Here is a 1090387-nt window from a genome sequence, read left to right as displayed (position 1 = left end):
TGGCAATTTCCTTGACACCAAGATGCCGCTTTTTAATTGCAATGCCGCCTGAGGGATCGAAGGTCACGGGCGGTCAATGTTGGTTTTTGGCCTTGCCGCTTAAATGCTCCAAATCGCATTGGAGCATTTAAGAAAAATGTATTACACAGTATGTCTCCTTAAAACACTGCTGGAATAGATTATTCAGGGAAAAAGCTTGGTAATATAAACGTATCGTACATTTATCAGCGATGTCAAGAATAAGAATGTGGGTCAAAGGTCCAGATAAAAGGCTGGTGAAGACTGACCACAAGACACTGAATGACGCAGACTCCAGTGCCCCTTTGGTCCTCCCTTCCTCATCAGCCACAATAACATCAAAGTATGAGCTGTGAACACGTTCGACTGGCAAACTTTCTGTAACTTCCTGTCAAAAGGACGTTAAACAAACAAAACACGACAAAGCGAAAAAACTGATAAGCGCAAAGCTTTGATTTCAGTCAGTCAGCGGGCTCATTAAGTGAACAGGTTACTCTTTAATACTGACAAGCGCACTACAGTTGTAGGGCTGGGCAATTCAACCTTAAGTTTATTTGGCTTCCGTAGTTTAAAGGGCATCCTTGCTGACGTGCACTGGAGCGTTTCCAACTTTGGCATTTGATTGCGATATTTAGCGAAATGTCTGACCCGTTTAGCGATTATTTTTCGAAAAAGCGATTATCGACTTCAGTTCCCACTACGAAACACACAAAATGAGACAAATCGATTTCACATCGAGTTCCATGTGGGAGCATGGGGATGCTGAAGGGGATGCGGTGTTACTCTTCGACAAAAGACACATGGACCCGCCAAGACGTGAAGTGTGACAACAGCTCATTACACAATGTGAAATTGTTGAGCATTTAAAATAATCATTCATTCAGGATCAGTTTTACATACGTTTTCACTCGAGGGACATTTTTTCAAGATTATCTAATTGAAGGCTCTAAATTGTCTGTAGGTGTGATTGTGAGTGGGAATGTTTGTTTGTCTGTACTGTTTGTCCATCTGCGTTGGGTTGGCAACCAGTCAAGGGGATACCCCACCTTTAAAGTCAGCTGCGAGAGGCTCCAGCTCACCGGTGACCATCGCGAGGATAAGTGGTACAGAAAATGGATGGATGGATCTGTAAAGAAAAGATATTTATTTCTATTATTTCAGTGGAAATCGGGGACGGGTGAGTACCGATGCCAGGTATTGGTATCGAGTATGTCATCCTTGCCAGTCGTTGGCGTTAAGCTGCGGTGGCTTGAGACGTACGTCAGAAAGAAAGAAAGGTATTTCTTCACAATTATATGTCAGTGTGTTAATTGAAATTGTATGTATCAAAAGCACTAGTGGTATCAGTACTCGGTATCGGAGCGTGCTCAAGAGTAGCTACTTGTACTGGTGTCAATCAGAAAAAAAGTGGTATCGAACATCCTCGGTGGAAAGTTCATGTAAGTTATTCTATTGTAAGGCCATAACACCCAGCCCTACACAGCTGAAGGAAGGAAATTCAACATTTAATATACATATTTAAAGTCAGGTAAATACAGTCAGGTAAATTACAGGTAGACAATTTCAGAGAAAGCAAAGGTTTACGGCAATACATTGTACAGTACTTCAGAAGCTAACAGTCAGAAAGCTACATTGTACTTTTACACAAAAACGCCACATTTTAAAAGATGATTTCTATTAGTTACAATAACGCAAAGAACAAAAGCTAAAATGTGGACGGGCCACCTACGCAAAATATGACGCTAACAGAGCTAACCAGCTGAGAAGTAGCAGGCTATGTAGCGAGCTAATGTTAGCGAGCATAGTTGCCTGGGAGCCATATAAACCAAAAAACCAAAACAAACAAAAAAACCAAAACAAAAAAAAGTAGAAAATTATGTGACTTGCCTGTTAGGCAGTTTACCCTGTACTGTAGATGTCAAAATCAACAATAAAGGTTTTTTTTTCCTCCTGCAGGTGTCGCCATTTTCCTGTTTGTCGACTAGCACGATGCAGTCTGCGCATGCGCCCATTGAATTATTTTAAAGGTAATGCTAATCAAGTGTCCATAAAACACTTTTACTGATGACATGACAAAGGATGGGTTGGTAAAATGTATCCAAAAGATGAAACGATTACTTGTTTTATTGATTATAAATGACCAGTTAATCAATTTGAGCCGAGGAAAGTAGAGCTAACTACTACTACTACTATTTTAAAATTTACAGTACGTGAGAAAACGGAAAATTGGAACGTTAAAAAACATTTTAAACTTACATTTTACACATACTTGTTTTCCCCGACTTTTTAAAGCTTGATTAGTTATCAGATATTACAACTGGCCAGCTAATCTATGAGCTTTGTGTTATTACTTTAAAAAAATATATTATTTTTCCAGACTTTTAACATTTGCTAATTTACGGTATATGAATTGTGAGTTTGATCTATTTTAATGTATTCTTCTTTGTGTTTTTAGGTTTTATCTGCCTCTTGTACTTCTATATAAAATTCATTTGAATGTGGAAAAAAAATACTGAAAAATAAGTAGCACTTACTATCATAATGTGATTAGTAGGAATGCATCATTATATAATTAAAAATAATCATTGTAAATTAAGGAAACAAATCCAGTGAGACTGCTAAGACAACTGACAAAGTCCATTGTTTATTTCCTGTGAGTACAATTTATTTTTATAATGAGACCCATAAATTAAAAAAAAAATAATAATAAAAAATAAAAAATCAATCCACTACAAAAAGACAATATACTGTTAGTAGGATGTAAAAAACAAAAAACAAAAAACGTTTAATATTTTTTTCCACGATCAAAAAGGCACAACATTGACGACTTTAGTGACAACATGGAAGGACCTGCAGCATTAAATCCTTTTTATTTCTTTTTTTTAATTTTTTTTTACACACTCCATCAGAGAACACTGACATGTTACAAAGAGATGTGTCTGATTCTACATGGAAATAATAATAATAATTAAAAAAAAACCTCTATATCAACAGTGGTGAGAGATATGAAAACATATTGCCACAGTGGAAAGGTGGGGGGGAATTATCGCAAATTGTTGCTGGAAAAGACAAAGGACCTTTTAAATTTTTTTAAGCTCTAATGCAAATTTCAACAATAACAAAAGTACGAAATAAGAGAACAAAAATGAAAGAAAAAATTAAAAAAATAATAATTGGGCACCTTCTAAGATTAGGCTAAGATTAGGTGCTGAGGTAGACAAAAACTATAACAATTCAAATCATCATCATTATTATAATAATAATAAAAGAAAACACTATCATCTTTAAATTTCTTAATAATACAGAGCGACTTGTGCTGCCACCAAAATGGAGGAGAGAAGTAGCACAGAAAGAAAGAAAGAAAACAAAACAAAAAATGCTTTGTTACGTTTTATATATATATATATATATATATATATATATATAAAACAAACAAACAAACAAAAAAAGCTTTGTTATACTTGGTCCGAACGGGGAAAAGTTGTTGGTCCTCAGTGCTAAGATAAAAAAATAACGTGGTGTTTAACTTTTTTTTAAATGACATTTTCTCAATTTTCTTTTAAATGTACATCGAGACCTCGATGGCACATGGGCGTGAAATGGTGAGAAGAAACACCACACCAAAAACACACATACACGCGCACACACATGTACGAGTGCCAGCTCCAGGGATGCCATGAGTGCCTCTTTTTTTTTTTACCCATGCGCCCTGAACACATCATGTAGGAGGGAAGAAAAAAAAAAAAAAAAAAAAAGAAATCTCAATAAAAACTACAGTGGTGCCTTGAGATAAGAATTTACTTTGCTTTTAACTTAAAACACATCTTTCCTCATTGAAATGAATGGAAATGCCATAAATTTTTTTGATGATGTTTTTTTTAATAAGAAAACTAGCACTCCATAATATTTCACTATAGAAAAACGTGCATTAATAACAAATAGAATGTAAAAAAAGTCAACAGTTTTAGCCCAATTTTTCTTTGCTTCAATGAAATTGTTCTGCTCCTTCTGGTGTGCACGCTACAGCCACTATGGGGCAGTATAATACAGACATCCGGATACACATAAGATTGTCACAGCCTCTCAGTAAGCTGCAGTAATATTAGTTGTTCTTCACAGAGGATAAAAAATATATCACTGGCGTCGAGCAGAATTCTTGCATCTCCCAAACCATCGCTTTTCAGGAAACCCAAAAAGTGCCATGTTTGTTGAGCCATTACCACTGCATTGGCAAACAGCCATTTTCAACAGTTTAGAGTGGTCAATAATTTGTAAAAATAACACACCCACGTGGGGACTGACCAACAGTATCGATTTGTGAAAAATATAAAAATAACCACATTTGGACATACGTTTCCACCCAATGTCAGCGATATGTCTGTGAGTATTTGTATATTATCTGTCTCCATGTGTCAAAGCAAAAAAAACAATTGTCCGGAAAACTCAAATGTTGGAACCTGCTTACTGTATCTCAAGGAAAAACTGAACTTAATAATCAAATTTGGGTAATTAAAACAACGGTGTCAACCTTTCATAAATCTAGCTACTTTTTTGCAGAATGTTTCCCCATGTGTCAGCAAACCTGTTGCTGACCCCCCAAAAATGTAAAAAAAATAAATAAAAAAATAAAGCTAATTAGGTTTCATGACATCCCATGGCTGCTGGCAGACTTTTTTTTTTTCCGATTTTTTTTTTTTTTTGCAAAAATTTTCATCCGAAAATACAGAAACACAGCGCGTATTTTTTCTTTTCTTCAACAATTTCCATTTTTAGGCACACAAAGAGTACAGGAAAACATCACACTGAGGGAAGAACTATATCAATGCCAACGTGTCATAGAGTTATATCTTTTTTCCAACAGAGAAAGAAAAAAACAGTGGCATAGAATAGAAGTTTTGTATCTGATTTAGTGCATTTTTCCACTAGTACGCACACGCACGCATAGCTACACACTCAGTTACGCGCACGGAAAAAGTAGAAAACATTCAGCGGACCATGACGGGCGGGTGGGGGTGAGGGTCACGTGACTAACTTGACGGGGAAGTGTTGCATTGTGGGACTGTTATGCTGTCGTTATTTGTGGGTGTTGTCGTGTGTTGTGGAAAAAAAATAAAATCCCCACAGCCCTCAGCTCACAGTGATATGGGACGTGCCATCCCTTCTTTTTTTTTTCTTTTCAAGTACAAAAACAAATAAAAATAAAAATAATACCACGCCCACAGTCAAGTTTGATTGACGGGATGGTGAGTGACAAGTACTGCGCTTTTTTTAATTTTTTTTTATGTCACATACAAAAAAAGTTGGCGGTAAGATTTTTAGTCCTTCACCTACAATGCAATTGACATCCAGAAAGCAACACTTATTATTATTATCATCATTATTAATACAATATGTTCACACGATATCAAAGAGGAGCAAGGCAGAAATTACACCCAGGAGACAAAACAAAAGCAAAAAAAAAAAAAAAAAGACATCTGTTGCCCTGCTTGAACTCTCCACAAAAGGGGAAAAAAATTAAACAGGACCGACACGCAATACAAAAATATCACAATTTGTTTTTTTATATCAAATTGTCTCCGTTGGCTCTCGTTCAGGAATTCAGTTTCTGACATTTCTTTTTCTCGATGATTACTGAACATCCAATTGTCCATCGCTGCAAAAAAAAAAAAAAAAAAAAAAAAAGACCTCCAGCACCTTTTGATCCACCGTTCACAATACAAAACTACAAGTCTATTCACATATGTTCAAGTGTCTACGTTTTTGAACTCAAAAAGCAATAGTGCTTTCCTCTTCCACTTACCTTCCTCCTTTCTCTGCGCATCACTTAAGGCTTCAAAATTGCTTTTTTATTTTGTATTTTTAAGTTTTTTTTCATTCCCAAATTTTCCTTCCCTCTGACTACTTTGCCCTGTCCCATCAACCTTTACTACGGTTATTTTTTCTACTGTTTTAAATTTTTGCTTCACAACTACCATATTTCCTCAAATAGGGGCGGTGGGGGGTGTTTAGTTACTTAACCGCAGATGGAGGCGGCGCGTGTATTTTTGGTATGCAGTGTACCTCCATTATTTGCGGTGGATAGAGACCAAGCCCGACTGTGAATAGTGAAAAGTTGCAAATAATTGACGCTACCCTTACAATTGTCATGAAAAAAATTGGGAAAAGAAATGCAAATAACTGGAGATCAGTTCAGTTAAAAAAATAAAAAATAAATAAACAAAGTGAATAAATGGGGATTGGGTAAAGAAAATGCAAGTAAGCAAGGGTTTGGATGTGATAAAAAAACAAAACAAGCAGGGAATGGGTAAAAAACTAAATCAAATGCAAGTAAGCGGGGGACTGGGTCATGGAAAAAACTAAAACTAACTCCCAAAAAAGCACGGACTGTGTAAAAAAGAAAAAATGCAAATAAGGTGGCATGGGGTAAAAAGAAAATTCAAATAAGCGAGCGATCAGATAAATAAAAAAAGGTGATAAGGCGGGAGCTCGGGTATGAAACAAAACTCAAATAAGCAGAGATCGGGTTAAAAAAAAGTAAATAGGTATAGGGTAAAATCGGGTTAAAAACGTGAATAAAGGGGGGTAATGTTCCTCAGAAAATATACGAATAGTAATATTTACTTCATAATGTATTCACAAAAACAAATCAAAATGATAATTAATGTAGAAATTTGAATCATGAATCAGAGCCAATTAGTCACGTACGCAACATTGTGGAGATACCTCGTCTACCGGAACGCTAATCGTCGTCAAAGATGATCATGTCAGTTACAACATGTGGCAACACTGTGATTAATCAGAGTGGTTTACTTGCCTCAGCAGGTGCTGCTGTTTTGGTTAGCAACACAGTTACTGTCAGTGCGAACAATCGGTAACCTGGCGGAATTCCAGTTGAGCGGGGGAAAGAGAAGTAAACAAAAAGATTATGGCGAAATTATGTGTATGCCTCCACATTTTAATACAGGCAAAATGCTGTTTACATGCCTCGGTAGGTGCCGCTGCTTTAGTTAGCGACAGCGACCAAAACTGATTTAATTATACTTACAACTTGTTATTCCCGCTTATTTGTGGAGGCACATCCGTGCCTATTCGAAAAAATGGCCGCTATTTGAGGAAATACGGTGACTCAAATGAGAGGAACAAAACATCAAAAAACACAAGCATGAGATGAAGTAGCAATGATGAAAAGTCATAAAACGACAATGTGCTTTTGCCAAAACAAGAACTTAAGAGAGGTAGCTTTTATAATAAACAACACGCGCGCGCACACACACACACACACACACACACCCTAAAAAAAAAAAAAAAAAAAAAAAAAAAAAAAGACCAAACCTGCTGACTCTTTAACAAGCACAGTTAATAATAATAATACCAAGTTTGGTAACATGCACAGACAAACTAAATCTCATCGCTGCCGCGGCACTTTTGAATTGTGTATCTGTGTACCCACACACGCACAAACACACACACACACACCGCTTCATCACGCTGTGCAACGCATCTCTCCGACTCGCGACGCAAGCAAAGCGTGGGGAAAACGCAAAGAAAAAACAAAACTAAACATGAGGTCACAATATGAGGTAATTCAAGTATGAAGTGAAACCGAGGAAAAGAAACCACAGACAAAGACTCGATTTATCCGTCGCCCTATTGGTCCTGCCCCTCTGTCGATCAATAAAGCAGTCCAATCGATGATTCCCGCTTCCTCTTCCATGGATAACAGTGATGTTCGTTCTTTGCCAGGCAGGTTGGCAAATTTCCTCGCCTTGGCGTGCAAGTCTTTTCACATTCACGTGTTGAGAGAGTGCCGGCCGGCCGGCCGGGCGGTCGGTCGGTCGCTCGGCGTCCCCCCCACCGGCGTCTCCCCATTTCTGACATTCACTCCTTCGAGAGCAGCCATTTTTCTTTCCCAAGTCCGTCTTTTTGTGGTTAGTGTGAGATAAACGAGAGTATACGTGGATGGCGGCGGTGTATTACGGTGATTAATGTGACTATGTATAGCTTGACTGATATCAAACAGAGACTGTTGTCGTAGTTGCGGTGATACATTGTTGATGATGATGATGCAGAGCGTAACAAAATATAAGTCAGCCTTTTGATATCCGAACCAGGAAGACCGTTGAGAGGACGCCGACAAAAAAAAAAAAAAAAAAAAAAAAAAAAAAAAAAGTAGCACTATAGCCCTGCCCCCCATGCCCCTCCCCTCCCGCCCAACCCAACACCTACCATTCAGGTTCATCCTTTGTTTTTAGCGCTCCCGTTTTGTCATTTACTGCATATTCCAACTGGCTCGGCTGACGATTCTCAGGGGCTATCTGGGAATACTGTGAAAAACTGGGGAAATTGACTCTTCCACATTCAAGTATTTCATTCAGTTCTGCTTAGTTAGCGTTTTAAAAAAAAAAATTCTTCTTTTTTTTTTTACCAAGACAAACTTTGGTGGAGGGGTTGGGCAAGGGCAGAGGAAGGAGTCGTCCAATTTCAGTGCAGATCCAAGAACTGTTTTCTGTAGGGACACTTTTTGGAAATGTTCTCATGGGATAATTCATGAAAGAAATTTCAAGTATTTATGTAAGATGCAGGTACCCACAAGTGTGTATAATTTGATGCGAATCAGGCCTTCGGCCTTGGCGGAATGCCATTCGAGTTACCTCAACACTAAGGAAGTTTTGGGGACGCGGTTACGCAGTTTTTTTTTTTTTTTTTTGTCAGCAAAGTCAAGCAAAAATGAATGATTTTCACAAAACCTTTGCAGAAGAAAGAACAGAGTTAATTCCGGTGCGGCTCTGGTGAATCTGCCGATGCAGGAACTGTTGTTTTCAAAGGTCTCTTTTTTCGACGTTTCATCAATTTCGGTGAATAACCAAAATCTACAAAAAGTCTGCGCTCTACTCGCTGCCGTTCTAGCTACCTCTACACCAAGGAAGTTTGGTAATCGTTTAACATTGTTTTTTTTTTTTTTTTTTTTTTTTTTGGTAGCAGGATCAGGAAAAAACTACTACTACACTGATTTCCACAAAACCTTTCAAAAGGACGGAACATGGCCCAAGGAAGAACGAAATTAATCTTGGTCTTGCTCTGATAAAGGGTGGCGATCCAGGACTTCTTGTTTTGAACACTTGGTCACTTTTTAGAATTTGCATCAATATCTAAGTGGATAATCAAAATCCAGGAAATGTTCAATCTCGGAAGAGGCCTGCACTCCACTAAGTGCCATTCGAGCTTCCTCTACCAAGGAGGTTCGTTACCATGATTACGAAAGAAAAAAAAACAACTACTACTTGACAGATTTCTACAAAACCTAGCGGTAAAGAGGGACGTCATCCAATTTTTGATACAGAAATAAGAGCACTTTTTGACATTGTCCCTAATCTCGTAATCTCTCGTAATCTTAATGAACAACGAGGGGTTTTACAGTATCAACGAAAGTGTACATTTTGACTCGATTTGGGATTGTTGGATCTTGGCAGAATCTTGACTAAGGTTTTTAATCGCTCTTTGCTTAATTACGCAAAAACTATTCATCGTATGACCACACCACTCGGTGGAAGGGCAGGGCATGGGCCATGGAAGAAGCCTTGGTAGAGGTCTACACTCGTACCAACTGCAGTTGCAACTGCAACTCCCAGAAAAAAAAAGTGTTTACATTTCTTTCCCCAAAACTGCAATTTCACATTCACATCGTCTTCATGTGATCCAAATTTGTTTGGAGATTGGGGGGGGGGGTAAACAAACACGTCGCTAGTGTCGTGGGCCTAGAGATAATACGAAATAATAGTGTAAGATTTCGGCTGGGTCTGATAGCCCTTGAGAATCTGTCAACGCTGTAGCAGCAACACTTTCCCTGCAACTCGTGTTTGCATCACGAGGCAACCTGAAATGAAAAAAAACAAAAACAAAAGTAATACAATGCGCGTGTGCGGGAATGACCCGGTGATTCCGAACAAACGGCGGACACTCGACGTCTCTGCGAGTCTTTCCAGGAAGACCCTTCTTGTGTCGCCTCTTTTGCAAGAAGAGAAGAGAACGCATCACGTTCTCTTCAGTCTTTCGACGCTTCACTTTTGCATCGCCTGCCCTCCGTCACATCTTCGTCTAACGCCTGAACTACATTCTCCTTTCCCCGCCTCTTCCGCCGATACCTCCTGTGCTCTCAGACGTAGCAGAGGTACAGGTAGGTCTTCTCGATGCGCCAGTCTGGAGGGATGTCTTCGGGCTTGTGGCCCTTCATGTGCTTCTGCATGGCCGACAGGCTAGGGCAGTACTCCAGGCAGATGGTGCATTGGTAGGGCGAGGCGCCGTTGTGGGTGCGCAGGTGCTTGATCATGGCCGAGTAGTCCCTGGATCGCTGGTGGCACAGCTTGCACTCGAATGGCTTCTCACCTGAGGGGCGGCCACGGTGGAAAACAATGAGGTGTCAGTAGAGAAAATGTACACAAAAACGCATTTGCAGGCTAACAACAATGGGCGAGAACTAGGGTCGCCTGTATTGACTTTTGTTGAGTGAGTGCACCAAGAACTCTGGCCACTACAGCAAAATGGAGACTGTGGAGCAATATACTGTAGCACAAATGCATCGGTCAGAAAGTTAAACAAAGGAGGAGAACAAAGGCCTGCTGGACTTACCTCTTAATAAAGAGGTTTTATCCGAGGGGAGAATGTGAGCAATGAAAAACATGAAGCACCACAGCAAAGGGGAGACTGTGGAGTAGAATACTGCAGCACAAAAACATTTTTTGTAATGCTAAAAAACAACGAAGAACAAGGGTCTACTGTATTTACTTTGCAGGGTAAGAATGCAAATTTGATCCAAGATGAGATTGAGGGCAACAAAAACAAAAATGGAAGGTTGCAGCAAAGTTAACGTGTCTGCTTGCACTGTTGCTCGAGCTTTCGTAAAAGCCGGCATTATTGCTGAACAGCCCCCCGGCAACGAGACTGACTCCGACAATGATGAGGGGGAACCTGCCGTGTTTGATGGAGAACTTGCCCAGCTGTTCATTTCGGATACAGACGATGAGGACTTTGATGGATGAGGATTGATCAAAAAATAACGTGAGTACATTGTTAAATACTTCAATAAAGTAACACCGAACTCAGTTTTGCTCCCGCTGCCTTTTTAAAAACATTGTTTTAGCGTGCATGCATGCTACCGTATGTTTTAAGCTAGCGTATGTTTTACCATGCCTGCACCTTTTAACACGGGGCGCCTAATGGTCGTGAAAATACGGTAATTGGGCCGCTGCCACAAAATGCAAACGATGGACTGATACTGCAGAAACGTCTGTGTTTAACATTGTTAGTTGTCCAAAAAGGATTAAGATTGGGTGGCAATTAACCCCTGCGCATCCAGAAACTTTTGCCCATGTACTTCATTGCGTGACAAACCGTCGTTAGCCGCCACCGTGAAAAACCGTCGTTAACCGCCACGCTAACGACGCTAATGATGCGAACTGCGCTAATGTAGGCGGGGACGATCCAATTTAAGACATGTAAATGGCGACCTTTCGCCAGTGGCATTTGAGCGGGGAGTCGCCGCAAAGGATCAGGTCGCCGCCGCCTCCCAAATGTCGCACGCCTTCCTCTGCTTGACCTTGACCGAGGCGAGGAAGCCAATAAGCGTAAATATACGTCGGCGCGCCCGACAGCTGCTGATATCGATAACCGCACTGTAAACAAGGTGGCCTCACATAAACGGCTAATAATGAATTGCAAATGCCCCCTCCCCTGTTGCTATTGATCCGGCATCGGCAAGTGCTGAGGGGAGGGGGGGGGGGGTCTTCGCCAGTTGTCGATGATTCATCAAGCGGCTGCCTTTTATGTGAGGTGGCCTTTGACGGTGAGCTTGTCGCTTGCTCTCGTTATCTGCCGAAGGCCCCCCCCCCCCCACAAAAAGGAGTTGAATGTATGTGTGGAGGGAGCCAATTATTGGACAGGCTGCCTTGATAGCGAGGCTTAACGTCTGCCTCACTGAAAGGGAGATGGGAGCGTGTGTCGTGTGTGTGAATTAGACCACTGGTTCTCTAACTGGCGTCGGCGTGCAAAATAATTTGCCATAAAGTACTGTCGTTGCATTTGAAAACGTGCGTAAAGGTTAAAGAAATAGCTGCTAAAGTAATTTTTGAGCATTTTGAAAGACAACAATTTCAACATAACAGTCCAGTTGCTTTGAATCAAACTTTGCGGATTACCATGACCCGGATGATTGAGAATCTAGACAAGCATATATATTTTTTTATTGATATTATGACAATAAGTTAACAGTGATTCAGACATTTCTGCTATTAAGCTAATGATATGCGGACCGGCGTGCTAAAAAAAACAAACATACAAAACCAACTACACGTCCGTACCTTGGTATTGGGTTAATTAAAAGCTCTGATATGATTATGACATGTCCAGTAAATCTGAAAACTGCATGAAGGTTTTTTTTTTTTTTAGAATAACAATAATAACAACAGTAAGTATAACAGAACTAGTCCTATTTTTTAACTAGCACAAAAGGAGTATTTCTTTTAAGAATAGTCATATTTTTTTCTAGAACAAAAGCCATATTATTTGTGAATAGTTATATTTCCTATGAATAAAGGCCTGTTTTCCTCAATAACATTTTTGAAATGTTAAAATTGTTGTTAAAATGTGACTTTCTTCCCTCATTGAACTTTGACTTTAATATCCATATACTGTATTACGACTTACGATGAGAACAGAAGCTGTATTTTTTGTGAATACCATCCTATTTTTGGGAGAATAAAGGCTCCCCCCCCCCCCCAGAAGAACATGCACAATATTATGAGAATGAAGTCTTAATTTTGAAATTCACTTGTTAAAATGTGACCTTGTTAAACTGGTGATTTTAACATCATAACGATACGACACTCTTGGAAAAAGATGACTATTCTCGTGCGTTACCAACATATTATCCCGAAAAACAAGTCTTTGTTCTTGTAAAATAAAAAAATAAAAAATATTTTTCTTGGAAAAAGAAAGGATTTCATTCTCCTAACGATACAATAATGATATGAATTTGTTATTGTAACATGGCTAACCACCGCCCCCACCCCCCTAAAAATACTTTTTAATTCCTAAACCAGGGTGTACAGTATGTTTAATTGATGCTTAGATAATGAGGGGGTGCTTAGAAAAATGTCAGGACCCAAAAAGTTTAATCATCCCAAAATTTGAGAATTGGAGTGTATGTGTGTGCATGTATGTATGTTACTGTGAGGAAACTGCGAGGAAGCAGAAGCATCCCGCTGGGCTTCCTGATCCGTCTTAGCTGAGCTCCCTTTCTCGGCGGACGCTAGCTTATCACTGTGTCAACATCTTTATGGGGCTCTAAATATACCGCGATCAATAGGCAGTCTTTGGAGACATTCATTTACTGTAGCGAGGCAACAAAGATATGCATCTGCTCTGTGTGTGTGTGTGTGTGTGTGTGTGTGTTTGTGTGCGCACTGCTCCATATGCTGCCGCCACAATGTGTGACAATGAATGCATTACCGGAAAAGCTCATTTACACTCAACATTAGGAACACATGCGCCGTCTAATGATATCCAAATTCTAGAGCAAGATTATAACAACTCAAAACTAAAATGAAAATGAGTGTTATTGACGTACACTTTTTTTTCCTTTTTTTTTTCTGTTTGACGTGACCGCATCAGCGTTTACAGAATAGATACTTAATTCTTCATTCTCAGTCTTTCCATAATTTGTGTTCACAGGAAACAACTTTTGTGCTTTTCTAGGTGCTGCTGTTTTGGTTAGCAAGAGTTCAAACGTGAACAACAGCATCTACAGTATGATCTGCACAATAGCTGAACAATTTTTGACTGCGATGTTTTCATGCACTCGTGTAGCTAAATACAAGCAGATAAATATTAGGAACTGCGCTTGGTATGCTATGCTACTTAGCTACTAGCATGTTAGCATTTTATTTGTCACTAGAAAGAATACAGGGCAAGATATTAAATACTTAATTGATTAGTTGATTCTCGAGTTGCCATCTTGCTACAGTATATGCAAGCATATGAACTGCTAGTATGTTAGTCTAATCAGTTCTCATTATCATACAAATGTTTATTTTCCTACTTCTACAGACTAGTGCAGCTGTACGGTACTTAATGAAGTGTCCACGTAGCGCCATTTGGTTCATGAACATACAAACCGCACGTAAACAATACGAACTGATGATACAACTTGGAGTGTGTTTACCTGTGTGCACGCGGTAGTGGGTCTCCAGCTGGTGCTTGAGGCTGAACTTCTTGCCGCAGCCGTTACATTCGTAGGGCTTCTCCCCCGTGTGGATGCGCTTGTGGCCCTTCAGCGTGCTCTCGTCGCGGAAGCAGCTCCCGCAGAACTCGCACTCGTACGGGTGGTCCCCGGCTGTAAAGTGGGGAGGTGGGCACATCAGTCAGGCAGCATTCTCATCCAATATTAGTAAAAATGTTCCGGAACAGTGGGGCTAATTTACATAATAACAACCCCCACACTGAGTTTCTTTTGCCATGAGTTGATTAGCAAGGGGTGAAGATCCAGAGCCACTTTCTAGCGGCGGCTTGAGCAGAGGCGCGATCGTTCCGTAACACCCACATCACCCATGAGTGCGACACTCGTCGTCATGTCAAAGTCGCACGGTAAGCAGAGCTGCATTGAGTTTGTTGGATACACAGATTAGCGTCACCTGACGGCGTTTTCATTTTTGGTGTTCTGCCAAGCATCAATTTGAACCATTTTAATAACACGGTGAATGGCATTAATTCATTATTAATGGCATTGACATTATTACTGGGCTGCTTTCACATGTTGTCATGTTGTTATTTTCCCAACAAGAAACACTGTTTGAATCAAAAAATAAATAAATAAATAAAAAAGCTCTGAGAACTCTCCTGTCTTTAATTAGGAAAATTGCCAGGATTTATTTTCCGTGTTCTCTGCAATTTCGGATCAATAATACATTGTTTTTGTTCCCATTGATCAACCTGAGAAATTTCCTGAAATGCACGTCCCAAATTCCACCAATGCATAATTTGCTTCAGGGACTAATTATATGCTTGCGTTCAATGAGAGGCCTGTGCCTAAAGTGGATATCAAAAGTGTACACACCCCTGTTCAAATGACAGGCATTTGTGATGTGTTGGATCGTAAAGGGTCACTTAATGGTGGAAAAAGTTGTGAAATTATTTAACTTGGTCTCCTTTAATTTACATCACAAAAACATTGAATTTGAACAGTGGTGTGTCGACTTTGTACATCCACTGTACAACCACCTCCTTGTGTCACACTCTCCATTCATGTAATGTGGCCATTTCTTAATGCATTTCACTCCAAAGCTGCAGGTTTAAGTCGCCATCAATGACCTATGCCTTTCATTATCTGCCTGTCCGAGCAGCGACGTGCCGCTGAATAAATTGCATTCACCGTTATGCCCGCTGCTAAGCGACAATCCCACCGCGCCCCCCCACTGCGTGTTACGTTATTTAAGGCCTTATTGTACGCAGACGGTATGCTGTTGCGCGTAGACAGGCGGATGAAAGACGTACTTTAAATGCCGATCACATTCGGGCCGGGTCGCACTTGTCACGGGAGACAACGCGTTCAAAGGAACTAGCTTCCATGTAATGTGACGGTCGTGTGAGAGATTGGGGGGAGGCTGGAGTGTGTGTTGAGGATCAATAAATGTGACACTCCTTATTTGTCCGCATGAAGTTATCAGCGCCTCCTGCTGTACGCCGAGGGGCGTCGCGGCCACGGCGGAGATGGCCATCCATCAGCGAGCCCGGCGGCCGCGTGCCACGCCGCCGGAATAACAATGCGTCTGGCATTCAGCCGCCTTTAATTAGGCCGTCTGATTGCAGCAAGTGAGCGGGATGCTAATATTCCAGGCAGTGATGCTCAATGGTTTGTTTACGCCTAATTCCTTCCTTTGCCATTTTCATGAATCCACCAGATAAAAATCTCCGCCACGAGCAAGAGCAAAAGGTTATGATAATAATAACTAGAGAATGCTCATGAGATCTGATGCTGAACTCAAATGCTGTAGAATTCAAATGTAGCACATGCACAAAGTGAAAAATGATGAAATACTAATGACTTAGCAGACGGTATGTTAGCATAGAGTAAGATAGCAGAATGAGGCTGATGAGAGTTTTATATTGTTCTCTGTAGTCTGGTACAGTTTCTCAGGAGACGATGAAATGTTAACATATTAGCAGTTTTTATGCCAACATTTAGCAAGCTAGCAACCCGAGTAGTGAATGCCGAAAGGCTGATTGATACGGATTGTACATCTTGCACTGTATTCAGGTACTATTTCTAATGAGAATTGATCAAATGCTAACATACCAGCAGTTGGTATGCTAACATACAGCAAGGCAGCCATCTAAGTAGCTAAAGTTCTAAGGCAGAGTGACAAAGTTTTACATTTTGCCTGAATTCAAGTACTGTTTTGAATGACAATTGATCACATACTAGCATGGTAGCAATTGGTAGGCTAATATATAGCAAGATTGAAAACGTCTGAGTTAAGAAAGCGCTATGGCTGAGTCAAAGATGCTCTGTAGTAAAGTACTATCTAGATTGAGAATGACTAAAATGCTAACAAGCTCAGTAAGATAGCAACCAGAGTTGAGAAAGTGATACGGTTGAGTGAATGGGATTTATTTATTTATTTTCCATCTCGTCCTTTAACCGCGTATCATTTCTAAGAACAGATAAAATCCAAACAGTTGGTATGCTAACATATACCAAGATGGCGACCAGAGTAGAGAAAGTCCTAAGTCAGACTGCTAAGGATTTTATTTTTTGCCCTGTAGTCAGGCACGATTCATCCATCCATCTATCTTCGTCTGCTTAGCCGGGGTCGGGTTGCGCGGGGCAGCAGGATTTTACGTCTTGCAATTTAGTCGGGCAGTATTTCGAATGCAAAATGATAACAGCCTAACATGCTAACAGTTGGTATGCCAATATATAGCAAGACAGAAATCTGGGTAGAGAAAGCGCAAAGGCTGATTGATTAGGGTTTTATGTGTTTCTCCGTAGTCGGTTACTGTTTCAAATGACAATTAAGCAAATGCTAACAAGCTAGTAATTGTTTGGCTAACATGTCAAGATGGAAACTTAAGTAGCTAACTTGTCAAGCTATCTTGCCTTGTAGTCAAATACTATTTCTTATAAGCACTGATCAAATGCTAACATGGCAGCAGTTGGTATGCTAACATATAGCGAGATAGCAACCTGATTAGTGAAAGTGCAAAGACACAACGTTGAGGATTTTTAGGTACTATTTCGATTGAGAATTGCTAAAATGCTCACATACTAGCAGTTGCTATAATACCATTTAGCAAGATTGGCAACAGTTACTTGTATTTAATTTCTTTTCTTTTCAAACCAACATAGCAAAAGAGTGTGCATATGGGGGGCTGCATTCATAAGGTATCACTCCATCATTCACTATCGCATTGAAAATCTCATTTCCATTGAACACGGCGGGGAGCCAGTGACCCGAACGCTACTTACTCTCTCACTTTATTGCTCTTTCCCCCCCTATTTTTGTGTCTGTAAACTTTATCAGAATACACTCAGCAAGCTTACCTTTGGATTCTTAAAAAAAGAAAGAAATAAAGAAAAAAGTGTGATTTAGTGTGCTGTTGCATTTGAAAGCCATGATTACTTACAAGCGGATATCGTGTACAAGAAGAGATAAGAACGTGGAGAGAATAACGTATTCAGTCTGGGCTCAGGAGACAAATCATACTTTACACAACAGAAATAACGAAAGGAAACAAAAACATGTCTTCAAGGGTGCATATAATGGAAAATGGACTTAAATTGTTTGGATACAAATATGTTGGTGTCTGGAGCGCCTGTTCACACATTAAGTGTGAAATTAAAACAAAATCTCGTAACTGCCTATTTCTTGAGAATTTCTTTGAGGTTAGTGACATTCCCATTTACCACATACTGTACACGCGTGTGTGATATGAAGCGTATGGAGCACGATTCATTTTATAAATGCAATCTCATACAAAGAAAAACTGTGGCATCTTTTGGCTACTTTTGAGCTTCCAATTGAAAGGAGATTCCACTGTTTTAAAAGGAAATTGGTGGAATCTGGCGTTTAAACTGCTTGGTGCGTTCTCGACCGAGTCCTCCCTTTCTCTCTGGAAGCAGCAGCAGGGAGGCCGCAGATGACGGCTCAGCACAGTGAGGTGGAACCACATTGCATGGGCACTGGACCCTTGGGTGCCCCTGGGCATCGCCACCTGCGTCCCTCTGCCTACACACACACACACACATACGCCAACATCTCATGTGACACCCCAAAGGAGTGCTGAGGGTGGCGATGCTGCAGGGCACCATTGAGAAGGGGGGGGTTCTGGTGTGTGTTAATTCTATAGGCTTTAAATCACGGGCGCACGGCCACAGCTGATTTATTTGCGCTGATTTATTTATTATAATACAGCTGCAAACACACACACGCACACAGACAAACGACGCGGCGGACAGCAAATTGTCTCACAAACACACACACTTGGGCACAGACAGACAGTGAACAACAATGGAATATTAATGAAGGTCTGCTCTGTAATGTGTGTGTGTTTGTGCGCATTTTAAGAGAAGGCACAGCTGCCAACACTGTATAATTGAGCACATGCGCTTGAACCTTAATACACTGTGCATACATGCAGTAAACCTACAGAAAGAGCAAATAAAGCTAAGCGTGTGCGAGCGCGTTGTAGACTGTGCAGGTGGTTGGGGGAGAATAAAGATGGCCAGATTAAGACGCTGAAATAAACACCATTAAATTCTACATCCCTGACGCCGATCCCGGTCTCACCCCTCTCGGCTGCGTTGCGGAGATAAGGCGGCAGACAGGTAAATGAAGCATGCGTAATGAATGTCCCGCAAAAAAACAACAACAACAGTTTTTTTTTTGTTTTTTTTTGCCCGCTTTTACTGTTTGTCATTCTGGTACAAGCGAACGTTAAATCAAGCATTGAACGCGCTCGTCTGGAAAGCTTGTCCATTCAAATCACAAAGTGATACTTTGTGATTTGCTCCTGTTTTTACTGGGAATTGTAAGAACGTCTCTCTTCAGGTGAAAACATTTGTGTGTCTACTACAGGCAACAATTGCGTAGCATTTCTTTCCAAAACATAGGAAAATACCTGACCCTCTACTGGGAAAAATTGTTGAAAAAATAAAATCACTGACATATCAGATTATTATTATTATTTTTTTTTTTTAAACCAAAGAAGATTTTTTATTTTTAAACTAACAAAATTTACATGCAATTTGTTGGACACCGACAAGATGGTACAATGATAAAATGAAAAGCATTCGTCTTCTAATTACAGTTAAAAATGACTTACGAGTGACCCAACTTTGGAGTTCTTTGAGATATGAAACACATTTTTGCCTCATCTTGCAAACAATGGTTTGAGTTACGACCCTCCACCGCTAAACGGGGATAACGAATGTTACGACATCAGGTGGCAGTTTGGCAGATAGCGAACAATTCTTCAAATAAACGGGCAATATTTTATTTTTTATTGCCAGTCACAAGTTTTTACTCCAAAACTAAACGTAAAAAAAACTGAATAACACATTGCGTATTCAACCAAACCACTTTGCTTTACAAAGGTCAGTTACCTTAAAGCTAACACACAATGCAAAAGGCCATAGAAAGGCGAACAAAAGTAGCATCGACGTTGCAGTTGTTATAAACTTCTAAACAACTAATATTTCAACACAAACAGTGCAGCAATACATTCACAATACGAATACTGTAAAGTGCTATTTTCCTATTAAAAACATTGCACAAACTTTTGTTTGTGCTTTTTGGATTTATTATAAATGCATTTGCATTTATGTCAATATGGAAAGACGATTTGAAATGTGACTAATTTGACTTACAAGCGTGTTCACGGAACGAATTAAACTCGTAAGTCAAGGCACCGCTGTATATTGTGATCACAAAAAGGTCAAGCTGAAAGGATTTTGAAATACAGGAAGTGACAATGATATGGTATAATGATATAACTAAAAGCATTCATTTGTGTATTATACTTTCATGATATCAAAATTATTATATTACATCATCATACTATCATTATGTTATCACAATATCACTATCATAATATTATACTATCATATCACAGTATCATGTCACGCCTTGCTTGTATACTCTCATGATATCATGGCACAATATCAGTATCATATTTTATATAATACCATCATGATATTGTAAGATCAAAGGATCATGATATGTTAACCTACTTTCTATCATGATATCACAATCAGTGTCAAGACATTTCACAACAATATTCTATATCACTATATCAGAGTATCAAGATATCGTGCTAGGATACTTTGTCTCAATATCACAGCATGTTATTATACTATCATGACATATCTGATCATTATTATATCAAATAATTAGTCTCATGCTATATACCACAATATCATGATGTTCTATCATATTATAGTATCATGTTATCACACTACCATATCATGATATGGTATATGTATATGATATCATTTAATCGTCAAGAGGTCACAGTATTATGGTACCATGTTATGATAATAGTATCACGATATTCTATCACAATATCATACTATCATGATATCAGGTAATCATATGATGAACAAAATGCATTTTCTAAAGGTTCCACTCAGACGCGTTTGACCACTGTTCTTCTTTTCCCCCGAAAATGTGCATTAAATGATTACCTTCAAAGCGCAAATTCTGAGAGAACGCCATGTTCCTTTTATTTCCACGTCGGAGTAAACGAGGACCAACTTCCCCCTTGGTAATCCCCCCCCCCCCCCTTTCTCTTCCCAGAATACAAGTCATATTTAAACGATGCTCTCATTTGTGATTTAACACCCGGGCAAGCATTTCCAGCGACATTAGCGCCGGCTAGGCGGGCAGGTACTGTACAGACTCCCCCAAACCCTTCTCTCCGCACATCCTATTGGTCCGACTTGTAAATGGAGGCCGACTGCTCTCGTCTCACCGCCTTTTCCTTTTCAAATATTTATCCGGAGCGCTGGTGAGCTAAATCGGCCGTGACAGTGAGACTGTTATTTAAGGTCGCAGACAAGCTGCTGAGGCGGGGGAAAGAAGAGAGAGCGAGAGGGAAAAAAATAAAAAAATCCATCCTTCACTACCAGAATGGAATTCATTTCCATGTGTTCATATCTGTCCATTTGGCCGCGTGTCAACAATGCATTAGCATCCTGCTGTGGCCTAAGCACACTCCACAGCGACACAAATGAATAAAATAAGTCACGACCGCCGCAGAACGGATTTGACTGCTGACCTGAATGAAGATGAATGGAGGAGCGGAACTCATGCACGCTTCGCTCCACCACACCCCCATCCCAAATAAAACATGGCTTTTTACTTACTGTAAACTATTTTTAGCCTTGTCTCGATTTTCTACCGAGGATGAACACAGCTAAGGGACAGTGGCAGCAGGTTATTGTAAACTGTTCTTCTACAGTATGTATAGTACTGCATAATGGGAAAACATCGAAGTTCGAGGGAGTATTTAAACAAATTAATAAAAATAAAACAAAATAACGGAAACAATATCATACAATTTCATTTATAAAAAAAAAAAAAAAAAAAAAAAAAAGCACATCATTTTACGTAAAATTTGTTGGGCATATAAACTCAGAATTCATTGCTGTGATGTTTTGTAGTTGTAGAAAATCGAGCTAAACGTTGCTCTTTACATACATTTGTTCCTGTTGATATTGTTGCAGTATGAGTGTGTGCATTAGCTACTCGTCGGGCTAAGATTGGTATTTGTGACTTTATTTAATAAAACTCTTGACTGCTGCTTGTATTTTAAACAGTGGCTTTCCAGTCATATTCTTAGTATCCTCAAGAAACTTGGTGACTTATCGAATGTAGGAGTTTAGTCAGTAAGGTTTCGTTTTTTTGGTAAGAACAAGAGCCCAATTGACCTTATGTTAGTTAGTCATGGCTGCCACGTTAACATCATATAGCCAATAAAGCTGACCATATCAAAGATGTGCAGATGTGTAACTGCATTACACTGACCTACGTATAAAAATAAATCCGTGCTGCACTGAATCTGCAACACGTCTATATGGCGGGATTACTGTAATTTTATAACAATATATAAATCAGTAAGATTTTTTTACATTTTATCTGGGAAAAACAAAGCAAAAAACATATAATAATATCTGAGCATTATCAAAACCTTTTTTCATTTTTTTTTCTAAATGTTAAATGTCTACAAGTAAAAAAAAACATCAACAAGGGAGTGAAACAGGAATGTCCAAATATACCCACGTTTCTATGTATATTTACAGGGATTAATCTTGATTATTTGTACGTGTACAATAGCGCCACATGTTCCGCACCTATAAGACTGTCTTCAAATGCCAGTACCGCGTTAATTAACAAAATGCCCGAAATAAAACTTATGATCCCCGTGACTAACCACGCTAAACATCCCGTTTTATCAGGATAAATCCTCAATGCGCCGCTAAACGTCAGACATTTCACTTTGAAGTGTCAAAACCCCACAAAAGAGAAACCTAAATAACATAATGAAGCATGCAGGATGATGCAAGCGCGTTGCACATGAGCGTATTTTAAATTGACCTCAGTGAGACGGGCACAGACTGTCTGCGTGGTGCCTTCACTGACCTGTGTGTGAGCGCAGGTGGCGTTTGAGCGCCGTGTGGCTCGGGAAGGTCCGGTTGCATTCGCTGCAGATGTAGCTGCGCACGCCGGCGTGGACTTCCATGTGCTGCTGCAACGCCGTCTGCGTCTGGAAACGCTTGCCGCACAGCAGGCAGAAGATGGCCATGTCCGAACCTGCACGTAAAAAAATATCAATTTGATCATTAATAATTGCTTAATTATGTCGGAAAACGGTACTCCACAGTAACTACTGATAGGATATTATAGGATATCATGTTATCATATCCACTCATATGATATTATCCAAGATATCATGATATCATGTTATCACAATATCATAGCACAGTATCATCATCTCTTACCATGATATCATATCGTATCAAATCACAGTATCATACTATATATGATATTATATCCCGATGTCATAGTATCATTTGTCATACTATCACACGATCACGATATATCACAGTAGTGTCACAAATTCATAGCACTGTATCACGATTCACGTTATAATACCTTGATATCATATCAACATTTATCATGATATCACATTATCTTCGTATCATTATATTTAATCTTAATCATCATATCCTAGTATCATGATACATAATATAATGATATACCACAATTCATAATACGTGGATATACCAAATTCCAAGTTTAGCAAGTTTCAAGACTTATATCATCATATTATAACAATATCATGTCATCATGTATTATAAAGAAACCACACAATCGTGTTAATACAATATGATATAATGGTATAATTGCCCCATGGGGATAAATGACATTTTCTGAATCTGAATATCATGATACCACTGTATCATAGCATTATACCACAATATCATAGTATCCTGATCTCAGCATAGCATACCAAGATATCATATTTTCATGACATAATGTTAACACAATAGCCTATCATCTCATTATATTGTTTTATCGCATTAAGATATCACAGGATCCCGATATCATAACATATCATGTCACGATTTCATATGTCAATACTATAGTATCCCGATACCATATGATGATATCACAGTATATGACTATAAAGTATCATTATTTCCCATTATCACCATATATCACAATACAATGGTGCCTTGAGATACGAGTGACCCGAATTACAAATTGTGTATTTAAAACAACCAAGCAACTTTGCCTGAAGAATGCCCTTGCTAGTTTAATGCTAACACATAATGGAAAACGCCTTTGATGGGCTATTGAACACAAACGGTGGAGGAACACGTACACAGACAATATCACAATACTATGAGGCATATCGTCTTCATCCTCTAAAAAACGAACAATATTACTGTCGCTCACAATATTATAGACTGTTATTTAAAAACAAAACACATTCCACACATTTTTGCTGTTGTTGTCGGCTAAAGGGAACACGCGTGAACATATGAGCATTCTGACTGTGCTGTACTGTATTCAGGTGAGGAAAAAGCCTCGCACACAACACATTCAAGTGTGGGTATTTGCACCCGGATAAAGGTCTTCTATGCAATACTTCAATCCTATCTGGACTGTTTCTCTCTTTCCAGCTGAGATAAAGAGCACACAGCTGCAAGCAGACAAACACATCACATCGCAAACACACGCTAACAGTTGAACACACTTTCCTTTACACTTTTTCAATTACTAGGCCGGGTGAAACTCTAGGGAAGGACTTGGGAGTGTTTGGAAGCCAGTTTCTATTTCGTCAGTCAATAACGCATCTTCAGGGCCAAGCTGACACTAATTTAAAAATCTATGAAGAGCGCCGTGCCGCCTCATGTTCATAACCAGTGCGGCAGCAGCAGGCGGAGAGGCCGACATGGGCCTCCTCGTTGGATCAATTGCCGTCTCGCCAGTGGAGGGTGAGGGAGGACGACGGGAGAAAGCGGGAGTACGTTTCTCTTTAGTACGTAAATTGGAAGCGAGCGCTACCGCAAATAGTGAAAAACCGCAAGTGTAACCCTTACAATGTGGGGCTTACAGACGGTTTTATTTTGAATACATTTACCGGTGGTAGACATCTACAGTATGTTGCTTTCGCAACCTGTAAAAATATAACTTTTTAAGCAATAAAGAGACCATCATTTGCTAGCTTGCGCTTTTTAATTGCTACTCGGCACACACTTTCTGTAACCTCTGCTAACAACCCAGGCTAAACTTAGCTCCTCCATGGCATACAAAGCTCAGAGAACAGTCGAGATGTATCACTTTAACATACTTCTTTGATACCAATTCCTGAACCACCTTTCTGTTTGAACAAGGCTTTGGGCGTGACAACTTAGAGCGTGACACGAAGAGCACAAAACTAACGCACTCCACAAACATGGCCAACATGCCGCAACCACATGCCAAAAACATTGTGGGTATGCTTCCACACAGTACAACAAAATGGCGGAAGTAATGTAACAACACACTTTGCGAAGATTATGGACATACTAGAATCACACTGGTATAGCGGTACTAGAAAAGCACAGCAATACTTGGCCGTCAGAAATGAAACAATACACGGTTTCAGTATATGATTAAAAGCATTTAAAAACAAAGAGCAAAAGACATCGAACTCTGTACACAAATATTGCGTACATATCTAACACATTCCGTAAATATGGTGGAGATACCATACCTCAACAAACTCCACAAACAGCAAGCGCAGGAGAACTGAAATGCTCTGATCACTTGTGCAGAAAAACACCTCATAAACAAGACTTTTATTTAATTGATTTCGTTTTTATGGGTGTAATCAAAGAAGGGTTGAATGTTAATTATGGGATTATCAGATGCGAGTTTACAATAGCATAAAGTTGCTCTTGCAGAACTGTCAGGCTTTGCAGGTTGAAAAAAAAGTCCCTCAAACTGAGTGGAAGATGTTCAGGAGCATGATAGTGTCTGAGTGTCTGTGAAGGTATTGTGACACGTTTTGGCTTTAAACACACCATACACTTGCATTTGTGCAAAGTAGAGTTCGCAGAACTGCAGTGCACACCTTGATTAGAGAAAATTAAGTGCTACAAACTTTACTGTCGGCGATGGAGGTGCGCGCGCGCGTGTGTGTGTGTGTGTGTTGTCTATCTCTGATGGATGAAGAGAGTGGCGGAGAGATAAAAGAAGAAAAAGCGGGAGAAAAGTAGTTGACCCAGAAGGTCCATTACAGTGTAAAATTGAGTCAGCCTGAACTGACACCCGAGAGGGAGCACTGGAGGTGGCGGTGGTGTGTGTGTGTGTGTGTGTGTGTGTGTGTGTGTGTGTGTGTGTGTATTTTAGCCTCAGTCCTGTTTGGCTGTTTTGGAATAATTTAGCTCTCCTAACCAGCCTCTCGCTCTGTCTCCCGCATCTATTTATAAAGAAGCCCGGGCCCCTGCCCTGGCCACGGCGGTGCCGGCCGATCCTTAATGTCGGCGAGTGGAGTGGCGGGGCCGCTGTTATTTAAGTGGGGGACGGACGAAGGCCGGTAATGGAGAGGAATATTCCCCAATGGGAGGTGACAGCGGGCGGGCCACAGAGCAGCGCTGTGCGCTTGCAGCTACTGACTAGCCGTGCGAGAATTTGAAATCTATGATGTAAACAGGAGTTGGTGTCAAAGAAATATGTTGAACTTACAAATCTCCACTGAGACACTAAGATCTTTATATGTCGGGGAGGAGCTAAGTTTATCCTGGGTTATTAGCAGAAGTTACGGAGGGTCTTCACCCCGTGTGAAGTACACACACAGTTAGTGTATTTTGGCGATGACAAATCATATGTAAGACGCATTTGTAAGAGTCATGTTGTAAGATGACTTTGAAATGTTATTAAAGTGCTTCCGGATGATAGTATGTGGCGTATTCTACTAATTAATAGTGGCAATTACTGGTGTTTGCAGTTTTTTGTTATTTGCAGCAGCGCTCAGTTCCTATACTAGCATTTGTTCTTTTTTAGGGGTTGGGGGGGGTTAGGATATAAACTAAAATGTATCATTTGGTTCACACGATGAACCCTCCCTTGGAGGGAATAGGGACTGAGCCCTGCCGCAAAAAATAAAAAGAAAAAATCCGCGAGTCCCCAAAATGGTTCATAATTGCAGATATATGCCATAAGATAGGAGCAAAGCGTTTCTGTCCAAATTAAATTCCGCAACTCACGTCAACCTCTTTCCTTGTCAACCAAAGATGTCGGCAAAGCACTACTTTTATGACTTTGTCTGTAGCACAAAACGCAATGGAGGCTCGGTAAAAAAAATGTGAAAAAAAAATGTTGAGAATGCCAAGCCACGAATATGCAGGAGTTCACTCTTTATGCTTTTCGTTGAATGGTGACGATAACAAAAATAAATAACTAAAAAAAACCTTTGGACAACTGATGTCGTTGCCCCGGTCGTCGGGTTTTGCGACGCAACGACGGGGCCGCAATGCAGCGAGTCGAACGTGGAAGCCGCCTGAGTTAATGAGGCGGCGAGTCGCGGGACCTTCAGCGCAAGATGTTTAATCACAAGCCATTAGCACGGGCCTCCACCTCCACGACTGCTCGAACTCGTCAATCGTGATCTTTATGACGCCCCGTTTCGCAATGGCCCGACCAATACGCGCATACGACGTAATACATCACATATTTAACCATATAGAAGCAGCACCAGTGCATACATTTTTGACATTTCCAAGTCTTGCACTACCTTTTTGGTTGACATTTAGAAATGCTCCCCACATTCGCGGCTCACAGTTCACAAATTTACGTTTTGATTTAACCTATTCTCCCTTATTTGCTGAAGAATTCACTGATTCACGGTTTTTGTGCTCTTTCCAAAGATGCCACAAGACGGCGACAGAGCCAAGGAGAATTGCAAAGTAGTCATTGGTTCAAGGAAGTACTGTATGTTTAAGTGCTGAGAGAGAAGCTTTGTATGAGGAGGAGCTAAGCTTAGCCTGGGTTGTTATGGAGAGTCTTCGCTTCATATGCATGTACATGTGCACTTGTGGTACATTTTGACAAAATCATACAGGAAGTAAGCCATTTCTTTTAAAAAAGTAACGTAAAATGAATCTGAAAGTATCCTTCAGTGTTTTGGGATAATATTTTGAGATATAATTTATATCGGCAGTTATAATTTTTTTTAGATGGGTGTCAAATGTTTTTATATGCGGCGGGGCTCGGTCTCTATTTTCCGAGAATACCAGATCACTGTAAACTATGATGTGAAAGTTTTAAATGGTTACTATTACCACTTAATGTTTTATTTATCATTTCTATAAGTTGTATGCATTATTATTATGAATAATACCATATTTGGAGTCTTTGAAAACTGCTACGTTGCAGACTCATACCGTAATGTTGTAAATGTTCATACCGTTTCATCTCTAATACTGTATATACAGAGGGTCCTCCGACATAAATACTTTGGGATTTTTGCTTCAATCTTCTGTTGTTGTTATTATTATTATTTTGTGGATTTCTACTTTCCACTTTGCAGCTTCAAGCCTTTAATCGATCACTAAATGGACGACAAAAGTGCCATTGATGCTCAGTGAGTAGGATTTATTTGGGAGGCGGCGGAGCATAAATGCATAAATCTCGCGTCGGGCTTCATCGGACACGAAAAGGTCGCTGAGCGTCGCAAACGTAATTCACCTGGACGTAAACAAAAAGGTCCCATTGTCATAAGCGGGAAGTGACAGGTTAGGAGAGAGTAAAGCCTAAGATCACAACATTAGGCACACATTGACAAACACAGTTCACCTCCGCCTATTCGCTGCTCACCAGTCGTCAACTCACCTTTTTTTCCTGCGGAAGCTAACAATGAGCTATAAAGTGAAAAAGCTCACCTGTTCACACTTATTTTTGTGCTCTTTCTGTAACATCGCAAGATGCTGCAAAAACATCCTGGTCCATGAGAGTGTACATGTAAATGCAACAAAGACTCTCCTAATTTCCAAAACAACCCAGGCTAAACTTTTAAATAATTTACTGTGTAGTGATATTCGCCAATTGCTTTGGTGCCATTTTCTTTCATTTAGTCAAGCCATAGCTTTGTCTCATACAAAAAAGTGCTTTGCTGCCATCTTGTGGAATATTTAGGCAATTGCAAACCTTTTGTGTGAGTGTCATTCTTTTTGTGGAATTTCGCTATCTCGTCTATCTAGCAGAATGGTTGGGGTTCAATGAACTACTTTCCTATTTAGACCGGGCTTTGGCGGCATCTTCTGGGTGTTTCAGAAAGAGCACAAAAAACCCGATAAGGGTAGTTTTGCAAAGAAATAGATAAGAGTCCACGTAAAAAATAAAATAAAAATATAAAGGTGAATTTGTAACTGGTGAGCCGTGAATATTTAGGGAAATACATTTAAAGAATGAGAGTATCTTTGTATCGCTGAGTCAAAAACGTCATAAAATGGCCAATAGGAAAATAGTAACCAGTGTTTTTACAGGTTGTTAAGCGGCGACATACACACCACCCTCCTCACACTTTCGGTGCATTTTCTTCTGTAAGCCATTGAAGTGTAATTTTGGAAAATGACTTGAATGATATTAAAGTGGTAACTGTTTGTGATATAGTTTGGGTTTCTTCTTCTTCTTTTCCTTTGGGTTTGTCCCTTTAGGGGTCGCCACAGCGCGTCATCCTTTTCCATGTAAGCCTATCTCCTGCATCCTCCTCTCAAACACCAAAACTGCCCTAATGTTTTCCCTCACGACATCCGTCAACCTTCTCTTTGGTCTTCCTCGAGCTCTCTTGCCTGGCAGCTTCATCCTCATCATCCTTCTACCAATATACTCACTATTTCTCCTCTGCACATGTCCAAACCATTGAAATCTGCTCTCTCTAACTTTGTCTCCAAAAAAATTAAACCTTGGCTGTCCATCTGATGAGCGCATTTCTAATTTTATCCACCCCGAGAGCGAACCTCAACATCTTCAATTCCGCCACCTCCAGCTCTGCTTCCTGTTGTCTCTTCACTGCCACTGTCTCTAATCCGTACATCATGGCTGGCCTCACCACTGTTTTATAAACTTTGCCCTTCATCCTAGCAGAGACTCTTCTATCACATAACACAACTGAAACCTTCCCCCACCCGTTCCAACCTGCTTGGACCCGTTTCTTCACTTCCTGACCACACCCACCATTGCTCTGGACATTTGACCCCAAGTATTTCAAGTCCTCCACCCTTGCTATCTCTTCTTCCTGTAGCCTCACTCTTCCCCCACCACCCTTCTCATTCATGTACATATATTCTGTCTTACTTCGGCTAATCTTCATTCCTCTGCTTTCCAGTGCATGCCTCCATCTTTCTAACTGTTCCTCCACCTGCTCCCTGCTTGCACTGCAGATCACAATGTCACCTGCAAACATCATGGACCAAGGAGATTCCAGTCTAAGATCATCTGTCAGCCTATCCATGACCACTGCAAACATGAAGGGGCTCAGGGCTGATCCCTGATGCAGTCCCACCTCCACCTTAAATTCATCTGTCACACCTACAGCACACCTCACCGCTGTTCTGCTGCCCTCGTACATGTCCTGTATTATTCAAACATACTTCTCTGCCACTCCAGACGTCCGCATGCAGTACCACAGTTCCTCTCTGGGTACTCTGTCATAGGCTTTCTCTAGATCTACATAGACACAATGTATCTCCTTCTGACCTTCTGTAGTTTTCCATCAACATCCTCAAGGCAAATAATGCATCTGTGGTACTCTTTCTAGGCATGAAACCATACTGTTGCTCGCAAATACTCACTTCTGTCCTGAGTCTAGCCTCCACTACTCTTTCCCATAACTTCATTGTGTGGCTCATCAACTTTATTCCTCTATAGTTCCCACAGCTCTGCACATCACGCTTGTTCTTAAAAATGGGCACCAGCACACTTTTCCTCCATTCCTCAGGCATCTTCTCACACGCTAGAATTCTACTGAACAAGCTGGTCAAAAACTCCCCAGCCACCTCTCCTACATGCTTCCATACATCCGCAGGAATGTCATCAAGACCAACTGCCTTTCCATTTTTCATCCTCTTTAATGCCTTTCTAACTTCCCCCTTACTAATCATTGCCACTTCCTGGTCCACCACACTTGCCTCTTCGACTCTCCCTTCTCTCTCATTTTCCTCATTCATCAACTCCTCGAAGTATTCTTTCCATCTAGCTAGCACACTGCTGGCACCAGTCAACATATTTCCATCTCTATCCTTCAGCCCCCTAACCTGCTGCACATCCTTCCCATCTCTATCCCTCTGTCTGGCCAGCCTGTATAAATCCTTTTCTCCTTCTTTAGTGTCAAACCTGGCATACATGTCATCATATGCCTCTTGTTTGGCCTTTTCCCTGTGTCGCATCTCAATGTATTCCTTTCGCCTCTCCTCAGTCCTCTCAGTGTACCACGTCTTCTTAGCTAACCTTTTTCCTTGTATGATTTCCTGTACTGTGAGGTTCCACCACCAAGTCCCTTTCCTGCCAGAAGATACACCAAGTACTCTCCTGCCTGCCTCTCTGATCGCCTTGGCTACAGTGTTCCAGTCTTCTGGAAGCTCCTCCTGTCCACCGAGAGCCTGTCTCACCTCTTCCCGAAAAGCTGCACAAAACCTGTCTCAGCTTCCACCACATGGTTCTCGGCTCTGCCTTTGTCTTCCTAATCTTCCTCCCCACCACCAGAGTCCTCTTGCACACCACCATCCTATGCTGTCTAGCCACACTCTCTCCTACCACTACCTTACAGTCGGTAACCTCCTTCAGATTACATCGTCTGCACAAGATGTAATCCACCTGCGTGCTTCTACCTACGCTCTTGTAGGTCACCCTATGTTCCTGCCTCTTCTGGAAAAAAGTGTTCACTACATCCATTTGCATCCTTTTTGCAAAGTCAACCACCATCTGTCCAACCAAGTTCCTTTCTTGGATGCCGTACTTCAGAATCAGAATCATATTTATTTGCCAAGTATGTCCAAAAAACCACAAAATTTGTCTCCGGTAGTTGGAGTTACCCATCACTTCTTCATTACCCCCATTTCCTTCACCAACATGTCCATTACAATCTGCACCAATCACAACTCTCTCTCTGTCTGGGATGCTCAGAACTACTTCGTCTAGCTCCTTCCAGTATTTCTCTTTCACCTCTAGGTCACATCCTACCTGTGGGGCATAGCCACTAATCACATTACACATAACACCCTCAATTTCAAGTTTCAGCCTCATCACGCGATCTGATACTCTTTTCACCTCCAAGACATTCTTAGCCAACTCTTCTTTTAAAATAACCCCGACTCCATTTCTCTTCCCATCTACACCATGGTAAAATTATTTAAACCCTGCCCCTAAACTTCTAGCCTTACTGCGTTTTTCACCTGGTCTCCTGGACACACAATATCAACCTTTCTCCTAATCATCATGTGAACCAACTCCGGAGATTTTCCTGTCATAGTCCCAACATTCAAATTCCCCACATTCAGTTCTAGGCTCTGTGCTTTCCTCTTCTCTTTCTGCCGAAGAACCCGCTTTCCACCACTTCTTCTTCTTCGGCTTCGACCCACAGTAGCTGAATTCCCAACGGCGCCCTGCAGGTCAACGGCGCTGGTGGCGGACATTGTTAACCCGGGCCACGACCGATCCGGTATGGAATTCTTTGGATGAATGCTCATATATGTTTGCCAAAGTCTTAAGCCGGATGCCCTTCCTGACGCAACCCTCTGCATTTATCCGGGCTTGGGACCGGCCTACGGTTTGCACTGGCTTGTGCCCCCCATAGAGCTGCATTCTGTAAGCCATTGAAGTGTAATTATTTGAAAATGACTTGGATATTAAAGTGATAACTGTTTGTGATATAGTTTGGGTTTAAACTATTAATATAGGCAATTATGAATATTCTTTGTGGGGCATCAATTAGTCATGACTCCCTTTAGTGTTTAAAAATATTAGAAATAGCTCTCAGTATGACTCCATGCAGTTTATCCATAATCACAATAAACGCTTAACAGATAAATGCTCGCAAAAAATGCATTTACAAATGCAGCAATTAATTGTATGCTAATCACGGGCAGTGTAAGACATGATTACTTTTAAATAAGCTGGAACGTGGACAGCATGCAGCATGAATTAGTGAAACCAATCTAATTGGACATTTTATTGCTGAAGTAAATGTGATCTGTGTTTAACAGCTACTTAAAGAAAAAGCCGTAATCCCCGCTAAGTAGCATTGTAAACAACAATAAACAGAGTCCCCTGCATGTTTTATATAGAACATCTAAACACAATCACTCATGTGAGTCCTTGGAGAAGCAGCAATTCACATGCCAGAAATGTAAGTCAAAGCTACTGTTGTTGTTTTGTTCCGTCTTTTTCTGGCGATTTTTTTCATCGGGTGACAATAAGTCAACGTCTGGGAGGAGAGTGGGGGGTTGCTGGCGAGCGCCGACGCCGGAAGACGAACGACGGCCGGTGAGATGAATGCTACCAGATGCCAAGCGAGATGCCATATTAATTACCCGAAGATAATGTCATCACAGCCATATGGCGGATCCACCCGGCTATTGAGTTGACAACGAGTCTTCTTTATTTGAACGGTCACTCCACCACCAGACTGGAGCGTTGCGCTTGCCCGTTGTTGTGGAAATTACGGTAGCGGGCAGACTGCGACCGCCATAGGGACCACAAGTACTCGCTAAATGTCAGAGCAAAACAGAATACAGTAAACCTCGATTATTTAGTGGGGATAGGGACCAAATTGCCAAATGTTTTGTCTTGCGACATGAGCGAAGATTTGAGATACGACTGCATTTCAGAACACAGATTCTTCCTTGACAATCGCACCGTTTAAAAAAATAAATAAAAGTAACAGTAGCAGTACTGTATATGTGGTGCTTCAAAACGCTGTCAATCGCTAGATAGGGGGGTGGGAGTCGCAGACTTTCATTTCTTCTCAATTGTACCTTTCAGTTGCGTCGCTCAGTGTGCGGCGGGCCCAATTATTTTTCCACCTTCATCGTCTCCATTTTTCCAACTTGTTCAGGGTATAATATATATAATAACACGTTAATGAGAAAATACACGCAGTAGGTAAAACCTGCGTTCTCCCAAACTAAAAAGGTTTTCCAATGTTAAATTCAATCCCGCCTTCAAGCAACTCCTCCCCTGCTGTACTGCAGTGGATATAAATTCAGAAACGTCGTCCGTGTTTGTGTGCTTCCCGCTCGCCTCCACGCAGACTGTAAAGATCATAAAGGATGCACGCCGGGAATTAACGTCAGCGTGAGGAACGGCGGCCGAGGCCTTTAAACATGATTCACTGCGACACGGCCGCCCTCGTCTCCCCGCGCCGACTCGGGGATCATTTACAAAGACGGACCGCGATCGCCGTCCAATGCATCCCGTCAAGCCCGCCGCCGACCGCCATCACCGCCGTGACGCCCAAGCGCCCTCCCTCCCACTCTTTCCCCACCTTCCAATCCCCACAAATCCGATTTAATCAGACAACTTGTGCAGTGTAGCTGGGAGTAAGAAAAAGGATAATTAGTAAACAGAGGAGCTCCTCGCCAGGCTTCATTGGCATTCGGGCCAGGTTACTGTGTCGCATTTAAAATGCGGTCTGATGAAGTCTACAGAATCAAACCATTTGTTACTCCTATTGAGGAGGCTTCGGGCTACTGGCAATTAAATTGGAATTAGCGGCGGGGAATGAGATAGGGCAGATTCATAGCGAGCGGGTGACGAGAGAGGCCTCTCTGTCTGGACTTGGCTCAGACGCGAATTTGCCGCCACGCACGTTTTGTTTGTTTCCTTCGCCGCGGCAATTATTTTTTATTAATCAAAAACCCGCCCGCCGCTGTCTAATGAGAGACCAGAGCGGCGTTAATAAATAAATAAATAAATAAATCCACCTTTTTCCACATACTGCAATTTCGTATCGATTGAGTCGATATGATCCAGTGCTGTTTTATTTGATGATTGATACCCAATGTTATGGCCAGGGAATGGATATTAAAAGGCTCATATGATGGAAAACAGATTTTTTTTAAATGGCTTGTATACAAATAGTTCGGGCTCTGGCATGCCAGCCCACCCATCAAGTGTGAAATTAAACAACCAAGTACAGCGGTGCCTTAAGATACTGTACAAGGCACTTTACATGTTATGGATCTAAAGGGAAAGGAAATGCAAACATTTTTTGAGGAAAGAATAAGTTGTATGTGACCCGACCCCCCCCCCCCACTAGTCAAAACACGGTATTCTGATGAATATTGCGTTTGTGGAATAGGTCCACAGTGCTGCCTGCAAAATGGGTTATTAGGATGAAGGGAAAAAAGAAGAAGAAGAAAAAAAAAAAAAAAAGAGCATACTAATAAAGTGTATGTGTGATTTTGCGGCTCCACAAACAACACAAATGCAGTCAGGCGCTCTCAAGGTTAAGCACAGAGCTGAAGTCCATTACTGGAAAGAGAGCACTGAGAAAAAACGATCACGAAAGCATTCGGAGAATTCCTGGAAGGCGCATTCATTGCATCGTACGCCGTCCATTGCAGACGACCGAAGCGTACTCGGACAGACATCTGCACAGTTGAGGTTTTCGACAACACAAATAAAATGTCATTGCGTGTAAAATAATCACGCAATCTACATTGTAATGTAATCTCTGTTATTAATTATGAATAAACATTTATTAAAATATATTTCTAAATGTACAGTGGTGCCTACAAATTGAATTTGTTCTGTGACTATGCTAATATCAAAAACACTCAAATTATCTTTCCCCATTCAAAAGAATGGGAATGCTGTTAATCCGTTCCAGCGCCCCATAGAACACGTTCCAAAAAATTATTTTTTTAAAATAAGAAAAATTATACTCTATATTATTGTACTGTTGCATGTCAGTACAGTAGACTTGCACATGTCGGTGGTTCGGCACCCACGGATTCATCTATTCACTGATTTATTCCCCCCCGCCCCCAATTATTTAAAAAAATAAATAAATAAAAGTTGTTTTTCTTTTTGTTATTTCACTTATTGGTGGTTTATCCCCGCTTATTCAAGAATTTTGGGGGTTTAAAAATATATTTTTCCCACAATGCAATTAGTATAATGGGTGTCAATTATCCACAGATTTCAGAAGTCCCTGTCCCTCTATTCCATTGGTATACTGTCTGTCAACATAAGTTTCTGCACCATTTGTGTTCAAACATCAGTTGCTTTAAGTGTCACAACTCCGCCACTTAGATGCTATTTGTTAGCCAGTCTATGGCGTTTTAAGCTTTTTTTTTTTTTTTTTTTTTTTTTTTTAGCATTAAGTTAAGCAGACTTAAGGGAACGCTATGTGGTTGTTTTAAATACACGACACGTAATTCTTTGTTTTGATTGACAGTAAACATAAACCTGCCACTAATTTTCCAGTCATCTAATTTCCATGAGTTCATTGTATTGCTCACACTGTACCGAGCAGCAAGGCGACATCCCCTTTACACTGTGTGTACGTTTCCATGCCCGTAAATGATTTCTAGGGGTTTCCATTCGTTGCTTTGTATAAATGTAAGGCTTTTAGTGAGCCAGGCGGCCTGGGAGTAACTTATCCAGCGGCACCCATCGACCCCGAATAACCTCCACCCATCTACCCTCCACCGTCACCCCAGTGTCCTGCAAAGGAATCCCAAATCTGTCCTCACCATCCTAGCATTGATTCTCCTCACTGGCCATCTGGACAGTCAGTCTAAAAAGGAGAGCAAAAAAGGGGTGGGGGGTGGATGATGAGTGTGGGGTGGGGGGCACAACCCACATTAGTCACAGGCTCTTTGGTCCTTCCACCTGTACGCACACACACAGAAAATGACCCTTGAACCCCCCCCATCCCTGAAGCCGCTGACATGGTCTTTCCTGGTGGACAAAAGGCTTTTAGCACCTCGCTCTACTGTCCGACAGACTCGCCGGACAGGATGGGTGGTTGTTTTTTTGTGTGAGTTTCTTTAAGGGGGGTTTGGGGTCTTGGGAACAAAAAAGGATGAGGGCTGTGAAGGACAGGAGAAGGATATCTGAGCCGATGCATGTATTTTTAAAGTAATAATAACAATAAAAAAGGGTATTAGCTACAAAAGGCAACGCCATGCTTCTCAGGTTGGCTTACACGAGAAAATGGCAGGACGAGGGTGGAGTCACACGCGGCTCATTGTGGCGGCCATGGTTGTACTCAAGACACTCAAGCAGGCGGCGGCGGCTTCAAAACGCATCAGAATTGACGCACAATGCAACAGAAAATGGTAACATGGGGAACGCGAGGTCATTCTAGACTGAGGAGTCAGGTAAACACTCCCTCCGGCCTGGCACACACATGAAGATGTAACGTCGTTTCACAATAAGACATTTTTACGAGAATATAGTCCTGAATGAGAAATACGTCATGATTTTTACAGGAATAAAGTTGTAACTTTAATTATTATTCTTTTTTTTTTGTAAAAGTCATTCCTTAAGTAAATGTAGTCTTAATTTTTGGGGATAAAATCTTTAAGAGAATAACATCTGAATCTTGGGACAAAAAATATGTAATGTTTTGTAGACGTTAAGTATATATATATATATATATATATATATATATATATATATATATATATATATTCTGGATTTTTAGGAGAAGGGTGTTAATTTTATGAGACAAAAAGGTTTACATTTTTTGGAAAATAGTCTGAATTTTACAAGAAAATATGTAGACATACATATTTTGGAGAATAATGTACAATATTATTGTACATGAACAAAAATATATTTTGCAGAGATTAAAGGCTTCATTTAACTAGAATGTTTTATTTATTTACTTTTTAATCTAGAATAAAGTTTTCATTTTACAAGAAAAAAAAGTTACTCCAGCAGAATGAAGTCTTAATTTTACAAAAAGAAAATTTTTTTGGATAGTAAAGTCTGAATTTGATGAGAATTTACTTTTTATTTTATGGAGGATAAAGTCTTAATTTTATAAAAAAATAAAATTAAAATAAAACTAATTTTTAGGGAAACAAGTCTTAATTTTTTGCGAGAAAAAAAGTTTTAGGAGAATAAAGTTAATATTGCAAAGCTAAAGTTTTAATCTGGCTCAAGATGTAATTGAGAAAAAAGTTTAAAGACAAAAGAATTATGAGAACTCTGAGAAGTCTTGATATTACGAGAATAAAGGGTGAATATTGTGAGAATACAGTCGTAATATTTCAAGGACAAATAAGATTAATGTGAACGACTTTGATTAAGTTGTAATATTACTCGGATAAAGTCGTAATTTTTAAGAGTATAAAGTTATATGTGGAAAAGTCATAATTTTATGAGAAAAATGTAACAGAAAAACGTTTTACCAGATTAATTTTCTTATTTTAGGAGAATAAAGTCAGGGAGAAAAAGCAACTTTACTCCCCAAAACTCAGAATTATAGAAGAATAAGGTCTCAATATTACAAATATTTGCAGTCGTAAATGAGAAAAAAAGTCAGTTATTTCCTATTACAAATATTTGAAACTTTTTTTTGTTAATTGGATTATGTATCGTACCATTCACATTTTAATTGCTTGTAATTGACCTTAAGAGTTGGTACGTTAATACATAATTGGCCTACGTGGCCAAATAAGGTAGCCCAAATGTTGGGAGCGAAGTATGATGCAGTGCATGACCTACTACCAAATGGGAGCCTTACTCTTCTTGTACATATTTTTCACTACAGCTAATGAAGACAGCAATGAACATTGAAAGTATTTTTATTCCTGTGTAACATCTGGTTGATGAGTCATAAAAAAGTGAGCATGGGCTAAAAAGTGATATTTGGGTTATGAAAGAGGCATTCAGGTGCATCCAGCGGTTCCAAGAGCCCAAATCCGATGATTTGTGGTGTTTACGTGCGTTTGCAGTGAACAACATTAGCCTTAAGGCCGTTTCATTAGCGGCTGCTCAATGGAGGCAATAAAGCGCAGCTCAGCCAGCTGTGACCTTGGAGCCAAAATGGTGTACGGGACCGACTAGGCAGCTCGGGTGGGCGAGGAGAGGGGGGGGTGAATGAGGAAGTAGCAAAAAAAAAAAAGCTTTTGATTTATTGATATCGACCTCTCGCGCGTGTCCATCAAACTGCACTGAGGGGGAAAACGTGGAGGAATGAGGGAAAGGTTTACAGTCCTGCGTCTCCATTTGGCTTAATTCCATTTAGAGGAAATTGATTTGGAGATGCTGGAGTTTGTTGTTCTCGCTCCGTTACTGCCATGCTGTCTCGGGCCCTATTTCACTTGCTCAACAACAGTATCACCAGACGGACATAATGTATCTCACCGTACACTCAGTCGAACCGTGCCGTTGTTCCTTGATATTGGGTTTATGAATAAATACATAAATAACCCATGTCAAATGTCTTAATTGCAGTAATTTGTTGACTTGTTATTTGTGTACAATTTTCACATTAGGGTAGTTGCAAGTGATACATATTTTTTTTTAAATTTGATCTAAATTGTACTTTTCTGACCAATTTCAACCAGTACGACAAATTTCACTCCACTCTCTCTACAAATATGGTTTTATTTAGATTTTGAGGGATTTGTATGATTAGCTTTAAATGTTTTTTTTTATTTTTATTTTTTTATATTAACAAAAGCTACGGTAAGAACATTAGAATGTCACTTAAAACAAGATTATTTCTCATTTCCTTTATTTCCTATAAAACAATCGTCTTGGAGGTGGACCGGCCTGCTGGACTAGACCAATTTCCACTTTAACAGAGTCCAAACATCAATGCCACTTCGACTTCATTCCTATTGTCACTCGCTGTGTAGCATTTCCTGAGTTCCACTTTTGTTCTGGGAGAGAATAAAAAAAGCGGGCGAAAGGAAGAAAGGAGATTTCCCGGGAAGCTTAACATTGTCACAAGTAGCTGCAGGAATCAAGTCAAAAAGATCTAAAAATAAGCTTCAGAAAGTAGTTAAAAAGAGGAAATGGTCCACTTAGAGATGTAAAATATGAGAATGAATGCATCGACGTAATGCTGAATTTACACAGCATGGTTCAAAGTGATGGAATTTTATTTTATTTTTTTTTTTTTTTGCTCTCAAGTGGGACAATTGGGATATGCGTAATTGCAACAAAAATAACAAACAAACAAATAAAAAACCTGCATAAAATCGGACAGCTTCAATTCTGAATGCGGCCACTTCCAAAGGCGGATACAAATCTAATACATGTGGGATATATGAAGTCTTGCAATGTAACTGAGTGTAAATACTTTGTTACTGTACTTAAGTAGAATGTTGGACTGTATTTTGCTTCATTATTTATATTTCTGGCAAATTTCATTCTTACTCCGCTACATTTCCGAAATAAAATGTAGTGTTGTGGTGTTATAACCCCTAAAGCAAGATACTTGAACACAAACGGTGGCGCAGCATATGTAGACAGATAATATAACAATCCTCACGGATGTTTATTATTTTTCTTCTACAACACATGACTAATATTACTGCGGCTTATTGAGGACAAGTTATTCGTTGTTTATTCATCGGGTCTCATCTCTTGAACATTCTCTACTGAGTTTGGTAAAGTATGCAGTTGTTTTTTTGTGAAGCCCTTCTCTACGGCATCCAATGGTAATGGCGTTGAGAAAATTTACAATAAATAATTAATGAAACAAATATGACAGGACCCGATCATGTAAAGGCTTGGTGGGCCGGATTAATGAACCGAACGGACCGTACATGGCCCGCGGGGCATACTTTACCCACCCCTGGCGAAAACACCGGCATATCGGATACGTGTCCCTTGAAATGTACATGCAAAATAAATAAATAAATAAATTGGCTATAAACAAATCGTAATTGATGCACTTGGACTGGCAGTTTAAAGCCAGCCTAAATGATGAGTTAAAAATTAAAGGAGTTTCGTGTTCAAACCTGCCGGCCTAAAAATTGGCTAAAAATGCAGATAAGGCTGCACTCAATTGCTCCTGCAGGACTCTTCCAGCCGCGTGGATTAGCGCCAGATAATCATATAACGGCCATGATAGTGCCCATCCGCGCTCAACGAGCCCATAAAGTCAACTCTGAGTAAAGAGCAGCGCCGCTACACACACACACACACGGGGATGGGGTGGGTGGGGGAGCATGTGCTACACAGCTGCGTGACAGTGCTGCCTCCGACCAGCTGGGGGCACCGCAGAGGTGGGAATCCTCACATGACCTCGTAAGAAGGAGTTGACAGGCAGTTCACAAGGGATGGGGGGGTGGGGGGGTGGGGGGGGGGGAAAGGAGGGTCGGGGGGAAAGCCTCTTATATACGATAGCAGACACAACGTTGGCTGCCTCGCACGCGCTTAATGGCTGAAAATGGAGATTATAAAGTAGTTGAGAGGGTCAGGTGTTTGAGGCGGGTGGGTTTTGCGGGTGTCACTGAGGTTGTTTCCCCCCCTTCTTTTTTTTTTTTTTTTAAACACACATTCCAGCATGGGAATAACGCCGGGAACGAATGCGGGGATACAGCACACATGGCAGTGCCTTTCTTTTTCAAAATACATTGTGGTCGTCAGAAGCAACATAATACATTTACTGTATAAAGTGCTTGGTCAAGGAATGAATTCGACTTGCATACTGACAAATGAGCCTCAATCAGAAGCAGATGTACAACACACGTCCAACATTTTTCACCGATGCCATCTCATGTGGGTTGGAGCATAGCGTTAAAGTATAATGATCGTTTCGCCCACAAAAATGGCGCAAGAACCGGGCCGATTTATAAAACGTAGTGAGCTGCCGTTTTAGGGTCATTTTAGACATTTACAGGATTCCTTCTAATGAAATTAAATCCTTACTCCTCTTCAGCTTGGGTCTTTTATGGGCTTTGACATTGAGATGTTATTCTGAAAAAAATCTAAATTCGACAAAATTATTATTTGATTAGCTTCCTTATCGGTATTACAAATACAATAAATAGAAAGAAAAGAAATCTGAAAACTATAAGCAAGTGGCTTACATTTCCAGCTTTATCCCCTCACGACTTGCTCAAAACCTTCCTTGGTCTCCTGGTCATGTTTCTCCGAGGACAGAGCTTGGCAAATTATAGCATAGTGTGGGAGTGAGGGACCGCTAACTCCATGACCCAGACGAGATGCAATAAATCGTCTTTTTCTCGGGCGCCGTGGCCGTTCCTCATCTACACCTGGCCAGAAAACAAGTGGGCTGATGTGCTCCTGACACAAACGTTAGCATGTAGGCATAGCATTTTTAACCCTAGCATCAGCCGGAGCTACTATTTTTATTTGAGGCATCATATCATGTCTTTAATAGCATACAACATATAATTCATGTTGTTTTAGAGTACCATCTAACATTCTATGAAGATTATTTTAAGACTAGCCAGCTAACGTTAACAATGTTAGCTCAAAAGATTCGGACTAATTTCTTCCCTCCGAGCAGTAGGAAAAATTTATGGCTACTGATTGGTCTCATTCAAAGAGGTCCTTGTGTTTTTACTAGCCTGTTGGGCTTATCGGAAAATTTTAACATTTGCCCCAAAGATTACAAGCAAAAGAATGGTTGACTTTTTTATGGGCGTAGAAAAAGTCCTTTAGAGAAAAAGTTCGCTTTTTACGATGGCGCAATGCAAACAGACAGACAGTTGTTTGACTGATGGCCAGACACGTAAATTATATGTAACAAGACACCCGCAGTCGTGTGAAAAACACAACTATGATACTAGCTTTTGAGCAGAGCTTCAATTAGACTTTTTGAACAAAAGAATCTCAGAAAAAAAAAACCAACCACTCAAAAGCATGGATCTCCTAATTATGCCTGCAAATGATGTAATTTTATAATTATAGAATTGTTTTTGTACAGCTTAATGCTTGAATGAAACTACTCTGCTAATATTTTCGCGTGTTCTCATTTGAAAAAAAAAAAAGAAAATTTGGAAATATAGCACATGCTTTTCATTGGGCAGCAACAGTCTATTAAATTGAATTAAATTTTACTTCACACATTCATTTTGTAAATTGAAAAGAAATTGGTTAATTTTCTTCTTTTGCTCAGTTTTCAGCATTTATCAGTGTTGCTGTCCAATGAAAAGCATGTGTTTTAGAATTTTCATTTTTTTAACCCAAAAATAATGAAATGGAGGGAAAAAAAAAAGGAATATGTGGTTTTCATTGGACAGCAACGTTGCACTTTTTAAATGTTTTTTTGAGCTGTTAAAAAATAGCTTTGCTCCTTGCTCCATTAAATGGGAGTCAGTTTTCTTTGTTTCTTACATTTTCAAATTTTTTTCAGATGCATTTTCCTTGGAGATAAATTTTTCATACTTACTTTTCATTGGAATGTGACAACTGTTGACACTTTCTTTCATTCACACCTCAAGCAATTTAGAGTCTTCAATTTACCTACCATGCATGTTTTTGGGATGTGGGAAGAAACTGGAGTACCCGGAGAAAACCCACGCAGACACGGGGAGAACATGCAAACTCCACACAGGCGAGGCCGGATTTGAACCCGGGTCCTCAGAACTATGAGGCAGATGTGCTCACCAGTCGTTCACCGTACCGCCTGAATTACTTATTTAAAAAATATATACATTTGCATTTGTGTTTCAGATAAAGACAACTCAAATTTGGAGATACATGCTTTTCGCTAGACAGCAACTTAACATTTTTTCCCCCCAGTACTCAGTTTTCAGCAGGCCCTCTTGTTAACATTGCATACATTTCCAAAAGCATACATGCTTTTCATAGGATAACAACTGTATATATTGTAAATGCTTTCTGACGTTCTGTTAACATACGTCTTGTATGTCGACATACACCGTAAAAATAATAAAGTGTACGAAAGTTGTCAATTTACAACATGGATTTAAAAGCTAGAAACAGAATTTTACTCTTATAGAATCGACAACCCAATAAAAATGGACTGACAACACGGGTTAACGAACATCAGTTTGGGAGCGCTTTTCTTAAGAAGTACAGGAAGTACGTAGGAATCCACCCCCCACCCACCCGGAGGCTAATCAATGAAGTACAAAAGCCCAAAGCGGCGTACAAATGAAACGCAGCCATTTTTAAAACAGACTTTCTCTTCTTCTTCAGCGTGTTTAGGATTCCTGGCCTTTCACCTGACCTCGGGCCTTTGAGGGAGGGAATAGGCGGGGCGGGCGGCTGTAGGCTCGCGGTGATGGGGGTTAAAGTGTAATCCTGGCCCTGTGACCACAAAGGCTTTGGGCCCCTGAGGGCCAAGGACCAGGCACATTTTCTGAATTGCAACGTTATCCCTGCACGAAGCCTTTGCAGAGAGCACATATCAAAGAGTTTGACAGTGGAGCGGTGCTCTGCTTACAGAGATCCTCAATGAAACATGAATCAGATTCATTTTCTAAACAACCATAAACTACAAGCAAAACCTCACAACCATACATTTTTTTTTGGTCTTGTCGCAACGTAGTGCAGTTTCAAACAACAAAGACATTTTCTTTTTTTCAGGTAAAAGAAAAAAAAAGTATTTCATTGGACAACCATAGTATATATTTTTATGTTTCTATGATCACCCAAAAATTTCAACAAATGTTCTTTTTTTTTTTTTTTTTGCAATAATTGTATATTTATGTGTCATGTTCAGGAGTAACTCCATGTGACTTTACTCATTGCGTTAGGATTTTGTCCCTTTCCACTGAAAAGCATGTATCTCCAAATTATGTGATTAAATTTTTTTGTTCATGTTTCAAAACAAAAGGGGAAAAAAAAAAAAAACAATTTGAGATGAATTTTTTCTATTGGGCAAGATTTTCAATTCTCTGTTTTCAGCATTTGACATTCTGTTATCGAATGAAAAGACATGTAACGTGTAGTTTTTACAGTACTTAATCTTAAACAAAATACTATTTTTTAGCTAAAACCTGGAGATACTGTACATGTATTTCATTGGATAGCAGCAGTAGATATTTTTATTTAGCATCGCGAAATTGTGATTTATTTTTAAACAAAAATTATTCTGTGTTATGGAACAAAACGCTGAAAAACTAAATTTGGAGATATGTGTGTTTTTTTATTTTTTATTGGACAGTGAGGGTATATTTTTTAATTGTCGGAAACATTCCAATTCCAGTACTGAGTTTTCAGCATTCACCATTGCATTACTGTGCCATGAAAAGTACGTATCTCCAATCTTTTTTTATTTTTAAAAACAAAAACCATAATTTCATTTGCAATGGAAAAAAAGGCAAAATGTAGAGATTTTCTCTGGAAAGCAAGAGTGCCTTTATGCTCTTAAACATTCTGATAAAAAAATGTCGGGTAAAATTGTTTCTAACACTCAATTTTTAGCATTTACTATTGCGTTACTAGCCAATGAAAATTCTGCATCTCCAAACAATTATTTATTAAAAAAAAAAATAATAATAAATCTGAAAATACACCGACGGCTGATAATACTTTGTTTTGGCTTAGTGTTGACAGCGCCACCTGTCGCTTTGGTATGCGCTTGCCAAATGAGGACATCATGTATTTATCTGCGTTGATGAAAATTGTTATTGACTGAGAACGGGGCATTTTTGAACAAACTTGTTGATGTCTGACCATCTATTAACGGCACTAATTGCCACAAGTGAGGTATTTTACTGATATTGTGTCACGCTAATTGCTTACTCAAGTCATTCATTAAAAAGCGTTTCCACAGTGGTGTGCATGCTCCATTAGCATTAGTTTTATTCTGTGGGGAGGCTGAAGGGAGAAACCTTAAACGCTTTTTAACAGCTCGCCCGGCTGCCCGAACGCCTCTTTGCATTGCGACCTAAAGAATTTGCGCTTTAAAGAGCGGCTTGAGAAGACAGGGAAGTGAAGCGAACCAGAGAATAGCTTTAATTGACGCCTCCTCCATTTTCCCAGGCAGTAGTCGAGAGGGAGGGAGGGGGTACGCTGGGTATGGGTGGTGGTGGTGGTGGGTGGGGGTGATGTGACACTGGTCTCCTGGTCTTTCCACTGTACAATAGGAAGCAGATTTGCAGGAGAGCTGACCCCTGACCTCTAAAGCCCCAGAAAGGGTCCGGGGTGCACCCCCAGCACCCCTCCCCTCACCCCAAATCAATCGGCTCCCAGAGCCTGGACTGTAAGAGGACTCTACGGGCCCACCCAATCCCAAACATTCCAGGCATGGAAATGTATTTTTGGTACGGCGGCCTGGGGGGGTTGCTTTGCGTAGAAAATAAAATAAATATTCAACCAACATTTCTTCACATATCAAACTGTATGACTTTGAAAACTGACAATATCACAACTTCATTTATTTTTCAATATCGAAATTTGTTTCAATCCAACTATATTAAACAGACATTATAAATACAAAATAAAAAATTGGGGATTTTATTTTATATTCTTTTAATACATCAAAATTAATTCAGTTATTTTAAAAAATAAATAGTGGAATTTAGCTGGACAATATTTTATATTTATAACTTAAAATAGTAAAATAACGGTAATACAATTTTTATACTAATTAAAAGAAGACATTTTTCATTTCATACATAAATACCGTTTTTAATTATCTATTTTAAATATAAAATAACAAAATGACTAATGTTTAATATAAAATTAAAACTATTTATGAAAGTAATAATTATCCTTTCTAGGGCCCGAGAAAAAAAAAATCTACTTAAAGCTTCATTTTATCTTTTAATTCCTTCAACCTAATGCCATACACAAGAGTTAATGACGTTAACTCAAGACGCATTAGGCGACTGATGCTTTTGTTTCCTATTAAAGTTCCTCAAGGTCAGCCCGCACATTTGGGAGGTGGCGAACATCTGGCTGGTGACCTCGGACGCTCTCGTATGAGCATATGTGAGCGCATACATAATTAAATGCTAAATTAATTTCAAAGAGACCATTTTCACAGAGCGTCGCAATTATGAATGAAGGTCAGTACGGTACAATAATGGCTGCTAATACAATGTTGTATCAGCCTGAACACACACGCACAGACACAACCCAACGAAAGCGATGGCCCTTGTTTGGTCCTTGAACAATGTTTAACTCCAAATCATGTGCGACTGCGAACACTTGGCCTCTGGAGTCAGATAAGACAAGGCCACCCAAATAGACTGACATTAATAATTAATGAACGCCCATGCAACTTCTTATCATCTAGTAAAAAGATAAATATTTAGCGCCCACGCCGCTTGTAAATGTCCCTTGCAATTGCTTTGATGAGCCCACAATTAGCAGCAACATCACGTGCGAGCGAGTTGAAACAGGTAGACAGAGTAGAAACGCCGACAGAGGCTATCGCCACATATCACAGCAATCCCTACACCATCTGATACAGAAAAAAAACCCAATGTAAATGTAATTTAATTTTATCTAATTAACTGTACGACTAACACTATTTAACTTGAAAATAATATTTTTGACAATTGTCAGATTTTTTTAAACATCAAATTCAACAAATTTTATTGTGTTAGCGTGTTATTTAGGCTAGTATGTTAGCTAATACTGTTGATGAGCCTCATGTTAAGGTGGTTTGTTTGTGTTGAATAATTTAACTACTCAATAGTCATTTATGTAACATGGGTTCGTAATAGTGTACATGCAAGAAGCATGGTGTTGATGTTTTATCCGTTTTAAGTGCTTTGCTGCAATCTTGTGGCATCTGTACGCAATTACAAATGAAACATTCCTCGGTTTTCACGATTCGCAGGCTCTGCCCCTATCCCTTGCGAATAGCGGGGGTTCAGTGTATTTTTAAAATGAAAAACAAAGCAATTTAGTTCAAAATCGAGGACTCTTAACATTGGATAGCACATAACAGTATCATAGCAATCCATGGATAACGTGTCTGCAACTGTGTGGCAGAAAAACGATGCGACTGAAAAGCGCATTCTCGACTGAGTTTAGGTCTGTTAGAGGTGGCCCAGCTATTACTGACACTACTACTAGTACTACTACTATTACTACTACAAATAATAATCGTAATAATTTTAAATATATTTTGACAAAATACAGAAAAATAAAATATTGAAAAAATGCACAAATATGCATGTACAAATATGCAAAAATAAAAAAATATGAAAACACACTAAATCTACATAAAATTAGAAAATATAAATGCAAAAATAAACAAATCAAAAACACACAAAACAAAAATACATGAAAAATAAGAATACAGAAAAGATTAAAATAAAATGAAAAAATCATTTAAAAAATACTAATACAACAAATTAAAAAAGGAAATAAGACAAAACTAAAATGCAACTACAAACTGTATAAAAATAAAAATAGACAACATAAATAGGAAAATAAACAAACAAATGTAAAATAAAATAAAAATAAATAAAATAAATAATAAAAACATATGAAAGGAAACACTGAAATACACATGTATAATGGCTTTAGAATCATTTATATGCTCCACTGACTTGCAACAACGAAGCATTGCATCTCTGGTGATTCAGCAACCCATGATGACCTACTTCATTAGTCTAGCTTATTGGTGGACCAGCCAGGACCTCTCTTGCGTTGTGTAAGCACTATTCATGCTACTAATGGTACTGTTTGTAAATATGAGAAAATAATAGCTAGACTTAAAAACTAGAAGAAAAAAAAAATCTATATATATCTATATATATATATATCTATATATATAAATATATATATCAATAACCATCTCTCAGCATTCCCGTATCATTATTATTTGCTTGCTGGAGAAAACACATAGGTTACTCCACATTAGTGATACCCAACCAGTTGGGCCGTAGGATAGTATCCAATTTTATTAAATGGGCCTTGTAATTATTAACTACAACGAATGTATTTTTGTTAATCTATCTATGCTAGTTACATATTGTGAAAGGCAGACAGGCACAACAATTAAATGCTCTTCCACTAGATGGCAGAAGGTACAATCAACCTGTGTATCCACCTATTGACATTCATACAACAGAACAGAAATGTGTTCAATTAAACAAGCCTGAGAAACTGACTGAGTAATAACATTTGTGACTACATTGAGACATTATTTTAGTACATACTTTTTGTGATTTTTTTTTGGGGTGGTATGCCGTGACATTTGTTTTCATGGACAATATCAAGATTTGGCAAAAGGACATCGCAAGAGCACGGTGATGAAAGCATTCCAGGTTGCATCGCAAAGACACCCAAAAGTGCAGTTTGGAGCAGCAGGAATGTCATGTAATCAGGTGACCTGCAGATTCCCTCCTCACAGCACACCTGAGCAAACATGCCTGGTGACCTTTTGCCACCACTAGCAAATAACTGAAGAGGAGGAGGAGGGTTGAATAAAATATCACACGCCTTCTCTCCAGAATCATAATACAGTGGTACCTTGACCTAAGAGTTTAATTTGTACCGTGATCACGCTCGTAACACAACTCACACTCAAATCAAGTGTATCCATTGAAACAAATGGAAATGTCCATTAATCCGTTCCAGCCCACATAAAACACAGACATATTTTTGTAATGTTTTTTTTTTTTTTTAAATAAAAAAAATTTGCACTTTATTGTATTGTACTGTATAAAACATACAGTGACAACATAATTAAATAGAATGTAAAGAATTAAAACCGTTTTTGCTTTATTTCAAATTGACATTGTGCCGCTCCTTCTGGGGTGCACACATTGGCCACCAAGGGGGCAGTATAATACACTCACAGAAAAATACATAGATTCGATTAGGAAATGTGAAATAGACCATTGCAACTAAACCACAGTACTGTTAGTCGTTCTTTGCAGAGGATAAAGAATACATGCCTGTGTATTCTTGTATGCTCTGCCTGCATGTCCTTCTACCGTTTGGGTTAAATATAAGTTGTTTTAAGGTTTATAAATACTGCAACATCAAGGCTAGTTTCATCAGCCTGTCTAGCATTTCACATTATGATTAAGCTAGCTGACTTTTGGAAGAAAAAGTCATGTGGTTTGATTAAATACACAACGTGTAATTCTCTTTGTTTTACATTTAGTTTTACACTAAACCTCAACTGGGAGTGGAACTAACACAGCTCGCGACAGAAAGCGAAAAAAGAAATCGATCCAGCGATGGTTAGGGACTCGATAAACTTTTAAAGTTGGGGCACTCATAAGTCAAGGTTTGATTGTAATAATGAATACGTGCAGCTTTTGTTATCCTCCATCTCTTTTCTATGCTTACGCCATCTATCGAAGCAATCTCCTCTCACAGGGAATCCTGCCATTAAGTGATAAGAGACCCCCATTGCCGCGGGTGTAATGGTTCCCACTTGAGTTTCCTTTTCACCGTATTGTCCTGGCAGGACACTTAATGAGAACGCTCCAGGCCTCCAGGATAAACTCCATCGTAGTGACAAAACCTGACTTTTAAGTTCACTATCTATTTCATTAATATGGATTCAAATGAGTCCTGTTCCACTGACATGCTAGTCATGCTTTAATTAAAATAAAACAAACTTGCATTTCTATGACATATGCCACAAAACACAGTTATCACACCTTCAAAATCATTTGAATGCGACATTGACTTTTATTAAGTGAGAATATCATCTTTGTCGTTGCCGCGACAACCCTGGATTGCCACTAAAATGATTTTTTTTTCTATGAAAGGCTAGGATGCTTTTAAAAAAAATACAAACTTACATCCCATTATATATGCCACATTTGCAGACATAATAAACAGGCTATTGATATGCAGTAAATGACTTGTAAGGCCCAGTCAGGACTGCTCTCTTGTCGGACTAGCCTTGATGCTAAAGGTGTTATTCTGAAACATGTGCAGTGCTTGCACGAACAAATAAAGAGAATAGCATCTATGCCATTACCGTGGCAACCTCTTGATCTTGAACCTCTTGGTCTGTAGCATTAGTGGACCAGCCTGCACTGCTCTTGTGGTGAGTTAGCACAAGCATTGGTGCTGAAGTTTCAATTTGGAATTGTGTTTCTGTATAACCACCAAACTTAATGTTATGCGTTTTGTCAGTGCAACTGTGACTGGGACGCACAAAATCAGTTACTTATACCTTACTGGTACTACAAAGACGTAACAGTGGAAATCCGCTCTAATTTAGCGAGTACCACCATAAGGCCATGCAAGCCATTTTCATGACTGCGATCTTCCAGGATCGAGGATAACTTCTCAACAGGAAATCCCTCAAAACAGGGATGGCGGCCCATCAGAAGGTTTGCTGGCTTTCCTTTGCCTCAATTGATACGCCGCCACGGAAGCTTCAGTATGAGCTGCTAGAGCGTAAAAGGAATTTTTTTGCGGCTCTGAAGCCCGACTCGTCTTATGAATGTGACCGGGAAAAGGGAGCGTCGCTAAGGACTGTCGGCCATCTTCATTATCGAGGCTACTCCGTGCCACAGTCTGGAAGTAAATTAGCAAAAGCTGGTGCCAATAGGCAAGTGGACACGATGCTTCTTTTGTTTGGGAAGAAAGGTTGGAAGCACTGCTGCTAATCTCCTTGCTTTACAATTAAGGAATAACAAGGACTAGAAGACTGGCCCATTGTGAGCACGCTAATCAAAAGGGTATTTGCACTCTAAATTAAAAATAAAAAGGCCCGTTGATATTTTAACACTGTCCTAAGATGTCGGCAAACAAGCTCCGACGTAATTACAAGGGGAGATTTACTTGGAATAACAGCGCCGACAAAAGAAAGCGCCCCCAATTGTTGAGCCGACGTCGCTAGCTCCCTGCGGCCAAGCCTTTCACGCCTCGCCAAGGTTAAAATGGAACAGGGGGATATGTGGAAGGAGCCTCCTGATGTCCACTGTTCCTTTTCCTTATCTGTGCTGCTCTTATATCATAGCAATCTCAAGATACTGTGGCAAATATGGACCCTAGTGGCTGTTAGTCGTAAAAGGAGAAAAAATATCCAACTGTTGTCCCCGATCAATAAGGCAGCCACCTAACCTAACCTGCGATAACCTTCTGAGGATGCCATGACATCATTATTGCTGTTTTTTTATTGCTGTTTTTCTATGATTGAGAGCAGGTTGCAGAAAAACTGACACATTTCTGATCAATAAGGACATTTTTCCAATTGAATCATCAATCAGGTGGAGCTATTATGAATGGTTAAGTCATAAAGAACAAATTTAAAAAAATTGAATAATTAAAAAAAGTTCTGGTTAAATTTTTTTAAATATAATTATATATATATATATATATATATATATAAAGAGCAAAATCTACAGAAGAAAATGAAATAAAGTAACAGAAATAGAAAATAAACATTATTTACAAATAATGAAAAAAATAAAAAGGACAGAAATACAAAATATTAGAAAAGAAAATTGTAAAATAATAAAAACACAAACAAAATTAAAAATAAAGAGTAGAAAAAGAAAAAACTGAAAAGATCATAGATATAATACAAAAGATAAATAAAAACAAAATATGAAAATATGAAAAAAGTAAAAAATAAAAAAGATGCAAAATAAAATAGAATACTAAAATAAATAATATGAAAAAATAAACAGAAATAAAAATAAAAATCATAATGAATAAAAACAAAAAATCAATAATGAAAACCAAACAAAGTCCATCCATCCATCCATTTTCTGAGCCGCTTCTCCTCACTAGGGTCGCGGGCGTGCTGGAGCCTATCCCAGCTGTCATCGGGCAGGAGGCGGGGTACACCCTGAACTGGTTGCCAGCCAATTGCAGGGCACATAGAAACAAACAACCATTCGCACTCACAGTCATGCCTACGGGCAATTTAGAGTCTCCAATTAAAGCATGTTTTTGGGATGTGGGAGGAAACCGGAGTACCCGGAGAAAACCCACGCAGGCACGGGGAGAACATGCAAACTCCTCACAGGTGGGGTCGGGGATTGAACCCGGGTCCTCAGAACTGTGAGGCTGACGCTCACACCAGTCGTCCACCGTGCCGCCACAAATGAAATAATAAAAAAATAAATAGAATAGAAATATAAAAAAAATAAGATTGAAATAAAATCCATCCATCCATTTTCTGAGCCGCTCCTCCTCACTAGGGTCGCGGGCGTGCTGGAGTCTTCAATTAATCTACTATGCATGTTTTTGGGATGTGGGAGGAAACTGGAGTACCCGGAGAAAACCTACGCAGGCACGGGGAGAACATGCAAACTCCACACAGGCGGGGCCGGATTTGAATCCGAGTAGTCAGAACTGTGAGGAAGATCTGCTCATCAGTCAGTCACCGTGCCGCCATAAATATAGATCATCAAATAATTTATAATTATAATTAAAATGCAAACTAAGTAAAGTATAAACCAGTTCAACAAAATAAAAAATATAAAAACACAAAAAATAAAACCAAATATCTATAATAAAATCCATGTGCAAAAAAAAAAAAACAAAAAAAAAAAAAAACTAATTTCATTGTATTCAGACATTTAAATTGGACATGCAAATGCAGTGGGCGGGGGGGTGGGAGGGGGTGATGTCGGAGAAGGGGCGGCATCCAGGGGAGTTAAGATGCTCCGACACGGTGTGGGCGCGCTCCTGCGGGCGGCGTGAGGGGCTGCTAAGGATATTGGCCGGCCAGATTTGCGGTGTGTCCTGCTGACTTCCATTTTATGGACCGTGAATCGCAGCGCCCGCTGGGAGTCCATAATCCGTCCCTCTCTTTACCACACCCCCCTGCCCACCCACCGCCGTGGCCCCATCGTTTTATTGCCCTTTCTGGATGTGTGGCCGGTGTCTGCGGATTCACCCGTCCCATCCCAATTTGTTAGTGGATCCCAACCACTTATTTCGGCCTAATAAGAATACCGACTCCCTCCCGGACAAGCTGTTGTTCCACCGTGTTTCACACTGTGCTGCCTCAATGGGCCTGTGCCCACCAGTTCACAGGGGTTCCGCAGGGCGGTGGGGCCCAGTCGGGTTATTTCTCAATGAAAGACCTCGGTGCCAACTCTCAATCACGCATAATTTCGCATTTAAGCGCATCTCCTCTGACCGGCTCTTGGTTCTACACGGCATCAATCAGCCCTTTTCCTCCGCCTTGGAAAAACTCATTTAAATCTTATCGGGGGGAAATCTGTTTGCAGTGAAAAGAGGAGGCGGCTATTCGTGAGAGAAGTAGTCAAGGTAGGACTGTAGTCAAGGTAGGGCCACTTGATTTAATTTAGCAGCGATAGAGTCACTGACCACTTGTACACTGATTATTTTGGAAGGCGAGGCGGGTAAGACGGACGCAAAGAAAAACGGATGAAGGAAGGAAAGGGAACATTTTAAACAAGCATATGAAGCAGAAAATAAGGCTTTTTTTGGATTGGGTTCATTTGAGTTTTTTCTGTTTATTTTCAAAGGAGCAGTGGCATTATTTCATATGATAGTAGTACATTGCGCTAGCGTATTTGCCTATGCATGACCAGCTTGACATTATTTTTTTTCCCCCCCTAGGAACTTTTTCTATTAGTTCTGTTTATGTCTATTGTGCAACGTGGTGGCCAACATGAATTACTGGTGAAAGGACTGATTGCATTACTTATATGATAGTACATTGCGCTTGCATGTTTGTCAGCGTGACATTTTTTTTTACTCGATGGACTACTTCGATTGGTTCTGTTTATTTGTGTGATTGACTGTGCTGTGGACATTTAAAAAAATCTGTAGTAGCTCTGTTCATTTCCAATATGCAGTAGACAAATAAATCTTTTGTTAAATGGACCTTGTAGCGTAAATCTAGTTTGAGCTGAACTGACACATCAGGCGTTAACATAAATGTTTTACCCACACTGCGATTGCTTATTCTAATGAGCCTTGCATTTACGTTCCTGTGACAATGTTTGAATTCTCCCTGTGTGTGTGTGTGTGTGCGTGTTTGTGTGTTTGCTTTGCGTATAGCAGCTCTAATGCTCCCTGACAACTTAATAACATCACAATTAAGTCGATACTAAACAGATGCCAGGCTCGTGTGATTTGAGGCACTTTTGACACCCACGTGTTCAGCGTCGCCGTCGGCCTTATTCGCTCGACGGACATGACCGACGCTTATCGGATCCTTGTTCGGGACCTTTCTGTTGTCGCTTTTCAGCAGATATTCTTCTTCATCCCTTGCTCGCCTCCCTGCCACCTCGCTGCAGCTAAACTATTCCTGGCTTGAGAAAAGAAAGTGTTTACTCTGGAATCAAGCTGCGCTCCCCACTGCCGCTGCCCGCGAGGCGCTTTGCATATTTTCCGCCCGTATTACGAGGCTTGAAAAGGACAGGGAGGGAGAGAAAATTGAGAGGTAATGAAACAGGCTACGAAAAGGAGCCTCCCTGCCCTTTGCTGTTATCGCTGGGTTTAATCCGGGTGGAGATGATTCATGTAAGAACAGTCCCGACCAACAAAGGCCTGCCAAGGCCGACCGCCGGCTTGCAGTCACACGGGAGTGGCTGTCGCCTGTGCCGCCACGTCGAGTAACTGCTCATTTCATAAAAAGGCCTTCGCTCGCTCGTGCGGTGGTTTTCCATGCAAATTATAAGTTGCGAGTGAAAGCGTAAATCTTAAAAGAATTGTACTTGTTACTTTCTCACCACGAGCTTCTTCTGATCTTTCTATGCCGTTTTTACACTTGCATTGTAAGGTAACCTTCAGCAGACTTGGGCAACGTTTCCAAGCATCCGCCTCACTGCATCACGATTGTGTATCACACAAGTGTCGTTAGGCTGCAGTGCACAGCGGCGATCGATAAAACCCTTTACCGCACACGGAGGAAGAAAAGGAGCCCATTCAAACATCATACAGTAGGAAAATGTTCAAAAAGTCGTGAAAAAAAAAAAAAAAAATCTAAAATTCAGTTTTTGAGGGATCACGGCCACAACCACTACCCTGCTCTCGTATTACTGAATGTGAATTTATTTTATTTTTTAGAGCAATTCAACACCGCGCATCCGTCTAATATATTTGGTTCAAATCCCTAAGATGGATGTTTCTATGCATGATACATATGCCTATCAAATTTTAAGTTGCCCATTCAAACAGACTTCAGGGTCTGAAATTTCCGAGTAGACTGGGGAGTGCTAAGGAGAAAACCTTTTTTTTTTTGTGTGGGGGGGGGGGTGTCACGGCCAAAATGGCTACCATGCCCTCAAAATACGGAAATCTCAGCTTATTTTTTGCAATCAGGCATCGCCCAACTTTCCAGTATACACGGTTCAAAGTTGGTAGCAATCGAACAAAATCTCTCAGGGGGAATCCTTTTTAAAGGACCCCTGGCAAAACCTAAAATGATGCCCGCTTTAAACCAAAATAGCAGACTTCCTCTGTCTTTTTGGGATATACTTTCCAGGTACAGGCCATGTCAGCTGTGTGGAGTAATGTATTTTTTTTTTTGACTCACTTTATTTTGCAGTTAGCACACAGTTACTTTATTTTGTAGTTAAAATCAGACTCTACGATCCTGAATGCATCCCCGCATGCCGCCTGTCGAGTGGAAGCTGCTTGCCGCCAAAACATCCTCTCCCCATGGTTTGCTGGTTGACAGTCCAAAAAAAAAAAGCTGCTAAAATTAGCCCCGGCTGCGTATGTTGCATAACAGCCGTAGCGCACATAAACAAAGCAGAGAGTAAATAGGCTTGGAGTTGGAAATATGACAGCAGCAGGGTTTTATTTTGGTTTTGAGGATGAAAGCTTTCCCGACCGCCTGGGAGAATGTTTGCTTACAAAAGTCCCAGTTTAAAGGGAGAGATTCACATCAGATATTCTTGGAGTGGTTTTATTATTTTCCATTACTTGCAAAGAAGGGGAATATTCGTGTTTATTCCCGACGTCGGAAATAAACGCCACGTGATGTTTTCGCCCGGAATGACGACAACTTCAGGAATGTGTCCGCGCGCTCCAAACCGTCCCGTGGTTTTGTTTTTTCTTCCCCCGTTGAAGTTGAGTCAGGCTGCAGCTGATCGCTCCACGCCACAATAGCGGCCATTCAACGTGGCGGAGCGGCGAGGCCAAATACTGTGTCATCCAGAGGGCGTTGGGCCACCGCCGGCCGGCTACTGTACGCGCGTGACATGACAGCCTTTACCTTTCATAGGCAAACACTAACGGCGCACTGTAACCCATCTGAATGAGGACATTGTTGGTTCAAAGTGAAGCATCACTTGAAAAAGGGAGCTTGCGTATGCAAAGGGGAGTCGCGCTGAGTTGATTTTATGAGAGGAAACATGATGAGTACAGTACTTTGACTTAAAAATTTTATTTGTTCAATTACTCCTAATTACTTCCATCCATTAACTAAATTGTTTAACCTCACTAGGGTCGCGGGCATGCTGGAACGTATCCCAGTTCTCTTTGGGCGAGAGGCGGGGTATACAACTACTAATTACTTAAATTATTTAATTTACAAACATCAAATCAATCCGCCCCCCACCCCCCCAAAAAAAAAGACGGTCACTAGTTTTCGCGCTATGTTTTTGTGGTAAAAAAAAGAATACAATGTAGTATGCTGTATGTGGCGACCCAATAGAGGGTTGAAGTTTTTTCCGTTGAAGTGTGTCGGTAGATATGCATGTGCTCAATCGCTTGGTGTGCGGCGAGGAGTTACCAACTGTAGTTTTTTGTCGATAGTCCACTTCAGTTGTGCCTTTGGTCAGTGACTTGAGGGGTGGGAGGGATTAGTGCAGTGAAGTTACAGTACATTCAAATCTTGCTAGGTGTTTTAACACTGCAAACTCCCTGTTTAATGCTATGTTACTAGCTTCCGCGCGGTTGTGGTGTCACTTTGCGTGGCAATGTTGTTAAGGGAGGGGGCGACTAAATGGGTGTGAAAGTGGTTCATCCTACTTCACAGACTTCAACATGCAAATGATACAACACACACACAGCCATCCCATGTTGAGGTTCTTTGCCTCGACATGTTTAAAAATGCTAGCACGGGGACACTCACCCACCGTTAAACGGCTTCCATTGGTTCCAGACTGGAATGTCTATATTTAGAGCTCTTCTTTCCGCTGCTATGGCTGCCGACTCATTAGCCTTGTTTAACCTCGCCTTTACGTCTGCCATGCTGATTGGCTGAGGGAGTGCCCCCTCGAGAAACTTTGCAGACACTGCCCTCGCCGCTCAGATGTTTTGGATGGGAACGAACAGCCGCAAAGATGGGGGAAAAAGTGGCCAAAAGCGAGCAAGCTGCCAGTGGCGATGATAATGATGAGTGACCATTTCGGGAATCTCCTTGTATGCATATTGGCAGCCCCAATGTCGAAACATCTAATTCAGTTAAGCCCGAAATAAACGGTTGCTTAATTGGGTCCACGAATGTTTTGCACGGCACCACTGTTGAGCCCAAATGATATAACGACACTGTCCAAAGGAAAAGCATGTAAAGTCGAAACATCTGAAGTTTGGAATTGGAAAAGTTAGGAATGTTGAAAAGTGAGATATTTCATACGCAACATAAAATACTTTTTCATGATGGAATTTGAATAGCCCAAGAATCATACATATCATATCGTTCAGGATTCGACCGACATTTTCAGGAATAAACTGCCTCGAGTCGCATTAAACTTTAGAATACAAATGCCCCAAAGATTGTACATTTCAGATTTCGACCGAATGTTTACGGAAAAATAGGGCTCAAAATCTTAAAATTTTAATACTGCTAGAACTGTACAATGTGGATTTCAACCCCAATTTCCAGTAATACCATAATTGTACAAACAATAAAAATGTGCAATTCCAAATATGACCCAAAGTTGGCCCAAAAATAACAAATTTTACACAAAAGATTTACAAAAAAAAGCTTGAATTTTCAGGCACAAAAATGCAAAATTTGAAAAAGCCCAGAACCGCAATTCCAAACATTCTCGAGATAATAAAATGAACTTGTTCGTAGTGAAAATGTAGTGGGATGACTGCATTTCTTTTTCCATTATTTCCCATGGGCAAATTGTTAAAAGATCTGTCAGACACTCACACACAGACGCAAAATTAAGATCTGAGCACACCATTAGGTCTACTTAACAGCAACGGACATCGGAGACAATCCTTTCCGTCTAAATTAAACACTTCATTCCGCCTTACATCTGCTGAAGGAGGAGGATTTACTTCCTACTATTTCCATCTTGGCACGCGTCTCTTCCCATCTCCGTAGCGGGAGGGAAAGGGGCATCGTGATGAACAACACCAGGTCCTGCCAAGTTTTCCGGACTATGTTGATTACTCTTGCGTCCGTTGTGATTTAGGGCTAATCCAGCGCGGTGCCAACACGCTGTCAATCATCATCTCCTCCACGCCAGACGAGATTGGCCAATGCGGGCTCGTTGTCAAAAATGAAATATCTAAATGTACTGCGGCAATGCAGGCAAGTGGTTTTGTTTTTTCCTACCGGTGTGGATCTGCCGGTGGGCCTCCAGGGATTCTTCTGTCTGGAATTGAGCGCCGCACTGGTCACATACGATGGCCTTCTCGCCAGCTGGAGGGTAGAAACACAAGAGGAAAGGGGATGTTTATTACATGCCAGGCAGCTTGTAGACACAACACAACGTCAGGAAACATGAAGCCGAGCACACAGTTGAAATGGAAATGCATCAAAATTTAAGAAAGAGATAACATTTTTGGCCAGTGTGGACATCTTAAAGGCGACAAATTATGGTTAATTGATATTTTAATTGCTTGTATAGGAGTAGTTGAGTCTCTGGAGTGCCTGCTTACCCATCAAGTGTGAAAGTTAACAACTAAGTAACTCTTATGTTGGCTGCTTATTTCTGAAAATGTGCCTGAGAGTGAGCCCTTCTGAATTTACATAATACTGCGGACACAGTTTCTCCACTCATGACTTGGCATCAAGGCTGGGCAAACGATTGTTTGGTGAAGTTGTCGAGACGGTATTTGCGATCCGAACACTACATTGACAAGTGTACAGTCAACTTGGTGGAAGTGCCATTGTGTTTGGATGGGTGAATTTCATCTGCTCAGACTTCAGCTGCGAGGGAGTCTCTAGAATAATCTCCATTAACATCAGAAAAGTCGATTTCAAGTAGATTAGTCGCTCGTTGCTTTACAGAATTACCTTTATCGGTAAGTATATTATATAGTATATTAAGTATATTTAAAGTATATTAGCATATATATATAGTATACTAACGTATATTAATGTATATTAAAACACACAAAGAATTTGTCGCTGGAAGTTGGTGTCACTTTAGTACTACAGTGAAAAAGACTAACAAAAAGGTACATTGAGGACATCCAGACAGATGTAAATATACAATATATAGTGTGCAATAACACTGATTAATCTTTCGATTTAGGAAAAAGTCAAAGTTTAAGTAAACTACCATATAAATGTTTGACACCCATATGAAGGTTAATCAGACCAGAAAAATGCATCTGGGTCAATTATTTTGAAGCACATATTCAAACCAGCGTGCCTATTTATCTGTTGTCAACATAAACTGCCACTTTTCTTGTTCTTGCATTCTTAATATAAATAGTTGACTGTGCTGCCTCCAGGCTACAATGTGTCATATTCACTTATCGAGATTGTGCACAACCTCGTACAGCAATAAATGTACGTATACAGTGTGCATATCGCATCAGAGAGCGGGCTAGTTATTGTTTTATGGGCTTTGGCACGGCGTACTGTACATGCCATACGCATCGCTCATCAAACACATGCACCAAGTGAACATCTGGTAGTCGTGTTTGTGTGTGGATGCCTGTTTCTGCGTGCGTGTGTGTGTGTGTGTGTGTGTGTGTGTGTGTGTGCGTGCGTGCGAGTGAGTCTGTGTGTGTCCAGCGTGAGCACACGCCGATCTCGCTCGGTTTGTTCTTGGCAAGGCCTCCTGGGTTACAACACCTCCAGAGAGAGCGCAAGAGCACAATGAAAACAGGAAGCAGATTCTTAGGTGACAAAAAAAAAAGAAAAAAGTGAGGGGAGAGCGATATTTTGCATGGTTTTGCAACCGTGGTGACATGAGGGAACGGCCTGTACTGTAGCGAGCACCGACTGAAAAAGCAGAAATGACACACAGCGTATATGACACGGTGTGCCTGCCAAAAGAGTGCTTATGCAACAAGTTATGCAAAAGAAAAGGAAAAAAAAAAAAAAAAAAGAAAGAAAATAAAAAAAAAAATAATAAGACTGAGTGCGCTGTACAAGAGAGCATGGCCGGATCATGAAACGCGACCTCATGAAAAGTGGCAGATCTTGGACTCATTTCCATTTCTCACACACACAAAAATAGACGCAACGCTAACTGCATATTCAAGAGGCATCATTAGCTAGCGTATGGTGGATGCAACAACGAGCATATGGTGGATTAGCAGCCACTTAACCTTTGGTGATCAAGAAACAAAGTGGAAAAGACGCAACCAAAATGATGCAGCACACACTCGCTCCTGTCTTGGTGTGCAGCTCCTTTGCCAATGAATACATACTTCATCAAACCTGCAGTAGCTATACTAGAACTTATGGCAACATTCATCACAAGCTTTTAAGAATAGTCACTACATATGGGGACCATTGCTCAAACACAACAGGACATCTGAGTTATAAATTCATATTAAATTTGGGAAAAACTCAAGATATGATTTAGACACAGTATGTCACGTAGATCCCACACTCCTGTCTTGGCGTGCAGCTTTTTCTTGTAGCTCTTTTCACAAGCGCAATGAATATACTGTATATACAATGTCAAAAATCAAAGCAGCTAAACTAGAAATTATGACATTGATCCTAAATTGTAATGACTGCACGTAGGACAACGTCTGCGGCAACAGAACGAAACATCTGCGTGAATACATAATTGCATGAACTCTGGGAAAATAAAAACTCCTCATGATTAAGACATATCATGTAAAACACTAGCTTGTGCGCAGCTCCTCCATGTAGCTCCTCTTGTTAGTACAATGAATACATATTTAAGCCCATCAACAGCATCATGTTATACAAAACCAAAGCTGATAAAATTATTTGATACGAGTTTGCGTGAATCGTAACTACGCACGGTCATGCCTGCTGCAAAATAAATTGCCATCCAAGTGAATAACACTCAGATTAAATTTGGGCAAATAAAAACTGATGATTGAGATGTACAAATTTCCCCAACTTCTTAGGAGGCAGCTCCTCCTCGTCGCTCCTCTCACTAGCACAATGAATACATGGTTGAGAACGGGCTAATTAATGCAAAATCCTTTTTCAAGAGTTTGGTCTGTCTGCGGCTGTGAGGAAGACCAACTCACGTAATATGACAAGCGGCGCAGTGAATGTACATTTTACACAGAAAGTATGAAACAACAGCATAGCGGGTCACCATTATTGTTTTGCTTATGATGTAAAGGCTGAATGACAACAATGGTTTTTAGTTTTTGAGATACAGTACAAAAGATTTAGATACAGTATAAAAAAAACGTCAAGGGCATAAACATAATACAAACAAATGAATAACAGTACGCCATTCGCATCCTTGACAGATTGCCTTGCGGTACAGTCATAAACCGACTATTTACTATTACTATTGTCATCCACAACCATTTTCATAGCAGATCGGGGAGTGCAAGTTCCTCTTTCCAGCCATCCCAAACTATTTTGTTCAGAAGTGGCTCAAATTGCTCCAGATTGTCTTTTATGCATGTACCCCATTTTCCCGTGTTTGTTTTCCATCATTCCGACAGCAGAAGGACGCCCCCTTTGTAGCTTTGGAAGTGCGGCCTTTTGTTGGCTGTGATATAGAACACTTGAGACAAAGATAACAGCTGATGTGTACCCCCCTATCCTGCATCCAAAAAGCCCATCTTTCCAAGTTCACCCGCACACCATCAAAGGGGGAACTAGAAATGTATCACTTTAATTTGGCAGTGAATGTCGCTAATGGCGAGAAGTATCCCCCCAACCCCCCAGACCTCCCCCTGCCGCTGTTAGCGCCTAGCGTGCTAACAAGTGACTTGGCCCGGGCGGTGTGTACCTTGGCTTTACCCACTCACCCCCGTCTTTCGTGGCCCGCCGCGACCTTGCACAAGTTGATCCTCCTTTAAGCGAGGCACTCGGCGGACACCTCATCGCAATTTATGGGCGGGTGCCACAAGCAGGGGGCACGGCCCGCACTAAACTCCCTCCCACCCCGTGCCTGGCCCATTTAGCATTTGCCTCATGGCCTCCCACGAGACTCACCGCTGCCATCTCGGCTTTTAAAAGCGACACTGATTTACTATAAACGTCCTCGCTTTCACAATACCATAGACGCCATTGTGTTGATCTTTGCCTTCTGGAAAGCCACAGCTGCCTTTTTTTTAAAAAAAAAAATGTAAAAGTTTTTTAACCAGATTAAATTCTGTCTTTTCACACAAAGTTGACACCTGAAATCAGCGCTGTGCAATGACACAGGTTGATCTCAGGGCCACTGAGGGCCAATGAATTCCCCATTGCCATTCTCTCTGACGCAGTATTTATTCATCCAACGAGGCGAGGAACATTGATCAACTTTCATGCATAGATGGCATGCGTTCAAAGCATGCTATAAATGAAAGAGAAAACCGACATAAAACGCCGGAAACTATCTGTATGGATAATGTGTATAAAGTTGCTTAGCAAATTAATTAGACCACCTGTCACCAGGACGAGAACATCATGCAGTGTTTTAATGCAGGCTCTTTTTATTACGGTTTCCCATTTTGAACAGGAATGATGAAATGCAAACTGAATTAACCTTTTTGTGTCCCAAATTTGAGAAGTCACAAAGTAATAAAGCGTAACATTAAACCACACATAAATTCTGTTCGGGAATGCAAGAAAAATATATATCATTTTAAATCGTAAAATAAATCTGAATAAAAAATAAGGTGCATTACTAATTTTCTTTTCCGTCAATCAGTACATTTGAAAATTCATGGATAGCAATAATAATTATATTTTAACATTAAAAAATACCACTGAGGTTAAAGAGCTTCAAGCAACTAGCAAAATAATAATAATACTAAGAAATAGATTATACTATCTGCAATTGGTACAAGTGTTCCCTTTAGTGGTACATGAAGAATCACTAAATTAAATGTTTAAATTCTGCATATCGTTGCTGAAACTTTTTTTTTTTTTTTTTTTTTGAAACTAGTATAGTACATTTGTTAAGTACAGTTCAGTTATATTTCACTTTGAAGTAAAATACATTTGCATTTAATCTTTCAGAACTGATCATTTCCAAACATTTATTTAGGTCCATTTTTTAATTTTTTTTATTAAACTTTCATGCAATACATTTTCATTGAATCATTGAAGTGCAGTTTTTTTTTTTTTTTTTTTTCCTATATTGTAGCGCAGTGTTAATGTATACACTGTGCATAATGTTACACTTTTTGGCAATAAAGCTTCTGGCTTAATTGGACAAACAATTAGGCCTACTATGCTACCATATTTTAATGTTGGTCATGATGGTGGTACTTGGAGAGCCAAGCATTTTTTTGAGGTGGTACTTGGTGTAAAAAGTTTGAAGACCACTGCTCTAGTTAATTGCAGTCCCGTATTGCTGTAAATTACACAAACCATAAGATGTACTTCTGCACGTGTGCAAAGCTGCATGATCGGGACCCAGCGGCGATCATGTGTTATCGCACGGCGCGAAAAACCACTTCCAGGTTTCACTTCCTCCTTGGAGAGCTGTTGCACAAGCGCTGTTGTTATTTCATAAAAAGCTTCAAAAAAAAAAAGAGAGAACCGGGCACAGGAGGGCTGCCCTGCTGTCAATCGAGCGACTGATATAACGTCTTTCACTTTTGGCGCTAAATCGATGGAGATTCTTGATGCAGTTAACGTGTGGTGTGATTCGCGAGGGTCTTTATTCTTGCAAACCAAGCAAAGTTCTGAAGTCGAACACCTAGAATGAATGTCTTGCAATTCGGAGTTGGAACCAAATGTTTGGGAATAACCCATCCATTCATTTGTGGCGGGTGTCCACAGTGGACCGGTACCCACTCAATTGCCGGGCATATAAACGACAAACATTCACACTCTCATTCACATCTGCGGGCAATTTAGAGTCTTCAATTAACCTAAACTATGTACATTTTTAGAATTTGAACAAGCAAGCCAGTCGAGACTTGAACCCAAACCACAGACCTGTAAGAGTCTTATTCAAATAAAATGACCTGGTGTTAAGAGAATAATAAAGTGAAAAGAAAATAAGAACGTACACTATGTGAAGACTCACATCCAATGCCGTATTAATATAAACTCGTGGTTGCTTGCTTAGTATACACATTTTTTTTGTTTTCCACTATTTAAGTTGTTTTACTTCTTTTGACACTTCCGTGATAAGTAAGAACGTTTGAAAATTAAGATACATGAAGTGCAGCCAGTGGTGAGCTAAGCTACAAGCAATTCTACATTAAATGTAGCTTCACTACACCGAAGACACCCACTCCAAAAATGTAGCAAGGTAATCAACAAAAAAAAAAGACAAAAGTAGCTAAACTACATCAAATCTACTTCAGATGGGTGGAGAATCTCTAAAAGAAAAACTACATTTAAAAATGTTGTACGTGGACTATTGGTGTACAAATGAGCACTTCATTCTAAAATGTTTGGATTATCATGCTTTTCAGTGCCACTGCAATAGCAATATCTTGGACTAATGCAGTGACAGCCCCACGTGTGCTGTGATGAGTAGCTTAGCTGACAATTGTTGTGTTAACAATTACAAATACAGTTGTGTTGGACGTCTTGGATGTTGACAAGAGCTTCTTTTTGGGGTTGCACATTTAACAACGGAAAAGTGGAACTCTTCTGTGAGGACTCGATAAGTAAGTGTCCCCCGCTGCGCACTTCCAATCCCGCTCTGCCGCATTTTTCTACACCGTCTCGGGCGGGCATCATCGGGAGGATAGGTACGTGACGTTGGAACAGAAGAGATGTACTTGAGGTCAAGAACTGCTTGGGGAAATGTAGCTTCTGTGACCGTGACTGCTCTATGTAATCGCTAAAGTATCTGCACTACTAAAAAACGTTTTGATGTTAAAAACAGTGACACTACAACCACATTACTGTGAAATATACCTATAACATCAGTACTGCTTACTTATCAGTACTGCGTAGAGTCATAATTACAGTAAATATTTGCATGAAAAACACTTGTAGCGTATACCTATAAAACATTTTAAAAAGTAAGTACGGCTGCAATTGAGCATGACCACGTATACTTATGCTGCTGCGCAAACTACTTCATGATGTGGCATTAGTTATTGTGAAACATGGCCTGTGGTTTTCCCTGTCACACTAAGTCACTGGCAAAGACAGACAAATAAAGATACATTATTCGTTGTGAATAATGAATTGCACACCAATTAATTGAAATTGCATAATAAAGCGGCACAGTGGTTGCGAATCACTGGACTAGATTATGTTGCGGTTCCAATAACGTTGGTTGCATTTCGACGCATCGGTAAATGAGTTCTACGCATTGTCGGGCTTGACTCACATGGGAGTCAGGTCAAATTCCCTTGACTGTAATTGGTCAAGTGTTCCTAGTGCCATTATTTGTTAAAATAACACGACAATAACACACAATAGCACATTGTCTTGATTGCAAGCACACGCATTCCGCGGCCTCGTGGTATTTAAGGTTTCAACTGTTCGAGGTTTTGTGCGCGTAGACGACACACACAGACTCGCATCATTTGCCACTTGTTGATCCAACCTACTTCCCGTCGCAGGTATCATTGTTTGCAACAGATGCCCTCCTTTGGGAGCACCAGTCCAAACGGAATCTTTCATCAAAGATGCTCTCAGAATTAAACATCAGAGCGAGAGAGCCTGTTGCCGCTTGTAGCGACACAAAGTAGGCCATCACATCCAGCGAAACATTCACCCAGCATCCTTTGACTGACTTCTGTGTTAGCGTAGGCTTTCCCCCCCCTCCCGTTTATTTGACAATTTTAGTCTGCCACAATGAGAACATTGTATGATCGTGTATCAGGAAGACTTGCGTGATTTTTACACAATGGACCCTTGGAAGTCTGAATTTTGAGCAGGAATTTATTCAAATGTTGGATTATTTTTTTCTGATAAAGAATAATGGAAACACAATTGATTGTTGTTGTTGTAGGAGTTAAACTTTCACCAACGTAAACTTAAAAGTAATGTTTCAAGCAACACTTTAACCTAGTTAGAAAAGCAAAAATAAGTTTGTGGAAAACTATGCAGCATTTTATTGTCCCGCTTTTTGTGTATTTTTTCAAAGATTCTATTTTTGCCATTGCCTGACAAACTAGGTCTGATCTTGAAGTGTTTTTGATCTGGGTCTGGATTGCTTTAAATGACTCATTTCCAACTACATGTTTGCCTTCCGGATTTTTTGTCACGCTGGCTTCATGTTCTCACTACTTTTTAGAAATGTGTTTTGGCACAACCCCAAGGGGAAGCGGAAAAAGAAAAAACACTTTTGGGATATTCCTAGGCGAAACGCCGCCTGTGCAGCTTTGCCTTGCTGCAGGACGAGGGACTCTGCAATCCCATTTCGGAAGGCAGCGAGAAATGAAAAAAGGCTAATTATGGCAACTGGACTAGCAATATCACACCCTGTGGTTTTTAATAGGGTAAACAGTTTGAGCGTCAGTGTGTGTGTTTGCATGTGTGTGTGTGTGTGTCTGTGTGTGTGTGTGGTAAGCAGACAAACAGTATGGCCAAAACAGACTAACTAAATGTTTGCTGAGCTGAAGTAAACCGCTTACATAAGACTAGACTTTACGAAAAGACAAACTATCAACATGTACAGAAAAAAGCCTCACGTACAACAGTTTTAAACTGTACTAACTACAATCCTACATGGAATTATTACTAGGCTGAGTTCACACTTGTCACTTTTGGTTTGGTTAAAAAGAACTGATTTTGATTAGCCCCAAGCTTAACGACAGAGACCGCTGAAGCACTAGTCTGGTTACGCGAGAATGTCAACTTCAGTGCGGTTCGGTGAAAAGTCATAACCCTAACATGCTAACACCCTAACCCTTAAATCCCTAACCCCAAAACACCAACCCCCAAAACAAATAACCCTACAACACATAACCCTAACCCTCAAATAACTGAGCTATCGGCAGATACTCAAAATCAAGTGACTTGGACGCTAAAATACATGACCTGGAAATCCCAAATGAAAACACCTAACCTAAATCCCAAAACACCTAGCCAAGAAAAAAACTACACTGACCCCAAAACCACACATAACCTCAACCCTAAGACACTGTTGAGTTTAGAACAATTACCAATGCTAAAATGCTTCTTTTTATAAAAAAAAAAAAAAAAAAAAAAAAATCAGCAACAGATTAATTCCAGAGCTTCCATGAACAGACTGTGCTCGATTTAAGAGGGTAAATTGTTATTTTTAGGTCAAACCAAAACACCTACGCTCGCAACACAGTGAATCAAAGAGATTACGACAACTATCAAACGTACTCACAAATGAGATGTTGGGAGCAAACAGTGTAATAGATAAATAGAGATAATCTGTCAGCGAGGGGTATGCTGGGATTGTATGGGTGGGAGGAGGGGGAGGAAGTGTGTGGCGAGGAGCCCATCAAAAGCATCACAAACGCGTTTGGCTGGAGATGACTTGTCGGCGGTGAGGAGAAGGAGAAATCAAAAGGAAAGCGCGATGGAGACGGAATATTCAGGTCGCTCTTGACAGCTTTACAGTCTGTTACGCCAGGCGGGAATGTCTCGGGACAAATATTGACTCACACAATCGCACACTAGTACACACTGGCTTGTACAGGAGGCCTCGTTCAAAAATGGATGAGCTCAGATTGCAACATCAGTCAACTCTTGTTTTTTTTTTTTTTTTTCTAATTCTGGCTCTTAATCCAGTTTGCCTGCAAACCAATTTGTTTGTCCAGTAGGTCACATACACACAGTATTCCCGGGCTGGCTATTCCCGATAAGGTTTTTCTCCGAATGACCCAACCATTTCCAGAGATTTTTGGCCCTGGGGAGAGGGAGGGGCATCTCAGGCCACGCAGCCACTAAACAGTCTACCACCTTGAAGGATGCTATAAAAAGGATGAACTGAAATTACACACTCTTTTACAATATGTCATTTCATTAGTGGGCATATGTTCAATGCAAAATGCTAGCAAAGTTTTGTTCTATTTTTTTGGGGTGGTGCGCAGGCCGTCTTGAAATTGTCTTCTGACTTTATGGACCAAACTGAAACTTTTCCTGCTGTCCGACCTGAACGCCGACAAAATAAATCCAGTACAGGCTGTAAAAGAAAAAGTGCAATTAGGTAGTTCTTGCCAGACACTGACCAAATGTTCCAACCCCCCCGCACTGCACAACCACACCCGCCTTCAATATCTTTGCCCGACTAACCCCCTCCCACCCTCAAGGGTGAAAGGTGCCATGTGTTTTCAGCTCTGCTTTCAACCAAGCCTCTTACACGCACACACACACACACACACACACACACAAAATGCTGTCTACTATCCACAGAGAAAGAAGAAAATGTATGTGAACACTCCTGCATGTGTTTATTGTTGTGTATGTGAAGGAAGGAAACAAGAGCTGGATGCATAGATGAAGCAAAGCCCACCCCCTCAGGGCTCTCCTGGTGCGAAGAGGCAGGAAGCAAGTTAGGCGCCCGAGTGGCCCCGGGGCCCGCTGGTATTAATAGAAGCAAGCCGTACCAGGGTGGGTGGGCTTCTTTTGGAATATAAAAGTGCATGTATGCCCACACGAGTGACCCTCCGCTCATGGTTACCCTAATTAGATTATGAGACAGAGCGTTTTAATAGGAAATGAACCTCTATGGTGCACTGGAGCCTGGACCATCTTTGATGATCACTTTGCATGTGCAATATGACAGTAAACATTAAGATTAAGATATTAACATTAACATTAAGATATATAATAAAGACAGTAAACAATAATAAAATATCATAGCATAAGCTTTTGTTATTTTTGAGGATAGAGTTGCATAGTTTGCCAAGTGACCGTGCTATCGGTCTCATTTTTAGTCAAATATTTCCACACGCTTGAGGCACCACTGCTAGTTTGCTGCGCAAGCCCACCACCTGTTGATTTCAGTGAGGCATCCATGTTGTTAATGCCAAAACATACGATTGGCGATTAATCAACTTCAAGGTGTAATCGTTATTGCGTTGTAGTGGTTAAGTCGACGCATCAAGCCCTAGTGTAAACTATCAATACAATGTTTCGACAACAGCGTTAGCTTTCTGTAAACGGGTCGTTTGACCCGACTACTCTTTGTTACAAGCCAAACGTTCGTCATTGGAAAACATGGCTATATTTTGGGACAAGCTTATATTGGTGTCACTTCTACACCTGGTTCTAACAGACCCACCTGGGCCTCCTGACCACCTCGTGAACTTTGCCTCCCACCATGACCGCCGCAGAATGTTTCTTTAGCTAGCAGCTGACCGGGCATGCAGCATCATTTACAGGGTTGTTAATGCACTTTTATAGTCAAACAGCACAAAGGATGAGGTGGGGAAAACTCATTTGGCTTGTCGGCTGTTGCCTTGAGGGAGTGATGGAGGGAAGGGTTTAGAATGTTTAGAATAAGTTCGCCAATGCTAGACAGTAGCAGGTAAAAGTAAGGTCTGTCCTGGTTCTGGGGGTTTTTGGTTGCTGGCTTGGGGGACTTGAAGCAGTGTAACCGGAGCCTCCTGGCTGGCGCTCATTAAAAACCTCTCACAGGGAACACACGAAGCTTTCACAGCTTTGTTTGCTGGAGCATTTTTGGCTGACGCTAAGGAGACCAAAGTCCCAAGTACTGTTACTTGTGTTTTTTTTGTTTTTTTTGTATACATTGAAACTAAATGGTCAAACCGGCGGAGAACTAATGCAGTCAGACACCAGCGACCCCCTCGCAACTACCCGCCATTATTACCAACACGTCCCTCACCTAGCCTGGTCAATAACGTGTAAAGATTTACTGTTTAGGGCCCATTATTTCCTGCTTTTAAGTCACACATTGTCAAAGGCAAAGCAGAGTTTATTAAGGCTGCAGTCATGAGCCCTGAGAGCAAAGTGATGTGTATATAGGTGCGTACATTTTTACGCCAAACACTCGGGTGCTGAAAGAGCTTGGAAAAGGAGGAAAGAGAGTGTTAAAATGGACGAAGGAATTTATTGCAGTCTCTTGACCTCTACCTTACCTCAATTATTTTATTGTTTTACATTTCCAATGTACAATGTTGTCTTGATATATGAGTGACCCAACTTGTGAGTTTTTTGACATACGAGCCATCATTTGGCCAATTCTTTGCTTTGATTTGAGAGTGCGAACTTGAGAAAGGAGTGCTGTATGTTGGCAGGGAACTCAACTCACATCATAATAAGCAGTTTGGCAATTAGTGAACAATAAATAAAAAAAGAGGCTTCAAGCTGTTTAAAGTAGGCATTAAATGTCAAGCGTAACACAAAGTGAAACACACCTTGTTTATTTAAAACAACCACATATGTTGCAGTTCCATAAAGCCGTTAAGCAACGGATTTAACATAAATGATGCAGCAACACTTGTAGAAAGACATAACAGTACTCACTGTCATATATTCTTCATCCTCTACGAAGAACGACTAATATTAGTGCCGTTCTGATAAGCTGAGATGAGTCGAGACGTCTCAATGAACAATATATACATCTGTCTTGTACTGCCCCCAGATGGCCAAAGCGGGCACACCAGAAAGAGCAGCACAATGACCATTCAATTGATGCAGCATGGCAAAAACTGTCTTTCAAATTATTTTTAATTATGTCATTATTCTATGTTTTTACTCACTCAATTCCCATACCACTTATCCTCACTAGGGTCACGGATGTGCTGGAGCCTATCCCAGCTATCTTTGGGCGAGAGGAGTGGTCGTCAGCCACTCACAGGGCACATAAACAAACAACCAATCACACTCACATTCACACCTATGGGCAATTTAGAGTCTTCAATTAACGTACCACGCATGCTTTTGTGATGTGGGAGGAAATCGGAATACCCAAAGAAAACCCACGCAGGCACGGGGAGAATATGTAAACTCCACACAGACGAGGCCGGATTTGAACCCGGGTCCTCAGAACTGTGATGGATATGTGCTAACCAGTTGTCCACCGTGCCGCCATATGTTTTTATATAAAGTAAAATATATTGGTGTGGTATTTTTTCCTCATTAAAATACAAAATACTTTTTTGAGGAAGGGGGGGCGGGCTGATGAATGGCATTTCCATTCATTTCAATGGGAAACGATGATTTGTGTTTTGCGTTACGAGCATGGTCACGCAACAAATTAAAATCATATCTCAAACCACCCCTGTACTTTTAAAAGTGTTTTTTAGTTGAACTGTGTTTAAAAGGTGGGGGATGGGTAAAACTATCGAAATTTTTTTTCTATGGTCTCTACTGAAAATTATGTAGAAGTTACGTAAATGGACTACTTATTTAACAAAAAAAAAGTCAATCATAGCTAGAAAGCGAAACAGATACGATATACTGTAAAGTTCTGTTCACAAGGCCAAATTTAGATATTACATTTTCAAGATGGAGAGAGAGCTTGATAGCTACTACTGTAAATAAAGTGATACACATGGACTATTCAAGGCCCTCCACAGAGATGTGGAGAGATGGAGAAACACTTTCCACAAAGATTGTTGCCATGAATGCCACAACTCTGGAAGAAAACTTTCTATTTCGCCACAATTTCAAGGCAGTGAAGTTTATAAGAAAATGACATTTTTCACAACATCAGCAAAAACAGAACCCTTTGTAACCCAGTAATATCATCACATATTGAAACCAATTCAGAAAAAGGCTCCAATCATCTGTTTTGGAGCATAACAGGAAGTCCAACAATGATCACAGTAATAGGAAATTCTTCAAACGTGCTTTTTTAAAAATTGTTTTTTTTTTTTTTTTTTACAGCTCTCAGGTGCATCAATTTAAATGTTTGTTTTTATCCTCCGTTTCATAAACCACTAAAACGTTAAAATGTTCCACATAAAAAGGGAACATGTGCAGTCTTCAAACGCTTTAGGAGAAAACTATTGCGCTTTCGACGTCAAGCCCGTGTTATCCGCCAACGGACGCCATGCTGAGTCCTTTTCCATGAAGTCATCTTTACACTCGCTAATACGAACTAAGCGGAGGATCATTTTTAGGTGAGTAACGTTGAGGAAAAAAAGAAAAAATCTGCAACTTGAGATCCTCAACCTCTCATTTTGTATTTAAGATGACGCTATCAGACAACACAATTAATGTAAATTCATGTAGATTTAGTAGCACCGTAATTAGTTGAAAGCATATTTTGTAAATTCTTCTGCTAAATATAACGTCAGATTTGACATTACAGCAAAATACCGCATTATTGCTTTTAAATAAAGTGACATAGCTGAAGTCGAACATCCTAGAATTTGTACCATTCAGAATGACGTTAATGTTGGAGAAAACTTTCAACTGAGTCTTATCGTGACAACTTATTTTTACACTTGTATGCCAGTTAAGAATGTTAAAAATGTTACTTAAAAACAGTTAATACAGGTTTTGGAATGAGACCCTTTAACCTTGCAATGGATTAATTTGAAAAACAAAGTTTTCTTTTATTACTTGAAATTACGATTGTCTAACTATTAACGTAATATCGTGCCTTGCTTCCCGTGCGATTTCCATCTAAATTCCAAAAAGAAGCTATTGATGTTTTTTTTTTTTTTTTTTTTTAAAAGGCCTTTTCCGTTCACTGGAGAGTCCTTTTAAAGTTGTGTTATTTTCTAAGCACATTACACAATAAACAGCTCCCAATGTCGACTTCTTTGTAAGCATGAGGAAGTGCAACCTGCAGCTGAAACACTTTCCAGTTCCTTCTTCCTCCTGCAGCCCGACCTGCCAACTTGCAGCACGGTCCTCTGGATATAAATACAGCAGAAGTGATACTGTCGAGGCGATGACAGGCCTTGGCGGGCGGCCAAAAGCATGCGAGCATGTGTATGTGTGAGCGTGAGAGTTCGTGTGTGTGTGTGTGTGTCTACGATCAGCTGAGGCAGAAATAGGCCAAATGGTGACTCGGCGGTTCAAAGGGTTCAACATGTCCCGAGTAGGAATTCCCCCCCCCCCCCCCCCCCCCCCACCCTCTCTTTTTTCTGCTGTTACCTCACCTGGATTAACATGCAGGAAAAAAAAAAAGAAAAAAAAAAAACTTTGATTTTATTAATTCATTTAAGGATTATTTACTCAATGTATTTTGTATTATTAATTATCTAAATCTGGAAGGTGTATTATGTTGACTAGCATTATGTTGTAGTATCTTAGTAGGAACATGTATTGCTTGTATTTATTTGTACCTTGTATTAGGGTTTATTTTATGACATCAGACGAGTATCAACATGTATTCTCCATGTACAGTACTGTACATGTTTGAGCTGTAAAACTATACCCACTTAAAGCCTCTGGTGGCTGGAATATAATCCACCGGTTCGTAGTGGGGCTTTTCCACGCAACGGTGCTAGGCGCTAGCTCACGACCTAAGAGGGTTCCGTGGCTCCTCTCTGCCAGCGCTTGGGCAGCAGGCGCGGTATCACCTCCTCGCTAAGGAATTTGAAATAACAACACTGAGCAGTTCTATAAATTGTATGTCGTGGCCTTTGTATCTTCTGTTAAAGATAACATTTAATGTTGTTGTTTTGTTCTTTTTAATTATTAATTTTCCACAGCTTTATCCTTGAGTTTTTATGGCTTTTTTTTTTTTGCAACACTTTTTTTTTTCTTTTGGTTAGTGGTCACTTGCAAGCAACGTTAAGGCCAGTTAACTTATTTCTACACTTGTGAGACAATACATTGTGGCCACGTCTAATTTATGTGGTTAATCTACTGGCACATTTATGTAGCTGGGAATATGTACCATTTCTTAATTTAATTAAAAAAAATGGAAACATTGAGAAAAAAAACAACAACTATTTATTCACTTTCTATCAGGTTGAAATAAAAGCAACTTCAAGCATCAAATTTCATGTTTTTTCCCCCCCAGTACGACAGCTGTGGAAAATTTACATAAATTGTGGGTTAAATGGCTTTTATAACATTTAAAATGTTTTCTCCTTTGTTGTGAAAACTGCACGAATGTTCTCTCTGGCCCACGTGCCGTAGGTTGCCCACCCTTGCTGTACAGGATACTTTTAGCGATCTGGAGGGCTCCGAGATGCAAATGAATAACACCCGCGTCCCCTTTCTTTAGGCCTCCCAAGACAAGCCTTTAAAAGATGCTGTTTACCGCCACATTAAAGTGTCCGTCCCCGTGACCGAGCGTATTAGTATTCTGTGGCCACTTGCTTGTTTTCAACAGTTATAACACGACATCCGCGCCATCTTTTATGTCGCGCCTCCCAGTGGAATTAGCGGCATAAAAGCAATCGTTATGTGTCCTGGCTACTTCCAGATGGCTTTGGGAGTGCTTTTATCTTCCCGTTGTCGTCGTCGTCTTTCACTTTTTCCCCGACATGAAAGTGCCGTGGACAGATCTTTGCTTCGCCGACTTCATTCTCTTCACACCCCAAAAAACATAAAGAGCGTTTCACGAGGGAGCTCATCCATGAATGGGGTTCATAAGTGTTCTAATCTGCACTGCGAAAATTGATCTAAAAAGTTTCCCAGAGCGATCGGCCAACTTTCATAATGGAAACATAACAAAGAAGTGCCTGGGAGAATATTTACTTTTATCGCTGTTTGCTGTCACAACGGCTTTGTTGCTCCCAGCTGGGAATCGCATTCAGGACATTTCAGTCAAAATTGTAAACAGATTTCAGCATACAAAATGAATTTTTTAAAAACTCCATTGAAGAGAGTGGAAACTACTAAATTAAGCGTGCCTGAGGTTGTTTGATTCGAAATATGATCAAAATCTCCCCCCCAAAAGTTGTCCGCATACCTCATAAGACTTTGGTTGTGCGAGTGTCAAAGGAACAACTCCATTAATTATAAAAGGCAGAATTTGATAGCGATGTAGTCTTGACTTAGTGTAGTTTGGAATTTGAACAAAACGTTTAGAAAAAGACGCCATCAGGCATATTTGAGTTGCCCAAGTCAGATTTGAACGTTTTCTTAAAACGAGGAGGGAAAAAAAAAAAAAAAAAAAAAAAAAAAAAGAACCACACACAAAAAAAATAAAAAATTCCAGTTGTCTCGATTCAACCTTGACGGATTACCATGACCTGACTGGATGACTGACAATCTACACAGACAAAGAAAAAACCTTTAGCAAGCACATTAGTATTTTTTATTGATATTGTGACCGTAAGCTAAAAATGACTAAGGCAATTATGCTATTAGGCTAACAATTTGTGCAATCAATGAAAATGTTCAAAATGTGGTTGTTAATTTGTTCCATGTCACATTGTCTGAAGAAGTAATAAAGGTTTTATGAAGGTTTTATGATTGTTTGACTCTTGATTAGTCCTGTTTCCGTTATTTCCCATTGGAAAAATTGCTTTGTATTATTTCCGTCCTCAGAGTAAAGTTAAGTAACAATTTCACAGAAGACAGTAGCAGAAAAATGAACGATTGTTATTATAAGTAAATAACAATCCCTACAGTATGTGCGCTGTCACAACACAATGGGAGACTTGTCAAACATGGCTGACTTGCATTTCTAGCCGCGTCAGCGCATGCCGGGGGCTCATTACAAGAAAACGGTGATGTCGACAATCTAATATAGCGCGCAAGTGTACGAGTGTGTGGCGGTATGAGAGCGAGTTATATCGTTACAAGGACAAGGTTCAGCTGTGTGCCACGATGCAACACAACCTCGAGGCAATTTTTCGGGAAACCATGCGACGATGACAACCTCGGCTACGTGGCAAATTTACAAGACACGCTGATACCGGACATGTGACACCGGCCCTGCAGCCCTCCCATTAAATACAATGCCAACAACTTCTTGCGCATGTTGATGTCGAAAGGATCCCTCATGATCACTTTATTTATTACGTTAAATCTAAAAATATAATGGTAATATAAAAATGTTATGCACTGTGAAATGGTCATAAATTTCCTGACTCCAAATTTCAAATTTAAACTGTTCTTACGATAACATGAGTTTATTTGGTGTTAAATAAGATGATAAGCAGTAATGAATTAGTACGGTGTCAGAAACTGTGAGAGGCTGAAAATTCTCTGGCTTGAAATTTCACAAAGGACCTGCTATGGAGTTGTAATGGTTGTGAGAAGAACCTGGTTTTATTTACCGTTAAATAAGGCGATAAGCAGTCATGAATGATTATGGTGTCAGACCTACACTGAGGTGGAAGGCGTAGCAATGAGTTTTCAAATTCTTAAGTAGGGAGTCGGGACAATTGAAATGAAAAAAATAGGGTGACTAGGACTTTATAAAAGCATTTTTTTTTTTTTTTTAAAACCCCACAGATTTAGCAAGGATCTTCAAAATTCTTGTTCAGAGATTATTTCAGTTGGAATATTGGAAATGTTAAATGAATTAAAGAGCAGAATTACTATTTTGGTGTCAGACCCACTGGAAAATGTACAAAAATGACTTGAAAATTCACAAGACCAAACAATAAGTATTAAAATCCACCCCCCCCCCCAAAAAAAGATATAGAGTTCATTTTTAGCACAAATACTTTAAATAACAAATAAGGTAATACATTAATTATTTTGGCATTACACTCACAGTGAACTGTTCAAAAATGCTCTGACTTGAAATTTCACGAAGGCCTAACAATGAGTTTGATCTATTTTGTCAAGAGATTACTTAAGCAGGGATGCTTAAATTTTGAAATAAGGTAGTGAGCAGTGACAAATTACTTTGGTGTCAAAATTCCACGACATGAAATTTCACAGAAAGCATTTGCCTTTTGTGTCTTGGCCTGCACTTTGATTTAGTAGTCCCTTTGTTATGATATGGACAAACTCTATTCCCGTGGATCATTGAATCTCCATAACCTTCACTCTCCGAGTTTGTGTGTATTTGGAGGTTACTTAAGGCTGCTTTTGCATGCATAACAAACACGCACACCTACTTCCAAATAGAAAGAAAGGGAGAGCGCGAGTGAGAGACAGAGAGAGAGAGAGAGAGATGCAGCGTTGGCGACAGTGGTGATGAGAGCCGGCGAGTACGGGGACACATAAGGTTGCGGGAGCGGGAGGCTAAATTTAAATGGTAATTGGCCGACTTCCACAAGCTTGTGGGCATTTTAATGAGTCATAATAACTTCATTTAAAACCAGCTGAGCAGAAAATAGATTGGAGAGGAGCCCGTGGCTAGTATAGATTTGTGTTGTGCCAATGCAAGACACACACGCACACACAAAAAACCCAAAACTCGAGGGACGTCTATCCAGGGCATCGCACAAAAGAAGACTGACTCACTCATACATTGTTTCTTGATGTAATGTGCTATTAACACTAACTATGGCAATACATATTCAAATCACCCAAGCAACTGTCTATTGTGTTTCCAGGGGGCTGATTTTGTGTAAGAAATTTCAAGCTAATCACATTTAGAGGTGAATGAAAATGATGAAATGAAAGTCTAATCGAACGGTCAACGGGTCAGTTTATGCAAATGAGGCATGATCCACCATGGCATTTGGTCCAAGGGGGACATTATCCAACACCGTGAGCTGGAATTGTGTCAGAAATTTCAAGCCGATCACACTTCCACTTCCGAATTTTACCGGGACACGCTACGACAGATTTACTGTTGGTAGCCGCAAACGTCTTACGATGTTTTATTACAATGGCCAATTAGTCACGGGCAGTTAGCGGCAAAACTCCTGCAAAGACATTTTGGAAAATGGCGAGAATGTTTTCATTGAGTTTTTACAGACCTCCTGTGAATTACAGCTAATGAGGTATAAACCACTGCAGAAATCGTCTACAGTATGGTCCAAAAGTCGTTTTCTACAACACATGGATTTGGACTTGTGTGCGTGTGAGACATTTCAAGCCATTCGCACTTGACTTGTGGTGAAGCGCGTTACCGAACTCCTCTTGAAAGACACACTATGACGTGTGCTTTAGGAATTCACAACATTTTTACAATTTTTAGTCAAATGGTCAAAGATTGTGAGAAATTTAGTTTTTTCAAAAATTGTAGCTGAATTATTCTTCATTTCTTATATATGTATGTCATTGATTGACCTCATGTCAATTCATACACATTATGTTCAGTCCACCTTGACATTTGTCTACCGTTAAAAAACATCGAACAGGAATTGTGCGGGAAAATTTCCAAGCCAATCACACTTACGTATGTGGTGAAGCATGTTACCCGAAGTTATGCTTTCACACGCTACATGCACACGAGTTGTAGGTTGCCCACCACAAGTAAGACCCCCAGCCCAACCAAATGACTCCAAAATTCGTGTGCATGCATTAGCGTGTGTCTTGACCGTGTGCTTTCTACAGTCTGTATCATTCAAATGTGCAGAAGAGAAAATTAATTGGCAAGGTTTTGGCAACAATTGACTTTGACCACACACACGCACACACACACACACACAAATACACACTACCCATTGACAACAACAAAGCAGCTGGGCTGACGGAGGGAGGGAGGGGAGGGATGATGAAACGAATCCAAAATTTAATCGACTGTGTTCTTGTTTTGAGCAGAAGGCACACAGTGTACTGTACAGCGAGGACCCATAAAAAAACGAAAAAAAAAGAGGGGGTGGAGGTTGGGAGAGGGAGAAAGACTTTGGTAGACATGTAGACGTTTCAGCAATAACCCTCCATCAAAACACTTGTCTCGCATACAAAAATAAGACCTGGCATCAGTGCGGAATACCAAATCAGGCCCATTAAGCAGAGCAAAGGACTGCTCGCTACTTAGCAACCCCCCCAAAAAGGATTTAAAGCTGCGATGTCTCCCTTCAAAACCCAACAAGTCCATGTTGCGTTGAAGCATTTGATTGACAGGCTGTGGGAAACAGCGATAGACATACTGTATACAGTTGCCCCCTGGAATAGTTGTAGATCAGCCCCCATGGATTCACCGATTCGTTGATTTTAATTTTAAAAAAAATGTTGTTCCTTTTTTTGCAATTTTTTTCCCAATTGTTTTCTTTTTGTTTATTTTTTAGGGGAACCAACCCTTATTAGCAGTTTATTCCAGTTTATTCAAGACTTTCTGAGGATATATATATATATATATATTGTATATATTATATATACAATTGTTGCCAAAACCTTGCCAATTAATTTTCTCTTCTGCACATTTGAATGATACATCTATATATATATATATATCAACATTAAATGGCAGAGTTCAAGTGTCTGTCAGACATGGGATCTTGAATTATTTTTTTTGAACATCTACTGATGATAGTCATGCCCACCATAGTGTGTCAAACTGGCTTTGGGGACTGAATTCTCAAAGAATTCCCAAGGGGATACGAAAAAGTTTCAACAGGATTAACAAGTGAAAAAAGTCTCAAAAGTCATCAAAATGCAAATTTATTTGGCCTGATAATGACTATCTGGCCATCTGTAACTTGGTCATGTGTGTGCATCATCAGCTGTAGTACCTGGGAAAAAAAAAATGCCAACGTGTAAACTGCCCTCGGGCTGTACTTTCATTTTTCTTCTTAAACTACTTCTTTTCCCGCAACTTGCTTTTAATAGATGGACTTTTCCCCCGCCACTCAGCTTCACTCTCACACACACGCAAGCACAAACACACACATTTCAGAATTTGTGGCCTGGAAGGTAGTCAGGTTTCATTAATTTTTGGGTTTGGGTACAGTACAGTGTGTTCCGTGACTCACATCTGCGAGCGATCATAAATTCTGGTATGCTGGCAGAACATCCAGACCTGCCGGCACAAATGTGTCGTCATCAGTGCGAGGGAAGAGCCGGCGTTGCGCCAGAACTGCCGAGCCGCCGCCGACACACACACACACACACGACGCGCACACACAAAGTGAGACCGACGGCAGGGGAAGTGCGTTGTTTATCATTCTCCTTCATCTGAATGCTCCGTTTCACTCATCTACATAGAATGAGATTAGATATTAACATTGTTGAATCCAAATTACAACCCTCCCCAAAAATAAATAAAAACTGTACAATGTGTAATATAGTGTATATTATCTTTGTAATTTTGCATACTCCTTAAGAACATTTGAACACAAGCAGGCTTCATTTGGAAGATGCAATACGTTCCAAATTTATGGACAACTGATATAAATTAAATATTAACCAGTAATAATATTAATACTAATAATAATAACAATATTAAATGTTCTATATAAATTTAACTACTGTATAGTAATATATTATTGCAGATATATTTTGGTTTATTAAAAAAAAACAAGGGTCTGACCAAAATATCTAAATGAATATAAAATATATAAAATATTGAGAGCTTAAAAAATAAGAAATATGTAGTTATGTTGGGGTTCCAAAAATAGTACACTGATATATATTGCCAATGTTTTTGTTATTGTTGCTGCTGTTTTGGCCCAACTCCAACTTTGTGTTTCAAGAAAAAAAAAAGAAAATAAAAATAAAAAACATATAGTAAACAATACTATTTGTATGCAGTACATTATACTTGTATGTATATTTTAAAAAAAAAATCTAGATTCAGGGAACACCAAAATAAAGCAATAAAAAATATAAAATGAAATACAATTACAATAAAAACATTAAATTAGTACCATTAAATAAAAATGAGTTCAATTTGAATAATACTTTCAATATTGGTAAATCCCTTCGAAATCCACAGAATGATCCCTCATGGTCTATGTTTAAGTCCTCTGACATTCTAATATTAATTGGTCTTCCTAGTTGTTGCCAACAGGGATTCAGGGGCCATCTGGTGATCTCATTATGTCATGTTGAATAAAACAAAATAAGGATCTGGTCAGTGTGGTTTGGATAAAAAGGTTATTTGGTAGAAAAACAAACAAACAAAAGGATATTGATGGAACATTTCAACAGTAACTTAAGTTTGGCAACAGCTGAGGAAGTTGGAAAACATTTAGCCAAACATTACAAAAGCTGCAAAGAAGTTTTAAGGATTTATTTATTTGGTCTGACATATCTTTTCAGGGATTAACTTGTTTTCTTTCCCATTTTATTTTGAGGCGAAATGAAGGAAGAGTTCTGGAAAATGTGGAAAGTTTTGGTGATGCCAACTAACCAGCAGTGACAGTTCAAAGCAAACTTTATGCAAAGACTAGAACGTCTCTATTTTATTCTATCAATACAAGCAGAATGAATGAAATGTTGGCAGGTATTTGAACGCAATCAAATATAATTATTACACAACAGACAAGATGATGATATAATCAGCGGGTGACTTAATCTCATCAACAAGTGGAGACATTTCACAAGCTCTGCAACAACACAATAACAATAAGTATTATAAAATTATTATCCTGAAAAGATGCAGACTTTAGCTCTGAGGTGGATGTTATAACTCAATGACATTACCAGAACAAGACGGGAGAGCAAAAAAAAAAAAAAGAAAAAAAAAAAAAAAAACAAGCTGGCACATGGTAGACTGTACATACTGTACCCTCCCTCAGTGGTGGCATGCAGCCCAGATGGGACACCGGCCAAACATCTACAAACAGCATGTGCACACAGACAAATAGAAAGGTAGCTGGGCTGGAAAGCAGACAGACTGGGCTGGAAAGGCAGAGAGACACGCAGATAAATAGTCATAGGAAACAAGACAGGTAGGCAGAGAGATTGGTCAGGTTGGAAGACAAATAGGCAAAACAAAACAGTGAGACTGATAAGCATGTGAGTAGGCAGCCACGCGAGGGTGGACAGACAGACGGGTACGGAGAAAGAGTCAAATGGACAGAGAGATAGCGATACAGGGACAGAAAACTAGGCAAACAAACGGGTAGGCAGAAAGACAGAAGAGAAGCTAGACGGACAAACAGGAAGGCAGACAAGTAGGCTACCAAATAGCCCAGAGAGACAGACAGGCAGGTCGGGGGGAGGAGGACAGGCACAGGGATAGCAAGACTGTCAAATAGACAGACAGACAGACAGACAGACAGATAGGCAGCTATGCGACTGGGTAGGAAGAATTGGCAGACAGACAGGTAACGCAACTGGTGGAATGATAGGTAGGCAGACGGACCGGTAAAGAGATAGACAGACAGAAAGACAGGTAGCTAGTTTGAGAAACAGAGAGACAGGCAACCAAATAGGCGAGCAATCAGTCATGTGCGGCAAGACAGACAGGCAGAGAGACGGTCAGGTGGGTAGGAAGGACAGGCAGACAGGTACACAGATAGGTAGGGCAGCAGCTAAGCAGACTGACAGGTAACCAAACTGTGGGAAAGACAGGTAGGCTGACGGAAAAACAGGAAGACAGGACGAGATAGATAGAAAAACAGGTATTAAGCAGACAGACAGGTGACCAAATAGGAGGGCAGACAGGTAAGTGTAGCAAGACTGAAAAGAAAGACACACAAGTAGGTAGGCAGGTGGGTAGACAAACTACAACAAAAGATAGGTAGCTGTTGCATTAAGCAGCAACAGCAGGAGGGTAGGTAGGAAAGGCAGACAGGTGCAGGTCAAAAGTTGCGAACCACTTTCTCATCCCATTGAAGGGGAACCCGTGTCCACACTCTCGACTTGTAGTGTCGATCAGGTCAGCGTCTATGTAGACCGACAGGTTGGTTGCTTATTAGCGAAGCAGAGAGATAAATAGGCAGACAGATAGGAAGACAGGAAGGTGGGTAGGATGGACAGGCAAACAGACAGAAAGACAGGTTGCGAGTTCGGTAAGCAGGCAGCGAGACAGGCATGTGCCGCAAGACAAGCAGGCAGGTAGTCTAGGCACAGCTAGACAGACAGAAAACCAAGAAGATTTAGACAGACAGACAGACAGACTGAGACAGACACAAAGAGAGAAAGCGAGACAGTGGTAGAGAGAGACTGGAGGGGAGGGAGCAGACAGCTCTGGTGTTGCTGGTGAAACATCCACAACACGCGTCGCATACCAAAGAGCTGCTCTGCTCTCTCTCTTCAACTCTCTGATATTCTGTCGGCTGTGAAGCGAGCTTGAAGGATGATGATGGCGGCGGCATTTGGGACTCGGTGAAGTGTCATCATTACACACAGAGTAAAAATGGAGACGCCTTGTCAGAGGGAGAAAAGCCTTGAAAGTCAGAAAACGGTGGAGGCGGGAGAGCGAGAGAGAGAGCGAGAGTGAGACAGAAAAGTGTACAAGAAAAACTATCAAAGAATCTTTGCCACGGCGCTCTCTTCCCTAACCGTCGCCTGTCTGCAGCACAAGCGCTCCTCTCGCCTTTTTCATCAGCAGATAAAGTACCTTAGAAGCAACACGGCGCGGGTTGTCGCTCGCTAATAAAAGAAAGGTTTGTGCACCTCTACCAAAAATACGCTGGTCACATTCTCCTCGCGGTACATGAACACGGGTAGAAACGCGTCTGATGATGCAAAGTACAAGGTATCATTCACCTGTTGACTGCAAGACTTTAGAAACACGTGATACAATAAACAAAAATGACAATGAAATAACAGAGACACAAAGAGTTAACAAATTTAAATCTGTAGGCCCTCTTCGACATCCGTAACGTTAGGAGTTGCACTTGTGTTTCCTGGATCTTCTGGAACATTGGGAGGTTTAGAGAGTCTTAGTTTGGGGCAGCTGTGGCCCAATGGTTAAGATCATCGCCTGCCACCGTGGGGGACCTAGGTTCAAGACCCCGTGAACAAATTTCGTGTGCATGCATGCATGTTCATGACAATAAAAGGTGATTCTTCTTCTTAGTTTGCGGATCCGATCAGTGACATCATTGATCAGATCAGAGAATTATGACATAACAGACGATCACAAAATTTGCATAGAAATGACGATGATGATGATGATGATGATAAAAATGACCAATCTGATCTCGCCCATCAGAATGGTGGAAGGTCTAATAACTGTTTTAGAAGGCTAGTGGCAGATTATGGTGCTTTTTTAGAAATTTGGATTACATTGCCACTGTATGAACTGAACGGCAATGTAAACCGAGGACACTGTTAGGACAGTCAACTTTAAAAAGAACTAGCGTTATCCTTTACAGTAGATACCTTATAGTAGCAAAGGGACAAGATTTCATTTCATTTCATTCATTTCATTTCGTTTGCTAGTCGGGGAACGTTCTCCGATTGGCTGGCAAATTTCAGTTCAAAATATCAACCAAAAAGCTTTGTAAGGGCTGAAATTCTTCAAGGGGTTGTCTGAGTCGCCGCATCAAAATTACTCAGATCTTTCAAACTGCGTCACTCGAACACGTCACACAGCAAACACTGCGTCACAAAAACTCTACTTAAGTAGCACAAATTACTGTACTTTAATCATCTATTGTTTTTTCATGTATTTATGTGATGAAGGATTTTAGGAGGCAGCGTTCATTCCACGTTTTTTTGGGGGTGAAAATTCCACAAAGACAGCAGCCACTTTGCTACTAACAAGGGGTCCTCACTTTTCAACATGAAATTACGAGCGGAAGAATACGTGATTACACAGCACAACGAGGCTTGCTCAGTTACTGTTTGTCATTGGACCGTTTTTAATTTATGGTCTAGAAGTGTTTATCATATCAATATTTACTGAAATTATTATGAGTTTACTACTACAACAGCGCTCTCAGACTTAAACCAAATTCAGGTTACGTGACGTCACCTCTGTTGGAAAGGAACTCATGCCACCCTATAATAAGATGGGTACCAAATAGTGGTATTGTACGGAGTGCAATGAAAACTTGCACGCAAAAAAACATCAAACTGACAAGTGGACACAGTCAGCTAAGGTCACCAAGGGCAACGTTAGCAAGTTGTCCAGTTCAGTTCGTTTCCCTATGATACAGTTCAGTTTGGGGCTAGCTAGACACATAGTGTGACATCATAGCAATGAGAAAACATAAATTTCCAAGAGGGTACAATTCTTCCCTTGTAACAGAGAAGTCTCTGTTGACCAATCAGCAGACAGCAGTGTGTTGAACTTCACCCTTCACAAGCAAACCATACCGCTATCGGAATACGACCGTCAAACCGAATAAAACAGTTGCTTTATTCTTGGACCTTTTACAACATAAACAGCAAAAATTGCCCTGCAATTGACAGGCAGCCATTCCAGTGTGTACCCCGCTTCTCACCTCAATGTCAGCTGTGATGGACTCTAGGTCACCCGCAACCCTAATGGGGACAAGCGCTATAGAAACTGGATGCTCTGCAGAAATGCATAACGTATCAGACTGAACTGAATTGTACGAACCGTACCACAACCTTTGCTACATATAACTTATCCATTTAAAGCCGCAGTATCAGGATGCCTGGTGGTACAGAAATGGTCGCCATGTTCTGTGTTCCGACTTGTCTTTAAGGCCAATAAATGTCATAAAAATGTGAAGTCCGAATGGGTGACGATTCACAGGCACGTCTTGGGTTACACTTCCAAAAGCTCCTCAGGCCATTTCATAGACAAACCAGTTGAAAGTTCTACAGAGTCAGGGGAGTTGTCTAAGTGAGACAAAGCAGGCCAGTTACCCCGTAACAACCAGAGCTTGCTTTGATTTGCTCACCTGAATGAGACAGCAGATGCATGCGTAGACGGAGGCTGTCCAGAAAGCTCTTCCCGCACAGCTCACATCCATAGGTCTTCATTCCGCTGTGCATCTTCCTGTGGACCGAACAGAGAGAGCAAAAAAAAAAAAAAAAAAACACGTCAGGACCTTGGGCGACACGGGATGATTCGACAGACACATCGGTTCGCAATCGCCATCACACCAGCCTTCTCACAGAGAGCCCCCCGACCACGAAGGCACGTTGTAAATAACACCAGGCGTTATTAACTCCCTGCATCCAACGAGCTGCAGATGGCAAAGGAGCCATAAAGCCAAACAGAAAGATTTATTCAACACTTCTCCAAGCGTTTACGGGCCACTTTTTGATTAGCGCTCTCGACACTCGCAAGAGGAATCCAATAGCCGACGTTAAGCTGTAACAGTTTAAGCTCACAAGGTCAGGCAAGACGAGGGGTCAATATTTGATTGTCGGGGGCCGAGGAGGCCTTGAAGGTTAGCTAACTAAATAACATGTGACAACACACAAAGTCTGGCCTTCGCCAAAGGGGCTCCGTTACGAAATTCTCAAAGAGCCTCGGGCTTGGAACAAAGCCAGTAAAACTCTTCAGCGATATCTGAAAGTGCTCTAAAGCAATTAAAGTGACACGAATTGCCACACAGCCACTGTAGTCACCTTGAGTCTGGAGAGATCTTCAAACACCTCGCCTTGAGAAAGGTACGTACACGTACACACACACACACACACACACACACACACAGAGCTTTGATTATTGGCGCAGTTGACACATTCAAAGCTTGATCCTTTAAGCTAAACGATACCAAAGTCTGATCACTTGGCTTCACTTGTGAATGATGAGGAAATCTAATAAAAAGCTACAAAGGAGGGGCAAAAATCAGGTAAACTTGGCAATATTAAACATGCGTTTTATACCTTAAAGTTCAAACACACCCAAAAGTTGGACAAATTGAAGTTCAACCCACATTTTTGTGAGGTTGAAACAAATCCTGCTTCTTGTAACACTTTTTCCAAAAGGACAACTGAGGTGACAAAAGATGATTTACCAGAAGTTACTGTGAAGTAATGCGCCTTCTAAACCGGTGTACATACATAATGATAATCGGGTGAAATTAGAGCATTTCCCCTACTTGTAATTATTCTGACCGATTATCCTGTGGTGTGGGGTGTGTTATGAGAGATATTTCCACACTTTAGTCCTTGGAAAACAGTCTGGGCCGACAGTTGTTAAACAAATCTGTCACCCTAATTAAAATTACAAGGAAAAGCAGTTGCAACCACATTGTAGTTACCAGATTAGTTAGCCCTCTTCTTTGTATTCCTCATCTACTGCAACTACTATTTCTTCTTCTTTGTATTGCCCGGCAGTGTGGATGCCTTCTGGGACCATGCTACTTCTCACAGGTCAGGTTTGATACTATGCCAGACTTCTCGGTTGGGGGGGAATACTCTTGATTGTCGGTGGAGAGAAAATATGGTTGTGTGTGTGCTGTGCTATGTTGGCCACCTCAAATACACCACACGAGCAGTACAAATACACATTACGATGTTTCGTTGTCTTATGTGGGGTCTTACATTTAAAAAAAAATTGGTTAAGATGTTGAAAATCTTGAAAATCGGTGTGCGTGTACCCCACTTAAGTAGAACCGACTACGTGCAAATACTTTTGTCCAGCACTTTGAGTGTTTCGGGGCATATAAGGGATGATCATCACCACTGGTTATGTGGATGACTGAGCAGAGGTATTGCTTCTGCTAAGCCCTGTTACTGGGTTTATATTGGTGGGTCGTTACTTCCTGTTTCTAGGGCCCATTCCCATTCCCATTGATCAGAGCCGGGCGCTGACCAATTTTTAGTGAACAAAGGACTTACTGTGTTTGGATGAAGGAGCACTGACTGAAGACTGCTAAGTTAGCTTCTCACTCCAGCCACCGCCATTATGCTTGCCACTTGTGTTAACTTGCGTTAGGTTTCACAAGATATAAGTTGATTTCAAGTTAGCCAGCACAATGGGGTAGCGGTTACCATGTGTGCGTCACAGTCAAGAAGTCTTGGGATTGAAACTCGGCTCAGGCCCTCCCAAGTGGAGTTTCCATTGTGCTTGTGTGGGTTTTCTCCACGTACTCCGGCTTTCTCCCACATTTCTGAAACATGCACGTTGGGTGCATTGAAGACTAAATTTGAAGTGTGAATGGTTGTTTGTCCGTTATGTACCAAGTGATTGACTGGCGACCAGTCCACGTTGTACTCTGCTTCTGTTGCCCAAAGTCAGGTGGGATAGGCTCTTGTTCACCGGTGACCCTAATGCGGACAAGCACTGTTGAAACTGGATGGGTAGTATTACAGTTTCAAACTGTAATTATCGTTAATACTTTATTTAGTATGTAAACAGCTCTCTGGTCAGCTCCTCTTTCAATGGCATTTTTGGATTTCATGTTGAGAATTTTTGCATTTTAGACACAGTTCTTCTATTGGATGTCATCGGATTGCGCATGTGTACCTGTTGTGGCCGGTGAACCCATCTGGCAGGCTAGGGAAGACAAAATGTCAACAAATGTCAAATAAAAATGAACTTGCAGTCTCCTTCCGCTGAGCGATCAGCCGAGCAAATTCCCAGGGAAAAACAACGCCCTTGATAAGCGATTCACTCAACTCGGGCGAGGAGATGACAGCCATCCATCTTGGCGTCTCTCAGCGAAGCCGAAGCAGACGGTGGCGATGCCTCTCTAACCCCAAAAAAACAGGACTGATTGATGTCACACGTCGAATGCAAATGGATGCACTCCTGCTTCAGGAAAGTCACGGCTAAGGAACAACTATTCTGTGTTTGGCACCTTTGGAATAGAAGGCGCAATTACAGTGCAATGTTCCGGCCTTGACAAGGTTCAGGGATAAAGGAGAGGAACTGGAATTGTTGTATCCGGGCGGTTTCTGGTCATACATGTAATTGGACGAATCAATAACAATCAAGCGAGGCTAGGCTACATTGTAAAGGTGCGTGACCTTATCCTGTCAGGCTGTGCACAAGCTTCCACCCCGTACTGGAAGTCATTTCCTCCAATGTTAATGCAAAAACACAGGCAACGTTTTTAGCTCAGTTCATCTGCCGCAGGACTGTTCGGAACGACAACTGCTGGCAGGTCTTTGTGATGCTCTACAGCGCAAAATAGAGTACTTGCTGTAATCAGGAAACACAACCATCGAATCCTCTATTCATTTTTATGTCAGATTTTACATGCTTCTCATTTCTTCAAAATGTGAAAATTTTCTCCGAACCAATCAACAGAAGGTGGTGGTTGTAGCTTAGATCTTCAGCCACCATACCTGTGTGCTGAAAAGTAGAATGAGGCCAATTGGGTAGCAATATGAGGGGGTTTCTGTTTACGAGGATCACGACATACACAGTTTAAAGGTTACAAATGGATAGTTTGTGCAGTGGCGTAAAAAATATTTGTCATGGAGCACAAGAAGGCATGCTCAGTTTCCGCCGTACTTACTGTTTTTCTTTGGATCTTTAATATATGTATGGCCTAGAAATTTTTTTTCATGCAAATACTTACTGTAATTATGACTTTACTACGGCATTAGCGTGACTATGGCACATTTAGACATACATACAAATTCATGTTTAGTTGTCGCTGCTAAAACGGAACTCAGTCAATAACCGAGGACAGCCTGTGACAAACTAAACATATTGACTTGGTAGGTCACCAAGCCCCGATTCAAGTTGACTGTAATAACAAAATTAAACTCCTGTATCTGCATTTTCCTTCAGACACTCACCAAAACTTAGTAGGTTTTTCATGCACGAATTGGATGCGTAACGAGCAAATACAAAAAGTGTGTGCCATGGCAGTGGTAAAAATTGTGAATGGAATCAAACTGTAGTCCTGTTGGCACAGGGCTGACTAATCTGTATACCATACTCTGTTCTGTTGAATACGGCATCTAATATTAAATATTAATTAATTTTTTGGGAATGTCAGTTTTTGGTTGTTTACCACAAGGCACGCCCTGTTCTTCTCTTCTTGTTTGGAATGTTGGAAAGAATTATTACGATTATTTGGCAAGGTAATGCCAATCTGATGGAAGAGCGAAGGAGGCCTTAAAGAGACAGGAACTAAAACGGCACTCAAAGTCAGTGTATGATGATTTTCGATTGTACCATTTAGAACAGGTATTCCTAAACTGGAGGTGCGGAAATGGAATTTGTTTCATGAAATAAAATGGTTACATTTCAGCATTTCCTCTGTGAGATTGAATTAGTAGCTCAAAATCGTGAGGGGTGCCCCCAATCTGTCAGGATGGTGAAAGGGGTGCATGGCTTTAAAAGGTAAACCCTAACTCAAGTGGAGTCCGTCCATCCAGCTTGAAATTAGCCCAATGGCTGGCAGAGACTTAAGACGAATTGAAACCAAATGACTGTGATTCTCTTTGACAAAATGTCCGTCGGAACGACACGGATTCGCCAACAAGCAACATGGTCGGACAAAAGATGGTGGACAAAGGACGGCTTTTTTCCTCCTCCCGTTAGAGATCATAGGTGAAGTACACACTTTCGCCAAGATAAGAGGAAAAACACACTTAAGCGGTAAAGCGCAACACACACAGCGCACAAAGCCTTTTCAAAGGCCTTTTGTGTCGCCCCTCAATCTGACTATTGTGTCGCCCAGACAGAGAACTGATAAGGTATGGATGGTCTTATTAAGGCCACTCCAATTGGGAACCATGCCATGCAGCCTCAACATCAATGTAGTGTGTGTGTGTGTGTGTGTGTATGTGTGTCACTGGGCTAGAGTGTATTGTGCTTAAATTACAATGGCTTGCTGAAACACTACGTTACTTGATGCTGGATAGACTGGCAACACCCTGTGACTAGTAACGCAACATACTCAATTTAGCACTTACTCTTCGGGTATTACAGAATCCAACACTTGATGTACGATGGTATTAATCAATAGGTGGGTAAACTCACATAATAAAAAAACAAACAGCATTCAAAGAGATTGTCTTGGTTTCCAACAGAGAAGCAGTTTTATTTGAATTGGATGATTGCTTGCCAAGCTTGTGCTATGTAGCCGACTCCTCGACGTCGATCTGATTTTGTTTTTCGTTTGTCAATTTACTTTTCCAAATTGCCCCTTTCCTGAATAGTTTCTATCTGTTCGAATCCATAAATGGTAATGACGATTTTCCCAAGGTAAAACCAAATAGTATGAGGCACTAGTGTAGTCACTGAGCAGTCAGGGTGCAGGATAAATGCTAGATGCTAGAAATTACATTGTTAGCTAATGTTAAACCTGTAGCTGTTTTCTCGATGAAATCAGTTGTATCTCGAAGAAAAAAATCCTACATGAGAAGTAAATACAGGAGACCCTCTTTATCCTTGATTATGGGAATAGAGCATAATGTATTTCACTTACCATCCTGAGCTGGCACTTTTCTGAACATTTTATATCCGCTCAAAACCACATATGGCCTGGTATGGCTCTACTCGCTATTGACACTTTACTACCAACTACCATTTCCAGTAGGTGGGTGCAGAGCTAAAAATGACACATTACCCTTTTGCTGGTACGCTACGCCACAGTCTCCACTTTGCCGCAATGCTCCATTTTCTTGTTGCGCTTAGTCTCCTCTAGAATACACGTTTGGGGATGACTCTACTCACTGTTGATGCTTTACCACAACCAAAACCAAAGGACAAAATATTCCGTACATTGTTGTCGTTTGCTTGCATGGTAGGGTCTAACGCGTTGAATATGGTTATCGCAGTTTCCCGCTGTACTATTTTCATGTGGAAAACCAACCACATCAAGCTGAGGCCAGAGAGTGCAGCGGAAAAACGTCAATAGATGCATTTACTCCAACTGCACACACTTGACGAACTTTTAACAAGCATTTTATATACACTTACAGATTGGTGCTTTTTAGCAGAGCGCATCATCTATTGTGGCATCACACAATTGATCACCGCAGCAAGGTTTTAACGAGATGTAAAAGGATACTAAATTGTCACAGCTCATGATTCCGCTCAGAGATATACGCACGCTCGAGTCTCTTTTCTAAGTGCCGGCTTTCATGTTGTGCGTCTGAAATACATGATTAGTGTTTGTGTGCGTGCGAGTGATTTGAAACAGACTGACTGCAGCCATTAAGGAAGTTCACATAAACCTCTCTCAGGCCATTTGCCGGCTTAATAATCGACTTTGTCCGACAGTCACTTTTGACAAGCGCCGTAAATTTGAAATCTATATCAACAAAACATATGCTAATCACCTCCTCGTAAAACAAAAACGCCCACGCTTGAAATGCGAATTGCATTATTCAGTTGTAACAGCTTGCCGCTCCATGTAATTTTTTATTGTATTTTTTTTGCCCGTCTCCCAATTTCGCCGGTGGACTTGTCTGGTCGTATATATCACCGCTACACGTAGCAAAATAAATAAAAGCGCCCGCGATCACAATTTGTCATATTAGAGCGGTAGACGAGCCCATAGAAGGCAGTATGCTAAAAAGCGCACAAAAAATGGTCACGTGACATCACAGTCGCACAGTAGGTAATCAATAAAATAAAAAAATAAGAGGTTGAATCTGCCTCTGGCTGTGAAATGTGTCAAGTAAAATGTGATATTCAACTACTATTAAACAGCGCTGCGTTCAACTATACAGTGGTGCCTTATCGTAGTATACAAAAAAACAATGCATGGTAATACTTCAATACTTGTTTGAGCATGCGTGAGAATGGTCATAATGGTACGCCTAAATTTGGGCCAGGAAAAACCCTGTAGGCGGACGTGACCGCCAAAGCCTTTTTGTTCCCGCCGCAGCCTTGAAAGCGTTGCTCTCTCTCTCTTCCGTCCATCCTCTTATTTTTCTCCTGCATCCGGCACTTCCTCGAAGGCAGCGATAAAACTACCTGGAACGACGTTCGTAAATAAAAAGCTGCGGCTTAAGATGGAGTGAATAAGAAAACACAAAAAGATAAAAGGGAGCCGATTGATAAGAGGCGGTAAATTGAAGTAAGGCTGCTGCTACTGGGGACTTGTTTGTTCATTCATTCGGTGGCCGGGAAGAGAAAGAAAGGATAATTGCGGCGGGAAAGGAAAGGGAATGGAGCTCATGCTTGAGGGATGTTAGCATCCCGTACAGACCTGAAAGGAAATTTACTTCTTTTTCTCCCCCACCCGCCCCCCAAAATATGTTTGTGTGGGGTTTCTCTGGGTATTATGACTTCCTCCCACATTCCAAAAACATGCACGTTTGGTTAAAGACTAAAATAATGGACGTAGCAATTGCTAATTAGTTTTTACATAGTAATACAATTCAAAATATGGAAGTCAGTTAGATGAGGCTCCGTTGATGTTAGCTTGCGGCTACTACCATTGTTAGCATAAATACACGTTTGTAACAAAGCACGATATAGAAAAGATTATACACATATTACGGGATGTTAATTGCAAGTTTGGGTTCAGAAATTATTTGTAAAACCCCTGAAAAACTGCATACTAGCTAAAGACGCTAATACTACATTCATGCACAGAGGTGAGGTTTTGACACATCCTACCGTTACAATTATTGATTTGAAGGCTGTAAGAAAACAATATGCAGGAAAATGACTGTTATTCGCGGGGGATAGGGACCGAGCCTTGCCGCAAATACCTAAATACATGAAAAATCAACGCCGCCCCTAAACATTTGCCTCTATTAACAGTTTAAATATAATTTTGTGACCGTGCATGATAGCGAACGAGTCAAATCTGCTGGCAATAGTAGCAAGATTGGGTCAACAAATGTGTGTCAAATCATACAAAAACAAAAAAGATCATCTAAGATGCTAACGCTATGGCCAACAAAAGCTGAACAGATTCGACACTTCCCATCTCGGCGACCGATTGCAACGTGGCCTACTATTGATTATTGGTTTTATGATTACATGCAAGGAGGGACGTTATTTTCTCGAGTCCATTCGGGGCGGCCGACAGAGCGGGATTAGTTGAGAAAAATAAAAGAAAATCCTTTCTGAATGTAACTCGATTATAGCACACATTTGATGGTAAAAAACACAATGGGGACAACAGTGACACCTCATCGATTTGTTGCAAGCACACACACACATACACACACACACACACACACACACACACGCGCGCACACGTCACGTCTAGTGCGGTTGCTAACATTTACATGGCTCCATTTTGTGGCTGTCTGGAGAATCAGGTGGTAAAAAAAAAAGAAAGAGCTCCCTTTCTGTCATTTTATCCCGCTTTTAAGGATCCCGATTCCATTACCCATGTTTGTGCTCAATCAAAATATATCAGGCGAGCTGGCGTAATGCCACTGTTTATCCCCGAGCCCTCCCGTACATATCAATGACTTACCGCCACCCCACCTCCCCAAATGCCGGACCCCTCGAGTCTGGAGGGTGGTCGTAGAAATTCCAGCCATACAAGGTGATGCTCAAGCGTGGACGAGTACAAAAATAAAAATAAAAATACAAGATTGCTTTATTAATTTAAAGCACCGAGCAAGTGCCCCCACCTCTCTCTACAAGGTCCCCGGATTTTCTCACGAGAGCAAATAATATAGATGAGAGAAAGCATGTAAACAAAATAAATACTCATAGAATAATTACAACTTTGCTAAAAATTTCCTTACATTTCAATTAGCACTTGAAGTTGCTACCCTGCCCTAACAACAAAAATTGATTAGCATTGCCCATCTGTCTGGTACTGTATACTTATGTGGTTCAAGGTCGGTAGCCATCAGACAAAATTTCAAATCCAAATGACCAGTTTTACTAATCTATCACAGTGGTTCTCAAACTTTTTACACCAAGCACCACCTTAAAAAAATACTTTGCGTTCCAAGTACCACCATAATAACCAACAATAAAATTCAGTAGTGTAGTAGGTTTTATTCCTAAAAAGTACAATATTATTGTAAATCACTAACATTATGCACAGTTTGAACATTATCACTGCACTTAATTATAGACAAATAAAAACACTACCTATTTAATGAACCAATTTTAATGTTTTGCATATATAAGTTAAAATTTTTTTTTACTTTATAACTGTAGGTGAAGCGTTGGAGCGGGGGTGGGGGTATTCCCAAATTCTACATTTACAAAAATTCAACAAAGTTACTGTTAAATGCCTAAAACATGTCTTAAATGTTTTGCATTGATTCATTAGCAATGTATAAAGTATATTTACAGCTTCCTAGGATTAATAAAATAATCAGCAGTGTTGCTCTTCGTCAACAGGGCTCGTTAAATAAAGATAAAGAGGGAATAAATGCATGCTTAGGCCCAGGTTTTCCATTTAGAGACCTTAAAAGACACTTTTGGCAAGCGAATGAGATGACTTATAAAAATAAAATGTTTTTGGTACATCTGTGGGACCAACCTCAATGAGTTGAAGCGTCACAGCATCAAAAATCAAGGTTTTGCTCGTATCTTTTTTTTTTATGACAATGTTGCCACTTTGCACATTTGGACTGATATGAGAAGCTCCAGCGTGCATATAAAAAATATATCCATGTTTGTAGCAGCAGAGCGCCTATAAAAAAAAGCAGCCAGACAAAGTGTTCCCTTCTCACCTCATGCATTATGCAGTGGCATCACCTTCCATCAAGTGGCAGAAAAACCTCAAAGATGTCTAAGTTTAGCTGGCAGCCTGAAAGCCAAACACACGGGGGGAGGCAGACGACATTATTTTGACTGCCGCTGTCTGTCGTGCTAAGCACCTGTTACATCAATAAAACAGAGGGGAGAGGTGGGAGGAAAAAAAGAAGTGCTAAATGCAGATTGTGGTGCGCAGGTGAGATGAAAATGACAGCGCATCAAAGTTTCGACCTTGGTGGAAAGTTTTTTCTTGGGAGATTCCCTAAAGGCACAATGTCAAAACAAGAGTCAAAGAAGGCGGAAGGAAAGAAAAAAAAAAAAAAAAGGAGCGCGATAGGATTTAAAAATAGCGTCGACAGCTAGCTCGCTTTTACCGATATGTGCGTGTGTGGTAGATAGCAGTTTTAATTTGAATTCAAGATGAGGGTTTATCACTTGTAGTCCTCAATCAAAAGAATCCCTTCCCAAGTAGTTCAGTTGTATTTAACTTTTAAGTTGAATATATTTGCATTTCATCATTAAGAACGTTTTGAAAGCATTTATTTCGGAATTTCTTTTATTTAACTTTGTGCAAAATATTTTAATTGAATCATTAATTAATTTTATTCCCTAATTGTACATTGTTAATGTTTAAACTGTGCTTAACATTATGGGGGCTTACAAAATATAAAATATATCTTTTTTTATTAGCACTTAGGCCGACTCCGCGTATTTTATTGTTGGTCATAATGGTGTTATATGGAGCGTTTAGTAATTTTTAAAAAACATTTTTATAGGAGAAACTTTGTGTCAAACGTTTGAGAACTGCTGGTCTATACAATTCAAGACATTTAGTCAAGCGCTGAAATTGTAGAGCGTTACGCTAAGTTAGGGCTCGTCGTCAAACTGCCATGCTCCGCCCACGTGCATGATGAAATCTCCAATTGTTCATAATTTAGCGCTACATGTGTCTAGCATGCGTGGTTCAAATTTGTTAGCAATCGGGAAAAATTGTTCGGAAATTTCGTACTTAAAGAAACCCTGGAAATGGTAACTTCAAGTCAAGTTGGCAGATTTCCTGTCTTTTTAGGTATAGGTTTTGATCCTTTTTTTTTGCAGTTTGCCCACCTCATGTCGCTAAGGGAAACTGGCTTCGGGGGTATAATTTTCCCCTAAAAATATGGTGGCTGTTATGGAACCATTTTCCCCTACCCTGCCCTCATTTATTTGTCTGATGTAATTTCACGGCTCCGGTGTTCGGTATCATTAATTTATTTACAGTACATGTCAATATGTGCATATGGAAATAAAGTGTGAATTGAATTTGATCGTTAGTCATCAAAAAGTAGCCAGTAGAGGCTACTTTTTGATGACTAAGATGACTTAGATGGGAAGTATATCATTTCAGCAATATTATTATTTAACTCTACTTTTAAACATTCATTTGTTAACATAACAAATAGTGGCAAGGATGTGCAATTTATTTTAACCAATAACTGAAAGCAGCCAATAAAAATAAAAAAGGCAATATTAGAGACGCTTATGTCCATTTCTAAAAATCTCTCAATCATTTGCAACAAAAAAGTTCCGTAACTGATTAGGATGCTGATCAGTTTACTTGAATAAAAGCAGTTTAGAACCTTGATTTTACCTATGGAAATGTAAATTGTAAAACAACAACAAAAAACGTCAATTATACATGAAGCCAGCTAAGAACAAAAGAGGGAAGAAAAGCCAAGTTAATTAGAGTCAAACACGGTAAGAGCTTCAAATCTGCCGAGTCATAAAATTTTAAGCGCCGCAGATGGAAGATTTGAATTTCACCTTGTTGCATCACTTATACAATCAAGTCAAGAAAGATATGTCCACAGGTACATAAATAAACTTGTGTGCATTCTGTAGGTGACGCTAAACTTTTAAATTCAATTGTTATTTATACAAGTCGGAATCAAAGTCTCGAAGAAATCAGTAAATGTACTAACAAATATTTTTTCCAACTTATTATCTGTAAAATCCGCACAAAAAAAAAATAAGTCATGTTTGGTTGGTATAATTATTTTATTCGATGGTAATATTCTCTGAAAGCTACATAAAAATTCAGACTTAAAAATGCTTTGCTGCTTTAATTTTACCATTACAATCTATGCTAAAAAAAGGAAAGAAAAAAAATAAGAAAAATAGAAATACGGTACTGTGTGGTTAGTATAAATATTCTTTATGCGGTCATTATTATCATTAATTTACAAGTAAATGAGGAGAGCCGTTTATCATTTAAAGTTACACAACAATGTCGATTAAAAAAAATATTTATTTTCTATAAATGTATCCTTGAAATCTACACAGAATGGAGGAAGAAAGTCGAAAAATATTAAGATAGTACTGTTTGGTTAGTATAGTTTAGTTATGTTACAAAAATGCACATACTGTACAAAAAATGGAAGAAAAATGTAGAAAAAATATTTTAACAGTACTGCTGGGTTAGTATAATTGTATTTTATTTTTTGGGGTATTTTTTATACTAAAAAGTGGAAAATAATCACATTTGCTTTATATTGTTTTCATGTATAATTAAAATTTTTTTAAATTAAAAAAATAAATTAATTATTTTCATGTATAATTAAAATGTAATTAACTAAACAATAATGAAAAGTATAGGTTTTTTTGTTTTTATTTTGGAGGTCAATTCTATCACTAAAAACGTACGTGAAAAAAGGGGAGAAAAAAAACCAACAACCTTGCTTCCCAGATGTTGACTGGCTGGTGGTCAATATTCCGACCACGTCGGTGTCTCGTTGCCCGTGCAAACACACTTGTTTGTCTGGAATTGTCATTTCTTTTTGGCAAATTTGGTATGTTTTTGGACGTCTCCCAAACGATTACACAACTGCCTGGATGGATTTACTGTTGATACTTTAGAAAGACTTGCCCATGTGATTCTGTTTTGAATGTGTAAAAAAACAGGGTAGAAATTGGGTAGATAACAATAAAATGTATTAATAGTCATAGCTTTTCTTAGCCGAAATGGATCCACAATATTCCGCAAACTTTCATGTCTGTTCCTTTTTTTGATGTTGCATTTAGAATAAACGTGTTGATCCCGGTGGGAATGATTAAATGTGACTCGCACAGTCTTGGAGGACTTCAAGAGAGTCGCAAAGATAATGAAGCGTGACAATTGCTCCTATTTTTGGCAGCACTCCGATCTTCCCCCGGAGCTTCCCAAAACCTGACTTTGGGAATCATCTGTGGATATTACGTAACCGGTTTTCTTTTATTCGAGTTTCTCCTCTCCTCTCGACCTACCTCAAAGATGTGCTTCCCTGTCAGCGTGTGTCTTCGACCGGGGGCGGTCTGTGCCAAGAATTTGTCGGTTTGAATCAGCGTTGATGGTCATGTGAAACGTTTGGATTTGGCCACGAAACGCAGCTCATAACAGAGCCGTGCCAACGCGTGGTAACCTGGTCGCGGGGGAAATTTGAGGGAAACAAGAAAAATAATAGCACACACATTTTGTTCTGTAAGCGTGTTTGAATCCGTAAATCATCAACTGTGCTTTTAAGTGCAATAAGAAGAAGAAAATGCACAGACAAAGGACATGAGCATTATGTTAGACTAATAGCATAACTGTCAAGTCATTTTTAACTTACTGTTACCAAATCACTGAAAACATTTTTTTTAATTGTATTTTTTTAAATGCCGAAGTGCTTGCTAGGGTTGTCACTATTGAATCTTTTGAGAATCGAATCTCCGATTATTGGTAGAATAATTGAATAATAATACCCCCACCCCTACCATTACATACATACACACATATACACATTTCTTTACGACTAACATGCATCTTATTGTCATTTATGAGGGATGAACTTCAATTCTTAAACTGCATATGTTCGTACTCAGTGTATGGTATAAATTTGGTGTCCTGAATTGTAGACACCAAAATGTTCAATGCTAAACGATTAGCAATCGCAATTAGCATTAGTGCGCTCGCGATTACTATTTTAGGTGAAAAAAAGGCTAATTACCATTCAGCTCACTCATACTTATCATGTTACTGTATATGTACATTTCACAGCTAACAGTCAAAAAATAATAATAAAAAAAATAATAATTAAAAAATATCACTTACAGATGCTCTTTTTGAGGCAAAGCTTATTGTTGGCCTATCTGCAATAAATCTCCATATGAAACATGGGTTCCGGTGGGGCAAATATGGTTCCGAGCTAACTTTCTTTTTTTTTTTTTTTTTTTCTCCTCGTTCCGGCGGAGCTTTGAGGCAGAGATTTTGTGTGGACCTATTTTGAAGTCGACTAAGCTGAGTTATCGATTTTTTTCCCCCAGTCCCAGTGATTGCAAAAAAAATATATATTTCTTGTTTTCCGAAAATGTTCATATGTGACCTAGGCAACTATGCTATTAGGCTAATCATTACCAGAATTATAAGACGCACATAAAACAGAACAAAAATAACTAGAAAACTAAAAAATATCTTAGATACTGAAACTGATATTGAAAGATTCCAAGAGGATGTTGGCAGAGCCTGGTGCTCTGACCTTAATAATTAAAGAAATAACTAGAAAATGTGATGTAAACATGGCAGACGTTTTTGTGGAATTTATCTACTTGTTTATCACAGAAATCTGCAGTTTATAGCAATTGTTTTTAATGGAATTTTACAGTACACAATACTTACTGTAATGCCCTTGCATGTGGGAAAGGAGAGCCACAGTCACCGATGCGCTTTTCCGTTATTTAATGAATGCGGGAGAACAGTAAAACACAAACACAATAAGCAAGCTCACACAGGATCTGATGTCGGCCACAGCTCAAGCAATGACACTCACATGCAGACTTGCTGATGAGACGCACCACCCTACCAGGCCCCGCCTCTTAAAGGCATATATCTAACACACCGTCGGTACTTTACATACAGCATTTTTATGCTTGCAATTTTGTTTACGTTTACAATGCATTTTAGTTTAAGTTTAAATGTAAATAAAGCGGGGAGGTGCAAAGCTATATTTAAAAAAAAAAAAAAGAAGCTTTTTTTTTTTTTTTAGCACGAGCGTGAAAGCATGACTCTCAGCACTGGTGAACCGCCAGGGGAGGTTTTCACCACTAGCCTCTTCCTAATGTAATGAGTCTCTTTAACACGGCAGCAGATGCAAGTAAAATCTAATAATCCCCAACGTAAACGCTTTTTAAAGCCTTGCGCTGGATCCGTGCCACTATTATTGTATGCACACACACACACACACACACACACACACAAACACACACACCACGAGGTTACACCGCTTTGGAAGGGGAGGAAAAAAAACGGAAACTACAGGAGCGAGCGAGTGAAAGGATAAAATATGTGCTGACAGCTTTTTGGCCAGGGGGCTTGCGGCATTGAAAAAGTAGCGTCTGGGTGTCGGGCCGAGGTTGTGAGAGCATCACACGCGCACACCCACCGCCACCCTCACGACGGACTCCATGACGGATAATGTACTTTCTCATTCGAACGGGACGCTAATGTAGCTTTAAATGCTTTTGGAACGGTTTCATTAGGAGGTGGAATGGCAGCAGCCTCGTTATTTGTGATGCACTGGAGTGGAGGAGCAACGGTGCGTCATTTACACACAGTTACATAATGCTACAATGGGGCCACGACTTAGGAGTGACAAGACTTCTTATTTTTTTTTATTTTTTTATAAATAAGAGTCGCTTGGCCAAGTTTTTGTCTTGCGTTGCGAGCAAAAACTTGCGTTACGAGAGCTAGATTGCGGCAGCGAACTTCACAAAGCGCAGCAGTTTGGTAGATCGTAAACTATTTATATTAAAAAGAAAAAAAAATAAGAGAGGCCAAGAGCTTGCTTAAAGCTGTTTCTTGCCACTCCGAGTTGAAGTTTAGTGCAAATCTAAACATAAAACAAAGATAATTACACGTTGCCTATTTAAACAAGCAATATAACGTTCTCTGACAAAAGTCCACTAGTTTCATGCTAACATACTGCAAAATTCCATAGACGGGCTAATAAAACTAGCATCGATGTTGCGATGTAAACCTTTAAGCAACGGATATATGAACACAAATGATGCAGCAACACATTGACAGACAATATACAGTAAGACTACTCACATTCGTGTTCTTTATCCTCTGCGAAAAATGACAAAAGGTTAGGGAGAGTTTCCGCCGTGTATGCATGTACTTGCGCACTTCCGGTGCATTTTTTCTAAATCAAATCTTCAAGTCATTCATTTTTAAGGGCAATGTTTTAAGATGAGTTTGAAATGACAAACTGCTTTGGATAAAGGTTTTTGGTACTATATTTATGTATTAAACTATTAATAGAGGCGACTATAAAAAAAAAAATTGGGGGGGATGTCAGTTACTTGCAGTTTTTCGCTACTCATTCTAACAATTCTTGTCACAATTAAAAATTGTTTCTAAACGCACACAAAAACAAGATGTGATGAAAATCAACTTCACATGACTTTTTTTTGCATCCATCAATAAAGTTAAGATTGAGTGTTTTTATTGTTTTTGCTTTTCCATGGTGTGGTGGTTAACTTATTTTTATACTAGTTAAAATGTTAAAAGACAAAGATATTAAGGCATGAATGGTATGAGCCTAACTCGGATCATTTATATAGTGGATCCTTGATTTACGATGGTGCTCCATCCGTACGGTGGCAACGTAAGCCCAGTTCGTACGCAAGTCGGAATGCGCCGTAATCCATCACTAACCTATGCTAACGCAGTAGCAAAGTCATACTTACTGTAAATATTTGCCTGAACAACACTTCTAAGCCATAAATACAAACTAAATAAAAAACTGTAAGTACTAACTGCTCTCTTGTGCCAGGTGAACCTGCATTCTTACGTAGCTGCGCAAAATGTTTCAGCTTGAAACTTCATATGTTGATATTGTTGGAAACGAGGAACCCCTGGTTTTCATCATTTTGGGAAAAAAATAAATAAATAAATACTTGTTTTGAAAGCATTTCCGCATTTGGTGAACATCTGTTATGGGTTAATCTGTTACTGCTGATAAAAAGAAATGCAAAAAAAAAATAAAAAAATCTACTGGCTAGCTTTGAACGTTAGCATTGCGATAGAATTCCATTTGTATTATAAATCTAAACCCGCATAAACAAGTTTATAATATCGATGTTAACACTGCATCCATCTGACACGACACCTTTCCCATAAACTGTATCATAAAAACATCCATTCATATATTTTCTACTGTATAGCGCTTATCTTAATTAATGTGGAGTCTATCCCAGCTGACCTTTGGCACGAGGCAGGCTACACCCAGGACTGGTTGCCGGCCAACTGCAGGGCACAGAAAACAAGCAGTCCCACTCACATTCACACCTATGGAAAATGTAGTCTTCAATGAATGTGCGGTATTTGGAGGAATATAATCCGAATCAATTTGAGCCGAAGGGTTAAAAAGCAGCCTCACCTTTTTCGCCATTTGTTAGCGAATAATGCAGTTTGGTGCCTATCTAAATTTGGATTGTCTGGCGGAGGTCTGTCGCTCTAACGAGCGCCACTCGTCTTTTTGTCTTTGCTGACATTGAATCAAAAAACCTGCTTCTCACGCAGGCTGTTGCCACTTTGACAGAAAAAAACAAACGCTTTTTTTCTTTTTCTTGCTTCTCTTCCAAAACTGCAAATCAAACATCTGCTGCACAAAATGTCCCAACTGTCTCGAACAGAGTGAGCATCTTAGCGAGGCTCATGCTTTGTTCAGTATGTGCCAGCTGGGATTGCTTTTTTTCTTTTTTACTCTGTCTAAATGTGTGTGTGTGTGTGTGTTTGAGGTGCTGAATCAATCATACATGTAGATGCAATCCAATAAAGCTTCCAAGTGAGAGTGCAGCTGAGGTCTGCGGAGATGGACGCGAGGGAGCGCTCATGTTGGCAAGCTGCTCGGCGGCCCCGTCGCGGCAGATGCAACGTTACAGAGAAGGTAATTAATAGCCCGGTGGGGCCGCAACACACACGCACGCGCGCACACGTTAAATAATAATGTCTCCATTTGCCCCTCGGAGCAGCTTTGTGCCAACAACCAGCCTTCACCTCATTATGCCAATCACATAGAGGTGGGAGTGAGGGGAGGGGCAGTATGGTGGGGAAAAAAGTGCAGCAGCCCACACTATCCTTTCACATCTGGACCCAAGAAAAGCCAACAAATATTTGATCTTAATGACTTAATAAGAGCCATTACACTGCATTGGGTGGTGATGAAACGGTTTTGTTTTTAGGGGGGGAAAGAAAAGAAAACAGGCGAGCCATCTTCTTCACAGATTGAACACGTTGAATGAAGCAGCTGCTAAGTTGGGTGGACGCTCTTGCACTTGTCCACTTGTCTTTGACTCATGATACACCACGCAGAGGGACAGGTTTTAAACGCTATGGCTCGTGGACCCGTATGCGGCCCGACGGAGCATTTTAGCCGGCCCGCTATGTGACGCTAAAAACGAATCAAATCTTAATGTATTAATGGATTCTTATTGGACCCGACATACTTTTCTGTTTGTCTATTCTTACTTGAATCAATTGCATATTAGGATATAGATATAGGGCAACATGGTAATCTTGTGGTTCGCATGTCTTTTAAGCATCAGGGATGGAATCTCAGCTCTTTTCTGCGGTCTTCCTCCCACTTTCCAAAAAAACGTTCAGTTCATTGAAGACTCAAATTGCCCATAGGTGTGAACATGAGTGTGAATGACATGTGCCCTGTGATTGACTGGCGAAACATCCAGGGAGCACCCTGCCTTTTGTCTGAAGTCAGCAGGTATAGGATCTAATTCTCAGGTGAATCAAGTGATATAGAAGATGGATTTAATTAATTAATAATTCAAACATATGCCAAGTTCAATGCATAGAATTCGACAGAGTGATTACTTTTGTTGAGCGATGTGAGGCATGGAAAAAGACTGGCAATAACATCTCAGGCTTTATTTTTGGAACATATATTGCCACTGTCCAAAGTCTACAAGGTCTTATATTTTTGGATAAAAGGGTATTAGTAACATTTTTTTTTTTTTTTTTTTTTTAAAACTTGAACAAAAGGGCATAACATTTCCTACCAGAACAGAAATACATGGTGGTAGATAGCCACAACCTATTCCCTGTGGGCACCCTTACATTTTGTATGACACTGTATACAGACCGGTTCTTAGTAATAAGTCAATAACAAGTGGTCCATACAACATGGCTAACTTTTTTTCTGGTTCTCTATACATAGTATACATTTATTTATGTACAGTTTGCCTGCCTGTCAGGCAGAATTCTCTAATCTCCATTATTACTACTTTTCAATAAATAAAAACACTATCTTGCTTGTTACCAAAACACTGCATCTTTCAAGTTGGTATACACATTATATTGTTATCATAAAACATTGCGCAACAACATTCACACAGCACCACCCCAAAAGTGTGTTCAGCTTCTAATTTAATATGCAAAAACAAAAGTAAAAATAAATAAATTTAAAAAAGCTAATTTATTATGCTGTCAAGGATGCTGTCATTGATTAAAAGGACATGTAGTCAGCACATCTCCAGCGCCAGCCATCCACAACAAAATCTGGGCTCACGCAGACGCTCCCACCAGACAGAAACAACTTGAATACTTCACAAAAGAAAACGATTGTGGTTACATCGTCTTTCCAAACTGTTTCTCAAAGATCTAAGAGCCGTGAGTGATGCCATTAATAAAACGATGAGCTGAATAAGCATCTTAATAGGTGGGAATTAATGTGCATGCACTTACCTTCCTGGCTGACCAGTTCCTTCTTCACCCAAGCATTACAGCGATCCATTTTTAACAAGACAAGCTTACTTTATCTAACCTAACCTATTTTCAGTCGTTATTGTCTAAAAAACATCCATACTTTCAATCCTGAGGTGACATAATGTCGCGCGGCTACCGCAGAGTGAGGGAAGAGGCGGAGTTTTACGACACTTGTCAGAGAGTTGAGCATTCAAGAGAGTTAATAGATTTCTTATAAGCTAGTTTCAACACTTTAAATTGGCTAAAAATGCGTAAAAATACCAGAATACATAGGGACAGATGAAAAGTATTTATTTGTAAAAAGACAATATCTAATTGATCATATTTGGACATGATGTTTCTGCCCGACAGCGACATTTTATATATTTATGTACAGTTGACATATACACAGCCTCATTGATTATTATTTTACATTTTGTTTCTTTTTAATTATTTGATATTATTCTACCTGTATGTGCCACTATAAAGCTGGAACTTCCCCACTGTGGGACCATTGCAGGCATATTGTATAGTACTACTGTGTTGAGCACCACCAGGCTGCGCACAAGCTGGCGTATTTAGCGAGACACCTGCAGAGGTTCCGCCCAGGTGTCATGACAGCTCCAGGGTCATTTGGCTAAAAGTGCACCGGGGGCGTCATTCAAACGCGCCTCTTAACAAACACATCTCCATCTTCTCATTCGCCTGTCCGAACCGTCCCCCCTCCCCTCCCCCGCCAAACTCCCCCGCACGTGTTAGCCTAGACAAGCAATTTACCGGTTTTATTGTTTGCCTGACCTAGAGAAAACAATTTCAGAGGGTCTTCCTGCGCTCTTAACAGCCCAGAGTTTGAACAGGTAAAAGTGACTGGTGTGCCACAATGGTCCATTTTTTTTTTTCCTTTACTTTTTTTTTTTTTTTTTTTGTCCTCGGAGAAGATGAATTGGTGAGCTGTCAGCTCAAGACAGGCCGAGTAGCAGTGTTTCTGTAATGGGACACTGGAAGTGTCTTTGATTAATGGAAGAGCCATACTGAGCTGTTAGGGAAGCCGCTGCGGCCCCAGCGAGAGCGATTGAGTGGCGGATACGTGCCGACAGATCTGTGAGCGAGCGCAGCCTCCTTCCGGGACAAGCGGCCCTAAAAAAAATAAATAAAAAAAAATAAAGATAAAAAATAAAAATAAAACGTACGTCCGAGTTAACGTGGAGCCTATTTACAAATCTTGCTTAATAATACAGTTTGGTCCAGACCTCAATCTTGCTGTTGCTTCTGCTACTTTACAATTCAGTCCTTTTTATGCCTCGAGCGGAGGGGGTGGGGGGTGGGGGGGGGAAACAGGAATCTTATGTTCTATTTCACAGACAAAAGCGCATCAAGATTAAAAAGAAAATTCAAAACCCATTTACCCCCAGTATAATTATGCTTGAACGTGATGTACGCAGTACCAGAACAGACGTTCACAACTCCAGTTTCCATCCCTACCTAAAATAGACTAAAATATTCAGAATAAGATGATTTTAATGAAAAAAATACAGGACTGAATGATGTCTTTACCAAAACCACAAAGGGGTGAGTCAGATACCAACTTCTGGAGTACATTACCAAAACGAATCATTAAAGTTTCTACTACGCGTTTGTCTAACTTTGACCCAGGATTGTCAACCATTGGAAAGCCAGTACATTTGGTGGAATCTCTCTCACTACAGATCCAGCTCGTTCTGGAATATGAGGAACCTAAGCTATAGGATGTCTGAAGGGTGATTGTGTTGGTTTTCTCAAGGGATCACATTCTTCACCGGGATCACTACTGCAGCATAAGAACCATCTGGACGCAGCCACGACCCCAATAGCTCCACACAGGCCAGTCCTCAGTCCACCAGAGCTTTTACCCCCACCGTTGGAGGACCAAGATAGCCATCGGGCGTCACTTCCACTAGGAGGCCGTGATTGGCGGCTACTTCCTTCCCGGGTCGGGCGTGGGTTAACGGGGTCACCTGGATGCTCGTACAATGGAAACACTCGAGGTATCATTAAGGCGAAGGGTCAAGGGGACGATTGTTTCCGTATTGCACGGTTGAGTTCTGGTTCGAATCACGGTGTGGCCGAAATGGCGACATATCTATAATTTTGTCCTAGTTCAGAATGTGACGTTTTTGGCTTTTGGTCGCATCTAAGGTAATTAATTGTAGTGGAATTATGAGAGACATAAATATATATATCGAATCAACAAATCATCTGGCAGAATGTTGGTAAAAACCAAAGACAACCATGACAAGAGATAATTCTGAAAGCCTTTTCAAGTAAAACCATGTCCAGGAGCATGTACAGGAAGAGCATCCAAAGTTAGGAGTTGTGACTGTGGTGCTCTGTGGTTGCTGATGTAAGATCAAAGACACAAAGTGATATGCCAAAGAATTCCAAATGCCCCAACAATGATGATTGTCTACAAAAAAGTAAATTAAGAGCTTGGTTGATCACATTTTCAAAAACGCAGGAGCTGAGTGCATTTCTGGGAACGAGCGGTATGTTCAGCAGGGGCAGCGAGGTCTAATAAGAGCAGGCGTGTTTGATTGTCAACTGAGACAGTCAATTTGCTAATAAGGGTGTCGCTAATTAATCAATCAATGTGTCTGGCGGGAGTAGGCACAATTGTCAAGAGTGATGTTTTGTTTGCATTTGTACTCAGTGCTTCAAGTGCAAATTGATTTCCGATGTGATTATTATTTTTTTTTAAAGGCTGAACAAAAACGAGGCTATAAATGTTATTAGAACAAAAAGTCAAACAAAACTCCTGGCCCTGCACCAAAATGTCATGGAATCTTTTTCGGTCCCTCAACTTAAACCATCAACCATCTATGAAAACAACGCCCTTTCGCAAAGGTAGTGTCGTGAGCTTGACTTACGATCAAAAGAAGAATAATGTAAGGCTAGTTCTTGTTTCCAATTAGTGGTACTGAATAATTACAGCATATTTAGAAGCAAACCTAGATGACTTCAGTCTTATTTTTTTTTACATATTTTAATATTTTAATATTGGATATAGTGGAACGGTGGACGATTGGTTAGCACATCTGCCTCCCCGCTCTGTGGACAGGGTTCAAATCCGACCGCGCCTGTGTGGAGTTTGCATGTTCTCCCCGTGCCTGCGTGGGTTTTCTCCGCGTACTCCGGTTTCCTCCCACATCCCAAAAACATGCATGGTAGGTTAATTGAAGACAAAATTTCCCATAGGTGTAAATGTGAGCGCCAATGGTTGTTTTTTATATGTCCGCTGCGATTGGCTGGCGACCAGTTCAGGGTGTACCTTGCCTCTCGCCCAAAGTCAGAGCTGTGATAGGCTCCAGCATGCCTGCGAGCCGAGCGAGGATAAGCGATATGGAAAATGGATGGATAATATTTGATTAGGTTTGTTATTTCAACAGAGTTGTTGCATTTTGTACCAATAAGATCACAGTCTCTCTAACTGGAAGCACCTTAACATGAACAAATGTTGATTGATTAATCAAACTCAACATTCCAGTATTACCAAACTTTTTTCTTCATGTTTTGTAATTAAACTGACACCTTGGTTGTGTTTTTAAACTTGTAGATTACTCTACCTCAATTGAAAGCACTCTGAACAAATGTTGATTGATTAAGGCGCAAACTCAACTTTCCAGTATTACCAACCTTATTTTATTTTTTTAAAATATCTTCACTCTATTTTATACTTCGGATGAGTACCTGGTTGTTGTTGTTTTTTCTTGTACTATGCAGAATACAGCACCTATATTTAAAACACTTTAAAAAGGACAAATATTGATTGACTAATTCACAAACTTAACTTTGCAGTATTAACAACCTTATTTCTGAATATAATTTCAGTCTATTTTATACTTTAGGTGGGAACCTGTTCAGGTTTTTACCATGCAGATTACAATACATTTAAAACAGCAATAAACCGGACAAATGTTAATTGATTGATTCACAAACTCAACTTTCCAGTATTACCAACCTCATTTCTTTATATTTAGTAATTCAACTTTCCATACACCTTGGTAGTGTTTTTAAACACAACTGAAAGCAGTTTAAACTGAACAAATGTTGATTGATTGAGGTGCAAACTCAACTTTCCTGTATTAAGCGTCACCTAGCCGGACAGTGTTCATTCCTGTATTATATTTGTGTGTTTATGCTGTCGTTTCTTCTGCGCAGATAACATGGGAGCCCCCCCGGGCGGAAACCCAAAACTCCCCCCTCCATGTAAGAACAACAATTGATTTAAGGTAAAGAAGAGAAGTATTGCCAGAGATGAAAAGTCAGTAAAGACCCTCTTTTCAGGTCCATGCCTGACCTCACCCCCCTCCCTTACATGTTCTCAGACAGTGAGGAGGGGGCTGGGAAACTAAGACAAGTGAATATCTTTTTTGCCTGATTAAAAGTCTTCCACATAAAATAACGGCAAAGCAAAGTGTAGTAATAGAAAAGTTGGTTAAGTTTTAAAGGCAAATATAAAGCTTTATTAAAAAACGGGCGTGCAAAAATGTCGCGCGGTTGCAAAGGGGGAAGGAATTTATTTAGGGGTGGGGGTTGTTACACTGGTCGTACTGGTGTTTGGTGGGAAGGAGAGAGCATAGTGGTGCTGGGCCGAGGGGGGGGTCAAAGGTCAGCCGCTTGCACTCAACAGCTGTCCTAAAAGCAGCAGAGATAAGGACTGAGAGCATCCTGTGTGCGTGTGTACACTTATGTGTGTTTTTGCAAATGTGTGCGTCTAATAGCAGTCAGTGGGCAAATAGATACAGTAAAGCCTGACAAACTGGAATCTTCACCTCACAAGGAGTGGATTAGGACACCGAGGAGAGAGGTTGATGGAAGGAGGTCAAGGCTTGAACGGTAGGTCGGGTCATTCATCAAGCGCTAATGGCCGTAGCTTTATGCTGTCGCCATGAATGACCTTTGTCCGAAGCCATGCGTGGCTTGACCGCCAGACAATGGGCATCGGCAAAAGCATCCATTCCAAACACGTCAGTCCGGTTCTGAAGGAAGCGGCTGTTGATTGCCAATGTGTGCGTGTGTGCGTGTGTGTGTGTGTGTGTGTGTGTGTGCGAGCGCGCACATGTGTGGTGGCGGGGGGGGTGGAAGGGGCTCAACCTTGAAGAGAAAAAAAAAGTTTGTACACAAGTTAATGGCTTACCTCCAGCTAGGAGATGACAAGCACAGGCAAGCTGCTGGACACCAATGTTCTAGCTGTATACTAGACAGTTGGTTGCATGGAGCAGAATACCAGAGTCTGACTCTCTTGAGTCCCTGACCTGCATGTACATCTGTTTAACACTGGCAATTGTGTTTGTAAAATAGCCGCATGATACAGTATGATGTCAAACAAGAACACTCAATCCATGAGTGAATGACTACGCTCTTGGGTTATAGGACCGGATTTACCAAAGGTGTGTGCGTTCAAAACCAGGCACAAACACATGTAGAAGCTGATCTACCAACAGGGAGCACCCAGGATTGCGTCTGCCAAACGTTATAAATTGCTGCATAGTTCATTTTGCGCCTTCTGGGAATAGTATATGCAAAAAAATATTAATTTAGCGTGCTAAGTGTGGTTTCAACAAGCCTGAGACCACTTGCGCTGGGAGAGCATCTTTAAATAGTGCATCTGAAAGGCAGGTGCAAGCTGGAACGCAAAGCAAAGCGACGGGAAGACCTTTGCCGCTCGTGTAAACATTTTTGAAATGCCAGAAACAAAAACGATTGCGACATCTCATCTATTTAGAAATTTGATTTTGGAGCTTCTGCATGATCTACGGGCTGACTTGGAGCCAGTCACAAGAAGGAGTCATGCCATATAACCTATGACAAAGCTCCTTTCAACACATGTTCTTGCGTGACAATTGGTGCGGACCTCTCCCAGAGCAGTTTTTTGGGCGTGCTGTCCCAAGTTTTTAACATGTTACGCAGGATGGGTACTCAGGACGAGTTAAGTCAACCAAAACATAGCATTTATTCAGTTGCTGGCTTCCCCAACATTTTCAGAGCGATAGATTTCTTTCCTGTAACTCAGGAATGTTTGTTTGTCTTCCACTAGCACTTCCATTTCCATCACTTTAAACTTCATTTTGCGCTTGCGGTGCTTTCCAAAATGTTCCATATTGAAAACCGTCAGCACTACCTAAAGTGATAAACTAACTGTACTGTAATAATAATAATAAAGATAATAATAATAATGATGATGATTATTAAACTGTAATTACACTGTACTGTACATACATTTCAACAGCGCGCAATCTGTTAGACTAAGTGAACATTCAATTTAGCACCCGCTATTTGTAATCTTAATAAAAGATTGCAATTTTTGTAAATCACGCGCAACACTCCCACCAGCAACACACGCAATCTGTGCAAACACGCAATTTAGCGCCTGCTTATTTGGATGTTAGTGAATCAGGCCCTTAATATTGAACGCTGTTGCTAACCAAAACAACAGCACCCGAAGCAGTCTTTTGGACTAATTAAAGTGTGGTGTCGTGTGCATGTTGTAAACAAATTACCTGCACAGTAGTATAGATGATCTTACGTTACGTGGATTAGCAATATAGTAGAATGACGCGATTGTGCCAATGTTGTATAAATATGGGATTTTGACGTCTCTGTGCCTTGCATCACAGAAGTCCTTTTCATTTTGTTTTCAACTCTAGTTTCACTTGACAAATACTGTAATATATCGGCAAAATAATCACATTTTCAGTTCCTTTCTCGGATGCACTCCAGTGAACTTGGTGGTGTTGCTTTAAAAATAAAATAAAACTTGCTCGAATGAGGGATGCTCTTCGAATGAGGGATGCTGTGACACAATCACTTCCTTATTGAGAGGCCTGAGCACATTGCACCACATGCTGAATAAGATCAAATACCGCAAAGCAGGAAGTTGCTGCTGGCACGCGAACACAAACACCTTACTCATTATTTCAAACATAAAAAGGAATTGAATACGAGGGAGCATTCATCTCAGAAAAAAAAAGTCGGTAAAAACAAAAACAGCTCTTATCTTTTTAATAATTCTTGGCCATGCATGCCTTCTGGCAGGGACTGCGAATGTCTGATGGGTTTTAATAAATGCCACCTTGATTGTTCCGCTGTGTTATTGGACAGTGCACAAATGAGACTTCTTTTCAATAATCATAATAATATGGAAAGTCATCTCTACTGGACCCATTCTTGCCTCCTGGCATGGGACAGGTTTAATTAGTGGCGTTATGCAGTCGAGGATGTTGGCGCAAGGCGTAAACATGACAAATGAGGACAAGCTTTATCGCGCCACGCTGATATCTGGAGATAACGGTTTGATTTTCTGTTCCATTTTTCATGATTATTTAAAAATAAATTTGTTATTAGTTTGTGTTAAGAAAATAATATCTTCTATTAATTCACTGATGGTTTAGTGGTATATTTACCTGATTTTAGTGCAGGCAGCGTGGATTCAGTTCCCACTCAGGGATGGTGTGAATGTGAGTGAATGGTTGTTTGTCTCCATGTGTGCCCTGCGACTGACTGATCGCTTTTCACAGAAAAACATCTTTTACACGTTTTTAGAAACTGACTGACTAGCGGTCTACTTTTTTTGTCAAGGACTGGGGTACAGAATGGCTACGCTGTCTAACAAAATACATTCAATGATGCCTCAGGTAGCGAGAACAAAAGGCAAATCCTGCTTTAAAGGTGTCAAAATGGCGCTTTGCCGCTGAAGAAGTTCACTTTGAATAAAGTTCAGGAAAAAGACGTGTGGTGAGAATGCATTCAAGTTTGGAGTGTTAACAAATGTAACGTCGCCGCCATGCTTTATACGCACTGCACTTAAGCCAGAGTTGCTGCAAGGTTGTCGTGTACAAGAGCCCTTTACACCGCACGGTTAAAAAAGAAATAAATTATTCTTTTCTGAGAGAAAAACTCGCCTTAGTTCTGCGACAAATACACATTTTCCCTCAAATCAAAGAGCTTTGTGTACTTGCACAGTGCACACAGATTTCACGACAAGCAAAGCAGCAAAGTTATGCACCACAAAAGCACGACTTGAATCGCCATCACAAGGTATCGATGAACTTATTGGAATGTAAGGGATAGACACAGCCGTCGGTGCACTTTCAATGGCTTAAATGAAGAAACTGTAACAAAATAAAAACACACAATAAGCACATTCATACATGAGCTGCCACGGCCTCAACTGATGCCCAGGCACTCAACAATCAACACGAAAACTGGCTAACAGTTAACAGGCAGCTACAAACTTGAGCTCACAACATATATTTGTATGACAGTTAAACATGTTCGTGTTGGATCATATGGGAAGTTGGGAAATTTGCTTGTACAATCTATTCTGTAACAGGTCAAATTTGGAGGTACCGCTGCATTCGATTTAGGTTTCCATCTGGATTGACAGTACATCAGACAGCGGACTATGCAACCAGTTCTTTGTTTTTAAATCCACAGGGGATGAAAGCTGAAATTGATCTGAATCCAAAAATGTTCACCGACAACGACTGACAGGTAGTCTATCACTTATGGTACTATAATCCATGCACCGTCCATGTCCTGTCATTTCAATAAGGCAGCGTGTTCAACTCTGTTCATTAAAAAACGTCAATGACAGCCATAACAACAAAGGGCATCCAGATGAAGACTGCCTGTCGGGATTAGCATGTTTGTGATGTAATGTTTGTGCAGCGTCCCTGTATATTGTGGCTGCAAGCGGATAAATTCCGTCTTACTCATTGTGCCTCTAAAACGCAAGAGCCATGCACACATCTGTTGGATTATCTGACAGTAAAAGTTTATTCTTCCGTGTGATGCGAAAGACAGATTATTAGGAATCATGCCAAAGAGAGTGTGTGGAGAGAAAAAAAAATAAAATTAGGTACAATTATTCAGACGGCGTTTACAGGGAGTGGTTACCTTTGATCGATCAGTCATAGCGTTTAAAAAAGTTGCCGCTACCGCTAACTTCTGAAGGAGAATTTCATCATTTCGACAACTTGAATCGCAACTAATCTAACATTATGCACATGCACGTCGGTCGTGTGTTGGGTCGCGGAGATGCAACGGCGCGGAATGCGTTGCTCCGCCGGGCTACCCCCTTGCGTCAGATTTCTTCATCTTGTTTGGGTTGAAGCGCGTCCCTCGCGTTTCGGGTTTGAAATGTTGGTTCCGACAACGCGATAAATTGGGTGGAGGATTTTAGGATTTGAGGATTCAACTTCTGCATATTTTACATTCAACATGGTGCTTGATTCAGTCACTGATTCAATTCATGGATAACCATTTTCTGCAGGCACAGCGGGGTAGTGGTTAGCACTTCTGCCTCACAGTTGAGAGGGCCTGAAGCGAGATTTGAATCCTCCTGTGTGGGGTTTGCATGTTCGCCTGTGTTTGTGTGGCTTCTCTCTGAGGACGCAGACTTGCTCTCACATCCCAAAATGGTTAGGTTAACAGAAGACTGTGAATTTTCCATAGGTGTGAATGAGTGTGAACGGTTGTTTGTCTATTTGTACCCTGTGACTGAGTGGCCACCAGTCCAGGTTGTACCCCACCTCTCGCCCAAAGTCAACTGGGATAGGCTCCAGCTCCCTTGTGACCTCAATGAGGACAAGGGCTACTGAAAACGGATGGATGGTCTGCTATCGAGGTGTTACAAGCCAAGAAAACACAAGGTTCTAATACAGAAACAAGCTATCGTTTTTTTTGGCTTTAGCATTGGTATTGCCTAAATAATGTGGAAAACACAAAATGCAAATCTTTCACGCTGAATGATCATCATTATAACTCAATGTTTGTTATGTACCTGGACAGTTTTACGAGTAAGCGACACGTAAAAAAAAAAAAATGAGCAACTTTCTTCTAATTGTATTAAATCTAAACAAAGAAAAGTGTATCCTTATTAGCAATATTATTCTCGCGGAAAGTCAAATAAGCAAACAAAATCGTGCATGTGACGTCGCACACTCCAGAGCACTCGCCGGATTAACCCAAAAAGTCATTATCTTCGTACTTTTAGTGCCAATGAAAAACATTTACAAGGGCTTTCCTTGGCTGCAGACTCGTGCAGGTTTATGTAAGAGCGGCGTGAAATCACAGGCAAACAGTTTCAAGAACCAAGTACAACATGGTTAGAAGGACTGAAATTATGGAGGGATAGAAGATGGGTGTAATGGGTGTAATGTGCAGATTAGGGGTGGTGTCAAATATCAATCAGTGCCCAATTGCTGTTGTAGACTCCAGCACACCCGCAACCCGAGTGAGCATAAGCGGTACAGAAAATGAATGAATGGGTCAGCTACACAAATCGAAACATTTTGATGTCTGGACCTTTGCCCTTAGAAATTCATTGCAACTGAACCCCTCTGAATTTTGAAGATCCCTGTTCCAGGCCATAAACACAAACCACTCCAGTGAAAAACAGTAAGTACAGTGTAGCAGTAACTGAGTGTGCCTTCTTGGGCCACGTGACAACATATTCTTATGCCGCCTCCAAAAATAACCCGCGATATGTGAAATCCGCAAAGTAGGTGACTTTATTTTTTACAATTATTATACTATATGTTTTAAGGCTGTAAACCTACCCATTAACATTCTCTCACATTTCTCTCATTTAAACACACTCAGTTAAAACCTTTTTAAGAAAAATAAGTACAGTATTATTATTGTTGTTGTACTTATTATTATTGTTAATATTATTGTATAATGATACAAAGGTCAAAACCTGTTTTAAGGCCCAAACATTTGTTTAAGAAATAAAAATGTAAACATTTTCTGACAAATAATGATGACAATTTTTAGAAATAACGAATTTAATTTTAATGAACAACATATGAGGTTGGAAACATAAGAAATTATTAATTGTGAATTGCACGTATTTCACGCTTCCTCTTTGTCCTGACGCCACTCCGCTGTAGCGTCCTTTTCCACTGTCTTTTTTCTTCTGCGCGAGATTCTTATAAACAGACATGCCACCTTCGATAGTTCGCACCTTCCTTTGCCTTTTGGGTGCGACCGCAGGTGCCCTTGTGTTTCGTCGACATTGTTGGTTATGTCTGGGAGAAAACTTGCAAACAGGAGGCACTTTAGAGTCACACTGCTAGCAATCGAACACTAATTTAAATTTAGCAAGCTGAACGCATTCTGTGCTATACAGGAGACATGGCACGGAGATGGGATTCAAATTTGTCTACAGTACCGTAGCCAATCTGGATGCAGAATACAATGCGGGTTTGTACGCTGTAAATAACAGCAAGCAGAATTGCACTGTAAAAATATCTGCGAAGTCGTGGATCTGCGATAGTCGAACAGTGAAGTAGCGAGGGTTTACTGTATATATTTATTGAAAAAAATGAGAGTATCTTCCAAAACCAAATCATCTGTAAGTCTTTCATTTTTAAGGTATTGTTGTAGGATGAGTTTGAAATCATATTTAAGTGTTTTGGGATGATAACTTGGGCTATACATTATTTTAAGGTTCAAACTATTTGATATAAGTAATTGCAGTTTGGCCCTTCCCGGGGAAGAACAACGGTTCACTGAAATTTGTCAATTGCCATGGTGCGAACACAGATCTTATATGACACACCATCTTTTCACAAATTTATACCACTATACAAAGCTGCAGCATGTCAATATTTGTCCAAAAGAGAAAGAACAGATTGACATCAGACAACCAAATTGACTAATTGGCGAGCTGCGTATTCCCATTGCACATTGCATTTGTACAGTTCTAGTCTACTCGATTTAACACTATGAGACTGTGCGGTCTTGACAGAGTTAACAGTCTGACACCTTGCCAGCAATGCACCTTCCCGAGCCAATAAAATCATAAAAACGCCTTACAGGTCTTCTTGCCTCTTTGAACAGGCGCGATACTCAAGGCAGCCGAGGAGACGGCAGACGTGACGGTGCGAACTGCGACAGTCTGGCGCTAGACACCACTTTACGCCGTCCGTACACAGTTCAAAGCGTGCACGGCTGTGGGGAAATATGGTGAGGATCAGCACATTTTTTTTGGCAAAATAGAGGTGGGGATCCAATGTTGGAGGGCCCGCCCTTCCAAAAAAGGGAGGGCGGGCACTGTTTACTGTCACACAAAGCCAGAAACAACGCCTGCCGAAGGACGAGAGCAGTTTTGGCGTGGAAGACAGTCATTTTCCCGATTCTTCTTTTGAAGGTTTTCTTCTGTTTGGGGTGGAGTGTTGTGAAAGCGAGGGATTTGTGGGGGTGGGGTGGGGGGGTGGGCAGTGGTTTATGTTTGTGTACGCGCTGGCAGCTGAGGCAATCAGAGGGTCTCAAGCACATCTAAGTTTGGGCAATTAGTTCCAGTGCCACTATTAATGTGCTGAAGGGGCGGGCTCGGCAGGGGGTTGAGGGCTCTGCTCAAAGGGCTTCGGGCCTCGCTAGGAGAAGGGTGGACAGGGGTTGAATATGTCCAACAAAGGTGGGGGTCAGGACCTCAGGGCCATGTGAAAGCTGCACCATGTCCAGTGAACCACCCCCGCCCCCTTTTACCCACTAGCACTTGGACCAGCCCGGTCGCCGCAGCGCTGCACAGTGTAACGCGCCGATTACCGCGCTATTCTACCTTCACTTACAAATCCTATATGTCATTAGAAAATACAGTTAGAATAAGAATAAGAATGTTTTTATTGTCGTACGTGCAGTCTCCCAAGATATAGTGAAGAGGAATAAAAGTATGTCATGCGATCATGATAAAAATTCACATTGCAAATGACAAAAGAGGATACTGGTTGGAAATAAAGTGTCTCAGAGTGAAGTAAGGTGCGGTATGAAGAAAGAATAAGAGGAATTTTAAATTTCAACGTTATGGAAATTTGGTAGTGTTCAGCGCAATTAAATCTCCAGTGTAAAAACTGTTTCTTTGCCTGTTGGTTCTTGCTTTTAATGTCCTGAATCGTCTGCCAGAGGGTTAACGGTTGAAACTGTGTGTGTCCAGGAAGGGTCAGGTCCCTCAGGATGTATGATGCTGACTTTCTTACGCAGCGAGAAGATTTATATTACAAACATTCAGGATCATTTTACATTTTCAGTATGTGTCAGTGAGCGACATTACTGATCTCACTGACAAACAGAGAAAGGACATCAGATGAAATTGTCCGACCAACATGCGACCACCCATCAGACAGCGAGCGGCGTTTTCCCGTGGGTAGTGAACTGCATTTCTGATCTCCTTCCATAATATGTCAAAGACATTTGGAGGATGTGCAGCAAGTCATAAGCAGGGAAGTTTATGCCAAACGGTCTCATTTCCCCCCAGGTACCGTATGTATTTTTACTTTCTTCACCATCGTTTTTGTCTGTGACGCCAACCGCTAATACTAGAAAACGGACAGGGAGACGAAACTCAGCTTGAAATATGTTTTCTCAAAAGAATTTACTGGATGTTAGTTAACCTGTTTGATTCTGACAGCCACGTTTGTCACAGTGAATGAAGAAATTAAAATACTGCATAAGCACTGCGGGGGATCCTCAGTTTACGACAGAGCTCTGTACCTGACGAAATATTCATACTTAAATTGGAATGTGCCATAGTCCATCACTAACCTACGCAAAGTAGAAAAGCCATAATTACAGTAAATATTTATTGAGGTGCAGCACTCTCTGAAAGATGCTCGTGCACCCAATCCATGACCTCCATCAGGATAATTGGTTAATATTTCTATATAAAGGATATTTCGGCAGTAACGTGAAGGTAGGTGACAAAAATCTAAGTCACAACGTTGTCGACATTTTCTAACAGCTAGAAATTACTTCAGTGATGCTTAAATACAAGGTGTCTTTGGTTTACAGCACTTCAAGGTTAAGAACGGGATCATGCAGCACAAGAGGGCACACTCAGTACCACCGTGTTTACCATTTTTTCATTTGATTGCTTCATATGCATGTCCAAGAAGTGTTTTTATACAAAAATCTACTGTAACTACGACTTTACATTAGTGTAGGATAGTGTTGGTTGTTCTGACTTGCGTACAAATCAACAGAAATCTTGTGGGCAACATCGAATCCTCTGTACTTAAAGTGTTGACCTCTGCTGTTTGTTAAAGTGAAACCAACTTTGACACACATTTGGATAAGTAGAAACATATTTTGTTATTTAAAAAAAAAAAAAACACTTCGTATTTGTCCAAATAATATTGCTTCAATTGGTTTAGCACCCCCCAAAAAGGGTCCAAATAAGAAAATAGAACCATTACTTTGCTTGATTTGGCAGGTTGGGTCAAAGCGCTGACCGCTGGACAGTTTGACAGCTGCCTTTGTGTTTCCACTGGACAATAGGGGTGAGAAGTGGGTGGCAGGGCGTGCTGCACAGGAGTTGTGCATCCCCCCACAACTGAAGCTTGCTTCATCTGTAAAGTTCTTGCCTGCTGACCTCTCACCCCTACTGTCATTGTCCCAGTAAAAATAATAAAATCTGTTCCGGCTGCTGTCTTTATGGTGTGTCCTGGAGGGCGGTTCCTCTCCGTCCTGGCCGTGTGGTACACCGCGGTGGAAGGTTTATGCTAAGATTACAGCAAGATTAGGCAGAGGATCGCGCTGCTGCCAATAATCTTAAAATGGGAATTGGGTTGGTGACATTGAGCGGCAATTTAAGAACTAGCCTTAATTTAAAAGGAACATAAAATAAAATCACACGAGAAAAACACAACCCCTTGTCTCCGAGACATTCTTCGAAAGTCAGTGGACACAGTTTGGGAATGACTGCGATAGAGCAGCCACTTTTTAATCCACGCAACCCCCATCAACATCCGTACAGTGATCGGCCCAACCCATCTCCACCAACCGCCGTCTAAAAAAAACACACCACACACTTTGGGAATCCCTGCTATAGAGGGTCAAGTTTTGTAGGTCAGTGTGGGATGTATACCAGTTGTGTTAGTGTTAAATTATCACTAACTGTCGACTAAACTAAACAGCCCGAGAGTCCTTTGTTTGTGCTGTCACAAGTAGAAGCCTTCGCTCTCAAACCAGTTTTACCTGATTGTTAGTTTAATCAGGTATAGAAGACAGAAGCGTAGCCAGTCAAAAATAAAATAAAATAAATGGACACGGAGTTTAAATGATAAATACAGAGGTTGCAGATGGACGATTTGCAAAAATTATCAACCCCATTTTTATCCGGTAATTGGCGTGGAAAATATTTTCATTCCATGCGCAATTACAATAAACCTGGAATTGCAACTTCGTCAAATACGTTGTCCAAAAAAAATAACCATTTTTAATACATTTGATCAGCAAATTTAAGGATTTAAGGCATCATTTAAAAAGAAAATAAGGCCTTCATTTGGGAAAAGCATATTTAAGGCTTTTTAAGACTTGTTACCAAGACTGTGCTCGTTAAAAACAATTGTGAAGAGGAACAACTGATTAAGGTGTCCATAAGACATTTTAGTTTTCTGCCAAGAGTCATTCAATTTAATTTTGCCGTTTATGACAACTCATCTGAATGATGAAAAACTGCTGTAACTGTAATGAAGTTGGCTTCAAATGTACATTTTTAACCTATTCAGAACTCTGGTTTCTGGTGCATGTGTGTTTCCTTACCAAGGAGCAACTTCCCCCCATCATGCAGACAAAAGTCCAGTCTGTAACCCCTGCTGCCCCCCTGCTCCCCACACCCCCACCCCCAGTGCTCTTTGACCCATACTGGAGGCCTGGCTGAACACAAACAGTGGTCGTCCCCTCAAATAACCCTCCGGACTCTCATCCAAGCCGGGCTCCCATTTCACCCGGCCAATGAAAAGCCATACTGTAAAGAACGGGTGCAAGGTCGGCCCCGGCGTTTATCTGTTGCGGAGACCCCTGCGTCCAGTGTCCAGTGTACTGTAACAGAGCCTGATGTTCACAATAGAGCCCCTCTTGGGTGTTAGGCAGTGGGCTCTCTTCCCCACTGGGCCCACTCAGAATGGGGGATTAGTGAGGGGAAAAAAAAAAAAAAGAAGTGTCCCTGTCAGGCTCTTCGAGGGGGTCAACCCCCTCCGAACCAGGAGCGCAACCCCATCCTCAGACACTTTAGCCTTTGTACCCGATGAGGGACATGGGAGCAGGGAAGGAAGGCGAGAATGTTGAGGCAGGGCTAAGGTCTGGGACCAATCAGTCTGACAAAAAGCGGGATCAAGTCCGTGGCTCCAAAACACCAAGTCGCCGAAAATCACCTTGTTTTATATTGTACAGAGAAACAGAAGAGTGTGCAGTCAGGCAAAACCGATCATTGCAATCTCACTTTTTAATCATTTGCCTGTCATTGCTGGGCAAGACTTGTGAACATACCCTGAACGATTTAGCTTAATGGGAACAGAATTACTGAAATTCTGATATAATACTGATATAATCTGGAGAGTCTCAGAGCCTGAATCAGGTCTGAAGAAGATATTAATCATACAACAGTTATGAGTTGTGTGGAAGATGACCGGCTCTTTTTCCCTGAAATCCTGATCAGGCTAAGAGGAAATGGGTGGATGGATGGATCCCTGGAGAGAAAGTTAAGGAAAACCTAGGTTGTTTCTAAAACATCACAGCAATTACAATGGCTACAGCTATTGTAGACGCGTTGTTGTCTCATCAGCATTCATGTACAGTAGTATGTTACCAACTTGCTTTTATTCTCTTTGTCTTCTTTTTCTCCCCTGTGGCTAGTGATCCCTGCTTCTAGAGGTGCAACCGGTGGCGGAAGCCATTGCACCTTCATATTTTTCTGCTTGTTATCGGCAGGATAGCTGGGACGGTGATGTTGGGAGTGGACCGGTATCATCGTTGTTGATGTCAGCATGGGACCATTACTGTTGTTGATGTGGCTGTTGTCGTGACCATTGTTTTCAACCAACCAGTTCAGGCGGACACTCTCCTCACAAAGCAGGGAATTCGAGGTTTCTTGCTTAGAGGGATTTTTTTCCTTGCCTCAGTCACCAAGTGTGTGCTCATGTGGGGTTCAGCTGGTTTGCAATGCGGAGTGCAGTTCTTGACTGGCTCAATGTTGTAATTGGCACTATCTAAAGAAAATTTACTCCCATTTGCATTTAAACAACGAAAATTGCAAAGCCACAATTGTGTTTTTGTTTTGCTCGGAAATCATTCTGACAACCTTGACATCTGTATGTGAAACTGCGAAAACGCAACAGAACAACTCCTTTCAATACATGTCTCGAATCTACCCGTACACTCAGAATTTGATCTTTTGCTACACACACCAAAATACAGTGAAAACATTCAACCAGGTGTCTTACTTTCAAATAAATGTAAATGCGTTCTCCCTTTATTCAAGACGAAACAAGGCTTTTCTTTTCTACTAAAGTGGAAAGCAGGTGATGTCTTCCCAGCCTGGTCGTGTCTGCCGGTGAACCATCGCCTCTAAGTGAGCGCACGAGGCAGCACGAGGGGAGGCTGAGAGACGAAAAGACACGGAGCGGGAGGCTTCAGGTCAGAGGCTAAGTGAAATATATCCCTGCTCGGAGGCATGCAAGTGAGAGGATGCAGGAAGCTGAGGGCCAGAGATAAGGGGCGCAAGACGTGGCCGATAAGCGCCCAAACACCTGCTGAGGGAAGGTCTGCGCCGCTAGCAGCAATCCGTAAAACACAAGCGGCGCTGAGGGGGTGTAGAGGAAAGAGGAAGAAGAAAAGAACAAAACCATCAGACGGGGGAGAACTGCAGCTGTAATCTGCTTTTCCTTTCCCAAAGGTGAAAGCAGGGACGGAAAAGTGAGGTGGCGGCGGGGGGAATGGAGCACCGCCCTGCTTTACTGCATGCCTAATGGCATACGGCGGCAAGTATACAGCGTCATTTGTAAGGTCGGCGGCGAGACAGCAGTGACAGAAATGATGCTGCTTGAGTCATGACATGCCACAGCCACCAGCTTCAGCGATCTGTCCACAAAATGGAATGGCTCACCCCCACGCTTCTTCACCCCCCAACACTACTACCACCACCTCCTTTTACTAGCGCCATTCTCGCCTTTGCTCGCCCAGGGACAAACAGACAAACACAAAACAATCTGGAAGCGGTCAAGGGAGACCTTGAAGATGCCAGACAGCGCGAGAGACAGGATCCATCAGGTGTCAAGAGGAAGAAATTTAACAAAGTTCCAAAACTAACCCACCATTTCCAATGACGCCTGCTATTCAAATTGTGAGGTCAATTAAAAAGGTGAGAAGGACGAACCCAGTTTCCAAATAGTCTTTTTTCCCCCATCGACAGTTGATCTGACAAATGGCCTTCCAACGTTTCGGCATTAAATCTCGTAAATAGACATCTTTTCATCGCTATTCTAAGAATGTACGAACGAACAAGGTCATCTCATCAGTTATGCTGCATTTTTATGAAGCTACACGCATACTGATGATGTTCGCTATCATGAAAACGCATTTGCTAGCTGTCATCCGCATTCAATAGTAATACACGACCATTGCGACATATTAGAATATTTTTCCACATCTAAAATGTGTCAAGCAAATTGTCTTTTCAACGGGACATACTATGAAAATTTGACTGATTTTAGGAGCTGCCAGTTTTGGAAAATACGTTCTAAATTTCGCTGCATTGCGACATCAAAATTTGAATCATTTACAGAGCATTTCTCCACCCATGACTTGGCAGCTCAGCTGGACAAAGATTTGACATTTTCAAGTGACTACAGAGAAGTACTATCATGTCAAAACTGGAGTGACAGATTAACATTAGCTTACAACTTTATCACTGCAAGAATCTAAAACACGAGCGCATACTTGCGCTTGGTGTTGATGTGGTGCTTCCACGAGTGAAAATACACATTATGTTTTGACTTAGTCTTTATGGGAGGTCACTTTTCTCTTCAGACTCCGGGCTGCTTCGAGACAAGTAACAGCTGGCTAAGTCGCAGCACTCCAACTCTGCCCCCTGGTCATGGTAAGAGACAGAACCACCCACCCAATGCAGAGTGGTTTACAAGTATATGTTACATGTGATGTAATTCTCTACCCTTTGTGTATTGTGACCAAAGAATTTAAAATACATTTTATTAAAAAGAGACTTGGGAACCGTTTTAAATTGTGGGGGGAAAAAATGCATTAACTCCTTTAAAACAATAAAATAGTTAAGTCCAATTAATTTGTACTATCCTACCATGAGAGTTAATAGCCAATGAAATGGGAAGGGAGGATAGAGAGAGAACCTGTTTGATCTGTGTCAATGTTAAATATTTACAGGAAGTCAAGGTCATTGTTATTCCCAGTTACACCTTAAACTCAGCTGGGAATATGCAGTGCATGAAAATAAGCAATACACACTGGTCTCAAATCATATCACCTACAGCTATCATCATCATCATCATCATAATTTCTTCACTTTTTATTCTACGACTTCTAGCATACGCTCCCCCCGCCGCCAGCTGGCGTGTGAAGGGCGGGGGACCTATCCATCATCAAGCTGCCTACCTCGGCTTAATCTCTGCGGGCGTCTTCGGTCAGCAAATACATGAATCAATTATGGTTTTAAGCTTCATGCCGTGATTTACCACACTGATCCCTCCTGGATTACAGCTCATCTCAGGACCAGTCGGCGGTCGGAGTAGCCAAAACTCCGCGCCGCCTTGACACTCGTCATCAAGGTGCTCCGATGCTTGCAGGGCAACGCGTCAGGGGTGCGCCACAGGTAGTTGTTGTACATGTGAAGGAATTTTTTGGAGTCTGCTTTTTAAATAATCGCAAACTAAATCCCAGGATGTCAATTTATTTTTGTCATTGTTGGTTTTGTGGTCGTTTAGAATGAACTAACAAACTACAGATTCAGGATTTCTTTGCATCTTTTGAAATTAGTTGAAATGAAAAGTTAAAAATCCAACAAGCGTTTTTGGGAAAATCTTATTTCTTTAAGGATGCGTGGACACCCTATTTAATAAACATTACAATCGTGCATCTACCCTGGCTGCTGTTTTGTTGCTTCGACCCTTGTGATGGCGAAGGGCAGAGACGGCTAATTTCACATCCACCTGCTCGACAAGCCGGTGGATTACGAGCTTCCACTCGCCTCACTTCCCTACCTGAGAGCTCTTTTGTAACAGGTGACGGTGGAGAGAATGGGCTAATTTTTATGACTAGCTTCTTAGCGCACCGCTATCACTCCACTGGGGCCCCTTTTGCCAATCGCTGGCGAGCCATTCAAGTAGCAACAAAGAGGCTAATTAGAAGCTCTCTCACTGCAGGCTGCGCGGGCCTCCGGTTTGATACTTCCCAGGGAGGCTGGGGGCCCTCCCTAGGTTTTTTTGTTTTTTCCCCCCTACACACACAGAGGATATTTGTGAGCACACTCGGGTTAGCCCTCTGGCTCTTACACATTTACTCATTGTGGTGATCCTCTCTATGGTGTGCCAGAGTGACAGAATCAGGGAAGGAGGGAACCGGCACGTTTCCCTTTATGTGGCAGGGACCTGGAAAGAGGATGCTAATAGGATATCGATGGGATTAGAACCCAGAGCGGAGCAGGTCCAAGGTTCTATGAACTCTTAAGTAAAACCCATTCATCTTTGAGGCCGTTATTCTTTCGCCTGTTTTCTAATAAGGAAAACCTTGATACAGATGCCTTGTGAGAGTCGAATAAAAGCCAAGGAACATGCTATTAAATACACACAGTGAGCATCAACAGTGCCCGCCACAGCCTCTGGGGTAGCAGATAGACATCAGACCGTTTAAGGCCAATAACACATTTGCATGTCACCTGATAACACGCTGTAATTAGTACTCCCCTTGAGCTCCTGGACAGGACTATACAAGACAAACATGGACACACACGAGGCGCAGTACAGTACGTTATCGTTATTCCTCCCTACAGACCGCAAAGCCCCCAGAGAGACAAAAGATGGGGGACCTCAATGTGTTGCTTACTCGGTAGGCGCCCCCATCTCACACCCCCTGCCATGGAGCAACAGCAGAGGCCACGTCTGCGGCGGCGGCAGCAGGAGCTGGTCACATCGGGTCAAGCTGCTAACTTTTATTGCACAAGCGCCTTCTTCCACTCTTATCTCAGGAGGGAGGTGATCTAATCAGCCTGCCGATTAGATCACTGCCTTAGCCACCCGCTTTCCTCCGATTCCAAAGGAGCATCGCCGCTCCCTGGGACTCAGCATCAGCAGCACGCTCCCAAAAAAGAAAACCTTGATACAGACTAAAGACATTTGAGTGCTTTTGTGTCATTGCTTTGACAAGATGCAGCCTCCCACCCCACTCGTGTTAAGTCTCTAATCGATACATCTCCCTATCCTGACAGTCAGGACAGAGCACAGGTCTGAGATCAGACTGATGGCAGTGTAAATCTTTACCGTTCAACCGGAGCCTTTTAAAGTCAGTCTATAATTGGGCTGCAGCCAGAGGTTGGATTGGTAGAGGCGATCACTACGCGGCGGGTCAAAGCGGCGGCTCCTCGGGGCGGTAAACAAATGCAGCAGCCTTGGACAAGAGCAGGAAAGCGCCTGCGTGAGGATGAGGGGCTTCGGCTCTTGTCTGGATTCTTGAGTTTTGGACTCAACACTCGTGTGATTTTTAACCGCTAGTTAAGGGTAAGGACGGGTTGGCGAACCTCTCTCAGGTTAGGATTAACAGGGTCGATCACAAGTCCTGTTTGGGAAGGCGGATGCATTGGCATAGGAACAAATGCTTAGAGTGAATGTAAGATCCAAGACTTCTTGTCTATGGATCTTGTCCTCAATTACTTGGAATAATGCACATTGGCAGAAGACTGAGGTCTACTGCTTACTGTTGGGGAATTCTATTCCAAACCTGGACTAAATTTGCTGTTATTCGATGTTGTCACCAAATGGGGGTCCGACAGAAAACCTTATTTTTTCGGCTTTTGTGGAAATATTTTGATTGGGCGTGAAACATGTGCTCAATTACTCTGTGAATAGTGCAAAACTCCCATGAGAAAATCCAGGCAACAGCAAGGTGCAACGCCATAAAAGGACTGTTCAGCAAAAATGTGGGGTTGGACAGAAAACCTTTTTCCACCAGCAAAAAGCTCCAAAGTACCGTAAACTTCGGACTGTAGGCAGCAACGGTTTCCCTTAAATTTGACCCCTGCAGCTTCCACAATGATGCAGTATATTTGCGTATTTTTCCGATCCATGAGCGAGACTTTCACGTAAATTCTTCGCTTCTCATCAACTAACCAATATCGTGTCCACACAAAGGATTAAAACACTGAAGAGGAAGACTTAAGTAGATTCAGTTAGCAGCACAATGTTGAACACGTGACAAAGAATCTGTATATTGTGTTTGCTGAGCAGATTTTGTCGTGGCACGAGCAATATTTTCGGGTTAGAGGGTGGGAGTCAAATAATAACAAGGAAGTGGTGACTGGTTGGTCGTTGCCAAGATACACAGGAGTCCATGTGTGCGAAAGCAACCAAACACCTTCAGCTGGCTTCACCTCAGCATGAAGACCATGTGTATGCATACAACGTTATCACATCCAGCAAACTGCACACCTCTATCTGGACTCAATCGGCGCTTGGTTTACCGAGGAGGGGTGCAAGGGGGTTATCGGCCCCCCACTCTGATATGCACAGATTAGAGCCCCGGGCCCGCTGTTTAAACACCTGGAGCCCCGGGTTATTAGAGCGCCCTCCACAGAAGGATAGGAAACGGAAGAGCGAGTGCCGCCGTTGTCACTGTCGGAGAAGTAATGAACAGCAAAGCATGAGAGTGCAGCCGTTAATACGACCGTGATTATTTCCACCGCCGCCGAGCCAAATAAGCAATAATAGGAATCGCGAGAGCAAACAAGCAAACACAAAGAGAGGAGCAGGAAATCCTCAACTCATCTCTTAAAGTGGCCCAGCTGTATTCAGAGAATTTAAAGCACTGATTGCTTTCTGGAAATGCTCACCTGTGCTACGCACATTGCCGCGTGGGTCGCTCATTTGCAAGAGACAGGACGACAGACGCAGGAGCGATAAACACCAGACTACTTCATGCACACCGGGGGCTCTGTGCAAAATACCAATACAGTGTAGGATTTTTTTTTTTTTCCTTTTTATACCACAGTACCATGCATTCATTTCCCCCAATAAATCGCTTGCACTTGCCGTTTATTGATTCATTCCTCAGTCCAAGATTTATTCAAATGCTGCACCAACAACTCACTACAGAAAACTACAGCAACAACTACAAGGGCACTCCACGGTCCTGCAGTAACAATCCCAATTTATTGCAAACAAATTGTACAACTTCATGGAAACAAACCCATATCGTCCCTGTCTGATGAGGAATTTGCATTTCCACTTTTACTATTTGTCTCCATATTTACCTATGTGTACTATTAATAAACGGAGTGTGTACAACATTTAATAAGGAACTTTATGTCCAATTCATGCACGCTGGTAAAAACAATAAAACAGGTGGCCCTTAAATTAGTAATTCCGCTGATTGTGTTGCAATGTAATGCTTTGCTGGCATTTTTGGGTTTGTGGAAACATGTTGCGCTACCTTGTCAGCCACTGTTACAAGTTCGCTCAAAAATTAAAAACAAACATACAACTGTTTTTTTGCGCTATTGCTAATAACAGTTGCATTTTTGTTGAAATTACACAAAATGAAACTTGATACAAATATACCTAAATGCTGTCCCAATGATTTATACATCAATCATTCAAAGTGTGTAAAGATGCCTTTTTTTTTTTAATCACTTTTAATCCTACACAAGCACAGGAAGAACCTGAACCAGAACCTTAGAACATTCTCGCAGACACTTGTGCACTGTGCTGCCAATCTGATCTCCAATTCCATCCAAATATCAAAATTTAAGAGTTTAATTTTCACCCGAACAAAAGTATTTAGAAAACTTCTACCTGGATAAAGCACTTCTAGAGACAGTTTCAAATTACAAATGGGTATTTTGTTCATTTTATTGATATAAACCAGAGTGCATTTGAGTGGCAACTAAATCTCAACAGGAAATGGTGCTTTCGGGCGCATTCATTTCAACATACACACACTTTCAATATACGGAGTCACCTCACACCAGTGACCTGTGCCACATCTGGAAACAATCCCACTCATGTTTGACGTGACCTGCCTGCACCAAGTGAACTCTACCAGCTCTGTGTGTTTGTTGCCGAGCCGGCGGTGACCCTGACACAGTGGCAGCGGGGAAATGATGCGTAATTAGTCAAAGGCGACGCGACTCCCACTCGCCTGAAATAAAACATCTTATGTTTAACGTGAAAGGAATGGGCGCAGACAGACAAGCAGCCGGCTCGCACTGAGGAGCATCGGAATCGTCGGGCGGACTCCACCCCCCCCAACCCCCAAGTGGGTGATGCAGCGTTTGATTTTGACACTTCAGGAGGCCGTCAGGACGGTTAACAGAGTCTTGTCGATGGATCAACCCGCCTAAATTAATCCATTAGTATGCTGAGGGCCAGAGCTGCGAGATCAATGCATGAAACGGTGTGGAAATCTCCTTTGATACGAGATTTCCCAGTTCGGTCCAATTGATGAAATTCCTCTTGAAATACAGGCAACGTTTCACACGGCAGACTTTTCTCAATGCGGCGCTGTCTGTCCTTTAATGCGCCTGGACTCCATTTGTAGTGCGTTTTGAAAGCTGTTTAAAACTTGCCCAATGCTACCGCAGGTCGAACTGATGAAAGGTTGCTCTGATTTACATTCCAACGAAACTTCTAGTTTAAGAAAGTTGCTTCTTCACCACAATAAAAGTAGTTAAGAGACACTGTGAGATTCAGAAGGGAAATCATTCCAGGTATGAGCCCCACAAGAGGTGAAAGGGTTCAAATCCTTAAGTGAACTTTAACCGCTGTGCATTCCCATTGATATGCGCAAACATTGAAGGTAGCCTTCAAGGAAAGACACAGCGAAAACCCAGCGTGTGCATCCGAGATAGATAAAATGATGCAATGGGACTCAGAAGGTCTTCGGAAATATGACATTTTCCGTTTTATCGCTTCGGTTCACAGGCCTTGAGATGGCCTTTTAACGCTGTGAGTGAAAACAGCAGTGTCATGCTAGTTTACTACCGCTCCACTGTCTTGGAACTACCTCCTTATACCAGAGTGTAGCGCTCATTTCCTGGACTGGCCATCATTACGGCTTCTCCTTGTTGGGAAGGGGCACGACTTTTACAAGTGTAAGGGGTTAATATGTCGTTTATGGTAGGAGACATTTGACAATTCTATGACAACAATCTGTCAGTACACAGGACCTCTACAGCTAGCCACATACAGTATGACTTTGTTCACGCATACAACTGTAAAGATGACGTATTAGCGTGGCACAGGTAGAGTAAATGCAGCCAAGAAAGGAAACAAACCTCCAGGACCCCCGATATAAATATAACTCATTAGCATTTTGAAATTAAAAGGCCAAAAGTTGAAGAACAACAGTAGCGGAGAACCGTATGCAAAGTTCTGAAACTTGTCTTACCTATGCTGCTCCACAGCTTCGTTGTCCGGAAGTTCCACTCCACAAACATTGCAGCGTTCGTGCTGGTTCCTGCCGTCGGGTTTCATGCCCACCGCCAGCTCGCCGAGCTTGCTGAAGAACTCCCTCTGGATGAAGCTTTGAGGAAGCAGTCCGCCATAGGCACTCAAGTCCACTGACATTGCCAAGGCCGGCGACATGGGCAGCGCGGAGGCCATCGAGACCGGCATGGACATGATGGCCTCGCCTTTGTGATTGACGGGGAGGGAGTAGAAGGACGCCAAGTGTTTCTCCGCCATCCCGGCCATGGCTTCCAAACCCATGTGGCTGACTTCGGCTTGAGGGTCGCCCATGCCATCGTCGCGGACGTAATGCAGCTCGCGAGCGCTGGTGATCACGCTGCTCCTGGTCGGCGTGCCCGGTCCGTCTCGATTCCGGTCCTCCCCGCCTCGCTCGCCATTGCTGGAGCCGCCGGACTCCATGCTTTCGTGGCCGTTGCCGCCCATGTCCACCTGCATCATTTCAGTCTTGATCTCACTCATGAGGTGGTGGGCGTTGCCGTGTTCGCCCCCAAAGCCTTGCTGAAGCAGGGTCTGGCCGATGCTCATCAAACTGTCCACGGCGGCTTTGGTGGGGCTCAGGTTGGAGACGCCAAAGGATGTGGAGACTGAGGGACTCTGGTCCACCATGCCAGACATGGCAGACAGTTGCTCTGTACCCGACAGGTAGAGGTTCTCAATGGAATGCTTTTTGGAGTTCTTGACTCCATTATGGCCTTTGCGCTCATCGTCCTCCTCGGTGCTGCCGTCGTTAACACCGACCTCTGCATCGTTCTCGTCCGACGACTGGATGGTCTCCAGGATCTTGAGGCATTGCTCCTCCAAATACTCGATCTCCAGGATCTCTGCCGCATACAGCAAGTCGTCCAGGTCCTCCACCTTGGCCTGGAGCGTGGCAGTGTAAGCGTAGTCCAAAATTTGTTGGAACGTCTTTGGCGACAGAAAGTCCAAGGTGTAATGTTGGCTGCTGCGGTGGAAAAGGATCTCGAACATTTTGCTGGTGCACGCCAACACAGTCCGGTGGGCGTGGAACTCCTGGCTGTCCACCATGATGACCACATCGCACAGCGTCCCCGCCAGGCGCATCTGGTTGGCCTTGTGCAGGAGCGCCGTGGGGTGGTTGGGGTTCTGCAGCTGGATCATACCCATCTTTGTTAAATCCATGACGTCAAAGGAAGTGCGCGAGGCCAACTCATGAGGCTAGCCTTCCCCCGCTCCGCAGTGGTTTTAGCTACTGTGGGAAACCAGATGAAACCTGCAATACAAGAGAGGCCGCTGTTGGACTTCATGCTTGAAACGATTCTAAAAAATATCAAAATGCTCAAAGACTTCTGAATGAGTGGGAAGTTATTGTGGTCTTTTCAATCCAAACATCCCCGCAGGGATGCTAAAGACCGCCAGAGCGAGAACATCGGCACCGACTGTAGATTTGTGAAAAGAGACAATTTGTGAGCAGTCTGCCTGGCTCGCCTTGCATACCAATCAGGCCGACATATGTCATGCGAAGAGAGAGAAAAAAGAAGCCCTACATGTCTTCATTCGTTTAGCTGACCGGTTAAACAGGCACGAATTGAGGCAGCCTCACAAAAGAGTGTCAAAGCGGCCTTTTTGGAAATTAAATAGCACTCTCGTTCAGTATTCCCATCACAGACCGGGGGGAGAGAGCGGTGGGAGCGGTGGCCAGAAATGGCTGGGAAGGGAGAGAAAAAGCGGGACACAACGCTGCGACACTAAAACATCCAAAAACGAACAATTACTCTTGTGGGCAACATGTTGAGCCACCTACTAACTAAACAGCATCCAAATAAATAGTTCATTGTACTTGACATGCACAGTTGAGCCATCACATATAGACTCAATGCATATTGTCAGGCATTTCAAAACTGGGGTGGGGTGTGTGTGTGTGTGTGGGGGGGGGGGGGTGATACACCCCTGCAGCCATTCTGAAAAACACCACTAATTGCATCATGTGGACAGCATCATGCAATGCATCATGTGCGGAGAATCCCAATATATATGTGCAGCTTTTGTTTGCGCGAATGACCAGTGAATAAATACTACTGCTGTCGACCCGGCGAGTTTGCACGGGTTGGCATCGATTTACAACGGGAGACGAGACGTGATGACGAAACGACAGCCTCTCTCAGTCAGTCAACGGAGGTCATTCGCGACATTATCTTTATTACAGCTTTGCCAATAGCGACCAATGTAAGACCCCCCCCCCCCCCCCCCCCCCCCCCCCACACACACACACTAATGCTTGTTGCGCTCCTTCGCTTGTGTGCGCACTTAATGGTGCCCTTTTTCTTCCAAGCGCGTTATTAATAATACACACACACACAAAAGCCGTGCGTCTAGACGGTGCAGACACAACACGTTTTGCATTTAAATACATGCAAGCCGCCTCCAGATCGATGCGATCATGTGAGTGGGACAAATGTACATGCATTCGATATTCCGACACATGCTCCGGGAGAGGGGGGGGGGAAGTACGCTTCATCGGCGCACAGGTGGTCACCGAGGAAATGACGCCAAAACAAACAATAGAACGTCACATTTTGTGACGGCTGTCAATCAAGTCAAAAACATACACAATGGCTATATCCTACAGTCCTTAAAGCAGAAAATAAAAGCACCGGTTTTTAAAAGAAAATCACGCCGAAACGTCACCGGGTTTAAAGCGTCCTTTGGTCTCCACTACGCAAAACTCCTCCAGGTGGGCGCTGCTTGTCGCTGGTGTTTTTTTTTTTTTTTTTTGTGTGTGTGGTTAAGTTACCGTTAACCATTTCCACATTGTGTCAACTTTAAGGACCTTTCATCCAAGGTAAGAGCGGCGTCCACGCTTGTCAACAACTCGGCAAGGTTGAACGGGGACACGGCGAAAGGTGCACCCCAACACGGTGAACGAGCGCAACAAAGTCGGTGGAAAGCCTTCCAATTGCTACAATTGATCCTAATAATGAGATATAAACAGTGCTAGTAAAGTGGCGCTAGCTTGTGTCAGTCGGGGGTTCTCACCTGAAGTTAGCGAGTCACGTCCGGAGTGTACGCGGGCTAACAGAGGGGGACAGCGGGCTTGTGGAGCATAGTCAAGCCCCGCTCTCTGGTTCTCTCTCTCAACACGCACGAACTCCTTCCCTTGTCTCGCCGCCGGAGCGAATCAACACGGCGCTGACGTCAAGGCTGCGGACGAAGCAGCGCGAACGGCGAGAAAGTGAGACACCTAGGGGGCTGTCTCATGTCCACATGTGTCGGTCTTGTGCCTGTCACGCAGGCAGTGGAAGGCGAGGCGAAGCTAAGCCCCCTTCCTGCTCCCTCGTCAATACACGACGTGCACTTCAAGCCGCCATCACGCGCGAAGTCACTAAGTCTCGTGTGACTTCGCTTGAAGTCAGGTTTGCGTGTTGGGTCTGCTTTTCAGTGCGTTTGTGGGGATGATGGGATGGGATGATCGTCGTGGAAGCAGAAATTCAACTTGCTCGGTACAAAAAGGCTCTGGGGGCCCTCGCACTCGTGGGGGGGGGGTGGATTGACATGCACACTTTTCCTGGCAAAAGGCTTCAACATCCACACGGCGGGTGAGATGAAAAGTGTGGGTGTTGAAAACGTCCACAAGGAAAAAGTTTAGGTCTTTGTACACAAATATCACCGTGAGTGTGACAAAGTGTGGGGGTTAAAGCCTTTCACTGGGAAAAGTGTGGGTGTTTCAACACGTTGCAGTTGAGATGAAAAGTGTGGGTGTTAAAAACCTTCACTGGGAAAAGTTTTCCTGTTGAAAAGCCTTTCACTTGGAAAAGTGTGGGTGTGAAAACACTCCCCTCCCCCATGAGTGCGACAAAACGCGTGGGTGTTGAAGCCCTTCACTCGGAAAAGTGTGGGTGTTATGAGATTGTAGAATTTTGATCGAGATGTGGGGAAAAAAAATGGATGGCAAAAGTAGGTGAGTGTGTATGTTGGCATGGCTTCAGACCACAGACGATCCTTGATCCTGAGACATGCCTTGGGGCCACTGTTTGTCGCACAACATCGCAACGTAGACCTCCGTTCGTTTCCTCTTCCTCTTCCGTCTTGTAACCAGGATGACCCGACCAAGATGTTTCCTTAACTCTAACCAGGAAATGCGTTCACCTTTGACGGTGGCGTCTCGCTAGGGAGGTGCCCTCAAATGTTCCAATTTTGTACCCTTGACAACTTGATGCCTGTATTTTTACGGTCCTGGAAGAGGTGCAAATACATTTAGATACTTTAGTCCTGAAATTCACCCACTAAGATTATTTAAAAAAATAAATAAATAAAATAAATAAAAAAAAACACTTTATGAGAGTGTCTGATCACCTTGCTTACAGACTTACACAGTTCGAGGCTGCCTCAAATGCATCCTTCAAATGCATGATGCATGCAAATAATCCCTATATTAATCAGAATAATAATTATTATAATTCATTGCACCATCCTTGGTGGATACCTAGCCTAAAGTGGGGTGCGCACATACCGATAATCGAGACTAATTTGAGCCCGATTGCCCTCTTCCAATCAAAGTCGGCGAAGGTCCGATTAGCTGATGTTTCTAAACATCATCCTGAGCGATTATCCCGGGGGAAGTGGTGTGTTAAGAGGCATTGTAGCTCTCCAATCTGCTTGAAAAACCGTCAAACTTGTTTCATATTCACAATCGCAAATCCTTATGTCGGACTTGGTGACGATAACTAACTGTGTGTAATATGTCTCCTAAGTCAATTAGCATAGTAAAAATGACAAAGCGAAGAGTTTGCCAGCGCAGTCATAACCAGATAAGTTAATATTTAGCTTCTTCTACAACTACTAACATCTCCCCGCCACAAACCACGTATGTGGGATCCTCCGAAGGGTCCAGTCCCTGAATTGAGCAGCTGCTTCGTTACAAGTTCACGCTCCGGAAAGGTTCTCCGTGGTTCGACGAGGACCTTTCTCTCGGGTGGCGCAAGTAGAACGGCGTGTAGACAAGATGATGACTTTAATCACCTCGGTATCTCGGACGCACATCGACACATCACCGGCCAACGCTGATAGAATGCGTGCGGGTCAGAGCGCTCTATCTGAGGGAGGTGACGGCGGGTTGGCAGCCTGCAGACCGTCACTCAGTACGTCCCATCAATCACCTAACGATAGCACGTTGCTCACGTTTGATCTGGCCAATCATGAGAGAGTTCGGTAGATATCCTGTCGCTGGTAACAGTCCATATTTCAAGAACATCAACTTTTCAAACACTTTAAACCAAGCAGACATGAAACAGCCATCGCAATGTTTGGACGACAATAATCCCCCACATATTCGCGGTTGACTATTCACCTATTCATGTTTCGGTTTTTGTAACCTAGCCCCACTTGTTTGCTGAAGAACTCAACTATTCATGGTTTTTGTGCTGTTTCTAAGTTACCACCAGATGCCGCCAAAGCCCTGTCTAACAAAAAAGTAGTACATGGAACTATGTTTAAGTGATACATCTTGACTTCTACTTTCAACACAACATCACTTCCATTATCATAAGACTAATGTAAATCTCCTATGTTAACGCTAACCTACAATGAAAAACACCATAGATGAGCTCATGAGAATTAGCGTTGCTTATGTGTGCATTTTGGGCCACCAAATTAGCGTTACTTCCCCGAATAGAACATCCAACAATAGATTTGCGAGGCTCAGTAGAAACAAAACTGCTAGAATTTAGCTGTTAGCATTTTATTTTGCTAACGGTCATCATTAATCACCTGTGTCAAACTACTACCACCGTAAGGCTAAGGCGTGCACACCACAGTGACGTGTGGTGAAGTTCAGGCCTGTTGAGGCACCGATTGTAACATTTACAAATATACAAACAGAGTGGCGAATTTGCCATTAAATTAGCAGCCTGAAATTAAGAACTGGCAACTTGGCATTTTCTGACCTGGTATTTAAAGCAGGTCTTTCATCTCCGGCATTGGTCTTACTTTAATAATTAGATCCTGTTTCGATTGGTAGTCGAATTTGGAGATTTTATTTTTTTTTTAGGTTTAGCTATATCGTCTTCCATCTTTGGCTTTCATTTGGAGCAAAATGTTAAAATGCAAGGACTCCAGCAACTGCTTCATTTTCCTCACGACCGTACCAACAAGTTTGTATCATCTTCCCGAATCAAGTCTGCACATTCGCTTATGAAGATGGACTAGTCCATTGCATATGAAGTAAGGGGGGAGCATTCGAATGGATCATGATTAAGCATTTCACTGTGTTTTTAAATGGGAAAACTTAAGACGAAAACAATGATATGATGATTAATACAGTATGTTTTTTTTTTTAGTAGTAGTTCGGAAATCTCAGGGTCCCAGGCAATTGCGTCGATACAATATACCGATCCGATAATGCTCAATAGATCGGATTTTCTAGCACCTGCTTTTTCATTTTTCTTAAACATTCATTAGATGCAACATTTTCTCCGAGAATCTTCAGTAAAAAGTTTAGCCAACAGGTTCTTGAATCACCTTTGACAGGCCACATTCGAAGGGGGGCCGAGGAGCAGGGGACTTTCATAAAAATCCAATTTCCGTCAGACTGCCTTACAGTAGCGCTCTGGGAATCTTTAGATTCATCCGGGCACGGATCACAGAGTGCTTCATTACCTTTGAGCTGTGTGCTGTGCAGGCTTAGACGGGGATAAAGAAAAAGGCACTCCCTTAATCTGTTTATAATCCGCCGTTTTACTGAGGGGGGGGGGGGGGGGGGGGGGGGGGGGGGGGAGATGAGGGCTAAATTATATAAAAAAAGAAGCAGATCATGGCCGCGGTTTGATATAATAACAAGGACTTAGCGAGGGAGCGACTGAAGAAAGTTTGGGGGCTTGTGTCAGATAAGACACAAAGAACATTAAGTGTCAGATGAGGAATTAGAGCTCCTGATTGGCTGTTAATATGCACAATTTATACACACACGATTCACACACAAATTTCACGTTAAACGATTCATATCAAATTTAAACGGCTTTTGAATCCAAAGTATAAGATAATAGTTTCATATTGACTCACAAAACTGTTGCTTTCCCCCCAAAATGTATTGTTGTTATCAATCGATTTAGGCTATTGATAAGATATATTTAAATATATTTCACTGTATTAGGGCACTTATTGAAATACTTTGATATTCAAATTTTCAACTCGATGATAATTTCATTCATCTTCATTTTACTTTTGGGACATTTACAACATCTGTCATCATTATTATATGTATTATAGTGATATGTAAATTGGAAAAAAAAATAATAATAAAATAAAATAATAAAAAATGACCTGGAAATTCCAATTTTAATCATTTTAATTGCATAACATTTATTGACTTTTAGTCTTTTTTCCCCTCCTAAATGTGTGATTATTACCATTCTATTCGATTCATATAAAGTATGCATTTAAATACTGGATCATTTGAATTATTTTTATGTAATTTTATTTCCCCTACACATTTTTGTTATTTAAACGGCAATATATTTACTACATTAATGTGTGTACTCATGATTTTTAACGCTTTTTAAAGAAAAATGATACATTTCATTTATACAATTTTTTTTTAATGATTTACTTATTTCATTTTGAGCTCTCACTTAAGTTACCAAATATTGTCCTGGACAAATTATTTTATTTTTCTTAAAGATGCTAAATACATCACAGTTACATTACATATAAAATTATTATTTAGTCCTGTTTAAAAAATTACAGTTAAGTAGTTGCTTACAAAAGCTGTTTGGTTTTGTTGAAAATAACAAATTTACACAAATATTCTTTTTGTGTTTGTGTACGTATAAAATTGATTAAAAAAAAAATAGCCCCAATTTCCTTCACTTTTACAATATTTTTGTGGGGCATTATTTATTTTTCATTGAATGAATTGCGTCTCATGTCACGCCACATTGCATCCACTTTCTTACAAAACTGAAGTGAAAACTAGAGCCAAGCTTAAATTGTGTATTGAATCCGAGTTGAAGGCGCCATTGCAGCGTCACGTTTCACTTGAATGGAGTAAAATGTTTGCGGTATACATCTATATGTTGCTGTCTGCTGACCAAAAAAAACACTCCCCATTGTGTGCATCCTGTGTAGGCATGTGTATGGAGGAGGTTTGTGTATGTGTGGGGGTAGTATAAGTTTTGTGTGGTGGGGGTGTGGGGGTTGGGGTGGTGGGGTCCTGGCCCCCACACAGTGGACCTTTGTGAAACCCAACCACACTGAATGGACTCTTTTTACACTTGTGTAAACCTTGGGGTTGGGGAAGGGGGGTTGGGGGGGGGGGGCAGTCAGGCCCCGCCTCTTTGACCTTTGACCCTCACCTCTGACCTCTGCAGGATTTTGGTCTGGAAGTGTTTTTTTTTTTTTTTTTTTTTTTTTTTGCAAAACCCAAATCTTTGAGATTGAGAAGTAGTCTGAAAATCTGGTGACATCATACCTTATTGTAGTGTGACGTCCATCAAAAACTCACTTTTTTTGCAGGTTTTCATAATGCTCAAAATGTACATACGATACCAAAAATTGGTTCCATAGCCGTGTCTTTAAAAATTCGGCTCCGGAAGCCAATGTCACTTATAGGAGGAACATGCCGTTTGGTAGACTTGCCTATCATGAGTAGACTCTCAAAAAAAGACCCTGAAGAAACCGTGCCTGAAAAGATACAGGAGATCTGCCATTTTGGTTTGAAGTGGCCTTTTCAGGATCATTTTGGCCATTTCCACGTGTCCATCAATAACAAACTTGTCCAAGAGTTTTTGTCCAACTTTAAACCATGTATACTAGACTAAACTCCGTACAGGGGGTCCTCAGTTTACAACGACGTTCCTATCCTAATATACATATATATACATATACATACGTAACCCGAATTTGTATGTAAGTTGTATCGCACCATAATTTATCACTCCTATACAGGTATGCTAATGATGCAGTAATGTCATAATGAATAAAGTCGGAGAGAACTAAGCACTACCTGTATACTGACATCAAGTCCTCCATGGGGTTGCGAGGGTGCGTACATTAAATTTGACTTTCTTCCTGTGGACCAAATCACAGGTTGGACACTGAAAGCGGTCAAACCGGCTCTCGGTTAATGGGTGAAATGGCCGTGTTGACCCAAGGGTCTTATTCACCCTGCCGCCTGTTGACTTGTTCATTTTAAGGTGGCAGCTGCACGCTCTCAGGACTACGTTGAAAGAATCCCTCCGATCAATACTGCTGTTGTCAGTTCCAGGTGAACACTATCTTTACCTCTGACCACTCCTTAAAGACATAATTAAAGAGAATGTGGCTAGCAGTAAATAACATGTTCACTCCTCATATGGCGAACTTTAGAGAACCGTGTATACATACTAACTATTTGCTTTATAGTCATTACTTTATAGATTACAATAAAGAAGCAAGTGCTGGGAGAAAAAATCCCCAACCTAACCCAGTGGAGTAATCTCTATGAAGATGAATGGCTATTTCATCCAATGAGGCTTCAAATGTCCCTAAAAAGCCAGCCTATGACGGTGCAGTCCGACCTAGATGGAAGGCGGGCTTAATGAGAAATCAAAGTCGCACAGAGAGGACTAATGCATGATGACTGACGGCGTTGACACAACAGAATTGTGGTAATTCTCATTGATGAGTAAAAACAGGTAAATGTATGGGAATAAATTTGCTATATCGTGAGGGAAAAAAGTCATTGTTATAAAAAGTGGTCATTTGTCATATATTGTAAGTTCAAAAGCAGAAAAAATGTAGTATGAAAAAATGAACATTTTATGAGAATTAAGTAAAATAATTAGCAAAAAAAAAAAAAAGAATCAAAATAATGTTATTATTTTTAATTTCCAGGATATTCAGTTATAATAACAGAAAAAAAAAATCGTAATTTTATTTTATGTGTATTTGTAGCACCATTAGAGAAAAAACACAAAACATTGCCAGAATAATAGTAAAATATTATTTCAAGAAAATTGATGGAGTATTATGAGAAAAAAAATCATCATTTTAGAAGAAATTTTATGAAAATGAAGGGGGAATATTCAGACAAAATTCATTATTTTACACATAATATGCCAATAAAAAAGTGATGATTCACTGAGAAATAAATATACAATATATTAAGAGTAAAAACTGGTAATTTGGAAATTATATTGGTAATATTTTTCTTTTACGTGTACTTTACTGAGAGAAAATGTGGTGATCCTCCAATAATGAAGCCATCCTTTTAATAGAAAAAGAAAGTGGTAATTTTATAAAAACAACAATTTGTAACAAGTCGAGTATAATAATGTATAAAGTATAATGCAGTAGTATTATGAAAAATGAAGTCAGAATATAATAAGAAAAATTGTGTAATTTACTGGGAAAAGTGGTGATTCTCAGCAAATGAAATCATAAAATAAAAGTCAGTTTGCCAAAAGTACCATGACTAGCCCTACATGCATGACAAGACACAGGAGTCCTGCCATTTGGTTTTGAAGCGGCCATTTTACAGTGACTTTCACGTGTCCTACAAAGACAAACTTGTCAGAAGGATTTGAACCACGTAAAACGGATTTAGGCCGTTAGCGCAAGTTGAGGCTCGCAGTAGAAAAGCGGCGCTGTTTGCCCGAGTGTGACGGGAGATCAACGCTCTCCCGTGTGCAGCGCGGGCGGGCGAGGCGCGCATCGAGGCGCCACGGTCACAAGCATTTCACTGTACATCGACGACAGTCGCTCCTGAGGGGCCGCCATCCGCGCTCCCCGCCTGCGGAAAGTACGTGGGCGACGGCTGGAACACGTAACGATCAAACAAATGCATCGACAGTGGCGCCTTGAGATGCGGGTTCGAGAAAAAATAAAATAAAAGAAATAAAATGTATTGTGTTGATAGAATCTGCTCCACGTTTTCAATTGGTTTTTCATCCCCCAAAATTGGCACGGTAGCGACCCTCGGAATTCTTTCAACAGTTAGCCGCGGTATTTGGTTTCACGTCGGAACATGGCAGTTGGTAGACACGTCTGTCCCACAAAGTGCACCCACAAAAAAAAAGTTCCAAAATGCCAGGCATGACAAGACACAGGAAGTCGGCCATTTTGGTTTGAAACGCACATTTAGGGTTTTTCTGGGGGCTCTTCAAAGACAAACACATTCCCAAAGCACAGATTCATAGATATGAAGACGAGATACGCCGCCAGTATGCGGTACTGTACTTACTAATGCACTTATATCAGTACATTCATGCTATACTGTTCGTTAGCTAGGAAGTGGATAAAGCATAACTCACTCAATCTGTCAAAAATCAACAGGCTAAACTTAGGTAAACAATGTATTTGTATTATCTATAAAATAATGCCATGCTGCTGTAAGCACGGAATGCTAATGTCACGCTGCAATGGGATTGGTAGCGATCGTGCTAAGCTAACAAGGCTAGCTACGGGCTTTCGAATGATTGTAAGAGGGCTTTTTTTTTTCTCCCAAACTTCTGCCAGGGCAGATATTATCTTTCGATTGACACTCACAATCGTGGTTGCGGTTTGCAGTTGGCGTCGTTGCTGCTCCTAATATTTGGACCGTCTCCTTTTGAAGAAACCTGCGCACATTGGGGCTTTGGGGAGCCACATTCATTGTTCCTATCAGATGGAAAGTTGATCTGATAAGATGTTTGGGACACTCCAAGGACTTTAGCACCACCCTCAAGACCCTGAGTCAACAGTGGCCCCTTGAGATGGATTACTTAGGGAGAATATGTGCTTTTAAAACAATCATTTACAGACATTACGGTGTGACAGAAAAGGGATTTCAGCCGTCTCTCGTTTGTCATGTCACAGGGATATGAAACAGATTTTCTCATAAGCACGAGGATGTAAGATTTTGTGCTATAAAATATATTGTAGAAAAGAAAGGATAAATCTTCCCCTTTCATAGTTAATAGTAATTACGATTATGATTTTAAAATGTTTTACACACGTATTAATTCTAACCTAAATGTAACCACTTAAACTGATAGCTAAATGTAGCATTTCAATAGGTTTTAGTGTATGTACTTCTTTATAACTTTTCTATACTGTATTCTACTGGCGATATTAATTTTATAAAATGTTATCATTAATAATATAAATAATTGTCTCACCTTAGCTGTTTTGAAATGAGGCAGTGATTTTTAGTTTATGTTGTCAAAATAAAATGATCTATATATTTATATGCATTTTGTATTACGTTTTTTTTTTTTTTAAATATTCAAAAGCTAATATTAATTGTAACCTAACCTTAGTAGCTTTGAAATATTACTAAAATGTAGCATTTGAGCTGTTTTAGTTTGTGTTGTAACGCTCAACAATATTTTAGATGAGGATGGTTTAGATATTTTTTAAATAAAATATTGAAAAGGATGCAATCATAAAATATTATTGGAGCCTCCTATCCCTTAGCCGCTTAGAAATAATGCCAAGATTTATTGTTTTTATTGTTTATTGCGGTTTGAGGCAAAACAAATATATACTTTATTTTGTATTGTCATTATTAGAAAAAAAAGATTAATTGTAATCTGGACCAATGTATTCATTGTGTTTCAGCACATCATTTATATATATATTTTAGATGTATTTCAACAATGTTTAAAAATACATAAATACATTGTAAAATTGTCGCCATTTTGACCCGTCATTAGAATGCATTTTAACTCTTTACTTTTCTCTGTAACAAGATGTGAAGCATCAAATGCTTGTCTGACTAACCCTGGCATGTTAAAACACACACACACACACGCACGCGCACACACACACACACACACACACACACACGCACAGATGAGGTGATCTTCAAAGCTCCTCCATTTGGCTCCAGTGTGAGCGAATTTGTCTACCTGTGTTCAATTTCCCCAGCTTTGATTCGCTCCATCCTTTTCTTGAAGGAGCGCCTAATAGCCTCTTTCCCTGCTCGGGAGATTGCACGGGCACATCGGAAGGGCGCAAAAAGCCCCTGCAGATAGTCGCCGTTTAAAGTGCGCCGCCTGCGTACTTGAATTAATCTGGCATCGCCGTAATGAGTCAGGGAAGGCCTGCAAGGTGAGATGGGGGCTGATGGAGCAGGCGGGCTGCACCCAACAAAAGAAAAGAAAAACAAAACAAAACAAAAAAAAGGAGAAAATGTGTTATTTGTTCATTGGGCAAAGCAATTTCAATTAGTCCATGGCACAAAATTGGGACATTGAGTCACAACAAAAAAGAGAAGAAAGTGGGAATTTTATGAGAATGAATTGGTAAAATGACAAAGAAAAAAAAATTCAAAATATTATGTGAAGATTGGTTGTTTTACAAAAACTAAATTCAATATTTAACACATCAAAAAATGATAATTCACAGGCCATTAAGAGAAGAAAATCATATTTTTTTCAAGAGTAAATTTGTAACATTGCAAGGAAAAGTACCCAAAAAAAAAGTCCAAATTTGGGAAAAGTGGTGATTGGTGAAGAAAATTCAATATTTAACACGTCCAGAGTGTGATCATTCCGAGGACATTGAGTCAAAATATGAAGTAATTTGGGATTTAATCATAATATAAAATAATAGTAAATAAATCATTTCTAATTTTCTGAGGAAAAAAAAGTTGTAATTCTCAGGAAAGTCACAATAGGAAGAGAAAAACAAGTTCATTTCACATCAGTAATGTTGTCATACAAAAGTGAAAATATTACAAAAATAAAGCTGCATTATTTTGAAAATGTGCTAATTTTATGAGAAATAGGACAAAAAAATATTTTTACACTAAAGAGCAAATGCAAAATATCACATTTGACCATGTATTAAACGTTATCCTCTCATCATAATATTGTTGATCAACAAAAATTATACTTAGTTTAGCTATGGGGAAGGAAATCTGGCAATACATTTACTCTGTATGAAATATAAAAGACAAAAGAAGAGGCATTTGCCGGATGCAAATAGGGTTCCCGACACCACACACCCATAGGATGATGCTCAAAAGGAACTGGAAACCGGAAAGTTTCATAAGCTAAATCAGGACTAAAAGGGAAAAAAAAGGAAAAGCAAAGTTTTGGACTGTAGCCATCTGTAGTATTACCGTGCTTCAGCTGCCTTTCATCCGGCGTGAAGAAAAGATCCACTTCACCTCCTGCTACACACAAAAAGAATGAACCCAGTGGAGCGGAATCGCTAAAACTCACTGAGTCGTCTTCTGCCTATTTCATTTGAACTTTGTTTTTTTGTTTTCAACATATACACACTCTTTCTGCTCAAACTTGCAATTTTCCAAAGAGCGCGACTGTGTCGCATTCCGATTGAAGAAATGCATTTAGCAAGTCATTGTGCTGATCAGAGGCAGCCGGGTTCTTGTGTTCATAGTGCGGAAGCAGTGGAGCGATGGCAAAGCACGGTAATCACCTTTCAGTCTTCCCAGGAGCAAGACGGCCCGCTCGCCGCGGGATCTCCACTGGCAGCTAATCCGTTAGCATACCTCTTCCCTCTCACTCGCCAGCTTCCTCCTGGCCATCATCAAACAGCTACTGTACATACTAAGTCAAAATTACATTTATTCTTACCGCCTCTGATTAAAATACAGGAGACTCGTCAACATACGTTATGATGTACTGTACATGCCTGTTTCAATACCAGCGGAGGATAACTCTAACTCGATAAATTATGTTCTGTAGTATCTCTAAAACGGTTCCCTGAGGTACTCCTTCATTAAATGCCTACATTTAACCACATAATGATCATCTGTTTATCCAGATAAATGATCGGTTACTAGCACAGGTAAGTCTTGATAAGGTACATTTCATGTGCACGACCCATTAAATATGCAAATATATTACAGCAGAGGTGCATAGACCATTACATATTTCATTGTGGTACACTAGAGGGGCACAGATCATTAAATATGGGACAAATATGGTACATCAAAGATGCACAGACCATGAAATATGTACAAATCTTACAGCAGAGGCGCACAGTCTATTAAACATGTAAACATGTTACAATAGAGGTGCATAGACCGTTGTAATGTCAACGCAGACAGTGTATGTTCAACTGTGAGTAAGTTTTAGCAAGTAACACGAAGCTTCTGTCGACTCGTTTGCTGTCGGACACGCTGTTTTCTTTTTGATTCCTACCTTGGTTGGTGATCAATAGCCCGCGGCGCCTTTCAGACAATGTGCACTCTTCATTAAAGCACGGCGCGCCATCAAGTGTCTTGTCGCCTGTAGCTTATTCATCCGCAATGCTTGAAGCGATCTGAGGAAAACCCGTGCTCGCCATCCTCTGCAACAGCAACATTGCACCCACCCTAAAAAAAAAAAAAAAAAAAAAAAAAGATAAATAGATCACCTTGTGGAGTCAGATGGTGTTTGGAAAGGAGCTGTTTGGAAATAATTGCAGTTGTTTCATGTTGGTTACCTGCCGCGCAGACCCTTCGGCCGCCCTCCGTTCTTGTCTGTTTTTTTGGCCAGGGGAGCCCAGCGGGCAACAATGCTGGCAGCTGCGGCCGCAAGCTGTGAGCCAAGGCTTTTCATTTAGCGGCAGTTTTTTTGTTCCCGCTTAAGAAGTGATGTGGGGAAGTTATTTCTTTGAAGGGTACCACACCCTACCCCTCGTCTTCAACGATCAAAAACCCTAAAGTTGCGTCAAATCCCTGTCGGAAAAAAGACGAAAAGGTGAGGAAAACTAGTGGCCTGGAAAATAGAACAGGCAATACTTCCGACACTACTTCACAAGGCGGTAAATTGCCGTTTGACTTTGTGTGAACATTTCGAGTTGGTGCTGATCTTACAGAACAGCGTCACAGAAAAAAAAGGCATACAAATTTGGGCTTTTACAAGCTGTGTGAAAAGCGCTTTCGATACTACCTCTGTAGGTGGGAAATTGTCAGGTCGACGTCATCCCCCTCGTTTCTGTGTCGGGGCCGTTTATATAGAACCGCGCAATAAGAAAAAGTGGAAGAAATATGTCTTTGACAGGCAATGTAAAAGGGGGATCTGATAGTGCCTCAGGAGACGGAAAATTGCCGGGTCGAATTTGCCCTTTTCATACAGAACAATGACAGGTTAAAAAACAAACAAACAAAAGAGGCAGAAAATGCCGGCTTTATCAAAGGACTTTCTGGTGTCGATTTCAACTTCAAGAAGCAGTGCAAATTAAAAGACGCTTTTGATACTACCTCAGAAGGTGGAACATTTCCAGGGTTGACCTCAGCCTCCCGTTCCATGTCAGTGCTGTTTCCAACAGGAAAAATGTGGGAGAATTCTGGCTTTAACCAGCAGTGTCAAAGGAACTTCTGAGGGTACCTCAGAAGGCAGACAATCGTTGCATCTAAGTTTACCCCCCCCCCCCCCACTTCCGTACTGGTGCAGTAGATACAGAACTGCGCCGTGTAAAAAAAAAAAAAAGGCGGAAAACTGGCTTATCTTACAGGAAGTGTAAAAGGGTCTTTTGATACTACCTCTGAAGGCGGAAAATTGCGAGGTCGAATACATTGCCCCGTTCCGTGTCTGTGTCTTCGGCAGCCAATTGGAGTCCGGGATTACTGACATCAATGTCATTCATCCTTATACTGGCAAATGTTTCGTTTGAATGTGTTTTGGTGATGGCTGGCATGTGTTGTGAAAATTCCAAGTGTTCCCGAGAGGAATGCTTGGCTGCATGAATAAAGAAGAAGACAGAAGCAGCATGGCAAACAATCAAATAAACCAGAGGGAATTTGTTTCGTCGAATTCCAAGTGGACTCCAGCTGTCATTGGGAGCAGATCATATCCATGAAATGCGCATTGTGAGGTTCGGTGTCCCTTATTGTACTTTATGCACATGACCATGTTTGCGGTTTCTCGGAGTCATCTGGTGCCAATACGTCTTCGAAGATGCTCATCATATGGTTCGCGGGAAGACTTCAACAATGAGAATAATCGTAAGAATACAGTGAATTTCTTACGATTGAGTCAAAGAGGCCGGATGAAAACCACTTCTTTGTTTGCCACTTGACTTTTCGTAAAGTCCTCTGCAGAAAGCCTTCACGTGCCTGATATTTAACAAGAGATTAAGGGGGGGGGGGGAACAAACAAAACAACTCAAAGCATGATGTGACCATGAATAACTCAAATCAAATGAAAACTCTGGCATCACACCATAAAACAAATAAATAAACACATACATGAAGTACAGGATGAGACTTGAGTAGAGAAAAAAAAATAATGAAAATTAAAAAAAATGCGTGAATATAAAAAAAAAAAATATATATATATACTGTACACAAATTATGGGGCAATTACACTGTAAAATTACAAAATATTCTCTGACCATGCAAAAATAAAACAGAAAAGAATTCTTCAATCAGACCCTCAAGGTAAATAGGGAAATTCATCCATTACAGAATGAGACTTGGAATAAGATAAATCAAAATAACAATTGAATTCAATTACATCATTTGAATAAATACATTTGCAAAAAATGTAAACAAATGTATATGATCATGAATTAATAAAAGAATTCTGTAAATCTGACCTTAAATAAATAGAAAAGATATAAAAATAAATGCCATACAAATAAATGAATAGAAAGACAAACGAATAAACAGATTAGATGGATAAAGAATGAATAAAATTGACATAAATACATTTAAAAATTGAAAAAAAACAAAAACAAACGACCATGAATGAATAAAAATAAAAGAATTCTGTAATCAAACCTTAAATAAATAAAAAAAAAACTAAATGTAAAAATAGATTGAAAATAAATAGATAAATGATGAATGAATGAAACACAATAATCAACCTGATTTAAATAAATAAGTTTTTAAAGATCATGTGATCATGAATTGATGTAATAAAAATAATTCTGTCGTCAAACCTAAAATAAATACAAAAAAGATGAATACATTAATAGATTGACAAATAAATAAATGAACAAATGACTGAATAAATACATACATTGACAAGCTCAAAATAAAGTATAATGAATAAATTGACATAAATAATTCCAAACTGAATAAATTCAAATATAATACACCTAAAAACAAGTAATTTAACAAGTATACAAACAAATGTTTCAATATATCCACATTATCAACAACTATATGAAATAGAGTTGTTGTTTATTTGCATAGAAACGAAACAACATTCATTTCGCACATTTGCGCCAACGAACAGTGTCGAAACGTGCTTTTGACTGGACAACAATCTTCTTTTTTTTTTTTTTAAATTGTTTTTTTGTTTGTTTTTGGAGTAAAGTCGTGTTCCAGGCCACCACGTGGCGAACAGGCCCCCGAAAACTGTCGGACAATGCTCCATAATAAAAAGCACACGCGACAGCAGAACGTGTACCAATTGTTGAATCGTATTTATTTTTTCCTCTCCTCATGAATGCAGCATGGCCTGAAATGGCCCCTGATTTCAAATCACAAACACCTACTTTCAAAAAACAAACAAACAAACAAACAAAAAAAGACTCCAGCAACAGTTTAAGGTCAGGCAGGTAGAAAACCCCAAACCACGTGTGCCGGTTTACTTATCTGTGTGCAATATCAGTCTTGGACCACACTGGACCATTGTTAAGGCGTGGTGGAGGGGGGGCGGGCGGGGGTCTGTAAAGGACCCCACTAATCTCCTGTGTGCAGAGGTGGAGGTTGGAGGCAAATAAGAACAAGAGGGAAAGAACGAATCCAACTGAAATCTGATTACCTTCCCCATAGCCCGAAGGCCGGACGGGACCGGCACGTGATCGTCAAAGTTGCGCCGGCCGCCGACTGCCGAAGGTAATCACATATATGCCGTCGTGTTGACAACCTCAAGTGTGATATTTACAAATCTGTGTGTTGAATTTGCATTCCCAATGCGGGCCCGGTGCTGCGTTCAGGCTCATTAATAAGGGAATTTTCATCATTCTGGCATATGAGCACAGCAGACAAGGTCCAAAGAGTTGAGAGTGTTAAACTAGATACTTACTTTATGATTTATTTAACTTTAACCAGTACCTTCTGAACTTTTAGGTCAACTTTTTGGCAGTTTTATTTTTCAACGCATTGCACGATATTTTTTTTTGTGTGTGACTGAGTAAGTAAGCCGCAGCAATACTCTCCACAGACAATATTGTCGGTCGACATGTGTTGCTCCACTGTTTGTGTTCAAATATCCGTCGCTTAAGGGTTTGTGACTACCAATGTTATCCATTAGCCCATCTATGGCATCTTGCATCGTGTGTTAGAATCAAGCTACCGGAAGGCGAAGTTGTGTGGTTGTTTTAAATACATAACGTGTAATTCTTTGAGTTTGATGTTCAGTTGAACAGTAAACTTCAACTGGGAGTGGCAATAAATAACTCGCAGCCTCTTTTTGGGAAGAATTGTCCACTCTGCCAAATTGAAGGTTGTTGGCAAGTGAGTTCAGTTCACTGGCGCCATACAGCGCTCGCGTCTCAAATTTTTGCTCACAAGTCAAGGCAGAAATTCTGCCGAACAACGGCTCTTGTCTTGAAGAACTTGTAAGTCGGGTCACATGTGGCTTATTATATTTTATTCACACGATGTTCTTTTTCATCACTTTGTCAAACAATTTTCTTGATTAATTTTCTTTCTATTTATGTATCTATGTGGTATTTAAATATGAATACAATTTGAATGACTCCAAATTAAAATGACATGAAATTCAAATTACAATATTCTATTCACCCTTTGTTTGCATATTATTTGACGATATGTATATTATGCTCACACTATTTGTCAGTGTGCAACTGTGGCGCATTGGTTAGGTTGTATTTTATTTATCATATACAGTATCTTTCATCTATTTTTATTGAAAAAAAAAATCTTTTTAAGATATAGGCACAGATTGAATTGAAACTATCAAGTTACTGTTAGAACCTGCAGACATTTTGATGGGAACAGATTATCAATGAATTTTATTTTTCTCATATTTCTTCTTGCAGGTGAATCTAAAAAAGTGGGCAATTTTGTTTGTTTGTTTTTTATTTGCCACCGAAGAGCAAGCGCTTCCACACGAGTTCGATTGAACTAGCCTGCCACCTTTTGGGAAAATTGAGAAATTACAGCTTTTAAAAAAAAAAAGAAAAAAAGAAAAACGTCCTTTCCCAATCACTTGAAGGCATCACACGTCATCAATACACGTTCACTTTGTTTGCATTCGGTGATCGTCATAAACGAAACAAATTAACACAGGTTGCGCACGTATGTTGTGGCAGCTTAAGCATGGCTGTATAAAGTTGGTTTTCTATAAATGATATCGTTGTTGGGTGACAATGTGCTCAGTTTGGGGTAAAGTAGGAATCTGCTGCCTGTTGGTGGTCAACATGCATAATTACACCACATGGATTAAGTGCCCCTTTTTTCTGCTTACATTTCAAAATGTTATTTCACTAGTAAGATGACCAATTTCTACCAAAGGCAAAAAAAAATATTGAAAACAAAATTTTTTTGGGGGGGTTTTCGTAAATTATTTCTATTTTCTTGATGCATGAATGAACAAAGGAAGTCATTGTATATTACACGAGATGGAATACTATAAACATGATTGTTTTTACATTATTTTCTGAAATTACTTCTATGAAGGAATTTGAAAAATGGATGTATAAAATATGTCATTATGTATACTTCACATGGAATTTAGTTAATTTAATTTAATAAGATTAAATGAAAAATAAGTAAATGTAATTTTGCTAAAAACAATTTAGCATACATATTTGGTTTCACAGTTGAAAAACATTTTTTTTTAATTAAATTGGCTTTCATTATATATCCCCAGTTAAAAAGCACTTGTAAAAACAAAACTGACAAGTTATTTGTATTTCATTCACATATTATTACAATATAACCTGCCTTTTTAACAAGAAATATTTAATAATGATGTACTATTACCCCCCCCCCCCACCCACCCACAGATTTAAGTTTAGAATATTTAACAAAAGGAAAAATAAATCCACAATGTTGCCACATGGAAAAAAGGCATAATTTGCAATGAGAATCATTTATGTTTTGAATTATTTTTTTAATTGATATTTTATTTCCTTCAATGACATTTTCAGAGGTGATGTGAAGCGAGAACCAATGAAACACTTGGGAGACACAAATGGCGCAACACTTGGCCCAAACCAAGAAGATGAACACAAACACACCAATGAAGCCTGGCTGCAGTGACAACGTCATCGCTCTCGCGTTTGTTTTTGCATGCTGGATTCTGACAAAAGTGGAGATGATTCAAAATGTGGGGATAAAAATGAGACCTGAGCAGAAAGTAGCGATGCGTCTTGGTCCTGTTGCAAGTCGCTAAGTAGACACTTATCTATTTTTATTGAAGGAAGAACAAGTCAAAGAAAGGTTGGGTCTAAAAGCCTGTAATACTCATTGAGCATTTTGTTTTAGTTTTTGTATTAACTTTCCTATTTACTCTTAACAGGTGTATTTAAAAAAAATAAAAATACAATATGGTAAAGAGTTAATTTATGTTCAATGAAAAAAAAAAAGTGTAGCTCATATGTTATATGGATTCATTATACGCAGAAACATTCTTTTTGGAAAGCTAATTCCTACCTAAAAATGATTTTGTTTCTATAGAAATATTGTAATTTGTTAGGATGGTGCTATAATCATCAAAATAATTTTTTATTTTTGTTTGGACTTGGACCACTATTGCAATAAACTTGTGGCGGCCATTTGGGTGGCAGTCATTCCACTTTAAAACACCGCATTGCAAAATGACAAAAATGGACGTAGCTCACTTGTTTTCAGTGGCTTTTCAAACATCCAAAAAATACAAGTTAACTTTTTAAATTGAACTACTGAAAGAAAGTTTTCCACAATATTGTAATTTATTCAGATACACCTTTAAGTGTAATGCAATAAATGGATGGAAGGTACCCACAAAAAAAAAAAAAAAAAAAAACAGGACTCAGAAGAATTCTCCTTCCACGGAGGGACAGTGTCAAGAACCCATCACATATACAAGATGCATCTATTTTGGAATATTATATTGTCAACAAAACACGAATATTAAATAAACAAAAAACAACAATGAAAGAGAGAGAGAAATGGGAATGCACGCCATTGTGGTCATATTCAAAGGCACTGTGTCGTTTCCAGTTTTCTCACGTCTACGCGTGTGTACTGCGCGGCTACGTATGCTAGCAATGCAAATTCTGTGAAGGAGGCGGGGGCGGGGGCAAAAGCCACAATGGACTCGCACATTCACAGTTGCAGTCTAAGAGAAGGATCAACTCTGTACAGTAAACAAACAACAACGTGATCACACTCATTTACAAAAAAAAAAAATAATAATTTTTTTTTTTTTTTTTTTACAAGGCCAAATGTGTGGAGTGTGGACAGGAAAATTGGGATAGGCCTACTAGCCCGTTTAATTGCCGACAAAAGTTTGCATCCAATTTAGAAATTTCCCGATACAGTATGAGGCGTTTCCTTGCTCTCCACCCAAAACCACGTATCTCCAAATTGTGATTTTTTTTTTCTTGTTAAAAACAACAGCAAAATAAGCTTGGTGCTTTTGTTTTTTGTTTTTTCCTTCGTTTTTGTGCTTATTGAAAATGATGTTAGCTAGCTTTAGCTTGTATTCAATAAATAGGTTTGATGACTGAACACAATTCGTTAAAATGACAACAAACTAATGTTTCCACGCGGAGTCCAATTTACAAATGTTACTATCTGACATTTCCTCGCTATCTAGTGAAAGCCATGTATCCACAAATTTCTTGTCTTAAAATAGTTATTTGTGACGTGACATTTTTTTTATGCCGCTAGCTAGCGTTTATTAAATTCAATAAATACATTTTTAGTGACTAAACAAGATTCATTAAAAATGAGAGACCCATTCACAAATTTTGCTTTGTGATATTTACGTCGCTATCTCTTGAAAACCATATATTGTCACATTTCATTATTGTTCTTGTCCAATAATCCCCTCCCCCTGATTTTGGTATAAAACTAAAACTTGAAAAATTCTGTAGACGGAGACCAATTTACAAAATTTGGCATTTTATGTGTTCCAACATTTTTTGTGTGAATTTTATTGTCTGAAAACAAAGTACAAACCATTCTTAGGATAAAACAACAAAATTGGAGATACACGCTTTTCATTGCAATGTATTTTGTTTGTTTGTTTTGAATGCCGTTAGCTAGCATCGTCTTTTTTTTAATTTGCAACTTTTGAAGACGTTAAAAATGATCAATGGCTAGAGACCAATTTACAAATTTTGCCATTTCACCGCTCTCTATTGAATACCATGCTTTGCTAAATTTAGGAATTTTTCTTATCTGAAAGACAACAAAAGATTGTTTTTATTTTAGGGATAAATTAAAAAAAAATAAAAAATGTGCGGCTACATGGTTTGCTCTGCGTTCTCAGGGATGATTTATTTATCGTGTTTTAAACAAAACCCCCAAATTGTTTACTTTTTAAATTAACGCGTTGCGTCTGAAGATAATCAATATTTGTGAACGCAAGGGCCAACCACACTAATCAAAAAATACATGTCACGTCACTGCAGGCATGTAGAAAAACAACAAAAAAACAACAGCTTGGTTGCCCGAAGTTAGCAAGATGTTAATAATGTGCGTCAGAGGAGATAGCCACAGCAAATCCAAGTTCGGAACCAAATAACAAGTCGGTGGACGGAGCTGACGCAACAAAAATTCAAAAACGTGATCGTAGAAATCCGACGTCGGAAACTGAATGGCGGTGTCAGTGAAATGTTTTGGCAGAAAACACGTCACAGAAAAACCCGAACTTTGCAAATCCAAGGTCCTTTTATACTGTATTAAGTATGGACGCCATATGTCAAGAGTTGCACTAGCGCAGATTTTTGTCTTTTTTTTTTTTAGGCAACATGAACTACAACAACGTTCTCCCATATCGCCTTCTTTTTCTCATCATGTAAGCATCATCTTTTCTAATTGAATCATACTTTGTCGGAATCCTTGGGAAAAAAAAAACTTCATTATAATAACATTATCACAATAAGAACCCAATGACAGCAACATGTACAGAAATACAGTAATTTTGCAAAAAAAAACAACAACAAACAAACCCCCCCAAAGAAACAGGCATGCTAACACTAATTACTAAAGTTGGCAAACAAAACACTAAAAAAAAAAAAGAAAAAAAAAAGCTAAATAGGCAATAATGTCTGCACATAATTCATTAACACAACAACAGATGGGCAATAAAGAGCCACAATCCCAAGTCACACGAATCGCGTGAATACGGCAACGCGTTTTTTACGTGAAGGCAATTATCTGTGAAGTAAAGCTACAGTCCAACAGAGTCAAATTATACAGGATCTAGTTCGTATCTGTGATGGTGCGAAAGAGCGTTACAGGGCCACGCAGAACGGAAAAATTAAATAATAAACACGTGGAAAAAGACGGAATAGCTCAGCGAGAAAGTCGCCATGTTACGAGACCCGAGTTTGTAATATTACGAACAAGGCTTTCACAAGAAAAAAACATGACAAAATGAAAATGATGAAAATGGTTTTTTTTTTGTAACATTACGAAATTATATGAAAATATTTTAAATAAGATAATAAGAAGTCGCATTTTTCCCTGCTCATTTTTATTCTTGTAAAATTGACTTAAAAACGTTTTTTCTTGGGATATTAGCTTTGTTCTCATAAATTTACAACCTCTTTCGCATAAAATTGTGATTTCCCCCCACCCACCCCTTCCAAAATGACAATTTGACAACTTTGTTTTTGCGATATAGTACAAGTTAAAACTTGTAAAATTCGGACTTTTTCAGAAATAATTATAACTTTTTATTGCAAAATGTCGACTTTTTTTCTTGTGATGTTACAAATGTAATCTTGTAAATGTACCATTTTTTTCACGTAAAATTGCGCTATTTTTTGTAAAAATATTTTGGTTTGTTTACCATTCTTATGACATTACAACTTTTTTTTATCGGACTATCACAAGAAGGGAGTTTAGCTTCAATTTCATAAAATTAAGACATTCTCGGTAAATTACTTAAATTTAGTTTCATAGCCTCACAATTTCTTTACAGAATGTTACTTAATCTTCGTGCAAATTACTAAATTTTTCTTTGAAGTTTATTGTTGTGAAATTACTATTTATTCCCATAATTTTGGATGACTTATCGTGTGATGTTACAACTTCAGTCTTGTATACTATTATTCCTCGTAAAATTGCGCTATTTCTTGTAAAATGACGTCTTTCTTGTGGTATTAGAAATATGTTCTCATAAATTCACCATTTTTTTCCACTGTAAAATTGCGCTTTTTCTTGTACAATGACAACTTATTTTTTTAGCGACCTACTACAACTTAAACATATTGCAACTTTAGTCTTCTTGTAAAATGATAACTTCTTACTTGTGATATTACAACGTTCATCTCGTAAAATTGTGACTTTCCCTTATGCTGACGTTTCTGTGACATTATACATTATATTTATTCTTGTAAGATTGCGACTTTTTTTCCTCCTCACGGTACTACAACTTGCAAAATGAGGATTTTATTCCTGTAACGTTACAAACAGTTTTTTCACTTTTACTTTTTTTTTTGGACGATTTTCTTTTTTTTGTTTTTTGTCCCCATTTCTGCGTGGCCCTAACACTCATTCCTGCGAGAGGGCAATTGACTAGAACTGTTTCTTTTTAAAAACGACCTAAGGCCACAAAGTCTTTTACATTTTGTTGGTCCAAAGACACCAAAAGACACTAGAACCCATTTCATGACTGTTTTACCGTTTTTCTTTTCCGTTGGGATGGCGGGCTTGCCGTGAGAAAATGATGTCGAGGTTTCAGTGACTGTGACCCTAAAACCCACCAACCACCCCGCCCACCCACTTTGACCCTCAAAAAACAACCCCGACCCTCTGGGTCTTCCCGATTACGCTTTGCTCTCGTTGCCGTTGGTCTGGGGCGCCTCGTTGGGGACCGTCTTCACCTCGGCCGCGGTGTCGTTCGCCTCCGTCTTGACGTCGTCCTTCGTTTTCCCGCTGCGAGGACGGAACACAAGGGAGCTTCTGTTAGCGTTTGTAAGACGCTTTTGAGGGAAATTCGTTTCCCCCCGCCCCTCGCCCTCCTTTTGGAAGCGAGTTTCACACATAATGGGATCACGCCGCCGATCCCCCGGCCATGCATCGGAATGACAGCGTACGGATGTCGCGGCCGCTTCCCGGCAACGACGACGGCCGGCGTGCGAATGAAGACACGGGAGACACAATGAAACCAAAAAGAGCTGACCTATAACGCAAACTACACACACACACACACAGACACACAAGAGGATTAGCGGGCCGTCTGGGCCGAGACGCCGTTAACGCTGTTGTTAGAGTACGCTTGGAGAAAAGCTGAAAATAACAGCTGACACGGAACTCTTGTCGGATTAGAAAGGGGGGTGGGGGGGGGGGGGGAATTAGGTCAGCATTCTCTTTGGGAATAATGTGCCACGAAAATAGCTTGAAAGTATCTAAAAATATGGGCATTTAAAATGAATTAAAACCACTGGCTCATTTTTTTTTTTTTTACAAATATTTTAGTTTTATTTTTCATTTTGGGTGTTAAGGGATAATGGATAAAGACGAGCCACTGAGATCTCGAGTGGGCTAACTCAAGTTTGATCATTTTTAGGCCAAGTGGAGAAATGAAGAGAGAAAAGGAAATCAAGGTTTAGTTCCAATTTTGCCAAATTCCGTAATTTCTCACTATACCTATGTATAATGCGCACGATTGACTTTTGACAATCTTTTGGGGGAAAAAATGCACATTATACATGAGAAATTACGGTACATACAAAATGCACCCACCAGTTATTTTTTGCTTGGCATATCTTATACATAACTTTTATTAAATATTGATAGATTTGACAGATGTTTGGACTTAGACCACTACTGCACTAGATTTTAGCATCAGCCATTGATATATTTTTTTTAACAGTAAGTACATACATATAAAATTTATACATTCGAGGAACGTTGTACTGAAGCGACAACACTCATATGGGAAGCTACGAAACACAAAAGGCTGAAGGCAGGAAGTTCTGCTAGCTCTTATTTGTAAGCAAACGGATGATCAGAAGCAGCGGCTGGTTAGTCGATGACGTGAGACACAAACAGGTTTGGGGGTGGAGATAGCGAGCGAGGTGGTGGATGATGATGCTTTACACCGCTAGCGTCCCAGACAATCGTAATCATATTATAGGAAAATTCAATCCTTGTTTTGGGGAAAAAGTTAAGAATTTCAGTTTTTTTAGCAGTTGTTTTTTTAACTCCTTTGTCTGTGTGTGTGTGTGTGTGTGTATAATGTATATATATATATATATATATATATATATATATATATATACGGGAGGGTATTTATTATGTTTTTCTTTAAACTAATTATAGCCCGTTACTTTTACTACATAAAGTCCAACTAAATTCTTCACCTTACAATGAAACAAAATCAAACTGAGAACACATTAAATGTTGAGGTGGGATCAAAATTTGGAAAATTCTCTGGAAAATGAATTTGAAAAAATTAATTTTGAAAATACAGTAATCGAATAAATATGTCCTTTATGTTGTTTTTGTGCAAAATCTTGCTAATTTGTGTGGGAAATAGCACTAAACTAGCTTTTAATTCCTTTAACTTCAAGATGGGGTAAAAATGTTACAGAATATTAACGTATTTTAAAAAAAAAAGGCACATAACCCAAACGATATTTAACAATAACCCCCCCACCGGCCCCAAATTTTTTTTCCCCCAAACCAGGCAGAATTGTCCTTTAAAATCTCCCTTTTGAGGCGTTGGGACACTATCGGTGTCGCAAAGACAAATGTGGAAATGCAAACGTTCATACTCATTTTGGGGGTGCGTGGTGGCATCTGTGACGTGAGACGAGTCCTTAGTCAAGCCGTCTACTTGACTTGGGGGGCTCTCGGGGGCCTCACGCTGCTTCCGCGGCCCGTCGCCGTTAGCGCTGACCGGCTCTGAGGCGAGGGCGGCTTTAGGGACGTCGCTCAGGTCGACCAGCGGGCCGACTTCGGGTCGGCTTTCGACCGCACCCGACCGTGCGGCGGGGATGCTTTTCGGGGGGTGGTCTTTGGAGGGGCTGCGGGCGCAAGCCGGGCTGTTCTGCACCGCCCTAAAGCTCTCCACGACCGAATTAGTAGCATTGGAGGGATGCACGTTTACCGCCGAAGGGGCGATGTCAGCGGCGGCGGGCCTGTTTTTAGGGGGGGGGGGGGGTGGTAATGGTGGTGGGTAAAGGTGAGGGGCGGCGGCACCAACAGAGAGGTGAGAGTGAGAAAGTAAAGAAGGGGGGAGAGGAGGACGGAGAGTTTAAGGCTGAGTGAGTGCTACTTTGCTGCAGTCAAACAAAAATCTAAACAATGCAAATTAGAAACACAACAAGCTTTAAAACAACAACCAATCAATTACAGGGGAGGGCTGGTTAGGGCATACTGTTTGTCATAACGTCTCTGGATTTGAAAAAAAAAAAGAAGCAAATATGTAGAATCCAGTTAAATTCTGGTGAGAAGTGATGCCATAAAATGTTGCTAAAACTAACGAAAGACAAGACATCAAAGAATTACTTTTAGTACAAAATTGTAAAAAAGAATTTGCACCACAAAATGTTCATCAAGGTCACTCCATGACTTCAATTTCGAGGTTTGATGCAAATTTGTAACATTTTCAAAGCATTCAGATTCTTTTTTTTTTGGTTTTAATTAATATAAAAAAAATAATACAGCCATTTCTTTGAAATAATAAGTGTATTACTTTTCGTAAAATAAATAAATAAATACAACTAAATTCTGCGATATGGTGCTGCAAATTGATGCTAAAGTGAGCTTCTGACACCCTGAATTCTGAAGTGGGATAAAAATGGAATGAGTAAAATGAGGAGTTAAAAATGCGAATTAAAGTGGATTACCTTTTGTAGAAAATTAATTTGGAGCTCTGTTCAAAATTTGGAACATTTATGACCCAAAATAAGCCAAATATGTCTTTTGTTTTTGGTCGTTGCGTTTTGTACAAAATGCTACTAAATTCTGTTGTCAACTGGCACTAAGAAATGTTGATAAAGATAGTTTTGGACACCTTGAATTTTAAATCAATCAAAATTCGTCATATTTTTTGATACATTTGTGATTTAAACAAAACAAATAACCAAAATAATAAGATTGTTTTAAAAAATTAAAGTACATTACCTTTCGGACACGATATTAATGAATTTGAATAAATGAGGATAATAGCCCAAATATAGTTAGTTAGCTAGCTAGCAAGCTATATAAGATAGTTAGCTAGCTAGCTAGCTAGCTCGATAAAGAGCCAGGACAGACCTAATTTCAGCCAGCATCAAAGGGTTGTATTTTATTTTTTTCTTTGGCTTTTTGTGCCACTTTTTGTCAATGCTGGTAAAAGAAGAAGCAACCGCAATGGCGGCAGATAAGACGCCAACCATACTCACTCAGGTCCCGTCAGAGGCGTGGTCTCGCTGGGCTCCGTGGCTACGACTCCCTCCTGGTTCTGTGTTGGCTCCTCCTCCGTCCTCACCTCCACGATGGGCTCCTTGGACTCATCCTTCCTGTTGGCACAAGACAAAAGAGCAGGTCAACCTACTTCTCGTAATTTTGTTCTCTCTTTTCAACCTTGAGACCTCGATCCGATGTGGTACCGTTACTAAAACAATTCCGTATCAAACAGGTGTCGGGGTTTATCTTTTTACGTTTTTGGCAGGGGTCATTTTCAGAACTCACGTGAAGGCGGCCTTGCCCTCCTCGATGTCCTTGCTCTTTGCGCCCGGGCCGGACTTCCCGCAGAAGTTGACGGCGATGCACATGAGGAGGCCGCACTTGTTGAGGAAAAAGCAGGTGAGGTCCACGGCCACCAGCAGCACGAAGAAGACCACGATGAGGATGCCCACGATGGCGCCCGTGCTCATGCCCGAGCCGGACGTGCCTGGAAATGTAATGACCAGAGGAAGCTATGCTGTCAAGTACTGAGTATGCTATGATGCTAACAAAAAAAAAAAAAAAAAAAAAAAAAAAATACAAAAAATCAGATGGAAGAGATTTTGGTTCAATACCATATTCAGAAATGCAGAAGAAGGTCAAATGAACACATTTTAAATTAATGTATGAAATAAAAAATACAAAAACAAACAAACAAACATAGCTCAAAATAATATTACCAGTTCAATTTGACCAAAAAGTTTCACATCAGTTTGTGCTAGCGTGTTATTTATGCCAGTTGCCACTAACAAAATTGAGGAGCCTAATGTGAAGGTGGTTTGTTTGTGTTGAATCATTCATGCAACAAGCGTTCATGATTGTTTACATCCTAGATGTATTTATGAGTCTTTCCGTTTTAAGTGCTTTGGCGCCAACTTGTGGCATATATACGCAATTACAAATTTCTTTTAGGGGGGGGTGGGGTGTCAGTTATTTGCAGATTTTTGCTATTTGTGGCAGGACTTGGTCCCTATCGCGAACAGGGAGGGGGGGGGGGGGGGGTCACTCTATTTTCAATGTGCCTTTAAGGAAGGTCATTTGTGGAAGAGCATTGCTGTTGTGCTGGCTAATGGTTTACATGGCCGCAGGACCCTAGCCCGCGGTAGTGTCATGATGACTGATAACACCTCTTTTCCACTATGGCCGCAAATATATTTTCTGGTAACACACGCTCAATTGATTTTTAATTGGACGTCTTCCTCTCCTCGGCGGGCACGCTGGGGCCTCGCTTTCCAACGCCTGGTAAACACACGACGAGGCTTGTTTCCCCCGTCGACTCATTTACATTTTAACAGGTGCAATAAATCATGTCACCGTTCGTTCAAAAACGGGAGTGGCGGCGGCGGTGTAACGCTCGGGTGTTGTCACACAGCGAGGGAGCATAAATCAGGAAGTGTCACGACGGATGATGCAGACATTTCTCTTCGCGGGCCTTGTCAGTTACCAGCGCTCTGAGCTGCGTGTGATAAGCCTCAACAGCACAAAAAAAACAGACCCTTTTATGGAAAAAGTAATCAATACAGCACTAAGATGACAGTTTACATGATTGGATGATGGCTTTTAGTGACAGGTAATGATTTTCTCTTCACGACTTATCCAGGTAGGGTAGCAGACTGATTTTACATCCCTTTGGACGCTAATCAACTCCCGGCAGCTTTTCAAATATTAAAACGCTAATTAAACGATTATTGCAGAAAAGTGATCGACCTCATTTCTAGGTACAGTACATGGTACTCGTGGAGGCAGCCAATACCAGCCACCGATACATAAGGCAAAAAAATCTGACATCGGAGTAAGTCCTCCTCGCCAGTAGTTGGCGCTAAACTTCTGCGGTTTAACACATCTGCGAATCAACATACGCGTCAAAAAGAAAGAAAGCTCTGTTCACAATTATCTGTCATTCTGTTAATTGAAATTTTATGTCCCAAAAGAACAAGCGGTGTCGGTACTCAATATCGGTGAGTACTCAAAAGTGAATACTTGTACTCGTATCGAACATTCCTACTGGTAAGTAAAGGTAGCACTATATCAGCATTCCAGTATCTGTTTTGCGTTGTCTCGATAAGCATCAGTGTTTAAAACCCCAAATAAAAGACCCATTTCGTGACTGATTGTATCATGTTTACGAATGTGACACATACCTCCTCATAGGAAGTTACGATCTGATAGGTGAGGCGCTATCGCCTCGCCGCCAACTGAACGCTTTATCCGGGAATGAATAGAAGCGAGATATCCAATTTGGGCGAGAGAAAGTAGAAGTTTAGCGTATGGAAAGACAGGATGACCAAACGATAAAGGAGTGACAACGGATAGAAGAGGAGGCGGCTGGGAGGACGTCAGGCGACTTTCCAGGTGGACCTGAGCCACACGACGTCCTCTCACCGAGGAAGGAGACCTGGAGAGAGGACAGACAGCGTGTGGACACGGAGAAGGAAAACAACGCACATGGAGAAAGACGGAAGGGCAAAGACAGACAGACAGAAGACCAAAACGCAACACTGACACTAAGCTAAGTTTGTCTTTCAGAATCCTCAAGGGATCGTTTGGTAATGTCTTGGAGACAAACACATGATGCACCTTCCAGACCTAACTAGATGAAGCCTCATTTCCTTAAAGCTGAAATCTTCACAGATAATTATTACCAAAAAGAAAAAAAACAGTATTTAAGTTACAAGGACAAATTTTATTCCCCCCCAAAAAAACATAATTTACAAAAAAAGTGGTATCTAAAAGTCATTTGTTTTGGTCAAGAAATGAACATGGAAAGTCACGCAAATACTCAGATTATTCAATTTGTGGAGCATTAGCCGCACAACAAAACAAAAATAGGTAAAATTAAGAGATTAATTATTTTCAGATTAAAGAAGTCACCTCAATTACTATTCATATATATTTTTGCGATAAAAGAAGTCGCAATGGTATGAGAATAAAGTAAAAATTGTGTGAAAAATTACACAATTTTCATTGTATTTGTATTATGATTTGAAGAAAAAATATGTTTTTTCACTTAATTATATCCTTTATTTATATTCTTTATTTAAAAAAAAGAGATGATGAGAAGAAGAAAAACTGCAGAAGACAATACAATACAATGTTTTGGATGTTGAGGACGATTAAAAGAGAATATGCAGTGCTGGGGACTTGAGATGTACACACTTTGTCTTCCATCCTGATTAGCAACACTTAAAGCCCCCTGAGCTCCGATCAACGCTCAACAAAAGACACCTCGAGAGTGTTGTCGGTTCTTATTATCATCATGCTGATGGAGCATGACACGAAACCGCCGTGTCAGTGCCGATAAAAACAAATTGCTTCATGTCAAGTCCCGAAATGGGAGAATTGAGAATGCCAGAAGGCGGAATGTCATCCCGCAGGAGTAGGCTTTAATAAAAATGTTTTCTCATCTTCCGGGTGGTGTCATTGCTGTAGGAACGCAGGCGTTTGTTTCGGCCTGGCCATGAGGGGAAAAGTAATATCTCCAAGAATCACTTGAGCCTCGGAAGCGCACGAGAGATGTTTACGACTCAGATGGATTAACCTCTTGCTGTTTGCCTTGCAATGTTTCATCTCCGGAGGGAGAATTTTTTTGGGTGTGACTAAATACAGTATGTTGTACAGTGGGTACGGAAAGTATTCAGACCCCCTTACATTTTTCACTCTTTGTTATATTGTAGCCATTTGCTAACATCATTTAATTTCATTTTTTTCCCTCATTAATGTGCACACAGCACCCCATATCGACAGAAAAAATATATAATTGTTGACATTTTTGCAATTTATTAAAAAAGAAAAACTGAAACATCACACATCCATAAGTATTCAGACCCTTTGCTGTGACACTCATATTTAACTTGGGTGATGTCCATTTCTTCTGATCATCCTTGAGATGGTTCTACACCTTCATTGGAGTCCAGCTGTGATTGATTATACTGATTGGACTTGATTAGGAAAGCCACACACCGGTCTATATAAGACCTTACAGCTCACAGTGCATGTCAGAGCAAATGAGAATCATGAGGTGAAAGGAACTGCCTGAAGAGCTCAGAGACAGAATTGTGGCAAGGCACAGATCTGGCCAAGGTTACAAGGTTACTGCTGCACTTAAGGTTCCTAAGAGCACAGTGGGCTCCATAATCCTTATATGGAAGACGTTTGGGACGACCAGAACCCTTCCTTGAGCTGGCCGTCCTGCCAAACTGAGCAATGGGGGGAGAAGAGCCTCGGTGAGAGAGGTAAAGAAGAACCCAAAGATCACTGTGGCTGAACTCCAGACATGCAGTTGGGAGATGGGAGAAAGTTCTAGAAACTCAACCACCAGTCAGGGCTTTATGGCCGAGTGGCCTGACGGAAGCCTCTTTACAAATATGACACATACCTCCTCACAGGAAGTTACGATCTGATGGGTAAGGCGCTGTCACCTCGCCGCCAACTGAACGCTCAAGACCTCAGACTGGGCCGAAGGTTCACCTTCTAACAAGACAATGACCCTAAGCACACAGCTAAAATAACGAAGGAGCGGCTTCAGAACAACTCCGTGACTGTTCTTGAGTGGCCCAACCAGAGCCCTGACTTAAACCCAATTAAGCATCTCTGGAGAGACCCGAAAATGGCTGTCCACCAACGTTCACCATCCAACCTGACAGAACTGGAGAGGATCTGCAAGGAGGAATGGCAGAGGATCCCCAAATTCAGGTGTAAAAAACTTGTTGCATCATTCCCAAAATGACTCATGGCCATATTAGCTCAAAACAGTGCTTCTACTAAATACTGAGCAAAGAGTGTGAATACTTATGGCTGTGTGATATTTGAGTTTTTCTTTTTTAATAAATCTGCAAAAAATTAAATAATTGTTTTTTTTCTGTCAATGTGGGCTGCTGTGTGTACATTAATGAGGGAAAAATGAACTTAAATGATTTTAGCAAATGGCTGCAATATAACAAAGTGAAATTTTTAAGGGGGTCTAAATAGTTTCCGTATCCACTGTAAAGTTACAAGACTGAAGTTGGATTTTTTTTTGGGGGGGAGAAAACAAATTGAAAAAAGCAGTAAGATTGTGTAAAAAAAAAAAATGAAGTTACTAGAACAAATTATCTTTTTTTGAGAAAAAAAAAGTCAAAATATCATGGGAAAAACATGTTTCAGAAGTCTTTTTTTAAGAAAACTAAATCACCGGGAAATGCAAAAATATATAATTGTGAAAAAAGTCAGTTTTTCAGGCAAAGACGTTACATGAATTAGGTCCTCTTTTGTGAAGTAAAAAAGACAAAAATCGTAAAACTTCGAGAAAAAAAAAATCTAATAAAGTCATGAAAAAAACTTTTTTTTTTTTTTTTTTTAGAAAACAAGGTGCCATTCAATCGTACTTGTTGCTTGAGAAAGGAAGGTCCAGGAAATTTGAATAAAAAATATATATATAGTGTTGCGGGTACATGGAAATGCAAAAACGTTAGACTAGAAGAAAAAAAGTTAGATTTTTTGCATTGGAAAATAAGTCCTAAAGTTAAAAAAAATACAGTAATAAAATTAAGACACCAATTGAGTTTTTAGGACATAAGTTGTAAGATGACAAAATAGACAAAAATAACTAACTAAATACAATGAAAACACACTTTATACTATAACAATGGACAAAGGGCAAAACCTATTTGATAAAGTAACTTTTCACGAAAACTAAAACAATTAAAATAATAATCATTACAAAAAAAAGCTTTGTGTTAAGGATATCCAATAAAATCTTAGTGATTCTCAAAGTGTGGGCTCCCTCTAGTGGTACTTCAGAGAATCACTGTATTAAATGTTCACAATGCCTAATGGCACAATAGTCGCATTTATTCTTTCAGAACTGTTTGTTTTGCATAAACGTTGAAGTGACCCATAATTTTCACTTTCACTGTATACTTTGGGCAGACATGCATGTACGTCAACATATTCTAAGAGACACAATATGAGTAAAAACTTTGCAGGAAAGTTAAAAGACACCCTAGTTTTGAGGCCTGGGTCACCTTGACCACATGGGATGACAACCGGATAATTGTTCTTTTATTCCGATGTCACTTTCCCGCATTAGCTTTCGGCAAAGGCGGGTGTCTGAAAACCCGCGCTAAATGATTGATGAGCATCCAGAGGAAAGCAGATGCCCGAGTCCCCCCACATTCATTAGCGGGTGCCATGTTTTAATTAGCTAGGCTGAGGAAACAATCGCCGGGCACATCTGTTTGATTAAAGGAAAAATGTACACGCGTTTCGCTAGCGCTCAATTGTTGCTCATTTTTGCATCGCGTGCCCTCGCGCAGCTAATTGCGTGTCGGCGTAACCCAGGGGTAATAATAAAAGAAAAACATAAAATAAAGCTGCAAGCAGCGGTGAACAGGCCCCTCGCCACCCATTTTCTATGGCGAAGCCTCAAAATTATACTTAAACTTTGACGTCATGTTCTACCTACATTAGGTGACGTAGGCAAAAAAAAAAAAAAAAAAGCTTCCCAATTTAGCATGGCCCATCTGCTTCCGATTGGGGTTTAGTTGGGTGAATTTCCCCGTAGCAGTTTGTCAAAGCTGTACGAGCCACTAGAGTCGGCCTGAAATGGCTCTTTCAAACCAAAATGGCTGACTATTTCCAACATGATAGATGTTTTTCAAACACAATAAAATACTTTTTATTTTATTTTTAGCTCAATAAAAGACTGTTATTTTTTGTTTGTTTTTTAAACAAAAAAAGTTTAGATTGTTTTTTTTAAGCTCAATAAAAGTGTTTTTTTTGTTTTGGTTTTTTAAACTCAATAAAGACTGTTTGTTGTTTACGTCATTGAGTTTGACGGCCACGTGCGCCGCTCCAGCCGACAAAAGCATCACTTCGGTGAAAGAAAAACAGACACACTTTATTTCCACCCCAACAACGGTTACATGGAAACACACACAGAAATGTACTTACAAAAATGTCTCAAAACCAAAAGCAAAAAAAAAAAAAAACCCCAAAACATTTCACATAATCCAAAATGATGCTCATTCTGTCTTTTTGATAGCAATGCACGTAATTTCCCCCCATATTTCAGGACATTTCCCCTGCTTTCAGATATAAACACAAGACGAGTGAAAATAACATCGGATTTCAGTCGGAAAAGATTATGTACACACAAAACAGTAATTTCCCTCACTTCTTTCTTCTGTCCTTTCAAGGCATTTACGTCACAATGCTTCTGATGCCAAGTGGGGGAGAAAAGTGCAGTGGAATTCATTTAACGTTCCAATTTGGAGTGTATATCCTCGCCTGCTTTAACACATTCATAATGCTTGACCGGGGGGAGCAGTGGCGAAGCATATTTGGGAATTATCGGATTGAGGGGTTGGGGGGGGAGGGGGGGGGGGCACGTGTTATGCTCTCTTCATGCCAAGACAAGAAGAAATAAAAGCCTCTTTTTACCATTTCAATAGGTCAATCTATTGCAGATACACAATCATGTGACTCTCAAGTTCACGTTAAGGCATTATGAATGTGTTATTTCGAATAAAACGCCACCCGTTATCCGACTTGCAACATAAACGCAACTAGGGATGGGCAATCGGGTCGACAGTGGGGGAAAATCATTTTAAGAGCGCAACGACTGGATTGCTAAGGATCAATAAATCGATTATTATGCCCATCCCTCAATCGTAACCTTCTCGACCAGGGGTGTCCAAAACGCTTTCCACCGAGGGCCGCATTAAAAAAAATAAAAATAATAATCTGAGGATATTCTTCACCTCTAGTTTATTAAACACACTAAAGCAATCTAACATATTGTGCAATAAAATATTTAATAGAAAAAATAAGATATTCGTCTTTATGACAGTTAAAAAAAATACTGTAGACTTCAGGGTCGATCCAACTACCTCTAGATAAAGTTTCAAATTTGGATTTTGCCTTGTGAAGACTGCATTTGCAGTAGATATGAAAGGTCTACACACCCCTGTTTAAATGAATTACATTTTGATGTAAAAAAAAAAATTATTATTAGACCAAGATGAATCACCAGTAATGTGACCTGTACAACTCATTTGATTGTTGAAAAATATTTTTTGGGGGAAGTAAAAATAAACAACCAAGAAATAGTTTCTTATTATTAATATGGTTCGGCAAGTGTGCATACCTTGTTCAAATTTAATCAATCACATTCAAACTCATGTTACATGGGAGTCAGCACACACCTGCCACCATTTAAAGTGCTTCTGATGAACCCCAAATCAATTTCAGATGTTCTAGTAGGCTTTCCCTGACATTTCTCTTGCTTTTTAGCACAAATCGGAAGCTTTTGTGCTGACACTGACTGCTATAAGAAACCGTTCCGAATTGCTTCCACCTCTACCAAGGCCTCAGTTCAAGCTGAAGAAAAACAAACGTAACGCATGATGCTGCCACCCGCATGCTACACTGTAGATATGGTGACTAAATAATATATCTTGGATTCTTTTTTTTTTTATGTCACAAAAACCTGGCATTTGAAGAGGGGCGTTTAGATTTTTTTACATCTGAAAACCAGAGCACTGTCTACAGCTGAAACACAAGCAATTCTGACTTTTAACATTTGCCTTTCATCTTTTGACGTCAAACCTAAATGTTTTCAGCGTGTACAGCAAACGAAGGAATTAGCCTCACTGTCCAAATATTTTGACCTTACAAAAATTGCATCAGCTCAACTTTTTAAATGTAAAAAAAAAACAGAGATTGTGTGTGGATGGAAAGCCAAAACGCATTGAAAAAAAAAAAAATCAGCATTTTTGGAAACATTTGAGTTTGTGTGCACCTTTATAGTATTTGGCCACCAATTCAAATGTCGAAAATAAGAGCGCACTGGACACTATTTGCTACCCATTTATCTGCTACCTATTTGTGTCAAAAAATAGAAAGCACGATGCAGGCAAAAGTGTTCTAAAGTGGGTCATGTCTAGTTTATTTTTAGAATATGCTGTGGTGGGCCAGTTAAAAAAAAATGAGCTCAGGGGCCAAAAATGGCGCTTGAGAAGCACTTTGGACACCCCCGATAGAAAAAGTCCTTCCATATATTCATGTACAACAAGTCCACAAAGCAAGAAAAGAAAAAAAATCTGAAAACTCTTAATCCCGACAAAGAAAAGTGATGCACGGACAGAGCACCCTGTAATAACAATCATGAAAGCAACATGTTGGACTTGTCATCTTGTTTTGAGCTTGTGCGTGGCTGCACAAGGCTCAAAAAGGCATAGAAAGCGAAAGGGGAAGGGGGGGATTCAGAGCAAAAAAAAAAAAAAAAAAACCCTTCTCCTCAGATGAGATCAGTTTTACGAGAGCCAGAGCGCAGTCAGCGAGGTGGAGAGCAGAAGAGCCGGCAAACTGTACGTCACGCACTGGCAACCCAGCGTCGCTGCGGGCGTCCACCAATATTTCCATAACACCGCAATCGAAGTGCGACGCAAACAAAAGAAAACCCCACAGACGGCGATTGGCGCGTACGGCAATGTCACGGTCCGCAGGTGGCCCCCGACAACACGTGGACAGGACGAGAGACACAACATGTAGAGGGGTGGAACAACAAGGGAGGAAAGGAGAAAAGAGAAGGGGTGGGGTGTGGGGGGCGGGTTGAGAGATAGAACAAAACAAAAAACAAAAAAACGAGGTCAGAAATACAGAAATACAAGACCCGAAAGGTTATAAAGTGAGGAGGTAAAAAAAAAAACAATAAAATAAAAATGAAGAGAAGTCATAGCGTGTTAGTTAGCGAGGCTGATGGTTTATTATGGCAAGCGTGAGTGAGAGGGCGGAAGGCGATGGTGAAAGTTTCTGCTTTACAAACTTGCAAAACTGTGCAGGACAGATCTCACATCGGGAATGGTCGCTCGTGCAATTTGAAGGGAAAGTCCAATCACAAAATCTCTATTGTTAAGTAACAGCAGTAGCTCAAATATCCGCAGACCAAAACATGAATGCATATTGACTGAACTATCATCCACGCCAGAGGAGCAGACAAATTCTGATAAGAGCTGGATGATATTTATGTCCGATTAAAACCTTGTATCACCACATTTTGACTTTGTAGTGTGTAGGTGTCAAACTCAAGGCCTGGGGGCCAGATTCAGTCCGCCACGTCATTTAATGTGGCCCGCGAAAGCAAATCATGTGCGTCGACTTCATGTTTCTTGCTAAAATTTCACAATTGATTGAGAATTGCAAGCATTTTTTTTGCTACCAGTCCCATTTTTAAAATAAAATGAATAATAGTTGAACAGTTTTAATTAGCTCCTGATTTTAAAACTAGTTATCAATTTGTTGTGTATTTGTAATAATATGAGGCGATTATACATTTATATGGTCATAACGGCCCTCTGAGGGAAACCATAACTATGACGTGGCCTGCGCCAAAAACAAGTTTGACACTCCTATTAGGGCAATATTCACCTTGTTCTCCATTTGCAGTGAAATGACCAAAAGTATTTACACTTGCCGCAAAAAAAAAAACCAAAAAACATACTTCCACTTTGTTTCAGACGTTAAAATTTACACAGCATGATTCAAGTGACTCATTTCTGAACTTATTTGTATGGCACAATTCAGATATTGTGGCTTTCCGTCAGAAAATCTTGTACAGTGGTGACGTGAGGTACGAGCTGGATTTGTTCCGTGACCAGACTTGTAACTCAAAACCCTTGTATTGTAAATCATCTTTACCCATTGAAATGAATGGAAATTATCTTAATCCATTCCAGCGTTCCTGCCAAAAACAACAACAAAAATTGTTGTGATGTGTATTTTAATGAGGATGTGATGTGTATTTTAATTTTGTCACAATCCATCAGTTGAATGGCCATTGTGTTGCTCTTTCTGGTGTGCCGCCTTGGCCACCTGGGGGCAGTATAATACAGAAACGGATATACTGTTCATTGGCATGTCTCAACTCTTCAATACGACACTAATAATAGTTGTTCTTTGCAGAGGATAAAGAATATATGACTGTGAGTACTGTTATATTGTCTGTGTACATGTGTAACTGCACCATTTGTGTTAAACCCATTGCTTAAAGGGTTATAGCGCCACAACATGGATGCTAGTTAGGTTTAACATTAAGCTAGCAGACTGAAAGGCTAAGCTATGTGGTTGTTTTAAACACACAAAGTGTAATTGTCTTTGTTTGATGTTCATTTTGACATTACAGTTCAACTTGGAGTGGCTATAAATAGCTTCAGCCGAACAAATCAGGTCACTCTTATCTCAAGGCACCACTGTATGTCCAAATAAAATTGACCATATATATATAATATATATGGTCAATTTCATCTTGCTTGAAAGTGTGCATTTATTTACTTCTAATAATGTATCTTTGTTCATCTATGCCAGCGATGCCTGTTGCCATTCATACAAGAGAATTATCGGATTTGTGTTCAACAAACCAGGCCCAGATTTCCCTCTGAGTAAGATAATTGGAAAGTAAAATTGAGACGAGACATCTTTATTTTAGTAATATATACAGTACTTTTGTGAAATTTTTGTTTTGGTGCTGCGCTGTGAGATTTTGGTCTTGTAAAATAGGAAACACCAGCTTAGTGGGTTGAGCCACACCACTGGTCATGGCGGGGAGAAGGATGGGCCCATGCATTGCGCTCATGTCATGAATGGATGTCCCCTCGTATACTACCAGCACCGCGATAGCTTCTGAGCGGGGTGCACACACGAAGCCAAGGGAGATTTGGCTGCATCGACGGCTGACCAGCACATTTTGAACTTTACAACATCCCCACAATTGTGTCACTTTTGCAAAAAAACAAACGGCAACCACATAATAAAACTAAGGAAAGTAAAAACAATTCCTGGAATTAAAGGGTGGACTGACTTGGATGATTCCCATGAGAACTGGCTCTCCCGAAAAATTTGTTTTGCTGTTGCAGTTTTTTTACATGATCCAAAGCTCCCACAGCTATTTGGCTGGTGCCCAGGAAGTGCAAGATAGCGTTTTTTGTTTCATTTTTTTGCATGGCATGCACTGGCAGTCATGTAATGTCAGGTATCCAACAGGGTCAAGGGGAAGACAGTATTTACAAATACCATGCAAAGACTGAGAGGGCTGCATCCCCAAACAACCAGGCAGCATTATAATCTGTATGGTAATGCGCATGTACAATGTAGTGCAATGATTCCAAAAGTGTGGCACCGCTATTGGTAAATGGGCTCCCTCTAGTGGAATGCGAAGGAACCACTGCCTAAGTACAGTTCAGTTGTATTTAACTTTTAGGTTAATTTGTATGAACTCTTTAGAACTAAATGTTTTTTAAAAATTATTTAGGCACAATTTTTATTTTTACATTTTATTTTCAATGTCATCTACAACATAATTAAAGAGAAAAATAATTACAATGAATATAAATGCTTTGTTTTCCCTATACAAAGAAAAAAGTGCAAAATTTAGTTTTTCTGAAATAAAGTTTTTGTTTGTTTTTTCCAATGTAAAAAATTAGATAAAAGCTTTTCATTTGATATGGCAGATCCTAAAGTCTAATACTAAATGTTTCTTTTGTTTTTTGACTACATTTGGGGCTGCATGTTGTCTTTAATACAGTGACAATATAATATAAACAATTCTTTATTATTATTTATCATTATATATTTATTATATTATTTATTTGTATTTAGACAGCTCCTAAATATGGTATAAATGTCATTTTAATGTTTCTTTGTTTTTCCAAATAAAACGAAAAACCTTGGGATACTGTACATGCTTTTCAACAATGCAGCAATTATAATTATTATATTGTGTTTTTTTAATAATAATAATTTTTAAAATTCAGAAAAACGTGCTTTTCACTCCACAGCATAAATAAATAATAAATACACCTTCTATTGTCCAAACATCTGTTTCTTTGTTTTGTTCTATTAAAAATAAACTAAATTTCCAGATGCAGGGTTTTTTATCAGATGGGGGCCCAATATTTTATACTGCATGCAAAATCTGAAATAGACCTCTCGTTGTATTTTTTTTCCATTATAAGAAAATAAAAGAATCTCACAAAAAGTGGAGATACCTTAAGGTTTGACATCGAAAAAGTAAAAATGTGGCATTGTAGAAAAAGATGTATTAGCACTGAAAAAGATGACATTGAGGGGGACAACATTGTTTATATATATCTTTTGTACATTAGAATGTGTTTTCAATATTAGTCTTAAGATTTAATTTCCATCTGTTTTTCAGTGATTGTTCTTAGTGCTACAATGTGAAAACATAGTGAGTGACATGTCCTTGGATAATCTGCAAGATTGTTATAAAATGAGGCAATCAAATGAAAAGCCTTTCCCATACAAAAGAAGAAAAGAGTGGTTAAGACTTTGGGGTGAGGATGGGTGAACATTTTCCGAAAGTTGTTTTTGTCAAACTTTCATAAGCCTGCGGTGTATTGTGGCGGGGAAGCAGCCCAACTTCAACATTATTGCACACAGCACAACAGCAACAACAACAGAGCATAGGCCGACCGGGACCGCTGGAGTAGAGCTTTTAAGGATTAAAAGCAAAAAAAAATAACAAATGCTCGCTGCCTGACGGATATCTGCCGCTGCTTTTTTGCTTGCTGAGCGGCGGCCGCCTTAACGATGTGACTGAAGATTAAGAGAGCGGCCAAGCATGATGCCAAGCTCGGCGCCCATATTTGCTTCTGCGGAAAGGTTTTCGCGCAACAATGTGTACTCAATAGTTTACCGTTATCTTGCCTAGCCTGGCCGCTGGAATACCGCCAGGTGCTTTTTAAATGCAAATCAGCTTCCCTTTGGTGGAGGTATCATTGAGAATCTTCAGTTTGCATTTTAAATGCCTTCCACAACCATGTTTTATGCCCATGGCATGACAAAAAATTATTTTTTACAAATAATAAACTCCTTACGCCAAAAGGGCGGCTGATATTCTTTGACGTTGAGTAAATAGATGCCCTCAGCCACTAAATAAGGGAAACGGTGCTAGCAGTCTTACAGCCACGGTAGTCCTATAACGCATTTTTACAACACTAAACGCCTTACCCCTAATAGATGTCTGGTACTTTCTGCAGTTGAGTAAATAAACGGCCCTGTCTGCGACGTGAGGAAATACTAGCATTTTTCTGGCCAAGAAATTACAAACATTTCTTTTTACAACTAATAAACACCTCAGAAGAGAAACCTTGTACGGTCTTCAGTTGAATAAATAAATGTCCACCGTTACCATATGTTAAATAAATAAATAAAAATGCCTTTCTGGTCACGGCATTTTAAAAAAACAACACATTTTTACATTATTAGTTATCATTATTAAAAAGCATTTATACAAATAAACGCCTTACCCCCAATAGACAGCTTGTACTCTCTGCAGTTGTGTAAATAAATGCCCTTAGCCACTACAGTATATGAGAAAATACGGTGTGAATATCTTTCTGATCACGCCGTTATAGAAATGCATTTTAACACATAATGAATGCCTTGCACCGAATAAAAGCTGGCTAATCTCTACAGATATTTAAATCAACACTCCTGGCCACTACCAATGACTGTAGTAGTAGTAGTAGCACTTTTTATGGCCACGTGTTAAAAATGCATTTTTATACATTGTACATAATGAACGCCTTACCCCAAATCGCCTGGTACTTTCTGCTACTCACGGTGGAAGGCCTTTGTGCACTGCTGTGTGTGTGTGTGCGTGCGTGCGTGCGTGAGCGAGGCATAATGAATAGAGTACCTGGCACGGTGGTGGGTTCTGTGGCCGTTCTGAACGACAGAACGCCGGCCTCGGACTTGCCCTTCTGGTTCACGGCCACAATACGGACCTCGTACTCCGTATTCCAGTCCAGCTCGCTCAGGACCACATACTCGCTGCCGCGCGGCATGCGGATCTCGGGTTTCCAGTCGGACACATGCTTCTGGGGAAGGAAGCGGCAACAAAATCCTTAAAGAACTTTGACTAACTGTCTATAAAACGAAAAAAAAAGATGCCATAGATTTTTTTTTTATTTTATATTTAAGTCAAGCCAACAATTTCCCACATCCACATTTATTGTGTGCGTCTACATGTATATACTGTATGTTCATGCACAGTTACATATTTTTATTCATTTTATCTCTATGATTTTAACCACTATTTTATTGGTCAGTGTCCTTGTTTTTTTTTTTCGAAAGATACTTGAAATAAAATGTATTCTGCAAAATAAAATGCCATCCAAGTGAATAACACATTAAATTTGAGCAAATAAAAAGCTCCTCCCCATTGCTCCTCTCACTAGCACAATGACTACATGGTTAAGCCTGTCAATCGCATCTTATAATTGTTATTATTGTAATTATTATTATAAGATCATTTAGTAGTTGAAGGAAAACACAGAAATGTCCCTACTAAAAGGAACTTATTTGAACAACATTTTCAAATCTAATTTCGGGGCAGTTTGTGAAATTTCAAGTCAGAAAAAAAGAAAAGTGGGTCTGGCAATTTAAAAAAAATAAAATAAAATCCATTATGCTCGTATCCTCACTCAAAATTTAAAGGAAACTTTTGAAGTAGCCCCACTAAAACGATCCTCGTGTAATAAAGTTTACAAAACTGAAATTGCAAATTCAATGTAAAAATAAAAGAAAATTTACAACATGGAACAGAAACTAAACCCAAAGAAACTTAAAGAAAAGGGATCGAATGAAACGGAACCAAACAAAACAAAATGAAATGGAACTGAATGAAACGAAACTAAGCCAAACCCAAACCAATTACATACAATGGGTCGAGCCCTTCCGTGAAGAGCAAAAATCCACAAGAAATTGACACCTACCTTAAAAAGTTTTGTAATTGCTTCTGGATGCCATAAGATGGCTGCGTCTGAATGAAGCGCCTCAACTCACTTCAACATACTGTAGTTCCTTGACATCAAGATGCCCCAATATGTCGTCAAAACACTACTTTTGTTGACTTTTTTCTACTTAAGCCATTCAACATAGTTCCTTGGCATTAAGATGCCACAACAGGGCGCCAAGGCACTATATTTATTGTCAGGTGAGTTTTTCAGCAAATAACGAATATGTGGGAAACATAAAATGACATAAGGCAACTCGAAAATACTCACAGCCTTGTATCGGACCAGGTAATGCTTAATCGGGGAGCCGCCGTCGTCCTGCTTGATCCAGTTGACCTTAAGAGCGTTGCCCTGATTTTGGACCATGGCCTCCAGTTTCGGAGCGCTGGGTTCCCCTACACAGAGCAAATGACAGTGACCATTTAAGAGAGAGGTTGCCATAGAAACAGCTACCAGTAATAGAAGCTGTTTTTAGACAACCACTATAGCGGAGTGAACCCGATAAAAATACTAATTAAAAAATAATAATAATCTCAAGGCACTTTTAGGCAGCCGGATGTGGGCTTTCACTTTGAGGCTCCTCATTAAGGGCGGCGTCCTGTGAGTAATGACCGCCGGGACGGCGGATAACGAGCCACCAGGCGTCCATTGGACATTGTAAGGAAGTTCAGTTGGTTTGTTGTTTGTTGACAGTCTGTGGTGGGAGACGCTTATTAATTATGAATAAATGTATTGGCTCCACGGTTGTATCAGAGTTTCAGTGTCAGTTCCAATATCCAATATGGCAGACCTATAACTAACTTCGAAATTAAATTAGAATGTTTGCCTATGGCATTTAATAAACAGACAACAGAAAATGGTTAGGAAATGCAATATTGATGTTCGTGATTGAATTACGAGACTTTGTGCATTCCAGTTAGCGTGACGAGCACAGCTACAAACAAGTGAACGTTAGAAGAGAGAAGCAGTTAACTAGGGTGGCAGGCAGTGGATACTACTTATCCAAAAGTAGTATTGTGGTTAGCTTGTTTTGTTGTTGTTTTTCTCTAAACAGAGAAGAGGAGAGAAATTGTGAGAGAAAGAGGAGAAGAAGAAATGCCTCCATGCAGGCTGTTTAGGGTGCTCAGGTGTGTAACAATCGAGAAAACGGAGCGCTGCAGTAAAGTGTAGCATAATACTGCACCAGCAGGTTAACAAGTTCTAATTAAATTATACATATTTGGATTTCACAAACTAGGATACTGTGTATTTTTATAACGTACTTTTTTTTTTCCCATTTAAAAAATAAATGGGCAAAACAACTTATGTGCGTATTGACATGGTGATGGACAAGACATAATAGCGATGAGACATGCACATACAGAACTTCCTGCGAGAATGACCTGAACAGAACAGAACAGGAAGTAGTAGAAGAGGCATCAACTTGCATGCAGCAGTAACGTCAATGGCCGTCCAATCAAATATAATAGCAAGACAGGAAGTATTACAAAATTACAAATCATGTCAACAATTAATGCATATCAGGGGGGACACAAAGTAATTCTGTTCCAAGTTCAACACAATGTGAAAAAAATACATTACAACATATCAGAACAGTTTAGGCTTAAATCAAAAATATATCTTTTTTAATATATTTATTATATATTTTTTAATTTAAATCTTTTTTTTAATATTGGGATGATTGCATATTATGTTTGGGTGTGGATAATTTATTGGCATATTCAATTTAAAGGAATCAATATAAGAGTAACAAAAACAAGTGGTTATTATCTGCTTTTGACAAAAACTAAATGAAAAATGCACTTTTGTCAAAGTCACATTCTCGCTCTCCAAAATAGTTCCACTGTGACAAAAACATTGACGCAGTGATTATTGCACTCTTGCTCATTGGTATTCATCTTTAATGTTAGTCGACTACAAGAGTCATTTAGGGATGAATTGTCATAGAGGGAAGTCATCGGCATGAGCGTTGTCTTATTAATGGATGTCGAGTTAGAAACGACTTCTGCTTGAAACGGCCTCGTCTTACGAAAACGTGCTGCTTAACAAGTCATTTGTCTGCAAATAATAAGCAAAAGTTACCTTCTGTTGGCCGGCGATGTCGACATCAGCACCATGCAAGAGCCACATGTCAATGTCACATGATTGGTCGAGGGAGGGGTGGGGCGGGGCACATACCGGGGCGGGGGATGGGGGTGTGGGAGGGAGATAACAGGAAACAGTTTTGGAAATGATGAAAATGTTAACATAAAAAAAAAAAAAAAAAAAAAAAATGAAACGAACACAAACAACAAAAAAGAAACATCAAGTTTTTTTTCAAAACAAATAAGAGTTGAAAATGTTACTTCAAAACAATGTCAATAAAGCTTTTATGATGGTGACATTTCGAGACTGAATTGACATTATTTCATACATATTAATTTTTTAAAATAACTTTCAAGTTGTTCTAAAGAAAATGACATACATCGATAATTGGTGTGAAACCAGTTCAATATTTAAAAATTACAAATCCTTTCTTTTGCTCAACAAAGACCTACTTTGTTTTAACTGTACCTCCATCATTACAGTGGACTTTTGGATTATGAATTGAATGTTCCGTGACTCTGTTCTCAAGCTGAAACGCTCGCAAACTGAAGTAATGTTTCCCATTGAAATGAATGGAAATGCAAATAATCCGTTCCAGCCGCAGAATGATGTGCTGTTTACCTTATTTTGATCGTTGCGTGGTTACAAATACTGTGCAATATATAGAAATGGGTGAAAACACAATTTATGATGATGAAAAACAGTGTTTGCTTGCACATCACTGTATAGTTAGTGTTTTAGCCTTTTCAGTTACAGTCATGTTCATGTTCACTGTGGTTACTGCTAACCCTAAATGACCCCCATCTCTCACAATGCACAGCGACTTTTGCGTTACATTGTGGGATGTGGCAGCCATTTTAGTAAAAAAAAAACAAAGATACCTGAAGCACAGAGCCGATCACGTTCCTGGGGCGTGCGAAAAAGCATAAAGTTCTGAGCCTACCGTGGCCACGCCAAGACTGCTCGTAAAATGAATTGTTTGTAAACCGGCTCGTTCGCAAATCGGCTCGTTTGTAAATCGAGGTTCCAGTGTAGTATGTTTTTTTTTCTGCAGTGAAATCGACATAATAAAAAAATAAATGTTATTTCTTGACACTTGAAAAACAACAACACACATTGGGAGATTAAGGTTTGCATAAGCAGTCTAAAAGTGCTGGTTCTATGTAATTCTAAAGCCAGTCTAAATTTGTAAGTATTACACGTGTGATGACAATAGGTTTTTGTTAGGAACATGAAGTTAGAGCCATACTGGCTGTGTCAAATGTGAATTCCGACACCCAGTTCTAGACTACACAGTCACAAGGAAAGTAAGCTGTAGTAGGGGAGTGTTATTTTTGTTGAGGTTGTTACTTTATGGTCACATTCCGAGCAATCCAATAACAGTCACCATAGACAAACTGATGCTGTTTGTTTGTAGCTCTTACAGTCATTGTAAAATAAATAAATAAATAAATAAAAATTGAATCCGACAGAATCGCTTCAGGCGTACTTTTAGGACTGTCCTGTCCTGTTCTGTTCTGTTGCATCCAAACAAGTCAATAGTTTCGTGTTCCGTCTGCTCCAGCTTCGACCTACATTAGATGCCTATCTACTACCACCACCATCATCATCATCAACACCATCATCATCATCATTAGTTAGTGCTATCTGCTCGGCCCCATTATTCGTGAATTACGCCAGCGCCGTTTCTCTCGCCACAAAAATTTCAGCATCACATCCACTTGAAACTGGCCCTGGCTCTAAATATCCTTTTGAAAAGACACAAAGCCAAAGAAAAAGTCAAAAGTCAACAGCTTCTGATTGAAGAACCCTCATTGTTATGATCAACTTGAGATTTTGCGTATTAGCATATTTCCATAAACAATGGCCAGGGAGGCATTTATTTACTCAATTGTAGATAGGGGGAGGTGTCTATTACTCTGAAGGCATTTATTTTAATTAATTTTTTGAATAATAAACAATATTATCAGTACACTACAAGCAGAACTGGAAATGTAAACAAATTAAAGAGTGTTATGGAGAAATACGGTAAGAAGCAAGGCGGACTTGGCAGAAAAAGTGGCACAGTACCCTGGAACATAAACATGGACGCTCACAACATTGTGGAGTGACCACATTGAGAGCAACGTTAATCATTGTCGTGCCTCCATAGTTGCTGCTGTTTTGGTTACCAACTGAGCGCAAAGTGGCTCAACAGTTGACTCTGCTATTAAAACATAATTTGGGTTGCTCTACCAAGTGGGGAAGTTGGTAAACAAATACAGTTCCATCAACCTTTTACAAAAAAACAAAAACATCCATCCATCCATTTTCTGAGCCGCTTCTCCTCACTAGGGTCGCGGACGTCCTGGAGCCTATCCCAGCTGTCATCGGGCAGGAGGCGGGGTACACCCTGAACTGGTTGCCAGCCAATCGCAGGGCACATAGAAACAAACAACCATTCGCACTCACAATCATGCCTAGGGGCAATTTAGAGTCTCCAATTAATGCATGTTTTTGGGATGTGGGAGGAAACCGGAGTGCCCGGAGAAAACCCACGCAGGCACGGGGAGAACATGGAAACTCCACACAGGCGGGGCCAGGGATTGAACCCGGGTCCTCAGAACTGTGAGGCTGACGCTCTAACCAGTCGTCCACCGTGCCGCTAAAAACAAAAAACAAAAAAAAAACCTCAGAAAATGTTGGCCCGTATTGATGTTACAAACACAAGACACATTACAATGGATCCAATGCATTCCAGTTAGACATGTTATATGTTATTGTCACTCCAGTTGTGTTTAACAAATGTCACAAAAAATACATCTATTTCAGTGCGGTTAGTAAATCCGCCACTATGCTAGTCCATTCGGGTACACTGTACAATACTAGCGATAGCTCACCCCACCAACGGCAAGCGAGTTAGCTGCGACGACGACGACCACACCGCGACAATCGGTGGCATACTCACTAAGTGCCATACTGGTGGTGACAATAAGGGGCGGAGCCTCTGATGATGCTGAAAGATGGTAGGGATATCTTGATTGCTTCGTACATTTGTTATACTGCGATAGATAGCTCTGGATCTGTACATTGTATTAGAGCGGTAGCACATGCTATAGCAGCAAAAGGACAACTTTTATACTCTTCAAATATACAGGATGTACAGTATACCAATAAGTCCAACCATACACCCCGTTTTTCATATTTTAACTGCAAAATTCACATGACCTTAATAAATGACAGCTAATAAAATCACTTATTTATTTTTTTTTTACTCGTCACATTTCCAACTCTTATCAGGAGTTGATACAAACTAGGGCAATTGCTGTACCATCCAAATTTTTCCCATGACAAATGAAAATACGCATCTTTTAAGCACAAACACTACATTAAAATGACTAAAAATCAAAGTGCACTACTACAAGCACTAACAAGCCCTGTAAATATTTGGGGGACTTGGAGCTCTTTGAAGCGTAATCCTTACAGGGGAGATTTAAATGCAAAGATGTCCCAGCCTTTAACATTACGACTGGTAAGTACCTCATTGATTTCCCTATGATAATACACCTCTGTTCCCAGTTGCGTGTACCTCATTTAAAGACCTCGCTCGACGCTAACGAGCTGAATTTGTAATTTACTGGCCGACAGGAAGAGATGTTAAGGAGGAGAAATGCTAATGGGAAGCTTGCTAAAAAAATCTATCGCACTGCTTAACAAACCTCAACCTGCTTTAGAGAATGGAACAGAATGCCAACTAGAAATTTTAAAAAAAAAAAACGAAAAAAAAAAAAAAAAAACAATTGGAGTGATTGCTTGGCATCCGTTCTATCAAAAGCGTGTTTTGGGTCAAAAGGGGAAAACCAAGCGGACATGACAGAAAACACAAGCAGAAACTTACGTGTGAAAGAAAGGCCTGAGAGGTCCGATGGAAAACACAACAGATGCAAACCGCCGTGAGAGAGACGGACACAAACAAACAAAAAGAAGAAGAAACAGAGACAATGAAAATGTGAATTAAGAAAATTCCCAAAACGTGGCCTTGGGAGAATGACTTGGAGCCATGAGAGGCGTTTTACTGGCATTAACGTGAAATGGTGGGAAAATCTCGTAAAGTATGCAAGGTGGCGAGGAGAGTCTATAGGAAGAACAGACGGATGGAGGGCTGGTATGGATTTAAAACAAAGAGTCCACCATTTATTTATGAGTCCTTCTGAAGGGGGCCTGGGAAAACTCAGTCGTGGATCAATATGTTAAAAGAACTGTGTGCGGGTGTATGTGTGAGCTTTAGATACAATGTGTAAGTGCTTTATACCAAGAGAAAAAAAGCTACCATTTTCTGCCAAGAAAAACAAAGAGTAGTTACGAAACAATGCAAACGACGATTTAAAGGTACAGTATGTCCGAGAGATGCGCATACAACGATTAATCAATTGATTGAGTTCTATAAATAGGTTGTTTGTATTACCAAGACTATGTTGTCTTGAATCATTAGAGCAGCGATTCGCAAAGTGTAGCACACGTAACACGTACACGTACCTAAGATTCATCTCAGTTGTATTTAACTTTTACGTTCAGCCCATCTGCATTTAAACTTAAACATCTGGTAAGGTAATGTTTTTATTCAACTTTTTAATGGAATACATATATAATCATTAAATCGTTAAATACGTTTTTAATTTTTTTTATTTTGGAATATTTATGCGCAGTGTTCATTTTCAAACTGCATAATGTTACAGTGCCTTCTCAAGATATTAAATATACTTTTTAGGAATAAAACATCAGTCTCATTTTGGATTTTGGTAATGATGGTGGTACTTAGTGAGTTAAGATTGGAGTTGGAGAATTAGATTACATTAGAGGAAAGAAATGGCTTGGTAGAAAACAGCAAAGTACCGTTTTAACTCAAATAGTGTCCATCACTCTGAAAAGACACCGTGCCCCAATTAGTGTCCGGTTGTGTCATCCACTTGAGACGTTGTACACCTCCCTCAAATAGATGCTTCCATTTTACCATTGCGGGGGGAAAAATAAATAGAAAAAAAAAAATTCGAAGCCCAATAGTAACTCTAGTTATTCCACTTTTATTTTTCACATTGGGACATGAAAGACCGAAATCTTGAGGCTATTTAACTCTGTTGCTAACCAAAACAGCAGCACCGACCAAAGCACGTAGACATCTGTCAGATGAATTAAAGTGTGGAGTGAGCAGTATACTTCCTTAACAGCTATTGTTAACATTACAATACGCGGAGCTATGAGACTTAGCAATTCCGTCCCGTGTGTCTCCGTGGTTGCCATGACAGCACATTATAATAGCGCCACTATTTGTGAAAATATGCTCATCTGTTGTAATTATGGATTCCAATTCGGTAGCTACAACAACTCAAAACGCATAGTTCAACCAGTGAACAAGATGTATTTCATTTAGATCCATTAGGCTTGCAAGAAACAATCATTGAGCGGAGAAAGCGTTATTGTGATCAAGATATTTACCGACAGCACAACCTTATCAAATAATTGATCGGAAATGCAGTCAAAGGCTCATTTCAAGCAAATAGCATGAATGGGATGACACAACTAAATGTATGCTTTGATTTTGCCTTCGTGAATAATAATGTTTTCTTTACACACTTTTATATATTCGATGAGTGGCACGCTAAAAGTTTCACTCAATTGCAGAAAGCCTTCATTCAAAGAGTTTTTTTTTTTTTTTTCTGTAAACGCTTGCGTTCGCCGCAGTGACATCACCCAGAAACCTAGCCTACGGTAAAATTATTGCTGCCAAAAAGAATAGAGGATGTCGGGGTCAAGGTGACATTTCAGGTCTTAAAGTGAGGATGGGTACGTACGGATTGGTCCGGTCTTGAACTTGACGGCGGCGCTGCTCTCGCCTTCTCCTTTGCCATTGATGGCGGACATTTTGACCTCGTAGATCGTGTTTGGCATCAGGCCGACAATGGTGATCTTGGTCAAGTCTGGCGGAGAGAAATTGGTGGTTATTCCAAAGACCACAATCTTACAAAATTGTTCGGCATGCAACAAAACTGTGAACAGTTAAAAAAAATAAAAAAAATTTCATTGAAAATTATTGTACATTATTTGTTCATTATTCTTTTGAGTAAAAACTATTATTATTGTTTTAAGTTTATATTTTTCAAATGTTCATAAAACCCACATTTTAGATTTGTTTTAATTAAAATTTTACAAGCTGTAATTAAAAAAATCCACATAATTTCTAATTTTCTTAAATTGCATATTTTTGTGTTTTTAAGATTGAATAAAAAATAATGTCTACAAAATCCATACAATTATAGTATTTTCCTATTTTAAGTTTACATTTTGTATTTCAAAATACCCATAAAATCCAAAACATTTCAGAAGTATCTTTAAATTTTTTTATTTTTTACAATCTTTAAATAAGAAAATGTCAATATACTCCAAATTATTATCCATAGCCATCCATCCATATTATCCATGTCATTTTAATCTTGTATTTTCCTTTGAATAATAATCCACAAAATTTTACAAATTATATTTTTTCACTCATTGTAATTTTATACTTTCACATACAATAAAGCCCATAAAAAAAACTTGGAAAAAGAAAATCCATAAAACATCTTGGTTTCACAATATTTTAACACCAATGTCCAATAAAACTGTATCCGTGCTGTTTTGTGAGTTCATGTACACCACATACGCAATAAATTAAAAGTGAGCATTATTATTATTTTTTTTAATAATGGCTCTTGTATGGAATCCAGGCTTTTTTGTTTTAGATTCCATTCGATCGCGTAGGTGTACTGTGGCAGTACTTCTTTGAAACATGTGATGGCAGTCGTGATTTGCATCACCAAGAGAAATCCAAGCCCAAACAGCATTTCACCAGACTGTGCAGCATCTCACAAAAGTGAGGACATTTTCACTTACACTAGGGGTCTCCTCGCTTTTGTTGCCAGCGGTTTAAACATTAATGGCTGAAATTTACAAAGTTATACAAGCTGTACACTGACTAATTTACATTGCAGCAAAGTGTCATTTCTTCAGTGCCGTCCTATGAAAATATTTACAAAAACATGAGGTTTGTACTCACTTTTGTGAGATTTGTGTTTTGCTGACACAATATTATCTTCATCTACTGCGGGAAGGCGTTTTTATTTTTAATATTACTGGAAAATTAAAATTTATGCCAAGTAGAAGGGGACAACTGAAGCAGACGAGCAGAACAAATAAGTCACCTAGTGATATAAACATGGATGCACACAACATTATGGAGAGACCGCACGTCCAACAAGACTCTAGATGCTGCTGTTTTGGTGAGCAACAGTTGAAATTGGCTCAGCAGTAAAACAAATATTAGCATTTACACCATGTGCCAATATGTCAGACTGTGCTGCTGTTTTGGTTAGCAACCGATGGAGTCTGGGGTTAACGCTTTCATGTCAGTGTGCAAACAAAAGTATTTAAAACACGCGCTAAGACCTTACACGTTAATTCATCAGAGATAATTTTTTATGTGCATCGGTAGGTGCTGCTGTTTTGGTTCGCAAATGGGTTCAGCGCTTAACTCATTAATCTCTGTGCGAACAACAGTGTACTGTATAAGGAGTGAGATCATTTGTATTTTTTCCTGATGGTAAAAAGGAAGGCGTCTATTTTGGTAGAGGTGAGGAGTTTATTTTTTCCAATGAATTACAGACTATGACTAACGGGCTATTGCAGTAGCGGCAGCTATTTGATGAAATATGATATTCAGTGACGTGACGACAGTTAGAGAAAACCAAGGTCTTGCATTTGCAGAATGTTTTAATTTTATGTCTGTTTTTGTTAGCCGTTTATTCACCAACAGTGGGTTTTATGATGTCATTACTGTGAAGCACCAACTGGGGCTTTATTGATTTAATTAAAGGGGACTGTTGGGTATTTTTTTTGCCACACAGGGCCATTTTTGTTATTCCTGAATTCACCAATGAATGTTGAACGGCTGTGCAAAGCAAAATGCAAAGTGCATCCCTCAGAGTGCTTGTATTTTATTGTGTTTTTTGCCTAGTGCATTGGTTTACATGACAGGTGGCTCTCGGGCCGTGAGATGACAGCAGCCAGCAAGTAAAGCCGCTGACAGAGACGCCCCATGCGGCAAACAGGACAGGAAGCATCCAGATATGCCAGCGCCACCGCGTCTTGGCGAGACTGGGCTATTATCTGGGGCTTGAGCCGACTGTCATCTCAGCCTCACTCTCGGCCAGACGTCAGCTGCATGCAGCACTGTCATGTTTGGATTAGCTCCTGGTGATAGCTCAAGTGTTATCTGCCCCTCCTTCCGTCACGTCAAAGCATCATAATTTTTTTTTTATCCACAAAAACTTGACACAGGGAAGTCTTGGCGTATCGGCAGTACAGTTCCGATCAGGTTTTAATTGACCACAGCAAAGGAAATGCATGCCTGCTTTATGATGAATAACATAGCTTATAGTGGTGATTCTTAACATACGGTACGAGTACTACTTGTGCAGGGGTCGAGAACCTATGGCTCGCGAGCCACATGTGGCTCGCAGAAAAATCTTCGCAGGCAATTTGTAACATGATAAATAACGAATAATTCTGCTGACATTTCAAAGGAAAACATGACGTAAATCACAGTGTTAAAAATAACATTCAAAATAGAAAACATTCTGCTGCATTTGAAGCCATCCATTTTCATGAGGGTGGCTGGAGCCAATGCCAGCTGTCCTTCTAGGTACAGTAGCGTCAGACTATTTTTATTGGCTAATGGAGTAGCCTACTGGGGTCGTTTTTGGGTTGAAAGCCGTTCACAGATGGTGAGTATTCCAAAGCATTCATGCAATGTGGCCAATTAACCTTTTGACGACTTTTCGGGTAAAGATAAATGAATAAAAGACATGCCTCTGTCGGCAAGAACTGTTCACGATTGTACCATCATGATGGCAAATCAAGTAGAGGAAACAACAAGTGATGGCCACAAATGCGGTGCCATACATTTCCTTCGCTTTGGATGAGTCAACAGACATAAGCTATTTATCGCAGTTCAGCATGATCGGACATGTTTGGATCTATGAATGCATGTGAGCAGTCGTTGTCGTCACATCTAAAAAACATCAAGACCAACCTACAATCACGTTTAACGTCATTAGCAAAACCATGCAGCACCAGAAGTTGCATTCGTGGTAAGAAATATTTTATTTATTATTGATTAGCTTCAGTACACCAACGTTATTAAAACGTATTATATTCTAAAATTGTAGGTTTTACTTAAAAATCCATGCTTTTAGTTGTATTCAGTGTTTAAACAATGATGTCTCTCATGGAACTACATTCTAAAAACTGTGGCTTTCATGACTCTCTTAGGCAAGACAGTTTCCGACCCCTGCATTAGTGGTAAGCAGGCTCCCTTTATTGGTATGCAAAGGATCCACTGCCTAAGTAATCACTGCCCAGGCAAAGTTCAGTTGTACTTCGGCTATACTGTATATTCTCGAAGTATGGTACGATTGTCATTTGATTTATGTATTTGTTTGTTTCATTGATCGTCTCACCTTCTGTGGCGTCGTACTCCTTTCCAGTCCAGTCCTGGCCGTCCAAGCGCCATTCTACCCGATATTTGATAATGGGCACTCCTCCGGAAGAGTCTGGCTCATCAAACTCCACCACAGCAGAGCTGGAGAAAGGCTCCAGTCGTTGGATCTCTGGCGATGATGGCACCTCTGCAACGTACAAAAACAGGGAAGGTGGGTTCAGTACCATTAGTGCGGACCTCTGGAACAAAGTGGTTAACACAACTGCTGGAATGGAGAGTGCGCGTGGTGGTATACATGGTGAACAGAGAGCAAAGATTACAAAACACTACCACCAAAGGGAGAATATATTACTGGGCCGACTTGGTAACCCCCTTTTGTGTTGGTGCTGTTAATACAGAATAGCTCAATGAGGGAAAACAATCTGAAAAAATGCCAATATTTACAGCTAGTGTAAAGGGGCTTTTGATATGACCTCCGAAGAAATTACAGGGTCGATTTCACTCCCCAACTCTGGCTGAAAGGCTAGACTATTGCCTCCGGTAATGACCCAACAGACCCATTGGTTTGTAATGTTAAATGTTCCTGTTCCACCATGAAATTGAGGTGACTGCTACATTTAGAGTTACGCTACATATCAAATTGTTTCTTTAAAAGGTATCTTTTATCTATTTAGTTGCTTTAGGACTCCCAGAGCAGCCCATAAAGAATATAAACAGCTACATGGTGGGTAGCTATCATGTTATGCACTGGCGTTTGATTATGTTACCACGGTTAATCTGACTTCACTGTGTTTGGTCAAGGTCTGCGGCCTCCCCGGTGGCTGTCGGAAGAACATTTATAAGGTGGAGCGTTGCCATGTCCAATCTATCTCAGCAAGCATCCCAGTGGGATTTCCAATGCAGTATCATAGCAAGGTGTCACATTCCAATGTTTCCTTTCTTTGTCGCCTGTCCTTTGTAATGTTGCATTTTATGGGTAAAATCTAATCAGCACTGGGCCAGGTACCATCTATTCTTCCATGTTCAAAACTGCTTATCATGTGTGAGGTTGTGAGGAAGCTGGAGTCAATAACATCCAAAAAACTGCTGCATCGACATAACAGAAATGGAAATACATGTTGGAATACCCTTTACATACTGAGGCAGCGTCCTGCCTCAGTTATGGCTCTAATACTACCTCCAAGAGCGGAATGTTACCAGGTCGACTTTGTAGCCCTATTCAGGCCTCTTTGATACGACCTCAGAATATTACTGGGACGACTTCGTAGCTTCCGCGCCGGTTCTGTTTCTATAAAACAGCAGCATGAAAAAGACCTAGATCAGGGGTGTCAAACTCTAATTCACGGTGGGCCAAAATTAAGAATTGTCGCGGGCCAAACTCAATATTTAATGAAAAATGAATGCGATGTGCATGTTTCCCTTCTCTGCAGAAATGTAGCATTAAAGTTATTCATATGACAATAAACTTACATTTTGCTGAAACACTAAATCTAGAATAAAGAAACTTTAATATTATAAACAGGAGAAATCAAATTTGCGATAAAAGACGTCAGTGGTATTTGTTTGTTTTTTCATATTTAAATAGAGAACATGAATTCTTCTGTCTCTCTATCTTCTATTTATCTATCTCCAACTACCTTCTTTTTGATGTAGATCTTTTTTTCAAAGGTTATGGTGCCATTTGTGCAGAACGTTGAATTCAGCTTTTGCAGGCAGTGGTACAGGGTACATACACCCTTGACTGATCTCAGACATTAAACTTCACACCCTGGTCCTACCGTCACAAAATAACCTCATAACATCACACCACAACCCTGGCTTAACAAACTAGTATTAGACAAAGATGGTGTCCGGCCTCTGTTATGACTCTGAAAAGACCAGTGTCCGTGTCATTTACACAGGGCAGCGACAGAGAATTTAAAATAAAAATAAAAAATAAAGCAGAAACATTGCTCTTTACAGGCAAGGTACATCAGAATCAGAATCAGAATCATCTTTATTTGCCAAGTATGTCCAAAACACACAAGGAATTTGTCTCCGGTACCTCAGGTAGCATGAGCAGCACCAAGGAAACGGCAAAGCCAGAATCTTTCTAAAATGTTTGTCAAGTGATGAAAAAAACCCAAACCTGCTTGGATGAGGAGAAACTCCTTGGACTCGATACCCATCACGTTGGTTGCTGTGCAGTTGTAGCTTCCAAAGTCACTATGAGATTCAGGGAAAACCTGACCAGACAATAAAAATACAGACTTAGCGTGCTACATAACAACAGAGATGTTGTCTTAAGTGTTACCTCCAAGTAGCTGATGCTCGGGGTGCTATAGCGCTTCACATTGGTGGTGTTGTCAGAGGGTACCTGGAGGCCGTCTCGGAACCAGGTGACAGAAGCTCCGGGGTGGGCCTCCACCTCGCAGCTGATGTTGGCCGGGTTTCCCTCCCACGTGTACACCGTAACCACTCCCATAATCTTTGGAGCGTCTGCAAGGTCATCACACGGTTAGCAGCTAACCTGGAACATTTGTTTCTTTAGTATAGATCTTCAGTTTTTCCTGGATATGCTACATGCCCCAGCAGCCTTGAAAGGATACAACTAAGTTCTCTCCATAAAGAGACTATGACGCTCCAATCAAGCTTTGTGTGAAAAATCCACGGGGTGCGCGGAGTTCAGTGAGCTAAATATGACCATGCTGAGTATTTTATTGCACAATTTTAATTTCCCCCAAGACAAGGTTGTTATGGCTACCAGTGTGACAAACCATATAGGAGATTTTCCACAAATTAATGTTCATTCATGCGCTGTTGAAGCAAGTTTCTCTATTTTCATCCAGCTCCTATTTAGAAGGGATGGGTAATATTTAGATCAGTCCATCACATCCGCTAACCCTTCGCGTGGCAAAGGGTTTTGACATGCATGATACGTGAAGAGCTGCAGTTTAAATAAAGGCCAACAGGTTTGAGATTTCTCCTGACTGGAAAAAGAAACACTCAGTAGATCTCAGTGAGATGTTGTGAGTCTTATTGATTTGTCTGCCAACTGGTGCAAACAACAATAGATGAAGGGGTGGGGGGGGGGGGTGGGGTGGGGAGCAGTAAGGTTGCCTGGATGCTGTCAAAGTCCATTTTACGGTAGCTCATCGTGGAAGATTGATGAAGTGTCACGGTTAAAGAATGTCAGCACCTGAACTCGGTCTGCCATGATATTTAAGGCATTCTACCCTTTACTTCAGTTAATATCTTTATGGAGCTTTCATTGACATAGTACAAAGATCATTCCTGACAATTGCTGGATGAAAAAGAAAGATGTTATTAATCATATATTTGACCTCAGCTCGCTCTTGTTTTGCCATTGAACAACAATCAAGAAAAGATTGAGAAGACTCTTATTTTGGGTTCTTGCTTCGAGAAATAGAAACAATCCAGACAGTTGAAGATCTTGACGATGTAGGGTTGGCATCAGTAGGTTTCTTGTCTGCCACACATCCATTAATAATCAATTAACATTTTCAGAGGATTGTGACTGCTGGAAAGGAACCTGGTATTGATTTAATCTTTAACCTCAGTTACATTTTGTGCTAATGTTATCTGAAATCAAAAGGATTTGTGCTCCGCCCCTGAATAACAATCCGTAAATGTTTCACAAGGATGGGTTGAGGGCAGTGACTGGTGCATTGTTGAAAATTGAATGAAGAGCTGATCGAAACACTGAGTTGAAAAACATTGCCTGTCTTTTGTCACTTTTCATTCTAAATTAATTCTAAGGTTGTTCTATCGATGTAGCCAACAACCGTGGGGAAGAGCAGCAAAGGATTGTCACTGGTAGATGGCTCAATAAAGTTTGGGAATCACTGTCTTAAATAAAATGACAGAAATGATAAGAAATAATTCCTCAAAGTATGTGGAAGTTTTGGGTTGAAGATTACGAGTACTTTGAAGCAAACCCCAAATCACTGGCCCCAGAAACCTTGGATTCTTGTTTCTTTGTAAATGAAATTAGTCGAGAATTTGGGGGTCAGGAAGACTTACAGCGAACCTCCAGGTACACGGGCTGGTTGTCCTGACCAATGGAGTTGCTGGCGGTGCACAGGTACTGTCCAGCGTACGTGAAGTCAACGTTTTTCAAGAGGAGGGATGACACCCGGGCGTGGCTGCGCACCACGATGTTTCTGTCGTGGCTCTGTGAGCGAGAAGAGACAAACGAAACCGATTGTGAAGGCCACACAACGCATTGATTTTGCTTACATCGGAAACCGTTCAGAATAAGCACTTCCCTGGATAGAAAGAAACGCTGGAAGTTAAAAGTGGTGTCGGTTAGAAAGACTACAACAGAGAAATGGCTGCAGTGAACACAAATTAAAATATAAAATGTATTATTCTGTCAAATTGTGAGTGGGCTTCCACCTGCTTGGCGGCAGATGGCGCAACATGTTATGAATGGATGGATGGGGTCAAATCCTCAATCAGGGGTTTCTCTCCGGTTAAAGTACAGTATTCCCCACCTTCTCGCCAATTCACCGATTTCTTTTCTCCTGTTACTTGCTGAAAAATAAGCCTACATGCTGTTTTTATGCTCTTTTCCTCAGCTCCCAAGATGGTGCCAAAGCTCAGTCTGATAGAAAAGTAGTCCAACTTTTCTATTATACGTTGAAGTGATACATCTTAACTAAGAGACAAGTTTTGTACGTCGGGGAGGAGCTAAGATTAGCCGAGGAGGTCAGAAAAAGTTTTGAGAGAGTCATCGACACGTGCACTTCGGGTAAATTTTCTCAAAATCAAATCATCTTTAAACTATATATTTTTAGGTGTAAACTTTTAAATTGAGCTAGAAATTATACTGAACTGTTTTGGGATCATGTTTTGTGTTTATTTCTGCGCTTTAAACTATTAATATAGGCATCTATTACTGTACATCCAGGGTGTCCATGAAATTTAAGATTTTCCCAAATTAGGGTCTTAAATAGCTTTCAGTTACACTTAATCATAGTTTTTTTTTTTTTAAATAAAGCATTTTGTTGTCCAATGTGTCAGACCAGAGGACAAAAAAACAACACAAATTTCTACCCTCCTGCTATATTTTTTTTTCTGACCATAGGTGTCAGAAACCCCCAAATAAATCTCAATGAACATTGTTTATATGTAACTCCATTACTCATAATTTCCATCAATATTTATTAATGATTACACTTAATAAGCCACTACATGCCAAACGCTCTAACCAGTCGTCCACCGTGCCGCCTTATCGCAATTAAATTACTTTAATAAATACTGTTAATGACATGCTTACTCTAACTTTCTCACTGTCCCGGCTATATGGACGGGTGTTGTCCAGAGTTTCCGTCCGTTTGACTTTTCCTTACCAACCCCCTCCCTCCCACCCACCCCCACGATGCGTTGCCTGAACCCGGCATGCTCCTGCTCATGTACATTCTTTAGGTGCCTGACCAAATTAGTTGTGTTAAAGCATTTAGATGACGTTCCTCACGACGTACTTTGTGCACAGACTGCAAATAACTGTCTGAGACGCCGCAAAATAGTCCCACACCGATGACGTGTTTTTTCACTTACAAGATTGAAAAAAACCTTATTGGCCGCCAGATAGTTACAGTACTGCGCCACAAGACACGTGACAAGGCTAAAAATAAATTAGCTTTTGGATTCATGCGCAACGGCGACGCAGAGTTAAATGTCTTGTGCGGAGCCGATCGATGACCTCATTGATCGGATCGGCGAATTATGACATGAAAGCCGATCAGCATAAAATGCTAATTATCGGCCGATACCGATCACACCGATCAGATCGGCGTAAAGTCTAATCGCCATTATCCTTAATGTCAAATGATGACCTCATAACACAGCACTATGACGAGCTCGAGTATTTTTACTGTACATGAGATTCTCAGTGTTCTCATAAACAACAATTGATGAAAACGCCATGTTGTATAAAGAGCATCTCCATTGGCCACCAGAACTGTCCGTAATAAACACAAACAGTATAACGTACACGCGCAACATAAACTTACTGTATATGAAATACTCTCAAAAATGTGTATTTACTTGCAAAAAATATCAAAACAAAAGGAAACGTGACAATCGTCGTCATGAAATTGGTGGAAAAATCATTCGTATGCTTTCGATTATTCAGTCACCATTAGCATTAATTTATGAAAAAAATCCACGTTGTATAATTAAACCAATTCATTTGCATTAATGAAGAAATCCCACTTTGTCCCGTGTGTTGCTCTCCATTAGCCTGTTTTTATTTATCACGGCCTGTCTATCTTCCCGCTGCAGAGCTCTCAGTTTTCGATGATGGCACGTACATGCCGAATGAATATTAGTAGAAAGGCATTAGCAGGGAAAGAAGATGTGTGTGTGTGTATACATATATATATCTTATACTTATATGTATGTTATTAGTGTGAGCTGTTGCCCACAGGGAGGAAAAGCTTTCAAATGTGTTTTTCTCAGCCTGCAACATGGTGCTTCTTCAGTATTCATAGTCCTATTTTTCAACCTCCACCATCTTGAGTGCGTAGCAGCTAGCTAAGCTATTAAACTACTTCCCAAATATACCTGATAATTGGGCCGAATTTTTTCCCCCACTTTCTCATCAAAGCCAGCAAAAGCCCGATTATTGGATGTCTCTGAAAAGATTATCCTGACCGATTACCCTGTGGTTTCGGTTATGTTAAGAGTACTAACTACATTCCCACGTACCGATAATCATGGCTGAATCCGAGGCTTTTTCCCGCCTTCTGTCAGCAAAGGCCCAATTATCGAATAGGTCTAAAAGATTATCCTGACCGATTAACAAGGTTCCGTGTAGAGCCTGGATGTAATTTGAATGAGAGACTTGGTGGTTGACTATCAGTCCTAATGAAAGCAAGTACAGTGGTACCTTGACTTCAGAGTGCTCTGACATACGAGTTTTTCAAGTTACGTGCTGTTGCGTGGTCAATATTTTGCTCTGTGTTGCGAGCCAAAATTGCAGTTACCATTTATCGATACGCCACTGCTGAGTGAATTTAAAAAATAAGGAGCAGTCCTGTCGCCGATGCACTTTCAGCAATTTATTGAGTGGGACAGTCAAACACACACATACAAAATGAAAACACTCGCAAGGAGCATGCCGCTTACACTCCCCAACCCGACTGACTCCAGGTTCCTGATGTCACTAGGCCACGTCCCCTATTTTTTTGGGGGGGCTGGAACGGATTTATAGCATTTCAATTCATTTGAATGGGGAAAATGTATTTGGTTGGAATAAATTAAACTTGTAAGTCAAGGTACCACTGGAGTACAACATTTCAAAATTATAATTCTGAGAAACTGTGTTTACAAGTAATACAAAAACGGTTAAACAGGACGTCATTCATCCACAATTCTGATGTGGGCTGACTGAATGTCACCACAGTTAACGACAGCTCGGTCGAATTTGAGTGTTGCTCCTCACTCCTCTAAACACAAACGGCACTCGCTTGACGAGGCTGTCCGCGACTTTATTACAACGCTCGCTGGCAGCCTTTGATTGATGATCTCGTAGACGCGTTCAGCCAGCGAGCAGCGCTATCAGCGACCTAGCTAAAGATCTGGCAAGATCAATGGCAACGTGATCGATGCGGGTGCATGAATCAATAGATGATTTTCTGTGGCGGTACAGCTAACGATCCAACAGGATTACAGTTGTAATTACTGCGGAGCTGTCGTTTCGGAATGTCCGCAGCACCGACGGATTGAAAAAATCGGGACTAAATACATGATTTCAATCGTGGCTTTCATGCCCTCTGCCCTGTCGAGATAAGAACACAGTGAGAACTGTAAAGGTTAAGACACTTTGTTTTCCTATCAGCACTCATCTACTGGCAAAGGGCAACTCTTGATATCTAAATCTACTCAACTAGCTAGAGGTCTAAAAATGTGAAACAGGGACCAACAACAAATAATAGAAACTAACGACAAGAGTATAATGAAGGTAACATTGATTGGGAAAGTGTATATTTCTAATACCAGTTCCAACTCCCCATGAAAATTTAGCAAGATTTTATATGAAAAGTAGAACATTGTCATCCGAAAAGGTTGAATCTAAGCGAAGCCTTTTGGATTAAAGGTGAAACGTTTTGAACAAACAAGAAGAGTCCAGTTGCCTCGAGACAACTTCTATACAGACAAGGTGCATTGCTATGTAATAATTGTATAATTGTAGATTTAAACAAGTTAGTTCTTTTACTGCCTCTGCCAAGCAAGAATCCTGGGAGGAGTTTGTGAAAATGGTTGGACCGCGTACGGCTCGCGACTGCCGTTCTATTATCCGCCCCATTGCAAATTAAATTGTATGCATATATATTTTATCTTTTTATCACTTGTTTGGTTAATTGCTTTACTGTAAATAGAACACTATAGTAAAATAAAGAACTTGATATCTTGTATATATATATTCAACCTATAGTATTAAATAGGTAATTAATTAAATTCCCCAAAAATAACATGACGATTTATTATCATTTTATTATTAAATTAAAATGTTTGACATATTTTAAATAGCCATTTTGACAAAGGAAAAAAACTCATCTAACTGGTCATTGAGCGCAAATGAGCTACTGAGAACAACAGTAGTGCTAACTACATTTGTGTCATTTTTAAGTGACGAAATTAAGAGACAAAGGGCATATCTTTCAGATGACTAGTGGTCTAAATCAAGATTTAGTTCCAATTTTGACATATATAGTGGGCAGCCTACTATTGCACTTTTCCTGATTCATTAATGCCCCACTGGGCCAACTTCCCATTTCCAAGATAGCCATGGCGATGAAACCAGGCTTCACCTCCTGCAAAAACTTCAGCGGCTGATAGAAGACTCAGAAAGGATGTAGTCCTTTAGCTTGGGGGACAGTGCATCTGCATGTTAGTATAGGTGAACGCAATTCATCATCTCTCATGAAATATTAATAGATTTGACGGCTGTTTGGAGTAAATCTGTGGAAAAACTATGATTTCTGTAAAAAAAAAAAAAAAAAAAAAAAAAAGATATCCAGAAGAAGTAATAATTTTCATCACAAATCACCAACATATAAATCCCCCAGATTTTATTGCAGCTATAAAACTTGAAATCACTCGCCTGCAAAATGACAGCTCTCAGTGGCTCAAATGTTTACGCACCCCTGGGCTAAATTTTAATTTCAAGAAGAAAAATCTGGCCTTGTAATTTGCGTGCAGCCATTGCCTTGAATAAATAAAACCTTTCCCTAAAATATGAAAAAGTTAGGTTTTTATCTCTTTTATCTCTTGGTGACCGTAGATGAGGTATTAACAAAGTTCTTATTCGGAGAAAGCAAAAATGGGTGTCAATGGAAATTGCAGTGACATGAAACTTTGCATTGCAGTAACGGACTGAGGCAAGGAAAAACCCGTTCCATGTTGGCACAGAACCAAATAAGTTTGGTACAGTCCAATCACAACGGCATCGTTCAGCAATTCGTAAGGTATTTCCCTCAATCTCAGAGAACCAAGAAGTAGTCTGCTAACTAACAAACCGTGGGACAAACACAAAAATACAGAACCAGATTATTATTATGATATTAAGGTTACCAACCCCTGATCTAGACTCTAGATAATCATATCAAATCATCACGTATTTGTCTTTAGACTTGGTAAAGCAGCATGTGGCTTATATCCAAGGTTGTTATGATATCACAATGTTATGTTACAATAGCAAAGCTTCCTGTGTGTACTTAAAGAACATTGGCTTGTATGCCAGAAAATAACTTGCTCTCTGTGTGATGGTTTGTTCTATGAACAGTTAGTGCACCGCGGTTGTTTTAAAAGGTTATTGTATCAGACAAAGTAGACGGTATTTACGTTGCTGGATGGGCAGCAACCCCTCAATTACCCCACCAGACCGTGACTGTGCTAAATAATAAGAGGCTTTACAAAGTGAACAAAAAAGGAGAAAGGTCTATTTCAATAATAAACTAAACGGATGAAATTAAGTGTGGCACGTGACTAATGTGGAAAGTTAGTGATCGGCTAACAGCACGCAGGCTGAATGTGGGTTGAGTGAAAACACTTTTGGGAGGTGCTCTAACGTGTTAAGTCTGGGGCCCGTGCAACTACGGCTACGACTTTTTAGTCGCCATACCTCGTATTGGTCGGGTCGCGTCCACGAAGCCTGGAGAGGACAAACACACACACACACACACACACACACGCACACACACAAAAAACAACAACGACACAGTGGGGCTTTTGTAAAGGAATCACATGGGGGGAAGAGACTCAGCCACAGCAATGGTTTTTAACATTGGGAGCCCAAACATGAAATTAATACTTTTTCCCCCATTTATAAGCATTTTTCAACAAGGAAAAAAATCAAACAGATTTTTCATGTGGAGTAAAAATGTCCTCACACGATTATAGTGAGCAAAATCATTACAGTTATCATAATTATCAAGATTTTGCTAAAATAAATAAAAACAAAAAAAGCGCAGATAAAAACAAAAAAAGCGCAGATAAATGCACCAAAAGTATTTTACCAAAGCACATTTTAATTTAACAATGAAATCAGAAACCCCGACACACTTTTTGCAGTTTAGAAATGATAAACACCAGTAACCAATTTCCATTTATACACATTTTTAACGATATGAACAGAATTAAAACTGAAAGGAAATGTTTTCGTGTGGTGTGACCTCTTTAGCCGATAGTTCAGAAAAAAAAATCTTATTATAGAGATCAAAATAATCAAATATTGATGAAATAAATATAGAGGAAGCAAACAAATCACAGATACACACACACACCGTAAAAACTGTTTCATGTTTAAGAGAATAAATAAATTAATAAATCAGCAACCCCATGCATTTTTGGGATTCAAATCTTAAAATGAACTTTTCATGACGCAAGATCCCATGAAAGATGAAATATACAGAGTCCTTGGTATACAACGGCCTTCCGTTCCTAGTCTATCCTAATCTCCCACTAATCTATGTTCACGCAGTAGTAAAGAAATAAATACAGTTTATATTTGTAAGTAAAACACTTTTGGGACACCGGATGGCAGAAGCTGAAAAATGACAATGATCTCCAGGGACACTAAATATGCTAGTACTGATAATTAAAATGTTAGTGTGGCTTATGGAAAAGAGTCTCAAACAAATTTAAAAGAAAAACTAAGCGCTATTTTGAAACACACTCCAAAGATATTTTTTAAAAAGGAACTTTTCACCATCATACATATTACCAAAATGACCCGCTGTGCTGAAAAACGCTATATTTTGCTTTTCAATGCCTACTGTACTCTACTGTGCTAGTACAACAAAAATGTCTATCTCCGGGAAAAGTGCAGCTCCGATTAGTTTCTGACAGATGCCCCCCCCCGTTGAGTTTCTGCCTCACTGCTAGCGTGACTGCACATTTCCTACATTCACACTAATTAAGAGTTGGTTGCATTCATAGCGGAAAATAAAATGACATCTGTCAAGTGTCCGTCTCCTACACTGTCAGAATACATGTCGACTTTTTGAAAAGAGCTGTGACATTTAATGGGAAAGCCTGACCAACCGTCTCTACTACCCCCCAGCAAGTCATCTTCTTTGTAACTGGAGATGTAACTGCCTCAGTCAGCATGTATTCTTCCGTCTTGTTATACGAAAGAAAAATGCCCTTTTCATGGGACCTTCAAAAAATAACCAGGCTGGAGTTTTGAATTTGTCCATAATTTCAGTCAGCATGTATTCTTCTGTTGTTCTGTGACTTGGTTTCTCTTTTGGCCCTGTCTCCTGTTCATGCAGTCATTGGTTGGTCTACATGCCAGTCATTAGAAAACTGCCATTAAACATAATCTCATTTTTAGCACTGCATTCTCAACACTGCAATAACTTTGACTCAATTCATTTTAATCCTCAACAGGGGCTTTTTTTTGGGGGGGGGTTGGGGGGGGCAATTTTCTTCAAATATCAGTTTCTAACGGGAGCGATTAAAAGGCAATAAAGTCTTGTACTCTTCACAAGGTTAAACTGCTTGGAAATTATAGCACAAGAGCAGAATTTCATTAAGCAAATGACGCAAACGGCTCAAGTTCCACTTTAAGCAGGCTATACAGCGTTTAACATCGCTCGGTGTGATGCCGTGCAGTTGTACAACCTCAATAATAAACCTGTAGACTCTGACTGTGTCAAATCAAAGCAGGAGTCCACGGATTTATCATTTCTTTTTTCTTTGGTTACATGCGCGATTTTATTTGAACTCATCATTTTTCATCATATATACAGCTTTGGGGGAAAAAACAATGGTTGGTGGTTTGTTGTTTGGGTAGCAGGCTAGTTAGCGAAGTTAACGCTCCTCAACTGATTTCCCCCAAAATTCGAATCAACGTACAAACTGAGGAGCTTGTTTTTCACTTTTCACAATAAACTGTAGAAAATATAAAATACACTGTGGTTGTAACGTCCATTCATAACATCACACGTTATCCTTCCTAAACCAGGAAGTGACCTGTTAGCTAGCTAAAGCAACAAATCGTTTCATGCTTTTTTTTTTTTAATTTCTGAAAGTAAGGACCTTGTTTCGGTCTTCTATTGCTATTAGCTTCTTCTCTTAAAGGCAGACATTTTATGACATCATGAAGATAGAGGATTGATAATAATGTTTTTTAGTCCTTCTATGGTGTTTTGCATTTTCTTTAGCATTAAAGCTAAACATATTTAGCTAAAACAAGTAAAGTAAAGTTAAACTGCGAGTGGCAATAAAGCCCCTTTTTGAGGAATAAGTCGAGGCTGCTATCTTACAATGCAATTTGAACACGCATGATATAATATTGACAGGCCACATAGCAATTTGCTCTCCATCTTTACCTGCTCGCCTTCGGAGAACATCCTGTTTTGGAAGCTCCAGGAGATGGAGGGCGTCGGGTCACCCGAGGCCTCGCAGGTAAGGGTGACTTCCTCGTCGAACTCGATCGCCGTCTGGTTGTTCAGGTAAGTAATCTTAGCTTGCACTAGTTGGAGGGGAAAAATAAATTCATTAAAAATTCTATTCCCGTCTCCTTTTAATAATCTCTCGTTCGCCGATAATCAGCTCATGGATGAATGTTCTATTATTGAGGCCTGATTATCAGCTGCTTCCCAAACACAAATGAATCAAGGAGCCACGCTGAGGGCCAAAGTGCTTCAAGAACCCTCGGGAAGCTGCTGCCTGCTGATGGGACCACACAAGCACAGGAGTGTACGTCATTTAAAAATGTTTAATTAAAAAATAATAATAATAATTCAATGAGGTTGAAAGTGACATGTACAAAGTGGTACGATAATGAGAATAAAATCAGTGTAACAACTCAAAATCTACAACTAAAATTATTGTCTTTATAAAAAAATATTTTTCTTTTATTATTGTTTTTTTCTGTATTATTTTTGTCATGGAAGGTGAATATAGAAAGAAAAAAACTTTACTATTATTATTATAATTATTATATTACTTTATATGAAGAATAAAAAATAAAGCATGTCATCATTATTTTATGCTATTATTATGCATTTATTTATACTGTGCATAATCACAATAGTATTCTTCTATATTCTTCTATTTTTTAATTTACATGTACCTTTCAAGACAAATTAAACAGAAAATACAATCGCAATAATAAAAGGATGAATTTAGTTCTAGTTTTAGGTTATAAAAAAAATACATTACGGAATCCATCAATTAAAATTTTTGGAGCATTCATATTTATAAAATGCGATACTGCTTAATTATGAAAATACTTACATAATACTACTACTACTTTTAATACTTAAAAGTTTAGTTTATTTAAAATATTTTTAATCCACATTCACCTTTAAATTACTTTAACTCATACACTCACATTTCTACTTTTTTCTTATTTTGTACGTAGTTTGCTTACAGTAAATGACTTGTTTACTTTAAATGGAGAAAAGTAGTTACTAAAAGTGTGATCAGTGCTAAAATTAACATATTTTCAATGGTAGATAAGGAAATGTGGTATCAGTGGTACTTATTTTCCTTTTTTATTGCCGGAAAAAAGTAAACTCATTATTTTTTCTTACCGAACACATTGAGACTGACTTCCTGGCTCATTTTGCCCGCCTTGTTCCTGGCTATGCAGGTGTAATCTCCTTCATCCACTTTGATGACATCTTTTATCACCAGCTCGGAGCCGTCCTCATTCAGACTGTACTTATCGCCTGACTCAAGGATGACGTTGTTGCTGCCGACCGGGGAGAAACAAGAGGGAAAATAAGAGATGAATAAGAAAGACAAACCTGACTTCCCATCACGAGGGAACGTGGACAATGGATATCTTGGCTTCGGCAAAAATGAATTTCTTTGAGGTTTTATTTTGACAAGTCGGGAAAAGACAGCGTCAATTCCCCACTTTGCTGGATTTATACTTAATTCATGGCATAAAAATACAAAATTTGACAGAACAAGCTTTTTATTTCCCAATTTACACACAGTAGTTTATCCTGGTTAGAGCGTCAGCCTTACAGTTCTGAGGTGCGGGGGTTCAATCCCCGTCCCCGCCTGTGTGGAGTTTGCATGTTCTCCCCGTGCCTGCGTGGGTTTTCTTCGGGCACTCCGGTTTCCTCCCATATCGCAAAAACATGCATTAATTGGAGACTCTAAATTGCCCGTAGGCGTGACTGTGAGTGCGAATGGTTGTTTGTTTCTATGTGCCCTGCGATTGGCTGGCAACCAGTTCAGGGTGTACCCCGCCTCCTGCCCGATGACAGCTGGGATAGGCTCCAGCACGCCCGCGACCCTAGTGAGGAGAATCGGCTCAGAAAATGGATGGATGGATAGTTTATCCACTTCAGTGTTGGTAGTCCATGTTCAAACTGTTACCTACTGTCAAAACAAATCATAATTATTACATTGAAGAAATATTTTCTGCCGTTGGTGGACTAAGAATGTTCATTCCTAGGAAAGCTCAGAGGAAAAAACACAGACACACACAACTCCTTATGTAGCGTCACTTCAGCTGACAGCTAACGCAAACGGGCTAACGCCTAAAGTTGCTGTCAGGAACGACCTAAGGTTGTTTTTTTTTTTTTTACATTAATAACAGTTTCTAGATTTAGTTTCTAGTCAAAATACTCCTAGTTTTAAAAATTACAGCACACGCAAAGCTGGGGGATTTCAACGAGGTGAACAACTGCTGGAGAAAGGCTCCCATAAAGACAGTAAAAGCATCATATTGTATTTTCCACACGTGTAGGTAGGACTTCATCCACCCCCAACCCAAAAATTAAATAAATATATAATGTTTTTTTTTGTTCCCGATCGTCAGGCTGTCGCACACCGAGCGATACGATCTGGTCCAATCTGCTTCGACCGTATCCTTGTAGACAGCTGACATGAGGATTTCGGCTGTTCATCAGCTAGCGTTAGTGGATGCCTTTGCAGATGGATGTTCATCGCACTTACAGACACAACCTTTCATATTTTCTCATGCTACCGGTATTATTTTCAGTCAACTATTGCGCCGACAAACCACCTGTTGATTTCAGCCAGGCGTCCGCGTTGCTAATGCCAAATGGTGATGCTGTTTTCTGTCCGACCAATTGTCTGTGGTAAAGTCGATGCGTCGACTAATCGTGAACGAGCCGCATGCAGCGGACTTCTCTAACGCTTTCACCTGCGTCTGCTAAAAAAAGACAGATAGATACTATCTTGAAAAAGATGGATTGGCCTTTAGTTTTCTCCTCACGTACCTCGCCTTCCCAACACAACCCTCCTGTCGCCGAGGCCTCTTCATCATCATCATCATCATCATCATCATCCTCCTGACACATCATGTGGAAAACAGGATGAGCGAGAGCACATCCATCAACTAGCACTAGCGAAAAAAGAGGAGCCTTATTTTGTGTTCTGCAGTCGATTGGTTTGGCTGTGTCATGTCTTGATAAAAGATTGCGAATTTCCTTAAATACATTGGTCGGGTTTGTTATTTAAATAAGACTAATAGAAGCCTCCCTTTTATTGTTATTGTTCACTTATGGATATTAAATAGTTAACTGCTGAATCGAGTTGAACTATGGAATGCACAATAGTCTATCACTAACCTACGCTGACGCAGTAGTAAAGTTATCATTTTAACGTTTTCTTACACCACAAACTAGTAGTTCATTGTGTGCCATTCGTATCCTGGAAACCTCGTCAGTCGAGTTGCATTGAAAATCGAGAAGCCCCTTCTGTTTACCTTACCAATTGAACTGTACAAGTAAACAGCGAAAATGTGTCGGTAAAACATTAAGGCAATTCTGAAATTCACATATGAAAACCTTCTCCATATTTGCAATGTATTCGGGTCAAGGTCAGACGTACTAGGTCCATGTGACGGTGGGTTCGGGGAAGCCATCGGCGTCGCAGGCCAAGAGGGTGGAGCCGCCCGTGTCGGCCGTGGCGTTGACCTCGGTCTGCCTGGCGCGAATGGTCGGAAGGACTAAAAACATGAAGGTCGCAAAATGACAAAAGGAGTAATTCACCGTAATGACTGTACTACGATTTCTGAGGGTGTTTCGCCGGTCGGAAAAAGCTCACCGTTAACGACGACGTTGATTATTTTGAAGTTGATCTCTCCCGTCTCCATCACGCGTGCCTCACAGTTGTACGCTCCCTCGTCGGTCTTCTTGATGCCGCGGATCAGCAGGTGGCCGTTCTCCATCACGTTGTATCGCACTGCAACAGGAACCAACAAAACCATCCGAAAAGAAAAGACTTATTGAGAAGGTGAATTATTTGGTTCCTCGAGGAAGAACAACGGTGTATACTGCTTGTTGAATAGAATATAAAAAGTCAAAATCTGGTCTAGAATGTACCCTGCCTCTAGTTTGTATGCATATATAGTAAAGATTGTATAAATTATGTAATTTTCCCTCATAGCTGCCAAATGAAAATGTGTTTTCATTTCACTGAAAGGAAAATGGGGATGAATGCATTTTATTGGACAGTAATAATCCCCATTAGTTTCCATAGTGACCTACCAAAAAGGAGAAATAAAATGTTTATCTTAGGGGGAAATAAAAGTATTTTGGTCTTTGTAAAGCCAAAAAGCCATGTGGAGTGCGAAATTCCGACGTTAATTACTCCTCCTCCTTCAAAGCAGAAAAAGAGAAGTTGTAATGATTCAACGGGAGGCAGTCGAGGCCAAATTGAAACGGCTCAATTATGCTAGCTAATCGAGGACCTGCTTTAAAAAGGGAGCTGCGAGCGTCTCGCCGCCACGCGCAGCTTGACAACCCGTTGTCGCCTCTGATTACAGCGGCCATTAACGCAAAGAAATGGATTGAGCTGCATTAAGTGAAACCAGGTGGCGGTTCTCACGCGTCGCTCGGTCCGACTGACCTGCCGAGCCTCCTTCGGGCTCAGCGGCACGGTCGTCTTTTTCACATTTTAGGCAAATTCTGTGCTGAAAAGTCAATTGGAAGAAGTTTAGCTCTCCTCATAGATGGGGTCTGGCGGGGACAATATAGAAGTGCGCCCTTTTGACTTTGGGGCTGCTTACAGTGTACTGTTTTTGCTATGAACTGATTAAAACACTTTTTTTGTGTTTTGAAGACTGCAATCGTTTCAAAACAGGCCTCAAAAGGGAGGCTTTTAAAAATGATTACAGGACAATCAGCTGATGCGTAGTGTTTTTTTTTTTTTTTTTTTTTTTTTTTTACAAAGGGACATCGCCAACTACAGGCCTGGCATGCTTATGACAACATTTCCAGGGGTTTGTGAAGAAGAATAGAGAAAAGCGGAGGTGTGAATACTAATCATGCAACATTGAGGGACTGGGTGTGTTCTGAAATATTCCTTCAACCAGGCCTGAAACATGTTATCGTTTTATTACCAGCATCTTCCTGGGCTAACAAGAGTGTCTTGCTCTAACACAGGGCAGCTGATTGATGACTCACAGCAGGACCATTGCACCCCTACGTCCAACCCTCCTGTCACGACAGTCAATTGTTGTTTTTGACCCACCGACGCAATGAAATTTGACAGCGCGAGAATCTGAACCCGACTGCATCCTCGACTTTTCAGAACTTCCGCACTATTGTGGGGAAATTACCTTCAATATAGACCTGCTCACGCAGTGACGCATCAAACTGACTGTATTAAAAAATACACTCTGTGTTTCTGATAGCGACGGGCGAGGGAGTCTTACATTACTTTATATTTCTGCTCCCGCTCATGTTGATGGGAAACCCAAATTCCCTCCAGGCAGATTTTCTTTCGGACACTATTCAACTCAATGTGCTGGGTAAAAAGAATCAAATATTCACATTCATTCCATGATGTTTTGGGAGAAATGGGCTTTGTTCTGAGTAATGGGCAGCAGAACAGGTGACTAAAAAAAAATCCTAATAACATTTTCAATAACATTTTACCCATAAAATTTGAAACTTTTGGCAAAGAGAAGTCGTATTATCTCCAGCGTTCTTGCTTTTAAAAACATTATGTGATTAATTTCACCGGAAATGCATGTATTACTCCTTTTTCTGGGACTTGGGTTTCTCATTAAGCTGCCACCTTCCTGCACCGTCTGATTGTCCCGTCATTGGATGAATTTTCATGACTGCCTCAATCATTATAGCAGCACTGTTCATTGGTCAGGAAGCCACTCGTGTGTATATGTAAAACACAACACTTATTTAGTATTTTATTTTTTAATATTATTTTAATATTATTGACTTATTTTAATGAAAAAGTCACAGGGAGAGAGTCACAGGGAGTTGTTGGCTTCAAAGGGAGTGGAGGGTAAAGTAACATGACTGGTTCTAGTCTCCCCGTCTTGTTATTTACGGATTCTCCACAATTAAGAAATTTTCTGGTCCCTCGGCAGGGCGTTCTAAAAGTGATTAGCATATCTGGAGTTTTGAATTTCGACTGAATGTCGAGGGACAAATTGAAGGACGTTTTATTCGGATCATCTCACCGTCTTTGTTGACCTGGATCCTGGCACCTTTATGCTTCCAAAGGATGAAGGGCACCGGCGAACCGACCACATCGCAGATGATGTCGGCATCATCGCCCTCGTTGAACTCCTGCGGGCTGGGAACATTCTTGAAGGTGATCTTTTCTGAAACCCCAAAGTGTAAACACGTGATCTGATTGGTCCTATGCTGTTCAAAATCAAAAGTTACGGTTGACTTACGGAAGATCTTGACTTGGACCGTGGCCTGGGCCTCCTTGTCGCCGTTCTTCGCCACGCACTTGTAGATGCCAGCGTGGTCCACGTCGGCGTGGTAGATGGTGAGGGTGGAGGTGGTTTCGTCAGTTGCGGCTCACTTGGATGTTGGGGTTGTTCGGCAGGATCTTTTCCCCATTGGGTGCAAACCAGTCTATGTCTTTAGCATCTCCCACCACTGAAGAAGAAGTACAAAGTTGATTTAAATGCATATCGGTTCCACAAGTCTAAACAAGTGGATTTCTAACTCGCTGGCAAGAATAGATCCCCGAGCTTATGAGTTCTGCCTGAAAGGGATAGCCAAATAAAACCCGGCTTTATTGTTGCACCTCTGATGCCCAATTTACCGGAAACACAGTGTGAAACTTCTCTCCCTCCCCCTTCGACACTGGCCGGATTGTACCTCTGATATTACCTCAAAAGCCGACAAATTAACGGGTCGACTTCAACTGCACCTAGCCATCTTTGGTACATTACACAGCCGGGGAAAAAGCAGCAAAAATGCCGGCCTAGATTGCGAGTGGGAAAAGGCTATTTCCATGTTCCATTGTGTTTGACAGCAATTGTGCTGACGTCTCCATGGATCTAACTGTGTGTGAAGCCGCAATGGCAAAATCAATGCTGGCTCTCCCGGGTACACCTCTTCTGTGCCACAAAGGCAGTGTGAAAGCTACAAATAAGAGGTTGCGAACATTTTTCAGGGATGAAATGCTGCGCCTGTATTTTAAGAGCTTTGGAAAACTGGAGCAAAAATCACTTTCCTTCCTGGAACGAAAGTGGGGGAGCTGAAACATATTCGGCGGGAGCCAACAGCAATAGCTGAGGGAAAATGATAAGATTTTTTTCGGAAACAGTCCTAGCAAGAGACGACCAAAAGAAAAACCACGTGGTGTTGGAACGCACCACGTCCGGCTCAGGTGGGATCTCCGGCGTAAAATGCCTGACTGGCAACCAGGCGCTCGGAACGGAAGACTTTTTGGCGGCAGTACCGCGGATGAATGAGTATTTAAACAAAAATGCAGTTGGAATAATATGAAGTGGTATCCTAACGCCTTGTCCATTGTTAGGTGAAACGCTCCGCGCGGCTGGCTGACCAAGCATGTTTCATTTACCGCACACGCTCTCTTGTAATCTGACGGACATCTGCCGACTACAGCGTCTGTAATAAATGACCGACCTCACGCAAATACCACACAGAAGACAAACCGATACCTGAGTTTGGCCGTGACATTCAGTGGTGGGAAGTACTGTGCTTACTCCAAGTAGATTTTTCAGCTGTCTTTACTTGAGTATTTACTTATATTTTGTAGTTTCTAATCCTTTCTTTGTAAAAAATAGGCTTGGTAATTTTATTACCTCTGCGGACAACGACGACATGATGTAAACAGAGAGTAGTAAAGTCAACCGCAATTGAGGTCTTGAAATAATTGAGATCTTGGGTTCTTATAGAGTGGGGGAAAACAGGGACAGCAGCGACATGGAGGAATATGAACAAGGCAGCATTAACGACGACAGAAGCAAGATTTTTGCCAATCAACAGCATTTTTAAGCCTAAAACCACAAGCTTCTGGCAATAAAACTTCTCTGTGTAATCTGAAAAAACAAGTAAATTATCATTAACTACGTTTTTTTTTTGTAGCTGTTCACAATGTTAGCAAACCTGTGGGAAAACATTTAGATATTTTGCGATGTTTTGTATAAAAGTCGAGGCAACACAACCAAGCTCTTATACAACAGCATGTAGCATTTAAGGTGATTTTATTTTTCCTTCTTCTTCTCATTATGAGCACTGTGTAAATTATTAAAAGAGGGAAATGTTTTTGTGTAGAGAAAAAAATAATTTTTTATATTTTACTGCAGGAAATGTTAGAGTCTGTAGTTTAAAAAAAAAAAATGTTTATATAAGTACAGGAGTAATGGGAAAATCACCACTTCTATTTTTACCAATCTTTTTACCCAAAGTACTGAATCAGTACTTCTACTTAAGTACAAAACTTTGACTACTTCTGGCACCTCTGGCGAAAATTGAGCACATTTTTTTTCATTTCCTCTTCTTCAGTGTGATTGTTTATCGTGATTGGCAAATGCTCAACAATCCCCATTAACGTTGCCGGTAGACCAGCGTCCAGGTGCTCACTTACCTTCACAGAGGAAAAACTTGGACTCTCCCACACTGATCTCCCTGTGTGTTGGAGTCACCTGCACCTGGATGGCAGCTGCAATGAGGGAACAAAAATAATTAAAAAAAAATATATATATATACCGTCAGTAAAAAGAAAAGACACAAGGTGGACAAACTAGTCTGTCAGAGATCATAGTTAGAATTTGGATTTTATTGTGATTATTGGCAGTGCCAACGTGCAACAGATTTGACACATTCTAATTCTGAAAATGTTGTTCTCGGTCCGGCAATAAGACAGAAAAGCAAACATAATTAGCTACTTGTCGGGACTTTATTGCTAAATAAACAGACAAATCACTGGTCTCCTAATTATCTACAGTGCTGTTTTTAGACTTTTGTGTGTCTGTTTGACTTTGTCTCTGCCATCTGCCCATGTCCTTTCTCTTTTCTGTGCGGCAGAAACCTTCAAGCCCAAAGTTTACGACCAAACTGCTGGAACCAGGAGCACCAAAGTTCGACAGTTTCAAAGTCAATCTAGGAACAAATCGAGTGGTTCAGTGTACAATATAGACAGAAATCCTTATGTTAAATTTAATACCTTTTAGTACAGGCTTTTTGTTCTAGTAAATTCAGGATACTTTTTAAAACCAACCTTCCATTTAGTTGCAACACTGGTTTTGAGAGTGATTAAACTACAAACTTCGGTCATGACCAATACAACCTAATTAAAATAGGAAAAAATAAAATAAATAAATAAATATCACTGAATATGATGACATTTGCTACAAAAAAAATTTAAATTCTTGCAATTTTTAAATGCTGTTTACATGCTGCTGTTTTGGTTGGCAACAGCATTTCTGAGGCATTTTGTAGCATATGCATTGGAGCACTGAATGGTTCTTTCTCCCATCCTTTCACCAAATTTCCAGATCGTTGGAAATCATTAGTGTTGCGGGATGTTTCTTTCAGTTAAACTGCATTAAAAGGACCCCATAAAATGTAACTGTCAAAACGTGGAAATATGGCATTAAAAGTTGCACGCTAGTAAAGAAACGTACGATCAAAGAGCATTCGTAAGCCCTTATTTAGTTGATTGATATCAAAGCGTCACTCATCTAACTCCAAGGACGTGGTCTCGGTCCACCTGTTAACTCTTATAATTGACATTAACGCCACCCAGACCCGAGCAAATATAAGAAGCTCTTGCTTTTGTTTGAGCTCAGCTGCTCCTGAAGCCAGGAGAGGATTGCATTCTGGGATGTGGTCCATTGCACCCCCTGAACCAGAATTATGAAGTAAATAAGAACTGTGCAGACAAGAGACTGAACCAGCATCGCAGTTATTTGTACAGTGCGTTTATTCACTCGACTGCAGCGTATATGAGGAGTCTATTAGGGGGTATGGCATTTATTTGGAAGGAAGCCTATATTTTTACAACACATTTTGATAAAAATGTTGTTCATAAACAATGTTGCGTGATTAAAATAAAATATATTACAAGGTATGTTAGGTGAAATCAGAAATTGAAGCAATCGTAGCGAAACGCAGAAATATCCGCCAAGGCTTAAAACATTTGCCACCTATAAAATCAACGGGAAATGAATAATAATAATCGTATTACGTCATGAGCTCTTTAATACAGCGAAGGGAACTTGCAGAGCGGCAGCAGCTAACACTTCAGACTGTGTAGATGCTGCTTTTATTGGTTAGCATCAAAGTTAGCAGTGCAGTTTTGTTGATTAGAACGGAGGCCGCTATTGGAAGAAACTGTATTTTCTGGATTCCGTGTGCTTGAGGCAAGCGTGGGTTATCTCGAGTTTCAAGTTATTACATCTTGAGGTCAAGTGGCGAGCACAGACGCGCTACCATGCGCCTCGTCTTGGCAGTGCCAACAACACAAACAAAAGGCGACAGCGCTGCGCTGGCCCGACACGCTCATCAAAAGCTTTCAGCTGTTCATGGAACATGTACCTTGCGAAAGCGAAGCCGCTGACCGCGAGGAAGACAAGAAGAAGAAGCGCAGCGACTGTCTCCGTAATATTTTTAGCTGTGCACTCCAAAGATTGATTTTTCTCTCGGTGTCGATAAAAGGCGCCAGACTCAAGTCATTCCAGGGCACTTTTGGCAGATTACTTGGATGGTGTGAGATGTTCAATCACAGAATTTCCTTTAACATGTCTAAGTAAAAGGAAAAACAGTTTTATCGAGCTTCTTGTCATAACTACAATAAAAAAACAAAGGTGGATAGTGTAAGAATTAGGTGGAAATCGAGTAGTAACCGCTGATGCCATTTTCACGATAGTTTTATTCATACAGATTGTATCACTTTATGTCAATACATCGAAATAAAACCCTGATATCTACAGTATTTAACTGAATTTAAAGAAGTAAATTTATTAATTCAGTCTCTCTCTAATTAGTGAGATGAAAATCTGCAAAGTCGAACTACAAAAACAAAAGAAGCTACAAGCAGGTTTTTTGTTTTGGGGGGGGGGTTGTTTTCCAGATTATATGTATGTCACCTATCTGTCCTGGGTTAACTGCTTCCAACTGGGGCTCATCTGGGAAAATTCCATCGTAAGAGTTGAAAGTATGAATTCGCATTTCGCCAAAAATGGCTGCTTTAAACCAAAATGGTCGACTTCCAGATCGATTTCATGCATGGGTCCTTTGGACTTTTTTGTCCATCCTGTTATGATGGTCCTGTCCACCAAATTTCATGTCCATCAGTGAAACTGGTGTCTGGGTCTTATTTTTCTGGATTTACCGAGAATCCTTGAAATGACCAAACTTTGACATTATGCCTCGCCCTCAATAGATGACGTAGGTAAAAAAAATTAATAAATACATCCTTGCAATTTAGCGTCATTCATCTGTCTAGGATACCTGCTTCCAACTGAGGCTCATTTGGGTAAATTCCCTTGTAGGTGTTTGTCAAAGTATGACCACTAGAATTTGTCAAAACGGCTGCTTCAAACCTAAATGGCCAACTTTCTGTTCAATTTCGTTCATAAGTTCTGGAAACATTTTTCATGCGTCCTGTTATGAGAGACATGTCCACCAAATTTCATATGAAACGGTGAACAGGCGGCTATACTGAGGGATTTTCTCCCCCACCCCTGATCATGACCAGGATGGCAAAGGCTTCCTTACGACACCTCGCTTCGGTGAGTGGTCTGTGTGTGTATCGCATTCTGAATTCTGATCCTGTGTTTGATAAAATAAATCCCGTTGAGCCTCCACGATGTCGACACGTCACACGAGCAGGTGGGAGTCTGTCTCGTGTCTCACTGGGAGATTCGTGGGAATCCTTCCCGAGAACCCCCACTACGTTCCCGGCCCGATGAGACGCGGATGTTTCTCAAGCGAGTCATCGCTTCTTGACCAAAATACGACGCTCCTGTTGATATAAAAGCAAGGGTGGCAAACCTACACCTTGTGAGCCATGTACATTCCGTGAGAGCATTTGATTGGGCCCACCAGGCAATTCTAAATAAAGAAGTAAAACCTCAAAGGAACTGTTATAAAAAGCTGCAAAAAGCATTTCAACCCACAAGTGCTCATCTTCTACTGAGAGGACAGAATTGAACCATGCATCTAATTATTGGTGCCTTCTCCACCAATGAGATTAGGCTTTCAATCAGTCTTTAATTAGTTACGTAAAAAAAAAGTACATTTCCAATTCAACGTGTACTTCTCTGATTCAATGTTAGGCCCCTGTTAACGTGGCTGCTGCATGGAAAAACCACTAGTCCCTCGCGTACCGTTTGCTTTTTCAGGTTGGAGGTAGATACAAAGAAAACATCGTATCCATTTCGTACCCTCGCGTAGATACCGTGAACCCCCTCCAAGACAATCCCACTGATTAAATCTGCGGTACTAAAGACAACAAAAACAAGTGCAAGGTGTGAGAAGAATTGCTTTTCCCTGAGCCATTTTCTCACTCCGCATCCTCAAAATAGCAACTTGCCCTCCGCCTCTGAAGAATGAAGGCGGCCGCCGAGCCTCGTGTGTTGAACACGTGTGAGACTTTTTTTGATAAAAGCCAAGAAAGACGAAAGATGATAGCCCGCGGTGCTTTCCCTCCCACAGGTACTGTTAACTCACTTCCATCACCTCACACGACCCCAGAAAAGTAAGACAACATGCTGTTTAACTTCATCAAATGTGCTCCCCGAGACACAAAGAAAATATATTTTGAGTCACAGGAAGAATTGCATTTTTGGAAACCACCACAATGCCCCCTTTATGGTAAAAACAAAAAGGGTGAATTTTCTGATTTAAAGAATTATCCCAAAAAAGTTTGGTACAGTTTGAGGTCTTGAGTAATGTTATAAACTCGGAATCCATTGTATGAGACACAGTTATGCTACAGACCACATACACACGATTACGCAAATAAACAGCTTTACAAGGTTCCGAAATAACTTAAGGGTGTGAAGAATATAAGCATAACTCACAGATTAGCCACTAGAGTTTTCGAGTAAAGATTCCCAGGAGATTTGTGTCAGGACAAATGAAAACCAGTGAGTAAAGAGTGCCAATCATTCTCCACTGGAGAGGATTATGGACTACAGCAAACAGGCTTGGAGGCACATTCCAGAACATAAATATTTATATAGGACCTCATTAATTTAACGGCGGGTGCATGAAGCAAACAGGAAGTGGTCGGAAGCGAGTCGACTGGTGCGAACTTTAGGTTAGAGGCACTTTCGTTGCTATCGCAGATCAGGAGGGTTTACGCGGTTAATTGTAGTCTGGCATTCGGCTCCGACTGGCTCCAACACAAGGAGGCTACAAGTCACCGAGCGGTGCTTAGCATGCAAGTGGCGCGAGAGAGAGCAAACACTCTGCAGGGCAGTGCAGACATCATTGTGAATGCGCCAGACTGAGACGCTTGCACTCAGTTCACGTACGCTTGGAACACAACTGCCTATGGATGTACAGCTTGGATTCTTTTTGGTTTTTGTTTTGTTTGTTTTGTTGTTTTGTTTTGCTCTCCCTCTTTTAATTTGCCGAAACCAATTGCTACAAGACTTTATTAAAAAGTTAGTCCGCCGACTGCAAACCCAAGGAGCTGACTTAATTCCTACAACCGACTGATTGCCCACCCGACCGACCAATCAACTACCTGACTACCTAACTAAACAACCAACAAACAAACTGAGCGAGTCAGCTACCGAACGACAGTGGTGCCTTGAGATAAGAGTGACCCGACTTGCAAGTTTTTCCAGATACGAGCCATCGATCAGAAGATTTTTTTTGCTTTGACTTGCGAGTGCAAAAAGCAACACATGTAGACAGCCAATATATCAATACTCACAGGCATGTATTCTTTATCGTCTGCTGAAGCTTAGATGAGCGAGTTTCCAGCACAGTAAGTGCATCCGTATAGCTATCTTATACTGCCCCCAGGTGGCCATGGTGTGCAAACCAGAATGAGCAGCACAATTGTGCACATTAAATTGTGTTGTTTTTGGCTGGAACATCCATCCATTCTCAATACCGCTGATACTGTTCAGTCACGGGGTGCTGGAGCCTATCCCAGCTGAGTTCAGGCGAAAGGCGGACTACACCCTGAACTGGTTGTCAGCCAGTCGCACGGCACATATAGACACAGACAACCGCTCGCACTGAAATTCACACCTTCACTGAGTGGGAACTGAACCCCCGCTGCCTTCACCAATGTCAGACAAATGTACCACTACACCATCAGTAACTTGAGGCTGGAACAAATTAATGGCATTTCCATTCATTCAAATGGGAAAAGATTATTTTTGAGATGTTTTTTGAGTTACGAGTGTGGTCAGGGAACGAATAAAAAAAATTAAATAAAAAATGAAAGCTTAGCTGTAATGTACATACAGGCACCGGACACGCTGGCCATCAAAGCTCGTTATTTTCCACTTTACCATCTTACTGTCCTGGGTGTAGCTTCGACCTGCAAATTTTCTGGCTTCTGAGGGTAGCATCAGCAGTGAAACAGGCACCTCAAACAAGCCTATAAAGTCTAAACTGAGATTTAACAAAAAACCCTAATGTATGGTTTTAATCCTCATTAACACTGCCAGCCTTCCCATTTAACATAGATATTTGACTTCAAAAGCCGTCAATGGCAGTGAATGTGTTAAGTATGCTGTATAAACCCTTCAACTGGTTGTACGCGGTTCACCAAAGTTCACAACCTCTCGAACATGCTTCATGGCTGAAAGGGACATAATCCAAGGTTGTTCAGATCTGTTCAATATGTGTGAGGTTGTTTCAGGGGGGTGCGAGAATGAGGGCGACTCTGTGCAATATCTATTCATGAATCCCTCTGGGATTCTCCTTAATGAAAGCATTCACCTCGCATGCTCCGTAATGAAGGGGATGAAAGTAGAGCTTGAAGTGAAGTCAACCCGAGAGACCAGAAAATGATTGTCGACCAGCGTACAAGTTTTCTCATCTGATCTGTTCTAATCTCCGGGCCCTTCCGTTTGTGTCCTGTGGTCCATCTACAAAGATCGCTGCTTCAAAGTGCTTGCGTGTGTTCTTCACTTTGTATTGTAATGCTACAGGTGGACCAACAAACAACAACAACAAATTATTTGCAAACGGCGGACGAGCTGATCAATGACTAATCAACGGACTAGCTGACTGATTAGCCGACCAACTAACTCACTGGCCAAACAATCGATTGACTGACTAATCAACTAACTGACCATCTAACAAACTGACCAACTGAACAACCGAGCGACTGACTGCCGAACCAACTAACTGATTGACTAATTGATCAACCGACTAAATCGTTATCTGACTGACCAACCAACCACTGACCACTACTCTAAACAAATTGACTGAGTGACCAACCGACTGACTGCCTAACCATCTAACTGCTTGACTGACTAACCAAACAAATGACCAGGTAATTGACCAACCGACCAACAACTGACCGACTGACCGAACAACTGTCTGAAGAACTGACAAACATACCAACAAACCCAGCGGGTGCCTAGCCAACTAACTAACGGACTGACTGACTAACCAACCAAACAACAGGCCCAACATGTAACAAACTGACAAACTAAGTGACCTACAGACAACTACTCAACTGAACGAACGACCAAAGAACTACTTAACTAATTACTGCCTTACTAACTGAGCATTCAAGACCGCCGGATTGAAATTATCGACAGATGCTGATTTACTAAATTGGTGACTAACCAACTGACAAACCAACCAATCAACCAACCGCCTACCTGACTAACCCGCTGACTGATTTACTAACGAACTAAACGACTGACCATGCGACCAACCGACTAATTAACCGAACAGCTGACCTACTGACTGACTGCCTAACCAACAGACTGTCCAACTGCCTTACAAACCAACCAAGAAATACCTAACTAATGAATTCTCCATATGGACCTAGTTTTGGGAGAGACTGAGGTGGACACAAAAAAAACAAAAAAAATGGACTAAGAAAGGCGGAGGCTGGACTGGTTGCTAGAGAGACACTGAATTGCTTCTTGAGGACAACTGAGGTCCCCTTGAGCAAGGCACTGAACCCCCCAATTGCTTTGTGACATTCTAAATATTTTAGCTATGGGCAGGTGCACAAAAGTAGATCAAGATTTGATTTCTCATCCATGGTCACCTTTTCACTTCCAAATATAAAGAATACAACAACAACAACAAAAACAGCAACCTCTGCACCGATGCACTACAGGTAAGAATCAACAGCAAATGCCCAGTAATTTGGTAAAGCATTGCACAAAATATTTCTCTGACATAGATTTCATTGAAATGAGTTTTAAGAGGCTTAATTTGCACAAACGTTTGCAATGTAGACCTTGAAAGCTTCATCACGGAGGCTCATTAAAAAAAAATCTGTGTTCTTAGCCAAAAATGCTCCATATGAATTTTTAGATCTGCTCATACTACTGAACACAATTTCAAGACATTCTTGGCCCACCGCCTGTGTCTCGTCAGTTGAAAAATGGTTGAAAGGAACACTCTGAGCTATTATGTCTCTCTTTTAACAGCCTAAGTGAACTGAGGCGTAACATCCGCAGCCATGGGTGACAGTGTAGTGAATGCTGGCTGCCCGAGCATATGTCTTACATATGTCAAGCCCTGCAGGACACTTTATTTTACAGGTTGCCTTCCTTTATCCAATCAAAAGATATATGCAGCAGAGCCTCCATTTTGATTTGCTGGTTGGACTGACACCATTTTTTTCTCCTGTGGCCTGATTTCAATATGGCTATTGAAATCATGCAGTTGGTGTTACTCAACCCTTGGGGGTTTACAAGTAGTTGTACTGTTATTAGTAACTAATATAGCTTGAACTTGGTAACCTGTAAGATTTCATCAGTCAGGCTTCCTATGGGATTAATGACACTACGACGTCAAGCAATTAGGCCTATTCTGGAGACTTGCAAGTGAAAAAATGCAGATAGCATTTTCTTTTAATTATTCACTACTCCAACTAGCACCGAGCATGTTGCCCGCACAATTTATGTTGGCGACGCAAAATAAATGAGCCTTTCAGAGCATATCCTAAAGCTGTCTCCACCATTTATCATTAACCTCCTGTACTCGGAGATGAGGCACAAAGCGCTAAGCAGCCTTTTCCGCGCGCTGTGTGCGGGTGTCTGCTGCCTTAATCAAATCGACACAGGCGCGTCAGCTCCTAAGCCCTCCGAACTCTTCGCAGCCTTCAGTCATTCAGCAGCCGCGGCTTTGTGGGGATTACAGCTGTTGCCATCGCTCCCCAAACCCGCCGACCTCTTTACTTGTCATCTGGAATTATTACAAGTGGAGGGAACGCAAAGGTCTCCAGAAGAAATCAACAGTTTAGCATGCTGTACCAATAAACACTTCTGTCATTTCTTATTCACTGATTTGGCGAGGCCTGAAATGACGGACAGCCAAAAATGTGCTACAGGGCAGCAAAGCGAAAACCTCGAAGGGATGTTAACGGATAAAAATTGTGTTGTTTTGGCTGTTTTTTTTCCACATTAAAATGCCACTCAGGAGCCTGAATTTGAAAATGGGTCCTAAACGCAAGTTCTGAAAATGACACAGGATGACTTGCGTATTGATGGCGTTGACCATCCATCCATTTTTCAAATGACAAATAAAAATGTCATTTTGGCTCTTCAGTCACAGACAAAAAATTGCATTTTGGGCTTGAAAACAGTTCGTCACAAAAATACAGGATTTGCACGTGCAGTCATTTCGGTTTGTTTGTTCATGCAAAAACAGCACTATGGCCTGCAGGACTTCATGGTTGTGGTCTGCGCACTGACGGATGTGGACCGGGTGTGGAAGTACAGACGGCAGTAAATTCTGGTGGCGCTCAGGGAGACTCAGAAAGTGACGCTCAGCTCGACTGACATATATAGAAGATATATAATAGCTTGGTGTAAGATTATTTTCTTTTAAAATAAAAAACACACTGTAATTTCAAAAACAGCACTATGAAACATTAAAAAGCAAACGGGACAATGTGCATCAAAGTGCTAAAAATGACATTGTTTCTATGTAAACTGCCTGTGAAACTGTTGTCTGGGTAAATGGAGGTCTTGCACATGTGTGGGCAGTTAAAGCAGTGTAAACATTGATCTTTGAAAATGGCGTTAATTAATTTTAAATGTACGTTGTGGCCAAGCATGAGTACGTCACAACCAAAACAACCATGGCGGAAAACAGTGCTACCGCCCCCAGCGTAGACACATTACGGATATACGTCAAATTCTCAACAGACAGACCCAAACTTAGGGTAATCAAAGACAGTTTCGGGTAACACTCACGTGTGTTGTGTTTCTTTACACTGGCATGGCATTAAACATAAACTGCACTCCAAAAGCAATTACAGCACCCCTGCAACTCTCAAAGCAGTGCAAGGTAGTACTTAGTGAAAAGCATTGCAATATGCTCAACAGCTCAAAAGCTTCAGTACTGTATGGAGATTCACTTTGCTGAATGTGATTCTCTGCTCGACCAACACAACAGTTAGCATTGTTTTTCCTGAAAATGCGTGGGCCAACGTGAAGTTTCACTGCAGCGCCGCTCTAAATCAACAAGTTATTTGGAGAGATGGTCATCATCATAAGTGAGTTTAACAACTCTCTTTCATCGTACGTTATTGAGATTCCACAGCGTTTACAGTTATTGTTCTCGGCAGCATTCCAACATGGCCGACTCGCTCGTTAACCCTCATCACTTTGAGAGCTAAAATAAAAGATCTGACCTGACCTGAATATGCCTTCCAATTAAAGTTTATCACAAGGTCACATAGACCCCCGTGAGTAAGGTTGGGGTTATCATCTGGAACATTTAAATAGTTGCTATGAAGAGGAGGCTCGTAAGTGACAGACTTTGAGTAATTTAAGACATAACTAATCTCAACGAACAGATGATTAATCCAACCAACCTGTCGATACATATTAACTGTCACACAAGAATAAATTGAAATCAACTACTAATGTAACATAAAATGTTAAACATATCAGATAAAACATGACCTTTTGGCCTCAAGTGACAAGAATATGGAAGCTTGTGTGAGCAGTGTACCTCACTCAGTGCTCAGGGTTTCGGTCACAAACTTTGGTTAATACAGTCTACGGATGAGAGTCCAATTAAAACAAAGGGAATAGGAGCCCCCCAAAAAAACTAGCATTGGTGTTAAACATGCCTTGGCAATACTTTTGCTTATGAAAAGCTAAAAGTAAAAACCAACACGCAAAATATGTTCACAAAAAAAATGCCAACATTGCCTATGGATAAGAGTCCGATCAAGCCAACAGGAATGGGAACAAAAACAGGAAGTAGGATTCTACCAAACTAAAACTACTACTAAACATGACGTGAACCCTTTTTGCTCCTAAAAAGCAGAGTTAATCCTGTGATTGATTGATATGAGGTCTACTTAGATACACGGGCATGGTATGAAGACATCATGAGTGATGGTCGTTCAAACTTGTTGCAAAATTGTTGGAATATTGGGGCACATTTTTCACCCAAATTTGTCTCAAACTCCAACTTGTACAACTTTTGGACCAAACTTGAATATACCCCTAATATACCCCATCATATAGCAATCATCCTTCAGTCTATGCAATGGTGAGTAGAACAATTGGAGTACAGTAGTAGTAGTAGTCGAGATGTTTTCACCATAGGAGAGCTGTTAGAACTGATCATAACCTCCATTAGACTCCTTCAAAGAGGCCGTGTTTGACTTTGACATTTAAAAAGCTTTGTAAAGAATACAGAGTGAGGCACCAGCTACTGACGGGCCCATTTCTGATATATATACATTTGATATTCCCTTTCAAGTTTTCTGTTTTTGGGACGACCTGGCACACGCCGATTGCTCACGTATTCCGCTCGCGCAAAAAGGCCAAAGTGAGTGCAATTGCCAGTCTGCGCCGTAATTAACTAACGAGGCCAAAAGAGTGAAAGCCACCCTCTTCCTTTGACCTCGAGGTGGGCCCTGCATCTCAACACCCTGATAATCACTGTGGAGCCTCTGGTTGATGCTGGGCATACTAATGGCGGAACATCCCATATCTGCAGCCCACCCACGATTCACTTATTGGAGTCATTTCTTATTTCCTTGAAATAATTCAAGGAGACATAATACAGATTTTTTTCCTCACAATTTATAACAATTCCCAGGTCTCCTAATAGAATGTCTGTGACATGCTTTTGTCAAAATACCCCGGGATCAAGAATTATAGTACAAGCTTCAACCCTTCTTTAGGGGGCGTTCTTGTCTCATGCAAAGGAGTCAATTCTCAACCGGGCCAGATAAGAAAGAATAATAGAGAACGGCCACAAAGACAAGCATCAAATGCATTGTCACTCGTGTATTGTCACTTCATCACCAGGTCTCCGAATTACAGCGGTCAGTAAGTGTAGCAGATCGATGGATGCACGTAGCGGACACAACAATTTAAACTAAGGTGATAACGCCCATAGCTAATGCTAATCTGTTCTACCATCTCAGCTCTGCTTAGCTATTGGCTTTGACATGATAGGGCTTCATCCCCAGTCAAGTTGCTAAGTGATGGGCGGAGAAACTCGCTGTGGGTTCGCTACCTCGCAGTCCAGCAAAATCCAGCACAGCTTGCTAACGGACACATTTTCAGAACTGGGCAGCTCACAAAACATTTACTTGCTTGTGTAATTTCACACTTGATTGGTGCGCAGGCACTTCCAAGACCCAATTATTTGTTTCCCAGCAATTCAAGTTGAGTTTTCCATAATATGTCACCTTTAATACGTCTTCGTTATGGCTAACCAATCTTGGGAAGTTCGGGAACCATTGTGTCTTGGTAATGTGCTTAAAGTTAGATAACTTTCAACGTACCACCAAGCACAGTCTCTGCAATTGAACCGCAGTGTGTTCTGCTAAGAAATCAGAGGCGTGTTTACGGCGCAGAACTGAGTGTATTTCAGCACCTTTACCCCTTAATAACTGCATCCTGTTTACAGCCCTGCAACCGTTTGACACTGTGATGCCTTTTGCAACCACCATCGAACCCCGGGCCACAGGTAGACCTACTTACGGAGGTAAAGACCGGTCCGTGTACGGACTGGGAACACAGAGAATAAGATTCCCCCACTTGTATTTGTAGTCCTGACAGATGTAACACCCTTAATGAGTCAGCATTTTGCCTCCCTGTCAGCTCCTGGGAACAAACATTTGTCCTTTTACAGCCACCAGACTTTTGTAACCACCGACTGGAGCTATAGTGTCTTTGAGAGGTTTTCACTCTGAAAAGAGTGAGCTGTTATGTCTTCACAACATTGATGGCAGCTCATCTTTTAAGGCATTACAGCACACAAAAAACAAAGATGCAAACAAACAAAAACAAAACAAAAAAACAAGCTGACAGAAGTGGGTGGAGGTAAGCTGCAACTGAGATACTTGTGACATCTGTCAGGGTAGTACATTTTACATCCATCCCCTTCTTTTGCTCGGGGTCACAAGGAAGCCTCTCCTGCCTGACTGAGGTCAAGACGTGGGCTTGCGCCCTGGGCCAGTCACCTGTCAATCATCAGCATGACACATAGAGGAAGAACAAAAGAACAAAGAACAAAGAACAAAGCAAACACGGTTTCGAGCAGTTAGAGGAGATATTGGAAGCTAGATCCTAAACATATCCTACTTGATCCGAAGCAGAAGAGCCAATTGATACCTGGAAAATAACCCATGTTGATTGATCGATCAAATAAATTGTCTAAGACGTGAAGGCCCTCACTGTAAAACTCTTGAAAAGACAATTTGAGAAGGGATTAAACGGTTTGCATTTCAGATGGACAGAATTACTGTTTCAATTCTTGGGTATAACCACTACCATATTTAGGAGTAGCAGCCTGGGCCCGCACATAACAGGGTAATTCAAGCCTGAGTCAAAAACAGAGGATTACCGCACTCGAGTCTGCGGTAATTTTCTATCCTTGTAGTATTTTGACAAAATAATTTCGGAGACAAAACACCTGAGATCGGTTTAAAATTGTATTTGAAAAAGCATAAAATGGCAGTGTATGAAGATGCCGCCCCGGTGAGGTGTTCCAGGTACCTCCCACCGGGAGGAGGTCACAGGGACGACCCAAGACACGCTGGAGAGACTATGGACTGGTAAGGCCTCGGGATTCCCCAGGAAGAGCTGGACGAAGTGGCTGGGGAGAGGGAAATCTCGGCTTCCCTGCTTAAACTGCCTCCTCCTGCGACCCGACCTCAGATAAGCAGAAGTAAATGGATGGATGAAGACACATACAATGAGGAAGTCCATACCTTTTGCCCAAAGTTATCTGCAACGGTAAAGAATGTGGAAGGATGGACCTTTAATAGCCTTAATATTCAGCATGTGACCCTATGTGATTACACCAAACTTTAGTGGCTTCCTAACATTATGGACAGAAATCTTTGAGAGCATCGGCGAGTGACTTATCTACAGGAGTCTCGTCTGAATTGTTGACACTGACCAACTGACCCGTGTGGCATTGTTTTTGGCAGTGAGCAGTTCGAAACTCAATGAAGCGAGGAATCAGTCATCGCTTTTCCTACTCCTAACTCCCCACCCTGCGGGCATCTCGGTTATTCGCCCAACTCACGAGTCAAGTGGTTATCGCCTGTCTCTTCTTCCAAAAGGAAATTCCATCCAGACACGAGTCTTTTGAGCACAGGTGGACAGGCACTCAGCAAATGCGGATTCAATTTCACCCGGCTATCTATAAGAGCCGGTACGGCACAATGAACTCAATCTGAGGGGCTGGGAAGTGGTTCTTTCAGCATCGCTCCATCAAAGAGTTCTAAAACTGCAAAAATCTGCATCACAATCAGAGATTGGGAAGGGAGAGTTAAAAATCACAAACCCTTTTTTCAGTTGAACACACTGATGTGACTTGGCCTTTTGTTTGATGCCGCCGGTCTTGTTGGATGAATAGCTTTTAATTTTGGGATACCTGATACTTTACCACGCAGAATATTGAGAATTGGGCATGGAAAACTGAAAATAAGAAATAACTGACTTCTTCCGCTTCATGAGGACAAGCACTGTAAAGATGGGTGGCTGGATGGATGGACAGATGGATGGATGGACAGATGGAGCTGCACAGTCATCGACATAGTCAAATCCCTCAAAAATCAATAGGCGCATCTTTGTCTGTTTCACTACACTTGTATTACCCATAATGTAAAATGTGGAACAAACTGCTGCCCACATTAGACTTGCCCCCATTTGGCAACTTTTACATCATTTCTTAATAACCTCCTCCTTGGCATTCCCCCGACTATGCATAATGAATTGCCAGTTTAGTGATGTATCCATCCATCGGCAATTTTAGAGTCTTGAATGAAGTTATGAAATGTATTTCTTAATATGGTATTCAGTTTTGAATGGGTCTTATATTATGTTTTATTGCTTTTGTCTTAGTCACTGTTAGTGTAGTGGTACAGTCACTTAACTTTGAAGCAGGCAGCAAGGGTTCAGTTCCCACTCAGTGGCCCTCTGAATTTGTGTGTGAATAGTTGTCTATTTCTATCTGTGCCCTGTCTGGCAACCAGTCCAGGGTAGAGAATGGATGCTTGTTTTGATCTTCTGTTGTTTTGTATCCTGTAGATTTTAAACAAATTGCACAGCACTTTAGCCAACCATGTTGTTTTTAAATCTGCTCTATAAATACTTTTGGATTGGACTGTATTTGGCTCGTTAGCTTGTCAACCAAGATGCTAACATGCTATGCTACTAACGTGAGGCCGAATTACCATCTGTGGCGAATGGGTCAATTCATACCTATTTTTTCTAAACTAATTCTACTTGCACCTTCTTCTTGTATATATAGTGGTACCCTGACATTACAAATTGTCAGTTTTAGTTAGGAGCTGTCGTTTGGTGGATTTTTTGCTTTGTGTTGGGAGCCAAAATTTGAGGTATGAGCGAGCTTTAGGTAGGCTTGAACTAACCATGTGGTGAACAGCCAATCCGAGCTGGAGTCAGAGCTCCTTATGTCGCTCATTTGACCACACCCCTTAAAGGCACACATCAAACGAATACTGCAGCGTGTGTGACTTTCGGCTTAATTACACTTCACAAAACAAGTTTATTTCTTTACATGTTCTATTATTATGTGTTTATCTCTTAAAATACAGTGCTAATTTTCTTTCTTAAAAACATGTACCAACAAAATGTTAGTTGTTTTTTTTTGTGGGGCTGGAACAGATTAATTGCATTTGAATTTATTTCAATAGTGAACAAAGAACATATTAAAACAAAAGCAGAGAGGGCATTGTATTGTTAAAAAAAATATATATATATATATAATCAAATATATCAACTGTTGCTTGACTATATTCAGAGCTAAAAAAAAAAAATCTTCTATCATTTGTGAATTCTTTAGCTCAAACATATTGGCCGTTTCTGGGTTTGTCCTGTGACATATGGGATGTGTTGGAAGCGGTGGGTGCTCAGCCAACAATGCCCAGCGAATTAACCTGAGCCTGCAGACAGGATTGGACACGGCGCAGGGGCTAACCTTAAATCCATCCGAATCTTATTTTTCTCCACGCAATCGTTTTTATAGCCTATGGCAGGTTTTGTGCTTATTTCTCACACTGGCTCTGCCACTCTCACCCCCACACTACCCACCCCACCCCACAAATAACACCGGAAATGTCACTTGCACATCAACGGAGGAGCCAAGGTGGATATCAGTAAATTGCAAGGATGCAGACCCTCTCCAAATAAAGTTGGGATTGGTTGTTGTGAGACTTCTCAGTCATGCTCTACTATAGTATAGTAAATAGATAATAGTTATTTGCATGCATTCTTGCTTTTGTCACAGTGCTGCATAAATACCATCCAATATTTTGTAAAAGGTCAATTTGAGACAGAAGCAGGCGGAAGGGTGTGCAGTGTGCCTTTGAAGTTTACATCCACCATATCAAAGTGATACGAGGAAATAATGTGAAACAAATTACGCTAATATGATGATAATAGGCCAAGACAAAAATGACAACAAGGAGAACGTAGCTACTCTCATTAGCTTTGCTGGCTAAACTTGCTAGCACCACGGATTAAAACTATAGTCGTAGCATAATCTTAGCATTTTTGCTACCAACAAAAAGCATACCATTATTTATAAGGATAATAAGGTCTTTGGTTTATAACGATATCAGCATACAACATTTCAAGGTTGCAAAAGTTGCAAAATTAAGTAGTTTCCGCAGTGGCGTAAGAATATGTGATCACACGCTACAAGAAGGCACGCTCAGTTCTGGCCATAGTTATGGGTTTTCATTTGATTGTTATTTTATTTATGGCCTAGAAGTCTTCATATTTGCGGTTCACCATTCACAAATTGATCAATTAATTTTTTTCCTGTGTAACTTCTTCCCAACTATTGTTCGAAAAAAAACAAAACATTTTTTGTGATCATTCTGAAAGGCTCTTAAGATGCCACAAGATGCCGCAAAAGCCGCTGCCTAAAAAAAGTTGTCTGGGTTGTGCATGTACACGAGCACTTCCAGTGCATTTTTTCCCCAAAATCAAATCCTCTGTAAACCAATAGATTTTAAGGATCATATTGTAAAATGTGTTTGAAATAATATTCAATTATTTTGGAATTATTGTTTGTGTGGGATTACTAGAATGTAATTTAGACTTTACTGCATTAGCATAGGTTAGTACGGCGTGTTCTGATTTACTGTAAGTACAATTTTGGGTTACATTGCCACTGTAGGAATGGAACTCTGATGCAAATCTGCATATTTGGTTACTTGGGGTTTTGATGTTTTTCAAATGGCTTTACGGAAATTGGAAAATGTTTCATCTAGATCCTGCATGTATCTGTGTTGATTACCTTTTAAAATAGTAGAAATGTTTTGAAAAACCAACCAAAAATCTATCATAGAATTCTGCCAGAAAAGTTGTCGAACCTCAGGGCAGGATCTGTCCGATATTGGGATTGTCCTGGAGTGTGATTGGTCAATTGCATTCATTACATTCACAAACAAACAAGGTTTGGTTTTGAGAATAAAGTCTGAGACAAAGACGATTTACAATACTATTAGTCATCACATCACACCTACTCATCAGTCTAATAACATTTTCCTTCCTTCTGTCAGTGGTAATACATACATCACAACCAACCGCAGAGAAACCTTTCATTAGTCAGTCCACGACCAAACGCAAGCATCCTTCGGCTGCTATCGACTGATTAGAATCCAACTCGGAGCTCCCGCGGTGCGTTCGTGGCCTCCTTCGAGTCGGCCACCTGCAGGGAACGACAACGCTTGCATACAGATTCAGCAGCAACTGCCTGTGGAGGTCCGACTTAATATCATCTCCCTAAATGGTCACCGACATCAATCATTCTTGTATCACGTAACTTGAATGTTGTGCACTGTCAGGCATAAATAAAAACGGATGTGTAAACCAGGTAGAGGGGGGGGTGGGAAGTCCCCCAGTGGGTTGCCTGCTGAAACATTCAATAAAAAGTGGCATATCCGGCTTTCGTTATTAAAGGCTTTGTTAACTTGGAGGATTGCTGCCATCACTTCTTGTTTTCCTGAGTGAATTCATGTTCTGTGGGACTCTCTGCAGTGCAGTGGGATCAGGCGAGCCTTAATAATGTGCTTGTATGACACTAATCTAGAGGAGAAATTCTCCTTTTCAACAGCATCCCCTCCACAGGAGAGTCAGACTGCTACTGCGTCTTGCACGGCGGCGATTGGCTGATTGGCTGGAGGAGGTTTCGGATAAAAGGGGCACCCCTACCTGACAACATAAAGGGGGACCCCAGGACACATCCCACTGCAGTGGGCCACCTGTCAGGACAACATCAAACCACCAAGAAGAATAGAGAGAACCACAACAGAAGCAACCCTGTCTGTCTTCTGTCCACTTGGCAAAGGTTATACTGGGCCAAAGTTGCCAGTTATTAAAAACAACTTGCTATTATCTTGTGTCTTTTCAAGGAAATGTCAAGTGAACACTCATGACGACTTGAAAGTTACTGCAAAGCAAAGGGGAACGGTCTCAACGAACCCTTTGTTTTCAACGTGTGGTCTGCGAACCGAAGTTCCACCCACAGAGACCCCTGAGTAGTGTATCACGAGAAACTTTGAAGTGGGATTTGACAGGAAATGTTTTACGTTGCACATTTAATATAGTACATTTCTAACCCTCCTAATCTCACAAGCCCTAACCCTAAAACCAAAAACACTAACCCCCTCTAACCACAACCCCTTTCACCAGAACTCCATTCAATTTTATTTCTATAGCGCCAATTTACAATAGAAATGATCTCCAGGCACTTTACACATTGAGAAGGCCGAGTACCAACTCCTCACACATTACAAGAAAACCAATTGGCTGATGGTGAATAATGTTTGATTATCCTGACAGTACATATGACACGGTACAACAGTATTTGTTAAGTGGCAATACAACTCAGGTCTGAATCAATTTAAGGGGCTAACGGTGTTAAAACTAAACTATTTTCCTGCAACAACAAACTGTCAAGTCATACTGCGAAGTACTCCACATACATTAAAAAAAAAAAACGATATAAGGATAAATGATCCATAAATACTTGTAGTTAAGTGGTATTTTTTCTGCATTTGAGAAACACTCACCCAAACTAAATGATGCCCGCAAAGAAAAATCACATTTTGTTTGTTTGAAGCAGTTTGAAAGAGTCTTTTGGATTTTACTCCCAATTTAAAGCAGATCCCAGGTGTCTGAATTGATAATCCAGTCTCAGAGAGAAAGTGGAACAAGGTCAACTTTCTTATCCTTGCAGTAAAAGGAACAGTTCCAATGACAAATCCGGGTGGAGCTTGAGTATGGCGATCTGTTAAGCCAAGAGGTGAAGTGCATAAAGAAATTAAAAGCACATATTATTTTTTCCACTCGTGGAGGCAGCGCTCGATCACAAAGTCGCCTTATTATACAACCCCAATTCCAATGAAGTTGGGACGTTGTGTTAAACAAATAAAAACAGAATATAATGATTTGCAAATCATGTTCCACCTCATATTTAATTGAATACACGACAAAGACAAGATATGTAATGTTTAAACTGATAAACTGATAAACTTCATTGTTTTTAGCAAATAATCATTAACGTTCATGTGTTGCAGGGTCATGTTTACCACTGTGTTACATCACCTTTTCTTCAACAACATTCAATAAACGTTTGGGAACTGAGGACACTAATTGTTGAAGCTTTGTCAGTGGAATTCTTTCCCATTCTTGTTTGATGTACAGGTTCAGCTGTTCAACAGTCCAGGGTCTCCGTTGTTGTATTTTACGCTTCATAATGCGCCATACATTTTCAATGGGAGACAGGTCTGGACTGCAGGCAGGCCAGTCTAGTACCCGCACCCTTTACTACGAAGCCACACTGTTGTAACACGTGCAGAATGTGGTTTGGCATTGTCTTGCTGAAATAAGCAGGGGCGTCCATGAAAAAGACGTTGCTTGGATGGCGGCATATGTTTCTCCAAAACCCGTATGTACCTTTCAGCATTAATGGTGCCCATGCCACTGGCACTAACACAGCCCCATTGGCACCAACACAGCCCCATACCATCACAGATGGCTTTGCGTCCATAACAGTCCAGTTGGTTCTTTTCCTCTTTGGCCGGGAGGACACGACATCCACAAATTCCAAAAACAATTTGAAATGTGGACTTGTCGAACCACAGAACACTTTTCCACTTTGCATCAGTCCATCTTAGATGAGCTCGGGCCCAGAGAAGGCGGCGGCGTTTCTGGGTGTTGCTGATAAATGGCTTTTGCTTTGCATAGTAGAGTTTTAAGTTGCACTTACGGATGTAGCGCCGAACTGTATTTACTGAACCGGTCGCCAGCCAATCGCAGGGCACATAGAAACAAACAACCATTTTCACTCACATTCACACCTACGGGCAATTTAGAGTCTCCAATTAACCTACCACTCATATTTTTGGGATGAACTCAGAACTGTGAGGCAGATGTGCTAACCAGTCGTCCACCGTGCCGGCTTAGGCTGAACATGATTTGCAAAACATTGTATTCTGTTTTTATTTAGGTTTAACAACGTCCCAACTTCATTGGAAGCTTACTTCATTGTAGCTTACTCTTGCACAAGGTGTACGCAGCAGACACAAATTCAGAAGGGCTATATTCAAAGACCCATTTATGGAAACAGGCAACTCACAAAAGATTTACTTGGTTGTGCAATCTCACACTTGATGGGTGGGCAGGCACTCCAGAGACCCAACTATTTGTATACGAGCCATTAAAAAGTAATTGTCCATAATATGCCCCTTTTAAGGTTTTCCTTTGACGGTTCTACTGCATTAAAAGAGTTTCTTCTTCAGTATTACTGATTTTCTCCACAAATATTCTTCTATGTTAGAGAATAGACCTGTAGAGTACAGATTTGTATGGAACATTTCCTCTTAAATCGCAGGTATTCCTCAAGCTTCCATTCGGACAGTCACCGTCGTTGCGTTCAAATGGCCCGTAGAGTTTTCATCCACGACATGTCTTTATCGCTTTATCTCCCGTGGATTCCTCCTACTTGGTATTCCTTATCCTTCTATCTTCTTTACCATTTTTGTTGCCTGAATGGCAACTCACGGTCAAAAATGAAATAAAAAGCAGTAGTTAAAGGCAAGAATTTCTAAAGCACTTTACTTCCACAGCTAGGTTATGACTAGCAAGACCGAGTACGGTTGAGTGAAGTTAGCGTTGTGACAGAAATGAGCAAAAGTGATCATCTTTATGCCGTATTTAAAATGACATCAAATGAGGGTGGAGCATGACGTCAGAGTTTGGCGATAATTTCGAGGATTCTCAGAAAGTTGGAACAAATTATCCCCAGACGTCAGTTTCACCAATCCACATGAAATTGAGTGGACGTGTCTACCATAACAAGATCCACAGATCCAAGCCCGAAATTGAAAAGGAAGTTGTCCATTTTGGTTTGAAGCAGCCATCTTGGGGAAAATCCCGGGGCTCCTCCTGTCACAAACTCCTACGAGGAAATTTTCCCAAATGAGCCCCAATCAGAAGCAGGTATCATAAACAGATTTCTGAACCTAAATTGCAGGTTAGGGCTAGGTTAGGCCAAGTCTTTCTTGTATTCATTCTAAAGTGAGTGGAACATGTCGTTAGAGTTTTATAATAATTTCGGGGAGTCTCAGAAAGACATCAGTTTCACTGAGCCGCATGAAATTGAGTGGACATGTCTACCATAATAGGACCCACATAAGAGTCTCAAGGACCCAAGCTAGAATTTGAACAGGAATTCGTACACTTTGATTCGAAGCAGCCATTTTGGTGCAAGTTCCAGGGCTCCTACTTTTACTTTACCTCCCACTAGAGAATTTTCCAAAATGAGACCCCAAATGAGGAGCAGTTGGGTGACTCTACATTCCAAAGCCTTTCAGCCTAGACCATTTCATGTGGGCGGAAATCAAAGTTTGATGATCCCTTACGACAAACTGTCAGACTGGTGGCCCGGGGGCCAGATCCGGCCCGCCACGTCATTTTATGTGGCCCGTGAGAGTGTGCATCGACTTTGTGGTTCTTGCTAAAATACCAAAATTGCAAATCGGCTTCACTTTAAAAAATGTTGCAAGCATTAAAAAATATTGCAAGCATTTTTTGGTTACCAACCCCCCTTTTAAAATAAAATTGATTCATAATGTAGTTGAACAAACAGTTTTCAATGGCTTCTGATTTCAAAAGTAATTGTCCATTAATTTGTGTATATGTAATAATATGAGGCAATCATATGGGTTTGCAGCCAGAACGGGCCTCCGAGTGGAACCATAACTGCAATGTGGCCCGCGACAAAAATGAGTTTGACACCCCTGCCTTACGAGGATTCGCCTAGAAAAAGGCCCGTTCATCGCTGCCTGTTGTATTCTATTCGCGCTGTCAACTTAAAAAGCGACTTCCAACGGCACCATTGTAAAAGTGCGACGTGGCTTTTGCATTATTTATTCACACCGGGAGATGCCGCCCCATAATCCCTGAACGGCGTCGTGTAATCAGTGCGGCCGCACCATTTTAAGCTTATCGTTATTACCCCGGGAAATTTTCCCAGCACGCCTTAACCTCAGCCGTAAACTCTCACACACAGTGATGACACAGGAGCAAAAATGGTGTGTGCGTTACCCGTGAAATATATGCTAACTAATTCACGCGAGTGACTTAACAGGTATTTACGGACCATCATTTTTCTATGCAGTCGCTCGCTCGACTTTTTCGTTCCTCCCTCACCGCGGCCCAATGAACATGGTTAGAAACACAGGAAAAGGGATAACGCCTACGCTTGGTGGGGTGCGTTCTCCAGCGGAAGAGCGTCTCCCGCAGAATGGATGGTCAGGGAGTGTTATCAGGCCAGTCTGCGGTATAAAGGGCGGAGAAGCCCACGCTTTCACCGGATCTCGTTTCCGACTGATTCAATTTTAACTGGACTTCTTTCTGCTTCTGACAGGAATTTATCTTGCTTAGGAGGAAGCCTGTCGCGACACTCGTCTTCATCTACAAAGGGGAGATGAGAATCAGTTAAGTGAACACACACGGTGCCCAAAAATGGGAAACACACTTACTGACCGACTGGGCCAAATTTGAGCATTTTCCTTCCCTTGAGTTCAAAGTCACTAAGCAAGCTTAAATTGTGGGATGTCTCGAAAAGGTTATCCTAAGCTATTATCACGTGGTGTAGGGTGTGTTAAAAGCGATTTTTCCTCTCCGAAAAATGTTTAACTCCTGAAGCTTTTTTTTATTAAAAATGTGTCTCACATTTTAAAAAACAGTTCAAATGTTGTGAATCAGTACGTGAGTTCAGTATACCTGCTATATTGCAAATTTCTTTGGCGAACGTATGTTATCTGCTGTCTATAGCAATAGTTTTTCAATGCCTTTTACTCTTCCTGATGCTGTTTATTGAGCGCCAGGAAGACTGTAAAATGAAAACAACACGCAGATTTTCACCTATGGGGCTGAATTTGCAACCTAGCTCCCAATATGAAAGGGGGCCCTGTACCCCGCTTTAGGCGTCGTATCTAGAGGAGAGTGCAACCATACTACAAAAGGATACCAGGAAGCACCACTAATCCATCTCATCCATCATGACCGTCCAGAGTGGATAATTAAGAAGGACAAAAACGACATTCAAGTGGGGCAAATAAGAAGGCTACATTACGTATTCCAGTAAAAGCTGAGACTGCCTCTTTCAGACTTTATTACCATAATAAAATAATCATAATATCATGGTTGGCCCTAGTCTTTTGCATCCTTTACAGGCCAGGCAGGGTTGAATTTTATGAGTCAGGAGATTATGGCTGCCGAGAAACAAAATTACTGGTGCTTGTGGGTATTGTGTTGGGTGATGGGCTCATACGCCACATACACACAGCGTAGTGTATGAAGTGCTGCCTCCGTTGAGTTCAAATACTTTAAATGTTTTAATTGGGGAATAACTTTTTAAAACTTTTTTTTTTTTTTAACTCCACACTCTGCTCTTGGAAGTGGAAGTCAATCAAATGGCAAGGCTCGCGCTATCCCCCCGGTCGTCATGGTAACAAATGTCAGACTCGCCATTGGCCCAGCAGTATATGGGGGCGTGTCTCACTTGCATGAGAATAAGGTGTATGCAGTGAGCTATTATGACACCCGGGAAGTATTTAAAATTGTGAAAAATATTTACAATATGCCTCCTTTAAATTCATTAAAAAAAAAAAAAAAGATGGAACAGCACAACATTACAATAATACACAACAGCATCCATTTAAATCTGATGCTTCTCATCCCTTCCACTCCGTCTTGTTTTCACTGCAAAATTCAATCTTTCAGTGGAGGGAGTCTTTCCAGTGACACACTTGGCATACTGATGATCCCTATCTTGCGCACCCCATCTCCCCGCCCCCCAACAACCTTCCACACACCCTTCTCCCCTCCGCAACCACCAGCAGACAGAGTGTATATAATGCTCATGCATATATTATTTAACCACCTGAATGGGATGTGATGGGAGAAAAAAAAATAAAAAATCTCTCTGTCATCCAGCTTCATGCTGGGACTCTTGTAGCCACCCCCCCCCCCCTTTACCCCCCTTTCTCACATGCTTCAATAATGTATGGATGGACGTACGACTGCAAAAAGAGTAGGCTAGGAATAGACAGTGCAGAAGGAGGAGGAAGCGGTGACTGCGGCACACTGCTGCTGCTAGATTGTGCGGAGTGGGGGGGGGGGGGGGGGGGGGGGCAACACACATACACATACACACAGAAGTTTGCCCTTGGAAAAAAATTAGGACGAGCAGTCATAACTGGGCTGAATAGAATTCCCGTGCGGACCTACAGTGCATATGGTACAGCTGACTATACAACACGCATCTGCAGAAAATGACAAAGCGCAATGTATCATTGTGAAACAAGGTCACTAAAAAAGTAATAGAAACATACATTGTGTTTCTAGAGCAATGCCTGTGACAAACATAACCTCACATGAATACATTTCTGGCATTTCCAATCAAAACTGAGCACGATGTTGTGATTTTCTCTATAGTAGCGACAACCTCCGCAGTAGATACAATTCCAAGTTTAGGCAGAGTGTTCTACAAAAGCTTTATAAGGCGAGAGCTGTGAAAATCTTTCTGGACTTTGACTCAATGCGCATTGAAAGGATTGACTCCACATGAGAAGTTTTGCTTTTTTGTTGGGCTGTTGTGATTTTAATTATGTGTTATAATGGACACGCCATTAAAGATGACATCCAGCACCCCCAGTCTCGTGCTGTTCCGCATACCCGCCTCGGTGAAGGACCGCGGCGCACAGCAGATTCAACTTCGCACACAGACGCTAAGTGAATTACAAGCCTAAGCATCAAAGCGGAGGCACAGACACCTGGTTTAGAATGCGGACGCTAAGTGAATTACAAGCCCACGGAGCATCAGAGCTGAGACAGACAACTGGTTTCGCACAAGAACGCTAAATGAATTAACTTCCACCACCAACAAAGACGTCTCCTTCCTGCTGTGTGCCGTGACACCTGCCCAGCGGGGTTGGGACAATGGACGGGGTACTCGCGACACCCACAGGTGACAGAAATCCACTGCAACTCCGGATTAACCAATCTTTACTGGACCAGAATGTGATAACATTTTTCAAATTCCGTTTGTCAACTCAACTGGATGAAATGTTTCACTCCACACCACACAAATGCCACATCGCAAATATTACAGTGTTCTCAACCAACACATACAATTGAAACATTCGTTACAGGGATTAAAGAGGATGGGCGGGTGACAATGCAAAGCGGGAAAATGGTCTCGTTATCCAATAAATAATATTTTATTCCACTGGTTTTAAACCACAAAATAATCCTAAAATGGAAAAGTAACATGCAGAGGCGGTTCAGCTTCCCTTTTGGTCCCAAAGGTGGTGGGAAAGGAAGGGGGGGCACACTGCCCACAGTGAATATAGTTTAGTTGTGTTTAACTTTTAATTTCAATGTATCTGCATTTAATCTTTAAATCCCTGTTAAAAAAAACAAAAAAAGTATTGACAACCCTGCCAAATTTGAATGATTAAAAACAAAAATCACCAAGTATATAAAATCAGGCTTCAAAAGCGTGAAAAATCAAGCCGTCTTACGCCAACACATCCCTACATGTTTTAATCACAAAAATACATCCACTTAGCGAGCAAGCGAACAGGCTTGGGCCTGGTAATAATAACTAGTAAGTAACACGCAACACACTTACAACACATATAACAAACAGAAGCAAAATAAAATAAGATATCAAAAGGTGGCTCGGAAAGCTATTTACGCGCCTGTCCAATGATATCTGCGTTAACTACATCCCCCTGAGCCGAAGTGAAGGCCCGGAGCAACACTATTTTTTAATGGAGTGGCCTTTTGCACGCTTCATCTCCTCAATCGTGGGCCCGCAGCCCCGGCCGACCTCGCCCGTCCGTCTCAGCCGAGCGCCGTTATCAACAAAGACGCAAGCGGCTTCGCTATCATGGCCGCTCGATGCAGAGAAACGCAACAGTTGGGATGCCGCTCGCCCCCTTGCATTCAACCAAGATGATGAGCTACCGATGCATAAGATATTTTTGATTGCCAAGTTGCGACAAAATATTGTAATGTCGCTTAGCACACAGCCACATTTCATTTAAAAGCAGACGTTAAAATACTTATTATTTTCTATTTATGAACTTGTACGTTTTTAATCATATTTTCTAGATCTAAAATATATATTCATTCCTAAAATTCCTTTTTAAATTTAATTTTGAAGTAATACTAATTTAATACATTGACAAAAACAAAAGTGAGTTTCTTAATTAACACACACATATATACACTGTATATATATTTGAGCACCTTGAAAGTAGAAAAGCCCGATACAAGTGAAAGTCAATTGATTCCATAATTGACAAGTATGCAGTACACAACTTAAACATTAAGACTTTGGCCAAGTTCTTCATGTGAACGTAAGGAAAATCAGTCACTGTTATCCTGTTTAAATATCATAGCTCAAAATATATAGTGAGGTAAATAGATTCTACTCAATGCAGTTCAAAGACTACTGAGCAATTTATGGCAGGAGTTGGCACAATAGGAATCCAATAACTATATCATAATGCAGAAGGAAATAAGTGCAAACTTTCAGTTGAATTTCCTTTTCAAATTGCCATACAGTCTCCTGAAGAAAAAGACATTTCAGCCCTTAACGGTCAACCCTGATTAATTATGGTCTTCTTTTTCCAACCGTGGGCACGTCTCAGCTGTGCTGCAGAAAAGAGGTTTTCTTTTAGTTTACTTCAGAGCAGGAAGGGGGGGGGGGGGGGGGGAGCAGCAGCAGCAGCTTAGTTTCGCGATTCAAATTGTGCAACCTTTGTGCAAAAAGATAGAAGGCAAAAGCAAAACAAATGAAACACTGTCTGGAACTTTCAGAACGCTCCCAATGTGTCATCTTGCCCGATGTGGGCGGCGTGCCGCAGAATAGCTCAGGCCTATTTGCTTTGAGCCTATGCTACTACACCGCAATTGTTGTTTTCGACCCGGCGTGATTTATATGGTGGCGGACGGGCGATGTTGACCAGAGATTGGACGTCCCATTTTGGCACAGTCAATAAAGACCTTTCTTTGCGAGCATGCTGTTGTCTTTGCACGGCAGCAGACAGCCAGGAGGCTTCCCTTGGGGGTCATGATGTACACAAGCTACGGCAGCCCGTATTTGATTGAGGCGAGCTCTATATAAGCCACGGACATCACCGTCTGGTGCTGAATTTTCCCCAAATGCCCTCAATCCCAACTTGTTTGACAGACGACCACCGAGTCACTGTCACAATTCATTTTACTCATGATGCTAAAACCTAAAGATACTGCATTTTATCAGTTCTACTTTCAATTATAAATGGAACGTACAGTACAATGGAAACATCATCTGTTGAAATGCTTGTATGGTGTAATCGACACCCCTCAAAAATGCTTATAATTGCTTATATTGGTGTTTCTCAAAAAATCTATCACTTCAAAAAATAACTGTGCACATTCTGAACATTAACAATCCACTTCAATTTTGACAACTAAAAAAACTGTGCTGAAATAATGACTCAATTCAAATGCACTGTACAAAAACGTAAAAAAAAATTAACCAAATAAATGTCAGAAAAATCATGACGATTGAATGCAAATATATTGTACTTAAAAGTTAAATACAACTGAATGGTAGTTAAGAAATGTACTGTACTGGATTCAAAAAAAGTTTAAGCCACTGGAACATTATGCACAGTTTGAACATAATTACCTGCATAGCACCACATTTTGAGAATCATTGTCCTATTTTAAGAGTTTAAAGTGTGAATATACCACAGCCTATGATCCCAAAACACTGAATACAATGTCAAAATGATTTGACATTTCTCTTAAAAATAAATGAGTTAGTTTCGAAAAGAATGTCACAAAATCCGCCACAGCACTACTTGCTTTGGTGCAATCTTGTTGAGGCCATGGCACCTGTCTAAGAGAAAAGTAGTGATTTGCCGCCATCCAGTGGCATCTCGAAGCACAGCGGCGTCAATTAAGTCACGGATTTTCTCGGTGCCTAATGGGGAACATTGTACACAACACAATCTTATTATGATAGGAAACTTGCAGCGATGGACAAAGTTCTTCCATTTCCATAAAGCCCACTGCCACCCGTCATGTACTCCAACACACTTCTATTTTGGCGCGACCATCGGGACAACTTGATTGACTTTCATTAAGAAAGCTCCAAGTCGAACGTCATCTTAAAAACTGAATCTCTTATCGACATCGCTCCGTTTTCACCCGCCGGTGCCCGCTTTGTGGACCCCTGCTTTTTCCAAGGGTGGCTAAATTTAGCCCAGTTCCTCGCGTACGCTGAGCGCACCCCCAATTCCCAAAGCCATTTATTTCAACTGCCACAGCTGACAGGAATTAATCTGAGTTATAGCGCTTTTGTGCGGCGACCCTCTCTATACCAATTATGCGTGCATGCATAGAAAGACAAAAGGGAAATGAATACGTTGACTCCCTCCAGGCTTGCATACACCCGCTTTTAAAAGAAAATATATTTTCAAGGTTTGTATTGCAAAGCTGGGAAGTAAATTAAAAGCTTCAAAAACACACTTTGATAGCTTATTCAGTTTGGTTGGCTGTGAAGGATGTCGGCGTCTCTGCGGCTTGGCGTTCTTTGGTCCCGCAGCTCGAAAACATTTGGTGCCCAAAGCCGAAGCTTTTTCTCTTTGATCGGCATGGAGCATTGGCTTTAAGCGGCAACGTTTTGGAAGGGAAGCTAAAGGATATAAATAAAACCACGGTCTCGCTTACGATCAGCTCCGGTGATAACAAAGCTAATCCATTTCAGGGCTTGTAAATTCTCAACCAGTAGAAAATGAAGACGTAGTGCTAACAGGTGGACAGTAACAGCGCTGCTATGACACAGTTAGCATTTAAATACGATTAAAAATCAACATACCCAGGAAAAAGTGAAAATTGAAGTCAGTTCTTTTGGAAGCGCTTGGGGAACCCACATCTAAAAACTTTTTGCCGATAATTCTTTCCAATTATTGCAGTGAAACCTCCAAAGTTGGACGCCACTGAGGCTGTACCAGTTGGAATTCAACGGTGAAAGATACGCATTCAACTTCAGCATCCAAACGATGGAATTCAAATGTTGGTTGAATTCCACGTCATATGACTTCAGAGGTTCCATACATCGGAAACCTTTTGACGATAATTCTTGAGAGCTTTTGGAGTGGAACTTTCAAAGTTGGACGTCCCCAAGGTTGTAAGCAATGGAAATTCATCGAGGAAAAATATGTCTCTAAAGTGGCACAAAACATTAGTCTCGAAACCACCAAATGTGGAATGAGATTTGTGGTCGTATTCCAAGTTAAACAACTTCAGAAGATCCACTCTCTCTCTCTATATATATTTTTTTTAATCGGTAAAATTGAGTATTGCTCACAAGTATCAATTACCCTTTTTGAGATTAATTTCTACATGAACTTGAAACGAAATTGTTGGTCCAATTTCAAGTAATACGACTTTCGGGTATTTGACTTCTAAAGTTCTACTGTAAAAGTACCCCATCACTTTGTTGGGATTCATTTATACATTGGAAACCTTTCGACCACAAATAAAGTCAATCTAGAAAACTATAAGTCTCAAGGGTTGAATGCTCCCAATGTTTTACAAATCAGAATTTGATGGGTGAAAAATATGCCTCTAAAATGGCACAAAGATATGTCACAAAATCGTTGGTTGTGGTGTTCCACAGGGGTTCTTTTCTAATCTCAGGCGATTTTGAAATTGGCATCTGTTAAAAGTTTCCAAGTATCCCTGAATTTTTGTTAGTATCTACTTCACCTTACCCACTTTCCAAAATTAAATACACCAAATCTATCATTCAAGTGCAAAACAAGGCCATCTAATGTTTTTTGCTTGTTTTGACAGTTTTTGCAGAATTCAAGTGAAGCAATACAAATTTCAGTCAAAGAGGTAGAAAAACTAAACTCCCAACATTGCAGCACAATCATTATCAGTGTTCCAATTCATGTACCGTTATATGTGATTAATTAGCATGTTTAGGAGCCGCCATTGTGGAAAAAAAATTGTGGCCAAAACAACAGGATATTTACATTAGTTGACAGATATTTTAATGTTATCGCTGCCTAACGATCCAGCTTCCAATTAACAGCTCCGCTGAGAACACTCGCTCGTAGCGCTAACGTTACGCTTGACGATTTCATAAGCTCGCCAGGCGCTGTGAGAGTATGAAAATGTGCGGCGCACCTCCGCAACAGAACAAGGCGTTACAAGCGTTCCCCGACGACAAGCACTCTTTTGTGCACGACACGGCAACAAGTTCTCACGGTAATTAAAAAACACTCGGGCGGGCCTTGTTCAGTCTCCGTAAATATCTTTTTTTAATACAAACGCCTGACAAGAAGATTGGACAAATTGTCGGGCAAAGGTGGCTTTCTCTGCGCTCGACGACGGCAGAAATTAATTGCCTACGGCAAAATCGTCATGAAGGTTACACGGGAAATGCTGTTCGGGGACATGATTGCTTGTTGATTGCATCTCGTTTTAGATCCTTGCACAATTACCCAGCTGTCCTTTAAGTCACACAGGTGCAAGAAATGCAACAAACGCGTTGTACATGACAGCTTATGAATTGCACAGGATACTTCATTAAGTAAACCTGTGCAATCAAATGACATCCTGTCTGAAATATCCTGAAATCCTGCCTTTGCAAAGATATTTTCAGATAGCCTGCGGCTTAGAGCTAACTCCCCACATACAAATGCAAAAGCTCACTGTAAGGACAGAAAGCAACTGACAGTCAAAAAGCAACAGTCAGTCCTGCGGTTAAAAACATCTGCCTAAAGGCACTAAAGTTACAGATATGCTGACGTCGTCAGACTACAGAGCCTGACTTCATGCGCCCATTTGAAATGTTAGCCTCTTTTACAAGGCAAGTTTTTTTTGAAGAGCAACATTCTAGTAAAGGTTAAAAACAAGATTCAATGAAACGATAAATATCAAGAGCAAATCCCAACATAAAAGCAGAATAAATGAAAAGATGAAACAGTAATATGATTTTGATGAAACATTTATTGTCAAGTTAAAAATCACTAAATTAAAGCAAGCAGTGAAGAATAAAGGTTTTAAGGATTCAATCTTGGGTATTCAGGAAGTTTAGGAGTATAGAAACAGACTGCTGCTTCACTTTGTTCGGTTTTAGAAACCCTCAGTGAACCTTGACTTGACGACCTGATTGGTCTACAAGTCAAATAAGGAACTAAAAGATCTTAAGACCATTCGGCGCTTTTACACAGAGATTCCAGATTCCAGGTTATTCCGGACACTTGCCATGGGGAGGATGCCTGCAGAGACGACCCAGGACACAGTGGAGAGACTATTTATTGTATGTCTCCCGGTTGGCTTGGGAACACCTTGGGATTCCCCTGGAAGAGCTGGACGAAGTGGTTGGGGAGAGGGAAGTCTGGACTTCCCTGCTTAAGATGTTGCCCCCACAACCTGACCTTGGATAAGTGGAAGTGCATGGACGGATTGATGGTTTCAAGACAGGTTTCGGATTTTAAATTACTGTTTCAAACTATTGTACTTGGAGAAAAGTGAGTATAATTTCCAGAAATGGGCGGATACCAATAGAAAGAACATTCAGCCATCAAGCGGCTTCGCTTCAAGAGCGATTGTATTCGCAGGGGTGAATATATCCAGTGCAGCTGGGAGGGCATATCAAGGAGTCTCTGGTCTAGCGGGGTTTGAATACTCTTTAAATCAAGTCAGTAACTCGACCGCACTCGCTTTTTTCCAATCTGGCGTCGCAAGAAGTAGCTCTGCCTATAGTTGTCATGGTAAGAAAAGATGATTAGGGTTAGTTGTGATTCTTGATCCTTGGGGTAGTTTCATGAAAGCATGTCAAGCTGTTTAAATTTGTAAAAAAAAAAATAATAAATTACCATTTCCTATGGCAGCCAGTGTGAATTGCTTCCGCTAAATTCTTTCTGGTTAAAGGCAGGGCGGCATTGCTCCAGAGCCTCATACAGGTGAATCTTAGATTAAGCTGAATTCCAGATGATTCGGAACAGTCAAAGAATCAGGCGCATCTCGGAGTATCCCGACGACTTGTCGAGCTGCAAAGCTTCCGCACATGAAAGTTCGAATGCACCATGAAGGGATTTTGTTGCAAGTTCAGATCAGAGGAGTTGCTTATTGGAGAGGGTCTGAGCTACAAAACTCAGCGCCAACCGCCGAGGCCCTGAGGGACGCCGGCTCTAAAACGCTCGCTCCTACTCCCACCGCCCACTTTCATGCAAGAGTAGTACAGAAGCACAAACTGACGCGACTGTCGATGAGGGAGAACATCCTCCAAAAATTTCAAGTTGAAGCATTTGGAATTATTCATCAGAACATTCTGATGGAGCGTGCAGAAGATCCCAAACGGAACGCTGTGGGGGGGCGGGGGGGTGAATTTGGGCTTTTGATTCCTTTTGGAAAAACATGCCACACGGGTCTCTTCTTCTTTGCCGTCAGACAGATTTTTTTGTAGCAGGTTGGCTCCGTCCCATGTGCTTTGTAGAGCCCATTTCTTTGATTCCGCCTCCAGACGCTTCCACGCTCGACAGGAGAGGTCAAGGTGACCGCTGGTGAAGTTTTGATTAAGATACAAAGATATGTTTCAAGAAAACAGCTCGGCTCTCCAGACTGAACTACCCATTTGAAAAAAAAGTTCAAAGTGAAGTTGCTTTTCTGTTGCATCATGGAATTGCAAAACCAAAGCAGATTTTCGGAAACTTAAGGACAGTTATTTCTTTGGCGTTCGTTGCACTTTAGCCACTTCAGGCAAAAAATGTCACAAACGCCACTCAGTTGGGAGCACAACTTTGTCACCAAGGTGGCATGGAGTCACGTCGGAAGTAGAGCACAGACCTCCACCTACTGTGGGTCAAACAATCCGAATTTGGATGAGTATGTATTATTTGCCAAAAACTTAGACCATATTTCCGCAAATGGGGGGGGGGGATAGGCTTTAGCTCACGGACGACCTTAATGAGGCCAAGCTGTATTGAAAATGGGGTTGCTTCGCTCCTCCATGCAGAAAACCATCAGAAACCAAACCCCATGGACTTCGTAGAGACTGTTTCTCCAGACGCTTTTCACGCTTGAAAGATCTAAATATACAGCGTGCCTCGACAAAATAGCGCAGCTCAACAGTCTGACTTAGCCATGAGAGGCGAAAGGTTCAGAGTGAAGTGACTTTTCTGTTGCGTCATGAAATGACACAACCAAAGCACATCTTCAGGGTGCTAAACTTACGGATAGTGATTTCCTGGCACTGAATCCACAAAGGGCATGAAGTTGGGCGCACAATCATCTCTGCCCACAGAAACTTTGCCACCACAGAAGTTGGAAGCAGGAAGTAGAATGCAGACTTACGCCACCAAAGTGTTCACCCGGTGTTGAAAATGGATGGCTGAATTTCTGTAAATAGTAGCTGGGGGAGTTGTTTTTTTTTTTTTAAATGTTTTACTCAAGTTACAACAAGAAGTAATATTCCACAGTGGCTGTTTAACATGCTTGAGTGCTGCTGTTTTGGTTAGCACCAAATTGGTGCTTTCATGTCCCTGTGTAAACAATAGAGTCAATACGCTATGATCATTCAAGTTTACCACGTGGGGCCAGAGAGAGTAGTCCTTAGTCATTAATTAACATTCATACTCTACTGGTTTCAATGTGATGATGTCATCCGTTTCCGCTAATTCACTCCAAACGCTCCAACGGCACTTTATTCGGGGGCGGGTGACGGATCGTCTCGGCCTCGCGCACTCGTGTCTCTCAGACACCTACACATGCACTCAGACGACACATTAGCAACCACCAAGCCCTCCTCGCACAGGCCGCTCGCTGCAGTTGCCATGGTAACGCCTGCCTCTCCTCCAATGGGAGGCAAGTAGCAGGAGGGCACGGGGGGCGGGGGGACGGGGTACGGGGAGGTTAATACGGAGGCAGGTGGAGACGATGACAAGGACACTTGACTGTTGTTTTGCAGGGCGACGATGGGCCTCGTTTGCCGCTGTGGAGTGTTTGGGCTACGTGACGCGTTCATGTGGCACAAGCACAAACACTAAATTATATACGCAGCGAAACTAAAAGGAATGCTCATTTTGCCTCTTAAAAACCGTAATGGCGGTGTTCCGAAAGGGCGTGATTCATGAACAACAAAGTTTATAGTGTACTAAAACAAAACAAAAAATAGTGCAGTTTACACCGCTGCCCGCAGGCGGGATTCATATTGATTCTGTGATACTTACACATATATTTTTAGGTTGTTCTGCTGATGTGCCATAACATCTTTGAGGCTTGGGAGTCACAGACGGAGGGGGGGGGGGGGGTCGTTTATACAACCTGTAGTGTTGTTGTCTGATGTGGGCGTAAAAAGATAACGATACAACATATCACGGCTGATAGTGCAGTTGACGTTAAGTGTTATTTAAGGATAATGCCAAGAAGATGTCTGGGGTGAGGGGTGGGGGTGGTTGCAAGAGGTTATTCATGTGTATATATGACCTGGCTTAAGGGATAAAGAGGCAGACACTTCTTAGAGCCATCAGGTGTATTCGAACTGTCTTGCACGCGCGTTTTTATTAAAATGTCGGTCAACATATTTCCCTCGACAGGAGACGACACCGTTTCTAACAGATGGAAACAGGATTGAAAGTAAGTCTGAATTTTATGTGGAAAAATAAAAACCATTAGGAACATCGGATAGCAGTCCTGGAACTTTTCGGACACACCCCATACATTATAACCCTCATTTTGATAAAGTAGTTTCGCTTTATGTAAGTACCATCCATCCATCCATGCATCCATTTTCTGAGCCGCTTCTCCTCACTAGGGTCGCGGGCGTGCTGGAGCCTATCCCAGCCGTCATTGGACAGGAGGCGGGGTACACCCTGAACTGGCTGCCAGCCAATCGCAGGGCACATACAAACAAACAACCATTCGCACGCACAATCATGCCTACGGGCAATTTGGAGTCTCCAATTAATGCATGTTTTTGGGATGTGGGAGGAAACCCACGCAGGCACGGGGAGAACATGCAAACTCCGCACAGGCGGGGCCGGGGATTGAACCCGGGTCCTCAGAACTGTGAGGCTGACGCTCTAACCAGTCGGCCACCGTGCCGCCTGTAAGTACCATATTAAGTCCAATTAATTTGCCACTGATGTTGAGAATTTCTGCTCCGTTAATGGCGGATGTAAACTTGGGGGGGGATAGATAAACGAGGACGGCAGAAGTGTGAGGAAGGGGAAGGGAAAGCCCCCTTCATGGGTGCCTCCTTCTGGCTCGCGGTCAGATGTCAGACGGTGATGACGGCCACTTACCTCTGCTGACGCACGCGCATGCGCACGGATGGACACTACGCTATCGGCAGCAGCAGCACACACACACACACACACACACACACACACACACACACACACACACACACACACGCTCACACTCAAACACACAGCTATTTTTAGCACGCTGCCGCCACCCTGCTGAGCATCTGTTAAGCGTCAAGGAGACGGCGAGAAAGGACTGCGAAAGTGATGCAGCTTCACAATTAACAACACAAATTGCACCACAATCCTTATTGAACTCTGAATTTGTTGTTCATTGCAGTGTAAATAATTTGGTAATTTTGGTGGTTCAAGCCCCGAAAAATTATTCCAGGAAACAATTAAATGGGATGTGCAGAAAAAACAATGTTTTGAAAATACACACAGAGTGGAACACCGATTTAATGGAGTTTGGATTTAACTGACAGAAAATAGTATCCAGCTGGAACTCAAACTCACCCCTTTCATGCACCAGTGAGGTAAGATTGGATAAACAACTTTTCAAACATGTTAAAGCCTTTTTATATTTATTTACAATCATTTTGTTTTGTAAGAGTGTTTTTAGCCCATGAGTAAAAAGTAGAAAACGATCATTTTGAACTGTACTGGTGTTTTTAGTCCACAAAAAAAAGTACTTCAATTTAACAGACAATCTGATTTAACGGACACCCCCTCTCCCCTATTAGTCAGTTAAATCAAGGTTCCATTGTATTAGAAATAGTGTTGCCATACCTATTTGCTACGCATGATTTGACCTATTCACAGATTTTTGGGGGGAACTAATTCTCCGTTGTTTGCTGACAACTTTCTGAAACGTCTAATAATCCTAAAATGCCACAAGATGGTGAAAAAAGCTCTGTCTTAGTACCAAGGAACTACAGTACAATAATAATATAAACTTTATTAAGGACACAATCTCAATCTATTTGCATAATCAACAGACAAGCGACGCTTAAAATCATAAAGAGCCTTGGGGGAGGTAATGAATTTAGACAGTCTCAGACTGCGAATAGAGCGTATTGGCGTCGCATAACTGAAACAATCTCCAGCCGCAGCTTTCGAACTGTAACGTCTCTTCGGGAACACAAAACATTCCGACCCGTGTGGTCACCACGCTGACTCGACACAAAGGAAGGCCAATAAAAAAAAAAAAGGGAGGGGGCGGGGAGGAAACGGTTTCGCAAAGTTCCACTTGGTGTTGCCACACACTCCCGAGGAATGACGATGAGCTGCAGGATGCTTTCGCAACCGCGGCAGACGCTGCGCTCGGCTTGTCTGTGCGAACAAAAGGCCGCTGCTGATATCGGGAGGGCAACGTGACCTAAAAACGTTTTTAGACAGCGACAAGGATGCTTAATGACAGGCCTCTTAGAAAGTCAATACAAAGCTTTGTGCACGGATGCACTTTGTTATTTGGCTGGAGCATGCAGGCCGTGTCTTGAGCAATTGGCAGCGCCCGCCCTCCTATTTTCTCTCTCTTAGGGCGTAATTACACAAAACCAGCTGCCGTTTTAGAAACATATCACGTAGAGATGATATCGAAACAATCTACGTTCACATCAACTCGCAAAAAGGCTGCCATATGTATGATAGATCGTTAGTTGGCGATGTTCACCGCAAGAAGAAAAATGATTAAATTACGAAACATTTTTTGTTTTTATTATTCCTTAAAAAAGTTTGAAGTATAAAGCCATCATTTCAGTAAGTGAATGTCAAAATTAATATGTTCCAATTACTTTTTTTTTCCTCAAAATTGTGAGCTTCAAGCCTGTTTCTAACCCCGTGAGAAACATCCATCCATCCATCCATCCATCCATTTTCTGAGCCGCTTCTCCTCCTCCTCACCTGTTAGAAACAGTGTTGTGTAAATGTCACCTTGTCAATGAGAAAAAAAAATGCTAACCCTTGAATAGACAAGAGACAGGACAAGAAGCATGTTGAGAATAATGAGAGATACAATTTGATAAAATGCAAACTAATACACCTGAAGGCGCTACGAAGTGTCGCCTGTTTCTCCTCAGGCCAGGTCATAAATACACGCATGAACAGGCAGTTATCATCTGGCTCATGCAACTGTCTCCCCGTCTCAACCACAGACATCCCCGTTTGTCTCACAGCAAAGTGATCATACAATATCCAAGAGCGAAGAACAACGTCCACTTTCTTCGACTTGCACTAAAACAAAAGATTCAAGAAAGAAGTTGCAATACTGGGAACACAGTTGAATTTCTTTCCAGGAACTTTTGTAATATTGTGGATCAAACATAACAACACGAGAAACTGCTTTTCTCTCGTGCAATTACAACTTCTTCCCCCACCCCCCACCCCCCCCGCTCGCAAATGTTTTTGTTTCTTGATCAATTCCGACCTGTCAAGTGAACATCTCCTTCGGCTCTATTTCCTCGATTTGGAGCTAAACGTGAGTGAGTCAGACAGAGAAACGACGGTCACGAGGGAAAACAAAAGCCTACACACAAAAACAAAGAGCAGATTAGATGCTGCATTGCAGTGGACGCTCTTGGGAGATAAGCCGCAAAGAAAATCCTATTCCTTTATTCCCCCACATTCCCTCCTTTTTTTTCTTCCTGTGTCGCATTCTCACATGCGCCTAATTGAATCTGCTTTGTTTTATCATAATAACAACGTCTGATGCAATCACAGAGGGAGAACGAAGAAATGCACTTAAAACCGGGAATGAACTCTGCTGCGGTCGCCTTTTCAAGCGTGCGCTCCAGCTCGGCGGACTTGGCGGAGCTCGCCGTGCTTCGCTTATTTTGTTTCTACCGCTCTTCTGTTGGCCTCCGCCGCAAAACGGCGCAATTATATTTGGACGCGTTGGGAGGTCGCCTCGAAGGCTATGATGACATGTTTGCTTGCGTAGTGACACTCGGTAATTGGGCCTAAAAGAGCTGTTGCAGAAAGAACACTCGGAGGGTTTTCGGCTATGAAGTGCTGCCTCCACAAAAGAAAATACAATGTTTTTACTGCCTTTGCACATACTTGCTGTGGGAGAGGTCACCACAAATTGTGAAAAGTGCAGTGAAATGACCTAAGCAGACGCAGGTAAATGAAGAGTTGAAAGCAGTTTTGTCATCAGTGATAGTGCATGACTCCTTCTTGTGACTGGCTCCAATTCCCCCCTGAGATCATTCAGAAGCTCCCAAATTGAATGACTTAGGAGACAATATAATCACAATCATGTTTGTTTCTGGCATTTTAATAATCTCGTCACCGCCTCTCATTTTGCTGGTACTGCTTTGTATACTGGTTTACACCGGCCTTTCAGACGTACTATTTATATCCGCAAAATTAATCAGCGCAATTTGTCTTAGCTTTTGCTAAATCACACTGCGTGAGCCAAATTAATGTATTTGCATGTAGTCCTCGGAGAACGTGCAAAATGAATAGCTCGGCAATTGAATATTTGCGCCAAACCTTTTAAAACAGGCCGTAGATGAGGTAAATGCAAATTCCAGATTTCTCATCCGTGCAAATCGGGATTATTTACAAATGAACAGTCAGTTTCTGGCATATTATCATTTGTTTATAATTATTATATTTATGTGTGTAAGTGTGATATTTTTTTCCCCTCAAACAAAAATCTTCAATTGAAAAATTGTCTTTGAAATGATGCCTTTATTAGCTTCGATTTTTTTTTTTTTTTTTTTTTTAGCCTGAGCACTCCGTGATTATGTTGTGTGGAGTGCATGGCTTTTTTCAAGTTTGGGAAAGACTGACATGGTTGATCTAAACAACGACGCAGGAATCCACATTGTTAAAAGACTTCCTTGTTTGAAGTAAAAAAAATAAAAAATAACCCAGATAAAAAAATAAAAAAAAACAATCTTCCGGGCGCAAGCACCCAACTGTCGCTTCTCCAAATGAGCCCCGGAGGTCTTTTATCCTCTTTAGAGGACTCTTAGTCATGTGCGCGCTGATAAAGCCTCACTCTGTCATTCGTTAATTGAATGGTGCACCCGTTAATTCCTTATCTCCCAAACGCAAACCATATCAATAGCCACTACTGAGGAACATCAGACATCACACACGCCCGCCTCCCGTCTTTCCCAACCCCCTAAAACTGCAGCATCACAAGGATTGTAGCATCTCCACAATTTGGAAAAAGAAAATGCCAATTCAACAACAGAAAGAAGAGTGGCTTTGATTGGTTTCAAAAGTCAGGCAGGCTGATGATCCCTTATAGCTGCCGCCATTCCACCAGCCCACTTGAGCGGGGTGAAAGGTTTTTCCTTAGAGAGGCCTAAATATCTCGACATGTGTCTCAGAATGATGTTGTATTGAGTTCCCAACACCTCTCTCTGTCCTTTCTTTGCCAAGTTGTGCGGCAGAATCATTTTTTTTGTCCCGCTTATCCTGTCCAGGGTTGTGGGGAGCTGGACTCTAGCCCAGCTGACTTCGGGCCAAAGGCGGACTATAAACTGGACTGTTTGCCAGTGAATCACAGGGGCGGAAGAGCTTTTTGCCCCAAAGTTGTCAAGGAATGGAAATGACTGATATTTCATTGACATATGACAGATTTATTTTTCTAAAAAGGGTTGGGTATTGTAACGTAATTCTATTTCTTCTATGGTTAACAAAGCTTTTATGATGGAGACATAATCCATCAATTCTAAATTCATTATTTCCTTTGGGGAAAATGGGAGGAGACCACCGTAACAGATTGTGTTGAGCAATTATGTTGATTTACAGGTTAAAATCAACTTGCTGGATTTTAAAAAGTCACTTCAGTAGGGACACTTTTATAACGAATCACACATGGGCGTGTGGTTTCGAAAACTGCCGCTGGAAGGGAAACAGGAAGGCTCATTTTACGGTATGCAGCTTATCTAAGGTGGTCCACCATTTTGTGGCCAAATCGTATAAAAACATTAGCGGTTGATGAAAGGCAAGTTCTTACCTTTACGGAGATATGAAGAGGTCACAAAGGAAGGCGGGCAGACAGACAAAACAAAGAAACAGACAAAACAAAATCGTTAATGTCATCGTATGAAACGTTTTCCGGGTGATCAACAAAAGACCACAAACAATGTCTTCATTATAGGACGGCAACTGTTCTCTCGAAGCCACAGAAGGGAAAGAGGTCCGGTCTTTGAAGAAGTCCAGCAGTCATGCGCTCGCTGAAAGGCTTTGTTTCATTTTGGGTTTTTTCCCAACCCGTTACAATAATTATGTATCTCCAGAACCCAAAACAAAACCTACACTGACATGGATGAAAAACCACAAGAAAAGTTCATCTACAACTTGTTGTTTTGCTTGCACGAGTGACAAAGAGGTCAAACAGAATCCCAGTATGGCTTAGAACACTGGTTCGTAAAGGTTTTTACACCAAGTACTACCTCAAAAACAAGGCTTTGCAAGGGGTGGGTGGTTGTGGAGGTAAAACATTGCAGGGAATCTCTTCCCCCTCTGCAGACACTGATGAAGACACTGATGAATTAACTATTGTCAGCAACTCCTCTTCAGGCTCTGGGCAGCCATTGAGAATACAAAACATTTGCTGTTTTAATGCTACTTAAAGCAGAGAGAACAACACAGAGAATCTAATCAGTATTCATTGTCGCCGGGTGGAAGTCATGCTGATAGGAAAGCGACCCACGGGCTGTAGATTGCACACGCCTGCATTGGAGGAAAGAGGTGGAGGTGGCCTTTGGATTTTGTCAAGAGCAGGACGACTTGTGAGTCTTCAGCAGGTGACTGCGACAAAAGAGTTCTATTTGTTAAAAAAAAAAAAAAAAAAAAAAAATGGCAAAGGTGTGTACTTAAAATGGCGAGAATGTTTCAAACTGGAAATGAAAATGACAGTTTTGCTTTGAAATCTGTTAATCGGGATTTTGAGCAAAGAGGGTGACAGGGCTTATTATTGGTGTATTGCTTAAAACACTCATGAAAGACACTGAATTCCATGCATCCATTTTCTGAGCCGCTTCTCCTCACTAGGGTCGCGGGCGTGCTGGAGCCTATCCCAGCTGTCAGCGGGCAGGAGGCGGGCGGTACACCCTGAACTGGTTGCCAGCCAATCACAGGGCACATAGAAACAAACAACCATTCGCACTCACAGTCTTGTCTACGGGCAATTTAGAGTCCCCAATTCTTGCATGTTTTCGGGATGTGGGAGGAAACCGGAGTGCCCGGAGAAAACCCACGCAGGCACGGGGGAGAACATGCAAACTCCACACAGGCGGGGCCGGGGATTGAACCCGGGTCCTCAGAACTGTGAGGCTGACGCTCTAACCAGTCGGCCACCGTGCCGCCAAATACACTGAATTGAATGAACAAATTCAACTTTTGCACTACCAAACTAAGAAGATAATGCAAGCGTGTTGTTCAAAACATACATTCTCATTTAGCCTTTTTATGTATTCATCTTTTTTGGGGGGGGCGGGGCCTGATCAATTTAGCCGCCCTAAAGCGAGACCACTAAAAGCCCCAAAAACTAAAATCCACCTGGTGCCAGCCTCTGAGTGAAACAGCTTGTGTCGATAGAAAAAGAAGGGGGGACATTCCAAGCGGCCATGTAGGAAATTAAATGTTTAGCTGCCATTTAAAAAAAAAGGAAACGGCACGGCTACTTCCTGACACTGAATTATATACCGTAAAACAATTTCTTTTAAGAGACCATTTTACAGCGGGAAGTCCCGCTGTCGTATCGCACTCCCAACTGATTAATACTTAATGTAATAGTGCGTTGAATGTGAAAATTATAACGCGTTGGGAATTATCCACAAAGCGATATGCCACTAGACCGTCCGTGAGTCGCACTTTAAGCGCACTCGAGTCCCATCACACTGGATTTTATTTGCTCTTCGTATGCCTTTTTGCCGCCGAACAGTTATTACAAGTAATAATTGCTTTCTTTTCCCGAACTGGCGCCCTTACTGATGAATGGGAAGTTTGAATCGCATATCAGCTGCTAGTTATTTTAAGACATAACTTCCTGAATTATTCAAATTCCCGCCTTCTGATGAGTTATGTCCTCCCTGAATAATTTAACTCAACAATTTCGCCACAGTCTTCTTGATTGGCCTTTTAATCTGGTGCCTTCAACTCATATCACACATTCTTTTTTTCCCCCAGGCAATAATTGGAGAGCCAATTCAAATTTGCTTTGAATTACCGACTGCTGAACCCGATCAGTGAATAAATCATCAGTCGTTTTCGGGGCGATAAGATAAGAGCTCTATTTAGTTTTTTGGGTTTTTTTAAATAAGCTCAGTAGCTGCAGAAGTTGTCAGTCATTTATGCTGGTGTATAATAATGCTACTATTTCAGACAAATTTTACACATTTTAGACAATAGTGGGTATATATTTCCTCAAACAGTAATGATAAAAAACAAATATTGACTTTGGCTGGATTTCCTCATCAGGTCTAAGTGCGCAATTTCCGATATTTTTTTTCTCCAAATGTCTACTTTTATGCACTGTATTGTCAAGTGCCCCAAATCTAACCCCGCTGGGATAACACTTACTGAACGCCTAAAACCAACATGTGCCACAGGTTCATGTGCCTTCAGGTTCACGTGGGACGTTTGACATTTAAAATTACAACTTTACAAATTGTGAAATAGCGTTTTTCTTACAATATGATTTTACTACGGTAAGGAAAACGTGTTAAAAATCTGAACAAAGTTAGATTCCTCGAAGAAAAGGCATACAGCGGTGCCTTGAGATATGTCTTTAATTCATTCCATGGCCGAGCTTAAAACTCAAAACATCTCAAATCATCTTTCCCCATTGAAATGAATGAAAGTGCAATGAATCTGTTCTAGCCAAAAAGCCCAACAACATTTTTGTAAGTGTTTAAATATTAGCCTTGGCTACTTGAGTGCAGTATAATACAGACATGTGGATATAAATGGAGAGGGTCACAACTCCCCAGTGAGCCACAGTAGTATTCGTCATTTTTTGCAAAGAATAAAGAATACATGCCCGCGTATTGTCATGTTATCTGTCAACGTGTTGCTCCACCATTTGCATTCACATATTAGCTGCTCAGTTGCTGAGTTATAACACTGCACCACTCATTCGTTAGCCCACCTATGGTGTTTTGCATTGTTTGTTAGCAATAGGCTAAACAGAGTTTATTAAGGTAAAGCTATGTGGTTGTTTTAAATACCCGTGCATTTCTCTCCGCTTCATGTTTAGTTTTATCTTAAACTAACTTAGAGTGGCAATCGACAGCTTGAAACCTCTTATTGAAGAAACGTTCACTAGCTGTCAAATTGGTGCTTTCGAAGGAAATCGAGTTCACTGCCGCAATACAACGCAAAAATCTCAAACCTTTCCTCGCAAGGCAAAGCGAACGACGGCTCGTATCTAAAACAAATCCCAAGTTGGGTCACTCATATCTCAAGGCACCTCTGTATTTACTGAAGAATATCTTTTCCACAGTGCCACAGAGTATTGTCTCCATCAAAGGTTAACGTTTAAAATACAGAAATGAACTTTGTTCCCTAAATTTCGCCCATTATCAGCAAGCAATTGTATATCCTAGTGGAGACAATCTTGAATTGTGTCTGTTCACACTGTGGAGCTCTCATTTAATTGTGCAATAGGAAGGTTATAAATGGGGTGGAGGGGTGTACAAGGCAAAAAATTGGAACAAGCCCACCCCATGCCGCCGCTGTCTCCATCCCTTTTAACGATAGTTTCCATGTCAGCCCAAAAGCAGCCTGCATCACTGCAGGATGCCATCCAGACCTCCGCAGGGGGTGTGTGCTTCTTGAAAAATGAGCCATAATAATGAGGTATCCCCTACAGTGATTTGTAATAGGACGGCTTATCAAGCTGATGTCACAGACGATATTATGGATCTAATTGTTGTAGGTAAGAGTATTGTCTTGCACTCACAGGACTCATACTCGTCAGGAGGGGGCGCATAGCACTCAGTGTCGGGGAAATTGCCCGGAACTATTTATTCATTTATCGCTGTTACAGGCTGGTTAAGGAGGAGATTTCCGTTTGGTTCATTGTGTGCCGTACGTAACCCCCCAAATGTTTAGAATCGCTTAGTTTAACTCTAATAAATACCGCAAGCTATCGTCACAAAAGACACCATGATCGTTTCCAAGTCATCTTACAACTTCACTCTTAAATATAAATGGCTTATAGATGACTGGATTAAAAGAAACTAATAATTAAAAAAATGCAACGGCGGTGCGCATGTACAGGCACATGTGGTGAAAACTCTGCGTAACTTCTGCTAACAACCCAAGCTAAAAAGCGCTTCACCGACATATGAAGATCTTAGAACAGTTGAGATGTACCACTTAAACATACTTCCTTGACACCAATTAATGCTTTCCTGGGGCCTCATGTACAAAGACTTGCGTGGATTTCCTACTGAAACATGGCGTACGCACAAAAATATCCAGATATATGAATCTGTGCGTACGCATGAATCCAAGCACATTTCCTTCCTACATCCCAATCAACGTGGAAATGAGCGCACATGTTGGAGTAGCCAACTCCTCCCTGTCCACGCCAAAATGTAAATATGCAAATCATTATTTAAATGAACCCTGCACCTGAGATCCCGATCCCGAATAAATCTTTTGAATTCAAATAGAAGCACATCAGCATATCAAAGAGGATATCAAAAACTTCGACTCCTTTTTGATTACTCAATTTATTATTTTAATACACAGGAGTGGACACGCACAACTGAAAAAAAAAAAATCATTATTATTTTTTATTTTTTTTTAGGAGAAGAGGGGTAAATTATTATAAGACGTGAAGCATCCAAAAGTGACAGGGATGATTCTTGTGTATTTTCAAGAATGATGACAGTGCCAATCAATCAGACAGAGGGTTGGATGCTTCCATCCTTGGTTAAGCGCCTCGCAGAGTCAGTGATGACGTTGAATTGATGGGTGATCTTCCGTGCAGAAGCAGCTTTGCAAAACTGAATCCCAGGGTTACGACAACGCTGCGGAATAGATACGGCTCTTTCTCGGGGAATTGACTCAACGCAATTGGACTGTTCTGGTTGTCTTAGATGTTTTGCCTTTCATTTTGGCCGTCTGCAAAATAGAGTTGTTGACCTGTTCATTCTATTTCATGAATTTTAACACTGTCTGAGAAGGTGTTCATATCACTGGGGGATAGAGGGTGAGATGACACGTTGTCACAAGTTGAAGTGCAGGAAGGAGCCCGGGTCGACAAAGCCTCGCAGGCGGTGTGCGGCGCGCTACGCTCCCAGGAGCACTCGAAGGTCTCGTGAATTCATGAATATGAATGACGCCTCGCCTGCCACGGGAGAGAGCTGGTGTGTCAGACACGCAAACAACCAATGCAGCATTGGCACATTTGCGCAGACGACTCGGCAGCCAGCCGTGACACCACAGTCTCCGGCACAGGTGATTGAGTCGACGCTTTCACACCCAAATGTAGCCGGCTTCAATGCTGAACAGAGGGGACGTGGCCAACAGTGCCTGAAATAGATACACAGATCCATTATAGAGAAGCTCAACCCTTTCTGTTTATGGATCATTACTAAGCCATACCACTCGGGGTATAATAGCTTGTGACAAAAAACACTCTTCTGAGAGATACTGCTTTAGTATCCTAATACTTAGGGATGTGCATTCGAATGTCGTTATTAGGGTAGCAAGTAAGTGGCGCCAACCGCAGCTGTTTTAATGAGAGGGAGAGTACATCCTGGACTGGTTGCCAGGCAACCGCACTTAAAACTTAAACCTATGGACAATCGCAGGGCTTGTTGAACATATCAACATGTGAATGATCCACTCCAAAAGAACCGCCGCTGACCGAGCTAACTTTTCCATCCTGGGGCACTTCAATCAATCCTTTCCCTTTCCACCATCTTTTGGTCAAAAAAAGTTAAATAAATCTTGCATGAAGTTAAAGTACGTCAAGTGAAAATGTATCTTGTTACAATTTGTTTTCTGCATTGAAACAATCCTTAATGAGCAGCAGAGACCTTCAAACGGCCCAAAAAAAATAGAGTTTGAATTTCACCGTGAGATCGTTTAGGGAGCCAACGAGTTGGGCATGAAGGAAGGAAATGGTACAATCAGTTACCTTGGGAAAATACAAAACCCCCTGGGGTGCAAGTGTCTAGATTATACCTCGATGGAAACAAATTGACTCCCACTGCAGTCTGGCGTAGGCATAATTGAGAATGCCTGGTGGGCATGCATGGTATATGTAAAACTGCAGTTCAAGAAGGGGAAAATTAGAAAGGAGGAAAAAGGGGTATGTATTGTAATCCACAATATAGGGCTTATTTTCATTTGTCGATGGAAAGGGTTTGTACAGTCATCCCCCGTTTATGGCAGGGGATATGTTCAAGACCCACCCCGTGACTGTGAGAAACCGCCCACATACATTACAAATATTTAGACTGGGAGACTGTCGTATAACATCAATACCTATAAAACTGTCATAAAAGAGGATAATTAAACATTATGTATTTAAACACCAAACTGTTCAACCAAAACATTTTATTTTGCGTAACGAAACTCCGCTAGCTCAACGCTAACATACTGGATAATGTGAACCAAGATGAACACATAGAAACAAACAGATTCTCACACACAATCACACCTACGGGCAATTTAGAGTCTTCAATTAACCTACCATGCATGTTGTTGGGATGTGGGAGGAAACCGGAGTACCCGGAAAAAACCCACGCAGGCTCAGGGAGAACATGCACATTTTTGCATGTTCGGGATTTGAACCTAGGTCCTCAGAACTGTGAGGCAGATGTGCTAACCAGTCGCTCACCGTGCTGCCAAAATTAAAAACAATTGCTTAAACATTTGCAATATAGCGGGGTGCCTGCACTGAACTACAATACAGCAGGGGTTCACTGTGTACGATGGATGGATATAGAACTCTATTAATTGATTAATCGGTCACGCTACTCTGTCAGCTATGTCCATATTAAAGGAGGCTAGTTTTCAGATTTCAGGACAATATTCTGAGCGTGTGTCAATATGACTGAAACGCCAGTCATCTTCCTACACGTGTGTTGAACGCCTAGCTCGTTATCGGATGAGAGACGAGCATTCTTGCAGTTGAACGAACGATTCATTTTGTCGCCAACGTACCGTCATTATGACATTTATCTGTGGGTGGCATTGTTCTCGCGTCTGCTCAAATACTCTCTATCCCTTCATCCATTCTTGAAAATAATAATAAAGCTTTTGCCATTTGTATGTGCCTCCTTCTTTCAAGGTGCCTTTCTTATTTAATTTTTGGGGACCAAAACACAACACTGGCTTTTCTTATCTTTATGTGCTCCATAGAGAATTAGTTCACAAATCTGAATAATCCGGAGTACTTTGAATTTACAGCATTTGAATTTTGATCAGGTAGACACTGTTTCTATTATGCGGCCATACCACAATGAGGACGCCTGATCGCATCAGATCTTGGATTCCAAGCTGTGTCAGGCCTGATTAGTACTTGGACGGGAGACCAACTGGAAATACCAGGTGTCGCAAACTCTGTGGCGGGCGAGCGAGCCCAATTCGATGTTAGTCCCAAACCTGGATAATTTCATCCCAAAACAGCGACCCTAAATAGGGAAAAAGCTGGGATGAAGAACAATTGTCCACCAAATGGAGATGTCTGAAAGTTCCGACCAAACCGATAAAGGCTTAATATTACTTATGACCTGACACTGAGTGTGAGGGGCAAAAAAGGTCTGAGGTAATCTGTCAAAAAATTACAACAGCCCCCAAAGGGAAGTTGCTTGCTGTTAAACTCGACTTCTCTTGTCACAGAGCGTGCCCTCGGCAAAGGCTGGAAGATAAGCTGTCATGCCTGGAGTAGTGGGGGCTTAGATGACGTCAGTCTTCAAGATTTCTTGATCTGTGACAGGTAGATCGATGATTGCCTGCAGGGTTATTAATTGGTAGAACGGCCAACACGGTGATACCTTGCAAGGTAACCGATAGACCGGACAATTCTGCGATTCCTGACACACAAATTTGTAGACTACGTAAGACGGTGATTCCGGCAGAGTGATTGGTAGACCGTGTAATACGGTGATGCCCGGCATTTTAGTTGGCAGATCTGACAATACGGTGATGCCCGGCATCACACATTTCTTGGGGAGGGGAAATATGAAGTTTTTTTTTTTTTGAACATCATTTTGGTGAGTGAACCATGAAAATATAGTTTGGGAGGTAGTTTTTTTTTTTTTTTTTGCATGTTATGGATGAACAACTTCAAACTATAACTATCAAACTCCAACTTGAAACATTATTTAGTCAATTCGAGGGCGTTTTAGTAATCAGTCAAAAGTTGTTTTCAGTCAATGTAATCGCGGACGGAAAATGTGTTTTGGATGAGAAAGTGTTGAATAGCGAGTTAGGCTTTTATGACATACCATTTATAAGAATTCCCTGAATAGGCTTGTCGCTCTTAAATACATTAGCCAAGTTTGAAGGCATCAAATTTACATAATTATAAGAAGTGCTTATTTAAAAAGAGACATTGAAAGATTATTGAAAAGGCTTGTCCAACCAGTAATACATTCTGAAGTTTGCTGAACTGAAAGCATGACAGCAGAGGGAAAAAAAAATGGATGAGTTTGAAAAGTTGGCACAAAAGCCTGAGTGTTAGTTATTACACGGTAGTTGAAATAAAGTATTATTTCAAAATATTGACATATCTGAAGAAAATACCAAGTGTCTATTTAGTGTGGACGTGGGTCCATCTATTTTAGCTATTGTAGTTCCATCAATTTCCCAAAGACCCGATTAGTCAAACATCAATTTCACCCAATTAACAATTCACTAATAAATGTCTATGCCCATACAGAGTTACTTATGGCGCAGTGGTACACTAGGGGTTTTATAGACTACAGATGAATGCGCTAAAGGAAATTAGTCCGTCACCTAAACTGATTGAAATTGTCTTCTATTTCTGAATGTGCAGCTTCGGTAAGCGAGGTAGAACCAGGAAAAGGGAAATAGCCAGGCTCCAGCAGGATTTTGAAAAACTTATCGGCCTGCACTATAGGTGTGGAAACTGAGTAGAGAATTATTCCACTATTCCACAAAGAAGTCTGTGATTATTTGGCATCCATTCATCCATTTTCTATACCACTCATCCTCATTAGGGTCGTGGGTGTGCTAGAGAAACACTGCAAATTACCACTATGCTGTGGTGGGCCCAGAACAAGGACAGGTTTCCCCATTTGGCCAAAGGTTACCCAGCAGTTCCTGTGGAAAACACACTGACTGGGAGGTGTGTTTTTTTTCTCTGGCTGGAAACACCATCATGTGACCGCGAGCAAGCCTACACCCTTCCCACGTCGATACGCTTTGTTCTGCGTAAATTCGGTGTTGAGCTCAACATTGTAGGTGACTACAGGTTATTGCAAAACATTGCCTCCTCCTGAACACAAGACACTAATGAGTTCAACCATCCAATCAATAGCAAAAGGCCGAAACATCGTAAATATCGTGCGTGGATTCTGCAGTGCTTAACGCGCTCATTTGCATTCGAGTCGTGCTATTTTATCCGGCGGGCGGCAGATAATCCTGCCGGTCTTGTCTTTAAATCATGGGAGGCATGGAAAGGGCTGACTGCGCAGTGAGATGAAACCCATTATCAGGAAAAACAAACACAATGTTAGTCATTTTGTCTTTTGTGTCATTTTTGGTCATAATAAACTGCCAAAAAATAAAAAATAAATACATCGACATGAACGACACAGGAGGACAAACGATAGACGATGTACTGTAACCCCGATATTTGAATCAATGAGTCTTTGGAGTTGATGCTTTGCTTCTTTTCTAAAATCATTGTTGTGTATTAAGGACATTTTTGTTCATTTTCAGGTCATTAGAGAGTTACAAACTTTCCAACCTCCCGCTGGGATTAATTACTTCTTATCTTAAGTATGTCAGAAGCAAGCTAATTGATGGACAGAAAAAAAATAAAATAAACGGTTGCATTGAAATCAAGTTTTGATCTTGAGCAAGTTAGCCTTGCATTAGCAGAGTCAAAATGACAATATCAACGCCCAATGCCCAAATTCAAGATTAGGTTTGCATAACTGATGCTTCATGATAAAACTAATAATAATAAAAAAAAAGTTTGTTAGCTATGTTGTTAGATTAGCACGGACAACAATACACGATGAAGAAACTATAAGATTACAGAAGCAGCAAAACCCGAATTTTAGCTCGGTAGCTGCAGTTTTATATTAGATCAAAAAAGGAAAGCCTTTGTGAAGTAAACCTTACATGACCAGCTACACGTCTAAGATAGCTGGCCATGTTATTAGATTAGCATAACTGATGTTTCACGATAAAATTAAAATGAAATTGAATTCTTTTTATCCATGTTGTTAGATTAGCACGGATGATTTATTTGAATAGCAGATTAGGACTGGTTCGCGCTATCTTTAATTTAGCATGAACAACATTAAAAATCAACAATGCGAGAATTTGAGCCAGCTACGGCAGTGTTAGTTTTGTCCAACTAATGTTTCCTGATAGCATTATTATTACAGGGGTAACATTACAGAAGCACCAAAACCTGAATTTTTGCTAGTTAGCCGTAACCTTAGTTTAGCATCAACAAAATAAAATGTCCTTGAATTAGTATGGTAAACATTACATAATTGGCTTTGCCCAAACTTAAGATGGCCGTGGTACTAGGTAGGCATGACTAATATTTCCTGATAAAATAAACAGGATTTCAGTTTCTTAGCCGTGTTTTTGGATTGGCACAGATGATGTTACATGACAAACCAAGCCTCGATGTGTGCTGGTTAGCTTTAGCTTTAGCTGAGCATGAATAACATTTCATATAGTAAGTTAACTAGCTAGCTTCAGTATTGGTTTTGTCTCACTGAAGTTTCCTGGTAAACAGGAGCTGTGTGTGTGAGCCAACCACAGTGTTGTAATTTGTGGGTAAATACATGTAATTAATTGAAAATTAACCATTGGAGAAACATGATTTATTATTAACATTACATACATTAAAATAAGGATATGGATATTATTATTATTATTATAAGTAGTAGTAGTAGTCGTAATATTACATGTTTTGAGAGAGTTTCTTGCAACAAGCAGGATTCAGGAAGCACTGAATTGCTGAGCTCCCGCCATAAAATGTAATAAAATTAAATATTTGTTATTGCAACATTGTCACTGAGACGAATAGCCACAGGCTTTGTGATCTCATCTATCCGATTAAAATCCAATTTGTGGGACTGTGACGCTTCCCCCTGCTGGACGAGTTTCTTTTTGCATTTACAAACAAGAACGGCCTCCACTCGATAGCAAACGATCCCGCTAATGTGATTCTTGCAGTGTGTCGCCACGGTGTAGGACACGTCTGTCTGAATCAAGTAATTAATTAATGTTTTGACACGTTAATCTACTGCGTCGAAAATAATGGACTCCTGTTTGCGGACTGAAGCCAACTTGTTGTGATGATGACTTATTGATCGAGTCTTTTTACACTTGCGTGTGATGAAAAACGTAATGTCAAACTGGCCAAACGATGAATGAGCAGCCATTACTTCTCCAGCGTGTCGCATTATTTGCCAATCCCTTGTACCATGGCAATGGTAGCAACAGTACTCATTTAGATACCCTTAAGAAAATATACAGTATACTCCATTAGGTACACCTGCTAATGAGATCAAATGCAAGACCTGCTACAAATAATTGATTTTCATTGTCATCGAAGCTTTAATTTAAATATTTTCAGTTTCATTTTTCACTCCTATCAACACACAATGTAAAACTTTTAATAACAATAGGACTAATACACTTTAGCTGACGATGAACAACTCTAACTCTCGGTAAATGTTAACAGATGACACTTTTACTTTTTTACCTTAGGATCATCTTTCCCCTTAGTAAAGCAGTCACGTTATTGCAGGAAAGCTGTTATGGCCCAAGTCTGATTCCATCAGCACAGGTTTAGTACGAAGGAAGCGGAGCGTCTCAATATAAACTCGGTGTGATTATTAGCAGGGATTTATGGGGCTGCCAAAGGTGTCACGCATACGTTTTCCGGCGTAAACCGCAACCTCATACTCACGGACTATTTACGATGCGTAACAAAGCAGCTGCTTGGCAAGGAGCTGATGACAAAGGCGTATGTTCTCGCCGCAACAGTGCTTACTTACAAACATATGAGGAGCAGCTTGGTGGGGTGGGAGGGTGAGGTATGCGACTAGCCGCGTTTTTTTAAGGGGGGGCGAACTTTCACGGCAAATGTCCGTTTGAACGGTTGATGCGGAGCGCTAACTAACATGCTGGCATTCCAAAATGTCTGGCAAGTCTGAAAATTGAAGAGTCTAGTTCACAGGATTTGATAACGTGAGGGGTTCAAATTGGTCCCCGATGTCTTACTTGAACCCCTTTCACAAAAGCTTGATAGTTCCCTGTTTTTTCTATGCTATGCTATGCTAAGCGTAGTTGATTTCAAGGTTAAGGTATGTATTGTTGTCCCGCATGATACGTGTTTATGTCACACTAACACAGGTGAATAAAGCCCCTAGCTGCATTTCAGTAGGTGGCCTTCAAAGCTACCGTAGAAACTCGTTGAAGTCATGTTAACATTAAAACATTCTCCGACCTCCAACAAACAGTGGACGCTAGCTGAATCAGTTCAGCATCTAGTTGCTGTTATGAGGCGTTTATATTTCGTGTTGGATCCGACAACACGTCTCGATTATTTAAAGAAATAGGAGGCACCGGTGGCACCTTCCAGCTTCGGCGTGACAAGGGTGTCGACGTTACATTCCTGCGGCGATCACCGGCGTCGCCCGGGTGAATCGACAGTACGTCCCTGCTCTCCGAACCCCGGCCAGGCTTTATCTGCGACACAGTTTTTTTGTCCAGAGAAGAAGAAGGAACAGAAGAAGCTGTAACGCGGGGTGAATTATTCCGAAACCACGCCCACCCAAACTCATTAAACAGATCTCTCAGGCACTCTTCCACAAAGCGCCATCTGGCTTTCTGCTTCTTTCGCCATCGTAAGTCCTTAGTTGGACACAGGCGTTCCCCAATTCTCTGTTCATCAGGCTTTGACTCAATGTAAACCCTACTTGTGTCAATATGAGAGAGACAAAGACAGCAGTTGCTAGTTTTGAGTTCTGTGACAATGTTTTCGATATTAATGAATACGACAGCTGTTGATGCACTTGTGCTAAACATTGAGCTGCCTCGTGACCATAACATCTAATTGTTTACTGTTACTCAATCTTGGATAATGAGCCACATGCTGCTTCACCAAATCTAAAAACACAGGCATTATTTTGTTACAGCATTTGTAATGACGATGTCACAAATTAGGCCCACGCCCCTCAAAGGTACTCCAGTAGATAGAATCATTACACTTCATTACGTTGTCTTTTATTCTCATATTATGGTTTTATACAATATAATGCTTTTTTTCTTTAAGTGTAAATGGAGTTACCATCTTGGTCACAGAGCGAATTGAACTTGTAAGTCAAGGGACCACTGTAGTACGTATTACAAAACAAGACAGGAAGTTGCATATAAGCAAACCAAAACAAAGGGACACACATAACCTCCCTGGCAGAGGCAATAATATGTAGCCCAGCGACACGAAATACTGCTCAATAGAGACGTGTGGAGAAAATGTCATAAAGCATCTTTATTAAGGCCCTGTTCTGTTGCTGCATAAATACCATCATGCACACTTATTACGATGCAGTCACATCCGGCAGCTAAAAGGCTAATCAAACACAATCGAGCATATTTGGTATCGTTTGTCACAATAAGATAACATTCAATTACAGGCCAAAGACACGTGGGCAAAAGGGGAAGGAGGAGAAAATAAACTGATTAGCAGACTAAGTAATCGTGTGCTATCAGAGTGCCGCTAGCTGGGCCTAAAAGCGCGCATATTAAGCGATCGTCGCACATTGGAGGAACCCCAAACTTTGGAGGGGGATTCGTTTAACATGTTGCGCTGGAGGGCTCTCTCTATTCATGGAAAGCGTTTAGTTCACAGGGAGACACACTTTCTCTGTCAGTTGAGGAACTTGCATAAACGTCGGAAATAAGCCAGAGGGGTTCGGGAGGTTAAGAAAATGATGCAACCGCTCAAGCCCGAAGAAAAGGAGGACATTATTAGGAGGGGATTATTCATGACAGTGTAAAATGTGCTCCAATTTGTTTTATTTATTTGTATTTTATCTTAATGTGCCGAATTTTATTTTAAAAGTATTTTATTGTAAAAACAAATAAATAATTATTATTATTATAGTCCACAACAATTTTGTCCGTATTCAAAATATTATAAAGCCTCTAAAGAGCATGCCAAAGCATATATTGGGGAAAGCGAAGTACAGTAGTTTTAAAGTTCCATTTCCCGACCGTGCAAGCACACAACAATAGCAGTGCTATGACGACTACTCTGTCGTTGATGTTTTGTTTGTCTCCTCACTGGGGAAGCTTGTGGATTATTCAGGACATCTGTCACTCTACATCGACAGAAGACAACGGAAGACGGGCAAAGTCTTTCTCGCTTCTCCTTTGGGAGGAAAAGCAGCGGCTGTCTCCCTGCATTGCTTTAGACCACTAGTCTGTCAATGTTTATGAAGTGCAACTATAGTTTCAGCTAAATTGTCCCGTGCAGGCCGATTACACCACTAGCCTCACACCCGTCAATGCAGTCCTAACGAGGTCCCAGTTTTATCGAGTACGACAAACGGCTTGTCTTTTAGGGGAAGAAACAACAGTTGTATCTCTTTCATCAAACGTGCCCTGTGCAGGCTGATTGGACCACTGGCCTCATACCCGTCCGTCCGGGCAGGGGTATGAGTCAATCAGTTTACGGAGACCAAGTAAAGTCTTCTTGGCTTCTCCTTTGTGGGGAAAAGCAGTAGCTGTCTTCTATTGTTTTGAAGAATGAATAGTTTTATGTTGTTATTGTTTTTAGCAGAAGTTCACTGTGCAGCCTGATTGGACCACAAGCATCAGACCCGTCTGTGAGTGTTTACAGAGTACAACTAAAGTCTTCTTGGCTTGTCCTTTGTGGGGAAAAGCAACAGCTGTCTTCCCCTTTTGCTATGAAGATGGAATAGTTTTATGCCTTTCAGTAATGGTACCCTGTTCAGGCCTCATACCTGCCTAGGTAGCTCTAAGTCTGTTGGTGTTTACGCAGTACCGTGAAGTCTTCTTGGCTTCTTCTTTGGGAGAAGAGTTTGTTTTTGCGGGGGAAAGCAGCATCTACGGTATCTTAATCTATTGTTTTGAAGGAGGACAAGTTAAGTCTTTTGGTAAACCCTGTTTAACCCGTCAGTTAAAGCGAGGCTGCAGGTAACACTCTCCTCCAGCGCTCCTCAAAGGCATCCTGTTGCCATGACAACATCACATTAGCCAAGGCGGGTGCCATAAAAGTGATGAATAACCGCAACGGCGCAGATTGCAAACGGGTCCGCCGCGCTTCCCGAAAAGGAAAGCGACAGGACCGCAGCGGCGGATCGCAGGAACGCTCGATATGATTTAAATGGTGATTAAAAAAAGCGGCACCGTATCATCTTTCATCCTCTTATGTACAAATATGCGTTTGTTTTGCCGAGGAAAAATCCAGTCCCTCCACTTCATCTTTCTACACAAACATGTCGGAATGTAGAAATCTGAAAATGCTTCAGCAGAAGGAGGAACAGATGCGCTAAGGATGCATTTTCAAAGAAAACTACAACTATATCAAAAAAGGGACCATACAGATTAGGCCATTTCAGCATTACAACATTTTTGTAATGTGTATAAGTGTGTAATATCGTGCTTTATGAAAACATAACAGTAATGATTTAATAGAATAGAATGTAGAAAAAAACATTTTATGCCACAATTTTGGCTTCAATTGATTGGAGATTGCGCTGCTACTTCTCCTGTGTGCGTTTTGGCCACCTGTGGGTAGTATAATACAGATGTACTGATATACAAGGAGACGGTCACAACTCCTCAGTAAGCTGCAGTAATATTAGTCCTTTTTTCGCAGAGGATAAAGAATACATGCCGGCGAGTTTTGTGATATCATCTGTGTATATATTTTGTGCTCAAATATCCACTGCTTCAACGGTTGTAACAGTCCAACACAGGTGCTATTAGTAAGCCCTTCAATGGCGTTTTGCATTGTTGATTAGCATTAAGCAAAGTGGACTTTCCTAAAGCAAAGCTTTGTGTTATTTTAAATACATGTGTACTAGACTTTGTTTTATGTTTAGTTTGACAGAAAACTTTAATTGGGAAGGGCATTAAATAACTTGAAGCCTCTTTTATTTTTTAAATAATTGTTCTCTATCTGACAAACTGCTGCGTGTTGTGAAGTGAGTTGACTTCACTGCTACAATACAACATTCCTATCTCAAACTTTTGCTCGCAAGTCAAAGGAAAAAAAAATCATCCGAACAGCGGCTTGTATCAAGCCGGGTCACTTATCTGAAGGCACCTATTTGTGCTTGGCGACGTGCCCGCTACATGCGCCACATGCACAGATCACCTACACTAATTGACAAGCGGAATTGTGGTCATGAAGTGCTGCCTCCACGGATGAAAATATAAGCAATACTTTTACTTCAGGGATCTCACTATTGTCTTCACACTGGAAAAATGTGTTGAAAACAGTTCTTTAATTCTTGTCCCTTGAGGTATTTTGAGTTAAGTCCCCTGGGAACTCTTTTAAGTTGTGTGTGTGTGTGTGGGGGGGGGGGGGGGGGGGAAGAAATGCGTATGTATTTTATAATCCAACTGATGCATATTTGGTACATGAATGAAGCAAATTGCCATCGGCTCGTAGTGAAACAAAAGAACAATGAATTGTGGATGCCAAGGAAACGTGTTACATAATGTCTTTTTTTCAACATGACACTGAATACAGCAAAAAGCAACACTGATCTTCTTAGAACAATATTCATTTTTTGCGCTTGGTAAAATTCAAACCCGAACAAACTGACTGAGTGATAAATCGGATTGAATTGTTTTTTTTTTTTGTTTTTTTTTTTTCCTTCCCCGTTTTGCATCAATTTCCCTATGCGCCCTCATGCCAGGTAATGCCACGTTCCATCTCCAGACTGCTAATGCAGATTGGGATTTCTTGGTCACATTTTGCTTATGCAAATAGAACGTAGCTGAATGATGAGAGAGACCGCTCAGGTTGAAGAGTTTTGACCACTCGCCGTAAACTGCACTCTCCCGACAGCTCATTTCCTCAACCCCAGCACTCTTGTATGGCTGGAAAAGTCAACAGCGAACAAAAGAAAAAGGCAAGATAAGGAATTTGCAGATAATGACTGCTCGATGGGCAACATTCAAGTCTTTCATTGCTTGTCACGAAACCAAATAAATGTGGGAAAACAAGCTAAAATAGGGCTAAAAAGCTCTTCATTGTTCCCGTCACGATTGCCCTCAGTGAGCTTCAGTTTAGCAAGGACAACGGCACTGTTTCCAGTCATTTCCTCAGAGCTCATTCAAAGAATATTGGGATTGGAGCCTTGGGTAATCACTGTGGGAGCATGCAATGTTGTTTCCTCCTCATTAAAACAAAAAAAAAAAGGTGGGGGGGGTTAAACTAATTTTTGAGTTCCCTGACAAGGAATTAACGTCCAAATGGTATGATGGTTGGGAGCACTTGGTAAAGAAGGCACTTGTTATCAGGATGGATGTCACGGCGACCCGAAGTCGGTGCCAGTCGGGGCCTGAGTCAGCATTCCCCACTGCAGCCTCCATAATGATCTGTTAAGGAGAAATATTGCTCTCCGTCTTCTGCGATGACTGAGCACTTTCTCCGGTCTGCAGCTCCAACCATCTAAGGTAGAAAAATGTACAAACATGTGGAGACGCGAGGCTATAAAAGCAAACAATCAGATGGGAGGGGATACGTGAAATGTACAAAAGCCTACATACAGGACCAACAAGTTTGCCTTGCTTTTCCTGAATCAATCAGCACATGTGTAGTAAAAAAACGGAATAGTCCATTGCATGAGGAGGGAGGATGGAGCCTTCGAAACGATCGTGATAGATACGTTGAATTGAAGAAAAATCAGTTGGTTTTTTTTTTTTATTTTATTTTTTTATGAGATGTTTGGGGACCCCAGGCAATTGCGTGTGTTTGGCCTGATGGCAAGTCCGCCCCTAGTGGAGGAGCTGGAAGTCCAGACCAAGACAAACACGGAAGGAGGCAAAGAGTGACCATGAACCCTTCGTGGACTCCTGCAAATAAACCGACAGCCCGCATGTGTTCATGGCAGCCGGAAACCAAGCCGATCCCACCCACTTTGAAAAATAAACGCCGCTGGGTGAAACACACACAAACGCAACACATCGCAAGCTTTTCCCAGCCTCGTTTCACAGGTGCTTTTTTTTTTCCCTCAAAAAGATTTGGCCAACTGCATGTTTCAAATTAAAGCGATCTGTTATTGTAATATGTGAGCATAAAGGCTGCAGATGGAGAAGATCTGCCAGGAGTCTCTTTTAACAGATGGTTGTATGGATTCCGCTATTGCCTTTCGCCAGATTTGGGAGATGCAAAAGTCGAGCCTGCGGAACTCGGTTCCGTCAAAGAGTACTGATGAGTGGGAAATATTTTAACATTCGCTCATTCACTTCATTACTTGTGGGGTTACGTTCATGTGTTTAGATAACATCGCCATGTGCTCCGATCGTGAAGATTTTCAATTGTGTATGTGATGTGTTTGTGGCCTAAAGCGAGGCACTGCCAAACCTTTTGACGACAACCTGTTCGCACAAACACAGATTAGTGTATTTTCGGGACGATTAGAACTAGTACTTGGAGTTGTAGTAGATTTTTCTTTCCATGTGTGCATGGCTCTTTACGATTGTCAAGATTGATAGTTGGCAGAAAATCAAAACCCCTGCTTTGTGCTGATGCTTCGGAAAGGTCGATGCCAATCCCACCCAGTACAGAAGAAGAAATCACAAATCTAAAACCATGATTTCTGTGTTTTTATTTTATGAGTTATTCCATTTAACTTAGTTTAAACGTGCCATATGTTAGCTATTTAGACCTCCATAGAGTGACTCTCCACTATTGACTTAGTATAAAAGTGTCATTTTCATAAAAAAAAAAAACAACAACAAAAAAATACCTTGATTTTGTCAAACGAGTGTCCAGAAAAGGCCCCTCTGACAGCTACATCTGTTTGACCAAGTTTTGTATCCTTTTTGTCCATATTTGGCTAAGACTTCTCCCTTTCCTCTGATTGGTTGCCACCGTGTAGAAGACCTACTTTTGAGAGCACACGTGTTTGTTATGTTGACAATGCTGGCTCGGGAGCGGAGAGACAGGCGGAGATCTTTGCTAGTGACATAGATAAGCTCGAGAAAGTCAAATGCCCGGATTTCAGGCCTCTTGGCCAAAAAAACAGCTGGAACTCAGGAATGCGTGGACGACTTTAATTCATATTTCACATGTTTACTGAAGCCTCATAGAGACTGTATTACATTCCAAATACAAGAAAAAGTTGGTTTGGTAATATATGGCAGCTTTAAAAAGAAATGCTATTTTTTTATATCCTATTTGTATTTCTTTTTTTGTTTAACTAATAATGAAAATAAAAGAAAACTCGCTTTCGTTTTGATTACGCCCTGATGTTTTTTATTTTTTTTCCCCCATTTTATTAAAAAAAAAAACCATATCACTCTTCAGGTCTATTATCCAGTTTTCTATTTTAATTAAATTTATTTTCCGCACTTTTCGTATTTATTTTCCATTTGAATTTCTTTTATTTTTCTATTTTGTATCACTGTATAGAAGACGAAAACTCCAATGTAACAAAATGGCTCAAATTAAAATGTATCTTTTTAGTTGCCATCGTTTGAACTTGACAAATGTTTGCATCTGCCCATCTCTGAATGATACTGCATATATTTTTAAAATATCTCTTTTATTCTTTTATTATGACATTTAAACAGGACAAAACCATCCATAAAACAGCAAATTAAAGCAACAATATGGTGACAAATTCCCGACAATGATAATAGAATGAACAGCAGAAAGTGATCTAGTCTTTCTGTGAAGCGACTTTGCTTCCAAACATGAGCAGCAATTTGCAAACTTAAGGATGAGGCTTCGCAATAACCACTAACAACTTGCATATCACTCAAAACATCGGCTTTAGCGCTAAGAACGGTTTTATGAGCATTCATTTTAGGAGAAAACATTCATTGGAGGGATGGGGGGAGTCAAAAAAAGGACAATAGTTATGCTTTCTATGGGCTGATGAACACAATGCGTTTGCTGTAATAGCAAGCGTCCAGGATTTTGTTCCCCCCAGGACAAGGTCATCAAGCGAACATGAGATGCACATTTTTGTATTTTTTTTTCCCCTGCTCCTATTTGTCACCAAATGCCAGCCTGCATTTGCATCAGCACGCTGCCTCTGAAAAGACAACGAGGCTTCTTCGGTTCTGCCGTGCGGCATATCGAGGGAGCGGGGTTGGGAATTTAATGGCGCTATTATAAATGGCTCCTCAACCTCGTGCACCGAATGCGCCAATTAAACCACCCTTTAAAAAAATCTCATCAGCGTGACATACAGTGTGGAACCTGTGCTCGCTGCCCACTTTGGCAGTATCAGAGGGACGTTGCTGTAGTTACACTTACGCAATATTTCAATACAATTTTCACACTTGTTTCTAGGATGTTGATTTGTTTGGACTGAGGGGACATGTTTCTCCAGAGGAAGTCATGGAAATGGCAATTTCTATTCCAGTGTGAAATAGAACTAGAACTTTGTGAACTGTATTGTCACATTTTAGCGCATGTGAATTTTGGGCTGATACTTCAGTTCATTTAAAGCCACAATCATCCTAATTGAATCCCACCAATGAATTCCACTCCAATAAATGTTCCCAACAGTCAATAGGCAAGCATCCGTACTAAAGTCTCAGAATGAATTTTGGACTCATACTTCAGTTAATTCAAGTACAGTTCCCTGAAAAGCATCCATCCTAAAACCTACAAATAAATATGAAACTGTACTTCAGTAAAGGTCATCGAATTTCCACACACAAACCTCCATTCTGAACCTTTCATCACATTTCACTAACTCAGGAAATTAAATTCAAACCAAATTCCATCGACAAACAGCCTTAGAACTCTAAAAAAATAATGTTTTAGACCTCAATTATAGTGACTTAAGCAAAAACTCCCCTTTTTTTGTTTTTGTCGACAATGTCAAAACGCTAATGGTTCTACTTCATGATCATTACTAAGTTCGGCGTTGGCGTCTTATATTTGCATCAACAACAGGAGGGCACATCAGGAACATCCTTCCCTGTATGCTCACTGCAACCTCAGCAACCTGTGGCAGCTGGGAGCGTCGACATTCCAAGATGGAGGAGATGCTCCACACCAACGTAATTCAACATTCATACGGGACCGTAGAGGTCTTGTGTACCGAGCTGATAACATCCGCCGCCGTTTCCGTGCCGGAGGTTTCACTACATCTTATTAGCTGCCACTGAGAAAGATTAATGCGCCGCTGTCCCGGTCTCCTCTGCGGCTGAACAAAGAGCTCACCCAAAAAAATAAATAGCGTACCTGCAAGCGCTTATTAGACTCCGCAAACAGTATTATGTTGGCATTCCAAGGATGGAATACATGAATGTGAAGTCAACTTGAGGTGGTTGTTAGTTTTACCGCTTCGTTGACGCTCGGTATTGTATTCATGCATGCACCGCGCTAATCCACACAGGCGTCGTCAACTGCCTTCGAAAGAAACGACATCAATTCAGGCTATTAGGATTCGAGCACTCGGTGGTGAGATGACGTTCTTGGAAGGGCTGTTAATCATTTTTTCTTCCGGCGAAAGGATGACATTAAATTCCGCACTAAATGTTTGACCGGTTTTCCTGATAAACATGAAATTAGGTAGACATGTCTATCACAACACAGTGCATTGAAAAGGAACAGAAAAAAATGGCCATCTCGTTCCGAAAGCAGCCATTTTGGGCACAGTTCAGGGCTAATAGCGTGACGCGCTCCATCAAGGGAATTTCCCCAAATCATAACCTGCTTTCCTAGACAGACGGGCAAAGCAAAATTGCCTACTCCATCTTTTGTGGATGGATTGCCTGCCATCCAGCCTATTTTTGGGCAGTCGCTGACCTGAAAGAGGACAAAATTAATTAATGAAATAAAAAAACAAACAAAAAAAGACAAAAACAAACATCTCAGGTACTCAGCTATCGCACGCTTCAAGTTTGAAAGGATTTACGGCACTGCAGATTCTATTTCTGATTAGCCACTGACCTGAAAAATGGCTGAACTATAAATTAAAAACTGGCAAAAGAAATCGCCCTCCTTCAAAAGTATGATCTGAGGCTAAGGTGCTCAATGGGCCCCCGCTTCAGGTTTGCAAAGTTTTAGAACCCCTATAAAACCAGATACACTAAGCAGATGAGTGAGGCAAAATTATTATTATTATTATTATTTATTTTTTAATAAGTTCAGCCATTTCTCAGGTCAGCGGCTGCCCACAAATGGAACATACAGACAGTGCCCACTCAAAGCTTCCAAACTTCAAGCGGGGGACAGCTGAACACCTGAAAATGGCCTCAGGTTGCACTTTTGATGGGGTCAATTTTCTGTCATCTTTAATTTTGGCCTCTTTGAAGTCAGCGGACTGCTCCAAAAACACGGGTGTACGTCTGCCGTTGCCACAAAACCGAATCCATCTGGAGGGCCATAAAACCTTCCAAACCGGAAATAGTGGAACCACTGAACACCAACGTAAGGCATCAAATTTCCCTTTCGAAGCTGGCTAAAATGTTTGTCATATTTTAGGGTTTTTAGGGAAACCTGGTGGAAAGCTGTTGTGGAAAGTGAGTGTAGAGAGCCCGAAAACCTTCCAAACCCAAATCTGGGGACCACTGGGTACCGAATAAATGCATCAAATCCTTTTCCTTTTGAACGGGCCGTCATTTTTCACTTTGTTTTGCCTGTCTAATTTGTCAGTTTCAATCTCACTCGGTACAGGCCACAAGAACAAAAGGACTAAAGTGATTTCAGTTTGGTCTTCAACTCAATAGGTACGGTTAGGAAAACTACACGACTAAGCCTTTGGTAATATTCCACTTCCAGAGTTCTCTCAGTGTGTACAATCCAACGTTGATTACCTTCTCATTAAACTGTTCTAAGCTTTTTGCAGCAGAAACTGAAAATGCCACCTGCAATAATTACCGAAGTGGCTACGACTGCTTACCGATGTGACCGTCCAGTCTCCAGGCTGTCACTAATGGAGGAAGATTTATTTTATTTTTTTTTCCCATATCCCCAAAGAAGACAATAAAAGTGCGTGAGAGGTGGAGCCCTGGTCGATACTGCGCGCATTTGCACGCTTTGACAGCCACAGGTATTGATGCGGTGTAGTAATTACTGCTAATTCAGAGTAGGTGGGTGGGTGGCATCGATGTTTACTCAACCGTGCAACAGTTAACCGACTTCTTTACATTTGAGTCATGTTTACAAAATTACTTTAATACACATCCAAAACTGTAATGGAAATTTACCAGAACGGGCTACAAGCCATGTAGGCCCTCGATTTTGTTTTTGTGTTCTTTAACATTTTAATCATTGGTCACTATCTTGTAAAACCCGTTGTGGAAATGTTGAGTCCGTTTTTAAAAGCAAGTAAACGCTTGACTTTTCCAATTAATGGGCTTTGCTTTTTTTTTCTTCGTAGTTTCGCTTTAGTGAATCTATCCTATCGGCTGGCGACCGGTTCAGGGTGTGCCCCGCCTCCTGCCCGATGATAGCTGGGATAGGCTCCAGCACTCCCGCGACCCTTGTGAGGATAAGCGGCTTAGAAAATGCATGGATGGATGAATCTATCCTATTTGTTTATGCAGTAGTCACCTTCCCAGATATCCGATTGAGATCTGAAACGCATTTGGAAGAGCTCTGATATCTGATTCCAGATGATTTTGGTTTCTTTTTATCCATCCATCCATCCATTTTCTGAGCCGCTTCTCCTCACTAGGGTCGCGGTCGTGCTGGAGCCTATCCCAGCTGTCATCGGGCAGGAGGCGGGGTACACCCTGAACTGGTTGCCAGCCAATCGCAGGGCACATAGAAACAAACAACCATTCGCACTCACAGTCACGCCTACGGGCAATTTAGAGTCTCCAATTCATGCATGTTTGTGGGATGTGGGAGGAAACCGGAGTGCCCGGAGAAAACCCACGCAGGCACGGGGAGAACATGCAAACTCCACACAGGCGGGGCCGGGGATTGAACCCGGGTCCTCAGAACTGTGAGGCTGACGCTCTGACCAGTCGTCCACCGTGCCGCCTCTTTTTATCCATCTTTACGTTAAAAGAAAAAAAAAAACAGAATACTCATTCGTTTAACACTGCAATGTATTTAAATTGAAATTGGGGAGTAGCCGCATGCTCGGTTGATGCATTATTTGCTGGGAATGTGTTCTAATTCCATGAAATAGGACGGATGTAGCCATTTTTGTCAATCGGATATGAACTTCCCACATATGAGAACGGTTCTACGTAAATGGCAAGCATGACTCAGTGCAATGACAAGCAGGCACAATCGTCAGTCGAAGAAGCCGACCTTTCGGGATTGCACTATATCGCTGAACAATTACGTTATTTTTAGTGGAAATGGGAGGAAATATTCCACTTAAATTAGATTTCAACACACACCGTGGCCGCTGATGATCACTTCCTCTAAAACAAAGTGATGCAATTAGTGCTGGATGTGCTCCGGCAGGCTAGATGTACACTTGCGCCTCAACACAATTTCATTTGCCAAATGGACTGTGTCCAGCTGAAGCGCCCTGTCTGGAACTAATGGCTGATAGTGACCCACTTAAGGGCTCCTTTGCCAGCCAACAGCAGCTCGGAGGGTGGGAAAAAGCTTTTAATGTTCTACATATTTCTATCAGGACGATGTGTGTGAAACAGCAGGCGTTTTACAATTGTGCATGGCGTTGGGAAATGTTCTGTGTAGAAATGAAATAAGTTAAGGTGAGACGAGTGTGAGAGGGGTAATGCTACTTTTCCCCCCCTTCACTTTCAACCTATACTTCAACAAATTCCCCAAAAAGATTCACATTCTTTCTGAACTCTATCAAAGACTTATGGAATTAGTGTATATTTCCATAAATGTGACCAAAATTCCACAGATAAATGTTTGTACGGAACTGTACGGATTAATTATAGACCGGCATATTCTAGCAAAAATCGAAAGATGACCATACATGCTGAACTCGGTCAATAAATGTTGAGACTTTTACGTCTGTCAAAATCAGCCAAAGAGTCCAAAGACAAATGTCACATTCCAGAAATTCTTTCAGGATTAATAAAGTATCTACCTATCCTTAACCTAGTAGAGAACTTGACAAATTAAGTTATGACCTGCGCTTCCATTATTACTCTGAAAATAACAGACAAATGCACTTACTGATCTGAAACAATTGTTGACATTTTTCAAGATTCAAAAAACATAACTCTAAATTGGACTTGGTAATATTTTAGAGGTCAGAAAAAACAAACAAAACAAAAAAAAAAAAATTTCCCTCAATCTTCACCTGTCAGATAAATACTGCTCCAAAAAACCTCTTTGTCCAGCTTCAAGGCACTTTCTAATTGGCTATTGCTCCATCTCACATCAAAATTACAGAGTTTGTGGATCTGCCGACCTTGTATCGACTACACATGGATTTGTGATTTGTAAATGTTCAGTTTAACAACTGCGATGGACTGCCCTGATCGTTTTCCAAGCATATTTGTGAGGAGAGAACACTCTTAACACACCTCACGCTACAGGATGATCGCTCAAGATAATCTTTTGGAGACACCCAATAATCGCACCTTTGCTGACTTTGACTGAGCTTAAAATCAGCTTGATTATCAATACGCGTATAAGCGGAACCCAGCAAGAGTGGCTAACATCAACCACGATACAGATGTCGAGCCAATTCAACCACTGATAAGCGTGGAGGTGGACGGGGTTGCAATTGAACCACTCTGCAGTGTTTCAATTGTACAGTCTGACTCACAGTGAGAGCTGCAGACAGTTTATTAATAACGTCTGTTGCATGTCATCTTCGATACAAAGTCCAGCCGCCCTTCATTCAACCTCCCATGCACAAGCGAGAAGACCGAAATCCCACAGACACATTCACCGAGGAATAATGTTACACCGGTGTATATATCGCTTTTGATTCTATCAGGCGCGGATTAACCATCTCTCCATCTCTTCATTTTATTTTACGCAAACAACAACATCACAGTCAAGACGATCAGGTTTAGAGTTTCACAGAATATGGATTCCTGGACCTTTGAGCCTTTTTTTAGTGACACATATGCCAGTGTTGCTATTTAACCCACAGTGGTAGCTGCTCGTTGCCATGACAACTAAACCGCAAAGTGTGGCAAAGAGTCAAAGGCGCTCATATGTTGTGCATACATCCGATTCCTCTTTTTGCCGCAAATGCCCAAGTTTTATGTTACGTGATAAAGAGTGAAGGTACGCACAAATGTTACCCTCACAAAAAATATAAAATCCCTTGAAAATGGACTGTGTGAAAACAAAAGCCTCCAATCATAATAATTAGTCACGCACTTTTATATAATTGTGTTCATCAAAGATGACTTGTGTGCCATGATACATGACTCCAATTATAAATCACCTCAATTTTGATTTCCCCACGCACTTGATTAAAAGAGCGGCATTAAAATCAAACGTATAATCACTTCGGAAGCTTTAAGAGGAATCAATAAGAGTCCTCAACTTAAATCAAGCAGAGGACCGTTTAAGGTCAGGCTTTTGTATGTTTTTTCTGTTGTGTGCCTGAACAGACATCCATCCTTCAATTTTCTATAGCGCTTGTCCTCATTAGGGTCACGGGCGGTTCTCAGCTGACTTGGGGCACGAGGCGGGGTCCACACAGGAGGGCCGGAGTAGAGATTCGAACCCCGAACGTCAGAAGAGCGAGGCGGACGTGCTCACCATGAGGTTGCCGTGCTTTCCTGTGCCTAAAAAAGGCACACATAAAATGTGTGATGTATCCTGGTCAAACAAGTTTTACGTGCGTGGAGGTCTTTATGGAAGAGGTGGTGATCTGTAAATAAGCTCGTGTTGCTCATTGATTTTGGGGCGGCGGGAGTATCCGCTCGTCCATGAAACCTTCTCGCTGTCCACGCCACAACAACCTCAAACGGCGACATCTCAATTGACATTGCTCAGCCACATGTTTGAAAACACCGGATCAAAGCGGTTTGTTGAATGACACATTTGGATTGTTTGTTCCATATCCAAAACCAAAACCACATTAGCCAAATGATTTTTTTTTTTTTAAATAAAAAAATAACACAGAAAGATGCAGGCTCTGGATATAGCTAAGCTATTGTCTCCTCCAAAGTATGGAATGTACTTGTATCGTCCATAAAGTAGTGGTATGCTGTTGTTAGCTTATTAGCCAAAACCTTGTGGCCCAATGTGAGGCCTTTCTGTGGTGCTAACAAGTGTAGCCACGCACGCCTATTGTTGCAAAGTTTGCACTGGTCTTGAAATGATGACAATAGTGGTAGCACAATGGTGCTTAGAATGTCGCCCTCCCAATTCTGCGGTTTGGGGTTCAAATGCCGACTCCGGCCTCCGTCTGTGGAATTTGCACGTTCTCCCCATCCTGGTGTGGGTTTTCTTCGAGTACTGACTTAGTCCCGCATTCCAAAAGATTAGGTATGCTGAAGACTTAAATTGTTCATGGGTGTGAATGTGAATTTGCGTCGCCTGTCCGTCTGTCTCGAATAATTGGTTCCAATTGTTCCCCATTGGAGAAATTACTTCGTTGAAATTCCCTGGAATCTGACCAAAATGGCAGCTTCCAACCAAAATGGCAGACTTCCTGTTCAATTTCGTGCAAGTGTCCTTGAGAATTTTCCTTGCATCTTGTTAAATTAGAGAGGATTTCGTGTTCATCTGTGAAACTGGTAACTTTCCGGGGAACACTACTGAGTGAGTTTGCGGGCATAATTTTTGGGGACCACTAAATCACATTACATCAATTCCATTAACTCCAGCAAAAAACTGGCGAGTCTGCTGGAATGAAAAGCGATTCAGTCGTTGAAATAATAAAAATAAAACGAAATATCAACGATTTTAACTGGAGAGCTAGGCAGCTTGACAGGAACAGCTTAACTCTATCATACCGTTGTCCGCCGCTGACTTTTGCGCTGCGATCTGGATGCGTTCGTTTGCATCAGTAGTTGTTTTGCATCATTTCCTTGTGGCACTTTGATAAGGGGAATGTCACCTCGGAAGGCAACCTGGACAACCATGTGTCTGCTTCTGTCTTGAAATGCACTTCCCTCCCAGAAAATAGATATTGCAGAAAGTGGAATGGGTATTAAGGAAAGGTAAGCTATGAGAGCATGCCTCTAGTGTCGTGTAATTATTCTGTGCTCTTTTAAAAAAATTAAAAAAAATAAAAAATAAAAAGAAAAAAATAAAATAAAAAAAGCACAGAATTTAATTTTCTGCCTGGGCTGCAAAATAACATCCAAGCCAAGTCAATGTTCTTCTGCTTAACAGAGCGACACAAGTTGGTGAGTGATGTGGAATTCAGTGTTAGTGGTTTCTTTTTGTTTTGTTTTTTTTGTCGAAAACATCATGCATCATAACAGCGCAATGCACCAGGATTGCACTCTGAGGGGAAAGAAGAATTGCAACCAATACGAAACCCCTTTTTACTACAGTGAGTGTGTCTGTGTGTTTTGTTATAACCGTGACAAAAACAAGCAAACTAGTTGAGAGTGAATCAGCAGTGCCTCCATTTCGCCTCAATTCTTTCAAGATGTATTTTGTCAAAGAATCGAGTCAACAGAATACTGAACCATCAATCAATGCATATGCCTAGTTTATATGACAGATGGTAGACGACAGGACCATTCCATTTTTTATTGTGAGGGCAGGGCTGGAATGGCTGCATTGCCAGTCAAACAGGAAGTAGCAGATTACAGGGGGGGGGGGGGGGGTCCTCGGTTTAGGACGGAGTTCAGTTACTATGGCGGCAGCGTAAACAAAGCAAAAACTACATAACGACTACAACTCCATAACTTCACCCCACTACCAAATTTGAATGGGCTCTTCGTTGGTTGAAGCACCACATCTCTGCGAATTTTTTTGCGTGAATTGGTGTTGTAGTTTTTGCGTAATCCTGCTAACAAACGACACGTCAACTTTCGAACTTTGCGCTCTGTGATGGTATGATTTCATATAATGGTATCAATTTAACAAAAGGCTTATTATTGCGGTGTAGTTTGTGCATGGCCTCACACTGTGAGCTGTTTCTCTCTCAAGAAGGTAACACAAAACATCTCAGTGTGTTACAGCGCAGTTTAACACCACTGCAGAATGAGACCCTAAAAAGACAACCAACGCACCCTGGCATGTCGGTGACGCAGCTAAATGTCTCTCAGGCCATTTTGTAAAGATGCTAACCGCTTATGAAATTGGTCTCATATGGCGGCTTGGACCGCACGGATCCAGGGTCAGCAGGTGGAAGGGAAATCGATTAATCTGATCCGTGTATCTACAAGGCTACATACATCATAAGTCGCCATGCATCAGGTGGACACCTTTCCTTGTATACTCAAATATGGATTTTACAAGTCTGCGGAAGCACAGTATCATGTTAAAAGTCCAAACCTAAACCGCGGGGACTCTCGTCTCTGAAGTTCACAGTCAAAAGACCTACACTCTGAATATTTAAGACCACCAACGCACAGTAAATACTAAAACGCTTTACGTTTCTAATGCTTAATAAACCAATATGCATGTGGAAGTTCTTTAACCCAAGTGATAAGTTTAACACTAAATACTCGTGCTCACTGAAATTGAAAAAGGGCAGCACGGTGGGATGAAGGGTTCGCATGTCTGCCTCACATTTCTAAGGTTCGGGGTTCAAATCTCACTGTACGCCACCAACCGGAAATATCACAAGAAGTACATAGACAGGTCAATTGCCATCTCGGTGAGGTGCCGAAACTTGTCCCGCTAAAAAAACGTATTGGTGTTTCTCTCTTTCGTAATAGACATGACAAACCGAGATTCACCCCCTAATCGGCATCTTCTACTCCAATCCAAAGCGATGCAGTGCAGTGATCTGTTTGCTATTATGTGGTTTACAACCCTGAATTTTACAGACAAGCTGGGCGAGATCTTCGCATGTTAAAAAAAAAAAAAAAAAAAACGTACTTTATGAAAATATACGTCTGTGGCGATAAATGGTTGGATTCCAGTTGATGAATATGAACGTCCACGGGAGTGAAGGAGACAATTGTTTTGTCTGTCACTAAATATTGCGAGCATTGACGGATTAACACAATTTCTTTGTGAATAAACAATTTTTGAACCAATAAAGCAAATTTGGACGATTTCCCTTCTGTCACGGCACACTGGTTAGGAATAAATTGGCTGACGCCCTAACTCAGCAGGAAGAGGCTCCAGCTCGCCCACGACCCTATCGAGCACAAACGCTATGGAAAATGGATAGGAATTACACTGAAAGAGCCCACATTAAAGCACTACATTATACTGGGTGGTCTTGTCATTTTTTTTTTTTTTTTTTTAGTACAGGTGGTCTCATATATTTATTCAGCAGAGTACTCCTTGTTTAATTTGCGCTGACATCGGTCTGTGCCGACTCATCCGCCATAGCCGAAAGAAAGACCGGATTTGATTTGCGGCAGGAAACATTTAATTGGCACATAACAGAGTGTGAACTTGTGGTATAAACTCAATAATGAGACACCTAAAAATTCTGCCGTCACATTTCTGACATAATGGTAAAGTTTTAATGAACCTTTTATTTAAAATGTGAAAAGCACCCAGCTAGGCCGTGGTTATTTTCAGCACTGAAATGTTGAGAAAAGCTGTCACATGTGGTTCCGCAGACTCCATGTTCCCAGCACCTGCATCACTTTCTGATTATTTCCCACCTCCTGCTGGTTGTCCATTAACCATTAGCTTTATTAAATGTCTGTTTTCCCAGCAGAACCCCAGCCAGGTTTCAAGGCTGACGGAACCATGAACGCAATCTGCCGCCGCTGCTTTGGTGCTTTAAGACAACAATCGAAAGAAAAGTGGTCTTATTGTACGTCACGCCGCCCATCCATCTGAGAGCCGGCGCGGTGTCGCGAGCGAAGCCAGGTACGACATTGCTCGTGGAAAGCAGGGAAATTTCACATCCAAGACAGAAGTTGTGCCTCACACGGACGTTCACGCATCCTCAATCTGTGTCATTTTTCTTTCCGCAGGAGAGGAGTCGAAGGGACAAATCCAAATTAAGCCCTGTAACTAAAATGGGGTCCAAATTTACAGATTATCCTGATTATCCCGATCTGATCGGAAAATGGTTATGCCGACAATCGTAAGCGTTCAACATGTACTATGGCAAAACTTTGTGTGTGGTCAACAGCGAGTTGCAACAATTCAACAGCATTCCGTGATTGTGAAGTCGAATGGAATGATAGCCAATTGGGAATCCACCTGAAGCGAATGCTATAGTCGGACATAAATAGAGGAGCAAATCAGGCTCATTCTAAAAATGGAGCAGTTTTAACAAAACCTAAACCCTAATCACAATAACTACCTTAAGAAAAGTCAATTTGTAACAGTAAAACACGATAGAACATGTTTTCAAACGTAAAATTCAAAACTGATAGCTTAGTACCTAACTTAACCAAATTGTAGCTAGTGTTGCATTACAAAACAATCCCAAAAAAATCTAATTTGTATTTATTTTTGTCCACGCAGATCCTATAAAGGTTCAACTCAAGTTGATTATTTACATCCAACCACAGTTAAATATGTTTATAAACAACTAATTTGATTGACAGTTAATAGGCGAACATCGCTATGTTGTAATATTTGATCAAAAACAAGTAGCAAACTAACCTGTAGTCAAATTAACAAAAACAATTGTTTACAAACTATTACTGTCACATAAATATGGAATGAAAAACAAACCGCTTACTAACTTGCACCAACCAAAATGGTGGTCGTATTTAGCATTCTGCTTGGGCTGCGTCTGCTTATTAGATCCGGGTCTAGAAACATCGAGCGACATGACTTAATCCTCCCACCAAACAAAAGTCACAGCAGAGTTGTCGCGACTGAATTATGACAGGCCAGAGAGGAAATGTCAGTTTTGCAAGCAGACCTTATCGGGATTTTAAGTAGACGTGTTTGATTCGTTTGCTGTCGGATCAACGTCTCCACTTTAAACTTGCTTTTACGTTGACGAATAATAGCTCGGGAGTCAAGCCCGTTGCATGTTTATATATTTGACTTTTGTACAGTTGACCACACACAAACAATTTGGACTGCTTCGATTCCAAATCCTAACTCCCCTGTTGATGAATTGCTTTGATTCACCGTTGTCATACGCTAATGCCCCGGTGAGGTGAGCTATAATTAGACGACTGTCATCTCTCTCACACACACACGGAAGGACCGGTTGCCGTAAATGTCGGCAGCAGCGGATCTGCCCGTTGCCTTGACGATACCGGACTCCACGTGGAGAATGACAATATGGCTGCGGATATCAAACAGCCATGGCAACTTCCCTTTGCAAAGATTAATACCGCACTGATAAGGCATTATGAGTCATTAGGAGGTCCTCATGCCCTGTGTCAAAAATGCAGAAGACGACCAGGACCACTGCAGTGGTGCGCGCCACGATGGTGTAAATGAGGATAATGTTACACACCCATCTGCAGATGAACACAAATCGTCTTTTCTATATTCCGAAGATAAGACTCTTCCTAAATTGACAGAAATATCGGCATTCAAACGACTCGTCCAACCTAGTAGGTTCAATTGTTGCTAACATGTCAGCAAATCAAAGTGTTAACAGTCTTCTGAACAGCATAGACAAAATGTCTTAAATACCATCAAAATGGAAGGCAGAGATATGCACGTTTGGATCACAAGCAGTGTTGCAAACACGCACAATCTGAATGCAAGCCGAATAAAACTATATTTTTGTGTTCAAAAAATGTTGGAAACTCCAAGGAATACAATGAGTTATCTCCCGTTGGAGGCAAATATAAATGCAAAAGTTATAACAAGCTTTTACAAGTTTTAACATGCTTGACGTTGAAGGCCAATTTTAGTCAATTTATCTACTATCAGTCACGTTGAGGTGACACGTCCAGCTAGAAGGTCATCGTCAAAATTCCCGAGCGATATCAAACGGCAGCCAGAACGTGACGCCTCGCCTCAGATCCGAGCTGTGAAATCTGTGAACTCTCTCTCACAACAAACCAAACCAGGCGCGACCAACGAGCTCGGAGAAGAACGGGGCGAAAAAGAAAGAGAAAAAAAAAAAAACACACACAAAAAAGGTTTATGCGTTTCTCCCACTGTGCCTCAAATCATTCCTTTTATTAAAGCATTGTTGCAGCTTGGCACCAAAATGCACTTCTGATCCAAAACTCCCCCGGGGAGAGGAAATGGGGGACAGGGAAGTGAAGAGGGGGACAGTGAAGAGGGGGAACTAAGTGCTGAGAAAGAAGGTAGCAAAAGGCAAAGGCAAATGCAGTGCTCATTAAAGCGTTACTTGAGCATTAACAGCATAACACGCGACAAAAACACAAGTGACAAGGAATATGGCAGCTCGCCAGTCACCAGCTAGCGCAGGAAGCTAACATAACAATCAACAAATTCGATATTCACACAATCAAGTGGCGCACAACTGCGACACGAATCACCTCTGTAACACGCTTTTGTTATTTAGAGTTAATACAGAGTGCTCCGTTTTCATGACTAGCGCAAATCCAGTGCTGCGCTTGGCGTAACTGTGCGAGGAACCGGGCTAGACCCGATTTTGGTAAGTTCGTGAACTGGCGTACCCCCAGTGCATTTAAAAGTGGGACAGTGTGCGTCGGTGTGGGCATCGTCACAGCAGACTTCAATGCTGACCAATCGAGGCGGGTTATTTCATTCCCTTTAAAAGCGGCACAATCGTCTCGCATGGAGACGTCTCTACGTGCGGAAGAGAACTCTGCAATCCATGAGTGACTGGAGCATTGAACGTTAGCGGGTACCCTTATTCAATACAGGATGAGTTTAAAACCGCTGGCGACTTAAATGTGTCCGCAGAACTCGTGTATCTACATCCCCTCCAACGATCGTTCGTCTCGTACGCTTCTCCGACACCACACCCAGAAAATCTTTTGAGTAAATGTTGCCCTGTGCAGCCACACATATCAAAAACCGCCACATATATTTGTCAATTCATTTCTCATTCATTGCTCATTTCAGCGAGACTAGAAATCTAAATAATTTTTATTCCTTAGGCTATTCCGATATATGTATTATTAAGACACCTGGGAACTGTGGAAGAAACGCATCATATGACCTCTTTAAAATATATTTTTTTTAGATGCATACTGGATTTATTTGAAAGTACAGTGTTTTCATTCCCATACACAAATGACAAAAAAAAAATTAATCTTTAAGTCTGGTAACTTTTATTCTTTATTGTGTTATTATTGTGTTATATGAGGTTCAATATTATTATTGTGTTATATGAGGTTCAATATTCTATATTCCAGGGTGATCTGCCATGGTGTCTTCTGCTGCATATTTATGACAGCGGCCACTGCATCACGGCTGCCATGGAAATATGCGTGAGAGAGAGCAGCTAGCGGAGGACAGGTAGGGGTTATTTGCGCACATCGCCGTCAAACATCAAAACAATCGCTGACCTTTTGAAGCGCTCAAGACGGATTTTATTTTATTTATTTTTTTTTATTTGCATGCCAAATTCAACCTTACAACAAAAACAGCTATCCACTGAACCGCAGGCTGCGTCAATAAAACCCCAGGAAAAAGGGGGTTTGCATACATAGACAAAAAATATTTAGATTTATTTAAGATTTACAAGGGGAGATCAACTCGCCACGATTACTTACATTACCTCATGCGGGAAGCAATGACAAACAAAGCATCGCCTTCACTGCTACTTTACACTGTAAATCCCTGCAGATTTCGCCCCACGAAGCTTAATTTATTCTGCTTCCCAGCCAAAAATCATTCCCGAGGAGGGCAACAAATGCCCCCCACCCCCTCGCTTGGTGAATAGATTCCTTCTCGCAATTGTGTCATCAATTTTTCAAGGGCACACAAACATGTTCTAATCTTCGCATTGTAAGAGTTTTCGCTTCAAAAGAAAGAACAGAGGAGACGGCCGATTTTCAGGGATTTTGCTTCGCGCCCCTGTGCCGTTACACAGGACCGGAGGCCAAAGAAAGCTCAGAATTATATCCCGTTTAATCAATTAGAAGTAAACATTGGTTTGGATAAGCCAACATCTAACTTGTATGGGGTAAACACATGCCGATTTGCAGTTCCTGGTGGCACGTATTTAAGCCCATAGGGAGACCCCACACATGACGAAGACAAAATCGGCACGTGTGTACTGCTCTGATTGTGTTTGGTGTACTCCAGATGACCAACACAACACCCTACACATATAACGATATATCCGCTGACAATCGCGGGTTTGTTCCCCCAAACCAGATCGTAGAAGTAGGTCATGATACAAAAGCACAAGCTTCATGTCGCTTTTTAATTGACTGTCATTCTGTTGCACAACACAATCAAAGAGTTGGGTGCTGAACACAAGAATTTGTCATCGTGAATATTGAACATTAATGATTGGTAGTGCCCACCGCTTTTTGAGGGGGGGGGAAATCACTCTTAAAGCACCCCATGCCACAGTTATCAACAAATAATCTGGCTTTTGATCACAAGGGAGTTCAAATGCTCAAATTTGGCGCAGTTGTCAGTATGTGTGTAGCCCACTTTTCCGAAAATGACATCCGTAGGAGTTACTTTACAGTACAATTACATAAGAACACGCTAGTAAAAAGGATATAGTCCGACTAAAATCCCTGCAATATAGATGCCAGGCCACTAGATGCCGATGTTACTTCAACAAGAAACAAACTCCTACACGAAAACCCTTGGGCGGCGCATAATACATGAGTATTTTCAAATGAGACCTATCAATTAACACTACTGAAAATGCTGTATTATGTATGCGAGGCCACTAGTGGGTGATGCTGCTTAGACAAGAAACGTAAACTCTATAAACTGTTGGCCGGAAATGTCTTTTGCATAACCCTGGTTGGCGTATACCCAAGTTTTAGGCCTACAATTGAGAAAACGATACTGAAAACGTGGAATATGTATGCCAAGCCACTAGTTGGCAATGTTAATTGGACAAGTGAGGTTAATGGGACAACAATTTTGTAAAAAAAAAAAAAAACAACAACAAGAAAAAACAATGGAGTGCTCATATGATCAGATAATGTCTTTGTCTTGAGGCATGGTGAAGCAGCATGTGGTTTATTACCCAAATCTATTCTTCTGAGGATACAGAAATATAGCAAATACTGAAAAAAAAAAAAACCACAAACTCTACTACCGTGACAATTCATGTTTTGAATGTAACGTACCAGAGCATACCCAAGCTAAAGAATGAATCGCGTTGAGAGCCATTTTCAAACATCTGTGCTATTAAGCTCCAAAAATGTTGACTGGATTCACGCAGCAATTCTCTCCTCTGGTGTGCAACGATGGGTGCTCAGTCGAGTCTGACGCTCGCGTGCGAGGCCAGTGCACTCAGGCCCCCAGGTGCTCAACGAATGGATTCCTACCTCTCTTAATGACCATGTGGCATGTCAAACAGCTGTTGAAAAGAGTTTTGCAAACTACTTTTGACAAGCACATTAACTTGGAGCAGACAAATGTGCGCCTGTTGATTTTTTTCTTGGATTGAAATGACTATGGCAGCATTGTGAAAAAGTGGTTAGCGTGTCAGCCTCACGGTCTAGAGAATCCGGGGTTCGAATCCCAGCTAAGCCCCTCCTGTGTGGAGTTTGCGTGGGTTTCGGAAAGGGGGAAAAAAAAAAACAACCTCTGCTGCTAATGCTTGACACTTGTGCAGGTGCCCCAATTCGATTTTACAAGAGGAAAAATATCTCCATAATGTATTTGTGTGGTTGGAGTCGGAATGTAACATATGTCAAATCCTGCCCACATTTCCTGCTAAGCCGCCTTGGACATCTGTGAAACGAATTCCTCAGCACGAAGGCAGGAGACAAAGCCGGAGCGAAAGCATACGTGTCCATGTCAAACACAATCCGGTGTATTGTTCCTGAAGAAGGCAAGCGATATAACTGAATTTGTTCTAACCTGCCCTGTCACATAGCGAGGACTTTGCTTCCGCTTCATTTACCACGATGCCACGTTGTACAAGGAAAATACAATTTAAAAAAAAAAAAAAAAAACCTACTGCAAGATGATAGAGTTGCATGTATGATTTATGTATAACGGGGGGAGGACGGACGAGGAGAATGCAATAAACCTCTCGGATTATTACACCAGTGACGGTGGCCTCGGCTCCGTGCGGCCCGACGAGCCGCTCAAACAGAGACAATGAACCTAACCTGAATTTCAATCTAACCTTGTGAGAGTCGGGAATAAGAGGACAAACAAGTGGGTCGCGCTGGGCCATGTACGCACTCATAACTCCCGCCGAGATCCAACACACGTAAATCCAATTGTAACCTTGAATAAAAGTCTGTTTTAATGCAGGATGTATGTTTTTTGATTTTTTTTCTTTTTTTGTGCGTGTATCCACAACAATTTCTTCTGTGTGTATGAATTTTCTTCAACCCAATCAAAAAAAAAGTTCGAGGTTCCGAATAGTGATGATTGTCAGAGCTGCCGCCTCAACAGTCTGTTGTAGTCAATTTGTCACTTATTTGCCAAATATATCAGTGATACGACAAATGGACTAAAGTGGATAGGGATTGGGCCGGACCGCGAATAGCCAAAATTCTGTATGATTAATTGCACTGGGCAATATATATATAAAAAATTGGAAACCCAAAAATTCTTGAGCATTTTTGGGGTTAGTTATTCCAAATAAAAAGAGGAAAAAAAAGAAATTGGAAAAAAAATGGGGAACAAATAAAGCAATTGGGGGGGGGGGGGGGGGGGAATGAAACAAAAATCTGGTGAATGGTGTGTGTGGGGGGGGGGGGGGGGGCGGTGGTACAGTGGTACCTCAAATCTGATTTGACAAGCAAATGCTAATAAAGTGGCATCATAGGGACCTAGTTGTTAGCATATCTGCCTCACAGTCCTGAGGTTCGGGGTTGAAATCTTGACTCCAGCCTTACTCTAAACACGCATGCCAGGTTAATCGAAAACTAAATTGTGTGCGTGCGAATGGTTGTCTGTCGATTTGCGCCCAGCGTCAGGGTCAAAGTCAGCTGAAATAAGCTCCGGCTTCACCGTTTCAGCACATTTTTAACACGTCGGCCTGTTATGAGGGGTGAGCGCTGTCTCGTGCAAATGAGACACTGCTCACCCCGCCACCCGACGGCGCGGGGTGTGGTCCAACCACAGAGTCACAGAACAGCAGCAACACTTCATCCACATGAATACCGGCGATAATCTACGTCTATGATGACACCGAAATACTCGAGACAATGGTACTTTGGAGACAGCCAGTCTTTTCTGCTTAGAGCGTGAGTCCGCTTACTTCTACTTAGAGCAGTCTAAAAATAAATAAATAAATAAAGCTCTAAAAAGCGTCAGGAAAAAGTGAAAAAAAAACACTTAGTCCGTTGATGCTGGCTGAAATGAGGTAAAATGAGATATACTGACATCAATTATGGTTGGTACTCCAGAAATTGCACTTTGAGAACATATTTTCCATGAAAATCAAAATCCATCGTTCAAGGGTATGATTTAAAAAGTTCTCTTACCTTTATACGGCATGGAGGGAGGGCCAGTGTAGAAGTGACACATGGGGGGAAAAAAAGGGAGGAAAAGTGCGTCAGTTAAATTGCTATCCTTGGACACTCGTCTGTTAGACGGACGCAAAAAGATTGTAATCGGCTTCACTTTGCTGCACAGGTGTACTTTAAATGACAGAGTAGCCGAAGCAGGAAGCGGTAGCGCCCGGTTATCCATTAACCCAGTCCTACGGCTCTCTGGAGCTGAGGTGGGGACTCTCGCCCGTGATCTTACATGGTAGACGGCAACAGTTTTTCAGAACATCCATTAGGCACATTTGCACCGAGAAAGAATAAACCAAATTGAACACTGAAGAATAAATCCATGACAGGAGCTTGATGAAGAGCTTTCAGCTTTCGTCATGAACTGCTGCTGTGTTTACTGGCGACTGATTTCCTTTGCCTTTGGGTGCCACGTCAGGTGGAGTCATTAATCACGATTAATCAAGCAATAAGACCATTGGATCGCTTGAGAAACACCTCAAATGTCCCGTAGCTCCTGTAGCTCAGGCTGTAGGGGAATTGACCTTTTCCTTCAGTTACTGTTACTAAATACGACGAGACTTCTGAAGCAGTATGACGTTAACACTGGCTTCTTTTGGTTTTGTACAAGTATTGTTTTGAAGGTTATACCCACCATAACCAAAGTGATGGTGATGGAATAAATAGAAAAAAATAAATCATTTACAAATCAAAGCAATTCTGTCAGTCTGTGGCATGCTTTTGATAAAAATACGCTAAGGATCAAGAATTACAGTACGTTTTTCACCTTCTTTTGAAATCAGCCTGTTTTGACGGGGCGGTCCTGTGTCATGCAAATGAGCCAATGCTAATCCGCCCGCCCGATACCGCGCAACATACAGTCTTGAAAGCAAGAGCTGCAATGCCAACTTAGCGAGTATTCAGATCTCATCGGAGACACTTTTTCAAAAAGCCAAAACAGACTAGCGATAAATCCCGTGACTTTTCCTGGTGTTATTGGAGAATGTTGGACCTTGTTCCTTTAAAGTTGGCTTACTCTCTGGCTAGCACCAAGCCTATATTGGCGTTGCACCCAGTAGCTAGCCTCGGTAGCTTAGTCGGCTAAGCTTACTAATGCTTCAGACAGCGACTAGGCCTTATGTTTTGAGTCAAAACGAAAGAGTATGGGAATTTTGAAAAACATAGGCCCTGACACCAGTTACTTTATATAAGAGTGATGCAAAATTTGGTGGAGATGTCGATCATAACAGGATGCTCAATCAGTGTCAAGAACCCATTCACTTTAGATGGGCACTGCTAAATTGAAAAGCTTTTTCACCTGCAAAATCTACCGTACAAATGTCACATTTAGTAGCTAGCCTCGTTAGCTAAGCTGGCTAGCACCACATTAGCATATCATTAGTTTACATTTACCCGTTTATCTTTGATGGATGACTATGACAAATGGCAACACAATAGCTGGCTTAGTTTGGGGTTTTGGAAATGGGACACCAAAAACACTTTAGTCACTTTGTTTAACCAGAGTTTTTCTTTTAACGAGCACAAAACGACTCACAAAATGTAAAATTTATCATTTAATTCAACACGGCAGTGTCCTGCTTAAACAAGGTAAAATAAATAAATAAATGCAGTAGCAGTAACATTCCACTTTTCAAGCCATTAGAATCAAATCACAAGGACTTACTTTCCCTCTGTGCATTTTCCAAAGGTGCACTTGATAACTTTTCTAAACATTTCCAAGTTACATTCTATATGTACATTACTACGCCGCTGTGATATCGCGGGTTTGTCATTGAAGGAGACACGTTCAGTCAAAACGAGCTCGGCTCGCGTGTTCTCGTTTTTCAAGCACACTCCACAGCGTTTTCGCTTGCGACTTATCAAGTACTGTATTTTCCGCTCACAAGCAAACTTACTCGCAGTTCTTTGTACTTGTGCTTGTCTCTAAGGACTTTCTTTCAGTACAGTTCATGACATTAGCACACCTGAAATGTAAAATGTCTGTCTCTCTCGCTCTCTCTCTCTCTCTCTCTCTCTCATTCTCTCTCTCTGCAATGATTTAAATATTAAACGCTTTGGGATGCAATAACTCTTCAAAGGCTCTCTATGAATCTCTTGGGCCTTCGGTCAAGTTCTGACCTTCTCGAGTTGACTGATTAGACTTTCGTGTTTAATGGTGTGTCATCAAACGCTGCCGCCGTGCTCCACCCACTCGCAGTGATGAAAACTTTCACAATTTAGCATCAGCGATTTTTTTGTTTTGGCAAGGGTTATCGGAGAGAAAGATTTTGGTGGGTTGGCTCATGATAGACGTTCCTACCAAATTTCAGGTGGCCAAATGAAAATGGCATCGCGGGCAGAATTTTCAAAACATTCCAGAAGGTGCTACAGAGCCAGATTGGGGTGGAATTTGGTGCACTTTTGAACATTGGAAAGCCCTCAAAAGGCAATTTCTGGAGCACCCTAAAGGTTATTCCCTCCGACCAAACCGACCAGATTCCCAAATGAGAGTAGATTCCATGAAACACGATCACATGGAATAAGGGCAAACCATTTGCTATCTTTTAGCAGCACTGTTGATACAAAACAAATCTGTTTAGACAGAACAGGCCAGCTGATGTTTAACAGCTTAGCGATGGTCTAGTATGAACAAAAGCTTGGAAAACGAGGCACAAGCACATGCTTGATGAGCTACAAACCAAAGCTATCTACAGAGTAAGACCAGAAGAACAAAAACAACGGGCACTGAGCCACCCCACGCAACGCAAAGTTGTCTTTATCCACATCCGACCTGAACCTATCGCCCTCATCTGTTGTTTTTGCTGGGCGGAATGCGCCATGCGAACGCCTTTAATATCCTCCCCAACTGCAAATATTTCCCCCCTGATGACTGCACCTTTGAAGCAGCATAAAGATTTTGCAAGCCATTTTTTTGGGGCGTTTAGTGGCACTTGGCAGACGAACGGCAGAAGAAAAAGAAAAAAAACGCTCCCCCGCGGATTTTTGGGAATAAGACGAGGAATGCGGGGCGAGGTATCGAGGGTTCACCGACTCAATTGTAGCTTTTTAACATCAAAGTCATCCTGGGTGTTGGGGATTTGACATGAGTTTAGGGCCAGATAGGGAATGCCTTTAATAGTAGCGTGGCAATACCGTGTATGAAAACAAGTGGTTTAATTGGAACAACCTGAAGATAAATCTTTCAGGTGGCTATGATCTTCAATACTCGCACTAAATATAGAAAAGTACTAGAAACACGCATTGTATCCCATCTGGCACCCTCCGATTGCCCATGCCACTCTGTACCCAAGGCACAATATAAAAAAACTTGGTCACGATAGTATCCAGGCATCTCAAGGTCCCCGAAAAAAGCTGATTTCTTTCATCGGAAGAATAATGAAAAATACACCAATTAGATAAAGTACTCACCCGTATCCTAGTTACATAGTAAGATGGTTTGAAGTCCAAGTTTTTGTTTTTGTTTTTACTTTTGAGTATTTTTTCCCCCATTGAAGTCTCGTGATGATGGTTTTATTTGGATAACGGCTTGAAATCTAAATTTTGTGTGACTTTTCAAGCATTGTTTCTTTTTTCTGATAATGGTGTGGAGATGCAGTAAATAAGATGAGATGAGAACCAGTGATGTCACTTTATTCTCCACATACATCGTGTTTTGTGCATCAAACAGCCAACCACTCCCTTTGAAGCCAACAACTCACTTTGACCCTTTCATCTGCGGCCCCTCCCTGGAAGATAGATGTCCCGAGTTAATTGCTCCCTCTTGTGGTCACCACAATGGTATGTTTTTTTTTTTTTTTTAATTTTGTTTGACTATCAAGGATTGCTTTAACTGACACGTACTTAAGTCTCACGTGATGATGGTTTGAGCGTCAAGTTTTGACTTTTGAGGCATTATTTCCCCTAAAGTCTGAGTCTTTTCGATTCCGTTAAGTCTTGCGTGACCATGGTTTGAACGGCAAGTTTTGTTTGACCTTTGAGGCCTTTTCTGTCCTGTAGTCTTGCGTTTAAAGTCAAAATTTAGTTTGACTTCTGAGGGATTTTTTTGATGATGATTTGTTGTATTTTTTCCCCAACAAATTCTCGTGTGATTATGTCTTGAAGTATGCATTTCAATCCCTTAAGTCTAGCACGGTGGGTTAAAGCTCCAAGTTTTGTTTGACTTTTGAGGCAATAATGAGTTTTTCCCTTCCGTTTCATGTAATGTAGGTTTGAAGTAGGCTTTTTTTCTCTTTAGTATCATGCGATTATAGTTTGAAGTCCAAATTCCGTTGACTTTTGAGGCTTTTTTTCCCCCCGTAAGTCTTGTGCGATTATGGTTTGAAGTGGGCATTTTATTCCCTGAAGTCTAGCGTGATGCAGGTTTGTAGTTCTAAGTTTTGTTTAACTTTTGAGGCATTTTTGTCCCCTGGATTTTTACGTGACGGTTTGAAGTCCAAGTTTTATCTGACTTTTAAGGTAAGTGTGAGGATCTTAATTTCCCCCTGAAGTTGTACATGGTGATTGTGTGTTTTGTTTGACTTTTGAAGAATTTAGTTTTCCAGATGATTTTGCTTGAACTTCAAATTTGTGGGTGTTGTATTTTTTAGATCCAGTTGTATAGTAGTACTGCTGAGACCCCCGATATTGGCAATGGCTCAAGGGTCTCGTGTACTATCTCGGTCAAAGCAATAAAGATGACGTAAACTCACATGGGAAAGTAAAAGTCACCTAAGGTAGCCTTTTCCTTACGCAGCAACAGAATCGTTTCCCACTGTTGTTGGCCAGGTCCGCCTCGTCAGTCACAGGCTCTCTCTCATGTCAACTTAATCAGCCATTAAGCAGAGAGAAGTCGACTGCGTACAAACAACATCAATTCCACGGAGCGGACGACTGGCGGCATCGCGACTCGGCCATCCACAACGGCCTTGTCGAGAAAGATGGATAGGGCGCGCGCTTGACACGTTGACAGCTCGTCATTGGTCATCGCGCACATTGGGCGGACCTATCGGGAGGAGGGTTGGCCGCTGCTCCCCAGCCCGGGAGCGCATTCCAGTGCACATTTGCGAACCGTCGGATAAAGGGAGGGAGCACATTCCCGGACAGATGCCTGTCAAAGGTGTTCGTGTTTGTTGGAAAACATAGGCCTCCTCGGATGTTACGAGATGTTAATGAGTAGATTTTTTTTTTTAATGTAGTACACAGTTTGCACTAAAAATTGTTACTTAAAAATGATCTTCACGGTTATGAAACATTGTATGGGGACCGTTTGACCCTGGAACTGGTCATTTCCGTTGCTTTCAATGGGTGAAAAGGTTACAAACATTTTTTTTTTTTTTATGTTTTTTTTCCACAATTAGTTCAATTAGCAAACCTGTTGTCTTTTTTTTTTTCAAACTAATATTCAATGATGATATGTGATTAATCAATGTGGCAGCCGGTGTGAGACTGTTGAGTTCAGGTTCGCGTGGCAAGTTCATTCACATTTAAAATGACGACTTTAATCATGTAAGATAACTTAAATTGTAAATCTGAACAAAGATTTTTTTTTTTTTTTTTTTTAACGAGAAAAGTCATTCAGTGGTGTCTTGAAATACAAGTTTAATTTGTTAACTCCAAATATTCGTACCTGAAATCATCTTTCCCCATTGTAAGGAAAAAGGCACAATAAAATTTTACGACAAAAAACATACAGTAATGACAATTAAATAAAATGTAAAGAATTAAACTCTTTTTGCCACATTTTATTCCTTTAATTCAGTGGACATTGTGCTACTCCTGCTGTGGGGCCCTTGGCTACCTGAGGACAGTATAAAACAGATGTATGGATCAACATGGAGACGGTCATAACTTCTCAGTAGGCTGCAGTACTATTCGTCACTTTTTACAGAGGATAATATGTAAGTATTGTTATATTTTCTGTCTACATGTGTTGCGCCATGTGTTGTTCAAATATCCACTGCTAAGAGTTGAAACACAATGACACCGATGCTCTTTGTTAGCCCCATCTATGGAGTTTTGCATTGTTTGTTAGCATTAAGTTAAGCGGACTTGTCCTAAGGCAAAGCTATGCGGTGGTTTTAAATACACAATGTGTCATTGTTTTTATGTTTAATTTGACAGTAAACTACAAATATGAGCGGCAACAAACTGCTCGAAGCCTCCCCCCCCCTCCCCCCCTCCCACCCCACCCCGATCTTCATCATCACAACATGACAACCTTTTTCATTTTCAGTGTGGTCCTAATATTCCTTTGTACAATTGATCATTTTTGTAAACATTTCAGGAAAAGGTGTAAACTATTCTGCTATCAAAATTCCAGTTTAAGTCAAGACCTAGCGCTCGCTCGATCTTTTTGATTTTGACCTTTTCACAATACAACACATATCTTGTGTATTACTTTAAAGTAAGGATCTAGACTCCCTGGCTGCTGCCATCTGTGTCTGCTTAAATCCAGAACCTTTTGTCTTTGTCTTTATTTTTAGACGGCTTACGGCCGAACCTTGGAGGAATTTGTTACAGTCCACTTTCAGAGAGAAATGACTCACATCCAGGAGAATTGCTTACAAAGACAAAACAAATGTGCGCACTGGTGTTGTGTGGTCTTTTTGCTTTGGACTTCAACCTGTTTCAGAGTAAAAGTGCTTTCACAGGCTTTTTCTCCCCCACGGTGTACCATATTGACACGTTAGCCACTTTTTTTTGTGTGCCTGTTATAGAAAACAGCTGGCTAATAATCATTTGTAAACTCATTAGCGTCAACACGGGTACACACTTAGCTAATTTTTGGACGGACAATGTGCATTATTCGCATGCAGAGCCAAATGGAGGCAAAAGAGTCACAGATGTAAGAAGAGAGTTTCCAAGAAAGAAAGAAACAAAGTTGAAAGTAAAATAGTTGTATTTTTACAAGACAAAAAAAGTCATACTTTTCAAAGAAAATCTTTCTGTCAAGGGAAAAAAAATGTGTTTAAAGTTGGATTTTAACGAGTCAAAAAGTCATTTTTACAATAAAGTGTTTTTTATGAGAAAAAAAGTTACCTTGGTACAAGAAAACATTTTGTATTTGAAAGAGAAAGAAAGTTTTACAAATTTTACATATTTTCACAGGTAAAATAGTGTTTTTAAATATTTTTACAAGGAAAAAAGACATTTCACATCACATTTCTACAAGAAAAGGTTTTAGAGGAAAAATTCCACACGTGAAGAGTTGGATTTTGTTGAAAAAAACCATCTTATTTTTACAAGTGAAACGTTATTATTAAAAATATTGTTGTAATTTTCTGAGGAGATAGTCATATTTTTCAGACAAAAGTTACATTTTACAAATCATAGTTACAAGCACAAACCACCGAATTTCTACGAGAAAAAAAGTTCACAGGTCGGAATGTTAAGAGGAAAAAATATAGTTTTATGAGACAAAGATTTGTATACTTTTGCAAGAAAAATTTTTTTGAAAGCCATCGCAAGATTACAACAAAAAAAAGTTATTTTACAGGACAAAAAAAAATATTTTTGGGCAAAAAAACAGTTGTAGTTTCATTTGAAAAAACTAGTCTAGTTTATTGATTTTACATTGTAAAATTAATGCAGTGGTTAACTTACTTTAAACACCTGATTAACCACCTATCACACCTGTATAACACTATTCTATCAATTAACTTTCTCAGTCACACGTCATGAAAGGTCAAGTATTTTTGTTTTATTTAGTCCCGTTATATAGAGTTGTTACTTATTTTCATACAACATTTAAGAATGTTACTCAAAATATTGCTTGTACATTTTGTGATGGTGACAGATTTATTTCCATGATTTCTTGTAGGATGTACATAGAGATGGAGGGGAAAAAAGAACTGCGCTTCTCAAGTCCCTCTTTTGTATAAGAGGAAACGCATACAGTAGTAAATCAATCCATTTGCCCCCCCCCCCACACACACTTAATGCGAAAGGTCACTGACCAGCCAATTAGTGTTGACATTTCCCTGTGCGATTGCTGATGTCGGGTAACAAGCAGTCCACCGGAGCCTGAATCAAAGTAAAACTACTCATATTTTGAAAACACCTATAAAGAAAGAAAGGGTTTCGCAGAGTGATTTTGTCACCTACTGGCATTTTCTAAGTACTTATGAGTACCTCAACGTATTGTATACGTTTTTTCAAATTTGGAGCAGTTGATTTATTTAATTTTTTTCTTTGTGTTGTGAGCAAAAATTTGACTTGCGAGTCACCTTCTGACACTCCACGGCTAGATGGCGGCAGCGAAATTCACAACATTCGGCAACCGTCAGTTCACCTTGGTTACCTCGCAGTGAAAGTACCGGCATCTCTTGTGATTTGTGCAGTTATTTTGACAAATTTTCATTTTTCTAACGGTAACAATACTCACTGGCATATATTCTTCACCCCTTGCGAAAAATTATTATTACTACTCCAGTTTACTGAGTCAGCTGTTATTGCTTGTGTGTCTAAATATCTGCATTATACTGCCCCCTGGTAGCAAAGTTGGAGCAGAAGGAGCAACGCAATGTCCATTAAAGTGAAGCAAATAATGGGTCAGAAAATGCAAAATTCTTCACATTCTGTATGTTCTTGTTTTAGAAAGTACAATATTATGGATCTATTTTTCGTATTTAAACACATAAAACAAAATATGTATATATATTTTTTTTTTTTTTTTTTTTTAAGGGAAACTCAAACAGATTAGTGCCATTTGAATTAATTAATACTAAAAATATATCCAAGTGCTTTATTACTAGTAAATAATGTTGTTTTTGCTTGGACATTCAAAACATCATAATGCAAATTTCCTTCAACCTGTCAATGAGAGAAATAAAACAAAAGCTCAAGAAAAATCAAACTACTCATGGAGTTAATCCCTTCTCAGGAGATTTGCTGACGTCTCCTTCGATGACGGTTTTGAATTTAAAAGTTCAGGCGGCGTTCGATGTGGTTGTTGTTCTTGTATAAACAATAGGAAGAGGCACAAATCCTTCATAAGGGCTAATTTAGCCCTCGAGTGGAGGACAAAAACAAATAAAAAAAAAAAAAAACAAGAATGCAGGAGGACATACCGGATATATACATCGGCGATTCTCCCACCTCTTGCGAAAGCCAGATCAATTTCACGCAAGAGGAAAACACCGCAGAGGATGAAAGTAAAACGGTGTATTTGGAGCACATGCTCATCCTCGGGGATGCTTCCCTTTTTGAAGGAAAACTCTTTTTCCTCGGGAGTTGTGCTCTTTTTCGCTCGTTCAGCGGAAGGAAATTGAGGATATTTGATATTTGACCGTTTGTTTTTGCTTTTAAACAGGCTTAGGTAGCCGGCCTTCTCTCGTGCCTTTTATTCGTTTTAAAGGAGACCATTTAAGCATTTATTTCACAGTTCCCAAGTTTTTTTTGGGAACACGTCTCTGACATACTTTCAACTTCTTTTCATGCTGTACCATGACCACCAGTACCTTTGATACGTAAAATTTCAATTAACACAATGACAGATAATTGTGAACAGACGCACATGATTACTCGATGTCAGATGTTTTTGCCTCAAGTATCGGTGGCTGGTATCGGCAGCCTTCACAAGTATCCGATGCAATGAAATAAGGCCGCTATCTGCCCAAATATACCCCCCCCCCCCCGCCAACGTCTCAACAACTTCACCGAGCAATCAAGTATGTGGCGCTTATCAGAAGCTAACGCTAATCTCTGCATTCAACAAAACTCAATGCGGCTGTGCTTAACCTTCGGTTGTGGCATGTAAACAGGGGCGTCACACCCGTGGGGGATGATACTGCCTCAGCATGATAGCGTTTCAGACAGTGTCGTGGCTTGAAAGTGGCTCTGGATCTTGGCTCAGCCTGGCCAATCAGCTTGATAGGCAGAGACACTCTGTGTGTGTGTGTGTGTGTGTGTGGGGGGGGGGGGTTATTATGTGAACTAGCAGCACTGTTTTTACACTTGATTGGTTGGGCAGGTACGCTTGAGACTATTTGTGTACAAGCCATTAAAAAGCCACATTAACACATCAACTTTACGTTTACGAACAATCTCGTAACAGTGACTGAACATGCTGTAATATGCATGCCGGGCCACTAGTTGGTGACATAGTAAGGAAACACTGAGAACAGACGCGCCAATTGTTTGTTGTCTGGGTGACAACCATCTTTTGTATACACTTTATTGCTAAATTTAGCATAACTAAAATAAATAAATAAACAAAAACGTGTCCTCATCTGTGCTTTAGCGGCAGACACGCCATTTACAACAAATGATTGAGCACATTATTTATCCCAAGGCAAGAATACTATTGATTTATGTATTGATCGGGATCAATCCTTGCACACAGTGTGGCATTGCATGATGTTTTATCTACGCTTGTTGAGTCACTGCTAATTCCGAACTTTTTAAAGCACACAAGAAAGTACGAAATTTGAAGCAGTATTTCTTACAGGAAATATTGCAGAGTAAATCCAATTCATCTGGCTTTGAACAAAACCAAGCAGATGTACGAAGACAAAATGTAGACGAAAACTGAATCGTACGTAAAACTAGGGCATACGAAAACCGAGATTCCAAAGGACTTTTAACCTTTTTATTAACAACAAAATATAATCAATCTTGGAGGAAAAACACAGTTACACTTTTGATCTTTTGCACTCGTGGGGGTACACGCAGAAGCGTTTGGAAAACCCTGCAAAAAAAAGCCAATTAAAACTTCTTAAGCCACGCCCCCTCCACCTGGCACATACGCTATAATCGCACATTCTAAATGAACACCGCCACAGCACAAGCGTTAAATGGGAAACATAAACAGGATTGACAATTACCAGCCCTTGTGAGGAACACTCAGCATGATTTATTTGCTAAATGTCCCAAAAAGGCCAAATGCGTGATGACAATTGCCTCCATTGTCTTGGCAATGAAATGAACGAGGCTATTGTGGGGCTTTCCCAGAGATGCCCGACGCCTTTTAGGGCTCCGCGGGTTTCCGGGCTGACCCCCAAACAACCTCTGACGCTGCACTCTCACAGGGAGTTTTTTTTTTTTTTTTTTTTTTTTTTTTTTTTTTTTTATAACATGGGAGCCTCCTCTTTCCGTGGCAGCCAGACAAAAGTGAATGAGCAGAAAGATATGGGAAGCGCTGTTGGAAAACGGTCCGTCGGTGACAACGAGGTTAATGTGTGACAATCAGCCGTGGGAATCTAGTCGGGAACCTTGGCTGCCTTCATTTGTTATCGGTTCATAACGCTGCCGAGGCGGGAAGCCCTTAAGAAGCCTCCGGAGGTTTCCAAATAATGGAAAATACTCGCTTGGTGGAGTCCAAAATGTACACACACAATGTTTTTTGTTTTTTTTTACCATCTTCGCCGATTTTTAAAATGTGAGACGCCACAAATTTCGGGTCACTCCGTGCTTACTGCGCTTATAAAGTAACACGCTAACACAGCACACCACACACATAACGATATTGGTGTTGAGGATCGGAAATGTTGAACAGGTTAAACATTTACGAGTGTCGGCCCCGATTGTTTTCCAAGCAGAACGGGGAATAAAATTCACTCTTAATACACCCCACACCACAGAATAATCACTCAGGATAATCTTGCAAAGACATTCGATAATTGGGCCTCGATTATCAATTTGTGTCTACCCAAGTTAAGAATGCTTTTTAAAATATAAATGAAATATGTATGTCATACTCCAATTGGAAATCGGCGATCCAGCTGCTTCTGTTGTAACACAGTTCGATAGAAATCTTTGTGATAAATATGTTTCAAAAGTCAAAAGTGTTGGTTTGAATCACGATTGTCGGTCCTGAGCATATCGGTTAGGGAACAAATCCCTCTTAAATTGCACAGCACAGGATAATAATCTTTTAGAGACACCTTATAATCGGGCCTCTGCTGACTTTGGTCGGAACGGGGAAAGATATCCTCAAATTAAACCTGATTACGGCACGGTCAGTGACTGGTAAGCACATCTGCCTCACAGTTCTGAGGACCGGGGTTCAAATCCCGCCTGTGTGGAGTTTGCATCTTCTCCCCGTGCCTGCGTGGGTTTTCTCCGGGTACTCCGGTTTCCTCCCACATCCCAAAAACATGTCCGGTAGGTTGATTGAAGACTCTAAATTGCCCGTAGGTGTGAATGTGAGTGCGAATGGTTGTTTGTTTCTATGTGCCCTGTGATTGGCTGGCGACCAGTTCAGGGTGTACCACGCCTCTCGCCCGAAGAGAGCTGATTATCGCTATGGTTTTAAATATAATTGAAATACAGAATGTATGTGATACTTACTCCACATGGAAATTCGTGATCAAGCTGTATCTTAGCAAAGTTATATCAAATGTCCCAAAAGTTGTGATATGATGGATTTCAACCCAAATTCTGTGAAAAATATGCCTCTAAAGTATTTAAAAAAAAAAAAAAAAAAAAAAAAAAATTGTTAGTTTGATCAATGTCATACAGTATCACTAAAGCCATCAGCATATTTCAGCCAGTATTAAAAGATAAACTCTGGATTTGTGTTTTGGCTTTATTAGCCTATGTTTTGCACTGGTAAGAGTTTTTATTTTGGAAAGTTTAAACTTCTTCTTTTCTTCCCTTGATAGGACCATAAGGCTGAGCCGACATGTTTTGTGAACAAAGGAGTTGTTGGTTCTTCAGGACTTCGTGACATTCGAGTCTTTTTGTAGTCATTGTAAAACCTTTAGTCATTGTACAGGCAATATTGTGACTTTATAAACATGGTTGTCCAGCAAACATGTATAACCAAGTCAAACAAGTCCATTATTCATATGTAAAATAAATAAATAATAATTCCAATGACATCCTGTGTGACAAACACATTTAACTCCAGATGAATGTGTCTAGACAGACATTAGGTAGTAACTTTCCAAACCAGAAAGCGGCGACCGCGATCTCTTATTTTCCGTCAGTCGCGCTGAACTTCATAAAGCGTTGCCGCTGTATAACCAACTATCGGTTTGACCTACATGTGGTTATATACAGGGCTTAAGAAAGCCACTGCCCCATGAATAGTTGATCAGCCTGAGTGTGTGTGGCTCCAAACAAAACAGGGATAGATCAGAAGGGGAAAGGCTCCCCACGCTTGGCCTGCACTGCATTTTCTCATCTTTTTAATGTATAAATGTAACTTAACTATAACAATGGTGGCAAGTCATTTCCAGTGGAATGTTTGAGATGGACACAATGCAATGTGGGATGTTGATCAAGCTCTGCTTTGCTCAAATTTGGAAAACTATTTTTTTCCCCCTCACAGGACATTGCATTCATTCAACATGCATGCATGTTTTTGGAATCTGGGAGGAAGCCGAAGTACTCACAAAAAAGCCCCTTCCCCATTACAATTTCAACAAGCGCCACACAATTAACCAAATCTTAATTGTGATCGTGATTTCGGCTGCCATGATTAGCCTGATTGTCGGGGATCCGACATCCCCCTAGTTCAGTCCCTGGTCGTCATGGTGAAGGCAAACTCGGCATTGAGCAGTGGTTCAGAGTAGTTTCAAGCTAAGCTGTCATCGTTATCCGTTGTGTATTTTCACCAGGGAGCTTTTATGAAAAGACACCTTGTTACTATTTTAAATTGAGAAAAATATCCTGTATATATGAATACTATATCTCCTTTAAGTCTGCTACGGGTATGAACATGTCTGTCATGAACGCATGTCTCACCAGACGACACTTGCGGACTGGAAAGCGTGCGGTGATATCGGCGCGCGGGAGTCTACTGCACATCCACAGGCGCAGACATATTTTTCATTTCAGGCGGCATTGTCATCTGTTGAAGTCTTCAACTTATGAACTCCCTCATGCTTTTCATCCCCGCAGGACCCTGTCACGCACAATAAGCGAAACCACGAGGTCTGGCGAACCGATGACATTTTTTCGAGAACCTCTCGACCGTGTGGACGTGGAGGCGGAGGGCAGAAAAATGACCAAAAATGAAAATCACAGCCAGGATCCAAAATGAGGAGTGTTTTAAAGCTGACCAAGGCCGGAGCTCTGCTGGAGATGATGGTGGCTAAACTGCAGGGGTGTACACATCAAAGTAGGTGGTTGAGGGGGGGCTGCAGGGGTCCCTAATCTTTTTGATCAAGTGGAGCTGCTTCTGAGACAGCGGTCACAGCTGGTTTCGATATGTTTCGAGCCGCCCAAAGCCACAACAGAGAAGCAGAGCGAAGGCATTTGCAGCACACAGCCATGTGCTCCTCGCTGGATTTGGCCTCCAAAGAGCTCAAACACCTTCAGCCTGAATGGGAAATAATGACATTCTGCACTCAAAACCTGTTGAGCTAGTATTCAATCATTACTAACCGTGTTAATTTTTGCTACCGCGATTGGACACCATTAAATCAAAACAAAAAAACTACAACCAACAGAGCTACTGCTAACGTAGCAATACGATTGACGCAAACTGCAACAAAAGTAAATCATACCACAATCGCATTAATGTGCGCGATCCTTTCGTTTAGCCAGTATTGACTGTTCGGACTGCCTCACAGTTCTGAGGCCCGGTTGTTCAATCCCCGGCCTCGCCTGTGTGGAGTTTGCATGTTCTCCCCGTGCCTGCGTGGGTTTTCTCCGGGCACTCCGGTTTCCTCCCACATCCCCAAAAATATGCATGGTAGGTTAATTGACAACTCTAAATTGCCCATAGGTGGGAATGTGAGTGCGAATAGTTGTTTGTTTATGTGTGCCCTGCGATTGGCTGGCAACCAGTTCAGGGTGTACCCCGCCTCCTGCTCAAAGATAGCTGGGATAGGCTCCAGCACTCCTGTGACCCTTGTGAGGATAAACGGCACAGAAAATTGATGGATGGATGGCTACATATATGTATATGTGTGTGTGTGTGTGTGTGTGTGTGTGTAATATGCCTATAATAATAATAGTAGTTCTAACAGCAATGTTCTTTGTGCAAATATAATCCGCCAGATGTATTGTTGTTGATCATTGGTTGCCCAAGTTAACTTTTCCGAAGAAAATACATTACTTTTCATCGTTTTTGCACAGCACATATTCCAGCTGGAACAGAAGTTATGAGGGCAGCGAGTGTTGTGGTCTTGAAAATGTGGTAAGTACAGGTGTTCATTTGTCCGGATGTGACAAAAACATCCTCAACCTTGCGAGATCACTATCACAGCTCGTCGCCTTGGTAATATGTCATTATTCACTCTGACGCACACAATACCATGCTGCTTCTAATTACTCCAGACAGTGGATGCAGTGGACGTCGACTACTTGGACTGCACTTCTATTTTCTTAAAGACCTTCTGGTAAAGATGACGGAAAATCTCCACAAAAATACTTAACAGATGTTTGGGGCTACATTTCAAGTGCCAATAGCATACAGTATATAAAGAGAGGACAAATCTATACAGCTGGAAGGCAATTCTCTTGCCCCTCTAATCGCTAATAAATACCTCGCTCTGATGGAGGTGATGATGTAAACCAGGAGTGGACAACGTATGGCCTGTGGGCGATATTTGGGCCGCAAAATCATTTGATTCAGCCTGACGTGCAATGCTAAAAACAAATAAAATTCTATGACGTGAAGAGAAAAAAAATCACACACCAATGCCCAATTGTGTCAGAAGTGGAACAGTTAACCAAAAAGACCAAGGTTCAAATCCAGGTTAAGGGTACTCCTCCTCAAACTTCAGTAAGAAATGGTGTCAGAAGCAGAGCAGTTAGCATGAACATGTTTTTCAACCCAAAAGAAGAGTTCAAATCACGGTTAAGTCGAGTACTCTTTTCACGAGATACATCGTGTCAATAGTGGGATGATTTTCAATTTAACAAATCCGTGTTGAGGGTACTACTCTGATTTTTGTGATAAATGGTGTCAGAAGTGGGACATTCATCAGATTTCCCAGGTTTCCAATCTGGGTGGAGGGTCCTACTACTCAGACTTCACCTGATAAATTGTGTTAGAAGTGGAGCTGTTAGCAATTGGCTGTTTTTCAAGCCAATAAAAGCCTGCTTTAAATCCAGGTTGAGGGTACTACTCCTCAGTCTCCGCTAAAAAATAGTGTCAGAAGTGGGACAGTTAAGGTTCACTTGTTTTTTTTAACCAATTTATGATGTCACTCGGATATGTTGAGATTGAGTATGCTTCCCTTTGTGTTCACTTGCTTTCTAGGCCAAACTGATCTAAAGCTGTGACAAAAATAATTGTCATTTTCTTCAAAGTGATGCTAATCTCGCTTAAAATAATTAAATAAATAAAAATAACTACTATTTTTAGTCGGGATATAATAATGTGCAGTGCTGACCATATGTTGATCAATAATCTTAATGGCTCGAGGAAACTAGTTCACTTTATATAATTTGGTGTTGACCTCCGCGAGACCCGTCCTTGACCTGGTTCAAACCCATGCGCTCTTCCCTGAGGCCCCCTGACTTAAGAGCGCCTTAAATCCATAGGGAGGGATTGAACACCCGATCCGCGTGATCCATCTCAGGTTTATTTGCTCAAGGGGCCTCGTAAATTAAGGGAGTCGGGGAGGGCATCATCAACCGTAAAAACAATAGCCGGGCCTCCTTAAACAGAGTGCGGCTAATGCAGCTTAGCCAGCGTTACTACCAGTCGCCATATATGGTCGTGATTCCCTCTCTGTCCAAACAACAATAGCAAAGTACACCTGGAGGCTAAATGTGCCTCTTAGTGGGGCGTGAAAGCATGACCGCCACAGAATCAATCTAAAACACATTTACAGGGGGGATCTGGCCACTGTCATACGTGACGCATGCAGTTGGCGGCGGTAATCAAATTACCGCGTTAAAGAAGCCGCAGGGCAGCAGCTCTGATGGACCTCTATAATTCGGTTATTGGGGATTTTTTTTTTTTTTTTTCTTTTCCTGCTCTTGCTCAGTGGATTCAGTTACCTTGCAGTAAGTGCAAATGTGTCCAGCAGCTGCTAGTGTATGGGGACGTGAACAAAAAGACGCCAGCAGTGAGCAGCTGTCTAGACAAAAGCAGGCCAGGGACGTTACCATGCATGCGGATTGCATTGAAGAAAACCTTGGTATGAACGCTCTTTGTCTTGGGGACTAAAAGCACAAGACTAGCTAACCAAGGCGAACAGTTTTATGATGTTTTATTTAGTCATTTTCTTTTTTTTTCATTTTCAGGGGCAGCGATCATGCACATCGTCCCTCCACTAACATTTTAAACGATGATATTGTGATAAATAACGTGACTTTTATTATTTGTTGAAGATTCCGGTGACTCACGGTGTCAGGATTGGGAAGGTTTGCAGTTAGAAGTTTTTTAACCTTATAAACCCTGGTTGAGGGTACTATGCCTCAGACTCCTGGGATGGGATGTGAAACGGTTTTCAACCCGTTAAATAAACCTTGCTGAAAAAATAGGCTACAACTCACAAATCAAATAATACTTTACGGTACGGTTAGCGGTAGAAATCCAAGAATGTGGGACTGGTCGCTGGAGACAGCTTAGTCTTTGTCAAGGTGTCCTTCAGCAAGGCACTGAACTATTAAAGTGCTCAGGGGCACCACATCAGCCTGCTCGAGCAACAAGCAGCAAGTATTAAAATGTAACCGTACTCTGCAACATATGTTTCCAGGCTCCCTTATGTACGGAGGTGGGAGGGTAGAGGATGTAGAGGTGTGTGAACAACAACACCGCACATAAAAGAGAATAACAAACCCCCCCCCCGGTTCAGTGACTACTAAGCGGGTAACCCAAAAAACAGCAAGCCGAAGAGGCGCAATTATAGAACGCCATGTTCTCCCTTGACCGCCAAAACTGAAAAAAATAATAACGAGGAGTGGGTTCGGGAGGGATGATAATCTATTTTTGTCGAGATGAGAGGCATATGTTGCGCAGAGGCACAGCATGGAGAAGCGAGGGGTGATCTCCACTCACAGTGTGGTCAATAAACGGTGATTCGACTTACAAGCTTGTGAGGCCAATTTGATTTAGTTTTCCAACTCAATTATCCCAATGTTGTCCCGCACAGCCATTTTGATCCCATTAGTCATGGACTAAGAGGGCCCGCCTTGCTTTCTCCCGCGCTCTCTTTTTTTCCACCTCAAAGGAGAGTTACCGTGGAGATCACAGAGATCAGTGGCTTGAAAAGCATGATTTTCAAAGCAATAAGAAATCCGATTTAGCTATTGAGCTTAAAGTAAAGATATTGTGGTAAACATATCTCGGGAGATCTCACAAAACGAGCGTCTAAAAGATGCTCACAGCAGTATGAGCAAATACAATTAATTACATCAATTAATTTTATGCTAACAAGACTAGCATTTAGCTAAAGAAGCTAAAGAAGCTTGCCAACAGTCCAGTATAATCTGGGCAGACAGATATTCTGTACATGGATGTCTCAGTTTCTATCAGTTTTTCGCAGAGGATAAAGAATATATGATAGTGAGTACTGTTATGTCGAAATGTGTTGCTGCTCTGTTTGTGTTCAAATATCCATTGCTTAAAGGGCAATATGTGCATTTCCCATTATGTGTTAGCGTTAGCATTAGCATTAAGCCAGCGGACTAAAGGCTAAACTATGTGTTTGTCTGTGTGTGTGTGTGTGTGTGCGCGTGCGCATGTTTTTTGTTTTGTTCGACAGTATACTTCAACTGGGAGTCGCATTAAACAGTTTGAAGCCTCGTTTTTTTACGAATTGTTCACTCTTTGCCAAAGTGCCGCTTACTGTGAAGAGACTTGAGCTGACTTCACGCCACCATACAGCGCTTGTATCTCAAGTTTGGGTTAATTTACATATTAACTGTCACCACACGGAGTTTTTATACCTCATCCACACGCAGCATCAGCACCGGGGCGCCCCAGGTTGTGTCCTCTCTCCGCTGCTTTTCTCTCTCTACACGAACGACTGCACCTCGACGCACCCGGCTGTCAAACTCCTGAAGTTTGCAGATGACACCACTGTCATCGGCCTCATCGAAGAGGGTGACGAGTCTGCGTAACGACAGGAAGGGGAGCGGCTAGAGCTGCGGTGCGGCCGACAACCTGGAGCTGAACACGCTCAAGACTGTAGAGATGATTGTGGACTTCAGGAAGCATTCCTCACCACAGCTGCCCCTCACGCTGTCCATCCTCTCAGACCCTCCACATCCCGGTCACCAGCACTTCCAGCTACTTCCCTCAGGTAGCCGCTACAGATCAATGCAAACTAAAACTAGCAGACATTCCAACAGCTTCTTCCCTCTTGCCATCAACTTCTTAAACAGCTAACTTATTCCATTGCAACATGCTGCCAAGTTTTTGTCTTGAGTTTGTTGTCACATTTCTGTCGGGCCAATTATATATTACTTGTGCACTCACTGTAGTAGTCTCGCCACGATGCACTATTTGCATATCTGTTGTTGACCAATACTGGCCACTCGTGCCAGAGCAGCATCTGCACCACTTGCACACTGACTGAGGAGTATCTGCAACATTTGCACAATCAACATTATAGCACTACCCGTCACTTTAGACTGCGTATATTCCTTGAAGTCTCGGCGCCGCCCTTTGCACAATGGTCATTGTGCCGGGCTATTGCTATATTAGTCATTCAAACCGCTCTAATTGCTAGAGGACTCTGCATCTTTTTGCAAAATTGTCAAAAAAAATACATTGTAAAATTGTACCGGCATTACCAGATTACTAGCAACCTTATATTGCTCAGCGACTGTTTTTCTCAATGTCTTTATGTCTCAAAAGTATTCTTTGACAACTGTTTGTTGTCAAACTAGAGCAGCTCCAAATACCGGAGAGAAATTCCTTGTGTGTTTTTTGGACATACTTGGCAAAATAAACATGATTCTGATTCCGATGACTTGGCAGCTATCAGGGTAAAGATCCAGAGCGGACTTTGCTTCGGATTATACTGTCTGAAACACGATCACAAAGAAACATCCACATTCCCCACAAGTGCAACGCCAATGCTATCATGTCAAAGCCAAAGGGTAAGCAGAAATACATAGATTTTTTTTGGAATGCACAGATTCATGTTAGCAAACACTGTTGGCTTCTGATTAACAGCATAAACTTGATCGCTCGGGGGAGTTGTCATCGTGGTGTGGATATTTGTATTTTGCGTCCATGCGCCACAGAGGGTAGTGTACGAAGTTCTTTTGTTTTGTTTTTTAAGTCTGCTTCTTACTTAGACTCTTATTTCCAACGCAAACATTTGTAAAAGGGTGGAAAAGTTCTGGTAAATTTCCAGAAATTTTCCAAGGAACATATTTGCCAAAGTTACGCTGTCTGAAACACTATCACACAGAAACATCCACATAGCCAATGCTATCATGTCAAAGCCAAAGGGTAAGCAGAGCTGCATTGTTTTGTTTGGGGGGGAATGCACAGATTCACGTTAGCAAACACTGCTTCTGATTAACAGCATAAAATTGATTGCTCGGTAAAGTTGTCAACATGGTGTGGATATTTGTATTTCGTGTCCATGCGCCACACAGGATAGTGTATGAAGTTCTTTTAGTTTTTTTTTGTAATTCTGCTTCTTAGTTAGACTCTTATTTCCAACCCAAACAAAAAAGTTCTGGTAAATTTCCAGAAATTTTCCAAGGGACGTTCAATTGACTTAAAATAAAAAACGTAACTCGATAACGGTACTTAGGTTTTCCTTTTCTTAGCCGTTCCGATGATTTTGAGGAAATAAATTGGAACAAATGACGACGTGAGTTGAATCGCAGCGAAGCGAATGCAGGCACTCAGCTTGCTTATGAGGTTGAGAAGATTGTGTTACCAGGCTGACAGGAGCGCTACTGATAGCCAGCGCCATATGGTGCATCCAGATACATGTCGGCAAAAATCAATGTGAAGCATCTCGGGCCTGCATCTTGGGAGAAAGATGGTGCGCGAGAGGCAGCGGGACGGGTAGTAGAAGTGGGTCCCGCCCACATCCATCACAGCCAGCCCAGTGTCTGCATCTAATCAGATTTCCGCTGAGCGCCCCGCCAAAACTTGATTAAAGACTGAACTATTGGCGTTTTACTAGCTTTCCGCGTCACTTAACCAGCCTCTCACCACCTGCCCTCGTAAAAGTATCCCCCGCCATCCCTTGCTGTAATGTTTATTTATGTGTTTACAGACTGTGAGCCATGAAGGAAGACCGATCTCTCTCCCTCTTGCTCTCTACCCAACAATTTCGATTCCATAAACGGGCACGGCCTCAGGAAAAAGGGGTGGGAGGGAGTGTAGAAACCCCGTTCTGAACTTCCATTCATCTGTTTTTCCCCTGTTGTTCTTCTGTCCAGCTCCATTAATATATTGACTCGTTATATACTCAGCATTAATCGAGCACCTCAAAAAAGAGAACATCATACATTAGAGTGCTTTCAAGCCTACTGTCCTGGCTCTCCTCAATACTATTTTATCAAAATGTCCCATTGAGATCAATTTTACAGTAGTTGGAATAATTCCTTCCAGAGTCCAAATGGTTGACATTGTCAAACCTCTGTTAACTCTACAGGCAATGGATATTCTTAATACTGTAATGTGAATCCATTAAAAAGACCAGGGATTGGGCAAACGGCACCTTGACCTACGGGTTTAATGTGTTCCACAGCTGTGCTTGTAACTCAGTTGGTTCTATTTCAAATAAATAATCCCCATTGAAATTAATTCAAATTCCATGAATCTGTTCCCAAAAAGAATTATATATGTATTTATGTTGTCATAAAAGAATTGAACTGTATTGTATAAACACATCTCGTAAATCATTGCACCACTGGATTAGATTTTTTTTTAAAACAGACCAATTAGCCAGGTCAATTATAGATGAGGTAGTGAATGTAAAATTGTGTATTTTAATATTTCCATTTCTTACAGTAAATTTTCTTTTACCACCCTCATCCTTTCAGACAAAAAAGCCAGAATGAATCCTTTTCATCTACTGAGGATGATGTTTGAACTCCAAAACTTGACATATTTTGAGTCAAACTCCAGACTGTACATTTGCTGTGTTGAAAACGCTTCTATTAGCACATCGTATCCCATTTTAATTCCAGATTGTGGGCTTTGGATTCACTCCGGCAGGAAGTCGCGGAACGAGTTCACTTTTAGAGAAAAGGACGACTTATTAGCTGTCGAGAGAAGAACCAAAGGCAAGACATTGGAGGTTATTGCGTGTAATGCGGTGTATCTGTCGGACAATTATAATAAGGATGACGTTCTTTCCGCTGTAAGAACAGATAGCAGGTAATCAACGCTTCATTGTGCTATTAAATGGAGCGAGGAAAGAGCGAGCCTCTTTTTGTCCGTCTGTCGGAGTGGAACAGCTGGAAGTGTCTTTAAAAAGGGCCCACAAACTGATGGCCAGTCCTCAAACTGGACCGTAAAAAAAATGATCTCCAATCAAGCATGCCTGGACACGAGTACCGTGTAGTCTTTTCCAGTACATGATACTTACTGGGATCTGCTTTACACTGGCAAAAATAAGTAGCGTACTAGCGTTTCTACTACCTGGTCAGTGGGTGTTCCACGTGCGTCGAGTTGAAACCAAATGATGACGTAACCTGATGCTGCTCCCTCACTGGGAAAGAAATGACAATGCCAAACATGCACGCTAATGTTAGCCTTCTTTGTTGCTGTGCCTTAGCTCTGAATATTACTGTTCAGTGTTTGCATTCCACAGTCTCCACTTAGCTGCCATACTCTGTTTTTTTTGTCTCCACTCGGTGACGTTTATCGGCAGGAAAAGCCGCTATCCTTGGGCTATTTGAATTTTCGGTTTAAGGCTTGCTGCCAGCTCCCAAATCCAACGTCCCTCTCTCTCAAAATGGCCAACTTGTATTTTGCTTTTGGTGGCTCCTTAGCTAGCCACTGGAGATAACATAAGCAATTAAAAGGCACATTTTAATTTTTTTATTTTTGTTATTTTGAGATTTTGTGGTGGAAGGTGGAAAACATCTAACGCTAAAACAGTCGTCAAGTAGTGGACAAGCTTCGCTCTGGACACTGCACTCGGCTGCAACGCTAAATTTGCTTTCTGCTCTCCTTATCCTCTGTGTTGACATGCAACCCCTTTCATGGTTTACACCGGTACTATTTTACTGAGTGGGTATTATACAGTGGAAAAAGTAGCAATGTATTTTCAAAATGACGAGCTGTTTTTTTGTTATTGTTTTTTTGGAGGGGTGGCTCAGTAGCTAGCTACTGACAGCTAACGCAAGCAATTCATAGGCTTATTATATCACAATTTCGTAAAAGATTGTGTGCAGTCTCTGCAATTGATTTACTCCACCGTTCCCGCTTTGCTGCAACACTCCGTTTTCTTGTTGTCTTTGTTCTCATCTTGGATAATGTTTTGTCTACAGGCAACCCTCGTCCATTTCGTTGTTCAGTGGTTTAAGCCGGTACTATTTTGACAGAATTGTGATTTCGAGCGTAGTATTTTAAAAACGGCTGACCAGTGTTTTTGCTTTGGCCGGATCGGTAGATAGCCAGTCAGCGCTAACAAGAAATTCTAATTCTAATTTCATTCACACTTTCGGAGATCATTTCATCTGCCGAGAGGACATTTTTGGGATTTGTGACAGAGGGAAAGAAAATTACAGCGATATCCCCTTGAGAATCCTTACAGTTATTAAACAAGACAGTGGAGGACTGGCCGACCAATGTGGAGGAGACCGGCAGTGACAGCTGCAGTCCCCCAGGGGTGAATCATGTCAGCCTGCAGTTTCACGTGGTGTTTTTTCTATACGAAATAATAAGTTACAAGAAAAACCTGTCATGATCTGGCAAATTGTTTTTCTATGTAAAAGTGAACTGATTCTTTAAGACAGGCGTCGTCAAACGTTTGTGTTCAAGGGCCACGTTTGATTTTTAAAACAGACAGATGGGCCAGGTTGTTTGTAGATTAAAAGAGAAGAAAAAAAGTTAAAATCTACATCTAAAATCATAATTCATTATAACTAATTCACTGACTATTCATAAAATAGATAACAACTTGAAAAAAAGACATCTAAAATTGTTTGTGGTCCTATTTTTTATCGAAAATAAATCAGTTAATTTATTCGATGAAATAAAACAAATACAATACATATAAACAATAAGTTTAATAAATTTAAAACAATACATTTTAGTTCGGCAATTCTAGGAGAAAAAAAGATTTAAATTAATGCAACAAATATTGCAAGACATGATGTCAAAATGTGGATGTAAAACAAAATAGTAGTAATTGTAATAGTTAAACAATCATTCCTTCTTATATTCTATTTCCGTTTAATTATCCATCCATTTTCTGTACTGCTTATCCGCACTAGGGTTCGCGGGCGTGCTCGAGCCAATCCCAGCCGTCTTCGGGCGAGAGGCGGGCTACAGCCTGAACTGGTCACCAGCCAATCGCAGGGCACATAAACAAACAACCATCCACACCTACGGGCAATTTAGAGTCTTCAATCAACCTACGGGGAGAACATGCAGACTCCACACAGGCAAAGCTGGGATTTGAACCCCAGTCCTCAGAACTGTGAGGCAGATGTGCAAACCAGTCGTCCACCGTGCCGCCTCAGTTTAATTAATACATTTTCTTTGCATAATAGTAGTAGCATAATTCTAAACAAAAAATGTCAGGAAAGGCCAACTAGAACATCGGGAATTTAATTGGGATTAATGAGGGCCACTTTAAACAGCAGCAGATGTGTGCTGACTCCCATTTAAAATATAATTTTGAATATGATTGGTTCATTCTGAACACAGCCACATCCCCACTCATAAGAGGATGCCCATACAACAACACGATCTCAGTTGTGTATTTTACTTCTCTCTAAAAGATTGTATTTTTCTTTCGAATGAGTTGTACAAGTGATGTCACCTTAAAGGTGGATAAAGTTTTTTAGCAATTTAACAATTTATCTTATATATATATATATATATATATATATATATATATCAAAACACGTTATTCGAACACAGGCGTGTAGACGTTGATAACGAAGAAGGCAAATTGGAGACAGCATAGCAGACGACGATCAGGAGGTTTTTTTTTGTTTTTGTTTTTTTTAATTTTATTTTTTTTTTTTTAATACAATTTCCGGAAATAATTCACTTCAAATCTCAACAGAGACCACCGCAGTTGTCGGAGGTACTGCAACGATTTGGTGTGCATCCGCAACCTTCCAGGAGAATGACGGAAACACTCGATTAGAGAAAATGACTTGCCAATGAGTTTAGGTAAAACCGCCTTATTTAGGAGGGTTAGAAAAAAACCCACGAGTGGTTATAAGGAAAATAATCACAACCACCGACGTGCGAAGAATTGTTTCATATCCGTCCATTACGATGACTCGTTGAAAGTGACCCAGTTGAAGTAGAATGCAATTATTTAACGCCCAATTCAATAATCTGTCTGCCACTGTGTGTTACTTACGGAGCTCCAAAAGCAGATTTTCTTGAAGCAAACATCAGGGCGATGGCGTTAATGCTCCCTGAAAGCCGAATAAGATCTCCCTTCTTCCACACTAATGGAGACGAGCAGAGGATTGAGGCCTTTCTTGGCTCCGAGAACAAAGCCAAAGGAACCTCAGTCGGCTCCTGGCAGCCAGATTCTTTTTTTTTTTTTTTTTTTTCTACCCGAAGGCCAAGAGGGCGCACGGTAAAAACACCGAGCGACACCCCTCGAGCCCCCGCGAGGACGATTCGAGCTGAGCTGACAATGTACATTTACATTGTTTTGATGCTTTGTGGTTTAAAGCCACAATGGCGGGAAAAGCTCAGAAGCAAGAGAGAGTCATTGCTCAAAACAGACTTTTGTCTAATTCATGTGAAAGCTACTTGTGCCATTTAAAAAGGAGCCATAATAAGTTGTTGTTTTTTTCGCAATTTTAAACCGTTCACAGTCTTCATAACAGGTCTGGGACATGTTTTAGTCAAAATATTCCGGGGATCAACTATTTTAGCACGCTTTTGTTCTTTAATCTGGCCCATCATTTACAAAAATCAAGGGTCCTGTAATATTTGTTGCAATAATGATGTAGCTGTTCCCCCCACCCCCGCAAAAGTCAATGAATCGTTTATTTTTTTAAATTTGTTTATGTATTTGTGATTAATTGATTCATTGTAAATCATTAACTAAAGTATTAGTACAATAAAAATTTGGACAATTGAAATCTCGGTTTAGTCCTGTTACAAAAATGATTCCCTTGTTCGTATTTGTTTATTTTTAAAATACAATTTGTTGTTGAATCCCTGTAATGTGCTTGGTGTCAACATGCTATTAGCTAGGGATGTTTGATATCACTTTTTTTTTTTTTTTTTCCCCAGAAGACAACCAGTATGAGTATTTACTCTTGAGTCCTCAAGTACCAATGCCACTAGTACTTTTGCTGCATAACATAAACACAGTGACAGATAATTGTGAACAAAGGCCTTTCTTTCATCCTTTCTTTCTGCCGCACATGATGATGCACCAATGTGTAAGTCGGCCGCATTGTAGCGCCAACTACTGGCGAGGAGGACATACTGAGTGGCAGCCTTCACGAGTACCTGATACATTGAAATAAGGTCGACCTGATATCGATGCCTGGTATCGGTACTCGCCCACCCCTACTATTAGCATAAATGTCATTTGGCTATATACTGTATAATCTATTTGATTATTCTATGCTGAAAACACACTCCTGTTATTTTCAATCCTGTTACAAATGAGGAGTTTCCGTAAAACAAACTGCCAGACTGTAAGATGCAGTCGCTACGTACCGTAGGTGGTTTTCTGTTATTTGTTCATTGGGATCATTCACTAAGGATAAGCCTGCATTAAATCCCCAGTGGGGTTTTCTGCTAATATTATCCAATGTAGTTGATGATAGCAGCACTTCCTCGATGGTTAATGGCTACCGCATCATGTCATGTGGTGAGATGTACAATAAGCGCACCCTACTGTTCTCTTCAGATTAATAAAATAAAATAAACAGAATTTAAAAAAATGCCTCCCCCCCACTCATCATCCCCTTCATGCTCCTCACTGAGACGCAATCACGTACTAGATTTCTGTTTGTCAGCCCCCCTGGCAGATGTTTTCCATTAGCCGGATATTCGCCTCCACACAATTAAAGTCGACACCCACGCTCGGAGGGCCCCCGAGATGCTACGGCGCATCTTATCAGCCGTGCGTGGTTGCGGTGTGGCCAGATTCGAAATATGTAGCATCAAAATGATCGAAACAAAGAGAACTCCACGTTGTGTATTTAAAATAACGACATACTGTAGCTTAGCCTTGGGAAAGTCTGCTTAGTTTAATGCTAACTAACGATTCAAAAGACAGGCGAACAAATAGCATCAGTGAAGCGGTTTTATCACCCTTTAAGCAATGGATATTTGAAAAGAAATGGTGGCGCAACACGTAGACATAATATAATATTACTCACAGGCATATATTCTTTATCCTCTGCAAAAAAGGACTAATATTACTATGGCTTACTGCAGAGTTGTGACCGGCCCTATGTATATATAGGCAAGGCACGCTCAACAAAAGGAGCAGCACAATGTCTATTGAATTGAAGCAAAAAAAAAAAAAAAAACATTCTTCATTTATGTTATTGCTGTAAATTTTCATGAAGTAGATTAGATTATTTTAAATACCAGCGCTATCACGGAACAAATGAAACTCTTATCTCAAGGCACTACTGCATCATAATGGTCGTATGCTTTGAGAATGCAGTAATCCCACACATATGTGCGCTCCATTACTGACAAATTCACTTATCCGTGTTTTTTGTGCTCCCTGAAAAAACACAAGATGCCGCCAAAGCCCTGTCTAAATAGGAAAGTAGTAAAACAGTCAAGGAAGTGCGTTAAAGTGATACAGATCAACTGAGAGGTAAACATTATAAATCAGGGATTCGCTTCGTTTAGCCTGGGTTGTTAGTGGAAGTCTTTGCCTCATGTATAAGCGCACTTCCGTTTCATTCTTTCGAAATCAAATCATCAGTAGGCCATTGGTAACCGTTGGTAATGCGCCATATGCGGCTTCGAGTTCTGACGATAAGTGTTCCAGTAGACAGATGCTTGCTTGACAGTGTTGCTTGTTGGCGGGGAAAATACTGTTTGTTCTGCTTAGTACTACTGGGACTACCAATAATAATAATAATAATAATAATAATAACAAAATCTCTCCTCTAAGCTTTAATGAGTACGCTTACAAAAGCTTCCCGTCATCACTCATTCCATTGCCAGAAACAACTCCGCGAGGAGTCACTACCTTCAGAATTCGTGTATGTGTTCCCCCCGATTCGCCCCAGAGGCAGATGTTCCACAGACAAGTTCGGCACTTGACTGCACAGGAGGCGCTCCTTGCCCAGAAGCAGCCGAAGCCGCATGAATGGCGCAAAACAAGCCGGAGTCGTCTTAACTTTTTCAAGAAACCGCAAGCCGCTCAAGAACCATCTTGACGTTATTGATCGAGACGTTTGTCTGCCCTTCGTATCAATCAGCCTGACGGAAACATTCCGTGCACTTCGACACTGTGTGACTAGACTAAGTCAAACATTGGTTTTGGCCACTATGATTCATTCCTGAACCTTATATTCAACATTTTTCAATTTCCAGATATCATGTTCCATTACATAAATCAGATGAAATATACACTTCAACTCATTGGTTGAACTGACGCATGAATACTGCATTTCCTTAAAATTGTGGTCGCCAGGATAAATAAACGCTTCCCTCAAATAGACACCGTAGTAAATATAAATCACATCATTTCACAGGCACGACAACATTAAAGAATTAACTGCAGAGCCCGTTTCACACTGGTTGCCAACCGAAACAGCAGCAGCTACGGTAAACAGTCTCTCACATTGATTGAAATGTGTAAGAGTCTTACTCGGTGTCTTTCAAGATGACTGGTTGATCCTGTAGAACACCTCACTTTTCAACTTGTTATGAACTCCACTTTCACCTGACATATATTGTTGCATAGCGGCAATGAGCCACATGTTGCTCCAGCAAGACAAATACAGTGGCGCCTTGAGATACGAGTGACTCTGCAAGTTTTTTTCCCCCCAAACACGAGCTGTCGTTCCGTCGATTTTTTTGATAAGCCTTTAACCAATGGATATGTGAACATTAATGGTGGAGCAACATGTAGACAGACAATAGAACAATACTCACAGGCATCCATTCTTTATCCTTCGGGGAAAATGTGTCATAATACAGCAGCTTACTGAGTCGGTTGTGAAACGCTTTTTCGGAAGCGTCTCTATGGCTGTATTATACTGCCACCTGCTGGCCAGGTCAGGCAAGCCAGCAAGAAGTGCACAATGGCCACTGAATCAAAAACAAAATGTTGCAAAAACTGTTTAAATCTTTACATTCTACTTAATACTGTTGTTACTGTGTTAATTTGCATTTATAAAGTACAATATTATATAGTGCTATTTTTCTTCTTAAAAACATTTTTAAAAATTGTTAGGCTAGAACAGATTTCATTTCAATGGGAAAGGATGGTTTGACATACAAGAACAGATTAAAAGTATCTCAAGGCACCACTGAACATTATTAACAATGTACCATGTCTGGTCTGCTAAATTTCATCAAGCAATTGTTCATACGCAGACTTGAAAGAGCCAATGGGAACACTGTTGCTAACCAAAACAGTGGCACCTAGCAAAGCATTTTTTTTTTCCTGCCGGTGCTGGCATGTGGTCACTCAATGTTGTGTGTTGTCAGTTATTTCGCTGCCTTTCTTTTCATTTTGTTTCAAATTCCACTGTCACTTGTTACAAATTGTTATGTTGCGCAAACATTGTTTCGACTGTGAAACCCGCCACTCATTCCCCAAAAAATGCATTTGTACAACGAAAGCCGAGGGCTAATCTTACTTCTGTTTTTTTTCCCACTTATCTCCTTTTATCGTTGATACTCTTTGTGCCCGAGCCTGTATTTATTTATTTTTTATATCAATCATATTTGTGTGATCTGTGCAGCCACTTTGCCTTCCCTTACACGCTCTTTTTTGTTTTGTTTTCGCCAGTACGTGATGACAACAAGCAGATTAGAGTAGGAAAAGGGTATTTATCCCCCTGCGGGCGCTCGCAAGGGTATACTGACCCGAATTCATTTTCAGGTTTATAATCATCATAATGTTACATAACATTTAGTCTTCAGCATATGTGATTAGAGCACGAGGCCACTCACCATTGTTCACAAGACCGACACAATTTGGAATTGGACCACAATTTTTGCATTACAAAATGACGACAAGCCAGAAGTTGATTGAATATTTTAAGGGGAAGGTCATTTTAAAATTATTTTGGATCAAATGTGTTGAAAATAAAAAAATAAATAAATAAATAATTCTAGCAAGACTGTTGTTGTTGGCATTCATCACATTTTTATCATATTAAAAAAAGTAATATTTCACGATGGTTAATTTAAGCACAAATGTCATTTTAAGCTATACACTTAAATGGTTAATGATGGAGACGGACAGGAACAGATTATTTCCGATATTTTCTGATGGGAATGACCAAAATGGAGGTCCTCGAGGAAACGCGACTGATACCCATTTTAGCGCGGGCTCGTGAGAGTGTGGTTCTCTGCGGGCGGGCCAAATGTGCAGCGAATAAATCTGAGGGCTTTGGGAACTTCAACAACATCAGGCCATATTGTTTTGACGGGCAGCTGGGGACGGGTGTGCCATTTCGGTTGCATTGAAAGCGATCTTGGGGAGGCAACTGTGGAGACGCGTTAGCATTGAAGTCGACCGGCTGCGGAACGGCGTACGACAGATGGATCTGTCCAATCGGGCCAGAGTGTGTGAAAATACTTTGGGCTTGTGGGTAAACAATTTCATCGCTCACTTTTTTTGCCAGGTTCACTGATTGGACTGAACCTCAACCCCAGCAGGATGGCGGGCTGTGCGGAGCCTCCGCCTTCGCGCCTCAGGCTTTCCACCTTGAGAATGAATCTCTCGATTGATACTGTATGTCACGCCGAAAAGCCTTACCTCCAAGTGAAAATTGGCTAATAGTAGAATTTTGGCACTATTGATAATTCAATACAATAAAGATTTCTTATTTTATCTGACAACTTTAAGGGATTTATAGTTGTCTTTTTTTAACCTGCGCAGCTTTGAGGTAGTTTGTGGTAGTTTTAATTTAACCTGGGCGGATCTACGATACATTTTATTTTACCTGTGCAAAGTTTGGGCGTGTTACGGTAATTAGTTTAGTCTGCGCAACTTTCCGGAGATTTGCGGTATGTCTTATTTTAACCTTAACGTTTATATATATATATATATATATATAGTGCTACCAAAAAAAGCAGTCCATGAAAGAACAATCTCAAATAGCCCTTGTTGCTGTGCATTCATCATCCCACTAACAGCTTATAATGGCAGAATGCCAAACTGTGTAGCTGCAAGTGTTTTAAAATGTTTTTTTTCAAAATTCTTTTATCTCTAACAGTCTTTTCTATCTCTCTCTCTCCATCTTTCCAGTCGTTTGATACGCTTCCTGAAAAGAAAGTGCCAGCCCTGCACTGCCGGTCTGTGTGATCACGACTAGACAACGACGACAGCATCTGAGGTCGCCGGCGCGGTAGAGGGAAGAAAAAAACAAAACACTTTGATCAAGAAAAACATTTCCTTGCTTTTGCTCTAATTTAATCAATCAGAAAAAAAAAATAATAATAAAAAATACATACAAAAATAAACAAACACCCAGCAAGGGCTGACACCCTGTTCACCGTCAGAATCAAGTCGGTTACAAGGCTTACAAAGTTGAAAACCAGTGGAGGATTAAAAACAAAGAGGAACGCTATCTAGCTTTGTAAACATATTCGTAATTTGTACTACAAGAATACCTACAACCAAGGTTAAACTGTTAACCAAAGTGTGGGGGGGGGAGTCGTGAAGCGCTGTATAGTATTTGTCCTTCTGTTTTGTTATTTAGAGGGCTACTTCCTGGTTCAAAATTGGATGCTTTTAAGATGACAGGACTGCACCATTTTCATTCGGTAATGGTGGGGAAACACAAATTCAGCTACAAAAAAGTGAAAAATCACTTGAGAAATGGTATATTTCTGTTTTTGCCATATTTTCACGACCAAAAAGTGAAGAAAATAATTGATTTTCTTAAATTTACAGTAGTTACAGTAGGTCCGTCCATTTTTTAGTTCGTAGGCAACTTCCTGGCTGACCGAGAATAATGTAAGAAGAAGGATTATATAAAAGGATGCAGCCATACCATTTTTTGATTCATGTTTGTTCATTATCATTACTTTTAATACGCACGACATAAGATGTATTTGACATGACAACAGTATCAACCCACACAGGTTTTCGCTACCATTGTTGTTTTTCCCTTTGTTTTTGTTTTTTTTCTCCGTCTTCCTTTTTAAGCTCCGTAAAACCAGAACCCGCTGCACTGGAATTGTTTTGATGCAATTCTGCTAAAACGAAACCCTATAAATCACGTAGGCATTAGGACCACAACGCTCACAGAAAGGCAAGGAGTTGGTGCAGAATACTGCATTCCAGAGGCAACCAGTTCGAAAAGTCTCCTGCCTAATTTATGCGAACCTTAAAAGGCAAAGAATAATATCAATAATAAATAAATAAATAAATTCCGAGTGTCATTTTTCACTTTTTCCTGACGTGGCCCTGAGATGAAAATTGCCTTCGTGCGGTCCTGCGAACCGAGGGTGATAAATTCTGGGCTGACATTCTGACGGAACACGTAGGCACGTGATAGTCCCCGAGCCCGGGACCCCCAAACACTGGGACGGGTGCGCTGAGCGGGCCGACGCGCAGTGGCGGACAGCCGGCAGCAGGCAAAAAAAAAAAACTGAAAAGAAGAAAGAGGGGTGGGCGTGTGGCTTGGACGCCGTCCAAAACGCCTCTGCAGCTTAATGGCAACCAGATTTGGGAATTGAAAACAAAAAGTGAGGAAGCTTATAAAATGTATTAGGTCCTAAGAAGGTGAGAGTGTAAGTGAGTGTGTTTATTATGTGCAACGCTGTCACGAGGAAGTCTCCAAGGGAGATACGACCCCGCGCTAGCTGTCACATTATTTACGCGCACTGTGAAAAGATAGGACTGCCTTGCGCGCACTTTACATAGCATGCTTCACCCGCCAATGGGCTAATACACCTTATATCCCCAACCTTCATTGGTGATTAGTGGGAGCCCCGCGCATGTTTCTCTGCAACAGAGCAGCTCTCCCCCATCTTGTTTTCCAGAGCATAGCGCGTCGTGAGACGAGATGTAGCCAGGCTCCGGGCTTTTGTTTCACTGTTTCGATTTACTCGTGCCATTATTGTATTTGAGGATAGACAAGTGACCGTGCCATCGCGACTACTTGACACAAAGTCGACTGGTCAACTCATCGACACGACCCGTACAAGGAAGTGTGTGGACTTGATACATCTCGACTGAGAAAACTCTTGTTGGGGAGGAGCTAAGTTTAGGCTGGGTTGTCAGCGGAAGTTACAGAGAGGCTTCGCCGCATGTCTCGGTTTTTTGCTCTGCTGAGTGGCGGCGACGGTAACTCATCGATTTTAAGAGTTATGTTGCAATGAGTTTGAAATAATGTTTCGGAATCAGTTTGTCGTATATACGCAGTTTAAACTATTAATACAGGAAGTTATCAACATTTTGTGGAGGGACATCAATTACTTGTGTTTTTTGCTAAGTGCGGCAGGGTCGGTCCCTGTCCCACTACTGTATATGGAATACATAAATGACTGAATAGGACACGGCACCATGGTGGACAAGTGTTCAATATGATTCCCCCGGGCCGCGTTACATGCATTCAGCGACAATTGATTTGATTTGAGTAATTTTCCCGATAAGGATCACTGTCCATGCCCATCCCTATTTGTCATTTATTCGATGAGCAAGGAAAAATTCTATTAACTTTCTCAAAAAGGATGCAAGTGTTCACATTTTGAGCTCTCAATAACTGTAATAAACGCACAAAACGCGAAGGCCACCCGATTAAAACTGACCTATGCTCTGCTCACAAAATGGAAAAAAATAAACAAACTCGAGCGAAAAACTCAATGAAAAATCCGCTACCGCGACAACAAAAGGAGAGCGGGAGCATCTCGTTTGTGTAATGAAAATCAACATGTGCAAACTCATCTGTGTTTTCGCTAATGAACAACATGTGCTGGATGCTTCCAGGTTTGATCCATGGCAGCTTGGTGGCAATAAAGCAATCAGATTCCCTTAACTCAACCCCAAACATCACCACAAAACTGACTTTGTGTCCCAAAACAGTGCTTCTCAAGCTTGAGGGTCCGCAAAATATAGTAATTTGCAATAAATGAGCTATTATTTCAAAATGTACATATTAAACACACGTAATAAACCAATTCATTCTCCTTAATTCAGCAGTGGGCCAATTAAAAGCTATTGGATGATTGCGACATCCCTAAATGGATATTGTTTTTAACAAAAGGCGTATTATTACAGGAATAAAGTCCTTTTTTTCCTGGGAACAAACTGGATATTTGTTTGAGAATGCAATCATATTTTTCTGAGGATAAAAGGTGTTTTTTTTCCCCCAGAATCATTAGCTTCTTTCTCCTAGAAAGCAATACAAGTGTCTCCTTGAACACATGAAAACTTGATTTGGGGTTAATAAGAGGCATTCTAAATTCATGTTCATGGTAGAAAAAGTTAAAATTATCCAATTTATCATGGTCTATTTTTTTCTGTATCACAAAAACCTGGCAATTGAACAGGGGTGTGTAGACTTTTTATATCTACTGAATGTTAAATTGGCGCTACGGAGTCCTTGGAAAACTGTCACCCCTGTTTGGAATCCCTGAACCCAAAGAGTTTGAGACCCACTTGTCTAAAGTAAAATGCGAAAATTTGGGGCAGGTTTTCAGGGGGATGGCAGGGTGGGGGTATGCGCTGTCGATATATCCTGCAAGAGGTCCTACAGGGGGCCCTCAAGATCAGTAAAAAGGTATTTGCGGCCCTCCAAAAGCCTAATAAGAAATCTTTCAGGGATAATACAAATTCCCAGGGAAGCTAACGAAGGGTTCGGGATACCTTCAAGACAAACGGCGTGGGCCAAATTAGTCCCACCAGGTGTTTTTAGCGTATTTTCTGAAGACTTTTTGCGGATAAGTACTCACCTGTCGAGAAGGACGTGAGGAGAATCCACCGGAAAGAAAAGAGAAAGAAAAAAAGACAAATTAGTTCAAAAGTAAGCAATCACGTCACATAGAAAACAATCAAAAACACATGAAAGACTCCTCTCGGACGACCTTTAAACTAAATCTGAAATGTATCGCTCTTTAGGGCTGTTTACCCTCGACGAGGCAGATCGTGTTTGTGCATAATGCCAACAAAGGGCACCCTGGTCAGAATATTAAAAAGGTGGCGTTTGGTTTTTTTTTTTTTTTTTTTAAAAAGCAAAAAGCAGCTTCGGAAGGTAGCGCCGTCGCCTACATCCACCGCGGCATTGTTTTTTTTTTTTTAATTTGAGTCATTTTAACGGATTAGCGCCTGTCTTGGATTACATCGCAACCTTTCGTCGGAGAGATAGCGCTATAATCGCCGGCGGCGAGATACGGCAGATTCATTTGCATGGCGGCGCGCCGTTGCGTCTTTGAAAGGTCAGTGTTCCTCCGTGCCGCTAAATGAAATCGGTACAAATGAGGAGAGAAAAGGGGTCGCACTTGGACACTAATCCTCGATGGGACTCTGAGGAGTTGTTCAAATAAACCGTTTGGGTGCATGCAACCAAAAGTGAGGCAATTTGGAGTTAAGCGAAAATGCAAACTAAGTAAACTAGTCCAAATCCAGTGCTCCGCGTGATTATGGGAGAGAGAAAAAAAAAAAAAAAAAAGTAGGTTATAGTCACATCGAGAACCTTTCATGCTATTTCAACCCCCAAAACATATTTACCGATCGCGAGATGTTTACAAAGGAGCCTATATTTAATACCGCCTTAACAACTCTCTCATCCAGTGAACTTGTTATTCCATGGATATTATCAGCCAGCATCTCGTTTGAGGATGCAATAATTGCCTACCAGACGTACTGTTTAGAGGTACACAGTGGTGCCTTGTTTCATCTCTTCCGTACTAAAAAGTCTTACCTCAAATCCTTTTTCCCCCTTAGAAAATGAATGGAAATGCCATAAATTTGTTCCAGCCCCCCTGCGCCCCCTCAAAAAATAGAAACAGTTTTTCTGCCACATTTTTTGCTTCAATTCAATGGACACTGTGCTGTTCGTTCTGGTGCGAATGCCTTGGCAACCCGAGGGCCTTATAACCCATACTTACGGATATGCATGAATCCAGTCTAAACTCCGCAGTAACCTTAGTAATATGAGTCTTTCTCCGTAGAGGATAAAGAGTATATGCCTGTGAGTAGTTATATTATCTGTCTACTTGCGTTGCTCGAGCGTTTGTGTTCAAATATCCATTGCTTAAATAGTTATCACACTGCAACACCGATTGCTATTCGTTAGTCAGTCTACGGCGGCTCCCATTATGTGTTAGCATTAAGCTAAACTGACTTATGTAAAATTAAAGTTATGTGGTTGTTTTAAAAGCACGTGTGATTGTCTTTGTTTTATGTTTAGTTTGAAAATAAATGTCAACTGCGAGTACACACAAATAAACAGTGTAGCCTCTTTTTGGAAGAAATGTTCAATCTCTGCCAAAGCTCTTTTCTCAAATTTTTGCTCGCAACTCAAAGCAAAAAATACGAATAAAACAAAATAAAAAAATTATTTAAAAAAACAGAACGACTGCTCATATCTCAAAGTACTTTTTGGCGACCGTGGGATGGTGTGGTGTCATGCATGAGCATTATTTCACCGTGGAAGGTATGGTTCTTTATACGATGACAGGAAATGGTCAGTTAGAGACTAGTCTACACATAATCCGCAGAGGTCATTTTGACATCTTCAAGCTCCCTAAATACGAGCCCAAAACATCAACTCCACAGTTTGAGCTTCTTAAGTTCACTTTCCGTGATTTCCTATAGGAATTTCGGATGGCAATACAGCGAGGTACTGGTTAGCACATCGGCCTCACAGTAGAAAGGTTCTGGGTTTAAATTTCGGCAAACGTGCGTGGCAGGTTAATGGAGGACTGAATTGTCCAAAGGTGTTAATATGAGAGCGAAGGGTTGTTTGTCTATGTGCCCCCTTTGATTGGCTAGCCAGCTTTTCATGATGTACCCATTTTCTCTTGCCAAAAGTCACGTAGGATAGTTTCCAGCTCGCCTGCAACTTTAATGAGGACAAAGGGTATCGAAATTGGATGACTTAATGGTGGCTGGAAAATTTGAAAGTCAAATCAGTGTCACGGAACACACTGTGTTCCATTTTGTAAGTTGCACCGCATTAGCAGAACAATTTGAGCTTGTCAAAGTTGTTCGTCCAAAAAAAAAAAAAAAAAAAAAAAAAAAAAAAGGAAAAAAAATTACTGAAGCACGTTCTTGAGCCGCTTTCAAAGCCACTTTATTCAGCCTGATAAAAGTAGCGGAAAAGAAGCGAATGTGGAGGTCAAATTATTAATCTACCTACGCTCCCACAGTGGTAATCACCTCGAGCCTCGCGGGTGCTCAAGAAAACGAGGTCAGGTTAGGGGGAGGGAAAAGTGTGGAGCAGAAAGTAGTGTTGGAGAAGCAAGGTGGGGCGTGGGGGGTAAAAAAGGTCTTGGCTTGAATATGAAGGAAAAATAAATAAAGAATGCAAATCAAGCGGGCGGCACGTTCAGCCTCTGAAGCGCTGCCAGCGGCATCCGCAGCACAAGCCAATTGTGGGCTATTGTAGAAATGTTTTCTTCCTATAAACTCTTGTTGCTTCTACACCAGAGAGAAGTCCTTTTGGCTCGGTCACCATGGTGGCACCCAAGGTGACTGGGCATGAGCGGCAGGGCACAGGCAGAGATAACCAGCTTAAGTCGCTGTGAAAAGTATGGAGACTGTAAACTTTGTCAACAAAAGGCACGGGCCCTTGGCACAGAATGGCTAAAAGTCAGGGTGGCGCGCCATGACGTATTCAAACCGTGTTTCCACCAAGCTCGGTTTACTATGGTACAGTGGAAGGCAGTAGCTGCGGAAATAGTATAACATCCGAGCAGTACAAGAAGATAAACACGTCGCAGTTGGGTGCTGACATTCCATTGTCACCACTCTAACACTAACTGCATCATAGCTGCTGCAAATGTTGCATCTTACGACAGAAACGGCGGAATAAGCGAACCGTTCCCAACCAAACAGAACCGTGTTGCTTGCTGAAATTTGAAGATGGAACACCCCGAATGTCGTACCATTTGGAAATTCGGGCTTCGCAATGTCCAAAATGTCGGAAGCTTTTTTTCGCAACTCAAGCTTTCATCATACTGTACATGACATCACGAGCACTGAGTGCAGGCGTTACGTTTGCTTCTTGCGCGAGCTGGCTGCTGTATGCTTGACACTTGCGAGGTTTTAAAATAGGACCGTTTGGACTCTGGAACTAATTATTCTAAATATCATTGTTCTTTATGAGCAGTTGGTCACAGATTGTGGCCGGATTTCGGGTCGGACATTATTCAAAATCACATTTTTATAAGAATATGTCAATCTTGTATTTTGTTATTTCAAGAATACTGTGAGAATACTGAGTCTTTAAACCTGCAGGTAGCAGGTGTAGTTCATCCCACAGGTGGCTTGGTTTGGTTTCCGTATGTTTGAAGCAAAACACTCAATACCCAAGACAAAGCGAGCAACGCAACACAATACAGCAACAACAAGGACAAACTAACCAGAATGTTATGAGTGTAGCAGTACATCTAATTCAACGTAAACATGCTTATTCGAGGATGGACACGGGGTACAAACAAAACCACCAAGGCCTCAGACGTCAATAAATAACTAAAAGATGGAACACCGTTGCTAAAAACAGCCCTACCTCGGTATATTTGTACTCTTATGAGTCAGACTGGATGAGTCTTTACAAAAAGAAAAACAAGAAAAAAGAGAGAGAGAGCCCCCCACCCCCAAAGCCTTGCGTCTAACAGCCGACCGCTGGGAGAGCAAAACGGCCGTATCAAAGAGGTGCTAAGCAGACTGGAGCGTTGCCTTCATCAGAAATGGATGCGTCTCAATGGTGAACAGACACGTTTAAAATGCTGCTTATTAAATACTCTCCGTCAAACAAGCGGGAGACGCCTCCAGAGTCTTTTCTGCCTCTGCCACTTTGCTTACTTCAATGTATTCTCAGTCTTGTCTATTGCTCAGTAGAAGCCACCCCGTCAGAACGAAATGCTTTTACCTATTCTCACTGTCATCGCCTTTTGTCATCTCTATTCATGCAAAGCTGCTATTCACATCTACGGCGGCACGGTGGGGACCGGTTAGAGCGTCAGCCTCGCAGTTCTGAGGACCCGGGTTCAATCCCCGGGCCCGCCTGTGTGGAGTTTGCATGTTCTCCCCGTGCCTGACTCTAAATTGCCCGTAGGTGTGACTGTGAGTGCGAATGGTTGTTTGTTTCTATGTGTGCCCTGCGATGGGCTGGCAACCAGTTCGGGGTGGACCCCGCCTCCTGCCCGATGACAGCTGGGATGGGCTGCAGCACGCCCGCGACCCTCGTGAGGAGAAGCGGCTCAGAAAATGGATGGATGTGTATTTAACCACTTAACTTTTGAAAGTAGCTTAATGCTAACGCTACATAGCGTGTATGTTGCAGTGCTATAAAAGGAAACGACGCAGCAACACTATACTCCCAGTCATATGTTCTTTATCCGCTGCGAAGAATGAATTATATTAGTGCCGCACTGATGAGCTCAGATGAGCTTAGATGTCTCAATGAACAGTATTTCCATCTGTCTGTCTTATACTACCTCCAGGTGGCCAAGGTGGGCACACCAGAAAGAGCAGTACAATCTAATATGTTATTACTGTATGTTTTTAGTACAATATTATGGAGTGTTATTTTTACTTGGTGAAATATACAATATGACCATTTTTTTGTTTGTTTTTTTGTTTTTTGTTTTTTTAGGTGAAGGCTGGAACGGATTATGGCATTTCAATTCATTTCAATGTGAAAAGATGATTTGAGATATATATGATATGATATGAGCGATTTATGAACCTGGTCACGGAATGAATTCAACTCATATCTCAAGGTACCGCTGTTCACAATACTGATACGTTTGCCGTTACCAGATATACTGAATTGCCGCAAACTCCTCTCGCTGCCTTTGGTTCACATCCACATCTGTTTGTACAGTCGTCAGCCATGTCCAGTTGTCATTCCCATATACATATACAGTATGTTTTATGCATGTGCAGTGGCCATCCACATCTGCATTATTGATACATGTGTACAGTTGCATACAATACAATGCTGCTGACTACCATTGCTGTTCACATTTCCATCAGCCTTTATGCATATACAGCTGCCATTCCCATCTACGTGTATAGTATTTCCCATGTGGCCTTGCCAAATAAAAAGCGCCTGACTAGCCTCTTTTAGTTCAACATCCACATCTGCATATAAAGCATTTATTCATGTCCAGCAGCCATTTACGCAGCACTAATAAAGGCATATTTGATTCTACAACGTTGTATTTTGTATATTTATATTTCTGGTCTGGTCTGGAATTGAAATGCCATAATCCGTTCCAGCCTTCACCTAAAAAAAATAAATAAAAATTGTCATATTGTATATTTCACCAAGTATCTATCTACCTATATCTGTTTGCACTGCTAAACCAGTTTAAACCCACTCGAAACCCGGTGCCCTTGTGGGGATTATGGAAAATGCAATTATTTTTTATCAATATGACAGCATAATCAACTCATACCTCTGCAATCTCATTACGCCGCTGTCTCCGAGATGCCTAATCGGAACCTCTATTATCTCTTTCCTTGTCTTTTGTCCTGTACGTCGGCGGATTCAATTCTAATGTCATTAGTGGCTTTTATGCAGGCAATGACCCTTGTGTCTTCCGATAAATGATCGGAGGATTTTTACAGGCGCCCACCAAAGACCCCCCCCCGCCTCCCCCCGACACGTTTCCGATTGTCACTGTATCCCTTTGGAAATGTGTTCCTTCATCGGGCGAGATGTAAATGTTTTATTGTAGTGGGCGGCGATTCGAAGACATCAACGCACAAACAAATTCATTTGTCTTGACCCACCTTTCCAGCCGGAACATTAGTGAAATTACTAATTTGGCAAATTGAACGAGTAACAACAACGAGGGATGTTTGTTAGTCAATGGTATTTTGGGTAACTTACCGAGTACACCCAAACCAAATTCATACTTTTTGCAACTACTAGTCTATATGCAAGTTTTGCTCCCGGTACTTGGCATTCTTGAGGCCATTAAGAGAAGCGAGCCTTCTCAAAATGTCGGTTGTGGCACATTGGTGTTAGTTTCTTAAAATAAAAAGCCCAACCAGGGGAGAAATGGACTAAGAAGTGTTGGTGAGAAAGCACCTTAAAAATGTTAAAGACATCAAGTAACATCCATCCATCCGTTTTCTGAGCCGCTTCTCCTCACTAGGGTCGCGGGCGTGCTGGAGCCTATCCCAGCCGTCATCGGGCAGGAGGCGGGGTACACCCCGAACTGGTTGCCAGCCAATCGCAGGGCACATACAAACAGACAACCATTCGCACTCACATGCACACCTACGGGCAATTTAGAGTCTCCAATTTATGCATGTTTTCGGGATGTGGGAGCAAACCGGAGTGCCCGGAGAAAACCCATCGAGTAACAAATTTCTGCAAATACTGAGCTTGCCGGGGGGGGTTTCTGGTGTTGTAATCATTAACCTAAAGAAACCCTATCGGTCTGTTATGGCATATTTTAGGACCTTTTACAATGGAAAATCAGACAAACCATTCGGAACCGTTTCAATCACTCGTGCGTACGCCAAAACTTGTTCCCGGTACTGCACATTCTTTGCGACAATTAAGAGAAGCGAGTGTTCTGAGAAGGTTTGTTGTTGAGAATTCCAGACTATCGGTGTGAAAGTACCCTAAGAATGCAAACATACAAGTGAACGCGGACAAAGGGCACTGAAGTCAATCTAAAATGAAAAGGTCTCGCATAAAGGGACTTATTTCCCAGCCAAGATAAACTATCAATGCCACTTGTAGTTACCCCGACCTGCTCTCCTTCCTCCCCCACAAACTCGAAACGTATCCCTGCGGGTGTGAGACAGGAAATGGTTGTGATTCTCATCAGTAACCTGTCAGTAGCCAGTGAGTGATGTCTCTCCCCCGAAACCCAGCATTTAATAAAATTTCCACGATGGCTGTCCCATTTGACGGCATGTCGTGCCAACGAGGTGCACCGTCAGTGAAGTCTGATACATCAAGTTTAACTTTGATCAACAAGCTGAGGAAAACCGCAGGGTTGATACCACATTGTGCCTAAAATTTGAAAACTTGTCAAATTAAATTTCAGTTGACAGTTTACACCGAACTTGCATTTCATGCTGAGTTATTCACAGACAGTTATCAGTCACAGTGACTCATGAATAGTACATTATCCCAACCAGGATACAATTATTAAAGCAGGGCATGATAGTTGAAGAAATCTGGCTATTATGCGCTGAAATGGTGACAATGGATGATGTACTAATAATGTTCTTATTAAGAATGAGGAAAGGGTGGCTGCGGCTCAGTTGGTAGCGAAGGTTATCCAGTGTCCGAAGGGTCGACGGTTCTAATCTGGGCTCCAAGCTTTACCTGATCAAACAAAGAATACATTTTTTTTTTTTTAAATAATCAAAGGTAGCTGAACAAGCGGTGGTGCTCTGTGATGGTCAGTAAAACACCTCAAGGCATGTTGACGGTATTATTTTTTTTTTCATTGGTCGATGCAATTATTCGATTTGAATCCCGAGACTTCCCGGATAGTCTTCTGGAGCTGACTTCAGAAAAAACATACACACTGTCGCTGAGTGAGAACTGAACGCACATCGCGAGTGAACAACTACACTATGTATGATTCCGTTTACATTCACAGTTAGACTTTCGACCAACTTTGCAATCTTACGGCTCATCTAAACCCATTCCTCAAAAAGTCGTTCTGTCTTTTAAAATCAATGAAGCCGAACAAGAAAGCGGCATGAATCCATATTAGAGAGCTCAAAGCCATTCATGCATCTTCAGCAAAAGCATATTTTTTTTGACAGATAGTCCATGAAACATTTTACCTGATGTGTCTACCTTTGGGGCGGGAAAAGGTAGGTAAATTTTCACAAGCCGTCAAATTGCTTATTGACAAAAAGATTGGCGTCTCTAATCCCGCCGTCTGTCTGGGCTGCCCGAAGCTTCGCCGTCTCCATCCATCTGCTACACGGCATCGCTCGCTCGGCTCCCTCGGCTTATCACGGCCAAACTATCTGCCGCCTTCCACCTCATAGGCAGACGTAATCAGAACATCGCTTTCTTCCCGTCCAGCTGGCAGCTAAACAGAGGGCTCTGATGACGAATGCAACCTTCGAGGACTCGTCCACCACTCAAATACACACGCCGGCAATGATTGAAAGGGGGTGGCGGGGTGAGATCAAGCCCGGAGTTTTTTTTACCATTCCTAAAAAAAAATAAACTGACATGATTAGTTCAACCATTCATTGGTAATTTTCAGAACCCTCTGAAGATTCAAGTAGGCGGTGACCAGACCTGGATGTGGGACTCAACATATTGATATGAAATATCTGTCATTTTCATGTACTTTCAGTGATATCTTGAATCCTTATTTATTCCACCAAGTTTTCTCTTCTTTATTTATTGTTGTCCATTTTTGCTATGTTTTCTTCTAATATATCCATGACCGCGTAGTCATACCGTATCATTTACAACCATTATATTTATGGCAATCTCAGTTTACCACGGTACCGGGTTACATTCCGAGGTTGCGAACAGCAGGCAACGAAGTCGTTTGCGTTGCGGTGTGAGAATACAGAGTTTTTCATTTGATTGTATTTCATTTATAGCCTAGAAGTTTTTTTTTTTTCATATAGAGCAATCCCCTACTATTAAGGGGATTATTGTAAATGGGGGGGGGGAGGATAGGGACTGAGCCCTGCCGCAAATAGCGAAGAAGAATTTCAACTATGAATATACCGCAGACTATGATCCCAAAACACTTTAATATCACATCAAACAAAAATAAACGGCTTACAGATGATGTGATTTTGCACCAGAGTTGTGTGCTTACACACTTGCAGTAACTTCCACTCACAACCCAGGCATAACTAAGCTCCTCCCTAACATACAAAGCTTGTCTCTCAGTCAAGATGTAACACTTAAACATACTATATACACTCTTTACAACAATTACTGTAGTACCTTTTTACGCTTTTGGCTGCATCTTGTGACAAAAAAAAAACACAAATCAAGTTTTTCGGCAACTAGCTGGGGATCGGTGCCACAGCAAAAATACGAATAGGTGAATTTGTGAGTAGTGAAGAGTGACTATGCGGGGGATTAGTGTAATTATCTTCTGGAAAGATGACATTTGGAAGTTCTGAAGAGCACGGAAGTGTTTCTCATACAAACATTTCATGGAATTATGACTTCACTACTGCGTTGGCGTAGATTATTGATAGACGAGGGCTGTTTTTGACTTCGGGTTCTGTCGCCACCGTAGGGACGGAACACGACGGGCCTGAACGGGGACCCCCTGTATTGAGTTGTTTTGGCACAATAATCTTAAAGTTTTAGACTCAAAGCAAAACCAAGGGCTTCTTCTGTTTTTTTGTTTTTAGCAAGCATTCCAACCATGACATCAGCACCTAAGATGCGTCTTCAGTAGCCAAAGCTAGTAATTACTGTGACCTCTCAGCACACTCCTACAGAAGCGGGAAAAGTCAGCTGCAGTAGAAGAGTATCTTAAATGTGAGATCATGTCCTCCTTTTGTCTCAATTGCTCACAGATGTTGCTCGCCTCACATCCAACATTGTGTAACTAAATATTAAAGGGCCTTCTGGACTCAAACCAGTAAATCTGAAACATACTACTGGATAGTCAACAGAGCCCGAAGTCCTGACGTGGGATTGCGCCAAAGAAAACGCAAACCGTTTGAGTTAAAAATCGTGCAATAAGCTATCGCAGCTGGCAGCTCGCGAGCGCGGCGACGCATAGCAGAAAATTCATAAGCAGCGGGAGATAAATCTTCTCAAATGAAATGTTCAGTCTGGTGTCGGGTTCCCGTTTGATCCGTGACATCTGCTCCGGATCAGGAGCTAAAAGTAGACAAGGGTTTCCTCAAAGACTGGACCGAACGAGCCCGACATCCTCCAGCAAAGTGACGATCAACACGATGCATCAAAAGAGCTTGAGGTCCGGACTCACTTATGATTGCTTACAATTTTTTAGCAGTTTTTTTTTTTTTTGCTGCCATGAGGATGCTTTTGAATGAGGCAATTTTCCAGTTTTGGCAGTAGTACTAGGTGGCCCGCACGGTTTGTAAAAACCATAGTGTTTCCATGTATATTCACGTGTCGCCACTCTGTATAAATGCCACTGAAACGGACTGGGGAGGGAAGTCAACCTGAAAACTTCAGAAGCGGTATCAGAAGCCCCATGAGAATGCCAGTAGGTCAGCATTTTGCAATTGTTCCCCCCATCCCCTCCCCGTCACTGTTCTGTATAAACGCCAACAAGGAATGGTGGGACGAAGTCAGCCAGGAAAAATTTCTGGATTCTGAGGTACCATCAGAAAAAGTGAGCATTTTTCTGTTGTGGTCCTTCATGTTGTTGCTTTTCATAAACCGCAGTGACTGAATGAAGGGGCGTTGTTGAACAGGCAATTTTGCGGCTTGAAAGGTAGTATCAAAAGCCCCTTTTTAAAACTGCCTTTACAAACACTTGGTTTTCTGCCTTTTTAATCATTGCTGTTCATAAAATCGACACCCTCACAGAAGCGGCAGACGAAGTCAGCCGGGCAATTTTCCATCTCTTAACACTGCTCGGAAAAAAAAAAAAAAAAAACTATATGCAGTTGCTGCCGATTAAGGTTGGGGAGCTATAATTGATCGTTTGAATATTTGCAGTATTTTTTTTTTTTTTTTTTTTTTTGCCTTTGTTGCTTTCATTTGTTTTTTTATTTAATATTTTGTTAATCCATTTTCTATGCATCAAAGGGAGCAAATGGAAGATCATCAAGATGTTGGAGCTGTTTCAACCTGCTTTAGCGAGCTGATAGCTGCAAATTGACATGGGGCCAGGTAAGCCTCTTGGTAGAAGCCAGGCCCTGATTAATTAGAGCCAAGGAAGATGGAGGGGAAAAAAATATCTGGAGCTTAGTTCGCCTGTAATCTCTTTTCTCCAGAGACCATGTGACCGGAGCTTGACCAGGCCAAAGACATTGACGATGGCTCCAGACAGTAGATCTACACTTTCAGTCTAATCCAATTTTTTCCCCCTCTATATTATTATTGATCTTCCGACAGCAGAATTAACAGTTAAAAAGGTCACAAGACATTTCCTGATGTTTCCTTGAACAGAAATAACGTAGTCAAATCAATGTTGAGTGTTTTTATTTTTGGGCAAACCCCAAGAGAGCATTCAGCTTTGTTTGAGCAATCATACGTTTTTCTCCCATTTTTCTCCCATAGTGTTTTAATAATATCTTTTTTTTTTCTCCTCTATCATTTTGCACAATAAAAATAAGACCAAGTGTGACAAATGTGAAATGCAAGAGGGACCAATGCAGAAATAAAGCAGGAGCAGTATTCATTCTGACAATCCCAGATTTGCCAGGCGGTGCCAGCAAAATGCAGTCTGCCAATAGAAAGGTCTACACTTTCAGTTAAATAACACGCCGAACTGTCGGTATTATTCCTTAGTGACCTGGCCCACAGAGGCCCGGGAACGTTGTGTTCAGGTGCCAGTTCGCGCACGAGCCTCCCAAAAGCTGCCGGCAAGCTAACAGGTCGCAGCGACCCAACCGGTCGTAAAAAAAAAAAAAAAAAAAAAAGGAATGAGGAATTTGAGTTTTTTGATGAGATCTTGTTATGATTCATTAGGTTGCAGGAGTAAAGTAAAATAATTGTTTTCTAAATTTGACACAGCACAGAGAAGATTGTTGCTGCCAAATATAGAAAAGGAGGCTTTCAGAACCCCAAAAAATCAAGACGTTCTCAAACGCAAGGGCATGTCTGTTGAATGTGCTGAAATCACGTACTGTTCAACTGTTTAACCCTCTCACTCTTCCGCCTTCTCTCCGTGACATGCGCACGCTCTCGGTCGACAACGAGGCGCTCTAAAGCGGCCACGCCGGCCCAAAGCTCTGGTTCGCACACTGGCTAGAAAGTCAGACTTTTCTTTCCTTCTTCCCTCGTCATTCTTCCACCTTTTTCTCCGTTACGTGTGCAGCTGTGTGCACTCACGGCCGACAACAAGGCGCTCTAGAGCGCCCACGCCAGCGTACTATCCGAAAGGAAGATGCATTTTCAGCGTGTAGCCGTAGCTAGCTAACTGCACGTCGCTATTGCGCCGGATAACCCAAGGCGCGCAAGTTCTTGTGTATCGTAGGGGAGGGGCGACGATTGTCAGACTCCAAAGTGCGTCAATGAAGTGAGCCTACATTCCAAATGTTACTTTAAAAACGTTCTTGTAGTGTTAGAGCAAGCATACAAACTATTCCAAATATCGTTGATCTCAATGAGAAAAAATGATTCCAACAGCTTTTGACATGTGCATCAGTGCCTTTTTCCTTTTTATCCCATCACCGGTCCCAAGTTCAATCCTGGCTCGCTATTGTACATCGGCGCCCGATGGCAACTGCAGGTAGAAGGCGTAATGATGATTAAAGGCTCCTCCGCAGGTTTGGAGACTAACTCAGCATCGCGGTCCCGCGGTTTGTTGATGCAAACAGGCAGGTCATGACACAGTCTCCGGAGTGGGAGATCCGGCATTAACCTCATAATGAGCTGACACGATCTTAAGCAGGCACTTCCTAACGGGGCTTCAATTGTCAGGCTAAGATATAGAGACATTATATTATGACATTATGCTTTTTTAAAAAGAAATTCACTTCAAGGATACTAATTGAAATACTTGGCTATATCAATTTAAATGTGTACATTTCAGTATCAGTGATCTTTGGTTGGAAAAACATCCATCTTCAGATTGACACCTGTGGACAATTTACAGTCTTCAATGAATTGAAATGCATAATTTGGAATGCGGCAGGAAAACAACGGCGAGACCCCCCTATTGCAATCGGGTTTTTTTTCTAGGCAGGAAATTCTTCACAATTTCAATAAATTGAAGCGAGACAACCAAGGATGCAACTTCATCTTACAGTGATCATCTAGCATCTTACCACCTTAGGACCTCATCCTTTTCTCCAGTCCTTTGCTTCTGAGCCATAATACAGAGGTGTCAGTTCAGGACACACATTCTCATCGGTCACCGCCGAAATAAAGCTTGGCCGGAGGCAGCTGCGACCCAGTGGTGGCAATTTGGCTTTTATAAAAGTCAGGACACGCGTGGCTTTTCACGTTGACGTGTTCCCGTGATGGATCAGGGTCAGGTTCACTGTGGGGGAGCACACTGAATACCGGGGGAGATGAGTCATGGAACATTCCAGAGAGAGATGGTTCAGGAGAGCTTAAGCGGGACCTTAAATGACCCGCAAGGAGAAGGATCTCTAAAATTCGGCACGAGTGTCGCTGACGGCCTGTTGCATGCTTTTTTTTTTTTATTGGTCCGTCACATATTCTAATAATAAAACTAGACACTGCGCACATCAAAAGGTTACTAAAATAAGTCTATGTTGAGAGCTGGCAATATATTTTTTTTAAATTAACAATAAAACATCTTTAAAAAAAAAAAAAAATATCAATGCTACAAGATGACAATTTTTTATTTATTTTGATGTAAAAAGAAAAAAATTTTTTTTAAATGTGAATGCTTGAGATATCACACTTTCATAAACTACTATAAACCGCAAATTTCTATTAAAAATGTAAAATATTTATTATTTACCGTAAGTATTTTTTAAGGTGAATGTTACAAGATATCCCACTTTTTATTTTAAATAATTTTTAAAATAAGTGAAATTTAAAGAAAGATAGCACACTATTCAAAAACATTTTTTTTTTATTTACAATTGTATATGTGGTAGACAAGATGTCAAATTATTTTGTGATTGAAAACACATTTTTAAGTTGAATGTTACGAGATATACGTTTTAAATAACTAAAAAAAAAACAGTTACAGTATGACGAAGTAAGAACAGTAATACAGTATATAGTACATGTAATGTTCATAATATCTTTTTGCTCACCGATAACACTGAGTTTATCTTTGAATATGTTCCATTTTGCAAATGTAATCTGTTTTAGCATGTTACGTACACACGGTGACGTGCTCTGCCTCTTGCTTCCTTTTTCTGTCTGTGGCCCTCAGTGGAAAAGAAGTTTGAACATCCCAACACGAGGCGTTTGGATAGTAGGCTTTGGAGTTCAACTTTGTTTTTATCGGTTCTCAGTTACAAACCTGCAGAGGTTACTATTGATACGATCAATCCTCGACTCCACTAGACTCGGCGACTCTCTTGACAGTCGGAAGCAGACGGATGAAACGGAACGTCTAATTAAGTCAGAACCGTCTCACCGTCTCCTTGCAAGAAAATCTTTCCAGCATCAAACCACCTGTTCAACCGGCGTAAAGCGATAAACGCACCACAGAGTCCGAAGCCAATTTTTATGAACAAGCTCAAATGAAAGCGCCCCCACCCCCACCCGCAAACTCCTCAAGTGCAAATCTCTCAAAAAGCCAACTCTCATTACGTTTAAGAAAAAAAAAAACGCAATCTTGATCGTTCGTGGCAAATGAAGGCGGCTGAAAATAGACACGTTGAACGTGTTGATGAAAAGTGTTCATTCAACAGCGCCTGCCACTTCCAGAACCGCCGTCAACACTCCTTCGCGCCAGAAACAATGACGCTATTCCATCCCGCGTTTTTGCGTTTTTATCTCAAGCCAATCAGCGATGGGTATTCAGACACGTTTCCTCCATTGATAAATTGGTAAAATTACTTTCATAGCGCAGGAACAACAAAAATTTACTTTTCTCCAGGAAAACAATTTCCTTCTTTCATATTATACGGATTCAAAATCTTGTTTAAATCAAAGGTTTCGATGTGCAACCTGTTCGGTCGGCCAACCGGTTGGGCTTGAATCCCAGCAAGTTTGCTTCACGTAGCGACTCGATTGGAGTGTTCAATCCATTGGATTCCACTCGATGGAGAAAATGTTTGTTCCAAATATTTGGATACTAAAAGAAAGCGAGACAACAAAAGGGATCGGATCGGAGTCAGAAATAGGCCGGCAAAAAAACACTTCCGGTTTTGATTTAAAAACCACAACTGCGTTGAAGTTGAATATGTAGCAACGTAATGGCTTGAGGTGAACACTAAATGAGTCAAATTCCACGTGATTGAGAAAAATCTGATGAGGAGTTGGAGTCAGAACCAAATGTGCACGCAACATAATACGATATGATGTCAAAAAAAAAAAAAAAAAAATGTGAAAGCAATACAATTTTATTTTTTAACCTCTTAAATCTTCTATTTAACGGAGCATGTCGACCCTCTAACGAACATCTAAAATCCACGGGTAATTGACGTCCTCCCCCCAAAATAAGATTTGGAATTGTCCATAGGTGACACCAAAGCACTATTTTTCTATTAGACAGGGCTTTAGCCTCACTAAATAAAGCTCCTCCCCTCACTTTAACATTGTTCCTTTGCACCTTGACACCACAAGATGGCACCAAATCAATACTTTTATATCAGACAGGGCTTTAGCCTGAGCACAAAGAAGGTGAATAGGCCAACTTAAAAAAATAAAAAATAAGAGGACCCCCCCCCCCGCCCCAAAGAAATATATATATCTATATATGAATTTGCCAGTAGCAAATTGCAACTATATGGGAAACACTGTAGTGCTTAACTTTTCATAAGATTTCTGACCAAATCGTCTTGAGGAAAAAAAAAAAAAATCCTTAATCAACTGGAGCCAAATACTGTTTCTCGAAGGAGTTGTGCCATAGCGGGACTGGAGCCTGTCTGGTCTTCCTTAGACAGCAAACTAGTCCAGACTGAATCGACAGCGCCTCTGCTGGTTGCACCCAAGTAGTGCACTTTATTTTGCCTATGCGATTCATCGGTGATCACTAATCATGCCCTTGACAGCCTGGTGCCGACCTCCTCATAAAAATAACTACCATAGAGAAATGCTCGGCTAAATGAACACCACCGATCTAACGTTGAAAGAAGAGCAGCCGCGATGGAGCCAAATGTTTGGCTCTCAGCACCTTATCATTGCAACAGTTGGCGTGTAGCGGACAGCTTCTAATGGAGGGCTGTCTGGTGCGGGGACCCCACGGAACAACTGTTTACATCACGGAATGAACTGTGGACGCACTCAAAGGGGCAAGGAGGGTCCGGTGTATGTCGGCCTCGCTACCAGAACAAATATACCCAGAGTGCATTCCGCAGTGAAATTAAAGCCCTCGCCGCCTCGACTGACGCGTTCACAAGCACCCACAAGGTTGCCCTATCGCCATGGCGAGGACCTCGAACTGACACGCCACTTTCTCGTTATGTGACAGTTATGCAAACGGAGCACATACAGTGTCAATATTTTGTTGAGCCAAACATATGGGGGTACCTTGAGGTTCGAAACACTCCAGTACATGTACAATTCAAGAGAAATGCAATTACAGTATAACCCCCGCTTTTTGTGGGGGATAAGGACCGAGCCCTGCCCAGATAGCAAAAATAATGCAAAAAAGTAATTGATGCGGGGCTACCTCTCGTTGTATGCTAGAGAATCACAGTTCACAAGTACAATTCAGTTGTATTTAACTTTTTTCAAGACTTTCCCATCTATTTATTAAGAACTCTTTTTCCACCTTTACTTGGGTAATAATTTTAAGTAGAATTAAATTTCTTTTATTTGCAATTCATTTTAATTGAATCATGAAGAACAGAACCCAGGTGCTATAAGGCTATTGTAGTGTAATGTCGATCATGAGGGCGGTACTTTGAGAGTATAGCATTTTTTCATTCAGTCAATTTTTAAAAATTTATTTGTTTGCTTTGACTTGCAAGCGAAAATTGTGTATATATATACATATATATATATATATATATATATATATATATATATATATATATATATATATGTATATATATATATATATATATATATATATATGTATATATATATATATATATATATATATATATATATATATATATATATGTATATATATATATATATATATGTATATATATATATATGTATATATGTATATATATATATATATATATATATATATATATATATGTATATATATATATATATATATATATATATATATATATATATATATATATATATATATACACACACACGATGACAATACACATATACGATGTGCATTTTCACTGCCAGTTGAAGTTTACTGTCAACCTAAACATAAACAAAGAGAATTACACATTGTTTCTCCGGGCACTCCGGTTTCCTCCCACTTCCCAAAAACATGCATGTTAGGTTAATTGAAGAGTCTAAATTGGCCTTCGGTGTGAATGTGAGTGTGAATTGCTGTTTGTTTCTATGTGCCCTGCGATTGGCTGGCAACCAGTTCAGGGTGAACCTCGCCTCCTGCCCGATGATAGCTGGGATAGGCTCCAGCACTCCCGCGACCCTTGTGAGGAGAAGCGGCTCAGAAAATGGATGGATGGATGGAATTACACGCTGTGTATGTAAAACAACCACATAAGACTGGCTTAACCTCTGCTAGCTTAATGCTAACACATAATGTAAAATGCCATAGACAGGTTAACCAACAGCGTCAGTGTTGCGGTGTTAAAACCCTTTCAGGAACAGATATTTAAACAAACTGTGAAGCAACGCATGTCGGCATAATAGAACAATTTTCACATTCATCTCTTCTGTAGCCTCTATGAAGAACAGCTAATACTGAGTATATTAATTAACGCAACGAAACAAACTTTGAGGTACCACTGTACTCCCATGCAGACCCCTGCCCCTCCCCTCTTATTGCATCCAAAGGCCAAGACCAATTGAAGCCTTTTTTTGGTTTGTTTTCTACTTAACGGATTCCCAGTGTTTAACCGAGCGCAGTGTTGCATTGAAAGCAAGGCTTCTGGCCCGGAGTTCTGTTTGAATTAGCACCCAGGAAAAAAAAAAAAAAGGCACACAGCTTCAACACAAACGCGCACACTCACACTTTATTTGTTATCGTCCGCTGTGCAAAATTATCCATTTTTTCATTCAGACCTCGCTGCTAGAAAAGCAATCTTTTCAGGGACGCTGCCAGCTTTTACGGACAAATAAGAGGGTACATCTGCCTTCGCTGTGTCTATAGCGGAGGATTTTCGACAGATGATGCTTCTCCAAATGTATTTTTAACGGGAAAATGGTGCGACGTGGATCCTGTTAAGAGTTCACCGGACTGCCTCACCGCCACCGGAGAGCGTGACAGCACGCAGGGAAAAGAGAGGCCCGCGAGTAGCCGCCATCGCTCACGCAGAGTGGACGTGGCAAGGCTAGAAGAGAACATCCCGAAAGATGATCAATCACGGCTTCCCTTTAGCTGTAGATAATGGGAATGGGCGAGCTGGAACATTTGCTCAGTGACTTCAGAGAGAAAAAAAAAAAACTTGGCAGCAGCCCAATCATCTGGCCATAAACAAAAATAGACACGGGAAAAACAGCTTCCAAAAGTGGCAATTCCACTGTGAGGTTCATGCCTGATTTGTTTGTTTTTTTAATTCCCGTACTAAAAAAATACACTGAAATGAGACAACAATTGTCTTCTTTAGGATGACTTGGATAATTGACAGACGAAACTCCAAGGTCTAAGAAATTGTTTCTCAAACTTTTTACACAGAGTATCACCTCCCAAAAGATTTCAAGAACCACCGTAATGAGCAACATTCAAATACAGTCGCATAGGCCCGAGGCCAAAATTCTTTATCATCTGTGAAGAACGACTAATACTTAGCTTGCTGAGTTGTAACCACCATCCCCTTGTATATGCGTTTGTCTGTTTTATATTGCCCCCAGGTGGCCAAGGCACACACACATGAAGGAGTAGCACAATGTCCACTGAATAGAAGCAAATATTGTTCAACTCTTATCTCAAGGCACCACTGTAATGCCAAAGCCCAAAAGATCTCAAGAAACCTAAAGCAGACAAAACCAAAGCAGAGCTGCAGTGTTGTGAGATGCGCAGATTTGCTGCCAGTGTTAGCTTCTGAGACACAATTGTCAGGCGAGTATTTGTCCCGCCCAAACATCGACAAAAAAATGGAGTATGTGCCCGTTATCAGAATCTGTGCATCCGATGACACCGCAGCTCTGCTTAGCATTTGGCTGTGAAATTGTAGCGTTTTGCGCTTGACACATCTTCACCCTGCCGAGCTACTCGGGCCGAAATTTTAACAGCTTGCTCACAGACACATTTTCGGAAATATGCTGCTCACACAAAAATGTTTGTGTAATCTCACACTTGGTGCAAAAGACACTCCAGAGATAATTATATCTACACAAGCAATTAAAAAGTTAATTTTCTGTAATATGTCCCTTTTAAGTAACATTTTTATGAAAACAAAACGAAAATTACCTGTGCATGTGTAGTCGTGTTGTTAACAATCCGTTTTACAAAATCTCTGGAGTTTCATTTGGAGGTGTCGCATCAACTTCGCTTTCACGCCTCTGTGGAGGAGCGAGACGTCTCGTGCGGCGTTTCGTTATGAGGCTGATCGTCAGGGCTCACAACAAAATACACAAAATGAGGGGCTATCTCTAAGGGCCCTTTGACCTCAGTGTCATATGCACAGATAAACAAGAAAGGCTCAGAAGTGGGAGCTGACACTAAAACTGAGCAACAATTACATGAACCTGACATGAAATAACTGACTTGAACTATCCATCATGGCTGATGGAAGTGTGATCGATATGGATGCACACACGCTACGAAGCCATCGGGCAGGCTGCCATTTTCGGATGTTCATCAGACCCCCCCCCTCCGCAACCTGTCTCGACTTTTCCGTCCTCGCCGCCGGAGCGGCGTGGAATCGCGGATACCTCAGCGAACCTTAATGAAGGAATGAAGCGTGGCGGAAGCGTGACGGTGCACAGCCGGAGGCGGCGATACAGGCGACACCGGGAGCAGGCCGGCGACTGCGGCAGAGGCCGGGGGAAAAACAAACGGAAAAGTAATAAATGGAACAGGAAGTCAAACTTCATAGACCGCACTTGTACTACGAACCACCACCTTTTGACGGTTCACTATTCACAAATAATTTTCTGTGGAACCTACTGTATCCTCAGCTATTTGCACGCTTCACTATTTCATCCACAGGCACATATGAAATTATAAATATTGTTAAGTTTTGTTGTAAAACACAATATATGCATACTAAATAAACTGTATTTGTATGGCTTGGCGACGGCGTGGCAGACCTTGCCTAGGTCTCGCTAGCTCAAAACGCGGAAACATATTTTTGGGTGTGTGAAAGCTCTGTGTGCCTTTTGATTGGCTGCGACGTATCGCACCGGCGATTCGAAACTAGTGGCCGACCATCGGCTACTCATAAAAACTAGTTAACAAACCCTGCAAACTGCGAGAGAGTTCACGTGATGCGTGGCTGCTTAGCTCGGTGTGCAGAGGGCTTAGCGTATGCCGGTACCATTGTAAACAGAGGACCTCCAGTACTGTATGGTAAATGTTAAAGTTACTTTATAGCATATAAGGAAGAGGGCAAAAAGCTAATTTTATATCTCTTAGTTGAATTACACTCCTCCTTGTGTCGAATTATCTGAGTGAGGAATCACAACCCATCCTGTTTGATGCCTAAAGACCATTACTCATCGTAACTAACACGCAGAGTAATTCCAAGTTACATCTGTCGAGAGTTTTGCGAATGTTCTCCAACTCCCCCGTCGTCTAGAAAAATCAATTTACGCCGTTTCGGAATACACAATATGTTCAACAGCTTTCAGCATTCCGGGCTGGCTATCACCTTTAGCCTCCATTTGGCACCAATATGCCAGGCTGCATCACTGTCTCAGGTGAAGCCGAGCAGAATAACAAGGGCGCCGCCCCCCCGCCCCCGCCCTCCCGATCCCACCGCGGGAGGGAGTTTTTTCCCGCCTGCTCGGGGGATCGTCTGGGATGGCGATGTTGCCTCGGCCTGGCGCCACCACCTTCAGCCAGAGACATCGTTGTGCCTCGTTATTTACAATTACCCTTTCGTCAGACGTAAAATATTGAGCAGCGCATCTGCGGAATCCCTCCGAGGACGGGAGCGGCGTCCACTTCATCAATTCCGTCATTCCACCGCCTCTTCGCACGACTGCTTTGCTAATTGGGTTTTGTTTATGAGTTGCGTGATCACCGGCGACAGCGTAATTGGTGCCACTGCCTACTAAAGTCCAACGGGGGGCGGGCTTGTCTATTTATCCGCTGTCGACTTCACTTTCGCCATGTTTTCTCTTTTCCGAGCCGCACGCTGCGATAATAATTTCAGTTTTCATTGTTCACTGTTACGAACGTCGGATTCTTATGATGTCGGGCGTCTCCGCGGGTCAACGAGCCAACTCGTCAACGGCTTACAGTTGCTCACGGAGGCTCGTTTTAAAGCTCCAGTGAATCAATACTTTGAACAGATCGACCGCAAACCTACAGGGAACGAGCACACATCCCGCTCACATCCCCTCCCGCCGGACACAGGCTTTAACCTCCTGTTTCACGGAGCCAACTGCAATAAGCAGCAGGGAAGAAAATGGACCAAATGCCTTCACGACTTGTTAGTAAGACTTTTAGAGCAGCTTTTTTCAATGTTTTTTGTTTGTTTGTTTGCTTGTTTACTGTACAGGCTCAAGCGTCAGTTTATAATTGTCTATAAATGCCCCAAGATGGCTACAAAAATATAAATGAAACTTCTCAATTCACTTGAACATAGTTCCTTGGTACCAAGATGCCCAAGGGGATGGCAGCAAAGCACTACTTTGTCAAAATTAGGCTCCTTAATTTATTGCAACCTAGTTATCTGGCACCAAGATAGCAACTAAGTTATACTTTTATTAATGTTATGGACATATGGACAATTTAGAGTTTAAGTTATTTGGAATGAAGCCAGTGTACCCGGAGGGGGGAAAAAAATAATCAATACGGAAAACAACGTGCATTGAACGCATTAGTCAGAACAACTAACAAACAACTAAAGAGTAGAACAAGACTCTTTTATTGACTTCTCAGCGCAAACTTTATTCAAAAAGGGCACGACAGCGACTGTGCAATTCAATAATGCTGCAATTCGAAGGTGTACGTGACATGCTTTCATGGAAATACAACATTTCTTGTCCTGCTGAAATTAGCCTGTTTTGAGGCGGCGGCCATTTCTCAAGCAAGTGAGCGACTGTGTACCACGCCCTATATGCTACCGGTATGTGGTGCACTGGACACTTTGCCACCTTGCCGTGCATCCAAGAAAACCTTAAACACATTTTTCTACGAAGTCCGACATTAGACAGAAGTGTTTGGGTGTTTCACAAAGACAGACCCATGCAACACATTGCAACCTCACATGTTTGATTTCTGGCTTGTTTACAGAGGTCCACAGTCATTTTCTCCCCCAAAATCTTGGGCAGCTGCTGCAAAACAAGCTTCTTTTATGGGTAAAATTGCATTCATACTCTCCTAAATTGACAAATGACTTGTGTAGACATTTGTCAGCAGTCTTACAGAAGTAAAAAGTACGTCTCCGCTGCTGATTAACCAATGGAACAAACGTCTCTTTCACACAGCATGACAAAGCCAGCATCTTCCCAAATTTTTGTGCTGCATAAATGGCACTGAAGGCCTTTTATGAGGCTGGACGGCGGTCCAAAAATTGACACCCAATAGTCAGTTCTTGTCCTTGAAGCAATTGTCGCTTTACATTTTTATTTATACAAATATTTACTAGCTACTTTTGTCAATTCTTCAATATGCGTAACATACACAGGATTGAAATTACGCTACTCAAGGCCCCACGGTGCTACAAAAGACAACGAATAATAACATCAATATAAAAAGCTAAATAAATCTATGGTATATACAGTATAGGGAAGATAAAGATTCCCAAACTGAGCCGCCGAGTGAAGTTTTTCTCGCCCCGCCGCCGTCCAATGCCAATGAAGTTTACGGCCTCCGAAGCCGTCGAACAAAAGTAGACAAAAGGAGGCACCGGAGCTTGCGGCGAGCCGAGTGATTAATGAGGCCCCACCAGCCGAGAGCATCCTCCCACTCCCCGGTGCTCCATCTCCACTCTGGAGCACGCGAGCGAGTCTACAACTAATGACTCCCGAGATGTCCTCTGATATACATTTCCTGAAAACACGACAGCACTTCCCTATCTCCTGGAAAGCCGCGGTTACACAGGCCGGAAGCAAATTAGACGTCAGGTTTTAAGGAGTGGATTAGACTAAGACTCTCAAGAGATCCGTTTTGAAGATGTTTCTGCATAAACGTGTCAGTCGATAATTAGAGATTTCATTCTCAAATATAATCAGCGCTGACTATAATCTGTTATCGCACACTGATGTGCTTCAACACAGACTACTTATTAGATGGATAACTGGAAAAAGGTACTAATTGGTCACAGGCAAGCGTAACTTATAACGGCCGATAAACTTTTTGGGAAATGGAATGTTCTGGAATACAAGAGGAACGATAATTTGTATATGTTTTGGGCGGGGTGATAAATGCTTGCAGTAAAAAAAAAAAAAAAAAAAAAAAAGTAAATTGGGAGGCCAAATATAAGCGGATGGCATCATAATAATCATCTCTTGAAACAATGGGGGCAAAGCGGTTTCAATTCAGTCTTTAGTTTGCAGTCTTAAATAAAACGAAAAAAAATGATGTCACAGTCGAACTACTACTTTGAACTACATCCACTTTGACTATTTAATATCAATAATATATCTAAAAAAATAAATAAAAACCCATCAAGTTTTTTGAAATACGAGCTGTCAATTTTCTGTCCTGAGCAAAAATTTGAGTTAAGAGCACTTTAAATGGTGCTTGCTGACTTCACAGCAGGCAACAATTTGCCCGTTAGTAAACAATTCTTCCCAAAAAAAAAAAATTTAAAAAAAAAGGCTTCAAGCTGTTCATCGCCACTCCCAGTTGAAGTTTACTGAAAAGTTTTACATAATGCAAAGAGAATTACATGACTTTTTTTTTAATACAAAGATAATTACATTACATTATGTATTTTTTTTCTTGCAAAAGTCTGTCAGCTAAGTTTTACCACACAACACGAAATCCATAGATTAACTAGACAAGCATCGATGTCGTGTTATATCCCTTAAGCAATGGATATTTGAACACAAATGGCGCAGCAACAAATGTAGACAGACAATATATATTATTACACACAGGCATATATTCTTTATCCTCTACATAAAATGACTAATATTACTGCAGATGACTGAGGAGTTGTGACCGTGTTCATGTACACACTCATGTGGTATACTGCCCCAGGTGGTATGTTTTGCGTGCAGAATGGGAACACGGAACAAATCAAACTCGTATATGCTGGGGGGTATCTCCAGTACATTTGAAAAAGTAATTGCAGGCTAAACTATACAAAGAGAAATTGATAAAAAAGTGACTTGAAATCGCTCAAACTCAACATACTTGGACATCTGTGTGAGCGTCTAAGTCAACTCGAACCTTTCACGAGTTTTACCCAAGCAAGTCCCGACTCCCCACTTAAGTATGACTCGAGCTCAGTAATGTGACTCGGGTCCCCTAACTCTGACCGATACTGTACAGTAAGAGAAAAGGCCACGCCTACAACAGACATGACACAAAAGTGACTGTGGCCACAATGATACATGGATCCCCGTTCAAACAGAGCTGTGTCATTGGATCACTATAGCCCCGCACCAGCCCCCCCCCCCGGACCCCCAAAATATGCACAGCTGCTTGCTGCCTGGTTGCCCAGGAACGGAATGTCATTGCAAAAACACCCCCCCCCCCCCCATTCCACAAACAGGATAGTGTTACAGGAAGCACCGTTCACCCTCCACGAGCACTCGGAGCGCCACACGCTGCTGCCCCTGACATTCCATTTTTCTGGCGCCTCTCGCTTTTAATGAGATAGCTTTTTAAATGGTTCAGATTGGATGAAAGGGTACACCGACTGTACCCCACCCCACCCCACCCCACCCCACCCACCCATGAAAGGAAGACCTCGCCGTTATTGGGTTTTTCATATCATTTTACAAACTGCTGGAGAAAACACTTAAAACCTCAAAATCAACTGACGGGCGTCAGCTCATTTAGTTAAAGAGTCTCGCCAGTAAGTCTGACCGGACTGAGCATTTTCCTCAATTTTGGAGCCCAGAGGACGAACGGCAATTGGGTTAGGGAACTTTATATTTTAAAAGGAAACCTGATTGAACTTAACACCCTTTCCCATCCCCAAAGAGATATTTCTTTATTCAGTTTAACCTCGTAACCTCGACAAATGTCATTATGAAGTTCTTTCCCCGACTCGGCTCATGCTGAGGCCACCCCCAAAAGTGCTTCAAACAGCATATTTTGTTTCTTTGCCCAATTCGAGGCCTCTCTCTCTCTCCTCCATTTCCACGAGGGAGCTGGCATTTGAGGTCCTCCCTGGAGACAAGAAAGCCACTGGCAAGTAAGAGGAGCCATATCCGCAAAATGAACTAATTAAGCTGCTCGATGTCATCAAATAAACGGCGCCCTGAGATTGTTCGCCACCCCTGCCGTAATGAGAACGGACACGACCATTAAAATCAAAGAACACGGGCAGGTAGGGTGGGAGGGCACACCGAGATATAAAAAGGAGAGAGAAAGGTGGCGGCGCGAGAAGCTCCTCCTTTTTCCCCGCACTGGACGAGCGGACATGCTACATGCTAGAATGCAAAGCTTCGGCGAGACTCATTAAAGTCCGCACACAAAGCGAGATGTGCTCCCTAATGAGCGGCTGCTTCGGGGGGGGGGGGAGAAAAAAAAAAAAAAAGAGAGAGTTGTGTCGTTGGGAAGCTGGCCATGATAGCCTCCACTGTATCCAAAGGCGACCGGACTCGTACATGTCAGGACTAACAACCGGGCCTTTATCAGCAGCTTCTCCGTTTCACTGGGCCCGCCCCCTCTGTTCTCCACTTCTTGTCGGAATTAGGGAGCGATTCACCCCCTGGCATGGAGGGTAGAGACAAATCATTGCCAGGTTAGGGAAGGTGTCAGAGTTAGGGCATACCTGTCCTATCCATACCACTAGACTCTACTGGTAGGGGTAGGGTTAGAGTGGCATTAGGTTTATGGTTCGAGTTAATCCTAACGAGATCAGGACATACATTAGTTTCAGCTTCTTCTTTTTTTAAGAGCTATGTTGTCTTTGTCGTAACTGACAGTTGCAAATGTTTCCTGGTCCAAAGCTTTTTGGGGCCACGAGCGAATGCAGTAATTGAACGCGCGTGAGAGCCAAATCAAAGCGGCGGTCTCGATACGGTTCCGAATGAACTCCGTCGCTGTTTGAGGTGCGAAGCAATCCAGCCTCGATTAAAACCAATGACCCTAAGTAGCATAATCGAGAAACACCGTTTACTTCCAGAACACTATGTGGCCGAGAGAGATGTTACGTTGTTTGTCATAATGCATTTTGGGCAGCTTGGATTTTCCTACCTGATTTGAACCACAAACAATACAGCTCCCCTGTAGCTTGTGATTTACAGAGATCAGAGTCTTCCCGGCTGCCTCCTCGGTCCCTTCGGGGTGTCTCACCCGAGGAAATGGGAGCGGGCCAAAGCCACGGGAGGTTACTATGGCGCCACTGCCAGCTTGGCAACGGCAAGCAGAGCCGAGCGGAACAACAGCGAGCCGTATCAGGCAAACATTTCGCACAGAGCTTGGAGAGCGAGCCATGAGTGAGAAAAAATTAAACCATGATGAAAGTGCAACCAACGCCGAATCGTTCGCAAAGGTTTCTATTGCCAGATTTTTGTTCTTTTTGTTCATTTGGGAGCTAGCGAGGTATTTACACAAACCTTGCGATATTGATTTCGGATTTTGGACTTTGAGACTACATTAAGAGCACCAAATAGTGAACTCCATTCTTAAAGCTCCATTTAATCGATGATCATTCCCATCCCTACAACAGATGCAAACGGTGCTCAACATACAGCCTGTCTTTCCTTAAATGGTGAATTAAACATTTTTCCGTGCTCAATTAACAAATGGTAGCAACGAGCTCATTGCTCTTAAACGCATCGTGTCAACGCGTCTTTTATGCTCGACAAGAACACCGCAAGCACAATTATTGCAATTTTCTCAAAACAAGCCGTCACTGTTGATTGATGGCGAGCCAATTTAGCCAAGCTACGTGCGCTGTAACCCTATTAAACTTTCAGCAGGGCAACAGCTGCTCATGCATTTACATCAGCGCTAGCACAAAAACGCGTCTCGCTATTTTCACAGAAAAGCCCCCCCCCCCTCTCCCCACAACACCACCTCCTCTCTCGCAATCGCCGCGAATGACGAAGCGATATGAGGACGACGGCGCAAATTAGGCGATGCACAGACGTAATGTGGCTGATAGCCCCGAGCATAAAGACGCTCAGCCCTTCATGACATGTTGCTTGAAAATGCATGAATTCAATCATGCATATTAATGAAACTTTGGCACATCACTCACTACAATTGGATTGGATTTTAAGCAGGATGGGTCCATAAAGTCCAAATTTACATCAATAAATAGCTAGAAAATAGGAAGACATTAGCATTTTGTAGCAGCAACATTGTTACCCTTTTAGTGTGTTTTGTCATACATAACGCACATCAATGCAAAATGCAGGTCAATTGCAGACTTTAAATTGTTGGTGTGAATCGTAGTTTGCCTTTATGTGCCTTGTGATTGGCTGGCGAACAGTCTAGGGTGTACCCCGCCTCTCATCCAAAGTCAGCTGGGATTAGTTCCAGTTCACCCACGACCCTAATGAGGACAAGTTATAGAGTACAGAAAGTTAGAGAACTATGGATGGATGGATGTGGGAAGGTTGGAGTAATTACAGAAAATAATGCAGCCCGATTACAGAAGAATGCCACAAAATTACTTGGCGGGTCTAAAAAACAACCTGTTTATCATTTGGCAACTTCTGTCTTGTAAGATGGGAAGGACAAAACAAAAAGAGAACAATCTTATGGCTTCCATGTTCATGCTCAGGCATAATTCAGAGCAGTCAATAGAGTAAAATAATTACCCAGCGAGAAAACAGTAGACCAACATGGGGTGATTAAAGCAGCGCGCTGACGCACTTTGCGGACAAAATGAGCCTGCCAGTAAACTTTGCAATCCAGAAAGCGGAGTAGTTCAGCACGGCTTTGATGTTGCAGGATTTCAAACGGGTTTGAATAAGATTGTGTGACGAAGAAGAAAATAATAACGCAAGTAACTTATTCACAGCGGTGGACGTTTATACTCGTCAACTGGAATCTAACCGTTTACTGCCACAGACGAATATACTCGTCAAGTTCATTTTTCAACAGGTAGGCGTGGTAGAGGCTCTCACCCAGCTTGTCTGTGAAATGCAGGTTTGTAAACCACTGTAATGTCTAACAGATCCCAGTAGATGGCGGCGTTGCATCGCTTTGGATTTGAGATCAGTGCAGCTTTTGAGTAGAAGATAAAGATCAGGGGTGGTAAACGGCTCGTCTGTGTCGATTATGAGGGAGAGGAATGCAAACACGTTAGAAGTCAGACAAGTTTAAGCACTTTACACTTGACGAGCGTATGTATATGTATGGTATATACATACCTGTATGTCTCGCAGTTGTTAGTAGAAAGTGTGTCGTGATGTTGAGAAAAGACGGCACAGTTCATGGAGTGTATGGCGAGCAGCACATAAAAAAAGCTTGAGCCATGTGGTGAGTCAGCATCGCTCATGGTGCAATTAGTTGCATATTTTTTTAAATATATATTTCACCATCAAACGTCAGTCTTGTTTTTGTTGCCTTATAGTTTGACGTGTCACAAATGCAAAAATACCAGCGTCAAAGTCAATGTTCTGTTTGGCATGTTTCTTTTCACAAAAAGCTTGTTTTGTCCACTTCTTTGTCAGAAACCGGTGCTTTTGGTGAAACCAACCCATATTCTACTGTTGATTATTAATCAAGAACAGAAAAAAGTAAAAACAAAGAGGATCAAAGAAGCGAGTCTAATCTAGTTTTTGGTGCTTAAATGGACTGGCACTAAATGAGTTAAATAACGTTGAATGAAATCAATGTCTGAGTTTTAGATTTAAAAAAAAAAAAAGCAGAACCAAAATTTGGAGCTAGACGCTTTTTGTTGGCTTTCCTCTGGAGGATAGTCGCGTTCTGATCGTGTTCCCGCTCTCTGCTTTATCCCAGAAAACAGCACTCGAGTGAAAAGAAAGCCGTAAATCCAGATGTTGGAGCCTCTCCTCCTTGATGACACTCTGAATTGTGTCCTGACAACGCTGCCGCCACTCCTCCTCCTCCTCCAACCCCCTGCGCACCTTTGTTCGCCCATCCTCCCCCCTCACTTGGCCCGATTCACTGCGACCCCGCCCCCCCCCCCTCCTTTTCTTCCAAGGACGGTGCACCCCATCCAGTGAAAGCCTTATAAATGACCAAACCATCAAACACAACAGACGGACCCACTAACAGATAATGGTAAGGACCCTACTACTCCTGAACTCACGTTCAGGACAGGGGGGAGGTGATGACTCAATGCTGCAAATCAAGTTGGCTTACAACAGTGGCAGTGTGATACCAATAAGGGTTGTGGTACTTCCATCTCTCCATCTATTTGCTATACTGCTTATCCTGTTCAGAGTCATGGGTAGCTGAAGGCGATCCCAGCAGGCAAAACCTGGACAGGATGCCAGTCAGTCACAGGGCATATATAAAGACTGACAATCACTCACACAGTCACTAAGTTGGAAGTGAAGCAAGCACCGTGGGTTCACGGTGCAAATTCTAAAATATACCAATATTTTCAGGTGAGGAAGTCAATTTTTAACTTTAATTTTGCTTTTTCTTTGGCTTTACAAAAGAGAAGGACATCCAACGGTGTCAATTGCTGAAGTTATCGGCTTACCTGCTTCGATGTCAGCGGTTTTATTGTTTACCGTTTTAAGCAATTTTGAAGATAATCGGTTTGCAATTGCGACAGCTTGTGCGTTGAAAAGGAACATGTGCTCAGTTTGATAGTTTAACCTCCCCGCTCAAGACTGTCATATCAGATGACATTAAAAAAAAAAAAAAAAAAAAAAAAAAAAAAAAAAATCAATAGTCCCTGAAGAATTGAAGAAGATCGGTTGTTGAGCATCAGCCCTTGAGGGCAGCACTGGCAATTGATACTGCCACAAATCTGACCTTTTCGGTCGGAAATACTTTAAAATCAATAGGGAGGATTCTTGCTGTAACACGGGACCATAAACAAAAACTTTGGAATACATCAAGAAAAATATTGAGGGGTGATCCGGAACTATTCCCAATTTGAATACTGCTACCAAGACCAACTGGGTTCTTGCTACACTATAGAGGAAACAACATCTTAATTCAGGTCTAACAACTGGCTGAGAATTATAACCACAGAGACAGTTCAACAGAAGCAGCAGACATAACCAAGACCAAGTCCCAACAACTTCCCAATACCGTCATTCAATCATATAAGCAATCTTGTGTGGCAAATCTACGCAGAATCTTCCGGTATTGAATCTTATCAAGGCCAGTCTGTATCTTCGTGCTTCCCGCTACAAAGATGATGTTACCTCGCCAGCCACCTGCGACCAGCCAGGGACAACAACACATTTATTTCTATCAGCATTACCTCAACACCGCACATTTCACAGGCTCCCTATATTGGATGTTACCAACTAATTAGATGAAGGCTGACACGGTAGTTTGATCAAAAAGGTCCTAAGAGCCTGTCAAATAAACGTCTCCCAGCGCGTTTCATCTTTTTCCCACCTCATGACAGGTTTCACGTTAATATGAGAACTGAACATCAAGCTACAACACAAGCTTAGACTGAACCTTTGCCTTTTTCAGCCTCCCCGAAAGGATGACATTTTTCGACAGTTCTGAAAAGATCAAAGACTGAACTTTTTTACAGTATTGAAAATATCTGACTATTGAATAAATCAAAGACTTGACAAATCTTTTAGACTGCTGAAATATTCTAGGCTGGACAAAACAAAGAAAGTATTGAAAAATGTAAGATTGATAAAAAAAAATTAAGCAGTGTTGAAAGAGAAAAAAGACACTGGGGGAAAAAAAAGGAAGTACAGCAAATAGCCAAGACTTGACAAAACTTTGAGGATACCTAAAATGCATTGCACTTGACTATACTTAATTTTGTGACATTATTACAATATCCGAGACTGATCAAATCTTATTATACTTCAGAAAATATCAGACAAAAACCTTGAGACAGTACTGACAATAAAAACGGGAGAAAACTTGACAGTTAAAAATATCCCAGACTCTGACAGAAAACATTTGACTTGTGCTGAAAATATGCAAAATTGAGCCAAACTCTTGATACGACTGAAATTATCTGAGACTACACAAAAATATCAGAATGGAGAAAAATGGTAACGCAGTATTAAAAATATATATTATTTTTAAATACAGTGGCAAAAATATTTGAGAAAAGACCAATTTTGAAGACAAAGAAGAGATCCAAGACTCAAATAGACTGGACTGGACAATACTGAAACTGAGACCAACCCTTCCGACAGTACTGAAAACATCCGAGACTTAAACGTATAGTCAGAACTGAAAATATAAAAACTGTACAAAACTTTCTGGACGAGAACTTGCTCGATGTGACAAAGTCAAAGTTTGGCCCACGTGACCTTGTCTTTCAACTCTTTGGCTGGCGTACAAGGTTCAAAAGACTGCCGGGCCACAGAGGATGCTCGCCCCAAGAATGTGCGCAAGTTGCCAATTCAGACAATAAACAACCAGTTCTTGCAATACCGCGTAAGCTGCACATCTCGCAGCGTTTTATTCTCCGAGGGGAGGGGGGAGGGGGGGGGGGGCAACACAAAGGCTGAGGCATCTTAACACCGGGGGGGTAATTTCAGATGGAGCCTCCATCACCCCTACCGGGATGAGCGAGCCCAACCTTGCCAGGCATTACATCATGACGGTGAGTCATAGCGCGGGGTCAGGAAAGAGTTAAGTGCACACCCTGCTAAGGTACAACAAGGCGATGGATTTCATGGCAGGAAACGCGAGGAAGAGCGGCAAACCAAACAGCAGCTGCTCATCTTTGAGTGAAAGAGCCAATCCTGCTCTTGATCGCTGCGCTGCGGTCGATAAATCATTAACTCGCCCGGGTGAAGTATGCAGCTGAGGGTTCGGAAAACTGGACATTTGTTTTTGATATTTAGGCCAAGGAATCAGTCTGAACTAATACCGGAGTAAATCTGGAACAATGACTGATTCGTCAATTGCTAATGGTTAATGGTTGGCGTTCTGTGGAGCATTTTTATTTTTATTTTCCACAACCAGCAAAGGCGCTCTTGATTTAGTTGCAACTAGTTCGCTGTCTAAATAACCACAACGTGATGTCAGCTAGTGTAGGAAGTAGGAGGAAGCTGAACTACTATTCATGTCTCAGCCGTCGCTTGACTGATTTTTTTTGTCTTGAGATACGAGCAAAAATCTCAGATACGAGGGTGCTTCAAGATGAATTGCGAGCTGTTGTTAAGTCTGTGTGTGTCAACATTAAAACATTACACATGGAAACCTGTCTCGCTCTCTGAAGACAGTCAATCAATATTGACTTCCTATCTTGGTGTTTATAAAAAAAAAAAAAAAAAAACACATAATATACATTATTTTGTGTGGGTAACGTCTTCGCCTGTGAGATAGGCCCTTAACAAAGCAGACCTCGTTGGCAACATTTTACGGTCAGCGCAAGCATTAAGTGATCACCCGTATCCCGACTGTAAGCGCCGTTCATTGGCAGTTGGTTACCGGGCAAAGTCACTAATTGAGCACAGGCGCAAAGCTTTTCTTCTAACCCGTATCCATTGGAAGCAAACAAAACATAACAAAGGCATTAATGGGGATTACTTGAGAAGATAATCTAAGGCTCGCAACGACGCAAGACACCATCTTGGTATGAGATCACGCAGCCACACCCCTCATAGTGCTAATGGGTTGTTCCTACAACATTAAAGAGAGCTTGAAAGTCATCATCATGTACAAATTTGGAACGATTCTAATTATTATTATTATAATGTATCGAGACTTATTACGGCCATAATTCCAATAACATTCACTATAATTATGCACTTATGGTTAGAAGAAAAGCTCTTTCTCTATTGAAAAGCAGCAGTGAGGATCAAGTGGCTATCGCACTCCCGCTACTCATGTGAAGTGTAGTTAACTTGAGTCACTGACGTCTTTATAAATGAACAGTCTTGGCAGTCCAACAACTAAATTGTGCTTCTATTCTTTTACACTTGTATCTCCAATCACCTTTCCCCATTGACATGAACTGAAATATCATGAATCCGTTCCAAATTCCCCCCCCAAAAAAAACGAACCAAATTTTGGGAATATGTTAAATAATAAGGAAAATAGCCCATTGTTGTATTGTACTTTATAAAAACGTAGTGTTACGACATAATAAAATAGAATGTAAAGAATTTAACAGTTTGTAACATCAGGAATAATTCATTGGGGCTCCTGATGTGTGTGACTTGGCCACCGGGAGTGGCAGTATAATATAGTCATGCAGACACAAACGGAGAAGACTTTCACAACTACAGTAAGGAACTGAGAAACAGCAATCATATCAATCGTTTTTCGCAGAGGAAAATGAATATGCCTGTGAGTGTTGTTCTTGTATTGTCTGTCTACATGTATTGCTGCACCGTTCATTCCACATAGATGCTATTCATTAGCCCATCTATGGTGTTTTCCAAATTTGTGTTAGCATTAAGCTAGCGAGCCATTTGAGTGCAGCTGGGAGAAGCATTAAACAGATGGAAGCCTCTTTTTTTTTTTTCAACTTTTGTCTATCTGCCAAACTGCTACTTGCTGTCAAGTGAGTTGAGTGCACTGCCACCATACAGCAGCACTCGGACATTTTCCCGCAAAGCGAAAAAACATCTGCTGCATGAGATGAAATGAATAAACTTCTAAAAATCTCGATTTAGCAAAAGGACAAATTTACGATGTCAGTAGCTGCCATGCTGCTACGGCAACTCCTACAAATAGTCGTCTTATAAAGCGAGGATTTCGACCGACCGTTAAATGGGTACCGTGTACTGCGGTGTGGTTTTGCAGCAGTACTTGTTTCCACGTCGGTCCATTTGCGACAGGCTTGGGACTTTTCAAGAGTAAATGACATGTAAGAGCACATAAAGTACAAATTAGAATTTACCTCGTACTGTACGTTTAATGAGACATAAACCACCAACATAGGTTGAAATACAGACTGCACGTTTTTAAAATCATCGTAACCACACGATGTTCCTTAACCTGACTTAACTCATTACTCTCAATGATGTATGTTGTGTACATACTGTGTGAACTCTTTTGAAGCAACTCTTCATACATATAACACAAGCGGCAGGGGCGGAGGGGGTCGGGGGGGCTTTTTTTGTATTATTTTTGTGCTTCTTCTTCCCCCACATTCACTTTTCAATAGGACACCCTCAGCGCTCACACAATGCAAATGGATCACGGCTCTATTCACGCACTTATTAATATGCAAAAGGCCAGCCCATCGGCGTCTCACAGTGGCGGGAGATGAAATAGAGCGAGCGACTGTCAAATACAAATGGTACACTAACGAATTCACCGTGAAGAAACGCTGGCCCACGGTGAGGATTTATGAATAATTAAGCTTTTATTTAGCTTTAGAGTGAACTGTGTTTGGTGATATACACACCCCTACAAAGTATTGAACAGGGAGTCAATCTAATTTTTTGCTGTAGAGTGAAACCTTTTGGGTTTGACATCAAACGATGAATATGAGCCAAGATGCAGCTTTTATTTCCAGGTACTTTCATACGATACGCACCCTTTTGTTTGAACCTACCTGTTTTTCATGTGAGCAAATGTATTCGGACATGTGACTAACAAGTATGTTTTGCCTGTGCAGATTACTTTCCTAATAGCTTAAGGTCCCTCTAAAGTGAAAATAAAAACAAGGGTGCCTTCAGATACAAGTGACTTATGCTATGTTTTTGTAATGTACAAGATCCTAGAGTGCTATTTTTTCATAACCACTGTAGTCCCTAGCATTGTTCCACCTCGTGGTATAGTCCAGTTCAAGGTTATAATTTCCACGGCAGCTTGTGTAGGCAGGACGGCGGCATCTACATCAGCTTGACAATCTAAAGCGCACCGAAACAACAGCACCCTAACGAAGGGGGTACCAAAAAGTAGGAGGGACTCTACAATAAAAACACATTGCCTTCCGACGTGAACCGTGGAAATGGGGCTTATCAGGTTCTACCGTTTTTGGTTCTAGAGAGGATTTTTGAGCAGTAGTTATCTGCCCTCAGAACCTGTTATCCGTTGATTACCATGATGCGACAGAGTAAAGCGTGTTCACTGTGTCACTTTTACACACAGATGGTGCAGTAACAAAGTTCCAGAGGCTTGTATTTATTCTGAGCGTGACCTTGTAATTTTCCTCTTGTTTGGCTGCTTTTTTTCCCCCCCAGTTCCCCTTCATTCAAAAATAGCCCATATTATTTTCATAGTGGCTTTGAACACGCACAACCGCATGGCACTTAAAGTCACATGTGTTTGCCATTTAGCAGTTGTACAATTTCGCTTGCAACTTTCACTGTTTCCTCGTCTTTTTCGTCGGTGGGTGGTTGGAATTAAGTCTCGACGCTCCATGTAGCAAAACATCTTTTTGGACGTGGATGAATTGCTAAATAAGAGTGATATTCATGTCGTCTTCACCTTGATTAACCTATCCTGCTCAAATTTGAGCAAAGTATAGAAGAGAGACTACAACACGAGGAATCACACAAGGACACTGAAGAAGTATTTGAAACATGAAGCTACGTTTCACCACCAGTGTTGTCTTGAGACTCCTTGTTCGCCACTTTACGTACAGCGTCCCCAAAAAAAAAAAAAAAATGTTTTAAATTTTTTTTTTAAATCAGCAATCTTTGCAAAAGCCTTCAAACTAAACAGATTCATAGAAATCCCTGTGCTGTTAATTTGATGATTATTTACCAGAGATCTTACATTTTAGTCTCACTGAAACAAATGAATCCAATGTGATTTTTGATGATGATAATGATATTGGTGTTAAACAGCCCAAGCAGTTGTTGGGACTAAAAACAGATTTCTGATCGCATTTTAGATTTGCCAACTACCAAGGGGGGTTAACATGGTGCCCTGCTGGACGCCGCCTGAACATGTGCATGTGTATTTTCTCACATTCACATGCATTTTTCAGGACAAATAAGGACAAGTCGCTATCTGTATCATCAATTAGAGAGTATAATCACAACGCATACATGGAATACCCAAGAATGAGACTCAACTTCTCAGCGAGTATTTTCAAACCAGTTTGAAATCATCCAAGACCACTGACATGACAAATCGAATACTCATAATTTAATTGCAACAATACCGCAAGCCAGAGAGGGGGAGTCAGTCATGACACAAGAACACACTCTTCGATTTTTGTTGACTCGGACTGCGCGAAACTACTGTATGGCTTTGATTTGCACTGAAAAACAGGAAAACCCTTGTCAAATTGGGTCCTCGTGGCCCCCGCCGGTTGGCCAGTTGTCGGATCCGCCTCGGTGGGGCCGGCGGACCGCCATGGGTGCCTCGATGTGGGGCGTGTCCCGTCCACCGGGCTGCTCTCGGTGGACGCCTGTGCCGGATCCCTCCCCTCGATTGATTGGGTGGTGTCCTCAGCTTCCGCAGTGCGGGCAGAGCAATTACAGGACACTTCTGTCAGTCTTTGTGCATGTAAAACGGTGTCAATTCACTTGCGTGTTTCCGCAGGCACACACCCCTGGAACTCTTTCACTGGGTGTGGGGCCACTCACTTATTGCCACAAATAACTCATGAATATGCAAATTGTTTGTGTATCCCCTCAGTCATACTCTCGTCTTGTAGACTTTTATAATTTACATAGTCAATCCCACCACACTTCAGTTGTACAGCCGGGATCACGACTCTTGTCCTGCATGCTTCTTCTCCTATCCTTCTCCTGTTCTTGCTTGTCCAGTCCTTCCCTCACAGGGTGTAGCAGTACAGCCCCAGGCAACACTCATATTTAATGTTTCATTGTTGTAGATAATGTAATGACTTACTTTTCTCAGCCTGTTTACAAATAGTGCTTTGTCTTTTGTCTTCGTTTCTCTCTCCCCTCTAGGAACATTGTTCTGTTAGACTCTGATTCGCAATAAACTTCAATTATAATTCGAAGAAACCACAGCGGAAGCTTAAAAACGCCACTGTGACACAGTAAAACTTTTCCGGCATAAAAGGGATACAGAGCTTCCATTCTGCGTGACCTAACAGGCGAACAGGACAAAAAAAAAACAAAAAAAAAAGTACATTTTGACATGACAGTCCCGAACTCCAGGCAAAAAAAGACCATTATCTTGCTTCGAATGGATAATTTCATTTCTCATAAAGTGACGCGTGTCTCATCTCAGCATCTTCACCGGCTTCAAAATTTAATTACCACTGAACTGAAACTGGAACCGGAAATCAATGAAGCCAATTAGGTTGGTCGGCCTTCTAATAAGTAATACAACCATTACCCTTTTAATACACCACGGCCTATCAAATAATGCAATCAATGTCTTTGACTTTCTTCGCCTGCCGCAACCGAGCGGCACCAACTCACAGATGTCTAATTATCTTTCTCTTGGTTCTTTTTCAATTTTTCTCTTTATGAGCTTATGCAGCGAATTTCTTAAAATATGGGAGCGAGTCAGAAGCGATGCAGCATCGTTGACCTGGGCCTAAGCAGGACACATTCGCCGCGCTAGTTGACCTGCTAATAAATAGTCGCATACGCGAGTAGACTGAGATTTATATTGCAGACTGAAAACAATCAAATTAGGCTGAAATGATAGCCGAAGCCTTACGAAAACCGAAATTGCAGCACAGTACGACTCCAAAGTAATTGATTGGACCTTTTCCAAAGTACACAATACAGGCGTGTTCGCAACAAGTGTCAGATCTTCTTCAGATTTGAAAGGTTTAGTCTGACAACTCTGTTATTTCTGTTGTTTGTTTGATGTGTGTCACCGCAATCTAAACCCTGGTGCACACCACACAAACTGATGTCGCTCAAAAATCGACCGGCCCAAAGACACGGACCGCAGTCAAGTCGAACGATTTCAAATATAAAACAGTGTAATGTCATCGAAGCAATCTTTGTGACATCTCAGCTGACCAAACGGAACATCATGCACCTGTTCGAGTGGTGTCGGTCCTATTGCAAACTGGTGCGGTCCGGGTCTATTTAGTTGAAATGAGAAGGCTGCATGCAGCCGATAAAATAGTGTGACTTTCAGCCTGTCTGGTCAGGGGTTGCTACGGCGAGTCACTCGCATGATTTGTTTGGCACAAGATTTATGCCGGATGTCATTCCTGATGCAACCCACCCATTTTTTATCCGGCCTTGCGACTAGCAGTGTCTGGGCACTAGGGTACTGGCCAGGCATCAAACCACTACAGTCATCGAAACGCTCTTCATTTCATCTCAGCTGATTAAAAATATCACACTGTACTCGGGTTGCACGGTACACCGGTACTACAAAAGTACCACAACACCACGCTGTCAAAAATGAAACAATACCATATGTTGTTATTATAAGGTAGATAGAAAATATTCCTCCCAAAAAAGAGGCTAAGTCATATATACTGTATTTACAGTATGTGGAAAGAATGAAAGCCAGACGAGCAAATACAGCAAGTGTAGGGACATAACCTGAAGCACCTATTGAAGACAAAAGTCTAATACACAATAAACTGAACATTGTGGAGTAAATTGAAGCTCCAAAATGTTTAACCAAACCACGTAATTTCGTTGAACGAAAGCCCACTAGGCTGATGTTAACGTATAATGCAAAATGCCATAGACGGGCTAAAGGTATTGATGAAACAGTTAGTTAGTATTGATGAAACAGCTTCTACTTTAACATAAATGGAGCAGCTCCCAATTACGGCGGTGCATTGACTCAATCAATTTAGTACAAAAGAATATATACTCCGACATCTTATTTATCGTATCAAAGTTATGAAAAGTGTGGCTTTCGTTAATGCTGTCAGACTGCGACTTTATGCGGGTGCTTTTTACTCTGAAACTTTTTTTTTTCGATATTGAAGATGACCGCGTCAATACTCCCGCTAATTTCAGTTTTCCAAAAATCAATTCAGCTAGAAATTGCGACAACAGCTCATCTGTCGGAACTAGACAGGCTAAAAAAAAAACGATACAAATGCAGAATGAGAAGGAGTCTGTGCTGTCGGGGGGACAATTTTAATCTGAGAGGAGACTGAGGGCAAGAAACCGGCAGCAAAGTGGAGACTCTGGAGTCAATCGGGTAACGTGCTGATCATTTCTAGCCACGTTATAATGACAAATCTACAAGACCCACGAGCGAGCAGCTGTGGCACTGGAATCCTCGCCACCCTGAGATGTGGTCAAGCCTCCTCTTGCCAATGGAAATGCATCAATAGCAAGCAGTAAGCACCATGCTAAAAATACCGTTTTTTCAGAATTGTGGGTGTACTATCAGAAAATGAAAGGCCTTGTCACTGAATATTTGTATCTGACACTGCAGTGCTGGTCAACACATGGGCTAAATATAACAGTTTGAGAGAACAGAACCGTGCGCCGACAATGCCTAACTTCGCTTTTTGTAAACGGGCGGACGTCTCGTAAATCAACGATTCTTCCTATCTCCAAAGGCCCCCGGGAGCCCTCCAAACTACACTTGGGGCCGCCTATAGAACTGGACAGCAGATGCAAGGAGGAGGAGGAGGTTTGAGTTCATTGTGGTGGTGGTGCGTGGGGGCTAAAAACAAAAAGGGTCCCCTAACCACTGGAGCCTCGGGATTGGGAGCTATTGTACACACACGATGACTTTCTGGCAGTCTCCGACCGGATTAAACACCACGGCCGGTTCTGTCTGGACTCTCAGCTCGAAGCTGTTCTTTACCATCCACACATCGGAAACGCGGAAGACAACCGCAGAAATGTGTTCACCTCAGTAATTTAAAAAAAAAAAAAAAAAAAAAAAAAAAAAAGGCCATAATTTGAAAGAAAGAGGAAGTCCAGACACTCTTTTCGTACTTCTGATCATGTGCACCACACATGATGGAGCATTTGACACGTTAGGGGGGAAATTCAGCCTTGGAAAGGAATTGGAATGGCCCACGTGATGAGGAGCGGTGATGCTAATGCAACCACAAAATAAATAAATAATTAATTAATCGATTAATTTTTATTTTTTTTTTAATTAAAAGTTGCTTGAATTTATCCACAAAAGCAATTTTTTTGCGTGCCAGACTGATTCCAAGCCGCCACGTTTCATTTCAAACCTCTTGGGGAGGGTGGTGTTGGTGGGTAACTTTTGGGGCCGAGCGCGGTGTGCCTCCGCCGGTAAACAAGCCTCCGGGTGGTCGCCGGTGTCTCCGGAGGATGCTCCACCAGCACCTCCATTTGAAAAAAAAAAAAAAAAAACACACAAACAATAATAAATAAATAAAAAACTCACCTGCGCAGGCGATGTAAAGGAATCCACAGAGGATGTCCCTTATTTGAAGCATCTTTAACAGCGACTCAACTGATATTCTCCTCGTTTATTAAAATGCTGGTAAACAACAACAGCCAGCGGGCGGATTTCGCTCGGTGCTCCTTGTCGCTGCCCGTGTGCGCGCAACAATGAGTGACAAGCAGCAGCAGCAGTAGCAGCAGCAGCAGCAGCAGGAGCGGGAGCACTCACACACCCTCACTCACAAATACACGCACATGCACGCACGTGCACACGCTCGATTGATACCAGTGCGATTACTCCGCCCGGTGGCCCCTCGCTTGCACAGCATGCAAGTGCACACAAGGAGGGAGAGAGGGGAGAGGGAGGAGGCGCGTGACAAAGTAGTGCGCGGAGCAGTCGGAGGAGACGGCAGATGGTCCGCTAATTCGGATTATTGGGCAAGCGCAAACCGGCCCGTTGCGGTTTAGGGAGGGGGAGGGGGGGGGGGGGCAACAGATGATCGGGACAAAAAAGCTGCAATTGAGTAATTGAGGCAATTTTGGAGTTGGGGGGTAATAGAGGAAAACTGGGGAGAATGAACATAAGGATACCGTGAGAATCAAGTTGTTGTCTTGCAAAAACAAAGTTGCAATAAATGCATATATTTAGAAGGAAAATGTACTTTCAAGAGAAAGAAAAAAGTCATTTCTTCAAGGGAATAAAATGATCAAAGTTCATCGTCATCGCTCAACAAGTGGATTTCAAACGTCCAAAAGAAGAAAAAAAAACTTGTGCAGGAATAAAGTCACTTGAGATTTTTTTTAAAAGGAAAAATAGCAATCTTTTGACATTTAAATGAATGGAAATGCCATTAATTGGTTCCAACCTCCCCAAAAGCATTTTTTTTAAATAACAAAAATGTATTTTATAATGAAAGAAATAGCATGGTATAATATTGCACTTTATAAAAATCAAAAATTAATGACATGATTAAATAGAATGTAAATAATTAAATAGTGTTTGCCCCTTTTTTTTCTTTTTTTTTTTGCTTCAATTCAATGAACATTGAGTTGCTCCTTATGTTGTGCACTCCTTGGCCACCTTGGGGCAGTAAAATAGAGACACAGATATACAGTACATGAAGACGGTCACGAGAGTGTATAAATAAGTCTTAAATCGAGATTTAAACATTTCAATTTCCTCTCATTTCCATGGGCAGCTTAATTTAATAATACATACAAATAAGTTTTCCCACACATACACATGAAACAAAACAAGCACATTAGGAAAATCTTTAGATTCAATGACTTTCTTAAAATCATTTAAAAAAAAAAAACAACCTCAGATTCCTTGAGGAAAATATTTGCTTCCGCTTGTCATCTACATGTGTGCATAACAAAACTTTACTGTAAAAAAAACATTTAGTATTTTACTTTATACTTAAATCAACTTGTTAAGACCTCGGAATTATTACCCTTCCATTTTCTACGTGAGCATAAACATTCTCAGAACTATCCTTTTTTTGTTCTTTAAAATTGTATTTAAAAATATGCTGACACATAGTAAAATATTTTTATTCTATTTTTTGTTTTTGTTTTTCTTTTTTAAATAGGCCATCCAAGCATTCTGGTCTGTTCACGTTTCCTGTTTGATCTTAATATAGAAGCATATATCTCTAGATTTTGTGTAAAATGTAACTTTTGTTATTGTGTACATTCATTGGACCATAACACATTTTCTTTCACGTGTTTGCGAGATTTTGTTATGGTCCAATAAAAAAAAAAAAAAAAAGAAAAGAAAAATTGTCCATAATTCCAAAAGGCACATGTTTGTCATAAACCAAAAGAACACCATACATACTGTACCTACAGTGAGACATGGTGGTGGCAGCATCATTGCTTTGGGGCCATTGTTCTTCACCAAGAATCAGAGCCTTAGACAAGTGGGGAGGAACTATGAAGAGTTTATAAAAAAATAATAATAATAAAATAAAAAAATAAAAAAAGTCTGTGTTAGCACAAAAAGTTCAAAATGTCAGTCAAAGTCAACTAGAGCAACTGAAATTTATTGGGTATTAATCAGAGGCAAAATAAAAATCGTGGCAAGTGTGTGCTGACTGCCATTAACACAAGTTTGAATGTGATTGGTTCATCCTGAACACAGCCATATGCCAGTAACACAAGGCCATGCAGACTTGTGCAACCACTTTGTCTCAGTTGTTTATTTTTACATTCTCTCTCAAAAAAAAAATTATATATATATATATATATATATATATATATATATATATATATATATCATTTGGGTTGTACAGGTTATTGGTCACAGCAATGGAGGATTTTTTTTTTTTTTTTATATATAATTTATCTTGGTCTAATTTTTTTATATACAAAAACCTGGAACTTAAAACAGGGGTGTGTAGACTTTTTATGTCCAAATAAAAAGAAAATAATAACAATAATCATTCAGATTCACAACACAAAGAGTGAACTATTTAATTATTTTATTTTTGTATGTATTGAATTTAGTTTATAGCTAAAGAAAACCACAAATTAACTATCTAAAAAATTACATAGCCTGACTCTGTCAATTGACTATCTGTTGTCTTATTAGAGCGGCTCCAATTACCAGAGACAAATTCCTTGTGTGTTTTTTGGACATACTTGGCAAAAGTACATACTTTTTTTTTTTTTTTAATTATTTAAACCTTGGTCACTGATGGTGTAGTGGTACACTCGCCTGACTTTGGTGCGGGCAGCGTGGGTTCAGTTCCCACTCAGTGACGGTGTGAACGTGAGTGTGAATGGTTGTCCTTGTCTATATGTGCCCTGCGACTGACTGGCGACCAGTTCAGGGTGTAGACCGCCTTTCGCCCGTAGTCATCTGGGATAGGCTCCAGCGCCCCGCGACCCTAACCAGGATAAGCGGTGTTGAAAATGGATGGATGGATATTTAAACCTTCAGAAACGGTCCCAATGTAATGGAATATTGCCTATTGGACATAACGTAAAATGAACTAATCATTAACATTGACATTTTGAGGGGGTGGAATTTTGATTTGTAGACATATATATATATATATTTATTTTTTATTTTTTATTTTTTTCCAAATTGTACACTTTTGGGGCCTTTTGTCCTGGGTGTTGCATCATCATCCTTTAGATGGCACTGCAGGACAAGGTTTCCACCTAAAGCTTAATTTCAGCTTTATTTTTCTTACTATGTGTATGGATTAGTCATCAATAAAACTTTCAATGGACTTGAGAGTCACAAACAAAACAAAGTGAATTGGGCAAATTCATAGCACAAATATATATACATATATACCGTCTTTTTACTACATGTATTATTATAAGAATTGACCCAGGCAGGCTTTATTGCAGAGGTAAGTGTTGACCACTTGGGGACGCTGTGGTACAGCTGCATCTGCATGTCAGTCATTAACAACGTGTGAATGAGCTTTTCAATTTCCTTCCATGGATACATCCAATATAACGCCATCGTTAATCAAGTGGAAATGGGGTCTAATTTTTTTTCTCTCTTTTCATTACTATCATCACTTTGTTTGCTTATTGGCTTGGCGAAATTATGCGATTAGAATTTACTGCTCTGAAGTGATTTGAATTGAAAGGGTGAAATCGTTGCCCCGTGGGCCAGTGAAAACAGTTTGGTTGCGTTACTAAGGGAAACTGATAAAACGACATGATCTTTTTGTTCACTTTCAAATTGTCATATTGCTGGGCATAATTTAGTACAGTGCCCTTAATTTTATGATTATTAAAGAGTTGTCATTGAACCCGAGTTACACTGCATGAAAGCGCTCGGGGGAAAAAACAACAATTTACATCAAAACTAAAGAATTTCTGGGCACAAGCGTAAACTCTGGTAGCCCTATGGTTGTTTTTTTTTTTTTTTTTTTTTTTAAGTAAAGTAGTCACTGGACCACAGTTAGGTGACATGAAAACCTTTAGGGATTTTTTTTTTTTTTTACCCTTTAAAAAGTTGCCACTGAACTTCAGTTGTCTGACTTCAAAAACTATTGAGACCAAATCCTACGAAATGCTGGAAACATTTGCTTGAAGTACAGTGGCCCTAAAGGGCAATAATAATAATAATAATAATAATAATAATAATAATAAATAAATGAGTTGCCACTGCACCTTAGAGCACATGAAAAATATTTGCCCTCCGCCCCCCCCCCCCCAAAAAAAGAAAACGCAGGAAAAAAAACTACATACATTAAAATTTCCAAATTGATGGACCTTGATTGAAGTACAGTGGTCCTAAAGGGTGATCAAGGCCCAATATCAGATGAATAGAACAATAGGGGCACGTAAATGCACGAGTCAAATAAAATTGGTCATGAAAGTTCGGAGCATTCGCTAATGCGTCTCTGTGGTTCGCCAGAGGGCTCGGATATTTGTCTTATTTTTTTGGCGCTCTGTTGGGATTTTATCACAGACTTCCTCACTATTTAGGCCACCAGGCTGGAGATCCGGGGCTCGAGACTCTTGACTCCCATCTTGCTCCCCTGAGGTTAATTACGTTCACTTTGCCAGGCGTGACTCGGAGGGGGAAAAAAAAATAATAATAATAAATAAAAAGAAGAAGTGGGAGAGGGAAATTAAGAAAACCCACACAGGCCACTGTCGCTAACAACTAGCCGCCTCCGAGGAAGTCTCGCTTCACATGTGAACAGGCAACATGCCTGGCGGACGGCTAATGAAAGTGATACAACCGTGGATGCGCGGACACTTGTCGACGTCTCCGCGCTTTGCCTCCTCGGAGGTGAATGGACGTGGAGTCCTCTCCTCGTGAGGGAGGTTGTCTGGCCTCTTCATGCATATTCAGGAGGAATAATGACAGGAGAAGGAGGCACAGTGGCCAAATTAGAACACATAGTGCATGCATTTATTTGGTAAAATGCTTCACTATAATGAGGTCAAACAATTTGCAGTAGATCCAGTGTGGTAGCAAGGTGTTAGGAATTTATTGATGGCATAAAAACAACCACTATTATTTTACAAATTCAAATATGTTTTTTTTCCTTGGAACATATCCTCAGCTGCTCAGTGAAAAATTTGCATTCGGTGTATTTTGTGATCTTTCTGTAATTCCCAAAAACGCCACAAGATGGTGCCGAATTCCTAGTAGGAAATAGGAATTGGTGTTAAGGAAGCATGTTGAAGTCAGTCAGCATCACCATAAGGTGCTTTTGAGACTTCCCCCATTTCATTCATCATTTCTATCAAATTTTTGGTGAGAGGGTCGACACCAGGCGGCCGACTGGTTAGAGCGTCAGCCTCACAGTTCTGAGGACCCGGGTTCAATCCCTGTTCCCGCCTGTGTGGAGGTTGCATGTTCTCCCCGTGCCTGCGTGGGTTTCCTCCCACATCCCAAAAAGATGCATTAATTGACAACTCTAAATTGCCCGTAGGTGTGAATGTGAGTGCGAATGGTTGTTTGTTTGTATGTGCCCTGCGATTGGCTGGCAACCAGTTCAGGGTGCACCCCGCCTCCTGCCCGATGACGGCTGGGATAGGCTCCAGCACGCCCGCGACCCTAGTGAGGAGAAGCGACTCAGAAAATGGATGGATGGATGGGTCGACACCAGAAGGAGCAGCACAATGTCCATTGAACTGAAGCAAAAAATGGGGGGAAAACTGTCGAATTCTTTACTCTGCTAAAAATCACATCCATGCAATGAAAAAAAAAATCATCATCATTATTATCATTGTACTGGTGTGTGTGCAAATGTTTGGCTGCTTATAAAAAGACTTCAGAGTTGGATTGTTCTGCTATATTTTCATGATGACTGAGTGACTCAAACGAGGACACCAAATTCACTTTATAATTGACCCAAGTGACACATTTTGACTGTTCTAAAATCTTTGTACATCTGGGAGGAGCTAAATTTAGCTCGGGTTGATGGCGGAAGTTACAGAGAGTCTTTTGCTGCGTGCCTTCAAGTCAGCTGGGATTGGCTAAAATAAAGACAAGCGCTATGGCTTGGCTGTGAGGCAGACATGCTAACCACTAGGCAATGTGTTGCCCTTTCATTTTGTGACCAAAAAAAAAAAAAAAAACACTGTTGGAAATGGATTATTATTACACCAGACCGCTATTGTCCCAGGGGTACACGCGCCACCGTTTGCGAATTCCTGGCTTTTTGGAACCACAGTGTTGGATAAAAACACATTTTTGTGTGGTGGCAACCGGTAATAAAAAGAACAAGCCTTTAGAAACCTCCCATTATCAACTGCACATCATTGTTTGTCTCCACGTTGGCACGCTCCTCGGTCGGTGCTTTATAACAAGATCCCAAGGCGGCACCTGTATCAGCCAATGCTCAGCGTGTCGTCGAAAATACGACGGAGCGAAGACGCGTTATACGACGCGTTCTGTATGCCACGGGACAAAAGCGTATCAGAGCGGCTTGTTTTGAATTATGCCCGCCATGCTCCTGACTGTCAGATCATAATATGGTTTTATGTCTTGAGCGGCGGGACTATAAGTTACTCGCCGATGTCTCGTTTCATTTGCTACTCCCCGGCATCCAATAACAGCGCTCGCTCGCACCTGCCCGCCAATAAATCCTTATGACTTGTTAACCGTCTCGCAGAGAGACGCTTTGATGCGCAAAGCTCCTCCCGGCTTGATGCATCACGGTCGGCTGCACATTTTTTTATTGGAGAAAGGATATTTGTGACGATAGTTATAGTTAACTATATTTCACATTGTGTTTACAAAGTCAGACCCTAAAGGTATCATTATGCATTTTCTTTCACAACTTCAAACAATTCCCAGGTGTGTTTTTGATCACACAAATATCAAGAAATACAGATACGATACACCCTCTGTTTTGGCTTGTTGGGTGAGCAAGACCGCCCCCTCAAAACAGATGAATTTCAGCAAGGGTCAAAACAGAGTCAACTCCTCCACTGTGGGGCCAATGCAGAGTATGGCTTTCATTACCATGACAACCGGAGGCAGAGCTCGAGAGTTGTAAACCAGGCAAGCGGCTACGAATAGCCCAGAGAGTGAAGAAAAAAGCATGGACTGTATTTTCTCTCATGGTGGCAGCACTTCATCACCAAGCCATCGAATTACACTTGTTGATTGGTGTGCCAATCTATTTAAGTGGAACATGCAATAAACACATTGGCCAACACAAACTGTCTTTTTTTGCCCTTGCACTGAAATTGGCCCGTTTTGCGTGATTGGGGTAAGAAATTTGTACGACATAGGACTGCCCCTTCAAACCGGGCTTATGTCAGAAAGAGTCAAAAGAGAAGGTGTAAAATGTACTTTAATTATTGTATTGTATTTTCACTTGTGGAGACAGCAAATCATCACCAAGCCGCCGAATTACACTTCTTAAAATTTTTTTAAAAAACCCGCAAAGTATATAAAATCAGGCTTCAAAACTAAAATAATAATCTCTGCTCTCAGATTGTGGGCGTGATGGAATGGATGCGCAAAAAGGAATCAAACATACTGAGGAGGTGATAGCTTATACGACGCAAAAATCACATTAACAGGCTTAACTTCAAAATTGAATGGTTATTGTAGACTATAATCATAAAAATAAGCACACAAGTCATCTTCCCCTCGTTGTTGGTGACATAATGTCACAGCCGAACGCGCCACCTGACGAGCGGCACAGTCGGACGATAGTCCATGTTGTCTCTAGTGAAAGTTTACAAAACTATTCGTCGTAAAATGCGCACTGCAAAGTCGACTCGTGGTGTTGATGTTCAACTAGCCATCTGCGTGTGCCTTCAAAAAGTCAATCCATCGATTTTTTTCTATTTCGTTGTTTTTTTTGAAAGCTTAAATAACATCACCGAGCTGTTCTGTCAAATTGAGGAATCCAGCAAAGACGGATATTTGGGGTGTAGCCATCGTTAGCTTGCTAACTGCACGCTGGAGTGGTAAATGGGTCTTGTTACGGAAGCTAAGCACAGCTAACTCACAACTGAGCAGCATAACCAAACCAAACGACGTCACATTGTCCTTATACAGTGGTGGAGAGAACTCGCGCTGGAAAGTAAATGCCCTACCCTGTGATGTCACGGGGCTGTGTTTTAGCTCCGCCCACAAAATCAGGAAAATACAAACGGTGAAAAAGATGCTAAGACTATAGCAGAACAATTCAGCACTATATTGTTGTCTTTGCATGTTTTTTCAGCACTTATCTTCAAACATATTTAATATACCTAGAAACAAAATATGGATATCTGCTTAGCGTCACTTTAAGTGTGGATCCGTCTATATGGCGACCAGTGCAGCGTGAACCTCGCCTCTCATCTGGGATAGACTGCAGCTTCCTGTGACCCTGAACGGGACAAGTGGTATAGAAAATGGACGGATGGATAGATTGCCTCCAGATTTGTTTTGAGTCTTCCAAATACTTGACACCAAGAACACAAGCAGCAGAAAGCTTTTAGAGGACTGCCAGACCTTTCTGAGGCCAAGAAGTGATTTTGTAAGGCTTTGCAGAAAATAGTATCATTGTTCTTTCGGGGGATAGGATGGCTGCAAATCATCACCAGGTTGAAAATGGTGGCACGAAATAAATGAATCCCTTTGCTTCCATACTATATCCACTGGTATTTGAAACCAATCAGTGTTCACCACTTGAGCCATGAGCCGTGGCTGGGAATGTGTACATAGAAGCGCTAAAATGATCGCCTTAAAACCAAACCTACACATAAAAACGGTTGGTTCCCTGACGTTAAAAGAAGAAAATGGTCACTGAAATTTTCTTTCACGCATAGTGACAATTTGACAAACCTCAGTTGTTCTGGTGAATTTTCCTATGACTAAATAAGACAAAACTGGAGCTGTTTGGCAAATCATATCAGCTCTGTGTTTACAGATGCAAATATGAAGCAAACAACTGAAAGAACACTGGTTCGGTTATGTTCTGGGGCTGTTTTGTGACAGCCTTCACAGGCAGTCTTGAATCTGTGCCGACTCAAGACTATCAAGGTATTCTGGAGCGAGCTAATGTGTTATTCTTATAGGATAATGAACCCATAAACATACAACTAGAAACACCCACGAATAGTTAGAACAAAACATGGGATTATTCTCCAGGGCCCCGATCCAAACCCCATTGAACATCTGTGGAAAACAGTGATTTACCTTGAAATCTTGTGCAACAAATTATGTAAGGGAGGCTGTCCACAATTTTGTTCAGGCAGGTTTCATTAGTTAGTCTAGTTAGTTAATTAATTTGATTAGTTTAAAGTTATTTCTGTGATTCGTTTCGGACTTTCTTTACAAAAAACTGCAACACTCACTTTTGATAACTGAGGCAATATGCAATAACCCATATCAAAACGTTGCAAAGTTTATTGCATATTGCGTTCAGGAATTTTATTACAATGTCATATTGTTACAAAGTGCATTGTTATTACATCATGAGGTGAAAATGTATGTCATTATTAGATAATAGATTGTTAATCACATTATGGGGACAAACAATTTTAAACCCTTAAACTTTTAATGCCACTTACAATCCACCATAGACAAACACGAAACCCCAATGTCAACCCTTAAATCTTTCGTCTCAAGAAGAAGAATCCTTGCCTCAAGGCCTTTCTGTGTGGGATTGGCATTTTCTCCTGAGTGTCAGTTTTCTCCACGTACTCCGGTTTCCCTGACAACCAAAGTTTAGAACCTTAATAAGTTCCCTTGGGTAGGTTGCTGACACAAGAGCTGGATTCTGGTCCCCTGGGCGTTAGACGGTTGCCGCCAATTGTACCTCAGGTATCAATTGAAGCGCTCGGAAGTCATCGTACCACTGTGCATTTCGATGGTTTCACCATTATAACCGTAACGACGATGTTTGACACCCTTGCCTTAGACTAAAGGCCAACCCTAATCTCCGAACCCATCGACCAAACCAATGTACCACAACCCTGACTGCGAACCTAACTAACCCTAAAGCTTTGATAACAGGAACTTCCTCGGAAAATCTAATTTCCTGACCTTTATGGCACCTTTTCTTAAACTTTGCAGAAAACCATCATCGGGTCAAGGTGAGATGAAAAGTTGCTGCCTTTCTCGGATTAAAAGACAGCACTGTTTAAAATGAATTCAACTCCACTTGTCCTAACCGACGTCATCGCGCGACGGTGAGTATTGCTGACATAAGACTCTAGCGTAAAACTCTTGAGCGTCTTCCGGTAGAGTCTGTAAACTTTGCCGGTGGCATGTTGCTTTAAATATTGCTGCCGTAAAGGATTATGGGTAACATCTCCTTTCTTTTTATCAAGGTTTGTCAGAAGTAACCCACGCAAAAGTTGTAGAATTTGAAGAGCTTTTTTCGGCCACGCTGAATATACTGAATCCACTTCAAACTTTACACTCAATCTGTTGACATTTGCGCTCTCCCTTTTGGAATACTTAAGAGCATCAGTGAACAGGGATGCATAGAGTAGAAAGCACCTTGGATTAATCCCAATACCCAAGACACACAAAAAGAAAAGCAAGAAGAAAAAAACAAAAGAAAGAAATTAATTGTGCCTAATTTGCTGCTGTCTAAGCAGAGATTGGATTCCGTTTAATGCTAAACAGACCAGCTCAGGAAATAAACACACTGCTAATTTAAAATGCTCCCCAAAGTGTTCCTTGCTTCTCATTCTCTCTCTCTGCACACTCCAGAAGAACGGTATGCAAATGAGTGTTTAGGTTTCATCCCCGAGTGGAGGATCCAAGTCAGACTTTGAAACTTTAGGACGAACGGCAGCCTGGTGTTTTTTTTCAGATGGCGCTCAATTAAATAAGAAATTTAGGGGGGCAAGCTAGTTGAGTGCCAAGATGCTCAAAAAAATAACAAATTTAAAAAATGAATAAAAAAATAAATGTCGCCCATTGCCAACAACTGCCTCGTTCTTGTCAGAGCGCACAAAAACTCAAAAATAATAACAGTCACCTTTCCGTTTACATATTCATCAGATATAATCATTGCAATGCTTTCTATCAGTTCTATTTGAACGTGAATGGTGCAAAAGAGGCAAACGCTGTATCCGGGGGCAACGCTGGCGATTCTACCAGGTTGCTGATATGAGAGAATGAACTGCCTAAAAAAAAGAAGAAATGACAATGGTGGTAATTAGGGTGAGTTAGTCATGTGAAGGCTGTTAAATGCTAACTTGGGGAGAGGAGAGCAGATGCGTGAGTGCTTTAAAACTGAGCCTGGAGTTGAATTTTTACGTGATAACAATACTGGAATTAAGGGTGTCCCTCGGATGACAGGGACGGTCCATAGGACCCAGGTTGTAGTGACAGGCAATTTTACACTGTCTCTAATTTAGAATGAATATTTCATGCAGTGACCAAATGGTGGCAGTCATGTAACACACTCTGAGGTGTCTGAACAGGCCAGCTAGCCAAGTGGTTGTAAAAGCTTTGGCAATAGATGTATATAACACACTCTCGTTTCATACTGAGTGTAGGCCATTACATCACCACCGTGATCAGGTGAACAAGTAAGCCGTGCGCTTCACGTACGGCATCCCGAGCAGGATGAAGCAGAGGTGGAAAAATTGTGGTCATGCAAATATTAACGTGAAGGATTCCTGGCAAAGATTTCTTTTTCTTTTTTTTCTTTCTTGTTTAAAAGCCCTGCCAAGTCTCAAGGAGGGTTATGAAATGTGGTGCTATCGACTCGCAATTTGTGGCCCACGTAGGAACACGGTGGACTGTACCAAGTTTAGGCTGGGGGTAAACAGCCACAAGGCAAAATTACAAAAAGTGTCGAGAAAATAGGTGTTCGATGTTGTATCGATACGGGACTGTGCCAACTTTGAGGTTGTCAATTTTCCATAAGTCACCTTTAAACATCATACACAATAATATTACGTAAGCCATCAGCACACCTCAGTGGACTTCCTTTCGGCCAGCATCAAAGTATTAACCCAACTTTGGAAGTTCCATTGCAAATGAGCTTCATTTGTCAACAGAACAATCCCAAAAGTTCCCGGCTTCTAACAATAAATAGCACCATCTGACTCGCTTGTAGACGTCTGTCTCGCTGATCATTTATTCCAGAAAAACAAACAAAAAAAACACAGTTTGCTCTCCGAGCGTATCACTGTCGTCCGCATGACAAGAAAAGTCTTCCCACAGGCCAAATCTTTGCTACCTGCCAAGCTCAGACGCGAGATGCAAGAGCATGAAAATTCATTAGCGGTGCTCGCGGTGATTCAGAGTCCTTTTGAAGAAGCAACGACTTCAAACTGGCTTTTTTTTTTTCTATTGCTAATGTCGGAGCCCTAATACATCATCCAGTGTCACCGACGTGACATTAAGACCCAATTAGGACACGTTCTCAACACGTTGCATGCACTGCACAACATTTGACATTTTTTTTGCGAGTTGCTGGAATCCAACCTGGGAACCTTTGAGGCCCTGTTCCTAAATGGAATTAGACCTCCACCAAGGTCCACCAAGGTCCACTAAAATCATCCAACATGTCAATTTAGGACAATTTAGCCACCACCGTTTTTTAAACACGCACCACTTATTTTAATATTTTTCTGCATTATGTTTTCGCTCAGCCGGTACGGTGGCCGACTGGTTAACACATCTGCGTCACAGTTCTGGGGACCGGGGTTCAAATCCCGGCCCCGCCTGTGTGGAGTTTGCATGTTCTCCCCGTGCCTGGGTGGGTTTTCTCTGGGCACTCCGGTTTCCTTCCCCATCCCAAAAACATGCGTGGTAGGTTGATTGAAGACTCTAAATTGCCCGTAAGTGTGAATGTGAGTGCAAATGGTTGTCTGTTTCTATGTGCCCTGCGATTGGCTGGCGACCGGTTCAGGGTGTACCCCGCCTCCCGCCCGAAGTTAGCTGGGATAGGCTCCAGCAGCCCGTGACCCGAGTGAGGATAAGCGGTAAATAAAATGGATGGATGATTTCGATCATAACGATGTACTCTGTTACATAGAAGTACATTTTTTGATACATTTGACTAGTTTTAATGTGACATACTTTTTACTTTGACTGGAGTATTTCTGTTAAGAAGAAATGATTTGATTTAAAAAATAAATCACAGGCTACTCAGCAGTTACTTGGTACTTGACTAAACTGAAAAAAATATGAATTTGTTTGGTACATTTTTACATCAATTTACATTCACATACAATTAATACAAACAGATCAAAGGCTAAATGTACAAATTATTCCATTATTTAGTTTGTATATCATAGTTGATGAAAACATACATTTCCAGTTAAACATAAATGAATAAATACATGGAAATGTTCAGCAACTTTGCAGCCCTACCCATGAAAAGCTAAAATGAACCAGATTAATCCTGTGACCAATAGCCATGTAGTTTTTGCGGAATCCAACAAACAAACCGACCCATTTCGTGCTCGCTGGCGGTAATCACTCTCGACGTGTGAAGCAACTTTCTGCGACGTGCTAGTGACTCGCATTATGGGTAAGGAAAACACGGTGTCAAAGAGCATAAGCGCTCCGGATTGCAACGCGAGCGGCGAGGCGGAATGTGTGAAAAGAGAGCCTTCGTCCAGTGAACCGCAGCGACCTATCAGGGAAGCTTGTCATCACAAACAAGTATGCACACCTGAGCCGCTCTGGACAAACGTGTCTGTGTGCTGGCTTTGGGAAATGCTTGCTAATAATGATGGTGATAATGTGACTAAATCTGTATTGATAATCTGTATTTTTCCTGAAATTTGTGGTCAAATTTTTTTAGACTTTCTAGTCTACTGCATTTCCAGAACAACCTAAATGTTTTGCTGATTGTCCCAAAAGTGGAGAATTGTGGGATCAACTTGGTATCCCAATTTCGTGTTGGTGTCGTTTATAAAGAATAATGACATGGGAGGGGGGAAAGCTATGAAATTGCCAACTTTTACAGGAAGTATAATTGATTTCAGGTGGTTCAAGACTTCAAGCTGGAGATTATGATGCTCAACAACCTCAAGTCGGTGCAGGAAAAGCTTGATTAGTCTCCGAAATATCTGCTGAATCGAGTTTTTGTTGATGCTGAGTTACTTTCCCTGGCTTTGCGCAAACGCCTGCTCTAGAAGTTCAGAGATCTCATCAGCGGTGGTAGCGCCAGACCTTCTGCTGCGTGGTTTGTCAAGAAGACATCCTGGTTTGAGAAACTTGCCGTGAATTGTGTAAATAGTACTACATGGTTGTGTCACATGTTCCCGTTCTTTTTCAATGTTGTTTATCAGAAGAACTATATGGGAAAAGATCTGGACAATGGCTTTTACAAGATGTGTAAAGAGGGCTTCTGATACTACCATCAAAGGCAGAAAATGATTGGGTTGTCCTTTGTACCCCCATTCTGTTTCATTGCAGTATTTCAGAACAACAACATGCGGGGGGAAAAAACTGGGGAAACAGTGGCTTTTACAAGCAGTCTAAAAGGGATTCTGACCCTTTCCAAAGGCGGAACATCGTTGGGTCAACTATGTAACCCAATTCCATGTGAGTGCCGTTCCTACAGAACAGCTACGCTGTAAGGCACTAAACTTGATCACTTATTTGAATGTGTGGCTTCTCCCTAAGACTTATAATGAATGTACATAAAAACTAATTTTAAAAAAAAACTTACACAAAAATATTGCCAATGAACAGTTCCCTGGTAAACAACACACAGACGCTTAGCACTGTGGCTTCAAAGAACGAATAGTCCAAAGTTTTTGATTCTTGTTTTTTTTTGTGCTGAATAACTTTGGGATGTTGAAGAAAGTGTGTTATGACAGCTAACTCCAGTCTCCACATCCCACAATTGGTCCCGCGGGAATGAAACCCCGAAGACCACACACACTCACACAGAAATGCACACCTCAGAGCACGCTTAGAACTGCTGTTGTGCTCGGAATCAGGAACAGGCGGCTACGGGTGGAGTGAAACACGGCTGACATTATGAATCGCATCTATTATCTGCCTTGTGAGGGAACAGCGTGAGTCCTTGCAGGAGGGATTGTTCCCTCGCTTGTGATCCTGACTCAGACGACACAACTCAAGCCAACGTGGGTGAATTTCAAAAGACTTGGCTGTGCCTTTTATGGCTGCGTGGAAACATCACTGGGTCGTGAAAACGACTCTAATAACATAAAAAAATAAAAAAAAAAAAACGTCACTTTCTGAAGATGACCTTGTATGTTAAACTACAGAAGCAAAAAGTCAGTGAAACCTCAAAACACCCGAGATGCCATACAGTTCGGAATTCCATTTTTCCTCCCGGGAATTTACAGATTCTCAAAAAATATCCTGTCATGGGAAAAATGTTAACCTTTTAGTAGGCAAAAGAAAGGACAAACACTTTAAGAATAATGAGAGATACAATTACATCCAAACTTAGGATACTTCACTAGACCTCGGTTCACGCTTTTCTTTCCTGAAAAACACATTACAAATTTGCTTTTCTACTGTTACGGCTCTGATGGGAAGATTTTGCATAATCAAAATGTTGTTTGATGTCTCACACACAAACTCTTCTTCCTGTTTACACTTTTGCGACCAATGAGAGAAGAGAGCATCATCTCACGTGGTGGGTGGAAACGGACCAAGATCTCAAACGTGTCGACTGCTCGGTCCAGAAAATGCAAACTGCTGGCGTTAAAGCACCCCTTAGCGCTCTTGTTTGTGCATCCTGTTATCGACTTCTCGTCACGCTTGAGCAGCAGCATATAGGGGTTGAGTTGAGTTCAACTGTATAACAATCACTTTTGTAAAATAACACATGACAGGAACATCTAAACAGCAACCTAATGCTACTTTACAGTATGTAACAGTCAGCCTCAGTCCTCCCTGTTATTTGAGTTTATTTTTAACAACAGGAAAATTGCATTACCGTATTTTCATGACCACAAGGCGCACTTAAAAGTCTTAAATTTTCTCCAAAATGGACGGGGCGCCTTTTAATGTGGCGCGCCTTATGTGTGCACAAATCTATAAATGTTGTGTGATGAGCGCTCCGCTTGACTGACTGGGAGCATTTCCTGCCGACACGCTGTTTATACAGAGGAAAAGCGGACGTGGCTGTGGACAGCATGCGGCCGTTAAAGGGGGAAGGGTGCGCGAGAAGGAGGACGCTAAAGGCACGCCCTCAGTAGGTATATAGCGCGGTATGTGCATTGTGCAAAACAACATCGGCTTGGCTAAGGACCCCCGAAAATGACTCCCAGCCTCCACTCGCAAAGTAGTAATGAAGCCAGCCGCCCCTAATTTTGTAGTTTATTAGTTTTCAGAGACTTTTATTTTGAAATACAATAACAGATCTTCATCAAACCTCTTTTAGTGGAGTCCTTGGTGGTCTGTCACACAGATCTGGACTTGTCTTGCGATACCAATGGGATTATGTTGGGGTGGCTTTGGCTCAGTAGGTAGAACAGATTCGAATCCCTGCTACGACTGGCCGCATGTCGAAGTGTCCTTGGGCAAGACACTGAACCCTAATTTGTTCTCGCATGGCAGCAGTCGCCCATTGGTTTATGAATGTGTGTGTGAATGTGAGGCTTTGTAAAGCGCTTTGGGCACTGCGATGATGTAGATTAAGTGCTATATAAGTGCAGTCCATTTTCCATTTATTTTTCCTAAGATATCAATTTTTTTTTAAATGTATCTCAAGATTCAAATTAACTTTGCTGGTTGCTTTCCTTCACCGAAGAGCACTGACGTCCGTATTATTGGGAAGCTTTTATTTTGAAGGTGGCTTTCGCCGCGAGTTGGCGACCTATTTCCGTAATGCCTAGTATGAACAAAATTAGGGGCGGCTGGCTTGACTGCTACTTTACGAGCGGAGGCTGGCTTGACCGCAGTCGAAAACGGCACCTACGAAGAGACACGCGTACGAAGCACAGTTTAAACTGGAAGCTATCAACGAATCCATGGTTCGCAAGTAGAGGAAACAGGAAAACGAGCTTCGCCAAGTCAAGAAGCCGTAGCTGAGTTTCCGTGGAAAAAAACAAGGCGAGGTGGCCCGAGTTGGAAGACCAACTAAGAGGCAATGGGATTAATGTAACTCCAACCGCTGGACATCGGTGTAAACAGGGCGTTCAAAGTGAAGTTGTGAGCGGCGTGGGAGCCATGGATGACAGATGGCGAACACAGCTTTACTAAGACTAGGAGGCAGCGCCGGGCGAGTTACGCCACAATTTGTGAATGGATCGTGGATGCTTGGGCAAACGTGTCTGCTTGCACCGTTGTTCGAGCTTTCGTAAAAGCCGGCATCATTTCTGAGGAGACGCACGGCAACGAGACTGACTCGAACCTCGCGTGTTTGAACTTGCCCAGCTGTTCATTTCAGATACAGAACATGAGGACTTTGATGGATTTGTGGATGAGGATTGATCAAAAAATAACGTGAGTACATTGTTAAATACTTCAATAAAGTACAACCGAACTCAGTTTTGCTCCCGCTGCCTTTTTGAAAACATTGTTTTAGCGTGCATGCATGCTACCAGTATGTTTTAAGCTAGCGTATGTTTTACCATGCCCAATAATACGGTGCGCCTTATGTATGTGTTCAATACAGAAATAGACCCCGTGACTGAGACTGCGCCTCTTAATGCGGTGCGCCCTATGGTCGTGAAAATACGGTAATTACCGTGAACCCACTGGTCTCTTGCCATGGCGTCAACACGGTGTTAGACACACGCACAAAGAGAACTGAACAATATGCAAGGGCACCAATAAAGGCAGCTTTGTGAATAAATGTTCGGTGGACGCATGCTGCAGGCTTTCAGAAAACAATCTTTACAATGGCGGGGGAACATTATTGCAATCATAATCAAACTAGAAGTACACTTGGTGCAACGGAGACCTCTACCAAGGCCAAATTTTGTCAGTATGGATATGTTTCATGCCTTATTCACTGGATGAAGAAATATTTCACTTTCCATTTGTTTTATTTTGGTACTGGGAGTATATTACAGCACATCTGCCTCACAGTTGAGAGTCAGAATGAATAATCATCCAACTCAACCCGCCAAGGTGGTTAGTGGTAGACGAAATGTTACGCGCTACTTCTGAAATCTACCCGCAAATGGCTAGTTGGCGAGAATTAATGTAAAACCCTGTTCGCAGCCGTCAAAACAATATAGAACTACTCCTCTGTAGCTTCCCTCTTTTGTGCAATTTCGCGAGGCGACATGCCGAGGAGACCAACAATGATGTCTCCTCGTAAAATCCAACCTTCACAGACAAATATTTCCAAATTGAGTTTTAGGGCCGCATGTCGTGCTTGTAAAGAGACGGGCGCATATTGAGAATTAATTTTTAATTCCGAGCATTGGAGTGAGTCACTCCCGTAAAAAAAAAAAAAAAAAAAAAAAAAAAAAAAAAAAGGCGGCCGTCTTTGTTCTGGTTCCCGCCGACAACGGTGCTGCTTTGATATGCATTAGCTTGATAAAGTAAGCGTTTATATTTATGGTTGTTTCTCATTCAGCAGGCTGGCGTAGAAGGGGAACGACTCACGCGTCTGGCTCGTTCACAGGCTACGTAAGACGATCAGCGATGTTGTTTTCAAACGCTCGCATTTGAAATTTGCGATTTGGGGTCATAGCTGTGATGTAAAGCAGGTAAAGCTGATTTGCTTTGGATAAAATGGAAAAACACGTTTCCATGTGACGTTACAATGGAACAAGAAACGAGGACGTAAAATCCAGTGAAGCTGGACACATTCAGAGGACCTTTATGGTCAAATTATTTTATCGTATGAACAGCGTGGGCCAAAAGTGGGTATAAATCTTTTAAATTATTTAAGCGTGTAAGAAAGGATAGAAAGAAGGAAGAACGGCGAGAAGGAAGGGATGAAGAGACGTCTTGAAACCATAATTTGAAAACCGAACTCAAAATCTTAACCCAGCCTAGAACTTGATTACTTAAGTGTGTCTTGCTTTTTCTTTGTCCCCCCCCCCACAATCTTTTTATGATGCCACTGCAACTATTTGAGTAGTTTTACTTAACTGTAGTTTAAGCATAGTGATTAATTTCTCTTTCAATTTGTATGACAGAAATGTATGAATACAATTTTGGAAATGGAGACATCCGATGAACACATGCTGGCCGGCTTTTAAATGAGGAAAAGGGGACGTTTAACATTTATACCTCTCGGTTGATGATATTCATAAACTCAATATTCCAATGTGTAACTACACAAAAGCAGCCATGTTTGCATTAAACACACTCATCGACGCTCGCTCGTTACGTGAAACGATTGGCCTTTAAATTATACGAGCGGCCCAATCGACGCGCCGTAAAGTGAGCAGACACATAATGGCGTCAGATTGATCGGTCCGATGGCACGAAAATCTAATCTAAAGGTTTATTATTCCAATAGAATACAGTCATCAGAAAGAGATCTGATGAATTGAAAATTGCTGCTGCTGCTGCTGATGTTTTATTAACACCCACAACTGAATGTGTTCAGATGAGCTCATTTCTTACTGTGATGCTCCTCTATGGAGTGAAGCACTGCTAATTCTACAGGGGGTAATCATGTTCAACCGATGATGGACTTTTATCAGAGGTGGCCAGCATAATGAAGAGCTGATTAAGGCAAAAGAAAAGGAAAATTCCCCCCCCCTCAAAAAAAAGCAACCCCAGACAAGGTTATTGCCGGTTTATTCAAGAATGTTGTTGGGTTTGAAAAAATAAAAAAATAAAAAAAAAAAATATATATATATATATATTTAAATGTTTTTTGCCCACTGCATTTATAATATTTTTATTTTATTTATTTATTTATTTTTTTCATTTATAATAACTATCTGCAGATTTTCGGCAATCGTGGGTCTATTATATCATATATTGCGCTTTTAAAATACTACGTTATGCTTTAATATTGTTATTATACATTTGTATTATCTAATTTGTACAATTATGAAGTCATTCATTCATTCAATCATGCTATTTTGGAAATATGGTATATTTTGATACTAAATGCCAAAACAAATGCTAGCTTGTCACATTGTGGTTGGACTTCAACTGCTGGAAAGTAAAAGACTCCCAGAAAGCAAATTATTATACGAAATGGCAATAGAAAATTCAAAAAGGAACTATGGTTCAAATTGACAATGCTTGTAACATCATTTACAACTTGAGTAAAAATGAGTGACCAAAAAGTTTGCGGTCAACATGAAGTTCCCAAGTTTGACGAGATGTCTTCTGTGGTACAGCGTGGCCTTTCAAATGTCCAAGATGTCCTCAGTGTACATTATGATGACCATGTGTGTGTGGTTTTTTTTGTTTTTTGTTTTGTTTTATTTTAAAGAGAGTGCGGCAAGCATGATGAAATCCGGGCAATGGCCTACTCTGAGCCAATGATCAATGACGAGAAAGTAGCAACGTGTCAGCGAAGGACTTGCACGCCGGCGTTAAAGGAGGACATGTACTCCCCAGAGGAGCTGGTACAAGGCTCTCATCGCTCGGTGCACGAGTCGAGGAGGTGGCCATAGCTTGAGCAGACGACTTGTCCAGCCATTTGTCAAAGTCGTGTTTTGCTCTTCTCACAGCTTTAGTTACATTCCAGCTGTTATTTTTCCTCCGCAGACTTTAAGAAGACAACAATGCCAAAACAGTAACGAAAGGGCCCTCAAACCCCTTTCTTCTTAGGGTAAAGGAATGACCTCAATGCTATTTTTTCACCATGGTGCAGTGTTCCCTAACCTTTTTGCACCACGGGACGGTTTCACGTAAAGAAAAAATCTTTTTTTGGAAGCAATATGCATTGTACTTGGTGTTTTTAGGCCAAGACAAAAAAGTGCTTCAAATTAACGGACAAGGAGCGGATAAAAGTATGTATGGGGATTTCTCCTGATAAGGATAAGCAGAAAACCGTATTTCACCATTCTGATACAAAGAGGTGGGAATTTAACTTTTATGAAGCATAGGCGGATGAGCAAAAATGTTGACATGAGAAATGAAATGATTGCGTCAGTTTTACCTGGCTTAGCAAGCTAGCTATCAGCACTGACACCCCACCCAGACCCTCGCTGAAACAGTCGTATTAAAAAAAGGTCAAACCAATAAGCAAAAACAACACTTTTGCCCTTTATTACCCAACAACAAATTAGCTAACGAGTTGTAATTCCGAGTCATAATTCCGAGGCTCGCCGCGTCGCCGGGAGAGTCGGCTAATTGGCACCGAAGCTGCGTGGCTAAGGCAGTGAGGCCGTGCTAGTAACGTATGCGAACGCTAGTGGGTTTTAGCGTGTGAAATAACTGCAACAGCAAGCTCATGAGGGGGGCAATTATGTCAAAGCTGTGCACATCCAGGATAACCCGCCGCCTGACTCAATCTGGCTAGACCGCCCCACAGGGGTGGTGGAGGTAGGATGGGGTGGAAGGAAGCTCGCGGCGGCTCTGGAGAGAAGAGAATGAAAGCTCATAAACAAGCAGCTAACAAGCTCTGCACACATGATCAGGCGTGTGTACGCTAGACATCTGTATCATCGAGCGAATGGTCTAAAAAGAATGCAAAGCCCCCCACTATAACAATAGCTTCCAATAATTGCCACAAGATGGTGACAAAACACTACAGGAACTACTCAACTCACTTCAACATAGTTTCTTGTCACCAAGTTGCCACCAGATGGCGCCAAAGCAATACTGTTATAAGAGACAGGGTTTTGGCCTAAGCACAATAACAATAGGTGAATTTGTGAATGTTGAACCGTTATCTATCACATACATTTTGAAATGAATTCAAATGCCATCTATTCCAGCCCCCCAAAACAAAATTTTTTCGTCATGTGTGTTTTAAGAAAAATATATTGTATAATTGTATATTGCTGCGATTGGCTGGCGACCAGTTCAGGAAAGCCCACCTCTCGCCCGAAGATAGCTGGGATAGGCTCCAGTACGCCCACGACCTTCGTGAGGATAAACGGGACAGAAAATGGATGGATGAAATTGTATTGTCCATCCATCCATTTTCTGAGCCGCTTCTCCTCACTAGGGTCGCGGGCGTGCTGGAGCCTATCCCAGCTATCATCGGGCAGGAGGCGGGGCACACCCTGAACTGGTTGCCAGCCAATCGCAGGAAATTGTATTGTATCAAAACATAATAAAAAAGAACATAAAAGCAGTTTGTTCCTTTACAAAGTGTAAATACTGAGTACTGAATACCGTGTGCTGAATGTGTGCCTTCAGGGGACGTGGCCTATACTCAGCGACGTGAGGAGTCGGGTGGGCTGGTTACTTTGCATGTGAGCATCTGGTCATGAGTTGTGGCTGACGGCAACTCCTTACAAGTGTTCTCATTTTGCATTTGTGCATTTGACCCGCTCAGTAAACGTCTGAAAGTGCATTGTCCACAAGCAAGGGGATTAAAGTACCTTAAGTGCACACGTTTCTTTCACAACATCAAGTACCTAAAGCTTGTGCGTACTGTCAGTCAAACTTTGGCTCACAAAATTGACCAAGCGAACTTGAGCGTAGCATAACTTGAAAAATGAACTGAATTGGTACTGTGCTTTTGAGTCATAGATACATGGTAATGTTAGTTTACTTGTTTGTTTGTGTGTCTGTTTCTTACTGATGCACTCAATGAGGCATTGTTTTAAAGTTTTGCAGGGAAACCACCAAAATGATTCATTTTTATTTGATGGAATTTCTGAGAGTTTCTGGCTTCTGTCTTGATAGCGGCAGGAACAAAGTGGCATAAGTAACAAAAAGCTTCTTGTCCTCGTGGACGTGTTGTGTCGTGAGTTCCAGCTGCTATCGTGTAAGTGTTCAATTAGCTCTCGGCTTGACCGAAACTTCTCATCCATTTGCGTTATTCCACCTAATTAGCCACTTGGCGTTGATCCTCTCGCATTTTGGCAGCCCTACCGTCAGTGTGTCAGCAAGTAGAAGAAGCACATACAAATGACGCAACAGGTGTTCTTGTTTTGGAAGACTCGCAACTACCGCCGCCATCAGAAATCTAGGAATATACAGCAACTTAATTCAACGCAGGTGATGCATCTTCATCTTAAATGAGTGTCTTTCTTTGGGCTTTCTTTATTCAGTCCTGCATAATGTTTTCTGGTGCAGAATTAATAGTAAAGTACCTTTTATAAAGCATCGTTGTGAGCTGTGGTTGGGATGTCGCTTTTTATGCTCTGGGCAGTGACAGTGATTTCAAAGTACCTATGTACTCAAGTTTTTCCTCTTCTTTTATTTAATGTTTATATGAATTTCAATTGAATCTTTCCTTCAAGGTTTAATATAAGGAAACCTTGAACCTTAACTCATATTTGTCAAATTGCTGTGCTAACTTGGCGTTGTACATTGTATCAATACTAACATGCGATTGAGCTCACGCTATTGATCCGTGTCTTATGCTGCGGTATTTCTAATTAGCTATAATAATGTTACAACTAATATTGTGACTATGCTCATGCTCACATGGTAATAGTGTCATGCTAATGATCAATATACATGTCAAATAATGCTTTGGTATTGATCCCTGCTATTTATGCTACTGCTAACAAGCTAATAAAGCCTTGATGCATGCTTCACGAAATACTTCCTGTATTAATCTATCGTAGCATTGGCACTGTATTGTTGATTGTTATGCTAACATTAGCATTTATGCTAATGCTAATAAGCTAATGCACTGCGTATACCCAGTATTGCTCAGAACTTTCCCTTAAAGCTGTGCAGATTTTAGTATAAAGAAGATCTTTGCAAATCACTTGAAATAGAATGTATAATAGAAGGTGCAGGTTTCTGCGATGATGTTGTTTGTACGCAAATTGCGGCTAATCATAATCATCTTCAAGCGACTTTTTGAGCCATCGTCGAACAAGGTGATGCAACTGTGACGGCATCCTCCTGGAAAGTCTTCGCTTCGTTCGGCGGAAATACTGCGACGAATACACTCACCTCTCCGTAACCTCCCCCTCCTCTTCCTCCTTAGCTCGTGTTGTTCACATTTACTTTGAAGTCTGTTTCGAGGGAGAGAAAGAAAAAAATCGAGGACATTCCAGGTTAATTCCGCACCAAAGGCAGGAATAAGCGTTTTCGAGGGACTATGCCATCTAACTGAACGTCCCATTTTGCTCTACGACCATTAGACCATTGCAAACACATTGCGTGATCATCTAGACGTTGAAAATTAACCATCAGTTTCTCCTTCGCCTGCAAAGTCCCTTAAAAATCATTATGGGTCCTCTGCATTCATTATGAAGATGCACATGTACATGTTAATAGCTGTTTATAAATACAAGGTCTCACTCACACACACACACACACACAAGACCTCACTGAGGCAACGTCTCGCAACATAATGCAGTTTATATGCAATCATATATTCAGTTATGGTATGTCTGTCAAGGACAAGGACAAGAAGGGTCGGAAATGTTCCCAGAAACCAGTGGTTATGCACTAACTTTTAATGTTTCTTGTTTTTATATACAAGTTAGCTGTTTAAAATATTTTAAAATGATTCAGGTTGGTCTTATAGCTTGGGTTACGGTAGTTCTAATGCCATCGAGGGTCGTTTTTCTTTTCGCATTTTGGCCATAGGAAGTAATGGAAAGTAATTTTGTGTGTTGTTTTGAATTATCATTTCAAGGAGATGTGTTATGCATTTCTTGTTTACAATTTAAAAGGTGTTTTCATTAAGAATAATAGCACACATTTCAGACTATTATTTCCTCTTTGACTGAAATTATCCTGTTTTTAGGGGCCTGTTTCATGCAAGTCAGCCTCATATACTGGTGTGCCAACGGTGAGTCGGGTTTTCGTTTCCATGACAAATGAGGGCAGAGTCTACGTCTTGCAAACAGAGTGGATTCTGGGTAGTGCCGATAAAGACAATAAAAGCATTCTTATGGACGTCGCACATCACCAAACATACCCCCAACCACACCGCATCAACATTTTCACCAAACAAGTATTTGGTGCTTATCAGAGGCTAATACTGTTACCTCACACAAGTCTGTGCATCCATCGAAACTCTATGCAGCTCTGCTTACCTTCCCGAGGCATGGCACCGGTGGGATATGTGGGTGTTTCTGCATGACAGTGCCTCTGCATGATAATGTTTCAGACAGTATAGTCCTGCCCTCGCTTGACAGGGGCTCTGGATCCAAGTCGTCGGTGGAGCTACTCTGTGTGTAGGTGGTTATTTTGTGAATTACTGTTGTATCATAGTGGATATCCGTAATTCAACTTTCCGTAGCTGATGGTCATATTGCGCTTCTTTCAACAGCAAACCAGTTGAGAGTGAATCAACAGCGCCCCTGCTGATTGCAGCCATCTAGTGCATTTCATTTTTGCCCCAGTTGCTTCGAGACGTGATTAAATTAACCAATCCCACACGATTGGCAGACTAACGACTACACAACTAATTAATCTTGAACGCATCGTTGTACATTAGTGTGTATAATACAAAATTAATGTTAATGCTGCATGCATCAAGCTCCTCAGTCTCTTGCGGCGCGCCTAATAAAACAGGAACGATGCAATCAGCACACCCAAAATAAATAAAGATTAAAGGGAATCCCGACAGACGGGATCAGCGATGGACAATGTGACCTCTGAACCTATAATAATGCTGTAAATTCCCGCCTGCAATCGACTACAGGGTCCCAACAGGTTACCGGATGAGTGCAGCTTTTGCGAGGAAGTCAGCCCTTAATGAAATCTCCCAGCTTTCTTATTGATTTTGCCCGCAGTACGCATGCAAATCAGCATTTGATTTGGAGTAAACAATCTACAATTTTGGGCTCTCTCTTCATTTTGAAATGCATTATGTGTTCAGTTGCTAACTAACACGCACACAAAAAAGCTTCTGGCACATTCTTATTTTGAATGTCAGGGCTCTAAAGGAAAGGCAGCTAAGTCAAAAAGATTTAAGGTAATGATATCTCGACATTGGCCAAAAGCCTTTTGGGTTTCAGGTGAAAACGTGGATAACAAACATTGCAGTTCAGTGGAATGATGAAAAAGAGAACCAGGCGATTTAAGACCATGTCTAGAAGACTATTACAAAAAAAAATTAAAAGAAAAAAATAAGATAAAATAAAAAAATTTCTATTGAAACCAACTTAGATGAAATGCCAAACTGATGCAATTTTATTCAAAGTGGATACTCTGAAGTTACAATATCGTTACAGTGTATTCCCTTTCTCTCCATTTAAAAAGCAGGAACAAACATATCTTGACATAAATAATCATAAACCTTCCGAACAATTCCAAAGTTGGACTATTTAGAACTTTTAATGAATTCAGGTATCATACTTTTGGAAAATTAGGTCAATTTTAACATAAATACAGTGTACGTGTGATCGGGAAAAGCCCTGTGGTCTGGATGAATAAGGACGATCCAAGAAGACTGAACCTGAAGTCTAAATACCTTGTCCACAAGAACATGAACATTTGTAGAAACTAAAAACAAGCAGAAACGCAAACAAACAAAATTAATCAAACATGGTGACCATCCAAAACATCTCTCAAAGACAAACCTGAAAAACATTTTAAAATATCGTTGAGGTCCTGGGTGCTTGAGACTTTTTCATGCATCCTGTTACAATACATCTTGTGTTGATCGGTGAAACTGCTGTCGGGGGCTAATGTTTTTCTGTCTAACATGTTCTCTCATACCCAAAAAGGCGAATGATATTTTGTAATTCTAAGAACAAATACAGCGATTACACTGTCTTGCTCCAGAAGTGTGCCAGAAATTTTGTGCCAGAGTTAAGTCCTCTTTATGCAAAAAGCACATCCCCTAAGTCGTCAGAAATCTCTTCACAGGGCAAATCTTCAAACTGGCACATCTTTTGAACCTCCCCTGCCACTTTCAGAGGAATTGCGTCCTTTCTACTTTGCACTCGGAGTGTTCACGCAATTACGTGAAATAGCCTGAAATCACCACACAAAACAAAGTCTTGTGGATCAAAATTGAACAAAAATGAAAGTCCCGATTTTCACCAGTTTTTTTTTTTATAAAATGACATCTCAATCCCGGCCACAGTTTGTGAGAACTTCATCACAGGAAGATGTGTTATCAATCTCATCAGTGCCCTGGCAACAGCCCACGTTATGATGAGGGAAGCTTCTTTGAACTTCCTGAGCCTCTCGCTACCCCTGGCTCTTTTCTTGTTGGGTGGGTGGGGTGGAATGGTGGTGATGAGGGGTATGTGGAGGGGTGGGGTGGGGAGGGGAGTCATCACTTGGCTTGTCAGCCTCCGATCCTGCCAAGCTCATGAAAGACCAAAGGTATGGACGGTTCACAAACAGAATTTTTAAATCTGGACCACATCAAAGGCCTGAATAGGAAATCACAATAAACTGCCGGGAATGTCAATGAACCGGCGGAAAGGACAACACGATAAAGCATGAGTTTGGTACGTTTCTTTAGACACTTTGTTTATCCACATATAAGAGTCATTCCAGAATTGGAGGACAATTTAGGCACCAACATTTTTGAAAAACGAGCCATTTATTTCATTTATTTTTGTTAGGTTTTAAAGAGAGCCAGATAATAAACCATCTTACAGTTGGATTTGTCTCGGTCAACCGTGAACAGTACATTTTTTACAAGATATTTTATCTGTAGTTTGGTGCAATCCTGTCACATATACTCAAACATCTGAAAACATATAGAATTTCTAAAATATTTCTGTTGAAATATGTTTTCAGAGTTATAAGGAATACATTAACAAAATCATACAAAAACTGGTTGAAAACTTGTATTTTAAACGTGCACTTGTACTTTAAATGTGCGTCTCTGCCTCCAGTCCATCCATCCATCTTCTGTCCCGCTTATCCTCACTAGGGTTGTGGGCGTGCTGGAGAAAACCCACGCAGGCACGGGGAGAACATGCAAACTCAACACAGTTGAGGCCGGGATTTGAACCCCGGTCCTCAGAACTGTGAGGCAGATGTGTTAACCAGTCGTCCACCGTGCCGCACCACCGGTCCGGTGTGACAAAAATTAAGTTACCCCACTCTAGTTCTCAGTGACTCAATTATCATATTTTACCCACATTAATGATTGTTTTCCTTTTTTGTGAGAAATAACCCTCTTATTTCTTATAGGTCAGCTGCCTGCCAACGCCAGTCTCAGCATAAGCATAATCGTCCCTTTTTCATTCCATAAATGTCCCCCCCCCCCCCATTTCCTTCTTCCGTGTCAGATAAAAGATGGATAGCTTTATCTGACTCGCCTTTCATGCGCAAACGTAGCACTGCAACATCAACGATTCAAACGACGCCATGCGTATGATAGCAATCTTATCTCCAAAGCACACGTGTAGCTACGACGCAGACGTGCAAACAACTTTCTTGCAAAACACTGTTGCCTGTGAAAACAGATGTTTAAAAATAGAATTTTCCGAGCCGGGACCAGGCAGAAGGAGCTGTTGTAGATCACAATGGCGGTCCAGTCTTGTGTGTGTGTAGTCGGTCACCGTGCTGCCCATTTTTGTAACTTTTTTTCTCAAATATTAATTTGTCTTGTAAGATTGACTTTTCTGGGGGGGAAAAAAAGTCTAGTTTTATTTCTTGTCAAATTAAGACCTTTTTTTATGGAAAACAAATCTCAAAATATGATGGCTTTTTGTGGAAAAGAAATTCACTATTCTCATAAGGTTGCCTTTTTATGAAAATGTATTTAGTCATTTATTTTACACAACGAGAAAAATGTCAAGGCATACATTACAGATTACAACTTTTTACTGTAAAAAAACATTATCGTAACATTAAGACATAATATTACATAATTATTTTCTCAAATTTCCAGAATAAATACTACGTAGTCTTTGTCCTCTGCGGAAAACAATGAATGAATATTACTGCAGTTTACTGAGTCACTTACAGTGGATGTGAAAGTCTTCTTTGTTTGTGTCTTCATGACTGTATTATCCTGCCTCCTGCTGGCCACGTCACACACTGCAGAAGGCATCACAATAAAATGACTCATGATGCTAAACTTGTTTAACTCTTTACATTCCATTTTAATAGTTTTTTTTTTTTTTCTAAAGTGCAATATCCTAGGGTGCCATTTTCCTTAGAGTGCTGGAACTATTTTTTTTTTTTTAGAGTGCTGGAACTAATTGCTGATATTGCTGTTTAGGTACTATTATTTTCTCATAATAGAACCTTTTAAAGTGAAAATGTCACCCTCCCCCCCACCCGAGTACGATTACGACTATTTATACGTGACAAAATAAGTAGAATTGTATGTGAAACAATAATTTGAATAATTAAATTGCAATTCCCCATAACATTGTTTAGCATTAGTCTACAAATGTCTTTGCACATATAAAGGCCTCTCCGTTCTTTTTCGATCTGCAATTTAGTAAATAAACTCCACCAGCCCTATTTTCATAGATACGATAAGTAGGAAAGAGTGCCTCTGAAAAGGCCAGATTTGTTAGTTAACCACCAGTAGGATGTATCTAAATGTACAAAACAAAAAGAGGCTGTACCACTAAATACAGTATATTGTGACCATAGCCATTGTTCATTGAATCGCAACCACCTGGTAGTGTCTTTTCTCCCTTTTAATTCCCAACATAATATTTATCTAAATGAGCTCATTTCTCTGTGGCTGTTCATTGTTTTAAGTATTCATACCTCCGCTGCCAACCATCTGGACAAGGTTTTGGTTTGACTTGTGCCTAGTGAGCAGCAAGACCAATAGATGGCAATGTTGATCACATCATGATGGGATAGGCAGGCCACTCATCCTCTGTTTAATCCTAAACAGGCTTGACAGTAGCTCCTTGACATTATTTCCCATGAATTGTGATGTTTATGCTTGTTTTTTTTAATTTTATCTTGGTGAAGTTTTTGGAGCTTGTTTTTTCATAGAATGGGAACCTGCAAGGAAGAAGCTGGTTGATTTTCCTGCATTACTTACTCACTATACAATATGCTTTGGCAGTTACTGCCCTTAATATGTTCAATTATTTAAAAAAAATATATATATTTCATATACTTTTTTTCTAATGTGAAATTTTAACTGTAATCAGCAGTTCTAATACAACTGGTGTTTATTATTTTTAATCTTCAAAACATTTATACTGTTTTCTTTCATTACAGCAGACTTTGTCATCACTCAAGGTTTTGAAGGATAGCATAATATGCATTTTTCACAATTTAAAATAGTTCCTGGGTGTCTTAATAATGTGTCTGCGATGTGGGTTTGTCAAAAATAGCCCAAAGATCAACAATCTCTTTTTCCGAGTCTTGCTAATGATTAGCCTGTTTTGAGGGGGTCGTCACATGCAAAGAAGCATCTGTTGATCCCGCCCCCTCGACTGTGTGGTGTGCTAACATGAGAATTTTGTAGTTCATATTTTTGTGGGGGCAAAATTATGCTTTGAAAAGGTCAGAATTTGGGGTTAATTAGCCAAACGAGGAAGATTCTCACATCGTGTTACATTTTAGTTCGGCTTTATAGGATCAGGATTTTTGGGGCCGATCACCAATCAGCGAATTTTAAAAAACGATTACCGATCCGATCACATGATGGGGGAATGTGTCTATTTAAATCAACTGTTCATTTACTGTATATATTTGTGTACTTAATTGCTCAAAAAAAATATATATACAATACATCATGCATCTTTGTTTCCTCTATTTATGCTAGTGAGGCATAGTGACAGACAGAACAAATGAATGGTCTTCTATTAGATGGCAGGAATTAAATACAGTAATTAATGTATCCACTTTTTGTGATATTTTTGTTTGTTGGTGTGCCGTGAGATTTTTCAATTGTAAAATATGTTCCTTGGCTCCATAAAGGTTGGAAATCACTGCTCTAGTCACGTCATGTATTATAATCAGTCAGGTCAAACCAACATGACAACATGACAGAAATAACGGGTGCTAACTTACTCTAATTAAATTACTATATTTTTAATTAAATTACTCCACCCACACCGAAACTTTAGAGCATGAATCGAACAGAACGGCGGCATGTTTACATAGCACTAGCTTGCTAGGCTACATAACGTTTTTCGTTGCCTGCTTGTGCAATGTCTTTTGCGGAGCCGATCAATGACGTCATTGACCGGATCGGCGAATTATGACATTAAAGCCGATCAGCATAAAATGCTAATTATCAGCCGATAACGATAAGGCCGATAAAATCGGTGTAAAGTCTAGTTCTAGTAACAATTCAGACTTTTTTCCCGTGTCATATTATGAATTCCCGTAAAATTATGACTGTTTACCACTGTAGAATTAAAACTTTATTCTTGTAACGTTCTGACTTTTTGTGACAGTTTGAATTTATTCTGGCAAGTCTGCGACTGTTCCCCTTGTAATAGTACAACTTTTATTCTTGTAGCATTTCGACTTTTTTCCCTTCGTAATATTATGAATTTATTTGAGTTTTCCACCGTAATATTACTACTTTATTCTTGTATTGTTCCCTCTTTTTTCCCTTCCGCCCTCAGAATCTTACTTTTTTTTTGTCGTACATATGCAACTTTTCCACCATTCCCACACCCTATCCATCCACAAAGAAAATGTGGAGTCTGCGTCTAATTTAACGCCCAATAGCGTTCCAGTTGACGTTTGATGCTTAAGTGGGCGGACACAATCCTATAAAACGCTTTCACTCGTGGTTTCACTGTGACAGAACATAGGGGGAGAATACTGAGCCTGACGTAAAATCGTCATTAAATATAAAGATCGGAAAAACGTGATATTTTTATGTTTGTGTATTAATCTGTGAAAATTATATGATAATTGCTGATATTGCTGTTTAGCCCTTCTAAGGCACACTGTTGGTTTGCTGTTAAGTGGTTTGTAAGTTGTTCCAGGTATTACAGTCTCTATGGTCCAAGGTGGATCTGTGGCCTAATGAGTTTTTATTTACACTCCAGTGAACATGCAGTCACTCTCCCAGCGCTGCAGGAATTGTAGAATGCATCGATAGATAGATAGAACTAGTACTACATGGGCAGTTTTGTTTTTAGCCAGCAGAGCTCCAGTCTGTTTTTTAATTAATTATTATTATTATTATTTTTAGAAAATTATATTTTTTCGTAAAATAGTGTTATGAAAAAGAGTCCTTCGAATAGTTCGACAGATTTAATGTGTTTTTCTCCTAATATGGTCACTTCATTATCGTAATTATCATTATCAAATTTCTCCCTTAAAATATTACGTTTTCAGGCGAGAATTGAATAGACATTGATGTACCGCAGAGCCATTTTCTCTCATTACATTTTTTTCCTCGTAAATTCTTTACTTTATATCTCATAAATGTACGACTTTTCCACCGTTCATCAGCCCCACCCAAAATGGTTTGTCAAAAAAGTTTTGTGAAACTACTGGTATGTTTTTGAACAGGCCAAAATTTGGATATCATTTGCCAAATGAAAGTGTGACGTAACAATTTTGTTCCAAAATTGCTACTAATTTTTATCCACGTTAGGAACAATAAAGCATTTTTTTGTTGAAAAAATAGACTCGAAAAACATGTACAGTGTGTTATATTTTTTAACGCCGTTTCAAATGTTCCAATAGCATATCGCTAGCCATGATGGCCACTCGCCAGAGGTAGAGCTGCACTGGATGGCGTTGGTGTCTTCTTTTAGCTGTGGCTCCATCCACCTACCTTAGTTATAGTTATTTTTCAGGTTCTTTTTCACAACGTCCTTTTGTGGTCATTTTCCTTTTTCGTGTTTCTTCATTATCTTATGACTCATTCATTTCATGATCTCTGTTTGCATTACTAAATTGCATTTTTCTCTTCCTATATTGAGATCAGTGTTGCTTCCGGATCCTTATTTGGCTATCACCACGTCTTGACACCTCGTTGGAATCACTGGCCTAAGAGTTCATGTCATTTACAATGGCAAATCTAATCGAATTTCCATGTAATCCCACTCCTTGAAGCCATACCATCACAAACAAAACAACAACAACAAACAAACAAACATCGCTTGTTGTGAAGTAAGCTGTTGAGTTGACTGCCTCCATAAAAAAATTGTCCCAAGGCTAGAAAAAAACCCTCAAGTCGGGTCACTCGTATCTAAAGGCATTAATGTATATATATATATTTTTTTTATTATTATTAAAGGGGGGGGGGGGGGCACAGTTGCAGTTTTGGGCCATGGCCATCCTATCACCGGCCCTGCTCCATCTGTGTGTTTGTGTGCGTGTGTGGAGCGAATCACCCCCCAAAAATGGCCGAAGTTGGAAACAAACTCGCATTTTACTCACCGTCACGACAAGTGAAGGCGTCCAAAGAAGCGATCCCTCGGCTCGCATCTTATTAGCGGAGTACCGCGGAGGGAAGGCGGGGAAAGCAAGTGAGTGAGGGAGGGGGAGAGAGAAGCAAAGAAGCAAAGACCGGGAAGGAGGGGAGCTCCACAGTAGGTGAAGCCGCTCGGTTCTCGCCACCATAACTGAAGCAGGTGTCCAACATGGCGAACGCAGGCTGCTGCTCTCTCGCGACTATTCTCTTTTTATCCATCTTTCAGGCGGCTCTTCTCCAAGGTAGGTTCTCCTCATCAACTGGGCTGCCTTTTTATTTTTATTTTTTTTATTTTTATTTTTTGTGTGTGTGCTCTATAGGCACTTTCCGCTCTTCATACGTGTGGATTTTAAAGCATATTAATCAGCATTCGCGAGGCTCGTGAGGCAAGCTGGTTGGATGTACTGCCGACGACTGTTCGTAAAGTTGGACTTAAGGCTTCAAAGGAGATTTTCGCTTACCCGTTTTTTAAATTATTTTTTTAAATCACTTTGGTATATTCGCTGGGAACTCTCATTGTAATAAAATACCAAAAAAAATAAATAAAAAAAAATCACACGACATGGTCACGCGTTTGGAGTTGCGGTTCACTTGGCTGTTGTAAATCACGGCAATGAAACAAACGGTGGTGCGTTCAAGCGCACCCCCAATGCAGAAACCCCAATGAAAACAGCACTGATTTTAGGCTTTCGAGTCCAAAAATAATGTCCAAAGTGATGCGTATTTCTCGAACAGTCAACCAAAAAAACAGATCTTGTGTTGTATTTGCTGTGTTTATAAGTCGCGCAGCACCATTAAGCTTCTTGTATCTCCCAGGTTTCACTGTTTGTATACGTGGGTATACCGCGTCAACGTTTTTTTTTATTTTTTATTTTATTCAAAGTTAAATACAAAAGGAACTGCCGTCCTTTTGATGCTGTGCGCATACGCCGAATTGTCAACCATGTGTGGAAATATGGAATGGTGTCTTGAAGTGTTGGGAAATGAGCTTGTGTGCCCCACGGGGAAGTGGTTGTTGTCAATGTGCGTGGATTGTTAACGGTGTTCAGGACTGTCATCATCTGGGTAAAGCAGCCATTCTGCGGAGGCATCAGTGTTCCCTTTTACAACCATGCTCGTGAGTTGGCTATGCTCTGGGATGGTTTGGGGTGAACTTTTCTGTGTACAGTGTTTTTATTGACAGCAAGAGCGTGACTGTTATTTATTTGCAGCCTCGTACTGCTTGGTTTCAGGCTTTTTCATCTCTGTGCATTGCCATGGAGATGTGATGGAATAACAGCAGGCGACGTACCCTCAACCTCCCGCTTCATCACCATCACACTGGCAACACACTCACAGCAGTAACACAATCATGATGCAACTGGTAAACAGTTTTTGTTGGGACTATTTCTGCAAGTCAGTTATTTCATGGTTTGGGCCATGGGTGGGCAACCTGCAGTACCTGGGCCATATCCGGCCTGTGGGAGCGCTAAAAAATGCTCATTGTTGGATTGTTTTTTCCACCATAAATTTAGTGCAGTATAGGCCTCTAAGAAACTTGACACTGCTCTTTGTATCAATTGTTTTTATGCTGAGTTGGTGCCTGTTAATGTTGGAGGATAGCAGACGTTTGTCGCGTTGTGGATTATCCGGCCGGCTTAATCCAGGACGTTGCTTTTATCCATGAAAACGCTGCGGCCCGGTCATCGTGTTTATGCCGAGCGAGCACAAACGCAAACAAGTCTGTGTTTGTTTTTGGATTGCAGCAACTTCTGACTCTGGCTTCATTGCAATGGCTCAGACAAAGCTCGTGCAGCATTTTCACAAAGCGTATTAATTATTTACCCTGACCAGTGCCGACTCGCTTTGTTGTTAAGCATTGCAGGGTGTTATTCCTCTTTTTGCCTTGCCGCAAATACACAGACAGTGGCATAGAATAATTTTTTTTAAGCTTAAATTGAATTTGGGCACCTGAGCCAACATAAACGTGGTCGGGAGATAACAATTCAATCACAGCTATATTTTGTTACCTCTGCCAAGGAGGCTAAACCTTGTGTAAGGGTGGGGCATGTGGCAAGGAAGAACCCATTACATTTTGGTGGGGATCCAGAATTTTCTTCCCACCGACTTTTAACATTTTACATCATATCTTGTCTCTTCTATCTCTTGGTGAATAATACATGCAACTTTTTTCAAATTCAGGGAGTTTGTTCCTGAGACAAATTTTTCAAACTGTATGGCCATGACAGTAATTTACGAGTTTGTATGTTTTCCAAAACTGATATTTGAAGCACTGTGGAATGGATGTCTATTTGTTGTAATTAACGATATAGTGATCCGACTTTTAATGACACTACACCAGATAAAATGATTGAACAGCCAAATTCTATACCAACACTAGAATTTAGCTGCTTATCTTTAATGTTAGCATGTGCTACGTGACAGTCTGCTTTCGCAGGACAATGTCGTCACTCCTCTTAACAAATGATATTACATATTTTCCGCATTCTCCTTCATCTGCTCTTTAAATTGTGCAACAGGGCTGCAGATACAGAATATTTTTTTTGGGAATCGATTAGTCTTCCAATGTATTCTATTGATTAATCAGATACAAATTGATATGGAAATATTAAAGAGCAATACCAATACAAAATATGCATGTGAGGTGCATGTATTATTTTCCTCCACTCTGGATCGCCGTCCTTACTCTCTCCACTATAAATGTGACTGAATGTGTGTGGCTTTAAATGGCAGGGCTCTGCCTGGTGAGTGACGTGTGCGTCAGCGAATTAGTGTAGTTGGCTTTTTTTTTTTAGCTTATGTTAGCCTTTTTGCGCATTGATTACCTGGCGTCAGTTGTGGCCATTGGAAGTAGTGTATGAATGTGCTTAGGATGTGTTTATTTTGTTACCGTTTGTTCAATAAAGGGATTGTAAGTACACCGGCAGATGTATCTGACCTTGTCGACTTGTGGGGGCATTGCAATATGTTTTAACTAGCGGTGGTAGACTAAATTAAATTAGCTAATTTCGATACCTTGTGTTGCCGATCGTAGACGCAATCGTAGTTATGTCCGTCTTGCAGGGGACAGACACATTGCACATTTCTGTCTCAATAGCATTGTTCTGTTTCAGTGTTAACAGAGAAACTCTTTTCTGTAATTAATCTAGTTAGTGTCTTCATAAACTGTTTTTTTGTCACACTAAATGTGATGCTTGTTTGTGATACCTAATGGGGTCATACCAGGGTGAAATTGTGGGGGGGAAAAACAACAACGCTCAACTCGAGATGAAAGTACTGATTAATTAAATATTTGCCTGTTTAAAATTTAAAGAGCTGTGCAAAATGCCCAGTGGGAGTAATATCTGATGTAGTTATATGGATGGTCTTGAGTTGAAGGATGACTTCAGCATCTAAAAACACTGCTTGGAGAAGTCTTGGGAGATTTTAAATTTGGAGTCTTGTGGAAAGTGACAAGTGAAAGTTCCAAGTTGGGTGTCAAGCTTGTCTTTAATTGGGATGGGCATGATCGATTAATTGATTGTTGTGTTGAATTAATTGTGTCTTGAAGTTAAAATCTTCAAACTAGGACTTATTTGGTGTATTATTTTTGCAAATAAGAGATATTTTTCCGTCTTTGCACAAAATTGACATGCAAATTGTCTTGTCTCGCAGTCACAAAGTGGCACACTGGGTCCAAAGTGTCATTCGGCTTTCAGCTCAACCAGTAGGAGTCCCGGTGATGGAAAACAGGTGCGGGAATGGGCTTGTTCGCTGTCTGTAGGCCTCAACAGCCTCTCTAAGTGTAATGAAGAACAAAACCTTCATTCCTCAGGGGGTAAGGAACCCCAAGTGACCCGACTCACTCGTGCCCCACCTCCCACCCTTCCCCTTCTCCCGTCGATGGCAACTGTTGTTGACAAGCCAACAGATGACTGGCTCGGGTCGCATCTGGCCTCTGTGCACTTAGTGTAATCAAAGCGAGAAAAAAGCCTTTACGGCCTACTTGTCAGCGAGCCGTCTGCTGATAGGATGTCAAGTACGCACCTTCCGCTTCCGAATCTCCAGAGGGGGCCGGTCGAGGGGGGGTGGGCGTGGACGCCAATCTGTCGCTCGGAAAACAGCCGACTTGCCGTGGGCGTCTAATTACAGTGAACAGTTTGACGTTGTTGCATTTGAAACCATAGGAAAGGAGTCAGAACTAATTGAGAGAGGCTAGTGACGCGAATACATGAATTCAAATATTTAGTTAACATTTTGGCGCCACGGTGGAGGACTGGTTAGAGCGTCTGCCTCACAGTTCTGAGGACTGGGGTTCAATCCCCGGCCCCGCTTGTGTGAAGTTTGCACGTTCTCCCCGTGCCTGCGTGGGTTTTCGCCGGGCACTCCGATTTCCTCCCACATCCCAAAAACATGCGTGGTAGGTTAATTGACAACTCTAAATTGCCCGTCGGTGTGAATGTGAGTGCGAATGGTTGTTTGTTTGTATGTGCCCTGCGATTGGCTGGCAACCAGTTCAGGGTGTACCCTTTTACTTGTTGATGATAACCTAGAATTCATAGTAGTACTTGTAGTACGCTACACATTTGATCATTTTAAAGTTACGACATTGTGTACTTGTATTGTACTTCTTTTTAACGACCATATTTTCTTATGTTTGGCCGAGGATATTTACTTCTGCTGTTTATTCGAAGGGAAGGGAGCCTTTATTGCTATGAAACCTCTTTTTAAGCGGACGATGTACTTGTTGATATCGGGGTTCGGAGAGCGGAGGTCACTAATTACCGTACATGAAATTGACAATATTTCGGGTTAGAAATATATATATTTTTTTTTAAACACAAATCTGGATGCTCAGTGACACAAATATGTATTCTGTTTTGTAAACATCAGCTTTACTGATACCATGCTAGCTCCGCGGTGTATTTTTTTCTTTTTTCTTTTTGTTTTCTCCCAAACACTATCAACTGGGATGAAGCACACACATGGCTTCCTGTTCTGTCGATGAGCGGAAGCTAAAGACACACTGCACTCCCTTCTTCGAGACGTTTCATCTTTCAAGTGCTGCCCTAAACCATCAAAATCTGTCTTCTCTCGAACTGATTGTTCTGGGAAATGTACCAGTTCTTTGTTGAGAAGTCCGGTGTGAAGAGAAATGTAAAGATTTTTTTTCATCCCTCTTAGAAAAGACAAGTTGCTAGTTTTAGGGATCTGTCATCTTAGGATGCAATGGAGACACAGTGGCATCAGAGCCTCTAATTGGCCCCTTGTTCCCAGTATTCACAAATACAGTTATGAGCTGGACAATGAATAAATAAAGAATCAATGCCAATCTTTTTCGCTTTCCACCACATAAACAAATCATCTGTCGATTTGGCTGTAGTTATCCGAGAGGAAATTAATGTCTTTACGGACTACAATAGCATCCGCTATCGCCGCACAGGAGGCTGGAGTGATGTTGCGCCTTCCCGCTTTCATTTTAAGCTACACTCCAGCTGGTAATATGTTTCAGGAAATTTGCACCTGATGAGACCCTTCAGGCTCTCTACTGTCTCCAATATAAATGGATCACTCCCCCCCCCCCCCCCCCCCGCCACACACAATGCTCACTTCTTGCCTTTTAGTCTCAGCTATTGCGACTCCGTTCTTGAGGTATCGTTTCTTCTCTAGTGGGTGACAGTTGCCTCTCAACATTTTTATTTTTGCTGTTGCTGATGTGAAGGCTAACTTCACTTGAGCAGAAATGGTAAATTGTAAGGCGATGACAGAGCAAAAGGTTTAGTAATAGCCTACAAAGTTTTGCAGTCTGACTCAGAGTTATTTGAGAATAATAGTCAGCAATGGGGTTTTAAATCCAGCTAAGTTTACACCGACTCCTCAAGGAGTCATCCAGTGTCCGTGTCGGATTCTGACACAAGATTGTTTCTTTACTCTCACCTCTTTACTTTGTGGTTGAAATTGGGATGAGGCGGCTTGCCATCTTTATTGCACAGCATAGTTGCGTTTTCTTACCTTGTTTATACTTCATGACACTCGCAAAAGCGCACTGTTTTTGTAGACCTTCAGCACTCGCGATTCAATAAGCGTCCCGGGAATGCAATCCCGCAGGAGGTAAAGATAAAGGAAGCGCTTTCCCCGGCAAAGGTAGCAAAAACTAAAGTGCCTGCACTCCATGCCACGACAGAACTTTTATGGACAAACAACCGAGGAGCCTTTTGGCGGGTCAGGGCCCTTTTAATGCTGATTCTGGTCGGTGTAGCCGTCAAAGCAGCCATTAGGAGTGAGGTGTGTGGGCACCGCTTTTGCCGTCAGTTTTCCTTGGGTCTTGCATAAGTAGCGGTTGTGCGTTTCCTCTAATTATCTACTAATAGTAGCCTTTTTAAAGCAATCGCAGTGCAGCCCAAGCACACTTTGCACTGCGTGGGTGGTGAAAGACTGCGGAACAAAATGTGAAATACTTTCTCAATCTGCTTTAAATATCTACTGTTTCAGTGACAGCAAAGACGTGCATTTAAGCGTGTATGCGTTTTTGAAGAATAATAATGTTTTACCTGCTACCCTTGCCCGCCCAAGTCAGACTAAAGTAGCGTATCAAACCGGAAATGTTTTGTTCTGAGCGCTATGAAGCAACTTCGCATTTTCGGGGTTTACGAGAATTTTTCTGTCCTTTGCTGGAAGTAAGAATTAAATAGAAATGTTTAACCGGACCCTTTTCCAAAAAGCAGTTCCCGCAGCTTTGAAGTGTGTAGTGTTTGTTGGGCTTCACTTGGCTGTCAGATTAATACCTTCTCATCTGAAAATGAAAAATGGTTGAAGGAGCAGTTAATCCGCATAAGATTTTTTTCCCCCCCGCTTTTTTTCACAGGATAAGAAGCTGCAAATCTGTCCTCGCGTGACAAGGTCTTTCTAATTTCTTCTCCGTCGTTGATGGTTGAACAAAATCCCATCACATTTGTTGATTTGTCATCCATTATTCCAGTTTTGACATTACCACAAATGTATATGAAAATAAAATAACCGAGAGTAACTATGAACAGTAAGAAATGTACTGCATTACAATACGTTGTTATACCACGTTGTCGTGACCTTTCGGCTTAATTTGTATGATTTGTTCCACATGAATCTCAACAAAATCCACTTCAGAACCTATCCTACTAGGGATGAACATTTATTATTGTTAATAATTCTGCTGATTTGTATGAGATTGATTCATTGCAGCAACTGCAAAATGCAGGCAGGCACTGTTGATTGATTCTAAAACAGCATGCATTCTCAATAACATTATGATGCTAACTATGCTATTTGTTACCATGCACTTAAGTGTTATAATTGCTGAGCTAAGGAAACATGGAAATGTATTTTCTGCCATCTAAAATGTGACTTAAGGGAATTTAATTGAATTCCTATCCCTAAAATCTACTTCCTGTTTAGAATTCTTACGCAGCCCATTTAGGCAGCAAACTAGGCCAATCCACTAGCTTGAAGATTCAATACAACATACTTTAGTATGAACATCAACCACAACGACCAATCAAGTAATCATGGCCACCATCCCTAGTACATCTTGTAAACATGAGCTACCGCAAGCAGAATTGACTTCATGCAGTCACGTTTTTCATAACTCGAGCCCGTAGACTGTCGAATTTGGAAACCGGTGACCGCGCGTTACCCCTTTACCGCCGCCTACGGATTCGCCCCTCTCTTCCCGTTCGCTTTACAGCCTCCGTTTCATCTCTGACCTGTCGGAACAAAGCTAGCGTGGGATGGGCCCTTTACACCACATTTTTTATTACCTCCCACACCTGAATGCTTTGCCAATAATTGCAGCTTAGGATGCTCTCATTGTGCTTCTTAAAAGCATCATAACACCATCCTACTGTACGTGGTAATGCCCCCACGCCCATTTATCACATGAGACTATCCTTGTGCTCGAACAAAATATACCTAGTCTTAGCAACACGAGAATGTCAATATAGTTATTTTTTTAAATAAGGCTGCGTTTTAGTTTTGATTAATTGGTTGATGGCACAGTCGGTGTTCACTTGATTTAAAAAAACAAACCAAAAAAAAACAATCAAGATCACAATGTAAAGGGCAAGGACTGATGAATAGGCATTTGACTGAATGTCCTTGATCGGCTACCAATAATCGGGAAGAAACGATTTAGTAATTTCTTTTCCTGTAATTTTGATGACATTAAATGTCTCAACTGCTACAGGGGATCTAGACTGCTGGAAAATATGAAGTAAATAATAATAAGAAAAAATAGAAGAAGCTAGGCCTACTGTTAGCTTACGTGGTAAGCACATTACGAATTGCTAACTCTTCTCCTTGTCATTTTTATTTCGGTGAATGACTCAACACTGTTTTGACCACGGAAGAGGTGCAACAATAAGTCAGTTCTCAAATTAATCGACAACTATTTTGATAGCCGATTAGTCAATAGTTTAACTGAAAATTGTCCAAATCCTCCGACTTTGAGCCTCTCAACAGTAAATGTTCTCTGATTTCTGCAGTCCTCCATGAAAGCAGCCTGATTGTCTTCGTGTCTAATCAAAATAAGACATTTGCAAATTTACTTTGGAAAACAATTATCAACATTTTTGCCGATTTTCTGACACGTTACAGACCAAAGCAGTAACGGAATCGTAATCAATTTATGTTTGTGCATTTTCTGAACTCTCAATTTGAAAAAATCCTGTTTTTGAATAAAGGGATGGAAAATATAGTTTTTTGTTTCATCCGATTCATCGAGTAATTAAAAAAAAAAATTGACTTAAAATAATTGTTATTGTAGTCCTAGACCCCACACACACAAGGATTTGTCATCAGGATTTATTACAGGTTAAACACTTATGATAGTCTGCCTCAACCTTTTTACAGTCAGATCAGGTAGAAAAAAAATCAGTTTGACGCGACCTACAGCCGAGAATCGGGCCATTGCTGACTTTCATCGGAAGGGAGCGAAAATGCATGCATGCGTGCGTGTACCGCTGTTTCCAGCAAAGCATTGCATTTAGTCTTATTGGTTCACAATACAATTTCATCGACAATCAGTTCAATGAAATAGACCCTTCTTAAACTCTTAAAAATCAGTTGTTTTAATGATATTCAACAACTTTCGTCCGTCAATGTTATCCACACTATATTGCATAAGTTGCACAAGAGCAATAGGGTGCACCTGACTATAAGAAAAAAAGACAAAAATCTATTCATTGTCATTCCCTGTCTCGCCCAGATGCTGCCACTTCAATCTGCTCTCTATTTTGTCACACTAATGCGCCGAAAGATGACAAGGGTGGGTCATCTCGGAGCGGAGCAAAAAAAAAAAAAAAAAAAACCTAAAAAAATAGCAAGGGCTGAGCGTGAGAGGCAATGTCAGTCTACCTTCTATTTTGTTGTACACACTGTGTGGTGGGGAAAAATATAAAAATGGAAAGTCTATGGGTCATTGCTGAGGGAAAAATGGCAAAGTTATAGTGTGATTGCAGGCTCCAGTACAGCTACATTTGAAAGATTTATTTAAAGATTTAGCCTGGCATTTATTATTAGAATTACTATAAACCATCTGGACTTCCATGTAAAAGTATGTAGATGGAGATGGTCCCGTCATCAACCACAAAACATGTAAGTGTCGATACCTCAGTTCTCTGGTATCTCATTATTTTTTGCTTTTGTAGCACCTCAAACAAAACAACCAAAATATGTCTGAGAGAGGGCTTTTAATGGCAAAATAATTTATTTACAGGCGTTGCTCACGGCGTAATGACTCACCGCATGGCTCGAGTGTGGCTTTTTTACACGCCGTTAGCAATGCACTCTACGAACTGTGTCATCCTTCAGCTCACGATCGCAACAGACACTTTCTACTACCAACTGTGATGCATACTCTGTTTATACCATGCATATACTGTATATACTCAGTTTCCGGGTAAAGTGCCTAAACTTGTCTGACTTTGAACTTGTTGCATTTCTCCCCCTTTTAATCGACATGACGAGATTCATCTCGTAGTATTTATCGTCATCGTAAAAGCTGTGCTATTCTTGAATCCAAAGTGGTGCAACACCGCCATCTGCAGGGACCTGTTAGTCATTACAGTGGTTTACAAACCTGGATTTCACAGACAAGCTGAGTTTGACCGTCTTCCACGCCTACTCGTTGAAAAACGTACTTGACAAATATATTTGTTGGTGGCAGTAATTGGTTGGATTCCAGTTCATGGAATATACATACATGTCCAAAGCAACGAGTGAGTTAATGCTCCTCTGTATTTTGTTTTAAATGCCACTTTCAATTGACATGAATTGACTTTGTTTGATATTATTCCAAGAAATAATAGCTAAAAATTGTTTTCGATAGGAAACACGTCATGGTGAAAGTTGGGCATGTTGTACATGTCAGCTTTTCTCTCCTCGTCGATTCTTATTCCAGAAAATGACAGACCCCTGGTAAATCATTCATACCCCAGAGCCTGCACGGCTGAACAATGCTCTGAAGTTTTGTGTTATTAAAGTTCCGGCGTGTATGGCAGTACTATCTAGGAATCTTTCCGAATCAAGGGGAATACGCCGCAGCCGGGCTGCTGTTTGAGAATAATCAGTCAAGTGCCCGTAGAGAGAAAATCCTTGGTAATTTCCCGTACTTGTGCTTCCATCAGTGGAGCATCGCAGCGTTCATATATTAGGAATAAGGGGTGCGTCAATCAGTTTCAGCTTCCCCTTCGGTTTTCACTGCCTGCTTGCATTTCGCCACTGTAGTAAAAGCATGTACAGGTATCTCCAAATTTGTATTATTATTATTTTTTTACATTAGCTGTGTATTTTTAGACACGCAGATTATTTTTTTTTTATTTTTTGTCTTACTTTTAAACTCCTTCGAGTCTGACCGGCTGGCTTAGACACACATGTTATTTCATGTGCTTACTCTTAAAGTGGAAGACCAGGCATATGCATTTTAGGATATGGGTGCTTACCTGGCGGCAATAACCTTTTCAGTATTCATAGCTGTATTAAGCGGCTCGTCCAGTTTGCTATGCAAAAAGTGTGTCATGCTTGAGGCTAAAGTGCCGAGAATGTCAACTCTTGGGCGCAGCGCAGAGTTATACTGCAGCCACTAGAAGAGCGATCACACCTCAAATGTGATGTCTTCACACGGAGAATGTTCATTTTGATGGCTTATGATGCTGCTTTAAATGTTTATGTCTTTAATTATGGGCTATAAGCGTTAGCATGTGGTGCGATAACACTGCTGGAAAGGGTTTTCTTAAAAGTTGGCGTGCCTGCACAGTTTACAGCGAAAATATGGGTCATATAGTTTGATCAATGAAGGTAAAAACGCTTGTAAAAGAAAAAATATATATAGATAATTTGATCTAATCTAATCTTAATCTAAATTCTGGGATGGACTGACGCAAAGTGGAAAAGTGTGCTTTGGTCTGAGGGGGTCCACATTTCACATTGTTTTTGGAAATCACTGACTTTGTGTCCTTTGGGCCAAAGATGAAATGTTTAAAAAAATATTACTTTACAATTTTTTATTTTTTTATTTTTATTTTAATGGATAACAACTGCCAATAATTGTAATACTCATATCAGTAAAATTAATGAATTTTTAAAAGGACATTTTGTGGGCCACACCTTTACCATTATCAATCAAATTGACCCATATATGACCCATACATATAGTTTTGTTTCCCAATGACTGGTCATCTTCCAGTCTACCTTGGTCTGCTTTTACTTACGATTATTGATTTTGCTGTGTTATAACCCTTTAAGCAACAGATATTTGAACACAAACAGTGCAGGAGCAACACATGTAAAATGACAACACAACAATACTCACAGGCATGTACAGTATGTTTCTATCTAATAATTCTGCAGTTTACTGAGCAGTTGTGTTCGCTTTCATCTGTATGTCTGTATTATTTCCCCCCCTGGTGGCCAAGACAGGCACACCAAAAAGAGCACGATATGGGGCTAGAACAGATTAATGCCATTACAATATTCATTTAAATGGAGAAGTGATTTGAGATACAGGTGTGGTCATGGCATGAATAAAAGTCACTGTATAGTGGGAATGTATGTATAGTATTTTCATAGAAAGAAATTGTATAAATTAGAAATTCAATATATTGAATACGTTATGTTATGAGGAGGGGTTTGCTAATTCAAAAACAATCTAATATAGATATTACAAATAAGATAAGGCCGTCAGTGTCATTGTATTTTTTTCAACCATGTATTTATTGATTCATGTATTAGTTTACTGATCTACAATTCTTGAGTTACATATTTTTGCTGCATACCAAAACGAAGATCAGTTGCTCAGCAAATCCTCAAAGAAAGGGGGGGGAGGAGATTCCTCATAATAAGGATTGAGAAGTGTTTTGGTGTAACTCTAACCATAAACAAAGGTTGAATTAAAGTACGTGTTGACCTACAAGTTGTACCAAACAAAGCTGACCTTTTTCGCTCAGCCCTCCAAATAACATATTGAACCTTGCGGTTGCCTCTGCGCAGTTAGTCTTCATCAAATATTAATCATTTCCAGCGCAACATGTCTCCGTTCACACTATGGTAAACTTATCCTACCCGAGCATTGGTGCTTAGCTAATTTATTTTTTTCACCTCTTCTCTCAAAATGGATGGATTTTTATCCGCACAGTCATTATCATGAATGCTGGCTCGCTTAGAAAATGCGATTTATGATTATTGGGAGGCAATCTACTCACTGTGGTCCTTTTTAAGTAAAGTACTTTATGGGATTAGAAAGGTTCGATGCTTTTTGTGCATGTTTGAATACGTAAAAAGACCAAGGAACAGGATAAATGTTGGGTTATACAGTAGTTTTCATCACCACAAAGCAGCATTTTCTTTGGTTTTACACAACAACAATATACTTGCGAGAATTACTGGCCTGGAACGATCCAATTAACCTCTCCAATTTCTGGTATTCTGAAGGCAAGGTTTGATATGGAGCACCTATCACACTGCTGGGGTGCAGTGACTCCAACAGGCCAAGCAACACTCCATTTCAAGAGATTAGACGCTGGCCAGCTAGAGTAACCAAATCAATACATCCTCTTAAGGAAAGGATTGACCATGCATCGATCCACACCCAACCGGAGCCACAGATTCACCGGTCCACTAAAAATAGTTGGATCGTCACAAAAAGCCCCACCTTAGAGAGTCTTTTGCTATTCATCTAAACCTTCAGGTAATGCTTAATGGTGGTGGTCTCGCAGATAATCCTTTTATATAAAAGCATGATTTTATGTTTTTCAATAGATTTTCCAAACTCTTGGACGCAAGTATGATTTAATCTTAAATGGACTACAGTGGGGCCTCGGTTAACAACGGAGTTACATTCATACAGTGGCGACGTAATCCGAATTTGGAACGCGGCGTAGTCTATCACTAACCTATGCTAACGCAATAGGAAAGTCACAATGTCAGTAACTATTTGTATGAAAAAAAACACTCCTAGGCAATGAATATTAAAAAGACAAAAGTGTTAAGTGCACAGCGGTAACTGTGCGCAGCTTCCTGGGTTACTCAGTCATCATGGAAATCTAGCAGAATAATTAAAATATGAGGTTTTATTACAAGTGGCTAAACATTTGCAGACATAGTACATGTCTTAAAATGTGTTTCTATAATTTTGGTTTTTTTTCATTGGATGTATGTGATTTGGCATTTCCCACACACTGCTCTGCTAACTACAGTGCATAATACTGTTAGTTAACTGATACTAAATCAGGAATTTTAAAATTTTGCACATGAAATTGCTTTCCACGCTGTCGTTATGACGTAACTGCCCCTTTAAGAAACCATCTGGCTGATGATGTTTTCATGGACATTATGACCAGCTTTTTGTCTGGCATAGTTGTAGAATAAATATTTACCCTTAAATTTTGTGATTTTCATCATATTGTGTGTGCAGTTGGATGTTGTCAAGCCTAACATATCCACTCTGTCACAGTGAAATGTCAGTTGATTATAAAAATCCACATTTCCAAATACATTTGTTAAACAGTACACAGTCAGCTTACTTACTGAATCATGTTGCTAACTTAAAGTCCACCATGCGCTCATTAAATGCCAACATTAGCCAAACATGTCCACCGTCATTGTCCGGCCTGCCAGCAAGCTCACATATTTTGCTGTTTTTATGTACATTGTGAGGTTGCAGTTGATTTTGATCATATTTAATAATAATTTAAAAAAAGTAGGGAAGCTGGACCATTATACATTTCTAAAATCATAACATTTACCTAATAGAATGACTATCAAGTTCAATAGAAAATCTCAACATTTTGGGTGAAATGGGCAAGTCTCAAAGGCACCACTCTCCTGTTCATTGAAGTTCAAAACCTCAAAACGTCGTGGATCAGTACTGTCGTAAACCGACGACCCCCTGTAATTGGACAAATAAACAAGGTTGACTTATGCCAAGTTCCAAATATGACCTTTGTCTCAGAACTTCCTGCTCCCTGTGAATCGCTTGCACTCAAGCGCCTACTGTATAGCCTTCCCATTTAATTTCATCTGACCCATGTCCGATATCACTCTGTTAACATTTACTGAACACCAGAAACAACCGGCATTGGCACCCACCCGACATAGAGGTACACAATGATGCGCTTAGTTTTCCCCAGTTAATGGTCTTGGCCCGGCAAAAATGACAAAGGACGTTTTCATTTATCTTGGATTATCCGATCTGTTCGCTATCACTGTAGTCAAAATGGAAGCATTTGGTCGAGGCCTCATTCGGAACTGAGAATATACTGATTACTATCATGACTCCTCACCACTACATTGTGCCTCATGGGAGAATTAAAAATAAATAAATAAATAAATTAATCCCAATTGGGTCACGATGTACTGCAAATCCATTCTAAGATTCCGGCATCTGGAGTTGGGTAGGCGGTGCGAGAAGTTTTTAAAGAGTCAAAAGTGTGTAGGATGTGATAGAACACACCTAAGTCTCCAAGGGAAAAAGAAGTATGATAAACATTGTCCAAGAGCTGGTGGCGTTCTAGTCTGTTAGACAAACACAACGCTGACTGTTTTGGCTTTGTGACTGTCTGCTGGCAGACTCTTCAAGATAATGTGAAAGTTGGACTTGAGTGCAAAATTAGAACTCAGGGGGAAACCCTGTTTATGGTTAAAAAAAAAAAAAAAAAAAAAAAAAAAAAGTAAAAGCTTGTCAGATTTCTTAAGGCCGCTCAGATGCACTCCTAAAAGATAAATTCCAGATGGAAAACAATTAAGTACTGTATATATGCACACTTGACTAATATGAGACATTCTGTGCATTGTTAGCCTTAAAATGTATCTTTGAGATATTGCATGTCTTTGATTTGAATTTATGATTGGCCTTGAAATGATAGAGGTAAATTGCAGGCTTGTTTGTACAATGCATAGTATTATTATAGTATTAGTTTCAATTTGCACATCATGTTCTGCTGTGGCGTTGTGGGAACAGATCCACATTTGCAGTATTGCATTTGTTGTCCGGTTCAGTGGGAAATAAACATGGCTGTCATACTCGGCAATGTAATCTGCTCTGAGGTTGAGCAGCATTTAATTGCTACTGGTACGCTCTTGTTATCTTCCATAGGAAGGAAGAATGAAAATGGCCGTCAGACAAATTAGGCTCCTGGTGTGTGGAAATCTAGCCTGTAGGGTAGGTGCCCTGATAATTAGCCTCGCCACTGACAACTGCAGGCTTGTTACAAAACAAACCCAAAGACCGGACTCTGACGCGCGATATGGATTAGGTTGTTTTGCTTCCGACATGTAGCAATTCTCTGTGCAACCTGTATTATTAACAAGCAGACCTTGACAAATGGAGTACGAGTTCATTGAATTTAGCTTGATTCTTTAGCAGAACCATCAAACTGTTGATTCACCATTACACAACAACGTATGTAGGTTTGGGGGATATATCACTTACAAAGGGTCCTCCGTTTACGATGGTCTTGACATGTCAGTGTCCGACATTAAGCCTTTTTGAGTGGTGGCCCAACGATCCAAGTTGTGGCGGCCCTGTCAGAAGTGGTACTGGCCCCATATATTAATGATATAATAATAATAGTTATAAGTTTCAGTGATTACACAAATACACAGATTAATTTAAAAGTCATAGTTTTCGAAAGTCCCTTTTTGTTTAGTACTGAGTGATAAAACTTTGACATCTTAATGTTTTTTTTTTGTTTAAATTTGTTTTGATGTTTAATTAATTCAATATGATATCTTGGCATTATTTACTATTATAATATACAATCGTGTACTGACAGTTTTATTTACAGAATGATGCATTAGAAGATTTATCAGGGTTAAAAATATTTTGCGCGTGTAGGTTTCCAAGTCAACGAAAACGCAATGCTCCAGTGAAATTGTGGTTTGTTGCATAGATTTAGCCTGGATAATTTTACTCCTCATCATCCCTTCGTTATAATGATACTTGTCAGAATAGTATCTTATTCGTCGCTATGGAGGCGATTGTTTGTGACTTAGAGGAGAGGCTCCGCACCGTGTTTAGCCACAGCTATTAGTTAGCTGGAGGGATGCAAATTAGCGTACCGCTTCTGTGTAGTGTTTTGGTGGCCTGACACGACGCCGTTCTGGCCCGGCCCACTAGGTCACCTTTAATCTCGGACTCAGCATGTGGTGTTCAGAGGTTATTCAATGGTGCACAATGAAAGATTTTGCATCACACGACGCAAAGACAACGTCCTTAGTTACACCATATTACCCGTTTGTTTTCTTACCGTTTGTTCAATAAAGTGATTGAAAGTGCTCCGGTAGCTTTCTATATTTGACCACTTGTGGGGTATTACAATACGTTTTAAGTAAGGATGGTAGGGTTTATTAAATTAGCTGAAATACATTGCGTTGGCGATCAAAGATGTGCTGTTGTGGTACACACTGCACTTGGTCTTCCTTGTTAAGTGTGAAGCGATCACAAACCTATGACGTTCTCTGTCTTTTACAGACGCTTTCCTTCTGGCTCGCCGCCATCGCGCCAATTATTTCTACACAAAGTGGGGCGTGTACCTGCAGTAACATTAGACCGTGTGGGGAAAATGATTCCTGCAAAGCTTGGGGGCGGAGATTTTGCTTCGACCTCTTTGTAATGTAATTATTTGTGTTATTTGATTAATTGTTGCAGCCCTAACGACTTAAGACTTAACTACTGCTGTTATCGTAGGATATTGTGACGTTAAGACATGTTCCCATTCAAGTACAAATTTGGCTTAGGTGATGCGACCAATGTGGATACAGTAGAGTCATCATGGCAAAGGAGCAGGGTTCACGGGACCACATATTAGTGAGGTTGAGCGGTATGATATAGCCTGGCTTTCTGTGCACATTCATCCCTTCAGATGGGATTAAGGTCAGGCCATGTAGCCCCAGTCAATTTTGTTTTCATCAAACTGTGAATACCATTTCTTTATAGACCAGCTTTGGTGATTCTGGGTGGTGTATCAAAATGGGAAAATGTATTTTCCAAGTGGTTGGCACAGTATGTTTTTTCTGTCATAAGCTTACTAAAGTGTCCAATGCTAACCTTTTTGTCCACTTCATGACAATTTTCACTAAAAGTCTCTTTCATGTACTGTTAAAACCGTGTAGCTACATTATAAACATTTTTGCAAGTCCATTCGCCGTAGGAACTATCCTTCAAAACGCATACTTCTGCTACAGACCACACTTTACTAATTCATTTTTTTAATGAAGATGGGGATAAACAGTCACTTATAATGTTTTAATAAATGGACACGTATGGACAACCTTGGATAAAGTTTTGAGTTAATCATTGTCAGTATGTTTAGTTCATCCGAGATTAATGGATGTAGGTCAATAAACAGGTGGTTAAGGTGGAAGTTATACTATCAATTATGTTGCTCCATCCATCCATTTTCTTCCTCTTATCCGAGATCGGTTTGCGGGGGCAACAGTTTAAGGGGGGAAGCTCAGGCTTCCCTCTCCCCGGCCACTTCATGCAACTTTTCCGGGCAGATGCTGGAAGTGTCTTGGGTCATTCAAAGTTTGGGACGTGACCAGCACACCTCACCAGGGAGGTGTCCATCCTAACCAGATGCCCATGCCACCTCATCTGTGTATTTTTCTTCTTTTGAAATACATTTGCTTTGTGTTTGTCAACTGATAGTGTTTTGAGAGTATTAGGGTTATTTACTACAGTTGGGGTAATATACCGATAGTTCTTAGATTACGTGTATTTAATCAGTTTCCTCACAAGTAACACTTTGGGACATAGTAGCTTTTATTTAGCCCAGCAGCAACGACGTCAACATGTGCCAATTGCCGAGCGTAAAATCGGTATGTAATCCCGCATTGTAAGAAATCTGCTCTAGCTACGTAATGCATTTCATTTGGTTTTATCTGCAGGCACTGCCTGCTCCAACAAGGAGCTGTTATTGTTGTGACTAAATATTCTGTTGAATTTCCCATTCATCCGGCATGTTGCATCTGCATCACCTTTTGTTTCCCCTCTTTAATCCCATTCTTTCCACCAGAGGAAAAAAGGAAAGCCAAACGACAAATCTAAACAAAAGCCCCAAACTCTTATTTGATAATCAAACTTGGGATGAGCGGTAATTAATTCTTTGGAATCTGTCAATTAATTTGCATAATGAGAGGTACCATAATTATGACTTCTGCTACTCCAGCCCAAAATTGTAATTAGAGATTTAGTCTGCATTAAAGCAGAAAAAGCTTTTTTGGGAGGGAGTTGGTTCAGAGAGGCGATTTAGCATCCGCTGCTATGGGATGGGGAAAAAATATGGCAGAACAGTATCAGAACAAAAGTCTTTTCGCCCCCATTTTCCTTTTGCTCAAGCCTGAAGGGAAGTGCTGGTTGGACTGATCTTCTAATCTGTAAAGAACCAAGACCCAAGCTTCCATGGGGCGCCGGTCTCTTAAGTCTTCTAAGGGACCTTGTCTTTTTTGTCCTCTGACTCATTCTTCCACATTTCATTTGCAAGAAATTCCATAACTTTTACAGATTTGCATTGCTGCTGTTTTGCGGTGGCGCAGGAAGATGAAGGGTTGCATTATAGCGGCGGTATTAGCCTTCTGCGTCGTGCTCGACTGTGAGGCCGAGCGAAGCAGGAAAGGAGGGGTGGGGGACAAAACAAGAAAACAAGGCAGTGCAAAGCATGAAATAAGGGAGGAAATGTCACTGGGAGTCGCGGGAGGACGCAGATCGATGCCAGCTAATCATCCACTTTAGTTTGCTATATAAGCTCAATTAAAAGCACAGGAGCAGCTTACTTGTTTTGCGAGATAAAAGTGCAAGGAGCCTCTGGGGAGTCTAGACGGGCATCTCCCTGCTGGGCTTGTGTCGAAATGAATCCTGCTGTGTCATCATGAGCCTTATGTCACTTTATTCTATAAACAACCAGCCATTTTAGGGTGAATGTTATATCATCTATTGGGGGGGGGGGAGTTTTTGATAAATGTCCTTGATTTCAGAAACTATTAGTCAACAATCCATACCACAATTCTTCACGATCTTTGAATTATCCCTTGTTTTCGAACGGCACTTGAGATTTTGACATGGGCCCAAAAATTATATCTCCTTCAATTTTGACACATTTGTGAATTGTGACCTTATTTGTCAAATAATTTAGTGATTGGGGACCTGTCATTTCCTGACTTATCCACTAGGTACAGCGACTTTGTTGTTAAAGTGCTCCAGTTGAATGGAGTTGAGTAAGGTACATGTTTTTGAAATGTGGGAGGTAGCTGGAGTACCCGGAGAAAACCCACGCAAGCTAGGGAAGAGCATGAAACCGCCACTCGGGAAGGCAGGAGCCAGGATTTGCACCCCCAATCCCAGAAATGTCAGGCAGATGTACTAACCACTCGTCCACCGTGTCGCCAGCAAAGGAGCATTTCATAGCATAACTTCAAAACAATTAAACATGTAATGAAAGTGCTTAAGAGAACTGGCTTTGGCCATAGGTTCCTTTTTTAAAACTGTGTTGCCATTACCAATATTCCTCTTTGGATTGTCATCACTAATACCCTTGTGAGAGGAGATAAAAAGCCAAATAAAATCCAAAAACATAAATAAAGAAATTGACTGGGAAGTGCTTTAGTCCTTGCTGCTTTTTGGTTATGGCTTTTGGATGCTTGAGTTTTGATTGTATTTTTCAAATTTTAGGTAAAACCCTCAATTATTTAACTTCCCGACTGTTTAGGTTTCACGTTCTACTGTATACTGTTTTTGGGTGTTTTTTTTTTTTATTTTTTAAAAATTGGTTAAGTGGTCTAAAAAGTATATTTTCCAGTGGTACCAGGAAGGTTTTCTTCTTCCATTTCGTCCCCCAGAGATGCAGTTGATCAACTTGAAGTTATTCATTTTTTATATTTATTTTGCATTCTAATTGTACACTCTCTTCCATGTGATTATGCAGCTGAGTAATATTCCCAGGTTTATGAAAATGGATTGAATACATGGTGAGACAAGACTTCATACTCATACTCTTGTTTCGCACCGACATGAATGGCAGCCTGCCGCAGTCATAATATGCGCCTCTCATTCGCCGCCGGAATATTCATGAAGTCGACATGTCAGCCAATTGAAAGAAGGCTGCTGTGACAGTCGCTGAAGGCCCTCCCGAATGTGCCGAGGAATTCTTTTGATGGCGCGTTAAGCGAGCGCTGAAAACAGCTGTCCTTACGTAACTGTTCCTCTGCATTTAGGCAGGAAAGCACAAAAATGTCATATTTCATCTTCTGCAGGCAGTGGGCCTGAATGTGTCCATTAAATGGATGCGGTAATATTGGGCCTAATATTTTGTCGCTTGGTTTATGGCTGTTTTGTGTTATTCCCGGTAATGACTCGAATACACTCAAGGGCAGAAAGGGAATCCGCAATTTTTCATACTTGGTACCCCTGAGCTTCCAACTCCTACTGCTTCACTCTTCTTTCTGTAACATAAAATCCAAGCCATTTTTTGACAAAGTATTCTCCTAGGCTCCATAAAAGATGCATCATCTCTTGCGCTGAGCCAATCAGTGAGTGTCTTGACGAGGGACGGGCGTAAAAATTTATCAATCGATTGATTGTTTGTATTGACCTAGAGTTTGTGTAGTCATTGACGGCCAAATGGGAGTTCTGTTGATTCAAGCTTAACTAGTTTGCCAGCTAAGGAAGGGATTGGAGCCACTCTCATCACGACAAGATAGCCAGTAACGCTTCTTATCATTCTGCTACGTTTTGACGCTATGTAGTACTGTTGACTTTAGCTTAACTAGTCTGCTGACTCAAGTGGATGAGAGTGAAATGAAACTTCTCGCACCAGCTAGCCAGTTACGCTCTCAGTTAGCTATGTTTTGAAGCAAAATGGAGTACTGTTAATTTCAGCTCAACTTGTTTGCTGGGTTAAGAAGTCATCGAAACACACATCACAACCAGCTAGACAGTCAAGCTTGTATCAGTCAAGAGTCAGTCAAAGTCTCTGTCTCCAAGCAGAAAAGTCGGCTATGTCTATGTCCAGGCAAAATGGAGTGCGGTTGGTTCAAGTCAACTAGTTTGCTGGCTAGAGACTAGATTGGAATGATACCCGCCGTGACCAGTTTGCCAGTTACACTGCTATGACTCAGTCTAGTCAATTATTTTGAAGCTGCATTAAGTAATATAGAGTACTGTTGATTCCATCTGAACCAGTATGCTGGCTAAGGAAAGGACTGGAACCACACCTGTCGCTCCAAGCTCGGTACGACTGCTGCTATAAGTCTCATCTAGTCAGCTACGTCTTGAAGCAATACCAGCAAAAGATCCCTGTTGATTCAGGCTTGACATTATGCTGGCTAAAGAAGGATTTACAAGCAGTTAACCAGCTCGGGTGCTGAGGCACTCTTCCTCTGGGAACATTCAGTCAGTCTAGGCAGCTCCATCTTGAAGCAATACAAGCAAAATGGAGTGCCAATACCAGCAAAAGACCAGAGACTTGACTAGTTTGCTTGAAGAAAGATTTGCAACCAAGTGACCAACTCTACTGCTGAGGCACTTTTCCTCTGCAAAAATTCAGTCTAGGCAACGTCTTGAAAGCAATATAACCAAAATTGAGTACTATTGATTCAAGCTCAACTGGTTTGCTGACTAGATTGGAACGATTCCTGTTGCAACTTGTACCTCAAGGGAACACCTTGTAAGCAAAATGGGGTGCCTTGAAAAAAATTCAAGCTGACCTAGTTTTCTGGATAAATTTTGTCTAAACGCATATTAAAGTTTATCGTTCGTAAGTTTTTTTAATAAGTCATATTTTAACATTTTCGTGAAACAAGAAAAAAAATCACAACAAATTTAACAAGCAAGAAGGGTCCAGTTACAACGTTCTAACCTTTTCGGATTACCGTGACCTGGATGACCGAGTATATAAACTGACATTAAAAAAAAACAACAGAATTTTTAGCAAACACAATGGTATATTTTATTGACGTTGTGACAGTAAGTTAAAAATGACTTGGGCATTAATGCTGTTAGGGTAATGATATTTTTTCTATGACAGTGGTTCCTTGACCCGACTTTTTCGAGATAAGAGACGTCGTTTGGCCAATTCTTTCTTGTTTTCTTTCTCCCCCCCCCCACCCCCCCACACACTTTTTTTGCTTCGACTTGCGAGCGCAAACTTGAGATACAAGTGCTGTATGGTGGCAGTCTCCATTAAATTTAGTAAATATTCTTAAAAAAATAGAGGTTTCATCCTGTTCATTGCCACCCTTTTTAATTAATAAAGAATTACACGTGTTTAAAATAACCATATACCTGAGCCTGCAGTCTGCTTGCTTCAGTCTAATGCCAACATGGGCAATGATTAGCATCTACTGGCTGTGCTATAACCTTTTTAAACAATGAATATGTGAACACAAACGGTGCAGGAACACATGTAGACAGATAATATAACAATACTCAGTCGTATAATGGAGTAGTGTATTATTTGTCCTCTCCAAAGGACAACTATGAATCCAGACAGGCTAATAAGTGTGAAGTAAGTATGAGTTGGCCTTAATACTGCCCCCAGGTGGCCAAGGCCCGCAAACCAGAATGAGCACTGAATTGAATGAAAAAGTGTGACAAAAACTGTTGAATTCTTTTAAATTCTATAATGTACTGTATGTTTTTTAAATAACGTTTTATGTTATAGAGTGCTATTTTTTGTTGCATTTATGATAATTTCAACGTGGAAAGATGGTTTGGGAGCCGGATCTTTTGAGTGTGGTGACGGAACAAATTAAATTCTGTAAATATTACGTTTCCTTTCAGAGAAGAACAAATTGTAAATAAATAAATAAATAATAATAGGTTGGTAGGTAGGCTGTCCGAATCGATTCAAGGCCGGCTTGTCATTATTCTGCTGGGTATGATTTTTAGTTAAACAGCCTTTTCGTATCCGTGTGTGAATGAATGTGTGTGGGTCTTTCCCAGTGACGGACATTTAAAACTTCATCTGTTTCACCGCCTGCGTACGATTTGGTTCTGTGAGCGGCGATGAATGAACCCTGTTCCCACACCGCCACTGAAAAGCTCAGGGTCAGCGTAACGACTTCTTCAGATGGCCTTGCTTGTTTAAAAAGGCACAATTGTGCGCCACCGTGTTCTCGCCCGAGGAAGACGACCTTGATCATCAGCCGCCTGTCAACTTTTAAAGCTGCCGTTTCTTTTTTCTTTTTTTCTTTTCTTTTTTTTATTTTCTCCATGTATCCACTCGAGAGTCTGCCTTCAACAATGAGTGTTAATCGAGGAAAGGAAGGGGCCACACGGGTCAAGGTGGAAAACCCACCTGACCATCTCAAGACAAAATGTTGCTGGTCTCCCCTGGCAACAGTGCGACGTCACTGTGACCGTCCTTTTCTAAAATGCAAAGAGTATTATTCGGCATTTGGTTTGAGATGGGCAAAAGTGAGGGAATGCAATTCATTTCCAGGAGTAATGAATGGCAATGGTGTCATTCATTTGAAAATAACAACGCATTCACATTGGCAAAGACTATAAACTAGAAAGTCCAATTTCTAATAAGCCAACGCTGGACTGAAATACTGGGAAATTTCAATGGAAGAAGTGTTGGATACAAGACTGAAAACCGCAGAGTTTAAATGATAGATTAAACTGATAGAAAATGATAGATATATATCTATCTATCTATATATATATATATATATATATATATATATATATATATATATATATATACTAAATATTAGTCGTTCTTCACAGAGGATAAAGAATATGAGTATTGTTGTATTTTCGCCTGATGTGTTGCTGCACTGTTTGTGTTTAAATAATTTCCTATGTTCACGTCTACCAATATTTAATGGGTTGTTCTAACCAAGATTTCCATTAAAACTTTGTGGAAAGCTAGGTTTTTTTTGTTTTGTTTTTTGCATAAACTGTTTTAACAAAGCAACCCACCAAACGGGTGAAAACAAAAGCCAGCACAAGAACAACAAAAAGAAAGCAGAACGAGGCAACGGAGGAAAAACAAGAGAATCGTGGGCATGACTGACAAAGCGGCGGTGAGAGCGAGTTTAAAGTGAATAAAGCAATCGGCAAAACAGCATGGTGACTGTCAGGGTCATTATTAAAGCGGAGAACAGCAGCATGTGCCGGGATTAATGTCTCCGATGCTGGCTTCCAAAACAGGAACAGATTAATTTGTCCACTCGCATTCTTGCGCAATGCATTCCAGACTCGGCCCGCTGATGTGGAATGAGGTTAGGGTGGAAGAAAAAGCCTCTGGTTTTGGGTACTTTATGGCACACAATCAGATTTGGAAAGTGTTTTAACCTAATGGCCTTTATTTATTTAAAGTTATTACTGAAACCCGCTTATAATTTTGAAAGCGTCTCGACATGCTTATCATGAAATGATGATAATAATACACTGAACATAAATATAAACACAACACTTGTTTTTGCTCCCGTTTTCCGTGAGCTGGACTCCAAGATCTAAAACTTTTTCTCCATTCACAAATATTGTTCACAAATCTGTGTTAGTGAGCATTTCTCCTTTGTCGAGATAATACATCCCACCTCACAGGTGTGGCATATCAAGGTGCTGAATAGACAGAATGATTATTGGCACAGGTGTGCCTTAGGCTGGCCACAATAAAAGGCCTCTCTGAAATGTGCAGTTTTGCTTTATTGTGGGGGTCTAGGGGTTCAGAAAACCAGTCAGTATCTGGTGTGACAACAGTTTGCCTCACACAGTGCAACACATCTTCATATAGAGTTGATTGAGGCCTGTGGAATGTACGTCTACTCTTCAATGGCTGTGCGAAGTTGCTGGGTATTGGCAGGAACTGGAACACGCTGTCGTATACGCCGATCCCAAACATGCTTAATAGGTGACATGTCCGGGGAGTATGCTTGCCATGCAAGAACTGAGATGTTTTCAGCTTTCAGGAATTCCTTGCAACATGGGGCCGTGCATTATCATGCTGCAAAATGAGGTGATGTCCATGGATAAATGGCACAACAATGCACCTGTGTTCGTGTTCGTTGCCCATACCATAACCATACGCCTGCCCATACCATAACCCCACCGCCACCATAGGCCACTCGATCCACAATGTTGACATCAGCAAACCGCTCACCCACACGACGCCACACACGCTGTCTGCCATCTGCCCTGAACAGTGAAAACCGGGATTCATCCGTGAAGAGAACACCTCTCCAACGTGCCAGGCGCCATCAAATGTGAGCATTCGCCCACTCAAGTCTGTTACGACGACAAACTGCAGTCAGGTCGAGACCCCGATGAGGACGACGAGCATGCAGATGAGCTTCCCTGAGACGGTTTCTGACAGTTTGTGGAGCAGTTTGTGTCTTTGGTTATGCAAACGGATTGTTGCAGCAGCTGTCCGGGTGGCTGGTCTCAGACGATCTTGGAGGTGAACATGCTGGATGTGGAGGTCCTGGGCTGGTGTGGTTACACGTGGTCTGCGGTTGTGAGGCCGGTTGGATGTCCTGCCAAATTGTCTGAAACGCCTTTGGAGATGGCTTATGGAAGAGAAATGAACATTCAATTCACGGCCAACGGCACTGGTGGACATTCCTGCAGTCAGCATGCCAATTGCACGCTCACTCAGAACTTGCGACAACTGTGACACTGTGGTGTGTAATAAAACTGCACATTTCATAGTGGCACACCTGTGCCAATAATCATGCTGTCTAATCAGCATCTTGACATGCTACACCTGTGAGGTGGGATAGATTATCTCGACAAAGGAGAAATGCTCACTAACACAGATTTAGACAGATTTGTGAACAATATTTGAGGGAAATGGCCTTTTGTGTATGTAGAAAAAGTTTCAGATTTTGGAGTCCAGCTCATGCAAAATGGGAGCAAAAACAAAAGTGTTGCGTTTATATTTTTGTTAAGTGTAGTAATGAATTCTAAATTTTGCGCATGATGTAACGACATATACCTTTCATATACCGACATACCTTTTTTTTTGTGGTAATCGTTGATAAAAAAAAAAATTCAAGTAACGCAAAAACATAGTTTCGCTTTTCATACGAAATTCTACGAAATCGTTATCAGTTGTTCCAGCCCGTTTGTATCGGTCAATAGTCTCTGTATTTGGTGAAAAACTTAAGGGAACGATCCCAAAGTTATTGTCATGTCTCTCATGTTCAGTGTTTTGTCTACTTAATGAGGCCGTCCCAGGTGAGCTACAAACAAAAAGATCTTGACGCATCCTTAATAATATCTATGCTGCTCTCTCGTCATTAAGATGGAGTGCACTTTTAAAACCACTTTGAAGTGATGCGTCGCTACGGAGAAAACAAATTTAATTCTTAAACCCACTCCGGGGGAGCACCTGTATTTATTTTTTTTCTCCTTTGAAAGCACGGCCCGTAAATTATATCAGTGCACAAAGTGCAGAGCTAGCGCCTTGTCAGAAAATCTTTTTGCATTTCAGTATGTTTTATGGCTGGCAAGATTTATCTTGTTTGCAGGTCTGGTGTGGATCGGGGGGAAAAAAGCCTATTTATCTTCAGTATGGAGTATAGATTGACAAATACAAACTTGAGAAGGTTTGCGCCTCAGAAACTACAGTTTGAGTTTAGACTAAATTGTTCGAATCGGAAATATTGGTTGGAAGAATCTCTGTGAATGTTCTGAACTCCTGCTTCAATGTTGCATTGAGTCTCCTCATGCTTCCCAGGGAAGTTGCAAAACTCGGACGCCATCTCGTACTTTTCTTAGACGGCAAACTGATAAAAACAACGCCTTTGCTGGTTGCCAAGTAGAGCCCTCCGTTTTGTTTCAATGGCTTCAAGATGCACTTAATCTACAACAGTTACACACAATCGACTGAATTCTTAAAAATAAATTAACTCATTCACTGACAGCCATTTTCAAAGCAGAGTTCCCCATATTGCCGGTCATTTTCGAGCATTTTTGCATGTTCCAAAACTCACTGAGTATTGTGTTCTGTGACAATGCAGTATTGAACCTACCAAAAGAAAGACAAGGCTCTATTCTTTCCCCAGAAAAAAAAGTTTGTTTGTACCTCTTTCTGTGCTTTAGTAATGAACAGTAGAACATGGATTGGTTTCAGCAAAAACACCAGTTTCTGACCAAAAGGAGAGTCTTTTGTGAAAAGAAAAATGTCAAGCAAAACAGTGACTTTGATGCTAATATGTTATACATGTGATATTATGTAAATTAGCCAAATGTTATTTTACACTTCAGTAAAATTCACAACCAACGGCACGCATACAGACACACTTTTGGAAATGGGCATTTCACAAAGAATATTTTGTTTGTGTAATTTCACACTTGATGGTAGGTCTAACTATTTGGATACAATTTAAAAAGTCAAAATTCAATAGCATGTGCCCTTTAAAAGGTAAGTGGTACTGCAGGTCCTTGATGAAAATCCCTCAATATTTGGAGATTATTTGTGGCTTTGCAATTCATGTTGTATTTTACCTTTTCACCACGCTTCTCAAGCAGAAATGTCATGTTTGGCTATCATTTGCTCCGTGAACAAACACTAATGCCTAACAATGCTCCTCTAATTATGGTTGGTTGTTTCCAAACGATGCTCTCAAGAAAAAACAAAAAGCAATCTTCTTGGCACTTTTGGCAGCGTACGACCGGGACATAAAAACACCAATTACAAACAATTTACATCTGTATGTGCTGATGGGATATTACGAGGGTGATTTATGACGCGCTATCATGCGGATTACGTAATCCCGCTTCCGACAGAAAAGCGTCTTTATTGCGTTTGAGTGCAATCAACCTTTGCGAAGATGTTAAGATTATTATTTTTTTTTTTTTGGGGGGGGGACATTAAAACGGTAGAAATACTTTCATATCCATGCAGTAAAAGGTAACAAAAACAACAAAACTATCGCATTGTTGCTCCATGTTCGTCTCAATAAGTGGCTTTTTGTGGAGAACAAATACTCTTTAGAGGACTTTTTTTTACAAAATTGTGATTAAATTCTGAAAAATTGGGTGTACAGATTAATTGAGATTATTGAAATAATTTTATAATAATTTAGAGAAACAATAAATAAGATGTTTTAAAGCTTGAGTCTCCCAATATTTTGGAAAAAAAAATCCATCATATGATATCATATGCTGAAGGAATATTAAGGGCCATGTTGAAGAGAAAATAATAGCTGTAAATGAGAATAAAGTTGTAAAGTTATGAGAGAAGAGTCTTATTTAGTGCAAGGAATAAAGTTGTAATTTTAAGAGTAATTTTTAAAATGTAATTTCCAATAAAGTTGTAATAGTATGGAGAAATAAATAAAGAATTCCTTGTTAGTATGAGTGGGGGAAAAACAGTAAAAAGACATTGTCAATTTATGTGACTTCTGTAATGCACATGGGGGGGGGGGGGGATCTTAATTTTACAACAAAGTTGTAATAGTAGGGGAAATTGTTTTAAGAAAGAACCATACTGTTCATAGAAAACTAGTTGTGTCAGTAAAGGAAATTAGTTGCCATTTTATTAGAACACACTTTTTCGCCAAAATTGGAAATAATTTTTTTTCCTAATAGTATAATTGTCCAGGTAATTTTTTTGTTTCCAAAAAGCAAGAATAGAAATTCAACTAAGAGTCCAGTTGCCTCGATTCAGCCTTTGCGGGTTACCATGACCTGGATGACTGAGAATCTACACAGAAATAAAATAAAACCCACAGTTTTTAGCAAGCATTTTGTTATTTTTTCATTAATATTGTAACCATAAGTTACAAAATGACTCAGGCAATTATGCTATTAAGCTAACGAAATGGTATTGATTTCATTTTTATTTATTTTTTCCCCAATGAATGAATTACTTCGTAAAGATGTGCACTGTACACTGTAGAACGTTTAGAAGTTTTTCTAACGAATGGAATTGCCTCTTTCTTTGTCTTTTTCAAATTTATTTTTAACAAATAAAATACGCAATTGTCTGTTAGCGGCTTCTGGTCTGTTGTGTTTAAGTTCGTGTGGAAAATTTTATATTCCCTTGACTTGTAGATAAGACTTTCTTTTTTACAGACATTTTTCATATTAATTCATAGCCTGATGTTTTAAAATCATAATGATACAATTAGTTGTATGAATGCTCTTTGAACTTTTTTTTTTTTTTAAATCAGTGATATAAAAACTCTGCTTTCAAATGTAATGCTTACAGATTGGCAGAAATAATTTGCTTCTCGAGGCCATCTCTAAAGATTAAAAAATAAATAAATAAATAAATGTATTGAAGTATATCCAAAATTCTCTTGTGACCCTTTCAAGATGCTGCGAATCCAAAATAAACCATGTACGTGTTGAGCGTGAGTGAACCAAGCTGTTCTGCTGCAAAGACGTTTTTGCCTGGCGGAGAGTCCTCTGCTCAAAGCCCGCAGTTTGTTTTATCATCGACTCAAGTGAGCAGTCATCGATATCGCGCTTCTCAGAAAGTTAGCAGCAGGAACAGCTATCCTCATGTGGTACGGGGGGAAAAAAGTGGGAGCAGAAATGTAAAGGCTTTTTGTTTGTCATGTTGACTGTTTCAAGCAGGCAGGTGCACAAGGTTCTTTTTCTTGTAAGATCTTCACCTCATTTCACACTTTTTATTTTTTATTTGTGTGGTGCCTTCATATGAAGCCCCAGGGTGGCTAAAATCCATTAGCAGGTCAACGGTAGCAGATGGGCATCTTTTAACAATGTTTGTATTTTTATTCCGTTAGAGATGAGGGATGGTAGTAGATGCTTTTTATTATAATTTGAAAAGACAGAAGTCTTTTCGTCAAATGAACTTCTAACAAAGTTCTGATCATGGCAGATCTACATCAGTATTAATTTTCACCTGCTTACATTTGAAACTCTAAAGTTGTACAGTTCCAAATGCAGTGGTGCCTTGACTTAGAAGCAAAATTTGATGTTTCAAGCTTCAGATACGCCACCGCTCGAGTGAGCCAAATGACAAATCAGAAATGTCACTTACAGTTCCTTATGTCCTAAATGAAAAGCTAAGCCTTTCGACACAACACGTTTTTATCCGGCCTCAAGATGGAAATTGAAAAGCAAACTGCTTTGGGCAGTTTTGATGGAGTGAGACCTGGAGCGTAGACTAGCTAGCTACTTCTGCACTGCAAAAAAAAAAACAAAAAAAAAAAAACATCAACTATGAATTCGGGGCAATTTTAATGTCGCTGTATGTATGTAGAAGGCTAGATAGCAGTGATTATAATGTGAACAAGATGGCGTTGATCAAGGGGAAACAGTAAATGGGTGTTTATTTGATTACAGGCCTTTTTGTCTCCTTGATGTAAAATTTAAAGAAAAAATATATTTAAATAGATTGTTTTCAATAACCAGCAGTGGGCGTGCCTAATCATAAGTGTTGTCTAAAATTTCATGTTAATATTATTATATTTTGACATTTTCTGAGCGGTTTTATGGTGGTATTTTACAGTTTTCACCGTCCCTAGCACAGGGTTTGGATATATGAATCTCTTTCGTTCGAATAAAAAAATGCTAAAATGGTGAACTTTTACCACCTTAAAATATAATAGAATTAATGATTTCTCATCATTATATACAAAACATTTCCAATTACTTTTTATTTTTACTAAAATATGTCTGTCCCTTAAAGTTGCAGTCTTTACCGCCACATTGACCATTTTCAATCAAGTTTATTCAAAATCTGATTCTTTAATTCCCTGTGTCATTTTGTCTTGTTTTGTCACTCAACCACATGCTAGGGGAGAGAGAAGTCCGACATTTTGATAACTGGAAGAGTAAGTTTTTATTTATTTTATTTATTTTTTTATTCCTCATTTGTCCCCGTAAGTCTCACATACCAAACGACTTGTAGTGTTAATGGTTAAAGAGTTTCCTGTAAAAACTTGATAATCATATCAAATGTTGTACAGGACTAGCTAGCTAAAAGAAAAAAATAATATAACTCGACAAGCATAGCAGTTATCTAAAAACTTTGAAATGTCACTACCATCACATCATTACCATCACAATATTAATACATTTTTAATCAATATGCCATTGTGGCAGTAATGACATTTCTGGCAAAAAGAAAAAAAAAAAAAACTTAAATCAATGTATATGGACATGAACAGATTCTGAGTCACAGAAAGATGACAATTAAGGTAAGGTAGGTATATATAGTTTTTGTGACATTTTATTTTTGAGAAAAACGAAAATCAAAAGTGCCCGAAATCAAATAAACACCCAAATAACCTTTATCCCTGAATGGCTTGTTTCAGCTGGCTGGATGTCAAGCTATTTCATTCATTCTTCTCGAGGGAAGATGAAACGCGGAGAATACAACACACGACTACACTAGAAATGTGTTTCATGTTCAAATGTTACAAGGTGTTGATATCTTGTACACAACCGTAAAGGAAAATAACAAAGGAGAATATGCCTTAAAGTTATCATCGAGTCACAAGCAGCTAAGTGGCTAGATCAACAACTAGCGTTCAAATGCTGCAATACATTACTTGTTGCGCAACTGAACTTTGTTGTTACAGTTTGCTGTCAACCAGATTATCTTCGGCTACGACCGAATCGCAGCCGTATTCTGTTGTATGACTGTCTACAGGCGTAGACACAGGCAGAGTATTTAATGGGTCTACCTGTCACTAGCATAGATATATGAACATAATACATAATTTTCAGACCATTGAAGCGAAATTGGATCATTTCCCCTAATAACCTCTCACGGCACACAAGTGTGCCACGGCACCCTGTTTGGGAATTACTGCCATAAGGAAACCTTAAGAAGTGAAGGACGTGTCCACGTGACTTGATTTGACCTTTCGGAGACTTTATATAAATCAGTAGATTCCATGTCGGGATGTACAGATCAGATCGAAAGGTCGGGATTAAATGACTGACATTTACATGACCTTCCACTATCTTCACACTGTCAGTCTTTTTAGCAATTAAAACTAAATTAGCACCTAATAGAAAGGATGCCCTTAGTTTTTATCACCTGTACTTTAACAGCAGAGGTGCTTATGGAAGACAATTAAACCCGCTCGGACGACAGTGAAACCCACTCGCGCTTCCTGCCATGTGAGTCGCAACTGTTCCGCAGACTCGTTAGCATGTTTTAGCATATCATTAGCAAACACGCACACACACGTGTGCAAATTAGCCGCTAGTGTCTTAGCATGGTATCTTTTTAAAACTCGAATGGAAAGTCTGAATCTTAACACATTAGCATGTTGTTGCTAATGGCCTTGCAAGGTAAAAGGTAAAACTAGACGAATCCCAGCGGATACTTTAAACGGGCTCTGCTACCTGCTACTAACCCTTATTCTGACATTTGTCTGTACAACTCTTCTATCTTTGGCTCCAACTAAATGGAAAATTATGACAATGCTAACAGCATGCTAACAACCCCGTGCGGACCTGTAGTCAATTTGGGAATGTCTCACGCCTTAATAGGCAGGTGCTGACACGCCTGCTTATGCTAACAGTCAGTATGCTAACTTACAATATATAGCAAAACAGTTTGGAAAATTAGCTGCTAGGTGGCAAAAATATCAATGTGTGCATCTTATTAAAAACAGTTACTAATTATTGTTTGGGTGGATAATAAAGATTAAGGACTTGAAGTTTACTTTTTGCTGTTCATGTTGAAACAACAGAAGATTAACAAAGCAACAGGACCGGACCATGTGTCCCCATCCTGCCTCAAAGTCTGCGCGGACCAGCTCGCTCCAGTCTTCACTCAGATCTTTAACAGATCTTTGGAAATGTGCGAAGTTCCATCCTGCTTCAAACGCTCCACCATCATTCCAGTCCCCAAGAAACCTGCAATCTCTAGTCTGAATGACTACAGGCCTGTCGCTTTGACATCTGTGGTCATGAAGTCCTTTGAACGTCTCGTGCTGGACCACCTCAAGAGTGTCACAGGTCCCCTGCTGGACCCCCTGCAGTTTGCCTACCAAGCGAACAGGTCTGCGGATGATGCAGTCAACATGGGACTGCACTTCATCCTAGAACACCTCGACAGTGCAGGGACCTACGCGAGGATCCTGTTCGTGGACTTCAGCTCAGCGTTCAACACCATCATCCCTGAACTCCTTTCAACCAAGCTTCTCCAGCTCAGCGTCTCACCTGCCATCTGCCAGTGGATTTACAGCTTTCTGACGGGCAGGACACAACAGGTCAGGCTGGGGGAGGCAACCTCATCCACACGCAGCATCAGCACTGGGGCGCCCCAAGGTTGTGTCCTCTCTCCGCTGCTCTTCTCTCTCTACACGAACGACTGCACCTCAGCGAACCCGACTGTCAAGCTCCTGAAGTTTGCAGATGACACCACTGTCATCGGCCTCATCAAGGACGGTGACGAGTCTGCATATCGACAGGAAGCGGAGCGGCTGGAGCTGTGGTGCGGGCGACACAACCTGGAGCTGAACACGCTCAAGACGGTAGAGATGATCGTGGACTTCAGGAGGCATCCTTCGCCACAGCTGCCCCTCACGTTGTCCAGCTGCCTTGTGTCAACCGTCGAGACCTTCAAGTTCCTGGGAATTACAATCTCTCAGGACCTGAAGTGGGCGAACAACATCAACTCCGTCCTCAAAAAGGCCCAGCAGAGGATGTACTTCCTGCGGCTTCTGAGAAAGCACGGCCTGCCACCGGAGCTGCTGAGACAGTTCTACACAGCGGTCATCGAATCGGTCCTGTGTTCTTCCATCACAGTCTGGTTTGGTGCTGCTACAAAAAAGGACAAGCTCCGACTGCAACGGACAATCAAAACTGCTGAAAGGATTGTCGGTAACCCCCTACCCACCATTGAGGACTTGCACGCTGCCAGAACTAAGACAAGGGCGTGCAAAATCCTCTCGGACCGTCTGCACCCCGGTCACCAGCTCTTCCAGCTCCTTCCCTCAGGTAGGCGCTACCGATCAACGCTAACTAGAACTAGTAGACATTCCAACAGCTTCTTCCCTCTTGCGATCAACTTCTTAAACACCTAACCTATAATTCCATTACAACAAGCTGGCAATTTTTTGACTTGAGTTCGTTGTCACATTTCTGTGGGGCCAATTATTTATTACTTGTGCACTCACTGTAGTTGTCTCGCCATGCTGCACTATTTGCATATACTGGCCACTCATGCCAGAGTAGCATCTGCTCCATTTGCACACTGATTGAGGAGTATCTGTAACATTTGCACAACCGACATTGTCCCAGATGATCGCACTACTTGTCACTTTAAACCGCATACACTCCTTGAAGTCTCAGCGCCCTTTGCACAATGGTCATTTCACCGGACTATTGCAATATTAGTCGTTCGAACTGCTCTAAGTGGTAGAGGACTCTGCATCTTTTTGCACAATTGTTTTTTGTCAATGTCTTTATGTCCCCAAAGTGTTCTGTAAATTGACTGTTTGTTGTACTAGAGCGGCTCCAACTACCGGAGACAAATTCCTTGTGTGTTTTGGACATACTTGGCAAATAAAGATGATTCTGATTCTGATTCTGATTCTGATTCTGATTCTGAACACAATTAAGTGAAACATACTGCAGCATAATGATAATAGACACCCCTTAAACGCAGAATAATGCAGCTCATTCATCTCGGTAGTGCAGTCACGACATAAGGGAGGGGGACGTGGTGGGTTGCATGGCGGGAAAGGACACTTTGGGGGTGAAAAGAATGAGGAGGTCAAAGTTGATGGAGGGCAGAGCTTGTGCATTGTTTCCCCGAGCGTGCTCCAGTTCTCGCCGTCATGCCGGCTCTTTGTTATAGCTTTGAGCACGGGAGGGACGCCGACGCCTTTGCTCCCGGGACCCGCTGCTGGGAACTCCGGGGTCAGCGCTTTTTCCAAGCCGCTGGCTTGATAGTGGAAAAATTGCTCTACTGTACTTGTGCAACAGGCGTCAAGCCCAGTTTGAGTTGACACTCTCCGGGGTGCCAGTGCAGAGATTCCTGAAGGCTTACGATGCATTGCATCCATTGTTGTGCCCTGGGGGTCTGCAAGCTGTACCTTGGGGGTCAGCAAAATCATTCGCAATAAATTCTTATAGTTTTAAAAAGGTGTACACCTAAATATGGGGACAAATATTTATCAAACATCAAATATTTTTTCCTCGTTTCGGATTATAATTGAGTACAAATAAAATGGATGCTCAATTCGTCGTTTCCGTGGGCTCCCCCACGTAGCAGCGAAAGAGCCCAGGAGAGAATGGGGGCGGGAGGAGAAGCGGCACTAAAACAGGCCAAAATCTAGATGTTAGGGTGAGGCAGGGTGAGACTAGTTGCATACTAGGTGTGATTTAACCAAATGCGAGAGTGTAGAAAAAAGTCTCTCCGTTAAGGCAGAAAGGACAGGAAGAAATGGCAGTAACCGCAGATTTGAATAGATGGCTATGACATCCATTTTAAGCTGCATGCTTATGGAGACGCTAAGTTAGGAGGGTAAAAGTTGTCAGCGCATTCCATATGTTAATGACAAGAAAGCCAAAAGACCAAGGGTGCCCGTGCATTGTGCTCTACAGGGTTGCGTACAACGCCGCACAATTACGAGAAGGAAATTGAAGTAACCTTTGACCGGTAAAAAATATTTTGGGGGAAATGTTTTGTGTTGACAGCACACGCTTTGGCATTTACAAAAAAAGTAAACCTCATGGAAATCGGTTGATCAAATAAGTAATAATAAGTACGACATGCAACATCCATGCATTGCCTTTGATGGGAACGTTGACCTTCCCAACATGGCCGTCATGAAGGTACGTCGGTCATCTGGGCTGCTGCAGCGTGCTGGCAGTAACTGTCAAAATCAGAAAAAAAACATCCACCAGAAACCGCACTGACATTACTTATACATGTTAATCTCTTTATAAAATCAAATTTGTTCTAAAAACAGGAAGCAATTTTTACCTAAGCAGAAATTTCCATCCTTTATACACACTGCTCTAGTTGTGCATGAGATAGTTTGACTCATTAGCAAGAATGTGCTGTAATCCTCCTGACTCATTCACAGCATTTCAGTGAAAAGACCTCGTCAATTTTTGCGATTCGCATTTCTTTTCTCCAGTCATGAGTCACAATCCCTCGTGTTTGAATTGCGGCATCCACCCTTGTTTATGGATTGCGAGGGAGCGACCAGTGTGGCGCGTCGTCTCCCCGCCGGCTCCGGGCTTGTCGCAGTGGGAGAATTGTTGCACCGGCACTAGCTCTCCCAGGACACCAGCGAGCACTGTTGTTAGCAACTTTCAAATGACTTCCCTCAGGCGCTTCCGAGCAGATGCTATGATGCAGAGCGCGGCTTTGCTTGACTCGCTTCGGTTTGATCATCTTTGTTTGCCAATATAAACAACTTCTATCTTAATTGAAATCTTTATTTTGTTTAAGTTTTTTTAATTTATTTTTTTAACCCATTTATTTTTTTAAAAAATTTGACTGCATTCAATAATGTCTGATAACCTGATTTCCCAAGATTCAGAAATCAACCAAAATTATTAGTGGTTAAAATTAGCCCCTGAAATCACTTTTGTGACACATTTTTCCGATTTCTATGAATTTTTTTTATGCTTTCAATAATAATAACTCTATATTAACCTGTAATGCGTAAACACAGTGACAATTGATAACCACTGATTACCCAAATTTCAGTAATCAACCAATATTTTCAGTAAAAACACATCCCTAAAGTTGTTTTTGGGATACATTTTGTATAGTTTTATTAATTTACCTCTGCGGGCAATTAAATTTAGATTAATCTGTAAATAATTACAGTGGAAAGTCAAGAAACCCTGAATTCCTAAGAATTGCTAAATCCACCAAAAGTTTCAGTTAACATGTTCCTTAACACACTTTTTGAATTTATTAATTTTTTTTTTTTTTTCTATTCATAGGATTTTGAAATTCCTCTTCAGGTCTTGTCCCGGTCGGTCGATGCATAATCCTCCACAGCAACAGCCTCACTTCGCCACCTTGAATGGGGAAGGAAAGAGGAGAAGCGGCAGTAAAACAGGCCAAAATCTACACGTTAGGGCGAGAGACTAGTCTCATACGAGGTGTGGTTTAAATGCAAGACTGTAGAAACAAGTCTGTCCATTAAAACCTCTTGATCATGTTCCTACCACAACCAACCTTACCTCAGGACTCTCACCGTTGTGAAATAACATATTGATTGCCTCCTAATTTTGTTAACTTGGTTGAGATACGTTCAAACGAAAAAAAAAAAAAAGTTCAGAGTATCATCGCTGACCTTTCCATTCACAGAAATGCCGCTGTCGTTCACAAATGCGAGTGGCAATAAATATCCGGCTTGATATCGCAGCCATAATGGAATTGTTTGCTCTGCTGCCATTACAGGAAAAAGGTCAGCGCTGATAACCGACATTGAGCTCCTGTGTGCCCACGTAAGTGTAGGCTGTTCTATGACATTTTGTCACTGGTGGTTTTTTCTTTCCTTTTCATGAGGAACAGCTGATTTGTGGAGGATGATTAGCGTTTACTTTGCAATTATATCTTTTTTAAATGGCTTGGTTCATTTATAATTCAGACGTTTTTATGCATTTGAGGATATTAGTGGACCATGACCAGGGGGAAAATCACCCTTACTTGTAATTATGTATTTCTCTATGTGCAAGTACTGTAGCTTTATGTGAAGTCACGCGCAAGAAGGCGAGAGAATGGGGGGGGGAAATAAATTACATTTTGCAATTGGAATTTCAAGGCTACCGTGACCACTTACAACATATTGATAACTGCCAAGTAAATGACTGCCATTAATGCCTAAACCTTTCACGACTTCGGCTGTGCTAACAACAATGAAATTGCTGATGACCCGTTTGCAAAAAAAACTTGGGTTTGGACCAGTCAGTTTCTAATTCAGGTGACGTGTTAAGTCATAATGATGAATGAGGAATATTCATCTAGGTGTGTAATAAGTGGCAGCTCATTCTGTCATGTAAAGAGACTGCGTATTAGGGAAATGTGAAATATTGTTGTTTGTAGCTATAGTACTTGAGACAGAAACTCCATTAGAAATGTTTTTTTTTTTTCTTTTTCTTTTTTGTCATTTTAAAACGTCGAAATGTGGCTAATATCCCTGCTACTTTATCTTTTTTAAAGCTATTTTGAATGGGATGGAAACCTCAAATTTTCTGAACTCCTGTTGTGACACCAATTGTTTATTTTTCCCATCAAATTGTGTCTACTATTGCTGGTTTTGGTGTAACAATTAATCGATCAATTGACAACTAATCGATTATCAAATTAATCAACAACTATTTTGATAATCGATTCATCTTTTGAGACCTTGTTTAACTTAAAATTGTCCAAATCGTTGGAATTTCTTAACATTAAATATCCTCACATTTCTGTAGTCCCCCATAAAAGCAGACTAATTATCTTTGTGTTAAATCAAAATAGACAAGATTTTATCAACATTTTTGCCAATTTTCTGACTTGGACCAAATCAGTAACGCAATCATAATCAATTTATGTCTGTGCATTTTCTGCATGTCAATTTGAAATACTGTCCTGTTTTTGAATAAAGGTATGGAAATTATATATTTTTTCCTTTTTTATTCAGTGATTATTCTAAAAGAAAAAATTAAACTTGAGAGATTAATTGGATATTAAAATATTGGTTAGTTGCAGCCCTAATAAAAAATAAAATAAATATTTTAAATAAAAAAAAATAATAATAAATCTGAAAATTAATCGCTGATTAATAGCTTTTTTTTACGGGATGGGCTCTTCATGTTTTCAATTCCTGTTTCGATTCCAATATCGCAGTGATGTGTGAGGTAACCATAGCTGACTTCATGTCAGTAGTGCCAAGTAGTGCACTGAGTTTTGCCTCTTCAAGAGACAATCAGTCCCGCACGGTCTACAAAATTCTGAATGATCAATTAGTCAGTATCCCTATCTGTAGTTACAGTTTTACTGAGTGTAACACAACTTTCTCATACTTTTTTTTTTCCATAGTTTTGACAGCTGTGTCGCACCATTTTGTCACCATGTTTAATAATGAGCTGCTAGTTTTTGCTGCAAACCTGTTAGCGCCCTCAAAAGAATCTTTTCCAGCTTTTCTGGCAAAAGAAATCACCTCAAGAAAATTTAAATTGGCATCGCAGAAAAACAGCAGACGTTAGTATTCACTGAATTAATATTTCATTTGTAGCCATCAGCAGCATGCTGAGAGTTGCTCTCTCGCTCTCAAATAAATGCAAGGGAACAGGCACGGCATTGCTATTTTGAGCTCTAAACATGACCCTGTTTGAGACCAAGTCGGAAGTTCCCAGGCAGTGGAAGTTATGCTAGGACCATAATGTCCATCCCTTGGGGATTTGCTTCCCACTGTTTATTGCCTATAGATGGAATACAAATCACAAAAAAGTTGCTTTCTTTTTTTTTTTTTTTTTTATACATAGTTTAATACTTAATATGCTACACTTTGCCAAGATTCTAGCGAAGCAATTTAACTCTTAAAATAATAAAAACATTGTATTCATTACATAATGGGTTGTTTTGGAGTACTTTGGCCCAATTTTGTGATGCAACCACAATGTTGACTCCGACACAGTGCAAGTATTGTTTTAATCGTCAACGAGGGGGTGGGGGGTGGTGTATGAGCAGTAACTCAACTTTCCATAGCCGGCCTCATTTTATTCTTCTTCAAACATACTGGTTTGAACTGACTCAACAGCACCTCCGCTGGGAACCTAGAGTAATGTGATACAGTTTGACTGCATTCCTCTACTTGGCATACTTTTAATAATGTACACTGAAATCCCATTTATCATGGGGCTCCAAACCTACACGATACAGAGAGAACATATTACTAATATTTTTTTAAATAGTTTTACCCCTCCCACGTTTTAAACACATTTAAACTTATTGAGGCACACTTATTCCTGAGTTCTCACTCACACAGTTCTCCAAATAAGAGGCTTTTTTCAGTGTTAATTTGTCAGTCTACTGTAAAACTGACCCCATAAAACAAGTGTTAAATATTGTATATTTCAACACCAAAAGGTTCAACCAAGCCATATATTAACAAAAGTCTGCTATCTTGATGCAAACACAATACAAAACACCATGGACAGGCTAACAGAGATTAGCATAGATGTCACGGTCATTGTAAACTTTCATAGAACTGCTACTTTAGAACACGAGCATCATCGCATACAGCAAAATAGAATTTAACATTGTATATTTAAACACCGAAATGTTCAAATAAACTGTACACTATCGAGCAGTAAACTGATGGATGGATGATCTCAGCGCCATAACGTCAGGGCAGGACCAAATGTACTGTCATCTAGTGTTCAATTCAAAATTTTGTTTGGTACCATACTGTCAGTCAAATATCATAGCCATGCGAGTCATGGTGCTTTTCACAACTCTGAATTAAAATCCTATGCATATTTGTGGCCACCCATAAAAGTGTGGCGAATTTCATTTACCGGGTGTTTATTGTTTATTGGTATAGAACGTAGCAGTGCATTGCAAAGCTCCATTTCATAAATTATTGTGGCTCTTTTCATTGTTTTTCATGACAGCAATTATTTTCAAGCAGTGCACCATAAAATTACCATTAAAATTGTTTCATGACATGACACTGGGGGGGGGGGGGGGGGGGGTACGGTACGGTACTCAGCTTTGCCCATGCGTCTTACTCCTCTTGAATGGATAATGAAAACCTTCCCTCGCGTTGCACAAAAGACTGCAAATGAAGCTCAACAAATAGTGACAAGCGTGTACAGTACTGCAGTGAACATCTGCCGCCTGACGTCGGAGTAGTTTACTCTCACCGTTACGCCATTCATTAAAATGTACCCCTTTGCTTCTTTCAAATTAGTCACTACTATTAGGGCCTTTTCCCTCCGTATTTTCAACAGAACAATGGATGTCAAAATTCAGGCTGATGAAAACATTGTGACAGGGAAATTCAGGCTAATTTAATTGTAGTGTTTTTTTTGTTTGGTTTTTTTTTCAAATTAATGGAGGAATTTAAATGAAATAAATCTGGCCAATTTTTTTTAATGAAAGAAACCTAATCACAAAATTAAATTATTTTATTTATTTGATTTATTTTTGCTCTTAATTTTCAACCAAATGTAAAAATCATAAAATTCAGGCTAATGAAAACACGTTGGTTGCTTTTTTTGTAATGTTCTAATATAATAATCTTATTTACTAAATTGAAGAAAATGTTATTAAATAAAAATTAAGAAAATGATGTAGAAATGAGGGCTGCAAGTAATAATAATGTTTTCAATAAATCAATGAATCTGATTAAGAAATGTTTTTAAAGTTCCATCGCTTCAAGAACAGGACAATATTTCAAATTGACAGTGCATAAAATGTTCAAATTTATTATGATTCAGTTATCGGTTAATATGTCATAAAATTGGCAAAAATGTTTGTTTTACAAAGTAAAAAGATTAGATTTACATTACATCACATTTACAAATGTCATATCTTGACACACAGGAGGATTTGGACAATTTCAAGTTAAACAAGGTCTCTAAATGATTAATCGATTATCAAAAAGCTATATAAATTAAATTGATAACCGATTAGCTGATGAGTAATTTGATAAACGATTCATTGTTGATTAATTAGATAATTGATTAATTGTCCATTTAATCAATTTATCATTGCACCTCCAGTAGAAACATTCACAAATGTTTAGGCTACTGAAAATGTGAAGTTGGTTGTAAAGATTTAAAATTCAAGCTTATGTAAGCTTTGGCCAAGATTTTTCTGCTGCTTTTACCAAAATAATGTAGGAATCTTAATGATAAAATTAAAACTAATAACATTTTGCATTGGCTTTTCGCAAATGCAAAGTTAGTATATATGTACCAATGTGTAAAATTTGTTGCTCGTCCAAGTGTGGATTGTTCCGCCTTGACTGAGGACTCCACTCCTTTCTCTTTTCAGTTAAGTCTCTCTCTCTCTCTCTATCTATCTCTCTATCTCTCTATCTATATATATATATATATCTATCTCTATATATATATATATATATTTTATTTTTTTTCCGGCCAGTATTTATTTAGTATTTTGTGTGTTTTTATATAGTGTGGAACGTTTGCTAGCTTTTCAGAAAAAGAATTGCCGCGGTTCCCTCCACCGCTCTATGCGCTACATATTCACTCCGTGACTGGTGGCTAATCAAGCTACTTGAATCAGTGCTTCACTCTTCGCTGAGTTCAAGGCGCTGCGGCGTGTTGTCATTAGCGTAACCCCCACGGGCTGAATGTTCTGCGCGAGGACTACTTCCTGAGCTACGGCTAGCCCCCAGTGCTTAGCGGACAAAGCCGCCAGTGTGAGGGTAATTTCAGGTCATTTGCTGGGCCTGTTTAGCATGGGGATCATGGCTTGGCCTTACTTTAACCGACTTAATTACCCTGACAGCCTCCAGCCCGCTACCCTGAATTTATTATCTTGGACTGAGTCCTTGAGTCCGGAGAGGGTGACCAAAGCGAAAACAGTACTTGCGCCAAACCAGTAGGTCAATGATTTGCAAGCTATTTCAGGGATACAGTGGTACCCTGATGAACAAGTGCCCCAACTTTCTATTCGTTTTTTTGTGTTGTAAGACATTGCTTGGTCAATTTTTATTTGCCGATTGTTTTTCCTTTGTGTTGCAGTGAGTTTCAGATATCCCTCCGTTGGAACAGATTCATGGCATTTCAATTCATTTCATAGCCGAAAATATATTTAATATACAAGTAAATTGAGTTTGGTCACCAAACAGATTAAACTTGTCAGTCAAGGTACAAATGTATCTGCTTTCGGGGTGGTCAGTAGTACCTTTCTCACAGCTGTGACATTTGCTCGTTGACGAGCGCAAAGGGAGGCGAAGCTTTCCTGCCATATCGTCCTAATTGGCCCTCTAATGCCACAGAGTTAAAAGGCAGAGAGCTGCAATTTATTAATTAATCAGCATAAGAACAAAGTCAAGTTACGTCGCCCACTGATTAGTTGCCATCTTTATAATTGCGTGAGGTTTTGTTGTTTTCTGTCATGTTGACCATAATCTGACTGCTGGGATTTCATCTTTTACAGCTGGGATCAGAGTCGCACAGTAATTCACAAAGTGTTTGTCATATTTCCGACAACAACATGATAATCGACAATTCGTAGCTGGTTTTCTTCTAATATCCTGTATGAAAAATTTGTAGTATCTGAGGTCTAAAGTGAAATTATGTTTCTATTTGGAGCTTGAGCCGTCAAATTTGGAACTGTTGATTTTGTCCTTATTCTTTAATTCCAAATTAATGTTCTTATTTCACTATATGCGGCACAGTGACCGACTGGTTAGCACATCTGCCTCACGGTTCTGAGGACCTGGGTGCAAATCCCGGCCCTGCCTGTGTGGCGTTTGCATGTTCTCCCCGTGCCTGCGTGGGTTTTGTCTGGCTTCCTCCCACATCCCAAAAACATGCATGGTAGGTTGATTGAAGACCGAATTGCCCGTGGGTGTGAATGTGAGTGCGAATGGTTGTTTGTGTGCCCTGCGATTGGCTGGCGACCAGTTCAGGATGCACCCCGCCTCGCGCCTGAAGATAGCTGGGATAGGCTCCAGCACGCCCGCGACTCTAGTGGCCAGAGCATTCCAAATGACCCTATTGATTTTGCATCACATATGACCAAGGAAAGAGCGAGGGGGCATGTGAGGCCTTAGGTGAAATTAGGGTGTTTCCTTTTGGCGATTTGGCAGTCACACTTTTTCTAATCAATTCACCAGACCGACTCCAAACACTTTTACGTGCTGCAGTTTGACCGTTCATGAAAACACTTGTTCGCTTTCCACACTATCTTCTTGACACCATTGTATACTTTACATGCGCAATTCCCTCTGCGAGCATAGTAACTTTCTGAAAAGAATGTGCAATCCTTTTTCGCATTTAAATGCCTCCTTCCCATGTTTGTTTAAAGTCAGCATATTATGAAGATGAACATCTGGAGGCGGCAATGCCAAATGAGTAAGGAAGACTGGCCTTGTTTTTTCTTTTTTCACTTTACATCTTTTGCCACCACATTGCAAGTCAAGCTGCTTTGAGCACTTCACTGCGATTATAGCTTAATACTACTCCACCATAACTGCTATCTAATAGTGGAATGAAGTGGAACATTGAGGATTGATTGCTCAGGTGGACTGGACTGGTTACATGAAGATGATTTCAAAAATAAATAAATAAAATAATTTATTATTATTATTTCAGGCTGTGTTTTCACTGACTGAAAATTTGGCATTTTTGTAATTTTATTATAATGGACACCTGTGTTTTTGAAGCTGTTTTTACAAAAATAAAGATGTTTTGATGACACAAACCCGCATTGGGCTGCCCATCAGGATGCAAAATCTTTGGAAAACTGTCATGTTGAAGTTTTTCCTAAGTAGTTCAGAAAAGCTTTGAATTTTACTTCCAGAGATTTCTGCGTAGAACAGTTTTATTTGGTCACGTTCAGATTTTGTGTTAGTGACAGGGATGCATCGATACCACTTCTTGTTTCAGAGCGAGTGCAAGTACATACATTTGAGTACTTGCCGATACCAATACTTGACCGTACCATTACGTCTTGAAATTGTGTCTGTCTTGCCACACATTTCACTTCAATGTAGCCTGTAACACAAGGTATTTCAGTTATAATAAAAAAATATCACAACTGAAGTGATACATTATCACAACTTTGCTTACGTCTCTTTACTTGACATGCCTGGCTTCCTCTGCTGCGGCTTCGCGATTCTTTTTTAATCATCCTGTACTTTCAAGTACAGGTGACATGCCCGTATGGTATCTGTGTCGTAATATCGGGACATTTTTATGAGTTAGCGTTGGCTTTTCTTTGGTTTTTAATAATTTGTTTTGTTAACTTTATATCGCAGTATTCAGGAGTTACTCAAACATGTCTGATTGGTGTTGTTTTTTTCTTGTCTTTTCTGGAAGTGACTTTCTTAAGGCGTCTGTTTGGGAAAAACAAACAAGGATTAACAGTGGAAGGCACCCGGAATCTTGTCAATGCTTTTTTCCCCAAGAATAGTTTATTTCAGTGTGGAAAGAGATTTGATTGAACCAGTAGTGATGAAGAAAATCATTTGGACCTTGCCTTCAAGGTGATTATGGATCAGGAGTTTTTCTTGTACTGATCGATGACCTGAGAGAGTCGAGGGGTTGTCTGACGAGCAAAATCGGTGTGTCTTTGTATCAAAGTCTGAACGTGTGAGTGGCAGGCGCAGTCCTATATTTAAGAAAAGCCAATATGCATAATGGACCGTATGTGTTATCGGCGAGGCAGCGCGGCAACAGTAGATAAAGTGCTCAAATTCAGGCGTCAGCACTTTGGCAAACAATGAGCCGGTTGAGAAAAAGGTAATGGAGACTGCAAAATTGCAGAGAGATAATGGGGTGATGTATTTTTTTAAAATTGCAAAAAAGGCATCCAGAAACAAGAAAGGTGTCACTTTTGTAACATGTTTAGTTTATTTATTCTGCAGCTTTGGCTGGATATATATGTATGAATAGCTGCATCGAATCTCTATTTTCCCACTTGGAGGCAGAATTTATTTTTGAACTTGCAATGTAAAGATTGTAAACACAGATGAATTAAATTAGCATCAGAACTTTGGTTGAGGAATCAGAGAATTGATCTTTTTGAATTTGTTTGATTAAATTGGTGATTTATTCAAGTTTTTTTGCTAATGTGTCAATCACAACATGAGTGCCTAAATGTAAAGAGGTAATTAGTCTTTTAAAACCAATTTTAAATCTGCCTAAATGGAACGCGTGTAGTATTTATTAAAACAAAATAAAAATAAAATAATCATTCTTAATGTTCCTACAGCATCTTTCTGTGGTCTTCCATGTATTGACCTTTAATGGACAGTACATTTGATATTTAAAGCAATGCTTTAGTGGAAACGAAGGCAGTCAAGGCAAACAGTAGCTCGTGCCACGCATAACAGCGGACCCGAGCGCATCGTCGTGACAAAATGAGGGTGACGTGTGCTAGTTGAAGTCCCACCGATGTTTATTCCAAACACCCGCCGTTCGGTCTAGAAGTGAGTGACACCGAAGCAGGTCGCTCATGCGCGTCTGCCCCGACACGCCGCTTCACGGCCGGGTTATGTAAAGCTGAAGGGGCTAATCGAGTGACCACGTCCAATACAAAATGTATTATGGTGCATTTGCGCCTGACAGGGATTGATGGGATACATTACTCGTGAGAAATTGGGGTGGGATGGGTGGCAGACGGGGTGGTGGGGGCGCGGGGGCAAAGTGCTGGAGAATTTTCAACTGTGGCTGAGCTTTTGCGACAGATTGGAGGCATTCGTCTGATTTGCACATGAAATGGCCGTCATTTGTGCCTTTTATGTTTTACTCCGCACTCAAAATGGAAGCCTTGAAATGGAACATATTTTGGAAAATTGACATTTTAATGGGCTGTTTACAAATCTCTGAAGTGTCTGGCCTCCCATCAATTGTGAAATTACACCACCAAGTGAATCCTTTATGAGCTATGTACATGATAACTCCCCCTGCACCCAGCTTCTTCACCCACGACTTGGAAGCTTGGCTTGGGAAAGATTGTTCAGTCTCAAGCAATAGCTGCACTACACGGTCTGAAACACTATGTTAAAGCCAAAGGATAAAGATAAAGCTCTGTACCTATGGTGGCGGTGTAACCCAAATTTGTAGGCAAGTCGGACCACACTGACAAGACGGTAACCTTAAGTCATAATTAAAAAATAATTGTATAAAAAATAGAGAAACAGTATGTATGGTGGTAACTGAGCACGTCTTCTTTCTAGCACTTCAGATTGACATACGCTTGCATAACTAAGACTATGCTATCTATGCTACGTATATAAATAGAGGTGAATGGCAACAAAGGTCACAAAAATAGGCCGGGACATCTGACAAGAGCTGCAACTATCAGAATATTTTCACTATGGCGTATTCTGCTGATCGAAAAAATGGATAAAAATTGATTTTGCATTATTGAACTACAAAACTAACACATAATACAATAACAAATGTGCATGTGAGATGAAGGTATTATTTTTATCCATTTGGGTTCGCCTTTCACACATTCTACACTGCATTACCTGTGACTTTGAGTGTGTGTGGTTTTAAAAGGCGGGGCCTGGCCTTGTGAGTGATGTGGCGTCAGCGTGTGAGAGTGGAGTTGACTGGTGTTAGCTCAGGTTTGCGGCTGGCTGTTAACCGTTATCTAATGTATGAATGTTTTTATTATAGTATTACTATTATTGGTTCAACCTTTTCTGTAATTGAGTCATTCGAGTAATCGTCTCAGCCCAATGTCTCATGATTTTACAAATTGGGTGTTGGGTACCAAACTACACCACTTGTTGGAAACCCACAGGTGTTTAAAGAAGAAATTTAATTTAAGGACGACGTCTGTTAATTCTACATAATTCATGAGAAGGTGACCTCACCTTTACTCGTTTTATTTCCACTCGATTGCTGATGAAGGGGGAGTCATGGACATATTAGCTCATTCAGCTTTCCAAAAGAGTGACTGGCAGTTTTGGACAAGGACGCGATGGATTACTTAACGCTTTAAAGCATGTCACTGGGAGGCATGCTGCTGCTGCCAATTAAATAAATCCACTCGAAGTCAGAGGGTGAAGCGTATTCGTGCCCCTGCTGCCCACTGATGCCAGCAATGACGAAGTCGCTCAGTTTAAAATAGTTTTCACCTTGGGCCCTGTTGGCGAGAGTGCGTTGTCGTTAGTGATGAGTGTGTGTGCGTGCGTGCGTGTGCTCGGCTCAGACAGGCCATGAATGAATGCAGATATTTTATTACAGGGAGGCAACCCCATTCACTCACTAGATCTCAGGATTAAAGATTCCTTCAGCACCTGATGGACCGCAGTGTACTTTCGCTTTCTTTTTTTGAAGCAAACATTTTGACCTGCCGTACCGACGTAATTATTTCACATTTTATGTGAAAAGCTTGACCGCGAGAGCAGGAGGAATGTTCGAAAGAGTCTGCTTTCAAAGGGACTTGAAGCTCTTACTTACAAACGACTCAACTTTTTGAGCTTGACTTGTTTTAATGAATGTCCATTTTTAAATGCCATTGTTGTCAATTGTACGGATGATGCGTACATTGATTTTGACCAATATCTCTGCCAGTATCTGTACAGTCTGTTGTTTGCGTTTTTTTTTTTTTTTTTTCAGGATTAAAACGAAAGAAAGTCATATCTTAACAAGTGGATTTTCAAAACACAACTTTATTCTCACACTGTTATGCCTTTTTAGTTTGCGGGGGGGGGGGGGTAAACATTATTAAAATGGATTCTTTAGGTCAGTTGCATCTGTGTAAAACAGATATTTTTGATGCCTGACAGCTTCCATTAAAAGTTTAACAACTGTAAAAGATTTTACTCCCTTGCTCCAGGTTTCCGGATTAGCACATAAGCGGCTACGCACTTTCCTCCCCTCCTCTACCTGGAGGACCTGCTCAGGTGCTGAACTTTTGTTACCCTCGGAAAAATGAGCAAAGCCTCTGGTGGATCACCGGCGCCCAAAAAAATAAGCATTGTCACGGTGTCTGGATGACATTTCACAGCAGACCTGTCATTTGAACTGTCAAGAAAAGTAAGTGTAAATACAAAATAATGAAACAAACTATTCTCATCTCGCTGATGCCTTCATGTCTGGATGATTTTGCAGTTTTCATGGTTTGCGGTTTAGAATAAGAATGAGTGAGTAGGAGAGAAACGTTCATGATCGATTAATCCATTTGCTGACTACTAACGTCCCACCGATGATTTGACCTGAACAGCCTTATGTTTGTTTCTGGTAACAATGTCCCATGTAGTTGTAATCATCTCGCTAAAGTAAAGTAATCAGTTAATTTTAATAATTAATTTGATATTCATCGCTGGAAGCTAATCTGTCCATTTACAGTGCCCTTGCATTGGCAGATATCCAGTGTGAACTTCTGATCCGAGGACACCCAATTCTAAGGCTGCAACCATTATTCGAATAACTCTACTACAAAAAAAAGCTTGAAACAAAATGCCTCAAAGCTTTGCAGTGATTGTTTTTCCGCACAAACTCATGTTAGTGCAGTCGCATGCACCACTCTGTGTAGTTGGCGTGATGGTGGAGAGCCAGAAGAAAGCTGTCTGTAGAAGACAGTGAATGTTCCAAGTTTGGGATCATTTCATACTTAACAAGGAAGCTAAAGTGCAACGATGTGCCAGCACAAGGTGACACATGGATGAAAGCTGATTTAATATAGGCCTCCCATCGTTAGTTAGAACTTATTGGAATTCCCCTGCAATTGGGCACAAATAGGCACAGCCGCCGGTGCACTTTCAATTGTTTTATTGAACAAACAGTAAGAAAACAGACATTCATACACGAGCTGGCCGAATCACTTAACACTTTATCAATTGTATTCAACTTGAAATATTTAGTCATTCGCATTACATTGGTAGTATGTCTTCAAATCAGTCAGTACCTTTGTGCCATCCATTTGAAACTCTGTTTTTTTGCTCGAAATAAATATTGGCCTGGCTTAAAGAAATGTTGAGAACCTTTTAACGCTTCTTACATATCAGGCAGGCATGTGTGGGTTGAAGTTTTCTTTCAAAGCCTGTGATATTTGAATGCATCTCTTGCATACAAACTACTTATTTTCCTTCCTTAGGGCATAGCTTTAACCCTTCATCTTCCTTGCTCATAATCGTTCTTCATTCCCAATTTCACAAGCACATTTATAACAAGGGCGGATGAGTTTATTTATAAGGGACGATGTTTTGCAAACACTCTGTAGCCAAATACCCACTAGCTCCTCGTAGAGTCTGTAGGTGAGTTTAACCTTGAGAAAAGGGGTTGTGTTGCAGGATGCTGTAACCCTGCCAAGGGGCATCGTCGGCTCGCCGCGCTACAGTAAACTGGCTATGTCGCGCTCTTCCGGCTGTTTTTAAATGGAAGTGACCTGGGCTGGAAGGCTGCGGAAAAAAGTCTTTCTTTTCGCGGGTGAGAGTTAAATCGTGTTAATACCAGCCGGCCCTTTCAAACCGGAGGGCCGGTCATGGTCAGGCTGTTAGTTTTAAGCCACATGTCCTATAGCCACGCCAGATATTGTTTTCTTGTTGTTTGAAACTTCATTCATCATCTGTTTATTATATTGAATGGTGCCTACAGGTTTTCTGCCTTTCACTGGCAAAGAGGTGCTTCCTTTGCTTTCTGCATCACCAAATTTTACATTTTTTCTTTTGTATTTTTTTTTTCACAGGTAAAATGCACATCTATAGCAGGGGTGTCAAACTAATTTGAGTTCGGGGGCCAGATTCATCCCAGTTTGATCTCCGGTGGGCCGGACCAGTATATCTTTGGGCTAATAGGCTGTAAATAAACAATTCTACAATTTTTGGGGTGTAAAAATAAATGTTTTTTTCACTGCAATTGTAATGGGTGTCAATTATCTGCGGATTTTTGCTGGACGTGTTCCGGCCCTGTCCCTATAGCAGCTGTTTTTATTTTGTTTATAACCTTGTTTGTTCGAATATGCCTACAGATGCCACTAAACATTGTGGCTTGTAAGTCACTTGACCCCATTCATTTTTTTTAATGTCGATACAACAGCTGCGTTTGTCTATAGAACTAGACGTAGCGGCAGGTCACAACCGGGGTGGAAAATGTCCTTATTTTCTTGCCGTGGCATTAATCGGGCCGTTAGTGGAAGTGCGGCTTGAGGTATAGATCAGAGACTGCTTTGGTCGCTATCCCTGAGTTTGGCACCAAAACAAGACCTACTCATCATGTCCTGCTCGATTTATAGCCCACAGGCACGCTTGTGACATTTCTCCATTATAGGATTCGCCGAAGAAATGCTAATTTAAGGGGCAACGGGAGGAAAGTTTATTTTTATTTTTTTTTCTTCTCCTCCCCCCGAGGATGTTCCACGTTTTACGCCAAGCGCTCTGTCCTCATCATGTAAAGCAGAAAAGTGACTACGGGGCCCCGACTTTGGACTTTATTCACGACCTGTAGGCGCCATGCGGAGATGCACACCGTGCCATAACAATGGCAGATAGAAAGGAGGTGTGTGCGCCTGTGTATGTGTGGGTTTGGTGGGGTGGTGTGCTGGAGGGGTTTATCTTAGTCATGGTAATTGGTTTTGCTGGTGTGGAAGTAGGATCATTCGAGAAAACCTCATTCAGTCTGACTCTGTCCCATTTATCTGTCTGGAAGGCTGCAGGGGCAAAAAGGGTGAGGATGGGGGAATCAGGCAGAGAGAGCGGAAGGAAAGAGTTGCTAGTGCTGCAGCAAATGCATTTTCATACAAAGGCTTGGGAAAAGTGAGCATGTCTGAAGGTGCAATCTGACGCCAGCATAGAATGAAAGATAGCTAGCTCTCTCTGTTGTCCTTAAATCTCCTTAAATGTTTTACATTTTTGACTGAAGCCAAGAATTTAACTCTTGAGTTTTTGCTTCATATTCCCAAAAGATCCTTATGCATATTCCATGTTATTATTATTTTTTTAATGCGCTAACTGATATGGAGTGGTACCTCCAATGTGCACTACAATCCAGTTGATTTGATTTGGTCGACTTGCAAAACAAAAATTCCCGTTGAGATGAATTATATTTGTTTGTTATAATTTGTTCCAGAGTCGCAGTCATAAAACATTTAACTGCAAAGCCAATGTTTTTTTGTATAACTGAATTCTGTTCCTTCAGCGGCGATGTAACCCTAATTTGTACGTACTGTCAGTCGGAATGTGACGTAGTCGATCACTAACCTATGTGAACACAGTAGTAAAGTCACAATTATGGTATATATTTGTATGAAAAACTGTACCATATACCACTATACCATGAATATAAAACTAAAACAAATTTAAAAGAGCAAGCAGGAGTTAACTTGGATGACAAAGGAACTATTAACTGTCACACGAGTGTGAAATAAAATCAACCCTGAATGTAAATGTTAAAACATTACTGTAACACCCAAAGCACTCAAACTGCATTTGATAGAGGTGGTGTCTAGTTAGCTAGAAGCTAACCTAAAAAAAAAAAAAAAGTTTGGGCTGGGACTGATAGTCCTAACAAGTCAACAGAAATGCAAACAAAAACAAGACGCAGAAACCTACCAAAATACAACTTCAACAGCGCTAATAACGGCTTAAGAGAGGCAGCACTTCTTCTCAGTCATCCACATGACTGCAGGCGATCACCACCAACTATCATGACACTAAACCACTCTCTATCGCTGGACAGTCGGTTGATGCTAGCTAAAACGAGCTACATTTCCACAGTTTATACACCATTTAAGGAATTTTCTTTTCCCTAAACATTATGGTCCAACTCAAAATTATACCAACTTCAATGTGTTTGTGGTAACAATTTGTAGAGCTCCCTTTCTAACCTCATCCTGGTGATGCTTTTTTTTTTTTTTTTTTTGCGTGAATTAGTAACGTATGACACAAATACATCAGCAGAAATCATGTCAGTCTCAGATTAGATTAATAAAGGAGGAACCTGAACTCCCGGTTTTAGCCATGTATTGTCCGAATCACATCCCCCAAAGGAAGTCACTGATGGTGTAGTGGTACACTAGCCTGACTTTGGTGCGGGCAGCGTGGGTTCAGTTCCCACTCAGTGACGGTGCGAATGGTGTCTATATGTGCTCTGTGACTGACTGGCGACGAGTTCAGGGTGTAGTCTGCCTTTCGCCTGAAGTCAGCTGGGATAGGCTCCAGCGCCTCGTGACCCTAACCAGGATAAGCGGTGTTGAAAATGGATGGATGGACATCCCCCAAAGGATCCTAATGCATACTGCAGGTTTTTAATAGCCGGTGATAAAGCAGATGGATATACAGTGTCAGGGAGCCCATAGTGTTTCTGAGTAGAGTTGACAGTCTGGCAGGACTGTTGCTGAGTAGCCAAGGCAGACAGTGCCGGTATCTCCCAGAATGTGTAGTGTGTAGTTATTTGAATTTGTGGCAACTGGTTCGTGGGTCCATTGCAGAAATACTGTCACCGCTAACAGACGGATATTCTGGAACACATCGTTTTAGAGGTGAAACATGTTGGTTTATAGCCCCTATGTGTCGAGGCTGGAGCAGAATGTTTGCCTGTAGTCATTGAGCGATGCTACCAGGGAATGTTTTCTTCTCCTAGTGGTTTAAAAGTAGCTTTTTTAGCGAGTTGCCAAATTACAACTCTGTCAGAATAAACAGCTGAAACTCTAAGCTCCACCACAATCTGTTCCGGTGGGCAGGTAATTCAAATCATGAATATGACATAAATTATTACTCCTGTCAATATCACAATATTGTTATTTTGCCAAAAACTACAGCAACAACGATTCTACAATACCTGTCCCGCGGTAATGTTCTTGACGTAATTTAAAAAATATGGAAATTCAGACAAATTGTTCTGTAGTTTGGCAGCTGTGCTATTGCTAGGTCAGACGCTAAACACTGTAATCAGAATCAGAATCATATTTATTTGTCAAGTATGTTGGCACACAAGGAATTTGTCTCCAGTAGTTGGAGCTGCTCTTGTACGACAACAGACAGTCAATTAACATAGAATACTTTTGATACATAAAGACATAAAAAACGCAGTCACAGAGCAATAAAAGGTTACCGGTAATATCAGTACAAAGTATTTATTTTGACAATTGTGCAAAAAGTTGCAGCGTCCTCTAGCATTTAGAGCAGTTTGAAATGACTAATATAACAATAGTCCGGTGCAAACGGCGCAGACTTCAAGAAATTGATACAATTTAAAGTGACTAGTAGTGTGTTAGCCTGGGACAATGTCGATTGTGCAAATGGTGCAGATGCTACTCAGGCACATGAGTGGCCAGTATTGGTCAACAGAAGATATGCAAATAGTGCAGAGTGGCGAGATTACTACAGTGAGTGCACGAGTAATGTATAGTTGGCACGACAGAGATGTGACAACATTAAGAGGAAGATTTTTATAATTGTTATGCTACTGCTAGGTCAGACATTAAACACGGTAGTGACGATAATTGCACTTTGAAACGGAAACCATGAAAGAAACGTTCTTTTCGTTTGTCTTTTTCAGCCATATTTTAGACGTGACTGTATGCAGTCAAACCATCATGGTGGAAAATGGTTGGTTGACTTTCAATTTTGTGGAGGAAAAAAAATCCCATATGAAATGTATGCATTTACATTATTCCACAAACATAAATTGTTATGCAAGATACGTCTGCGCAAAGACCAATAAAAACGGTCGCCTCCTTTTCAGTTTTATTAGACTGATTTTATTCTGGCTTCCTACCCTTTTACGCCTTCAAGACCTCAGACCAGGTGTGTGGAAATCTTGGAAGTGCCACCAATAAATTTCAGCCTCCCCGCATTAAACAAAAAAAAATGTTTGCAGGAAAAATAGCATTCTATAATATTGTACTTTCTAAAAACATAAAGTATGAACATAATTAAATATAATAAAAATAATTAAACAGTTTTTGCATCATGATTTAATGATGCAATCCAATTTATTGTGCTGCTCCCTTTTGTTGTGCCCTTCTTGCTCACTGGGAGGCAGTATAACACAGTCATGCAGACACAAACGAAGAAGATTAATACTTCTACTACTACCACCGTACTGTGACTCAGTAAGATGCTATAAAATTCGTCACTTTTCGTAGAGGGTAAAAAATACATGGCTATGAGTATTATTATTTGTCTACATGTGTTGCTCCACTGTTTGTGCTCAAACATTTGTTGCTTCTAAAACCGCAACATTCAATGCCAACCGTTAGCTTGTCAATGGCGTTTTGCATTGTTTGTTAGCAATAAGCTAAGTAGACCTTACTCGGGCAGAGTAATGTGGTTGTTTTAAATACACATGATTATCTTACTTTGTTTAATTTGACAGTAAACATCAACTGGCTGAAGCATCAAACAGCCCAAAGCCTCTTGTTGATGATTTATTCTGTATTTGCCAAACTGCTGGTTCTTGTCAAGTGAGTTGACTGCTCGCGAGTCAAAGCAAAAACGAATGACACGTCGTGTCTCAAAAAACTCTTAACTCGTATCTTAAGGCGCCACTTGATTTACGTACTGCTGTTATGGTTAGTCATTTGTGTGCTACAGGTCTGGAGTTGGTGGCGAAAACATTTTTGGGAGTTAGTTGTTAGTTTTGAATGTCAAATTTCTCAATAGAATTGAGTAGTACAGGCTTGTTGACTTGGTTGGCAACAAGCACACATGTTTGGTATCCTAACAGTAACATTGAAATATTGCAATTGCAACAAATAGTGCAATTTTTGGGACAACCAATCAAAACGATCTGGGAACAGCTTGTTTATTGGTCCAAACTGGAGGTGCTATAGATTTAATTAAAATTGGATAACCATTTCCAAAGTTGCAAGAGAGAGTTAAATGTGAAAGCCAACATTTGTCGTGCTAATGTGTGCTATCTTAATTAGCGGTGAGGATAGTTTTACTGCAAGGTTGGACTTTTCCAACACATTTCAATCATTTATCATATCTGTAATGCTTAAAAGGGGACTTCTTGGTAACAACTCGTGGCATTTAGCATGGTGGTGCCCAGCCCCTTTGGAACATTCCGGCTGTGGGCCGAGGAAGTAGTGTTTGGTTTCCAGAATTCGCACCACAGCACATTTTCATCCCTGCCAGAGTTTACGAATTAATCACATTTACTGTGTTTAACCACCTGGGGATTCTACCATAATGGCTCTCATAGCCATCTGCACAAGTCTTAAACTTATGGCCCAAGAGTGGAGCTGAAGTCATCAAATTTGAGCTGCCAAAAAAATAATCATCTATTTTGTTTGATCAGTTTATTCTGTCCATTTGGGACAGTCCAATTTGTTATGTTGGATGGTAATCAACTGTTCTACAAGATAGCTTTTGCTGTTTTTCTACAGCTTGTCTTGGCTGAATTTCGGGCAGTTGATTTTCAACTCCAGAGTACTACAATAGTAAACTGCTAACGGTACCTTGTTTAACCAAATTAAAACAATTAACAACGAGCTACTACAGCAGTTTAATACTGTTAGAAAGAAATGGATTGATCAACTTTGTACATTTTATCGGGATTCTGCCTTATTTAATTATTACCACATTATGTCATGAACCCGCGACTGTACTGGTTGTTATTTCTTACACGAAGAAATTAGATAATTTCTCGTGTCATATTCACACTGGTTGGGACTTACTGCTTGACAATATGCGGCAAGTCTCTACTCTAAGATATATTGTTTTCTGATTGGAAAGTGGAGGTGTTTGTCTTAAGTGAATGACATACCCCATAATTATTGGGGGCAAAGAGTCTATGAGAGGGATTGCCACTGTTTGAGAAAATACAGTAAGTTAATTGCTATGCACAGCTACGTCCACCCTCGCCGAAAGCACCCCTCTGAAAATTAAATTGATCGAATGCATTAGAAATGGCAAAATTCAATTTGGTAATCTTGGAACTTTAAATGGGCAAAGCATCTTTTAAGGCCACAAAGCATTACAGCGGTGGTATGACAGATTAGGGTCCCATTACTCACCATTTGTTATTCAATAAATCATTAATGGGCTCCATGAATAGCTGAAGTGATGGACTCGAGCTGCGGCGAGTGTGCGCGCCAGTCGGCGTTGCTGATGCATCAAAATCTGCGGGAGAATGTGTGTTGGGGGGTGGGGGGGCGCATGCGCGGTGCTCCCTGATGCAATGCATTATGTATAGCTTTTTGCCTGTTGACGTGTGGCTTCTACCACCGTCGCTGCTGCTGCATCATGGCTTTATGACAGTTTTGCAAGCCTAGATACCAGCGCTTTCAGTTGTTGCTCGATTTTTTTTAATTAAAAACATCTATTTTAAGGGGCCCGTTAGCCACCTTTGCGGTTAGCCGCAATCTACCAAATGCAATTGTATTTTTATTTTTTAAACTTTATGGAGTGAGCCTTTAATCTATTTGCGGTTCGCTGTTCACAAATTCACATACAGTATAGCGAAAACCTTGGTTCACGAACGACTCTGTTCACAGACAATTACGGTTCCTAACTACATTTTCAAAGAAATATTGCCTCGGACAGTCACAGATTCGACATGGAACGCTCAGTTTTTTTTTTTTTTTTAGCTCTAAATTAGCTCTGAGTATGCGTCCCAAGAAAGTGAAATGTGACTTCGTTCTTGGGCTGGAACAAATTAATTCTAAAAGTGCTTCAGTTCCTGAAAGTTTTGCAAACATATTCTCGGAATGAATTGTGTTCGTGAACTGTGGTTCTGGTGTATGTCAGTTTTTTTTTTTTTCTTCCCCAAAACCCCCCTTCTCTAACCTAGTCACGTGTTTTTGTGCTCTTTCTGTAATGCTCGAAGATGCCACAAGGTTATGCCGAGGCCCTCGCTAGTAGGAAAGTAGAAGTTGGTGTCAAGGAAGTATAGTATGTTGAGGTGATGAGTTTTGACTTTGTATGTCAAGGAGGAGCTGTTAAGTTTAGCTTGGGTTGTTAATGGAAGATTCGGACAGTCTTTGCCCCATTCACACTTCCTAAGCATTTTTTAAAAATAAAATCAACTCTAAGCCATTTATCTTTTTGGGTAAGATGAGTTTGAAATGATATTAAAGTGTGTTGGGATTATAGGTTTTCGGTTTATTTACTGCACTTTTGTCCGACCAAGTTCTGCTAACTTTGTTAGCTTATTCTCTTTAACCATTTCTTTGTCACACAAAGCCAAAGGAAAAAAAGCAAACACAGCATTGAACATTTTAGGATGGCTGAAATGAAGTCTCGTGGTCAGTCCAATATTTGTACGACATTTAAGGTACAGACTACAAATTCAATGAGGTTTAATGGCGACATTTTATTTTCTCCAAATTCAAAACAGTTCCCACACTGCTGTGTGATGTGTATGTCAAAATACTACAAGGAAATCAGCCTGTTTTGATGGGGCGGTACTGTCTCATGCAAGGCATTGCCAATGCCGACTTCATCTTTTGTTACCATGGCAAACGGTGGCAGCACTAGGTAATTGCCACGAGGCGAATGGCAACTAAAAGCCATGACTATTAGCCGAAAAAAAAAAAGTGAGTGCCAAGATTTTATTTTCACTCATGGAGGCAGCACTTCATCCCTACATGAATTGAACTTGTCAAGTAGTGTAGCGGCTCCGTCTATTACACATTTCCATTCCCCCCTCCCGGTCAGTTAAACATTTTTTGGTAATATATCCTCTTTAAGGTGTTCAACCTTCCACTGTAACACAAAATAGAGACAGGAGACTAACCTTACCTAACCTCATAATGATTCCTTTTGTCGCTTTGCCTGCATGTCAATTATCATACTACTCTTGTAAAATGTTTTTCTAGAGCAATATGTCCGGAGAAATAATGCCGTTGAGCAACATATCGACATCCGTAGGCAGACTTGCTGCTACCTTTTGATGAAAAATGAATAAAAGCGCCGCCGCCATACAGTCTGTACAGCGCCGCAACCTCCCCTCCATCACCCCGCCTCTTGGGCTCGGTGATGCATCGCTGTGGGAGTCTTGGTTGTCACCCAGGCAACTAGCGTCGTAGCCGAAACGACCTCAGGCAGGGAGCCCGGCGGTGACACCGACGCCCCCCGCCCCCATTCACAGCTTCCCTCGCACCATCACTCATGCCTTCTTAGTAGTTGAAAGCACTTCCCTTGCATCACGGCACGTCACGGAAACTGCCATTTCCAAAGAGCCATCAGCGGCATCTGCCAGCGTTGAGGCACAGGATGATGGACACACTGACGGGCATGAGAAGCATCCTGGCAACCATATGTCGTCACCACAGGCTTATTTTAGTTGACTTTTACCTCTTTTTTTTTTTTTTTTTTTTATTGTATTCATTAATTTTTTTGGATGATCAGCATATATCTTGTGCAGGACGTTACTTGGCGAGTGGTGGAAAAAGATATTTTTACACACTTGGGAAAAGAACCACAATTCAGATGCCCCAATGCCATACAACATTATGCTTTTAGGAAGGCCTCAGATAAATCGCGCGAGACTTCGGCAAATCACGTGAGATCACAACTCATTTTGGCAAGCATCAAAGCAATAACCAGTTTGCTTGCTTTTTCTTTGGAATACTTTCCCCTTTTTCGCCAAGGCTGAAGAGATAGTGAAGTCCAAGTAGTGCGGTGAACAATGTAAAATAGATTTCATTCAATGGGAAAAAAAGTAGTTATTGAACCAAATATTTCAAAATAATACATTTTAGAGTGGCAATTATAATACTGTAACAGCCATATTTGTTCTCAAGGTTATCATACTGTCATAATTAGTCTTATTTAAGTAAAGCCCCGCATTGACACGTGAAGAAGGTAAAATAATCATACCACAAACTATAATCCTGAAATTATTTTATATCTCTATATCATGTCCAACATTTCCCCTAAAAATAAATGGCTTAAAGATGGTTTGATTTTGAATAAATGCACTGGAAGTGCGGGTGTACATGTGGCAAAGACTCTCCGTAACTTCCACTAACAACCCAGAGATCTTAAACAGTCAATGTATCCTTTCAACATACTTCCTTGACACCAATTACTGTACTGCTTTCCTACAAGCCAGGGCTTTTCTTGTGGCATCTTCACATTAGAGAAATGACTTTCTCTGAATGTTTGGAGCTCCTATTTCAGAGCTAGTTGAAAAGAATAATGCCTTTTCGGAGCATAGTTTAATAATAATACAGTAATTGATTCTTGGAACCCTAAGGCCTTTTTGTGAATTATTTTTCACGTATCCACAACCATATTTTTCTGGTGAAATGGTGTCCATTTTGGCCATATTGCTGGAGCTCAAATCCATCGGGCTTGTTTGTCTTACGGCAGGCTCTTGTCGTCCGATGCTTCTGAAAGGGCGAGACGAAATCACAGTGACGCCGGTGCACACAGATCATCCTTCGGCACGAAAAGAAATATGGAGTTTCTTTTTACTCCTAGCAAGTCGAGCGAATTCACAGAGGAGCGCAAGAGCCATGTAGCATGTCAAGGCTGTATTTATAGAATGTCCCTCCAGGCAACCATGTCCTGATTCTTGGGGAAAACAAAATAGAATATTCATATAGCTCAGCCAAATGTACAGCTTGCAACTGTTGATAAAACTATGGCAGCGATGTGGAGTGGAACGGAATGACAAAAGCCCAGTTGTGTGGTTAGTGGTGGGAATAACAATGTGACTGACAATATAATATTATAGCGACATCAACTGTCAGGATAGACAGCGATATGATACATCACGATAAACAATGTTTAGGTATTAGTCCATCACCCAGTTTAAGGTTTATCTACCAAATAATTTGTTTTAGCTTTTTATTTTTAAAAGATCAAATGTACTTTTTTAAATATAAAAAGACATACTGAAAAAATAGTAAAGCACATTGTCATTTGTTTTATTATGATGTAAAATTTTACTCGCACTCCTGAACAGAAATAAAACGTGTTAGTGGTTGAATGTTATGCCTGATTCATTTACTGTATGAGAACAAATAGGTCTTATTCCTGTTGAAAAGGCTAAATTGTCGAGAGCTCACTGAAACTGAAAGAGCTGCCATTAAAGCGCTTCATAATGCTGGAGGATCTCTTTATCACCGGTGGGCTAATTTCTTAAGCATTGTCATTGAAAAATGGGAAATGAAAACATTTGAACATAAAACTCAACCTTTCGTCTAATATTTCCTTAACAGTCTGTAATGCTGAGGTGCTCAATTGAAAAAAATTATTTCCCACCATGTACTAGATAATAATAATAATAAAGAAGACATGTTACCAGACAAGTGATTCTTTATTTCTGCAGTCTTGTGTCGAACTTCATCCATCGTGCTTGCGTGAATTGGCTCTGTCTTAAGTCTTAGCTCAACACAATGAGTGGAACGGCCAAATGTCAAAAGGACTTTTTGTCCACTCAAGCATTTTCATCCAGGTGTTAGCTGATGCTGTTTTATGACTGCTACTGGAGGGCTGAAGTCAGGAGGTAGCTAACCTTCAGGAACGATTCCAGATTTTCTCTAGATTCCGTAGATTTGTTGGTAGTCGCTAGGTGTCTGAATATCAGCTAAATAATATGGTAAAACTGCATCATTGTCTTTTGCGCTCCTTATAGGGATGCACACAGACATTATGCTAAATACTGTAGTACAGCTCAAGTTAGCGGCTGGCTGTTAAACTTGTTAACTGTTAGCGAGCTAGTATGCGTGTTGAGTTCCTGGGTGTCACTGTGGACATCGCAGCTCGTGGGTGAATTTGCTTAAGTTTATTTTATTGCCTTTTGTTCAATAAAGCATTTGAAAGTGCATCGGCAACTGTATGTATCCTTGACAACGTTACAATACGTTCTGATTAGCGGTGGTAGGATATATGAAATTAGCTAACATCGATACCTTGAGTTGGCGATCATTGTTTTGACTTATTTGTCACTGTATCATTCAAGTTAGAGTAATCGTTTCAGCCCTAATATTAAGGCTTTTTTTAACTATGAAACACATTTTTTATTTTTTTTATTTTTTTTTTTTCCCATCACATTATTATGTATTTTCATCTTTATGTTTACAAATTTTTTTTGGTTCAAATATGTTTACAATGCTTGTAATGGGTGGAATATGTTTTCTTTATACAGTGGATTTTCACCTACTGGGTTGGATCTGGAACAGGATCACTGTAGTCAGGCTTCTTCAGGAAATTCATATTAATTATTTTGTTGGGGGAAAAACAATATTAATTTGTCATTATTTCACACACCCCTCCAGGGGTTCCCCGAGAGAATGTTGCTGCCGGATGTTCGCATCCCATGCTGCAGGTGCTGTGATGCAATCATACAACTATCGCAGCGCACCCCCACTGACACCAATATCCTGCTTTTTCATTGCATCAAGGCTTTCTTTAATTGAAAGTGTCCGACTGGTCATTTTGTCTGAAATATTGAAACATGTTTTGTTGTGCATGTTTGGTCACCACATGCTCTCTCTGTCTCTGGCCCTCCTGCGTTTAGCATCATAAGTATCAAGCCTCCGTCAGCCTGGTGATAATCGGAAGTGAGATCGCTTCCATTGGATTCCTGGACTCAAACATTTGGCTTGTGGGATTTGCTGAGGAAGGACGGTGGGAGAAAGAAAGAGAAAGACAGGCAGAGAATGTCTACCGCCGATAAGCTGCAGGCTAGAAATTCGCTAAGTGCGCCGGTATTTGAAAATGATGAATCAGGCATAGTAGTCATTCCCGCGGTGAATGTTGTCACCATGGGACCTTTTCTTCAGAGACAACGTTTCCCTGTCACTGCGTCTGCACTCCAAGGTACAATAATGGGCTCAATGTTTCTCCAAGGCTTTCAAGGTTCAGCAGGAGAGTTTATTTTATTATTATTATTTTAGGACGAACAACTCCGGGGGACGAATTCACAATCGTTGATCTGTGCAGATTGGGCTAAATGAGCCAGGTTATAATTGCTGGCAATAGAGGCTGCTCTACATTGCTGGCATTAACAGAAGTGATTGTTTGCGTTGATGCTCTTACACCCAGCAAGAGGATTACCAAGTCCTTTTAGAGACAATCAGTACATGGAGGTTAATTCAGTTTTAGGTGCATTAGGAAATTCGAGCACAGCTTTCATACACAATTTGAGGTCGGCCCTGATATGATCCGCTGTTTCCTGTCCCTGCAATGTAAACTTGGTGCGTGACTGTATTGAATGGTAAAAGATACTCCTGATATACGATCGTGACTTTTCATATTACAAACATGCTAAGTCAGTTCAAAGTTTAATGCCAAGGAGATCCAGAGAATTAATGACAATACATCGGAATTGGTGGTGACATTGAGATATATGGAAAATTGGGTAATGATCTCACAGTGCAATGAAAGAAGTAAAAAAAAAATCACTTTTTAGGGCTGCAACGATTCATCAAATATCTCGAACAATTCGATTACAAAAAAAAAAAAAGTCAAAGCAAGATATTTGCCGTAAAACTGAGCTTGCAACAGCAAACTCCCTTATTCGCTGTCGCCCACATCACTCACCAGGCAAGGCCCTGCCTTTAAAAGCCATACACACTCAAAGTCATAGAAAATAGTGTACAACGTGAGGATAACGACCCTCATTTTTTTCTCTGATTACTCTATTAGTCGATGAGATAACTGATAGAATAATCGATTAAAAAAATATTCAATAGTTGCTGCCATACTTAAAATGTACACAATGGAAAGTCCAAAGTGTAACACAATCCATTTTGAACTTTATTTTAGGAAATAATGTAAATTAAATTCAGTTGTTCTGGGCTTAAACTGCTGACTTTTATTATTGTACAGGCAGTGTTTACATTTTAACAAATTAATTGTCACACAAGCTTTAAGAGACGTTAACCACTGTTTAATAAGACTAAGTCCGCCTACCCACATCTGGAATTCTCTAACTACTAAAATCTGTGATGCTGCTTCTCTGGACATTTAAAAAAGAAAAATAAATAATAAAATAAAATAAAGCCTCTTTACGCACCGTCTGTTCGCCAAAGAATACAGTCAGGAACACTTTAATTACCCTCATGAATTATTGTTACGCGTCCTTGTGTCGCTTGGAAAGGCGCTTTATGAATAAAATTTTATTATTATTAATTAAAATAAAATAAAACTATTCACCTAGTTCGACTTTGGGGGTTCCACTGCGAAAGTTACCTCAACTTTATTCAATTATTGACTATTTATTCATATTTTATATTATTTATTTAATACTTACTTTATTTGCCCTTGATTCTAATTATTTTCCAAGGCAACTGAAAAAGTGTATGGGTGCCACAACTGTTTTGTGCCTTTGCAATGCCACCTTTGTAAACAAACTTAATATTCTAAATTAATATTGATAATGAAGTTAGGTGTGTCTGGAAACCTGCAATTCCAACACAGATGACCAACACTCCATTGATCAAGCTTCGAGTGTATTGTCCAGTGACGGAAGATTAGGTATGGACTCCGTCTGACTGATTTAAATGCACATTAGACATGAGTAATGCACTCCTTGTTGAGAGATTATGTTCCATTCTGACTCTATGGACCTTCCCAGTGTCCTGCTGATTAATCTCAGTGTGGATGGGTCAACTTGACTGAAACAAGACCAAGTGGTCCATCTGTTTTTTTTAAAAAAAATGTAATTAATTTATTTATTTTTGTTTTTTTTGTCCATGCAAGAAACAGGCCGACGTCACGCTGGGAAGGCAACCCCAAACTCCCCCAAGCTGGCATCTGAAGAGAAGGAAGGGGGCTTAACTCCTATTAGAGAGGGTATTACATCAAAACGCAGACAAACCACTTATTAAGACAACACTATCCGGGGCACTAAACAGGAGATTAAAGGCCCAACCCATTATGCCGTCGGTCACAGGGGACCTCCTCGGCACCCTTTTCTAATCAGGCAGCAGTCACCCATGCTGATAACCGCTAAGCAATGAAATACAGATTTTTACCCCCCACCCCCGACATCAAATTTAGGAGAGAGTCCAACCTATGTTCCAATAACTGTTTATCCCTGCAGGGGGTTAGCTGTTATTTGCAGACTGTCGGCTGTTAAAATAAGGAACTGTCAGACCGCTGGACAATCAGGCTGGACAGAATTTCTGATGCAAGACACAATCTGTTGCATTTATGCATGGCATTGGATTTTGAGTCACTTTAGTTGTCTTCTCACCACAGCATACCAGTTTACCGAAATACACACAAAAAACAACAACTCAACACTGATCACAATACCACAAAAATTCCCCCCAAAATATTTACAAAGATACAAAGTGTAATTTTAGCCACATTTGATTGTAACCAGCCCCATAATCTGTTTTACAGCCTGTGGATTTTTTTAAAACCTATATTTATATGTGCGTTTTTGGTTAAGTTTATTTAACAGGAAACAGACTATCAGGAAAAACTTCCTGACAGTCTGAAAAAAAAAAAAAAAAAACAATTCTTGTCACCTCTGATTAGATGATAATCGAGCAGTAGCGTGGAATTGATTTGTTGATCAATCGTGTCCTGAAGTAATTTGCAGGCTTGCGCTATGGCACAAATCCTGTGCATCATTATACTGATCAATATACAGTACATCAGTATCATTTAGATTTGAATTTATAATAACAATGAATTGGTGAATGTAGTCAAACGCCCATCCCTCATGAGCGAAGATGATTATTTTAACCGGACTGATCTCTTATTCCATAATGTTGTTTGGACTTCCCGCCTCGCATGGCCTCGATGAATTAAGCTTGTTTTCATTTACTCCTCATGTATGGCACGCGTCGGTAAATGGTTACCCCATTCGGCAGAGTGCTTTATCATCGCTGGCACTTTCTGTTCAATATGGGGACCTTTTCTTGACCCTGCCTTCGCCGAGGCCTAGGGTGGATTCTCCCTGGAGGAGCGCTCCTCCGCTTTCTGCCTTTCAGATTGGGATTTCTCCTCAGCCCTCGATCTACGCCTCGGGCAGGCCGTGTTCGTTTCATCGAGACTTCCTGAACCGCAGCTGCCTGGGAAAAAAATGGTGATGTGTTTTGATGTCGAATGGCCCCTTTGCATCACGTGGATTCAAAGCATTTTTTTCTTACGGTCAAGGGTAATGCGAGTCTCTGTGGAATTCATGCCCCCTTTCATCTGGCCACATGTTGTTTTTCACTTAGCAGACAGGAATGGGACAGCTACAGAAGTGCAGGGGTTTGGCCAATTTTCACAAAAGATCAATACTGAGGTCCTATCAAGCGTAAACAGCAATGGAAGAAAACCAGGAAGAAACATAGCGACATAACAAGCAGTGACAAGTATTTGGAAGTTAACCAGTTGCCGGCTAGTGCAGGAAGCTAACCTAGCAGTCTGCACCTTGTTGGTGGAAATGCATTATACTGGCCACATAAGGTTCAAATCAGTCTTTAGTTCACTAAAGTTGGTCAATACTGGAGTCCTATCAAGCCTCAACAGCAATAGAGCAAAACCAGGAAGTAGCCTCCCAAAATACAATAAGGTTGGGAACAGCGCTAAACACTCGCTGACAATAGACAAACATACTTGGACACCTTTTCTGCTTAAATTCGCTTGCTAAAAAAAGCCAAAGAGAAAAGCAAACCGACACAATAATGCTGGCTACAATGGAGTCTCCTGATGTGCGGCGATAATGGCAGACCAAACTCCCCAAATATTTGGCTTTGAATTCCACATTGTACAACTATTTTTGGGTTGTCGGTTCTCCAATGTTGCATTAACATTTATTATATCAGCCCTCAATTTTAAAATGATTCAAGACGCTAATAGACAAAACACAAAAACATGGAAAATAAAGTTCACACCTGGCGACACATCCACCCATTCCTAGCGTTTGCGAAAATGAAATCCAGTAGATCTGGAGAGGTTGGAGCCATGTCAGCCTTATCCAGGTAATTGAGTTCATAAAATTTTATGGAGGGTTTTACTGTTCATGCCTAAATAATTTCCCCCGGTAAAACCCCCCACTGGGCTTGTTTTATAGGCTTGCTTATCTGTCATTCTATGTATATATTTGCATTTGACCGTCTTTTTTTCATTTTAGCATTCTGCGCAGGAGATGCTGTGTCTTTCGCACGAGGCATCTTCCCTATTCTTCTGCTTTTTTAGCCAGTAGCACCGTGCATTCCAATAGCGGAGTAGTTGCCGGAGCCAGAAGCACAGTTGGCGCTCTTCAACCCGATTGTGCTTTTAATGCGGACGAGCTATTAATCAGCACTTTTATGCCGAGTCCTGGGGTTTATGAGACACGGGGTTGCTAGAACTGTCGGGCTGCCCTCGCATATATATATATTTTTTCCTTGCCCATCACAAGGCAGCAGATGTTTCATGGCACCGTGGGAACTTTTCGGGAGAAGATCCAATCAATAAAACTCGGAAGAATCTGGCAATACCGTGTCGACAGTGGCCAGGACGCGGGCAGTTCGTCTCCGTCGTGTCAGCACTGCGCCATCCTTTGAGTCTGCTTTAATTTGATTAGCTCTTCCGTCTGCGAGTGTATTAGTGTTCAGCGGGGACAAAGTTGAGTACAATGTAAGGATTCCAATTAAGCATTTGGTTTTTAAAAGGATTAACTCCTAATTAAAATAAAGTTTCGACAAAACATGATGAGCTTTCAAGCAGCTCGTATTTAAGATGACCTTAACATTTTCATATTAGAGGTAAAATCTGCAATCTGTTCCAGGATCTCCAATCTGTCTATATTTTGCAACATTTCACATAATGGTAATATTAAAAAAAACATTTATTTGATAAAATTTTTAACTTTCTTAACTAGCATTACAATAAAATACTTTACTATTAAGACAGAAATACAAACTTAAATGACAGATGCAAGACAAAAAAAAAAGTTTCTAATGTTATACTTTACAAACATTCCAGTTAGTAATGCTAGCTATGATGGCAGTGAACTTAAGGAAAAGCAGCAGGATTTCTTCAAACAAGAGGCCAAGTGCTCATCAAATCAATGTGTAGTATGTCTCTATGTATTATACTGGGCCCTGGTGCCCATGGCGCATGCATAAAGGAGGAGCACAATGCCCATTAAATTATCACGATGCACAAACTGTTTATTCTTCACATTCTATTGAATTTTTATTACTGTATGTTTTTGTAAAGTACAGTCCTGTCCAGTACTATTTAAAACAATTTGTGGGTGTTTTTTTGGGGCTCTGGAACAGATTAATGGCATTCCATTAATTTCAAAAGGGAACCATGATTGGAGATATGAATTGTTTTTAGTGAGGAGCGTGGTCACGGAACAAATTGCAATCTTAAGTCAAGGCACCACTGTTTACTGATGTAATTATTTGTGATTCTTTTGGATTTCTGAGGCACTGCAAAAAAAGAAAAAAACCCACATGACCCCGAAGAGAGTACAATCCTCCTCTCAGGGAGTTCATAGTGTGTATCACTCTCCAACTTTATCAAGGGTACATCCTTCCTCCCATCTGTTTAGAAAGTAAGAGCTGCGAAGCAATTTGCCACCCAATTGACTTGGACGGTTTGTTTGCAACTGGGCGGAGCTAGGCGAAAAGAGCAGCTGCATACCTGCAGGGGGCCGCGCTGCTTAAATATTGCGTCCGTCCATCCTTTGCCCAATCTGGTTCATTTAAATTGTGCTCCCACAATTTATTTATTTATTATTATTATTTTTTTTTAAACAGATTGTTCTTTTATTGCATACAGTATGTGCATATGCCTATGAGGCAAAAACTTTTTGACTGTTAACTCCAGTAGGGCTCCAATGGCGTTTTGAGGACAAAGTTAGTTTCCTTAACAAAGATTATGGATTATGTTTTGTTTTTTCGGGGCAAAATGTAGCATTTTGGCCATGTTTTTGGGACATTTCATATAGAGCTGCCAATAAAACGTTCATTACTTTGGTTGGTTTGGTAATTACTTTTGAATTTAGTATTTATAAAAAAACATTTAATTTAATAAAGACTTATTTAGTTTGATTAGAAATTGTGTGATTTTATTTGAAAATGTTCAGGTATAGATGGTCATTATTTTTTATTTTTAAAAATTTGATATTCATAATGGTAAGTCATGCATTTTTTAAAATATTAAATTCTCTTTTAAATAAATAATTTTGATTGAGATATTATTTGCCATTACAGTCCATTTAGGTTTGGGGAAAGTTAATTTGGTAGTTAATTTTTTAATTTATTTTTTATTATGATTTTTTTAAGTGTTTTTACTTTCCATGTATCAATTTTATTTAAATTAATTCTAATGTACCATGGTGCTTTGTGATACAAGTGATCCGATTTTTCTTTGGAGATACGAGCTGTTTGGCCGATTTTTTTAAATTTTTGTATTTATTTTTGTATTGTAAGACAGCACGCTGTTTAATGCCGCTACCAGTTGAAGTTAATGGTTAAACTAAGCATAAAACGTCGAGAATTACACATTGTGGATTTCAAACAACCACATAGGTTTGCTCACGACGTTTTGTTTAGCTTAATGCTAAGAAACAATACAGAGCACCATAGACAGGCTAACGAATAATTTGATACCATTTAAGAAAAGGATATTTGAGCACAAATGAAGGAGCATCACGTAGACGGATAATATAATAATAATACCAGGCGTATATTCTTTATCCTTTGCGAAGAACGAATATTACTGCGGTTTAACAAGGAGATCAGCCCGGCTTCATGTATATCCGTATGTCTGTGTTATATTGCCCCCAGGTGACCAAGGCGCGCACACCAGAAGGAGCAGCATGCCTATTGAATGACACAAAAAAAAAGTGTAAAAAATATTTATTGTATGTTTTAATGAAGTACAATATTAAAGAGTGATATTTTTCTGATTTAAAAAAACAGACTACAACATTTTCTGTATTCCGGGATTAATTAATGGATTAATTTCCAATCATTTCAATGGGGAAAGATGATTTGAAATACTGAATATTATTATATATTGAAAGAATTAAAGTTGCGAGCTTGGTCACAGTACAAATGCAATTCGTATCTCAAGGCACCACTTTCTAAATTATTTTAATTAAAATAATTTATTTTTAAGTACTAGTAGTATTTAATTAAATTAATTTGTATTTTTTTACCGCTTTATTAATTTTGATATGATTTGAAATCATTTAGCTCATAGGACTTTTCAGAAACATCCACAAAATGTCGTCGGCCACTTGTGCAAGGGCAAAGATGCCATGATTTATTTGGGCTGTTACAGTCTGCTTGGATTGGGGCCCCAAGTGTGGTGGCAACCGAACAGCTGGGGTAAATGTTATGAACATTCCTGCCACGTACAGGACTGAAGTGGTACATTATCACCTGACGTAGTTTTTAAAATCAAACTCATGCTGATGGAAAGTAATAATTTCAATGTCATGTAGGCTTGTGTTATTTAACAATTCCCTACTAAATTATCATAAGTAGCACTACTGCACAATCCGAGGCATTTTTGGGTGTTAAACATTGCTACTGTCTCTAACTTGCCAAAATGCAAGGTGGCCAATACAAACAATATAACAAACACTTTATGCTTCCCTCGAAGCCAACAGTGTTTGAATCAGAAAAACTGAAGGATATCAGTTTTTCTGACAGACCCCCCCAACCCCCCACACACACACACATACAATCCCGCATCAAAACTGTTCGTCTGTTCCTATTTTGCCTCCCCTTACACTCCCACACACACACACACACACACACACACACACACACACACACTTACACACTTCGTTCAGTTATAGCTCATAACCGCGTGACAATCGCACGCCTGTTAACGACACATATTCTCACCATGTAATGCTCGCTGCCCTGGAAACATTTCAATGGAAGTGGAAAATCCTAAAGGGGAAGCAGCAGAATAAGCTGTTTTTTTACCCCACTACATGGATATTTTTGAACCTCTGCCTGGATTTAAGTTGGCTATTTGCACAAAATGGATGCATGCATTTAAGTCCATTTTCATCTCGCAATCTTTGTGTTGTATACTGAAGTATAGGATAGGTTTTCAAACTCCCCTTAATACCAATGCTAAGGTTATCTACAGTCATTTCAACAGGTGGGATATTGTGCTTTCACACAGACAACGCGACACCCCACCATCAGATGACATGATAAAGTAGTTGTTGGACAGCGGCAGTTGCTTTTAACACAACAGGACGGGAGAAGAGACTGTCACACCTGTATTCTATTCTGATTGTACCTCGGAGCGCTAAAACTTTCTTGGCCGACTGTGTCAATATGAAACGTTGAGACAGGAAACAACAGAAAACAGGCTAGCCTTTTACAAGGAAGTTTAAAAGGAGCTTTTGATACTGCAGTGGTGCGTTGAGATAGGAGTGACCCGACTTAGGCTGTTTGGCCGGTTTTTTGGGGTTTTTTTTTTTGGTTTGTTTTATTGTTTTTTTGTTTTGTTTTGTGAGCAAAAAATATACAAGCGCTTTATGGTCGCAGTGAACTCAAGTCACTTCACAACAAGCAGCACTTTGGCGGAACAATTCTTTGTAAAAGAGACTTCAAGTTGTTAATGCCACTCCCAGCACATCTAAAGGAGCCGCACAATGTCCACTGAATTGAAAAAATGTGGCAAAAATTGCTTAGCTTACATTCTATTTAATCATGCCATTGCTGTATGTTTTTATGAAGTACAATATTGTGTTAGTGTTATTCTTTTCTTTTTAAAATAAATTATAAACAATTTAGGATGGAGGTTGGAACAGATTAATGGCATTTCTTTTCATTTCAATGGCAGATGATTTTAGATAAAAGTATTTTGAGTTATGAACTGAATTGTCTGAAAATTAGCATTTAATTGAAAGTTTCAACTTCATCCCACCCCATTATGTTTCAATGAAGTTTATGCAGGCAATGAAAAAAAGTGGAAAAATACCTGCTTTTATAGCCAGTGTAACAGTGGCTTCTGATACTACCGCCAAAGACGGAAAATTGACAGGTCAATTGTGTCCTTTCATTCCAAATCAATGTACAGAATAGCAACACAGAAACATCCTGGCAACTGCTAACTTCTATAGACGATCGAACGGGGGCTTCTGATATTACATCTTCAGGCAGAATTTCTGTGTCGACTTTGTTCCGCCTATTCCCTGTCGGTACTGTTTATACAGAATGGCGGTTCAGCCTTATTCAAACATTGCATTGTCTTTTTTCTGCTTTGTTTAATAGTCTAATCCCTCTTTTTTTGTGTTTTTCAGGTAAGTGAGGCTTGGCTTGCTGTGTCCCATCTTGCTCCGTCCTGAAAGCGGCACCTCTCAACATCCTCCCGCCCATCACAGCGTGGCCCCCAGAGGTAGCGGGGTTGCCGAGATGATTCATCGGCGTCGGTTTAAAAATATTCCTCCTTCCGTCCGTGTTACCTCCCTCTGACTGTCAGAGGAAATGAAACATTAAAAAAAAAAAAAAAAAAAAAGAGAAAAGGAGGTTGGGGGTGGAGGGATCTGTGGGAATATAATTTTACTGTCCCCTGACCTCCTGCCAGGTGTGGAATATGCGCTCGGGTTGGTAGAAAATGTGACAAACAAGCTTGAGGGGTGCAACAGGGGACAAGAGGGGTGGGCGCACAGATGCCGGTAAAGGACAACACTGGGGTGTCCCGAGGGTGGCGCTGGTTGAAGAAGCTGTCCGATTAGCAGCTTGTGCCTTTGTCCTTGCCTCACATCGACGCGTGTGAGCAATTAATCATTGTTCTTTATCTGGACCTTTTCGTCACTTGGGTCAGTGACAAAAATTCCGTGTTGACCTTGTCTCCACCCCCTCCACCCCCAACACACACCCTGATACAACGAATATGTAATGGCTCCATTGAAGTTTCCCAACTCCTTAAGGATCCCGACCTTGGTGCATGGACGATAAATAATTATCACGGCAATGTCTCAGATGCCGCTTTTGGCTCCGTGCGATTATTCCCATCCTCCTTGTCCTTCGCATATTGGGCCCCCCGACGTACGTTTTATCTTCACCTTCCAGGCGGCCCAGATTAATCCAGTCAAATGTCTTGTAGCTAAGTCGGAATGTGGAGGAGAGAGGAACACAGACAGAGCGAGAGAGAGAGAGAGAGAGAGAGGATGGGGAGTGGGGGGGTGGGTGCGAGATGGGGTTCCTAATGGCGGAACGGTGTGTTTGCTCAAAGATCAGTCACTTCACAGGGCTGTTTTGGCTTTTAACTTTTCAAGACCTCGTTGGCTTCGGGGATGACGAATTTTCCAGTAATGCTCTCGCGGCCCCTGGCATCAAACTGATGCAACGAGGCTGCAATTGTTGTTGGGCTTTTTTGGGGGCGGTGGGGGCTTTTTGCTCGCATTGCCCAAGTCGCCCGTAGTCGTTGGGTGGCTCTCCATTCTCTCTTTCCTCTATCGTCTTATGTGTTGGCTCCTCCGACCAGAATTTCTATCGAAGAAATCCCTCATAGGAGCAAGGAGAGTGAAATGTTTGTCCTTTCCTTGATTGACTAAAACGGTGTAAAAAGGGCTTCCCATACTATGTCCGGTAATCAAAATTTGCCAGGTCGATTTCCGTGTTCGTGCCAATCATTCAGAGCACAGACAAGAAAAAGGAAACTTAAAAATGCTACCTTCTACATTGTGTTAAATGAGCTTCTGAGTATTCTCTGAAATTCCTAAAACTGTCAAGTCAGTCAACTGCATCCGCCACCTTTCTTGGTCATTGTTTAAAAAACAACAAAAAAAAAAAAAACGGATGAGTGTCGTCTTTTACAACAGTGCAAAAGCAGCTTATGATACTGCCTCTGAAGGCAGAAAATTGCTGGGTTGACTTGGTCCCCCTGTTCCGAACCAATGCCGTTCATACAGAAGACTTTCACGGCAAAAAAAAACGACTGCTTTTTACAGTCAGTTCTAAAGGAATTTCTGATACTACCTCCGAAGGCGGAATATTACAGAGGCAACTCCAGTCGGTCTCGGTGCAGTTTTTCAGATTAGCGACACAAAGAGATCCAACACAAATGCTGGTTTTGACAGGGTCCTCTGATACTACCTCAATCGGAAAATTGCTGAATAGAACTCATCCCTCAATTTTGTGTTTCTGCCATTTCTGAAGGGCACCGGCAGGAACAACAAACAACTGAACAATGCTTTCATTTATAGGCAGTGTAAAGCAGGCTCCAATACTACCGCCAAAGTCCTTTGTTTACAAATCAGTGGCGTTCATACAAATAAGAAAATATCTGGGAACATTTTGGCATTTCTGTGCCATTGTTACAGATGAGCGACATCTATGGGAGGGGTGGGAGGGAATAGAGGTGGGAAGCATTGAGGACTGGGGACAGTTGCAATAAGACACATGAGCTCCACCCATTGTCTGCTTCCACTGCAGACACATTCTTCAGGGGCTGGCTTTAACTGGAAAATTAGCCGAAGCCCGCAAAGGTTAAATGATGCCACGGGCGTCACTGCTCAGCTTGTTCCTTCTTGCTGTCCAAATCGTTCCCATTCATGTCCCTGTGTGAAACACAACCACAGGCATTCCTCACTCTTGACCGCAAAAACGGTCCGCCATTCATTTTTGCTCCGCTCTTTATATTTCTTTGTGCCCTTTTTTTTGTTCATTAGTAATCCAGATGACCCCACAATTTGGTGCACAAGATTCCAGATCAATGGGCTCACTGTGTTCACTCGTGACGGTATCTCCCCGACCCGAAGCGCTCCAAAGACTCTCGACTGATGGAGCGGCGAGACGGCAGTTGCCAGCCTTCGGTCTCCTGTAGCGTGATGAAACCGAAAAAATATGAATTTAAGTGAGCTGTATCGGCTGAGACGTCTTCCGTCTACAGGTTGTTGGCGGTGACAGATTGTCCGTAAAACCGGCAATATGTTGTTTTCACGGAGGTAGCGTTACCCTGGAAATGTCGAACATAATCATAGATTGTAGCCATCTTGTTTACTCTCCGCGATGGCGAATCTGTGTTTCACTTTTAATAAACGCAAACATGCCGCAGTTACCGTTACGAGAGGCAGTAAACCCGTGATTAGATCGTCGATTTATGTAAAGACACTTTCAGCGTAGTCTTCATGTATCAAGCACAGTTGGTTGGCACATTACCACTCTGTGCATATTTTTGCACTTCTAAGTCTAATTTTGATACTTTTGATTTATGTGCTTGACATACCAAAGGCTTTGTAACATATGGTTCACCTGTTAAATGAGGAAATGAAAGACGTGAAGCTGAATTAAAATGTAGACTATCCACGAGGGGTGTAACGGTACATGTATTTGGCGGAGTCTTTGGTATAGCACACAGATGAACCATGTTACATTTTCGGAACAGGAATTGTAACCGCTTCTCCAAGTTTCTTCTGATGGAGCCCAAGCAATAAATGCCGTTGATTTTGTTGTTGTTGTTTTTTTTTTTAGCTTAATTTAAACTGTTTCACTTTCCTAAAAAGAAGACAAACTGTCATTAGATTGGCATGTCTAGCATGAGTAACCTCACAAAAGGTCTCAAGAATCCGTGCCGAAAAGATGTATAAAGTCTGTCATTTTTGTTTGAAGTGGCCATTTTAGGGTCAAATAGGTCATTTATGCAAACTCATTCGAGAGATTTTGTCCCATTGCTACCAAATTCCAACCACATAAACTGGAACAAAAAAAAGGGTAGCACTAAATTGTGGAAGATTTGACTTTTTGTTTTGTTTGGGCGGAGCACGGCAGCAAAGTTTGATGATTTGCTATGAAACATTTAACTGTAATAACCCAGCTTCACAAGATCAACACCCAATTTGTTTAATTGCGTTACTTTTTGTGACACATTTCTCCCAACAATCGACATAACAGCCCAGTCTCCATGCTGCCTAACTGGGCCGACATCTCGGTGCAAGTGAGCATTTTGTTTCCGCTTCAGAGTTTTAAGCGTCAATCTATATGTATTGCCAGTCACCAGTTCGTCTGTGGATGCCTCCGGCCTCAGCCTTTGTGGCGTCACGCACGTCCAATCTTCCCGAAGATATCGGAAAATGTCCCTCACCCTTGCCATCTTGCCAGCCTCTGATCTCTCGTGCCAAAAGTTTCAAACGTGGCATGGCCGTCCTCCCCTTTGTAGCGCGTCTGGCCGGCGTCCTCCCACCACCACCGTCGCTGCTGCTGCTGCTGCTTCTGCTTCATTTTTTGGAGAGCCAGCAGGGGCAGCATGGAGGAGGGAAGGAGGGCCGTCTGTGCCCATCCCGGCCACCTGGCTGCCCAGAGGGGAAGGGGGCGTAGCGGGTGAGCGTGCGGAGGAAGCAGGTCAGCAGGAAAAGGAGACATTCCTCTTCTTCTGTCGATGGCTATTTCACTGCTTGTGGCCTTCTGTTTTATTTTTAAAAGTGGAAAAACAACGAAAGGATTCAGATGAATTGAAATACTCCACCTAGATGTCGCAGTGCCCCAACGGTAGATGCAGCTTGGGTTCAGTTCCCACTCAGGGACCGTGTGAGTAGTTGCCCGTCTCCCGTGACCAATCCAGGGTGTTGTCCGCCTTTCACGCAAAGTGGTCTAGGATAGGCTCCAGCTCCCAGTGACCCTAAATAGGAGAAGCAGTATAGGAAATGAATGGATGGATGAAATACTGGTACAGTAGTGGCATTTTAAAGATTGTACAAATTCTCCATGTCCTGTGGACATTACATTGTTTTTAACGATTGCCGCTGACTGCCATAAGTGTCAATCCAACTTGTAAAATCTAGTAAAGATTACACCCAATTGCTCTTACTTTGTCATGTTTAAAACTAATACATCAAATGTTTTCAGGTGATCATTGACAATAATCCATGGCTTGTCCAGCTTTTGTCAATTTACCTTCCAGCCTCCTGGGGGTCCTCAGTTTACAATTGAGTTCTGTTCTTATGACGGCGACATAACCAGATTTTCTACACAAATTGGAACGCTTTAGTCTATCACTAACCAATGCTAATGCAGTTGTAAATCCGTAATGGCAGTAAAGACTTCTACGCCACAAATATAAAACAATCAAATGAAAAACAAAGTATGGCGGTACCCAAGTGCACCACCTTGAGCCCCATGACGACGTATTCTTACACCACTGCGCAAACTCCTTCATTGGACACCATTCATAACCTGGTCCTGTATTTTGACTAGCTAAACCTCCATTGAGTAACTCTCTAACATGGTCTTAGTATAAAATTGTGAATTTCATTTAAAAAAAACACCTTGGTTTTGTCATACGCGTGTCTAGTGTTTAATTCTTACTTTTTGGTACTGCTAGAGACAGACGGCAAAAAACGATTTAGTACAGTCGACACTGTGATGTTCTTTCCAATCCTGCTGCCACACCCTCGCATCCCGTCTGCTTCTCTATGCACGCCCCTTGCCAGGGCAGGAAGTCGCCGAGCGTTACCTGCGGTTCACCTCCGTGAACACCTGGCACACGGGATGAGAATTTTCCAGTAGCATATGTGGCTGACGATGAAACAGGCATGCCAAGGGAGCAGGAAGATTGTCGGTACGTAGCAGGCTAGTGACTATAGGGATGGACCATTGATTACATTTCCTTAATCTGGGAATTATAATGCTCAGTTTATCACTTTTTATTTCTTTTTTTATTTTAGAAATGTTATGAGTCTCTGCCATAGTGTGGAAATATCTCAACTTCCCATAGAATCTATGGGATGAGGAGCATGCGCATTTGAACACAACGGATCGGAATACTGAGCCAAATACTTCAATCTGTGCGGACAGTTATCAGCACTTAAACACGGGATTCATCAAATTCATGAATAGTAAAAATGGTTTTGAATTTGAGCTTGATGAACAAGAACAAGACACTCTTGGAATTCAGAAAATCTGCAAATACGCATCTTTCTTTATGCTGCGGGGGTTAAAGTTGGAGGGGAAAAGTAAGGCTTTTTGTCCGCGCGGACAAGTCTTGAACCTCCGTGGTTCATGTAGCAAACTGTGGGTCTTTGCGGAAAAATCAAATCTCCTAACCTTTATACCACACCTTTGTGGAAAACATCATCGGATCAAGATGAGATGAAAAGGTGCTTCTCTCTGAACAGAGGAAAAGACAGCACTGTTTAAAATAAATTTGAAGTTGGCATTTTTGTTTCCTTACCGCGTAAATTATGGGCTATGAAAATAAGTAAACCGGACCGACGCTACTCGAGCTTGAGCCTGACTGCGAAAGCAAAAATCCACAAATAACTGACACTTCTAATTGCCATGATTCTTTTGTTTTTTTAACACAAATAAGCAGGTCATTGGGTGGGTAATAAATAAATAAATAACTACAATTAATAAGTGGTGGATCAGGTAAAAAATAACGAATAATAGGGGAAATTAAAAAAAAAAAAAAATCAACGAATAGAGAAATTTGCGAATGCCGAATCATGAAAATGCAGGGATCTATTGTATTATGATGTTGCCTAATATTGTCATTGTACGTTATTGTCACTGTGCGTAGCATAACGCTAACGTACTAGCAAGTCGTCCCTTCTTCTCCATAGGTTTTTTTTTGGGGTTCGTCTGTATGCTTGAGTCTCTTTGGAAAAAGTCAGTAAACTCCGTTGGTGGCCTGCGAAGGATTGAGTAAAGGTTGGTCAGGATTTACTTATGCTAAAGGTAACTCACCTTATGCTAAAGGTGAGTTAAAGTTTGCATTTTTAGAATTTGAACAACCTTTCCTCGAAGTACTTCTGTGTCATCTTGCTCGTATAGGGAAATTAAAGTTCTTAAATCCAAAGAGGCCTTGTGTTTCTTGCCGAGAGAGGCCAATTATCACATACTTTGGATGGTTTACTTTGTGTGATAGCAGCATTTAACAAGGCCTCGCTCGCATCTCCCGCCTCACTATGCATTAATAGAGTCGCAGCCACTTATCGCCATTCCTATTCTGGAAAGACTTTTTGCCCCTTAATTATTTTCCATCTCTTCCGGAGGAGATGACACCCGGTCCAGAGGTCAAACTGTGAGGCCAGGTGAAACTAAACTCACCATATTGCGCTCTCCGCCTCTTCCTCGCTTTCCTCTCCCCTCGGGCTGCTAATAGAGATTCGGGCCTCCCATGCTGTTCGGGCCACCTGTGTTATTATCTCCAAGCTCTCCCAGGCAAGTTGGCGCTCCATAAGGGGACGGAGGCATTAGAATGAACTTTACGGCCAAGTGGATCCGATGTAGGGGAAGTGTGGGATGAGCAGAAGGCGTAAAATTGAAACTGTTTTTTATGTGGGAGGTGAGAAACATGGTTTCTCTTTTCGCCTTTCTAACAATGGTTTCGATGAGAGCGCTTGGTGAATATACCCAGAAAGGTATAACCCAAACCCAATCTTGGAATACTACTTACTTACAATAAGCGCTTTCTGGATTGCCACCCTCAAGAAAAGGGGTAAAAAAAAATGTATGAAAAAAATACAATGTTAAAATAAAAATTGGAAACAGTTTTTTTAATTCAATTTGCAAATTGGTGAATCTTTGAGTGCCGAACCACGAGTATGCAGTGGTCCACCGTATATATATTTTGTTTTGTCATAAGCAGACATAAAAGGCCAAGTAAAACATCGGTATACATTGATTGCAGAGCTTTCCAGTACGTCCTTGTATAAAGTGTTTACCAAAAGGGCCGTGGCATTTGCTGTCAAATAGCGGCTGCTTTTCATCAGACATTGTTTACGCGGCCTCGGCCACACAAAAGCTTTTCACCAGCTTCATGTCGGGAGAAACGGTAGGGGAGGAAAAAAAACACAAAAAAAAGTCTTTGGCCTTTTGTCCAGTGTGTGGGGGGCTTTATCATTTGGAGGCTCTTTTAAACGTTGCTTTCGCCAATGGACAGCCGACCTCTCCGCTCACCGTTTACATGACAGACGTCATGTCACAAATCAATTCGCAGAAAAGGTGTCGGCCTTTTGACGCGCACCGCTTTGGTTTACACGCCACACGGCCCTCACCACCGCATTGTTCAATTGCAACACAGCCCTCTACACCCCTTGTCAAATTCATCAGAGACGGAACAGAAGTATGAACAATATTGCACGGATTAGCTTCCCCTTTATAACAGAGAGCTATTCAAGCATTATATGTAGTTATGAGGCGGCACGGTGGACGACTGGTTAGAGCGTCAGCCTCACAGTTCTGAGGACCCGGGTTCAATCCCCGGCCCCGCCTGTGTGGAGTTTGCATGTTCTTCCCGTGCCTGCGTGGGTTTTCTCCGGGCACTCCGGTTTCCTCCCACATCCCAAAAACATGCATAAATTGGAGACTCTAAATTGCCCGTAAGTGTGACTGTGAGTGCGAATGGTTGTTTGTTTGTATGTGCCCTGCGATTGGCTGTCAACCAGTTCAGGGTGTACCCCGCCTCCTGCCCGATGACAGCTGGGATAGGCTCCAGCACACCCGCGATCCTAGTGAGGAGAAGCGGCTCAGAAAATGGATGGATGGATGTAGTTATGAAATCAGGCCGAAAAGGGTTCTGAAATTAGCACATCTGTTCTTTGTGTTCAACTGGAATTATTTCTGGCTTTTAAAGGAACCTGACTCTTCCATTCATGGTTGCTTGAAGTTTCTTTCTTTTTTAGCCTCCACCCTTCAATTAGCATCACCTTTAATTAATGGAAAAGACACTAACAGCTAATGACATTACAAGTAATTATATGGAGAACACCGTATATATGGGCCATATAGTTAAGTCTATATGCAAAGTCTCCAGGGGGAATTTAGTTCATGTTCACCCGCTAATGACTCGGTTTATGTAAATTGTGTGATTATATAAGAATAATCCGAATGCGAGACTTTTAAATGTGGTCGTGTGGAATATTTTGACAAACTAATTGCACAAAAAAAGGAGTTTTTTTCCATTTTATTTTATGTCGTCCTTCAGGCCTTAATGGTGATGAGGACACGCGCTTGTCGTCTTTAACGCTCGCATGTAGCCGCAAATGGCCGTGACGATTTTAGCTCAAATTGCGCCGTGGTTAAATATCACATGAGCGATCAGGGACTATTTAGCTAATGAGGTCAGTTCACGATTGCATCATCCATCACGTCGTGCTCAGTGCCTCACCCCTCAGACTTGTAAAAAAATTTTTTTTATTAGCAACGTGATATGTTTAAAGTTTCAGCAACTTATTACACACGCTATTCTACGACCTTTTTGTGCCTTGAAATCATAAAAAAAAAATTCCTCACAAAAGTCACATTTCAATAAAAAACCTCCACCTGTAGAAGAAGCAAATGATCATGACATTATTCTAAAGAAATTTTTGCTTTCTTTTCCCTTCTGGGATTTTCTATATTTCTCCTAACTTTCACAGAAATATTTTTTTCTTCTGTACCAATATTAAGAAAATGTGGGGGAAAAAGTGCTTCCTCTTGGAAAAATGTCACGTCAGAGGTGTCCAACATGTCGATGAATCACTGCTTTTGTGACCAATAAATTTGGACCGTGTCTTTGGCACTGTTCAGCACCATTAACTCCGTGATTGCCGTCCACAAGTCGGGCTCCTTTCTTTTTATATGGAACAATGTGATTCTGCTTGTATAAGTCTGTTTCCTGGAATTGAACCTGTTGGTCGCTTTTTTTGAAAAACAGTCGAAAAGTCGCTGAATATAGCAACCAAGTTGTTTGCTGTGCTTTTGTAAACAAGCACCTTTCTGTTAGCAGCCACCTTGCTTTGAACTACAGAAGTAGCGAAAAAAAAAAAAAATCATCTTTACAAATAAACTCAACTGATAAATTTGAATGTGTGGAATGACCAACGTGTAGTTATACTATTAGCCATCAAAGCGACATTTTTAAATTTTCTTTTCTTTTTAAATTTTTTCTGACATTGTATATCATTACATGACCATTATTTAGTTTTTTTGTAATGTCAAGTTTATTTGAATACCTGTTAATCACAAAAGAGTCTCAAAGGGCTTCACAGGCCCACGGTTGCCAAAGATTGATGACGTCCCCTGAGCTAAACCACCTAATTGTGCAAGGAAAAACTCAAAACCCCATTTGGGGAGAAATGGTGAAACGAGGCTCCCAATTTAGCTTGTTCTGGATTCAGAGATTTCAAAGACGATGGCTACATAGGTTGTCGGGAATGCTGGGATTTAAGTGTTACACAAAACACCAAGTCGCTTGTAGAGATTTGGGTCATTTCCAAAACGAATGCAGTAATGCAGATCATAGATTTGTGTTTGAATGTCGCACCAAGATTTTAGCTAGTACAGTGGTACCTTGACTTACTAGTGCCCCAACTTCAGAGTTGAGTTACAATGTTTCACTCATGCTGTTTGCGTATCCTTCAAGAGTTTTGGATCGACATTTTCCTGAACGTTCCTGGTTCGCAAAGCCTTTCGGCTCCCTTAAAAAGTTGGCACGGTCCTTATTCAGCGGATTAATTTAGCGACGCAAGCGCTCCTGCTGGATTTGAGCGAGACTCACGATAGATTGTCCTTCAACTGACATCTCTCTGTCCTTTCCCCATTGTCGTCGCTTCAAATCGTTGCTCTGCCCTCGGCGTTTGGCTCCACGTCATTTCTGGAACGATACGCTCCAGTCGTCTTGCGGTGTCAGTCATTTCCAGATTCCCTTTGTTGTTTTCTTTAAGTTGTACATTATGAATGAAACCTTTGTTTACGCCATTTATCTTGGTCGTTTAAGCCTTTTTTTGTCAGATAGATGAAGGTGCCAATTTACCCTTGGCAACTATCAAAGACTGTGACTGGATCATATAATATAAGTGTCTCCTTAGCAATTATTCACTTTCCAACACTTGATTGTTAGCTTCCCCGCATTCATCCCATTGTAACACAATGAAATCATCATAATTCGAAGTTTACAAGTTTTGAAAGACCATTCTGGGGGTGAATTACTTGGACGTCGTTCGAAAACAAGTTTTCACATGTATATTTTTAAAACGGGACAATTATGCAAAATTTACTGTTTTAAATGTGTGTGCTGTATATATAAATAGTTTGGTCCCTGGGATACCTGCTCATCCATCCATCCATTTTCTGAGCCGCTTCTCCTCACTCGGGTCGCGGGCGTGCTGGAGCCTATCCCAGATATCATTCGGCAGAAGGCGGGGTACACCCTGAACTGGTTGCCAGCCAATCGCAGGGCACATAGAAGCAAACAACCATTCGCACTCATATTCACACCTACGGGCAATTTAGAGTGTTCAATTCATGCATGTTTTTGGGATGTGGGAGGAAACCGGAGTGCCCGGAGAAAACCCACGCAGGCACGGGGAGAACATGCAAACTCCACACAGGCGGGGCCGGGGATTGGACCCCGGTCCTCAGAACTGTGAGGCTGACGCTCTAACCAGTTGTTCACTGTGCCGCTTGCTCATCCATCCATCAAGTGTGAAATTACACAACCAAGTAAAGAGTTTGTGAGCTGCCGATTTCAGAAAATGTCTGTGAGCAAGCTGTTTCATTGTTTCTTCATCTGGCCTCAGGTGAGTAGGTCATTATGACCTAATTTTAACCTGTATACGTCTGCGGCGAGTGGGATTGATGAAAAGAGCATACAAATTAAAGTTTGATTGATTGATTGCCACCAAGAGGCAGTATGAGATGAGGACGGAGAAGAGTTTCACAACTGACTGCGTCAGCTGCAATAATAGTAATAACGGTTGTTTTTGCAGAGGATTAAGAATATTTGATTGGGAGTATTGTTAAATTGTCTGACTACGTACTGTATGTTGCTTCACCGTTTGTGTTCAAATATCCGTTGTTTGAAGGGTGATAATGATAAACTATCGATGCTATTAGTTAGCCTGTCTATGGCTTGTGTTAGCATTTAGCTAGCGGAAGGCAAAGTTGTGTGGTTGTTTTAAATATAAAACGTGTAATTCTTTATTTTCTGTTTAGTCGGACAGTAAACGCCAACTGGTAGTGGCAATAAACAACTTCGAAAGGCAATTATCAAGATTTTCAGGGTGGCGTGTCAGTTACTCGCTGTTTTTTTTCCCCCCACTATTTGCGGCAAATAGGAATTTCTATACAGTTATCAAATGTGTTATGATGGCTGCAGTTTTCACTCTGAAACACATTCATTCTATCTAAATCAGTTTGTGTAGGAAAACTAAAGTCTATCTTTTCAACGGTAGAATTTTTCGACAGGGCTCTTGTATTGGATCTCATTAGCAGGTGCAGGTGCACCTCACGTGGGGCGCAGCCACTTCAGCCGCCGAGTTCTTTACGCATAATACACTCTCTGTTCCGACTCTTGAAAAGGACACCCGCTGCGGTGATTAGCGCCAATGCAGATCTGCGCAGGGGCTCCCTGCCGCTTTGAGTGCTTGAACCGCCTCAGTCTTCAAAAACATTGTCTTTCATATCAAGGTGGTGACGCAATTCAGCGTGTAGCCCCCGGCTGTTCATGTATGACGGGCATTGTGCGTGCAGGTAATTAGCATGTTCTAATTACTAGATGGCGGTTCATTATGTTCCATTTAATCATTTGCAGCAACTGACGTTATATAAACACAGTGTTTGTATTATATAAAAATGTGGGGGTTTTTTTTGGGTTCATAATTTTTTTTGTCAAATACTAAAATAGCTGATTCATAGCTGATTCTGTTTTTATACACAATTGCCACCTGAAAAATAATTCGAGCAGGACAAAATCACCAATGACGACTGTCGTGTTGACGTAACTGCTTTGGGTTACCCGCTGTGAAATCCCCTTGCCGAGTTCGATTATGCCAGGAAAAGAAGCTCGTCCCAAAACAAAGTGTCTGTGTTCCATCACAGGCCTTTTAGTCACCGAAGGGTGCTTCCTCAGAACCTGCCAACAAATGTGACGCTTGAAGATTTATTAAATGATAATCCAATAAATCCCTGCTTTTCGATGGAAATAGGGACGGAGACCTACCGCAAAGTAAATGGTGCCCTCCTTGCAAATATTTCCAATTGCCTATATTGATTGCTTAAACCCTAAATATGCCACAAACTATGATCCCAAAACACTTAAATGTAATTTTAAACTAGAGGGGCTACAATGAATCGAGAATATATTATCAAATTAATCAACTATTTTGATCATCGATTAATCGTTTGAAGACATTATTTCCCTTAACATTGTCAAAATAACTAACATGTCTTGAGTCAGGAATCGTAATCCATGATATCGATTGTGCCGTTTTAATCAGCACAGGCTGCTTGCTTACTGTGAAAATATTGTGATATCGCACTGTAAATTATTCCTGTTAATTTTTTTAAAAAGACCCGAAAAACGCAGGAATTCTGTGTGTGGGTGTGTGTGTAGAGTAATGGTGAATTAACTTTTTTCCTTCTTTCTTCAATTTTCCCCACAACAAATTGGCTCAAATGTCAATCTCTAGTCCTGTGACCAGAATTCTCCGCCGTTTACAATATTCATGTAAAATGGGGCAAAATTATATTTGTATTGATTTTTAGTACAGACGACACGTGCTGTCTGCGCTATCTGAAAAGTGGGTGAAACATTTAGAGGGTTGGCAATTTACAAAAGACCCTCTTCCTGTCTTGAGAGGGAGCACATACCTCAAATGAGCTCACAGACAGCCAACTTTAATCGTGAAAAGGAGAGAGCGGCACTGTGGTGAAAAATGGCTCCTGGCTGCACGTTAAAAAAAAAAAGGCAATATTTCTTTGTGAAACATGGAAAGCTCAACATGTCCAACAAAGCTACTTGCGTTAAATCCTCACTCAGCACTGAGCGATAAGCAGACGGTCGCTTTTTAGAGATGGCAGCAAAATGTATTAAGGTCTAACAAGAGAGAGAATACGTTAGACCAAGGGTCGGCGCGCAATGTTTTACTAATTTATTAACAGATTTCCCACGTCTGCTCGGCGTATTATCGATGCATCATGTTTTCAAGCCAGGCTGGACCAAGAGAAAGCGGTGGGGGGGATGCCAAGTGATGAGTAGAAACAGCAATAAAGACTTCATTTGAGTACACATTTTTTCAGTTGAATGAAAAACTAGATTTTTTAAAATTTGGAGAGATTCTGAAATTGAATGGGTTCTTGCGTGTTCCATTGCCAGCCCCCTTTGAAATTTATGGGGTAAATCAGTTACAAAGGTTTGGTGCTAGCTTAAAAAAAAAAAAATCAACGGAAAAATTGGTTAAATAATTTTATTGTAATCATGCTATCTTTAAAAAACAACTACTATTGAACAAAGGATCACGCCCTCTTCTCACAAGCACAGATTTTTTAAAACTGAAAAATATTTGGCCACACTCAAGCAGTGTTTAAAAAAAAACAAAGATTTTAAATTCAAATTATGCGGTGTATTTTTACATATGACCATATTTACTTTAATATTTACATGCCTTGATTAGCCCGAAAAACGGTGATTACCGCCCCTCACGTTACCCGATATAAATTTGTTGTGCTGATTCTTAAACGTACAGATACAGTAAGTCCACTAGTACTTCCTTGATACCAATTTCTACTTTCTAACTGAACTGCGCCTTCTTGCGCTGCGTGACCACATCGTCCCCGTCTTTTCAAAGCTGTAACCCAAAAAATAAAACCGCACACCGATCCTTTACATTTTTTTATGTAATCCTTAAAGAGCGCTGAAGGTTTTTAGTTGCTCAAGAACATCCAGTTTTCTTCCCCAAGCGGAAAAAATGCAGCGGTTGCATTACAGTTGGTGCAAGGCCATGAAGTAGTTTTGGAGCCATAAAGGCAAATGAAGTGTCACGCATTGGTAGAAATCTCCACTTGGGAACACTGAGGCATGATGATGACCTAAGCGTGCACCCTTGTACTTAAGAGCTTAATGTTTTGGAAACACTGTCATGGCTTAGAGTGAACGTGATCAATGGAAGGGAAATTTGTGTTTGGGTTAGCGCCTGCTAGTGTATGGCGAGAAAGAAGGTCGGTCTACCTCTGAAGAGTCCTGCGATATACAGTAGTAGATGCCATATAAAATAAACATTTTTTATTATCGTTTAACCTCTCCCACTCACTTTAGATACATTGTTCAAGCACACTTTTTCTATACATTGCGCACGTTTGAACACTTTCTGCAAAAAAACCCCAAAGAAAACAGCTGCAGTAAAGCTGGGCTGTAACTGATTGTTTTATATTTATGGCCTATAAGTGTTTTTTCATACACACATTCACCGTAATTTTGACTTTACTACCTTGTTAGCGTCAGTTATTTGACGGACTGTGCCACGTTCCGACTTGCATACTAGGGGTTGAAGGACTTAAGATTTTTTTTGGTCGACGCCAAAGTTATGACAGTCACATCGTCTTCAATGAACTGTTGATGTCATTGATGTTTTTGTTCAATTGTCAACTCGCTCTGCGTGCCTCCAAACACAAACTCCCTCGCTCACTCACTCTACCCGCCGTTCATGGTTGCACAACGCCTCCCCGACTTGTTCATCCAATCACAGTCGGACACCTTCATGACTTCTCAGTCAGAAGGAAGTTGTAAAACTAGCACTAATTCACGTAACACAACAGCAGGGTCGCTTCTTACTACAGTATATGATAATCATAGTATATACAAATACATACATATACAAAAATACAGGAAGAGGGAAGGCTTTGCAATAATGTATTTGTTACAAGCGTTTTATAATATCCAACTTTCTGTGAGACCGTGAAGATGTCTGTGCCTTGTGATTGGATGAATGAGTTGGGACGTGGGGCCAGTGGAAGGAGGAAGAGAATTGCGAGCCGTTCTGTTGGGTGAGGGCTGACGATTGAGTGAAATGCGAGTTAGATCATGTTTTTTTGGGGGGGGGCGGTGAACTACATTAAATGTTGGTTTTCACAATAAGGAGGTTATTGATCCACCACCGCTGGTCTTCGTTTAAGCAGACGCTGCAGTATTTGTCTGTCTTTTCAGTTTTAGAGGAGGGCGCTCTTCGATTTAGTTAGCGTCAGTTAGCATTAGCCTTTTCAAGATGGGCGTACATTTATTATAGTTGAAGATGCACTTGAATATTTGCAAGTAACTGAGCTGCTATTTTTTTGTGAGAACCCACCACCTGTTGATTTCAGTGAGGCGTCCATGTCGTTCATGCCAAAACACGCACTTGGCGATTAATCGACCTCGGGTTTTGATCTTTGGGTACCGTTAGGCCACCCCGAATGGACAGATTGGCAGACTGAAAGGAAGTACATCCGTGTTCGAGTCGGATGCAAGTTGTTCATTGTTTTTTCCTCCAAAACCTGCCACTGAGTCTCAGTCTCATTTTCACTTCTCCCCAGACTGGCAGCTGTCTCCCCCGAGCCGCTTGAAGGGGAAATGGGCCTCAGACCTATTTACTGAGCCAAATCCTATCAATAATGGATCAGCCTCGACATCTTTGAGAACACACTGCTTTTGGATGAGAGCTTTTCGATGTTCCACCTTTGACCCTTTTCTCACAGAATTCCTCAGTCCCCCGTAGTTTCCAGACGGGAATCACCCATTTTTATTTTTTCATCCCAGTGGAGTGATACGGGCTGTCCTGATTGACTGTTTTCAGTCACGATGAGTGAAAGCGGCCACTCGAGTATGACGAAAGAAGGACAACTCCGCGAAAGAGGCAGCGAGAACGGAACGCGGGAATCAACAGAGGCGTATCCGGCGGGATTTGCATTAATGTCACCGCGGCTTATCCTCCCTTTTGAACACAAATCAGATTTGTGTAGGTTTTACGTCGGCGCCGATCACCTTTTCTTCTCCGAGCTGCCACGCGGTGACGGAGCGCTTGTCGGAAGCGAGACGCTTTGAAATGCGCCACCGCGCTCTGCAATATCTCTCTCTCTCTCTCTCTCTCTCTGTCTCTGTCTCTCTCTCTCTCTCTCTCTCTCTCTCTGTGTCTCTCTCTCTGTCTCTCTACTTCTCTCCCTCTCTGCTGCCGCTATACGGGTGCCAGGAGATCAATCAAGCCGTCGGGCGAAGAATCGGCATGAGCGTCGCTTTTTTGTCTCCACTGAACTGGGATCAAAAGACTGGTGTGATGACACCATCAGCCTGAGTCATCAGTGTCCCTTGAACCCTGAACAATCGGTCATAATGTCGCTCTGAAAGGCTTCAATTGACAAACTGATTGACTGGGGGGGGGGGGGGGGGGTTACGATGTTACCTAGGTATGACATTTATTACCACCCCCAAGGAGTTAATATTTTTGTGTTGAATTGTCTGCAGGGGTTTTGACTTTCCAAAACAGGAAGCCTGGATATTTATAATGTCAGGTATTCATTCCCGTTCAATTTTAGTGGGAATCGACGGGTTGATGATTTCTTAAAAATATCATAAAACAATCAAATACCTTATTTTAATGGTCGAACGTTTTTAAAAAAACTAGATTTTTATATTTGTTATTATTTCGGAAGCTGTAATAAAAGTCCAGATTTTGTCACAATGGTTTAAATTTTGATTGCTATTTAAATTGCAAAAAAATAGTTAATGTATTTATTTTTTTTACATTTTTCAAGTATTAGATTTTGTTGTTTTATTATGAAAATATTTTGTCTGTCTGTGAGCCAGCTGTTCAGAATTTTGCCGGATTGTGACGCAACAGTGGACCTCATTTACATTATACTGCCCTCGCGCAGATGTTCTCCGCTCATGACTTGGCAGCTACGCTGGGGCGAAGTTCCACCATTTTCAAGAGACTGTGGCAAAGCCAAAAGCGAACCAAAGCTGCAATGTTAGCGCAGATTAGCGTTAGCGTTATGAGCATTAGCTTCTGGTTAGTGTCACATACTTCCGGATAAAGGTGCAACAATTAATCGATAACTATTTGGTTATTTTTATTAACAAAATAATGATTTATAGACATTGTTTAACTTGACTCAAAATCTTCTAATTTTCACCCACTCATGAGTAAATATTCTCAGATTTCTGTTGTCCTCCATGAAAGCTGCCTGATTATCTTAGTGTTTCGTCAAAATAAGAGATTTGCAAACATCTGCTTTTACTTTGGAAAATAATGATCAACATTTGTGCCTTTTTTCTGACATGTTACTGACCAAACTAGTAACTGAATCACCATCAATTTGTTTGTGCATTTTCTGAACTGTCCATTTGAAATAATATCCTGGTTTTGATTAAAGGGTTTGGAAATGTAATTTATTTTTATCGATTCATCGATTTAATTGGGAAAAAAATCAACAGATCAATTGATTTTTAAAACAATTGTTAGTTGCAGCCCTGCTTGATGAGTTGCGTAGGCTGCGGTGTTATTTGTCTGCCTATGTGTCCCCTGTATGCTCCACATGCGCAGATCCGCACACTGATTGATAAGTGTAATTTGGTGGCTCCTTCATGAAGCGCTGCGTCTGTGAGTGAATATTACGTTTTTACTTTGTTTTTGATTGCGTTTCACTTTTCTATTCAGGCTCTGTGCTTCATGAGAACGAAGCTCCATGGCAAAGAAATTTGTACTTTACATCCGTGAGCAGTGGCGCATGAGCGGGACCCCTCCTCCTAAACCGAGTAATTTCACTCAGCGTGATACAGTTGGATACCATGTAACTTTGAATTTGACCTAAAAAACATCATGATATGGCATCATTAAAACTAAGTGTTCAAGAATACTATTGGTTTTCGGGGTGCCTCAGAGGAAAAAACAATTTTGGTTGAGAGAGGTGACAAAAAGCAGTTTAATTTGAAACCAAAGTGCGTAGAATCACAGCTGTGTTTTGTGGAAAAATTGCAGCTGCTGTGCAGCACGTCAGTCCTCCAATTATCTTTGTCCCGGGCCGGCGTGTACTAGCAAAACGATATAATGGCGAGCCTACTATGACATAATCTCTAAGTACACGAAAAGAAAACCGCAGAAAAGCAAAGTGCCGCCAAGTAAGCCGCCATTCTTTCACAACAGTCCGCTTCAATAGCCCGGGCTTGTGATGAATGAGCGCTCCCCGAGTGGAATCTCTCTATTGGGGCGGTGGGAAAACTAGCTAAGCGGGGGAGTTTAGTCACAACCTCAGTCCGACTTCACCGTGGCCATTTAGTGCCCGGAATCCATCGGCTTGACAGGCCATCAATATAAGCGGACGTGCGCTAACGACAGCGGGGCGGACGCCGGAGCTCCCGACAAACAAACGTTTGGAATAATCAATCCAAAGTAATCCTACAACCCAAATTAAATTAACGAAGTGGGGGAGCTTGTACTGTATTTAAAGAAGCATGGACTTAATTAATGCGTATTAAGAGACACTCGAAGCTCCTTTCACACAACCTGTTAAAAGCAGGAAATTTCCAACCTTGTTCTGTTGTCGCTATTCTGATTTCTCCCATACGACATAATTAAAATAAAAAAAAAAAATTCCAGAGGCACTTTGAAGCGACTGCCTCTGTCTGAAACACTTTCATGCAGAGGTAGTATCATACAAAAACATCCACATATCCCATGATATGTGGATGTTTTTGTATATTTTGTATATCCCAACGCCCCTACCATCTTTTCATAGTCAAAAGGTAAGCAGAGCTGCAGTGGGTTTTGTTGGACGTGCAGATTAGCGTTAGCTAATAGCGTTGGCTTCTGGTAGGCGGCACTTTACTCGGTGATGTTCTCATTGCAAAAACTGGACATTTCAAATTTAGATTGCAGCAAATGCACAAACATAAATTTACGATGATTCAGTTAGTGGTTTGGTCAATGACATGTTTGGAAAAAAAGTTGATGATTATTTTCCAAAGTAAAAGCAGATATTTGCAAAGGTCTCCTTTTCATTATACACAAAGATAATCCGTCTGCTTTCATGGAGGATGAAATTCCGAGGGTTTTGACAATTTCAAGTTAAATACGCCCTCTAAACAATGAATCGATGATCAAAATAGTTACCGATTAATTTGATCATTGATTAGGTGTCGATTATCTAATTCGTTGTTGCTCTTTTAAAGGCAAAGTTATCCTGAAAGTATTGAATTTTTGACCTCTACGATTTCAGGGATGTTTGATTTCTGAATTTCCACTGCACTTGCGACGTCAGAAATGTCGAGTTGAGAAAACAACACATCCTATTACAAAAAAAGTGATACGTCAAACCCATTTGTAGTCCGTGGACAAGAAAGCAGATAAGATGGCCACCATGTGACAGCTACAGCGTCTGCTGAATCCACCTTATAATCACTGAACAAACACCGGGCAGCTTACCCAAGCCAAACCATTGTGCGCTTGTATTTGTCACGGGGCGACGCCGCTAAAAGAAATCTACTTCTTCCTTCAATAGTCTCATTTGGTGCGCATCAGATAGCCTCTCCGCCTTCACTGGGTGTAAACAAATCCGAGGCGATAGAGCCTCCGACTCCGTTCCCGAGTGACTCGTGCACTTCCACCGCCGTGTGAATGTTTAATCACGGGAGCTCGGACGCCGCGCCATGACACCGCGTATCATTTAAAAGTCGTTACGACCTGCTAATAAACGCCCGGGCCCGAGAGCGACGAGAACACCGCCGATGGAATGTCCCTTGGTGGTTTTCAAGTCCCACGGGAGGGGCCAAGGAGAGGCCAGAGCAGTGATTTACATAAGCATCCTCACATAAAAATCCAGTATAATGAAAGACAAACAAGTAAGGGGCGGCCGGATGGAACGATATTTAATAACTGCGGACTTGCGGATGTCTTGTCCTCCCTCTCGACGGGCCTGTGTGTCAATACGGGCGCTACCGAGTGTTTAATCTGACACGATAAGACAAACCGTGAAGATTAAAAGCGACGAACAGCGGCTTGTGAAATGAGATCTTCACGCGGGAATAAAATCGATGCCTCGGTGACGGCTCGAGGCGATTGCAGATTTGCGTGTGCGTTTTTTTGTGTGTTTTTTTTTTAAAACTACAATAATGATCTTGTGCAAGGTCAGTTGTGATCTAGTCGATGCCTGTCCCAGATACTTCATTTCACAGTGTATCGATATTGTGACGATGTGATGAACTCAGTTTACATTTTCACTGTACATTTTCCGCATTGAAATGACTTGAAATGCCATTAATCCGTTCCAGGCCCCCAAAACCACCACAATTTGTTTTGTTACATGTTTATAATAAAGAAAACTAGCTTTGTGTTGTAAAATGTGAATATAAAAACATAAACACACACTGTAGTATTTGTGTATGATTTTGTGCCTTTATGGGGCTTGGCCTAGTGAGTGACATCAGGAGCTCTGTCTTCGGCTCAGGTTGACATCTTACCATGCGGCTAGTTCAGTACTACTGTCTGCTCCATGCTCCTTGTGAGTGTTTTCATTTTGCATTTGTGCTGGACTGTTTTTCCATACACTGTCACGCCCCTTTTTACCCCCCCCACTTCACCCGAGCCGTGTTGTAGCTAAACCTCGCTTGTCATTCAAATGTTCCCTTGCAACAACACAAAGCAAAAAATTTACTAAGAAATGGCTCGTAACTTGGAAAAAGTCATAAGTTGGGGTACTTTTAAGTCAAAGCTCCACTGTATAATGGCTATACATAGGCGGTCCTTTGTTTAACACAGTCCTAAAGTCAAGTTCCACTTAACAATGTATTCTTACGCAGTTGCGCCAACTAGTTCATTGTGCGCAGTTTTTAATTGTTTAGACTTGTTTTTTACAAGACACACAATCGGGGAAGGTTACAAGTAGGTCCGAACAATCACACATAATTGAGACGCTTTGGTTGTAGCCTCAATGCGTTCTGAAGGAAAATCGGCAAAAAAAATATCGGCATTTAGAAAAGAAAATCGGCAAAACAAATATCGGCATTTAAAAATACAATGCATCGTCGCTGTCCGATTAAAAACCTCTTGACTTTGATGACGGTTCTGCACTGTGAAAGGAGTCATTCTTTTTTTCACAATTTAAAACACTTTCTCACGTGTCTTAATAATATAAAAAATTATAATAGTAACAAAAAAACAAGGACAACAAATTAGAGCATACTCTTCACCCTGTTTTGAGGGGGCTGTCATGGTTCACTTAAATGACCCACTGTTGAATGACCCTCCTCTACTGCGGGGCCAATGTAGAGAACGTTTAATGCTAGGGGGTTGCGATGAGGCTCGCGTCTACTCCTAGGCAAGAGTGTGTGGGGGAGGGAGAACAAACATGTGCCTCAATGCAGTTATTAGGCAGTATAATGTAAATTAGCCCCACTATTACGATACAATCCGCCGAAATTCATTTTCATTCATTTCTTTATTTTAAATGGGTAGCTCACAAAATATTCACTTAGTTGAATAAGTACAAGCACTCCAGAGACCCAACTATTTGCATCCAAGCTATTTAAAAAAGTCAATTTTCCATGTTTCCTTTTGAAGACATCAACATATTAGAAACACTTCTAAGACATTCGTTAGATGGCCTACACATGAGCTGTTCAAACTTGGCTAAACACGGCCCTCGCTCCACATGAATACCAATACGTCGCTGGTCTCCATGGAAACCCACTGAACTTTTTTTCTTTGTCAGTTTTTATAATTGCGTTATTTCATATTTTTGTCCCGCTGTAATGGCGTTCCAAAAATGAGCTAATTACAGCAAGGGGGAGATGGATGTCGCGCTGCGCCAGGTGGCGGGGGGTCTCAGATGATGTCGGATGGATTAACATGGCTGTTTACTTTAAATGAGGAAGTGTTCATTTAATAGTTCCTGTTGCCAATGCTGCTCGCTGCTGAAGGTCTTTTTTTGTTTTGTTTTCGTTTCCTCCCCTGTGATGTTAAAACGGCAGCCAGACTAACCCGTAATCTTTGCCGCTTTTAACAAACGCTCAATAAATGAGTCGGGCAAATTGAACGCACTAAAGAGAAAAAGTTGAGCTCGTGTGTAGGAGGACCTAAATTAATACCCAAGAAGCTTAATGCCTAAAGCTGCTTGTGACACTTGAGTGCATCATTTCAGATGAATATTTATCGGGGACGTTATAGCCTATTGGCATTTAACTGGATTTGCCTATTGATTTGTTACATTTTTATTTCCGTCCTTCATTTAATTTGGAACTGCGCTCATTGGCGTTAACCTCATTGAGCTCGTTACAATTTTTTGGGGGTGGGAGCGTGGCTAAAGCAGCGCCACGTGACGCACTTTGGAGTCCATCCTGAGTCGCCCCTCCCCCACTTGAGCGCAATTGCCATATGCAATTAGCTCGCTCGCTAAGTTATGAAGCTAACTGCATTCACCCCCTTCAGATCGTCCGCTGACATGGCCAATTTAGAGCGCCTCCTTGTCGGTCGTGAAAGGGGGAAAAAAAGACTGATTTGATAGGGCCTTTGCGCTGGTGAGGCTGCTTTAGAATAATCACGATTTTGAAGCCTCATTTTATATAGTTGGCAGTTTTATTTATTTATTTTTTAAATCATTAAAATTTGGTAGGGATCTTAGTAATTTTCCCCATAGGCCATCTGTTCTTCCCTACTTTGACTGACGTGATCCATCGATTACTGTGGCATGATGGAAAATATATCTCCGAGTACCCCGTTGGGTGCCAAGTGTTTTTCTCATTTTATCAGTTTCAAAGCTGTTTTTGGTCTCAGCTTTGAACTCCGCTGACTCCGTACCTGAGCGACTTCCCGCATCCTGATCTTTTTTCCGATCTCCTTTTTACAAGACGAGCGGGTTTGAGATACGCAGGAAGTCGCCACCACCGTCTGGTTTTATCAGAACGCCGACCCGGGAGAGTCGACATGGCCTGTCGATGACCCGGCGTGGACGCCGTGAAGACAGCATTACTCTTTAATGCCGATGTGGAATAACTGCCGGCGAGCTCATTTGCCAAGCCTTCCTTTAAAGGTCAGACGATGGGGGCAAGAAACGCATACAGCTGGAGGTTATGGGCAATATTGCAAAAGCTGTTCAACTCATTTGCAGTCATAAGGTGCAGAGTTAAATCCATGTTTGCCCATGTAAATCAAAACCAATCAATATGTATATTGCCAAATTCAGACACCATTTTGCAAATTTAATTCTTTAACATAAATTTACCTGTATACGAGAGGCAAAACAAAACTTTCATGGCTTCCATACAGCATTGATGCCAAAATACCTGACATTCTGTCGAACTCTCATCGTAGAATACATTAATTTATGAATAGATTATACCTGTCTTTCCTCACACAATCCAGACATCCCGGCGATGTCTGGTCTAATTCAATTCAATTAAACCTTCCCACAAACGCGGGGATTTCCTGCAAATGAAAGCATAGATTTACTTCTCCAGTGTGATATCTATTGATTTGCCAAGACTGGAAATGATCCATAGATTTGCAGATTTTCTCCCATCCCCACCTACACCCCCCCCCCCCCCCCCTCCCTCGACTTCTCACGTTTTAATTTGATCAGAGGGTTTCCGGATTAGCAGCGTGAGTTTTGCTGAGGGAGCCAAATGGGGCGGACTGGCTAGCCTACCTGCAGCCAATATGCTGCATTAGCTTAACCCTGCCAATGGTTCTTGGCAGAGCCACTATTGAGAGCCTCAGTTTGATATGAAACCTAACAGTTTAAACAAGATGGAGTGTTCTGACTGTCAACCTGATTTACGCTACAAAAGTATAGCTTTAGGGATCCTTTAATTTCAGTCTAGAATAAACAGTGTATTGTTTCATTATTTTGTTCATTTCTCATTGTTGTAAATGCCACTTATATGCAGGATTCACGCAAAGTTTTATCTCCAAAATGCAGGCCTTAATTATCCTTAAAAATGACCCATTTTTGAAAACTTTGGCCATGTTTCAAGTTGATGGTCATCAGAGTTGTTCGTAACGACATCGGTCAAAATCTGAGTTATTGGAATCAATTTCGGGGTAGTTCCTGAATATGTTGGTCCAATTCCATGTTGTTGGACTCAAGGGGCATTGCTTAAAACATTGGCCAAATTCCAAGTTACTGGCCTTCAAGGTTTACCGTGAAAAGTTTGGTCAGACAACAAAAAAATGTCGGTCAAATTCCAAGTTATTTGACTTAAGTGGCATCCCAAAAACGTTGGTCAAATATTAAATTATTGGACTTCTGGAAGCATCCACAAACTTGATTTATAGACTTAAAAGGAAGGGTGTTAGGAATATCTTTGCAACCTAAACACTGTTCTTTAGTATCATATTGAATTCAACTTGAAGTAAACCATCAGGGGAATAATATCTAGTATGCAATAATTTAGCTAGCATACCCTTAAACTGGACACAGTAAAAATGAATCCGTGTGTACAGTTGGGAATAAATCTAATGAATTATTTAAGTCTATTATTTGAACAGACTGAAATTAGCCCGCAACTGTGAGATTGTCCCTTTTTAAAGATTTCATGGGTGAAGTTGCATTCATTGACGTGCCATTACCGTCCACTTGGGTAAAATTAATTAACACGGCGATATTAAAAAAAGATAAGTGGTACTGCAGATGAAAGGACTGTATTTGTCTCCTGCTTTCATTCTGACAAAGTGGGCATGGGAACAAAAACAAAACACCTCTATTAGTGAAATATCACAGGGATGATTCTGTATTTCGAGGACAAAAAAAAAAACACAAAAAAAGAAGAGATGAAATTGAGGCTCCGACCTTCATTTTGAAGCGCTCACAGATTCGCTGTTTGTGTCTGGTGGAACTCGCTTCTCCTCCGTCATCCCGCTGTGAGCAAATGGAGCTTCTTCGGGACCCTTGCTGTGTCTCGGGAACCGACTGGAAACGCTCCGAGGCAGTGAAATTGCCAAGTCGCTCCATCCTGTGTGCGTCACACATTAGGCAAAATGCTGCATCGGCCGACCAGGTCCATTTAGTAAATGGAAGATACCGTCCGCATTTTTTTTTTCTCCTATGGAAATGTCGAATGACAGTTTTTCCAATTTCAGGTTGCAGAGCTAACTGCACAATGAACTGAAGCGGATAGACGTACTTCTGCGTATCTGTATTGACAAAACTAAACAATAGTGTTTAATATCTACTTTTAATACCTTATTAGCAGGTGGGTAAAACTTTTCACGCAAAGCAGAGCTGGGCGTAGGTTAGTCATCTCGAACAGTTCACCTCGAATTAAGCGTTATTTACACTGTGAGCACATAATGATCCAATGCCAATATTGGATGTTTGTCTTTGTCTCTTTTGTCTTTCTTCTTTTCAAGTGACACATACCAGATATTACTCATGACATTTACTGAACACCTTGAAACAACCCGCAAAAATGGTGAAAACATAAAGACAGTACAGAAAACCAGTCGGTTCATCGGAATGTTTTAGAGGAGCCTTTTGTTGTCGGCAGCTAAAGCCCGCCTCCGCATGACTCATGCTGGCTAATCAGCATCTTGATATGCCACACCTGTGAGGCGGTTGGATTATCACAGCAAGTGTTCAATAACAGATTTAGACAGATATGTGAACAATATTTGAGTGAAACTGGCCTTTAATGTATGTAGGAAAAGCCTTATATCTTGAAGCTCTTCGTGAAATGTTTTAAATATTTTTGTTGAGTACATATCTGAGCAATGTTACAATATTATTTTTTAGCAGGACATCTATACAAGTTTTGTATTTATGTTCTTCTAATGCCATTGTGCCAACAGCAGTCTCGAGACAAAAAAAAACAACAAAAAAAACTTTAATTTCGCCGCTCGAATATGCAAGGTCGCTTCAATTTCACAAAGACTGAACTCGACACTGACGGCGAAAACCTTGGGGGAATTTCTCAAGACATATTTCCCGTTAAACTTTAGGATGAATCAATTGGATTAAAAGTTTTTAGGGATTGTAGGTCAAGGTCACTGCGGGCTAAACTCTGTAATTTAAGATTATTATGATTCACATACAAATATGTCTAATGGCAAGGAATGATGTGTGTCGTTCAGTTGAGTATAAATATTTTCCAAGTCAGAGTTTCAATGTATTCTAGGTCAGTGAATCACAACTGGTGGGTCGGGACCCAAAAGTGGGTCGTGGAGCAATTTAGGGTGTGTCGTGGACAGCTAGTAAAAATAATTACATTGATTCGTATTCTGATTTTTTTTTTTAAATTTTTTTATGGTGCAGTACACAGGTGTATCAAGTTCCCACACGGAACATAATAGGAAAGCGACAAGAAAATGTCACTTCCTTGCACTATAGCCACTGGTTTATGCTGTGAACGACTCGAGTGCAGCTCAGCTTCTGGCTGGCGGACGTCATGGCTAGCAATATGGCTGTGGCGGTACAGCAAACTCATTTGAAATGGCATTAAAACAACAACAACAACAAAATACTGCACTGGACTGTCACTCAAAATACCCACATCTCAAATCATCTTTCACCACTGAAATAAATCAAACTGCCATTCATTGGTTTCAGCATCCCTCCCCGCAAAAAAAAAAATATATTTTTTGATTTTAGTAACAAAAAAAAACATTAATTTTTAATATTGTACTTTACAAACACTGAGTAATAACATCAGTATATTGAATGTAAAGCATTAAACAGTTTATGCATGGTGATCTAATGCTGCATTCCAAGTGTGTTCCAGTGTGCTCCTCCTTCTGCTGTGCCCGTCTTGGCCACCGGGAGGCAGTACCCTATAATACCGTCATGCAGACACAAAACGAAAAATAATGGACTTCATCTACTATTACTCCGTAAATTGCTGTAATATTAGTCGTTTTTCATAGAGGATAAATAATATATGCCTTTGATTGTTACACAGCATTATTGTTGTTAGATCGTAATATTACAATGTAAAATAATAATGTTACAGTAAAATGTCATGTTAATGTCACATCATGAGTTATTCCGCAATTTCTACACTTAATAAATGATGATAAATAATTTGGAATAACTACACATCCTGCATGGATGTAGCTCAACTCTCCATTTCATGTTGGTCTTCTCTTGTCAGCAAACGAGTCGAGTGAATCAACGCCTTTTTAGCGCGTTTCTTTCTAACGTCACAAACGTTATGTTGAGTAATGCTAACAGGTAAAGTAACAGTCACTGGAAGCAGAACACAAATACATTTAAAAAAAAAAAAAAAAAAAAAAAAAAAAAAAAAAATGCCCTATGACACTTCTCCCTTATATAACTCTGGAGTTGAATCAAATAGCCTGTGTTTAGGCTGTCAGCTATCAGTTTAGCGTCGCCACCCAGCATCACCGCTCGCGTATTCTCTTTTATGTGTCGGCGACACATCTGCCTGCCGCCGGGTGTATTTAAAGGTTTTCCTGCCTTCCTGATGCCGATTGTGCACGTCTCATCTTTGCTTTGCCTCCCATGAGCATTCATGTGGGCCTCACCTCCCTCCCTCCTACCTGTTTTTTTTTTTGCAGTTTATAAGTCAGCTCCTTTGTTCTCGGCATTGCAATCTCATCACTTAATGTATTTTTGCGTCATACACTGACCGTGTGTTTTAACCTCAGCAGGGGGAATCGTTTTACCTGTGAGGACGCATTGTCACCATTCGAACCCCTATAGCGCTAATCAATTAGCACTTCCATCATGTGTTGAACACGCTGAAGCTTGAAGCTTCACTCCTCCTTTTGCAAAGACAACAAATGGAGAATAACAAGGTAATTTCGACATATAAGAGGGACCAAAAGCAAAACATGAGGACCTGAAAGGACTGTTTAAAGAATTACAGTGGCACCTTGACTTAAAACTGTAATTCATTTGTGAGAATCTTCGACAAATTTAAGGTAACCTTAATATATTAATATAAGGCGGTCTTGAAAGTAACGTTCGCAAACCACTACGAGAGTTAGCATGTCTATAGTTGGTGAAATAAATACTATTGACTTGCTATCAATGCGGATAACATGGCTAACTAGCAAGGCTTAACAGCAGCTCGTTTCTGCTCTGACATTACTTCGCAAAGTAAGAGAAATAGCTACTCATTTTCTTCCCTGAGAAATAAATCATTTTAATGTCGTACTGCATTTTTATTTTATTGAGAAAAAAATATATCGTTTACTTTCTTTTTATGCTACTAATGTACCAAATATTCTGTTTAAAAAATGAAATAGCTTGCGTTCAATGAAAAAAAAGAGAGTATTTACTCAAACATCTTTTTTTAAATTTCATTTTCGAGCTATAATTGCAACTCCATGAAACCACAATTGTTTTGCTCAAGGTTATCGTACCATCAGAATCTGATGCCTGATTGGCGTAAAATCACTGGCCACTGCCTCCATTTATTAATGATCGACACACCTCTAACGTCACATATTTGGAAAAGGCCTGATTCCGATCTGAGGATATCCTTGTTTCCGAATTGTGACACTTTGGAGCAAAAAAAAGTCTGAATTGTCATGTCGTGTCTATCCAGTTTTGGACCTGCAGTTTAAATCCAACCTGAGTTCCTTTTGTGTTGAATGAATAGAAGCACATGGTGAAATCCCCCACCAGACCATCCTCACCATGTGGCACACTTTGCACTTCTTGACCTGCTTTCATCACAACCAAGTAAAAGGTGATTTACAGGGAAACGTTGAGGGGAGGGGTTCGAGATCTTCTTGAGTGTCACACTGGGTAAAATCAAAGCGAAGTGGACGATTCCTTCCGATGCGTCAAAGAGGGTCATCGGCGTCACCGGGGTTGGACGCGATAACCGCTTTTCTCTCCAGGTTTCCGACTCTCCTTACTCTCCGCCGTGCCTACAATCGAGGAAATTCTTCCCATTTGTCAAGGGAGGTTTCATCTGGCCTCATCTTCTCCTCCATCCATCTTTTCAAATGCCAGAGTGAGCTGATAGAGGTCCACTTCCTGAGGGTAGGTGTGAGATGGTTGGGGGGATTAGCCCACCCACACTCACTGTCACTCTCGACCTCACGCCATCAGGAGTGGTAGGCAGGCGGGGGAGGGGTTTGGCAGAGGGACGAGAATAGCGCGAGGAAGACGGCCAAAGACGAATCCCCCCCGCGGCGGCGCAAACGCGCAACCGTACGCGCGATGGCAAGAAGCCAATCGATGCGGTTTGATGAAAAACAATTGAAGCAGAGTGGCAGGAGTTGTTTGATGCGGCTAATGTCACGCCCGCCGCATGCGCTCTCGTCGCCGTGGCACCTCGGATGAATGCAGCTGCTGGTTATCAGAACCAAACGCGCAACAGATATGACGGCCGAATCTAGTGCACTAATTCCAAAATCTCGGGACCTCTCGTGAATATATTTATATTTTCTTCAACATGTAGCTGTTAGGCCTGAGAAAATAGACGATCTGAAGATGCCATGTAAGGCCTTTCTTTCTTCTCAAATGCCCCTTACAGGATCATTCTAATGTATTTGGCTGGACCGCCGCCAATCCGATTATTTACCGGAGGCTCCATCACGCATGATTACCTTTTCTTTACCCGCTACATGTGAAAATTTAGAAGTGGGCTTACCTCCATTAGGGAAATAGGACGCCTTGTTGTGTTTTAGCGTAAGGATGCAACCAAGTTGCATTAGAGAAGATCCTATTTTAACTGTGGTTGGGCAGCAAATAGATGAGATGGCTAGGAAACTCATCCACCTATCCATTTTAGAGTCATGGGTGTGTTGGATCATATCCCACGCTGACATTTCGACCTATGAACAGTTAAGATTGTTTAATTAAACTCACATGCATGTTTTTGGAATATAGGAGGAAACCAGAGTACCCGCAGAAAACCCACAAACTAGAACGTTGTCGTAAAACGACCGACTTCTGCAGCATCTTCTACTTATTCCATTTCTTCAGCACAAATAAATCGCCATTTTCGCTGCACTGCTGCTAAAACTTACATCGTGCAATTCGTCACGATTTTGTCACGACTTCACATTTTTAAATCCTTGCTTTCAAGAGATTCATTTCTGTCTTGGCTCCCAAATGTTGGGTTGTTGGTCACCCTTTGGTTCCACTCGAATGTGTCACATCCACACTTCTCACTCGATATTTACTGCGGTGCTCTTACAACTACCGGAGAGGAAAAACTGAAGGAGGAGTCATATGATGATAGTGGTGGTCTTTTGGTAAGGTTAATCAAAGAGGGGCTTTGTAGTGGCAGTCTTTGGATGCTAGCCCAAAAGAGCTGCTTCTCCGCTGGTGCTTGCAAAGTGGGTCAGATGGAGAGGCACACACAAATGTATATTTAATGTCCCCGCTGGGACTGACGCTTTGGAGCATGAACAATCCTTTTCTTTTGCTGCCTCGCACGTACGCCGCATAACCTGCCGCGCTCGCTGATTAATCATCGCAAATTAACAGTGCGGCAGTCAGGTTTTTTACGACTTATTTTCATCTGTATTGTGTAAGCAGCGTAAGCTTTTTTTTTTTTCTCTCATTTCTCCCCTGTCATGTCTGGACGTCTCACGCCGGCGATGGCTCGCCGTGCAGTCGGCGTGGGCGCGTTTGGCATGCGACTGGCATGTAAGTGGCATCGCTTCACTAGTTACTGTTGCGAAACTCAATCTCCTGTCGTTTTCACCAACAAGATCCATGCATTCCTCAAAAGCGCTTATGCTAATTATGGCTCCGGGTGGGCCAGGGCCTATCCCAGCTGATTTTGGACAAGAGGTAGGATACACCCTGGGGTCGCTAGCCCAATCACAGGGCACATATAGACAAAAAATTCACAGTCACATTCACATCTATGGACAATTTAGAGTTTTAATAAACATGGTTGTTTTTGGAAAGCCAGAGTCACAAGAGAAAATCCACACGAGCTGAGATTCGAGCCCCGAACCTCTGTCAGGCAGAGGTTCGAACCACTATGACACCGTGCTGTCACCAACAGAGTCCACCCTTGAAAATTCCCAACGAACTCTCCAGCAAGGGAAAGGCACGATCTGAGAGGGGAGTGATATTTAATTGGCTGGCTTCCCGTCAGGTCTGATCAGGACCGGTGTTCCGTCAACCTAATCCCAGGAAGATTGTTTCTGTGAGAGCATTCAGTCTGACATTTTCATATTCCCCCCCACCACTCACCTCTGAAGGCAATCTCATTCTGAGCCCCCGACACCCCACCCACCCCACCTGTGATTCCATAGGATCACCTTGCATTAGTATTTGTGTTGAATTACAACAGGTCATTAATATAACTCATGAGTAAATAGCCACATTTCCATATTTCACCGCATGATGAATCTAGTGTTCTGTACTTTGGTTTAGAAATGTGTCTAAGTTTAGAGAAACTTGACACCCATTTGGAAATATGGTTCCTACCCCATGACCCAAACTTACTCAAATTTATCATGGTACATAAAATTGGCATCTTATATATTTCTTTTTGTTTTAATACAATTTTACAGTCTCTGAAGAGTAAAGGTACTTCTTACTTTGCCACTGCGGAATTATTAACTACCACATTTAACTGTAGTAGTATACAATTATACAAATACTTTAAAAAAAAAAAAAAAAAAAAAAAAAGAATAACAATGGGTCTACTTTGCATTGAATTTGTGAACCTTTTTACAAGGTCTATGTTTTTGAATAACCACAGATTAAACGCAAGTTTAGTTGTATTTAACTTCTTTTGACCGTACATTTTAAAAACTATTATTTCGATACAATTCTATTGAAGGGGTTGGGATGTTGGTCACAATGGTGGTAGTTGGAGAGCGAGGTATATTTTTTAGCTAGTATTCGGTGTCAAAGGTTTGAGAACCCTAGTTCGAATACATTTGTCAAGCACTGTATGCCATGTTTTGCTCGCCGTATACCAACATACAGCATCTTCATCTTAGTTCCTCCATCTAGAAGACAAATTCTAGCCACGACATGGTTATAATGCATTGTAATGGGTAAAAGGTTGCATAATGGATTGCATTACTGGGGGAAAAAATAATAGATTTGTCTCTAATCTCCAGCATAGTGTATGTAGTCCAATTTTTTGTGCAGAGTTTGCGAGCTCTCAAACCCAAAAGTTTCTTTGTGGATTTTCGGAGAGGCCATCGCTCTTTGCGCCGGCTTTGAAGTCGTCTTCTGGCTTTGATCACCTCTGCCTCGGGGAAATAACTTTTTCCACAAATATCAAACTCCCGAGTTGCATTCCACAGAGTACTCCATCTAAGATCTCGGTTAAAAATGTTACGTTCTACGTCTGCGCCAGTTAACATTTATTCCAGAGAATATTATGATCTCATTTTTAACACTGGTAGTTCCGAAAATAGATAGCGTTTACATTCTGACGACAGCATTGTACTGACCCGTAAGCTCAGTAGTATTTGAATATACGATTGTAGAAATATTCTATAGCTGGAGCTCAAGGAAGCTATAACGATTTCAGAATCAGAATCAGAATCATCTTTATTTGCCAAGTATGTCCAAAACACACAAGGAATTTGTCTCCGGTAGTTGGAGCCGCTCTAGTACAACAAACAGTCAATTTACAGAACACTTTGGGGACATAAAGACATTGACAAAAAACAATTGTGCAAAAAGATGCAGAGTATAACGGTACAGTACATAATTGTTTAGTATGTACCTTGTTTAGACCGTGTGAAGTAAACAACTTGCAAATCCAGAATGGAAATCCTTTCAATCGGGGTGGTCTTCTCAGTAGACAGACAGCAAAATACATAATGGTTGTTGGTTAAATATCTTTTTAGATGTAGCCAATCGAAACACGGTACGGAAAATGGATGGAAGGATGGATGGAAACAAACAGCGATATTCAGAATGTAATATCCTGCAGCGGGGATACTATCATACCAATTAACCATCTCTCGCTCTCTCTCGTTCTGTGTTTTCTCCTAGGTAAGCACTTTTCCTTCTTCTCTCTTGGTAGCTGTGGTGATGGAGGAGGCCCGGCGTCTCAAGCATGCGTCTCGCCGCCGTCAGCCCCGGCAAAAGTTTCAGGTGGCTAAAATGCGAGGCGAGCGTGATTAAGGTGAAGCACTGAGCCGCCGTGGCGCGTAACAGAAATGGTAGATGTCAGCAGCATGAGCCGCGGCCACAATGGAGTCCATTCTGCATCCCCGTGAACACTGTTTTGTGTTGGTGTTTAATCGAGTTAAACAAATGGGTACTCAGTCTTTCTTGTGTTTCACTAGGATAAGTAACATTTGGATGCATTAGGTACACCTAATTCCAAATTCAAGAGCTGTATATTTACGGAAGATGATATTGCTCAGTATTGGGGTTGGATTTACATGAAATAGGCATGTAATCGGATCGACATCGAGACGCTTACGAATCGGATGTGACTCGAAAACACGCTGCTTGTGAATCCCATCAACGCGAGCCTCACGTCATTGGACTACACCAATCATGATACAGACCCAACCGCCTGTAGCCAAACGACACACCCACAAGTCATCGAAATTACTACAAAAGCATGAACTGGGAATTGCCAAACGGCGGGTGAGCGATTGCCCTATAAAGGGTGCACTAGATTAAAAATGTACAGGCGATCGAGTTTAATAATTACAGATTGGGTTTTCCCAAGCATGATTTTTGACATAAAATTAAATAAAAATTCAACCTAGATAACGGTTTTAAAACAAACACTTTGAAGATTAAATGCAATTTTTTTAATTTATTTTTTTTATTTTTCCATTTTTTTTTTTTTTTGCAAAGTATTGAACTGATTGTATTGCAAAAAAGTGAAAACTGAACCGTACTAAGGCAGTGGTTCTTTCACGTACATTTGAGAAGTTACCTGCATTTAAACCAATCAGGGCGTGAGTCAATACGGTGGAATAAATGTTGTTTATTTATTATTGTTTATATTTGTCAGGATGTCCACGCAAGGATGGCTTACTCATCAGACAATACAGGCAAATGCCAAGTGGGCCGTGGCCTCCAAGGGTTACCACAAAATGGGGGAAAAAATGTCAGCCTTATGTATGGATGTTATACCCGTATGTATGTTGTTGTTATGTTTGTTGTGGTGCAGTACTGCAATGCAGCATACCCTGAGCTGATGCTAATATTGTGGTTACCTTGTTAGCGGCACGAATGACAGGGGGATGCTTGCTTCTTCATGCTGCAGCTGCCTTTGTGCACTTGAAGAAATGCAGCGTCATATTTGATGTATCCGTGGCAGGGTGGCGGCGGGGAGGGGATGGCAGGGGAGAGCTAATTAACGTAAGTACACTGCATCATTGTGCCGCAGAACAGGACATCTTTGCATTTCAAGCGCTCCCCGTTGCTTTGACGTCTTTTCGAAAGCCGTCAAGGGCGACTTTGGATAAGGAGGGATGTTGAAAACATCCAATCCCACATTTCTGCAACTCTGGACATTTGTTAGCCAATAGCGGGACGCTGAGAACTGCATCTTCGGTTGTTTTCATTACTCGAGCAAATACGCCACGGATGTTCATTGTAATAACGCTAAATCACCCGCCGCCCTTGTAGCCACAGCGAGGTCAAAAACTGCATAGTAGACGCTTTTTTTTTTTTAACGCATAAAGAAAATGCTGTCAGAGGAGGCTAATCTGCCCGTGCCAAGGAGCCATAAGCCACACAACCCCTCCCATAAAATACAAGCCCATAATCATTTTATTTAGCACTTAGCAGGCGACGTAGTTAGCCTTGAAATCTCCCGGGAGAGTTCATCCTAGCACTGCTGTGTAAAGTGCAGATGTAAACAATGCGGAGGCGACAAGTAAAGGTTGATGAGCCCTCTGCTGGGCTGGGCCTGACGAAGAACAATGTCCTAAATCAGCAGGTGTACACAGTGTCAAAAGCAGTTTCTTTTTCTTTTTTTTTTTATCATGAAGAAAAATGCCCTGAATAAGTATGAAGTGTGGTAGTGAGTTTTAGCAGCAAAGCCAAAGTTAGATGCTAACTTTGAGGGGAAAACGGCATACCAAAGCTTGAACAGAAACATTTGGAACAGGCTTGACCAATGCACCACTTTAGTTTGGGGCCAAAGGCAACATTTTTGGTCATGAAGAATAATATTGTAAATCAGTGTCGGTGTTAGTGAGTTTTAGCAGTAAAGCCAATGCTGGAAACTTGGCTTTACAGTTTAAGCTTAAACTAACATTTGTATAAGGAGGGTGGCACACTAGCGAACTATGCAGAGGACAACCCCATTGTGGAGTGGAAAAGACGTTGAGGGAAATTTTCACAAAATTCAACTTTTGCATTTCACCGGACCCAAAAAAAGTTAAAGGTGAACACAACATGGAGAAATTGTTAAAAAATCGGCTTCTCTACAACTTGCCCATAGTATCGAGGCTAATGAAAAGTTGTGCGGGTCAGAATTCAACCAGAATTTGCAAGAGCAGTACGTCTATAGTCTTGGATGAGTTTTTTTGCTTTTTCTTTAGCTTTGGTGTTAATTTTTGCAACCCTTCAAATCGAAAAAGAAGTGTTAAAAGGCAAACGGTAGACTAGAAGTATGTTTTATTTAAGTTTAGTCGCTACATTTTAGTTCCCTTTTTTGTTCTCTGGCATGCCAAATACCCAGGGAAAGCTTATTTCGATTTACTTTTTCTTATGGGGGTTCGGCCTTGAACGTTCTACGGAAGTACCCATGTATTTAAATAAAAATTAACCTGTGCTCAATGTGTGGGGGAAAAAAAAAAAAAATCAAAATATCAAGTCATCCACGTATCTTCCACTTCTGCGAAACCTTGAGTTGTTCTGAAGTTCAACGCAACAAAAAAAGAGACACATTTCCGACCTTTCTCTGTAGAACTTTTTTTATGTTTTAAATTCCAGTGGACCTTGAGAAAGATTCTCAGAAGGAACAATCAGAGCACAGGAAATAATATTTTCTCGACAGCGCATCACTTTGTTGGTCAGACTCTGTTTAAAGGTCATACTGTACTGTTTTGCTGCTTTTCTTGCAAATATGTATTGAATGTGTATGACCTGCTTTTTTCTTTTCACGCAGTTTATTTTTGAAAGTTTGTGGTTGGTTGAAGTTTTATAGTGGGTTCAACCTACATGCATACTGTTACGCTCACAGGAAGTGAAAATGGCACAAAACGGACTCTTGTCCATATATGGAAACAGAGAATGTATGGCGTCGTAAACCATGCCAGCTCCGTTGGTGGCGCTGGCACACCCTGTATGTTTGCAGTGAGCTGCCATGTGTAATGGAACACATCAAATAGTTATGTTGTTTTCGAGACCTAAAATGACACTTCAAATATATCACTATATGTAAAAAAATAAACGCCTGTTGCACATTTTTGCTGTATTTATTTGTTCTCTGGAGCCAGTTCCGCCACATTTTGAATCCACAACACAGGATCTCAAAGCGGCAGTACCATTTTGCTGTCACTCTGCCCTTAATTCACCACCCTTCACTCAGATGGATGTTTAAAAAGCAAAAGATAAAGCATGAACTCCGGATGAACCACCCCACTAGTATTCAGGCATTCATAAAGGCAATCAAACTAGAAGAGCGTAACGTTTGTAATTGTGAGCCGCGTTGTCAGCTGCTGATTACACACGAATGCGCGATGAATGCAAGAACGCGAAGATGACTTTGGGCGAATACGCTTTGGATCAATTTCAAAAAGCCCATGGTAGCAACCGTGTCCTCGTGTTGCGTCGCTCCCTGGAGGAGGTAAAGTCTCCCGGCTAGGAGGGACAGTTGGGTGGATTAACCTCTGATAAAAGCTCCTGGTGAACTAGGACTTGTGGACTTGACCCATGGGTTTGACAAACGAATCTCAACCGTTTTTTTGTTGTTGTTGTTGCTTGTTTATAATAGCCCAATTTACTCCTACTAATTGAAGTTCATGATATGGTGACTGTGGAAATGTTTACCAAAAATAAAGTTTGCAAGAGCGGGATCGCCCTGCATGAGTTCAGAATATTGTATAATGGCACAAGTTTTTTCTTCCTGAGCTCCTCTCTTCTGTATGACTGCTTTTTGAAGAGGTTTACTGGAGAAATCATCTTTTATTCACAAGCACACCATGAGTTTCAGCGCTTTCTTCTTGATTTTAAGGCACATTTTAATATTTTACTAAACACCCCCTCATTGTAGTTTAAGTGAAGAAATTACAGCTCCTGGAAAGTATGTGAAGTTTTTTTTTTTTCATGCTTTGAACCCTGGAGACAATATTAGAAGACACCAAAAAAAGCATTAAAGTATTATGATATTGTTCCATTCCCTCCTACATATAGTAAGTTAGAAAAAAGGGAATACAGATGAACTAATGTTTAGGCAAGCCATGTTTATGGAGTGTGTCCAACCATATTTGCTACGCTGTGTCCACCTTGTTTGTGGATTGCATCGTGCACTGTCCGCCACATCTTGGGTCATGAACAGCCACGATGGTTTGTTTTTTTTTGGCAATATTTTTTTCACCATGGCAGCCATGAACTGTACATAAACTCAAGTTTGGTCCTTGGTATATGGGAGGAACTCTCAAGCGTGACGCAGCAGTGTAATTATCACAGCGGCTGAATTCAGTTACTCTTAATGATATAATGGGAGCCATCATTAATACAGACTCTGTGATGTTTCTGCTGCATCTCTGGAGGAGTACAAAGTGCCTGCGGTCTGCACTGCAGGGTCCGTCCCAAAATTGGAGCTGAAGTAGCTGCGGGCTAGAGGTTATTTTTTATTTTATTTTTTTTGTGGCTTGAAAAGAGACATGAAGGTGAACACGATGCTTTATTATCTTTTAAGACCAGTAGGATTTATTGTGTGTTCTACGCCTGTTGCACACTGGATTTAGCCAATCCCTCGACATTTTTATTTTTTATTTTTAAATTCCCTCTGCCCACAGCTGTCATGTCTTATGTGTTATCGCGTTGCCTGAATGTGGGTGGGTGGGTCTTTTTTTTTTGTTGTGTGTGTGTGTGCGCGCCTCCTAGAGAGTGTGTGTTAACATGACAAATGTGACTTGTGGTTACAATGGCGGCGGAGTAATCACTCCACCGCTACCTGCTCTGTGATTGCCGAACATCCCCGCTCCTCGCAAAAGTCAAATACGAGACGGGCCTTAATAGCTCCCCCGTGCCCGTCTTTTTACAAATGACGCCGCTAACTACATCTCTCTTAAGCGTGTCACGGGTCGAGTGCAAGACGCATTCATTCGCTTTGCACCAGGCAATAAAAATGAGTCACGTTCCGCTGGAGACCACTTAAAAGTATGAAAGGAGCTGCTCACGTTTCACTTTATTTATTTCAAAAAGAGGATTTTACAACCATTAATGACAGTTAAAAAGCCTTTACTGAAGTGTTCTTTTTTCCCCCCTGGCGTAATTAGTTATAGTTAACGCTAGGTTTCTCTTCTTTACAAATCGCCATTAATAAGAATAGCAGAGACCCTGCAAAATCCCGACGTCAACAGGCATTTATTTAGCTGTTTTTTTTTACACAGAATCTAGATGCATTATTGCCGCAACTGTCAGGGGTACTCGAATACAAATCTCAAAGGGCCATGAAGTGTTTTTTTCAATGAGTCAAAGGGCCATTTATTATAGTTGGTCAAGCCTCGCGCAATATTACTAATTATCAAATACAAACTCAAATAAAATGTAATTAGCATTTTGACAAAACATTTAGACAGTTAGCCAAGAACTTCTTGTTTTATGCTGCTGTTCTGAAAGGCAAAGCGCACCACTTCCTGTGTCAGATTGAGGTGAAATTAGCGATCGATCTACGGTATCTGCAGCACATACAACACTCTAATAGAGCACATTCTGGTGAAACAGGGAACTACCAGGAACTAAAAGTATACTCGTGTGTTGCCACTCCCTTTTTCGTTTACACACTGCAGCAGGGTAGGACACAGGATTGTAACAGTGTACAGTATTTGACAATGTTGCAACAGAAAGCAGTGGCTTTGCTTATAACGAGGAGTAGGAGACGTGATCCATGTGAAGAATGTGTGGCTGTGGTATTTTTTTAACCAACAACACTTGCAAAAGCCAACTTTGCTGCCTGTATTGAACTAGATCTGATCACCAATGTAGTTGCTACTGCTGATTTTAAGTACCTCCTTCAAACACAATATTATCGTGTTGCGGTGACGCCTCCTTTCTTAACACAAAAATACAAAATACAGTGTTAAATAAATCTCCAAATCCTCCATTTATTGAAAGTTTAGACAGTTCAAGTTTCTTAACAAAAAACTTGCGAGTAACCAGAGCTCCTGGTAAGCCCACTGGCACGGTGACGAGGGAACGTTTGGTTCCACTCCGCCGGGTTTGAGCGGAGATGAAATGCGCTCGCTCATCTTTATGATTTCAATTGATATTGCGGAGGGCGGTGGAAATATTAGAGGGACTGGTTCCACAGCTCTGAATAATTGATTTATAAGGCGGCAGCTGAGGGGAAAGCGGCTAGTGGTTGCTCGTCATGCAGATGAACAGGAGTCGGGATTTGAAGGCGTTTGACAATCGTGTGATTTATTACCCCTTTGTTCGAAGAGCATCCATTTCACAAGATTGGTTATAATTTGTTTTAATTTAACATATTTCCGACATGAATTAATGAGTGGCAACACAAATAATCAGTTGTTGCATTTATTATAATTTTTTTTTTCACACCCTTAAACAAATCTTAATTTAAAGGAGAAATATTATTTAAAACACTTCCAAGATGTCTTAGCATTTTTTTGTCAATATAAGATGACATTTTTTTTTTACATTTTACACATTTTTGTAAGCCTTGTTGAAGTGAGCCCGTTTTGAGGGGGGCGATCCTGTCTCATGCAAATGAGCCACTGCTCATCCATCCCCCCTCTACTGCAGGGCCAATGCCAAGTATAGCTTTTGTTACCATGTCAATCTGGTACTAGTATAGGTTGTGACCAGGTGAGGGGCAACTGCTAGCCCAAAAGTGGGAAGAAAAAGGCGAGCACCATAAAGAGAAATTTTCACTCGTGGGGGGAGCACTTCATCGCCAAGCAGTGCTGTGTCATCCACCGTTATGCAACACTAATTGCATTGTTCATTTGCTGATGATTATTGAGCGTTGGGTGCAAATTTGGCTTTTCACCCTTGGCTAAAGTATCCGTTAAAAGCCCCCAGAGTCTCGGCAAGCTGGTGAATAGATCTTCCGAGTCAACTTCCACATGGTGACAGAAGATGTTCTGTTGATATCTCATTCTCCTCCCCCACCATCCTGCCGCACTGCTTAGAGCGGCACGAGGGACTATTAGGATTCCGCCTGCTTTTCAGGTAGCTGCGAAGGAATAGATAAGAACGGTGGGAACAAGTCGGATAAATAAACAGATCATGCGCCAAATAATTAACCTCTGCGGATCTTAGACAGGTTCTGAAAGTGCTTGGGGCGTATGAGGTGGGAGCTGGGAGGCGGAATGTGGCCCTTTTTTCCGACCCCGTCAGGTTGAGATTTATGTGATATACGTGACAAAGGCGGGATATATTCAGTCCGTCATAAACGGGGCAAAAATTATATCTAGAAGAAACAATTTCTTATATACTTTAAATATCTCTACCCAAACAGATGCCCCCCACCCCCCTTCAGGTACAAAGCTACTACTGACTGTAATGATCTCAGTTCGCAGACACTCACCGTCCCATATTAGCATTAGGGTTAACTGCTGAGCCTATTTGAACTCTACTGCTCACCAAAACAGCAGCACCTGAACAATCTCTCAGCTGAATTGAAGGGTGGAACCTTAACACAGAAATGAGGAATCTCAAACTGCATTCAGCTATTTTTTTACCCAAGTGTGAGTCTGAAGTGAATCAAACATAGCATTTAACCAGTAAATAACTTTAATTTGACTTCTTACTCAAGAAATATCCTCCATGGATAGCACTAATTAATATAATCTAGTCTTGAAAGTATAATTTTGTGTGTCAACTGTTGCAGAAACATCTAAATTTGGCTCCCTTACGTTCGTTCTTGGTGCTAATTTAACTTGCAACTGCGGACTCCTATCTCATAGTTCTCATGGGGGGGAGGGGTCTCCCAACTTGTCTAACACGTGCATGAATATTGCTTTATAGTCCTGATGAATACCTTAGAGAAATCGGAAGACGTGTTCTTGCAAATTAAAATGAGTCCATCGCGGAACAAGGTCTTCATCGATTGTAGATTCCCGGCAATGCTCAGTGGCTCGTACTCTTATCAGAATGTAAATGCGCAGTTCAGTTCTGCTCTGTCAGAATATAATGTAATCAAATATACAGTGGAACTCTCTGTTTGAATTGAAAGCGTTTTTGCTGAAACTAATCAGGGGTGTTGTCATTAAAAAAAAAAAAAAAGAACAGTTTATCATTTTAATTAAACATTCTTCATGGTTACGCCAGTGTAAAAGATAACCGCTGTTAATAAATTCAATAAAACACTGTATTGGATCTCAGGTGACAGCATGATGGTGACACCGTATAAAAGTATTTGGACAACATAACTGCCAGTGTATTGATAGCACCACAAATAAACAAACCCTTCTACGTCATTTGAGCAAGGCAAAGCAATTGAGAAAACAAGGGAAATGGCTTGAATGAGGATTTTAGCCTTCTTCTTCTACCGCCGTAGTTTGAATCTGTGACGTGCCAGTCGAAAAGATGTTACGCGAGGTAAATTGCTTCCTAGGGAGATGAAACACCGGCTGTAATTTGCATTGCAGCAGGTAAGGCGATTCAAAAATAGACGTGGAAGGTCAGACTAATTAACATGATCATTTAGGGATTGGCTAATTGACCGTTCTGTTTCTCGGATTGATGGCACATACGTGCACCACTTTTGACAGTAAAGTGGATCGCTTAGCTGTTGTCTACTTGCATGCTAGCCATTGTATTTTGCAGTATTCCTCAAAGGCAACCCAAACAAACATGTTATGCATAAACCTTGAAGATGATGTGTTCGGTTCCCAGTCTGTCCTATATCTTATCCCTATTATTTTTTTTTTTGAAGGAAATTGAAAAATGCCTGCAACCCCAAACACAACAAGTTTTTGTCACTAATGTTTCCAAACTTTATGAAACAAGCTATATCCGTCTTCTCTCGGGGCTGCTCACACGAAAAGACACAAAAGTCCCAAAAAAGCAAGGGAGAAAGCGATGGTCTTTGATGTTTGGAAATTTGGACCAAACTCAAATTGGGTCGTTCAGCTTTCAGTCGTTCCGTTCTGTCTGGTCTTTGAACTCGATCCTCTCCATACATGTAAGGCTGAGCATTTGAGACTTAATGATTCATTTCCCTGATACAGATTAGCCTACACGAGCGTCACAGAGAATGTAGAGTTGCTTCCCACTGATCTGCTTTGGATTGACAGAAGTGCTGCCAACCCCTAATGCAACGCAGATTACGTTTCAAGTAACAACGACCCGATTCGTAAAGGTCTTCACTTCCAAGCCTCCTCTGTATTCCGCAGCAGATTTAAGAGCGCTCCTGTTTTTGGGTACCTCGCTAACGTCGAGATCGTTGGAATTACGATGTCATGCGTCCTCCTACACGTCAATCCACATGATGGCCTACACGGTGTCAAAATAGCGCCTGTCGGTGCATGCCTGTGTGTACTTTAAATTATTGCTCCTCACGTGCCGGTTCTTTTTAAAATGCCAACTCGGCTTGGGGAACGCCGGCTCGCATAAGGCAAAGAGGTTAATAAGACGCATTCTGGCTGAGCGGTATTGAGATGTACTCTGTAATCAGCTAATTGTGTTCATTTTCTCTAATGTTGCCCTTTTATGGCGTCAATAGTTCCCAGCTCAATTATAGTGGAATTAAATGACAATTGTTTTCTTTAAAAGAAAACAAAAACAAAAAGTTGGCTAATTTTGTTCCTTAAGGTTATATTTTGTAAGAGATGAAACCCCTGCAGGGAAAGGTACTGAGTCCTGTTGTGAATAGCCCAAAATTGATACTTATAAATGTTTATATTAATAATTTAAACTGTAAATGTACCACAAACTGTGATCCCAAAATACTTGATTTTGTAATTATTTTATTTCAAACTGATTGTGTGCTCTCCATAACTTCCACTCACAACCCAGGCCAAACTTAGCTCCTCCCCGACATATGAAGATGTAACTTTCTCAGTCGAGATGCATCTCGAAAATGACAATACAGTATCAACGTCTACAGTACTTTCTTATCCTTGCACTAAAACATATTACATAAGGTTAGAATTAAAAAAGAATACACTTTATGAGTGCAAAGAAATCAATTTTTCTAACACTTTAAATGGAAAAAAATGCAATAGTGAATTTGTGAAAAGTGAACTGTGAATTAGCAGAGGTTCACTGTAAAACACGGACATTCAACTATAATCTCCTAATAATTCATCTTAACTAATAATAAATAAATTGTTTGGAATAATTAATTCCAGAATCCGACATAAAACCAACATAAAGCCCACATAAAACCTTTAAGAACTGTACAAGGGGGCCTTGGTCTAAGACGGTCCTGATATACGACGTTTCAAGGTAATGAACATCGCGTAAATGAACCAGTAAGAAAACGTCGTCACAAGAAGATACCCTCAGTTACCAACATACTTGGTGTTCTTGATTGGATTGTTTTATCTTCATGCCCTAGAACTCTTTTTCATACAAATATTCACTATGATTAGGACTTTACTACTGTGCTAGCATTGGTTAGTGATAGAATACGGCATTTTTCGACTTGAGTACAAATGTAGGTGGAGGAATTTGGAGCTCTGTCCTAAACCGAGGGCCCAGTGGATAGGAGATGTTTTAACTTGCGTTTTTCAATGATTGTTTTGATTTCCCTACCACTGAATGATTGTCAGTATGATTCTCATAAGACTGTGATAGAAGGCTCAGTGAATGTACATGAAACCCCAACAAAGCCTCTTGTCAGCCTTTACCTCGAACCCTGTCAACCACTCCGGGTTTTTACAGCCCTCGCCTCAATGTCGTGTCGTCAGGCCTCCCTCTTTCATTAACACTCGGGCTTGTGATTTCCTCCACGCTTGGCTTGCGTTGTGCAGCCCGGGGGAGTGACACAAGACGGCTTCATTTTCGCAGTGTTTCCTTTTCGCCCCGCTCTTTCTCGAACGTCTTGATTAGCAAAGACAACATTAGTGGCCTCGCGGGACGGCCAACCTCCTGAAGTGTGAGGCCGTGTTGGTCCTCTTGCTCTCTGCTTGCTCTCAGTAAAAAAAACACTGGAAAGTCACTGAAGAGCACAGAGCAGCTCGCTCTCGGAAATTGAATGAAGCCAACAGTTGCTCGAGTGTGTTTAGTTGCTTACCTCTATAGGCAGCTCATTGTGCCACGTCAGCAGAACTCCTTTTTTGTTTAAGTAGCCAGTCGTGGTCCTTATCAGCAGTTTATTGAATGCTTGCAGATACATTGTGCTCTTACGCGTTATGCGGCAGCAAATCCCTCGAGCTCGGTCTCCTTTAAAGGAGACGTAGTTTGGATTTTTTGTTTATTTTTTTATTTAATACAATTCCCAAGTCACAATTAAAAACAGTTCCCAGGTTGAAATAACATATTTTCATCAAATATAACCCCGTGATGAAAAATGACAACTCATTTTTAACAAACTTGCTCCTTTTCTACCGCGGGGCAATGCTGACTACAGGTTCTGTTACCCTGACGACAAGGAGGGCGGCTACTTCTCTACTGTGAACTGCAAAGTGCACAAGCCCTCGAAAAGGACGGTATTGTTTGTATTTTCACTCGTGGAGGCAGCTGTTAGCTACCGCTCATTCATGCATCCAACCGAACTCTGTTTACTGTTTGGCTTTCAGACAGTGTTGTTCAACCGTTGCTTGAAAATGACGGTTCTTCGCCTAGCCTAGCTGCAAAGTCACGGGCAGAGAAACTCTGTGTGGGGGTCGCATAATATAAATGAGCCCTACTGTTACATCAAAATCCATAACAAATCAGAATTGCTAGCTCACAGGCACATTTTCGGAAACAGGCAGGTCAAAGATTTACTTGGCAATTACAAAGTCAACTTGTCAAGTGCAACCAAATTTCTAATTTCTTCATATCATCCCATTATCGTATAACTTATCGTCTCCCTGTAGACATCACAACAAACAACAAAAACTCGGCCTACATTTTGAAGCAAGCTTGGTTCGCCGAGTCAAAAATAAGCATATAAAATGATTGAGTGGATGTTTGAAACAACTGAAATGTTGTTTATACAGTTTTTATGTTTCATACAACCCCAATTGCATTGAAGTTGGGATGTTCTGTTAAACATAAATAAAAACAGAATACAATGATTTGCAAATCATGTTCGACCTATATTTAATTGAATACTCTACAAAGACAAGATATTTAATGTTCAAACTGATAAACTTTATTGTTTTTAGCAAATAATCATTAATTTAAAATTTTATAGCTGCAACATGTTAAAAGAAAGGTGATGTAACACAGTGGTAAACATGACCCTGTCCCAGATTTTTGGAACAACATTCAATAAACGTTTGGGAACTGAGGACACTAATTGTTGAAGCGTTGTAGGTGGATGTGCTTGATGTACAGCTTCAGCTATTCAACAGTCAGGGGTCTCCGTTGTCGTATTTTACGCTTCATAAAGTACCAAACATTTTCAATGGGCTGCAGGCAGGCCAGTCTAGTACCCGCACTCTTTTACTACGAAGCCACGCTGTTGTAACGTGCAGAAAGTGGTTTGGCATTGTCTTGCTGAAATAAGCATGGGCGTCCATGAAAAAAAACGTTGCTTGGATGGCAGCATATGTTTCTCCAAAACCTGTATGTACCTTTCAGCATTAATGGTGACTTCACCGATGTCTAAGTTACCCATGCCATTGGCACTAACACAGCCCCATACCATCACAGATGCTGGATTTTGAACTTTATGTCCATAACAGTCCGGATGGTTCTTTTCCTCTTTGGCCCGGAGGACACGACGTCCACAATTTCCAAAACCAATTTGAAATGTGGACTCGTCGGACCACAGAACACTTTTCCACTTCGCATCGGTCCGTCTTAGATGAGCTCGGGCCCAGAGAAGCCGGCGGCGTTTCTGGGTGTTGTTGATAAATGGCTTTTGCTTTGCATAGTAGAGTTTCAAGTTGCAACTTATGGATGTAGCGCCGAACTGTATTTACTGATATTGGTTTTCTGAAGTGTTCCTGAGCACATGTGGTGATATCCTTTACACATTGATGTCGGTTTTTGATGCAGTGCCGCCCGAGGGACCGAAAGTCACGGGCATTCAATGTTGGTTTTCGGCCTTGCCGCTTACATGCAGTGATTTCTCCAGATTCTCTGAACCTTTTGATGATGATATGGACCGTAGATGATAAAATCCATAAATTCCTTGCAATTTTACCTTGAGGAACATTGTTCTTAAACTGTTCGACTATTTTCTCACGCACTTGTTCACAAAGAGGTGAACCTCGCCCCATCTTTGCTTGTGAATGACTGAGCAATTCAGGGAAGCTCCTTTCATACCCAATCATGGCACCCACCTGTTCCCAATTAGCCTGTTCACCTGTGAGATGTTCCAAACAGGTGTGTCCTCAACTTTCTCAGTCTTTTTTGCCACCTGTCCCAGCTTTTTTGGAACGTGTTACAGCCATAAAATTCTAAGTTAATGATTATTTGCTAAAAACAATAAATGTTATCACTTTGAACATTAAATATCTTGTCTTTGTAGTGTATTCAATTAAATATAGGTTGAGCATGATTTGCAAATCATTGTATTCTGTTTTTATTTATGTTTAACACAATGTCCCAACTTCATTGGAATTGGGGTTGTACTTCAGTCAAACGCGAGCTCAAAGATTTGCAGCTTGAGTGTCAAAATAAAAACACATACAGGAGGTCATGTTTTGCCAAGGGGAAGAAGACGTCGTTTTCAGACCGTTTTCTTATAAAGCAAGATCGACAAGCACTTCCAGTTTTATAGCTCAACCGCTGATCTGTCAAAATTGCTTCATGTAGCCAACGGGCCCCCTGTGACTACGCGCTGTCAAGCTAAATAATCCTGTAGCCTCACCTTTTTTTGGTGCAAATAGGAATGCACTTCAAGGCTCGACAGCTTTGTTACCAAGGAAACTTGCCTTGGAAAGTTGGCCTCTCGCTGACTCCGCGGGGACGCGAGTGCCTGTTTTTCGCAATCCCCGACATTGACCGGGGTGCGGACAAGTGGATAGAGAACGCCTGATCGCCCGTGTCCGACTGCGCCGTTGAGTGTGGATCAGGGGCAATAAAAGGCCTGCCTCGCTGAGACACTACTGTAGATTATTAAACGAGCTGGGACATAACGGTTATGGCCTTCCTTTTGTTGCTTTTTTTGGGGGGGTAAGACTTTCTGCTAGAATTGGAAGTTGGTTTTGTTGAACCTGAGTCCATCTTGGGATTGACTGATTAATTGATTAAGAGGTGTGTCCCTTAGTGCAGAGGTTCTCCAACTTCTTTGGGACCAATAATCCTAACACAAACATATTTATGGTGTGTCACCCCTAGGAGGACAGATTTGTGACATGTACCAATCAGCTTTTTATGTATTCTATTTTTAATTCAACCTTTATTGATCCAGGTAAGGCAATTGAGAATATATTCTCATTTGCAATGCCGTCCCGCCAACAGAGAGAAGCGTAAAACAAAGCAAAAAGTCAAAGCAAACACAATAATGTGATTTGATATATATTTGGTGAATAAAAGGTTCATGACAGGCTAAAAACAGGTGCAGCGATCATGTACACTAAGTATCCCTCTGTGATAGAACACAACTTCAAGTTCCAGGCTGTGTTCTCTAATAGAGGGATGTGGTATTTTTTGCCACAAAGGGTTTTACAACTTTCTCCCCAATTTCTTTATACAAGTTAATTTGAATTTATTGTACTATTCTATGCGGCACGGCGGACAACTGGTTAGAGCGACTGCCTCACAGTTCTGAGGACCGGGGTTCAATCCCCTACCCCGCCTGTGTGGAGTTTGCATGTTCTCCCTGTGCCTGCATGGGTTTTCTCCGGGCACTCCGGTTTCCTCCCACACCCCAAAAACATGGATGGTAGGTTCATTGAAGACTCTAAATTGCCCGTAGGTGTGAATGTGAGTGCGAATGGTTGTTTGTTTATATGTACTCTACGATTGGCTTGCAACCAGTTCAGGGTGTACCCTGCCTCCTGCACGATGATGGCTGGGATTGGCTCCAGCACTCCCAAGACCCATGTGAGGATAAGCGGCTCATAAAATGGATGGATGGATGGATGGATGTACTATTCTATCATTGTACTTGAATATACATAAGGATCGTGAGTGTTATCATATGATTCTAAATGAATTCACTTGTTGTCAGGGGATATCTTTCATTGTTATCTTGTCATTGCTCAATTATATCAACAGGTCCTCACTCTTAAAGCCTGTTATCCTGAGATGAAGGCTTCAATTATCGTCCGATCATGCAAATATCAAGCATTTGTTTTCTCGTGAACTGGGAATGAATGCTATTAACGGCGGGCTGCAGGCATCTGTGCTTGCCGTCTGTCCGTCACGGGGGTCATTTTTGTCGCGGAGATGGTGCTCCCAGATATGATTAGTGCCTCCGTAACATCTGCCTCCTGCTAAATTGAGGATATCACTGATTGTTTTCCAAGCAAGTACAGCACGGAACAAACAATATTTCTCAGATGTTGACCACCAGCCACATTGCAGAAACTGCTCACACGGTGGTCCACAGTGTTTTGTGCTTCCATCCCGAGGTGTCTGGCTGACTTCCTCCGAGACGGCACAAACAAAGCTGTAATTATGGATGCACGTCAGCTACTCTTTGTACTCGTCCGTCAAGGCTTCCTTTCTCGAGCCTTCAAATCACGCAAAATTGCCTCGGAATGAGATTACTTTAGCTCCTTTGCTTGTGCTCGGAGGAGTCCATGGTGAGCGCTAAGAGGTGATTGAGGGAAGCCTATAATGAAGCCAGCTCATTACCTGGACCTCCGAATTGTTGTTGTTTTTTTGCCGATGAGCGACGGCAAAGGGCTCGACACTCCCCCCCTCCCAAGTGCTTACAATCCTCAGAAATTGATGTCATGCAAAATGTATATTTTTTCACACCAACAAGACTGACAACATTGTCAAGAAATGGAGGTGAGCGTCGTGTTTTCATAAACCGAGTGCTGACAACCCTTGGAAATGAATCTTATGTAAAAATATATTTCCACACCAACAAAATTCATAACACCGTCAAGAACTGAGCTCAATCAGTACTTTGTTTTATAAGGGCTGCAGCTATCGGACAATTTTACAATTGATTATTCTACCGTGTGTTCCATCGATTATTCAAGCAGTCGGATTAAAATTGAGTTCTAATATTTGAACAAAAACAACAATAAAAAATATGCATGTGAGGTGCACGTATTTTTTTAACCACTTTGGGGTGGTATAAGACAGACAGACATGCATACTGTTCTTTGAGCTGTCTGACCCATCTGAGCTCATCAGTGCCGCACTAATATTAGTTTAAGAGCGTATGGTGCCAACCTTTGACGAATAAGTCGATGCAAAAGTTGTTTTCATCCCATCAAGACTCACAACGATGTTTGTCAAGAAAAGAGCCTGTTTCGATAAATTTGTCCATGGATAGGGTAAACTGGAGTACGTGGTGGAAGCAGTGTAATGGCCATAAAGCTTTTTAAAGACCCGCTGAACTGCAGTCAGGGACAGAAAGACTTCTTGCCAGGTAGCAATTTTGCAACATTGCTCCAATGTCAATTGGCGAGCCATGGGCAAGGGAATGATATGCTTCCAAAAAGTGCAAAGCCTAAGCTGTCAAATGCTGATGGCCTCACATCTGTCCAAATGGTACCTGAAATAAAATTGAAACAAGGAGGTAGTGACTTTTGGGACACCCTGTATTTTCACGCCATCAAGAATGTAGCTGAGCCTTCTTACTCTGTTGGAATAAACAAAGTCTCTGTAACGCTTTAAAATGAACCAAATGTAAACGTATATCTTCAAGCCATAATAAAAGTGAGCTAAGGGTCGTTACTTTGTTGTAATGCAAAAAGCCCAGACAACCATTGTAAATGAACGTTACATAAAAGTATGTATGATTTTATGCCATCAAGATTCACAACGGCATCAATGGCGCTAGCTGCTGTTACGTTGTTTTAATAAACCGAGTGCAGACAACCGCTGAAAAGTAACATTATGTAAAAGTATCTTTTACTCACAAGAGCGTTAAAAATTCTACATAACATTCATTTTCTAAGGTTGTTGGGACTTTATTTATTCCAACAAAGTGACAACAGTTAGCTACAAGTAAGTATATTTAGTGGACTAACTAAGTGCATACAGCCTTCGAAAATTGATGTGATGTAAAAGTATATTTTTACACCATCAAGACACACAACGCCGTCAACAAGGGAACCGGCTATTGTTACTTTGTTTTAATGATCCAAGTGCAGACGACCATTGAAAATCAACGTCATGTAAAACTATCTTTTCACGACAACAAGACTCACAACAGCATAAAACAAATCCTACATAACATTTATTTTTGAAGGTTGTCAGCACTTGGTTTGTTACAACAAAGTAATGACGGTCGACGTAAAAGTATATTTTTAAACCAAAAATGGAACTGAGTGTTGTTCCTTTGTTGTATTTAACCAAGTGCCACCAACCCTCAAGTGGAAGTTGCGTAGAAATATATTTCCACGCTATCACGAACGTAGCTGAGCATTGTTACTTTGTTGTAACAAACCAAGAGTTTACAACCTTCAAAGATTGTAAAAGTATCTTTTCACGGCAACAAGACCCAAAAGCGCTAATGGGGAATGTTTGGATGCGCGTTTTTAACAATGAGGAAGCGAGGCGAATGGATAACTGAGGGAGGGAGCTGCCAAGACTGAAGACCACTTACAGTACTTAGCTAACTCTGTTATTTCTGATTATGTGAGGCGTTTGGTTCCCCGTAATAGGGGGATGGGAGAACCAGAAGAATTGTAGAAGTAGCAAACATTTCCTCGTCGAGGCAAAAAGGTGACTATCTGAATTCATGAATTCGTTGTTTTACCCTCCGCCGTGACAGTCTAGCGGGTGAAAGTTAATGTGTCATTTTTAAGCGCCTGTGGCAGAAACAGATAAGAGACACGTCTTGAGCGGGAGTGAGACTCTTGTGATTCCGTCCAATTTGGCTCCTCTCGTCTGCCGAGAAACCATCAAAAAGGAGTGGCTCTTCCAGGCCTCGCTCGCCTTATTCCTCACGGTTGCTGGGGGAACGCGCAGGCAAACCCTAATGTGCTGCCGGAGTTGAGGACCTCAGAACTCGATTTCCTGCGGGAGATTGTGAGGTAAACATGTTGTCTGTCAACAAGGCGCATTTGGGATCTGGCGAGAGGTTTTATAGAGTGGAGATTACGGAGTCTTGCGGGAGATTTGAAAATACAGCCCGAGTTGGAACAAAGGTTTTGGACCCCATCAAAAATTTAAAGTTGTTTGGAGCGCCGGCCTTTACTAGAATTGAGATTCAAAAACACCTGTTTTTTGTCGAATTTAGTCGGGTGTCATACAAAACGTTATAGTGGTGCCTTGAGGCGAGTTTAATTTGTTCCTTGACCATGCTCGTAACCCGGGAGACTTCATTTTTCATGAGAAAAATTGCAGGTATATTATTTTATTATACTTAACAAAAACATACAATAATGACTTGATTAAATGGAATTAAAAGATCACACCACCTCAATAGAGGCTAATCATTGCCTGTTGTCAATTATGTTAACATTAGCATTAAGCTAGCAGACTAAAGGCTAAGCTACTTTGTTGATTTAAATACACAGCATGTACCGTCATGGCAAAAAACACTGGCACTCCAGGGGTGTCTGTTATATAGATATATATTTTGTCCAGCCCAAAATCCTCTCATTATTCTGGCATTTAGCAAATAGGCATAATTTTGGCAATCCTAATTGACCTAAAACCAGAAAAGTTTCATCTGATTTCATCTCACGCGGTGCCAATCACTGCAAGCCATCACTGGATGACGCTATTTATCTTTGAGTGTTTTTTTCTGTAGTTATCTTTGTCAATTTGACAGTAACCATCAGCTGAGAGTTACAGTAAACAGCTTGAAGCCTAATGTTTTTACAAAGATTTACGAATTCTATCTGTCAAACTGCCGCTTGTTGTGAGTTAAAACACCGTTCTCAAGTGTCTTAATAACATGCCTTTGTCAAAACACTCATCCTGCTTTGAGGGGGCGGTCCTGTCTCATGCACAATGAGCCCCTGCTCACTCCCGCCCTCTCTCCTCTGACTCTTGAAAGAGACTTATAAATCCAGCAACAATTTCCTGGTGATATTGGAGAATCATTTGCTATCTAATGAAGAACAGCAAGATGTCAACTATGTCAAGTTAGAACACAAACACTAAATAAAATTGTTGATCTAAACCGAAATAATTATAGTAGACGAAAGATGAACCAAATCATATTTCCCTTGTATGTCTGGATCTCTACTTGCCTTTGCTACCCTTGAGAAATCATCTCCCTCTTAGTTTGAAAGCTCTTGAAATAGACTGATAGATCAATAGATAGATCTTGAAGACTACAAATAAGTTTCAGTATCATCGTGCAAATCCAAAGTAAAATGGGATGATTAAAAAAGAAAAGATAATTCATACATTTGCAACCCTTTTGCTCTCTGGAGAGTTTCCCCCTTCGTTTAAGTTCAACCTGCAGGGAACGTAATGATGCCAGCTTTCCTTCGTAAGAACCCACGCTGTGTAGTTTTAATGTCGCCTGCCTTGAGAATTGGTGCGTTCAGTCATGTTCGACCTCATTTGCGGGTTCCCTTTAAAGTCTCTCTCTCTCTCTCTCTCTCTCTCTCGCTCTCTCTCGGGCTATAGTCTTCATTTGGGTTACCGGCTTCAGCGCTTCTGCCACTGCCACTCACCTTTTCCAGCCAGCCGTGATTTTTCGCCTGACTGATTTTAGAGGCGGGTTTGTTGGCTACTGGCGACAAGCGTGCCAGTAATTATTTTGTCTTTCACAAACGTGTGTGATCAATGGACTCGACCGAGCTATCCAACCATAGCGATTTAACCAATAGTGGCTGTAGACAGGCAGCGTTGCTCGCGACGAAGCAAATTATTACATTCAAGGCTGGTTCAAGAGCACTTTTGTGCAACAGCGTAATGTTTCAGCACAGTGAAAAAGTGTTTAGTGCATCTGCATCACAGTGGAGAGGATGTTGTGTGAGAGGACTGTTTTGTGGGTTCATTTTTATGGAATCTGTTAGTCCTGAATGCTGATGTTAGCAAAGTCACACCTGGACACCTCAGGGGAAAAGAAATAAATAAAAAAAGACACTTTTTCAATTTCATTGCATTATTTTAGTTAGTTTCAGATACAAGCGAAACCTAACAGAAGAAGAATAATACTCATAAATCTAATTGATTTATGAGTATTATTATTCTTGGTGAAGTCTAACTTTAGAAAGTGGGGACAGGCAACAAATTCTTTCAAGTTCTTTAGGTAATTTGAATTAATCTTCTGAATTGTATTTATTAAATACAATCAGAACAATGTGCAGGACAATTTGTTTAGTAAAAACATTTATTTTGCAGTTAATTCTGTCACGAATTGCAGCATTTTAGTTGCTAGGGACGCAAATGGCACCGATTCGGCTTTTCTCATATAAGTAGTGGCTTAACGTATTGGCGGTGACTAAAATGTGTTTTTACACCTCATGAAATGTTATTTTGCCCACCCCTGGTTGGGAATCCCTACATTAGAAGCTGACTGAGCTGAAGTCAAGCACAGTTTGCTAGATTTTCGCGAGCCCCCCTGTATTTCCGTGACCTTTGAGGCATATCTGTTTCCACCTTAGAATGTTCAAATTAGACTGTTCCACTGTACGCGCCTACCCAAACAGTATCATAGCATTTCATGGCGGGTAGAAAGCTTCTTGTTTATCTGCAGCAACATTCCCATTCTCCACTTGATTCAAACTCAATCCGCGCATGGCGGAAAGCATTGTGGTGTTATCCGGAATATTGATTGCAGCGCTTCCTCGGAATCTGACTCCATCCTAAGTGGTTTCATTAATTGTGCTCAATAGAAATTTGGCGCGACTCCCTCTGCCCCGTAGAATGACAATTCGTTTCCCTTCCACGGTTTACTTACTGGTTTATGGTGTATGTAATGAGGCCTTGTAATTCCAGTCAGGTTTAGCTATTCCCACGCTGGATTCACGTCGGCTTCCTTTTGTTTTGTTTTTTTTATGTTTAGTTTTCATGAATATTTGTCAGTCTTTGCCCGTCACAATCCACGGAAAAATCTTTCCCCTAAAAATGCAGAAAGAAAGACGAGGTACTCTATGTCCCTTTTTGTCGTACATGAATAAAAACTGAGGTTAAGCGGTCCGCTCAGGCCATTTTCCTATACAAAACAGATTTGAAATCATCGCATAATCATCTCCTGATCATAATTGGCTCATCGGTGTCCCAAACAATTAGGCCCAAATTGACTGTACGGAGCTGATAATAAACTCCTATTAAAGCCGCATAGCACTACTTTTATTTTTCCCGATGAGTTACTTTTGTTCTTCTCTTCTTTGACGAGCGAACCGGCGACGTTATTCCTGTCTCCTTGAACGAATCTATAAAGTGTACCCTCCACGGCGCAATCAACAAGAGCCGACTGCAAATCCTTGCAGGAGTCATTGCTCTCTTCATTGGCTTTGTAAATGTCACCGATCAGGTGGTGGAAACGCACGACGCGAGCTCCAGTTGTGCAACAAAGCCAGGTTTCTACATCTATTACAAATTTATAGTTTCTATTTTCACTGGCACTCCACAGATGATCTCACTATGCGGACAAATCTACCGTAGAGGGAATATTTTTGAGTTTGCTTTTGGTGCCGCTAAGATTGATAGATATTCTCCGAAGAACGATTGTCGTGCTGCAAAAAATATCCACATTTTAAACCTTTTTTTTTTTTCATAGCTGCAGCAACTCAATAAAAATAATTACAAAATAAACATGTGAGCCCAAAACAACATTTAAAAAAGGGCCTGAGGAAAAAAAGATTATCAAAGGATTAATGCAAAAATCTGCATTGTTCATAGTTTTTAATTTTGTTTTCATTTTTAACTCAAATCAACTCTCCCCATTGAAATGAATGGAAATGTTGTTAATGCGTTCCAACCACCCAATTAAACTCCACAGTTTTTTTGTTGTTGGATGTTTTATAGTGATACAATAATACTGGATTATCAAATATAAATATAAAAACATAATACAATAGAAGGTCAATAAATAAGCAGGTTTTATAAAGTGATATTAAATGTCAAAACTCACGCACACAATGGAGTGCAAGTGTCCTTTAAAAATGGCATGGCGCTCTCTTTCTGTCTCTCTAGCTCTCTTTCTCTTTCATTAACATTTATTAGATTTAGATCATTTTAGTTGGGCTACTTTAAAAATGTACCATAATGTGCATGCGAATGTGTCAACATATTTTGTTGGGTGTAATCAAATTTGAAGTCCCTTGTTGTGAAAATGTCTTTCACTGCAAATGTTCTAGAATGTTCGAAATTAGATTTTTCTGGGGGGGGCTTAGTGCCAATCAAAAGTGAGCGTTATTATATTTTGTGAATATTTTCACATAGCTTTTTTGATTTAATTCATTGGCTTGTGCTGGTGTAGCTCAGGAAGTTGCTTGTAAGCTTTTTGGAGTTAAAAAAAAAAGTGATGTGTATGTGACAGAGTCCAATTTGGAGTGTGACTCAAAGGCGTCCACCTTTAGAAATGGAATGAGAATTTAATAAATCAATGCGCTGTTGCAGTTTTGGGATGATTATTTGTAATGAGATAAACAAGATGGGTGCAGATTGAAATTGCAATGGAAAGTGATTGATTTAAGCGTTAGTTTTTATCCAGCGGGGTGTCGACACCGGGTAAGATGATGTTATATGCGACGAGGATACAATATCTGGTGTGGTTAGGGAACGAGTTAATTTACCATGTCACTGGTAACACTATGGTGTTAATTCCTGGCCTCATCAAAAAAGCAGAAATGATTGAAACTGTTTTCCTTCTCCGGAAAATAAAATACAATTTCCATAACAGTCCCTCATGGCGTGAATACTTTACACTGATTGACAGGGTGAAGCATTAGCCCCCAGGCTACACCTTTTTATTTTTTATTTTTGTGCCGGTGTATTTGGGGTGTGCACATCCTGAAACTGTCAAAGTGTCAGATGAAATGGGCTAAGCGTTAGGCTTCTCAAAGGAGACAAGTGTTGTCATGGCAAGTCCACTGATATGAAGTAATTTTTTTCTGCCTCCTCATAATTGATTGAAGCGGGAAAAACATATTCCCTGGTAAAATCAGGATACAGACCTTAATCTGTTGAATCATGTGATTGCGTACAACATTTTTACATGGATAATTTATCGCAGTGTGGTGTAAACTAATGGAATTTGATGTACTGAAGCATGTCTACACGGATGCAATATTGAATGCAACATGAAAAGGTCCGTCACAAGATGGGCAGAAAGGAAATTTTAATATTGTAGCATGACACGTTAATTGCAGTCGATCCCAACCTTCCCGTGTATTAAAATGGATTTACTACCAGCCTATAAAATATGAATTAAGACAACTATTGAAGGGGTATTGATTAGAATGTTCTATATTGAGGACATGGCTCTCTACTAGTCATACCATCAGTCTAATACTGACTGATATCCCAGAAATGCTGCAAAACGTACTTAACTTGAGGGGTGCTAATTTTGTAGTATGCGCATATAAGGATGGAGGAGGTCCAAGACCTCAGACTCTTTTGGTACCAATTCCCAGAATAAACAGTCCGATGGGACTTTATGTCAGTTGAACTTCTCAATTAGACCCATATCCTAAGACCGATAAATGTACTCCGTGAACACCAAATAAGACTTTTTGAAGAATGATCCGACTAACAGTAGGTGCCTCTCTCTTGTCCTTAAAATTGAGATTTTTGACAAGCTTACTTCAGTGAGGATGTAGATCGTTTTGGCCCTGGGAAGTAATAAGATAAATGTTTTATGAAAAATATCACATGTACACGTGTCACCTTTAATGATCAAATATGGATTTACCATCCCTATCGCTAGTTCTGAATGACTGCAGTAGAGCCCCTTTAGACCCTTACACATGGGCCATATAAGCCAACTTTTACCCACCCTTTTCCCGGCCTATCTCACTGGCAGAGAAGTTGCTCGACGTCTGCGGCAGAGGAGTCGCGGTGACTCAGACGACCAAAATATTTCTTGCGTCCTCCCCAGGGTGATATCTCGTGGACACCAATTCGCCTGGAAGTTGCAGCACCGTTTCCACGACTGTGAAGAGGTCGCGGTGACGTCTCCCTGAGACCAATTTGCCACTTAGACGTCACCGCAAAGTAGGGGAGTCGTTTTCGCGATGTCACTGTCTCCTTGGTCTCAAACGGGTCTCGATTTCGCAGAGACCTTGCGGAAACATCTCCTCAGTTACAGACGGAATTAGTGTCTGCGATGTCTCCGTGACCTGCTTCAGACATTAAAAAGTCTACAAGGGTCTCCGAAAAAATAAAATCAAAACGGCTAGTCTCCAGGAGACGTCTCCGCGAGACACCTCCGCGACGTCTCCTTGAGACTGGAATTCCTGATTCAACTCTAGTTGACGTTGAAAGTGCTGACGCATTTTTACTGTCAATTATAAATAATATCCATTTTGATAACTTGAAACTGCTGCACACAAAGTAGTTGCCCTCTTTTGTTATCATAAAGCCATGGGTAGAGATTTACCTTCTTTATTCTTCTCCAAATCTGTCGCTGTTGTCGTTAATATTAGATGGTCCATGTCTTTCCATGTCACCGTTGTCCTTTTTTCCCCCCACCTCTTAAATCCTCAAGATCTCAATCACCATTTACTCAATCACCTCTCTCCTTTTGACACTGTCATAATCTGCGAAGGTAAAAAAAAAAGGTAACGATCCTATTTTGACAGAATAATGAGTAGAACGTACAGATCTTTTTCTTTTTAAATGTAGGGAGTAGAAGTTTAAAAAAAAAAAATAATAATGTTTGTGCTTTAAAGCTACCCCTCTGATATGCCAATTTCCCAGGGAGCCATTGTGAAATTAAGGCCCTTGATTCATCCTGGTCTACTCGTAAAGTTAGAAGATCGTGGTTTGAGTTTCATGGCAAGAGGCTGAAAAGACGAAAAGGAGTGTGGAAAGTGGGGGTGCGGATAAGTGGTGCTGTAGACCTCCTGGCCTCCAGTGTTGTTCAAAGGTTTGCCGATTGTGAGTATGCTTGTTGGGGCCGTAGGTTATTATTATTCATTGTTATTCAGCGTGAGACTGAAAATCCTCAGCGTGAACACTGACAACAGCATCCAGGTTGTGTGTATCCGGTCCACCGCCGCGGCCTCCCTGGTCAGCCCACATCCATGTGACTTCCAAGACGATTGTTGTATTTCTAAGACCGACGCGCTCAACTCCAAACGGTCGCATCATTGTCCTACCATAGCCTCACTTGAGAGCTTTGTTCCCTTTTATATGGGGTGGCGAGTACTTTTAGCTGCCTTGACTGAAAGCCAGGGTCATTGCACTTTACTACCAGAGGAGTCTCCCCCCTGGGGGAAGCCAAGACTCCAGTTTTTCCTCCACGGTTGCCATGCAAGCTCTGAGGAGCAGGAAAAATAGCCACCTGTGTCAGCTTTGACATTGGGATTTTGCGACCAAATTAAAAGATGCCAATTAAAATTAACCGTGAGATGTGGTCATACAGAAAATGACTGTAGTCTTGATTCGCACCAGACGTTAGCATCCCGCTTCGCCTCTCTGGTTCCCATCAGGAGTCGCTGAATCATTTATCTTTCCATTGATTTTCTTATTTTTCCTTTCAGCCCCTTGGTGCTCCCATTTCCCATCAACTCTTTGCCTTGTTTTCATTCTATTGCGCTCTGGCACATCTCCTCCTACTATAGATGTGATGTCTCGCCCTCGGTCAGGCCCTATTCGGCCCGTTTGCTCGCTCCCCTGTCTCGGTGTAAAGAGCCAGCCTTCGCCGCTGTGGGCCTTTGTCAGGTCTGACCAGAGACCTCGGACTCTACTCAGAGATTCCGTTATTGCACCAATGGCTTAGACTTGGAATCAGTGTGCTGCAGCAGTTGCAGTATGACCATAACCCCTAACCCTAATCCTAACCTCTAAACGCTAACCCTACTACAGAGCAATATAAGAAAGCCATACGGATATACCGCACTGGGGAATCCTCTGTTGCTTCTCAGTACGGCAGTAAAATTAGTCGTTCTTTGCATTGGATAAAGAATGTATGCTTATGAGTATTGTTATGTCTGTTTTCATATGTTTCTACTGTTGATGTTCAAATATCTGTTGCTAAAAGAGTTATAACACGGCAACAATTTTTTGACATTTTTCATGTGAGCATTACACTAGCAGATATTCCTAAAACAAAGTTATGTCTTTGTCTTGAATACACAGTGTGTAATTGTTTTTGTTTTCTGTTTACATTTGACAGTAAACTTCAACTGAGAGTGCCAATAAACAGCTTTTTCATTATTTTTCAAACTGCTGTGTTTTGTAACGTCAGTTGAGTTGGCTTCCACTAGCACTTGTATCTCAAATATTTGCTCTCAAGACAAAGCAAAGAATCGGCTGAGTTTAAGTCTTTTGATACTAAGTATTTTCCTCCCAAAATTGTTATGACTCCAAATCGTACGACTTCAATTGAAATAAAAATGCAGAAGGTACCATGCGACTGGGTGGCGACCAGCCTAGCGTGTACTCTGCTTCTTGCCCAAGGTCCGTGGGGATTGGCTGCAGCGTTGCCGCCACCCTAATGAGGACAAACCCTGTAGAAAATGGATGGATGGATGTTACTGGTCCTGAACAACTCTCCTTTTGCGTCCCTTGGTGTCTTTGCTCAAAGCCAGCATCATCTGTTATTACTTATTTTCCTCGAGGGCAGTCGCTTCTTTTCCACCGGACGCTTATTCCTTCCCTTGGAGTTGAGGAGCTTTCTCTACGAAGCACTTAAAAACTCTCTCATCATCCAGATAAACAAATTACCATGCGCACACTGACCGGCCAGCGTGATCCCGGCTTAAAGCAAAGTCAAATCAATGCATCGTCTGTTAATTTATCTCCCTCCTGACAAGCCAATAGGCTCTCCGGAGTGAGCTGGCTAATGAGGACTTCCTAAAGGTTAAGTAAACACAGAGGATTTGGTAGAGGGGGGGATTGCGAGATGACAGAATGATATAGTTCTGTTGAGGGTTAGCTGCGGGCCTGATCTTTGACTCGATCGCTTCATCATCGCATCCAAGATAAACACCCTGTATGAAGATGAACCATGTTTTTCACCTTCCTATGTTGCTGTACAAGCAAGGCAGCTGGATGGTTCTGGAAATTCAGAATGTCCTTCTTTGCAGAAACCTTTGAAAATTCATGTGCGTCTTGTCCAAAAACCTTGGTTTGATTTGTTCCACTTCACTGCAATGGTTAAAAGTGTACTACCAAAGCAGAAAATAAAAAGAGAGAGAAAATCAATATTTTGTTGGCTGGCTATTTAAATGTGAAAAAGTTTTAAAGTTAAATTCAACTTAGTTCCAGTTTATTGTCTCTTCTAGCGAAAAAAGAAGAGAGAAAAGATGCAACCTTAGTCATCCTTTTGGAGACACTGGCTGTATTCTCTTCTTCCTCAAATCATTTTTCTGTTTCCTGACATGCACATTTGAGTGAAGTTATATCTGGAGGCAGGGTATAAAAAAACAAGGGCAGGGAATTTTTCTCAACAGAAATTACGGCGGAATGTGAATAGCACGCGAGAACCAACGATCTAAACTACATTAGACGGTGGAGCCCGCTTACTTTCTCATGAATAAATAACAAATGAATGCGAATGGGTGGATGGAGACATCAACTCTATTACCATTCCGTTGGCCTTGTCCGATATATTTGGGAGAAGAAATGAGAAGCGAATTGCTGCATTATGCACCTAATTTTCTTTGAGGCTCCTGGCCCTCTTTTCCGCGACACTTGGAGAGCGGATTGTATGGAAATGATATTACTGTTGTGTCACCAAGAAGAAAACACAGCACAAGTTAGTTTCTTGAGTAGTAAACTTTTTGAATGGCTGCCTCGCCGTGGAGCTTTCCATCTTCTGTCAAGGTCCTTTTGGAGTTTCTGCTGATCACTTTGATGAACAATGTAGTGTTGTCTCGCGCCCTTGTTTAGCCTCTTGTCATTGCTTTCACTGTTTATTTTGTTATTCTCAGACAGTTTTTCCGCCTAATCCCCATCATCCCCGGCAGGGATTCAAGGGGGCCCACTCAAAAAGCCAGCAAAAGAAAAAGCTGGAGGTTCACTGGTGGGACTCCCTTGATGTTTGCATCTGTGTTTCCTATGCAGGATTGGATTGTATTCCGCTCACAGTCGCACAAAACAAAAGGCAAACTTCCCACAGCCTGGCATTCAAAGAAAGAAAACATAGAGGTTAAATTTAAGGTGCTTTCTTAACCTTTTAATGCCTTATTCGTGTCGTTTGCTGGCAGGAATCTCCAGTAATCAAATACATAATTGGTCTGTGAGATGAATATTGTGAGCATCAACGTAGAATTCACCAAAGTTCACTGGCCAGTGTTTAACGCTTAAGATCCCAAAACCAGTAGGCTTGTCTTTTATTCCAAGAGTCTACAATTGACCAAAAGCCACAGAACCAAAAGTTAAACATGTATGCAGAACCCAAACAAAAATGAGCAAGAAGGACTGAGACCTTGTCCGCCTCTAGGTTCAGATTTTTCTTTGGCAAACTAGTTGTGTGACAAACTGATTCTAAAATGGAGCTTTTCCCCCTTAGTCCCTGCAGAGTGAAAGTAAATGACTTCTAAATTTGCCATGTCACCGAGAAGAGTGTTGTTAACAATCCTGCCAAATTAGAATAATTAAAAAAAAATTCAATTATATAACACTTCAAAATGGTGACACTCGGCTCTCCAACGCTGTTGGCGTGTCCGAATGTGCTGAAACCATGCCCCCACTCAACTGTCAATCAAATACCACTTCTACATCCTGGAAATATGGATGCTACTTCATCTAGCAACGTTTTTTATGCCAACACATGTTTGAGCCACACAAATATATCCACTTAAAGCTACCCGTCTGTTGTGGAGTTGTTCTATGCAGTGACAACGTGGCTCTCTAAAGCAGCCATGCCAGCCGAATCCCATGAAACTGAGATGGTGAAAAACAGTTTACCGTTATACCTCGATCTGTGTACAAGCCCAATTCCGAATTAAATCCCGGTGGATTTTATGTTTTGTTGGACTTCATTAGCTGTGCAATGATCAGATGAACTTCTCGGGTGTCAGAAATTCAGTCTGATTCGACAGTACTCTAAAGCCATTCGATTTTCAGAACTTTCTGAGACTTTACTGTCACATTGTCTGTGTGACGTGGATATACAGAAGGCATGTTACAAACATTATGGTTACATGTACGGACGTGCTGATGCCTGTTCCTTTGAATTTTTGTCATCCACACAGTTATGAGAAGCACTTGGCATTGTTTTTATCATTAGCATTCCGAGGTCAGCGTCACCGTGTAACAGTGGTTAGCACAGCTGCCTCACAGGGGGTTTGAATCTCTGTGTTAGGTTTATTAGTTTGCATGGGTTCTCTCATGCATGTTGTCTCTGCTTGTGTTGGATTTCTAGATCCTTTGGTTTCTCACTACATCTCTAAAACATTGCATGTCCACTTAACTCAAGACTGTAAATTGTGCGGGTGGTGGTATGCGTGGTGAGCAGAGAGCGCAGGTAGGGCGGGTCTGGCCAATGACTGTGTTATAGATAAACATGGACCAGTGAATTTTTCTGCGTGAGGAAAGAGAGGGCCAGTTGACCAGGAAGTACAGTTCACGGTGGTGGGTGTTAAAGGGAGCATCGAATGTAAGTGTAAGTTTCCTGGACTGTCTGTGCCCTGCGATTGGCTGGTAACCAGTCCAGGGTGTACTCCACTTCTCTCGCCCAAAGTCAGTTGGGATAGTATCCACCTCAACCGTCGCCTTAGTTCGGATAAACACTATAGAAAATGGATTGCATTCTGAGGCCGAAACATTGTTAATTAGTTTTGACATTCGACGACAGATAGATCTTCAGGACAAACCTACAGTGTAAGCTTTGACTTTTCCGTCGCAAGCTATTAACTCGTACACTGAGAATTGGAATGTACAAATAACTCTTGCGGATGATGGATGAAGTATGTGCGGGATCAATACTATCACTCGTCCTTGCACACATTATTAGTATGACTTTTGCAGACGTTTGTCCCGAGTGGCTGGTTCATTCCGACGCTAGCTGTCGCTATAATTTGCTCGGCATGACTCTCCGCATGTTTTCATCATGGCGCCCGATCGGCGTGATGGATGACAGCGCTCCCTGACACCGCCCCATCTGCTCCCGCCTTCTACCATCCATACCTTGTCTTTAGCCTCTCTGCCCCGGGCTCGGCTCGACAAATAGTTGTTGTCACCTCGGCCTACTGTCTCGAAATGAGAGATGGCCGAACACAGACGGTAATTAGGGAAGTGCGGCCTCCGTGCCAGGGAGGTCGCACTCGTTTAATCCCCACGGGTCCCAGCCCCTCCAAGGTTTCCTGTCGTGGTATCGTTAAGGAGGAAGGAGGATGATGTCCATCATGGTACAGAGAAACAAAGGGGCCACCTAGATCTATTTTAATGAGGAAAAACAAGCATAAACAAAACCCCTAACTTCTTTGGACCAACTGTGGATACTAATGGCTTTATAATGAAGCGTTTATGATGTTTGAACCAGAACTCCCCCCCCTTGACTTAATGGGCCAGGATATGCACTTTGTGTGCCTCATTTTTAACATAAAATCAAATCCACCACTATCCATGCATCCATCCGTTTTCTATGGTGCTTTTTCTCATTAGGGTTCCGGGTGAGCTGGACCCTATCGCAGCTGACTTTGCACCACTGTGCTGCCCAATCCACCACAAATTTAATATAAAAATTAAAGCATAGCACATGCAAAATATGGCAGCTAACCATAAGGTGAATACCTTCAGTATGCATGAGTCTGCATCTTGACAAATGCTGTTTCCCGCTGGGAGTTACAGCAGTACAGCGGGAAGGCAAAGTAGAACAGGGAGTAGAAACCTACCAAAATAAAAGCAATGACAGCGTTAAATATGGCGACGATCATGACACTAAAGTAAAAGTACTTGGACACCTGCTTTCTGCTTTAAACGTGTCCATTTACTTCACTGTCTTCACTGTCATTCTTTGACAAAAAAGTGTCGCAAATAGCTGAAATAAAACCTGCAGGGTGCATACTTTGATGCTGGCCGAATCATTGTTTAGTGAGGCTTTCCGACGATATGCATCATGACTCTTTGAACTACTAAACTTCGGGCGTTCCAACTTCATGGTACCGCTGTATCTTAGGTCAAACAAACCAGACACAAAGACTTAAAATGTTAATTTCAGTAATGATGACTTCTTCCAATCTGCCGCCCCACAAACAAAATAGCATTTACCCGTGGTTATTTTAATAAAATATCAGCCATTCTGGCCTGCAAAAGGCTGAGTAGGAACTGCCAAGTTTTATTAGACTATTGTCTTCGCATTGGCGTCATAATGAGACTTAAAAAATAAAATGGCACATGGATTCATTCCCTGGCAGTGTGACTCCGTTTATCGTGTCCTCCAAGGAAGCCAATGAAACGAGTACAGATTTTTCCAGAGAGACAATGTCTGCCTGTGAAAAGATAATTGCTTAAAGTTTTTAAGGTCTAAATGGGTATGAAAAATGGTCCCGCATCCCCCCCCCCTTACACATTTTAGAGTCCCAGTGAAGTTGTGTCTACGTGTGTGACAGCCGCCGTAAATGAAATCCTCCAAAAGCCTGGAAGGTACAATTAGGCGAAATCATCTTTTGTGACTCATTACCATATGTTGTTAGATAATTAGTGTTGACCGTATAAATGGGGCAATACGGAGAATCATTTCATCAGCCTACCCCCCCCCCCCCCCAAAAAAAAACAACCAAAGTTTTTGTAATCTGTTTTTTAATAAGGAAAATAGCACTCGATAATGTTGTACATATAAAATGTAGTCATATCCATTTAATAAACATTAAATGCAATGTAAATAATTAAACTGTTTGTGCATCATAAATTATTGTGACTGTGCGGCTCCTTCTGGTGTGCACGCCATGGCTCCCTGGAGGCAGTATAATACAAAAATGGCGACACATGGAGGCGGTCAAGACTCCTTAGTAAGCTGCAGTAATGGTAATTTTTTCGCAAAGGAAATACGCCAATGAGTATGATTAGATTGTCTGTCTAGGTGTGTGTTCACCGCTTGTGTTCAAATATCCGTTATTTTAAAATACACATGTAAATCTCTTGGTTTTCTGATTAGTTTGACAGAAAATTTCAACTCGTGGCAATAAATGCATTGAATCTTCTTTTCTGACAAACTGCTGCTTGTTGTGAAGTGAGTTGACATGAGTCCACTGCTACCACACAGCCCACGTAGCTCAAATGTTTTGCTCGCAAGTCAAAGCACAAAAAAAAAAAGAAGAAAAAGAATCAGCCAAATGAAAGCATGACTGTATAGCTAAAGATGTAGGCTATACAGAAAATACTGTCGGTCTGATTGTATCTACCGTAGAGGCATCCCAGTGAAGTCGGTGTCCCAATATAAAAATGTGTGGACTGGATCGAGATACTCTGAAAACCCAGCTGAGCTTGAAGTACCTGTGACGCCACCCCCCCCACTCCCACCGCCCATCTCCTCCCCGGCCAGACGTTCCTCCATGCTCGGTTGGCTCAGCTTAAAGTAGCGCAGTATAATGGAAATCCTCAGATGATGCCGAAACCACGTTCGCACTTCGCTGAACTTTCAATTCCCAGCTGTTTTTCCTCCCGACCAAATCCTCTGGCCACCCTGCACCTCCTCTTCCTCTTTCCACACCGGCTCCGCCAACACCGCCGCAGCCTACGCCGCCTTTATAGCCGTTCTGGCTTGACTGCTCGCCTGTGTCAGGTGGCGCTAAGGAACCAAGAATAGCTGAGCGGTGAATCTCGTGTCGGGGAAGTGGAAAAAAGTCAAGGTAGGCGAAAAATAACATCCGTACTACATGTATTTTTTAGTTTCTTTATTTATTTCTTTTTTAGGGTTTGTAGTTTATTAGAGGGGCCCAGATACAGTGGAACCTGTAAAGTCGAGCACTATCTGATTCAAGATATTGGTCGACCACCGATTTGTTTAGATTTCAAACCAGTTTTCGCCAATAGAAATAATGGAAATAATTCTTTACGGTGTCGCCATCATTACATCTTTATCAGAGTTTGCAGTAATTAAATTACTTTGTAATGTTATTTTACTTTTAAATTGGGTTGTTGTTATTTCATAAATTAAAGACTGTTAAAAACAAAGCCATTCAAATTGTTTTGTAAAAGTATGTAAATCGCAAATGAAAGGGGGGCGCCAGATCAAATCTGAGTTGGGCTGGCCCTGATCATCAAATTTTGGTTTCCATTCGTGGATCATATATTTTCCTTGTTTCAGCTCAGAATTCCGAATTGTTCCAACCGCAAGTCATCTGAAGGGTCTTGTTAGTAGAAATTAGCGGTCAACTTGACTGTTTAAATTTCTAGTTTTCTTCTCCTCTTATTTGGCAATTTTCAGGCAGGATCCCAAGAGTTCAATTTCTTCCTCATGCTATTCAAAGCTGCACCTCCGTAATAGGTGACGTTTTCATCACACAGTTAGCTGGTACCAGCATCTGTATCGCGGATCAGCGATGCCTGCACGATTGCCAATCTGGTTATGTACGATAAAAAGATAAAAAGGAAACACAAGACTCATTTTGCGCTCTTCGCGAGAAGTTGGCACCAGGGGGACACACCCCGAGTGTAATAATCCCCCCCTGGTGTGGAACACATTTTGGAGATCATGGAAAACATTTCATTAAGCGTCCTTGCCTGTAGGTGTATTGATGCGCTTGTGCAAGCTAGCCCAGTGGGCGTAGAGGAAGAAATGCACCCTTGAAAACGGATTAATACTTTGCATTTCAGAGGAGTGGGAACAATTCCCTCATGCCTTTGAGGGAGGGAGTCGTTTTCGGATACCCAAAAAAATATTAAGATTTTCATAAGAGGAAATGAGAACCGGCAAGAGAAAATATGTTCAATCTCTTCGACGGACACGCTGGACTGACCAAGGCGTTGCGTTGCCATGAGTCACTTAGCACTGTTTCATTCTAACACGTAGCTGAGTAGGAAGTGCGAAGCTGCTGCTTGCTCTCGCAACCGAATTCTATCTTGTTGAACAACTTGATCTTTCTGTTACATGAAGGCCATGAAATGTTTCAGCCTAACACGACTAAGTCGTTGAAAATTGTAATTATTAAACAGTGACTTTTTTAATATCTTGTATACAAATAGTTGGGTCTCTGGACTTCGGAATGTCTTTCCACCCATCAAGTGTGGAATTACACAACCGTGTAAATCTTTTGTGAGCTGTTAATTTCCCAAAATGTTTTTGAAGCCAAGATGCTTTGCCGGGGCTAATTTACATAATGCCACACCCACACCGAGTTCCTCCCCCCATGACTTGGCAGCTATGATGGGAGAAGATCCATCTCTTCAAAACGACACAAGCCCTGACTCCCCCTGGTCACCATGGTAACACAAGCCTGAGTCAACATAGTGGGTCATTTTAGAGTCACTCAAAGAATTTGTTCAAAAACTCAAAATATTGTAAGTAGTTGCTGTACTTTGTATTTTCTGTCAGTGCTTATTAATAATGATTGACAGCATCTTTTATGCTGCTTCTCAGCTCAGTCCGTTTTTGTTTTTTTGTTTGTTTGTTTTGCTCCTGTCCACTTGCTGATTTTCGTTTGGATCCAGTCTATTGTCAAATGGACCAGGCCTTTATTAGTCCCACAAAGGGGAAATTCTGGATATTATTATTATTATAATCCTCCACATCTTTCAAGTTCACTATTCATAAATTACACAATTCCATCTATTTGTGTATTTTTCTGTGGAACCTACCCCTAGCTATTCCCTGAAAACTCACCTATTCGAATCTTTGTGATGTTTTTGAAACATCCTACGATACCACAAGATGCGGCCAAAGACCCAGTTAAATAGAAATTACAAATTGGTGTCAAGGAAGTATTTTTGAAAAGATACAGTTAGACTGCTAGACTGACGTGTCTGTATGTTGGGGAGCAGCTTAGGGCCTGGGTTGTTAGTGGAAGTTAAGTCTTCACTGCATGTTCAAGTTAATAGATTTTTTTGAAGTAAAATAATCTGTAGACCAGTTATTTTTCAGGGTAATGTTGTAATATGTTTGAAATTATAATCAACTGCTATTTACAGTTGAAACTATTAATATAGGCAATTGGAAACATATTTTGTGGGGCCATAATTTGTGTTTTTTGTTGTTGTTGTTGTTTGTTTTTGTTTTTTTTTGCTATCCATGGCAGGGCTTAGTCGCTGTTACCTGGACCCGTAGTATATTATCAATTTGATTGACATTGTCACCATGATAGCGAAATTGGCTATCGTAGGTGAAGACTCATTTAGCGAAAGTAACCTGACGTCACTGTAAAAAGTGCCCGTAAGAAGGGACGGCATTAAAACATGGTGAAAATGTGCATAATGTAGGATTTTATTTTATATACCCGTAATTATTTTTTTTTCAATCATTGTCAGTCAAAATTGGACCTTATTATCAAATCAAACTTTGTTTTGTTGAGTACATCTCTTCCATTTTTTTTTTTTGGGCCAATTACACATTTCTTTGGTATGCTGCCCAAGCAGCAGCCCCCAACTTCAGGCCACATTGTCTTCCTTCGGCACACTGTGCCACCACGACCGAGTCGGACCCGCCGGAACAGCTCTCCCTTGCTTTGGCATAAAAGGCGGCACCAGCTGTTCCCGCATTTTACGGCTCGCCGGCTCGCGGTGTTCCCAAACATCGTTCGTCTCTCTCTTTCACCGTGTTTAGACGGCACTCGGGGCCATCTTGTGCCTTCGCTCACCTGGGGCTGTGATTAGCATTAGTTTATTTTTGAAGAGGCTATCAGCCTAAAAGCACAGAGTGGCGTATGTAGAATGGCAAAGGTCCCTTCCTTTGGATGGGTGGATTTTGGATTTTCTAAAGACAGCTAATCAACAGTCAGGGTTGTGTTGGCATGTGGATGCTTAGTGTGTAGCACATCACAGCGCCAGCGCGCGCCGCCGTCGAACCGTCAAACCAGCCGTCACGGCGCGTTTCATGTTATTTTGGTCGGTGGCCCACAATTCAAGCGGAAGGCATCCCGGGAGTGTTTGTACAGACTTAGCTGTTTGGCGTCAATGCTGCAACCTCGTCACTCGGCGGGAGCCTTCGCTTTCGGCGGTGAAGGCTGCGAAAGAATCGTCGAGGCACCCCGGGAGATAATCGAAATCGGAGCCGCAAGTTATACGTTGCAGCTGGTAGGAACGTCATGATTGGTAAACAAGGCACATGCGCAGAGAGACAGTAGGACTGTAGAAATCGACCCACTTAGCCCAAAGAGTTACTTTGTTGTAATGAAACAAGCGGTGACACCACTGGCAAATGAACGTACCGTTTTGAGACGATGATTGATGGTAACGGTGCAAGTGATCCTCCGACTAAGTGCGCCTAAACACTGTTGACTGAAAAGATAGATTCGAAGCTATCACCTCAAGAGTGGTTTGTTTGCGTTTTTCTGCCAGCAAACAGCTTCTTCACCTTCCTGGAGGAGAACAAAAAAAAGTGACATCATGGTTGTCTGTGACAATATTATGAAAAATTAACCGCTATTGCAGCTTGATTAAAAACAAGTGCAGGAAATTTATCTCGCCCTTAAGAGTCTCACTATGAGTTCCTGTAATCGCAATAAAGTAGCACCTTCGAGGTGATTCAAAATTAAATAATTAAATAAATAAAAAGTGGAGCATGGCAGGAATAAGTGCAGATTTATCATATTCCAAATATATATTGCGGCGGCTCCTGACTTTGTTACTTCAAAGGTGAAGAGGCAGATGTTTAATTTGGCCCGCAGAGTTTTGTGCTTTGTGGGGAGTTAATGCTTAAATGTGTTCTCGCAAAGCCATGTAATCCTCGATGTGATCAGGAGAACGTGAGGTTTGAGGGTTACGGAAATGATGTGGATGGGGTAATCCCCCCCGAGGTCTTGCTGCTCTTGGAAAACTGGAGTCATCCCTGATGCTTTTTTTTTTTTTTTTTAAATATCATTTATTTTATTTTTTTGCATGTCGTTAAATAATCATGTTTGCTCTGCGCACCGCAGTTCTGCTTCTCCCGCCCCACCGCGATGCTTTGATGCGTTCATGAAAAAATGCCTTTGATATGAAAAGTTACAGTAGGAGAGTGTGGAAAAAGACGTTTTATTATCCAATATGGAATTTAGAAAGCTGCAGTGCTGAGATGATGATGTTCGCCATTTCCTCAGCAGAATTTGCTGAGCTTGGAAACAGAATGTGGTCAATGGAGTCATCACACTGAAAAAGGGATCTTTCTGGTCTTTGTCATTTAAAAGGGACATATTTTAAAAGAGAATTTTGCATGACTTGTATACAAATAGTTGTCTGGAGTGCCTTCCCACACATCGTGTACAATTACACAACCAAAGAAATAATTAGTAAGTTATCTTTTTCCGAAATTGTGTCTGCGAGCGAATTTTTCTAAAAATATCCATCCGGAACATTTGAAACCCACTTCATTGGGATGTCGCCTGTGGTGGTACTTTTTTAGCGGGTAGACTGGACATTACTGCTGTCTGTTGAATAGTCAGTGGAGAGTTATTCACCTTCTGGATGAAATTAAATGACAGTGGTTGAAGTAGGATGCAAGGGTACTCTCAGTGCACTGCGTTGTCTTGCAGTGTTTGGTTTTGAGTTTACTTGATCGGAACCGTATCGGTTGAAACGTAGCTTTAGACTGCCTGATGCAGAACTAATTAGGACCCACAGTACTTTCCAAACCATGAATTATGTTCCCAGAACAGGGACTCTTGTCTTGACAAATGACTGCCGCAATATGCTGGACACCTTGATGTTTGATCCGGCCAGTCGGTGAGGCGTCTTGTTTATACCTCTAAGCCCAAATGCTCCTGTCTCTTATATCGAGGAGGAGCTACTGTGCCTGTACAACTTTTAACAAGTTTATTTTTTCTTCTAGTTGATTGGTGGGGCAGCGACCTTGCACCCTCTATTGTCCAGTCACCACTGGTGTGTGTTGTGTTGGTCATCTCGCATAATATAATAACAATAAGAGCACATCCGCGGATTTTTCCTCATCATGTGTGGGGTATCTCACAAATAGGTATGCATGTACTGTAGTAGCCTTATTTAGGTAGAACTTGCAGTTAGTCGTACATGACTGTGTTATACGCCATCCACCCAAGCAATGGGTTGTAATGCCCGGTTAACCGGATATGCTGAGCAGTTCCCTCAATGTAGGCAGAGTCCACGACTGACGAGCTCACCAAAACCCGCTTCATCTCGCCGACAGATAAAGACATTATGTATTTGTGCCGTGTCACTTTGCGCAGCACTGCAGCAAAACGATTTGCCTCTGCTTAGGGTCTGTGACTTTTGTCATTTGGTAACGCGGGGGGGCGGGAATGATGGGAGTCGCTGTCTGACAACTGCAGACATTTCCGCTAACCGCAGCGCTTCCCTTCAACAAGTTTCTTTAAAGATGAAAGCCAGCGCGGGTGTGTTTTTTTTTTTTTTTTTTTTTTTTAATCCCACTTCGATGTTTGATATACAGGCTGGGGTTGCGCTTCTGTTCTCATCTCAAAGTGACGCTGTGTCATTTGATCTCTGCAGACAGGGGGAGACATCTGAGGCCCGATTGGCTTAAAAAAAAAATTAAAAAATAAAAATTGCGGTTTGACACGGCGCTAGAATATGTGCAGTTTGTCTTTGAAGAGACAATTAACATGGGAGCCAATTGCCATTGCCTTTCTGTTTTCTCGGTCCTGTCACAGCAGCATCCTGACATCTTTTTTTATCCGCTAGCATTGACTAGAGAGGAAAGCTCTGTCGGATCAAGATGCGTCACACATTGCTTCTGCCCGTTCTACAGAAAACCGCCACTGGGGATAGGGATCGAGCCCTGCCATGGATAAGGACGAAAATGCAAGTAATTGTCTACAACCCTAAACAAAAGGGTAGAATTAAATATAGTAGTTACATAGATAGATAAGCAAGAAGAAAATACATTATAATGGTCTATGTTAATGGTTTAAACCATAACTATACCACAAACAATGTTTCCAATACACATTATCATTTCAAACTCATTTTACAACATTTTTGTTTCTCTTCTTCTTTTTTGTTCCCCCCACCCCGAACCCACTCGCGAATCACACTCAGACACCTTCACTCCCTCTCCGACAGTCCAAATTGATAGAACTCTAGCAAGAATCCACGTAACATGGTTAGGATAAGGGTTGCTCAAATACATTGCTACAATCTGATTTTGTTTGTTATTATAGTACTATAGCGACCCTGCAGTTGTGAGAATTGACGTTTGACTATTACAATTTCCGACTCCCTGCGAGGCAGTGAAGGTGTGATTAACGAGCATCAGAATGTGATTTGATGTGCGAGCCAAGGCAAGCAAACAATTGCGCAGATAGCGAGTTGACAACTTAAAAAATATAAATGACGTCATTGATTTGTCAATTATGATTAGCGTCGACTACAAAAAGAGAATATCTGAAGTCGCGTGACGCTCGAACTGCCAAAATTGTCATGCTCGTCTTCGCCCTCCCAACGGTGCAATTAACCTTGCAACTCGCTGATAAGTCACAGCTAAATTGGTCCAAAGTGGAGCTCATTTATTTGTCTAAAGCTATTTGGTACCCCGAAGCTAGCCTCTGTGACACCAGCAAAAGTAGGATAAAAAAAAAATGAGGACACTTTCTCTTCACCCCTCTTTTAATTAGAGCATGCCCACACATCCAACCCTCACCTTAAAGTTTCTAAATCTGCGGATTGGCCTCATTAGAGGAGTCCAGCCCGGCAGTGGGTGACGTGTGATCAATAGCCCGCGTGCACTGAATCCTTCTCCAGATCAGACTTGTTAGCAATGGAGAGAACTTAGTTGATTACGCATCCTCCTCCCACCCCCTCTCCATCTCCCCACACCCTTTGCCTCTCAGCAGGACTGAGTGGTTGCTTGGGAAAGGGGGACGGGGGGCACAGAGAGAGACAGAAGAAAACGAATAAAGGCAGGGACAGAAAGGAGGAAGATCAATTCGTTGAATTTAGCTGAGAGCTCAGCCTTGGCAAGTGCCTGCAACCCGCAGCAGATAATATGATTATCTAAAACAAATAACCCCACCTCGCTGCATTATGCAACTGAAGATCCGATTCGAGGAGCTCTTACACTCTCTGCTTTAATTCCGATATTTACTGCATGCCATGCTCATTTTTTTCTTTTTTTTTTTTTTTTTTTATCCCTGCCGCCAGCTTAAGAAAAATTAATAAATAAATCACAAGCTAATACATGGTCTGTAGAGTGTATTGTGGGATGACACAAGCCTGGCTAATGCACTGGAACTGTGCGCTATTTGTCAGCGGCGGGAGGGAAGAGGGCGGTGGGGGGTGAATTATGGAGGTGCCGGAGTATCGATCAAGGTTGCCATTTCAACATGGAGATATTGAACGGCGAGGATTAGCCTCCCCCTGTGAGAAGCAAGCAGGGGACAAATTAATGCAAGAGAGCTATTTGTTTTGGTTTGTTTTTGGTATTTTTCCCATTTGGTGTTGATCTGTTTCTTGTCCGCGCTGTCACCACAGCTCACAAGGATCGACTGATGATTCGTGAGTGGTTTTGCAGCCGTGGACTGTATTGTCGAAATTTCTTTTGTTCACGATTTTGTGTTGTAATGGGCATTTAACCATTCTCGGATTCATTAATGGGCCCATTTCTACTGGGGTCAACTGTGATGGATTTGTGCTAATTAAATAAGCATACAATACATGGATTTAAAGGAGGTCCTCGGTTTGCGAAGGTCCTGACATACGAGTTTGCGAAACAGGAAAGTACGTGGTCACTCTCAAAAAGGAGGGTCGCTCAATAACTGCCATACTTACTGCTTTTTAATTGATTGTTTTGTTTTTCAAATTAATATTTAGTCTAATTTTATGTGTTTACTACTGCGGTAGCGTAGGGTAGTGAAATACATCGACTAAGGACCGGAACTACGTCGTTAACTGAGAACCCTCAGTATTTTAACAGAGTGCAGACTTCTCTAAGAGAAAAGATCCATGGCGGCACACTTACCATTTTCATAGCAAGGCACCTTTGTAGAAAGTAGTTGCTCCATGCTTTGAATGGGAGACCGCCGCCATATAAATGGAACTCCGTCGTAAACCAACGACCCGCTGTACTATTTTTTATGGGCATAGTATTTGATTAATCTATAACGGATTGGGTAGATTTTTTTTTTTTTAATTCATAGTTAATCAGGTTTGAGCTAGTTTTGTCAAACTGGAGCACACCTTTGACTATAAGGCGGAAAATCTGAGTTATTGATAATGTGTTGCTGCACATGGCCGCTGTGCCATCTGCTCCCACACGAATGTGACGATAAAGCCCCATTTCTTTCCATTGCTGGATGAATGTGGGCGTGAATGTGAGGCTTTTTTAAGTCCTTTGGGCACCGTATGGTACAGATAAAGTGCTACACTATATAAGTGCCCTCCAATGCTGTGTGTCTCCAATGTCCCTCACAAACTCCTGCAAAACCCCAAACGCCCCCCAATGAGGTATCAGGCTTGGACAGTAACCAAGACTCCAACCTCCCCTTCCCCTATTTGCCCGTATTTTCATTTCACTCACTCATTTCACTTCCTTCTGTCTTATGTTGATATTCTGTCTCCTAAATTAATGCGGCAGTCCCTTTGATCTAGCTGTATAAAAATACAGACCAATTTCATTGTTCATGTTCAGCTCACCCACGTGAACTCAATCCACTTTGGTCAGTTCACCAGCTTGCCGGCTTGCTTCACTAAACTTACATCCTCACGGCAGACTCCTTGTTGGATTATGGATTATTGCTGCAAATTTCTTCAACTAAAATTTACAAAGGTGCTGTTGATTCAATCAGTTTGTATCTAAAGGGAAACATGAGCTCAAAAATATGGGTAGTGAAATTGAGCTGTATCCATGGCAACCTCCACTAAACAGGAGTCAAAATAAGAGTTCAGAATATTTAGAGAGACGTTTTATTAATCATTCATTTACTCCTTGATCAATAGTCAGCCAAATGCCTATCTCTAATTACTACCCCCTTTTTAATTAAAATATGTACAAAATCGGTTCTGATAAATCATACATCAGTACAGCAAAGAGTGGGGGAAAAAGCAAGGGACCCAAGATAGGCTCCCTGAGGTACGTCGTCATTGAATGCGTATTTCACTGATTCTTGCTCTTTTTCAGTGACAATGACACTGCATCGGTCTTTCGGAAAGGAATTGTCAATGTCTCCCAACGGGAACCTCGGATAAGAAAATATGTCGTTTAATTTCTGCTGACATTTAACTCAGATGGCTTAACGTATTAGTCGAGGCGGCCGGTTCCGATAAACGTGTCAAGCGGGAGATTTATTTGTTTCATATTTTCTCACTGGCTCGAGCGCTAGGAAAGAGTCGTTTTAGATTTTTTGCAGATTGCTTCGGTGTAGGTTTGTACGCGTTAACATAGTTTTCAGCCGATGCATGCACACGGTTTGCCGCCAAAGGCCGTTAAGTCAGCAAATATACGTTTATTGAGATTGAGCACAAGAAAACAGAATACAGGTTTGTGTCAACCCTCACGTAAAGGAAATGGAATCTGCTCGGCGGAGATAAGCCTCTCCTCGCTTGTGAATTCCGACTACCATTGTGAGTACGCCGCTGTGTTTTGGGGATCCATTTCTGCCTGCCTTGTCATTGGCAGGAGCGACAGGTAGATTGGACAGGAAGACCAGCGATGCCGGGATGGGTCAACGGGCTCGGGCACCTGACACCTGGAAAGCCGCTGTCGGTCTCCCGTCGGCCATTGGCATTCAGGCATACGGCTCAGTGTCCCGTGGAAACAGGACTGTGAAGTGAGACAAGGCTGAAATCATTTATTTTTCCTCCTGGAATGCATTGGAATGATGGAATGCTGTGACTTATAAACATTAGCCGGGCCCGTTGTTTGTCGGGGTGTCGTCATATGCATCCCTGGCCGAGAACCTTCAGTCCTCAATGAGGAAATGTCAGAAAATCCATCCATTGCATAAACATTATAGTTTTATGATAGTCAGGTGTGATCGTCATAAAGACAAATAGCCAATTAAGGCAGTCACTTTATATACACTGGAGTTTCAAGTTAGTCATGGAGTCACTTGTCATATAATATTGTCACAATATAAAACAATAATGCAGTAGTGATTCACAAGTCCTCCTCACAGTTAGGAGATTGTAGGAGATGTTAAGAAAGAGTTTGCTTAAAATCTTCAACAAAATCGTGATAATTTCTATCTTAATGATGAATTTACTCACCCAATTTTGACCAATTCTATAAAATTGGACCTTTATTTTCCACTGTCGTTATAAAACATTTCATCCATTACCCTTGTCTGCTACTTGGCTTATTAATGCAACCTAAGAACGATCGGCTCAGTTGTGAGTCTTTGCGCTCAGTTTTGACATAATTATGTTGTGGCCAGTTCATCGGATGTTGAGTTTACGGGTAAAAACGCAGTGATTGACGTCACATTAAAAAGTCAAACTTGTCTACGAGTGTGCAAGGTGATGGACGTAACAGACATATCAAACAGCGACATTGGATATTCAAACTGGTATCCTGAGTGATAGCGATGTCACATTTTACATTCATGTTAAGCATTTGACTGCAGCTCAAAAGCTCCCTGTTTCAAATCCGGGTGGCCTCTCTCTTCACCTCCCCCCAAAGATGACGTGTCGCTATTTATACTTTAACCAAAGTTTGCTCGCAAGTTCTATTGACTTTATTGTTGACCTTGCAATCTTTACATTGGTGAATCTATCACGCGTTTAGGCTAAACATCTAGATCCTGCTCTGAGGTAATGACTCTTTCGCATACATTACCACAGCATGAAAACATGACATGATAAATGAGGCCCGTTCGACTTAAACGCCACACCTTAGAAAGGCGACAGCCAATTACCCTCCCTGGGCCAGACGTGCAGTAGCGCGCTCCTCGATACGTTTTGACAGTGCGGTGCTACATTATAGTTAGCCTCGCACACGCGCTCATCAGCCTCACACTTGGTCCTGAACACAAAAGCTGTCAGACAGATCACAAGCGCCGAGCGAGGGAAAGGGGCGGCTGGCAGCGATTTGGGAATTTGATGGTGTTGCTGAGCGACCAGCGAGGCGGGAGTGATGTAGTCACGCTACACAACACATTGTTACGCGGGAGGACAAGAGGGACGCATGTCTGCAGTGGGCTCGCTCGGAACAGTCCGTGTTTTCATGTAAATAACTGACACTATCCGACTCGGGTGTCCAGGTTGATGAGAGTAGAGGAAGGGGGAGATGCGGCCAAGTGTTATCAAAAGATAAAGGTCAACACAGTAGGAAGGCTTGAAGCGTTAAATCTAAACTCAATCAAAGCAAGCAAACAATATTTGGTAGGGAAGCGACGATGGGCACAGACGTCTCCATGTGTGATTTTTGAAGGGAGACGAATTATAGATGGATAGGTTTATAAAGAATTACAAGATCACTGAAATCAGCCTGCCTCTACTACTGGGCCAATGGCGCTTTTGATACCATAAAGACTGGGGTGGAACTGCTGGTTGAGGTGGAATTCTTAAAAAGCAAGTGAGCCCCATAACAAGAGTTAACACATTAATTCTATTTTCACCCACAGAAGCAGAACCAAGGTAACGAATTTTGATTCATTTAGCAGATCCTTGTATGTGGTGCATGCAGATAACACATCGTCAAACTAAATTTCAATCCAGGATTTCCTGTAGAGCCGAGGCAACCACTTTCAATGAGAGCATGCAATAAATTATGGTGTTTTGCAGTATTATTGATATGGTCAATACGACACTTTCCATCGAAACAGGAGCTCAGAATATCTAGAGTAATTCTCCTCCTGTGTGATTAGAAATCGCCCCTGCCCTCAAGGACAGATTTGTCGAACCATCGCGTGTATGAGGCTGTTGTGAGAAGCTAATATTGTTCCCTAATGCCATTCTATGCATCAAACTTGGTGTAAGGGCGGTATTATGCAAATTAAGTGGCTTTTGACATCACAATCTTGCAAAAGTCAGAACGGCTTCCTTACAGACTCATTTTCAGAAATGGGTAGCTTACAGAAAATTTATTTGGTTGTTTAAATTTGTGACTTTGTTTGAATATGATGAGAAGGGTCCATTAACCAATCATTAAACCAAATAAGAAGAGGACCCAGGAAGGCGCCCTGAGGTATTCCTTAATGAAATGTGTATTGCAGTGATTGTTGCATTTTACCATGTTATCAAGGTAACTGCTTTTTGCTTTTGTGACGTTTTTTTACAGCAAAATATGACGAGAGCTGAAAGAAATATACTGTACATTTTTAAGCATGTGAAATTTGGGGGTTCCCAGAAGGATGAAGGTAAACAAACCAACATGCCAATGTTTTGGTAAACATGAAGATTATTAAGACAATATTAATTATATGCGTTGTAAATGCTTAAACATAAGATCTTTGTGTAGGCTCAATCTAACAGCATACATTTTGTCTACGATATGGAATGGTAGAGCATAACCTACTTGGTGGCGGTATTAAACTAGAAATTAAAGCGTGCACATTTAAGTGCTTTTATTTCATTCATTTTTAGCAATGTTACCACTTTCAGGCTCAGCCTTACATTGAAAGCTGTCATCCGCATAGGCCACATTTGCTTCACCGTGCACTTACTGTACTGCAATGCTGCTGCTTATATGTTTATAAGCCCAAGTATAGATAGCAGCCACCGATAAGATTTAATGTAATTTCCCTACTCCATTCCACATTGAAAAATGTCACGGCGCAACATACAATTACACGCCTCAACGCTGTTCAAGGTCCCACTTGTGTACAGCACATTCAAGGCTCAATAATATTTACGGTCACATTCACGTAAAATATGAACACGGCGTCTATTTCGACGTGGTCGCATGAAAATGTGATTCCTTTTTTTTTTTTCTTCTTTCTTTCTCTTTGCGCTGCACGAGGGGTTGCCGTGTGTAAATGCAACCTTTTAATGATCTTTACACCTCCACGTCATATCCTCCTACTCCTCATCATCATCATCATCGCCCTTTCGGAGTCGTAAACGAGGCCATCGGAAACGCGACGTGACGCGAACTAGCCTCGGCGGGCCAGTGTTTAAGGTCGCGTCAAGGAGACAACCCAAGGCAAAGAAGAATATGTTCACAGGGATCAGTGTTTGGTTATGAGTATCGTCGCCGAAACATAAACGTAGGCTATATACGGTACTTGTACAATGAAGCTAACATTAAAGTATTTTTGTATAATTATTTTTTAAAATTTTGATTCTATTATATTTTGTTAAAGGTTTTAATTAAACCACGTTCCACGATATAGCCTCGCTAGTACTGCTTGCTTGTCCTTGCTCTTATACCAAAAGATATTACGAGAAGTCGTAATCTAACAAAAATATACGTGTAATTTGTTAGGAGACACCATGAAAAACGTCACTAAAGTCATAATGTTATGAACGTTAGGTACTAATGTTAGAAAAAAAAGGTTACTTTATGAGAACACCAGTGTAATGTTACTTGAATATCGTCGTAATGTTTCATGAATAAGACTTGTTTTGTTATGTCTTATTATTAGGAGACTAAAATATAGTTTTAATGTATTGAAAAGGGAGTTGTAAATTTGTGAGAAAATACTCATGTTAAGAGAGTAACGTCGTAATAATACGGGACTCAAATTGTAAATCATGCCCATCCGTTTAAATTTTACATTTTCAACACTTTTCCGCATTAAAAAAAAAAAAAGATTCAACCACTTCATTCTTGTAATTCTTTGAAATTTCAACTATGTTCTTCTATTGTTATCTCCTATTATTTTGTGAATCTGAATAAATGTACTTGTTTTCATGTCATATCTCTTTCTTCTGGTAACGTAATAATTTCATAATTTTTTTCATATCATGGTATTCACATAAAATGTTGACTTTATTCACGTAATTTTATTCATGTAGTTCTCTAACCCGATTCTTAAGGTTCAAAAAGTGCTTTTTCTTTTTAACAATAGATCAAATTTATATTGAATCCTTTTCATTCTGCTCCAACATCTTGTGTGTTGTGGGAGATCAGACAAAAAACCCCTGGCCGCCGCCGCATACATACAGTATATCAAGGCTAATCGCAAGGCAGCTAATTAATACCTTCATTAGCATGCATACAAGACGGCGAACACGCAAAGGCAGCAGGGGTCACGTCGTATTAAAGAGAATGAAGTCCTGTGCTTCTTACCGTGCCTGGAAATGAAAATCCACACGATATTAAATAAGAGTTCATATCGCTGCTGATGAAAGCCATTTTGGACGCGTTTTGTCTGCAGCTGCAAGATGACTTTGCAAACTTTCCAGTCAGTTTCAGATTGGGCGGAGACAAATCCGGTGTGTTATGGGATAATGATTCCGAGGAAGCATACGCGTGTTTCCATTTTGAATTTAAAGCGGCAATATTATGGAAAATTGACTTGTTAATGACTTGTATACAAATAGTTGGGTCGTAGGAGTGCCTGCCAGCCTATAATGAGACAGTGGGACTGATACATTAAAATTGACAGGGGATAGGTACTGAGCCCTGCGGCAAATAGCAAAAGACACAAGTTATTGACTTGACTCCAAAATGTTTAGAAATGCCCATAATAGTAGTTTAAACTGTGAATATTACACAAACTATGATCCAAAAACAGTTAATTATAATTCCAGACTCATTTTACAGCATCACCTTCAAACATAAATAGCCTACAGATTATTTGATTTGGGATAACTTTTAACTTTCTCTAACAACCCGAGCTAAACAAAGCTCCTCCCCGACTTGCAAAGCTTGTCTCTCAGTCGAGATGTATCACTTCAACAGGGTTCCTTCTCACCAATGTACTATTTTCCTATAAGACAGGGCTTAGTCATCATCTTGTTGCATTTTAGGGCATTTCAGAAAGAGTTCAAAAATCGTTTTTCAATAAATAGTTTGGGATAGCTTCCACAGAAAAAAACCCACAAAAAGGTGAATAAGTGAATAGCAAACCGGAAATATGCAAGGGATTGCTGTATTACATTTCTCCACACGTGACCTGGGAGCTAGGCGGGGCAAAGATCCACCATTTCCAAACGATGGTGGGACATCATCACTGTGAAAGACGAATGTTTAGAAGTTCTTGACGTAGGAGTAGGGTGTACTTGCAGATCACGTTACTTCCACACCTGGGAACTGTTTGAAATAATATACTGTACCTTCTTTAGTATACTGATGTATCATCAGCGCACCGATGGCTCGTTTAAATCCCCTTCTGTTCATTTTCACTCACACACATCAAAATGACTAAATATAACACACAGTGTCACTTTCCCAGCAATAACTTTAACTCCTGCATCCATCCCTGCATGGTCTTTCTTTCAAGTCTTGCCAAGATATGTGCTAATCCTATTTTTGGCTTGGTCTTCTCCAAGAATGCTTGCATTCAGGAAATCGACGAATGCTGGTTCGTTTTGTTTCGTTTTTTTTTTTTTTTTGGGGGGCGCGCGCAACCTTCCTTCATTCTTCCACAAGATACAACTCTGGAACTGTCTCTAACCCCCCCACAAACTCCCGCCCCCTGAAAATAAAGACACAAGAGCAACCTGGCAAGTGGCAAAGGCAATTCAGCAGCCTGGCAAAGCATGTGAATCACGAGAGGTTTCCAAGACAGCCTTGAGCTGTCAAAGAAAGGAGGCAGTCAGGCCGCCGAGATGTGCCTTCCCGTTCAATTAAAGCAGCAGTGAAATATACAACTGCTCAAGAACATGTTTGGGCGGCTCTGTTGCGTCGTTTGATCTCGCTGTTTGTTTGTTACGTTGAAACCCCCCCCTCCCTTTCGACTTGGCCCGATTTCTTTGCGATGTGCCTTGGTGTAGTTGGTGCACTCGGATCATTCAAAAAAATAATCATATAAAATAGTTGCAGGGCGTTTGTCCTTTTCGCAAAAGAACTCGTCGGCATTGGTCAGCAATTTTCAGCTTTATATGAATACTCCAAAGTAACGAAATGGGCCAAGATCACCTCCAAAAGTGATCCACGTGCACTTGAGCATGATATGGACAGATTAGGACGAGGGTGTTTCGTCCTCAATTTGGACCAAACCGAAGGGACTGTCTTCACATTGGGAGTTCATTTAAAAGAGGAACCAGTTATTTAGCCGCTCTGCTTCAATTCTGATGGGGCCTCACACTCAATTACAATTGTTTACAACATTATTATGGTTACTAGTCAGTGTTACGGTAGGTTTAGATTTAAAATGTCCTAAATTTGGGGTTTGGGATTAGGATTACGTCTTGGTTGCAGCTATTTGTTTTAGCCGAATAAAGCTTGTTTGGCTGGTTAAAACAGACCAAGTTTTCAAACAACCTAAGCGAATGGAACCTAATGTCCCCTTTTTTGGGTTAGGGTAAATTGGTGTTAGAAGCTATCGTAGGATAGTTTGTTTGGTTAAAACGTACCAAGGATTGGGGTTACAGTTAGGGATTTTTCAATTTAAATCGGGTACATTTTATGTAGCTGGTTAAATCAGGTTGTCCAAACAACCTAAAATACATACCCCCTTTCCCATAACCCAACTCAGTTATGGGAAGGGGTAGGGTTTGGTTGACTACAGTTAGGGTTTGGTTGGTTAGTATCTCGTGTAGTCGGGTCGTGTTGAGTTTTCTGGGGACGGCTGGTTAAAACTGTTAAACAACTAATAGACATCCCTGTTGTCTGGTTTGGGTTAAGGGTTCCAGTTAGTTCGGCAGAGGTGGGTAGAGTAGCCTTACTCAAAAGTAAGAGTTATCTGTTAGTTAAATATCGATTACTGCGTTAGGGCGCATGCACCCTTTTCATTTGACCATAATCCAAAGAGGTTAGCATTGGGGGCTTACGGTTTGGTTTGGTTTCAGGGGTTAGGTTTTGGTTTGTGTATGGTCAGGGATTTTGGATAGGGTTAGGCCTTTCATAGTTATTGGCAAAACAAATAAAATATGACAAAGCCAAACTGTCCAGTGAAAATCCTGCAATGTAGAGTAAATATATAGGTTCACTTTTAGTTAGATGTCAAACCAAAGAAATACCCGGATACCACCGGACACACATGTTCCTGTTCTTGCGCTGACTTCCAACAGCACTTAATTGTTGACTCTGATTGACATGAAGTGACCATGTTAACTAGGAAAAAGAGCTTCCCAGATAACTCCCTCCCTTGTCTTTGTGTCTTTCTGTTGTCATCCGCTCGGTGTTACCGTCAGTTTGTCACTGCAGGTGAGCTATGTTGGTCTAGCAAAGCTAACTAAATGATTACAAACAACTCTTAGTAGGATGCATTTGGGTTCTATGCCACGAGCTCAACAGTACAAGTATTGTTAAATGACTACCTCACCGACAGTGTCAATCACAACAGAGACTCACAATGCTACTATTGACTTGTAAAAGAAATATCGCTTGCAAACAGACCATGCGGGGGTGTAGAAATGGGGATTGAACGCGGGAGATGAATGCTAGTGTGGCGAAAGAAAGCTGATAGGCAGAGCGGCGTGAGATGGATGACGCCGCCTGTAAGCACTTCGTCAACATTTGCCGCGAGGCCGCTAAATGATAAACATCGCGGCGAATCATCCGTCTCGCTGACAAACGGTTTCGCTCGCCGACGCCATCCTTTCCCGTCGCGTCAACTTAACCTGTCAGCCTAATGAGTGCCACGGAAAAATAATATTCGGGCCCAGCCGCTGGATTAGTCATCCTCATTTCCTGATCAGTGTTTGGGTGTCTGGCTTTTGTTTTTTAACAGTGAGGTACACAAGGGCACTTCAACGGCAGCATCCAAATTGATGCATGACTTGCATTAAAAGTGCCGGATGCCTCAAGTAAATTGTTGCTTCTGATGTTATGCAGAGTTGTTGGTTTTTCGTTTAGTCAAACTTCTCCATTTGGCTGCCAAACTAAAACAAATGCACATTTTTAATTGAACCGTCAGCTGTCAACCTGCACCCTCCTCCCTACTCCCGCAATCCTCTCAAACATTCAGAGTAATTGCCTTTCAGTGTATTTATTTATTTTGGCATTTTGTGGTTCCTCCTCTCGTCGATTTTGCAGCTGGAATCTATTATTTAATGTTCTCTCTCGTCTCTCCTTTTAGGTGAGTGTCAGTCAACGACTTGTGGATTATTCCAGTCAGATGCTTGCACATGGTTGGGATTCTGCTATCAGGTTGGGGAGAAAAAAATAAAAGATAAACAAAACAAAAAAGTATGCTCTTTTCTGTGTGTGTGTGTGGGGGGGGGGGGTTCAGGCTGTGATTCCGATCAAAGGTAAAGCGGGCCGGAGCTTCGGCTTCCTATGGCGGTGGTCTCGCCGCCTGACAGGTTTTGGTTTCCTGTCGGCTTGAAGGCACGTGGAGATAAAAGTAAATGTCACGGGTGACGGAGGGCTTTGGTCTTTGTCACGGGTGACGGAGGGCTTTGGTCTTTGTCACACAGCCGCGGGGTTCATTGCGACTTGATCGCTGACAACTTCCTCGGGACCTGGCTGACGGTTGTAATTGCCACCGCTTTGTCTTTGCTTTTCAGTGGGAGCTTGTTGTTCAGTTTAGCGTTTGCCTGTTTTGGGTTTTTTTTTGGGGGGGGGGGGGTATTTGGAGCAGAGTGTGAGCTGATTGCCGCACACTGAAAATGAAACCGTATGGCTTGGCTAATTATTCTCTGCTGGATGGATTTTGGTGTTGGGCTTCGGTATGACCAAAAAACAAAACACGGAGTCATGATCCAGATCAGGGGTCACGGACATAAAACAGGTAGTCCCCAAGGACAACATTAGTAGCCCGCGGTACTGATTTATACATGTGCAGAGATTTATAGATATAAATTATAGAAAGTGCTGCATATTGATATTTATTAAATTGGTAGTACGTATTGGTAAAGGTATTGTGAGAATTCATTATCAGTGCCTTCATATAGATGAATACCACAAATTAGTAATAATATCATATAGAAGTAACTTTCGGCTTTCCCCTGTCAGGGGTCCCTCCAGCAAGTCACTCGCATGATTTGTTAAGCAGAGTTTTTATGCCAGATGGCCTTCCTGATACAACACACCCCTTTTGATTTAGGGTTTAGGGACCAGCAGTGGCTGGGAATCGAAGCGGTAGCGCTTCGCATTAATTACGACCCAAGAAGCAGCTCTCACTTTCAAAAAATTTGGTGACCCCCAATCCAAACTATTAACTCCAAATTAGGATTGTAGTGGTTTATGCACATTGTTTGCTTTAAGTGACAGATGCTCATTTAATGTAATCATTATTAATTATTTGTTGTATGTTTTTTTCATATGGGCCTAATCTTATCCATCCATCCATTTTCTGTGCCGCTTCTCCTCACGAGGGTCGCGGGCGTGCTGGAGCCTATCCCAGCTATCATCGGGCAGGAGGCGGGGTACACCCTGAACTGGTTGCCAGCCAATCGCAGGGCACATACAAACAAACAACCATTCGCACTCACATTCACACCTACGGGCAATTTAGAGTCTCCAATTCATGCAAGTTTTTGGGATGTGGGAGGAAACCGGAGTGCCCGGAGAAAACCCACGCACGCACCCAATCCCATTCACCATCTCAGATAGCAATTTGCACGCCATTTAGTCAAACACCTAATCTTATTTGTATGTAAATTACTTTTTGGGTTTATTTTAAAATTAGTTTTTAATTCACTTTTGTATTTTCATAGATTTATTCCTTAACATTTTAAAGCAGATCGTTTCCTTTTTTGTTGTTGTTTTTTTCTCGCCTGCTTTTGTATGCATACTTGTTACTGCCATTGGAATTGGATTATCAATTGTGGACTGCACAATACACCATCTTTTTTTTATTTTTTTTATTAATAAAAAATTTGCATTTGTCACTAAATGCAAATTTACCTGTATCATATCAGTGCTCTCCAGTGAAAAACCTATGTCCAAATCTTGTGAGCCTGGAAAAGCAGATTGACTGGCAACCAGGCCAGGTTGTACCCTACCTCGTGCCCTAAATCAACTGGACTGGGCTCCACTTATCCATGACCCCAATGAGGACAAGCGCAATAGAAAATGGATGGATAAACAACAAAAATATGTAACAAAAAAAGGGGTGGAAAACACAATTTTGGAGATGCATGCTTTTGCCTGGACATCGACAATACTCACATTTACTGGTACTGGTAGGACTCATGCATACTGTATGCCCGCGCCTGATTCTGATTGGCTCGTCAAAGCCTCGTCAGTTGGGACGCGATCCTGGTAGCACCTGCCAGGAGCGTCATGCGCCTCCCAGTTCTCGACCATCCCTTTGGCAGGCAACTGAGCCATTAAGACAGATTATTGGCAAACCTCCTTGGCCTTTATCGAGACCACTAATTACTCTCTCAATGCTGTGGGAGAGTGAAAATAGTGACCAAACTGTGTTGGCTTTCATTAGCCGTCGATGACACCTTTCACTTGAGAAGTGTACTGTATGTGCGAGTGGGGAGGAGTAATATTGGCAAAAGGAGGCATAAGGTTGTTTGCTTAAACGTTAGCTGACCGCTTGTGTTGCGTTAGAATGCCCGTCGGATTCGGCAGAGCGGAAAATCGCGACTGCTGGAAGTGGAGCGGCTTTCACGGAAATGGCACTCGACGAGGCGCATATGGACACTCGAATGGCTTTACACCAACACGGTCGAGCCCCCTCCCCCTTCTCACTCACTGCCAACTTCTGCTTCAGCCGGTGTCGTAACATTACCGCAATTCTTCAAATTGTAGCCGTTCCGCTAATATAGGGTTTTCCTACCTTTTATTGAGCCAAGATACTTATTTTACATTATATTTTACACCTTTTTGGGATTGTTTCTTGGGTTAGTGAATTTGGGCTTTTGGTTGGCTGTAAGCTATAGTGTACTCATCAAAATTCTAAAAACTAATAATAATTCAATATTTTACAATGTTTGTCTTGAATCTATAAATTGAGTTTCACCTTTTGAATTATGTATTGTTTTTTTACAGTACAGTGGAACCTGGATTTTTGTAAGATTCAGTTTTCAATTATTGCATTTTTTTTCAAAATGTTGTCCAGTTGTTTGTACATTCACCTGTTTTTTGTAAAAATAATAGAAAAAAAAAACAGCATGACTGGTGACATGACATGAATTTCCCTGAATTGATGCACGTTCACCCAAAGCATTTTGTAAGTTGTGTATCAAGAGTTCGACAGCCAGCAAGGCGTATTGGACAAAGCAACGTTTTATTAACAACTCAGGCAATAACTCTTCCGCGCTGCTGTGCAACAGCGGAACACATCCTGTCAAACGTCAGACCTTAAAATAAAAGCACAAAGTATAATAATACAGTTTCACCACATCTTATTGGGCCACATGTTTTTTTTCAGCAAACAAGCACACAATAGTCTCACTGCCAAATAAGCCAAATAAATTGTGGTGAAACTGTTATTATACTGGTGTGCTTTGATTTTGAATGCCTGACTTTTGGGAGGATGTTATTTTTTGTTAATATTCTTGGGGTTTTGGAACAGATTAATTGGATTTACATTATTTCCTATGGGAATGATTCCTTTGCATTTCGTACAATTCGGTTTTAGACCTTCTGAACCTGATTAATCATAAAAACCGAGCTTGCACTGTATTCTAGTTAATTGAGTTGCATGCCAATTGTCCATTTCTTCAACGATACCGTTAAGACATCAAACTCGTGGTGCCTGAATGAAAAATCCAAGGCAAAGCATCCGAGAATTAACTCTTGTTGTTGTCGATTAAATGTCACACACGAACAAAAAATGACTGTGTGAAAGCACGAATGAGAATCAGGCTCCTTAATTTGGGTTCCCTTTGAATCAAATTATATGGAATTTTTCATATTCAGACGCACACTCCTCGCACTCCTTCATTAGCTCTTATTTTCGCACTCTCTACCGGCAGAACCTCGCTGATGAAGAGGCCCTTCATCCAAAAACACTTGAGCCGCTCCAGCAAAGTTCGGGGGCTGATGAGTTCAAGAAATGATGAGCCTTTCATCTTCAAGTTTGCAAATCTGGATCTCTCGCCGTAATTTGGACGCGGCCCCGTTTCGCTTTTGTTTTTTTTTTTGCGTCTGCCGTCCAAAAAAACGGCTCACCGATGAATCATCTTCAGCTGTGACGGCGTAAATCTTTAATGGCTGTAATGAACTTTAGAGTATGGATTCAAAAAGCCATTTTGTTGATAAATGACCAGAGCAGGGCTCCGATACCGGGATAAACCATAAAGGCTGCGCTTTTCACTTTTTATTTTCCGTCGCGGATCTGCCGATTTGAATAATTGACTTCAGCACGTGGCTGCTCTGGACACGGCTGTTGATAAGCCAGGAAATGAGCTTGTCCAGTTTGAAGCACAAAAGAAAGATTCGGACGTCATCAGTCTGCCAGTTCAGAGGGTCCCCGCTTTACGACGCCACCGACACACGGTGTTTCGAGGTTACGAGCTGCGTGCTATGAACTACTTTGCGCAATTGGATTGTTTTATTATCATGGCCTTGACCATTAGTGTAGGTTAGCTCATTCTGACATAAGTACAACAATAGGAACATCGGAATGGAACTATGTCATAAACCGAGGGCCCCCGGTACTTAAAACATTAAAACAGATAGACAGCAGACAGCAAACATTTGGCCTATCGTATTTGGCTGTTACTGTAATGTCCTAAATGCCACAAGATGGCACGAATGCTCTGGTTAATAGGAGTAATTGGTGTCAAGGAAGTATGTGATACATCTCAACAGTTTAAGATCTTTGTATGTTAGGAAGGAGCTAGGTTTAGGTTGTTCGTGGAAGTTTCGAAGAGTCTTCACCACATATGTATGTTTTGGCTGTTCAGAGTTATTTTAAAGTGTAATATTTGTCATATGAGTTGGAATTTGTTTTGGGATCATAGCTTGTCATGTATTTATGGTTTAAGCTATCCTTATAGGCAATTAGTAGCGGCAGTTGTGCACACTTTTAATTACCGAAAAAGTAGAAAATGCTAAATCACTGAAAAATAAGTATCAAGTGAAACTATACTCCCCTTTTGACCAAAGAAACCTAATGGAGAGGAATGCACATGTTTGAGCTAGTTAGCCATAGTGCTACCCTCTACATTCTTATTTACTTTGGATCAATTATATCAAATAAGTGTCCATGTAATTAGTTTTCATTTTAATTTCCCTTAATTAAGCATCCCTGGGTCCCTTGAAAAGCTGCATAAATATATATATCAATATGTTCTATAAATCAAAATAATATAATACTAATTATTATTGTTGCTGTTGTGGTGGTGGTATGTGTATTATTTTATATATTGAGCAGCAATTTCCAGTTCAGTTCCAGAAAAACTGACCTAATATGTTTTTGTGTTCAGGCGACTGCCGAGACCAATCTAAATGTTGTGCTTTGGCGTCATCTGTTATCTGCTTGGCTTCAACCAGCAGAGGTGCTGTGGATTTAACTAGATTTATGTGTCTAAATAAAAGCCCAACACAATGTCAGTGATGGGTTGTCGTGCCACATCCACAATAAGGCACAACTCCTTCACGGCATCCTTATTAAATGCATATTCGTATGTCACGTTTTCTGCTTTGCTTTTCAAAAATGGCGGCCCCGAGGTCAAACCCTTCATCTTAACCTCGGCGAGCGCGTCACCCCCAATTCCCGCGGCCGTTAATTTCGAGCATTTATCACGTCCTTCCACCGAATGCGATAATAAAATACGACCCTCGCGTTTCTGCCCTTGTCAGCGATTTTGCATTTGTGAATGCACTCGCCTTGTTTAGAGCTCATATTTCAGCAATGGGAAGAGAGAGATTGTATTTTTTTTTTCTCCCCGCTCAACACCACCTGTACATATTATGTATGGAATTGTGATTTATGGCTTTTGCAAAAAAGCTCGCATCCGAAAGAGCGCACGGGATCGGGCCAGAGCTCCTGCTCACCCGCAGCTAGATTAGGTCCATTCTGAAGCGCCGCAATATACCAGCAAATGAGCCACAAAATGAAAGCGGGGACAACAAGAGCGCCGACTAAGCTTGCTTTTGTTCCTGTCCATGACACGTGTTCCGGCCGCCCAAGCAGATGTAGCGCGACGCATTATTGTCCGACCTTTAAGCGGCATTACGGAGCTGTTTTGTGCTGGTGTGCTCACCTGAAATCATGTAATAGATGCTGAATACAGCGGGGGCTTGTGACACAGAATGGTCCATCTCATGGGGTTGATCAACCATCAATATTCTTAGATTATGAATTAGTCTTCAAAACACTGAAAAACATTTGATGAAATCAAAAGAAAAATATGCTAATCATGTTTCTGTTGAGCTATTTCTTCTTACCAATCAGTTTTTGTGTAAGAGCATGTCACTTGCTTCAAACATCATCTTCATAAGGTGTTATACCTTTTTGTTGAGATTGTATTACTGGTAATTAGTAATTTTAACTAGCTAGCTATGTTTACTTGTTTTCATTTCCTGTACTGTGAGATAATTTTCTGTCTCTTCCCAAAGAAACGCCCCCAGCTCACTAATGTCAGCTACATTGCTAGCGTAGCTTATTCATGATGGCGTATTGCCAAACAAAAAAATTTACATTTGGGAATGTACAATCAATTGAAAATATAAGAGAGGCGATCAACTCACCCGACGACCTCCTGAGAACGGTGATGTCACGTATCCGGTGGTTTCTCCATAGGTGACTTTGGGCAACAGTTGGAGTACACCCTGGACTGGTCGTCTGTTTGTAGATGAACAGCTGTTCACATTCACATTCACACCTATGGACAATTTAGAGACTTTAATGAACCTTACGTGCATGAATGTATGCAGGAAGAAGCCAGAGTAAGCGGTTAAAACCCACGCAGCACAATTGTTGATCCTTGGTTGCACCCCCACGTGAATAATAATCACCCAACATTCAAGTATGTCCCGGTTATCAGAAGCTAGCGTTGTTAATGTCAATCCATCGATTTGATATACTTGTCGCACAGTAACAAAAATGTAGCATGTAAATCTCATTTTTATTTTCCTTCCCTTTCAGGTCTCAGTGCCTACTTGTTGGAAAGCAATCCAACCTCTTTTCCATACTTTTTTTCCCCGCACCTGCATCCCACAAAGTGCTCAAACAGCGCTTCGAAGCTTGATTAATTATAATCTAATTAATGGCATTTCAAGTAATTTCAATGGCGAAAGATCAATTGAAATACAAGTATACTCTTGTTGAAGCCAGGCAACCTGACTTTTTATTATCTTCTCCTTCCATATTTTCATGCAGTCTAATTTCAGTGACAAAGAAGTTAAAGTCGGTATTAAAACCCGCAAACGTGATTTTTATAAAAGCCTGCCCGCCTACCAGTAAATTATAATGGGACGTATCATTAAACATGCCGTGATGTCTTTGAGCGTCAGCCAATTGCAGCACTCCAGTGATACGTCGAATAGAGCCCTTGCGTTCAACTCCCATTCATATTGGCCACGTCGCCAATCTGCTGGATGGGCAAACAAGCACACGCTACTACTTACAGATCCAATAAACATTCGGTACAAATTGCTCTCGGTCGCCCAGTCAGCCGCCGGCGTGCTCGTAAATGAAAAAAGCGTGAATATAAAAGACCAAATAAAACCTCCTGCCATTTTTGTTATTCATCTTCTTCTATCCACGCATAATGGTAACGCTGCATATATATTGTTCAAATTCTGTGACTGTGTAACTGCGCAAGAGTACCGTAAAACAACAGCAGTGCTTTTGTGTGTGTGGGTGGAGAACTTCAAGCAAGGCTACTGAAATTAATTTGGCTACTTGTGTTTTATTTTTTATTTGTATCTATTCATATACTACTTATCCGGTTCAGGGTTGCGGGCAGCTGGAGTCTGTCTTTCCAGCTGACTTTGGGTAGAAAGAGGTAGATGACACTCAGAACTGGTTGAAAAACAAATCTGATCTTTTTCACCCGATACAGATCAGCTGACCCCAATTTCCGACATTATAGGCTCGGGACAACTCTTTATTGACACTCACATTCACCCTCTCACTGAGTATAACCTCCTAAATACTACAACTAACCTAAACCCATGTTTCCCGTAAAGTCAGGCAAATGAACCACGACACTGTCGGTGACTCTTTAAATTTGTATTTTTATTTTGAAATTTTATACATTTCTATTTTTTTTTTATTTTTTATGGATTTTTTTATTTTTAATTTTAACATTTTTCGTTGAGATTTTTCCAATTATCAATGTAAAAATTGTATGTCTTTATTATTTTTGGGGAGGCTTTTTTTGTTCGTTTTGTTTTTTTTAATTTAGTTTTTATTTTTATTTTTGTGTTGGATTTTTTTTAATTCTCCTAAAATCATGACTTTAAAAAAAAAAAAAAAACTCAGCGATTTAACTGGAAAATGACTTAAAATTATTTCTGCTTTTATTTTTTTCCTATCTTATTTAAATTTTTAATTTTAATGTATCGTTTTTTTCTGTTATTTTTATGTGTCTCTCACATGCTGTCCTTTCTGCTTTATAATTTATACACACGCACTCACCACTGTGTGTGGGCACACGCTCTACAGTTCTAGTGTTGCATTGATGTCTCACACACACACACACACACACACACACTCACACACACACACAGTGCACACAAAGATCCATACACATTCAACATTCCGTTAACATGGCTTTAGGAAAGATTAGCCGGGATTAGATTGAATCTGTTGCAGGACTAAATAGGAGATGAGAAAATATATTCAAGTCTGATAAATTGCAATCCTAAAATCTGATTAGTCATGATGTATCAAAGCATTCAATTATGTTTCTTTTTTCTTTCTTTTTTTTCCACCCTCCTCGTTCCAGTTGAAATGTTTCACAGAATTTGGACTTTTGAACACCGGTGGTTCTTTTCGACGACGCGAAAGAACACAAGCGCGACGGTTCACGGGAAGGTTGCGTATCATCGCAGTCTGAGCCTGAGAGAGTTTCCTCACGTCGTTAGGTGCTACTGTTTCTGTTAGCAACCAGGGTAACTATTTAAGGCCTTTGTGTGGGGAAACAAAATACTTTTTTATAGTTTGTATACAAATAGTCGGGTCAAGTTTGAAATTACACAACCAAGTAAATCATTTACAAGTTGGAAAGACACTGTCGGATATGGATGTCTTATTTTCAAAGTGTTGCCATGTACAAAATGTCATCGCAGTGTCAGAGGGCCCAGTTCCCGAGGCTTGCTCGGTGGCCTGCGGTTGACGTGACACATCCTCGGACCCTGCAGCCATGCCCCGAGGTGGGCTGCTTCGTGCACAAACACACACACACACACATACAACGACACACAATCTCACACACACACACACACATTAAAGATGGATCAGATAAGTTGAATCAGGCTCGCTGACCCTCGGATGATGAGTGGGAGATGGGAAGCTCCTATTCCCTCTGCCATCCTTTCAGTGGCTGCAACTTTGCGGGGGATTTTTATTTGTTCCCACCTTTTCCCGAGTGGAGAAAAAGATTCAAGAATAGGACTTTTTGATGAGCACACTTACTACTGTTTTGAGACTAAACTGAGGTACACACATGCTGATTTTTAACATAACATCTGATCATTTGCACCCGTGTGTATGCCAGACTTGCCACTGGCTCAAAACAAAAACTTTTTTTTCTGTGAAGTATTTACATGCGTTTTACTGTTCTTTAATATTTGCATCCGGCATATATTACAGAAAAGCATGCCTTCATTAGTATGTCTGAGCCAAACACTCAAGGTAGTTTATTGTCATTCCAGCACACATTTACACATGATATGGAATCAAATCAAAACTGCTGACTGTTTTGAAGAAAATCCGGAAAGATAAGGAAAACTCAAGTTATAATCACAGTAAATTATGGTGATTTTAACATTACTGAGGTTAGCTTGATATTTTTCTGAGAAACGTGCCGTGATAGGTTAAATCCGAAAAAATATTTACCCGTTTTGAAAATCCGCAAAATCGTCTCACACATTTTGCAGTGGGAAACTAAATCATTTGCGGCTTTTCAGTTTCTGATGCAGCGCCACCTCGTCGTAGATCATGGTCAATCCGTCTTGCCAAAACAAATAGTGGGCATATTATTGGTATTACTGGAGAAGTAAAACACATGTAAATGCAATATGTTCCAATCTAGTTATTAAATCTATTTTTTATTTTTTGGGGGAAAATTGTAAGATTGGAAATTGTCACCATCGTTATACATTTGTCAACTCTACGAGTGTAAGTCAAAGAAAAAGCAAAACGCATGTAAAGAGAATCCCTTTGATGCTAAACACAACGAGTTATCACACGTGCGGCCCTGGAAAAACGGATGTGGGGTCTTATTTAGCGCCTGGAAAAAAAGAGGTGTGCGTTTGACATGAGCTCTTTAATCACAGGTGGTTTGTGCAATTGCGAGCACACGTGGATTGACACATAGACACACTTCACACACACACACACTGAGTCACGACTGCCGAGGCAGAGGAGGCTCGTAGCTTTATCTCTATTTTGGTTTCGTCATAAAACACTTGAACCCACACACACGGAGAGAGCGTTGTTTTTGGCGTTGACTTGATTTCCCTCCTCCTCCTCCTCCTCTTCACTTCACCTCTCTTCTCAGGTCTCTTGTCATCCTTTCATTCTTCCCTCTCTTCACTCCGACTTCCTCTGAGTGAGGAATGTTCTCTATTATCTACACGTGCAAGAAGTACACTTAAATACTGTACATATAAGAGAGACTTTTACGCTGTCATCCGGCGGGTTGGATCTGCCGTTGCCTTTTTGATTAGCGTGTACACCCTGTCAGCAAACACACATGACACCGACGTGGGCCCCTTATCAAAAGTTCCAATCGCTGTGATGTTGCAGTGAGAGCTTTTGCTTATTGACAATACGTTGTGGCAACTTTTAAAAATAACAACCTAATTTCGTGTTTGTAATGAAGACCCAGAATTCAGGTTAAGAAACTTTGTCAGAATCAGAATCAGAATCATCTTTATTTGCCAAGTATGTCCAAAACACACAAGGAATTTGTCTCCGGTAGTTGGAGCCGCTCTAGTACAACAAACAGTCAATTTACAGAACACTTTGGGGACATAAAGACATTGACAAAAAACAATTGTGCAAAAAGATGCAGAGTCCTCTAGCACTTAGAGCAGTTCAAACGACTAATATTGCAATAGTCCGGTGCAATGACCATTGTGCAAAGGGCGCTGAGACTTCAAGGAGTGAATGCGGTTTAAAGTGACGAGTAGTGCGATCATCTGGGACAATGTCGGTTGTGCAAATGTTACAGATACTCCTCAATCAGTGTGCAAATGGAGCAGATGCTACTCTGGCATGAGTGGCCAGTATATGCAAATAATGCAGCATGGCGAGACAACTACAGTGAGTGCACAAGTAATAAATAATTGGCCCCACAGAAATGTGACAACGAACTCAAGTCAAAAAATTGCCAGCTTGTTGTAATGGAATTATAGGTTAGGTGTTTAAGAAGTTGAAGTCTACACATATCCAGCAAAAACTAGAAAATTACAATGATTAACAATGAATGAACATCAATAAACAATAACAAAATCAGAAACCAATTCCTCCTGTGACAGCCTGCAGAAGGGGGGGGGGGGGGGGGGGTGAGCATCAATATCATTGCATCAATATCATTGCATAAGTTTAATCATTTCAACCACGTCAAACTCTATTCTTTGGTGGATTTGTTTTGAGTGACATCACCTGTTAGACAGAGTTGAATGTCAAGGCTGCTCATTCCCTTGTATGATGCAACACCTCCGTCTACAGGGATGTGTTAGTCATTACAAACAAAAATTGTACTTGAGGAATATTTACGTCAGTGGCAGTGAACGGTTGGAATCCAGTTGCCCAATATAAAACATCACCCAAGTGACAGCGTTAGTGTAGGTTAGCAATAGACATCCCGAATTCGGGTTACGCTGCCGTGTAGGGATGGAACTTAAACCGAAGACCCCCTGTACTGCTAACTTTTGCAGCGGGTTCGGCTAATATCGTAGCCAGGTACATAATTGATATTTGCAAACAGTTTTAGCCGTGGCTGTTTCTGCCATATCGCATCGCCCACATCAGAATACCTTCAAACCCTAACTCCCAACGCCGTCGTCCTTCCCACCTCCCTTTCTCTGCGCTATTTATTCCCCTTCGGCTGCCCCAGATTAAAGCCTCTGCTGCGGGAAAAATATGCCAGCCTCCAGCCTGTTGATAGGCTGGAAGCGGGTCGCAGCGTTTGCTCGTGTCCAAGAAAACCGCCTTTGAAGCCAGCTGGGATGCGTGCACACACGCACACAGACATAGAGTTACACACCAGCATCCATCTCCTTTCTACCTTTGCTCCCTTCGACCACCTTTTCATATTAATGAAGTTGGCGAATACACGCCGGCATCACGGGTCAGCGAGTGCAGTCCAGGGTGCGTCCGTGCCAGAATGTCGACTGTGGAACTGGATACATTCTCGAAGTTAATCAAGGCACATGGTTGCGCCAGAGGAAGTCTTGCGGCTCTGGCAGACGCCACCAGAAAACTCTTGAGAGAGAAAAAAAAAAAAAAAAAAAAAATGTAGATTTGACAAATGATTCTGTCTATTGATGGCCATAATATTCAATTAAGAATCTGGTTGATTGGGTGGAATTGATTATTGAGAAATCGTACCTTGAGGATAATGAGGCCAAATGAAAGTGCAACAAGAAAACAATTGCCTCAAATAATGCTTTCTCTTTAATTGCCGCCATGCCCCTTTTGTGTAATAATTACAAATCGACTTCTTCCTTTTACCATTCAGGAACAAAAAAAACTATCACAGTTTTTAAACGCTACTGTTCGCACAGATGCACACAGAAATGAATACTGCCCAAAACTGTTTAAACTATGTCGCTAATCATAACAGAAGCACCTACCGAAGCACGTAAAGTCCCTCAGAAGTGTGAAGTCTTACTACAGCTTGTAAACAGACTCCCTGTGCAGTATTAGAGATAATCCTACACCACATGTCAGAGTCTACTTGGGCGCGCTCCACAATATTGTGTGGATCCATGTTTGTTTTTTGCCACTTCTATTTTCCCATTCAGTTGCCTCGTTTTTGCAGCATTTCTCCTTCACTGTACTTTATTATATATATATATATATATATATATATATATATATTTTTTAAATAATTTTTTTTAGCTAATTCCAGTTTTACCAAGGACTCACTCCTGCTCGACCCCTATAACAATCTGCAATCGAGTAAACAAATCCCCCCCCCCCCCCCCAGCAACTATCTGAGGAAATGAAGTAAACCATTAATGGATTGGTAATTTCCCTTCTGGTCAATCAAGGATATTTTCCCTTAATTTGGTCGAATAAAACGCTATTTTTGCCTTTTTGGGTCGACTTTGTCCCCTCATTTAGTGTTGTGCCATTTATACGGAATACGAAAGCAAGGCTAAAAAGGTAGGAAAATGCAGTTTATTTTCGAGGCAGTGTGAAAGGGGCTTCTGATGCTACCTTAGAAGGCATAAAACTGCTGGGTTGTCTTCAGGAGTTACACTTGATTGAATTAACAAGGAAATATTGTCATAGAGAAATTGAGTTTTAATTTCCCCCATAATCGATCAAGGAGATTTTCTCCAATACCATTCACTAATTACCACTTTCGGAAAAGGTGGAAAAATGTTTTTTTGACTGACTGGAAAAGGGGCTTCACGGGTTCCCTCTGCAGTTCAGTTGTATTTAACTTTTAAGTTCAATACATTTGCATTAAATCTTTCTAAACTGATTGTTTTGAAACAGTTATTTAGGTAATTTATTTTTTATGTAACTTGTACATGTAAAACATTTTAACTGAATCATAATTCAAATTTTAGATTTTTTTTTTTTTTTAAAACCTAGATTTGAATGCAGTGTTAATATTCAATATACTTTTTAAGAATAAAACCTGTCTCATTTTTTGATTAACACTACACTACTGCAATATTTTCATGTTGGTCATGATGGTGGTACAGTATGTGCAGAGCTAAATATTTTTTGTTGTTGGTAGTTTGAGAACCACAAGCCTAAGGAATTAAGGTTTTGCTATTTTTAGTTGTCTTCTGTTTTTAGCGCCTCTTATTTCCGGCCTTCCAAACATATCCGTGTCTTTGTCTGTCCGAGTTTATCGGAACATCCTTGAGAAGTCACTGCGGTGGCTGGCGATGATTAATTTCGCCGAGCGTGAAGTGTGTGACACTTCAAAAAAAAAAAAAAGGTTGCTGCCATTTGATATTCATGAGCGACCATCCCGCTTCAACCGTCCCCTCCAGTGTCGGTGTGACAAAATGCGTTTCTGTAGAATCCCGGGCCTCCCGCCGATTTTTAATTGCAGATGGGTGGCTCGTTTCTGGCGTGTGGTTGTGAGGCATTGTGGGGCGGGGTAATCGTTTGGTCTTTGGGCATCATGGTTGAGGGATTTGCAATCTGGACGCTGTTGTCTTCCCCCGGGGATAAACTGGAGAGTCAAGCTTCTCATTGGCTAGACTAAATCTGGAGCGTTGATAATCGTTTCATAAAACGACTCTGTGAGCATTTATCCATTAATGTATGTTCTTGCAATGTAGAATATAGCATCAGAAGCTGGTGGAGGTTTTGTCCAAGGACATTTTGACCTCAAGTGTGTATTTTAGAGGTCCCGACTAGAACCTCCCGAAAACGTAGTTACAGTAGTAGTGGTAAGTTACCTCAGACATTAGATGTCTATCACAACAGGAGACACAAAAAAAGCCTCAAGGATTCGCAAAATTGAACAGGAAATAGGCCATTTTGGTTTGAAGCAGCCATTTTGGGTAAATTCCAAGGCTCATTCTTCGATGAACTCCTTCCTACCAGGGAGTCGGCCGAAATGAGCCCCATTCGGAAGAAGGTATCCTCGACAGATGGGCGACGCTAAATTGCCAGGCCGTGTATGCCTCAGCAGCTAATGTGGGACCCCGTGCATCGCTTCTTCCAGCTTTCATTTTTGTTGTTTTTATCCAAAACGTAACAGACGAACAAAACTAAAAAGGCTGAAAAGAAAAAACTAATTTCCCAAATACCATTATTTCAAGTGACTGTATTGCAACTCCACAGTTTTGTTAAGGATAAAGTGTTACGTTGTTTCTCAACTAAGGAAGCCAGGGATAAGAAGAAAATAATAGCGGTCCGTCTACCAGCACACAGTTTTCTTTGGATTATGTTTCCATTGTGTTTGTAACACATTCAGAAAGTTCAACAACTAGTATATTTTCTTCACTTTTAATGAAGATTATGACATTTTGTGTTCAAAAGACAGTGAACAGTTTCACTTGAGCTAACGTTTTTACTATTGGAACTGTTTTTGTTGGTGCATATAGATAAACAATTTGGGAGTCCCAGTGAGCAAATAGTGCTTATCGTGAGTAACTGACATCACCCGCCGAAAAATGTTCAGAATTGGGTATATTAATAGTTTAAACTGTAGATTTTGCTACAAACTATGATCCCCTAACAGTTTAATATTAAAATGTTATTTTGCAACAAAAATAAATGTTTTAGAGATGATTTGATTTTGAAAACAATGCACTGGAAGTGTGTTTGTACATGCACGTGGTGACGACTCTCTCGTAACTTCTTCGGCTAATAACCCAGTCTAAACTTAGCTCCTCCCCGAGATACAAAGCTTGACTCTCACTCGAGATGTCTCACTTCAACAAACTTTCGCGACACTTTCCTATTAGACAGGCATCGTAGGGCATTACAGAAAGAGCACAAACATACGTGAATAATTTTTCAGAGATTAGCTGGAGATAGAATCAAAAGGAAAAAACATAAATCAGTGATTTGTGAATAGTGAGCAACAGTGCTTGAGAGCTCAATGCAAAAAATGTGTATTTTTCTTCTAGTTTCATGAAGTTATGACAGATTTTCTTCAAATCACAGTGTCGTTTGAGGTGACAGTATTATCGGAACTCTTTTACGGTGTACACACAAACATGTTCATGAATGTTTTCACAAAAGTGTCTACAGCTTTGTGTACAAATTTGAGTGGTTGCAAAAGCAACTGTGTTTTGATGAAAATTTTGTCGGAAACTGCCCTTAAAAAAAACTCAGAAGCAACAGGTAGCATGGCTAACCATGACAAATCAAGGAAAGGAGGACGAAACATCAAGGTGGTTGTTCTCATTGACTGCATGCTGACATTCTCCGGCATTCGCCAGCTGATTCTCTCATTTGCACTTACACCAAAAACACCTTTCGCAGCTAATAAGATTCAGAATGCGGATTTGTTGTACTCGGGTCGTGATATTTAGGCGATGGAGGTGCATGCTGATGAGCCTGTTGAACTTTTCCATCTGACGCTTAATCTGTTGTCAGCTCTCAAAGGACTTACTTACAGCGGCGTTGATCGCCGTCGTGTACAGCCAATAAGGAGGAGCGCTATATATAAGCATGCACAGTCGGTCTACTGGCACTCCAATCATTGTTAAAGGCTACAAATAACGCAAGAGCTTAACTTATTCGTCAACTGGAATCCAAACGTTGACTGCCACAGACGTATATATTCGTCAAGTACATTTTTCAACAGGTAGGTGTGGAAGAGGATCTCACCCAGCTTGCCTGTGAATTTCAGGTTTTTAAACCGCTGTAATGACTACCAGATCCATGTAGATGGCGGCGTTGCATCGCTTTGGATATGAGATCAGCACAACCTTTGAGGAGAAGATAAAGATTAAAGGGTGAATCTCGGGTAGTCAGCTCGATATTGAGGAAGAGCTATGCCAACACGGAGGTCAGACAACTTTAGCACCTCACACTCAAATAGAGTGTGTATATGTACGGTATAAACGGAATATGCATCGCAGTAGGTAGGAGAAAGTAAGCGTCACGATCGTGAGAAAGGACAGAGTGAATGAGGAATACCACGTTCAACTTGAGCCATCCGGTGAGCTATCGTCGGTCATGGCGCGTATCCTAGTGCTATATCTGTAGTGTTATTGTTATTTTGCCATCAAAAGCCCTTTCTACGTCTTGTTTTTGTTGTTGTCTAGTTTAAAGCAAAAATTGTTAGCGTCTTAGTCTCTGTTCTGCTTCACGTTTCTTTTCACAAAAAGCTCGTTTTCTCCCCTTGTTGCTCAGAAACCGGTGTTTGGTGGAACCAACTCACGTTCTGCTGATGATTACTTAAAAAAACAGAAAAAGCTAGAAACGAGCAACTTCAACTCTTTAACTGAAGTATTTACAGTAACTGTGTGTTTTTGGTTTTATTTTATTTTTTTATTCCTAACAGGCAAATCTGAGGTGTCCATTTGAGGGAGGCATTTTTTTTTTCCTTCTCAAGTGGGTTTTGGAGGACTTTCACTTTCAACCTTCCCTGTAACTATTCTTAATCCCCATAAAATGCAGGCCTGTCTTGACACATTTGTTGCTGTCATTTCTGTAACCATGACAACCGTCATCACCCTTCCCACGTGTTGTTTGTCTGTTAACGGTACTGTGAGCAGTGTCAAATGGCTTAGACGTGATATTGTGGATTCTTTTTAGGCGTGAGGTTGGGTATGTTTGCAAATTCATACCGATGGCACACTGCAGGGACCACATTTCTTCCACCCAGTCTTGGTTTTTTAATTTTTATTCAAGGTTTATTTTTATTTTATTTTATTTATTTATTTTTGTTCAGTACTTCCCGAAGCTGTTCCACCTCTCAAATATTGCATTTTGGCTCCCGCCGTGTATCCGGGGAGACACTTTTATCACGTTCCTTCGTCGTTGTTTTGTTGTCTGTGATTAAGGTCAGAGCCGTCCGTCATAGTTTTATTGACATTAATCCTCAAATAGTGTTTGTTTCGAGGCAGCGGCGGCGGCGTCAAATTAAATATTGATGCTGCTCGGGCTTGTCTGTGATAATCTGCGAGGAAAAGTCTGTTGTTGCCTCCTAAAACACTAGTGTCGGTTCACTTTAGGGCCGAACTGCTCCCCTGATTAGATTTCTTTGTTCAGATGCAGGGAAGGTAAAAAGCACAAAGTATGCGATCTGAAAAACATCACCAGCTTCGGGCGAGGAAGTGTATTTGGTTATAGTTGGTGACAGAAGTGGGGTTAATGCTTACTAGTGGTTGAACGACTCAACATTTTTTGTAGTCGACTAAAATATGATGAAAGTCGAGTCGTGGTTGATTAACCGATGGTGTCATTGATATTTGTTCAGCGCAGTATAGCGGTAAACGTGATTGTTTTTCATAATGATAAATACGGTATAATAAAATACAATGACATATATGGAGTGTATAATAAAACATTTTCCCCTAGGAAATAATGACGATGAAATTAATGTTCCACAGTCAAACTGTCATTGTCATGTTTTATTAACTGTCCAGGCACTGTTTTCAGTCACATTTGAAGATTCTCAACTGCTATACGAGTGTAATCTGGAGTTAACAAACCCTTGACTTCCACTAACAACCCAGGCTAAACTTAGCTCCTCCCCGACATACAAAGCTCGTCTCTCAGTCAAGATTTGTCACCTTACTAAACTTCCTTGGAGCAATTACTGTCCTACTTTCCTAATTAGAAAGGGCTTTGGCGCCATGCTGTGGCATCGTAGGGTATTTCTATAAATACATGGCCCATGTGTAGATTTAAAAAAATAAAATAAAATTTAGCCCTGGAGCACAGAAATTGGCCCACCCCCCCTGCTTTAATATAACAGGAAAGTCAGCACGTCTGAATGTGGAAAGCTGTTGATTAAAAAAAAAAAAAAAAAAACTCCACCAGGAGCCGTCTCGCGTGCTTTCCATAAACCACGGTGTCGTTTTAAGGGCGCTTTAGCATTAACAAGAAGACACCTTGTTATTTATCCATTATTTGATGTATGGCACACGCTCATTACACTTGAGGCAAATTCTTCCCCCACTAGCAATAAAAGTCCCCCTCCTGTTGCGTTTTCATTTTGCTCCGAATCCATATTTAATAGCCATCTAGTATATCACACTTGGCTGATAACGCCTAGCCCCTCCGTCCCCCTCCGCCCCTCCGCTTGCGGCCCTATGAAGAAAATATCCGCGGCTCAGCGGTAGTCAAGAGCGGCGATGCTTTCCCAGCGTGGCCGACAATGTCACGGCTTCCTGCGCGCGCTGCTGAGGACGGCGCCCGGCGCAGTCGGCGGCAGCCATAAATGTCACTCAGACTTTGATGGCCCCTTCCTCTGGATCGATGCCAATATGTAGCCGACTGCCCCGCGGCCGGTGCACCCCACCGCCCGCCTCGGCGTTCATTCAAGCCGCCATCTCTTCCATTTTCCCCTCCCTTTGTCCCTCCCTCGCCCCCTCCCCTCTCTACTTTCAACTGTGTCCATTTGTATCCATTCTATCCATTGGAAAACAAGAAGAAGAAAAAAACTAATTCAATAAACAAGGTGTGGTCCAGTTGTCTCGATTCAACCGTATTGCAGATTACTGTGATCTAGATGACTGTGAGTCAGAACGCAGACATAAAGAAAAAAACTATTTTTAGCAAGCATATTTTTTCATGGATATTGTGACATTCGTGACAACTTAAAAATAACTTTGGTAACGGGACGACGATTTGGTGCTAAAGATACTTAGTTTGGAACCTATTTCTTTCTCGTTTTGTTTGCTGGAGTCAAAGGACAGCTACTAGCTACATCAGAGACGATAAATGCGGTAGGGACGATCATTGCGATTTGAAACGCTAATATTAACCATCTTCTTTCTCCGTTCATTTAATGGAGTCGTGTGACAGCTGCTAGCCACATCACGGACGCTAAATACAGTAGTGACGATAATTCCGATTTGACAGGCTAATACTAACCTTCTTTCTCCGTCGTGGGACAGCTGCTACATCGGAGACACTAAATACGCTAGTGACGATCATTTCAATTAGAAACGCCAATACGAACAATTTTCTTTTCCAGTTTGCTTGCTGAAGCCAAATGACAACGACAACATCAGCAACGTTAAACAGGGTAGGAACGCTAATTCGGAATTGAAGTGAAAATAGTCACGCTAGTTTATCATTAAAATGCCCCAATACTGAAATAATTGGTACCATGACACCTTTTGACATAATTTTTGTAGGTATATCAGGTATATCACATGTTACTGTTCCTGTTTTCTTATTGGTCCCGAACACTGTCCACTGTGTGAGGTACTTCTCTCTTTAGTGACTCGGGGGCGCTGAAACCCACAAGATAATGAGTGGTCATGGTCGGTGTGACATGTCAGCGTGTCGTTGCTTTTTGCTTACAAAGCGGAAAAAAAGACTGGGGGGAAGTTCGGGGGGAATAGAAAAGAAGAAGAATCAGGTGCACAGGAATAGGCCCGCCACTGGCACAAAATCAATTCCATCCAGCGCCCGGTGAAACTCGTCACACTCACGCGATGAGCAAAGACTTCAAGGATTGTGTGTGTCCGCGTGCGCTGAGGCATTTTAACGGTCCTGCAAAGTTAATTACGCCTGAGCAGCTCGTTCTCATTCCGGGACATCAAATGCTGACACTTTGTCCTGACCCTGAATGCGGGGAGAAGCTCGTGCCTCCCCCCCAAACCCCCTCCAGTGGTCCGACGTAGTGGGAATTTAATGAACTCCATAACCGTTAGTCTTCGGTGTCAATATGAGAGGTCAGCGCAGATGCTCCATCGCACTAAAAGTGCAGATTTTACCCGAACACGCGACACGTAATCGGTGTAACTGACAGTAACATGAGTTCTTAACCAAGTGTAACAATCCTACACAAAGTTCTTCCTTTGGTATTGATGTGTGGACCTTGAAACAAGGTTGCACTTGGTAAATGGCATCAGTATAATATAAATAGGAACAAAGCAAGGTGCCTCTTAGCAAAATGCTGAGACTGTGTGTCCCGGTTTGCTTTTTGAATACTAAACCAAGTATAGTGGGCCTTTGTCATTGACATTGTGCTCCTCCTTCTTGCAATTCGTTAGCCTGTCTGAGGCATTTTGCATTTCTTGTTAGCATTATGCTAAACGGACTTGCCTACAGCAAAACAATGTGGTTTTGGTTTGTCTTATGACTAGTTTGACAAACTTAAACCGGAAGTTGCAATCAACAGCTTGAAGCCTCTGTTTTGAAGAATTGTTTACTATCTGCCAAACTGCTGCTTGTTGTACCACCATACAGTGCTTGTATCTCGAATTTTTGCTCACAAGTCAAAACCAAAAAGCCAAATGTTTTTTTCTGGAAGAATAAGCATCAAAAGTCGAGCCAAACCTATTTACACTCACAGATAACAAATAGTAAGCCCATTTTAACTGTGTTGCTAGCCAAAACAGCAGTATTGCACATTGCGGATCTATCTGGCGTCATTATTTTAATTTCATTGTTACTCTACATTACACATTATGGCAGTTGAGGATGTTACATTTTACTTAGAACATTGCATGTACAGTCAACAACGGTTTTATGACGGCGGCTGTTTGAGCCTCGATTGTGTTAAATTATTTTGTTCCACTTTGAAGGATCAAAACTCAATTGCTTATTGATCATTGAAATGATTACATTTTGTGCGCTTGTCATCAAAAATGTTATCCAGCATCGAAAAGGACAAAACAGTCATCCTATTCATAAATTGCAACATTGATGCATAAGCGGGTCGTGTGCGCGACCTTATCTCCGTCTTCTTTGGTGGCCATCTCTCCCCCTGTCACCTGCTGTGATTCGCTTCGTGCCAGACAGTTTTATTTTTAGTGTTGACCTAGTCCGAAACGACCTCGACTGTCTCAGAAAACAAAAGGCATCATTGATTGAACCCGCTTGATTATAGGCGGTCAAATTTAAAGGAGCTTTGGTTTGCTTTCAACCAAAGACCATCCTGACGTCCCAAGGTGGTCCAATCTTGTTTCTGATAAATTGATCGGCCGGATATAGGTCACTGAAGCTTCGCAATCATTTATCTCGGGCAATTGGGCCTCTGGCCAGCAGGTCGAGTAAACCTCATTTTTCCCGAGCACCTTAAGGGACGCGCGGCGGGGTCTGGAACGCCAGCCTCTCAAGCGCTGCGGTCGTCAGTTTAAGTCCAGCGCTGGACTGTCCTGACAAGCCTCCAGGTTCCCAATCAATACGACTTCAGTCTCAATTACGCTTGCAGGTACAGTGGGAAGTTAGAGCTCGGACACCTCAATTTGGAGTCGAAACAATTATTGGAAATCGAACCGTTGCCGCACACGACGTCATCATATCACTTCGAGCTGTCCGTATATCCCTGCAGTCTTCATTTTAGCCCTTGTTTTTTTTTTTTTTTTCCTGTGGATTTTTGCGCCGTAAAGGACGACTGTGTTAGTAAAAGACGACTATCTCCTGAGTTTACTGTTAAATAAGCTGACTCATTTAAAGTAAAAACATTTCTGGTAGTGTCCAGGTATTTTCAGGGATGGTCACCAGTGGTTATGGTTAGTGCTGCTGCGAGTTTTTTGCAAGGGTTTCCACTTCCTGTTTTTGTTGCCATTGCCTTTGGCTTGATAGGACGAGTCAGCAAGCAGCTTTTCGTGAACAAAGGAATTTGATACCGATATTATGTGACCAGTATCGTGAATGTTGACTCCCTTTGTGTGTGCAGCTTGACAACACTACGTTACCCCATCATGCGCTATCTCAAATTTACTTTATCGCAACAATACAGTTACAGTATTCCAAAAATACATTTGATCTCAATGGGAAATGTTGTTTTGAAAGTCACCCAAATTGATCAAGCACTGTCACAGAACTGTGGTCTAACAATGAATGTATTTTTAAACTATATTTTTCTGCTTTTCTAGGTCCTTATCCCCTTTGTATGTTTAAGGTAACGTGCAGCTTTTCAGACTGGCGTATGTATGGTTTTGTGATTATTGTTAAATCGTGATCATAAATCACTGCATTAATTCTGTTGTGGGGCTCCTGAAGAGAACATAGGGGGAACATGAAATCATTGCGGCGGCCATACTTAGATGGTCTTTTTCATGCGCCAATCAATGCTATCTGGCCCTTCTATAAAAGCCGCCAATATTGGATCTTGCGTTGGCTACTGACTGTTGGGGCGAGATAAGGCCAAAGTCATTCAAGCTGTTGTGCACCAACACAAGCAGTTGATGTCGTGTTGATTATTGGGCCCGTCTCTATTCATATTCAAGCCTACTCAACCTTGAGACTGATGGGGACACTTTGTTTCTCTTGACTGGTGTGTCCCGATCAATCTTTCATCCTATTATTTTCATCGGCGTTTGCATTGGATTCAATCGCTGGGAGGTCCTGATCCGCGTGTGTGCTGGCACACGCGTGGGGTGTGATGATGACGGTCAGATGTGTGAGTGCGAGGAGGTCATGCTGACTGCTGATTGCCCAGATGGCGCACTCGCCGCGGGTTGGTCGCCGGTCGCAAATGCCAAATCCATCACGGCTCATCTGTCAAAAACGTCCCCGGACGACGCGCTACTCTTCAGGGGCACGGGGACACCGTTTTGATTTAGGTTCAATGGATGCCGACCAAAAGAATCGCGGCTTGATCCATACCGTTTCCGATGAGCTCTCCTGATGGCATGACTTATGGAATGTGGAGCTCGTTAAGTCGTCCTCCTCATGTAATTAGTCATTACATGGTATATATACTGTCCAGAAGCTCATCTCTGCCCACATCTCATCTCGCGCTTCATTAATGTCTGTGTAAGGCAGGAAATTAGATCGTGGCTGGTATGTACACTGCCTAAACCTGCCAAAGTACGGTCAGTATCACAGGCTCGAGTGTCACATTCAAATGAAGTGAGTTGATTTTTGCACTGCTTTCATATTTGCTTAATTATGGATGCTCATCAGTCTTTGTCCCGGTCATTTCGATCATTGTGTCCGCTCATCCTTAAGTCTTACATTTGTTTTTCCATAAGTAAGGCCTTAGTTATACGAAAAGATGACGTTTAGTCCTTAAATTTGCCATTCAATGTTATATTGTCTGTCCATGTGTTGCTGCACCGTTTGTGTTCAAAGGCCCGTTGCTTAAAGCGCTATGACACCGCCACATAGATGCTATACGTTAACCTGTCTATAACGTTTCCCATTAGTATTAACATTAAGCTAGCAGATTTTAAGACGGTTATGATTTTGTTTTTTGTTTTTTTACACAATGTGTAATTCTGTTTGTTTTATGTCTAGCTTGACAGTAAGCTTCAACTGCATGTGACATTCAACAGCTCAAAGCCTCTTTTTCGAAGAATTGCTCGTTTACCAAACTGTTGCTTGTTGTGAGAGTGAGTTGAGTTGGGTTCACTGCCACCATACAGCACTATAAAGTAACTTAATTTCCTCCTCGGCGACAACATTTCTCAGCTAATCGAGATCATGTGATGACATCAAGTCCCCCCGCCAACTCTTTCACCAGTGACTCAGCACGAATACTGCTGTGGAGAACACATTAGTCCGCAAGGGCTTTAAAAACCCAATAAGCTTCTGAACCATTGTTTGAATCTCCTCTGAACCAGCGGACTGTAGCTGTAGATTTCTACAATGTAAACCAGCAAATATAGAATTAACTGTGAATGCAAGTGGAAACACACAAAAGACTCCATATGGTAGAGGAGAATGAGATTTAACCCACTTTTTCCTCACCGTGCTGTTGGAAGGATTTCAGCATATTTACATGCATGCGCGTAATCCATCTGGGCGAAGGGGGGTGGTCCCTTTTGATGTAAGAGTCTGCTTAACAAGCATGGCATCGCATATTAGCCTGCTATCCTTGTGTAAAAGCATGTCACACCACGTGCTTGCGGGAGCGATGTAATGCGTTATTGAGGACAAACCGCACCCTCCCGCTCACGGAGACGTAATCGGCGTCTATATTTAGCCAGCAAATCATGTGACAAGGGTGCTATATGGCGCTATAGCTCGGCAAGCGTCTCGACAACCCAGCAGTAGAGGATCCACCTGCAGCTGCCCCAGTCCCGTCGGGCCCAGATGGCAGGAAGAAGTTGGAATTAAAGCATTTCACTTCGTGCCGAAATCTTACTAAATTGCACACATGAGATTGTGTCTTTTTCACTCTGAATGCAAAGCTTGGCCATCTGTGATTGTTTTAGCACCAAAGCTTTAACAAAGAGACTCTGGATTTTCGAATACGACAGCATGCCAAAATGACAATTCTTCTCTTGTCTTATTTGTATCATTAAATCCATAGACCAACTTCCATAAATAAATAGATTGTCACAACTCACCAAATTCTGCAGTGGAACTTCTCAAGTTGAATGATTCTGATGTCCGGTAATCCCACATTTGACCAAAATAATGTGCCTCTAAATTTCAAGTTCAAACCGTCATCATGCATGATGTCAGCGTATCGCACAAGACCTCACCAACTCTCAAAGGAGAAACACTTTGCCTGCTTTTTTCTTTTTTCTTTGGATTAGATCATTTGAAGACCTATATTATTCTTTTCTGGGGGTGCTTTGCATCACACACAAAGGTTCTTAAATCTGTGCAGCATACAGTAAAATCCATGAAGACTATCATGGCCTTCCGTCCTGCCCAGTGTCAAAAAGCAGCACGTAATGGGTCCTCCAACTGGCTTAAGACCAAAATACACAGCTAAAAACACCTCAGAATGGCGAAGATCTGTTGGTCTACAAAAATAAACCAATGCTTAATTTTCTTGATTACTACTTTTTTCAATTTGAAGTTATTTCACTGACCATTGTGGATTTTGTACAGTAAATATGATTATTATGTGAAAAAAAAAATATTTAGAAATCTGAACAATTGGCCCACCAACATGGATGGCGTTCTACCTTAAAAGTTCCAATGTACTGTACATGGTATCGAGGTGATTGGCCTGTTTAACTTCCTTCTCTTTCCGTGAAGTCAACACTTATCTTTAGTTACTGAAATTCAAGACACAAAATTGTCAGAGTCCACAATCATTGAGAATTTGGGGGAATTCGGTAGCAGAGGCGCTGTCGATTCAGTCTTGACTAATTTACTGTTTAAAGAAGACATATTTTGCGTCAGCTATGGGAAATTGAGCTACATCCACGCTACGACACAATTTCACAACATTCAGAGAGATCTTCCAATTTTAAAAAGTAACAATTCATTGATTTAGATTTTATTTTTTTTCTCTGTCCCCCATTGTCAATCAAGGAAATTCCTTGTAGACGCATGGCTTCCAACTTCCCTGTTACATGAAGCGTGAATGCACGTCTTCTTTTTGTTTACTTTAATTTGCCGCTCTCAACTTCTGTTACGAGAATATGTCTTGTGTGAGTCCCTCAATAACAACAAAAGTATGAGTGCCTTGGAATGATTAATGATTTGACTGCGCAGTATGTCCGTCCTTCTGTTAGGACTTTGCCGCCAAAGAGTGATACGAGATACAGAGCCTGTATTATCGGCCACGGCGTCTGCATGGCAATGTACATATGTTATTGGCAAGTAAATCTTTTGATATTTCACTGGCCTTTTCGTAATCTTCTGAGATTAGGTGGGAACGCGAGGAACGCTAGCACCAGAATCCATGCAATGTATTGGAGTGTCCTGAAACATTGTTTTGTCTTGGAGAGCCCTGTCATTAGTATGCCAGGAAAGCCAGCGAAAAGAAAGGAGGGAGCGAGCCCAGCCTTTTGTCTTTGTGTCGGTAATGTTGTCGCCTCATGACTTTGAGGACAAGGAGCTGCAAGACAGACAACCAAATTTGATTGTTAGTCTCTGCGGCCAGCGGGACCTGGCGGTTAAGACCAGCCTGGCAGCACCGGGTGTCATTCATGGCGCTCCGGAATCAGTTTTTTGATGGATCGACACAAAAGCCGCCGTGTAAACACATCCCTCTCTCTCTTCGCTTTGCATTTCAAAGCCCCTGGCAAAGCACCCCGCCCCAAACAACCGCCATCCGTCCCAATAGTGTCGGCGGTTCTCTGCTCTCACCTTTGATTTGTGGCCATGTTGTTCTCTCTGGCCCGTCACCAGGAAGCTGCTGGAATGACAGATTGAACTTTGTGAGACGAATGGTCCCTTTTGGCCGGGAGGAAAGCTAGGCCTTGGCGAGATAGGAACTCTTTAGGTAAACGTGGTGTTGTCCGTCTTCCTGTATTGGAAGAATTTGATCATAGAAAGAGAAGAAACTGAAAATCAAACAGCTTTCTTAATTCCCTGTTCACTAAGCAAAACCCTCAGAATCCAGACGGACCAATTTCATTTCAGATCTGCATGGAATTCAGCGCTATGTTTTACGATTTGTTCTAAGTTTTGGGTACAGATTTGCTCATTTAAAAGGTAGTAATGATTAAAAGAGGCCGCACCTGCACAAGTGACACCATGACATTAAAACGTTTTGTTTTGTTTTGAACATCCATCCGCAAAGATATTTCAGTCCACCAAAAAATGAGCACAACATAACACCCACATGCTCCAAAGTAGGCAATGTACTTGTTTTAGCCGTAAAATAAAGGTACGCTGCCGTTCAGTGGAGTAGAAATATACCCATAATTTGGTTGAATTTGAGCATTTTCCTTTTTGTCTTCTTCTGATATAACTCAGCAATAGTGTGATTATTGGATGCTGCTGAAAGATTATCCTCAGCAAAGATCCTTTGGTGGTGTGATTTTATTTTATTTTATTTTTTTTCCCCCCAATCTGGTCTGAAAACGGTCGGAGTTAACAATCACGAATGCTAAACCCGCTTAGTATTTACAATCACAAATACTTGTGTGGTCAACCAATAGAGGAGCAACTGGTTGCGTCGAGTGTCTGTATAACATGTCACAAGGGCTCCACCGCCATAAAAATGACGAGAAGGATTTATAAGCGAAATGTAGTTACCAGATAAACTAATGGTTAGCCTAGCTTCTTATTGTTGTTCTACAACTGCTCTTTCTTGGTATTTTCTGACCGTCTGGATACAGGCCAGTCTTGATATCATGACCGATATCTCATTTGGTTAAAGAGACTCGCTCGCGGTTGTCGCTGGAGCCAACTAGCTAGTTAGACTAGCGTGGCTAACTCGCGGTTGCTATGTGGGTTTTCTGCTATTGCTTTTTGCCTTGGAATGAATTTGATGGGGTAGTAGTAGAAAGAGAGTTAGCCTGATTTACAGGAGTTGCTCCTTATGGTCAGGCAATGCAGTGGTTGACTTTTACTCCAAATTAGCTTCCATCTTCATTTGTGTTGCTTGTGGGTGTAATCTTTAAAGGAAAACCTATCTCAAGTTTAGTCCCAACATTGGAAAGTATTTCTCCAGAGAACACAGTTTAGGCGCCATGTTGTTTCCAAAAGCTTAATGGACATTTTAGAGTGTGTCAGGGAAAGGTCCATTTCAACATTGGTTTGACCGTTTTTCTCCCCTTCCATGAGGGAGCCGACTCAAATGAAAATGTTTATTTGAACATTAAATTCCCAAGTTGTTTCCGTGTTTCCATTACGCCGACGAAAGCCCCTCCCCTCCTCATCTCCCCTCGTCATTTATCAGGCAGCACCATAGGCCTGTTTGGCTTAATAAGTCTGTTTGTCTTTGCGCTCGCAAGGTTGGCTCCCCACAGCAGTCCTCCGCAGCAGAAGCAGGAAAGAAAACCTTGGGGGTCGTCGCTTTAATTAGACCCTGCCACGGCAGGCAGGCGGGTGGAGGGTGACGGTAATGCCGGCACGGCGCATTTGATTGCGTGCTGAGATTTCTCGAGCAGTTTTGGAAAAGTTATTTGATGAACATCCCTCCCAGTCTTGTTTCTTCTCACCCTCATTTGGTTTGTGTCAAACTTTGGCAGTGCCACATTTCAGAAGCTGGTTCCTTTTAATGATGCCTCCGGTGGAGTTTCAGGATTAATAGTAAGGAAGGAACCCCAAGATTACCCGAGAGGTTCCCTCGCATTTTCAGCCACCTTTAAAACTGAGGAGGTGGGGTGCCAAGGGACAATGTGCCTCTAAAATCATACAAAACTTCGAAATTCCTACTTTTGTGTCACGTCGGGAAGTTTCGCAATATGCCTTTCACCGATCGTTATACACTTTATTATTATCATCAGTAGTTAACTTATTTTTTGTGTGAGCTTTATAAAAATGTTACTCAAGAAAACTCAATAAAGGTTTTATGATGGTGTCAGTTTGGCCACATTATCAATATTTGCAATGGAAACCTATTTTTAAATGATACAAGTGATAAGGTTACTTTGCCTGATTGGAAAAATCACAAAAAACAGCAATATTTAAAAACATTTTTATAAATAAAGCACAAAGTAAACCAACAAGCCTTTTTATCTGGATGAGACGGTTCTCTCGAAATTCTGCTCAGAATGAGGCAAGCCCCGGGGCGACCGATCTTTGATTTGGACAAAAGGACATATCTCCGACATCTGCCCTGAGGGAGTTATGTTCCCCATATCTGTCTCCTGTCTTTGTTTTAACACGTGATAAGATCGTGTGCGTCGCAAGACACATGCACTCGCTTCCAAAAGAACAGAATCCAATTGAAAGCCTTTGTTGTCATTTCATGGGCCGAGATAAAAGGAAATACAACAAAATTGGGACAGTGATGCCAATTCTTTATTTTTGCTGTTAACTGAAAACATTTTCGTTTTAAATCAAATGATGAATCTGAGAAAGAGATCAACATTTCAGCTTTTATTTCCAGTTATTTACATAAGTCGCCACAGCTTTACTCGCTATTAACACATGGTAAAAGTAGCTACTTGCAAATGCTTTTTCTCGTATTTTGTAAACTTGGTTTCCAAGCATGCCAAGTCAAATACTAAGTGAGTGACTTGAGCATCCAGATTCTCTCTGCCTTCAGTCGCCTCTCACCTTACTATCGACCCTTGGTATAAGCAGGTGCTATTTCCAGTAAGTACTTCTACCAGATACCTGGCGGGTGCACAACAGTTTGGTAATCCCTGCTATAAAGCTGAGTCATCAGACTGAATTTATTATCTTAGCAGCATGAATACCAAACATAAGAACACTTTCCTCTTTGTAGACTCGCCGAATTCGAAGGCATCTGTTGCCCTCTCCAGGTCCAAAGGGGGCAGCTTGAATTGGAAAAACTCAATCACCCCTTAGAGACGATGTAACAGAAAAAAATAAATCATCTTCTTAACTAAGGCGTTGCTCAAATCTTGGAGGCAGGGAGCCTTCTGTTGTTATTTAAACCAACTAAATTGGCTTCAGTCTCGTCAAGAGTCAACATATTCGGAATGCCAACTTATCTTTGCTGCTGTTCACTTAGTGGAAAATAACTAATGAATTAACCTCCAGGCCTCATTATTTCAAAGGTTGTTAAAAATCTGCGCTCAGCTCGGGGAAGAATGGCCTATGACTTATTCACGCAATTTTTATAGCTCTTTCCTTTGATACACTTCATCTTCAGAGAGTGCAAAGCCTTCCAGTACAGCCAAAAGTTTGTTTTCATATGCCGTTAACTAAAACTGATGTGCTTGGCTGCCATTCAGTCATAGCTCTCAGTCAAATATAGTCACTTTTTAAAAGGGGGCGCACCCTCGCTTTATGCACATCTTTGGGGGTCAAACAATCCCGTCGATAAGGCCAACTTCAAACGATTCATGCTTGAATTATGGATTTACAAGGCTTCACATGGATTTACGTGGGATGGATTTGAAGCCATCCGTTGCAAACATAACATCAAACATAAAAGACAATCAAAACAGGATAACGTCTTACCGAGAACTGCAGCAACGTATGCCCTTTTTCCACTGCACAGCACCTACTCCAGTTATTACAGCAGTACTCGCCGTTGATACATGTTAAAAGCAGGTGCTAGTGCGCAAGACCACACTATGCGACACCAAGACTTGCCCGAGACCAGAACTCATCGAGACCAAGACGAGACCAAGACCTTTGGGAGTTGAGAGCAAATCAAGACCAAGACCGAGACAAGCCGAGACCGTGACAACACCAAGACCATAAAAAGCAATTTTAAACAAGGTTGAACAGTTAAAGAGCATTCTCTCATGAGTTTTATTTTCTTTGAAATACATTTGACAGCCAGAAAGACGGTGTCTGCAACTCTTTCAACTTGCAAAAATCTTAAATATTAACCTTTTTTTCCCAACTAAATTCTTGCAAAAAAATAAATCCATATGTATTAAAAACATGTTTAAATAAGAGCTTGGTTACATTTAAGAAACATTATGAAGTTGAAGAATAGATCAGTGCTGGTCTCAACCATTCTTGACAGAAAATCCTGATTCCAGCCAGTCAGAGACCGAGACAAGACCAAGACTTTTGGAAGTCGAGTGCGAGACCTTCAAAATGTGGTCTCTAGACCGGTGTCGAATGTTACAAAACTAAACAAAGCAGATTCATCTTTGTTACATTTGCGGACACACAGCTAGAGCCTGTGCCTTAGCATTGGACACCGCTCTATGATACTCCGCAGTCTCCACTTTGCTGCTGCACTCCGGATTTCCACTATCGATCACGAGTTATTGTAGGTGGTTTTACGCCATTTTTAGAACTGCTAGAAATCGAAAGGGGGCGATGAACATTAAGGAATGACAACTGCTTATCACCGCACAGAAGGGGGCCGGGAAACAGACGTTGAACAGGTGTTGGCTCGAGGAGGGCTGCTGGTACCCGCTGCCAGGCTAGCTAAACTGTAGGATAACCTGTCAGATGTCATTTGTGTGTTTCACCCTGCGGCGTGGTTCAGTTCCACCTGTCACAGCTTTTAACACGTCAGGGTGCAGGGTAATCGACGACTGGCGAGCGCAAACTACCATAGCTGACACACATGTTCGTTAGCGTAGCTTAATGATGCTAAAACAATGATACACGACATAAAATTGGGGCTTCAAAAGCACCTGAATGCTAAACTGGCTTTAGTGAAGGCATAAAAAAAAGTTATGTAATAAAACTGTAGTTAACAAATGTACTCTTCTAGATTACAAAAAGAATAAGCCATTTTACTCAGTGATACTGTAACATACTACTAGAGGGCGCTGTGTACCACTAATAGCGCGCTTACCACACTGAGAATCTCTGATCCTATGATAAGCTGTGGATCCGCATTGACAACCATTATAAATTACGTTAAAAAAACATTTTTTTCAAAAATTCTTGAATAAGCGGGAATACACCGCCAATAAGCGTTTTCCACAAAAACAGGTGTTGGTCCCCGCCCCCCCAAAAAAAATAAGAAATTGGGGGAAAAAAAAAAAGGTGAATCCACAGGTGCCGAGCTGCAAGTATGCGGGGGTCCACTGTATTAAATAAAATAAAGTGTCTGCTTATAGGTGCTTTTAAATGACCATTTATTCATTGACCTGGAGCCTTTTTTTAATTAAAGAAACTCATGCTCACATACTGGTGGTTCCCCCTCACACACACACACACACACACACACACACACACCAAGAGAGTTCGGACTCACTGGCATTGCAAGTTGAACAACAATCAATCAGCCATATTGATTGGGCAGAGTTTCCCACTGTCATGTTGGATTAATATGGATTTGCGATTGTGTGCATGCGAGCACCATCGGCGGCGCGCACGGCGGCTCAGCGTGCACACAGACTTAAAAAGAGGGCTTTAATAAGCATTTTGCGCCTCCCAATATCATTGGCTTTGATGTTGTTGTTTTGTTTTTTTCTTCGTATTTTTATATCCGGCTTTGCAGTCGCGATTTAGCGCTCGTGGTGCCGTTGTGTGGCATGCACGATAAATGTAATTAATCAGTCACAGAAAACTTACTCAACATGGCTGCGCTCGCTCGCCGTGATTGTCGGCGTGACGGGAGCTGGCCTTCTTCACGCCGTGTTCTGTGGTTGATTCAGATTCTTTTATTATTTCTTAATATTAATACATCTTGAGTACAAGAGATGAAGCTGTACTATCTAGAGAGCATTTTTGTTTTATTCTGTACAATTGGCACTGCATCATGCCAAGAGCTGTTTTTAATACCCTAATATATTTTTTTCATTTTTTTATTTTTTTGCACTAGGCTACAGAGCACTAGGTAGTTAGTAGGAAGGAGGCATTTATTTGTACAGTGCATTTATATAATTACTTTGAACTTTGAATTTAATTTGTTCTGTGACCACTCCAGCACACTACACTGAGGATAAATGGTATAGAAAATGGCTGGATATGTATTAGCACATATATTGACACTTTGGAAACAATTTGGACAGTTTCACTTAGGGGTGTACTCACTTTTGTTACCAGTGCTTTTGGCATTGAAGGCTGTGCCTTGAGTTATTTTAAGACGACGGTAAATGTACAGTTATACAAGCTATTCACTGACTAGATTGCAGTAAAGTGTCAGTTCTATTGCAGTTGTACCCTAAAAAATGATGTGAGATATTGTATTTACCACAGCATATTAGTTCAAATATCCTCGTAATTGTATGTGGACTTATCTCAACTCAACTTCCCCCATTGAAATGAATGGAAGTGCCATTAATCTGTTCCAGCCCCCCAAAGAAACGCACACTGCTTCACTGGTGCTATGATGTGCTTTTTTTTCCTATGAATTCAAGCTTTTCTTCTCAGGACTCTCACTTTCTTCCATGATTAGAGAAAAAAAAAAAAAAAAAAAGATTTGGCAAAAAAAAGTAAAATGCGAGACTCACTGCGAGGCAACCACTTGAAGTGACTATGGCCGCACGTTGTGAAGTTTGCTGCTGCCATCTAGCAGCGGAGTATCTGAAGCTCACTTGCAAGTCACATTATTGCTCAGGCCTCAAATCAAAAATATCAACCGAGCGACAGCTCGGGACTTGAAACGCTCCAAGTTGGGACTCTCATAACTCAAGGTACCACTGTATAGATTTTTCATTCTCAGCGCAGCTCCCTCTCGACTTGGGAAAAGCGTATGACAGGCTCGGGTGGTGGGGGTGGTGGTCGGAAAAGCTTTTGAGTGGCAAATTGAATTAGAGCGGGATGCTGAGTGCGCCAGAGTGGCAGGTGTACAGCAGCACTCTCGGCCGACTTGACGGGCAGCGTCTCCGGCAGACGTCTTCAGCTCTGTCGAGCGGCGGCTAGCTGTGAATCGCACCTTGTGACGGGAAAGTGAATGGATAGGCAGATAAAGTAAGACACGTTGTCAGCACAACTGGCTTTCGCATGAAGCTGCATTCGCTTGTGAGCCAGAACAAGCCCAATTAAAGCTGCAGGCGGCGATGGACGGGGCCTCGTTCCTCCATTTTGGCGAATCCTCAAAATTATTGTTAACATTTGACAACTTGCTCTGCCCACATTAAAAGATTCATGATTTAACCTCGCCCATCTGTCGAGGAGAACTCCTTCTATTCGGAGGCAATTGTTTTGTAGGAGTTTGTCAAATTTAAGCCATGGCATTCACCCCAAATGTTTCAAACCAAAATGCCCAACTTTCTGTTCCATTTCGTGCATGGATCCTTGAGGCTGTTTTTATGCGTCCTGTTATGATAGACATACGTGCGCCCAATGTTGAAACTGGTATTGAGGGCAAACACAAAAAGCAAAACCTCATTTTCTGCCCCAAATCCGTCTTTTTCGTGAAACCAATCCATATTCTGCTGTTGATTACTAAAGTTACTAAACTTTTTTGTCTGGTGGAAGAAGACCGTTTACTCTTTCTTTTGGTAGGGTCAGTGCTATTGTCACAGAATGCAATAGTCTGTGGGTCCATCTAAAATGGTTGGAAATATGGGAAACTGGCGGTGAATGAGTTAATTTTACCAAACATATTGGTGAAAAAGAAAAATCTTTGTTTTACGTTATTATAGAAATGTCTTCCTCCAAAGAAACGCATCCCCCAATAGAAACTTATCCCGAGCCGCAGTAAATAAATAATAAAATCACCTTTGTACGGCTGAAAATTTGAAAATCAAAAAAGCAATTCAAGTAGACAAGGTGGAAGTCAGTCCAAAAAATAAAAATGTTACTACACATTTGTTTATTTGGGCTGACGCCATTTGTGCATTTGCATAATAGCGTATGGTCTCTTGGATGACAAAAGAAAGCGAGAAGCAATGTGCGAGAGTCTTTGTGAAAAGACAGATGCCCGTCGGGAAAGGCTGAGTAGGGATCCTCAAAAAGAAATGTGTCGCATTGTCCATCAGCTTTTTTTCTTTTTTTTTTTTTTGTGAGGTGTCGTAATGAGGCTTCTTAGGTTATTGTTTAAAAGCCTGGAGTTACCGTCTAACAGTCAGCAGAACAATGTTTGCTATGTCAGCACTTTAGAAAACACGGAGCAAAAAAAAGCTAAACGTACAATGTTGCAACCAGGCACTTAGGTGTTGTTGTTTTGTTTTCGTTTTTTTTTTTAAACGTCATCACCCCTTTTTGGACTACCCAAGACAAATCACACATCTTTGGAAGTAGGTGGAAGGATAAAGCATATCTTATTAAGCAGCACTTAGCGTGTGTGTACTCCGAAAATGCGCCAAATTCTTGCACGACACCGCCTCGTGCTAATTTATTACACGACCGTCATGTGACCGGCTCATCGCTACCGTCCGAACAACTCCTCGGCCATATTGTACGAAGTAGGCTCCAGACGTCTCGGGAATTCTCTCGATCCGCTTACCAGAAGCCTGTAGCGTTTATCTTCGGCACAGAGCATATGCTGGGTTATTTATTATTATTTTTTTTCCCCCTCTGTGATGCAGTGTGAGAGCCACATCTGGCAGCGGAGTCTTCTTGACAGTAATTTGCCTCGCAATATGGTCTTCACGGGTTCGGAAGATCAAGGACATGCGCGTTATTAAGATACTCGTTGACATTCTCTTTGTTTGCCGGGCCCATTTTTGCATTTGATCGGCAAAACTCCAAAAATTCTTTCATGAGGGTACAGTAAAAAAGGGGAAAAATTTCTCGCTTAAAAAAAACTAATAATAAGAATAAGAATAATTTTGGTTCAATACAATATGCGTATGCTTGTTGCCGGCATGTTTAGAAGAAATACTAAATTGATTGTCATCAATCAGATGATACAATCAAATTAAATATGTATATAGCGGTTCAATCAACACTAAACGCCCGCATTGCATCACGTGGCCGACGCATTGGCCCGCGTGGCCCCTCTGTGTCACATTTTGCAGCATAATTAAACGTATCATCTGGTCATCTAGGTCCATTTGTTCTAGGAGACACTCTTCCACGGTCGCCATTGTTGTTGCTTTGCTCCTTGTTACGGAAAGTAAAGTAAGAACGGCTACTGGAAATGGCAAAAAAATGTAGATGAAACTCCATTCTGTGGCGGCCTAGCCAATACCAGCCGTAGCGACACCCCTGACTTGGAGGAGAACTGCAGTACATTTTCGAATATAAAGGCAAAACTGCGTGCGGGATAGCCGCAGTGACGTCAGCGCAGTCACCGCCCGTGCGAGAATAAAGAAGCCTTAGCACGTACAGGACACAGAATTTTGGCCTTGATAGCTATTAATTTGGTTACTTAGGATGTGAGGTAATTGGTTGGTTGGTTTGTCTCAGTCAGTCATTCACTTAGTTGGTTTGTTAGTAGATTAATCGTATTAGTTGTTTAGTTTGTTTGTTCGTCAGTTGTTCAGGTGGTCAGTGAGACAGTTAGTTGAGGGGTTAATTGGTTGATCAGTCATTTGGTTAGGCAGTTTGTAAATTGGTCAGTTGATTGGGAAGTTTTTTTCGGTTAGTTTGTCAGGAGGTTGGTAACTTGGTTAGATTGGTTACTAAGTTGGTCGGTTGTTCAGTTAGTTGGTTTGTTGAGTTGATTAGACTGATTGGTGGTCAGTCTGCCAGTCACCTGGTTTGTTGGTTGGTCGGTTGGTCAGTCAATTAACTAATCGATTGGTTAGTGAGTTAATTGTTTTATTGGTTTCTCGCATGGATGGTTGGTCAACCGCTTTGTCACTTAGTTGGTCCGTCAGTTAGATGTTTGTTGGTTCGTTGTACGTCGGGTCGCAGGTTTTGGTCATTTGTTTGGTTAGATTGGTTCGTTTGTTTGTTTTTGAGTTAGTCAATTGGTCAGTCTATCAGTTACTTACTTGGTTAGTTAACAGGATTACTCAAAACTACTGAATCCATTTTTACCAACCTCTCTGTAGAGACCTTACGTATGGACCAAGGAAGTCATAAAATATTTTCTGCAGAACTAGTAAGGTGCCGATTGAGGAATCGTTTCCAGTTTGTTTTTGTTTTGTTTTTTCTTTACAGTGCACTTGCAGTGGGGTGGAAAGGGTAAAGTGTACCATTTTTGTTTTGCATGTGATGTCAGGTGTTGCCACATGTCAATGACTAACGACATTGACTCAAAGTGGTAATGAAAACAAGATCCAACTTAAAAAACCGAGTCATTTCCTTAGGTACAACTATCCTTTTTCAGGGCTTTATCATTGCGTGCCAGGTTAACATTTTTTAACAATGCCAGTCCAGTGTTGAATTTGTCAACTTATGACCTCTAAAGGCAAAAGCCCACCTGCAATGTTGTGACTTTATTTCATTTTATTATTTTTTTGTGATAATGGCAAGCCTTTGTTGTTCTGACACTAAACCGGCAGCGGAGGCGGTCGCAGAGCAGCAGACATCTTCCGAAAAAAAGATGAGTCACGACATGGCGACATCATGTGGCGCGGACCACCTCCGATCTAACGCCACGAGCTAGGGACATCAGCACGCCGGCTTCCTCTGAGTCAACTAAACAACTTCTGTGGGCAATCCGCTCATTTACAGGCAGCGCGGAGGATGTGAGGCGACTCGTGATTGTCACAACTGCTCTTTAATAATAACGCCACCCTTGGTCTCCACGGTCACTGCTGCTTTTGCTGATGATGACTTGTTGTTGAATTATTACGGTACCTGACTGAGTCTGAATAATTCTGAGCTGAGATTTGGAAAACAGTGCGTTTTGACTTTGAGGCCGAAATTCTAACCACCAATGGTTAGTGACAACTAACCACGAGTGGTTAGTTGGTTGGATCTTTGGTAGAGTAGATTGATTGGTTGGTTTGTGAGTTGGGTTCTCAGTGATTCTTTTAGTTAGTCAGTTTGTTTGTTTCGTCGGTTGGTTGATTGTTTGGTTGTCTCATCGCTTAGTTGGTTAGCTAGTGGGTTGATTGGTTGGTTAGTGCTAACCACTACCCTGGGGTCAGTTATCAGTATTACTTAATTGCATCCAGAGTTCATCCATGTTCTATAGTGCTTGTCCTCACTGTAATTAACTTTAGCTGGAGCATATTCCACCATGACGTTGACCAATTTGCTACATGCAGTCCTATATAGGATTATGTATCGCGACCGGCGCGTTGTCAACATTTATTCATGCGCACAAACCGATGTTTTCCAAAACTTTAGAGTACGAATCAACAGAGTGCTGGAATTTCTACCTGCAACTGTTACTGCTAGCACTAGCTAGCTACATAACATTATGTAAAGTACGGTTTGATCGCGATACAAGAATTTATGGCAGTAGTCTGATATAGTGCCATCATGAGAGACTAAGTTTGTCTTGCAGTCTGATCCAGGCTTTAGTTGGTTAGATCATTTGTAAGTTAGTCAGTAAGTTGGCTCGACGATTGATCGGTTGGTTGGTTTGTGAGTTGGTTGTTCATTTGGCCCTTCAATCAGTCTTTATTTGTTTGTTTGCAAGGCAAATTTGTTTGCTTTACAGACACATAAAATTACAATAAGGCAAATAGCCATAAAGCATGAAAATAATCATGAAATAAATTAGATGTGAGCAGTGTTTTCAGCCTGGAATTGAACATTGTCAGAGTTGAGGCTTGTCGCATATCTTCTGGAAACTTTTTTTTCCCAGATTTCAACGACATAAAACTGAAGCGCATTTTGGCTGTATTTAATCCTGACTTGTAACCAACAGGACACCACACCCAGAGATTTTCAGAGCCCGAGAAGGTTCATATGGCTCTAACATGTCAGAAATGAGAGGAGGAGAAAAAAAAAAAAAAAAACCTGTGCACAAGCGGAACTGTTTTGAAGTCTGTTCTCAGAGCGACAAGAAGCCAGTGCAGAGACCGGAGCACAGTCTTTTTTCATGGTTCTAGTCAGGACTCAGTAGCAGCGTTATGAATGTACTGAAGCTGTCTTAGAGCTCATTTAGACAGCTGAGTGAGCATTAAGTTACTAGTCTAAACTGCTGGAGGCGAATGTGGATTTGTTTTTCTAAGTCAGATTTAGACACTATTCCTTTGGTTTTGACATGTGTTTACATGGTAAAATGCTGCTGATGTAATTGATTTAATTTGGCTGTTAAAATTCAAGTCTGAGTCCAATATTGCCTCTAGATTTTGAATGTATTAAATTTCAGAGAGAGAGTCTCTAACAATGTCTCTCTGTAGGTTAGTCGCTTATGGTTATTAATTGTTTTGTCTGTTAGCTGGTTGGTTGGTGAAAACTGTATCGATTGACTGCGACTGAGGTCGGGTTATACAGTTCAGGTCTTGGGTGGCAATTAGCCACGCTTGCCATCCCCAACTGTCAAACTGAATAGTGGATCAAGTCTCAAAGTGGACTGTCTGGCACTCTAGCCGTGAGCTCCAGTTGGGCAAAGACCCGAGGGCTACATGTTGCTCACCCCTGGCTGATAACAACCTGGCTGGTAAAGATTCAGTCTGGGGCGCCTCCAAGTGCCTCATCTCGAGATACCAGATGTCAGATAAAGCCTTGAAACTGGAGATGAATAATCTATGAATAATTGGTGAACTGATGACTCATTTAATCATTACACTATTTGAAGGCCTGATGGCGGCGTGGCCACCCAACAACACCTGTCACAGTTTATTCAGTCGTGGACTCCTCTCCGTTTTTGTTTTAAGGTTTAGCAATCCTCCTGGTCATCAACAAGGAAGTCCCCCCCCCACACACACGCTTACCCGCCTTAGACCCCTGAGCTGTGACTCTGCTGCCGAGGGTGGTGTTTTATAAAACAGACGAGAGGCAGATCCCAAAATACGCTCAAATTGCTTCATTATTTATTTATGCTAAAGAGAGGGGGGAGAGAAAAAAAACAGCCCACGGTTTTTATTCTAAATGTGTGCTGGTTTTGTGCCTACTGTTGCTGTTTTCTACAGGGAATACTCAAGACTCATCCAAGGGTTTTGCAACATTGCGGGGACCCTCGCAGCGAATTAAATCCTTGGTCCAAAGTCATCTTCATCTGCTTTTTTTTTTTTTTTTAATAATCTCTGAGGATTTTGTCAGGAGCAACTCGCTAAATGATCTTTTGAAAAAGGGGAAAGAAAAAAAAAAGCCCCCATGATGATTACATTTTAGCACCAGTCTTGCATCATCATGATCGTGATTGCAGCTGCCACTAAAAGCGAGTTGGGAGCTAAAAGGGGAGGTCAGGCTACTGCCTCTGAGCTCGCTTGGAAAGAGGGGTGCTCAGCTCCGTTGTTTACCTTCGACCTGATATACTGTATGAATAGTCTGAATTCTGCAATGCCAAAGATCTGAATTATTTTGATCAAACCAAATAATTTTGGTCCCGAGGTCAGAATTAATTTGTTCTCCGGTGTTCATTGTGCAATCCATGAATATACTGCCATTTATCAAAAATAAATAAATAAACTTTAAAACAAATAAAATAAAAAAAATACAACTATCATGAAATCGAACTTTTTCTTGCAAAAACATTAAGATTGTACTTTTTTTTTTTAATGTTCAGACTTTTCATTGTTGTAATGCCTAACAGCATGAAAAGCTGTTTTGCTGCCTCATTCCTGAATGTTGACGATCGGAGTTGTTTTTCGAGAAACCGTTTTTGAATTGTGCGAATTCAGGGAACATTCACATTTTTGGGGTTCTTCCTTCATGATATCTTTGTTCTCCATCTTCACAGAAGAACCATTGAGTGCAAGTTTTAAATGGACCTGAGATAATCGAAAAAGATGATGCGTCGTTAGCCCTCAAACATCTTCAGGAATGGAAGTCTTATTGATGCATGTCAAGACCTCTAGGGTGGGGGGGTTCAAAGGACATTTGCGGTCTTTCATCCCTGACATGAAGGTGGTGGGAAACATTATTGAGGCTTCACAACATGATAGAGGTTCCTTTTTTTTCCCCCTCACTCTCTCTCGCCGCTTGAAAGGAAAGAATCATCTTTCTCCACCCTTTGAGAGAGAGAGAAGCCTCATACTGTAATTGACTGAAAAAGCTGCTCTTTTCTTCGCGTCTGCTTTTTGAGGTAATTGCTATTTATGAAGTATTTATGGTCCATCATCTGCCAGTGTCAGCGCTGCGCACTGGGGAATATATGTGCAGGAAAAAAACCGCTCTTTTTTTTTTTCTTTTTGCGTGTCTCTTGTTGTGCTCGGTTGAGATATTCATGAATTCCGCTGTCCTGCATCGGTGCACTTATATAACAGCATAAACAGGGCCTGGGGTTTTCGTGCAGGAGACTCTTATTATTGTGCTGTCCCTGAAATCTTTGATGGAAATTTAAGAGGTGGTGATGCTGCTGTTGCTAGTTGGGAAATGGTAGAATGCGATTAAAGCATATGGTCAATAAAGTAAAATTGGTGTTTATAGATTACTTGAACAAGTGAAGGGTAAGGCGGGGACGGTGACACTTTGCCATTGGTTGTAATGGCGTCAGCTGTTTTTTGTCGTCAAAACTATAACTTTCTGGCAAACTTTTTAGCGATCGAATCAAACACGGCGGTGCCTTGACTTATGAGTTTCATTCTGTCCGTAACCGAAACTCAAATTACTTTTATCGCAAATTAACTTTCCCCACTGAAATAAATGGAAATGCCATTAATCCGTTCCAGACACCAAAAAAACAGCAATATTTTTGTTCCGTGTTTTCAAGAAAGAAAAATAACCCCAAATTGTAAAATACAAACACAAAACATAATAAAAAGAGTATGTCAAGAAATAAACTTTTTTTATGAAGTGTAATTAATTAAGTCACTCACACACACACCCTAGCATGTAGTGTGTTGTGCCTTTAAATGGTGCGGCCTCCTTAGGGATCTTGTGGATCTCTTTCCCTGCACGTTTCCAGGAGCGGGGACTGAGTATATAAAAGTGTGTGTGTGTGTGTGTGTGTGTGTGTGTGTGTGTGTGTATGTGTACTGTATGTGTGACATGTGAATGATGTTTGCGCTGTTTGAGAAAAAGAAGTACAAGTTCCATGTGGATGTCAGGATGGCCGCTTCAAACCGCACTGGCAGACTTCCTGTTCATTTTGCTCATTTTGTTCTAGAGACTTGAGATGTATTATACATGAGTAATTACAAGTCATTTGAAAGTAATTTGTTATATTGTAATATTGCTCTCTCTGAACTGCAATGTTTCATCAATAAGGATATTTTGGTCAAGCTCTTTCCTTGAGTTATTGAGGTTTTCATGTTGGATAGTGAGTCATCAACTTCGCTGCCATGGTAATTAGAGTTTAAATAAGACTGCTCCTGATTTCAGTGGTTTTGCAGCCAGATGCAATTCCATTCCAGAAATTAGAAAACAAACACGCTGAGTTAATCCTTCACAGTCTGAATGTAGGTCGAGTGACGTTGTGCGCTGACTGCTCACAAATGATGAACTTGAGGTTTTTTTTTTTTGGTTTTTTTTACCGAAAATATCGAACTCCAAATTGTTCAACTTCTGTGGTTGCAACTTGAAAGTACTGCTGCCATTTACATCTGACAGAAGTGACAAAAGTGCTGACACTCTGTACTTAAAACTGTGCACAAAATAGTTTCCCTTATTTTATAATCTTGCATCGTGCACATACTGAGAAGGAAAAAAAATAAGGCAACAAACTACTAACAAAAAATTATCTGAAAAACATACACTTTACAAAGTATGTTTTTTCAGATTAGACAGAGAATTTTTTTAACCCGAGAAGCGTCAAACTGATTAGAATTAAAACCATAAATGGGGAACATCTCGGTTCGTGCCTCATAATGCATTATAAAGTTCCCTGGTTTACGTTCCTCCACGCTGCTACCTTATATATAATAAGTTCCAAGAAAAAAAAAAAGATTTTGACCAAGGAGTAGAAATTACCCATATTTGTTTTCAAAAGTAGGGCTTAAAAGTACAAATACCTTCAAAATCTACTGAAAGACAGTAACAAAGTATTTGTACTTCCTCACATAGCACCGCTGACGCCAGGTAAGCGGAATCATAAAACGACGCCGATGTCAAGGTTATTGTGGGAACAGAATAACGCGTGCTCGGTGTTGTTCTTGCCGTTCCGGTGGCGCTCCGTTCGGGCTTTATCTCTCCCGCTGTGCTTATTCTACTCTACGCCTCTATGTCCACATTGTGAGCGACTAAGCTAATTGTTCCTGCTCATGCTTTTCTCTGCAGATTCAATTACACGCCACTCTGGACAGCATGAAAAAATAAAATGAGGGAGGGAAACCAGATTCCTTCTATGTGTTGGAGAATGGAAGAATGAAAAGATAGACGGCTAAAAGGGGAACATTAGAGAGGAGGAATAAGAGCAGTCCCTTGAGTCATATTTATGCAAGGGGAGCGGAAATAAGACCACTGGAGTATATACTTAAAACCCTCTGGCATCTATGCTGCTCATTTTAGTCAACCTTGCTTCCTTTTTTGAGCCATTTTAGTTGTTAATTTCAATGTAATTAATCCCGAAAAACGCTTATTGGCGGTTTAGATTGATTTTTTTTCCCAGTGTAATTATAATGGCCCTCAATTATCTGCGGATTTTCACTATTCGCGGTCCCTATGCCCCACAACTAGTGGGGGTCCACTGTTTAATGATTGGTGCTTGCCTCCCAAATATGATCAGCTTGCACCTGAGCAAGGCCGGAAATAATGTACCACCCTCTTAGCTGGGCTGCGGTTTGACACAGCAGAAAATTGGCTGCAGAATAAGAATGGAACCTCATTCATCTGCGTTGCCATTGTGTCAGATTGGACGTACTTTACGACGTATCTGCGCCAGTTCGCGCCGCGCCAATGCGGACGTGGGGACTATACTAACAGGGGACGGCGATAGCTTGGAAAATGAAGTGCCGCCGACTGTAACGTGTTGCGGTAATTTATTTCCTGCTGCTTATATTGAGCCTGTGACTTGGGAGTGCGCGCACAGAAAATGGCCTCTTGTTATTGTAGCTCTTGATCAGGCGGTGATAGGTCAAGACGACTGCTCCGAGCGAGGAATATTGCGAACGCTGCTTCTTGTGTCCTGACTGCAGGGCACGTGCTCCTTTTGTGCGACGGGATTAAAGCATCCATCTTGCTCGCCCGCTTCTCCCGGCTAATGGTATTAGGAAAAGGGTGGATAGGTTTCAGGGGTTCTGTTAAGGAACATCTGATATGGGCACCGGCTGATTCAATTAAGTAAAGAGCGAGGCTGGAAGGGAATGAGTACATTGCGTAATAGCCCCGAGAGTGAAGCATTTCAATCTGTAAAACACAGCAGACAAACAAACAAACAAAAAACACGTTATATTGCCATTAGCAAAGGACTTTTAAAGGGTCGACAAAGAATGAATATACCGATGTGGATATTTGTCAAAAGATCACTTAGCTGTAAAGTACTTACTTTGGTTTGGTTAAGCTCAGACATTGGTGGGTTGAGTTAGTAATTTGTGTTTGTGTTTGGCGAGTCATCAAACTTTAACGCTATGTGCCAGCCAAATGCAATGAGTAAAACAATTTTCACAATTTACAGTTCTCTGTCTCATATACGTGGTTCAAATTTGGTAGAAATCAGGCAAAATCTCTCAGACGAGTTCCTCTTTGAGGGTTATCTGGAAATTGTAAACATAAACCCAAACTGGACGCTTTAAACCAGCTTTGTGTTGTATAGTAAATTGTCAAAAATTGAATGCCATGCTACGCCTTCACGTAATGACGAAACCCAACTTTTTGGCAATGTAGTGTTGCCTGTATGTATGGTTCAAATGTTGCAGCAATCAGACCAAATGTCTTGGTCAACTCCCTCTTTGAAGGGCCCCTGCAAATTGCCAACAAGACCCGTTAATGGCTGTTTCAAACTACAATGGCAGGACTTCCCTTCATTTTTATAACATAGGTTCTTGGGACTTTTTTGTGGGTTTGCTAATGATCGACGTGCCTACCAAATTCCATGTAGCTTAGTGAAACCGGCCAAAGCTTTTGTGTTCGATTAAGCTCTCAAGATAGCTATTTATTTGGTCAAAAAAATAACAATGACGCAATATTTTCTCGACAGACCATGCTGCCAGGCGAGACTTCATTAGAAATCCAAGTTGCAGAGACTTGGAGTAATGCATGCCGACTGATGGAATTGAATTGCAGTTTCTAATCGTTTCTTTCCTATCAAACAAAGTGCAACTGGAACTGAAGCACATGCTTTGTAACAAAACAAACTATATGCTGTTTTTTTCTCTCGCAGTTTATCAGTACCGACTTAGTCCCTGGGTGTTAGTATACGTAACTGTCTTCGCTGAGGTAATAATAGCAACCTTATGGTGTCTGAAAACCTTTAAACCTGTGGATTTTTTTGTTTTTTTATTTTTTATTTACACAGTGCTCACAGTTTGGACCAGCTGTAATGTAACAGAAAGTGATGGTAGTATTTCTAGCAGGTCTGTGTTTGGGTGTGCCTTCGTCAAGAGCGGTTTAACACCTAAAATAGACTTCCGCCACCAACAGGCAATGTGATATCTCTATACTCTCCCGTACGACCTTCCGAACTGAAGCATCTCTCCTCCAACCTCCAAGGTCACTTGTTTTACAGGCACCACTGGTCGCCGCTTGTGTTGATGGATGCATTTTAAATTGGAGGCAATTCAAAGTATTCGAACCCTAAAGAGAGACGGCTTCACATGAATGCCCCGCCGCTAGATTTCTCATGCATCAGGACTTTCATAGTGTGAACCCCAAATCAGTTTCTCCACTTCCTCTCTACTCTCGCACAGTCGGGTGGTCCGCCTATCGTCCCGCTCTTTGGTGTCTCTTCGCACCACCAGGTCCCAATGCTGTCTGGAACCATTGGGTTTCCATTACCGCAAATCCATTCTACTCATTTAAAATTGATGGTTGTGGACCTTCGCTTGACCCCCAGAGATAAGGAGGCCCCAAGTCTTTTCCCTTTTAAAACACCTCAAGGATTAGACTCAGAGCCCTCCACTCCGCCTGCTGGAGTCTTATCAGTAACGCAGTAGTAATGTCATAATGTCATGATAACGGTAAATATTTGTATGAAAAACACTTCTAGGGCCATGAATATAAAATAATGAAAAATTGTAAATACTGTGGTAACTAAGAGTGCCTTCTTGGGTCCCATGACCCCATATTCTTTCATAATGCCGTAGTCTATCACTAACCTAGGCTAGCGCAGTAGTAAAGTCATAATTACAGTAAATATTTGTATGAAAAGTACTTCCAGGACCATGAATTTAAAACAAATCTAAAAAGTATCTACGACAGTAACTGAGTGTTCCTTGTCGTGCAGCATGACGACATATTGTAGTGTCGAACCTCAAGCTAGTTCATCCCGGGCTGTTTGTAGCCTCGAAATGTCAGTACCAATGAAACCGACTTAGAAAGTCTTGGAAAGATTCGTGTCAGGACTGCTGCAATTGATTTACTTATGTCTAGGGCTTGGGATTTGACAAAATTTTAACTTCAGTGAAAAAATAACAATCAGTTATTTGAGTGATGAGATCTAATGTGTTAATCTGTTGAGTTTTCTGAACTACTGTTCTGACGCTAGTGTTGTATTGAGAAGAATAATGTCGCCGTAGCGTAGAGCGTAAGGATGAGACTGTTAACCAATTACTGTAAGTTCTCGTGTATAATGCAATTTTTTTTCCCCAAAACAATTGTCAAAAGTCAATAGTATGCATTATACATACATATAGGATAGGGGCAAATGGAATAAAACTTTAACATTTTATAAATGTATGCCACCATCTAGTAGTTAATAAAAAAGCTGTGCACTTTCATTCCAAAATGCCAACGCCACCTAGAGGTTATAAGAAAGGTGTACACTTTCATTCTAATATGCCACCGCCACCTAGTGGTTATAAAAAAGGTGTAGCCTACACTTTCATTTCAATATGACAGGGGTATGTATGACTGCATATATATATATATATATGTACAGTTGTGCTCATAAGTTTAGATACCCTGGCAGAATTTGTGAAATATTGTTTGCAAAATGCATTATACATAGGTAGAAGGGTTTTCCAGAATTTTGAGGTGAACTTTCGGGATGCGTTTTATATATGCATTACACACGAGAAATTACAGTAAGTTTGATCAAATGTACAGCGGTTAGTGTTACCGTTTCAAATTGTAATTATCGTCCCGTATTTAGCATCACTGAGAGTAGGAAACAAACTAATAAAGCGAAGACTTTGATACAGTATATGTTTTGGCGGAAGGAAGCCTAGGTGACGGCGATATTTATCCAGCTTCAAAGATGACAAGGGTATTTTGGTCGTACTGCAAACATTGAGACTGTCTGACTGAGACTAAATCGCACTCTGTTTTGCTTCCATTGCTTATAAGACGCAATTAATTCCACACATCTTATTAATTCTTAACGATCAATGAACCGATTAAAATGACCATTACTGGCGCGGTGTGTCCTTTTTAAAATTCTTGCTCTTAGGGCTTTATTAAGCCCTGGTCACGGCTTTCTCCTATCTTTCCCCTCTAAAATCACTGACAAAAAAAAAAAGCCAGGTTTGTGTGAGGAGTTTTAAAGTGGTCGAAAAATGACTCAGACATACAAAGTCTGAATTTTGTTTGAACAATCTGTTGTGCATGCTGTTTTAATTCTGGATATTTCAATTATCAGTGAATCAAATGTAAACATAACTGAAGCACATGATTTATGAAGAATGTTTTAGGACTTTTTTTTTTTTTTAATGAACTGCAGCGTATGAGCACAATAATTTCTGTAACACTTTGTGTACACAATCCACCAGATGGGACTGTAAATAAGCATGCAAAAATGTTAGCAGTAAGAAGCAGCTTGACGCATAAAGTTTTACTGTCACGAACGGGGCTTTATTGCGTTGACTTGTTTCTCTGGCCGGTTCTATCCAGCACGGTCAAGGCAAGCGCGGTTGTTTGAAGTGGCTGTTGGTGGAGCGAGGCTACAAAGTGGGTTTCACGGCCTTATCGGCGGGACAGACCCCGACGTTCTAATCGCTGTGTCCCAGAGACAGCCAGAGGTAAAACGAAGCGTGGATGGGTAAGCAGCATCTGGGAAGGGGGGTGGGGGGCGGTGGTGGACGAGAGGGGCATTGGAAAGGAGGAAGAAGCTGCAATGGGAATCGGAGGGGAGTTTAGGCTACGTTTATACCTCTTAGGTTACGTCAAGTGACAGTCGCATTACAGCTCAGTGCATAAGAGAGCTGAAATCCCTTTGTTTGCGAGAGGCCGGTTCATTAACAGTCCTTCAATCAAGTCTCTTAGCAACCACACGGTTGGAAGCGTCCTTCGGAAGTGGTTGGAACAACAGCTGAAAACGTAGACAGTCTCATTTTAGGTCACTTAATTAATGTGCAAAGTAACCATGCTATTACTGACCTTTTGCTGCAAAGTTATTTTTTGTGAGACAGTCCGACAGCCGATAAATAAGATGAGAACTGAATAGATGACAGACCTCCACCAAACTAATGCAATCCTAACTGGCGTCAGTTCTGTGAATCGTATGAGGCCACTTTAAAGAAACTTTTACGATTTGCCAAGACCCTCTCCAAAAGTTGTGTGGAAACGAGCCAAGTCTCAATAGAACACTAACAAATATTAGATTCAGTGCCAGTTTTGAGTGCTTAGTGTGGGTTCGGAAGGCTTTATGCCCATCCGGAATGATTTGGGGCTTTGGCAGCACCTGTTGTAACACCTATTTTGGGGTTACTATTTGAAACTGGCTGGCTGACTAATAATTGAATCCCTTTAGAAGTTAAATCTGATGCCAAATTTGGGTGCTAGTTTTCCTCCAATATAAGTTTTATGGCTTTCTGGACCTGGAAAAAAAAAAAAAGTCAGAACATCCAAGGTAGCCCAAAACTAATCACCCTAAAAGTCGGGTAACCTTTAAGGGTGCTTAGTGGTGCTGGGGCTTGGGAAGGTCTTGGTGACAACCTGACTGATTCAGGGTCCAGTGTCCAATGGTAAGGCTGTGCAATGGTGCATCCGGTTGCGGGTAAAGACAATGAAATACAAGATTCTCATTGCATTTTAGATTAGTCTTCCATTGAAACAAACCAGCTGCCTTGACTTCATCCGTTAATGTCGCCAATTAGTCAGTAAATAAGTACCTGGGGGGGGATTATGAGTACGGATGGGATGCATTTGTCACATTAATCTGACCAAAAGGGAAATCTAACTTGACAACACGCAACGACTCAACATCGTCTAGTTATACAAGTGTATGCTAAGCTCAAGAACGTACACATTGCTTGTTTTGTTGGGAGCAGGAAGTGCAACCCTGTTCAGTAATGAAATGACAGTATGAATATGTGTTGAAGCCACCAGAATACAGGTAGGGTTGTTAACCCAGAGCTGATTGTGATACACAGTGTTCCATTCGCCACACTTGATTTACCGCCGTGACTGGTTTAAAGGAAAGACAATTGGATCGGTGCTATTGATAATTAGTTTTTAATGTGCCACACTCATCATGTCCAATTTCATGCCCCTTAGGCAGCTGATCTCAGATTTAATCAACACATTATTGCTTGCTATACTTATATAGGGTGGATGAGGCGACAGTGTTTGAGTTTGTCAGCTTGTGCAACCAGGGTTGAGGTCTTTTGTCGACTGAATGCCAATCTTAGTATTTGGTTTCAGCAAAGTGCAAGGCAAGAATGAATGAATGAATGTTACGTCGAAATCCGCCACAGGCCGGCACCCAAGAGACGCAAAAACAGTGGTGCCTTCAGATAAGTGAATCGACTTACGAATTCATTGAGATTTTTATTTTTTCCTTTGACTCGACAATATAACGCTACTCACAGTCCTCAGTTGTTATCCTCTGCAGAGGATGATAAATATTAGTGCCGTACTGATTAACCCATATGAGTTAGACATCTCAATGAACAATATATGTGTCTGTATCTTATACTGCCACCAGGTGGCCAAGGTGGGCACATCAAAAAGAGCAGCACAATGGCCATTCAATTGATTGAGTGTGACTTTGTTTTTTTTATTATTGTTTAATTGTCATTACTGGACAGTTTTATAAAGTACAGTATTATGGACTGCTATTTTTCTTCATTAAAATACACATTCCAACAACTCTTATCTGAAGGCCTCACTGTCTTTGAAAATTACTTTCATCATGTATTTCTGACTACGGTAAGGTTTAGACTCGAAACGCCATCGTAAAACGAGGACACACCATACAAATCAGTAGTGCTGTAAATATGTTAAAATGTTATATATTTCATAACCTTTTTCATTCTCTGCAAGCAAAAGTGTACATGCAAAATGGTACTCTATGGGAGGTGGAAGCATTCAAAAGCGACATTTTCTTCCAGATAATTTTCACAGTATTCCTAATATGCCGCCGCTTTTGTGGAGGAACCCCACCCCTCTCGCTCATTCGCTCCGCGCTCATTTCGAACACCTCCACTCAATTGTAGCCTCCCAGCCTCGCTCACTCTGCTAATTACAATATCACCGTGATTGAACATTGGCTGACGTTGAAGAGGAAATAGGTTCGCTAATCAAGAGCTGCTGCATAGTAGGTGTCCCGCTGCCCACTTGGCAGCAAGATGGTCGTCGGCAACGCAGGCCAACGTTGTCGTTTTGTTCCAAGGCTGGATAGTGCACAGAGAATAACTCCCATACTAGTGAGATTTGAAGTGATGGGAAGTAACCAAGAACACATACCATAATTTCTCATGTATAATGCGTATTTTTTTCACCCATAAAATTGTCAAAAGTCAATAGTGCGAATTACACATAGGTATAGGAGAAAATGAAAAAGACTTTCCACCCATCCATCCATCCATTTTCTACCGCTTATCCGAGGTCGGATCGCGGGGGCAGTAGCTTTAGCAGGGAGGCCCAGACTTCCCTCTCCCCAGCCACTTCATCCAACTCATGCAGGGAGATCCCGAGGCCTTCCCAGGCCAGCCGAAAGACGTCGTCTCTCCAGCGTGTCCTGGGTCGTCTCCGGGGTCTCCTCCGGTAGGACGTGCCCAGAACACCTCACCAGGGAGGCGTCCGGGAGGCATCCTAATCAGATGCCCCAGCCACCTCATCTGGCTCCTCTCGATATGGAGCAGCGCCTCTACTCTGAGATCCTCCCGGATGACAGGTGGGAGTTGAAACTCCTTCTGACAGAGGATTCTGCCAGCAGCCCCCCACAATACGTTTGGGCCTGCCATGTCGGACCGGCATCTTCCCCCACCATCGGAGCCAACTCATCACCAGGTGGTGATCAGTTGACAGCTCCGCCCCTCTCTTCACCCGAGTGTCCAATACATGTGGCCGCAAGTCCGATGACACGACCACAAAGTCGATCATCGAACTGCGACCTAGGGTGTCCTGGTGCCAAGTGCATGTGTGGACACCCTTATGCTTGAACATCCATTTTCTGAGCCGCTTCTCCTCACTAGGGTCGCGGGCGTGCTGGAGCCTATCCCAGCTATCATTGGGCAGGAGGCGGGGTACACCCCAAACTCGTTGCCAGCCAATCGCAGGGCACATACAAACAAACAACCATTTGCACTCACAGTCACACCTACGGGCAATTTAGAGTCTCCAATTAATGCATGTTTTTGGGATGTGGGAGGAAACCGGAGTGCCCGGAGAAAACCCACACAGGCACGTTATGGACAATCCGTGATGAGTACAGAAGTCCAATAATAGAACACCGCTCGGGTTCTGATTGGGTGGGCCGTGGTAAAAAAAATGAAAAAATAAAAATGTTCACATTTTATAAATGCATGTCGCCATCTAGAGGTTATGAAAAAGCTGTACACTTTAATTCCACTATGCCACCGCCACTTAGAGGCTATGAAAAAGTTGTACACTTTCATTCTAGTATGCCACCTTGAGGTTATGAAAACGGTGTAGCCTACACTTTCATTGCAATATGACAGGGGTACATATGACTCCATATATGTACAATTGTGCTCATAAGTTTGCATGGCGCTTGCCAGTCACTCAATGGCCTGCATCATCTTTTCTCACAATCGCGACACACATTTTCTTGAATTTTTCACACATATACTATCCACATACATTCTCTGTTCAAGTGTGAGGTGCCTAAACTTTTCCAACTTCCGACAAGTCGGCATTTCTCTCCCTCATAATTGATATGACAAGCCGAGACTCTCCCGCTATTCTCTATCTTCAACTCAAAAGCTCCGCTGAATGCTGCTCTCAAATCCAAAGCGATGCAATGCCACCACCTACAGGGATCTGTCAGTTATTGCAGTGGTGTACAAATCTGAATTGGACAGGCCCTACCCAATGAAAAACGTACTTGACAAATATATTCGTCTTTGGCAGTAAACGGTTGCATTCCAGTTGACGAATATACATAAATGTCCGGGGCAGTAAATTAGTTAAAGAATCAACTGTTGAACCTGTTTGAACTTTATTGCTAGCCAAAGTAGCAGCACATAAAACAGTCTCTCAGATGATTCTGACGTGGTCTCGCCACAATGCTGTGTACGTCCACATTTATGCTGAGGGGAGCTACGCCACTTTTATATTCTGTCCACTCTGCCTCCATTCTTGCCATTATTCCAAAAATCCTGCAGTAAAGTGAATATTCACTTTCAATTTATAGGCGACTCTTCTATTAGCCTTTTTTTTTTTTTAACTCTGCTTACATTCAAAGGTCAACGACCGGCCGTATGTCTAATAAGCGTTTAATGATGAACCATTTGCATTTTCCGTGGCGAAACCGCACAAAAGCTCGTCCCTCCCTCCTGCGTTTCGTTTTATTTATATGATAACAGCATGAGCCTCTGTAGAAATGACCATAAATCTCTGAATGCTAACTTTCCTTTCTCTTTTCCCCCACGCCCTCTTTTCTCCTCCTTCCAATGCAGGAGCTGCACAGATTCCAGGTATGTTCAGTCCATTACGTTTTCTTACATTCTCTCAAAGTTGTCATTTTCCCTCTCTTTTTTCCACACATTTTCACCACCATGCGTTTGTATCTGTCCTCATTTTTCCGACAGCCATGTCCACAATATTGTAGTCGTTTTTGGTTGGGTTTTTTTGCAATGGATTATTCTGTTTTTTTCAGCATTGCATAAAGATTTATTTCCTTTTTATTTACAGTATATACTGTATCATCGCATGGTCTGATTTTAATTATGTTCCTTTTTTTTATTGCTATTATTATTTTTATTTTCATTATTGTACAATGGAGCCTTGAGATACAAGTGACTTGAGGGTTTATTGAGATACGAGCCATCTGGACAATTTCTTTGCTTTGACTTACGAACGCAGACTTGAGACACGAGTGCTAAAAAAGCTTCAAGCTGTTTAATAAAGTCTACTGTCAAACTAAACAAAAAAACTGAGAATTACAGATTGTGTGTTTTAAACAACATAGCTTAGCCTTTCAGTCTACTAGCTTAATGCTAATGATAAATTACAAAAGGTGCGGCAGCACATTTAGACAGACAATATAACACTGCTCCCAGTTATATAATCTTTATCATGTAGTGCCGTACTGATGAGCTGAGAGGAGTCAAAACATATGAATGAATGGTATATCTTTCTGTCTGTCTGTCTGTCTTATACTCCCCCCAGGTGGTGTTTTGCATTACGAGCGTGGTCACAGAACAAATTAAACTGATGTGTCAAGGCACCACTTGTCTGTTTTATTTATTGAGATTTTTTTTCATTTCACATGTATTGTTGGGTAGCATTTTGCTCGGTATTAGCCTTAAGTATGGGAACAATAACGTTGTGACTCGCTACTGGTCTAGTTTTTCAGAAACCTGTTGAAACAGGTTTTAAGTAAAGCTTGTGTGCATTCTAGCTCCAATACGACAAATGAATAGAAATAGTAATAAATAGGAATATGTATTTCCTCAGCCAGTAAATCAAGTCATAGCTTGGCTCCCCCTCTCCGCCGAGCTATTTAATCTAATTAGCCGCGCCAGTGACAGTTATTTATATGTGCATGAATTACACTTGAACAGCCAGCGAGCTCCCACGTGACCTCCCCCCCAGCCACATTCTCCACCGACGCTTGGTTTGATTGGACCGAGACCAGTCCTCCACGGGCCTCTCGGTCATCCGAATGCCGGGCAGGTCGGTCGGCTACGACAACTAAATCGTCAACTGAAGCTGGATTCCAACTGCCTATTTATGTTTAGACTCTTTCCAAGTATTTGTAATGGAGTCCTATCCAGTATCATGTGGTTACATTTACCAAACAACTGAAACAACTACCCAAGCCGTCAACATCGGAAGTAAACAAAGCGGGAACAGTAATTTCCCATGCACTCACAGTTCGCTATTCACAAATTCATCTACTTGTTTTTTTTCCTGTGGAGCGACCCGACACCGTGCGACGAAAATACGAGCACGTTTACCGTACGTTTGTGCCTTGAGATATAAGTGACTCGACTTACGAGTTTGTCATGATACAAGCCATCATTCAGCCAAATTTTCACTTCACAAGAGGCAGTTGTTTGGCAAATATTGAAAATATCATTTAGAAATAGGTTTCAAACATAAACATAAAACAAAGATAACAAAAATCCTCATATCGCCTTTAAAAAATCTGTTTCGCGTAATGCTAACAATGTAAAATGCGAGCGAATAGCATCGGTGTCACGATATTATGACCCTTAAAGCAACACTTATTTCAACACAAACGGTAGAGCAACACATGTAGACAGGTGATATAACAATACTCAGGACTATATTCTTTATCCTCTGGAAAATGATAAATATTACTGCAGTTTAACGAGTCTGTATTACACTGCCCCCTTGTGGCCAAGGTGCGCACACCAGAAGGAGCAGCACAATGTTTATTAAATTGAAGCACAATATGGCAAAAAAAATTCTAAAGCTGCGGATCACGAACAGTGAAAGATTGAGAAGATGCTTGAAAGAGTGGCGAAAAAGGCAAATAGTTTGCCAAGATTAAGTTCAGTGAAAGTGATCTGAAAATAAATTTCGCTCTTCAGGAAAAATATTATTTTTTTTCCTTTCTCCTTTGTAATTTTATTCTGTAGAGTGCTATTTTTCTTTTTTTATTTTGGGGCGGGTGGCTGTAACATTTTCATTGAGTTAAAAAAAAAAAAAGTTGGTCTGAGACTTGAGTGCTTTGCGAATAAATTAAAGTGGTAAATCGAGGCACCACTGTATTCATTTTTAAAGTAAGATAATGAAGCATTTCTTTCAGGGTCGTTCGTCTTTTCCTCCGAGATGTGTTTCCTTTTATTGCATTGAGCGCTCCTCACTGGCACTTTCTGAGAACTATGACAACAACAACAAAAACATTTAAAAAAAAAAAAAAAAAAAAAAAGGATTTCATAAGTTTGAAGCAGGCGGGTGGCATACAAATGAATCCCCTGTTTAAATGGATTGGTTCCCGTTTGTTTTTTTTGTTTGTTTTTTGTAAAAACAATACTGCAAGACATTTACTCAGCGCTCCCTGAGTTTACCTGTCACTACAGTCAACTGCAACCATGTTTGCCGTGTATGCTGATCAATAGAAGTCAGGAGGATGGAGGAGGACTGTGGCGGGGTTTTGGAGCAGGGAGCCTTATCCGTGTGTGCACAGAGCACCTCTCTAAACACACAAACACACATTCACAGCTAAATCATTCACATGTACGCAAACAGTGTTCCTTTTTCACACAGTGGTTTGGAGCTTTTTATAAAAAAAAAAAAGTTTTTATTTTTTATGTGTCCCCTGTTTAGGGTGATTCAACATGCCCAAAAATGCATACTTTTTTTGTAAGCGCATGTATCCTGTGTTGTATTTTAAACGTCAAAAACATAACTACCCTAATACTGGCTCAGTAGCACCCCCTGGGAAGTGCGACCAATCGACACGAATTTGGGTGGACGTGTCTTTAATGAAAGGTCTCATGAAAAAAAAGTCTGCCCGGAATTGAAGAGGACGTTGGCCATTTGGTTAGAATTCCAGGGTTTGTATTATGATTAAACCCTACTAGGAAATTGGCCCAAATGAGCCACAGTCAGAAACCAGTATCCTTGACAAATGTGAGGCACTCAATTGTTTTCGAGCCCCCCCTTGCCCACAAGAGATAGAAAACTAAGTGCCTTTGTTGACATCAGTGGTTATCTGATACAATTGGGGGTTACGTAGTCGTTATTGCTAGGACCGAAGCCTGTTAGCATCTAAGCTAGCTGGCGGCTAGCGCCTCTCGTCACGTTGTGCGACGACGCAGTGGGATAAATTCCACCGTAGGCTTTAAGCGGATATTTTTTCCCAGCTCAAACATGTAGGGATGTGTACGCACGAGAAAGATGTGTGGTGAGCCAACCTTTGATCGGATTCCCATCAATTCCCATGAAGCTTCCAACTTTGAAAATTCCTGAAATTTGCTAGCTATCAGAAGCCTGGCAGCTAATGGTTGAGGCACAGCACCCCTTTTTGTCCTGATTGCGAAGCATTACATGGTTGCCCCCAGTAAGCCAGAAGAGCATTTTGTGGAAAGAAAAATAAGCACTCAAGCAGTGTTCCGGGGTTCTATTTTTCCACTGTGTGCGAGTGTGTGAAAGGATTCTCCGGTGCTAATCGATGGAGGTGTGTGAAGGAGGCAGTCGAATGGCAGTTTCACTAACACGCTATGACTAAAGCGACTTCCCAAAGCTCAAGTGATGCCCCCCCCCTCCCGGGAAAAAAAAAAAACGGAAGCTGCGGCTCTGCGAAATCACTTCAGCTCGCATTGACAGCTTGTCCAATACGGTTACACTAACAGCAAAACCTGTTTTTGCGTGTTATCCCCCAGCAGGCCTCTGACACTCCTCCCAATTTACCAAAAATACACTTGCTGTATTTTCCCGTGGTGTCGTCTTCCACGGGACCGCTGACAGCGTCCAGGGGCGCAGTGTTGTTGACCGTTAATTAACGCAAAGCCCCGCTGCGTCCACACACCGTCTCCGTCCTGTCACCGTTGTTTATTTGGCCCGTTGCAACCGTCTCGACGTGCTTGAAAACGCAAGTAGCGGACGCCCCGCAGCAGCCCGCCTCTGCCTGTAACCTTCAGTTGGATGCCTTGAAAAGCAGTTTGTAGTTTATTAGCATATTATCATAACCAGATGCCCGCCGCCCACCTCCTATGAAAAGCGACATCCAGTCCGGAATATTAAAGATGGCCCTGCTCATTTATGTAGGGCTGATACGAATCTTGTTTGTTAAGTCGTCTATCTTTATCCATCAGCATCGCAGGATGCAATTTCAGCCTTTCCTTTGTTGTCCTCGCCGTCTCAGAAACAGAACGGATAATCAGAGGTGCTTGACGACGGACGCAAGCAAATTAGCCGTCAGCGTTTCGAGCTTTCCGATTGCCCCGTTCGCTTCTCGGAACCCACCCGAAGTCGTCCGGACATCTCAGGAAACAAGTGTTGCAAATGTGGGCTATTGATTGGGAATGAGATTTGTTGACGTTACATTGTCTCTCACACACACACACAGTCGTTTTTCTTAAAAAAAAAAAATAGAAAAGAAAATCTTTGCAAAAATGGTTACACACCAATAATTTCAATAATTAGATTACAAACAAGGTCAACGCAAAATCTCTACATCGAAGCTTTGCAAGGATCATTCTCGGCTCGTCCCGATGTACGCTAATTACACTTTATGAAAACAGTTTTTCTTTTTCTTTTTTAAACCGGTCCTGTTCAGCTGCACGACCTTGCATAATGGTGGATCTGTATGCCTTTGTGCTGCTTTTTTTAAAAATAATAAAACCCGGTAAGGACATGCAATAACTAACCAAGAGAACCAGATAAGAGTAGACTTTATCGGTATCGGCTGATAATTAGCATTTTATGCTGATCGGCTTTGTCATAATTCGCTGATCCGATCAATGATCGGCTCCGCAAAAGACATTTACTCCACCATCGTGTACAGTATTTGAATCCAAAATCTAGTTTATTTTTAGTCTTGTCGTGTGTCTTTTGACAGTAGTACTGTAAATATCTGACCGGCAATAAAGTTTTTTCTTTTTTAAAAAACATGTCGGCGGTGTGGGACAAACAACACGTCTGAGACAGACAACACGTAATGCGTGGATCAGACTACAAGACAAATTTGGTCTTTCACGATTGCACTATGTCAGTCTATTGCAATAAAATATTGTATTCCGATACCACCGCATCCCGTCTTTTACGATCACTGGGCTTTATCTTGTCAACTCAAATGCGACCGGATACACTCGTTATCATCGAGACGACAACAACAATGGATTGCGTTGTTTGTATTATAAGAATTAAATGGGGGAAAACGTGTTTTGGTGGTCACCGGTGCTCGGAAGAGGACTTTCATTCAAGGATTGCTTGAGGTATGTTCACGTACTTTTAATACGATACGGCTCGCAAGCAGGCAAAAAAAAATTACGTAGCCTAGCAAGCTTTGTACGGCTGTACGTAAACATGCTGCCGTTCTGTCGATTCATGCTTTAACGTTTCGGTGTGTGTGAAGTAATTTAATTACAATAAAGTTCTTTAATTACAGTAGGTTAGCACGCATTATTTCTGTCATCTCATGTTGGTTTGACCTGACTGATTAGAATACATGACCTGATTAGAAAATACTTTTGTTGATGATAGTATACAGTACACAAGTATATACAGTGAATGAACAAGTCATGTAAATAGACACATTGCTCCATCTTCTCGTTTTTTTAAACTCAGTGATCGGCCCCAAAAATCCTGATCGTGTAAACCATTTGACGTGAAAACAGTTTTTCGATCTGTCCCTTGGTAGCAAAAATTGGACCTACATGTGAGCTTCAAGCACTTTGCCACGGAATGGTGGCAGCGAACGTCACAAAAGCCGACCACCTTCAGTTGTAAATGTGAAAGTACAGGTAGAATACTTTTACAATATCGTTATCCTAATAGCATAATTGCCCAAGTCATTTTTCGTTTTGAGAAAAAAAGGGGGGCGGTCCAGTTGCCTCGATTCAACCTTTGCGGATTAGTATGACTCAGAAGAAACAGAACATTGGTGTTTTTTTTAACCTTATTGTGACAGTAAATTAAAAATGACTCAGGCAATTATGCTATTAGGCTAACGATATGGACTATTCTGGATGCAGGAGTCGATAAAGGCTATTTAACACCAGTCAAGGGCGATAAGAGTTTCTAAGCTGTGGACCTACTGTATGTGTGTATAAAAAAAAAAAAAAAAATGGAGCGTGATGAAAAAGGTAAAAAATACAGTGAAGGAAAAAATTGAGCCATTTATTTATTTCTTTACATTCCATTTTATGTTATGACCATGCTTTTGTGCAGTACAGTCCTGTTGTACAGTGCTATGTTTCTTATAAAAAAAAAAACGGTACAAAATATGTCGGTTTTTTTGGGGGGGGGGGGGCGGGGTGCTGGAACGACTTCATGACGTTTTCATTCATATTAATGGGGAAAGCTGATTTGAGATCCGAGTGATTTGAATCTTTTTTCTTTTGAATTGACAAGAAACCCTCCCCATTTCTCGGTGGTTAAAAAAAATGTGAATAGGCATGGTACAGGGAATAGAAAGGTAAGAAACGATGCAATGTCGCTAATGATGAGGAAAATGTGGAGGGTCATGTGGAAGAGGTAGGAGGAGTCAAGATGGCTTGAGTGGTGGGCGGACATGTGCGCGTTTGTGCGTTCTCATAGTCTGTCGCCACGCTTGAGTCACGCCACGTGTTGACAGCACACGCCTCCGATGCCAACGCATCCAAGCTAAGCCGTCTGCGTTTTAATGCGTCAGCGGAGGTATCGTTCAACGGAAGGAAAACGGGGGTCCGAGGCGGGGACCGGATGAACAAAAGTACGGCGTCATCGACTGCGGCGGAAGAATGACTGGGTGGGGGAAGGCAGCTGGAGGACACTGCAGCATCTCGCCCGTGTCCCTCTTATCGTAGCCGAGCGCCACGGGGCGCCTCTCCTTGAAGCGCTTCTTCACTTTGCGGGGAGCAGGCCTGATGAATAAACCAATACGCGTTTGAGTGGAATATGAAGAGTTTGTAGTGTCAGCCGGTGTTTCCGTTACACGTGGAACCTTGCGGGAATACCTCTGAGCTTGAAAATGTTCGAACTTGAAATGAGGCAAGACCATGATTGATCGTTAAGAATTTATTCATTCCTTTCTGGATGAGATAGAACTGGATCTTTCTTGGTTTTTACCAGTCTTGGCGCAGACCTTACTATAACCTTGCAGACAAAAAGGGGGAAGAAAAAAAGTAAAACGAACGAGGGTAAATTAAAAAAAAAGTTCACTGACATTTGAACTTAGGGGTGTACTCACTTTTGTTGCCAGTGGTTGAGACAATAATGGCTGTGCGTTGAGATCTTTTGAGGGGACAGTAAACGTACACTGTTATACAAGCCGTTCACTAAATATTTTACATCGTAGCAAACTGTCATTTTTTTTTCTGTCTTGTCTCATGAAAATAAAGTATTTCCAAAAATGTAAGGGAAATACTGTATCTAAAACAAAATATCAGTTCAGATGTCCGCGTAAATGTAATTGTAAGTGGACTACGCGGCCGCAAATTACCCCGTGATTGATGGATGGCGTGTCCTCGTTGCTTTCTAAATAAGTTGATATGACATCACCATGGGAAGTTAAGCTACGTCTGCGCAACATTAACACGGAAACAGAAGTTCAGAACGTTTAGAGAGATCATCCCATTCAAAATATTGAAAAAAAACAAGGAAGTTTATTATGACATGAAAAGAAAGCAACGTAAAATCCAAAGCCAGATATGGTCAAAAATTCTAAAATGTTTGAATTGAATGTTCTTTTTTTTTTTTTTTTTTTTTAGCTTTAGGAATAAAACTTACCGTAAATGAGTTGAGTGTGTTGATGTGCTATTTGCACAGTACAGTGCACATTATACACACACACACACAATCACTAAATGGAAGGAAAAAGACATGCTAAATGGACTTTGGCAAGTAAGGTGTCTCGTATCGGCAGCCGATTGAAGACTCTAATTAGTGGAAACACCTTCTTAACCATGCAGAAAAGAAAAGCTGGATACAGTATTTCCTCAAATAAACACCCCTATACTTTGCTACTATTTCAAGAAGAGCAATAGCAAAGACAAAATATTATATTGCCGGGAAGCCCTCTCGACACCGGCCCATTATGCAAGCATGCAATAGCCGCCCGCAGCAAATCCTTCTTTATTGATTCGTGTCCACTCGTGATTTAACATGGTGACACATGTATAAGTGCCAAGTGTATTCCGTCGTCTCTGTGAGTATTATGGGATTTTTTTAAGAGCTCGTCCAGCAACATCGGATGTAAGGCTTCCTCAGTGACGGGGGGGGTCTACTTAAGTGAGATCGGTTCAAAACTCGCAAATACACTCACAAAAACTCACAATTTTCTTTTTCAATATATATTTTTTTTAAACAAAAAAAAACATCCAGATTAAAAAGCCCTGGCATGCCCTATTATATATATTTTTAAATACTCTTCCCCCACAGTGCTCATACCTGCATGTGACCACCGTCATTTATCACATCTTGCTAATTCAATTAAAATATAAGATTATTAAATCATTGCCAAAAGACGGAGCACCGCCCTTCGTTGAGGAATTGCATATTTTTAAATGCGATTACCGCGGACTGAATATTTAATGGCACCCCATATTGTAAATAACCGCCTGAGGTTGATTCGTCCAGATGATGCGATTACATACCTGCGTAATTTTGTTTCATTTGGGCATAATTAATCACGGCCCTCTTTCATTTGACGCAAATGACAATGGGTAGGCTTTAAATCGTAACACTGGAATTTCATTGTGGCTTTTAAGGTAGAGAAAACTGTGACCAGTGTAATGTAAACAAACAAAATGTTACTGTATTACCATGGGGTTTTATTAATTGACACAAATGCATAGTGGGAAAGGACTTGTCCGTATTTGTACAACCACATTTTCGGACTAATATTAAACAATGTTAGCTGTATATTATAATTCACGTCAAGTGACGCTGTCGTTTAAAACCAAATAAATTTGGCTACGATGGAGACACGCGGGGAGTCAACAAGAAACGACAACAAACAAGTAGTGAAGCTTCCCAAGACATCAAAACGGATGCACACAACATTGCGGAGTGACCACATGTCAGAAATACGTCACCTTCACATGACGTAACATCTTTAAAATAAATGACGTTAGAAAAGCTAGCCTCTCGAAGAGTGGAAACGTGACGCAACCTGGAACTTTTCACATGAAATGTTGAAAATGGGCTTAACTTGCACAGTTAATTTCTTTCTACACTTGTGTGGCAGTTAAAAATGTCAAAAGGGGAATGTCATTGTTGTATGGTGGTTGTTAGTGGTTGTCTGGATATATGGAGGAGTGAAGAGATCCTGCTCTGGAGGAAGTCGTAGCATCTCCAGAAGACTCAAATCACACCCTAACAAGTCGCTAAATTTGTTGGTTGTTTTTTTATTTAAAGGAATTGTTATAGTCACGAAATAAAATGTCAATACTTAGCAGCCACTCGCTTATTCGCAAGTCCCCTAGCTTCGCCCCGGTCGGGTTGCGACTGAGTCGGCGGCGTGTGTACGGAATAATTAAATTTTGTTCACCTTTTTCTGTCAATGACGAAGTGAGTAGGGACACGCAAGTATACTGTAAGCGCATTGTTTGCAATTGCCATTACTTTCTGCGCCAGAATGCGTTGTTAGAGATTTACGTGATGTTAATTACCGTCTATCAATCCCTAAATTGTCTTTCAGAATAAGAGCATAATACAAGAAATGTTGTTACCTGAGTTTTTATCATTTGTAAATGTACCAATTTATTTATTGATCTTATTGATCTTTGCGTTTAGTTATCAATCTGTAGAAAGCTTTTATGATGGCTATTATTAATATTTTCTACACGGTGTTGCATCTTAGTGTTATTCTTCTGCAAGCATTCCATATCCTGACTTCTGCAATAAGATACAGTTCAAACTGTGTGCCCTTTTAAGAGTCCATCCCGTGTTGCTTCTCCACTGACATTTGAGTATTTTTCCCAGAAAAAAGGCCAGTAAATATTTGACCCGTGGCGCTGAAGAGGGTCAAAGACGTCAACCGCTGGCCGCTCGTGTCAAAGTCATAGCGTGCCAAAACAAAATGAAAGTTGTCAGGCGAAGGCGGTGGCTAGTCGGGGAGGTGGCGGGGGCTCGCCCACTGCTCCGACTTAATATGATTTCGCCACGCCATGTTCCATAACAGCTGTATGTCGGGCACACAGATGGTCGCCATGACAGCGAGGAAGATACTCGTTAGGAAATTAACGCTGCCGTATTAGCGGCCTCAAACTGTTTTTGGCATGTCATCATCTCGGCTGCTTGCTTTTTGACGAGGGGGAAGAGAGTTTGCTTTGTGCATAAATGGCTGTTGCGAAGGATTGAAGCATAAAAGAGTTGCCGGAAATAGAAGAAGAAAAAAAAACGCTAATCCTCATGTCAGTCTGTCATTTTCATTTCATTACCACTTTACATTTGTATTTATTTATTGTCAAGCATCCGCTCACACCTCGTCTTAATTGGACGTATTGTTAGACGCGTTCACGTCCCCTGTCATGTGTTTACAAGCTATTAAATCCTGCGTGACATTTTAAAGGAAGCACATGGAATAATAGTCTCTTTTGTTTGTGTTGTTGCTACTGCCGTGACCAATCTGCGCCATTGTGGCTCTCGCTGTTTAGTCTCTTGGCCGCATCATGTTGTTCTATGCTGATGTCGACGGTTGAGTGCGAATTGTGCCAAACAAAGTGATGCAATTTACCTTGGAGCAGTGATGTCACGCCTGCCAATATTAATTTGGAAAATTGGAACCCAGGCCAGGGCAGCACGGCGGACTAGCGGGTAGCACATCTGCCTCACAGTTACCCACAAGACGGCGCCGAAGCGATACTTTGATATTAGACATGGCTTTGGCCTGAGCACAAAAAACAGCAAATAGAGCAATCCGCAAATGGTGAATATGCGAGGGAACACTGTATTTGTTCACTTGTCTGTGCCAGCAATTAATAGTGACAGGCAGAGCAATGAAATGCTCTTCCTCTAGATTTCAGAAGGGGCAATTAAGACACTGTTATGACAAACATCCTTTGTTATGAATGAAAATGGCGTATGTTTTTCATTTATAGCTGTAACACAACTTCTTTGCCACGTTCTTGTATGATTTCCAGATAAAACCGTTCAAATTTCAGCTCATACTCACTCGATAAATTATGATTCACCAAAACTTAGTCAGAGTATGAATCCATGTATCATTTGTTCTGTCCATTTTCAATGGTCAATCAAAAAGCAAAAACACATAAATGCCAGATTTTTCATATTTCAATTTTAGTCTCGGATCAAAAACCCAGATGTTTGGTAATGAGCATTCGTAACAATACGTTAGCTTGTTAGTCAGTCAGTCTGGACCACGCCGACAATCCACCAAATGAGCCATCAGCAATATCATATCCATCTGAAAACGAAGGTGTTTTCCACTTCGTATTTTGGAGCTGAGCCTAATATTTGTTTATTAGATAAGAAATAACAAAATCATCAATCACTTTTTGAGTTTAGATTTTCATTTGCCAATTGAAAGTGGAAAGAACAAATGCTACCCGGAAGGGTATGGATCATTAACGGCTTGACTGTTTCACCCCACGTTGCTCATGTGGCCTGTCGTCCGCAACCCAACTGTCCCGCTTTACAACACGAACGCTGCGTCGCCCTTCGAACTAAAGAACTGCCGGAAACTCGGCTCGGCGAGCCGGGTGGCGGCGAAGTCCCCGCCGACTAGCGTTTCCCTTTGAGCCTGCCGACAGTCGAAGGTTACATACAGATGAGCTGGAGCGGGCCCCGGCGAGTCCTCACCAAGAGGCCCTTTGAAGAGCTCGGCCTGTACAAGGATCTTGACCTTTTCCTCGGCTGCCTCGAGCTGTCAGTCAGCGCATCGAGCCGCTGTTCTCCGCTGGCTTTGGTTTTTTTGATGTGGGAATGGCAACTGCAGATCTTCCATGCTTCACATGTATTTGGAATAACCTGCTCGCAGGTATCCAGGTGGATTCCCATGTTCATCCATCCATTTATTAGCTCGACCAATTACCCCTGTACACTCACCGGGGCACACGGTAATGAGAACCGTATCAAAAATTCCGTCTTTGCAAAAAATAAGTAGAGCGTAGACCTCCCCTGTGGTCATGCAATCCTAATTGGGATCGGCACCAAATTGCACACCTTCATCGATAGACACCTTCCGGATGTGCCCGTTATTCATACCTCCGAATCCAATAACTAACAAACAAAGGAATTAAAACATACCTACTTGAGGTCAGGTATTTTAAAACAGAGCATAATGAGCTTTCCAATGATAAGATTTTTGGAGCCCAGGTATTATTATTCCAGCAAATAAAGCTCCATTTAGAAAAAGGTAGTGCTTTACCGCCATCTTGTCGCATCTTGGTGCCGGGAAAATATGTTGAAGTCAGTTGAGGAGCTTCCATCCATCCATCCATTTTCTGAGCCGCTTCTCCTCACTAGGGTCGCGGGCGAGCTGGAGCCTATCCCAGCACGTACACCCTGAACTGGTTGCCAGCCAATCGCAGGGCACATACAAACAAACAACCATTCGCACTCACATTCTCACCTGCGGGCAATTTAGAGTCTCCAATAATGCGTGTTTTTGGGATGTGGGAGGTAACCGGAGTGCCCGGAGAAAACCCACGCAGGCACGGGGAGAACATGCTAACTCCACACAGGCGGGACCGGGGATTGAACCCCGCTCCTCAGAACTGTGAGGCTGAGGCTCTAACCAATTTTCCACCGTGCCCCCCAGTTGAGGAGCTTCATTTAGAAAAAAAGAAGTGCTTTGCTGGCAATTTGTGGCATCTTGGTGCCAGGAAAATATGCTGAAGTCAGTTGAGGAGCTTTATTTAGACAAAAGTTGTGCTTTGCCCCCATTTTGTGGCATCTTGGTGCCAAGAAACCATGTTGAAGTGAGTTAAGGCGCTTCAGCGAGACTAAAGTACCGGTAGTACTTTGCCAGTATCTTGTGGTATCTTGGTTCCAAAGAACTATGTTTAAGTGAGTTGACAAGCTTCATTTGGACAAAAGTAGTGCTTTGCTGCCATCTTGTGGCCTCTTTGTGGCAAGGAACTATGTTGATGTGAATTGAGGAGCTTCATTTGCACCAAAGTAGTGATTTACCACTATCGTGTGACATCTATTGGCTATTTAAGCCTTTTTGGTGAGGGAACACCCTGCCTCTGCGAATGAATATGTTTTTCTTTTTCTTTACAGGCGCTCATTGGGGTATTTTAAAGAAAAGCTAAAAGTGATGAAGACACCTGGGAACTGTTTTAAAGAAAAAAAATGTATAACAATGTTAGGTCAGCCAATCTAAGCCTCTTTATAACGATCAAAAGAATACCAATGTTCTCTTGATTACTTACTTAAACAAACTGTAAAGGTTGGAGTCATTTGCCACCATTCAACGATCAGTCGTTTTGATTTGTCAGCGCCGGATTCCGTTTCTCCAGTGGCTTAATTCCACAAGCGGTTTTTCGCCTCCGAGATGAAAGCCGTGACACAGAACCCATGCCTTGAAGATCTCGGTCCCAACGGTGTTCCCGTGGCTTGATCAATAAATGAGAGCGGACATGTTTCATGCAAATTCAAACGCAGAACCTAATTAACCACAATGTATACTAGTGGGATGCTAAACTATACAGTTGGGGATTTTATTCTTCCAATTTCCCAGGAATCAAGTTTTAGATGTTGTTTTTGGTTTTTTTTAATCAAATTATCACACAGGAAAGGTTGTGATTATACATGAGTACCAGGAAACAAGGAATTCTACATCAGTTCAGGATAAACGACGCCCATACATTTTGTACACATTTGCCTCACACACGATAATGGTTTGAACCTTTGAAGCGTTTTAATCCCATTAATTTACTGCTGAGCTCCAATTTTGAAAACTTTTGGTGCGACGTTGGACTTCTGTGTGTTAAGTAGATGCCCGTCATTGTCTTGTTGATTGTTTACCCACTCTTTATTTCTGGTGGGAGGCACGTTGTTATGCTTCTTTAATTAAATTAATGCCATTCACTGAAAGTGAAATTTTCCCCAGAAAATTCCGGCTCTAAGTGCAATAAAAGTAGAAGACCAAACGTATTGATTTTAATTGTTTTGGCGTTTATTTTGTTTGTCTGGTGTACATTTGCCAACATCAAAAGTGCGGACAAGCCAATCATAAGCTAAAAATTACATGGGTTTTTTTTGTTTGTTTGTTTGTTTCCTGACACATTATGCAATAATATGATATTGATGTCAATGCAGCGCCTAATCAGCGCAGACCAAACAATACTTAATACCAACATATAATGGAATGTTTAATGCGGGAGAATATTAAAACAGGTATGTTGCAGGTTTGTTAATGATAAAACGCGTGGAACCGGTGCGATTTATACGTCTTTCATAACGTCATGCAATTTGTATGACGTAGTGCAAACAAGCTCCGCCGGTACTTTACATACAGCACTGTGTCATTAGAAACGCTTGTTATCTCTGTGAAATGTAAAGTAAATGAGTCATTATCTATGAGATTGCAACAGATGTTTTGGAGGGTGTTACTCCCTTCAATCTCCTTTAGCAGGTAAAATACATGCTGTATAGGGTTTAAGTCGGGTGATTGACTTGGCAAAGTTTCTTTCCCCTGGTGAACGCATGAAAATCTTCTTCGTTGTGTACCTGATCCGAATGTAAATACCTTGAAATGAGAGCTGAATGTTGTCTCATCTTCATCTTTGATGGCAAACCCAAATGGTGTGTGTGTATAGTGAACAAAAAAAACAAAACAAAAAGAATTGACCACAGTGTTTCAATACATTTGGAGCGGAAGTATAGCTCTCCTGTGGCAATTGACAGGTTTGAGCAAGAATCAAATGACTCTGCAAAAAATGTATACGCCCCTACATGCATCCATTTTCTTTTGGGCCTCTGATGCCTGAAATTGAGCCGCGTAAATTGTCAGCCATTCTTGCACGATGTCAGTAATTCATGCCGCATAACCAACGTTTTTAACGGCCCAAACAGACTTGAGTGTAAGGCAGGCGTCATGAATGGGGCAAAATTGAAGAGTCTCTTGCAGCAAACAACCTGATTGTGCCTATACCACACACGCATTGTCCACAGAAAGTCAATTGTACGGTTGCATCTCCTGTTTTCACCATTTTGACCTGAACCTTGACGCAGTCTCAACTGTGTCCTCCATAAATTTCTTACTTTCTCAGCACCTTTTTGGTGGCTAAGGTATTTTTCTCAAGGTGCAATCCGCCATGTATGTTTTCATTGAATAGGCTTTGCAATTCAGTCCACGGATGGAAGGATTTTCACAGCCGGTGCCCAATTCCGATTTCATGCCTATATGTATTTTCCCCTACATCCGTCGCAGTTTCATTTTTATCCATATTTGATAAAGGCCCTGATATCCAATTCCATGTGGGGGTTTTTTTCCCCCTCTTCCTTGCTATAAACCTTGTCCAGATTAGAACACACGCAAAAAAAAATGTCACCTAAAGTAGTGGAAACCAACCTCAAAGATATCATAAGTCTGCCAGAAACAACCCCTAAGAACATTCCAGGGGCCCTTGTTTGTTTAGCAGAATACATTTTCCATTGGACACTCCACAAATCTTTGTCATGCTTTTAAACGCTGACGTTTTCTTGTTACCTCACGCCGATTGCATTTTGCCTTATCTTGGCGCTGTGTTTCGTGTCCAGTGGTGAGCCAGAACCTGGTGACGGACAACGTGTCGGTGGTGGAGGGCGAGATGGCCATCATCAGTTGTCGGGTGAAGGACAACGACGACTCGGTTATCCAGCTGCTCAACCCCAACAGACAGACCATTTACTTCAGAGACATGAGGCGTAAGTGACACTATAGCACTTGAGGAGATTTTGTATGTGTGTGGGTTTTTTTTTTGTTTGTTTGTTTTTACTTTGGGTTGGCTGACAGACCGCTGACAAACGTTTCTGAACTTTTCTCATCTAAAGCTGTCACTGCAGTGGCCAATTTAGATTTTTAATTACACTGCAAAACACAGTTTGCTGACTGAGTTCGGCGCGAAACCAAACAAACTTCAGGCATCTGATTAGACTCTTGTTGTGTTTGCTTCCCCATTAGGTATTCTGATTAGGATTCACTGTATGCTCTCATTAACGATATGGACAGAAAGATATTAGGACATGTGGCCATTACAACAACGACAAAGGAGCGTTAAAAACTCCCCATTCTTCAGGGAAGACTTTCTACTGATTGTAGTGTGTCTGGAACAGAATAAACCCACAAAGTTGGAAGCATAGAAGTGTCCAAAATATCTAGATAAGATTGACAAATTAAGATTTACGCAGTACTACATACAATGCCTAGCCTACCCAAATGCATGGAACACAGTGTCAGAATTGTATTTGTATCATGTTCAAATGTTGTATAATATTTGAGATCTTAACGTGGGCCTATAACTGGGTGGGACTTGAAAAGTCTGACCTTGTGGTATTGTTTATTTTAGTTTGGTGAGTCATCAAACTTTGCCGCCATGCTCCGCCCTCACGCAATGACGAAAACTAAACGTTTTGGCAATTTAGCGATCCCAATATAGCTAGTATGTGTGGTCCAAATATCATACCAAGTGGACAAAATTTCTTTTTCCTTTAAAAACTTCTTGAAATAGCCAAAATGACCCTTAAATGGCTGTGTCCGGTGTCTTTTCAGTCATGGGTTTTTGAGACTTTTTTGTGGGTCTACTGATAGACGTGCCTACCAAAATTCATGGTGCTCAGGCAAATTTGCTTCAGGGGCTGCATTTTCCAAAAATTCCAGTGGGCGCTACTGAGAGAGTTTTTAGTGGACATGCCGGCAACATCTACCAAACTTACATTTTCACCAGGATGACGACGCCTGCCAACTTTGGTGAGTATTTGATTATGGGAAAGCACTCAAAAAAGCGATTTCTGGACTTCTACAACCATGCATTTCTTGTCAAAAGATTTTTCTCAAGATATACAGCACAGAGTAATGGGTGGTTGTAAAAATGTTAATTTACGAGCCCGAGGTGAGTGACAAGGCCAACAAATGAACAGCAATACATAGTTTGAGCTTGAAGTACTGCAGAGGAAGCCGTTAAATTGTAGTCGCGTCAATTAATATGCTCTCATGTTACTTTCACTTCCAGGGAGCTGCATTAAATTTGACCCACGTCTGCAGCGGGATTAACGCCGGAATGAGGTTAATGCAATCCACCAAACAAGTTTTGTGCAGCGGGCGGCGATGTCAGTCGTAATAGAAGCGGCTCATATCCCTAAACATTTAACGACCTGTTCTGTTTATTCTTATCCCACCCAATTATGGTGTCACCGCTCTTATTAGCGCTGATCAGCTCGACACGCAGGTCCTGCTAGCCTTTGGTTTGCTTTAATTGATTCTTTTTTTTCTTCTTCTCTTTGCAGTTAACCCCAGCAGCGTTATGAGGATAAAGTGGTTCTCGTACAGACTAGCTATATTTTTAATCGAAATAATAGGCTTTTGTGCTCTGTGAATTGGTAATTGTGAGGTGCATCACAATCAAGTGAATATATTGGACTCCAAATTAAAACCAACAGGATTATCTCGAGAGAAAAAAATAAAAATAAAAATACGTGGTCACATTAATGATGGAAAAACTTTTTTTTTTTTATCACAAAAGCCTGGTATTTTAACAGGAGTGTGTAATTTTCTTATGTCCACTATAGTTATGAATGTAATAACAAGCGCACTGTTTAAACTCTTGCTGTCCGACTCTATAGTACATGAAGTTCATTTAAGGTCATCAGCCAATTTACTGTGTTTAGAAGAAAACACATTGCCAATCTAAGGGAAACTAGGGAAATAATTAGTAATTACATAGTAATAATATAATGTAATAATTAAATAACCTAAATATGTTGCACTAATATTTTAGCTAGCATATTCCTCATATCGGTGTCTTACTCAATGATTTCAGAACTGTTGTAGTAATACAAAATGTCCTATAATAACATAGTAATAACATGTATCCCACTGATAAAACAATTACAGGTCAAACCTATGGTACTTGAGAGCTAGTTAAATTCACTGGCCAACCTAAATGTGGTAACATTAAAACTTTACAGTGTAAGTTTAAGGCAACCAGGTAATAGTGATAGCATCGTAAAAGTATGGGTGTAACGGCAAATGTGTTCTAATTTTTTATGTTTTGGTACGATACAGAGATGTACTGAGTTACCGCAGAGAACATATTAGGTACAGGAAGTGTAACTGCCTCTAACTCTATCCACACACCGTAAACAAACATAGTGAGGCTCAGCCTCTGCCTCGCGGACGTCATGGTGCCGTGTGCTTTTGGTAGTCTGTCAAATTGAAACTACATCACACAAATATGAATATCATTTCTCCATGGGATAAAAACGAAACTTCCAGCAGCATTTTGAACAGGCTGCCAGGCTCTTCAGAAGGAGCCAAAGCAATCACAAATGTGTTTTTATTTCCACAATAATTCAGACTATTCAAAGTGTTACTGCTTGTGCTGTGACGAGCTATTGACGTTGCACTTTACCAAAGTAGAAATGTGGGTGTATTTTCTAGTACAAATCTGTAAGATGACTTGTTTTTTTGATTCCATTTGGCTACTACAGCCTGAAGCCTTTTTTTTTTTTTTTTTTTTTTTTTTTTATATTGACACACTGATTGAGTTTCACTTCCATTAATGAGAAGTGAGACATTTTTCAATGTATTCTGGCAAAGAATCTCTCCTCCTTAGCAAAGTAAACACAAACAAGTCCACACTTTTTTCCCCCACTGTGATGGTTGGCGAAAGCGATCTTAAAATATATATATTTTTAAATCCTTATTTCAAACCTGAAGTTGCAGTAGTAAAACTATTAATAACATAGTAATGACATGTAATACCTCTAAGCACACTGTTAAAACACCCTAACCCGGGATACCAGCGAAAATTCATTGGCCACTTAATTTTGGTTTCATTCAACATTACAGTGTAATTCAAGGCAAATGTGGAAATAATAATAAACTTGTAATAATACCTGAATGACCGATGCGTTGTAAATATGTTGCACCTTAATCTTAGTTTGCATTTTTTTATACATTTTTCCTGAATGAGTTACAGTAGTAGTAAAAGAAGCTCTCCTGTAGTGATAACATGTATTACCACTAAGCACACTGTTAAAACCGAATACAGTGTTACTCGCCCACTTAAATTTGGCTACATTAAAACAATACATTGCAATGTGAGACACACCTGGGATTAGTACGAACATAGTAATAGTACTTGAATGACCTTAATACATAGTGATAATGTTACACACATTTTTGTTAGCGTATTTTTTACATTGTTCCCCAATGGATTTGAAACTGTAGTAAGAGTAGTAGAAGAAGCAATAGTAGTCATATAAACTATCTCGTAATTACACAGTAATAACAAAGTCATGACAAGTATTTCCACTAAGAACACTGTTAAAACGAGTGCAGTTTAAGCCAACAGTCCACGAGAGCTCAATAAATTCACAAATTGTTACAATACACAATACAATACATTAAATAAACGTTTAATTTCTAGTACAAATCACTTGTTTTCGCAATTCAGTTTGGCGATTATAGCCTGAAGCTTTGCATTTCCTTATTTTAAATACTTTCATTTAATTTTACTGTCATTCACATGAGAATGGAATGACTTTTGAATGTACTTAAACAAACAAGCTATGGTTCTTAGCATCAAGAACACAAACCGTACTTTCTCCACTGTTTGGGATGGCAAGAGCCACCTTAAAAAAGACAGAAAACAACATTTAATGCTTGCTCGGAGCTTGGTGGTAAGAAGGTAATTAGCCCCGCCCCGCCCTCGCTCGCCCTCTCTTGACAGCCCATAATAAAACTCTGATGCGCTGCTCTCAAAAAGTAGTGGCAGCCACTAATCACAATTGATTGCGGCCACTTAGAGTCCTCTCGGCCTCAGACCCGAGCAAACGCTCGCCGACTGAAATGCGGCGTGATGCGACGCTCCAGGAGAATACAAGTTTGATGTCGGCCCTCAACGGAAAGAGGTGTATCGATCCAAATGACCCCATATATTTTAATACGAGTTATTTTCACCTCTGGTCGTCTATGATTTGACCGTTACTGTCAGCCACATTTCAGCGCGCGAGATGATAACTGACCTATTTTGGGAGCTGGCGTGACAGCTCTGCCACCTTTTGCCATGATTAAGTGCGTTTGCGGGAAATGAGAGCACTCCGTCATCCACTCCTGTACGGGCAATCAATTTCCTATTTACAATTGTGCCGATGTGAGATGGAGGCGGATGCGGGGAAATGGGCTCATTTCTGTTCGGAATACGGAATATTTCACATGTCGGTGATGTCGTTTTAAAGCTGTAAAAGGATAACCATGCAAAATGCTATCAAAGCTTTGAAAAATAGGAGTAGATTGCCCGATGGATGACTTATGATGGACGACTTGATGGCTGGTAGTTGATGGTGATGATCGGCGGGTGGATGGCTCGATGGATTATCGATGATTTGGCTAATTGAGTAGTTTGAGCATAATGGTTGCGTGGAATAATGAGTGCGGGACGGATGGATGGCCATGATGGATGAATAGGTAGTTGATGGATGATTGGTGGGTTGGTTGATGGATCGGCGATGATTGGATAAATGGGTTAATAGTTTATCATAATTGGATGTATGGAATAAAGAATGGATGGATGCATTCTGTTTTAAGTTCCGCTTTCACGTGGCATAAATTGCGATATACCGGTGATATTAATAAAATCCAAAAGTACAAATAAGGGAGGCCTTTATTTTTTTATTCGCCTGCCGTTGAGTTAACAAACCGCTGCGCCACTATTTGCAGAAATATTCTATAATTAGTTGGATGGATGGGTATTTTAAGATGACTCTCTATTTTTCCATTAATATCCATATTTGTTTTGCACTGCATCTAATTAATAATAACTAAATTAACCTGCCTTTTTAAAAAAAAAAAAAAAATTTAATCAGCATTTTAATCGTCCTCATCAGAACCAAAGTGATCAAATAAATTGGAGTTTTTCAGAGTTTGGGCAGAGGTGTCTGCAGTGTCTTTTCTTAGTAGAAGTGAAGAAGGGAGGAGGGCAAAAAATAGCACGGGAACGAAAGGTCGCCCTAATTTTTTTTTCTTTCACTCCCAAATCTGCAAAAAAGGAGTGATGCGTGATGCAGTGTGCGCTGACACATCCGTAATAGAAATGTCCACCGCGCTGCCTGCCGCTCACCTTCCATGTCACGCCGCGGTGTCCCTGCCAACACCGCTGCGGCCGACGTCGCCGTGTCCTTGGATCGCTTTGACTTGTCCTCACAATCCGTACACGTCCTGGCTCCAAGTGTCAATCTTGTCCAAATAAGACAGCTTTTATATATCGTAGCACAATGCCTCATTTGGAAGTGACACATAAGAGAATTAGGAGATCTTTATGAAATGTGATGGCAAGAGTTTTTTATTTTTACATGATTAAACCTCCTGTTACGTTCATGATGTAAGTTATAAAATAATCACATTTTACCTATAAAGAGTTCCCTTGCTGTAGGTTTACCTATTGCTGATTCAGTGCATTGCGTAATTTTTTATTTTTTTTCAAATTAATATCGCACATTTGCTATATTGCAGGATTTTGAAGGTATGCTGCAATTACTTTTTTTGTTCTTACCCCAAAACAATACAACTATTTTTTTTAAAAATCAAGAAATACAATTCATTAAAATACATTAAAAGAAATGAAATGTACATTGTGCTTTAAAATATGAATAAATAATCAAAATATATGGTCTATACTTCACAAATTTCACCTATTGCAAGGGTGGTTCCTCACCTGCGCAATAAACAAGTGATTAACAAACTCCATTGCTCACCATTTCATTGCAAATACAGTAGTATCTCAATTTCGGGGTGACGCGACTTCCAAGATTTTCCAGATATGAGCCGTCGCTCGGTCAATTTGTTTTGTCTCAAGCTGCGAGGAAACATTTCCGTTATGAGCACAAACAACTTCACAACAAGAAGCAGATTGGCAGAATTCTTCTTCCAAAAAAAAAAAAAAAAAAAAGGGCTGAAATATATTTATTTGCACTGCCAGATGAACTTTATTCTAAAACTAAGCATAAAATACTTATTGTGTAATTAACCAAACCACCTAACTTTGTCTTATGAAAGTCTGCTAGCTTAATGCTAACACACAATGCAAAACACCATCGACGGGGCTAACGAAACTAGCATCAACATTGCCGGAATTATGAAATTATTATGGTATATATCTCCAGAGGAGCTCTGCCCTTGTTGTGAACATTCTCTCAGTTGCATGTGTAAACTGCATCGCCGCAACGTGTGAATCTGGCAACATGTTTAATTGAATTAACGCATTCAGATTAGAGGCTAATGAATGCTAACAAGGCCTTTGAACGAAGGGCGCTTTGTCAAGGCTGCGTAGCAGTCAGGACACTAAAAGTCGTTGTCCCGACGCTCGATTTGTATAAATTGCAGTTTAATCAGCAGTAATTGATTTTAGGGTGTTTGTCACCAAAATGTTGTGTCCCTTAAAAATTGGTTTGGTAGTTTTCTGTTTTTTTTTGTTTTGTTTTTTTAATTCAGTCTCTATAGCTAGTTTGACTTAACCACCTGAAAACTTGGTAGGCATGTCTACCGTGAGTAGAACCACAAAAAAAGTATTTAAAAAAAAAAAAAAAAAAAAAAAACAATGTCTGTAATATCGCAGGACTTCTGCCATTTTGGTTTGAAGCAGCCATATAAGGGTAAATTTTGTGACCACCAAAAATTGGCTCGCAGCACCTCTCCTGGAGTTTTGGGAAAATTCCGCCCCCAAACTTAGTTCCAATTAACATGAAAACTGATCATGAGTAGAGCCACAAAAAAAAAAAAAAAAAAGTATTTCAAAAAGAACATGGAAGTCTGCCATTTTGGTTTGAAGTGGCCATTTTAGGAAAACAAATTGAAAGGTTTGATCCCTAGCCATAAAATACAAAACTCCACTCGAGCTCGCAGCTTTAATTCATAGTTTTTAAACCCACGTTTCTTTTGACGACACACATCTTTCTTCAGCCGCCACTCAGAGTGTGTGCAATCTTCTCGTTTAATGATGCATCAAATTAATTGTGGTGATTAATATTCCAACATCCTCATGTTTTTGATGTCATCTGGTGTTTTTTTTTTTAATTTTATTTTTTATTTTTTAATATATTTTCACTTTTACCGGGGAACTTTAATCGTTTTCATCAGAATCTTTGGCTTTTGTGTATTTCCACTGGACTTACGAATGAATTGATTGGGGAATTTTGTTGACTCCCGGTTAATCACTCCAAGAATAAGCAATAGACCTTTTGGAGGTGATCCAGTAGGTTTTTGTTGTTTTTACTCAAAGAATACAGTACAATGTACTTGGGAATAATTAGGAATTGGGTTGAATTATTTTTTTAGCAGATGCAGTTGGTGACCTGAGCTACAAGTTTAATTAGTTTCGTAGTTCGTATCATAGTTCAATGAGTTGTCGTCAAGACAGAAGCCTTGTTTGTGCAAATAAAGAGCACCCACCATCTACAGTTAAGTCAAGGATTTGCAGAAATACAGAAATGTAGAAAATTTATCACTCACAAGCCATTAGCAGCCAGCCGAAAAGGAAGTTGTGATCGGTGGGTCAGTTAAGGATATCAAACTATTTGAATATATATTACATTTACGAAAAAAAAAGGAATAGTTATTTCACAGCGCTGGAGGCACAGCAGAGTCTGCTGAAGTCATTAAGTGAAAAGCATGCGACACCAGCGTATTAAAGCAATGACTGCAGTCAGGCTTATCTGTGCAATTAAGTCAAAGTGAGAGATCGTGCATATTACAAAAAAATATATATTAAATAATGACAAATCTTCCAATGCAAGGGGATTAATGAACATTTGTACCTAAAAATGTTCCTATTAAATACTTGTTTTACAGTGGCACCTAGACTTGAGTTTAATTTGTTCCGTGATCAAGCTCGTATCTCAATTTACACATATATCTAATTAAGTTTCCCCTTTGAAATTAATTAAAATGCCATTAATTCCCCCGCCACCCCCCCAAAAAAATGGACGATATGCTGGCGAAAACATGAGGCACTGTGCATCACAGTGACGGTCTTCGCATTGTAGGTAGTGCAAAGAATCATGGGAAGTTGGCCCAGCAGTTCCTGCTGCTTCCCAGAATTCTTTGTGTTGCTCTTTTTAACTTCATAACTGTAGTTAAAGACTGTCAAGCTTAACGTTCCTCTTTACTTGCATTTGTTGCTGTCCATATTGTTATGAGTCTGTGTATTAGCTTTATGTCGCGCTAGGTTTATATTTGAATTTATTTCATGAAACTCTGACTGTGGCTTGTATGTTAAACAATGCAATCCGGTCATGTTCACTGCATTACAAAGCAGCTTTGGTGGTTTATGGCGTGTGTGAGTTGAAATTGCTCAATAAGGTTTATCTGCAAAGTAAAAGAGACCATTTGTTCTTATTTGAGTCTTTGCTGCCGCATTATTGTCAAACAGTCAATGAAGCTAACTGTAGCAGAGATGTGCAGGTAATAACTGCAATACACTGATCAATTTAAAAAATAAAATAATCATCTGCGATGCTCCAACTCCGCAATAAGTGAACCGCGATATAATGGGAGATTACTGTATGTGCTCCCTCCTATGGGTTCCAGTTAAGAGGTGAGCAGAAACATTTTAAGCCAACTGGAGAAGTTTGAGGTACAACTGGCTGACTCCAAAGTAAGATATATTACAATCATTTATCCAATATGTGATAAAAGCATGGATTACTGTTTCAAAGCACATTGGTGTGTCGTATGCCAAGGTACAAATGCACTACTTTTATTATTCTCAGTGGCTAAACTCTCATTCTGTGCTCTCGCTCTATCTCACTTCCTCCTCAGCACTAAAAGACGTTCGCTTCCAACTGGTCAACTTCTCCGACAACGAGCTGCGGGTGTCCCTGTCCAACGTGTCGCTGTCGGACGAGGGCCGCTATGTTTGCCAGCTGTACACCGACCCGCCGCAGGAGGCCTACGCCGACATCACCGTGCTGGGTAAGGCCGCCCACGCCGCACGCTGATATTTGCATACTCGTTGATTGACAGCCAGATTTGGCAGAATCCGGAGCATCTGGAGAGTTGTTTGTACTCGTACTATTAGGTGTGACTCGCTCTAATACAAGAGTTTAGAATGGGGGGGGGAAAAAAAAAAAATCCCTTTGCCAAGATAGTTATGCTCACTTTTGAGAGAGTGAATTTTGCAATATGTTGATAACTGTAGTTGATGTAGAACTGCACTCGATTATACTATGCGTTGTTTTGAATATTTTGGTTAGCTACAGCACAGGGCAGTGTTTCCCAATATTTTGTATTGCAGCCTCCAAAATAAATTTTACTTCCTCAAAAGTTTACACACAACAACCCATAATTAAAAGTTTTTTTTTTTTTTCCAATTTTTAACGACGTCAAACTAAGCGATCACATGAAGCTCCAAATTGAGCTCGGGCGCATCCTGTTTCCGCTGATTGTTCTTGAGATGTTAATTTAGAGTCAATGTGTGGTCAATTCTGTTGATTGGACATGATTTGGAAAGGTACACAACTGTCCACGTTTAAAAGGTCCCACAACTGACAGTGAATGACAGAGCACAAACCAAGCATTAAGTCAAAGCAATTATTTGTAGACCTCCAAAGCAGGATTGCTGCGAGGCTCAGATCCATCATCATCATGTATCATCTAACTATGTTGAAGTGAGGGTAGGAGCTAAGTAGGATCTGGCATTTTTTCTTTTTTTTTTTCTTTCTGTGGGGTCGTTGATTACAGGCAGATTTTCGCTCTTCCTGGCAGGGCTCTATCCCTACCCCACTAGATTACTGAAATAATGCTGAGCTCATCCCGATTTACTCATAAATGTACTTACTCTGTGTGAAAGGTTTAGTGGAATACAAAGCTGATAGACTCAGAGGAAACCGTGACTTATTGTGTTGCATGTATGGCAACCTGTGGATGCACAGGTTAATTGCACCTTCTGCCATCTGGTAGATGAGCATTTAATCATTCCGCCTGTCTTTATACAATTCGCTGCTGGCACAAGTAGATGAGCAAAGATGCATTATTTGCAGTAAATAAATCATTTGCAAACCCATTTAGTGAATATGCAAGACCAGGTGCTGCTGTTTTGATTCGCAACCAAGTTCAAATGAGCTCACTCATTGTCTGTTAACAGCTTATATAAAGTCAGGTTTTTTTTGTTTTGTTTTTTTAAACTTACATCTGAAAAAGTGTTTGAAGTTAGCATCTTTTCCACTGACTGACTGACACGGTTATCTTATCCATATTTGTCTTATCTAATAAAAAGGAAAACATCCGTTCCTAAAATGTGGTTTTGTTTTGTTTTTTTGCCCTGCTCTAGTGCCTCCAGGTAGCCCCATCATCGACGCCCGCGACGAGGTCCTGAGCGAGGGCAACGAGACGGAGATGACCTGCACTGCCATGAGCAGTAAGCCTGCCGCCACCATCAGATGGATGAAGGGCGATAAAGAGCTCCCAGGTCGGTGTGTGTGTGTGTGTGTGTCTCGTACTGTTTGCTCAAAGGAAAACGAATGCTTTTTCAAGTTTCATTTTAGATCACAGTTCATCTTGTGTTCGACTGACGATCCAAGGGATTGTTTTTGTTGCAGTGAATGTCATAGCAGTAAAGGGACTTGACGGATCAAAGTGGTTCAGACAGCGAGTGGGCACTTTCAAGATTATTTTAGATGTCCCCATGAGTTTGTCAATAATACACAATAATTTTGAAGTATCATTTCTCCTGATATAGTGGTCTGCACTCTAATATACTGAACAAAAATATAAACATAATGCAGCGGAACCCTGCTATTCACGGGGGATAGGGACCGAACCGCAAACAGCGAAACTTCAATAAGTGGGAATGAACTGCCATTAAGCATTTTCAGAGTTGGTATATCCCAAAAAAAGAGAAAAAATAAAAGAATAAAGAAAAAAATGCAATTAAAAGCAAAAAAAAAAAAGGTTGTAAACATTTTAAAATAAATTACAACCCCAATTCCAATGAAGTTGGGACATTGTGTTAAACATAAGTAAAAATAGAATACAATGATTTGCAAATCATGTTCAACCTATATTTAATTGAATACACAACAAAGACAAGATATTTAATGTTCCAACTTTATTATTTTTAGCAAATAATCATTAACTTAGAATTTTATGGCTGCAACACGTTCCAGAAAAGCTGAGACAGGATCATGTTTACCACTGTTACACATCACCTTTTCTTTTAACAGCATTCAATAAACGTTTGGGAACTGAGGACACTAATTGTTGAAGCTTTGTAGGTGGAATTCTTTCCCATTTTTACTTGATGTGCAGCTTCAGCTGTTCAACAGTCCGGGGTCGCCGTTGTCGTATTTTACGCTTCATAATGCGCCACACATTTTCAGTGGGACACAGGTCTGAACTGCAGGCAGGCCAGTCTAGTACCCGGACTGTTTTACTGCCACGCTGTTGTAGCACGTGCAGAATGTGGTTTGGCATTGTCTTGCTGAAATAAGCAGGGGCGTCCATGAATAAGACGTTGCTTGGATGGCAGCATATGTTTCTCCAAAACCTGTATGTACCTTTCAGCATTAATGGTGCCTTCACAGATGTGTAAGTTACCAATGCCATTGGCACTAACACACCGCCCGAGGGATCGAAGGTCACGGGCATTCAATGTTGGTTTTCGGCCTTGCCGCTTACATGCAGTGATTTCTCCAGATTCTCTGAACCTTTTGATGATGATATGGACCGTAGATGATGAAATCCCTAAATTCCTTGCGATTGTACGTTGAGGAACATTGTCCTTAAACTGTTCCACTATTTTCTCACGCACTTGTTCACAAAGAGGTGAACCTCGCCCCATCTTTGCTTGTGAATGACTGAGCAATTCAGGGAAGCTCCTTTTATACCCAATCATGGAACCCACCTGTTCCCAATTAGCCTGTTCACCTGTGAGATGTTCCAAACAGGTGTTTGATGAGCATTCCTCAACTTTCTCAGTCTTTTTTGCCACCTGTCCCAGCTTTTTTGGAATGTGTTGCAGCCATAAAATTCTAAGTTAATGATTATTTGCTAAAAACAATAAAGTTTATCAGTTTGAACATGAAATATCTTGTCTTTACGTGTATTCAATTAAATATAGGTTGAATATGACTTGTAAATCCTTGTATTCTGTTTTTATTTGTGTTTTTGTGGTAAACATAAATAAAAACAGAATAGACTTCATTGGAATTGGGGTTGTAGGAAGAAATACGTACAAATAGGTGAATAAGCTGACGCCAAACCACAAATATGCCAGGGTCCACTGTACTTTGGATTTTCTCTCCCATTTTGGTTGAACTCAACTGAAATCGGAACTTAAAGATCTAAAACTTTTTTTAAGGCCTATTTCTTAAGTGTTGTTCACAAAATCTGTCGAAACACTTCTCCTTTGCCAAGATAATCCAGCCACCTCACAGGTCAAGAAGCTGATTAGACAGCATGATTATTCCACAGGTGTGCCTTAGGCTGCCCACAATAAAAGGCCACTCTAGTTTGCAGTTTAACTGTATTATCTCGGCAAAGTAGAAGTGTTTTAGACAGATTTGTGGAGAGTATTTCAGAGAAATAGGAAGGTGATTTGAAAAATTATTTTGTACAAATAATAATTAAGACTGAACCCCCTAATTGTATCTCTCTGGAGTTGGGTCAACAAACAACCATGTACTCTGATTCTGAAAGTACAGCCTCAGATATTTCTTCTTTGTGCTCTTGTGTTCGATGCCCCGGCGCTGCCCGTTGGCTCGGCGACAGCGCGCCCGGGCCTCATCAAAGCCGAGCGGCAGCCCGAGAAGTCGGAGCGGCGAGAGCTCGAGGGGGTGCGAGCGGGCGCGGCGCCAGGCGCTTCCCGCCTCGGAGCAAGCAGCTTTGTCAGGACTTTGAAACAAAAAAAGATCATCATCAGAACCTGCTTGGAAAAAGCCCTGAGCGGCTTCCCCTCACCATAACTCTTCACCGCATTAAACCCCGCTATGGTCAGCGTGGATGTTGTCTTATCTATGAATATTGCAACATTGCAAAGGTCACTTCTAGCCTCCAACTAAAACATCCCGCGTTTTGCTTTTTGGGTTTTCCAAATCTCAATCCTGTGATGTATTTTTTTGGTAGTTTTAGAATCGTATCCCGTTGGGACTCGTTGGATTTATTGTAGTCACGGAAGTCGACATGTTTGAACATTCAAGGATTCTAGGACTTTAGTTGCCATACCAACACAAATTTACAGATACAATGGCACAAAATTTGATAGCCAAGTACTTGAGATCAGAACATAGGCCAACAATTCTCACTATTGTTTTGAGGAATGAGCTACACTCAAGGGGGAGTTTACAATTTTCAACAACAGTTACTTTTTGGCATATTTGTTAAAACAGTCAGTTACAGTTATGACCACTGATGTACAAAAAAACACCACACCCAAGTAAAAATTAACCAGACAGAGATCAGAGACTGGCGACATCTCGTTACCCCGGAAACGTACCTTATTTATAATGGAGTACACAAAATGTCGTGTTTTATTTTTGTTTTTGTTTTTTTTCAAGGCCAAAAAGACAGCACAATATTTTTTTTTTTCTTCTTTATACAAATGTACGCTGTTGTAGGACTTTTTATATTCCTGTCTCCTCAACTAAGCCTTTCGAACAATGCTCATTTACAAAGTGAATCACGCTAAATGCTCCTCCACCCCATCTGGCCTTTGCATGCGCTCGCTCTTGTTAGGAATGGATTGTCATTGACAAGAATAGGCAGCACTCAGCGCTCGTCAGGAGATGCGCAATTGGGGAAATTACTCACTGCAACACAACACTCGGGCGCTGCTTACTGTAAACGCGCACCTCTGCCACTTGTGTTGTTCTTATCTGTTGCATCTATTGTCGCCGTGGGTCAAAAGGAGGTGTCACGAGCCAGAATCTCACAAAAACCAAAAAAAATCATGTTGTTCAAACACAAATCTACTGAAGTGGGCAAAGCTATTAGCTGTTAGTGGCCAATGCTAGCTCCCAACATTGTCTGTGACGGATTCGAGTGGCTCTGTTTTTATTGAACCTGTAAGAAAAGTGATCACTGTGCAAAAATATCAGCACAACTCATGTCACAATATGATGTTTTTCTTTTAACAGTTACAATAGAATCACGGTAGGGCAGGTTCTGATATACAATGGACTGCCTCTATTTGCAGGGGATAGTGACCAGGCCAGACCACGAATAGTGAAAATCCGTGGCTAATGCTAACCATTTTAATTGCATTAAAAAAAGAAAAGGCTACTTCGCAATATGTAATGAACCAACATGAAAATGTACACAATAAGGGGATGCAATAACGTGCACTTAAGTTGAATTTGTTCCTTGATTAAGCTTCTAACTAAGTTTACTTGTATGTACAATGGTGCCTTGACTTAAGAGTTTTTCAAATTACAAACGCAGCTTGGTCAATTAATATATATATATTTTTTTTTTACTTTGTGTTGCTAGCCAAAATGTGAATTATTAGCCAGCGTCAGATAGTCCGCCACTCAAGTGAAGTGTGTGTGGGGGGGGAGCGACAGTCAAACGCGCATACAAAATGAAAACACTCGCAAGGAGCATGGAAAACACCAAAATATTTACTTGGTAATGTAATTTCACAGGCGGCACGGTGAGGGACTGGTTAGCACATCTGCTTCACAGTTCTGAGGATCGGGGTTCAACCCTGGCCCCGCCTGTGTGGCGTTTGCATGGCATGTGCTCCCCGTGCCTGCGTGGGTTTTCTCCGGGCACTCCGGTTTCCTCCCACATCCCAAAAACATGCATGCTAGGGTGATTGAAGACTCTAAATTGCCCTGAGGCGTGGATGTGTGCGCAAATGGTTGTTTCTTTATATGTCCCCTGCGATTGGCTGGCGACCAGTTCAGGGTGTACCCCGCCTCTCGCCTGAAGTTAGCTGGCATGGGCTCCACCACACCCGTGACCCTTGTGAGGATAAAGCAGTACAGGAAATGGTTGGAAGTAATTTCACCCCTGATGGGTGGGCAGTCACTCCAGAGACCCAACAATTACAAGAAAAAAGTACATTTTCCCTAGTGTCCCATTTAATAATTAATAATTATTTTTCTCAAATTTAGTATATATTTTCACTATTTTTTTATTTTTTTTTTAGCATGGGAGGCAGAGAAAGAATTTTACTGCTGATTTAAAGGTTGTGGTTGGAAAGTCCACCAATGAAAGTCCAACCGTCTCTCTGAATATGCCTCATTATCTCCCCCAACTCATCTTTCCTATTCCTCTTATCCGGCTTGTTTAGTGATTTATTAACATGTGCTCGCCACTGATATCGCTGTCTCTCCTAAGCTGACAGTGCGGCAGCACGGGATCAAACAACCCGGGTCATTATTTTTTTCTGTTCTCACACAAAAGGCAAATGGATAGCAGAAGAGGGACCAAGCCACCAGGAGGGATGTCTCATTGAGTGACAGGGACATGGGCAGCCATTAGTTTTTAGTCTTGGGAGACAACGCCAAGCTGGTTTTCATTAGCTACCTCTAACGCAGCACAGAGATGAAAGAACATTTAGGTAAAAAGATATATATTTTTTATTTAAGCCTTTTTTTCCCCTCATTCGCTAGACTGTGCCATAATGGATCAAAGTGAACTTTGGAAGAGGCACAAAAGAAGACGACTCACTTCAGAAGTTCCAATCTAAAAAGGACTTTAATTTGACCCACTGCTTTCGTTCGGTGATCGTCGCCTCTACCGGTGCAGATCTTCCATGTTATTAAAGAGCAGCGGTCCTACTCAAATAGGTCGCGTGAACTGGTCGTGTCACATTTGTGCTGCTGGCGGCCTTGACATGAGCTGACCCTTAAAGGGAACGGAGAGTCCAAAGGACCGGAAAGCAAGTTCCGCCAATCTGCCTTAATTTGTTCAGCAAAAAAAGCCACAGTGAGCTGCTCCTAATTTCTGAATCAGAACTTTTGTCAAGATCAGATACTGAATCAGATACTTTTGTCAAGATCCAAGCCCATAGCTTCCAATGTGAAGCTGCCATATAATCAGATTTATCGATTTAAGACCGAAGACTGTTCCTTTGAAAGTTACAGCCACATCAAAGTGACACATCCATCCATTTTCTATAGCACTTGTCCTCTTTCTGGTATTGAAAACAGTCGGACCATGGAAGCCCCCATGTCGGACTCAAGTCCAGGATGTATCCCCAAAAAGTCAACCAGCCCAGTGACCAAAATTGGATTTACGAGGTGTGTCAAAGTGTCAGGATAAACTCAAATCCAAACTTGTATCGACATCAAAACATACTGCTTAACGATCTGTACCAAAAATGGTACAATCAGTATTAAGCGAGTACTATAAGAGCCTTATAAGTCTTCCCTGTGGGACTCCTTGCGACAGTTTGGACACACAAAACAAACACAACAGTAACAAATCTACCAGTGATAAACAGAGGTTTATTCTAGCTTCTTTAATCGTCTCGTTGTAATGAACAATGAACTTGTAAGGTATAAACAAGGCCTCTGGCTCCTCGCCAACCCACTTTCATGCATCTCAAAGACATTCTGATTTTCCAGCAGTCACCTTCAGGTCCCCGCCATGTCAGCTGGCTGCACGCCTGTAAAGCCTCCAGAGGCGTCATATTCATTATAACCTCTCCCTTTACACCCAGCACATCACACAGGTTTGCTTTCCCGGCATCCAAAGAGGCAGCTGTCACCTCGTTGACAGGAGTCGAGCTGCGGAAGGGATGGTGCAAGTGGTCCAGTGTCAGTGTACTCTTCACAAGAAATCAACTGATGGCTGCAGCTGTTCACATTAAGATCTGGCGGCACTTATTTCACAAAAGCTTTGCTTCCGCCGTTTTAAACAAATACTCTCAGCCATATTCTCCTGACAGTATTCGGTCATTATCGTACGATTTCTAAAAGAGTCCTTTCTGTCTTATGTCCAGGAAAGCCCAAAGTCGAGCTGACCTACGACAGGATGTACACAGTAACCAGCAGCCTCACGTTCACCGTCAACAAGGAGGATGACGGCGTACCTGTGGTTTGCATCATTGACCACCCCGCGGTCAAAGACTTCCAAGCACAGAAATATCTGGAAGTGCAGTGTAAGTCATCTTATTGGCAGATGTTGAATACGTTGCCTGAGCTTGTGCTTTTTTTAAGGCAAAATCCATAAGAAACCAACCAACATCATTTCAGTAGCTGTTTCACCTTCAGTCTTTTGTAATTTAGTCTTTCCATAAGAAATAATGGACTGGAAGGAATATGTTTCAGGGTTAAAAGGAGACATCCATCCTTTTTCTTTAGTGTTTGTCCTTATTAGCATTATGTGTAAGCTGCAGCCTATCCCTGCTTTGGATGAAAGATGGGGTATACCCTGGATTTGTCGCCAACCAAACACAGTTAAAGGAGACATGCTTTTTTTTTGGTGTGTATTTATTTATTTTTTATATATAATTTGAAACAGTTCCCATGGTGTCTCAAGAATGTGTCTAACACTTTTGGTTAATGGGGGTCTAATGTTGAGTATGGCTTTCATTTGCTTTTGTTACCGTTATCTCTGAAAAGTCACACTTTTGTATAATTTTCTACTACATTCTTATGCCATGGCTGCTGCAATTTTTGCCAGCTCCCAAGATGTTATCACTCAGCAGTATCTTGAACTTGAGATGTGTTCGTTGTCAAAGACATTCCATCCTCCATTTTCTATAAAGCTTATCCTCATTACGGTCAAGTGTGAACTGGGGCTTATCCCAGCTGAATTTGGCCAAAAGGCGGGGGTACACACTGGACTACACACCTACATTCATACCCGAGTCACCAATGACCACGTCTTAAGGTGTCCTCCAGGGAAGACTTATAGAGCCCCTATAGAACTCTATGGTCCAGATCCCAATCAGTTTCTTTTGATACGTATTCATATACACAGGGTGACAGGGAACTGGCTGACATTGGGCGACATATTCACACACCTGTTGTAAGGTGTCCCACAGGGAAAACCTCCAGAGCCCCTAAAGTGCTCTACACTACCTATGGTACAGATCCTACTCAGTTTCTTGTGATGCCTAGCTAGATATCCAATTTTGGTACAAGGTCATGGGATTGGCTGCTTTAGTTAAGGGGGCTACATCCTGGACCAGGCCTCCTGAGCACTGTGAGGCAAACATGCGAATCACTATCTACCGCGTCGTTATCAAATAAAAAAATTTTTAATGACACAAACTTTAGAGAGTTTCCCTGGATAGCGGCAATCATGGCTTGTTTTGTTTTTAACCTGCAGGAACACACAGTGACAAGCTAAAAATAAAAAGTAGGGGTGGGGGGCATTGTTGATTGTGTAAAGCCATATAAACTTCCAACCCCGTTACCGCACGGTGCAAGTTTTACGCACTGATTACTGATTGCCAGACGAGGCGATTTGCATTTGAATTACCTAGCGTGTGAGCATACGGTGTGTGTTTGCGTGTTGTGTAGTAAGAGCAGAGAGCTAAGAAAGCTCATCAAGCCCGTAATGGTTCTTCTTATGTGTAAGCAAATCAAAGCGGTTTGGCTCGGCTGCCTGCTTGTTTTCTCCCTTAAGGTCAGCCGGCCGTGCCGAGATGGATAGCGCCCGTCTCGAGTGCATGCGCGCAATAAAGCAAATAATTCAGTTAGCATAATGATAACGGCCCTCTTGCATACAATACGCGCCATTTCATTTCCCCCGAAGTGGCAGTACTTTGGTCTCACGGCGCAGTGCAGAGCGTATTTCTCCATCAACCGCAGACACTGAGCGCCACCATAACTATTCGAGGCTATCAAAGTAACCCCAAGGACAGGAAAAAAAAAAACAAGGTGACGTGGCCTTCCTCTTAGTGGAAACAGAACCTGGCGGTCTGTTGTCTTTGCTAGCGCGTGCCCGCCAAGCACGAGGCTTTGGCTTTCCACCCCGTCGACTGTCCATCACCGCGACTGACAGGATGTGATTTAGACAGATGGATGGCCAGACATTGTTCCCAACAAGGTCGGAACAGCGGAATTGATCACTGCTCGCCTTTGCCAATCCGAGCCTGGAGTCTGCAGGCAAATTCAAGCAGCCACTTAGTCGGGATTAACACTGGAGACATTCAGTGGTGGTACCTTAAGGCAGTGATTGTCAGCCAGTGTGCCGGGGCACATTAGTGTGCAAGGCATAGTGACAGACAGAACAAATAAATGCTCTTCTATTAGATGGCAGGAAGTACACACTTTGTGACATTTTTGTTGGTTGGTGTGCCGTGAGATTGTTCAATTGTAAAATATGTGCCTTGGCTCCATAAAGGTTGGAAATCACTGCCTTAAGGTATGAGTTTAATTTGTTCCGTGACCATGCTCGTAGCTCAAAACATATCTCAAATCATCTTTCCCCATTGGGGGAAAAAAAAGAAAAAGAGCACTATTTGATATTGTACTTTGAAAAACATACAGTGATTACCTAATTAATAAAGACAAAGAATATATGCCTGTGAGTAAAGATAAAGAATATATGCCTGTGAGTAAAGATAAAGAATATATGTCTGTGAGTATTGTTATAGTGTCTGTCTACACGTGTTGCTGCACCATTTGTGCTCAAATAGCCATTACTTAAAGGGTTATAACACCACAACACAGATGCTGTTTGTTAGGCCGTCTGTGGCATTTTACATGATTTGTTTGGATTTGGTTAAGCGGACTTGACTAAAGCAGTGTTATTTGGTTGTTTTAAATACGCAAGATGCAATTCTCTTTGTTGCATGTTTAGTTTGACAGTAAACCTCTGGGCCAATGAAAACAGCTTGAAGCCTCTTATCGCCTTATGTCCGCTGCCAAACTGATGCTTGTTGTGAAGTGAGTTCACTACCATCATACAGCACTGATATCTGTTTTTTTTTTTTTGCTGTATGTCAGAGCAAAAAAAAAAAAAAAAAGAAAGAAAGAAAGAAAAGGCCAAACGACGGCTCGTATCTGGAAAAATTTGAAAGTCTGTTTGCTCATATCTTAAGGCACCACTGTGTTTGTGTACAAGCAAATAAAAGAAATAACTATATGTAAATAAGTAAATAAGTAAATGTTTTCAATGATACAGGGTGTTCAGAAAGTCAGATTTGGGTCATTTCCGGGGCTTGTACATGAACAAACACCTGATAGTTTGTTTAAAGACTGGCAGGTCAGATCAAAAGCTCAGACGGTTCTGCGCTCCTGTTTAAAACAAAATTCTCAGTTCCCAGTTCAAACACTGGGATGATTTCAGGGTTTTGTTCCGTCCTGATGAGACCTTACCTTTGTGTGACTCATAAAAGGAGTCTCTAATCCACAATGCGGAGGTTCTGATATTGAAATCACTTCTAAGGGCATTCTCCATTGTGTGTGTGTGTGTGTGTGTGTGTGTGTGTGTGTGTGTGTATATGTCAAGTCAGTCAGTTTTTTTATTTTTTCTCTCTCGTCCTTATTCAAAGGTGATTCTGAGCTGATGATTCGTTTGTATTGTCCTCAACACTCGCTCAATTCATGGCGACAACTCAATGCCTCGCCCCGATGAAAGAGTGAATAGAATCGAACTGGAGAATAAAGGCTCGTCACACTTGGGCGGCACAGAACAACTGCCTTTTTTTTTTTTTTTGATTGTCACAGTCAGAAAGGTATGCATTCAACAGCGGGATCGAACTGTACTGCATCACACGAAACAAGTACAGCAGCGAACATACCGCAGAGTGTTTGATAAAGCTCAGTGATCCCCCCCTTGTGAAATGATTCAGAGGGACTACAGGAAGATGTAGAAGGAAGATAATTTCTCACTGTGATGTTGGCCCACTTTTTCTTATCTATGTCCCTCTCTCACTCCCACTCTCTCTCTCTCTCTATCTATCTTTTTTCCTTTCAGACAAGCCCGAGGTTAAGATCATGGTCGAGTTTCCTCAGGGTCTGACGAGGGAAGGAGAGAACCTGGAGCTGACGTGTCAGGCCAAAGGCAAACCTCAGTACGACACACACGCATGCATATTAAGTTTCTGTAACCTTAATAAATGGAATATAAACACAGGTACATGCAATGGAACCTCTAAGATTGACCACAGTACAGTAAGTGGAATTTATATGTACCATGGTCAAATTGTCACAATGCTAAAACTTTTTATACAGGCAACGTCATAAAACTCTCAATTCAGGTCTCAATAAATAAATATATCATAGAATATTCATCATAGATCTTTTTTTTTTAGCCTGATAGCATCATTACCGGTCATTTTTTAAATGTAATGAAAAAAAGAAGAAGAAAAAAAACAAATTCAACAGAGTCCAGTTGCCTCGGTTCAATTTTTGTGGATGATCATGACGTTGATGACTGACAATCTGCACCGACAAAAAGAAAAAGAGCAACACAATTTCAACAAGCATATTGGTATGCTTGCTGAAATTAATATTGTGACAGTACGTTAAAAATGACGACATTTTGCGATTGTGCTAACGATTTATTTCAGTAGCTCAATTCAAAAGATACAATTCATATCCAGATTAATTTGGAAAACACTTTTTAGAAGGCCAATCCTACCTAGTTTCTAGCTTAAAAATCGTTTTGATTTTTTTTTTCTTTTGTCATATTCTACTTTCATCAGATGGTGAATTTGATTTGTTTGTTAGCTATAAAAAATAATCCCCAAAATGATAATGAAAATAAATTAAATTAAATGAAAATATTAAAGAAATATATATTAAATTAGATGTTGAGATACATGTCGAAGCGAATCACTTTTATTAGTAAAGTATAAATTAAAAAAACTAAATTCTTATCCATCATGGATTGCGAAGAAGTGAACCTGTTATTGATCCCATTTTGACACCGAAACCTTAACTTGATGTCACACACAGAAATCGAACTTGCCGAAAAAATGCATGTTGTATTTCTCTATTACTAGTCTTGGCGTAAATCATATACAAGTATGCAGACAAAAAAAAATAAAAAAAACTGGTGAATTATACAAGCAGTGTGTCTATAAGACCACCGGAATGGGATATGACTTTGATACCAGTAACATCGAGAATGAAGCGCTTCACTGTACAGTATATTGGCGTCGTATGAGAGGAGCCCTCGCAGTATTCTTTCCTAATCAAAAGTGTGAAATAAGATGACGGTCAGCATGTCGTTAGGCGAGAGACCGACTGATCCCGTCCTGAGGTCAGACGCTTCCTCAGTGAACATTCCCGAGCGCATAATGAGCAAACGGAATGGACACGGTACCTTCCAGCCAGAGAGAGGGGGAAGTCTGCTCTGTAATAATGAAACACTGCTGAATGGCTGTGATACTTTTTCCCGAGTGTGTGGTTCCCGCACCACTTGAATGTGACTGATGGAACCTGGAAGTGTTGCTGGAAGAGTTTAAGCCAAAGTCAAGCAATTATTTCTCTGAGATTTATCCTGCCTTTTTACCAACAGTGTATGTAAAGTACCGATGCAGGATGAATGCAAATTTGCCATCTTGCTAGGTACAGTCAACCCCTCTTTTAAATGGTAATTGGTGTCAAGGAAGTACGTTGAAATGATAGATTTGAAATGAGATACTTTTTTTTCCCCTTTGTACGTCGAGGAGGAGCTAAGTTTAGCCCTGTTTGTTAATGTTAATTATAACATGTTTTCGACACGTGCATTTTTTCGAAATGAAATTATATGTAAGCTATTTATTTTTTTAAGGGTAAAGTTATAAGATGAGTTTGAAATTATATAAATATTTTGCAACCATCATCTGTGGTATATTTATGGATTGAACTAATAATATAGGCAATTATAAAAAAAAAAAAAAAAAAAAAAACTTTAGGTCAGTTACTCACTTTTTTTTTTTTTTTTCACGATTCATGGCTGGGCTTGGTACCTATCTCCCACCAACAGCGGGGGTTTACTGCAGTGTAATCCTGAAATTCCCATCCCATATTATTTCAACACTTTCTAGGCACAACCACGTTTGAATACACTGTACATACTGTAACAAATGTTAAAGTTGGCGTATTTACCAGTAAAGATGCAAAATTTGAGTGGGGAGAGAGATACGGTAGCCCGCGGTAACTTTTCAGCTCACTGCATTTCCCGCCTCTCCTGCACAGCAAAACGAGTGTTAAAAGCTCGTCAGAAGAATAAAATACAATAAAAAAATACACGGTTAACTTCAGTTGCCATGATATAACGGGGGAAATTTGTAACTAAAAATAGTCGCGCTCCAATTATTGTTGAAGTCCACGGGTAGCCGGTCTCTAGTATTAGAGGTGAAACAGAGGAAGAAGTTTGCCACCTGAGACGCAGGTCTTCGTATTGAAAGCAATTGTTTCTGATGGTGCATCGCATGTAACTATCTCAAGCCACAGGCAAATCAATCCCAGCTTTACTGTTGTGTCTTCTGCTGACATTTACCAGAAAACGTCTTTAGACACCCATCCATCCATACATACATCGATCAATCAATATCCTGGTCCAGTTGTCGTGAGACATTAAACTTAAAACCCAAGATCTCTTGTCTCCAGCAACCCCACAGGAGGCCTCCTCCTGTTGGACATTACAGCAGCCCTGGGGTGACGATCAAGAGGCGAGAGAGTGTTGAGGGAGACTGAGGCGTGAGCTTAGACATTTATCCATTCATTATCCTCCACTTATCCGGCCACGACTCACAGAAAGGTCCAGAACACCAAAGCATTCTCAGACCACCTGTGAGATGTAGTCCATCCAGTGTGTTCTAGGTCTTTCCCAAGACGACCTCACTGGTTGCCTCTCTTAGACATTACCAATGGTTTATCGCTGTACTGGTTAAATGCTGTAGATCACTTCAACTGCTCACAAAAAGTTATAAATATAAGATATTTTACCACGAAAACTGAATATGAGTAGCATATTTTGTTACCCATTACAACCACTTCAAAAGTGGGACGGTATTTGTTGCTCGTTCGGTGATGGTTCTGCATGTCTCAGCTTTTGAAAAAGGTTACTTGTTTACACTATGTGGGTGTTTGCATTATGAAACATAATGGAGTACAAATAAAGCTATTAGGGCCAGAAGGCGGGGTGGTGGTGGGGAACCTGACAAACTCTTCAAACATCAAGACAGCTGCTGCGTCTGGTGTCTGTCACAGCAGTTTGTTGACAAGGCAGTTCAAATTTGAACTGGAACAAAGTCATCATCAGGAGATGTGAATGTGGCAGTAATGTGGCAACCGTGACAAGATTATTCCCTTAGAAGGCTCGCAGACCTTCAGAGAGCACAATACAGTAAGTACAGTGTCAGTCAAAACTGAAATCTTGGTGACCTATTATTTAGTTTGGAAGAAGCTGAAGTAACTTGTTCAGGGTCTGAAGGCAAAAAATATATACGTTTCAGGTGATGTTATGACTCAGAACTAAAAAATGCTCTGGTGTGTCCTAACCGTATGTGCAGTGGGAAAGAGATGCACTTGTACAATCGGATAAAGAAGCTTCATCAAAACGCCAAACTTCGTCAATAACCAGTGTGAGATCCAAGTAAGAGACTGCTCATCTTAGGTCTACTTTCTGGTTTTTGCGTCAAACGATGATCTGGATCCAAAAGGTTATCCACATCTGAAGCTTTCTAGACATGATATTTACCCGTTTTCCAGGAAAGTGCAGGTAACTCACTGGTTGGTTGATAGCACAGGATAGCTTTGTCCAGATCCAACATATAGCCACCTTCCCCATGAGCCTGCATACCATAAGCAGTATAAGATGAACAGATGGATAGTTGCAACTGGATCTACTTAGAGATAAAGAACCTTGATCAGAACTGATCAGAAATTGCCCATAACCGACCTAAGACCCAAGAAATATTCTCTATGGTTTTTCAAAGGACGACAAACTGATTCCTGAATAATAATCATCTCCTGTTTTTTGCAACAAACAAAGCCGTTTCTGGACAACATAGTTCTTCCAGGGAGACTGGAATTTGCCAGAATGTATATTGACAAGCCACAAAGCTAGCTCTCGTTGCCCACGTGTGAGGGTATTACAGTACCATAAGGAGGCTGGAACGCATCAATGGCATTTCCCTTCATTACAATGGGCAAAGATGATTTGAGGTTTGGAACAAATTCAACTGGTATCTCAAGGCACCACTGTATTTGAATTAACTGCATTTTCAACAGTGAGCATAGGAGCTTGCGAAACTGGACCCATTGAGAATAACGAACCTTCACTCTGACCTCGTCCGATAACCAAAATATGTTTCACGAGCCAAAGACGCTCCCTGGTTCTCAAAACACTTCAAACACAACACAACTACCCCCACACCTCACACTTGGAGATGAGCCCTATCCCCCTGTATTCATTTTATACCGCTGAAAACACAATCGATACAGTGAGCAGGGAATTGGAAGTCATTTTCATTAGAGGCAGCTGAGAATTGTGTAGTCATTACCAGCCCGTAGCGCGAAGGAGGGGAGGCACGGCCAGGCTGCATGGATGCTATTGGTATTCAAGAAGCCTGCCCTTCTTCTCTCTTTGCACCCCACATCTTCGTCTTCTTCCTCCACAACTTGCCCATCAGAAACAACAGTGAGCCCCCTGCCTATTCGGGGAAAATTCACCAGTTTTTTTTGTTTTGTTTTTTTTCCCTGTGTAATGTAGCCTCAGCTATTCGCAGTGTATTATTGTGCTTTGTATAATGCCGGAAGATGCCACAAGATGGCGGCAAGGTCATGGTTAATTGGAAAATAGTAATTGGTATCAAGGAAGTAGGTCGAAGTCAGACATGTCAAGTGGAAAAGTTACGTCGTTACTTTTTCTTTTTGTCGAGGAGGCGTTCAACCTGCTACAAGATCGCACCAAAGCACTACTTTCCTATTAAACAGGGCTTTGGTACTATTAGTAGGGGATCGGGACAAAGCCCTGCCATGATTAGTATGAATCCAAAAGTAATCCATACCCCCACAAAAAATTTATAATTGCCTAGAGTTGCCACACGATGGCACCAAATCAATACTTTCCTATTTGACGGATGTTTTGGGCCAAAGAGCACAACTGCAAGTTTTTTAGCAAATAATGAAGGATATTTCCCAGAAAACATGCCAATATGTGCATTTGCAAACGACCACTGGAAAGGCAACTCTAAAAATTTGGCCAGTATGTGTCAATTTCTCGCATGCTATTCGTGGCAGTGCTTGCTTGATGCCTTTCCCTGCAAATTGCGCCAAAGCCCTGTCTGATAAAATTAGTGCTTTGGTGTCCTTCAGTGGAATTTGATGCCAAGGAACTATGTTGAAGATTGGGGTGGATCTTTTCTTCGACAGGCCAACGCCCTCTTCAATAGTCGTGATCGGTGCCATCATGTGGCCTTCATGGGCAATTTTAAACCTTGCTTAATGTTTTCCCAAGTCATGTCTCTCTCGATCCATCTCATGACTAGGAAAGGTATCTTACGCTATTTGTTTTCTGCTTTTCATTTGTAAGACGCGGCACTCTCCCGTCGCCGTTAAGCACACTTGTGGGTTGTTTATTTGTTCTTTCCCGCGCCTGTATTTCCTCTTCCCGGAGTCTTCACCTCACCTGCTTCTCCCACCCCTCTCCTTCCACGCCATATGTTTTCAAACTAGTTTTTTTTTTTTTTTTTAAATGGGAAGTTAGAGTAGAGAGCCCATCAGCGCTTGCTCGAGGGAAATAACAGTAGCAGCGGCTGTGGGGTGGGGGGGCATGGGGGGGGCAACGTTTTGTCTTTCTTCCCTTTTCCCCTGCGCCCTAGGTGGCTCTGTGCTCATTGTCATAAAAATGCAATCTATCATGCCGCCGTAAACCTCAGTCAAGGTAGTGAAATTTAGACAGGCACACCTACACAGAAGTACAGACGTGGTGGAAAGCTGGCAATTTGCAAACAAAAGGCCCGCCACGGCGTGACTGTGGATTTTTAGTTTTTCATTTTTTTTGACAGCGCACAAAGGGAGCGATGTCATTATAATATATCTTGTTTACGCGTAAGCAGCCTTTGATTAGCCTCCTTTGTTTTTCCGAATGCCTGCGAGAGGTTTTTGATGAGGTGAAATGGTGACAAAATGCGCTTACGGGCGAGACAAATCGACTTTGAGGGCATATGCGTCGTTTTCTCGAGCGTTGTCACGAATGAGATGCGCGGCGGTTGTTCAATTAACACCATTAACCAGGTAATCATCTCATCGTTCCGGAGGGTATTGAAAGGACGCTTAATTAGGTACACCTGCAAAGTCCAGTAAGATATAACACAGGCATATTAAAAGGAAAATAATCCGTTCTGAGAGCTATAAAGTTAAAGAGTTCATAAAGTAAAAATATGTTTTTGCAATATGGCACACCACAGAGACGAGTGTTGCTAACGTCCCCTTGCAAAATTTGAATGATCATCAGGAGCGTATATATAAAAATGAGGCTTCAAAATTCATGAAATCTCAAGTCCTTCTCACCGCTGTCAAAAGCTGTGGGCGTGTCCACTGAAAGAAAGAAAGAGAAAGAGAGAGAAAAAAAAAAAGAAAAAATTCCCTCTGCTCGCTCTTCCGCCTTACTCCGCGTGATGTGTGCACACTCACGACCGACAACGAGGCACTCTAAAGCGGGGAAATTGCGCCGGATAACTGCTGATGCGAATGCGCTCAAGCTCTTATATACTGGGGGAGGGGCCACTCATTGGACCCCGATCTCGCCACGACCCCCCAAAATCTGAATAACTGAACAATGTAAACAAAGAGCTACTCCTTGACCAGTTGGACAGCTAACACATGCTACCAATGTTCAGAGAATATTGCTCTTGTCTTCAGAGATGCGCATATGATCCCGTTTTCAAGGTGATTTTTGTACACAGTGCTCCCTGTAACTGTAAACTGTATTTCATGATCACGGGTGGCACCTCATTTCCGCTCTGCCAGTCTTCTCTTCCATGCGTGGAATACACTGAAAAAAAGAATACGCTTGGTGTTTCCCAATCTTAATTACAGTAGTATAGAAGATATTAGCCACCACATTTGCATTTAGAATCTTTTCCCCCCATAGGAAATTATATAAATTGAATGAATCCATTCAAGAGTCGGAATCCATTCTATTAAATCTTAAATGAAGTGTACAGTCATTAAGTAACATTTGCAAGTGTGACGAGAGACCTCCGCCAAGGAGAAATGATTGTGCTATCCGCATGTCAACACAAAGGATTCCCGGCAAGGAAAAATAAGACATTTTTGTTGCAATGTTGTGTTGTGTTGGAAGAAAACTGAGTGATTAGCACGTCTGCCTCACGGTTCTGGGTTTTCTTTTTTCTAGCTTCCTGCTAGATGCCAAAAACGTACGTTAGCTTCATTGACGACAAAATCATCTACAGGTGTGAATGCGAGTGTAAATAGCAATTGTGTGCTCTGCGATTGCTTCGCAACCGGTCCAGGGTGTAGCCCGCTTGCCTGTACATCCCGAAAGTGCACGGTGACTTTCCAAACGCTATGTAAAAGCTGTGCTGACTTAGCAATAGTTATTGTGAATAAAAGTTACATTTATGTGCTCAGTCAAAGTTAGTAGTAACACTGTGTAAAGGTCACTACTTTGCCATACCAATCTATGTTATCTGCTGTATAATGGGGCCAAAAAAAAAACACCCCCCCCCCAAAAAAAAAAAAAAAAAAAAAACGGGCTTGAAAAACATGGGGGGGGAAGTCATGAAATGAGGAATATATTAATTTAAGCAAAATTATCTGCCAATAGAACAGGAAATTTTTACTTTGTAAAATAATATAAAATTAAATATTCATATAAACATAACTACCCTCAAAATGTATTATTGTATTTATTCTACCTACATCTATGGAATTATATTTCTTACATTAAGCTAAACGTACTCATCACTAGACATACAATTTCAATAACAAGATATACTCTAAGATTTTTAAGGGGGGAGAAAAATGCTTGCTTACCAAAAATTATTTTTAGAAACTGACTGGTAAGAAGTCGTATCTTATTTTTATTATTATTCTTTATTTTCTATTTTGCCTTGATTTGAAATATTCAATCTTGGTTATTTTTTTTTTTTAGTTTTTGAAGTGCGCTGATGTCACCGTCTGACCGTTTCTCTTCTTTTTCAGGCCACAGCGGATCAACTGGGTGAAGGTGGACGACGACGTGCCGTCCCACGCCGTCATCACTGGCGCAGACCTTTACATCGAAAACCTCAACAAGTCCTACAACGGAACATACCGCTGCGTGGCGGCCAACTCCTTGGGGGAAGCATACGACGACTACATCCTCTACGTCTACGGTATGCCCACACAAAAAAAAAAAGAAAAAAAAGAAAACATCCTTAAATACTTTTTGTGTGAATGTCGGGAGACGAGCGTTGTTTTCGTGGATTGCGATCGTTCATCACACGTAGGGTTGCAAAGGGGTGGAAAATCTCTGCTAAATTTCTATGGGAATTTAAGTTGGCCAATTTTGGGAGGAGTCATCGCTCGTTTATGACGGAGGTTAGATTCCGCTGCGCAATAGGTGAAATCCGCAAAGTAGCGATCACATGTTATTAGTTATTCATTGTAATTTGAATTTTAATATTTATTTTATTTTATTTTTTATGTTTTGTTTTAGGCTAGGAAGCTTTTGTTTTACCCTCCAAAAAAATTACAGCGTACGCTCAAAATCCAACAATATGACGAATTATGCGCTATATGAATATGAAAAAAATCTGCAATGCACTCAATCCGCAATAGGCGAACTGCGATTTAGCAAGGAAACACTGTTTTCCAAATTGTACATTTTCCTGTCAGGAAGGTGTCATATTCAAGCGTAAATAAAAACATTTTGTTTTTGTCAAAAACAGACTTCTGATTTCTTGATTGAACAGTTCTGGAGGTAATCAGGCTCTTAATTTCGTTTCTTCCCATTTTTTTCCCCATTAATTCCCAAGGAGGAAAGTTTTCAACTTTGTACCCGGACATTAGCGACCCTAATTACCGAGCAAACAGTCACAGTTCGTTTCTACTGTCGTCCGGTTGAGTGAAACGGCATCTCGCAGCATTCCCACGTACGAGTCGGATCCATGTGTTCATCAAGCTAAAGTCCAAACGAGGTCAACCCCTGAATAACCTTCCATTTCTTGATTTCTTCCTGTTCTTCTTCTCTGTGCAGTTCTCTCATCCTCATTGCCACATTATCATAGCACATTTTCACAGCGTTAGGACCAACAACATCAAGACCCCTCACCACCCCTCCCCTCCTCAGGCATAGCATTACGCTCTAATGTGCTCACTCTTCCATGCTAAATGACTCCAATCTCACCTTCCACAGATAAATAATTTTCTCTCTATTGTCCTAGACAATTGGAAGAGTGAAAAGATTTTTCTTTTCTTTTTTTTTTTTTTATTCTTTTCTCATTGCGAGAGGGAGTAAGGAGACGCTCGGTGCCTGATGGGCACCGACTGAATAGGTTTTGTTTACAACGCGGCGAGTCGTGCTAATGAGAAGCTCGATGAAACAGCAGAGCACGGTGTTGCCTGTATAGCATTGCGTCTTAATCGCTGTGGTTCCTGTATTCCATTAATGGTGTATACAGTAAAATACACAATGTGAATTAAAAAAAGACCTGGTCTTCGATGCGACAGCCCAATTTAGGGAAAAACTGCATTATAATATGAGATTTTTTAAAAATGCGATGCTACGCCTCAAACGTCATTACAATCAGTAAAAAACAAACTCGTCTGATTATTTCGAAATTTGTGGCCGACAAATGTCATTTACAATTATTTCATTCTCTGTTGCATCTCAAATCATCTCCGTGTTGTCAGCTGCCAAATCTCATCAAGGCTCTCATAATTCTGGGCCAAATTTTGCACATTTGTGAACATAAGAAGTACAGAATGAAGTGTCAACAGAAATAAAAAACAGAACAATGAAAGAAAGCTGTTTGTACAGTACTAAATAGCACGAAACTATACAGTTTCCTATGCATTATGTTAAATAATTTGCATCAGAATTGGAGGAAGTTGCATCCAAATTGGAATGAATTGTATTGTACAGCACTATAATTTTAATTGTATCATATTGCATCGTAATTGGAGTTAGTCGTATCGCATTGTAATTGGAGTGAGTAGCGTCGTATCGTCATTGCGTGAATCGTATCACATCAGTAGTAGCATTGTACATATGGTGACTATATCGTAATTAGAGTGAATTACATTCCATCGGGAGTAGCATTCTATATATCGTTAATCGTATTGTAATTGGAGCAAATCACGTTATATACAAATTAAATTGAATCGTATCGCATCAGTAGTAGCTTCATAAATATCGTGCATGTGTCATATCGAAACTGGAGTGAATTGTATTGCATCGGGAGCAGCCTTATATGTATCAGGAATATTTTGTATCGTAATTGGAGCGAATCGTATCATGTCGTAACTCAAGTGCGTCACGTAATTTCGTAATTTCAGTGAATCGTATCACAACGTAATTGTAGTGAATCACGTCGTTTCATCACTGGAGTGACTCATCGCTTTGGGAGTAGCTTTATTCACGACAATGTATCATAACGTAATTAGAGTGAATCATATCGTAATTGGAGTGAATTGTATCATACTAGAGTGAATCCAGTTTGACTAGCTATATACGGATCATAGATACATTGTATTGTAATTGGAGTGAATTGTATCACGTTAGGGGTAGTTTTCTCCTGCACACATCGTGTCGTTGCCAGTGTATCGAGCTATGTATTATATCAGCCTCATCGATGGAGCTACACAGCCCTACAATCTATATCGGGTAAGGGCACCTAGTGTCCCACACTCTGAGTAGCACCTTGATGCAATTTCTGAGAAGAGAAAAAAAAATGTTTTTTTGGAGGGCAGGAAATTAGAAACACAATTTACTATACCTGATCAGTTTTAAGTTATAATAGCACCATTCACCACTAGAGGGCAAACAGAGATTTGCTCAGAGATGTTGTAGGCCATGATTGCTTTCTAGCCTTAATAAAAGTAGCGCTTAGCTTAGCTTACAACAGAACTGAGGAGTTCAAGTGAACGCGAGAAGTATACTGAAGCTGCCAAGCTCTCGAATCAAAAGTACACAAACAACAGTACTTTTTTTGTTTGTTTGTTTTCCTTCACAAGAACCGTTGATAGTTTGTTTTAAGTGCATGAGGAGTTACTAAAATTTGGTTCCTCCAAAAACACAGACATATTTAACGCTGTTAATTGTCTTGCAAACGCATATGGTGGCTTGGACGAGCTGCAAGACGGGCTCCTGAGTCGGCCTAATAATTTGGGGATTTTAAATGACATTCAGGACAAACATAGTATAATAAATACATTTTAAATAAAATGTAAAGAAATATTTTGAGTGAGTTGATTTTTGTGGAAAAAATGCACAAAATGAGTTCTTGCACTTCGTTGGTTTGCTGTTCAGCAGTTTTATGCGATCTTTGAATGGTAATTTTTTTATGTGAGACCTTTCCACTGGGGGGGGGGGGGGGGGGGGGGGAATCACATTATGTGATTATTTTTTTGATTGCTTCAAAGCCTTTGTTGTTGAAGAGTGGACCATGAAATATATTAAGAGGATGTGATATACATTGGTTCAATAAAAAAAAAAATGAAAACATGCACATATTTTGACCGTATTTAAAATGACATACTAACTGTCATACATCTGTTTAGGAAGTGTGCGGTCCAAAGTTGCCCCTGGTAACGCAAAAAACAAACAAACAAACATGGTGCCCCCCCTGCATCATTTAAGTTGCATATGCCTGATCTATACTTCAACAATGTTTTCCCTTGGATCCAAAACAAAAGCTCAACCTGTTCTGTTAAGCCAATAAATAATAGTGCGTCTTCTCATCACAAACTGTAACAAGTGTTTAACCTGAGGAAATTATGTTGCTCCTGGTAATGCCGTCCATAACCATTTCCTAATTTGTTTCCAGGCTTTTATTGTTCCAGCGCTTAAACAAGCTGCAAGTTGACACCCATAGTGAGCAAAAAAGCCATTCCTTACTGTATGTAAAAGATGAAATTCCTAGCAAAAACAAAGTCTGACAACCTGGGCATCTATCTCGGGACGCATACATGCATTAGATTAGACCACCTGTAGTTCCCCTCGTCCCGCAGCACAACATATCACATTGTTTTCAAACAAGCAAAACACAAAGATTCCTGAAGCTGTGAAATTGGGACATTGTAGCTCGAAGATGCATGTGTTCGAATGCCATGAGTTGGACAGCTTATATCTACAACCACTATCCACATTTTCACCAGGATACACAAACTGTTTTTTGTTTCATATTCTCTGTAGCGTGCCCCGATCTCTCACCATTTGTTGCATAGGAGCCGCAATATCACCACAACACTGTGTATTGTGGCCGTGTAACTCAATGATAAAGTGCGCCCGCCGCCTCCGTCCCAGACATAGCAAATGCGGCCGCCCCCAGATTCCCCCCACAATACCTCGTCGGATTCCAGCCTATTGTGACCCCCCACGTGATGGAGAGCGCCGTAAGACGGGCTGACACTAACAACGTTAACGGGCGAAAATAATGCGTCAGGTATTGCTCGGGGGGTCTCTCCCAATGGCCCTAACTTCGCAGGGGTGAGAAAACACAACCATTACGCCTTTTGCCTCTCGCGGTCGAGCGGGAGCGGGAGCCAAAGGGTCTCGGCTTGTTTACAGGCGGCCAATCACTGAGTTTTCCTCCAACGCCGCCTCCTCTGTCTCCCGAGTCTTACTTATTCGACTGCTTTACATTTCTCCTCCATTTAAAAACACTCGGGAATGGCGCCCCAGCGTCTCTCGAGGACCGCTTTAGTTTCAAATAGCCGGTTTGAAATCCTCATTAGTTACATAATTAGTGTCAAAATGAATTTGGCGTAGTGGTAATGTGCCCTGCGACTGGCTGGCGACCTGTCCAGAGTGTAACCAGTGTTTCTCGCCCAAAGTCAGCTGGGATTGGCTCCCGCTCACCCATAATGAGGACACACGAAATGTGTCCAAATTTCCATCCAAATGAATGGATGGAAATACTCAATCTGTCGCATTTCTGGCATGTTTAGGACTGGTACCACTGACAATGACAATTGATGTCAAGTGAAACTGCCGTTTAAAGCAGAATAAAAAAAAACGTGAATATGTAGAAAATCCATGAAATGTGATACAAATAAGACGCATAGCTCTCGGGAACAACAAGATGAACACACACAACATTGTGGAGCGACCACGTCATTGTTACCTGGACAATCGTCACCACATAATGAATTGTCTTTAATACTGCGAAAGGAACTGTTTTTTTTAACATGCGGTCAAATTCCACATTTTCCGAGTTCACCTTTAAGGAGACTCACTACCCATCACCCTTTGCGTTGAAATCAATTATCTAAATGTGTAAAGCTGCAACAGCTATGCAATCTAATTTGGACGTTTGCTGACACTTGTTAGATAGGCACCACCCTCTTCAATAAACAAGGTGCGTTCTGTCTGAAAGTGACCGCTTCTACTCTAGCTCTACTCTGGTGTGCCAATTTTCCATCAAGGCAGTGTGAAAGGGGCTGCTGATGATCCCAAACTGCTGCTGGCCCCGGCACACTTGACAATGGGATGAAACAAATGAGACAGCACCGCCCCCGAGCTGGACTCCGTTTGACGCATTGTCTGCCAGCGTACTACCCAGCGGACCAATTCTCCTCTCTCGACATCTTTTTATTTCGTCAAGGTTGTCTTTTAAAAGATGCAGCTGACGATGAATTAAAAACATGTCGTACATCAGCGGGGTCCGGCTCACCTGAAGATCTTCGCCTGCGCTCGTGCATTGGCTGCGGGCGCACTGCTGCGCCTTCCATTTGAATAACTTGCTCGTTGTTAAAGACTAACGATCGCAGATTTTTGCAGTCTGCGTGAACCATATCCGCCCTGAGGCAAACAAGCCGCTTTCATATGAAAAACAGGCTCGGTACAGTCGTCTGAGACATTTACCCACGGCGCTATAACCTTTATTAACTTTATTACCTCCTTCGTGCATCTTTGGGAGGTAATTATTTTCAATTTGCCTCAAACTGGCAGTCAAAATAAGTTTTGGAAACCGTTGAGGTTTGCTGCCAAAAAAAAAAAAAAAAAAAAAAGTGACTGGAAGTGACTGGAAAATGATTTACCAGTTATCCAAAACATATCTTAAAAATAATAATACAGCGTAAGCCGAGTCATTTGTTCCCAAAAAGCGGCTTAAATGACAGACACCAGTCGCAGACGATCCAGAACAAAATCATTCGATCACAAAATTTGCTCCAATGGCCAACACCTGTAACAGAAGATACAAATCGGTCTTTTGATCACAAAAAGCTGCTTCAATGTCCGACTCCTGTTGCAGAATATCCAGCTCTTTTGTTCACAAAAAGATGTTCAAAGACCTGACACAAAATCCTTTGATCAAAAAGCTTTTGCGATGCCTGACAATAGTCAAAGAAGATCCAAATCAAAGTTGTTTGTTCACAAAAAGCTGCTCGAAAGCCTGACATCAGTTTCAGAATACACAACTAAAAGACGTTTGTTCAGAAACAAATGCTCGAATGACTGACACCGGTTGGGGAAATTCAAATTCCAAGTAGTTTGTTCACAAAAAGGCATTTGTTTCCAAAACGATGCTTGAGTGACCAACTTTTGTAACACAATATACAAATCAAAGTCATTTGTTCACAAAAAGCTGCTCGTTTTTTGGTACTTAGTTTGACTGGTGACTTGTTTGGTATATGTTTGTCATTGGATCTTTCCCAGTCTGTCCTCCTCTTTGAATGCAATGCCACTCATTTAGTCCTCATGCCATCAACCTTCACCCCCAACTTTCACTCTTCTTCCTCTCCTTCTTCTCCTCCTGCTGATCATCTCGTATGCGCCGACACATTTGCTTGTCAACACAGCAGCGCACGTCGCTCATTAAGACGTTTAATCACTCCTAACAAGCATCGTCTTGCTGCGCGAGTCGACAGAAAAACCAAGCTGTGAGGCGACCTCGGAAGGCGGGTTCGGAATTTTCCCCGAAAACCGCGCCCGGCGAAACCTCACTTTTCACATTTTTGTTTTCGTGCACTCATTTGTATCCGCCCCCCTGTGAGTTTGTCATGTATTTGTCTTCTCATCCAGATGCTCCCACCACCACCCCCACACCCAACACTGCCACCACCACCACCACCTTCATCAACACCTCCTCCTCCTCCTCCCTCCACCACGAAGCCAGTCAAGGTACAGTATCGCCCGCACGCAGCGTGCTTGCGGATGATGCCGCTCGCATTCTGTTTGTTGGGGAACGTCATAGTTGTAGTTTAAACGATACTGTCGCCGGAGTAAAACCTTTGTTGTACAGGTAGTGTAACATTTACTGTAAACATAATTGACATAGAGTCTCAGCAAAAAATCTAACAATTGAATAGTATAGTCCATTAAAACCAATAATGCGCACGACAATGACTCAATCAATCATAAACGTCGTGTAAAATGTTACCAGTCGCATCGGTAACCCTTTAAACAACGGCTATATGAATACAAAGGGTGGCGCAACAAATGTAGATATATATATATTCTTATATATATTCACATAATCTTTATCCTCTGCGAGGAACGACTAATATCACTGTGACTTACTGAGGAACTGAAGACCGTCTCCATCGATAGCACAGGTACACACGTCGGGTGATCAAGTGGCCAAGTCACATACACTAGAAGGAGCAGCACAACATCCATTGACTTGAAGCAAAAAAAAAAAAAAAAAAGTGGTTTAATTTCTTTACATTCTATTTAATAATGTCATCACTGTATGTTTTTATAAAGTGAGTGCGCACACACAATAAACACATTACAAGCATTTTGGGGGGATTTCTGAGGGGGAGGCTGGAATGGATTATGGCATTTTCTATTAAGTTCAACGGGGAAAGCAGAATGAATTAAACTGTTTTTTCTTAAGGCATCACCTTTGCACCTTACTAACTGAGTGATTTAATGTTTTTATATGTGCCAGTGGTTAAATAAAGGGCTGAAACGGGGACTGTTTTAGCCTGCAGCTAAAACTTCGTGGAATAAAATGATTCGAAATCTGAACGATTCCACTGGAAATCAAACTCCTGGCCGTTGTGAGTGCAAACCCCGAGATGGAAAAAATATCGCCACTTTTTTCATCAGCCCGAGCCGGGCGCGCAATCAAAAGCCTCGTTGACAGCTCACTCGATTGGAACAAATCTCACGAGGCCGGCGGGAATCACGCCCATTGTGCTTGATTATGCCGTTCGATTGGATTAAAAGGAATGCCAATCTGCGCGACGGGCATTGATTGCACCTGAGAGTGAGGCGTCTCGCGCGGACTCTCGTTCGTAGCGACGGACTGATTGACTGCGAGATTCACGAATGATTGCTCTCGTGTGCCTAATAACTCCCTTGGGAATAATCCAGATAAAAAATAGACAGCGGTATTTAAAAAAAAAAATATATATATATATATTACCATTTATTTCAATCAAAAGTGGGGTTTAAAAAATAAATAAATGACTATTGTCTTTGTGGGTATGCAATGTTGGGTCTTTGAATTGGCCTCCCACCCTGCAAGTGAAGAAATTTTGACAAATTGATCAATCCGATCAAAACCAACCTCACGTCTGCGAAGCGCCAAGGTTTTCAGTGGGAAGCCAAACTCATTTACACTTTCTGCCAGATGTCCTGTCCTTACGTGCTACTACCAGGGGCATTCTATTGTTATTACTGTGTGTATGGATTGAAAGCAGCAGCGAGTTCATATGGCCATAATACACTCTGCCAGTTGATTTCATTTAGCCACAGCGGGCCTTCACAGATCAGAGACTGCCAAATGAATCTATCAGAGAGCTATTGAGTTTTTTTTTAATTTTATTTATTTTTTTTTTTCTTTCTTCCCCCATCACTTTCCCATTAGACAGACAAAATGGAGCACTTTAAAAATCTATACAACCCCAACACTTGGCCTTTAAGTGTGTCTCTGTGTGTGCGGCTTGTGGGTGGTGGCCTTAAAAACATTGGGAAATGTCAAAATTATTGTTTTCACACATCTTTTATAGCTGTGGCTTTACCTCAAGCGATTAGGTCATGACAATGATTTCCATTTACGCACCCTCCAGGACCTGACACGTGGGCCTTAACGCTCCAGTGTCCACTGGACGTCCCTTTTTCGCTTTGGCGCTCATTTGCGTCATCGCGAGAGAAGAACATTCTCCCCATGGGGACAGAGGCTGTAATTAGCCATCCAGTCAACTTTGACAATGTTGTGCGCTTGCGCGTTTATGTTCACGGGAGCGACTCCAATTTATTCATTCACCCAGTCTGCCGCTTTTCATGCTACATTTCTACACAATAGTGAAATACGGCGGCGCCTTCGAGATACGGGCCCGACTGTTTGCCTTGACTTGCGAGCAAAAACCTGCGCTGTATGGTGGCAGGGAACTCGACTCAATTCACTTCAACAGTTTCGTAGCTCGTGAACAATTCTTCAACAATAGACTTCAAGCTATTTAATGCCACTCCCAGTTGAAGTTTACAGTCAAGCTAAGCAAAAAAATAAGAATTTGACGTGTACATAACTTTGCTTTTTGATAGCTGAATGCTAACACATAATGGGAAACAGTGATGATTGAATTCACAGGTATATGCTGTATTCTTTATCCTCTGCGAAGAATGACTAATATAAGTGTGTCTTACTGAGGAGCAATTGACTCAATCAATAAAAGTGTAAGTTGTTACCGTATGAAATAAAAACCACGCGTTATTGAAGATATTAGATTATGTGACGATGGAAGTTTGAATATGTGCGGTTGCTCCACAATATTGTGTGCATTCATGTTTATAACATGTTTATAAGTCCTGTTTATTTCAATTTCAACTCCTAGTATCGCTGCGAACAGAGCATATTTTGGGCTCGTCTTCATTGGAATTCATCCCTCGTCCGATCTCTCGTGACCTCACCTCGCTCTCCCCCGCACCGTCGACACAATATGACAAATCATCGCCTTATTTAGCAGCCTGCCGGGGCGAACAATGGCCTTTAATTGCCGGCTGAAGGAAATAGATTATGAATGTGCGTCCGATGCAAATCAGACAATCTGGAGGTGAGCCGGCGTCGCGTCTTAATTGATGGAAGAGCCTAAACGGGGCTGATGAACCAATTCGCCGCAGTCAGGAAGTCGCAAATAAATATCTATTGCCTTTGTCAGGGTCTTCAATTGCATAAACACCATCTGGCGACATGAGTGGTGGGGGGGGGGCCTCGCACTCATCTCTTTATCGAAGGCGAACCTAATGTGAAGGATTACACCCTCTTCTCTCAGTTCAGCCCCCCTCTGCAAGCCGTTTTCAAATTGGAGTCACTCAACTTTAACTGATTTGATTAAGGTAAATTGTGAGCTCCAAATATGCCGTCATGTGGCATACGGGACCTGCGGGGGGGGGGGGGGGGGCTTTGTCGTATAGCGCCGTAATGGAAAGCACTTGTTTGTGCGGAATTATAACATCTTCTCCTCGTATTGATGTTTTACACCGTGAGCTTAAAAGAGAGAAAAGCGAAGCCAGGAGCTCCTCGCTAACAATATTTAGAAAATACCATCAGCATAGACAACAGTTTACACACGATACGCCAAAACCACAACTACACGCTGTGTCGGTTGTGATGATATCCAAAAGTTGTCCAATAAAAAGCATGCGTCTTTACATTTTTTGGGGCCCTCGTACTCCTGGAATCGTTCATTACTCCATGACTTCCCACTAATTAATCACCTTTTTGTGGGCCTCAACATGCTTGAAAACTCACCAATCGCCATCGTCCTGATGCAAATGGAGGTATGTTAGTGCTCCAGATCATGACGACCCAAATCTCACTCAATTGCATCCCCTGGAAAGTTCCAAAAAGTAAGCCCCAGACTGCACTTTATTTGAGTGATACAAATTTGGTAAGACTTGAAAGAAAGAGTCTCAAAGAAACATCGACGAAATTCAAGAGGAAATCTGCATTTTTGGTTTCAAGCAGCAAAGTCAAGCGAATTCACGCTCTTGTAATTTGACAAAATCCTACTATGGAATTCACCCACATGTGGAATTCCCTTTTTTACGCCTCAACATGCTCAAAAACTCACCAAGTTTGGCATGGCCACCATCCTCTTTAAAATGTTGGTGTTTTCGGGGTCCTCAAAAGTCACTTAGTTGCGCCCCCTGGAAAGTTTGACAGCAGTTTCACCGATCGACTCAATATGCTTGAGAACATACCAGTTTTGGTATCGCCATCGTCCTGGTGACGTACGTATTTTAATGGTCCCGAACACAAACCCTCAAAAGTCACTCAATTGTGCCCTCTGGAAAGTTTGAAAAATAATCCCCCAACACCAGCTTCACTGATCGACACAGAAATCAGTCGGTATGTCAGCCATGACGGTATGACAGAAAGAGTATGAAGGACTTGTGCGTGAAAATCAACAGGAAGTCAGCCATTTTGGTTTGAATTGGCCTTTTCAGGTGAATTTCAGCGCTTGTACCTTGACAAACAACTAGGGATTTGCCCAAAATAGACATACGGTAGTCCAACTAAAAGCATGTATCTCCACATTTTGTATTTGTATCAGAAAATACACCAACAACACTCTTCCATATTTAGATGCTGTAAATTAGTTCTCGGTGGTCATCTGTTTATTGGCGGGATCTTTTCGACATAGATGGAAAAGATGTTTAGCGGTAGTTACTCAGCTCACAGATGGTAGAAGTGTATTCATTCTTGGGAGTTAAGTCGTCGCAGAACTGCAGCTAGTCAACAACGTAATACCCGTAGAGCCCCCAAACCTGTAAAGGCTGTCAAAACAAACCTCTGGACCTCCTCGAGGGCAAGCCAGACACTCGCAGCTCTATCAGCAGAGCTCGGCGGGAGGTGGAAGGAAATCACAAAGCGAAAGCCAAGTAGAGGAGGCAGGTCTTTTCGAAAAGCCATCAGACGTTAAGAGGTAATGTCGCCTGCCAGCGGGGACGCCCGTCAGCTTGTTGACATTCTGGGTACCATGGGGTGCCACCTAATGCTTTCATGCCAGTATAATTATGATTGGCACGCAGTTATCGGCACGTGTCGCGACGGCAAAGGGCTCCCGGGAAGCGTGGAAACCAGTTGAATGTGTCGACATACTGGAGAAAGTGGAAGCGTCGTCCCACGTGGTCCACTCCCACTTGCATCTTGCTTCCTGGTCGCAGATGCTTTAGTTTACATTTTGACATTGGATTATGGATGATTTATTTATTTATTTATTTAATTTTTGGGATAACGCGTCATTTTTCTGCATTTGCATTCAGAGATGGGCATCACAATCAATTAGTTGATTTATTGATTCGGCGAAACAAAGTGCTACTTGAAGTCATCAGCTCAGATGTTATTTGTATTTCATATTTCATCCATCCATCCATTTTCTGAGCCGCTTCCCCTCACTAGGGTCGCGGGCGTGCTGGAGCCTATCCCAGCTGTCATCGGGCAGGAGGCGGGGTACACCCTGAACTGGTCGCCAGCCGATCGCAGGGCACATACAAACAGACAACCATTCGCACTCACAGTCACGCCTACGGGCAATTTAGAGTCTCCAATTCATGCATGTTTGTGGGATGTGGGAGGAAACCGCAGTGCCCGGAGAAAACCCACGCAGGCACGGGGAGAACACGCAAACTCCACACAGGCGGGGACGGGGATTGAACCCATGTTTAAGATATATAAACTCTTGACATTTATATGGGGGAAACAATTCTAATGAATACAGTGAATGTTTTATGAACATTTGATTATTAAGTCACATTTAAAAAAAAAAGAAAAACATATTAAATCAGTCTATGAATTCAATTGTCCTCGTAGTCAATCACAATAATTAAAGTCCCAATTGTTGTATTATGAAATATTCATTTGTTTATTGAATATTACTTTTAATAAAGCATGTCTATTATAAATATTTTTTAATTTGGTTAATATTTGGTTAATAGATAATCAAATAATAACATTTTAGTCACTCTAGGAATTTTTTTTAATAACAAGTCATGTTAATAATCTTGTGAAGGATTTTTAATAGTGTTTACTGTATTTTTTTCCATTTGCGCCATGTGACTTCCAATGAAGATAAATACAGTTCATTATATTTTTAATATTTCGTTACTAATTAATCACATATTTGATTTTATTGCTTTTTGTTGCACCAATTATAATCCCACAGTTAATTGGTTAATGCATTAGATATAACAATAATAATTTGCCACATCGAATCGACCGTAGTAGGTAGATAGAAATAAATTATTGAACTATTTTGGGTGGATTTGTATATTTTATTTGTTCAATGTATGTTTTTATTCATGTAATTTTTAATTGATTCAAAATAGCTATTATTCATGATTATCTTATTGATCGATCGATTGATTGATTCATGAAAATAATTGTCTATTAGTCGACTTCCCGACGAGCAAGTGCACTTTTTCAGCTAAAAAAAAATGCCCGTTTATTTTTAGGTTCCTTCAACTTTTAGGCATACAGTATATACTGTATATATACGACTGTACATAAATGTATTGAGAGTCTTCCCTTATCGATTTGGCCCCTTTTTAAAAGGTCCCAAAGTTTTCATCACTTCATGGCAACTGCCTCATTTACACACGTCAATAACACCAAAACTACAAGTGAATGCTAAACGTGGTCAGACCGCAATATTTGTGTGTCTGTGTGTGCGTGTGTATTGCTGCGCAGCCTTTTGGTTGTCATTGATTTCCCTTTAGCCTGTCGTCTTTTTTGTCGTATGTTCTAGTGTTCAGAATGCTTGCTTATGGCTGTTATTTGTTTTCTTCCCCTCCCTTCCCTTCTTCCCCGTTTCTCCTTTATTTGCATGCCGTTTCTCCTGTTGCGCACCTCCCTCTTCCTCCTCCTCTTCCTCTCCTTGTGTGCTCGCTCAGACACTGCGCCCAGCACTGAACCTGCAGCTCATGGTTGGTATATCTACTTTCTTATTATTTTTTTTATTTATTATTTGTTTTGTTTCCTCCTGCATTTGCATCATGTTTATTAAAATGGTCACTGTGCAAATAACTGGGCCTGTATCCCTGCTCCTCGTTTTTTTTTTTTCCTTCACAATTTAACCCCCCCCCCTCTGCAGTATATACTGCCGCGCCAATGCCCAGTAGTAAAAGTCAGCAAGCACTTCATTGCCCGAGTCCACTCTCATACTTTATAAACTGAAAGGGGTTAAAATCAACCAACTGTACAGTGAAAATTGGTGGAGCAGCATCGGGAGAGAAGCATAAACAAACTTTTACTTTGAATTGGACTGATCGCCTCGCACGAGGTGCATTCATACACGGAAAAAAAAAACACCATCAAAGAATTAAAAAAAAAAAAAGAAAACAAGATGACGCCAGATTAATACTTTTACTGCTTTGGCCTCAGGACAAAAAAAAAGGTTTTTTTCAGCAATAGAGCATAAGTTTCAAATAAAATGTGCAAATGTAATTCATATTACATGTATATATTTAAGGCTGTAATAGTTTAAACACCAAATTGAATAAAACACCTGACTTCAGTCTTATTTCCTGCGTTTGTTATTTTGAGCTAAAGGTCGCGCGTTTGCACCGAAGACTGACACCGCGTCAGAGCGGTGCTGGCCTCAAAGCCTCAGGAAATCTTGTTGCCATGGCGATGCCCAGCTTGTTGTGATTTAAGCAACAAGGGAGCTGACACGGAACGGCCCGATTGTCCATTTCCTGGTGGTGGGAGGGAGCAGGCAGAAAGGGACAGAAGTGTCGAGCTTTCTGTTTTAAAATAGCCCCGTGGGCAAGTGGAGAAAAAAAATAATTAAAAAAAAATAACCCCATTGAATGCAACACGTTTTACCCAAGAGGAGAGTGTGGAGTAAAGTACTGCTGCATAACTTCATACGATAACGTTAGCATGTGTTTTTTTTCCCGTGTCATTTGTAGATGTGTATCTTCGAATCGCAATGTTACAATGGCATAGCGAAGTAGAGACTGTGGAGTATAATACTTTTGTCCAAGAGGAGACTAAGGGTAGAATGAAAACAGAGCGCTGCAGGAAAGTGGAGACTGTGGAATGTAATACTGCCACAGAACCAGAGATGCTGCTATAAGCATTTCTATGTGTGTATCCTCAAAAATTGTAATGGCGCGCAAAAGTGGAGACACATTTTTTTATCCAAGAGGAGGCTGCGGACAGAAAGAAAAGAGAGCGCTGCAGGAAAGTGGAGACTGTGGAGTATAATACTACCACAGAACGGATACAATAACGTTAGCATTGGTGTTTAATTTAGTCATTTTGAGCTGTCTTTCCTCAAATGTTGAAGTGGCACAGCAAAATTGAGATTGTGGAGTATGATGTTGCTCCAGAACCAGCTACAATAACGTGAGCAGGTATGTTTGTTGAGGTAATTTCTATGTGTATCCTCAAATGTTATAACGGCGCAGCAAAATCGGAGACTGTGGAGTATAGCACTTTTATCCAAGAGGAGATTGCAGGCACCAAGAAAACACAGCACTGCAGGAAAGTGGAGACTACAGAGTATAATACTGCCACAGACCCTGATAAAATTATCTTTTTTTTTTTCTAGCTGAGTATCCCCATGATACAATTATGTGAAGACTATGGAGTATAATACTGCCACAGATCTGAGGACGCTAACATTAGCATTGGTGTTTATTTTGGCCATTTCTATCCGTGTGTCCTCAAACGTTAGACGGCGTTTGAGGCTCTCTGCTTCGATCTCCTCACTCTTAAACAAAGGGCACGTTCGCGGCGGGTGTGAGCTCCGACGCGTAGCTGGCGGCTAGCTACGACGCGATTAATTTCCTGTCTGGAGAGGTGAGCGCATCTGGAAGGGTGGTGGCGGGGGGAGGCAGGGGGGGGCTGCAAGCCTGTCAACACAGCTGTCAGCAAGCGGGAGAAAGTAGCCGGAAGAATTGAGCGGTGCTGCAAAGTATGAAAACGCCAGAGTCGGGAGAGAGCGCGTCGTAACGGCCGCTGGACTCTTTGAAAAAGTTAGTTAGTTGGTACTGCACAAAAAGAAATTGAGGAGGAGGAGGGAGTCAAAATACTTTTTCACAAAACTGTATATTATGTTTTATAATCATACTAAAATATATTTATCATTTATTAAGTACATGTGGCTGAAAAAGCGAAGCGTTGAGAGTCTCTGTCGCCACTGTGTCATTTTGTGTTATATCCTTTTCGTCCATTGTATTTAATTACCGTATTTGCACGACCATAGGGCGCACCGTATTAAAAGGCGAAGTCTCAGGTACGTGGTCTATTTCTGTATTTAACACGTACATAAGGCGCACTGTATTATTGGGCGCAGGTATGGTAAAACATATGCTAGCTTAAAACATACGGTAGCATGCATGCACGCTAAAACAATGTTTTCAAAAAGGCAGCGGGAGCAAAACTGAGTTCGGTTGTACTTTATTGAAGTATTTAACAATGTACTCACGTTATTTTTTGATCAATCCTCATCCACAAGTCCATCAAAGTCCTCATCTTCTGTATCCGAAATGAACAGCCGGGCAAGTTCTCCATCAAACGCGGCAGGTTCGAGTCGGTCTCGTTGCCGTGCGTCTCCTCAGAAATGATGCCGACTTTTACGAACAACAGTGCAAGCAGACACGTTAGCCCAAGCATCCACGATCCATTCACAAATTGTGGCGTAACTCGCCCGGCGCTGCCTCCTAGTCGTAGTAAAGCTGTGTTCGCCATCTGTCATCCATGGCTCCCACGCCGCTCGCAACTTCACTTTGAACGCCCTTTTTACACCGATGTCCAGCGGTTGGAGTTCGTTAATCCCATTGCCTCTTTTGTTGGTCTTCCAACTCGGGCCACCTCGCCTTGTTTCCGCGTTTTGTTTTTCTTTTTTTTCCACGGAAACTCCGCTTCGGCTTCTTGACTTGGCGAAGCTCGTTTTCCTGTTTCCTCTACTTGCGAACCATGGATTCGTTGATAGCTTCCAGTTTAAACTGTGCTTCGTACGCGTGTCTCTTCGTAGGTGCCATTTTCGACTGCGGTCAAGCCAGCCTCCGCTCGTAAAGTAGCAGTCAAGCCAGCCGCCCCTAATTTTGTTCATACGAGGCATTACGGAAATAGGTCGCCAACTCGCGGCGAAAGCCACCTTCAAAATAAAAGCTTCCCAATAATACGGACGTCAGTGCTCTTCGGTGAAGGAAGCAACCAGCAAAGTTAATTTGAATCTTGAGATACATTTAAAAAAAAAATTATATCTTAGGAAAAATAAATGGAAAATGGACTGCACTTATATAGCACTTAATCTACATCATCGCAGTGCCCAAAGCGCTTTACAAAGCCTCACATTCACACACACATTCATAAATGACAAGTCCAGATCTGTGTGACAAACCACCAAGGACTCCACTAAAAGAGGTTTGAGGAAGATCTGATATTGTATTTCAAAATAAAAGTCTCTGAAAACTAATAAACTACATTTTTGAATGCATCTCAAGATTAAAATTAACCTTGGTGATTGCATTCCTTAACCGAAGATCATTGACGTGCGTACTATTGGGAAGCTTTTATTTTGAAGGTGGCTTTCGCCGCGAGTTGGCGACTTACTACCGTAATGCCTAGTATGAACAAAATTAGGAGCGGCTGGCTTGATTGCTACTTTACGAGTGGAGGCTGGCTTGACCGCCGCTATATACCTACTGGGGGCGTGCCTTTAGCGTCCTCCTTCACGCGCACCCTTCCCCCTTTATGTCCGCTTGCTATCCTCAGCCACGTCCGCTTTTCCTCTGTATAAGCAGCGTGTCGGCAGGAAATGCTCCCAGTCAGTCAAGCGGCGCACTCATCACGCAACATTTATCGATTTTGGAACTCGGTGCACACATAAGGCGCGCCGCATTATAAGGCGCTCCGTCCATTTGGGAGAAGATTTACGACTTTTAAGTGCGCCTTATGGTCGTGAAAATACGGTATGTGATTTTCTTAAATGTAATACTGTAGTACAAATTACTATTTCAGTTTATGGTCTTACCACAGTCCAATTACATATGTCATATAGGTTTAACTTCAATCTGCACATAAATTGTGCAAAAAAAAAAAAAAAAAAAAGTTATATCATGTTTTTTAATTTTTTTTTCATGTAAATAATTTTCACTGTGGAGTTCCAGCACAATGGAAAGAAGTTTTTTGCAGCATAACTCCAGCGACTAGCTCACAGCAACGAGATAAGTTTGCAGCCTTTTAAAGAAAAGATAAAAAAGGTGAAAACGATGAGCTGCCATTTTGTCACTTGTGAAAGTTTTCTTCGCGCGGGAGCCCCCGCGATCCCCCGTTTAAGATGAGTCGACAGCGCTTTTCCCCCGCGCGAAAGCCACTCTCGCCTTCAGATGATGAGCCGTTTGCTGCATTAATGAGTTTGGCACTCACATGAGGATGACAGGTGACAAAGCGGGTGTTTCCATACCTTTATTTAATATCCCTTTTTTTTTTTTTTTTTTTTTTTTTTTTTTTAAAAAGAAAAAAAAAGTTAACTTTGCAAGAAAGTCACTTAATTTGAAAAAAAAATTATAATAATAATTTTGGTATGTTTTTCGTGTCATACAAGTGGGGAAAGAAAGAAGTTAACCACTGTTCATATTTTTAAAACATGAAGAAAAAGAAATGGGAATTTTAACAATGAACAACAAAGTTAAACATGGCAACTTTTTTTTATAAAAAACATTTTTACTGTCATTCAAGTGTACAAAGAAGTTAGCCCCCCTCAATATTAAAATTTAAAATTAGCAATACTTCTTAACTTTAACAATGAATAAGTCAGTTGATTTTTTTTCTTTTGCTTTGTAATATTTTTTTCCTGTCATACAAAATGAATTGGTATGATTAAAATGTCAAACTAACAACAGCAATACATCTTGCATTTTAACTTTTTTTTTTTCTTCACATTATGTCATAACTTGTGGTACAAGCGTAGAAAGTAGTTAACCCCTGATAATCATGATGAAAATGTAAAAATAACAATGAAAAACTGAAACAACAAATTGGAATAAAAAAGCACAATGTAATGGTGATTCTTAGTATTTGTTTTACGTTCTTTACTGCCATACAAGTGTTAACAGAAGACAAGCCCAGTCAATATTAAATGAATTTAATCAATAACTTTAATTTTTTTGGGGGGGTGGGGGGGGGAACAATGAATAAAAATAAATCTCAACGTGTCTTTACGCCGTTGTTTACTTCTTTTATTGATCAGTGTCCCAAAAAAAAGCCAAAGAAAAAGCAAAACACCCTGGCAGAATTAACCCTTTTTTGCTGACATCTTCTCCCGTCATATTTGGCTAAAAAAAATATCACACTAATAGTTGACAGTAAGTTTTTAAAATGCTGCATACAAATCAGGATTATTGTTTTGTTTTGTGCCAATCGTCCCTTTTTATCATTTCGGCGAGCAGATGCTCATGAGTTTGCCGTCCGCCGTGGTTGTCAATCATGCCCATCTGTCGGCCCGCTTCTGCTCCCTGCTGCAAACGAGACACCTGCAGGCGCTCTCGCCAACTGTTAGCGCGCCACCGAAGGTGCTTTGGGGGGGGGAAAAAAAATAAATGCTCCCGACGAGTCATTACGCCACAAATCGTAAAACAATAATCTATGCATCATCTAGTCAATGACATTCAATACCAGAGTTGTATTTAACTGTGCAAGAAAGGTTGTAGTTTGTATTAAATTTACAGTAAACCTTCCCCCAAAAGTTTCTAATTGCCGATATTCAGTGTCAGGGAGTAACTAATTAATGAAATTAGTTCCTGAAAGAAGACCGTTTACTCTTTTGTTTGATAGGTTCGGTGCTTATACTCATTTTGGAAACATTGACAAGAAAAAAAAAAAATCTTTTAGACAGTGACGATATTTTATTCTATTCAACTATAACCTTGTATTTTTTATTTTTTTTTGTTTTATTTTTTTCAAGCAAATATCTGTCCAAATAAAGGCCGCTCCCTATTACCTGGTCCACTTTTCAGTTGAGTAAATGCCCCCAACCCACTGTATGAGTAAATACCTGTATTGTATATGACAATGTATTACACAAAAGCGTTTGTGTTGTGATGTGTCAATAATCAAGCCAAGCTTTTTTATCGTCGTACACGACAAATCATCGGGACTCTAATAATAGACTCCTATCGTGATTCTCGCTTGTTTACAGCCGACTTCCCGAAAACCTAATTTCTGAGGCATTACGCACCTCCTTCCTCTCAGGTGGCGTGTAATGCTCCAGTAAGCCGTATTACCTCGGAAATTACTTGGAGCCGCTGTCCTGTGCGCGAATAAAGGAGCTCATTTATCATCGGATCGGTGTCCTGTTTGCCAGTTGCGATGGGGGGGGGGGTCAAAGATGCCTTGATGCTGGCGGCAGATGTTTTCATGGATTGTTATTGGCGACAAAGCAAACGTTATTTAATAGACATGCCACAATTAATCGATTAATCGACAACTATTTTGATAATTGGTTAATCGTTTACAGACCTTGTTTAACTTCAAATTATTAAATCTGAATTTCAGCCTTTCAACAGTAAATATTTTCTGATTACTTTGGAAAACAATGATCAACATTTTTGCCGTAACGGACCCAACCAGTAGTTGAATCATACCAATATATGTTTGTGAATTTTATGGACTGTCAATTTGAAAGAATATTCAGTTTTTAAATAAAGGTAATAATAAATTTAATAAAATAAAATTAATTTAAAAATTTTATTTATCCAACTCATCGATTAAGCGAAAAATATAATTGACAGATTAATCGATTATCAAAATAAGCATTAGTTGCAGCCCTAGTTATTAATGTTAAAGGGGACATAGTCTAGGAAACTACTGTTTATTATAATGGCTTGTATAGAAATAGTTGGGTCTCTGACGTTCCTGCTAACCCATCAAACGTAAAATTCAATATCTATGCAGGGGTGATACATCCATCCATCCATCCATCCATTTTCTGAGCCGCTTCTCCTCACTAGGGTCGCGGGCGTGCTGGAGCCTATCCCAGCTATCATCGGGCAGGAGGCGGGGTACACCCTGAACTGGTTGCCAGCCAATCGCAGGGCACATACAAACAGACAACCATTCGCACTCACAGTCACGCCTACGGGCAATTTAGAGTCTCCAATTAATGCATGTTTTTTGGGATGTGGGTAATAAAGTTTAGGTTCAAGGTGAGAAATTGTCTTTTCAGTTGTTGTTTCATACACATAGGTGGGTGGGAAAAGGGGCATGAAAAGTTAATAAGTGTTCATCCAACTGGTCCAGTGCAGACTCTTGCCACAGGCTGTTTGCCCAACACATTCAAATTCTACGATTAAGTCTTTTTTTTTTTTTTTTTTTTTTTTTTGTGTTGGCGGCACGGTGGGTGACTGGTTAGAGCGTCTGCCTCACAGTTCTGAGGTACGGGATTCAATCCCCGGCCCCGCCTGTGTGGAGTTTGCATGTTCTCCCCGTGCCTGCGTGGGTTTTCTCTGGGCACTCTGGTTTCCTCCCACATCCCAAAAACATGCATTGACAACTCTAAATTGCCCGTAGGTGTGAATGTGAGTGCAAATGGTTGTTTGTTTATATGTGCCGTGCGATTGGCTGGCAAGCAGTTCAACAGCCTCCCTGTAGTGTTACTATCAACATGCAGAGAGCAGTGGTGGCCAACTTCATTGAGGACGTCCTCGATGCCTTATTTTTTTTATTTTTTAAATTTTGCTTTGACCTTCTTGAGAGTGCCACCTTTGAATCACTTCCTTATTCACTCTCATCTTTTGATACACAGAAGTACCTTGACTCTTTTTATTTTTTCCATAACCAAGCTCGTAACTCCTTTTAATTCCTATATTAAAAGTTCCCCATTGAAATGAACTGAAATGCCATTACTTTGTCTAAATTAAAGTCCTCAGCTCACTTCAACATACCGTAATTTCTCGTGTATAATGCGCATTTTTTCCCCCAAAAGAAATTGTCAAAAGTCAACAGTGCGCATTATACATGGGTATAAGGTAAAATGGAAAAAGAAAAAGAAAAAAACACACTCCACTTTCGTTCCAATATGCCACCACCACCTAGAGGTTATGTGAGAGGTGTACACTTTGATTCTAATATGCCACCGCCATCTAGAGGTTATGAAAAAGGTGTAGCCTACACTTTCATTCCAATATGACAGGTACGTATGACTGCATAATATGTACAGTTGTGCTCATGAGTTTACATATCCTGGCAGATTCTGTGAAATGTTGTTGTTGTTTTTTTTAAATATGACTGAACAACAACCATCATTAATTTCTTTATGGATATGTTTTGTTTGATGATAAGGCTTTTCTGAAATGCTTGACAGTTTAATTTTAATTATATTCAAATAAAATGCCGCCTGGCCCTTCGTGTTTTCTTTCTTACAAATTCTACCTTGGTAATCAAACATATGAGCACAACTGTGTGTTTTGTCATTTACTAAATAAAAGTAGGGCTGTGAATTTCAAAATAATAGCAAGTCAATAAAAATAAAGTATTCTGTGTTCAAATAAAGTGCTTAACTCACAAAAAAACTAACAAAATACTGATAATACTTCATGTTTTGATCATATGGGTAGAAGCAAAATCATGCATTGTAAAAATGCATTATACATAGGTTGAAGGCTTTTCCAGAATTTTGAGGTCAACTTTGGAGGTACGTATTATACATGGGTGCGCATTATACACGGGAAATTACGGTAGTTCCTTGTCACCAGGAAGTCACAAAATGGGATATAGAAGCCCGTAGCGTAATAAATCTCCTGAACCTGTAATATCTGGTAAGAAGAAATTCTTTGCAAATGTAATAACCGAGATCATAACATTTGTACACACTTTAACAATTTTAAAAAACGGCAACTTTATTAAGTTATGGTCCACCTTTCCCGATGGAAATGAATTCAAATGCCAGCCTTCCTCCTCCAAAAAAAAAACCAACAAAAAATTGTGGGGTTATGGTTAATTACTTATCATTAAGCTAAACGGACTAGGCAAAGCTATGTGGTTGTTTTAAATGCACAACTTGTAATTCTCTAGGTTTCATGTTGAGTGTGACGGTAAAGTTCAACTGGAGTGGAGTGGCAATAAACACTTGAAATTTCAAGCCTCTTTTTTACGGGGTTATTCATTATCTGCCAAGCTACTGCTTGTTGTCATAATTGGGGTCACTTGTATTTCAAGGCACCGCTGTAGTTTTATTTCTTTGGCCTGAGGACAAAAGCAGTAAATGTAAGAGGGGGGTTCCCCCCCAAAAAAACTTTCTGGTTCCAAAGCAGCCCCTGTTACGGACACATTCTTAACACCCGTCAAGCCACCGCAGACTTTTGAAATGCGTGAGGCGGCTCGGTAACAGCAGAATGAAAGCAAAGTTCCGTTTTTGCCGGGGTTGGTAATCGTACTCGAGAGAAGCCAACCCCCAGCCAACATTAACAGGACGGATGCACATCACCGCAACGAGCCACAAACTCATTTGGCCTCGGGAGCTGTGGAGAGTCCTCAATGCGTTGGAATAAGTCACTCCCGAGACCACTAAAAGCCATTATTAGAAGGTGTTTATCGAGCTCGCCGTGGCCTAGATACAGCGAAATATCCCGAGAACGCTTATAGCCCATAATTATATTACATTTTGGATATAGACTGGCCCTGATTAGATAAATGATGAATGAGTCCATTAGGGAAAAGATACACGGTTCCTCGAGAGCTAATGGACTGTTGGTTTATTCCTGGAATGACTTTGAATGTTTGCTTTGCTTGTCATCACTTCAGATGGAAGAAACCCGGCAATTTACGGTCTCGTCCATACTTATCGTGCTTGTCCAACAAAAAGCATGTTTGGGCCAATTTTTTATTTTTGTTTTTATTTTATTTTTTTTAAATCATATCTAAAACACAAAGTAAATAGTCGCTGTCAGGCTGAATGCTTGCATCTCCAAAATCAATACTTTTCAGGAAACTTTAAAAAATGCCATCTTGCTTGAGTTACCAAACGTAGCCGTTGTTTAAGTTGGTTTTATACCTTATATTGCGATCATGTACACCAACATCGACGCAAAACCACCCCAAAAACCATTTTCAATTGCCAATTCAATACGCTAATAAACTGCTAATTCACTGTCATGCAGGCAACAACCGTCACAATTGTTCGCCAAAACTGAAAAAAAAAAAACAAAAGCAAACGGCAGCAGAAAACAGTCAGCGGCAAAACAAAAAAGCTTTACAACTGATAAATATAAGAAAATGTTGGCTCCGGTTGCACAAAATCCTTGAAATAGCCACAAATACGTCATGACGAGACTTGCGCGACGGCGTCTCGTGTTTGTGTGCATGCGCAATGTGACGTCCTGTTTTGTGCGCAATGCGTGTGACATCACAGACCCGTTCCATTGCATTCGTTTTTGCACTGTGAACGACTACAGAGAGAGATTAGTTTGAACAATTGTGAACGTAGCCTTCGAGCCATGTGTGATGCAACGAATAAAACAATGCGCTGACTAAGCAGTGTGATGAACAGAAAAGAATCCGCGCCTAAACTTACCTTCGTGGCTGACCGCTTCCTTCTGCAGCAGAGCATTTCAGATCTTACTCAAATGTATCTAACCTATTTTCCGTCATTATTCTCTCAAAAAAAAAAAAAAAAAAACATCCAGACTTTCAACCTTGAGGTGACAAAATACTACTCAAGTATAAAATTTAAGAATACTCACGCTCTTATCCTTTATCATCTGCGTAGAATGACTAATATTAAAGGTGTACTGATGAGCTCGTAGAGTAGTTGAGAGGAATCAATGAAGAGCATGTCTTGTACTGCCCCCAGGTGGCCAAGGTGGGCACATCAGAAGGACTTAAAAATCAGTAGCAAAATGGGGCAGAAATGTCTGCCAGATCATCGCTGGAGTCACAATGTTACACAATTCGTCCCACTTGGTACTTTATTTGACGCCCTCCACTCTTGTCAGCGCTTGAATAGGACTGACTGCTGGGTTTTTTGTTTGTTTTTGTTTTCTCTCTCATAATTAAAGCAATTTCTGACGACGTGAAAAATTCGCTCGATATGAGAGCAGCGTCGCGCACCGCCCGACAAGGAGAGGCTCCAGGTGACATTTTCAAATAGGTTCAATGAAGAGGTTGGTGGCGACTTTAATTACATTTGCTCTTTAGGCGAGAGCGTGGCCGGCGAACGCGAGCGGATCTTGACAAACCAACGTGCTCTTATGACACCCCGCCCACTCGCCGCTGATTGCCGCTCTATCTGGCGACGGCAGCGAGCCCGCACCGGCCAAAACGCCAATGCTTGATTAGCAGATTAGCAGATCTCCTCCGTCTCAAACCAAGGCCCCTGTCTACACGTCCTATGAAAAATGAGATGCTGCACCTCGGCGCTCGTGGTCGGCGTTCTTGCCGTTCTGTCTGTTTATCCCCGTGGATCACCTTGCTTGGAGACCGTCCCTGGGTAATCGTTTGTCTTTCAGGCACGTATTTAATAGAGACCAAACAATTTTGAGATGATTTATTTTTGAACTGCAAACAAACCAAGTATGCCTTCACGTCAGTGGCCAGCTGTGTTCATGCCTTCAGTGAGGAGAATTTCCCAAGTTAATACACGTAGAACAAGGGTCTCTTGTATTTAGTTCTCAGCATGGGGCTGTTGGTAAGGAGACCGATTTTAATTTTGCGCTTTTGTTTACATACTGTACTTGCTTGCTTCAACCATAAATACAGTCCCTTCCAAAGGTATTGGAACGGCAAGGTCAATTCCTTTGTTTTTGTTGTGTACTGAAGACATTTGGGTTTCAGATCAAAAGATGAATATGAGAAAAACGTTTTTATTTCATGGTATTTACATCGAGATGTGTTGAACAACTCAGAACAGAGCCCCTTTTGTTTGTAGCCACCCACTTTTCAAGCGAGCAAAAGTATTGGAACAGGTGACTGATGGGTGTTTCTAGTTGCTCAGGTGTTGCCTTTTAGATTGATTGCTTAAACATTAGATCGTCCTTGTTTTTGGCTTTGGGTTTCACCTGTGAGAACTGCATTTGCTGTTAAGCCAACATCAAGACCAGAGAGCTGTCTTTGGGAGAAAAGCAAACCATTTTGAAGCTGAGAGAGGAGGGAAAATCGATCAGAGCTATTGCACAAACAACACTGTACGTTTTGGCTGCGATACGCTAAAATACAGAAAGTATCAGTCCATTAGCCTGTAATCTAAAATACTGAAAGTATGTAACGTAAAAATGGCCCTAACTATACCATATCTAAGTCTTCGGACAAAACACAAAACAACAAGCAAAAAACGCAACAGGATATGGAGTGATAGCACGGCGGTACGCAGGTCTAACTGGTTAGCCAAAAATCGCACCGTTAATGATCATCTGTCCTGTTCACCTACGCCATTTATGTGGCACTACGGAGAAATTGTGTCATATTTTCTTCTGCTCTGCACCTTCAACTGCAGTTAAAGGAAATGGTTATAAATGGCAATCTCATGTCAGTCTGTGCCCAAAAAAACAACAACAAAAAATAAATAAAAACATTTAAGGAAGAGCAATAACTAACTTTCATCAGGCACTGTAGTCTGCCCGGCATTGTGGAAACCATTACCCGTGCAATTTCAAGTTTGACTCCTCCCATATGAGCTAGATACACAAATATATCTAGCTCATATCTTCAAATCTTCCACCGGGTGACAGTAATTGCTCATAAGTGACGCTCACTGATATGACATGCAAATTGTGTTATATGGTTTCGGAAGTGGGGGGTCAGTGCTTTCAGGAAATGACAGCAGATGTTTTGCAGCTTCCGTCCGCATAAAAACAGAGCTCTTTAAATATGACATTCAGACAAACTTTATTTTTACAGCCTTAAAACGATTAAATCGTCTCGTCGACCACCAAAGAACTCATAATCGTGCCGGCATTTGTTAGAAACGGAAGCAACGTTGGTGCAATTCAGATTTGTTTGGATTAGGAATACATTTTATCCCATAGGAAGTCATGGAAATCGAAATCATTTGTTCCAGTGTTCGTGTTTGTTTTTTTTGTGTTCTTTTTGAAACCACAAGATTCTGCCAAAGTCCTGTCTACATAGGAATTGGGTCAAGGAAGTATGTTGAAGTGACACATCTTGGACCCAGAGACAGACCTCGTACTGTATGTCAGGGAGAATCTAGGTTTAGCCTGGGTTGTTAGTGGAAGTTACAGAATCTTTGCCGCGCACGCATGTACACGCATATTTGAATTGCATTTTTTTCTCAATCAAATAATCTGTAAACCCTTTATTTTCAAGGGTAATGTAAACTGAGTTTGAAATGATATTCAACTGCTTTGGGATCATAGCTTGTGCGATATTTACATTTTTCTATATTCCGCTCGTATGTCTAGTGGACGTATATGTGCCGATTAGAAAATAATAAATCAGAAGTTACCAGATACTTGGCAATTGAGAAGGTTTTTCAACTAGTAATTATTTGGAGGACTTTTTTTTTTTTTTTTTTTTTTTTTTTTTTTTTTTTAAACTGAAGTCAAATTCTTGTAATATTAGATATATACTTTTGTTGCTATGTTTTACACAATCTATCCGATTTTGATGACATCGCGGTTCCACTGTTCTATTTCGGAAATGACCAAATGATGACACGAGGCAGAGATGCTGCTTGTAGTCAAGTTGGAAAAAGGAAGACGTGGATAAGAAATGAGGCTGAGACGGCCTCGGGGGAGCAGAAATGTGTTCTTTCTTGTGTCGTCTTGTTTTCCTAACCACACCACATGCATGTGTTGTTTGCCTTCTTTCCCTCGGGGCCAGAGTCCACATTAACATCGTAATGGGAAACAATGTTAACGTCGAGATGTCGCGGGCGGCCTGAAAGCAATTGGATGTCGGATGGATTGCTGCCCAGTTTAATTGAAGCCGCTGCCCTGCACTGAAAGCGAAATCTAAAGTCAAAATAAACCCTTTGGATTAATCGGGGGAATAATTTTATCTAGTGGTGCAGCCACTCTTGCTCCCCCATTGTTCCTCCATATTGACTGATGTTGTCCATAATTTTTCTCTCGTCCATTTCTTGGCATTCATTAGTCTAATGTGGCCTGATCCTCATGCTTCCTGGACCCCGCTTAGCAAATCCCTCAGTGCGAGGCTGGCGGCGAGTGGGCGAGGAGTGAGTGGGGGTTGGGTTTAGCGAGCTACTACAGCTAATGGATGATGGGCCACTCCACATGAGCAGATTGCTAAGAACTGACGCCAAGCATCTCTGATCCACTTTGCCTGCAAAGTCTTAAAAAGAAAAATGTGACGCTTATATGTAACGGCTCCCTTATCAGCCATAAAACCACAATGATGCATTTTGCAATGAAAACATTCTGATTGAATAGTTGCTTGTCTATATGTGCCTTGTGATTGGCTGGTGACATCATGCTCAAAGTTAGCTGGGATAGGCTCAAGTTAGCGCTATAGAAACTGGATGGATGAATGCAACTGCCAGTTTGTTTTGTTTTACTTTTCTTTATTTTTTCCAGTCGGCGTGTCGTTTTTGAACTCGCGTTTCTGTTCGAGTCCGCATGCAGGGGTCTGAATGTTCCCTGATTGATCGACTTTTCTGTTCTCTTGATTGATCGTGATCTCCCTCATTTTTGGTAATCATGATCTTCACCGCTACCCGATCTGTATCCGATTGAGAACCACACATTTGAAGTAACCAAGGGTTACGTGCTCGGGGGGGGGGTTGTTTGGTTATGGTTGACAGCTACAAAGATGGATAATTAGCTGAGATGTGGATTAGATTAGAAGTAATTATCAGATAAACCCATTTATCTCTCCACCAAAGCTACTGCAAACAGTGATTAAGTGACTGACTTTCTTTGTCGTAACTCGGAAAATGTTGTTTCCGTTCGTGAGGGCGTGATATCCTTCTATGATTTCAATCGATAAAAAGTACATTAGCGTACTAATCTCTCTCCGTCCTAATAAAATGGGTTGCATTGTTACACTCAGGACTACTACAGTATTGATGGTCACAGAATCTATTCATGGCTTACGTCAACTGGAATCAGCTTTACATTATATAATCGGCATGAAGGATATGATATAACTATGTATGTGATCTTCTTTTCTTCTTGTAGATTCTCGAGCCGGCGAGGGAGCCCCCAGAACGGTGGACCACGCCGTGATCGGCGGCGTCGTAGCCGTGGTGGTATTCGCCATGCTCTGTCTACTCATCGTCTTGGGACGTTATTTCGCGAGGCACAAAGGTAGCCGACATCGGCCAATCACGTGGCAGAAATTCAATGCACAGTGCACGCACATAAGCTTTCAGTCACGCTAAAAAATACATTGAAGGGTTTTAAGCCAGCAAGCCACAGAACGGACGCCAACGCTGAGCCATACAAATACAGTATCAAATATTGTGTTTTATAACAAAAATGTTTTTTAAATTTATAATGTATTGTGGATGAAAAAGTGAAGCTTGTGGCCAAAATGTACATGAGCGCTACGTACTGCGCTGGGTATATTCAAATGAATGGGAGCGTGCAAGCCTCTTTTAAAATATTTACACTCTCATTTTTATTCTCACCCACGTCCTCTTTCTGTAGCAAACCGCTTCTTCCTTAACTCTCACTCATCTTTTTATAGTTTACATAAATGTGATAAACTCCATTATACTGTATGTGCAGCATGGTGTCTATATATCCAATCGCGTTTTGCGTGGGGGTGAATCGACAACTCATTTTTTCTTCTGCATGATTTGAGTTCTCAAACTGATTCTTCAGGTTACTCCAATTTGCAGTCACTAATGTTAGTCAAATACAAAAACAAAAAAAAACCTGAAACTGACTCAAGAAGTGCACTGCGCTTTGCCTCCATTGCTTTCAACACACAATACATCAATCAATGTTTGATTGGCGTTAGGATTATGAAGAAGTCCTGGCCCGGAAAACTTGGAGAAGCCCTCGTCTGGAAGGTTTCCAGCACCTGGTTTAATCTAGGTCACAAAGATGTATGGTTGGGACGAGCTAGGGGTCCCTAATGGGTTCGAAAGGTGTAGGCTCAGGTGTACATGACAATGAAAAAAGAGTTATAGAAGGCAGTCAGCATACTCTATTACCACTCCCATCAACAGTAATGGTCAAAGGGTGGAATCAGCGACTTCAAGTGGCATCATTCCTCATTTTTACCTTTGTCGGAAAGCTCGGCTGTGACAGGATGTGAGTAAATCTCGTCAATGAGCTTCCAAGTGGCCTGCCAGTTCATTTTCCCGCTGACCTCGACAAGGTCAATTTCGAGGATCCGGACGGACTGTCGCGCAGATTTCGCAGCGAGGCGGTTAAGGCGCAGGCTCGCCTGTGTGCCGCATGGCGGGGAGATTAGCATGGTTAGGTGTTGCAGGATGTCGCGGCTCGTTACATTCAATCTTTGGTGTCATCTGAGCAGCAGGCTAATGTCTAGTTGGGGACCGGGGTTGCAAAAGGGTGGAAAATTTCCGGTTGATTTCCAGGAGGTTTCCGGTAACTGTAATTTAAGCTCGGGAATTTTACAAATACTGTGAATCCATCATTTTCACTGGGAAAAACTCCCCCCATTCCCTATTTTTGTGCCCACGCCAAAGCCATGTCTCATATAAAAATATTGCTTTGGTGCCAGCTGGTGGGATCTTGGTGCTAAGTATCTATGGTGAACAGAGGGGGAGGAGCTTCGTTTAGTCAGGCAATAGCTACATCTAATAGAAAAAAAGGGCTTTGCTGCCGTCGACATCAGCTGGAACCCAGCCGCTTACTGCCAAAGACGTACATATTTGTCAAGTATGTTTTTGAATGTGCAGGTGTGGTAGAGGCTCTCGTGCAGCTTGTCTGTGAATATCAAGTTTGTACACTACTGTCGTGACGAACAGATCCCTGTCAATGTCTGCGGTGCATCACTTTGGATTTGATATCCGCACAATTTTTGAGCAGAAGATAAAAATTCGAGGGTGAATCTCAGCTCGTCACGTCGATTATGAGTGAATGATGAACACCATGTCAAAATGCCAAAACTCGAGCCATGCAATGAGTCAGCATTGCTCAAGACACATTTCCTATTTGTATATCTGTAAATAAATTATTATTTTGCCACCCAAAGCCCCTTTCTCAGTCTTGTTTTTGTTGTTTTATAGTTTGAGGAGTCATCAAAGCAAAATATGTTACGGCATCAAAGTCACTGTTCTGCTTGACGTTTCTTTTCCCAAAAAGCAAATTTCTCCGCTTGTTGGGACGGAAAAAGCTAGCAACAAATTTTTTTGGAAGCGCGTCTCCTCTTTTTTTTCTGGGGGGGGGGGGTTATTTTGTTTTTATGGGTTGCATACTTGCATTGTAACAGAACAATATTCTTCATGTCTTGAAAGATCAGTTCAAATGCTCTAAAATGGCTGGCAGTGAATGAGCAATCCTTCAATTTCGTAAATTCCTGTGTTTTCTCGTCAATTGCCAAGGAAAGTTTCCAACTTCGAAAATTCCTTCATCCTTCCCAGGTACCTACTTCACGCACGAAGCCAAAGGGGCGGACGACGCGGCGGACGCCGACACGGCCATCATCAACGCCGAGGGCGGCCACACCAACTCTGACGAAAAAAAGGAGTACTACATCTAAATCAAAGCAGGACCCCGACACCTTTAGTGTCCTCTTTGGGACGCAGCTGTTTTGGGGGGGACTCGGGGATGGGAAGGGGCGGGGGGGATCTGAGATGGTTCAAGGTCACCTTTAGTGGGGGTTAGACGGGAGATGCGAAGAAAAGCCGTTTGTCTAGTCTAGTCCGCAGATGTAGGTTGGAATGTTTTAAGTGTTTCAAACAAAATAGTAATCAAAAAAGAAGGATGGTTTTGGGAATGGGGGGGGTGGGGGGGGGGGTGCCAGAAAATCACCGTAGAGAGCTTCACCATTCAGCACCTACCTAACGACACGTTTAATTTTCTTGTTGTTGTCGAGTCCCGACCGTTTTGCAGAAAATTCTGTGCCTTGTTCGAATTGTTTTCGTTGCGTTCACAGCCTTCCCCCCTCGTCGCGTCGGCTTTTGTAGCCGTAGAGGGTGCGAAAAAAAATGACAAAGCCACCCCCCTCCTCCCGCTCGTCCCCGACAACCACCACCGTCACTTCCTCTTTAATGTCTACACATTTCATTACAACATTCCAGTATACTGTGATATATCTCCGACCATTACGTCCCCGTCCCGTCCCCCCCCCACTTGGAGAAAAAAAAAAATGCATGGAATGCTTTACCATATCATTGTACATATTAATGACAAACCGTTGTGGACTGTAAATGCCCCCCAGCCTCCTCACTGCTTCCCAAACACTACCACCTTCAGAGTATAAACAAAAAGAAGGCAGCAAAAACAACGGAAAGAACTTCATGTTTGGTAACCTCAATTGTGACCGCCGCACAATGCCGACCGTGTCATTATTTTGATTCTGTGTTGACATATTCTGTGCTGCGTTATTTCCGTTGCTTTCCCGCCCTTTCCTCACGAGCTCTAATTGAGTCGCAATGGCGACACTCAATGGGATCGCAATTTACCCACTGGCGAACCAAAAACAAATTGAAATATCCGGTATTGGCAACAGGAGCGGGCAAAGTCCATCCATCCATTTTCTATAGATCTTGTTTTTCACACGCAATGACAGAAACTCAAACGTTCCGCAATTTAGCGTCATCAGTCTTTCTAGTATACGTGGTTTGAATTCAATCAAAAATGTCTAGTTTGTCTTGAAAGTACCTCTGGGGATGCCCGTAGGCAGTTTTGGATCGCTAATCAGATTGACAGTTGAAACGGAAACTCAAGCGTCTTCAATTTGTCGAGCATACGTGATGTACAGTAAATTCCGCAAACATTTCGAGAGCGGCCAAGACTGGTTGCCAACCGAAGGCACATAAAGACAACATGCTCACATTTACACCAAAGGACCAGGTCTTAGAAATGAACCGAACATGTTTTTGGATTGTGGGAATAACCCTTGTAAGCACAGGGAGAACTTGCTAGCTCAACACATGAAGGCAAATTCAAACCCAGAACCTCTCAACTGCATAGCAGACGTGCTAACCACTAGGCTACCCAAACTCCATTACAAAGTCCAATTATTGGAAAAGTCGATTTCACACAAAAAGAATAAGAATAAGTCCGGCCACATATCAAAGGAAACAATGTTGACATCCTGAAAATTACGATTACAATCATCAAAAGTAGCTAACCTCGTTAGCTTAGCTTGCTAGCGCCACAGAGAGGAAAGCGGCGCTTTCACGTCAGTACCATAACTTTTAGCCCAAAGTGTAACTCCGCAGAAGTGAACACCAATCTGTCAAGCCAAACAAATCTCAATATAGCTCTGTTTACCTTTTAGTTGGTTGTTTGATTTGACTACAGCTGGGTGGGCAATCACATCCAGAAAATCGACTATTTGTTCACAAGCCATTAAAAAGCCAATCATACGTAATATTGTTCTTATATGTTCTTAATATTGGGGTTTTGGAAACACTAGCCCCCCAAAAATTCCCTTCAACCATCTTGAATAACGCATATTTAACCATTACTACCTTAAAAAAAAAAAAAAAAAAAAAAATATATATAGCAAAAAGTTGAACATATGATTCAAAGTATCACAAAATTATCGGCCGGAAAAGTGTTTGACCGCTGTTCTGTGCTGCGCTGTGATTGGCCAATCTGCATTTTGGAGGTGTGGCAGAAAGAGAGGTCGGTTCATACAAAAATAAACAGATGCAAATGCTCACGAGAAAATATTTTACACAGAAAACTAATGGAACACCGAATTGGAGTGGCTTTGCGCTGGTGGAAGATACTACTACTTTTTTGCTTTGCTCCCATTATCCTTGCTAGTGTGACATTTTTCATTTAGTTTCCGCTTGCATGAACGTGCATGCTGAATTTCTTCTTGCTCAGTTGTCTTTTTTTTTTTTTTTTTTTTTTTTTTTTTTTTAATCACCAGCCAAAGCAAAAAATAGGTTTTTTTTTGTTTTGTTTTGGGTTTTTTTCTCAGTGGCGACCGGGGGAGCGCGGAGGAATGCCAAAATGAATTCGTCGTTTATGCACCGAAATCGATTCACGTGTGTCTGGATTTTGCATGAAGGCGCTAGTGTCTTGGGGGTCGCGTCGGAGGTCGGTTTGGACGCCGTCGTTTGTTTGTCAGTGTTTGTGTTCACACAGAAAGCAGTACGCCTAACAATTCTTGACTAAATCGCTCCCATTTCATATGGTTTTGAACATTTTGTTACTATTTAACAAATTTGTCATAATAGCCAATTAAATGTACGTAAATTCATTATAGTTCATAACCACAACTTGGAGACGTTTGCTTACAAATGTTCATGTCGCAATGTTAATTTGTTTGTTCTAAAACGTCTTGTCTTTTTTAATCCTTTAAAAGAAGACTTTGGTTATTTAGCAATGGCTAATGGATTTTGTGTGCAAAGATTTGTGAAGAACTGTTAAAAACTGTGTTGTTATAGTCGCTCGACATTTTGAGAAACAAAAACGGCAACTTTTTAATCATTCCTGGCTAAACATTGAAACTCGTAACCTTTCCAAAAGTGAAACCGTTTCGACAAATTATCAGTTCTTCTTAGGAACTTATGTGACATTTTTTTTTTTTCCGGAATTTTGATTTCTAATTCGAAACGTTCATTAGAACAACGTAGAGGCAACCTGAACACGAAAACTGAAGCAGTAAAGTTAGCAAAAGATAAAATTTGAGTTGCCGCCAAAACATTTGGCCACAACTATATCATAAAAGCATTTATTTTCCAAATTTTGTGACTTTTTATTTTTTTGTCCGACAACTTCAACATTATTGTCAGATTCCAAAGTAATGCCCAAAATGTGGACATACGTAGCAACATTAACATCTACGATTAACCTTTCGATGAAATCTCGGTACTTCTGCAATTCGCACGGACATGGAGACGTTTTCCAGAATTTTGGCCACGACTGTACGGATTGTCTTTCAAAAACATAGTACGGTTTTTACATTTAAAAAAAAAAAAAAAAAAAAAAAAGCAACTAAAGCAGATACACAAAAAAACCTTTCGAACTATCACTGCGAAATCTCGTTAAGGACTCTGCAGAAGTTTACTTGCTCACTGTGTGGACACATTCAATACTTCACTGGCATGGTTGGGAGCGCAAAATTGCGAACCATCCTCATTACGTACGATAGCTTTAATATCATCCACCGTGCACAAAAAGACAAAAAAATTCACTCAAGTCACAAACACTTTCAAACCTGGTTGGGAGTTATGGGCATTTTTTCCACCGGATGTATTAATAATAAATGGGGGCAACTGAATTAGCGTTGCAGATGAGCTCCGACCCCTTCAACGGATTTTGTAGTTGATTTAGTTTTGCACTTATGATGGAGTTTTCGCACTAAATTAACACTGTATGTCGATGACACTGTTATGTGTTTGTTACACGGTCAGGTCGGGAATGGGAAAAGGTTCAAATTTGAGCTTTGATGTTTTATGGTCAATTATTATTAGCGTTTCACATGCTGCTTTTTGGAGCAGCAGATTTGCCTTTTTGATCCAGACTTCAACATATGTACTTGCCAATAAATTTAAAAAAAAATGGTCGTGTACACTTTTCAACCCACCAAGCTTGACAAATGATTATATTATTTGCACATATTGTTTTCAGATTTTTTTTCCAGAGGATAGACTGAGAATTATTCACACAATTAACCTGGTTGCACAGACATTTGTAAAACAGTCAGTAAGGATCAATTTGGGAACTATTTGACAAATGTGTATTTAATCTTATGTTTATGAACGCTTTATGTTGTAGAAACGTGAGAAATTGTTGTTTCTTACATCAAATGACAAGTAAAGAAATTTGAAATGTTTTTAATTTTTCACATACAAACAAAGAAATGATAAAACACTGGCAAAATTTGAAGATAAATGCTTATCATTTTTAGATAAAAATATGATTAACAAGTTTTGGGCATGTTTTTCATATTGCTTATTTTTCAATGGCATAATGAGTCATTCCATACATCTCTGTGAAAATAAGATTCAGTTGTAGGTAAATAGCGGAATTGTATTTTCTACTAAATATCCATTCAAGTTAAAAAAATAAATAAAAAATACATTTTGAAAATGTAAATTTTATTTTATTTTTATTTTTTTTTTAAATGATGCCCTCAGGTTCTTGTGTGACTTCACCTCAGTGAGATCAAAACAAAATCGTCCAACATCGAAATTGAAGGCAAATTGGTGAGATATTTAGCATCTGTGTTGTACATGCTTTCTGTATTTTTCTTAATTAATATTTGGTGCACTGTAAAAGTTCTGCAAGTACTGCTTTGTGTTGACATAAAGTGTACAGGGATCCGAGAAGTTGTCGTATTAACTGTCCACCTCGAACACACCGTCGCCTTTGGAAGCTCAAAAAAAACAAAACACAAAAAAAAACATATATATATATTATTGGTTTGGATTCGTGTCCGGTCATTGTTAGTTTTTGTTTTGTTCTTTGGATTCTTTTCGTCTCTCTGCTGTTCCTGGGAAATGTTCATGTGTATTAACAGAGGAGAGGAGATCCACATTCCCATACACATTTTGTATTGGTTCATAAATAGACATTTTTACAAAAAAACAAAACAATAAAGAGTTCTTGTCTTAATAAAAAAGAAATGATATCAATGTCCAAAATAACCAGCGTTCTTATTGTTCTTCTATCTTTGACTGTTACTAAGTTAATGATTTAGTGCCACATTTCTCTTTTAAAATCATAATGTTACTTATTTAATAGTATATATGGTTAATGTTATCTTTCAGTGAAAAGCATGTACCTCCAAACTTCATTTATTTATTTTTAACCCCAAAAATAAAAAAAAACATTTCAAAAACATTAAGCAGTATTTAGAGAAACATGCTTTAACAAAAAAAAACAAAAAAAAGTGTGTTGAATTTTTGGTATGAAAAGGAAAAACTCCCCAGATTTGGTGATGATTACATTTCATTTGTATTTATTTACACAATTTGGAGATACAGTATACACTTTGCATTTTGAAAATAAAAAGGAAAAAGTATTTGGACATACGTGGTTTTAGTTTTTTTATCCGTAATGTTTTTTTTTGTTTTGGTTTTTTTACTTTTTGAGATATGCGTTTTTAAATGTTTGGAATAAAAAGAAAATCCCTCCATAGATAGATGGAAGCATTTCATTCATTAGATCAAGATGCGGCTTTTATTTAAAAAAATAAAAATTCCAAAATGTTTACGTTTTTTTTTTCCTGATAAAAAGAAAACATTCAAAATTTGGGGATGCGTTTTTCATTGTTCATATAATAAAATTGAAACTCCGAAAAGTTTTAAGATCAATAGGTTCCACTTTTCAGGGGGGGAAATGAGGGACCAAACACCAAATTTGAAGACACATAAAAGATACAATTTTGGGAATGTATTTCATTGTTCATGTGTGCTTTTAAAAAATGATTATGAAATACTGTACTTTTTACATTTTTTTTTTTTTTTTTTTTTTTTTATGGGGGGTAATAAGATAAACACTCCCAATGTGGAAGTATACCTTTCTTTTTTTTTAAGATACATTTGTGTTTGTATAAAAACACCGAAACCACAACATTTGGAAAATTTGAGATCCCTGCTTTTTATCTTTTGGCTAAAAAGAACATTCATAATTTGGGATTTTAAAAAAAGAGACCATGTTTTCCATTTTTTCCTATGAAATAGCAACTTTGGAGGTATATGTTTTTCATTGTTTAGCACGAAAAAAAAAAATACTTTACATGATTCTCCCTCGACATGTCATGTATAATATACTAAGATCTTTAACAAATTCTCATCAAACTTTTACGTTGTGAAAATCGATTTCTCAGTGAAGATGGTGAACTGTTCAATTTCAATAAATGCAGCGAGACGTGTTATTGATTGCAGCGCAGTCAATGGTGACGAGAAGGGAGCTTTAGCCCTTATAAAAATGTATTCCTCTATTCTTATTTAATGGCCGTCGTGCTTATATTAAGTATTCCGCTGACGTGTGGAGCGGAGGAAGATATCTTTTTAATTACATTTTCACCTAGGGCTCTCCTCATAGCGCAAGTGCCGCAGCATAATGAGCCAACATCTTAAATAAGTAAAGGTGATACTGCTATTGATTAGAAAGTGAGAGCCGGCGGCCAGCTATCAGTCAGTGAAAATGAACTTGTGAGTGCATGTTTAATGCGCACGCCAGTTGGTCTCTTAAAGACCTATTACTCAATATCGTCCAACGAGTCTTATAGAAATTTCATTCAGTGCACTTTAATTGCTTCTGTAGCGGCTGGCGTGCTTGTCGGGCCAGCCACAATGTAATCATCGTGGTCAGGGTAGCCCACGCGTCCTTGGCGACGGGGTTTTGCGCTAATATAAAGAAAAGACGGGCCGCCAGGACATAATTCAGGTTTACACACGCGACTGAAATGCTCTCATGCACATTACTGAAATCCCCTCACACATCATAAAATGACGCGTTTCAGTAGTATGTATGAGAGGGTTCCAATAGGGTGTATGTGAGAGAGCGTTTTAGTGTGTGAGGGAACATTTCAGTAGCATGTGGGCCAAAAACTGCTGTAGTGCATGTGAGAGCGTTCCAGTATTGTGTATGAAAGCGTTTCAATCGTGTGTATGTGAGTGAAAACAATTCTGCAGTGTGTATGGGAGCATTTCGGTTGCGGGTATGAGAGCATTTTAGTGTGTGAGGGAGCATTTCAGTAGTCTGTGAGTATAAAAAAAAAAAAAAAAAAAGTCTCTAGTGTGTGTGACAGCATTCCAGTATTGTGTATGAGAGCGTTTCAATACGGTGTGTGGGCGTTTTAGTAGCTATGTGAGTGGGAGGGGAAAGCTGGAGTGCGTATGAGAGCATTTTAGTTTGAGAACATTTCAAGAGTGTATTTGAGTGTTTAGTAGCGTGTGAGTGAAAATAATTTCAGTCGTGTGAATGAGAGTATTTCATTTGTGACTGAGAGCATTTTAATAGTGTGTGAGTGCTTCAGTAGTGTGTGAGCAAAAAAAAATCTCTTGTGTGTGAGAGCATTTCAATAGTGTGTAAGTGAGAGTTTTCGTAGCTTGTGTGAGTGGGAAAAAAATCTGTAGTGTGTATGAGGGCATTTTAGTTGTTTATGAGAGCGTTTCAATAGTCTGGGTGTTTAGTAGCATATGAGTGGGGGGGGGGGAGTCAGTAGTGTGAATCAGAGTATTTGTGTGCATGAGAGAATTTCTAATAGTGTGTGAAGTCTTTCAGTAGGGTGAGAGCAAGAAAATTGTCTAGTTGTGAGAGACCGTTTCAGTATTGTGTATGAGAACGCTTTAGGTTATATGAAAGCATTTCAAGTGTCTGTGAGTAAAAATGTTGGTAGCATGTGCGAAAGTATTTCAGTAGTGTATGAGAGTGTTTCAATAGTTATGAGTGGGAAAAAAATCTGTAGGGTGTGTGAGAGCGTTTCAAGAGTATGAATGAGAGCATTACAGCAGAATGTGTGACCGTGTTTCAGTACTGTGTATAAGAGCATTTAAATAGCACGTGTGAGAGCGTTTCAGTAGTGTGTGAGCTTTTTCTTCAGTGTGTATGAGAGCGTTTCGGTGTCTGTAACTTGTTTGCGCAGACATGAGTAAAATGGTCAGGAAGGATGAATTTGGGAACTAATTGTCAAAATCTTCCGTGATGTGTTTTAACGTGAGCTTTTCAGTCGTGAGAATGAGAGCATTTGGGTTTTAGTCGTATGTATAAGAGTCTCAGCAGTGTTTTCGGTAGTTTGTGCGAGAGCATTTCAGTAGTGCGTGTGAGCGGTAATCCTGAATGATGTCCCCTGTGGATTTGCTCGTGGTCTGTGGCTGTGCTGGCTTGAATGGTGCCCTGCGCAATGCCCCCAAATGGCGCCCCCTAGGTCGGACGTCAACAGTGGCGGTTCCGCCGAAAAATGTTTCAACCGGTCCAAAACCAACGGGCGCGGGGGGGGGGGGTGCCGCAAACCCCCGGAGATTGCCGGCCGTCCCGAGCGTTCGCACACTGACCGTCGTCGTCTCGGTGCGTTCACCTTGCGAGCGTGAAAGGTGAAAACGGCAACGGTGTGAAATTTCACATTTGCAACAGTCACAAATTAGTATTTGCACCCCCCCCCCCCCCGACACTCTTGTTTAAGTACACGCAATTTAGCACCAGCTCCAGAGGTCGTCGGGATGAGAGGGCAATGAAGAGGTTCTGGAACGCACCCCCCTTGAGCGCCAGCCATGATTTATTGATAGGAAAAAGGGCAGACCTGCTGCAGGAAGCCTCATTATGGGAACGAGGACTGCCACAATTATGCTACTCGTCTTTGCTCTGCAATCACACCTTTGAAGAGTCGGCGATGGGGCCGATCGCCTTCGAACTCACCCCGTACGCTTTTCCTCGACACGCAGACCAGCGCTTTCTCAATGGTTTCACTCCTGTCTATTGGGCCGGGGAAAACATTTGGAGATGCATGTTCTTCCTGTATTAGTTGAAAGAGGAAAAAACCTCCAAAAGTAGGAGGTATATATTTTCAATTTTTCGGATAAAAAGAAAAAAGTAACACAACATTTGGAGATCAGTTTTTCATTTCTCTGATGAAAATTTTGTTGTTGTTGTTATTTTTTTTTTTTTAGGGGGGGGGGGGGGGGCGTTAAAAGAATACTGCCCAAATTTTGGATGCTTATCATTTTTCCAATAAAAAGCCCCAAAAAAATGCGAAATTTGGAGATAAATGTTTTGGATTATTCATGTACAAAAAAATACACTGACATAATGTCAATTTCCAGAACATTCGCAAAATATTCTTTTTCAAATACATCGAATACTCCCGAAATTCTGAGCATAAAAAAAGTCTCCCAAAAGTATGACAAATGTGTGCCTTTTCTTTCAGCCAAAAACAAACAAACAAAACAAAAAAAGTCCCCATAATTTGGAGATGTACATTTTGTATTTTTCAGGTGCGATGAAAAAAAAATATTGGCAATACAGTAGTTAAAATTTGCAGATTTTCATTTACTAGATTAAAAGAGAAAAACTTCCAAAAATGTAAACGCTTGACATTTTTCACAGGCAAAGAAAAAAAATGTCGTTTTAAAATATATTTTGTCGTTTTAAATGTATATTTTACTTCAGTCAGCGTGAATTCTTCCGTTGCGCTTTGGCTTACGTTTCTCATTGAGTTTCTGCTGCCACTTGATGTCAGCCATGACTGATAGAGGCTGTGTAGTCTAAATAAAACTAAAGGTTAGTGCTCAGTGGTCAGTGAAGAGTGTCATAAATCTTCAAGAGTCTTGTTTTAGTGACATTCAAGGCCTCGATGTTTTATCCACCGTAAGCCTGGAGGTTGAGTATGCACCCGCCCGGCTATAAATTCTGTGACCCCCCCCCCCCCCCCCCATAGGCCACTGTGAATCTTGCGCAATGAAACTTTTTCCAGGTTTTTGCCCCAGGAAGACCTTCTGACGTGGTCGGTGAGCGGAACGTGAACGGGGCACATTTGCCACTGTAGGGCACAGAGGAGGAGGAGACGCCTCAAGACCAAATTTCACACATTTGCGTCGCTCGGTCTCAGGTCAAACGTAATCTTCATTCTGAGAGCGGGTCAGTCCGCCGGACGGCTGCCCACTTTGGAGAAAGAAGTGGTCTCTGGCTGTCTTAAGCGCTAACGCTTGCCTCTATTCAGGTCCAAGTGTCGAAAAAAAAATCCCAACAAAAGAGGTGCTGACGTTGAACGAACCCGAGCTCCTTGGTTCACCAGCTTGTTAGCGTGCTAGCTCATTTGCTCACTAGCTCATGAGCTCGTGGGCTAGCAAACGTAATGAACGGTTAACTTTCCATTCAATGGCTCTGTTGTGCGGATCTACAACGCGGCGCAAAGATTGCGGCTGCGGAGTACTGGACGGAGCCAACGCCGGGCAGCGAATTCGCAGCGGAGCCGTCCGACTCGCCATCGGCTCGCTCTGCGCGCTACGTGTAGAACGTATCCGACCCAGCCTGTATGCGTCATCGGGGTTTGATCAGATAGGAAACTGCTTGACCCTATTGCCCTCTCATGTGTGCGAGGAGAGCCACAGTCGCCGATGCACTCGGCCCATTTTATTTCACGGAACAGTCAAGCACAAATAGAAAATCAGAACGCTCGCAAGAAGCAGATGCTTACGCTAAAATAACAGACGAACTAGACGGACTCCAGCTCCACACATCCAGCACACGGATACTACTGTATGTACAGTAACCGCAAACCACTTTATTACTATACATTCTCTCTTAGGTTTTTGTGTTTTTTTCAGTACGGTTTTATTTTTCTTCATTGAAAATGTTGAGAAAACGTCTGTGTTTTGGGGCTGCGGAACGGATTAATGGCATTTCAATTGATTTTAATGGGGAAAATTGATTTGGAGACGAGTCGCGAACAAATTTAACTCATAAGTCAAGGTATTATGCAATTGATAAACACTATTCATGTTGAAATGCCGCCCCTCCCCCCAAAAAATTTACATTTTACCCAAATTTGTCCTAGATCCTTACGTTTATCCGCAACTGTACCACAATTTCACAGATTTGTCTTTGGCCAGTGCACTTTCCCCCTCCACAGTCGTTTGACGTAATAAAAACATTGCCATTTCTCTTCTCCACAGACAAGCTGGCTTCATGAAAAGAAAAAAAAAAACATCTCTCTGTGGTTGTGAAATACTTGTTTAACAGCTCATTTATATTTAAAAGGGCAAATCTAACCTGTCAGGCCAGCCCAAGATTAATGAGTGGCCTTTAGTTGAACCACACAAGGATGCTTAATGCGCAGATCCATATTTGATGTCGTTCCATTATGGAGATGCAGCCTTTTGATATTCATTCTCATAGATTCTATTAAATCCTCGAGCTGTGATTTACATTTATGCAAAGCTCGCATTCATTTGTTTGTTTGGTTGGTTCTCGGCCTGCACAATCAAAGGCGTTTGGTTAAAATTAGGATAGTGCCGACGTTCTGTCCCAACATTCTTTGTTTGGAAGTTTTGTCACTTTTTAGAGTGTTTTCTCTTTGTTGGTTTTTTTCAAGGTAGTCACCCTGCCATCTCCCAGCCAATTAGATCATTCATTTGTTTCAGCGTTGTACGCCTCGCATGCCTCCAAGTTGTTGTTGTTGTTTTTGTTTTTTCACGCCCTATTATGTACCGTGAAGTTTAGTTGCGTTCATCCCGTTTGACTCCGGCCGGCTCGGTTTCTCATTCTGCACCGGGACTGCAGCCGCAAATTTATTGATAGTTTAAAAATCTGGCCGGGCGACCACGGCCTGTGACGTTCGCTCATCCCGTTTCCCCAGGTTGTGTCATATCTATCCCGTTTTGACCCGAGTGGCCCTGAAAATGTGATTGCCGTGGTCGCCAGGAACATCGTGTAAATGTACCGTAAGGGAGTAGAGTTCCGGTTTAGGGTTAGGGCTAGTATTTAAAAGTGAACGGTGACAATAGAGGGGTAGGAATTAGGGTTTGGGAGTTCGGGGTCCGGATCTAGGCGCTAGGTTTAGGGTCAGGAGTGAGGGTTTAAGAGTTAGGAGAAAGGTTTAGCACTAGGGGTTTAGGTTCGGGATACGGGTTAGGGGTAAGGAGTCAGGGTTAGGATTAAAGCGTTAGTGGCTGGGTTTAGGGTTTAGGGGCTGGCAAAACAGGTTGGAGTCTCCTCACTCACCTTTGCACTGCCGTGTGCGTGTTCAGTAAATGGTCAGAAATCTGAGTTAATACATGCGATATTTTTGGGATTAATCATGCGTTAACATTTTAACTTTGAGAGCCCTCGTTAGAAATTAGATTGAACATTTGCGTGAGGGTCAGAATGTAGGCTTTTGCGTGATCATAAAAATGTAGTTTTCATTCACCGATGTCGAAACAGTTGCGTCTTGTCAAATAAATATTTACATCACTATGGGTCGTGAACAATGTATATATTTTGATATTTCTATGAAATGATCTTCTGAAAGAAATGTAAATGATTCATTCCATTGTTATCATTGGCATACATTCTGTATGCCTACTCTTAAATTCATATTGTTGTGTTGGTATGCCTACATAAACTGGACTGTATAACCTTTCTCTCTGCTTTGTTTTCAATGGGGAAAAAAATACTTCAATGTTCTGGGAGTAAATTGGCACAAATCAAACTCTCTCGATGAAGTCGAGTGCCCTCATATGGCAAACAAGTGTACTACAACAACAACGTGAAGCCGGTAGTGACAAAATAACTGACATTTTTGGGTTCTTCTGTTCTGCACCATTCCATAATTAAGAATAACAATATTTGGAATCCATCATGTATAGTTTTTTAAAATTATTATTATTTCATGGAACATCACATTAAATATGCTTGTTATTAATTGTGTGGGGGGGGGGGGGGGGGGGGAACTTTGACTGGCCTTTCATGACCATTTCGGGGACGAAGGAGCCACGTTATTGGCAGTTGGGCGGTGAGAATCCTGAATATCAAGCTGATTGATCCTTTTCGCCACATCCTCTATATAGCAAGGTGCATTAATCAAAGCACACTTGATTTATAGGCCCCGCCCTGTCCCTTTCTCCTTCTACTCTGGTTTCCTCTCGCCTTACGCTGGTGGGAATTCATTTGTCTTGCTGATTAATGATAAGCAGAATCTCCTCCAACTGCTGCCGGTAAATGAAAAGAGATTGGGGACAGAGAAAGAACATCAAGGTCCATTCATTGCGATCACGTTCCGCGGCATGTCCTACATCCTACACTTTATTTGCATTGTCGTCTTTGTGGTTTTCTTTTTTTTTTTTTTAGTCTGGGGGAGCTCTCCAAGTAGCCACCCCTAACTCCACCACTGGTTGGTATGGTAACGAAGGGTTAGCGTTGGCAGTTAGGTCAGGTCGTTTGCATGACAAAGGACCGCCCCCTCAAAACAGGCTAATTTGGTACTTTGACCAGAAAAAAAGTTAAAACACCGTACAATATTATTAAGTGCAGTTTCTTATTAAGAAAAACAGAAACTTGTACAACAAAACGGTAAATAGGTGAATTGTGAAGAGCGAACCGCAAATAGGCAGGGTTTTACTGTATTAAGGAGTTAACGTTGCATTTTAATTCAATTCAATTCAATGTCACCTTTAAATGACCAGATTTTAAGATCGTCGCAGGAAACATTCTGCAAGCAAAACAACCTGAAACGTTGCGCCCTTTAGCTAAAGCCTCATGACCAGACGTTGCGATTTGGACAGATGGAGAGTGACGGGTGCACTGATGCGGAAACGTAGGTCTTGCTTTAAAGTGTGAGTCAAATCTCAGGGAAAAAAAAAACAAGGTGAAGAGTAATGGAGGAATGGCATCAGAGGACATTATATGGACGGCTGTCTGTAGGTCGTCTCGTCAAACTTCCATTTGAATTTCAGTCTTGTTTTTGATGCCACGGATGGGTAAACAGCCCTTGAACCGCACTTGCACCTTTTTTTGGGGGGGGGGGCGCCTCAGATAGCTTGTTTGTTAGCAAAGTGTCCATGGCGACTGCTGAATAAGATACACCTTTCGATTGAGTTTTTCCACATCTTGCATGTGGGACCTCTGTGCACCTCACGCTCGCTTTGTTGAGATGTCTGATGCCACCTCGGCTGGCCTCCAATTTCAATGCAGTGAAAGCAACACGTGAGATGCCAAGGAGGAAAAAATATTCTAACAGCTTCAAATAATGGCTGGCCTCTCACCTTTTGCCCTGGAGGGCATTTCTGCTACACGTCCTCTTAAAAAAAAAGAAAATAGAGGTTCTTCTGAGAGGGCTTATTTTATTCGGGTGTTTTCACTTCAAGGTTATCTCACAAAATGTTGGCTTCTCGTGTAGTTAGTTCCTGAACAAATGACGGTGTAAAGTAACAACTGATATCGTTCCAAACATTTGTACCCTCTCTCCAATTCTGCATGATTTAATGTATCCTTGTAATTGATTTACTGCAATTTATTTGCTGAATGAATCTGTAAACCTCAACATGGAAAGAAAGCTCTCAGGTGATCAAGCTGGGTTGAACGAGACAGCCTTTGTCACACCGGAATTCTTCACCTTTGCAAGGCAACTGGGTGCTTCCAACTTTTGGGAAGGCCTTTTTCTCTTCCAAGTGCACAAAACAAGGTCCCCATAGACACATTGGGAGGATTCGAGCTAAGAAGAAGCCCATCAGACAACTTTGGGATGAGCTGGAACAGAGACGGTGGTGAGCCAACATGACTCCATTGGGGAATGTCTTTAAGAATACTGGAAGCTGTTGTCGCTGCCAATTTTCTTCCATTTTACAATACTTTAGCATTTTGTGTATTATATAAAAAGTGTATCTCCTTTTCCTGTGATGCGTCGGCGTGTTTTCCTCCCCCAAAAATTGCAACATGATTTGGGCCTATTCTATTTGTCTGTCTGCTTTGTTTATTGCAGTCTTGAGTTGTTGTTGTTTTTTTTCTTCTTACATTTTGTTCTTTTTTTTTTTTTTTTTACGGCAAGCTGCTACAACTGCGCCGCAGTGATAAGAACCACGGTGAAGCGCTGGGACTGCAACAAGCAGTTGGAGGCAGCCGCTGAAAGACATAAAGTGCAATAAGGCAGAGAGCAGCTCTGAACTGAAATTGTCCCTTTGGCCTGTCTTCTGTTAGTCAGATAGTGTTTATCATGCTAATCTTAGCCCGCTGACCTCTCGCCGGTTTGACTTTCTCTTTTAATGGTGCTTTCATATGAGGGGGGGGGGGGGGGAAATACAAGCGCTGCAACTGATTTTGTAGGCAGCTTGGAGGAAAACTACTCCCTTACCGTTCTTTAAATTCCGATTGCTTTTGTTGGCCAACCGGTTAGCACATCTGCCTCACGGTTCTGAGGACCCGGGTTCAAATTGCGGCCTCGTCTGTGTCGAGTTTGCATGTTCTCCCCGTGCCTGCGTGGGTTTTGTCCGGTTTCCTCCCACATCCCAAAAACGTGTATGGTAGGTTAATCGCCGACTCTAAACTGCATGAATGTGAGTGTGAATGGTTGTTTGTTTCTATGTGCCCTGCGATTGGCCGGCGACCAGTTCAGGGCGTAGGCCGCCTCTCGCCCGGAGTCAGTTGGCATAAGCTCCAGCACGGCCGCCAGCGGTATGGAAAATGATTGAATAAATGCTTTTGTTAGTTCCACTTGTTAGTTGAGCCGGCCAATGGGCAGACAGAACTTGGTCAGAATTCTTTTTTTTTTGCAATAAAATCACTCCTGTTAAGTGTAAGTATAAATATGTTGTCAAACCTGGAGCAAATAAAATACTCCAAAAACAGCACGGCGAGTATGATGAGACGCATCCATTTGTGCGCACAAATGAATCACCATTCTCTGTTGCATATAAAATGTTGGCAAGAAAGCAACCGCACCAGTAATTTGGGTGAATGGGTGCCATTTTTTGGTTTGTGTTGATGAAACTGTATTTCACCAACTTCGCCACTCGGTAGAGCCTCTACGTTTGGAAACGTAGCCACCAAAAACGTACGAGATTTCCAGTGGGATTCGCTTATCTCGTTTTCTGTACAGCTTCTTAATTCTTGTTGAGGATACGCTGCAAATTGCATAGGACTGAGTGCATTTTAAGACATTTTCACCATTGAATCAATCCTCCGTATTAAATATATATCGAAAAAGAAATATGTAGTAAGGTCTAATGCGCCTTGCAGTACAACCTCAATATTTGCAGGAAACATCTTATTTATTTCCTAAATGACAGCTGCACAGTTGATTCATGTACTTTCTGGCATTGTACTGTATATCATTATTATGCATTAGTATATTACTGTGTGTCATTTGGGGGTTGGGTGATGTGACTGTCACTTGCACATTAATGCGAGTTGATTTATGCCATCTACCTTGCAGCATTCACACGGGTGACTTATCTGCAGTTGTCATCTAGTGTATTGAGTCACGGCGTGACATATTTGACACTCGCATTTATCAACATATCCGTCGCCTTGCGAGTACCAGCTCGCAGGGCGATATGCTCAGCATCAATTCTAATTCTTGGTGGTTTCATTTCCCTCTAATGATGACATTTTCTCCCGTTTCTTTCAATGTTTTGGGGCATTTTGTCTGCAGAGCAACTGGTGTGTGGCACTTGTTGCCACAGCGATTTAGCGAGGTGAAACACTCGTTAGCATCTGTTGTATTTTGGCGCCTTTGTCAAAGCATTTTCCATTTTCACAATGCTTTTTTTTTTTGCGTTTGTTAAACCCACTTCTCGGTCCAGGAGTGGAAGGAAAGCGTCCACAGGCACACCAGCACCCCCACTCCCACCCCCCCAGAGATTGTCAGGTGTGCAGCAGTAGCAAAATGCCAAACCCACCTTTTCAGTCCAGGAATGCTTTTAAAACTTGTACAGGGAAACCAGAGGCACTGGTCGGACCCAGAAATAGCAAGAAAACCCTTTTTATGGGCTCTGTTTTTCGCCATTTTGGCCTCTTTTGTTATTGTTGCTGCTGAACGCATTTCCTCTTCAGAGCAACCGGTGTGTGGCTCTTGCTGCCACACTGATGTAGCAGGCTGAATCGGTCGTTGGCACATGTTCTACTGTGACGCCTTTTATCCCTAAAGCATTACTGCGGCGGACGATGGCACAGCAGTACACAAACATGTCAGGGTTTTAAGCTCTGCAAACATTGGCATCTTTTTTCCCCCAGCATGCAACCCCTGTGCCGCCACCGCCGCCATTGGTTGCCTCCAGCATCGGCTATTTTGCCAACAGCAACCCTGGGCGAGATAATAAGATGGCTAGCAGACATGTTGTCAATATTTTTGTCTTGGCTCAAGTGTGCCTGGCCGGCTGTTTGCAGATAGAAGTGTTGACTGATTCATTTATTTATTTTATCCCCCACAGGAGTTTTGACTTGTTTTCTCTCCCACACTACGAGAGGGCAAGTAGAGGCAAGTGTACATGGTGCAGAGAGGTTCCACGCTAATGCGAAGGAGTTCATTAAAATCAAGACACAACGTTTCTATCAGTGGGGAGGATGCTTCTAATCAGTGCCTGTGGTTAGTCCGGCACTATGCAAAATGGAGAGGGTGCACTCCTCAAGTGCAATCTTGTCTAGGGGAGGGTTGGTTGCTGCTAAGGAGGCCACGCAGATGATTGGTTTTCCAGCGGGATGCTGTGGGACCGCTCTTGGGTCTGCCGTGTGATTAGCATCCGCAGCATTATTCATGTCATGAATACACAAGGAAGCACGGAACAAATAAAGGCTGACATGCATCCAGGAAGCTGATAAATATCACATGGCAGCACACGGGGCTTCCCATTTGAACATTTCAAAATTTCAAGATTGATGTTTGGAGCCCCGGGCCATGATGGGTAATTTCAGGTTCAAACAGCTCGAGTGGCCACGTGATACGACCCAAAATTCTTTCACAAACATTAAATTTGCTCATGCTTTCTCCCTTTTCCTGTATAATAACCACATTTAATGTTCACTCACATTGTTTATTCATGTCCGTAAAAGTAAAAGACAACTATGAATTCAGTCCATTTATCCAACAACAACAAAAAAGCTAAACAAATGCTAGGAGAATAAATTGAGGGCAATGTGTGAATAGTCCCTTGTTTGGGTTGGCGGGGTCTTAGTGGATATTTGGACATGGTGTTTCAATGCAGGTGGCATAACACAACGAAGAGTCTTCCTCACTACAGCAGAGTCACAATCCTAGGGTTTCTGGGTGTTCATCGCCCAGAAACCTGACACCGGCAGTAAGGTTTTGCACCTCTCAAATCATTTTTTGTCTATAACGCACCAATGTTGTGTCATCTTGCGAACTTTAAGACCAAACGTGACATTGGTGAAGAGTGAGTAGAGGATGGGGGCTGAACACTGATCGCTGATGTGCCTGTGCTTCAAGTCGTTCTGAGGAGAATTAGTTCTTACATAATGGGTTCCATTACAGCAGTTGGGAATCCCCAGACTGGACAGTTTGGCTATGGGCAGAAACAGGTTGATAGCATTTGAATCTGAAGCTACAATAAACAAAGATTTCAGCCAAGAAAATTCAGGGTGGGTAAGAACATCCTCTTCTACCTCACGAACCAGGTTTGATCATGTCTGATGTTGTTTGGCTCTGAACTGAGTTTGTGCATAGGTTGACAGATGACACGAGACTATCCAGCACTGCCTGGGGTCTGAGGAGTTGTTACAAATGTTGTAGATGCCAATGGTATTCTTCATATTGCATGTATGCTGCAGTGAACAGATGGTTGACTAACAAGTTTATATTTCAATGTCAAGGAAAGCAGCATTTTGGTTTTCAGAAGGAAGTTCCAGATTTGGGTGGTGGCTGTTGGGCATCACATGACTGCAAGGGCGTTGGGATGCAGGGGGTTTGTTAGATATGATGGGAGGTGAGCGGAAACTATGAGGAACTTCATTAAGAACCAGTGAAGGTGCATGAGGTTGGTGGTAATGTGCTGCCAGGGCTTTGAGCAGGTGACAAGTCTGGAAATACTTGAGCCTCTCCAAGGTCTTTGCAGCGAAGTCAGCGAGTGACGAGCGCAGTCTGGAAGTGTTTTTTGAGGTTTTAAGGACTTGATGTGCGGACACAGAGCTCGGTATACGAGTGAAGAGTCAGCCCATGTTGGCGGATAATCTAGCCAAGCGGTATCTTGTAGATTGTGAGGAAGAGGGGTCCAAGTACAGAGCCTTGTGGTACGCCTTGCTTGACCGGAGGTGGAGTGAATCTGGAGCTTTGGATGGTGACAAACTGTCCTCTGTAAGCATGACAAGCAGTTGAGAATGATTGGATGGGAGACGGGGTTGAGTGTAATGAGGATACCAAGATCTGGTTCTTGGGGCCCTGCTAATGTGGTGGATTATGTAATTTGAGTCAAATGCCCAGAGGACCAAGTACATCGACTCTGGAAAGAGGTATTCTTCTGTGCATCAGGCTTTATTAGCCAAAAGTCTAGGACTGTTCCCTTTCTATCATTAGGTAATGCTCAAAGGTTTGACACTCCTTGGAATAATGATCATTGGCAACTTTGAACGTTGAAAGTCAATTGCCAATAGTTGAAAGGGCTCCTTCTGCCACCACACCAAATAGAGAAATCAGCCAGCTATGTTTAATAGAATTTCCATCAGTGTTCAACCGGTCTTTGAAATGGCTTATCTAAGATAATGGCTTCACAGGTTCATTACCTCATTGTCAAATTAGATTTCTTTTTCTCCTCCAGGCAGATTGGAAAGTGATTACAGATCACCAAAAGAAGCCTCCAACTTTCAGAGCGAGAAATCTGGACGTGGGACTGCAGTGTCTGTATCTCAAAGGGGTGTCAATTTGAGAAAAATTCTTTATATCATTGACAGTAACACTTAGTGGTCCTCTGAGATGCCCCTTCTTTAGCGCGCTTCCTTATCTTCCACTTTGTGCTACCCGACCTCCTTTGCTTGTCATTCCTCTCCTATTTGCTTTCCCTTGATTTCCTCTCCTCCCTCTCCCTGCACTCCTCTTCCTTCCTGCTTTCTTTTTTCCTCCTCTTCTCCTCTTCCCTCTTCCCCCGCTCTCTCTTCTCCTGTTCTATTCGCTCCTCCTCTTGTCTCACCCGCTCTCGCCTCTCCTCCTTGTCTTTCTTGGTGAGGCGGCTGATCATTCTTTCAAAGTAGCTTTCTCTTCTCTCACCCTCTTTCTCCATCTCTTTTGCGACTCCCTCTTCCTGCTTTCTCTCCTCTGCCACCTTGCCACTCATTTTCTCACTGCTATCACTTCTCTCTTCCTTTGAACCGTCTCTCGCCTCCTCCATCATTGAATTGCCCTGCTCGACTTCCTCCAATGTATCACTCTTTAAGGTCTCAGTAACACTCTGTTCCTCGACTCCTTTGGCACTCTCTGTCTCGCTTTCCTCCGTTGTGTCACCCCCTTTGCCCTCGCTATCAAGACCCGCTTCCGTCTTGGCACTTTCTTCCTTCGCCTCTTCCTTTTTGTCACTCTCCTCCATCTTGTCGGTCTGTTTCCCCTCAATGACACTCTGACTCCCATCTTCTTTGGCAATCTGGTCCTCCGACTCCTCCCTTTGGACACTCACGTCCCCTTCTTTCGCCATGTCATCTTTCCCCTCAATGACCCTTTCGCCATCTTCTTGAGCGCTCTCTTCCTTTGTCTCGTCCTTTTGGTCACTCTCTTCCACTTGAACACTCTCTTCTTCCTCAACTGCACTCTCACTCTCCTCATCTTTGGCACTGTCCCTCCCCTCTTCCTCCTTGGGACTGCCGTCCTCCGCCTTTTCATGCTCTCCTACACTCTCTCCCTCCGCTTCCTTCGCACTCTCTTTGTCACCTTCCTCACTCTCTTTGGCATCACTAGGAATACTCTCTTCCTCCCGCCCCTGCATCGCATCACTCTCTTTCCCCTCTGTGGCAGCCTCCTCGTTTACCTCGACACTCTCCTCCCCATCTGTATTCTCGTCACCCTCTTTCATCTCGGTGACACTCCCCCCATCTGCCTTCACGAGCTCATCCTCCCCCTCTGTCGTCTCCCCGGTGACACTTTCCCCCTCTTCCTTTGCACTCTCTTTCTCACCCTCCTCACTCTCTTTCCCATCTTCCCCACTCTCATTTTCCTCAGTGACACTTCCCTCCCCTGGCTCATTTTCTTCCTCTTTCTCCCCCTCTTCTATCTTAGCACTCTCGTCCTCTCCCTCCTCCTGAGTGTCACTCTCTTTCCCATCTTCCCCACTCTCATTTTCCTCAGTGACACTTCCCTCCCCTGGCTCATTTTCTTCCTCTTTCTCCCCCTCTTCTATCTTAGCACTCTCGTCCTCTCCCTCCTCCTGAGTGTCACTCTCTTTCCCATCTTCCCCACTCTCATTTTCCTCAGTGACACTTCCCTCCCCTGGCTCATTTTCTTCCTCTTTCTCCCCCTCTTCTATCTTAGCACTCTCGTCCTCTCCCCCCTCCTGAGTGTCACTCTCTTTCCCATCTTCCTTTGGAATCTCTTCACTTGGCCCTTCCTCCGTCTTGTCAACCTCTTTCCCATCTTGCTCTTCTTCCACCTTGGCACCATCTTCACCCTCCTTGTTACACTCCTCACCCTGGCTATCATTTTCTTTCACCTCCTCCTTGGCACTCTCTTCCTCCCCCTCCTCTTTGGGATCCTCTCCACCTGGTTTGTCAACATTGTCTTCTGCTTGCCTTTGTTCTTGGTCAGTATTTTCCACTTTCCCCTCTGAGTCATCCTCTTCCTGTTCTCCATCTTCTTGGTCAACCTTGTCTTCTTCTTCTTGGTCACCATCTTCCCCTTCCTCTCCCTTGTCCTCTTCCCCATCCTCTTGGTCATCCTCTTCTCCCCCATCTTCTTCTTGGTCACCCTCGTCCCCTTCCTCCCGGTCACCATCTTCGCCCTCCTCCTCTTGTTCCTCCTCTTCATCCTCCTGGTACTCCTCCTCTTCCTCATCATCACAGTCTTCCCACTCGTCGTCGTCACAGTCTTCCCACTCTCCATCATCGCCTTCGCACTCCTGCTCTCCCTCATTCTCTTCCTCCTCATAACCCTCCGCTTCCTCGTCACTCTCATCCTCGTTACTCTCTTCGTCCATGCCACTCACTTCTTCCTCCTCACCACTCTGTTCTACTCCGTCCATGGCCATGGTTACCGCCCTGTACCCTTCCTCTTTCTCCTCTACGTCCTCCTCATTGACCTCTTGCTTGTCCCCTTCATAACTGGCCTTGCTATTGCTGTTGTCTGTCTCTTCTAGCTTGTCATCGCCTCCTTCCCTTACTTCCTCCTGCTGCATGACACAGTCTTGGTCCTCATTGTTGGCTCTTTTGTCCCCCTTTTTCAGCTTTGTCCATTCCTCCATTGTTCTGACAGCAATCTCCTGAAGAGACAGTCGGAGAGTCAGGCACATTGCCTATTGTCAAGCATACAGTGGATTTAAAAAGTCTACACGCGCCTACACGAATGCCAGATTTTTGTGTTGTAAAAAAAAATTAGACCACCATTAAAGGAGTATGCAGTTTTCAAACTGCTAGCGAGAATTTAATGTAGCCTCACTCACTCCACAACCCCAACCCTTCACATCGCTGCCAAAAGAAATGCACACAGCTCACTATTGCGCGTACCAAACATGAAATGTTACTAGTTTGATGTTGTATATTTTGGAATGTACAATCAATAAAAAATATAAGAAAGGTGATCAACTTACCAGACGACCCAGTGAGAACAATGACGTTACTGGTCGTTCGTACGTCAGTGCCAGTTGTTTTCCAAGCCCAGCAATATGCAGCCGTCCATGTATAGCACACCACCGTTATATAGGTTTACCCTCGATTTGAAGTAGAGAGGAGCTGTCCAATTTTTTACTTTTTTAAATTTTATTTTATTTATTTATTTATTTTCTTGTGTTGCTAACTGGAGTTAAATAATCCAGCCAAGACACTACAATAGTCTCCTTTTGCATGAGGCTGCTATGGCCCCGCGAGGCTAGTAAGCATGACAGAAAAGAATGTTCAGTCACAGCTCCTGTCTCTACAGTCTGATTGGCTATTCTTGGTGTGCCATGTGCAGTTGTAAAATAATAATTTAAATTAAATTAGAGAAATTAGATGGGCCAGATAATGATTTTTTTTTTAAAGATCATTTAAATAATATTGTACTGTCAGGTCATCGTTTTAAGATATCTGGCAGTGTTTTTCTTTTAGACAGCAAACTTTCCCTTTAATGTTACCTATAACATGTACAATTCAATTGAAAAATCTTTTGAAGAGGGTAAGTAAAAATAACTGAGTAATGGTTGCACAGGTGTGCACACCCTCTTATAACTGGGGAGTGGGGGTGTTGCTGTGTTCAGAAATAACCAATCACGTTCAAACTCATGTTAAATGGGAATCACCACACCCGCCACCATTTTAAGTGCCTCTAATTAACTATTTTATTAAATTATTTTCCAAATATTTTTTAAATTACTGTATATTGAGCAGACGCCTGAAGGTTTTGTGCTAACTGACTGATATTTGGAAGTGTTCAAAATTCCCTACACCTTGACTAAGGTCCCAGTTTCAGCTTAAGAGAAATAGCCCAAAAGCACAATGTTGCTACCACCATGCTTCGCTGTAGGTATGATGTTCTTTAGGTGATGAGCATTATTGTGTTTACGCAGGAAAGGCCTGCCGCACACTGCGCAATCCAGTCCAACCAGAACTACCCCACAGCCCAGACACATGAAAAAGACGGGAGATTGTTGTGACATGTACTAAACAGCCAGTACTTGCCAGAAATTCCTGCAGCGCCTTTAATATTGCTGTCGAACTCTCGGCAGCCACCCTGGCCAGTTTTCATTTCGTCTTTTCATCAATTTTGGAGGGATGTCCAGTTCTTAGTAATCTCACATTTCCATTCGATGACGACTGTCTTCATTGTGTTCCATAGTATATGTCTTCATTGTGTTCCATAGTATATTTAATGCTTTGGAAATTATTTTGTACCCTTCTCCAGACTGATACTTTTGAATAATGAGATCCCTCTAATAATGTTGAAGCTCGCTGCTGACGAAGGCTTGCGCTCTAAGAGGTGACTACAAAAATGTCAGTAAAAGCCTAATAGAACATCTGAACATTATTTGGGGTTAATCAGAGGCACTTAAAATGCTGTCAGTTGTATGCTGACTCCCATTTAACATGAGTTTGAATGTGATAAGTTAATTCTAAGCACAGCCACATGCCCAGTTTAAGAGGGTGTGCACACTTGTGCAACCACATGATCTCAGTTGTTTATTTTTAATTCCCCTCTCGAAGAGCTTCTTTTTTTTTCCCAGTTGAGTTTTATCTGGCGGCACGATGGATGACTGGTTAGCACATCTGCCTCACAGTTCTGAGGACCCGGGTTCAAATCCCCGTGTGGAGTTTGCGTGGGTTTCCTCCGGGTACTCCGGTGTCCTCCCACGTTCCAAAAACATGCATGGTAGGTTGATTGAAGACTCTAAATTGTCCATAGGTGTGAATGTGAGTGCAAATGGTTGTTTGTCTATATGTGCCCAGCGATTGGCTGGTGACCAGTTCAAGGTGTTCCCCGCCTCTTGCCCAAAGTCAGCTGAGACAGGCGCCAGCACACCCTCGACCCTCGTGAGGATAAGCGGTACGGAAAACGGATCGATGGCGTCATTTTTTTTTATGTCACAAAAACCTGGCATTTGAACAAGGGTGTGTAGACTTTTATACCCGGTGTACTGGTAAGTGTGTGAAATCAAAATGGCATCCTAACATACACATACCACACGCAGGATCAAGTGCTCAAATTGCTTGACGTTTTCTAGAAATTCCTGTCGTTCTATGAGCAGTTTGTCTTTCTCTCCTCTCCAGTTCACCTCCTTTTCAGACATTTCCAGTGACAGAGAGTCTTTGGAAGCTTTTAATTTCTCCAGCTCTAAGCTAGTTTTGTACAGTTCGGCCTTGGTTTTCAAGAACATTTTCTCGTTGGCCTTCATCCGGTGGGACACCTCTGCTTTTTCCATCACCAGTATTCTATTGTCTGCCTCCAGATAGCTCACTTGGGAGGCTACGCTTTTCTCCCGTTTAATCCAGCGGGTTTGCCACACTTCATTGAGTTGCATGTGGTATTGCTTGAGCTCTACATTACACTTGTGTAAGTCAGCGTTGGTTTTCAGTAAAATCCTCTCATTGGCCTCCCGTGTGTTGTACAGTTTGGCGTATTCCTCTAACAATTTGATGTAGTCCAACTCCAGGTGTCTCACGTAGGATGCTATGCTGTCCTCCCGGTTCACCCACTGGGTTTGCCACTCCTCATTGAGCTGGACGTAGTAATGCTTGAGCTCTTCGAAACACTCACTCCCCTTTGTCCACAACTGTCTGAACTTCTCCGTCTGATACTGTAGGAGTTGCACGTTTTGCTTTAGGGAGTAAGTGTCCTCTATGGGATCCATTTTCCTTTCCATTTGGCTTGGTTCAGTGCCACATTGCCGCTGACTCGCTTATTGTCCCCACTTAATCGAATCTTTGGTCGAGATCCCGACGGTTGTCGCTCTTGTACATAGTCGTATCACTACGATGATTTGTGAGGTTGGTATCGCCACAGCAAAATGACTCTAGCCCACAGTCATGTTTAGCCATGATGACGGCCAGAAAAGGGGGATATGGCTCTACATCACAGTCATATGGCTAATAAGCTTTGTGATGACGTCATCGTGATGACCCCCATGGTGACATTTTGTTCTTAGAGTTCCAGAGCAACATTGCTCTACCTGGAGCAATGGCGACGCCTTGTGGATCATTTTATTTTATGATTTATTTATTTTTTCTGCGCATGTGTATTGGAAGCTGCTGAGAAAATGCGACAAATACACACAATAAATCAACTAGTAGGAGGTATTAAATGACGCCGAATTTCGTGGAGGACGGAAACCCCTGGGTCCATGTATAAATTAATGCTCTACCGTGCGATATGTTTGGGTTTTAACCCAGGCAAAGCTTAAATCATTAGGTTTGTGAAGGATGTTCCGTTTTTTAGGAGGCTCATGCTGGTGGACGATGATCCCGTTTTTACCGCCCCTTTGACGAGAAAAAAAAGATGAGCACATCGGGATCGTGTACCTGTATGGGCCCTCTTTCACGCAAAGCGTCCAATTACAGTGTTTAAGGTGACTTTTGGGCAACATTTTTTGAGGGGCGTTTGAGCTCATTCCAGTAAAGGCAAAGGGGCACCGCGGAAAACTTGTGCAATGAGCAGATCGCCCAACTGGCCAATGGCAACGGACAACACAGATGACGTGACAAAGAAACCGGGCGTTGATTGGATGGCCGTTGGATGACATCACTCAGCACTCCTCAGTGATTGGTTACTGTCTGTGTATAGCTCGGCGCTGTACCTTTCAACAATGTTCCTGTCCTGAAAAGAGTAACCGCGACCAGGTAACCGTATTATAACTACAATTTCATGTTACTAAAATATTCATACATGCTTTTATCGTATTTTTTGCTTGTTAATGTATACTTTTGTGTGCGGAGACACAGTAGACGATTGTTACAGTTTTTTGGAAGAATTGGGTCAACATAGGTGTGACAAATACTTAAAATATTCAAATAATCTGTGCTAGTTTGATACAAATTTAACTAATCATAAACGAAATAAACTTGGCAAATGACACTTTTAAGACGTAATTCTTTTTAATAACAATATGTAACGCTAAATATGGGTTTGTTATATTGTGTCCAATGCTAGAAAATACAAGACAATCCAATTGACTAATAATAAAATGCATCTTTTGTTATTGTTGTTGTTTTTCAATGGTAAATATGGGCAGTCCATACGTAACATCCAAATGTACCTACCTAGACAGTGGCAAAAGTACTGACTTAAGTAGAAGTAACCCTATTTTGAGAAGCAACGAGTAAAAAGTTCAAGTATGTTTTCAAATGTATGGCGTAAAAGTAAAAAGTCATCATAAAAATAAATACTCAAGTAAAAAAACAGATACACACCACTCTACCTATGCACATACATTTACTGTTGATATACATATTTGTCCATATAGGTTCAGCCATGGATCTTGTGTTGAATGTGGCCGACCACTACGTCTTCACGCCGTACGTGTACCCGGCGTCGTGGGCCGAGGACGGCGCCCTGCGGCAGATCCTCAGCCTGTTGGTGGTGACCAACCTCGGGGCGGCGGCCCTCTACTTAAGCCTGGGGTCCCTCAGCTACTACTTCATCTTTGACCACGACCTCATGAAACATCCGCAATTCTTAGAGGTACTGCACTTACATATATCTATTAACAGGTACAGTTGATTGACCTTTTTGTACCATTGAGATACTTAGGAATGTACCTGTACTTTCTGACCGAGGTTCAATGTTACCTTTGGAGTCCATAACATTGTTCCATTAGGGCACAGGTGTCAAACCCATACATGGATACATGTATCTTTTTTGGACCTGGAGACAGTACAGACAAGTTACCTGGGAGTTCTGTAACAGTTTATGGTACCCTCAGATGTCCTGTTTCGATATCCTTGAGGGTTTTTTTTTTGACAACCAGTTACCTTGGAGTAAAATATTAGCCCTCGGTAATACTAGACTGTACCTTTACTGCTATAATTGTTTATCACTGGTGGCAGATATCCTTGATTCTTGACTTTTAGAGCTTTGGAACATACCCGAACCTTCCTGAACCTGGAAAAGACACAAACAATTACCTTGGAGTCCAGTAATTAGCCCTTTAGTTCACTAGACGACTCTTGATTTTTACAGATTGGAAACATTGGGATTGCACCTGGTAAAGGTACAAACAGTTACCTTGGAGTCAAATAATTACCCCTTTGGTCTACTAGATGACTCTTTTGACTTTTTCAGATTGGAGGCACATGGAATGAACATGGAAATGTTAGTTACCTTGGAGTCCAATAATGAATCCTTTGGACCTTTTTTTGAACCTGAGGGTCACAAACCCTCAGGTTCTGCTTTTGTACCCTTCATACTAGTTGCCAGGGAGTTGATGTCAATTGATTGACTTTTATGGACAGAATTTGACACATCCGGGACCTCAGTTTCTGATCGTGTGCAGTTCATTCACTGTAATGTGTCTACAGTGATCATCAAGTAGACATTTAACGTCAGGGTTAAAACAAACAATTTCCTACCTCAGAATCAGGTTCAGAGGGAGATCAAATATGCATTGACCTCTCTGCCGTGGATCAGCATTCCCACCGTCGCCTTGTTCTTCGCCGAAGTTCGAGGATACAGCAAAGTGTACGACAATGTCCACGACTCTCCGTTGGGTACGTTGTTCCTGGGTTGAATCTTTCTGTGTTCATCAGCACTGACGGCTCTCGTGCGCTTGCAGGGTGGACTGGGCTCTTCCTGAGTATGATCTCCTTCCTGCTTTTCACCGACATGTGCATTTATTGGATACATCGCTTCCTACATCATAAACTAATTTACAAGGTGAGTGCAATCGCAGCCGTTCGTACTTTATGTTTTTTACTACTATCCGTTCCAGGTTTGGTGTCTTAAAACATTGCAATTCAAAAGGATCGCCATTACAATGTTTAAGAGTTATGTCCGTCATGTAAAATTGCTCCATCCTGAAGTGTGTGTGTGTCTGTGTATCTTTTTTGGAAGTAATTGAGGTATAATGTATTTCACTAGCTGGGGGGGGGCAGTTAATTTTGCCCAAGTTGTTAATTGCTGAGACAGGCCACCATAATACAAATTGACCGATCAAGGACCTAAAGTATTCAAATACCTGCCGAATCGAGGGCCTAATGCTGGTATGAACTGGTATGTTTTTGAAGGAAGTTGCTTTAATTTGTTTGTCAAGGAAGTTTGGTTTGAACCGCTCACTCCATGTTTAACTTGTAAATTAGTCAAGGAAGTTTGGTTTGAACTATTAACTTCTCGTGAAACTTTAGACATCCTAACGAAACCGTGTTGCTGTCTTTCCTTGACCACAGCTCTTTCACAAACCGCATCACGTGTGGAAGATCCCGACGCCGTTTGCTAGTCACGCCTTCCACCCAGTAGACGGCTTCATGCAGGGGCTCCCGTACCACATCTACCCGTTCCTCTTCCCGCTCCACAAGGTGCTCTACTTGGCCCTGTACGTCTTCGTCAACATCTGGACCATCTCCATCCATGACGGCGACTACCGCGTCCCCAGTGCTGTGACGGGCGTCATCAATGGATCGGCGCACCACACCGACCACCACCTGTTCTTCGACTACAACTATGGCCAATACTTCACGTTGTGGGACCGCCTGGGCGGCTCCTACCGCCACCCGTCGGCTCTGATGGGCAAGGGTCCCCACGAACTGATCCGCAGGCTTCGGGCGGAGGGCAGGTTAGATGGCGGCAAAGCGAATGGACCGAGAGGAGTCATGTGCAAAGAGGAGTAAGAATTGCTTTTTCTGAAGACAATCAGTCAAGACAATCAGTAATCCTTCGGAAATCATACAATAATTAGGGTTCTTGTACTTGCCAAATAAGGAGTTGCTGAGCATGATACGACCAGTTGTTGCCATTTTGAAGTGGATTTTGGCTTGTTATTGGCCTTCCCTGTCTTTTGGTTAGCGTTTGAAAATAGGATACAGATCCTATAGGATACAGATTTAAGCAGACTGCAACTTTAATCCTTGTTCTAGGTTCTGAAAATGTACAGTACTGTACTGTGCTAAAGTGTTAGTCCACCATGAGATTTGTGGTTTAATGACCTTTTGTAGGACAGCTACAGTTGGGGCATGAGTGTACCCAAAACACAAATTTCCATTTCCAATTTTGGGCAGGTGGGAAAACCTCTGCTCCTTAATGCGCCTTTGCTTGTCGCACGTGTCTGTTTTGTCAAACAATTTGTGATGTTCAGAAAATCGGAATTGTACTGTTCACATTGACATAAAAGCTCAGATACATGTCACATTGGGCCCAAAAAATATGAATTGATCTGCAGTGTGAACATAGCCAAAGATACCTGCATCCAATTGGGGCTCATTTGTAAAAATTCCCAAGTAGGAGTCTGTCAAAGTACGAGCCGTGGAATTTGCTTCTAAATGGTTGCTATAAACAGAAATGGCCTCCTTCCTGATCAATTTTAGGCAGTCCCCCAGATTCGTCATGGGACAAACCACGAGGTAGCTTGCTAACTAGAAAAATAAAGAAAAAAGCTACAAGTAGCGATGCACAGGCAATTGTCTGATGCCATGCCCAACTGACAAGCATACTTATGTCTGATTGGGGATCATTTGGGTGAATTCGAGGATCATTTGGGCGAATTCCGTAGTTGAAATTCCTCAAAATACGAGCCAGAGAATTTGCCTAAAATGGCTGCTCGATAAAACAAAATGTCTGACTCTGTCTGTGACCTTGAGACTTTTTCGTCCGTCGTGTTATGATAGACATGTCCACCCAATTTCGTGTCGACAGGTGAAACTAGTGTCGGCTAATTTTATCTTTCCAGCGGGCACTACTGAATGTGTGGAATCTGGTAAACTGACTCAGTTCTCCACGAATCCTTTCATCAGTTCAGCCTTGTGGAGCTCTGCCCTTTCCTGAGTAAGTTCTATATGGTCTTGATAGCATTGCTAAAACATCTAGTAGTGGTCTAAGACATTTGCAGGGTTGCGTTCTGAGCAACCTTATCTCAAAAATGTTTTTGACATAATCACAAAAAAAAAAAAAAGCACTTTAGACCTTGTGGTTCATATTCTATACTTTAAATACAAGCCAGAAGAGTGAAGAGTTGACACAGCTGCAGTTACTATTTGTGTAATACTGTAAAGCCAAATTGCACATGAACACCAACCAAAATAGCAGCTGAACGTGTGAACTGAATCCTGAATTGTTAGGCTAAAGGTGCGGCATTAAATCCGTCTCAGCAGAAGAACATGGGTGTCCAGAGGAAGGACCGCATGGCCACTCCCGCCGCTGTACCTGCCAGTAATCCCATGGCTAGGTGGTCAAACACCCCGTCAAACGGGTCCCTCTGAACAATCACCTGGTGGGTGCCTGAGGAAAAAATGACAGCATGAAGAAGAAATAAGCACATTGATGGGCAAAACTGGGCTTTGATGCTGCATTTCAGACTGCTTGGAAGTGGGGAAATCGGAACTTCTGAGGCCTGACCTCAAAGCGTTTGAGTTCAAAGTAAACATGGCTGGAGACCGTGATAAGCGTTAAAAAGCTTGTTTCAGTCAAGGTGTGTCACATCAAGACAGACACTTCACCAAACACATGCTTGCATGATATTCAAAATCACAAATTGAGCAACATGCTATTTTTGGTGTTCGGATTCATCAACCAAAATCTCTCAAACTACAAGTTCTCACTTTAAGCTCTTTTGCACACAGCAGACTGTACCTGGTCCTGCTCCAGGCGTCACGTAAACCGTGTGATAGTGGCTGAGGGGTATGGCCTGATAGGAATCATCATAGGGGTCGTACATGAACACCTAGGGGTGAGAAAACATGGTCTCGAATCAGACATTTTATAGCCCCCAAATAACGAACCTAATAAGGACGTGGATCTCACCGAGTTCCTCCTGGTCTCCAGCATGGTTAGTTTCCACGCGCTGAAAGAAGGGAACAACACAATGGAAGGCGATGGCGGCGTTTGTTCTTTTTCATGTCCGGTGAAGTCTTAGTGGGTGGTTGTTTTTGTCATTGCCTTCTCTATTAACTCTACCGAGAAAATAGCTCGGGCAGGAACAGGAAGGAGAACCCGAGAAATTGTTTTGCGGGGCAACATGTCGATGAGTCTGCCACAAGGCAAATCGGCATTCTGTTAAATACTGGGCAGGCACCTCATTTACAACATGCGTTAAGACCTCACACTTTAAATCCACCTGAGAGATTGTGTTTGGGTGGGCGCTCCTGTTTTGGTTTGCGACAGAGTTCAAATGAGCTTGGCAGTTAATACTTTCATGTCCATCTTTGAGCACCAGTGTGAGACAATTACAGTTAATACCTGTTTTTTCCCCCCACTTATGATTTATTAAACTTCAGCTTTACAGATGCCATGTCTATTTAGCAGGTTTGTGTGTATATGTGTGCAATTATGACACCATGTAAGCTCATTGACGGCTATAGAAGTCAAATATTCATCCTAACTGGAAGGGCTTGTAGTGAATGAGTTAATGCATGCAGGGAGCACTTGTACGAAATGTGTTAAAATGCTATACTTTAATCCTTTTTCAGTAGGTGCCGCTGTTTTGGTTAGCGAATAATTTTATGTTGGTGTTTGAGAGCTTTACAGTTACAGTAATACCTGGACTCTTTTATGTCCTTGTTTGAACTCTTGCGCAGGAGAGCTTTACCGTTGATAGTTTTTGTTTGTTTTTCATCTGAGGGGCTGCTTTCATGTTTGATGTGTGCTGCTGTTTTGGTTAGCAACAGAGTTCAAAGGAGCATATTAGTTAACTCTTTTGTGTCCTTGTTTGAACTCTCAGGCTGGAGAGCTTTACAGTTAATAGTTGTTGGGGGTTTTTCATCTGAGAGACATTTTCAATAGGTGCTGCTTTTTTGGTTCGCAACAGAGGTGAAACGGGCTTTGCGATTAAGTCCACGACACTTACATGGACTCGTCCTCGCTGTTGGCGCACAGGTTCATCGTTGAGCCGCCCTTGAGCTGCACGACAATGACGTTCTCCTGGGGGTTGGTTTCAGGAGGCGTCACCCCTAAGATCAAGCCCACCCGACCCCCAAATAACATTTTTAACACTAAGCTGCCACAGGAGACGAATAAATGAGTGCTTTACCTCGACATTCTAGGCCGCAGCGCACATCTATGCACGTGAGCTTGAGGTTGACGCGTTGCTCCAGCTCTCGCCGGCTGTCACTCTTGTAGCAGCAAAGACTGCCGTCCACCCAGAGGTCACACCAGTTCAACTTCCAGCGCTTCAACACAGAAGCTAGACGCCGGGAAACACAGTCGATCATCCCAATAATAAGCAACACTCGGTCTGTTATCATGAACACCTGATGTATGTACTCACTCTGTCTCCAAAGCCAGCCTGACCTCATGAGCGCCATGTTTGTCAATTGCGGGCCAAACACAGGCAAAAGAACAAGAATTGGATGATTGTTTTTTTTTTCCCGTTTTTTTAATCACATACGATGCAACGGACCGTGTTCCTGTGCGTTTATTTTGCATCTGACAGATTATTCTTTCTCTGGTCACGGTTGAGTCACAGGATAATTCTGGATTAGGCAAGCACTTCCTTGGACACACCCCTTTTTCTTCCTACTTCACCTGGATTTATTTACCCTCTTGGACCGACACACAAACTTGGATTAAATATTTGTGTTAGACAACTTGCTTTGTCCTTCTCTTTTTCTTATTTCATTCAGCATATATTTATTTATTTATATGTATTTATTTTACTTTAAAATAAAAGTTGTATTCATCTAAATTGTTTTTTTAACATTCCCACCATTTTGTGTTAAATTGTATTATTATTATTATTTTAATATAGCTTGCGCAAGAACCACCTTGTTTTGTTTTGAAGTTGCGGAAGGAGGAGACTCGTACGAGTTTATGCCATTTAAAATACGCCATTTCCGACACAGTGGGCGGGATTTAAATTGAAACTCCGCCAGCAAAAATAAAAACAGCTCTTTGGATTTTTCTAAATGTTTATTTTATATTACTCTTATTTTTATTATCTGTACGCGTAAATGCCACCTTTTTCTGGTTTGTTTCGAAATGACGTTTGAAGCGATTTTAAATTCGTCATTTCCGGTAAAGATGATGCTTTTCTGACACGCTAGCAGCGAAAAGAAAAACACCGCATTCGATGTTTCCATTTTTTGTGTGTGTGTGTGTAATTAAATCTAGCTAACTTCACTTTCAATGCGATAACTACGTTTTTTTGTTTTGTTCCCCCGCCCTCCCCTCAAAAATACGCGAGGAGGAGCCCCGTGCAATTTTAAAGCCATTTAAACTACGTCACTTCCGCCTCCCCACTGACACTCCACCAACGAAAAGAAAAACACAAACATAACATTGCGAGTGGCTTCCGGGGCTTTCACGGTGAGTGCACTCAGAATGTCAACTAATATAGGCATGTCACTTTCGAAGGACTCAGATGACATCGTTGACTCGGTAGCAGACACCAAAGATAAAGTGATTTTACGACATGTCACGAACCGACGAGTTAGTTTTAAGCCGTACAAGCGTAACACAGCGTCTATACATTTCCTCAAGTCGCATGACAGGTACATCAACCACTGGTTGCAAGTCTTATCTCCTGGCTATATTTATCAACACCGTACCGGCCTCGTTGTAGGCCGATCGCCCCTCCCTAGAGAGGACTTTTTCCGAAACCCGTTAGAATTTGACTATTTTTAACGTGACCTTGATCATTCTCGAGTCTATTCGACGACAGGAGCGCGAATTTGGGCTTTATTCTCAGACGACATGGCTCGTGCTTCAATTCGGCATAAACAGCGACTTTGAAAGTTCCTCGAATTCAGCCCCCCCGTGGTCTTTGTTCTTAAAAACACAGTTTGTCCTCGGTTTACGACGGTGTCATGTACATGTGCACGTAAATCGGGATGCTCCGTCGTCTTTTAACACCGACCTACACTAAGGCATTCATAAATTATAATTCAAATCAATATTTGTATGAAAAACATTTCTAGCCCGTAAATGAACTAATAAATGAAACAAAGGAAAAACATTTACGACGATACGGCGTTAACTGAGCATGCCGCCTTGTGCCATGACACCGCCGCTGGGCAAACTAGTTCATTGCGGCCAGTCCGTAATCTCGAAACGTCATAATTCCACTTATTACTTATTTGAAAAACACTTCTGATCTTCTGGGTCATGATGATAAGACAATAAAATGAAACACAGCAAGTACAGTGGTAATTGAGCGTGCCTTCCAGTGCCCTTTAGCGACATATTCTTATGATGCTGCTCAAGCTACTTCGCACACCATTTCTTTTCACCTCAAAATGTCAAAATTACAGTAAATATTTGTATGAAAAACACTTCAAAACCATAAAAGTAAAACAAAAAAAAAGTAAACAAAGTAAAATAAATCAAGTGCTGAGTGTACCATTTGTGCTGCGTGCCGTAATCGGTCCCTAATTTATGTTAACTGACTAGTAAAGTCATTACAATAAATATTTTTTCATGAAAAAGACTTCAAGGCCATATATAAAAAACAAATAAAATGGATAAACGGTAAGTAACCGAGCATGTGACAATATATTTTTACGCCGCGCCATTGTCTATTGCTAACCTATGCTAACTCACTAGCAAAGTCATAATTACAAGAAATATTTTTTGAATGAAAATCACTTCAAGACCATATATATAAAAGCAATAAAATGGAAAAACAGTAAGTAACCGACCGTGTGACAATATATTTTTAGGCCGCGCCGTTGCCTATTGCTAACCTATGCTAAATCACTAGCAAAGTCATAATTGCAAGAAATATTTTTATTAATGAAAAATACCTCAAGACCATATATATATATATATATATATATATATATATATATATATATATATATATATATATATATATATATAACAATAAAATGGAAAAACAGTAAGTAACCGAGCGGTTGACAATATATTTTTACGCCGCGCCGTTGCCTATTGCTAACCTATGCTAACTCACTAGCAAAGTCATAATTGCAAGAAATATTTTTTTAATGAAAATCACTTCAAGGCCATATATATAAAAGCAATAAAATGGAAAAACGGTAAGTAACCGAGCGTGTGACAATATATTTTTACGCCGCGCCGTTGCCTATTGCTAACCTATGCTAACTCACTAGCAAAGTCATAATTGCAAGAAATATTTTTTTTAATGAAAAACACTTGAAGACCATATATATATATATATATATATATAAATATATATATATATATATATATATATATATATATATATATAAAACAATAAAATGGAAAAACAGTAAGCAACTGAGCGTGTGACGATGTATTTTTACGCCGCGCCATTGCCTATTGCTAACCTATGCTAACTCACTATCAAAGTTAGAATTACCATATTTTTTTGTGAAAAACACTTCAAGGCCATATATATAAAACAATAAAATGGAAAAACAGTAAGCAACTGAGCGTGTGACGATGTATTTTTACGCCGCGCCATTGCCTATTGCTAACCTATGCTAACTCACTATCAAAGTTAGAATTACCATATTTTTTTGTGAAAAACACTTCAAGGCCATATATATAAAACAATAAAATGGAAAAACAGTAAGCAACTGAGCGTGTGACGATGTATTTTTACGCCGCGCCATTGCCTATTGCTAACCTATGCTAACTCACTAGCAAAGTCATAATTATTACATACAGTCAAGATGGGTACGAAACACACTTCAAGGCCCAATGAAAGACTGAGCGTGGCGATAAATGAGTGAACCTTCTTGTGCCGCGAGACCAATTATTCTTACGCCCCCTATATCGCGGTCTATTCCTGGAAATAAAGGTATTATTCCACAATATGCTATTTGACAAGGTGACGACATGATGGTAAGTGCAAGGCGCTTGTCTGTGTCTGCACAAAAGAGTGTGTGGCATGTGTTCATCAGCCATAATGGAGCTTCCCGCCTTGCTCTATTGTCGGCAACATAATACATGCTGTTAACATAATAACCGCCCGTGAGGAAGAAAGGATGTTTTAAATGCAAAAGCTGAGATTAATGACTTCATAATGTTTATCTAAAGTGGTAGTGCGCATATTTGTTTGCTCATGTGTGGTGTTTGTACAAGCATGTTTTACATGCTAGTAGGCTATCTCACACGATTGATGAGCCTCATGTGAAGGTGGTTTGTTTATGATGAATAATTTAACTACTCTGTTTGTTTAACGCGGGCTCATGATTTTGTACATTCTATGATGCATAGCGTTGGTTCTTTATGATCCTCTGTGATTTAAGTGCTTTGTTGCCGTCTTGTGGCATCCACGCAATTACAAATTCTTATGATTTAGTTGAAGCCACAGCATCTATTCGATCGAAGGCCACTGTTTGAGGAAGTACACTGCCTTTTCCCAATCACTGCTCTCTGCTGTTTTTGTTCATTTTTGTGTGTCTTTCCTCAGCAGGGGAATGTGATCGGATGCGCTGTTGAAAAGCAGCTGTGCTTTGCTCTGCCCCGCATCAAAGGTAAGATTCGCCGGATCCGTGAGAAACTCTTGTGAGAGGAACATCAAACTGGAGCTATTTGGGCGTTACGAGATGATTTGTCTGAAACCGATAGTCCTGATCAGGGTGGATAAGAGAGAATGACTGTCTTCACCTGGACAGACACAGGGATAAAATGTAGTTTGAGTGATGTTGTCACATTGTCATAATGATATTAATATTCACACAGTGAGAGTCGCACAGATGAACATTTATTATTTATTTTTACTGTCTTTACTGCATTTTCATGCATGACTCCTTCAAGTCATGGATAAGATTGTAAAATATCTTTGCTTGTTTGGGAGTAGAGGGGGTCTAAAAATGGACAGGCGGCCAGTGGAGGGTCAGATGGCGGCATCAGTGCGGCCTGCTCGTGTCGCTTCACGTTTCGGCTTCCTTGTCACTGATGTGATCACGCTGACGAGCTATTTTTGAAGCTTTTCTCACGGCTGACACTGACGCCCGCATGAGCTCGGCTCTGCGTGCTCCACGGCGGCGCTCCCACCGAGGAATATGAAGTCGCATGACAGGAAAGAAATAGAAATTATATCAGTTTTCAAGTTTAAAAAGGAAGATCAAACTATTAAGTCTTAAATTAGACATAAGTCACATTTTTTGGTGGTAGTTAAAAAAATAAACCTAAAAAAAATCTTACGCAATTTAAAACAGTTCCCAAGTGTCTGCACTTAAATTCACCGCAGCACCAGTTAGTGTGCTGCTGTTTTTGTTAGCAATAGAGTTGAAATGGCCTCAGCAGTTAATTTTTGTCACCCCAGGGCTGGACAATGGATCAGTCCTCTGATGAGGAGGCGGCTCGCACCTTCGTGCAGGTCATCAGCGACAAGTACAACACGGAGAACTTCCCCTACGGCCAAGGCGTGGGCGTCGTGGTGCTGCCCTCCACTCCCGGGTCGCCCATCAAAGGTGAGTCCCGGTTGCCGGTACGATTCTGTTGTTGTTTTTGTCATAACGCCGGCGTTCCCCATTCGCAGGTCGCCTGTTTTTGCCCAGCGTGCTGGTTCTGAACGACTGCGGGATCAAAAAGGCGGGTAACAGGTCCGACATCGCCGCGTTCTGTGCCCACGTGGTCGAGCTGGACCTGTCTTACAATGAGATCTACGACTGGGCCGAGGTCAGCCAAACTACTGTCATTCTTGTGTTTCCATTTCTGGCCTAACCCTAACCTAAACGCTAATAAATTAGGCAGAGGCTTTCTTCCTTAATGTTTCAAAACAAGCAGTTCTCAAGAGATTTAATGCAAATGTGTTGTACATAAAAGTTAAATAAAAATGAACTGTACTTAACAATGTACTGTACTCGATTGAATGTTAAAAGAAATGTTAAGCCACTAGAACCTTATGCACTGTTTTGAACATTTATAAAAGTTAATTAAAAATGAACTGTACTTAACAATGAACTGTACTCGATTGAATGTTAAAAAAAATGTTAAGCCACTAGAACCTTATGCACTGTTTTGAACATTTAATTCAGGGATTCTTTCACATACCATTAGAGGGTGCTGGTGTACCACTTAGAGAATCACTGGACTATCTATTGACTTTTTAATTTCACATCTTTAAGCCTTGGCAGTGGTCAGTGTACTAATGTTTGAAATTATTAACTTCTCCCGCCGTATTTTATTAGTGTTAATTCAGCACCAATATGAATATTCGGCTGCTTCATGACTGCCTAGCAGAGGAAAAAAACAGAAGACACTCAAATGTCATTTTCACGGGCTTAACAGATCTGCGCCATCGTTTCCAACGTCCCTCGCCTGGACTTCCTAAACCTGAGCATGAACCCGCTGGGCGGCGCCACGCTGGAGCCGTGCATGGCCGAGGTGTTCGCCCGGGTGCGGCGGCTCGTCCTCATCAACACGCACGTCAGCTGGGACACCGTGAACGCGCTCACGCGAAACACGCCTGAGTGAGTAGAACCTCAATCACTGAATACATCACAATGGCAGCAATTACAAGTGCTGTCCAATAGGTTTAACTAAGTCAATAACTATTTACCTTTACATGTTCCTGGTTTGTCCCAAGGCTGCTGGAGCTCTTCCTGTGCCTGAACGACTACTACGCCGTGTCCCAGTCCTGCGCAGCCTGTCCGTCCCTGCGCCTGCTGCAGATCACCGACAACCACCTGCGTGATTGGGGGGATGTGCGCAAGTTCGGGCTGATGTACCCCAGCCTCAGCGAGCTGGTGCTGGCCAACAACAGCGTGGAATGCGTGGCCGACACCCAAGAAACACTGCAACGCCTCTTCCCCAACCTGCGCTGCATCAACTTCAACAACTCAGGTCAGGAGAGACGCAATGTGTCGTGATGTTCTCCAAGCAATGTGGAAAGTATGACATTTGATTTCATAAACTGGGAAAGTATGGGAAATGGAAATTGTTATTTGTATGCTCAATATTACCTACCAAGAGTCTGATGGAAATTTTTGGATGACAGAATACATAGACCAATAAAAACAAGTGATTAACTGATTTTTTTACACAATGAATGATACACATTTAACAAATCACAAATTATTATGATTATTATGATTTTTATTTATTTATTTATTTTTATTTATTTTTTACAGATAACTCAGATTATTTTCTGGTCGTCAGTGTCTGGAATAGTATGGAATTTGGAAATTGTAAATGTGTCGGAACCCTGTCTAAATCTCGACAGTTTTCTGTCGCGCAGGGCTGAGTAAGTGGGAGGACATCGAGAGGCTGAACTTCTTCCCCAAGCTGCAAGAACTCAAAGTGATGGGGATTCCGCTGTTGCAACCGTACACCACACAAGAGCGACGCAGCCTCCTTTTAGCGCAGTAAGGCCAAACATGCATAGTGCGCGCTGGGAACTCGTCCGCAGTTTTGTTCCAGGTCTTTCGATTTGTTCAGATTCAGGAGCTAAAGGAGACATGCCTTTTTTTTTTCTCTCAATTTGAAAGAGTTGGCTTAATAACATGTCTGGGACATACAGCTGCGCCAATCCCGGTCATTGAAGCTGATTCAACCAGTGGCAGTTTCTTCTGTCTGAATTTAGTATCCATCTTCTGGTCTGCATTTTAAATTTTTAGGTCGAATTCCAAGTTGTTCACACCGTTTTGTGTTCCGAGGGCCCCGCAGTACAGAAAAAGGGATTGTACTCAGTATTTTTAACCTGTCTCATTTTATATTCCAAATTGCCTCCCCCTTGCAGGTTGCCTAATGTCTTAGTGCTGAACGGGGGCGCGGTGTCCGACAGCGACAGGGAAGCAGCTGAGAGGTTCTTGATCCGGTACTACCAGGACTGTCCGGAGCAGGAGCGCCCGTGCAGGTACGGAAACGCACTCCAATCATGCAAAATCTGAGAAGTTTCAGAAAAGGCAACATAATAACTTCGAGAAAAAGGGGCGACTGATACCTGAAATACTTGAATATAAGGTTATAATACAACAGCAAAAACAGACTGAAATGTTTGTAAGCAGTTACTGACAGTGTAGTGGTACACTCGCCTGACACTTGGTACGGGCAGCGTGGGTTCAGTTCCCACTCAGTGACGGTGTGGATGTGAGTGCGAATGGTTGTCCGTTTTGCCCTGTGACTGACTGGCGACCAGTTCAGGTTGTAGTCCGCCTTTCGCCCGAAGTCAGCTGGGATAGGCTCCAGCATGCCCGCAACCTTAGTGAGGAAAAGCGGTTCGGGAAATGGATGGCTGGATGGAGGTTTGTAAGCCAAAATATATCACAGCAGTGAGCTGCATTATTAATTTAACTTTCTCCCAGTGCACCTGTTACTTTTTTCACTGTGCGAAGAGGCTCTATTGTCCCGTAAGATGCTAATGGTAGCTTAGCACGTGCTAAGAAAGACCAAATGAAGAAATGTGCTTCGATACGGCTGATGAATGAATGAACGCCTGGGTGTAATGTAATAGAGTTCAACACACCCTGACCTTTATGACTAAAAACAGTACTGCCATTGTATGAGTTAATTCAACAACGCAGTTTCAGAACTCCATATTTTTGAGTTCCTGTAGATGGAAAGGTCAAGTGTGCCATTGCTTTTGTCCAATGAGTATGTTTACCTGGTGATCACGTGATTGCTCACGCTCTTTACTGCAGGCTTTCCACTTAACTTGGTGAAGGAAAGTGTAGTCCCTAACCAGGACTGGGGGCTGGGGTATCCAACATTTGGTGGGGGGGACAATGCCACCACTCTCTCCCCGCTCAATGACTCCTTTGTGCACATAATTCTCTAATTGGAAAACGGATACACAAGGTAGCAGGGTTATTTATTTATTTATTTTTTAATACATGAAAAAACAACCCCAAAAATGTTTTTCATTGTGTTTCGGGTAAAATCCCCAAAACTCCAAATTTGCAGATGCATGCTTTTCAACGGTCAGCACAACAACGTAGGTCAACAGAATTTAGCCCCCTACCCCAAAAAAATATGTCCACTTTTTGCTAGGCAGATTTCATAGTGCTCAATCCTAACTGCTCTGTTGGTGAATAAAAAATTGGAGTATGTCCTGCTAGGCTGCTTGAATGACAGTTTTGACTGACTGCAACCGTTACCTCAACATTTAATTGAATCCATGCTTGGCATTAAGCAAAATGTTTAACACGCATACTATCATTGTCCAATAAAAACCAAGTATCTTCAAAATATGCAACTTCTTCTTTTTTTTTTTTTTCCTATCTGAAAAAGTTAAAAAAAAAAAAAAAAATTAATTGTTCTTCTGTTTGAAAACAAAAACTGACAATTTGAAGAAAGATGCTCTTCATTGGTCAGCGACAGTGGGTGGTGATGTAGCGCAACAGCATTTGTATTTTGTCCACTTGTTGCTCGGCAGATTTAATGGGGCTTGATCATCGAAGAATAAGAAAAATTGGCAAATGCTAGTCATGACTCGCTAGGATGTTTGAATGGAAAAACTAGTGGCTTATGTCAGCATTCGATTTGATCCCTGTCTGTGTTAAATGTAAAATACACATTAGAAAGACAAACAGCACCATCTGATGGACACTAAATAGGACTGCTCGGGGTGGGGGGGGGGGGGGGTGAAACATAGAAGTTGAGTTAATCTGTCCATCAGAGGTTCAGCGGTGCTTAAATGTCTTGTGTAACATTGCAAGTCGTTGAGAAACAGGCGTAGCATGAAAAGAGGCCAGCGAGCTGTACAGGAAAGATTAGTTGCAAGAGGAGTGACCAGACTGAAAATGAAATACGAGTCTCCACTGGAGTAAGCAGAGGGACTAAAAGAGGACTGAAAGGAGACGGGACCTCACGGCAAAGAGGGAATATTGAGTGTTCCACTGAGATAAGAAGAGGCAGCAAGATCGACATTTTTAACCTTTCACGCAAATTCAGAGCTAACAAACATTTTAAAGCTAATTCATCAACCACAGGAAAACCAATGAATTCTGTGTTCACTCGTAGAGCAGCCATATTATGCAGTTTTTCACAATTTACAACATTCCTAGGTGTCTTGATAATATTTTCTATGAAACTTTTGTCAAAAGACTCCAGTGTTCAGGAATTAGCCTGTTTTGAGGGGGCAGCGCTGTCCCATTCGCCCATATACTGTTGAGCCAATGGGAAGCATGGATTTAAGCCCAAAGTCTAAAAAAAATAAAGTGAATGCTAACTGCGAGGTGCACGCAAGGCCCGTCAAAGACAGAATCTGTTTTTTCCCTCATGGAGACAACAGTCGATCCCGATCTTCAGCCAGCCTAGCTTCCGAGTCATGGGCTGTGAAACTCATGTAAATTAGCTGAATTGGGCTGTCTCAGTTAAAAGCTACAAAAACACATTTTCAGAAATAGGCAGCCAACAAAAGATTGATTTGGTTGTTTAAATTCACACTTCAGAATCCAGAGAGACAACTGCAGTGGGGGTGGGGGGGGGGGGGGATGTGTATGTACCCTCCTTTGGCAGCAATAACCTCTACCAAGCGTTTCCTGTAGTCGCACATCACAAGTGCACAATGATGAGGATGAAATTTGGACCATTCCTCTTTTAAAAAACTTCTACATTTCAGCAAGATTCCTGGGATGTCTGGTGTGAATAGTTTTTTTTGAGGTCATGTCACAGAAATGGATGTTTTTACAACAGGCCCACAGGCTTCTCATGGAGTCTTTTGGGATGTGCCTGGTGCAGACAACCATGTTGGTGACCCACCCCTGCTTTCGAGCCTCATTGGTCTGACACCAGCGCTACTGTCTCACAGGTACAACGAGCTCATATCCAAATACGGTCAGCTTGCCCCGTTGGCCGACGTGGACCTGACCCCCCGCTGCACAACGGTGGAAGTCCGCTGGGGCGACAGGGTTGAGGCGGTCAGCCTCCGCTTGGAACAGACGGTTGGTGACCTGAAGAAGCAGCTGAGGGCGCTTCTTCAGCTGCCCACCAACGGGATCAGGTTATTCTACATCAACCGGGAAATGTGTTCCGTCATTGGACCGGAAGAGTTGAAGTGCGGCTTCCGGGCCCTCCACTCGTACAGCATTCGAGATGGAGACGAGATCCTCGTAGTGCCCAAGGTAAAAAGTCGCTGTAGCTCCTCACATCTTTGAGGTCTGACACTCAGGGGTTTATTTGTTTGGTTGGTTGTTTTTTGGGCGTTTGGGGGGGGGGGATTCACGGGACTCACTGAACACTTACTGGATTATCTTTGACTTGAATTTATGTGATTTTATGCAACAAAATGTTGGCGCTAGTTCAAGGGCCAGTGGTTGTCCGAGGAAGGACGTTTATCTCTGAAGAGAAGACTCTGTTCCCATGTGAGAGGGGACTTGTACAGGTTGTCTACCCAACCACCAAAAGGCCTGGTACACACATTCTGTTTGTTTAAATCTTTAGAGCTTGTTTATCTGTAACAGCCTGAATGGTCGCCCTTCTTACATCGCCCTCACAAACCTGACACCTCGAGTGTCCACTCTTTTCACATGATGCGGGGTCCTGACCTCTCCCACTGGCTCAGTTTGGCGTTGCTTTCCTCCCAATCACGAGAGAAATTCCCACCAGTAGGAAGGGGGGCTGGATTGAACCTTGGGAGATAATTTTTCTCTCCTCCCACTGCATGGTATCTACTGGTCTCACAATGGCACTTCTCACCTTCGTTTATGTTCCAGGATAATTAGTTGGGTTTCAACACCAGCACCCAGTTCCCATCCACACAAACACGTTTCATTCTATCTGCAAAGTTTTCACTGTTTTATCCACGAGATGAGCTGGTACCTTGCAGTGGAAAAATAGCATACATGTTCATTCAAAATATAATGTCTCAAGAAATTGCAAAATCTGAAACTCTTCCAACTGGCGAAAATGTCCTGAAATTGTCATTATTTTCAAACACCAAGTTTACACAAACCGAGTGAGAACCTGGCAAAGCCCACATAAAACAAACGTTTGCTGCTTCTGGGTTCAAACTCAGGACCTTTCTGGGATACTTCATATTTCATCTTAGAGTGTCTATGTACTTTAGTGTATTTGTACTGAAAACCCACTAACTTTGCAAGAAGAGTTTAAGTTTGGGGACATCCAAGAAACAGAAGTTTTGGATTAGGGGTGTATGTATTTTTGGGTGGTATTTGGTGATCTGGAGCTGTCATGCGAAAGTAATAACGTGAATTGTTTGCCATATTGTATTACTTTTCATGAATCCCGAGATTTACTTTTAATCCTGCATAAAATAAGTCACTTATGGACATTTGTAATGCACATGTCACTGAGAATTTAGAAAGATTTTGTACAAATCCTAACCTGTAATGTACTTGATTGAATAAGCGCCCCTAAAAAACTTTACAGATAGTTTTGGTATTTTGGTTTTTTTCAATGAATAGTTATTGGGGAAACGATATGCCCGAACTGCTTTGAGATTTTAGCAAGACTTTGTTTTGCCTACCTTTTCGTCCAAATTTCGACAACATTTTCATGAGAGCAAGTTGCACCCTCACTTTCAGGAAGATTTTAAAATGTTGTAAACTGCCAATGCCTCATAGTTTGCCTTGTACTGCCCCGGTTTATTCATTTATATATTTCTGCTTGTTATTGTCAATGGTGACTTTATTGTGTTTTATTTTTATCAATATCCTGCCATTTTCACAGCTTTATATAAAATGTAGCTTTGGTGTACCTTGGAGAAATAAATTATGATCCTGTCCTATAACTGTGTTCTCTTTATTTTTACGGCAAACTGATCCATACTTTTCGAGATTATTCTGAACGGTTTTATTTCTGGCTGGTCGATTCTGAACGGTTTTATTTCTGGCTGGTCTGATTAGGACTCTTCACTTCACCAAGCCACAAAAAATAGTCCATCCCATACGTGTCAGATTGCGTCATGTTTCCAGAATATTCCTCTCCAATTAACCCCCAGCCCCACCCCTCACCCCTCATTCTCTTCCAACTGCAGGGCCTTTAATCCTGTTTGGGATGTTGTCTATTCGGTTTGATTGCTTCTAATTGGATTTCCGTCTGATAGAGGCCACCACATCATTGGCTCGAATTACAGTATGAACAGATCATCTTTGTGAAGTTCTTAAGTAAATTCGACTTCCAATACAATTTTCCCAGTCAGAGTTCCCAGTTGCCTGGAATGCACTATTGAAGATGATTGCAATGTTTGGGCTATTTGTGGAACAGTTGGAAAATAATGTAGATAATGATTCCATCATGATTTTTTAAAAGTCATGGTATCAATATATTGTTGTAGACTGTCAAAATAAAACAAAAAAAAAAGAAACTATCTTGACAGCTAAGGTGCAGTTGCTACTCTGATATGTCCCATTGCACTATGGAATGACAGTGAGCGCAGTGGTGTAGGGAGGGCTTTAACTAGGTGTATTGTTCACTTCAAAGAATGAGTCACGGGGGGTAAGAAGGTTTGGGTTTCTGGAAGAAGGTTCCGCTCGTCTTGAATGAGAGCATTAAGGCCAAGGGCGTGTGTGACTGCTGGGATCAGGGGTGGCCCACTCCCTAACTCAGTGGATAGGGTGACTTCAGCGGGGTATCCTGTCATGGACCTGCTTTGTCAAGGTCAGGCTTGATGGGTTTTCCAGAAGTGGTGATGCTGCGTATACCTTGACTTGGACTGCATCGGATAACATGTTGAAAGGCTTTTATTGGAAAATACCTTAGGCCTCTGTTGAGTGTCACCTATCTATAGGTCCCACCATTTCCAAGTCAATTTCTACACTAAGCAAGGCACAAGAAACATTACATCTTTTACGTGTAAAAGACGTAGTCCCCCTCCGTTATAGCCCTTATTTATACTACCTCCAAAGCGGGGAGAACATGCTGACTAATACTTTAAAAAAAAAAAAAAAATGTATTTATTTATTTTTATTATTTATTTTTTTTTTTTTTTGCACTTTGAGTCGTCAAAAGACCAGCATATTGTGAGCGTAAGACTCCGGATTGAATATAAGACAAAACACCAAAATGGAATAAAGCCGGACAAAGTGTAAAAGTGACTTAAGATGGTGCTCAACCTCTGTATTGGCTCTGATACTACCTCCAAAGCTGGAAAACTGCTAGTTCAATTTTTTTACCCATTGTGTCACTGCAACAAAGCAGCGGTTTGTCCCTGTGTGAGGTCCTATCAGGACACCTCCATCTTCTCCGCCGTATTCACACACAGCTTTTCCCAAAACACCCAAGTCAAGACCCTCTCCTCGGCCACCTGGTCATTGGTAACTCTTGATATCCTCAAGCCTTTGTGCAATTCCGCCTTTCACCGATCAGTACCTGTCCATTTATGCTGAGTCTTAAAGGGGGTCCATAAAAGAAGCCTCAACTAAGAGAGTCTTCGTGCATCTTAATGGTACCAAGGGTCTTGGCCTCACTCCTAGAGCCTTTCACACGTCTTGCCCCCTCCCGCCCACCTCTCCAATTACTCTCCACTGTCCTCCTGCAACAAAGCCCTGACTCAGCGCCCTTCAACCCCCTTTCCCAGACCCCATCAGCACACACCCACCTGAGATTTCCCCCACTTGCTATCGGGCGAACATCTCCGGCGACTATGTGTCTTGCGTATCCTCGCAAATTACGCATTTCCCAATTAAAAAGGAATTGAGACATAGTATCCAAAGTGACTCATGTTCATTCTGTAACTTTACCTTCCATGCAGCTTGTAAAGCCATGTTTAAGGACTTGAGGTTTCCTTGGTGAGGTGCTACTGTTTGAGTATTTTAGTCAGTTATAGTAAGCCAGGGATCTCAAAAGTCCAAACTCGAGTGGTCTGTCATTAGCATCTTTAGCAAGTAAGATTAAAACATCTTAATTGATTTCAGGGACATTTACAGCCAGTGTCCAGGGAAAAGCATGTATCTCCCAGATTCCTTGTGTGTCCTGTAACATACTTGGCCGATAAAGATGATTCTGATTCGGAAAAAAGTGTATGTTTGGTCGCCTCACAAATTTTGTGTAATTTAAAATTGTTTTCTTACGGGGGATAAACAAAAACAGCCAAAACATTTGGATGTTTTCCACTGTACATATGTTTCCATTTGCATGAGAGATTTTGAAACCACTTATCTAGAACTATCCTGAAATGACAATTTGGAGATGCCTGGTTTTCATTTAAGAGATTTATTTTTTTAACAGACAACCAAAAATCTCAATATTTGGAAAGACCTTGTTTCCACGTAATGTATTTTGTGAGGTTATTTGTTTATTTTGTTTGTTTATTTATGTTTTAAATGAGAACACGTCCGTTTTTGTTTTTATCAAATAAAAAACTGGAGATAACCTGGTTCTCTTAAAACATGTATCTAAATTGTTTTTCCAGACAAAAACAGAAGTCAGTTGCTTTTTTTTTTCCCTCAGGTTAAAACAAACCAAAAAAAAAAAAAAACCCAAGTTACTTATAGTTGCAATAATGGTTTCCACTAAGCAGGTCCTTTGCTGATTTAGCCTAAGGTGGATGTTCACTTCTCTCCGTCATTATTCCGCATCTCTGATCTGCCTCCACTCCCTCGCTACTGGACATTCCTACGCCGTCCCTCCCCTTTCCTCCTCCCTTCTTGTACAAGCTCTCATCTCCTGTTAAATTTGCCTCATGCACAGTTTACGCACACGACAAACCTCATTTGAAGGATTCGCATGGACTGTGTTTGATTTGTGGAAGTTGGAGAACGGACGCCATCAACTTGTTGGCGCCGTGGATGCTCATCCACTAGATGGGCCTGCGCTGCGTAGAGGTTGCCAGGCTGGATTGGAGAGGCGCTCCATGGCCGTCTTGTGGAGGCAGGTGAGTGCATCCTTTTCGCCACAGTACTACTTATTCCGTCAAGGTGCATTAGTGAGTACCCTCTGAACAACAGCTTTAACCTGGCTATTTTTATTTGCAACCATGTCCCATTCATTTGCAATTATTAACCATATAGCCCAGTGAAACATAAAATACTACATTATCTGGGTGTACTACACGTACTAGTATATCATTCTTATACATATAATAATGGTGGTGATGAAAAAAACGGAATAATGAAATTGTACTGGTATATCATTCAAATAATAATTTTTTCAATGTTAAATAACTAGTTAATATTGAATTATTGAAATAAAGGTCATGCATTGGGGAAATTTATAGTGTACCTTAAATATCAATGTTAATACATATATCTATAGCTATATATACACATACAGTGGGGAAAATATATTTTACAAGTTTTCCCAGGTCTTTAATTTTTGTTGTAGGTACACTTCAACGATGAGAGACACAAAATAAAAGAAAATCCAGAAAACCACGTCACGATTTTTAAATAATGAATTTACAATTCATTGCATGAAATAAGGTTTTGATAATATGGGAAATAGAACTTAGTACAGAAACCTTTGTTTACATTTACCGAGGTCAAACGTTTTCTGGTTTAAATACACTACAACGGGGATTTTGGTCAGCTCCTCGATACAGATATTCTCCAGATCTTTCAGGTGTTGGCGCTGTCGCTGGGCAATAAGAGTTCAGGTTCGGAAGGTTCGGAGACTGGCTCGACCTCTCCTGGACCGTGAGATGCTTCGGAGTCACTAACCACTTGCCCAGGCTGTGTGTTTCGGGTCATTGTAATGCAGGAACACCCAGTCGAGACCCATTTTAGCACCCCAAAGTAATACATTTCCAATTCCGTGCTTCACAGTTGGGATATTTGGGATTGTACTCTTCACTTCTTTATCATTCAAGCACCGGGAGTGCAGTTGATACCAAAAAACGTTTTGTTGGTCTCATCTGACCACATGGCCTTTTCCCATGCCTCCTCTGGATCATCCAGATGGGCACTAGCAAACTTCAGAGGGGTCTGGACATGTGCTAGCTTGAGCAGAGGGACTTTACATGCGCTGAAGGATTTTAATCCATGACGGTGTGGCGTGTATAATATACTGGGTACAGTAAGTTTTTTTTTCTCATATAGATATGGTACATATTTAAATATAACAAGATAATAAAGGACCAAAAAATATGTAATAAAAAAACATTAATTCCAGTAAAAATATGATTGAATATAAAATAGTATATAACACTTGTATTATTAAGAAGTATTTTGATGTAATTTTCCAGCCATATTAATAGGGTGTTCCTTTTTTTTAAAATTATTATTATTGTTGTTGTTTTTTTTTCACGGCACAATGCTCACTGTTTCAATGCTAAATGCTGAGCATCAGCTCCTACTTTTACTAATGGGATATGGAGTTTGCCAAGCTGCTGCCACACTGCTATGACCTTGGCAAGCGAAGCCCATCCCTCCAGACCATTAGTGACCCCCCCCCCCCCCCCCCAGCCCTCTCAATGGTAATGCGGTCTAAGGCTGCCTTGTGGCGGTCCAGTCAGAGAGGTAGAGAACAAGCCTGTAATCCATCGGTGCCTCCTCGCATGGGACCGTAAGGCTAATGTGATCCTTACACATTGTCCTGGCACGCATAATGGCTTCTTTTCAGGGGCTCCTCGGGGGAGACCTGGGAGCCTGCTCTTGAACAAGTAAACGTGGAATGTATTTCTGAAGCCAAAACATGGTTGTGATTATACAGACTTGTAACGTGTGCTTAACTCCACAATGTTGTGTGTGACCCTTAAGGGTTCCAATAGACTCTGAAATGCGGTCGCTCCACAATCTTGCTCGTGACGATTAAGAGTTCTAGTAGACTCCGACATGTGGTTGTGCCACAAAGTTGCGTGACATGATTACATGGTTCCGGTAGATACTGACGTGGTTACTCCACAAAGTTGTGTGATGATTTAAGGGCTGAAGTAGACGCTGACGTGATCGCTCTACAATACTGTGTGTGACATTTAAGGGTTCCAGTCCAAGGTTCCATTGACAAGTGGTCCCTCTGCCAATTAGGGGTTTCAGTAGACTCTGACGTGTGTTCACTCCGCAATGTTGTATGGTGATGAGGGTTTTCAGAAGACTGACATGTTGTTGCACCACATTGTTTTGTGTGACGACTAAGGGTAGACTTTGACTTGTGGTCCCTCCTCAATGTGGGCCAATTAAGGGTTCCAGTCGACTGACATGTGGTCACTCCACAATGTTGTATGTGATGATTAAGTTCCAGTGAATTCTGACATGTGGTCATTACGCAATGTTCTCTTCCAGTCGACGCTGACAGGTGATCCCGCCGCAATGTTGTGTGACGAGTAAACATTTAAGTCGACTCTGACGTGGTTGCTCCACATCGTTGTGTGCCACGTTTATTCATTAAGGTCTTAGTAATCTCTCTTCTTTTTTTTTTGTCTTAAACTTCACTTTTCACTTGGCATCAATTACCACTAACACTGTGTAATATTATTCCTAGTAAATAAACAGCAAAGAGCACAAACCTAAATGTTAGGCTTTAAAAGAAATTTCTCGGAGGTTTTATTTGTTTTTAGTATTACATAATGGGTCGTGTCAAATGGTCTCACAGACTACATATCCCACTCGTGTTTTTCTGGTTCTGGACTTCGTCTTCTCATTGTGTTTTTTTTTTTTTTTTTTCTTTAAGGATGTTGAGGCCAGTCTGTGCGGTCCTTCTGCTCTGCATCGTCAGCGTACCCGCTCGCACGAGAGGTATGCGACCAAACCTGAACATTAGGCACCCTGGCGCATTCTAATGGAATCCATCCATATTTTACCATGTTGTCTTCCATTTTAGTCAGTACTCGTAATGTCCTGTATCCGTTTGGACCTGACCACATGGATCTGGAGACCCCCAAGATGGATGACGGGAGCTCCCCTGAGATTCCTCTGCTCGTGCCCTTCGTTTTCTTCAGTACCCCTTACCGCACCATTTATGTAAGATGTGACCACGAACAAAGTCTTTTGTTTTTCATTTTTGAAACATATTTTCCCAAGGAGCATTTTAACATTCTTAACTGAGCACTAAATCATTTGTTTTTATTTGATCTATGTGATAATCATCATGTCAAATTGTCTTCCTAGATCAACAATAATGGCGTGATATCCTTTAACGAGCATGTGAGCCAGTTCACGCCAGAAGCGTTCCCCCTGAGTGACAGCCGCTCCTTTATCGCCCCCCTATGGGCGGATGTGCACAACGGGATCCGCGGCGACGTCTACTACAGGGAGACCACCCAGCCGCAAATACTGGAGCGGGCGACGCATGACGTCCGGCGACATTTCAAGAACATTCCCAACTTCACGGCCACCTGGGCCTTTGTCACCACGTGGCACCAGGTCACCTTCTACGGCGGGAGCCAGACAACCCCGGTAAAGGCCAAAAACCTAGAATTGCTTGTTGTGACAGTTTACCCTAGACCTAAGAACTTTTGTAGGACCACTGGATGTTTGGAACTATTGTCTGAAATTATTTCTGTGGGGGTTTATCAGGGTTGAAAAAAAGACCCTACTGGAGTGAGATTAGATCAGGAATTTTGAAAAGTTCCAGAAACCTCTCACTGAACTTAATGTTCCGAGGAATTTAGGTTGGAAATGAGGCAATAAGTCGAACTAGGAACTTTTGTGTAAATGGGACTAATGGCTGAATTTAGTTATTGGGGTCTTATCAGGACCTAAAAAAAAGAACCTAGTGGGAGGATAATTCTCCCAAAAGGTCCAGGGCATCTTTGGCGCTGCAGCGCTGATTGATTGAATGACTACTCGCCACAATTTTAAACAAAAAGTTCCTCCAACTTTAGATGAAAATGCATCCATGAGTTGCAATCACAGGACCTTTACTCGAACTAGAAATCGTTACAGGACTGCAGAAACTGATGTCTAAATGTAGTTCTGGGATCATTTATCGGGCTTCAAAAAAAACCCACTACTGGGGTGTTGAACTCTCAAAATGTCTAAGGAACCTTTGGTTGGATATCTGGCTGGATGACTATGCATAAATTCCCATAAAGTAAAATAACAGAAACATATACCATTTAGTTATAGTAGCTTTACAGTGTTTGGTCTGTTTCTCTCTTTTGTAAAACTGTTTCAATCCTCTTGTTTGATTAAAAGGTGAACACATTCCAAACTGTGCTAATCTCAGATGGTGCAGTGTCCTTCGCTCTGTTCAACTACGAGGAAATCGCCTGGAGCACAGGCACGGCCAGCGGTGGAGATCCTCTAACCGGACTGGGTGGCACTACAGCTCAGGTACACTTGATTTGATTCGACACTGTACAGGGGGTCCCCGGTATATGACGGTCCATCTGAGGTTTCAAGGTTACGTCTCTACCACAAGAACGAAAATCTGTCAGAAACTGAGGACCCCTGCACGCAAACATAGAACGAAGTCCGCCTCACACTCTTCCCACCTTTCCAGTCAGGTTTTAATGGCGGGGAAATCGGACACTTCTTGAACCTGCCACGATCGCGGTCCAACGATGTGGTGAACATAGAGCAGACCACCAACGTGAACATTCCAGGACGCTGGTTCTTTCGTGTTGACCCAGAGCTGATCGACCCCGCCAATGGCTGCAGCTACAATGGCAAGTGGCCTACTTTGCTGGTTAAACACTACAGAAGCCCTGACATACATTTCCAAACTAAATTTGAATATTTGTTCTTTGGAATTGTGTTAATTTATTCTCTTCAATGGCTGATGTAACATAAACCATATTAGCAATGAGACTGTTTCTTTAACCTATCAGATATCGTACAGTCATTATGAACCTACAAACAATTGCCTGACTCTCCTTTTTGTTCTTAATTACACTGCATCTCTTCCAGTAGAAGTGCATGTCGTGGCACAACGTGGTATTACACTGAAGATGTGCAAACCTAAATTCGAACTTGCCTGTATACTGTAAAACCCATCAAAAACAATCTGTTAAAAATCTGCTATATATTTCTCTTTTTTATAGTGCGGTTTCTATCATTGTTATGTGATAGTAGTGGTGTTAAGTGGTGGATTAAGTTGGGTATATCCCCGCTAAAGGCTCAGGTACCAAATCCATGGCTCCTCACTGTCACATGTGAACAAGTCTGCTGGTCTTGTCTTTAATGTCTTTAAAAGTCTTTATCCTACAACTTCTCCAGGTCGTTTTTACAGACGAGGTGAGGTCTTCTGGCTTTCGGACCGCTGCTTACAACGATGCCGCTGTCTTGACGTCGACAACGAGGTGCTCTGCCAAGACACTCCATGCAGCCAGCTGGAGACCTGCGAGCAGCAGGAGGGGGCCTTTTACTGTCAGCCCACCCGCACCAGCACCTGTGTGGTGTTCGGTGACCCCCACTACCACACATTCGACGGTCTTCTCTACCACTTTCAAGGAACCTGTTCCTACCTGCTGGCTCGGCCATGCTGGGAAGCCGCGTGGCTGCCTTTCTTCAGCATAGAGGCCAAAAACGAAGACCGTGGGGTGTCGACAGTCTCCTGGCTGAGAGATGTAACCATAGAGGTCTACAGTCACCGAGTCACATTGCTCAAAGGAAGTTTGGGAAACGTTCAGGTGAGCAACTGAGGATATTGTCTCACTCTCTCTGAAATCCTAATCTGATCTCTGAATAAATAAAGTTGCTGTCGATTCAATTTATGTGGCTTACCCTTACATCACTGTCAAAATTTTGAGGTTGGACTCTCAGCTTGGACCCTGCTGGAATTGGTTTTCACACTCATGTTCCAAAAACAAGCATGTTAGGTCAATTTAAGACTCTATATTGTTAATAAGCGTAAATGTTAGTGTGAATGGTTATTTGTCTATATATGCCCTGCGATTGGCTGGCGACCAGTCAGCTGGGATAGGCTTCAGTTACCCTAAAAAAAACGAATCGATGGCAACTAGACTTCTTCTCTGCGTCAACAACCAAGCAGAAGTCCAGTTGCTTTTACTTTTGAGTAGAACCATGACATAGGTGACGGAGAATCTATTCATCGGATTTCTCTCAGAAGATGAATATAACTAGACTTATTCTCGGAGTCAAGTCAAGAAGTTGGTTTTCAACTTTTGATGACCATGACATGGATTGCGGGGAATCTGATCTTCCTCAAAGGATGACTAGAACTAGATTTCTTCTTGGAGTCAACAATCAAGATTAAGTCTAGTTGCCTTTCAACTGTCGAGGGTGATCATGACATGGGTGATTGGGCAGCCACTCATCTGACTTTTCTCCAATGATTAATTGAAGGCAACTGGACTTCCTCACAGAGTCAATAACCCAGTAGAAGTGCAGTTGTCGTCCAAATTTCGATGAAGACAATGACATGGATGACTGAGAATCTGCTGATATGATATTGCTCAAAAGATAAATCAAAGGTCACCTGGCTTTATATGTGGGTCAAGACCCAAGAAGAATGTCCAGTTAGTTGCCTTCAATTCTTGAGGATGACCATGACCTGGGTGACTGAGAATCTGCTGATCTGATCTTCTTCAAAAGATTAATCAAACCAAACTTGTTCCCTTTGTCAACAACCAAGAAATAGTCCTGTTGCCTTCCAACTTTTGACGATGACCGTGACATGGGTATATGATAACCATCTCGTCTAATCCTCTCCAAAAGATCAAGCGAAGACACCAACACTTCCTCTCGGAGTCAACAATCCAGAAGAAGTCTGTGTGACTGAGAATGTACTGATTTACTGATCTGATTGTCTCTCTAGGTGGATGGCTTGGTGAAGACTCTACCGGTCCAGCTTCAGCTTGGTGCTGTCAAAGTCTACCAGTCTGGAGTGGCTGTTGCTTTGGAAACAGATTTTGGACTCCTGGTGACGTACGACGGCCAGCACTATGCCTCCATCTCCCTGCCGAGCTCTTACTTCAACAACACGTGCGGCCTGTGCGGGAACTACAACGACGACCCCGCCGATGATCCTGTCCTTCCTGACGGCACCCTGGCGGAAAGCGTGGCTGAACTGGGCGGAGGCTGGCGAGCGGAGGGCGCCGACTGGCATTGCACTGACGGTTGCGTAGACAACTGCAGCGTGTGCGATGTGCTAACGGAGGCCTTCTTGTTTGGCTCAGACTACTGCGGGCTCATAAACAAAACTGACGGAGCTTTCAGGGACTGCAGAGCCGTGGTGGATCCCACCGCTTTCGTGTTTAGTTGTGTCCACGATATGTGTAGCAACAAGGACAATATCACAACACTCTGCCAAGCCATCCAGGCCTACGCTCTGGCCTGTCAGGCACTTGGTGTCACAATCCATCCCTGGAGGTCTCGGACCTTCTGTGGTGAGTTTTCCATGACAACATTGCCAAATTAATGTAGACATTTCCCACATTTACCCCCTTCCACATTTCTCGAACCTATTCAAACCATTCCAACACATCTCTACATTTCAACAATTCAATTAAATCCACAGTATTTCAGTTCACCATAAACACTTTAGCATTCACACACAATTTCTACAGCAATTTAATGCTCGAATTAACATATACTGTATTTTTCCTTTCTGTGGCGTGAAAATGAGCTGATTTCTCCTCTTTTGCTGGATCGCAGCCCTGACGTGTCCACCGTTCAGCCACTACCAAGTGTGCACCAGCGCCTGTCCGGCCTCCTGCTCGGATATCACCGCTCCCTTGTATTGCGCCCACCCTTGCACCGAGGGCTGTCAGTGCGAGCAAGACTACGTCCTCAGCGGCAACCATTGTGTACAGCGGGATGACTGTGGCTGTGAGAACAATGGTCTCTATTACCCTCTCAATGACACTTTTTGGGCAGGCCCCAGCGGCGAAGAAGGTGAATGTAGCCTCCGATGCACCTGCGTGGGCGCGGGCGAAATCTCTTGCTTCAATGAGTCTTGCAAGGAAGGCGAGGTGTGCACGGCGGAGGTGGGCACGCTAGGTTGCTACCCTCGCCGGGAGGGGCTGTGTTCAATCGCTCAGAACGCTGTGACATCATCCTTTGATGGCGCCTTCCTGCTGTTCCCAGATGACAGCTCCTACTACCTACTGAGGCTGTGTGGGGCTGTGCCAGCTAATGGTTCAATGGTGGAGGTGAAGATAGGCAGACGGCTGGTGAACAAAGCCCCTGCTTGGAAAAGACCTGTGGTAGTCACGGTTGCTAGCCTGGAGGTTCAGGTGGGAGGGCTGGATTTGGAAACGGTAAAGGTGAGTAGAGTGTTTACCCGAATATTCTCTATTTGTGGATTTTGGGGGGTCCTATGCACCAGTTTTTTTTTTTTAGCTCAGGCCAAAGTAATGTGTAATATATAATAAAAACATTGTTTTGGGCCCAACATGTGGCATCTTCATGCCAAGGAAATATGTTGAAGTGAGTTGAGGAGCTTCATTTTGTCAAAAGTAGTACATTGCTGCGTCTTGATGGCATGAAGCTCTGCTGAAATTAGTTGAAGGGCTTCATTTTGATATAAGTAGTTCTTTGCCACTATCTTTTTGCATCTTCGTGCCAAGGAACTATGTTGCAGTGAGTTGAGGAGCTTCATTGTATGCATTTACAGTTTGTGTTTGTGTAAGTGTTTTAATTTGGTTTAAAGCATGTGGGAGGGGTAAAACTATCAATCTATATTATACTAAATATAGCTATATCACAGATTTTGATCAGTTGCCGGTGGCTCTGGAATGTATCTCCCGCAGTAAACTGGAGAGTGAACCTCCTCCTTTCGCTATCCGCAATTTAATTTCTTCACGTTTTTTGCTGTGAAACCTATCCTCCGCTATTTGCTTGTGAACTCACCTATTGGTGTTTTTTTGTTTGTTTGTTTGTGCTCTTTCTACGATGCTCCAAGATTCCACAAGATGGCGCAAAAACCCTGAAAGTATTGATTGGTGTTAAGGGAGCACGTTGACTGAGAGACAAACGTCTTTGTATGTCGGGTAGGAGCTAAATTTAATTTGGGTTGTTAGTGGAGGTTACAGAGAGTCTTTGCTGTAGGTACGCATGATCAAAATGAAATGATCTCGTATTTTTAAGGGTTCAAGACTAGTTTGAAATGCTATTGAAGTGTTTTGGAATCATAGTTGTTTTTTTAGATGGGGCGTCAGTTACAGTTTTTCAAACGTCGTTGCAGGGCTTGATGCTTATCCCTTCCGAAAAGCTGGGGTTCACTGTACTCCCAAGCCCCGTTCCATGAAGCTTACTTGAGGAGTAGGATTATGAGGAAAATGTTCTTCCTCTGACCCAAACATTTTGAGATGCACTTGCTCTGAACTGTACTTCTCCGCCTGATGATCTGTTTTTGTCTCAAAGGTCAACGGCAAACTGACCACCCTCCCGTACGTCCATCCGACACAGACCATAAAGGTCTACAGAGCATCGGGTAACGCCACGGTGGTGGAATCCCGTGGTCAACTTCGTGTTCACTACACACAACAGGGATCTGTCAACATCTCCCTCTCCACCGCATTCTACAACGTCACCTGTGGTCTGTGCGGTGTCTTCAACGGTGACCCCGCTGACGACTTCCGCCTCCCCAACGGACGCCTGGCGGAGTCTGCCTCACAGTTCTCAGAGGGATGGCGTTCCATCGCCGACGACATTACGTGCAATGGAGACTGCGAAGACTTGTACCGCATGTGCACGGACCTACGCCACTATCAGAGTCCGTGGATGTGCGGCAACATCAACGACCCCGGGAACAGCTCCTTCCTGGCGTGTCATAGGGCAGTGAACCCCTCACCAGTTTTTCCGGAACTGCTTGTACAACATGTGCGTGAAGGACGGCGACCGCTCGGCCCTCTGTTCCTCGCTGCACGCTTACGCCGCTGCCTGCCAGGATGCTCAGGTGGTTGTCACTTCCTGGAGGATAACCACCGACTGCCGTAAGTAGAAGAGCTGGAGGAAAGCTAAGCTTGAACGTTCTGGTTAAGCATGCTGTGTATGGGATACTGACATAATATTAAGTGCATTGAGGTGATGTCATGATATCAGAGTGGTTAGCGCATACTGTATGTATGTCTCACAATCGAGATTAAGGGCCTTTGCAACCCTTATATTATTACACATTTATTGAGTAGCAGTATACATAATGGGGTCCATCACATTTCTCACATTCTCTCCTCTGGGACTCAGAAGCCCCATCCCCCTATGGCCCATCATGGATACTATGGTAAAGACAGATCGTGAAGAAACTTAGGCCAAAATCCTACGGCGTACTATGTTTCCAGTAAATGGGGATAATGTGGCCACCGGGAACTTAGCCTTTGTAAATCACAATATGTGATCTCATCTCCCAGTAATGATTGGTCTCTCTCTTCCTGTACTGTCGCAGCTTTTCCCTGTCCGGCCAACAGCCATTTCGATGAGTGCGCCAGCGCTTGCCCCCTGACGTGCTCTGGCCTGGACCGGCCTGACGCACCATGCCCGTTACCGTGCGGCGAGGGCTGCCGCTGCCGGAATGGCTTCGCCCTGCAGGACGGCATGTGCGTGGCCCGCAGCGAATGCGGCTGCACAGGCCCCGAAAGTAACCGCCGGCTGCCCTCAAATCACACTTTCTGGAAGGACAGGGCCTGCCTGGAGCGCTGCTACTGCAACGGTTCAGACAACAGCGTATACTGCTTGGTTGTGCCGTGCCACCCTGAGGAGTACTGCCACGAGGACGACGGGTTGTACTACTGCAGGCCTCGCACTGAGGCTCTGTGCGTGGCGGCCGGTTATGGCCATTTCCTGCCGTTTAGCGGTGTTCCGTTTGAGCTGCATAGCTCTTGTAGCCTGAGCTTGGCCACCACTAACTGTGGGAGCAGGGACACTGCAATCATAAGTGGAAGTTTGCCTCCATTTAAATTATCAGCTCTTAATGAGGAGAGGGACACAGGCCAGGCGGTTTGGGTGAGGGGCTTCGTGCTGGAGGCCTTTGACTTTGAGATTGAGGTGTCCCGAAGCTACAAGAACACCGCCATGGTGAGTCAATGATGAAAGATCAGGTTAAAATGAGTGCAGATTGAACCCCTGTTTATTATTTTAAGATTTAAAACTTTCTTTTTTTTTTTTTGAAAGTCCATATTGTGTTGCGGGTTTTCACCAATTGCGGGTGAATCTGGAACATAATGATCTTTGCTGACGCGTTTGCTTCTGCACCCAAGCATTACGGCTATCCATTTTTAGCAAAACAGGCTTACGGAAATGTACGCTCGGAGCTGGAACGCTTTTCACTCGTTATTGTCTAAAAAAAACATCCAGACTTTTAATCTTGAGGAAACACTATGGCACACACCTCCCAGAGTGAGGGAGGAGGCAAAGGTTTATGACATGTCTCAGATAGTTCAAGTGTCCAGTTGTCCAAATTGACCTATTGACATATTTGTACAGACGAAGTTTCCACCCAACAGCGACCATTTTCTCTTTATTCATCAGGTGAATAAGGAGCGGTTGTACGTTCCTGTGACGCTCGGCCCGGGGAAGGTCACCATCTTCACTTTGGGCACAGTGCTCGTCCTGGAGACGGACTTCGGCCTCAAGGTGGTCTTCGACTGGAACACCCTGCTCTTGTTGACTTTACCCCGTCACCTTTACAACGCATCTTGCGGCCTCTGTGGGGGTTTGCCCTCAGCCTCTGTCAGCCACACCGCTGACCGCTGGGGCGCGGCCTGGGCCGAGAAGGACGCTTTTTGCCGGGTGGGCTGCGGCGATTCGTGCCCGAGGTGCGGCACGGGGGATAAAAACCTGCCGGGTGATAGCTCGATTGTATTGGCTGGCGAAAATGGCGACACGGAAGACAACCCCACAACCGGACTCCGTTCCCGTCCGCGAGACGGTCTCTACGTGTTTGCGGAGCCCGAGACAGCGAGCCTGTGCGGCCTGATGGTGGATCGCGAGGGTGCGTTTGCATGCTGTCACAGTAAGGTGGCGCCAGGGTTCTTTTACCAAAGCTGCCTGCGGGACGTCTGCTTGGACGGTGCTCAGGAAACCGTTTGCGGCTGGCTGCAGGCCTACGCCATCACCTGTCACACGCAAGGGGTGCCTGCCACCGACTGGAGGGGTGACACGCCATGTGGTGATTACAAATTACAGTAGTCCCTCGCATATTAGCAGTTCACTATTCACAAATTCACATTTTTGCATTTTTTTTCTTTGAAACCTATCCACATCTAGTCATTAAAAAGCTTACCTGTTCGTGGGTTTTGTGCTCTTTCTTAAATGCCCTAAATTGCCACAAGATGCCACCAAAGCCCTGCATAAATAGGTATTGGTGTCAAGGAAGTATGTTGAGCTGATGACCACCGAAACCGCAAATAGACTGCACAAATTGTGAGAATTCAGCAAATATTGTGCGGCATCCGCAAATAATGGAAGACGTCCGCAAATATAATTTATGATAACGGAATCCAGACTTGCCATTGGTTCAGCAGTAAATGAGGGGGTTATATACTTGCTCACTTGCATGAAACAAGACCACCCCTAAAAATGCGTAAATTTTAGCGAGAGGAGGAATAACTTAATGGGAACTGTTTTAAATCGAAAAAGGTGCTAAATATGGCTCTTTAAATTGCCTCAGTCTGTATAATATGTCCAACATTCTCAGTCCAGAGATGTCCGCCAAACAGCCGCTACTCCAGGTGCGTGCCGGTGTGCCCGCCCCAGTGCGCGTCCGCCCGCGGCCCGAGGGATTGCACCCAGGACTGTGTGGAGGGCTGCCAGTGTGACCAGGGATACGTCCTCAATGGCAAGAGCTGCATCCTGCCTCAAGACTGCGGCTGCTACACTGACGGCAAGTACTACGAGGTCAGTGTGACGCCCCGCATGTTACGATCATATGTGTAGACGTCCGTCGCGAGTCGACTGGGATGTGCAGTAGCTAGAGTCGGAAATGTTACAGGGACTGAAGATCGGAGCTTTTCGTACTCTCGGTTTAGTGTTAGTGTTTAGTGTTTTTTTTTCTGGATTTTTGTGGGGGCGGGATTTGCTGACCTTTAATGAGGTTATCGTGATAACTGCTGACTCCTTGCTATGTCGACTTATTTCTACAAGTACATTTCAGATCAGGCTGTCACTATCGAATCTTTTTAGAATCGATTATCCTCTAAATATTGGTGAGTAATCGCTGCTCCCCCCCCCCCGCCAATATATATACAGTGTTGCCACAGTTACCTTGAAAAGTAACTTAGTTACTTTACTGATTACTTGATTTCGACAGACAGACAGACTGTAGCAACCCTGCCGATTGTGCGGGGGTCCATGAAGGCAACTGTGTGTGTATCTAATATGAAAATGTATGCGTTAGATTACTTGTGACGTCACCGGACCACATTTTGGGAGTAACGCATTACTTTGTAACTTTCTACTTTGTAAGTATATATGTATGTGTGTGTGTGTATATTTTTTTTTTTTAGCCCAAGCTGCTGTTCTGGAACGGAGATTGCACCAAGCGTTGCCAGTGCATTGGCCGCAACCTGGTGCAGTGCGACCCGCGCCGCTGCAAGGCGGACGAGGAGTGCTCCCTGCGTCACGGCGTACGGAGCTGCTTCGCGCGGCGCTCCCATCAGTGCGTGGCGTCGGGCGGCGGCGTGTTCAAGACCTTTGACGGCGCCTCGCTGCGCCTGCCCGCCTCCTGCTCCTTCGTGCTGTCCACCAACTGCCACAAACTGCCCGACCTCTCCTTCCAACTCATTGCCAACTTCGACAAGCACAGCACGCCCAACCTCACCACCATCTCCCACGTCTACCTCTACATCAACGAGGAGAACATCCTCATCTCGGGCAACACGGTCAAGGTGGGAAGCGGAGCGCCATATTTCCTCAAGTAGTGGCACGATTTACAATGGTCTCGCGGGTCGACACAGGTGAACGGCACCCCGGTGTCGGTGCCGTTCGTGACGGGTCTGATGACGCGCCTGTCCGCGTCGGAGGGTTTCATCGACATCGACTCGCCGCAGGACATCCGGGTGCGCTACAACCGTTACAACACGCTGAGCGTCAGCATGGGCGCACGGCTGCAGGACAAGCTGTGCGGCCTGTGCGGCAACTTCAACGGCGACCCCGGCGACGACTACATCACCTCCACGGGCGGGGAAGCCGCCAGCGCTCTGGAGCTCGCCCAGAGCTGGAAGACCAACGGCATCCAGCACAGGTGGGTGAGGAGATGGGTGAGGAAATCCACTCACAGTATTAGCTATATCCACTGGTGGCAAAAGTACTCACACCGTGTCCGCAGATTTAAGTATACTTAGGGAAAATCAAAACCATTGTGGTAAAAGTCCTTAGTGAACTTATTTTCTTAAGGTAAAAAAAGTGCAGGCATTTTTTTCATTTATTTATTTATTTTGTATTTCTCTGATATTTTAGTAATTGCAACATTTTTTGCATTTGTGGGTTATTTTTTTTGGGGGGGGGGGATTTCTCAGGAACTTTTGCATTATCTATCTTAAAAAAATTAAAACTAAAAATTAAAAAGTAGAAGTACTGATTAGCCACCGTAACCTCAGCAAAACGGTGAGTTTTTGTGAACTTTTGCAATGCTTTAGTGAATTTCTAGCAATTATTAGGACATTTTTGTACCATAATTTTGGCAAATTTTAGCAGTTTGAGATTTTTGTCTTTTAATGAATTTGATGATTTTTTTGGAATGAAATAGTAAAGTAATGATACAACTCATTTACTGACATAAAAGTACAATTTTAAAAGTACAGGTGTTTCTTTGTTATTTTCTTTTTGGGTGGTAAATTTAGTAGATTTAAGTGAATGTTTACCAAAATGATATTTTTTTTGTGTGGGAACTTTTGCAATATGTTGTGTAAAAAAAGAGTAAATGTAGAAGTTCTGATAAAAGTAAATTTTGTTGTAAAATTACAGTCAGTCTTCTAAATAGCAGTCAATGTTAGCACAAAATCTCTCAGGGTTCTGCTCGGAAGCAAAAAACAAAAACCCTCCTAGAACATCTGAACTTTATTGGGGGTTAACCAGACTGTGCTGACATTAATGATGGAAAGTGTTTTGAAATGATCTTGGTTTCATTTTTCTGACAAAAACATGGCATTGGAACACTTTTTATATCAACTGTAACAACACCCTAGGGAATTGCATTGTGTGTTAAATTTCCTAACAGACTTGGAAAACGAAATAATATGAGAGGGTAAAACATTAGAAACAGCATCACAGTATAATTGGATTACCCGCACAGGTGCGACGAAACCCAATACGTGGCGCTGGCCCGGTCGTGCGACAACTCTGCCGTGCTAGCTCTGCAGCGCGAGGACACGTGCCTGAAGTTGACCGAGCCGAAGGGCTTCTTCCAGCCGTGTCACGGCCTGCTGGACCCGCGGCCCTTCTACCAGTCCTGCTACCTGGACGGCTGCTACAACCAACGCGGCGCACAAGTGTGCGGCTCGCTGGCCGCCTACGCCGAGGCCTGCCGCTCCATGGGCGTCCTCACCACCAAGTGGATCGCCCAGGAGAACTGCTGTAAGAAGCCCTGCACGTGTGCGCACGTTCGTGTGCGCGTGGCAGCTAACATTGTGCGTGGAACCATATCTTTAGCAGAATGGATCTACGACCCGTGTGCAACGGAGACCTGCACCAACTTCACATGCGAGCTGGAGAACGGAGGCGACCTGTGCGGGTGTCCCGAGTTGCCCGCCAGCCACCAAGGTGAGCGCTCGTTTCCTGACGCGACGGTTTTCCTGCGCTGGTTATCAGTTTTGCGTTGTGTCTCGTGTTTGCGGGTGTGTGCGTGTTTATGTGTCAGGCGACGACGACGTGATCGAGGCGGAGGTGACTTGCAAGCCGGCCATGATGGAAGTGTCCATCTCCAAGTGCAAGCTCTTCCAACTGGGCTTCCAGCGCGGCGACGTTCGCGTCAACGACCAACGCTGCGTCGGCGTGGAGGGAGAGGACTACATCTCCTTTCACATCAACAACACCAAAGGACACTGCGGCTCCATTGTACATGTCAGTCAAATGTTGTTTCGTTTGTTCGGTCAGTTAGTGAGGTGGCTGGATGATGCAAAAACTACCATACAGTGTCATTGATTTTCCACATGCACAGGTTAGTTAGTTAGTAGTCGTTATTTGTTGCGGTGACAAGCCAAAAGTCGCAACAACGATATTGACCGCAAGTTAGTTTATTTGTTGGCCGGTTATCTCCATTAACATGTTTCCTTTGGAGCGGTCCGAATTGACTTTTGTCTTTTTTGACAGTCAAATGGCACCCACATTATGTACAAAAACACAGTGTGGATCGAGAGCGTCAACAACACGGGCAACGTCATCACTCGGGACAGAACCATCAACGTGGAGTTCTCCTGCGCATACGAGCTGGACCTGAAGATCTCGCTGGAGACCGTCATCAAACCCATACTCAGGTTAGTCAGTTAGCTCACAGACATAATTTCTGTATCCGGACGGTTCAGATCACTTTCTCTTTCATCCCCAGCGTGATCAACCTCACGCTGGCCACCCAGACGGGCAACTTCGTCACCAAGATGGCGCTGTACAAGAACGCCTCGTACCGCCAGCCGTACAGGGAGGGCGAAGTGGTCCTCAGCACGAGGGACGTCCTCTACGTGGGCGTCTTTGTGGAGGGCGCCGACGAAAACCAGCTCATCCTGGTGGTCAACATGTGCTGGGCCACGCCGTCACGCAACAGCAGCGACCGACTGCGCTACGTCGTCATCGAGCGAGGGTAGGCCCTGAAGGGAATAATACAGCTAGAAGAAAGATTTGTAGAAATCAGTTCATAGAGCGCATTATTATTACTATCATTATCATTATCATCATCATGATAAATATATTTTTAAATCATCTCATGTACTGGCCGAGACGCAGCTCTGGGGCGGAGTGGGTAGCACACCAACCATCGCTGGAGGCAATATGAGGTCCGCGGACATATTTAAGTCGCCAGCGCTTTTCAACAGCTCATTCTGTATTTAATAAGGTTACCCGCTAACGTTCAACGCGACAGTCACGAATGTTACGAGAACAAAGCTGTAGTATTCCAAGGGGAAATCTTTTTAGCATTTTATATAAATAAAAATTATGACTTGGTACTTGGACGTAGGACATCAATATTTGATACTTGTGTATCTATATCGTGTTGTAAGAGAAAAATGACATGATGACATCCTCCCACCTCTGTTTTGAACCTGTTGCTCTTCTCCCTTAGGTGTCCCAACATCAACGATAACACCATCGGCATGGCACAGAACGGCGTGTCGCTCACCTGCCGCTTCCACGTCACCGTCTTCAAGTTCATCGGCGACTACGACGAGGTGCACCTGCACTGCGACGTTTCGCTGTGCGACGCCGAGAGACACGCCTGCAAAGTGGTGAGGAGGTCACGTTCCCCTCACGCCGAGAGCTCCCCCTGCGAGTTCTCTTCTGTTAACAGAACATTTGTTCGTGTAGAATTGTCCGCCGAAGAGGAGGATGTCATCCAAGGATAAGATGCTCAAAGATCACATACTCAGTGTTGGGCCCATTCGAAGACGAGGTAAGATCACTTTACTGGCATCTCTTCAGTCAGGGTTCTTGTTATTAACTGCAGCTACTTCTGGAAAAGACAGGAAGCAGGAAGTAGCGAGCCAGGAACTCGATGCGTTGTCACTGTAACAAGCAGGAAACTTTGGTTCTGTGCTAACTCCCATTTAAGATCAGTTTGGATGTGATTGGTTAGTTCTGAACACAGCTACAGCTGCAGTTATAGGAGGGTGTTTATTTGTTATTTTTCTTGGTCTCATCTTTTTTTTTTTGGGAACAAAAACCTGGCATTTGAACAGGGGTGTGTAGACTTTTTATACAGTAAGATGTGTTTTTTTTTTGCAATTTTATGAGAGGGAAAAGTCATTATTTTATGCAAAAGAAAGTATTGTAATATAAGAAAACTGCGGTTTTATGTGACTACATTCAAAATATTAAAAATATAAATTAACATTTTACGAGAATTAAGTTGTAACATTTGAAACAAATGGGTTGTAATACTTTTGTCAACTGTTGTAAAAGTTCAATGTAATATTTAGATGTAAAAAAAAAAAAAGGGAGGAAAAAAGTAGTAGTTTTATCAAGGAAATATCGCCAAAAAATGGGAATTGTATTATTAGTATTTTTATACAATCTTATATATTTGTTTTTTATTTTTATAAATAGATTCCTAACATTTACCCCAAAAAATATTTATCGGAAAATGCATAATTTTATGAGAAAAACAACACTAACAGTACTTTATGAGAAGTGGCTTTTTAAATGTAATATATTTGTAACATAACAGTTTTCATGATAACAAAGTTGTAATAAAAATTACATTTCACAAGACCACATTTGTGTTATTACCAAAAAATGTAAGGTATGTGATTAAAGTAATAATATTATAATTATTTTATTTATTTTTATTTTTTTAAATCTATCACAATACAGTTATCCCCGCTATAGCGCAGTCCCTCTATATCGTTTTTCTGTTCAACAAATCATATTATGTCGCATTTTGAAATATGTATCCAATGTGTTTAAGTAAGTTTCAATGTGGTTACACCACATGGGAGGGGTATTTCAAGGCTTAAACGATAGAATAAATGATTTTCCTTCTGAGTTCATTATTTTTACGTATTTTCCATGCATTTTATGCTTACACATTGGTTTGCGATCGTGGGATTGTCTCAGCGTTGAACTGGTGCGAGGAGTACAACGGCGGCTGCGAGCAGATGTGCACCAGCACGGCGAGCGGTCCGGTGTGCAGCTGCGTCACCGGGATGCTGCAAGCGGACGGGACGAGCTGCCGCAGTAAGTCGACTACAGTGCTACCTTGGCTTAAGAGCGTAATTTGTTCCGTGTGACCGTGCTCGTAACTCGAGTCTTGTGAATCTCAAATCAACTTTCCCCATTGAAATGAATGGAAATGCTATTAATCCGTGAGAGCAGGGGTGTCAAACTCATTTTTGTCGCAGGCCACATTGTAGTTATGGCTTCCCTCGGAGGGCCGTTATGACTGTGAACCCATATAAAATATTATCTCATATAATGACATATACACAACAAATTGATGGAGAACTAGTTTTAAAATCAAAAGCCAATAAAAAATGTTCAACTACTATTACATTTATTTCAAAAAGGTGATTGGTAACATAAAATGCTTGCAATATCTCAACATTATACAAGTAAAGACAACAATTTTGGTATTTTTACAAGAAACATGAAGTCGACACATATGATTTGCTTTCGCGGGCCACATAAAATGGTGTTGTGGGCCAGATCTTGCCCCCGTGCCACCAGTTTGACACCTGTGCGTTAGCGCATTCCATTTATCATTTTCATTTCATACATTTTCTTGTCGCGTTTGAATTAGAAAAATAGCCCGCTCCATGTTTATTAAAAAACATACAGTAATAACATAATGACATTGAATATAAAGATTTTATTTTTTGCACATCATGATTTCAGTCTTCAATGTCTATTGTCATTTTGCTCCTTCTGGTGTGCATGCTTTGCCCCCCAGGGGGCAGCATAATACATAGAAAACACATGAAGAAGAGTTTCACAACTAAGTGAGTCAGCAAGCTATTAGTCATTTTTTTGCAAAAGATAAATAATATATGCCTGCGAGTATTTTTATTTTAAGATAAGATCAACTTTTTTTGTCCCACAAAGACCGCTGCTATTCACGGGGGAATAGTGAAAATCTGCAAATCACTGAATCTCATTAGAATTGCCATTAAATTATATATATTTTAAACTTCAAATTAGCAAGGTACAACTGTACAAATAAAAGTGCACAAATGGTGAAAAAAAAAAAAAAAAAAACCTGCAACATCATTTCTTCTTTTTTTTTGTGTTTATTTTGCTGTCCTAGCTTTGAGTTCCAGCTGCAGACTCGCACCTGCACACCTCCTGCTGAGCGCCGCCGTTTCTGCGCTTCTTCTTCTTCGCTGACGCACAACTGCAAACAGAAAAGACTTGAACGCGCAAAAGACTGGCGGTGTGATTCATTACTTCCACCTCATTCTGTCCTTTACTGTTATGCGGGAGATTGTTTCTAAGCGTTGTGTGTCCCTGGGTGTTTTTCCTTTTGTTGTCACTAGGTGGCGCTGTAGGGCTCGTGTTTTAGTGTTGATATGTCCTCCAACACAGAGGTGGAGAACCTATGCTGGCGACATATACTTTAAAAGTTCTCATTTTCAGGGACTAGAACAAAAGAAAAATTATATGTGAATAAATGTGTACAATTACAACAACAAAAACATTCCAGATTCTATGTGAATGTATTTTAATATTACAACGTTCATACACACAAAAAAACCTATACAAACAAATATTAGGAAAAATGTAAAAATGTTCAGAGAATTAAGTTGTAATATGAAGACAACATTTTGAGAAAAAGGGAATACATTAATTATTTACAACCCTAAAAGTTGTAATTTTACAATCACAAAAATACAAACAAAAAGATCCAGATTTCACATGAATGTGTTTGAAATTGAAGGGCAAACTTGTAATTTTACAACCATAAAAGCTTCGTTTTTCAAAATAGAGAGCAATAGTAAAGTTGTAATTTTTTTTTGCTACGAGTCATAAAATCACAAGGACAAAGTGGTAATTTTCCAAGAATAAAGTATATTTAATTTGAATTATTTTACAAAAAAAGTTAGTTTTGTGGGGATTATGTTGAATTTTTACTCTAGTCATAATATCAAAATTGAGAAAAAACGCATCATTTTCCAACAGAAAAGTTTGTTTTGTGACAATGTCATCATTTTACAAAAATGTCATAAAAATATGAGAAAAAGTAGCAATTTGGTAATTTTGCAAATATAAAATTGTATTTCAAGAGAAAAACATGATTTGTGAGAAGAGAATAAAGGAAATTCAGAGGGGGAAAAAAGCATTATTTTGGGAGAGTAAAGTCATAATTTTACAACAACAAAGTTGTTATACTGAGAAAAAACTATATTGTGAGAAGAGAATAAAGATGCAATATTCGAGACAGAAGTAATCATTCTTAATTCTTAGCATAAAGTCATTGTCACAAGAGCAAAATGGTAATTTTCCAAGAATAAAGTTGCAAGAATACAAGGAAAAAATACATTATTTTATAATAAAATGTGGTAATTTTTTGGAGTAAAGTCATAATTTTAGAAGAATAAAGGCATAATATTAAGAGTATTTTTTAGTAAGATTAAAGTATCAATAATTTGAGACAAAAGTGAAAAAAGGTTCCTCACCCGTGATTTGTGGAGGGATCGAACAAGACGTCCGTTTCGTAATATCGCACTTTATCTCAGGGTATTCCGTCATGCGTGACTTTTCCCGTGTTGTCTAAACACGGCGTCTGGCCACGCCTGGTTTGCTTTGACTTTTTTTTTTTACTAACCGTCTGATCTAAATAGACGAGGTTTTGTGGTCTGTTTACATTTGAAAAGGTTAAATCCTTTTTACTCAGAAATAATTACCACCTAGGTGTGATCTTAAACTATCCTGTGTCTGTTATTCCTCTCGATTAGAAAATTATGGGAACACTTTCAACGTTCAGAATTTTTCCGTATTACAATTTTCTCGTTTTCATTCTTTTTCCTCCCTCTACCTTGTACCGTTGTCCTTTGATGGTTCATATGTTTCCAAAGAGTATTAGAGCCACACTAAAAAGGAATTAGTCATAGAATTACCGGAATAAAGTCTGGGTTTTTACGAATCGGGTTGTTGTTATTGTATGACTTTATTCTCATAACATTGCAACTTTATTCTCGTTATAGTACACTTTTATTCTTAAAATGTTGTCTTACAAAAGTATGACTTTATTCTCTCAATACTACGATTTTATAAATTGTATGATTTATTTTCCCAACTATCATCCAACTTTATTCGCAAAATATTAGCACTTTAGTCTCATAACATAAGTTTATTCTGGAACTTTCTTGGGTTATTACAAATTTGTTGTCATAACATTGCTTTTTTTTTTTTTTTATCATAATAATAATGACTTTACTCTTACAACATTGCAACATTATTCTTGTTACGGTACAACTTTATTCTCATACTATTCAGATGTTATTCTAAAAACTATTCATCTTTTGTCTTGGAATATTACAACTTTGTTCTCATAAGAATTAACAATTAATACTTTATACTCAAAATTGTACAATTTATTATATTGCGCTTTTTTTCGTTTTTTCTTTTTTTTTAGTGTGACTGTACTAATGTCATATTTTTTTTTTCAATAATGATCAACCCCCCTTGTTGTATAGATGTGCTTTACAAAGCAATGAAAGAAACGTTTTATGCAACTTTTGAATTAAAATCGTCCGTGCGAGTGATCACGTGTAGCCAAACCCTGACTGATGAGTGAAATGTGTGTCCTAATTCTTTTGTTCGTATATAAATAGGAAGAAAACAAGCATACCGTTGAAGTTGCGTCATCACCTCACCCAAGCCTCTTACAAGTCAAGTGGATTTCCACCCAGTCTGTTTGGCCAACGATGGGCCTGTTTAGGGTCCTGGGGCCACTTGAGGGCCCACTAAACATATGCATGTCGTATGAATTAATTTTTTTTTTTCTCTCAATGACCTGGAAACTGCAGGCTGTCTATGGATGGTTTGCTCCAGCAGTTAGCCAATGGCCATTTTTGGCCAGACCCAGAAATGTCAAAATAAAACAATTTTGAGGGGACAATGATTTTTAGGTCATTTTGCCAGTCCTGTTGCCAAATAAATCAAGCATTTTTTTTAACTCGAAATGTTTTTGACCCCACGTTTTGTGAACCTAAAAGTGTTTTTAGCTGCAAATTTGCGATTTTGTGACAGCAGTGAACCTGCCGAAATAGCTGAAAATCGACCCCAGGAAATATTTTTTTGCCATGTTTGAGACTGGCCGGGCTGATGTGTGGATGTTAAAAATTTCCCAGCATTCCTGGCCCAAAAAGGATGTTTTTTAGGAACATCCCAAAAAATTTTGAATGGACAAGTCGACACCCTGGAAAAATGCTCTAGTTTGCTATTTCAGGATCTAGTACTAATATTTGCTCCACTCTTTGTTTTACTGTCACTATGTGAAATTATGGGTTGTTGTTCTTCAACACATTGCCATGTCGGCCTTACTTGATTTTGTGTCTTTAATCCTAAATCGAATTGTTTTCTGCTGACTGATGTATCAGTGGGGGGGCGGGGGCTCTGAGTCATCTTGCTTTCATGTTAATAAAAACAAAACACTCAAAACGTTATCGTGCCAACACTGCACTCAAGGACTGACCTTTGTTGAGCTGTTTTTGCATCTGTGGTTACATAACGCGTGTGTGTGGGTTTCAGAATGCCTTCGGTTTTGCATTCTCTCTCTATCTGACTGGCATTTGTGATAAAGTGCCCTCCATCCTGGAGGGAGTAATATTAGGACTATTTTCATAACATTGCAACTTTCATTACGTAACATTACGATATTTTCCCTCGTATTGTTACGACTTTCTTCTCAGTGCATCCCAAGCTTTTTCTTGTTATATCAGAATCAGAATCATCTTTATTTACCAAGTATGTCCAAAAAACAGGCGGCACGGTGGACGACTGGTTAGTTCCGAGGAACCGAAGGTCTCGACGGTTGACACAAGGCAGCTTGACAGCGTGAGGGGCAGCTGGGGCGAAGGACGCCTCCTGAAGTCCACGATCATCTCTACAGTCTCGAGCGTGTTCAGCTCCAGGTTGTGTCGGCCGCACCGCAGCTCGAGCCGGTCCACTTCCTGTCGATATGCAGACTCGTCACTGTCTTTGATGAGGCCGATGACAGTGGTGTCGTCTGCAAACTTCAGGAGTTTGACAGCCGGGTGCGTCGAGGTGCAGTCGTTCGTGTAGAGAGAGGAGCAGCGGGGAGAGGACACAACCTTGGGGCGCCCCGGTGCTGATGCTGCGTGTGGATGAGGTGGCCTCCCACAGCCTCGCCTGCTGTGTCCTGCCTGTCAGGAAGCTGTAAATCCACTGGCAGATGGCAGGTGAGACACTGAGCTGGAGAAGCTTGGAGGAAAGGAGTTCGGGGATGATTGTGTTGAACGCTGAGCTGAAGTCCACGAACAGGATCCTCGCGTTGGTCCCCGCACTGTCGACGTGTTCTAGGATGAAGTGCAGTCCCATGTTGACTGCATCGTCCGCAGACACAGCGTTATGTAACCACAGATACAAAATATTACGACTTCATTCTCATAACTTTGTGACTTTATTCAAACGATTTAAAAACAAGCGGCGAGACATTTACTAGTAAGATATGTTGGCTAGCTTGAATTCTTATTTTTTTTTTCTTCACTGGATTTTTTTCCCTGACAGTTTTGGTCAGTGACCTAATCGTACGACATTTAAGATGTTTAAATTTCAAGCTTGCACTTTCACTACGTCAACCATTAATCCTCTTTTCTTTATTGCCAAAAACAATTATCTCAGTTTTATTGAAAACATTTTTGGCTCATCCAGTTATTTATCGGTTTTAGACAGTGACATAACACCTCAATTGAACTGTAGTCATCTGGAGACAGTGCTAGATATAACTGTGTCATCTGCATAGCTATGATAGTCAAAATTAAAGTTCTGAAGAATTTGACCCAAGGGTAGCATATACAGGCGGAACAGGAGGGGTCCAAGAAGTGACCCTTGAGGGACCCCATAGGTCATTGCCATTTGATGAGATTGAACACTTCCAATGGTTACAAAATAACTCCTTTCCTCCAGGTAGGACCTGAACCATTTAAGGACTGTTCCATTTAGTCCTACCCACGTTTCCAACCTGTTCAGCAGTATATTATAATCTAACGTATCAGAAGCTGCACTGAGGTCCAAGAAGACCAGAATTGATACCTTTCCCGAGTCAGTATTCAACCTTATATAATTTAACACTTTGATAAAAGCAGATTCTGTACTCTGATGAGTTCGTAAACCTGATTGAAATTTGTCAAAAACTCCATTTTGAAGTTCAAGAAATTGCTGAGTTGATTAAAAATAACTTTCTCAACAATCTTGGGTATGAAAGGAAGATTTTTGATGGGTCTATAGTTTGCTAGCATGGAAGCGTCCAGCGTTCTATTTTTTTTGTTTAGCAGAGGCTTAATGGCAGCTACTTTTAAGAGCTTTAGGAAACTCGCCGGACTGAAGTGAGCAATTGATTATTTGCTGCAAATCAGCTAGCACAGACTTCGCAATAGCTTTGAAAAAAGTCAGATGGTATTGAGTCGAGACAGCTCGTTGATGGTTTCAGCATCTGAATCGTTTGCTCTTCAGTTTTTTCGTCGACTGTATCATATTCTGACATAAAAGCTTCCTGTTTCCTCTTCATTACGTGGCTGTCGGGCGTCTTCAAAGTGTGAGTCGTTTCACGTTTATTTTACTTTTATTCACTTATTTTTGTTGGAATAGTATGACTAAAAACCCTTCTCGTCTGCAAAATAAACAATTACATTTTCACCTAGGACTGGAAAACACCATTTAAAAAAAGGTCAAGGTAAACTAAAGATTTAAAATGGCTCCCAGCGCTACAACATAGCTGCTAAACAAACAGAGGTAATAGCCGCTTGCCAAGAGAAAAGACAAGAAACATCATCTGGGCAGCCACATATTGTGCACTGTTATGTAATAGTTCACACTGACGTTTATGGTAGTTACTTTTACGGCTCACTGATTTGTATGGATTCCATAGCAACTGTCATATAGTCAATTTTGAGATGGAAGTCATGAGAATAAAGTTGTTCTGTATATTTTATACTGTATATATTTGAGATAAAAAGTTGCAGCATGATCACTTTAAAATAGATCTAGATTTAAGTCTATTTTCTAAATCGAAAGTTAAAAACGTTTAAAAAGTACATTTGTATATTTTCAGATTACAGTCTTAATATTGTGAAAATAAAGTCATATATTTGCGAGATTGAATTCGTTATACTATTACTATTGTATATTACTTTGTATGTTTTTTAGATAAGTTTTTTTTATTTTCACGTTCTAATTTTGTTATTTTGTTTCGTTGGTTTGCTTTTTATTTTTATTAGTTTGTTGCTGTTTTGTGATATTTTTGAAAATTGATCAAAAAATCTTGATGGAAAAATGAAAAAATACGACTTTTATCTCAGTGCAATTTTCTTTCTTTTGAGTGTCGCGCTCATACACTGTAAATATCAAAGTCTTTCGAATGAATTGGAGATACAGTACAAAGTACACTTTACTGTCATTCATTAACAATAATAATTCAACAATAAATTATTTAAATGGGTGACATTTTTTTAGTTTTCTTCATTACAAAGTGCAAGAAAAACATGTCTACCTTATTGATTTTTTATGTTTCCTACGACCCTGGAAGGCAGCACTGCGCCGTCCCTCGGGGGGGGGGGGGGGGGGGGGGAGAGAGAGAGAGAGAGAGAGAGAGAGAGAGAGAGAGAGAGAGAGAGGGAGGGGGAGGAGGAGGGGGAGGAGGCGTTCAGGTTGACAGTAAAAACGAAACTTGCGCTGGTTATTTGGCCGTTACTCTTTGAAGACTGTGGATGAAAGAGGCTCATTTGAAGCTGGCTGCTGGGCTTTTTATTTTTAAAAAAAACCCAACCTTTTTACAGTGACCCTCACACGGCTCGGTGCTGGTTCGTACTACGCTGTCCTCCTCCTTCGTCGCGTACGTATCTTTTAAAATCCCCCGTCTTTCGCTTTTTATACTTAAAGCGTCGACGCGACGTCCACCATGCCGTCCCCGCGATACTCGTACACGGTGACGGTACCGGAGGAGCCGGCCGCCTCTCTCCCCGCCGCTAAGTCCGAGGTGCGGCGTCTGACTCCGTCCTTGTCCCGGTCCAGGCTGGTGTCCACCTTCAGGGGACTAATCATCAACCAGGCCAAGGTGAGCGCTTCTGAATGATCATACAGTATCTGAATAAAGGTGCACTATTTTGTTAGCATAACTATTATTTCTCATTCTATCATTTTGTTTTTGACTGGAACTATGTTCCTTGATGATGTAGAAACATGAAGGTGCCATTTGTGTTGATTTTATAACGTCTCGCGGTCTGAGCGGTTATCAAATGTAAATGTTCGAGGGACCATTGAATGAGCACGAATTCAACTTACTACTTAAATGACACATTCGTACGCTAAGCTTTTTCACGTGCTTATTTTCTGTATTATACTCTTTATATACATTTGATTTTAATTGGATTTGGCCATTTCTCAATCTGTATAAATTAGGGATGGACAAGTACTGATACCAGGTATCGGTATTGGGCCGATACCGGCCTTATTTTAAAGTGTTGGGGACAAGCCATTGAGCAATCATCTGAAATTGAGTAAATCCTCCTCACCAGTAGTTGGCGCTACACTGCGGCAGTTTGCCACATTGACGGATCATCATGTGCGTCAGGATGAAAGCGAGGTCCTTGTTTACAATTATCTGTCATTGTGTTAATTGAAAATTTCGGCATCAAAGGACCTCGAACACCCCAAGTATTAATGACATTTTCGCCTTTTGTTTTAGACAATTCCCGGCCTAAAAATTAGCCTTAGCTCCATTATTGTAGCGCTTGCTAACACATTAAAGCTTCAGTCACGAAACCACAAATGTGTACATTAAGCAGTTTCTCGTGATTATTTTCTGTATTCTTAAGACTTTCAAGACATCAATTTGATTGGGAGTTTAAATTGGAGCCTTTGAAGTAGCAGGGCTAACGTGCTAGCACACAAACACACACACTCAGCAAACAATTTGTTTGCGGCTTTCTTTTTTTTTTTTGCTCTCATAATAGATTAGATTATAAATATCGTTTTGGTTTCTTTTTTTAGAAAATTGCAGACGATTCCCTAGAGATTAGCCTTAACTTTTTTTCAAGTTTAGCACGTGTAACTTGCTAGCACACTTAAGATACAGATGCTAAATAACCTCTCAATTTGTCATGTTGGTTTGACCTGGTTGCCTTCCATTTAAGATTTTTTGTTGTTTTTGCCCCCTATCTTCGTTAGCATTTGCTAACACGTTCGCTCATTAAAGTTACCAACACTAAACAACTAATTTGGAAGTCAAGGTTCAGTTTGTGTACACAAACCCATCTTGACTTGTGCAACCTTACATAGTTGCCTTAGGACACTCCCCACACAACCTTGTGCACTGTTTTCCAACAAGTACGGAATGTTCATTGTGTCACCTGAACGCATCGCTTCCTAGGTTTTTCTTTTCTTTTTTTGGGGGGGGTGCGGGGTATTTGAAGTGGTCACCTGCTGAGTGGAGCGAGCCGGTGACCATCTGGTGGAGAATTGGAACTGAGCGTTCTGTATCTTGACGACACAACTCGCTAGAAAACTATTCATAACATAACCTGATAACCTCCCTATCCGAAGTGCAAGATAATCTTATCAACCGCAATAGTAAAAAAAAAAAAAAAAAAAAAACGCCCTGCGCTGTAACTATAACAACAAGACAATCAGAAAAATACACTGCTTCTGTAGCTGAGTGAATTAAGTTGGCAAACTCAAAACCTTATGCAACTCGACACCGCATCGCGTTCCTGGTGGAGCCCACATCCCGTGTTTTTGGTGATTTTACACACGTCTTGGCGACGGGTCAGCATGTACACAGAAGCTTTAACCCAAGCATGCAGAACTCGGTTGCAGACAGCGTGACCACCTACATTCCCCTCGGACCTGAAGTCACGCTGGACGATTGGACTTGGTTTTTATGATGCTGCGCAGTAGCAGAAATTTGCCACTCATGGACGCCCCTCCCATAAAAGTGGTAATAACTGCCAATATTATAAGTTTAAACCTTAAATATAGTGAACTCGCACCATTCATGCGTGATAGGGACCAAGCCCTGCCACAAATAAAGAAAATCTGCGAGTTATTGAAGCCTCCTATAACTGGGTTTATAATTGCCTATAGATCCCACATGATGCAGGCAAAAGATTGCTTTCGTTCAAATCAAACTCCTCAACTCACTCCAAATTGTTTCTTTGCCACCAGATGGCGGTGGGGGGGGGGGAGGGGGTGATGCCATGTGATAGTGTGAGAATGCTATTGGTATGTTGCTGCTTTGCAACCCATAAAAAATACGAACTACTAACTGGTAGAATAATTTTGGAAACAAAAGGATTGATCCCTGCAGTTAATGAGCCCTAATAGATAGGACTCATTTGCCCACATACGAGTACATTGCTGCTCAGATTTTGGCTTGCAAAACATTTCAAACAAACAATGGGTCGTCACTTTAAATAAAAAAAAAAACACACGTAAATCGGGGTGCTCGTTACTCAAGGTACGACTGTATTGGCATGAAATCTGGTGTTTTTAGTCAGGATTATGCAAAAATGTGTTCTCCGCCTATAGTTCTGAATTTTACAACTCTATCCGTGACCTAAATTCACTCTCGTTCCCTGGGAGCAGAAGCAGAGTCCACAAGGCCTGGTAGGACTGAAGAACCTGGGAAACACAGTGAGTGTCACAGCATGCACCTCACACCGAACCCTCCACACGAGTCTCATTTATCTCATGTTTGTTTTTGTGTGTGTGTTTGTAGTGTTTCATGAACTCCATCCTTCAGTGTTTGAGTAACACTCCTGAGTTAAGGGACTACTGCCTGAGGGAGGTCCATCGAACAGACCTGAACAAAAGCAACTACAGGACCAATTCGGCACTCGTGGAAGGTAACATAAGTGAAGTTAGTTTCGGTGTATTTTGTGAGATCAGTGTCCTACAGTTACGGAGAGCCACAGGGATCACAGCTAAGTCCAATGTCATTTACCTTATACTATCATTAGAAAACACCCTGTTATGAATGAACGTTAACTAAGATGATTCGGTATGGTATAAGTTGATGTGGTACAGCGGGCTGAAATTGCTTTTCAAGAGGCCACTGTACAAAAACAATTAAAAAAAAACATGCCATCATAAGAAAACATACCAACGTTTTAGTGAATTTTCTGAGATGAGTGTCCTACAGTGAGGGAGTCCCACAGGGATCATAGCTAGGTCCAATGTCATTCACTCTATTCTATCGTTCGAAAACATCCCAGCGTTATCAGTCACTATTTGCTATGTAGGCTCTTGTTTCCTGCACAGCCAAGAAGATAAGATTCTTTGTGATACTTTGGTCTTAGCTACATGCATCATGCCATTATGTCAAGCAAGCATATATCTCGTTTGTTGCATAATGACGTTGAGTCATTTTTATGACGCAGAAGTACAGTAGGTCATATCTAGTTTTTGTTCTTGTGTTTGAGTTGCAGGAGATTAGGTGGCCTTTGACAAAAACTATTGAAAGTGTCTTTGTTAGTTTGTGTCAACCTTTGCTTCCATTTTGTCCCTCAAGAAAAAGTTAGCATTTACTCAAAAAAAAAGCTGCATTTACACCGTAAATATGTGCTCGCATGGCCGCAAATAAATTAGCGAGTTTGGATGCTAACAGCTAAGTTGTGACTTAATTTTATGTATTTATTTAACCTGAGAACAGTTTATCATTTGCAATCCGGGCCTAGCTGTAGACAGCAGAGTAAAACAAAGCAAAATAAAAGTAAATACAATAAAACCAAATAAATACGTATACAACAAACTGTTGATAGTTACATATTTAGATAATAAATTACAATATAGCATATCAAATGATGAATAAAAGGTTCATAACAGGTTAAAAACAGGTGCAGTGATTATGTACAGTATCCCTCACTAACTTTTTAAATGATTATATTGTGATGGATAAGGTGACTTTTATTATCTGTTGTAGTGTGTTCCAGTCGTTTGGGGCAGGAAATTAAAAACATTGGCCAAAAGTAGTGTGGACTTTGGGAATTAAGAGGTTAATAAAACTACTGGAAATGAAGAGTGCAGGTGGTGGTATGCATGGTGAGCAGAGAGAAAAGATAGGGTTGGGTTAATACATCATATCATATGGCAATTCCCAAATATCATGCAAATACTCTTCCTGGTGGTGAGATCAATTAGAGGGTTAGTAAATGTTTTGAGGCTCTGCCATGACATCTTCTCGCTGTAAAAGTCCCAAATTTTGGAATAGCAACGTCTAAAGTATTTTGCAATTTTTTTCCTTAGAGTTTGCCAAGCTGACTCAGAGCTTGTGGACGTCGGTCAACAACGAGACATTCATCCCCTCCGATTTCCGTAGCCAGGTCCAGATTTGCGCTCCCAAATTCGCCGGTTGCAGGTAAGTCCCGTGCTCGCCGCGGCTTTTTTTCCTTCTTACGTCCTGGAGTGAACTCGCTGATTCGCCAGCTGTTCTGTCTTCTGCAGTCAGCAAGACGCCCAGGAGTTTCTGCGTTTCCTGCTGGACGCCCTCCACAGCGAGGTGAATCGAGTAACTGCGTGCCCCAGGGCGTCCGTCGAGGACTTTGACCTCCTCTTGTAAGCTTGCACATGGGTCACCTCTGCTCCCAATAAGTCACTCAATGACCATAAAGCCAGAACATAATTTTATGATTGCATTCTTGAACGTCATGTCACTTTTTTTTTTTTTTTTTTTTTTTTTTTTTTTTATATATATATATAAATGCCTCAGCATTTTTAAAAATGCACTCGCATACAATTTAATTGAAATACTCTATCCAGGTCAGCACAGGGACGTAGTGGTTGGTACGTCTGCCTCAGTGCTGGGTTTGATTTGTAGCTGCTATAGATCGTCGTCCAACAGATTTTCTAAATAAAAAAGCACTAAACCTAAATCAAAGCAGATATCATCTGTATTGTGACAATTGAGGTGCACAAATATTTTGACACAAATTTCCAAAGTAAAAACTCCATCCATCTCAATGAGTACTCAGTGACACTTTACTGTTCGCCGCTTTCAAAATAACTTAGTAACAGTTGAACAAACAACTTTTTACTGGCTTCTGATTTCAAAACTAGTGAGCCATCAATCTTTTTGTGTGTGTACGTATTAATATGAGGCGATCATACGTTGTTGTGGGTTCACAGTCACGATGGTTAGGGAGTTTGACAGCCCTGTTTAGAAGATTCATGTAATTAAAAAAAAAAAAAAAAAAGCGATGAAAGTCAGATGTGACTTCTCAATGTTCTCTTCACAGTGATGATGACAAAGCCAAATGGATGTGGAGTATGTATTTGGAGCGGGAGGACAGCAAAGTCGTGGGTAAGAGTTTGTTTAGCATTAGCCTCGCAATTGGCGTCCTGGGAATCATATCATTTAAAAAAATAAAGAACATTGACTGTTTTAGATCTGTTTGTCGGGCAGCTGAAAAGCTCCCTGACCTGCACCGTATGCGGCTTCCGCTCCACCGTCTTCGAGCCCTTCTGGGATCTTTCCATCCCGATCGCACCGGTCAGAACTGCGCAAAATGATCATTTTCCTCACACGAATAAGCCCACGACAATGTTTTCTCACGTGCATTGTGTCCACAGAAGACCTCAGGCGAGGTGACCCTGAAAGATTGCCTGAGGGTCTTCACCAAGGAGGATGTGTTGGACGGAGACGAGAGGCCGGTAAGACCTGGACGCCTCGTTTTTGTGGTTGGTTTGGAAAGAAAGGTCGTCTCACTGACTTGTTGTCTCTCTCCCACGCAGACTTGCAACAGATGCAAAACCAGGCAGAAATGCACCAAACGATTCAGCATTCAGAAGTTCCCTCAGATACTTGTGCTTCGTATCCTTTGCAATTAAAAAATTAAAATAAAATAAAAATGCTGAAAGTATGCTGAAAACCTGACATCCTGGTATCAAGGAACAAAATTAGTGCTTTGTTGCCATCTTGTGGCATTTTGCGGTCAAGAAACTATGATGAAGTACGGGAGGAGCTTCATTTAGACAAAGTAGTGCTTCGGTGCCAAAGAATCATGTCGAAGTGAGTTGAGCTGACTTGACTGGCCGCCCCCCTCCAGACCTGAAGCGTTTCTCTGACTCCAACGTCCGAGCCAGCAAGCTGTCCACGTACGTCGACTTCCCCCTCAAAGAGCTGGACATGAGGGAGTTCGCCTCCGAGGGCAGCGGTACGTTCCACGGCCTCCCGGAGAACGTTCTCGCTACAATTAAAAAAAAAATAATAATAATTTTTTAAATACATTTTTAATATTTGTATTCCCCAGCAGACCGCGGCGTGTATAACCTCTACGCTGTGTCCAACCACTGGGGCAACACGCTGGGCGGCCATTACACGGCCTACTGCAAGAACGCCACAGTGGGCGAGTGGTACGGCTTCAACGACTGCAGGTCAGTTGTTCATAAAAACTGACAAATAAAGCAACACGTTTTGGGAGATGCTTTTATTTTTTTATTTTTTTTAAATAAAATAAAAGTCCCTTTTAGTTTTTTTCCGATAAAAAGAAAAAAATTACAGCTACGTGCTTTTCCATTCACAGGCAATATGTAGTCCATTTCTGGACAGCGTGTATCATTATCACAAATGTGGCTTATAGAATAAAATCAAGAAAACTGATAAATACATTACAGTGGCACCTTGAGATAGGTGTTAAGTTTTTTTCGTGACCACACTTCTATCTCAAATCATCTTTCCCCATTGAAATGAATGGAAATGCAATTCGTCCGTTCCATCACACTCCAAAAAACACCCAAATTAGTTTTTTTTCCATTAAAAATGTTTTGCACTCAACAGTATTGTACTGTGTAAAAACACAGTCATAATATTTGCTCTCCACATAACCGGCAAACACAGAAAATGCAGGCACAAAACAACTGTACCTAATATATTGTCCTTCCTCGTTCTTCTGTGGGTGTCAATCCGGTATATGTGCAACCTACTTCCGCATTCGGGAAAACCTCCCGGTTCGGGTGAATGGCGAAGAAGACCATATCAGAGCAACCGTAGGGACTTTGAACGGCTACCAGAAAAAAAAAAAATTTTAACACAAGATGTCACCACAGAGTCACCAATGATTACAATAGTCGATGTTTAGGATTTTTCCTATTTAGATATAGCATATTTGTATAAATAAATGATATACATGTATTTAACTTTTGTCTGAAGACACCAGCCATAGCAAAGTTCGGCTTCAGTCATTAATTAAACTAATTTTGTATCACTACAGAAATGTCAATTACAAGGTAGGATTAATAACAAGATGCTTTCTTTACTCTTATTGTTGTTCTTTTCTTATAAATCAGCCATTAAACTACCATATTTTCACGACCATAGGGCGCACCGTATTAAAAGGCGCAGTCTCAGTTGTGGGGTCTATTTCTGTATTTAACACATACATAAGGCGCACCGTATTATTGGGCGCAGGCATGGTAAAACATACGCTAGCTTAAAACATACGGTAGCATGCATGCACACTAAAACAATGTTTTTAAAGAGGCAGCGGGAGCAAAACTGTGTTCGGTTGTACTTTATTGAAGTATTTAACAATGTACTCATGTTATTTTTTAATCAATCCCTCATCCACATCAAAGTCCTCATCCTCTGTATCCGAAATTAACAGCTGGGCAAGTTCTCAATCAAACACGGCAGTTTCGAGACAGTCTCGTTGCCGTGCGAAAGCTCGAACAACAGTGCAAGCAGACACGTTAGCCCAAGCATCCACGAAGACAGCTTCGTCTTCTTGACTTGGCGAAGCTCGTTTTCCTGCGAACCATGGATTCGTTGATCTTGAATTCTCTCGCGGCTGCTCGATTCCATTGTTCCTCCGCGTAACTGATAGCTTGCAGTTTAAACTGTGCTTCGTAAGTGTGTCTCTTCGTAGGTGACATTTTCAGGGGTCCTTAGTCAAACCGATGTTTTGCACAATGCACACCCCGGAAATGCTCCCAGTCAGTCAAGCGGTGAAAAAAAAACAAAAAAAAAAAAACACCCGGCGCTATAAACCTACTGGGGGCGTGGCTTTAGCGTCCTACTTGACGCACCCTTCCCCTGTCCTCGGCCACGTCCGCCTTTCCTCTGTGTAAGCAGTGTGTTTGGCAGGAAATGGGGGTGGGGGGGGTCAAGCGGAGCACTCATCACACAACAACATTTATAGATGTTGGAACTCGGTGCACACATAAGGCGCGCCCCATTATAAGGCGCCCCGTCCATTTTGGAGAACATATAAGACTTTTAAGTGCGCCTTATGGTCGTGAAAATACGGTAATTGGACTGCAATTCTCATTAAAAGGAGCCCCATTCTGGTTAGTTTGTTAGCGGAATCTTTTCAAATTTGAGGCGCTTTAACCACAGTGTTGTGTTTTTGTTGTTTTTGTGTGTGTGCAGAGTGAGCCATATGTCCTCCAGCCAGGTGCGCAGCGGCAACGCCTACATCCTCTTCTACGAGCTCTCTAAAAGCCAGACGTGTCACCTTTAGACAACCTGGGGTGACCCAAATAAACAAAACCCAGCAGGAGACGTGATGCAAGCTGGGTGAGAGCATCCCGTTGTGGCTAAGACTGTGACAAACAGGTCATGTGATGATCTGGAATCCATGAACAGTCAAAGTCCGTTTCTCTGTTTTCCTTTGCACTTTAAACACGGACGACATCACCATTTGGAGAGACTGCACAAAAAAGTCTCAAACCTGACTGCCGTGTTTTAATTTATTCTATAAGAGACAAGAGCTAATGTAAATGCCAGTACTTCATAAAGCCATCCACACCAAACTATCGAGAGATGATGCTTTATTTTTGTACAGCACGGTTGAATGTACAACACCAAAAGCAGCGCAACAGGAAATAAGGTGCTGAGTGTGTGCGTGTGTGTGCGTGTTTGTATAAACCATTAAAAGTCATTGCAAACTTACCTGGCTTTGGTTTTCATTGATGAAAACTTCTGCAAAAAAACAACAAAAAAGAGAAAAACAATGCATAATCTTAGTCTTAAAAAAAAACATCCAGATCACACAATTTTCAGGCTTTTTTTCAGTAATACTACAATAAATTGAATTCACTTGGTGTTGGTTTGTTTGTTTTGTTTAACTCCTGTCATGTTTGTGTTCATTAAAAAAAATGCCTCATGCAAAGGAAAATTTTACAATTGATTTAAAATAAGGCTCATAGAAGACGCTGTGTGTATATATACATACATATATATATATATATATATATTTTTTTTTTTAACAAAGTATATATTTTATTTTTTAGGGAAATTGTTTTTAAAAAGAGATTTACTTTGGAGTAACACCGTAAGGCCAGAAAAGGTTCTATACTGTATATAGTTTTTATATACAAATATTACAAAACAATCTTTAAACTTCAATAACAGACAAAAACACCCACTTTTTTACAGATTAATTTTTAAAATAATATATTACATAAACATTTTAATAAGTTTTGATTTTATGTATTTATTTAGTTTACATTTTTTACCTTCATTTTTTAAAAATAATCTACATAAATTAAGACCAGCAGAAGTTGTGTATGTTGTTTTTTTATATATTTTTGAAATATTTAGTGTATTTTTGAAATATTAAAATAGGTATCACCTACTGCATGAAAAAAAGCTTAATTTAAAAACAGCAGGGCCACCGGGAGAGCTTTGTGTACATAGTTTTATCCTTTTTTTTTTTTTTACATTTTATTTTTTTTTTAATGTATTTTTCATTTTTAAACTTTAAAATAGGTTAATGTGACCTGCTGCATGTTTTTTTCCCCAAGATTGATTTAAAAAAAAAAATCTAATTCAAATAAGGCCAGCAGAATAAATTGTGTACACTATATCGTTTTTATTGTTTTATTTATTTTAACTGTAAAACGGATCAGTGTGATCGTGTGAACTTCATTAGATTGTGCTTGTGTATTTAAGGCCAGAGATTAACATGCATTTCTACTGCTCAAGTGCACCTGAAACATGCAACAGGAACACATCAACTCTCGATTTTAACACATTTCTATGCTTCTATCCCATTAAGAAAGCACACCATTATATTGTGCAATTATCTTAATGCCGGAAATTCAAATTTACTTAGTTTTCATTGTTTGTTACGGCAAAATGACAATATACTCTCGTCTTATCCCGTAGCTTACTTCGTTGTTCTTTTTATCTTGTTTCTTCCCTTCTGTCATCCTGCCTCGGTGGTTGGACCAACCTCCCTTTTCTCTCAAGGACAAGATAACTAGCAGAAATGTGAAGCAATTGCAACCTCTCCTGACGCTCTCTGCAAAGATATTAAAATTGCAAATGACAATTGTTTCCTGATTTAATTTCCAAAACACCATAGTGTGCTCACATCATGAAATGAACCAGCCCTTTGTCATGTACACCTGGACTTCAGCCTGCTAGCTCAGCTTCGCCGTTAATAGCAGACAAAATGTCATGCCGAATAATGTATGGCAGACTCGTATTTAAGATTTTTTTTTTTTTTTTTTTAAACATTGGCGGCATGGTGGATTAGCACATCTGCCTCACACTTCTGAGGACAGGGGTTCAAATCCCGGACTCGCCTATGTGGAGTGTGCATGTTCTCCCCGTGCCTGCGTGGTTGGGTACTCCGGTTTCCTCCACATCCCCGAAACATGCGTGGTAGGTTGATTGAAGCCTCTAATGCCTGTAGTTGTGAATGTGAGCGTGAATGGTTGTTTTCCCTGCGATTGGCCAGCGACCGGTTCAGAGTGTACCCCGCCTCTCGCCCGAAGATGGCTGGGATAGGCTCCAGCACGCCCGTGACCCTTGTGAGGATCAGCGGGACCGAAAACGGATGGATGGATGGATGGAAAAACATTCACATGCAATTAGCTGTTTTTATTTCACGCTATAAACCAAAACGTAATGAAATTAAGTGTTCATTTATTAGTAGAAGTAGTTTTAGAAGATTAAATAGTGATTCCATCATAGAAGCAGTCTTGCTTTACTTGCTGGACTTCAGTACTCCAAAGATACCGCCACCTGAAAGGAGAACATTTATTATGACATTGTGATACTGTTATTACCACAATTATCATTGTTTTGGTTGAAGATGCCTAGATTCAGCCGCATGCGCTAAATCGATGGTTCTCAACTTTTTACACCTAATGTAATTACTTAGACCTCTAAGTACGACCATCATAACAACGTGAAAATACAGTCGCGCAAAAGGCCGAAGTAGTTTTAATTCCTAGAAGGTATCCTAATATTAAGTCCGTGTGAACATTTAATTCAGTGATTCTTTTGCGTACCACGAGAGGGAGACCCCGTACCATGAGTGGTACTTGTACCTCACTTTTGAGAAACACTGCTTGAATCAAAATGTCGAAACTAGGAATAGTCCTATAGTTTCGGACTGGTTCATGGATGTCAACTGGGTTTACTAGTATAGGTACTTACGACTAAAGTATGTGGTCAGGTACAAGATAGCTCCTGAGAGTCCCCTGCCCAAGTAAAATTCATTATGTACCTCCAATGTACTTTTGTCATAAATACCTTGCGATAAATGTTCCTGAAGTCAATTTGCTACTCTTTTGGTCCCGATTTCCGCAAACCGACTGAGAACTCCGAGCCGGTCCGAAAGTACACACTAAACTTAGCTTTGGGTGGGGACACTCAGAATCAACCTTGGCCGTACCACCACCGTCACAAATGTTAATGGCTCATGTGTCCTTGTGGAAGCAAAAGAAAGAGGTGCAGTTCAACTTCAACTCACCAACAGCGGCTTAATCTTTGACTATTATTGCACTCTTTCAAAGTACCATCCTTCTTGACAATCTTCATATTTACAACACGATAACTTGTGACTTTTTATGATACACCCACCATATTTTGCCCTTGATGTTACTTCGAAATGCAGCTTTTTTTAATGTGGCATGTACAATGCCATCATCGCCCACTGCAGGAAACATTTAGGATCCGAAGATTCAGCAAATTTCTTGAGATTCCTAACAGCGTGTTTTTATATTACCGTACCTGTACAGAGGAGGCATAGGGTCAGGGGAAGTCGATCCACTTTCATCCTGTTACGAGTTTAGGCTTGAGGAAAGATGTAAAGATGGAGGCATGCACTGGAAAGCAGAGGAATGAAGATTAGCCAAAGTAAGACAGAATATATGAGCATGAATGAGAAGGGTGGTGGGGTAAGAGTGAGGCCACAGGGAGAAGAGATAGCAAGGGTGGAGGACTTGAAATACTTGGGGTCAACCGTCCAGATCAATGGTGAGTGTGGTCGGGAAGTGAAGGAAAGGGTCCAAGCAGGTTGGAACGGGTGGAGGAAGGTTTCAGGTGTGTTATGTGATAGAAGAGCCTCTGATAGGCTGAAGGGCAAAGTTTATAAAACAGTGGTGACGCCAGCCATTATGTACGGATTAGAGACAGTGGCACTGAAGAGACAACAGGAAGCAGAGCTGGAGGTGGCGGAATTGCAGATGTTGAGGTTCGCTCTTGGAGTGACCAGGTTGGATCAAATTCGAAATGAGCTCATCAGATGGACAGCCGAGGTTCAATGTATTGGAGACAAAGTTAGAGAGAGCAGACTTCGATGGTTTGGGCACGTCCAGATGAGAAATAGTGAGTATATTGGTAGAAGGATGATGACGATGGAGCTGCCAGGCAAGAGAGCGAGAGGAACACCAAAGAGAAGGTTGATGGATGTCGTGAGGGAAGACATGAGGGCAGTTGGTGTTCGAGAGGAGGATGCAGGAGGTAGGCTTACATGGAAAAGGATGACGCGCTGTGCCGACTCCTAAAGGGACAAGCCAAAAGGAAAAGATGATGATTATGTGATTATTATCTTGCATGGTGAAGATTTTTTCAAACGTCAAGGTTTCCTAAGTGCTTTGTGTACTTTGGGCGCTATTTTGTGGCCGTTTGTAAGGATGCACGTTTAAATGAATCCAACTTTCAAACCACAGATACGATGTTAAGTATAACCATTATTTGTGGTTAAAATTGACCCCCCCCCCCCCCCCCCCCCCCAAAAAAAAGAAGTCTGCAATCGCCTTCACCCCGGAAACTGTTACGTTTTATTCTGAAGCTTTACTCTTATTTTGACAGTCTTCGGGAGGACGCGTGAGGTACTTCCGTCACAGTAGCGGTGCTGCTGCTGGCCGCTGATAACCGAGTAGCAGAAACACGTCCCGGCTAAAACTCACCACCGGCACCGGCGGCCCGGGCCACAAGACAGAAAGAAGCAGCAGGGCTAAAGTCGAGTCGGGTTATTTGTTTTATTTTTTTCAAAGCGGCGACCCGTTGCTGTCCAACGAGCGTTCTTAGCTAGCTCGTTGCTCCTCCATTGTTTCGAGTTAAAACTCGGCGCCGTTTATGAACGTTGGCTTGTAAGTCTGTCCACGCGTAATGTAATGTAAGTAGTCATGAAAAAGTTATTTCTGTGACGGGGTCTGCATACGTCCAACGTTTAAGTAAACCTAACTCTACTTTCACGCTTGAGAACAAAGTGCAGTGTCTCTAGCACAAAATAAAACGAACTAACTTACCACAATGGCACGTCTCCGATCGCCAAAACACAAGGTGTCGATGTTGGCTCACTGAAATCAAGCCTACCATCCCCAGTTAGCACGTATTGTAATGCTTTCACAAGTGGACAAGGACAGACACAGCCGCCGGCGCACTTTTAATTCCGTTCTTAAAGAAATTTCCACGAAACAAACACGTAAGAAGCACGAGTCGTCAAGAAATAAACACGTAATAAGCACAAACTGTCCCGAAACAAACACGTTTAACCCATTACATCTCAAAATTTTCCCAGACACAAAAATATCCAAATCATGTGTCATTAGTATCTCTTTGAAACAATCAATTTTATATATATATATATATATATATATATATATATATATTGAAATTTTAATGGAAAAGCGTGTGGAAAAAAAGTTTTATGACCGGTCACAATTGTGACCTTTGTGATACTGTGTTGTATCAACCATTGGACAGACTGAATATAGGTCGAGTTGACCTGTGCCGTGTGTGTGTGTGTGTGTGTGTGTGTGTGTGTGTGTGTGTGTGTGTGTGTGTGTGTGTGTATATATAATGGTGATCTCAAAGATGAGTTATGATCACTTTTAAAAGTTCTTCTTTGTTCCCATGGAAGTGGATTGTTTTTAAAAAGAGATAGATTTTGCAGTTACAATGAGGCCAAAAATGTTCTATACTGTATATACTTTTTACATCAAACCATTTCTAAAATTTCTTCAAACTTCAAAAACACGCCCGAGTTACCCACTTAATGTATTTTTAAAGATTAATTTTTAAAATATTTAATTAAAATAAGACCAGCAGAAGAAACTGTATATATATATATATATATATATATATATATATATATATATATATATATATATAACAATACACAGCTTTTTCTGCTGGTCTTATTATATATATATATATATATATATATATCAGAATCAGAATCATCTTTATTTGCCAAGTATGTCCAAAACACACAAGGAATTTGTCTCCGGTAGTTGGAGCCGCCCTAGTACAACAAACAGTCAATTTACAGAACACTTTTGGGGACATAAAGACATTGACAAAAAACAAAAAAACAAAAAAAACAAAAAAAGACATTGACAAAAAACAATTGTTTAACAATTTGTTTAAGTCCTCTAGCACTTAGAGCAGTTCGAACGACTAATATTGCAATAGTCCGGTGCAATGACCATTGTGCAAAGGGCGCTGAGACTTCAAGGAGTGTATGCGGTTTAAAGTGACGAGTAGTGCGATCATCTGGGACAATGTCGGTTGTGCAAATGTTACAGATACTCCTCAATCAGTGTGCAAATGGAGCAGATGCTACTCTGGCATGAGTGGCCAGTATATGCAAATAGTGCAGCATGGCGAGACAACTACAGTGAGTGCACAAGTAATACATAATTGGCCCCACAGAAATGTGACAACGAACTCAAGTCAAAAAATTGCCAGCTTGTTGTAATGGAATTATATATATATATAATATATATATATATAATAAAATATATATATATAAATAATTTTTTGTGTATTGAGAGAGCGCTGTTGTGCATGCCCCACTTCACCTTGACCTGAGGAAGCCATTAACGAGCTGACCAATCGTATTTTGCAGCCCTCCTTTTTTAATACCTGACTGAGTGAAAGACACCATAAGATTGTGCTGAACTGATTTTTATACTTCTATCCCAACATGAACCCACACCGTATGGGCTTTGGCGGTACTCACACCGTTTGTTTTTATCACGTAGCAACTTAACTGCAACCTGTATTGACACACGGGCTAATGGTTTTCGCTACCATAAAATCCAGAAGAGCTTCTTGATGTGGTGTAAAGTCCTTCTGGACCTGGACACAGATGGCTCACGCCTTCGGTAATTTTGCATATTGGTCTCTCGGAAGGTTGCTTGTCGCATAGGGAACACATAAATGTCTTATTCCTAGCTACAATTTTTTTCATTAGTTTATTTGACAAGAATGCAGAATTTAGCTTACAACGAACTTATTTTAAGTTCCTTTTTTTAATTCTTCTTTTTTTTAAAACTGACAAACAGCCATAAATAATAATGATGATAATAGTAATGCCACTTTGGTTATGAACGCCCAAGGTCACATAGGCTAGTGAGCTAGTTAGTGACGAGCTAGTTAGCAGTTTAGTGGTTAATTGAGAAAATGCAAATGTATCTAGTGAGTGTGGAGTAAGTGTTTAATATGGTTTCGATGTGCGCCCATATACTGTATTCATGAAATGATGCAGCCCTTTGTGTTGAAAGGGAAGTTGTTATGAACACCTGGACTTTAGCCTGCTGGGTAAATAAATCATAACTATAGCAGACAAAATGTCATGCCAAATAATGTACGGCAAATTCGTTTGTAAGGATTATTTATTTAAAAAAAAAAAACACATTCACATACAATTAGCCCTTTTTATTTCACTCCAAAAATAAAAAATAATAATTAAAAGTGTTCTTTTATTAGTAGCAGTAGTTTTCCAAATGTAAATAATCATAGATGCAGTCTTGCTTTTCACACTCTCCCAGTGTACTTCAGTACTCCAAAGATACCACCACCTGAAAGGACAACATTTATTATGACATTGTGACACTGTTATTACCAGAATTATGAGGTAGCTTTTAAGATGCCTGGATTCAGAAACATGCTCTAAATTGATGGTTCTCAAACCTTTTACACCACGTACCACCTCATGTAAATACTTGGCCCTATAAGTACGACCATCATGAGTAGCGCAAAAGGCTGAAGTAATTTGAAGTCCTAGAAGGTTTATTAATATTATTGTAAGTCAGTTTGAACATTTAATTCAGTGATTATTTTGCATACCACTAGAGGGATGTCAGACGACTGCAATAAAATCTTGTTTTCCGCATACCGTTTTTTACGATCGTTGGGCTTTATCTTGTCAACTCAAATGCGACCGGATACACTCGTTACTGTGGCGACGACAACAAGAGTGGATCGCGCCGACTGTATTATAAGGACAAAATGGGGAAAAACCTGTGTTGGTGGTCACCGGTGCTCAGGACAGGAGAGGACGTTCGTTAAGGCTTGCTATGTTCCCGTACTTTTAATACGATACGGCTCGCAAGCAGACAATAAAAACGATATGTAGCCTAGCTAGCTAGCGGTACCACGAACGGTTGGACGTAAAAATGCCGCCGTTCTGTCGAATCATGCTCGAACGTTTCGGTGTGGGTGAAGTCATGTCATTAAAAATAAAGTAATTTCATGATAGCAAGTTAGCACCCATTATTTCTGTCATGTTGTAATGTTGGTTTGACCTGACTGATTAGAATACACGATCTGACTAGAGCAGTGATTTCCAACCTTTATGGAGCCAAGGAGCCAGAAATCTCAAGGCACACCAACAAACAAAAATGTCACAAAAAGTGGATATATTAATAACTGTATTTACTTCCTGCCATCCAATAGAAGACCATTCATTTGTTCTGTCGATCACTATGCCTCACTGGCATAAATAGAGGAACAAAGATACATTATTTATTGTAAATATCATTCTTTGGAGCAATTAAGTACACAAGTATATACAGTGAATGAACAGGTCATTTAAATAGACACATTCCTCCAGCTTGTGATCGGATCGTTGATCGGTTATCGTTTTTTTTAAACTCGCTGATCGACCCCAAAAATCCTGATCGTGTAAAGCCTACTTAAAACTAAAGTTCATTGTCAAGGTACAAGATGGCTCCTGAGTGTCCCCTGCCCAAGTCAAGTTCATTATGTACCTCCAGTGTACTTTTGTCATAAATACCGAGTGATAAATGTTCCTGAAGTCAATTAGCTAGTCTTTTGGTCCTGATTTCCGTATACCGACTGAGATCTCCGAGCCGATCCGAAGGTACACACTAAACTTAACTTTGGCTGGGGACACTCAGGATTAACTTTGGCAATACTTCCAACGTCACAAATGTTAATCGCTCATGTGTGCCTGTGGAAGCAAAGAAAGAGGTGCAGTTCAAACTAGACTCACCAACAGCGGCCACGCCGGCAATAGAACCAATGGTGATGCCCGCGATGGCGCCATCTGAAAACCCTTCAGACCCACCTCCCCCCTGACCAGTGACGGAGGTGGTCTCCCTCGGTGGGGTGGGTGGAGTCGTTGGGGAGGGAGAGTCAGTTACTATTATGGTGGGTGCCCCCATACTGGTTGATGGGCCTGGAACAGGAGTGGTGGATGGTCGATGGGGTGTAGTTGATCCTGGCTTAGGTGTCGTTGAGCCTGGAGCAGGTGTAGTCGAGGTTGGAATAGTCGTGGACTGCCCTCTGCACAGCATGACTGTTAATACAAAAAGAAGATTGAACACACGCACCGCTTAAGTGTTTTGGGCCAGGTTCGGTAGCTCGCAGCTGGGAAGTTTAAGTTAAGCGTACTGGCAAGCCCAGATGCCAGCCTAGATTAGGTTCAAAAGGAGACTCCCAGCATGTCTGCAGCATTGCGATCTGTCAATGGAAGTGTGTTTGTGTCTCACAGCAAGAGGCTGCTTGTTGATTAAAGTAAGAGCAGTGGTGAGAGAGAAATGTGTGATTTCTGTCATTCGCAGCGCATGCCACACACAGTGGATGAAAGTGAGACGCACTCCTGTCTTGAAGGCTGGCATAAATAGCAAGTGTGGAGTACTTGAGTATGACTCCCGAGGCACGCCACTCCTACAATGACCGTCTGTCACCCATTCGTATTTTTTCATTGCAAGATCCATATAGTTTGGATGTGCAGCAACCTTCTAACTTGAGGAAAATACACAAGTGTCACGCAAGCGTTAAGCACAGTTTTGCCAAATTTCCATCGTAGACCAGTCGTAGAATCACAGAAGGTGGGATGCGAGTGAGGCATCACTCCTTTACGCCCCCTGGAGGGCACATACTATGGAACGAGCATAACCGACCAAAGGATAATCGGCTTAATCTTTGACTATTATTGCACTCTTTGTATAGGGCTGTCCTTCTTGACAAACAATCTTAATATTTACAGCGTGATATATAACGCCATATTTTGCCCTTGATGTTACGTTAAATTGCAACTTTTTTTAATGTGGCATCGTACAACTACAGGAAAAATTTGGGATCCGAAGATTCAGCAAATTGCTTGAGATTCCTAACAGCGTGTTTTCATATTACCGTACCTGTACAGAGGAGGCATAAGGTAAGGGGAAGTAGATCCACTTTCATCCTGTTGGAGTTTAGGCTTGAGGAAAGAAAACAAAGGAAACGTCTCAAAAAGAGTGTCTGGAAACAACAAAAAACATGATCAATCTGGGCAAAGACAAGCATGCCATAGGTCCTGACCTCGATGTTTTTAAAACCTGGGAATTACTCTTCACCACATAATGATAATACTCAAATGATCACCATCCAGGTAATACTTGAAACTTAACAACCTGATGTAAAAACCCTAAACCTCAACTATAATCCTCGAACATATCCTTTATGTCTACTGATCCTCAATGGTATTAGATACGGCCTTGTCATTTCAAATTTTACAAAATGATCAAATCCTAACCTTGCCCATTCTAATAGAAAACCTAAGTTCTAGCAAATTCCATCTTAAAAAAAACATCCCCAAAGTAAAGTTAACTCACCTGAGACTCTTGGAGTTAACACCAGGATGACTGTGGTTACCAGTTTTTGAGGCTCTTTTTATAAACCACCACCATCCGGGAGCCTCCCTTTTTATCAGCCGCGATGGCACATACACACACATTTTCCACCACATGTGCTATATTAGGATTTTATGGCTTCTGGCTTTGTGCTGTGTGATAGCGCAACATAGCCGGAAACCGTCATCTACATGTAGCATTGGTGGTATCTAGTGAAAAAAAAAAAAGTCAATCAAATCAATTTGATCTTATCTGTCATTCCAAACTATTCCCAATTTTTTTTTTTTTTTTTTTTTTACCCCAAACGAGAAAACCGGAATTGCTTTTAATCCTGGTGATTAAGAATCGCCAATGTAATGTTATGTTGGCACCTTTAAAGATCCTGTAAAGCCATCTGCATTGTTTACCATTGTCAATCAGTCATGGGGTGACAGGCTCAGAGGGCCCCGACTATCTTGTCAGTCACTACGTGAGCCAGGCTCGGGTGGGACCTCATGCAAAGTGTTCGCTGACTTCGCTAACTAGCCAGAGTAAAACTCACAGGAAGAAAAAAAAAAAAAAAAAAGATAGAAAATCTCAGGAGTCAAGTGTATATCAATTTCTGATCTTGGGGGTTTTATGCTGTACTGTGAGCCATCCGAATTATTGCAATGTTGATATTTTGTCACACAGACGACTGTGCAATGCCCTCATTTGTGGAGACATAGCATCTGTAGAGCTGAAGTGTTTTGAGACTTTTGATCTCAGGCTACAAATACCGTACTGTGCAATACATGGTGATGTCGATATTTTATTCCCCACCCCGACTACGTTATTGCATTTCAGATTAATTCTTCCTGTATCTGTCCAAAGTCTCTGCCACTATTTACGTTTCGTCTATGACTACGTTAAGTAGCGTGGTCGCTTTGAGCTTAACTTGTTTCCTTTTATCAACTGATCAAAGATATATGAAAAGGACTAAGTTCAATTTCACTGCCCATCCTCTTGGACGGGCGAAACTATAAAGCCATCGTTAATGTCTTTCTCATGAAATGAAACTGACTGTGCACTCGGTAGACACTTCATTAGGAACACCGGCACACACTAATCGATCCAGTTTAAGAGCTCTATCGAAAACAATCAGACTTTGCAACGATAATAAAGTTCAGTTTTGAGCTGTTATTCTCGCAGTTATTTTCAGCAGTAAGGAAAATCCATGGATATTCAGGTATCAAAGTCCATGTTCAAGAGGAAGTTGCAATTAGGGCCGGGCAATAATACCCACTGCAATAGTGAAAACTTGCACTGTACTGCTTGCTTGGTGCCAACCTTGATTAATTTCTAAACAAGGCATCAGAATTGTTATCTTACATCTGGGAGTATGTATTTTTAATATATTATTGTTTAGTTTTTTATCTATTTATGGGATACAATATTATGTGTAGTTTGCTTTCAGTGTTGATAGTATATTAGAATTGTAATTATGTGATAATTATTTAATAAAAAGATATCTTTGTTTATCCTTTGTCCTGTTTCTTAGTTTTTTAAATTAAAATGCATGATTGTCTCACTGTACTCTGAAATGAAAGCACAAACCAAATAATTTAAGTGACAAAATAACTCATGGAGCTCAATCAATGAAACAAAATGTATTCTGAACTTTTCACTGAATAAATCTATCAAGATATCGTAAATGTCTTTCTGATTAAATGAAACTGATGTGAGGTGAGCTCAATGGGGTTGAAGTCCGGAGACGGTGCATTTTTGTGTAATTCCAAATATACATTTGTTTTCAGTTTTGTGTAACCTTACCTGTTTTTTTTTGGGGGGGGGGGGGGGGGGGTTGTTTTGATTTTGAAACCTGTGAGTTCGCCACTTACCTTTGTACGATTTCAAGCTATTCATTGGACTTGACTTTCAATTAAATAAACTGGTGAAAAGGTGTAGTGTATATGTGCAACTATTTTCGGACGAATGAAGTGAAATTGTATAATTTCCAGTGGGACCCCTGATGAGCTCTATGATGGTTGGGAATCAACTGGATGAGAGCAGTGATTCTCAAAGTGTGTGTTTCGTTTTTTATTTTAATTCTGGGCATGATGGTAGTACTTTGAGAGCTGTTTTTTAATTTTATTTTTTTAGGTGGTACTTGGTGTGAAAGGTTTCAGTATCACTGGGTTAGAGGATTAGGGTTAAGGGTTTGAGTTTCAGCAGTAGGTTAGAAGATTTCCAGTATTCCCATAGTAATGATTATATGGGATTATGATTATGTGATTATTATCTTGAATGGTGAAGATTTCTCAACCGTCAAGGTTGCGTATGTGCTTTGTGTACTTTGGGCGCTATCTAGTGGCCGTTTGTAAGGATGCACGTTTAAATTAATCCACCTTTCAAACCACAGATACGATGCTAAGTATAACCACTTTTTTATTTGTGGTTGAAATTGACCCCCCCCCCCAAAAAAAAAAACAAATGAACCCCAAAACAGTTTGCAATCGCTCTCAACCCGGAAATGGTTACATTTTATTCTGAAGCTTTACTCTTATTTTGACAGTCTTCGGGAGGACGCGTGAGGTACTTCCGTCCGTTAGCTTCACAGTAGCGGTGCTGCTGCTGGCCGCTGATAACCGAGTAGCAGAAACTCGTCCCGGATGGTGGCCGACTGATCCCGGCCAAAGCTCACCACCGGCACCGGCACCGGCACCATCGGCCCGGGCCACAAGACAGAATGCGCCAGCGGCGTGTGGTGTGAAGCGTCGAAGAAGCAGGAGGGCTAAGACGAGTCGGGTTATTGGTTTTATTTATTTATTTTATTATTTTTTTTTAACGGCGACACCCACCCCCCACCCCCGCTGTCCCTAAAAAATAAAAAAAGGGGTCATTATGTTGCAAGTGTTAGCTTGTGGTGCCGTAGTTTTCCCCGGCTTGTTCTTCGCCTTCAGGAAGATCCTGCCCCGAGTGTTCAAGCATTGGAGTGATGCTGACGTGGTGCTCGTTAGCGAAAGGTAAGAAAAAGCAACAACGGGCGTTTATTATGTCGCTAAATGGGATTTTTTCCCCCCTCGTTTCATTCATTGTTGGGGTACGAGTGTTGTTTTCGGGGGGGGAAGGGGGGGGGGGGTTGCTGTCCAACGAGCGTTCTTAGCTAGCTCGTTGCTCCTCCATTGTTTCGAGTTAAACTCGGCGCCGTTTATTAACGTTGGCTTTTAAGTCTGTCCACGCGTAACTGTAAGTAGTCATTAAAAAGTTATTTCTGTGACGGTGTCTTTGCATGCATCCAACGTTTCAGACTTCAAAGGGAGTTGGGGGGGGGGGGGGGTTCTATTAAGCAAACTGTGGCCCGTGGGTCGTATGGGGCCCCTCGGTGCACGTCAATGTGTCCCAGCATATAATTCCGACACAAAGGTCCAATCTATCCTGCACATGCTCATAATTGGTTAAAAAAAAAAAAAAAAAAAAATTCTCACACTGCTTGTCCTTCAATAGGGTCTTGACAACAGTTAATTGATTAGTTGACAGCTAATCAGTTTTCAAGTATTTTGATAACCGATTCATTGTTTAGAGCCATTGTTTTCCTTGAAATTGTCCAAATCCTCTGATTTCACCCTCACGACAGTAAATATTCTTAGGTTTTTGTAGTCCTCCATAACAGCAGGTTGTTCATTAAAATAAAACATTTGCAAACATCTGCCATTACATTTTTCTCTATTTCCTGACATGTTACTATATATAATATGTAGTACTGCAAAGCCCTCATTAGACTTCATAAAAAGTGCCCCCTGCTTTAACCTTTCCTGTATGTTAAGGGTCTTATTGATACATTGGGAAAATCTATAATTAAAAAAATAACAGATTTATTCTGTTGGCCTTTTCCTCCTTTTAAAAGTAAAATTAAAATACTACTTCCATTTTGTTGTTATACTTTTTGATGATAACATTTTGCATGATTTCAATTTTAAAGATTCCATTTTGTATGGGGCTCAATGGACTTTCTAACGATTATATCAAAATACAATTAACACTGTGTTGTTGTATTCCTTTTTGATTAAATGTAGGAACATTAACAGGAGGGTTAAAGTAGTAGTCATCAAAGTGAATATGAAATGGATTTTAGCTGGTTTTATGTGATGCTGGATATATGCAATTAAACCCGAGTTTGTCATGGTCAGTACTTTAAAGAATAATCGTCGAATGACAGGCTCTCTTGTTGCACACTAGTGCACTTCAGTGCTCATTGGTTCACTGTCACCCTGCTTTAATCCTCTTCCGAGCCAGGACTGGGCTGACTGCTGCTGAGTTAGCTATGCCCTCCTCCTCCCTGAATAATGCCTCCCTATTTCCACTAATGCTCATCTGACGGGAAAACACTCTCTTGCCGAGCGTCCGCGCCGCGGGCCATGTCACGCTGCTTGTTTTCTCAGACGAGAAAAAAAAAAAAAAAAAAAAAGAAGAGACCCCGCGCTGAACATGTCACGTGCTCTACTTCAACTTGCGGACGAGTTGGACTGATAAAAGTCTTGATAGACGTCGTTAACCCTCACAACCTTGCTCTGGGCTCAAAATCATGTGCTTTACTATGCCTTCAACTGATAGCCCCAAAGTCTTGACGACTTCACAGACCGAACACGCTTGAGTGTTTCTTGTGTAATTCTGCTGTCAAATGGCAAAACATGACATCCTTGGTGTATGTAATAAAAATAGAGTATGCCGCTGGCATTTACATCTGTGATTGTGCATATATAATAAAAATAGAGTATGCCACTGGCATTTACATCTGTGATTGTGCAGTCTACAGCTGAAACAACTCATGGAATAACTCGAATAATTCTATGAAAAAGTAAAAAAAAAAAAAAAAAGTTGAAGCAAAATCTGTCTCGAAGCTTCGCAGTGTTCATTTTTTAACATGAACTAATGTTACAGACTCACACAGGTCTCCGTCTCGAAATAATTTGCGGTGATGGCAGTAGAAATAAGTTAGTTTGATGGTGGCGAGCCAGGGAAAAAAACATTGTGTGAAAGACAAGACAATGTCCAAAGTTTGGGATAATTTCGCACTAAGTAAAATAACAAAGTGCAATGTGTCTACTCCAAAATAAAACTAACTTAACGTACCACTTCGATTGCCAAAACACAAGCTATCGATGTTGGCTAATTGAACTCAAGTCTACCATCGCTAGTTGGAACATATTGTAATAAGGCTAGACACAGCCGCCGGTGCACTTTCAATTGCTTTAATAAACAAATTGTAACAAAAGAAACGCGTAATAAGCACATTCATACATGAGCTGCTACAGCCACAACTGACATATCTGATTACTCGATTAATTGATGGGTTGCTTGGCACAACACTCGATAATTGAACAACTGCAGCCCTCCTATAAAGGAGTCACGCTATCCTCGTCAGCAAGTTAGCATGTTAACACCATCAACCCGATTGTTTGTTTTTTGGGTGTTTAATCGTGGAAGGTGGTGAGGAGTCACTCATTTCTGTCAGTGTATCAGTATTTGTCAGACCAAAGTTGCAGTTGGTCCCAAAGGTGTTTGATAGGGTTGAGGTCAGGGTTTCTTACCTGTTCTTATGTCGTGACAGTTGCTTTGATTTACAATATTTTTTGTTGGCATGTACTCTGCTGCTAACTAAACTAAAAACAAAAAAGGTTTCTTACCAGTTGGCTTCCTCGACCAAGGTGTCGACACAAGATCTCGATTTGGTCCTTCAAGTTTGCGTTTTCAAAGTACTTTTACTTTCATTACTTGTATTAACAGTCAAACACAAAAATGCAAAATGAAAACGCTCACGTGGAGCAGACGCTTACACTGAAATAACCGGCTAACCCAAATGACTCCAGCTCCGGACGTCACTCACTAGGCAGCGCGATTACTACAGTATACCTAACAGTTTATTTATTTACATTCTCTTATCTTGTTTCTTTCTTTTCATGGAATACGGTGCTATTTTCTTTATGAAAATGTGTAACTCCCGTAGGCTCTCCCGCCGCTGTCAGACGTTGTGAGGGTGACGGCACGTGAAAGAACAAGCGGCCCGTGCGTATCTACCGCGAGAACGAGCGAAACTGCCCGACGAGGCAGTTAAGAATTCCTTCCCCTTTTCCTGTTCCCCTCCACTCTCCCTCTTTCTGGTCATGGCGGCGGCCTGTCTGTAGCACCAATGAGAGGAGGTGGGGGTTACTGGCGGACACACAATGAACCGGCTGTGTTAAAAAAATAAAAATAAAAAATACAAATCTGGGTCTTGTGACAACCCTGGAAATGGCAATAAGGGTTTGGGGTTAAATGTATACAACTCCGTATTAGAGTTAGTATTTGGACAGGTTAGTTTCCCCCCAGATCAGGCTGGAGGTTTTGTCGTAGGCCATCACGAGGTTTCGTGGCCGCGGTCCAATACAGATTAGTGCGAGTTGGTGGCAGGTTCACCTCGCCGTCGCACAACAAACGCACCCATTGTTTCACCACTCGCCGTAGTCTTTTCAACACGCGCAATAACTCGTGAACGCAGAACCTTATGAGCTGCTTTAGTGTTAACGTGCCACTACGAGTTTTAAGTGTGCCAGTTATTTAACAGTAGAGTGGCTCATTTGACTAATTGTGCCTTAAGGATGACAATAAAAGTCTGGGATTTGGAATTGTTGGAATGAATCCTGTGTCTTAATTGAGACACTGAGAACTAGAGTGGGCTAACTCAACTTTTGTCATTTTAAAGAGAGTGTGATTTAAAGTTTGTCTGGTTGGACATACAGTTGGGGCGCCTTAGTGTTTTTTAATCAATGACACCACTAAAATCTGCCCTGGCATGAATTTTAGATCATTTTAAGGTTTTTTTTTTGCTGATCAGTCTGAATTGGAATCTTTGACTTCTGTAAACCATAATAGTAATGATCATGTAAGGAATGTTGAAAATTGACTTTCAGAAGTGTTTGTATCATTGCAGAGTTTTTTTGTTTGTGTCTCTTTTTCAGATTGGTGTCCTCCATCCATGCTGTCATGGCAACTACAGCAGGAGTCGTCGTGGTGTCATCGTGCAGGGGCAACGTCATCGATGACAGGTTAGTTGTTGAGTCAACCACCCCTGTCATCATGTCTTGTAGTGTAACTCGTGCATAGCATTGATAGAATTGATGCCGTTCTTTCTGTACTGTACTCGTTCGTACCTGTACTGGAATGTGCTAGCATTGCAGCATTTGAGATTGTCGGGAAGTTGCAAATATTGCGCTTTGAGCTCGAGAGGGCTAACCTCAAAATGTTCTTAAATCTTGTATAACCAATACATTTATATAGTCTTAATTGTTGTTTAACCTAATTTTTAATTTTTATTCCTTAATGTTTAGTCCTTGTGTGCTCAAAATTGTTCTGCTGTATCAGTGTCAGCTCGTTTATTTGCCTAACTAGCCGTCGCTGTTCTAGCCTGGAAGCAAGTCAGCACTGGCTTCGCACTGGCCTCCCCGTTTTTTTTTTTTTTTTGGAACATGTGAATGTAAGCTAATGCTAGCCTCGTAATCCTACTGAGTCAACCGCCAGACCCGGGCAGTCCCAGTTTCAGGCTTCTAATCGCCACAGGGTCCTCCTCTCCCCTCCTCTTCCCTCCCCTGTGGGCTTAATTCCTTCACAACGCTGCTCAGTTCTGCTGTTCTGTGACGTGCACAAGGCCCGGGGGAGGGGGGGTTTATCAGACACATGCTCTGCAGTCAGACCCACGAATACTCTTAATACCCTATCACAATCTGTCGCTGCCTCCGGCCTTCGGCGTAACACTTTACTCCACATCAGAGTGACCTCGAGAAACAAACTAAACAGGGACTGGAATCATAAATAGACCAAAAGGAAGATTGTAAAAAAGGCAAAAAGATGCGTTTAGCTTGAAGAAATTCCTAAGGCAATGCTAAATTTAGAAGTGTAAAACCTGATGGGGCGTGTGTAGATGGGACAGTGATAGCTGCGCTAGCTTTGTAAATAGTATTAATTGGCGTACCTCAGAAAACATGAGGCTTGGCAAATAGCGTTAATTAGCGTTAACTGAGAAAACATGCAATATGTCTTGTGTGAATCCTGTTACAGTCGTATCACGCAGAAGTGACGAGTATTCTCTCGGAATTTCAGTGTCAAGCTCCAACGTTTATACATTGTACCCCATTGGAAAAGTGCCAAAAACTGGTGCAGAATCTGTGACCTATTTTAGTACCCTGAACAACTTTGGGAAATTGAACTTCCTCCTCTCACAGGAAGTTTGCATGTATTCAGTTTCTTGATGTTAACTGTGGAAAATTGCGTGACATCCATGCTAACACAGCAGCTTTATTCCGTGTAACGTGATTCTGACATGGTACCAGGAGTTCAAAACATTCTCATTCTAAGAGAGATTCCACTTGATAATTCGGAAGGCACGGAGTCTAATAAAACAGTTAGTCATATGGCGGCAGTCTTTTCCAAGCCATGTTGTTTGTTGTGCCTGACTGCGCTCTTAATCTCTACCCAATGACCTTAAGAGCTAAAGAACCCTGGCGGAGGTCAGAGGGCAGTATCCCGGCTCGGTCCCTGAAGCTTTACTCCACTCTGTCCACGTAATTAACTGTCGCCATAATCAGCGCTCATTAGGTCAACCGAGCTGTTTATTATGCCGTGCTTACATAAGGTTGCCTTTAAAGCCGCGACAAGGACACAACAGACCACACTCAAACCCCCGATGAAATGTGAACTTACCGGCCAAGAAGCACACGTTTGCAAGTGAATACAACTCTTCAAATGACCACTGGCGTGCTTTGATAACACTGGAAACGCAATTTTTGTTGAGTTAGGTCTGACAGCTGTTTTTAACTCATTTTTGGGTGCGGAATCCAAAACTGATCTCAGTTTTTCTCTATCACGTCAAGTTTTTGAACTAAGTGAGAACAAGGTGGAACAAAGGAAATATATGTAAATAAAACACCAAGATGTAATAGTTACAAGCTTTGAAAACTAAAAAAAATCCAGCATAAAACAAAATAAAACTTACTACGGTATGCCCATGGTTACAAGGTTAAGAGAAAAGCCAGCACAAATCCCCTTAATTCCTACTATGCTAGCTTTCTGTTTGTAGGTATTGAGAGTACTGACCTATTGGGAGCTGCACATACCTCTCACCGCTGTGACTGCACAAACAAGTTGTCTCGTAGCTATAGACAAGTCCAATCGTAATCAGCTGGCAACTCTTACTACAGCTAATCATTGGAATTTTGCTTATCTGGAGGGTAAGCTGTGGAGAAAAAAAACTTGACATGCTGGAAAAAAAACTGACTGCAATTTTGGAATCAGCATGTAAATGTTTGTTTTAATCAACATAAAAATCTTAACTCAACAGAATTTTTTTCCCCAAATTGTTTCCCAGTGTAATATGAAAACACATCCTTACAGAGATTTCTCGATTGATTGTCAATCTACTGGCCTGAGCGCAAATGGGTGTTTCCCAAGCCTCTTTTTGCAGAGTTTGCACAGAAATTCTGCCTGTGAGCCGTAACTGAAGATGTAGCCAAACAGTGATGATTTATCAGTCTTTTAGTGACAAGATTAGTGACAATAGATTTCAACATAACACTCCAGGCTATAGATTTCCACACAACTTTAGAGCAAAGAACTACAGGGGGTCCTCTGTTCACTACGCAGTTCCGTTCTTAGGGTGGCAGCGTAATTCAAATTTGTACGCAAGTCAGACTGATTACAGTAAATATTGGTACCAAAAACCATCCCAAACTTGAGTACCCCATATACGTCATATTTTTTTTGTTTTATTATTATTGTGAGAGATGGCCTTTTATTTCCAACATTTTCATTAACTGCTCAGTGAACAATGTCCTGCGATTGGCTGGCAACCACTCCTGGGTTATCCTGCATCTCTCCAGAAGTCAGCTGGGATAGGCTCCAGCTCACCAATGACTCTAATGAGGAGAAGTGAAGATTTAGAAAATGGATGTGATGTGGATGTCTCAGTGAATAACACAAAACATTTGGAATCCATGAATGTGTACAAGGAGGTCTCTTAACGAGTGACATTTTAGCTCAAACTTTTTTAATTTTCTCCCCCTCTCCTTCCCTTCAGGCACTGGCTGGCCACCCACTTTGTCATCTGGTACGGCGTGCCCTACATGACGTACGACCTCCTGGCCATGTACCTCAGCCACTACCACCGCTTCCGCGTCAAAGGTCATGAGGAGTACAAGCACCATTCCTTCGGGACGGTGCGCTCCTTTGTCCGGCGGGAGTTCCTGCTGGTGTTGCATCACATCGCGCTGCTCACCGTCCTGCTGCCCGTCACGCTGGTGAGGAAGCGGTCCGATTTATCGTGATAAAAGCTGCATCAACACACTGGCTTCTTTGGAGAACACGTTGTTGCGCGAATGGTCCACCAGCAGAAATGGACGGTACACTTCAAACAAGTCCGAAAACAGGAAATGAGCAATAACTGTCGACTCATAATGATTGATGACATTCTTTCAAATCACAAAAACGCTGCCCTACAATTGAAAGAGAAACAATAGATGCAGTTAGAATGGACAGGAAGTTGAGAGGAAAAGTGATGCCATTCAAAGGTCTGAATACGGTTACTGCGAAATAATCACAGCTCAGGAAAACAACACTTGATTTGGACAATCGAATGAGCATTGACTCCTTTCGCGGTGGGAAGCATCAGGCTGATGGAAACACAGCTTTTTGTTTGACTGGGAAACAATACCAGATCACATTACGCTACATAATTTAGTTGCAGCTGCAGTCCTACTCTCTCTCATCACCTGCCTACCTGTTTCAGCGATTAAAACTGGTAAAACTTGGAACAGCATCATTTGAAAAGTACAGTGAAAGGCAAAAAACTGTTCTGTTCATCATTGATCAGGTTAGTTTTTGGCCAATGCTAGTTTTTGGTTGGGCAGTTTTTGAGTCAGCCTGCTAATTGACAATTAACCCCCTTGACATTTTTATCCAGAAGTTCTCCACAGCTGTTTAAGGTATTAGACAACGTCTCTTGTGCTGTGTGAAGTACTTGTCGGACAGCGACGATTGCTTTAGACACAACAGGGTGTTAAACTTGACAGCACGGTGTTGGCATTGCGGTATTCCCGTAACTTTTTATGGCTGTAATACTACCTCTGAAGGCGGAAAATTGTGAAGTCTTCTCCCCCAATTCAGGGACAAAATTCCCTCTCTCATAGGTAGTCGAAAAGGGGCTATGCAAACCTTTGTGAATAAGATGATGTTAAAGTGTCAACAACCTTAAAAAGTAGTCAAGTATACCTTGCTCAGAAATGTCTTATTTTGGATTACCTTTACTTTAAATCATGCGACCGAGGGATTTACCAATCATACTCTGGGTACCCTTAAAAGGAAACAGCTATAAAAATAGGTGTGTGTTTTAGTCTCTCTTTGCAAGAGGATTAAGCATGTCACGCATCTTAAGGGCACACAGGTTAACAAGGGTGGTGGAAAACCAAACGGACAGATGGCGAGCGTCAATCCGGAAATATCCTTTTCTTCTCCAAGGCCGCAGGCAAACTAGCTCATAATTAAGGACGGCATATGCGTTTTACCGGTCTTTCCGACTGCTTACGACTGGTGGGTGGAAGGGATGAGATGGGATGACGTAGTCCGGCCAGGTAGTTGCGGTGTTAAGTTCCCGGCGGTCTTTTCACGGGCAGATGGCAGAGTAAGCTCATCCTTTATTCATTATCGGCGAGCTAGCTAGCTTACCAAATGGAGCTTTTGTCTTGCATCGCCGTATCCATCTCGTCTGTTGTCGGATGGCGTCTCTAACTGCACTGGTCAATATTTTAAAAGCCTCATCATTACTGAAGTTTCGGACATCACTAACATCCTACTGGAATTGGCGGGAGTGGTTCATATTTGAGCCTTTTTTATGTCTTTAATTCAGTTTTTCCTCAACATTAATCGGACCAAGGTACGATTTCACGTAAGAAAAAATCTCACGGCTACTCAGTTGATCAATCTCAGTTTCTACTTTAATACACGCAGGACACAACGGCGCATACAGCAATACGCACAGGCATATATTATTTTGTTTTGTGGGAACAACAATTATTACTGGAGTTTAGTTTGGGACACTAATGGTGCGCAACTCTGAATTTGGACTTTCCTGTATATTGTAAAACCCGCAATATAACAATGTTACTAACTATGAGCTGCAATATATTGGGGGAACGCTGTACACAGTTTAATTGTCATCTAGTGGAAGAGCATTTAATTGTTTTGCATATCACTGTACATCGCTGGCATAGATGAATGAACAAAGATACATTATTTGTTGTAAATAAATAATTTTTCAGACCAATAAAGTGAAATTGGACAGTTATTTGCCGCAAACATGATGAAAAAATGTTGGGTTTTACATGAAGCCGTTTGTCTACGACAGACATTTACTACAGCTAATTACTTATAAGCGGCCTGCCTACATAAAAGCAAGATTGGCTTCTCGCAATAATTACCAGTATGAAGTCTTGGATTGTGTTCTAATGGTGTAAGAAAGGTTATAAACCCGAGGAAGTACTACTGTCGTTGGAAACTAAACAGTCCTAATGGAGGCAAGATTTATTCGCTGGGACGTTTTGTTAGAACGGTTCAATCGAACACAGTTCTGCAATCCTTATGGAGAGATTTATTTGCAGCGATGTTGTGTTATATACTTTGTTCTGGGTACAGTTGTATCCAGAATCAAATGTTTTAATAGATATGTAGTCAATGTCCAACTTGTACCTTCCCTTCCAAAGCTCGTCCTTGAATGCCAGCTGTGTTTATTTTCCACCAATCTTATATTTGTTTTCCCTAATCTGCATGTGCTCTCTCTCCTGCCCCCACCCCACCTCTACTTTTCTTTCCATTCCTCAGTTCTTCCGGAAGGACCAAGGCGATTTCTTCATCGGCTGCTTGTTTCTAACTGAGCTCAGCACGCCCTTCGTCTCCCTGGGGAAGATACTCATTCAGGTGAGGTGGCGTGTGCACGCCCAGGGACACCATATTTGGTCTGCTTTATCTTCTCAGTGACAAATGTTTGGAGGATGTGGAGGGTACATTTGGAATGATTTGCATCAAAAGATCATCGTTAGGGATTGGGGTTAGTAGTGTGATTAAATGTTCATTTAGGGCTATGGTTAGGGGTCGGGTTCGTGGTTTGAATTGGGGTTAGAGAATGTTACTTTCATCAAACAAATTGTTGGTACTTTCTGGGACCCAGCTCTAGCAAGGTTACATATTATATCATGAATTAGAGGAACCATGTTGTTATATGCAGTATTTCCTCAACTGTGTAGTCTTAAATCTATGCTGACAGTGCTGTATGACAATTTAATGGCCACCAAGGCAAACCAGCTTTGTGGTCTTTGCTGACATCTACTGTCCATTTACTTTTCTGCGCTTTCAGACAGCTAAAATGGCATCATGTTCTACACAGTCATAAATACCCATAACCTTTTTCTCACGGCCCTCACTCCCCTCTTGGCTAACATTTGTCTACTTACCATGGTTAAGCGTTTCCTCTTCCTTTGTTGGTGTTTGTCGATAACCGATGCGTTCAATGCGGCATCATTTGCAGTTTCCTTCGGTATCTAGTACGTTAAAGTGAAAAAGTGACCATCACAAACCACACACCTCCCTGTGGTTCCGTTTTCCAGAAATTGGAGTACGAAGTACTAGTTCTTGTTCCAAGCCGATTCCATTTGAATTATGTAAATCGCTGCTGGTTGCTCATTGATCGAATGGATTCATCATTGCTGCGTTATTGTAAAATTTGAAGATATGTGGCTGGAAATGGGAAAAAAAATGCATGTTAGCATTTTGTTTGTGCAGTAATAGTGACAGATTCCTGCCGCGAATAGTGAAAATCCCATGTCTAATTTACTTTTGTAATTGTTTAAACCGGAACTATACCATAAACTTTGCTTTCAAAAGACTTCATTTCAAACTCATCCTTAAAAATAAATGGCGTGCAGGTGTTTTGATTAATAAAAAATGTGCGAGTGCGTGTGGCCAAGACTATCTGTAATTTACACTAACAACCTAGCTAAGGCTAAACCTAGCTCCTGTCCAACATATAAAGGTGTTCTCTCAGTTAAGATGTATCAATTCAAAATACTTCCTTGTTAGTGTTCTACTTTCATAATTAGACAGTGCTTTGTGAGGATCTTGTGACATATTAGGGCAGCTTAGAATGGGTTCCACAGGGGAAAAAAGTGAATAGGTACATTTGCGAATCGTGAATATGAGTGGGAATAACTGTACTATTTTGAAATGTAAAAAAAAAAAAAAAAAAAAATATGAGTATCCTATTTCCTCCCCCAGCTGGGCCTCCAGGAAGGTTGGCTGCACAAGTACAATGGCGGCATGGTGCTGCTCACCTTCTTCGCATGCCGCATCGCCCTCTTCCCCTACATGTACTGGGCTTACGGCCGCCACTACAGCATCCCACTCTACGCAGTGCCCTTCAACCTGTCGCTCGCCGCCAACCTGGGCAACTCGTGCATCCTGGCGCCGCAGGTCTACTGGTTCGTCCTGCTGTGCCGAAAGGGTTACCGCCTGTACCAGCGCAGTCGGCGGCCACCCTCGCCGCCGGTTAAGGACCAGTGATTTATGGTCACTGTAGTCACACACTAACATAACTACTGTACTTCTCATATTCCACCACCCACCATTGTACTGTAGTCAAGGAGGACTGCCGGCGTTTCCCTCCCCCCCTCCCCCCGCACAATTTCACCCTTCCAGTTTGGAATCTGCTAACAGCGGACCTCACCTAAGAAACAACTACTGATGTTTGGTGTTTCGAGCCCGGTCTGGGTGTGGATCTCACTGACCGTTCACACCACCGAAAAGGAGGTCGAGCAAATGCGTGAAGGACACAATCGTTCTCCATTTGGTGTGAAGGTCCGTTAGGGTGCGAGCGAGCGGCCGCTACGGCAGGTATTTATTTGGGTTGTTTTGTTTTTAAGAGTGGCGGCTCTTTCTCTTGTCCCCGCCCACTCACTTTATCAATACGTGTATCAGTCGTTTGTTCCATTTTCAATTGGCTATCCCAAAATGAAAAAGTAACTTAATTTTTTTTATTTTAATCAAACATAAAAAAGAGACTTTTCATGATTCAACTGTGGGCTTGGGTCAAAAATAAAAATTTAAATAACATACCACAGGACTGAGTTTGAGTTTAATATTGTAGTGGTCGTGTTTAGGTGACCCAGAATTTTGGTAACAAGCATTAGAATAGAATAGAATAGAAAGCCTTTACAGTCAAGCCGAAAATAGAATCGAAAGCATTGAATGTCTAGCCAAGAATAGAATCGCAAGCCTTTATAGTCATTGTACAGCTTCGTTCAAATACCACAAAATTAGGGTGCAGCTCCAAGTTTATGTTATTCAAGAATAAAAAATAGAATAGAAAATAAATGACATACTATGAACAATAAACTTAAAAGACTAAGTTATGCAGTCCAAGTGGCAGTAAGACATGCATGTTGTATGTACAGTAGCAGCGGAGTCAGGAATGTTTTAAAGGTAAAAAGAAAATGGTAAAGCTACATCAGAAGTCACTGATTTTGAATGTTGTCTGTCTCTAGTTGCCCTGTGATTGACTGATGACCAATCCAGGGTGTAGTCTTCCTTTTACAAGAAGTCAGCCAGTGGGATAGGCTCCAGCTCACTGCGATCCTGAACAGGATACGCGGTATAGAAAAGCAATGGATGGAAGAAGCTGCATTAGCTTATTAGCCGGCACAATCAGTCAGCCAAGACATATACACGCAGTTTGTGTGTTATTACACAAAGGTTAAAAGAAGAATAGAATGGAAATATTGCTGTTGATTTCCATTTTGGTCCTCTAAACAATGCATAATTGTCCATGTGAATATACTGCTGGTGGACTGTGTTCCGGACTGATTGTGGTGGCTAACAAGTTAACTAACGCTAAGCTAACGTATCTAATACTTGTTACTGTCAAACTCAACCCTGGGGCCATGATTATTATTATATTTGTGATCTGAGCCTTAAATTAAAGGATTAAAAATCCATAATTTTTCAGATTTATTTATTTTTTATTATTTTTTTTATTTTTATTGCCCGACTGTAAATGGAAAAGACAAATGATACACACACAGATTTTAATCGCACAGAAGAGAGGTTCTCTGAATAGTGATAGGTAGGCAGTATTAACTGGACACGATGTAGCACGACCATCTGTACCGTATTAGCTCTGTATGCTAAGTGCTTCTGGCGTCCATAGATTGTACATGAAGGGTAGTTGAGTTTAACGCAAATAATCCACTGGAAATATATATATATATATATATATATATATATATATATATATATAAAAATATGAAGTTTTCACTCTGCGGTATGTCGGTGCCTCAGAGATGAGCAATAAGATGAGCTAGCATTAGCTGGTTAGCGTTAGCTGCCACCGGGGCTTCGAGGGCTTTATACACGTTCAGGTTTTTAGAGATTTACATCATCACAAATATATCTTAACCTTTAAACTACTTGACACAAGAGGAATCTATTATTCTCTTAATCAATTGCCCCTTTTACCCAGCCTATAAAAGTCGGCATTTTCCCATCCCCCATGTCGCTCTTCTCGAATTAGGGTGGATGAAGTCGGCTCGGCAGTATTTCGCCTTTGAGGAACCATCAGCGTGAAAACAGCAACATGCTGCTCGCTGGGTTCCGCGTAAGAGGCACATTTTGTAATGGCTCTGATGCGGGATATCCGCGTCAAAGAGGCTAGTAGCTACTGCTAACCATATCAGTGTGGAATCCAATTATTATTTTCAGAAGAATGCTGCACGTTTGTTACACTTCCGAGACGCTTGGGTTCTATCGTACACTGTAAAGCTTTATAGACAACGAACTGTCTCAGAATGCATTCACACGCTTTGTATTTCACCTTTTCCCCCCCAGAAAACTAGAATCTATGCAAAAAGACGCCCACGCTGTATGTTTACAAAGCTGATGTCGAGTTAAATTGATTTAAGTCTTGCCCAGTTTGGAATAATTTAGCTATTTATTTTTCAATGTAATTCCGCTCCTCTTATCACGTTGCGTTCCACGTGAAACATTGAAAATAACTCTCATTAATAATTCTTTGAACGCTGGTGACAGAATTGTGAAGAAGATGGCCGTCAAGTAGCCCTAGCCTTACTAGCCGCAATTTAGATTTTGTTTTGGTTTTCAATATCCCTCAACATTATTTTGCTTTGTACTTTTTGTCAGTATTTAGAGCATGTGGAAAAACATAGCAGTAGGTATAGTCGGGCATGAAGTGGTGCTAATATTCAAATGTAGATGAAGTTGCAAAAGTACCCCCCCTCCGTTGTTCAAAATGGCATACTGCAGTTTGAAGTTTTTTTTTTTCGTTTTTTTTTTTTTGGTTTGTTTTTTTAAACTCATCCGTTTCTTCATTTTTACACATCCAGTTCTTTGTTTGGATTAGCAGCGCTAGGTGCGTATTACATGTGGAGGCTATGCACATTTTTAATACTGACTGTAGTTCCGGTCTCTTGTTTTCATCACTTTATATTAAATACAGAATCAAATTTTACAGTTAATTCACAAACAAACAGATTAAACAAATAAAAACATGACACTTGAGAGCAAAAAATATGTACTTTATTTGTACCCTGCATTGTACAGCCAGCCTTTTGTCAAGCTAATCCGAAAGGCCCTCAGCCGTTTATTTATTACAGCCGTTACAAATATCATGGATATTTGTATGAATTATTTTAATCACCGACTTTAAATCACAAATCTTAATTGTGACAGTTTACGAACTGTATTGTTTCATTTCGATCGTCTTAATTTGATCCTATTTGCTCAGGGTTTGATGAAGATAACTTAATTAGGAAGTTAATGGTGTATATCATGGCACTGTGATGACCACGCAGATTATAAATTTATCATCACACAATCTTGTACTACTTCCTAATATGTTATTATTCTAATATCTTTTTACTGGTTGGCAAACCAAAGACTGTAGGGCACTTTAGTTCATCCTAGCAGCGTCAGTAATGTGAAGAACACAAGTTTTTTGTCTTAATATATCAGTAAACATTCTCTTAAAACATCTGCTACCCACACATAAATACATTATTCTTTCCAAATTTAGGTGCTTTTTCTGGATCCTTCCATTAACACATTGCATAGCTTTTATTTATGTCAAAATGAACAGGAAAAACAATGTTACAGGCTTTGGGGCAGCTACTCGGAACACTACAGTGTGGGATGGCGGCGCTAGGTGTTAGCATTAGCATGTAGTAAAAATGAATGATTATACCGGCGGTAAAGGTGGCACGCGGGCTAACTCTCGATTAATCTTCAGTCGTGATAAGCTAACTTAAATAAGATGATGCTAGGCAAGCTAAATAGGGGCCTTTGCTGTATTTTGTCAACTAATTCTAACATCCTGATTAATTATCAAGCGCTTCATTTTCGCAATCATCGCCTCATTGCAAGTTCTTAGGTCTTAGTCTCCTCCGCGCTAAAATGTTAGCATTGCTGCCCACCTGAGTCAGCGTTTATTTCGGTAGCAGCGCTAATGTAAATGGTGGATTGTGTTCTTATTGTGATTTTCTTCGTTATGTGCAAGGGTAAAATGGCAACTGCGACTGTATGCAAGTAACAATTGTTGAGCACTTTGTCGTTTTAGCAAGGACCAGATACCTATATGGAGACGTACAGGAGCGAGGGCTTGGTTGTTGCGGCTCTGTAGCCGAAGAACTTAAGTACTTTTATGAAACGGTTTTCTTGAATTGTTTTGTTTTGATGCTGACTCACCAACCAGGGTGTATAGTCTGTTCAAAGTAATAATTATTCAAAGTGCATTTTATTGCAATTGAACTCCCAAATCTGAGGGGGGGAAAAAAAATCATTTACATTTCCATTCATTTTAACAAAGCAGCGACATTATTTTTTTTTCTTCTTCTTCTGTTATGATGCGAATGCAGAGCTATTCTGATAAAACAATAAATAAATAACAATTCCACAATTATTTGAGCTGTGATGTGATGCTGGGTGGATTTTAATCCATGGACAGCGAACCAAATTTGGTTCCCGGTGCCTTGTGAAAACAGGAATTAAGTCGGCAGGTTGTGGCTCTGTTTATTTTGCGTTACCACCAAATCGTGGATTAGATATGAAGTTGGCAATCATTTTGAAAACATATTTTTTAAATAAATGTAATTCATTTTTAATTTGTGTTGCTTTACAGTTACCACTCGCATCAATACAACTGATCATGGTTAATTTATTTACATTTAAGTTAAATTTTAGGATTTATGGCCTTTTGATGCATCTGGTGTTTATTTTAATGAATTGAAAGGATATATACTGAATAGATCAGTGGTCTTACATTTGTTTGCTGTGCTCCTGTTTGTTTGGACTATTTGTAGCTTTCTGAGATTTAACATTTGTTTTCCGGACACTCTGGGTCTGTGAACGCACCACCGGCACAACCTTTTAACACTTTCTCCCAACCCTCGCTATATTTTTAATAGCGTTCTAATATTTTCTTTCATTTTCACGGGTAAATAGCAGACTTTGATGGCTTGGACCTTGTTTTGTAGCTTGATATTTTGGGTGACTGGATTATTTTATGAAAAAAAATATGAAGAAAAAAAACTGATGTGAGAACATTTCAACTTGGGCACCCGTTTAAAAATAAAATCAATAAACTTGATATTCTTTTCAACTCGTGTCTGTCATTTTGTCATCTAAGCAACAATCCATAAATTGCAAAAATGGGAAAAAGTATGAGACATAAATTTCAGGATGTTCCTCATTTTGAAATGAATTATTCATCACATTATCCGCTTATGTTTTTTTTTTTGTACTTTGGTGGTGTTTTGCATGGCTGGCTGGCGGCTGGCTCTTTAATCTGTAGTTTGACATCCCTGCCACTTGGAGACACTGTTGATTTAAACAGAAGCTATCAAGTATTTATTCCTCTTAGCATCTTATATGGCGGGCACACATCCCATTTATCTCATAATTTGATATTCATACCTTATATCTTTATTTTGGACAATTGTATGCTTTTGGGGAAAGCCCTTTTTCCTGTTACGCAGTGCATACAACAAGATCCAGGAAGCATATGAACCCAATGGAGATGGCGAGCAAGAAAATCTGGGAAAGTGTTCCCACATTTTCCATTGCTTGTAAGTATATCAACTACTAAAGTCCAACATTTCTGTCCATAAAGTGTCTTATGAAGACGGCCCACACAAATAATACAGGCCCCTCCTTACCATTCCCTCCCCCCCTCCACCCCCCTTTATGTCCGAAAATACATAGACAAACCTGTTGCTCTCAAACACAGATGGGACACTAAGTGTCTGGGGGAACAGAGAGGAAGACCCACCATCAAAGACTGGAAAAGGATGAGACAAGAATTGGATCCCTTTGGAAGGTTCGTTTCATGCCTATGCCCCGGTTGCAAACTTGATCTGATTGCCTGACCCCGACCCACCCCCGACCCCCCACCAACAACATGTATTTATGTGCAGATTTTCCATTCAGATGAACTGAGACGGACGATCACATTAGAAGGGAAAGATAAGACACATGTTGAGAGATGTCCAAGGCAAGAATGGGACTTTAATGAGTCGCTGGCAAGGACTCCTTGTGATCCTTTTAAAGTGTCCATGCTGGATGATATGTATGGACATTGCAAGCGTCTATTGAGAGTTTCCGATGGTAAAGAAAGGCCGTCCGCTCGAGAAGACTTGTTTCTGGAATCCGACCTGGTACTACTAGATAGCCATGGACCAAGGCGCTAAGGGTGCTGAGGAGAAAATGGTGAGCAAGGCCCTGGTGGAATTCAACGCCACCTTGCAGGCGGCCGTGAGGGAGGTCCACATGGACGTGAGCGCGTTCAAGCAGCGGATTGAGCAGCGGATCGGGGAGATGAGCGCCTCCAGCGCGCCCCTGGCCGAGGCGGTGGGCAGGCTGCAGGAGGAGAACCTGCAGCTCCGCGCCAAACTGGAGGCCCTCAGCCTTCTGATAGAGTCTCTCGCTGGTGTGCAAATCGACAGGAGCTCCCCTTCCGTGTCCAAGGAGAAGAGTAAGGAACGGGGTGTGGAAAACGGGCTTGCAGAGATACAGTCCAAGACCCAGGAAGACCACAGGGTCCAGGTGGGTCTGGCTGCATCTGGATCAGGCCATGCTCTAACCCTACCACCATGGAGACCAAAGGAAATTAATGTAAGTATTTAAAGGTGATCCCTCTCAATCTTTCACCTTTTTGAGGATTTATATGCTAAAACACTCTTTGGGATTGAAATTTGAACTCAAGTGGAAGTCTGGATTATTTGCCTTGAGTAGTTGCTCCCTGAAGTGGGTTTTTAAGTTATGGTTCAGCAGGGCCAGGTGTTCCCTTGTGTAGTGACGGGTTGTGAGAAGATCACAGATTTCTAGGGTCAGGAGGAATGGAAAACCATTGTCCGAATCAGACAAATGAAAGAAATCAAAAACTTTCTATGTCTAGCATGAAACTGATATGAGGTGTGTGAGGTCCAATGGGTATATGTAAAATGTCCACTTTTGTGAAAAGTCCACCCTGCCAGTTATCCACCACCAAAGCAAAAACATTCTTCCAATCATCGACGCGGAAAGACACAGTGATAAGGCAGAAATGATCAAGTGTTCCTCAACCATAATGGTTACTAGAAATGTGATTTTGACATTAGAATCCTCATAGGGATTACAGTAGAACCTGCAGTTAAGTGAAATTTTAGCATTTACCTTCAGAAGTTTCTGCCTTCAGTGTGCTTTTAGGTATGGTTTGGCAAAACCAAGAGTAGTGATCAGGGTGCGAGAACTCCGATTTTCTAGGGTTAGAGGAACTGAAAAAGTTGGAAAGCACTGGCCTGAACAGATGTACCCACCAAAATAAATAAATATATATATATATATATATATATATATATATTTTAGGTTAGACAATTACTTTCTTGCTATCGCTCCGCAGTACCTGATGCCAGGTCTGTACGATCCAGCGGGTATGTAAAATGTCCGGTTTTGTGGTAATACCCCAAAATTCTTATGCCACTACTACCGATCAACCAAACGGAAAGTCAATCAGACAATCTGGAAATGATCTAGCTTTCCTCACACAATGATTAGAGGAAGTAATCCATGTGATCTTGATGCTCATACCCTTGTAAGTCATTTGAACCTGCAGTCTAGTGTAAATCGTGATCGTTTGCCTCAGCTAAAGTGTGTCTTTAGGTATGGTTTGGCAAAACCAGGCCTGGGGACAATGGTGCATGAACCAATAAACAGTTTTGTAGGGTTGCAAGGAACTGAAAACTCCCTGATTGATGAGTAACATCAATAATATCATTTCATGCGATTATATCCTCACACTCACTCCCCTCCCTAACCCCCTTTTCCACTCGTGACCCGCGATTTATTGCCACCACCATCGCCGCCAAAAGGTCACGGCTATTTTTGGCTCCATATTTCGCAGTCCAGAGTGGCCTCTTTGGGCCCGGCATGTGCTCCGTATCGACTTTTGGCATATTCTTTCTAACCGCCGTCCGTGCATATGAATACAAGGGTAGCGGGACTAACATTCGCCAATCGATACATGATTGTCAAGGAGCTCTTAGCCCGTGCATATAACACTAGTAGAACACGCAGTCCGTAGTATTGTGTCGTGTTGTGACGTCGTCACGCGGCAAAAATAAACCTCTCCATGGCCGAGGAATCCCTCCTCGCTGCCAGCGGCTCGACGCTCAAGTCTCTTAGTGGAAAGTTGAATTACGTTTATCGACCTGTCAACAAAAAATAACCCCAGGAGGAAGTGTGATGATATCCGCAGAGCCAGAAATAGAACTTACTGCGACATAGGAAAAAGTCTGGCTGCTCAGTGCAAAATGAGCGAGACAAAAATGTATCATGTAGCTTAATGGCTAGTGAGGAGCGATAAAAATGACCAAATGATTTACATCTGTCAGGTTTTTGTGAAATGGTGTGTAGTTTTTCTTTATTTTAGGTAGAATCTTGGAATCGGTTTATTGTTCCAGCAAATTAATTACCGTTTTCCGGGGCCCCAACGTGCCAGAAAACTCAATTTTTTGCAACCTTGTATATCCTGGTGATAATGTCTATTTCAGGGGTCACAGATACCAGAACATGACCCACCCCCAAAACTCTCTGTAGCGCCCCCTGAAATTTGGCGGTGTGGAGGCCCTCATGGAATTGCTTTTTTTTTTCTCCTGACCAAGGAATTCTTCTTTTTGACATGCTGTAAAGCTCATTAATTTTTGCAAGCTTGTATATCCTTAATAAAAGATGTATTTTGTGGTCACCCAAACACAACCCACTAAAAACTCACTCTGTAGTGCCCCCTTATTATTCTCCTAAAGACTGTTTTTGTAAAATCTACAGTATGAACCCGAATTGGAAGTAGTTATCTGAGACAGATGGGCGACGCTAAATTGGCAACCTTTTTTTGCTTATGTCATCCAAGGTGGGCAGAGCATGGCGTCAAAGCCTCTCACTCAGTTTCTTCCCCTAGAAAGTAAAAAAAGAAATAAAAACAATGATCCTGGTCACCAATTTGCAAATAAAGGCCAAATTCCAGGGCGATATACTTAGCCCCAACCGCCGATTTTGCGTAGCATCCATTTGGGGCTATATCGGGACGCAAGAACAGAAAGGAAACTTGCAAACGGGGCCGATTCCGACTATCGAAAATAGCCTTTCAGCGGGAACATAGATGGCCTCAGCTGTCAGTGGAGGAGAATCTTTCAGCTGCTTGAGACATTAGCAAAGGACCTGGAATTGAATGGACACGTTGGATCCATCATCCTTTATCACTACCATTTGAAGTTTATAGCAGCACCAGAGCGCTTGATATAAGACAAAGATTAGCCATAAAATAGTGCAATGAGATGTTGAAATTATTAAATTCTACATCCCAACAAATATTTCAAATGAAACAATAATGTATAAAATACTGTACATACATTTAACATTCATTAATAATTATACCACATTTGACTTACTATATAATACATCACTTAAATGAATAAAATATAATAGAATCTACATCAAATATAAATTACATATTTGACAATCTGTTCTAACATTTTTTTGTTACAAATAAATGTTAGAATCAGTCTGTAACATAGGCAAAAATAATGTTTGCAAATGTCTTATTTTGATGAAACACAAAGATAATTAGTCTGCTTTATTATTAGAATAAATAGAATTATTGATATTTACTGTTGAGAGGCTAAAATTGCGAGGATTTGGACAATTTGAAGTCGAACAAGGTCCAAACGATTAATCAATTATCCCAAATCTTTATCGATTAATTTGATAATCGATTAGATGTCGATTAATCTTTGCTCCTCTCATATGTTTCTTGCTATTTAAATGTATGGACTGTAATATTATTATGAGAACTTGATTAGACGATGAAACATCTTCATTTTACAGTACATGCACGTAAGCCATCATCGAAAATGGCAGGATGTCCGGTGAGCTAGATTGCTGTCATCTCCGAGTTTATTTTAGGCCACATTGGCTTAAAATGCCGCTGTGGAATCATCATCCACGATGACAGGGGATACACCTCGGAACGTAAACAGTCAACAAGAGTCGCGTTGTAGCGTTGCTAGGGCCGACACGCAAATAGACAGGACGACAGCTGCGTGTCTTACATCACACGAAGCCAGCCATTTGTAGTATTGATCACGCGCCTAATTTGGTTTATTTTAACACTATATACTATGAAAAACATCGAAATCTGGGATGTTTTGTACTATCCTCGAATAGGGAATGGAGGCCAAGGCAGAGAAGCACATTGCCTCAGTGGAACAACAGAACAGGAAGCAAGGTGAGTGTCCACTTTCTCACAGTAGAACCGGTCATGTTAACATCCTCAACTTTGGCTGCTTTGTCGTTCTTAGAAAGTGGAGTCGAGTCCCACCTGTTACGCACATCCATCACCAAAGCCAGCATGATGTCAAGTAAGTACAGTGAACAAAAGACAATCAAATTGAACGTAAAGAAATGTACTTGTATTATTATCCATTTCATGCTTGCGCGTGCGAGGGGTAAAACTACAACGACACCGTTAATGATTTCCATCCTGTCATGGTTTCCATGTCATCTGCTGATTAAATCTGTCTTTTGACACGGTCAGCCCAGGATGAATTTGGCGGTCGTACCGAACCTCATTTTCCCATCACCGCCATGACAAGAATCAGCTCGGAAGCTGCAGTCGTCGCCCATTCTGCAGCTCCTGTGTCTAAAGCCACAGCAGAAACCACAGTAAAATCATTCGAAAATATAAGCGGGGAGTAGAAAAAAACTAAATATTTCCTTCCAACGGCCCGTTATAAACTGCTCACAATCCAAATCATTTATTTATCAACAAATGTTACCTATCCAGAAGTCATTCTGTTTGTTCGCTGGATCATTGATTTTGGCTTTGTGGTAAATATAAAAGACAGGAATATAGTGCGGTCTGGCGATGCAGAGTGACAACTGGTCAGAATAGCATGCCACGTGTTTTTGCAGACGCAGATGAACCCCAACCACATCTTCCTATCAGTGCCACGACCTCCAAAGCAAATCCAGAAGTCGCAGCCAAACCTGCTCAGTCAGCGCCTAAAGTACACGATCCATCCGGAGAATGTCATCCTAAAAAAGGTCACTTTATACAATATTTACAAAGACACAACAATGACAAATGTGTTTGGCCAATGAGTGACCAGCAGTGGTCACCGAGGCTTTGAGGATTTGAGAACAAGATTGAAGAGTTGAGACTGTATCAAGACAAAGACTTTGTAGAGTTGAGACTCAGTCAAGACCAAGACTTTGACGAGATGAGATGAGTCGAGACCGCGACTTAAAGAGTAAAGACTGAGTCAAGACCAAGACTGTTGAGTTAAAACCGAATCAAGATTTGAACCAAATCTTTGAAAGGTTGAGGCCAAGTCAAGATCAAGACTTTGAAACCAAGTTAAGACAAAGACTTTGAGGGATTGAGAAAAGTCGAGACCAAGACTTTGGGATCAAGTTAAGACCAAGACTTTGAGGGGTTGAGACAAGTCAAGACCTAGACTTTGCGGAGTTGATACCAAGTCAAGAGCAAGACTCAGGCGTTGAGACAGTCAAAACCAAGACTTTTTGGGGTTTAGACTGAGTGAAGATCTCGACTTTGATTAGTTGACACCAAGATAAAGGGAATGAGAGTGAGTCATAACTGAGACTTTGAAGAGTTGAAGGAAATTCATGACAACCTTTTCTAAAGTGTACTTGGATCAAAGGACCTTGCATCGCGGGATCAATCAGGCTCTCTATCCGTGACTTCTTTGGCACATCTTCCCCTAACAGCTGTGAGCAGAAGCAACCCAGAAACATCTCCTGTGCCTAAATCTGTCGAGACCTCATCTTTACAGGAATCCCAGAACATAAAACCAGGAGAATATCCATTTCGGCGCGGTGAGTCCTTCACACCAAATCAACAACCATATCAGTTCTTGGTTTTCCTTCTGAAATGAATCTTATGATTAGATGTCGGCGAGGCCAAGTCCCAATTGTGTCTCTCGACCTCGGTCAAAACCACTGCTGAGTCGCCACCAACTGCTACTCCAGCATCCCAAGAACCGACAGTTAAACCTGGGGAATACCCCTTTAAGAGAGGTAGGTCCAATCTGAGGTACACTGATGGTTTTGAAATAATATCTGCTGTCATATATACCTTAACATGCTTTGGTTCGTCAATGCAGCGCCAGTTCTGAAGACACAGAGTCCGAGTCTGAAGAGAAGTGTGAGCTTTCCTCAACCAGCAGGTAAAAACTAGTAAATCCCAGTCTAATTGACATGCAAAATCTCTTCAGTTGTTTATAAGATGGACAATAAAATATTTTTTTTCCCGTACAGAAAAGTTACTTCCCTCCAAATCAATCATAAAACCAGGTTTTTCACCTAGTTTCGAAAAGTAAGTCGATTATCGACCCTGATGTAAATTTCCCATGTTGATGTTTGCACCTCCAGTCAATTTTTCTTCTTTTTCTTCCCCCCCCCCCCCCCCCCCCCTCTTCTCTTCAGAAAAGCCACCTCCCCTGCAGTGGAGTTTAAACAAGACCTGACCAAGTCTAGCACACTTCCCCGCGCTGGTGGAGCTCAGGCCAAACGTGCCCTCTTCGAGCGGATGAACTCCGAGCCGATAAAGTTCGTGCCATTGAAGCATTTCCCTTTCCTTAAAGCCGAGTACACGCATACCAATAGTCGGGCCGAATTGGAGACTTTCTACCCCCTTCCAATCAAAGTTAGCAACGGCACGATTATCGGATGTCTCTGAAAGATTATCCTGAGCCATTATCCTGTGGTGTAGGGTGCGTAAAGAGTGATTTTTCATCCCCCATCTGCTCTGAAAACAGTCAGGCCAACAATCATAAACCTTAAAGCAAGGTACACACATGCTGATAATCTGGATGAAATTTGGCAAAGGGCCAAAATGGATTCTCTCAAAGATTTTCCTGACCATCAGATTTCCAGATACCAACGTGTATTTCTATTCAATAGGCCCAAGGATTCCAAGCCCAAACTGAAGCGCTCCCAGAGCTTTGGTGTTTCCAGCGCCAGTGGTATAAAACAAATCCTGCTGGAGTGGTGCCGCTCAAAAACCATCGGCTACCAGGTACAAAAATTGGAACGCTCCCAATTGTAACTTAGGGATCGTTTTAAAGTGGAAATGTTATGGACTAATGTACTTTTTTAATGGCCTGTATTTGGAATAGTTAGGTCTGTGGAGGTTGTCGTATACAGTACAGTCTATGAAATGTTTTACTAGACCACCCTTGTTTCTTCAGTGTTTTGTTCATTTTTAATGCCTGGTACAACTAAAGGCACACACACATTTGTTTGGACTCATATAATGATGACAACAAAAATAGGTCATAATAGTTTAATTTAAGAGCTGATATATAGCCATTTCCATGGTTATTCTAGATAATAACCCAAATCACTGGGACTACAATTAAGTTTAAGCATGTCAAATAGGACAAAATATTATGGAATCAGCTATATTTTATTGTCTTCATTATATTCTTCAGGTAATATACATTTAGTGCTACCAGGTATTAAAATGAACAAGAAATTGAAGAAAAAAAGTGGTCTAATATTTTTTTCCGCTTTCATCAACAAGCTGTTCCGTGAAATGTTCCTACCGCAGAACATCGACATCCAGAACTTCTCCTCGAGTTGGAGTGACGGCATGGCCTTCTGCGCCCTGATCCATTCCTTCTTCCCGCTGGAGTTCGACTACAACACGCTGAACCCCGCTAACCGCAAGCAAAACCTGCAGCAGGCCTTCACTACAGCCGAGTAAGTTCTTTCATTGGGGAGAGGCGTTAAGGTTTGAGAACATGACTGCCTTTATTCAAACCAATGGAGTACTTTATTTAGTCAACTGCAGATGAACTGAGATAATTACAATTGGTAGCCGTTTAGTTTTACTTGATGGAGAATAAGAAGGTTTCTATTTGAGGGAGGTGTTTATTTTCCTCCAGTGGATCATCATCTAGTAGGCATCTATGAGAGGATGCACACTATTTGAGGAAATTTGGTATCGCATCGAGGTTGGAACATTTGAGAACATTTTTCTCCGTTTCCTGGTGGGGAATAATAAGGCTTTTATATGAGGGAGGCATTTATTTTTTCAGCGGACGGTGACTAATTGGGGCATCTTTTAGAGGGATCAGGAAATCTGATATCACATCAGGATTGGTTGAACGTTTTTCCATTTTTTTTCCTGCTGGTGAATAGGAAGGCGTCTACTTGTATTTGAGGGAGGGGTTTATTTTTCTTCAGTGGATATTGACTCATTGCGGATATGGAATCTATTAGAGGGACAGTCACAATTTCAGGAAATATGGGATCACTTCAGGGGAGGAGAACATTTAAAAAAAAATTTTTGTGGAATTGGAAGGCATCTATATTAAGAGGGAGGTGCTTATTTTTCCTCAAGTGTATAGTGACTAATGGGGGCATCTACTATAGGGATGGACACTATTTGGTAAAATATGGAATCGCATCCAGGGGTGGACAACTTTTTCCTATCATGGGCCATTTCAGTTGCGATTGGAGGGGAGGCATCCATTAGAGGGAAGGCCACTATCTGAGGCAATACTCAAAGATATGAACCGCATTTTCCCCGGTTCTCCTCCCGTGTCAGAACCCAGGCCGACTGTCTCCGTCTGATCGAGGTGGACGACATGTTGGAGATGGGCGACAAACCGGACCCCATGTGTGTGTTCACCTACGTCCAGTCCCTCTACAACCACCTTAAGACGTTCGAGTAACTAACTCTGAATCACCGAAAACTGCAAAGACACACATTGTCGTGTAACCACACTTTCAAGAAGACGAACTGTGGCGTGAGCGTTTCGTGTTATGCGTGTTTCTGATGCTGTTGCTGTGTTTACAAAAGGGATCTTTGGAAGCAGAGCCCCACTATTTAAAAATACAATTGTCACAACTGCTAGTGTGGATGTGCCAATACAACATGGATGTGCTCCAGAATAGCATGAGATGCATTTTGCAATGTGTCAAAATAAAGCAATTTTCTAGTGTTTTCCATTCTCTATCTTTATTTCGCCCATCTATCCAGTTTCTATTACACTTGTCATTAGTGAACTGGAGCCTTTCCAGAACGGCAGAAACCGAGATTCAAACTTTTACTTCAGAACTGTGAACAGACGTGCAAAACACTAGGACCCTGTGCTGCCCCGATATGTACAGAAATTGATGACAGAGTGCTTATCGCCACCTACTGGTCAAATTAAAACAGTGCAATTTAACACGTGTTTCGTTGTGCACTCTGAAGACACTTCATTAAGTACACGTGCACAATATTAATCATCTCGAATTATGCATTCAGAAAGATAATGATCCACATTCTTTGATCGAAACAAGCAATATTGTGTAGTTATTTTTGATTGTCGTTTACAGTGGTGTAGAACTGTGTTCATTTACCTTACTGGGCCAAATATTAAATTAGTTGTTCATTATCAAATCAGTTTCATTTTTTTTGTTCGCCACAAACAATACTGTGTGTATATTACTTTGGTTAGTATAACGTTTTTTTTTTTTAAATTTACCTCGTTGAGCTACATATATAGGGCAAAACAGTAAATAATTGGTTGATAATTTCCTTCCTTGTCCTTGAAAGATGAGACTGTCCCATTTTTTGATCGACACAAACAATCCCATCGGGTTCCTTATTGTGGTTAAAGTTAGTTAGAACAGTTTTTATTTATTTTTTTACTTTGAGCTCCATAAATGGGGCAAAATATGAAATGAGGTTATTTTTTACCTCTTTCTTGGGGAAGAAAATGTCTCAATCATCATTGGTCGCATAGATTTGAAAATATGCTACTTATTTCTATCAATATGTTTACATTTTAAAAAAAAACTAAATTTAAAGAAAAAACCGGCACAAAACCCTAATTATAATAAATATATAATACACATTTCACACAGTTTAATATTAGTCCAATAGTTTGACCCATGTGTGTGTTTTTCCCGACGTTTCTCAAGGGTCACAACGCACCTTTTTCCAGTCAATGTATAAAAAAACAAAATTAAAAACAGTTTACCTTTTTTAATGGAACTTTTCATCCATCCATCCATTTTCTGAATCGCTTATTCTCTAAATTATTGTTTGCCGGAATTAAGAAATGTTATATCTAAAAAAAAATCCTTATTACATATTTTATTATTTCTCAAACACATGACTAGCATAAAAACTAGTTACTGATAACAACATTTCAATAGTATGCCAAAGGTTAATTTGAACCATGCGTCTTTTTTTGTGTGTGTTTTTTCCCGACGCTTCTCGAGGCTCATGAACGCACCCCTTCCCATTGACCAGGCATCCCTTCCGGTAGATGAGGTCAACTTTTCCCTAGATCCGCCATTTCAGTCCTGGAGTTTTCTTGTTGCACATTAGTTTGGGGCTTTCTTCAGACATTTTATCACACAAAACACTCGCCTATAAGCCTTTAGTCGTGCCACGATAAGGTAGAAACCCTCCGCGCGGCTACGTTGCTCGCGAAAACCTGCCTCAAGTCGTGATTGCACCTTTTTTTTTTTTTTCTCCTCAATGCCGGGGGAGCGTCCCTGACCCAAAGTTTTTTTGTATGAGTTGCGGATAAAAAAAGAGGGGGAATAGGGCCTCGAGCCTCGGGGCGTTAATTGTTCAGTCATGGCTGGTAATTTTGACGCCGAAGACCGTGCGAGTTGGTACTGGGGCAGGCTGAGCCGCCAGGAAGCCGTTTCTCTCTTACAGGGACAGAGGCACGGCGTTTTCTTGGTGAGGGACTCCATAACCAGCCCCGGGGACTACGTGCTGTCTGTGTCCGAGAACTCCAAAGTGTCCCATTATATCATCAACAGCATCAGTAATAACCGACTATCCGGCTCAGGTAACGCTTCTAACTTCTGTTTTGTGCTGCCAACACCCTATTTTCTTCAGAGCTACTGGAACTATTTTAACAATGCCGTCCGACTTGCTAGGCTGTGGCCCCCGTCGCTCCGCCTTCTGCACCAAACCGCCATAGTGGAAAGACAGATTTGACACGTTTGGCAACATAATGCCATCGGGCCTCCACTATAACCCCGAGGCACAAGCATATTTTGTTGATTAAGTGTGTCCTTTACAATTCGGCTGTTTTAAAAACTGGTAACTGTTACTTTATTTTAAGATAAATTCATAGGTGTAGGGGCGGTGTGAAGCGGTGGTGCGTTTGCGACCTAGCTAGTAGCCCATGTAGCATGGCAGGAAAGCAGTAACTGTACAAAATGAGATTTTTTTAAATTTGATTTTTTATTGTAATCACCAGATCACTTGAATTCAACATGAAAACAAATCATGACACATTTCTGAAATTGTTTTGAATTGTGATAAAGTTTGACTTGGTGCTAAAGTCACACATTTCGAAATGCAGTTTGGTTGCCGCGGGCTGTAAACCCCAGAAACCAATCAATACTATTTTCAAATTGGGATCATCAGGACACTTGAATTAAACCTGACAGCAAAACATTACTCATACTTAGTAAATTATGTTTAGAATTGTAACACTTGGTGCTAGTTGCTGCAGGGTGTGCACCACCCGAGCGACTGTTCAAGATTTTATTTTCAAATTGTGATAGCCTGTACACTTGAATTGAGCCTGAAAAAAAGATAATTAAAAGTCACAGTTATCAAATTGTTTTGAATTGCAATAAAATTAGATTTTGTGTCAAAGTGGCGTTTTTCTAAATACAGTTTGGTTGCTCCCCTAATTGAAGATGCTCAATTGTCTGTAGGTATGAGTGCTTGTCTTTGCCCTATGATTGGCTGACGACCAATGCAGGGTGTATCTTGCATTTTGTGAAAGAATTCATTACTATTATAGTGATCATGTTTAAAGCATATTCACATTTTGTAGAAATTCACCCATGCAGATTTGTGGACGAGACAAAGAAGCTGTCTGGTTCACACTTACCGAACCTGTCATTTTCACACTTACTCAAGGAGACGTGTAACTATGCTGTCTGTTAGAAACTGTTAGAACAACAGGAAACGATCTCAACATTTTTCAGGTGCACCTGCGCATTTCGGTAAAGTTCCACTGTGTTGCATCCTGCTTTGCTTCAAATAAACAGCGGACGGCGGCAGCAATTCTTTGACAGTCTTGGTGAGCACACTCTCTCAGTGAGTTGCTCTGCTGTCTCTCGCGAGCAGAAAGGACAATGTTGGTTGGTGTGAGTTCACTTCGATACAGTCCTCAGGCTTGTCTCAGTTGTTTTGAAGAAACTTCTCTGACACCTTTTGCCCCAAAGTCAAAGTCATATATAGGGCAAAACAGTAAATAATTGGTTGATAATTTGCTTCTTTGTCCTTGAAAGATGAGACTGTCCCATTTTTTGATCGACACGAACAATCCCATTGGGTTCCTTATTGTGGTTAAAGTGAGTTAGAACAGTTTTTATTTATTTTTTTACTTTGAGCTCCATAAATGGGGCAAAATATGAAATGAGGTTATTTTTACCTCTTTCTTGGGGGAAAAATGTCTCAATCATCATTGGTCGCATAGATTTGAAAATATGCTACTTATTTCTATAAATGTTTATATTTAAAAAACTAAATTTAAAGAAAAAAAACGGCACAAAACCCTAATTATAATAAATATATAATACACATTTTACACAGTTTAATATTAGTCCAATAGTTTGACCCATGTGTGTGTTTTTTCCGACGTTTCTCAAGGGTCACAACACACCTTTTCCCAGTCAGTGTATAAAAAAGAAAAAAATGAAAAACAGTTTACCTTTTTTAATGGAACTTTTCATCCATCCAGCCATTTTCTGAACCGCTTATTCTCTAAATTATTGTTTGCCGGAATTAAGAAATATTATATCTAAATTATGTTTAGAATTGTAACAAAGTTAGACTTGGTGCTAGTTGCTGCAGGGTGTGCACCACCCGAGCCACTGTTCAACATTTTATTTTCAAATTGTGATAGCCTGTACACTTGAATTGACCTTGAAAAAAAGCAAATTAAAAGTCACAGTTATCAAATTGTTTTGAATTGTAATAAAATTTGATTTTGTGTCAAAGTGGCGTTTTTCAAAATACAGTTTGGTTGCTAATTGCAGAAAGCATCTTTTATTTTTTTTTAATGGAACTGGGAAGGCTGTTTTGGGGGGGGGGGCTTGAGATGAGCACTCACATTGGCCTCTGTGGAATGTCTGTCATCCGGCCTGGTCGTACACTCACACAGCCTGACTTCTGACTCTTAAGGCCACACTCAGGCCTCTTTATCCCAACACTTATTTGTTGGGCGTCTTCTGCCATGTTCGCTTTATTTATTTATTATTACCGCCTTGTGTTTCGTTTGAAATTTGCTCCTTCCTAATATACAAAGGTGTTAACCTTTCTCTTGAGCTATACCACTTCAACCTACTTCCTTGACAGCAATTACAGCTTTCTTCTTAGCTCGGGATTGTGGTGCCATCTTGTGGCATTTTAGAGCATTATAGGAAGAACACAAAAATGTGAATGGGTTTTAGAATGCAGAGAGCATTTTTTTTTCCATTAAAAAAAACTAATTACAAATTGTATTTTTTGGTGGGGGGCTGGAATGGATTAAATTCTGAGGATTTGGACAATTTTAAGTTAAACAAGGTCACTAAATGATGTATTGGTTATCAAAAATAATTGACTAACTTGATAATCGCATTAATCATTGCACCTCTCGTAAAAAGTTTTTTTTTCCTGCTAACAAAAAACTCCTTGGCGGAGGTAATAAAGTCTCCTCGAGTCCACGTCCATGTTCATCTGTTCCGTGTGTTTAACCAAGCCACCATTCCTCCACCAGGTCTGGCTCCTCCGCGGTTTCGCATCGGGGATCAGGAGTTTGAGGCCCTGCCGGCCCTGCTGGAGTTCTACAAGATCCATTACCTGGACACCACCACCCTCATCGAGCCCATCACCAAATCCAGGGGATTCGTCAGCTCCTCGGCCAGCGTCCCACCGCAGCAGGCCGAGGAGGCCGAGTTCGTCCGGGCGCTCTTCGATTTCCTCGGCAACGATGATGAGGATCTCCCGTTCCGCAAGGGCGACATTCTGCGTGTGCTAGAGAAGCCGGAGGAGCAGTGGTGGAACGCCGCCAACCAGGAGGGCCGCGCCGGGATGATCCCAGTCCCCTACGTGGAGAAGTACCGGCCAGCCTCGCCCACGGCGGCCAGCCCAGGAGGCCCCGTCGTGGGCACCGGACAAGGGGGGCAGGTCGGTGGTGCAGCGGCCAGCGCCGACGGGACGGGGCCTCCCCAGGCCCTGGGTGATCCGGGCCAGTACGCCCAACCGGTGGTCGCCACCCAGCTCCCTAATCTACAGAACGGGCCGGTGTATGCCCGAGCCATTCAGAAGAGGGTGCCCAACGCCTACGACAAGACGGCGCTGGCTCTAGAGGTAGCGTTTTTATTTATTTATTCCCCCCCACCCGGGCCGTCCCCAACATTCACCGTTGTCCTTGTTTGCCTCAGCTGAGAACGCGTCTCCCGCTAAATGGCCTCGTCACGCCTGCGCGCACTCGCACAAAAGTGGCTTTACAAATGCGAGCTGACGGCGCGCACAGACGAGTGCATGAATACAACGCTCTGTACATTGTAACGGGAGCGTCTCATTGTGCGGCCCAGAGAAGCAAAGCATTCTGGGAGCTGATAGTTCAGCGATCTCGCCAGTGATTCCCAACTTCTGTTATTGTGCTGTGAGAAATCATCGGTGTGCGGAAATGATCCAATTTCATGTCATATTCCGAAAATAATTGACTACAAATAATGTATCCTTGTTCATCTACAGGTGTAGCTCAATGAATTAGAATAGTGTGAAAAGCTTAATTTAGTCAATGAAAATGATTTTTCATGCAGAAATTAGGCAGGAATTTACCATCTAAAATCTAAAAGCATTTTCCCGTGTTCAATGAATTTATGTAATGTATGAGTACACAAATAAATGAACCTTTCTACGACATTCTAATTTATTCATATGTACCTGTATTTATGCAAGTAATGTATAGTGACAGGCAGAACAATTCAATGTTCTTCCACTAGATGGCAGAAGGTACAATTAACATGTTTATCCACCTGTTGCATACTACCGAGCCCAGACTTCCCTCTTAGTAAGTCAATTTGTAAATTGAAATGAGATAATTTCAGTGTGTACTTTTTTGTGACATTTTGTTGTTGTATATTTAAAAAAAATCGCATGACACACCACTTAACATATATGTCACAGAAAGCATAGATACTTCAATTGTGATGATCTACTCTCAATTTGCAAATGTAATTACTCAGTGTGAATTGTGAAATCTGGGCGTACTAAAATGACCACATAGCTGCTATTGTGTTGGATGAATAGCAACAGGCAGCTACACTGGTTAATTACCTTCTGTCATCTACAGGTGCATACCAGTAAATTAGAATATTGTATAGTTCATTGTATTTCAGCATTGCAATTCCAAAAGGGAAGCGCATAATTTATACAGATTCAATACAAGAAAGTACTTTTCAGAAGGCCAATAACCTCATTTCCATATTGAAAGAGGTCGATTTATGCTCACATACCACTAAAAACACAACCAATTGAGAGCAGGGTTTTATGCAACACGCTCATGATCAAGTTTCGTCCATAAAAATAAAAACGGCAACGGATTTAAATCCGATTATCACTTTTTTACGCAATTCCTCAATCTCACATCCATGCTAGTTTTCGTGCAGGAGCAGAGTGAAGTGAGTTAAGTCAAAGTATTATGAAAAGACACTTTTTATTTATTTATTGAGAATAAAGTAATTATTTTGGAATACTTTTACAGAAAACAAATTTCAGGCTAAACAGTACAGTAACAGTAAAGTAATTACATGAATATTTAGAAATATGAAAATGAAGACCAGTTTTACAAGAAAGCCAATAATCACGAGAATAGTCAAAATATCACAAAAATAAAAAAGAATGTATGAGAAAAAACTTCCATTTTACAAGAATAGTCCAAATATTACAGAAATAATTACATAATTTCGCAAGAGTTGTAATTGTCACATTTAAATTTAATGTAATAATTACAACATACTTTTGAGAGGAAAGTCTGTTTTACAATAATAAAATAGAATGAAGTGGTATTTACTTAAACTTAAGAAAAAAGAGAATGTATAAAACTAAAGAAATACTTTAAAACACTGTTGTAAAACCGAGGACCCACTGTATGTGATACTATTCCTGTACTTGCTTTGCATACACATCGGTTCCCCATTTAACACCATGGCTTTATGAGCTCTGCAGTTGTAATGATTTGAAGTCCCCTCGCAGACTGACAAGCATGATCATTAAGTTGCCATTCAGTGACGTATAACTCACGCTGGCAGTGTAATGCTGAAGTGAAACACTGCCAAGTGTGCGTCGTCTGCAGCTTTAAACGTCTTCTGGCTGCTGGAGAAATGACACTATGATGATGATAAAATGTAGATTTACTGCTGAGAATAATGAGACAAAGACTTATTTGTAAAAAGAAGCATCAGCCGTAAAGCAAATCTTTAGCCAATTGCCTTGCAAACATATTTTGAGACACAATTTGCTAACAGTATCCTGAAAACAAAAATTTTACTGTGAGTCATAATGTTACAAGAATATATATTTGATATGGAAAAAGTCTTACAAGATTAAAGCCTAAATATTAGGAAACCAAAGACATGTTTAGTCATAACTATGAGAACAAAGTATTACAAAATTAAAAAAATTATTTGACGAGAATAAATTATTGCAATCACTGTTTTGTTTTGCAATAGTAAGTAGTATAAGTAGTATTTTCAGAAAATCCACTTGTCGTCCAAGAATCACGTTTATAAGAATAGTCTAAACATTACAAAATAAAAATGTTCAGCCCCCCCAAAAATATTTTGCGAGAATAGTCATTAAAATTATACCAATAGTCAAAGAATATTTTACCCCAAAAAAAATCAGTACTTTGGTAAGCCAAAATATTACAAAAACAAGTCTTTAAAAAAATAATAATAATAAATCGTAATCTTACAAGAACAAAGTCCAAATATTAGGAAACTCGACATATTTTTACAGAAAGTCAAAAATAAAGTAAAATATTATAAAAATTTGATTGGAATAAATTAATAAAATCAAGGTTTTTTTTTTTTTTTGCAAAATAAAAATCTTAAAAATACAAGTAGTATTTTCAGAAAATGGGGTAGTTGTCTGAGAATCATGTTGTAATTATGAAAATAATCAAATTATAAAAAGAAAAAAATCAAAGAATTTACGAGAATAGTCAAATTATCAGAATAGTCAAAAGAATATTTTACAGAAAAAAGTACTTTGTCGAGCCAAAATATTACATGAGTTTTTTTGCGGGGCGGGGGCTGTTTGGTAAACGTCATCTTGCGAGAATAAAGTCATGATTATGGGAATAAAGTAAAAATATGAAAATCAAATCATTTCAAGGAAAGGTTATAATTGTCAATAGTCAAAATATTACTATCATTAAAAAAATCACATTTACGAGAATAGTCCAAATTTTACAGAAAGTGACAATTTCATGAGTCAAAATATTTAAAACAAACATAATTTTACAGAATTTTTGCAAAAAAAAAGTCAGTTTGACGAGTAAAATAAAAACTTTTTCGAGAACAAAGTAATTACAAGAACCAAGTAAAATATTTTTATTTTTAAAAAAAATCAAGACGTTGGTACTTTTACAACAAAAAATTTAAATATTATGAAAATACAAACTTTACAAATCTTATGAAGGAAAGGTTTACGAGAGAAACCGTAGACGTAATATTACGTAGCATAGCTGTTAAGATGAGGACTGCAGAATATGAAACAAAACATCAATTATCAGTGTGAGCCTTTAATGCAAAATTGCAACAGATTGTCATTTTTTTTTTCCAAATCTTTGGCTTTTCTTTTCAGTAGGCCCCTAACTAACAGTCTAACCATGACTCTTGTTTGTGAGTTTCTGTATACATCTTTGTGTGTGTGTGTGTGTGTGTGTGTGTGTGTGTGTGTGTGTGTGTTTTTCGGCAGGTGGGAGACATGGTGAAAGTGACCAAGATCAACGTGAACGGCCAGTGGGAGGGCGAGTGCAAGGGCAAGCGTGGCCACTTTCCCTTCACCCACGTGCGACTGCTGGAACAACACCATCCGGACGACGAGAGCTGAGAAACGCTCGCTACCAGCGTCCCACCTCTTGCGCATTTCTGTGTCCGGTGGTGGGGAACAAAGGAAAAAAAATCTACAGAAGCACACACCTACAAAGCAAACCTACGAGCTAAACAGGTCGCAGGCCCTCGAGGCCAACAGGGACGAGCTTAGATAGAACGCCTTCTTTTTTTGATGGACGCCAGAGCTCGGCAGACTGACAACCGTGAAAATATTCCTTATTGTGGTTGTCGTGATTAACAGTCAAATCCAAAACAAGACAATAACACTTTAATTTTTGTACATGTTTTTCTTGATAAGGTATATGAATGAAAACTGTTTTATGTTTAGGTTGCGCTGCCCGTGATGAATTTTTAACCCAAATGGCAACTTGGTTGTGCCTGTTATTATTTGGTATTAAACCCTCATTACATGTGCAAACCAAAAAGTGAATGTTTACACATCCAGCTAAGGAATGGATGATCTATTATTGATAAGTCGAAAAAGCATGTCTTCAGGCGATGCTAACTGTTTGGCTGCACGGTTTGAGGTCTGAAGAAGAACAGGCTACGCTACATCCACGCTCACAAATAATTTTGGGTGGTAGCATTTTGGCTAAATAAAACACTGGCATCGAAAGAGGAGGTTGGAACATTCATTGACAATTATACAATTTTAAATTTCATTAGCCCTTCAAGGAAATGTAGTCTAATGCCCATCCCTAGTCGGGCCAGAACCCCAAAAAGTTTTGTTGAGAGTCTTGGCTCCCTAGTGTTTGTTTAGTATGCTAAGATGAACAATCTGGAACATGTTATAAAATGTATCTTCTTTGTGACACCAAATATGATAATTGCTGGCCAAACTTCAGTCTTCTGTTTGCAAGTTTTGTTGGTGTCCATATGGCCGCTAACTCGCTCGCAAAACGGATCTTAGCATCTAATGACTGTATGATGAAGAAATTAAGTCGAGTAGATCCTTTGTCCGGGCCAATGCCCAAACAATTATTGTTAACTTCTGGCTATCTAGTGTTACCTGACTACACTAAAATTAAATAAAACAATCTGGAACAAACAATATCTGCGACACAGAGTACAAAATTCATTAGCCAAACTTCAGTTGAAGATGAGCGACTCATGAACTGGACCTTAGCATTTCATGACTTTCCCTTGTAGTTTAAATGTAGTTACATGCTAACGCCTAGTCTGGCCAGACCCCAAACAAGTTAACTATCAAAATTACCTAGTGTTTCCTTGCTACGCTTAAGTGAATGTGAACAATCTGGATAGAATTGGTTGTTGATGCCTCTGGATGTAAACATTTTGTTTTTAGTCAGACCAAATATGAAACTTATCCAAAGGTGAGTCTTCTGTCAATAAGTTGTATTAACTTCCATCTTGGCCTGTATTTGATCATGGGAATTTAGGCAAATGTCCATATCTAGTCTGGCCAGAACCACAAAGTCGAGTTAACGATCAAAGCTATGTACCGTGAGCTATTACACTCAAATGAACAAGCATTGGAAGGTGATGCATCCTGATGTAAAATTTATTTTCTTTGTGACATAAAATACAAAACCAAACTTAGTCTTCCGTCGATTACTTTTATTAGGACCCAAATGACTGCTAATGAGGAGATGCTACGATCCTAACCTGAGCGCACGCTGTCCTTCTCTATTTTTGATCAAAAAAATGCAGGCGATTACCCAGCCAACTATCCTGGCTACTTTGCGATAGCTCGCTACACTAAAATGAACAAAAAATCTGGGTAGAATTCCTCAGCCCTCGGTCGATGATTTATATTATTCTCCGAATGGCTTGTTAGCGACGAAGAGATGCGTGAACCTGAAGTTAGCGTCTGAGGCTAGTTTACACTTGGTTTACTTCTGGCCTCGTATTGTTCTGTATCCCTCACAGCTGATTTTAGAGAAGGGAAACTTTTATTTTTTTTTTTTTAACTGCAATCAAATCTGCAAACATTTGTACCATGTTAAGACTGTGAGCTCAAACCACATTTCCGGCCCAAATTTGACAGGATTACACTACAAATGAGCGGCAAGCTATTCTACAATTAAAACCTATACATACTAATTGCAGTTTTGCCAGTTTGTATGTTGTTCCTGAAAAAAAACAAAACAATTTTGCCCAGCTCTCTGTGTAAAATCCACTCCAACCAGCATGTCGCTACATTTTTCCACCCTTTGTAGTGTCTGAGTTATTTTTAAGTCTCTAACTTCTAATGTCAAGTTAAACCAAAAAAGAAGTGGTACACAGTTTCTGTGTCGGTGGAACAATGCAATCTGTGCTTCCAGGCTGTGCTGTTATGTGTATTACAGCAAACTGGTTTGTTAGCATGTCTGGCATTGTTTAGAGGTTTAGACTATTTGCATAAGAACTGACTCAATGAGTGAGCGGCCTGAATGACTAGCCAGCCAGTATTGCTTGAAGAGTTTACCAGCTTGTATTTAAATGAACGTTAAGCCAAATTTATCCCATCAAACCAGTTTTCTTAGTTTTTATTCAGTGAATCATGAAAAATTATTCTGATGAGCATGCGAACATGCCATAGGGCTGTATTTGTATTACTTCTGAATACATGCTTGTGGCTAGAAAACCCACATTATGCCAAGATGGGGTGCTTGGTTCAAAGGAGTGTTGGAGCTGCAACAACAACAAAAAAGTCGTGATTTTACGCGAAGACAAATATTTCTAATTTGAACCGCTGCTTTGATTGACATTGACTGCAGGTTTTTCAACTTAGGAAATACAATTTAAAAAATTTGTACAAATATGAGATTTCTAACGAATGTCAAAAAGGGTTCCTTTTATGTGAAGCCATATTGCAAGCACAAATACCTAATATCAGAAGAGTAAATTTGTGATTGTACTCGGAAAGTTATGTAACACTGTAAAAATGTTCAATTTACAATGGAACAATGCATTCAAATATTTGAATTGTACAAGAAAACAGTTTACATTTGAATGTTCATTTTCATATTTTAACTTTTGTTGTAAAAATAGAATGAAGTACTTTCTACAAAACTTAAAAATTAAATCTTTAAATGCATTTTGGCATGATCCCAATGACAAAATTAGGTATGTATCCCCCCGCCCCCCAGTGTGGGCCGAGTAGTTCTTTGTGGACTAAATGTTGGTCTTTTGCCAAGTGAATGCTTAAAAGTTCTGATTCCTAAGCTCTTATTGTTGCCTCGAGTGAAACATCTTTAATGGAATTATTACATTGCAACTCATGTGAATGCTGAAGAAACCATTTATGAATCTGTTAAACATGCACCTTAATCCCTTCAATGCTTCCAAGTCTTTAAACACCCCCCCTCCAAAAAAAAATTATTTTTTCCTGCAGAGCGCTAAATATTTTGTGCCATTCCAGACCACTGTTTTAAAGGACCACAAATGAGGAAAATGTAAGATTTACCATTTTATTTTGTATATTGTCAAAGTGTTATGAAAATATATTTCAAGTTATGTTTTATTTTTCTGTATGGTGTTATGTGTTAATAATATACCTAGTCAATAAAAATGTACCATGGACACTTTGATGTCATTGGTTGCTGGGGTGTGTGTGTCCCCCTCCCCCCCTCTTCTATTTTGAAATTCTTATCCTGGCTTGAAACTATACTTCATACCGTAACACTCGTCTCAAAACCCCAATTTTGAAACCCTAACGTCTTGAAGCTGTGATGTCAAACTGGCTACAAACCCTAATCCAGGCTAGAAACCCAAACTTGAAACCTGAATTTGGGCTCGAAACCTTGTTTTGAATACCCACCCTGGCTTGAACCCCGACTTTGATACCCTAACACAGCACTCGAAACAATAATTTGAAGCCTAAACCCTTGTTTAAAACCCTAACCCTGGCTTGAAACCCTAACTTGAAACTGTAACTCTGGCTTGAAACCATGATTTAAAAAAAAAAAAAAAAAAACCCTAACCCAGGTTTGAAACCATAACTTGAAACCCGAACACCTGCTTGAATCCCCAATTTGATACAAACACTGGCCTTGAAACCCTAATTTGATAGCTTGACCCTTTTTTAAAACGTTAACCCTGTCTGGAAACCATTATTTGAAATTCTAACTCCAAACCTAAGCCTTGGCTCCAAACCCTATTTTGAAACGCGAATCCTGGTTTTAAAACTTAATTTAAATAAAAATGTTTTCTGACGCCATAACAGAACGAGATTTCTGACCTCGCGGAAAAAATATCTGAACGCAAATAATGACGATAAATAATAATTTAAATTAATATGGCGCCTCCAAGTGATTCTGACAAATGCTCACATTTAACTTTAATTAAAGCATAGACAATCATTGAATCAACGAAGCGTGACGCATTTAAAGGCCACTTTAAGATCCCGTTACCGCAAAGTGGCGTCACGAATTGCCATCTGTTTACATTTATACTCTACATATCTGTGAAGTACGAAAGCCGCATTATACAGTTGCTTTGATGGTATACGACGTGATCGCTCTTTGGTGTTTAGCGTCATTTTTACGACATTTACCGCTTGACTTTGTGGTGTTATAACGAAGTACGGTCATGTGGGTGGGAGTGGTGTCGCACTCGTATTCATGTCGAGGTGGGTGGAGACGCGCCGGGTTCCCGGATGCTGCTCCGACGCCATATTTACCGTGGGAGCCTGGTGCTTGTTGCTACTCCACCGGCAGGAATCACCGAGTGGCCAAGTCCTCCTTTTTCTCGCTCTCGCTCTCTCTCTCTCTCTCTCTCTCTCTCCCTCCCTCCCTCCCTCTCTCTCCCCCCCCTCGCTCCCTCCCTCCTCCCTTCGGGACTTTTCCTTTTTTCGAACAGCACCCCCCCCCCCCCCCTCCTCCACCCACCGCATTAGCCGAGCACCATGGCGGACAGAGAGGACGCAGTGTACCAGGCGAAGCTCGCGGAGCAAGCGGAGCGATACGATGGTAAGTTTTTTTTTTTCCCCTATTTTGTTGGTGCGGCTCCGACCTTGCTCCAGGCGTAAACTCCCCGGCTTCCCTCCTGCCTGGCCGGTTCGCCCCCCCCCCCCCCCCAGTGTAGGTGCCGCCGTTCACATGGATCTGCGGTGCTCGATGAAAACAAAATGGCGGACATGTATTCATTCGAATGGAATATTAAAGTGTAAATTTCTTTTTTTTTTTTAAATGAAGCATTCACGACTTGCATGAGAACACCGCCGCTCTTATATTAACACCCCACCTTTTATGGCCATTTCGCGTAATTAAAACATTTGAAACCATAATTCAAAAGCACCCCTCCCTACTGGATAGCTACTTGATTAGCCGCTAACCGAGCGAGCTAATTAGCCTGCTAGCCTTTCTTCGTCCTCGTCACGCCGAACTCTGCTCCTGGAATGCGGCTCCACGTCGCATCCACACCCCGTCAGAATCACGAAACGTCTGTCAACAGAGGACGTTTTAATGAATTATGTTTTTAAAATTGTGCTTTATTTAGTCATCAAACCGTACCGTGCCCTCATCAAGTGATTTATGGGGAGGCAGCTTTTCGCCATGGTCGATTTTGATAATTGTGCTTTATTTGCCGAGTTCGGCGCGTTTCAAATTAACGAAAAAAAGGCTAGTTCAAGTTAGTGTTGTAACGTAGGCACTAGTCTGCATGCTTTGAGCAAGTGGCTACCTAGCATCGTCATGCAACTTGGTGCCTGAGGTTTTTTTTTGGGGGGGGTGCATTTGATTGGACTCATAAAAGTTTACGGTCACATTTGGCCAGCAAGGGCTCCCAATAGTTTTGAATAATCTCCTCCATGGTGGTTCAAAAGGTGGGCCAGAAGTTGGTATGCGCTTCTTAAATTAACTTTGTAGGAATAAGTGAGGTATTGGGGGGGGGGACACTGAAAGGGCTCATCTCCACTTTTCAGGGTCTCGACCCTCACCCAGACGTCAAACCCTAAAACTGGCCCTAAAGCCCAAATTTGTTACATTTACCCTTGTTTAAAACCCTAACCCAGCCTCCAAACATGATGTGAAACGCCAACACTGGCCTTGAAGCACTACTTTGAAAACCCAACCCTGACTTTGAAACTTGAACCAAATTTTGAAACCCTAATCCTGGTTTGAAACCCCATTTTCATTCCCTGACACTGTTGTTGACACACCTACAAACCCAAACCCAGGCGAGAAAAAAAAAAAAGAAAACCCCACCTTGACAACCAAACTCTGTCCCCGAGACCCGAATTTGAAACCTTAAATCTTAGATTAAAACCTTTTAAAGGTGCCATATTTTACCAAACCAACTTTTTAATAAATATTTGGGTTGTAATATTGGTTCTGTTTGCCCCAGTAAACGTGAAATATGAATTTAAAGCATCCATGCACTCCTGAGTTCCCGATGTTTTCCTGCCAAGATGTCTGAAATCAGGTCATTGGTATTTCTCAAGCTTATCTATGACAGTGATTTCCAACCTTTATGGAGCCAAGACACACATTTTACAATTGAAAAATCTCACGGCACACCAACAAACAAAAATGTCACAGAAAGTAGATACATTAATTACTGTATGCACTTCCTGCCATCTATTAGAGCATTTATTTGTTCTGTCTGTCACTATGCCTCACTGGTATAAATAGATGAACAAAGATACATTATTGTAAAAAATAAATAAAAAAATTGTTGAGCAATTACGTCAAATTTTACAATCTCCCACGGCACACCTAAAGAGCGCTCATGGCACACTAATGTGCACCAGCGCACTGGTTGAGAATCACTGAGCTATGTCTCTAGCGAAGATCTCCACCTACCTCTCTGCTCCCGCGGCCAGCGCTGTCATCATAACAAACACGTGTGCTCTCACAAGTGGGTCTTCTACACGGAAGCAACCAATCAGGAAAGGAGGTGGTCTTAGCCAAATATGGACAAAGCAGATATAAAACTGGATCAAACAAAAGTAGCTGTCAGATGGGCCTTTTCTGGACACTCGTTTGACAAAAGCAAGGTGTTTAAAAAAAAAAAATGAAATTGGCACAAGTCCATGTTAGACTCAATTTAAATAGCCAAAATATGGGACCGTTAACCTATTAGGAAACCCAACTTTAATATGCTAACTCCTTCTAGAAACCCTAGTCCAGTGAGTTCAAATGTTTTTTGGGTAAGAAGTTTTGTTATCTGGCTAACAAATGCTTCAGCCTTTGTCAGAACTCACTGCTTCCTGGTGTGACAAAACAAAGGTGTTTTTTTTTATGAAATTGTTGGACTCAATCTAAATAGCCAAAATATGGGACCGTTAACCTATTAGGAAACCCAACTTTAATATGCTAACTCCTTCTAGAAACCCTAGTCCAGTGAGTTAAAATGATTTTTGGGTAAGAAGTTTTGTTATCTGGCTAACAAATGCTTCAGCCTTTGTCAGAACTCACTGCTTCCTGGTGTGACAAAACAAAGGTGTTTTTTTTTTAGGAAATTGTTGGACTCAATCTAAATAGCCAAAATATGGGACCGTTAACCTATTAGGAAACCCAACTTTAATATGCTAACTCCTTCTAGAAACCCTAGTCTAGTGAGTTCAAATGATTTTTGGGTAAGAAGTTTTGTTATCTGGCAAACAAATACTTCAGCCTTTGTCAGAACTCACTGCTTCCTGGTGTGACATATCTAAAACATCTGATGGGTGGAAGACTTTCAAAGTAAATTCCCCAACCCGTCTGTGTCCATTCTCTAGGTTGGGGAATTTTCTCTAAAAATCAAAGAAACATGATGAATGCAATAGATCAACCTTAACCCTTGTTTAAAATCCTTTAACCTGTTTGGAAACCCTACTTTGATTCCATTACTCTGGCTTGAAACTGTAATCCTGTCTTGAAGCATCACTTTGAATCTCTTAAATTTCCCATGAAACCATAATTTGAAAATTTAAACCCCTAACCCTGTCTTGAAAATTTTATTTGAAACCCTAACTTAAAACTAGGGCTGCAACTGCAACACACAACAACAGAGACAATGTAGTCCCACCCTTTATAATGTTACAAAATGATGCAGGAAGAATGTGGGTGTTATTTCAAGTGTGTGTCAAAATGCTGGACATGTACTGAATGACTGTAATGTTAGTTAAAAACAAGTAAAATTGTGTGAAGTTGGTTGAGATAGGCGGCAGCACGCCCACGACCCGAGTGAGGATAAGCTGTACGGAAAATGGATGGATGGATGGATGGTTGGTTGACGGGGTAGTTGTCATTTAAAAAAATTACACTGGCTTATGGTTGGCTATCAAAGAGCCCTTTAGCACCCTTTAAAGAAATGCTAGAATGATAAGACAAAGGATAATATATAAAAAAATAAAATTCAGAGCAGTCAAAGAAGACACCCAGAAGGTGTTCAGTGTTGTTTTTCGTTGCACTTCATCTTTCAATTCTGCAGCCTTTTGTTCCCATCACATTGCAGTGAATAACCTTTGGGCAGTGAAACCGTATCTGGCCCACTTCCAAGCACCCGCCAAGTCCATAGATGGCCAATGTGCGCATTGAAGCAATTTGCCCTTTCCATTAATAAAGTGCCGACGTCAGCAAAAAACTTGCTGGGTTTGTAAACCTGTTGTTAACGGTAACAGCGCTGGCATTTTTTGCTTCAGCCTTTGTCAGAACTCACTGCTTCCTGGTGTGACATATCTAAAACATCTGATGGGTGGAAGACTTAACGGTGATCATGTTTGTCGTGCTGATGTTATTTCTTTAATCAAATTGCTCACGCTGGTGCCAAGTTTAGGGTACGACTAGCCTAGCATGAGCAAGGCTAGTTTGTCTTAGTGACTGGCTAAAAGTAAAGAAAACAGACTTATGAGTTAAGACTTGTGGCTCACTGCTTAATTTAATTGGCAACGTGACAAGTGGCCACCATCTCTGGAATTTCTTTTAAAAAATCAATACATACAAAAATGGAACGTATGCTTCAAAGACCTCTAAAATCCTCTAACAAATAAGTTCATGAAAAAAAACATTGCTTGCTGAAGTGCATGACCTATTCCACTGCCCACACTGCTCTGCTCATCTGTTTCATTTGCGCAATTTGGACTCCTCAGAATTTCGGCCCATACAAGCTACTGGTGGATATTTTTAACTGAAACTTGTTAGGCAATCGGAGAAGGGGTTCCACAAGTAGCAGACGAAATGAGACGGTCGAGGGGATATGTTGAGAAACATTAGATTATTTAATAACTTTTACTGTAATTTGAAGTGTTTTGGATCAGACTTTATTACTATATTTTTTTTAAATTGGCGATATCACAAAAATGTTCCCCAAAAAGGCCCCCCCCCCAAATGAGCCCACTTGTAGCTAATAGTTACTAGGCGCTAGTAGCAGGCCAATTCGCAGTGGAGCCGTCCAACTCCCCTGTCACCTTGCAGTGTGAGTCGCACGTGGGTCACCACAACAGACACTGCAGCCCAAGTAACACAAAACTTCATGGAAGATGCATATTTCAGGTTGTAGGCATAGCTTGATGGCTAACTACATGATTGAGTGCCAGAAATGGAGTGGCAGAAATGGGCCAAGCTATTATTACTAAGTAATTTGCGGTGAATAGCCACAGACAGGCTCAGTACTTGCCGTAATTTCTCATGTATAGTACGCAACCCCCAAAGTTGACCTCAAAATTCTGGAAAACCCTTCTACTTATCCTCACAAGGGTCGCGGGCGTGCTGGAGCCTATCCCAGCTATCATCGGGCAGGAGACGGGGTACAGCCTGATCTGGTTGCCAGCCAATCGCACAGCACACATAAACAAACAACCATTCGCACTCACATTCACACCTACGGGCAATTTAGAGTCTTCAATTAACCTACCATGCATGTTTTTGGGATGTGGGAGAAAACCGGAGTGCCCGGAGAAAACCCACGCAAGCACGGGGAGAACATGCAAATTCCACGTGGCCGGGGTTTGAACCCCAGTCCTCAGAACTGTGAGGTAGACGCTCTAACCAGTCGGCCACCATGCTGCCGAAAACCCTTCTACTGATGTATAATCCATTTTTACAATGCCTGATTTTGCTTCTGCCCATATGATTAAGACATTAAGTATTATCTGTATTTTGTTAGTTTTTTTCAAATAATTATTCTCAAGTTAAGGACTTTATGAGAAAACACGGTTGTGCTCATATGTTTAATTACCCAGGCAGAACTTGTAAGATGTGTACAATTCTTTAAAGAAAACATGAAGTACCACGCGAAACACATTTAATTATATTTTACTGAGATTCAAATTAAACTGTCAAAACATAACCATAAAGAAATTAATGATGGTTATTGTTCAGTCATCAGTCGTGTTAAAAAAACCCAACTATTTCACTAATTCCGCCTGGGTATGTAAACTTATGCTGGCGGCATACATTTATACAATGCGAGCCCCCCCCCCCCCCCCCCCCCCATTTCGCCCTATACCTATGTATAAGGCGCACGATTGACGACATTTTTTTGGGGGGGGGGGTGTACATTATACACGAGAAATTACGGTAGATGGTGGGGGAGGGCCGACTCTTGCCAGGTAATTCACTGTTCAGTTCCCAGCCTACTTGTCATTGGACTAGGTTGTAGCCCCACCTAAAAAAATTCGGACAACCGAGACCCTGAAAAACTGTTCTCACCACTTCAGTACACAATTGTTCTGTCTTTGCACATTTTCGTCCCTTGCTATCAAACATATTTAATGTGTTTCGGGGGAAAAAACAATGAAAATAACTTTAGAGAGACTTTAATAGGAAAAAATAAATTCCTCAACCCGTCAGTCGGACTCTGCCTTCACTTACCTCCTTGTTATTGTCACTGACCTTACCTCCTCGCTACAGCCGTACCTCGTTTCGTCACTTGAACCGTTTCTATTCCTGCCATAACCGGTCTCCAATCTTACACACCCTCCTTGTTAGAAATGGTGGAGTCGATGAAACAAGTGGCGAGCTTGGACATGGAGCTGACGGTGGAGGAGCGGAACCTCCTGTCGGTGGCCTACAAGAATGTGATCGGCGCCCGGAGAGCCTCATGGAGGATAATCAGCAGCTTGGAGCAGAAGGAAGAGAGCAAAGGAAGCGAGGAAAAGCTGACTATGTACAAGGACTACCGGAAGCTGGTCAGACCACACGGTTAACACTCTTCCCACAGACCGTTGAGGATCTGTTTGCTTCCCCAGAATGACTTCCTGTTTGTTCATGTCTGTGTTCAGGTAGAGAAAGAGCTGAAATCAATCTGCAAAGACATTCTGGAAGTACTGGACCAGCACCTCATCCCAGCCTCCTCTACGGGAGAGTCCAAGGTTTTCTACTACAAAATGTACGTTTTTTTTTTTTTTTTTTTTTGTTGAGACAAATAGTGACAAGCGGCGAGTAATTGACGCACCCTAAAAATGTTCAGTTACCTTTACTGATTTTTATTTTTTTGCAACTGTAACTACACCAGAAACTGAGGTTGTGCTTATCCGCTTGTCCCATCAGGGACCGTTTATACGCCGGATGTCCTTCCAGACGCGACCCTCCTATTTCTTTGTATCCAGGCTTGGAACTGGCGGTGGCTGGGAATCGAACCCGTGCCATTTCCATCAAAGGCAGCGCCGTAAACCACCGCGCTACTAGTGCAAATATACGACACAATATGATCCCACAACAGTTTAATTTCATTTCCAACTCCTCTTATAACATGACACTAATACTAAGAATAATTTGCAAAGTGTGCGTGTAAAGACACCAAGTCTCTCTCCTGACTTGTCTCTGTGGAGATGTCACTTCAACATGGTTCTTTGGCAACAGCCTGTCGTAAATGGCGAAAATCCACAATTACTTGACACCCTCACACAAGATTGCAGCAAAGCACTACTTTTTCTCAACGAACCTCCGCAACTCAACTTCAACGTAGTTCCTTTGCAACGAGATTGCACCAAAGCCCAGTCGAATGGAAAAGTTGGGCTACAATGTTTTCCCGCTAATCTGCAAGTAATTGAGACTGGTGGCAAAGCACTACTTTGTCCAAATGATACTCCTTAACTCACTTCAATATAGTTCGGTGGCACCATAATGCCACAAAATGGCGTTTTTTATTGCTTTGGCTTCGACATAAAAATGGTGAATAGGTTTTTTTTTGTTTTGTTTTTGGTGGATAGGTTTAAAAAAAAAAAAAAAAAAAGTGAATCGTGACTATGTGGGGGCACACTACTTTTCTGAGACAATTCAGAAAGCATGAAAACAACCAACAGTTGAGTTTTTCATCAAATAATTGAGGATTGGCTAAAATATAGTAGCGAAAAGTAGCTTCTTAACCCAAGCTGTGCGTTGGCGCTTGCAGGAAGGGAGACTACCACAGGTACCTGGCGGAGTTCGCTACCGGCAACGACAGGAAGGAGGCGGCCGAGAACAGCCTGGTGGCGTACAAAGCCGCCAGCGACATCGCTCTGAACGAGCTGCCGCCCACGCACCCCATTCGCCTCGGACTGGCCCTCAACTTCTCCGTTTTCTACTATGAAATACTCAACTCGCCGGACCGCGCCTGCAGGTATTTGCCCGCCGTTTCTATGTGACCGTGTCAAAGAACGGGTACGTTCTGATGGACTACGAACGTTGGGGCAGGTTGGCGAAGGAAGCGTTTGACAGCGCCATCGCCGAACTGGACACTCTGAGCGAGGAGAGCTACAAGGACTCCACGCTCATCATGCAGCTGCTACGTGACAACTTGACACTTTGGACCTCAGACTTGCAGGGAGATGGTGAGACACTCCTCCGTTGACCCCTTCTGATCCTCTACCCCACCCCGCCGCCGTGCAGGATCCACTTCCTGTCTGTCCTTCTGGCCCTGCCCCTTTCTAACCTGTCATCTCTTCCTCGTAGATTCTTAAAAGGGGACACATCTCATTCTCGCTCCCTCCTTAATAAACATTGTGTTGTAAGTCTTTCCTCCTCCTTTGCGGTACTTCAACTTGCCAGTCTCAGCACTTCCTCTACACTTTAACTGGTCACTAACTTGCCCCCTCGTTACCTTCACTTGCCTTTCTTTAACTTGCCTTCTTCCTTCCTTTAGTTAACTCTTTTCCTTGACTAGCCTTCTTGTTACTTTCACTGACTTGCTCCTTTCTGTAAATATTACCTTCACCCCAATCTCATTCAAACAACTTTATTTTGCACTTGTAGAAGGTTGCGCTGTCCCGTCCTCCACTAACCACTGGGCCTCACACCAAACGAAAGTGTGTTTGCTTTGCTGTACAACGTGCACCTAATTAACCAATGGCTTGTCACAAAATGGCGGTAGTGTGCATACGTGTGTGGCGGACGCTGGAGCTAACGAGCTGCTTGATTCTATCGCCTTTTGTTAAGCGCCACCCTAGAATTATTTTTTTATATAAATACCATCTCCATGGCAACCCTTCCACGCTTTTGCGCATTATCCTGGTTAATGTCACAATGAGAACCTTCCACCAGTAACATGGTTGTTTATCGCTTGTACACATGCACGCACACACACTTTCGCACATCACTTTGCACATTGTGTCTCCGTGTGTGTCTGTGTGTTTCCATTTGTGTCTATGTGCATGCGTGTGCGCATGTCTCACTCCGTGTGTGTCTGTGTGTTTCCATTTGTGTGTATGTGCATGCGTGTGCGCATGTCTCATTCCATTTGTCTGTCTTTTTCTGTGTCCGTATGTCTTTGGCTCTCTTTTCTCCCAGTAAAGGAGACAAACACACCCTCTTCCTCACTCTCCGTATGTTTTTGTGTCTTTCCCATTCCGAGCATGTTGATGTTTTCCCATCTTCTTTTTCAGGTGATGAACAGAACACAGAAGCACCGCCGGAAGCGGAGGAAGACGTCCAGTGAGACCCCAAAGGCCACGCCACGAGCCCACAAACCCTCCCTTCCCCCGTTTCCTTCCTCTTTCACTCTCCTCCCAGCACTCCCTCCACTCTCCAACCTACTACTCTTTCTCCATTTCTCCCCTTTTAGTCCCACTACCCTCATTAAAAGACCTCCACGCTGGGTTTAACCCTTCAAAGTGGAGGGAGATGTATCCTTATTTTGATTTGACTTTTTAAATTTCTTTTTTGATGACTTGTTTGCAAGATTGTGCCCTTTAAGGTCCACGTCCTCTATATATATTTTTTTTCTTTCCTGTTTTTATTTTAGTTTTATGCTTCATGTTGTTGCCAAGTACGCTTGCCTGTCTTTGTAACACAAGCGCACATGCAAGAGTTTATTTAAAAGGTGCGTGCATGTGGTGTCGCTGAGCGCTTCTTTTGCAAAGAGACGCAACAAAAGGGAAGCGCGGAACAACTCAAGTGCCCTCTTTATAGAACCACCTCTGACAGGTCTCATTGTTATTGTTTTTTAGTTTAGTTTTTTTTTTAAAGTTTCTAATCATGACAAACGGCAGAATGTCGCCTCTGCTCTTGTCCGCTCGGACCAACCGTCGCGCTCTTGGCAGGGTTCTGTTGTCGCGCTGACTGGGTGATGATGTCCTTGTGTAGTTGTGTGGGAGGCTCAACACTCTTGATTGTATTATAAAGCAGTTTTGCTTGGGCACCAAGTTGAACAGGGATGACGACGACGACAAAAAAAAAAAAAAAAAAACAGTTTGGGAAATGGAGGCCTGCTGTATCTTAACCCCCCCCCAGTCAACTCCTTCAGGTTTACTTGTCTTCTTTGTTGTTTTTTTTTTTTTCTTTCGCCTCATCAATTTCCTCCTCCTCCTCTTGCTCCTGGTTGGTGTGTGTGTGTTACGTGAATCCGATTTGTACTACTGGATATTGTCACCGGAGCCACAAGTACCATCTGTATTCTTACTGAAAACACGGCATGGAATTAACATTAAACTTCAAACTGAAAGACTGCCATGCTGGCCTGTGCTTAATAGGGGGTAACGGCGGTCTTGCCGAGAACTCCTTTGTAGCATTAGTTCTTAAAAATAAAGAAAATAATAATTCTATTTGGCCAACAATTTGGAGTTATTGACAGTTTTTGGGATTAAAACAAAACATATTAGCACTAAAGATGGGGGGGGGGGAACTTTTTTTTTTTGCTCCCCCAAATTTACAAACAATAATGTCAAAATATATTCTAGTGTATGTTATGTTACGTCTTCTCTTTAGGTCCATTGGGTTGAATTGATACTGGACCACCACTGTAAATGTCAGCTTTACATTTGGCACAGTTTTTCCTTATAGTAGATATGTTACACCCCTATTTGAGGGTGGGGGAGAAAGGCAATACACAAATTCTGTGTACACAGTCCAAAAATGACAAGACACGGTTTATGATTTGTTTTTACTTAAAAAAAGATCCAAAATAAGAACGTACAATTGGAACCCGAAGAAGACGATGTCCGGTTTGAAGATAGACTTGAGGACAAAAAGGCAATGAGCGGAAAAGGGAAACGCTGCCGCTGCGTTCCCTCCCCCCCCCTGCCCCCGCTACATGTTCCACCACACACTTTTGACAGAAATATTTCAAACCACATTTAAGAGAAAATGGCCATCTGTTGGAGTTGTTTCGAATCTCCACACACAAATGTGACTAAAAGAGCTACGTGGTTAATACTTGACCCTTTTTCACCCCCATTTGTTTTTGGTAGAAAAAATAGATTAAAGAATTAAAATGTTAGATTCCCACCTCACAGATTTACTGTACTTTTTTTTTGTCTTTGAACTCAACACAGTGCAGGTTTAAAGAGGGGGGGGGGGGGGGGTGACATTCATTTTTGAAATGATCAATTAACATGAGGCAGCTACCTTTTTGTCAGTATTATTATTGCCGTTAGAAAAACGAACAAGTGGCCACTACACAATCTTTGTACATGGTTTAAAAAGCAAGCACGGTCATCCCTATGTACACCTAACTCAATATACATCTTTACTTATGTTCACAGTTTCCTATATTCATTATCAATAGATTTTTAATTTGCAGTATGGATACAAATCTGAAATCAAGCGCTGTTCCCGCTCGTTGATATTGAGAGTCCGTGGAACATCTTCCCTTGGAAAAATTATCCAAAAAGGAGTTTTTACTTATCATAAATAATGATATCATATCCCAGGTGTCCCCCTCTGAGTGCTTCCAGGCCTCATTGGGATTCAAACAGTGCTGCTGCTAGTTTGAAGCAAAAACCTCGGACAGTGTTCCCGGCAGGTCGTGAGGCCCCCCTCCCTGCTCCTGGAAATTTAAGGCACTTGAGAGGTTTTTGGCTTTCACGGGAGCTCCGAGGAGACCAGGGCGAGGCCTGAGCTGTGGCGGAGGGGTGGCCCAGCGTGGACGGCCTTGGGGCAGTCGGGCGTCAGCACGCGGCCGTTCTCGCCTACGCTGCCCGTGATGGACAGACGGGCCTTGTTCCTCATGGCTTCAGTAAATGTGAGCTACAAAAGAAAAAAAAAAGATTGAAAAATTGTCACATGGGTCAAAACCTTTGATTGTGCAGATTGGAGTTTGAAGAAATTTCTCAAAGTGACATCTTTACTGTACAAATTTTAAAAAAGTACATTAAAAATTTAACAAAAAGGGCTACATTTTAACCTGTTTTTATTGACATGACAAAAGCCAAGGTAAAAATTGCCAAAATGGATTTTAGTGCTTGTGTGAAAGGTTTTACACTAGTTTATTATTATTTTTTTTTAGCATTTTGACCTAATGTCGAACAACAGTTTTTATAGTGCTTTGACAAACGTTTTATTAAAGACTACCATTTTTATTTCTTTAGGTGTAAAACTTAAGACAACGGTTTGCGTTTAGATGTGTTTACAATTAAATGTAATGTTCAGTCACAGACTGTTTGAAAAAAAGAGCTGTGCGACCAAACCTTTACAAGTCAGTTTTTACAGACTTCTCGCATTCAACATTGGTAGACTACTGTATTGAGTTCAGACTTAGGCCTGTTATTTTGTTCGATATAAAAAAACTTTTTGACAGTTTTCTGTTTAGTCGTAAGCCTTTTTACAGACAACAGTTATTAATTTTTTTTTACGTAAACCTCCCTAATACCATTTCAAGCATTTAAGATAGACAATTTTTCTTTAATTTTCAAACTTTTTTTTTTAGGTTTTCACCCGTTTTTTAAAAGATTGTTTTTCTATGCTCTATATATGCCAATGTCATGCAAACAAAAAAAATCCGAGATACTAAATGATCATTTCTTAAATGTCTTGGTTCTGAATAATGCATCAATGTAAAGAGCAAAATTTGGCAAATTAAAATGTTTGGTCATGATTGGGGTTGTCCAACAGGGGGCAGCATATCACCATGAAAAGTGACTGCAGCGTGACACCAATGACTGCCTATGAAAAGGCCTTTATGTTACAAATCAAAATGTCCACGTAAAACTCCAATCTGCTTTTGACGTGAAATATCCAGGCTTCAGTTTTCAGATGTGAGACATTGTCAGGAAGACAGGCTCAGTTTGCAACACTGTAACACACATATTTGCACAGTTGCAGGCCAGGGAGGCAAAACTGGGAAGCTGACTTAGCGACACTGAAGCTCACGAAGATGCTTTTCGTTGCTTGATGGGGGACACGAAGAGACACGTGGGACAAATATACATCAATTTGAAAAGTGTAACATCATTCTCCATTTTAAAGAATTTGTGATGACATAAACGAGCTGAAATTAAATGGGTTCTTACTTACAGTGTCTTTGGCTATATTCCTATTAGCAAGTATTTAAAGGAATCGAGTACCAGTCCTCTCACAGTAACAATTTTTTTTTTTGCCTTGCTGAATGGATCTTGTTTTCTGGGGGCAGTCCTGTCACATGAAAACAAGCCCCTCCTCACCCCACCCCATCTACTGCCAAGTATTGCTTTCATTACAAGTATGACCGGAAGCGTGCGTTAGGCTGTTGCCTCGAGGTGAGCGACTACTGCTAGCCCAGAGACAATAAAAGCATACATTGGATTTTCCCTCGTGGAAGCAGCACTTCATCACTTCAGATGCTGCATAACACTTGTCAACTAGTGTAGTGATTCCACATGTGGTGCATGCAGAAAAAAAAAAAAAAAGGCCTTTACGTCTACAACTTCGCCGAACATTTGTGTATGTGCTGCATACGACTAGGGCGCGTGGGTAAAACGACTTAAGGTGCACTAGTAGAATGACTATATCTTACTACGAAAATGCCGCACTTGTAGAAAGTGTTTAGCTCAAACAGGTTTCCGTAACTCACCACTTCCTGTCCCACGGACAAACGAAAAAAAGACCAGGACGTCACATGAGCACACGGCGGACGAAGCCACTGGTCACCACAGGCATGTAGCATAGCATAGCTAGCGCGGGGGGGGGGGGGGGGGGGGGGGGGGTGTACGGGCGGGTGTCACTTACAGTTGCGTGGAAAAGGGGAGCTAGTAAGGGTCGAATGGGATGAGGGGGGTTAAGGGTCTTGTACGAGAAAACAGACTACATGCTATCAGCGTCCTCATTGGTGCCGTAACCACCGAACGCCTCGCTAAGTTCGGCTAAGTTGGGGACGCTGGGCCTTGGGGCGGGGGGGCTCTCAGGGGGGTGGAACGGAGAGTCCACCTTCATTCGCTTGGCCTCGTTGCGGGACTTGTAGCAGAACTCGATGAGGGCCACCAGCATGGCCAGGCCCAGGCCCCCCACCAGGATGTAGAAGACCCCCGCCACGTTGCTCAGGCTGAGGGCCTGGGATGACTTGTCCTTGCGGGGGAGGGGAGAAGAAGAAGCACAGGTGTTAGTGTGAAAAGCGGGGGAGGTCGGCCGTGTCATGCAAACACAAACACCGAGGCACAAGAACGCTAACACATTACATTAGGTACTGTGTGTTGCCATGCTGGCGACAACCATCCACACGTACACTATAACGAAATCGAAAGGCGGAATTACAGAGGAAATAATCGGGAAAAATACTTCAAACAGCCACAACCATTTTTGTAATTTAGTTTTAGCTTTTCAACTTACATGTTAAAAGTCTTCTGTTTTCAGTGCTTACATGTGTTTAATTGTTAACATTTTTATAAATGACTCTTTTTAGCATGTGGATGTAAATTTTACTCACCTTATGTTTTGGTTATTTTTGCTGGTCACACATTCAAGTGTAAAAATGTTTTTACAGACTCTCGTTTTTGGAACTGTTTTTACAGATTACCATTTTTAGCAGTCAGACGTTAATTTAACTCAGGCCACCGTTTTTTTTGCATTTTAACAAACACACACACACACACACACATTATATATATATATATATATATATATATATATATATTATTTTTTGGCAGACTGTTTTAATAAAAGTTTTAACATTTGGTTTTCCCAAGCCCGGGATGTTGTTGTGATGTAATGTTGGTTTTAAACATTTTGACATTTAATGTATATGCTTTTTACAAACGACCTTTTGCGTAACTGTTTCCACAGAGTACCATTTTAAGCATCTAAGTGTAAACGTTTTCATAGAAAACGTTTTTTTAAGCGTATATATGAACGTTTTGACAGACTGTTTTAAAGGGCTTTCAGACGTAACCATTTTTAGTGAGTAAAGTTTTTTAGATTTACTGTTATATCGGTACGATACATCCACAATTTCAATCCGTAAAATGTCATGTCGCCACTATTATATCGTTTGCTTTTTGTCAAACACACACTGCTGTCACACAAACATGGAGCAATTAAATCCATTTGAAATTTGTGCTTGAGTTGGGGAAGGGCCCAAACGAGTGTCTCAAACTTCCCCGAGAGGCTCACAGAAGATAAGATGTGCGGCCAAACTGTGAGAAGTTAGGCAAGAATTTCAAGTTGATTGCAAAAATTGAGCCTGGAAAAAGACGTACAGAGTGAGAAAAGCAAACAATAGGATAATAATCCCTCAGCCAGTTGGTGTCTTGTCATGCACGTGGCTGCTGCCGTCTAATGTCTTTGATTTTTTCCCCCCTGCTCCTACCACTCAAATGAATTCCCTCAACACATCACACCTTGACACAAACATCTGCTCGTCATGCTCGCTTTCATTCTGTCGTCAAATGTCACTTTGTTTCCGTGCATCCCGAGTGTGCGATAAACTGAAACCGAGCATGTCCCCACATATCGTCACTTGCTCTCGTAATCATCTTCTCCTGCTCCCAAATGAAACCCCTCAACGCATCACCTCGACACAAACTGCCCGTCGTGCACGCTCTTGTTTTTGGGTTATTTGTTGGCGTGTCGCTTTGTTTCCATGCATACCAAAGAACGGCATCCAAATGCGCTATGCACGCCCCCTGCTGGTGACATTCGGCCAGTATGATCCTTCATCTGCTAGCGCTGTGCGGCCTCGTCTCCATCGTGCCGCATGACATTGAAGTGCGCCGTTGTGATAATCTTTTCCATGCATCAAATTGATACAAACAATTGCCTGTCATGCTTGCTTTCATTTTATTTGGACTTTTTACCATGCATCCAAAGTGCGCGACAAGACTGCTGTTTTGACTTTTTAGGTGTAACGTTTTTACGCTGATTTCAAAAAAAAATTTTTTGGGAGCATTTAGATTTAAATGTTTTTACAGACCTTATGTATATCGTCGCTGTCGGGCAATACCCTCGTATATCCAAAATGAGCACTTTTCAGAGTTAGCATACAGCGCATCGTTGGAATGTGCTTTGTGCTAAGGGTCCTTTTTTTTTTTTTTTTTTTTAAGTACAACATTTTTTTCTTAGCATTTTGATGCAAATATTTTTCTACTGACTTATGATGTGTAAATAAATACAATAAGCCAGTGATTGATGACTGACACAAAAAAAAGGCCCGTTATTTCTTGTGTTTTTTTTTTTGCTTGTCGCTTAGTTTCCATGCATCTCTAGTGTGGAGAAAAACTGACATCCAAGTGTGCCGAAGGTCCGAGCATGCACTGCTGGTGGTCTTCGGTCAGCTGTGCCGTGCCTTGTATCCATCATGCCCCGTTACGCTTCTCGTTTTGTTTTAAGTGTGTCGTGTCATCGTAACACAACACCGCCACCCGCAGGCGCCGTGAGAGTGTACACAAAGACAAACAAAAACAAGGCGAGGTTCCTGGGCTTGATGGACTGACCTTGCTTCCCGAGTCCTTGGGTCCGCACTCCCCTTTATCGTACCACCATTTGTTTTTCAGTTTGTCTAAGACGCCCGCTTCGCTCAGTTTCAATACGGCAAGGTTTACCGGCGTTCTTCAAACCAAAGGGTTGGGGGGGGGGGGGGAGGTGGGGGGGGGGGAAATAACATAAATAACATCATAGGACATGTTATTTTATGTTATTCAATCAAAACATGGCCCCCGCAATGGGGGGCACCTCATGGCGCTGCCAGGAAGGGGCCCCACTTGTGCTACATGTCTGCTATTCTGCGAAGGAAGCGGGGGCGCTAACAGACATATATGTTTCTATGTGGGGCCCCGGCCGCATCGCTTAGCTGAAACGGGCGTATACTGCTGGGACCTTTTTGGGGCGTAGCAATTAAGGACAAATATTATTAGGTATGATGAGCGTGATGGGCTCGCGTCAGACGTGGGCAAGCTTTGGTGTACAAGTTGGATTTTTTTAAATTAACAGTAGGTCCAGGTCCTTCGTACAAGGTGTGTGTGTGTGTTTTTTTTTATTTTATTTTTTACAAAAATATTAATATTTGTTTCATAATTTTTCATCTATTTTACATGTGGGCTCCCTCTCGTGGTATACAATAGAATCATTGATTTACATACGAGTAAAATGTACTTTTAAAACATGGAATACAATCAAATGTATTTGAATGATGCTTGCAGTCCAACTTTTTTTTTTGAAATTGATTACAGTAAATCTTTTCATCTTTGACTTCACAAGTACAGTGGTACTTTGAGATACAAGTCTGATTTGTTTGTGAATCGAAACACTTCTCAAATCCTCTTTCCCCATTGAAATGAATGGAAATGCCATTAATCTGTTACAGTATCTCCAGGAAAAACAAAATAGCACTGTATAATATTGGACTTGGACCTGTTAATGTACAAACTGGTCCAAAGTCCATCCTTGATTTAAGTCATTTTAATAAAATAAAAATTCATTCTCTTTCGTATTATGATATTTTTATTATTATTATCATTGTGGTCTTATGTATATGTTATGGACTTGTACTTAATCACCCAATTATTTAATAAATAGTGACCAAATAAAAATATTTACTCAGTATTTTATCATTCACACTATAATTTAAATGAAGCATCTATTTAATGAGATAAATGAATATAAAATAAAATGAAACATGACTCAATGAATGGGCAAAATTTCAGGGGGACGATCAGCTTGATAATGTAAAACCGCAGTAAGTTCTGCTCAACCCTGGCTTACATCATACGGCGGGCCAAACTAAATGCATCTGCCTTAGGTTGTCATTATTGCCCCCCCCCCCCCCCCCCCCCAAAATAATCCTGCTTGTCAATATTGGCCCCTGCAGATGCGCCCGTTTGCCAGCACAACACATGACAAGAAACACATGAGCGTGTGGCCCACGTGAGCGGCTAACCTTCTCGCCACCGCCGCCGCTGCCACACTCTCCTTTGTCGTACCACCACTTGTTTTTCAATTTGTCCAAGAGGCCCTGCTCATTGAGCTTTAACACGGCCAGGTTAACGGCGCTTCTTGAGAACCATATAGAGAAATTGGGTGAAAAGGGTGAGTGTGTCGTTCCAATTGGGCAGGAAGAGAGAGAGAGAGAGAGAGAGAGAGAGAGAGAGAAAGAGAAAGAGAAGGGAGGAAAAGCAGTAAAGGGAGGGAGACAATCGTGGATACAGTGCAATTCATCCCATTTGCGGACACACTAAAAGCCAAATCTCACTTTTTTAGGACCCTAATAGGAATTTTATTTAACACCACGCTATATGATTCATCCTCCAATCCAAAGAAAATATCTCAAAAATCGATTTCATTTTTCAATTTAAAAATATTTAGAAATACATAAATGTACGATTGGTTATCATACAATTAATTGAACATATTCACGATTCAAAGTTTAAATTATTTCAATAACATTCAGAAGAAATGAAACATTTAAAATTTGAGATAAAATAATTTTATTGTGAGACTGATTTTAAAAAAAAATAATATTGTTTTTCTTCTTATTTTTACTAATATGAAATATACCAAAGGCTATTGAATGATGAAAAGCTTCAAAAAAAGTTAGATAAAAATACTTAAAAATAGTTCATATTATTATTCTTGTTAAATTCATTTCTTTCTATAAAATTATTAGTATTAGATTATTATAAAACAATATTTTACTTATTTTTAAACATACTACAATGATGAAGACGTGATTCAGTACATATTTCAAATTTAAAAATACTTAAAACAGATATGATTTAAAATCCATTATTTTTTATTCATTTAATAATTCGCTAATAATAACAACAGAAATTAAAGTCACAATATAGGAAATAAATGTTAGATTATTATTCTGAATGAAAAATGTTTAAATATATTTACTTGTCATTCAAAATATGTATTGTCAAAATATATATTATCATTTTAAAAAGATAAATTGATGATTTTATCATTATTGTAATTGTTTTTATTCTATGACGATAAGCACCTGGAAAATGTAAAAAAAAAAAGAAAAAAGATCATTTAGAATTTGAGAAATTAGGGTCATTGATGTAGCTTTCAGATTTTTTAAATATAAAAACAATAATTAGTCATGTACTTTACATCTTGTTTTAATATTTAAAACTCGCTGTTTGTTTATTTTGTACATGTCTTTTTGTCAATGTTACAATATAGTGCCGAGTTGGAAAAAATTGGGGGGATTGAGAAGCTTTTATTTTATACGGTTGTAGTCCGATTGCATTAGGAGGCTAAGCGGGGCAGCGACCCACCAGATGCAGCTGTGGCGGAAACTACTGGACTGGAGGTGAATAGTATGACGCCAGATGGACATTTTTTGTTGTTGTAGCTGTTGTAGATTTGGCTTAGCGTATGCTTTGTTCAAGTCCGCCACAGACACACAAAACAGGTCGATGAAGTCGAAGCCTTGAACGACAACGCCGCCTGCTCCCGAAGTTGCCGTTCGTATTCGGTCACATTGGGACAAGTGACTGACAGAAGACGATAATCCCCCGAAATAACAAAACGGAGGCTTGGAGGGGGACGACGGTGATCTGTCAGGGACTCTCTTCCCTTCCCCTGGCGGAAAACTGTCTGCGCAAAAACAACGCGGCAGCTGCGCCACGCCACGGGTGGAATTTACAGAAGTTGGATGAGAAGTCAAACAATTACGGAGCTGACTGCCAATCCATCGTGTTTTCGCATTGTCGTGCGTCCTCTGCGCTTCTTACACGTCTGTAAATTCCTCTCGGCCTTCGCAAGGAGGCGGCGTTGGTGTCGGAGTCGGGGCTTCGCATTCACACGACACCCCAGATAAAGTCTCAAAAATCACTTTGTTCAAAGAAATAAAGAATAGCTAACGATGACAAATGTGTTCCATGTGAATGTGCTGTTTAACTTAAAGGGGACATATTATGGAAAGTCAGGTGCCGAAACAATACTGGTAAACTCTACTATTTCTTCCATGAAATTATAGTCATTATTCCCAAAAAGTATATTCTCTTCATTTCGGAGCATTATGCTTTTTAAGAATCAAACCGCTGCCTCGTTTTTGATGAACACTTTTGCCTGATCGCTACAGTATTTTGATGTTGGTAATGATGGTGATACTTAAAGTGTATATACAAAAAAAAAACTATAAGAACCACTACATTAATTCATTTAATAATCCGAGCCTCTGGCGAGTATGATGTATTTTAAATGCTTTATGTTTTTGTCTTATCAGATAATTGAGACAGAAGAACATTATTTTGAGCGAAGAATGTCAGAGATCCAAAATTCCATAATATGTCTCCTTTAAAATTTGATAGTGGATGAGTGAGGCATGCCATGCAAAGACCTCATTCACCTGAGCAGGATCACCTGTGGAGAAAATACCCTATTTCCTCACATAGTGGCCGGAAGCACGTATTTACTCAACTGCAGAGGGTGGAAGACGAGGGCTATGTATTTTTCACTACGGCAGAGGCGGTACCGCGCGCCCACACTGAACTTATTAGGTAAGTACCGCTGTCAATGCCGTAAACAACTACAGCGCGGCTCAGCCTCCGGCCAGCAGACATCATGGCCTAGGCGACGCATCAAACTCGTCGACTCCTTTGAAAAGGAGGCACGAAAGAAAAACATTATTTCCTCGGTAAGTGCTGCTGTTTTGGTTAGCAACAGAGTTCAAATGGGTGCAACAGTTAACTATAATGTTTGTGTATGAACAACAGTGCCTAATAGCTAATTACATTTAATATCCTTTTATTCCTGAGGCATTTTTTTTTTTTTGTGGAAACATTTTTAGAGTAAGATTACCATCAAATTGTTGTTAAAGATTGTGTCTCTACATAAGATCATCTTAAATACTGTGATGGGAACTCAGAGGTAAGTCGTCACGCGGGACAATTTACATGCCACTTCAGTAGGTGTTGCTGTTTTGGTCAGCAACAGAGTTCGACAGTTCACTCGCCAACAAATGAATTGCTAGCATACTAATTGTTAAATCCATCATTATTTATACATTTAAAACCGCGCAGGGAACTAATTTGCAACATGTAGTTAGACTCCAGATTTTCATTAATCGTGAGAAACTGATTGTTCTTCTTTAAGTGCTGCTGTTTTGGTTAACAACAGAGTTCAACTGGGCTCAGCAGTTAACGCTTTCATGTCTTTGAAGCATCTATGAATTGAGATAATTGCAAAAGCGAACCTATTGGTTAAGTCGACACAAAGACTGTTTACGCGCCTCGGTAGGTGCTGTGGTTTTGGTTAGCAAGGGAGTTCAAATAGGCTCAATGTTCGTGTGCAAACTGAAACTATAATTACAATCACTGACCACTTTTCCCCTGAAATGTCGATTTGAGGGAGGTGTTTTCTTAACCAGCGACTAATTGAGAGTGTCTATTAGAGCAGAGACCACTATTGGAGGAAATAGAGCAGATTAGATCACAATGAAACCCTGCATGCAACAAACACGGATGTGAAACCTGTCTTAAAAAAAAGTCCACACATAAAAGGTCCCGCCCACCCAAACCAAAGCAGGAAGTGGCAGAAATAAAGGCGGCACACCAGGGAAGGTGGAATACCATAACAACACGTCGGCCATATTGTTACACTATTCCACCCACCTTAACTGTGAACCTTTGGGCGTGGCTACGCCGTAGCCTTTGGAGTCCAGGTTCCCGCCCACTTTCATGGTGTCACAGGGCTTGCGTTGCTCCGTGTACTCGTTCATGGTGGACTCCAGCAGGAAGGCGTACTTCCCTTTGGACTTGCGTACGCGCGCGACGCCCTCTGCCGTGGTCTTGGTGAACACGGTGGGCTCGGCCGACTTCATGTAGCCCCACATTTTCTCGTAGACAGCAATCTTGGAGCGCTGGAGGGGCGGGTTGGAGATTCAAAGTAGAGAGAACACACGAGCAGGTGGCGGAAAAACCGGTTTGAAAGTGTAACTTATTCTTTGTTTTGATAACATGGGAAGTGGAACAAAGTAGTGGAACAAAGCTTCGGTTTTGGGTGGTTTGTTTTCTGCTGGAATCTGCGAAAACCATGCCGCGCTACGTACCAGTCGGAAACAGACTAAAACTTCTCCTATACCCATAAATTCTATCTGAGAGGAGACTGTGGGCCGCAGGAACCCTAAGTCAACTGTACTCTAATCAGATAAACTCACTCTAACTCTTACCCTACACACATACCCAACCCTACTTTAATCATTTCCCAACCTTAACAAACTAACACTAAACATAAAGGGGCTCTACAACTAATCCCTGAGGAATAACCAACTCACCCTGAAGAACTCTTTAGTGGAGCCCGAGTCCAACGTGCCATAGGCGATGTCCGTCTGCTTGGCCAGGTCCTCGGCACTCTCGATGGGCGACACCATCCTCTCCACCGTGAGGAAGGCGGCCAGGTTGGCCGTGTAGGACGAGATGATGATGAGGGTGAAGAACCACCACACCCCGCCCACAATGCGGCCGGATAATGACCTTGGAGTGGGAGACAAGGAGGAGAGGGATCGATTAGCAGCAGTGGCGGGAACAAACAAAGTAGAAATACTCCCTTACGGTGCTAGAATGTTCGGCATCTCTAATTTTACTACATTTGAAGTCCCAGTAGGGAAAGGGTAGTCGGGGCTTTCATGATTAGGCTGCTACCCCTGCCACCTAACCCTGGATAAGCGGAAGAAAACAGATGCATGGATGAACAAATATCTGTACTTTCACCTAAGTACAGATCGTGAGTACTTTCGCCAGCTCTGATTCAGAAGATAAGATAGTTTTCAGTCATTATTGGAGATTGGGCTGCACGAATTGGTTTCATCCGATATAAAAGAGCTGCAGGACCCCCCACAGCAGCGCTACCCTGCTTTGCACACTCGGGGGAGACAGATAGCAGGCTGCCGAGGAGCGGCAGCGCGTGAGGAGAATCTTAAAGCGTAAATGCTGCATTGAGGAGGACAAACAAGACCTCCCCTCGGTGCAAATCAAACAGCGGCGGATACAAAACCCCTACAGGCCCCGCGTGTCAGATGGAGCGAGCGAAGAGAGACAGCCAAGGGAGAGAGAGAGACATCTGCAGTAGTCAGTGCTTTTACTCAGACCGCTCCCTGCAATGTGACTTATTGTCATTTGGCCAGAAACCAGTACTCCCAGTCGGCACTGAAGCTGCTACCCAATGTCTTGTGATCTGCATGCGTGAACACACACACGTGTTAAGAAGCGGGTGCTTGCTCTTCATCGATCGAGTCCTCAGGCTTAAAGTCTGTGTTTTTTTTTTTAACGACCTTCTCCGTGGCTCAAACAGAGTTGGAGGCGAGGCTCGTTCTTAACATACAGTACATCATTAGCGTTAGCTTCAGCCAGCTAACAGGACCGCATCCTGACACGACCGATCCCTATCCCGAGTCCCACAAAGACAGTAGCCAACATCCACTGCCTTTATGGCCCACTATCATTGATGGTTAACCCTAACACCTAACCCCCATTCTAACCTTTCCTTAACTACCACCCTAACCTTGCTCGAACCCTACTCTAGCTCATCCATACCTGTGCTTTACCTCACCCAACTATCACCATAACCCTATTCAAACCCAACTTAAATTCCAACCCAGTGTGACCCTTTGAATCAATTTCAATCAATTATTCATAACTAGCGGCACGGTGGACGACTGGTTAGCACATCTGGCTCACAGTTCTGAGGACCGGGGTTAAAATCCCGGCCCCATCTGTGTGGAGTTTGCATGTTCTCCCCGTGCCTGCGTGGGTTTTCTCCGGGCACTCCGGATTCCTCCCACATCCCAAAAACATGCATGGTAGGTTGATTGAAGACTAAATTGCCCTTAGGTGTGAATGTGTGCGTAAATCGTTGTTTGTTTCTATGTGCCCTGCGATTGGCTGGCGACCAGTTCAGGGTGTGGCCCGCCCCTAGCCCGAAGATAGCTGGAATGGGCTCCAGCACGCCCGTGACCCTTGTGAGAATAAAGTGGTACAGAAAATGGATGGATGGATGGATGGATGGATATTCATAACCAATTTCATGTTTTTTTCTGCGTTCATCACCACACTGAACAATTACTCAGTTGGATCTAGATCGGACGGTTTTGTGTTTTACTGCGTACCGTACCGATTCGTGTCAGCCTTGCAACGGGCTGGTAATCTGCCCTGCCAATCTGTACCGTACCTATAATCACCTGGAACAACCCTCGAACTCCTCAACCGACGAAGGACAGAAGGTTCTGGTCTTACAGTCGTTGACATTTGACGACGCCGCCGTTTTTAGAGCATGTTGCGACGAAGCATGCCGCATAGCAGCACGCACATGCATTTCAACACATACACACACTGTAAGCCTCACACTGCTCACTTGACGCATTCGCTGTGGATTTGAATACAAATGACTTCCTCTTCTTTGTTTCCCCAAGCTCTGATTCCCTCTCTTCAATTGAGAAAGACCATACATTTAAGCATAGAAAATGACTAAACAGGTGGTGGCGATAGCGGTGGGGGGTTGACGCGTGCAGCGTGACGCGTGTGGTGGCAAGTATAAAGACTTTGTTTCTCTACTGAGGTATATGTACTAAAGTACAGTTTTTCAGACAATTTATGAATGCGACTGACTGCATTTGAAAACAGATTTGTACTTTCTACTCCTCACTTTTTCACAATTGTCTCATGACTTTTTTAGTCCTCTGGGGATGACAACATGATGGGGAAAAAAGAAGAAGATGCAAACAGAGACAGGAAAAGTCAACCGCAGTCGTGATTGATGTCGTGATTGATGGATTGAGATCTCGGGGACTTAAAAAGGCAGAAAAAAACAAAAAACAGGGACAGCAGCGACATGGAGGAACGTGGCCCAGGGAGAATTAACGGCTGCAGTCAGGAACACTTTTACAACGCTGCTCCAATGTCAGTAAAAATTCAGTTTTACTTTTGTATCTTAATACATTTCCCAGTATGTACCTTTATACTTTTACTGAAGTACAGGAGTCGAATCATTACTTATGGTTTTAACATTATTTTTCTCACGCAAGTATCTGTACCGAGTACTAGTACTGTGAGTATCCCGCTTGCCGCAATCACTGCAGTCTTTAGTGAGCATCTGAGTGCAGTAAAAGGGATCAGGGTTTCCTCACTACGCCTTCATGAGCATTAACCTGCCATGCCTCCAATCGTTGACGTTGATTCACAGTGGCGGACATGCGGTAAACACAGGGCGGGGATTTGGTTGGCGTGGTGAGCGTCCACTTCAAGGCACCGTTACGTTTTCGTCTCTCTCTTGGTGTGTTGGCAGAAATGCAAAATTTGAATACTCTCTGGGCGTGGATACAAATACACAAACGCCGCTTGTAAGTGGCATCCGATCATTAAATGTTCTTAATGATGTTTTGGTGCCATCTGTTGATTGTGAAGTTAATCTGGTTACCGTAAAGTAATTGCAGTGCAATGAGGCCAAATGAGAACAGCGAGTGTTTGCGTGTGTTTGTGCAGTTGGTTCAACCTCAGTAAACTGGCAGAAATTTGAAGCGTCCAAAAATAAAAAAAAATGTAAAAAAATACAAGAAAATTTATTGCTGGAGAACTTTAGTGTAATGATGAACCAATTTGGCTCTTCCACGACAGGAGTAATTGAGACAAGCGGAAAGTGACTCCACTCCCGGATTAATCAGTAACCTTTTCACTGCGTGCCTCATCGAAATAAAGTGGGACGCCGTCTTTCGGTAAAAACAGTGTCGGGGGGGGCTTTATTTGTATAAACATATTTATACGGAAAACAGTGAAGCCTCCTGCATATTCACGGTTTTGGCATTGACATATTCTAGTCTGCGCTCGACAATATTTAAAAAGATGTTGTGTGATATGGTTTCTTTTCCCCAAAAAAGACTTGCTGCTGGTGAAGTGACAATGGCAACGAGGGACTAAATGAATGAGCAGGTACTCGTTTGGCCCCGAGGTGTCTACTGGGGGCCAGTGCCGTCACTGCTTGACTTATTTATATCTAGATTTGGAGCATAAACATTTTGTGTCAAAGCTTTTTGGAAGACGTTTCAACAATAGCTCAACAATGAAAACAAATTTTGACGCATCCCGAGCCGCTTGATGAAAAGCATCCCAATCGGCATTCGGCAGCGTCGCCGTCCGACTCCGAATTGCCTTTCCGCTTTGAAGCTACAGACACGTGGCATCTTGCCGCGCCGGCAGCTTGTACGACAAAAAGACTCAACGACTGCTGACGGGAGCGAGAGAAAAAAACAGAGCGGAAAAGAACAGCTGTGCGGCATTCCGGCTGGATGAGAAAGCTAACTGGGGGAGGGCTCGGCAATGATGGGAAGCCTATAGATGAGCAGAATGCTTGAGAGCTTCCTTTCGGCCAAGTGGAAAGTGACAAATTTGAACATCCCTGGAGATGCTTTGCCACGTCTTCACTGCAGACGCCTACACTTGGTGCCTTCACTTTTGTCGGTGAAGGGCATCCTCTACAGGGTTGAGGTTGGGTGACTGACATTAAAGAATATTCCATTTATAAATATAAATATTTATTTATTTTCCTTAAGTAGAAGTCTTGAGTAGCACCCATTATCGGGGTTTGTAGTATTTGACTGACTGTGAGAAGACACTTTGCTTTTTGCTGCGTGTTTGTGGCTCGGTCTCCCTTCACCATTGTCTCCATTGAGTGAAAAACATGCTCAATTGGGTTGAGATTAGGTGACCAAATTGGGCAATAAAAAGTATTCAATTTCTTTGACTCTTCTTTTTTTTCCCTACACTAAATTTAGGGTCAGCTCTTTTGTGGCTTAACATTTGTCTACAGTAACTAAAAAAAAAAAAAAAAAAGCATGCTCTATAGTGTTCATATCAGGTGACTGACTTGGCCATTAAAAGAATATTCCATTTCTTCGCCTTCAAAAAGTCTTGATTTGCTTTACAAACCATGGCTGTAATTCCCGAATGGTAAATGCGAAACCTCTAAAATCCAAATTGCAAGTCTACACCACAATGACTTGCTGACTGTTGTATTTAACCTAAATCCACTATGACACACAGAGACGCCTCCGTAATTACACGCAATGTTCACAAATATGACATCTCACCCGGAAAACGTCAACATCCCCTTCAATGAAAGCGGCTATTGTGTCAACGGTTTTATTTAATCTCCCTATTTAGCCCGTTTCCACGGAGACATTACCACCTGAGAGGAGGATATTAATCACCGAATTCATTATTACAGGCTGCCTTGAGGGAGCGGAAGAATGCCATTAACCCTTATTAAGACAGAGGAGGAAAGGGAGAGATTACGGGCTATTTATAACTCCCAAAAATTGGTTTTATATAAACATCAGGAGAGAATAGAAGTCGCCTAAATAGAGGTTGGACTGGCCAAATATACATAAAAGATCATTTTATCTCCAATAGTGAGTAATTTAAAGCGGTGTTGGCTTGTGAGTTCAACAAGTTTTCTCCAGTTGGAACATGCTAATTTGCGTTTTTTTGTTGTTCTTGTTAAATACCCATTATAATCTCCACTGGACACGATTATTTTACCAATAGAATAAACCCTACTGTTCACACTGTAACTTTGCTTGTCTTCGTGTTACGGTGATTTTGTCAGCGATAAGGTTCAAATGCTGCCACAAAATACAAATACACACTGAGGATTGCAGCAGCCATTGCTTATGATACTCTACAGTGTATGTATCGTAGAAGTAGTTTCAAAGGGTCATACACTGACAGGTAAATCTTTTGTTATTCACCTAGTTCTAAAAAAAAAAGTCTGTGAGCGAGCCCTTCCAAATGTTGCCAGATTGCGATGTAAGAGTGGGGATAATTTACACCCCCACACTGAGTTTCTCCACCCATGACTTGGCAGCTAGGCTGGGTGAAGATTCTCCCGTTGCCCCAGCAGTATTTGGGGCGGATTATACAATCGCTCACTTGCATGAGACAGCACCCCAAAACTGATTTCAGCAGGACAAGAAACATGGTATGTAAAGTGTCCTGTAGCTCTTGATCCTCGCGGTATTTCGAAGAAAATGTTAAGATACCTGGAAAGTGTTTTAAATCCTGAAAATAAACTCAGATTCTAATAATAACCTCAGCAACAATTTCCTGTGCATCAACTGGCCACCACATTAGGTACACCTGCACAATCTTAACAGACCAAATATAAAAGTTGGATATCAAAAGATTCTGCCTTTACTAAGATTATTCAATCGGCACAATTTGACGTGTTCGTTATTGTGGTTGTGGACTGCACCGCATCATACTGAGGGCTGTTCCTAATATTTTGACATTCCGGTGTAGCTCAACGAGGTCCCCAACTCTATTATAGTAATCGATCCATTTGGGCTTAACGGAGATAAGAGCCCACAATTAATCGGAAAGACCCACAGGAACTACAGGAGCTAGTTGAGCAGAGTCTTAAAATAGCTAAAACAATTTATCTCGCCAAAACTTTAAGCTTATAGCAAAGCCATTCAGACAGCTAAGAAAGGCTTAAAAGAAGGGCAGGCCCCTAGTGCTAGTAAGGACACAAGTCAATAGTGTGTGTGATGAGGCAAAAAAAGAACACCTCGAGAAGTCTTCATTTAGTCAGCGCAACCGTTAGGGGATTTACGGTAGTGCTTTAATAAGATATGCAAATTTTGGGGGATTGAAAGTAATTCCTGTTTAAAGGTGAGCAACCTTTGGTGGATTTGTTATTGTCTAAATTAACTTGTAGTAGTCTTACTTTAACCTGTGCAAATTTCAGGGGATTTATTGTCTGATTTTACCATCCGCAACTCAGCGGCAGCTTTTTTTGGTCATTCACGGTATGGATCCAGTCAGCTTTGCGAGTGAGTGTGAAGTAGAACGCGTGCAGCAAGCGTAAAGCTCCTACCTGGGCGAGATGTCGCAGCCCTGTTGCATGAAGGCGCCCAGGGAGAACCAGAGGGAGTTGAAGATGCCAAACTCATTGGGGGGCTGGTCGCTTGGCGGACCGTCGGTGCCCTCTTCGGGCTCCTCGGTGTGCCACTCGTACGGGCTGAAGCGGCTGACCAGGAAGAGCACCACGCTCACGCCGATGTAGGCGAACACGATGCACATCCAGATCTCGTAGGCCAACGGGTCCAGGAAGGAGAATACCCCCGGTTTGGATTTTTGAGGCTTCTTAATCATGATGGAAATGCCCAGAGACATGAAGGGCTTGGAGAAGTCGATCACCTCCTCCCGGACCAGCGTGATTGTCAAAGGGGCCACAGCGATTTCCGCTTTCTGCGGACGTTGGAATGAAAGGAGAACGGTCAGAAAAGTACATCGGGATTCACGGTGGTCTGATTTGAACTTTTCGAGGAGTTACAATAGTCTATTTAAAGTAAAATGGACTTTTTTAGGGGATTTACGGCAGTCTTCTTTTTCAAAGATTTGAAATCATCCTTATTCAACGTGCAACTTTTATGGATTTTACGGCAAACTTATTTTATAACCTGTGGAATTTTTGGAAGATTCACCTTATTTTAACAGATTACATTTATAGTAGTCTTCTTTTAACCTGTGCGACTTTTCAGAGCTTTATGGGAGCCTTATCTTAACATACAACCTTTGACAGATTTATGATCGTAGTTATTTTACTTTTTTATATTTACTTTTCAGAGATTTACTGCACTCTTATTTTAACCTGTGTAATTTATGGGAAACTTGTTTTAAAATGTGGAGTTTATGGGGAATTTATAATAGTGTGACAGTCTTAATTTAACCCATGCAATCTTTCAAGGATTTACGGTAGTCTTATTTAAACTATTGTAATATGTACAGATTTGGGGCAATTTGCAGTAGTCATGTTTTAACCTTTGCAACCTTTGAGGGATTCTTGGTAATCTTATGGTAACCTGAGCAACTTTTAAGGGATTTACCCCTGCAATTTTTGAGATCTTTACGGCAGTGCAATTATTGGGAGATGTGCTGTAGTCGTATTTCACTTTTCTTACTTAGTCTTACTCTTACTTTCACTTGTGCAATTTCTAGGGGTTCTGTGGAAGTCTTAATGTATCCCATGCAACCTTTGAATAATTAACCATAGTCCTATTTTAATGACCAACTTTTGGGAGATTTATGGCAGTTTTTTTTCCACTGAAGTCTTATGTCAACCAGCACGGATTTGGGGGATTACAACTCTTTTATTTAAATGTGTACAATTTTTAGGGGACTTACTGGATTCGTATTCTGTGCAATTTTCAGGGGATTTACGGCAGTGTTATTTTAAACTGTGCAACTGTTGGATGATTTATGGTAGTCTTATTTTAACCCTCACAATTTACAGTGTATGGGATTTAAGGAAATCTTATTTTAAAATGTGCAACTTTTGAGGGATTTACAGGTGTTTTACAGTAGTTTTTCTACACAAATTTTCACTTTCAGTGGCAGTTTGGAAGTTTGTTCAGAAACTTGATCAGCATGTCGTCTCAATCCAAATTTAGACTCTCTTAGAGCGATAAAGCTAAGACAAGACAAAGAAAGTACCAAGCAAAGTGTCTCTAATGACGAGAAGCTACGAAAGACAATCCGGGGAGGATAAAATAATATGTTTACAACACTGGGAGGCAGAAACTGGACAGAGCAAAGTCACCGGCTTGCTGAAAATCCACACAGCAGATTACAATTTGGCACTAATGTGGGTATTTCCTGGCCTCATCTGCTCTACTGGGGGGAACAAAGAGCTTTCCGAGCGTAGTTTTGACCACTTGACACTCTAATGAAAGAGATTTAAAGTTCTCTTATCCTCAGCAAAATAGATGACAGCCGGTGTTAAAAGACTTGGCGAAGTTAAAAGCAGCAGAGCGGCATTTGGGAAAAACGAGACGAAACAAGAAGAATTGCGCGCGCTCGCTGAGCAAAGTCTTCCTGCTGACAGCTTCCGCGTGCTTAGATGTTCCCGTCTGCGCCTTCAGTTGTAACCTCTGCACAGCACTTGAGATGAAAAATCTTTCAAAACACATTTCCACTTGCAGGAATTTGAGGTACAATGGTAACTTGAGTAACACTGAACTAGGCGCGTGGTAAACGGCCAATCCGAGATGGACTCAGTGCTACTGATGTCACTCACTGGGCCACGCATGCAACACGAATACTGTACGAATACGAACTCTGTAATGGTGGCAGGGAACTCAATTCAACTTACTTCGCAATCAAGCTGTGGTTGGGCAAACAGTGAACAATTAATCAAAAAAAGAGGTCTCAAACTGTTTAATGCCACATCCAGTTAAAGTATACAGAACTATCCCACGAAACGCATGTATTACAATTATGTATTTACAACAGCTAAACAACTTTGCTTAAGAATTGTCCACGAGTTTAATGGTAACATATAATGGAAAACGCCCTTGACATGTAAACGATTAGCTTCAATAGTTGCTCGAGTGTTAGAAACCTTTAAGCGACAGATATTTGAACAAATACATAGACAGATATATAATACTCGTGCGCATATATCTTTTCCCCACTCGGAAAAATTATCTTACTGAGTCACTTACAGTCGTCAGAGAACTATTCTTCTTCATTTGTGTCTGCATGACTTTATTATGCTGCCCTCTGGTGGCCAAGGTGAGCACACCAGAAGGAGCAGAACAAAGAACTGAATTGCAGCATTAAATCATGATGCACATACTGTTTAATTTTTTTACATTCTATTATGTTATTACTCTATGTTTTTATAAAGTACAATAATATATTCTTTTTTTTATTGTTTTCATGCAAGCGAGCCAAGCGAGAATTTTACTGAATTGTGGCACCAGCGTGCAGCTAATTTGCATAATATCGCCCACTCACCGAGTTTCTCCACCCATGACTTGAGAACTAGGCTGGACGAAGATCCAGAGCCACCTTCAAGCCAGGCTGTCTGAAACACTATCATGTGAAAGCCAGCAGAGGCGGGTGTTTGACGATTTGTCCTAAGTTTCTTGACGTTCTGAGTAAACCGGTGTCGTTTTTTTTTTTTTTTTGGAACTGGTGTATTACCCCAAAACTTCTTGTCGTAATTTGCACACTTGCATGACCTCAACTTTGTAACGTGGAAGATCGAAGTTATACAGAAAACAACAACAACAACAAATAGCCAGCAAAAAAACTTAATTGCATCTTGTGCTATGGATGAGCTTTCTTTAAAGAGGACTTAACTGGACATGTTCGGTCGCACAGTAGCCGTAAAAGCCCAGAGTGCACATAAATCTTCTCCTCGCTGCACTCAAACTCGATTACACTTGGACCTTCCCATAATTGCGGCTGGTGCTTTGAATTACTGAAACTAATTTGAAGTGGGGTGGGGCACTCAAAAGACACAAAATGGCTGCGTGTGAGCAAATGCGGGTGGGGAGTGAGGGTGCGGGAATTTATTGATGGCGTGACGTGGCGTTTAATTTTGCATGAGCTCTGATGGAAAAGTAAAGCGCTTCATTACGGAACGACACCGGGAGAGTGACGGATTAACGCAATTAGTCCAAAGGTGGCGGAACAAACAATGATTTCACTTGTCTGCTTCTTTAAACAAAAAGCATTGGCAGTGCGTACGTGACTCAATTGTATGAACAAACATGAATACAGTGAAACCTTTCAAGTGGAAAACCTGACATGGAGCCGCCTTTGCTTTTCCTGCAGAAACCAGCAAAGGTGGGATTCGCATTGACCCTTTTACATACACCGGTTAACTTGCAACACTCAAAGTGTGTCAAAACGTTCCGTCTCACCCCGTACACCAGCTCCCCGACCATGCCGTTCCAGATCTTGGTTTCCGGGTCCCGGGCGCCGTACTTGCCGTCGGGCACGATGGAGATCTTATACTTGATGCCGATGTGTTTGGCGATCTCGGAAGCCAGGTCTACGCAGTAGCCTTCGTACTGGTCGTTGCCCTCGTACATCTCCCAGTTCTTCTTGAGCATCACGTAGGGACCCTCCTACACAAAGGGGGCCGGGGGGTGGGATGGGGGGGGGGGGGGGGGGGGACCACAACCAGTGAAGCGCACCGTCAGACGGAGACACGGGCAGACGGATGTCACACAGCAACGGACGACAGAATGGCACAGACATGTCAACAGTTTACAACAACTCGTCCGGTAAATGGAGACCATATCCTTTAGTATTTGACAAGTAAATATTTATTTTGCAATACAGCCATCAATAACATTTAGGTGAGAGTAAGCGGCGGTGTAAGGGGAGGCTGGGGGCAAATTACATGAGTGCAAAACATATTGTCGTACAAGTTGCAGTGATTCCCGCGACCCCTGTGAGGATAAGCGGTTCAGAAAATGGATGGATGGATGGAAGTTGCAGTGGTCATGAATTTCAGAGTCAAATGGCTGCCTTAAGCGTCACTTTTAACTCATGAGCAACAAAAACGCAACGTTTTTCTGTGATCTCAGATACACGGGGCTCTTGTTTTCCGATGGTATCGACATATGACGTTTCCAAGTTATGAACTAGTTTGAGCAGCGTCGTAGGAATACGTCGTCACCGTTTTACGAGCAAATTCAGAATAGCGCCAAGCCCCGAACGTAATAGCAGTTCCATCACAGAACGAACCCAAATTGCCAAAGAGCAAACTATGCGATGAGCTCGGAACAAGGTTGCTATTACTTTTCTCGTGCCAAACGTATTGTTTCCGGATTATTAAGACTTTATATTTGCAAGAGCGGACCATCAGATAGCTCCGATGTCATCCCGGAGGCCCGTCGCATATCGGGCGATGCGATCGAACGCAACTGAAGTGAAGCTTTGCAGAAAAATAAAATAAAATTACAGATGGCAACTCTTTGCCTCACACCAAGCGATTGAGCACATCTGAACTACAAAAACATGGCACGATTTTCAGGACGAAGCGGATTGCCACAAGAGGCGGAAACGGGCGACAACAAAGGAGAGCGTGGATATTTCAAGAGGATGTGGACAATCATTGATTGCTACCATTCGATGACCCGTGCATTTCAGCGACAGAGACGCCACAATTTGCTTTTACAAATATAGTGTCGGTTTGTATTATTGTAAAACACGGCCAGTTTAAGACATGCAAACTTATTTTTGATTGGCTGTTCAAGCTTCGGCTTTGCGACCTGATTCAAATTTTGAATGGCGGGAAAACCAGGAGCCGACGGTAGACCACTCATGAAAACGAGCAGCCGAACACTGCGCGTCAGTGCGGTCAGTTTCGGCCGCGTCGAGCTGGTTTTTGCAGTCGTGTAAGAAGACGCCGTTTCTCAGTTTCATTGGATTGTTTTATATTTATGGGCTTGAAGGCGTTTTTCTTACAGATATTTACTCGAATTATGACTTCACGACTGCGTTGTTGCCGGCTAGTGATAGACGACAACGCGTTCCGGTTTATGTACAAATTTGTGTTATGTCCCGCTGTGTATTACATTCATTTGGCTCCTTTTTTCATGACCCGACACAAGGGACCATACAGTGGAAAAAGGTTACTTGACTTCTACATTGGAGACGACCTAAAGTAGTCACTACAAACTCTTTTAATCATTTAAATGTGATATTGAGCTGAAACGCTGACTCTTATTCATGACAGCTTTTGCAACAAAAGTGTGACATTCGCGCCATCTTGGTGCCAAGGAACTATGTTGAAGTGATTTGGGGGTTTCATTTACACAAAAGTAGTGCTTTGCCACCGCCTGTCGGCATCTATTGGCAATTTCCTTTTTTGGGGTGGGGGGGGGGGGGGCATCAATTTTCGCTGTTGTGTCAGAGTTCAGTATATATAAATAAATAAATATATAAATATACAATGGTTTAGATCAAAACACAACTGTTTACAGTCACTTTGGAACAGTGTTCATAAATATCCTTTGCAACATGCTGCAATATCTACACGTAGCAGCCTGTTCTGGTAAATTTTGGTCACATGACCACTATCACAACGCCCACAATATTGTTCAACTGCGTGTAACGTTGTCGTACCCCCGCTATGGTTTATTTAAAGCTGCACATCAAGCAAACAATTACAGAAATGAACAGCGAAGGAGAAAGCGGTTCAGCTTTAAAATCTTACGTCTTTAAACCGTCACGTTCTGCTGGGAGATGCACTTTTTTTGTTCTTTACTCCCTCTGAGGTACAACAAAAAAAAAAGCCACGCACGAGTAATCGCCGTGATGGCCTCATGCTGCATATGCGCAGCACAATCTGTGGTTTAAAAAAAAAAAAAAAAAAATCATCAAAATGTTAATGCAGATGGATGATACACAGAATCAAACAGACGGGAGGGAAGCATGACTAAGCAGAAAGCGGAGGTAAAGCTGATGGGAAGTGAAAAATGAGCTGCCGTCAGACGGGATGATTGCAGACAAATACAAGCCAGACTTCCAAGTGATGGCGGATTGGGAGAGGAATGGGAGAGGTGGTGAAGGTTCTGGATCAACAGAATCCGGAGTCATCGAAATGGAACGCTGGCCTTGCTTTGTGCGTGTTTCCAAACAAATTACTTCCGTCATACAAGGCGGGCATCTACATATTGAGAACAAGGCCCAATTTATTCCACACATTTTTTTGACATTGCCCCAAGCCACTACAAGGTAAACCCAAAGACGCTTGGATGCACCAACCGAATTGAGTCTTTGCCCACTTCCATCCGGCTTCAGAGGTAGTATCAAAGCCGGAGTGGCATCTTTAGCCCTTTTAACCTACCTGTAAACGACAGCCTTATTACATTTTTTCTTCACCCCTATGTTGCTGTAATGCCGCCAACGCGGAAGGGGGGTAGGAAGCCGACCCCAAACTTTTCTACCTTTGGAGGTAGCTATTAAGAGTTGTAGCAGAGGCTAGAATGTCTGCGAATGACAGAATTTTCCACTCTTTTCAAGTAAAGTGTTTATTTAACCATGACTGTCGGTTATGGGAAGTTGAGCGATCCGTGCATTAAAACAGGAGTTCAGAACATTCAGAGAGATTTTGCCACCTCGTTAAAAAATTATTTCGCATTTAAACGTTATCTAATTCCCTTGTAGAAAGGAGTTGGAGTTCCGTGGTTGCAGTTGTGCGTTCAAGAGGCTCCATACCGCAGTTACTACAGTGTACTAACTAGGAACATTTCCTTTATGATTTTCAAACGTTGCTTTATGTATTTGTGAGAACAATATCATTGGGAACAGTAAAAACACTAGAAGACTGACGGCGAATCTGGCTGATTTCACGGGGATTTCAAGACAAAGAGCAAAAATACAAAGACGGCTTTAGTCGCAAAGATTCTTCCCCCGTGCCGCTCATAATCGCTTTACAGGAATCACGTCTTGTTTTTGCGCTCCCTATTCTCCGTTTGGTACAACAGCGAAGGATTCACTATGTGATGATTGAAGACATTATATTAGATCGATATATGGATATGGACCATGGCCTACAGTCCAACGTTGGCATGAGTGATGAGCGCAGTGGCCGTGAAGGTGCTGGCCGAGGAAGCTGGAAAAACAATGCGGTCGGGAATTTCCTGAAGCTCAGCCGAGGCCATGATTTATGACCCGCGCAACACGTTGCAAGGCTTTTTGTGGTGACCAGTCGGCACGTGTTACTCCTCTTTCCGCGGCTTGGGTTTCCCACCGCCCTGAACGGTCCCGGTGTACGGTTATTGGCTGGTTGGTCCGTGGCTGTCGATGTCATTGGACGAAAGAAGTATCAGTCATTACAGCAGCATCAGGATCAAGGTCTTTTTTGACTAAATTTCCTCTAGTGACATTAAAATTAATGATCATTATTTTCTTAAATATGACTTTTATTTGAAATTTTGACTGTTCTGACCTCCTGTTTCAATAAACACCTGACTTCAAATAAACATCACATTAATGCCTGATGTTACTTCAAACAAATTTAATAAACACCTAACTTAAAATACACACCTAATTCCAAATAAACAGTAAATTCGCCACTCTAAATAAAGCCCTGCCTTCCAATAAAAACTTACTTTAAATAAATGCCGCCTTCAAATAAAAACAGTAAACATCTTACTCAAAATAAACAGCTGACTTGAAATAAACAACTTACCTCAAGCAAACACCGTTTCAAATAGAACCTGACTTAAAAAAAAAATCCCCTAACTTCAAACAACTTGCATTTCCTTCAAGTGTCGTTAAGATCTGTGTACTTCATATTACCACAACATACATCTTACTGCAAATTAATGCCTGACCTAAAATAAACACCTTACTTCAAATAAATGCCTGACTTCAATAAAAAATTAAACTTCCCAAAGTTATGCCTGACTTAAGTTATGCCTGACTTAAGAAACACACTACTTCAAAGAAACGCCTGCGTTCAATAAACTTCACTGAAAAACCTTACATAAAAAAAATTAAATGCCTGACTTCAAATAAATAACTTCAAATAAATACCTTGTTTGAAAAAAACAACTTAGTTCAAGTACTATAAAAACGTAGCTCAACTAAACATTACTTGAAATAACTGCAAATAAACAAGCTTCTCAAAAAATAAACACCTTACTTCAATAAACGTTTCTGCGGGGTCAGGTCTGGCAAAGTGGTTGAGAATGAATCCGTTTTGCCTCAGTTGCTTCAAAATTGACCTATGAAATCTCGTGACAGTAAAATGGATGATGCAAGTCGTTATTTGGGGTTTGTTTCTGTTAGCGTGAAGCTAACATATGGTTCCAACCACGTTTGTTGAGCACAATAAAACATCATTACACGTCACCAACATGGCAAACACTTGATCGTTAGTCCGTGTAATCTACGGTGAGGCTCGTGGAGCTGAGTAACGTAGGTAGTCTGCACCAATTGACAGATTTACAGCAAAACAGGAAATCACTTTGACATTCACTGTCTGCTCGGCAGAGAGGTTCCGTGGGCGGGAAAAAAAAAAAAAGAATCCCAAATCGACGGATGCTGTGATCACAACACGGAGCGTGAAATGCGTGACACACAAGGACAAAGACAGCGGCGTGTTTATCCTCGTTTCCTCCCATTTGCATTTCGTTTTCCTCTCAAGGGGACTCCATTACGGCTCCATTTGCTTTTTAAACGGGGGCGTCCATTAACACGGCCGCTGTGTCTTTCGGGCTTGGTTTGGGCTCGTCTTCTTGTGTCATATCCCGCTTGCTGTCCAGCTGGGGGCTCAGTTTCTTAAAATGGGGTTCCTCACTGGGGGCTGAAAAGAGGGGAGGATTGTGCTGAGCTGTTGACCCCCAAACCTCAGTTTCCGCGCCTCCGCTCGGCCGCTCCGTTTACGCTCTCGCAAAATCACCTGCCGTGCCAAAAGCCTGTCTTACTAACTGGCCTTGAACTATATTACAGTGTTCCCTCACTGTATCGCAGATTTTACAGTATACTGTACAGGCAAGTCCGAATTTCGAGTTTCATGCTTTCGGTGTAGGACCAGGTTGTGCCACAACATGCTCGGCAGCACTGAGGTCTACTGGAAGAGATGCAGCGTGATTAAGAGCAAGACAAAAAGATGTATTGAGAATGGTTATATGCTCTGTTTTTATGTGTGGCTGCTTCGTGTGTGTTAAAGTGTCATTTCATCCATTCATCCATTTTCTACCGCTCATCCGAGGTCGGGTCGTGGGGGCAGTAGCTTTAGCAGGGATGCCCAGACTTCCCTCTCCCAAGCCACTTCATCCAGCTCTTCCGGGGGGATCCCGAGGTGTTCCCAGGCCAGCCGAAAAACGTAGTCTCTCCAGCTTGTCCTGGGTCATCCCCGGGGTCTCCTCCCGGTGGGACGTGCCCGGAACACCTCACCGGGGAGGTGTCCGGGAGGCATCCGAATCAGATGCCCCAGCCACCTCATCTGGCTCCTCTCGATATGGAGGAGCAGCGGCTCTACTCTGATATCCTCCCGGATGACCGAGCTTCTCACCCTATCTCTAAGGGAGAGCCCGGACACCCTGCGGAGGAAACTCATTTCGGCCGCTTGTATCCTGGATCTTGTTCTTTCGGTCACGACCCACAGCTCGTGACCAAAGGTGAGGGTAGGAACATAGATCGACCGGTAAGCCAGCAAAGACCGATACAAAGTCTGCATCACTGCAGATGCTGCACCGATCCGCCTGTCAATCTCCCGTTCCATTCTTCCCTCACTCGTGAACAAGACCCCAAGATACTCGAACTCCTCCACTTGGGGCAGGATCTCATCCCTGACCTGAGAGGGCAAGCCACCCTTTTCCGACTGAGGACCATGGTCTCAGATTTGGAGGTGCTGATTCTCATCCCAGCCGCTTCACACTCAGCTGCGAACTGCTCCAGTGAGAATTGTAGGTCACGGCTTGATGAAGCCAACAGAATCTGCAAAAAGTAGAGATGCAATACTGAGGCCACCAAACCGGACCCCCTCTACGCCTCGGCTGCGCCTTTAAATTCTGCCCATAAAAGTTATGAACAGAATCGGTGACAAAGGGCAGCCTTGGTGGAGTCCAACCTTCACCGGAAACGAGTCCGATTTACTGCCGGATATGCAGACCAAACTCTGACTCCGGTCTTACAGGGACCGAACAGCCCGTATCGGGGGGTTCGGTACCCCATACTCCCGAAGCACCCCCCCACAGGTCCCCCCAAGGGAGACGGTCGAACGACTTCTCCAAGTCCACAAAACACATGTAGATTGGTTGGGCGAACTCCCATGCAACCTCGAGGACCTTGCCAAGAGTGTAGAGCTGGTCCACTGTTCCACGGCCAGGACGAAAACCACACTCTCCATCCATCCATTTTCTGAGCCACTTCTCCTCACTAGGGTCGCGGGCATGCTGGAGCCTATCCCAGCTGTCATCGGACAGGAGGCGGGGTACACCCTGAACTGGTTGCCAGCCAAACAGTCATGCCTACGGGCAATTTAGAGTCTCCAATTAATGCATGTTTTCGGGATGTGGGAGGAAACCGGAGTGCCCGGAGAAAACCCACGCAGGCACGGGGAGAACATGCAAACTCCACACAGGCGCACCTCAGAACTGTGAGGCCGACGCTCTAACCAGTCGGCCACCGTGCCGCCGAACACCACACTACTCCTCCTGAATTTGAGATTCGACTTCCCGACGGACCCTCCTCTCCAGCACCCCTGAATAGGACTGTGATCCCCCTTCTTAAAAAGGGGGACCACCACCCCAGTCTGCCAATCCAGAGGCACTGTCCCCGATGTTCACGCGATGCTGCAGAGGCGTGTCAACCAGGACAGCCCCACAACATGCAGAGCCTTTAGGAACTCTGGGTGAATCTCATCCACCCCCGGGGCCCTGCCACCGAGGAGCTTTTTAACCACCTCGGTGACCTCAACCCCAGAGATAGGAGAGCCCGCCTCAGAGAACCCAGACTCTGCTTCCTCATGGGAAGTAGTGTCGGTGGAATTGAGGAGGTCTAGGAAGTATTCTCTCTACCGGATCACAACGTCCCGAGTCGAGGTCAGCAGCGCCCCATCCCCACTATACACAGTGTTGATGGTGCACTGCTTCCCCGCAGAAATCAATTCATCCATCCATCTTGCGTTCCGCTTCTCCTCACGAGGGTCGTGGGGGTGCTGGAGCCCATCCCAGCTATCTTCAGGCGAAAGGCAGATTACACCCTGAACTGTTCGCCGGCCAGTCATCTCAGAAATAGGAAAGTACTTTAGTGTATAACAGAGGATAGGTTTAAAAAAAAAAAAAAAAAAAAGTGAAGAGATGAATTTCTGATAATGTGGGGAACACTGTAAACATAAGCTTCAAAACCCCTACCAATGCTTGAATTTATACTATCAAAACCTATAGAATTATGATGTTTCATATTTTAAGATAAACTTACTCATCAACGGTAATAAATCAAAATAACAAGCTAGAACAGTTTTTAAGATTTTTAAGGAGGAAGAAAATGAAACAAATTAAATGCTTTTACACAATACTGCCTGGTAAGAAGAAATATCTTGCACACTGAGCCTTAATTTGAGGTATTTATTCTTGGTTTGATGTGAGTTTTTACAGTGTAAGCTTGATCTGGAACTGTTTCATAAATAACTGTTTCTGTGCTTTTTTGAGCAGTTTTTTTGTGTGGGTTTCTACTAAATAGCGATAAAAGAGCAGCCACATTACAAAGGTAAAAACAGCATGTGGCGAAATTGTAAGCACGTCGTTGTCGTCGTGCAAATACTGAGCGCAAATTACCGAGAATGAGGGATACAATTGCAGCTGGCATCATAGTTTACCACCCATGTCGGGTCTCCTGCGTTTCCTTCAGGTGTTTTTAAGATCAGTGTCGTTTTGCAGCAAATTGTAATAAACAAAGCCTTTTGGCAGTGCAAATCCTTCCTAATCATAAAGACGATCATACCGGTCCATGCAGACGGGCTTTTTTCTTACCATGATGGTGGTGACCACCACGGTGCGGTTTTCCATGCCGGACGTGTCGTTGGGGAGGAGCGGCGAGTCCTGGATCAGCACCAGTTTGTCGGCGTCGTTCCAGTAGCCGATCTGAGGGAAGCGCAATGTAAGATGACAACCGCCTAAGGCGAAGACTATTCACGTGTCGCTACTTGTGTTCATTTGCACAATGGCAGAGAATACTGGCCCTTCGTTTAATCACTAAGGCATTGATTTCAAGGAAAGCATTTATTTGCAGTAAAACATTGATTTTGAAGTGAGGGTTTGGCTTGAAGCAAGCTGTTTATTTCAAGGGAGGCATTTATTTGAAGCAAGGTGTTAATTTAAACTGAGGGGTTTATTTTGAGTGAGGCATTTATTTTAAGTGAGACATTTATTTTACGTAAGGTGTTTTGTTAATGGGAGGGTGTTTATTTTAACGGGGAATATATGTTCAGTAAGGCGTTTATTTGAATAAGGCATACATTTGAAGAGAGACATTTACTTGCAGTAAGGAGTTTCTGTTAAGTGATACGCTTATTTGAAATAAGGTATTGATTTTAACAGAGGCATTTATTGGCCGTAAGATGTTTGTTTTAAGTGAGGTGATTATTTTAAGGGGTTGTTTATGTGACACAAGGCATTCATTTTGAGGGAGGTATTTATTTGAAATTAGGCTTTAATTTGAAGTACGGTAAGTATTTGAAGAGACATTTATTTGCATTAAGTAGTTTATGTTAAGTAATACTTATTTGAAGTAGGGGTAGGGTTAATAAGTAGTAAGTAAGGTATTTATTTTAAAGGCGTTTAATTTTCTGGCAATTGTCTGAAGGGAGGGTGTTTATTTAAAGTAAGCTGATTTGTGAATCATTGCTTTGGATTGGCGGCACGGTGGCCGACGAGTGTCTGCCTCACAGTTTTGTTGGACCGGGGTTCAATCCCCAGCCCCGCCTCTGTGGAGTTTGCATGTTCTCCCCGTGCCTGCGTGGGTTTTCTCCGGGCACTACGGTTTCCTCCCCCCCCCCCCCCCACCCCCCAAAAAAAAAAACATACATGGTAGGTTGATTGAGGACTATAAATTGCCCGTAGGTGTGAATATGTGTGTGAATGCTTGTTTGTTAATAGGTGCCCTGCGATTGGCTGGCGACCAGTCCAAGGTGGACCTGGCCTCTCCCCCGAAGACAGCTGGGATAGGCTCCAGCACGCCCGCGACCCTTGTGATGATAAAGCGGTTCAGAAAACGGATGGCTGGATGGATGTTTATTTGAAATAAGACATTAATTTTAAGGGAGGATGGTTATTGGAAATACACAGTTTAAACTGAGCCATTTATTTGAAATGAGGCACTTATCTGAAGCAATGTTCGTAATGTAAGATTTTTACTTGAGCTACAGTCTTTATTTGAAGTAAGATGTTGATTTGACCAAGTCTTTTATTTGGCGTATGGAGTTGATTACAAGATAGCCATTCATTTGAAAGTGTTCATTTTAAGGAAGGCATTTACTTTAAATGACGTATTTATTTAGAGTACGGTGTTTATATGAAGTCAGACATTTCTTTGCAGGGAGGTGTTCATTCGAAATAAAACATGTATTGACATAAGGGATTTATTCAAAGGAGGATGTTTACTTCAGGGGAGGTATATATTAGTACAAAAGCTTCGCAATGGGTGAAGCCAGACACGACGCTGTTCACTGAATGGTGGACAGGGAATTATTTCTTTTTGTATTAACAGAATGTTGAATGGATGCTGAACGTGCAAAGACTTTTACCAACGGTGAAAAAGGAAGCGTCTATTTGAGGTAAGTTCTTTTTTTTTTTTTGCCTAAAAATCTGGCATAAACGGTGCAAATTCAGCTCGTTTTGAGCATGGTTGTGTGTCAGACGATTTCAAGTCTCCTCGGATGTCACGGGCTGCGTACGCCCGACGCGGCCGACCAGCCGTACGACGACCGGAACGGAAGCTTTGATGGCCAAAACAAGCATCCGTTCCACGGATGGATGCTGCTGATACAAAGAGAGCAATGGGCTGTGATTGTCTTCCACCTCCAGCGTGGATGATTAAGGAACGTGTCAAATGTGAGGGCGACCAACACACGCCCACGCACGCACGCACACATCGTGTGTGTCCTAACGGGACCTTCGCCGTGTGAGAGGAGACGGGCCAAAGCAGCATCTGATTGATGGAAGCTCCTCCCTGCTCCCTCGCTCTCCTCGCCACCTCCATCGCAAACCGCTCGCCATCGCTCTCACTCTTTTGACGATTTCCCCCCAGAATGCCGTCCTCACTCCTCGCACTCATTCACCCTCTCAAAATTAATGAAAAGTGCCTGACGGCTCATTTTGAAGTGAGGCGTTTATTTAAAATCAGCTGTGTATTTGAAGTAAGGTGTTTATTTGAAGTCAGCCATTTATTTGTAGTAAGGTTTTTTTATTTGAAGTCTGTCGCTTACTTTAAGTAAGGAATTCATTGGTAGTCGTGTTTGTATGTGCTTTATGTGGGGTAAGGCGTTTGTTTAATGCAAGGTATTTATTTGAAACATTGATCTAAAGTAAGGCATTTAATTCAGGCTTTATATTCCATATTTTGAGATACTGTTGATTTGAAGTCTGCCATTTGTTGGAAGTAAGGTGTTTAATTGAAGTCTTTCATTTTTAGTAAGCTGTTTATTTGAAGTCAAGTGTTTGTTTGAAGTCGGCCAATTGTTTGAAGTAAGGTGTTTAATTCAAGTCAGTTATTTATTTGTAGTAAGCTGTTTATTTGAAGTTGGCCGTTTGTTTGAAGTAAGGTGTTTAATTGAAGTCAGTTATTTATTTGTAGTAAGCTGTTTATTTGAAGTCGGGTGTTTATTTGAAGTTGGCCGTTTGTTTGAAGTAAGGTGTTTAATTGAAGTCAGTTATTTATTTGTAGTAAGCTATTTATTTGAAGTCAGCTGTTAATTTGAAGTATGTGGTTTATTTGAAATAAGCCGTTTGTTTGAAGTAAGGCATATTTATTGATTGAAAGACAGGCATTTATTTAAAGCGAAGCATTTATTGTAAGGAAGGCATCAATTTGATTTAAATTGTATGAAGTAAGCCTTTTATTTGATGGAAGCTGTTCATCTGGAGCAAAGTTTATTTCAAGTAAGGCATTTATTTCAAGTAAAACCTGTATTTGAAATAAACTGCTGAACTGAAGTCTTTTATTTGGAGTATGGAGTTGAGTTAAAGTTAGCCATTCATTTGAAGTTAGACAATTATTTGAATTTGCCCATTTGAAGTTGGGTGTCTGTTTGAAGTAAGGCATTCATTTAAAGTGAGGCATTTATTTCACGTATATTTTCTTTTTTTTACTTTTTAAAAAGCCATCTATTCGACAGAATGTTTATTTAAAACAAGGCACTTATTTGCGTTGATTTGAATTTAGTCATTTATTTGAAGTTAGGTGAGTATATGAAGTCAGGTATTTGTCAAACGTAAGGTGTGTATATACAGTATGTAAATATGGTGTTGTTCCATATTTTTAATTCACATCTGCAGCGAATAAAGCGGGTTTTTTGGCGGTCGCGGCTAGAAACGCAGCGGTTGTGGATTATGTGATGAAGGAATGAAGGAAGCACGGCGTGATTGCTTTACCCGTCTGGGTCCGTTATTCTTCAGCTCAAACACGTCCATTGTGTAGTTGACCCTGCGGCCGTAGTGGTCAAACTGGACATTACCTGTTAATCCCTGCAGCCGCACCTAAACAGAAACAGAAATTAATTCACTTGACATTATCTCCCACGGGGGTGAGGTGGCGGGTGGGGGGATTATTTTACAAACTCGAACCACTTGGGCGTCACCCGGGGTTTCCTTTGATCTCACCTGTTTGAGAGTACGCTCCATGTCGATGCCCTGGTTCCACGGTGCGGCAGGGTTGGCCAGGCAGTCGCCGGCGTTCCCCCGTCGGGAAATGTCCACCTTCTGCCTGCGCAGGTTCCTGAAGGCCTCGGCCATCACCATCACCCCGTCGTACGTCAACGCCGAAGTGTACTGGAAGGTACGATAAGTCCATGTATCAATTTTGGAATTTGTGGAGCAACTCTAACCTTGATTTTGCTGAAGTTTTGTTCTTCGATCAAAAGAAAGTGAAAAGAATTTGAGTGCTGCCTAGTATGGGAAGCACAATAAACTGAATCTGAAACATGATATGTAGTGGGTCCAACAGCGTAATGTAATTGAATACTGCTAATAAAAGTTTGTTCTGGGACCATTTTGACACAGAAGACAACAAAAGCAGTTTAGATACTCGGTCGCACTTCTATCAGCATGTAATGTAATGCTACGGTGGTAATGTGACGTGTGTTCTGGTACCATTGTCACAGGGGAAGTAACAATTCTAAATTAATTTCCTGCCTAAATGGGCAGCATAAAATTTTTTTTGGAGTAGTTCCATCAACCCTAACGCAAATTAAATGTTATGCAAAGTAAGGTGTGGGACCGTTTTCAAAGAGAAGCTAACAATATTCAAAGTAGTTTAAGCCACTTTGATGCCTAGACAGATTGCACAAGAAATTGAAACTCCAAATTCCAACAATGTCATGTAACGTACTGATGCAAATTTCTTTTTGTGGTACCACTTTTAGTTAAAAAAAAAAAATACAAAATTGTTGTAGATGCCATGGCAGCACCAGAAATTGAGTAGTAGTTTTAGCCTGAAGAGTTTTCTGCCTAGACAGACGTGGCCACCCCCAAAAAAAGGTTCACCTCTTTGTGAACAAGTGCGTGAGAAAATAATCCAACAGTTTAAGGACAATGTTCCTCAACATACAATTGCAAGGAATTTAGGGATTTCATCATCTAGGGTCCATAATATCATCAAAAGGTTCAGAGAATCCGGAGAAATCACTGCATGTAAGCGGCACGGTCGAAAACCAACATTGAATGCCCGTGACCTTCGATCGCTCAGGCGGCACACAAGATCCCGGATATAAGTGGCCGAAATGAGTGAGCGCCTCGGGATCCCCCCGGAAAAGCTGGATGAAGGGGCTGGGGAGAGGGAAGTCTGGGCGTCCCTGCTAAAGCTACTGCCCCCGCGACCCAACCTTGGATAAGCGGCAGAAAATGGATGGCTGGATGAATGGATGATTTGCAAGTCATTGTATTCTGTTTTTATTTATGTTTAACACAACATCCCAACTTCATTTGAATTGGGCTTGTATGATGTGGGACCATTTTGTAGTTTGCTACCTAGACGGGCTGCACAAGAAATCAAAGCAGGTACATGATGCGCAGGAACAACATATGAGCCGCCCCTCATTTATCTTTGACCTGAAGACTGTGCAACTATTTGCCCTTGTCTTTCTTATAAGCAATCAATTACCCTCCCCAAATACAGGAAACTAATAGAGGGTGGTGGTCCAAAGATGAAGAGTGAGTGTTTAGCCCAGGCGGGGAGGGAATAAAAAGGCTGACTTTAATCATCTCGACTAGCGGGAGTTCATCAGCTTTGCTTCCGGCTGGCGGTGACTCCTTTTCATTAGCGCACAGCTCGCAGTGACATTATTGTTCTCTTCTTCACTCTGACGAGAGGCCCGCAGCGTGGACTTACATACCGTACACGCAGGGCCTTTAATTCGGGGGAAGGCCTTTAGATGTACAAACATGAAATAATATTGCCAGTCTGTTACAATTTAGGTCAAATGTAAGTGGGTTGTATAACAAAAAAATAAAGGACTATAAACATAAACATGAACGCACACAAGATTGTGGAGCGACCATATGTCGCTAAAAGACCATTTAGGTGCTCCTGTTTTGGCCAGCAACAGTGTTCTAATGGGCTCAGCAACTCTTTAATGTCTGTGCATGAAAATTCCTTTGATTAAAAAAACAACATTGAATGCCCGTGACCTTTGATCCCTCAGGCGGCACTGCATAAAAAAAACGACATCAATGTGTAAAGGATATATCTACATGGGCTCAGGAACACTGGCTTTTGAACTTGCGTCCTTAGCAAGTACAAAAGCCAGCATCTGTGTTGGTATGGGGCTGTGTTAGTGCCAATGGCATGGGTCACTTACACATCTGTGAAGGCACCATTAATGCTGAAAGGTACATACAGGTTTTGGAGAAACATACGCTGCCATCCAAGCAACATCTTTTTCATGGACGCCCCTGCTTATTTCAGCAAGACAATGCCAAACCACATTCTGCACGTGTTACAACAGCGTGGCTTCATAGTAAAACAGTGCGGGTAATAGACTGGCCTGCCTGCAGTCCAGACCTGTCTCCCATAGAAAATGTGTGGCGCATTATGAAGCGTAAAATACGACAACTGATACCCCGGACTGTTGAACAGCTAAAGCTGTACATCAAGCAAGAATGGGAAAGAATTCCACCTAGAAAGCTTCAACAATTAGTGTCCTCAGTTCCCAAACGTTTATTGAATGTATGTAACACAGTGGTAAACATGACCCTGTCCCAGCTCTTTTGGAACATGTTGCAGCCATAAAACTCTAAGTTAATAATTATTTTCTAACAACAATCAAGTTTATCAGTTTGAACATTAAATATATTGTCTTTGTAATGTATTCAATTAAATATAGGTTGAACATGATTTGCAAATCACTGTATTCTGTTTTTATTTACGTTTATCACAATGTACCAACTTCATTGGAATTGGGGTTGTACATTCCCAAAAATACAACATCAAACTGGTAACATATCATGTTAGGCAACCTTCCGACATGAGTAACTCATGCTCCCGACGTTTCGTACAGTGCATGTCTCATGCACGTTAGTGACGGCCGTGGCTTTGGTCGGGGATGCGGGAGGAGTGAAGTGACGCTTATGATGATGATTCATTATTTTGTTAAGGTTATTTTCAAATGTTTCCTGGAAACCTTTTTCGACCCCAGGAGTGCAAAACAACCTTGTTTTAAAATATTTTAAAAATACCGTCATCTGCACGGATCTGAATGGATTTCCAGGAGCGAGAGCACTTTACAGAGAAACTCCGAGAAGACGCACACACACATAGACACACACTCACAGAGTTGTGCAATATTGCTCCATGGTGTAAACTTTTAATTGAAGCGGTTTGATCCATCAGATACACACGTACATAAGCTTGACTCACACTCTTTCCACACCACTGCAGCTGCTTCCTAAATATAATAATAAAAAACGATTTGCTCGAGGCGGGCATTTTGCTGACTGCCTTCTTGCCCCACTGCCATTTGCTATCCGTGCGACGAAAGAAAAAAAATATATTAAAAAAATAGTAAAGTGGGTCATTCTGTCACATGGCTGCAAATGACGAGGTGGACGAGGCCAAGCCGATCGTGACTGTACGAACAGGCTAATGAATGCTTTGCATTTTCTGGCTTTATGACATTAAATCTAATTTTCTACATCATAGTCAAGATGCCACCTGGTTACAGATGTACAAATTAAAAAATTGTTATTAAAATATCAAAGTATCTTGATTGTAGAGTTAGAGTAAAATATTGTGATATTATTGGTTTATTGGTGATACAAAATGTGATACTTATGTTTTTGGATTGAAAAAAAAAAGACTTTTATCATGGGCAATAGGTTGCCATACTAGTGTACTCAAGGGGAAAATATTGCGATCATTTTTTTTGACGGTTTTGAGGGGAAATATATCGCAATGCTAATGTTATTGTATCGAGATACGACTGTTATTCCAGGCAAAATGTCATGATACTACGGTTATCAAAGCAATATACCGTGATTGTTATCACAGCCACATTATGGTGATACTTTTGCTATCATGTCCTAAATATAGTGATATTTTTGTTATTGAGGTAAGAAAAATTGTGACTCAATAATGAAAAAGATTTTGTGATACTATCGTTAAAACAAAAAATATTGTGATACCATTTTTACCGAGGGTAAATTATTGTGATACTGTCGTTATTGGATTGAAATACTGTGACATTATTGTTATTGTATACAGATACAGATTTGGTAGTGGCAAAAATATTGTGAGATTTTGCTATTGTATCCACATATGACTGTTACTGTAGGCAAAATATTGTGATACTATTGTTATTGAAGGAAAACTAATTGTGATACTATAAAATATAGAAAATATCCAAATACTATCGTCATTTTGGGCAAAATGTTGGGATACTGTTGTTATCGAGGAAAAAATATCGTAATACCATTGTTACCGAGGGAAGGTTATTGTAACACTATAGTTATTGGCGAGAAATATCTTCATAGTATTGTTATTGTATTGAGGGAAAAATATCACGAGACACTACTTTAATCGTGTCAAAATTTTGTAATTCTATTGACATTGGATTCAGACTGCTTTCATGGACAGAATATTGTGACACTATCGTTATTGTGGGAATCGGGGTGAAATATCTATTGTGTTATCGGGGTGAAATATCGGAATACTAATGTCATCATGCGCAAACTGTTGTGATACTATTGTTGTCAAGGAAAAAATATCATGGTACTATCGTTATCTGAGTGAAATACCTTGATACTATTTTTATTGTATTGAAAATGATCATGATACTATTGTTATGGAATACAAAATATCGTGATACTGTTGTTATTGTTGCCAAAATATCGGTATACGCACTACTGATATTGTCATTCTGATTGTTGTATACTGATTGTTGTATTGCTATATATATTTACATTTTGGAGTAAACTATCATAACACTATTGTTAACTTGGGCAAAATAATATGATATGATTGTTATACTATAGTTTTTCACCAACATCTATCATATTATGTGTGCAGGCTTTACCTTGGGCGGTGCATCGGAGCCCGGATACTCCCTCTGATCCAGTTTGTTCCAGCGCTGCATCAGTTTGATGACCATGGGATTGCTGAAGTCGACCAGCTGGAAGCCCGTCACGTTGGCGCCGCCATGCATGAAGCGCTCCAGATTGATGTCCTTAAAACCCTTGAGGGGGCGATGAGCACAAAGACTCGTCACGGGAGAAATCGTAGATGTGGAGGGTGCGCTGATTGCCTTTTCGTTTTGCCTTTCAACACCTCCACGATGGAATATTGGACAAAATTATACCTTGGTTCCACAATTGTCACTGAAATAAGTTGTAATAAAAAACACAAATTGACTGAAATTGAACTGAGATGTCACTGTACCCTGACCAGATACAGGAAACCCGATGCAGCAACACAGTCCCAGGACATAACCGAGCAGCTCCGTGTTTCACAGTAGGGGCAGTGTTCTATTTGGCAGTTTTTTGAGCGAAATCAAGACAGTGATGCATTTATTGCAACGGTGGGCCGTGTATTAGGTACCTGGACCGTCAGTGGGGACTTAATCGACTTAATCCATCTCTTAATACCGTCACTACCATGTCAAAATTCTAGAAACCAATATTATTAAAAGATGCATTTAAACAGCAACTGTGCCACACAGATCACCTGGAAGAGTGCAGAATCAATATTTATCTAATAACATGACTAAGCAAAATACAACATACTCACCACAGTTGCTGATTATTAAATATATTAACGTGTACAGATTGCCATAGAAGTTCTTTGGCAGTCAAAGCTGGCTGTAACAGGTTTTGCTCTGACTAACCAATCAGATGATCGAATAATGATGATGTCATCGAGGGCCAACGCTCTGCCCCTGTGAGGACGAATCTGAAATTTGATTGTCACGTTCCTAATATAGTTTAAGTTTATACTGACTCTGAAGGGCAGATGAGCTTGATATGGCAACACAGAGGCTGAAATCCGATTGGACAAAAAAATTCGACATGAAGGAAGAAATGCAGCCAAGAGAAACACTACATATTGGGAATAAATTAATACAATTTAATGGAGCAAATATTAGAATTTAGGTTACTGTAGGCCACGAGGTCATGACATCATTTAAAATACATAAACAGAGCACTCCGAATGGAATACAGAAGATTTTTTTTCCCCTTATAGGAAATCATGCAAATAATAATATTCAAACTTCTGCTGTGCTAAAACTCTGAAAAATAAAATAAAATCTAAACCATAGGGGGGGGGGGGGGGGGGAAACCAAAGAAAAGCAAAGCCCACAAGTTAATCCTTTGATTCCTGTCAAACTAAACTCTCAACGGCAGTTCGAACAGCAAGCTTTCGAGCGACATTAGTAAAATATTCGCTCAACTTACTCCATTACACGGCCTTGAAGGTGTTCGACTTATTAAGAGTTTCAATTGCACAAAGAAGACAAGTCAATCAGTACGTTCCTTTGACCTCACCAGGTTGGCCATGATGTAATGGTAGCCTTTGACGTGCTTCCCCACACTGACGATCTGCAAAGAGACGGAAAATTGACCGCGTGACATCATCACACGTTAATTGTGTTGAGCCATGCGCGTGACGGGCGAGCTAGCGTGACTGGACGTAAATACCTTCAGACAATGCTCGGTGTGACACACACACACACACACACACACACACACACACACAAGTTAACGTGTTGATAAAAAACGATTTTGAAAGCTGACATCTGCCGGAAAATCCCACTGGACAGCCACTTAGTGAGAGTGTGAACTAAGCAGCGAGAAAAAAATGGAAACAATTTAAATCTCTCCGGAGAGCTCGCAAGGATAATAATAATAATACAATAAAAACCTAACAGCTTCAAAGGGCGACTTTGAAAGAAAGTACAAAAGTGCAGAGCGGAAATGTGTGTGACTTCAGAAATCTCACATTCATAATAAATAGAAAGCTTTTCATAATAGCTTTCTATTTATCAAAATATAATCTATCAATATCTCTATTTTCAGACAGTTTTGGTCATAAATGCAGCTATTAAACTTTTAATCTAAATTGGCACTGTGTAAATACAAATGTTGATATTCCGAACTGATGTTAGATAAAACATCACGTTATGGTTTTGAAGTGAAATTTGACCGCAACCACTAAATATGACATCACACCAGCTTGTTAAGCGCAACGTGCGCTGCTGTTTGGGGGGAAAAAAGCACCCCATGTGTGTAAAACGTAAATGGCTTGGCAGATGTCAAGAATGGAGATTCGGTGAATAATTGAACAGACACCATTTGCCCCTGCGGAAAGATGTGAGGAAGACGAGCGCAGGGGGAGGAGGAAGGTGAGCGTGTTTATGCCAAAGTAGAACGCCGCTAGAGATCAGAACAGGCTGCTCTCCACTTCCAATCTTTTCCTATTAGCTAACTCAAAGACTGCGAGACAAACATCGAACTGATTGAAGCCAACCACACTGGATACATCGAAAGAGAAATACATTCATATATCTTCTCCATTAGCACGCCAAAGCACCAGATTCTTGTACAGGAAAATAATGGTAAACACGACTTTGAATGTACTGATGTATTTCTCAACAAACAAACTGATTTCCAAGAAATACAATGAATATGGTGTCAAAAATATTTTGATACAATCTTCATCAGGGCAAAAATATCGTGATTTTATCTTTATAATCATCAAAATATTGTGATACCATCAGTACCGCAACCAAAATATTGTGATAATATCGTTGTGTGCAAAATATGGTGTTACTAGTTTTCCTTGTTAAAATATGATACTTTCGAGACAGAAATACCTTGGAACTATCAGGATCAAGAGCAAAGATAATATGCTTATTGGGGTTTCTCAGTGCTACTTTTGAGGCCGACCTGTTCCAGCATGTTCTGCAGCCTCTCGGCTTCGAGGTCGATCACAAACTTCTTCTCCTGCCGCCGATCCAGGTCTTCCAGGAGCCGTCGGTAGTTGGCGTCGTTGAAGTTCTCCACGCAGATGGCGCTCACCTGCCAGTTGTTCTGCCCCGCCCTCTCCATGATGGCCTGCAGGATGGCGTATCCTGATACGGATGGACGGGAAACAAAGGTAGAGATTTGTATACGAGGATAACTTATGTCAAATCATGCAGGCACCTATCCAATAATATGAACCCCCTTTTTGATGGCGAATCCTCCAAACTTTGATACGTAGCTCCATCAATATTAACCGCATAGCCATAAAAACTTGGGAATTCAGCATCACCCATCTGTCTAGAATGCCTGCTTCCAATCGGGGCTCATTTGGGCGTAATCCCTTGGAAGAGTTTGCCAAAATAAGATCCCTGGAATCCAGACAGAATGCCTGCTTCATACCAAATTGGCCGACTTCCTGTTCGATTTCATGCATGGGTTTTATGTATCTTTTTACGATAGACATGTCCACCCAATTTGGTGTCAATTGGTGAAACTGGTGACAGAGGTTGAGTCTTTCTAAGGTTCCAGGGACGGCTACCGAAGGAATTCCCCCAAAATGACTGCTTCAAACCAAAATGGGCAACTTCCTGTCGGACGTCTACTTGTCGAAAGAATAATAATCAAAGCGATTCCGTGAGGGCCTAATAATGAAGAAAAATTATATAGATGCAACAGGACAAGAACATATTGGCCAGCTGTGCAACCCTTTTCATGCCCATGTTGTAGTCGAGGGGGGCGTCCACGTTATCACGTTGCTGTGAAAAGACGACGAGCGACTGCGGCGAGCTGCGAGGGCGGCTGCTCACCGGCAGGAACAGATGTCCTCTTTAAACGGCCCCTCCTGGTGGCCATCGCAATCTGGCAACCCGTCTCCCTTTGCTACCAATTAGCGGCTTAACCTGCACTCAGGCAACCAGGCGCATCCGCGCCCACCCCACTCCCAACTGCACCTTTTCAAACCCTACGAACCCACTAGGGAGATGAACGCGCAGAGGGAGTTTACACACATACTGTATACTACGAGGTCAAAATGTTAGGTACACCAGCACCTTTCTAATTACAGTATATCCAAAACAAGAGAGTGATGTTTAAAATACCATGTTTCCTCAAACAGACGCCATATTGGGGTCGAACGGCAAAAGATAAAATGTAGTAAGCTATAACGTGTTGAAGGTCGAGTCGCAGTCCATTAATCGATGATGTCATTGATCTTTTTTCAGCACAGTACAGCAGTTGCCAACATTTTTTGCACCATGTACTGGCATAACTTACACATATTACATTCATATGTCTGTACGGGTCTGAGAGTACGAAACTGGTAAAGGATGAGAATAACTGTCAGGCTCACGAGCGATTCTGGCGGCTATTCTGATCGTCGCTAGGCTTGAAAGATCCATAGCAGCGGTATCTCGGGAATGGTGGGGAGGAAAACTCCAACTTCAGCGAAAAATTTTATGTCTGATTATGTCCGAATCGAAGACAATATTCCATAAACATGATTAGCGGTTAGTTGACTTTAAGTGTGAACTGTCGATGCGGAGTAGCAAAGTCAACTAGTCGACTAATCGGTTCAACCCCATGCACTTCAGACATATACTGTATACAACTCCGTCAAATAGATGCCTCACATTTGCCATCAGGAAAGAAAAAATGATTCAGTATTATCAACTCGCCATTACTCAGATAGGGATATTAAAGATTAAAGTGATGAGCAACTTGAATACAGTTACTAACCAAAAGAGAAGCACCGCCAAGGACATTAAAAGTCTCTCAGATAGATTTTAGTGTCCTATTGTAATTGTAATGATTTTACGTTATGTCGTAAAACGTCAATTGTTGTTCTATTAGACTCCAAGAGATGCTCACTCCACAATATTGTCCTGTTCTGTTTATGTTTGGCGTTAGCTTTTGTAATTTTTCAGCATTTCTGCATAAGTCCTTTTTGTTTTGTTTAAATGAAGGTCGAACCTCTTCATGAAACCTCGGTTCACTAACCACCATCTGTTTACAAATACAACGCTGCTACTACTGATTACAAAGTAATTTTTCAGACAAATATTACCGGGGTTCACAAACTACGTATGCTCACGCTAACTTGTGTTCGCTCTCACACAGCATAAACATAATTCGTTCCGCACATCACATAGGTGGGGGTTCACTGTAATTAATAAATACTATATCATACTATATCAAGACGTGGGCATCTCCAGGCCTGCACCATGTTGCAAGTCTCGACAAGATTACCCATCATGCCCCCACACGTTCAGACGGTGAGAAAGAGTGCTCGGTGTGGCGGGCCACGTGATTACCGGCTGATAAATGTGCAGCCTCGGGGTGGGAAATCAACGTCGATGGGCCACAGGTGAGCGCGCGGCTTCATTTAGCTGCAATCCTAAATCTGCATGGGCTGCTTGTGTTTGTGGCCTTCTGCTTGCATTGAGTACTTTTAGATGGCAGATAGGGAATATTGCGCTTTGGAAAAAAAGCCATACATCACAAACATGAACAAGCAGCCGCGAGCCGAGGAAGAAAAATGATTTTGTTTAAAGCCCAACTCACCTGTCCTCATTCGTTACATGCTCGTTCCTTCCTTTTTTTCCACACATCTTTTTTTCCCCCTTCAAGTGCACCACTGAAATACAAATAATCTTCCAGGGTCACCATTCTAACTTTTGTCAATTGCACAGCCACTGCTTTGAGTTCTGTGACACAAATTGGTTCTAATGTTTTTATTATTAGTAATAGTCACACAAGTGTAAAAATAATTGAAAACCATATAAAAACAACAAAACACCGAGTCAAAGTCATGAAATTATCCCACGGAGCCCATTTGCTAAACAAAACAGCAGCACAAAGACGAAATTAAGATAAATTTGTCTTCTCTGTCAAGATCAAATTTGTCTTCACCAGAAAAGATCTGATTGTGTACTAGTATAGCATCCGACGGCACTACATACATCAAACACCATTCTATTTCTGAAGTGTGTGTCCAGTTTTGATTGACAGCCCCTGACTCAGTAAAAAGGACAAGACAAATAGAAAAGGATCGCTTTGGACATCAGTCAGTTATGCTTCTCATGTCGACATGCTCTCGTGTCCCTCTTCCGGTTGCTTCTTTTTTTTTGTTTCTTTCTTCCTCCCACTCAAAACGCTGCCAAACGTAGCTGTAGATCGATCAAAGGTTTCCGGTGTCAGGGCCGCATCAATTCCCCCACTTCTTGCAAGGACGATTTGGAGTCAATACAACGCGTTCAACTTAGTGCACGAAGTGTCTAAAGCACTAAAGCAGAGGTTCTCAAACTTTTTAACCAAAGTACCACCTCAAAAAGTACACTAGCTGTTCAAAGTACATACTCCCGTCATTTTAAAATTGTATTATTTATGATCCGTGCCATTATAATCAGTTAAGCATTTTTGAAGACAATTAATTAATTCACGTTATATGTACAGTATATGACAAAATGTTTAGTATTTCATTTATTTGTGATTTATTTCCAAAAATATGACATTATTATTTACAATAACTGAACTTCATTTCTAGAGCACACAACACACTAACACAAAAAATAAAAGCTCAAAATTAAAACATAATAAACAATAAAATAATACAAGTAAAAATCATTTTTTTAAATTATAAAAATAAATTAAAACCAATAAATTATTATTTTTAAATCAAATATACTTATTTAAAGACAAACTCATGTAGGGCCTCCTCTGTTTTAGACCAAACCGTCACAGGCCTTATGTTGGCCGCCTGCTGTTCCGCCAGCGGCCTGTTGGTGGTTTCATCGTATTCGCAGTTGTGGTCAGACTCCCCACAGGCTAGACAAGAAGAGCTCGCTTCGCATTAGCATTTGATATACAGATATCAATGATATATATATATATATATATATATATATATATATATATATATCATTCCCTCTCATTTCACAGTCTTACGTGTGCGGAAAATACATTTACAAATTAGTTAATCAGATAAATGAAATAACAAATAAATACAAAATTTTAATGCACTGATTCTAGAGTAAAAACTGCCTACTAAATCCAAATAACTAAAGAACAGAGAGGAACATACTTTCCCCAAACCTGGTATCATAACAGAAAACAACACGCATCGCGATATCAATATTTTGTCTCGCCACGATTGCAACCTTTCTTGTGTTTCCTCAGCTTTGTCGAGCGGGTCGAATGGCTTTATAACGCCATCAAGCATTAAAGTAAGAGAGAAAAGGTGGGGGAGGGGGTGATGTTCAGATTGGAATCCATCCCAACACCCCCCGTCCTGCAGAGGAAGTCAAAAAGGCCTGAATGCCTTCTGGAAAATGTCAAAAGTGAGATATGGAGATGTGATCCAGTCCTTGTAATGGAAATGTGACACGATTGACTCTCTCTGGTGCACCTACATGAAGTGCGAGAGAGGCAAAAGATTGGAGGTGGGACAATCAAAAGGGAAAGAAAAGCTCCCGAAAGGCAGAACAGGAAACCGCGGAAGTTACTTCAGGTGTCGGAGCGTGGAGGAAAACACTCACTGCAACATTTGGACCAGGAGCTGCACTGCGATATTGATCGGCCTTCTCCTCCCCGCGGCATGTTGCGGACAAAGCACCACCATTATTTTACGCTGCGGTGTTTGCAATTTCAGGGGCAGAGGCCATACAGGAAATGAGCAAGTATTAATCAGATAGCGGTCTACCGACAGCAATGACGCCATTTACAGCAATCCGGTCGGATTGTTTGTGGTTCAATAACCCCTTTTTAAAACTGAAGAGAAAACTGACCCTCTTTTGGATTTTGTTTGAGTGAATGGACAGAGGACATTTAGCCACACTTAGACCATGACTTATCCACAAGTAATGACGAAAACTCAAATGTTGCACAATTTAGTGTTGTTCATCTCGGTTCAACTTTGGTAGCAATCGGACAAAATCTATAGGCCTAATTCGTCTTTGAAGGACACCTGGAAATGGCCAAAATGGCTCTACAAAAGCTGCTTCAAACCAAAATGGCGGACTGCCTGTGTGTTTTCAGAAATAGGTTCTTGAGTCAATTTTGTGTGGGTCTACTCATGATAGACATGCCTAAAAAATTGAATGTTCCTAATTGAGTACTAAAACAATTGAAAGAACTTTATTTTCCAATGGAGAAGTCTATTCCGTTCTTTTCTTTAAAGAATTGTACCCATTGTACAAATTCAAAATAAGAGCAAGTAAATTAATAAAAGAATTATGTGCTCAAATAAAGTGCTAAACTTCAGAATAATTATTTGAAAAAAACTAACAAAATACAGACACTTCATGTTTTGATCATATGGGTAGAAGCGAAATCATGCATTGTAAAAATGCATTATAAATAGGTAGTAGGGTTTGCCAGAATTTTGAGGTCAACTTTGGGGGTACGTATGGGTGCGCGTTATATACGAGAAATTACGGTATGTCCCCTTTAAATGGTCAAAATGATCGAAAAATGTCTGGCTCAAACCAAATTGGCAGACTTCCTGTTTCTTTTCAGGCATAGGTGCTTGGAAGTTTTTTGTGGGTCTACTAATGATTACCATCGCTATTAAAGTTTACGTCATTTGGTGAAACTGGTGTTGGCAGCCATTGGTTTTTAACTGTCCAGGGGGTGGGTTTTAGTGGTCTGAGACCACTAAAACACATTGTTTTCATCGGGATACAAGTCCCCACCAACTTTGGGGAGCTTTGGGGTATGTTAGAGCTCCCAAATACAGGAGTGTTAAAAAAAAGGGAAATAAAACACAGCGGAACTAACCCCGATCGGTGTCGTAGAGAAAGACGAACTTGTTCCAGTCATAGTGGTCCAGCAGGGACAAGAGAGCCCCCCGGATGGACGGCCGTAGTTGCAGGGTGAACTGGCTCTCGCCCTCGGTGGGGAAGCTGGGCGTGATGAGGGAGATGTGCAGGGCGCTGCAGAAGGACGTCAACGTGTGCACCGACCGCTTGTCGTAGAGGCCGAAGATGGCGAAGACACCTCGGGAGTACTGGGAGCAAACTGTGGGGCAGAAGAATGATGTGTTAATAGGTGAAGTGAAAGAATTAAAGTTTGTAAAATGTGAATTTCAATTTTTTTTTCAGGGGGAAAATGCCTTACAAATTGTCATTGCACCACACAACCAATCAGCACACCTCTGTTGCGCGCATTTCAGACAGCATTCCAAGGATTAATCTGGTAATTTTGAATTTTTAATCTGTGACTGTTGTGCAGTGCATTTTGAGTTTGTGGACTGAGTAAAGGTGTGGACTGCTACATTAGCTGGTAGCTAGTGAGCCCATTGTGTTAAATTATCAAAAGGGGTATAGGAAATAATTACAGTAAAATTTCTTTTTTTACTTTTGTACATTTCAGTTTGTACTTTTATTTTTACTAAAAGTTTCATCAGTACCTCTGCTCTTACGAGTCTTTTTTAAGTATCTGTACTTCTGTTAAGTACAGCATGTGAGTACTTTTTCCACATCTTATGAATATGAATGTCTCATTTATCAAATTGTTAGCAGTTATCCTGCCATCAGCATACAAAAAAAAAAAAAAAAAAAAACAAGAACAAACGAGGCAGAGTAACAATCGTGGCCAACACAACAACAAACCATTGTCCACTTTAATTCCTTTAAACGACGCCACTGCACAGTCAATACAGATCAAACTCCCTCCAAAAAAATCCCACAATGCTTTTTCTACTTTCATCTGTGAAGTGGTGCTCTTCTCAAGAAATTTCCTCACCATGAACAAAACACATCAGAACGGCACAAAAGCATGCACATTGGCCACACTTTGAATTCGCACGTAAAATGACTGCTGCACTGCTTAAAGGAGATCTTATTATGGAAAGAATGTCCCTGTGTACTATAATTGCACAACACAACGGGAAGATAATGAGCATCCTCCCCTTTAGCAAACCTACTGAACAAAGTTCCCTAAACTCCTTTACAAACACCTTCCCGTTATGCATGTCAAAGGGTGAGTAGTTGTTCTTTACAGTGGCACCTCATCGTATACGTGACGCGGGTTTTTCAACCCCGTCGCTAGGCCGATTTTTTGTTGCTGCCGTTGTTTTTCCGAGCGCGAAATGGTGGCATCGAACTTCACAGCAAGCAGCAAATAGTAAGCAATTTAATACACAAGCTGTTTATTGCCACTCCCAGTTGTTGTTTCAACAAAAACCAAAGACAATTAGCAGAATTTCACTTTCCATGGCTAAACGATTGCTGCTATTGGCTCCAACGTGTGTGCACGTGTGGGTGTGTGTGTGTGTGTGTGTGTGTGTGTGTGCGTGAGTGTGTGTCCACATTGAGGGATGACGTCCCTCGGGAGCAGTGGAGTCGCGGTCGAGAGCAGGTCCACTCGAGCAGAAAGAAGGTTGAAAATCCACACAGCCCACTGATGTCCTCCTCACACGCGTGCACACACACACGCGCACACACACACGCACACACACTAGTGGGAATAGCAGCTTCAATAACAACATATCAGCATGCATGTATGGAAAGCTGACAAACTTTGTCTCCTCCTGCAGTGTTTGCCTCTTAATTGCCACCTGTTCATTTTATTTTCCACAGCGTCAGGCTGTTGGACACCGAGAGACACGACTGGCGGGGAACCGACGTCATTCATTTCAAACACTGACACTGTTTATTACGTTAAGGTGCGCCCGGCTGCGGAGACTCACAGCGCATGTCAGCTTCCTGCTGCGGCGCCTCCAGCAGGGACAAGTAATAAAAGAGCGCTAAATTGAATAATAGGTTAACATAGTATACAAATACTGCATGTATGGGTGAGGGAAAAACAATGTTCTAATTTCATTTGTTTCCTTTCTCATGGAAAATCTTTGAAATGGTCACATTTGACCCCAAGTGCCACTCACATTCGATGGCTTTGGGGGGGAAAAAAAGCCACACAATTTTGCATCACTTATGTGTCTAGGATATCTGATTTCGATTTGCTGCGAATTGCCTAATAGGATTTAGTCCTGAAATTCATCCAAAATGACTGCTTTAACCCAAAATGGCCGACTCAGTGTTTAATTTAAGGCTCCTTGAGACTTTTTCTTTCATCCTGTTATGATATACACACGGCCACCGAATTTCCCGTTCATCAATGAAACTTCAAACCAAAATGGCCGACTCCCTGTTCTAATTCAGGCATGCGTCCTTGAGGCATATTTGGGTGTCCTGTTATGATACACGTGCGCCAAACTTCAATCAAAACTGGTGTCAGCCCTTTGATTGTGCGATTAAAACATCAGGGGTGGACTTTTCATCACTCTGAGATGTGAGATTTGAGAAGCTTTTTTCTTTGCCGCAGTGCAAAAGAGACAGAAGCCAATAGGGGGACGATCTATCAGTGTCATGGTGGGCTCACACGCCACGCACCGTTGTGACCCCGTGATAGGACGGTCAAGGGTGGGTGTGCCCACGAAATCCTGGACTGGTCCATTTAGTCCCACACCAGCGGTGACCCTGAAAGCGCATCCGTTGGCCTCACACTCCACTGCACAAACAGGTCACACACTCACACACACACACACACACACACACACACACACAGAGACTGTGCAGCAGCTGATCAATGCTTCAGACTTGCAATGCGTGTGACACAGAAACAGGAGTTCAGCGTGTCATTTCTGTTGAGTAAAAAAAAAAAAAAAAAAAAGATCCTTTTTGTCTTCATCAAGCGTAGTCTATAAAAACCATCCAGCTAAGCTATGCTGATTTGCTACTGAAGTGTGATAAAAGTGAGATAAGCTTTTATCCGCGCACGCATGCGTAACCCGGCGGGACTTTGGAGGGCTTAACTGTTTTGTTGTCATGTGCTCAGGGTGGAATTGTGTAGACCTGGGCTATAATGCATCGAATAAACAAATAATTCAAAGTAAAATAAATGTAAAACCATCCACGGTTGACAGCCATTGACAGTACCTCTGTATTGGCAGATCGGAGTGGCGGTCGCCCCTTTTAAGAGGCTGCATGGGAGCAGGCCCAACCAGTCTACATGTGCTTGGTGTCCCCGGGGAAATCCTGTGGGGGGTGCTCCGGGAGTATGGGGTGCCGGACCCCTTAATACAGGCTGTTCGGCCCCTGTACGACTGGTGTCAGAGCTGAATCCGCATTGCCGGCAGTAAGTCTGATTCATTTCCGGTGAGGGTTGAACTATGCCAAGTCTGCCCTTTGTCACTGATTCTGTTCATAGTGTAACCTTCATGGACAGAATTATTAGGCGCAGCCGAGGTCTTGCGGGGGTCCGGTTGGTGACCTCAGTATTGCGTCTCTGCTTTTTGCTGATGTGGTGGTTCTGTTGGCTCCATCGAGCCGCGATCGCCGACTCTCACTGGAGCGGTTCGCAGCCCAGTGTGTTTGGATGTGAATCGGTGCCTCCAAATCTGAAACCATGGTAATCAGTCGGAAAAAGGGTGCGGTACCCTCTCCAGGTCGGGGATAAGATCCTGGCCACATAGCCCGACCCCGTCCCCCGTCAATATATGGATCTCCACACCGACGCTGAAACGCAAACCACTATTACGAAGAACTTGTTGAGATAGAGAGTCAATCTGGCGGATTTTACTTGATTCACAGCCTCCTGCGACGGGAAACGCAAATGACGTTTATGACGGCGCTTCGGCTGGAGCGTAGACAAACGCTGCTCCACTTGATCTCAACACACACACAATTAGGAAACGCACAAACATCTGGACTCACACACGTGCGTATTTGGACACACACATTTTGACACCCATTTGGACTCACACAAACATTCATAACCCACACATTTGGATTCACACACGCACATTGGGACTCACACACATACATGTTTTCAATTGGATTCACACACATGTGCGCACACATACACACATTTATGCCCATTTTGGACACACACATGAACACACTCACATGCAAATTTGGACTCACACACACACACACCACAAACACACACACGCAAAGTACAGTAAATAAAGGTTTAACAACGGCAGCAGTTTGACATACCATATCTTTCATTAATTCCAACTGGGGAAATACCTCACTGAATATGTTCCACCTTTGAGGTTTCGCTGTGTGATAATTCTGCTTGACAACACAGCGCACGACACACATTGGTCCGCCGGTGTACAAACATGCTAAACATCGCACTTGTCTGCGCCCATTTCCCATCCAAATTGACAAAAGGGCCAGCGTGGCGCCGAGCGCTCCCGCAACTGATTGCTCCGCCGCGTCCAAACAAAACAGCGGCTGTCTTCACAAACAACAACCAGCATGAAAATCTGTGTGCGCGCACACAGGCGCGCACACACACACACACACATTTTGACTGTTTAAGCTCTTTCACTAATTTTAACAAGACTGGAACACAATGTTTTCACATAGGAAATGACGTGAAGCAGAGGCGTTTCTAGCCCATTTTTGGGTGTGCTGAGTCCCAGCACCCCTAAAATTTGACAGATAAAAAAAACAAAACAAAAAAAAACAACTGCAAACATTTAAAAGTGATGTTTTTAAACAACCTAGAGTGTAGAACCACAGTACTTGGTTGTAACGTAATATTTTACCAACAAACCAGTACATTTGGCACTTTTAACTTCAACAACTCAATACCAACACAGTATTGTCTATACCAGTCCTCGTTTTTTTTTACTGCATTTTAATCGTAGCTCACTGTTTATGTTGTTTGGGTGGTGTTAGCTCAGTTTGTTTTTTACGCTATAGGAAATGATTCAGGTGATCAGACAGTACCACTGTCCTCTGTTTGAATTGAATTGAGAGAAGTTAGTTATCATGTACACGTGGCAATATTAAATCCATGGTGCTACTGAATAGCTTATTGACTGGCGAAGGTGTTTATAGCCCCTAAAATAAATCACTGCCCGTCTCAACCTCTGATCCTAGAATCGCCTCTGATGTAAAGTCAATTGCATCTGTTCCGGGATCATAAAACCTACAGCCTATTCCAGCTGACTTTTGGGCGAGAGGCGTGGTACACCATGGATTGGTCGAGTGAGATCTAATGGCTAAAAATGTGCGTTTAGAGGCGTTTAATAACATCAATTCGCATCACAAGATCAACCGCAGAAAAACATCTCGATCGACCCAACGACAACGGAGCAGCGGGAGGGAAAATAAAGCACGGAAAGAAAAAGTCCCTTCGTGTAGGTTCCTGCGGGCTTTAAAAATCAATGCTGCCCCCCTTGTGTGAACCATGAAAAGGAAGCCAGCACCACCCAAATATGACTACACTTGTATGACAGGAATAATACCTGAGTGGGTTTAATGAACTACTGCTAAAAATAACAATCATAATAGTAACAGTGGATCAAATTAGAATCTCTTAATACTAAGACACTTAACAACTTAATATCTTGATGTTACAAGCAGTTAACCTATTTCCACACCGGTAAGACAAGAGTGTTCAAGTACTAACTAACTAACTAATTATGTTGTGGATTTCATTGATTCATAAATATCTAAAGGAATATATATTTTTTTAAATGTTTAAAAAATGTATTGAAATTGTTCTTCCAAATTTATGACTGTGACATGCAGCAGGTCACACTGACCCATTGTAAAGTTCATAACAATCAGGACAAAAAGCCCTATTTTCTATTTTCCTGTTTAATTAGATACAGTATTTTGTAACGATTTCTTTTTTACAATTAATATATATTTTTTAATTCATGACTAAACATGCAGCAGGTCATAGTGACCCATTCTAAAGTTATTGTGTGTTTTTTTAAGGCCCATTTTTTTACCGATCTTATGTTTTTCAATGATGAAGAATGTATTTTAAAATATTTTTTTGAGGACTTAAATGAGAAGTTGTTCACATTGACCCATCCGATAAACTTGCAGCACGTTGTAATGTTTTCAAATATCTAAAAAAAAAAACATATTTTCCCAAAATTAAAAAGGGCCCTATTTTTGTTATTTTCTCTTTCCAATTGTGTTTTTGATTTTTGTTTTTTTAATCATAATTTTAATCATAATGTAAAATTTATAACTAAACATGCAACGTTTCTTTCAAACATGTTTTCAATGTAATGTTTTGATTGATTTATGACTAAACAGGAAGCGGGTCACACTGACCCATGAACATTTGGGTGGTGGTTTCAATGTTCATGTTTTTCCTATGGGAACAATTTCCTAATATGAACAAAAATCAGAAGTCACCCAGCAGCCTTTGATCAACTCAACCTCAGAAGCTTTCATTGTATGTCATTGGAGTCAAATCTTTGCGAACAGCATTAGAAGCAACAGGACAGAGGGCGTGATGTCCTTATTTGAAACAACACATCTGGTTGAGTGACGCCTGCAGACACACAGTGTATGATACATCAATGTATGTGCATTTATATGGTGTGTGTGTGTGTGTGTGTGTGTGTGTGTGTCAGCTTGAATAAAGCATGTGTGCACTCAAGTGCACGCATGTCCGCTCTTGTGCACATTCATTTATGTTGGGCATCACACACATACACACATAGAGGGGAAATAATGAAGAAGATCCAAAAGAAGTGGGGGAGTCCCACTGGACATCATGGCAACACATTTTCCCATAATGCATGAGGGCCACTGAAAGAACATGACTGCACACACACACACACACACACGTACACGTGTATGGTGCACTTCTGTCAAGCTCGATGTTTGTCTCCCAGCGTGCCTCGGCTTTCAAAGTGATGGCCGGGGGCAGGCAAGCGCACTCATCATTTCCACACGGGGCTGTCTTCGAATTGGGCAGCCTGACACTGCATGCTGAAAAGCATTAACAATCGCCTTTTACACTTCTTCTTCTTTCTTTTACACTGTACGCGGTGATAACATTATATGGCTTCGCTCCTCTCTAATTAAACTGCACTTCTCCGTCAGTGTGGTGTTAAAACGAGTGCAGAGTGAATAAGGAAATGGCGAATGCTACTATATGCAAACAGTGGCCGGGGGCATTGATTTACTCCACTATAGATGACGGAGAGGTAGCCACTACGCATTTACTGTATTTGGAATAACATTAAGCAATTTTACCCGTATATTACAATTCATGTCAAGTTAAAGGGGATTTTAACGCAAAATAAAAAGGACTATTATGGAGAAATGCAGCAAGGCACATTTTTAAAGGGGGACATATTGTGTAAAATAGACTTTTAAGGGCAGCACGGTGGACGAGTGGAGTGTTTACTGACTTTTATTGATGAGACAAGGCACCTAATTTACAATAGAAAAATCTCACAGCACACCATCAAGCAAAAATGTCGCACAAAAAAAAAAACGAAGCTAACACATAATGGGAAACACCATAGACAGGCTAAGGAAACTAGCATCAATGCTGCTGTACGTACAATATATAAATATGTGGTAATAAAAAATAAAAAATAAATCACAATACTGTAATGACATCATGAGCGTTGCTACCGACTGTTAACAAGCTGATTTCAAAACATTAAACGTACGTCCTACAGTGACTGCAAAGCAACAGATTTATATTTCTGGTGATAAAAGTGTCTAATAAACAATTGTTTATGGCGTGTTTTCTGAATGAAACACTGCTGTAAAACCGTTTTTTCTCCTACCTTCTGTAAAAAAAGAAAATATCTCATACATGACACCACCTACTGCCTATTAAGTCAATACTTAATCATTGCTCGTTATCAGGCCAATGCTGGAGTACAATCCTCTTCCCAAAATGTATTAGGCTATTAAAACACCAAGCGATGCCCGAATACATTCACGTAGTTGAGTAAATAAATTCAATCAAACAAAATGCCTCACATCCATCATACGGGGAGACTATTGGCAGAGTGTTGCATAAAATCAGAACTGAAGTGGAGCAACACAATTACACTAAGTGCGGTTACCCGCCGCCTATATGAGCCTGTTGGCGGGGGAGGCATTTGACAAAACGGTAAAATATAGTTAGTTATGAATGTATGCAGACACCAGCAGCAGCACCCCGGGCCTGTTGCCACTACCACGACGGAATCCGCTGGAACTGAAACACATTTATGTCGCCAGACATCAAAACACAACAAATATCAGTGCTAATAATGTAGCGGAGAACCTCGAAGGGGATTGCCGGGAGCGCCTTAAAAATGAATATTTTAAGTGCCGTCGCCGAGGGAAGCGTGAACCAAACTACTTGTAATCACTTAGCATCCATAAAACATGAGATAACCATAAGAGGGAGAAGAGCATGGGAAATGTATTGGGAAGTAACATACATATTATCGGAACGGACTTCCAGACTCCCCTGCTTAAACATCACGCCGGCTAAGTTGACAGCATACAGCCACAGGAAACCTCGATGTAGCTGTCGAATCAGAGCGACACAGTGGTGGCAAGTAACAGACTACAAATACTTTGTTACTGGAAATAAGTAGATTCTTCAGGTGTCTGTACTTTACTTGAATATTTATTTTTCGGAAGACTTTTTAGTTTTACTCCTTACTTTGTTAATGTAGGCTCATTACTTTTTTCACCCTCCACGGATGACGACGCCAAAAAAAAAAACAAAAAAAAAACTAAGACCTAAATAGAGAGAGGTAAAGTCTCCTGTGGTGTTTAGGGCTGCAGCTATCAAATATTTTTAGAATCAAGTATTCCACCAATTAGCCCATCGATTATTCAAGTAATGCTGGCAATATTTGTATCTAATCGGGGTCCTCATCCTCATGTTCCACTATCGTATCTTTGACTGAGTGTGTATGGCCTTAAAAGGTGGGGCCTATCTTGGTGAGTGACGTAGGTGTCAGCGAATCAGAGTTTGGAGTTGGCTGGCTGTTAAGTGGCTAATGTTTTAGCCAGTCTGTGCGTTGACTTACATGTTGTGAGTTGTGGCTATGGGCAGATTATGTCCAAGATCTGCCTAGACACTTCTCCACTCCTGCATCCCATCTAGGTAGCAGAATTCCATAGCCTGAAGTAAACCCTAAAACTAAAGTGGGATCCTTTTATCCATAAGGGTTCAGTTTTGGAGAAAACCTATGGAACCCTCTCCGCCAAATGCCATTAAAGCCTTTTGTCTACCCCAAGGACAACATAGGACAACCTCAACAAACGATACCAAATCATTTGGTCTCATCATAAGCTACCTCAGTCTTCAGTCTCACCTAAAACTACCAAAATCTTCAGTCTTACCTCAGGCTACCAAAACCTTCAGTCTTACAAACTGCTGACAAAGCGGCCTGTCTCACCTAACGCAACCAAAGTCTTCAGTCTGACCTACTGTTACCAAAAGCTCACATATCACCACCAAAGCCATAGGTCTGAGTAAAGACCAAAGTTTAAAAAAATGCTACCAAAGTCTTCACTTTCACCTAATGCTAACAAAGTCTCACGTATCAGTACAAAAACTTGGGGTCTGATAAAATGCTACAAAAGCCTTCAATCCTACCTAACACGGTCAAAATCTTCTGTCTCACATAACACGACCGAAATCTTCAGTCTCACCTAACATTACCAAAGACTTCTATCTCACAAAAGAAGACCAAAACATCGGGCCTCGCATAATGCTTCCCGGCTACCAATCTTCTGTCTCACCGACCGCAACCAAAACTTTAGCTACTTTAGCTACCAAAACCACCGACTCACATATCCCTACCAATGTCCTCAGTGTAACGTAACGCAATCAAAGTTTTGAGTCTCACCTGTTACTAGCAAAGTCTTCAGTGTCACCTAACACTTCAAAAGTCTTCAGTCTCACCAAACACTATCAAAACATTGGGTCTCAAAGAATGCTATAAAAGTTTTTGGTCTCACATAATGTTAAACCTACCGACTTAATGCTACTAAAGCAGTCATTTCCCTTACACTAACCAAAGCTTTGGGTGTCACCCAACGTTACAGACTTGGAGTTGTATGTTAGCCTAAAGGCCTAGGAAAGATCTGCAGAATGAGGTCTCAGCTTCCTATTCATTCAAGAGTACTGTTGATAAGGTAAAACAAAGGGACACTGTGGGAGCGCACATATATTACATACACACTTGTGCATGCATGCGTTGTGTCATCCCGGGACAGGATGTTTGAAAGGATAAAGTTCACTCTGCTTCACTGATTTTTGAGACAGCGAGTCCACCCAGCCACACTTAAACCGTGGCAGAGCTGGGAGGACTTTTGGTCTGAGGACAACAGTTCTTTTTTTTTCTGGACTGACGCTGTCAGAACCTCTCAGTGTCACACATGTACGGCGCTCAGTGGAAAAATACACAGGCTCGCTCTGGGCCTTCCTCAAGCTTGGTCTCGAGATCATCAGAGAGGAGCAGACAGGCACATGTATTCTCCTTACTCACGTACGTACTGCTGTCGACTTGGACAGAGGCGAGATGAATGAAAGGAGCCGGGAAAAATAAGAAAAGAGGGCGGACAGGTTGAGGGCTAAATGAGGACACAACACAAGAACTACGTCTTCGCATGCAAAATAGAGCCCAATTGAAGACGGCTAATATCCTCACTCCATCGCTTCACACCCGCCCTCGCCGCATGAGTCAACCTTCCTCCTTTCCCGTTCATTTACGTCACACTCATCTCCGCTTCCATTCATGAAAGCATCGGTGGTGTTTATCTAGCATTTGTAAAAGACAGAGTCATGTGCCAAAGCTGTGATGTCAGCCGATAACACAATAGACGATAACAGTGCTTACCCCACTATTAGAATATAAAGTAGGCTCAAATTGGACCAAACTAGATGGTGCACTTGATAAAATACCATACAGACATCTCACTATCGGTTGTCTCATTTTTTATAGATCCTATCTAGTTTTAGAAGTAATTACAGTATCTAATAGGCCTAGAAAAAAACTGAATTACGCTGCTGGGGGACAGCAATCACCCCCAAATGTTTGTTACGTATTCATTTAAATTATTAAATGATTTTTCTTTGTTTTTGTATTTTGGGGATGAAACAAATTCTTTGGGGGATTTTCATTGGAAATGAACAATATTAATGTCCATTATATTTGTTCACATCCAGGTTTCCAAAACACACATTCAGAAGCAAATAAATGCAACCTTGACACACTGTAAAATCTAATATTGCCCCTCGCTTGATATCATCTGGGATATTATTCACAATGACCTACCATAGCTCACATGCGCTTTGTGCTAGCTCACGCCGACCACCACAAAGACATTTGCCCTATTTTTAGAAAGCGCTGAAAGCCGCTCAGACGGGCAGAAAACATCCAAAAGCGCACACGAAATATAACAGAGATGCCGGGCGAGCGGTTATTTACAACTTAACGTAAGCCTCCACTGAGAGAGGAACACCTGGTGTGTAAATTCAATATATTTTCAAAATGAATCTGTCTGTGTTGAGCATGCATGGATTTTCATTAGAACAAATAAAAGGGGAAAACCAATACGCTCCACTAATAAGGTCATCATTTCAACAACAATGAGGAAAAAATGGCTCGGGACAATCACTCTGCTACTTGGTAAGAATGCAATTGTATCCTTTCAAACATGTTAAGATGGATTGTATGTACCACAGCCAACAACTGTGAAGCCGGGGCCGGTCTATTCCCATTAGGCCTGGCAAAGCAAACAAATGATAACAAACGCATCTGGACTGTAGAGTATCTCAGCATTATTTTTTGTTTCTTTTTTTTTTTTTAATTATTTGGTTTTTCTTTGGTTTTTTTTACAGCGTTTGGCTGGATTTTATGTTTTTCTCACCTTACTATGGCATGAAATAATTGAGGGAAGCATGCGGCACTTCACCGTAAAACTGCTTCTTGTTATGGCTGTACCTATGAAAACGACATAAGCAACAGAGTCAATATGGTCGCAATTGCTAAATGCAGTGCTGCCCTGAGATACAAGGTTAATTTCTTCCGTGACCAGGCTTGTATCTCAAATCATCTTTTGCGATTAAAATGAATGGAAATGCCATTAATCCGTTCCATTATAAAAACAAACTCCCAAATTGTTGGTGTTTGTTTTTTTAATGAGGAAAAATAGCACTCTATAATAGTGCACTGAAGTTAAAAAACAGCGTAATAACGGAATTAAATTGAATGTAAAGAATTAAACAATTTGTGCATCATGATTTAATGCTGCAATTTAATTCATTGTGGCGCTCCTTCTGGAGTACCTATCTTGGCCACTGGGAGACAGTATAATACAGTCATGCAGACACAAATGAAGAAGAATAGTACTTCTTCTACTCCTACTTTAAGTGACTGAGTAAGATACTGTAGTAATAGTCATTTTTCATAGAGGATAAAGAAAAGAGAGATTGAGATGGAGGGAAAGAGATAGAGAGACAGTGTGATAGATGGAAATATAGATCTAGGGAGAGAGTGATAGAGATTGATAGAGGTGGAGAGAATGAGATCAAAATATTGAGAAGAGAGAAAACTAGATGAGTGAGTTTGAGTAAGATGGACAGATAGCTAGCTACTTAGATAAACAGACAGATAGATAGAGAGATAGAAGAAGAGACATTGAGCAATAGAGACAGAGAAAGGGGAAGCAACAGAGAGAGAGAAAGAGAGAGCAAAGAAAGTGAGTGATTGGTTGAAGGTGGCTTGAAAAATCCCATCTCCATATTAACATGGCTAGAAGCAGATGGAAGGCATAATGAGGAGAAAGTCATGCCTGAACACCGTACCTCAGCGTCAGGGTCGCACCAATGGGGACTCAATATTGTATACGTGTGTGTGGTTGCCAGTGTGCGTCCAAGAATGGAATTTTGAAGCTAAAGGCTACGTCACAGGCAAACGCCATCTGGGAGCTCACAGGAGCGCGGGCACCCAATTTGTGCCCGTCCACACCGCTAATTGTGAGAAGAGGGGAACGCTACTTTGTTTCCCGTCACCAATCCTGAGCATTTGAAAACGAGCGGCAAGTGTTCCCACACGCACACACCGCACAGTTGTTACTGTGAAATATGCGCTGTCGGTGAAGGTAAACACTTTGCATTATTCAAAGGGACCATGAATAATCCAGAGACCGTGTTACGTTCACAGGCCTCGTGCAAGAACGTGCGTTCTATTTCCCCCGGCATAAAAACAACCGTGACTTCCTAAAATGAGAGTTTGTTTACTCTTATTAGTGTGAACTTTTTACAAGTACAGTAAACTGACACTAGTTTGTGAAAGATACGGACAGGATAGCGAGAAAACGAGAGTAAGTGACTCCGCCCACCCCTAAAAATGGTTATAATTGCCCATATGATGGTTTATACCCCAAACTATCACCCCAAGACTCTCTGTAATTCCACTAACAATTCAGACTTATTTACATAATACCACCCCTACACCGAATTTCTTCAAATTTTGGATATTAATATTTATCATCTCCTAAAAAGTGTGAATTGAAAATTCTTATTTCCTATCGATAAATCCTTACAATTCATCTTGAGGATTATTATCTAACAAGTGAATCGTTTAAAGGCTTTTACTGTGATTGATGAGACCTTTAATCAACATTTAACATTGTTTACCATTTCGACCGCTTTAATGCTTGGTGAGTATTCACGAAGATGTATTACTCATATCTTCGTGATGAAAAGACTCAAAAGATGTCACGCTACTGCATCATCGTCAGTTGACACTGACAGTAGTGCTACTGTAACTAGCAAGAACGTCTGGCTCTTCCTGTCGGTTACGTAAATGGTGTAACTGTAGTTTTTTTTTTTTGTTATTATTTTTTGTATAAAATGTAAATGTTTGGTGCGCCGGATGAAAAAAAAACAGAGCCCACAGGGCATACTTTGTCCACCCCTGAGGTAACTTGTCAAACCGCACAAACGGATGGACACAAATGGGCACAAACACCAGCCACGTAAGATGCACCCAAAAGTCTTTTGCTCTCAAACATCAAATTGTCAACTTGCTTCATGGTCACTTCCTGAACTTTTCTTCTCGAACAACAGATCGTCACAAAAAGATAAAAGAAAAAGAAACACTGAGTTTAATCCCTTGATGCTGACTGAAATGAGGACTCACTAGGGGTAGCGCATTATGACATGTCTGAAATTTGTATGATGGTTAAAGTCTTTCCCGACAACTTTGCTCAAAATCCACATTTTATAACTTCTGACTTTGGAGGTTCCACTGTACAAAACATCATATCCATGTAATCAATGACTGCGAGTGGTCCCTCCATGCGCTCATTATTTACTCCACCAGGCAGCACCTGTTCCCTTTGGTCTCGCTCAGCCTCGTCTTGTGAGTTTTGTACTTCAAGCAAAAGCACACGACAAAGACTTGGCTCATCCGGCGCGTTTAATTGCTCGCCGATTCCAAGCAGCCTCCTCGCTGGCCCAGACGGCAAGAAAATCGGGCCAAGCAGAATTCTTCCTTCTGCGTTTCCGTAACAATGTGCGATGCCCACGTGCAGCCTGGTGAGCGGTGCACACAGGGACTTAAGCAGCTTCCAGCCAGATACAGCCCACCAAGAATACAATGGATCCTCTGAAGTCCAGTTGACAATTGTAGAAAATATGCCACATTGTCTCAAAAAAAAAACAGAGTTTGAAAGTCAATTTATCTCATGAGAGGCGTCATGATGGCGTCGATTGGATGGAGCAGATACATTTGAAATGACATCAAACTTTGGCACCATGCTCCAGCCACATTACATGGGACAACCCAAAAAGCTGAGGTTTAGTGTCACCTGTCTAGGATCTCTGCTTCTGATTGTGACTTATTTGGGGAAAGTCCCTAGTAGGAGTTTGTCAAAACACGAGCCCTGGAATTCGCCAGAAATGGCTGTTTCAAACCAAAATATCAAATTTCCTTTTCAATTTTGGGCATGGGTACTTTCGACTTTTTCACGCGTCTTGTTTTGAGAGACATGTCCACTTATTTGGTGTCAAATGGTGAATATATTGTTGGGGACTGAATATACAGTATCTAACTGTCTAGGGAGCCCTACTGAAGGAATTCACACAAAATGGCTGCCTCAAACCAAAATGGGCAACTTCTTTTTCAATTTCGGAGATGGGTCCATGAGACTTTTTCGTGGGTCCTGTTATAATAGACATGTCCACCAAATTTGGTGTCAATTGGTGAATCTAGTGTCGGGGGCTGAATTTTTCTAACTTTCCAGGGAGTCTGACTGAATGAATTCGACAAAAATGGCTGGCTCTAAACAAAATGGGCAACTCCCTGTTCAATTTTGAGCATAGGCCCTTGAGACTTTTTCGTGCGTACTTGATATGATACACATGTCCACCCAATTTCATGTCCAATACTGGTGTCGGGGTTGCCTTTCCAGGGGGCAGTGAATTTTTGGGGCTCACGTTTGAGACCCCTAAAAATACAAATATTTTCACCAGGATGATGGTGATGGTTTTCAGGCATGTTGATGTCTCCAAAAGCCAGACTAATTCATCGGAAGAATAATGATAAACTGATTCAAAGATGGTCCTAATAATTTACTCTAAATTGGAAGAAACTGGACACCAACCAGCATCTGTTCTGTTTCAAACTAAGGTGATTAACTGACATCCTAATAGCTTATTTCCTCCATTAGTTGCCCTCCCTCAATAACCCCAACACCTCCGCAAGAGACTGAGGTCAGGAAAGTAACTGCCATTACGTTAGTATGACAAAGTGCTGGTCTATCCTGTTCCACAGATAGTGCTTCATGAGGATGCCGAGTGCCATCCACAGCAGACTTTTTTTTCGCACAGATCCATGTACTGGATCTTGCGCTCAACCCTAATGCTGTACCAAAACTGAATGGATTCAGCCAATGGGCCACATAGCTACCAAGTAACTAACATACTTCTTACCTAACTCTATCTTACTAACTGACCAACTGGCCAACAAATGGTAATCAATACAAAACTTGTGCTCACTTGCACTTGTGAAGCCAGCCCCTGCAGCATTCTCTACCTACCGTCGAGCACTCCAATCCAAGCTGCCGGATTGTACATGCATCTTCATGGCATGGCAGGAGTGCTGGAAGACAGCTGGACCTCTTCATCTCTGTGTAAATCTCCATCGGAGCGAGACAACGCTAACTCTGACCTCTTTACAGCCGCTAAACAAGTGCGCGCAACACCGGTTGGGTTCGTGATTTATCTTCTTCAAGACGAACCAACGGCCCTTATTTGCACTCCAGTGCAGCGCTATCGAGCTTATACGCTTGGGTGGCGACAAGGTTACTGGAAGGATAGAACAATATGGATACGGGACTGTGTTTATTTACTTTACTGCGGGGGTAGCAGGGGAATTCAGGGGAGGGCATTTTCTGTGCACATTTTCAGAATTATGTTAACAAAAATGTAGATTGGGCAGAACAAATAACCTATTTTGCTCCCTGAAAAATTTACATGGATGCACACAACATTGCTGATCGACCATATGTCAGCGTCTACTGGAGATTATTACTCCAGAAGAACTGAGGAAGAGTGGGTGGAACAAACACACAATATTGTGGGGCAACTACATGTCAGAGTCTACAAATGCAATGAAAGGTGTCTCTACATAATAAATCAGCAAGAACCAGTGGCGTAGCTCCCTGGAACATTGACACAACATTGTGGCTCTACCATGTGTCAGTCTACTGGAACACTTATGTATGTAATGTAGGGGCATAAAACCAACATAGATGCACACAATGTTGTGGAGCAACCACACAGTTGAAGTCTACTGAAACACTGATGGGCGTCTCAATCAAGCAAAACAGCAAGAACTGAGGCAGATTGAGTGGAAGAAACAAGTAATGCTGCTCCCCAGAACATTAATATGGACATACACAACATTGTGGAGCCACTACATATTGGGAATCTACTGGAACACTGACGACTATCTCCACATAATGAAACAGAATGAAGCTGGCTGGGTGGAACAAATAAGGGGTATAGCTCTTTGGAAACGTAACATGAACGCACACAACATTGTGGAGCGACCACATGTCTCTACATATTGTAAAAATCATCAATAATGCTGCGCAGGGAACTCGGTCAGACTCCACACTATCATTCATCTGAGAATGAATGCTATGTGCTGCTGTTTTGCTTAGCAAGAGGATCCAAATGGGCACCGTTGTTTTAAATCTGATTGGAAATGTAGGGAGTAGAGGTAAAAAATTGGCAGAAAAATAAATAATTAAATAATCAGTACAGTAACAAAGTATCGTAATTTCTTGTGTATAATGCACATTTTCCCCCCAAACAAATTGTCAAAAGTCTATAGTGCGCATTATACATAGGTATAGGGGCAAATGGAAAAAAACTCGCAATTTATAAATGTATGTCGCCATCTAGTGGTTATGAAAAAGCTGTACACTTTCATTCCAAAATGCCACCGCCACCTAGTGGTTATAAAAAAACTGTACTCTACACGTTCATTCCAATAAGGGGAATGTATGACTGAATATATGTACAGTTGTGCTCATAAGTTTAAATACCCTGGCAAAATTTGTGAAATATTGCTTTTTTAAATATGACTGACTGAACAACAATCATCATTAATTTCTTTATGGTTATGTTTTGTTTAATGATAATGCTTTTCAGAAATGCTTGACCGTTTAATTTGAATTCCATTAAAATAAAATTAAATGTGTTTCACCTGGTCCTTCGTGTTTTCTTTAAAGAATTGTACCCATCTTACAAATTCTGCCTGGGTAACCAAACATATGAGCACAACTGTGGTTTTCTAATTTACTAAATAAAAGTAGGGGCTGTTAATTTCAAAATAAGAGCAAGTAAATTAAAAAAAAGGATTACGTGTGCTTAACTTCAGAATACTTATTTGAAAAAAAAACCTACAAAATACAGATAAAACTTAATGTTTTGATCATATGGGTAGAAGCAAAATCATGCATTCTAAAAATGCATTATACATAGGTAGAAGGGTTGTTAAAGGGTCAACTTTGGGTGTGCGTATTATACATGGGTGCACATTATACACGAGAAATGCCGGTATTTTCTCTTCATACGTTCCCACTACCGCTTTCCATGACGGTTACCACATGTAGCTTGTCACGCGGTTGTGTAATTGAGATTTGTGTAACACCCTCGTTGACAAAACACGTCATAAGTTTCTGTTAAGACATCGCACAATTCCATGTTCAAAATCGAGACAATTCAAGTTTCATTTAATTTCTTCCGGAAGGGGGGGCTTGCATTATGCATGTTGAGGGAACATCGGATGTTCTTCACCGAGGAGAATTATCCGGTCTGTCTGCCTCATTAACCCACCTCAGCTCCCAATAACTCCAGGAAGGAAGGGGCACTTGGGGTGGGGGGGGGTCGGCTTGGATGGGGATATGCAAAACGCACCGTGAGTGACGTTTGTTTGCGGGATTTAAAAGAAAAACCGTCGGAGTGACGCAAGGAGAGATGAGTCGGCTTAATAACAAACGGGCTGTTTCTGATATGCGGTCTCGCTCGATAAAAGTGGATTTAATGTCAAAGCGCTCATAAAACAAACCCGCCTGTCAACACGGTAGCAATTTTTATTTAAAGTGACACAAAATGGCATCTCTGACCTTGTTATTCACCAGAAAAGTCCAGAAGAGTGCAAAATAGCAGCTCCTTGAATTACAGTGGAACCTTCAAAGTAAAAATCCCTCAAAAGTAGTACAATTCGGAGTTTGACACAAAGAAATTGGGCTGAAAATTCAAACAAAACTTTCTTTTTGCCACTTGTAACAAATCGTACCGTCCAAATTTTGTTTGACTTTGTAATTTTTTTTACTTAAACTGATACCAGAAGTGTGTAGAGTAGCCAAACATTTTACTTACCGGTAAGTAAAAGTACAGCGGTGCCCTGAGATACGAGTTTAATTTGTTCCATGTTCTTGTTCGTAATTCAAAACACATCTCAAACACAACTGACTTTATGTTTAGATTGACCGTAAACATCATATGTGAGTGGCATTAAAAGCCGGAATTTTTCCACATTTGTTCCATGTCGTGAAAATAAATGGAAAGGAAGGATGCGAAGGAAATTTAGCCCTGGATAATATTTTACTTTATAAAAACAAATGAAGAAGAATGGTACTTCTACTACTATTCTCAGTGACTCAGTAAGATAATTACATTATCATTATTGTCATTTTTCATAGAGAATAAAAATAATTAATAATTTGTATCAGTTTCAGCTAAAAATAGAAAGTCAAACAAAATGTGTGTTTTTTTTTTTTTTTACCTTTTTAAAGATTGTTATGCAAGTGTTAACTTTTGCGGCACTTTTTGTTGTTGGTTGAACTCCAAATTGTACCACTTTTGAGGGTCTTTAATTTCAGAGGTTCCAGTGAAATTCAAGGAGCCGCTGTTTTTAAATCTTTTGACTCTATTTTATGTATAATAACAAGGTCAGAAATGTTAACTAAAAATACACCGCACAACTTTTTTTTTTTAGGGACTTCACAATTTGACACAAATTTCAAACGAAACTTTAAGTTTCATTTACTTCTTTTTACATTGTATGATATCGCAGTTCGCAAGGTTAAAATGTAAACATTGCCTGTTGCGTTAACAGTAGTTTGATTTTTATTCCATTTTTATTTCCATTACTTCCTATGGGGAAAAAATCTTGATAGTCAACCAGCGTCACACAGCAGATTGTGTTCCACTTTGCAGTTTCCAGCTGTAGATTAATAAAAACTATCTTTCTGTCTTGTTTGGATTCATTTGCATAGCTAATTATATGATATATCGCGTCATTTTCTCCTTGTTTCTCTGGCAGAATCCAGCATCTCATCAGTCCGGCTTGGAAAATGTGTTTTCCCTGTGGGCCGTTAATGTGCAGTCTGTTCCCACAGGATCCTGCAAGCCAGCGGATTTGCTCAAAGAGAAGTGGTGGAAGGGGTGGGGGTAGACGGGGGTCTTTAAGATCCCCGGCAAGGTTTCAAGGACGATTCACGATCACTTGCAACGCTGTAAAGGCGGGATCTTGTGGTGGTCGGATGGTCGACCAATGCTCAACAATCCGATGTGTTGAGTCTCTGACTGGGCCAAAGTGCCAGGCTGGGAAATGTCAAGGGCAATGTGAAAGGAAGAAAAAAATAAACCTTGCCTTTTTTCTCTCTCGCTAAATCCTCTGCAGTGCACAGAAAATAAACCCTGACATCAGCTGTGTGCAAATGTGCCAAAAAAGCAATGTACAATGCGGCTGCTTTGTTTTTTTCCCCCTACAAACCGAAACTAATGCTACTACCCCCCCACCCCCTTGACATTATAAAACACATTAATTATCAAAGGTTGTCGACACTTGCTTTATTAAAACAAAGTAACTGTGATGAAAAAAATTAAATTATTTCATTGTCTAAAGATGAAGTAAGTATTTCGTAGGACAGTTCTTGCAGCTAACGCAGATACTTGTTAAACACATGTTATTATAAAACAAATATTCCAAGGTTGTCAACACTTGGTTCATAAAACAAAGTTACAGTAATCAACTTATCGTCTTCACCTTCCATTGTATCTTTTGAGATCTAATTAGGAATTACGTTTTTGGAAGGACATTTCCGGCGGCCATTGATGATATTGTTAAAAAAAAAAAAAAAAAAAGCATTTTTAAACACTCTCATTATGCGAGATTAAACTTTATTCATGAAAACAAAGTAACTGCAATCAGCTTTGGTATTCACCCTTATTTTGAGCCTTTGCTAATCTTCAAATATTCAGATACGGTATTCTTCATCCACTGCGAAAAACAACTATCACTGCAGCTTACTGAGTTGTGAAACTCTTCTTCGTGTATTATGTATGTTATGTATGTTTGTGTGATACTGCCCCTGGTGGCCAACGTGTGCACACCAGAAGGAGCACAATTTCTATGGTCGGTGAAGCATGAAATCATGATGCACAAACTGTTTAATTCTTTACATTCTATTTATGTTATGACTGTTTTACTGTTTTTATACGTACATATCTACATAGTACATATTATTATAAGTACATGTAAAGTATATTGTAGAGTGGTATTTTATTACATTTATTTTTAAAACTCTATAGAAAATCCACATTGCGACATGAACCAAGAATATGAACAGTCAACGTATAATGAGAGTGATTTTGCACGGAGTCACTATAGCACGACCAAAGCAGTGCGACTACACGGGCGGGCTGACATGCCGCAACAACCCTTACGATCATCTGAGCCCATCGCCCCCACCGGCCCCCGCCTCCGTCCGCAGACCACCACTGAGGAAGTGTTATCAATGCGCTCGATAAAAGTGCAATAATTGGCCAATCAACTTACAATCAGGCCGCTCTTCTCCAGTGGCCTGCCAGAGAGAGTTGAAATGGCGAGGCCGTCCAACGTCGGCTTTGTAGAGATAAAGCCAGCGCAGACGCACACTCACACACACACACACACACACATACACAATGACACACACACACATTCATGCAGTGACACAGAGGCTGAATGATGTGCAGCGAACAGCTAAACTAGTAATGATCCGCTCTAATAACAGCCATCATTAGATGAAGCAGGAGTAACATAAGGTGAAAGGTTAGAGTGCATGGGTGTGTGTGGGTGTGCACGTGTGTGAGATAGAGATACAGAGCGCCATCGGAATTGAGTCTGCGATTCAGCCATGACTTAATTAGGCATTATGTTGTTATGGATGGAATAAAGGCAGGGGGATGACATCATCGCCGGCCAATGAAAATCAGTGTCCCAAAATGTATGCATTAAAACCGAGACTCGGATGAAATCTAGGATAATTTTGTCCATCTCAAAGTTATTTGTTGTTGTCGTTGTTGGTGGTGTTTTTTTTCCATGAAAACAAACAAACAAACAAAATCACAACAATTTAACATTTGAAAATGTCAAGCATGAATTAAAAACTGGTTTGGTAAACAAAATAAAATAAACATATCCATCCATCCATTTTCTGTACCGCTTATCCTCACTAGGGTCGTGGGCGTGTTAAAATGAGATGAAATTAAACTAAATGCAAAACAACAAAATAAAATAAATAAAATATAATTAAATTTAAATAATTCCAAATTAAATGAAGTAAAATAGAATAAAAAAACAGTGGTACCCTGTGATAAAAAGTCAACCTTTTACAGGCAGTATAAAATGGGTTTCTGATACTATCTCAGAAGGCCAAAAATGACACGGTCAATTTTGTCCCCCCATTCCGAATTGGAGCCATTTACATAGAGCAAAGTTAACAGGATCCTGCCTTTTACAGGCAGTGTGAAAGGGGCATGCAATACGACCTAAGAAGGTGGACATTTTGGTGTTAACTCCAGCCCCGCTTTTGCGTCAGTGCTGTTTATACTTAACGACATGGAACAAATGTGGAAAACTTCCAGCTTTTAATGCCACTTCCAGCTGACGTTTACGATCAAACTAAACATAAAACAAATGCTGGGCATCAGGAATAATCATTTGGAGTGGTCTAAAATGAAGAAAAGTAGCCAATTCCTCTTAAGGTCTATCAGCCATCGGATGGCCAGTAGGCTCCGTGCCTGTCTGGAGACGAAGAAATCATCTGTGTTGAACCTGCGAGTGTGTCCAAACAGTTAGCCCGCAGATTACACGCTCGATAAATCTCCAGCTTTGATGGAGAAAGCCATCACGGACGCTCTTAATTAAGTGCACTGTTCATTAGTTCCACGTCAATGTGGCCTCAGGAGGGAAAAAGCTACCTGACGTGACTCACCCCCCCCCCCTTGTGCTCCCAATGGAAGGAAAAGGAGCGCAAGCCGGAAGATTCCATTTTTCGCTCGTTTAATGCGGAAGGAAAACCTTCCTTGACCCCTCTGGCAGGTCCACCGGGATGCTTTCGGTGTTCTCTGCCTTTGTGACACCACACTGGCGACCTGTATGGCTTCTTATAGACAGGGGTGGTTTGTAGTCAGGATTGCACTGCTCATTACTGCCACTGTCGAATTGCGAGCATGCAGTAGAATGCCAGTAGACTTCATTCTGGAATGCAAAACTAGGCTGTGGAGTGACAATTTGGCGGCAGAAAGTCGGTCCGAACTTACGCATGCAGAGACCGCATTTCTGTCCCGGCACAGCTTTTCTTACGTGATTTTGATGAATTCCACCGGGGCACAGGCAGACAAGACGTTTGTGGTGGGTGTCAGACAAATTCCATTCATAAATATGTGATCAGCGGGCATCAAACCCTCTGAATCATTGTAGAAATCAATTCATTGAACACACATCACCAACTGTTATCGCCAGCTCCTTCTGTATTTGATAAGGGTACCCGCTCACATTATCGCTTGCCGCACTCATTTCACAGCATGCTCTTCCAATATTCCAGGGGGTCTCTGTCCTCCCCTTCAATCCGTCCGTCTTACATTACCATTAACGTTGCATGAACATTGTTGATATTAGCGGCCAGATGATACACAGCGACACAAGGTCGAAGCGGACGGGGGCGGCTTTTTGTCGCACTTAATCATTAACGCGCAAAGGTTCCAGGTATTTAATGAGTTTTTACATTTTTTTCTCATTATCTGAGCATGTCGCATGTCAAATGGACTGATTTCAAAGTAATCGGAGAGTTTGGATTTGAATGCAAAATGACCAATAAGGACTGAATAGGGTTTACTTCTGATGCTGGACCACTTCCAAGTTTGTTCCAATTTTAAACTATATTGTAAGTGAATAACACAGTTTACAATATATTAGGAGGTGCAGTTAAAAAGTAATAAACCCAATTTAATCCTCTACAAAAAAATAGCTAATATTACAGCCTCTTACTGAGTCATTTACAGTAGCTGTGAAACAATTCTTCTTCATTTGTGTCTGCATGACTGTATTATTCTGGCCCCCGGTGGGCGAGGTGTGCACAACAAAGGAGCAGCACAATGAATTGAATTGCAGCATTAAATCAAGCCACAGCGCTTGTGGAGTTAAGGCTTTAAATCAGGGGTCGGCAAGGTATTGCATTTAGATTATCAGGAGTCCTGTAATAAATGCATGATTTTCTAAAATTGGTTAATGCAAATATATTTATTCATTTAAAAAAAAAAATCTTTATCTAATTCAATAAAGATTCATTGTAAATAATAAAAATAACATCTTTCACCGCAGATGGTACTATTTTTTTGTGTTCCACTGTATTTATATATAAAGCCACTTGTGTTCTACCAATGTTGTTTACCCAGTAATGATTCCCATATTAACATATTTCAGCGGGATGTTGGAATTTGTGTAAAAACCTCTCTCACGATTAACACAGAGTTTGGCATGACTTACTGTCCTAGTTTGGAAAGAGAAAATCTTTCAGAACACCCTCACATACCCCAAAATAGACAGGCACGGTGGACGACTGGTTAGCACATCTGCCTAACAGTTCTGAGGACTGGGGTTCAAATCCCGGCCCCGCCTGTGTGGAGTTTGCATGTTCTCCCCGTGCCTGCGTGGGTTTTCTTCGGGCACTCCGATTTCCTCCCGCATCCCAAAAACATGCATGGTAGGTTGATTGAAGACGTAAGTGTGAACGTGAGTGCGAATGGTTGTTTATATGTGCCCTGCGATTCGCTGGCGACCAGTTCAGGGTCTACCCCGCCTCTTGCCCGAAGATAGTTGGGATAGGCTCCAGTGCACCCGTGACCCTTGTGAGGAGAAGTGGTACAGAAAATGGATGGATGGATAATGATAATATAATAATGATATTTTATATTACATAATGACTTGATAATATATATATTAGGTGGTAGCTACGCAGACGGCAGAGGCGGTTAAATGTCATCCTCATCAAACATTTCGTGGCCCGCCGCAGCCTCGCTCACACGTTTCATCTGCCGGGAGCGATTTAGTTGACTTCAGCAAGTATTTTGGGTGTCACATGAAAACAATGATACACAGAAAGTATACAGTGGAACCTCCTTTGCAAACAACATTTCCTTCAGGAAATAATGGACAGACATCATCCATTCTACATTCAAACTGGCGCCATAAAAAGACGTAATTACAAAGACGTAATCTACAAAAACAATTTATTGGTGTTTTTTGTGGGGTAAGGTTGAAATGGATTAATGGAATCTCTATTCCGTTTTGGGATCACTGATGTCCCAAACAAGCAAAATGAGGGTAGAACTGCACTTGTGTGACGTGAAGCACGACTTGCGGGCCATCCTTGGGAATAAATGTCATAAAACGGCAAAGATGAAGAATAAGCATGGCAAAAAAAAAAAAAAAAAAAGCCAGAGAAAAAGCAAAACAAGCCGTTACACTGTATGTTGACGAAATACAATATACATAATGGTGATGTCATCAAACTGCATCAGAAGGCTCAATAGTAAATTGTTGTTTAGTGCAAATTGTTCTTTGTCAACCTGTGTGACCTAAACACACACACCCACACACACACACACACACACACACACACACACAGATGCATACACACGCCTCAGGGGGCACTTACATAACCAGCGCATAGATGATGAGGAGGAGGAGGGACGGGGATTGGTGGGAATGAGTTAAAGTTGAACGAGAGGAGGTTCATTTCAGGTTCTCTTCATCAGTCACCAAACAAAAATGTTGCAAAAAATTATGAACACTGAAATGATGATCTCGTCGCAATTTACTCGCAAACAGACTTACTCAGTGTGAAATCTGGAACCGCTCACTTGAACACAAAGCTATTATTCTGTTTATGAACAGCAACAGGTGGATGCACAGGTTAATTGCACTTTCTGCCATGTAGTGGAAGAGCATTATATATTCTTCTTATTGTCATTACACGTCGCTTGGCACCCTGCTTGAAAATCATTGCTTGACATTGGGTTCTATTTGTTTGAAATAGTTAAAGACATGCAGGGATAACATAGTAATAGTAGTAGAAGTAACAGTAGTGTAAATAGTGTTAGTAGAAGTGGTAGTCAGAGAAGTCATAATAACATTAAAAAAAAATCTCTCTCTCTCTCTCTCTCTCTCTCTCTCTATATATATATATATATATATATATACAATAAAAATGATAGTAAAAAAATACATACATAAAACTGAAAAACACTCCTCAAATTTTGTGAAATTTAAAATAAAATTTAAATAATAAAAACATTATTTTTGACAATAACATTGTTTAAATTTTTGTGAGACCTTATTTAAAATAAAATGAAAAAACAAACCACAAACACATTTTTTTCTTTGTAATAATAATAATAAGAAGAAGAAGAAGAAAAAGAAGAAGAAGAAGATGACAACTTTATATTTTTAAAATAAGTAATACAAATTCTATAAGTATTAATAATAATTAATTGTATAATTTTGCGGCACGGTGCCCGACTGGTTAGTGCGTCAGCCTCACAGTTCTGAGTACCCGGGTTCAATCCCCGGGCCCGCCTGTGTGGAGTTTGCATGTTCTCCCCGTGCCTGCGTGGGTTTTCTCCGGGCACTCCGGTTTCCTCCCACATCCCAAAAACATGCATTAATTGGAGACTCTAAATTGCCCGTAGGTGTGACTGTGAGTGCGAATGGTTGTTTGTCTATATGTACCCTGCGATTGGCTGGCAGCCAGTTCAGGGTGTACCCCGCCTCCTGCCCGATGACAGCTGGGATAGGCTCCAGCACGCCCGCGACCCTAGTGAGGGGAAGCGGCTCAGAAAATGGATGGATGTATAATTATTATTTTAAAATGTTTTATTAATGATAAAACAATAATATATTAAAATAAAAAGATAATCCAATTTTGTGAGATATTTTACTGTATATTAATTACAATAAAATGAATGAAAATATATTTGTAATAATAATAATAACAATGTAGCCATCTATTTTCCCGAATACTCGTCCTAATAATAATGTTATTATTATTATGTAAATGAATAATAATAATAATAATAAGAAGAAGAAGAAGAAGAAGAAGAAGAAGACAACAACAACAACACACTGCATTTGGAGATACAGTACATGCTTTTGTTGCATGGTGATGATATGTTGTGAGGACCACAGAGTCATTGTAACATAAAATGTCTTGTACTGGATCTGATTAGATTGTGCGGGTGGAACTAATTTTACAGCGTTTGTTTTTAAAGTAGGGATCCAATTTGACTACATTACCATCAACATCGTTTGACCTGTGGGGACTCTTCCTTATTTAGCATATGACCTTAGCAAACAAACAAAAAAAGCAGCATCGCTTCAACATTCAGCACAGTAATGATGCCCCTTAAGGGAATAAAGTCGAATACTTCGGAAACCTATGAAATCGAACCCCTTAAGGCGCCAAAAATTTGGAGCTCGACCAACATTGAACAGGAAAATATGACTTTATTGTCATTATCACTATAGGTGTGACTATAAAAGAAAGACACCTACAGTGGATATAAAAAGTGTACACACATCTGTTCAAATGCCAAGGGTTTAGTGATATAAAATTTTTTTGACTCAGATTTAACATTTAAATCCACCTATCCGCCTTATGTGACCTATAACCTCTATAACTGAATTGGGGGGAAAAAAGAAAAGAAAAAGCATACTCGAACAACGGAACTTAAAATGGTGGCAAGTGTGTGCTGAGTCCCACTTAACATGAGTTTCAATGTGATTGGTTAATTCTGAACACAGCGACATCCCATCATAAGAGGGTGTGCACACTTGTGCAAACACATTCTCTGACTCGTTTATTTTCACTTCCCCTCTCGAAAAGATATAAATTGTTCTTTTTTTCAATTGACAGGTTCTAGGTCATGTTAATAATGGAAAAACTTTTAAATGATTTATCTTGGCCTTATTTTCTTGTATCACAAAAACGTGGCATCTAAACAGGGGTGTGCAGACTTTTCATATCAACTGTATATTTAAGGCGGTACACTATATTGCCATTATCCCCTTCCCTGCTTTCACACCATCTCCCTTTTAGCCTCGACATCCTCCGGTTTGCTCTTTGCTTCGCCACATTAATCTCTCATTACCCCCTCCCCCATTTCCACGCAGTCCCATTTACCCGTACAAGCGGCAAAAGGGCCTTTATATATTTTCCCTGAAGAATCCTCAGACAAATGAGGAAAGAGTGTATGGGGAAGAGTCCTGTGAATGAAAGCTCGTGCAGGAGAGATAATAGACTTAAATAAGGCCAACACACGCACACATACAATGTTTTGTCATTCAAGGAAACACAAAGAAGCGTCGCCTATGCCGAACGAGCATTTATAAGAGCACAGGCGATGTGAGTCAGATGCTGCATATAAATGACTCCACGTGGATGAAATGTTTCGATAAAGGCGAGAGGCCATGTAGGAAGTCATGTAGGAGGTCAGATTGTTGTTAACAACCATGCCTGCTATGGAAAAAAAGGCTCCAAAATCGTGAATCGTTCTCTCCCCTTTTAAACGCTGTGGGTGTGTCCGCTGAACGCGCTAAAACCACAACCCGCTCGACTGTCAAATGCCAATCAAGTACCACTTCTATGACCGGGAAAAATGGATGCTACTTCGTCTAGCATCTTTCTTATGCCTACGGTACAGACAACTACACGTTTGAACCACAAACATATATTCGCTGTAAAAGCCTCCAGTGGCTGGTATATATCCTACCGAGTCGTCACGGGACTTTTCCATGCCGCGACAACGAGGCGCTCTAAAGCAGCCACACCAGCGTAAAGCCCCTGTCTACACGTTGGCTTTCACGACGGACTTTGTAATTTTTTTTGCTTACCTTCAGTAGCTACCTTCAGTAGCTTCTGCCTTTTCTCCGTAATATGCAGGCACTCATGGGTGACAACAAAGCGCTCTAAGGCGGCCACGCCAGCCCGCGGCCCTGGTCCATACACTGGCTCTCAAGTTTGACTTTTTGTTTTTAATCCACCCTTTCTCACTATTCCACCATTCTCTGAGTGATGTGGGCAGACGCACGGCTAACAATGAGGCACTCTAAAGCGGCCTCGCCATCTGACGATCTGAAGGGAAGACGTTGACTATAATGGACTCACGCCAGGGCCCAAGTCACTGGGCCCCATTTTTGCCACGCCCCCCCCCCCCCCCCAAAAAAAAAAACTGAAAAGGGGAAAAACAGTTTCACACTGTATCTCCACAAGGAAGTAGATCGTTCTCAGTCTTCAAACGTTTTCAGCAATTTTCTTCAAACATGTAGAATGTCAAGTCAAGGTAGCACTGTATAATGTAAAACATACTTTATAAATGGCTTGAATATAAATAAATCTTTTGGCTTCTCCCTATTGTAGAAAATGTGCCAAGCAGATGCTTAAATGCTTAAAAATCATTATGGCTAATAAGAACAGCGAGGCAAGCTTGCTGACAGAGGCCCCCTTTTCCCACCTTAGAGTGTGGGAAACACCAAACACCACCACAACAGGGCCACACCTCCCGCTCCGCCGTCATTTGCTCATTGTAATTATGCAGCAGAGTCTCAATGAATTTTATTGCTTTATTGCCTTTACTGTAATGCTACAATAATCATTTTATGGTACCTCTCTGTACAATGGAAATTTACCGTATATTGTGTATTCTCAACTCTAATAGATGCCTTGATTTGGTTCGCATTTCCACCGCAGCTGTGTAGCTACCGGCGGATTAGCATAGCAGATAGCAAACATACGCCCTACCGTCCCTGCATTTCAAACACACCAGTGCCTCAGTGGATCAATGCTTTGGATGTGCGTCAGTGGTGGCTGACCTCCAGTAGTCCTCACTTAGCTGTAGCTACATGTTAGTCCTGGTTTAAATTTTAAAACTTACACCCAACATCTTTGCAGAAATACATAGACATACTGCATGCACAGTGAACCCCCACCTATTTGGAGTTGGTTATTCACAAATTCACCTACCTAGTGGCGTTTCTATGCTCATTCTGGAATACCAGAAGACACCGCAAGATTTCATCGAAGCCCAGGTGAATAGGAATAAAGTAATTGGTGTCAATGTCTGTTGAACTGAGACAGCTCAATTGAGAGAGAGGTTTTGTAATATCAGGGAGGAGCTTCGTTTAGTCTGGGCTGTTTTGCATTGCTGAGTGGCTATTAAAAAGCTCAAGTTAACAAATGGCCTAAGGTTTCGTTATTGCTGAGCAATTGCTATTTTTGCACATTGTTTAAGCGTCAAATCAATTTATTTATTTTTAAGGGTAATGTCATAGGACTATTTTGAAATGGTATTAAAAATTTGGGGGATCGTTGTGGTATACATACAGTTTAAACTTTTAATATAGATAAAATATAGATAAAACATTTTTAGGGTGTCAATTGCTTGTAGTTTTTTTCGGTCTTTAACCACCACAAATAGTGTATGCATTAAAATTGATATCAATTACCCATACAGTTAAATAAAACATTCATCAACCCAGTGAACTGTGATTACATTTTAGCTTGTGTGAAACACATTTAACAGCATAACAAAATGGTGCTTCGCGACTACTAGCTACTTAAGAACTATATTATTTGACTTGTTTCACACGAAGATTTGTCACACTGGTGTTTATTGGCCACTAAAAGATCATTAGAGTCCATTTGTTTTATAAGAGCTTATTATCTCATTCTTCAATTAAACAGCACCATTAGACTGGAAGGTTGTCTTTGTTGCTTGCTATTTAGCCTCTAGTGGTGTTTGAATGTGATGATTTCAAGAGAGGGGACTAGAAAGTTCTTTCTAGTAGCTAGCTAGCTACAGTTTGAGTCGTTTGCGTTCAAGAAACGCAAATTGTACATTCCAATTCCGATCACCATGGCCTGGGTAGTGTTTTTGTAGTAAATATCAGTTTTGAGTGACACATTTAGATTTGAATAGTACTGAAGGATATAAAACATGAAATACATTGTCTCAATAAGTAACTACAATGTTTGTGAGTAATGGAGGTGCATGACCTGAACTTCCTATTACATGATATAGAATATCGAACTTGCACTTTTGTCTTTATTTGATCAATAAAACATCTATTAAAAGTCAATTTAGTCTACTTTTTGGGTTATGTCATGACTGGGGACTAGTCGAAAGTTCTCTACTAGCTAGCTGGCTAGGGTTTGAAAGGGTTGCGTTCAAGGAATAACTGTAAATTCTAATTGTTCAACTATGGCCTAGGTATTAAGTGTTTTTGTAATAAAACATCACTTTTGACTATTGCCATACTTAAAGTGCTTTAAAGCACTGTCTGAAGGACAGAAAAATTGACATAGATTGTCTACAGATGCAAAATTGTAATGTGCAAGAGTAACGGCGGTACACCAACTCTCCATCCCTAGGCAAAGGCAGCGAATTATCAGGAACTTCTAAAAACACAATGATAAAGCCAAAAACAAAAACAGGCAAGAAGCAGAAAAAACGAATGAAAGTGTAAATTGTAAAATGAGTGTCGAAAGCAAGCGATGCGGTTCAATAGCACATCCCCCCCGCTGGCCCCTGAGCTATCACAGCCATTGATTGGCTCATGTAATTCTGCTCCGATTTGCCTCGTCCAATCAATGGGCCGCAGACCGGCTTCCTGTGAGTGCGCAGCCATTAACGCCGTAGTGAACAATCACACAATTCCCTCGTCTTCCCGGGAATACATACAGTACATATAGGGTACAGTCTTTGTCCACCTGAGCGTTCGCTTCGGGACCCCCGCCGCTCTCGAGCGTTTGGTCATTGAGAGGGGCTTAAAGCAATCGTTTCCAGTCTGGCAGCCCTCCCTCCATACTGCATGTTTCAAGGATGCTGTAACCTTGCAAACACAAGGAAAAAGTCTGAGCCAGATTACTGGAATTAACAGTGACCTAGCAGAGGATATACTTTTTGGATAAAAGACCCCCTCTCAAGCAGATATTTGTTCTTTTATAGTCCACTCTATATTGCATATTCATTGTAATTGACTGTTTCACTTCCATGTCTTCCTTGTACAGTATTACGCAAGCAGTCACTTTATTTTGGACTTGAGCCTGTTACATTTGGCGTTGATGCTGACTCCCACTCAGTTTGATGATGATTCTCCTTTATATATATATATATATATATATATATATATATATATATATATATATATATACACACTTGTGTGCGTGTAAACTTGTAACTGTGTGTGTAAACTTGTAACTGTGACTTGTAAATTACATTATAAACACAATTCTATTTATTTATGTATTGTTTCATTCGTACATTTCTTAAAGGTATGTATGTATTAATTATGTATTTGTATTCTGTGTTTGATATGCACAATATTTACCATTAATCTTATATAACGTATGATGTTTCTGATGTGTTGAAATAAATGTAACACATATTGTCCTAAAAAATATCAATATATTTTATAACATATAATGATAATAGCGGCACGGTGGTCGATTGCTTAGAGCGTCAGCCTCACAGTTCTGAGGACCCGGGTTCGATCCCCGGTCCCGCCTATGTGGCGTTTGCATGTTCGCCCCGTGCCTGCGTGGGTTTTCTCCGGGCACTCCGGTTTCCTCCCACATCCCAAAAACATGCATTCATTGGAGACTCTAAATTGCCCGTAGGTGTGAATGTGAGTGCGAATGGTTGTTTGTTTCTATGTGCCCTGCGATTGGCTGGCAACCAGTTCAGGGTGTACCCCGCCTGCTGCCCGATGACAGCTGGCATAGGCTCCAGCACGCCCGCGACCCTAGTGAGGAGAAGCGGCTCAGAAAATGGATGGATGGATAATGATAATATAACAATGATATTTTATATTACATAATGACTTGATAATATATTACCAATAAATGAATCAATCATCATCGTAATATGAAAGTGAACATATTCTGATTATTGTTTTATTATTGTTTTATGTTCAAATCCATCATTTGTAGATAAACAAACAAATAACATATATTTATTTTCTATTTATTGAGTAATTATTTATGTATTTTAATTGAATTAATTAATTTCAACATGTGTAATCATAATTTTATTTGATATAATTTAGGATAGAATTCTTCTGGGTTTATTTGCTCATCACCATTGGGAGGTTTCAATTTCTATTAATTTATGTAATTATTTATGTATTTATTTATGTATTTATTTATGTATTTATTTATGTATTCATTTATTTTTTAATTGTGGTCATTTGCGTCATTTTCCACATTTTATAATTATGTGTCCACCTGCTCCCCTATAACTAAAACTGTAATTTAAGCGCAAGTTGAAAACATCAAACCATTTTTTAACATGTTTGTTTATGCAAAAATGAAAATGAATGAAAGAAAATCAGCAGGACAATTATTGAGTGGTGTCGCATTACCCATCTTACCATTTTTATCAACCTGCTATTTTTAGGCTGAGAGGGGCAATATTATATTTTCTACCTCCTTTCTGAAAATCAGACATATCAAATAAATACAAGGACCGTCTTCTTATCTCATATTTGAAATCTGTCACAGACATGGGAGAAGAAAAAAACAACAACAACAACATAAAAGTCGCAACAAATAACACTTTCGATTGGCAAGCCAAGCTCACAGCACTTCATTCTCTGCTTAGTTTAGGTATCGATTTTTCTAGCAGCGCATTACTCGGTGCGTAGCACAAGACATTGGCCTGTCGTGTTTTATGGCGTACGTAGGACCCTCGCAACCCTTCACCCCCATCCCCCCAATGCACATCTAGAGGGAAGGAGGTTGTTTTCCCCATATATCCTCACTAAAAAACACCACCGATTTCTATTTGAACATGTTTGTGTGGTTATTTGCACACATCACATGTGGAGCAACACACACACAGGCACACGCACACATTGCTTTTGACTGGCAGCCTTGAGATGCACCACTTAACATATGAGTCAACACAACACTGATGTTCCCTCGCATCACATCAGCTCCAGTCGGCGTCCTCATTTCAATTAATATTTACAATACATGCCCTTCCGTTCAGTTAAGAAAAAATAAATCCCTCAGCTAGACTACAATAACACACAAACAGGACACAAGATGATCTTGCATTATGTGGGGACGACGTCTTTAAAAGCGATTAGTATTACGGTAGACAAATGGGTTCAATAGTTAACCACTGAGCTCGTATGAACTCTGTTGCTAACCAAAATAGCAGCACCTACCAAAGTAGTGTATATGAAAAGGGTCTTTTTTAACTTCCCAGGGCAATAAAAAAGATTATCCTTATGTCACGTCTTTAATGACGATTAGCGTGCCGATAAACACGCTAGTTAAATGGCCTACCGCTGAGCCCATTTTACTTTGTTGCTAACCAAAACAGCAGCACCTACCAAGGCTCAGATGAATTATAGCGGGGAGTCTGAGGACTAAAGATGATTTACGTTCCACACCGACAATGTCTTTAACGACACTTAGCATTCCGGTGGAGGCACAAGTTAAATAGTTATTTTTATCAAGCAACATGACTTGTAATTGCATCACCTATGTGCAAAAAAAAAAAAAAAAAAACAATACACACTGACAAATAACACCAGATAATGTTGAGCTATTCTCTATTACCAATACAAGTGATGAAATTAAGATAAGGGACGATTATGATCAAATTAAAAGCTACTGTGTATCTTATGAAACACCCTATCAACATGGAGTTGATGCGGCACAAACAGCTCATAAAAGCACACGAGAACAACTTACAGGCGTTGGTGACGGCAAAGCTATTGGCCGTCTCAATGTTGTCCACATGAGGCACCAGGTTGAAGGGCGCTTCTGAGGCATTGGGGCTGGTGTTGTGCAGAAAGATGGCCAAGCGAAAGGCAGTGTACTCCTGATCCGTATTTCGGATGAACAAGCCGCCTGAAGGGGAAAAAAAGACAATGTCGGATAAGGGTTTTGGCAAAAGACAAATGCAAGGGATAACTGTTTTGGGAACACCGTGGTCGGTCGGCTTATGTTTTTGATATGAAGACATAAAGGCGAGCAATATTAATGAGTTGATTGGCTTTGGATCCCTCTGGGGAGCTCAATTAAATACAGATCCCATAATGGGAGTCCACCACTACAGAAAACCATGAATCTTGACAACTCCAACATATGGAAACTGGAACTTTCAGATCCTAAACCAAGATATACACGGCTTCATAAGACTACGTTTCTGCCAGCCTAAAATTTACTTGTGACTCCGCCACTGTAAATCATGGAACCAACCCACTATATCAAATGGGACTAATTATCAAAATAACAGGAACATAAACTGCTTAACCATGTGAGACTTCTGACTTCCACCCTAGTCCAGGAAATCCAAACCTCTGGACCATCTTAAACTAGTGACACTAATCATAAGATCATAAAACCAAGGTTAGTCTTTCCCAAAAGTAATTTGTAACTACTCCATCGTATCTCATGGACCCAAACAGCTTGACCAAAAGGGACTATTTCATCAAAATACCAGGAAAACTAACTCCTTAACCATAAGAGACTATTATTGTCTGTTCCATCTTAGACCAGGAATATGAATCCCTTGAACAAAATGGACTTGTCCTTGTCCATCTTAAACTAGGGGCCCTATATGAAAGACACAATGGGGTTGTTAAACCTCAACTGCCCGGCAAAAAGCGACTTACAAAACCACTTAAACCAGGAATTCTATCTGTTTGAACAAAAAGGACCTGTGACTATTCAGTCCTAAACCATGGACTCTACTTTCCACACCTGTCAGTATTTAAGATTATTCCATACAAAACCAGGAATCGTAATACAAGAACTTCAGGGACTTGTGACTATTTAATCTTAAACCAGGGGCCAGAATTGTGAGACCCAATGCATCAACAAGGACAAGATGAATGCTTCTGTCAAATGCGCTAAACCATCCACAGGATACCCTCACATTCCACTTAAAGTTTGCGCCCGAGAGGTCAAAATTTATACAATATATGCCGAGGTACTGCATTTCCATCCAGAACATAAGGGACCACCACCACAATTCTATCTGAAACCTGGAAAACTAACTCTTTGATCCTGTGGAACCTGTGATTATTCTATCTTAAACCAGAAATTGTAACCTGGCTGGACCATACGGGAATTCTAAGTCTCTTCTACCTTAACCTCAAATACCAGACACAAAGACACTTGTGACTGTTTTCTCAAAAATCAGGAATCCTAAGAACTCAATCGCAAGAACTTTAGGTACTTGTGACTATTCCATCTTAAACTAGGGACCCGAATTGCCAGACCCCATGGGACTTATTCCAGCTACAGTAAAACCAGAATCCCTAATTGCTAGCCCTTTCAAGACTGGGGACAATTTTGTTTTTTAAAGTACTAACTAAACTGCTTTACCCTGTGATATCTATGACTACTAACTCATAAACCAGGAAACCTACCCACAAGACCGTAAGTAACAGTAACAATTCTATCAGAAATCAGGAACTCTAACTTCTGGACCCTGATACCATTCCATCCCAAACCACAAATCCACTTAAGCATATGGGACCTGTAACTATGTCATCTAACTGAAAGAATCCTAACTGCTAGACCATGTGGGGCTTTATTTGTCCTTGGTAAACACAGCATGTATTAACTTGTCTACCATTCAGCAGTATGTTCAGGATTTAATCCATGTTAGCAGGTAAACACACGTGTACAGCACGAAAGACAAATTGGAGCTGGGCCAATGGGAATGTCCTTTGATTCCCAGCTTCTGTTTATTCATCGACTGTTTCCCACTAACACGATGGCGTCTTTGGGTTGGAAAGTCAGGGGATCACCAGAACACCAGAGGGTACATATGAACATCTGTGCCACATGTCATAGCAATCTATCCGATCCTGTGTTGGCCATTCAGCGAGGATGATGAATGTCAAACCGCCGGCGGAACCCACGGGGGAATATCAGGGGATCACCAAAGTCATGGGCCAATGCTTCAACAGGGGAAAGAGGAATGGTTCTGTAAAATGTGCCAATCCATCCACAAGATACCGGAAATTCCACTTAATGTTTGTGCCCGAGACGTCAAAATCTCGAGATATTGAATTTTCCATATAGAACCAGACAATGCTAACGAGAGACGAGATGTGATTAGCGTAGCTTGGTAATAGCAGTATGGTCGGGTACTGCTGACCTCAATATTCGCACTTTATAGAAAAAACAAATAGTCATGCAAATGTTTGTCAAACTACGAGCTTAGCATAAGATTTTAATATTGGTTCCTCTCGGCCTTCTTGACATTACAACCTAATTCATGTACAAAGCTCCTCATTATGGATGTTCATGCTCGTCCAAATGTCAAAGGTATTTTAGGTTGGAGGCTGTTTGTTTCGCATTTCAAAAGCATGCCTTTGGGCTACATTTTTGTGTGAGCAAATGTCCTTTAAAGCAAAATGTCAGTGTGTATTTTTTATTTGTATTTTTTTAAAGGCTGAACTCCTCGAAGCTAAATTTGTTACCAAATGCCTGCAGTCTGCGTTAATTCCTAACTAGAGAACCACAGAATGGGTTGTGAGTGAAAGAAAGAGTTTTAAAAAACAACTGTGGGGAAGAGTCACTGTTGGTGTAGTGGTACACTTGCCTGACTTTGGTGCGGGCAGCGTGTGTTCAGTTCCCACTCAGTGACGGTGTGACTATATGTGCCCTGCGACTGACTGGCGACCAGTTCAGGGTATAGTCTGCCTTTTGCCCGAAGTCAGCTGGGATAGGCTTCAGCGCCCCGTGACCCTAACCAGCATAAGATGTGTTAAAAATGGATGGATGGAATTGTGGGGAAAACTGCCTTAACTGTGCTTTATTGATGACCACCAACTTTAATGGCATAAAGTTTAATCGTCATAAACGGGATCTATATCTAATCTATTTTGTTATGTTGAATCGAAGGATACCTGAGGGCTTTTGTGGATATGATGGATTGATTTCCTGTTAGGGATGTTCGCACTTTTCCTCCACCCTTCCTCATTCCATCCAGTGCAATGCATGCTGGGACAGCCAGCAAACCCATTCTGGTCCTTACAAAAGGATGTAAAATTGAAGAGAACTGTGTCTGTATTCTAAAACAGCGTGACTAAAATTCTACAACAAAGACTAAACCAGTAAATGTAAAAAGATGGGTGAAGGGTGGGACAAAATATCAATATCGCAATGTACCATGTGTTTATCAGTGCAGTATTGAAAGACAGAACTTGCATATTGTAACATGGGGAAAAGTGTGGTTCACATAAGTAGTTGTTGGTTGTGTTGTTAAACGATCATTAAAAATGTAATTGGACTATATTTTTGATGGTACAATTACATAAGAAAAGTTAATTTTTGTATTCATTGTTTAATTTCTCTATTGCTACAGATGATTGCTGGTTTTCTTCCGATATAAAGAATATCGGCCAATTTTGGTGTTGTGATAATACTATTAAATGCCGAGCAAAATACTCTGACAATATCGTATCGTTAGTTTTTGTTCATGAATCGAAATTCTGTCGTTTTGGATGTTTGTTTACAGCAGCAACAAATGCAATGCAAAGATTTTTGTCATGAACATTTCTAAAATCTACATAACCAAGCAATTGCAGCATTTGTGTTAATAAATATACGGTTAAAGTCGCACTATACGGTTAAAAAACATTCAAATCTAAACCTACAAAAAAGCAGTAGGTGCGCATGTGTGTAATGTATTGTCCTTTTCTAAGTTTATTTCTTGGTTTTCCTTGCCTCTGTTGCCAAGTGCTTGGTCGTGCGGCAGTCAGTTGGTTGTCGTTAATGCATGTTGAGCGTGGTCCTTGACCTGCTCCATGTTTAACGTGCCTTGAGATAACTTCTGTTGTGACTTGGCGCTATATAAATAAAAGTGACTTGACATCACTAACTAGTGACCCAGCTTGCATATTACAGACATTTTGCAGGCAGGTTCTATTGGCAGCTGGCAAACCATCTTAATGGCGCATTACTGCCACCAACTAGTATTGTCCTTCCACTGCAAGGAAACCAATGTGTATTGATGGTGGCCGGATGTTGTTAACGTTGCTGCCGCCATCTGTTGGTAGGGATCTGAAGCGCACTTGTATCTCAGATGTTTGCTCGTAACTCAAGACACACAAAAAAAAATCAGCCAAGCAAAGGCTCGTATCTCGAAAAACCTGTACGTCAAGTTACTCATATCTAAAGCCAGCATTTTATGTACACATATCCGAACAGATGATCCAGAACAAGTTGCTCCAATTGTGCGGAAATAACCCCACAAGAATCAAACACTGGGCAGTGACAACACACAATTAAATAATATATAAAAAATAATACAATTATTAAACGTTACATAAGCATTTAGTTGGTATGGGCTGCCTCCATCTGACCCCCACAGATTCAAAGGAGGGTAACCTCCACATTACTGCTCTGTCAGAATCCGGTATATGCGAAACCTACTTCTACATTTGGCAAAACAGGTCTAAGCACTTCCTCCTGGGTGGGGAGAAAGGTGAAGGGGGCCGTGAAAAAGCAACAAAAGGGCCTTTAAACGTCTACAATGTCTCTTTTTCTCACACATAATGTCCCCACAGAGCCACCAAAAATGACAAAAGTCAATGTTTAGGCTTTGTTCGTGTTCGCATATCATATTTTTATAAATAAATTATGTATTTAACTTTAGTCCGAATACACCAACCATAAAGAAGACACATTTTCAGCTTCAACCGCTTCAAACAATCATGTAATCAAACCGTAGTCATGCTTGTTAGCGTAGCAAACACAAGAAGTCAGCTTTTCCGTTTTCCAGATTTGATCACGTGATGTTCCGCATACAGCAGATTGTGTCACTTGAACAATGCAGTGTAAAGAAACACTACAAAGACTGGTGATAAAAAAATAAAAAAAATGATCCACAATATGCAGCACTAGGGGAGATGCCATGACATTGCTACCATTAGTAGCAATGCTACATAAGCCCGGAATGGTAGTGGATCCATCCACCCGGCTACTTTAACTTCCACTAACAGCACAATGGCACATCGCCGCAGGTCCAGCAGCGCGCTTTCATAACAGAATCCGACCTCTGAACTCCCTGGGGGTACGGTAGCGTATCACATAATATAAAGAGACAAGCACAATCATTGGAACAGCCTGTCATTTCACATCAGAAGGGAGAGTGTGCAGTGTGCAGATGTCAACGCCATAAAATAAAAATCCATCTGTCCATCCATTTTCTATAACACTTGTCCTCTTCTCGGGTCGTGGGTGAGCGAGAGCCTATCCCAGCTGACTTTGGGTGAGAGAGGCGGTGTACACACTGAACTGGTTCCCAGCCAATCGCCAAGGCACATATAAATAAACAATCATTGAGAATTCAATCTTGAATGAACCTAACCTGCATAGTTTGGGAATGTGGGAGAAAGCCAGTGTACCCAGAAAACAGAGAGTTGAACCTGGAACTTTTCAAAGGGAGGCAGACGTGATCAACACTATTACACCATGTCGCCAACTACTGAATGATGTCCACCGCAATGAAACGGACAGAACGAGGAAAAATAGCACTCCATAATATTGTACATCAGTGATTTTCAAAGTGTGGTGCAAGTACCACTGGTGGGACAGCGGGCACCCTCTAGGGGTCAGCGAATGAATCACTGCCCTAGTACAGTTCAGTTGTATTTAACTTTTCAGTTTAATACGTTTGAAATAAATCTTGCACAACGGTTTGTTTTTAAATATTTATTGAGGTACAATTTTAACTTTCTTTCTCCAATAAAGTTGAACTTAATGATTACATAAATACATTTATTAATTTGTCTATATTTAAGCACAGTGTTAATTTTCAAACTGCATAATGTTACAATAGCTTACAATAAGATTAGCTATACTTTTTTAGGACTAAACCCCAATTTTTGGTGAACACTTGGGCCTACAACGCTGCTATTTTATTGTTGGTCATTAGGGTGGTGCATGGAGAGCAATTTTTTTTTTTAGGTGGCACCAGGGGCGTCACTTGGTTTTGACATTTGGGCGGGCTGATGCTTATATTTATCGCCCAAAATTAATTCTCAAAGAGGGGAATTTTGACAATATTTGTTTAGGGGGTTTGAAGATCAGTTTGAGGGGGGGCTTGGACTATGAACCTTCACCAGTAATGCGTATTACCAAACTTATTTTTTGAGGGGGGGGGGGGGGGGGGGCTTGAGAAGTTTTTAGGGGGACTAAAATAGGCATAAGGAGGCCACTGGTGTAAAAAGTTTGAGAACCACTGTTGTACATAAAATGACATGAATAGAATTAAAAATAATTAAAACGTTGCGCCGTTGTGTTCAATCTGTCGCTTAAAGGGTGAAAGCACCACAACGTAGATGCTATTTAGCGTTAGTATAAAGTTGGCAGACTGAAAGGGGGTGTTTTAAATACATAAGGTGTAATTCTCCTTGTTCCATGTTTCGTTTCCGCTGCGAGTGGCAATAAACAGCTTGAAGCCTCTTTTTTTTAATTGTTCACTCATTGTATCAGCCGGAGTCACTGCCGCTGCCACCGTACATTGCTCGTATCTCAAGTCCGCACTCTCAGGTCAAAGCAATTTTTTTTTTTAAATCAATTGAATGACGGCTCGTATCTTAAAAACCAGCTAGTTGATTCATACGTATCTCCTATATCACGACCCTTGGGTTGACAGAGTACTGGATCAAACGCATACGGCCCGCCAACCGTAGGTTTCCCACCCCTGCTTTAAACGAACGCAAGTCATTGGACGAATTCTGCCAATCTCCGTGGAGTTTGATTGCAATGCACACACGCACATTCCGTGCACATGCAGGCTGCGTGGTGAAAAAGCAGTCACTCTGCTGCAGTGCGCTGATGGGATGCACACTATCTCGCCTCGACGCACGCGCGCGCGCGCACACAGCGGGAGTAAGTGTGTGCTTAAGCATGCACATCAAGATTTGTGAGCACACGTCCAAGAAAATGTGCTGGAATCAAAATGAAAGACTCTGACAGGACGTCCGCGCGCATTCATCCCTCCGTTTATTCACGGTCCGTTCTTGGAAATCCAAATAATAATAATAATAATAATAAATAAAAAAGAAATAAACAAAAAGCAGTCGAGTATTCCTCGCACTTACCGATCTGGACGCTGCTGGGGAAAGCTGCCAGCGACAGTCCCCACAAGCCCCAAAATATCAACAAAAACCAGCGGCGAGAAGAAATCCTCATTTTGTGGCGCTTACAAACTGATTGGAGACATTTGAAGCAGCGGCTTCTCGTTTAACAGCCCGCGGGGCAGGAGCAACATCTACATGTAAAGACAGAAATCATAATTTCAAGAAAATAAATACAACAAAACAAACAGAGTGACGGATGGAAAGCATTTAAACATCCATGTCTGGCTTTCTTTTTTTTTTTCTTCCTGCCCCCTTCTTTCTTGTTCCTTTGGAGATCTCCACCAGCGTTTTGGACCGTCAAAACTGCGTCCAGTCCGGCGCTGGAGCTTTGCGCACAGCGCCACCAAAATGAGGAAGAGGAGGGAGGAGAGGCGAGGAAGAGGATGGGGGGGGGGGGGGGGGGGGGTGAACATCAGCCAGAGGCGGCCAGTGAGTCTGGATGCGGCTGCAGTCACACACACACACATGAGCCTTTTTCCCTTTTCAGCGCAGGTGGGGCGTCTGCCACTTACCACTTAAACATCCCCCCCCCCCCCCCCTGCCATACTAACACTACATTTATGTTAAAAAATAATGTATACAATTTTAAAATCTATATTTTAGATTTTAGATTCATTTCAATTATTTTTTCTCATTTCTAATGAGACATAATTATAAAGGGTATGTCCCCCCCAAAATGTACTCGCTGATTGCTCATTGCATTAAATTAAAAAACAATGTGCTTCAGAGGTTCTAAATAGCTCCCCTGGATGTATACCACTTGGATTCCGTAAGGGTTCAATAATGTTTTTCTTTCTTTTTTTTTGACGATAGATTTACATATAGCACCCATGATATATGAACCTCTAAAGTACTAATATCCAAGAATCATTTGGTTCTCATGCTGTATAGAACCACTCAATAATGGTCAGTTCTATAGAGAACCGCACTGAATGGGTGCTAAATAGTCCCCAAAAGTGGTTAGCGTACAAAGCCAAATAATTGCATTTGGGTACGATGTCCAACTTTAATTTTTTTTTTATTTGTTTAAAACAAATGGAATGTGATACCAGAAGTCAAATATTGTGACACACAAATATTTAAGTATGCAACTACTGTTCAATGTATGTTAAGAGATTTGGTTGGGGGTGAGTTTCATATCTTTTAAAAGCGAAACATAAAAATTGCAATTTCAGGACAGATTTTCTGCCAAAATCTAAACAATAAGCCCATTCAGCAAGAAACCTGCAGGAGACACTTTTCTGGGCCAGAAAGTGTTGCGGTGGGTCACATCTGACCCCCTGGCCTTGACTTTGACACCTGTGGTTTAGGCTAATTGTTCTTTCATAGCATTAAATATTGCTATTCTTCATTTTGACCAATTGGACTTTTCTATGTCAATAAACACCAAAATCAAAACAGATAAGGCAGCACAGCGAAATAGTGGTTAGCACGTCCGCCTCACAGTTCCTAGGCTGAGGGATCGTTTCAGTCGGACGACGAGTGCTGTATCTAAAATTGATATTGATTGATATTCTTTCAGCATGTAACAATTAATATTTTATGAATCTAATGAGAACAAGAGCTACTTTTAGTAACGGCATTGCTTTGATGTCTGTGCAATTAATGGAATACATTTAAGGAAATGTCCGTATCCTCTCAGGAGAAACCGTTGCAAGGTTTTGTGCCAAGGTCCAAAAGAGAATCATTTGCATACTAACTTCATACTCCGTCTCACGTAGAAACATTTTCTATGGAGATCAATAGAGCGGCCCATCGAGCAGCCGAGACATGCTCATCTGTCGATACTTAATCACAAAACCGTCAATATTCTAATCCTCCTGCAGCTTCTTAAAATTGTTTTAAAAAAAATAGTCGCTATAAATTAGAAGGTGGCGTCTCGCTGGGCAGTGCATCTGGAAAATGACAGATTTGCTTTGTCACTTCTGGAAGATTGCATAGAACACAAACTCAAATCTCTACTTAAACACTTTTGACTTTAACAGTTTGGGAAAATTCCTGAACCTTTTTGATCCTCCGAAACTGGCCATGGAAAAGTTAAAAACGAGGCACTAGCTACTGCATATCAGCATGTATATTGCTTTGTCACTCGAGTAGCGTCATCGAAGGTTGGGCTCTTATACCTTTGACTCTTTACTTTCCTGGAAACGTACCTGAATCTTTTGGGCCATGGAAATGAAGTCCGATAATTGGCCTTAGGGAGACCTACCTGCCCTTCATACTGGGTACTAGACAGTAGCTTGTTATTCTACTGTATACCCTTGATTCAAACATACATTCTTGGCCCTAGAACAGTACCAAGCGTTACCTTGGGGTCCAGTACTTATGTCTATGGAGAACGGGAGTGCAGGTAGAATGAATTGTAATTTGATGTGGTGGTACCCATTGCTTGTAACTTATTCCTGTGGCGCATACCTGGACCAATTGTGACCCTGAAGAATACAACCTGGACCTTGGAGAGCAATACTTCGTGGTGTGGGGGGGAGGGGTGGTACAAGACAATACCCTTTAGGGGTGCAATTTGTCATTTAGGTGGTGCCCTCAAAGTTTCTGTACTTTGATACTTGATTTTTTTATTTTGTCCCCTTACGGCCTTAAGTCTGACTGACTTTCTGAATGAGTTGTGTGTTTGCGTAATGGACCACAGCCATAACTCCGGTGCTGAGCAGATGGGAATCCCACGCAGGTTTTCCCAGCTCACGTTAGGGCCGAGTGTCGTGTTTCTCAGCGACTCTTTGGGAAGGAATCCCGTCCATGCACACACACACATATATATATATATAAATATATATATAAATATATATATATATATATATATATATATATATATACACACACACACACAGTGTGGTTGTCATTGTAAATGAGTGTCTGCAGCTTTCTCGGATGGAAAAAAAGTATAAAGAGATAGTACTTTATTGGGAAACGGCACCCTGCAAGCGGATAAATCAAACCTTTGAGCTTAAAAGCCTCTAACAAGTAACATTTTTCCAAATAGCTTCCAATTTAAGCAAAAACGAGGCCGGTTACATCACATTTTGGACATTTAGAATCAGCTAGAGTAAGCTTGCACAATGTATTAGACATCTTATTAAAACTGTATGATGAAAGATACATCGCCTTGTGACGCAACGATTCCATTTTAAAGCATTTAGTGAGGAACTGAGGTCAGAAAAGGAGATCTGAGTGCATCTAACGCCATCTAATGTGCACTTAATGCTCCATAGGCCTTCTTTTGATGGGTTTCATCCATAGCTGGAGTGGAGCTTCAATGTCCTCTGTCATGGCTGAGAGCCAGGGTCTTCCCTCTGGCCGGTGGCCGAATAGCAGCAGTGGAAGCTTTTGCCAGGAGTGACTCACCCTGTGAGAAGGTGCTCAAAAATGACGTTTCCATGAAATGGGTAAAGACAAAAAGGGTCTTTTCTGCCCGGATAGCCTCCATTGCTGTCCTTTATTTATAATTTGGACTCCCCATTTTTTGAATTCTTGTGGCTCAGCCGGTAGAGTGGGTTCATTCACTGACCACCGGGTTGATGGTACGAAACTCAATTGCCTTACCGGGTAAAACAAAGGAAATTATAGAAAGGGTTGCGTTTTTATATACCGTTTGTTAGGGGAAACATGGCATTAGTGGTACACATTCTACAGATGCAAACTAAGGGCATCAGAATCCCACTTCTGACACAATTTGCCTTGGAGGTCTGAGGATCAGTACCCTCAACCTGGATTTGAACAAGGAGCCTTTCACATGGAAGCCAGATCGCATGAACAACCCTAGTGACCGCACACTCCATCTCACTGGCTCTTCCACATTCAAGGTAATGGCGAACAATCCCACTTCTGACACCGTATTTGTGACAGACGTCTGAGAATAAGTACCCTAAAACTGTCTTTGGCATTGTTGCCAGATTATGTACACATCACCAGTGATGGCACACGCCATCCTATACTTTCCAGAGGCAGGGTAACGGCTAACCATCCCGCTTCTGACATCATACTTGCCAAAGAGATCAGAGAAGGAGTAGCCTCAACCTGGATTTGACCAAAACGCCTTTGACCTGCTCGCCATATTAGATACACAAACCCAGTGATGGTACAGACCACCGTACACTTTCCACGCGTAAACCGCTAACCAGCGCACTCCTGACACCAAATTTCTAGAACCCTCAACCTGGATGAGAACTATTGGATTGAAAAAAATCTGTATACTGGCCGTGAACACCAAAGAGCCAGCCACTTTGGCATGGTTGTTAGGTTGTTTCTGTAACGCTATGCAGGTTATTACAGATACTTTCACCAAGGATAGGCGGGCCCGAAGTCCGGCGTAGGTTCTAAGTGGTGAGTTAGAGAAAGCAGACTGTTTGTATCATCCGCTCCACATAAATAATCAATGACTAAATCAAACATCAAATGGAACGGCTGAGGTCTGGGGAAGGCAGAGAGAAGGACGTTCCGGGGCGATAAGCAGCCTCGGAGTAAGGAATGACAGTGAGAGCGGTCGAGGGCGAAGCGAGGAGGGCACAGTGTGAAAAAAAAAATGAGAGAAATGGAAAGCGACAACAGGAGACAGAGGGGATCTGAGCCCCGCAGCGGGCCCTGGGAGAAGCTCAGCCAGGCAACTCTCGGGACGAGCAATTCTGAGGAGGCAGACACTCTTCATCTGCTCCACCCGACATTGCCAAGCCATCCACGCCGCAGGTTGCTACCACAGGGGAGGTGGTACCCTGATGTTTGTTCTTCAACAAACTCGCCTGTCCCATAAACAATTCAAAGAATTAAAGTCTGCATCTCAAGTAGACATGCGTGGGACAGGCTCTCTGTTTGACCTCCGCAGTGTGCGCAGGAGCTAATTAATTACACAAGTATTCGCCTCGTGATTGATCGGCATGCAATTATAACAAAGCGATCCCGTAATCAAAATGCCGACGCGCCTTAGCAGCCACGTCCTCTAAAATTGGCCAAACAATGAAAACTGCTTGAACATTTATATTTTTCTGCACTTTTTTGACAGTGTAGGTAGGGAAATTTTCCATATATGGAAAGAAAGTCCACAGCAGGAGGAAGTCTAGATTTTACCATTTTAGATATTACCATTTTTAGGTAAAACTACAATTGAGCTCACTGATACATCATATTATATGTACGGTACATTACACATCTAATAGCGTCTTAAAAATCACTTACTAACCCTCTGTCATTTTTTGCAATGCTTTTCCACTAAACCAACCGTCTGCAACAAATATCGATGCGGTAAACATGGGCAGTGGTCAAATGGTTCCGGGTGGCACAAATACGCTTTTATTCTTACTTTTTTTTGCATTTTTTGCATTGACCAATTCTTGTGGTCGACTTAGCTGAGCTAGCTGATTTTTTTTCACAGCCCTAATAGTGATACAAGTGAAACCGATTTTGACTCAAGGGTACCAAATACTGTTCCTTTCATTGAGGACTTTGCTCATGAAACACTTTGAATGTGGACTCTCAAATATTAATTTGACATCCATTCAGACCCAAACCAAATTATGCCCACAGCCACGAGGGGGATGTCAACAAGAGTTCTGTGGAAAAGCCATGATAAGCTGTACTATATGAACCGGTGTTAACCAAATCCTCAATTAATTGAGACAGTATTTGACGTATCTGACAGTATCTAGCGATTAAACTGAAGCCGTAATAAGGTGATAGAAAAGTGTGACACCAACCAGGACTCCAACTCAGCCAAGCTGGCAAGAAATGAGCTCGGTAAATAATTTACATGCTCCTGGCTGGCTGCTGTGGGCAAAGAGTTGTATTCATTCCCCCCCCCCCCCCCCCCCCACACACACACACACAAAGTTACTCATCATTTCATAATAGTAGCAAACACTGTCAGTCTGGTTAAAGCTACAGTGTGCAGGACATTATCAAGGTGGAATCCCGATGACTAAAGGCAAACTTCACCCACTCTTTTTCTCGGGCTATAATAAGATAGCCAGAGTTTTTGGGATGCAAGCTTAGTTTATACCATTAAGGAATTCCCACAGTGCGTGCTGAATGAGCTGGCAATAAAAGCTATTTGGATAGGGATTTCCTGAGAAGGCAACAGAAAACACTATCCTCTCTGAAATTCGGACACGCACAGGCAGCCAGTGGAGGGAGACCAGGATTGGAGTTATATGCTCCCTCCTGCGTGCTCCAGTTAAGAGGCGAGCAGCAGCATTTTAAGACAACCGGAGACGTTGAAGGTAGAACTGGTTGACTCCAAAAGTAATCCAGCCAAGATGTAAAAAGGTCATGGATTAGTATTTCCAAGTGCCAACTTTCCAATGAAACTGAGAGTTTTATGTAGGGCACACCTAAAACACAATACGTGACCATCTGTCTCTCTCTTAAAGCTATTAGGCAAATAAAAGTGTATTATCTTGATGAAGGTCATATTTCTCATCCACTCTTATAGTGAATGTTACTGTAGTATCCTCATTTTAGGTGAAGGCCAAGTGGAACACACTTCAGAAGCACTCACCCCTCAGGACAGCGTGTATGTGTGTTGTTTTACACTGCGTGTGCATGTAGGGTTTGTGTGTACGTGGCATCACATGAATAGCATTGTGCTCCCGTGTGCCGTTTGTGATCTCGGCAGAGGCTGCGGGCGGGATTACTCGGAGATGGAAGTGGCAAACCGCGCTGCCGTTTGCTGATAAATACTTTTTTCTTCTTCTTGCCGCCAACAACCCCCCCCCCCCCCGGCCCCCCCTACCATATATATACTGTCACACACATACTTGCTTTATGCAGCACTGCAGCCTGTTCACTTCTCACCATCTCCCCTTGTCAATCCTCCAAAAATAATTAAGTCTAATACGAATACGGTTGAACCGATTAGTCGACTTTACGATTCCGCATCGACGTTTAACGCTTGAAGTCGACTAATCCCTAATCACGTGTTTTTAGCATTTCGTCTTTCAATTGGTCAATTTGCAGACGACTTACAACTCGTCCGTCTCCTGACGTCGCTGGACTATGACACAAACGTCAGTGTATACGGCTGTATGGATGCTACAAGCGAATGGAAATACCTTACCAAAAACGAGACTGGTAGCAAGTCTATCCTCGAATATAACAAAAGCATAAAAGCAGTGTCGTAAAGTGATAAGTGTCAACATTTTGTGAGAGTTAAAATAACTTATTTTTCTTTTTTTCTTTTTGAACTAAATGTGTTTATATCCTAATGCATAAAGGCAGTTTTTGTTGTATTGGATAAGAAAAAAGGCACATCAAAAATATTATAAAACAATTAATTGTCTTGTAAATATCAGTGACTTACAGTACATTGCAGACATATTTAACTTTTTTTTCTTATTATTTGAAAGAGTTCCAGAGTGTCTTTACATATCTGTCATGGTTTTGTCAAAATACCCCAAGGATAAAAATAATTATATCACTTTACTCCTTTATTGAGCTTGGCTAAAGCCCCTGTTTTTAGGGGGCGGTCCTGTCTCATGCAAATGAGCCCCTGAAACTTGAGTCTAAAAGAATGAGTGTTGTGCAGAAGAAGACAAAAGGCATTGCATGGATTGTATTTTCCCTCGCGGAGGCAGGATTTCATGACTAAACTGCTGGATTAAATTTGTCAATTAGTGTGCTGATTCATACATGTGGTCCATGCAGCGGTCACTTCGCCAAACACAAATTGAGTCAAATTCAAGCCTCACTGATTTATTCACCTCCTCCTTTTCCCCGCCTTGTGCTCAATCATGAATATAAAATGTGTTGTGACCTCTGCGCTCGCTTCCATTCTCACGGTAGAGGTGAGGAGGAGAGCTAAAACGAAGAAGAAGAAGAAAAAAGTGCTGGCGGTTATCAGCTGAATCACACAGCGGTGAGTCATCACGTACGCACACAAGCTGACCAATAAGAACAACAACAGAAGCTGATGACTTTTACAAATAGGTCAATTACTTGTGTGCTACCACCGTTTGCCTACATAAGCTCGGTGCTGCATCTCATACAGTCGTGCTCATTTGAAATCACTTTCACTGTTGCAGTTTTATTGCTTTAAGTACTTTCTTTGGGTGTCCTGGAAAGCGCTATAGAACTCTTATTATTATTAATAAATATTCACGCAATTCCAAGTACTGTATCTAGTTCATATTGTAAAACCTTTAAAAAACAACATTATTATTGTTGTTGGCTTTCATTTTTATAAACATCTCTGTATGACGGATGTTAATTCAAAATTGTGTCAGTTTTAATGCACATGAATAAGAATTTATCACTACATTTTATTATTATTAATTTATTTGTTTATTAAATGTTCTTAGACACACTGAACAAATTTCTAAGCATTCTGTGTTTACATTTTTTTTTTTTTTGCTTTGATATTTTTATTTTATTTTCGTAGGAAATATTTGGTATATGAGTGATGTTTAATATTTTCCATTTTTGTCAGATGTTTAATGCATGTGTGTAAGAACTAGTCATAACAGTATTATTTATAAAATAGAGCGAGGCTTGAAATTAAATTCCGTTACAAAATAATTCAAAGGTTTTAGTTTCTCAGACAGATTTAAGAATTTTCCTTTGCATTATTTTTTATTATTAATAGAAATTCTGATATCTATGAAGGTGTGCAATGTGGCGGTGATCCAAATGATGTTATTAGTAGTAGTAGTAGTAGTAGCACCAGTATTAGTAGTAGTAGTAGTAGTAGTGGACAGATTTTAGTATTTTCATCTTTATTTTTTATTTCATTATTAGTGTTATATTACTCTAACTATTATTATTGTTAGAAGTTGTAGTAGAGAGCATCATCATTATTGTATATAATTTGGGTAACTATGAAGGTGTACAATGTGGCACTGATCCAAATTGTGATTGTTGAGCTTGTGTATTTTTATATATACTCAGTTTAATACAACTTTTGGTAAAATGAGTGCCGTGTACAGGTTATACGACAGCGTAAATTTAGAGTCCCCTCAAAATAACTATATATAATATGAAGCCATTAATGTCTAAACCGCTGACAACAAAAGTGAGTACACTCCCAAGTGAAAATGTTCAAATTGGGCCTATGTCAATATTTACAAAAGTGTGCGGGGTGTACTCGCTTTTGTGACATACAGAATACATGTATAGGAGTTACATTAATACCTATTGGCAGTGTCAATCAAAAGTGCACTGCGGCGGTTTTCACACTGTATAGACATATACTGTAAAGCGTTCACACGATATACGCTCTGACTCGCTTTTGTGCTGACGGCACAAATGGCTGTCGTGATTAAAGGCGCTGTCACGTGCCTGTCAAGAGACGCCGCTTCCTCTCTCCTCTTGCCCTCTTCTAATTTCTCGCTTCTGGCACCCAGACGCCACGATGGCGAAGGCGCACCATGGGAACGCGAATGGGGCCAGAAAGTAGGCGGAGGAGGCCGTTCAGATGCGATTAGGAGCTGAGGCGATGCTTTGACATCATCTGTCATACGGGTTGATAATCAAAGATCAATGATTTTCAATTCATTTTCCTTGTAATGTTTGTGGAAATTGAATTGGTCTGTGCCAAGAGTCAAACTTGGGCCACCATTTTGACATTTATTTCATTTGACTGCAATTTTAGTATTACTACTTTACACTCTTTTGTGTGCATATTTTGATTGTATATGACTTAAGTAGGCGGCAGGGTGGCCGACTGGTTAGAGCGTCAGCCTCACAGTGCTGAGGACCCGGGTTCAATCCCCGGCCCCGCCTGTGTGGAGTTTGCATGTTCTCCCCGTGCCTGCATGGGTTTTCTCCGGGCACTCCGGTTTCCCCCCACATCCTAAAAAACATGCATTAATTGAAGACTCTAAATTGCCCGTAGGTGTGACTGTGCGTGCGAATGGTTGTTTGTTTGCATGTGCCCTGCGATTGGCTGGCAAGCAGTTCAGGGTGTACCCCGCCTCCTGCCCGATGTTGTTGTTGTTCTGCTTGAAATTTCAGGTAGAATTTCAAGTTCTTTTATCCAAACGTATTGGGGCAAGGAAAAATCCAAACATTTTTAGCACAAACGTAGGAGTTTGGTCAAAGAGCGAAACGGCACCAATGCAATTTAGGACTGTCCGAAGTGCTAAACGTTGCTTATTGTTTTATTGTTTTTTTTTTAAGCGTTTGCTATTCCATCAGTTTTACTTTGTCAACAGTGTTCAAACTCATGTGCCTGAGTAGCATCTGCAACACTTGCACAATCGCCATTGTCCCAGATTATCGCAGTTCGAGTCACTTCTAGTAAACTGCATACATTTCTCGAAGCCTCGGCACCCTTTACACAATGGTCATTGCACCGGACTATTGTTCTCGTAGTCATTTCAAACTGCTCTAATTGCTAGAGGACTCTGCATCTTTTTGCACGATTGTAAAAAAAAAACTTTGACAATTTGTTGCTTGAAATTTACGTATTTAAGCATATTAGCAGGATTACACAAAAGAAACAACAAAAAAGACAAGTCCTTAATGCAATTCAGTCATGTCTGGACGGGCAGCCGAGTGTTCCTTCTGGCAAGCTCTCCAATTTTAGAGTACGTTCATTCACATTAACTCATGCCAATTAGACCGTTTCACACATCGCAAAGTGATTTTCCACGCTTTATTTAGGCTACTTCCTGCAGCAGCGTATTCAAATAACAGCGGCCGACAGGCACTAAATTGAGAGCTGCGCCATTTTCCTCTAATTAAACGCTACTATTTTGTTCCAGAGCGCCTTCGACAAACACGCCGCACAAAGGTAAAGTCAAATTAACAAGTGGAGTATAGTATAAACAAGTGAATACAAAAACATTCTATTAGGCATCTAATTCAATAACGCAAGCTTAAACATCCATCTCAGAGCAGTCTGTTTACATTTGTTAGACCTTGTCAAGGGAATACTTATATACAAGTACCTCGATCACAAGCAATTATTTTCTTTCAAATGCAAAAGGACCATAGGGTGATATTTGTATATATATTATTTAGACTGTGTGTTAATCATTCCAAAGCAACAGGCGGACTCAGTCCAGCCAATCAGATACCTAGAAAAAGTCATTTTCGGAAAAGGCGCTATACACACGATGCATTTGCAAATTTCCCCATTGTTTGAATAATAAAGGGTATCTTACCTTACAATAGCAAAAAGGGTAGACAATGGGTAATGGGATTCATAGTGACCCTAATGAAAGTGGAATTACAACTGATATACAAGAAATATGGCAACAAAAGAATATAACTTACAAACATATTGGCTTATGTAAGAAATAAATCTATTTTTAATAAATGACAAAATGTATTTTAAGGAGCTATAACATGCAAAATATAATTAAAAAATCCATAGAATAATAATTACTTGGATGAATTTCAAATATTTAAAAAATGATTTCAATGCAATCACACAGCAAAAAACATTTAAATCATAAACATTAAATATATAGATTTTTTTTTACAAATACAAAAACCACACCAATTAAAAATAACAAAACATTACAAAATTAATATATTCTTTTCTATTGTGTAAACTTTTACCTTTTGAACATTTGATTCTTTACCCCCCGAAATAGTCTTAGAAAGCAAAATGACATTGGTTCAACCTCTGCAATTTGTCTTCTTTTTAAGCAGTTTTATGGTGTTTTATGTATCTAAGGTGTCTATTTACATTTTTGCTTCACCGGCACAAAATTGCATACTGTATACAGTATTTGGTTTGTTAAGATTTAAAGTCAGAAGAGGATAATAAAAAACAACACTCCTGTATTTTTCTGTCATTTCTCTTATTTGAAAATGGTGTGTGGAAAGCACTACAACAGTGAAGCATTTTAAAGGGGACATATTTTGCCAAATCAACTTTTTCCTTACCGTATTTGGGATGTAATACCGTCACTATGGTGCCTTGGTAAACGTGAAATATGAATTGAAATCGTCCACGCATTCCTGAGCTCCAGACGTTTTTCTGCCCAAAGGCCTGAAATCAGACCATTCGAATTTCTCGAGCTTATCTACGTCACTAGCGAAGATGTCTGCCTACCCTTCCTGCTCCCGAGCCAGCGCTGTCAACACAACAAACACGTGTGCTCTCAAAAGTGGGTCGTTTACACGGAGGCAACCAATCAGAAGAAAGGGGGCGGTCTTAGCCAAATATGGACAAAGCGGATACAAAACTGGGTCAAGTCCATGTGAGAGAGTCACTCTATGGAGGTCTAAATAGCCGAAATACGGTTAAGTTAAAGTGCAGTTTTATCTCCCACTGCAGTGTTCTCTTGCTCGGAAGTGTTTGAACATTGCACTGTCATTTTCTAAATCATTACTCCACCAGTGAGGGGTAGAACACACATCGGGTCACTTTCCAGCACATTATCCTCTCTGGCATGCACGCCAACTCTACAATCCAAAAGTCTTCTCACTTGTAGGAGAAAATCAACTCATAGCTGCTCTGCGATTACAGCGGCACCTCCAAAATCAGACGCCTCAAGAGTGTTTTGCTTTTTCTTTGGCTTTTTGGGGGCGATGCCACTACAGAGACGTACCGATCTTGGCAAAGAGGAAACTTTAGGTGTAAGACAGGGTCTGGCTGCTCATTAAAACATGAGTATTATTTGTAAAACGCCACCAGGTGACCTTCCTGTCCCCCTCCATGATGTCTCTGTCTTCAAAGGGTGAGTACTGTGCTGCAAATAGGGAAAATTGGCGAGTAAATGACAACCCTCACCCCCCAGAGAGTTTTATAATTGCTGTTAGATGTCACAAGACAGTGACAAAACACTACTTTGTAGAAATGAAGCTCCTCAACTCCCTTCAACATATTTCATTGGTACACAGATGCACCAAGATTGTGGCAAACCACCTTTTTGTCTAAATGAAGCACCTCAACTCACTTCAAGATAGGTCCTTGGCATCCACAGGCACCAAAGCACCCCTATGGTCTAAAATAAACTCCTCAACTCACTTCAGCATAGTTCCTTGGCACAGAGATGCTACAAGATGGCACCAAAGGAGTACTTTTGTCTAAATGATGCTCTTCAGCTCACTTCAACATAGTGTGGCCTTTTGGCAACAAGGCTTTGGGGAATAAAAAGCCACACAATTTAGCGTCAACTATGTGTCTCGGATATCTGCGTTCGATTTGGTCCGAATTGCCTAATAGGATTTTGTCCTGAAATTCAGCCGAAATGACTGCTTTAAACCAAAATGGACAACAAGTCAAAGCACCACGTGTCAAAATGAAATTCCTCAATTCACTTCAATATTGCTCTTTGGCACTTATGCGGCACTAGTTGACGCCAAATTAAGATTTTTACTGCTTTAGTTTCCCAAAAACAATCAGCAAATACATCTATATGCGTTCAATGATGTTTTACTTTATTTTAGTTTTATTACACTGTTTATACTTGGGCGGCACAGTGGACGACTGGTTAGAGCGTCAGCCTCACAGTTCTGAGGACCCGGGTTCAATCCCCGGCCCCGACTGCGTGGAGTTTGCATGTTCTCCCCGTGCCTGCGTGGGTTTTCTCCGGGCACTCCGGTTTCCTCCCACATCCCAAAAAACATGCATAAATTGGAGACTCTAAATTGCCCGTAGGTGTGCATGTGAGTGCGAATGGTTGTCTGTTTGTATGTGCCCTGCGATTGGCTGGCAACCAGTTCAGGGTGTACCCCGCCTGCTGCCCGATGACAGCTGGGATAGGCTCCAGCATGCCCGCGACCCTAGTGAGGAGAAGCGGCTCAGAAAATGGACGGATGGATGTTTATACTTGTAGTTAAGATAAGTAAAGATAAAATGTTTAATCTAAACATTGGCGCAAATAACCATTTTAGGATGGTGAGAGATGGAGCCTGAGATAAATTAACTCACTTTACTATGGCAAAACTGTCTTGAAATAAGAACAACTTGGAAGTCAACTTATGTCACGGAACAACATTTTCACCTTTCCATCTAAGGACCCAGAAAAAGATGGGACAAATATAGAAATTGAAATAAAGTGGATGATTTCTATTCAATCGTGGCCACTTTTAGTGGTTTTAGGGATATCCTCCAGGTTAAACCCACATGCTTAATTAGCAAAACAGGGCAGGAAACGCCGAGCTTTTTTTAATAATGCACAATCAGGCTATTAAATATTAACTGGCATTTTATTAAGTGCTTATTTATCGAGCAGAGGAGAAGCTGGGCATAAATATTTAAACAGGGCGCCTACAGGAATGTAGGAGTGATGGGGAAAAATTAAGTTATCAAGGAAAAATTAGATTTGAGTGGGAAAAAAATTGTGCGGCGTCACCCGCTCGCCAGCCAACTGACTCATTCAGTGGGCACTATTAATAGCCATGGGAAAATGCCATTGCCGTCAAAATTGCTCGGATCAGAGCGCTTTTCTCGTGACGTCACCTGCGAGCGCTTTTGACGCATCCCCTCTGCAGCGCTATCGTCTAATTGGTCACCCAACACGCTAGGCTTTCGTGACTGGTGGATGCGAAGCTATAGGCTGCAGGCCGCCGTAATCGCACAGCCCACCTGCACTACTTTGAATACAAGACCCTGAAATGCCCGATTTCAGGCTTACCAATCCATTTTCTATAGCGCGTTGTCGTCATTAGGGGCGTAGGCGGAGCTTCAGTTCTCAGCTGATTTTTGGGCGAGGAGTGAAGTACACCCTTGACTGGTTCCCAGTCAGTCACAGGGCATATGTAGACAGACAAACATTTAAGACTGGCATTCACTATTTAAAATCCTCAAAAGAACCAAACTTGCATGTTTTGGGATTGTGGGATGAAGCGGGAGCCTTTTTGGCGGTTTGAATTCTGAAGTTTTGTGCAACTTTAGAGGCCTACTTCTTAATTGTTACATTTATCAATCGTACGATCTTGGTGGCATTTCAATGTTTGTGTTTACCCAAGTGCGAATTTCATTTATGTTCAGAGATTTGTTGGTCACGTCGGCAGATATCCGATTCATATCTGAGTTCTTCTCATATATAATCGACGTCTGATTCGATACAGAAATTTGCTGACATCATTTATTATGGTGGTTCGGAAGCTTCGTGTGACTTCAGGGGCTAATTTGTCAATTGTTACGTTGATAAACCATATAATCTATTTTAATTGAAACGTTCTTGTTTAAGTTGGTTTTACCCTTGGTATGTTTGTACGTCATCGACAGGCAACAACGATAGAACAGACAATCTTTCCGTTGAGTTTCTTTTCAGAATTAGAATCATCTTTATTTGCCAAGTATGTGAAAAAACATTTGTTACAGGTTCCACATATAATTAAGCCCTGATTCGGATTTGAAGAGATCAGATTCGTTTTGGACGGATATCTGAACTGGGTTACAGGGGAGAGAGAAAAAAATAGGACCCCATAAATCAAGGACCCCCTGTATCCGATATCAAGCAGGATCCGAATTTCCTCACTTGATCGAGTGAAAAGACTTCATTATGGCAGCCAAGATTAGAGAACTAAAAGAGGAACTTTTGCAATCGGTTTCTCTATATTGCGCCAAGTGACTGAATCAATTACACGTAGAGAAGTTAATGCATGGGTAATTTTGTGTCGTTACAGCAGAATTTCTCTCAAAAGCGGGCCAAGGCTCAATTGAATGCCTGCAAGCAAGACATTGGAACTGTAGTTTATGAAACTCCAGTCATAAATAGCAACATGCCACCCCCCTGTAGGCCAACATTCACAGCCCCTCCCCCACCTCTTTTTTGAAATACAAGGCTTGGCCTAATCCATCGCGAGCTCAGCGGAAGCTTGCAACCAGGCGCACTGCAAAGGAGCGAGGGGCAGCAGCCAACACTTTGATCCACCGTGACAAGAGCGACTAAACGACAAGTGCGACACGCTTTTGAAAGCCCGGCCGCCCTCCGCCAGCCTCCGTCTCCCCCAATGGCTTGTTCCGCATTATTCAAGTGTCTTCTGATAGCCATGCGCGTCAGAGCCACTGGATTTAGTTGGGGAAAGAGCAATAATGTGTTCCAGTTGGAGGGCCCAGCCAAGATTTACATTTGTACAAATATGCTAACAGAGCCATATATCTACAAATTCACTTTTGTTGTTCTTTTCACTAAAATAAATCTGATGTGCTTTTTCACATTTAGTTTTTTTATTTTATGATTGTTTTTTTTCGTATGACTTTTCCATTTCATAGAAAATTAATGAAAGGACAAATGCTTATGAAAACTACTTATCTCCAAATTTTTGTTGTTGTTCTTGTGACAAAAAAAATCTGTATTTTTTCAGATTTAATTTTTGTTCTGCAATGAATTTTCGTCTTCATTAAAAAAAAAAAAAAAAAAAAAAAAAGATTAGCGCAAGCCAATACCTCCAAATATTAAAAAATAAATAAAATCTTCCAAAATTCCGATTTGCTGAATAAAAAGAGAAAATCCACATGGAATACAAATGCCACAAGCGCATTTGACCTTTTTTTTGCAACACCACCACAGGAAAGGTTCGAGTCATGGCAAAAAAGAAAAGTGCGGTGATCGCCATAGTCTGGCTCCTCATTACAACAAGAATAATACAATTTCATACACAAAATGTATTAACTCCAGCAATAACTACTGTATGCCTGCTTGATAGAATGAGTACAGATATTATAAAGTGGTGCCTTGAGATGCGAGTTTAATTCATTCCTTGACCACATTCGTAACTCAAAACACTCGCCTCTCAAATCATCTCTCCCCACTGAAATGAATAGAAAGGTTGTTAATCTGGTCCAGCCTCCCGAAAAGACAATGAACATTTTTGCAATATGTTTAAGAAAAATAGCACTCGATAATGTTGCACTTTGTAAAAACATGCAGTAATTACATCTTTAAATAGAATGTAAATAATTGAACAATTTTGCCAAAAGATTTTGCAGTGGACATTGTGCTGCTCCTTCTGGTGTGTGCATGTGTGTATAATAGAGAGAGAGAGAAACACACAAAGTTTGACAACTGACTTAGTAAGGTGCAGTAACAATAGTCCTTTTCCACAAAGGATAAAGAATATACTGTAGGACTGAGTATAGTAATATGGTCTGTCTATGTGTTGCTCCACCATTTATATTGAAATATCCATTTCTTAAAGGGTTGAACACTGCAACAGCAATGCTATTCGTTGGCCATCTATGGCATTTTGCATTATTTCTTAGTATTAACATAAACGGACTGTCGTAGAGCAAAGCTATGTGGTTGTTTTAATACAAGTGAAATTCTCTCTTTTTATGTGTAGTCTGACAGTAAAATTCCACTGAGAGTAACAAACAGCTTGAAGACTTTTTTGAATTGTTCACTATCTACCAAACTGCCTCTTGTTGTGAAGTAAGTCAATTTGAGTTCACTACCACCCCACAGCGCTCATCTCAAAGCAAAAATACCGGCTGAACAACGGCTTGTCTGTCAAAACTCGTAAGTCAGGTCACTCTCATCTCAAGGCACCACTGTATCTTAGTTTTATTACACAGTGGTTAACTTTTCTTCAATGAGACAAATGATGTAGATTATTAATACAACGGTTGAATGAATGGAAAACATGGAAGAAGAAGTGGAAAACCTGATGGATCACGAGAGGTTGTCGCAGCTCTGCTTAAAATCTGGATGTTTTGAAGAGGAAATGGCACATTTTGTCATGTACGCTCTCAACTCCAGCTACCTGGAAGATAGAAAAAGCACCTGGTCCCTCGAGATCCTTTGCCAAGACCTTGCAACCAAGGATGACTTTCATGTGCCAAATACCTTCGCAAATGCTCGCCACTTTCCAGGCCTCCACCTCCGCTGGCAAAAATATCTTGGAATTTATCCTGGAACATTTCAGAGCCATTGTTCACTACAGAGCATAGCCACTGGACAGCTTGTGGATTGTTTCATGGATTCCAGTGCAGTGTTTTTGACCCAGTAAGCCAATCACAATCTACTAGCCACAGTGATATTTAAGGCCTTGTTGATGATGCAAATAGTGTTACAGTGTGAGACAGTCATACATGCAAGACGCTACAACAAAACCTAGTGACAGTTTTGTCTTACAGCATTCGCCTATTCCAGTCCCCTTGGCTGTTGGAGATTCTGCCATTAGGTCAGCAAGATGTGGGTATTCCCATTTCTGCACTCTGTGAATTGTGGATTAAGACGGTGAAATCCGAGCATTTCCTGAACTGCTATCTGTGGATTACGTAACATTGCATCACTTTGGCCCAAGTCAACTTCCCTATCTTCAAAGCCTGACCCTCTCGACTGTGTAGGGAACTGTGTAGGGTACACCCTGAACTGATTGCCAGCCAATCGCAGGGCACACATAAACAAACAACCATACGCACTCACATTCACACCTAGGGGCAATTTACAATTTACACTACAAAGACAAGATATTTAATGTCCAAACTGATAAACTTGATTGTTTTTAGCAAATAATCATTAACTTAGAATTTTATAGATGCAACACCTTCCAAAAAAGCTGGGACAGGTGCCAAAAAAGACTGAGAAAGTTGAGGAATGCTCATCAAACACCTGTTTGGAACATCCCACAGGTGAACTGGCTAATTGGGAACAGGTGGGTGCCATGATTGGGCATAAAAGGAGCTTCCCTGAATTACTCATTCACAAGCAAAGATGGGGCATGGTTCACCTCTTTGTGAACAAGTGCGTGAGAAAATAGTCCAACAGTTTAAGGACAATGTTCCTCAACGTACAATTGCAAGGAATTTAGTGATTTCATCATCTACGGTCCATATCATCATCAAAAGGTTAAGAGAATCTGGAGAAATCACTGCATGTAAGCGGCAAGGCGGAAAACCAACATTGAATGCCCATGACCTTAGATCCCTCAGGCGGCACTGCATCCAAAACCGACATCAATGTGTAAAGGATATCACAACATGGGTTCAGGAACACTTCAGAAAACCAATGTCAGTAAATACAGTTCGGTGCTACATCCGTAAGTGCAACTTGAAACTCTACTATGCAAAGGAAAAGCCATTTTTCAACAACACCCAGAAACGCCGCTGGCTTCTCTGGGCCCGAGCTCATCTAAGATGGACTGATGAAAAGTGGAAAAGTGTTCTATGGTCCAACGAGTCCACATTTCAAATTGTTTTTGGAAATTGTAGATGTCGTGTCCTCCGGGCCAAAGAGGAAAAGAACCATCTGGACTGTTATGGACGCAAAGCCATCTGTGATGGTATGGGGCTGTGTTAGTGCCAATGGCATGGGCACCATTAATGCTGAAAGGTACATACGGGTTTTGGAGAAACATATGCTGCCATCCAAGCAACGTCTTTTTCATGGACGCCCCTGCTTATTTCAGCAAGACAATGTCAAACCACATTCTGCACGTGTTACAACAGCGTGGCTTCGTAGTAAAAGAGCGCGGGTACTAGACTGGCCTGCCTGCAGTCCCGACCTGTCTCCCACTGAAAATGTGTGGCACATTATGAAGCGTAAAATATGACAATGGAGACCCCGGACTGTTGAACAGCTCTAGCTGTACATCAAGCAAGAATGAGAAAGAATTCCACCTACAAAGCTTCAACAATTAGTGTCCTCAGTTCCCAAACGTCGATTGAATGTTGTTAAAAGCAAAGGTGATGTAACACAGAGGTAAACATGACCCTGTCCCAGTTTTTTGGAACATGTTGCAGCCATAAAATTCTAAGTTCATGATTATTTGCTAAAAACAATAAAGTTTATCAGTTTGAACATTAAATATCTTGTATTTGTAGTGTATTCAATTAAATATAGGTCAAACATGATTTGCAAATCACTGTATTCTGTTTTTATTTGTTTTTAACACAACGTCCCAACTTCATTGGAATTGGGGTTGAATATTACAGTTTTCTTCATACATCACTGCGTCGTGTTTTGAATGAAATATTAAGCGTTGGCCAAGCAAGGCTGGTTGTGTTCAAGTCTGGCAGCGACACTTTTAAGTTTTCAAAATTCATTTGAATCAATGTACTTGGCAAGACTGAAGGCTGAAGGCAAATTTTCAATGTCTTTGTCTTTAGACTTGGTGAAGCAGCATGTGACTAAATATCCAAAGTTACTCTTGTCAGCCCTGTTCTAATTAACAATTGTATGTTTGTTTGTAGGGCTTGTGGGCATGACCCCCTGTATCTGAAACAGCTCCTGGAACCTTTGAAAAACTTGACCCAAAGCCAGTTTCCTTTAGGAACACGCTATTTGATAGCCATGTCTATCATGATTAGACCTACAAAAACATCTCAAGAACCTTTGCCGAAAAAGACAAAGGAAGTGTGGGGTCATTTTGGGGGTCATTTTTGCCATTTAAAACAGATTTTGACCGATGGCTACCAAATTTGAACTCGCTGTACTAAACAGAAAGAGGAAGGGTGCATCTTTGGTTTGAAGCAGGCATTCATGGTCCCTTTGACAATCTCCAGGGGTCCTCTTAGTAGAGATTTTGTGCCATAGCGTTCAAATTTGAACAGTGTTTACGAGACAGATAGATGACCCCAACACTGAAAATCACGACTTTTTTTTTTCCATTTGTGTTGGGACAAAGCAGTGTAGCTTTAAATTTTGCAAACTGCATGGTGGGACGCTTCAAATCCCCACCCCCGATTTATGAGTTCAACACCCGATGTTGAACTTTGACAGGCCATTATTGACATTTAAACATTGCATAACGTTATATTGTCTCAGTGACATGATTTCACGATAAAAACAGGGAAAATGTAAATGCCGCTTTGGCCCCGAGCGGCTTGCACTGCCTTCAGGTCCGTCGTAAACCGTGTGGCCCGACAGCAAGTGAAGCCTCAATTACGGCAGCAAGGTGAGAGGATGAGACAGGCTCATCCATCACCGGTGGAGAGGACCGGCGAGGTGAGGCGAGGCAAGACGCTCGGAACTGGCAGCTGCCTGTTCTGAAAAAAACTTGGAAATATTGTTGAGAATTACGATGCAAAGCTGCTGCGGCTGCCAACTTTTCAATGACACTCTGTTCCGTATGGCCAAAAGCACAAAGATGCCTTTTTTCCCCCAAGCCACTCAACACAAACAGCAACTGTTGTTCACCCTCTTGTGTAGTCGTAACGTGATGCCGTCAATATGTGCTTTAACAGCTGCTCAAAAAGTGGCGCCAAATGAACCTTTAACAAAGCTGACTAGCAGTGCAACAACTTTTAAATCCAAGACGTGTGCCGAGTAAGAGATTGTTCTAAAATTATAACAGGTAAAGCCCTGAAGAAGCCATAGCAAATACAAGACTGTCTCATAAATATATAAAAAATAAATAAATGTGAAAAAATCAAGATCTAAATATTTTAAAGTAGACATTCAGAAAATCGAAGTTAAACTGCATTAAAAATGCATTACAGCTGATTAAAAGTTGTGGAATCTCTCATGGCTCTCTGTAAGAACCATTACTATTTGTTTTGCATACAGTTCCTACTTGCTGCAAAATTATGGCAATGTTTGAAGTTTCCATGGGAATTAACTGGAAGTTATGATTATTAAAAGGGAGAATATGATGTGAATTTTACTGGATTTAACAGGATTAACCTGGAGATAAGAAACATTGCACATTATCCTTTTTGCAAAATATTGATTTAAAAAAGTTGTTACACAAATATATTTGGAATGATTCAGTCCAAAACATCTATTACTTTTGTGTTGTTATTGTAGTCAACATCCATTTATTGTTCGCTACATAAATTTATTTAAACTTAAAATTCATTCTACAAATCAAAGACAGTTTTCAGTGATATTAACTCAGATTAATTACCTTAAAGCCACCCATCCATCCATTTTCTATACCGCTTATCCTCACTAGGGTCGCAGGCATGCTGACTCTGGGCGAGAGGCGGGGAACACCCTGAAATGGATGCCAGCCAATCGCAGGGCCCATATAGACAAACAGCCATTCGCACCCACGTTCACACCGACAGTCAATTTAGAGTCTTCAATTAACCTACCATGCATGCTTTTGGGATGTGGGAGGAAATCAGAGTACCCAGAGAAAACCCATGCGTGCCCTGTGAGTGGCTGGAGACCATTTCAGTGTACCCCGCCTCTTGTCCATAGATAGACAGCGATTTTTTCCGGGGGAAAATCAGTTTTTCAGCTCCTGTGACGGGTAGCTGCTCATGGTGAATTTATTCAGTCTCTTCAAACACGAGATGCGCAGAATGCAAAGTGTGTTTGTGGACGACTGGTGACTCCACACAGCATATGGCTTTGTTTAAAGGAAGCCTTCCATGTTTGAAATGGCCAGACGGAGAGATGCAAGCTTGAAAACAAAGCCAAGTCCTCCGAGGTGGGAAAAATGTGGGTCACCCCCACACTAAAAAAGCACCAAGAACCTACTGGCAACTTCAAGTTTACTCCCTCTCTTCCCCTTGCCTCCGAAATTGGTTCCTTCCATTCAAGATTCCAAACTCATTTTCAGTATGATTAGCATGGATGTTCGTGTGGAAATATCAAATCTGTGGCAGTAATTGCCCCGGCAGGCAACAGATGCGCTTTAAAGTGCTAATGCAAGAAGCGGCGACGAGCGATGCGACGCTGGAGTCAGCACTTTCGCGGGACGGGGGTGCGGAGGGGAGCGCTGATAACAAGGCCGCCGCAAAGTCACTTAAAAGTCAATCAATGTTTAGGGCAAGTCGGGAGGAGAGCACAATCCCGCTTTGAGCAGTAAAATGTTGGCTTCAATTGTTATGAAACCATTTTGGCAACATCTGTGGTCTTGGGAAACCTTTGCCAGATTATCCCGGAGTGTTGATCTTTTTGAAAGGTTGACCAAAAAAAATAAATCAGCCATCATACCGCCCAAACCTCAAACTGGGCTTATTTCTCAGCCATTCAACTTGGGCGCTGCATGTGTATTGATTGGCGGCCGGGAGAAGGCCAAAAGCTCCAGTGTTAATGATCCACCGGAGAAATGAAGCCTGCTTGTGGCTAATTGTGTTTGTGTACATACGGTTCAATGTGAGGATGTGTTGCAGCCTATTGACATGCACACCAGCTGAGTAGTGTGGCTTCTCCAGTCCCGACACATCTTTGTACTACTGAGCCGCACGGAAACGCACATATGGAGAAATGCATTATGGTTAGCAAAGGCGGTAACAAGGTAATACCTTGAGGCTAAAAGGGAAAATTAGTCGAAGCGGGACTTTTGCAGCATTCGACAGTCTTTTGTGTTGTTCATCTCAGTGCTCACTGAATACTACAGCAGTGGCATGTTTAAATCATTATGTCTTGCTCAGAGAAAAGTTGTCAGGTAAAGATGTAGGGATTTAGATGACACGCCTAAAGGCATTCTCCAGAGTGGTGTCTTGAAAAACAAGGATAATTCGTTCTAGGACCATGCTTCTAACTACAAACGTGCACATCTTAAATCATCTTTTCCGTTGAAATTAATAGAAATGCCACTGATTCGTTTCAGCCTCACCCCCAAAAAAAACAAAACTTCTAATGTGTCTCTTAATGAGGAAAAATACTCCATAATATTTTACTTCATGAAAAAAAAAAATACAGTAATGACATAATTAAATGGAATTAAAAATAAAATTGAATGACCATTGTGCTATTCCTAGTGTGCATACGATGGCCAGTTGGGGGTACTAAAAGACAAAAAAAGGATATACAGTTCATTGAGACATCTCAACTCCTCAATCAGCTCAACAGTACAGCCTTAATTTTAGTCGTTCCACGCAGAGAATGAAGAATATGACAGTGAGTACTGTAATTTTGTCTGTCAATAAAACGTCTGTAAAAATCTGATCACTATCAGCACTAGCATAGTACCACACTGCACATGAGTTGAATAGTTCAAAAAATTACAAACCATGAATCAACTCTTTCAAATGATCCCGTTGTTTTAAAAAAAAAACTCAATTCAGGTTTCACTATTTGGCAAGTTGTAGCTGCTGCTGCTTTGGCTTTCCAATGTTAAAATTTTAAGTTATGAGGGTCCTGTTGATTAATGATTAAATACTTTTCGTAAAAGACAACGTACGGTAGGGTTTGTGGGGGGGAACATTGCAACAACTGCATTCAATTACCACTGCTCACTATTTGGAAAGAAGGATTGCTTATGCACTGTTGTTAACTAATGGTATACAGCAGTTTAAGAGTTATAAAACATTCATTGACAACTAAACCATTAATAAATCATTCTTAAAGGTAACCCTTGTTAAACATTGCTATTAAACCTCCAAAGTCAAACAATCTGTTATTGTGACTCTGGTTCACTTTCAAGTTATAATTTCAAAATATTTTTCCCGTAGGAAATAATGTGAATGGTATGAATTTCAATGAATCAACAAACACCACTTTAGCGCCATTTTGTGTTAATATATATAGTGCTTTATTCACTTATCTCTTGTTCATCAATACAGAAAAAGAACTTCCTGTTTATATTACTGTGAGCAATAAGAGAAGAGAGCGACGTCACATGGTTTGTTGCAATGCATTTTGGTGAGCTTGGAAGTTTTTGCCGTGTGAACACCGAAATAAGGGGGTGGGCTGGGGCAGCAGACTGTTTACAAACCCATCTTCACTGAGCAGAATGCTCTGGGGAGGACGCATGCTAATCAGTGGTTAATTAGCTCAAAGCGCTGGAATCAAACTGTCAACGGAACGTTGACTCGTATCATGAAGACGACCGCTAAAATTCACACGCTAACCGCCTTTCAAAGTCATCCAATTTCTCCCGTGTGGTGTGGCGTTTGGGTGGGATTAACGACCATCTGAATTTACGAGGCAAAGTTATGGATAATGTTTACCTATAAATCATTTATAGTCTTCGACCCCATCCGCCCACCCTTGGAAATTACAGCCTCACCTCCAGAACATAAATTATCCATCAGGTTTCAATCAGTCGTCTCTGGAGCACCCTGACTGCAGCGTCTCTGACCAACTGGAAGGCTGCAATGCAAAAAGTACTGCTACAATGAACCAGTGATTAGTCATACCATATGTACATTTGTATCAGAAATATCCCGTTTTTTGTGGACAAGTGTCAGTTTCCAGACTAGCTATTGTACTGTAGCTACTAGTCTACAATTTTGACTTGTTTTCCAGTTCTTGCCACATTCCAATAAAACTGAGAAATTAAACATTTCACTAACTCAGACTTGCTGGGAAAGGTGCAATGTCAGCGTTTCTTACTCCAGATGTTAAAGCTAATTGATCTAGAGTGATTTAATGTGAGGCAATAGTCTAACATCATTCACCAAATAAATGTAAGAGAAGACTAAACACAACAGGTGCATCTCAATAAATTTGAATATAGTAGAAAATGTATTTTAGGAGTTCAATTAAAAAAGGAAAACTCATATTCAGACTCATAGTCCGGAATTTATAAAAACAATTAAAAATCACATGAATTCAAAGGGTCTATTCACAAACCAAAAGAAATCAATGATTGTGGTCGTCAGCCATGTTTCATTTAGGCTTACGTTTAACTTAATTTGCCTGGAATGTTTGAAGTAAGATTTAATTGCCGGTAGATGTCAAAGATGGTGGCAAATAACTACTTTTGTCTAAAGCACGCTCCTCAGATCACTTCAACAGTGCCATGGCACCACGATGCCACCAGATGGCATCTGCAATACTGTTATTACTACAGCAATAATAATAACAGCAAACAGCGAATGTCAGTTTTTCAGCAAATAACGGAAGATAGTCCCCCGCCCCCACCCCAAAAAACTAAACAAAAAAAAACAAATAGGCCAATTTGCATTCATTGGGGTTCCTTCTCACAAACTTGGAATATACCGTGAATTAACCATGATGTAGTATTACTAATTGTAAGAGTAGTTGCATTACTATAGTAGTAGTATTGACATCACAACAATAGCATAGCCCATAAACTCACATAAAGAACAATTATTCAATTCAATTAATTGAAATCAGTGTGCCGACTGGTTAGAGCGTCTGCGTGCTGTACACGTGTGTTTACCTGCTAACATGGATTAGATCCTGAACATACTGCTGAATGGGAGACAAGTTAATACATGCTGTGTTTAACAAGGACAAATAAAGCCCCACATGGTCTAGCAGTTAGGATTCTTTCAGTTAGATGACATAGTTACAGGTTTAATGTGCTTAAGTGGTTAGGATTTGTGGTTTGGGATGGAATGGTATCAGGGTCCAGCAGTTAGAGTTCCTGATTTCTGATAGAATTGTTACAGTTACTTACGGTCTTGTGGGTAGGTTTCCTGGTTTATGAGTTAGTAGTCACAGATATCACAGGGTAAAGCAGTTTAGTTAGTACTTTAAAAAACAAAGTTGTCGCCAGTCTTGAAAGGGCTAGCAATTAAGGATTCTGGTTTTACTGTAGATGGAATAAGTCCCATGGGGTCTGGCGATTCGGGTCCCTAGTTTAAGATGGAATAGTCACAAGTACCTGAAGTTCTTGCGATTGTGTTCTTAGGATTCCTGATTTTTGAGAAAACAGTCACAAGTGTCTTTGTGTCTGGTATTTGAGGTTAAGGTAGAAGGGACTTAGAATTCCCGTATGGTCCAGCCAGGTTACAATTTCTGGTTTAAGATAGAATAATCACAGGTTCCACAGGATCAAACAGTTAGTTTTCCAGGTTTCAAATAGAATTGTGGTGGTGGTCCCTTATGTTCTAGATGGAAATGCAGTACCTCGGCATATATTGTATACATTATGGCATCTCGGGCGCAAACTTTAAGTGGAATGTGAGGGTATCCTGTGGATGGTTTAGCGCATTTGACAGAAGCATTCATCTTGTCCTTGTTGATGCATTGGGTCTCACAATTCTGGCCCCTGGTTTAAGATTAAATAGTCACAAGTCCCTGAAGTTCTACTGTTACGATTCCTGGTTTTATATGGAATAATCTTAAATAGCGGCACGGTGGACGACTGGTTAGAGCGTCTGTCTCACAGTTCTGAGGCCGGCGCTCAATCCCCGGCCCCGCCTGTGTGGAGTTTGCATGTTCTCCCTGTGCCTGCGTGGGTTTTCTCCAGGCACTCCGGTTTCCTCCCACATCCCAAAAACATGCATGGTAGGTTAATTGACAACTCTAAATTGCCCGCAGGTGTGAATGTGAGCGTGAATGGTTGTTTGATTGTATGTGAACTGCGATTTGCTGGCAACCAGTTCAGGGTGTACCCCGCCTCCTGCCCGATGATAGCTGGGATAGGCTCCAGCATGCCCGCGACCCTAGTGAGGAGAAGCGGCTCAGAAAATGGATGGATGAAATCAGTGTGTAGATATGTCGCTGTATATCATCTCTGCATTAAGGCTAAAATCTACTGTATTTAAATAACCCTCAAAATATAGCGGGACATTTCTGACAGCAGGACTCCTTCCCAGTTTTCTCAAAAACAACATACGCTGTGTTATGCTAACAGACAAAAGCTTCACTCAGGCTTTCTATATTCAATACAAACCTTACACACGAACAACACTCGAGTCTCATCCAATTACGGCAAAGTATGCGCGCATGAACTCACAGCAGATTCCCTGATTACAGTATAAATAGGTAAAATCCAAGGTGTCGCTTTTTAGGAAGACAGTTAAACTAACAGCACACTTCACCTGATGCTAATCTCAAATCAACTTCAAAGGCAGAAAGCATAACAACAATGCGATTTGAAAAATCACATTAAAAGGACAGTGCTTGGGAAACCTGTTAGCATCCAGGCAGAGGAAAGTAGCAACAGGAACATTATTCGAATCACATTTGTCATCTGAAAACCGCAAGAGAGTTTATTTTCACACACAAAGATATGAGCCTCATTATGCACAGGTGAAACTAATTAGGGCAGGGCTAGCAATCAAAAAGAGTGGGAAAAGGGACAAGCAGGAAATGACCAAATATAAAACCGTTTATTTTATTATTTTAGATATTTTAATTCATTGGAATTAGATTATCCATCCACCCACCCATCCTTTTTCTACCACTTGTCCGAGGTCGGGACGCGGGGGCAGTAGCTTTAGCAGGGACGCCCAGACTTCCCTCTCCCCAGCCACTTCCTCCAGCTCTTCCTGGGGGATCCTGAGGCGTTCCCAGATTAGATTATATAATTTAAAAATGAATAATAATGGAAATAAATAAATAAATATAAAAAGAATATAAAAATAGTTTCATATAAAGTAATTTAAAAAGCTCAAAAAGTAATATATTTTTTAAAAGTTATCCTCATAATTATTTATTTTACTAGAGTCAAATCATGTTTTTTATTTTTGTTTTCATATTTTATTTGGAGCGGCACGGTGGCCGACTGTTTAGAGCGTCAGCCTCACAGTTCTGAGGACCCGGGTTCAATCCCCGGTCCCGCCTGTGTGGAGTTTGCATGTTCTCCCCGTGCCTGCGTGGGTTTTCTCCGGACACTCCGGTTTCCTCTGACATCCCAAAAACATGCATTAATTGGAGACTCTAAATTGCCCGTAGGCGTGACTGTGAGTGCGAATGGTTGTTTGTTTGTATGTGCCCTACGATTGGCTGGCAACCAGTTCAGGGTGTACCCCGCCTCCTGCCCAATGATAGCTGGGATGGGCTCCAGCACGCCCGCGACCCTAGTGAGGAGAAGCGGCTCAGAAAATGGATGGATATTTTATTTGGCTGTGATTGGCTGGCGACCAGTTCAGGGTGTACCCCGCCTTTCACCCGAAGACAGCTGGGATAGGCTCCAGCACACCCGCGACCCTTGTGAGGATAAAGTGATTTTATTTGGTTTGATATTTTATATATAAAATTATTTTATTTATTTATTTTAAATATTTTATATAATATAAAATTTATATATATATATATATATATATATATATATTATATATTATATATTTAATTTTGTATAATTAGGTATTTTAATGTATTATAATATAATTGTAGATGATGTGCTAACCAGTCGTCCACCATCCCACCCAAATGTTTCATTAGTAAATAAAATAATCATCAATTATCATAAATAACATGGTAAAATGTCAACATAATTTAAGTAAAAAAGGATTATCCTTTATGAAGTCTTTTACGACAATCTAGTTATGTTTTATTTTATTTTTAGATTTTACATTATCTGTACTAGCTATCTGGACTGGCTTTCAATTATACATAAAGTGTTAATAATCTATTATAATTTAACTAATGAAAACAAATTATAATCAGGGTAATTAAAATAAATATAAAATTAGGTAAAAATTATTAATTATTAAATAATTTAAAGAGTGACCAAAAATAAAGAATCATGATACATTTTCAATCTAAGACTAAAATTTATCTTTTATTTTTTTATTTTGTTTTTATTTGGATCATCACGCACAATGTCTGTTGCGTATATTATTGGTTGTCTCACTGTGTACAACCACATTGATAACAACTGGCAGTGCCCTTTGTTCCTTAATTGCCCAGCAGGGACAAATAAAGTTTACTGGACCTGAAAAGGGAAGTGTCAGTCAACACTGAACCTTATTATCTTGATAAAGGGATAATTTTGTATCTGATAGTGGACCTGTTTTGGTCAGAGGTTGTGAATGTTCCAAACATGAATGATTTTTGTATCCTTTGATGGGGACAGTGAACTAGAAACTATAAAGTCTTTGCCAGTGTTCCTGTTGTCAATGTTTTAATCTGAACTGCCACGGGATCATTACCTGAGTTGGCCCAGAGTTTAAAAAAAAAAAAAAAAAAAGGAGCCAAACAAGGGTTTGGGTTGGAAAAAAATAATCCTTGGACTGTACTGGCAGTATTATAATTTGTTTCAGGGGAGCGGTGTGTTTAAGGATGATAAGCGAGTGCCGGTTTGGTTGAAGAGGAGTCGGCGGCAGCTTGTTATCTGTGTAGAGCAGAGGGGGGGAAAGCAGCAAAACACCCTAATAACTTTGAGAGACAGGGGTTAGAGGGTTGTGTTGATGCTGCCACTAGCAAAAGATTTGGGAAAAAAATGTACGGCAACTTAAATCAACATCTGCATATGCTTGAAAATCATCTCTTTTTTCATCATTGCTAATGACTGTGTTCCTACAAAGCCGTCAAGCTCACACCACCGCCGGGCATCCGCCGGCAAATGTCGCAGGACCAGACCGTGCGTGCTTGCGCCTGTTAGCATCGTCGATACGTGGCCAATCATTATTCACGCTGCGTTGCAGCTGCAGAAAAGATGCAGCACATGTCAGGATGAGACTGTCAAGTGACCCCCACTGCCCCCCTCCCTTCCCCTGCCTCCCGTATGATGTGAGGAGGCAGAACAATACTGGAAAAGCTGAAGTGGCTTCTGGAAAATTGCACGCCAAGATGATTTTCAACACAGCGAGACTGATATGGTTGATTGAGCGCAGCCTATTTTTGTTATCGGTGTAAATTGAAGTAAAGTGCATGTTTAGCTTCTCCAGAAGGTAAACACACCGGAATGCACCTCTTTTTTTCCTGTCCTAAAAAGATGAATGGTGCAGTATACATCACAACACGAGCCATCTTTTGATATGAAGCCGGCCATGCGTGACAAGATGAGACGCAGTGACTGTACCAGGCTACGTCACAATGTTAATGACCCCATGGATATTTCTGGCCAGGATGTGCCTCGAAAAAGCAGTCGATGACCCTCAACCGCGTGAGGCCAGGTTGTGGAGTAGCAAGAATGAGTATGGTCACAGGAGCACGGGAGCATATCATCACTATTAGCACCAAAGAATAGCACCAAGAATATTGTACCACTGAACTTCAGCTCTTTGTTTTGGGACACACTGAATAAAATCCCCTCATAACCATAAGAAGAAGATTTTGTTTTTTAAAAAAAACACTATTCAGAAAAGAAAATTAACAAAAGAAGAAGAACAACAAGAAACACCTCCCCGAGTTACTCTGATGTGATAATGTGGCAATTCTAGGCCCTCTGTGAGACATGGTCCCTATGTTGTGTCCTCGATCTATCCAAAGGTCTCCTCCCTGGCAAGTTTGACCTCGCCAGGAACACCTCACCGGGGAGGCCTCCAGGGGCCCATGACATATAGTATACAGAGCGGCTCAGCTTTGAGTTCCTCCTGGATGACTAGTCTCAAAGAGTGAGCCTAGACATCCAACAAAGTTCAACTCATTTGTGACCTTGTCCTTTTGGTCACTGCCCAACGCTTGACTAGGTATGCAGCAGAAAAAGATAAAGGCTCTCATTTGGTGGAGGGGGCAGTGATCTAAATAGGGATGCTCAGATTTTCCTGTCACTGTCCACCTCCCAGAGTTCCTCTGAAAGGATACTGAGGTCAGTTTGATTTCCCAGGAACACCTCATCTGGGAGGCATCCAGGAGTCTCCCAAACTATGACCAATCCCTTAGGCTGAGCCCAAACACCTTGCTACAAGAAACAATTTTTTTTACACTTGTACCAGCTACTGATCGATTTCCACCCAAAGCTTGTAACCATAGGTATACGACAGAATAGGAAGGGCATGGGAGATAGCAGTCTAAGTAGGGATGCCCAGATTCCCTGTTTCCTGGCCAGTTCCCGAAGTTCCACCGAAGGGGTACTGAGTTGTTCCCAGGCCAGCTGTGAGACATAGTCCCTCCAGTGTGTCTTGAGTCTGCCCCGAGGTCTACTCTACCCAGGAACACCACACGAGGGAGAGGACCATAGGGCATCTAGATGTAAGGTCAATTTCAAGCCTGTTCCCTTGACCGATGTGCTGTCAGAAGATCTGGAATTAGTTCCCAGGCGCTATGTTATTGTCGTCTACTGCTCCTCAGTGATGTACTAAAAGCAGAGAGCACTGCACATTGGAATTATAAAGAACATTTTTGTTGAGATGTGCGAGCCACCTCTTTCTCCTATCCTCTCTAGATGTGAAAGAGCAAGGGCTCCCTCTGTCCCTCCTGGATGAACTAGCTCCCCACTCTTTCTAAGGATAGGCACTCAGCGTATGTACCAGTGACCATGTCCTTTCGGTCACTACCCAGAGCTTGTGACAATAGCTGCCTGTAAAAGACTTTACACCGATTTTATCGGCCTTATCGGTATCGGGCAATAATTAGCATTTATGCTGATCGGCTTTAATGTCATAATTCACCAATAATTTGGCTCCGCAAAAGACATTTACTCCGTGTCGCCATCGTGCACAGTATATTTGAATCCAAAAGCTAGTTTATTTTTTAGCCTTTTCGTGTGTCTTTTGGCATAGTCCTGTAAATATCCGACGGCCAATAAAGTTATTGATAAAAATTTTAAAAACATGTCACCTGTGTGGAACAGACAACACGTCTGGGACAGACAACACGTAATATCAGACTACAAGACAGATTTGCTCTTTCAAAATTGCACTATATCACACCACAGCAATAAAATCTTGCACTCCGATACCACCACATCCCTTTTTTTCCGATCACCGGGCTTCATTGTGTCAACGCAAACGCGATCGGATACACTCGTTTCCATGGCGACGACAACAATAATGAATCGCGCCGTGTGAATTGAGTGCTTTGCCCTTTTTGTTTCACTCTCTTTTTACTATGAGAGTCTGGCACTTCAGACACCACACCGATCCAAGACTCCGTCGATCTCACTACTCAAACCTAAGACCCAGAGATACTTTAACTCCTCCAATGCGGCAGAATTTCAGTTCGAAACCCCTTTGTACGTAACCACCTAAACGTGGTTGCGTAATCCTAGGAGATATATTGCTGGTCTCCCAAGGGAAATTGGCTCTTGCAAAAACCACAACAGTGTGGGGCAACCTTGTGTGTTGACCTCCCTGAAGACATGTTCCTGGCATGTCAAAGACCTTGGACTACACCCAGGACACACTGGAAGGACTAATGTCACAACTGGTATGTGAACTACTTGGACCTGGGAGAAGTGAATTTAAAGTAAAGCTTTCATAAAATACAATTTCAATGTTTTTTTCTAGTAAACTCTGTCAGTTCAGTCATTGTGATGTGGCCTGAGCCTGTCAAGCAAGTTTTGTAATGTTTTCTTCAGAGTCAGTAACCTTGTCACAATTAATCTCCTCCTCTCCAGCAGAGGGCAGAACAAAGGTTACTGGGCGACCGGGAGACGTTACTCATGAAAAAGCACAAACGTTTTAGATTTAGCCTTGAACAGTCTGTCTAGGACCATTGTTTTTATTTCTAAATTGTTCATGTAGATCTACTGTACTTTATTCCACAAAAAAATAGCATACAGGAAAATCCATCCATCCATTTTCTGAGCCGCTTCTCCTCACTAGGGTCGCGGGCGTGCTGGAGCCTATCCCAGCTGTCATCGGGCAGGAGGCGGGGTACACCCTGAACTGGTTGCCAGCCGATCGCAGTGCACATAGAAACAAACAACCATTCGCGCTCACAGTCATGCCTACGGGCAATTTAGAGTCACCAATTAATGCATGTTTTTGGGATGTGGGAGGACACCGGAGTGCTCGGAGAAAACCCACGCAGGCACGGGGAGAACATGCAAACTCCACACAGGCGGGGCCGGGGATTGAACCCGGGTCCTCAGAACTGTGAGGCTGACGCTCTAACCAGTCGGCCACCGTGCCACCATACAGGAAAATTAAATACATAATTTGAGACACCAGACCAGGGGGAGAAAGCAGAAGTGCACCAAGGTGATTTAAGCAGCACTGCAGTAAATAAGTCATCAGGAGTGCAGACACCTTGTGTGCGGAGCAGTTAATTGAAGTTCCACACATTGTGTACATTGTGTTCATTTATCATTGGCGGGATGGGCTGTTTTTCTTGCGGGGAATCTTTTAGCCATTAATCTCAATTTTATCCGCTCCGTCCAATTTAAACACACTTCTTCTGTCTTTATGGTTCACTGATGTGAAAGATGTTACCGGAGGTTTGAAATCAGCAACTTTCTATACATTCTATTCTATATATTCTTAGTCCAGTGTAGTGTAAGGGATCAGGGTTTGCATAGTTGTTAGTTTGTTGGTTCTGTGGAGGCTTTGTTAGTTAGTTAGTTAGTCTGCTAGCTAGCTTACGTGTTCTGATAGAGCTGGTTAGTGCAGGGTTAGTAGCTGTTGTGACTTGTTACTTGGCTGATAACTAGCTAGGTAGGTAGGTAGCTAGCTAGCTAGCAAGTTAGGTAGGTAGGTAGCTAAGTAGGTAGGTTTGTAGCAAGCTGATTCATGGCAGGTTTAGTTACAAGGGTAATTAGTCAGTCTGTCACCCAGCTAATTAGTTACGGGGGCTCCTTGGTCTACGCTAATTCCAACATTCGACATTTCACATCCTCCGTTACAAATGGCGCGTAATGAACTACTGTAATATCCAGTGTGAGAATACATGGTTGCCCGACATTAGAAACCTGTCACCGCCGTACTTATTGTTTTTCATTTGAATGTTTTATATTTATGGCTGAGAAGTGTTTCTCATACAAATATTTACTGTAATTACTTTACTGTTATTTTTCAATTGACTTTACTACTGCGCTAGCAGAGGTTAGTGATAGACTACAGCGTATTCCACCTTTTGTACAAATTTGGGTTTTGTAGCCTCCACAGGAACAGACTCCTTTGTAAATTGAAGACGCCCTGGTGTTAGTTAGATAGCAGAAATGTGCAGTCGAGGACAAAAAACATTTCGTTACATCTTTTGTTCCACATGCATGTCTATGATTATCATCAGCAGACGTCCGAGTGGCAGCTGATGTCATCACTTCTGTCAGCCATCAGCCAGTAGGTCAGCTTCATGCCTCTACGCCCTCATCATGCAATTTTAAATACTGCGTTCTCCCCTCGCAAGTGTCATCAGAGTGAAAGGCTAGTGGAAAAAAATTATATTTTTGAAGGTTTGGGAACTATTTGGGACCAAATATGAAGAATGCCCCCCACAAGGATTACACATTAAAATGAAAATGGTTTCTGCTTTGATGTAGAATAAACATTTTTATATAGACTTTTGACAGATGACATTCAAAACAAACTTGCTTTAATACGGAAAACTAATTCATTGGAACTTGGGAGCATATTTCCAGAAAAAGAGCTGTACTGTAGAGAAGTGGTTCTCAATTAAACTGTAAAATACAAACAACCATCCAAAGGGTATGCGATTTTAATTTGGCAAAGTCTGCACTCTGCGCTCAAACTATCCATAAACTTTAAAATGTATCGTGTGTATGTATCATCTGTAGCTCATTAGACTGGCCAATTGAAGTAGCGTGTGAGTGAATGAGCAAGTGAGTGTATGTAGTGTAAATCCAATATCCTAACATTCCTTATTTATCATCAGTCCCATGACATTTATTAAAACATGAATGTAAGACAAAAAATCCACATTTCCCAACTTCATGTGTCGTTACTGGTTTATTGTTCACATCCTTCATCTTCTTTTTTTTACCCTGGAAAATATGCAAATGAGTGTTTGATTGGGATCCCTGAAGGAAAAACAAAATGTCACAGGCTCCTTCAGACGTACATGTTTAATTCCTAGAGAAATCCCGTTTCCGGGCTCTTTAGTTCAGCGCTCTTAATTAACTGCGGCGAGATAACAAGCGGGGAGTTGCAAATGTGGCCTGGGACCACCCGGCGAAACAATACGGTGCTGCGGAATAATTCTCCCTTTCATAGGAACGACATATTTGCACTAATTTCTTTTGCACCGCCGAGCCTTCATTACTCGTACCGTTTGAAATGAGAACACAGCTGTACAGTCGGACTGAACAAATGCATAGTGGAAATGTACCTGCACGCGTTTATTCAATTGCTTACATGCATCACATTTATTGACGTTCACGTCCAAATAATTTTTCTCTTCCCTCATGTACCCAGTGTAGGTCATCTTATTAGACGCTTTACACTTGACCTGTTCGCACGATCTGACGTGCACCTTCAGTCACGACTGGCATTTACCGCCACGGGTTTCTTTGTAAAAAGCAGCATTTTTAATATGGCTCTGGCACATTTTTCCCCCAGGAAAAAAACAGAAATAATCTCGTTCAGGGTCTAACTGTCACCATTATAGAATCTTTATTAACTGCACAGGCAATCTTTTAACGTAATGTTTCAAGTTTCTTTATTGTCAAATGTAAAATTAAGTTACCCACTGTTAACATTAATAATAGGCTAATACATTTTGGTTGAATTCAGAGCTATGCATATTAGGAGCAGCTGAATTCCAAAGTTTACTTTTAGGTGGTTTTCTTTGGGTGGGCAGGGACACATTTTCCAATATTTGCCAAAAAATGTTGATCAAGTTCTGAATTGTATGATTTTAGAGCAAATTTTAATTGAATTCGAAGTTGAGAAGTTGTGTGTGACTTTTGAGGCATATGTCTCGCTGGATTTTGGTTGACTTCAAAATTACACAATCCTACTTCCACTTCAAAGGTTTGAAATAATTTTGAGTTTTCAGGGGCGTTTTGTCCATATGACTTACATTTTCGGAAAATAGGCCTCATGCATAATTGTCACACGTCTGCATCAATGAACAGCGCTTTCAAATGCCTTCCTCTTTCATTTTGCAAATCTTAGTGTATTTTTAAACACGTCACCTGGTCCTCATCGCAATCGTTTCTTTTTCTTTTTTTACTTTTCTGTTTTTGATTAGCTGACACGTAGCACAGATGGCAGAGACAACCCTGGCAGAATTTCAACATGAAAAGTTGAGGGGCAAAGTTGATTTCATGTCAACAACAAGGAGAGACGCTGATGAGAAGCGATCAAAGGATGAGAAAACTGCGTGTGGTACCTTCGTTAATTAGCGGCAACGAATATGGGACGCTAACAGTGCTAATACATACTTATGGATGTACTTGCTTCCGAACGAATTTATCATTTGTGACAGTTTCATATACTGTAAGCAATTGCTTGGCGAATAGTGAACAATTCTTCAAAAAAGACGCATAAAATAAAGACAATCACACGTTGTGTATTTTAAACAACCACATAGCTTTGCCTCCGCTTAGCTTAATGCTAACAAATAGCATCTATGTGGCGATTACAACGCTTTTAAGAAAGTGTGCAGCAATACATGTAAACAAAAAATATATCACAGGCTAACACCTAACAGCATAATTGCCTAAGTCCTTTTTAACTTACAGTCACAATATCGGCAAAATTTACAAATGTGTTTACTAAAAATTTTGTTTTTTTTTATGTCTGTGTAGATTCTCAGTCTTACAGGTCATGGTAATCAGCAAAGGTTGAATCAAGGCAACTTGTGTTTGTACTTCTTTTCCGAATAGGTTCAAAAATTACTTAAGCTATTAGTCTAACGGGAATCTTTATCCTCTGCGAAAAACAAAAATTATTACTGCAGTTTACTGAGTCACAGTACAGTGGTGCCTTGCAATACGAGTTTAATTTGTTCCGTGACCACGCTCTTGACTCAAATCACTCTTATCTCAAATCATCTTTCCCAAATGAAATGAATGGAATTGTCATTCATCTGTTCTAATCTCCCCTAAAAACTCAACAAAAAATCTATAATACTGTACATTGGGCAGAATCCTTGTATCTCCAAAAATGTTTGATTTTCTGAAAAAATATAAAATTGACAAAATTTGGACATATGAGGTTTTGAACTGACATAAATATTATATAAATAATTTAACAGTTTGTGCATCATGATTAATTCAATGCGCCTTCTTCTGGTGTGTGCGACTTGACTACCAGAGGGCAGTAAAATACATTCACAAAGACACAAACAGAAGAATTTCACAACTCCTGTAAGTGACACATTAAACTGCAGTAGGCTAATTTTTATCGCAGAGGATAAAGAATATATGCCTGTGAGCAGTTATATTGTCTGTCTACATGTGTTGAGGCACCATTTGTGTTCAAATAGCCATTGCTAAAAGTATTACACAGCAACTATCGATCTTGGCGTTTTTCAATGGCGTTTTCCATTGTGTTAACATTAAGCTAGAGGAAGCCAAAGTTGTGTGGTTGTTTTACGTACACAATGTGTAATTCTCTTGGTTTTATGTTTAGTTTGACAGTAAACGTCAACTGGGAGTGGTAATAAACAGCTTCAAGCCCTTTCGTTTAAACTGTTCACGAGTTGCCAAACTGCTGCTTTTTGTCCAGTGAGTTGAGTTCACCGCAGTGCTCGACGGCTCGTATGTCGTAAAACTCTCACAACCACCACTATATAATTTGACTGAGAAAGATTGTATGACTTGAATTATGACATGCTTAATCCAACAAATGACTTCTTGACTCGACTTCTTGATTTTTGTCACAGTAAGTTAGGAGTTGCCTGAAATATGAAGGTTAAAACTTGAGACTTACTCATGGCTTGGACAAGCTATATGTGACTTACTCCCACTTGGAGTGGATGGATGGCTAGATGGAGGTTAGGACCTTCATCTGACACTTTGGTCCATCCCGGTCCTCCGATTAGGCGACCTTGTACCTTACTTAGATCCCAAAGTCATCCCAAAGTCAGAAACTAGCAAAGATTTTACCACCATCCCACCCAGGGAATATGACAGAATGACAGGAAACAGATGAGTAAGTATTCATTGGCTCGTTGTCGTCTCTATCTGGTGTCCCCGCACTTTGCACCACCCCCATCCCTCCTCTCGCCATCACAGCTGTGAATGGCGAGGTTTCACATTGCTGCCCGAACAGGATTCCAAGCGCATCTTCTATGAAAACGTCTTTGATTTTTCCATTTATTTTCTGCACCTCTCCCTCAACGACTTGAATTGAAAAATCAAACGGAACGCGCTGTTTTGTTTTTTTTCTTCCCTGGGCTATTGTTTTGCTAATTGTGGGTTTTAATTGAATATAATGTGAAATATCTCGCCGCGCACCCTCGCTGCCACAATGGAGTAATCCATTCGCCCACCCGCTTATTCGAGGCTCTGACAGGAAGCAAGGTTTCGCGGCCCGGCAGCCTGTGGAGAATCAATTGGCTGTGGCTGGAGGAAGAAGAAGAAGAGAAGATCACGCTGACGGATTTGGAACAGGCCACTCCACACACACACACAAGCACGCACACGGACGCACACACAAACTCTCCTAATCATGGAATATAATCATAGAGTTTAAGTTCATTTTCCTTACGAGTAAAGATTCATTTTGCTATTGATTAAACATTGAAACCTTGGAACTGTTTTAAATGATTAAATCATCTTCGAAAGGAGTTTTTAGGAAAATTCTTTGTTAAATAAAATCGGATTTAACAATGAGTTCATAAAGTTTGGAAACATTTGTGTCACATTTCACGTGACAATAACTAAGGCACTTACTAAAATCATCATGTGAGATGTAATAGCATGCAGTTTTACACACCTAAGAAAACACATTATTTTACGCAAACTGGTCGGCTCATGTGAGTGCGGATGGTTGTTTGTTTGTATGTGTCCTGCGATTGGCTGGCAACCAGTTCAGGGTGTACCCCGCCCCCTGCCCGATGATAGCTGGGATAGGCTCCATCACGCACGCGACCCTAGTGAAGAGAAGCGGCTCAGAAAATGGATGGATGAATTCTACAGACTACCTAAAAAAATGAAAAAGATTAATCGCTTGCTCTGTTAGCGCGATCCCGCTAACTTTGTGCCTTCATGCTAAGCAGGCAGCGAGACGGAGGTGGAATGGCGAATTTAAACAGTGTCAAAAGCTGCGTTCATCGGGAGCTCAGATAACAGGAACACAGCTGCGCCCGCCTCATCGGCCGCGACGCCCGCCGACGCGGGGAAGAGGCCGAGTGAGACAGGACCCTGACGAATCAGCTGCCAGCAGCGAGACAAATTTGATTTCTCTCTTTTTTTGCTGTGGAAGTGGCACACATTTTCACTCAGCAGCATCCAATGTAACTTTGAAGGATTGATTTTAAACATGAGTTAACTACTGAGGCAATTTTTAACTCTGTTGCAATCAAAAACAGCAGCACCCACCGAGGCAGGTAATCAGATTGGATTTTTTCATGTTTTTTCTCCATGAGAGAAGATAGAGAAGACATGCCAACCGACTTGATTCGAGTCAGACTTAAGTTGCCAATTTTAGGATTTGGGACTAAAACTTGACTTGAAAAAAAAGACTCGACTTTGACTTGAACTACATGATTCGACAAGTACCGGTACTGTTTATACAGTATCTCATTAGTCTAATAGCATAATTGCCTAAGACGTTTGTAATTTACAGTCAAAATATCAATAAACAATATTTGTGTCTGTGTAGATTCTCACTCATCCAGGTCATGGGAATCCACAAAGGTTGAATTGAGGCAATTTGTTGTTGTTGTTTTTTTCTTGTTTTCCAAAAACATTAAAACATGACTTGGCAATGGCAATTATGGTATTAGGCTGAACAATTTCAAAATCTGCATTTTCAAGAGAGCATGCCATCAGTTTTGTTTTTAATAAAAAAAATTTTTTTTTTTTTTTTTTTTGTGTAGTGTACACAAACCTGGCATCCCAGCAGTATGCAATAACAAAGGGAATGTCAAAGATTATTACATATGGATTCAAATATTATGTTTCTGATACAATTGTGAAAGAACTGCCACTGTATCCTGAAAAGTTGTGATTTTGGAGATGTGTGGATTCCACTTGACAGTGACGATATGTGATTTGTTCCGACCTTTGCTAACCGCTAAATCTAACTTAAATGTAAACAGAAAATGAGGGATTAAGTGATATGCTGTAACAGTCTGACGGTTACTCTAAGGTTTTGTTTGTTTGTTTATATAATTGCATGGCTGGATCAAATGCAACCTAAACTGCGGGGCTTCTGAAGGGACCTTCTTTAAAAAATCTTCTACTTAAATTGATGATGTTTGTTTACACGATCGCTGAAACACTCTGGCAAAGATGTCGCCTCAAGGTCGGAGATAATAACCTATTAAGTGTCTAACTGGATTACAAACAGCCATATTCGCACGGTCATGGAGAGTAACCACCCCACTCTCCGTATCTGTTTAGCTTTTTGTCTTTTGTAGCTCATGACCACGTTTTTACAGAACGCTCAGACTTTATTCCTAATGTGTCTGCAATATGTATTCCACTCCAATAGCCACTACTCCTACCTTTCCCTGACAATGCCATAATCCCGGCAGACACATTTGTCAGGGAATTACCTTCACTGCATCACAACCTAGCGACATTTTTCTAATGAATGTCTTTATAATCGACCCAGAGCAACGCAGACAGAAGACCGAGAGCAAAGAAACATCCCAGCTGTCGGGCATCGGCGATTAAATTCAGAGCTATTCTAGCAGGAGCGCTTACGTAACGTCTTGGAGGAGGATTGTCGTGAATGGTCGCATTCTGTTTTGATGCCCTGGCAACTTCCTGGGAGAAACACTGACCTTCATCTCAATGCTCCCCTGTGCTTCCAACAACATGTTCAATTCAGAGAGACTCATGTAAATGGAAAAGGCCTGTCAGGGTGAGCATTTATTCACCACTTTTGTTCTGGGAGAATGGAATTCAAATGCATCTAACATTGAATAATTCAGAATTCTACCAAAATTTTGGGGAAAGGTTTGCATGTAATGTCGCACAAAAGTACAGAAATTATATTTGTGGTACATTATTATTCACAAATTCACTTATTCACATTTTTCCCTGTGGAACCGGTCCCCAGCTGTTCCCTAAAGTAAAATAAAAAATGAAAAAAAATTTTTGTGCTCTTTTTGAAACGCCCGAAGATACCACAAAATATTGCCAAAACCCTGTCTCAATGGGAAAGTAGTACATTAATTGTGTCACGTGTCAAGTACTTGTAAATATAGTGAAGTGATACTGTACATCTCAACTGAAAGTCTGAGAGTCTAATACCTTTGCATCTGTGGATGCAGCAAAACTTGTCATTCTCAATGAATAGATGTTTGGTTGTTGGACAATGGTAAAGTGGCATTCAGCCTACTGCTTGAAAAGCATAAAAAGAAACAGTGGCTGCGTTGAATATGCAGCACAAATAATGAGATGAGTCACAGGACATATTTGAACACAAAGCTGTCCACATGAGCGCTTTTAGCAGAACACACCAGGGGTGTTATGCGTGTTTAGCACAGGAAATACACACAATGGGTGACTTAAAGAGAGTGTTATCTTATGGGGTACGTCACACGGCAGCCTCCGGGCCTCCACCAGGTCCAGACAACGGGACGTTTCCGAGTGACTCATGTAGGACGCGGCGCTAAATGCCCTTTAGCGACTTCTCTCCCCGAAGAAGAGCTGTCGAGGATGACAAACTCCTCAGCAGGAGGGTTGGTTCTATCACAGGAAAAAACATGCACAGTGAGACAGATGCTGCTCGCATGTGGGAAGTACTCTGAGCATGTCCACTTGTCCTTATCTGGTAGGGGTGTCCAAAGTCTGTCCTGAAGGTCATTTGCGCCCTGCATTTTACAGTAGCAAAGTATTTGTACTTTGTTACTTCCTACCACTGCCATAAATCACAGAATAGCAAAATCCAGGAGCATTTTTGTCTGCAGCTCTGGAGTCAGGAGCACAGCCTAATGGGAGGGTTTGGTAACAAACATAGAGTTAATGAATGTCATCAATCTGGAACACTGCGTACGACAAAAGACATTTGTTTCTTCTAAAACGCCGAGCTGTCACTGTTTCGCCTGTAAAAGAAAATGGGCGAGCGTCGTTACGAGGTCATGCAAAGAGTAAGGAAACCATTTACATCCGAGCATATTTTTTATTAACGCAGCAAGGAGGGCGATGAGCTCCCCTGATCGTTGCTTATCGGTGAAGCAAAGACAGGAGCATCAACTTGGATGTTATTATTCTGTCAGGGAAACTGCTTTAATTAATCACAGAAAAACATGGGGGACTTTCTCTCTGTAGACCAGCTACAAGTTTTTATGTCAGTAAAGCTGCAGTGATACAGCAGATGGTACAAATAGTTTCAGTTGATTAGGATTAAGATGCACAGGCTGCAACTATGACAGGGATGGACTGGAAATTCATCCATCCATCCATCCATCCATTTTCTGAGCCGCTTATCCTCACTAGGGTCGCGGGCGTGCTGGAGCCTATCCCAGCTATCATCGGGCAGGAGGCGGGGTACACCATGAACTGGTTGCCAGCCAATCGCAGGGCACATACAAACAACCATTCGCACTAACATTCACACCTGCGGGCAATTTAGAGTCATCAATTAACCTACCATGCATGTTATTGGGAAGTGGGAGGAAACCGGAGTGCCCGGAGAAAACCCACGCAGGCACAGGGAGAACATGCAAACTCCGCACAAGCGGGGCCGGGGATTGAACCCGGGTCCTCAGAACTGTGAGGCTGACACTCTAACCAGTCGTTCACCGTGCCGGACTGGAAATTACATACAGAAATTCCATATGGACCTGGAAGCTGTAAACAAATTGCTTATACTGGGATTAAGTACTGAGTCTAATGGAGTTCCGTTCCTATGATGGAGACGTAACCCGCATTTGTACGTAAGTAGGAGGGCACCGTAGTCTATCACTAACTTACCCTAACTTAGTAGTTATAATCATCATTACAGTAAATATTTGTTTGAAAAATACTTGTAGGCCATAAACATAAAACAATCAAATGAGCATTAAGCATGACATCTATCTAGCTTTCCTACTGGAACGGCAACTCATTTTGACATTTATGTAGAGTGGACCTTGTATCAAGCCTTGTAGAACACGTTATCACCTTTCCTCATGTGTACTTAGCTAGCTTAGTCACTTATTTACTCATTTTCTGTAAAACAACGTCAAGTATTGTGAAAAGCATATGTAAGTTCCAGCTATTATTATTATTACTACTACTACTATAATTTCAGGAAATGTTCACATTCATGTAGCATATAGCCAAACATTGTAAAAATCTGTGCACTAAGAAGTGAGCCTTGTGGAACACCACCAATCGCTATCTGCAGGGGTCCTCAGTTTACAACAGGGTTCCATTCCTACGATGGAGACATCACTAGAATTTGTTTCGGAACCCAGCAGTCTCTCAATACCCTACGCTAACACAGTGGTAAAGTCAAAACAGAAAAACACATTTTCACTTTGCCAAGCAGCCTGCTTCATTTTGTCCAATTTGTGGCAAGCTAGAATTCAATTATCCCACTTTGTAAGCCTGTTTTTCATGTGAACAAAATGATTAGCATCCATATTAATTTATAACGACATCCGTCCTCCTCCTTCCTCCTCCTCTTCCTTCATCTGTTTCATCCACTTTCTTTGTCCTTCATGTTTCCTCATCATCCAGAATTTCTTCTTCTTCTCTTCCGTCTACGCTCCTCTGTGTAACCTTGCGAGTTTTCCTTTAATATTCAAGGCGACCAAACCCAAGGGGGATTCTTGGCCGTGTCTCTCTAATTTAAGCCAGATAAGATTCATCATTTTTGCGCTGATTTAATATTCGTCACGTGAACACCTCGTGAGCTGGTAAAAGGAGTGGTGGTGCAGCATCAATGAGGTCTAATTTAATGACGGGTCTCGTCCACGGGCGGATGGCAAAGGACCCTTTTTTTGTTGCATTCGCCCCAATACTCTCCTTCAATTCATGACTTTTTTTTTTTTTGTTCCCGACGAAACTAATTCCATCAGTTTTAGGGCTATACTAATCCTCAGGGCCCTGGAACACCTTAAACCGGCCCTGCTAATACATTCCTGCATATATAATGTAACGGAAAGAGAATGAAACCAACTGAGTACTATAATAATGAGAGAATGAAATACACTGTGACAAATATCTAGAAAATGTAAAATAATGTGTGCAATAACAACTAAAGAATGACGCATACTGTGTGCAACAAGAATGAGAGAGTGGAATAAAACATACTTTTTTATAAAGTACAATATCACTGAATGATATTTTTCCTCATTAAAATACAGTGGACATCTGCATACTCGTGGTTCGGTATCCACGGATTCACCTATTCAGAGATTGTTTTTCCGAAAAAAACTTGATATTTTTTTTTTTTTTTTTCGTGGGAGGGGGGGGACCAACCCTGAAAACACTGTATAGGGATGTCACAGAACGAATTAAACTTCAATGTAACATCTCAAGGCACCACTGTATTCTCGAGGATTAAACAAACCAAAATAAATCTCGAGACTGAAAAAGTTTGTGAAATATTAACTAGGGAATGAAACATAAGCTGAGAAACTATGTAGCGAATGAAATAAAAGGGAGATAGGTCACACTTGTCTCTTCTTTGAGCACATCTCTCGATGGTGCACACATACAGTCGCGTAAATGTGGATGTCCTTATCTCGCCATTATGCACGCTCTCACCTCTGCCCATTACCCTTTCTCTTTTCACCTCGCTATGCTAAGAGGCCATTTTGTATTCCTGACACACGTTGCCGGGGTTATCTTATCTTCTCCGGGCCCTTTGAAAAGGTTCAGATTCTGCATTTAAAGTAAGAAAAAAATATATTCCAAAGACAACTGAGGTGACTTGTGTCACTGTCCTAACAGAGTGAGAGGGCTAAGTGTAGCCAGTCTGACAGCCAATTCATCTTGATTATGAACACGGATGACAAGCGATATCCTTCGGTACACATCAATCTATAGTGTGGGCCTTTTCAGGGATGTTGTTACTTTATTAACAATCTTTTGGGGGACTTGAATTCAAGAATATCAGAGACAAACTTGATTTGCAACTGTGCAGCCATCCATCCATCTATATGTCCATCCAACTATCTAATTTCCCAATTGTACTTATATGGCGCTATCTTGTCCATCAATCTGTTTTTCAAGTCGTACTTACATCGCTCTATCTATCGGTCAGTCAGTCCACCCATCGATATATCTTTCTCCTTCTCCGGCCAATATCCGTTTCTCCTATTATACATCATCAACGTGTTGGTCGGACGGTTGGTCCATCCACTAAAGATTACAATATTCAATAAACTTAATTCATGTTTACATATATCATACATTTGTAGAAATAAATGATACAGATGTGTTTAACTTTTGTCTAAAGACACCAGCCATAAAGTAAACAAAATTTGAGCCCGTTCGGCTTCAAACAATCATGTAATCAAAACGCAGTCATGCTCATTAGCATACACAGGAAGTCAGCTATGCCATTTTCAAGGATTGGTCACATGACGTTTATTGAGGATTATACTTCTATCCATCTATCAGTTCGTCTGATCATTCGTCTGTCCATCTATCCAACTGTCTTATCTGTCGATCTGTCTTTCCAATTATATTTCCATTGATCAATCAGTTAGTCGGTCTCATTTTTCCCAATTATATTGCGATTAATAGACTCGGACAATGTTACTACACTTGGAAGAGCAAATTTCAATTCTGGCAGTAGGGTGACCAAAAAAATAAATCATGTCAAGCATCTTGGGTTTATGTTCGCCCCCCTCCAAAAATGTCAGCACTGCTCCTCTTTCTGCGTATAAAACAACCACCCCGCCTCCTTGCTCCCTCCTTCTTGCCTTATGACAGCGCTTGTCAAGCCGACAGGCGCTAGCGGGAGGCAAAGCTGGCCGTTTAATCAGATGAAAGGTGTGAAAGCGATGCCAAGAAAGTGTCATGGCTGCTAGAGAGACGCCACGAAAACCCCCGTCACCACATGCAAACACCAGCTTCTCGTCCCTGTCAGTGGCTTCTTGTTTGGGAAAAAAAATAAAAAATAAAACCCTTAAGCACCTTGCCTTGCTCCGGGACAGACACCACTCACAAAAAGTTAAAGATATTCAGTCTTTTGGGGGAATTTTCTTTAACCTAAAATACAGTATAACCTTTGCAGCTGACCTTAGTTTGACCTTCTCTAAACTTTTGAATGCACATCCAACAAGGGCTGTCATGAGCAAATCTTTTTAGAATCGAATATCCTATGTGAGCGTTCGCAAAACATCATCGTGACGTAATTCTGCCGCATGTGCATTAACATTGGTTGGTAGAAGTACCATTCACCTTCATATAATTTTGGCTAAGAAACCTTGTTTTCGTGTTATTTTATCGCCATATGCGAGTTTGGGCCAGCTGATACCAAGCAAAGCTATGCAGCAAAGCTTCTGTACAACAGCGGCGACCAGAATTTGCCTTAAATAGGAAGTTAGGCACAAATGTGTCCCAAGACCTTTGATCCACAACTTTTAATTTCGGTCTGCACAAAAGATTTAATAAAAGTCTACAAGTCTCTTCACGCATAGAAGTGTCAATCTTTCAATTGTTGATTGGAAAATGTTCAGAGGGCGAAACATCTCCATACGTGACGTGTATTTGCATTTTATAAGGCGCATATCCATTTGTAATTTGTATACGATAGTAAGCCTACTTAAGAGGTAAAATATCACCCAAAGTAATGGATGCAGCAAGTATTTAAGAAGCGTGAGATGCAAGTGATTACCTAATGTGAGATTTACGTTTTGTTTGTGCCAAATATTATTAAATATGAACAATATACAGTATCTAATAACATAGTATTATATTGCAAAACAAGCTATTACAAAGTTAAGTGTCTTACCCTTACAATTGTCTATTACTACTATTACTATGGCCGAAAGCAAACATGGTTGGTCAGTATACCTATCCAAGGATGTCCACTTCAGTCCCAAAAAAATTCAATCAGTGTTTCAATTTATGGGCGATACCATAATTGCATTCCGATTTCTTATTATTTTGTCTCCCGCATAAACATGACAAGCATCAAATATCACCTGTTTTTCTCTCATTACGCTTTTCCCACAAAATGTCAATCCCAACAGAGTGTGGCTCTAATCGTGTTTGTCCTGAATGCTAATGAGATCCCAGTGGGAAGATCCAACCATTTAATTTGCAGACATTTTTTTTTTTTTGTCCAGGGTCCAAATTGAAATCAACTGCATATATCAATAATATTGTTCAACATAGGGGAGCAGTGTGTATCAAGGTTTGGAAGTACTGGAAGTATAGTCAACGAAAACACTGTACAATGAGACGATTGACCAAAATTTGGAACAATAAGCCTCGAAATTCGCATACAAATTCAGGAATTCAAACCAAATTTGGTGAGAAGTTTAGCCTCTAAAGTCACTAGAAAACATCATAATTCAAAGTCTAATGGGATGGGATGGGAGTCGAAAGCTGGTTCTTTTTGATAACCTGAAACTTTCAACACTTCAGGGTTACTCCACAGTGCGTAAATGGCGATAAGGTGCGCAAATGATAGACTTAAGTGGACAACAGAAAGGGCACAGTCAGAAAAGCCCAGATCACCACGCTTTTCAGACTTAAACACATGGGAGATTATGCCCAAAATATGGAATCTGACCAAAAATTGTAGGGAGGGAGAATACTATAAAGTCACACAAAACTTCAGAATTTAAAGGCACCCAAAATGGCACAGTTCGGAACTGGACCATGATTTTTGGACAAATTATCATCTAATTTACTTAAGAAACTTTGCCTCGAATTCGAATGTCCTTAAATTTTAATGCCCATAAGAACATATAGTTCAGAATCTAAATACTTTTTTAATTGGCCTCTAAGTTGAAACAATAAATAAATACAAATCCAGAATTTTGCCCCAAAACATTTTCAGGACAAGTGTGCCTCTAAAGTTGCAAAAATGACCCCAAGATCATAGAGTCTGCCTAAAATTTGGCTTTCAAGTCACACAAAACGTCAGAATTCAAATGCACTCAAGATTGCGCAGCCACGTTTCAACCAAATTTGCCTTTAAAGTCGCATAGTTCTTAATTAAAAAAAAAATCTTTTTAAACTAGCCTCTAACGTTTTACAAAACTTCGGATTATAATCACCCTAAAATCGTATTAGTATAGAATGAAACCTTTCTTGCCTCTCAAGTGGTACAAAACTTTCATTCTTGACGTCTCTGGAGACAATGATATTGACATTTTGATTGTTGTTTGACAGAGGTCGGCTAGTGTCGCAAGTAATTTATTTGAATTAATCCATCTGAGATTCCCCCTCACACAAAAAAAGAAAACCTTAATTTGTCAGAGATCAGAAACTGAACTGAAATGTGTCCCGGAGCAAAACACTTTGCGCCTGCATCTATGCCCGCAGCAAATGTGGTGCTTTGAGCCAAATGCTAATGCTAACGGAATGGAAGTAAACTCAAAACTCAATTCAAAAGGCTTGAAATATTATACAATACCATAACACCGTTTGGAGTTACACATTTAATGAGTCTCATTATAAACATTCTTATTTTCCTCACGAGAAGCAGCTTTTTATCCATTTTTGTAGGGATGTTAAGTCTTTCTTCACCTGAACATCAAGCCTTCATGCCTCGGAATGTAGTTATAGGGACGAGGATTGGGAATTAATTAAGCGACATTAAGTCATTTGTGTTGGAATTTCCATGGCGATCTGTGTCTCACTTCACGGATGAATGCATCACTCCAAACCTGCAGCAGTCGTCACATTTAACCTTCCATCTCTTCCTTAACTAGTGGCTCTGTATTAGTTCTAAATTAAAATTGACGATGCAACATATCGTGGGAAATATTAACTAGAGAATGAAACATGCAGTGACAAATGTCTAGAGGACGAAACCACGCAAACTCCACACAGGCAGGGCCGGGATTTGAACCCCGGTCCCCAGAACTGTGAGGCGACTGTGCTAACGAGGCGGATGTGCTAACCAGTCGTACGCCGTGCCGTCTGAGTTTTTTCAACAATGCCAAGATAATTAAACATACTATACAGAGAGTGAACTGGAAAAAAAATAACTAGAGAATGAAGAGACTCCACCAGGTCCAGGCAACCAATACCATGTTGAAATACAGCTAGAGAACAAAACTGATGAAACGATACCTACAGTAGAATGTGAAACATACAATTCATCTAGATAATGAAACATACTTTTAAACTATACCAAGCAAATGAAACGTACTGTTTAAAAATATAACTGGAGAATGAAGCATGCAGTGCCAAAATATACAGTTACTAAAGAATGACAGTGTTACACAATAAACTATGTTAGCATGCTACTGTTTTTCATTTGGTGTTATGCTAATTCAAATACAGTTTACATTCACATCCAGCAGCCACAATCCAATTTCATTTCAAAATTATTATATACACTGGCCTAAATTTTTTTTAAATACATGACGTGTTATTTTTGTACCTCTCAGGTTTTTTTCCCCGTCCTCGCCTCGTCAGCGAAGAGGACGTCTCCAGTAATCATGTCCGAAATGAGTTTGTGACAAAATGGCCGCCGTGGGAGATGACTGGTGAATTATGAAATTAAAAATAAAGGATTTATTATACATTTACAGCCACTATGAGAGCGCATGCAGCAGATTAACACACAAAAACGGCGTTAGCATGTTGCGCGTGCTAATCGCGATAAAGGACATCCATTGAGCCGTGCAGATATTGATTGGACGCCACTGAATTATGACGCCGCCTCATGCGAGCTCATCCGACGGGATTATGCAAATGAGCCAATTGAGGAGGAAGGCGGGCGTCGTCGTCGTCGTCCCCCTCCCCCCCTCTGCCAGTCGACTTCAAAGCAGCCGCAAAGAATTAGCGCTGGGGCTAATCCTGTTGAAGGAGCGAGGAATGAGGAAGCAGGGTGTGCATTTATATTAATGTACGGGAGTACAGTAGGTGAGAAAGGTGACTAAAATAAGTATGTGAAAAGGTTTCGGCAGGAAAAACGGTGACTCACAGCCCAGAAACAAACATTTAGAGGTATATAAAAAAAGAAATCGTCTGCAGGAAAGGGAATGGGAAGAAGGGAGCGAGCGCAACGAGGAAAGGATCAAAGTGAATTTTTACAGAAGTGTGCCACCACCTAACGCATTAAGTAGCAGGAAAGTCAAGTTGTTTGAATTTTTACTTCCCCTCTCAAAAAGATTTTCAAAAAATAAGAATAATTTCAATTGACTTGTACGGGTAATTTATAGGCTATCTTGGTCTCATTTTTATATCACAAAAATCTGGCCTCTGAATAGGGCTGTGTAGACTTTTTACATCCACTGAACATACTATTTCCTAGTTCTATGGTTGTCATGGCACTTTTCCTCTTTGGAACAATTTTGCGGCAACATCACCTAAAACAAAACAAAAAAAGGCAAAGGAAAAGCCTTTTTGAGTAAAACTAGAAATGTGACATTAAAAAAAAAAAAAAAAGCCAATTGTGAATCATTGTTACAGACACAAATGAATGTATTAACTGATAACAGCGGAATTAAATTAAAAACTATGATTGGTTTGTGTGTGTGTGTGTCTGTGTGTGTGTGCGCGCGCGTGTGTGAGAGGACATCATGTTAGCCACTAGCGCCACTACATGGCCATCCTGAAAATTACACCCAGTAAAGCCGTCTTGATTTAACGCCACTTGTAACTTGCAAATCTTATTTTTCGCAGTGAGGCTATTAGATTAAAATTTTTATTTCAGCATTTTATAGGACACTCTTCAAAATAATTTCAATATTTTCATCATTTTTTTGTCTTGTCTTGAAATGACTTATTCATGTTGAAAAAAAGAATAAACATTTAAAATGTAAACCCTGTAACAATAAGTGAGATATATATACTACAAATGACACATTTTCTATATCATTAAAATGGAAAAGAATGTAAATCTGACTCTACTTAATATTTTATGTCAACTCATTTCAAGCGATTGTATTTTTTTGTTGTTGTTGTTGAAATACAAATTAAAGTGATGATGCGTCAAGATAACATTTTTAATCTTCAAAGAAAAGTGATTTCTTATACAGTACATTTAATTTTTTTTTATTATTATTAAAACGCGTTATCGTTAACTGGAATTTTTTTTTTCCAAACGCCCAAAATAATACATAATGATAAATAATGAAATAATAAAAAGTATTTTGTGTAAACATAATATATAATAAACATATTTTAAAATCTAAACCAACCTGGAACGTGCCAGTGAAAAAAACTTATTTATGGGAATATCTGACTGTACATATTACAAGTCACCAAGCTAAAGTGTTTTTTAAATGTCTGAAAATAAACATAATAATACGAAGAACTATCCAGGCACCACTGTAGTGGGAAAATATTTAAAAGGCAATAAAATAACAGGAATCTGACTTTAACCGCCACCACCACCACCACCCCCCCCCCCCAAAAAAAAAAAAATATATATATATATATAATATATAATTCAATGGAATTTTTACAATTAAAATATCTCTTACATGTTGGCTATAATAAAATTTTTCAAAATCAAGTACAATAAAGTATTCATCCAGTTATGCAAGCAATCCATCCTAATTCAGGCATATGAATACATTTGCATATAAATGATTATTGTCCAGACAGGACATCTTAAAAAGCGCTAACTCAAGGGAAAATTGGAGCTAACGTGCGGAGCTTTTTGCCGTCGTGACTCTGCGATGGTTATTTAGGACGTTTGTCTGGAGCTGATCCGCACTAATCCGGACGCTTTTCACGCTTTGATGTTCATGTTGCTCCACTTGCACCCTTCATCAGCACCCGTCACTTCTTATGCTGCCAGAGAAACTGAAAGCATTAAAAAGTCTACACACCCCTGTTCAAATGTCACATTTCTTATATTTCTTTCTTCTTTATATATACATATATATGTATATATTTAAAATAAAAAAAACATTTTTAAAAAGGGACCAAGAGAAATAATTTCAAAACGTTTCCCACCATAATGGGACCTAAAAAATATATATATTTTTGAGACGGGAAGTAAAAAAGAAAAAAAAAAATTTTATAATGTGGATGCACAATTGTGCACACCCTCTCCTGGGGATGTGGCTGTGTTCAGAATTAACCAATCACATTCAAACTCATGTTCAACGGGACTCGGCACCGGCACACCTGTCACCATTTAAAGTACCTAATAACTCCAAATAAACTTCAGCTGTTCTAATAGGTTTTCTCTGACATTATTCCTGACAAACTTAAAACAGTAGACAAGAGTCTGTAGGAGATGTTAGATTTTGTGCATATTTTTGCACACTGTGACAAAAACATTTTGAGTGAATATATTTAAATGTAATACAGTATCATTTCATAAATTTACACCATTTAAAATATATGAACATTTGCAGAAATATGATAATACCTACAGTATTATTATACCTGTATAACGATATTTTGAAATTAATGCAAATCTGTAAAAAATTTTCAATAAATAAAAAAAAAAATCCCCAATTATTTAAATTAATTAAGGAATTAAAAAAATGCATGAATCCACTTTATTTTCAAATTTACTTACAAAGAAATAATTATTAACGTGAACAATAAATAATACAAAATAATAACTGCAACCATTAATTATATTTAATAACAATAGTTAAAAATTATGTTTGATTAAATTACTTGATTTACCCCCCCCCCCCTTTAAATTAATGAATAAATAAATATCTATTCATTAAATGAACTTAAAATGAAATTAAAATCTGAATTAAAAATTATTAATTTAATTGCTTTTTTTTTCTTTCTTCTCTTGAGAAAAAAACTATTAATCAATGCAACAAATATTACAGGACTGGATAATGTCAATTCTTGGTGAGCCGGATGAAAAAAGAAGCAGCCCACCCCTGCCTTTCAACACAGAGGGCATTGCTGAACATTATATTGACGATATCTTCTTTAATGACCCGTTATTAGTCTTTTGGATTTCAAAATGAAACAGAGCCATCCTTTGACTGTCTTTTCTTTGCTTCTTTTTTTTTTATTATTGATTTGTTCTTCAATGCACATTACAGACAAATAAATCACAGCGTTACAATATCTACTCAGAACATCCAGAAGAATATCTTGAAAGCAGTGAGACTCCACTAAGAGTATAGGCAAGGAAACATCAACAGGCAAAACAGTGCTGCTGAATGGAGTAGTAAACAAAGCAAACAGCTGCTTCATCATTACAATTCATTATGTTTATACATCACAGAATCGTGTCTTGGTGAAGCAGCATGTGGCTCATTCCTCAAGGTTTTTTTTTTTTTTTTTTGTACACTCTGTAAACAGTTGGATGTCGACCACAAGGCCACAGCAGCTGCCTGTGTGGGTCAAAAGACCTTGTGTACTGCATTCCCTACGTCTGTCTGCTTTGTACAATGTGTCCTGTTTCTTTTCACTTTCAAAATGCACTTTAACTCGGATTCTTGATTGACTTTGTAAGCGTCCACTTTTGTTTATTTTAGCATAGTTAGATTAAGTTCAACATTGAAGTTTTAGTTCAGTTGTTCAATTTGGAAAGCGTCTGGTTGAATTGAGCTCACGTTTTTAGTTGGGTTGGTCAGTGATACTTGTTAAGTAGCTTGACAGTTACATTTACTTGTATTTGATTGTAAATGTTTGAATCATTTTAAATGTACAATTGTTCATTTTTACTATCAACATAATTAAACCAAAGCGTTTCAATTGAATAAAAAATGGAATCAAAAATCCTATTAAAAATAAATAAAACATTTCATTGAAAATGACAACCAGATTGAATTTTTAAAAAATGAATATACATTTTAATTAATTAAATTAGTAATGATTATGATTAACAAAAAAATAATCAAATTAAAAAGGCAATTACATTTGAATACAGCACTTTTAAAAGGTAATTTAAAAATGGAATACAAATGAAAATGAATTGAATCAATTAAAAAGAAAATAACCAGAAGTAAAACGTAAATTGAAAACAATTTTTTAAATCCTCTACAATTAAAGTAAACAGAAACATCCATTGTCAACAAAATGTTTAAAAAGTAATTATTGGAATAGAATACATTAAATTAAATTTCATGCAATTACATTTAATCTAATAAAACATATAATTACAATAATCCAATAAAAAAAATATGAATCAAGGAATATTGTCGTGGAACTCCTGTTTGTTGCCGAATGTCCGAAATTTGACCCTATTATGGTTACATTATTTTAAAAAATTACAGAAATATTAAGGTTTTGTTGAAGTATGTGGCGTGTACATTAAGACATACAGTATATAACGTCAATTGTTTCTTCCATTATTTTATACCCTTCTGTTGCATTGACTAACAGTGCCATGTTTTTTTTTCTTCCCAACTTAATTTTATCACTCTATCATTCCTAAATGTCACTAAACTGTCAACAGAGCTCTACGAAAGCCATAATAAGTTCATAAAAAAAATACAAATAAATCAAAACAAGCATGTTACAACTCGTCTACACCAAATGAATCGGAATTATTGCTTTGGCTGACGGCGGACATTAAAAGTGTCACATTCCATGGATTTAAACAGAAACAATCGTTAATGTGAGAAACATTCATGATAGAAAGTGTTGTTTTGGGGGAAAATAAAGGCAAATGGGTAGCATTATAATGCTATAAAGACACCATTTAAAACATACACATTCAAAATGTTGGCAAGGAGGTGGTCATCGACTAATATAGAAATTTGACAGCTTGCAGTGTCGTATTCTATGTGCACGTCATTATTTTTTACTCTATTTTTATTTGGTTGAGAATGATTTTTTATTTTTTTATTTTTTTTTAGTGCGAGATTAAGCAAAACGAGTGTAAAGAGTCGAGGTGGGGAGTAAGTCACATAAGTGCAAGTCATAAATAAGTCTCCAGTCTTAGTAACCTTCAAGTTTCAAACAAGTCTCAAGTTAACTGTGGAGAAAAATCAAGCAAGTCGAGTGGCCTCTAAAACAATTGGCACGTGTGGTGCATTCGATCAGCTCTCCTAGCACCGCCCCCACCCCCCAAAAAACATTAAGCCAATGTCTTTATTTCCTTATATGGTCGCATCTGGTTTGGAAAGAGAGTAGTGTTTCCATAGCAACCTTCCTGGCTGGCCTCACCTACAGCTGCAAGGGTCTGTTCTCCAACTCATAAAAGTATATGCTCTTCATGGCTGTAGCGTGGTGTATTGGTAGCATATTGGTTTACGACCAAAGGAATGCATTTTAACAGACGGGGACTACAAGGGAGTGAGTGGAACACACATTTCAACAAATGAAGCACTTATTAATGAACATCATATTTATCGGATACCTCACAAAGTATCTTTAAAAATGCTGATTTTCAGATGTAAGCAGGCAGGACCTTTCGAGCAAGGTACATTCAACTCCGCGAGTAAGTCGAACCATTGCGCAGGCTGTGGTGCTCTGCAACTAGTTATCATGAGTGGCCAACCGCTGGCAACTTTTTTTGCTGCGATTCGAAATTCAAGTCACGAGTGAACGGCTTCACAAGGTCACGGATGCAACAGCCAATCCAAAATGCTATGTCGTATCACATGAGCTTTTACAACAACAAAAAAAGCTGTTTTAAAGTATGACGCCAGATCCAGTTGGCCACCGCCAAGCTGTACCAATAAGTAAAAATATTGTTTTACAATCATACTTAACAATATTTATGATTTCATATCTACGTGGGACTAAAAAGCAAAACGCGGAGGGTCTCTGTCGCCGAAATGCAGTCAATGAATAGCGTGATCAAATAGCCACGCTGTTGTCTTTATTTCTCGGTATTCTCAAAGGCAACTCCCTTAACTCACTTCAACATAGTTCCTTGACACCAGGAATATAGTGTTGCCTTGAGATACAAGTTTATCTCGTATCTCAAGTCTACGCTCGCAGGTCAAACCAAAAAAAAAATAATTGCTCGAATGACGGCTCACTGCTCGAAAATCTAGCAAGTCGAGTAACTCGTATTTCAAGGCATCACTGTACTTTTATTGCTTTGGTCTGAGCACAAAAACAGCTAGAAAGTTTATTTTTTCAGAGAATAACAGAGTAAAGGTTTAAAAAAAAAAATCTGATTGGTGAATTCGCAAATATGACGGTGTTCAAGTCGAGTCTTTCATTATTAAATCTCAGGTCTTAACACTGGCGACTGTCTGACTTCAGTCAAGTCATGTGAGTCGTGTCCCCCACCTCTTGGTAAAGCGTGTCATACAATCATTAAAGTAAAAGTGAGACGACGATGGTGCGACAATCGCTATGGTGATGTCTGATGCTGGTGGTGTGAGGGCGTGTATATCTATATATATACGGTATCTATAAGCCGCCGGCAGTGACGCATTCATGACGTTAGCCCGAGCGCTTTTAATGACGGGTCTACCGGGACATCCGATGGTGGGGTGAGGGCGGCCCTAAAGGTTGACCAAGTGGAGGTCGGAGGCGGAGAAGTGCGGGCACAGAGCCGCGTCCGGGTCACGCAGCTGCCGTAGGACCCGCCGGTGGAACTTGCCGCGTACGCGGTTGAACTCCATGATATCGCTGGGGTCCTCATCGATCCAGAAGCGGTGGAACTCTTGCATAAGGTAGCCTGACACACACACACACACGCACGCACACACACACACACCTTAAATAGTGCTCTATGGAGGCTTATTGACTTGGTATTATAGGATGGATTAAACTAAGACTAAATTTAATTAATTCATTAACATACTAAGGTTTTTCAGCAGTTCTGGGTGAAGATCAAGGACCACTTTCCAGGGGTGGCCAATGTTTTGATCTTAAGGACCATATTTGATCTTTAAAATTGGGACAGCTGGGAGTCATTTGGAGATGGGGTAAAAATATAAATAAATACAATTAAATTAAGTTAAAACAGTGCATGTAAAACATGTCCAATTATTTTAATAATAAAATAATTTGTGCTAATTTTTAGATAGCACTAATTATCACTGTAACCGATTAACCAATTATTTAATAAACTATTTTGAAATGAATATGTAAAATTGCTTATTTTATTAATACGTACTTGTTATTTTAGTATTTCCAATAAATCAATATATAATTTAATGAGATAATTACATATAAAAAAGAAGACATTTTAATCAATCGATTTTAGGGGGGGGGGGGGGGGGATGCTCAATCCAACAAATAAAACCATTTATTTCAATATTCAAATAATAATTCATGGTCATTTCTTATTTCATGATCTATAACTAATTATATTTTACTTATATTTGTTTATTATTAGTTACAATAAATCTATTAGCTAATTATTTAATGGATAAATAGAAAAGAATGAATAAATACATTTTAATAAACCAATTTTAGGGGTAAGTGCTAAATTAACGCAACAAATAATTTTTTTATTATAATTCATGCTTTCTAAAATTGTATTAATTAGGATTAATTTAGTCATAATAAATTAACTAATTATGTAATCAAATAAAATAATAAAATTAATCTAATAATAATAATTAAATAAATAAAAAATATGTTACCATTTTATTATTTTTATCGTTTGCAATAAATTAATTACTAAATTATTTAATGCAATAAAGGATTTTTTTTTTTTTTTAAAGTAGAAGCCTATTTAGTTGCAAGGCTCAGGCTAGCCCCGGTCATCATGGTAACCAGTAGTATATGGGGCGGGGTATGCCGTTGCTCACATGCATATGTCAATAAAATGAATGTAATAACATGATCCAAAAAGTAGTCAGTGTCCCCATAGGAGTTGACTCACAGAAGGTCTGCTGGAGGTGCAGCAGGGTGGGCATTTCAGGCGCCACGTTGTACAGGTGGGTCTTCAGGGCGCCGCTCACCAGCAACGAGTAGGCCAGGTCTGTGATGTTGATGCCCACAATGGCGAAAGAATAGCTGGAGGGTGGGAGGTCATCAAATTTTAAAAACAGTTCATATTAGTTGAGCCTGTTCCTGTATTTTTTTTTTTTTTTGGGAATTGTGGACAAAAATTCCATTTCCATTCGATTAGGTTTTTTTACACAACAGACCTTAATCTAGATTTGTATTCTTATTTGTTATACTACTGCATATATAAATATATTACATGATTTTAATGTACTATCTATTTATTTTGCCCCGCGATTGGCTGGCAACCAGTTCGGGGTGTACTCTCACCCAAAATCTGCTGGGATAGGCCCGAGCACGCGACCCTGGTAAGGTTAAGCGGTTCAGAGAATGGATGGATGGATATTTATTGATTTTAGTTTAATATTATGGTTAATTAATGCTCATATTAATACAGTAAGTACATGTAAAAAACACACACCAATTACACTTGTGGGGACTCTTACCCAATGGCTTTGTCAACATTCTTCTGCTCCCATTCAGATATGTTTGCCTCGCTGGGAAGGACACACACACAAACATACGCACGCACGCACACACACACACACACACACACACGCACGCACACACACACCTAGTAGTCAAGGGTTGGTCATGATTTACTCACCAGTTTGAGTAAAGTTTGATACAGTTCTTGTACTGAATCTTATTCGATTGTGTACCTAATGAAGTGGCCAAAAAGCGTTAAAAAAATGAAATAAATGCTTTGAAGCAGGGTTGGAAAACCTGCAGCACGTGGGCCATTATGCTGCCCTATGAGGCCACTTGTGCGATTCATAAATTTAGTATGACATGCCTCCTGGAAGGAGGTTTTAAAATGGATTGCTGTGTGTGTATGGAATAATAACAATGGTGCACGGAACGTGGCTGATAAAAGCGGGTGGGTGAGCGTGAAAATGGAGTACCTGCGACTCCCGTGCGCACTCCTGCACCGGGCGTGGGAGCGACACAGAGGAGGGAAGCGTGTGTCGAAACAGACAGAAGAAGCTCACTGAGATGCTGATGGCAAAGCAATACAAAGCAGCGATGCAATCAACAGAAAATGAGGAGGCAGAGGGTCGAGCTGTGAACAATGGTGAAGAGACCACACTATATGGACAAAAGTATACGACACGCTTTTTAATCTGTCAGTTGAATCTTAATTCTTAATCACAACAAGCTTTTTGGACAATCGAAGGCTTCCAGTTTGTGGGAACTGTGGGAATTTTCTGGAGTTCTTCAGGGAAGTGTTTTAAATCCTTTCATTCTTCTAAGGAACCCTTCTTGTCCTTGTTGCGAGTACACAAAATCTAAATTCATGAAGGTCTTGCAGAAAGCTGTGGCAGTCACCTCTGAACATCCATCCTCAAGTACCAACAAGTCAGACAAATTTTGTCAGGGAAGTGTTTTAAGTACTGTCATTTTTCTACAAGAGTCGAACCCTTCTCATCCTTGTTGCAAAAATGTGTAAAACATGAACAAGGAAGTGCTTTAGGTCCCATAATTTTTCTGCAAAAGGTCAAACTTCCTCGAGTAGCAATCAGTCTGACACAATTTGGAGGGCAGTTCCTCAGGGAACTGTTTTCAGTCCCATCATTTTACTACAAAGGTTGAACTCTCGTGAAACAATCATCCATCCATTTTCTGAGCCTCTTCTCCTCGCTAGGGTCGCGGGCGTGCTGGAGCCTATCCCAGCTATCATCGGGCAGGAGGCGGGGTACACCCTGAACTGGTTGCCAGCCAATCACAGGGCACATACAAACAAACAACCATTCCCACTCAGATTCACATCTACGGGCAATTTAGAGTTGTCAATTAAGCTAGCATGCATGGTTTTGGGATGTGGGAGGAAACCAGAGTGCCCGGAGAAAACCCACGCAGGCACGGGGAGAACATGCAAACTCCACACAGGCGGGGCCGGGATTGAACCACGGTCCTCAGAACTGTGAGGTAGACGCTCTAACCAGCCGTCCGCCGTGTAACAATCAGTCAATCAGTCTAACACAATTTTAAGTGGAGTTCCACAGGGAAGGTCCCATAATTTTTCAAGGAAACGGGACCGTGTCGAATAGTTTTGTCCATATGTCGTGAAGTCGTGCACGTGTTTGTGTTGCCGACAGTGAGCATGATGTTCAGATGAGGTCACTTGTGTTATAGTGGAAATAACATTAATACAATAAATCCTGCCTGAGAGTCAGCATAAGGTTTTCTGACATACTTGTGCTTGGGCAGTAGGGAGTCATGGAGCATCTGCAGAGCCGTCGCCTTGTCGTGTTCCGCAAAGTATCTACAAAGAGTGCTGAAGTCAGCTTAGTTTTTTTTTTTTAGTTTAGCACCCTGTACAAATACAATGTGTCTATCTCACAACAGATTGTGGAGACCCAGCAGGCCCATGCCTCGGAAGTCCGTCTTTGGATCGCTGCCTTGGAATCCGATCTCACACCATTGCTTCGAAATCCGTCCGGTCAGAGGAGTGTCAGGACGCAGCTCCTTCCACAACTGTGCAAAAAACACAACAATAGTGAATTGTGAGGCCATCTTCAAGAGAACACAAGCTACAATGGTACTAGATGGGATTATTTGTATTAATAAACCGCACACCTTCATCAGCATATCCTCGTGTTCTGCATTTTCACAGTCGTAGGGCTCCCGCCGGAGCTTCTCCGCCTCGGCCACCAAGTTCCTGTAGCCCACAATCTGCAGCAGGCTGGCCTGTAGGGAGATGCCCAACCTGGGGGGGAGGACAAACACAATGGTGGAAGAAGGTAAGAAAATCGCCTTCTACATCACTTTGGCTAACTTTCCTCATTTGAAGAGTACTCAGGATGAGAAAGTAGCATCGCGACTGAACCCTTTGACGTTATCGATCTACAATGAAAACGACAGCAGCAGCAAAATGACCCCCTGCCCTCTCATAGCTTTGAAAAGCATTTGAAACTAAACCATTTTATCTTTTTTTTGTCCCTTTTGGATGTTCTTGGGTTTTTCAGCTAGTCCAAAATAAAGTTATAACAATTTCTCGTTAAAGAAATATTTTAAAAATGATATGGAAAATATTCTATTATAAAAATATTTTTAAATCAAAGATTTAAAAAAATATCTAGAATATTCATAAAGAATGCATTAACATATATAAAATATAAAAATGTATACATTATATCAACTTATATATGTATTTATATATTAATATAAAATACAAATTAAAAATGCAAGATAAAAATAATAAACTACAACAAATATTCGATTAGAAAGTAAATCCTAAAATAAAAAAATTATATTACTATAAAATACAAGGATAAATATATTTTTTAAATACTGTATACAGAATAAGGAATGTATTATTGCACTTTTTATCCTGTTCACTTTTATAATTCATGCTATTGTAATGCTCATTGGAGAGTTCCCGTTCTTGGGGTAGAATTTTAACATTTTAGGGGTCTTTAAAAAACATTTTTTTTTTTCAGTCTCTTAAACTGACAGAAGGGTGTGTATATAGGCTCACTGAGGGTTGGTGTCGGGGTTGATCTTCTTCAGAGTCATGATCTCGTCAATGGTTTTCTCCACTTTGTCGGGGTGGGTATTGAGGGCGGACTGAAGCAACTGCAAAGAAAAGATGTTATACATTTCGTTCAAAAAAAAAAGCAAACAGAATCATGTTGATAATTATTAACCTTTAATATTACCTCATTTTTGGAGTACTTCAGAGATGACTCTGTAAGAAAAGCATCCCACAAAGTTAGAGAAGATGCGATAGTATGCTCAAGATATCAGCAGGCGTGCACGCGCTCATACCAATCTTGAGTGTCCTGCGGGCGCCGTGCTTGTTGTTGTAGCAGATCCGCTGTAGTTCACAGCGTCCCGTAAACTTGCGCGCCACGAATTTCAGGCCTCGCCACAGACATTTGCAGTAGAGGAACACGAAGAACTGGGTCAACACTCTACAGGGGAGGAGACGGGAGAAAATTACACATCTTGCCTTCACAAAGGCATTCAGTCATTGCTTTGGTGCCATTTTGTGGTAGTTTGATGCCAATGATTTATGTTGACGTGAAGGGAGGAGCTTCATTTAGTCAGGATATTGCCCTATTTGTCTCCGGGTACTCCGGCTTCCTCCCACATTCCAAAAACATGCATGTTCGGTTCATTGAAGACTCTAAATTGGCTGTAGGAGTGAACGTGAGTGTGAAAGCTTGTTTGTCGAAATGTGCCCTGCGATATACTGGGACCAGTTTAGGGTGTACACCGCCTCTTGCCCCTAAGTCACCTGGGATAGACTCCTTCTCCACCCAAATGAGGACAAGTGCAATATAAAATGGATGAATGCAATTCATGTTATATTAATTGTATTGTGTTTGTTTAGTAACAATCAGTAGACAGTTTGGAGTGGAGTTCCTCAGGGAAGCGTTTTAAATCCAGTCATTTTAGTCTATGATTTCAGGACAAAACAGCACTTGTGTGTGTCACAATACCTTTGTCAGTATGCTGAAGTCTCAGGAGATTTGTTGATGTCACGCGTAATAATAATTTGAACATACAAGTTTCCTTTGGCTTTAAAGGCATATTTTTCCAAAACATTCTGGTCACACTACAAATTGCTCGCCTTTTTGAGGTTCTCGACTTCAGTATGTTGCTTTTTGTGGTCACACTCAGGTGTTTTCTCATATTTTGTCCCAGTAGCTCAAGCGCCATGACACAACCAATGGAAATGAAAATAAAAGTGGCTCATAAAGGAACATTTTAGAAATATTAGACACTCAAAAAAAGAAAAAGCAATTTTTATAGGTGATGCTGAGGAGTTAGAATGGAGACACACCTCACGGGACATGCATGCTGACCCATTAAGGCCCTATGTGGGACATCACTACAAGAAATAAGTCCAGCAAGAATGAACCACTGGTGTCTCCTGATGCCTTCAAAAGAAAAGTCAAGTCTTTCTATTGTGACTAGTACCGCCACCAAAGGCGAGAGATTTTGTTTGGATTGTTTGCACCCGAACGAGATAGAAAATGATGGCTAGATAAAGCAAACCGAATCCATTGGCCCAAACCTCTGCGTGATCAATAACGCCAGCCCAATGCAGTAAGAGCAACAAGGGGGCTATAAATAGAACAGGGTTTGTTTACATACTGAACATAGCAGCTTCTTACTGGGTGGGATCTACACGGGGCTCAAACAGGAGTACTGGAAATTAATTTCTTTGGTCTGAACAGTTTCACAAATGAATTCCATCAGGAAACGAAATGCAGGCTCTCCACACCTCAGGAAGTGCTTCATGATGCCCGCTGTCTTGTCCACTGGACTTGCTGCTGGGGGATGACCTGCAAAGAGAACATGATGATGGTGGGCTTTACATAATGTATGTATAAACTACGATCAAAAAAGGCTGATGATTGATTATGTACAAAGAGCTTTTGGGATCAAAAGAACAAAATTAAACTATATTATGAGAATAATGATGAGAATCCAATCTTTCAACTCTTCTGAGAATAAAATTATATTCAAGAGGGAAAAAATAGATAACCAGCAAATGACGTTTTATGTTTTAAAGGGGAAAAAGCATTTATTTCGAGAATAAAGGCATTACCTTATGAGAAAAACATTTTTGTTAAAGAAGAAACGTGTACTATGCATACAGTACTTGTATAATGACAACAAAGTCAGACAGGTAATCTGAATAACAATTGTGAGAATAATTTTGAATTGATTTGAGAACTAAATAACAATTCCTCTCGAATAAAGTTGTAATTTTCAGGGAAAAGCAGGTACAGGTATATTTATTCGAAAATTAACTTCAGAATCTTATTAGAAAATGTTTTCTTTTTTTCATAAATGACTGACTATGTGAGTTGGAGGGGAAAAAAAGCAATGATAATGTCTGAAAAACATCTTAATGCTACGGGTCAAGTCATATTTTCAAGAAAAAAAGTAGTTTTTCCAATTTTATTCTAATTAAGACTTTTTTCTTTAAAACATTTTTATTTGAGGGAAAACGTATAAATGTTTAGAAAATAAAGGTAGATTTTGGGGTGGAGTCTTGCAGAAAAGTAGTATAATATTTGGGAATAAAAAAGTAATTGTTTTTAGAAATAGTACTATGACAATGAAGTCAATGTTCTCGAAAAAATCCTTATAACATTACCATTTTTCTCTAAGAATAGGACTTTTTAATCTAAGAAATTTAAGAAAATGATTTTTTTTCTTTATGGAATAGATACGACTGCTGTGATTTACAGGGTTTTTTCTTCTTGAGAAAAATATTTCACATTGAAAATATATACATATTTTTCAAAAATATCCTTATCCTTAAAATCCTTTAAAAAAAACATGAAACATAGTAAACTTTTTTTTTTTTCAGTGTAGACCAAATAGTGTGTACTGGTGGTTCGCATCCGCCCCGCCGGCCCTATGTTTCCCCCCGCCGCCGCAGGCCTGCATCTGAGGAATTGTCCACGGTGCGCAGCCATGAACGCGCGAGCCATCTCACTTGCGTCTCTTCCCACTAAATTTCCTCTTTTACAACGCGCCACATTTTCAAATGCGTGACAAAATCAAACCGGAAAAAAAACCAAGCTGATTTTCTGATGGATGATTAGCAAAAGCAGATTTGCATAATCCGCAACCATGCGCCGCGATGCCCTCCGCCTTGCAAGGTCAGCACGTCATAAAATGCGTCATAAAAAAAAAAAAGATCTTACCGTTTTTAATCTTTTAAAGGGGGTGCAAAGCAAAGCAGGCGACGTGCGGCTTCGTGTCTCCCCCGTCACTCGGCTCCAGACGTCCGCTTCGCCTCCATGATGACACCGTTGTGCGAGGATGCAGTCGATAGGGGGCGCCAGAGCGCAAGGGATCAGAAGACTGACGTCACGTGGTTAGTGATGAGCCTGCAGATGGAAAAAAACAAAAGGTATTCACAATATTCTGCACACAGAGAGCCGTATCAAATATTAAAGACAACAAAAAAGACAATAATACACATAGTTTAATAAATACCGCTCAAAACGGAGCATTACCCGGGTTTTTTTTTGGGGGGGGGGTGGCGTGAGGGGAGACAATTTCATGCAGCTCTAGTATTGCTGCCCTATGAGGCCACAAAAATTCAAAATGAATCAATTTTTTTTCCCTTCAGTAATTCAGATTGTAAACAAGTGATAATTGTATTTTTGGCAAGCAAAAGGCATTGTTCCGACTTCGTGGTCCACAACACTAGTTGACTTTTCCACATAATTGAAAATAAAATTAATGCAAATAAAATGACAATCGTGTGATAAAGTCCGATAACAACATTTTAAACTTGAATTTTGGGGGACAACGTAGGTAGGTTTTTATTACATGTGGTGAATTTGAAGTTTACAAGTATTTTATGTCAACATTTTCTGCATAATTGTATTAAGGAAAATAAAATGACATTTGTGTGAAAGTCAACACACTGAAATGTTTTCCCACAAAAGTCGACTTTTCCACATAACTGCACCAAAATTAAAATTAAAAAAAAGATTAAAAATAGATAAGCAGAAGATGGATGCATTGATTGATGGTCAATAAAATGACAATTGTGTGGAACCATCTGACATAAAAAATATCACAAAGTAGACAAAATGCATTTTTGTGGCACACTAAAAGGTAGACACTCAATATTTTATGTCAAATTATTCCAAATATTTCAATTAAAAATGAATTTAAGTTTAATAAAATGAAAATAAATTGTGTACAAAAACGTCAGGTATCAAAGCACTTGAGATGAGAAGATGACAATACTGAGAATGACATCAATAGTAAACAATTGACAAATTTTGGGCAAACAAAACAGCTTTTATGATCAAATGGAAAAATAAAAATAGTTTAAAAAAAGTTGACTTTACCTGATATTTTATGTTACACCTGTCCATATACTTGTAAATATATTAGTCCAACACCAACATTACCTTCAAATTAATCTTAAAAAAAATACATTTAATTACAAATTACAATTGCGTGGGAAACAATTTTTTGATGGTAGTTTGAATATTGCGTCTATCAACATTAAAAGAGGCTTGGATTTGGCCCGTTTTAAAATGGAAATTTTACAAAACAATGCAGTGCAGAACAACAGGATAAATTATGAGCAGAAAATATCAAATTAATGGCACTGGCAGCAAAAAAAAAAAAAAAAAAGATCTTGATAATAAATAGTCTTTGCGGCGTGAATGCCCTTTGTTTTAACAAGTAACATGCACCATATATGTAGCAGTAACTTTGAAACAAATTAACAGTAGCTTTTCTGGAAATGAAGGTAAACAACTTATTTTTCCTTTTTTTGTAACAGCATGATGGAAGACAACATTCGAGATCCCTTTCTTAGAACAGAAAGACTTTGTTCTTCATTCTTTCTGTGGTCATAGCGCAGAGACCACCGTTACGTTATTTTGTCCGTTTCTGTCGGCCGGCAGCAGGCGGTCTGAGGCGCACAGGGCCTCCTGGTCCGAAGGGTCCCCGGAGTCGGGCTCGGGCTGAGCCGAGTGGGTGGGCACGGCGTTGAAGGTGACGAAGCCCACCATGATGAGGAGGAACGCCATGATGTACAGCGGTGAAAACTGCAACAGAAAATGTTAAATAATTCATTTTTAGTAGTGTATGTCACCTTCAAAAATAAAAGTCTTCATTTGACAAAAAAAATCCCTGTCACACAATGAACATACGTATATTAGCGATTAGGCATTGGCAAATTCTCCCAATTTTTTTTTCATTAACATTTTTTATTGTTTAAATGACAAAAGGTGAGTGACTGTGTAACGTGCTCGTGCACATATTTGTTTGCCCATGTGTGATTTCACATCAGTTTGTGCTAGTGTGTTATTTAAGATAGTATGCTGGCTAATACTATTGATGGGCCTCACGTGAAGGTGGTTTGTTTGTGTTAATAATAACAATATAATAATAATAAAAAAAACTACTGAAGATGGTTATTTATGTAACATGTGTTCATGTTTGTGTACATGCTAGATGCATGGTGTTTTTACATTATGATTGTCTTCGTTTTAAGTGCTTTGCCGCCATCTTGTGGCCTCTATATGCATTTACAAACCGTTTTTAGGCAGCTGTTAACTATTGGCAGGGGATAGGGACCGACCCTGTTTGCAATTCACAAATTCGCCTGTTGGAGCTGGGATAGGCTCCAGCTCACCCACACCCCGAATGAGGAAAAGTGCTACAGAAAATAAATGGATTAAGACATACGTTGTTGTTGTTGTTTTTTTACCTACCGTGTAGTGAAAGAGGAAAAGGCCACAGAAGAGGCTGAAGAGGTCAGCGGTGAGCAGCGAGAGGTTGACGGCGGTGGCGCTAGTCCTCTTCACCACGACCGGCATGAAGCTGTACAGCGCGAACATGCACAGTACATAGATGGCAAACAGCATGGCTGAACCACCCAAAAACAACACAGGAGATAGGTTAGAGCGGTGGCTCTCAAACTTTTTACACCAAGTACCACCTCAAAAAATACTTTGATCTTTCAGCACCACCATCATGATCAACATTAAAACATGGTCAAATGTTTGTGAAAAACGACAGAGGCTTTAGTCCATTTAATTTTATTGTAAGCCACTGTAACATGATGCATTTAATTAAATTTTATTCCAAAACCTTCACTTACATAATAATTCAATTAATATGTATAACACGGAAATGTCAAATAAACATTTTAACTAAATACATGTCTAAAAAAAAAATAATAAAAAAATAAAAAAAAAAATTCTAAAAGATTCAATGTAAATGTACTCAAGAGTGAAATACAACTGAACTGTACTTTCATTTGTGGACCACACTTTGAGAATCACAGGGTTCGCGAGAGTCAGCCCAAACTCATTATAAAATATTAATCATTTTAAAAAGTTAAGACAAAGAGTTGACTCACCAATGTGAAAGTTCCACTTGAGTTCCTTGACTGCACTAATTTCCAGTGCAACTCTGCAAAGGATAACAGATTCAGCATGAGGATATTAAGTAAAATATTTCAAATATAATAATTACTATAATAAATAATACTGTACAAATGTAAATGTATATTATATACAAAAGATAATATGAAAAATAACTCGTATTTGTTTTTAATAGAATTATCTTTTTCAGAGCCGCCAACATATAAAAATTCACTTCCATAACAACTTGTCCAAATTGGTCCGTATTTTCTAAATTTTGTCAAGAACATTACCTTGCGACAGTCATAATCATAATCCTTAATAAATGAGGGCTTCAGTGTTTGTCATTTTATCTTTTTTTATTACATCAACCTTGTAATCGGGGACGCAGTTACAGCCTGAATCAAAGTACCAGTATATAAGATTTTCACGTTGCATCATCAAAAATATCTTCGTCTCTGGATTATTTTGCATTTTACCAATTCTGTTGGTAAATGTTTGTATTCAAGCAGATGAATCAGATCGCAAACATCAAAATTAAAACTCAGCACTCTATTTTGTAAACAAATAAATGACATTGCTGATAGATTGATTAGGACAGTTTATGTATGGACAATAATTTTGGTCTCTATTTTATGCAATGTACTTCATGTACACGTCTTCTCTTGCAAGCTATTTATTTTCCTTCATTTTCCGTACCGCTTGTCCTCACTGGCGTCGCGGGCGTGCTGGAGCCTATCCCAGCGATCTTATGTTACAAATATTTATTAATAATAATAATATACTTTTAACCTGGTCACGTTGGGAACTGGGTGAGGAGTTTTACTTTATTTGAGTCAATTTGTATATTGCAAGAACACTGGCTGTACACTTAACGGTTTCACAACGGACAACATGTTGAACCTGGGACTGATTAAATCTCTATCCAATGCGACTAGCAAGGGTTCACAAATTTTCGACCATATTCTAATTCATTGACATGCATCTCTATGTATATTGTAAATCACTGAATGCTAGCAAAGAAAAAAATTAACAAAAAGGAGGATTTTGTGGTGTAAAACTCACAGCTGAATCCCACTGACGATAGTCCCAAAGAAGCCCATCATTCCCAAGAACTCCACCCGGGTCCGGTTCTTCACGGTGAACTCCTGGCACAAGTTGGACACGGCGTAGAGGACGGCGCTGATCAGCACCAAGCCGTCGCCCAGCACCACGTCACTGGCTGCAGAATCCATTCATGAATGAATGATGGCCGATTGAACGCGGAGAGGATAGACAGAAGAAGGCCTCCTTACCGGATCCCTGCTCTCTTCCGGCCAGGATGTCGGCGCCCACCATGGCGCCCACGCCCAGCAGGCACACGGTCACGGCGATGTAGTGCAGCGGCCTGTAGCGAGTCTTCAGCAGGAACCAGGACATGAGCATCAGCACCGGTACCACAAAGCAGTCCAGCAGCTGCAAAACAAACAGTGGTATTGATATGACATGAATGAACACTTTTACAAATACATTTTGCACAATAAACATTTCATGATATGATTTAATCCATTTTTGACAAATAAATTATACAAAATTAAAATGACACATAACAGTGGATACAAAAAGTCTACAATCCCTGTTCAAAAGCCAGGTTTTTGTGATAGAAACAATGAGACCTAGATAAACCTTTTAAAGTCTTTTTCCACCAAGAATTTGACCTATAACCTGTACACCTCACTTGGGGGGGAAAAATATTTGAAAGGGGAAATTTAACAAAAGTGAGATGTGGTTGCACAAATGTGCACACCCTCTTATAAGTGAGGATGTGGCTCTAATCACATTCAAACATGTTAAATAGGACACACCTGCCACCATTTAAAGTTCATCTGATCAAATAAAGTTACACTTTAAGGCTTTTATCTAGGTTTCACTTTTTATACAGTATATCACAAGAAACTGGCATTTGAATAGGGCTGTGTAGACTTTTTACAACCTCTCTATATATACTTGTATGTTAGTAAATGTCATGGGTGATACTTTTTAGATTTCCATGTTGTACTTCAATTGTATAACTATACTGTATAAAATAATGATTGCAATAATTAGCAATTTATAGAGGAATAAATTATTGGGGAAGGTGTGCATTTGAGGTGAGGCATTCATTTGCAGCCAGCAATAAATTGAGGCACGGCACTTAATAGAGCGAATGCCACTATTTGAGGAAATACGTTACTAATCCACCATGTTTACGTTAGCATTGACAGACGCCAGAAGCACTAAACTAACTCTATGCGAACACTGCTGACTCTCACCTGGATGCTAGTCAGCGTGGTGTAGCGGTACGCCTTCACGACCGTGTAGTTGGCCTCCACGTCGGCCACACCCATCAACAGGTACTTCCACCACTTGGTCTTCAGCACCTGCAGGAAGTTTCGCTCTCCTGTAGATGCACGCAAAAGGCGTACTGTGATGCTGCTCTTATTACAAGCCAAACGGCTTGTTCAGTGGAGAAGGGAGAAAACATTAAGGCGATATAAAAGATGTGGCGTGAACACGTGTCAGAGCCTAGTGAAAGGCTAATCGGCGTTATAGTACATGCGGCGAAGCCTCTCCTTAACTTCCACTAACAACCCAGGCTAAACTTAGCTCCTCCGACACAAAGCTTGTCTCTCAGTCGAGATGTATCACTTCAACATACTTCCTTGACACCAATTCCTATTTACACAGGGCTTTGGCGGCTGGCAGCAAGTGGCATTTCAGAAAGAGCACAAAAAAAATGCAAATAGGTCAATTTTTCAGCGAATAGCTGGGGACCGTTTCCACCGGAACAATAAAAGGTGAATAGTGAACTGCAAATATGCAGGGGATTACATTGGTGCCTTCAGATACGAGTTTTATTTGTACAGGGACCCAATTCGTAACTGAGAATCACAACTGATGTTTCCTCAATGAAATAAATGGAATTGCAATTTCCAGCCCCCCTCCCAAAAAATGTGTTTGTAATGTTGTTGTTTTTTTAAGAATGATATTGTTTTTCATAAAAAAAACATATATTAATGACAATTAAAAAGAATTTAAAGAAATGAGACGTTTTGTTTTTTTTGCTTCAATTCATGAGACATGCTGTTCCTTCTGGTGCACGCACCTTGGCCACCTGAGGGCAGTATAATACAGACATACAGCAATGCATGGAGACGTCTCAGCTCCACAGTAAGGCACAGTAATATTAGCCGTTCTTCACAGTGGATAAAGAATATATACCTGTGTCTAGCGGTGTAACGATTCAATTTTCTACATTGATGTATCGATTGATATCAAATCAACAACAAAACAAAACAAAATCGGCCAAACAACGGCTTGTATCTTGAAAAACTCCTACATCGGGTCACCGCTGTCTCAAGGCACTACTGCCCTGTATATACCTTTGTGTGTGCAGAGAACGGTGGTGTAGGAAAGCAATAGCAAGGCATAGTTGAGGAAGCTTTGCAACATGGGCGTCTCCGCGCCGGCGTCGGCCAGGTACTGGCAGCTCACTGCCGTGCCACAGATCATCAGGGACAAGACTTGGCCCATGACCAGGGTCTTCAACAGATCCCTGGAGGAAGAGAACATGAGGATCAACGCCCAGTACCTCAGATGACGTGCCAACGAAAACAGGCCCGCATTCCAAGCGCTCACCACGTGAAAACGTCCCTCAGCTTGTAATTGTACAGACCGCAGGCCAGCCTCAGTTTCCCACACATCTTTTCATCCACTTGGGCCTCCATCGCACTATAAGATTACAAAAGAGACGTAAAAGAATTGGCGTCCTGGCTAACGAAAGGAGAGTTTGGTATCAGTCACGCTGGAAAGTCTCATGCTTCCAATTACTGTACAAGATTGTCTTGCTGGATAGTGTAAGAATGAATGACACTATCCGGTTCTTTTTCTTTCCCCTTGCTTGCATGGGTAACTTATCTTCTGTTGACACGAATTCCATCTTTGTGGAATTTTGTAAATAAAAAGAGAAAATCAGGGAATGGTCACTTCAATTGATCTCTAAAATCTTTCATAAACAATAAATTCAGGGGAAAAAAACAATTTATTACTAAAGTACATGATCTATTCTACTGCCCACACTGCTCTTGAATTATTAAAAATGAATTATGTTGCATACACACTATTTAAGTCAGTTAAGAGTTTTTTGACAGGTCGGCTTGGAGAACCCTTCAAAATTTAGATTAATGGTAGATCATTTTAACTGAAATTTTCCAATCCGAGAACTGGTTTCCTGAGTAGGAGACCAAACGAAAGGGTAGAGGAGATATGTTGCAAAATAATAAGGTTTTACCGTTTTACGCTAATTTCAAGGCGCCTTTTAACCAGATTTTCTATAGTTCGATATCACACAAAATCATTTCCCAAAAATGTCTCTTTTTTTTTCTGACACAAAAAAAACTTAATTCATCAGTCATCCGATTTTCAAAGGTCGTGGTGTGTGGCACTCTGGTTGAAGTGGCCATTCCATCCAGACAGACTATGTGTGATTTTTGGTTCAATCTTGTCACGTTGTTACTAGAACACGTGAGTGGTCCTCATTGATTTGGAAAATCTACTTTTATGTACAAAAGCAAAATATCAGACATAACCAAGGTTCACCCCACCAAAATGACTGATATAAAATTGAAGTTTTACATATTACCATCAATGTGGTTTTACTGTAGAAATGCCACGTAGAAATTCATTAGTTCATTCGATGACTCAATGGTAAGTTTCAATGACAACAAAAACGAACCGACAGCATAGATTTTTCCCTTGAGCTAATCAGCACTTCTCTTTGACACTTGAAAGAATAAAACAACAAAGATGCACTACATTAACTCACATGATTCAGTGACAGTCCGAGAATGTCAGACGAAGCCAGTCCCCATTTCTTCCTCTTACGAGATAAGACTCGTAAGAGTGAGTCTTATCTCGCTGCCGGACCGGAAGAGGCCCCTTTCCCTCCTTTTTCTCCTCCTACTTCTCCCACTGGAGATAAAATGAAAGCCGGTAACACTTCTTGTGTACGCAGCCAGACATTTCGCTACTCTAATGGGACATTTAATCGCCGCTACGTCGGTGTAATTTGAGGGGTTGAGTTTATCGCAGTCGCCGATCTTGTTTCTGCTGTTTGGAGGAGAGGTGTCGCGTGGTATGGACGTCATCGGAGCGTCGACCTATCAAACTGCTAGGGTGTTGTTACGTCACATTTCAGCATGGCTTTTAAACTATGATAAAGAAATTGAAATAAGATATTGGATAAATGAATTAAAACAATCTCATGCGTCAAAATGCGCCATTAAATACATCAAATATTTCAGCAGCAATGCTTTTAGAAATAAATAATTAAATGAACAGAAAATGGATGGATGGATAAATAAATACAGAAATAAATGATTGAATGAATGAATGCATACATAAACAAGAAATATAAATAAATAAATAAAACAACCTCATACGATTTGGTCAAAATTAAAAAAATACATCGAATATTTTAGGAGCCAGGTTGTTAAAAATGATAAAAATACACAAACATAAGAAAAATACGATAAAAATAGGATAAAATAATAATTACATTTAATTTTAAAAAATAAAACAACCTCATAAGAAGAGCAGACAGGTCATAAATAAATAAATAAATAGCCTCATACTATTTAGTCAAAATACACCATTAAATACATGAAATACTTCAACAGCAATGCTTTTATAAATAAATGGTTAAATAATACATGAATAGATTTTTAAAAACTCATACGATTTGATCAAAATATGCCATTATATACAATAAATATTTTAAGGGCCTAACCAACTACTAAAAGTTAGGTTGTACTGAAATATTATTTTTGTATTATATATTCAATATATTACACTTGCTATAGTCTACTGTTTCACACCCTTTTCTAGTCTAGGCTTTTCCAAACTTATAGTGTGACAGTTTCATTTTTATGGGGTTAAAATGCTGCAAGATATTTTAGTGATCAAGTTGCCTGCTGCCACATAATTTCTTGACGAAACAGCTTTCTGATTAATTGTTTTTAAAAGTAGCTTTTCAGCCTATGACAGTAATTAGCAGGGCTCTCTATAGAAAGCAAGTTGATTTGATCAAGGCAACAGCTCTATTTGTATATATAAATCACGTCTGAGGTTTACTGTGACCAAATGTGAGGGAGATAAGGTGACACTCATTGCAAAGAGTGTATCAATATGCTTAAAGACTGCAACTGACAGATTGTCCTGCAGTTATATTTGGACAAGACTCATATCAATTTAGTTATGGTATTAAGTTTTACAAAGCTATATTATTCACTTTAAAACTGCACCATAAACCTCAAATTAATTGAAATATGGCCAATTGACATCACAAAATATGACCTTAAAAGTAGTAAAATGAATCCTCCTCGTTTCCTCTGCAAACTACTCTTCTTATCCTGATGTGAAGGATGAATTCTTTGCACTGCTGCAGCAGAACATCGGACCAAGGTTGTCACACGGAGAAAGAATGATAACACACACCAAAACTATCCGTCAACACTTGGCTTGTATTACCATCATTTGTAGGTGCGATTTTGGTCTTTCCTTTCATTGGAAGACTTGACTGTAATAATGCAAGTATAATGTTAAATCTGGCAGTTCTCTCGGATGTGTTATACAGTGTGTGTGTGTGTGTGTGTGTGTGTGTGTGCTTTTTCTTTGGATTTTGTTTGTGTTTTTTGTGTGATGACACAAAAGAAGGGTGTCAGTGCCAAAGAGGAAATATGATGATAACTATGGATCAGGAAATAGTTCAGACACACTGTTACAGGGTCATGCCATCCCCCCGCCCCCCAAACTCCCCCAACCCCTCTAGAACAGGAACTGGGCGTAGTGTTTACCATTGTTCCGAACTTTCGACTGGAGTTATATTTGTAATGTCAAATGTTACTTTAAAACATTGTCTGTACAGTTAAGAAAGGTTTAAAAGGCTATGGAAGGTTCCCACTGTACAACTATGTGATGTATTATTGTTTATGAAAATATCATTTTATTTTTTTATGTAATGTAAATACATTTGCTGATTAAAATGGACTGTATGTTCTACTCCTTTAATAATTAAAGTACTACAAATTCTAAGTACATATTCATAATAGCCAGAGAGCGATATGATAGACGAGCTCTCGCGAGATTCGGCGAGACTATAAGTTAAGGGAACATGGCGACGTCTAATTTGCTAAAGGTAGGAGCCCCCTCCAATTTAATTAATTCCCACTTATCGGCCGCCGAAGAGTGTGTCACCCGCGAGCCGCCGCGTCGCCGTGAGAGTCTTCCGTTTCCGGAAGTCCCCCGTCGGCCCACCACCGCCAGCGTTGTCCTCTTTGACGCCGGCGCGTGGAGCAATTTTAACTTGGCTAGCATTAGCTCCCAGCCAGAGATTTAGCTCCATGGCAAAGCACATTAGCTTCTTAAATGAGGGGAGTGGGGAAAGCGGTAACATGCGAAGTGTAGGAAGGCCCGGTCAAGAGGGGTCCACGGGACCGGGCGGTATGGGTTTTAAGTCCGCGCTACCCCACACAGGAGCCGTGATATCATCTGTCAAATCAGTCAGGCACACAGGAATCTGCAGCTGACTGGCTGACCCCCTTCAAAACCACGCTAAGGGCTGCCAAAAGGCAACTATTTTCTGCACACGCCACACTGAGTCCTTACTGGCGTCAAACACAGCATGACAATCACCTGTTTGGTTTGTTTTTTAATACAATAATCATTCATATGGGCAAGGCAGCAGAGGTACTCATTTGTTGCATGCCAAGGATTTTTTTCTTGAAAATCCTCACTTGGAATGATAAACTGTACTTGATGTATTTTGCGGCTCGACACGGGGGTTTTCAAATTTCCAAGGTAGATTTTTATTTTATTTTTTTGTATTTTCCCCCCATGGACCGTTTCATAATGCTAACACCAATTAAACATTACTATGTACACGCCTCAATGCAATGGTAGTTGTTTATTTTTTATGAACATTTCAACTTAAATATTCAAAATATGTTTAATAGAAACACTATTTAATTTAATAATTTTTCACATTCAATTTGTATCCATAGTTTATCAACACGGTCGTGTGGTTAACGTGTCTGCCTCACAATTCTGAGGAATCTGTTTGAATCTGTGAGGAGTTTGCATGTTCTCCCCACATTTGCGTTGTTTTTCTTCCTCTCGCATTCCAAAAACATGCATGTTCGGTTCTTTGGAGACTAAATTATCTATTGGTATGAATGTTTGTCTAAATGCACCCTACGATTGGCTGGCGACCAGTCCGTCGTCGGCCCTAAATCAGCTAGGGTAGGCTCCAGCGCCACTCGAATGAGGAAAAACACAATAGAAAATGGATGGATGGAATTGATGTTTAATTAATTATTGCTGTTATAGGGTAACAGTCAGACATAGTTTGGAGTGGAATTCCTCAGGGTAGTGTTTTAGGTCCTGTCATTTTTTTTTTCTATGATTGAAGATGAAGGGACAGTTGTGTGTGTCCTTATACGTTTGTCCTCACAGTTCTAAGGTTCGGGGTTTGAATCTTCTGTGTGGAGTTGGCATGTTCTCTCCGTTCCTGCGTGGACTTTCTCCCGTAATATGTCTTCCTCCCACATTCCAAAAACACGCATGTTAGGTTTATTGGAGACTGTCATGAGATTAATTGTCCTTAATTGTGAGTGTGAATGCTTGTTTGTCTATATGTGCCCTGATATTGGCAGTATAGTAACCACAGTCTCAATCTCAAAACTGTGAGGCTGATTAATGAACTACCATCAGGTTCTGTTGAAGTGAGATTGACTTGGGAACAAAAACTATGAGACTAGTCCATATTGACTATATTGTCACTAATGTAACCCCCCCCCCAGAACAAAGGCTCCCTTCAGTTCGAGGACAAATGGGACCTGATGCGTCCCATCGTACTAAAGCTGTTACGGCAAGAGTCGGTCACCAAGCAGCAGTGGTTTGACCTTTTCTCGTGAGTTTGGCTTATTTGAAAAGCATTACAAATTCCTAAGGCAAACTACTCATGCTTGATGTCTTCTCCATCTGCAGAGACGTCCACGCCGTCTGCCTGTGGGATGACAAAGGTCCCGCTAAGATCCACCAGGCCCTTAAAGAGGACATCCTAGACTTCATCAAACAAGCACAAGCAGTAAGGCTGAAATTATAATGCCGTATTTGTCACTTTAACATACCTACTACAGCTCACTTTTCATTTACAGGCCAATTTATTTGTATTAATGCCTTCAACGGGCTTGCTGACACACTGGCATATTCCCCACTGCGTTCCCCTCGTTAAAGCCACTTGTCATAGCGATGCTGGTGTGACTCAGGAGGGATTGAGTCTTTAGAGGATATCGAAAATCTGCCAGGGAACGTTACAAACACAATAAATAAAGCAGTGTATATTGGAGTGACGGCCGCTAATTGAGGAAAGTTAAACCTTTTTTTTCGAGAAATAGGAGACGTGTAATTGGAGTGGGGCATTTATTTATTCAAGTGGCGACGCAACTGACAAATTAAATGCCAGCTTTACAGATGCCATGCCTGCTCTGCAATGTGTTGTGGTAATGATGTTTATCTAATTCAGTGATTAGTAGGATAGGTTTCCATGGCACACCTGATGAACTCCCAATCACTGCATTTGAGGGATGGCTGGTATTTTTAAGGAAAATTCATCCAATGTGTGCCGCATTTGTCTCAAAGCGGGTGCTGAGTCACCAGGATGACACGGCGCTGCTGAAGGCCTACATCGTGGAGTGGAGGAAGTTCTTCACACAGTGCGACATTCTGCCCAAGCCGTTCTGCCAGCTGGAGATCACGCTGATGGGCAAGCAGGGCAGCAACAAGAAGTCCAACGTGGAGGACAGCATAGTCCGCAAGGTGAGCGGCCGAGCGTTGATCGTTCGATTGCCACGAGGTACAGTAATGACCGTCGCTTGTCTTGAGCCTACAGTTGATGCTGGACACGTGGAACGAGTCCATATTCTCCAACATAAAGAACAGGTTACAAGACAGCGCAATGAAGCTGGTCCACGCCGAGCGGCTCGGGGAAGCGTTTGATTCGCAGTTGGTCATCGGAGTGCGAGAGTCCTACGGTGAGCAACAGTCGACTGAAGTGGAACCATGTGCCAAGCCAACTCTGGCAGCAAACGCATACAAAAAAGGGAACGCAATAGTAGCACAAGTGGCCAAATACTGTATTTCCTTATGTTGGTTCATGGCGCTTATTAGGGGTGTGACTTGTTAAATGTCAGTTTTATAGATACCACATCTGCCTCGCAGGAAATGTGTGTGTGTCATGGTAAGGATGCCTACTGCACCTTTTTTTTTTAATTTAATGACTTTTTTTTTTTCCAAAATAGATATCTTTTTCTGAAGGAGAAAAAGTAGATGCCTTTTTGTGCAGCGGCATATATTGTAGTGAAAGATGCACACGGGGATGAGTTGGGGCAGGGTGTGACACTCTTTGAAGAAATACATTATTCAAGTCATTTTAACCGTGTATAATTCCAACAGAGGCTGCTTTTGTGCAAGAACAGACATTCGATTTTTTTGACTCGAGAAAACGTGTTCATGATGTTCTTCTCTTTTTTCCGGCAGTGAACCTGTGTTCAAATCCTGAAGACAAGCTGCAGATCTACAGGGACAACTTCGAAAAAGCCTACATGGACTCCACCGAGCGCTTCTACAGAACGCAGGCACCCGCCTATCTCCAACAAAATGGTGTCCAGAACTACATGAAATATGTGAGTATGAGTCATGATTGGATTGCTGGCATTTAATGGCTAAATTGAAATACAATTAACATGCCAATACATGCTCGATTAGGCTGATTCCAAGTTGCGGGAAGAAGAGAAACGTGCACTACGATACCTGGAGACGAGGCGTGACTGTAACTCAGTACAGGCAGTGAGTATTACACACTAATACACAATAAATAACACTTTTTTTTAATGTAATATTTTGCACCTAATTGTATTTGTGTACATGGCCATCCCTCCTACGGTAAGTGAAAATTGAACCATTCCGACTAGGCCTGCCATGATTAATCACAACATTCAAATAATTCCTACGCCTTAGCATGCACGTTATTGTGTGTAATAATGTAAAATCTATTTTTATTCAATTAATTGATGGACTAATTGGTTAAACAAAACTTTCCACAAAATATTTGATTGCTGTAGCCTTAATTCGCACATAGATGGAACCATGGCATCGTCCAAAATGTCTTTCTGAAGGCTAAGTAAAAGAGAAAACAAACGTACTACTCTTCTTCATATTGTGGTTGATTCATTACTAAATGTTCATTCCAACGCAATCGACGCATGCACATAGGGGAATGATGACATTTACACATCGTTTCACACGTACGAGGAGCTCAAATGAGTCTTAATATGGATTAAGCTTGTCTCTTGATTGATTCATTAGGCGTTCTATACTGTATAGTGTACATTGCTGGGCCAATAGCCAGTCCACATTTTCAGAAATAGGCAGATAAAACATTTCAACAAAAAAGTAATTTTATTTCACACACGATGGATGGGCAGGCATTAAAAAGTACATTTTCCATAATATGTCCCCTTTAACGTGCAAATGTCTGTTCTGCTTCCCAGTTAATGGAGTGTTGCGTCAACGCTCTGGTAACGTCCTTCAAGGAGACAATCTTAGCCGAGTGTCCAGGCATGATCAAGAGGAACGAAACGGATAGTGAGTACTAACTTCACTTTGGAGCCAGGAATTGGCCATGACTAAAACCTTCACGTATAGCGTATCAATTGGCTGTTTGTGGCTCTTTCTGACACTAAAGAGTTGCACCTGATGTTCTCGCTGATGGACAAAGTACCTAGCGGAATAGAGCCCATGCTGAAGGACCTGGAGGAGCACATCATGAGCGCCGGCCTTGCAGACATGGTGGCCTCCGCCGAGACCATCACCTCTGTGAGTGCCGCAAAGGAACCTTTTTCTCTCCTTGACTCCTAATTTTTGGTCTTCTAGGTGTATCTATGCTTTACACAAATATTCAAATTCTGTAGTTGCTAAAAAAAAATAAAAAAACGTAGCATGCCGGGGAACCTTCCACACACGCAACAGGACCCTCAGTGGAACCCAAAAACAAATAATAATAAAAAGCACTTTTTAGGGCGATTTTTGTTCTTTTTGTCACATGCGCCCCTTTCAATACGTGTGTCTCCTCTTTTGTCGCAGGACTCTGAGAAATATGTGGAGCAGCTGCTCACGTTGTTCAACCGCTTCAGTCGGCTGGTGAAGGAAGCCTTCCAGGATGACCCTCGTTTCCTCACCGCCAGAGACAAAGTGAGTCCCACGTCGGCCAGTGCCTCTTTTCCACTGCATGGTACCAAAGGCTGACATTTTCCGGACTTTTTCGTTTTCCTTGTTGGCGTTCTGTATAAACAGCACAAGGAAATGGATTTATTTCAAAAAGTAGATATAGCATCTGTGGTGCTTGTGGACTAAAAATAAATTGCAGTGGTGCTATATATATTTTTTTATTTACTTGAAAAACTATTTGTTTTTAAAGCTATAATTGGAGTTTCACTGAGCATAAGCAATTTTAAAACATTCATGAGGCGATACAGAACATTGGAGGGTTTGGTTTGTTTGTTTAGCGGAATTTAAAAACAGTGCAAGGAGGGAAGGAAGCCGAGAGGCCATGTACAGGATTCCACTAGCTTGAGATAATCATATCAAATTTAAATTACTGCATTCACAGAACATGTAGAAAAACGAAAGTAAAAAAAATAAACTGCAGACAGAAACAACGTACATAACACACGAGTGAAAAATAAGGGAAAATAAGAAGCGGGAAAAAAATGAACCAATGTGAAGACTCAGGACAAGATTTGATTTATTTTCAATTACTTTTTAAAGGCTGAGTAAGATGATATTGATCTCAGAGTTACTGTACATCCAAGTCATTCCAAAGTTTTGGGCCTCCAGATGTAATATTGAGCTGATGACAAGCTATCCGGCAGAAGGGTAGACGAAAATTGCCACCGTGTCTAGTTGGGTTCAAATGAAAGTCACTTGAGAATGAAACCATAAAACATAAAAACATCCATTAACACATGTTCTTTCTTTGTCCTATAAGGTTTTTATAGACGAAAGAGAATGTCTGGAGTCTCCCCTTCACCAATTGATCATAGATGTTGCTATCACAGCATGCATAACATCACTCCCGTTCACTACAAGCCAAGTTCAAAGTAAACAAACAACTGTAGTATCTGTTGGCGAGTAACACATGTACACATACAGAAAGTAAGTCTCCATTCTGCAGTCCCATCTAGCTACGCATCACTCCTCAACTTCTCCGGGCCACTTTGCTGATGCTCCTCATTCAGCTCGGCTCCCCGCCGCTGCCATCTGTCCATCTGTAGTGCACCATCGTGGAAGTCCACCAGCTCTGACATTTCTGCGGCTGTTACAAGTGTGGTGTCTATCGAGGCGACTTGTTTTTCTCCGTTTCGGCGTGACAGTGTGGTGGAAAAGTGACAAATGATTTTGTTTGTTCTCAACTTCTTCTCACCTCTTTGCAGGCATATAAAGCCGTCGTCAACGATGCCACTATATTTAAATTAGAACTACCCATGAAACAGAAAGGGTAAGACATTTTGTGTGAGGTTTTTTTTTCTCCGCAATAGCAAACACCACTATATCACGTGACTGTACTCACTGCGTTTTGTAGCGTGGGCTTGAAAACACAACCCGAGTCCAAGTGTCCGGAGCTGCTGGCCAACTACTGCGACATGCTGCTCAGGAAGACTCCGCTTAGCAAGAAGCTCACATCGGAGGAGATTGAGGCCAAGCTCAAGGAAGTGGTGTGTTTTATTTTATTTTATTATCTTGTCTGTATGAGCACACAGCCAGGTGCATTATTTGTGGTAAATGACATATGCCAAACTGGTTTGTCAGCACTGAGCGCTTTTGTGAACATGTCCTACAAGATTGTAACTTGGCCATGACATTAGGTACATCCACTGTCATTTAACACAAGAGCTATATTAAAAAGTAATCCTTTACAAAGATAACATGTTTCTTTAAACTGTAACTATAATAGAAACCGTAGTCTCACGGTTTAGTGCCTCCCTTATCCATACATCCATTTTCTATCGCGCTTCTCCTCATTAGTAAATGTGCGAACATTTGTTGATGAACCTATTTGAATTCCTTTGCTAAGCAAAAGAGCAGCACATAGCAATACGTGTGAAACAATCTTTCATTAGTTATTCACCAAAAAAGGAATAACACAACTCAGTTGGCATGTGTTCATTGTATTCATTAGGAAACATATATTTCGAGTTAATTTTGGAAAGGCAGCATTTTTTTTTGAGTACAGCTCTTGTATTGGCGTTCATATAGATAGTGTACCTAAAGCACTGGCCCCTGAATATATATTCCATTCATATCATGTTTCTTTTCCAAATGTGTGGTTTTTGCAGCTGTTGGTTCTGAAATACGTCCAGAACAAAGACGTGTTCATGCGCTACCACAAGGCCCACCTGACCCGCCGCCTCATCCTGGACATCTCGGCAGACAGTGAAATTGAGGAGAACATGGTGGAGTGGCTCAGGGTAAGATCCAATGTGAAAGATTGCCAAACATTCTGCCTTCTACTACCCATCACCAAGGTTTTTCTGTCACATCATTGATCCCAACAGGAAGTCGGAATGCCGGCGGACTACGTCAACAAGCTGGCCAGGATGTTTCAGGACATTAAAGTGTCAGAGGACCTCAACCAGTCTTTTAAAGAAATGCATAAACACAACAAGCTGGCTCTACCAGGTAAAAATTAGGAATGCGACGCCCCTTTATCGTGTGTGTTGCATTCCCCCTAGCAATAGGGGAACATCTGCAATATAGAAACCATATAAACCCTCCCACACGTGTTAAACATTTAAACTTATTAAAAGACACACAACCTTAATAAAACACACTTTTTAAAAGGATTGCTAAGCACATGTTGTCACGCTACTGATCGTACAGTTCTCCAAATTAGAGTCAAAGTGGGCTTGCTGCGCGCTGTTTGTCATTTCAAGTTGGTTTACTGTAAAACTGAGACACAAAACAGAATTGAACATTGTATATTGAAACTACAAAAAGTTCAACGAAACCATATACAGTTACTTTGTCAAACGAAGGATTCCTAGCTTGATGCTAACCTAAAATGTGAAACGCCACAGATGGGCTATCGGAAAATAGCATAGATGTTATGGTAATTCTAAACCTTCAACAAACTGTTACTGTAACACGGAGCTGCAACCCAATTCAACAATACTTGCAAGCCTATATTCTCTGCTCTGTGAGAACGATTATTCCTGGAGCCTAGTTGGGGATCTTCTTTGCCTCTTCTTCTGGTTCTTAGTTTGTCTCCATGTCTTCAGAAGACCTCAGTGCTGTGCGGCATGTTATTCAACAACATGGAACTACACTAAAGGCGCACAACTCTAAATTCAGACTAGCCTGAATACTGTAAAAGTGCATGAAAAAAAACGCTTCAAAATCTGCAATATAGTGATGAACAGTGACACGGGGGGGGGGGGGGGACACACACTGTTTCAACAGTAGTCAGTTCAGTTTCTTACAATGTCTCTTAACCAGTCTCTGTGGTTCTTTAGCTGACTCGGTAAACATCAAGATCCTGAATGCCGGCGCGTGGTCGCGGAGCAGCGAGAAGGTGTTCGTCTCGTTGCCCACCGAGCTGGAGGACTTGATCCCGGAGGTGGAGGACTTCTACAAGAAGAACCACAGCGGACGCAAATTACACTGGCATCACCTCATGTCCAACGGCATCGTGGGTGTCTCAAACACACACAGATCTCATTTGGTTTTATGGCTGTACCTCATGAAGTGTCTGACACTTCAGCGTAAGACTTCTTGTTTTATTTCTTCCCACCCAGATTACCTTCAAGAACGAGGTGGGCCAGTACGACCTGGAGGTGACCACCTTCCAGCTGGCTGTGCTCTTCGCTTGGAACCAGAGGCCCAGGGAGAGGATCAGCTTTGAGAACCTCAAGCTCGCCACTGAGCTACCCGATGCAGAGCTGCGACGCACACTTTGGGTAAAATACACGAAGGGATAAACAATTATGAAGAACCAGGATGAATTTTGGAACCTCCAAAATGGAAAACAGTCCGTGTTGTGATGCTTATTGACGTCCAAGTTGTTCTCATTTAAAAAAATATATATTTCCATTAGAAATAATATATTGTCATCTTATTCATTACGGACTTAAACTTTTACTATCGTATTAACAATTAATTTTTCAGTGTTTTAAGTGAAATTGTAACATTTTTAGCTGAAACTAAAATAAAACGACTCACTCACATTTTAGACACCTGATAGACATGCTGAGTAATGGAAAGTGTAAAAGCTTCTCATCTTATTTTCATGCTAGTCATAATCAGCGACATGCTTTTTAGCATTTCCTTGTTCAGATGAATGAGGTTCCAGTTATGCGTGACTCTAATGTGGACAAGTGGCTTAGAAAATGTATGAATAGATTTTAATTTTTTAATATATATATATATATTTTTTTGGTTGAACTCCAAATGTTTACATTTTTCGGGGCGTTGCGCTTTGGAGGTCTTTTTATTCTATAATTTTCACCCTTCATGCTTTGTTACTTCAATTCATTATAGTCCCTGGTGGCGTTTCCCAAGCTCAAGCGGCAGGTGCTGTCGTACGACCCAACAGTGTCGTCGCCCAAAGACTTTGCAGAAGGAACATTATTCTACGTCAATCAAGAGTTTTCCCTCATGTAAGCAAAAGTCATCCGTTACCGTATTTCCTCAAATAGTGGCCCCTACTCTAATGGACGCCTTGTTACCATGACTCAACAGGTGTGTCATGCTCTTGATCAAATAAAGTGTTCCTTTTTGGTAAAAAAAAAAATGGTACTAACTGTATATAACTCAGATCATAGACTCTATTGATACATGTACATTAAAAAGTTAATGGCTGGATCAGACTCCAAAACAAATTTGGTCTCTCACGATGGCACTATGTCAGAGTACCGCGATATAATAGTACCGTGTCTCGGTCAAACACTGGCAACACTACACGACAAATATTACGGTATAACCGTATCCGTCTTTTACGATCGTTGGGCTAATCTTGTCAACTCAAACACTCTCGAGGGTGGCTGGACCAGAAAACGCGTTAACGCTACTGGCGGCAACAACAACGATTGCGGCAATAATTTGTTAAAAAAAAGAACAAAAAGAGGCAAAAATGTGTGTGGTGTCGTCCCTGGGTACTCCGGAGAGTACGTTTTGGGCTGTCCCTTCTTCTAGGATAGCTTGAGGTAATGTTCACGTACTTTTAATACTGTTTGCAAGCAGGCAACATAACGTATGTATCGCGATAGTGGTAGGACTTACGTTTGTACATAAGCATTATGCCGGCGTTCTGTCGAGTCATGCTCTAAAGTTTTGGTAAACATTGGTTTGTGCTTGCTTAGGGAGGTGATGTGCCGGTTGGAATACGCAATCCTACTGGTCAACGTCAAGGTGCTATGTCAGAGGGTTGTCGTTCATGTCTCACTACATGGAAGATTTAAAAAAAAAATATATATATATATATATATATATACATATATATACACACACACACAGACTTTTTATTTTGGTGTTGTAGGACAGTCGTAGGATTGGTCGTGGATTATATCACACTACAAGTTGTCTTGTCATCCCTAACAAAATATGTCATGCCCGATCTGGGAAATCACCCACGAGAGCAAATCCGGCCAATAACGCCGCTAAAATCCTATAGTCTGATCCGGATTTGAGCCCATTGGAACTCTGTTACTAACCAAAACAGCTGCACCTAACAAAGCGGATAAACATTCTCTCAGTTGAATTGAAAGGTGTGGCGTGAAAACAAATTCCCTGCGCAGTATTAAACATGTTATGTAGCTCTTTGCATTTTGAGGACAATTAACACTGTAGTAGACTGACGTGGTCACTCCACCGTGTCTCCCTCAATTTGTGCTGTTTTTCTGCATTTCTTTATAATAAGCCCCTTTTATTTAGTTTTCAAATACACTTTCACTTGACATACATTGTAATATACCGATATTGTTTACATTTAATTTAAAAAATTAAGGCCCCCTCTTTCATAGACACCTTCTTCCCATTAGCAGTTGAATAAATAAATTCCCCCTTGGACCATTTTTTGGGGAGCAATCCAGTAAATTAGTATTTTATTTCCTTTAGCTATTTTGCATGTACTGTGTATGAAAATAAAATTCAAAACTAAATGTCAAGTTCCCCCTTTGAAAGAACATCCTGTACAATGATTTGGATGAATGTCCTGTTTTTGTATATATAAATATGTTTACAGAAAAAACTCCAAAGTTCAGAAGCGGGGAAAGATCAACCTGATAGGTCGACTGCAGCTCACCACTGAGCGAATGCGAGAGGAGGAGAACGAGGGGATCGTACAGCTCAGGATACTAAGAACACAGGTACACAGCCATCACCATACTGTGTCGCGCTCTGCCTACTGGTCACCCACAGTGTCACCTTACCTTTTACGTTGTTTTTTTTTTTTTTTGGTAAGGTAAGTGGGGAATGAAAGGTGATGCCCACCATGTCATTCTAAATGATGGAAACTATTATAAATGCTTAAATATATGTATTAATTAACATTTGTTCTATTATTTTCAACAACGATTTAGCATTTATAATCTGGATTTTATTGGACAAAAACCAGCATGATGACAACAGTATATACCCCTCCCCCCCCCCCCCCCAAAATGACTTAGAATACGGTGTTCCAAATTATTATGCACAGTCTACAAAACAAAACAAATAGGTTTCACAAAAAGAAAAAAGATATCTGGAGAGAAAGGGACATTACCATAAGGAGCCGTGGTGATATTCCTAAACTAGTCTGGCTCCCTCTAGTGGTACACTAACTAATAATTGCCTAAAAGCATTCAGTTTTACATTCAGTACATTTGCATTTATCTTTACAAACTGTCTGTTTCTAAACATTTATTTAGGTACAATTTTTGTTGACCTTTTATGTGCAATATGTTTTAATTTAATCATTTTGGTAAAACATTTTATTTTCCTTAAAGTGTAATGCTAACATTCAAACTGCATAATCTTACAGTGGTTTACAATAACATTAAACATACTTTTTAGGAATAAAAACTCAAATTTTTGATGAACACTTAGGGCTCCCATATTTTAATGTTTCTCATGATGGTGGTACTAGGAGATCTAAGTATTTTTTTAGGTGGTACTTGGTGTAAAAGGTTTGAGAACCACTCAACCGAAACAACTCTTCTCCATTGAACTTGTAAGTTTATGGCTAGCTTCTGCCTGTAGGTTCTCAATTGGGTTGAGGTCAGGGGTTGATGATGGTTATGGGGTTCGTCTAATATGGCTCATTTGAGAAACTAATTATCGAACCTATCTGATATTTTTCAGTGATCAAATCATATTGGAGAAGCCACATGGAAAATATTGTAGTCACCATAAAACAAATATGCGTATTAATTTGGAACAGAGTGTATGACTAACAGCTCTTGATGCTGTTTATTTTCTTTCCCGCACAGGAGGCCATCATCCAGATCATGAAGATGAGGAAGCGCATCAACAATGCCCAGCTGCAGACGGAGCTGGTGGAGATCTTAAAGAACATGTTTTTACCACAGAAGAAGATGATCAAGGAGCAGATCGAGTGGCTCATTGACCACAAGTACATCAAGCGGGACGAGACCGACATAAACACCTTCATCTACATGGCATAGCACAACAGTTTGGACTTTTGGCTTCCCCCCCCCGTCAATCGGGCCTGATGGACGCTAGAATACTTCCAGGCCCACTCAACCCCTGCGCTCCACAAATTTCCACTCCCCCCCTTCCTCTATTTAAAACTAAATCCTGTGCAGGGAGGCATGAATTAAAAGACTATTTAAAAACACTTCCTGCCTTAAAGTTGTATAAAGAAGAAAAGCAAAGTCTGCACCTAGTGGTTGTAACTGTTTTTATTTGGGAGGCCGTCATTCATGGTTTACTCTTTTCGGAATGCTACTACGGCGTGCCGGCTAGCTCGCTCCCACCTGACGCTTGTGGAATTCTACAGACAAACGCTGGAGGATCTGGGGGAAAACATCAGCGCTCCACTTTTTTGTTTTCAGTGCGAGCGAAGCCCTCACGGCACTTCAAATCCAGCTCGTCGCTTCTTGGCACCGTGGGGGGGTGGGGTTTGTTTGTGTTGTTGTTGTGAGAGTAAGTATCACTTAATCAGGACTTTTTTTCTGCATACAGTGCCAGATCGACAAGTCACCGCTTTTATCCCTCGGATTCAAATCTCTGTTTTTCTGCAGGGGAGATTGAAAGATGTAGGACGGACGTTTTGGATTTCGAAATGTCCTCGGGGTCAGCGGAGGGCGGTGTCATAGATTTGAACCGGGTGAGGAGAGGCCCGAGTCAGTATTAAGTATCAACAGCTTTTCAGCGGGGTGTACCGTGAGATGTGAATAAATGAAATAAACAGCACCTTAACATGAAAGTGTATGCCAAGGTGCCTTTTTTCCCCCTGCCTTTACCATACAGTCTGTAAATGTTCACCTCCAAAGTGGTACTTCAGTCCCATTTTTTTTCCACATATGGAAAAAATGTACAAGGTGTGTCACAAACGTTTCTGGATTAGTGTCCTGAAATGGATGAATATTTTCTAGAGTCCTATTTGCAGGGTACGCACTCGAGCCTGACTGATTTAGGATTTTTGGGGCTGATATCGATATTGGGGGCTAAAAAAACGTCGATAACTGACATATCGGCCGATATATGAGACAAATCGCCATAGGCTATCAGTGTGTGGTGTATTCAAGATTAACACAGCACACAACACATATGAGAGTATGAATGGTTCCTTCTCTATATTCCCTGTGATAGAAATGATGTAGGTGGCGGGATATTGTACTGGGCAGCCATTTCGATTTCTATGGTTATCACGACACCTTACTGTCACGAATTCGAGCCAAAGTAAGTCTAGCGATATTTGCTGACGTCTCACGTGATGACTATTTGTACCACTGAAAGTTGGACCATGGAAACCAGAGGGGAGCAATGTTGGCCAGTAGGTGGCATCAGAGCAATGTTGTTGTTTTTTCTTTGTTTTGTTTTTTAAATGCAGTTTTATTGGTTTTCTTAATCAGTGGAAATTTGGCCCGAAAGTATGTATACACTTATTTTTATTATTGTTATTGTTTTTGGACCATGTACTGGGACTAGTGATTTGAGTCAAGAATAAAGAAAGTGGATTTTTAAGCAGTATTAGACAGGTACCCTAGGAAGGCAGAAAAGTCGTTTTAAGCCATGGAAGGAAGGATGCAAAAGAAAAATCAAGTCTGAGGTGGAAAGAAGGCAGGCATAAAAGCAGGTTCAAGCGAAGGAAGGATATAAGAATGTATCGATAGCAACTTGGAGAAGAAAAGCAGGGAAGAAGTCAGAAAGAAAGGTTGGAACAAAGGCAGAAAAGTAGGTTCGCTGAAGGATAAAAGGAAGCATGGAAACAAAAAGGTGTGATAAGGCAGGTTAAAATGTTTTGCTGAAGGAAGGAAGAAAAAAAGGTCTGAGGGAAACTCAGAAAGAAGGAATGTAAACTGAAGCGAATGAATTAATATTGTAAGGCTTCATGGATAAAAAAGAGGGTCGGAGGGAAGGAAGGTAGAAAAGGAGGTTAAGCGAAGGAACTAAGGATGTAAGGATGCATGGGAAGGAATGCAGGTGTTTTGATGAAGGAAGAAGGGATGTAAGGATGCATAAATAAAAAGTGAGTCTGAGGGCAGGAAAGAAGGGATGAAGGAGTTCAGTAAGGTAGAACTGTAGGTTGAAGTGTTTATCTTATTTCTTTACATATAAGTAGGGAATGGCAACGAGAACTGGCCCGACTTTAATTAGGCGGCTCGTTTTCTTAATCATAGCATATTGCATCCTCTTGTTATTTGTGACAAAGAGCTGAGGGATTACAGCAGGCCGCTCGACTCTGCGCATGCTCAGTCTGTTTCTGATTCCCCCTCATCCCCTCCACAATTGAAGACTTCCTGTGAGTAGCTTTCAAACTAAAACTCAAAACCATTTTTAGTGAGCGTGTTTAATGTTAATTTTAGTGTATTATGAATTGTAGGAGTATTGGTAAACATTGTAGGCTTTGAATAAGCAGAATGTTCTGATTTAATAGGACAAAGCGTCGAGCTTAGTTGATCATCTTTAACGGTGACGCTAGCTACGTAACTAGCGCTGTGAAGTTATGCCGTCGCGCAACAGGCTTGACTTTATAAAATATTATTTCTGTATTTCTAGTTTAATGTTGTTAAAAAATTATAATACAATATTATTTATTTGTCTGAAAACGCAACCAGCTTCCGGTATCACCGCGGAGTGATACATGCTGGCTTGACGCTCGCTTTTCGGCGGAGGAGGAGGAGAGCGGTGCTCCGGCGGAGGAGAGGACCAGGCAGGGAGCGAGCGAGGCGAGGAACCCCGGCCGGCCCCCCCTCCCTGCCCCCGGAGAGAGCGAAAGTCGGAGCCACTGGACTCCCCACCGCCCCCCACCCCCCACCCCCCATCCCCAGCCCCCGGAGGAGGACCCGAGGGAGAGAGAGAGAGGGAACCGCGTTTCCACGGGAGAGGCCTCGGTGCAGGTAACCGAGTGCTCGGCATCGGTCGCCCCCGGGGGCGCAGGTGCTCGCGTGGGGGGATGCGACGGTGGGGCGGCTCGGTAAATCTCAGGAGAACCGCGATGCTATTCCTTACTTAATACTTCATTGTTTTTGTACTTAATCCCCATAAAAGGGTAAAATAGGGTATAAAAGCATAACACTGAACATCCTTCATGCATACACTGCGCAGAAAATAGCTGAACATATGTAATAAGAGCACTACTGTGCTATTATTTGTGTACAGTTTATGTTTTTTTCCCTAGCAGATTTTATAAAATAAAATAAATCATAGCTCATGTCACATGATAATCTTTAAGAAACACCCCATAATCCAGTGTTTTCCAATCTTTATTGAGCCAAGGCACATATGTTATGTTCGAGAAAATCTCACTGCACACCACCAAACAGAAATGTCACAAAAAGTACAGTGGTACCCTGATTTAAGAGTTTATTTCGTTGCGTCTCAAAGCTTGAAACTCAGTCCATCAAATTAGTTTTCCTCATTGAAATAAATTGAAATGCTTTTAATCCATTCCTCACACAAAACAACACATTTTTCTTACGTGTTTTTAATCAAGAAAAACAGCACTGTATCAAAACTTCCTTAAAAAATTTAAAGAAATAAACTGTTTTTGTGAAGTGTAATTACTGTCCATACTGTAGTACAGCGGACACACATATTTGTGGTTCTGCAAATTCTGGGCTAATTATTCTAATTCGCCAATTTGTGGATTTTTTTTAAACCTATCCTCTATTAAGCGCAGAAAAACTCACATATTCGCTGTATTTGTGCGCCATCTTGTGACATTATGTGCTAAGAAACTATGTTGAAGAGAATTTATCTTAATTTAGACAAAAGTAGTAACCTGGTGCCAAGGATTATGTTGAAATAAATTGAGGATCTTAATTTAGACAAAAGTAGTGCTTTGGCACATATTGTGGCAGCTTGTTGCCAAGGAGCTATGTTGAAGTGAGTTGAGGATCCTCATTTAAACAAAAGCAGGGCTTTGGGGCCACCTTGTGGCATTGTTGAAGTGGCTTGAGGAGCTTTAGACAAAAAGTAGTGCTTCGGCAACCGCTTGTGATATCATGGTGCTGAGGAATTATGTTGAAGTAAATTGAGTTGCTAAAACGAGCCAAAAGTAGTGCTTTGGTGGCCTCTTGTGGCATCATGGTGACAAGGAACTAAGTTGAAGTGAGTTGAGGAGACAAGAGTAGTGCTTTGGTGCAATATTGTGGCATTTTTGGAAAATCATAAACCATTTTAGTGAGCGTTTTACGGGATTAAAAAAAATAATAATAATTTTGACATCTACATTTTAATAATGTTATTGGAAGTTTAAAAGAAAATCCCCAAATGGATAGTTTATGAAGCAAAAATCATAATATTCCGAAGCAAAACTGTTGTAATATTAGGAGGGGAAATAAATCCATAAGATCCAGCAGTGTTGTCATTTTCAAGCTTTTAAGCAGCAGAATATGACGTGTTTAATATTAGCCTTGAAGATCATGAACAATTAGGGATTTTAGTTTTTCTTCTTGCACTGATGGATTTGTCTGATCCTTTGCAGCCATCTCCCTCCGTGGTCCACAAGTGATGAATTAGTTATTCCTCTAAGTAAGTGTATTGTTGTGCACAGCACGGCGCTGAGAGAGGAGGGGGGAGGACAGAGAAGACACATTAAGACCATGCGTAGACACACGAGCACAAGGTGCAAGTTGGTGTTCTGAGATACTAGGGAAATTCAAATTATGATGTTATTCTTGGAAGTTAGGATAGAAACATGGGAATTTGTGCTTCTGCTCTAAGGCAAAAAAAAAAAAAAAAAAGTCATAAAAAGCATACTAGAACAACTTTATTTGAGGTAAAGCAGGGGCACTTTAAATAGTGGCAGGTGTGTGCTGACTCCCATTTCACATGAATCGGAATGTGATTGATTAGTTCTGAACACAGCCACATCCCCAATTGCAAGTAAGTGTGTCCACATGTGCAACCAGATTTTCCCAGTTGTTTATTTATACTTCCCATCGGCAAAATACTTTATGTTTTAGTTACAGGTCACATTAATGGTGGAAAAAGTTTTGAAATGATTTATTTTGGTCTCATTTTATGTTTGATCACAAAACCTGGCATTTGAATAACAGTGTTTAGACCTTTCATATCCCGTGTATGGTTTTTTTCAACCTTAAATTTTTCCGGGGAATGAATGATGCCCCTCTTCTGACGCCGCATTCCATTTCATACAGCCAAAGTCTCTAATTGCCATGTGATCCCATTCATTGCGAAAATATCAATATTAAATGCCCCCAAAGTTTATTAGCCTCCTCTTTGGCCGATGCTTCACTGCCTGACCGACTTTAGTGACTATCGACTGGCATGTTTTTGTGTAATAGTCACAGAAAATCGTCTCTTTTTTCAAGCATCAATGAGCAATTTTACAGATTGCGGCATCTCGTCTCTTTAGTTCCGTGAAAATAAGAATTCCTCTACCAATAGTCTCTTTTACACACAGATGGGAACTGAGGATAATAATGTCCTAATATTGTGAGAAGTAATTTTTATAGGAGTTTTGATATTCCAAAATTACGTCTTTATTCTCAAAATATTGGAAATTTTTAGGAGAAATAAAACATTATTCTCTTACGCGACAGAAAGTGGAACAAACAATCGCAATTCTGGGTTTTAACAAATTTTGTGTGATTGGTGGAAAACAAGGAAGTTTGTCTCAAAAAATCTATCAAATCTAAATCGTCAAAATTAAATCGTTAAATTTGTCAAATCTATTTTTCTTCACTTCTCCTGCTTTACCACCCAATGTAATAAGTAAGTAAGTACAGCGGTACCTCGACTGACCCAATTTACGAGTTTTTATTTTTTATTTTATATAAATTCTTCAGTTGTGCACAAAAATGAACCCGGCACCTCAGAACTGTGAGGCAGATGTGCTAACCTCATTCTAAACCTTTCAACAAATTGTATTTGAACACAAGCGCTAGCAACACATGCAGAAAGAGCATGCAACAATACTCACAGGCACATATTCTTTATCCTCTGTGAAAAAGGATGAATACTATTGCAGCTTTTCTGTTTCTTCATCAAATCTACGTATAGTTAGTCTATGTGGGTTATAGTGCCCCCTGGTGGCCAAGATGCACTTTCTAGAATGAGCAGCACGATGCCCATTGAATTATCATGACACACATACCGTTTAATCATTTACATTTAAAGTACAGTTCTGTAGTGCCATTTTTGTTATAATAAGAACACATGACACCATTTTTCGGTGTGTTTTTTGGGGCACTGCAATGGATTCATGTCATTGCCATTCATTTCAATGGGCAAAGTAGGAGCAGGTTTTGAGCGTGGTCACGGAACATATTAAACTCATAAGTCAAGGTGCCACTGTCGTACAAAGCGAGTAAATGACACGGCCCATGTCAATTGTTGATTTTAGTACTTAATATGCCTCGGCAATTTTTGTTTGCAAAAATACTTTAATATTGCCAAGCCGGCAGAAGTGGACACGCCACCGCTGAATAATGTGAGGATCTCAAGGCCTCCTCTGATAATCAACCAGATCGGTGTACGGGATTTATTTGGCGTTGGGACGTGGGAGACCACCAAGCAGCCAGGCAGTGTCGCATGTCAGGGCCAAGACTGCAGTTGGGCCGGCAGCAGGAGACCGTGATGCTCCAGAAGGGGGGTGGGAAGCCTGGGATAGCCCTCTTCCTTCTTCTCTTCCTCTTCCTCCACCACCCTCCGTTGCGGGGTAGATGAGGTATGAAGTGCTAGAACCCGCCTTCATTCTCTCCCTCTGTCTGTCTGTAGTGTATGTATTACTGCTCCGTCTTCACTTCTGTGGGTTTAATCAGTCTGTCAGCGGAAGCAGACTCAATCAGTCACCCTGGCACCACTGCTGCGTCCCACCCCCCTTTAACAGCAGAGCGCACTTGTCCCTGATCTCTGACCAGCCAGAATGTGCCGCTGCCTGCTGTGCGCAGTCTTGATTTCACGTTGCTTATAATCACCCTTCCCAGCGGGGAAAATTGCCCGTTAGGTTGTTGTTGTTGTTTTTTTTTTTGTCTGTTTGTTTGTCACGACTCCTCTACAAAGCATCAGCCGTGACTGTCAGTCTCCTACACTACATATTGCAACTTGAGGCAATATGACCCATTCAAAGATGTTTTGTCATTCTATATCAGAGGTGGGGAAACCTTTTTCTCAAATGCCATATTTGATTTTTAAAATGAGCAAATGGGCCAGGATGAGGTTTTAAAAAAGAAGTAAAAATGTGTACATAAAATAGTCTATTTCAACAATAGAATGTTAATTTAAAGTATTATTATTGTATTATGTATACTGAATTTAATTATAATTAATTAACTGCTTATATTATTATTGACTAGCATATTTAATTAACTGTGATTATCAATTATTTAATAATTTAATAATTTGTATTTAATAATTTTCTTATTTTAAATATTTAAATGAAGCAATTATTTAATGAGTGGAATAAATGTAAGAAATACAGTTTAAATAACCGATTTTGTTTGGGGAAATTAGACCAAATTAATGCAACAAATATTCATCCATCCATTTTCAACACCACTTATCCTGGTTAGGATCACGGAGCGCTGGAGCCCTGGAGCCCTTCCCAGCTGACTTCGGGCAAAAGGTGGACTACACCCTGAACTGGTCGCCAGTCAGTTACAGGGCATATACGGACATGGACAACCATCTGCACTCACATTCACACCGTCACTGAGTGGGAACTGAACCCACACTTCCCACACCAAAGTCAGGCAAGTGTACCACTACACTGTCAGTGACACAGATATTCTATGTGCTATATCTGTGGTGGGAAAACCTTTGCGCGTTTTGATTAAATTGGACATGGGCCAAGTAATGTGTATGTTAAATATGTAAAATATTTTTTTTTAAAATAAAATATTCACTATTAGCCCTGGAATTGGCTGGCGACCAGTCCAGTGTGTATCCCGCCTCTCGCCTAAAATCAGCTGCAATAGGCTCACCAGTAACCCTAATGAGGATAAGCTTTATGGAAAATGGATATTAGTATTATTATAAATAATGTCATTGTAATTAATTGATCGATTTGTGGATCCAATAAATGAAATCATTAATTACAAAAGAAAAAAGGTCAGACAGTCGATCTTTGCGGGACTCCTATAAACAGATTTCTCATTGAGATACATGTTTTCTTGTCCTCTTAACCATATTTGCATTCACAAGGGCCGCATTACAGCAAATACATGGGACAGTTTCACTTCGAATGATGGCTTCAAACACTGTTCGCTATGAATGTGATATGCAGACAGTCCAAAAACAGGAAGAAGGGGGCTAAAGAAACTTTAGGAATGATTTGATAAGCTCGAGGCGCACATTCTCGAAGTTGCATGCCCAGCCTTTGATTAATGCCCATCATCGGACGCACTGACTGCATTGCCCTACACTATTATGTCCACCGTGCTGAAACATCTGTTCTTGGGAGCACTTTATTTCCTTCCACTGACTTCCTGTGGACGATTGATTATTGATGGAAAGGGTCATACTGCCAGCGTCATTTGTCTGCATTGCAGCAGCTGACACGTTTTTCTTCTTCTTCTCTAAATCATACACCAACAGGCACTTATGGCAAGGCTGGAATTCTTGAATGTTTTTTTTTTTATTTTTTTATTTTTTTTTATACTTGGCACTTCTAAATATCAATTAGCACCCTCCTTTTTCATGGCCAATCCTCAAAATGATCATCAAATTTTGACGCCATGCTCCGCCCACAAGCAGAAAATAAATCAACTAACCAATTATTGAATGAGATGAATAATTTCCCCAAATATATTTGAAATGATCAATTTTAGAAAAAAACTAATAATTAATGCAACAAATACGGTGTACTATATTCTTTCTCAATCGTGGGCAAACTTTTGTGCAGACAGATGGGCCAGGTGATTTGTAGAAGAAGTAAAAGAAGAAGTTAAACTGTAGATATGTCAAATATGTTTTCAATAATGAAATTATATATTTTTTAATTATAATTAATAATATAGCTTAATATAGCATGTATATAATATAACACAATATAGCTTGTCTCATCTGTCTAGGATACCTGCTTCCCATTGGGCCTCATTTGGTCTAACTCCCTCGTATGATCCCAAAATGGCCGTTGTAAACAAAAAATGACCATCTCCCTGTTTAATTTCGGCTCTTGTGGTCCTTGAAACTTTGTCGTACATCTTGTCACGATAGACATCTTCACCCATCTCCACCCGTTTTCATTTCGTGGTGATCGGTCAAAATGGTGTCGGGGATCCGAGAATTGTAAAAATGATGAACAATGTAACGTCGCCCATTTTGGGTACCTGCTTTCAATTGGGGATTATTTGCCCAAAATGGGCAACTTCAGGCCTGGGTCCTTGAGACTTTTTTGTGTGTCCTGTCACAATTGACACCTCTGTCCAATTTCATGTCGATCAGACAAACTAGTGTCGGGGACAGTTTCATGGTTTTTTTTTTACTTTACGAGAATCTTCGAAATGGTGATCAAACTTTGAACTTCACAATGTAGTGAGTGTCGCCCATCTGTCTAGGCTACCTGCATCGAATTGGGGATCATTTGTGCAAATTCCCTCATAAGAATTTAAAGTCAAAGAACAAACTCTGGAATTTGCCCAAAATGGCTACATCAAGCCAAAATGGCCAACTTCCGAACCAAGGCACCGAGCCATCTTCAAACTACAGCCTCAGTAATACTTTATCACCCAGTTTAGGAGTTAATCGGTACACGCTTACTGGTTTATAACATCTTAACTGATATTTAAAATGTGCGAGATCACACATGACGAGGAACTATACCATTAATCAGGCCGATTGGCAGATGTCACCAAACGATTATCCTAACTGATTATCCCGTGGTGTACGCTGTATTAAGAGGGATTTTTCCTCGCCAATCTGTTGGGACAATATTCAGGGCTGACAATTGTAAATGTTAAAGCGGGGGTACAGACATACCGACAGTCGGCTTAAATATGAGCATTTCTTGTAATCAAAGATCAGCAAAGCCCAGATTCTCGGATATCTCTAAAAGATTATCCAGACTGATTATCCTATGGTGTGGGATGTGTTAATAATTATTTTTCCTCCCCCGGTATGCTTGGAAAAGGGTCGGGGGTCGGGAGTTAACAATCGTAATTGTTAAAAGTGTTCAACGTTTCCGATCGCAAATGCTTATTCATGTGGTTTCACTGTTCAGTCTTGGTATTACAACATCTGGCTTGGAGATATCGTTATGTGTATGTTGTGCTGTGTTGGTCATCACGACTATCAGAACAGTAATTACAAAGATGCCGGTATTTTTATTTGTGGTGTTAGGTCTGTATTTAAACATTTGGTTAAGATATTAAAAATTGGTGTGTGTGTGTAGAGATACAATGCAAGCGTTGCAACCGTATCCCAGTTTCTGTTCTGCCAAAACATCTCGGGTACGAATAGCACTTATCCAAAACAATCCGTTGAGTGATTTTATGGATAATGAAATGCAATGTTAAAACATTTGATGGGGTAACTCAATCTTACCACTGTGTCCAATGAATAAACATTGTACGGATGGAGGTGTACAATAAATTGTCCATTCGTCTAATTCCACAGACCCCAATATTTATGGAGAAATCTTTTGCACAGTCTGCAATCCAGCCTCGTTAGAATCAGATCAATACTCCGACGCCAGCGCAATCATCCAGGTATGACATCAGTATTGATATTCATGAGATTGACCAATCGCGTTTGCCAGACGAATTAGGTTAAATGATAGAGAGGTTTGTCCAGTGGCGTAGTTATCGATCAGGACGGCTGCATTTTAGCACAGCCCGGCCCGGATTCTGCCTGGTGTGTGGGGGCTGATCAATGCGGACATGTCTGCCTCTGCATAGCTGTGATAATTAGGCCCTGGAGGACGTCAGGAGACAGATTAATCATTGGAAACCCAGAAGATTCAGGTACAAGCGCACCAGGACTTTTAGTTCATACTGAGACGGGTCTCTGTGGAGGTGTCAGTCAAGTGTGGAGGCGGATGCAAAAGTGTTTGCTTGCAGTGATGGGACGTAACAAAGTACAAATACTTTGTTACTGTATTTAAGTAGATTTTCCAGGTATCTGTACTTTACTTGAGTCAAGTCATGTGATTTGGGCTGACCGCCCAACCAGGCTACATGCGCTTTGTGGACTTGGAGAAGGCTTTCAACTGCGTGTCCCTCAGGGAGTCCTGTGGAGGGTGCTTCCGTGAGTATGGGGTCGCCCTGATACAGACTGTTCGGTCTCTGTACAACCGGTGTCAGATTTTGGTCTGCTTTGCCGTTAGTAAGTCGGATCCATTTCCGGTGAGGTGTGAACTCTGCCAAGTCTGTGCCTAGTCACTGATTCTGTTCATAACTTTTTGGGACAGAATTCAAAGCACACCCTAGGTGTTGGAGGGGTCTGGCTTGGTGGCCGCTGTATTCCGCCTCTGCTTTTTGCAGAAGTTGTGGTCCTGTTGGCTTCATCAAGCCGTTATCTTCAACTTTCACAGGAGCGGTTGTCAGCCGAGTGTGAAGTGGTTGGAATGAGATTCAGCACCTTGAAATCTAAGGCCATGGTCCTCAGTTTGAAAAAGATGTTTGGGTGCCATCCCTAGGTAGGAAATAAGATCTTGTCCCAAATGGCCCAAACGTTAGGAGTTGAAATATCTTGGGGTCTCTTTTCACAAGTGAGCAAAGAATGGAGTGGGGGATCAACAGACGGACTGGTGCAGCGTCTGCAGTGATGCGGACTCTGCACCTGTCCATTGTGGTGAAGAAGAAGCTGAGCCAAAAGGCAACGCTCTCAATTTACCTGTCGATCTATGTTCCGACCATCACCTATAGTCACCTATAGTAAGGTATGGTTCCTGACCGAAAGAACAAGATCACAGATACAAGCGGCCAAAATGAGATTCCTCTGCAGGTTGTCTGGACACGCCCTTAGAGATAGTCTGAGAAGCTTGGTCATCAGGGATGGGCTCGGAGTAGAGCTGTAGCTCCTCCGCATCAAGAAGAGACAGATGAGGTGACTCAGGCAATCCGGTAAGGAGTTCTGAGCATGACCCACCAGGAGGAGGCCCCTGGGAAGACCCTGAACATGCTGGATGTCTCTCGGTTGGCCTGGGAACGTACCCCATATAGAAGCTGGGTAGAGGGGAAGTCTGGGCTTCTCCCCTTATGTTTCCGCCGCCGTGACCTGACCTCGGATAAGCGGAAGAAGATGGATGGCTGGAATTAGTATGACGCAAGTCCCCCGACCTGTGCCAGTTGATGTTTTTATTGCGTCTTTTCCCTCTGCGCAGGGCTGCAGCATGTTTGCGTCGGTGATGGCCTTTGAGGGACAGCAGTACTCCACTCTGAAGAGGCAGTCGCTGCAGAGCGGCCTGCTCTTTGAGGACCCCCGCTTCCCCGCCACCGATGACTCACTTTTCTACCAGGGCAACAGGATCGGACGCGTGGTGTGGAAGAGGCCGCGGGTAAGTCGTTCGAAATAAATGGTCAAAAGTACAGAAATCTCCAAAAAACAGGTAGAAGGCACAGAATGTTTATTAACTTAAGCAAGTGTTGAAAACAAAGGCCACAATTCTTGTCCACTTGTCTATGCCGCAGTGTTATTCTCTGCAGTCTCCGCTTTGCTGCGACGCTCCTGTCGGATATAATCTGTCTCCTTATCGTGATGACCAGTAAATTCAGGAAACTCATGTTCTCCTAAAAACAGCGAAAATCAGAGACAAAAATAAAAGTGTGTGAAAATAAAATAAATGTTGTTTTACTCCACAGTCTCCACTTTGCTTCAGCGGCCCATTTTCTCACCGCCCTCAGTCTCCTCTCACATGAAATGTACCTTCTTATCAGTGAATGCAGGAATTTTACTTGTAGCCATGTAAAAAATAAATAAATAAATAATAACATTCTCTAGACACTGCAATATTACACTCCACAGTCTCCATTTTCCTGCAGCTCTCTGTTTTCTGGCTGCCCTTAGTGTCCTCTCAAATAAGATTTGTCGAAATAAGCAAGAATGTACACCACGATATTGCGATATTTGACAATACACGGATAAAATCGGCAAAAATAAGCAGACATGCTAACGTTATCTTATCCTGTGTCTTAGCTCTGGATGCTGCAATATTATTCTCCACTCCCTGATTACCAACCATTATGTCAGTAATCATTAATAGTAGCTCTATAAAGAAGTATTTGTTTCTATATTCTGACGATGTGGTTGTGGATGGAGTAACCTTCTTCAGCAGTGGCGACAGGCGGCGTGCATTGCCATAGAAACTGGGTCACACAGATTATATGTTTTGGTCTGCGCGGATGTCAGTCATGCGGACCGAACGCTGTGAGACGAGTGGAAGGAAGAAGAAAAAAAAGCAGGAGGAGCCTAACCGAGCACATTGTAGCATTATATTTTCAAATCACACGCCGTTGATTTGCCCTCTGTAGTCACACGCGTAGATAAACATTATTCCCTCTATTCATTCCTCAGATTAACTCCCGCACGAGTAGATAACGACTGCACTCTAGCAAGAAGGTTAGACTGATGCACCTTTTAATAATGAAACCGTAAATGAGCATTATGACAATAACAATATTGGACATTTACCACACGATTTCACTCCAGCATGCATTTGTTCATGGGAACCATTAAGCACGTTTCCTCGTCTTCCTCCTAATGGCTACTGTGTGAGAGTTTAGGGAAAGTGCAGAATAATCAAGTTTAACAGCAAACTACTACAGGAATCCAGAGAGAAGCAAATGTTCTGAAAAATCATAATTGAAAGCGCATTTAGTTTGTTAGATTTAAGAATTTACTACTACTTCGACACGGAGGTCTGCGGTGTACCTGCGTCCTGACATAGCATGATTGGAGGTTATGAATGTCGTCACCCCAAATTTGGGGGAATTTTAAAAATATATATTTTTCGTGAAATTGACGAATTTTTGTTGACTTTTTTTTATGTGAAGTAGTTTATCTTTTTTATTCGTGATTTTTTTGGGGGGGTGTATTTTTCGTGATTTTAAAAAAAGGCTGAATTAAAATGAAATTGTGGTGAAAAAAGTTGTATTGTTATGAAAAAGAGTAAATAAGAATTCTTTTTAATGAAGTAAATGAGATTTTTTTAAATGAAAAAGATTTTCATTCATTTTTGGTAGCAATTTGTTTTTGTCAGTTGTATTTTTGTGAAAAAGTAGAATTTGTCCATAAAAATTGCTTTTGGAGGAATTATGCTGTATTCGTTTTTTCATTAAAAATATATTTTCTTGTGAAAAATTAATTTTTTAAAGATTTTTAATGAACATTTAGTTTTGTGAAAATGTTTTTATTTTTCATTTTAAAATATTTTTTTCATGAAACACATTTTTGATTGGAATTTTTAAAGATCTTTTGTTTTTTTTAAAAACTTGTATTTAGTTCATGAAAATATATTTTTTGGAGAAGTTGCATTTTTTTTGCTAAAAACATTGAACAATGAATGAACATTTTTATTTTGGAAAGAAAATTTGTTGTATACTTTACGGAAAAGGTTTTGCCATTAAAAAAGTTCAATTTTTCCATCAAAAATATTTTTTCATTAAAACAAAATGTTTTTTTGCGGGGAAAGTTGTGTAAAAATGTACATGTTTGTATTTTTTGTGACATTTATTTCAAAATTCAGCATTTTCCCACTTTCTGAGTTCTGTAACAGAGGCCCTTTTACACTGTGTGTAAAAGCCAGCATTTCCCATCGTTTCTCCCATGGTGCTGTTCAATATAAACGGTAGTATTTTATTTGCTGCATCAGACGCTAACACTAATGTTATTTTATAATTCGTGTGAAAGCGCACACACTTGACACATGGGCTGGCAGCTTTTTTTTTTTTTTTTTTTTTTTATACCAGCATTGAAATGCAAACATGGAAAGCTGCCGGGGCCTCGTTGTTGTCATTGTCGGGGCGAAGGTTCACGGGCACCCCGGCGAGCGGGATTATTATCCTCGCTCGGACGCATCCGCACCATATTTATGGCCCCCGCCAAAGACACGGCAGCGGGGCAGTCAAGCATAAAGAACGAGCGATAATCAAACGTTACTCCTGTGGAAATGTCTCGCGTGACTGCCGCTCTGCCGTTTTTCCTTGTCCATTTGTCAAAAAAAGTGTGCGCTAAAACCAGTGGCGGTTGCGGACAGGACCCCGCCCCCATGTCGACAAAACGAAATTGACTCAAAAATTTGCAGACATCACTCCCCTATTGATGGACGGAGTCCGGCCCCCCTGAAAATAACCTTGGACCCAGTCTGGCCACCCCGCTAAAGATGGACTAGAACAGCCACTGGCTAAAACAGTCACTTTGCGGCAGTGTCCCGTTTCAGTTCTGCCCTCAGTCTCCTCTTTGGGTAACATTTGTGGCCAAGTGTAAATAAAGGAGAAGTTAAGGTTAGATCACCCCGCTTCTGTGCCTAAGCTCTGAACGCTGTAGTGTTATACTCCACAGTCTCCACTTTGCCAGGGCCCTCAGTCTCCTCTTGGGTAAAATTCATGGTCAACAGTAGAAACAAGACAAGCTAACGTTACCTCGTTGCAGTGCCTTAGCTCTGGATGCTCCAGTGTTATACTCCATAGGGTCCACTTTGCTGCAGCATCATGTTTGCTTGCTGCCCTTAGTCTCCTCTTCTATAACACATGTATAACATTAGCTTCCCCACTGGTGTGCTGTAGCGCTAGACACAACAGTTAGTGATGCAACGAAATGAAAACGAAACCGAAAGTCGAGAATGAAGAACCCCACGGCCGAACGGCCATAACTTCCCCCCCCCCCCCCCCCAAAAAAAAATGTTTCAACACTTTTCCCTGCCACTGGTCTCCTCTAAGGTAACGTTGTTCTCCGTACTGTGCCCAACTCTCTCAAGAATGCCAGTCTTATTAGTAATATGGGCAGATGGATGCGCCATAAAGTTGTTGGCCATTCAAAGCATGTCATCCTTTATCCGCCTTGCGCCCTTTACGAATGTTTAATGAGCACACAACCAGGACCACGCAAAAAATGCCACGCCTGAGTGAAAATGTTGAGCTCATTTTTGCAAGTCTGGTAGGTGGTTGGTACTTTCTCTCCGCGGGGCTGATGGATGGCGCCAAGTGCAGTGCCGCTCGACAGCTTCTCAGCCGGCGGGTAAATGATTAGACGGTACTCGGCCGGAATGTTCACATTACTCCACTGTCTGCGGAGGCAGCGTTACGATCGATACTCTATTACTCTTCTACCTGAGACTCCCCATCGCCTCCCCTCCAGCCCCCGGATGACGGGTCGCCGGCTGCGCGGAGCCCCTCGTCTTGCTTTGCTTCCGCCGCACGGTGACAATCAATGCTGCTGCAGACAGAAACCTTAGCAGTTATACATACAGCGCGTAGTAATTGTTAGGCTCGGGGGTTCAGCGGGGTTGTGCTTTGGAAGTCTTGCCGACTCAGCGAATGACCGACCTTGGCCGCATCCGAGCACATTCACGTGCGCTTTGAAGGCCGGTGTCGATATGGGGATGGCTTCATGTCACGTTCACCTTCACCCACCGCTCTATCATAATCTTCACCCGTGTGCTTATGTGTAGTGTAGTGTACACAGTTGCATTTTTGAGCAGGTTTACTTTTAGCTGCACAACAAAACAAGAGCTCATCAGAAAGGGAAACAATAAAGTATGCTGAAGACACACTTTCATAATTTTGTTCAGTTTTGTTAGGCAAACTCTAGGCCACCTCAGTTCCCCCCTTAGTCCAGTCTGATATCCTAAACGCATTCTGTGCAGTCTTTTCCGCAACATCTGCTGAGTCATCCTAGTTTTAAAGCATTTGTCCAAAAAAAAATGCAGCATGGAGTGTTGTGGACAAAAAATGGAGGAGGACAGCGTGTCTCTGTAAATGGCGAGGTTCCGACCCCAGCCAGCACATTACGTGCGTGTGTGTGTGTGTGTGAGAGAGAGAGAGAGAGTGAGAGTGAGAGAAAGCGAGAGAAAGAGAGTGAGAGAGAGAGAAAGCGCTGCAGCAGCTTATTGAGCACCACATTGTTAGCTGTAATGAAAGACAGCGTGTCCGCACAGAGGCTGAAAATGGACCCGGACATGCTCGGTAAATGTGATTTCACAAATGCATTTAAGGCCCCCTACACGTCAGCGTAAGACGTGGTGGTCTCGCTCACCTTCATTACCACTCCCTCCCCCGCCCACCTCTTTTTGCTTCTCTGTACAGTGGTACCTCCGAAGTGGAACGACCCAAAAGTGGTACCGAGTAATCCCCCGCGTATTTGCATTTCACTATTCACAAATTCACAACTACAATCCTAAAATGTTACAAGATGGCGCCAAAGCCCAGTCTAATAGGAAAGCAGTAATTGGTCCAAGGAAGTGTGTTGAAGTGATACATCAACTGAGAAACAAGCTTTGTGTGTTGGGTAGGAGCTAAGTTTAGCCTGGGTTGTTACTGAGAGTCTTCCTCGCATGTGGACTTCGGTGCATTTTTTCAAAATCAAATCATCTATAAACCATTTATTGTTTTATTTATTATTTTATACATTATGTAATGTATTTGAAAAAAACCATCATATATACTTTGCAAACTTATTTTGTTATTGTGTTTTTGAAGTTTTTTTTTAACAAAATATTTAATGATACATTATTCATATATGGTATGAAATGTTATTTTGATTTTGTCACACAACAGTTGATTACCTGAATTAATACGTTTTATTAAAAAATACATGATTCAAATATGTTAACATTTTTAAACTCATTCATGGTTTTGTAAAAAAAAGTTTCAATTGTTTTTACAATATAACAAAATAATGATTAAAAGCATACAAATATGTCAAATATTTTAGAAATAATAATTTTTTCCATATAAATGTATACAATTATCAATCATTATAAATTCTTAACAAAAAAAAGTATTTTTACATTTGCACATATATACTGTGTGTAGGAGCTGTGTGAGGACCCTCACTTGTTCGTGGATGGCATCAGTGCGCACGACCTCCACCAGGGGCAGCTGGGGAATTGTTGGTTTGTGGCGGCCTGCTCCAGTCTAGCCTCGAGAGAGTCCCTATGGCAAAAAGTAAGTGCTTTCCTTTGTTTGTAAGTCTAGTAAGGTGGCCGGTGTTAAAAAAAAAAAAAAAAAAAAAGAAAGTGTACAGGTGGTGTTTTGCGTAACATTCTACACCGTTATTGGTATACTATACCTATTATAGTTTTTTAATCTAGTTAATCTAATGATAAGTGTTTTTTGTAAAATATAGTATAGTAATATCCATCCATCCATCCATTTTCTGAGCCGCTTCTCCTCACTAGGGTCGCGGGCGTGCTGGAGCCCATCCCAGCTGTCATCGGGCAGGAGGCGGGGTACACCCTGAACTGGTTGCCAGCCAATCGCAGGGCACATAGAAACAAACAATCATTCGCACTCACAGTCACAGTCATGCCTACGGGCAATTTAGTCTCCAATTTACGCATGTTTTTGGGATGTGGGAGGAAACCAGAGTGCCCGGAGAAAACCCACGCAGGCACGGGGAGAACATGCAAACTCCGCACAAGCGGGGCCGGGGATTGAACCCGGGTCCTCAGAACTGTGAGGCTGACACTCTAACCAGTCGGCCACCGTGCATTTCAATGCTGTTAAAAAGTCGGCCACTGCTATTACTACTAGTAAATACAGTATAGTTATATAAAATTGGAGTATAAAATATCATAGTAATATCAAATGTAGTATACTAATATTGAAAATATTGATCATTTTCCTTACAAAATAATTAGTCGTACATAATTCTATAAAAACAATATATTTTTCAAATGTGTAACTCATTTTATGTTTTAGTAAAAAAGAAAATTTTTTTTGCTTCTTATATATTTTTTTGGGCTGGAAATATTCAATAATACATAATTCATACAATATATTACAATTATATAAAACTAAAATAATTAAGTCATAATTATTTATTTACTTTTTCAGTTTGATGTTGTTACAAAATAATACAGAAATAATATACTATATTAAAAAATACTGTTTTTATAATTTGATGTGTTTTAGTATTTTTTTTTTAATCAAAACTGCAAAATATTTCCAAATACATAATGGGTTTGGACTGTATACTATCTATCTATCTATCTATCTATCTATCTATCTATCTATCTATCTATCTATCTATCTATCTATCTATCTATCTATCTATCTATCTATCTATCTATCTATCTATCTATCTATCTATCTATCTATCTATCTATCTATCTATCTATATATATATAAATGTGTGTGTGTGTGTGTGTGTGTATATAAATAAAAACCTTCCTGTTGTTAACTGTGTGCTAAGAGCTCACATTTCACAGCCTCACCACAAGATCTAATTGTTACTATTCATCCAACCACTGGAAAGAAATCCAAATGGAGGGTGGGAGGAATAATTTGTAGAGCAGATGAAACCATAAATTCTAACTGGACCAGTTGCTTTGTTATTAATTTGGACTTTGAAATCAGATAATAAAAAGCCAAGTAATTCAAAGTTTTGGATTCTCTTTTTAAATGCAGTTCGTCTGTTAGTCTCACACTCCTATGAGATATTCCCTCCCCCCCGTGTGAAACCAGTTCTTCAAAAACACTTTTTGTTTCAAAGTGTTTGGATGTTAATCACCCGCCAATATCTGTGAGTGCTTTTTCATTCACAGCCTCCGCTTACCACCCGCTTAGATCTTTTTAATTAGCCCCCGTGCAGTCTCTGGTCGACTGGAGTAGTAAAGTATATGCATGCAGCCCGTGCCAACCGGTCCGCCGGGCTTCTTCTTGCTTCATACCAACCCATCCTCATTTTGCAAAAACATAACCCATTTGTTCGGCTCCTGCTCATAAACCAATACACACAGACACACACACACACTGAATAATGAGTTACAGTGGTCTTAAAAAGTCTACACACTCCTGTCAAATGTCAGATTTTTGGGAAAAAAAAAAAAAAACTGAGACCAAAATAAATCATTAATGCGACCTATAACCTGTGCAATTTCATTGAAAAAGAAAAAAAATTGTATGGGAAAGTAAAAATAAACAACTGAGATAATATGGTTGCAAAAGTGTCCACACCCTTTTATAAATAGGAATGTGGCTGTATTCATAATTAACCAATCACATTTAAACTCGTTAAATGGGAGTCAGCACACACCTGCCAACAATTGTTCTAGTAGACTTTTCTAGACATTTTTCCCACATATATATATATATATATATATATATATATATATATATATATATATATAAAAATATATATATATATATAAAACCGTCAACCCCATTATGTATTTGGAAATATTTTGCATTTTTGTTAAAAAACAACTAAAACACATCAAATTATATACATAAACATCCATCCATCCATTTTCTGAGCCGCTTCTCCTCACTAGGGTTGTGGGCGTGCTGGAGTCTATCCCAGCTGTCATCGGGCAGGAGGCGGGGTACACCCCGAACTGGTTGCCAGCCAATCGCAGGGCACATATAAACAAACAACCACATGCACTCACATTCACACCTACGGGCAATTTAGAGTATTCAATTAACCTATCATGCATGTTTTTGGGATGTGGGAGGAAACCGGAGGGCCTGGAGAAAACCCACGCAGGCACGGGTAGAACATGCAAGCTCGACAAAGGCGGGGCTGGGGATTGAACCCCGGACCTCAGAACTGTGAGGCTGACGCTCTAACCAGTCGTCCACCGTGCCGCATTAAACGTGTATTACATATTAATATTGTTTTCGATATAGTATATTATGTATTATTTGTAAAAACAACAAACTAAAAATACATTTTAATAAAACATACAATTAGTTTTTTTTTTTTTTTTTTTTTACAGTTTTTATATATAATTTTAATATATTCTATGAATTATGTATAATTGAATATTTTGTGTGTCCCCCCAAAAAAATCAAGATTTTTAATAAAACATGTTTTCTTATTCATTTATTTACATGGTTTTTAATCTATAAGAAGCAAAGTATTTTTTTTTAAACTAAAACACATAAATATGAGCTACTAAATTACTAAGTTAATTACTGTAGTTGAAGCTACCAAGGTAGGGTTACTTAGTTACAGCATAGTTACAGTTGCTTAGTTACAGTTACTCAGTTACAAACTGTGGACGTAACTGTGTTCAAAATTAACCAAATGGAAGCCAGCACACACACCTGCTATCATTGCCTCTGATTAACCTAAAACATTTTTTAAAATATTATAGTAAGCTTTTACTGTAAGTATGGACCAGGTGGGATTTTTCTTTTCTGATTTGTTAGATGTGCTTGATTTTCAAAAGAGCTGGGCGAGGCTAAAAACCAATTTGCATTTTGTCATCATAAGTGGGGTATTCATCAGAGTCCAAGGTCACCTTACCGTGAGATGAAAGATCATTTTTTGGAATTGTTTTTCATTTGAGCAAAGTCATTCTGGTGCGCTGCACAACCCTGATGGTTAAGATAAAGCTACAGTACATTTACACTATGTTCCTGGTGGCCATGCCAGTGATAATTATTAAAAAATGATAATTATAAAAATAACGGGCATGACGACAAATACACAACAGTTGCGTCACGAGGGAATCTAATGACTAACCCTGTAGTTGTCAAACTTTTTACACCAAACGAGACAAAGGTTTTATTCTCGAAAAGTATATTTAACAAGTCAGCCACTGTAACACGCACATTTTGAACATTAACACTGCACTTACATATAAGAAAACAAAAAATGGTACTTAAATTATGAATCAATTCAAATATATTGCACAAATATAGGTTAAATAAAAATTGGACCTACATAAAAGTTTAAAACCAATAAGTCAAAGATTAAATGCAAATGTATTGTACTAAAACGTTAAATACAACTGAACTATACTTTGGCGGTGATTCCCCAAACCACACTTTGAGAATCACTGGTCTCATCAACGAGTCAGTAACTAGTATTTTAAATATTGAGTTACAGTTACTTAGTTAGAAAACTGGGACTGTGGTTGTGGTCAAAATTAACCAATCACATTCAAACTAATGTTAAATGGGAGTCAGCACACACCTGCCACCATTTAGTCTCTAAGCCCAAATCAAATTCAGGTGTTCTAGTCGGCTTTTCCTGACATTTTTTGTTTACTTTACTTTGCTTTAGTTACAGTTACTTGGTTACAAACTGGTGCTGTGTTCAAAATTCACGAAGGTTCCATAGAAGGTTTTAACTGTCCACCGTGAAGGTGATGGAGCAGTCCACCGTCTCCGGGCTGCATCCCTCCCCGAAGGCAAACAGGAAGTACATGACCTTCCTCACCTTGGCCAGCTCCGCAATGCGCTCGCCAAACTCGTGCGCGTCAGCCTCGTAGCACTTGGTCCCCCCCTCGTGGGCGTCGTCCGCCGCTCTCCAGAAGACCCCCGGGGGCTCCAGGAGCTGGCGGGCCATCAGGTGGGTGAGGTCGGGCGTCCACAGCTGCGACGTAGCTATGATGGTGAGGCAGCCCGACTGGGCCAGACGCACCGTCCAATGGGAGAAGCCCAGCGACTGCTTGGTGAAGTCCAGGCGGTACACGGCCTCGTTGGGCTGTAGAAGGCGCTCCCCGTCCTGACGTTTCTGGCCGCGCTGCTGCAGGGACTGCACACGCAGGCGCATCACCTCGGTCAGCTGGGGGTCCGGGCAGAAAAGCAGCTCCAGGGTATTCGCCATGACTGCTTAAATGGATTAGCGGCTGTATAACACTCTCCACTCCGGAGAGCTCTCGGTGTGTACGGGGGATGAAGAGGGGGGGGGGGGGGGGGGGGGCGCGTCTTAACTACCAGAGATGCCTGGCAACAAGATCTAATGACATTTGGGTTTTGTCCTCCGGGGAGGGACGCTGCTTGCCTTTGTTTGTTTAATCATTGGGATACGTGTCACGTACACGTAAATCCAACCTGGATAAGCCATTGTCAATAAGTCTTCAGGAAATGTTTAGTATTGTCCAAACTGTTGCCTGAGCCTTTACTTCAACAAAGGAGTTGGCTTGCCTCTGACAAGGGCGGTTGGGTTTAATTGCTGTTTGTAGCAATTACGTAGGGGGATGCAAACCTGGTCGACCTAGGGTGGAACAACCTGCTGGGTTTTTAGTTAGTTCGTTTGTTTTGTCTGGTTGGTTGCTAGGTTTGTTGGTCAGTTGGTTAGTTGTTTGTTCATTGATTAGTTGATAGGTTGGTTAATTACTGTAGCAAGCCAGTTACTTCATTAGGTAGTTCGTTAGTTATTTGATTCATCCATTCAGTTATTGTATCGTTGGATGCTAGTAATGCATTGGTTGGATATTTAGCTGATTATTTAGGGCCATATTCTACCATTTGTGCGTAAGTCTTTTTCTTTTTACACAGATGGACTTGCGCATCTTTCATCTACGCGCATTCTCCCATCCAGACTTCTGATACAACTACCTGCTTAACCTGGGAGTTTGTGCGCAACCACCACAAAGGGGGGAGTTCAGCAGTAAACTCTGTGAGGGAGGCGTTTTATTTATCTCCGGCCACTGTGTAATTGGGAGACGTCGTCACACAGACACACACACACACACACACACACACATATCCACAAAGCAGTTATTACCTTTCACCTTGTTCCAGCTGGATTTATGAGTGATGAGGCGAGGCGATAAAGCCTTGACATGATTCACGATCCGCATTTGTCTGTTTGGCTAACCGCCTGCCCGCTTCCTCCCCAGGTGATTCCCGACTGGAAGGAGCAGGAGTGGGACACGGAGAAGCCCGACTCGTACGCCGGCATCTTCCACTTCCGCTTCTGGCGCTTCGGCGAGTGGGTGGACGTAGTGATCGACGACCGGCTGCCCACCGTGGACCACCAGCTGGTCTACTGCCACTCCAATGACAGCAATGAGTTCTGGAGCGCGCTGGTGGAGAAGGCCTACGCCAAGTTAGTTTACTTAAAATAGTACATTCAATTCATCAATTACAAGTGGAAGAAAAGAAACATCTCTCACCAGTAGATGCCCACCATGGGAGAAAAAAAAAAAAAAAAAAAACTCAGTTCATAGATGCTTTTGTTCACACATGACCATTAAAGAGGTAACTACTGAGCCCCAGTCGAACTCTGTTGCTAAACAGAACAGCAGCACCAAAGCATGCAAGCAGTGTTTCAGATGGATTAAAGTGTGGATATCAAAATGTATGCCTTTGGAAAGATTTATTTCATTCATTGAATTTGTTAGTTTATTAGCTCATTCATTTATTTGTCATTTCATTAAATATTTAGGTCTTAAGTGTGTAAGTTATTACTAGTTAGTTCATTTGTTTGTTTGTGAATTAATTTGTTTGTAAATTAATTTGTTCATGCGATAATTTGTTTTCTCTTCAGTTTGTTTGCTAGTTAGTTTGGTCGTTCGTTAGTAAGTTGATCTGTTTCTTTCTGTGGGTATTTCCTGTTTATTTGGTTGTCAGTTTTTTATTTTTTTTTAATTGTTCATTTGTTCGTCAGTTAATGTTTGTTTGTTATTTGTTCACTGGTTAGTTTTTTCATTTGTTCTTTAGTTAATTAGTAAGCTTGTTGGTTAATTAATTAATTTGGTTATTCCTTATTTAGTTAGTTTTAAAAAAAAAATGTCATTTAGTTGTTAGTCCGTATTGTTAGTTTGCTCATTTGTTAGTTTTTGTCTAATTTGTTCGTTTGTCAGTCTTTAGTTAGTTAGTAAGCTAGCTAGCGAGAGACTAACGACCAGCACGACTTAATTTTTGTTGTCAGAGTGTACGGCTGCTACGAGGCTCTGGACGGCGGCAACACAGCAGACGCTCTGGTGGACTTCACGGGGGGGGTCTCGGAACCCGTGGACCTGCTGGAGGGTCAGATGGCAACGGACGAGGCGGCCCGCAATCAGCTGTTTGAACGAGTCCTCAAAGTGCACAACCGAGACGGCCTTATCAGCTGCTCCATTAGGGTAAGCGCTCAAAGAATAATTGTATTTTCTCTGCTTATTGTGACTTCGACAGCTCCCTGAAGAATTCCACCTTTTTTTGGAAACCTTTATTATTATCGTTGATTGCCAAACATGTCGATCACCCGCAACAGAGAATTCATGTTATTGTGATACAGACTGAACTTGGGGGTGAATTCTAAAACGATTTTGCTCTTTTATATGCATGAGTTTTCACGCCACGCTTTATTTTCCTGCAGCAAGCGTAACGAGAGCCGCATAGAAATGTACATTTTTCCATTGTTCTCATTACTTTTGTGCACACCGTTTCCTCATCTGTTCTGCGAATAAAAAAAAAAAAACTAAATTCCCCAATTATATCTGGATAATTTGTTCCAGGATGGACTCAAATGCACATCACCTATCATAGTCCTTTGTTTACAAAAACTTGATCAATATCGGGATGAACTCAAATCCACAAGACTGGTCCCAGAAGATCCAAAACAAGGTAAATTGTTCATAAAAAGTTGGTCTCTACCGATATGTATTCAAATGCATGACACCAGTCACAGATGAGCCAAAGCAAAGTAATTTGTTGACAGAAAGTAGGCCAAGACCAGGATGGGCTCTAATACACAAGACCATCCATCATCCATCCATCCATTTTCTTTACCGCTTCTCCTCACTCGGGTCGCGGGCTGCTGGAGGCACCCCTCACTAGTTAAAGGAGGGTACAGATCACTTATTCTGGACACCCATGTCCATGTCATTAAAATAGTTACTTTTTAAACTCCCATTTAAGACAACAACTGCTAATTTTTGGGCTGGTTTCCCAGGCAACCACGGTGGAGGACATGGAGGCGCGGCTGGACTGCGGCCTGGTGAAAGGCCACGCCTACGCCGTGACCGACGTCCGGAAAGTGCGGCTGGGTCACGGCTTGCTGGCGTTTTTCAAGTCGGAGAAGCTGCAGATGATCCGCATGAGGAACCCCTGGGGGGAGAAGGAGTGGAGCGGCCCTTGGAGCGACAGGTAATTGAAACTACACCGCCATACTTAACCTTTTTGAGCTGCCTAGTTCCTCAAAGGTTTTGTTTCGAATTTTTCCAAAATTTGCATAGTACCGACCGCACACTTATGTTTCCTCACCTGTGACTAGCAGCTAGGCTGTGCAAAGATCTGCCATTTTCAAGTCATGGGCGGGCGACACTGTCTGAAACATTTTGTCAAAACCAAAAGGTAAGCAGAGCTGCAGTGGGTTTTAATGGATGCACTGATCAGTAACAGTCTTAGCTTCTGAGAAGCGGTGAAGTTGCATGGTGAAGTTGTGACGGTGGTGGTGGGAATGTTTGGAATTTTATGAAGTGCCGCCTCCACGGGTGAAAATTGTCAGGTGCACAGATTAGCATTAGCTTCTGATAAGCCCCTCATCCTTGATTGCTCGGTGAAGTTGTCGACATGGTGATGGTGGGGGAGTGGGGGTGTATCTGTTTGTGTCCACTGCATGCGCCACATGCACAGATCTGCACTCTAATTGAAAAGTGTATGAAGTGCTGCCTCCACGAGTGAAAATGTCTTTAGGGGTGCTTGCTTTTTTTCCATACTTTAGGGCTGCACTTCCGCATGTGCAAGCCACATGCCTCGTTGAACCCCTTAGCTGCACTCCGGTCGTCCTGGTAATGAAAACCAGACTTACCACTGGTGACCAGTGGTTCCTTTTTCATGAGTCAGGAGAACCTCCTCACAACCGCTTTGAGAGGCTTAAAAATGGAGTGTAATTTGTGCTGTGAATCTTGATGATCTCTGGGCTGCGCATCCACAAGTAGAAGCTGCTCGCCTAGTCGCAGCACCCTAGCTCCGCCCTCCAAACTGATTAATACAAGCAAGACAATAAATATGGTGCATAAACTGTTCTAATAGTGGATCCTTGTGGTATTTTGACAAAAGTATGTCCAGGAACTGTTTTAAATTTTAAAAATGTATTTTATAATAAAGGTCCTTTAAAGCTTTTCCTGGCAAAAGAGGGGAACGTGCCTCAAATTTCCATCTGCGGTAAACAAAACATTGATAAATGGGCCTGCGCTTGATCCATCCATCCTAATCGTGTCGCTGTCGAGGTGGGTCTGAGCAGAAACATATCTCCAGCAGCACAAACAAGCCCATAATCGTTTTAAATGCGACCTTGTTTGGACTCGCTCCAGCTCCACCGAGTCCACTTATTCGATTTTCCAAAATGTCAAAAGCGCATCGCTCCCCCGAGTTAGACACCCCCATTGGCGATGTGCCGGTGCACAACAAAATCCGTCCGATCCATACGTAACCCACACAATACCGGGAAGCAAATGCTGTATAGACCATGATAAATGGAAAGGCAATCAAGCTAATAGGTCAGAACCACACGAGACCATGCACTCAGGCTTAAATGCCATTTTCCGCTTCGCGCCACTCCCAAAACAATCTGGATAAACTTCAGATGATTGAGCCTTGAAAGCAGTGGTGGGCAACCTTTAGGCTCGACATGCAACTCTAAGAAGGGACTGTTTTAAATAGGCCCAAAAAATGCTTATGGTGTATAATATTTACAGATACGAACGAGCACTGCATGGTGGCAGTGAGCTCAACTCAGCTAACAAATTATTATAATATCAAAAACAATGTAATTATTACATTTCTTTTCATACAAATGTTTAAAAAGCATGTTTCCCTTAAAGCATCCATCCATCCATTTTCTGAGCCGCTTCTCCTCAGTAGGGTCGTGGGCGTGCTGGAGCCCATCCCAGCTGTCATCAGGGCAGGAGGCGGGGTACACCCTGAACTGGTTGCCAGCCAATCGCAGGGCACATACAAACAAACAACCATTCGCACTCACATTCACACCTACGGGCAATTTAGAGTCTCCAATTCATGCATGTTTTTTAGATGTGGGAGGAAACCGGAGTGCCCGGAGAAAACCCACGCAGGCACGGGGAGAACATGCAAACTCCACACAGACGGGGCCGGGGATTGAACCCCGGTCCTCAGAACTGTGAGGCTGACGCTCTAACCAGTCGCCCACCGTGCCGCCTCCCTTAAAGCAACCCCTCAAAAATAGATTATTTTATTTGATTTTATTATATGATTTACAACCCCAATTCCATTGAAGTTGGGATGTTGTGTTAAACATAAATAAAAACAGAATACAATGATTTGCAAATCATGTTCGACCTATATTTAATTGAATACACTACAAAGACAAGATATTTAAGGTACAAACTGATAAACTTTATTGTTTTTAGCAAATAATCATTAACTTAGAATTTTAGTTGGGACACGTGGCAAAAAGTTGAGGAATGCTCATCAAACACCTGTTTGGAGGGTGGTCAGGGCCTCCTGAGAGCAGTCCTACCCTTTCCCCCCCGTTTGACGTGTATGTCTCCTTTAAAATAATATGACAAGTGATATTATTGTCTGTCCTCTGGAAACCACTTTTCCGTCCGGAGGAATGTCTCATTCCGGCTTTTATTTTTTGCATTTTGCCTCCGTCTCCAGTCTAGGGGAAAAACGAGTAATCCCTGAGACGTAAGTCGCTCCCTGGACAGTGTTCCATCTCTGAATTGGTAGTTACCAGCCTCTCGTGAAACAATAGAAGGCGCCTGGTAAAGCGGGATAATGGAGTCTGAATAATTGACGAGGTCTACAAACAAGAGTCTGATTAAAGAGAGTCTGCGCTCCTCTTTCTCAATCGCACTCTCACGGGATAATCTGTGTGTGCTTTGATGAAAAACCTGTTACTTAGGCGCTGTGAATCATCTGCAGGGAGCTTCCACGCAATTGCCCTTGATGCTTAGCGATGACAAACTCCCCCCGTTGGCGATGAAAACGTTCACGTGATGCAATGAGATGCAACCCGCTGTCTTTTTTTCTGTTGTTGTTGCAGTTCGGAGGAGTGGAACAAGGTGAGCAAGAGCGAGAGGGAGAAGCTCGGCGTCACCGTGCAGGACGACGGCGAGTTCTGGTGAGGAAAATAAACGCCAATGCCACTATTACTGCGGTGACGTGTGGTGAGGCACCGACCTCACAGTCAGGTTTACAAATTTATGAGCCAAACATGAGTGCCGTATTTGCCATTAAATTAGCAGTTTGACATGAAAAACCGGTAAATTGGTATTTTCTGAGCTGATATTTGAGGCAGATCTCTCAGCTCTGGTGTTGGTCTTCCTTTTTAATTAAATCCCGTTTCGATTGGTAGTCGAGTTTTTTTTAAGGTTCGATACGATTTAGTATCGTCCACTTTCATTGTCATATAGAGCAAAATTTTAAAATGCATGGCCAACAATTTTGTTATGCTACCATCTTCCTGGATCAAGTCTGCGCAGAAAGTGGACTAGTCCATTGCGTAAAAAAAGGGAGAGAGGAGCACTCAAAACGATTGTGATAGGTTAAGCATTCTAATGTGCTTTTAAGCACGTCAATTAAGACTAAAACAATAATAATTGCTTTAAATCAAAGAAAACTGAATGAATCATTTTTAATAAGATTTTTGCGGGTCCTTGGCTCTGCCTCCCCTTACCGCACGTCCCTGCAGCCACGGATGATAAGTCATTTAAAAAAAAAAAAAAAACTATGCAACTTGTGCTTTTATTTTTCTCAGTCCAAAGACTCACTTTTGAAAATGTTGGACTTTTTCAACACGAAGATGAAAGGCAAGCTGAAAAACATGTTTGCATGGTGTCTGGGGATTGCAGTGATATGCTGTGATTTTGTTAACAAGCGTCCATCCATCAAGTCATTTTTCTACCGTTTATCCTGTTCAGGCTCACACCCTGGACATTTCTACTCCCTAATGTAGTCTCTGTTACAATATCTTAATTTACTGTTGATGTAATTCATATTTTACAAAATTATCATCCAGTTGAAATCAAGTTTGGTTGAATTCAATCAAATGTCATTTCATTGTTTTCATTTGTTTGGTTTACCGTTGTACTTTGACTTACGAGCGACGTGACTTACGTGTTTTTTCGAGATACGAGACATTGCACTTCCAATTTTTTTTATCTCGAGTTGCGTGCAAAAATGGGAGTTAGTTGTTTATTGCCATTCCCCGTTGCAGTTCACTGTACAAGTAAACATAAACAAAAAGAATTACATCTTGTGCATTTAACCAAACCGCCTAACTTATAAAGTCCGCTACGTTAATGCTAACACACAATGCAGCTGACTCCATCTTATTACCGTATCTGATTGCTGGATGCCGTGTTTGCTGTGTAAAAGTCACGCACTGTATGCTTAAATCTGACACTGCAATTTTGCAGGATCCCTTTAACCAGCGTCCTTTTTCCTTTGCTCCTGATTTGTATTATCTCCTCTTCTTTTTTTTAACCCATCGAAGGTCTTCTGACTTCTCCTTGTGCGCTCTCCAGGATGACGTTCGACGACTTCTGCCAGTACTTCACTGACCTGATCCTGTGCCGACTCATCAACACGTCGTACCTGAGCATCCACAAGACGTGGGAGGAGGAGGTGATGCAGGGCTCCTGGGTCCACCGCCAGGACCCCCTGCGCAACCGCTCGGGCGGCTGCATCAATCACAAGGCCACCTTCCTCCAGAACCCTCAGGTACTCTTTCAGATCATATCATATCCATTTCATTCAATTTTGATTTTGTTTAATTATGATGTCGTGGCATGTCATTTTAATTTTATTAAGAATGTATTCAATTTATTTTTGGTGCAATTAAATTTCCTTATATTTGGATACATTTAATTTATTTGTTATTTGATTATTTAGACACTTATTAAATTGTTTGATGTAATTTACTTTGAATTGAATTAAATTCGATTTCTTTCTAATTATTTTAGAAGGCCAAATTTCCTCCAGAACCCTCAGGTGGGTGCACTGCCATGGTCACTAGAGCAGGGGCTACTTAACTATTATTTATTTATTTATTATTTATTTTTTTATTTTTTATTTTTTTTTACTACAGGGCCCAGGTTTTCCTGTGCCAAGTGGCCCGAGGCTCATTCAAATATGAAAAGCAGATTGATTTAATAGACGTAACTCAAGGTCAAAATGGGTTTGCTATGTTTAAGAATCACTTTACTTTATATGTTACTGCCTTCCTTCCTTCCTTCCTTCCTTCCTTCCTTCATTTCTCCAGTACGTGTTTGACGTGAAGAAGGTGGAGGACGAAGTGCTGATCTGCTTGCAGCAGAAGGAGAAGAGAGCCACGCCCAAAGAGGGGAAAGGGGAGAACCTTGCCATAGGTTTCGATATCCACCAGGTAAAAAACAACCAAGGAGTCAAAGAAAGATTAACATTTTAAAATTGCAAAAAGATGAGATCCACAAATTACAGACTGATCTGTTTTTTTTTAGCAAGGAGTGTTCATTTTCTCAACTGCGGATGGAAAGAGGCATCTATTAGGGGAGAGGTCTTTATTTGTTTAGTGTTGTATATCGCAATTAGTCAAGTGAAAGTAGAGTTTAAAACAAAATAAAAAAGGACTATTGTGGAGAAATGCAATAGTTAATGAGAAAAATAATAAGTTAGTGGAAACATAATGCAGATCAGTTTACATCATGTTTCATTGTCATCATTTCAATGTAATCAGGATCACATCTGGATTAAACTGCATACACAGCAACATTTTCATCAAAATCAAGATTGGACAGACATGATTTTTCTTTACACATAGAACCTCGTAATACACGTTTGTATTATGCATACTGTCCTCTTCTCCTGGATTTAACAGAAACATCCTTTGATGGATGGATCATTTAAAGAAAAATATTAAACGTTAAAAGACAAACACTGATGATACCGTGAGCCTCCTTGGCAGAGGTAACCTCCAACAATCGATTCGGTCCCTCAGGTGGAGGTGAACCGCAAATACCGCATGCACTCGGCCCAGCAGAAGGTGGCGGGCTCCATCTACATCAACTCGCGCTGCGTCTTCCTCAGGAAGGAGATGAAGGAGGGCCGCTACGTCATCATCCCCACCACCTTCGACCCGGGCCAGCAGGGAGACTTCCTGCTCCGCGTCTTCACCGACGTGCCTTCGGACTGCAAGTAAAGCCCGCGTGCTTCACTTTCACTATCAAATTAAAATGGAATAGGGAATCTAAGTTTTTAAACATTTCTAATTTTGTATATAATAAGAATTTAATTAAATCGAAATTAAAATTAATCCAATTGAATTGATTGAAAAAAAGGACAATATTGAAAAAAATGAATCAAATTACAGGACAATTTGAATCAATTATGTATGATTTAAATCAAATCAAATTAAAATACCTTTAATTCATTACAAAATGAATTAAAACAAAAATGTGAATTTATTTAAATTAAAAATGTAATCAAGCCTAATCTAATCAATTAAATTATTAAGTATATAAAATCGCATTTAAAAACAGTAAATAAATCATCAAACATCATTAAAATGAATTTAAATGAACATTAAATTAATTAAATTAAATTCATTGAAAAAAATAATCATGTTTAACAATACATTTAATTAATCAAAAAATGTTGATTAGATTCATAAAAACAATTATTCATTCATCTTCCGTTCCGCTAATCCTCATTAGGGTCGAGGGCTTTCCTGAGCCTATCCCAGCAATCTTCGGGCGAGAGGCGGGGTACACCCTGTACTGGTCGCCAGCCAATCGCCGGGCACGTAGAAACAAACAACCATTCGCACTCACATTCACACCTACGGGCAATTTAGAGTCTTCAATCAACCTAGCATGCATGTTTTTTTGGATGTGGGAGGAAACCGAAGTGCCCGGAGAAAACCCACACAGGCACGGGGAGAACTTTCAAACTCCACACAGGCGGGGCCGGGGATTGAACCCGCGTCCTCAGAACTTTGAGGCAGATGTGCTAACCAGTCGGTCACCGTGCCGCCTAAAAGCACTTATTAAATCAAATTTCATTCTAAATAATAAATCAATTGTAAAATAGGTTGACCCACTCGAAATGGAAATTAAGTGGTCATTCATTACCTTCAATAATAAAACAATGGTTTTGAAATCAAAACAACTTCAACAGGAAACATATTTCACAGTGGAAGTGTGGAATATGTTTCCTGTTGAAGTTGTATATATTAGCTAAGAGTGGCCTCTGCTGGCTGGATGTCACAATGACATGCACTCCCCGTTCGCTTCAGAGAGCTGACCCTGGACGAGCCTCCTCAGACGTGTTGGACGGGCATGTGCGGCTACCCTCAGCTCGTCACCCAGGTGCACGTTCTCAACGCCGAGGGTCTGCAGGGACAGGATTCCAATGGAGGTAGACTCACACACGTGCGGTAAAACATGCAGTAGTGACATAATTGAACAGTTGTTGCGACATTTTTTTTTTTGCTTCAATTCAATGGACATTGTGCCGCTCCTTTTGGTGTGCGCGCCTTGGCAACCTGGCCAAATGATATGGCTTTAGAATCTTTTCACTTCATCTTGTTTCCAAAGCGGTAGACCCGTACGTGATCATCACCTGCGAAGGCGAGAGGGTCCGCTCGCCGGTTCACAAGGACACCCGGTGCCCCAATTTTGACATCAAGGGTCTGTTCTACCGCAAAAAACCCAAAGAGGGAGTCCACATCGAGGTGAGGCCCGACCACCTGGGAACCTAATGTGTCGAACATTAACTGTCATGCAATTATGAAATCAAATCATGTCATGTAATGTAAAAAGGTCAAAACATAACACAAACTCATAAACCAGTCAATGTTTTGATTACGGGACAAGCAAAGGCCAGCTAGCCATGCAGCTGCTAGCAGGAGACGCTAACGTAGCAGTCTCCATCTTCAGTCAGATGGGAACGAAATAAACAGTAGAAAAGTAGAAAATGTATCTATTTCTTTCAAATCAACATTTTTAGGCAGGTATTGATGTTGGCTTAAATGGTGACGTGCGTATAGCAACTAGCCAGTGGGCGGCTGGGAGGATATGCTAACATAGCAGTCTATATCTTCACTCAGTGCTCCTTCTTGTTAGAAGCGAGCAAACACCAGTAGAAAAGTAGAAAACCAGAAAACCTACCCCCTTTTTTTTTTTCTTTTTTAAATCAACATTTTCAGGCAGTTATTGATGCTGGCTTAAATGGTGAGAAGTGTATAGCAAGTAGCCAGTCGGCGGCTAGCAGGATATGCTAGCATATCAGTCCATATCTTCACTCAGGGCTCCTTGTCAGTGTTTCTCTTTCAAGCTGCAATTGCTAATTCCCTTTCTTCTTTTCTCTTCCCCCCCCCCGCTTCCTGGTTATCTTTCTCTCTCTGCCTCTCTTGGCTTGGCGCCAGATCTACAACAAGAACATGATCGTGGACACGTTCCTGGGTCAAGTGGTGATGTTCAGCGACCCCAACGAGCGTCAGGAGCAGCACACGCTGCACCTCCGAGACAAGGGCAGTCGCCAGGACAGCGACCTGCCCGGCACGCTCACTGTGCGCCTCATCACCTCCACCACGCTCACCAACATCTGACCGCCACTCCCCGGTTTCTCTCGCCAAGTTTTTGCTTTCCCCAAATCTCTCGCCATGTTTCCGTTATGTTTCTCTTGCCAATTGTTTTCTTTCCCCCTTTTCCTCACAGAAATGTATTCTTTACCCCATTTATTTTGCCACTTTTCCCCCACGTTCCTCTCACCAGTTTTTTTCAACATTTTTCTCATCAATTTTTCCGTCGTCAATTCTCTCACCATTTGTATATTTCCCATTTTCTCACCACATTTCTCTCCGTTTTTTCTACCCCCATTCCTCCCATTAATGTTTACCTTTCCCTTTTTTCTCACCAATTGTTTTCCCTTTCTCCACTTCTCTCCTCAATTTCCACCATTTCGCTCATCATTTTTTTCCTTCTAATTGTTTCTCATTATTTTCTTTCCCATTTCTCTTGCCGATTTTTTCTTTCCCTGTTCCTGTTTCCAATTGTTTTCCCGCCAATTTTTTTTAGACATTCCCCCGTTTCTCTCGCCAATTTCTCCAACCTTTAAACTGACATTTGAATGGCCTTTATTTACTTCAATATCTTTGTTCAGTGTCGCTGCTCGCGTTGCGTCGTAGGTTTCGCCGCTGAAAAAAAGGCCAAAATAGAACGCTTCCTCTATCTTTTACATTATTTATTTTTTCATTGTGCAAAATCACACCCACATGAGATGCACATGTATTACATATGCAGACATTTCTGCACTCCCATGCATGTGCCAACGTCTCCAAGGGCTATGCATTGCCTTAAGGCTGTGTCTGTCTGTCTTTCACATGGATTGGGGTCAAGGGTGGGTCAGGTGGGTTTTTCGCTGTCTGTCAGCTGTCTGACTTTGTGTTCGTGTGGCCGCCATGTTTGTTTAGAGCAGGGTTTCCCAAACCTTGGCGCAGGCCCATCAATGTGCCCCAAAAACTATGAACCCCCATTGAGCATGTAGCTATGTTGATTTTGCCCTTGCGCACTACAGTTTTCACTCTGCGACTGGTTTTGGGCCCCCTAGCCCCTCAGTTTGGGAAACCCTGGTTTCTATCATGGCAGCATCTTACTTTCTCTTTTCTACCCGTAAATGCTGACAATGCATTTTGTATCCGTGGCTCCAGTTCAACTTTTGGCGAGCGTGCGCCCCCCCCTCAGCCTCAGATGAAAGCCAACAGCCGCAATTGTGAGACCTCGCTTTTTCCCGTCTTCCTTCACTTTCAAACCGAGACGCTTCTCTGCCGGATGCTATGGACGACCTTCTAACCGCATGGCCTGGAAAGACTTATTTTTTCCACCCGTGCTGCACATCTCTGCGGTCGTAGCTTAGTAGCTGGCGTCTGTCCTCGGAGTTGCTACCCCCCGCTCCTAAACAAGCGCTTTACGGGACCAAAGAGCAGCCAGCCAGCCAGTCAGCCCCCGCTCCTTTGTAACCCTTTCCAACTGGCACTTGGGCTCGAGCCTAGCGATGAAATGCCACCCCCTGTGCCACATCATCTTCTTAACGGCAACACCACTGCCTGACACTGTGTGTGTGTGTGTGTGTGTGTGTGTGTGTGTGCGTGTGTGCTACTTAATCTTGTGTATTCGGGCGAATGTATATCTGTTGATGGGAGGAATGGTTGCGAAACCGGCAGATTACCATTTATTGGGAACACACACCTTCCACTTTTGTTTGTTTTTTTGCTGGGGGGAAACCATGAAGAAAACAAACAGTGCCATGGTGGTTTCAGGCCAGGTTTGCCTCCTTAAAGAAATGCAACTTTGGGGTCCCTTTCTTGGATTTTTCTTGGAACAGTCACTGGTACTTTATATTCTGATGATTTACCCTTCTTTATAGGGATGGGCATTAAATTTAGCAATCAGTTTATTGATTATAAATGATTTAGAAAAGGGAAGAGGAAAAAAATCAAACCCCTTTCACATTCCCTGCATTTCTGTAATGAGTCCTAATGAGATCATTTCATAATTTGCACTTTGAAACTTTATGTAATCTTTTTTTGAAAGTCAGCCTGAAATTTTTCTGGCGACATCTTATTACGTCAATTTTGAACTGACACTGAATAGAATTCGGCCCGGCAAGTTTCCTGCTTAGATGTCCGTAGCCCCTTTTATTTATACTGTCTGGAAAAGCCGATATTTTCCGCCATGTAAATTTGACGGTTTTCGAGGTAGTGTCAGAGCTGTATCAAATGCGACGGATGGCTTTTGTTTATGGAGAGCTCTTAAGATGCAATTTTGGGTGTTTTTTGTGAAAAGAGTCTCGTCTCCAATGTTCTAAACACCTTTTTTGATGTTCGCTTCAATGTCCTGAAGATAATCAACAATCGATGCTACACATTGCAGACTTCTTAACAACCAATGAATCAACTGATTGCTATGCCCTTCCCAAAATTCTCTACAATATTCTCCACAATAGACAATTATGGTGTTTCTTTTACGTTGAATGTAAGACAAACATTTCAAGTTCGCTACTTACCAATTAGATTTTTTTTTTTTTTTTACCCGCCCGCCAATACTTGAACTGTTACACACTTACGTGGCATTTACTGTATGTGAGCGCACACACTTTTGGTGTACAGCCTCTTTACAAACGCATGACTCGTTTTTTCCACATCCTTGTATTGTACCATCCAAACTGTAATCCTGCTTTTGCTTTTTTTTCCTGTGAGGTAATGGTAGTTCATGTGATCATATCAGCGGGCCGGATTGATGCTGTGTGCGTAGCGATGCTTTCGTGATGCCGTTTAGGTGCTACATCATCCCCCCCGTTGTTGTCGTTGCATTGGAAAAGGGACAGCAAATGAGGGTTACGATGGTAGTCGTGCCAACATTCTGAGGCTGAAGTGTCCTTGAGTAAGGCGCCAAGTTCAGTGGAGCCGCCCAAATGCCAATGAACGGGGTAGCTTGGATTTCATTTCCGGAGATTATCGGTGCCAAAAGAAAGTGGCTATATGACAGCTGGGCTAGTTTTAGAAAAATAAATGCCCTACTACCAATAATAATCGACCTTTTGAGGTAGATTTAATCAGGGTTTACATTACAGACTCCGAACAGTTATTCCACACACGGTTGTTCTGCAAATAGTGGCAGACTCAACTGCAAATGGAGCGAGGCGTCTATTAGGGGTGAGGCCTTTAATTTTGGAATAATATGAAAGAATGTTACCAGTGTATTAGACTACATGTCAAACAGGAATTTAAAAGGAAATGGGAGCCACACAACATTGTGGCGTGACGGCCTGCTCCAATGCTTGGTTGTCCTTAATGTGCCATCTTATTCTTCATTATTTGCTTTATGGATGATAAACCTTCCTTAAACTGATGCATGTGCCATTTTAAAATGTTGTTGTAGTTTATTGAATCCATGTATTTTTATTTATTTATTTATTTTTTAAAAATAACCATGTAGCCTTTTGTTGATGAGCGTGGATGTGACATGCCAATAATACAGCTAATACAAAGCGGTGATGCGTACGAAGAAGCATTAGTGGCACACTGGAAAGAAGAAAAGTCGTAATCTTATGAAAATAATGTCATTTTGATATCTAATGTTGTAATAAATGCAGAATATTTGGATTATATTGCGGATGAAGTTTGGATTTTGCAAGAAAGATTTGATATTATGGCAAGAAGTTATGGCAAGAAATACATTTGAATATTATGGGAAAATCTGTATGTTATGGCATAAAATCTGCAATATTTACATGAATCTTTGTAATATTTAAAGTTGTACTTTTAATATGACTATAATTGTAATATTTGCTATTGTGATTCTATTCTCATCAAGTGAAGATTTTTGTATTTGTATTTTGATGGAAAAAAGTAGTCATTTCAAAATTAGCTTGTAATATTAAATAATTAAATATGAAATATTACAACTTAATGTCGTAAAATTATGTCATTTTTCCCATAAAATTATTCGGTTCTCGAAAACATTGCAATTTTTTGTAATGCCACATTATTCTTGTAAAAATTACATTCTGATTAGAGTAAAATCAGCATGTTATTAATCGTAGAATTGCAACTTTATTCTTCTAACATAAAAATACTATGACTTAAATTATCACATTTGTATTCATGGAATTACAACTTTCCCCCACGCAATGTTACAACTTAAGCCTTGTAAAATTCTTTTTTTTTTTTCTCGTGAATATTTTCTTGTTCTCTTACGACGTTTTTCTCAGAATATTGACTTGTGACATGTTCTCATAACTTTTACGACTTTTCTTCTGGTTACTATCTGAGCTGAATACTCCTTCGTAGACGTGTATGTTACATTGTTTGGACACGGGGAGAAAGGTATTAATCCCCATCCGAAAAACTGAAAAACTGAAAATCTGAACCTTATTGATGTGTTTTTAATTTTGAAAAGACGCTTACGACATTTTGTTCATCTTGTTGGATTTCACTGTAATGTATAAAACACTGTCGGAAAGTACCCGAGTTTCCCCTTTCTCTCGACGCCAAGTCGCTGCCGTGACTTTTTATACGAGAATGCCAGTGCATGTAGCAAAAACGGCTTTGAATTCATGGCAAAATATCTATATTTATATTTTGGGGACAAAAAAGAAGCCGCATGGCAAATGCGCTATTGCTACTTTGATAAACACACCAGGCTCGTGTTGCACTCGCGCATGCATTTGGACTGTTTTTCTATTAAATAACCTGTCGTTTGTGTATAAACGTAGCAGCGATCAGCCACGTTTTGATGGATGCTGTTTCTCACTACCTCTGCTGGTCATTCAGAGGAATTGCGTACGTAGCTAGCTAGGGTGATTTTTGTGGCTTTTATCCCATCCCGTTGTTGCGTGTTGAAAACAATGGCCACGTTGCATCCTGCTGCATGAAAACTACGCAAAACTGAAATATTACAAGAAATATTTTTGTAATGTTAAGAGAATAAAGTCGTAATAAAAACTATACTTATATGCTTGTTCGTACGGGGAAAGCAAGTCATAGTTAAAAAAGTTTCCTGGATTATTTTTTAATTTAAAAATAAATTTGATAAAAAAGTGGTAATAGAATGAGGAAATATTAGCAATATTATGAGAATACATTTTAATTGTTTTTGTCAGGAAAATGTCATTTTGATATTGTTCTGATGAGAATTTTTAATATTATGACTGTTCTCTTAAAAAAATGTTAGTTATTCTCGTAAAATTACATTTTTCTCATAAAATCACGACTGTTGTAAAACTCCGATTTTATTCTGGGGAAATTATTCACGAGAAATGATTTCTTTAATCTCGTAAAACAATGACTTTTTTCGTGAAATTACAATATTTGTCGAGTATAATTACAACATTGTCCTTGTCCTTGTCTTGAAATTTCAACTTTATGCATGACTATCCTCGAAACTGGTAATGTTTTTCCTGTAAAATTATGATTCTATAATCATAAAAAAATTATGCCTTTATTCTCTAGAAAGTATTTTTTAAAATTCTTGTAACTTGACAACTTTATTCACGAAAAATTACAATTTTAGTGATCTAAAATTATGTCTTAATTCTCTAGAAATTATAATTTTTTTTTCTTGTCACTTTACAACTTTGTTCACGAAAAATACAAATTTTAGTCATCTAACATTACGACTTAATTCTCTTGAAATTATGACTTTATTTTTGTAAAATTACGACTTTTTTCTCCTAAAATTAAAACATATTCTATTGAAATTGCAACTGTTTTGTAAAATTACGATTTCATTTTCTGGAAATGTTGACTCTATTCTCACACGTTACAACTTCCCATAAGATAACGTCAGAAGAGAATGTGCATTGCTAGCTCGCTAAAGGTGATTTTTGCAGCTTTTATTCCTCTCTGTTTCTTACGCCTTGAAAATCAATGGCCATGTTGCATCCTGCTGCACGCAAACCACACAAGCAATCAAATCAATTTGACGCGTTGGTTTTTCCTGCCGCGGTCGACACGGAATATCGAGACGGGAATGAGCTTGTGATGGTTCTTGTACTCTTCTGCTCGGAGACTGGAAAACCTTACTGCATGGTGGCACTTCTAGGAGACCTTTTATCAGTATTTTATAGCCTTGTTGATTTTATATATCTATATACAGTACATATATAAATATATATACAGTATATCTCTATATCTATACCCACTTTACCTTGCGATAAAGCCGGTATGATTAGCTATCTAGCTATCGGAGAGCTGTACTTGTCCGTTGTATACTGCGTGCTTCTTTGTGTCTTCTGTTTATTTATTGTTTTGCCTTTGACTTGATGCCCGCGCTTTCTCTTCTCAATTACACTGTGCTTATTTTATAGCTACGATCTGGGGGGGGGGGAATCATATATTACTTTTTTTTTTTTTTTTTTTTGCCATTTGTATTAAATGTCAACTTGTGGCATGACTTTGAAATAAAACTGAAAATCGTATTCTTACGTCTTTTTCTTTAACGAGAATATGACAAAAAAGTTTGATTTTGAGTTTGAAACCACTTAATTATCCACTAAACCTTAGCTTACCACAAGGAGTTGAATAATTACCTGTATATTTAATACTAGGAAAACTCCACTGATGGACAGGAGACAAATGTTAAGGCCTAGGTGGAAGACTGATCCAAGTCCAAAATCATCTCATTTGGCAAAATACCAAAATCAGAAGAAAACCCCAATTTCTGCAAAAACAAGTGTCCAAAAGAAGCAATCATTGTCATATAAATCACAGAACTAGAAATCCCCTCGATGTTATTGCAGCCATAAAACTTTAAATGACCCTCCTGCAAAATGCCCAAATTAAAGTTTGCCCACTCTAGTTACCAGCGGCTCAAATAATCTCAACCGAATGGCTCCTTAAAATGATCCAAAAGGAGGGGAAAGACACCACAAAGCCACTTAGGAGGCGGAACAAACAGTTGCGTTGAGTAAGGAATGATGAAGTTCAAAAGGACAAAACTAAGACGATTGGCACCATTTTTGACCTACATTTTTACTTTGGACTGGAACGTGCCAGACGATAATAAAACGACTCACACACTTGGGAATTGCTAACTCCAAGCAGACTCGTTGGCTTTAAAGGTGACATATTATGCTTTTTTTTTCTCTCCATAATTTCTAACAGTTCCCAGATTCTTATTCAGGCTACTATGCTAGCTAATACTGTTGATGAGCCTCATGTGATTTGGTTTGATTGTGTTGAATAATTTAACTACTGAATCCAGTCATCTGTGAAACATGGGTTCATACATGCATGGTACATGCTATAAAAGCATGGTGTTGATGCTTTATGATCCTCTCCATTTAAGTGGTTTGCCAGCATCTAGTAGCATTTATGCGCAATGACAAACCATTTACGGAGCCTCAAATTATTAGCGGATTTTCGCTATTCGCGGTAGTGCTCGGCTCCTATTGGTTCACTGTATGTACTGGCAAAATTTAAGAAGGGCTTGCTCATAAACTCGATAAGAAACAGTACTTTAACTCAGTTACATTGAGCTACATTCCGCTGACTACTTTTATTTTTAGTCTTGATTTATTGCTTGCATAATCTATTTTTCGATTAGTCAGAGAAACTTCAGCCTCGGGTCTTAAGTGGCACAATCCTATTTTATATTTTTATCTATTTGGCGTTCATGCTCTGATTTAAAAAAATAATAATAATAATAAAGTTACTCACCAATTACTCAGAACTTGAGTAGTTTCTCCACTGATTACTTTCTTTTACTTTAATTATTTGGAGGACTACTTTGAATTTTGACTTGAGTCATCTTATTCTAAAGCACAGTACTTGATCACAATTTGTGGCTACTTTACCCACCTCTACCCTAAAAAGTGAAGATTCCATAAAGAGGGTAAGTCTGGTTAACAATGTTGTACCCGAGTCACAACCTCCTCCACCTCACCCCACAGGCTCCACCCACCACCCTTCTAATCAGGATCAGCAGCCAAGAATGAGACTCAGCGAGAGTCTGGAGGACGCCTTCGCTGACCCTGCACCACAAAACCCCTCAAAGACCCCCTTGTCGGACCCAGTACGGATCTCCCAAGAGGATTTAACGCAAGGTCTCGAAAGGTAGAAACCATCCAGCTTCATCCACTATCTTCTCAACTGCAACGTTTCTCGTGGATAGACTGGAGACCACCAGGAGAGACAATAAGGGGGGTCTTCATATTGAGAGGTAAGTGGGGGATTTGATGTGGGTTGGTGGGTCACGACTGAAGAGTTTTGCTCGCCATCAGGCCAAATCGACTCGCAGTTCTCGCTGGCCCCCGGCTTTAGGCCAAAGCCTCTTACGCTGGCTCTGTGGTCATTGGTCAGCTCTTAAAGAAGACTTCATTAAACTGCATGGACACCTCCAGTTGAGTTTTAAGGAAACGTCTTTATAAAATGCAAAATGCATTGCAATTCACATACAACTATTTAGTCGTCACCAACTACTGAAGAACATTTTCGTTTACAAACAGTCTAAACTGATATTAACAACTAAAAAAAAAACTGCTGTTTTCTTGTTTAAAAATGCAAAAGTGTCTCACGTTCTTCCTCACAATCGCGCAGGCCCGCAAAGAGCCGACTGATGATTGGCCGGTTCGTGTCACGAGGGAGGGGTTACAATACGCACGATTGGTCTGCGCGTTTCCTGCGTGCATACCTTTACCGCTTTAACCCACTGACCAAAAGTAGCACATTTTTGTATATTTAATGGTTTCAATAATAGACTGTATATAATAAAGTACACATTCATTGTAATTCAGTAATGTTTAAAGTCATTATTCCTGTTTTTGTCAAATTTGTATTATTAATTACATTTCAGGAAAAACTTTCATTTTTTAATTATAAGCTGTTGACAGTTATGTTATTATTTGTATTTTGTTTTTATATTATTGTTATTATTATTATGATTATTGTTCCTTTTACTTTTTTCTTTATTGACTCCAAATCACTTTAATCATGCAGTACATCAGTTCTTATTGTTGTAAATAATTTAATAATTGTAATGTTCCAATTTTTATTTTATTTTAACTTTATCGTATTTTTTATAGTTATTAAGTCTTATTACTCCTGAAATAAATGAGTAACATTACATTCAAGAGCCTAAACATCCCATTAGCTATGATTATGACAGCATTTGGGTATTTCATAATATTTATAATGTTACAAAAATACATTTTATTTCAATAATATTTTATTATTAGCTATTCCTTTTTTCAGTTCAATGTTTTAAATTTCAGGAAATGAGCAGGACAAATATGTTTATTTTTAATCATATGATAATAATCAATATTATGATTAATCTTGTACTTTTCTACATATATTTTCCTAACATAATTTTCTATTTGAATTTTTTTTTATTTGGTTTTATCACTCCTCAAATTACTGACCAAGGATCTGATGAGCAATGATTCTGACAGAATCAAGTCCACATATGAAATAACATAGTAAACACATAAATACTGTAGCTACAAACATATAACACAGCAAAATAGTTACTTTTGAATCACCTAAGCCACGGGCCACATCGTAGTTATGACTTCCCTCGGAGGGCCGCTACGACTGTGAACCCATATAAATGAAAGATTACCTCATATACTGTAATTACATACAGTAAACGGAACACATTGATGAAGAACCAGTTTTGAATTCAGAAGCCTATAAAAACATGTTTTTCCAACTATCACATTTCTTTTCAAAGGGGGATTGGTAACAAAAAAAAATAAAAATGCGTGCAAATATCTCAATGGTATTACACCAGAACACAATGAGCAAGTTTGATTTGCTTTCGCGGACCACGTAAAAGGATGTGGCGGGCCGGATCTGGCCCCCTGGGCCACCAGTTTGACGCCTGTGACCTAAGTGATTAATAGTCATAGATTTATAGACTTTGCTTTTCTTTTTATTAGAGCTAAGCTAGCTGTACACAAATGTGTGTCACCTTTCTTTTTTTTTTTTTTGCAGAGGCGCTTATGGAAGACAATGGGAGGTCTTAAACCCGCTCGGACGACAGTGAAACCCGCTCGCGCTTCCTGCCATGTGAGTCGAGTTCTGTTTCCGGTGCATTTCTTTTCAACTTTGTTGTCATTTTGGCCTTGGGAAAAAGTCAGATATCTCAGAAACCTACGCAAGTATTGTTTTTGACTGTTACTTACTGAACTTCCTCTTCCATTAACAACAAATGACGCAAAACTAAAAAACCTCCTCTCTGTTGTATCTCGCAGTTTTCTATATTACTTGAATCGGAGAGCAAATGATTGAGCAGTCCTACGAATGACTGTACAGTAAAGTATGCTTGCTGGTTAAGTGGTAGGATTAGCTCCAGGAATCCAATAAGCCCGTGGTGGCAGCCCCCACCGGGTCCCCTTTTAACACCTCCCACTTTTTCCTTCATTTCCCCGCACATATACATCATGTTGAAAATGTCAAAATGTATTTCTAATATCAAAAGTCATCAATATTAATAAAAGTGCGCTTTGCAGGGTCCAGTCATGTGACGCCTGATGTCCTGGAGTCAAGCCAACGCTGAACCATGGTCATTCTGCAGCAGGTGCGTCAGAAAATAAAAACAATATATAAAAATAAGGGATGAGGTGTATTCAACATTGTCTGCTGAAAAGCATGTATGGTGAAATTTTCTTCAGAAACATTTTTTTTTTTTTTTAAATCTAAAAATAACAGACACAAAATGTGTTGATTTTTTGGGTGGTATTATTTTAAAAAATGCTAAATCTTCTCAAATAAAAGTAAAAACTCATGAAATTTGTGTTATTTACCCAAATCAAAAACATAAATGAAACAAAATACAAAGACTAACAGAAAATTGTTTTTTCCGATGAAAAGCTACAAGACAAAATCTGTTGTTTTTGGGAATCAAATAAAAAAGCGTGTGTTTTCATGAGATTTGATTTTCCATGCGCTGACAGCTACTTCGCTATTCGGAACTTATTTCCAAGCCATACATTTCTGCCGTTTTTTCCAACGCAAATTAGCTACTCGGGTATTAGCACGTTAGCTTGCGATGGAACGTTGATGTTAGCATCTTGCTCTTGCTAACCTTGTTGGGTAATCATAATCAATAATCATCTGTCATTATGTACGGTCAAGCTCTGCATATTCACGGGTCGGCATTCACAAATTCACCTATTCACTGATTCATTTTTTGGGGAACCTATCTGTTGTTATTCGCTTTTCTGCTCAGGTCATACCAATAAAAGCATTCCTTTGGTACCCTCTTGTTACATCTTGCTACGAAGGAACTATGTTGAAGTGAATTGAGCAGTTTCATTTTGACAAAAATAATCCTGTGCCACTCTCTTACTCGCAAATTTTCGCTATTTGTGGTAGAACTAAAGGTTTGGTGCAATAGTGGTCTAAGTACAGACATCAGTCAAATCTATCAGTGTCTGATAGATAACATTCACTTGTACTAAAATCAGAATCAGAATCATTTTTATTTGCCAAGTATGTCCAAAAAACACACGAGGAAGTTGTCTTCGGTAGTTGGAGCCGCTCTAGTACGCCAACAGACACTCAATTGACAGAGAACACTTTTGAGACTGAGCAATAAAAGGTTGCTAGTTATCTTGTAATGCCGGTACAAAATTATTATTATTATTATTTTTTTTTTCTTACATTTGTGCAAAAAGATGCAGAGTCCTCGAGTTTGAATGACTAATATATCAATAGTCCGGTACATACTTTCTGAGTCTTCTAGCAGTTGCTGAACCTCACCCTTAGGGATGTTTTTTTTTTTGGAGAGGCAAAGCCTGGTTTCATGGGCGCAGCCATCTTGGAAATGGGAGTTGGCCCAGTTATTGGACTAATGAATCAGGAAAAGTGCTGTGTTCAATAAAGGACTGCCCCGTATATGTCAAAATTGGAACTAATCCTTGATTTAGACCAGTATTTGTCGAAAAGATATGCCTTTTCCCGATGCATTTCTGCACTTGACTTGAAAAAGATAAAAATGGAGTTTGCCCATTCTCCTTCTCAGTGGCTTACGTGCCCTGTGTTTGACTGACGGCCAGTCCAGGGTGTACCCAATGGATGGAATGTATAGGGAAAGAAATGGATACCTTACCTTGGATGTTGTACAATCAATCCAAACGGGCCGTAATCCACGGTGTGTTTCACTTTGAGAAGGCCCATTACGGCTGCAACTGACTGTGATCCCAATCTGGGAGTCAATTGAGTGCGACTGCAGCTGTCACTCGCCATTTTAGTCACCGTCACGTACACCTGCCCACCCCAAAGCCCCGAACAAAGACAAATGTCCTTAAACCCCGATAATCACTAGCCAATTACGCTATCAGCCACCGATAAGATAAAAACATGATCGATTTGGAAGAAATCAGGTGCATCAAAGGACGGCAATTAAATGTTATTAAAGGGTCACTTCCCCTGATTTATGATAACGTTATCTCACAAGAATTACGTTCGAAATCCGGGGTGGGGCATTAAGTGGTATGCTACACACTTTTAGGACGTACAGTGTAGCGGACCCTTGGAGCCAGAATGAATCAGCAGGTTGCAATTTGACCTAAAATATCAAGAAAATTGGATGAGAAACAATTACACGCCAAAGGCGAGTTTACAAATATTATGAATAGTAGGATTTTTCTGTAAATTCCCATACATTCACATTCATTTTCATGAGTTCCGACGGTGTTTTGACTACGTGTTGTCCCTTCCAGGGCGACTATGTGTGGTTGGACCTCAAAACGGGCCGCGAGTTTGACGTTCCTGTGGGGGCGGTCGTCAAACTGTGTGACTCTGGCGAGATCCAAGTCCTGGACGACGAAGGCCGGGTGAGCTGCCGTACACTGTCCCCTAATAATATTTGATCTTAAAATATAATGTTGGGTGTTTTCCAGCGTTTATACTACAGTACTATAAAAAACAATGCCACGAAAGGGTGATGCCCCTTCCCATGTCCAACCCCCCCCTCTTCCAGGAACACTGGATCTCCCCTCAGAACGCCACCCACATCAAGCCCATGCACCCCACCTCCATCCAGGGGGTGGAGGACATGATCCGATTGGGTGACCTCAACGAAGCGGGCATCCTGCGCAACCTGCTGATCCGTTACAACGAACGCGTCATCTATGTCAGTAAAAAAACAACCATACTATAGTTAAGATACAGGGTGGGCTAAAAATAGGTATCATCATTTTAGGAGATTTACAGTTTTTGCCCTTCCTTTTTTGCCTTCCTTTCTTTGTTACTACCTTCCCTCCTTCCTTTCTGACCTCTTTCCCGCCTATTTTATCCTCAGACCTGCCTTTTTTTTCCCCAGGCATCTTTTCCGTCTTCACCGCCTATCTTCCATTCTTCTTTGCTTTTTTTTTTTTTCCCCCTTCCTGACTTCATTGAAACCCATGTTACTTACATCATTCCTTCCTTCGCTTAGACCTACTTTTCTGCACTCCTTCCTTACCTCCTTCCACCTCAGATCTGGTTTTTTTCCTGGCATCTTTTCCTTCCCGACATCCTGCTTTCCTTCCTGACCTCCTTCATTCCACCTCAGACCTGCTTTTTTTTTTTTAAACTACATTTCTGCCTTCCTTGGGTACCTGGCCAATCCTGCTTTAGAATCCACTTTCTTTGTGCTTGACCTAAATTATTTGCCATTGTTCATGCAACCTGTAAAAAAAAAAAAAACGAGTGTTACTTTAAATAAAAGTGTAAACACACTTTTGGCCCACGCTGTATAGCATAAGAAAACGTTGCTTTTTTAACTCGCTAGCTGTTAGCCTCCCGACCACATTCACTAACAGCCGGTGGCCTGACGATTAAGCTCTCACTCAGGTTAAGCTGTTTGCTTGCGTCTGCGATGGCCTGCGGTTAAGTGTACTTGTTACTATAAATAATTTAAACATTAGGTACGCCCACACAATCTAACGATAGATGATACTGGTTCATTTAACTCATTCACTGCCAGCCTGTCCAGTTAACATGGATATTTGACTTGGAAAGCCATCGATGGCAGTGAATGGGTTAAATAGCCTGTTATTAATACAGAATCAAATGCGGCTTATATCAATCATCAGGATGTAAAAGAAGAAAATATTCAAATATACACGTGTATCTCAATATATTACGGTATGTGTGAGTTCTTTTATTTCAGTAGTTCAATTCAAAAAGTGAAACTCATGTAGAGATTCATTAAACACAGGAAAATACAGGAAGCCAATTCCTATCTAATTTCTGTATTAAAAAATATTTGTGTCTATTATTTAGTTCGCTTGTACATTTTTTTAATAATATTGAACAATGTTAGCGGAGTATTACAATTTATGTCGTGTGAAAGTGGCGTTTATCACGAAGTATTAAGAAGTATCCTGCAAGCGAGAATAAACTGGATGCACACAACATTGCGTCAAGACCATTTGTCAATTTCCTTGAACCCTAATATGCATTAAAGAAACCTTCTCCAGATAATCTAAGCTCATCTTTAATACTGCACACGGGATCTTAAATCATCTGAGAGAATCTTTAGGCGCTTCGGTAGGTGCTGCTATTTTGGTTAGCGACAGAGTTCAAATACATAGTGCTTACCAGGACACCCAAGGTCTAATCTTTAATGTCTTTGTGGCAACAATATGAACTGAGATAATGACACTTACAACTGTTTTTCTTTTCCTGACGGGAAAAGTGAGGTGTTGATATGAGAGAGGCGTTCATTATTCAATTTATATTGTGGAGTGCATTAAGACTAAAGTTAGATTGTACGTGGTGTACTTCATGAATTATGTAATTGAATATAGCCAAGTACATAAATTATTTGTGTAATGTGTCTTTTGGTTGTTATTCTCTCCTCATGTAGACAAATTGTGGTGGAAGGGTGAGTATGGTTGGTTGCGCCGCGCGGATGCTAACGCACCTTTTTGCCAGCTTCGCCTCCTCCAGCGAATGCCTCGATTGTTTCAAGCGGATGGCAAAGAGAATCTTGATTTCCCTGTAGTTGAATTACATAGAAAATGCAATGAATGGAAGGCTTTGCAAATAATTGTGTCCTTGCTAAGGCTGCTGTAAAGCGTTTTAGATCGTAGACATAACTACAAGCTGGAATTGATTCACATAATAGAGCAATGACTTATTTAATCAGTACAGAGGCGCTTTGAGGTACGAGTTGAATTCATTTCGTAACCATGCTCATACCTCAAAACACTCGTATCGCAAATCGATACGAGTGGAAATGGAAATTGCCATTAATCCATTCCAGCCTTCCCCAAAAGCCAAGGAAAAAAAGTAAGGTATTTTTAATAAGAAAAACAACACTCTATATTAAAAACATACAGTAATGATGTAATTAAATTGAATGTAAATCATTTAACAGTTTTGGGCATATTTTTTGCTTCAATTCAATGGACACTGTGTTGCTCCTTCTGGTGTGCGTACCTTGACCACTTTGGGTCAGTACAATACAGACATTGAGACAGACACGAAGAAGCGTTTTGCAACTATGTCCCTCCGTTCTGTGATTCTACCACTTACAGTATATAGAACAGCAACACGGAAAAATCATCAGTGTACCACTCGGGGGATATTTGCATCCTATCTGGGAATTGTTATAACATATGAACCTGTGTTATAGTTTTAATTCATCTACTTCTTTGTTATTTTCATTTATTGGCATTCACATGCGAAATAACGATTCCACTGGTCCTGGAGTTGACATGTTCTTCCGTTGAAATGAAAAAAAAAAACAAACAAAAAACGGTTGAATTTCCCATCCTGTGGTTGCCTTGGCAGACGTACACCGGTTCAATTCTAGTGGCCGTCAATCCCTACCAGCTGCTGCCCATCTACACTCCCGACCAGATCCGCTTGTACACCAACAAGAAGATAGGCGAGATGCCACCACACATCTTCGCCATCGCTGACAACTGCTACTTCAACATGCAGCGCAACAACAAGGACCAGTGCTGCATCATCAGGTGCGTTTGTCCATCCATGCCACACTTCCGCCGGTGTATAACCTATTGGTCGGCTCTGCTGACCTATATTTACAACCTTTATTCTAATATTTGTTCCATGGAATTGTATTAATTTATTCCCAACGGTCAGTTATTTCCCTTTCATAGCGTTTCTCATGACTGCATTGCTTCAAGTACGTGTAGGTGTATGTCGGATTTTTTTTGTCCAATCAGATTTCAACCTCTGAGTTGCCATGTTAATCTCATCTACCTAAAGGCCTAAAGAATCAGAAGCAAACTGTTTGTTTAACCAATCAGATCCCAAACTCGTCCTCTGATTGCTTGGTCATAGCAAAACTGTTATACCCAAGTTCGACTAGCAAAAATGTTTGTAGTCCCAGGTACCAAATGCACGGCCCACCTCTGCTACAACCCCTAACTTGTGAGTCATTTTAGGCAATGAGGAGCCTTAAGAAAGTCATTTCTGGAAAGCAACGGTAAAGAGCGGGAATTGAGTTAACGATAAGCACGTTAAGTCGGCAAAGCCAACTTAACGTGGACCAAAGTGTGTAGGCTATGGCCTGATATTTGCTCACGGTGGCAGCGGTGAGTCCGGAGCCGGGAAGACCGAGAGCACCAAGCTGATTCTTCAGTTCCTGGCGGCCATCAGCGGTCAGCACTCCTGGATCGAGCAGCAGGTCTTGGAGGCAACACCCATCCTCGAAGGTAAACCCAATTCATCTTACAAGCTATGGAAATATGACAAAGGAGACACATTTTTTATTTATTTTTTTAAATTTAAAACAATTGCCATTGCTGACCACAATTCTGAATAGGAAGTACCTCAAGATCAGAACTGTAATCTCGTTGTCCTTTTTTTTTTTTTTTTTTTTTTGTATTCAGCCTTCGGCAACGCCAAGACCATCCGCAACGACAACTCCAGCCGCTTTGGGAAGTACATCGACATCCACTTCAACAAGCGAGGGGCCATCGAAGGAGCCAAGATAGAACAGTACCTGCTGGAGAAGTCCCGTGTGTGTCGGCAGGTGAGAAAAATCGAACTAGAAATCATTACAGTAATCCCACACACATTTGCAGTACACTATTCCCAAATTGACCTATTTTCGGATTTATTTTGGAACCTATCCTTAGTCGCTGAAAAAAATATTTGCGGCTTTTGTGCTCTTTCTTAAACGCCCTAAAATTCCATGAGTCTTAAAGCCCTGTCTAAATAGTAAAGTAATACAGTTGAGCTAAGAAAGTATGTTGAAGTGATGCATCTTGACTGAGGGACAAGCTTTGTATTGTCGGGCAGGAGCTGAGTTTAGCCTGGGTTGTGACGGCGAGTCTTCACCGCATGTGAAGGATGTATGTTTTTCTAAATAAAATAATCTGTAAGTCATTTATTTTCAAAGGTAATGTTGTGCGACGACTTTGACGTGATATTAAACTGTTTTTGTTTTGGTGTCATAGTTTCTGGTATATTTACGGTTTAAACTCGTGATACGATTACAGTGGTACCTTGACTTACAAGTTTAATTTGTCCTGTGACGGAGCTCACTTTACTTGATTTGCCATTCTCTGCCGCTATCTAGCAGCGATGTAGCTGAACCTTGCGCATACCTCAATTTTGGCTCGCAACACACAGCAAGAAAATCGACCGAGCAACATCTCATAACTGAGCAAAACTGATAAAGTGGCGAACTCGTAAGTAAAATTTCCACTGTATAAACACTTTTAGCAGGGCGTCAATTACTAGCATTTTTTCGCTATTCGCAAAAAGGCTTAGTCCCAATCTATTACTGTTGACTTAAAGAATTGACTGTTGAGTGTTTCTATGTTTTTGGTCTCCAGGCACCAGATGAGAGGAACTACCATATTTTCTACTGCATGTTGAAGGGCATGCTCCCAGAGATGAAGGCCAAGCTGGGCCTGGGTCTGGCTACAGACTACTGCTACCTCACCATGGTAGGCCTTCACCACATTCCCTTACTAATCAATGGCTGCAATCATTTTCATCAAAACATCATCAATTCTGTATTGTTATGAAAAATGATTGGACCTCGCAGGGTCACTGCAGCGAGTGCGACGGTCGCGACGATCTGACCGACTACTCCAGCATCTTGGGGGCCATGAAGGTGCTCATGTTCACCGAGACGGAGACCTGGGAGATCTCCAAGCTGCTGGCCGCCATCTTGCACATGGGGAACCTGAGATTTGAGGGTAAGTCACCAAACTCATAAGCTAACTTTGTTGTTGTTAATGTGAATCTATATTAATTGTAAGAAAGAGAGAAATACATGTAGGCATGATTTATCTACTGCAGTCAGTTGTGATGAATTTGATCAATCTAAGGTGCTTTGAGTTGTTGAGATAAAGTCAAGATTCAGAGCCATTGGGACCAAGTCCAGACCAAGACTTTGAGGAGTTGAAACCAAGTAAATACTTTGAGGAGTTGTGAGTCAAGACGAAGACCTTGAAGACGGGAGGCCAAGTAAAGGCTGTGAAGAGTTGAGACCAAGTCAAGACCAAGACTTGGAGGAGTTGAGAGAAAGTCAAGCCTAAGACTTTAAAAAGTCGGGAGCAAATCACAACTGATATTTTGAGAATTTGAGACTAAGTAAAGCCTAGTAAGAATTGAGATTAAGCCATGACAGACTTTGGGAGGCTGAGACCAAGTTAGGACTTTAAGGAGTCAGCCAAGTCATGAATGTGACTATGAGTGGGTTTCAGATCCAGTCAAACCAAGACTTTGATGAGTTTTTGAGTTACAATTAAGTCTCTTTATTATGTCTTATTTCTTCTCTCCTGTTTCCATCAGCTCGTACATATGACAACTTAGATGCCTGCGTTGTCGTCAGATCACCTGACCTGGTCACCGCTGCTTCCCTCATGGAGGTGTGTCATTTACCAACATAAACAGATGGAATGTTTTAACGATGATGCAGTTTCGATTTCCACTCCCTGGCTATGCTTCCCAGGTGGAGCCCAAGGATGTCATGGTGTGTCTGACCACTCGAACTCTGATCACACGCGGCGAAAGTGTAGCCACACCTCTCAGTGTGGAACAAGGCCTGGATGTTCGGGACGCCTTCGTTAAGGTTTGGATCTTTCATGACAATAAAACACCTAAAGGTGGAAAAAGAACTCACACTCTGGACTTAAGTAGAAGTACCGATACTTGTGTCGATAAAGACTATAGTAAACGTAGACGTCCTGATTCCCCTCTTACTGCAGTCCCTATTTCTTCCGCCTCAAGATCTCAACCATGGTTGACTTTACCGCTCTCTATTTACATCTTTTTGACATTGTGTCGTCATCCTCGTAGGTTGAAAAAAGTAACGGGGCTAATTTGACAAAATAAGGAGTAGAAGGTACAGAGTCATCTCTCAAGAGAGTAAAAGTAAAAAGTCATCAGAAAAATACATACTCATTTAAAGTAAGGATACCTGAATATTTGACTTAACTTCAGTAACAAAGTATTTGTACTTTATTACTTACCACCACTGAAAATATCACCGCACTGTTTGGACGATTTGAACTCTCCTCAGTACTCTATTTTTGGCTTTTAGGGTATTTACGGCAGATTGTTTGTGTGGATCGTGGACAAGATCAACGCTGCCATATACAGACCGCCGTCCTGTGATGACAGTAACATCATGCGTCGGTCCATCGGCTTGTTGGACATCTTTGGATTCGAGAACTTCATCGTTAACAGGTTGGCTTTACTGGTAGAAGTGTTTTTTTGTTTGTTTTTTATCACAGATGTGACACTTTGAGGTGTTAAGTCCAAGTTAAGACCTTAGGAGTCAATGCTGAATCATGGCTTTAAGGAGGCGAGACCAAGTAAAGACTTCGTGGAGTTCAACATCAATATTCTTTCAGCCATGAGATCTAGTCAAGAGCAAGACTTTGAAGAGTTGAAAACAAGTCAAGACCAAGATGTTTAAGGAGTAGAGACCAAGATTTTGAGGAATTGAGACCTAGTCAAAAACAGCACTTTGAGGTCCTAAGTCCAAATTAAGACAAATACTTTGGGGAGTCAAGACTGACTCATGAGCAAGACTTTGAAGAGTCAAGACTGAGTCACGACCAAGACTTTGAGGAGTCAAGATCAAGACAAGACTTTGTGGAGGTGAGCCCGAGTCAAGGCCAAGGTCGAAACCATTGTGACGAAGTCAACACCAAAACTTTGAATAATAGAGACCAACTCAAGAACAATACTTTAGGGATGAAGTCCAAGGTAAGACCTTGAGAACAAGACTTTGTGGAGTTAAGATCAAGTCAATACCAAGACCATGACATGACGAAACCTTGTCGACAGCCAGACTTTGAAAAGTTGAGAACGAGTCAAGAGAAAGACTTTTAAGAGTATAAACAAAGACTTTGAGGAATTGAGACGAAGTCAAGAACAACATTTTAAGGAGTTGAGATCAAAGAAAGACTTTGAAGAATTGAGATAAACTAAGACTTTGAGGAGTTGAAAGTACGACAAGACCAAGACTTTTTGGAGTGAAGACATAGGACAAACCAAGTCCAAGGCAGATTGAGACCAAATGAAGACCAGGTTAAGGCTTGTGTGACTGAGCGGAGTTGAGGTTTGGTTCTCCTTTTACCTGATTTTTTTCACCATAGTTTTGAGCAGCTGTGCATCAACTTCGCCAACGAGAACCTGCAGCAGTTCTTCGTGCGGCACGTCTTCAAGCTGGAGCAGGAAGAGTACAACTTGGAAGACATCAGCTGGCAGCACATCGAATTCACCGACAACCAGGACGCGCTGGACATGATCGCCAACAAACCCATGAACATCATCTCCCTCATTGACGAGGAGAGCAAGTTCCCCAAGGTACGACGCCAGGCAGGAAAAAAATGTTTGATCCAATATATAGAAATCACAGTTCATTGAAGTTTCTTCGTCCCCTGCCAGGGAACTGATGCCACCATGTTGTACAAGCTCAACTCACAGCACAAACTCAACTCCAACTACATCCCGCCGAAAAACAGCTACGCGAGCCAATTTGGTATCCAACACTTTGCTGGTGTGGTGCACTACGAGACCAGAGGTTAGTTCAGTCTTGTTAAGGTCATTGTTTTGTTATAATACTTGAGATCTCAATGTGAGCCAAAAATTAGCAATATCTGTCATTGCATAGCGGTGGTTCTGTAGCCAATATACTATAATGGGACAACTTTGGAGCCATTTTTGTTGTTGTCCGTCCTCCCTCTTGAAGGCTTCCTGGAAAAAAACCGTGACAGCCTCCACACGGACATCATCCAGCTCGTCCACTCATCTAAGAACAAGTTCATCAAGCAGATCTTCCAGGCAGACGTGGCCATGGTGAGAACAAAGGCCCTGTTGCCAGCGAGATTTCTCACCACTTCTTTTTTCCCCCACTTTTGAGTTTTAAGCTGTTGCTGTAAAGCAGGGGTCCTCAGTTGAGAGTCATAGAGGGCCCAAAGGTTGCGCATGTTAAAATAAGCCCTGTATATACCGGATCTGTGACCCTCCACCTTTTTTTTTTTTTTTTTTTTTTGTATTTCCAAAATAACACTGACAAATAAAGTGTTTAAAAAAATAATAAGACTGGATGGAGTAAACACCCCAAAGGTTGCACAGAGTAAAATAAGACTTACCAGAAATCCTGTACAATTTGTGCAGGTTAAACTAAGACTACCGAACCATAATGCCCTAAAAGTTACTCAAGTTAAAATAAGACTACCATAATTTCATAAAAGCACTGCAGGTTGAAGTAAAACAAAGTGAATTTCCCAAAAGCCCATCCATCCTTCCATCCATCCATTCTCTGTACCTCTTACGTTAAAATAAGACTTTCGTCAATACACCAAAATGTGTGCAGATTAAAATAAGGCTACCATAAGTACTATAAAAGTTGTGCAGTTAAGAATAAGACTACCAGAAGTCCCCCAAATTTGTGCAGGTTAAAATAATGCAACCATAATAAATCCATCAACGTTGCGCAGGTGACAATAAGACTTAACTAGAAATACCATATCAAAAATTGTGATTATTATAAAAGGACTACTATAAATCTGCCATAAATTGCACTGGTTAAAATAATACTTAATATAAATCCCCCAAAAGTTGCACAGGTTAAGATTAAAGTACTGTAAATCTCCCAAAGGTTGCAGAAGCTAACATGACTTCACATAAATCCCCCAAAAGTTGCAACAGACAAAATAAGGCATACTGAAAATTCCCTAAAATTTTAAGCCCCCAAAAGTTGCCCATGTTAAAATCAAACGACGATAAATCCCTGAAGGTTGCGCAGGTTAAAATAAGACTACTTTAAATCGCCCCAAAGTTGCAAAGGTTAACAATAAAACTACTGTTAATCTCCCAAAAGTTGGACATCAATTGAGACTTTTGGTCCAAAATCATATAACAAGATGCCTTTACTATAAGGAGCCACAGCGAGCTCCTTAAATAAAGGCATGTGGGTCCAGATCTAGACCAGATCCACCAATTGAGGACCCCTGCTGTAATATTTCGAGTTACTTTTTGCTTCCCTTCAGCTTTTCTTTTTGTTGTTGTTGTTGTTGTTGCTAATGCCACCGTACCCTTCCTCCATCAATCTGCTGTCTCTTCACTCTTTGCCATCAGTTTCTCTGTGGCTATCAGCAGCCCAGCACGCCTGCTCCCAAGGTAACCTCGGCTCTCTAGTGCCTGTTTGCTCCCCCTTTAAGAAAGTCCCATGATCCTTACTGAAGTCTCCCGCAGAGTAGCGCCCCCTTCGTTCTTTCACAGACGCGTGCCGGATGTCGGTGTTGATTTTTTATTTTTTTTTTGCATGGAAATGATCAAAGAATCGTGCACTCTCTCTGACAGACCACTGATAGACCCAAACTAGACATTTTTATTCGACATAAGCTCTCAGAGGTGTTGCTGTTTCTTGTGTTGTGAGTCGTAGTGTGTTTCTACAGTCGATGTGTGTTCTTGTTTTGCGCAACAAGCACACAGACCAACGTTTGGATTCACTGGAAAACTGCTCAGTGTTGTTATGTGTCTGTTCCTACGCAGGGTGTGGAGACCAGAAAGCGCTCGCCGACGCTGAGCAGCCAGTTCAAGCGTTCGCTGGAGATGCTGATGCGCACGCTCAGCGTATGTCAGCCCTTCTTCGTCCGCTGCATCAAACCCAATGAGCTCAAGAAACCCATGGTGAGTTAAGCAAGCCTTCCATTCAACTGTCCAATTAAAAAGTATGTACAGCTCTTTCTGTGACCACGCTCAAAACAATGTCAAATCATCTTTCCCCACTCAAGTGAAAGGAAATGCTGTTAATCCATTCCAGCCCCCACAGAAAAAAAAAAAAAAAAATGTAACTTTTTTTTTTAAATCAGAAAAATATCACTCGACTCAATTGGTTAAAAAAATCGTTTTCGAGTGGGGAAGTAAAACTAAACAACTGAGATAATGTGGTTGCACAAGTGTGCACACCCTTTTAGAACTGGGGATATGGCTGTGTTTAGTATTAATTGATTCCAAATGAACCAAAAGCCTACTAGAAGCTGAACTTTATCTGTGAAAACATTTTTACTTTTTAACGTTTGTTCTGCACTCTGCGTGTCTTCCAGCTGTTCGACAGAGAGCTGTGCATCCGTCAGCTGCGCTACTCTGGCATGATGGAGACCATCCGGATCAGACGGGCCGGCTATCCCATCCGATATTCCTTCGGCGAGTTTGTGGATCGTTATCGAGTCCTCTTGCCCGGCGTCAAACCTGCCCACGTACAAGTGAATAATGCCAAATGTTGTCATGCGTACACAGCTTTTTGAGGGGGAATGAGCCTGATTGTTTTTCCATCCAGGAGAACCTGCGAGGAACTTGTCAGCAGATAGTCCTGGCCAGACTGGGAAAACACGGAGACTGGCAGATCGGAAAAACCAAGATTTTCCTCAAGGTGCGAACCTGAATTTTATAGCATCAATCAGGTAGAGGCATTGAGACATGGGTTCTTTGTCAATGTCGGTGAAAAATTGGGGTTTTTTTGGCGGGGGGGGGGGGGGGGGGGGGGGGGGGGCGTATACATGAAAATTCCCACATATAACATGCAAAATAAAAATAAAAAAATCACATCTTGGGATTTTAGTTTTTTACTGAAAACCAACAAAATTAAAATTTCTTGGTTTCCGATAAAAAGTTCCATATTTTTGGGAGTCTTTTTATGCTTTTATATAAAAAAACGACAACAATGACTTCCTATGTTTCTAATAAAAAAGCTTCAACTTTGTAGCATTTTGGCCTTTTTGATTTCATCTGGGAAATTTCTTTGTTTTTCCCAATAAAACAACACTTTGGGGAGTGTGTTTTTTTTTTTTTTTATTGTCCAAAAACATCAAAAATGACTATTTTTTTGTATTTTTGAGTAAAAAAGAAAAAAAGAAGCTCTAATTTTAGGAGTGTTTTCAACAAATATTTTCTTAGTTTCTTTCTTTTCAATAAAAAGCTCAAACATTGTTTCGGAGAAAAATGACATCTTTGGAGTATTTTGTCGTTTTATCCCAAAAAAAGCAAAAAGGAATTTGTATTTCTGATTTTAAAAAAAAATTTTTTTTAAATGTCAGAAAATATTTGCTGAAAACACTCCCCGTTTTCAGCAAATATTTTCTGTTTTCAATAAGGATCTCCAAGTTTGTGTGTTTTTGTTATTATTTAAACAACATAAAATGTTTTCCTTTTCCTATTAAAAAAAAAAGATGCCAAAAATATTTGTTTTGTTTTAACAGCAAAATAACTTGTCTTAGTGTTTCTGATAAAAGGCTAAAAAAATAAAATAAAAAAAAGCCCCAAAAATGATTTGTGTTTCCAAGCGATTGCCAGCTTTTTTGATGGTTTGACGTGATCACTTCCTTTTTCCCATCAGGATCACCACGACATGCAGCTGGAGATTGAGCGGGACAAGGGCATCACCGACAAGGTCATCCTCATCCAGAAGGCGGTGCGTGGACTTAAGCAGAGGTTAGGAATATTCCGGAAATGCCCTCTCTTCTTATTCCACTTCAACATTCTAATCTTTTTTGCGCCCCATCTACCAGGACCACCTTCCTCCGACTGAGGAGTGCTGTAACCGTCCTCCAGAAGCTTTGGCGAGGTTATCGCTGCAGGAAGAACTACAAAATTGTATGTCAGATAAACGATGAATCAGCATTTTTTTTTTTTTCCCGGAACACAAACACAGGAGGCTGTTAAATCTGTTTTGATTTTTTGGATTTTGAACAAAAATCGATGCTGAAGTTGTGTAGCTCCCTTGAACATGAACATAGAAGCGCACAACATTGTGGAGTGATCATGTTAGAGTCTACAGGAATGCTAATCGCCCTTAAGTACCCTACCTAATGTAAGATTATCTTTGACACTGCGCAGGTAACAAGTCTAGTTGGTGGGTAGGTGCTGTTGTTTGTCCTTATATGAGAAGCCTTTGTTAATTAAACTACTATTAACAAAGAAGAAATCATGGAAAAGCGTAAGGGAAAAAAAAGATGGCGCTTGAAAGCAAACAGCTCAATTTACCGCTAACAATAAAATGTATCCCTCCCCAGTCACTAGTGCATCAACCCTTTATCTTGATAATTCAACATAAACACACTTGGAAGACGAGCGGGGTTTGCGTCCATAATTGATAATTGATGAATTGGGTGGAAAAAGAGGATGGATGAGGCACTGGAGGCTGATAAAAGGAGGGTTGCGTCTGACTCGGTTTGGTGGACCCTCCTCTCTCTCTCGCGCTTGAGCGAGATGGCAGTTGTAGAAAACGCTTTTTGCACACAGATTTGTTAAGGAAGTAAAGAGGCGGCCAAGGGTATGGCAAACTTTGTCAGAGTGGCGCGCAAGTCTTCAAGAGAGCAGAAGGTGGTAAAGAGTAGACGGTCCATTAACTTTTCTCTGTTTTCTCGTCCGTCCCGCCAGGGTTTTCGATTTTTGGAAGAATTTGGACGTTCCGGGATCCACCCTATCACTCTTCAGTCAGCGCTAATGACACTTCCTTCCTCTCGCCTTCCAGATGCGGCGTGGGTTCCTGCGGCTGCAGGCCGTCTACCGGGCCAGGAAGTACTACACGAGGTACCGCGCCACTCGCCGCCGCGTGGTCCTCATCCAGGCCCGCTGCAGAGGGTTCCTCGTCCGCCAGACGTTCTGGCGGCGTCTCCACGCCGTGTTGACGATCCAGGCCTACACGAGGGGCATGATAGCCAGACGCCTCGGCCAGAGGCTCAGGGCCGAGGTAAAAACACATTATTACGTTTACTACTGCTATTTGTGCCACGTTAGCATGCCCGAAAGACACACTTACTACTGCTGAAGTCACGTCCTGTCCTAAAGCCTTACTGGACTGCAAAACTGACATTTGCTTCAAAAAACATCTAAAATGTCTTCAAGTTTCCAAAAAGAAGCTTACATTTTGGCAGTATTTTTTGTTTTCAATACGAAAAATAAACCACAAAACTGTGCTTTTGATAAAACGCTCATATTTTGTGATTATTTTTCCATTTGTTTTATGAAGAACAACAAAAGTATTTTCCTTCGTGTTTATGACAAAAAGAAGAAGTGTGTCTTTGTTTTTATGTGGAAAAACTAAAAACAATGCCTTTGTGTTTTATGATTTAAAAAAAAAAAAAAATCCCATAAAAAAACGTTTTTCCAGTATAAAGATACACACAAGGTTGTTGTTTTTCTTTTGATACGAAAAACATCTAAGATTTCTCATCTTTACAAAAAAGTGATTGTTTTTTTGTTTTTTTTTTTAAATATTATTGTGCTTCTGAGGGGGGAAAAAAAAGAGTTTCTGATTATTTTTGATCTTATCTGGAAAACAACAACAAAGCCTTGTTGCCAATCATAAGCTCAACATTTCACCAGTTTCTTTGCTTTCATCCCAACAACAACACATTTTCAGGTTTTTCTTCATGTTCATGATTAAAATGTTAAAATGTTGCTATGCTGTGATGTATTAACCAACGTTACACTTGATTTAATTGTTTGCCTATCAGCTCCACGACATCGTTCCTCAAAATTAATTTTCGAATTGAAGCATGCAGTATTTCTTGCCTTTCTTCCCTGTGATTCTTGCATGAATCTTGGTGTGTCACCACAGGACCTTATTTTCTACCTTTTTATTTTTATTATACAGACAATTTTGTATGTGAGCTTAAAATGTGTTTATTTTGCCTCTTTGTTTCACGTTGTCATATCAAAGACTCAATAAATATGATGTACTTTTTTAACCGTGGGTTAAATGTCAGTTTATTATTGAGTCGATCATGAGGAGCTTTTTGGATAATCGTACCGAGAACGGCGGCGGTTTCCCGTTCCGATGCGACGAGGAAGTCACAGAGGGTTGAGTTTGGCGAGTTCCTCATATTGAGAATAGTTTCAACCCTCACCGCACAGCTGCTGCATCGCCTGGACGCCGAGCGCCAGCGTCTGGCCGAGGAGGAGCGGCTCTGCAACCAGATGACGGCGAGGCGCGCCAAGGCCGAGGCGGACCGGAAGCACCAGGAACGCCTGGTCCAGCTGGCCCAGCAGCAGAAGGAGCGTGAGCGCGAGGAGCGGGAGGAAGCGCGCAGGAAGAAGGAGTTGCTGGAGCAGATGGAAAGGGAGCGCGAGCAGCCGGTGGACCACTCGGACATGGTGGACCGCATGTTCGGGTTCCTGGGGAACCCCGGACCGCTGCCTAACCAGGACGGACAAGCCCCCGCTGGCTTTGAGGTATGCGCTCGGGATCGTCTCCTGTCTGCACACTCGCCGCACACTTTATTACAGTAGTCCTACACCTGCACAATATAATGACAGCTAGTCAGTTAGTTACAGTAGTTGGTAGGTGGTTTCTCAGGTGATTGATTAGTTGGTTGGCTGGTTGTTTGGTTGGGTGGTGGTAGGTTGGGTTGGTTAGTGAGTCACTTGAATGGTTATTAGCTGGTTTGTTTTTTAGTCAGGTGCTTAGTTGGTCAGTACATTAGTTGGTTAGTAGGTGTTTGTTGTTAGGTTATTAGTTGGTTGATTAGTTGATTGGCTGCATCATTGCTTGGTTGTTTTGTTTGTTAGTAATGACTTGATTGGTTTTTGGATGCTAGGTTTTAGCCACTGTTGGTAAGGGAAGGGAAAAAGAATAAGAAGAATAAGAAGAAGAAACCATAAAATGTCAGTGACTATCAGGATAAAGGTGCTCGTGGAATTATTTTTTCACAGATGTACCAACTGTTGCAATTTCTTTGAAAACCTCTTCTTGTGTCCCTCTGCTCAGGACTTGGTGAACGTGCCCCGTGGTGAGGAGGCCGAGGTGGAGGTGGTGAATGAGGCTCTGCCCTTACCCGATGATGAAGATGAGGATCTGTCCGAGTACAAGTTCTCAAAGTTCGCAGCCACATACTTCCAAGGCGTCTCCACCTACACATACATCAAACGACCGCTGAAGCAGCCATTGCTCTTTCACGAGGATGAAGGAGACCAGCTGGTGAGACTGAAGTTGGACACGATCCAAAAGGCACACAAGAGAAAATGTAACTTCCCTCGTGTCCTGTCCTGTCCTCTCCCCCAGGCCGCGTTAGCCGTGTGGATCACTGTGCTGCGGTTCATGGGTGACATGCCTGAGCCCAAATGCCAACTGGTCCTCAATGACGGCAGTGAAAAGATCCCCGTCATGACCAAGATCTACGAAACCCTCGGCAAGAGGACCTACAAGAGGGAGCTGCAGGAGTTGCAGTTGGACGCAGAGGTGAGGGAGTGACATGTAGTCCAACAAGTCAAAGTAGTTGCTGTTACATTTTTGTTGTTGTTGTTGTTGTTGTTGTTGTAACTACAGAACAGCTCCATCGAAAGTCAGAAGAGAAACAGTGTTCGACATAAGCTTGTGTCTCTCACCCTGAAGAGGAAGTCCAAGATCACTGAAGAGGTGTGGACAGTATACAGGATTGTGTCCAGAAAGTACAATTACAGCCACAGATGCTTAACAAATTTGACATCCAAGAATGAATGGTTGTCGGTTCTTCAATGTCGCAGGTGACCAGGCGGTTGACTGAGGGGGACTACGGCCTCCAGGGGAACAGCATGCTGGAGGACCGACCTACCTCCAACCTGGAGAAACTTCACTTCATCATCGGAAACGGCATCCTCAGACCTGCCCTCAGGTGACCACTCTCCTCAGATGACTGAGATGCCATAAATATTAAGGGTCCCGTTTAATCTGTTTCAATCTGGATTTGTTCCCCAGGGATGAGATCTACTGTCAAATCTGCAAGCAGCTCTCTCAGAATCCGTCCAAGAGCAGCCATGCCCGTGGATGGATCCTCTTGTCACTCTGTGTCGGCTGCTTTGCACCCTCAGAGAAGTTTGTCAAGGTAAGACATGCTAACAAAAAAAACAATGGTCGGGAGAAACTGGAAGTTTAAAATAGTAATTAATTGCTTTGGTCTATTCACCAACATCAGTCTTTAATCAGATATGGGTTCCCAAGCCGACTCCTTCTGGACTAAGCTACTCCCGTCGTGATCATTTTTAGTAGCTAAAAGCTTCAACAAACCTTCTATTTGCACATTGTCAGTATTTGCGGACATTCCTGGTCAACGGCCCACCCGGTTATGCGCCATATTGCGAGGAAAGACTGCGGAGGACATTCGTCAACCGCACACGAACGCAGCCCCCGTCTTGGTTGGAGTTACAGGTAACTGAAGAAGTAGACAAGCCTGGCAAGCCTAAAAAGCAAATACAAGTTTGTTTGATGGTTTATGTTTTGTTCAAATATCTGAGTCTTTCTTCATCCTGCAGGCTACAAAATCAAAGAAGCCCATCATGCTGCCAGTTACGTTTATGGATGGAACCACCAAGACTCTCCTGGCGGACTCTGCCACCACCGCCAGTGAGCTTTGCAACGCTCTGGCAGACAAGATCAACCTCACAGATCGCTTCGGTTTCTCGTTGTACATCGCTCTCTTTGACAAGGTACATCACTTACTTTGACAACTTGAGACAAACCAATGAAAAATGCTGGGAATCGAATGACAGTAAAGATGATGATGAAGGCTTGAAATCAGTACTAAAAGAAGCTCGTTAATCTGTCGAGCCAGGTGTCATCATTGGGCAGCAGCAGCGACCATGTTATGGACGCCGTCTCCCAGTGTGAGCAGTATGCCAAGGAACAGGGCGCCCAGGAGCGCAACGCTCCGTGGAGGCTGTTTTTCAGGAAGGAGATCTTCACTCCGTGGCACGACCCCGCCAACGACTACGTGGCCACAAATCTGATTTATCAGCAGATCGTGCGAGGGGTGAAGTTTGGAGAGTACCGCTGCGAGAGGGTGAGCGACTATAGGCCTCGTCTACAACATCTGGCTCTTGCCTTAATCTGGTTCTCAACCTTCAGAACTGTTCTCATAGTATTCCTTCAAGGATACGGATCCTTGTTTCAGTTTTCTCAAGATCTTGTGTTTTCCCCTAAGGAGGAAGACCTAGCTGAGCTGGCCTCTCAGCAGTATTATGTCGATTACGGCATAGAAATCCTGCATGATCGCCTCCTCAGCCTCATCCCCTCCTACATCCCCGACAGAGAGATTACCTCCGCCAAGACTGCAGAGAAATGGGCTCAGCTCATCGTCACCGCCCACAAGAAGGTAGCGCTCGACAAACCTGATGCGTATTTTCACCATTGAGTCGTAACCATGAATATCCATCCAGGGACTGTACAGTAAGAGGAGGCCCAACACACAGAAAGTGAAGGAGGATGTGGTGTCTTTTGCTCGACTTAAGTGGCCTTTGCTGTTCTCACGCTTCTATGAGGCCTTCAAATTCTCAGGTCGGGAACAAAAAATTGCTAAAAGGTTGCACGGTGACACTCTATGCAAATGATTACTCACTGTGCATTTATGCTTCTTCATATTTGCATTCCCAGGGCCAAGTCTGCCCAAGAATGACGTTATTGTGGCAGTAAACTGGACCGGCGTTTATTTTGTCGATGAGCAGGAACAGGTCCTTCTGGAGCTTTCTTTTCCAGAAATCATTGCTGTCTCCAGTAGCAGGTATTGTGCAAGAAATCTCATGATTATGGATGTATTATTCTGTTGGGTTTATGATGGGTAAAACGGTGCAGAGGAGGAAAACTCCAAGGCCAGAGTTTTACGTTGGCCACCATCAAAGGAGACGAGTACACATTCACATCCAATAACGCAGAGGACATCAGAGATCTAGTGGTCGCGTTCTTGGAAGGTCTGAGAAAGCGGTCCAAGTTTGTGGTCGGACTGCTGGACTGTCCCAACCCTGGTGAGACTCTGCAAGTGCCCAGAATCAAGCATAAACCTTGACTGCCTTGTGTGTCTTTTATCTCCTAGCAGGTGCAGAGTCCACATTCCTGAGTTTCTCCAAAGGGGATCTAATCATACTGGATGAACACGACGGAGAGCAAGTGATGAACTCCGGCTGGGCTCACGGGATCAATGACAGGACCAAACAGCGAGGAGACTTCCCGGCCGACTGTGTTTATGTTCTGCCCACTGTCACCAGACCGCAATACGACATTGTGGTGAGTAATATTGATGAAGTCTCATTGATGGCATCCGCATTCTAATCCTGCCATGTTCTTTAATCAAAGGCACTGGTGACGATGACTCCAGATCAGCGGCGGGAATCTGTGACGTTGTCCCAGTTGAGCCTTGCCGACAGCGAGGATAAAAGCAAAGCCTACACGCTGGAGGAGTTCTCCTACGATTACTTTAGGTTCCTAACTCTTTGCATATGTAATTCATTTTCCAAGCTACAGTTGTAATTAATCATCCTTCTCCTCTGCAATGTCTCCAGGCCTCCTCCAAAGAGCACTCTGAGCAGGGTGATGATCTCCAAAACTCGAGGGAAGGAGCGTCTGTGGAGCTGCAGCCGCGAGCCTCTCAAGCAGCCTCTCTTGAAGAAGGTCTTAGCCCACGAGGAGCTTTCCCAGGAAGCCTGCCAGGTGTTCATGGATATCCTTTAATGGAGGTTTACCCCCATAACGGTCATCCCTCGCTATATCATGGTTCCCTTATTGCAGGGTCAGTGCATCCCAAATTGTTTTTAACTGGACAGTACAGTTACTCAATTGCATGTCTCAGTCAAAGTGAACATTGTTAGCTAATTGAATGTAACCTACCACCACTAATTAGAACTAATTGTTATCCATAACAGGTGGTATAGATAAAGGGGGGATGGAAACAGCCGCTGGTGCTCTTGCAATCGCTTTGTCAAACAAACGGTAACAAACTACAGTAATCAAAAAGTACATTCTCAGCACACCTGCCGGTAGCCTCAGCTGGCACCGTCACTGTACACCTCAGAGGCTAATGCTATAGTCAGGAAATAGCCGACCAACAGTACGTTCTCAATGTCACTTAACCGAGTACACCCGCCTTTAAAAGGCATACACACATTCGCAGTCATAGTTACTATGGTGAAGAATGTGTAGACTGTGACCCCAAGTAGACGAAAATAATACTCGCACCTCACGTGAATATGCTGTATTGCTTATTGGGGATGAAGAGTATGCATGAAACTATATATATAATAATGACAATAATATATAAATAATACCATAAGTACTTGGTCAATACTTTGCGGATTCCATCTATTGCAGGGGTGGTCTGGAACGAAACCCCTGCGATAAACGAGGGACTACTGTACACCAAAACAATTTTAGTGTTAGTGCTAGCCAAGCGCGAGAGCCTTTTCTGTGCAAGTTTTACTGCCAATTTACTCTAAACTGGTTTGGTTTCATCGTTATATCATCCCGTTTGGTGATACTGCGCGACTTGTTCACGAATGATTGCCTGGCAAAAAAGAAAATTCCATCCGCACTCCACTCCTCAGCCAATGGAAGGAGATGTCTTAGGTGTTTACAACCTTGACAAAGGCTGTACCTATGATGAAGTACATGGGTGACTACCCGTCCAAACGAGCGCGTTCTGTCAACGAGCTCACCGATCAGATCTTCGAGGGAGCGCTGAAGGCTGAGCCGCTCAAAGACGAGATCTTTTGTCAGATTGTCAAACAGCTCACGGACAATCACATCAAGTTAGTTCAGCCAACCATGACGATGCTCATGCTAAGAGCGCTAATGTATGGACTCAACATCACGCTTGTGTGTCTTTTCAGGTACAGTGAGGAGAAGGGATGGGAGCTGTTGTGGCTATGTACGGGCTTGTTTCCTCCAAGTAACATCCTGTTGCCTCACATCCAGAAGTTCCTCCAGGCCAAGAAGCACTACCCTCTGGCTCCGGATTGCATGCAACGGCTACAGAAAGCCTTACGGTAAAACAGTAACTCACATATCCAGTGCTAGTTCTTCTGATCTACTCTTCTCTAATGGATCTCACTCGCCTTGTAATTTGTGGTAGTAGAAACGGGTCAAGGAAATACCCTCCTCACCTGGTGGAGGTGGAAGCCATCCAGCACAAAACCACCCAGATCTTCCACAAAGTTTATTTCCCAGATGACTCGGACGAGGTGAATGTTAACATTAAAATAACCAATAACCAACCCCCCTTTTGATCACATGCTTGATATTGCCAGAGGTGGGTAGAGTAGCTAACTATTGTAATCAAGTATGAGTACCTAAACGTCAAATAAAATAATAATAACATATGTGCTATATGGGACTCCGCACACACCTGCCACCATTTCAATTTATAAGTACCCAAAAACCAACAACACGTGCATTGACAGAAACATTCTTTGCTTTATTCACTTAAATGACTGAATAAAGAAGCTGTTTGCTGACCAGACTTATTGTGATTGTCTGTGGATGCGAATGTGTGAGAACACGAGAGAGCGACATAGGTTTCAGCATGGCCCGTATCTCCAATGAAGCATGTTTTACTGTGACTTATGACCATAAAATATGGCTAATGTTGCCGTATACACTGCCAAAACAACACTAGAAACATTTGTAACTTACTGCAAGGTGTTGTCTCAAATTAGATGTGCGCTGAAGTATCCACGTTTGGGCAGATCCAACACACACTACACTCCATCATAAAACTATTTTTCAGGGTCAGTAAAGACTTGTGCAGCTGTTTTCTTTTTACCCCCAAATTAGTTACTTTGATTGGTGAATTGGAGTCAAATGACTCTAGTAGTAGTGTTGGATTGGCGCAACGGCACCCTATGCGGAAGTTGAACATTAAGTCGAAAAATGGATTGCGCATGCAATAATGGATGAATAAAGTAGCGAGCGGCATAATTATCGATTCCTGTTAACATAAATACTCAAAAGTAAAATGTATGGTGCATTAAAACGACTCTGACAAGTGCAATTTATCCAAAATTTTACTTGAGTAAATGTAGCTCGTTACTACACACCTTTGGATATTGTTGGCGTCAGGTGGAAAGCTTGCATCTCCAAAGCGATCGCCAAAAGAACACGACATGTTTGTTGATCCATTAACATTGCATCGTCAAAGAGAGCAAGCCAATTTAAACACTTTAGATTGGTCCAGAATTTGTAAAAATAATAAACCCACGTGGTGACTGACCAATATTGTTTTGTGAAAAAATGTCAAATTGACGAGATTTGGACATAAATGGTTTCGGGCAGACATCGGCGATATCTAACACTTGATTGTGCGTTTGATAGCGAAAGGTTTAGGTTTAGTACTTGTTCACGTGTTCAGTTTGTTCCATTTGTATTGGCAGGTGTTCGAAGTGGAGTCGAGCACCAAAGCTAAAGACTTCTGCCACAACATTTCAGGACGTTTGATGCTCAAATCGTCTGAGGGGTTCAGCCTTTTTGTCAAGATCACAGACAAGGTACAAAAGACGGTTCTGTCCGATTGTCCAGAGAAACCTTTAAAGTTGTGACGATTGCTTGTTTGGTGTTCCAGGTCATCAGCAGTGCCAGACGGCGACTTCTTCTTTGACTTTGTGCGCCACCTTACCGATTGGATCAAGAAAGCCAGACCCGTGAAAGATGGTAAAATAAACAAAATAAAAAAGAGGCTTTTCAAACTTTACTTTTAATAAACAAGGCATTGTATCCATCCTGTGTGTGCAGGTGTGGTGCCTTCACTGACCTACCAGGTGTTCTTCATGAAAAAGCTGTGGACCACTACCATGCCTGGGAAAGACTCAATGGCTGACTCAATCTTTCACTACTACCAAGTGATTACACTTCCTGATCGTTTACTTGTGCATAAACTTAAATATTACTTAGTGGTTTAAAAATATATATTTTTACTGGTTCTGCAATATTAACTATCGCAATGGTCCTCTGTAAGTTCTCGGTCTTGTGTGCAGGAGCTGCCGAAGTACCTGCGAGGCTATCACAAGTGTTCCAAAGAGGAAGTGCACCAGCTGGCGGCGCTCATCTACCGGGTGAAGTTTGAGGACGACAAGTCTCACTTCCAGAACATGCCCAAGATTCTCAAGGACCTCGTCCCTCAGGACCAGAGCCGACATCTGTCCGCCGACGACTGGAAGAGGGTGAGTGGGGAACGCCATATCCGGGTTCTACACCAAACTTCTGATTAATCAAATTGTTTTTGTTCCCCAATCAGTCGATCGTGTCGGTGTTCAACAAACAATCTGGAAAGACGAGAGAAGAAGCCAAACTGTCCTTCCTCAAAATCATCTACAAGTGGGCCACTTTTGGTTCGGCCTTCTTCGAGGTCAAGGTACAAACGTCCCAATCGCCCAAACGTCATGGTATCATGAAATGCCACATTTAAAACGTTTGTTTTGATGCAGCAAACCACCGATCCAAATTACCCAGAAACCCTCCTGATTGCCATAAACAAACATGGAGTCAGTCTGATTGACCCAAAGTCGAAGGTAGGCCCTGGTTTTTAGAGCAAGAGTTTTCCTTTTTTTTTTTTTTATTCGGGGCCATTCCAAATTTGTGTTTGGGATTTTAAAAATATTTGATCTAAGGTTTTTTTTTATTCTTTTGTTTTTAGAATTGTATGGTGGGCCAGATCAAATGTTCTAGGTTCCCCACCTGTTTTAATGCCTCCTAAAGCTTACTGGTATGAAGCAGATTTTTTTTCTGTGTGTGTGTGTGTGTGTGTTGCTTCCTGCAGGACATCCTGACAACGCACCCCTTCACCAAGATCTCCAACTGGAGCAGCGGTAACACCTATTTCCACATCACCATCGGCAACCTGGTGCGTGGCAGCAAGCTGCTGTGTGAAACTTCGCTAGTAAGTGCCAACCCAATCTCCACCAAGGCTTAGCTGTTAACAATATTGACCGCAATAATGTGTGCCATATTTGTGTGTGGTTTTTCATCCGTATGTTATATTTTATTCTGGGGCAGGTGGAACTGTTTCTGTTGTGATTGAAATCTAGAATTTATTTATTTTTAACAAAAAAAAAAAAACGGGGGGGAAAAGTCATTTTTGTTTTTCAGTATGTTAGGTTTGTGGATACTTTGTTCATAGAGCATTACATATGGCATTAAGAATAGACTGATGGAACTGAGATTTAAACAAAAATAATTCCTCTAACAAAAATGAAAAACGAAAAAAATCAATTCCATGATGAAAGCCGAAAAGAGCAAATACACAAATGATGTGTTAATATTCATTAATAAACTTAGCATAAACATGAGATTTTTTGGGGGGGGGGGGGACGTTAGCAATAGCATTCTGGGACTGACAGTATACACACACAAATCTGTACGTGACGTGGGGGGTATTTGTGTTTGGTGATGTCATCCACCCCTAAAATGAGCCAATTGTGGAAGAAATTTGTCTTTAAAAACATGTATCATTCTCGATCCTTGGTGTATTTTTAACGAAAGCACGTCACAGATGTTATTAAGACACAGGGGAGCTGTTTTAAAAAAAAAATTAAATGCTCAATACATAAAGCATTTGTGTCAAATTTGATCACCCCCAGGGCTACAAAATGGATGACCTGCTGACATCGTACATCAGCCAGATGCTAACCACCATGACCAAACAGCGAAGCTCCCGAGGTAGCAGCAAGTGAACGACCAGCGACGCCATCTTGGCCATTAACACTCACTATTTGCCTTCCAATTAGCTTTTTCTATGTTAGTTTCTCACCCGTAGGTGGTGTGCGTAGTTGACTATTTCATGGTTCAATGTTATTTATGTACATCACATCTTTTTCAGACTCAATTCACCGTTAAGATCAATTTAGATTATAGCCTAGTTACTTGTAAACTGTTGTTTTAGGAAGCTAGCTAGCTTATCCATTTAAGAGGTAAGTAGCTTTTCTTATTTAAATCAAAATGTGTCGATAAGTAAGCAAACAATGTGTCAAATGTGTTCACCTCCATTCAAGATATAATATATAATCTTTTGGTTTTTTTCTAATTGTACAAAGCATTAGTGTTTTAAACATCCCCCAACACTCGACAACATCACCTGTAGACATCAATAAATGACGTCGGAACACATTGGAACATGTTTTGATTTAACTTAAGTTAACTTAACGTGTACACTTCTTTGCCACTTTTCTGCATTGTATTTAGAGTTCAAATGTTTGCCCTCTTGTGTTGCCAATAGGGCAAGCACATTAACATGTTAAATACTGGTGAATACTGGTACTTGGTGAAAAAATTTATATTCTGATATAAACCGCATTAGTTTAAATGGATGACGTCGTTAGGTATTAGGGGGACGGTTTTTATTTGAGGAAATATTGACTTTGTTTCCTATGGGCCATGCCAAAGAATCGCTGCCATTTGTGTCCCCAGGAAATAACGTATAAATGCATCATACAATTAAAGGATTTAAAAAATGACCAAGGCAAAGGACCAAAACATTGGTCTGATTACATAATAACAAAATTAAATTACCTTGAACAATGGAAAAAGAGATAACATTGAATATTTGGTGGCATAACCCTTACTTGCGATAAGTGCATACAGCCTGCGACCCATTGACTTCACAAGACTGTGGCATTCTTCATTTGAAATGCTTTTCCAGGCCTTTGCTGCACCCTCTTTCGGTTCTTGTTTGTTTCTAGGGGTTTCTCCCTTCAGTCTCCTCTTCCGGAGGTAAAATGCATCCTCTATTGGGTTAAGATCCGGTGATTGACTTGGCCAGTCTAAGACCTTCCACTTTTCCCCCATGATGAATTCCTTTGTTGTGTTGGCAGTGTGTTTTGGTTCATTGTCTTGTTGCATTACGAAGCTTCTCCCGATTAGTTTGGATGCATTTTTCTGTAAATTGCCAGACAAAATGGTTTTGTAGACTTCAGAATTCATTCTGCTGCTCCCGTCATGAGTTACATCATCAGTAAAGACTAGTGAACCCGTTCCAGAAGCAGCTATGCAAGCCCAAGCCATGACATTACCTCCATCATGCTTCACAGATGAGCAGATCCTTTTATTTCTCCATACTTTGGCCTTTCCATCACTTTGGTCGAGGTTAATCTTGGTCGCATCACGTCCGTAAAACTTTGTTCCAAAACTTTGGTGGCTCGTCTCTTCTTTGCAAAATCAAATCTGGCCTTCTAATTCTTTTTGCTGATGAGTGGTTTGCCTCTTGTGGTATGCCCTGTATATTTCCTTTCTGGAAGTCTTCTTCGAACAGTGGATTGTGATACGTTTCACTCCTGCCCTGCGGAAGTTGGCAGCGATGTCACTGACTATTGTCTTTGTGTGTTTCTTCACAGCTCTCACAATGTTTCTGTCATCAAGTGCTGTTGATACCCTTGGGCGACCAGTTTGATGTCTGTTGCTCAGTACACCAGTAGTTTATTTGTTTTTCAGGACATTCCAAATTGTTGTATCGGCTATGCCCAATGTTTGTGCAATAGCTCTGATCGATTTTCCCTCTTCTCTCAGCTTCGAAATGATTTGCTTTTCTCCCATAGACAGCTCTTTGGTCTTCCTGTTTGCTTAACAGCAAATGCAGTTTTCACAGGTGAAACCCAAAGCCAAAAACACACACAATCTAAAAGGCAACATCTGAGCAACTAGAAACACCCATCAGTCACGTGTTCCAATACTTTTACTCGCTTGAAAAGTGGGCGGCTTCAAACCAAAAGTGCTGTGTCCTGAGTTGTTTAACACATTTAGATGTCAATACCGTGAAATAAAAGCTGGAATTCTGAACTTTTGTCTCATATTCATCATTTGATCTGAAACACAAATGTCTTCAGTATACAACAAAAACAAAGGAATTGACTGCATATTTACTCAACTGCAGAAAGCACCAGGCATCTTTTCAGGAAAAGGCATTGAATTGCGCAATACTTTTTTTTTTTTTTTTTTTACACAATATTTCATGAAAGTATTTGACAATATAATGTAGAATAATACCTCAGTGACATATCAATCTCCATTGCCTTCTTTCTTATCATTTCACCGTGAAACGCAGCTTTACAGATGCCATCTATGCTGTTCCGATGGTATCAGTTATAGCAAGGGTCATGTGAACAGAACAGCATTGTAATACATGTAACGCATATTGTTTCTCTCGCTCGTCATTTCAGTGTATATTTCAGCTTTACAGATGCCACTTATGTGGCAAAAACAATGTCTTGGGCCACCATTGTAGCCAGTCATCCCAGTGTGAACATCAGCTTTACATATGCCACCTATACTCTGCAGGAGGTATCAGTCATAGTAAATGTAATGTTAAAATACCGTATTATAACATATACGTATGTGTATACGTACATGTATAAGAATAAGGAGGTGTCTACTTGAGTTAATGCGTGTATTTATTCAGGCAGATGACACGCATGAATTATGCACAGATGCTGTGGTTAGCCTCGGGCTAGCTGTCGCGCGATCCTGTGGGAATTTTTTAATGTATGCAATTTACTTGTCTCAACCACACTTGCGAAAAGGAAGCGATCAAGTTTCAAGTATTGTACAACAAATAACACAACTTCCTTCCAACACTTGCAAATTATTCTTTCTTCGCAACGCATGTCTGAAATCCCAAGAGGGCACCCATTTCATATGAGAAAAAGTTTACGGCGCACCCCTCCCCAAAAACAAATGGCACCAAAAGTATTTAAGTAAGCTGTATTTCAATCTTGGTCATGATGGTGGAACTTGGGAGTGGGGGGTCCACTGTACTAATATGGAAGATCTGAGTTTGCTCTATTCATTTCTGTACTTGACTTAAAAACCGCCCAAAGTGGCTCAAATAAGAAAGTAGTCATTGAAGTCGTCGGCGTTCAACTTAGCTTTTATTTTGAAAGTCCGATCGCCCTACTTTCCGTCACATGCGCAAGAACTTTGGCAGCGCTGAAGGAGGAGGGGACGGCGGACGGGTGGGGGAGACTAACCCGCTCGTCCCGCTCGTCCGCTCGTCGGAGGGCACCTCAGCAGGGATGGACGACGCGTGGGTCTCCGTGGCGGCGCTGGCAGCCGCGGTGCTCCTCAGCGAGCTGGTCCGCCGCGCCGCCGCTCGCTGCCTCCGCGGAGCCGCCGGGACCGTGGCGCTGGAGGCTGGCGTCCACCTTCCAGCTGTGCTGCTGCACGCACGAACTCAAGCTGCTCGGGGACGCCGCGCGGCTGGAGCCGGCGTACGGCCTGACGCTGGGCTACTTCGTCACGGTCGTCCACTTGCTCTCCTTCCGCGGAGCGTCGTGTAATCCCTGCGGCGTCGCGGAGCGCGTTTGCCGGGGGAGCTGCCGGGCCGGCGCGGCCGTCGCCTCGGTCGCCGGCCAGTTCGGCGCCGCGCTGTCGGCGCGTTACGCAGCCGCGGCAGCGTGGTCCCTGGGTCTGGCCGAGCACCACGTTCGCCAGCGACGCTTCGGCTTCAGGTGCTTCGACCCGCTCGGCGGAACCGTGCTGGAGGCCGCCGCCGTGGAGCTGGGCTGCGCTTTCGTGGTGCAGGCGGCGGCTCTTCATATCCACAAGGTGGACCACAAACTCCGGGTCCACGTCCTCGCCGCGGTCATTACGGCGCTGGTGTACGCAGGTGAGTGTTGGTGACGTCAACACGCTACGCAGGTTACACTTAATTCGGGAAATCGCCGTTTCCTACCTTACTCCTTTGCTCCAGGTGCTACGATTCGATTATAACGATATTCACGATTATCGATGCAGTTATTTCTGCCCCCCCCCCTCCTCACTTTTTAGCTACATCTTACTCTTGCGAACGCTGAATCACAATTTTTAGATTCGAATCACAAAAAAATCTCAAGAATAACAGACTACCTAGGTCGCTGTAGGTGTACAGCGACCGCAAGCAGAATGAATGGGAGAACATTTGTCCAACACATCGTGAAAGATGAAGTGAAGCGGCTAGGTAGCCAGTAGACTAGCTAGAAAGGCGGCAGCTTGGTCCGAGGCGGCGAGTATTTATGGCACCGACAACCTGCATTTAATCATGGTACGGCGAGGGATCCTGGTTGAAGTAAGCCATTTTAAACTAAAAAGAAAAACTCTTCCCAAAAGGTGCCAGAATACTTCTCACTCTCCAGTTCAATGGATAGTTTTCAAATAATCAAATTGTTGTTGTTTTTTTTTAATTTGCTGGACTATTATTTTTTTTCAAATAGTACAAAGAGTAGCAATTTGATTCTGATCCAGAAGTCCTTCGTTACTGTCAATATTGAATAGCGAATGGGCAGAGACAACTGACTTGACTCGAGTCGACTCGAGTTGCCAGTTTTATGACTTGCGACTTGCTTGCCAAATACTTCAGAGAGACTTTAGACTTGGTAGCCAAGAGACTTGACTTGACTGGGACTTGAACTACATGACTTGACAAGACATCTCGTTAAGGGTTGGAAATTTGTATTTTAATTGAAACAGTTTCCCTTTATTTTTTTTTATTTTTTTTTTTAAAAGTAAACGCTTTCGGGGGTCATTCCGGCCGAAAAAAGTCGTTGACAAAAGTCCATTCCGCTATTAGTGAGTACAGTAGAAATTGTGAGTAGCTACTTGTGAATATAATTTTCATACTACTGAACGCGTTTATTGAAGTGTCACCATTCAAATGTCATCTGTTATCGGCTCTGTGATAAAGCTCTCTGCACTATGTCTTTAAAATGGAGACCGCAGCATATGAAACGTAACCTTTCATCTAATGATAATTGTCCAGACTCTTTGGTCTTCCTGTTTTCTTAACAGCAAATGCAGTTTTCACAGGTGAAACTCAAAGCCAAAAACACACACAATCTAATGTTTAAGCAATCAATCTAAAAGGCAAAGAGACCACACAGCATATGAAACATAACCTTTAATCGAATGATAATTGTCCAGAGTGCGTCGAAATAAATCAACAAACCCGAGTGATTTAATTAAAAATAGAGGACACAGGAAGAATAGAGATTTTGTTCACATTTCTGGAATTGCTCTATGGGCAAAAAATCATAAATTGCTAATTTGAGAAATTAGTGAGTATTCAGATAATGTCACATTTTTGGGCAACTTTTATGCCAAGCTAATGAATTCATTGCTAATTGGATTGGATTTGAAAAATATCAACGAGTATTTTCACAGTTGACATTTGCAAAGATGTCATTATTTTTAGAAACTAATAAACATTGACGCAAAGTCAAGTTTTGGACCATTTTGAAGTTATTGCTATTCGGATTATACTTTGTTTTTTTTTCTTTTTTATGGGGGAAACTCCCAAAAGTTGTATCATGTACTTTCACTCTTACACAGGCGACACATTTGAAAACTGAAAACAAAAGTTTTCTTTTCTTTTTTTTTTTTAATCTACACTGCAAAAACTAATCTAACCATATTAAATACCTGAAATCAAGGCAAAATATGCAAGATATTGCTTGTTACCAGGCAGTTTTTGTGGAAGATTTCACTTACTTCAAACATTTGTTTTGCCTTAAAAAAATCTTTAAAAGAGAACATAACCAGTAATCAAATTTTGACAAAAAGTTATAAGGTTTGCTTAAAATAAGAAGTACTTTCAGGTAGTATAAATATATTAGTTGTAAGACATCAATGTGGGGTTTTGAAGCTGGCTGGCTGGCTATGCCTGTTTGTTTTAAGAAATTTTGTCAAGTCAAATTTTCCTGTTCTATTGGCAGATGATTTTGCTTAAATTAAGTAATACATCCCTTATTTCATGACTTTTTTTGTTTTTTCCCCCTCCAAGCCCCTTTTTTTTGCACTGTGCTACTAACAACATTGAGGTCTTCAATTTCGTTTTGAGGTGGAAGCATCTCGGGAGCCGTGTTTAACCCCGTGCTGGCCTTCTCCGTCAACTTCCCCTGCAGCGGCCACACCTACCTGGAGTACTGCTTCATTTACTGGCTGGGACCTGCCTTGGGTACGGAAACTAATTTGTTTGTTCGTTAGTTCATTGTTTAGTTAAGGACTAGTTCTGTTGTCACCCTCAGGTGTCACCAGCTGCATCCTGCTCTTCGAGAAGATCCTCCCGTTCCTCTCCGGGACAAACATGGCGGGTCGAGACATCAAAGCTGCGCACGAGCAGAAAGCTCATTAGTCTAATGTTAGCACTTTGTTGTGCAAAAGGTTTGAACAGCACATTCAAATACACAACCGTGTATTTTAGCTACGGGGGAATCAGAGGCACAAAATGAAGGACGGACGTTGTGTTGTCATTGTTGTATTTTGGTAAAATGAGATAGTCGCGCTAACCTTCCTAACCTTGTAAATAGCACTTTGTTTAGCCACAAAACGTTAGCAGCCAACTTAGCTGTGCTAAAACGTAAACTGTTGGCGATGTTTGTAAACCCTCAAACCCCAAAAGTTCTTTACACAATTTGAAAATAATTGAATGTAATTTTTACATCACGCTGGTTTAAAAAAATAAATAAATAGTGGTTTAGCAGAGATGCTAACTTTTAGTTTATCACGAGTTCCTGAATTTTACCTTCATTCAGAATGTCGTCTGGTTCAAATGTTGATCTTTCTTGGCGTTGAGAAGAATTCCGAAAAATACCTGTGAAAGTGCTAGCCTTCCTTGCCTTCTGCTTTTTTTCCTCAAGAGGAAAGAGGCCCTTCCCATCATAATATAACCTTTTCTACAGTTGTATATCCAACTCCAATTCCAATGAAGTTGGGACGTTGTGTTAAGCATAAATAAAAACAGAATACAATGATTTAAAAATCACGTTCAACCTATATTTAATTGAATACACGACAAAGACATGATATGTAATGTTCAAACTGATCAACTTGATTGTTTTAAGCAAAGAATCGTTAACTTGGAATTTTACGGCTGCAACACGTTCCAAAAAAAAACTGGGACAGGGTCATGTTCAGGGTCAAATCGGCCGTCTCAAATGCCAGGTGGAAAAGAACAACTAGAATAGCTAGAAAAAGGACATTTTGGGCATTTGCGAGCCAAATTATCACACAAACCAGATAAAAGGACATTAAAGGTTATACAAATAAAAACTTTTAAAAATCATGGACGGGAACATTTAAAATTATTTTTGTGGAAAAATTCATTGCACAGTTGAAAAATGTTAAATTGTAAATTTTATGCTTTTGGAAAAAAAGGAAATTTAGTATTTTGTAGTAAACCACCAACTGATGTTTTGGCGCTGGCGTTTGCGATTCCTTTCACGAAAAAAATCTTCCACTTTGTCAATTGGAAAAAGTTTTAACGAAATGTAATTTACACATCACAACGATGTTGAAAATGATTTATCTTGCTGCATGCTAATTTACATTTTAATGTGATTTCCTGACTTTTACGCACGTTTGGAATGTACCAATTAAAATGCTGATTTTTCTCATGTTTGAAAACGTGTCGGGAAAATAACCCGTTAAGGTGTTAGCTAGCCTCCCTCATCTCGTAGTACCGCTTTGTTTCTCAAGAGGCGCAAGTGAGCCACAGCAGTAGAATTGACTGTCATACCACTTTGTAAATTTAATTTTTGCCACCGTAAAAATATTGTTTCTCCTACAATGTTCGTAAAAATGATGATTTATCGGGTTGATCATTTACAGTTGGTTGTTTTCATTTCGAACGTTCTTGTCAATGAGATTTTCCTCGTTTATATTTAAAAATGTGTCTGAAAATTCTTATGAATGTGCAATTAAGCTACAAGCAGTCAGCAGCACTAAATGTTTTTTTTCTCATTGTTTTACTTCCGTCAAGTTGCGGAAGCGCTAGCTAGCCTCGTCTTGTAATACCGTTTGTTCCTCAAGAGGCGCGAATGAGCCAGTGTAGCGTAAAAGAATAGTAGCTTCAATGTTTGTAATTCCTTTTTTCGTAACAATTTTGGAGAAAACACAATTAGACGGCGTCGGTTGATGAAACGAAGCAGTGCCGGTTAGGAACAGTAACTGTGAATTTGAGATGTTTGTAATTGCTTTCACACCAAAGTTTTTCGAGAACACGTAATTGTAAAACCTCAGTTGACGGAAATGTAACTTTTTTTCAAAATGATGGCTAATTGGGATTACCTGACTCTTACACAC

General features: G+C 41.1%; 22 protein-coding genes and 2 long non-coding RNA genes across 41 annotated transcripts; 13 read left to right on the top strand and 11 right to left on the bottom strand.

Moving 5' to 3' along the window:
• Positions 1-8245: 8245 nt before the first annotated feature.
• On the bottom strand, positions 8246-134274 carry zbtb16a (zinc finger and BTB domain containing 16a). The gene is made up of 7 exons (XM_061703152.1): positions 134015-134274; positions 130941-132251; positions 86094-86191; positions 58918-59004; positions 22710-22880; positions 14234-14404; positions 8246-10401 (listed from the first exon to the last, which is right to left on the bottom strand). Exons 2-7 carry the CDS (start codon positions 132158-132160, stop codon positions 10172-10174), a joined length of 1977 nt encoding a protein of 658 aa, XP_061559136.1. The 5' UTR covers positions 132161-132251; positions 134015-134274; the 3' UTR covers positions 8246-10171.
• A 17727-nt stretch (positions 134275-152001) lies between these two features.
• On the bottom strand, positions 152002-364955 carry LOC133416317 (neural cell adhesion molecule 1-like). The gene is given in 22 exon segments (XM_061703151.1): positions 152002-156962; positions 158807-159172; positions 160421-160537; positions 160710-160911; positions 175159-175339; positions 176528-176652; positions 182220-182234; positions 184171-184296; positions 187873-188040; positions 189982-190078; positions 190147-190331; positions 191877-192027; positions 197986-198015; positions 200699-200841; positions 201908-202068; positions 204189-204306; positions 204405-204542; positions 206788-206931; positions 207007-207127; positions 207129-207217; positions 209181-209255; positions 364726-364955. Coding segments are annotated over 22 exon segments (2913 nt in total). The 5' UTR covers positions 364778-364955; the 3' UTR covers positions 152002-156853.
• Positions 364956-397879: 32924 nt separating this feature from the next.
• cadm1a (cell adhesion molecule 1a) lies at positions 397880-689787 on the top strand. 5 transcript variants are annotated; one of them, XM_061702694.1, is made up of 12 exons: positions 397882-398157; positions 607769-607786; positions 623661-623807; positions 632917-633069; positions 634427-634564; positions 641045-641203; positions 644977-645073; positions 653166-653338; positions 660193-660291; positions 667015-667047; positions 682225-682353; positions 684606-689787. In XM_061702694.1, the coding sequence occupies exons 1-12, from the start codon at positions 398085-398087 to the stop codon at positions 684722-684724; spliced, it is 1338 nt and encodes a 445-aa protein (XP_061558678.1). In that variant the 5' UTR covers positions 397882-398084; the 3' UTR covers positions 684725-689787. The 5 variants fall into 5 exon arrangements, with proteins under 5 accessions (XP_061558679.1, XP_061558678.1, XP_061558681.1 ...); XM_061702695.1 differs by lacking the exon at positions 607769-607786 and having other exon boundaries at positions 397880-398157; XM_061702697.1 differs by lacking the exon at positions 660193-660291.
• Positions 689788-704413: 14626 nt separating this feature from the next.
• LOC133416373 (uncharacterized) lies at positions 704414-706908 on the bottom strand. Its single transcript, XM_061703225.1, has one exon. The coding sequence runs from the start codon at positions 706893-706895 to the stop codon at positions 704568-704570; it is 2328 nt and encodes a 775-aa protein (XP_061559209.1). The 5' UTR covers positions 706896-706908; the 3' UTR covers positions 704414-704567.
• A 4016-nt stretch (positions 706909-710924) lies between these two features.
• LOC133416198 (lathosterol oxidase-like) lies at positions 710925-717912 on the top strand. The gene is made up of 5 exons (XM_061702948.1): positions 710925-711024; positions 711648-711865; positions 712758-712890; positions 712956-713056; positions 713566-717912. Exons 2-5 carry the CDS (start codon positions 711656-711658, stop codon positions 714004-714006), a joined length of 885 nt encoding a protein of 294 aa, XP_061558932.1. The 5' UTR covers positions 710925-711024; positions 711648-711655; the 3' UTR covers positions 714007-717912.
• Positions 715296-717800, bottom strand: plekhb1 (pleckstrin homology domain containing B1). 2 transcript variants are annotated; one of them, XM_061702951.1, is made up of 6 exons: positions 717594-717800; positions 717357-717509; positions 717174-717276; positions 716132-716171; positions 715961-716051; positions 715296-715609 (listed from the first exon to the last, which is right to left on the bottom strand). In XM_061702951.1, exons 1-6 carry the CDS (start codon positions 717628-717630, stop codon positions 715476-715478), a joined length of 558 nt encoding a protein of 185 aa, XP_061558935.1. In that variant the 5' UTR covers positions 717631-717800; the 3' UTR covers positions 715296-715475. The 2 variants fall into 2 exon arrangements, with proteins under 2 accessions (XP_061558935.1, XP_061558934.1); XM_061702950.1 differs by lacking the exon at positions 717594-717800 and having other exon boundaries at positions 717357-717570.
• Positions 717913-718549: 637 nt separating the features above from the next.
• Positions 718550-729911, top strand: LOC133416195 (tubulin-specific chaperone cofactor E-like protein). 2 transcript variants are annotated; one of them, XM_061702942.1, is made up of 9 exons: positions 718550-718630; positions 721683-721746; positions 722541-722688; positions 722757-722896; positions 723509-723690; positions 723807-724063; positions 724458-724584; positions 724959-725075; positions 727971-729911. In XM_061702942.1, the coding sequence occupies exons 3-9, from the start codon at positions 722550-722552 to the stop codon at positions 728314-728316; spliced, it is 1308 nt and encodes a 435-aa protein (XP_061558926.1). In that variant the 5' UTR covers positions 718550-718630; positions 721683-721746; positions 722541-722549; the 3' UTR covers positions 728317-729911. The 2 variants fall into 2 exon arrangements, with proteins under 2 accessions (XP_061558926.1, XP_061558927.1); XM_061702943.1 differs by having other exon boundaries at positions 718599-718630; positions 721686-721746.
• A 2733-nt stretch (positions 729912-732644) lies between these two features.
• Positions 732645-754345, top strand: LOC133416194 (alpha-tectorin-like). The gene is given in 25 exon segments (XM_061702941.1): positions 732645-732995; positions 735728-735792; positions 735878-736017; positions 736165-736452; positions 737194-737331; positions 737501-737666; positions 738217-738629; positions 739778-740348; positions 740617-741227; positions 742327-742755; positions 742757-742898; positions 743348-743976; positions 744430-745069; positions 745598-745797; positions 746406-746786; positions 746856-747142; positions 748193-748473; positions 748549-748659; positions 748757-748959; positions 749209-749372; positions 749444-749692; positions 750173-750335; positions 750415-750499; positions 751663-751782; positions 752849-754345. Coding segments are annotated over 25 exon segments (6627 nt in total). The 5' UTR covers positions 732645-732924; the 3' UTR covers positions 752929-754345.
• On the bottom strand, positions 752125-759332 carry LOC133416201 (uncharacterized). Its single transcript, XR_009770226.1, has 3 exons — positions 759275-759332; positions 756508-757109; positions 752125-752935 (listed from the first exon to the last, which is right to left on the bottom strand). It is a non-coding gene; the product is annotated as an uncharacterized LOC133416201 (long non-coding RNA).
• Positions 756943-768667, top strand: LOC133416196 (ubiquitin carboxyl-terminal hydrolase 2-like). 4 transcript variants are annotated; one of them, XM_061702946.1, is made up of 13 exons: positions 756943-756965; positions 759664-759838; positions 762367-762414; positions 762500-762626; positions 764026-764137; positions 764224-764334; positions 765015-765079; positions 765165-765268; positions 765349-765429; positions 765511-765589; positions 765825-765932; positions 766029-766152; positions 768146-768667. In XM_061702946.1, exons 2-13 carry the CDS (start codon positions 759683-759685, stop codon positions 768234-768236), a joined length of 1206 nt encoding a protein of 401 aa, XP_061558930.1. In that variant the 5' UTR covers positions 756943-756965; positions 759664-759682; the 3' UTR covers positions 768237-768667. The 4 variants fall into 4 exon arrangements, with proteins under 4 accessions (XP_061558930.1, XP_061558929.1, XP_061558928.1 ...); XM_061702945.1 differs by lacking the exon at positions 756943-756965 and adding an exon at positions 758099-758320; XM_061702944.1 differs by lacking the exon at positions 756943-756965 and adding an exon at positions 759423-759584.
• Positions 765307-773423, bottom strand: LOC133416200 (uncharacterized). Its single transcript, XR_009770225.1, has 7 exons — positions 773266-773423; positions 772485-772514; positions 771743-771837; positions 769891-770749; positions 768669-768697; positions 766642-766781; positions 765307-765965 (listed from the first exon to the last, which is right to left on the bottom strand). It is a non-coding gene; the product is annotated as an uncharacterized LOC133416200 (long non-coding RNA).
• Positions 773424-775772: 2349 nt separating this feature from the next.
• On the bottom strand, positions 775773-784917 carry LOC133416093 (ponticulin-like protein H). Its single transcript, XM_061702740.1, has 4 exons — positions 784530-784917; positions 778411-778472; positions 777261-777566; positions 775773-775824 (listed from the first exon to the last, which is right to left on the bottom strand). Exons 2-4 carry the CDS (start codon positions 778454-778456, stop codon positions 775781-775783), a joined length of 396 nt encoding a protein of 131 aa, XP_061558724.1. The 5' UTR covers positions 778457-778472; positions 784530-784917; the 3' UTR covers positions 775773-775780.
• On the top strand, positions 781480-798583 carry tlcd3a (TLC domain containing 3A). Its single transcript, XM_061702739.1, has 5 exons — positions 781480-781868; positions 785841-785927; positions 788951-789170; positions 791746-791841; positions 793195-798583. The coding sequence occupies exons 1-5, from the start codon at positions 781747-781749 to the stop codon at positions 793477-793479; spliced, it is 810 nt and encodes a 269-aa protein (XP_061558723.1). The 5' UTR covers positions 781480-781746; the 3' UTR covers positions 793480-798583.
• A 633-nt stretch (positions 798584-799216) lies between these two features.
• Positions 799217-808468, top strand: LOC133416106 (smoothelin-like protein 2). Of its 2 annotated transcripts, XM_061702765.1 has the most exons (13): positions 799217-799300; positions 799398-800094; positions 803680-803740; positions 803814-803873; positions 804427-804558; positions 805246-805353; positions 805426-805554; positions 805641-805703; positions 805795-805852; positions 805963-806085; positions 806440-806554; positions 807089-807240; positions 808091-808468. In XM_061702765.1, the coding sequence occupies exons 2-13, from the start codon at positions 799654-799656 to the stop codon at positions 808215-808217; spliced, it is 1569 nt and encodes a 522-aa protein (XP_061558749.1). In that variant the 5' UTR covers positions 799217-799300; positions 799398-799653; the 3' UTR covers positions 808218-808468. The 2 variants fall into 2 exon arrangements, 1 of the variants encoding a protein (XP_061558749.1); XR_009770212.1 differs by lacking the exons at positions 807089-807240; positions 808091-808468 and having other exon boundaries at positions 805963-806325; positions 806440-806526.
• A 1344-nt stretch (positions 808469-809812) lies between these two features.
• LOC133416205 (adapter molecule crk-like) lies at positions 809813-821149 on the top strand. Its single transcript, XM_061702956.1, has 3 exons — positions 809813-810341; positions 813279-813871; positions 817493-821149. Exons 1-3 carry the CDS (start codon positions 810122-810124, stop codon positions 817625-817627), a joined length of 948 nt encoding a protein of 315 aa, XP_061558940.1. The 5' UTR covers positions 809813-810121; the 3' UTR covers positions 817628-821149.
• A 1083-nt stretch (positions 821150-822232) lies between these two features.
• Positions 822233-832186, top strand: LOC133415809 (14-3-3 protein epsilon). Of its 3 annotated transcripts, XM_061702251.1 has the most exons (7): positions 822236-822542; positions 828486-828685; positions 828779-828885; positions 829891-830097; positions 830172-830308; positions 830430-830484; positions 831359-832186. In XM_061702251.1, exons 1-6 carry the CDS (start codon positions 822479-822481, stop codon positions 830435-830437), a joined length of 723 nt encoding a protein of 240 aa, XP_061558235.1. In that variant the 5' UTR covers positions 822236-822478; the 3' UTR covers positions 830438-830484; positions 831359-832186. The 3 variants fall into 3 exon arrangements, with proteins under 3 accessions (XP_061558236.1, XP_061558235.1, XP_061558232.1); XM_061702252.1 differs by lacking the exons at positions 830430-830484; positions 831359-832186 and adding an exon at positions 829047-829164 and having other exon boundaries at positions 822233-822542; positions 830172-830260; XM_061702248.1 differs by lacking the exon at positions 830430-830484 and having other exon boundaries at positions 822237-822542.
• Positions 832187-832846: 660 nt separating this feature from the next.
• Positions 832847-923257, bottom strand: gria4b (glutamate receptor, ionotropic, AMPA 4b). Of its 4 annotated transcripts, none has more exons than XM_061702244.1 (16): positions 922868-923257; positions 915489-915647; positions 880858-881097; positions 875008-875192; positions 873607-873660; positions 872142-872300; positions 867235-867402; positions 867007-867111; positions 863389-863499; positions 854812-855018; positions 850974-851347; positions 844384-844582; positions 843722-843969; positions 840034-840148; positions 836094-836231; positions 832847-833939 (listed from the first exon to the last, which is right to left on the bottom strand). In XM_061702244.1, the coding sequence occupies exons 1-16, from the start codon at positions 922956-922958 to the stop codon at positions 833775-833777; spliced, it is 2718 nt and encodes a 905-aa protein (XP_061558228.1). In that variant the 5' UTR covers positions 922959-923257; the 3' UTR covers positions 832847-833774. The 4 variants fall into 4 exon arrangements, with proteins under 4 accessions (XP_061558228.1, XP_061558231.1, XP_061558229.1 ...); XM_061702247.1 differs by lacking the exon at positions 840034-840148 and adding an exon at positions 838592-838706; XM_061702245.1 differs by lacking the exons at positions 832847-833939; positions 840034-840148 and having other exon boundaries at positions 836105-836231.
• A 52974-nt stretch (positions 923258-976231) lies between these two features.
• Positions 976232-988045, bottom strand: elmod1 (ELMO/CED-12 domain containing 1). 3 transcript variants are annotated; one of them, XM_061702709.1, is made up of 12 exons: positions 987859-988045; positions 986421-986481; positions 984956-985101; positions 984847-984875; positions 984666-984763; positions 983765-983894; positions 983529-983662; positions 983382-983450; positions 982090-982110; positions 981631-981681; positions 981060-981193; positions 976233-979904 (listed from the first exon to the last, which is right to left on the bottom strand). In XM_061702709.1, exons 2-12 carry the CDS (start codon positions 986435-986437, stop codon positions 979729-979731), a joined length of 1005 nt encoding a protein of 334 aa, XP_061558693.1. In that variant the 5' UTR covers positions 986438-986481; positions 987859-988045; the 3' UTR covers positions 976233-979728. The 3 variants fall into 3 exon arrangements, with proteins under 3 accessions (XP_061558695.1, XP_061558693.1, XP_061558694.1); XM_061702711.1 differs by lacking the exon at positions 987859-988045 and having other exon boundaries at positions 976232-979904; positions 984956-985099; positions 986419-986452; XM_061702710.1 differs by lacking the exon at positions 982090-982110 and having other exon boundaries at positions 987859-988043.
• Positions 988046-988467: 422 nt separating this feature from the next.
• On the bottom strand, positions 988468-996191 carry LOC133416068 (solute carrier family 35 member F2-like). The gene is made up of 9 exons (XM_061702707.1): positions 995900-996191; positions 994714-994806; positions 994458-994630; positions 993348-993475; positions 992352-992511; positions 992122-992278; positions 991053-991105; positions 990403-990557; positions 988468-989733 (listed from the first exon to the last, which is right to left on the bottom strand). Exons 2-9 carry the CDS (start codon positions 994800-994802, stop codon positions 989536-989538), a joined length of 1113 nt encoding a protein of 370 aa, XP_061558691.1. The 5' UTR covers positions 994803-994806; positions 995900-996191; the 3' UTR covers positions 988468-989535.
• A 2037-nt stretch (positions 996192-998228) lies between these two features.
• Positions 998229-1011595, top strand: LOC133415784 (cullin-5). The gene is made up of 19 exons (XM_061702174.1): positions 998229-998269; positions 999933-1000042; positions 1000120-1000219; positions 1000774-1000950; positions 1001024-1001165; positions 1001671-1001816; positions 1001899-1001979; positions 1002684-1002777; positions 1002878-1003008; positions 1003276-1003383; positions 1004625-1004689; positions 1004774-1004906; positions 1005528-1005659; positions 1005747-1005870; positions 1006704-1006879; positions 1006986-1007147; positions 1007728-1007846; positions 1009430-1009553; positions 1010655-1011595. The coding sequence occupies exons 1-19, from the start codon at positions 998246-998248 to the stop codon at positions 1010847-1010849; spliced, it is 2343 nt and encodes a 780-aa protein (XP_061558158.1). The 5' UTR covers positions 998229-998245; the 3' UTR covers positions 1010850-1011595.
• A 1944-nt stretch (positions 1011596-1013539) lies between these two features.
• Positions 1013540-1048796, top strand: capn5b (calpain 5b). The gene is made up of 13 exons (XM_061703076.1): positions 1013540-1013750; positions 1023143-1023316; positions 1028790-1028921; positions 1034558-1034766; positions 1035592-1035784; positions 1036597-1036790; positions 1039675-1039752; positions 1041158-1041353; positions 1041895-1042017; positions 1042609-1042805; positions 1043905-1044026; positions 1044206-1044342; positions 1045036-1048796. The coding sequence occupies exons 2-13, from the start codon at positions 1023152-1023154 to the stop codon at positions 1045216-1045218; spliced, it is 1929 nt and encodes a 642-aa protein (XP_061559060.1). The 5' UTR covers positions 1013540-1013750; positions 1023143-1023151; the 3' UTR covers positions 1045219-1048796.
• On the bottom strand, positions 1033057-1033539 carry ompb (olfactory marker protein b). The gene has a single exon (XM_061703077.1). The coding sequence runs from the start codon at positions 1033537-1033539 to the stop codon at positions 1033057-1033059; it is 483 nt and encodes a 160-aa protein (XP_061559061.1).
• Positions 1048797-1053099: 4303 nt separating the features above from the next.
• LOC133415662 (unconventional myosin-VIIa-like) lies at positions 1053100-1084114 on the top strand. The gene is made up of 50 exons (XM_061701885.1): positions 1053100-1053331; positions 1055107-1055181; positions 1055625-1055692; positions 1057839-1057952; positions 1058099-1058251; positions 1060900-1061084; positions 1061668-1061789; positions 1061967-1062109; positions 1062918-1063031; positions 1063133-1063286; positions 1063885-1063961; positions 1064045-1064164; positions 1064636-1064781; positions 1065699-1065909; positions 1065991-1066126; positions 1066295-1066401; positions 1068103-1068240; positions 1068657-1068815; positions 1068890-1068982; positions 1069946-1070040; positions 1070118-1070202; positions 1071083-1071301; positions 1072468-1072785; positions 1073321-1073530; positions 1073615-1073791; positions 1073879-1073968; positions 1074076-1074203; positions 1074287-1074413; positions 1074617-1074736; positions 1074841-1075014; positions 1075140-1075367; positions 1075509-1075679; positions 1075744-1075861; positions 1075958-1076084; positions 1076156-1076325; positions 1076394-1076584; positions 1076654-1076778; positions 1076860-1077017; positions 1077948-1078101; positions 1078183-1078338; positions 1078428-1078533; positions 1079722-1079860; positions 1079918-1079998; positions 1080080-1080186; positions 1080322-1080507; positions 1080582-1080698; positions 1080772-1080855; positions 1081104-1081223; positions 1081924-1082002; positions 1083673-1084114. Exons 3-50 carry the CDS (start codon positions 1055675-1055677, stop codon positions 1083726-1083728), a joined length of 6606 nt encoding a protein of 2201 aa, XP_061557869.1. The 5' UTR covers positions 1053100-1053331; positions 1055107-1055181; positions 1055625-1055674; the 3' UTR covers positions 1083729-1084114.
• Positions 1084115-1085283: 1169 nt separating this feature from the next.
• Positions 1085284-1088524, top strand: aqp11 (aquaporin 11). The gene is given in 4 exon segments (XM_061702479.1): positions 1085284-1085463; positions 1085465-1085939; positions 1088145-1088261; positions 1088332-1088524. Coding segments are annotated over 4 exon segments (816 nt in total). The 5' UTR covers positions 1085284-1085346; the 3' UTR covers positions 1088439-1088524.
• The last annotated feature ends 1863 nt before the right edge of the window (positions 1088525-1090387 follow it).

This window comes from Phycodurus eques, chromosome 17 (assembly GCF_024500275.1).
Source record: "Phycodurus eques isolate BA_2022a chromosome 17, UOR_Pequ_1.1, whole genome shotgun sequence".
Lineage (NCBI taxonomy): Eukaryota > Metazoa > Chordata > Actinopteri > Syngnathiformes > Syngnathidae > Phycodurus > Phycodurus eques.
This window is presented reverse-complemented; position numbering and strand designations above follow the sequence as displayed.

Coding starts and splice junctions, on each gene's coding strand:
- gria4b (XM_061702244.1), bottom strand. CDS start 922,958: ATGAGGATTTCTTCTCGCCGCTGGTTTTTGTTGATATTTTGGGGCTTG. Junction 881,098..915,488: donor CTTTGCCGTCACCAACGCCT/GTAAGTTGTTCT, acceptor TCTGCCCCACAG/TTTGCTCCCAGTACTCCCGA. Junction 855,019..863,388: donor TGGTGGTCACCACCATCATG/GTAAGAAAAAAG, acceptor CCCTTTGTGTAG/GAGGGTCCCTACGTGATGCT.
- ompb (XM_061703077.1), bottom strand. CDS start 1,033,539: ATGGCGAATACCCTGGAGCTGCTTTTCTGCCCGGACCCCCAGCTGACC.
- LOC133416198 (XM_061702948.1), top strand. CDS start 711,656: ATGGATCTTGTGTTGAATGTGGCCGACCACTACGTCTTCACGCCGTAC. Junction 711,866..712,757: donor AACATCCGCAATTCTTAGAG/GTACTGCACTTA, acceptor TTCCTACCTCAG/AATCAGGTTCAGAGGGAGAT. Junction 712,891..712,955: donor TGTCCACGACTCTCCGTTGG/GTACGTTGTTCC, acceptor GTGCGCTTGCAG/GGTGGACTGGGCTCTTCCTG.
- cadm1a (XM_061702694.1), top strand. CDS start 398,085: ATGGCGAACGCAGGCTGCTGCTCTCTCGCGACTATTCTCTTTTTATCC. Junction 633,070..634,426: donor CGCCGACATCACCGTGCTGG/GTAAGGCCGCCC, acceptor GCCCTGCTCTAG/TGCCTCCAGGTAGCCCCATC. Junction 682,354..684,605: donor TTATTTCGCGAGGCACAAAG/GTAGCCGACATC, acceptor CATCCTTCCCAG/GTACCTACTTCACGCACGAA.
- capn5b (XM_061703076.1), top strand. CDS start 1,023,152: ATGTTTGCGTCGGTGATGGCCTTTGAGGGACAGCAGTACTCCACTCTG. Junction 1,023,317..1,028,789: donor TGGTGTGGAAGAGGCCGCGG/GTAAGTCGTTCG, acceptor TACTGTGTGTAG/GAGCTGTGTGAGGACCCTCA. Junction 1,042,806..1,043,904: donor GACGTGCCTTCGGACTGCAA/GTAAAGCCCGCG, acceptor CGTTCGCTTCAG/AGAGCTGACCCTGGACGAGC.
- LOC133416068 (XM_061702707.1), bottom strand. CDS start 994,802: ATGGAGGCCCAAGTGGATGAAAAGATGTGTGGGAAACTGAGGCTGGCC. Junction 992,512..993,347: donor CCACGCTGACTAGCATCCAG/GTGAGAGTCAGC, acceptor TTTGTTTTGCAG/CTGCTGGACTGCTTTGTGGT. Junction 989,734..990,402: donor TTTTCCTCTTTCACTACACG/GTAGGTAAAAAA, acceptor TTTCTGTTGCAG/TTTTCACCGCTGTACATCAT.
- LOC133415662 (XM_061701885.1), top strand. Junction 1,063,032..1,063,132: donor ACTACTGCTACCTCACCATG/GTAGGCCTTCAC, acceptor TGGACCTCGCAG/GGTCACTGCAGCGAGTGCGA. Junction 1,075,015..1,075,139: donor ACATCGCTCTCTTTGACAAG/GTACATCACTTA, acceptor CTGTCGAGCCAG/GTGTCATCATTGGGCAGCAG.
- zbtb16a (XM_061703152.1), bottom strand. CDS start 132,160: ATGGATTTAACAAAGATGGGTATGATCCAGCTGCAGAACCCCAACCAC. Junction 86,192..130,940: donor GAAGCTGTGGAGCAGCATAG/GTAAGACAAGTT, acceptor TTCGGTCCACAG/GAAGATGCACAGCGGAATGA. Junction 22,881..58,917: donor CCACCGGCAGATCCACACCG/GTAGGAAAAAAC, acceptor TTTTACGTGCAG/GTTCGGACATGGCCATCTTC.
- LOC133416195 (XM_061702942.1), top strand. CDS start 722,550: ATGGATCAGTCCTCTGATGAGGAGGCGGCTCGCACCTTCGTGCAGGTC. Junction 722,689..722,756: donor TCCCGGGTCGCCCATCAAAG/GTGAGTCCCGGT, acceptor CCCCATTCGCAG/GTCGCCTGTTTTTGCCCAGC. Junction 723,691..723,806: donor CTCACGCGAAACACGCCTGA/GTGAGTAGAACC, acceptor GTTTGTCCCAAG/GCTGCTGGAGCTCTTCCTGT.
- LOC133415809 (XM_061702248.1), top strand. CDS start 822,479: ATGGCGGACAGAGAGGACGCAGTGTACCAGGCGAAGCTCGCGGAGCAA. Junction 822,543..828,485: donor GCAAGCGGAGCGATACGATG/GTAAGTTTTTTT, acceptor CCTCCTTGTTAG/AAATGGTGGAGTCGATGAAA. Junction 828,886..829,890: donor AAGGTTTTCTACTACAAAAT/GTACGTTTTTTT, acceptor TGGCGCTTGCAG/GAAGGGAGACTACCACAGGT.
- LOC133416093 (XM_061702740.1), bottom strand. CDS start 778,456: ATGAAAGTGGATCTACTTCCCCTTACCTTATGCCTCCTCTGTACAG. Junction 777,567..778,410: donor CTTATGCCTCCTCTGTACAG/GTACGGTAATAT, acceptor TTGTATTAACAG/TCATGCTGTGCAGAGGGCAG. Junction 775,825..777,260: donor TGCCGGCGTGGCCGCTGTTG/GTGAGTCTAGTT, acceptor TTGTCCTTTCAG/GTGGTGGTATCTTTGGAGTA.
- LOC133416196 (XM_061702946.1), top strand. CDS start 759,683: ATGCCGTCCCCGCGATACTCGTACACGGTGACGGTACCGGAGGAGCCG. Junction 764,138..764,223: donor CCCAAATTCGCCGGTTGCAG/GTAAGTCCCGTG, acceptor TGTCTTCTGCAG/TCAGCAAGACGCCCAGGAGT. Junction 765,430..765,510: donor TGGACGGAGACGAGAGGCCG/GTAAGACCTGGA, acceptor TCTCCCACGCAG/ACTTGCAACAGATGCAAAAC.
- LOC133416373 (XM_061703225.1), bottom strand. CDS start 706,895: ATGCAGCAGGAGGAAGTAAGGGAAGGAGGCGATGACAAGCTAGAAGAG.
- elmod1 (XM_061702709.1), bottom strand. Junction 983,895..984,665: donor AACCCCGACACCAACCCTCA/GTGAGCCTATAT, acceptor CCTCCCCCCCAG/GTTGGGCATCTCCCTACAGG. Junction 983,451..983,528: donor CTGGGTCTCCACAATCTGTT/GTGAGATAGACA, acceptor CACTCTTTGTAG/ATACTTTGCGGAACACGACA.
- LOC133415784 (XM_061702174.1), top strand. CDS start 998,246: ATGGCGACGTCTAATTTGCTAAAG. Junction 1,000,220..1,000,773: donor TCATCAAACAAGCACAAGCA/GTAAGGCTGAAA, acceptor TTTGTCTCAAAG/CGGGTGCTGAGTCACCAGGA. Junction 1,007,847..1,009,429: donor AATCAAGAGTTTTCCCTCAT/GTAAGCAAAAGT, acceptor ATATGTTTACAG/AAAAAACTCCAAAGTTCAGA.
- tlcd3a (XM_061702739.1), top strand. CDS start 781,747: ATGTTGCAAGTGTTAGCTTGTGGTGCCGTAGTTTTCCCCGGCTTGTTC. Junction 789,171..791,745: donor TCCTGCTGCCCGTCACGCTG/GTGAGGAAGCGG, acceptor TCCATTCCTCAG/TTCTTCCGGAAGGACCAAGG. Junction 791,842..793,194: donor TGGGGAAGATACTCATTCAG/GTGAGGTGGCGT, acceptor TTCCTCCCCCAG/CTGGGCCTCCAGGAAGGTTG.
- LOC133416106 (XM_061702765.1), top strand. CDS start 799,654: ATGGACCAAGGCGCTAAGGGTGCTGAGGAGAAAATGGTGAGCAAGGCC. Junction 804,559..805,245: donor AGAATGTCATCCTAAAAAAG/GTCACTTTATAC, acceptor TTCCCCTAACAG/CTGTGAGCAGAAGCAACCCA. Junction 805,704..805,794: donor GAGCTTTCCTCAACCAGCAG/GTAAAAACTAGT, acceptor TTTCCCGTACAG/AAAAGTTACTTCCCTCCAAA.
- LOC133416205 (XM_061702956.1), top strand. CDS start 810,122: ATGGCTGGTAATTTTGACGCCGAAGACCGTGCGAGTTGGTACTGGGGC. Junction 810,342..813,278: donor TAACCGACTATCCGGCTCAG/GTAACGCTTCTA, acceptor TTCCTCCACCAG/GTCTGGCTCCTCCGCGGTTT. Junction 813,872..817,492: donor AGACGGCGCTGGCTCTAGAG/GTAGCGTTTTTA, acceptor GTTTTTCGGCAG/GTGGGAGACATGGTGAAAGT.
- plekhb1 (XM_061702950.1), bottom strand. CDS start 717,570: ATGATAACAGACCGAGTGTTGCTTATTATTGGGATGATCGACTGTGTT. Junction 716,052..716,131: donor TGGAGACCAGGAGGAACTCG/GTGAGATCCACG, acceptor TCTCACCCCTAG/GTGTTCATGTACGACCCCTA. Junction 715,610..715,960: donor GACGCCTGGAGCAGGACCAG/GTACAGTCTGCT, acceptor TTTTTTCCTCAG/GCACCCACCAGGTGATTGTT.